At 46.7% G+C, this 1,153,433-nt stretch overlaps 10 protein-coding genes, 1 non-coding gene and 1 pseudogene across 26 annotated transcripts in view; 3 read left to right on the top strand and 9 right to left on the bottom strand.

Moving 5' to 3' along the window:
- Csgalnact2 (chondroitin sulfate N-acetylgalactosaminyltransferase 2) overlaps positions 1-28,230 on the bottom strand; it is a 31,400-nt gene extending 3,170 nt beyond the window's left edge. The window contains exons 1-7 of one of the 5 annotated variants that reach the window (XM_032905822.1): positions 28,112-28,230; positions 19,297-20,217; positions 16,784-17,000; positions 15,193-15,294; positions 11,743-11,921; positions 10,420-10,514; positions 5,255-5,336 (exon numbers count right to left, since the gene is read on the bottom strand). In XM_032905822.1, coding sequence (XP_032761713.1) covers positions 5,255-5,336; positions 10,420-10,514; positions 11,743-11,921; positions 15,193-15,294; positions 16,784-17,000; positions 19,297-19,957 — 1,336 coding nt within the window. In that variant the 5' untranslated portion in view covers positions 19,958-20,217; positions 28,112-28,230. Of the gene's footprint in view, positions 1-5,254; positions 5,337-10,419; positions 10,515-11,742; positions 11,922-15,192; positions 15,295-16,783; positions 17,001-19,296; positions 20,481-28,111 lie in introns of those variants that run through there. The other 4 variants (XM_032905826.1, XM_032905827.1, XM_032905825.1 and 1 more) reach the window with 4 other exon arrangements.
- LOC116904702 lies at positions 2,839-2,970 on the bottom strand. The gene has a single exon (XR_004388397.1). It is a non-coding gene; the product is annotated as a small nucleolar RNA SNORA17 (small nucleolar RNA).
- Positions 28,231-41,988: 13,758 nt separating the features above from the next.
- Ret (ret proto-oncogene) lies at positions 41,989-84,350 on the bottom strand. Its single transcript, XM_032905821.1, has 20 exons — positions 84,050-84,350; positions 71,404-71,667; positions 69,126-69,413; positions 67,734-67,978; positions 66,791-66,986; positions 66,223-66,422; positions 64,133-64,391; positions 63,692-63,817; positions 62,974-63,084; positions 62,182-62,301; positions 61,402-61,658; positions 58,731-58,878; positions 57,135-57,242; positions 56,004-56,218; positions 55,788-55,910; positions 53,930-54,000; positions 52,703-52,840; positions 50,876-50,975; positions 45,560-45,707; positions 41,989-44,275 (listed from the first exon to the last, which is right to left on the bottom strand). Exons 1-20 carry the CDS (start codon positions 84,120-84,122, stop codon positions 44,118-44,120), a joined length of 3,348 nt encoding a protein of 1,115 aa, XP_032761712.1. The 5' UTR covers positions 84,123-84,350; the 3' UTR covers positions 41,989-44,117.
- A 95,830-nt stretch (positions 84,351-180,180) lies between these two features.
- Positions 180,181-181,373, bottom strand: LOC116903936 (cornifin-B-like). Its single transcript, XM_032906713.1, has 4 exons — positions 181,311-181,373; positions 181,187-181,237; positions 180,756-180,884; positions 180,181-180,663 (listed from the first exon to the last, which is right to left on the bottom strand). The coding sequence occupies exons 1-4, from the start codon at positions 181,371-181,373 to the stop codon at positions 180,181-180,183; spliced, it is 726 nt and encodes a 241-aa protein (XP_032762604.1).
- Positions 181,374-265,833: 84,460 nt separating this feature from the next.
- On the bottom strand, positions 265,834-298,299 carry Bms1 (BMS1 ribosome biogenesis factor). The gene is made up of 22 exons (XM_032905820.1): positions 298,117-298,299; positions 297,072-297,262; positions 296,001-296,080; positions 295,040-295,228; positions 294,423-294,565; positions 293,394-293,515; positions 292,914-293,107; positions 289,799-289,938; positions 286,923-287,674; positions 286,616-286,717; positions 285,487-285,644; positions 280,827-280,908; positions 279,478-279,551; positions 278,824-279,003; positions 275,626-275,814; positions 275,367-275,547; positions 275,141-275,199; positions 273,932-274,054; positions 272,744-272,891; positions 272,226-272,401; positions 266,779-266,940; positions 265,834-266,329 (listed from the first exon to the last, which is right to left on the bottom strand). Exons 1-22 carry the CDS (start codon positions 298,290-298,292, stop codon positions 266,105-266,107), a joined length of 3,846 nt encoding a protein of 1,281 aa, XP_032761711.1. The 5' UTR covers positions 298,293-298,299; the 3' UTR covers positions 265,834-266,104.
- Positions 298,300-308,727: 10,428 nt separating this feature from the next.
- Positions 308,728-331,285, bottom strand: Znf248 (zinc finger protein 248). 7 transcript variants are annotated; one of them, XM_032905813.1, is made up of 5 exons: positions 331,210-331,285; positions 329,637-329,678; positions 313,392-313,533; positions 313,086-313,175; positions 308,728-310,868 (listed from the first exon to the last, which is right to left on the bottom strand). In XM_032905813.1, the coding sequence occupies exons 2-5, from the start codon at positions 329,649-329,651 to the stop codon at positions 309,370-309,372; spliced, it is 1,746 nt and encodes a 581-aa protein (XP_032761704.1). In that variant the 5' UTR covers positions 329,652-329,678; positions 331,210-331,285; the 3' UTR covers positions 308,728-309,369. The 7 variants fall into 7 exon arrangements, with proteins under 7 accessions (XP_032761704.1, XP_032761707.1, XP_032761703.1 ...); XM_032905816.1 differs by having other exon boundaries at positions 313,392-313,518; XM_032905812.1 differs by lacking the exon at positions 331,210-331,285 and adding an exon at positions 330,480-330,909.
- Positions 331,286-344,148: 12,863 nt separating this feature from the next.
- Znf25 (zinc finger protein 25) lies at positions 344,149-362,013 on the bottom strand. 2 transcript variants are annotated; one of them, XM_032905810.1, is made up of 6 exons: positions 361,871-362,013; positions 360,004-360,106; positions 349,217-349,343; positions 348,848-348,943; positions 348,083-348,146; positions 344,149-347,588 (listed from the first exon to the last, which is right to left on the bottom strand). In XM_032905810.1, exons 2-6 carry the CDS (start codon positions 360,016-360,018, stop codon positions 346,523-346,525), a joined length of 1,368 nt encoding a protein of 455 aa, XP_032761701.1. In that variant the 5' UTR covers positions 360,019-360,106; positions 361,871-362,013; the 3' UTR covers positions 344,149-346,522. The 2 variants fall into 2 exon arrangements, with proteins under 2 accessions (XP_032761701.1, XP_032761702.1); XM_032905811.1 differs by lacking the exon at positions 361,871-362,013 and adding an exon at positions 361,155-361,168.
- Positions 362,014-376,672: 14,659 nt separating this feature from the next.
- Positions 376,673-448,809, bottom strand: Ankrd30a (ankyrin repeat domain 30A). Its single transcript, XM_032905809.1, has 34 exons — positions 448,367-448,809; positions 444,386-444,500; positions 444,053-444,226; positions 441,191-441,297; positions 439,405-439,466; positions 436,587-436,620; positions 432,846-432,918; positions 430,370-430,430; positions 430,136-430,287; positions 429,611-429,737; positions 429,301-429,362; positions 427,094-427,187; positions 420,616-420,714; positions 420,014-420,042; positions 419,852-419,930; positions 415,626-415,690; positions 413,587-413,738; positions 410,179-410,346; positions 408,899-408,932; positions 408,515-408,656; positions 406,341-406,554; positions 401,197-401,380; positions 400,441-400,578; positions 398,393-399,349; positions 397,266-397,418; positions 393,549-393,619; positions 393,122-393,215; positions 391,314-391,426; positions 388,202-388,331; positions 382,236-382,526; positions 381,439-381,653; positions 380,198-380,426; positions 379,534-379,579; positions 376,673-378,542 (listed from the first exon to the last, which is right to left on the bottom strand). Exons 1-34 carry the CDS (start codon positions 448,609-448,611, stop codon positions 378,409-378,411), a joined length of 5,043 nt encoding a protein of 1,680 aa, XP_032761700.1. The 5' UTR covers positions 448,612-448,809; the 3' UTR covers positions 376,673-378,408.
- Positions 448,810-471,218: 22,409 nt separating this feature from the next.
- Cacna1c (calcium voltage-gated channel subunit alpha1 C) lies at positions 471,219-1,079,316 on the bottom strand. Of its 3 annotated transcripts, none has more exons than XM_032905806.1 (47): positions 1,078,064-1,079,316; positions 936,678-936,999; positions 931,520-931,625; positions 659,476-659,615; positions 654,979-655,118; positions 632,601-632,759; positions 626,679-626,875; positions 618,167-618,270; positions 610,737-610,909; positions 589,150-589,240; positions 581,266-581,292; positions 573,506-573,666; positions 571,728-571,953; positions 562,428-562,635; positions 561,556-561,676; positions 559,601-559,715; positions 558,793-558,913; positions 558,419-558,488; positions 551,742-551,874; positions 551,248-551,377; positions 549,864-549,923; positions 546,052-546,158; positions 543,004-543,091; positions 531,954-532,061; positions 531,181-531,233; positions 530,757-530,903; positions 529,040-529,241; positions 527,383-527,541; positions 526,723-526,833; positions 512,530-512,613; positions 504,505-504,537; positions 501,616-501,744; positions 499,627-499,692; positions 498,475-498,566; positions 494,895-495,060; positions 494,232-494,359; positions 493,618-493,714; positions 491,603-491,705; positions 487,181-487,282; positions 485,123-485,250; positions 484,531-484,665; positions 482,823-483,175; positions 480,075-480,203; positions 477,801-477,907; positions 476,594-476,697; positions 474,704-475,039; positions 471,219-473,108 (listed from the first exon to the last, which is right to left on the bottom strand). In XM_032905806.1, exons 1-47 carry the CDS (start codon positions 1,078,200-1,078,202, stop codon positions 472,806-472,808), a joined length of 6,513 nt encoding a protein of 2,170 aa, XP_032761697.1. In that variant the 5' UTR covers positions 1,078,203-1,079,316; the 3' UTR covers positions 471,219-472,805. The 3 variants fall into 3 exon arrangements, with proteins under 3 accessions (XP_032761697.1, XP_032761694.1, XP_032761695.1); XM_032905803.1 differs by lacking the exons at positions 512,530-512,613; positions 1,078,064-1,079,316 and adding exons at positions 511,838-511,921; positions 988,952-989,550; XM_032905804.1 differs by lacking the exon at positions 1,078,064-1,079,316 and adding an exon at positions 988,952-989,550 and having other exon boundaries at positions 472,806-473,108.
- Positions 900,086-900,214, top strand: LOC116904801 (annotated as a pseudogene).
- On the top strand, positions 1,057,436-1,096,207 carry Dcp1b (decapping mRNA 1B). Of its 2 annotated transcripts, none has more exons than XM_032905808.1 (9): positions 1,057,436-1,057,589; positions 1,062,200-1,062,240; positions 1,065,862-1,065,989; positions 1,080,792-1,080,858; positions 1,083,039-1,083,174; positions 1,088,151-1,088,279; positions 1,090,665-1,091,504; positions 1,093,776-1,093,853; positions 1,095,998-1,096,207. In XM_032905808.1, exons 1-9 carry the CDS (start codon positions 1,057,440-1,057,442, stop codon positions 1,096,076-1,096,078), a joined length of 1,650 nt encoding a protein of 549 aa, XP_032761699.1. In that variant the 5' UTR covers positions 1,057,436-1,057,439; the 3' UTR covers positions 1,096,079-1,096,207. The 2 variants fall into 2 exon arrangements, with proteins under 2 accessions (XP_032761699.1, XP_032761698.1); XM_032905807.1 differs by having other exon boundaries at positions 1,093,677-1,093,853.
- A 12,465-nt stretch (positions 1,096,208-1,108,672) lies between these two features.
- Cacna2d4 (calcium voltage-gated channel auxiliary subunit alpha2delta 4) overlaps positions 1,108,673-1,153,433 on the top strand; it is a 113,790-nt gene continuing 69,029 nt past the window's right edge. The window contains exons 1-18 of one of the 2 annotated variants that reach the window (XM_032905800.1): positions 1,108,673-1,108,851; positions 1,110,596-1,110,677; positions 1,112,342-1,112,458; positions 1,112,819-1,112,878; positions 1,114,232-1,114,394; positions 1,115,582-1,115,713; positions 1,140,000-1,140,060; positions 1,140,491-1,140,641; positions 1,142,221-1,142,295; positions 1,142,661-1,142,750; positions 1,142,851-1,142,964; positions 1,143,384-1,143,462; positions 1,145,448-1,145,581; positions 1,148,132-1,148,209; positions 1,148,840-1,148,920; positions 1,149,202-1,149,276; positions 1,152,625-1,152,711; positions 1,153,197-1,153,268. In XM_032905800.1, coding sequence (XP_032761691.1) covers positions 1,108,688-1,108,851; positions 1,110,596-1,110,677; positions 1,112,342-1,112,458; positions 1,112,819-1,112,878; positions 1,114,232-1,114,394; positions 1,115,582-1,115,713; positions 1,140,000-1,140,060; positions 1,140,491-1,140,641; positions 1,142,221-1,142,295; positions 1,142,661-1,142,750; positions 1,142,851-1,142,964; positions 1,143,384-1,143,462; positions 1,145,448-1,145,581; positions 1,148,132-1,148,209; positions 1,148,840-1,148,920; positions 1,149,202-1,149,276; positions 1,152,625-1,152,711; positions 1,153,197-1,153,268 — 1,815 coding nt within the window. In that variant the 5' untranslated portion in view covers positions 1,108,673-1,108,687. The remainder of the gene's footprint in view (positions 1,108,852-1,110,595; positions 1,110,678-1,112,341; positions 1,112,459-1,112,818; positions 1,112,879-1,114,231; positions 1,114,395-1,115,581; positions 1,115,714-1,139,999; positions 1,140,061-1,140,490; positions 1,140,642-1,142,220; positions 1,142,296-1,142,660; positions 1,142,751-1,142,850; positions 1,142,965-1,143,383; positions 1,143,463-1,145,447; positions 1,145,582-1,148,131; positions 1,148,210-1,148,839; positions 1,148,921-1,149,201; positions 1,149,277-1,152,624; positions 1,152,712-1,153,196; positions 1,153,269-1,153,433) is intronic. The other variant, XM_032905799.1, reaches the window with a different exon arrangement.

Here is a 1,153,433-nt window from a genome sequence, read left to right as displayed (position 1 = left end):
GGTGTTGCTGAAGGAGTTCAGAAGAAAATAAGGCCTAGGTTCAAATACTAACACACGCCAAGTTTTAGAGGTTACATATAGGCGGGGAACGGCAGAAGCTGAGCCATGAAGGCTGGCAAGGAAGATGACTCTGTAAAAGACACTGAAATAGAAGGCAACTGAAGAAGGCATTCAAGGAAGAGCCTGCCAGATGTCTGTCACTCAGTTAGGAGCGTACAAGAAAGGCAAGCGAAGACAAAGAGCGCTGGCATGGCAGTGCACACCTACAACACCAGCAGGCACCAGGTAGGGCAGGGACCTTAGGGCTGAGGCCAGTCTGTCTCAAAGGAGCAAGGGCTGTGTGTCCAGTGCCTGTAAAATAAACTAAGAGAAAGACGGTGCCGTGGGCATGGCACACGAATGTGATGACAACCTTATCAGCACAGCTCTGACCAGCAGCAGGAGCGGAGGCTGACAGCAGTGGTTGATGGTGAAATGCAGATACTCCTTAAACTGTGTCAAGCTAAACAACTGACTCTAAAGAGGAAGAACAAAGAGTATTTGAAGTTTGTTGAACAGTTAGAAAACAAAGTCTTAAAAAACAAAAGATTCGGGGCTGGAGAGATGGCTCTGTGGTTAAGAGCACTGACTGCTCTTCCAGAGGTCCTGAGTTCAAATCCCAGCAACCATATGGTGGCTCACAGCCATCTGTAATGGGATCCGAAATCCTTTCTTTGTGTATCTGAAGACAGTGAGAGTATACTCAATACATTAAATACATCCATATATAAATAAATTAATGAATGAATTTCTTTAAGACCTAGGCTTCTAAATTATGTCTTCTTTCAAATTATGCTGTATCTCTATAAACTTTAAGCAGTCATATCTGTACTAACTGCTAAATATAGCTCTGCTTTTCTTCCTTACAGATAGATAGTATAGATGCTTAAACACAGGGGAACCCCTTACGAGTGGCATTTAAGAAACTTTGAAATCATCACTCAGTCCCAACAGATAAAAAGCTGAAAACCTGAAAAAGCAACCATTTCTCTTAGATCCTTCTGAGAAGGTCATAGGGTGAAGAGGAGAGAGAGAGAGAGAGAGAGAGAGAGAGAGAGAGAGAGAGAGAGAGAGAGAGAGAGAGAGAGAGAGAGAGATGCAGACAAAGAGTCACTAATTTCCAGAGCAGAAATGTCCCCAGAAGCCAGTCTGGGGCAGGAAAGCCCATGATTCCTGAGTGCTGGACGAGTGTGAGAGTTAGGGCTGCATGTGGGCCTGTCCACAAGGGGCTTCATTTTGGGAAATTGTATCTCTAGTCCCATTAGGTCCTCATAGTGAAGTTAGAAAAAAAATCCTCTAGATTTTTAAAACACCTTGTTTCTAGGAACTGAGGTATAAGAGTGGGGGTAGGAAACCGTTCTGAATTATAGTAGTGAATTAAGTTTAAAAAAAACTAATTGGTCCTTTGTGAATTTTACATCATGCACCTCGACCCTACTCACCTCCCCCTCCCCTTGTACCTACCCTCCACCCCTGTAATCTACCCTCAATAGAGAAAATGAAACTGTAGCATGTCACAGTGTCCTTTGTATAACCTTTTGTTCACACTGCTTTGCATGCAAACGTTTATTGCAGTGATGTGTGGGTCTGGTACGAGGCCTCTGGCTTCTGCTACTCTATCAGTACTGGAACCCTACAGGACTCTTGGATATCCTCTTTTTGGCCTGCACCGTGGAGATCCTGCAGTTTTAGATCTGTAGGACTAGTTTCTTCACGCACTCCAGCAGTTCGCTGATGAGGTAGGTGTTGGGCAGGCCTGAGAGGTATCTGAGCTGCTCAGCCCACAGGCTCTCCAGGTCTCATGCCCTTGGGACTGGCTCATGAAGAACGCCTGCAACCAGAACCAGCTCATTGTGTCACACAGGCAAGGAGGCAAGTCTGCTCTCCCGAGTGCTGGCTCACCTGCGCCCCTGCCGCCAGGTCAGCCCTATTGTGCTTCCCATGCAAAGTGCAGGGCCTACTCCCTTGAATGCTGAGCTGGTGAGGGGCAGGGACAACTTTCCTGCTCTTGTGACCGCAGGACCAGGTCTCCCACCTGCCACAGGCGGTAAGGGCCAAGAGGGAAGGGGGTATCTCTCCCTTACCCACACCACTGCATGGGAGATGAATGGTAGGGCCAGTATTCCCACAATCATATCCTCAGGGCCCATTCATCTGCAGCTTCTGCAAGTGCTGGGCTGTTCTCCTGAGCACTGTAGCTGGCTAGGGGGAGGGTCAGCTCTCCTGCTTGCCTGCCTCCAGGGCCAGCTCTCCCATGACGACCAGGAGAGGGGTGGGCCATCAACATGTCTCTGGGCAGCAGACCAGGACTTTGGTTATAACAAACCCCTGCTGCTTCAGGGCCACAGACCCAGACATGGCCCCTGGAGGCATCACAAGCCAGGATCCCACCATGGTCCCAGGTGGCATGCCCGGCTACTCATACCAGGCTGTTCCTCACTACCCTTGAGTCTCTAGTTCTGCCCACTCTTCATTGTGCCCGTATCCTTGTGTTTCTTTCTCTTTCATTTCTGTACTACCTACTTGCTCCTCATAGTGGAACTGGGTGTTTGGGTCATCTCAGGAGTGGTCTGTGCGCCCAGCCAGGCACAGCATCAGACTGGTGGTCATCTCGGGCTAGCTTCTCTCCCAGCCTGCCTGAGTGGCCCTTGTGAAGGTCATCTGTCTCAGGTTCACACCCACTTATGGCCTGTGGCCCCAGATGGGGTTCTGCTAGTCTCTGGCTCACTCCCCACCGTGGCAGCCCATCTGGTACTGCCTGGCCCCAGACTGGGGTTCTCAGGTTTGCTGTTTACAGGGACTGTTAGGCTACTACTCATTCGGATGTTCCTAAGTCAGAACACTGAGCATAGACATAGCCCCTCTCCTCTCTGCCACCTACTGACACACGTGTGACACAGCAGCCACCCCTGCAATGCCTTTATGGGCAGAGAAGTCAGTTTTTGTAAGGCCTGACATCAGAAGAAACTGTTTAATCAGAACCTAATCTGTTGTTTGCTGTGGTTGTTTTAAGTCAGAACCTGAAGTAAGGCAATACCAACTCCATCTCCCTCTAGCTGCCCATCTCAGAAAAAGTAGAGGGAAGACAGACATCCCCAGATCACAGTACACGTCACGGGTTTACCACAACACTGAGACCTAAGCAAACAACACAACAAAACCCCCAAGCACCTACTCCACACACACTACTCTAACACTTGGAATAAAACAAAACAAGAAACCAACACACAAAAAAGCAAGACTGAGAGATGGCTCAGTGGTTAAGAGCACTGACTGCTCTTCCAGAGGTCCTGAGTTCAAGTCCTAGAAACCACATGGTGGCTCACAACCATCTGTAATGGGATCCGATGCCCTCGTCTGACCTGCAAACAGCATTCTCATACATGGAATACATACATAAACAAAGCTTTAAAAGGTTAACAAGACAAACTAGTGACGATGGAGAAACAGGAGAACGACCACGCACTGCTGGGAGATGTAAATGGGTGCAGTGCTCTTGGAAGGCGCCATGGCAATCTCTGATGCATTTATTCTTTTCCTCCTTGCTGTGGCTAATACCCACTCTGAAGCAATTTAAGGAAAGATTATTTAGGCTCACGGGAAAGGCGTGGCTACAGGAGTGCCATTGGCCCCATTTTATTCAGTCATGAATGTCGTGTGTAGCTTGCTTTTTACAGGTCAGGTCAGGATGGCAGCGCATGGGTAGTATGGCTTACACTTAGTGCGGATCTTCCCATCTGGATTGATCCATCCTAGATAATCCCTCACAACTGTCCAGGGCTTTGTTTCCCTTGGGACTCAAAACCCCTTCAAGTGCGACATTCAAGATAAATCACCACACCACATAACCCAGCAATTCTACTATAGGAAAAAATGAAAAATTTACAAAGCATAAACACAAATATTTAAATCTTTAAAGCAGGAATTCTCATAATAGCCTAAGAACAGAACCCAAATATCTATCCGCTGACAGAAATGGTGTGTTCTAAGCACAGAGTGGAGCATTATTGGCAATAAACAGGGATGACGCATGAAACCTACGGCACGCATCTAAGGATAAGCACTGAACCCCGAAAGCACCACAGTGAGTGGAGGAAATCAGTACTGAGGACCAGGGCGTGTCCAACTGTAATCACACTAAGTGCTCAGAAGAGGCAAATCAATAGGAAGCAGATCAATGAGTGTGGGGAGTGAAGGGTTGATGGGAAATGAAGACTAATTGCTAATGGGCATGAGGTGTAGGTGATAATAGTCTAAAGTAATGGCGATAACTACACAGCCTAGGTAACTACATTTCAAGTCGTTGAACTTTACATGGGGTCTGAAGGCACTATACTACTCAAAACATTCACAGTATTGTTACAGTATACTGGTCTACTTCTGAAAGACAGTAAGTACTATTTTAATATGTAAACATATCAGGGAAATGGCATTTGCTTTATCATTATTTCTCGTTTTCCAATTATTCAAGAATTATAGTGACAAAGAGACGAGTCGAGGGACTTAAAAACAATGGTAATTATGAAGTGAATTTCATCTGGATCAAGAATACCACAAGCTCTATCCTAGTGCTTCTTCTATGTTATGGGAATGGAGACACTAAGTAACCTGGAGTTATAGGATTCTTCTCTACCGAACTACTCTTTGGCCCCTTTTGTGAGTACAACCGAGACAGAGGAGAAGAGGGAGACGAACCCAGACCTTTCCCCACCTCTTTGAGCTAGGGATAGAGCTTTGGCAGTAGTGAGTCTCAGTTTCTAGCTCCCACTTCAGAGAGGCCTCTCCCCTTTGTCTTCTACATGCTGGGATTCCACACCGCACACAAACAGAAAACTAAAAAGGGCTTCAGCTCTAAATGGAAAAGAGAAAACTAGATACCCAAGGTCACTTATGGCTGAAGCTCCTGGAGATAAACAGTAGGGCTCTCGAGGGCTCGGGAAGAGTACTCCAAAAACTGCAGACACAGCCGCACGCCAGTCAAGGGTCTCCTTTCTTGTTTGCTTGCTTTTCAAGAAACTAGCAACGTTAGATTTTACCTTTCTAACCTCATTTTTACTCGAAGACAGTAACTGTGAGCTTTGCTTTGCCTTTCCTATTTCAGGTATACATCCTTACAGCCTAACTGAAGGCACTGGGTTCTGATACCCTTTGGGGAAATATCGTAAGACTAGGGTAAAGACATCAAGTTCTGTCCTTAGATGTAAGGCGTACCTACCGACACTCAGAAAATCTGATTGATACTGACACGTCATCCCAAAGCCAAAATCTCTCCAAAAACCAGAGTCCTTTTTATGAACCTTAGGATAAAAAAGAAAAACATTAATTTAATCTTTAATAACTAGAAGTTTTAATCAATAATTAAACAACTACTTTACAAAAAATTTCCGTCATTTATTTAAAGAATCATATGCTGCTAAATCCTCACGAAACAAATTAATACCCTAATCTGCAAGAGCACAGAATTTTATCATTTGCAGCTTAACTGAACTCAAGCCCTGTGCTCAATTCAAGCTGTTACTAATAACAAAATAGACAAAATAGAATGGCCCTGACTTCAGTGGACTCAGGAGGACAAGAGGGGTGTGTGTGTGTGTGTGTGTGTGTGTGTGTGTGTGTGTGTGTGTGTGTGTGTGTGTAATAATTTAACACCATCACTTCTGCTTTTTTTCCTCTTTCCAGCCCGTACCCTCGGAATGACGACTCTGAGACTACTTATTAGTAAATGCCTCGGCCCAAGCTTTGGCTTACTCCCTAGCTCAAACCCTAGTTCTCATTTCCACATGGTTAGTTTCCGCTCCTTCAGTCCTGGCCTGCTTCCTCCTTGACATCTTCCTCAGCATCTCTCCCTGCATCCCCTTTTATTCTCTCACTGTTTCCCAGAATCCTCTCTCTTCCTGCCAGTGTCCCACCTCCTATCCCTGCCTCAGCTCATTGATGACAGATGACATTTGTAGGAGACTCTGCAACACACACACCTTATTTGGGTGGTGTCCTCTGCATAGTTTTCTTTTTTTTTTTTTTTTTTCCCGGAGCTGGGGATCGAACCCAGGACCTTGCAGTTGCTAGGCAAGTGCTCTACCACTGAGCTAAATCCCCAACCCATAGTTTTCTGTTATTTGGTCCCATAAAGCTTATAAGCATTCAGGAAACTCTTGTCACCTATAGCTTTTCAACAGGACACGAATACTTTGCAGGGATGAGACAGTTTTACCCCAGTTAGTGTAAGGTGTTCACTAACAGGTATTAAGATAGAATTCAAACCCACAAGCTAAATAGGGAGGGATGGTGGGTGCATTAGAAACTGAAGATCATGAGAGTTTTTAGAAAAGACAACTAGCAAGGGGGGCAGCAAACTACAGCCCTGGGCTAACTCTGGCCTGCCACCTGCTTTGTAAATAATTTATCATGACAAACACATATGGGGGCTTTCACAATGCAGAGGGAGAGAGCTTTGTAGTTACAACTGAACCATTTGGCCCAAAAAGCCTAAAATATCTCTTTACATAAAGTTTGCCAACAACTGGTGAAGATACCCTTCAAACTACCAAATCCTTTTCCTCTCTGAGAAAAACCAATATGAAAATGAAGTTATTGCTGTTGACGTCCAAGAGAGAAACACAAAACCAAAGATGTGTAGGAAACTAGCAAACTAATAAATCTTCTTTTCAAAAAGGCTGTGCCACATGCCAAGGCGAGGGGAAGCAGACAGAGGAAGGTCCACTCTGTTAACAGCTTCCTACAGAACACTTCCTTGAGTAGGTGAGCTGAGCAGGGACCTGAGTGAAATAAGAGAAGCTATGCAAGTATCTGGAAAACAGCACTGCAAGCCACGAGAACGGCAAGCACGGGACTCTGCTGAGAGTGTTCAACCCAGAAGGGACGGAGGGTGGCAAGAGGACAGTAAGCGAGGCACTAGGGTGATCTGCAAGGGGGTTAGATTAGATTTGTTGGGATCAGAGTGAGGAAGGATGTCGAAGAAGTCCTTTTTAAGGGGGTGGATCAGTTACCAAAAAAGGACAGGCTGGTCCCAGGAAGTTGTTCCTGTGGCCACTCCTATGGGGCAGTTCCCCTAGGAATGCACACAGGCTGGGGTAGTCAGGCAGACAGAGCTCTAGAGAGGAAAATGAAGAACCGGATGTTTATCTTCCCCGAGTGAAACAGAGAACAAAATAAGTTGAAGGCAAAGGCTTTGGGCAGGGAAGGGGCAGGAGTGATCTGCATGGTTCCAAGGACAGAGGGTGGGAAGAAGGTAGGAGCATGGCTCCAAGGCAGCTCAGGAGCCCAGGCCTCGCTCGGCAGGCAAGGCAGGACTGTGGGTTGACCTCCCTGGGGCCTGGGTGACAGCCATCCTTAACCAGGTTGAGATGCTATGGGAGAACACTGTAAAGAAAAGGAGGGAAGGAGGTGAGCACAGCAAAGCACCCCTGGCTGGTCTGGTGCATGGAGTCCAGCCTGGGTAAGGACATGAAGGTGAGGAGAGCTAAAGCAAGACAGCTCTTCCAAAGGCAGACACTGAGACAGCTTCCTGCAGAAACTAAGCTAGGAGTTGATTCCGACTGATAAGGGAGCCATGTTAGAGACCTGTGGGGAATGACAATTCACAAAGGCCTGCAGGCAAGAAGATCAGTAGAGACTAGGGATAGTACGACTTAAGGAGAGACACTGTAGCCAACATTCCACCAAATTTTCCTGTAGAAAGCTGCGGAATAAATATTTTAGGCTGTAAGAAACATTTAGTCTGTCACAATTCTTGTACTGTAAAAACAGTCACTGATAATAAATAATTAAATGAGCAGGCTGTGCCCCAGTAAACTTTATTATGGTCACTAGAATTTCAGCTTCATATAATTTTCATGTGTGATAAAATATTAAAATTTCAAACCATTAATATTGTAAATGGAATTCTCAACTTGTGGGCTACATAAAGTAAGGAAGACGGCAGACGCAGTGGCTCAGATGCAGTGTCCCGAGCTTAAGCTATGCCCAGTGTGATAGCCTCCCTGCTGCCTTTGGATCAGCTCCTCCAGCACCAAGTTGGCCTGCAAAATGCCACGTTTTCTACCATAATGATAATGAACTGAACCTCTAAAACTGTAAGCCAGTCCCAACTAAATGGTTTGTTTTTATAAGAGTTGCCTTGATCATGGTGTCTCTTTCACAGCAATAAAACCCTAACTAAGACACTAACCATAACCTAAATATCTAAGCCCCCATAATTCCAATCCCCAGGAATACCAGGGGAATATATAACTGTGTATAGTAACGCACATTTACCATGGCTATACCTAACTCCTGACCTTTCCTATTTCCACTCTTTTCTTTTCCTCAGTCTCCATTATCTGCTCCAAAACAAGGTCCAAAAATCTCTAATTCTGTGCAATTAACACCTTTTGCCAAGCTACAACTACACCCCCTCTTTCAGCCAGTAGACACTTCCTGTCAGAGTTACATAGTCTTTCTTCTCTCTAAGTGCTAGCACAGTAGCATACAATGCAAACTCCATCTAGGGGTCCCACACATTCTATGTGACCTGGCCCAGCATTGTGCTCCAACTTTGCCAGCTGTGCTCTAAGCACAGGAGGAGACTCAGTCGCTGCTAGGCTGTTTCCTTTCAGTCATTCCATGGCTATAAACAGCCTCATCTCTGAAATGCCTTTTTGACTGAACACAGCACCGAAATCACCTCATTAGTTTTTACAACTTGGTTTGTTTTAATCATGCTTATTATCTATTTATTATCTATTATTTATTATCTATTTTTGTCTTCTTCCAGAATAAAAATCCTTGTGAACAAGGTAGGGTTATGGGTGCAGAGGGTCTCAGTGAAATACAGTGCTTGGCCAAACAGATCCTCAAGAGTAGATGAATTAACATAGCAGGCAGTCTGCGCAGAGCTTGAGTGTAACCATGGAGCACACCGCCTGGGCCCCCGTTTGGTCGGTTCACTAGATACACAGCTGCAAAGCTGTGATCAGGGGTTGCCAGGAGGATTCAGTGAGTTAATACACAGGCAGAATAGAACAGAAACATGCACACAGTAAAGGGCACAGAAACATTAGCTGTTAATGTTAATGTTATCTATCCGGGCATGGTGGTACACTTGTGATACCCAGTACTTAGAAGCCTGAGGCTTAAGTCTGGTGTCAGTCTGGGTTAGACAGTAAGTTCAGGGCCAGGCCTGGGATGGGATGGGTGGATATATATGGATATATACATTAAGACCTTGTCTCCAAAAGAAAGAAAAGGAGGAAGAGGGGGAGGGAGGTAGAAAAGCAAAAAGGAAAATTCTAAAATAACAACAATTAAAAGTCATCTGGAAATAACCCACGTGCCCATTTTCCTCTACACTTACTTTGGTATTTACTTTATTTACCGTTCATGCCTTCCTCTTGATAGATAATACTCACTACACTAAGTACTAGTAAATTTCTTATTAAAGTTTGGCTTGTGTTTAATGTACTTTATACGTATTGCTATTCTAGCCCCTGATTATCTGCTCAGCCGACATCCCAGGAGTAGGTATTACCACTAACGGCTATGAATCTGTTTAAACCTGAGCCTGGAGAGCTGGCCTGCATTCCCGCTAGCCTCACTTGCGTGGCCGTGACTCTTGAAAGAAGTAACTTCACAACGCGCTTTTACTCCTAGTAAAGTCTACTAATGTGTGAATCACTGCCAAGCTCTACCTCGGGTTTCTATTATGTGCGGTTACTGCTTACTGTCAGTATTGCTTTAACTATTAACTAGATCAAGTGCTTTGGGCTATCAGATTAAGGTGGGTGTGAGTGACCGACTGTCACTTCGGTCCTATTTGTATATATATTCCCAAACAATGCTGCCCTTCACAGAAGGGAAGGGACATACAGTGCTAACTTCAAGAAACCCCATGGGTGAAGCAGAGGAACACTACGTACTAGCTTTATGGCACCTGTGAGCCGTGTTATTTAAACAGTGAGCATATTTAACACTTCCAAAACAGCTCATTTAAGTATAGCTTAGGTAATAAGTATAGGGTTCCATGCTTGGCAGCTGCCTTTCATGACACTCAACATAATTTCCTAGCGCACACTATCCCGGTAGTTACTCTTTAATTTCTAGTTACTTTAAAAATTAATATTAGTTTTGGCATTCCTAGAGCACGGTGGCAGAAATGTGACTGTATAATCAGGACCTTCTGGGACATGAGGCTCTCCTGTGTCAATGTCTTCTGTCACTTTAGTCTACAGCAACAGAAACAAAGGCTTTCGCTGAGGTGGAAATGCAAAAGAGGCTATGGGACTTGAAACAGCTATTTTTTTTAATTGAAATTTTAGTTTTACAACAAACAAAGGAAATTAGAAAAGACCATTAAGCCTTTCCTAAGCAAAGATACAGTCTCACCAGCTGCTGCTCCACGGGAGGTGGCACTTCCTGGTTGGCATAGACGATGGCAGGGTTGTAAAGACTGAACACCACAGGGTAAAACACTTTTTTACCTATAAATAAAAATACATGTTTATCTCACACAAAGGAAGGACTTGTATTACTGTGTCTATGGAGACTTTCTCTTTGTATCATTGTGTTAATTTTATCAATACTCTAGAATACCAAAGTTCACGTGATAACACACAACAGGTCAAACTGAAACTGAAGATGCAAAACAACAACAACAACAACGGACTCCAGGAGGTTGCACCCCTATTCCTTTCAACCGTGGAGGAACACAAAGGCATCCCTCCCTCAGTCACTCAGGTGAGCCATTTCTTGCCTGTTCTCACTAGGCAGCAGTAACATGTAAATTAACTTCTAACAAGCAGCAGGAACTCAGACATTCCTATTACTCTTCAAAGAGTCATTACAAACAGTAAACACAAGAACACTGCACAGTGCAAGGTATATAAAGAAGAGAAAAACGACTGCAGACAGATTTAAACCAAGATCTGGGATCTTCTGAGGAGACCTTGCCATTCAGACTGACAGCACTCAGGGACCTCACCAGCTAACTAGGTCATTTATCCTCAGTAGAGGAACCCTTGCTATGACCGGCTTCAGCCAGATATTCTGGCATCAAGTGTTCAGTAATTGTCAAGAAGTCTGTTACACGGCAGCCTCTTTATTATTTTATACTTACAAAATTACAAATTTGTTTTATTCTATTATGTAAAGCAATGTACCATAAATCACTTTAAAATGTCTAATCTGGAGACCAACCACTACTTGTACGTGGACCTCTGCATGCCCGTGTAAGGTGCGTGCATGGGCACGCGTGCCTGGACACACTGTCTTCCTGAGACTAAGAACTTCCAAGTCTCCCCTCTAACCACCCGTGACTCTTTCTGACCTGAGTTCCTTCCTCGTCATCAATTCCCAGGGTTGCCTTCCTTTGTCTTTCCTCCCTCTCCATGACTCCACACCCACGTAGGGTTTATATATGCTAGGCAACATTCCACCGCTGAGATCACCCCAGCCCTCTGCACATCTTTACTTCCCTTCAGAAAGAACTCCTGGAATCTGACTCCAAGAAAGCAAAGGATTTGAACATCAGAAGGTAAGAGTTTCAACTCACTGCTCATTGTCTCAATTAAATTATGCCTAATATAACTTTAAAACCACCCCAGGGTTTAATAAAGACTTGTTTCCCTCAGATTAGTGTGACTCAGCATTGGACGGTGACGATGCCCTTCTAAGGGCCACACTTGGCTCATGTGACGGTGTTTTACGCACCTGGCTCAGCATTTAACCGGCAGCTGTTAAGGAATTCAGCTGAGAAATATATATCAACATCACAGAAAAACATCAAGACCTCTCCCTTGTCCCAAGCTCGGGCACCCACATTTAGTCCTCGTCCACGATTAAATTCTTCGTTCAATGAGACCAAGGTGTAATTGTGAAAATTAGACTCACTATGAGGAAAGCAAAAACAAGAGCTGATAAGTCCCATTTAAAGTTTGACAATGTCCTTTCTTCAACAGAACTTACAATGTACTATATTTCAAATAACTAATTATGTTGGCTATATATTCACACAGGGAAACGAAATCTTCATCTTGCATTTGTTCATTATCAGGAAAATATTTTCACCAAATGTCCACATTGGAAGCAACATGCTAATGGTATGAATTTTATAAGGGGCATTGCCTTTTGAGATCTTAAAAATGCACTGTGGAAGAAACATAGATACACGGGAACACAGTCACAGTGTCTGGGAAGAAACAATGCATTCTATACAAATGATACACCTAAAGTGCTCTCCCACCCTTTCAGGTCCCCACAGAAATGTTCCATTGTCCGAGGCTCTTCCCTGATACCTCATGGGAAGGAGGCTCTCGAATCTCTATCCTCTCTTCCTCAGCTGGTTCCCTTAGCATCACGTGACACGTTTATTTGTGTATCTCCCCTCTCCTTCAAAATAGATTTTGTGTTCATTAATATGATGTACTGGCCCTCACAGGTAGTTAAATAAATAATAAATATTTGCTGAATTAATGAACGAACAGGGGTTTCAGGAAGAGATTGCTTGTGCCTACAGTAGCTAAATGTCAAATGGGAGCTTGAATTACACCTTGGTAGAAACCCAAAGTCAGTGACTGCAAGTAGAAGGTTATTTCAAACAATTCTCAGAAGCATAGAGGTGAGGAAAAGAAGCACAAAACATTTTAGAGAAAGTAGCTGAGTCAGATAAGCATATGGGAACAGTGAGGGCCACACCAAGGAGCCCTCAAACAGGAAGAATGAGAGGAAAGACAGACTGAGCTCAGTGTCCATTCAAGATCAAACAACTGGGTTAGTCCCTGAAAAGGAAGGAGGAGTCAGCAGGGTTTCCCAAAGGTCACTGGTCTCACAGTGAAGCTCTCATGGTAAGCATCTATGGTAAGCTCTAGAGCTACCCTCAGAGCTGCTGCCTCAGAGGCAAGGGGAGGAGTCAGCTTTCACACTTAGTAAGCCCATAGGTACCGTGGGCACTAACTAGAGAACCACTAGGCAGGAGGCCTGTGAGGAAGCCGGTCTGACAACAGTCCAGCATGGAAAGCATAGAAAGAAGCGAAGACTCACACAAGGCATGGAGTGACTCTAAGTGCCCTGGGCACCCAGTCCCTCCTCTCCAGCTTACGGTATAGAAACCTCTCCCTCCTTTTGGAGAAATTGCCCACTGCTATCCTGGATGCCCTGATCAGTCTGTGGCTCATCTACCTGTCCTACAGCAGTCGTTCCCTAGGCCAAGGACGAGGCTTAGGTGTGGCCGACTGTGACGCCTCCCTCCCCTCAGCACACTGACTGAATTGAGTCAAGTAGGTAAGACACCCTTCCCTGGGATGTTCTCTACTGAAGCTCTCTGATGAAAAAGCTGAGGTGTGACCCTGTATCTCTCATCATGTGGAAGAAGCAGCAGGAGAATGAAGTCAACATGCGGAAAATCTTCACGGCAGTCAAGTGTCTGATTTCAGTCCTTCAGGCTCCAAAGTTACTTTTCCAAAACTTACTTGCACTGTCACTTCTGGGAGGCAGCCGAGAACCTTCAATATTACTCAGATTCTCCTGCTTAAGCAGGCTCAAGGTTTCTACCATTTTCTAGAGAAGAAACTGGACAACACAGGGAGGTGGTTTCAGTAATCCACCAGTGTAAATGACGGCTACCTGGTAGGTGACTGAAAGCAATGAGGGGAGTTGGGCGCAGGGAATGAGAACTGGGATTAGCCTGGGGCTTCAGCAAGGGTCCCAAACAGAAAGTAACTCAGCAGAGACAATTAGAAGTAAGAAGACGTCTCAGGCAGTAAGCCCGGGGGCTATGAAAATGGTCTGATGCTGAGCTCAAAGAGGGCCACCATGATGTGGAGAGGGAAAGATGGTGAATCATGTCTATGTCCATCAAGGCTGTGAGGGCCCTTGCAGGACAGGGACAGGCTTTACTCTCTCAGCCATGGCTAGTCTTCCCTCCTGAGTGAGACTCTCAAGCACCGTACCTGGAGCAGAGTAGGGGGGATGCAACAGATGTTAGCTGAATACGTCAAGAAAAATGGCTGCTTCTGACCAGCAGAAAGATAAAAAAAAAAACAAGAAAGATATGCAGGTTCTGTGTAGTAAGAGCGACAACCAACCTAACAGAATACAGCAGATCTATATTAAGAATTAAAACTTACACGCATAATATTTTTAAAGGAGGGGGATTAGGCTATCAAATGTAGAAGAAACAACAAAGAGGGTGTTAGAGAAAAAGGCTGACTTTGACAATTGACTCTTACATTTGGGCCCATGATTTAGAGAGGAAAATTTCATTTTAAAGAATGAAAAATTATTAAGGAATTCCTAACTAATTTATTCAAATCTTTGGACATTTATTACGTGCCAGGCACCACATGGGCCACTTCCTGCAGAACTGCTTTTCCATTAAGTTTAAAAACCAGTATCTACTGTGTACTTGTGTACTGCAAACCGGGTGGGACTTGTAAAGACACAGGAGATATAAGTGCCATTTTCAGGAGAGAGCAGAAGCATGGGTCTATAGGAGGGAAGAATGTAAGATGATGGCATCAAGGCAGAGATTAGATTTAGAAAATTAAACAGAACCTGCAAGAATACAGCAAGAGGGCAAGTAGGTAGATCACAGATAGTCCTGATCACCCTGGGCTGCCTCCTAAGCAGTTAAGGGAAAATGGACTTGTCGAGCTGCATAACATGAAAGACTTACTATCATTACCACCCATCCACACACACATGCTTAGACAACTTTGTGCGTAATGTTATGTGTATATATGTATACTGTGTATTCATGTACATGTGTGTGCACATTTGTATGCATGCATGTAAATATCAGAGAACAATCTTGGCTGTCATTCTTTCCTTCTATATTGTTTGGAACAGGGTCTCTGTGTTGTCACTGAACACTTCAATTGGCCTGTGAATGTCTGGAGGTTCTGTCTCTGCCTGCCATCTTGTCATAAGAACACGGGCTACACATGCCTGCCCCCACACCCAGCTTTCACAGGCTCTGAGGACTCCAGCTCAGGTCCTCACGCTTGTGCAGCAGTGCTTTGCTGACTGAGCCCTCTCCTCAGCCCCTCAGCCCGAGTTTAAAACACTAGTAGTAGATTTAAAACACCATGTATCTGAAATTCTCCTTCTTCTCATGCACTTTACTCTCCCATTACCGACGTCAGTGTGCTCTGGCTTACCAACCTTGAGACAGATTCTAGAATAGACTTGACTGTAGATAGTCCTTCTTTTCCAAAATACACAACGGTGAGATGAATTCTTTTGTCTTGATGAATACAAACATCTCTAACACAATTGAAAAATAAAATTTGTTCAAGAAAACATACAAAGCACCACTCATTCAGAAATCTATCACATGAAGTTTTCCCAAGAAAATGAATAGACACTACCAATACAGAATGAAATCACACGCGGTGCTCGGTTAACAGTAAAGTGGTGCTACCACTCAATTGTTGGAGATACCACAGCAAAGCACGAAGGCTGTGGGTCAGTGAATACAACCCATCTGAGGGCCATGGATACCTTATTGCCATATTTCAAAACAGTTTTGGAACATTTGCAGTGGGATTGCTTTCAGTAGCAAATTTAAAAATATTCTAGGACGTATGTGTAATTTGTTTAGAACCAAATAAATAAATGTCTCAGATCAAGAGGCTGCTCTCAAATGGAACAAAATTTAAAAAATGTAGGTAGTTGCTGGTTCACGGTGGTGATAAGATAGCCACCGCGATGCGGGTTACTTATAAAGAAGGTAACGGAACCTTCTTACAGCAACTGCAAGGAAAACAGCTGTAAAAAGTGGTGGGAAATCACATCTCATGGAGCTATTTCAAAAGGCAAAACTCAATAGGAACTATGACTTCTCGATACTCTACCACAGGATAGTCAGCTAACTTTATAACAGGAAAATAAAGAAGTAAAATTAGTGTATTGAAACATAGCAATGCTAAATTCAAACAATGATGCAGCATTTTCCTTAAATATTTTCTAACAGAACTTGAACTCTTAGCATTTTAAAATACAACTTGATGGCAAAAAAGAAAGATATAAGTTCTCCTACTTTTAGTTGAATGTTTGCATTTTTAAGTTTATTTCAATCTTAAAATTCAAATTGCTGTCAAGAGATTTTTACTGGAAGAGGGCAATGTTCTAGGTTTTCATTGAGGTGGTGGTTTGTGAGTCATGACAACATGACTTAACCTTCAAACAGCATTTACATTTTAGACTATATGAATTTTTATTGAACATAAATTAGTCTTCAATATAGTCGACTTTTAAAAATTCAACTAAGTGGGGTTGGAGAGATGGTTCAGTGGTGAAGGACACTGGTTGCTCCAGCACAGGACGTGGATTTGGTTCCCAGCACCTACACAGGGGTTCATAAGCATCTATAACTCCAGTGCCGGGGGACGTGACGGCTTCCTCTGGCCTCCACCGGCACTGTACATGTTTGTGCATGTATGTACATGAAAGTAGACATTCATACACATAAATAACCTTTTTTAAAAGTTCAGCTTATCTTAAATTTAAACACAATTATAAAATCATCAAATTGAGTTTCCAAGTAGTTGTTACCCTCAAATTTATATCATAGTCCAAACTGTCAAGAAACATAATGCCCCATACATGCTTTGAGAAAAAGAAAAATCTAAAAACACCCCTCAAGGCCTATATAATTATTCTATAACTCTGAGTAATCAGACTTCTTGAAGATAAATTAAGTCTGTACAAAATAAGGTAAAGAGTTTAGCCAAATCTGCAGGTTCTGAGTTACCTGAAGTTCTGCATAAACTGTGAAAAGGCTTCTGTCCTCTCAGCAAGCGGCACGATGATATTAATAATTGATCTCGTAATGTCAATCAGCTCATTCTTCACTTTCATGAGAGGTCCGAAAGGGCGGAAGAGGGTCACATGCCTGTATTCCATAAGGTCTGCCTTCTTAAAAAACAGCTCATAGTGCGTGCCTTTATCTCTCTCAGTGCGGTAATAGCCTAGGTAGAGAGTTTGGAGCGAAAACAAGTTCATGCCAGAATTTAAATTCAAGAGGAATACAGATTTCACCCAGGCAAGGATCGAAAGTACTAACCAGAATACAGGGATTTTATCTGTTTGTGGAAGTACCTATCCCTACATAGAGCTAGAAAAGGTTTGCAAAAACAACAACAACAACAACAACAACAACAACAAAAACAAAAAACCAAAAAACCAAAACAAAAAAACCCCCCCAAAACAGAAAACAAAACAGCTCAGCTCTGCCATTCCATCCACAAAATAACACGCTCCAGCAATTACTCCTTTTCACATACAACTCTTTCCCCTTAATACCAAACCGCATTGCTACAGTGCCAAATTGCTTCTAAATATGAAATTCTGAGCCCAAGAGTCAAAACTTTTATTACTTGGTTCAATTCAGCAGAAATGAACTAACTGCTTTCATGTTAGTCACTGATGATACAGAGACCATGTGGGCTCAGTTATGAGGAGGGCCAGCCTAGTGAGGAAGTCAGAAAAATAAACACTAACAATACAATGTGTAATATGTGTATGCCTTTGCTTATCCCATGTTTATATCGTGTGTGTCTTGCTCTCTCACATGTGTTTGTGTGTGTATATGTATGTGTGAATACATATATATATACTCAAAGAATACTAGTATAGATTTCAATATAATGATTTGAGATGTGGTTGACTGGGCAATATTTTTAAGTGTAATAGTCAGGAGAGAAAGGTTAGACTTGGCTCAACTCTCCTAAGGTTTCTAGTCTAGACAGAAACTCAGCCAGGAGATGGGCAACACCACCTAATACAACACGGCCAGTGACAGAGGAGGCATTGCAGAGGTGCCAGAGCACACAGAGGCACTGCTATTTTAGGTGTGGGGTTAGAGGCCACTTCCTGGAAGGAATGCCGTTTCCACTAGTGCCTGGAAGAGGAATGGAAGTTGCTAGTGGTTGCGAGTCATTTAGAAGACAGTCGTGGCACAGTGAGCAAAGGTAAGAGTGGACAGGAGCTAAGGGGAACTGGAAGTGGGGTGGCAGGGCACACGGCTGTCACAGTCTACCTGCTCTATGGAAGAGTGGAAGTGAGGACGTGCCACACGCTACTTAACTACCCTGTGTCAGCTGCAGCTTTCAATTGTGCTGTGAAATAAGAAACTAAGTGCTCCAGAAAGTTGGAGAATTTTGAGAGAAGCAACTAACAAAAACTATCATGACTAAAAAGAGGCCATAGGAAGAAGATGGCTAAAATGCCCGGGCAAAGCAGAATCCCTGCCTGATAGACTTCAGAAGTCATACAAGTGATAGCCATGATGGTTTGGAGGCCAACAAAATGCTGAATGTGGTAGGCTGTTTATAGAATACAGCAAAACAAACTTTTAAAAACCACTTATAGCCAAAATGGCTTTGTTTGCAGTGGAAAGGAAATGCTAGCAGTGGGCATTAATTACTATGGAGACAGGCAGGAATACACATTTATTTATTTTTAAAAAAATTAACCAATACCTAAGATTTATATGACTTTTAAGTTATAGCAACTTGAGAGCATATCCTGGAGAGACGCTCAGTGGTCAGGGCACTCGCCGCTCTTTCAGAGGACCCAAGTTTGATTCCCAGCACTGTGATCCAATGCCAAGGAATCAGATACCTTCCTCTGGTCTCTGCAAACACTGTAACATGCGGACAAAACACTCACACACATATAAATAAAGGAAAGACCTCATATCTATTTTGCAATCTGTACTATGAAAATGTGCTATTTCTTTATTTCCAAATGTAAGATGGTGTATTCCCTCTGATGCCGTGACCATTCACTTCTCTAAAAATGGAAAATACCATTGACCTACGCATTAGATTTTTCCTTCCTTATCAAATGGTTTTCAAATTTTGAACCTTAGTTCATACATTTTAAAAACTAAGAGGAATGTCAACACCAGATAAGAGAGGAATGAATATCACATGGCCCACAAGAGCCCTTCAACCTGGTATTCTTACACTGAGACTTAGACTTACTCTGTTTTCCTAATTCTTATTCTTGTTTTTATTATGATCTTATTTTAACTTTGTCCAAAAGCCATTTCAAAATTTTGGTGATATTAAGTGGACAAAAATATAAATGCTTTAATACTGGGTAGTAATGATATATTAGCATATGCTACTAGCATGCTGTCATGCTAACATAAGAATTTATCAAAAGATTAAAAATGTTTTTATATTTGCATGTCTGTATGCACATATGGAGGTCAGATGACAACTCGCATGGTTCTTACCAACATATTTTTCATATTACCTTCTATGAAGTCATTTTCATTAAATATCAGTTTCTCTCCAAGGGGGCCCTCCTCATCTTCCTGTTCATCATCTTCATCAGGATTATTAATGACCTCCAAGCCAGCTTCAATAACTTCTACCAATTCATCTCGTTTGTCTTTTCTAACTGGCTTTTCTTCAGGATGGCGCGTGAGACCCATTTCCAACTGAAATACTTTCATTAAAGTAAAACTTTCAAAGGGAACGACTCCATACTCACTGGGTAGTTTGGCCCCTATGCTGACTTCAGCTCTGTCGATCTGGGAATGAAGAAACTCTAAGAGGTCGCTGGGTGTCTGCTCTCTGTTGCCCTGATAGCCTATGCCGTTAGCCCCTAGCTTCTTCCTCTCTTGCAAGGCTCTCATCTTCTCACTCATATCTTGTAGTTCTTGCTTTAGCTGGGCAATCTGCCGTTTCAAACTGGTTGCCCTGGTTTGGTAATGTTCTTCTTGCTCCTGCAGGAGGGCTTGGTAATATTCTTTACCATAATTTTCTCTAACCACACCAGGGAGAGAAGCATTTCCATCAGTCTGGGGGGCACATTCCAGGAGGTACATAAATAATACTAGACTGAAAAGCAAAGCAAGGCCCACCAGCAGCCACTGGGTCCGGCTGTGAAGAATCGGTCCTCTTCTAGACATTCTCACTAGTGTGTGTTTGCCTAACAAGGCAAGCTCTTTGCTTGTTCATGACTTCAGCGAAAAGTTACCAAAAGTTAAAAACAAAATTAGGATTTCCATGAGAGGTACCCAAATGAGCTCTGCTGTCATTTTAAAAGATTCCTTCTTCAGTAGTCATGACTACTTGCAGAAGTGAGAAATTTATACTTCCTGTATTGTTACCATGATATCCACACTACGCAATCTGGTCTATATAATCCATTATCTGGGTGGTGACTTTTCTGAAAGAAACAGACCAGAGTCAATGAGAACTGTGTTTAAGCATATCATCGGTGGCAGCTTCAATATGCTTGGCGGTGTCACTATTTTATGTCGGGTTCCATGACTAATACAATTTAGAGCAATTGGTAGGCACTGGAAGAAAATATTCAGAAAAATAGCACGCAAAATACTAATATATTGTTTATAGAACTTTAAGCCAGTTTATTTCAACACCTATTACCCCCTGAATCAAGAAGCATCCAAATTATAACAGTAAAATTATGTTCAGTTTTTTAAATAAATTCTAATTAAATTATTTTAAAATCATGCTGCTTATAACTCTTTATTAACAAACATTACAGCAAAAGCATGTAATATGTGGAAATTAGATTTCTATAAGTAATTTTATTATAGCAATAATGATTTGCTGTAAGAGAAAGTTTCTCCAGTTATACTCAAATACTCTTGCTCATTAATTTCAATCAAGTGGGGTGGGGTACAATTTCAAAAGGTCACAGACATCTGGAAAACACATTAAAAACATTTTTACATCCACAGTTCTCTGGTAGATTACTTGAGCATTAGATCACTTTCCACTGTATGACACAGCAAGATTCCTTACAGTTCTGGAAGATTTGGAGTTGATAGAGAGAAAAACCACAAACGATTTAATTATATTTGTCTGCCTAGAGGAAAATGGTAAATTTATAAAACTACATGCTACATTTCATGCTCCAACCAGTACTGTGAGCCCTTCCAATCTAATTCTAAAGTAGGATTATTAACTCTAGAAATAGAAGAGATTAAAACCCAGGCAAGAGGAGGCAAGAAGTCCTTTGCTGCAAACAGAGTTTCCATTCCAACTGAGCTCTTCTGAGCAGGGTAATGTGACACATGACAGCGACATCTCACAGGAATGCTTTCTGCAGCACGCCACAAACTTGGAAGGTGACCAGTAGGCACATCCCAGTTACTTGTCTTCTAGTCGCTAGGAAGACAAGTCCTCTCCAGAAAATTCTGCATCATATTTTTTTGTGGCATACTTGCATTAAAATGTAGTCAAGATTAGAACTTTTTATGACTATTAGAGCACAAATAATGGGTTTAATTTTCCTATGCCATTTGTTACCTTAGTAAACCAAATGACTACCAAGTATCCTGAAAACTTTAATTCACTCAGAGTCTTATGACATCTGACTGTAAACCTTATTTAAATGTTGGAGAAAATGGGAATAGTTTTAAGTTTTAACAAACTAACTAAAAGAAAATGAAAAGCTAATACTGGTTCTAAGGATTTACCATTCCTCAAAAATATAATATTTAATGAAAGAATCATTTAAATATCATTACTGAAAAAATAAATTGAGGGATATTTCATAACTATTTAAGTTATTATTATCCTCCTACTTGTTAGGGAAAAGAAAGGCTACATTTGAAAAAGTAGAAATATAATTTTTTGTAAGTTGTTAGTAAGTCAGGTATGATGGCACACTTTCAATTCCAGTACTTGGGAGGCAGAGGCAGGTAGATCTCTGTGAGTTCAAGGTCAGCCTGGTCTATCTACTGAGTTCTGGAATAGCCAAGACTACATAGTAGCTTGAGAAAGTAAGATCAAACCCAAAAACTGTTAACAAAGGTTGACATACTTAACTGTTATAATATATTCAAATGGTTTGGAGGTGTAACTTGATCATAGTGCAACTTATGCCCTATGATGACAGCCTTTTATTAATAGGTCACCTTATAGTCCTTCCCTTTATGTAGACAATATATTTTATTCAATGACTTATAGTTCATAATGGGTCACTTTACTTTTCAATGAAAGAGAAATAAATACCAAACGTAACAGTAAGTTTTACATTGTAATTAAATATGTGTATATATATGTGTGTACACACATATATACACACATATACAAACACACAAATGCACACACACACATATATACACCACACATATAGACACACACATGAGGCCTCCATGTAGAACATAGTAATAATTGGGTTGTAATAAAAAATCTTAAACGACACTAGTTTAAAATACACTTTTCACATATTCTATACAATCCTTTCAGGATAGTGGTAGTATTAGTCTCATTTTATAGAAAAAGAATTGTTCAGACATGAACAGATTTAAATAAGGTTATATAACCATCAAGTGGAAGCATTAAAACTAAGGTGTTCTCTCACTTTAATAAAAAATATGGGGTTGGGGATTTAGCTCAGTGGTAGAGCGCTTGCCTAGGAAGCACAAGGCCCTGGGTTCGGTCCCCAGCTCCGAAAAAAAAGAACCAAAAAATAAAAAAAATAAAAAATATAAGTTTATAATATCTCTGACTTAATGTTGTAGTTGATATCCATTGACATGAAAGAAAGGCTGCTGTAATTAGCTTTTAGAATGTTCCTGCATAACTCTGTGGTAGTTGTTTAAATCTTTACTTGTCTCGTTCCTAAAAAGAACTCTTTGACCACATATCACAGAACCAGATTATAACAGTTCGAAGATACTAAAGAATCTTAGATGAGTTAGAGTTACGGTTCAGTGATGAAGAATTTGCAAGCATGCTTGAGGTCCTAGGTTCAAAACACACACCTTGTTCCAGTCCACCTTTCCTGAATTCCTGCCCCCAAACTGTGTGGACAGCTGGTGCCTTAGGATTCTAGAGGCAGAAATGGTGCCGTGCCTCCATCCACCAAGATGGACTGAAATCCCTCTGAACTGTGATCCAAAGTAAGCCTCCCTCCCGTGACTTGTTTCTACACAGTATCCTATCACATGATCAGAAAGTCCTGATGATGTGCTTCTCTGTATCTCAGACTTGGGGACCGGAAACTGGCTTTAAAATTCCTATGTAGCTGAGGTTGGCCTTGAACTCCTCTCTCTACTACCAAAGTGTTAAGGTTGCAAGTATGCACTGCCATACATAGAATACTTTTTATTGAATGTCATATATTGTGGGTTCTATTTAATGTATGCTAAATGTTTTATATTTCTATAAATATTCTTGAAAATTATGGTATTATATGGAAACAATTTAATTCCTTCAAGATTTGTTTTTAATATTTGTTGGCAGGACATAAATGAATGTTTATAGTTAATAATTTCCCATTACTGAGGCAAGCCTTTTCAGAATAACCAATTCCCCATGAAGTTTAAGCTTTTCAGTCTATCTGCTAGGAGTTTATACTATTCCTGGTCTTATTTAAATGCTGGGTTTATGTCCTCTAGTGTGTTATAGTCTTTTCCTTGGCTTATCTCTGCATAAGCCTACACTAATGAGCAAGTACTCTGCTGAATACCCAGAGGATGCCCTCGCTAGATCTCTGGAGTTGAATGCTTTGAGCCCTCACTGCCTTGGTCTTTTCAGACAGTCGGGTCCCTCCTGTCAACTCAGGGACTCTTCTGGACTCTGCTTAGGCTATATGACTTTTCAGTTTTAGCTTCTATACTGGAAGTAATCCTCATATAACAGTCACATCATATTGCTCAAGCAGATAAGCAAATTTCCTTACTCTTTTTACAATCCTTTCAAATGTCAGCTTCATCATACACAGAATGCCTTTACATAGAGAGGTCTGCATCTGGCCTCTAAACCAGAGGTAAGCAAGCATTTTAGGTCAAAGAGTGTCACAGGCAGTCAACTCTGCCTTTGTAGCACAAAAATAGTCACAGACTATGCAGAAATTACAGAAGGAGTTGAGTTTCAAGGGACACCAAAATCTGAACTTCATAATATCTTCATATCATAATGTAATGCCTTCTATATTTAGAAACAGAACCCTCCCACTTGGGCCACAGGCCATTCTAGTATAGGCAGCCAGCTACAGCTACTCCTATTTTGAAACTTATTATTTTTTTTATAGATGTCTAAGTTCTCCTGAGACTCAAGTCTCTCTCTATTTCTCCGACTGGGCCTGCACTCCTGAACTCAAGCGATACCCCTGCCTCAGCCTCCTAGAAAGCTAGGCTACGGTTATACATTACCACCCCAGCTTTAAAATAAGACAGGGTAGTTATTCTAAAATATCATAAAGTAAGTGCATATGATCAAAAAGGTTAAATGTGAATTAAGGACATACAGTGAAAAGTCCCTCTCCTACCTCACCCCCAACCCTGAAATTTTGTGTAACCTTCCAAATTCTTTTGCCACTATTAAACATCTTGGTATGATTGGCTCTCACATACCCAACTCTGAACTGAACACAGTATTTCACTAACAGACTAACTAATGGAACTGCTGCCTAAATTCCCTTAAATGTAATTAGTTTATGCAACTCGCCTTGCCTAGGATAAGCTTCCAATATGCCTTTACCTGCTTTCTACTTCCCAATTGCTCTTGGATCTAGAACGTCCCTCCAAATGTGGGAAGCCCTGGCTTCAAGTCTATGGTGCTACTGGGAGGTAGCAGGACCATTAGTACTATTTACGGAACAGCAGAAGGAAGCTAGGTGATTGGGAGTGTGCTCTTGGGGTAGGGGATGTTGGATTCTGGGTCCTTCCTCATTCTCTCTGTTTGTTGGACCCAAGGTAAGCCATACATTCCTGCCACCATGCTAACTATGTTGTCACCAAGGCAACAGGGCCAAGCGAACACAAGCTGAAACTTCAAGAATAAAAATAACCCTTTCCCTTCTAGCTTAGGTATTTTATCACAATAATAGAAAGCTGACTGACACATTAAAGGTTTTCTCTAGTTTATTAAAGACTTAAAAATTCAGGCTGGGCATGGTGGCACACACTTCTAACCTTAACACACAAGGAAGGCAGAGGCAGGTAGATCTCTTGAGTTTGAGGCCAGTCTAGTCTCAAGTTCCAGGACAGTCAGGGTTACATGAAGAAACCCAGTCTTGAAAAACAAACAAAAACAAAAGCACCCCTTAAAACAAACAAAAAAGACTTTAAAAATCCTTAGCATGACATTAAATTTCTTAGTTAAATTAATCTGCAACGTGGAACTAAGAACTAAGTTTTATTGCTTTTTTTGAAATCCATTATTTTTTTTCAAAATTTTGTTTTGATACAGTGTATTCTATATATTCCACTGAATATGGGTCAAATGATTTGGGTTAGAAATAAGGTTCCAAACTCAAAATAGTCCTATGGACATTTTCTGTTGTCGTTGCTTGGTTTATTTTCTGGGATGGAATCTCCGAATGTACCCAAGGCTGGCCTTGGATTCATGATCATTAATTCAGTCGTCAAGAGACTGCTCAAACGCATGACCACGCCCTGCTCCCATGGACACTTTAGAACACTCCACTGCTGTCATACAATGTCTAAAAACTGATCTCTATTCCTTTATAAGTAAACAAGACATTACCTTTGGAAGCTTATAAAAGTATATAAATTTTCTCCATAGTTCAAAATTTTTATTAGGATGTATCTAAGGATGTGTCTTCAACAATGTAAGAGTTTGGGTGTATCAATTCACTCATCAACTTCTACACTTTTGCTTTTAGAAATATCATTATTTCTTAGTACATGTTTGGCATCATGTTGGTAGGAGAGTGGGACTCAGGAGCTGCTAGTACAGGTTCTTTCCACATGCTCTCTGAAAGGCTATATGTTCAGATCATCTTTGCCAGTATCCTGTTCCCTGATATCTCTCTCTGTCTCTCTCTGTCTCTCTCTGTCTCTCTCTGTCTCTCTCTGTCTCTCTGTCTCCGTCTCTCTGTCTCTCTCTCTCTCTCTCTCTCTCTCTCTCTCTCTCTCTCTCTCTCTCTTCTCCCTCTCCTTCTCGCTCTTTCCTCTCTGTGTCTCTGTCTCTGTCTGCCTCTCTTGCTCTCTTGCTCTCTCTCCGTCCCTCCCTCTCCCCCTCCCCTCTCTCCATCCCCCTCCCCCCTCTGAGTGTGTGTGTGTGTGTGTGTGTGTGTGTGTATGTATGTTCAGTAGGCAAATCCTTTCCAAACTTGAGAATACTAATGCTTAAAACTCAACTGCTTCTTGTATTTGTGCAACTTTCTACAGATATTTAGTGATTGTTGTTATTTAAATAACAAAATTAATGTAAAAACTTCACACCTGAAACTAAGGTCATAATTCAATTTTACACTTATACCTAGCTCTTGCGGAGTGAGATCTCATGATTTTTCCAATCCATTTTTAGTCCCACCCTTTGGTGCTTCATTTCCCCTAACAGCTATCACACTTCCCCTAACAACCACTAACTTGAGCAACACTGTTCTTACCTAACTGTTATCAACTGTACAGTCATATCATGGTCTGCTCCAACTGACTTGTGGGTAAAAGGTAGTTAAATGTAATAAGTCTGTGAGAAGATTGTCACTAGTGCAAATACAAACTGTAAACAGTTACTTAATGAGTGAGTGAGTGAGTGTGTGTGTGTGTGTGTGTGTGTCTGAAACAGAGTCTCAGGGTATATCCTTGGCTATCCTGGAGAGATACACTTTCCTCTGTCTCCTGAGTGCTGGGAGTAAAGATGTGCACCACCATGCCTTAACTCATAATAGATATACTTTTGAAACCAACCTTCACTACTGTATTAGTTAAGATAATCTTTAAAAAGGAAAGAGTCCATGTTAGTTAAGATGTCATTTTTTTCCCTATTGAATGTCACTCAGTCATTCTACATCTGACAGAGATGTATTCACACACTCACTAAGAATTCACAAGAATGTTTTAACAGTCCTAAAATCTAAAACAAGTAATACACGAATCTGGAAGCACACATGCTCAAGTACAGGACGGTCACATCACACAATAGCATATTACACAGTAAGAAAGAATTATCAACACTGTACCATGATATGAATGGCATCATATAAAAAAACATGAAGGGTGACTTACTTCCACAAGCAATATTCTGAGAACACTATATATTAATTCCATTAACATGAAGCTTAAAATAGTTCAAACTGATGGCTGATGAGAGAAGTCAGAATACTGATGGGGAAGCAGGGGTCCAACCTATATGGAAGGAGCAGAGCACTGTGGGAATGCTCTACAGTTACAATTCGATGTGTGTAGCAGCAGACAAGGTAATAAACATGTAAAGACTCACTGACAGCTAAGTTTTATGCATTTGTTGACTTCGTATATATTTTATACCTCTACAAAAGTAGTGTAGAAGGAAAAAAGTGACAATATATTAATTGTCTAAAACTAAAGCTGGTTGTTTTACATCAAATCTTCTAAGCCTCGTGTACTGAAAACCCAACATCCTTTTTGTATTCTTTTAGTCACATAATTTTAAACAAATAGTAGCAAATATTCCTGAGCACTGTGCCATAAAACACTTTTTATCACTTCGGAAATCGAAGGTGCTTTTTTAGTACACCTTTAAGTGATAACAATAATCCCCAAGGAATTAAAGGCCGGGGAGCCTTCAATGACATTAACTGTCAGGACACTGCATGTACCTTTCAAAAGCAAGCTAAAGACACCTCCGGATTTAACAAGGGCTTAAGAAGAAAAGCTTTAGATTTGTAACCAAATTGTCATGCTGCCAGTATCATCATTCACAAACACAAGCACCGCTGTGGTGTTTAACAAATTACCCAGCCACTTGCTCAGAAATGCAGGAATTTTCTAAACTATCTGGGCATTCTGACAATTCTCCCTTTTTCAAGGCTCCAGGGATCACCAATTCCTACTCCAAGAGCATCTTTTAAAGTGGGGGGGCGCGTTTTGTCAGAGGCAGGAGGGCTGCTGCCAGAGGACGCGTTCAACCCCACAGTAAAAAGTTTAGCCACTCGGCAGAGATGATGACGAGTAGGTTTAAAAAAAAAACAAAACTGACACGCAAACCAGCGGTCTCTGGCAGCAGCGGTCTCCAAAACAGGACCAGACTCGGGAGGGCGCGTCAATAAGCGCCGCGCCCAGCTGCGTCCCTGAGGGCTCGTCCGAGGAGACCGGCCGCTGCCTAGAGGCGCGGCAGGAGACAGCGGTACTCACCGCGCTCGCCGCTCAGCGCTGCCGCCTCTGGGGAGCTGTACACCTGGCCAGCGCCCTGCGCTGGCCGGCCCCGCGCGCCGCCGCGGAGCACCGCCACTTCCGGCGCGCGCGAGGAAATGAGGGAAATGAGGGTGTGGTGCGGTCGGGCGCCTCCACGGCCAGGCCCCGCCCTCCACAGCCCGGCTCCGCCCAACACCCAGGTCCCGCCTCCCACTGCCAAGTCCCGCCCTCCAGGGCCGGGCCTTTCTCTTTACAGCCAGGACACGCCCATTCCTCCCTCTTCTGTCCTGTGCCTGCACAGAAAGCCCCACAGCGGACAGAGTTGATTCATCTAAAAACAAACAAACAAACAACAAATGAATTGGGTGCTCAAGACTTGTGGGATAAATAGCACGGGAACATCATGTACTAAAGACACTTTAACTAGACTCACATGTGGCTAATCTTGACACAAGTGCTAACCTGGCAGAGAGCTGACTAGTGGGAGGCTGCTGATAGCCATCATGCCTTCTGCTCAGAGAAGGTCGGTACTGAACACTGAAGAGATTCTCAAGTGTTTTTACTTTGAGCAATTCCATTTGTTGCACGTAAAGTGCCGCGTGTGTGTGCGCGTGTGTATGTGTGTGTAAAAAGATTAGCCTCAGAGTCTGACTGGATCAGGTCTGGATATGTCTTAGAAGTAGGTGGTCTAGACCCTTAAAGCTTTCAGGATTTCCCTTGTGGCATTAGAGGAGAAAATCTGGGCAGAAGATACCTCAAAAACGATGAGCCAGTAGAGCCAGTTGTGGTCAGGAACAAAGTTTCTCCCCAGAAAGCAGCTTCCTTAAGTCACCTCAGACATCCATCTGTTCTAGTATATTCAAGAATGACAGTAAACACGGGTTAGCTGCCTGCTGTCTACCAGCCATAGTCCCAAATATGAGTGTAAGGATGCAGCAGAATTCTCTCCTAGGAGACTTGGAACATGGGAAGCTTAAGCAAATGGTTAAATGCCCCCAGCACTGCTAAATTTCCGAGAGAACACAAACGTTTTCTAAGGTACTAATAGATTAAATACAAATGGCACCTCACTGAAATCTTAGTGAGTCATGATGCCAGACTGGCAGCTTGGACACTTTTAGTCCAAGCCCAGTCTGTGGTCTGCCTACTTGTCATTTCATTAACAGTTACTGAGGAGTCCTCAGAAGACAGGTGTGGCATCTGCCTGTAGTCCTAGCACAGGAGTCTGAGGCGGACAATTCCTAACTTTCAGGCCTTCCTGGATTACACAGTAAGTTTCAGGGCAGCCTGGGATACACACGGAGACCCTATCTCAAACACAAAGAAAGTTCACAGCTGTAGGGCTCATGTTCAACCATGGAAATGCTCAGGCTTGGATTTTCCTTAGGGACACTTTGAATTGGATGAGGACTGTGGTGGAAAGATAAGACCTCCTCTGTCGTTTCTGGCATCTCAGTACCGGCTCTAACTGAACTTGTGAATGGATGAGTTCCGGTAAAGCCTCCAAAAAGAGGAAGAAACGTCTCCATTAGACAAATTCAAAACCACCCCACTTTTTAGTACACCGCAACCCATCCACTTCAGGCGTTTTGTTTTTCACCTTTCTTTTCTAGCCTCACAGATGCTGGGCTTCTGACTCTGTTGGGTTGCTGTCTTCCCTTTATCTTCCTTCCTGATCACACTTCAGGCAGGCAGAGCCACATGCCTACTTTTTATGTGGTGCACACACTGGGCCGTGGGCATGCCTCCCGGCCGTTCATCGGAACCTCTGAATTCTTCCCAAACCTACAGTTTGGCTCTTCAATTTCCAGAGGGAAAACGAAAAGGCAGAAGATGGTCTCGGTTGTGCTGGTTGTAGTTTATCACCTCAACACAAACAGATTGTCGGTTGAAGACTTGCACTATCAATCACACTGGACTGATAAATTGCTGATGTGGCACTGCCCAGACCACTGTGGGTGGCACCGCCCCTGGACAAGCGGTTTGGGGTTGTATAAGAATATAAGTTGAGAAAGCATGGAAGTCGAGCGAGGAAGCAGCTTTCTCTCTGGCCCCAGTTTCAGTTCCCAAGTCCAGCTTCCTAGCTGAGTTTACTTCTCTGAATTAGTGATGGTCTTTGATGTGGAAATGAAACTCAAATAAATCCTGTCATCTCTGTGTGGATTTTGGTCAGTGTTATTATTATTATTTTTTTTTTTTTATCACAGCAACAGAAGGGAGCCACTGCACGGGTGTAATGTAGCAATTTCCTTCAAGATAAAACCTTCCGTCTTCGAGCTGGGCTCAGGAGATTTTAAAGGTGAAACATTCCATCCTGAATTGTTAAGCTCAGGAAACAACTAAAAAACATCAGGAAGTCCCTGAATCTGACCAGATATACCACCTATCTACCTCTCTTCCAAAGCAAATATTATCAGTAAGGATTGCTAAAAGACATTCTCAGGCAATCTAAGCTGCCTGGAAGACGTTATCTGAGCTATCTAGAAGAGATCATTTCCAGCATGTGAATCTGACCTCTAATTGTGCAGTGAGCTACGGCTCTCACAAGTTGTAACACATGTTGCAGTAGGCTTCTGGTGATACAGCTATCTTTGAGTCCTTTTTGCTCCTGTAAGTAACTCCAATAAGTCATTGGCTTTCCATGTTGGACTTTGGCAGGATCTTTCCTACTCTGATCTGTTGTCAGTTCCCTATCTGGAGTGAGTAGACATTTGTTAGGTCTCCCCAGGAGGAATGCCACACAACACCATGATAGGATTGGCTCTTTCCCTTAGGATAACTTCCTCTCAATCACGGTCTCTTCTACTTCTAAGACCTACACACACACACACTCACACACACACACACACACACACACACACACACATACACACACATATGTATAGACATGCACATACAATTACACAATTAAACATACATTGTCTTAGTTAGGGCTTTTATTGCTGTGAAATGACACCATGACCATGGCAACTTCTATGACGAGGCATTTAATTGGGACTGGCTTACAGTTCAGAGATTTTAGTCTGTCATCATGGCGGGAAGCATGGTGACATACAGGCAGACATGACGCAGGAGAGAGAACTGAGAGCTCTACAGCAGGATCAACAGGCAGCAGGAAGAAAGTGAAACACTGGGCCTGGCTTGAGCTTCTGAGACCTCAAAGCCCACCCCCAGTGACACTCTTCCTTCAACAAGACCACACCTACTCTAAAAAGGCCATACCTCCAATCACGCCGCTCCCTATGGGCCGTTTTCTTTCAAACCATCACATTCTCCTCCCTGGCAACTACAGGCTTGTAACTATACCAGGATGCAAAATGCATTTAGTCCAACTTCAAAAGTTCCCAGCAGTCTTAAACTTGTATGAAAGTCCAAAGTCTCTTCAGAGACTCATGACAATCTCTAACTATTATTCCTACAAAATAAAAAGAAAAAAATAGGTCACATACTTTCAACATGCAATGGTACAGGATGTACATTACCATTCCAAAAGGGAGGGAAAGGAGCCCAGTGAGGAAATACTGGACCAAAGCATGACCAAAAACCATCAGGGCAAACTCCAAATGCTGCACCTCCGTGTCTGACGTCAAAGTACTCTTCAGATCTCCAACTCCTTTCAGCTTTGTTGACTGCCATACATCTCTTTCTCTTGGGCTGCTTCCACTCCCTGTTAGCTGCTCTCCCTGGCAGGTATCCCACAAGTCTGGTATTTGGGATCTCCAAAGTAATTCCAACTTCACCCAATGGCTTCTCTGGGCTTCCATACAGGGTCTCCCTGACATATTTCTGGCCTCAGTGGCTTCCTGTAGTTGGGGAGGGAGATTTCATAATTCCTTTCTTGTATCCTTGACTCTAAAGCCAGAACTGCATGGTCGAAGCTGCCAAGTTCTACTGCTTGCAGCAACATGGCCCCCTTATTCGAATACATTTTCACCAGGTTTCTGTCTTATATGGTTTCCTTCATTGACTAAGCTTGGCTGTCCTGGCATTTGCTCTGTAAACCAGACTGGCCTTGAACTCGGAGATCGGACAGCCTCTGCCTTCTCTGTGCTAGAATTAAAGATGTGCACCACCATGCCTAGCCTAAGCTTTTTGTTAATTCCTTTTTACGTTTAACTCCTTTGTACAGATTGGAAGCTTAGCTGGGTGGGGTCTCCGCTCTGAGGTCACCATCCCTTTATTCCACGTGGTATCAGGCTTTTCTTTACTGTCTTTACACTTCCTGGTGCTCCTTTTCTCATCCAACTGTGTGCACTTTGTATTTTTCCTTGCTCAGCTTTCATCATAGATCTGCATAAGACCGGCCACTAAGAACCATAGGACACAGTCAACGCTAGGCTGTTTTGAAATCTCCTCTACAAATGCAGTTAGTTCAAAATTCTTCAATTTAACTCCAGGCAGAAGAGCAAAAAACAAACAAACAAAAACAACAAACAAAGCCACATTTTCACCAAATTATCAAAAGAACGATTTCTAGGCCACATATTAATATTCTTCTCCTCTGAAACCTCTTGTGTACCACTTACGTTTGGTGGTCTGTGGGCAGGGCAGGTCTGCCCTCCTCAGTCTCTGGGCTTCTAACCTTGAGGTGGCTGTTTTGACTAGGATGTGTCTCCCAGTTGTTGGGGATAGGGGGGATTAGGAGCAAACACAGCCCTGCTATCTAGTGTCTGTAAGACTCTGTCTTCACCCTTATAAGAACCCCCTAAGCATTAATCACCCTGCTGAGAGAGGCAGTTAAGGTACCAAGTAGACTGTGGGTTGCTGAAGACCAAGAATCAATCATCAATAGTAGTGAGTGACAGAGAGGCAGCTGCAGAAGGTGACCCACTCCTTGAGCTCAGGCTCTAGGCTACAAGCACCAGGCTAAATCTTAGTGGGTGAGATCTGGTTCTGATAACCTAGGTAGGGCGACATTTCCTTCAGCATTCCATTGCCTGGCTCCAGACTCCTGCCACTTTGGTCTTGTCGTTCTGTACAGCCGACTCTGCACAGGCTCCTCTCCCTGGGGTGTGGTAAAATTAAATTCTGGTTCCCCAGCTTGTGGTTGTTCCCCATTCTATTTCCCTCACTGGTAGTTTGCAACAGCGAGCTCTCCTTGCTGAGCCACAGCCTCTCCAGCTGTTGAACCCTCTCTGAAAAGCATCCACGTCACCAAGGAACATTTGGAAACAAGTAACTGAACATAAGCGCTGAGCTTAGAAATGCCTTACAGGCCAAAGGGAAGAATATCTCCGAGGCCCAATGGGTAATAGTTTGTGTGGTGGTTTGAATAGGTATAGCCCCCATAGACTCGCATGTTTGAATATGCTTGGCCCGTAGGGAGTGCACTATTAGGAGGTGTGGCTTTTTTGGAGTAGGTGTGGCCTTGTTGGAGTAGGTGTGGCCTTGTTGGAGTAGGTGTGGCCTTGTTGGAGTAGGTGTGGCCTTGTGAGGTAGGTGTGGCCTTGTTGGAGGAAGTGTGTGACTGTGGAGGTGGGCTCTAAGGTCTAATATACGCTCAAGTTACTCCCAGGGTAGAGACTCAGTTTGCTTTCAGATCAAGATGTAGAACTCTCCGCTCCTCCAGCACCATGTCTGCCTGGATGCTGCCATGCTTCCAACCATGAAGGAAACAGACTGAACGTCTGAGACTGTAAGCCAGCCCCAATGAAATGTTTTCTTTCTTTTTTTTTTTTTTTTTTTTTTGGAGCTGGGGGCTGAACCCAGGGCCTTTCACTTGTTTGGGAAGTGCTTTACCCCTGGGCTAAATCCCCAACCCCGAAATGTTTTCTTTTATAAGAGTTGCCTTGGTCATGGTGTCTCTTCACAGCAATAGAACCCTAACTAAGACAATTTGTAATCGCAGAAACAGAAGTCTCCAAATAAAATTCCAACTCGAAAATCACTTCCTTCTGATTGTCTCCCAGAATCCATGCCCCTCTCATAAATTGCTTTGATTTGTACCCTTCCACATCTGCCTATAACTTCCTTCATTTTGTTGAGATACCCGTCTAGTCCCTGTAAATGCTATTATCTCTTCAAGGGCTCATACCTCCTATATTCTGCACATGTACTGTAGAATGCAAACTTTGGGCACGGCCAACAGTGAGAAGACTCCCTGGGCACAGGCACTTGCTGCAAAGCCTAATGGTCAGAGTTTGATCCCTGGGATCTACATGACAGAAGAAATGAAGAGACTCTTGAAAGTTTTCCTCTGATCTCCAGATGCACTGTGGCATTTGAATCTGTACATGGACACGTGTAAGTAAATGTAATAAAAACATAAAAAGAAGTGCTTTTTTTTTTCTAGAAAAACCAGGAACGACAATTAAGGATTTTCCTAGATAATACCAATAATTAGTCATAGAATAACAATATTTGGTGGAGAGATATGTGATCCAGGGTTACCTGTTCTGTTTCTACCTCTACAATTAGAAATCTTGAATGGCAAAAGCAGGTCAGAAAGGGACCCATAGGATTTCTCTGTGTACTATAACACAGTCCATGAAAAGGCTCAAAACATGAGACCGGAGTCTCTTAAAGCTGTATCTAAATATTTCCAATAAAAGACTGGATTATAATGTTATCCTATAATAAAAAGCTTACATTAGAGATCGTCTTAGTCACTGTTTTATTGCTGTGAAGAGACACCATGACCAAGGCACCTTACGAAGGAAGCATTTCATTGAGCGTTTGCTTACAGTTTCAGAGGGTTAGTCCATGTTCATTATGGTGGAAAGTGTGGAGGCCAGCAAGCAATCAGGCATGGTAATGGTACTGGAGTGTACCTGAGAGTCTACATCTGATTTATATACTGCAGGCAGGCAGAGATTACAAGGTTGTGCCTGGATGGGGCTTTTGATACCCTAAGTCTACTCCCTGTGACACACCTCCTCTAACAAAGCCACACTTCCTTCAACAAGCCACACCCACTCCAACAAGACCACACCTCCTAATTCTGCCCAAAGAGTTCCATCAACTGGGGGCCCAAGCATTCAAATACATGAGCCTATGGAGGCCATCTTATTCAAAATACCAAAGAGCCTTTGAGAATTAAAGACAATATACTGTTGCGTTTGGAAGTTTAAAAAGCAGCACTTTCAAATAACTTTCTCTGTGCAGTTAAACCTGAAACCGAAGGTGTGATTCTATAATGGAGTGGAGTGAGGGATAGTCCCTTACCTGAGCTAGAATATTGGATAGAATATTGGAAGGAAAAAAAATCAAGGCAGGTACCAAAGTAAACCTGTGGCTTTGCACATCTAACAAGGGAAATAATGTTTGGGAATAACTATAGATTCAGGTCATAGGTTTCTGTAGCTGTCACCAAGAAGGTACATAAGAACACAGCCATTTGTTTCTCATGGTTCTGGAGGCTGTAGTTCAACAGCGGAAGCATAGTCTGACTCCACAGTATTGTGGAGAAGCCTTCCTGACATTTCCTCTGGTACCTTCTGACATTCCTTGGCGTCTTGGGGTTTCTGTTGCTGTGAAAAGACACCATGACCTAGGCAACTCTTATGAAGGAAAACATTTAATTAACTTTTTTTTTTCTTTTCTATTTTTCGGAGCTGGGGACCGAACCCAGGGCCTTGTGCTTGCTAGGCAAGCGCTCTACCACTGAGCTAAATCTCCAACCCTTTAATTAACTTTTTAAGGCTTTATTTTCGAGTATGAGTGTTTTGCCTGCATGTATGTTTGCGCATGATGTGCATGCCCGGTGTCCACAGAGACCAGAAGATGGTACCAGATTCCCTGAGGTTGGAGTTATCGGTGGTTGCAAGTTACCGTTTGGGTTCTGAGAACTGAGCCAGGGTCCTCTGCAAGAGTTAAGTGCTTTTAACTGTTGAGCCATTACCCCCACCCCGGCGCCACATCTTGAAATCTTAGTAAGGAAAAACTTACTTGTTGGGGTAACATTGAAGGTGTGTCTCTGTCCTTCCTCACCTATTCTCTGATTGGCTTTAATAAAGAGCTGATGACCCATCGCTAGGCAAGAAAGGGAAGGCCCAGTCTTCAGGGCAGAGATAAGAACTCTGGAAAAGAATTGAGAGGTGGGAGGGTAGGGGGTGGGATTCACCAGCCAGACAGGGAGGGAGGAAGTAAGCCATACCCACAGGGACATAGTGAGAGGTGACAGGCCATGTGGCAAATGTGGACTGGAATAAATGGGTTAATTAAGTTATTCGAGCTAGTTAGGAACAAGCCTAAGCTAAAAGGCCTAAGCTTTCATAAGTAACAAAATGTCTCCGTGTCACTTCTGGGAGCTGGTGGGTAGAAACAGTCCATCGATACATTCTCCTCAAATGAACCCATGATAGTTAATACCAAGCAGAGCCTCTGGGCTGTTTTGGGGGTTCCAGAGCCCCTCTCCATGCACAGGCAGGTTGAAAGCACTCCATCTTCTTCTTTACTTTCTGCATCATACCAGTCAGGGAGGGGAAATGACAGAAGCAGAGCTAATTAAAACTTCTGGTAGGTTCTACAAAAACCACTATCCACACCTCCCCAAGGTGCCTCAAAGGCAGAACTAGAAACATGATTAAATCTGCACTTACAGCCTATGAAGATTGGTCTTGGCTTTCAACTTGATTTGATCAGGGATCAACTAAGAGATGCTTCTGGGTGGTCCTGTGAGGGTGCTTCCTGATGATTAACTGAGGGAAAGACCCTCTCCCCAGAGCAGGTGACACATTCCCCAAGGCAGTAGCAGTGTAAAGACGTTTAAGGGAAAATCAGCAGTGCTCTTTACCTGTCTGCCTCTGCTCCTCCCTGGTGAGTACATTTATCCTGTTGTTGTCTGTGGACATCGAACCCAGGTTCTTCATGCTTTCAAAACCAAATGAAGACCAACCCTCTCCGGGACTCCCCCCCCCAGCCCTTCAGTGTCAGATCCAGACTCACCGTCTGAAGAGCTTCTGGGTTTTCAGCCTCTCCAGTGTGAAGACAGCTATTGTTGGACTGCCTAGCCCATGCCATCTGAGTCAATCTAACAGTTCCCACTTTGGAATATGGTGTCAAGTTTGTTCTGTTTCTCTAGAGAACCTTAATGCATATCCTACTAAGGGCCTCTCCTGGCTGGCACCAATAACACCTCCATTCTGTTACTGCAGAAACAAGAAGGTGAGCAGTTATTTTTTTTTTCTTTTTCTTTCTTTCTTTCTTTCTTTCTTTCTTTCTTTCTTTTTTTTTTTTTTTTTTCCGGAGCTGGGGCCCGAACCCAGGGCCTTGCGCTTGTTAGGCAAGCGCTCTACCACTGAGCTAAACCCCCAACCTGAGCAGTTATTTTTTTTAATTATTTATTTATTTATTTTTTTGGTTCTTTTTTTCGGAGCTGGGGACCGAACCCAGGGCCTTGTGCTTCCTAGGCAAGCGCTCTACCACTGAGCTAAATCCCCAACCCCACTATTTTTTTAAATAACAGGTTTGATGGTTAAATTTTCATCTGTATACATTGTGTTTTGCCCACTACTGCCCTTTCTCATTACTCTCTTTTCCCTCCTTCCCACTCCTGGGCCAGCTAATTTCTGACTAGACTCTCTTGTTCTTTCCTGCTTACATTTCCCGTCACCACCACAGCCTGGACTCACTCCTGCCTCTCTGGTGCCCTTTAAGGAAAGGAACCTGGTGACTGTCCTACGCTCTGACCTCATGCCAATGTATTCGATTCTCATGAGAAATCTGACTTCATACTCACCGGTGGACGAACCATATATCAACACTGAGGTTAAAAGTTACCCAGTAGGCTATATTGTACCAACTTAAGCTCTCCTTTAGAGTATAGCTCTCTTTTTTCTTCTTTTATTTCAGAGCTGAGGACCGAACCTAGGGCCTTGTGCTTGCTAGGCAAGTGCTCTACCACTGAGCTAAATCCCCAACCCCTAGAGTATAGATCTCTATCTGAAACAAACGTCCGTTTATGTGGCTGATAGCACAAACAGCTTTTCAAACAGCTAGGCCAGGAAACAAACACAGAGACAAGACAGGATGATTTATTTATTTATTTATTTGAGTGCACATGACTTTGGATGTTTGTTTGTTCTCGACTTAGATTGCCACCAAAAAGTCCAGCAAGCTAAGTAACGTTTACACTTCTATTTCCTAGAGTACTGTTCCAAAGGAGGAGGACTCCACCGAAAGGGGTTGTATTGAAGCTAGAAAAAGAAAAACTGCTACAGTAAACTATTATTCTAAACACGAGGCTTAAATAGCTTTAGGTAAAACCAAGGAACTCCACAAAGGATGACCTTTGGTGAGATTCAGGAAGGCATTATAAAACATATGTGTAGACTCTGACTCTGAAGGGGGGCAATGGGGACTGTTCCTTAATCTCAGGTGCCCCCAAGAGAGTCACATGGGAGCACCAGATGATTTCAGACAGAGGTGAGCTTCATTTCTCCTTGAAATGCCTCACAGGTTCAGACAAACTAACTCCCCTCTGTTGTGTGATACTATTCCTGAGAAACATGAACAAATGTTTTTTGAGTGAGAGCACCAGTCTGACTTGGGGAACCCATGAGTTTCTTTGGGCGACGTACAGTGGCATACATGACCTGCAGACTGCATTAGCGAAAGATCAATCCAGCATGGGTATCAACCCACGGAAGCCGGAGCCCTGAAACCTTCTGCACAAGTTGCAAGCAGTTCAAAAAGATGGAGTCTTCTCCCCTTAGCAGCTAAGAGCTTACCCTTTGCAAGTAATGGGCAACCACGATGCAGGTATTCCTGTAATATGTCTTTAAAATTGCAATCTACTACTTCTTTTCTGAGTATTTTTTTTTTTTTTTTTTTTTTTTTGGTTTTTTTTTTTTTTCGAGCTGGGGATCGAACCCAGGGCCTTGCGCTTCCTAGGCAAGCGCTCTACCACTGAGCTAAATCCCCAACCCCGAGTATTTTCTAAAAAGTCAAAATTCTTCCATCCTTAAAGTCACTCTTTTTTTTTTTTTTTTGAGGAAGAGTCGCACTATGGTGGTGACCTTCCTTTCTTAGCCTCCCAAGTGTCAACAGCAATTTTTGTGCTCCAGGTATCTCCCCTGCTTGGTAAGCATTTATCCCTGTTGTTAAGAATCACTCTTTAAAAGCCCACTTTCCTATCTGTAAACTGACAACTCTTGTTGTGGTTTGCCCTGAAGTTATCCGTATTTTGATGCTAATTCCACTGCCCCAAGGACAGCTGCCTAGTCACTCAGGACTCAGGTGACTTCACCAGAACCACCTCTCCATTGAATTTGTAAAATACAGGTGAGGGCAGGAACAGGATAGGAGGAGGCCTGTCATTGGATGAGAAGGAAGGATGGGCGGGAGAAGAGTTTGAAGGAAGAAAAGGAGACGGGAACTGAAGAGGGGGAGAGAGAGTAGCCGGTAGACAACATGGAAGGTGATGTTAAGATTCCGCTGTGTATTTACAGGTTGTTATTAATGTTTTTGAGGGATGGATGGTACTGAGCTTTGTATGTTTAGGTGGGCAATTATATCTTATCAATTGGGTCAAAGGTTATTGTGTTGTGTGTTCATTCATGTAGTGATTTAAGTGTAAGAAAGTGCTTCTGGCATGGAAACCTGCCTTGGGAACTAGATAGGTAGAGAGATTGCTGCCAGGCCCAGAGAGAGGCCTTTTGCAGTGTGATATGGGATGGAACAGAGCGGGTGAGACTTAAGATATCTAGCAGATAGCTTGGGGCACTGCGGTGCCAAACATAGAGCAGGTAAAAGATACATATATATATATATATATATATATATATATATATATATATATATATATATTTTTTTTTTTTTTTTGGTTTTTTTTTTTCGGAGCTGGGGACCGAACCCAGGGCCTTTTTCTTCCTTGGCAAGCGCTCTACCACTGAGCTAAATCCCCAACCCCTATTTTTATATTTTTACAACAACAAACTCTCCTCGAGCTTCAGGTCTGATCCTTGACCCTATGTTTTTCATGAATTCAAGAATGTCAGTCTAACAGGCCCCATGCATCTCTGGCCTCAGGAAGTGTAAGCAGCCTTAAGTATTACCTAAACATGGACTACACATTCCTAAACCCATGAAAGGATCGATGGGAGGTGAGATACAAACAGAAAAAAATCCCCCAAAACCCCACCAAAAACAAAATTAAAACACAGTTGCTCCAGTCCTAAGTACATACGACAAAGATGAATCAGACACTTAAAAGAACCTTTTTTTTTTATTAATGAAGTTGACCTTTTTCAAGATATCTTCATTATGAAATATCAAGTGTTTCTCCCTCTAAACTGAAAACTGGCTATTTACGCTGTAGAATGCATCTCCCTCACCTTTCTTAGCAACACTTACTTTAACTTGAATTACTGTGCCATCTGACACAAGGATCCTAGCACAGGACAGAGCTGGTGAAGTCACAGTGGCTAGTATGGTCTCAGGCTATGGGCCCGATGTCCTTACCCCCTGACCCCATTCCTTGCAACGCCATCACACCGAGATGTGTCCTTGTTAAGTTTCCCATGCCCGAGCTTCAGCTGAGATGTCTCACTAACCAGGTCTTGTCATTTAACATGTTCCCATAGCTGGGAAAACATTTTACTTGCCACCACACACAATGATAAATGGGATTTTTTTTTTAAACGTTCAACATGTTTGTTTCCATCCCACTAGAAGAGAATGAGGCTTATCATCAAGAGGTTCACTGGCCATTCTCCATATACAAAATATGGTTTCTCATGATCTTACAGAAGATGTTCCATCCCGTGAATCCCCAGAAGGGGGAAACTCTATGGAGTTCAGCTAAGGGGTTGCAGTCAAAACCAGGAGACATTCTGAGATGAGGGAAGAGGTCAGGTCGGCAAATCTGCACACAAGAGCGGGGCACAGAATCTCTGCTCTTCCTGACCAGCCCTCTACAGACATGGGAAGCGAACATGTGAATGCACTTAAAGGAGTAGGATGGCTGCTCTCCACCCTGCCTGCCTAGGGAGAAGTGGTTTTCTTTATACAGTGCCAAGCATGCTTCTCCTTTTTCTTACATAGGAAACATTTATCTAGGACATGTTCCTGGATCTATTTAGATAGTTCTCCACCCAAATAAGCTGGCCACATGAGAGGAAGGAATCTTTCATGGGAGTTAGTATGTATTTTAGGGGGAAGTGACAAGTAACAAGACACAGAGACACACAACCCTGGGTCTATGCTGTTGAAAAAGGAACTATGCTTCCAACACACTAACGTAAAAGACTGCCCCAAGGTACTGAAGCTTCAGATGCATTTCTTCCCAGCTTTTGTGGTCCAGACTCAAGTAGGAGAAAGCAAAGGTTGGCAGGATGGCCTGAGTTTGGCCTGGAAGGGGGAGTGTGGCAGTTTCTGGGTGATACGGGCAAAGTCCATGAGCACACATGTACACTGGAAATGATTCAGGTTCTTAGCACTCAACACCCAATGTGGTTACAGAGCAGACTGGTATTAACAGTTTGTCACTGCCCTGGATGGAGGCTTACACTAGCTGGTATGTTAAGCTTCGTGTCTGAGGACAGTTTCCCTCCACCTTCTGTGACATTTGTCCACAACTATGCCTATTTTAAGTTTTAGTAACTGAGAGATTGCTGAAGTTTCAGGAAATTAACAGCTAAGAGTTCCAGAGGCCAGTAAATATCAACACTGGCCACTATTTGTTCTAAGGAAGGTCACCTGCAGGGAGGACGTCCCTGACTGCAAGGAGGAAATCCTAGACCCACCGGGTCAGTTGACCTATCACTTGAACATTGTACAGCAGTGACGCCACCAAGAGCCATTGTTCCTTCGTCATTATTGCTCTCCCACAATTACAACAGATTCTCTGTGACATTTTAATTACATGTAGAAACTTCGAAATGAGCAAGCTGAGTTTTTGCAACCAGGAAGTTAAAAAGAGAGAAAAAGTTGACACATTTTATGATTTATAATTTTATTTACACAGCTGAAATCATTTCCTTAGTCACCTTGATTACAAAAACAAGTCAACATGGTACGGTTTTAATAGCCTTTCTTAAATGGATCTTACAAATTTTAGTGGCTGACAGATTGCTACTTAATACTCAGTAATATTTAATATGTGGTAACTTCTGCATATATGTAGATGAAAAATCTGTCTGATAGTGCTAACAGGTATAGGTACTTTTAACAAGTATGGGTACTTTTGTATCTCAGGAACAGACAGACAAATGGTTATTAGTCAAGTGTTAATTCCCCACAGATGGGCCAGCTATTTAGACTTGGAGCTCAGCCCTTGAGAGCTAACCTGCTGTAGCAATACTGTGTAGGCATGTTGAGTAATTTGAACTTATCTGTATTTCTGCATTTAATAAAACTATTATTAAGCACATCTGAAAAACAAAAATGGGTCCCATGACTAGAGATATTTATATTTAAAAAAAAAATCTTATCACAGTGTATCTGAAAGAAAAATGGCCCAAACTAAAGCCACATTATATGCTGAAATAAGCATTTTTCATCTTTCCGTCTGGCTGTGTGTACACACAAGTATTACACACACTCCGTAAGGCTCTATCCGGTGTACTTATCTGAGCATTCTCAGCCACATAAAATGTCACAATTTTACTGTGTTTGTGAAATGCCCATAAAATATAGTATTTTATTACGACTATTTAAAAGTCCTATCACAGTGCTTGAAGTCTGAAGACCAGGCAGTGTTTTGGTAATGTGACCTTTTCGTGGGAAGTGACAAGTCCATAGACAGCCAAAGAAACTTCCAAGAGCCACCCCTAAAACCCCGGAGGAGTGCAGAATGTCTGTGGCTACAACCGTCAGGACAGAAAGACAAGAACCTTACACGGGAGTCGTGGTCAGAACGGAGGAGACCAAAACACGTACCATAGCAGCAGCATAAACGTCGGATGGGGAGAGCTGATCCGTGTGCCTTTCACACAAGCTCTATAAGAGCCAAAACCTCACTCTCTCACCTCAGTCGTTGTCAGGGAAACCTCTAATACAACTAGATGAACTGTCCTTCCCTCCGGGCATGAGCTGACAAGGTAGGGATTAAAACAAGGCAGACCCACCTGCCCTATCAGAGGTCGAGCACACTCTTAGGTGGGTAGGGCGTTCTGCGGAATGCTGTGCTGGGGGTGCAGCATTTGTGGCTCAAGGCCTCTGCTGCCAGCAATTCTGGGCCTGAAGGCTGCTCCACTCCAAATGCCCTGCTTCTTCACCCTGTTCTGGTCTGCCGGTAGGTGTCACGCAGCGCTGAACAGGAGAATGATGCCCTGGGCTCAACAGGGGGACTGTGTCTTGTGGGGCCACTTCTTTCGAGCTGCCTTGTACAAGCAAGGGCAACACCAAATCTCTCAATTGTGCTAAATCTAAGAGCCGCTTAACCACGTCAGAAACGTTTTCCTAAGAAAAGGCTACATGGTTAAAAAAAAAAAATCTCAAAAAAAAAAAAATCTATATTCAGGATGTCATATGCTGGGCCAAGGACAGCCCTGAGGCTCCCTTCTCCCCTCTAGCCCTAGCGGACCTGGCTGGATCCAACTGCCCAGACTTATGCTGGGCTTTCATTCTAAACAAGGGCAGGTCACTCCAGCCAGGTTTTTCAACTGATGTTGTTTGTATGTGTGCTTCATGTTAAAAACATTTGGGGGGGGGTGCGTGGTAGTTTTTTAATCAACCAGGAAAATCAGACAGTTCAGGTACAATTTCTCATCCAAGTTGTAATGGCAGACCCCACACATGTGAACACAAGAGCTCATGGTGGTTACTGATGAGCAGACCAACAGAGGTGCTACCCAATGCTGAAGGGAAAGGGGATCTAACCAGAGACTCAGAGCACCCACCCAGTGGGGCAGATGTGCTAGGAGGGAGGACCACCATGAGGGAGGATCACTGGCTACTTGAAGTAAAACCACTTTGGAAACCAGCTAAAACAAACTACAGAAAACAAGTCTGCCACCTGAGGCTGGTCTTGGCCAGTTTGATGTGCACAAAGTGGTCGGTGGACTTGATGCTCTTGGCATGTTTCTTCCCCCTTGGGAGGTCCATTACCGTTCACAAAGAAATGTTAACTATCAAATGTGTCCATTAATTTTGCCGCTGAGGGTGAAACCATCCAGTTAGCATATACACTATCATTTGCATATCTTGGGAACCCAGTGCTAGTGCCATCGGCTCTCGTGAGTGGTACAGGACTCTCTCCAGGCCAGTTCGGGTCTGACATGCCTAAAAATGAAAACAGATAATTTGTTCTGCACTGAAGAACTCAAACTTCATGTGCAGACAGTAAGGCCTTGGCAAAACTCCCTTTGCCGGTTAAACCGACTTGCGCTTTCTGTGCCAATTCCATGACTGGTTTTGCATCCCAGGTTTCCAAAACACCGTTCTACCACCGGGCAGTATCACATGCTCCTGGTAAAGGTCACTTAACAGACACTACCAGTTCTCAACGTCTTTGCGTTTAGAGTCTCAAATCTGAGATAGATCTGGTGAAACGCTTAGCTGTTTTCCCAGGACAGTATAAAGCATCAGCGGATGGCTGGAGTATATGGCTTCCGTGGGAACGGTCTAGGGACTAGTCACGTGTCATCCCTGCTAAAATGGAGGAGGAAGGCTTCCTTTTCCACAGGGGGCGCACACAGGCTACCCCACAGCGCCGTCGGTACAAGGCATGTAGTGAGGACCTGTGACTCAGGAAGCATGCAGAAAGAACCTACCTTAGTTCGAAACTGCGAGACTTTAAAAAAAAGCATCAATGAGGAAGTTAGAAAGCAGAAAAAAATGTCAAGTATTTAATCCAAGACAAAGGAGGAGTTTTGGCAAGAACCGTGTTTACTGTCCATTGCAAGGCCACAGCACCACAGACTATGTTCTTTCAGAAAGCATTGGCTCAGTATTTAGCACTGGCTTCGTGAGTGACAACATCATGATGGTGGGGGGGGGGTAGGGTGCAAAGGATGTGAAAGCAGCGGTCTGGTGTCTGCTCAGGGCCCACGTGGTTTCCCCGCTGCCCCACACTGCATGACGGTGGACACAGAGCTGGAAGTGTGAATATGGACGGCTTCCACGAGGCACACACCAGCCTAGGAGCAGTCTGGGGATACCCTAGCTATGCTGTCACTACAAGTTGGGGGTGCCAGCGTTCCCTGGCAAAATTCCCTCCCTCCCCAGATCAGGTAAATTTAAGTAACGAAGTCAGAAGTACTATGATTTGCTTCCCAACGGCCCCTGAGAATTCTGCTCTAATCTGCTTCTCCGGTGTCATCATGTTAAGTTGCCGGGCTGTGTGGTAGTGACACTTTATTTTCACATCCTTTTAGAAAGACATAGCTGCAAAATGCCTGAATGTATGTAAACTAGGTGCAAAGTCGGATATTTACAAAGAAAAGGGTTCAGAGGAGGCTTTGGTTTCGGTGGGATCGGAAACACTCTTAAAAAGCGTTACAGACAGTTGGGATGGTGCAGAGGGACTGCGTTGCTAGAATCTAGTAAATGCATGTGAAATTCTACCATAGAGTTTGTTTTCAATCCATGTGGAAGGAAGGGAGCGCGGGAGGGGAGCACTGTTACAGTCCACCAGGGGCGTCTCCTCTTCCGAGAGCCCATCGTCATAGAGCAGTGAGTCCGAAGGGGTGGATGCAGCCAGGTCCAAGTAGTCCTGGAAGAGAGAGAGAGAGAAAGATGGCCAGTTATCTTTGACCCTGGGCCATTTCTAAACATACTCAGGGCCCCTTAATGCTCACGGGGCAGGGGTGCTGGCTATACCCTTACCCAACACTGTTTCCTGGCCTTTCTGTAAGACCACACCTCCATCCAGAAGAATAACACTGAGGTAAGGCTTCCCCGGGGGTGGGGGAGTTCCTTAATCCAACCGAGGCAGAGAGCCAGGGAAGTAGCTTCTTTGCGGTCTTGGGCCTGAGAGCGGTTGCTGTGGTCGCATTACACAGAGTGTACCAAGTGGTATGTTCAACCCAATAATGCCTTTCAGTTTCCCTCCCAGCACCTCTGCTATCTCAGGGTGCAGACACAGACACAGGGACCTCAGCTCCCATGTACAACCAATGTAAGATGCCCGCTACTTATGTCACACCGCTTAACTAATGTAGACAACTCCAGCGTTGTCCCGGCTGTTTCTCAACACTGTGATTTTGGCCTCTACTGTTACTTCTGCTCAGGACAACAACCCTGAACGTACACACCCTGAAGGTTTTCTCAAGAAGCAACAGAGGTGTGTGAATGCTGTGTTCAAGGTTGTTCACCACATTCTCTATCGGACCCAGTATATCGATTTTATATTGAGGTCTTGGATCCATTTGGAGTTGAGTTTTGGGCAGGGTGAGAAACATGGATCTACTTGGATTCTTCTGCAGACAGCCACCCAGTTTGACTAGCCCTATTTGTTGAAGATGCTGTCTTTCCCCAGTGTATTTCTGCCTTATCCAAAGACAGGCGTCCATAGGTCTGGGTCTTCAGCTTGCTTCCACTGATCAACATGCCGATTTCTGTGTCAATACTGTACTATTCTTTTGTTACTCAGCTTTGTAATACATCTTGAAATAAGGGACTGTGACATCTCCCATAGTTCTATTGATCATGATTGTTTGAGCTATCCTGAATGTTTTTTGTGTTTCTACATGAAGTCAAAAATTGTCCTCTCAAGATCTGTGAGGAACTGTGCTCTTACTTGATAGAGACTGCATTGCAGATTGCTTTCGGCAGGATGGCCACTCTCACACTATTGATACTGCCAACCCAGGAACATGGGAGATCTTTTCTGGTATCTTCAATTTTTTCTTCAGTGTTTTTAAGTTTTTATCATGTAAGTTTTTCCACCTGCTTTACTAAAGTTATCCTGAGATATTTTATATTATTTAGGCTGTGGTGGAAAGTGTTGTGTCCCTGATTTCCTTCTTAGCCCATTTGTTGTTTGTAGATAGCATAGCTACTGACTTTTCTAAGTTCATTTTGTATCTAGCTACTCTGTTGAGAGTGTTTATTAGTTGTGAAGAGTTTCCTGGTGGAATTTTTTTGGGTCACCCATGTTTACTAACATACCGTTTGCAAATAAAGATACTTTGACTTCTTCCTTTCCCACTTGTATCCTCCTTTTCTCCTTCAGTTGTCTCACGGCTCTAGCTAAGACTTCAAGTACTGAACTGAATAGGTATGGACAGAGTTGATAGCCTTGTCTTGCTTGTGATAAAAGCAAAATTGCTTTCAGTTTCTCTCTATTTAAGTTGATGTTGGCCATGGGTTTGTTGTAAACTTCCTTTACTCTGTGTTGAGGTATGTCCTTTGTATACCTAATCTCTTCAGGACTTTTATCATGAAAAGGTGTTGGATTTTGTCAAAGGCCTTTTCTGCATCTTATGGGACGATCATGTGGTTTTTCCTTTTGAGTTTGTTTATATGGTGGATTACTTTACCTGTGTTGACCTATTCCTGGATTTCTGGGATGAAACCTACTCATCACTGTGGACGTTCTTTTTGATGTGTTCTTGGATTTAGTTTCCAATTTTTTTATTGAGACATTTTGCACCTATGCTTAGAAGGAAATTGGTCTGAAGTTTTCTCTCTTTGTTGGGTCTTTATGTACGTTAGGTATCAGGGTAATTGTGGCCTCATAAATGAATTGGACAATGTTCATTCTGTTTATATTTTATAGACTAATTTGAAAAGTATTGGCATTAATTTTTCTTTGAAAGTTTGCTAACATCATTTGGCCCTGGGGTTTTTTGTTTGTTTGTTTGTTTTTGTTTTTGTGGTGGGGGGACTTTTTAATGACTGCTTCTATTTCACTAGGGTTTACAGGTCTGTTTCAATTGTTTATCTGATGTGGATTTAACTTTTTCGGAAAAGTATCCATTTATTTTAGATTTTCCAATTTGGTGGAATATAGGTTTTAAAAGTATGCTCTTATGAGTCTCTGGATCTCCTCAGTGTTTGGGTTTTTTTTTTTTTGTTTCCCCTTTTCACTTCTGATTTTGTTCATTTGGATATTCTCTCTTTCCTTTGAAAGAGGAGATATTAACTTCTCCTTTGTTAATTTGGAAAATACTTCCGCAGCAGAACGCCATTAGCACAGGCACTAAGATCAACAATTAATAACGGATGGAACTGAGAAGCCTCTGCACAGACAAGGACACGGACACTCAGACAAAGCAGTAGCCTACAAAATAGGAGAAGATTTTTACCAACTATACATCCGATAAAGGGCTAATATCCAACATATATAAATACCTAAAAGGAAAACCCTGGATATCAAGAAGACAACCTAATTAGAAAGGGGTATAGATCTAAACAGGGAATTTTCAGAAGATGAAATTCAAATGGCAGCTCATGATGGTGAGGATATAGAAAAAGGGGAGCCCTTATCCATCACTGGTGGGAGTACAAACTTGTACAGACACTAGGGAAACCAGCTCCTCAGGAAGATGGGAACTGATCTACCTCAAGACCCAGCTAAACCACACTTGGGCATATACCCAAAGGATGCTTCATCCTCCTACAGAGACACTTGTTCAACCGTGTTCATAATAGCCAGCAATTGGAGACAACCCAAATGTCCCTCAACAGATGAATAGGTAAAGAAAATGTTGTACATTTGCACATTGAAATATTTGTCCACCATTAAGAAAAGAAAATCATGATATTTGTAGGTAAATAGATTCAACTAGAAAAAAAACCACACCCTGAGTTACGTAACCCAGATCCAGAAAAACAAGTAAGATACACATTCACTTACATGTGGATGTTAGCTGTTAAGTCAATGATAACCAAGTTACGATCCATAGAACCACCGAGGTTAAGTATAGAGTAGAGACTCAGGGGAGGGATAGATCTATGTAGGAAGGGGAAACGGAATAGTTATGGATAGATGGGGTGGGAGCTAGGGGGGAAGTTCAAATGGGAAGGGGGCGGGGAGAAATGCATGGAAAGACAGCTAAAATGAAAAACCATTAGAGGGGTATTATGGAACCCTAACACAGTAGAAGCTTCCAGATATATCGTCTATATCATACTGAAGGAGATCAGAAGGATATGAATGGGGGAGGAGTAAGTCAAAGCATATATAGATGTGAAATCGCTAAGACATAAATGAAAATGGCCAATTATGGGGGAGACAGAGTCCCAACAACAAACTTCTTGTGTCACCAAATCAAACTTCCAGAACTGGGAATGGGTTACATTTCATTGACTCATTGGCCGAAGTGGTGCCACGGGAACTCCCAAACAACCCAGGCCACTGCAGAGTCTATAGGCTGCTCGTCACCAAGTGTTAGCAAGGCTCTGTTGCTGCAGACAACTCCTCCACAACTCACTGAACGTGGAGACCTTGAGCTGGTGCCCATCTAGAGCCTTCACCCCTGCAAGTTAGAGCACTTAGTATTGAAAGGCACTGTGCACACCGCCAAAGAAGAACCAGAAACACCGAGCCAGCTACAAATGCTTTCATCCACAATGGTGTCCTCCCAGCAAGGAATGCTGAAGCGGGGGGTACCGAAGCTTGCGGAAAAACACAACCAATATCTGATTTGACTTAAGAACCATTCTATGAGACAGAAACCATGCCTGAACCTACTGCTTGGGTGACTAAAAACCTGCGACTAGAGAGCCCAAGAACCTAGGGCAAAAGTAACTACTACTATTCTACTCAAGGAATGTAGCAATGAAATGGCGTTCTGCTACATAGAACAGTGTCTTGCTTAGTCATCATCAGAGAAGTTTCCTCCTGCAGTAGATGGGAACAAACACAGAGCTTCTGAACCAGACATTACACAAGAGTTAAGAGACCTTGGAACACTCAACCCTAAGTGGGAAATCCTTCCCCTCATGGTTCAGGGAACCCTGTGGAAGAGAAGGCAAAAAAGAGTGTAAGATCCAGAAGGATGGAGGACACCAAGGAAACAGGGCCTTCTAAATCCAGAAAGATCAATACACATATTAATTCAGAGACTGAAACAGGTCTACACACACAGGTCTGCACTAGAAAGAATCCTAGAGTTGGAAGAAGTGGACTCAGGTCCTGGTGATTATGCAGGTGTTCTCACTGGCTAAGTCATCTCTCCAGCAACACAATCGCTGGGAGCTGAGACCATGTACTCTTTTGGAATCTGGAGGAAGGGCAACTCGTAGTAGAAATTAAGACAAGTCTTCAGAGGGGGTAGTGTGACTGAGGATGCAGTCCTGTTTGGTCCTGTTTACCTGTCTCCCTAGCATCCATGAACAGTACAAACAGTACGAACAGTACAAATATTAGGCAAAAATTATTCAGCCTTCTCACCAAGGCACAGAGGCTGACTGTTCCCACTTGTTTTGTTTGGCTAATACCAGGCTTTGGAAATCTACACAAGCAGTCAATAAAAACTGGGAGACAACATGAGCTTCTTAAAATTCAGAAGACCCGGCCTGCCAGGTCTCCTATTCCTGTAGGTCCCACGGGTTGGGAGCATTATGCCCTTGAGGAGATACTCACACTGCCAGAGTTCCAACCCTAGTCACTGCCTACCTCCAGGTCCCAGCGCTTATGCACTTAGGACACGTGCCTTGAGCCCTTGACATTCTATTCCATTCTTGCCAAAGTTCCCCTTTGGTTTTGAAATACTCTCCAGTACTTGCCTCTGAAGAGCTCTTGTCTGAAGACGAGCTAGAAACCAAGATGTTTTCACTAACTGAACGGTCCAAGAGGACTGGCTTACACAGCAGGTTTTCATCCACTGCCTGCCCTATGGTATAGCACAGTCATCTCCCTCTGGCCTTGCAGAGGAAACACAGCCTCAAACGACCAACCCAAGGCGAGCCTTTGGCTGTGACGCTGGGACTCACTCTGCTTTTGACCATCATCTTCTCCAGATCCTTGCTGATGTCAGCAAATACTGGCCTCTTGTCCGGCTCCTGCTTCCAGCACTGCAGCATCAGGCGGTACCTGGAAGGTAGCACAGGTAGGTGGTGAAGCCCAGGCAGGGTCGGCACCACCAGACTGGGTCTAAGGGGCTATGTCTCCTCTCTCTAGGCTGTTTCTAAACCATTTGCAACTCTGAGCTTCCAAGCTAGACCCAGGGACAGGACATGGACACTGGCACAGCCCTCTGGTGGCCTCTCTCCAGAGGGGTTCATTGTTCTCTCCTTATACCAACGTGAGCAGACAATGTTTAGACCCTGCATCCACAAAGTAGGTGGCTCGGTAGGAAGCGAAGTCCTTACAATGTGTAGAAAGGAGGATCTGATTGAAGACTCTTAGGGGTGGAAACAAACACAATGTCTAGTTATGACAACTTTCTGACTGGATTTGAGAAAACTTTCAAGCCTGGTTCTTTAATTCTACTCAAAAGCCCCACAGCTGGAGACATCCCAGGTTCTAGGACAGAGCCTGTTGTTATTTTTATTTTGCTCAACACCATGCTGTCAAACTGCTTTTAAAATATTCCTATTTATACCCAGAGACCTGGACTCAGCCTTGGTCAGAGAAGTTTCTCTTTTTCCCCCGCTCCGGTGAGTAGCAGTCAACAGAGACATGTATGACTGGTCAGAGCGCCAAGAATAAGAAACTCTGCTTAGTTAGTGCTTGGCCCTAAACTGGCCTTATATAGCAACGTCCGCTCTCTCAGCCAAGGTCCAGGGACCATCATAGAAGAGGAGGCAGAATGAATGTAAGGTCCAGAGGTTAGAGGGACGCACTGTACAATGCTGTCTTCTGGACATGACATGGCTGCTGCACCCATGAACTCATAGTGGCTCTGGTTCCTGGCGTATGACCAGAAATGTGCCAAGTTTCTGGCACTAATGGGATAATGATCTCTAGGCCCCATCCCTTGCTTATGAGCTACTGGCGGTGGACAGTTGCTGTGGAAGGGAGACTTGTTCTTGAAGGATGTGGTCACTGAAAGATCCTCACAGTGCAATGGGTAGCCCCACACCCATGTGCATACACATAGGCAGCACTAACTGGTCTTAACGGGGTATCCCAAATTAAGACATGAGATTGAGGGGGGGCATGTGGCCGGGGTGTGGGGGAGCTGGAGGAGGGAAATCGGCGTAGGTGTGATTGGATTTGATCATGTCATTCTGTGGAAAGCTTGAGAATTTAAAAACTTAAAAACCCAAGTTTATCCGTCTCCTCTGCCCTGAACCCCTGCTTCCTTAGAAGCTGGGTGTGGCCGAGGGCTCCGGAGCTGTGGTGTGGGTGTTAGGCTGGTTGGTTGACTGCCAGCCCAGTGCTCGAGGCAGCATCTTCCCACCCTGGCATGCCTAACCTTGTTGTCAGCTAGGCACTGACCATGGCACAAATGTACCAGTGTATCTGCTCCAGTCATCCCCCCCCCACAACCCCCTTTAACCTGGTCTCTGGACCATCTGATTAGCACAACAGTGGCTTTGGGACTCTGGGACTCTTGGGCCGAGGCTATCTCTGCCCTGCTCTGTTCCTACTTCCCTTGCACACATCCTCCTTCCCACATATCCTGCAGGAGGGGCCCCAACACCTCTTTATCTCATGGTCATTGATGGCTGTCTGGCCTCTGCCCTGTCACTCCCTGTCACACAGCTTACTCAAGGTTGGTGGTAGCACTGGGCTTCTCGATGGCTATTTTACTTCCCATTCAGGGCCCAGAGTATGAGGGCCAGAGGCTGGCTTGGCAGAAAAAGCCCACTCACATTTCCTCGCTGCAGTTGTCTGGCCTCTCCATCCTGTGGCCTGTCTTCAGAAGGTTGAAGAGTCGTTCAGGAGGAATTCCAGGGTAGGGGTTGCCTCCCAGGGTCACAATCTCCCATAGCAGCACTCCAAAGGACCACCTGTGGCAAGGAAGGGAAGCAGTAAGCGGCTTTCTGGCCCCTGGACCCTCCTTGGTGGACCCCAGATGTCTGTAACTGACCTAATCAACTGCCAGTGCCTAAGCCTAGCCTGGCTCTGCTGCATGGGCACGCGTGTAACAGCTGGGCAAGCTTTATCTGCCTACCTGAGCAGCCTCTGGGATGCTTCTGGCCCAAACTGCTGCTGCTGGAGCAACGGCACTTAAAGAGTGATAGATATCCTAGCAAGCAAACTCAGGGTGTGCTGTAAAATTTTCATGAAGTCTTAGACAACTTTTAAAGGAAATATTTAGTAGTAAGAGAACACTGGGGTGGGGTAAAAACATCACGAAACGTGTCATTCTGACGATAAAGTGTGTATGTGCACACTACAGAAGAGAGTGGAAGGTAACCACGAAGGGGAGAGGGGCTGCGATTTAAGGCTGTTTGCCTCCTAGTGGATTTTTCTTTGCATTTTCCAATTCTTCTAAATCAACATGTTGCTATCAGAAAAGTACTGTTTGGAATTGCTTAAGAAAGAACTCTGTTTTCATAGCTCTATTCAAGACCTGCAAGCTCTATTCAAGTGGCTGCAGATTGCAGAACACTTCAGAAGCCAAGTATTTCGTCTTTAGAAAAACAGACCATGTCCTGTCATCTGTCTGCAAGAGCAAGTGTGGGCTCCCATCTTAAGGTAGTTTGGGATACAGAAGTCCACAAACTCAGACACGGCTATCTGAAGGGGAATTCCTGATCCTGACCTGTAGCCAGGTAAACTTCACACGATGCCCTACCTCAATCATATTCCTCCCAGCACTCTTGGGAGGGGCGAAGAGGTAAGGAGATAGAAGTGGGCTATGACTGCCCCATCCCCCACCCAACTCCTACACACTCCACTGTGGTTGGCAGAACTGCTGCCCTGGGTCCAGTCATCTGCTGAAGGAAACCTGCTGACCTCTTAGCCTGGGCTCATCGAGGATGATTAACATTGCAAACAGGTCTTTGGAACCAGCAGTGTCCCCTTGCCAAGCTGCAGAGACAGGGCAGTGTGGTCCAACCTCCCCACCCCAGGATGGCAACTCTCACACTTACACATCACTTTGAGTGGTATAGATGTGATCGAAGAGAGACTCGATTGCCATCCATTTGACGGGAATCCGGCCCTAGAGGTGGTGAACAAAGGCATTAGTACGGCTCTAAGCTCTGTAACCAAGGTAGTCAGCTATGGCTCTTGAGCTCTATAACCATGGCAGTCAGCCATACCTTTTAGCCCCAGCTCTGGAGGGAACACGGGATACTACGTTCTGAGGACAGACCAACTGTGCACCCTCTTAAAGGGGCTCTAGCTCCAGCCTGAACCTTTGGCTTTGCTGAGAGTCTACTGGGAGTCAAGAAAACCGTCCACAGCCACAGAGGTCAACCTTTCACATGCTACAGCCCTGCAAAGAAGCAACCCAAGAAATCCACCTACGATAGGATTGCTAGGGCTCTGAGGCACCCTGGGTGGGGCAGAACAGTGCTCCCCAGTGCAGAGCCAAGGACTTGTCCTGCAAAGTAAGTTTCTTGCTAGTATCCCAAGGACACATGCTTTGGGAAACCAACACCCAGTCTCCATCCTGTAAACTTTGCAAGCCTCATCTGAAAAACCGTGAGAGAAGAAAACCTTTGTGCACCGACGTTGGGAGTTTCCTTCTCTCAGGGTTCTTCCAGCATCTCGGAATGAGCAACCCGCTCCCCCACCCGGCAGCAGTGCTGGGTGTCTGTTCTAACAAATCCCCTTCAACAACAGGAAGAACGGCTCAATGAACAGCTTAAGAACAAGAACGCACTCACGGTCGTGTCTATCAGCTTCAACAATGCTTCCCTGTGCTTATACCGTCATGGTGCGTGACTGTGCTTCTCACAGTACTGTCTGTGGCTTGTGGTCTTAGAGGCTGTCAAAGCCCCTGAAAGCCATACCTATATACCTCCACTGTGACAGCACGCCTCCCTGGAAGATACGTATGTGCGTGCGTGCGTGCGTGAGTGAGTGAGTGACAGAGAGAGAGAGAGAGACAGAGAGAGAGAGAGAGAGAGTGAGTGTTTGAGAGAGTTTGAGAGAGAGTGTTTGAGAGAGAGACTGTGTGTGTGTGTGTGTGTGTGTGTGTGCGCGTGCGCGCGCGCGCATGTGTGTATGAGCAGGAAGGCCCTCTCACATCCTCTGCAGTGTGGGGCAGCAGCCCCTTCCAACTTCCTTTACGCAGAGATCTGCTATCACCACAGAAACCCCAGAACAAACAAACCCTGTGCTCATAGCCTATGGCAACCCACAGAGGACCGATGACCCTCACAGCAGAGCCGAAACAGATAAAGCTGGGTGTGCGCTGCCTGGAAAAAGCCTCACCACCAGGACCCCCGAGCACTCCCACCAACTGTTCCTGCCTGGGTTGTCACATGGAAGCCTCAGGAGAGCAGATGCCAGGTGACAAGGCAAGGCGGTTGCCATGGGAACAAGAGGATGTCAGTGAATCAGATGTCCACATGTTGCTTGAACCTGGAGAAATTCTCAAGACCCCTGGTCACCTCTGCACCCGGTTTTACCCAGAGATCCCAGGGAGACTCCTACACAAGCAACAAAACAGGGAGCAGCATGCTCCCTTCTCTTCACTTTACTCTCCTAGGAGCCAAAGAGCAGTGCACAGTGAACAGAGGCCTTATTTTATGGAACTGAGAGGAACTGTGGAAAGGAGTCTAGTACTGTGCTATTGGGAGGTCTTAGAAGGTGACTAAAAGCATCAGGTACCTCAGGAAGATCATATGCAAGAAAAGCCTGACTGGGGTCCTAGAGACCCAGCACAGGGATAGATTTCTCCTCCTCCTGTCACTCTAAGGGTGCCATCCTACCCTGTCAGCATAGCCTTGAGCCCACGTCCTCTCCTGGAAACTCACTAGGACACTCATGGCCAGGTACCTTGCTTTTCTTCACATAGGAATCTTCTTCATAAACATCTCGGGACAGCCCAAAGTCAGAGATCTTCATCTTCCGTCCCTCTGCCACCAAGATGTTTCTGGCAGCTAAGTCCCGATGTACAAGCTGCAGAAAGGAAGCAGCAAGAACCCTCAGACCAGCCGTGGTAGGCAGGGGCTGGGCCGGACACAAGGGGCAGCGCGCATCTGTGGCTCTCACCTTCATTTCAGCCAAGTACTGCATACCCCTCGAGATCTGCCAGGCGAAGGAGATGAGGTCGCCCATGGTCAGTACCCTTTCGTCTGGGTGGTCCAGGGAGCTGGAATTGCGGCTGCCTCCACTGCTCACATAGGCAGGCCCGATCTTGCGGCTGTCCCGGAGGAACCCCCGCAGGGATCCATACTTAGCATACTCCACAATGAGAAGAAGTGGCCCTGGGGACAGAGAGGGGCAGCCCTGGGCATGGAGTCAGGCCCAACCTCGGTCAGGTTGGCTGCAGGCTGTCACCTCATGAGTAGGTGGGCAGACACAGACCTGCTCTGGCACTAGGATCATGAAGTTATGGCAGGCCAACTCGCTCTTGGCCTACACTGACCATGGGGACATTTGCTCCCTTCCAGGTACAGTATGACCTTCCCCATGGTTTCCGAAAAGGTGGGCACTGTTCTCAGCCCTACCTTGTGAGCTACCATGCCCTATACTAGGGCTTTATACCTTTTCCCACCCTTGGTCCTGTAGGTGGGAGAGGGAAAAACCAATGGAGGCAGGAAGGCCTGTGCAAATCTCACAGCTCGGTCCTGGCCCTACGCTAACTCAGCAGCAGCCTACGTCACTGCTCCTGCCTGCCCTCAACCACTTTTAGGGGCTGGAGTCAGGCCTAGATCTGATTCCTTGCCATCCTCACTGTGTGTGTGTGTGTGTGTGTGTGTGTGTGTGTGTGTGTGTGTGTGTTAGAAAAGCTAACAGATAAAACAATCTCCCTGGTCCTTATCCGAGGAGGAGACAATGCTTCTTCCCTGCAGGGCTGGGGCTGGGGCCACCTGTGAAAAACAGCACACTTGTTATTCTGTAGGTCCCCAAGATGCACTAGTCATTCTCAGAGTTCCCTACAATGGGTGCTAAGGCTACAGACCCGTGCTCAGCACCCAAGGAGTGCTACAAACACGAACCTCTGGGATGCAAGCCTGCTCAGCCAGTGGACACAGATACTCTCCAGACCAGAGCCAGAACCCCAGCTTCCAGAAAGGAGAATTAAGCAAGAGGGAAAGGAGAGCCAAGGGCAGAAGAGGGATCCCAGCCCTGTGTTAGCAGCCGAGCTGCCTGCCCACTGTACCATCTGCTTAGCCTTACCATCCTGGCTGCAGGCCCCGTACAACTTGATGACGTGTGGATGGTTGACTTGTTTCAGAAGGTTGAACTCAGAGAGCAGGTCTCGTAGTTCACTCTGGGAGGCGTTTTCTGAAACACAGCACATAGAGATTGTGCTCAACATAGCCCTTGGGATCCCTTTGTGACCGTGTTGAGTAGAGAATGGAATGCCACCCCCCTCACAGATTTACATGGGGACCCTCAGCATCCAGCTGCTTAAGGCTCCTCACAATCCCCAGTGTTGGCCAACAGTGACTTTGTGTACCCCTAGGATAAGAGCCCTTAGGTCAACTTCCTTGTCTCCAGGGCGACTGCTTGTATATACAACAACATGTCACTTTAGCTGCTGACTTGAGCAGAGAGAAGTCTACAGAGAATCCCCATCCCCCTTTTATGTCTCTCCAGAAGGAGAGAGGTCTTGCCGATGTCTCCACATGCCCGCTCAGAGAGAAAAGGTGCTGGAGAAAGAGGAGGACACTACACTGAGCCCAGATCTCCCAATCTGCCAGACACAAGCCTGGGGTCCTGTGGCCTCTCTACTGCTGCTGCTGTGCTTGGAGTTTTTGCTCAGTTACTGTGAGGTCCTGCAGGGATGAGTGAACCGGAGTGAAGACAGCACTAGCATTTTGCAGTGCACCAAACGTCAGGCCTGTATTTTCCATGGGAGGCAGATGCCATACTTGACTGGATAGGGCACACTGTGAAGATGACTAGATTCCACCGAAGTCTTAGGAACACATGTCCTGAGGGCAGCCAGGGCCAGCTCTAGTGCTCACTAGGTACTTGAATAAATACAGAGCTACACAAAAGCGTCAGGCACGTAGCCAAGTTCTCTTCCTGGTTGGCTAGCCAGTGGTGACACACTGTTGCCTCTGGCATTTAGACTGGTCTGGGATGAAGGACAAACACAGCCAGGAGACAAGTCTAGGTAGACCAGGAATGGGACGGTTTGAGCATGGTGTGAGGGTCTCAGAAAGTATCAGGCACACTCGAGCTGTAGTCCCTGACCATTGCAGGGGGACTCAGCTATGCACCAGCCATACAAGTTCTTCACCACATAGTCTGGATGCCACAGGACCCTCGGTTCACATGGCTGGGGACCCGGACCACAGTGAAGGAAACCCACCAGCCACAGCCTCTAGCCAGAGTCACATCCCTGTATAAAAGAGGTATGTGCACATTGAGAGCCAGACCCCGGTCATGACTGGTCACAGGAACAGAGAAGACTCAGAGGTTGCTGGGATGGGGGAAAGTCTTACAGAGAGGGTCTTCAGTAGGATTCCAGGGACCTCTTAGGTGAGAGTAATGAATGGGGTATGTTAGGGTGCTGCTCCCAAAGGGCTTTAAAACCTTTTAAACCCTGGCCTCTTTCCTGACATGGTGCAGAAGCAGTAGCCAGCATCTTCCACTAGAGCAAGGTCCTCACCCTGCCCTCTTCAGGAACACTGGCTATGCGTGTGTCCATGGGGTACCCAGATTGCAGCCCCCACAGAGCAGCAATGGTGGTTCTGCAAGGGAGTTTCATAGAAGGATGGCCACAGCCACCAACCCTCCCAGATACAGCCCCTGAACAGGTACCTTTCAGCATTTTCACAGCCACTGTGGTGTATCCTGCCCGGCCTTTCAGACGGAAGGCTGTGGCCTTGACTACTTTTCCAAACTCGCCTTCTCCCAGGGTTTTCCCAAGAACTAAGTTCTTCCGAGGAAATTCCCACTTCGGATCCTCCTATATTGGGGGTAGAGACAGGGGCCATTAGCAGACAAGGGAAGAAAGTTGAGCAAGAAGACAAGGCCTTTAAATACTAACTCCTGCCCAGACAAGGCCAGTATGCAGAGAGCCAGTCATCACCTAACCATACCTGCCACCGCACAGTTCATCCACTGGGAGCACCATGGTCAGGCCAGAGAAGCGATAAGTGAGTGAGTCTCCAGGGGAAAGGTCTGGACTTAATGCCTTGAATCACCCTGCCCCCACCGCACCAAGTAACACAGGACCAGTTAGGCCAAAGTTCTTATTCCCAAGGCCAGCGGGGCCCAGAGGTGCTTGTGGCTGACTAGATAGCAGCCCCAGATCCAAGTTTTCTGACACCCCAATCCAGGGGCCCCCGGAGCACAGAATGGGCAGCCACAGCTCAGGATACTTCCGAGCCCGGAATTTCCCCACAGTGGAAACATTCAGAGCCACCTCCCTGTGCAGCTGACTGTTAAAGAAAGGCACCACTGAACTCCCGGGCAAACTCCCATCCTGAAGTAGGAGGCAGCTGTTCCTCCTGTGGTCCGTCCTGTGCACCCCACTTCACTACACATACACCCCAGTTCCAGCTCCCAGCATCCCACTCAAGTCCCTTCCATGTATCAGGCCCAATCATGGCTGCTCTGGATGCATTTCTAGATTCTTACCAGCCAAGTACCATCCTGTAAGAAGACCACGGTGTGGTGCTGGCACCACACTGGATACCTACAACCTCTGTGCCCACACATGCAGACCTCGGGTCTCTATTTACAAGGCTCTTTAAGGCTTCCCCAACTACAAAGCTGGCCTAAAAGGACACACAGCTCCAGGCCAAAGGCCATTTATATACATCTGATATACATATCCAATTTATATACATTCATATACGTGGCCTGTAGAGATATATACTTCTTTGAGCACACAAACACACGTTCTTGCAAACTCCTAAGTGACCCTGATATTTTGTGAAGCCCCCTGAATGTGAAGAAGGCACGGATATCACTGGTGTCTCGCGCCTACTGTCACACCTCCACTGCAGCCACTAGAAACATGTCCGAGGCACATACCAGAGACTATGCTAAGCACGTGGAAATGGTATGAATTTGCTCCTTTAAAGACTTGAGAGAAATCAGTATCGTTACTGTTTTGTTTGCTTGTGTCAGCCTAGTCTAGCCTTGAATTCGTGATCTTCTTCCCTTTTTTTCCCCCCGAGTGCTGGAATTAGAGGGATGAGTCACAGTACCAACTCTCCATGTTTTACATTAGGGAAATCAGGCAGAATGGTTGAGTCATGGGGCTTCTGTGGGCATAGCTTTTGGGCACCAGGCTAACTCTGGAGCAGACGTGTGAGAGCAGTGTGCCTCTGCCCTTGTTTACATTATACGGCCCTGCTATGCAGCCTCCCGGTGCTATCTGGGTTACAGAGAGCTCTGGTGGCTTAGTCTAGAAGCCTGCTGCAGATCCAGCTACTGCCAGAGGAGGAACCACACACTAGGATCAAGAGAGGCAAAGAGCACATGTAGGAAGAACTTCTCCGGCCCTGCGTGAGGGCTGGGTGTCACTCACGTAGGCCTGGGAAAGGTAGGGCCTCCTAGCCACCTAAGGCCACTTCATAGCCAGAAACAGAAACTGCCAGGGGTCCATGGCCACTGGGTGCTCCCACAGGTGTCTGCATCACAACCCCTCACCCAAACCTGTGGCTTTCTCTGTTCATAACACTTGTCTCCATAACACTGTCCTAGCTGTTCCCAGAGCACCCTGGCTTCCAAATCCCGAATAGATAAGCAGGGTGCTGAAGGGGCAGGGCCTTCCCGAATGTGAGGGCAGACACATACATGGCAACCACAGAGAAGACATGACCATGATAGGGAGGCCTCAGTGGTAGTCTGGTCTTGAGCAGCACCCACGGAAAGGTTTGTCCATCTCGAGAGTGGCTGGGGCTTTCTTCTGGGTGCCCAGTGCCTCCCCCTTCCATATTGGGGTATCTACCCTATATACTGCTGCTACCCTGGACCTCTGGGTCAGCACTTCTTTATGATCCCCACACACTCTGCCCCATCCCCATCCCACCCCTCTTCTCAATGGGTGAGCCTATGGAAGGCCTATAGAACATGGGCCTCTTCCACTGTTCCTACTCTGACATAAAACACTTGCTGGGTGGGCATGAGTGTATGCATGCCTGTGTGTGGGTAGAAATTACTGGTCCTCTCTCTCGGGGCTTCTGCTCACACCTCCCCTGCTAGGTAGGACCAAGCTCACTTTCACCGGGACCTCAAGGCCCACATCTCAGACCCCAGCCAGTCCCATCTGACTCAGCACCTGTCACTTCCTTCCTAGACAGTCTGCCTTCACAGCCCAGCTTCCCCTGGAAGGCAAGCATCCCCCTGCTCTGGCCCTTATGCGATGGGGATCTAGATAAGGCTATATCAACCATCTGTGGGCACCCCAAGTAGTAAAGAAAGCCTCTGTGGCCATGTTTCTTCCAACACTGTCCACCTACCTCTTGGGGCCCCTTACCGGGATCTTGAAAGAGTCCACAGAGACCTGGTTCTCCATGGAGTCCAGTGAGGGCCGGCGGGTGCCTGAGGAGGAATAGCTGATTGGGAAGCCCTGGGCCGGCCGGCAGAAGGTCATTTCGGCTGACGCGATGGGTGGCTTGTGCGCATGCTTGTGGTAGCGGTGGATGCAGAAGGTGGACAGCAGGACAGAGATGATGAAGGAGAAGAGGACAGCGGCTGTGATGACCGTGCGGCACAGCTCATCGCACAACGGGCCTGTGGCAGGGCAGAGTGACAGGGACTGCACTGTGACCGTCTGAGATGCTACTGACCGGGCACAGGCACAGCTGTACCAATTCTCCTACCCTACTGTCAAACCTCTCACAGAAGAAACAGTGGTGTGAAGACTGCACTCAATGCCTGCGTCAGACCGCAGAGGCAGTACGCCGGCCACACCAGCTATATTGTTTTCCTGTTGCAAATGTCTGAATAGTCAGTATAGAGAGGTAGTGCCAGAGGCTAAGCAAGACCCTGTCCGGGAAATCTGACAAAGTTACTTAGAAGACCTGCTTTCCTGAGCATCCTTTATTAAGAATTGTGGCTAGGAAATGCTTTTTAGGGATTCTGACCCCGATTCATGGTGGTGCCAATGGTAAAATGGGCCCAAAGGGAAGGAGCAGCCTCCTGGGGTCTAACTGCCTCCCCATAGTCTCTTCCCTTGGTGAACCGCACTAATGTTGCTCAGAGCTTCCTCGAGGGTTTGAGGAAGTCAGAGAGCTCTGTGAGAGGTGCTCCTTACCCTGGCTGTCCTCTGGCTCGCAGAAGCACTTCTTCTCATCAGGGAAACAGTTGCAGATGCCATAGCCGGCTTTAATCCCCTGGCGCTCCCCTCGCTCATGCCCTCCAACAATGGGGCCACCTGAGGACATATGTGGAATATTCAGTCTCCTGGTGTGGCCTGATGCCTCTGAGTCCTCGGACTGTGATTAGCCTTCCCAACTCGGGGTCAGTCGCTCAGGCCCAGTGAAAGCAGTAGGCTCGGAAGCCCCTTTCACCTGGGCAGAGTTTAACACAATACCCCTATACTGGCTATGGATTTAGGGGGGAGCCAAGATTGTTTAGAATCACTGCTGAGGTCCCAGAAGGCATCAACCACAGGTAGCCCCCAGTAACAGTAAAGATGGAGGAATTAGACCAGAGACAACGTGGGTCCTGAGCCAGCAGACCGGGGACTGCAGCTTCATGAGTCAGTCAAGGATAGATAGGCCAGGCTGCACAAGCCCCGTCTTGGGGGAGCACAGCCAGCATTCAAATGAGATGGTAGCAGGACTGGCTTGGCACATCCTGCTTGGTTGAACCTACTACTATTACACACTGTTCTTCTTTGGTGCTAAGGTGAAGCCATGGCCCTACATATGCTAAGCTCATGCAGTACCCCCAGCTGGCCTGATGCATCCTATAGACACTTGAGGCTCCAGCCTGGGTTCAGGTGTAGGTTAGGGCTTCCAAGCTCTCCGCTGCCAGTTCCCTTGCCTTGGCCCTTCCCTGTACACTGGTAAAATGCATCACCCTGGGCCTAGCCTGGGCTTACGGAGACAGTCCTGGGGGCAAATGTTGATATCCCGGCTCTCCAGAGCATCACAGTGGCCATCAGGGCAGGTCCTGGTGCTAGGAGAACAGGTGGAGAAGTTCCTGGTGATCCCTGTGATGGAGTACAAAACAGGCTGTCACCCTGCATGGGCATATCCCTCCATGGTCTGCCTTTGTCGTGGTCCAACCTTGCCTCTCTAGGGACAGCGAGATGAAGGGATAAGTGGAGTAACGCTACATACACCTCAGACACCAGAAAGGAATGATGAGACAAGGGGTTCCCCAAGGGCTGAAGTGCTGGGCATTCCAGGAATGCAGATAGCCTTCCTTTAAGGAAGCTACTTAAAGGATCTGTCAAAGCTATATTGGCAACAAGCACCTTAGAGTGGGAGGTGTACCTGTTGTGAGGCAGAAACACTTTCTGGCTGGGACTTTCTGGAAGAACCACTCTGTCCCCTGTCGGTCCCAGCTCTGGTATAGTGGTCCCTTCCAGACCCAGAGTGAACCCAACTGAGGTGGCACAAGCCCTGCCTCCTCTGCTGCTACTAGTTCCACAGGAGGGACAGGCTTAGAAGACAAGGATCAGGGAAGCTAAATGAGGGACTAGCAGACCTTGTACGAACTCGCTCCTGACGGCAGCCAGGATGGCCCCTACCCCGCTCTCCTCCCCCACCCTCCTCCCCAGCCCCATCCCACTCCCTGCCAGCTCCCGAACCTACCTTTACCATCTCCCTGACGCCACTCACATCTGCCAGTAGGAGAACCCAAGCCACCACACTCCTCACACTCAGGTCGCCTCTTGTTTACTGCACAGGACTTGGGGCAGCCCACTTCTTCTGCAACGTCTGGGAGGGACAGACAAGCCAAGGTCACCGGGACTGGTGTGGGCCCAGTCTCCAGACCTCTGAAATGGACAGAGTGTAACAACAGTTCCACTGTCCATGGGTTCTGGGGTAACTAGGGTATTTGTGAAAGGGACTAAGGCACCTAAGCCAGAGGCTCTCATTAGCTCCTGTCTGCGGAGCCCTTCTGGTAAACATAAGGACAAGGAGGATATGACGGTGACCACAGCAAAAGACACCTGGTTTCACCGGTTCACACGGAAGTGTTCCCTGTGATTGTCCTTGACATCTCATCCCTCCATGGAGCCTGACACTTACATGTCCCCTCCACTGTGACGACTAACGAAGCCTGGGTCTGCCTGCGGGTCTGCCGGTCAGTGGCTACCACTGTGTACTGAAGCTCGGTACACTCAGGTCGCCGCAGGGCCTCCGTGTCATTTACATATAGGGTCCCTGAGGTGTCTTCTGTCGAGGTGACCACACCTAGGGCGCTGCAGTTGGTGCTGGAGGGCTGCAGCTTGTACTGGATGGAGACACCGCTGAACTCCTGGCAGTTCTCCACGCAGACTTTCCCAATCTGGAGGGGGAGAGGGAGGAGGAGGTTCGAACCAGTACACCTTAGCTGGATGGGCTCTTGGGTAGACCAAGTTGGGGGATGGCCCTCAACCTAGCTTGAATGGTAGTCTTCCTCAATGTCCAGTGTTCTACACCTCAGCACCTACAAGCCCACCTGCCTGGTCAGCCCTGCTTAAGGACACCAACTCGCCAGACACCCACACCACTGGGAGTCAGCCGGGATGGCCATAATCCCTGTTGTGTGTCCCCCAACCGTCAGAGCACTGTACCCTAGCTGAGTGACTGCAATGTTGTCATCTGTCCCACTTGAGGTCAAGCAGCCTCTTCAGAGGTTCTGGAAAGAGACCCCTTCTGGGGATGCCTGGCTCTGAGTCAGGTCCTGAGTCTTTACCTCACAGCCACTCCAGTGAGCTACGGTTGCTAAAAGCTGCAGAGGTGGTCCAGGTTATGGGGCCCTGTGTCTGTGTGTAGTGACCTAGGGGGCAGCTTCTTAAGAGCCAGGAGCAAGGATGGGGCTTCCCGAGCCACATTGACACCCTAACAAACCAGCCTCCTGGTTGCTTCATTTTCCCCTACAAAGTATGTTTATTTCCATCTTCTCAGCCGATCCTTAAAACTATCCGAGGTCCCTGGCCTCGACTTGCTCTTCAAAACTCTGGAGACAATAAGGAACCGGTCACTATGAGGGCAGTGACTGGGACTCTAGAATCTGCTAAATGCAGGGATCTACCTCCAACTGATGCCTCGAACTCCTCCTCAGGCCCTTCACTCTGTCACCCCACTCCTGCCCTGATGGTCACACCCTGGAGAAGGGCCAAAGGCTCTCTATCTACAGGTGTGTCCTTTGTGTGCTGGTGATAGGAGCAGTGAGGACCTGGAACCGACTGTAAGAACTGGAACGACCACAGGCACACGAGGAGACAGTGCCAAACACACACCCTAATGCCGAATCAACTCTGCCATCAGTTAAACCAGACACACGCGAACCACAAATGAACTGAATGCCACAGACACCGTGAGCGCAGAAGAACCAAGTTAGAACTGCAGCAAATGCTCTCACTGGTGGTCAAGGGGTAGGGGGGCAACCCCCCAATTCCTCATGATTTTAATTAACGCCATGACTTACCTTCTACTCTTCGTATTTTCATTTAGTTTAGCAGTCCTGGGGATAGAACCTAGTGCTTGCTAGGATGGACAGACACACGGACACACACACACACACACACACACACACACACACACACACACACACACCCCACTGAACTACGACTCTGGTCTTGTACTTTTCCATTTCAATTATCATTTTCCAAAGACAAATCCAAACACTTCCTCGTGATTTCTCTAACACATAAACTTCTAAAAGCAGGTGTAACCTCTGCCCTTTCCCACAAGGCACTACTGCCAGCCACAGTCTGCTGCACGCTAAAGTTACCCCCAACTGAAAGGTAGTTTGCGCTGATGGAGACACCAGAGAGCAGTAGTCCCTCCAACCACTTTTTGCACTGAACCGTACAGCAGGAACACCTTTCTAATTAGGCATACACAGGGTTACCTGAAAATGCATTTCTATTAGGGCAAAAAATGTTTTAAAGATACCAAGAAGTGAACCGGTAAAATCAGAAGGCTTGCTCCAGGCACTGATGAGGGGCTAGGCGCCCTCTAGGGTGAAAAGGTATAAACAGAGGTTCAAAGATACACCTTGGAGCCTACTATGGATCTACCTATGCTAACTCTGCACGGGTGGGCTAGTGAAGAGGTGTCACTCGCCCATACCTCTGCCTGCTGTCTTGGAAGCCCCTGATCTCAAGTCATGCAATGGGCCACGGGCTCACCTGGGCATAACGGCGGGCTCTCCTATTCACTGGGAAGGAGTAGGCCGTGGGTAGGTTCAGGGTGACAGGCAGCACAGATACGTTGAAATGGAGGAAGAGAACACCTGACCCGGGCCCCTGGAAGTCTGAGTCGTTGACCAGGACTACTAGCTGCAGGACTCGGCTCTCTGAGATGGACAGGCTCCTGTTGAGAACCAGCTCTGTAGGTGGGCACACAAGGAGACGGAACAAGTTACTATCCTTCAGGATCATGCCCTATGCCATATACTACACATCCATACCAACATACAACCCTGCACACACACGTGTGTGTGTGTAAAATTAGCATGTTAAATGGGTTTATGTATAAGGTATTTGGATAGTGTTTGTATACACAGACTGTGTATAGCCTGGAATGCTCAGTGGGACATATTTTGGTGTGTATGGAACATTATGTGTCTTTCATGTGGGGTGTGTGTGTGTGTGTGTGTGTGTGTATGTGCATGTGCACGCATGTGTGTGCGTATGTAGTATGGGGTGTACCAATTGTCCGTAGTTCTAGGAAGACATCACACTGTCGGCTCCTTACTGTAATTGTGCATGGTTGCCCGCACGGAGTTGTTGTTGGACTGGACCAAGGTCTCGTTGGGTGTGTGCTCCACCCGGAAGGTCTGCTGGGCCCAGGAATCCCCGGAGAGTAGTGTGCTTGTGTACCGCCTCACCAGCTCCCCAGATGCTGGCACCACATCTGCATCAAACACCTGCAGAGTGGCTACCACAGTGCCCTGCAGGTAGCAGAGAGCGCCAGTCAGCCCAGGTACAGTCAGAGGACCACATGACCTAGCACAGCCCAGAATTATACCAAGTATATGCTTTGTTAGAACCAATCCTAGGGGGAGATGATCAGAAGCGAATGTTTGTCCCCAGAGCCTCAGGTGAGAGTTGTGAGGAAAGCCACAGGGCTGCTGAATCACTCTAAGGTTGTCTGATAAGACATTTCTTCCCCACACCTGCTCTCACTCCCTCGGAAGCCTATACCTAGTTAGTTCCCCCAGAGAAGCAACGCCTTTCTTACCAAGCCTAGAAGCAGGCTGCAGAGTGGCCTAATGTCCAGCAGGTGGCAGTAGCATGCCACCTAGCTGGTCGAAGCAGCATGGGTGAGGACATCCTCTCATAGGGCACGCCTGTGACAAGTTGCCCAGCTGCCAGCTTAGAAGGGAGTGCCCTCCTTTTTGCCGGGTCAGGTGGGCCAGAATGTTCTCCCCCATGCTCTCCCCACTGGGGCCCTTGGTCTGATTAGACACAATCTAAGCACCCCAGGTTTAGGTCTTCACCGTGAGAGCCCAGTTCACTGCTGCCTATCTGGCTGGCAGTCAGCCAAACAGACAAGACACAAAGGACAAGTAGAGAGTCACGTGACTGGATGGCTAGTGGAACAGCTAAACAGACCAAGTACGAACCGCCGACGGGGACAAACACCAAGTAGGCATAGGACAAGACAGACAGACAATGGAAGGTGACTGCGGACAAACCTCCTTCCGCTTAAACTCCACCACAGCACTGGCGGTGCCCACACCTCCGGAGAAGGTGGGCGGGGAGTCATCTTCATCATACACTGTCACCGGGAAGGACACGGCCACCTTCTCCTTGTTGGCTCCAGGGCCTGCCACTGCGCACTCAGCCTCCAGCACGTACTTCTCCTGAAGCTCCCGATCCAGCGCCCACCGCGTGCTCACCTCCAGACAGTCGAGGTCACAACGGAAGGGCAGACCGTCCCCTGTCACCACGCAGAAGAGAAGCTCACATGACCGCGGGGTAGGGATAGGGTGTGGCCTGCCTTCCTCATGATTCTACCCAGAGTGGATGGCAGGTGGCTGTCTGTCCCCCCTCTGGCTGTTGGAGGTTTGTGACTAAGTGTGGACATAAGATCAGGCCTCTGTTGCAGCCCGGAGGAATGATGCCCAGGAGGATAGGCAGAGAGTCAGCTCCAGGTATGATCTGGTTTACGAACAATGTCAGCCGTTTTAAACCTCGGATGTGACACCTGCTCATTCCAGACAGTGCGAGGAATATCCCAGTTCTGCGACTTGGAAACAGATACTGGATTTCTGGGTTATGATTGGCGTGTCAACAGGTACTTCTGGGTATGTGATTTGCATTCCTGCTGTATACTTCCTGGGATTGTGACCTGCGCTTGGGACTGGGTTCAACAGCCTCATCTCCAGCTCAGAAGACTACCTGGGTCTCCTTAAGAGCATGCAGCAAGGTCCCTGAGTCTCATGTCAGCCCATCTTCCCAATCAGGAGTCTGCTGGATCCTTCAGTCTCCCTAAAGTCTCCCATATACTACCCTGACCCTGAACTGTACCTAACACAGGAGTCCGAGTAAGCCCTTTTAGATGCAGGCGGAGACTTCTCACACTCTGACTCCCATCGCTCCCCATGTTCCGGGCAAAGAAGCCCTGAAATTTTCCCTGACATAAACCAGTCTGCCCCTGTTCGCCTCTGCTCCTCCCAGTGGCTAACTGCATTCCAACCACAAATGGCCCCACTTCAGCACCTTCTGGGGCCAGAGCTGTTTGGCACCAACCCACTTGGTTTAGCGGCCCCAGCCTCTCTGTTCTCTCAGCGTCTCTTAGCTCCCCACTCCTTCCAGGAACGATCCAGTTTCCTTGACATGTTCGGGGCTCTATTCTCCAGATGACTAGAGGCTTCAAGGCAGGCAAGATACCAGACCGTTTGTTTGCTTATGGTTGTACCCTAACCTCCTTCGACAGTGTTTGTGGCTGGTGACAGACATTCAAAAGAAATACTTCTGGAATACTTAGCAGTGGCAAAAAGAACACGAGGTTCACCCTAAGGGCTTACAGTGCTACGCCTGTGCGAGACAGGACAAAGGAATAGCCCCTTGGGGCTGGCACTCACCTTCTAAGAGTCTGTACTTCACACTGATGTTAGGACAAAGGAACTGCACAGGTAGCATGCGGAACTGGTAGAAGGTGCCAGGGGGCCTGTTCTCCCTGATGCGGAAGGACACACCCGTCTCCGGGGTGCAGAGATCCCGGGCTTTGAAGGAGCTACAATTTGGGAAGGTGTCATTGATGAAGGAGAAGTACACACGGGCACAGCCTGGCCAATGACACTCTCCCTCTCTCTGGGCTGTGGACCCCAGGAAGACCTGGAGGAAGACGGTGAGCAAGGGGAAGCCGCCATCTGCAGGAAGAGAAGAAGAAAACCCCCTTTCAGGTGAGGAATGAAGAGGGGCAGGAATCCCAGGGTTCAGTGTGGTCCACAAGTCTCGGCTGATACCTTCCCATCTCCGCGGCAGGGAGCCGAGACCTGGAAATCAGTATCTGCCTCCTTTGTCTTTCAGGTTTCTGTTCAAATGGTCTCTCCTGAGAAAACCGCTCAAGCCGTGCTGGGGCTAAAGTTCCCAGGTCCCTCCAGGTGGGTGGCCTCTCATCGTAGGCTCCTGAAGGCTTCTGGGATATGGACTCGCCGCCCACTAATCGTAAAGTACTTTGCACAGACTTCATCAACACTCAGAGGAGGAGTTCAGTTAAGTTCTACCTCTCAGGCACCAAAGCCCGCTGGAGTGAGGTCTAGCCTTTGGCCGAGGCAGGCAGTTCCCTGGGCCTCCACCTTAGGCCTGGCAGGTGCCTACAGGGTCCAGTTTGCTTTCCCTTAGCCTGTCTTACATTGTTACGACAACCCCATCGTGGTTAATATTTTCTGAACAAATTGTCCATACTGCTCTGTGCTTCTTTTCTGACTGGACAAGGCAATGCTCAACCGTGAGTGGTCATAGGTCTTCAGGGAACTGCAGGCTTACGGCACAGTCCACCAAGGGGCTCTCATTCTTCAGTTTCCCACTGTGGTTCAGGAGGGAGACAGAGGAAATATCTGAAAACCGAGGGACATCGCTAAGTACTTCCTCCAGGAACCCTCTAGACCCAGGGTTCTTAACCTTCCTGATGGTGCGACCTTCACAGTGACTCCCAATCACAAAATTATTTCCTTGCTGCTTCCTAACTCTAACATGGCTACTCTTATGGCTCACGTAAGCATCTGTCATGCATCCTGTGTGGTCTTGACCTACAGGTTGAGAGTCACTGATCAAGAGTCTGTTGGCAGGGACCTGCCTACCACAAGCTACCTCCCACCTTATTATCCTGGCTGCTGGGGTGATTTGAATGTGCTTGGCCCAGGGAGCGATGCTATTAGGAGGTGTGGCCTTGTTGAAGGAAGTGCTTCACGGTGGGGTTGGGCTTTGAGACCCTCCTCCTAGTTGCCTGAAAGCCAGTCTTTCTCCTGTTTGCCTTTGAGACAAGAGGTAGAACTTTCAGCTCTTTCTCCTGCACCGTGCCTGCCTGGACACTGCCCAGCTCCCACCTAGATGACAATGGACTGAACCTCTGAACCTGTAAGCCTGACCCAACTAAACGTCCTTAATAAGAGTTGCCTTAGCTATGGTGTCTCCTTACAGCAATGGAAACCTAACGCGGACACTGCTCGTCAGTTACTCTACACATGCTGGCGATGTGGTTACTCCTGTATATTCAGAGTATTCTACCCTCCCTCCATTTGTGCACAGGAACTTAAGGAGGCACGAGGCCGCGCCTCAGAGGAGGTCCTGGGAGGTGTAAGCTACCGGGTGCATGTTATAACCGTCCCATGTCACACAAGCCGCTCAGATCACCAGGGCTCACGTCCTACGTGGCCTTGACTGCAGCTCCAGCCTGAGCTTTGGGTTGCTGCCTAAGTTTCCTTTCTGCCTCCCTCCTGGATACCCGGCCAGCCTGTTGCAGATGGGGAGACAGGATTCCCAGGAGCTGGTACTCTTCAGCAAGTTCCAGGTCATCAATTAAATTACTCCCCCCACGGGGGGGGGTTTCCATCCCCTCAGAATCTCTCTCGCAACGTGTACGCTTTCATCGCCACACCACAAATAGATTCTTCTCCACACAGAGAGGGAGCCAAGTCATTTGCAGGGTTCTCCTAACTCCCAATAGCTTCAGGGGGTAATCAGTCTCCCCAAAGTCATGTGGGTCCCTCTTTAATTGGACGTGAAGCAGCTGCCTTTACCCTGTGCCTTAAGTCCTTGGCCATAGCAGCTACCTCTAGCCTCAGGCAGTCGAGATAAGGGCAGCTTAAGGGCTAGGCCAAGGTGGAGTGGGGATGGGGTGCCAGGCTGTTCTCTTACTGCGGATGCTGAGCTGCTCCCAGGAACTGTGGTCCAGGCTCTGATTGAGGTAGAGGAGGCCAGTGCCCGCATCGATGCGGATCCAGTCATTCTCATGCAGACGCGTGCGGTAGACGCCATAGAGGTACTGGCCCAGGCGGAAGCTGGGCACTTCTCCAGGGGCATCCCGTAGGGCATGGACATAGAGCAGAGGTGTGCCAGCTGGCTGGTCCACATACAGCCTCTCCCAGTAAGCATCCCTTGAGAAGTAGAGACCCAGCGGGGCTGTGGGAGACATGAGGGTGTGAGTGGGGGTGGAGAAAGAGCTTCTTCCTGGACCACCCCCCCAAAACAAACAAACAAAAAAACCCCCACAAACTAAAATTCTCTTTCTAGTAAGAATTTCTTACCTCTAGTTCAAAGACCATGAACATAGCTAAACATGACTGATAATCACACCACATCAAAGCAAAGAAAGGAAAAGAAGAAAGGGGGGAGAAAGCACAAAATAGTTGCAAAATAATTCTCTGCCTCTCAAGTGCACTATGTCCCAGGGTCACACATGATCCAGGAGTTCGATGACTTTTTCCCAGCACAGCACCTGGTATAAGAGTAAGTTTCCAAGATACGAAATACCAGACTAGCAGGGCAGGCAGCAGTCCCCAGAAACGACAGAGCCCTGGATAAGAAAGCAACTGCTCTTTATCAAAATAGACCCAGCAAGTCCACTCCACTGACCCAGCAGAAGTAAAACCACCCATCCGTCAAGTAACCCAGTACTAAATGGCAACCGAGGGCTAGGAACAGACGTCCTTCAGTGGGTATTCAGGAGGCACATCCTTACCACAGAGTCCTGTGGCAGCAAGTGCTGGTTAGGAAAACGCCCTACAAGCTTGCCTACAGCCTGATCGCATGGAGGCATTTTCTCCATCGAGGCCGCCTCCTCTCCGGTGACTATAGCTTGTTTAGACTGACGAATATGGCCGGTACAGTATCAGAGTATCTTTCCTTTTAAATCAAGGCTGAATGGGGTGTGTGCTATACATCCCACATTCTGCGTGCCCATCCATGGGCAGTAGGGCCGCATCCAGCTTTGGCTGTTAATGATTAGTGCTGCTATGAAATGGGTGTGTAAGTCTTCCCTGGGACAGTACTGAGGGATGGAGCTTCTGGAGCCTATGGGAAGTCTACATGTGGGAGGGCCCGGCCCATTGCAGGTACCACCCCTGGGCTGGTGGTCCTGGGTTCTAAAAGAAAGCAGGAGGAGCAAGCCAGTTAGCAGTACCTCTTCACAGCCTCGGCATCGGATGCTGCCTCTAGGTTCCTGCCCTGTTTGAGTTCCTTCCTGACTGACTTCCTTCAACCAAAGATGTAGACAAAACTGTGACGTAAAGGTGTACACCAAATAAAATGCTCGCCCTCCCCGACTTGCTTTTGGTCATCGTGCTTCATCACAGCAATAGTTAAACCCTTACTAGGACAAGTGCCATTTGCAAAATTCAGCCATGGGGCTGGAGACATGGCTCAGCAGTCAAGAGTCCTTTCTTGTCTGGCACTTAGTCACAGCAACAAGAGAGTAACAGACCTACGCTGCTTGTTCTGAGTCACTTGACTGGAGCCGTAGACAGAAGCCAGGGAGACCAGCGGCGTTTTCCTACAAGTATGGGCAGTGTCAGCCCCAAGAGGGTTGGCCTGACATGGAGAGTGGAGAAGACTGGAGAAGAGGGTAGGTTCAGGAAAGAGAGAGCTGGAAGAGGCAGATGCTAACAAGAAGTCTAGCTTCTCAGGCCTAAGAGATCATGACCTCAGAATGCCTGCTAGAAACGACAGGTTGAACCAACTTATGGATTCCAGGCAAGACCATGGACTAAGTCTGGGGTTAATGGTAGAGTCTGGGCAAGTGACTGGCTTTGACAAGGGTTATACATTCTTTGTCTTGACTCCCAAGGAGATTAAGCCCTTCCTCTTCAGAGGGTTGTTGAGAGCAAAATCTAGTTGGTGGAAGTGAAGGTCTAAGACCGATGGCCACTCCCTGCTGTCATTTCCGTAATTTCCATCCACACACCTGTGTCTCCATTGTCTACCGCCACCATCAGCACCATAACCGCCTTCACGGTCATGAGCATCACTTCCATCTCCCCTACAACTATTAGCATCGCCTCTAACCACATCTTCGGAGTCCACACACAGAGGTACAGCTATGAGTCTGGACCCCCGCTAGCGTAGAGCAGAGGACCCGTGTGTGGTATCTCCTTAGTCACTTGTCTCCGTGGGCCTCCAGAGTAGGGTGGCGGGTATCCTGGAAGAGAAGCCTGGCAGAGGACACGGTGTGGAGGTGGAGCTGCTCCTGGCTTGAGGCTCTGCTCTCCCTGCACAACCAGGCACAGTCCTCACACGTCCTGTCTCCTGAGCTGGTGCCGTAGGACCTCATCTCTCCCAGTGCTGTTAGTATTGCCCCAGCGCTCAGCCCTTGGAGTCTCACAGCATCGGACAGTTCTCTGCGTTGGGTTGGGCGGGGAAATCTGCCGCACAGCTGAGGTTAGGGATTAAACTCGTCTTCTACACAGAGATGGGGCCTTCTTCTTGAAGGAACATGGGCACCAGGCTTTACCCAGAACGCACTGCTTCTACCACCTGCATCTCCATGCCCACCCAGACCAGCTGCAGCGGCCTCCCTGACATCAAGGATGCTCCCACCCAAATGTGATTTCCCAGCTGCTACTGACTTAATCGTGGGTCTCGCTGGCAGTTTCTTCCGGCTTCTATACAAAGGAAACTGCCAATTAGGTTACAACTAATTTCTTTCCTAGGGCAAGGCCTGGCCACCCAAGTGGCCTGTGGATGAGTACGTGTGAGTGACCAGGCCCCTTTGGCTCTAGGGCTCTCTCTACGGCTTTAGAGCCCTGGGTGGCTATTGCTGCTGCAACTGGGCCAAGGCCCTAGCAGCTTTGACCCCAATGACTCTGGACAGTGCAGCTGTTCCTCCACATAACCAACAGAGCACCACGATGCAGAACAACGCAGAGCACATCGCCTTGCTGAGTGACCACCCCACATACCTCAAGCTCTTTCTAAACACTCCGTCCCAACGGCCTTTGTGTCACCTTCAATAGTCACCAATGGGATTTCTACAGTGCTCTTTTAAGCACATCGAAACACTAACGGATATTAGGATCTCTGTCTCACTGAGCAATAAACCAACACAGAGAATGGCCCCAGGCCACACAGTGATTTAGGACTCGGCCAGAGTCTGGCCCAGGCTCCTTTGTTCCGTGACAGCTGTTCATATAGTGCTTGTGAGAAAACAGGTCATGGAGTTCCAGGGACCAAGGGCCGTCCACTTACACGCCTGCAGTACCAGGCTGAAAATGCCACCGTGGCGATCTAGCCATGCCTTCCCAGTTTCTCCTCAGAAAGACCGATGCCCCTGGAAGCTTCTTTGGCATTTCTAAACTGACTCTTAAATATTTCAGTGAGATGGAGTCTGGGCAGGAGTCCCAAAACAAAGTGAGGGCTCAGGAAGGTGGGGCCAGGTGAAATTTGCTATCCCAGGGGTTCCTGGCATGGACCGAACATCAAGGTACAGAACCCAACGTTAAGCTCTCATGAGCCCGACTCACTGGACACGAGAACGGAGTCTTGTGGAGTCCTCCCTCTTGTACCTACAAAGTCCCAGCAACAAACGTGTCAGACGGTTGAGGCTCAGTCAGATATGAAGCCCTTCTTCCTGCTTCTCTGTGGGTGTAGAGGGGGACAGCTCCAAGGTAGATGTACCTACATGTGATGGTCCTGCAGTATGGTTTCATGTGTCCACACAGCAAGGGGGTGAGGAGGGGATGCTGGGAAGTCAGCTGGAAGTTCAGTGTGTTCTCATCAAACACTGAGGTGTTGCCGCAGGAGAAGGAGGCCACTTCAGTCTCTACAGAAGCAGCCAGACTCTTCTTGGCATGCAGGCTACTTTTGTCTGTCAACTCCAGCTCAAGCTGGAGTCATCAGAGAGGAAGGACCCTTACTTGAGGAAATACCTCCATGAGATCCAGCCGTAGGACATTTTCTTAGTGATCAACAGGGGAGGGTCCAGACAATTGTGGGTGGTGCCACCCCTAGGCTGGTGGTCCTGGGTTCTATAAGAAACCAGGCTAAGCAAGCCATGGGAAGCAGAGTAAGCAGCAGCCCTCCATGGCTCCTGCCTCCAGATTCCTGACTTCTTCCAATGATGAACTAAGATGTGGAAGTGTAAGCCAAATGAATCTCTTTCTTCCCGGCTTGCTTTTTGGTTGTGTTTCGTCAAAGCAATAGAAACACTAACAAAGACAGAGTGGCAGACAGAGAAGTCCTAAGCATGCTCACTCAGGACAAGAGTGGATGGCCAGGAGCTGGGAACCTCACAGGTGCCATTTCTAACTCCACAAGGACCCAGAGCTAAACACGCTGCAATCCTGGGGTCCCTGGTATGGCAGAGCACACCGGTGCTGGAGAGGCCCATCACTCGGTCCCGGACACTGGGCCTTGTTATCTCCACTGCAAACCCTGAGCGGGAATGAGGAAGGGAGGCTTCTGCCTCCACACAGGCTGTCGTCCCTGCAACACAGCTCTGGCCAGCAGCATGACATCACAGTAGCAATTACTGTAATCAACTTAGACCAATCTGCCCAGTTATTTTTAGTCTAGATAGAGGCAGAGTGAGAGGGTAGCCCTGGCTTCCCGGGCTGCCAGTCCCCTTGCTGGCTGTGGGATGGCTCACTGGTTTCCAGCACCTTCCTCTTTGACATCGAGGTTCTAGAACAACTGCTTCTCCTGCACTAGCTGTGACATCTTTGTTTCTGGAACATTTGTGCTCCGTGTGACACGCTCAGGAGTCTCACTGTCCTGAGAAACACAAATGCTCAGTGTTCAGCGGAGACTCAAGGGCCATCCTTATTGGAACATCGGTGTCTTCTCCAGAGACTTCTCTGAAGTGACTGGTGCTACTAGGTTGAGTAGCCTCTCAGCCATGCTTGATGATAAGTCAAAGGCACTCAATTAAAAATGGCTAACAGTGTTCAACCCTGAGTAAGACATTTATACTGTGATCGTCAGGGTTCAAGGAAGACCAAGGAAGAGGGAACAGGAAGAATGCAAGATCTGGGCCCAGAGGTGTTTATCTTATGGTGCAACGCAGACACTGCAAACATGATCGCACTGCGGCTCCTCACGACCACACTGGGGCTGCACAAGCCCACATGTCAACTGCCAGCGATGGAGCAAGCTCCAAGCTCTCCCTGTTGAACAATTACTGGCCACTGCTGGGTTCTCAGAAGAGGTAAAGTCCTGTGGTTAAGGCCACAGGTTTCAATGTAGTTCTAAACCCATGGCCTCACAGAAGATCCTGGTTAAAATCTGTGCACCAGAAAAATAAAACAAAAAGACAAGAATATAGGAAAGGGACCCGTGGAGTGTTGTGGTGGCAGGGGTGGGTGGGAGAAAAGAGAGGATGGTGGATTGGTAAGTAGAATGCACTACTTACGGGTATGAGTGGTCAAAGAAAAAGGAAATACAAACAATACTGAATGGCTCTGAAAAGACTCTCGTCCAATCATACGCACCACCAGCCAATGAGAGTGTAAACAGAAGCTTGTCTAGTCTTAGGACTAGATCATTAATCTTTAGGGGGAACTCAACCCAAAATGACAACGAAATACCACTTGGAACCCACTGGGAAGGCTAGGCTGCAAAAACAACAGGAATCAGTAAGTACTGGAGAGGATGTGGGTGCAAAGCAATGTTTGCACACAGTTGCTGAACTGAGTCTCCCTGCCTCTGGGAGAGAGCAGATCAACAACGGCTCAAAGAACAAACAACAAAAAGCCTTAAAACATTTTCACTCCTGGGAAAACTGAAAACAGGCCTTGAACCTCAGCATTCAGGGGCCATGCCTGGAAACATTGTTTTCAATGGATCAAACACCTCCGGATCAAGAGAATGGATACATAAACGTGGCAAAGCCAAACAAATAAGAGTACCGCTCACTCTTAAAGAATGGCAGGCCGATGGGAGCTACAACGAAAATAAACTCTAACCCACAGGCATTGCACCGTTTACTAAACAGGCAAATCTACGGAGGGAAGCCACTGACTGGGGACAACCAGAGACGGGGACCCAGAGAAGGGCGAACAGCTGTTTAGTGGGTATATGGGGTATCCTTTGTGGGGTAATGAGCCCGTGATGGACTAGAGATACCTCCTGGACACCTTGGGGTAGTCTAAAACCTACTGCACCAGTCTATTAAAACAGTTACCCTTATAATGCTATGCCAGTTTCATTTCAAAAGGTTTTTAAAAAGACAATTTCAATAATCGGTCACCTCCCTCAAACCCACAGCTGTTGGGCCCAGCATAGACCCCTGAAGCACCACGCAGGAAAAGGGGCAGAGACACCCGCTTGGAAAAGCTATGAACAGGGTCTGGGCTGGTCTTGTCAGTTTGGCACAGGCTAGTCATCATGGAGGAGGGGAAAACGACTGAGAAAATGCCACCATCACATTGGCCCACAGGCAAGTATGTGAGGGAATTTTCTTGACAGACGTGAGAAGACCATAGCACTGTGTGTGTTGTGTCAGCCCTGGAGACCTGGTTTGTATTTAAAAAAAAAAATAAGCGGAGCCACAGAAAGCCAGACAGCAAGCAGCGCTCTCCCATGGTCTCTGCTTCAGTTCCTGCCTCGACTTCCCTTCCCGATGGGCTATAAGCTGTTAAGATCAAACCTTTCTTCACCATATTGCTTTCAGTCCTGTGTTTCTTACAACAACGGAAACCAAACTAAAAAGGGTGCAAAGCCTGGAGACCCATCATCCCCAGAAAGTGTACAGACACATCCCAGAAGCATGTGTCCCCACACCCACTCTGAACTCTCAGTCTACCCTGTACTGAAATGGGGCTATCTGGGGTGACTCTGACCTTAGAACACAGGCTCAGCCCGGCTCCATTTGTGGATCTTTTGGTGCTTTAGCCAGGTGTACAGACCCAGGAGTCCAGCTTCTCACGGGAGAGGCCACTCCTGGATGAGGAGGACGTGTCAGCAGTCACATAGGTAAAGGACCCACGGTAAGCCATGGAGATGTGGCCGGTATCTTGCCTAGAACTGTAGATACAGGTTGGTGTGACTAGGGAAGAAAACATTTGAAGTGGACCCCTGTCTAGACTTCTTCAGTCTGTGGACCCGTTGGAGCAATCTTTTGCAAAGGTGACGACCTCCAGCTGACCACCCGTGCTGAGTCACAAGCCAGGGAGAATCTCACAGGGTAAAAACCAGCCCCAAGGGCTACACACAATAAACCTGTCCTGCCCTGGAGGAGGGTGGCTTCAGGCTTGTTTGCTTCTTGAATCACTGGTGGACTGGAATGGACTCAGGACTTCCAAGATGCTGCCGATGCCCCCAGGTAAGGAAAGAGGCCATGGAGGAAGAGTTGAGAAGACAAGGCCCCCAGGACAACCAGAATCAGTCCCCATCTTTTCCAATCACGCTGACAAAACGTCTTAAGAAATTCTGCCAATCTTTACCACTCACTCTCCCACAGTGCACTCTTCCCCAGCACTTTTCTGGCTCCTGAGGTTTCAAGAGAGTAAAATTTCCCCCTTCCCTTCTCAGCATCCAAGTGTGATGTTAGGAATGTGAGAGGGTGCAATCAGTTTGAATGCACACGATCCAGCATCCTTCCACTTCTGGACACTGTCCAGCAACCCTGGACTCCTGCTCTAGGGCCACATTGCCCCTCAGTGACAGCCCTGAAGAATAGACTCCAGTACTCCATGTCACTGAAGAGGAAAGACCCGGGACCACAAAGAAGGTCTCCTGCCAGCTCCCGAGTCTGGAAGGAGGGGCTCCACCTTCTAAGACCTGGGCCACATGGTCACTGGCACCTCTTGCTGCAGAGCCCACTGGGTACCAATGACACCAAGGAGAAGAGGCTCGACTGACCGCTCACCAGGCCGGCACACACCTGCTCAGGTGAACGGTTAACCTGCCCTAGCATCTGGGCTGTTCTGCTTAAGTGGCGCTACCCACGAGGCAAAAGCAAACAGAAGTGTTTGCTTGTGGCTGGCCACCTGCTCTCTCAGAGCCCAGGTGGTGCAGCCTCAATGGCCGCTCTCAAGGTCTCATCAGCCAAGACCTTCTAAGGGGCACTGGCGTGCCTGGGAAAGAACTGGCAGGATACAGCAGCACCCTGCTGCCTCCACTTACGGGTATCTGACTAGGTCGGAGCTCTGCAGTAGGTGGTTCAGGGTCTACTGGCTCAACAGACTCCAGTCTCAGGCAGAGAGATGTGGTCCCTGAAGCACCCTCCAATCAATCACTCAGCTGGGGGGCCCATTCAAGGCCTCTCTGTGGCTGCTGAGGGCAGGAGGGTGGGTGATGGGGGAGGCAACAGCTGGGCAAACAAGGAGGAAGAAGGTGAAGTTCCCAAGAGCGCTTTAGGATCCTGCACCCTGTCAGGAAAGGATTTGTGTCGGCTGAGAGGAGTTGGGGCCCTGCCGTAGAAGACACAGCCTCTTCCGATTCCTAGGACACAAAGCCCCGGATGCTCTTAGAATGGGGACAGCCTGGAGTCATCTGTTCCAATTCCACCGCTTCCTAGGGCCAAACACCTCATACCAGAGGGTACAGAGGACATTCCTCACAGACCAGAGAGACAGCCCCCCCCATGACATCACTTCCTATGTGCCATGCCCAGGGCTCTCTGCCAGGCTCCCCATTCCTTGTTACCGTGTCTTGCTGCCAGCTGCTTCTCTCCAAGGGAACCATACCCCCCTCCCCTCCTCTCTCTCCACAACTACTAGGTGTGTCTTCGCTGTTAGTTCCTCCTTGCACAGCAACACTCAAGGCTCCTTTTGATTAGTACTGGAGTCATTGGTATAGAAAAATACTGGGGGAGGAGGAAAAGAGGAAAGTGCAGCTGATGGAAGAAGACTGAGGGAAGAGACCGGCAGTCAGGCAAGCCCCAGCCTTACCCCCAGAAGACCCCGCCTCCAATATGCTCCTCCATAGAACACTTATAGAAACATAGAACTCCATAGCCACTCATCTAGAGCAAAGAATTTCTGAGTACAGGCTGCACTCCTAGCCAACTCTGCCCTTGTTTCTTGGGCACGCAGTGGGTGTTTTCTTTCATCAGTCTTTTCCAGTGCCGCAGGGAAGTGGATTCCATCTGGTTGAGGGCACATGGTTGCACCCCTCCCCTAGCACAGCACCATGATGAAGGAGGGCACCAGCCAGGCGTCTCAGCAGACACAGTGCAGAGGACAATCCTTGTGTGTCTTGTTCTCCACCAGCTCTCTGACTATATACAAACACAACGTCTTACAATGCCTGGAGCACACAAGCTCCCTCTCCAGGACAGCTCTGACAGAGCCAGGTCTAGCGTTCGTTCCTAGCCTAGGGTCAGTCAGCCAGCAAGGGCAAAAACATCTCACTGAGAATTCTGCTCAGACCCACAGAGGCTCGGGCCTCGTGTCTGTGGTCAGTGACATATGTCACACGTCACTCCTAGATCTGGTCCAGCCTTTCTCCAGGGCATCTGCTGTCACACGTGAGTGACTGCTGTGGTATGACAGGCAGAGAGTATTGTCCTCTCCCAGGTCCCTCTTCATCTCTACTCCTGGTACCAAGCCCACTGGCTTTAACTAAAGATAAAGAGACCTGGCCCTGGGGAGCCCTTAGCCTTCCATGAGCTCCAGAATCTACAGATTTGGAGGACCTCAGTTTGTTCACCTGTAAAATGGGAAAAGAAGACCACAAACCTACAGGGTTATCAACCGTATGGCAGGGGTAGCGGCTGTTGGTGTTAGCAGGAAAGGGGATCAACAGTCTTTTGCCAGGAGAGGATCCCGAGGGAGGCGGCAGCTTCCACCTACCCTTTTCCTCTCCTATCCCGGACTCCATTTCAACAGATATTATAATTTCTAATTAGTTTTCTCCTCCCCTGGCTAAAAGGCCATTAGCACCCCATTAGGTGAATACATCCCATTTTCTTCGCACCACCAAGGAAACAGTCATTTACTTAAGCCCATTCCTAAAGCAATTCTGCAAAATAAAGGCAATCTAGTGAATGGGTTCAGTCACTTCTCCACTTGCTGTCTGCTTTCAGGCCCCACCCTCAGCAGTCCCTGGCTGGCCCAGCCCTGAGAATGGGCTCAGCAGCTTGGGGAAAGAGAGGAAGAAGGGCCCAGGTGAGCCTGCAGAACCAGGATCAATCTCCAGGCTCCCCTGAGATCAGTAAGGGAAGGGAAGAAGGAAGAAGCTTAGGGTGGAAGCTGTGGGGCCCAGGCCCCGGGTACGTGCTCACAAGGAAGCTCTGGGTGATGTCGGCCGACTGTGAGTCCCTCACGGAAGGGCTGTCCAGAAAGGGACCCTCGGTGACATGGTGACAGATCCTTTGGTTCTCACAGCTAGAGATGCTAAGATGCCAAGTCACAAAGATGAGGGGCAGGAGTCTTGACAAGTAGTTGGGGGGGATGCCCTGGGACATGTAGGGGAGACCCAGATACTGCGACTTAGTATCCGCATCCACACAGTCAATTTGTGTCTGTATTGAGCAGTGGGAAGTCCAGGAAATGTTAACAACGCACAGGAGGAGGTTATCATCTCTAGTTCCAGGACACTGTTCCAGGAATGGGAACATGAGAGAGTGGGTGACACAGTACTGTGTACATGTGGAGTCTTCCAAGGAGGGTGAGAAGGTAGCCAGGCCATTCTTATCCACAGGTTTCTCGAGCATGGGTTCGTGAGAAAGTGTGGGAGCATGTATCGATAACTTGAAAGGAGGGTGTGGTGAGTCTCACGAACAACACTCCCTGACTTCTACAGACCCACTCAGAACCCACTCAAAACCGTGGGCCACAAGCCCAGCAGCTAGAACACTATCCACAAGAGGGCACTGGAGGCCAAGCTGCTCCCAATCTCACTATGGAACCGCACCCGAGCTCCCTACTGGCAGTCTGGAGATCAATGAATGTCACACGACTGCTGCTCCCGAGTCCAGGTTAGAGGACTTCTCCAGAACCCAATTATTTCTTCCTGGGAACAAGGCCGCTGCTCCCCTCTCTGTACCTCTAGCATGGTTTCTTGGCCACCCAGAAAGGGGTGGGTTTAAGACAGGGGCTCCATAGTCCCTGGATTCTATAAGCTGACTGTGGCCCCCTGATTCTGGGCCAGAGGTTTCACATAGAAATCGCCCTCTATGCCTGTCAAGTGCCACAGGCCAGACCCTTGAGATAGATCTCTTAAACCGCTGCAGACCTCACTAAATTCAGGGCTGGGAGGGTTGTGGGAAGTTGCCCAGCACATGTCTTCCTAGTTAACTCCTGACTACACATCTGCACCTGTGAAGTTTAAACCCAATGACACAGAACAGCCACCCAGTGTTAAGTTCTGTATTTTGATACACAGTCTTGACCCCCTGCAGCACCGTGCCTCACAGCACCCCAGGACCCAGGAACAGACACTCCAGTCTATTTTTTAACTCAGGAAAGATAAGGTCTTTACCCTATCCCCTCTCCATATTTCTCTATGATACTAGGAGGCCCGCGAATGCAGCCCTGGGCTGGTCAGTGAACCCAGTCTTCACAAAACTCTGAGCTAGAGGCAAGGTGAACATGGCCTTATCCGTTTCCAAAGGCTGCAAAGAGAGAAAGCCCTTTGTAAGGAATGAGAGTGGAGTGGCCTGGGCTCAGTTCTGATTTCCGAGGGAAACTCAGTTCTGATTTCCGAGGAAAACTCAGTTCTGATTTCCGAGGGAAACTTGGTACATAAATTTTCCAGAAGGAAGCAAGTTAGAGTAGGTTGAAAGGACAGTAAAATGTGCAGCCAAGGGGGGGGTCAATATCCTGTATCCTTAGGGTTCATTTGGTCAGGGTATAGGAGTTGAGGGCAGTGACCAACCTCTGAAAGGCCACACCTAATGAGGGGCTCCTATGTGCGCATGATGTTGGCAGCACATCACCACACACGACTCCCAAGTGGCCGGGCCCAAAGCACCGAGTAACTAATCAGCCCTGGACCCTATTACGTCTCTAAAAGCCACACTTTCAGGTGACTCCCAGCTGTGGGCAGGGCTCAGATCATGTCGTACTCTCGGGCGAAGACACAGGAGAAAAAAACACAGGCTTTTAGGTTTTGAAAAGACCAGTGCGGCAAAAACACACAAGAGAAAAATAACCTTTACTAAAGATTGCCTCAGCACCCTTCAGCCAGAAGAACGTAGCTACAGCAAGTGCGGGAATGAAAACGCAAAAAGAAAACCAGGGCGCAGCAGTCTCCAAGCGCTGGCTTAAGTCGTGGGCTTCCCACTCACAGCTGCTCCCCAAGATCTGTCCGCTTCGCCTGGGCACACGGCCGCGGGGGGAGATACGACCAGCCTGGGATGCGCAGCTGCGGCTTTGGCGGAGCGCGGACTACGCTGCCCGGTCCGCGGCCCGCACAGACCGGAGGCGAGCCGAGCCCCGCCCAGCCGGCGGCCGGAGCGCAGCAGCTAGCCGCAGCGACCCGGTTCCCAGATCCGGAGGCCCGCCAGCCGCCCAGCCGGCCGGTGCCAGCCAATGTAAGCGCGCTTATGCGCGCGTCAGCTCCCTGGCTCGGTGCGCAGCGCTAACTTCGCCCCGGCCCCTCTGTCCCTGCCGCCCGTAGGACTCACCTTCTCCCAGTAGCGGCAGCAGCAAAAACAGCTTCAGCCCCAGCCCTGCGGCGCCGGACGTCGCTTTCGCCATCGCCCGTGCGCGCGAGGGCTGCGGTTGAGGAGCGGGTGGGTCTCGGCGGTGGGGTGCGGCACTCAGCCGGGCCTCCCCATGCCAACCCGGGCGCAGCGGGCACTGCGGGCGCGTTGCGTCCGGGCGCGTCTCCCAGGTGCGGACTCGGAGCCGCTCTCCGTTGCTGCTTGCACGGTTCCAGTTGCGGTACTGATGAGAGACCTGCGCTGCCTGAGCCCCGGGAGCGGACTGGGGCAGGGCAGGGCGCAGAGGGAGGGGCAGCGAGAGGGGCGGGACCAGGGGTGCGGGTGTGTGGAGGGGCGGGGCTCAGGTACAGCGCGGGGCAAGGTGGGGCGGCACCCAACTGCTGCGGGGACCGAGGTTTCCTCTCGGGATGAGGGCGGGTCGGAGCTGGGTGCGTATGGCTTGTGGTGCGGGTGCTGGTCTACTGAAGGTAACCTGGATCCATGATCATTTGCTGGCACAGCCACTTTCTCGCCCCGTGCGCCCTGCTTGCTGTTTCTGTTAGTCCTTTCCCGCCGCCCAGAAAGAGCAACACAGAAGATTCGGCGTCTGGGCCAACCTATACTCGCAAAGAGACCCCGAGACTGGAATGGTGCCCCTCCAGTCTCTGGACACCGAGAGCATCCTCCGCCATTTATCAGGGGGCGGGAGTGGGAAGCGCGTTTGGAGCCTACAGCCTCTTCTGGGGTTAGAGGCGGGAAGAAGGGAGGAGCCCTGGCCAAGAGAAAGAGGGACAGAGAGCCAGCTTCCAGTGTACCCTATATCCTGTGGTGAAGAGGGTTGGGGGTCCTGTTGGGCTTGTTTGTGATTCCCAGGACCCGTACAACCAATAGGACCAAGACACTGGCTAACTGCACACCTTTCAAAGAGACCTGCTATGTCGTCGTATGATGCAGTGCTGGGAACTGTATGCTCTTATCCCACCAAACGGAAGAGCTCTTAGGATGGGAACTGACAGGGCAGCGGCTACAGGGGTGTGTTGGGCAGGATGAAAACAGAAGTTTGCCAGAAGACTCTTAACACCCCACCAATTATACCTAATATATTTACCCTTGATATGGGAGCCTCTAGGCAGGAAATGGAAGGTCAGATGCGAGCTCTAGATGCCTGTGGGGAAAACCCAGCTCTCCCTACTCCAGCTGTTTTTTGAAGCCTGGCTTCAACTTGTAGTGGAAGGAAAGAAAAACAGACGCCTGTAGGACCTTGGAGTGAACAAACAGGTCCCGGAACCTGAGCCGGGGAGGGGCTCCGCTGCTCTCCTCCTTCAGTATGCAGAGCCTCACCCTCCTGCCTGGCTGAGCTCAGGGCTGAATAAGCACTCTGAACATCACTCTGCAGATATGAAGTCAAAGTGAAGTCACCCTCACAGGCAGAAGCAGAAGCTGCCAAGGTATAGGCTGACTTGGGGCCGGGCCAGCTGTGATCTTATTCAGAGCCCGCTTGCTGATCGCTGGGGTGGGTATCCAGACCATCAGCCTTCCAGCCTAGAAGAGGCGCCCTGAGATCACTGGACTTGGGTTTATGGCGCTGCCATTAGTCACAAGGAGCTAATACACAGGATCCCTGGAGTTATCACTTGGGCCTGTGCCTGAGGAAGGGACTTGAATAGGAAGGTAAAAGGGAGGTACTTCCTCCCCACCTCCAAACACTCCCCCCTACCCCCCGCGGCTACAAACAGGTTCCCGTGGCTGTTTTCCAAAAGAATGCGGAGAGACTAGAGGTCCGGTTCACTCTTCCAACCAGCCTCACTCTCGTACCTCCTTCACTGATACTAGGATGAACTCTGGCCATTTTAAGGACCCAGGCAAGAATACACTCTTGTCTGTTCCTCAAGCCTTCACACCCTTGAGTGCCCAGATAGCATAGTAGGGACATTTCTCTCTCCTCAGGTGCGTGCACCTGTGTCCGGAGACAGGGACACCTACATACCTGAGTGAATAGCTTACCCTCCCTTGTGCATGCCCAGGGAGCTGAACAGAGGTAGCAGCTCCTAGATCAGAGGGAAGCCGTGGACGAGCTGCCATTGAGGACCGCATGCATGGACGGTCCAAACTTAGTTCTACCTGCCCCAAGATAATTAACTCAGTTTTCAGAATCTGAGCACGGTAGGAGGGAGCTTCCGCTAGGGGAGTGGAAAAGGATGGGCCTTTCTCCCAGTCCCTGGGGCAGGTTTGAGGTCAGGCTCAAAGGTCTGTGAGTCACCTAGGAAGCCCCACTCTTTTTTGTTTGTTTTTTCACTCTCAGGGGGGAGGGGAAGCCTGCAGACGACTCTGTTTTTCTTTTCTTTCTTATTTTGACTCTTCCTGATCTGTTTACTCTCAACCTGGGTTTCCCCAGATGTAAACATCTTCCTTCCAGAGAGGACTTCATCTTTTTAAAAGGGAGAACATATGTGATTGGAAGTCAGTGTCAGCACCGAGCTCATGCTCAGTAAATTCATAACCACTGTCTTGCCTACATCCCCCAGACCTTGACCTTGACATCGCCCCTCCCCACTAAAGGCCACTTTGAGTCGGGCCTCTTCTGATAGGTGCTAAGTTTCACTTACAAAGATACTTTGTTCTTTCTTCCTTCCTTCCTTCCTTTCTTTATTTTTCTTTCTTTTAAAAAAGAGTGATACTGGATATTGACCCCAGATCCTCAAGCATGGTGGGCAAATGTTCTACCACCAAGCCACTACCCATTCATATTCTAGAAAGAAGAATTTCCCCAAGAGGCTGTGGTGCAGGCTGCTGCTTTGGTGTGATTTAACCTGTGTTTAGATCTTGGCACTTAGGAAACTCTACCTCCCAGCCTGTTGAGTCAGCTGCCCATCCGAAGCCGACTGATGGCCGCGGGGAGTTGGTAAGTGGGCAGCTCACATGCTGTCCTTGTAGAAAGTGGGATTCTGAGCATGTGAGGCCTACCCGGAGCCCCTTAAAGGCTGGCCTCAAACACAATCCAAGGACTAGAGGATGGGAGCCAGGTTCCGCATGGCAGAGACCTCAGCTGTGCAGGGGCGCTTCAGTAGAAAAGGGCTACATCCGGATGAGAGACTGGCTGGGCCACTCTCAGAGTAGGTGTAGGTACAGGGATGTTCAGAGGCATCAAGAAAGTTCAATACAGGGACTGGAACATGGCTGGCCCTTGGGGTCTTCAAAGACGTGTCATAAGTCCAGAGTACAGCTCAGACTGAGAAGCAGCAGAAGGGTAGGTCCCTCAGAGCGGACATGGGCACTTCCCCACGGGCAGTGTGACACAGTAGTTGGAAGCACAGCTTCTGTGACCCTCTTGGGGGTCCTACTCAGCACTCCCTCCCTATTGCACTCCACTACCCCAGTGGCCTATTTCTCCTCCATAGTTTGCTTCCCGCTCTGCTGTTGGCTGCCCTCCAGGGAGCTGCAGGGAGAAAAGCATGGCCAACAGCGACCTCTGATGATATGGCAGTGGAGGCAAGTAGGTGCACCTCCTCATCAAATATGCTACGTCGTTACCTTATTCACAGGCTACCAGGGTTGGGCTGGCAGAGTACAGCCAAAGGGCATACGTACTATGTATGGCCTCTGGAGATCCTGCCTGCCTGCCTGCCTCGGCACACATTGAAGACACTTGTAGGTAGGACTTCGGTCTGTCTGTGAGAAGACATTCTTCCCCTTGTACCTTTTAGGAGCCTGACTAGATAGATACCCAAGGTCTGAGCCCCTCCCTCATGAAGGTAAGCAGCAGGGGCAGACGGATCTGAGGCTGGGGACTGGACAGAGCCTCCCTTAACACGACTGACTTCATTTCTTTCCCCAGCATTCTACATGCTCCTCCTGCGGGGTCCTCCTTTCCTCTGCCCTTCTCCTTCTTCCCCCTCCCCCCTAGAGGAATCCCATCCTGGTCTTTTCACCTAGCCTAAGTCAACCCAGGTTGGCTACATTGTTCAGTATCTTCCAGAGGGTTCTTCACACGGGTCCATCAAGACAACTTCCCTAGAAGTGTCATTTTGAGCTCAAGTATTCCTCTAGAGATGGGCTCAGTGGAGAGTGGGTGCTTTTCTTTATCTTTTAGGCTCTTCTCTGTCTCAAGTCTGGGAAGCAGTTCCTTCTCTCCATGTTCCCCGAGACAGGACCCTCGGTCAGGGCCCACTATAGTCCCTGTGAGTAGACCTTGTTATTGTGACTATCGCCATTAGCTATAGAAATATAAAGCCAAAGATATCAGAAGCTGTTGCCAAGGTTGCTTATGAAGGAAGCCTGATGGCCCCTCTCCCATGTTCCTGCTTCCCTCTGCTCCAGGTTTCTCACCGCCTAGATAGGAGCCCATTGAGTCAAACGCAAACCCGGCCTGCCAGAGCTAACGCTTGTCCTCCACCCTCTCAGGTTGGCCATAGGTTCCAGGCCTTCTGACCCACAGGTGTGTTGGCAGGAAAGAGCCCCAGGAGCCCAGAGCCCACCCCTTGCCACTTCAGACTCTTCAGCTGAGTTTCAAAAGTGGCAGCTGGATTTGTGACTGCACCTACCTGCTCTACCGGGCATCCGCTCGCTCTGTGTCTTGGTGGAGGGCATAGCTGGCCGCTATGGAGGCCTCGGGCTTGACCGCATCTCAGTGCATCATCGGGAGCTGTAGAGAAAGCTCTCTGGCTCACAAGCAAGCCATGGAGAGGGCAGTGAGCATAGTTGGCAAGTCCGGCAGAAGCGGCCTGGATGCCTTTTAGAAAAACGTCTCCCAAGGCAGTTTCATAATCTGCCTTGTAATGCAGATTTAGACAAGTTTTTTAAGAATGCACTTTTTAAAATAGGTCTTAATGGATCCTTTGCAGTAGTTACCGTCCATTGTGTAAATGCAAACAGAAGGCTTTTTGAAAACATGTATTATTGATCAGAAAGGCAGAAGCAATTAGAAGCCAGTGTGTCGTATTGTCCAATATACACTTCCTATACAGCTCTGCTGAACTCACTCATAACTTTCTGACAAATTGTCCTGTCACCAGGAAGCATTTTCCTTTCCCGTGCCTTCGGGAAGCCCGGCAGGACCTATTTTCAGTCAGTTATTAGCTGGAGGTAAATGAAAAATTAAACTTACCTTTATCATCACAAAACCTATTTCTGACTTCTCAAGTTTCAGGCTAAAATAGCTAAACCTTCAAGAAGGATGAATGATGCTTCTAGATTCGGTCTATAGTGCAGTGGCGCTCTCTCTCTCTCTCTCTCTCTCTCTCTCTCTCTCTCTGTGTGTGTGTGTGTGTGTGTGTGTGTGTGTGTGTGTGTGGCTGGGTAGTAGTATTCTGCAGGAGGACAGAGACAGAGGGCTTTGTGCCGGGGGACCAGGGATGCTGACTCTGTGGCAGGATGCTGAGGCAGGAGGAAGAGGCCATTGGCAGGACTCAGGGGTCCTAAAGTGCCACCCAGGTTGCTAATGTCCTCAGTATTTGCCTTATCCTATCGTAGACCCTGCAACAGTAAACTGGAGATAGACTTGGTATCATGGGATCATCCAGGACCGCTGTGTGAAGGTGTCCAGAGATGTCAAAAATGCTCAGGTCAGGAACAAGAACCTGGCCCTCGTGGTCTTCAGGAGTCACAGGTCCAGGACTACAGTCCAGACCTGGGCAACCCTAGCTAGGTCGCTTAGAATGGACAGGGGTAGGGGTCTCAGCCCATCCTGCAGGCAGGGTGGAGCCACATTTCATTCTGTCTGTTCATTTTCTACTTGAGGTTAAAATGCATTTATTTACTGGGAACTTACAATATCTGAGGTACCATATTCCAACAAACAGAGGCACTACATTGAAGAAGATGAAGGTTCTCACTCCATGCTATTTCTCTCGGACACTCCCTGAGCTGCCAGATAACACGTTCGCTGGTATGTGAGCTAGGAAGGGACGCAGGAAGGCGGCTGTCAGGCCTCGGGATATGGCGCAAGTGACTGGGCAAAGAAGCTGGATCTGAGGATACAGCGCTGCCCTGCAGACACCAGGAAGTATAACACCAATGGCTTGGAATCCCCACAGTCCCTGGAGGGACAGAGCCACAGGAATCTTTCCCCTGCAGCCTTTGTCCCCACTCTGCATCTCCAGCATTCTTTCTGGAGAGTTTCTACCTTTCAGGGTCAAAAACCCCTGCCGTGTTTTTGGAACATTGACAAATAAGAAGTCCATTGACTTAATGCCCTGTAAGGCCTTGCAGGCTGCCCTTACCCAGCATCCCTTTGGGCTCAGTTCTAGGTGTGGGGCATGTTGTCCACAGTCAGCTCAGGCCTGTGGGCACTGACCAGGTCACTGCCTGTCTGCTGCACACACGGAGGGGCAGAAGTGCCGCAAACAAGTCAGGGCTGCTGGTCAAGGGAGCCCAGTCCCACCAATTCATAGTCCTCTGTGACTCTTAGCCCTCTGTTCCTAAACAGGACCAGGGACTGTGTTGACTTGCCAACAACCCCCAGGTTCCTCTGCAATTCATCTTTGAAACCATAAATCCACCGCAGGATCTCCATTTACTATTGCTTTTCTCTTAGGGCCAACTCTAGCTGCAGGGAGGTCTGCTCAGGGCTGCCGATGATGCCCTGATCTCTCCCATAGACCACATGCTGCTCACCGGAAGTGGCCACTTCAGACTCTTCAGCCCGAAAGAGCATTGTCCACTGAAACAAGGTGCTGTCGTGATGGCTAGGTTCAGCTCTCTGAGCATTTGAAATGAGGCAGTGCGGCAGAAGACTGGAATGTTAACTGTGTTGAATGGAAAATAATGGAAAATTAAATAGCCACATGTGGCTAGTATCCTTATCAGATGGCATGACTCTAAAACAAAACAAAATAACACAACAACAACAACAATAAGAACAACAATGACAGCAGCACCTTCCCAGCCGCTCCCCTAAGTTTCATGGAGGCAAGATGGATGGGATTCTGGCCTAATCTCTGCCAGTGGAGGAACAGAGACACAGCAGGGTGCTGTGGTGAGCTGTGGTGGCTCCAATGGACCTACCCCGGCAGCTTTTGCTCTCTGGACTCTGATTGCGTAAAGATGCCAAAGCCCCAGAGAGAAGAATAGCATCATGGGAGTACACCCTAGGCATCCATCTTCCCGTGGAATCCTATATTCCCCTCTAGGCAGTGTCCCTAGCCTCTCTGCCTTCTGAAATCTCTCCCACTGCCAGCAACCATAGTGCAGCCCCAGCAGGGCCTGCTTGCTCTCCAGGGCCTCTTTGTAAAGGGGCTGATGAGTTCATGCATATTAAGATGCTGTAATGAAGGATTGTCAGGAGACTCTGTGCTGTAGCCTGAGGCCTAAAGGCCTGTTCACCAAAGCTGGGATCTTAGCACGACTGCCCTCTGAGCAAAGTCCTCCTAGCTGCTCAATGCACAGGTTTTACAGGGGGCTCCCCAGCACTGCCCCCAGCCCCACCCCCATTTTTCTAGTCTCAGACCCCTCTGTGTTCAACTCTTTGCCACTCGGAAATCATCTCCTGCTCAGATTCCCTGTACAGACTGCACGAGACCCCACGAGCAGCCCACGAGAATGTGCTGGGCTGACCTTCGGTTCCTTGGGGGACAGGGCAGTCTTGGAATGACCAAGGACACCTGGTTCTCGTGTGGCACAATTGTTAACTTGTGCTCGTGTTCTCTGGTCTCCATTGAGTGTGGTGGGTACAGTGGCTTGTTAACGGTGAATGTCCGGCATCTCATATACCTTGCAAGGACTCATAGTTAATGGTCCCACATCAAGCATGGCTGGCATTCTAGAGAGGCTGGGCTTGCTGGAGATGGAGGAATGTGGTCAGGCTGCCAGGTGGGCTCTGTGCTGTGTATCACTATAGCAGCAGCCCGTCCTCTGCAGTTCCCACAGGATGTTCACAGGCTCCCCTGAGCCCACCCCCTCTGGGCCGCCCCTCAGAGTAGACCGAAGCCATCCATACCCATCAGCTAACCATCAGCAGAAGGCGCAGAGGGGCCAAGCAACCCGGGTCTCAGGCTGAAAGAGCCCTAGCAGGGGGAGTACAAAGCGCCCCGAATAAATCACCTGGGGCCCGACATTTGGAGCATTTGTGTTAGAGACCAAACACAGATGCCCTTTAGATAAATACATTTTTGAGAAGCCGTTCCTCGGGAGAAGTTTTTCGACTTTAATAGGTTTTTAGTGTCAGGCAGACATCAGGAAGTGTTTTGTGGAGACTCTAAAAAGCTCAGGAATGCTCTTCCTCTGGCCCTTTAAACTTTCAGAGCCACCTTGGAGAGGGGAGGGGCCTACCCTCTCCAGGTTCCCTTGGGATTTGACTTGAGATTCAATTGCTCAACTGAGGAATGTTCAGGAAAGTTCTGGAGGCCTCAGTGCTTTCAGGCCAGCAGGGCTAGGCTGGGCTGTCTCTTGGAAACCTGAGTGAGAAGGCTAGAAGTATCTTGCTGGCTCAAGGAAGCTCTCCTCCCCAGCCTACTGCATCCCCAGAGAGGAGGCTAGACAAACGGTCATCAGAGATGAAAAGGGCTCTGTACAGGGGATGTAGGATCTCCAGATGAATCCACAAGTTGGCAATTTCTGTAGATTGGAAGCTTTACAAACTTCTCTATAACGAAGCCCAGAAGTACGAAGGAACTGAGCTCACCATGGGCCCTATGCCAGAGACAGGAGAGTCAAGAAGAAGGTCAGATGCAATCATGTCTGGAAGCTGCTCTTGTAGCTTAGACATGGGCCTCTACCTGCCCATCCTGGGCTCTGTCAGGTCCTGAGCTGCCTCCTGCCCAGCTTAGGTGAGAAACACGTGAGGCTGGTTATACCCTCCCGTGTCCCTCGGCTCTCTGAAACCCCTCCATGTTGGGCTGTGTGTGAGGGGGTGGGTGCTCTTTTTGAGTTGGACCCAAACTTGCGTTTTATCAAGAAACATGCAGCAGGTGGCCTGTGCCGTAGCCACGCTCTGGGGTAGGCTCCTGGTAAGTTTGCCTTTGCAGCATAGAGCCGAGGAGGAGGTGGGCTGGGCACCATGGCCCCAGGATCCACCTGGCAAAGAACACACAGGCAGGAATGTGAGAGGAGAGGAAGCCCAAGGTTGTGCTGGGGGAGGACAGAGAGGGTGGCTCTTAGCAGGTCAATGGTGGGGAACAGGAGAGAAGGCCAAATGTTTCTCTACTGTTTTCCGGGACCTCTTCTTAAGTGCTGGAGAAACATCTATTCAGAGACTCCGTGTTGACGGTGGTGAGGAGTTTCACAACCCTTACTTCCCTCAAGTATTCCCTTATACCTGACACCATGTTTATAGCACCTCCAACAGTGGCAACCGAGAAAATCTGTCGTGGAGATCTCTGTGGATATTTACTGCTCCCGCTTCGCTCCCAGCCTAGCCTTCGATATTCACTCTGCCCCAGTCTTCCACTCCCCACTGAGGATCTCCAGAGATTGTTCATTAACGACATCGTGTGTGACCAACCATCTGGCTTTCTGGGGCAATAGATGAGGCAATGGATGCTGAAAGGCTGGACAGATCTGGCTCTCCCTGTCCTCAGGTCTGCCCTGTCCCTCAGTGACCTCATCTTGTCAGGGACTTCCTAGCAGGATTCAGCCCCATGGATGCAGCTGGCTCTTTAGACGCTACTCACAGCAACGCCCTGCCACCATTGTGTCTCGGGGAAGCAGCTCCCTAAACAATGGGTCCATCTTCTGGGCTTGGATTGAGAGGAGAGGTTGATCTGCGGGGCTGATATGCAGCCTTGGGGAGGGACTGCAGCCATTGTGTTGTTATTTATCAACGCTCCCCTGATCCTAAAGGCTGGGGGTGGGGGTTCTGATTACACACATCTGACTGCAGGACTGGAGGGAGCTCCTTCTGAGAGGTAAATCTTTGGGAAACGTGTGCTCTGGAAAGGCAGAAGCCTGGGTGGTAAGTACAGCCGAACCCAGGGGAACCTCTGGTCCAGTCAGGATCACAGCCCCTCCATGAGGTGACAGGATCTTTTTACAGGGAAGGTCACCAACATACAAGCGTGTGTGAGTCTGCTTTCTCTGCTATTGCAAAAACACCTCAATACCTAAAATAGCTGTAAGGAGGAATGTTTTGCTTTGCCTCACGGTTTCGAAAGTTTCGGTCTGTGGTCGGCCCAGCTGCCTTGGGGACCTACAGTAAAGAAAAACATAATAGAAGCAGGTTTGTGACAGAGGAGACCGCTCACCAGATCTGACCGTTCTCTCTCCCAATCTCTCCATCCCACCTCCTTCCACCACACCCTCCCAGCGAGGGGTCCACACTTTCAACAGAGCCCGTGGGCATCATCTAAATTACAAACCATAACGGCAAGCTCTCTTTCTCTGATGACCTTGGGCAGTTCTTATTTCTTGTTGCTGGGCTAAAATGCCGTGAGCAAGGCAAACACAGAGGGACATTTATTATGACTTCCGGCTCTGGACAGAGAGTTGCCAATGGGAGAGAAGACAAGGCGGTAGGTAGCAGGAATGGCTGCAGGAGCAGGAAGCTGATAGGCCACATCTTTATCTGCATACCGGAAGTAGAGAGAGGAAAAAAAAATGGAAATGGAGCGCCGGGGCTATAAACTCTGAAAGCCTACCTCTGGTGACACACATCCTCCAGCAAGGCGCCATAACCCCCCTAAACAGCGCCAGACAATGGGAAGGACAAGGACTCAGATACTTGACCCTGTGGAGAATATTTGCCACTCAAGCTACCACACCTACCTTGCTCCATACTGCTCGTGCTCTCGAGCTAGTGGAGCACTGGTCTGCAAGTATCTAGTGGGAGAGCGTCTGCCCACGTCACAGGCTTTCTGACTCCAGATGCTGTTGGTCTCAAGATCACATTTGGGATCCATTGCTCTAATGCAAGGGATGGCAGGGGAGAGAAGTGGGGCTTCCATGTGTCAGGTCAGCTAGATATCCCCCCAGTACCATATGCGTCTCTTCATGCAGCTCCTGTGGTTTCAACGTCTGCCCCTCTGCCTTGTGCCCACAGCCCTGGCTTCAGCTAGAGTTCCCAAATCTACCTGCCTTGTCCTCTGGGGGCACCTGTATGTACAGACTGTGCTGAAGCCTTACCAGTTTCCCTACTTACTTACCTGGGCCCAGACCCAGGTTCCCTGACGCTTACCAGCCGAATGCTTCTCCCACACCAGCAAAGATGCAAATCACTTTCATGGTCTGAGCCTATGGTCTGTCACCATGCACAATACTAAATTTTGGGGAATCTCTAGTTAAGAATTCCTTTGGCTTTCAAAAGGCTATACCAACAGACGCACTATGTTTTTAAGGAAAGGGGTGCTGATCAAGGGAGATGTGAGAGGGCGCCTCAAGCAAAGCAAAGGCTGGTGACCACATGCTCATCTCTGGGGTGTGGTCAGGGTTCCTCTGCTAAGTGTGGTCCCTTGGTCCCTTGAGTCCCCTGTGATGACTCAGCTTCTGGGCATAAAACTGGGGAGGTGCGAGTGGGGGAAGGGCACCGTGTGCCCACGGTTGGTTGTGCGTTCCTAGGCAGCTATCGCCCTCCCATCCAGATACTGATTATGGTGACAGTGATTCGGGCTGACCTGCGCATTGTTATTTCCAAAGGCTGAGTCTTTTGGATCAAAGGGCTGTTCATTCTTTAATGAAAACTTTGCAGCCAGGGGCGGCACCTCATTAAATGACTGATACTCATTGAGATATGCAGTTCAGAAAAAATGTCTCCTTAGTCAATGAAGAAGAGATAACAGTCGGTGGAATAAAAATTAATCTGGCCACTATAGGAATTAATATAAAAACATCAGATGAGGGACTTATAAGGGACGCCACCTCCAACTAACCCTCCCTGGTTAAATACCCCGGGGACACTGATTTACACTCTGCTCCTGGGGCTTCTGCCACAATAATCGATAGGAATGAGAAATGGGGCCAGCTGGGCCTGCCTCCCGGGTTGGGCCAGAGGGAGCAGACATTCTGCTCAGAGGCCTGTGGGAGCGGGGACCCATCTAATCCTTGCCCCCTCCCCGCCTCTGCCTCTCTGGAGAGCTCTGGTTGAAGCTGACAGGTGCCCTGGCTCACGAACCTTCTTGGTAAGACTTCCCAGGGGCTGTGGGAGGCACCAGGCGAGGCTACCCGATACTGGTACAGACGGCCTTAGGACAGGACCTGCGGTCGGAGCAGACCTTCACTCGGATCTGCATGTGCAGTCTTACTTATATGCAAGGTTTTATTGGCACACCAGGACTGTATGTACATTTGGGGTGTTTAGGATGTACTTGTCTGATCACCAAGCCAGGCGGTTAGTTTAGCCATCGCCTAAACATGGTGGCTATGGCGAAGCTCGCTTGAGCAGCGGCTGAGGCCTAATCCCCCACATCTAGACTAGGCTGCTGCCCTGCCCCTGCCTTCCCTGATCTGGCTCTGGAATCCTTCCTTGCCTTCTCCAGTAAAGGTAAGGATCTTCAGGTTGGGCCCCAGCTCACAAGCGGACAAGCCCCACAGCTGTGGAGCGGGGCAGGGCCGGGAGGGTTGGATTCCCCGTAGTCTCGGTGGTAAGGACGACAGTGCCGCAGAGGTGGAGGATAATGCCCTGTGTGACCCAGCGTCTGTCCCCAGGCTGCTCCTTTCCCTCCCTTCTCAGCCCTGCTTCCGTAGCCAGAGGAGCATGCTAGCATCTGTTCCTCTGTCTGGAAACCACGGGGTACCAACAGTGTGGGGACAGGAGTTCATCCTCAGCTCCACCCTCCAAGGACCAGGCTCCCCAGTGGGTCTGCTTCCTTCAGCCATGACTGTCCGCCAGGGTTCCTAAAGCCCCGAGGTACCAGCTTCTCACCCTGGGCCTCTGGCAGGTCCTCCCTCCTATGCTCAACACCTCTGCTCTTGCCCAAACCTAGCAAGTGTCCCCCCAGTTCTCAGGTCTCTGATCTTGACACCCCTATGCACAGCTCCTACAAAGCTTGGTATTACTTAGAGGATGGGTCCTTCACAATTCACTTTTAGTTAGAGCACAAAATAATGGCTTTCACTGTGGTGCTCACGTTACACGTTCATTGTATTTTGCTCTTGTTTAGCACGGTTGCTGTCCTCCCTCCCTCCTCTGCCTTGCTGGTCTCCTCCATGCCTTCTGCTTCCAGGTTACACACACGCACACACACACACACACACACGCACACACACATGCATGCACACACACACACGCACGCACACATATCTGTGTATGGTTGAATATAAATTCTGTATGTGACAGAGAACACGCATGGCTTTGTTTCTCTCCTGCCTTCTCCTGTTCCTCCATCCCTTTCTTTAGACCTGGTCCTCATGGTCTCCTTGTGCTTGAATGTCATGCGTGCTGCGCATGCGTGTGTCCGTGTGCATGTGTCATCTCTGTGTGCATATCTTTGTGTCTGTGTGTTTCTCTCTGTGTGCCTCTGTGTGTATCTCTGTGTGTGTGTATCTGTATCTGTGTGTGTGTGTGTGTGTGTGTTGTGTATATCTTTGTGTGTCTGTCTCTGTGTGTCTGTCTCTGGGTGGGTCTATCTGTATCTGTGTGTGTCTGTGTGTGTGTCTCTCTGTGTGTCTGTGTGTATGTTTGTGAGCGTGTCTGTGTGTTGTGGAGTGGATTTTTGAACCCAGATGATCTCAAAGCAAATAGGAATAGTTTTATTTTTCTCCACAAATCCTTTTACTTCTTTCTCTTATCTTATTTTTTTTTTGAATTGGAGTTACTCAAGAAAGCCATACTTATATTAAAGATTCTGCCAACTGACTGGTCCAACTTCCTGAGTGTGAAGTGTTGGATGTTGCAGCCTGAGAGCCAGAATTATCTTAGCCTGCGTTTAGTCCTTTTAATGGCTTCTTATTATTGCCCACCTCAGTATCTGACCAAATATTTCTTTTGTGACTGGATAAACATTTTGAATAAACTTTAGTCAAGCCCCTTATTTCTGCCAATTCAAAAGTTAAGAAGGTCATCAGACAATGTATGAGACATACTAGCAAGGTTTTCCCTGCTTTATAACTCACCGCCTGCTGTTCCAGCTAATGCATTTGGCATGTTCGTTGATCTGTTACTGGTCTTGTTCTGTATCTATAGAAGTTTCTCTCACCACTTTTACAATGGGACTTGTCCTTTGGGGTGTCTCAAATCTGTGTTTCAGGTCATAGATGCTCTATGCCCTTTGGAGAGAAAGCAGTTGCATCAACAGTTTGGCCACTCAGTGGGAGCCCCCAGGATGATGGCTTTCACTGTTAACAGTTTGGCAGCTGAGTGTGAGCCTCCAGGACAACTGACTGCTTTCATTACAGTGGTCCCTCGGATCAGCCCCGGCATCAGGTACCAGCATGGGCTCCTTGTGCCTAGTATTCCTTGCTGCACCCTTGAATGGCTGGTTTTGAGTTCTTTCTCCCCTTCAATTTGGCTGAGGGTCTGTTGGTTCGTTCTGAACTGCTTATTGGAGATCTTATCTGCAAAGGAGCATTTGCTTGCTAGCATTTCTCTTACCATTCCTCCAGCATCTAACTCCGATTTTTTTTCTGTGTCTTCTGCTTACCACAATCTTGTCCTGTCAGCTAAGAAATTCTGTGAGCATCTGGCCGTAAAATGCCAAAGATAATAGGCACTTGCTCACGCTGATCCACGGCATATTTTTAAATCTTCCAGAGGGAATTCCATTTGAGGAATGGAATTTTTATTTATTTATTTTTTTACTCTAAAAACATCTAAATCAGAAACAATGAAATTTCTGACTGAAAACAAAGAAATAACATTCCTGGGTCCAACCGTTGGATTACTATGTTGCTATTAATACTGCGAAAGTTAGAATACAATATACTTCTGAGGTCAGTCAGTCTATGGCAGCAGAACCTGACCTGATAACCATCTTGCCTTGCAGACATGGCTAAATATTTTGCAATGTGGGGCCCGTTCATTCCTACCAACCACACAAACTCCAGTTTATAGGAGTAGCTTGAGAGAATCAAATTTTGGATGTGTATACTACCCTCAGGCAGAGAAGCTCCAGCATCGCTATGACATACTCATTTCTGCTCACCTTGGAGTGACTTTGAGGACATTGACTCCCCTTAGAGATGCCCGGTTCTGGAGCTGAATATGTAACTTCCTGCTGCTATGAAGACATTTATCATTACATAGAAAACCCTCGCCAGAGCTTCTGTGTAGCGTGTCCCCTCCCAATACTCCAGCCACTGGGCTCCTGTCACTGTAAACATGACACGTACCGTTCTTTCCTGAGAACCAGAGGCTACTTGTGACCACTCGGAGCTCACCAGGATGCAAAGCCATTGATACCATCAGGATCTGGCCCTGTGTCCATCCTGGGTTTTCTCAGAGTTTATGTACAAGCATTGGACACTCAGTGAAGCTTGAATTCACCCAAGGGCATTGTTCTCTTTGTTTATTGCTGCATAACAAATCGTCCCCAAGTGGAGCACCCGAAATAGCACTAGCATTTCTTCTGATCAAGGATGGGTGATTGGGGCATCACTCATAAAGGTTGCATGACTCTTCTCAGCGGTCCTTGCTTAGGGCTGGTGGCTTGATGTCTGAGGCTGGAACTGTTTGAATCCTTCTCACACGGCTGGTATCTAATAGCTAGTGGTTGGGGCTGGCTGTCAACTGGAACCTTCACTGGACTCTCCAGGAGGCTCTGAGCTTACAGCGTGGCTCACAAGCATGGTGGTGCGCTCAGCTTTAAACGAGACAACACCACCTCCTCCAAGGCTCGGAGAAAATCTAGGAAGACGGGACAGACAAATCTAAAGCTGAAGAGTTGGGGAAGTGTGCTGCCATTGTGGTCGTCACAACATCCCCCCACATATTGGGTCCATTAACCTTTCATCATCTTCAACAGTTAAGGCTGCTGGAAGTGGGCTGTCAGTTTCTTCAGTGGTGTATCTGCTGGCAAGCTCCCTGTGTTTCTGCAAATAATCTCCCATTCATGTTTATATGGGCAATTCTAATTAAACTCAGTCACACACACACACACACACACACACACACACACACACACACACACACACACACACACACACCCCAGAGAAGAAAAAGAGTTTCAGTAGGAGATAAGAGAGAGCAATGGAGGTTAAAGGGCTGAAATAATTATAGGCTTGTATAAAACTGTCAAAGAAAAACTAAAACCAACTTTAACTAAAATTCATCCAACATAACTATTAAGAAAAAGAATAAACCATGTTACCTTCTGAGACATGGCCTCAGAAGCTTCCACAGCCAGTTGTGGCATCCAGAAAGGCTGGCTCAGCCTTAAAGAGAGAGGAAAGAGAGCCCATTTCTTGGGAATGACAAGATCCTGGGAGGGCACCCGGGACAGAAATATTTCAGTCATTTTTAGAAACTGCCACCTATCATACTATGGGCTAGGGATCTGCTCAGGGAGTCTCCAGGGGGCTGGTACCAAATATCTCCTAGGCATTTGGGACACTGTCTTAAGTGTGTACAAACCATCTACAGTGATAGTGTTCCCTCTGACTGCAGGTCCTTCACACAGAAAATGATCACACACATCTCAAGCACCAATTGCTTGCATTGCCAGCACGCTTTCATCTATGCAGTGAGCCATCTTTGGAGTCTCCTTCAGGAAATGACCCACTCTCGAGGAGGATTCGTCATGCCTGGGGCACTTTATAAGTCGTATCAAGCTGCGCAGGAGACTGTAATTCTGTGAGTAATAGCATGGCTTCTATGAGGTGATGTCATCAGGGCCAACACTGGTCAAGGACACACGGAGAGGGATGTCTGCACTGTGCTTGGGCTATCCACCCCATAGGGCTTTGAGCCCACTTTCATCGAAGCAACCTGAATGATTGGTCCATTAGCCAGGACGCTTAGCTGGGGTTGAGTGGGGTCTGATCCTTCATCATCGTCTATGCCTGTGGAATTGGCAGAACTCCCCAATCTGGGTTCCCCTCAATCTCAACAAGGAGTAACAAGCATAAGGAGGAAATACACTAATCAGTATACACATGCGATGGGAAGAGCAAGGCCTTGGTCCTCCTCTTGTTCGTCTACTGCCCAGTATGCCCACCTAAGGCTGTTGCCTCTCTTGTTATATAAATGGTTCCCACCTCACTGTATGGCATGTTGAGGGATGAGGACCTAGGAGCATGTGTTCCAGGGGTCTCTCTTTTCCTACAAAGATAGTACAAGTTCTTGAAGATAAGTGCTAGGATCTTGAGTGGCCCTTGGTTAGGACCCCAGGTCACAACAGTGAGGTCTTTCTGTGGCCCCAACCATTCTCAGAATGGAGATCTGTGACTGACTAAGACTTGGAGGACCTGGCACTGAGGCTAAGTGCCAGGAAGGCATTGCAAGTACCCCAGCAGGTGGGAGGGGCCTTCTAGTTTTTGGATGAAGTTTTCTACCACTGTCCATGTTCTAGATGGAATCATGGGTTTGAGCCTTGGGAGGCACTCCAGTTGTCTCCCAGGCCTATAAAGACAGACAAGGACCAGCTCGTTCACCCCAGTTAACCTTCTCTGAAGTCCTGTGCCTGGAAGGCTTTCAGAATGTGTGTGAGCAAACTCAGAATCCTCCCATCACTGCACCCATTCTCCCCCTCACGTCAGTGTCCGTATCCTTATTGCCTCAGTCACTGAGTCCCTCCTTACCCACCTTGCTTCATAAGCGTAGTCCAGAGCTCAGCCCTAAGATGGCTCCAAGTGTATATGTTCATCTAGTAGAGCCTTACCCATAGGTCCAACTGAGTCCCACATGCCCGTACCCCATTCTCTGCTTGCACCCTGCCTCCTTACCCAGTGATTGGCCATCCCAGCTCTGGAATGATATGTCCCTTGCCTTCTGTTCTCTTTGAAAAGAACCACCTTCTCTGCTTGGCCAAATTTTAAGCAGCCTGATCAAACTTTTTCTAGATCCCAGGCGATTTCTTTTATGACCCAGTTTTGGCAACAAGTAACTCCCCGATCTTGAGATCTAATTGGGTTCTTGACCTTCTACCATCTCCCAAGTGATATCGGATCACTGTGTCTTGTTGTTAGCACAACTCTGCTGGATTGGTTTAGGCAAAATCTCCTAACTCAAACATTTTCTAATTCTCCTCCTCCCCCTCCTTCAGCTCCTTGTCCTCCTCCTCCTCCTCCTCCTCCTCCTCCTCCTCCTCCTCCTCCTCCTCCTCCTCCTCCTCCTCTCTTCTATGTTTGTGTGTGGAGGTATGAGGTATCACAGTGTGTGAACTGGTTTGTATGGGTGCACGTCTACACAAACATATGCAGAGGTCAAAGGTCAACACCCAATATCTTCCTTGATTGCTTTCCACTTTGGTTTTGAGACAGGTTTTCTGTGCTGGGTCTCGTGGTCACTGTTTTGGTTAGTCTGGCTGATCAGGAAGCTCCCAGCATCTGCCTGTCTCTGCCCTCCACTCTGAGGTTATAGACATATATGAGTGTCCAGCGATTTCATGAGTGCTGAGCACCCAAGCTCAGGCCATCCTCATGCTTGCCGGGCAAGCATTGTCTGCTGACCCACCTCCCCAGGCCCTCTTGGTAATTTTCCATCTTCCCACTGGTGCATGCTTTCATTGTCTTCCCACTCATTCAAGTTAGAGTTGATGGGTCCTGGTTGCCAAGGTTCACCCAGACCAGAGGAGCAACTAGGTTAAGGCCCAGATTCGTTGCCACACAGAAATTGGAATAATAAATACTGTAAGCACCTAAGTTGTATTTGGTTTTTATTTTTACTTTTTTACCCAGTAATGGCAAACCCACACAAGGAAGGCAGAGAATCGCAGTGTTGGAGTGCACTTTAAAAGAGTGGCGGGGATGACTTACCTGAGAAGGGAGAGAGGGAGCCCTGGAGCCCTGGGGCATGCTGGGTTTGGATGTAGTTTGGAGAGTGCTGGGGAGACTGGGTTGGCTGGAATAGATCAAGAGAGACGAATGAGGAGGAGAAGGGGAGGTACATTAGCACTTGTGCTTCAGCCTCGCCTTGACATTGGAATCCTTAAGAGTCTGGGCACAGGCACAGTTCAGACTTCCACACAGGTTGAGTAGAGAGTGAATAGCAGTGGAAATGGCTGAAATATGAAATTTACCTTAAGGGAGACCACAGGAACTCCGCAGGAGTGGGAAGGAAGAGGGCCATTTTCCATCAAAGGAGAAAGTGATAGCAGGCAGGTTTAGGGGACTCCTGGATATTGGGGGTTCACAGGAAAGCCCAGGAAGCCTATTTGGCCTTGAGGTAGCAGATGAAAGACTCAGAGAACCTGAAGGTTTTAGACTGAGGCTAAAGGAGGCTCGGGGGAGGGCATGGGGGAGATGCCGGAGGGAGAAGGAAGGTGAGGGGCTGGGCTCCCAGATTTCAGGGGAGATGCTAGCTCAAGGAAGAAGCTAAGTGTTGGTCGCTGCTGGCCATCATGAATTCAACCAGATGAATCCAATCAGGTGCCCTGATGGTGTCATGGAGCCCTGCAGAAAGTGCAAGGATCGAACCCAAATACACAAACTCTCACATTGGGAGCTGTTTTACTGCCAAAAGGAGCAACAAGATGAGGTGTGGCTGAAAAGAAGAGGCAGTCAAGCATCGAGTGTTTCAAAGTCTTTGACGACTGATGGAAAGACCTCATAGGACAAGGGGACACCCAGAGTATAGAAGAGAGGGAACACAAAGGGAACAGAGTGCCCCGAGGCCAAGCAACATGCCTGACTTGTGCTGGCTGGGAAATTAGACCATCGACCTCAGGAAGTTCTTGGTGGGGAGGGGGTTACAGGTGCTCCAGGCCTGAACATGTGGACAAAGTAAAATTTGAAAATGTGTTAAAGGGGTGTTTTCCACAAACTCGGGGAAAAATGAGTTCCCCTTTTCAGAGGCCAAGGATAATGTGCAGCAAGTATCATGTCGGAAATGCTGTGCATGGGAAGTATGTGCCAATGCCAGCCAGAATTGTATAGAGCCTGGGCTCTATGGTAGGCACCATCCCCAAACATGGTGACTGTGGACAGGAGAGAACGAAGCAGGAGGCATCTAGTCTGTATCCTCAGTTTACCGAAGAGGAACAGGACCTCACATGGGCACTGAGCTCACCCTTTTCTCTCACCATTCACTGAAGATCAGGTTGCTTCAGGAAAGCAGCCCAGATTTTGAGCCAGGAGTTGGTCCCTAGCCACAAGTTTGAGCCTCAGCCAGGTTTTGATGTTTAAGAGATGAAAAAGGTCCAGGCTGTTATCAAGGGAGACTATCTGGGGTCTGAGTTCACTCCAGGGTCTCAGGAACTAGATACCATCAGTTCTGCTGCCTGGCGGATGTGGAAGGAGGTGTTGGCTACACTCTGGGCCCCTGACTGCAAGCTGGCCACCCAGGGCTCTCGGGGAGCATAGAACACAGAGAGCAGGTTGAATGACCAGGGAGGAAATGAGCAGTCTGGTGGCCTCTAGCGACTTCCACCAGCCTCAGTGGACGGCTATGAGCAGGGCTGAATGGGAGGCAACTGGAGTTAGGTCTCCCATCCACCCATTTGGGCTGCATGGCTCTCAGACTTGCTGTGTCCTAAAGCAAGTGTGAACTCCCAGCTGGCCTCACAGCTGGATATTTCCATTCCCATCTGTTTCTCAGCAGGACTCCCCCTTCCCAAGGGATGAGCAGGGACATATTGATGGATGCATGGCTGAGAAGTATTTGGAGGACTTTATGCCCCACTCCTGTTTCCTTAGACTACCAGTCACACAGATTTTCTTAATGGGATAAAGGAAATAGGAGTGCATTCCATGGGGGGCCGTTCCTAATCTCCTTTGCCTTGCAATCTGCACCATTGAAGGCGAAGGCTGTCCACATTCCTAGCTTGTCTTAATTCGGCTGTAGGCAAATTATACAGATTCAGTATAAGGGATGCGGCCGTCACCTGCCAGTTAGCTGAGAGAGTTTGGGAAGAGTCATTTTCGTCACCTGCCAGTTAGCTGAGAGAGTTTGGGAAGAGTCATTTTCTTGACAACCAAATGTCATCGATATTTCCAGGTTCTCTCCAGCTCTTCTCTTCCTACAAGGAAGGTGGACGTGATGGTAACAGAAGCTGGGACACCCTCATGGCAACTAGGAGGCAGAACACAGGGAAGGGAAGCTCAGTATTGTCTCGGATTGGCTGAACTGCAGACTCCAGCCCCACCGCTCCATGAGTGGCAGCAAAGCCTTCTTTGTTTAAGCTGCTTTCTGGAACCCTTGCAGCTGAAAGCGTTCCTAGCTGAGACATCCCACCCCTGCAAGCCGGCTGCCAACTTCAGACAGGGAAGGGAAATCCTGGCTTCCTTCCCATTCTATCCTGAGAGGAGAAGACAGTATGCTGGCTACTTCCACACAAAATGAGCAATTGAACACTGCCCCATGCGCTTGGGATTATTTCTCCTTTGCTCTCACCAACAAAGCTTTGGTGGGCAGACTCTTTATATTGGAAACAAGGCACAGAAGGACTGGGGGTGCAGCCCATGGGGCAGATGGGATTTCAGAGAGTCTACACCACAACTGGTTCTTCTGCCCAACATACACATGTCTCCATCTGTGAGAGGAGGAGACAGTAAAGAACAATCCAGACACACATGGGCATCTCCTCCTGCCTCTCGTGGCTACCACACTTTCCCCCCATAGACCACTCAGGAGAAGCCAGGACAAAAGCAGTGATTGTGAGAGGTCAGGAGGACCCTGCAGGCCACCAGGGCATCTGGGACCCTAGGTAGATCTGCTCAGGGCATCCCTGGTGAATATGGCTAAAATATGCTGTCTTCTCTTCTTGCTTCATCATGAAATCAGACTCACCTGCTTCTATCAAACACCATTTCCTTACATTTAAGATGACGTCAGTAGCTGGGTAAATGTGGACTGCATGAGCTGGTTGCCTCTTTTGACCTATTATCTCTTCTTATTTAAAAACATTATAGAGGAAAGAGATGGCTGTTATACAATTTTCAAATGGAAAAAAAAATCATTCTGAGCGAAGTAATTTAGACCCAGAAAGAGAAATATGGTATATGTTGGCTTATATGTGGAAATTGGCCATCAAGCAAATGGCAACTAGAACCTAAGAGGTTAGGTATAAAAGGGGAGGGGCAAAGGGGACACGTGTGGATCTCCCTGGGAGGGGGAAATACAATAGATTTTATGGATGAACTGTGTGCAGAGGAGACTGAAATTGGAAGATGGATGGGAGGAGGAGGGAATTGAGGGGCATTTGAGGGATGCTATGGAAACCTAGTACAGTGGAAACTTCCAAAAATATATGAAGGGGACTCTAATGGAGTCTCCAAATAGTGGGGGGTGGGGAACAGATTCCCAACTGGCCATCTCTTGTCGCCAAATGAAGTTTCCAGTTGGGACTGGGTCACATCCAATTTTGTTATTGCCAAAGGAGTCCCACGGAAATCCCCCAACAACCCAGGCTGCTGCTAATATAATAGGTTGCTCTCCAGACGCTGACAGCAGTACCCCATTGCTGAAGAAAACACTCACGCAACTCATTGAGCACGGAAGGGTTGAACTGGTGCCTACATAGATCCTTTACCCCCATATTCTAGTGCCTTTGGTATGGGAAGGTACTTTGCCAGGTACCAAACAGGAAGCATAAACACCAACTCAGCCATAAACCCTTAGATCTACAATCTCTCCTGGCTACAAAATGTGCTAGGGCAACCATGGGGCACAATGCTAGGGCACAAGGCTTGTGGGAGTAACCAGCCAACATCTGATTTGCCGTAAGGCCCACCGTATGAGATGGACTACACCGCTTGGGTGATTAAGAATCAGAGACTAGATAGTCCAGAGTTCTGGGGTGAAACCAAACACTACTGTTCTCTTTAAATTAGTAATAAAAAATTACCCTAATGATATGTAGTATTCTGCTATACTCATAGATCAGTGCTGTATTCAGCCATCACCAGAGAAGCTTCCTACTGGAGCAGATGGGAATGAATACAGAGACCCAACATCCCCTGCAGAGAGAGAGAGAGAGAGAGAGAGAGAGAGAGAGAGAGAGAGAGAGAGAGAAGAAGAGGAGGAGGAGAAGGAGGAGGAGGGAGGAGGAGGAGAGGAGGAGGAGAAGGAGGAGAAGGAGAGGAGGAGGAGAAGGAGAAGGAGAAGGGAGGAGGAGAAGGAGGAGGAGGAGGAGGAGGAGGAGGAGAAGAGGAGGAGAGGGAGAAGGAGAAGGAAGGGGAAGGAGAGAGAAGGAGAGGAGGAGGAGAAGGAGAAGGAGAGGAGGAGGAGGAGAAGAGGAGGAGGAGAAGGAGAAGAGGAAGAGGAGAAGGTGAAGGAAAAGGAGAAGAGGAGGAGGAGAAGAGGAGGAGGAGGAGAGAAAGGAGAGAGACAATGCACCTGGTGCATTTGGAACATTTAGCTCTAAATGGGGTGTCTCCATCAAGACTGTCTCCTCAGAGCTCAGAGCCCCACAGAAGAGAAGGCAGGAGGAGCGTAAGAGCCAGAGGCCAGAGGGGATGGAGGACACCAGAAGGACAAGGTCCTCTAAATCAACTGAGCAAAGCTCATATGAGCTCAGAGACTAAAGCAGCAGTCACAGGGCCTGCACGGGTCTGCACCAAGTCCTCTGTGTATAATATGGCTTCCAGGTTAGTGTTTATGGGACTCCTGAGTGTGTGAATGAGTGGGTCTCTAATTCTTGTGCCTTATCTTGAGCTCTTGTCCAATGATGTGACAGTCTTTGTTTTGTCTTATCATATTTTGTTATCTTTTGTTGTTATCCCTTAAAAGTCATTTCACTTCTAATGAGAGACAGAAGATCTGGATGGGAGGGGATGTGGGGAGGAAGTGGGAGGAGTAGAGGGAGGGGAAACTATAACCAGGACATACTGTAAGAGAAAAGAATCTATTTTTAATAAAAGGGAATAATAAAACCTAATGTTAGAAAAACAAACCAGAAGTATAGAAAACAAAACTGCAATTTCTGCTTTGATATCTGCAAAGTCTACATCATAACTCTACCCCACCCAGATGAATGGCATCGCTTAAGAGATCTGAGTGCATCTGCCAAGGCTTTCCCCTGTATAGGCTGTTTATGGAACATAAAGCCATCTATACAAACACATCCACCTCCATACCGCAGATATCTGATTTTAAATATAAAAGACAGGAGTATATTCACCGTTCTATAAATTGTTTCTTATCTCTTAATAATTCATGCTTTTGAATGTGACATCACTTTCAACATATTCTTAGCAAGGGAGCCTTAGCAGAGGAGAAAGCAAAGAAAACCACCGTGGTTTTCAGTGTATTACTGTTTGTATTAGGAAGATTATCCCAAGCAGTGTCAGTGTGCAAAACTGCTCATGTCAGCGTTTGATGAGTGTGCCAGAATGTATTGTATGCATATATGGATTCGTCAAGAATAAATAGTTCTTTAATGCTGGGCGGTGGTGGCACACACCTTTAACCCCAGCACTTGAGAGGCAGAGGCAGGTTGATATCTGAGTTTGAGGCTAGCCTTGTCTACAGAGTAAGTTCTAGCATAGCCAGTGCTACATAGAGAAACCCTGACTCATAAAACCAAAAACATTTCCAGATAATTGTAGATTTACATGTAATTATTACAAATGATGTATTATCTTTACGCTCTTCTCCCATTGGTAAAATCGTACAAAGCTAAGGGGTACTGAAGACACAGTAGGGAGGCCAGCAGCTGTCTACCATGTGCTGACTTACGGTCCTGTTATGAATGACAGGAGAAATGTCGTTTTTCAAATTGCAAGACTCACTACTGCGGTCGTCCTCCGTGTCTCTACTCAAGTGCCTCTTTAGTGGCAACTCTCTATAATCCTTTTCACTTTAACGAGCACGATACAGTGTGCAATGTGGGAGATGATTCAGTTCAGTTTTCTGGATTCATCCAGGTTGCTCCCTGTACCAACGTCTGATACTTTTTACTGTAGAGAAACATGATTCATGGCGTGGCTGCACCTCCCATTCCTTCAAACATTCACCTTAGGATGAACACATAGGTTCTTCCCATTTATCTATTTATAAATAAATAATAATAAGTTTTTAACATGTAGATCTTCATATAAATAACGGACCTTCATTTTTCCTGTGATAACAATTTTGATTCATATGGTGATTACATGTTTAATTTTATGTATTTATTTGTTTATTTATTTATTTTTTATTTATTTTGAGACAGGGTCTTATTGTGGAGCCCTGGCTGGCCTAGAACTCACTAGGTAGATAAAGATGGTCTTGAACTCACAGAGATCTGCTTTCCTCAGTGCTGTGGTTAAAGCAATTGTCCTGTTGCTTGTCCCCGTTAAATTTTGTAAAGCAACTGTCAAACTATTCTGCAGCGTTTCTTCACCTGACCGGCAATAAACATATGAGCAACCCAGCTTTTCCACATCCTCCTCTGGATTTGGTGGTATTGAGCTCAGCTGTTCAAATCCTGACATCTCTCTGGGGCTTTTATTTCCTCAAAGCTCTTGTTGTGATTTGGATCTTCCTTGACATGTGTTGAAGACTGGAAGCCTTTCATGGTGCTAGGAGGTACCGGAACCTTTAGGGGATGGGACACTGGGAGGTACCGGAACCTTTAGGGGATGGGACACTGGGAGGTACCGGAACCTTTAGGGGATGGGACACTGGGAGGTACCGGAACCTTTAGGGGATGGGACATAGTAGAAGGAAGTTGAACTTAGCTTTTTAATTCTTGTTTTATATACAATGTACTTTTCTTAAAATTTCCTCTAGGGGCTGGGGATTTAGCTCAGTGGTAGAGCGCTTACCTAGGAAGCGCAAGGCCCTGGGTTCGGTCCCCAGCTCCGAAAAAAAAGAACCAAAAAAAAAAAAAAAATTTCCTCTAAATGTCGAGCACAACCAGTGTTAAGAGTTTTGTTCAAATCATCAAACCAGACTTATTAAACCCAGGAGAAGGAAAACGATTACATCTACCGGTTCTTTTTCTTCCTGCATTCTTTCCTTCCTGATATCCCAAGGCTCATTACTCCCTTTCCGTTTGGATAAATCCTGCCAGTCATTCTTTTAACGTAGTACTGAGCAATAGATTCTCCTACCTTCCCTTCATTTGAATGAAGGTAAGAAGGATGGTTACACTGGGATATCATTGGGTAATGGATTTTGACTTGACAAATCTTTGCTTTCAGGATTTGAAAAACACAGTACCTCTTCCCTGGTATATAATTCTGAAGAAAAATCTGCTGTCAGCGAAGGGCAATTCCTCTCTTGCTGCTTTTAGGAGTTCCTTTGTCTTCATTTCTCAGCAATTTAATTTCAGTGTGTCTTGGCATGGGTTTATCTGATTTTATACTGCTTACTGTTTACTCAGTGTCTTGAACCTGCACATTGACATCTCTTCCAAAAATGGGAATTGTACAACGTTTACCCCCTTGAGCACTTTTCTAGTCGGATATTTTTCTCTTTTCTTTTTCAAAGCTTCCTAAAATATGTGCATGTGAAGAGGAGTTTAAATGGAGTTATCAGATAATGGATGAGGCAATACCAAAACTAATCATCGTATGCTACAAAAGAAAACCCCCCACTTACAGGAATAGATTACAGTTCTGAGTTGATTCCCAAAAGGCTCACTTAGACCCTACACAAACATTACAGGTTATCCCTAGTGTGATTGCTTCCCCTCCACCACCTGATAGTAAGGTTCAGAATCATGGGATCATTGTATCACATACCTCTCCTTAAGACTCAGGGGTCTATGTGAAAGATCGTTAGAGCCAGAGGTGGTGGATTACTCCAAAGAAAGCATTTCCCAGACACAATGGGGATGAAGCACATATGAGCTCACAAAGACTATGATAGTACGCACGTGACCTGCACAAATTCAAGCCAGAGAAAAGCCCAACACAGAGAATGAGAAGTGGGCACAGATTTCCAGCCCTAGTCAAGACACTATTTGCAGTCATTAGATTCCAGGAGAGGGGTAAAAATCCCTTTTCTTCAGCGGAGTGACACTGTGTATGTCAACAACATTTCTGGACAACTCCAGTGCCCAAGAGTAGTTGGCCAACACAAATCAGACTCCATTTTTGTTTGTTTGTCTGTCTGTGTGTGCTTTTTTTTATTGTTTTGCATTATTTTTAAGGTCAAGAAAGAAAATGAAGTTGGGTGAGTAGGAAGGTGGTGGTGGTGGTGGTGGTGGGGATGAATCTGGGAGTAGCTGGGGGAGGGGAAAGAATATTACCAAAATATATTCTATGAAATTTTTGGAAAAATAGAATTAAAAGTTTAAAATAACTTAAAATTTATTTCATTAATTCTTAGAGAATTTCATACAATGCAATTTATTTTGACCATAGTCACTGTTGCTTCTCTCCCAACTTCCCCCAGATAGACCTCCTCCAACTTCATGCTCTCCCTTTTTTTGTTAGAACCACAGTACAGTCTTATGCTACCGTATTCTCATGGCTATGGGACCATCCACTGGAGAATGGTTGACTTCCCAAAAGCTTAAAGGAAACTGACACTCTACCAGCTGCCACCAACTACTGATAGTTGCGCTGTCACGGGTAGGAGGCCAAGAGCTTTACTCTCTTCCTTACAAAATGTTGGCTGGCTCCATTTAGTGTAGGTCCTGTTCAGGCAACCACAGCTACTTAGAGTTCATGAGTGGAGTGGTCCTGTCATGTACTGAAGACTGTTTTGCCCTGGTCCCCTTTAATCCCTGGTTCTTACAATCTTTCTGCCTCCAAAGGTTCTTGTGCTTTGGAATACAGGAGTGTAACATGATCTCCCATTTGTGGTTGAGCACACCACAGATACTTAGTTTCAACACCTCGATCATCTGTGGGTTTCCGTGTTAACCATCGCTCATTGTACAACGAAACATTTCTGATGAGATCTGAGAGCTGCATGGACCTATGGGTGTACAGATACGAATTTAGATTGTAGTTTTTTTTTACATATGTCAATTTAGCAAAATTATAATAATAGTAGGCTCATTCCTAGAGCTTATGAGCATCCCAGCCAAGGGTTCTTGGTAGATTTGCAGTATGAGGCATGCGTTTCTTCCTGTGGAACAGTCCTTAAATAAAATCAAAAAGTGGTTGATTGCTCTTATAACACTTGATCCACTACTGCACCCATGGGCAGACACATCGTGCCACACGGGTAATTATTGCAACACAGGAGCTGTATAGCTGAGTAAGGCTGCTGATGAATTTTCTCCTCCAGCAGCCTACATCAAACCCTCCAGTACCATGAAAACTAGCCCGCATGAAGGAAGCTTCCTGATCAAGACCATTTTGATTCTTCATATCTAGTGACCACAGTGTATGGCGTCTTCAGCAACAGGATTTTATTATCATGTTCTAGTCAGCAACTGGGAGCATTGGCATTACTTGGTAATGTTTCAGGACTCTCTGAACACTTCTGACTAACAACTCCAAGGGAGGTATCTCATGCCTGACACAGAGGTTTATATTAGGCAACTCCATGGCTTCTGTAAGGAGCATTATCCCTATATGGGAATCATACCAATTAAACTCTGCTAAATGAATACATATGATATCACACACACACACACACACACACACACACACACAAACTCTGTAATATGATACATACAATACCACACACACACCACACACACACACACACACACACACACAGAAGAGAGCAAGAGAGAGAGAGAGAGAGAGAGAGAGAGAGAGAGAGAGAGAGAGATCGCTTGTAAAATAGGTTTCCATATGGAGTTTTCAAACACTCTTAGTGTTAGTTGTCTCCCAGCACTCCTCTGCCCTACCCCATCTCTCCCTGCTTAAATCCCCTCTTTATTTCTCCTTTCCCTTTCATAACCCCCATGTTTTACTGTCCTCCCAACTGAGGGTCTTTCCTTTCCCCACAATGGCTCCTTTCTATTTCCTGGCTTCTGTAGTCACTCCAGGGTAAACACAGAAATCCACATATGAATGACAGCATGCAATGTCTGTCTTTCTGGGTCTGGGCTACCTCGCTCAGCATTATGTTTTCCAGTTCATTGATTTGCCAGAAATTTGTCTATTTTTAAACAGTTGAATAGAATTATACATTTAATTATCAATCTATGAGTTGATGGCCGTCTAGGCTGTTTTTTGCATCCTACTGTGAATAGAACAGCTGTGCACATGGGTCTGCATGCATTTCTGCATGTGGGTATGTGACAAGGAGTGGTCTCTCTAGTGGCTGTACCAGGTTCACTCCTGCCAACAGGGATGAAGGTCTCCCCTCTCCACATCCTCACCACCATTTGTTGTCATTCATTTCTTCATCTTAGCCATTCTGCCTGAGGTAACAGGAAACCTCAGAGTAGTTTTGATCTGTATTCCCCTGATAGCTAAGGGTGACGAACACTTCTTGAACTAGTTCTTAGCCATTTGTACTTCTTCTGAGAACTCCTTTCAGTTCCATTGCCGATTTTTAATTGATTTTTCTTGACATTTAGGCTTTTATTGTCTTAAAGTTCTTTGTATATTTTAGACACTAATCCTCTGTCAAATATATAGTTAGCAAATATTTTTTCCTCTTTCCTCCATTCTGATAGAAATTTCTTTTTCCTTTGTGCATTGGTATATTGCCTGCATATGTTGTGTAAGGGTGTCTGATCCCCAGGACCTGAGTTAGAGACGGTTATGAGCTATCATATGGGTGCTGGGAATTGAACCCAGGTCTTTTGGAAGAGCAGCCAGTGCTCTTAACTGCAGAGTCATCTCTCCAGCTCCTTTTATCCTCCATTTGGTTGGCTACCCCTCCAGTTAATTAATGCTTTGCTCTGTGGTATGGAGGCTTTCTAATGTCATGAGGTCCCACTTGATGGTTGATTGCCGTGTGCCTGATATCATACTCCAAAGTCCTTCCTGGAGCCTTTATCCTGGAGTGTACTCCTTACCCTTTCCTCCATGCACGCCAATTTCAGGCTTAATATTGAGATCTTTGACCTATTTGGAACTCATTTCCGTGCAGAGTGAGAAAGAAGGTTAACTTTCATTCTTCTTCACAGGGATGTCTAGCTTCTTCAGCATGATTATTTAAAGATGTCATCTTTCCGCCATGCGCTGGGTACTTTTGGCATCCTTTCTCAAAAGTCAGATGGCCTCTGTGCGTGTGTGTGTATGTGTAATATGCATGTGTGTGTATGTGTAATATGCATGTGTGTATGTGTATATATGTTATGTATGTGTGTATGTGTGTGTATATGAATGTGTAAATATGTGTCTGCATGTTGTGCATGTGTATATGTGTGTATACATGTGTGTACATGTGTATATGTATATATACATGTGTATATATGCATGTATGTGTGTGTGTGTGCACATCAGTAGCATGCTGTTGCTGCTGTTGTCTCTAGTATGAATTGATGTTAAGAGCAGTGACACTGTTGTCGTTCGGTATTGTTTAGTCTTTTTGTGCTCCCATCTGATTTTTGTTTCAATTTCAAAAAGAATTACAGTGCAGTTTTAAATGGAAGCCCCTTGAATCTGTAGATTGTTTTAGGCAGGATGGCCATTTTCATGATAATATTCATTAGCATGGGAGTTCTCTTCATCTTCTGGCATCTTCAATTTCTTTCTTCAGTGTCATAAGTTTTCATTGTATGTCCTTCCAGATCCTTGGTTAGGTTTATGCCAGGGTGTCTTAGTTAGGGTTTTATTGCCTAACGATACCTTGGCCAAGACAACTCTTATAAAGGACAACATTTAATTGGGGCTGACTTACAATTTCAGAGACTCAGTCCATGGGAAGCATGGTGCACCCGAGAAGACATGGCTCTGGAGAAGAAGCCAAGAGTTCTATATCTTGATCCAAAGGCAATCAGAAGGAGACGCTGATTCCACACTGGGCAGAGCTTAGGCATAGGAGGCCTCGAAGCCCACCTACACAGTGACTTGCTTCCTCTAACAAGGTCACACCTACTCCAATAAGGCCACGCCTCCTGATAGTGCCACTCCCTATGGCCAACCATTGAAACACATGAATCTCTGGGGGCCAAACCTGTTCAAACCACCACACGAGGTATATTTTAGGCTGCTATCAGTGCGACTGTTCCCCTGACTTCATTTTCAGTATGTCTTATTAACATCCAACTTTACTTTTATACGTATGAATGTTTCCTTTCGTGTGTGTATGTGCACTGCGAACATGTAGTGCCCACAGAGGCCAGAGAGGGCATTAGATTTCCCCAGAACTGGAGCTACCATGTGTATGCTGGAACTGGAGCAGAACTGGAACAGGGGATCTCTGGAAGAGCAGCCATTTTTCTGAACTGCCGAGCCATCTCCCCACCCTCCAGCCTCTCTTCTGCTTGTCATTGGTATATAAGGAGACTGCTGATTTTGGCTTCTTCTGTAGACTGTTGTTTGGACAAAGTGTTTATGAGCTGCAGTAATTTCCTGGTGGAGTCTTTGGTGGTCTCTTATGTGCAAAATCATCTTATCTGCAAACAGGGAGACTTCGACTTTTTTCAAATTTGAATCCCTTTAATCCTTCTATTTTATTGATGCGACTAGGACGTCAAGCACTGTAGCAGATAGGCATGGTGAAAATGGACTCCCTTGTCTTGTTTCTCACAGTGTAGGAGTGGTTTGATTTTTTTCCCCACTTAACACAATAGAAGCTATCAGTTCTTCAGGAATACTTTTTATTATATTGAGATATGTTCCCTCCACCCATAACTTCCCTTTTATAATAAAGGGATGTCTGATTTTTGTTAAAGTCCTTTCTATGCATCATTTGAAATGATCACATGACTTTGTCCTCGAAGCCATTTATTTGTGAATTATGATTATTCATTTATTTACATTGAACAATCCCTGTATCCCTGTAATGAAGCCAACTTCACCATAGTGAATGATCCTTTGGATGTGTTCTTGAATTCAACTTGCAAGTGTTCTATTGAGGAATTTGCATCCATGTTCATCAACCTATTCCCAAAATGTCACCTGGGATTCCTCCATGGCTTCATGTTCCGCTGCCTTTCACCCAGTTTACTCCACATCAGCCGCCTTGGCTTGCTATACCAACCACACCCTCTCTGCAGATTGCCTGAACTTCCCATGTCTCTTGGCTGAGATTCAGTTTCCTTTCATCGACATAATTTGCTTTCCCATGTCCTTTAACGCTGTACTCACTCCAAGGCCTCCCTAATCACTGTTTAAAACTACAAACCACCTTCAGCGCTCGCTCGCTCACTCTCTGCTTTGTTTCTAAAGCATTGCTTACCAGCCAGTACGTCACATATTTATTGATTAACATTGATTATTTTCTGGTTTTCCCACAGGATGTATACACATGGAGGTGTGTGTTCGATGTTGGACCTTCAACACCTTGAACAGTGCCAAGGACGTGGTAAGTCCTCCCTCTAACAAATCCAAATAAATGAATTAAACTTTTCATATAATTAAATTACTGAAGCTGCCAAGTCTGTTTTATTTTTTTTTTCTGGTAGTTATTCTTGAATTCGGAATTCAGATGGTTGCATTATTTTTTCTCTCTCAAGAAATCTACGTAGCAGCTGCATTTCCTTCCATTAGAGATGCTGACATTGTCTTGCCAACAACCTTCCACGGTTCTTCTTTGCAACTCTGTCCTGCGTTGCAGTGATCTGGGTCTGGGATTTAAATTTCTCCCCTCTTTCGTTCATGTTTCATCATTTCATTCAATCAATATTTCCAGACTGCCTCCTTTCTTTCTGAGTTTGTTTTAGCAATTAAAAACAACTTAAATACATTCCCGTGTCACACAGCAGTGCCGAGTGACCACTGTCACACAGCTGGACTGGCTCATCTTCATTGAGAAGCTGACTATGCCGACAGTGGTTTGTATAAAATACCTGCATGGTGGTGGCACAAGCACTTGGGAGGCAGAGGCAGGCAGACGTCTGAGTTCGAGGCCAGCCTGGTCTACAGAATGAGTTCCAGGACAGGCAGGGCTACACAGAGAAACCCTGTATTAAAAATATGCGGAGAACCCCCCAAACAAACAAAAACCCACCGACCCACAATCAGAAGCAACTTAGGAATCAGCATAATAACCTGTGTAATAATTGACCCTAAAGGGTCAGACTTTGATCAATAATCAATAATGACAAATTCTCTAACCCCCTCTACTTAGGAGTAGTCAGAAAAAGCCTAAGTTCACCCCACTCTGCTTCCATCTGCACACCCCTGCTTCCAGCTGGCTGCTTCCAGTGTCCCTAGGGCAGGTCAGGAGCCTCCCTCTGTCTGCTATAAAGACGCATCGCACCTCAAAGTCCTGCAAAGCACAGACGACAGTGGCGGCCATCCCTCCTGTTGTACCAAATTCTGGCAAAGAGGCCTTGTCTTCCCTCTTTGTCGCTCTTTGTTCAGTCTCAGAAGAGTATGTGCAAATGTGTGTGTGTGTGTGTGTGTGTGTGTGTGTGTGTGTGTGTTTGTGCGTGCGTGCGTGCGTGTGTGTTGCTGTCTCCAGTTCAGGGCTTTCTGCACAGCAGACAAATGCTCTACCACCAAGCCCAATCCGTGTAGTAGCTCTGGTCTCTGAGAAGAGCTATTATTAACTGTGCAGCCAGCAGTGAAGATCGATGAGGCTACAGATGTTGGTGGTTCTTGGTGATGGGACATGGGAGGTCATCGTATTGCTCTTTTTCTTGTCCATATGTCTGATTTCCCCCATAATAAATATTAAAGTTATATTTCTCTTACTCTGCATTTTCCATTGGGACCCACTTTTCCATATTGCTGGAACATATTTATTCCTTCAAATGAAAGGGAGGAACTGAATGTCTCTGGTGCCGGTCTACTTCAGGGCAGCGAACAGAATAGAGAATGCTGCTATTAGGAGCTAGTGGGTGACTGGCGGTGAAGCCAGCCTCGGTAGTGGTCTCTGCTCACTGACACCATGGCCTATGGCAAGCTCTCTTTTTGTTTAATTAGATTTGCCTGCCTTTTCCAACTTACAGGCAATAAATAAGCTGTTTAATAATTTGAAACTCAGTGACCGTATTTAAAGAGAGAGAAAAGAGATGGGAATATATAATTAGATATATGGCATGTGTAGGGTTCTGGGTAGATTCTCAACATGGCAATAAATGAATAAATAAATAAAATGCAAAGGAAACTACAGTTCAAGTTGAAAAACAATGGAACAGTCAATGCTTAAGTAAAGTGCCACCCATGCTGCTTGAGGAACCAGTGCCCAATGTCCCTCTGACCAGAGTGGTGCCCCAGCACAGGAGGACCCTGGGTGTCTGCTGGGACACATGGTGATTGGGGCTGCCTATTAATTTATCTCAGTTTGGGACTATAATCTTCTTGACCTCTGGGTCTCTCCTTATTCCTGCTCTCTCCCATTTTTCTTCTTCTGAAATGACCAAAAGAAATACAACTTGCCATTTAGGTGAGAAAAAAAATTCATCTCCCCATCAAAAAATCAATTAGTCAGTGGAGAATTTTATTAGTCAATCATGTAAAAGTAATTAAAAATATTGATTGATGGGGGTGGCTGTGGCTGGGAGCTGCTGCTGTCCCTGTAGTGGGTGGGCAGACAGCCTTGGACCACTGGGGAGGAATTGAGAACGAGGGCTTTTAAATCATTCCCCAATGTGCCTATTCCAAGGTCAAGTGGGGACACGCGAGACAAGGGACTCAGCTGATTCCGGAGCCTTACTCTCTGTGAGAAATGAGTCATGAACACAGGTTTCTCATGTGCACTGCATGAGACAACATCTGCTCGTGGCAGAGGAGCTATGCTCCAAAGGGACAGGGATTCCAGATTCTGGCCTAGCCTTGTCTGGGGCCTCAGACTGGGTGGCATAGAAAGCCACTTGGGCCCTGTGTCTGTCAGGGTAGGGACTCTCCCTGATGAGAGTCTGACATGAAGAGGACGGCACGGTAGCTCAACTTTGCTTTGCTCAACACTCAGCTTGGAGGTCAGACTAGAAAACGTACCCCAAAATACTGATGATGTTACATCTTTTTTTTTTAAAGGTTTTTATTTTGTTTTGTCTTTTTTAAAAAGATTTATTTATTTATTATATATAAGTACACTGTAGCTGTTCAGACACACTAGAAGAGGGCATCAGATCCCATTACAAATGGTTGTGAGCCACCATGTGGTTGCTGGGATTTGAACTCAGGACCTCTGGAAGAGCAGTTGGTGCTCTTAACCACTGAGTCATCTCTCCAGCCCGATGATGTTACATCTTGATGCTAAACTCCTTGACTCACAAAGCTTAGCAGTTTGACCGGCAAAGTGGATTTTGCTCCTGAAACTGCACATTGGGTTGGGTGTGGTGGGGACCAGCAGTCTCTACTCAACCTACTCTAGCAGATTGGGGAACACAGATTTTTGCTGTTCCTTTTCAGGAACCCTGGGCTTCCTCATGACATGGTGGCTAGTTGCCAAGGATAGACCTCTTGAATAAGAGACACCCAGGCAGAAAGTGAATGTCTGTATCCGACCTAGCCCCTGATCCCGTCACCATTGCTTCTTTCCACAGATTTTTGGTCATGCAGCCTTCTGACAAGAGCTCTACCCCACCATTTACCTTCTCTCTAATGTTCACGGAAGCCCTGCTGTGGCTGTAGAGTTCACCACTGACGTTGGTCCTAGCTCCTGGATGATTTACTGTGTTGATTACCTTTTACTGCTGTGACTCCAGTACTTAGTAGAACGACTTAAGGAAGGCTTCTTTTTGTCTCAGGGTTTCAGCCCATGTTCCCTGGACACTGTGGTTCTGGGCTCACATAGGGGCAGAACACCACGGGGCAGAAGCGTGTCACTCATGGCAAACAGGAGGCTGAGAGTGAGACAGGAAGGGTCTAGGGATGGTATATTCCTAAGGACCCATGCCTGCGTGGGTCCTTTGTATATGCTTGGCCCAGTGAGTAGCACTGTTGGAAGGGGTGACCTTGTTGGAATAGGTGTGGCTTTGTAGATTAGGCTTTAAGACCCTTGTCCTAGCTGCCTGAGAGCCAGTATTCTGCTAGCAGCCTTCAGATGAGGATGTAGAATTCTCAGCTCCTCCTGTACCATGCCCACCTTGATGATAATGGACTGAACCTCTGAACCTGTAAGCCAGTCCCGATTAAATGTTGTCTTTTATAAGACTTGCCTTGGTCATGGTATCTCTTCACAGCATTAAACCTTAACTGAGACACTGAGTCCCACCCATTTCTTCTTACCCACATTCTGAGTGTGGCTGGAACTGGATCCATGCTGCCTTGGAGGAGTGTGAGTGCTTCTGAGTTCCAAACCTTAATGGATACAGGTACCAAGATCCTCAGGTCTGTTTGCTCTATGAGTCTTGACCCCTGTCTCTAAACCCAGAAGGACCCAAGTCCTTAGGCATGAGGGAACAAATACTTCCCCACTGCTGGGCTTAGCAGGTCCCCCAGACACAAGTCCTGAGTTGAGACATCCCTGACATAAAGGAAATGAAGGAAACCTTTGCTGCTCCAAGAAGGCAGGCCTCTGAGGTATATGCGTGAGGCAGTTCACAAGGTGTACACTATCATCCACCCACTTTGTTCCTTTGCCTGGGGTCTTAGGAGAAAACCCTTATCTGATGTGACTTTAGTCCCCATGGTGGTTTAAACTAGAATGTCCCCAGTAGGCTTATATGCTTGAACTCTTTGTCCCCAGTTAGTGGAACTGTTTGGGGGGATGTGGCCTTACTGGAGGGGGTGTTTCATTGCGGGTAGCCCTTGAGTTTTCAAAGCCAACACTATTCCATTATCTCTCTTTGTCTCACAGTTGTGAATGTAAGCTCTCGGCTACTGTTTCAGTGCCAAAACTGCCTGCCTGTTGCCATGCTCCCTGCCTTGGTGGTGGTGAACTAATCCCCTGTAAACCCTAATAAACCTTTTCTTCTATAAGTTGCCTTGGTCATGGTGTTTGTCACAATAGAAAAGTAGCTAAGACGGTCCCCTTAGAGACCTCGAACAGACACAGTATGCCCAGGCTGTGGGGTACATTTCCTTCCTTCCTGGGGTTCCTGTATCTCAGTCATCATGACCCTAAATGCTCCCATATTGAAAGGGTCTGTGCCTGCTTTTCAGTCTGATTTTTCCCAAAGTCACCTCCAGGATTGTATGCAGGCTGCTGAAGCTCTATAAAACTTGCTGTTTGTTTAGACTGGCTGACATTTCCACAGTCTTTTATTAAAGAAAAGATCCTTGGGAGATGGCAGGATGTTTGCACAGAGCTTATGCCCTCTGCCTCTGGCCCCAGAGCCCTAGAGCAGTGGGGAGGGAGCAGGGACTTCATCAGGAACCAGTGGTAGCTTGGCGAGCCTGTGCAGAATGCAGGCAAGAGCACAGCGGGGCAGCAGGGATGTGGCAACTTGTTTCTGCCCTGAAAAGAAAGGTGGGCAGCCACGCCCCTTCACCAGATGCAGAGACTCCGACTACCCCTAACCCCGGATGCAGCCATGCAGCGACCCTCCAGGTCTCTGTTTGGTTCTGACTTAGGGTTTGAGAGTTAGGGCACACGGTAAGTAGAGGCCACCCTTCCCCCTGCTCCTTCCCAGAACTTTGGCTCCAATGCAGAGGTTCAAGACGCTTGGGTTGGGTTTCCAGCTCTGGAGACCAGCTTCTGTGCCCTGACAGCCATGAGGTGGGTGGCTGTATATAGATGGGATCCATCTTAGCTGCATCCTCCCTCAAGTCTCTTTGGCCAGACTCAGCAGAGGTGTTCTTTCTCTGCCTTCCCATGGGTCCTTCTGAAGAGGAATGACCAAGTTCACACCCCTTTACCCTGACAGGGGTCTTCTGAGGGGAAAGGTGGCCTGCTCACCTCCCTCAGCCACCATGCATGCTCTTCTGAAGAAGGGGGTCTGTTTTCACATCTCGTGGTCCTCACAGAGGCTCTTCTGGGGTTTCATTCTCCTCGGGTTTGTCTTACACTTCCTTCATTCCCAGTATAAGACCATGGAGTCACCATCACATCATTTGGGGATTGGGCACCGAGTCCTATTCGGAGTAACCTAGAGAGAACCCAGATCCTGTCCTGGCCGCTGTGCTGAGAGGCCACGGCTCTTCCGTGGGTACTCCAGGGAGCGTGCTGTGTACCTTGAGCCTCCCAGGGCAGACAGCCAGGCATCTCATCTCTTTGCAGCGCCTGTCAAACAGCAGAGGCCAGGTTCTGGAACCAGGCCTGGCAACCAGAGGGATCAGGGACACAGAAATAGAGAGGGTACCTAACGGTGCAGTCTTGGAGAGAAGAAAGGTCAACTCAGCAAGCCCAGCCTTCTCAGCCTCAGCACGAAGAGCCAAAGCTTGTGTCTGATTTGGCCTTAATTAAATCTCACCACAGGCCAGGCATATGCACTGAGGTAAATTGATGGGCTCAAGCAGTATCCTTGTACATCTGTGTAAACACGCCTCCATACCCTCCGCTCTGGCTTTCACCAGATATACACAGAGGGCGTCTCCACTTAGCTGGCACAAGGCTTGGGTTGGGTCTGACTGCTGACAGGATTTCCCAGCACCGTGTCCGGCCGTGAGAGAGCTGCATGTTTTGCATGCCTACAGCCCTAAGAGACCCAAACCATCCAGAATACTCCCACCTCTTCCCAGAGGGCGAGGGCAGTGGGATCCTCAGGGGTGGCAGATGGGGAAGGAGGCACGAAACAGAGATGAGCAGCCCATCACACCCTTCTGTTATCAGGTTCTCTCCATGCATAGGAACCACAGAAGTTTCTGGAACAAGGGTGGAGCTGGGTGGCCGATCTGGAGCCCTTCTTGTGGCACCACACGATGTGCCATGGGAGTCATGCCTCTGTCACCCTGGGTGAAGTCTGGGGAACTCTTTGTAGGAGAGGGCTGAGGGCCTGGAGGGAATAGGTCCAGATATATCTGGGTAGGTGTTGTGATAGAATCAGGGCTTGCATCTGTCATGGTCACACCAGGTCAATGCAGTCCCATGTGGAAGAAGTTTATTGAGGACGATGGAGACAGAAGTGGGTGGGGGAGAAGAAAAAAGAGGAAAGGGGCAAGAAGGGTCTTCCTTTTATTTAAACTGACTCCCAGGTAAAGGTGGGAGCTGAACCCAATGTATGCTAGGAATGTGTCTGGCCATTGCCATGGCAACAGATGCGCAGGTCCCTTTTGCTTGCAGGTGACATCTCTACCGGAGGCCAAAGCGGTTCCTGATACCAACAGTAGGGGCTTCCAACCTGGGCTTGCAGGTCCTGAGACTGAAGAGAGACATTGCTTCCTTGGGATGCCCAAGGGAGTTGGAACTTTAAGAAGGGACAAAGGGAAAAAGGCTTTGGGAAATCTCCAGTGCTCCCTGGAAGCACTGAGAAATGGTGCCCTGCCCTGTGGATGTGGCTGAAGCCCATGTGGCTCCTCATTGGGGCACAGAAGTTTCTAGAACTTAGCAAGAATTAGGCAGCAGACTTCCCAGAGCTTGACCTAGGCTCCATGTCTTCTCTGAAGTACTTTCCATGTGTGTGTGTGGGTGGTGGTCTTTGTCAAGATGAGGTGTTTTCTCACCAAAGCCCTAGAACACAGGTCAGACCATCTGTCTGGGATACCCCTAGGTGTGGAACAGTTGGCTGGAGAAGGCATAGAAACAGAGGAAGGAGAGAGGTCTAAAAGCCGGAGGGTCCACTCCCAACACTACATGGTTTCAGTCCTGAGAGCAGCCCCTTGGGCCTTACTAGGAATCATCCTGGTTTCTGCACTAGCCCAGCACCATTGAAGGCCACGAGGACCCGAGGACCCACCCACTCAGCACATACTGCAAATGTCCACGGCACACACCCCCATCACTGCCGTTCAGCTACCTCAGCGCCAATTGTCACCTGGCTCTCTCAGTGCAGGGTACCTGTTAGCCCTAGCACAGCAGGCCTCTCTCCCACAGCTCAGCAGCAGCTGTGCCAGGCCCTTGTCCTTGGGACCCCTCACTTCCAGCTTTGTGCCTTCCTTTGTTCTTCCCACATTCACCAAGCAGCAGGCTGCCCCTGATCCTTTCCATCCAGACCTTCCTGCAACTTCCTGCAGGCAGAAGCCCCCATTCCTAGCAGTGGCCCCTATTCTGCTAGCACTGCTCTTTTTTTAAGACTAAGGACAATTTTATTAGAGTTTGAGAAGACACAACAGAGCGGGCAAGCTGTAAATCTCATGCAGCTGCCAGGAAGAGGGAGATAGAAAAGAGGAAGCAGTCATGGCTTCAAAAGAGCAGGCGAGCTCAGTAGTGGGGGTTGGAAGCAGCCACATGGCAGAATCAGGCACTGGGAGTCAGGAGGAATAGCTTCAGAGGAGTGAGAAAGCCAAAGCTTCAGGGAAAGCATGCTTAAGCTTTTGCCAGCATCCAAAAGAAAAAGCAAAATGAAAAAAGTTACTTAAAAAACAAGCAAACAAGCAAGAAACTGAATCGACACTCGGAAAAGCCGCAGGCTCCACAGTACTGTATCTGCAAGGTGGCTGCGGGTAGCAGGCCCATCTTGTGGCTTCGTCTGCCTCCCTTGCAGTTCTCTACTGCTTTGGGCTCTCCTGATTCCTCTCTCCTCAATTGTCTGGTTCTCTCTCAGCCTTGGCTCAAGTCCTTCCTCTAGAAAGGCTTCTCTGGAGGAATGGTCCTTTCTCCAGCCTGGTCCCTTACATTGCATGAGACTTTTCCTAGGGAGATGTAAACAAACATCTTGTCATCCTGGACAGGACACTGACAACAGACTCAAAATATGATTCTACCTGAGTCCACCTTGGTGAGCCAATGAGTACACTGGAGGTACTTCTAAGAGTACGGGTGAGAAGTTACTTACCAGAGTATGCCCACCACAGCATGGGCAATGAAAGATTCATGAAAGCTACATCCTGGAGTCTCTGCATAACTTCTCAACAGCTCATTACATCAGAGGGGCTCCTCTCTTCCCAGCAGCCCTTATTGCTTATGTAACCTTGGATAAAGGAGAAACCTGTGAATCTTGTAAGCTTCAGGGACTTGCTGAGACTTGTTTTGTTTTTATGCCTTAACGCCATGGAGGGAATATTTCAAGCTGGAACTTCATGAGTCTTAATGAGCACCTCCCTAGGATAAAAATATTTCCTTTTGGAGGATGTTGTCTTGTGGACTTGCTTTGCTCTATGCCACATGCCTGTTCATCAATGGCTTGATACTTTACCTCAACCCATTGAGGGCAAGTTTCTCCTGTCATGGACCCTTCTTGTGGTCTGTGACTCTCCACTCAGAGCATTCTACCCATCATCATGAGGGTTCCAGTGCTGATGCTCCCACTGTGCCAAATCCTGGAAGCCTCGTGCCTCAGGCCAGCCATCTGTGTGGAGAAGCAGCTCGAACCAAAGGCCTCTGCTCAGAATCACTTTACAGATACTGGCCTCAGAATGGCTCATCCCTGGGCCAGCTGCCCATGATACCTGGCTGTCCTCCAGCTGTGGTAAACATCTGCAGCAGCTGAGCCTTGCTTGTTTGCTCTGCCACATGTGCTCTGTCTCAACCCCTCCACTAGGGACACTGAGGATGATGTGAGATTCACACTACAGTTTCCTGTGATGTAATTAGCTCCCATGAGCCTAGGGAGGTGGAGGTTCCTGCAGATGTGTGTATGACTGTGCCGCTCATCACCAGGGACTTTGAGGGTCTACATGGAGATTACCAGGATTTGCTCTGCTGCTTTAAAGAGACAGTATCATGGGTTGCCTTAGTGCTGCAGGAACCCCAATACTCATCCTCTAGAGGCATGACCCAAACCAGTAGCTTGTCCACTGTAGAGGCGCAGGCACATTTCACAGTAAAAGTGTTGGGTGAAGGCTCTCTGTTCTCAGATTCATGGTGAAACTGGAGCTTTTGGGCAAAAATCCCCAGGCCAGCAGCACCATCAGACTAGCCAAGTTAGCACAGCTACAGTTAAAGCAAGGAGTCATAGCAAAGAGTTGAGAGGAAGATTTAATCACTGTGTGGATTTGGAAGAAGAACAAACAAAGGAGTCCAATGTCCATAGGTTCATCTTTTAAGATACTGATACAGGCTTCAACTTAGAGGAATGACTGGAATAGAGGCAAGATGTATGGTATGCCTAATGAGTCAGGCCTAGTCAAGGCATGGTCAGGTGGATCGCTGCCTCAGTTCTAATTCTGCAGTATAGTCTGGAGAAGTCTTTAGTTCTTAAGGGAATATGTTGACTTCCATGAGTACTAGGATCTAAGATAGAACCTTATGATCATGAACAATTACTCTTGTCTGAGAGAGGCATGCTGGTGGTCTATCCTGAGACTCTGCTATTCTCAGGATCCAAACTTCTTTCAGGTTTAAGACAACAACCTTTAGGCACCAACTGGAGAGCTACAACAAGACATTATAAACGTTGAAGGCGAGATATCTTAGTTACTCTTTGTGTGTGAGGTAAGTTAGGTGTCATGGGTTTGGAGAAGAAATTCCTTGAGTTGTTAACATGTCTACACACAAAGGAAAGAAAGTGACCCAAAGCTAAGTAGACATTAAAAATAAATAAAGAGGTGCCAGGCTGTTAATTCTATTTTTAGTTACTTATAGGACCACGTGTGGAACTGAGTTTTTAAAAAGTACTTTCTAAGTACTTGATATAATAGTATGGACTGAAATGTGTGGCAAGGTTTCAGGGCCACCCAGAGTGACCATAGAGGTGGAGCTATTGAAGAGCAGAATGGAATCCATGTGACAGAGAGAGATGGGTGGGAAGAGACTGGAAGTTCAGCTGTGTATGGGAGAGCAGGAGCTTAGGGGAAGGGAGGCCGGAGTGACCACCAACAACTTCTCTTCGGTGAGATGTCCTACCAGGCAGCCACATCCAAAACATTCACAGTTTGCTGAGGAACCACTTGTGGAGGGATTTCAGACAGATAGAAGTCTTCACAGGATGGCCTTCTCTTTCCTGGCTAATTAGGTCCTGTGGCCAGGGATGCCTATGTGGAAACAGGAGTCAGAGATAAATCTAAGGACTGATCTGAGCCATGCTCAGGCCTGGGCCATTGACATAGCCCACCAGAGAGATATGCCTTCTATCCTAGAACTTCTCCTCTCCAGGAGGCAGAGGGTGAAAGGGTGCAGGAACCCAGTGGGTTCTCTGGAAGTTAGAGAGAAGCAGGTGCTTGAGATCCTTCACTAGTACCACCATGATTGTGAGCCGCCCCAGGTCTACCAGTTGTCCCTCTGTTGTCTCTGGATAGGGTAAATGGGTGTTTTAGGGCTGTTAAGGTTTGGCCAGGGGAGTAACTGGAAATATCAACTGTCTTCTTGGTCCGTGCTTGGTGGAACTCGGCTCACCTGCCACTACCTCCTCCAGGCAGGCCTGCATGATACAGATGCCAGGGGCTCCATGCATCCCCAGGTGGTCCCAGTCCTCTTCAGTACCTGGCAAGAAAGACTCTCTCACTACCTTGTGCCATAGGCAATAGTAGCCCAGTACCTGCCTGTTACGTGTCTTGCCAAAGTATCACCTGTGCTGCCTGACCTCAGGGACACAAGAATCCCCAGTAGCAGTGCGGTGTGCAAGTGACAAATGGTTAAGAACAACCAAACTCAGTTATTATTTCCTCCTCCATGTCCTTGTGATGCTCACTTTGGCATTTAACTGGTCTGGCACCTCTCAGTAATGAGCCCAGGGAACAGCTTGTTCTCTTACAAGCAGGGGGCCAAACACTGAGCCCTCAGCTCTACAGTCTGCACTGGGCAGGCCCTTTCTGGCCTCTGGCTGGGGCCTGTAGCCAAGACTCCTTTCTCTGACACAGTGGCTTCTTCTCTGAAGTGTGGCACCCACCCAGAAGTGTTTTCTATTCAGAGCGTTTTCCTTGCTTTTTCCCAGGGTCTTTTCAAGCTGGAAATAACCCAAGGGATAACACCGGGTGTCTTAGTTACTTTTCTATTGCTGTGATAAGGCACCACGAACAAGGCAACTTATAAAAGAAGTTGTTTAACTGGGCTTACAGTTTCAGAACGTTAGAGTCCATCTTGACCAGGCAGCATGGCAGCAAACAGCACATATGTTGGTGGGAATGGCTGAGAGTTCATATCTTGAACCACAAGTAGGAGGCAGAAAGAGGGAGAGAGAGAGGGAGAGAGAGAGAGAGAAAGTAATTGGGAGTGGTGTGTTTTGAAACTCCAATGTTTGTCCTCAGTGACACACGTCCTCCCACAAGGCCATACTTCCTATACTTTTCAAACAGTTGAACCAACTGGAGACCAAGCATTTAAACACTCGAGTCTTTGGGGACCATTATCGTTCAAGCAATTACATCAACTGCTCTAGTTTCTGAGTGTTCTTGTCATCCATGGCAGGCACTGAGTAGACAGCATCCCAAACCTATGTTCTCCATAACAAAGGCATATTTTCCTGAGGATTACACAGCCAAGCTTCCATGGAGCATGACCCAGGCATGTCTTCTAACAGGATATTGGGTGCACTCTTTCCTTGCTTGCTGGAGCTCCATGAGGTCCAGATGTGAACTGCAGACAGAGAGCTTGATTGTCCTTGACAACCACCTACAACACTACTTAAGTTGGTAGGAATTCTGCCTTCTTTGCTTACAGAGCCAAAGCCCCAGAGTTCCTGTACAGAAGGCCTGTTCCCACTCAGGAAGAGCAAAGACTTTGGGAAGGTCATACCAGTTCTCTGAGACGTGACCGATGCCCTTTTGTTTTATATACAGTCTCCATCCTGTGATCATCCTGCAGCCCTGGACCCTCCCTCCATAATTCCTGTGCACCTCATCATCCTCACCTCATGAATATTCATTATGCCTTTTCTGAGCTGTGCCTTTCACATCCATGGACATGGAGTCCCTTGCCTTTCTGGTGGGAGGGGCAGCCTGTGTCTGTGCTGACCTTTCAGTCTTCTAACTGTACTCTTCTATCACACCTCTCTTAGGTCATTCTGTAGGATGAATGACTTCCAAGTTTCATGTCTGTTGCTGGGATAAGACATATCAACAAAAATCATTTTAAGGGAGAAATTGTTTAGGAAGTAAGAGTATGAAGCTCTCAAGACAGCTAATTATAGCATATCCACAGTCGTGAGCTGGAAGAGAATGAGTGTACATGTTTGGCATTCTCTCTTGTTCAGGATCCCCTGCCTAGGGAATAGTGCCACCCACAGTGGGTTGGGTGTTCCCACATCAATTAACATAATCAAAACAGTCCCCCTTTGCAGACACACTCAACTTGATGTAGGCAACTCTTGAGACTCTCTATCTAGTGACCATAGTTTGTGTCAAATTGACAATTAAAACTAATGATCACAAATGATAAGTGTGTGACTAAGCAGGCGGTGGCTGAGTCTCCATCTTCTTGCCTGTCCAAATTGGGTTAGCCTGCTGGGCCATAGACTTCATAATGAGGCCAGACTCTCAGATTTCATTGGCCAAACCAAAGGATCCTGGTACTGGCCCAGGGTAGACATATCAGAGGGATGGAGTACAAAACCTACATGGCAGATCTCCTTCTTTATGTGGAGGCCTAGGGCCCTCACTTTCTATCTAGATCTTTGTTCTTGTTCTGCAGCTTTTCCTTCTGTAGGCTTCTGTTGGTGGTTCAAATCCATTATCCCGTGTCCTGGGCTAGGCCGCCAGCTCATTGTCTATAAAAGACTCAAGGAAGGGCAGGCAGCCAGAAACCTCTATGGAAGCCATGCACTTGAAGACAAGAGTAATGTGGGAGTATGGTAGATACCCCACTGATGATGGACTACTTTCCAGCTTGATGGGAGATAGAGGTCTAAGTGTCATGGAGTTTGGAGCGTTATTGATTGTCCCACTCTTGGGGATTCCTACAAAAAAATCTCTGAGAAATCCTGTGATGAAAATCACTTACAGACATAAAACGTTGAAGCATTGCAAGCCTGGCATTTCTCCTGTACTTGGGGACCCTATGCACTGCTGCTGAGAGATCCACTGCAGCTCGTGTGTCCCTAGAGAGCCATCCTAGAGCACTCCAGCCTCAGGCAGAGATCTGAGAGTCTAGGGAATCTATGCCATACCTAGAAGGAATTCAGACTTGCCCCCAGAGCACCTCACTGTGACCAGCCCCAGGCTTGGGAACCACCCAGAGTCTTCCTAGGATCCTCAATTCTTGGCTCCTTTCTGTTTACTCTATCCCAAGAGTTAACAGTAAACTGATGTTTGAAAATGTTATTACCGAAGTCATCATCGAAAATATAGCTCAATAACTGAAAGTGACAGGGCTCTAGAACATTCTCTTTCATAGTGATGGGTCGGAAACCTGCATGGCATAGTCAGCCTTCCATGCTCACTTTCAGAATCAGCAAGTCTGTGGAGTGGGGACTGATTATGTCTGTCCTGGATGCATACAGACTCTTACGTGTCATTAGTCCCTAAACGGTACAGAACAACAACTCTATTCATTTACTGACAAATTCAGAGGCGACTTGAAGCATATGGGAGGATTGTCCCTCAGCCATACACAGTGCTGCATGAGTTTATGGGCAGATTTGAATATCCTAGGACTTTGGCATCTACAAGGGGTCCTGGAACTAATCCTCTCTCAATAGCAAGGGTTAGCTGAGCTAGCAAATGACATGAGTTGACACTTGTGGGTCTCCCACAGATAACACTGAGAGGCTAATGCTACACAGCTGTGAAGGTGTGGTTCTGGTGAAGTGAGGAAACCGATGCTATTTTGTGGGCTGGGCCTGCGCCCTGGCCGGGGAACATAAAGGTACTTCAGGGGTGGGTGTACTTAGAGCTTCATGCTGCGGCCTGAGTAACTGATGTGGGCTTTTGTACTTTGGGGAATTCATGCACCTTAAGTTGTGCGATCTATACGTAGTGTTTAGCAACCAAAGCAATCAATGAGATCGAGCTATGCTACACAGGCAAAATGGAAGATCAGTGACGTAAAAATCAATGGGAAAAAATACAGTCTATAGGAAATGTGAGGAAATAATGAAAAACAAACGAATCCCTGAAAAGGAAAGATGAGTGGTCAATAAAACATATGAAATCAGGGACCAGGGAGAGGGCTCAGCGAGGACGGCACTTGCTGCCAAACCCAGGGACCCAGAGTTTGATCCCTGAGCCCACAGGGCAGTAGGAGAGGTCGACTCTTACAGGATGTCCTCTGATGTCCATGTATCTGTCTCTTCCTCCACCAATCAAATGAGCTCTTTATAAAAGTCAGTGCTCAGCATCACTGAACAGAAATTGCAAACTAAAACTGGAACACAGTTTCTAGGCCTGTCAGGAAACAAAGCTCATGCCTGGTCATCATTCCCAAATGAGTACGGTAGAGCAGGGTGGACTCGGGCCTGTGATGGGGACAGAGTAAATTAATCTAGTCACTCGCAGAGACAGAGCCTGGAAATGTGTGACTTTGGAAGCACGTTCCTAAAGCTGCTGAAAGTCCATTAGTGCCAGACTCTTTTATACAGCAAGCAGGCCAAAGCCAAAGTGACATGCCCCCTGGCGTCACTTGTGACTTGCCCCATGGTACCATTTGTTATGGCACGAAGTAGATGAATAAATTGTGAGATACTTCGGGGCTGGAATCCATGTGAATGGGTTATCATATGGTAAGTTCAGAATCAAGCTTTAGACGTGTCCATAGACAATGTCCTCTATGTCCGTGCCCTCTCTGTGTGCCCACGCATGTGTATGCAGGTTTGCTGGCTGGTTTTCTGTGTCAACTCGACACAAGCTGGAGTTACCAGAGAAAGGAGCCCCGATTGAGGAAATGCCTCCATGAGACCCAGCTGTAAGGCATTTTCTCAATTAGTGGTCAAGGTGGGAGGACCCAGCCCATTGTGGGTGGTGCCATCCCTGGGCTGGTGGTCTTGGGTTCTATAAGAAAGCAAGCTGAGCAAGCCAGGGGAAACAAACCAGTAAGTAACATCCCTCCATGGCCTCTGCATCAGCTCCTGCTTCCTGACCGGCTTGAGTTCCAGTCATGACTTCCTTTGGTAATGAACATCAGTGTGGAAATGCAAGCTGAATAAACCCTTTCCTCCCCAACTTGCTTCTTTGGTCACTATGTTTGTGCAGGATTAGAAACCCTGACCAAGACAGCACATATAAGATGGTGTGCAGTGACCATGATTGTACACACTGCCGAGGAGGCTGCTGGGCCGTGCCAGGCCCTGCTTCCAGGGAGGGAAGCCATGTGACTTCCAAGTCAGAGGGAGACATCTGTATATTTTATTGCTTCTTCGTGAATTACAGTTTAGAGACCAACAGATGTCAGCTTTTACCGATTCTGTGGGTATCTGGAATATACTGATACCTGTTCTGTTGTTCTCTACTTTTTAAAATACTCTAAACAGAATGTTTTTAAAGCATTGTTTTTAAAGGAAAAATGTGGGAAACTACTTTAAAAAGGTGTTTAAGGGTTTTGTTGTGCATATAATCTTAGCATTTGGGAGGCTGAGGGAGGAAGACTGTGAGGTACAGGCCATCCTGGCCCACATAGCAAAACCTTATCTTTAAAAAACTTAGATAAATAAAATAAAATAATTAAAAAAAAAAAACCCAAAGATAGGTGGTATTGGAGACAGGTTGGGTGTGTCCCTTCTGTGACTGGGTCTGAGTCGCCACACCTCTTCCTTCCCTGAAGGACAATCCCTGCAGTATCATGGCCTTCATCACCACCCTGGAGTGTGCAGGTCCTTGTACCCTAACCTCAGGTCTCTCTGAAGCCTCTGCTGTCCAGATCACAGCCCAGGGAGCTGCTGTGGATCCTGTGCTAGGCCAGAGATCAGCGTTAACTCCCACCTAGGCCTGACACCAGGCTTCGGGGCAGCTTCAAGTTTTGTGACCCCCTCCACAAGCCTCTTCCGTCCAGCGATGAAGGATTGGAAGTCAGGTTTACCCTAGACCTATTCACATTACAGCACACTGTCCTGTGCTTAGAATTCGATAACCATGACCCTTGCTGCCACTGTCATTTGGGTTCCCTCCCATCCATCCATCCAGCCAACACCAGGAGGCCATCAGGGATCTCTCCCCAACAGTGCCCTCCTTCGAGGCGGCAGCAGCTCTGCCTTGTCCTCTCTCCACACTAAGAAGTGGCGCATGTCTATATCTCAAACAGCCTCGGCCTCCAGCAGGTCCACTCATCCAAGGCCATACCCAGAGCTCCCTTGGGTGCCTAGGCTCAGGGGCCAGGATAGACCTCACATGAGGTAGATATAGAGTAGGAAGGGCATTGGTGAGGCCATGTGGATCAGCAGGCTGATGATGTCCTTGAGGACCTCCTGATCTCCATTGAGTAGTTGGTTCTAGTATCCCAGATGAGGACAGACTCACACATGGGCAGCAGCATAAAGTTCAGAGCTGAGGACTCTGGTGAGGTCACTGAATGACAAGTAGATGAGTGGGTGGTGGAGGAGTAAAAGGGTGTGTCAATGGAAGAGGGACCTCATTGTGGGAGGTTGAGGGGCAGGAGTGGCTCTCTCTGTGATAGCAGGAACATGAGGCAGCCGAGCATACTGTACACAGTCAGGAGAGAGACAGGTAGGGGTTGGTGCTCCTCTCACTTTCTGACTTTTACTCAGCCTGGGACCCTAGCCCATGAGATGGTGCCACCTACATTCAAAGTAGCTCATTCTGCCCTAGTTAAGTCTATCTGGAAACACCCACCCAGACATGCATGCCAGGAGGTTTGCCTCCTGGGTGGTTATAAACATCACCAAATTGACCAGGCAGAATGAACTTGTGTCCTAATGGATGTAAGAACTCGAGATGAACTATTACTGATCGGTGTTGGATGGATGGATGGATGGTTGGGTGAGTGGTTGGATGGTGGGTGAGTGAATGAGGGGAAAGATAGGTGGACAAGTGACATGAATGGATAGACGGACATCTAGATAGGCTGTCCAGGTGATGTACTAAGCTGGATGGAAGGTATGGGGCAGAAACACACAAGGAAGGATGACATCCCATCCCCTGAGTACAGACAGCTTAGTTCAGATCAGGTTATGTACCTGTCCTCACAAGCTTGCCTACAGCACTTTCCCAGGGCCCCTAGGAAGCAAGCAGGCTGCTCTCAGAGAGGGATGGGCAAAATCAGGAGTAGAGCTTTGTCCTTGATCACTGTGGACATAAATTTCTGATAACATCAGGTGCTGCTTTTTATATAGGCATCAACAGATATCCAGGTAGCCCTGTACATAAGCCACACACAGATTGACTTAGGGAGCTATTCCTGTCTGTGTACACACACCCACAAACCACACACCCAGTGCACCACATAGAGATGCTCTCAAAACCAAGTCTCCCCTCAGTGACAGCAGATAGGCACGACACACCACCAAAGGGTAAGTGGCCAGCTTGTGCAGACATGTGCATAAACAGCAAATTAAAACATAAAAGAATGAATAATTTTTAAAAATCTCGAAGCTGTGTGTAACATTCCCCAACCTGCCTGGCTCCCTGCCATCCCCAGCATGAGCTCTGTAGCCTGCACCCAGGATCAGACCCTCAGTCCACTGTGGCAGAGGCCGTGGGTTCTTCAGCAGCTGTTTAGCCTCCATGGTCCTGGTCATGGTCCCCAACCCCTGACCCAGAACTTTGAAGCCTCTGCCTACAAACAAGTGAACATCTGGAACGTATGGCAGTTCCAAGGCCTTCACCTGGACAGAGAACATCTGGACACTGGTGGTTGGCCTGGGGGCTCCCTTCGATCCCAAGTTCTGTCCAGAGTCATTCTTGGTGGTTGTGCTGCTGTGTTCTTGCTTTAGAATATGTAGCTGAGACTCAAGCATTGGCTGGGGATCTAGGCTCCTCACAATGGCCTGGGATGGTGGACTAAGTTTTGAGTGCCTCTGTGGGCCACGCAGGAGCACTTGGGAGATTGGTGTTTCTTTGACAGTAGTGGAGGCCTTGGGTGGAGCCTCCTGCATGAAGGAGTGGTTCAGTAGACCTGCATCTCCTGCATGATCTCCAGGTGTCTCATATAGGCACAAAGGGCTGATTTCACCCTTCCGGGGGAAACAGGAAAGGGGAAAGTCTGGGGTGCTGTTATCTTGACCTTTTCTGGTTTTGTCTCTGTCCTATAGAAAACAGGATGGACTTGTAAAGGAATGAGTCTAGGAACTTAAGAAAGCCATCTGCAGGGTACCCCAATGCCTCTGCTCTCAGAACTGGGGAGCAGAAACCTTTTTTGACCCTCCTGTCTTTCCTGGTAAGACAGACTCTGGAGGGGAGGGCAATCATGATAGGCAGGATGCAAACTAGCACCAACCTCCAGGGGCCAGAGAAGTTTGATAGGTACTGTGAGGACCTGGAGACATTGTCAGCCAGGTCCCGTATCCACTAGCTTGGGGACTCCTAGCCCTGGGACGTGCGGAGGGATGTTATCTGACCCCAAGCTGGAAGTGGATGGCTTTGTTCATAGGGCTGTGCTGGAGAATGGGGGCTGAATCATTGCAGGGTGGAGGGCTGCTCTCAGCTGCTAGGGAGAACCAGTCATAGATAGGACTAAGTCCTGGGGGGCTAACATTGCGCTGTCCTGGACGTTTCCTTCCTAGGTTGGGAGAATGTCAAAGCCCTGCTGCTTTCCTGCTTGAATGCTAGAGCTGAGCTAAAGTGAGATCGGGAGGAGTTTTGTGAGGTCTGCACTCCCCATGATAACCTCTACTCATGTCATCTGTCATGGGAGAGGTGGAGGCTCAGAGTTTTCCTTCCGTGGAAAATCTAAATGAATGGCAAGTCAATCGCCACCACCTCAAACTGAGAACTTTGGCCATACTGTCATTCTCATGTCTCATGACCCTTCGATGGATTCTAACTGAACACAGTCCGGTTCCAGGGCTGTACAAATCCACCCAGCCTCAGTTCCCGTGTCCATGCCCCCTTAGAACATTTAGTGGATACCATGCCTATCACTGAAGACAGAGGTCCTACCCAAGATCACATTCTTCTGGTCACCTCCTCTGACTGGCTTGCAAGAAGCCAGTCCCCTGATTGCAGCTGATACACCATGATCTAAACATTGTGACTCTCGTGAGGAGTGCATTTCAAAATAACTGTGATAATCTCATGTTCCGGGAGTATTTTTATAGACAGCTACAACTGCCTTCAGGCGAACAAGGTTTGCCTAAAACTCGAATGGACAGGAAACAAAACAAAACCCACAAGTCTGTCCAAAACAGCAGGGATCCGACCAGGTGAATTGAAGACTGTTGCAAGCTGTAAGGGAAAATGCTTATTCTGATTTTACACATGACTGAAGGCAGTTCAGTCATTATCAAGTCAGCACTGAGAAAAGTCGGCAGCCACTAGTCAGGGACTGCTGAAGTCCTGTGTGCAGATGACATGTTAGCTCTAGGTGAGGCTCACCCTCCTGAAATCCCCGACTGAGTGTGGGTACGGGAAGTCAGGAAGAGCCTGGGAGAAAGGGGTGGCGTTTGAGTAGGAACCCTTTTGCTGGGGACAGGAATTGACTCCTGATCTCACACGGCTGCAAGGAGCAAGAAGGGCTGATTATGTGGGTCTGATCGCAAACTGGTCTCTCGTGCTTTTGGAACAAAGAGACAGAGAGGGGAATGGCGGCTACACTGTACTGAGTAGCTGGTACATTCCAGAACAGAAGACAATACTTTGGTGCTGCGATTTGAACTCTCTACCACTGAGCTACAGCCCCATCCCCAAAGAAAGGATTTTTGAAATGTCAAATCTGATGTGAGAGCAAAAAGGATAATAGATAATAGTTGTTTGTTTGTTTTTTTTTCCGGATGAGGACAGTTATGGCTTGCAGTAGACCAGGGAGGCTGTCCGGGGCTACCTAGAGCTGAGATCTGTGGAAGGGTTGAGTTTTGCTGCTCTGTAGCCACAAGCTCACACCTTCAGACTCAGGGGCCGGTGTGTGCACTTGTAGGGATCTGTGCACACACATGTAAGTGCTCATGGGTCCATGGCAGGCATGTGCATACTTGTGACAGCATGGAAGGAGAGCGGGCAATAAGACCCGCCCACCCACGGTGCTGTGCCCAGGCTTTCTTTTCTGAAAATGCCTTAATGAAGAACCACTGGACACAGGTTACAGACTGATATGGTCTGAAGTTGGATTTTATATTAAGAAACCAACCAACCAGATAATAACAAAATCATTGCTACAAAGGGCTATATTGGGACAATGGAAGGAGTCTAAATATAGATTGAATATTTAGAAACGGTATTGCCTTATCCTTAAATTTCTTTGTCTGGGGGCTGGAGAAATGGCTTAGTGGTTCAGAGAATATATTGCTCTTATATGATGTGAGTTCAGTTCCCAGCACCTACGCTGGGATGCTCACTTTAACCTCAGCTTCAGGGAACCTAGTGCCCACTTTTGGCCTCTACGGGCACTGTGCACATCTGTACACCCCAACCCCACCTCCACCCCAACACACACAAATATACACACACACTTTTTAACGTCCTGGTTTTGAGTATTATACTGAGTCCTCATAAGACAGTGCCCTTATCTTGTTACCCCTGGTGAGTTTAAGCCAAGTGCAGATGAGATATTTTTAAGATTGCTCCTGAGATTCCTTTGTAGTTTGAGACTATTTTCAAGGCATAGAGCTTACAAAGTGTATCTTTATCATCACAGTGATGCAATCTGTGTCATTTACAAAGAAGAGAAGAGAGAGGCTAGTGAGGCTGGAGGCTGAGGGCTCCCCTAGACTGCACAGGAAGGGTCCGGCCCTGTGACCCCGGGACCCTGCTGGCTTTGTTGGGTGGCTAAGCCCCTGTTCAAAGAGGTTTACAGGCCACAGAAGCACTGAAGTGTAAAATGGAAGGCCGAGGTCAACTGAAAATCAATTGTGTAGAAGAAAAGGTCAGCTGTATGTCAGGGAAGCCTCCTTGGCAGGCTGGAGCCAGCCCTGGGGGTGGGGAGTGCTCCTCTCCGAAGACTCCCCCCTCTTTAGCCTGCATCCTGGAGGCTGTGGGGGAAGGGACAGCCACAACATGAGGTTCAGAGTTCAGCTCTCTTAAATCAAGACAGTTGGTGGAGCACTCAGGCCTCCCCAAAACAAAATTCCTCAAGTGAGTTAGTTCAGTGAGGGATTTACAATGTTGTGATATAACCAAAATATGTGTGCACATGTGTATGAATTACAAAAATATTGGTGATCCTACATGCAAAGTAAATATTTTTGGTTTTGCAATTAAAGCCAACATTAACCAAAATAAAAATGAATGGTGAAATTCATGCTGATGATTAAAAACTTTTGTTTTTCTTAATTGTAAGTTGATATTAAATAGAATTGAACACACCGTGACACAAAAGGAAACAGCAAATTAAGAGAGCTTTATATGAAACCTCAAATGTCCTTTAAGGGCCCCCGAGCTGTGCGGAGAATGGAACACACACCATCTCTAGGGACCGCTGGAGTTCTGGTTACAAAGGATTTGGTTCCTGACTCCAACCTGTTGCTTCTGTCTCCCTGACTCTACCCTAGGACTCTGTCTGCGAGGAGGAAGATGATGTCCCCTCTGGTGTCTCTTGTCTGCTTGACAGTGGATGATTAAAGGCTAAGTGGGTGGTGATAGAAGTGGCTTATCAGTTCCTGGGACAGGGTTTCCTCTCCTTGTATGTCTCCTTCAGTTCCTCCACAGAGTGCCTTGAAGCTTCTCTGGGAAGGCGCTAATACTTGGAAGTGTGTGAACATCCTAGTGGGGTTTTAGTCAGGGTTTGTTTTGTAAGCTTGAACACAGTGTCAAAGGAACCAGGTTGTAGCTCTGTAGTAGAGAGCTGAAAAGCCAAGACAGGAAGCCACACCTGTCGCCAAACATTTGCATTGCTCCCACAGAGAACTGCTCCCATTGTATTGAGTCCAATGCAGTAAGTAGGAAGTCTTCAGGAGGCCTAGAGTATCATCTATACACTCATCCACTCTTCAATCATCTGCCCACCAAGTGACCAACCATTAGCCTCCTGTCTGCTCTAGCATTATCCTATTATGTTCTCATTCATGATCTACCCACCCACCCACTCATTCTCCATTCATCCATCATCCTCCATCCACTCATGTACTATCCATCTATCCACTCATCCTCCTGCCCTTTACCTATCCCTCATCTATCCACCTATGTGCACATCCGCCCACCCATCTTATTCTATGTGAATCACCGTAACAAAGTACCAGAGCCTCAGCGGCTTAATCAAGACATTTACTTTTACACTTCTGGAAATATAAGTCAAGGTGCTAATGAGGTTTCTGGTGAAGGCTCTCGTCTTCTACTGCATATGGCTGTCTCAATATGGCCTTTCTTTTGTTTATATGTGGAGAGAAAGATCCCTGGTGTCTGTTTCTGTTTTTATAGACACAATGACTTATTGAATCCAACATTGTGATATCACTTAACCTTGATTACATGGTCCTGAGTCTTTATCTCTAAACAAACTCTTATTGGGACCTGGGGCCTTAATTATATAAATTTGGAAGAGTCCATAGTACCAATTACCCACATAACATTCATTCATCAATCTTTCTGCCATTCATTCATTTTTTTCAATCTGTCTTTGATTTGTTTTTTTTTAAATTAGTTTTTAAGACAAAGTCTTGCTCTGATGTCCAAGATAATCAAACTCATGGCACCCATCCCGATTTAACCTTCTCACTACTTGGGTTATAGGTGTATTGGGTATTTTTTTCTTTTTACTGGGATGAAATTATCTGGCACAAACAGTTTATATGAAAATGGGTTGTTTTTAGCTCAGTTTGTGGTGAAGTCACAGTAGCAGGAATTTGAGGCAGGTGGTCATTTTATATCTGAAAATCAAGAACAGAGTGATGAATGTTAGTGTCCAACTCAGTTTTTCCTTTATACGCTGGTCTCGGGCCAAGCAAAAGTGCTGCCCCCAGTTCAGTAGATCTTCCTACCTCAGCTAAACCAACCCAGACAATCGCCCATAGGCAAGTCTAGAGGTGCAACTCTTAGGTTATTCTAGACCCTGTTGAGTTGACAATCAATACATCACAGCGGCATCACAACGGCTTGAGCTAGGATCCCCAGCTTGCCTATGGCTGTTTCCTCTCTGTCAGTCCTTCCATCTATCCATCCGTCCATAAATATTGATCGAACATCCACTTTGCCTCAGTAATTTTCTAGGTATAAGAGATACTTGGGCAAACTATCAATTCAATTTGAAAGATAAACAATATAAAATAAATAAACACAAAAATAGTTATAGCAATGCCAGGGTGCAGCCATAAATAATTATCACTTTCACCTCCAGCCAAGGACTGGTCAGAGATAAAAAGGAGTACCCAGGAGGGTTCTGAGCTGCAGAAGCCCCATGTATTAAGGGGTCTTAGAGCTTCTCCTTGTGTTTCCCCCAGTTGTACCAAATGCCAGTTTACTGCCCAGATACCCCACCGCTCAGGCCAAAGACGCTGGGAGCCGTGCACTTGCCAGACTCTCAGTTCTGGCCCACGGTTTGGATGCTGACTACTCCTGAAGGCCCACGTGTTCGAGGCTTGATCCCCAGAGTGGTGCCATCGGGATGTGGTAGAATCTTCAAGAGATGAGGCTTAGTCCTGAGTGACGTGTGTAAGATGCCTCCCCACATGGTGCGTTGGAACTTCTAAAACCGTGACCTAAGATAAGGTCTTTCTTCTTGCAACTGCTTTTCTCAGGCATCTCTGGCCACAATGATGAAAAGCCTCACTAACACAGCAGGAAAAAGGCCAAGGCTGAAGGTGGAAGGATGCGGAGTAGGGTAAGTTCTGCTGGGTGGTCTGGATGCTGCAGGATGAGGCTTGCTGTCATCCCCATAAGAGATCAGAAGTGAACGCAGGCTCACTCTACCTGTCTGTTACACACACACAAGCACACACGTAAGCACACAGAAACACACACTCAAAATACAAACATGCACACACACACACACACAGGCCCACAAACACACACACGCACATAAGCATACGAACACACACATAAGCCCACAAATACAGACACATACACACACACACAAGCCCCCCCCACACACACAAGCATACGACCACACACATAGGCATACGAACACACACATAAGCCCACAAATACACATGCAAACACACACACACACACACACACACACACACACACAATACCAGGGACACTCCTAGAACTCCTGTGACACAAGGTGGCCAAGAGTTTTTGACCCTGGACCTTACTAGTTTGGGGACATTTTGGAACTTAGAGGAGACACTTCCAGCATCACATGACTCAATCAGTATAATTCCTAAGTGTGTTCTAAACACCTGTCCTTGGACCGTCAGGTAAGTGGGCTCTCACTTCACATCAGCAAAGCTTCTCTCTGCAGCAGACAGAGGCTATCACAGTAAGTCACAACTGGTCAAAATGCAGTGAAGAGCTGATGGTGGTACCCGGCCCCAGGTGATACATCTACAGCACAATTCCTGCACCTAAGGCTCAGGGAACATCTTGGAAACATGGGAAAGAAAGAAGCTATACCCAAAGGTCCTGTCTTCGTGAGAACAGTGTTCCTTACGCTGGTCACCTGGCACCACCACCCTCAACTCCTAAGCATCCCAACACCTCCCAGTGTCAACACAACACTGAGGACAGACTTTAATACATGGAACTATGAGAGAGTCACTCAAAACTACCCAAAGTACAGCAATTTTAGGGATGTATTGTTTGACTTCAATAAATTTCCCATTTCCCCCACTCAGCAATTTCTAATTTCATTCCACTGTGGTTAGAAAAGATATTCAGTTTGATTTTTAATTTTTAAAATTTTACCGTTGTGTTGCAGCTTAATAGCTGGTCTATCCTGGAGACTGCTCTGGGTGTGTTAAAACAAAACATCCACTGAAGTGTTGTTGAGTGCGATCTCTATGTGCATTGGCTTAGTCTGACCGGTTTACATGACAGGTCAAGTCTAATATTAACGATTTTCCTGCACAACTGTTCTACCTGCTGTTTGAAAGTTGGGTGGAGTCTTACAGTACACTGTGTGATGATCGATCTTGATTGTGAACTCGATACTCTCTGAAATCAACTACAACACCTGCCTAGCTGTGGTTCTGCAAGGGCATTTCCAGGAAGGATTCGTCAAAGGGAGAAGGTCTCCATAGAAGGGCAGCCTCTTCCGACACGTCACAGGTACAGAGGAGTCCAGGGAAAAGGCAGTGTTGTTTGCTTGCCTGCCATCTTTTTTTTTTTTTTTTTTGGTTTTTTTTTTCGGGGCTGGGGATCGAACCCAGGGCCTTGCGCTTCCTAGGCAAGGGCTCTACCACTGAGCTAAATCCCAACCCCGCCTGCCATCTTTTAATGATGGTGAATGTGTATTGCTGCTGCTGCTGCTGCCACCTTCCTTCACCGGTGACAGACTCTAGCCTCCTCTACTTTCCACCATTGACTGAGAACCAATAGCCCTTGAGGAATCCTTCAGGTCTTCAGATGCATAGTAGGACAGCTGGGGCACTCAGTTCAGCAGCACTGTCAACCCTTCCATCACGCAAACAGCCATTGTGGAAGAACCCAGTCGACAATGTGTAAGCCATTTTGATAAACCCTCTTGTATAATATCAGTACACTCTAGCGTTTCTGGTCCTCTAGAGAACCTGCCCAAACCCACTATGTCTATTTGATATGCTTCCTGTTTTGACCTAGACACTCTCCCCTGAAACCATCGCTACACGTAACACAAAGCACATATTCATCCCTCCCAAGTGTCCTCATAGCTCTAAATATCCCCTCTTTGTAGCTCTTTAGTTAATAAACTTTATGTAATTGAGTAGAGCTTAAGGAGATCAAGATGCATATAGTGGTTACTGTAAACGAAACTCATCATCTAACCACCACCTGTCATGAAGCAGAGCATCGCAGCGCTCAATCACTCCACTCTCCCTCCCGGTAACCACTATTTGTCTAACTAGTTCCAGTACAGCGTTGTCGTAAGAACGTTGCCTGTTGTCCTAGAAGTGGGAAGACCATGCCAAAGAGGTACTGGCAGTTTTCTTCTGCCACTATCAATGTTTGGCAATTCCAGCGGTTTCCAGCTTTGCCAGCTCTTAGATTTGAAAGTTGAATGTCGAAGACAGTTAGCAACGAGGAAGGAAGTGTCTTTATTTCTTCCTTATTTTTGTCCTTTTGGGATTTGCATTATTGTGTAGCTCTGCATTGTGTGTGTGTATTTATAATGATTATATCTTTCTAATTAATAAATGCTGTAACACTATAAATGCCTCTTTAAGGGGATGGGGTGTAGTTCAGTTGACAGTCCCTGCATAGCATGTGTGAATCCCTGGATTTGATTTTTAGCTCCACATAAACTGGATGTAATGGTCCGTGCCCATAATCTTAGCCCTTGAGAGATCAGGGACAGTGTTCAAAACCAGCCTGGACTGTGTGAAACCATGCTCTGAACCTCACCTTTCATCTACTAACAAGAGTTTCTTTAAAGTCAGCCTTGTATATTGGCACAACTATACATTAGCATACATTAGTTATACAGAACAAGGGACTTCATTAGGACGTTTTTAATCTATAACATTCTTTGGCATTTAAAAATGACACACTCACACACACACACACACACAAATACAATTCAAAGTGTTAGGGCTTATTAAGTCTGTCTGAACGTAACTCGTTTTTTGGTTGATTCTCCAGCTCCCTCCTTCCTTCGTCCCTCGACCCTGGCAGCCTCCTTTCTGCTTTGAGGAACCATGCGTTCCTCTCATGTGACGCGTTCTTTCATGAGTTCTCGTGGTCAAGACTGTCTTTCTTCTTCCTCCATTCCTTTAATGATTATTTTCAGCTTGATTACAATTAGTTGGCCTTACTCGTGTTTTCTTCAAGTGTTCCCATTTCTCCGTTAGTTTTAAGAACCAGTCTGGTGGCTGTAGCCGTCTTAGTCGGCAGTTACTTATTCTCAGGACCTGAACTATATCATTTCGTGCTTTCTCAACTTGTGTAGCTGCTAATGGAAGGTCTGCCGTTATTCTGAAATGTCTGCCTTTTTGAGTGGTGTTTCCTGCACTTTGTGTTGTTTCTTTGGTTTGCACCTTTGATGTCTTGATTATGATGTGTCATGGACAGACAAGGTCTCCTCTAGCTGTCCTTATTCGGGATTCTAAATGTCTGTCTTGTTTGATGTTTATCTCTTTCTCTGAGTTTAGGGATTTCTTTTTTTTTTTTCTTTTTTTTTTTACTCTAAGTTCACTGAGTGACCTGTCTGTGTCGGTTGACATTATTCCAAGTCTGTCTTTTACTCCATGGACTCTGGACTCTAAAGCTCCATCTCTTACGTGCGTTCTGGGATTCTCGGAAGCATTGGTAATGTTTACTAATTTTCCCACATATGTCTGAACTTACTATTGTCCTTCAACCCTGACATTCATTCTTCTGCTGATTTTCTCTGTTGATAATGATTTCTGATCTGTTTTTTTTAATTATTTGATTATTTCTTTAATTTCCAGGTTTGTTTGTTTGTTTAGGTTCTTTTTTGGTGTTTCAGTATGGTCTTCTATATTCTAGAAGTTTCTCCACATTGCTGTTTCATTCACTTTGCCACTCTCATGCCGAGGTATGGAGTAGCTTTTCATAGCGTGCTGGCTGGTTTTATCACGTTGACACTGAGAAGAGAGAATCTTCCTCCTATAGGCGAGTTTGTGGGGAACGTGTTCTTGGTTGATTATTACTGTGAGAGGGGCTCAGCCTATTGTGGGCCATGTTACCCCTGGGAGGAGATCTTGGATATGACAAAGCAGGCTGAGCAGACCATGAGGAGAAAAGTCGGGAAGCAGCAGTCCTTCATTACGCCTAGGTCAGTTCCTGCTTCCAAATTCCTGCCTTGAACTCCTGGCCCGACACCCTTTGGTGATGGAGTGTGACTTGAGAGTTGTGGGATAAATAAATCCTCCCTTCCCAAGTTGCTTTTGGTTCTGGTATTTGTCATGGCGACGGTCATCCTAACTGAGTTTGTTCAGATAATTATTTGACTCCTCTGTATGGTCACTGATCCTTTTAAAAGTAAAACTCTAACTTCTTTTTTTTCCTGACATTTTGTGTATCTACATGATTTGGTTTCCTTTACTGGGGACCCACAAGGTTGGGCCTGTGTCACAGTGTGGTTATGTCTCAGAGTCTATGTGTTTCCTTCATGTGCTCTGTGCTTCCCAGGTTTAACTTCAGCCCCTTCTCTGCCCTTCAGTTTGTTTGTTTCTCGAGCGTTCTCCCAGAGGGCTCATCGAGAGGAATTGAATTTCTCACTGCTATTTATGGGGGAGATGGCTGTAGCTTGTCCTTCTAATTTACCAGCAATCTCAATGTTCCCTCAGTGAAGGAAACACTGTGCACTTCGGTTTTGCTCCTTTTATGATTCAGAGGCTATGGCCTTGAGGCATAGGTTTGTGAAAGTGTGTTTTATAAATATCGTTAGAGCCCTGGGTATCAATATTTAAGCAGTGAAATAGAAACGCTATGAGGTAAGGGAGGAAGATGTGGCAAAATATGAATGACAAAGAAAAGATACAGGGTGGAGGTGTGAGCGGTGGTACTGAGACTTGTAGCTTTGGGAAAGAAGGTTTTCAACGCTGTAGGGGGTAAAGCACTGCCTTGACATTCTTACCTATAACAGCAGAGGTGAAAACACAGTAGCTTAATTAAGCTACAACACTGTAATCAATAATTTAAAAACCAGAAATTTAGAAAAAAACCTCAAACAACTAAAAAGCTTTAAGACAGGCAGGGACAGGAAACAAAGTATTCATTTCTTATTCTGTTTCTTTTCTCATCCATCTGATTTGTATCAGGTGGGAGGAGAGATTGTTAGTCTCTATGGTTCAGGTAAATTAAATCAGTGTCTTCTTGCAGGTGGGAAGGCCGTCAGTGGCCATGGATTTAAATGGAGGTGTACCCCAGCTAGAGACTCAGTTCCACAATGCAACTTTACACACCGCTTTACACACGATCTCCCTTGTAGATTACCTGGAGGTGACAGCGGCAGCGGCTGCTACTTTCTGTGGTTGGCAGTCTTGACATCAGGTGTCCTGGCCCGAGCTGCGCCACACTCTGATGGTTACCCTGCTCTGGTCTGCTCTCCATGTTTGCTTTCAGGAGCCATATCAGTTCCTCTTTGTTGGTGTGATAAAACTCCACGAATGGATAAACAAACGCCCATGCAATAAAGCTTCCAGTGATTAAAAACAAAACACTTTTGGTTGCTATGACAAACCACTTACTTTGGCTTATGGGAGAGCCCATGATAGTAGGGGAGACAGCAGTGGCCAGGGCAGGAAGCTGGGAGATCACAGTTATCTGTGTCACTCAGAAATCAGCAAGTGAACTGGATGTGAGGTGACCGTCGACACAGTAACAAGGTACAGTTTCTCTATAAAAGGTATAATGGTTTGTATATGCTTGGCCCAGGGATTGGCACTGTTGGGAGGTGTGGCCTTGTTGGAGTAGGTGTGGCCTTGTGGGTGTGGGCTTTAATGCCCTTGTCTTAGCTGCCAAGAAGCCAGTATTCTGCTAGCAGCCTTCAGATGAAGATGTAGAACTCTCAGCTCCTCCTGTAGCATGCTTCCCTAGATGCTACCATGTTGCCACCTTGATGACAATGGACTGACCCTCTGAACCTGTAAGCCAGCCCCAATTAAATGTTGTCCTTTATAAGACTTGCCTTGGTCATGGTGTCTGTTCACAGCAGTAAAACCCTAACTAAGACAAAGGGGTGCCATGATTAGTTTTGTTGTTACTTGACATACCTCGGAAGTGGGGGCCTTATTGAGGAATCTCCTCCATCAGATTGTCCTGTGGATGTGACTAGGGATGTGTCACTAACTGATGGAGGTCCCAGTCCATCAACTATACACAGGTGGACCTGCCTGACCTCTATAAGAAAGCTGGCTGAGGAAGCCAGGAGGAACATGTCCTTATACTGTGTTCCTTGATAGTCTCTGCCTTAGCTCCTGCCTCCAGGTTCCCTCCTTAAGCTCCTACCCTGACTTCCCTTGATGATGGCCTATATCTACAAGCTGAATGAAACCTTCCGTCCCCAAATTGCTTTTGGTCATTGTCTTATTTTTCTACTTCCCTGATGGTAACGCTGTGATCAAAGTCACTTATAAAAGAAAGCCTTTAATTGGCTTGCAGTTTCAGAGGGTTAGGATCCATGATGGGAGAGCAAAGGAACAACTGAGAGCCATATCTTGATTTACCACCACCAGGCAGAAAGAGAAAGAAAGACACTGGGAACTGAATCAGTCATTTAAAATCTTAAAGCCGACCCTCAGTGACAAACTTCCTCCAACAAAGCCACACCTCCTAATCCTTCTCTAACAGTTCCACCAGCCAGGGAAAAGTATTCAGATATATGATCCTATGGGAGTCATTCTCATTCAAACTACCACAGTCATCATGTTTATTACGACAACAGAAAGAAGACTAGGACAAGGGGTGTAATTTTATTTTATTTTTTGCGGGGTGGAGGGTTGAACCCAGACAAGAATCCTAGGCAAATTCTCTGCCACTGAACTAAATCACTAACTCCAGGTTTACGTTCTTATTTAGTCTTTCAAGTGAGCATTAAAGTAACGAGGTCATTATGGCATTTTTATACAAGTATCAATACACTCCTACATTCCTCTGGTTGGCTCCCTACCTTCCCAAACACTCTCTACTTTAATTTCTCTTATGTTACACCATTTCTCTTTCTCCCACCCCCGTGGTTATTTCTCCTCTTTTCACAATCACTTCCATCATTTCATGAACCCCTGCAACCCTTGCATTAATATGTGCACATATATACACATATCTATGTAACTTTAAATCTAGATTGAGTACATGAAAGAAAACGTATTAGTTTTTTTTCTGAGTGTGGTGTATTTCACTTAACATAATGATTTCTAGTCCTAGTCATTTTTTACAAATATTATTTCATTTTTTATGGCTAAATAAAATTCCACTGGTGATATATACCTCTTCTTTATTCTTAGAAATACATTCCTTTCCCTCTTTTATTGAAAATAAATCTTTTCTCATATACTGATGACAGTTTCCCTTCCCTCTACTCATCTCAGTCCTCCCTATTCCCCTACCATACTGATCCACTCTTTTTCTATCTTTCATTAGAAAAGAACAGGCTGCCAAGGTTTTAACTTCTGTGTTTATCAAGGACATTAGTCTACAAATAGTCTATCATTTTCTTTTTGTTCTCTTCTTTCCTTCTTTGATGTCAAGGCAATGTCAACTTTATATAAAGACCTCGGTAATGTTCGTCCCCTTTCTGTTTATGGGAGAGTTTGAAGAGCATTGGTATGCTTTTCTTTGAAGGTTTGTAGAACTCACAGACCCATCTGGTCCTGGCTTTTCTTCATGGGGAGACTTCATTACTGCTTCACCCTCACTGACTGCTTCCGTTCCATTTAAGTTGTCCATAACTTCTTGATTGATTTTTGGATAGTTAATCTTGACTATCACCTTGATGGGATCTGGAGTCCTCTAGAAGGCAAACCTCCAAGCATGCCTGTGAAAACTTTCCCAAAGAGGATTGAGTGATTGAGCCATTTGCTCGCAGAGCTTCAGCACCTTCTCAGGGGCAGCACAGAGGTGCCCACCTACCTGCCTTGTACCTGTCTTCCGGACCCAGTGTATCTATTGTTTTTGCTGTTCCTACTCCCGCCGTCTTCTGGTGATCACACTCCAGTGTGGTTTTGGCCTATCAACATGAACCACATGTCATTGACTCCAGGAATCCTCAGGCCAACCAAACCAACTTTAGACTGCTAAGTCACCCAGCTTCAAGTGAAGAGCAGCTCTGGGGCTCTCGGCATCTCTTGTGTGCCAATGACCATTGCTGGATCACCCACGCTAGTGTGGGTGTGAACGCCCCACCTAATAAAGCTCCCTTGCTAGTGTGCATATATTCTATACATTTTGTTCCTTTGGAGCCCTGTTTAATATGGTAGGTCGTATGTGTATTTACCAATTTACTCTTAATCTTCCAAGTCTGGGGAATATAAAATTTCAAAGTATCCCCTCATGATCCTGTGGATTTCATTCAAATCTATAACAACTCCCCTTTTAATCTCTAATTTTATTAGTTTTGATCCATCTCCTTTTTCTTTGGTTAGTTTCACTGGCGGGGGGGGGGTTGTCAATCTGTTTTTTTTTTCAAAGTTTCAACTTTTTGTTTGATCGAGCCAATGTATTAGGCTTCCATTCTCTGTTCATCAATTTCTGATTTTAATTATCTCTTACCATGTATCCATTTGGGGTTTAGACTGTGTCTTAATTACTTTTTCATTGCCTTGATAAAATACACCGACAAAAGAAAGGAAGGCATTGTTTTGCTTACAGTTAGAGGGGGAATATACTCAATCATTGTGGAGAAGACTGACGGCAGGTAGGATCAGCACGTTGGTCAGAGCAGAAGAATGCCTGGTCACGCTGTAGCTGCACTCAGGAAGTATAGAATGAGCAGGGAATGAGGCCTGAGGCCAGGCTTCTCCAGTGACCAACTTCCTTCAGGTTCCACAGCCTTCCCAGACAGCACCGTCAAGTGGGAACTGAGTTCAGACAGATAAGCCTGCAGAGTACATTTTACATTCAAGCCACAGCACGTTGTTATTTTCTAGGACTTTGAAATACAACATTAGGTTCTTTATTTGAGATCTTTCTTATTTATGATAAAGTCAAATTTAATTATATGTAACCAGCCATTGTTTCTGATTTTTTAAAATATAAGTACCCATAGCTATACATTTTTCTCTTAGGATCACCTCAGCTGGATCCCTTTCTCTTAGGATCACCTCAGCTGGATCCCTCTGGCATGTTTTCTTTCTTTCACCTGATTCTAGGAATTTAAATTTTTCCTCCTGGGTTTCTTCAATGACCCACTGATCACTTAAGAGGGCTTATGGTCAGTGTCCATGTTTTAATAGTTTCTATAGCTTTTCTCATTACTGATTTCTAGTTTATTTTACTATGATCTTATATAAGAAATTATTCTATTTCACTTGTCAAAACTCGATTTGTGGCATAAAATGTGACTTGTTTTAGAGAAAGTTCCATGGGGTATGGAGGAGAGTGTGCAGAATATTCTTCTATGCCTGTTCAGTCTGTTTGTTCTCCAGTGTAGTCTCACTCTGGGGACTTGCTGCTGTTATTGATTTTTAGTTTGGATGACCTTTGTGAGAGTGGGGTATTGGAATCATCAACTGTAATTATATCAGGACCTATCTGACCTTTTATGTCCATTAGTGCTTATTTTATAAAATTGGGAGCACTAACGTTTGGTCTGTGAATTTGTACAATTTTTTATCTCCTTGGTGTATTGTTACCCTCATTAATGCATAATGGACTTCTTTTTTAAAGAGTATTTTATTCTGTGAGAAATTCATACAATGTATTTTGATTATATTCATTCCCAACTCCTCCCCGTAATTCATCACAGAGTCATCCCACCCCCCCCCACTTCCCTCAACTTCATGTTCTTTCTTTCAAAAAATGTGATAACCCATAGACTACAATTTATGTTGTTCATATACTTTTGGAGTGTGGTCAACCTACCAGGAACCACTCTAATAGAAAACTGACTCTGTCTCCTTCAGGAGATATCCATTGTCTGTAACTCCTCAGTTAAGGGTGGGGACTCATGTACACCATTTTCCATCCATGCTAGGAAGTGAAATGGATGGCTTGCCCTTGTGTGGGTCTTGTATGGCAATCACATGACTCTGAGTTCATGAGTGAAGGGGTCCTATCATGTCCAGAAGACATGTTTACTCTGGTCCTCTCTGACCTCTGGCTTTTAGGATCTCTCTGATTTTTCTTTGTTGACTCCCAAACCTTGAGGAGAGGGTGTGATGTGGATGTCCTCTTTGTGGCTGACACACGTTCCAATGGTCACTTATTCTCTGCACTTTGGCCAGTTGTGAGTTTATGTGTTAACAACTCCACAAAGAAACTCCTCTTATGAGGTTTGAGGGCTACACTAATCTATGAGTATAGACATATAAATTAGACTGCAGCTTGATTCTATGTCACCTTAGCAATAATAATAATAAGCATTGACCCCTGGGGCATGTGGGATTCTCAACCATGGAAATCTTGGCAGGTTTGCAATATCAATTGTATGCTTCTTCCTGTAGAACAGGCCTTAAATCTAAACAGAAAGTGGTTGGTTACCTTTATTTATATTACCCTCACATCCACAAGCGTACCTTGCCACGCCAGTCATTATTGAAGTTCACAGGGTTCACGGGGGATAAGATGGTTGATTACTACCCTGCCCCAGCAGCCTGTATAGCACCTCCCAGTACTGTGAGAGCTGGCCAGTAGCATGGAAACTCTCTGGTCTCACCTTGATTTCTCCATGTCTTGCAACCAGCATTTCTTAGCAACATGGCCTTAACAATGGGGTACATTTTGGTAAATATATTAGCAGGAACTTTGGTCAGTGTGTAAGCATCATACCTCTGTGGAACTAGTGTAACCTTCTCCACTATATATCTAGGCTATAAGATATATATATTTAGTGTGGCCTATATATGTGTGGTGATATATATTATACCACATAGCCCAGGCCATAGTGCATATAACATATAACAGCCATAATAAACAGAACGGTAAGAGATTAAATCAATAATAAATGTTGAGATGGCTCAGAGGGCAATGGCACTTGCCACCAGACAACCTGAGCTCCATCCTATATTGTAGAAGGAGAGGATAGACTTCTGCAAATCGTCCTCTAACCTCCACATACTCACCATGACAGGAACCTTCTCCCACACAAAACACATAGGAGAAAATGAAAATAAAAATCAGGTACGCAATAAAGAAACCGAGCAAGCACTCAGTGTGAAAAACCTCCAGCATATGCTGCACACCATTCACAGCTTTCATGAGCAGACAGATGCACACATTAGAAGAACAATAGAGACTGCAACGCAACCCGCAGCAGAGTAGTTTCCCATCGTCACCGGTTATTACATACTGGACACAATTCTATTACTGTGCTTTGTATGTGCAACGCTGAGGATTGAACCTGCAGCCCCACACACGCTAGGGAAGCACGCTACTGTTGAGCTACGTTCACAGCCCTGAACTGTGCTTTGTTGTGAAGTATCCACCATGCTCAGACATGGGCTCAAGCCAGCACTAAGTCTTTACTATTTGCCTAGGTGTTTGGGACCCCAGGGTTATTCTGAGCCTTTCTCACATTCAGCTTCTGAAGCACAAAACCACACCCCATATTGACACACGTCAGTCAGCAGGAATAGTTCGCTGGAAGTGAACTACAGGAACCAAAGAGCAAGGTTGGTACACTTAGGGACTTTCCCAGAACTATGGCCTTTGATGGGTTAGGTCTTTGGGGGATTTTGTTTGTTTGTTTGGTTTGGTTTGGTTCTCCTTTTTGGCAGGTGGTGCTGCCAACTTGCTGAGTTTTACAGCCTGGGTGGTACTTCCATCATGGAGTCAGTTATGTCAAATCCAGGACCTGTGACACTGCAACTGGCAGCACAGAGCATCACTAGCATCACCAGATGTGACTTGTATGGTGTGTTATGACATTGATGATTAAAATGTCACCACAGAAAGGGTCTTTTCAGCTCCCTTATAATCTTAAGCAACCACTGTCATATCTGTTGATGGAAAAAAAATCATTATTTAATGTGTGACTGCTTCTCCTTGTGGGTTTCAGACCTCTGCATTTAATTGCGGCCGTTTAGTTGTGAATTTCAGATAGCGAAGTTATGTGAAGTGTTCGGTCTGCCAAGTTTAACCGGAAGGTTTATTGATTCCCCCCCCACCAATCTCAAACCTTCTTCAGAAAGTCTGGGACATGATCCATCCTACTGGAGGACCATGAGCTCAGACCCATCCCTGAAGCTCCTGACAGACACGAACTCATTACAGATGGAGCATGGGAGATAATGTAGTTGAAAGATCAAAGTCGGAATCCCGATGGACCCAAATCCCCAGATTTCCTGGAAACCCATGAGCCTTAAAGGAGCAATTCAGGACACACGAGCTGCTCTGAAGGACATCTGACCTAAGCAGGAGACAGTGCCCATATGTCTCACTTGCCCGGAGCCCAAAGCTTCTCACACTTACCATCTGACCGCTATGTGCCAGCCAACACTCTGTGTCAGCCTTTTCTGATACCAAACAGCCCTAATGGATAGCAACTCAAGAACATGCCACTGCTTCCTGGAAGGCCCACTGGAGTGAGGGAGGTAGAGGCGCCCCTGGGATCTACCAGAGAAAGTCTGGTCCTGCTTTGCTGCAATACACCAGGACTCACTCCTGTAGAAATGTGAAGTAGAAAGTTTCCATGGTTCTCAGAGAGAGAGAGAGAGAGAGAGAGAGAGAGAGAGAGAGAGAGAGAGAGAGAGTGCTGAATGCCCTCACTGGGGCCCAACAAAGCCTAAATGTGAGCTAAGTTTGAGGGAAGATTCTAGATGTCTAGGCTTCTGTGGTCTTTGCTGCTGAGGGCTGTCTTTCCTGAGTCTTTTCTGGGTGTGGCCAGCCTGTGTTGTCCCCTCCGTGTACGTAAAATGTTAACCCAGACTAGAGAATTTGGCCAAGTGGGTTTCACTTGGAGTCTGTGAAGGCAGTGTCCCTATTCTTGGGGCCAGTCTGAGAGGTCACCACTCCTGGAAATGATATCATTTTGTTTGTCAATCATATAGACAGTGAGCAGAGGCATCTCTAGGGACTTTATCTTAGAAGCTGGGGATCCTGGAAGGTGACCTTGTGCCACACTGGTCTCCTCCAGAGAAGCTAAGAATTTCAGGACACCGATCTTTCTCCCTGAATAAGACACTAATGAAGAACATCCAGACCCAGGCTGATGTCCTCTACATGTCCTGGTCCAGACAGCCTTGGAGTCTTGGCCCTGCCTCTTACTCTGCCATCTTATCTACCTTCTGTGTTTCAAGTCCCAGGAGTGATGGTGTACAATGTTTGGCCTTGGGGAGCCTGACTGGGTTGTTTGCAGTGGGGTCTAGGGCATTGATACTATTCCTGTAAAGATTCCATGGAGCTGTGCTAGAAGCTCACACATCCTGACTTGCCACCCAAGACACCAGGGATCCTCTTGCCCATGTAGATTCTCCAAAGGTGCAGGGAGGCATCAGACTCTTTACATAGTCTCTTCTGGTCCATTTGCATTCACTTCCCCAGCTGTTCTGAGACAAAAGTCTGACCCCAGGGTAGCTTCAGTGGCTGCCATGTCAACTGTCCCATTGGTTCATACAGTGCCGTTATAGAGGGTGGGAGACTCCTGACCCCACGCCAGGGTAGCCACACAGTCTTATATCTTTATGGGGGACTCACCTGGCCCACAGACCCACTGCCATCTCCTCTGGAGGACTTCTTCTGTCCTAGTCTGGCTACACCCTTAGACCACCTGTCCTAGGTAGGGTTTTATTGCCATGAAGAGACACCTTGACCAAGGAAATGCTTACAAAGGCAAACACTTAGTTGGGGCTGCCTTATAGTTTCAGAGGATGGCAGCACACAGGCAGACAAGGTGCTGGTGAAGGAGTTGAGAGTTCTACATCTTGATCCAAAGGCATCCAGAGGGAGACTGGTATCCACAGGTAGCCATCAGAGACTAGCATCCACAGGCAGATAGGAGGAAGCTCTCTTCTGCACTGGGTGGAGCCTAAGCATAGGAGGAGACCTCTGAAGCCCACACCTCCTAACAGGGCCACTCCCTATGGGCCAAGCATATTCATACCATCCCACCACTCATCTCTTTCCCCCTGAGGTTGCTAAGCCCATCCAAGGTCATGGAAGAGGGAGTTCTTGAGAGATTAGTTCAGTACATGTGAGTACCATTCAGCCATGAACCACCCTGCCTCAGTCCATCCCTCCCTAGAACCCAGGCCCAGGCAGCAGTCCTGGAGTTTACTCTTTGGACTAGCTGTCATGGACAGAGACATAGGTCCTGACTACTGAGAGGTTTCTAAGAATAAGTTTCTAGGGATGCTAGTGGCCAAGCTGTGACTGAAGACATGGACGCAGGCTGGACCTTGTTTCTTGGGTACTTCCGACGCAGTGCTGGACACACAGAGGACTCCAAAGATACTAAGATTTCAAAAACCATCATCCCAGAAGCTCCTCCTGTGGGCTCCTCCTGTGCATTTTGCTGGGATCTGGCCTGAAACTTCCTGGTCTATCATCAAGCTTTAGGCTTTCCAGCTACAGGCCAAACTATGGTTCTTTGTTGACAACCAAGACAACCCCAGATTTCCTGTGATGGTCACCTGCCTACCTGGGCTTTTCCTTTACCAACTAATGCTTTTTGATGCTAGCTCTGTTTCAGACCCTGTATGGGCTGCCTCAACCCTGGGAAGAAGGACCCTTGCCATATTCCACATGGAGGAAACTAAGGTCCATAGAGAGTAGGAGCTCACCCAGACCATGGCTGCTTCAACGTCTAAGTCACCGCAATGGCTTATATCATGCCTTTCTACAGAAGCGCAGGCCAGACTCTGTTCCCTCTGCACATGGCCACTGACGACCCTACAGACCCTGTGGCAAGCCAAGGAGGCAGAGCCATTGTGCCCTACATGAGGGGTTCTGCCTGGTGGCGTAGAAAGTGCAGATCTGTCCTAGTTGTCTTAGGGTCTCTATTGCTGTGAATAGACATCATGACAACAGCAACTCCTATAAAGGAAATCATTTCATTGGAGCCGCCTCACAGTTCCGAGGCTTAGTCTTTTGTCATCATAGCGGGAAGTGTGGCAGAGCATAAGCAGACATGGTGCTGGAGAGGTAGCTATGAGTTGTGCATCTGGACCTTCAGGGAGCAGGAAGAGAGTGAGACACCAGGCCTGGCTTGAGCATCTGAGACCACAAAGCCCACAGTGACACGCATTCCCTGACAGGGCCACACCTCCTAATGGTGCCACTCCCCATGGGCCTATGAGGACCATTTTTATTCAAACCACTACTACACTAATGTAATGGACCTTGGCCACCCTCTAGTCTTCATTTCTGTATTAAAGTTATCCATAAGAACAGAACCAAAATAGATATATACATATGTTCATCTACTATCTAGAGATAGCCAGAGTTATTTATTATAAAGAATTGTTCACATTAGTCTAGAGCTTGAGAAGTCCCAAGATACAATACATAGGCAAGAGACCCCACAGAACTGATGGAGTAAGTTCCAATGGGAAGAGTGGTGAACGTAAGATCCTGAAAGATTCTATCTATCCTATCCTAACTTCAGATCCAAAGGCCAGAAAATGCCAATGTCTCAGACGAAGGCATATGACAGAAGTAATTCTCTCTGTTTTCATTTAGCTCAAGGCTTCGAGTATTTCTCATTGAGACACATGTGCATTAGGGAAAGCAGTCTGCTCTACTCACCCAGAGACATTCTCACAGACTCGCCCAGGCTAACGTTTGGTCAATACTCAGACACCATGTGAACCAGTCAAACTGACACATGAATTTAACCATCACAGGCTCTGAGATTCCATGACAGTAGTTGAAGCATGTTTCCACTGCTAGGGTCCAGGGTGGCTTTGAGATAGCTCTGGCTGAGCAGATAGGACAGCAGCCTGGATGCAGTCCCTCGCTAGTAAGTCCCTGAGCACAGGCTTCATACTTTGTAAGTGTTTTGTATACGTTTTAACAGTTGCCTGTGTTCCCTACTCCCATGACTGGCACCCATAAATGGAAGCACCACAAAGGCCTTGTTCAGGTGGGTTCCATCAATAAGCTATGGGCAGACGAAGTCTCTGTGCCTGGGAGGGATCAGAGGTTCAAGGTCCCACAGCTACCAGAGATGACCTGGATCTAGCGGACTGGCTTACCCCCATATCACCTATTCCCCCCTTCCCCCTGTTGTACCCATGTGGCTTCTTGCACTCTAGCTAGTCCATGGAGGTTTCTGAAGCCCTAGGGGTGTCTGGTCAGCCTTACCTTCCCTGCAAAAGTCTAGACTGTGCTGCAGGAAGTGTGAGAGAGAGAATGCCCTTCTCTTACTCAGGGAAGACCATTTCTTACGGAATCTTACCCAGTGCTGGTTTTGGGAAAGGGCGGCCAGAAAAAGCAGTCAGAGGGTGGCTGGGGAGACTTGAAGGAGGAATGTGCTTCATCCTCTCATGAAGTGATCTCAGTCATGACTCTGGACTCAGCACAAGAACCCAGAGAGAATGGTCTTCAGACAGCCTAAAAATGGCTCCTTCCAAGATCAATACTGGCTCTTAAACACAAAAATAGTTTTGATACATGCTGAGATTCAGGGGACTGGATTCAAAATTCTGGTCTGAGGAGGGGTTGAGGTGGGAGGGTGCATGGCTGGGGAGGGAGGGATCAGGAAGCATCCCTGGCAGGGAGGATCTGTGCTCTAGGTTGAGCTGAAGATCTCTGTCCATGTATAGTTCATGAACCCTGGCTTCAAGGACCAGCAGGCTCACATCTTTCCCAGTTTAGGCCTCCAGGGTCCCACAGGAAGAGACAGGGTTCTACTGGTTCAGGACACTAAGGCCAGACTCTCATCATTGCTTCTTCTTGACCCTAAGGGGCAGTCCCTCAGGTCTATTCCTCCTCTACTCATATGTCCTTGAAGCCATGTCATCGTTTTCTATACATCAACTTCCTTCTCACACAGTCTCAGCCCAAGGCCACGACTGTCTTCACATCATGCTCCCAACACGCCTGAGTTCACCCCTACTCCTGCTGCCACACCTACACCACTTACGGAGTATCTGTGGACGTGGTTTGGGGGGATCCCAATTTTCCCAGCTCACTGTCCCTGCCAGTGTTTCTTGGATGAAGCCTGGGACAGTGAGGCCATCAGGGGGACAGGTTGGAGCTGTGTCCTCAGGAGCCAGTCAGATGAGAGTCCTCAGCTTGGGGGAAATACCCTTTTCTGTGTGAAGCTGGGTCACAAGCTCTGGCTCCTTTGAAGACTTTCTCTGTGTGGCCATTTGAGAGTTGATATCGTTATCTAAAAGCCTGCTTTGTCCGGGGCTTAATACAGCTACAGCGGTGAGCTTCTCTCCCTCCAACCCCTCTGCCTTTGCCTTCCTGGCTCTGCAACTCTTGCTAAACACACCAAGCTGGATTTTGCTTTTGTGTCCAGTCTGACTGTCCTTTCAGGAAGCTATGGCCAAGATTTGCTCCTGACGCTCAAGCTTGTGTCCTGGACTTTTCTAAGAATATCCCTTCCCCTCCCTTTCTGAGTTCTGTCAGAGTGGTGGGGGCGATCCGTGCCCTTTCTCCTAATGTCAACGGGTGGTGTAGACCAATAGTGACCTTCACAATACACTTACATCCTCTTCCTCAGGACTTGGGAACTCTCTGTGGTGTGGCTGGAGATGCGATTAGATAAAGGAACCTGAGAAAGGGGCTCATCCTGTGTAACCGGGTGGGGTTGGGCTCTCGTGTTATTACATTTGTGCTTGGGAGAAAAGCAGAAGAGTGTGGACCCAGGCCTGCACAGGGGAGATGGATGTGAAGTTCCAGACACACACTTGAGTGAGGTAGCCATCTTGGGTCTTAGGACAGCCACAGAAGCTAGAAGAGGAGGGAAGGAGCCACCTTTGGCAAGCGCAGGCCTGCTTCTTTAGTCTTGGTTTCTGTCTTAAAAGACTCAGAACTGTTCCCGTTGTCCAAGGTGACCAAAGTCTTGGTAGATTGTTGGTCAGGCACAGGAAAGTGACATAAAGGCCGTGTTGTGTTCTGTGACTTTAATAGGATGCTCTGAGACCTTCAGCACGCACACTGGAACATGCAGCTCTCTGCCTGTCCATACAGCTGGCCTCTCTGCTCTGCCTCCCAAGCAGACACCATAAGCTTCAGTCCTTGCTCTTTAGCACATCAGCCCGTCCTTGTTTGCACAGCCATGGGTTAATCTCTGACCCACAGCCTTTACCAGAGCATCCTGTAGACTTGCCAGCCTCTCTGGTCACCATTCTTCCTCCAACTGCTTTGTCTTGATAGAAGAAAATGTATGCAACCATAAGTGCCATTTTAACCATCTTCTTATGTGATCCAATGACATTCTCTGCACTCACAGGTAGCATAGTTCTTTCTGCTGTTTATTTCCATCGCCCTGAATGAAAGCTCCATGGCCCCTAACAGGTATTCCGCTCCTAGCCCTTGGTAGCCTCTAACTTGCTCTGCCTGTTTTAGACACTTCATATGACAAATTTGCTTGATTTCGGTATTTAATGTGATAGAATTACTTAAGATTTATACTATTGTGCTTGGTCTATTCCATCAGCATGTGTCCAAGGTCAGCGTGTGTTGAGGTCATGTGTCAGTCATTTTCACATAGAATGATATCCCACTGTATGAAGACACCAGATTTTGTTTATTTCTTCACTCGTTGGTGAATCCTTGACTGTTTTAATGTCTTGGATTTGTGTGCAATGCTGATGTAAATTTTGGCATACATTTCTCTCTCTCTCTCTCTCTTTTTTTTTTTTTCTTGAGTCTCTGCTTTCAATTCTTTTGTGTATATGCCAAGGATTTGAGCTGCTGGGCAAACCCTTTTCTATAGAAGCTGCATCGTGTTAAATTCCCACAAATAAGCAAAGACTCTGCCTTCTCCAAGACCCCCACCCCAGGGAATCATCATCATCGTCATCATCATCATAATCACCTTTAGTCATCATCATCATAATCACCTTTAGTCATCATCATCATAATCACCTTCATCATCATCATCACCATCATCGTCGTCATCACCGTCATCACTGTCATCATCATCATCATCGTCATCATCACCATCATCATCACCATCGTCATCATCATCATTCTTTTTTGTTTTTAAATCACACCCAGTCTCTTTGGTGTGAAGTGATCTCTTGTGCTGTCCTAAAAATTAGTACTGTTGAGCCTGTTTTCCTGAGCTTGTTGGCCTGTTGTCTTCAGAAAAAGATCTTTTGGAATCTTTGGCCTACTTTTAAATTTTGTTCTTATATACATATTGAATATTAAATTCTTATCAGAAAATAATTTACAAACATCCTCTCCTGTTCTTCCGGTTGTCTTCTTATTTGCTTGACATTTTAATGCCAAGTTTTGAAGCTGATAGAGTCCAAATTAGATGATCCTGGTCATACCTTGAAAGGAGTGTGGAGATTCTGCCACACCCTTCTTCATGGCCTCTGCGAGGTGAGCTGGTTTGTTCCACCAAACACTCTGCTATGGTGTACTGCCTTGCTACAGGCCCACATGCAACAGAAACAGCAAACATGATCTGATCTTTGAAGTACCACCTGAGTCAAATAAACTTTTCTTCTTTATAAGGTGATTGTCTCAGGTTGTTTGTCACAGTGACGGAAAGTACCCTAACAAGATACTGTATCTAAGAAGTCGTTCCCATATCGAAGTCACAGTGGTCTCTTTATCCTTTAGGAGTTGGATTCTCTTATGCTTATGCTGGTGAGTTAATTTTTAAAAATTGATTTTTATTATTTTAAATGATGTGTCAGTGTTTAAGTCTGCACATGTAAATACAGGTGCTGGAGGAGGGCAGAGGTGTTGAATCCCCCCCCCCCCGGAGCTGAGATCACAGGAGGGTGTGAGCTGCCAGGTGTTGGTGCCTGGAACTGAACTCCTGTCCTTTGCAAGAGTGGTGTGACTAGTAACTGCCCAGCCCTCTCTCCAGCCCCTTGAGTTAATCTTTGCATAGGCTGTAAGGCAGAGGCTCAACCCCATCTTTTGCCTGTGGAAATCCACTTGTCTCGGCACCATTTGTTGCAGATTGCTCTTTCCTCACCCGGTGGTTAGCTTCTTTGCCAAAATCAATTGACCATAAACCAGACTCTTAGTTTTATACGTTGGTTTATTATGTCTTTCCCGATATGGGCTGCCCACTGTTGAGGGCTGTAACTTTGTAACCACTTCTGAAACGAGGACTCCATTGTCATTTAGGATAGTCTTGCTGCCTGAGGCTTCTTACGGTTTGCTCTGAATCTGAAGGGTTCCTTTTCTTTCTTCCAAAGAACCCTCAGGTTGGAGTTGAAAGCATTGGGGGAAATTCCAGGACCTGAACAGACTTGTTTCTTGTTACCACTCCTGTAGCCATACAACTCTTCAGATCAGATTTGCATGGTGACAGGCGCATAAGGAATCCAGACACATATGCTGTTCATGGGAGAGTGAGCACAGGTCACATGCAAATACTACATCTGACATGAAAAAAACGTGATGGGATTTTGGTGCTAAGGGCTGTGGGTTCCTAGAAAGAACAACAATGTAGTGACTCCCCACTCTTTTGCAAGGAGGCTTCTCCCTGCCTTGCAGTCGCTACAGGATCCATACCTGCTATTTCTCTTTCTTCATTTCTGTCTCTAGAAATGTCCCTCAAGCATCACTATGTGTTTAAAATACTGTTATATTTTGCTTATAGCTTTTCTGAAATGTGTGGGTCTGTGTATGTGTGGTAAGGTTTTCAGGACCTCCAGAACATTAGAGACATTAGTGACAAAGTAGAGTCCACTGTGCAGTGGTGGGTGTATGTCTGTCTATGTGTATGTGTATGTGTATGTGTATGTGTATGTGTATGTGTATGTGCATGTGCATGTGCATGTGCATGTGCATGTGTATGTGTATGTGTGTGTGTGTGTCTATGTGTGTGACTGTGTGGGTTTGTGTGTGTGACTGTGTAAGAGTGTATTTTTGTATGTGTCCCTGAGTGTCTTGCTGTGTGTGCCTCTCTGTGTGTCATGTAGGTAAATGTATATGGGCAATATGTTCCTGTGTGTGTGTGACATGTGTCCCTGTGTGTATGCTCAGAAGCCTTCTCTATCACTCTGCCTTATTCCTTTGAGGCAGAGTCTCTCATTCAACCTGGAACTAAGGTGGCAGCCAGAAAGCCTTGGCTCTCCTCACATCTGCATGCCCACACCCTGCCAGTGCTGTAGCCATGTGTGTCACCATGTGTCTGTCTTTCTACACTGATGCTGAGGACATGAACTCAGAGCTTCATTTTATACAGCAGATACTCCTAACCACTGGGCTATTTCCTCAGACCCCCACTGTGCCTTTTTGTAAACAAGAAGTTAGGAAACACAGGATATTCGCCTGCTGCCTGCCACCCAGGGGATGGAGGCAGAGTTGAAATTTAAAACAATAGGTCCCTAGACAGTCAGTTCAACACTGCCTTCTGGACTGAGAACAATGGTCTCCCTTGGAACATTGAGCCCTGTGGTTCAGAAATCCATTAAGGCATGTGTTCACGTGCATGTGCACATGTGTGTGCAGGTATGTGTTCACGTGCATGTGCACATGTGTGTGCAGGCATGTGTTCACATGCATGTGCACATGTATGTGCAGGTATGTGTTCACACGCATGTGCACATGTGTGTGCAGGTATATGCAGAGGCCAGAAGTTGACACTGGATGTCTCCTCTCCGTCTTATCTTCTGAGGCAAGTTCTCTCATTGAACATGGAGCAGATGGTTTCAGCTAGAAAGATTGAAGAATCCAGGACCTGCCTGGCTCGGCCCCATCCCCTAACACAGGAGTTAACACGGCTTTTCTATGAGTTCTGGGGATCTGAACTCAGGTCACAGTGAACACCTTACTCATCAAGCTATCCCTCAAACCCTAAAAGCAATTTTTTAGTGTGAGTGATATGGATATATATATGTGTGTGTGTGTGTGTGTGTGTGTGTGTGTGTGTGCGTGTGTGTGTGTGTGTGTGTCCACGCACAATGCCCACACACATACCTATAATCCCAGCACTGGTGGGGGCTGGGAGAGCAGATGTGAGGGTAATCAGGGCTTTCTGGATGCCACCATACACAAATACCTGCTCTACACACACACACACACACACACACACACACACACACACACACACACACACACACACACACACACACACACATATACACACACACACACACACACACACACCCATGAACACACACACAGAGACATACACACCACACACACACGCATCCACACACACACACAGACAGACACACATGCACACGCACACAAACATACACAACACACACAGAAACATACACACCACACACACACACAGACACACACACACAGACACACACACTCATGAACACACACACAGAGACATACACCCCCCACACACACACACACACACACACACACACACACACACACAGACAGACACACATGGACACGCACACAGACATACACAACACACACAGAGACATACACACCACACACACACACACACACACACACACATACAGACACACACACATAGACACACACAGTCATGGACACACACACAAGAGACATACACACCACACACACACACACATGCACACACACACACACACACACACGCACACACACACGTTCATGTGTGTGGAGGCCTAAGGCTGATGTCACTCTCCACTGTATACATTAAAGCAGGGTCTCTCAATTGAACCCAGAGCTTGTTGCTGCCATCTGTCCCAGTGATCCCTGTCTTTCTGATTTCAGGACCCAGGAATTACAGACAGGCTACCCTGCCTACCAGGCGTTTGTGTGAGTACTGAGGGTCTGAATCTTTTCTTTCCACTTGTTAGGTGAACGCTCCATCCACTGAGCTGTCTCCAGCGTCTACAGTGATTTTGAGGGCTGGCTCTGAGACTCTACTCCAGAGCACTCCCGCTGGGTATATCCAATGCTAGGGTCTTAGGCATCTCCAACATGCACTTGTCAGGGAGGTTCTCCAGCTGCTGTAACAGCTGTACAACCAAAGTCATTTGCAGATGACACCGCTGATGCTGAGAAGGGCAAAGTGAACACATGCGTGCACACATGCACGCATGCACGCACACACACACGCACACATACACGCTTGCCATACTCCTTGGCAAACAGCAGGGCTTGACCACAAATCTCCATCTGCTCCCTAACCTGATAATGCTAACAGAATCCCATCTCCAATGGAGGCAAGGGTAAGACGCTTGTGTGGCCAAGCAGGTAGCAGCCAATCTGGGTCAGCTCGGCAGGTCCCAGTGGAAATCTGAAGGAGCTTTGGAGGAAGAGCAGCAGCTGCGGCTCAGTTCTGTGCACTGGTTGGGCCTCTTTCTCCATCCTTCAGGACATAAGCAATGAGGAGCTTCCCACAGGCAGGAGAGATGAGTCCTGCAAGATGCCCTTAGAAAACCTGATGCTAGAAAGAGTCATCTGACCCCCACGTCCCTCAAAGGGGTCTGGGCAGAGTGCACAGTGCTGGGTCCCTCTCTGGTCTGAATGCTGGCATGTAAACAGGTTTGTCACTGGACTTCTCTTCAGTACACTTCTGGCCCTGTTGTATCAAGCACTGGAAACACGTCAGTGAAGAGTCTGGGAACATCAGGAGGTGGGCATGATATAACAATTATTAGCACCCCCAGAATTATCCTGGGGGATTGCCTGAAAGGGGCCATAACATGGAGGATAGCGAATTACATTGATTTTGCTCACCTGTGCAGGTAGCATGATTATAGCTGCTTGCAATACTGTGTTGGAAAAGATCCTATGGAATCATCCAGGTAGCGAGCATGTGGGCTGCATAAGGATTTTAGTGCCCACCTCAGGGACTGTTGGAGGGAGAGTAACAATGGCCAATGGCACCCACCTTATTCCACAGACCAAAGAAATGGAGCTGTGGCGAGGACAAGGCCTGCGAGCTCTGCCACAGAACGCAACAGTCGGAAACACCGCGGACCTCTTTCAGGGGCCATGAGGCTCCTCAGCTCTGTCCACGCTGGCAGCACAGGATAATGTGGTGTTACATATTGCATGAGGCAGTCTGCCGATGAAGAGCATCAGCGATTCTTGCTTACAGGCTGCCTCACCTCTGGGCTCCGTGATCAATAGGCACCTTGGGGAGGATCGGAGGGCTCCATGGAGGCCTGTGGATGAGATCCTCTGAAATCTTTGTGCTAGGAAGTACAGCTCATTGTCATCTGAGGCTATCTCAGCCGAGTGCTCTGGGGAGTATAGGACAGCTGTGCGTCCGTGGCTGCAAGTCCAGGCCACACAGGCATGGTAATGTCCCTTCACCCCTACCCCTGCCAATAATGTTTTTACCCTGCTCCACAGTCAGCCCACCACACTCTGCCTTGCCTCATGGCACCAGCCCTGCCTGGACCTCAGCCCTGCTGGTGCTGTAGCCTCCAGCTTAATGCCCCGCTTTATCTCCCAGTGCCATCGGCTTTGCTCGGGTGACCTGAGATGAACACCTGTCATGGCCGTCCTCATTTGACAAGCAGGCACCTCCTAAGACTTCCCGGGCATCTTGGCCTGCAGGCTCTCTCGTTCACAACCACTGACAGCTGGTCTCCATGTCTTGCCTGACTGCCTTCTCCAAGGTTGTATTTGCCTGAATGGGTGAAAGAAGATATAGATGTTTACCGGGAGGTGACAGAGCAGCAACGGCCCCTCAGAGAAGCATCTACCTTCTACTTGCAGATGGCCCAGCTCTTGCCACAGCTCCGCTGACCAGGTATGGTAGAGACTGATGGCTCAAGCCTGACAGAGGGTATGGGCAGGAATGGGGGAGGATCCTTGTTCGTGGACTTTTGTCTGCCCTCCCAAGTTCTCTGAGTTGACCATATGGGGGAGAAGCTCTGAGATTCTCACTCAGAGGAAGTAGTGCTGGTGTGCAAATCTCCGGTAGGCAATGGGATGAAGCCATGTTCTGGCAGGAGGCCTGCATCGATGCAGTTTTCCACTGGTACCTGCTGCTTGCAGCCAGGACACCCAGTCTTCCTGCAAGGTGACTGGTTCCCTGTCTCCTGCCACAGCCTGAAGGGGTTGCTGTCCTATAGCCTGGCATAGCCCTGTTCCCCTACCACCCCCCTGCTTCGTGGTTTCTCAACTTGATCTGCCCCAAATTTTAGGGCTAGGCTGCAGTGCAGGATCCCTGGGAAACTCTAACTTGCTGGACTCAAGAGACTCAGATACTAGCTCCTGCCCGGCCTCTCATCTGTGACATGGGGACACACCAGATCACTGCCTGATTTCCATCAGCACTGTCTCTCAAAGGGTCCCCAGGGTTCTGTGAAAACAGACTGGCCCCTGGCCCAGCCCATGGAAGGTACAGTCTCGCTATTGCTCTCCTGTCTCCAGATAGGATCATCATCAATAAAAGTGTCTCCATATTTCATTAAAGTGAATTACTGGTGGTTTGTCTTGGGGGTGGCAAAGTGCTGGAAGCCGACAGACAGAAGCTTCCAGGGAACACAGAGCCAGGTCTCCAGGCCTCAGGGGAACAGCCAGACACCAGGCTGGGTAGGGCTGGCACTGGGAGTCCAAGATCCCCAGACCTTGGAAGGGGCCTGATCATAGGGAATGGCTTGTTCCCGGATGTGCCAGGCTAGCCCCCTGAATCACAAGCTAGCCCAGTCTGGCTCTGCTCCCTGATTAGATGACAGTTGGTCCCAGCTGTAGGTCTCATGGGGCTATGAGCACTCAGGGTGGGAATGTCAGTTCTCCAGCCTCCAGGGCATAGAGGCAGTGGGGTGCTGAGCATAGTTGGTGTCGTAAGGCCTGGCTGACTTTCAAGAGGTGACCTATTCTACTCTGCATGCTGCATCACTAGCTGGAACTTCCGTAGTGTAATGACAGCATCCTGCCAAGGACCAGTTAACAGGTTCAAGGAAAGCAATGACTGGGGAATAGCACTGCCTCTGGACGGAACAAAGGGCAGATTTTGTCTATCCACACCCTGCCTCGAGCCGGTGTTCTGGCTTCAGAGACCATTGTGCCTCTGATCCCCGGGGTTGTGAACCTGTCACCAGGATGGATATCGGGAGCTGAAAGCACAGAACAGCAGGCTTCAGAGCTCTAAGAGTTCAGAGAGGACCTTACCTCTCCCACAGCTGTGCCCCATAGCTCCTCCATGCAGGGTGGCTCTTAGGCAGATCCAGCAGAACTAAGTGTGAGCACTCTTAATCCTCTGTCACTGGGGTGGATTGGATCTTCCTGTCCCTCCCTCTTGCCTTCTATCCGGAGGCTCAGATCTGAGGTTCTCTGTCCCTCTGCTGCCTGTCCTCCTAACCCCTGTGCTAATGGGCCACATCCATTAGGGCCGATGACAGGAACTGCCACCAACGAGATGTCCTTTGATCTCTGGGCAGCAGGAAAAAGGAAGGTCAGGAAGAGGGGGTGAGCTTTTCCGACAACCGGTGTAGAGTGGTTCTGAGTCTGTAAACCAGGGTGCTGCCTGCAAGGCACAGGACACCAAGCTTCTCTGGGATGAGCCTATGTCTATACCAGACATTCTTCAGAGGAAATGGACTCAGGTAGTCATGGTAGACATCTTGAGGGGCCCACTGTACCCCAGTACGCCTAGACCAATCCCAAGGAGAGTGGGAATCATTTGTTTTCAAACATTTCCCGGAACCCTCCCCTCCCTGAAAGGGTTTGTCTCTCTTTAAGGGCGGACTGAGGTGAGCATCCTACTTCCTTGGACTGTATCACTTCTACTGTTAACGGTCTTCCTCTGGTCACTTTTGTCAGTGAACTCCTCAGATTCTTTCTGGTGACATCTGAGGCCCTGTCTCTTCTCAGAGATTCCCCTGCCCCTCTAAGACAATCTGAATCTAAAAAGACTCTAGAGGCAGGGGACTGACCTGAAGGGTCCAGAGTGTGAACCACAGGGTACACCAGGGCACAGCATGTACCATCCTTCCAGTGCGAGCGCTTCTGAGGAGCTCCACATCCAGCCTGCCTCTGCCTGGCTTACCTGGGTTTGTCCTGTGCATGCAGATCAGTCAGAGCCTAGGCTCTGACCCTGGGGTGCTGTCCCTGCAGTGCAGAGGGACATTAGCTCAAAATGTCCCTAACTGCTCTCTCACCAAGGGACTTTGGGGACTAGTGACTGGACAAGAGGAGGTACACGTGGAGTCCTTCTGTGCTCCACAGTGTCCCTTGATGCTCTCACAAACAGCAGCCAGTAGATCGGAGAGGGAAGAGAGGTTTGGTATCCACCTGGTCCTCTGTTCCTAAATGGTCTCCTAGACAATGGCCAACACTGTGGATTCCAAGTCATAGTCCAATGCAAGGCCAGGCAGGAGAGCTGCTCCCAAGCTCCAGAGAATGCCCACTGCACCACCCTGCTAAGAACCTCCAGATCCCTGAATCATGCAGCCAGCCTCAGGAGTGGCCCCAGGCCAAACCTGAAAGGCTTGCAATCTAACTCAGACGTGAGTCCCCGCACGAGCGCCCTCTTGAGACCTGGTTGTGAACTTCACTGACCCTGCTCCAGGAGATGCCATGGGTGGCCATGAGAATAGATCAGATAGATAAAAAGACAATCAGTATTAGCAGAAAGAAAGACACAGAGAAAGGAAAACACAGAGCTGAAAACAGAAACCGCAAAACAAAGACAGCTATGGAGACACAAGCAGAAAAGGGATGGAAGGTAAAACGGAGCAGAGAAGGAAAATGGGGGCATTGCCAGAGCCAGGAGAGGTTGTGAGTGAGTTGAGGCCCAGTGCAGACCTTGGGGGATGTGGTGATAAGAGGTTGATGTGGCTGGGCATGGGGTAGATGATGTTGGATCTACTCTCCAGGACGTCTGTTGTCAATCTCTGCTGGACATTGAGCAGTTCTGAGACTACACTGGTGACTCGAGTATGTGGTTTGGGACCCTCTGAGACACTTACTTCGCTATAGGGACGGCAGGATCTTAGAGATCAGAGTCTGAGTCTCTCTCAGAGACAGCACTGTGAAGAGAGGGGGTGGTTTCAAAGCTGGGAGTGTGACCAGGAGGATGCCACGGGCTATAGCCACTTGGCATACGAGAAGGCCCCAAGCTACAGACAGTGAGCTCAGAGCTCTGCTTTGGAAAAATGGACCTGTCTTAAAAGTGACCTCCACCACTCTCCAGTCAGACAAGACAAGGCCACTACACCACTCTCCACTACAAGGACACTAATCATGAGCTCATGTTCACAAAAACTGGTGGACTGCGGGTTGACTCCAGGATGCCAGGTTGATGGAAAGGAGGCAAGAGTGAAAGTCAGGCCAGGGCTACCGGGTGTACCAGAAAAACAAACAAACAAACGAACAAACCCCCTCTCAGGTACCTTGGTCTCATCAGTTTCCTGAGCAAAGCTTTACAGAGACCTATCCAGACTTAGAACCTGCAGGAACTGTAGACAGCTGTCCCAACTCACACACTGTGGGACAGCGCCAGGCCCAACCTCACATTTCTGAAGAGGAGGTTGCTTGAACTTGGAGCCACTTGGATTCTGGTACCTGGTACTCCCTCACTGGAAGAAACTCAGGAGAGCAGGTGGTTTGGTCCACTGCAAGGTAGGGCAAGGAATGCCCATCCCTTGGGGTCATGAAAGCTGGGACACTGTGAAAAGTAGGGCGGCTGATGACCCGAGGGGTTCTGAGTGGTGAACGGCCGGAGTGGTAGGACAGTGGGAGCTGGTGAGCCCAGACTGAGAGCCCTACCTGCCAGATGAGTCTGAGTCTAGTCAATACCTTGGACTCCAGGAAAAGGGAGGCTCAGCAAAACCGGGTAGCTCAGCCCCAACTGAGAAGCAGAAAGCATCCCGGGGGGCGAATGCTGGCTATAAATGCCAAGTGGAGCGTCCAGCGAGGCAAACTAATGGTCTTCGGTGGGCGAGGCAGGCAGCTGGGAATCACAGACGGACTTCCAGATCAATACTTGTGCGCTGATTTGCTGAAGAGGCTTTTATGAAGTTTAAGCAGAGTTCATTGTTAAATACTCTTATGTTCAAAGGATGTGGGCTGCCGTATTAATTCCTTTTCTTTTACAGATCAATAATTACATTGCTTATTTGCTTAAAAGGCTCAGGTCGAGGCAGGGGTGAGAGAGGGGAGCTCCAGGGAACATAGCTAGAGGTTCAGAATACATCGCGTTGTGTTCGACGGTGACAAGGGAGTGATGGGTACCCCTTGGGGAGGGCTCCGTGTTCAGGGCTTACTTCAGCCCCCAAGCTTCTCTCTGAATTAAGCTTCATTCTCCTTGGGGCTCTGCTCCGGGTGCACAGCAGCATGGGGCTGGCATCTGCATGTGGCATGACCTCCCGCTCTGTCCTGCTACCCCAAGGACCCCGGTCAAAGGGGATGGGAGAGGAGCTACCGAGGAGCTCTGAGTCAGGAAAGTAAAAAGGTCACTATGGCTTGGGTGGGTGCCAGGCTGCCATTATAGCAGGAGTAGTCAGAGACACGAGGAATTTGTACCCCAAAGCAGGTGTCACACTGGCAGGGAAAATATGGGGCAACATACAATGGGCTTTTCCTAGCAGTGACTGCTGGCCTTGATAGGTGCCAGGAAACTGAGGCAACATGGCTATTGTCTGAGTTCATGGGTGCAGATCTGGGAGGCTCAGGGCTTATAGCAGGGCCTTGTGTGTTGCTGACTGCTATGCTTTCCGACCTTCTGGTGAGGTGTTTTCATGCCCAGGCACCCAGGTGGTGTTCTCAGTGGGCCCGAGAGGTTGGAGGCCTGGGGCTGCTCACCCCTACCCTGCAAATAAGACCCGAAAGCTATGCCTACTTGACCAGCTTGTAAGAGGCTCAGCTGGTGGACCCTGGCCACCTCATTTCATCCGTACTCAGAGATCAAACAGGACCCATATTAAAAATGGAAAAACAGAAAGGATGGTAAGTTCTCTCGTGCAGATGGCGAAGGTTTCTTGTACCTGGGGACGGCGTGAGGGTCATCCACACATGGGGGCGCACTGGTGAGAAGGGACTAATGATTAATATTCTCTGCAGGGGACGCAGCACTGCGACGCGGTGGCACAGGTGACATCCGTTTTCAGCTTCAGAGTCTCTTTGGCACGGTGAGTACTGTCCTGCTTGAGAGCTCGTTTACGACGTCGCTTTGAAGAATGGTGTCTCTCTGTGGCTGACAGGCTCCTGTGGCTGAATGACTTCTGGGCTGTTCCCTCAATCCTGCCGCCACGCCAGGAAGTTATTATCATCTTATTCTCCGATCAGGAAATAGAAAAGTGTACTATAGACCATCGTGATGATAAGGGAACTTGACAAATCTTGATCCAAAGGTGGGAAATAGATGTAATCGATGTAATCAGTTCATCTATTTATGTGGATTAACCGGTGAGGGCGGGGAAGAAAAGGCGTCCTCCAAGCGCGGTGAGAGGCAGAGCTCCCATTCTTCCTTTGTGAGACTAGTTCTGGGGAAGGCTCGCAGCCGCTCCTCTGGTCCAGAAAGCTTTGATGTGGCAGATGGGAGGCAGGTATCTGGGGGTAGCAGCCTCCAGACTCACTGACCCCTCACTGCCTCAGCTCCAGGCATGGCACCACAAACATGTAGGGGTTTTAAACATTAGCACGGCCTTTGCTTCCTTCTGGACAGGAGACAGGAAATGGCAAGTTCTTGGAAAATGTTCACAAGACTAAGAGATTATAGTGACCAGCCTGAGACCCTAGGATGACTGTGCCACACTGACCTCGAAAGGGAGTCAGGAACAAGGCCCAGTCAGAAACATGCTGCTAGGACCTCAGACCTGCTGTCAAGGCACAGGCTGGCATTTTTACCTTAGGTATCAGGTAGCTATGCAAAAGGCGCCTGCTGGTCTCCCTCCCTAACATGCGTGCTGTACACCCCGTTGACAGCAGCTCTGTCTTCCTAGTTTCTTACCCACAAGTCTTGGCACTTGGGCACAGGCTTTCCTGTCTCCACAGCCCATGCACTGGCAGATCTGTAGCCTGTACCTCCAAATTGCCACAGAACTTAACTGATCCCCACTGCCCTGCCCTCTCTGGCCTAAACCCACACAAGGACCTATGCTAAGTCTCACCCATCTACCTGCCTTAAGTTCTGTCTGTCTTCTCTGAAGCACCATGAGGATCCTTCTGTTGGACCCCACCATGCCCACCATTTCTCCTTGGCCACCTATGCAGCTCTCCTCGGCTGTCCCCACTCCACTGACTTCTCTCTAATCTCTGTCTACTACACGACTCTATCCAGAGCTGGCCATGACTCACAGCTTCCCTCCCGGCATGCTTCTCCTCAGATGTCTACACTGCTAAGATGTCTCTCAGTAGGGCAGCCCCTGGGACTGTGTTCAGAGCTATGAGCTACGAGCTGAATGACTGTGACCCCTTTAGTTCTTAGGTTGAAGCCCAAATCCCTGGTATGGTAATATTGGGAGGTGAGACACTTGAAGCTCAATTAAGTCATGAGTGTGGAGGCCTCCTGAGTGGGGTCAGAGTCCCTATAAAAAGAGACGTAAGGCAGACCGTTTCGCTCTACCTTATGAGGATACCATGGAAGTCAGCCTCTCTATTTCACAGGGAGAGCCTTCGCCAGAACGTCACAAGGCCAACACCTTTATTTTGGACTCCCAGTCCTAGAACAGAGAGATGGGCTTGTTGTTGAAGCCCCGGCCGTGGTAGTTTGTTATGGTGGCCCAACAGATGCGGGCAGCTCAACACAGGACCCTCAGCTGTCATCAGACGGACGGGGAACGGAGACAGTTGAGCAGGTGGCACAATGCAGCCCCAGGTGTAGCCATCTGTTGCTGGGCACCACACTCCGACCCCGTGTACTTTATTCGTCAGCCATGGAGGAGCTCCCATGTTAGGTGGAGCAACCAAAAGAAGCAGAAACTTCTACAGGACAGGAGAGGTGCCGGGGCGGGCCCGGGACGTTGGCATGAAGCAGGATCCCCTTCAGAGCACTCGAGGCTGTTGCCTATGCAAGACGCATGGAAGGGTTCCCACCAAACATCACACACCAAGGCGGAGAGAGATCTTGAAGTTTCCAGGGCTGAATAGGATGTGAGTACCCCCGGCCCTAAAATAACCTGCACTGTTCTTTGTCCACCAGAACACGTTAGCGTCAGACCAAGATGGCGAGGGGTGGAAAATGCTCCCCCAGGCTCCCGTGTGCCCATGACCTGGAAGGAACCAAGTGGATGGAGTCATCCTAAACCCTACCCCCACCGATCATATTCTCAGTCCTGCTGCTAATAGCTCCACCAGGGCAGAGCCTTGATGGGTAAAGAGACCTCTCTCAGGAACACCCTGTGTTTGGCTATAATGTGTCCTTAGTATGCAAAAGTACTGGATCCATTAGCCTCTAGCACACCGCTGGAGCACTTGCTCCTCAGATGAAATTGCTTCCTACAATTAACCTCTACAGACACAGGCCCCAGGATTTGGGAGATGGGTGCTGGGAGACCCATCATTAAATCAGGACCTGGCTTATGAGAAAACCAGGCTGGTACATGTGACTTGAGTGTGAATGGGGATCCCCAAGTCCTAGATGATGCTACCCCGTTTCCTCCCCTCCTAGCCCTTGACCACAGACTGAGCCTCAGCCCTGAGAGATGAGACAGGATTGAGAAGAGACCCTGGGTAGGAATAGCTGGAAGGCTCTTGAGAAACGCGAGGAAAAGGGACTCTGTCCTGGTTCAAGTGGGTCTGAGTCCTCACAGCCTTGAAGTCTGACACTACCTCTCCTCGCTGCATCACCCTATCCAGACAAAGTAGCTCAAAGCTGATGGGATTCACAGCAGTCACATCAAATAAATACTGTCCTAAAGGTGCCTGTTCATTCCTTCTTTGCTCCGTCCGTCCTTACAGCAGCCGTGCAAATAGGCACTGTTCAGCTTCCATTCTCGTTGCTGTGACAGTCATTAAGCACTGCAAAAGGCCAACCGCCATGTGGTATGCGGGTGTCCTGTGAGACAGGCCAGTGGAGGATGGAGCCTGGGAAGCCAGGCAGTCACCAACCAAATGTCACACTTCACGCTGGCCAGTGCAGGGACTGTCAGAGCAGAGGAGTGAGATGGGGACAGAGTCAGGGCTCGATGGAGCCTAGCCAAGAGGGGCAAAGGAAGCTCGAAGGCTTAGAGGGAAGGGAGCCCCCTCCCGTCGGGCCATCGGCTGTAGCCCTGGGTTGTAGCCCTGGCTTCACATCCTGGCCAGGCCTGATGCTTCCCATAGGCAGTTACACATACAGCCCTTCCTGTCCTCTGCTTAGGAGCCAAGGACATATGTCCCCCTGCTCCTTCTGAGTTCTACAGAGTGGGACTCTGTGCATGCCCGTCAGCCGTCAGACCAGGCCCTGCTAGATCCTATCTCCCTCATCTCTGTACCCCACTGCACTTAGTAGATAGGGATGTTCAGAACGCCGGTTACAGTAAATCAAATCCACCACGCCATTCTCTTATCTGCTCCTGGTCAGAGTGTGCTTGCCTGCGCTTGCCTCTGGTCCCGTAATTCAGTGTACTGCACTCTATGGGCCTCAGAGGCGTATGCACACTGGATTAGGATCATGGTCAATATCTGTTTTATTGTCCTTCCACACCAGCACGGCAGAGCATGATCGATTACCCTCCTGACTACTGATAAGGAGCGGGCTCAGCTCGGTCAGACAAGCCCTCAGGCGCCAAGCAGGGCTTCCTGACCTACCAGCTCCAGAGAGCCATTTTTTCACTTGCCACTGTGCCCTACCCCCACTCTGCCTAGTGATGCTCAGGAAGTGAGGGACACTCCTGAGGCACTGGGTAGGTAGGTCCCTACTGTCAAGAGAACCTTGGTAGGATAGCGGATACCTAATTACGCTTCTCTGTGTGTCACCCCTGAGGACTTCCCAAGCAGACCAGAGCGAATGCTCCCCAGGGTCATTGCTTTCACAGGTCTCCTCTTGTTAGACCCCACACTTGGTCACATCCTCTGGAATCATCCAGCCTCTGCCCATGAGTCACCTCCTCTGAGTGTGGAAGGGAGTACCAGGAAGTGCCACTTGGTGTCATGACCTCTCCATCTCCGCTAGAGGTGGGGATGATGGAGTGCCCTGCCCTGGGGGGTGTGAATAGGGCTACAATGAGCCCCTCGAGTCCCCACAACACTGAGCTGTGACAGCTGGGAGCCACGGAGACCTTGAGCCCAGTCCACAGGCACTAGTTGCCCTGTTAGAATTCATGGCTGCGCCCTGTGTGATCCCAAAGCTTTGCCTTGGCTCTGAGCGCGCCCAGCCCCACCCCACTCCCCTCTTTGTTGGACAGAGCCTGTCCTCTCTCCTGGTGTGACAGCTGTGCTTGCTGCTGACTTGCATCCTGATCTTTTGAGGTCACTGTGCTTACCCTGGGGCAAGCAGAGCCCTGGGATAGCTGGCCAACTGGAGCTCACAGTGTCCAGCATCTCTCCTTGGTGCCTGCCAGCACCAGAGCTACAGAACATGTAGCCTCGCCAGGGATCTCCATCCCTCCCTGGAGGAACTTCCAGAGAAAGACATTTTTAATCCCATTTCACAGATGAGGAAACAAAGACTCAGAAGATCCTGGCCCATTTATACCAAACAACTCCTTTGTCCTGCCGCCAAGACTCTCATAAACATTCAGATGTGCTGGCTGCTGATGGCTTTCACCCTCCCTAGGTTGAACTGAACTGGTTAGTCCTAATGTAGCCTTGACAAGCCACTGTTCATCTGTCAGGGGGCGGGGGCTGGGGTATGGACTCTTCAAGCCAAAGGAAGGCAGTGAAGTGCTCTCCCCCAGCCCCTTGCAGGAAAAAACCCTTTTGGAGCTTACCAGAGGCCTGGCCATTCCACTTCTTGGTTCTGTCCCCTGTAGAGCCCGGCTACTTACTCCCTGTCCTCTCTGTGCATTGCTTCTCATGTAAGAACAATCACCCTCCATTAGTTGTCATAGCAACCAAGACAGGGCGAAGTCATTTTCTAGGAGGGGTCCTGTGCAAATTATGGCATTACACCAACTTATTGCCAATCTTTTTAATTAAAACATTTTGCTTTCAACTCTGCTAATGGCAGAGATCAGTAAACAGGGAGATTGAATTACTGATATTGAAGCTTCCCCCATCTCTTAACAAGCTTAATTACTGGTGGGACCACAGTGATAGGGGGGAGGGGCTGCTACGAATCAGGTAGGCCTGACCCAGGACAGCCACCCTCCGGAAGTAACTAAATGAAGCGCAGGACACCGAAAGAACATGTATTTTAAAAAAAAAAAATTAAACTCCTGAAGGACATAATGAACATCGAGAGTTATGGCCACAATTCAGTTTCCAGGAACTATGATGTCATATTGCTGACTGTTCACTTTTTACCTAATTAAATTGCCTGTTTGACACCTGAGAGATAGAACTGGGTGTCCTGGGTGTGTGGCTGGCCACAGAGCCCTAGACTTTCATTTGCCCCAAAGGTCTGGCCTCTTTTCCATGGAGTTGAGGGGAGAGAGATCATTGTTCTTACCACCTTTCCCCAGGCAGTTAACATCCTTTGACAAAGCCCCAGGGAATGCTTCCCCTTAGGGCTGCAAGAAGAGGCTACTCAGCAGGAAGTGCCCTCAGGATAGCCCACAGCCTCTCCCACCATCCCCCGCCCCGCCCCATTAATGAGGAAAAGCAAAGGCCCTCAAGAGAAGAGACTAGAACACAACCCACAGCAACCGGCTAGCCCAGGCGCCTGTGTGTCATCTCCTCTCCGTTATAAAATCCCTAAGCAGGAGCTGTGTCTAGTCTCCCAAGGAAATCCAGTCACTACAACTGCTTGTATGAGAGAAAGAATGTATGTGCATGGTATATGCATGGCCAAGCTGGTGCAGCATACATGCAAGTCTGTGTGAGTCTATACGGGTTACCATGCACATGAGTGTGTGCACATGAGTGTGCGTGTCGTGTGAGAGTGAGTAATCGCACTTCCGCTCTTTGCTCAGTCAGTGTTCCTGTCACAGAACAGGATTTGAGTCTTCCAGAAAGAGTGTCGCAGAGGTAGGTACGCAAACCCAGATCACAGGATAGTAGAAGGATAAAAAGATTCACCCCGATAATCTTAGCGCGAGACCTTAAGAAAGCCAGCAAGGGCACTGAGAGACGCAGCAGAAGACAGGGGAAAGCGCTGAGAGGAGAGAAAGAGGGACAGCGCTGTTGTATTTGCAAATGAGACTCACTGGCCGTTCTGTGTGCATTTGGTGATAGAAAAAGAACCGGATCCGTTTGTCACCGGGGTGAAGGCTTTAAAACATCACAGAAGGACAGCAAATAAGAACAGTAAGAAGAAAGGAAGGGCTCATGACGTTAGCCAGTGTTCTCCTCCCACAGCAGTCACTGGGAAGTAACTACTGAGGACGACCAGCAGGGCTGGAGACTTGGCAGAGAGCATTGGCGGCTCCTGCAGAGGACCTGGGTTCAGCTCCCAGCGCTCACACGGCATCTCACAGCCACCAGTAACGCAAGTTCCGGGAGAGCCAATGTCTTCTTCTGGTTTCCTTGGGTAAAAGGCACACACACCGTGCACAGATACACATGTAGGTGAAAATGTTATTTTAAAAATTGAAAAGATTACTTACATGAAAGCACTCTTGGAAATTTATAACTGTCCTCTGAAATAACTGAAATCAATCACAATCCAAGCCATTCAGAATGAGAGAGGACAGGAAAACAACAGTAACCTGTACAGTAACCTGAGTATCGTACCGAGTTGTGTTTAGAGAAGAACGCGTAGCTCTTCATTAAGGGATCAACAAGAAAACTTTTTAAATAATTAAGTTAATGGAATATTTTAAAATAAACAAAACCAGAAGCAAAGTCTAGCACCATCTTGGATTTTTTTAAATGCGACTGGAACAGGTAAGAGGGGAACTGAGTTTTGAAAACTCATGCTTTCATCGCGCCCCATCACGGCTGGTCTCTGACTTGGAGTAGGTCATTTCACAGCAGTGCACAGGGATCGTGGATGCCTCCTAAGACCCTGTCTGTAGCTTACACAGCCTGGGCCTTGTAAAATAGTGACATCAACTCCACTTGCCGGGGTCCCAGACTCCTCACGAGAGCACAGATAGGTCAAGGCACAGAAGCCAAGGGCGGCCATGTTTGTGACCAGCCCCAGAGCTCATGAAGTGTGAAGGCCAATGCAAACGATCATTACTCGAGCCCCTTACCCATGAAACTCTGTGGATTATTAATTACTTTTTTCAGCACTGTGACCAAATAGCTGATGAGAAGCAACTTAAAGGACAATGACGTGTTTTAAAGAAAAGATATTGGGTCTGGAAGTGGGATAGGGCTACAAGACACCCAGACCTCCAAACTAGTGCCTTCCTTACCTTCTGTAGGTAGGCTCCACCATTCTGTACGTTATACAACTGCCCCAAAACACCCTTACCAAGTGGGACCTGTGTCCAAACACAGAAGCCTGTGAGGGCTGTTTCATACCCAAATATTGACCCTCAGCCACTGCCTGCCCCCACATGCTGGTGGCCATTTCATAAGGCAAAACACATTCAATTCAACTTCAAGGGTCCACTTAGTCTTACAGTTCTAGTAGTGATGAAAAGTCCAGAGTTCAAAGTTTCTTCCAAGACTCAGGCCATCACTTAACTTGTGAGAGCTCACGAAATTATACATAATACATACATACATACACACATATACATATATATACTTTCAATATAGAGTAGCACAGAATACACAGTCTCCCATCCCCAAAAAAGAGAATGGTACCATAGCAAGGAACGACTGGATCAAATCAAGACCCAAGACTCAGCAGGATGAACAACCAACCATGCAGCTCCATGTCAAGTGTTCGGGGCTTGTCGGTGACATCATCTGGGTTCCAGTGGGCTTGGCTGGTCACATCCCCTTTGCACTGGACCCTGAAGTATGCATGGCTTCTCCCTTGTCCTGGCTACTCTTGGTGCATTCAGTTTTCCTTGACATGTTCCTGCCATGTCTCCAACACCCCGGGATCTCCACTGCGACTCAGGCTTCATGCGGTGGCCTTTCAGAATGTCCCTGAAGGAAATCCAACCCTGTCCCACCTTCCCTGGCCTCAGAGGTCTTTTGAAACCTTGACATGATCCTGCATTTCCCTGTGACTCAGCTCTGCAATGTTGTCACTGTGAATTATGGGTCCACATTCCTGCTGCCAGCTCAGGATGTCACCTGGAGCCTTGGACCATAGCTGCATCAGCCTCTGTGTACCTTCAAGAATGAAGCTGGGCAAACACCTCCCTAGGTGTCTATTTTCCAGGAGGGCACCGAGGAAGCTTTATCTTTTCAGGCATTTTCTGACCAATGGATGTTTTCAAATGGAGCTTCAGTTGTACATCCTGTAGCCTTTGTTAGGTGGAGTCTTGTCCTCAGTGCTGAGGGTGATGTCTCATTAAAGGCTCCAATACAGTATCTGCACCCACTCTGTCCTTGACCCTTTACCTTTAACGTGGCCCCCACATGTACCTCCTCTAGTTAGGCCCTGCTTCCCAAGCGTTTCACAGCTGCCTCCAACTGCCCCACCTATTGGGGACCGAGTATTCAAATGAGTCTGTGGGGAGCTTTGCACTCAAGGTATGATGTAATGATGGGCAAGCACCCAGCACAAGCAGGGCCTGGCGGAAGAGAGGAACCTGGATTTTGCACAAGACAAGGGGGCTCTGCAAGGATGGAGAACAAGGCCACATCCAATGGACACTTTACTTTGTTCAAGCGTTTGGCAATGGCCTTCAATCTGTATTTCCAGTTCTCTGGCTCCATGTTCAGGAAAGACTCTGACCCTAGCAGAGTCACCAGAACATCTCTTGGAGTCTTCAGAGAACAGAGCTGAATACCTGGTCTTCCCTCAGACATCTTGATAACCGAGCTTCAGTAAGATGCCACTGTCAGTTGGGGATTTAGCTCAGTGGTAGAGCGCTTGCCTAGCAAGCGCAAGGCCCTGGGTTTGGTCCCCAGCTCCGAAAAAAAAATGCCACTGTCAGTCAAGTTCTCCATTGCTTCCAGAGGCAGCCCCACATGTCTTAGTCCAGGGTTACTTGATCTTGTTGCCTTGGGCCTATAGGAGGAAGCCTGTTCACTCCACAGTGGCTAGCAAGCAATCCCTCAATGACACGGCTTCCTCCCAGTAGGCCCTATCTCTTAAGAGTCTGGTCCTTCCCAAAGTGCCACAGGCACATGACCAAGCCCCCCAGCATGCAGAGCACCAGGGGAAACCATACTGTTTCTTACCACCTATGTTTCTCCAACAAATCCGTTCCCTTCTTGCCCATTATTGTCCCCCTGCCATGGATAAGTGAGACTGAAGTGAAAGAATTAAAAACACCATGTCTAAGGCCCCAGAGTACTGTAATGGACTGAACCTGTGGAGGTTTGCATAAAAATGGCCCCGTAGGCCCATGTGTTTGAATGCTTGGTCGGGGAATCCTCGTCTCTTTGTTGATGTCTGTGGGAACAGAGACCCTGCCCATCAAACCACTGGGAATTTCTCCTCTGCCCACATTGTGTCTCTAAAGTGAAAGTTAATCAATAGCGTAGACCCCATTCTCAGCTGCAGCCACATGGGCAGCCTGGTAAAAGTGACCTCGATATTAACAGGAGTGTGTTTGTGGTCCTGTTGTTTAAGACTGGTAGTCCTTCCTGAAAGCTGTGACGCTGTGGGGCTGCGGGACTGCAGGGTTGAGGGGCTGCGGGGTTGAGGGACTGCAGGGCTGCGGGGCTGCGGGGTTGAGGGGCTGCGGGGCTGCGGGGCTGCGGGGCTGTGGGGCTGTGGGGCTGTGGGGCTGAGGGGATGCGGGACTGCGGGACTGCAGGGTTGAGGGGCTGCAGGGTTGAGGGACTGCAGGGCTGCGGGGCTGTGGGGCTGTGGGGCTGCGGGGCTGCGGGACTGGGGTTGAGGAGCTGCGGGGTTGAGGGCTGCGGGCTGCCGGGCCGAGGGGCTGCGGGGTTGAGGGGCTGCGGGGTTGCAAGGCTGCAGTGCAGGGCCAAGGGGCTGCGGGGCTGTGGCGCTGTGGGGCTGCGGGGCTGCTGGGCCGAGGGGCTGCGGGGCTGCAGGGTTGCAGGGCCGAGGGGCTGAGAGGCCCTGGCGCTGTGGGGCTGCCGGGCTGTGAATGGGTATGAAACAGTGAGAGCTTCTACCTCCACTGAGCATTTTGCACCCTTCAGCTCCCTCTCGGGTGATTTGCCAGCCCCTCACCTTCTCAGGACCTTTGCTGTGCTCTTGCTGGGCATGACAGATGCTGCCAGGATCTGTGCATGGCCCAGGAATGAGGGAGCCATCCTGACTGTTACTGCCTGGTTTGGGGGCTGAATCTGATTCCTGTACCTGTAAAGGGACAAGGAGAGCCCCCTTCTCACCCCTGCACAAGTCTCTCCTGCTTCTGGCTTGCTGGCTTTGGCTTTAGGTTGCGAATGTTGGTCCTGAGAGTCCCCATCTCTTTCTAGGGAAGGTTTTGTGGCTGTAGCACTAGGCTCTGGGGACCTGGGAGAAGCTCGCACCCTGTTTCAGAGCGTGGAAAGTTCTTTCCTTCTCATGCCTCCAGCTACATTCCCTGTGCCTCCCTCTAGCCTCCGCTCTCCCAGTATGATCCTGAGATACAAGAGTCAGTGGCTGCCAGAGGTGGCTACCTGAGCCAAGAAATGGCGTGGAGGCGCCGGGGCTCCGCGGGCATATTCTTCCTGAAGGAAAAGGATGGTAGAGGCAGGGCTCAGGGGCTCTCAGGGCTCCGTGACTGATGGCCTGTTTGATTACCCTGGGCTTCACTCTGCTCTCCTCCAGGGCAAATGCTGTCTGGAAATCCCGGGGGCACTTCATCTTGCTTAGGGTTGACCCAGGGCAATCGGGAGGGAGCTTGGACCCCCTCCGCCATGGATAAGTGGCCCTACCCCCACTCACCCGCCTGTAGACTAAGGCTCACAGGGGGTCGGGTCCAGGGGCAGTTGGAGGCTGTTCCTGTTGGGGTGCACCGGGCCAAACCCTCACTTCCGGTAGTCCCTCAGTCCTTGAGGGCTTTGGGTTCCCCTGCAATTCAGCTGGACGGTAGAAGCCCAAAAGCATCTGAATTTTGGGCTTCTCTGAAGCACAGGACAAGAACAATCCTTAGAAATAATTCTAGTCATCAAGAGCAGGCTTCGGGTCTCTCCCAGGTGATCCCGAAGTCGCAGGAAGCCAGCTCCCTGTGGCAGCCTCTATTCACCCCAATCCTGTTTAAGGGCAGCTTACATCTGAGCCTGAGAAAGGACGAGGAACACCATTGCCTGGCATCTGAACCTGTGAGCCCTCATTTGAAATGGGTGAGGAAAATGCCTTAAAGGAAGAAATATTTCTTTGGTTTACAGTCTCGGGGGCCGGGGGTTGTTTGTAGTTATTTAGCCCTGTTATTCTGAGCCTGAGACAAGACCATTCTTGAAGTTATGTGTGATGGACTAATGGAAGGGAGAGAGAAAGAGAGGAGGATGGCAAGAAGGGGTAAGGGAAGGAAAGTGGGAGGGGGAGGGAGAGAAGGAGAGACAGAAGAGGGCAAGAAGGGAGAGAGGAAGGGGAAAAGGGAGAGAGAGTGGGAGGGAAAGCAGCCTGCTAGGGACAACACATACCACAGGGGCATGCTCCCAGTGACCTATTTTCTCCAACTTGGCCCCACCTTCTGTGAGTTCCACCACTTCCCAATAGTTCACTCAATTATGAACCCATCAATAGATGGATGAGATCACAGCCCTTATGGTCTAATCACTTCTGAACACTGCTGCACTGGGAGCCAAGCTTTCAACACGAGTCTTTGGGGGACACTTCATATCTAAGCCATAACAGGCACCAAAGTGCCTCTGCTGGACCCACGTCTTCCCAATTCCCTGAATAATTTGCCTGCTGTTGCCTGTAGCCCCTCACCCAGAGACCCTGGGGAGAGCAGCTCCCCTCCCCTGCACTCAACCTGGCCCTGCCCTTCCCCAGCTAAGATCTTCCTCCAGCCTGAGCTGACAAAACTCTGTGAACATAGACCGTGCTGCATATAGTACATTTGCATGTAGAAGTTTGTGGTATGATGTGTTACATATGGGGCATGTATTTGTTTGTAGTATGTGTGTGTATGATATAGCCTGTATGTGAGTATGTGGGTTTTGGTGTGCTGCATGTGTGGTTTGGAGTAGTATATATGTGCATACATGTGCTATGTATATGTGTACACATACATGTAGTATGTGTTGTGTTTGCTGTTTATATTTATGTGTACCTGTATATGTATGTATATTGACATGATGTATGCATATGTGTATATGGAGATTGGCCTACATGTTTATGTGTAGTGTTGTGTTCTGTATATGTGTAAGTATTTAGTATAGAAAGTGGGTTGTGTATGTATGTGTGTGATGTGTGTATATAGTATATGTGTAGTGTCATATGTTCATGTGATATGTAAAGTATGAATATGTGTGTGGGTATGGTATAGAGTGTGATGTGGAGGTGGGGTGAGATGGGCTTATTTGTGCATACGCGTATGGTATATGTAGGTATTAATGTTCACGGTGTGATGGTGTATGTTGAGTGGTGTGTGTGTGCTTGTATGTCTAAGAATCTATAGTATATGTGCATGTGGAAAGTGCTGTGTGTATGTGGTATGAACACTAGAAACATATATGGTACATTCATGTGTGCAGTGAGTGTGGTATCCTGTGGAGTGGGGCATGAGTTATACATGTATTTACAGGTCGGTAATATATGTGTGTGGTGTATGTGAAAGAAGATTATGAATATGTGCGGTATGTACATGAATGAGGGGTATGAAGGTGTGATTGGCAGTTCCATGTGACAATCTTTTCAGCTGTCCCTTCAGGAAACCCTTTCCAGAGCTCCTGAGAGGCCAACCCTGTCCTCAGGACACAATGTCATCTGTCACTGGTTTTGGTCACCACAGAGGGCAGAGGCTGTGCCCAGCAGTGACATGGATCAGGTATGGAACTGAAGCTTACAGCCAAGCCCTAACTGAGTGAAATAGTCAGGACCCAAGGATACACAGGCCTTGCCCACAGGGCCCATGCTTCTCTCTGGAAAGGTGCATTCCTCCTCTGTGGAATGGATGGGTACTTAGGCCCTCAGGAGGCCTCCCTTCCTCTGGTGCACCCTGGGAAGGTAAGTTAAGGGACATCACCCACTGTTCTTCGCCAGTCACCCTAAAGTTACTTGAGGTAAAGGGCAGTCCCACCCAGCCACAGTCACAGAAGAAACTGAAGTTCAGGTCTGCCTGTGAGGCATCATACTGATGCCTGAGTGACTTCTCTCTCTCTCTCTCTCTCTCTCTGGCTTTGTATATAATCTGAAGGAATCTCAAGTCCCTGAGGCCAATGTCTCTGTGTGTGTGTGCGCATGTGCACGTGCCTTGAGTTATTATATGTAGGTCTTGTGTTTCATTTAGGTAAACACAGTGTATGTAAATGGTGGTGTGCATGTATGTGATGTATGTTCATGTGCCACATGGTACAGTTATGTGTTGTACTTATGGTGTACATATATATAGATATATATGTGTGTGTATGTGTATGTGTATGGTTTGTACATGTGTATGCTATGTGTTATGCATTTACATATATGTGTGCATGTGTGATATGACATGTGTTGGTACATATGCCATGTATGTATGATATAGGTGTGTACATGTACACTAGTCACTAGTACACCTGTGACTAGTGAACTATCTTTGTCACACCAATTTTCACATTCTTGCCTAGCCTCATGGCCTTGTAGTCATGATCACACACCTCTAGGACTATGTTGTCTAACACAGCAGCCACGGGTCACCTGTAACTGATGTGTTTGAGGTGTTTTGGTTCCAAGAGAGACAGACTTTGCAATGCAAAACACACCTTAGCATTTGAAGACTTTGTAAGAAAGGATGTAACTACCTCAGATTTGTATTGATTTTATGATATCCAAGTGATGTTTTGGCATAGAAGGTAAAATCAAATGTGTCATTAAAGGTGGTGGCACATGCTCTGGTGTTTACTTTTTAAGAATTGGCATAGGAAGGACAGGATTATTATGCCTGAGGCTGGCATGCTGTTGGTTAATGTGGATCAATCCAGCTGTCTCCAGAGGGGGCTGGACCTTCCCATGCAAGCACGAGTGTCTCTGAGCAGCTTGCCCCCTGCAGCCTTACCTCACGACTTTACCCATATTTCATTATCTCCCACAGGGCCATTGGACCAGTGAAGGCAGCCACATGACTACATGTCCCATGTCCATCCCCTTGGAGAACACCACATAGTAAGTGTGGAGACCTGGCTTCCTTGCCTCCCCAGCTCCCACAGTCTCCCCTAAGCTGAGGTGACCCATGACTCTTGAATTGCTTGGGACTCTTTGTCAGTCTTCCTATTCACATAGGCTCAGAGCCACCAACAGCCGTGTTAATACCTGCCAGCCACCACAGGAGCCTTTCCTTGTAGGAGTCCCTTCTGGAAGGTGAGCATCAGATCCTCAGAAGAAATGAGCAGTGTTCAAGGGTTCATCCTAAGTCTGAGTCAGGGCAGGGTAAGCTTGGTCTTGTGTCCTCCCACTGGAGGCCATTCCCAAAGAGAGGTGTGGGCTACTTCCTGCTACTGTGATTGACTACATGTGTCATATAAATGGTGTAAAGTATACCATTTATAGAATACTCTCGCTTATCAAAATGTTTACTGTGAAGCAGAAAAATATCAGAGGCAGAGTTCTACATGCCACGCTTTCTGCATTTCTTGATGTCAGACTGACACCTTGAATAATTAACTCACTCCATGTAGTCTTATATAAATGCACCCCATGGTGGTCACACAATAAATACACTTTAAGGTGAATTTCTTTTTTTTTTTAATTCTTTTTTTCGGAGCTGGAGACCGAACCCAGGGTCTTGTGCTTGCTAGGCAAGTGCTCTACCACTGAGCTAAATCCCCAACCCTAAAGATGAATTTCTAAGAATGTGTCCCCAACGTTCAGAACACTGTGGAAAGACTATTAAGAGCCTTTTCAGCCTTCCTGCTCGCATGGACTCAGAGCCACGAACAGCCATGTTAATACCCGCCAGCCACCATGGCGGATGCACAAAGGGAAGTCTCTTGTCCAGCCCAAGCTTGCTCCTGGGACTGTATCCAGAGAATATGTCCCCAATACTACACACACATAGCTTTAGTCAGATAACAAGAATGGCTTCCTAGACATATAGAAATGACAAAAACTAATTTCTGAAGAACAGAAAACACGGCTTTAATATATTCTGAAAAAAAAAAAAACCCAGACATAATCCAACAGCCTTCAACCTTAGCGAGAGGGGAATGTGTGGAGATGCACGCGAGTGTGTGTCACCCCAAAGGCGCCTGGATCTCAGGTCTATGTGAGCGCGGAGGCAGAAGACCAAGGGCAGAACTCACACTGCGATCCGACATTGTCATGGAGGCAGCCAATTAAGATCAAGGAATGGGACAGATTAGGCGGTAAGACAGAGCGAGCCTCATGCAGATGTGAGACTGGCTGCCCTATAAACGCAGCTAAAAGAATCGGCTAAAAGAATGAGACCTCTATGGAGTCACCACCAACACACATGACACAGAGATCAAGGGTTTGTCCACACACGAACTGTGACTAAGTAAAGACATAAACGGAGCGGAGACTCCCACTCATAACAGCAACAGTAAGAGATGTGCAGGACCCGCGTGAAGAAGGCTCAACCCCACTGATAAAGGACAGTGAAGAACTTGTACGGTAATGAGAACACATAGTATGTCACCACACTTCAGTAACTTGATACTGCATAAGAACTGGCAGGGCAGTTCTAACAGTGGGTTGAAAATGAAGCTTCTGAGGGAGATGGAGTAGCGTTGCGGCACTGGGGCAGTAGTAGACAATTCAATAAAGAGTGGTATTAACAAATCAGCCACACAAAAAGGCAAGGTTCGTTTTTGATAGAATAAAGCTTTTTGCTCTGAATCAATCCCAGACGCAGAGGCAATTTAAGCATAAATATATAACCATAAAATTACTCGAAGTAAGCACAATTTTTTTTAAAGGGGGAGACCTTTCTTACTTATTTAAACAAACATTTAAAAGCTTTGGTAGAGTAAAAGAAACAACCTATTGGGGGGAAATATTTATAACACAAATGAAGCTAAGGATCCTGTCTCCAAACAGACTCAGAGTTCTCATGTACCTGTGAGGAAAAGATACCACAGAAAAACAGATACGTATGTATGTATGTATGTGTGAATGTATGTATGTGTGTATGTGTGTGTATGTATGTGTGTATGTGTGTATGTATGTGTGTATGTGTATGTATGTGTGTATGTATGTATGCATGCATGTATATATGTGTGTATGTATGTGCGTATATGTATGTATGTGCGTATGTGTGTGAATGTATGTATGTATGTCTGTGCATATATGCATGTATGTGTGTATATGTATGTATGTATGTGTGCATGTGTGTATGTATATGTGTATGTATGTATGTGTGTGTATATGTGTGTATACACACACATATGTGTTCTGCTGTACTCATAGGTAAATATAGTAAGTACAAAACAGGATGAGACACTTTTTAATCTTAACTTGCCGATAAAAGCAAACTCTGTCATCCATTCATAAGTGCAGAAAGTGTTTCCGAAAGCCATTTGGCAAGATCCCTTCCAGAAGTTACTCTGTTCCTTTGGCTCAGTTGGTTTTAGCTGACTCTTTCAGATGTCGTTACTAGAAATGTATTTGAAGGACACAATACTGCCTACACAGGCCAGCGTTTGTTCACAGCGTCAGTGTTCACCAGTGGGAAGACAGGCCACTACCACCCAGCACACTGATGTGCAGAAGGACATCCAACATCCCAGACATAAAAAGAGGCTTGAATCTGCCGTGGTCAAGGGACATGGGTAAGAAGGTACTGTCTGCACAGGTACTGAGTCTCCATAGATTTCTGGAAGTTTCTACAAGAAATGTTCACAGCAGCTACCCAGGTACAAGGAGACTGTTGGCCATACCGATTTATCTTTCCTTAAATTTCACTTATTTCAGTACTGTTTGAAATTTATCACGTATTTTACTTGGAATAAAAGTCGAAGCAGACAAAAAGTAAAACAATTCTACCCCTGTAAAACAGTTCTAGGCCCTGACCACAGTAGACAACTGTTCTCATCCTGGGCTCATGACTTAATCACAGAGGGCACACATAGGCCTATTTCTCCTAAGAACTATGTAAATATTAAACCATTAAGATGAAATGAGCAAGGTGGCAGCATTTCCAGGGGAGTGGGCACTGCTGGACCCCAGACTCCATGGCCTTGCTGTGTGACCTGGGAAGACCTGGTTATCCCTAAGGTTGAGCCAGGCCCTCTTTCCAGGAAGTACCCCTGCCAGCAATGGGAGACAGAAAGTTGCTGCAAACGCCGACTCAAATGATCTGCACGACATCCATCAGTCAGTTAGAAATACTGCAGCGCCTTACCCATACTAACTCGGAACGGCGTCCATCTTGACCCTCCTGGCCTTGCAGACTTGAGCTCCTACTCTGGACTTGTTCTTAAGGCTGCCACAGTCTTGGGTAGGGAAAGGTTTAGCTCAGTCATGTTCTCTCTCAAATGCAGGGTGGATTTTAAGACATGGATGTAGAAGGAGACTGTTTGGGAAGAGGAAGGGGACTATCTGATGGGAGGGGACAAGAGAGGGTAAGGGGTGCGGTGAGCATAAGCACAATGCATTATACACATGGGTGAAAAGGTCATAAGTAGGCAGATCACTCTGTATGACGATAAAATAGGCTGGAGAGATAGCTCAATGCTCTTGCAAGAACAAGAGTTCAAGTTCCGTTCCCATCCCTCACATGGGAGCGGCTCACCGTCACCCGAAACTCTGTCTTCAGAGATCTGATGTCTTCCCCTGGCTTCACACACACACACACACACACACACACACACACACACACACACACACACACACCACACACATGCACACATGGACACACAGACGCACACGGACGCAAACAGGGACATACACAGCGACACAGACATACACATTTCAAAAAGAAAACAAACAGCAATTAAAGAGGAAATGTTCCAGGTTGGCTATTGAGGGACACAAAGTATGTTTGGAGCACGGCCCCCCAGGAGAGAGCACGGATTCTCCTTTCTTCCACCCCCATGCCCTTGGCGGATATGCCCAGAGCCCCTGTTGTATGGCTACCCAGAAAGAGTTCCACCTGCCTCTTCCACTGCCCAGCAGTGTTGTTCACTCAGAGCAAGGGCACTCCTATGAGGACCGGACAGTTATAAGACAGGAGACTCTGCTGTGGGTGGTTTGTACTAAGGCCTGGATGGAGTCGAGGGGTCCTTCTGTGCCCTGTCAACTACATTAGTCTCCATCCACTGGGAGAAAGCATCCCGAGTCTGACGGGGTTTGTAAAGGGGCGGCAGGGATGGCAGCTCTCTAGGCACGGCTCTGGCAGCTCTCTAGGGGGTGGATGGTTGAGGCCTGGATGGCAGAGGCCAGAGAATGGGGGCAGGGAGTGGCCCTAAGCTGACTTCCGAGTCTGGGGCTGAGCGGAAACCAGCATGTTAATGCCGGCCGGCCCTGCAGACTTCAGAAGCCGGCCTTCATTTGATTTGAGAGTGCCTCACCCTGCCCAGGCCTCTGCTTCGGCTCCCTATTGAATTAGTCAGCTAAACAGAACAGGAAGGAGCTGTTCGCCTAATTGTACTTGATGGATCTCTCCATCTTGCTCAGATGCCAGACACAAGATAGCTGCCTCTTCTTTGCTGATGCTTTGGGGGCGCGTCCCCCACCCCTCCCGAAAGAGGCCTCTTGCTGAGGGGTTGGGGCCACAGCAGGAATGCTCTGGGCAGGAGCTGCCAACAACAGGGCAAGCTCTGTCACAGCCGTGACTGGGGGAGGTAACCGTCTCTCGGAGCGAGTGTCATTGGCTAACTCCACAGGGTTAAGGCCCCCCTTGTCTGCCTAATTGTGTGCCCCTTAATTAAGATGGAGAGCTCTTCCTAATTTACTTTAGGAGCTTGATATGACAACTTAAGAAGGATCGCATCCGCTCCCTAGCACCTTGGCCTCCAGGGCCATTCCCTGCCTGTTCCACTACCCCCCTGCCACCCCCACAATCTAGCACTATTTTGCTGAAAGCCCCGAGGAGGAACAGAGGCCAGCTTCCTGTTTGGGGTCCTAGTACCTGGCGTTCAGAAGCTGGGGGCCTGTGATCCAGCTCTGGCGGTGGCCACGGAGCCATCGAAGTTTCTCTCTGGTAAAAATTCTCAACGCTGCCAGGCTCAGGAGAAAGTAGCCCACTCCCAGGCCTTCCCTCACCTGCTGCAGAGGGAAGGGCCCCTGTTTGGTCCCCAATATCACCAGGAAGGCTGATGCCACCCTGGGTGTCACGTAGAGGAACTCGGTGTCTCTTAGCTTCCTCGTCCTTCTGTCCTGCTTCCCTGAGGAGCCAGAGCCTCGCACACAGAAGGCGATCAACAAGTGCCAACTGGAAGAAGAAAGGACTTTTCTAATGGGCCGTGGTGTGTTCACTACCTGGTAGAGAAACCATCGAATGGAAAACTGACTGTCATTGTGGGCACAGAACTCTGACTGCTCTGAAAGGCACTTGGCTATGCGGTTTACACATGAAATACTTCCATTTTCTCCACCAGCTCTTTCTGGTCATAAAGTCATGGTGAAACTGATTTTAAAAAAGGAGGAGGGAAGGGGAGAGGAGGAGGAGGAAGAGGAGGAGGAGGAAAAGGAGGAGGAGGAAGATGATGAGGATGAGGAGGATGAGGAGGAGGAGGAGGAGGGGAGAAGGAGGACGAGGAGGCCTTGTTTCAAAATTAGTTGGCAAAGCAGAGTGAACAAAGTGCCTGGGGTAAGTTCAAAGGGAATTGAAGATGATGTCACATGCATAGAGGACCATTGTCTGCTGCACTCAGACATCAGTTGAAGCAGTCATGTGACAGAAAGACACCTAGATAAGAACCTACAAGACCAGGGACCCAGCTCGTGAAGCAAGGCGATTTTTCCAGAGCCGGTTTACATCCTTTTTTCTGTTTTGCCCTCTCAAGAGTTGGGGAGAGCAAAAAAGGCAGCATACCATTAGAAGTGGAATTTCCTCGTGACCTCGAGGGGAAGGGTGCATGGACAGATGTTGTGCAAGCAGGCGGATCCGTACCTGCTCGCACTGGTGGAGGGGATGCTTTTAAAGGTCAGGTTGCAGCTAGGGGAGGGAGAGACTCACGGACAAAGTAGTGGTAGCAAATGTGCTTTCTGAAAAGGCCAGTGAAGACTAGGCCCAACCACTGGACCCTAGTGCTGACAGGGCAGGCAACTGGGGGACTAAAAAGTCTCCAGTCAGCCTCCTTCCTGAGGGATAATTCCAAGAAAAAGGGATTGGTCATTGAAACCATCAGGAAGGAAGAGATGAGATGGTCACGCTTGGGGATTATGAGTCAAAACTCATATTTGTTTTGCCAACAAGGAACACAAGTTACAACAATAAAATACAAGGTTTCACCCATTGTTTGGCAAATACAATACAGATTTTACCTGCGATCCTTTCACTCAGAAGGCTGAAGCAGGAAGATTAGAAGTTTGGTGCCAACCCACTCCCATGAGTGAGACCCCAAAACAAAAACCCCATAAAACGAAACTGATTATTTCACATAGAGGAATACAGCAGATCTGAAAGTGGGTCGGGGAAGAGATTTTTCTAGTGGGGGGATTTTAAAACATGATCATAATGTTTGGCACAAAATCCCTTTTCTAGGAATTTATCCTAAGGAAACCATCAAAGATATACCCAAGCACTGACATGTGGATTCCCCCCACCCCCAACAACTCACCTTATAATGGCAAAGGTTTAAAATAGACCTGAATGCACACCAACTGTGGAATTATGGCATACCTGCATATGTTACGATAATATTTCAATAGACTATCCAATAACACAGATATGCTCGAACTATTGTAAAATGAAATCAACAGTGTCCAAAACATTTGTGCCTTCCTCATACACAAATCAGATCACACCAGAGAGGCCTGGAGGACATCTGTGAAGGTCAGCAGAGTTCAGGGCCTGGTGGGAAAGATGTCTTTCCACACATTGCTTCCTTTAATAGCTCTCCCTCCTCCTCCCCCTCCTCCCTCCCTCCCTCCCCCCCTGTCTGTCTGTCTGTCTGTCTGTCTGTCATTTGTGTGCATGTGTAGGTATGTGTGCAGCTGCACTCATTCGTGTGTTTGTGTATGTGCAAAGGCTACAGGCAGACACACAGTATCTTCTATCATTGTCTACTGTATTTTTGGAGGTGGTGAGTCTCAATGACCCTGGGGTTGGCTGATTCAGTTAGACCAGCTGGACAGCTAGCTGTAGGGCCTCTGATCTCCACGCCCCACCCCATGCCACAGTTATAGACGTGCACAGCCATACCCGCCTTTCACATAGGTACTGGTCTGAACTCAGTTCCTAATGCTTGAGGGGGAAGCACTTTAACCACTGAAGAATCTCTCCAGCCTTCTTACACAGTCACCCCTTATTTTCTCATATTTTAGTCAGTTAAAATGTATTGATTTGATAATCATGTAACATAACTGTTATTTTAAAGTTGACCACTGCCTCAAGCAATCAGAGAAAGGGAGGAAGGGATAAGGCTGCTTTTCAAGGATCTGCTCTAAGAGGGAACTCTGCTCTGAGATAAGAAGCTTCAACAACCCCAGAATTCCCTGAGGGTGGATGTCATCTCACTTTCTGGGTGAGAGAGTGCTGAGAGCTGAAACAGCTAAGCTGCAGACCAGGCTGCGTGGTGCACAGATGAACCCCTAACCATCTGCACCCCAAGCCATCACGCTCTCTGTTCAGGGTGCCTCAGTGAACCTTTCATCTCTGTCTCTCTGTCTCTGTGTCTCTGTCTCTCTGTCTCTCTGTCTTTCTCATGCACACATGCGCACGCGCACACACACGCACACACAGGCACATGTGCATGCATGTAAGAACTCACATATAAAACAATAATGACAACAAATCCACAGTTCAGAATGTAGAGGACTAAATGCTTGCACTGGAAACCGGGAAACATTTTAAATCAATAACCCAATTGTCACTCCCCTAAGAAACCTGAAAAAGGAGAAGAAGGGCAAACTCAGTAAACTTAGGGTACAGTAAAGAGCAGGAACCCATGGATTCTCTCTCAACAGAGGACAGCAGCACAACCGATGAGGCAGCAGTCTGATTCCTTAAATTAACCTATGAGAGGACACACAGTCAACACTAGGATAAAGCGGCTGTCACTGAAGACCCTACAGGCGATAAACGCAAGGAATGAAAGAGTTCAAACCATCTTGACTTACACTAGGAATCTAACAGATTAAAAGAAATGGACCGATTCTTCAAAGACCATGAACAACCAAAACCCAACCCAGATGACTTACACGCCTGTTTCATGACTTAAGTTATCTACGTGGGTCACAGTGTCCTTTACATTAAAGGAAACTGAACTTGGAATTTAGAAGAACTCTCCATCGTGAGATTTCCGTCACCCATTTATGAAGAATTATTATAAAGTATCCTCCAGAAAATAGAAGATGAAGAATCTTTCCTAATCTGTCTTATGAGCCTAGGCTATACCAAAACCAGTTAGGGCATGAACCTAGGCAATACCAAAACCAGATAGAGAGAGTATACAAAAAGGAAACTACAGGCCGTCTTCCTTATGAACGTAACCATGAAAAGCATGGCGTAAGCACTAGTACGATGGCGTCAGCCGTGTATAATAGGGATTATATACTCTGGGCGTTTGGGATTTATCACTGGAATGCAAAGCTGATCGACATTATACAATATGACCCACAACAGGTTGTAGGAAAAAAAAAATCTCATGTCACCATACCAGCTGAAACAGAAACACTTACTCATAGATGAAATTCTCTGGAAACCGACAAGAGCAGAGTTTCCTTGACGTCATGGAAGTCATCCATGAGGAGCCCGTGACTGTTGCTCTGCCTCATGAGTGTTCGCGTTTCCTCTGAGATTGGGACTGAGGAGAGTGTGTCAGAAGTCGCTTCTCTTCTTCCACATGACGCTAGAGTTCCAAACTCACTACAGTAAGACAAAGAGGGAAATAGCAAACACAGGATAAAAAGAAACTGTCTGTATTCGCAGGTATAATTAGAAAATTATACACAGAAAAGAAAGTCTGCTTAAAAACTCCTAGAGCCATTTTGAAAACGTTCGACCTACAATTTGTCCTGCCTACAAGATGTCCTGGGTAAAGGAGGCACACAAATTGTGGGAGTGGCCAACCAATGGCTGGTCCAGCTTGAGAGCCATGGCGTGAAAGGAAGCTTAGCTCTGATACTGCCTGCAAGGCCAGGAACCAGAGTCTAGATAGCTCCGAGACCCATGATAGACCCAAACGAGAATAGCCAAGAAAAAATTAGTCAACAAAAGGAGTCCTAATGATATTCTGCTGTACTCATGGATTGGTGCCTAGCCCGACTGTCATCAGAGAGGCTTCATCCAGCCACTGATGGACACAGATGCAGAGACCCACAGCCAGACCTTAGGTGGAGCTCGGGGAATCCTGCGGAAGACAGGAGGGAGGAATGTAGGAGCCAGAGGGGTCAAGGACACCACAAGAAAACCCACAGAGTCAAATAACCTGGGCCCATACGGACGTATAGAGTCTGAACTGTCAATCGGGGAGCCTACATGGGACTGACTTAGGCCCTTTGCATGTGTGATACAATAGTATGTCATGGTTTTCCTGTGGGACTCCTAACAGGAGCACAGCCTGTCTCTGAGTCCGTTGCCTGCCTTTGGAACCCTTCCCTCCTTCTGCGTTGTCTCGTCCATCCTTAATAAGGGAGGCGGTGCCTAGTCTTACTGCAATTTGACACACTATGGCTGGTTGATATCTATGGGAGACCCTTTTCTAAGGAGAAATGGAGGAAGAGTGGGCAGGGAGAGGGACTGGGAGGAGAAGAGGGAGGGGGAACTGCAATCAGAATGTACAATTAATTCATTAAAATAAATAAATAAATGCAAAAAATCCTCTTAGAGAAAATAAGTGATACTATCAAATTAGTACCATTATAGACACCAGCAATGAGTATGGGGGAGCAGGCTAAAAACACATAGTTGTTTACAATTACTACATAAGCAACAAAATCCTTACATTGTAGCTTGAAAGAACTTGTCCAGGACATGACATGGTAAAGGCTGATTCTTTTACGTGTTTCAAGCCTATTTCCCCATAAAATTCACATGGAAAGGCTCAGAACCCAGAACAGCAACGGCAGTGTCTACGCGGGCAGGTGCCCAGGCAGGCTCCCTGCTAACTATTACGGACCACTGTGGGTGGAGACTCTCTGATTGACAGGAGCAGACGGGCAGCTGACAGCCTGGAAGCGGACTCACAATTAGACCCCACGAACTTTTCGAGAGTTTAAAGTTAATCCATTGAAAGGTGTTTTTATTTTTAAAGAAAACTAAAAAGCCCTTATTGAAATCTCACAAACTGTATCAAAATTAACTCAAAAGGAGGCATGGGCATAATATAAATAAGAAATAAGAAAAATCCAAAATTTAAAACCGGTCAGTTTTTAAGGCTTGACACAGGAACTAACTGGACTTCTTCAAAAGAAAACCCTTTGCTTGGTGAAGCATCACATTAAGCTCATTAGACACAAGCTATGAGGCAGGTCAAAAATCTCTGCTAACTTTGTATCTGGCAAGGGCTTTTGCACTTAAAATAAAGAATTCTCAAACCTTAATTGTAAAAATAGTAATACTCTAATTAGGAAATGCATGAAAGATACAGTTACTTTCCATAAGTGTACTGTTTAGAAACACACACACACACACACATGCACACGCACACACATGCACGAGCATGAGCACGAGCACATGCACACATGCACACACTCACACATACAAATACAAACATGTTCATCATCTTCTTTACCCAAGGGACGATGGAACTGGGAAGCACACTGAGACATCACCTGTTAAAACTGGAGGATGGCGTCAATGCCAAGTGTCGGCAGGATGCAGAACAACTGCAGCTGGCAGCCCGTGCTGCTGACATCTACGGTGGTAAATACGCAGCCAGCTACGATACCATCCGGCACGTGCTCTCCTCAGCATTTATCTCAGAGATATAAGAAGTTATATTCACACAAAAATTATACACAACAGTATACAGCTATTTCTGTGTAATCATTAAAAATAGGACTTTACAAAATATAGATGAAGGGTTAAAGACACACACAGCATCCACTCTGTGAATCCTGATTAGCATTAAGAAAGAATCCACGGTGGACACACAGAGCAACTCGCGCAGATCTCCAGAGACCTAAGCCGAGTGGGGGTTGGGAAGCCCCTGCCAAAAAGGTTACACAATCTGACATTCCATTTATATAGCATTCTTGAAATGACAAAACTGCTCGGTGGAGATGTGACTCGGTGACGTTACTACAACCTATGGCTACCGCAGGAGTGTTCCGTGTCTACACTCTGTACCTCAGTATCCTGGCTGGGATACTTCTTCCTTGGGATATTTCCTTCTACAGTGTTATCCGGGATGAAAATAGTCTCCCCACCATATTTTACAGATTTGTATATTTGTATGGATATTAGACAAGTATAATAAAATTTTACAGAGCTCTGGCAGGCGACATAGTTCACGGGCAAGGTCAGATGCCAGGTGGTTGCCCTTCCAAGTCAGTCAGGTTGACAGAACATCCACCAGAGCCCCAGATGACTTTCCTCTTCCACCTGTGCCCGCTGCATTACAGAGACCTGATTAGCCTGCTGCAAGCATCCTGCACCCCTGCATCCCTGCACCCCTGCATCCCTGCACTCCTGCATCCCTGTACTCCCGCATCCCTGCATCTCTGCATCCCTGCACCCCTGCACCCCTGCACCCTGCCTCTTGCACTCCTGCATCCCTGCACTCCTGCATCCCTGCACCCCTATATCCCTGTACCCCTGCACCCCTGCATCCCTGCACCCCTGCATCCCTGCACCCCTGCATCCCTTCACCCTCCCTCCTGCACTCCTGCATCCCTGTACCCCACATCCCTGCACCCCTATATCCCTGCGCCTCTGCACCTATGTACCGTGTGCCCCTGCACCCCTGTATCCCTTCACCCCTGCACCCCTGCACCCCTGCATCCCTGCACCCCTGCAGCCCTGTACCCCTGCACCCCCCTGCATCCATGCAGCACCACACCCCTGCATCCCTGTACCCTGTACCTCTGCATCCCTGTACCCTGCATCCCTGCAGCCATGCACCCCTGCATCCCTGCACCCCTGTACCTCTGCATCCCTGTACCCCTGCATCCCTGCATCCCTGCATCACTGAGCCTCTGCACCCCTGCATCTCTGCTCTCCTGCATCCCTGCATCCCTGTACCCCAAATACTGAAGCTGGTTCGGACAACTGGTCTCTAGTATTTAGGGGACTGAACCATCCGATCCTCCTTGGCTCCCAATACTTCCCCCAACTCCAGTCAGCTCTTGGGCCAGCCTTCAATGTGTTCTGCTCCCTGAGTACGGAGATCTGGTGTGTAGCCAGTGCAGGAGAAGCTCTCCTGTAATCCTGTCAGAGATTACCCACGGCCTCCTCTCTTTGCCCTCAGACTCTTGCCACATGCTTCTCAGACCCTGAGAAGCTGCCACTGTGGCTATTGAGTGGCCAGGAAGGATGTCGGAAGGGAGAGCTCTTCCTGGAGCCAGGAGTTGTGGGCTTATACAAGGGAGGCTGCTCCTGGACACAGCTGGGGCCCACAGCAGGCGCCTCTGAACGGGAGACCACAGCAGGATGACATCATCTCTCTCCCGGCCTGTCCAGGGTCAGCACATCAGATACCCAGCTGCAGCTGCTGTCCCTAGGAAACCTCTGCTCCATCCACACTTGTTTTTGGACAGAGAAGTCTATAACTTGGACAGGATTCTGCCAGGGATGGGAATCCCCCATCTGTCCAATGGCTCTCCTGTAAGTCTTTCACCTCTTGGACCTCCTCTTGGGGACTCAACTCCTGGTTTCCATCCTGAAGCAGCAGCTGTAGCTACTTCCTGGCCACATGCCTTCACCTTACGTCTCTCTGTCAACTCTGGAGCAGCCTCAGGTGAGAGGCCCGGCAAAGGGTCAGGAACAGAAGTACACACACAGAAACAGGGGAGAGGTCCTAGCCAAAACGAGGGCTCTTGTACCTTCATGATGGGCTCAGGAAGAAGCATGGCTCCCTGAGGAAAGAGCACGGATCAACACTGAGCAGGGTCCGAAGCTGATGGCTACGCAGAGACAGGCTATGGGGACACCTGGGCTCTGAGTACCCAAAAGGCCCGTAGGAACAGCTGTGCTCCCCACCTGGCAGACTGTGGGCTTTGGCCTCAGGCTCCAGCTGACCTAGTTTAGGTTGGCAAATCAGGCCAACAGAAGCGGTGCAGGGTCACAGAGAACCAGCCTAAACCTGCCTCTCCTTTTCTTTGGCTTTCATAGCTGTGTAGAGCTGGTGACTAGGCCTAAGCTAGATTCCAGGCTGGGAGCAGAGGGGGTGGCCGTGCAGGCATACACAGAGCCTCCAGATCCCAGGGGGCTGGTAAACTCTCTCACTTCCCCACCCCTACCTCTCAGGAGCACACAGCAAGCCAGACTCCCGGTAACAGCATCATCGGGCTGTATGGAGTTGGCAGCTATCGGGAGGTACAGCCTGTCTGAGGGCGTTTTGGAGACACCCCAGAAATGACAGTGACATGGCATGAATATAGCTTTCATAAGCTAGTCAGTGATTGTTCCCTCTCAGTCCTGACGAGAAAAATGGAGGCCCAGAGAGAGAGAGAGAGAGAGAGAGAGAGAGAGAGAGAGAGAGAGAGATTGCATTAAGGTGGCACAGCACTCAGATGTGGCTTCTGTGGTTCTAGGCACCAGGCTCACCAAGGCTATCCATCTTCCTACGAGTGACATTCAATCAGGGAGTTGTGTCAAGCTCTGTTTCAAGAGGCTCATGTGACAGCTCTGGAAGCTTCATCCTTAACATGGGCCACTTCTGAGTGGCCTAAATTGGGGAGGCTGTGTGACAATACCGTGTCAGGACCATGTTTGGCTGTAAACAGCCAGAGAGCAAATATTACACAAGCAGACAAGCACGCTGAAAAGGTGCCTAAAAAGCCATGGGACAGATGTTCTCGGCTACGCCACTAAGCCATTGCCTCTGTGGGCTTGGGCCCTCCCGTGTGTGTGGATGGCCAGGCCCCAAGACAGCTGAACGCGCTTCTGACACAGCCAGCAATTGTAAGCTCTGAGAAAAACGCTAACAATTGCTTCTCAGAGCCTTCTCGGAAGAGTCAGTGAGCAGGTTGGTCAAGAGTTACTGAGGTCCCAGCAGGTGAAGTTCAGGCTGTGTGGACTAAGACACTGCGGAAAGCACACTGGACACTCCAAGGGCTGCTTTGGTGAGGTCTGGTCACCACATGGTGCTGTCTTCGCCTCTGGTGCCAACATTCATGTTACTGAAGTACACGTGACTGCTTCTGCTCCAGGTCTCTGTCCTGGAGTCCCCTGGATGATCTCATCCAGGCCGAAAGAGCTTCTTAGGGTAGGGAGGAGGTTCCCACTTGAACAGTGGTGGGCTCTGGCTCCTCCTCACCTGTGGGATTTGGTGTACTGGCAAGCGGGGTCCTGGCCTGAGGAACTCCCCTCCTGGCAAAGGAGCTGGAGAGGCTACAAGCACTGAGGCGACCATATTACCACAACTGAAGACAATGTTCTGGAAGGCCTACATGTGGAGATAGATGTCTGCCAGCATGCTCACTCCTTGGCCAGAGGCTCTGTTGAAGCTCAGAGGAGCCTGGGAAGAACTGAGAGGCAGAGCTGGGCCGCCACCTCTGACTCCTCATTTGCAGCTCTTACTCAGGCCCTCCGTGTCTGGTACAGGCACAGTGTCCCAGACGGACATCTGCAGATGAGTGGACCGGCCCATGCCAGGCCCTACTACCCTGAGTCTGCTAGCAGAAGCTTCTTCATGACTTGGAGTTATAAAAGACGGCAGGGCACCAGTCGGTCCCAAAGGAAAACCATGACTGTCTCTATTATGAGAGGATTCTTTTTAAAGTCTGGAGAGAAGTTTCATTAAGAGTAAGAATAAACTGGCATGGAGGTGCATGGCACACATGTGGAGCTCTAAGAGTTTGAGACAAGCCTGGTCTACACAGTGAGTCTCAGGCCAGCCAACGACACTGTGTCAAAAGCAAAGACAAAAACAAATGTTAAAAAAGAGTGAGAAGGAGAGAGAGAGAGAGAGAGAGAGAGAGAGAGAGAGAGAGAGAGAGAGAGAGAGAGAGAGAAGAACTGCTGCCAGGGAAAAACTGGAGAGGCCAGAGGAGCCTCTTCAGAATGCTATCTTCATAGAGGACCAAATCCCCTGTTGGTCTCCCTGAACGGCCTCAGACCAATCCTTAGAACAAAGAAAGGTCTGAATTCTTATAACATTTTAGATTGGTGGGAAGTTCCACATCTGCGATTTAGTTCAGCATAGTGTATTGCTACATCCCAAGAATATGAAGGAGCTTGGTACTGGTTAGGACCACAGACCAAGGGTCGGCATTATGCCCAGCACAAACCGCTTCTTAGCTCTGTCCTGCAGACAACTGTAGGCCACGGCCTGCTTTCCTAAGCCACGGATCAGGCTTAAATGTGCAGTCGTGTTCTGGTGCTAAGCAATGGGTATGAGTGAAGTGTGTGCTCTAGACTGATAGCACTCAATCGAATCAGATCCACAGCCTCCATACGGCGTAGCTTACAGAGGACTCCAGGACTTTATGTCCCAACAAGGTCACTGTCACAGTGAAGGTAGCCGGAAGAACCAGTGGAGTTGGCAGTGGGGGTGGACCAAGAAGGCAGAGAGGTCGGTTACCTCCGGGGATAAGACAGATCTTTCAGAAACTTACTGCATAGTTTTTTAAATTATGTAATTTGGAGACTTAAAAACGTTGGGTCATTCTGGATTCCTTTGAATGATATAGTAGGTGGGTTGAGGATCTCTTACGCTGAAAACCTGGACAAGATACAGAATTAATTTTCTAAAGTGCATTCAAGATTTAGGAAAAAGGAAGACAGTACTGAAACCTTGAAATGAAAGCCAAGATCTGTTAGCTCGAGGGAGCTTGCCAGAGAGGGTGAACTTGCACCCTTGAGTTTTGTGTCTCCCTGATACACAGTGGACAGAAATCCTGGCTCCTGAATGGCCCAGATTTCTGCAGGAAGCCCCGGTTGTGCCAAGCTTGACATAAACGGCAGACTGGAAATAAATCTACCTCCTCCAACAGCACCAAGGAAAATCTCCTGCCCTAGTCCAGAGGAGACAGGCGATAAACCCTATGGTCAGATGCCCAGTCTCCATACAGGATCCTAGCCTTAGCCCCCAAGATCAGAGAGACAGGCAATGAACTCAAATGAATCTCCACGTAGGATCCTAGCCTTAACCCATAAAATTATGGTTGTCTAAAACCCTCAAGCTGGCGATTTAATTTCCAGTGATGCCCTTAGATACTTGGGAGATAGAAGAGGAAACCCTCCCCGGCTGGGGGACGGCCCCAGCTCTGCACAGACCTAACCACTGAGCTACCCCCCCCAGCCCATGAGCTACTCTCATTACCATACGCTTGAGCTGTATACACTCCTTTCTGTTTACTTGTTTTATAGCCTGGCCTCACTATATAGCCCAGGGTGGTCCAGAAGCTATAGTCTTCCTGTTCAGCCTCCTGAGTGCTGGGATTATAGGCTTGAACCATCATAGACAACATGTATTCTTCTATCAGTTTGGTGTGATAATGGTTTTTTTTTTTAATTGTCATTCTGAGTGTCTGAGATACATAGAACAACTTTTACGTCACCCATTTCGCAATCCATGAAAGAACCCACTACTTAGACAATGCAAAACTTTCAGGCAATTCATCCCACGATAATCACTGCATGGCATAGTAAGAACCTACAAGATCAATCACACTGGCGGCCTTACAACACATGGGCCCATAACTCTACCCTCAACATATCCTGCTTTCCATTTTCCTTCCTTGCACATATAGCTACTGTACCTGACAGCAAGCTTTCAGGCAGCCCCTCCATCGTAGTTGGAATGAGAAATGTTCCCCATAAGCTCGAGTGTTTGAACATTTGGTCCCTAGCTGGTGGCACTGTTTGGGAAAGTCATGGAACCTTTAGGAGGAGGAGCCTCACTGGAGGAAGCGGATTGCTAGGGGTGGGCCTGGAGTTTTCACGGCGGGATCCCAATCCTGTTCACTCTGACTCCAAACTAAAGATGCAAGGTGGAAATCAGACTCCGGTCATATCTGCACGGCACGCACTTTGCTGACTGAGCCATCTCTCCATTCTTAAGAGAGTCAGATGATGGACAGATGATGGACAGATGATGGACAGATGGACGGGTAATAGACAAATAAATAAACAGATGGGGAGATCTGAAGTGGAAGTGAGGTCTCCCTAGGTCAGAGCATGAACGTGGGGTGATACTCCCACCATGCAGAGCCTACCAATAAATACTAAAGACTTTGTTTTGCATTGTTTTTACTTACCTTTAAAAATGTTTTAACCCTGCTATTTCCCTCTCTCCTATAGCCCCATGGTCCCTTTTTGTTTTCTTGATCTCTGTGGTTATTCCAGGTTATACACTCACATCTGAAGATGAGAATCTACAGGCTGCAGATGAGAAAGAACAGGTGACATTTGTCTTTCTGGGTCTGGGTTACCTCACCAATGTGATATTTTCTAGTTTCACTGTGCATTTACCTGCAAATTTTATGATATTTTTCTTTACAGCTGAATTAGTGTTCCGTAGTGCCTATTTACGACGTTCATTACCCACTTATCAAGCTGAAGAAGACTTAGGGTGTCTCCATTGTCTGGCTATTGTGAGCAGAGCAGGAATGGACATGGCTGAGTAGGGTGCCGAGTCCGTTGGGCACATATTGGATCACATAATGGATTTGTTTTTACTTTTATAAGCAACCTCCACACTGAATCCAGAGGGGCTGGATGAGTTCGCAATCCCACCAACGGTGGATGAGTGTTTTCCCCAAGCCATCGTCAGCTTTGGTTCTGTTGCTGATTGCTGTCATCTGACTAGAGTTAGGCGAAACCCCCGAGTTGCTTTGATTTGCATTTTCCCGATTGCTAGGAACAATGAACACTTTTGAGACATATCTTAGCCATCTCTTTCTTCTTTTGAGGACTCTCTGTTCAGAGCCATGGCCCATTTTTTTTTAATCGACTGTCTAGTTTTTGACCCCCTCCTTAAAGTTCTTAATATATTCTGGGTATTAAATCTGTCAGATATATAGCTGGCTAAATTCTCTCCTATTATGTGAACTTCCTCTTCGATTGATGGGTTGTTTCTTTCTCTGTGCAAAAGCCTTTTAGTTTTATGATGCCCCACTTGTCAACTGCTGACTTCAATTTCTGGACACGTGAAGTTCTATTCAGGAAGTCCTTTGCTACTGCTATATCTTGTAGGGCAGTTGTTCTCAGCCTTCCTAATGCTGTGACCCCTTTATGCAGCTTCTCATATTGTTATGATCTCAACGATGACGTTATTTTCATTGCTACATTATAACTGTAATATTCCTACTGTCGTGAATCATAATGTAAACATCTAAACAATGACCAATGTGGCATGATGTCTCTAAGACCACAGTAGTGGCATGCATATCTTGGCGATGAACAACAGCTCTGTAATTGGACTCCTGGCCCATTCAACAAGATGGAGATTGTGGCTGGAACTGGACACCTGACCAACTTTCTGGTGCTAGTGAATTCACGGGTGCTAGAAGGGATCTACAAAAGCCACACAACTAAGCCAGCATAACGTGTAACTACATGATAAATATTTATCCTTAACCCACACATATAGGTCTCACCCCTCGTCAAAAAATGTCCCCTTGCAATAGATGGAGATCATTACAGAAAACTACAGACCAAAATGCAGACAGCAAGCAGCTTTGCAGTGCTCAGCCCCAAGTGATACGTTAATTTGCACCCAGGGCTCAGGAATCATAGCAGGAGACGGAACAGAAAGGTGGTCATAGCCAGGGGAACAGGAAGTTCGCTATGAGATTGTTTCCTGGAAATGTCAGAGAAGCTACGCCTACGAAGTCTCATCATTTTTCCCTAATCAAAACCTGGACAAGGCCGACACCAACTGACGCACTTAACACGGAAGTGGGATTTATCCGGAAACCTCTACCTCAGGCAAAGAACTACAGTCCACTAAGGAACCCTGAGAGCAGGATAAATAGTCTTCCCTAGGGAAGATCCCACACATTGGCTATCAATACCAAGTCATGCCTGAAATCATATACACTCTAGTAACATAATATGAACTCAACAGGTTGTCTGCATACGATAGGAGTGTGTGCATTAACAATTAAAGAAATAGAGGCCCTAGATTTGAGACAGACCAAGGAGATAGGAGTGCATAGGAATGGTTAGAGGTAGAAAAGAGAAAGGATAATAATGTAATTAGATTTTAATTAAAAACGTATTAGGGATGACAGAAAAAGTGCAATTATAAAATCTAGAATGAAGTAGCAATGAATAAAGTAAATTATTTTTTACTTTAAAGTTTCTAAGTCTTGAGACTGTCATACGTGTATACAATGAAATACAGTCATCTATCTATCCCCAATTTACTTTCTCCAGTTCTCTGTGAATTTGTTCCCAACGTGTTCAGCTCCCAACTTCATGTCTCCTTTTTGTTTCTTTTTGGTAAACCACTAAGTCCCATCAATGCCGCCTGCATGCATGTGGGGTTGGGGTATCCACTGGAGCACGGGTAACTTACCAGTAGCTGTACCCTCAAATAAGAGTGATTATCCACACCCCCGCACCTATCACTAGCTCTTCAACAAGGATGGGGATGCCAGAGCTCCTCCCCACTCAAGGATTCTGGCTGGTTTCATCTTGTTCAGGTCTTGTGCAAGCAACCACAGCTGCTGTGAGCTCATGAGTTAAGCATCTGTGCCATGTTCAGAAGTCAGCATTTCTTGGCACTTCTCCCCATCCTGTGGCTCCTGTGCTTTCTGCCCCCTGTTCCATGGTGTCCCTGAGACTTGTAAGGTGTGTAGGAGAGTTGAGGAAAGTGTCCTGTTTAAGACTGAGCACTCAGTCACTTACTTTCAGCACTTTGAAAAGTTACAATTCTCTGTCTGACTGCCACCCATTGCACAAAGAAACTTGTCCAAGCGAGGTTGGGAATAGCACAGGCCTATGGGTGTAAACATGAGTATTTAGAAGGCCACTCCATCAATTATGAACATTTAGCGAAATAAGAGTAGCTGGTTCTGCCTTACGGACGAGGGTCTCCCCAGCCATGGGCTTCTGAAAAGGTATATGGTACCAGGGATTAATCTCTCTCCTGTGGATCAGGCCTCATATCTACCCAAGAGGTGGTTGGTTATTCTATGGCAGTCACAGCACCATTGCATGGATGACTCTACCTCGGCTGGCAGATTGGTGTTGTAGTATGCAGATGGAGTGCCAGGAATGACTACTGGTAATTTTTCTCGCCGAGCCTGCCCAGTGTCCATGCACTGGAATGCTACACAGCAACAGGAAAGCTTTCCTGGCTGTTTGAGAATGGCTTCTCTATCGTCTGCATCCAACGTGTGTAGAGCCTTCAACAACAGGGCCTTAGGACAATGGTAATAGCCTGGGTTGTTTTGGAGATCCCTGGTGCTTCCCTGACCAATAACTCCTAGGAAAACAGCCATGATTGGCACCATAGTTTTCATTTAGTTATCTATGTTCTGGGAACAGCACTAACTCCTTTAAGGTAAATGCACTTTAAAATTAGCTTGCTACCTAGTGAGCCTCCATACGGCCTTTCCATGATGCCTTAGTCTGGTTTACCCACTACCCTTCTCTTTCCCATCCCCTCTGCCCCAAACTACACTTAAATATTTATCTAAAAGTCCCAGTATCTCCCTTTCATAACACACATAGTCTACTATCCTTCTAGTTAGATTTTAATTGAGCTGGGAGATAGTAGACTTACACATGGCTTTTTCATGCATCCTTTAGGTTACACATCTCCTCAAATCCCCCCATCCTCTTGTGGCCCTCCCTGCTTAAGCCTTTCCACACCTAGTATTCCAGCTCTCCACTTCATATTAATATGAAGCTTTAGTGAGCTATGCTCTGCCCCCCCCACCTCACCCAACCTCCACACCCAGGACTCCAAAATCCCCCCTCCAGCATGCTCTCCCCAATCACATCCCCCCCCAGCAGCCCCTTTCTAGTTCTGTGCCTTTTATTTGTTCTCCAACTTAAACATAGGAAAGAAAGATTTGAATCTGCGTATGAGAAAGAACAAACAGCATTTGCCTTTCTGGGCCTGACCTACCTCACTCTCATAATTTCTTTCCAGTTTCATCCATTTACCTGAAAATTTCTTGAATGCATTTTTTATAGATGAGTCATTTTCCATCATGTATCCATAAAGCGCATTTGTTATCAATTCATCCATTGGTGGAATATAGGATGACTAAATTTTCTAGCTACTATGAATAGCTGACTATGACCATACATATGGAAATTCTCTGGAGTAGGGTAGAAAGTCATTTGGGATGTGGTAGTTCCATTCGTAGTTTTTCTGCCCCCCATGCCCCAAGAATCCTTCCAACTGATTCCAGAGTGGCTACAACAGTTTACACTCCCGCTAACAGTGTGGGGAAGAGTTCCTTCGCCTACACCCATGTCAACGTTTGTCATCATTTGTATTCCTGATGGTGGTCATTCTGACTGAGCAAGATGGAGTATTAAGGTGGTTTTAATCTGAATTTCCCTATAAGTTAAGGACACTGAGCCCCCTTTTAAACGTGTTTTCTGGTCAGTGTATTTCTTCTACTGACAAATGTTTGCTCAAGTCTCCTATTTTTAACTGGACTCTTCATTTTCTTAACGTTTAGCTTACCGAGTTCTTTGTGCATGCTGGACCCAATCCTCACCTGGTTGACTAACTGGCAAAGGCTTTGTCTCTCCCGTTCCGTGGCTGTCTCTTCACTCAGTCAACCGTTTCCCGTGCCATCCCCTGTGTTGTGAGATCATATCTGTACACTGGTCTTGCTTCCTGTATTACCAGCATCGTATTCAGGAAGCCCTGACCCACCTCTCATAAATTGACTTTGTACTCTCTGCTCCTTCCTCTACCAGAGGGTCGTGGGTTTGATATCAAGGTCCTCGATCCATTTAGAGTTGAGTTTTGTGCAGGGTGAGAGACAAGGATCCAACTTCCTTTTCCTACCTGTTGAAATCCAGTTTCTCAACAACATTTCTTAGAGATACTGTCTTTTCTCTATGGTATATTTTCAGTCTTTTTTAAAAAGTATTTATTTATATTATGCATAGGTACTCTACCTGCATGTACACTTGCACACTAGAAGAGATCCCAATATACACGCTAGTGAGCCACCATGTGGTTGCTGGGATTTGAACTCAGGACCTCTGGAAGAGCAGACAGTACTCCTAACCAATGAGCCATCTCTCCAGTCCCAGAGTCTTTATTTTAAAAAAAAATCAGGCAACTGTACTACATGAATCATGCCTGCACATCTAGAATGATGTTAAATTTATGATGGTTTTTTAATATAATTTTGGATTCAGTTTGCCTTTGTTTTATTGAGAATTTTTGTATCTACATCAGGGAGGTTGGCCTATAATTATCTTCTTCTTCTTCTTCTTCTTCTTCTTCTTCTTCTTCTTCTTCTTCTTCTTCTTCTTCTTCTTCTTCTTCTTCTTCTTCTTCTTCTTCTTCCTCTTCTTCCTTCTCCTCCTCCTCCTCTTCTTCTTCTTCTTCCTCTTCTTCCTCTTCTTCCTCTTCCTCTTCTTCTTCCTCCTCTTCTTCCTCTTCCTCCTTCTTCCTCTTCCTCCTTCTTCTTTCTCTTCTTCCTCCTCCTTCTTCCTCTTCCTCCTCCTTCTTCCTCTTCTTCCTCCTTCTTCCTCTTCTTCTCTTCCTCCTCCTCCTCTTCCTCCTCCTCCTCCTCCTCCTCCTCCTCCTCCTCCTCCTCCTCCTCCTCCTCCTCCTCCTTCCTTCTTCTTCTTCTTCTTCTACTTTGTTTCAATATCAAGGTAATACGAGTTCATGAAAAGAGTCTGATGGTCTTCCCTCCCTTTCTATTTTATGTGAAAATCTTAGTATTATCAATGTTGGACTTTCCTTGAGTTGCTGGTTGAACTCTGTGACTCTGTCTGGTTCTGGGTTTATTCCAAGTTGGGGGACTTTAGTGCTGCTTCAATCACTGCTGGTTATGGATGGTTTAAGCCATTGATCTATTCTGGTTTAATTTTGGTATATTGAATCTAGAAATTCATCCATTTCTTTTAAACTTTCCAACTTAATGGATTAGAGTTTTTTAAAGTTTTCCTTTACAGTTTTCTGAGTTCCAGTGGTATCTGTTATAGTCTATGCTTTTTCATGTCTAATTTTATTATTATTTTTTGAGTCTTCTTTTCCTCTCTTTCTTTTAGTTCATTTGGCTAAAGGGTTTATCCCTCTTGTTTACTTTGCCAAAGCACCAGCTCTTTGCTTCTCTGATTCTTTGTAATTTTAAATTTTGTCATTAATTTCAGCCCTGATTTTGATGATCTCGTCCAATCTACTGCTTCAGGACACTGTTCCTTCTTGTTCCCCAAGGTCTTCGGGGGCAGCATTAAGTTATTAATTTGAGAATCTCCAATTTTTAATGTAGATACTCAGCACTATAGAGTTCCCTCTTCAGATTGATTTCATTGTATCCCACAGATTTTGGTTGAATTTTCGCTTTCACTCAGTTCTCAGATTTTCACTGTCCTTTCTAATGTCCTCAGGGACCTCGATCTCAGTCAGTAGTATGTTGTTTGGTCTCCATGAGTTGGCCGCACTTCCTGTAGTTTCCAATATGGTTACCCTGTTTGTATCCTGCCTTGTTGGACCCATAAGTAACAAGATGTAGTTATTATTCTCACTTGTTTATTTTTTTTCTGATTCCTTAGGATTTTGTGCACATATGTATGTGTGGGTCAGAGGTCAATGTTAGGTGTGATTCCTCAGATGCCCTTTCATCCTGTGTTTTTTAGACAGGGTCTGTCACTGGCCTGGAACTTGCTGATTAGGCTATGCCGGTGGCCAGCAAGCCCAGGGAGTAGCCTGTCTCCACTTCCAGCCCGTAATTAAAAGCATGTGCCACCCTGCACAGCTTTTGATGTGGGTGCTGGGCATCTAGCTTGGCCCCTTGTGCTTACAAGGACACACTTTGCAGACTAAGCCACATTCCTAGCCCTTCTTAGATTTTTTTTTTAATGTGGACAATCATCTACAAGTAGAGGCAATTTTATTCTTTCCTTCCCAACAGGAATGCTTTTATTTCCTTAAATGTGTTGCCGTGCTTCACAGTCTGGAGCGGCTTGTACCGTGTTGAATAGGAGAGGCAAGAACCTCCACTACTGATTTTCCTGATCTTAGGAAAAGAGTCACCTAGTCTTTTGTGATTAAATATAATGTTAGCTGTAAGAGGTGTTTGTGTGTGTGTGTGTGTGTGTGTGTGTGTGTGTGTGCGCGTGCGAGGAAACGTTCTTCTGTTCTTATACTCCCAGACGGTTTTATCATGAAAAGACCCTGAACTAATGTTTTTACTGTCACAAAAATACACATGACCCAAACTCCACAGTTCCAGAACATTTTCATTACTCCACAGGGAAGCCCATTAGGCAGTCATTCACTGTATTCTTTCTCCCTCGGGGGTGAAATGCAGTCTGGTGTGAACCCTACAGAGATTGACACGTGGCTAGGGCAAGGTCATGACCTTCAGAGGTGGATACTTGGGTAGAGCAAAAGCATAGAGATGAGCAACAACAGTAGGTCACAGCCCTGTGGGAATGCCTGTCAGGAGAGCCTGTCATCCAGGGCACACCCTGCCCCGCCCCGCCAACTCTTCCAAATGTACCACCCACATTAACCCTATGCAGACCCTGCTCTCCTGCATCCAGAAGGGAGCCATGTGTTTCTCGGACCACTGCATTTTCCTGGTTTGCTCAGTGCTGTCCCATACCATCCTCCAGCCCAGAGCGCTCCAAGCTTGTTCCGGCCTCAGGCCCTTTGCTCTGCCGCTCCCTTGCTCCGGACATCTATTTGCAGCACTGACTTTTCAGCACAGTGACTACCCCATCAGCCAGCTGTGCTTGGATGTTGTCCCCATCATGCTAGCCCGTCACTGGCATTCCCATGATTTGTTTTATATTCTTCATGGCATGCATCCTCAGAAACTGCTTGGTATGTTTATGTGACTTGTTTCCCTTCTGGGGCTGTGAGACAGGATGGGTCCTATGGGTATTAGCTCAGGATCATGTAATGAGTTGCAGCATGGATGTGCATTGAGCATTGGCTGTGGTAGAAGTTAGGCCCTGGTTCTTCCTCTCAGCCCCATGATTCCAGAAATAAGACTTAGACTAAAAAATATACTTACAAATATCTTGGGCATATAGCTAGGCTCTACTCTGACTAGATCATAACTAAATAACCCAATCATTTTAACCTACATTCTTCCATCTAGCTGGTTACCTGTGATCAGGCACCATGAGTTTGTCTCCTCCCATCTTCCTGGGTAGACCTCCTTCCTACAGCTTGGCTCTATCCCAGAATCCTCTCTCCTCCCAGACGTCCCACCTTCTATTTCCTACCTAAGCCATAGGCCATAGTCTTTTTAATGGACAAGTGATATATCTGTAGAATGCACACGATTTTCTCTACAGGCTGTCAGACACTGCAGATTGCCATCCGCTCTCTGGTCTGGAATAGCTGGAGCTAGCTGGTTGTGGGGTCGGAGGAGGCTGTCTGTCCTGGATCCCATATGGAGTCAGAGCCAAGCTGGTCACGAGACTTTGAGAAGCAGGAAACCTGAGGAGTCTGCAGAGACTTCCTGCTAGTAGACACAGTTGTACCCACTGGGCAGAGATAAGATCCTTCCTCTCCAGGGAAAAACAGATTGTGTCCTCCACACACGGATTAACAATGTCCCAACCCCTGCCTGCCCCAACCTCCACTAGGGATTGGGGATAGAGGCAGGGGCACTAGGAGCTTCTGGCCTCCCCTGCGCTACTCACTCTGGTTTCCATTGTTACCCAAGCAAGAAGAAAGATCTTGCCATCCATGCTCAGGGTACCCTTGCCCACAGCCTGGTACATTCCCAGCAGAGTCCTTCAGGAGCCTCCTGGCTGTTAGCCCACTGCAGTGCCAAGGCCCAGCAATTATTCACTAAAATCGAGAGGCGCTATTTAGAGGATTTTCTGCCCTAGGCTCACAGTTAGCTGATTCCTGACTATCACGGTGAAGGGTGGAGGGAGCTCTCCGTCTCCCTTGGGTACTGGGTGCCCCAGGCTGGTGTTGACTCGGGGAATATTTTGTGTATGTTCCTTTCTACCATTTGATACATTTGTCTTCCTGCTGCGATCTCCTCTAAGTGCTGTAAGCTTCTGGTGGTAGCTACTGTGTATATTTTCAGCAGCTAGAGCCGAGCCCAGCACACAGACTCTGGGCCTAGTGAGTCTGTGTTACAGGACAGTGGTCTGGATGGTAAAAGATACTCTGTTAAGGACCTTGTGGTTGCTAAGGAAAGGCTGATACTTAATTACCTATGAGTTTCACACTTTACAACCTTGATGTCCCCTGTATGCTTGGAAAAGGAAGAAAGCACCAAGTTTAGGGTGCAGCAAAAGGCAGACCACAGCAAGAAATGTGAGCTGCACAGGACACGTCTCCCAAGCCAGCAGAGGGTGGACCAGTCTGTTGTTCCTGGCTGTGCATAGCTCTGTGCTGCCCACACCCCACACTTTTCAGAGCCTCTTTGGCTAAGGAGCAAGGTGGGGGTCAGAACAAGCCACGTCTCATTTTCTTTAACCAGCCCAAGGAGAAACAGAGCATGGATTTCTGAGAGTCTCATAATTAAATGAATTAAAATGTTTTCCTTCGTGGTGACTTTGCCAACTGCCATCCACCCCTCTTTGGCCCTGTTCCCAGAGAGTGGCAGAGCTGAGAGGATGCAGAATGACATGTTGGCTCCAAGGGGTGAGCAGGGTGCCTCCAGAGCAATTAGCTTATGCATCATCATTTTGGGGTAGGGGTGGGGGCGAGATTTATGGCTAGCCTTCAGAGCATTCCAGGCCAGAGCTTCTCGGCCCAGATCCTTTTGCTGGAGACGTTCCTGGAAGCGGAAGCTTGGTATTAATTCCAATCACAGTCAGATGGGAGACCATTCATAAGATAGCTGTCCACAGGCTCCTCTCCTGTCACTCCAGCCTGACCTTGAGCCGCCAGCGCCATCAAAGAGGAAAACACTGGGCTCAACCGCAGCCTTCCCGGCAGGCCTAAGTGGCAAAGGAGGAAGGCATGTAGAAGAATGGGACGTGACGGCCTAATGGTTCAGCATCTCTAGCCTGGTGTTATCCTCAATACCCCCTTCATGTTCTTCTAGCAAGGGATTCTGCCTGTGGTCTGACGTCTCCCAGGTCCCTTGACTTAGTTTCTGAAGTGGCCTCTCTTGTTCTAGAGTTGTAGTCCAAGTTTGGGGTGAGCCAGAGGCATGGCCGCTGAGGCTGCTGGGAATCCAAAACCCACTCTTTAGGCCACCATGGTCCCCTTCTGACCCGAGGCCACAACTCCTGGGACTCCGTAATGAGTTTGGCTGTCCGTAACCTGTATACGTCCATTAGAATATCTGCAGATGGATGTTACTCAGAACCCCCACAGACTAAATATAAGCCCTAGGAAGCAATTACCCGAGTATTGATTATGGATTAGGCTAACGACATTACTAATTACATCTAAAGACGTGTATCTCTGCAGCAGCCTGTTAATGGCTTGCATGAGGTATTAAGGCTGCTAATTAGGACAAACAGCAGGTTTATCGCTGTGATTTTCAGGTCCCCAGAGGAGACACATAGCCTCCCTTCCCCAAGCCTGAGCTTTCTAAGGATCCAACGGCTGAGGCCTAACCGGCGGTATCCATCACACACGGCCTCAAGTTTCCGCTCATCTGATAGCTTCTCCCTGTGCACCCATTGCCCTGCATGAAAGGGCTGAAGTGGGCAACAAAAGGCTGGCTGCCTGGCCACAGAGTCTTGATAGGAATATTTTGGGTCTGTGGTCAGCATTCCTGAGAAGGGCATGCTCCAGGAATTGCAGACAAAGTAGAGATCCTTGACTTCCTGCTGGGGTGGGGTGGGGAGGTGATGGGAGAGGCATTCAATAGAGCAGCAGCCGACGTCCTTTGTAGATATGTGACAGTGTGACGGGTGCTGGCCCATCCACAGTTCTAAGACTAACCCTTGATCAGAGACTGGACCACTATCCTGGGACAGGATGGTGGGGGAGCATCAGTCTTCATCTACGGAGTCTTTAGGGATCACCTACCTGCTTCCTGGCCCCGCCTGAAGATAAACATGATGTTTGCTTGTTTGTTCTCACTCACAGGCAACCTGGAAAGTCTTACCTGTCTCCTCCTTGAGGGCCAGGAGCCCCTCTGCTCACTGAGGCCCTTCCTGGGCAGCCATGACAGAAGATTAGCGACCACTTTTGTCCTCACAGAGTACAAGCTCAATAAACAGTGATGTGGAGACCTACTCTAATAAGAGTTACCTTCCTTCTCTCTAGCCCTTTCTTCAGAGTACTATGGTTACTTATTTGTTTGACTTAAAAAAAAAAACCCTCCACTTTCTATATCATTTTGGCATTATAGGATTCTAGTTACTTTCTTATGTTTAAGATCTTTCAAATTGTACCTGTGTGGGGCTGCATGTGAGTTCAGTGCCCACAGAGACCAGAAGAGCATCGGATCCTCTGGAGCTGGAGTTACAGGGGGGTTGCGAGCTGCCCAGTAGCCACTGGGAGCCGAACTTGCGTCCTCTGTAAGAACAGAACATGCTCTTTACCACGAAGCCATCTCTCCAGGCCCAGGGCTTATTGTTCTAAATAAAACCATTTCCTCGTGATATTTCTTTTTAATTTACTGTATTTTAATTGCCCAGCAAACACATGAATATATTTTTGCTGGAAACTCATACCTTATAGATAAAGTCGAATCCCCCTTGCCCACATCCTTGCACTGTGCGTCAGCACACATGCTTCTGCTGTTCCTCGTGGCCTTGTGTCTGGGTGTCCTGAGCACTCTCAGAGATGCAGAAGGCTGTGAGGGAGCATCTCACTTACGAGATGCCACCCACCTGGACTCGTCATCCATTTGTGGTCTGACTGGTGTTTGTAACACACCATGCATAACCTGCTGTAAGTCCTACAAGGAGACAGGTGGTGGCCACATCTGCCTGCAGAGGCACAGATGTGTGTGGATGGCATGTGACAGCCAACCCTCCTTAGAGACATCTGTCAAGTGCTGCCTTTGGTGAGGCCAGAGTCAGAACTTCCACCTGTGGCCTCGGACTGGATGCAAGTGTGGTTCTGGAGGCTCTCGATTGGCTCTCTCCTGTGCTGCCAGCAACTCTACAGAGAGAACTGTGCAAAAAACAGGTACCTGGGCATTCAGCCCAATGCAGAGAGGGGAACATGAAAGCCTTTTTCAAGTTTCTTCAACTTGTGACATCAGTGGATGATCTCATCAGACCCTGTAGGTGAAGGATGTGAGAAGTTCAAATAGCACCAAGGTGGGGATGGCGACAGTGGCGTCAACAATGGGGACTGTGCCAGCAATGAGCACACTGAAACCTGGATAATGCAGAAGGGGCAAATGCAATCCCAGCCCATGCTCAGGGACATAGTGTTCATACCCACCTCTGCCTGTGTGTGCTCTGGCCATGTCAGAGTGTGGGACTGCAACTAAACCGTGACCTTGGTTTACTTTTGTGTCAGGGGCCTTCAGGTGTCCACCTGAGGTCTCACTGGTGACCTTCATACTCCCACAGAAAAGGGCTGCCATGGTGTTTCTGAATACAAAGCCTGCTGACCAAGTGAGGTGCCCGGGTGCATACTCAGGCCTGATCAGAGACCCCTGGTCTAGGATATTTTTACTTAAGGCAAACAGCAGTCACCACAGCCTTCCGGAAAGCACGTGAGAACTACAGCAACTCTATGAGGGGAAGGACCCAAGGACAACATGAAAGACCACCGAAGGCAGACGCTATACCAGACAGGAGCGACTCTCAGGGTATCTAGCTTGTTGTGGTGGAATGAACCCTCAGAGAACATCAGTAGGGAAAACAGGCTCTGGCTTTTTCACAGTGGTGCTGGCTGCAAGAGTGAGTGAAAGAGCCTGGGACCTGGGCTGTACCTGGGGCCATATGGGAGGAGAAAAGACCAGAGATTGGGAGCCAGTAGGGCTCAAGATTAGCATCCAAGAAGGGCATGGAGGTGCACACAGCACTTGAGAAGCTGAGGCTGGAGAGTCAAAGGCCAACCTTGGCTATATAAGAGGCTTGATGGCTACAGAATGAGCTCCATAGTGAGACCCTGTCTGAAAACAAATAAAAATGATCAATCAGGTGGTAGAGATCAGATTGGCTCACACACTCACAGCACCTCTTAGATTGCAGGTGGCTTCTAGGAAGTACCAGCCATGGGAACTGAGGAAGGATAGCACTCAGCAAACTGTTAAAGGACTGCAGCTCCAGACCCCCGAGGAGCTAGAGCCTCAATGTGGTTCAGATAGAACAAACTGAAGCCACTTCCCTACAAGAAATGGAAATCAAGCACCATGGCAGGAAGCAAAGGAACCATGGAGTGTCCTTAAAGCCAGGAAGCTGATGACAAGACCAATACCTGACCACTGACCACCCACTTCACTGGCATCCCAACAGCTACTGGCATGCAGCAGGCTCTGGTGGCCAACCCTGAGGACCAACCACATCACTCATCTGTAGTTGTCCCCTCTTCTAGGCTGTCCTTCAACTGCCCTGACTTCCAGTTTACATGCACTGGATGGATGGATGGATGGATGGGTGGATGGATGGGTGGATGGATGGATGGATGGGTGGATGGATGGGTGGGTGGATGGGTAGATGGGTGGATAGATGGATGGATGGTTGGATGGTTGGGTGGATGGGTGGATGGGTGGATGGATGGATGGATGGATGGATGGATGGATGGATGGATGGATGGTTGGATGGTTGGGTGGATGGATGGGTGGGTGGATGGGTAGATGGATGGATGGATGGATGGTTGGATGGTTGGATGGATGGATGGATGGATGGATGGATGGATGGTTGGATGGTTGGGTGGATGGATGGATGGGTGGATGGGTGGATGGGTGGTTGGGTGGATGGTTGGATGGTTGGGTGGGTGGGTAGGTGGGTGGATGAGTGGGTGAGTGGATGCATGGATAGATCAACATCCCATTTCCCCTTCACACACTGACAATTCCTCTGGGTTTTTGGCTTAGGTGAACTAGGTAGATTTCAGAAGCTCTGCGGCCTTGAATCTCTCTTGAGTGGCTTCCATACTCAGCTAGCAACATTTCTTTTACCATTATGCCTTCTTGAACCTGGCTCTTAGTCCCAAGAGTTCCTGAATCCACTGCCATTCTTCTACCCTCCCTTTCAAGACATAGACTTAGCTTCGTGTGCACTTGAACTCTCCAAAGCTGACATCAGCTAGCTCTCCCACACCACTCCCTCGCACATAGAGGTCTGCATCTTGGCTCCCTGCTTTTGTCCCAGTGTTCCTGTGGCAGAGGGGAGACTCACTCTAATTCCAGCCCTGAATCCTAACTTAAGAACCAAGGTCACCCTCGGTGGTGGCAACTTCATTTCTTCAACAAGTATTTTCAGACCAGTGTTAGGCAGACTTCATCTTCAGACCCCTTCTCACTCAGGGCCTGGTCTGTGCTTTTGTCTAAGTGATGACGTCACTTCTGTGTCTTCGGAGAGCATCTTCCGCCATCAGTAACCATGCCCAGCTCAGAGCCACCAGCTATTGTGGCACAGTCTCATCATGTACACATACAGGGAGATGGTCTGAAATCATGAACCCCAGAGGCTGTTGCTCTGTTCCCCAGGTGGGGCTTTAGCCGGGTATCTGTGGAGCTGGGAGCAGACATCTTCTGGGCATCCAGAGTTGAGCATGGGAACCTTCCAATAGAGTCACCTGCTCCAGCTTGACAGATTGACGTAAGGAAGGTGGAAACACTCTGTTCCTGGCCTTGGCTGACCAGCAAAGGAGGATTGAGAAATGTGTCTGGCGCTAAGGATGCTGGAGAATGCATAAGTAGCCAGCTCACTTACTGGAAGCAAAATGATCTAATCTGCCTAGCCAGCCTGAATCTTAATGGGAAGACCAGGCCGCAAGGGCAGGAAGGCTGAGAAGAGGGCTTCCCTGGGCCCAGAGTGGAAGCTTGGCCATGACCAACTCCTGTGGCCATCTGCCATTTGTCCTGCCTGGGAGAAGCAGAGGCCCTTTCAAAACAGCGGTGCTACTGAAAATGTCACTTGGCAACCCCAGAGCTACCTGGTAGTACTTAAAGGCAAATGGACAAGGAGCAAGCGTTTAAGTGAGCACCTAAGGGGGCCTGGCCCTCTCCCGCCTGCTGTTTGCCGCCACAAAGGTTTCGATGGCAAAATCCATCTATGTAGTTTGGAGAAAATTCATCCTTTTTGATTTGCTGTAGCAATAACATATATTTATCCCCAACAAATAAATAAAAAGGAGGCATGAAAACCCCTTGCAAATATACAGAACTTGCATTGAGTGGACTGCGCAGTGCACAAAAAGCCATTTTCTTCACACACACACACACACACACACACACACACACACACACACAGAGTTTCACTATCTGGTCTAGGCTAGCCATGAACTCATTCACTGTCCTCCCGGGTGCTGGGAGTTCTGCACTTCTGGTGACTTCTAGGGTGATATAAAATCCTGCTGGTCCAAAGGCCACACTTCGAGCTGCAAGATCTTGCTAGGAGTTTTCAGAGATGTGTGTACATTTTTTATTCTATGTCTCCAAAACCACATGCTTTTAAATGACCCGACTCCATTCAATTTCTTGTTGTGACCCCTCAACCATATTAAAAATAGACTTCATGCCAGGTGTGGTGGTGCACACCTTTAATCCCAGCACTTGGGAAGCAGAGGCAGATGGATCTCTGAGTTTGCGACCAGCCTGATCTACAGAGAGAGTTCAGGATGTCCAGAGAAACCTTTCACACACACACACACACACACACACACACACACACACACACACACACATGCACACACACACACACACGTATATATACACATATGTACATATATACATATGCATATGTATGTATATACACATAAATATATGCGTAGTTTTTCAGGGACTGGAGAGATGGCTCAGCAGCTAAGAGTGCTTACTGTTCTTCCAGAGCACCCCAATTCAATTCCCAGCACCCACATCAGATGACTTACCACCACCTGTAACTCCAGCTCTAGGATTTGAAAGCTACCACAGGCACCCACATATATCCTACACACATGAATAAACAAACACACACACAAATAAATAAATAAATAATAAATAAAATATTTTAAAAATATACTCCAATGATAATTAGTAGCTACCCAGATTTCCACTGGCTATAAATTCTAGTATTTATTTAGCCAGTCTCTCACTATTTGATGTACGTTGTTTTCATTTTTTTCTATTATAAGAAGCCTTAACAATTAAACCTTTTCTGTTTACACTCTTTATTTTCATTCTGTGAGTGCAGTCACATGGGCGCACGAGTACCTGTGCAGGCTCAGGAGGCGACTTGCCAGGGTTACTTCTCTGCTTATACCATGGAGTCTCCAGGGACTGAACTCAAGTCAGCGGGCTTGCCAGCCCAAAGCTAAAATGCACTCTATACCTTTAAGTCCCTCTTCAGAAATGTAATAAATAAAATTGAACACATGTACCTTTAGGGCTTCCTATGCATATTTTTAAATGTCTTCCCAAAATGTTTACCAACTAACAAGTTGCCAACAGTGACCCAATCAGTCTTGCTGAAACAATTCTCCGGGGAAGTAAAATCAAATGACCCTGTCATATCAGGAATGCCATGCATTTTCCTAATAAGAAAGCATAGGCTCTCACCCCTTCACACCCCTTCACGTATTGCACATCGACTTGTACTTCCTGTGCAACGAGACATCACTATGGCCACTCAAGAGGGCAAACACAAGCCTACTGAAGTCTTTCAAGACAAGAACAAAAGAGTTCCTAGAAATGGTCTATCTGCGAAATTTTCTCCATATATTCTTAGACCTCTACACAGTGAGGCTTGATAACTCTCTGCTCCTGTGATTTCCTGATGAAGAACCTGAAGACGGGTGGCAGAATGACCTTCCTGGTGACTGTGGCTCACCTCCCTTTCCTCCCCCATTCCCACCACATGTGGTTGGTGAGTAGTCATTTCCTCTGATGCCCGACATCCACTGAGCTCAAGGCTGCCCAAGAGAAAAAGGAGGCACTGCCCAAGGGACCAAGAGAGGAGGCTACATGGTGTTGGGAGGCTGCATAGGAGGGGTCTGGAGTTGTCTGAGCTGTGGTCATTAGCTGGAGGAAACAGGCAACTTGTATATGGTTCTAGTCCTAGTGCCTAAAGACCCAAGAGACCCCTGGCTTGGATAGCCTGAGTCAGACTGCACCAGTCTCTGATGCATTTGGTTTCCCTCGCTCTGAATGCCTGGTTGTGTGAACCCAGAACTGATATGGACGTGCAGGCTTTGGAATACACGCTCACAAGGCTGTAAGTGAGGAACAGATAGGACTTCTATGGAAAGCCAGTGAAGAGGTGGCATGGAGGGATCCAGAGAACAGCCAGGAAGGGAGAGAGTAAAATGGGGGAGTGAAGAGTTACCAATCAATGCCCTGGGCATCGATCAAGGGAAACTGGAAAAGCATGCTTGAAGGCAGAAACTAGAACCTTAATTAGGGACCCTGAATCTGAAGCAATTCTGTGGCAGCTAAGGAGATATCATTGGTAGGAGTTTTGACAAATGGGTCTGGAAAACTAGATGTCTCAGTCTACTTTCTGCCACTTAAACAAAACTACCTAAACCCAGGTAATCATAAAGAGTGTCCTGTTTATTTATAATTTTTATAATGATGTCTATACAATTAAAACAAACAAATAAGAGTGCAAGTCCAGTAAAATGGCTCAAGCAGGTAAAGACGACTGGGCCAAGCCTGGTGACTTAAGTTATATTCCCAGACACACACAGTGGGAGAAGAAAACTCATTCTCCTCCATGTGCAGACATGTACATACCTACGCACACGCACACACGTGAAGTAAATAAGTACATATAGAAAGTTTTCTTAAAGGATGCAGGTGTATACAGCTTATGATTCTGGTGACCGAGTTCAAAGGCCTGCATCTACTCAGTATCGCCTGGGCCTCCTGCTGCATGACGACGTAGCTGAAGGCATGAAGGGCAGAACAGCATGACAGAGAAAGCTACAGCTACTCGTGTGACAAAGCCATTCCTGTGACAATCCGTCAATCCATTGTCCCATAATGGATGGACCCACCTCTAAGTACAGTGCCACCAGAACCGGTAGCCACTTGCCATGGCTGCATTGGGGACCAGTTTCCAACACAAGAGCTTCCAGAGATTCATTTCAACATTGGTGTGTGTTGTTTGCTCTCTCTGAGTCCCCTTCCTCTGTCTAAGCCATCTTCTTTTTGGCTTCCGGTTGTCACTGTCCCAGTCCAGTTTTGCTCTGGATTTCCCAAGAGTAAACTAGGGATGAGCTCCTGCACTCCAGGTATCAGAGGAAACAGGAAGATCTGCATGTATGGTGCTTCCCAGAATTCACTTGGCAGGTGAGAGGCCTGGGGGGGAAGCATGGGAGGAGGAACAGGAAGAGAAAGGGAGATCTACAGCAAGGAGCCTTGGCTCCAGTTCAAGCAGGAACATTGCCTTTTAAAGGACCCATTAAAACTGTAAATGCAGTCTCTCTCTGACCCATGATTTCATCTCCAAGAATCTATCCTCCAAAACCACTTACACAAATGCTTGGCTGTGCTTTAAAAATATTTCTGTTTTTTTTTTCTAAAAAGAAAAAAAAAGTTAAAGACAACCTCAGGGCTTAAATCAGCACCTGGCAAGCAGGGGATCTTTGGGAACCATTTGTTTAATGAATGAATGAACTCAATTTCATTAGCAAGACCATTGATCAATTCCAGAGAGAATCCTGCTGCCATCAAAATTAAGTAGACTTATTTTCAGAGTCTGTAGTATATTGGCATGTGGGGGAAAAAAACCAACAACTTTCAAAAGCTTAGGGTACACACATTACTCTCCTTTGAATATACTTAATATGGGTGCATACACTGAGTATATACATTTACGGACAGATAGTCCAAAGCCTACAGTTGTATACAAGAGACTTGCTGGGGAAATGTCCTCAGAGAAGCCTGTGAAGGACTTGGGGAAACAGGAAAGGGCTGCAGAGAAGAAAGACAAAGTGAGGGTCTAGGGGATGATTCTGCCTGGAGATGTTGGCCATTAATGGCCCCATGAGCTGGAAGCCAAGGAACCAGGTTGCACCTGTGTTATGCTGTCACTGGCTAAGGGTGGCCCCACAGGTAGCGATGGCATTCAGCCAAGGATTGTTCTCCAGAGAGAGGAGCGGCTGGGAGGCACCCTGGGCAGAGTCGAGGAATCTGCTTACTGCTTATTCCGTGCCTGTGTGCGCATTCAGGTGCACAGAAAAAAGTAAAATCTGGAATACGGCCCAAGCTGCCGCTAAATAGTGGCTACCTCTGAAAATGGAAAACGGTGTTTATAGAGAGCAATGGAAGCAGGAACTTTTCTGTTTTACTCAATGTATTTATGTACACTGGCTGCACTTGTGTTTGCAGCCTTCCTAACTTCATTTGTAATCTAAAACCAGTGAGCCGGGCCAGCGACCATGTAAGGCTGTTAGGCTCTGAAAATGGAGAAGCTGCGTGTGAGGTGGAGGACGAGGAGCCCACGGACTGTTTGGTGCCTGCAAGGGTCTCATCGGGGACCATGGGAAGCAGTGAAGACAGGCTGAGCATCAGGCGAAACAGGCAGGAGGTTCCAAATTACTCTGCCTCCCGGCCCATTCCCAGTGCTCATTATCCCCTGGGGTATATAATGATCTTCTTTCTTTTGAAACGGATTAGCATATTTGGAGAGTTAGAGACATTATGCCAAAGGATAGCAGTTCCTCTTCAGAAGACAAAGAGCGTATCATCTCATAAGGAGCATGGAGAACAGTCAGTGATTATGGGTATAGCTCCTAGAGCATATATTGGAACACATGCGCGCGCGCGCACACACACACACACACACACACACACACACACACACACACACACACACTTGTGCATTGCACGAATCTATCACACCTTGAAGGCCAGGTCCCCAGATAAGGGAAAGGAGATGTTCTGCAGACAGAAAACAGAGGCGACCTGCCCTGGGGACCTAAAAGCCCTTGCATGTTTCCCAGGATCCAGACAGCCTTGCTACGTCCTCCTCACCATGCCCGTGAGAGCCCTGAGAAAGCTGACCCACCTAGAAGATGGCTGCACACAAGGTGACAGGGCAGAAGCTCCAGATGACACCAGCATCTTCTATTGGGGTCAGGGTATCACCATTGACACTTCTGCTTGAGCTCCTGAGGGGAGAGATGAGTGTCTGAAGGTGCTCAAAAATTTGGGCCGACTTGTCATTTGATGGTGATGACTTTCCCACAAATGACCCTGCAGAATCTGAAGGCGTACGTCATGCCAGAGAATGTGTGGTGTTGGCACAAACGACTTGGCAGGCCACTCTCAGTCACTCTACTGGGAAGGAGTCACTGTCCAGGAAATCCTGAGCAGCCAAGAGGAGACAGCCAAGTCGCTTCTTTGGTGACCAAGAATCCCCTTTAGGGAGTGTCAGAAACGTGTAGGAAGAGTGGGGTACCAAGAGAAAGGAAATGCTCAAGCTGGTAAATTAGCATAATAAAGCAAACATATCTGAGGTAGCCATTGAGTCCTAGACTCTAAGTATCTGTTGTTGAGTAGAGAGCATCAGCTGGTTATGGAAATGTGCTGAACGCTGGGGTTGTGGCGAAGGCCACTCGGACGGCAAGCAACCTCGGTTTAGGAAAAAAGGCTGTAGGTCACGCAGATGACGATGCCTTTCCCCAGTGGTTGCAGAAGGGGCAGTGGGGATTAAACAGGTTGGAAAGAACTTGAAAGGACTTGACACACCTGACTTAACCATATCTCAGGGATGGCTAATTATACATAATATCTCCTCCTTTGTTTTCCGTTAAGTTCTAGGGTTGTTCTGAATGTTTCTCTGTGTGGTGGTTTGAATGTGCTTGGCCCATGGGGAGTGGTACTGTTAAGGGATGTGTCCTTGTTGGAGGGAATGTGTCACTGTAGGGTGAGCTGTAGGGGGTTCTCCTATGCTTAGACTCTACCCATGACGGAAGAGAGCTTCCTCCTAGCTGCCTGAGGGTGTGAATCTTGTGGCTGCCTTCTGATCAAGATGCAGAACTCTCAGCTCCTCCAGCACCACGTCTGCCTGGACACTGCCAGGCTTCCCACTGTGACGATACGGAGCAAATCTCTGAAACCGTAAGCCAGCCCCACTTACATGCTGTCATTTAAAAAAGTTGTGATGGTCATTGTGTCTCTTCACTATAATGGAAGCCCTGACAAACACACCGTAGTCCACTGTCCTCACACACAACTGATACACTTCCCCCTTATTCCCACCTTCCCCCTTCTCTCTTCCCTATTGCTTCTTTTTCCCCTTTTAGAATACTCTAAATTGTTCTTAATCTTCCTCGGCTTAAGAATCTCTAAAATCTGTGCATGCTAACAGTAGCGCAGCTTTCCTCCCAGCTATTTCCCGTCCTGGTTTTTTTTTTTTTTTCCGTTGAATTGATATATTAAAGTGCCTCTTCAGTCTTAAGTTCTAACCGCGGTAATCCAAATCCTAGTAAACACCATACGACGCTTGTTTACCCGGTAGCATTCCCTGAAGCGAGAACCGCTGTGCTGTTATTAGCTAGTCCGACCTTTGAGTAGTGGGCACCTCCGGCAGCTCTGGTAGCTCCTGCCGCTGACACAGCTCATCCCAGCCCCTGGACTGCAGACCTAACTTGTGAGCACAGACTTCAACTCTACTACAACCCGGCTTCCCTGCAGCATTGTGAATACGTCAACTGATCAAATGAAACCCAAGCAAAGGAGTAACAGCCAACCTGTATCCCAGTGTGATAATAAGATACATGAAATATCGATAAACTCCTCCAAAATGTATTGGAACTACAGTAATGTCCTCCAACAAACTGGAAATCCCAAAGAACTTGGAAGAGGGATGGTAAGGGTGTGCAAAGGACTCAAAGAAGGCAAACTCCTGAATGAAGTCCAGGAGAACGTAGATGAATGAATGAAGAAAGCCAACACTGGATGAAAGAGGAATTCCTCAAAGAGATGGAAACACAGTATAGAAGAATCAACGTGAAACTCAGGAACTGAAAACCCAGTAAGGGGAATAAAAGCCGTAAGGAAACAAAGCCAGAATAGCTGGGGTGGAGACGTGGTGGACGGAGTGTGACATTCGAGCAAGGAGAAAGGTGAATTTATGACAAATGGCGCTTTCAAGATATACAGTCCCCATTTTTTAAAAAAAAATCTAAAATTCATGGCACAAAAAGTCATGAGTTGCATTCAAAAGGCGTGGAAAAGAGTTTCGGCAAGGTCATGGCTCATTTCTGGAAAATCAAAGAAAGATACTATTCCCGGTACAGAAGGCATTAGATCGCACCAAAGAGACAAAACTGGAAGGAAACCTCTCTTGGCCACAGTGTTGCTGACCTGCCAAATATACAAAACAAAGTTCATTGGAAGAAGCAAGAGAGAACCCTGGAGCTGTGCGGGATGACAGACTCCAGACTCCCAGCACCTGTCGACAGACACTTGGAAAGAAAGGAGGGCTGGGAGGCAGGGATGCTCTTCCAATTCTGAAAGCCAACACCCAGACAGGGTTCTGGTAAGATGGAAAGACTAAAGGCTGCCTCAGCGTGAGTCAGTGAAGAGAGTCAAAATTAAAAGAAAGATAAGAAGAAAATTGATCCAAAAGAGAGAAATGGAGAAAAAAGCCTTGGGAATCCATGGGAGGATATAAAACCATAAAAACGCAATTTGTAAGCGCAGGTGAAGGTAGGAATGGGAAGAACTCCATGGCAGCAGAGCCAGAAGAAGGCGGATTCCGGCTAACAGGCCAGCCCTGCTATGAAGCGCAAGGCCCCGTATCTTGGGCCCTGTGTCAGGATTCTATGTGCTGTAACACTTCACCTGCTAGGACCCAAATCAAAGGCAGAGCCTTCTCCAGCAGGGCTTCAGCAAGCTCCCGATTTAAAACTGAGAATTTTCAGGTGCCGCAACAACCCACCCTATCATGCTGCAGAGAAAACGATCACCGCAGGAATGGACCCTCCCTCCTGCCATAGGAAAGCTCGGGACCTCAAAGGTTAAGAACCGCCTTCAGCACCCACGCACACAGCTCCAGAGAAAGGGCAAGAGACCAGTTCACTGCTCATTCCCCTGCGCCCCTGTTTTGACGCTGTGGAGCGAGAACCACAGGAGGTACAGGGCAGAACAGGAAATGTGTTGCTTCTCTCTGATCAAAGCCACAGACTCCAGACAAACAGAATGTGGAGATTGTAGTAAGGACATCTGAAGCTGAGGCTCACTGAGCCACTCCGGGGAGGAGGTGTATGGAACTCCGTGCCATGTCCTGTCAGTCAGAACTAAAGAAAATACAAGGGATGGACGAACCAAGAGGAACCGACCGAGAATATGATACTTACTGCAGTTTATTAACCATAATAGCGATTTCACTTTACCGATCCTTGGTGCCTATATATTTTTATTCTTTAACCTTTTGTTTTAATGTTCTCTTCTTATATACATACATATTCTGTTTAATGTTTTTAATTTTTAAGCATTTTAATTTTAAGAATTATGTTTTTCTCTTAGTGTGTACATTTTTACCTTTTAACTGTTTGACTGATCTTCTTGTGACTTGTATTGGCTTGTGAAACATCTTTGTCTGTCCCTTTCTCCAAGTCTGATGACTATCTTCTCTCCTGGTCCTCATGCTTGTGGCCTGTGCTGTTTTCTTCTTACTTCACCTCTATGCTATCTTACTCTCCCTTTCAGTGCTTCAACATACCACACTTTCTCCAACCGAGACCTTAGGACTCCTGCCTACAAACCTTACAGGGACAGAAGTCAAGAGCACAATGCCTTCCAAGGTAGTAACGCTGAGACTTCCGTCAAACCGCCATTTTTGTTACTGCAGTTGACTTCTGCCATGAATATAAATGAAGACAGCACACTAGGAGGACTCATGGAAAATAAAACAAAGTAGTGAAGTCTTGCTCTGCCCACATTTCTGACTCTAGAGGAAAATGCCTAGCGCCATCTGGGTCCCCTGTGCACAGGGACCCCGGAGAAGGTGAGACAGGACCTTCTGGTTGCTGCCCTCATGGAGAGCTGAAACGCAGCCCTGAGGAGCGACTTCAGTCCCTAGACCAGAAGTAAGACCAACTTTTCTGCTCCAAGTGACCTGCCTGGTGGACTCAGGACACACGCCCACAGCAACAGCTAAAGACCAGTGGACAGGAACGACTACACGTCTGAAAGCAGAACACTCTGTTCCCGTAACTGGCTGAAAGAAAACAGGAAAACAGGTCTACAGCACTCCTGACACACAAGCCTAGGACAGTCAAGCCACTGTCAGAAATAGCAGAACAAGGTAACACCAGAGACAACCTGATGGCAAAAGGCAAGCGCAGGAACCCAAGCAACAGAAACCAAGACTACATGGCATCATTGCAGCCCAATTCTCCCACCAAAGCAAACACTGAATATCCAAACACACTAGAAAAACAAGATCTAGATTTAAAATCACAATTGATCATGATGATAGAGAACTTCAAGAAGGACATAAAGAACTCCCTTAGAGAAACGCAGGAAAACACAAATAAACAAGCAGAAGCCTATAGAGAGGAAACACAAAAATCCTTGAAAGAATTACAAGAAAACACAATCAAACAGGTGAACGAATTAAAAATGGAAACAGAAGCAATAAAGAAAGCACAAAGGGAGACAACCCTGGATATAGAAAACCAAAGGAAGAGACAAGGAGCCATAGATACAAGCATCACCAACAGAATACAGGAGATAGAAGAGAGAATTTCAGGAGCAGAAGATTCCATAGAAATCATCGACACAACTGTCAAAGATAATGGAAAATGGAAAAAGCTACTGTCCCAAAACATACAGGAAATCCAGGACACAATGAGAAGATCAAACCTAAGGATAAAAGGTATAGAAGAGAGTGAAGACTCCCAGCTCAAAGGACCAGTAAATATCTTCAACAAAATCATAGAAGAAAACTTCCCTAACCAAAAGAAAGAGATACCCATAAACATACAAGAAGCCTACAGACTCCAAATAGATTGGACCGGAAAAGAAACTCCTCCCGTCACATAATAGTCAAAACAGCAAATGCACAAAACAAAGAAAGAATATTAAAAGCAGTAAGGGAAAAAGGTCAAGTAACATATAAAGGCAGACCTATCAGAATTACACCAGACTTCTCTCTAGAGACTATGAAAGCCAGAAGATCCTGGACAGATGTCATACAGACCCTAAGAGAACACAAATGCCAGCCCAGGTTACTGTATCCAGCAAAACTCTCAATTAACATAGATGGAGAAACCAAGATATTCCATGACAAAGCCAAATTTACACAATATCTTTCTACAAATCCAGCACTACAAAGGATAATAAATGGCAAAGCCCAACACAAGGAGGCAAGTTACACCCTAGAAAAAGCAAGAAACTAATCGTTTTGCAACAAAACAAAGAGAAGACAAGCACACAAACATAAACTCACATCCCAATATATTCATATTTAACAGGAAGCAAATAAACCCAGGAGGAGTAGAAGGCAGGAAATAATCAAACTCAGAGCTGAAATCAGCCAAGTAGAAACAAAAAGGACTATACAAAGAATCAACACAACCAAAAGTTGATTCTTTGAGAAAATCAACAAGATAGATAAACCCTTAGCCAGACTAACCAGAGGACCCAGAGAGTGTGTCCAAATTAACAAAATCAGAAATGAAAAGGGAGACATAACAGCAGAATCAGAGGAAATTCAAAAAATCATCAGATCTTACTAAAAAAAGCCTATATTCAACAAAACTTGAAAATCTGGAGGAAATGGACAATTTCCTAGACAGATACCAGGTACCCAAGTTAAATCAGGAACAGATAAACCATTTAAACAACCCCATAACTCCTAAAGAAATAGAAGCAGTCATTAAAAGTCTTCCAACCAAAAAGAGCCCAGGTCCAGATGGGTTCAGTGCAGAATTCTATCAGACCTTCATAGAAGACCTCACACAATACTATCAAACTATTCCACAAAATTGAAACAGATGGAGCACTACCCGAATTCCTTCTATGAAGCCACAATTACTCTTATACCTAAACCACACAAAGGACCCAACAAAGAAAGAGAACTTCAGACCAATTTCCCTTATGAATATCGATGCAAAAATACTCAATAAAATTCTTGCAAACTGAATCCAAGAGCACATCAAAACAATCATCCATCATGATCAAGTAGACTTCATCCCAGGCATGCAGGGATGGTTTAATATACGGAAAACCATCAACGTAATCCACTATATAAACAAACTGAAAGAACAAACCACATGATCATTTCATTAGATGCTGAGAAAGCATTTGACAAAATTCAACACCCCTTCATGATAAAAGTGCTGGAAAGAATAGGAATTCAAGGCCCATACCTAAACATAGTAAAAGTCATATACAGCAAACCAGTCGCTAATATTAAACTAAATGGAGAGAATCTTGAAGCAATCCCACTAAAATCAGGAACTAGACAAGGCTGCCCACTCTCTCCCTACTTATTCAATATAGTTCTTGAAGTTCTAGCCAGAGCAATCAGACAACAAAAGGATATCAAAGGGATACAGATCAGAAAGGAAGAAGTCAAAATATCACTATTTGCAGATATGATAGTATATTTAAGTGATCCCAAAAGTTCCACCAGAGAACTACTAAAGCTGATAAACAACTTCAGCAAAGTGGCTGGGTATAAAATTAACTCAAATAAATCAGTAGCCTTCCTCTACACAAAAGAGAAACAAGCCAAGAAAGAAATTAGGGAAATGACACCCTTCATAATAGTCCCAAATAATATAAAATACCTCAGTGTGACTTTAACCAAGCAAGTGAAAGATCTGTATGATAAGAACTTCAAGCCTCTGAAGAAAGAAATTGAAGAAGATCTCAGAAGATGGAAAGATCTCCCATGCTCACGGATTGGCAGGAATAATATAGTAAAAATGGCCATTTTACCAAAAGCAATCTATAGATTCAATGCAATCCTCATCAAAATACTAATCCAATTCTTCAGAGAGTTAGACAGAAAAATTTGCAAATTCATCTGGAATAACAAAAGCCCAGGATAGCTAAAACTATCCTCAACAATAAAAGAACTTCAGGGGGAATCACTATCCCTGAACTCAAGCAGTATTACAGAGCAATAGTGATTAAAAACTGTATGGTATTGGTACAGAGACAGGAAGAGAGACCAGTGGAATAGAACTGAAGACCCAGAAATGAACCCACACACCTATGGTCACTTGATTTTTGACAAAGGAGCCAAAACCATCCAATGGAAAAAAGATAGTATTTTCAGCAAATGGTGCTGGTTCAACTGGAGGTCAGCATGTAGAAGAATGCAGATTGATCCATTCTTATCACCCTGTACAAAGCTTAAGTCCAAGTGGATCAAGGACCTCCACATCAAACCAGATACACTCAAACTAATAGAAGAAAAAGTGGAGAAGCATGGGCACTGGAGGTACCCTGATCAAAACACCAATGGCTTATGCTCTAAGATCAAAAATCGACAAATGGGATCTCATAAAACTGCAAAGCTTCTGTAAGGCAAAGGACACTGTGGTTAGGACAAAACGGCAACCAACAGATTGGGAAAAGATCTTTACCAATCCTACAACTGATAGAGGGCTCATATCCAAAATATACAAAGAACTCATGAAGTTAGACAGCAGGGAGACAAATAACCCTATTAAAAAATGAGGTCCAGAGCTAAACAAAGAATTCACAGCTGAGGAATGACCTATGGCTGAGAAGCACCTAAAGAAATGTTCAACATCTTTAGTCATAAGGGAAATGCAAATCAAAAAACCCTGAGATTCTACCACACACCAGTCAGAATGGCTAAGATCAAAAACTCCGGTGACATCAAATGCTGGCGAGGATGTGGAGAAAGAGGAACACTCCTTCAATGTTGGTGGGATTGCAAACTGGTACAACCACTCTGGAAATCTGTCTGGAGGTTCCTCAAAAAATTGAACATTCCACTACCTGAGGACCCAGCTATACCTCTCCTAGGCATATACCCAAAAGATGCCCCAACATACAACAAAGACACATGCTCCACTGTGTTCATAGCAGCCTTATTTATAATAGCCAGAAGCTGGAAAGTATCCAGATGCCCTTCAACAGAGGAATGGATACAGAAATTGTGGTACATCTACACAATGGAATATTACTCAGCTATCAAAAACAATGACTTTATGAAATTCATAGGCAAATGAATGGAACTGGAAAATATCATCCTGAGTGAGGTAACCCAATCACAGAAAAACACACATGGTATGCACTCATTGATACATGAATATTAGCCCAAATGTTTGAACTACCCTAGATGTACAGAACACATGAAACTCAAGAAGGATGACCAAAATGCGGATGCTTCACTCCTTCTTTAAAAGGGGAACAAGAATACCCTTGGCAGGGAATAGGGAGGCAAAGTTTAGAACAGAGGCAGAAGGAACACCCATTCAGAGCCTGCCCCATATGTGGCCCATACATACACTGCCACCCAATTAGATAAGATGGATGAAGCAAAAAGTGCAGGCCGACAGGAACGGATGTAGATCTCTCCTGAGAGACACAGCCAGAATACAGCAAATACATAGGCGAATGCCAGCAGCAAACCACTGAACTGAGAACAGGACCCCGATGAAGGAACAGAGAAAAAGGACTGAAAAGAGCTTGAAGGGGCTCGAGACCCCATATGAACAACAATGCCAACCAACCAGAGCTTCCAGGGACTAAGCCACTGCCCAAAGACTATACATACATGGACTGACCCTGGGCTCCAACTGCATAGGTAGCAATGAATAGCCTAGTAAGGGCACCAGTGGAAGGGGAAGCCCTTGGTCCAGCCAAGGCTGGATCCCCAATGAACAGAATTGTTGCGGGGAGGGCGGTAATGGGAGGAGGATGGGGAGGGGAACACCCATGTAGACTGGGAGGGGGAGGGGTTAGGGGGATGTTGGCCTGGAAACCGGGAAAGGGAATAACAATTGTAATGTAAATAAGAAATACCCAAGTTAATAAAGATGGGGAAAATAAGTAGTGAAGCTCTGGACCTCTGTTCGGGGATAACATCTTCTATAGATGGTAAGAGGGTGCAGCCGTGAAGTCTCACGGTGGTCTGGGGTGGTCTCGGGATGGTCCTCGGGTCAGCGACAACGCCAGCTGACATTCCAGTGTGGATGTGGGAAACCTCACGAAGTCCCACCCCTAGATGAAGAACTGCTGGAAGGTGATGGCTGCTGAGAGAGGGGGAATGAGGAGACACGCCCCTTTACAGGTTATCCAATCGCAAGCGGTCAGTCCTGAACACGCATACAGATGGGCAACTCTGAATGCATTCAGCAGGCTGCGTTTATATATACATACGTGTACAGACACGTGTTCACACACATGCATAAATATGATTATATAGCAATTGAAGAGGAGGTCATAAGTTTGAGAGGAAATGGGGTGGGGGATGCAGTGGGGTTGGGGGTTAGGAAATAGACGTAGAAATTAGGTAAACACAGTACTTATGTCCAAAATTCAGATTTAAAAAATTGGCATAATGAGCAAAAGCTATGTACCAGGAGACACGTGCTTTCCAACAGATGTTCAAAACACAACACAGAACTAAGAAAACCACAAGAGAGCACTCAGGAGAAGCCACAAGGCGCCTGCGTGCCAAGGCTGGAAACAAAGCTGATGGCGAGAGCACGAATGCCGGGAGAGATGGCGGAGTCTAATTGTTTAAAAAGTCCAAAGACCACGTAGAAGTCTCAAATAAACAGGACAGGAATTTAATGTCAGAGCTGCACCCCGTGGGCTGGTCCGAGGAGTGAAGTCAGTTTCCAGTTTATATGACTGGCACCTGAGAGACCAGGCTCCAGCCAGCACAGGAGTGGCTTGCGTTAACTCCCATTGTAGCCTCTACATTCAAATGCATTAAGCAAAAGCTAGGTATTTCTTTATCGCTACTTGGCAGTGCGTTCTGACATCACCATCTCCAAGGTAGCTAAATAGGGAATAAAATTTAAATAAATGTACTAATGACAATGATATTCTTCGCAGAATTGGGCGTGGATCCTTAGAATCTACAAGGAAATATAAAAGAACAATTCTAAACAACAACAGCGAAAAAAGAGTCAGGGTCGTCCCATCACCCAGCCACAAACGACACAGCAGACCAGTTCGACTTCGGCACAGAAACAGATGTCGGCCAATGCGACACAATAGAGGACCCATAGGCAAAATCACATAGTCTGGACATTTTTTTTAAAAATGAAAGTGTCAAAAATGCACCAAGAAATGACAGACTTTTCAATAAATGCTGGCTGCAGAAGAATGAAATTATGTTGGTGTTTCTCACCCTGAGCAAAAATCAATTCAAAGTGGATCACAGACCTTAATTTCCACCCAGAAAGGGTGAAACTGCTAAAACAGCGCGTGGTAGAAATGCTTCAGGACTGATAGTGGCTCCCAGGCTCTCTAATGGAACACCACACACAAGAAACAGCCTCAAGAGATGACAAACGGGACTTCAGACAAAATGGTGGGTCGGATGGATCCTCCCTGATACTTGGTGAAAGAAAATAGTCGGGATAATCAACAATTAGTCCTGTTCCTGCAAGGGACAAGGCCTGTGTGTGAACTGAGCCAGAGAGAATTGAGAATTAGTGCCCACGGGGCCACAGCCATCTGCATCAGTGCCGCATGGCCAGAGCACAGCACCCAGAGAACAATGGAAATCCCACAGGAAGTGCTGCTCCTCACAGAGAGCAGGCCTGCGGCAGCGCAAGAAGTCAAAGTTTAATGGGGAGGTCTGAGGAAAGCTCTGAAAGGTCTACAACCTTCCTCCCCACGCACCAGAATAGCAGTTTCCACTCTCCCTTTCCACTCGTGGTACTGAATGGATCTGCTGAGAACATTGTTGGCAAAATGGCAGAGATGGGCCAATGATTTGTTATAGCAGGATTCTTTTTGTTTCTTACTTTCTTTAAACTATCTAGCTATCTACCTGTCTGTCTGTCTATCTGTCTATTTATCTCCTATCTATCTCTCTGTGTGTGTAATTTGTATGTTATGCATTTGTATGTATGATTTGTGCGTGTGTGCTTTTGTGTGTGTGTGTTAGTATTGAATAATTCTATTTTGAAGAAATGAATGCTTTGTGCGTGCGTGTGTGTGTGTGTGTGTGTGTGTATGTGTGTTAGAATTGAGTAATTCTATTTCGAAGAAAAGAAAACAAAAAAATAGAGAGTATGGCAAAGAGAAGAATCAAGTGGTGTTGGGTTAGAATTGGCTTATATAATAATCTCATAATTTAGTAGGTAGACTAAGCTCCCTTCCTCTGTCGATTGAAAGAGCCTAGAAACAGATGTGCTGAGAACAGTGAACTCAACCAGGGTTCAGAACCATTTTAAATGCCAAGCCCAACTCAACTGAGCCAAGACTTCTTTGGGAACATGGAATAATGCAGAGTGGATGGAACAAATGCATTACGATGATTAATTAATTTTAGGTATCATTTTTGACTGAGCTAGGGTGCCCAGTGATATGCCTCATGTAAGGTTTGTCTGCTAGACAAAAACTTCATGTCAAAAATCAATCTTCATTGTAAGATACTGGGAAATGGACCAGATGGGGCCCCTAGAAGGTGACGGTATCTTCCCTCATGAGTGGACTGTCATTCATTTATTAACAGATGGCAGGCTAATGGGTTGAGAGAGAGTTTTTCTGTAAGAGCTACTTTGGCCACGACTTGCCAATACTCCTTGTCTGTTGTCATGTGGTCCCTGTACCCTCTTGAAAGCCTGTTGTTATCAAGTCCCTTGACTTTGATCAGAATCATTAATCAAAAGAAACCTATGTTCTCATAGCTGGTAAAACATATTTCAGGGAAAGTCAATGAGACTGCCAGCTACTCTTTGGTTGGTGGTTCAGTCTCTGAAAGCCCCCAAGGGTCCAAGTGAGTTGACTCTGTTGGTTTTCCCGTGGGGTCCCTATCCTCTTAAGGTCCCTCAATCAACCTCCTGCCCCAAACTCTTCCACAAGACCTCAAAGTGGAAAGACAGGTGTCTGCACAATAGAAAACCCTGGCAGAAAGCACTTTGCTTGACTCAAGGTGAATAACACACAACAGAACAAGTCAGTGCCAATTGTTTCCCTAAGAAAGACAGTGTCACTTCAGCCTGAAGTGTACAAGTGAAATCTAATCATGAAAGGGTGTCAAACCGGAATAAAATGCACTGGCCTGTGCCACTCGGTGCTGTCCAGAAGTCAGTGTGAAATAAGATAATTATGTTAGTTTGCCTAAGTGACTGTCTCGTTTTAAGAGACAGAATGAAATTCTTGGGAATAACTGTGATGTTTGCAATTTTTTTTCAGAGAAGGAGGGAGGGTGAGAAACAGGGAGAAAGGACACAGGGAGAGGAAGAGTGGAGGAGACACAGGGAGGGAGAGAAAGGGCGAGAAGAAGAGAAGGAAAGGGGACGGAGAGGAAGCACACTTGCTAGCTGGGGACCTCTGGCTTTGGGCATCAGAGATTAACCTTGTCAATATTGCTAAGCTTTTGAGACAGGGTCTCACAATATAAGCCAGCCCGGCCTGGAACTCCCAGGGATCCAGCTCTTAAGTGCTGCAATTAAAGACATGTACACCAGCCCAGCGGCCACCTTGTTAACCTTAAAGACAGGCGTGCCCGTTCAGGGATCACAAACTATTTGGTGCGGAAGCAAGTGTTCACACCAAGGAGAGGGCTGTAAATGAGACAAAAGGCACCGGAAATAGCTTCCTGCTATAGCACTCACCTGCCAGAGATGAACACTTTATATCAGACAATTGAAGCAGTGGGTCCCAAGAAACAGAAATTTCCCCAAGATTCTCACATCAGAAGAAGGAAAGATGCCAAGGCTTGGTGCCAGGCAGAGAAGGAAGCTGCCTTCCGGAAACAGATTCATTGAGTTCTAACAAGTCGTCGGGCCACCTTACAGGATGAGACTAAGACTCAGGCAATGGGCTTCAATAGCAAACAAGACCATGACATGACTGGTGGTGCACATGTCCCCAGGCCTCTGGTTAGACTGATGCCCCTTCAGGACTCTGGGGATGGGATTCTGGAGGTGACTAAACTCCACTCTTTTCCCATTTATTTCATGGTCTCCTTTTTGCCTTTGACTAATTTAGCCATAAGAGGCAAATGGAGGGAGGGGACTGGGAAGGAGAGGGGGTGGGGAGGGAAATGGGGGCTTCGGGATCAGGTGTGGGGAAGGACAGGAGAGATAGCTAGGTGGTCACGAGAATGACAGGCATTGGGCAGGCATCTCCAGGATGCGACAGAGACCTGGGATAAGGGAGAAGAATCAATGAGGGTGACCTGAGCTGTGACTCACTACATTGGGCATTTAGAACCTGAAGAGATGGTCTCCTGTAACCAGGGAGGAACTCCACTGGAGCAATAGAGACACCAACCCACCCACAAAGCTCTCAACTTAAAATTTATCCTGACTGCAAGAAATGCAGTCACCGGGGAGTGAGCAGGGACTAAGGGAATGGCCAGCCAATAACCTGCCCGGCTTGAGACCCATGTCAAAGGCAAGTACCAATTCCTGTCACTACTAATGGTACTATGCTATACTTGCAGACAGGAGCAAGTTGTCCTCTGAGAGGCTTCACCCAGCAGCTGAGTCAGACAGATACAGACACCACAACCAAACAGGGGACTCACAGAAGAATGGGAGGAAGAATTGTGGCCCTGAAGGAGATAGGAATTCCACAGGAACAACAATAGAGCCAACTCACCTGGACCCTTGGAGATCACGAGTCTGAACCACCAACCAAAGAACATACACAAGCCGGACCTAGGCCTCCCCACACATAGGTAGCAGATGTGCAGCTCGACCTTATGTGGGTCCCAAACAACTGGAACGGGGGCTATTCCAAAAGCTGCTGCCTGTATGCAGGCTATGTTCTAGCTGGTGGTCTCAATGGAAAAGGAAGCACCTAGCCTCGCAGAGACTTGAAGTGCCAGGGTGGAGGTATACCATCTTCTCAGAGGAGAGGGGGAGGGGAAGAGTTGTAGGAGGGGGTGACATGGAGGAGGACAGTGAGTAGGACATAAAAAGAATAAGTAAAAAAATTAAATTAAAAAGGAAAGAAAACACCACCTTTTAAAATACCATCTAGTGGGGTTTGTAGCTGACTAGTCTTTGCAGCAAACTCAAGACATTATCAGCCCCTTGAGTGCCTAAGAATCTCCTGGACACTTTTTTTGGAGACAAGTTTTTTCTGTGCGGCACTGGCTGTTCTGTCCGGGAACTAGTTGTGTGGACCAGGCTGGCCTAGATCTGAGATTCTCCTGACTCTGGCTCCAAAGGGCTAAGACTAAAGGTGTGCAACACTGACACCCGGCTCCCAGCCAACTGTATTTGCCAGTTCTTTGAAAGAAAATTCCTTGTGCACTGGAAATGAAGGCTGTCATCATGCCTTAGTGAAGTTAGCATGAGGAGCGTGTGTAAGCATCTTCGCGAGCTTTTCTGACTCCACAAGAGAGAAGACTGTAGCAACTGCTTTGCTTCCTCCTCCTCCTTCTTCACCAACTAAGCTTACCTAGAATGCAAAAGAGTTTGAAGCCTGGGATCCGAGTAAAAGTCGAAGAAGAGAATCACCTCCACAAAACTGTGATCTGTCCTCCACACTGCTGTCATAGTGCATGTGTGTGCACATACACTCTCACCTGCCCCCAATGATATTATTACTATTACTATTTTTTAAAAAGTAAGACAATGCAGTCTGTAGCAGGATTGAATCCTCATATCTTAACAGACTTATTATCCTACTTGAGTTTATTGGTTTATTTAGGTCTTACTTATCCCGTCTGAATAGGTAACTAACAGTAGCACATTGTAAGGTTGTTTTGAAGAATTACATCTATGATTTTTAAAGAGTGATTGGCATACAGTGAATATACATAGTAACTATTATAGTGGCTATTGTTTGCATGTATTAATTCATTTAAATTTGTACTCATCCTAGTCTGAAAAGTAGGTTTTCATCAGGTTTGAAAACATTAGGTTCTTGAATCCTTTATGTGTTTCTTGAAGAGGAAGAAAGGCAGATTGAAAGTCAGAACAGAGATGAATGGAGATGCAGGGGGATGACTGCACCTGCACAGAAAAGAAGCAGGGAGCTGCAGATGGGGAGAGCCTGGTGCCACCACTTCTGGCTACCACCGAGAGAGTCAGGATGAACGAGTCACACTTGTGCAATTTTTGCACTGGAGAGAATGTTTGAGCCACAGGAGAATGCCAAAGCTGTCCCGAGCCATGAATTAAACGGGCAGAAAACGTCATTAGCTGTCACCCTTACATCTTGGCTCTTTCAGAGAGGAAGCTGCCATAGTTTTTGCCTGAAAAGGTGACAAAGAATCAGGTAACTGATTGGAGATTCCTTAGGCATAAGGTGTACTATTAACCCACAGGTAAAACAAGAGAAGCTCATATGCCCATCAGTGACAGAAAAACAGTGTGTCTGAGATGAAATTCAACTTCAGAGCAGTAAAAAGCAATAAATTATAGCTATGTTTACCAATACAAACAAATCTCAAATATTTCATATAAAGAAATCAGAATGGAGAGATACCTCAGCAGTTGAAGAACTGGCTGCTCTTCTAAAGGACTTGGGCTTAATCCTCAGCACCCATGTGTCAGCTCACAACTGTCTGTAACTCCAGTCCCGGGGATTCCAATACCTTTTGGACCTCCATGGGCACGGCATGCACATGGTACACACTCATACACGCAGTCAAAATACCTATACATATAAAATAAAAATAAATGTGGTGGCTTGGATGAGAAACAAGAATGCCCCCACCAGATTCATATATTTACTGCTTAGCCACCAGGGAGTCAGACTTCCTGGATTGAGAGATGTGGCCTTGTAGGAACTGTGTCATTGGGAGGGGAGTGGGCTCTGAAGTTTCAAAAGCCCAGGCCAGTCCTCGTCTCTCTCTGTCTCTTTCTATCTCTCTGTCTCTCTCTGTCTCTCTGTCTCTCTCTCTCTCTCTCTCTCCACACACACACACACACACACACACACACACACACACACACACACACACACACAAACCTGTGGATAAGAATTTAAAGCACTCAACTACCACTCCAGTCCTTCATCTGTCTGCCTCCTCTGTGATGCTCATGAACTAACCCTCTGGAACAGAAGCCCCCCCCCGCTCCACCCCCATCTCCCCACCCCACCCCCCTTAAATGCCTTCTTTTATCAGAGTTGCCTTGGCCCTAGTGTCTCTTCAAGAGAACAATAAGACAATAAATAAATAAAACAGGTGGTGGCATCAGCTCTTGCCTTCAGTTCCTGCTGTTTGAGTTCCTGTCCTGACATGATTTGATGATGAACAGCGATGTGGAAGTGTAAGCCAAATAAACCCTTTCCTCCCCAAGTTGCTTTCGGTCATGGTCTTTCATCGGAGCCATAGTAACCCGGAGACAAATAAGTTATCAAGGAAGTGTCTTAGTCTCAATAGTGAGCTTATTCTGTCTCTCTAGGTGGTGCCTTCTATCATGGTAGGATGCAGCAACACACACACACACACACACACACACACACACACACACACACACACACACACACACACACACACACACACACGCACACACACCACATGCACCAGATGTTTAACAGCTGCTGGTACTGAGCTTTTAAATGTTGTAACCTTCAGAATTAGGAAACAAGTGAGTTTCAATTTCTTGTAAAGGCTGTGCCAGCCCATTATAGCGAGAGAATATGTATTACCACACAGCTAAAGCAGTGCAGAAAAGGAAACTAATATCAATAAAGAGCTTCATTAGAAATGAGGGGAATTTTCAAAACAATCGTTTAAGAAACTAGAAATTAAGATCAAAATAAATCCAAAACAAAGATAGGAATAACAAGGATAAGAGTAGGCCTTCAGAAGAGAAGCAATAGACACGGAGAGGCCCAGTGGCTAGACCAGGGTACCCACTCCGTCAACAGACCCCAGGGAAACCATGGGGGTTGCGTGCATCAGTGAGCTGGAGACGCTGAGATGGAATCCCTGGTGTTCCACAGCATCATGGGAGCAATTGTATGAAGTGGAATTGCAAACAGAGACCATCAAGCTGCACGAGGCAGATGTTGGGAGTAATCCACTGCTGCTACTCGCTGATGGTACTGTCTGTTACCCTGGAGCAGGGAGGGAGCAGATGCACAGTGAAACTCTGAAATCGGACCATTCATCTGGAAGAGTACAACCTCATCCCGAACTCCAAAGCCCTTCCCCACCCACTAAGAACGGAGAGTCACAGACCCACAGAACACCCTATGGGAGCTGACCTGAAGCAGCAGAGCAAGCAAAACCAAGCTTAGACAGGACACAGGCAGCCTGAGCCCTGGTAAGGAAAACATATAGAGGTAAATGAAACACATGCTGTAGTGGGATCTCAACCCTCGAAACACAAAAACAGGTCCGTCCAGAACACTCAGAAAGCGTCAGGTGTGTGCGCATGTGTGCAGACACACACACACACACACACACACACACACACACACACACACACACACACGCACGCACACACCACAAGAAGTCAAGGGAACATAACTGTTAAAATCAAGACTAGTTATTCCTCAGATCATAACACCCGCAGCTGTGCCTCTCCCTCAGTGACTCTGAACACAGGGCCCAGGCTATCAGACTCCTCCCTTCCCCCTACCACTCAGAGAACAGAGACAGCCCGACTTCAGCACACACTTCTACCTCTCTCCAATCTCACGGAACCCACTCTCCTGCGAAACCTTTAAGAAAGGCCTGTATTTGCCACATGGCCCTGAATTCTCCTCAGAGCCCCTGCCATTCTTCTGCTTGTCTGTCTGTCTGTCCACTGAATTAATAACGTCTAATAAATCTCTTATCCCAGAGGACAATCTGTTGGTCTCCTCCTGGAACCGCAAGCCTGAAGCCTTCCAATGATTACTCTGAGAGTCACCAGTTCAATGGGAATTTATTCCAATGATGTATGAATTTGGTAAGATACCAGACAAATAATTTGAAAAAAATATAGACAGATGTGCAACAGAATCAAAGAAGATGTGAATAGACTTGTAAGTGAATGCAAGGAGCACAGTTAAACGAAATAAAGGAAGTCAGTATAGGTTATAAAAAGAAATTAAATAGAGAAATGCTGGAAATACTAAAACTTTGAAAACAAAATGGTTAATTAATCAAATTTTTAAAAAAAATGGAGAAACACCTAAATAAATGATCAACACCCTTAGCCATCAGGGAAATGTAAATCAAAACAACCCTGAGATTTCACCTCACACCAGTCAGAATGGCTAAAATAAAAAACTCAGGTGACAACAGATGCTGGTGAGAATGCAGAGAAAGAGGGATACTTCTCCATTTTTGGTGGGATTGCAAGCTGGTACAACCACTCTGGAAATCAATCTGGAGGTTCCTCAGAAAATTGGACATTTCACTACCTGAGGACCCAGCTACACCTCCCTTGGGCATATACCCAAAAGATACTCCAACATATAACAAAGACACATGCTCCACTATGTTCATAGCAGCCTTATTTATAATAGCCAAAAGCTGGAAAAAACTCAGATGCCCTTCAACAGAGGAATGGATACAGAGTACTACTCAGCTTTAAAAAACAATGGCTTCACAAAATTCTTACAGGCAAAATGGATGGAACAGAGAAATATCATCCTGGAGAGAAAATGGAATCAGTCACAAAAATGGATGTGTACACACATGGTTTAGGTGGGCAATCACTGATAAGGAATATTAGCCCAAAAGCTTGGTATGCACTACTAATAAGTGGATATTAGCCCAAAAGCTCGGAATACCCCAAATACAATTCTCAGACCATATGAAGCTCAAGAAGAAGGAAGACCAAAATGTGGATGCTTCAGTCCTTCTTAGAAGGAGGAACAAAATACTCATAGGAGGAAATACATGGGCAATGAGTGGAGCAGAGACTGAAGGAAAGGCTATCCAGAGACTGCACCACCTGGGGACCAAACCCAGTTACTATTACTGGTGTCAAGAAGTGCATGCTAACAGGAGCCTGATATGGATGTCTCCTGAGAGGCTCCGCCAGAGCCTTACTGATATAGATGAGGATGCTTGCAGCTAGCCATTAGACTGAGCATGGGGAGGGCAATGGAGGAGTTAGAGAAAGGTCTGAGGGAGCTGAAGGGGTTTGCAACCCCACAGGAAGAACAACAATATCAACCAACCAGAACCCCCAGAGCTCCCAGGGACTAAACCACCAACTAAAGAGTACACATTCGAGGGGCCCATGACTTTAGCCACATATGAAACAGAGGATAGCATTGTCTGGCATCAGTAGGCGGAGAAGCTATTGGTCCTGTGAAGGCTTGTTTCCCCAATGTAGGGAAATCTCAGAGTGGGAGGGGGAGTACCCTCACAGAAGCAGGGGGAGGGGGCATGAGAGAGGGAGAACTTGGAAAAGAGATAATTGAAATGTAAATACATAATATATCCAATAAAAAGCAATAAAAAAATGAAAAGTTTTACTGATAAGATTGATCAAGCAAAGGCAAAATGTCAGGACTTAAAGACAAGGTAGACAAGTTAAAACACCCAGACAACTATTACTGAGAGTATGGACAGAGCTTGAAAGATCTGCGAGACGTCATTAAATGACCAAGTTTATGAATCGTGGGCATGAGAGAGTACAAACTAAAAGCACAGAAAGCATATTCAACTCAGATAATTCCCTAAATTTACAAGAAAGATGGCCATTCAGATCTAGAAGGTCTTTAGAATACCAAACAGAAAAGAACTCTGTGGGGAAGAGAGCTGAACACTCAGGAGTGCAGACATCCTGAGGCCATAGGACAGAGTGCCACCTCTGTACACTCTGCCCACATCCCTGGTCCAAGGGGAAACTGCACAGTGACTCTGGACACAGGGATATAGGAACAGACAGCCGCCAGTTCCCCGCAGTTCTGGTCTGCAACCAGGACCAAACTGAACTGGCCAAACAGCTTCCTGCACCCAAATCCTGTGGGGGAGAGAGCTGGACCCTCAGAAGTGTGGACATTCCTGAGAAGTCAGAGGAGACTACCCTCTGCCCACAGTCCAGACCCAAGAGGGAATTGCCTAGTGCCAACTGTGCCCCCTGAGTGCAAGGACCTAGGAGCAATCAGTGACCGGAACCTTTGTTTCCTGCCCACACCTAGAGCTGGAAGACAGTCTCCAGGAGCGCCAACACACCTGTTCTCAGAAAAGGCTGAAAGAAAACAGTTCTACAGGAGTGCTGACACAGAGGCCTACAGCAGGGTCAAGTCTCTCTCAGAAACAGCAAAACAAGCAAACACCATAGACAACCCAATGGCTAGAGGCAAGTGCAGGAACCTAAGCAACAGAAACCAAGACTACTTGACATCATCAGAGCCCAGTTATTCCACCAAAGAAAATACTGGATATACAAACACCAGAAAAGCAAGATTTAGATTTAAAATCACATTTTTTGATAATGATGGAGGACTTTAAGAAAGACATAAAGAACTCCCTTAAAGAAATGCAGGAAAACACAAGTAAACAAGTAGAAACTCTTAGAGAAGAAACACAAAAATCCCTGAAAGAATTACAAGAAAACACAACCAAACAGGTAAAAGAATTGAAAATGGAAATAGAAACAATAAAGAAAGCACAAAGGGAGACAACCCTCGATATAGAAAACCAAAGGAAGAGACAAGGAGCCATAGATACAAGCATCACCAACAGAATACAAGTGATAGAAGAGAGAATCTCAGGGGCAGAAGATACCATAGAAAACATTGACACAACTGTCAAAGATGATGTAAAACGGAAAAAGCTAGTAGCACAAAACAACAGGAAATCCAGGACACAATGAGAAGATCAAATCTAAGGATAATAGGTATAGAAGAGAGTGAAGACTCCCAACTTAAAGGGCCAGCAAATATCTTCAACAAAATTATAGAAGAAAACTTCCCTAACCTAAAGAAAGAAATGCCCATAAACATACAAGCCTACAGAACTCCAAATAGATTGGACCAGAAGAGAAATTCCTCCTGTTACATAATAGTTAAAACACCAAATGCACAAAACAAAGAAAGAATATTAAAAGCAGTAAGGGAAAAAGGTCAAGTGACATATAAAGGCAGACCTTTCGGAATTATACCAGACTTCTCACCAGAGACATGAAAGCCAGAAGATCCTGAACAGATGTCATACAGACCCTAAGAGAACACAAATGCCAGCCCAAGTTACTGTATCCAGCAAAACTTTCAATTAACATAGATGGAGAAACCAAGATATTCCATGACAAAACTAAATTTATACAATATCTTTCTACAAATCCAGCCATACAAAGGATAATAGATGGAAAACTCCAACATATGGAGAGAAACTACACTGTACAGAAAGCAAGAATATAATTTCCTTGCAATGAAACCAAAAGAGGACCCAGCATTTTGCTGAATGCAGGAAACACACCTCAGAGACAAAGACAGTCACTACCTCAGAATAAATGGCTGGAAAAACAACTTTCCAAGCAAATGGTCTGAAGAAACAAGCTGGAGTTGCCATTCTAATATCAAACAAATTTGTTGGTGGGATTACAAACTGGTACAACCACTCTGGAAATCAGTCTGGAGGTTCCTCAGAAAATTGGACATTCCACTACCTGAGGACCCAGCTTTATCTCTCCTGGGCATATACCCAAAAGATGCCCTAACATATAACAAAGACATATGCTCCACTATGTTCATAGCATCCTTCTTTATAATAGCCAGAAGCTGGAAAGAACCCAGATGTCCTTCAACAGAGGAGTGGATTAAAAAATAATGTGGTACATCTACACAATGGAGTACTATTCAGTTAACAAAAACAGTGACTTCATGAAATTCATAAGCAAATGGAATGAACTAGAAAATATCATCGTGAGTGAGGTAACCCAACCACAGAAAAACACACTTGGTATGCACTCATTGATAAGTGGATATTAGCCAGAAATCTCGAATTACCCAAGATGCAATCCACAGACCACAGGAAGCTCAAGAAGAAGGATGACCAAAATGTGGATGTTCCCACTCCTTCCTAAAAGGGGAAAAATAGCCATAGGAAGGGATATGAAAACAAAGATTAGAGCAGTGACTCAAGGAATGACCATTCAGAGCCTGCCCCGCATGTGGCCCATATATATACAGCCACCAAAACTAGATAAGATGGATGAAGCCAGAAAATGCATGCTGAAAGGAACTGGATATAGATCTCTCCAAAGAGACAAATCCAGATCATGTCCAATACAGAGGTCAATGCTAGCAGCAAACCACTGAACTGAGAACAGGACCCCCTTTGGGGGAATTAGAAGGATTGAAAGAGTTGAAGGAGCTTGCAACCCCATAAGAACAACAATGCCAACCAACCAGAGCTTCCAGGGACTAAACCACTACCAAAAGACTATACATGGACTGACCCAGGGCTCTGACTGCATATGTAGCAGAGAATAGCCTTGTTGGGGCACCAGTGGAAGGGGAAGCCCTTGGTCCTGCAAAGGTTGGACCCCCAGTGCAGGGGAATATGGGGGCAGTAAGGTAGATGTATGGGGGGAGTACCCATATTTGTGAAGGGGATGGGGAGGAGATGGGGGCTTATGGAGAGGAAACCAGGAAGGGGAATAACATTTGAAATATAAGTAAAAAATATATCTAATAAAAAATTTTAAAAAAAGAAAAAAAACTTTTCATATCAAATAATGGTTAAAATGGTAAGTATGCAGAGAAACTGTCTTAGCTATTTTTCTAATGCTTTGATAAGATATTGTGGTGGTTTGAATGTGTTTGGCCCAGAGTGGCACTAGGTGGCATTAGGAGGTGTGGCCTTGTTGGAGGAAGTGTGTCACTTTGAGACCCTCCTCTTAGCTGCCCATGAGACAGTCTTCTCCTGTTTGCCTTCAGAACAAGAACTCTCAGCACCTCCAGCCATGCCTGCCTCAACACTGCCATGCTTTCTTCTATGATGAGAATGGACTGAACCTCTAAACCTGTAAGCCAGCCCCAATTAAATATTGTCCTTTATAAGAGTTGCCTTGGTCATGGTGCGCTTTCACAGCAATGGAAACCTTAACTAAGACAGATATCATGATAGATACAATTTATAGAAGAAAGAGTTTATTTTGGACTTGTAGTTTCAGAGAGTTAAAGTCCATGAGCATGAGGGCAGGCAGCAGACGGATAGGCATGGCACGGGAGAAGTAAGCTAAGGGCTTACATCTTGATGCAACCACGAGGCAGAGAGCTAACTAGGATTGGCCTGGGCTTTTGAATCCTCAGAATGTGCCCCCAGTGGCACGCTTCCTCCAAGAAGGTCACACCCTCTGATCCTTCCCAAACAGTTGCACCTTGTGCTGGCAGCCAAAGTTGGTTTTGTGTAAGAGTCTCCCAGGTGGAACTGGTTTTGAAGGCATGAAGGGGTGACAGAGAGAAGCTAAGGATTGGCACTGAGAGAGGCCAGGAGAAGCCATTGGAGAAGCTACTGCTGGAGTAGCAGTGGAAGCCCCAGGATTGAGGGGGTCATGGAGAAAAGTTGAGGCTCTGCACCATAAAGAGAGCCCCAAGAAAGGCTATTGGTGAAAATGCAGCCCAGCTGCAGTAGAAGACCTCAACATTTTGGAGATGCAAGTACCATGGGAGGACTACCAAGAACGAAGACGCTGTGGAGTGCAGCAAGCTGGAGCTTAGAATGAGCCGTTTGCTGCAGAGGGCAGACCCAGAGAAGTGGCCAAAGCAAGCCCCTCGGAGGATCCCAGAAAATTGTACATGAATCCCAGACACTGAGTGATTTACACTGCTGGGGAGTGTGGTTTTGCTTTATTCAGATCGAGACTGTGCCCTGGTTCTTCCCTCTTGAAGTAAAAATGTTTTACCTTATTTTTATAGGAAGGAGCCTGCAGTTGAGAGACTTCAAACTTTTAAAGAGATTTTGGGATTTTACAGGCTTTATATTTTAAAAGACACTGAATATTTTAAAGAGACTGGATTTTTTTCTAAGTGTTTGACTTTTTAAAGACTATGTGAGATTTTTAAAATTTGGAATGCATATATGTAGTGTTGATATTCATGTGTGATCTTGGGGATGAACAAAAAGAAAGGATTATGGCTTAACAGTGATGTGCTCATTATCAAGTTGACAATGGGTGAAGTGTACTGGTTGATTTTATGTCAAGTTGACACAATCTAGACTCATCTGAAAGGAAGGAACCTCGATTGATAAAATGGCTGTAGGGCTTTTTATTTATTAGTAATTGATGGGGAGGGCACAGCCTATTGTGGGCGGTGCCATTCTGGGGCAGTGGTTCTGGGTTCTATAAGAAAGCAGGCTGAGCAAGCCATGATGAGCAAGCCAGTAAGCAGCATCCTTCCATGGCCTCTGCATTAACCTCTGCCTCCAGGATCTCATCCTGTTTGAGTTCCTGTTCTGAGCTCCTTCAGTGATGGTCTATGGTTGTGGAAGTGTAAGCCAAATAAACCTTCCCTCCCCAACTTGCTTTTGGTCGTGGTGTTTCATCATAGCAATAGTAACCCAAAATAAGGCAAGGAGAAAGAAAAACTTTCCGTAATACAAATTAAAGAAATCTATGACAAATGAACAAGCACCACAGAAGACACTTCAAAGAAGTCTACATACTAAGAAGAGAGATAGACATGCGGTTACAGATGTAGGAGAATTTTCCCCTAATCAATTCATTGACTAATAAAAAGGACAAGAAGCCAATTGCTGGGCGAAAAGGAGGAGGTGGGCCTTCTGGGTCTGAGAGAAGAAGAGGAGACATGGGAGGAAGAAAGGGCCCCTTTGTATGTTGAGGCAGAGTGAGAGGAGGCAAGATGTAGACTGGAAACTGTTAGACCTGGTAGCGGCCACCAGAAGACTTCCAACATAGGATAGTTGATGCGTTTAGGACAATAGATTCCATGTCCAGAGGTTGTGCCATCTGTTGATTTTAAACTAAGGTTGTCTGGTGTTTTCCATTCACGGTGACTCAAGTGGGCAAAGGGAAAGAACATAGCCAGTATGGAATTTGGCCAGGCGTTGGAACAGGAATATTGGGCAAAGGACTGAGCTCTAGGGGAGAGGTAACCACAGCAGAGTGTGGGATGCTGAGAGCATGCCCGCAGCTGGCCATGGGGTACTGAGAGAGCAATCTTGGAGATCTGGAGAGGCAGATCAGGCATTTACAAAGAGGCATTGGCTAGGAGAAACACATGGTCTCGGGCTATGCACCATGCTGGGAACAGAGTCCGCCAATGTCAGTGCATAACTGGTTTTATCACAGATTGTTTTTTAAAACTACACACAACATACAGGGATGACTAAATTACACTAGTCAATTGAGATTATGAAAATATCAAACATCACAGAGAGAACAAAATGAGAGGAATTGATACATACCATAGGTCCAGTGATATGGTTCCGCAGGTAAGGACACTTGCCATCAAGCCTGATGGCCTGAGTTTGACCTCCAGAACCTACTTAAAGGAAGAAGAGTACCAACACACACAAATTGTCCTCTATCCTCCACATGTACACCAAGGCACCATGGTATATACACGCACATTAAATAAATACATATTAAAATACTTTAAAATTCTAAATATTTACAGTCTCAATTCTCCAATCAAAAGACACAGACTATCTAGTTGGACTGAGAACAGAGTTAACCCTTGTTGCCTACAAGAAACACATCTCACTATCAAAGACAAACATGGCCTATGGTGAAATGGTGGGAAAGGGCATGCTAGCAAGTGGAACTGCAAAAGAAGGAGGGGTAGCCACACCAATACAAACTAGACTTTGAACCAAAATTAGACAAAATGTTTTTAAATCTCACTCCATATTAATTAAAGATACAGTCCATCAGGCGATATACAACTGTAAGCATATGCACTGTACCTCAGAACACTCAGCTTCATAAAATAAATACTACTGGATGTAAAGGCACAGAGAGATCTCAACACACTAATATTATATAATTTCAACATGCCATTTTCCCCAATAGACAAGTCCTACAGATAAAAAATAAATAAAAAACATAAAAATTTATATGACATGATAGATCAAATGGACTTAATAGTCATCTACAAAATTCTCTATAAAAAGACAACAGAATACACTCTTTTTCTCATGAACCCATGGAATATTATCTAAAAGAACTTATTCAAAAGATTCTAAGCAAACTTTAGCATCTATAAGAAAATTTAAATGATTTCTTATAGTTGTTCACAATGGCTAAAACAACAAATTAACAACAACAACAACAAAAACTAGAGAAAATCCATAAACTCATATAGCACTGTTGCTTGTGACCCTGACCACAACCCTTAGAGGCAGGGGTAAGAATAGATGGGTCTTCGGAGAAATTAGAAGAGAAAAATTTAAACTCCTAGAATTGAATAATGTAAATACAACATGCAAAAACATGTGAGATAGAATGAAAATTGTTCTAAGATAGAAGTAAATAACAACAAATATCTTCCTTCAAAAAGAGAGAGAGAAATCCACCCAAAACCACAGTCTGAGGCTTTCTTGGTGGGTCTGTTCAGTCTCTCACCAGCTGCTGTGCTTCCCACGTTAAGCCCAGCAAAAATCTTCTGGATGAAGCCTTCTGGGTGAATCCTCTCAGTTTTCCACCACGTGCCACCTTCCCACACTGACTCAGGCCCAGAAAAGAGGCATACTTGTTAGCTTTTGAGGTGAGTCCTGTTAGTCCCCTACTCTGAACGTGTACTGGCAGCCATCAGTGAGGCTTTTTGGTAAGTATCATATGCCTTAGCCTGCTCCCTCCCTCCCTGTCCCGAAACCTTGTCCAGCTGATCTTGTATCACTGCTGCCCCAGTATCTTACCTAAGCAATCACTCACACTGCCATTGAGACCATGGTGACACACTGAATTGCAACACCCTAGCCTCCATAATATGATAAATTTGAATCATCCCAGCCTTCGTAATATGAAATAAACACTGAGTATCTGAAGAACAAAACCACATGTCTGAAATCAGCCCAAGTTTGGGTAATGGCAAAAACAGGACCAAACTCCCTCTCAACATAGATGGACAAGAAACTCATAGCAGACACACAACCAATGGCCTAACTCTACATACCCAGGTCCCATTGTAAAAACACAAATAAATGTAAGACTAAGCCAATATGCCCTCCCACCCCTAAGACCACTCAGTCCTATAAAAAAATGTTCTTCATGGAAATTACCAGAATGAACCTCAGGAAACAGAATTTAAAAGAATCATTATGGGCGAGGTGTGGCTGCACGCATTTTTTAATCCATCACTCCAGAGGCTGAGAGAGTTCCCCCAGGTCAACCAGGGCTCCACGGTGAAACCCTGTACTGAAAAAGAAATCAAATAAAGAACAATTACGAACATGATCAAATAATTGAATGACTTTAAAGAGGACAAACTCCCGAATGAGGTTAAGCAGGGTGAGGATGCCTTCCTGATGGAAGTAGAAGAAAACACAGATGGCTGGATTAAACAGTGAAGACAACCAGAATTTAAAAAGTGAATTCAATAAAGAGAAACACTGAAGAAAAGTCAAGATGAAACGAAGTTCAATAATTCAATTTTAAAAACTCGGGAAGTGGAAAACCTTCCAAGCAGAGTGGATCAAGTAGAAGGCAGTGTATCGGGACTTAAGCACAGAGTAGGGGAACTCTCATGTTCGATTAAAAAAGATGAGTTAGATGAAAATAGATGAAAGGAATATGCAGTCACTTTGGGACACCAGGGAAAGACAAATCTATGAATTTAAGTCACAGAAAAGGAAGACTCCCAAGTCAGTGGAGTAGACCAGATCTCCATAGAATTGAAGAACAAAATCTCACTAAGGAATGATGCACCCATTCAGCCGCAGAACACCAGACAGAGGGCCAGAAAAATAATGCACATAAATAAATCATAAATTAAAAATAAATTAAACAGTTACTTTCCACATCCCACATCTCCCACATCCTCCCTATGAGACAGCGATCTCGGAGGACTTTAGTCATTTGTTTTGAGTTCCTGATGCAGTTATCTCCTGAGGCATCGATGGCTCTCCTGTCACAGGGCTCTGGCTTATTTGGCAGTGTGACCTCTGCTTCCACCCTTGGGGACATCAACCACTTTGGTTGTGCTAGCCCCACTGCCCACTACCCAGTGTTTTGGCTTGTGCTTCTTCTCCAAGGAGAGGTGGATTGGATGGGAAACATTCACACACCAGGTGGCTCCGTGCTCACCAGCAGCAGCGCGTGCCAACGCTGACCCCGGGAAATCATGTCACTAAACTGATGCTGCCTTCAGGTCACTACATATAGGCCATAGCACAGGCCGATGGCCAGACTGAAGGCAGCTGGTAGTGACTTGCGGACTTGTGTTTGGACCTTATGTTGTGTCTGAGCTTCTTGCTACAAAGGCATTCTGTGTCTGGTGAGGAACAGTCCTCTCTGTTCTCAGAGGCCAGTGTCCTCTGGGTGGGGTCAGCACTGGCAAGGTGTAGGACACCTGGGAGGCTCCTTTGACTCTTCCTTCCCTGTCCTTCATGACCCCAATAACCTAGGACCCTCTCCTTTCTCCTGAGTTATCCTTATGATTCTCCATTGTTTCTGGGCTTCCCTTCTCTCCAGTGCGTCGTGCACTAGATCAGAGGGAGGTTGCCAGCCACCCTACTAGTTCACTATTGTCTCAGAAGTTTCCAGCTATCCAGAATGGAACATCCCCTCTCCCTGTAGCTTCCATCATGCCCTGTGCCTCTCGGCACCTCTCACCCTTCTTCTGACCCCCATACGATCCCTAACCTCTGCTCAACATCCACTCTCTAGGGGAACTCTCTGGCACCTTGTTCTTGCCCTTTCCACTGAAGCCTCACCTATCCACATGCTTACACACATAATACATACATACATACATACACACATGCATACATACATACACACATGCATACATACATACACACATGCATACATACATGCATGCATGCATATACATACATTTATGTACAGAGCCATACTTAAATGCACACACAGAGATGTTCCCACAGATCCATATACATGAATTGATACTCACACCCCCAAACTCACATGCATTTGCAGAGCTTACATGCAAACACACACTTACACATACAGTTTCTGGCATCATGAAGGAGGTAATAAGGTGGTGTTGAGCCACCAAAGGCCAACAATCCCATGAGCTAAAAGACCCTCCTACCTGACCCTTCGAATCTTTCTCCTCTCTACTTCCCTCTCTGGCGTATAATTTCTTAAATGTCTCCTTCCTGAAACAATGAAGAAGACGAGGAAGAAGGAAGATCAAGGGAAGTTTCTCTTAGTCCCAAGTTTCTCCCTGGTCTAGCCTCCTGTCTTTCTGTTGCAGCAGCCGGCCTCTGCACAGAACCTGAGGTTGATACAACACCTCACACCCCTGCCCTGGAACAAGCCTGCCCAACGCTGACTCAGGGAGCACTCTTTGGGCTTGGTGGGTTCCATTTTTTCCAAACTTGCTCTCAGGACTTTTTTGGGGGGGGATATGTGTGAGCTGTGCTAGCGTGTGTGTCTGTTCATGAGTGTGGGTACATGTGGGTGTAGGGTGCCTGGCATATGTGTGCACATGTTGAGGTCTGAAGTTGATTTCTCTCCATTGTATTGACTGAGGAATGGTCTCCATTGAGGAATGGTCTCCATTGTATTGACTGAGGAATGGTCTCCATTGTATTGACTGAGGAATGGTCCCTAGCTGAGTGCTGAGCTCCTCGGTTCTTCCTAGTCTAGCTAGCCGGCTTGTTCTAGGGATCGTCTATCTCTGCCTCGTGAGTGCTTAGATCACAGGCTGCTGCCACCCTCAGTCCCCATAGTGACTATGTCCCTGATCCAACTCCCCAGGGAGCCTCTAGTTCTCCTGTCAACCCCTCTCTGTAGCAGTCGTGGCCCTTCCTGTCCTCAGCACTCCCAGCGGACACATAACATGTGCTGACCCAGTCACTGGGACATATTGATCCTCGTGCCTGCAAGCCTGGGGCCTGTATATTTCAGTCTAATCCAGATGCAGTCCCCGTCATTCATCAAAATCTCAGACACAACTGGTCAGCTCCCTGGGATTAAGAGGGCTCCGCCTACCCATTCCTTAACACCCAACCTCCCTCCAGGTCCAGCTTGCCTAGCACAAATGCTCTTGGGTGGGCCCTACATCCCTCGGCCTACAAGGGTCTTCCTCCTTTACCTCTGTTTCCAAGAGTCTTCGTGAAGTATGATATTTCCCAAAGCACCCAGATCCTACCTTGTTGGTCCACACCGTTGGGTGTGTGAGCATGCGTGTCACCATCTGAGCACTGCCTGTACTCATGGCCTCCACTGTATCCCATCGTCCACTCGGGGGGCCAACCTCCTATGAAGTCCCGGGTTAATCATGGGGCTTTCAATACTAAAGGAGAGTAGTCCCAATAGAGGGACACGTCATGTCCCTGTGTCGCTGGTCAGGGTACATTGTTGCCTTCCGAGTATGAGTAGTCCATTTTGCCCTCAGAGATGACCCACCCATTCCAAGTCTCACGTAAAGAGCGTGTGGAGCCTCCCCAAAATGTTCATGTACTTTCTATGCTTAATGTCACCTCCTGCTCACCACTGCTTGGCTCCTACTGTTGGAGGGACAATGGCGTTGATGGGTGTGTCTCCTGTCCAGGTGACAGCTGCGTCTCCTGCACCTCCTGCACCTCCTACATCTCCTGCACCTCCTGCATCCCCTGCCTCCTGCATCCCCTGCCCTCCTGCCCTCCTCCCAAGTCTCCTCACTCCCTCGCCTCCCTGCGACTCCTGCATCTCCTGCATCTCCTGCACCTCCTGCATCCCCTGCATCCCCTGCATCTCCTTCATCTCCTGCACCTCCTGCGTCTCCTGCATCTCCTGCATTTCTTGCACCTCCTGCACCTCCTGCATCCCCTCTATCCCCTGCATCCCCTGCATCTCCTGCATCTCCTGCCTCTCCTGCATCTCCTGCACCTCCTGCACCTCCTGCATCCCCTGCACCTCCTGCATCCCCTGCATCTCCTGCATCCCCTGCACCTCCTGCACTCCTGCGTCTCCTGCGTCTCCTGCATCTCCTGCACCTCCTGCATTTCCTGCACCTCCTGCATCCCCTGAATCCCCTGCATCTCCTGCATCTCCTGCACCTCCTGCACCTCCTGCATCTCCTGCATCGCCTGCATCTCCTGCTCAGTGAGCTGTTATATTCCAGAAAGATCTGCACCCAGACTTCTAGTAAGCATGAAAGGTGGGCTTGCTGTGCTTCCAACCACAAACTATTTCTTTTTCCAAGGGAACCGAGAAAAGGAAGCCCAGAGAGAGATCAATGTCTACCCGCCCACAGACCCAAGGGAGAAGTAAGGACAGGAGAGAAGCCGTGAAGTACTGAATCCCCAAGCGTGATGGGTGTCTGACTCAGATGGGTCTAGGCAGTCTATAGGAATCATATATGATGCACACACAGAGGATGACAGGCCACTTGCTTCTCTAGGGAACACACAGCACTTGGTGACTTGCTCCAGGAGGGGAGCTAAGGCCACACAGGAGAAGAGCTAAGTCTATGGGAGAGCTCTCATCTATGCCCACAATCAGTCCAAGGGAACTTGTCCTGCCCTTCCCTTAGCCATGCTGATGACAAGTTTGAATGGAGGTTACAGTCAGAACAGGAGCCCTTCACTCCTGCAGGATGTAAGCACATACCATAACTGTAGACTGCAGCCAGCCCTTTAGCCACCGTCCACCAACTCAGCCCACATTCGGGCTCCATGGAAGGGACTTCCTTCCACAGCCAAACAGTTAAGTGTCAGTTTCAATAACAAAGAAAGGCTTGGGGGGCCAGTGAGCCTCATGGGAACTCAGAGCTGACCGTGAGTTCTTAGGGCAAGAAGCCCACACAATGCCACCCAGGTGACTGTAGGACACGGTAAGGCTCACTGACCGAGGCCATGATTGGCTCACCAGGCCAGACCAGCCAGTCCACAAAGATGCTATGCATGCAGGAAACAAAAAGAGAAGGCAGAGCCATCAGAGAGAAGCTGGTATTCTCACTGGAGAGCAGGAGAGATGCTCAAGCAGAACAGCCAGGAGCAGGTTATGCTGTGGACCTTAGAGTCCACGGACAAGAGACCAGACCCTGCAGTGAACAGAGGCTGCCACCCTGGCTTTCATGGCCTCATAGTAGAATAAACAAACCTGAGATGCGGTGTCTGCCTGACTCACTGGGACATATTGATCCTTGTGCCTGCAAGTCTGGGGCCTGTGTATTTCAGTCTGATCCAGACGCAGTCCCCTTCCAGCAGGGACTGCTACCTCTGTAGACCTCTTTTGTTCTGTGGACTTGCTGGGCCAAGGGAGGCGAGGTAGGCAGAGTCACTATGGCCAGGGTCTTTGCCCATGCAATTGAGGTAAGAGGTGGCCATCCTCAGCCCCCAAGCCATGCCCCTGTTAACCTCTCTGCATGTTCTCACTTGCCTGCTACCCTACCTGCTTCTCCCAAGAAAGGCCAACATGGGCTGGACTGCACTAAACATGGTGGGCAGCATCTGTGGGATGGAAAAGCAGGAGGGCCGAGTGTACTCACAGATTTCTTATTCTAGTCCAAAGACGTCAAGACTTTCTTCTGGTTTTTTGCTTTCTCGCAGGCTAGACAGCATTTCCCATAGCCACAGCTGTACTAGTCAGAGTTCTCCAGAGGGACAGAACCAATAGGAGATGTGGGCAGGCACTAAAATTTGTATGGTGGGAATTCCTCACATGGTGGTAGAGGGAAAAAAAGGCCCCACAGCTGATAGTTCGCAAGCTGTAGACCCACGACAGCGGGCAATATGGCTTCAGCACCAGGACAGCTGACGTCATAAATCTCAGTCTCTAGGCAGAAGAGCCATGCCGGGGCCTGAATAGGCAGAATGGGAGAGAATTCCCTTTGCTCTGCTCTTTTTTTTTTCTAGGGATGCCCCGTACAGGTTGTGGGGGCCTCGCCGGAACTGCTCACAGACACATTCAGAATATTGATGAACCCAAGTGTCACTCGGTCCAGTGCGGGTGGCACAGTCACCCTGTTATTACACTGCATGCTTGGTCTCACCTGCACTGACCAGGTTAGCTGCCGAGACTGGCCATCTCCATATCCAGTCCATTAAGGACCAAGAGGACTTTAGCCTTGGACCTGGTCACCAGGCACAGCATCTCGTGTTCCTGGCTTACAGGTCCCTGAGTGGACAGGCAGAGGGAGATAAGACTCATAACCATCAAGAGAGGAAATGGGGTCTTTAACCCATGCTCAGTAGCTTCAAGGTTACCAGTCCCCCAGCCACCGACTCTCCAGGGACAGTCATGCTCAGTAGTACACTGTACAGCTCTATCGCCTTCTGGCAAGGACGAGGACAGCACCGTGCTGGATGTACTCAGTCCTGAGACAGACAACGTATCCTTGGGGACTCTCGCATGTCTACTGCAAACCTGAAGGGACGGGTTTATCTGTGTTTATACCTCCTTTATCTGGATGGATTCACAACATAACAGGTGCGGAACAAACCTGAACACCCTCCCAGTTGGTCAATGAGGGTCAATTTACATAACCAATCACACCGTTACCTACTTGAAGGCACATGGCTGTCTATCACAATCTCTCTCTCTCTCTCTCTCTCTCTCTCTCTCTCTCTCTCTCTCTCTCTCTCTCTCACACACACACACACACACACACACACACACACACACACACACACACACACACACACACACACACACACTGCACCCAGACTGCTAAACAGAAGGGAGAGTGTTAGGCAGGCTGCCATCTGTGTCCATTTCACTTCTCATTTGGAGCCCCGAGTCCACGGCACAGCCGCAGTACCAGGCCTCAATGATTTCTTAAGGACATGTCTCTAAATGATTTAAACTCTTCCTGAGACACTGCCCATGAATTGATGACCTTTGCTTTTCCTCTCTCTTGTCTGATGAGCAATGGCTCTTCTGACAAGCCAGTAAATTTTTCCAATTGCTTCTACTAAGAATTTTTTTTTAAGATGATGAAGTGGAAGTGCTTTATTGCAAAGCACTCTGACCAACCCCCTCGCTTAGCCACGGAGAAGGAAGGAAGACAGGCTGGTAGCAATGGTCTGGAGCTGAGTGGGAGGGACATTTAAACTAAACAAATGCAGGTACGTCCCAGATGGTGACTCGTGCACACTCTGGGCAGGAGAGCTGGTTCACCTTCCTAAGGTATGCCAGGGTTCCTCTCGTCTCTCCCTACTCAAGACACCTAATCAGACAGCTAGGGAATTCCAGAAGGCTTTGCAGAAATCTGGATGAGATCCAACCACCCAAGGTGGGTCGGCAGACCAGGCATACAGCAAACCCACACCTGCCAGACTCCTTCTTAGGACGTCTGGGACACTCACAGATACTGCTGTTCTGTGGGAACTAAATGACTGCCTGCAGAAGCTGGGAGGAGATCCGTGTAGGTGACAGGACAAGTATCCCATCAGAGGGACTGTGCAAATAAGCCAATGGGGACAGCATAGAGGGCGAAGGACACTACAGTGCCCACCCTGTGGACTTGCTGGTGCCATGTTTTAGAGAAACAACGGGGGGGGGGTCTTCATTGGTGGCCGAAGTCTTCTGGCCATGCACTCAATCCCACCCCTTTGTGGATTCTGCAGCTGCATGACGCCCCCTGCTGGACAAAGTCCTCCTGCTCCTCGCAGCCATGGTTGAGATGGTCATTTGGTTCCACCAGGAGTCACAGGCTGCCAACCCTAGATCCTGGTGCCCCAAGCTCTTCATCTGAATGAGAACTGAGCACCGTGCAACATCCAGATACTGCCGCAGATGTCTGAGACTTGCCCCAAAGCCCCCTCCCATCCATCCTGGCCTGACAGCAACAAGGGTGGCCTCCCAATCTGAGTGGGGGGGGGTGGCCAGATGACATTGTGAGTGTGCCCTTCTGGCATGGCTCCCTGGTCACCTGTGCATGAAAAATAGGGTTGCCCCTCTTCATTCAAAATTCAAATGGGGGCACACATATGCCATGGTGCACACATGAAAGGCAAAGGACATCTTACAGAAGTTGGTTATTTCCAACTCCTGTGTGGATCCCGGGAGCCCAATGCTCAGACTTGGTGCTGAGGGACATAACCACTGAGACATCTCAACAGCCATGTCTACTCATCCTGTAGGCACAGCCTCCTTCAGAAATGATGTCCTGAAATTTCCAACATGATGAACAAACACTGGACAAAAGTCTCCTTCGGTGAAAAGCCAAGAGAGAGCAGGGCCTCTACCAGAGCAATAGCCGAATGGAATAAATCTGGTGTCAGCTTTATTTACTGCTGGCTTTCCTGGAGGCCAAAGGAAATCCATGACCAGAGTCATCCTCTTTTGTTCCAAAGCGGATGTTACCTAGCCCTGCCAAGGGGCATTGACATGGTTAGACCCTGAAGACACATTCTCTGTGTGACTTAGTTTCATCCTGACGTCATCAAACACCACGGTGAGTCCTGGTTCCCTGGCAGCTAGCTCAAGCTTGAGTTTCAGTCAGAAATGTCACTGTTACAACTGCTGGCTCCCCGGCCTAGAGTTAGCTTCCATCCCAGGGTGGGCACAGACAGGAAGAAGGAGTGTGGCAAGAAACTAAAACAGCAGCTTCCCTTCCCTGGCTAACAGGGGGCAGTGGTGTCTACCGCCTGTCCAAAAGTCTGGGTTCTGCACTGAGACACAACGGGATACAGGCAGGTGACAAGAAGGAGGAGGGCTGCCAGCCTTGAACGCTCCCTTGTGAGCCATCAGCCAGAGGCATGGCTGGAATACAAATCTCAAAGGTGACCCCTCTGTCCTTCACCCACACCCCCTTTCCTCTTACAGCATCGCTACGCGGCAGGAACCATGCTTTCTGTGTCTCCTGGACAGGTCACCTGGACAGGTGACCCAGGGTGGGTAACTGTCTCCTGGAGCTGTTATCCCCCAGTTTCCCAGTGGTGATGGAGCTTAAGAGACAAGAACTACCTAGGGGCCCAGTGATAGGTAAGAACCGGGATATGAAAAGCACAGAGGTGGTTATTTAGTTGCCTAGGTTTCATCTTCTAGTGGCACTGTGGAGCACATTTTATGATCCTACACACACACACACACACACACACACACACACACACACACACACACACACACACACACGCTTTACTACTACCTATGTGCTTTGGGATTTCCAAAGTCCTCTGCCCAGTTGTCCACCATGTGAGCAGTAGCCAATCTGCCGGTCTGTATGGTCAGAGCCCAGGCCCATGGGATGAGATCTTGCTGAAGGTCCCAAGAAGGCCTGCAGGGACCAGGGGGCATCAGTGGGCGGCCCCTTTGTCTTTGCAGTGCTCATAGGAAGCCACAGGGGAACATTCAGTTGGTTCAGGGAGTAAAGAGACCAGAGTTGCCCCACTAGAGAGAGGAACACTATGACCAGATGCTATAGTGATCACACGAGTCAGTAGGATGTAGATGCAGGAGCACTGTCTGTCTCCAAGAGGGCGATGTGTGTCCTATGGTACCACCGATGCCTCTCTGCTCCGCCCTCCCATGCCCTGTCTGAAGGAGATGCTCCTGTTCCTTTGTGGTCCATCACCCTTGCGGGGAGGACTGAGACTCATGCCCTGTCAGCTGTCTGCACCACCCCTTCTCTGCTGTACTGTCTGCCCATCTGTCCCTCTGCCTGCTGCTACAAACAAAGCCATCATTTCCAGTGTCAGTCTGAAGCTGGGTCACAGGTCAGGAAACGTGAGAAGCAGGTGCCCCCCATTCATCCCCTGGAATGCTCCTGCCTTCTCCACCAGCTCCCACCTGCTTTAGATGCCTGTCCAGGATGCCCTAGACAGGCTTGGGAAGAAATCCTGGGAATTAACACAATCCTCAGAGTCTCATTACAACTCATTACCCTAATGGAGAGATTTTCTGGACACTTCCCAAGTTTCTTCTCTTAAAAATGTTCCATTAAGGACCTAGCCTTAATAGAAAAGGACCAATTTCTGGAGAATTCTCCAAAGTACTGATTCTCTTGTTCAGTGTTCTTTCCCAAACTAACGAAACTCAGTCATTCCGAATAAAACCAGAGCCAAAGAAGAGGTGGATGGACAAACACGGCTGGTGGAGACTCTCTTCCCGTCTTGTATCCAGCTGGTCCCTGGAGGCACTGAGCCCTTCCTGTCTAGAGAAGAGCTGTGAGCTTGGAGAAGCGTGCACGCCCTGGGAGCCGGCCAGGCTGCCAGCAAGGCAGCTGAAGTCTTGAGAAAGCTTCCTGATTGCATTAACAAGGTCACACCAGCAGGACCTAATCGAATCCCCCGGAGAGGGTGGCTTCTGTAAAGGCTGCTGCTCACACAGGGCAGAACTGGGGCCACCGGGCCCAGACGCGGCAGGAGTGAGGGTCTGTCCTGGGACCCAAGGCGGAAAGACAGAAGTCTTACTGCCTCACCCGGGCTGAAGGGGCGTGCAAACAAGGAGGCAGCACCGGATTGATGACTCAGGACCTTCTGCTCCCAGAGAGGGCCTCCTACTATGAGAAGACACATGGCTGCAGACACATGGGGCAGGTCTGGCTTCTGCACAACCATACCCACCTTATTTAGAAAGAACACCCTCTTGCACCAGGGTTCTCAACCTGGGGGTCATGACCCCCCACAGGGGCCATACATCAGGTATCTTCTACAATTCAGGGCTGAGCTGGGGTCTCCACACTTGTGAAGTAGCAGTAAAAATCGTTGTGTGGTTGGGGGTCATCACAGCGTGAGGAACTGTATTGAAGGGTGGCAGCCATTAGGGAGGCTGAGGAGCGCTGACCCAGTGCCTTGTCTAAGTCTCAATCCATCTGCACCTCCACCCAACAGAAAAAAGGCTGTGAGAACTGTGGGGGAATCCACTTAGCTTCTCTTTGACTCAGTTACCGTTACTTTATCTGTGAAACAAGAGGGATGCACTGGAATTCAAAATAAAGGGCATGCAAATCACTCCTCACCTGGTACAAGGAGAGAGAGGGGAGAGAGAGAGAGAGAGAGAGAGAGAGAGAGAGAGAGAGAGAGAGAGAGAGAGAGAGAGAGAGAGAGTTGCCTAAATTTTCTTAACACAGAAAGGAATTTCTAATCTATATTTCCCTTTGCAGTCCCTGGATATTTGAAACACACCAGACATTCGCTCATCCACAAAAGTCCAAGCGATAAACCCAAGGTTTACCCTGTGCCAATGTTTCTGAGTTTCTTCTTTAAGGACACTTTTACTTCTCCTGACAGCTCCCAGGAACCTAAGTATATTCCTAGGTTCTGGCTGTGAAAGGAAGCCAATACCAGGACAGACACAGCAGACTGGTTACTCTCTAATGCTCAGGAGTTCAGCTTGCTGTGGGTCGCCGCAGATGTCCTCAGCAGGGCTGAGCTGGGGTCCCTTTCTCTCTGCTATTCCGTGCCATGCTCCCCTGGGTTTTCTGCCTCCTGGGGTCTCTGGGATCCTCCAGCTGGCGGCTCCTTGTCTTGAAGGCCTGGGCATTTCCCTTCCCCACACCAATGGAGTGAGTGACTCTGTGTCCAGGGCTGGGGTCCAGTTGCTGGCTCACCTGAGCATTCTCTTCCCTGGTTCAGGAACTCACCTCAGCCTCCCTGGGACAGGGGTTAGGATGCCCTCCCGAGGCCCAGCATGTTCTCCTGGGACTTCAGACCCTAAGTCAGTAGCAGGGTGACCTTCTGTGTCCACTTCCCTTCCCCAGCTTCCCGGAACTGACCCAAATTAACTACCTTAAAAGGGGCCTTAAGGATGGAATCCGGGGCCTGACAAATGCCAAGCAGGTGCTGTACCACTGAGCCATGATCGTTATTTATTTATGTGTTTATCTTGCTTAAATTTTGGAGTTTATTTTAAGGCACAGCACAGAGAAGTGACTTTGTGTCTCTTCCGTGGTTGCTGAACAACGATGTTTCCTGTCTGACGGATGCTTTGAGCCAGAACACGGCCAAGTGTCTGACCTGCCCCATTGAGCCTGCCCTCATCCCAGGGCAAAATCCTGCAGTGGCCTCTCCCCAAAGGAAGGAGCTCCATCCAGATACCCAGCTGTGCCTAAGCCGTTTCCTGTGCCTCTGGTTCCTGGTTTGCCCACTTTCTTCATCTTAGCTGTGCTTTCTCTTGGTCCCCCACAACATGGGATGAAACTTAGTGGCATATCCAGTCCCCAACAGATAACCCTATCCCCGACAGATAGATACTATAAATGGATTTCCCCAACTTACACGGGCAAAAATGATCCTTAAGTTTATCTAGGCAGTGGCTTCTCCCCTTAGCAACAAATGTATGTTTTCTACCAACTTCAGCTTCTTCTCAACTCTTCAATCCTCCCTCCCTCCCTCCCTCCCTTACAGCATTAACCTACACGGCAAACATACGACTTAGAAATCTATGACTGTGATAAAACACCATGCCCAAAAGCAACCTGGGGAGGAACGTGTCTATCGTGCTCACACTTCCACACCTGAGTTTATCATAGAGGCCAGGAAGGACCTCAAGCAGGACAGGAACATGAGGCAGGAGCTGAAGCAGAGGCCATGGAGGGGCACTGCTTACTGGCTTCTTCCTCATGGCTTTCTCAGCCTGCTTTCTTAAGCCACACAGGACCAAACTCAGGAGCAGAACTGCTCCAGCCAGCTTGGCCAACCCACATCAACGGTTAATCAAGAAAATGCCCACTGTCTTGTCTACAGGCAGATCTTACGGGGGCATTTTCTCAATTGAGTGTCCCTCTTCCCAATGGCTCTGTAAGGTTGACATAATTAACCAGGACAGGCATACTCAGATGCATACACGTGCAGAGAGATACAAACACACACACACACACACACACACACACACACACACACACACACACACACACACACACACACACACACACACACACACACACACACATTTTCTTTCAAAGATATAGCCAAAGTCACAAGCTACTGACTGGGAAAATTAAACTCCTTTGTACTTTCAGCTCAACACCGGATATTCTAAATGATACATATTTTTCTTAAACAATAAACAAACATACAAAGTTCCACATAAAATGAGTGAACTCACGTTCTGCAGTCAGCCCTGGGAGTATAGGCACTAAGTAAGTGCTCTGTCTAGCAATTATTCTTGCGGTCAGTGTTCATTGTATGCCTGGGTCAGCATCCGGGGCTGGCCACAACCATCAGTCTTCAGTTTGAGGGGGCGTCTGAAGCTGAAGCCCCCATGAGGCTGGCCTTCCTCTTGCAGAGCTTGCCCTACGGCGCCATCTCGTGGCCGGTGCTGTAACTCCCAATGAGGAGACCTTCATGGGTTCCTTAGACTGCTCCTTAGAGCGGCACACAGCCTCTCTCCGACCACTGCAGCTGCTGATAATCTCACCCGAAGGTGTGGGGAAAGGGACTCACATCCCTTAATCCCTGAGGATCTAGACGGAAGGAAAGTCCTCTGAGTGCACTAATCAGGTGTGAGCTCATGTGTTTGACTACAGCTGTTCAGATACAATGCAGTCTCCCTGAGTGCATTCAGATGCACATTTGCAGGTGCTTACGTGTAACTGTACACACACTTCACTCCTTCCCTCCCACCCACACCCGGTGGAGGTACAGTGGCTCACACGGGAATCAATGCTGCTTCCGGTCCCAAAGGCAGACTTCACAGCCATGGCGTATCTCTGGTTCTGCTTATTATGTAGATAGGGAAACCGAGGGGCCTCTGTGTGCATGCCTGGCATCCGTTGCCTTGCACAAGCTGCATAGATGGCCCCAGGCCAGCTTCAGGCCTGGAAAGACAGCCCAAGGGAACAGCCACCAGGCTGGCTCCCAGTCATTGCAGCAGAGCCTCAGAAAGTACCCTACAGAGGTCAGCCTTCCAGTCTTGTGATCTTTCCGCTAACAGATGTAAATAATGTTAGAAGAGAAGGAATGGACATCCCTGGGCACAAACGACTCGGGAGCCAGGGCCAAGGCACAGGATTCCCAAGTAGTGGTGACTGAAACAGTTGCTAAGCAAGTGGGACACAGAACAAAGAGGCAGGGCTAGGGCCGTAGAGGGAGGGGCAGCTGTCCAGATGCTCCTGGAAGATGATAAGAGCTTAGATTGAGTTCTGGGGACAAAGTTGACTCACGTCCTTCAGAAAGTCTCACTGTGCTGACTAGGTTTATATCAACTTAACAAGGTATCTGAGAAGAACCCTAACGGAGAAAATGCCTCCTCCATCAGATTGGTCAGAAGGCGTCAGAACACTAAGAGAGAAAAATGCCTCCTCCATCAGATTGGTTAGAAGGCAAGTCTGTCTTTACTAAGGATGGGTGTGGGAAGGCTCATCCTACAGGGGGTGGTACCACCCCTAGGCAGGTGGTCCTGAGTTATATGAGAAAGCAGACTGGGCAAGCCATTATGTAAGCAGCACTCCTCCATGGCTTCTCTATCAGTTCCTGCCTTGACTTCTCTGGATGGTGGCCCACAAACTGTAAGATAAACAAACAATCCTCCTTTCCTATCCAAGCTACCTTTGCTCGTGATGTTTCATCACAGCCACAGAAACCCCAATCAAGAAAGTCATCACTGCTGTGGTAAAAATGTGTAAAGGGAGCAGTTCAATGCTAGGCATAAACTGCAAGGTTGGAAACACCGTGGAAGGTTGGACCACTAGCATGGCGTCCGTCTGATGGCTTTGTTCACACAGGACAGGGCAGGAGGCAGAAAAAGCCAGTCTGTGTCTTTGCAGACTCTGACTGGTGTAGATGAAGCTCTGTCCCTTCCCCATCACATGAAGGCATGCAGCCTTTTTGTATATTCTTATAATGCATTCAGTCAGAACAGATTAAAGCGTTAGTGAGAACAGCTTCTAAAATACATCTTCAGCCCGTTCCAGTAAGGCGGTCACTCCAGACTCCCAGACAAGGAGATGATGTCGGTGAGGGAACTGCAGCCGTGGCTTGGTAGCTGTGTTAGAAGTAAGTTCAGGGTGGTAAGGAAAGTGGTCACTATTCCAACTTAAGTGTCTGGAAAAGGCAAACTTTACTCTTGGCCAAGAGGGTGTGCTCCAGAGAGCCAACACAGAAAAAGGGCGTACACAAGTTTTATTCAAAGGTGCTGTGGTGATCTGAGTAAAAAAATGGTGTCCACAGGTGCACAGGGAGCGTCACTATTAGGAGGTGTGACCTTGTTGGACTAAGTGTGCCCTTACTGAGGAAGCATGTCACCTGGGGGTGGGCTTGGGGTCTCTGATGCTCAAGACACACCCGGTGTGACAGTTCTTTTCCTACTCCATGTGGACTCAGAGGTAGAGCCTTTGGCCTCTTCTCCAGCACATCTGACTGCATACTGCCATGAGCGGAGCGTGTTAAACATTTGTATGGGAATCTTAGAAGGTGGGGGAAAATAGTTTAGTTCGTTGCCCTAAGCTCTGCTGCCACCATCTTCCCTGTGGTGACGAACCGTTCCCTCCAGCCACGGGTGGAATCCTTCAAGCTGCTGCTTGTCAGATCCGTTACAAGGAGAAAAAGCACACAAGCTGATGTGGGACTCTGCGGGCTTCCAGCTGCTGTCTCTTCTAATTTCATGTCTAGATCTAGGAAAATAACCAGCACACGGGCTTCCTCACTGAGAGCCCAATCTGAACTCAAGTTCACCAATCATTTAACCTCTGTGAACCCTGACTATGACTGGTGGGCTACAGTGACATTGTGGGTCTTTTGAACGAGTCAATGTGCAGTAGTCCACAGAAAGTCTGCTCGTTTCTTTTTCCAGAGTACACTGTTCCTGGTAGAAGTCCATAGGCCCCTCTGGGAACTTGCCTTCTATGACCTGAATGTTGGTACCCCTTGGAACCCCCTTGCCTCATTGTAATCGCACTGATAATGGGTAGGACTCTAAGTGAGTAATAAGTTATGAATGTCCCAGAACAGGAGGGTGCAACAGGTGACATCATCTGTTAAGTCAAGAACAAGCTTTCTTCAGACCGAATGTGCTTAGAATCTCCCTCTGCAGACCCAAGAGAAGGACATTTCCAGTATTTGTTACTCGGTCTCAAATCATTTACCTACCATACAAGGGACAGACTGAGAGCCCTCGTTCGAAGTATTCTCAGTATATAAAGCTGCTCTGGCTTGAGAACTTCTGGTTTTAATATTAGGTTATATTTTCATTTGTTCGACAGAATTTGCATTAAAAGATCTGTTTTGATGGAATAGTAATTTGGTAGGCTTCTTACCAACATCACATGCTGGACGAGATACCATGACCAACACTATAAATCTCCCTGGCTGGAGCCCTAACCTTCCAACAGCATCAGGTCAATCTCCTGGACCAGGGACCACCCCCAGAAAGGCAGGCTTGCCTTAAACCATGCTAATGAATAGACTGAATAATTAATTCCTTGTACTAGGGGCCAACTCAGGCTTCCTGAGTCAATGATGAAGACTGCATAAAAGACTAGGTCAAAGAGAGACCAAAACTCTGCAAGGCCGATCACTTTGTAGCTCCCTCTGTCACTCTGGGGTCTTGGTGCTGTCATCTGGGTTCCAGCAGGATTGGGGAGCCTCACCTACCCAACTCTGTCACTTCTGTCACCTGTGGCCTCTCTGCTCACTCATTAGCAATACAATCCAAAAGCTTCATTTAATCCTTCCTCCGGGGACCTCACAAAGATGGTAAACAGTTATTTATCAGCAAACTGTCCCCAAATAAATCACTAGGCCGAAAATGGAAAAATAGTTTAATATTTTTATAGCACAAAATAAACCAAGACAGGAAGAAGCAATGAGTTAATTCACAAAGCCCTAAGTTTCCCATCCGTGACCCCTGACTCACTGGATGCTGTGGACGAGCGGGGATGCGGTCTTTCTATGCTGCTCCAGGCTCAGTGGGACCACACATCCCAGTCTCCTCGGGCTCTCATCATGACTGTCACAGACACTGAAGCCACCACGGCTGCAGCTCTGGAAGACACCCCTCCACTCTGGGGACTCTTCAGGTGGCCTCGGCTCCTCTTAGACTAGACTTCTGACTTCGTTTTTCCTTCTGACCCTGGATCCGGAAGAGCTTCTTCCTCAGGTCCTTCTGCCGCCTCAGCTTCTCCTCCTCCTCCTTCTGCTTCATCTTCACATGCTCCTTGTTGTGCAGGTGTCTCTGCTCTTTGGCCTTCTTCATTTTCTGACCGTGTATTGTGCTCAGAGCATCTAGCAGAGCCAAGACCTGACAAGACAAAAATGTTGAGCACAAGCCAGTCTGAGCCTGCCTGTCACCTAGTCAGGACTTCACTACAATTGGCTCGATGGTATCAAATAGACTCAATCTGAAGTGGAAATTGATTCTGTGAAAACTCACCACAGCTTGCATTTGGCATGCATGTGTTTAGCTGTATGAAGAGAATCACCTCCACTTAGCCTGTATGGAACCATAGACAACTAGAAGTGGTCCACAGACAGGGCTGGCCACGCCCTACTCCCATGCAGGGGAAAAGCAATGACGACGGATGCCACACAGCCTCCGTTTTCCCCCTAACTTCCAGTTCAAGTGCCCTGTGGAAGCCCGGCCCTTAAGCCCCTCCAATGAAGTCACAGAATACAAGGGAAACGACAAGTATGTTGTGGGGAGCACTATCTCTATAACCAAATGCAAAGGGACGTCACTGTGGACAGTACCTTCCTCTCATGAGGTTCACGTATGACCGCCGGTCTCTGCCTGTCCCTTGGCACTTTGCCAGCCTTTGCTTGGGTCTTGGGTTTATTCTTAAATGGCAGAGCCTTCTGCAAGGCTTTGGGAATGTGCAGTGAATTAAAATGTTTCTTTTGCCTCAGGATTGGCTGAAAAGGAAAAAAAGAACAGACTATGACATATTTATAGTATAACCTGTATGCACTTAAAACTATAAAAAACCTTCTCACAGATTGACTTTTCTACAAACTCAACCACACCAGCATCTGCTGCCTACCAGCAACAGGAGGGAAGTCAATCGCCATCAAATGACAGCCTGGATGGGCATCTACACAGATACGCAAAACAGAAGAGCTCACATATCACATTTACAGATCTGCTGAACCATCAACTGAGCCTACTTGAAACAGAGTGTAGCTATGGGTCTCCAACGGAGCAGAAGAACAGATTCAAAGTTCATCTCAGTAGAGAACTTGGATCATCTTTGGGAATCTGGGGGAACAAGGACAGACTAGCTTTTCATTCTACCAATCTCTCTTCCTCAGCAGCCAAAGGTTAACTCTGACTCTGACGGAAGGAAGGCAGAGTAAGATTTAATCAGCACAAAAGGCACAATTTAAACACTGAATTCTGTTTAAATTAAATAGTATTACCTAGATATTTAACCACTTCAGAAATTACTGATAAACAGCAGTTCAGCAGGAGAGAAGCCAGATGTCAGAACCAAGTATGTAGAGAACAACTCTTATGCTTCTATTTTCTCTCTAAAGACATCACCCACAGAGTCTTTCAAAATCTTGGTTAAAAAGAACTCAGTAAAAACTACCCCCAAAAGGAGGTAGAGCCTCAGTGAAGAAGGCAGGTCCCGGGAGACAGGTCTCAGTACTGGTCCCACTTTCTATCCCTCTGCTCCCACTGTGTCTGCAATGTGTCCAGCCATCTCTTGGTCTTGCTACCACGATGGACTCCATCTCTTCTTAAAATGTGAGCAAAGACCAAGCTTTCCTCCCTAAGCTGGTTCATACCAAACATTTGGTCACAGCAATGCGTTTAGTCAGTAATGGACCCGGCTGATAACCCCAGAGCACACTGATCAGCACACTACACCGAAACTGGGTACATGTGGAGCCGGGAGCGCACCCCATCTCTGTCTGACTTTAGAACACCAGAAAAGAAATGTGGATTTAAAAATGGCAGAAATAACTTTTTACCTAATGCACACAGAATAGCTAGGTGAGTTTTTGAAAATCAGATATTACATGCTGCCTAGCTAGATACAGTTGGAGTTAAGTGCACCTAAACAAACCTAAGTGAGAGAGAGGCGAGGGACAGAAAATATCTAATGCCACAGTAACCCGGAACTGACACCCACACTCTTGCTATCCACAGCCTAACCAACAAGACATCTGAAAAATAGGAAATAATAAAAACTCTCCACTTACATCATCCTGCCTGACTACTGGCAGCCTCACTAACTGACTGCCGTGTCTTATGGAGTCCACTCAAAGACCTGGCTACTGCAGCCATTGACACATCCTGGACCAACGCCCGAGCCACTCCATGCACTAATCTCTGCCCCTCAGCTGCCTTCAGCCCCACATCATCTTCCATCAACACCGGAAAAACAGATTAGGTCAGAACTGCTACAGAGGGGGCTGGATGATGGCTTATCCACTAAGAGCGCTTGCCGCTCTTCCCAAAACCCCAGGTTCAGTTCCCAACGCTACAACCATCCATAACTCCAATTCCAGGATAGCCAATGCCTTCTTCTGACTTCTGCAGGTACCAGGCACACAGATGGCAAGGAAAACACCATCCTTATAAAAATAATAAAGTAATTAAAAAAAAAAAACTGTTACAAGGAGACAAAGATACGAATGATAACGTGTAACTGACTGCCAATACAACTGTAAATACGCAGTATACCCCACATATATGCACTTAAATATATGCATGTGTCACAGGCAAGGACGGGCAAAGTCCTTAACTGAAGCCCTCAAACTCTGACACAGCTACAGGGAAGCGGCAGGTGTATCTTCAACACACTGGCATAGGCAAGTCACTCAGGACAAGACCAGTAACTGACGAGTGGGACCTCGTGAAATTTAAAGAAAACCTTTAACCAAGTGAAAAGACAGGCTACCATGGAAGAAAATCTTCGCCAGTTACACATCTGGCAGATGACTAATAGAAAAAAGAACTAAAAAAAGGGGGAGGGGGAACAACCCCTCCCACAAGAAAAGAAGCTGAATACAGACTTCCTAAAAGAAGCAATAAGTAATAAATTATTCTTAGAACTGTCCAACATCCTTAAACAGAGGGGAAATGCAAATTAAAACTACTTTGAGATCCCATGTCACCCCTTAGCACATTATCATCAAGAGGGAAAAAAGGAAGACTAAACTGTTTAGCCAGTGTGGAATTTTCCAAGAAAGTTAAGAATAGGTCTTCCATATAGATGACCCGCTATCCCATCACAGGCACACTCAGAGAGATCTCCACATACATGACCCGCTATCCCACTCATGGACACACTCAGAGAGATCTCCACATACATGACCCGCTATCCCACTCACGGGCACACTCAGAGAGATCTCCACATACATGACCCGCTATCCCACTCACGGGCACACTCAGAGAGATCTCCACATACATGACCCGCTATCCCATCACGGGCACACTCAGGGAGATCTCCACATACATGACCCGCTATCCCACTCACGGGCACACTCAGGGAGATCTCCACATACATGACCCGCTATCCCACTCACGGGCACACTCAGAGAGATCTCCACATACATGACCCGCTATCCCACTCACGGGCACACTCAGAGACATCTCCACATACATGACCCGCTCTCCCACTCACCGGGCACACGCAGGACACTCAGGGAGATCTCCACATACATGACCTGCTATCCCACTCACGGGCACACTCAGAGAGATCTCCACATACATGACCCGCTATCCCACTCACGGGCACACTCAGGGAGATCTCCACATACATGACCCGCTATCCCACTCACGGACACACTCAGGGAGATCTCCACATACATGACCCGCTAATCCCACTCACGGACACACTCAGAGAGATCTCCACATACATGACCCGCTATCCCACTCACAGGCACACTCAGAGACATCTCCACATACATGACCCGCTATCCCACTCACGGGCACACTCAGGGAGATCTCCATCAGACTACAGAGGGGCCTGTCTTCATGGTTACTGCAGCTCTCCTCACAACTGCAGGAAGAGAACACCAAGGACAGCCTGCGTGTATGATTAGAACCAAGGACGACATCTACAATCTACACTGATGTCAATTCTCAAAAATATCAGACAAAATGGAATCCAAAACTAAAAAGCATTTCTCTGACTATATGTAGGATTCATTCCTAGAATGCAGGGAAAACCAAACAGATAGTTTTGTTTACTGTTACTGGGATTTAAAAAAAAGCCACTTATGGGAAAAAGTTTATTTGGGCTCACCATTATTGTGAGGATGACAAGGTGGTAGGAACTTCAAAGAGCCACTACCCAGTCAAAAACAGAGAGCAAAGGAATACAGTGTTCAGCTGGCTTTTTCTACTCTTACACAGTTCAGGAATGTGCCATGCAATGGTGGCCTCCTCGCCGGGCAGGTCTTCCAACCTCAATCAACATAGCCAAGACAGGCCCACAGGCCAAGCTGACCTAAACATGTCTTCCCTGAGACTATCCTCCCAGGTGGTTCTGAGATTGTGTCTAGCTGACAATTAAACTAACTACCACAGTGGCAGCTAGCATTAGCAGAATAGGAGATAAAGACCCACACGGTCATCTCAACCAATAAAAACAAACCTAAGTCCAGCACCCTTTCCTAATAAGAAAGCCTCTGACTGAGGAGCCACTGGCATCTGATAGCTTTTGGGGAGAAAGAGATTGTTCTGGAGGTCTAGCCAATGGTAGGAGACAGCCTATTGCCTAGACCCACACGGATTCAATAGGCTCTTCTGTAAAATAAAGAAGAGGACATGAAGGAGGGAGTGAGATTTGTTGGAGGAGGTTCAGGGATATCTGGAGATGGATATGATCAAGATACACAATACACATATATGTGTATATACGCACACATAATTATATGTATCCTATTACTTATATACACATACATGTATATACGTTCCAAAGAATAATGAAATGTTTGGAAACTTGTACTACTAGGCTATTGTAATGAAGACAGTTTGGTATTAGAATGAAAACAGAAACACAGATCATCAGTATCGAAGTGACTACAGACACACGGTCATCTTGCTATAAGAAAAGGGCAACGAGGGGTTGGGGATTTAGCTCAGCGGTAGAGCGCTTGCCTAGGGGAAGCAAAGGCCCTGGGTTCCAATGGTCCCCAGCTCCAAAAAAAAAAAAAAAAAAAAAAAAAAAAAAAAAAAAAAGGGCAATTAGAGAGGTCAAAGGCAGCCTTGTCCATGAATACAGAAATGGTAGCTCATTAAAAGTACAAAGTAAACTCTTAGTCATACAGCTAAAGGCACTCAAAGCGGCTAAATGTTAGACCCAACCCCTAAATATTTTCCAGGAGAAAAGTACCTAGATTTTTTGGATAACGCACCAAAGAACCCAAAAGCTCTAAGAGAAATCACATTAAAGTAAAAAGCTTCTATACTACAAACCAACCAATCAATCAGCAAAAGGTAAACCTTAAATAGGGAAAGACATTTGTGAGCTGCCTACCTGTAAAGGATCAGTGACCAAAACGTAAAAAGAACTCTCAAGCAAATCACACAAAAACCAAGTAACTGGGGCAGGGAACCAGCTCAAGCTGACAGCGCTGTCACTGTGTGAAGCCCTGGCCCAGTCCCGCAAGCCTCTGGAAAACAGCCTGTCAGGACAATGGGCAAAACCCTGAGCAAGCACTTCTGCAAAGGAGACAAAGAGCACGATGGGGAGGGAACAGGGATGGAGGTCAAAGGACACGAAATGACAGAAATTCAGGCTGAGTGTGACAACACCCAGAGGAGAGACCTGTTATACACAAGAACCAGAGTTTATATCAATCTTTTGTGTTCAGGATTATTGAGGTGAAGGGGTGAGATGGCAGAAATGCTCACTGGCTTCACTCACAGTATGTCACCATATGTCATTAATAACCCTCAAACACAACGAGTTTTAATTTCATTTTTAATTCTGAAAAAAGCCACTGCCACCGTTTTTCTATGTTCCTTCCCCCAAACAGCAAACAAATACACAATTGTTCAAATTGAATATTTAGCATTAGACTTAAAAACCCACCTCATAAAAAACCTCACTCATTACACAGTGGGGGCTGACTCTGAGCAAAGCATGGAGTTCAATTCCTAACTCAGTAAAAATTGAAAACCACACAAGTAAAGCACCCGTATGATACTGTCTAGAAACACAGGCACACGTGACCTTTACCTTATACAATGAATCCTTGTTTGGCTTTAATTTGATCCCATGGGCAAGCCTCAGCTGATGCGTTGTCCGCATTCCTGACCAGGTGTCTTTCTCACCCACTGGCTTCAACAAAGATGTTACTGGATTATAGAAGGCCGGAATGGAGACAGGATACCAAGTTCGCATGAAAACAATATCTAGGAGAAAAGTTTCAAAGATTTGTATCTTAAGCAATACATACACACAGGCACAGACACACACAGGTACACACACACACACCCCAACACGTCTACCTGGCTAAACAGTGTCGAAACTTAACAGTTAGACTGTGATACTGACCATAATTAAATACCACAAAGATCTGGGTGTGAGCCCAGCCAGTACAAATACCATGTGAGCCAGGTAGATATAGGACAGTCCAACTGGACAGAGCTGGAACTGCCTGGCCTTCTGAATATGAAAACCCACTCTAATCAGCAGCAGCTGGACTCAATAATGAATGGTAACAGTGTCCTGAACACACCACAAAGGATCCTTACCACTCATTAGCAACTTGTCCTCAAAGCTAGCGCGGAAGGCCCCTTCTGGAGCCCGGAGTGCTTTCTTGATCTGTCCCCTTATTCCACTGACAGTTCGAATGACAGCACCTTCAAATTTGGCTACTTCCAACGCAGAATTAAACATTCCCTACAGGCAAAGAAATAAAAACACTCACAGACATGCATTACCACTTACAGCTTTGCTTAAAAATCAAAAACCAATTCACTAAAGGTAAAATTACATCAAAAAATATAAGGTTCAACTTCATTAACATTCGAAACCTCTCTATGAGCTCATCTGCAAGCTTGTTACAAGAGGAAAGAGGGATTTACAGGTGGGAACTGGCCTGGACAATCTCTGTATCTTCTTTCGTGCAGAGCTGAGAACCAAACTCTAGGCTTTACAAGCACTCCATCACTAGGTACCTCCCTCCACACACAAGCACCCCATCACTAGGTACCTCCCTCCACACACAAGCACCCCATCACTAGGTAGGTACCTCCCCTCCACAAACAAGCACCCCATCATTGAGCGCCATCTCTATCTTAATGGAGACTCCTTCCCAAAATAAACTTTCAAACGATCCTCTCTGAACACTGAAGGTGATTGAGTGTGAAGTCTACTGAAATCTTACTGTTTGCTACAAACTGTTTTGTCTACTTTCTATTGAACACTTAGACAAATTCAGGATTTTTTTTTCTTACTAACACAGCTTTAAAGTAATAAGAAAACCCAGTGTTGGCTCTGGGACAGTTTCACAGAGAAGTCACGCTCTGTAAGCATCTCTGCCTTTAAAGACAGGACAAATCAATTTAAAGAATACAAAAATACCAAATGTCAAGACTTCCAATACTCTTCTAAAAACTTTAAATCTATACTTTAAAAGTACAGGAAAATCTGCTACTAACCCATTTGATGATTCACAATCTAAACAAAGGCACGCTTGGACTCCTGTCTAACAGGACCCATGCCTGTGGACAGTGTCTACTTGCCACACAGAGGAACTTGTGGCTAAGACGTTGGTCTCTGCCTTGAAGACGGCCCATTACAAACAAAAGCATCTCCAAATGCAAAAAAGGAGCTCCACACTGGAAGTGCTCTTGGCTGTATTTCAGGTAAATACAGGGTCTTCCACTCTTTCTTTAACAATATCTATGTTTACAACATGAATATATGAATATACAGACCTTAATAAATGAAGTATTCTTGAATATTTTAAAAGGAAAACCGGTTAGCTTTAATTTTTTCACGATTTTTATGGATTTATCCAGATCAAGGACAACTCCAGTGGCAGCGATCCGAAACTCAGGCTAAAAGGAACCCAAAATTAAAAAATATGACTAACAGGAAAAGAAAAATTACAATTCTCTATAACGTTATAATAATGTCCTAATCCTTTTACTTAGTTAGCTATAAAAGGCAGAATTTTCATTTATATTCTCACTAGATACTTACTTGTACTTCATTTGCCTGAGAAAGGTTGAATAATAGCCTAGGCTCACCATATGTGGCAGAGGATGTCCTAGAACTCTCGTCTCCCTGCCTCCCCCACCCTGGCTGTGAACCAGGATCTTCAGTGTGCTAAGCCACTGCTGCTAACTTGAACTTTCTCCAGAGAGTGAGTTTCAGTTTCAGAATATCATCAGTTCAGAACCAAAGGAGAAGGCAAGTCCAGGTGCAACACTTAAAACGAGAGGTTAGACCTCCAGGTGATTGTCTGTTTAGCACTTTTTCCTGCGCACAGCCAATAAATGAAGCTTGTTCTGCCCAGGCAAAGACAACTCTGAAGTTACTTTGTCCACACGGTGCTACTAAAGGACAGCATCATGGCTGCAGGGTTATGAGGGATCCGCAAAATGTAGTTTAATATTGAGTATCCAGTGAACACTACTTAAATATTTTTTAAATAATTTCAAACAAGGCACAAAAATATACAATGTCATGGATGCCATTACAATCCTACCTCTCTCAAGACCCCACACTCTACTTAGGAAAGCCAGGCAGGGCCATGCCCACCAGGAATGCTAACAGTCAGATGGCTGAGGCAGGAAGACTGTGAGTCTCTACCAGCCTGGGCTACATATCCAGCCTTGTCAGAAAAAGGAAGAGAAAAAGGCAGAGGGGTGGGGGAAGGTGGACAGATGGGCAGGTGAAGGATGTGGGAAGATAAAAAGCAAGGAGAAACTAAGTATTACATATTAAAAATATCTGGCTTCCGGGGTTGGGGATTTAGCTCAGTGGTAGAGCGCTTGCCTAGCAACCGCAAGGCCCTGGGTTCGGTCCCAGCTCCGAAAAAAAGAAAAAAAAAATATCTGGCTTCCAACTCAGCTTTATGAATACAGTTTATACTCTAGTTCATCTGCATAATCGATAAAGAATGCATCTCTGATATTTACCATTGCGCCACTGACAGACTGTATCGCCAAAAACCCAGTTCCTTGTGGAGTGATAGGACCTTAAAGAAAACAGAAAAGGAAAAACCATAAACCACATATTTTACTCCAACCCTGTTTCTCAAGGAAACAAATCTTTTAAGTTGGATTTCAAAACAGGAAAAGAACAAAACTCTAGGTATAGCTTGAATAGTATAAACTGTTCTTATAATTATTATAATCAATTTACCCCAAAAAGTTGCTCCACAATGCATGTGCTGCGGGGTGTATTTTAGAAGCCTCTGTCTTCCATTGTGGTCTTCGATATAATACAGTGGGATGGTCTGAAACCTCCTCCATCCTACAGAGAAAATAACTGGGTCTCGAGACTTGAGGATTTTCTTATACCAGCGATGTTTCTTGAGGCGCATCTGGAGACATAAACATTCGATAAAACACAGTGCACATCCACATAGCCCATCTCCAAGCTTGCGGCAAAGGGCGCCTACCTGCACATATCCCACAGTGCCCTCACTGTTGCCCAAACCACCCAGAATAATCGGGTAGTGTGGGTCAAAGTTCTGCACAAATTCACAGGGGATGTTTTCGATCTCAATCCGGACATACATTCCAGGCCGAAACCCTTCATACTGAACTCTGGTTTCATCATCTTGATCTTCAAATTCAGCCTGGTTAAGCTGCAGATGAGATAAGGAGACAAAATCAGAAGCACAATAAACTAGTATTCTTAATCAACATTAAATTAAAATTTTAAAAATACAAAGAAACAAAGGACACAACAATTTAGGTTTTAGTATAATAAATTCTATCCACTCTGCTTCTGTCCTTTAACACAAATACCAACTGTGTTTTCTGTGGCTCCAAGTCACAGCCACTAGCTCCAAAAAGATCCCTGAATGGTGTCTTGGGTAACCTCCTCACTCTCCTGACTGTCAATCACTTTACACATCTCTACTCATCAACAGTCTAAGAACAGTAAATACATCCTCCCTTTTCCTCATCTTAGCCCAGGCTACCCCTGAGCTTCCAATCTTCTTGTCTCAGCCTTGAGTGCATGAATGAGTCACAGTAGTACAGCCCCGTGCTGGGCCATGGACTAAGATGAAATAACATTTACCTCTCAGTCCTCGGTCACACTTGTGCCTGGAAGGCGGCTGTGACAGCACAGGAGACATCTACAGATTATCTGACCACACCCCTAAATGCCAAACTTCCTGCTCCCAAAAATCTCCCTTTTGTTACTTTTCTCAAAACCTTCCTTTTGAGTCTTCTTTTCACCAACTGTTTTCCCTCCATTTCTCTACTTCACTTTGACCAAACTCCATGCTTCCTATGAGTCGGTGTCTAGACCATTAGCTGCTGTTCTCTGAGCCGCTTTCACACAACACCGCAGAAAGCATTTGTCAGCCACTGCAGACTTGTGCCAGCCTTATCCAATGGTCACTTCTTCCCCTAGTATAGCGATGACAGCAGTAAGATCTGGAGTAATGTATCGCTGGCTTCTAGCACGCCTACTCTCTGAAATTTCTGTCTGTTGGCCACTCTCAGCCCTATCCCCCGCCACCATTCACAAACACAGTCCTGTTCTCCTTCTGTGCTAACTTCTGAAGTTACCTTATGGCCTGGAGAATCCTGAGTCTGATGCATCAGGGCCGTGATGGAACTTAACACTGTCTGAGCAGCATTACTAACCTAATCGGCTCAAACAAAGCTGCACTAACTAGACTCCTACCCTACTGTGAGGACTGAAGTTTTCAGGGACTTCCAGGGGTATCCTTCACTCACTCTCTACCCCTACACAGTCTACCCAAAAACCTACTGTGCATCCTTTGAAAAAATTACATCTAGACCTCACCTGAACTGTTACCTCCATCCCAACCTTAACCCCCACATCCTTTCAAAAAGTGATCAAGAATGTCTCCTTCTACCCAAAATCTTCCATAGGCCCCATATAACGCAGAGGAAAGCACAAAGTCCTGTACAATGGTCCCACAAGATTTTAAACTGTAAATGACTTAAAACACAGGCTACAAAGATTATCTATGTATGTTTTAGTCACTCCTGTTCAAAGTCAACATAGACTAGTAACCCCTTCTTCACTTCTTCACACTGGAGAAGCTCTAGACTGAGCAAAGCCTGCCAACTGCACTTTCAAGTTTAAAGGGATTCTCAGTGCTTCCACCAACGAAGTGCAACTCACTCTCCATGAAGCCTGTGCACAGCTTTGCATCTGCGTCTGGGTGAAATCACCACCTCGAGCAGCCTTAGGCAGGAGCACCCCACTACCTTCCCTCTGCGTGCATTCCTCTCCAATCTGCATGTCCTTTCCATGCAGTACCCTTCTGAACATCAACCAAGATGTGTCCAACACTCTCCTGAAAAGAACTTTGTGCACATAAGCCACACAGGCCACCAATCAGCTACTCACTGAAAGCAGTAAGAGTGATCAGAATCCGAGGCTATACTTGTCCTGTCTCAGGTCAATGTGTCAGTGCCAGGAGATGCAGTCCAGCACCACTACCAGCAGCCTCTCCTTTGAAGGGCCTTCCCCTTGGGTAAGCCAGACCTTTAACTAGGCCACGGAAAAGAACTTCAGGGCAATTACAGAAAGGTTAAGCCACTGAGTTTATTAGGTATTTCAATTAAGAGTGTACAGCCACAAGTCAGTGGTGTGGATGTCTAGAGTGAGTCATGCTTAGCTGTCTCTATTATGGCAGATAACTCTCTGCACCTTTGTAAATTACATGTTTCCCCAAAGGATGTAATTTACAAGGTATCAACCTTAAAACCTGACGTTTATTTAAATGAAGATCTATATGGGCTGGCTCACGTACTCATCTTAAAGGACCCTCTTCTGTGTCTTGGGAGATGGCTCAGTGAGTGCCTGCTGTGCAGGCACAAGGAGGACCTTTGTTTGGACCCCAGAACACACATTAAAAAGTCAGCATTGCCATGCATGCCTACAACCCAGCTATGGGAGGGTAACACCGGAGGACTGCTGGAGCTTGGGGGGCACCAGCAGAGCTTCAGCAAGGGACTGTCTCCAAGGACTGTGGCAGAGATGACAGAGTGAGACACATGTTCTCTTTTGACTATGCACACAGATGCACTCATTCAGGTACACACACACATGCACACTGAGTGGGGTGGGGGGAGAAAGAGAAGGAGAAAGAGAGAGAAGCATCTTTCCTTTGTAAACAAAATTTTTAAATGGTTTTCATGGGATGCACTGTTTAGATTTATAAACGAGTACAGAGTGCTAACACATTTAAACTCAAAGTCACGACCATTTGGCCTGAAATAAACATGGTCTGAGGGTTCTTCCTTCTTGGGGTATTGTCTTTGTAGGCAGTTTCATTTCATCAGCTGTGCTGTTTCTTGACTCCTACTACAAAATGATCCCAAGATGGTGACAGCCCTTCCCACATGCCCTTAATTTCTCTCTTTCTAGCCTGTCTCGAGTGCCCGAGCTCCTCAGAAATAGAGACCATGTCTCGTCCTTACTGCTTCCCGAGCAGGCAGTGCTTGGTACAAAAGTGAAGCTGATACTTTGGTGAGACAGAAGAAGCAGCTAAGTTCTGAAGAATCCCATCGCACAATCCCAACCTGGGCGCTCAAAGGCGAGCGAGCGGGGAGCAGGTGAGCAGGTGGCACTGCCTTGGCAGGCAGGCAGGGCTGTCACTTACCTGCGCTTGTCTCTGCATCTCACCCTTAAGATCATCAAAGTATGTGCTTTCTCCTTCATCGTACTCTGCATCAAACAGCTCCTTCAGCTTTCTCTTCTTGTTCAGATGCTTTTCCCTAGCACTTTCCTCCTCAGCTGGGCCAATTTCTTCCTTCACTTCCTCTTCTTCTATGTCTTCACTCTAGAATTTCCAGATACAAGCACCGAGAAGCTTATGAAGACCTTTCCTTAGGTAAACCAAGCACATTTGTAAATAATGTTTGAGCTACGAGACTCTCTGTTATGAACACCGCAAACAGACTTGGGGCTGCTCCGGAGACAGCCGACAGCACTGTCATGTGTGAGATAGCTAGACGCTCCAAGACACTGTTCAAAGTACTGTCAGGAACAATAAGAAATTTTTTAATGATGCTTTTAAATTTCATTATTGGATGACGGCAAAAGAAACACAGTAAAAAGCATGTTGGTCAGCGACTCCAGCACGGAGGGAGGGCAGTGGGTAACCGCAGGCTGTACAGTGAAGCATTCGTCTGTGTCTACTCTTTAGGAAGCTATCTGTCCTCTGACGGGGAAGTCGGGATCTACAGTCCCTAAAGCAGATCTTGTCAGCACACGCTGACGAGAATCGAGCTAGCAGAGGCTACATCAGTCATACCTGAGTATCCGGGCCCGGTTTTCCCTTGTGCACGTCTCCCGTTTCTAGGTCTTCAAAGTCACCATAGAGCTCTTCTGCAAAAGAGCATTTAAAAGTCTGTTCTGTGACACTAGCACTGCCCAGCACTGCCGACCTGTGCTCTGCACTGCAAACCCCACCTGTGTTCCCATCACTATACACGCCAAGAGGCTTAACTTTACATTGTTTTAAAAATAAGTATTTCGTTATTTGCTTAGGGGAAGTGAATGGACACAGACTTGAAACCTCACTTAGCTAAGGGCTATCACTTAGCTCACTCAGCTTTCACGGCTAAGTAACAGACACTGTGAGAAGCAAGTGCAGCCTTGAAGGTACAACTCCAAACCACCATTGCAAAGAGTAAGAGAAAGACACAGCCTGTGTGAAGTGTATGAGAGAAGCTAACACAACTCATTATGTACGGAGCCTAGCGGAGAGGCTGAATAAGTACAGAACCTGGAACAAAATTAGGGGCTCACCGCAATGCTGAGCTCACGGCAAGGGTTCATTAATTCGTCTTTTTGTTTACTTTAAGAGCTCTGTGTTCAGCTACAGGACACCCTCTTTAAAACAGACAAGTTAAAAATGCTTTTAGGAGGGTGACATTTACTGTTATTAAGATATTCACGGGGTTGGGGGTTTAGCTCAGTGGTAGAGCGCTTGCCTAGCAAGCACAAGGCCCTGAGTTCGGTCCCCAGCTCCAAAAAAAAAGATATTCACATAACAGGAAGCTCTTATTTATAATAAAAACTATAAAATGTAAGCATAAAACTAAAACCACGGGGCTGGGGATTTAGCTCAGTGGTAGAGCCCTTACCTAGGAAGTGCAAGGCCCCAGCTCCGGTCCCCAAAGAACCAAAAAAAAAAAAAAAAAAAAAAAAAACCAAAAAACAAAAAACTAAAACCACGTTGCAAATTTACACACTAGAAAAATAAAACAGGGCTGCTGACACAGCTCAGAGAGCAGAGATGCCTGCTGCCATGCCTGAGGACCTGAGCTCAGTCCCAGGACTCACCAACTCCTAGAGGCCATCTCTGTCCTCCGCACCCAAGAGAGGGGACTTTCCTGTCACTCCCTAGAGTCCATGTAAACAAAAGCCTGGGGGCCTGCAATCCCAGTTAGGGAGGCAGATCCCTGGGTATTGCTGGGCAACCAGCCTACCACACTTAGTAAATTCAGGGAAATAAGGGATCAGGTGTAAAAATAAATAAACAAATGAGAAGGTAGCGTCTGAGGAACACCACCTCAGAAATGACAACTAACTCTGTCCCTGGTCTCCAGAGGCAATGTGCACATCAAACACACAAAGACACATGCAGCCCTTACTCACCGTCTTCCGCTAAGAGCTTGGCTGCATCTTTGTCATCTTCCCACTTCCCAGTCACAAAGCAATCTCTGATGCTGTTCATAACCTGACACAGAGAGCCAGCACTGAGTTAGTTTGAGGAGGACAGCAGACAGCAGTTTGCCTCTGACTTTTCTCAGGACATTCCAAGCTGGCCCTGGTGGCGCACACCCTAGCATCTGGGCTGTCGGGACAGGAGAACACTGGAGCTCAGCCTGGACTACACAGTGAGCTCTGTGCCGTATGCACAGGCGTACAGACAGGAAGACAGCAGCAGTCACTGGGAACGACGCTTGACAGCGTTAGCTATCTGGGAAACGCAAACAACGACATGATGACCCATTTCTAGTGTGGCTAAAATCAAAAGGTAGGCAAAGTCGTTCCTGGTGAAAACATAAACCCCAGATACTGCTGGTGGGGACGAAAACTGCACAGCTGTTTGCACAGCTTTTTATTTTAAGAATGGAGACTATGAGGGAAAACTTGTTTTCTCTAATCTCATCAACAGGCACTAGCACACCGTTCTGATAGTTTTGTTCATGACATAAATGAGATGAGCAATACACAATTTTCCTGATTTTATTCCTTCAACCAGGGGCTAATTCTCTAAGAGGAATGCCTTTATAGACATAAATAAAGAACGTGAGAGGTAGCATAGGGTGGATATGATCAAAACACATGATATACATATAGGAAATTATCAAGTAAGCACCAGGTTCCTAGCCACCTTTCCTGGAAAAAGCACCTCTTTCCCCGTCCCCACCTTCTGCCCACCGGTAGCCATCTGCAAAAGAACAAGCCTCGCTCCAGACCTGAACCCCTTCATTTGGGAAGCATCCCTGCCTGCTAAGTCTATTCTTCCCTGCCATGTGTGCAGGCCAGCTCCACGTCAACTTGACCCAAGTATCGGGGAAGAGGGAGCCTCAGTTGAGAATACCCCTACTGGAGAAGCCTGCGGGCAAGCAAGCAGTGGTGGATTGACTGGATTGACAGCTGATATGCGAGGACCCAGCCTGCTGTGGCAGTGCCACCCCTGGGCTGGTGGTCTGGGTACTAACAGAAAGCAGGCTGAGCAAGCCCTGAGAGCAAGCCCCTGGGCAGGCTGAGCAAGCCATGAGAGCAAGCCCCTGGGCAGGCTGAGCAAGCCCTGAGAGCAAGCCCCTGGGCAGGCTGAGCAAGCCATGAGAGCAAGCCCCTGGGCAGGCTGAGCAAGCCACGAGAGCAAGCCCCTGGGCAGGCTGAGCAAGCCATGAGAGCAAGCCCCTGGGCAGGCTGAGCAAGCCACGAGAGCAAGCCCCTGGGCAGTTCTCCTTCACGGCCTCTGCATCAGTCCTGCCTCCGTGTCGTGTTCCTGCCCTGGCCTCTCTGGCTAGCAGACTGTGAGCTATACGTTGTTTTATCACAGCAGGAGGAACCCCAAGACAACAAGTAAACTTGTACACACGGTTTTAAATGAGGAGGAGAAAGGTCTCAAATGTTAACAGGTCGTTCATATGTAGTAATGTCAGTAATGCACTTTTTAAACGATCCTGCTTTTGATATGTACCTTTCACTCTAAATTTTCCGTCACTACAACACCCCTACACACACACACACACACACACACACACACACACACACACACACACACAGAGTTTCTATTTACAACAAAAATCTATAGGAAGTTTCTCACTCTCCTTTAAAGTGCCAAGTTGCTTTTGATCATGGTGTTTTATTCCCACGATAGAAACCCCAAGACATGGATCCAGTCACTATCTGCAAACACCTAGGCTTGTTCTAGACCAAGGCCCAAAACACTCTTTGTTTCTGAGACACCACTGCTGGGTAAGTGGCTTCCTCCCTTTACCATCCCCCGCATCCTCCCTCCCCCCAGACTGTTACCATCTCCATTCCCACTAGACCTAGCTCCAGTCCACGGCCTTGGAGCCTGCTTTCTTCAAGAGCCATCTCTGGTGAGACACCTCCTGTCTCTGACATTTCCAACTGTCTGTGGCTATCTCTGCGTCCACAGGCCTAGCTCTTGACCATGGGTTGGGAGCCATTTTTTTCCTGGTCCAACTCAGGTCATACATCTGCCCTGGCCCAATCTAAGGAAGACCAGATTATCACTTTCAGACACATAACCAAGGAAAGAACTCCAGGCAAAATCACCCAAACAAAAGATAACATAAACGGCCATGACAGCATGTTCCCATCTAACCCAGAAGTCCTATAGAAGGACTACCTATAGAAGGTGTAGAGAACCACCTACACGGACCCCAGGACACAGAATTTAAAGCGCAATCACAAACTTTATTAAAGAATTCAAGAAATTGAAGAAGGCATGAAAACTTCATTAAACTCCCAAGGGTAGCAATAAACACCTGAGTGATGTCCAAGAAAATCCAAATACATGGGTGAATGAAAAGATAAATCACAATTTGAGAGCAGGATTCAATAAAGAGACACTGAGGTGAACACAAGCAGAAATGACAAAGAAATTAAAAAACAAAACACTTCAATATCCTGATCAGAAAGCTGAAGGGAAGCCTGGCAGGTCAAATGAATCAGCAGATGGAACGTCAGGACTCAGAGATAAAGCAGAAAAGCCGGGTGAAAGAAGCCAAGAATATGAAATGATATTAAAGCACAGGAAAGGAACATTTGGGAAATGTGGGGCACTATCAAAAGACCACATCTTCTAATTACAGGCACAAACGAGGGGACAGAATCCCATATCAATGACAGAGACCAGATCTTCAAAAAGATCACAGAAGGAAATTTCCCGCAAATTAAGGAAGGACACACCCAAGCAGATACAGAAAGCACACAGAACACCAAACAAGGCCAGAAAAGAAACACCCCACAGCATATCATGGTCAAGATACTAAGGCTATAGAACAAACGAAAAACCACTGGAAGCTGCAAGAGAGGAAAATACAAGTCTCCTATAAAGGAAAACCCGTCAAAGTAATACTTGATTTCTCAAAAGATGTTCTGATCCTGGAACAATGCACCCCGAAGACCACAACTGCCGACCAAGACCACTGTATTCAGTAACATCTGCCACGGCTGAGAGGAGAAAACTTCCCAGGATCCAAACAGCCTGGAAAAATGCATTTCCAAAGACAGAAGAAGAAAAAAGAGAGAGAGAGAAAACCTTAAACAGAATACAGAAGAAATGCTTTAAACTGACGAAGGAAATAAGCAGCCAAGAGACGCTAGGAAGAAAACAAAGCTCAAATGTAATGAGATACAAAGTAGAGCTACGAACGCAGAGTAATAGAAAAGCAGCAAACTGATGCCGGCTCCATACACCCTTCCATAACAGCTCTATCCACAGCGGGAACCTCCCAAGGACGCAGGCCGGCCGAAGGGACTAAGAAGCAAAACCCATCCATCGGTTATCTACAGGAAATCCATCTCAGCTTTCAGGACCGTCACCACCCTGAAGTGAAGGAGGGAAAGAAGTGTCCCAAGTATCTAGATGGGCCAAGAAGCAAGCAGGTACTGCCATCACATTATCTGAGAAAACAGACTTCAAACTCAAACTAAATCAGAAGAGACAAAGAAGGGCCCTTCATTCTAATCAAGGATCAATATCAGGAACAGATCACATGCAGCAAACTCTGCTATATGAGACAAACCCAGAGCCAACACTATCCTAAACAGAGAAAACCTGGAAGCAATCCCATTAGAGTCAGAAATGAGGACAGAGCTACGCACTACCCCCTTTTCAATATGGCACCTGAAGCTAGCCGGAGCGGTAAGGGAAGAGCTGGAAATTAACAAATAGAAAAGGAAGTCAAATGATTCTTATTTGCAAACAAGATATTTATTGTACATGAGATCCCAAAAATTCCACCAGAAAGCTTCTAAAACAATCAACAATTTCAGCAAAATGGCAGAGTAAAGAAAAAAATCAGTAGTTTTTCCTACACAACCAAAAAACATACCTACTGACAAAGACAGGGTTGCGCTCCATTAACCACAGCAGCAGAGTCAACAAAATATCTTGGAATAAATCTAACCAAGGAGGCAAAAGACCTCTATAATGAAAACTTCAAATCTTTGAAGAAACAGGCTAGGAAGTGAAAAGACGTCATGTGTTCAGGAATTGCTAGAGTTAATATTATGAAAATGACCATATGACCAAAAGTTACTTACAAATTCAATGCAATCCCAATGAAAATAACCACTACACTCTACTACACTCTTCACAGACACTCTTCACAGAAGTAGAAATAAAGTCTTAAGATTCCTATGGAACCAAAAAAGATCCCAGAGAGCCAAAGGAACCCTGAACTTAAAAAACCTAAAGGCAGCAATGCTCTCACACCAGTAGCTGAACATTCCTTCCTCTCCACTACAACACAAGTTCAGAGTCCGTTAGCGTCAGAACCAGTCACTGCTGGTGCAGTAAGCACTCTGATACAGGGAAACTATCTGCTACAGAAACTAGAAACAGTGACGAATATGTAATGCTGAAGCCAGACAATGCTCTTCTAAAACAGTTCTTTAGCTTCACTGCATTTGAGTGTGTATGTGAGGGAGGTAAGGGGGTGCTAGAGACTAAGTTTAGGGCGTGTAGATGCTAGGTAAGCCCTCTGCCACTGAGACACCTCCAGCCAATCCTTCCCAAAGTCAACAGGCCATTCAGTGTTACCTCCTCTAAATCCCAATCATGAGGCGCCTCCACGTGAAACCTGGAGCAGTCCAGAGAGTCGGCCTTGTGCTTACACCCTTTATCTGGCTGGCTGACACGGAACAGCCCTCCGAGCTCTTCTGAGGCATCGCCATCCTCATCTTCATTATCCTCTGTCACTAAAGAGAAGATGAGAATAAAAACTTCAGTCCTAGAGGGCTCCTTGCCCTGAACTAGTTAAATCACACTTCTTAGAATTAAAGGGATGGTGGGTCTCTGTTCATTATAGACATGTAGTATCCCTGAGCCACTCACCCACTAAAAGCCAAAAGGTCAAAAATCTACCCCCTAAGGTGTCTGGGAGACTTATCCTCTGGCAAAGCAGCAGCAGAGATCACGGAGGAGTAAAAGTACTGGAGCTGGGGAGGGGAAGCTCTCAAGCTCTTATAGAAGACCTATGCAGAGCTCCCATAGAACTTCCCATCACTAAATGTCTAGAAGCAAAATCTAAATGAAAATCAGTACAGATCACTCTCCAATTTTCTTATTTCTGCATTTTTTTCAAAAAGAACTTATAGATAAGCTTAATAAATTATAAAAATAAGAACACAGGGCTCTTGTTCTCACAGGGGGACACCTTTCATCGTTCTAACACTAAATTATTTAACGGACAAACAGAACTCATGAAGGACTTTATAAACTGACATAATGATTGTCAGTCTCATTAAAGCTGCAATATATACGACAGCAATGCACGGTCCTTGTGACATGATTATCAACACCTGAGGCCAACAAAGGCTCAGCAGGTAAGGGTGCTTAGCACACGGGCCTGGGGACCTGAGCTGGAGCCTGAAAACCCATAAAAAGGTGGACAGAGAACCAGCTCCACACATTGTCCTCTAGCCTCCTCGCATACACTTGGCGCCAGTGCTCTCCCACATCATAGATACACACGCACGCACGCATACTGCAAGTAAATAAAAAGTTTAAAATATGTTGCAAAAATGTCTGGTAAATACATAAAAGCTGAGAGCCAAAAATAACGGAGGCCAAAGTCCACTCCCAATCTTCATGTCAATGTCCTCTCTTCCTTTTCAGAAAATACTCTAAGTACCTAAACCATTTTGAGCTCTAAACTAGAATCCTTTACCTGTCCCATAAATCAGCTTTCGAAGATTCGGAGCTGCTTGCTGCTGCCTCAGAAACGCCTCCGCTGCTTTCCTGGAGAGGTCTTCCTTCCACTTGAGGGCACCTGAAGAACCAACACCTGGTTACAAATGCTCACTGCCCCCGCCTCAAACCCCAGAGCTCACCCAATCTCAAACATGCTCACGACAGTTCAGTAGTCACCAAACCCAAAGAGCAGACGCAAAAATGTAAAAGTCCTGTTAATAACAATTGGCTGAGTCCCAAATGTATACTCAGTCCAAGGACACCTGGCCCTCTGGAGGAATTACCTGACGTTTCTACAGAGCTGCTATTTTCCTCCTTGTGATCTTCTTCCTCTTTGAGTAAATTTTCAATGTCGCTGGTCTCATCATCCACGTTCTCTGACTCGGGTTTCTGTCCTCTGTGCTGCTGAGCATTTGTTCCCCCAACCTCTTTGTGTTCTGAGTCTTCTTCCTCTGAACTGAGTTCAGATTCCTCAGACTCATCTTCAGATGGAAATGCCTCTTCGGCTGTACAGTGACCAGAATCAGAAGTGGTGAGGGCTGCTTTTCTCACTGGGGAAGGCTTCTGTCCATCCGGAGGGGGCCCCCACTGGTGGGCTGCTGACGGTCTTGCCCCACGAGCTCCTCCAACAGAGCTGGCTTCCCCAGTGTCCCTCTCTCCTGTGGAGGCACCGTCAGCACTGCTTTCATCTGCTTCCTCTGCCTCCTCCTCTCCCCCAGAGCTCCTCTCAAGATCATCATCGCTATCAGCAAACGCCGGCAAATCTGCCTCACTGTCTTCTTCCTGCTCCTCAAGTTTTGGTCGTTTGTGTCCCCTAACAGTTGTGTATTTACAGCTGCTGCTTTTAGCGCCTTCTTCCTCTTCCACCTCATCATCACTAGAGCCATTTTCCATCCCGTCATCATCCGACATTTCATCTTCATCTCCTTCACTATCGTCATGTCCAGACTCTTCTTCCGTGTCTCCAAAAACGGCTTTCCGACGCACTCGGCCCGTTTCCACATCCACCTGCTTTTCCTCCTTTGGCATCCACAGCCTACATTTCAAATAAATAAAAACCAATTCAAACTGAGAAGTACGTAGCTAAGGTCAGTGCACTATGCAAAGAACTGGGCGGCGAAGACAGGAGGGTTCAAGGTTCTAGTCCTGCCTGGGCTCAGAATAAGTTAAGACTTGATGTGACTTAAGACACAGTAACCTAGTGAGACCCTGTCCCCAAATAGAAATTTAAAGAAAAAAAGGATTAGAGTCAGAGTTTGCTGGCGGAACTCTGGCCTGGTCTGCGCAGAGTCCTGTGTCCATTCCTCAGCATTTACTAAAGAAAACAGAACCATCAGAGTTCCAAAACGACAGCACAGAAAATTGATGACAAATATTTAAATAATTAATAAGCAAACTCATAGCTCCCTAATGACACACTTGCAAAGCAGTTAATAGAGAGAACATGGAGATTCTTTTAAGAAATAAAATAATTTCTATTTTAGGAAAAGTATTCAAAAGGGAAGTTAGTATTTAGTACATCTTCAAAACTGATTTCAGGTCTAAAGGACAATGTAAGCCTGGGTCCCCTGTTGTGTCAGAAAATACTATGCTCATTTGCACAGACTAATGGGGATGTGCCTAGAAGACACAGGAGACTCATCACTGAGGGTCAAACCTGGGACAACGTAGGCATCAGAGAAAAATGGAAGCAATGGGAAGGTAAAACATAAAACAAAACCAAAGTCCAGTCAATCGTGCAGGGAGAAAATCAAGGAGGGAGAAAAGGCCTTTGTTAGAGAAAGTAGCTGACCAGAGTTCAGAGTAGCTCTGTGGGTCGCTGACTCGATCTCTGTGTGTTGCTGAGTGCAGAGTATGACACGGGCTGAGGAGATGATGCCTCAGCAGTCCCGAGCACTCAGTGATCTTACCGAAGACCTGGGTTCAGGTAGCTGGTACAGAATCATTGAGATGCTAAAGCTATGAGATAAAATTAAAACAAAACAAAGCTATCCAATGTAGTCTTACATATAAAACTGTGATGCCATCAATTATAAAAATCTAAAGTATACCATAAGACAGTCCCTAGTCAGAAGCACAACAAAACAATAACTACATAAAAAAATGCATAGACAAAGAAAATGCTCACAATATTTAAATTATAGGTTATTTGTTATGTATATGTTTGTGTGTGCCTACAGAGTTTATGTATATCGTGAGCATGTATGTGGCCAAGGCTGTTGGAGGTCACAAGACCCTGGAACTGGAGTTATAGGCATTTGTGAGGCAACAAATGGGTGGTGAGCACTGAACCCAAGTCCTCTGCAGAAGCAGAAGTGCTCTTAACCAGTGAGTCGTCTCTCAAGCCCTGGGAATAGTGACCCTTAAATGTGCTCTTTAATCTTTCATATTACCATGCTAAGCAATAATGCGTATTATACTAAGCTATCCTGTACACAGTTTTATCATTTTCAGATTGGTTATGAGGCATGAGTTAGAACAGAAGTCAATGTTCAGCAAGCACCCACTGAGTGTAATGGTACCCAAGTCTACACACTCCCAGTCCAGGCTGAAAGATGAGCTGTGTCAGTAGACACCGGCCACGTAATAAAAAATAAGTATGAAAGACTTTCAGAGACAAGGCACGTGCCTTTGGACAGACCCCGAATAAACATCTAGACACTACTCTAGAATCTCAGTCACTGAAAGATATCTAAATGGTCTCCTAGAAAATTAAAAGCAATCAATAGAAAAGTTAGAATAGGATTTGAACATTACTCTTTAGACTTCTGTTAAAAACAAGTCTTGTCTTTTACTAAAAGTATTATTATATAATGTTATATAAATAAAAAACTGTCAAGAAACACTTGAATATTCACAGTAAACCAAAAATCCTGCAGTCAAATCCCATCAAAATAAAAACTGTGACAGTAGAATGGTAGGTAATATAATTTTTACTTTAACTTTTTAAAATTAAAGATTAGGAAAAGAGCCGGTACCATATGTCACCGGGTAAAAGCACTTGCTGCCAAGCCTGACTTTCTGAGTTTGAGTCCTGGAACTGACATGGTAGATAGAGAACCAACCCTAACCATCTGCGTTAATGTGCAGGCGCGCGCACGGGGTTAAAACAAGCAAGCAAGCAAGCAAGCAAAAAAACTTGGCAAAACGGTAGACTTACCCTTGATTGTCTACATCTTCTGATCCCAGAGGTCTGGAATCAGAGAAAAGTGTCACTCTGCTTGAAGCCATCTTAGCATCGATACTGGCATGGGTGGAGATGAGGCTCTGGACCAGTTCATGTGTAGGGCCTGTTTCCTCCTGTCAAAGCCAGGAAAAATGTGCATGTGAGGACAGCAAGGACACTGGAAACATACTGGTTTCATCATTCTCACCACAGGCTAACGAGAGCTCAGCAGTGACAACTGCATACTGCTCAGGCAGAAGGCCTGAGAATTCAGTTTCCAGCACAGCACCCACACCAGAAGTTCACAGCCAGCAGTAACCCCAGCACCATCCGGACCTGACATCTCTGCCTTTGTGGCCACTTGAACACACACACACATGCATCCATCCATACATACAAACAGACACACAGACACAAAAAGTAAATTTAAAAAAATTATCTTATAGTTCTAAAAACCTTTCTCACTGTCTTAAGAGGAAAGAAAATTCTCATGACAAAGCCTAAAGTTGACCCCCAACAATGTAAATGCTTCTCAAGTTCATGCAATACATCAATCCAACCTAAGCACGTAGCTGGGAAAACACCAGGTCTCAACACTGTAGGCAAAAACTACTTTAACTCAGTAAGATTACATTTCAAAACACTAACAAAAACCTAAAGTCCCTATGTCTCCCAAGACTCTGGGAACACTGTGGGATACAGGGTAGAAAGAATGGAAGACAGGAGGACAGGAGTGATGCTGTGTACCCCTCTTCTGGAGGAGCATATGGCAGGTAATGGCTGCTGAGGGGGGAATCTTTGGTTTGTTTTTACAAGTAAGGGTGTTTTGCCTGCACATTCTCACCATGCACCACTTGCATGCTTTCAGGCCTGCAGAACAGAAGAGAGCACCAGTCTCCCTGAACTGGAGTGCTAGTCACAACATGGGTGCTGGGAAGGTCCCAGATCCTCTGGTAGTGCTCTTAACTTCTGTAGTCTAGGTCAGCAAATAACTCCAAACCTACTCTCATGCAAATAACCCCAATTAAACTCAGTGGATCACTATAAAAAATGGCAGGGAAGGAGAGTGGCTATGAGGGAGGGAAGCAAATGGAGAGCAGCAAACTCCTCACGTGCATATAGGTGTCCACTAGGGGTAAGGAAGAGAAGGTAACTGGGGTGACATATCAGTTTATATAATCTACGCATACATAAAGATATCAAATAAGTATTGCAAAACAAGAAGAGTATCTCAAACTTCTTACACACACCTGGCTCCTACCTAGGGAAGTTCAACAGGAAAAGGAGGATAAATAACAAAGGATGTTTAATAAAGCCTCAAGAAATCACTATTTTATATCTACCTAAAATTATTCATAATACATACAAGTACATGTATAGATATCTTAAACACACATACACGATTAAAGATCTTAAATGAAGTATGCCACTTAATCTGACCCTATTCTTAACAAAGGTCACAGAATATCTAACAAAACCCCAATACCCAGGATGAAAAATTTCCACATGAGTGGTTGGTTGGTCAGGGGAGTCCAAGTGACTCCCACAACAATACAGGCCATTGCTGTTACCCTTGGTTGCTTCTCAGAGGTAGCAGGTCCCTATTGCCAAAGATACTGCATACTTAGGACACAGAATTCGGAGGATTCAAACTGGATCCAACCTGAAAGTTCGTTCCTGAGATCTGATTTCATAGCACCAGACAACACTAGGCAAGCCAAAGGAAGGAAGCAGTGAGCACTCATATCTGGGCAATAACCAACAGCTGCCTAACTGGACTTAAGGCCTGACCAACTGGAGGGAAGCCATGCTTGGTACTGGCAAGCTAACTAACCTGGGGCTAAGAGTCATGGATCTTAGAGGCCTTAGCACTACCACTTCACTAGACCAGCAAGATTATCAACTGCATTCTAAAACATATCCTTATCCCCACAGATAAGGGTAGCTATCACACCTCATCAAAGGAGCCTCTCTTTATACCAAAGAGAGACCATTATAGAAAGCTATAACCACCCACAATGCCAGTTCAACAGATCAACAGATGGTGGAGAGGGAGTCCAGTCCCAACAGATATATTTACAATACAACTCCTGACCTAAGGGTCAATGAACATCAAAGAAGAAGGTGCAAAAGATTTTAAGAGCCTGAGTACCAGGAGTTCTGTGGGTAAGATTCTGTTTCCTAGGAATGACAGGGAAGCTACAGCCCTGAAACCCCAACAATATGGCTGCCTAATCAAGACCTGAGCAATGACACCACCAGTAGACATGTGAAAGTTGGGTGCAGGGGAGGGGAGCGCACATCCCACCAGTACACAAAGAACTACAGGCAACTAATGACTGCTGAGGGAGAAAGAGTTAGTCTTACCTAGGGATGAGTCCCTTAATTATCCCATACAAAGTGGTCAGCCCTAAACTCAAATACAAACACCATCAAATGGACTCAGTTATATGTACATGTGTATATTTACACACGAGAATATATTTATAAGCAACAATAATAATCAAAGAAAAAGAGGTCACATATTTAGGGAAGGGGAAATGGAAGGGGTTTGAGGAAAGGGGAAGAGGAAATGTGATTTAATTAATTTTGATTTTTGTAAGTTGTAAACTAAGAATAAAAAAAATACCACCAATCACTTTACACACACACACACACACACACACACACACACACACACACACACACACACACACACTCACACTCACTCACACACACAGACACAGACAAAGACATACCAGCCAGGGCTATATAGAGAGAACATGTCTCAAAGAAAGAAAGAGACAGAGACAGAGTCAGAGACAGACAGACTGACTGACTGACTAAAGGAGCGGGCCTGCGGCCTAGCGGGCACTGCGGTCTCCTAGGAGACGAGCGCTGACAGGCACTGTGCTGGCAGTGGTGCCAACAACTGTGAACTTCCCATCTGAAGAGTGTGAAAGGCGGTATTTTTATTTCTCCTGGTACAATGGAAAGAAAACACCTTTATAATCAGCTTTTTCATCATAAACTTGGATTAAAAGAAAAAAGCTTCAGTAAGGAGAATATGAACATGATATTTGATAAGAAAAGATGTGTAGAGACTAATTCAGAAGGTAACACTTCTTACCACTGTCTGGAAGCCATGGCTGCCACCCAGGTCAACATAGACAGCATCTTTGTCATAGAGCACACCCCCAACCCCAGAGAGAGGCGCATAAACCAGCTTCTCCTTCTCATTCAAACAGCGCTTCTTTTGCTGTTCCGGAAGGGCACAGGGGTCTGGGAGAAAACTGACGTCGCTGGCGACAAAATCTCCTACACCTGGAAGACAGAACCCAGGCAGCAACTTGACAAGGAGTCAAGCATTCAAAAAACAGTGTCAATTATTGGGAAAAAATGCCTGCATTTGAAGGCTTGAGCTAGGGCACAGAAAAGGCACCACTAAGTGGTGGCCTTGCTAGCTAGATAATACGGCATTCACTCAACACTGTTGGCAGATGATGCCCAGGGTGTTTTAAAAACTCCAGAATAAGGCCCTGTCGTGTTTGGTGATGGCTCAGTGTTCCACGAGGGTGACAGACACCGAGTGCTGCACAGTACACAGTACCTGGCATGTGGATCTGGCTGTTATTCTTCAGGTAGGCTCCTCGTAAATAACCATAAAGAGACACCTTTCGGTCACACTTGATGTTTGTGCGGATATCCTCAGGGTTTGTCAGATCTTCCATCCTAGAAAAATAAAACACGATCACACGGCAGGAAGAAACATAAAAAGTACGTACACTCTTGACAACTCTTGTTCACAGACTGAGAGCATAGCTTGGTGGTTCAACACTGGCCAGTACATGAGGCCCAGAATTTAATCTCAAGCCACAAAACCAAGTCTTGCTCCTTAAGCGCATCATTCAGAAAACTAGAAAACACAGGAACAAGGACGCATGGTCCACACTGGTCCAGAGAACAAGCAGCAAAAGCACAACTGCTTCACCTGGGTCCACGTGATGCACACCACAGGGCACTTCTAAGGGAGATGATGCCCTCACTGGGTCACAGAAAAGCAGAGAACGTGCTTAGAAAAACTCTTTAGGGAAGAGTTAAGATTAGTCTGCTGGATGAGCCCTTGGGTTAGCTTGGATTCCTCTAAGGAAGGGCACTCCACGGTGAGAAAGCATGAAGAAAAAAATAAGATGGGTGCTGAGTGACTGGACCTTGGCGCAAGGACACCATCATCAAATCCCCAACATGGAAGCTGTTGTGTTGTTTTGTTAAAAAGAGAAGAAAAAAAAAGCCAAGTAGTAGTGACAATGCCTTAAAGCCCAGCACTCAGGAAGCAGAGGTAGGTGGATCCCTGAGTTCAAGGTCAGCCTGGTTATAGAGCGAGTTCCAGGACAGCCAGGGCTACACAGAGAAACCCTGTCTGGAAAAAAACAAATGAAACAATAAAGAAAAGGAAAAACAAAACAAAAGAACAATGCTAGAACTCAGCCAGAGGCTTGTGCAAGCCCTCTATGCACTGAGCTGTACCGTAAACTCTGTAAATCATAATCATTCACTCCACCTCTAAACCTTAAGAACGGTAAAAAAAAAAAAAAAACACAGAGACTGGGAAGAAAAGAAATTCACACTTGTCGTTTACCTGTCTGCCAGGATGTAAGGATGAGAAGTTTGCCATGTGAGAGGCCTAAACTTCATAACTGTGATAAATCTGCCCAGGTTGTGAATCTCTTGGTTCTGATACTCTCCATGAACCATTCCAGAAAGGTAGAACAGCTTGGCACCCTAAACGTAAAAAAAAAGAATAAGGATGAATGTCGATTCAACCTATGTCAATACCATAAGAAGCAAGGTCATTAGAAGCTGTCTGTGTTTCCAAAGCTGGCTGCCTTCCTCAGGACTTGTCACGTGAGAGCCTCACAAAGCAAACGTCTCCCAGTTAAACACTGGCATACATGGAAAAGGCATTGAGGTCCCTGGGCAGAGAAAGGATTTTGTGACCAACAGGCCATGGCAGTACGAAAAGGAGAAATGATAGGTCCTGGTCTTTAACTTCCGAAGCACCACATCAAACCACGATCAATAGCATACATTGTATGTGCACAGAAGCAAACAAGATACAAAGACCATGCAGAGGAAACAGGCCACGGGCCAGAAACACACACACAGGAAAACTCTCGAGAGTTTATGAAGAGCTCTTCATTCTGGCTACTTTCAAGGCTTAGAAGTGAGAGGACCCAGCAATAATTCCCTTCCTACCGGGTAGACTTCTGTCCAGAATCTATGCTTTAAGCGCTTCTTTGTCTTCTTAAGTTGCTTATTGTGCTTGAAGGAGTCCAAGTGGGTGAGAACTCCCATAATTTTAGGAAAGCCATGTACTTGACAAATGTTTAGAAACTCAAATGTCTCCATTTCAAACCCAAAGCTGGCATCTATAAGCATTAGCACCTAAAAACAGAACACAATTTCTCACAGAAGTGATCAAAATACTCCACCCAGACCAAGAGTCAGCAAATTATGGCCGATGGTCACATCATGCCACTCACTTGTTTTCTTAAATATTCAAAAGAATGTCACAAAGGCATCTCTAATATTCATGTTTTCAAAATCACAAAATTTTAAGTATTTTAGTCATTTTAAAAACACAAGGCTTAGCAAGCTCATTCTTCATTGTCCTAAGACTAACACTTAAATAACTCCCAAATTTAAATATATATAGGTTAGGTATATATCAGTGTAGGTTAATATGGCCAGAGAAATGGCTCAACAGTCAGAACATTTGTTCTTGCAGAAGACCCAGGTTCAATTCCCAGCACCTACATGGCAGCTTACAAACATCTATAACTCCAGTTGAACGAGCACAATACCCTCTTCTCACCTCTGCAGGTACCACACATGCACACGGTGCAGACTCACATGCTAGCAAACCATATACATAAAATAAGTACATCTCAAACGTGTGTGTGTGTGTGTATGTGTATGCACAATATATACTAATATTGTCCAGTATTTCCTCATCCTTTGCTTTTCTTCAGGTTTTAGACTGCGTTCATCAGGCACATTCCATTTTTTTGATAATATCAATGGTTACCATAATTTCAACCACTTCTGCTCTATCTTTCTTGCCTTAATAATCACAAGTCTGTCCCTGCAAATGAGATAAATAACCCATCACATTGCACACTCTCCACTGGGACCCCGGCCACCCTTACTGACTTACCAGATCTGCTACTTTAGCTAGGTCAATCATTACATTGATGTCACACCCACACTCAATAATGGTAAGTCTGCGCTTTTTACCTGTTAAGGACAGGGATGAAACTTTTACTTTTTAAAATCTTGAAAATGCTCTATCCATTAACTCTATAGTATTCATGGTTTTTACCTGTATCCAGTAAAAAAACACCATATACCTTTACAAGAAATGTAACATTTTTATGGCCGCAACTGTCAAACTGTATCAATTCCATCCTGGTTACCTTGCATTGGTTTCTCCTTAATTTTAAAATATACCAATTGCACCCAGATAAAGATATTAAAACAGTACAATTCTAGACAGAGTTTATAATCAATGACCATGATCCTACTGAGCTACAGGCCACTCTCTTTGTCTGCATCAGTTTCCTATACTCTCAATGCTAAAAACATTATCAAACCTAACATAACGGTATGTTCCTGGAACAGTCGTAAACTCCTGTACTATAACTGTAAAGACAATGTCATCAAGGACATCCCAAAGATAAGAAATGTCCTATGCCATCACTTCTTTAACAAGGCCCTTCAGTTTCTATCATTACCATTTGGAGAATTCATTTTCTCACTGAAGAACACTAATTCTAATCCCAGAACTCTGGAGCCAAAGACTCTCTGTGAGTTCAAGGTCAGCCTGGTCTATATACCAAGTTCCAGGAGAACCAGACCTACATAGAGAGACCCTGGCTCAAATACAAAAACAAAGAAAGGCACACAAATTCTCCTAAGAGTAGCTTTGAGAAGGAAAGCAGATGTGTGCGGTATATGGGAATTCATTTATTGTTAAATGAACGTGCTCACAATTACTGGACCAGTCCTAAGCCTTCCAAGAAGCACACTGACCAAGCGGTCAGGCTGAGGAGGTGCACATCAACACTGGTATGTGTAAGAAGTTACCTTTGAAGTTACAGGCCATTCAGTGAAAGCAAACATATGGTAATCGGATGTAATAATATCGGTGTTATAATTTCTCTTTGGGCAAACAGCAATCCCTCAGGCAACAATATTTTTCACACCAGTCTATGGCAGCACTCCCTACCTGACACAATTGTCACAGGGCCTCTGATCTCACTCAACTTCTGTCTGGTAAAATTCCGAATCAGGCACCGTATCAAGGTACTCTTTCCAACTTTTGGAGGGCCCATCACCACTACCACTATTGGTGGGGGCTCCAGTGGAGTTCTGTCAACCACTGGAATATGATGCTTTTTCGTCTTTAGGTCCTGAGTCCTATTTGTTTACAAAAATAAAACAAAACAGTCAGTTTACTTCCAAAACACAAAAGATCATTTTAAGTACAGATGGTATACAGAACAGACAATACAGACAATACAGGGATACAATTAACTTTAATTTAATAGGTCAAATTCTACCCCCTCTTCACCCAAAACTTATTCTTCAGTAAAGATAAAATAGACAACTAAAAAATAGTTAATAATCAAACACATCATAAATGAGACTGATTTGGCTTTAATGTTTAAGAGGCAACCATAGTGACAATGTTATAACACAAGTTGAGGTCTGGGAAAGTAAATGTTCTATCAACTGGCTGTTGAACTTGTGCCCTGAGTCTGTTTCCTTATTCACATGAGAATAACTCCTAACTTCTTCATGCCGTTGAAAGAATTCAGTTAGGGAATGTTTAAAGGAAATGGCTGGTTATATATCAGTATCTCCCTAATACAGCTACTTTAGTATTTTACATTAAATGAAAGATGGGGGGGGGGGGCGGAACCACCACCACTTTTATCGTCATGGAGATATTTAAAATTTAGGAGATTTTTCTGTGATCTAAATTTTATAAATTCTTTTTCCTCTTGGACAAGAAAGAAAGGAAGGAAGGAAGGAAGGAAGGAAGGAAGGAAGGAAGGAAGGAAACAAGAAAAAAGAAAAAAGGCACAGGGCAGACGTTAGAGAGAAAGTACTTCTTTGGCAGAGTTCTGACATGTTAGGAAAAGTCATATGGCCTTGCCTACGATGGCACCTACGTCCTTCAGACCTGAATTAGACTCACAAGGGAAATGTCATCTGACAGAGGCTCCTAGTACTTAATGAAAGACCCACTAACCCCAGGTAAAACATACCTGTGAAAGGACCGCGCCATGCGCACGGCAGACTGCACGGCAAAAGCTTTGGGGTTTCTCTTCCGGGCATCCTCCTCATCTCCAAGCTGTAGGTCCTGCAGGTGCCTTTTCTTTTTCTTCTCAGCTTTAGGCCCACTGTGCTTCTTTCTGTGTTTCTTGTGATCCGTGACCTCCATGGTGGCTATTTATCAACTACAAATAAGTCTTACCTACATGGAACAGGGTGGCACAATGGTGGGAATATATTTTTTTCATGTAAAATATGTTCCTTTAATTAGATTTTATATCTTGATTAATGAAACACAAATACTGATTTTTGTTTTGGTCACTATCACTTTTGGAAAGCCCATTTTCTAAACATAAAATATTACATATGCAGCAACTTTTAGTAGTGAAAACCACCTGTTCTTTACTTCTAAGGCAATATCTGCAGTTGTTTTCACCTGACTAGAATTTTAAAAGTAAACAGTAGAAAAGAATAAAAAGGGTTCCTTTAGATCCTATGGCTTATGCAAGTCACTGTGAGTTACCAGCAAACACTAAAGTCTTGAGAATATTCTTAATTAAAAAAATATTTTGGTACCTTAAGTATGTGTGCAATTTTATAGGCACTCTTAAACTTTTGTATTTTGTCACATCATTGAAACATATTCCTATGTGTGCATGGAAGTGTGTATGTTACAGTCATAGACTCGGAAGCATATCTGCCAACGTCAAAGGTTTCAGCGTGCTTTTAGACACAAAAAGAGCAAACGATACCTACACTGCCGAGATACAAGGATTATAAGTGAGTTCAAAACACAGTAGTATGATTGTTTGAATATGCTTGGCACATGCAGTAGATTTGTTGAAATAGGAGTGGCTTTGTTAGAGAAGTGTGTCAGTGTGGGCACGCGCTTTAAGATACTCATCCTAGCTCCCTGGAAGCCAGTCTTCTTTTGTTTGCCTTAGGAACAAGATATAGCACGCTCAGTTTCTCCCTACACCATGCCTACCTGGATGCTGCCATGCTTCCACCTGGATGATAAGGAATTGAACCTCTGAACCTGTAAGCCAGCCCCAATTAAATGCTGCCCTTATAAGAGTTGCCTTGGCCATGGTGTCTGTTCATAGCAGTAAACCCTAACTAAGACAGGGAGTACATTCTTCTCGTCAGTGCCTTGAAAACAGAATAGTGACTGTCCTTTTTATAGGACTGGGAACTAAAAACTTTTGTGGGTAGCATTTGAAATCTAAGGTACATGCATGATTTGTAGAGAGTAATTTTAGAGACAGTTAACAAAATATGTTCATTATGGGTATTTTTAGTTTTCCTTTGTCTTCTGTCCCCTGGGAATTACTCGTGATGTAAGTTATGCTTAGTAAAGTTAAGTAAATCCTAGTAAAATCTTTACATTGAAGGGAACGAAGGCTGTGATTTCTGGAAATAAAGTTGAAGTCGACTTTATATGTACCTGATATCTTTTCCAGCATTTATTTCCAGGAAATAGAAATGGAATTAATTGTTTATCAAATTTCCATCAATGATACCAGTATAGTGCTCAGAAAAATCTGATACCATTCAAAGATGTTAAGATAATTTAACCTGCTTTGATATAGCAGCAGATTTTAAATTTCAGTGTATACATTGTATACACACACACACACACTCTTACTTAAAAGAGTTCATTTTTGTGTTTGGTAAATTTGACTTCCATAAAGCCAGATGCTTTAGACAATGTGGCAAATGGCTATAAGCAAAGGATTACAATCTGTTTTTCACGTAGAGAGCAGAATCCACAGTTTAATGCCATGGTAAACCAGGATAGTTCAAGCCATATGAGTATTTTAAGAATCCCCAGTTTACTGCTAAAATTTAAACTCTAGTCTGTGCTTTGTTTTTCTGCTAGCTTAGTTCAAATCTCAACGTGTCTTGTCTGACCATGAGTAGAAGTTCTCATCCTTAGAAAAGGAGAGTTCAGGTAGGAAAGGAGATTGGTGCTCCCAAGGTTTACCTGGGTTATCTATCCTTAATTTATTATTAGCATCTCCAAAGGAGTTATACACCCAAAAGTAAAATATTTCATATTTGCCTTATCAACATTAACCCAAAGATACATCAAAGCCCAAGAAAAAGACATAATAAAAAATCAGAATATTGGCAAACTATAAGAGCATTATATTTCAAATGCTAAAAAAAAAATTGGGTGTAAACCAAAATTACTAATGAGTTTTACAGGCACTGTGTACATAATGTGCAAATGTTTGCAAAGGTTTTCTGGGATTTTTGGTGTTTTAAGACACTGTCAAATATATTTTACAAATATAAAGCTTCCTTCTCGATGGTGGGAATATATTATAATAGGGGCAACATTGGGGGGGCAGTAATTTAATAGACTTGTTTATAAGTACTGATGTATTTGTTCTCCGAATAGAGATGGAAAATGTTTAGCCACTATCTTCAGATTCACTTCTCTTTCTTACGCCATAAAGTATTAGAGTTACCAGCACCAACACTATCCTTTTTATTATGTTTTATGCTAACATCGGCAGTATTCATTTTTGTGATGACAGAAATATATTCTATCTGCGGTTCTCAATACAGTATAGCCTTGTTAACTACACGTGGTTACAGGGAATTTCAAGCGTACCTTGGGAAACTGAAAACAATCTTAAGTTTTTAATTAATTTTAAACTTAAACCGTCGCATGTGGCTAGTGCCTACCTATACCAGACAGCTCAGGTAGAAGTGGCTTTATAATTTAAACGAAAACAAAACATGAAAGTTTAAAACATCAGAACAGTGCTGGACCGACTCGTCTCGCAGCAACTGGAGGAAGCGCATTTCCCCAATCCCAGTGCGCTCCTATTTTTTTTGCTGGACTCGCAGCATAGCTGGGTAAGACCCTGCCGGCTGGAGTGACCGGATCCTCGCTACACCTCCTCATAATCCGGCAATGCACGAACCAACTCCCTCCGCACTCCCCAGAGCACCTCTCCGGCGGATGGGAAACTTGCCTTCCAGCCCAGACGCAGCTTGGGAGCAGCCCGTCAGGAGGCAAAGGACCGAACTCACCGGGAATCCGACTGACGGCACCCACAGGGCTCGCGAAAGCACTCAGGTTCACAGCAGCAACCGCTCAAGCACGCAAGCACGACAACGGAAACGGAAATTGTCCTTCGCTTGTACCCGTCCGAGGGAAACGAGAAGCAGGAGAGAGATCAAAAACCCTGTGGACGGACGACTTTTAGTGGAAAGCCGGAAGTAAGCACCCGGTTGGCTGAGAGTTGCGCAGGCGCACTTTCAGATTTCGCCTGGACTGTACTCTCCATCGAGTCCCTCCGGGGAGCCTGCCCCAGACATTCTGGAATCGGCCTCTCAGCCAGCGCGACCTGTCTTCAGAGGGTCCACGCGGCGGTGTGCCCTGGCCTGTGTATTTAAGTACCAGAGGAACGCTGGAAGGGCGCCTAAGTCATCCCCAGTCCCAACTTGAAAGCTCTGAATCCCGCTCCCCACCGGCTACGGTCCAACGGGCTTCGGCTCACTGGCTGCCAGAGCTGTCCTTATGTTTTTCAATTCTCTACTGCCCTCTTATAACGGGACGGACGAGCTAAGGAGCAGGGTGCTCCTGGAGAGAACTTTTTCTCAAGTCTTAGCTTGCCATTTTGTGTGCTTGTATGTATGTCTGTCTTCTGTCTGTGTGTTCAGCCTCGCGTTCCCAGGACTCAGTCCAGTCCCGCCTGAGGAAAAGTCCTCAACCCCCTTCCCCCACCCCACCCCCCGCCAGTCCCAGTTATTTGCCACAGCTATGCTGGACTCCAAACTGAGTTTTCATCTCAAGGAGAATAAAAAGTTTGTTTTCTTGCGCCAAATATGAGTGACTGGGGCCTGGAAATACTGATTCAGGATTCCACAAAATATCATGTTCATGCAAAACACAGCTCTCACCTCAATGAGCCAAGAGCACGAGTTCAGGTTGCCTCAAACTCCCCCGTTTTGTACCTTTTAATAACACACCAACACAAAACAGCTGTAAAGGTTCATATGGAAATTATGAAACAAAATCAAAGGTTTGGCAATTTATAGTCTGTGAGGTTGGCCCTCCTATTTCTCTCTCCCCGTCCTTTGACTACCTTTCCAGCGACTATCATAGTAGCCTTTCTACCTATTCCAGAACAACGCCCCAGTTTCTGCAGGAAGTAGTTATAGAAAAGACTACATTGCCCTTTACGATCAACAAAAGGATTGGGGTGTAAGATTTCAAACGGAGTACAAATGACTAACGGAGTGCCTATTGGACAAATCAAACCTCCCTCAGTCCCAACCTGTGACAGGGTCATCCTGGCTGGCAGAGATCCCCCTAGCTAAACTCTGCAGCCCTGGGCTGGGCTTTTCCGTTTCGGCTAAGCTGGCCCCTTGGTCTCTTAAGTCTCCTAGCTTGCTCTGGACTCTTAGTTCCTGGTTTCTCTCTTCCCACACGCAACACAACCTGGCCAGTTAGTCTGCCAGTGTTTCATCTGGACCCTTCCAGATGCCTGACTATGCTCTCCCTTATATCTATGATAAAAACCCAAACCCCTTAGGGAAAGTCACGTCCTCCTTTAATTTCTTTTTTTCTTTATTCAGTCTAATCAATTGCACTGTGTATACCATTCTATCGGGACTTTCACAGTGATCTATATTTAATCCATTCATTACAATGAACTACTTGGGATATAAAATGCTTGGGACCATTTATTATTTGTACTAAAAATGATCATAATGTAGTCATCAATAAACATCTAAAAGGGATGTTTGACAGCATGGTAATGCATTTTAAACTTTAGATTTTAGAAGATCTGTAAGATCATAGACATATGAAGTAGCTCTTCCTGTAGCTATTCAAGAGGTAATTTTTGAAACTGTTTAGAATCTTTAAAGTTTTTAGGTTTCTTATGAAAATTTTAAATAGTATCAATGGGCTACATAGTGGTGGCAAACACTTTTAATCCCATCCGTCAGGAGGCAGAGGCAGACAAATCTCTGAGTTCAAAGCCAACCTCATCTATAGAGCAAATTTCAAGACAGCCAGGGTTATACAGAGAAACCCTGTCTTGAACCTGCACACACACACACACACACACACACACACACACACACACACACACACACACACACTAATATCAATAACCAAAAATGGCCTTATCTAGTGTCTTAAATGTGACTTATCTATTTAACTAGAGATAAAAACTGTTCACTCAAAATAATTTTATTGAGGATTACATGGAACATATTCTCCAATATTTCTGTCCAAAGACAGATGCCACATCTGTCTGGCACAGCAAGCCCCAGCATGCCCAAATGTCAACATTCATACCACAGGCACCTTCGGGCACCTTAACTCCAGTGTCTCAAAATTAAAGTGGATCCCATAGCCTATGTTAAAGGCCATGTCTCTCACCCCATCCCCTTCCCCTAACTCTCAGCATCTTTGGGCATCTACCTTGTAACAGAATGTTCTGCATGAAGTGAACATGCTGAGGTCTTGTTATATGCCATCTACGGAAAATGTCCTTACTGTTTTAGAGCCCTAAGAAAAGTCTCAACTCACTAGTTGTTTAGTTACCTTTCAATGTCCAGTTCACACAGCCTAGAGTCGTATGATCATCCAAGAAGAGAGTCTCAGTTAAGCAACTGCATAGATCTGATTGGCCTATAGGTATGACTGGAGAGCTGGGCTCTTGATTCTTCATTAATTTAGAACAGCCAGGCCCACTATGGGCACCACCATTCTCTGGGCAAGTGGTCCTGTGCTGTATAAGAAAATAAGGCAAGCATAAGCATAATGGGTGAGCCAGCAAGCGCCCTATCTCTATGGTGTCTGCCCTGAGTCCCTCCAGTGTTAGACTGTATAAGAAATTTCTCATAGGCCACATTTGGTGGTTCAGTTAGGATGTTCCGGGCACAGAAAATCAAACGACATGTTCTCTCATATGTGGGTTTGTGATGGTTTGTATATGCATGACCCAAGGAGTGGCACTATTTGGAGGTATGGCCTTGTTGGAGTAGGCATGTCACTGTGGACTTTAATACCCTCATCCTAGCTGCCTGGAAGCCAGTCTGCTGGCAGCCTTCAGATGAAGATGTAGAACTCTCAGCTCCTCCCAGACCATGCCTGCCTGGATGCTGCCATGCTCCCACCTTGGTGATAATGGATTGAACCTCTGAACCTGTAAGCCAGCCCCAATTAAATGTCGTTATTTATAAGACTTGCCTTGGTCATGGTGTCTGCTCATAGCAGTAAAACCCTAAGACAGGATTATAATTTCAAATTTTCTATTACATGTATTTATTTTGGGTTACATGTGGAAGCCAGGAATCTACTAATGGGCCATTGTAGGGACTACACCCTCAGTGTAGGAGGGTAATCAATGTATTAATTTTCTATTGGTGTGCTAAAATAACACCAGCAGAGGGAACTTAAAAAGAGTGTAGTTTGGTTACACTTCAGGGGGACTTGGATCTATAATAACTGGGGAATTCTGCTGGTAGGAATGGTAAACTGAAAGGTCACATCTTCTGCACACAGGAAGCATAGACCCAGAAGTGATATGTGACTATAAATTAGCAAATGCCACTCCCAGGGAAATGCTTTCTCCGGCAAGGCTCCATATCATGAAGGTTCCACAAGTCCTAGGCAAATGGAGTCCTATTCAGAAAGTGCTTCCCTACACCGACATCATCTACTTAAGTTTTCTTCTAGTAGTTTCACATGCCAGGTTTCATACCAACGTCTTTGGTTCATTTGTAGTAAAAGTTTGTGGAAAGTGATATATACGGATCTAATTTCATTCTTCAGTCTGTGGATAACCAGTTCTTTGAAGATGCTGTTTTTTCTCCAGTGTATTTTTTTTTTATCTTGGCATGTGCCAGATGTCTGTAGTTATATGTACTCATGTCTGTGTTCTTTCCCATTGGCTTCCATGTTTGTTTTGTGCCCTTACTATAATTTCTATTACTGTAGTTTTGTACCGTATCTTGAAATCTGGGGTGGCAATGCTTCTGACATTATTCTTTTGCTCAGGATTCCTTTGGCCATTTAGGATCTTTTGTGCTTCCATAGGAATTTCAGGATTTCTTTTCTTCAATTTTTTTTGAAGAATGCTGTGGGAAATTTGACTGGGATTCTGAATCTGTAAATTGCTTTTGGTAGAATGGACATTTTCACAATATTAATTCTACCAACTCATGAATATGGGAGGCTTTTCATTTTCTGGTGCCTTTCTCGGTCTCTTTCTTTAGAGACTTAAACTTTGCATTACAAAGGTCCCTTACCTCCTTGGTTAGGTTTACTTAGTGGTGAATCCTCTCTGAGCTCCTGACAGGTCACACGTGCTCTGGGCCTGCCCAAAAGCTTGGATTCATGAATGAGAAAACACACACACACACACACACACACACACACACACACACACACACACACACACACACACTCTTTATATTTTGATATGCCTTGACTAGCTCAAGGGCTAGGCACTTCCAAACCTCCCCACGGCTAGCACACACTCGCATCCAGTATTCTTGAATTAATACTTGCTAAATGTATATTTTTTATCTCTGCTTCACCAGGCCCAATAGGGGGAGTAGTCCCTGGGGCCACTTCCCCAGATTCTTACATGTGAGCAGACTCTGAAGTCCGACCTTTCTGCTCCTTCACAACTCAAAGTCTGTCCCACACCCATCTCATGGCAGAATCCCTTCTTCTCCCTGTCTTTCTTGCCCGGGAATCCCAAAAGTCCTGCCTCTTTCACCTGCCCAGCCATTAGCTATTAGTTCTTTATTGATCAATCAAAAATCAATGGGGGACAGTGACCCTCAGTGTCTGGACACATAGATTCTCAGGCGAATTTGGGAGAAGAATTAAGACAAAGCATTAGAACCAATCCTCAACAAATGTATACCTACTTTATTTCCTTTGAAGCTATTGTGAATTGAAGTGTGCCCATGATGACACACACCCCCCCTCTCTGCCTATCTGTTGTTGGTGTATAGAAAGGCTATTGATTTTTGTAAGTTGACTGCCATCCAACAATTTCCTAAAATTTCTCCAATGTTTCTAGTGAAATTTTTGGGATCCCTTCCACATCCTCTGTGCACAGGGAGTAGTGGATTTCCCTTTTCCTATTTGGATGTCTTTAGTTTCCTTCTTATGTTGCTTATTTTTGAGATTGCTTTCCATTTTTCCCACTTAGGATGATGTTGGCTGTGGATTTCTCATACACAGGCTTTATTATGTTGAGGATTTTAGGTTCATGTTCTTCAGGGGCATCGGTCTTAGGTTTTCCTTTGGGCTGTGTCTTTCCCTGGTTTGGGTATTAGAGTTATACTGGCGTCACAGAAGGGATGCGGGGGACGGTGTCCTATTTCTGTTCTTTTGAATAACTAGTTAAGTATTAGTTATAGATCGTCCCAGAAATGCAGAATTCTCCTGGGAAACATGTAGGCCTGCAATTACTTTAGTCAGAGCCCTTTCATGGCTGGTCAGTGCTGTGGACCTGTTGAGGGTCTTCATCGTTTCTCTGTAACTTTGGGGGTTTCGATGAACCTAGAGATTTATCTATTTCTTCTAGATGTTCCAGCTTAATGGAGCACAAGTTTTTATAGTATTTGCTTATAATACAGTGAATTTCTCTGGAGTCTGGAGCAATGTTTCCTTATTCATTTCTGATGGATAATTGGGTCATCTTTCTCTTTTGGCTAGTTGGGACAAAGTTCTGTTGATTTTGTTTATCTTGCTCTTGGAACTGTTTTCCTGTTTCTATCCCATTAATTTCTGCATTAATAAAAATAGGGTCTTACAATGTGAACCTTCACAGTAAAGTGCCAGCACCTCGAAGGCATGATTTTGGTAGAGTCAGTGTCTCCTCAATGACAGCAGCTTACACTGGGAAACAGTGATCCAACGTACACCCTTGTCTGTGTGTTTCTGGACCACATTACTAAAGAAAGTCATCATTAAAAACTTTTTATTTGAGGGACTCTGCTTTCCACCAGAAAGAAGTATGGTTTTTAAAAAGCATCTTCCCCTGCATCATACGGTTAAGTGAAATTCTTCCCACAAACCACATACAGAATATTAGCACTTGGAAAAGTTATCTCTGGTATTAGCTGGAATGCCTTTAGTTCCAAGTGCCAGACAGTCCTAATAATAAACAAGAAACAGGTATTATTGAAAATAATATAAAGTCCCAGAAACCAACAAAAAGTGTTCTAAAGGGTTAACCTCCATGCCATCCTCGCTGGCTCAGCTGTTTGCGCTGTCACCACTGCCCATCCAGACCACAAACGATATGCCAGCATTGTGGCCAGGCACCTAAAAATGCATACCAAAAGGTCTGCTCTCTTTCACGTCTCTTTTGACTTCTTATCTCTTCATGTTATGACAACTTCTTCATTGAGAACAATTCCAGTATCGCATAGCATTCTCTGACCTAAATGAAACTGCCAGGGTGGAGTATCCACGATTAGCTTCGACTAATCTGGATTTATTCCACAAACCGTCTGGGGAGGGGGACAATGAGACAAAACTCAGCTCAGCAAAGGTGACGAGCGTCTCTTAAGCTACCGATCAGTGTGTTCCCAGGAGGTACTGGGAATAGAACAAGGGAGGGAGAGAGACTATACAGGCATCTCTAATTCTAAACACAGGTATGTAATTACTGAGTTACACAGCCCTGTGCTTACACATAATCATGCCTAAATAGACACACAATGAAATACCAAGGATGTAAAGTGAACATTTTATTATACACTGCCACTTTTAGATTTGTAGAGTATTACCATTTACAACTCAAGTTAAGTCATGTAAATACCATTTTTATTAACAGCATTTATATGATTGACACAGAGGTAGCTAAGAAAAACTCAGAAAAATACTGTTTGATTTCCTCGCCAAATGGGTAGTTTGGTAATAATGGCCATACTTACTCATGGTCCAGAATAATGAAAAGTCTGTGATAGTGTGCGTGTGTGCGTGCGTGTGTGTGTGTGTGTGTGTGTGTGTGTGTGTGTGTGTGTGTGTGTGACACAGAGAGAGAGAGAGAGAGAGAGAGGGAGAGAGAGAGAGAATGTCACTTGAAGCACATACTGACCAAGCTATCAAAAGACGGGTAGTATTTAGAACTGGAGAGTTCTGAGGTAATTAAGAGGCTCCACAAACCATCTTTTGGCTTCTTTACTATAGAGGCAGTTTGATGATGATGGCCGGAGCCATTCATTTATTTTAGAAAATACAAAGAGGGGTAGTTTATATTTTAAATATACCACATACTTTATATACACACAGCTTCTCTGAGAAAATCAAATGCAGACACATGGTTTATCAGTTTCCACAGTATAAATATTCTAAGGCCAAGCTATCAACGTGAGAGTAGGGATGGCATGGGGTGGGGTGGCATCTGAAGGAAATATGCAGTAGTACACCGCTCTACAGCACTCTTGGCATGTAGACCAAGGGTACACAGCAAAGACAACAGGGAAACACTGCCAAGTGTGAGGAATGACGAGTGCTACTTATTCCCTTTGCTCTCAGTATAATTTAACTGCAACCTCATGGAATATCAGACAATGATCCACAGAACTCCTACATCGTCAGCACTTTAAAGTGGTGTGAGCTGCCTTTATGACAGCACCACTGTGTGCAGCTACATGCATGCAAGTGTGTTTACACACACATACATCTAGATCACATTCACAGACATGTCCAGAAACACACAGTCCTATCAACCTATAAAGACGCTGGTGGTATTTAGGATGAAAAGTATACCATACGGTTATTAAACTAAGGGTTCATATTTCTTCCTCACATTCTTTCTGGGTTCCAACACATAAATCAAGGGTTCCCTGGACTTCTGTTACATTAACATACTCACAAAGGGTCTATAAACACAGGGTGTTCTTTACATGTATGGTTAATGCTGTAGGCCCTCATTTTTAAGTTTCATACTTTCCTATGAATACAAGTAAAATTAATATTAGTCATTATATTTAAATACAATTCTGAAACACATTTGGAAGACATTACACGATTTAATTTCTAAGGTTTTTTTTAACCATATTATTTATATGAATAATTTCCCTTCAATACAATCAAATGAAAGTTCTTAATTTCTTGAAAGCTTTCATGCATTCCAACAAAGTGGTATTTGTTAATACTCTGTGGTATTCTTTGGCAGGCTCTAAGCTCATATTTAAAATGGTACAACTGACTTGACGGGCATGCAAAAGCTAAACATTCAGGATGCTAAAAGAGCTTTTACCCTCGTGTGGATTCTCTGATGCTTGGTGAGTACTGACCTCTGACTGAAGGTCTTTCCACACACGTTACACTCGTAGGGTTTCTCGCCAGTGTGAGTTCTCTGGTGTTTAGTAAGAGCTGACTTTTCACAGAAGGTTTTCTCACACTCATTGCACTTATAGGGTTTCTCCCCCGTGTGAGTTCTCTGATGTACAATCAGGTTTGACTTCACACAAAATGACTTCCCACACTCATTGCATATAAATGGTTTCTCTCCTGTATGTGTTCTCTGATGGACGGTTAGGGCTGACCGGTGGCAAAAGGATTTCCTACATGCATTGCATTCATAGGGTTTCTCCCCAGTGTGTGTTCTTTGATGTTCAGTAAGGTTTGACTTGACACAGAACGTTTTCCCGCACTGCTTGCACTCATAGGGTTTCTCTCCCGTATGTGTCCGCTGATGGTTGGTAAGGTGTGGCTTCTGGCAGAAGGCTTTCCCACATTCCGTACATGCATAGGGTTTCTCTCCTGTGTGTGTTCTCTGATGTTGGGTAAGGTTCGATTTCTCCCAAAACATTTTACCACATTCACCACATTCAAATGTTTTTTCTCCCACGTGAGCTCTTCGGGACTGAGTGGGATGTGATTTTTTGCTGAAATTTTTCCTATTCGCATGGTATTCATAGGGTTTCCCCCCCATCTGTATTATCTGATGTTTAAAGAGAGCTGGCTTTCCCCAAGTTCTGTTACTCACTTTATACTCCTGGGAGATCTTTCTTGTGTAAGCTTCCTGATGAACAATGAAAGCTGAATGGTCACAGAAGAGCTTCTCATATTCACTTCGCTCATACGGACTGTTTCCTGAGAGAGCTCTCGGATGCCCAAACTGTAAATCCACACAGAAGGACTTTCTACAAATACTACATTCATGAGGCTCCGCATGCAAATGAGTTTTCTGAGATACACTGAGCTTCAAACTGTCAACGAAAGTTCTTCCACATTCAGTGTGCTTACGGAGAGTCTCCCCTAGCTGAGAGTTCTGACTTGTACCAAGGGCCACTCCCTCACGGAAGGCTTGTCCTGCTTCACTATACTCAAAAGGCTGGCCAGAAATTGGCCGAGTGAGACTCCGGCAAAGGTCGAGGGCCTCCCTTTCCCCATCATATTCACATGATGCTGTTCCTACAGGAATTTTCTCAGGCCTACTATCAGGGAGTGCTTGCTTATATATATCAAACTCAGTAAGCTTCTTTCTGGAATAGCTCTTCTTGCTAATAATTACCGCTGAAAGATTCTTTAAATTCATTTCACACGAGTCACATACTTTGAGCAGAAAACTTCTTGCAGAAACAGAGTCAATGTCTGCACTGGACGTTTTTCTTGTGTTACCGCCACTCCCTAGATCTGTGTTCTTGTTGGTGAGCATGAGTGGCCAAAAACGCCCATCTTGATTTTCCCGCTTGCTCTCTAAGAGGTCATCCACTTTCCATTTCCTTTCTATAAATGAGAAAAAGAATTACCACACCTCATCAATCTTAGTACTTGTCCTTTTATTAAGGAAAGGCTTTTTATTAAGGGTAGGGAAGCACACAGCAAGCACACAGAGAAAAAGGCCTTCCACAAGCCAGAGACTTGGGAAGCACATGCCCAATGGATGTGAATTTTTACAGAAATTCTTCATAGTTCTTTTGCTTAGATTTTGTTTCCTGATACAAACCGAATCTGGTAGGCTTCCTTTACTATCCTAGTTGGAAGAAAAACCACAAATGTGGATTTACAGTGGAAGCAGCTGCACATAGGGAACTGGTTATAATTTTTAAAATATTATGAACTTCAAAACACAAAAATATAAAAGGAGATTCAATTCATAGGGAATTCATTAACTGTTCCAGAAGTCACAATATTCAAAATGCTGAGTGAGCCCAGCAAACAATGAAAACCAGCCAAGCGGCAGCGAAGATCAGTAGGCAAGGGTTTCAGGGGTGAACTGCACTGGGTGGGAACAAGACACAGTGGGAGAGCCTGACACCTCAAACAGAGCACCGCAAGAGGTCCCCGTCAGAAGCCTGGCTTCCACACCGCACATGACGAACTACCTGAGAGTTCTGCAAACACCCACTTCTTCAGGTTCAAAAGAACAGTCTGGGATCTAAAGGGTTTCTGCTTTTTCTTTTCTTTTTAAATATTTATTTATTTGTATTTATTTTATGTGTATTGGGTTGTCAGCATGTAGGTCTGTGTGAGGGTGTCAGATTCCCTGGAACTGGTGTTACAGACAAGTTGTGAGCTGCCATGTGGGTGCTGGGTATTGAACCTGGGTCCTCTGGCAGAGCAGTCAGTGCTCTTAACCACTGAGCCATCTCTCCAGCTCCTGAGGTTTTTGCTTTACCTTTATCTATAGGAGTTTCCTGAGACGCTGTGGGAAAGCACACTAGAGAAGGTGAAATAAACTCCAAACTAGTAAGTGGAGGTTAGCAGATCCAAGGAACAGAACAATCACAAAGGAGCAGCTGGATAGTTTTGAAGTCACAGAATATCCGAGAAATGTAACAAAGGAAGAAGACATTTGGCAGCGTCCAAGCAAGGTTTATTCCCAGCTCATCTTATATTCTGCCTCATATGCACCTTTCCTGCCCTGTTACTCCTAAGTCCTCAGTGTACATATTTTCCTATACTGCGTACTTAAGTCGGTTTTTATTTTTAGGTTTTTCCTTTGCACACAGGTTTTTCGCTTTAACATGTAACTGTATCTGCTATTCAAATGTGGGACCCCTAAACATCATATTCTATATCTGTTACTGAGTCTTTCGATATACTTCATCATGAAAATCTTGGCTATTCTTAACTATTGGTGCTCAATGCAAGAATGTTAATAATCATATGCTTAATTAAAAATTCTACAGCACTCTACTATCCCAGAGACCAACAATTAAAGTGTATCAGAGTAAGTGTTCACCATTATACGTCTAGTCAGTGGAATATACAGAAGTACATGGGGATATGCTAGCTAAAGCAAGGCGCTCAAAGGCAACAGAGAGAAGGTGCACAATTCTTAAAGATAAAGGAAAACTAGCCAAAGAAAAAAAAGTATCTAAAATGAAGCCAACTGACTTTCGATTTACAGGTAAAAATAAATCACTCCAAAATGTCAAAACCAAAGCAAAGGCATCTCTGAACGAGAGACAGACGGAGGGGCCACCGAGCCAAGCTGTGGGTGCTGCTCTTGGGTAGTTCTAAAGGTCTGATGTAAAACAGGACTTTCTGAAAGATATTCCAAAGGTGACTGTTGTGGTCTGAATAGGAATGGTCCCCAGAGGCTTACGGAATTGAGTGCTACTTGATACATGGAGTGGCACTACTTGAGAGGGATGAAGAGGATGGCCTGTTTGGCGTAAGTGTGTCACAGGAGGTGGGCGCTAAGGTTTTAGAAGCTCGAGCCACCCAGTAGCTCCTCTCTTCCTGCTGTCTGCTGACCCAGGTGTAGAACTCTCAGCTGCTCTCCAGCAACATGCTGCCCATGTGTCACTACGCGTCTAACCATGATGGTGACAGACTAAACCTCCGAACGTAAGCCAGACCCAGTTAAGTGTTTTCCTTTATAAGAGTGGCTGTGGTCATGGTGTCTCTTCATAGTAATCAAACACTGACTAGACAGTAACCTACCTTACCCAATGATACAGATTACTTTCCCTTGCCAGTGAATTCAGTACGTACCTGGGTAACACTGGAATCCATTTTCTGGTATCCAGGGATCTTCTCCTTGCTCTATCTTGAAGATAACATCTGGCTTAGTAACACAATGCCCTGTTAAGACAAAATAACACAGGCCGGGTGCTCAATAGCTTAGCTCTGTGAAAGTCCTCGACATTCTGCAGAGAGGTGAGAATACACCATTGTCAGATCAAAAAGCAATCGGTCCTCTCACACCCTTGAATCTTAAGCCTCAAACTGGAAATTATAAGCATTCCCTCCCAGCCGGAAATGTATGTGACTGGCAGCTGACTGAGAAAAACCCCTTACCTACTGAGACAAAGTTGCTATAATTCTCCAGGATCACATCTCTGTAAAGCACCTTCTGGGCGGGGTCCAGCAAATACCACTCTTCCTTGGTGAAATCCACGCATACATCCTTGAATGACACTTGCTCCTGAAATAAAACGTTCTGTTTCTGTATAAAGTTACTAGCACTGGGCAATATAGAGAAGACTCAGCAGAACGAGTTTCCTTAGAGTCACTGAAAAATAATGAAAGGACAACCCCCCCCGCACTTTGCTACACTGTGTAGAATAAAATAAAATATTTTATACAAATTGAGATTCTGTTAAAGGCCTGGGAGTGTTTCAGTTGCTATGAATACTGCTGAGGCCAGCAAAAACACACTTCCTAGTCTCAAAAGTGCTTATGACCTGGTCAGGACAGTTATATGTGTATTTAATGGACTAAAAGCCCAGCAGTAGACTTTATTTTTCATTAGGAAGTATACTTGAGAAGATTAAGTAAATGAGGGTACTGATAAATGACAGGCTTCCACGAGAAAAGCCCATGGCTGACTGAAGTGCCTGCCCTGGTCTTACATCTGCAGAACAGAATGAGCCCTTTCTGCTTGAGGGGATTATTTTCTGGAGTCTTGTAAGATGAGTTTTGAAAGCACAGTGGTCTTATTAAACAGAGCAAATGGTTTCACGGTATGTGAACCAATGATGAACAAGAAATAAAACAAGCAATGTAAGGAGACCCACGGATGACCCGGTTATTGAAATGAGTAGGTGTGGTCTTCAAAATAAATTGTACCCAGTAATAGCCAAAATAAATTGTAGTTCAATAAAACAGGAAATTCAGGGAAAAAATAACAAAAGGATGGGAGAATTCAACAGAGGGGCGTGATGTGTGAGTTGCAGGAAAAGGATAAGAGAGCAGACCAAAGGCTGTTCTCCTCTAACGGTTCCTACTTCTTTTTCTGGGTCTCTTTTCCCACTCACACAAATGATTACACATTAGTACACAAAGCACTATTATTTGCACCCCTGTATTCTCTAAGGCTGGTACTTAAGAGATGATGATGTCAAAGATAGGTAACTCTATTTTCATAGTGTATTCACCTCTGAATAGAGAGTGCACTGCAAACAATCCCCCTGGCAGGACCAGGAAGAGAGCCCACAGGTGATGGACGGTGATGTTGTTTGCTGTACAGAAGCATTTTAGTTTCATGAGGTCCCATTTGTCAATGGTTGGCTGACAGAGCGCCCTCACAAGCACCTGTTGGTTGAAAAGTAAGACCCATTTCCTCTACGAGGTTCTGGGCATGAAGTCTTACTACACTTGATCTTAGCCAAAAGGCCGAGAAGCGATGGCATGAAGTCTTACGTTGAGGTCCTTCACCTACTTCTTATTTTGGCCTTGTATTAGATGAGAAAGAAGGATGATGTTTCATTCTTTAACACGTAGCTACTCAGGTAGACCGGTTCCACTTGTGGAAGACACTGCCACCGCCAATGGGAATTTTAGCCTCCTTTTCAAAGTCCACATGGTTGTAAAGTTTATGAGATTTTTCTCTGAGTCATCAATTCTATTCTGTTGATCGATGTGCCTAGTTTTAACACATCATTATATGGCTCTTTTTACTACAACTGTATATTTGTAACTTAAAACTAGGGAGGCTGTACTTTTATCTGTTAGCGGGATGTGGGTTTCTTGGGCCTTCTGCTCTTCCCTATGAATTTTGAAATGATTTTTTTTTTCAATTTCTGTGACTTACATCGAGTTAGTAAGTTTTTTCAAGGGTTTCTCTATGGAACAGCTCTGGCTGTCCTGGAACTCACTTTGTAGACTAGGCTGGCCTCAACTTATAGAGATCTGCCTACCTCTAACCAGTGCTGGATTAAAGGCATGTGTCAGCATGGCCAGCACGTTGAGATTTAATGGAGACTGCATTCAATCTGTAGATTGCTTTGATAGGATGGCCAGTTTCCCAATATTAATCCTATCAGTACACGGAGATGGGAGGTTTTTTCCTGCCTTCCTACATCTTTGATACTTTCATATTCAAGCTTTCGTTGTACAGGTTTTTCGATTCCTTAGGTAGATATATCCTTTAAAAGTTTTCTGAGGCTACTGTGAATGGGATCCCTTCCCTGCTTTCTTTCTTCGTGGACTCATCAGCTGCACATAAGAAGGCAACTGATTTGTGTGTGAGTTTGTGTCCTGATACTTTGCTGATTTTATCAGCTTTAAGACATTTCAGGTGGAATCTTTAGGTCTTTTAGGTATAGAATTGTATCATCTGCAAATACTGGTAATTTTGAGTTTGTTTTTTCCTTTTGTCTCCTCCTGTTTTCTTAATGCTTGAGGTAAACACTACGTTGAACAGAAGTGGATTAAGTGGACGTCTTTGTCTTGATCCTGACATAAGCAGAAATGCTTCTACTTTTCTCCATTTAGCATGATGATGACGATGCCTGTGGGCATCCTGTATATAGTCTCTATGTTAGAATATATCACTTGTATTCATAGATATTATTGTCGTTATCATGAAAAGATGTTGGATTTTGTCAAAGGCCTTTTCTGCATCTAATGGGATGATCACGTGGTTTCTGTACTTGGAATATTAATGTAGTAGATAAAATTAATTGGTTCATGCATGTTGAATCATCTCTCTGACATTGAGATGAAGTCGACTTGATCATGGCAGATTATCTTTTTGATATGTTCTTGAATTTGGTTTGCAAGTTCTTTATTGAAAAAAAAATGTTTTGTGTCTATGTTCCTCAGATCGGCCCTATAAATCTTTGTTCGGTCTGTGCCTGGTTTTGGTATCACAGGAATAATCACAGAAAGAATTTGGGAAAGGCATGGTAGTGACACCTTTAATCCCACAACGTAAAGGCAGGGCACGTGGATCTCTGTGAGTTTGCAGTCAACATGGTCTACATAGTGAATTTCAGGACAGCAAGGATGACAATGAAAACTTGTCTCAAAAAAATTTAATTGAAAGGGTTCCATCCTTTTTAATTTTTTAATTTTATGAAATAATTTGACATATACCATGTTAATTCTTCTTTGGCAATCTGTCAGAATTCTGCTCTGAACTTGTCCGGCCATGTTTTCAGTTGGGAGATTTTAAATTACTACTTCCACCTCATTGGCTGTTGTTAGTCCATAACCATCTCATCCAGATTTAACTCTGGTAGATCAAACACATTTAGAAATTCATCCATTGCTTTTAGACTTTCAAGTTGCTGGGGTATAAACTTTTAAGTATGTCCTTAATGAATCTCTCCATTTCCTTAAAATCTGTTTCAATGTCTTCCTTTTCACCTGTAATTTTACTAATGGGTTTTCTCTTTGGGAAAGTAGTTTGTTTAATGGCTTGTCAATGATCAAGTCTTTTCAAAGAATCAACTCTTTATTCTTCTTAGGATTACCCTCACTGTGCTCCACAGACTTTCCTATGGTGTTTTCATTTTCATTCAATTCTGGGATTTTCTTTTTTCCCCCTTAATTTCCTCCTTGACTACATTATCATCAAATAGTGTGTTCAGTCTGTGAGTCTGTGTATTTTCCTTGCCCTCTGTCCTAGTTAGAGTTACTATTGCTATGATAAACCATAATGAGCAAGTTGGCTTACACTTCCAAACCATAGTCCACCACTGAGAGAAGTCAAGACAGAAACTCTAGCAGGGCTGAAACCCAGAGGCAGGAGCTGATGCACAGGCCATGGAGGATTGTTGCTTACTGGCTTTCCTATCTATAGTGTGCTCACCCTGACTTCTTATAGATCCCAGGACCACCAGGGATAGCACAACCCACAATAGGCTGAGCCCACCCCATCAGTCACTAATTAAGAAAACTGCACACAGCCATAGCTTATAGAGGCATTCCCTCAACTGTGGGCCTCTCCTTTCAGATGACTCTGAATTATTTCAAGTCGACATAATACTGCACAGTGCCTTCTATTGCTGCTGATGTCTAGCCCATTTCACTGTACACATACACAATGCAGACTTTTTTCAACTTTTCTATATTTGTTAAATCTTGCTTTGTGTTTTAATATGTGGTTGACTTTGGAAAAAATTATATGTTCTGCTGAGGGGAAAGTGTATTTAGTGTCTTGGTGGAACTGTTTTACAGATCCCTGATAGATGCATTTGACACAATATTTAACTCTAAGCTTGTTTAGTTTTTGTCCAGCTCATCATCTACTGGTAAAGAGAAGAGTTTTGAAGTCGCCCATTATCTCTGTATTAGGGCTAATCTGTGGTGTTAGATCCAATAATATTTCTTTTATGAAATCAAGTCCACTGTGTTGTTGTGCATGTGTTTAAAATTACAGAGTCTTATTAGTGGGTTGTTGCTCTGGTGGGTATGAAGCCTCATTACCTCTTCTAATTAGATTTGAAGTCTGTTTTGTTAGCTATTAGAACTCTTTATTCTCTGTTTGTACCTTTGTTTCTATTTTATTAATTCTAGTCCTGGTTTTATTGCCTCTTCCCTTCTACTCCTTTGTGATCCTGTTTATTCAAATTTTCCAAGGTTTGTCGGTGCACCATCAAGTGGTTTAGATCTCTCGAACATTTTGATATAGGTCTGAGGTGCACCTTTTACTTGAAGGTAAATTGTATTGTGGATGGTGAGGTGTGTTTCTTGGAGGCAGCAAACATATCAGTACTGTTTTCTAAACCAAACTGCACGTCTGTGTCTCTTTTTTGGAGAATTGAAACCGTTAAGAGTCATTCCTGAACAATGTCTATCATTCACAATGTCTGACATTGTGCTGGAGGACTTTTAGACCTCTTTTCTTCTTTTTGGATTAACTGTTCTCAAACTGCTCCAGGCGAACTCTTGAGTGTATTTACCCCTGCCTCCGCACCGAAGTATTCTCCCAGGATCCTCTGTAGAGTCGGCTTTAGCGGACACATACCTTTCAATCTGTTATTGTGGGGAGTTCCGTTTTCTTCAGTCTTAACTGTTTTTCTGGCAGAGTGTTATTGGCCTTTCAGAACTCTGAACGCATCTTCCTAGCCCCTTCTCACTTTAACTCTTTCTTCTGAATAGTCGAGTGTTATATTGATGGGCCTGCTTTATACATGACTTTTCTCTCTTGTAGCTTGTAATAGCCTGTCATTATTCTGTGGTTTTAATATGTTACAGGGAGTCTCTTTTCTGGTTGTCTATTTGGAGCTCTATCTTTTGTGTCTAGATGGCACCTTCTTCTCTAGTTTGGAGAAATTTTCTATAATTCTATTGGAAACATTTTATATCCTATCTGTGGTATTATCTTTTTTTAGGCTCCTAGTCTGAATGTTAGGTCTTTTCATGGTGTCCCAATACTCTCCCACTTTCTGTTCACATTATTTTTAAATTTACCTCTGTCCATGACTGAATGATCCATGCTCTTCACCTGTTGTCTATCCTTGATTCTGCTTCCTACAGGATCCACTCTGCTGGTAAGGCTTTCTGCTTGTGTTTTTATTTGATTTATCGAGTTTGTTATTTCCAGCATTATTTTAGATTGGGTTTTCTTCAGCAATTCTATTTTCATAACTCAGACTCACTTCCTTATCAGCCACCTTTTTAGTTTTGTACTCCTGACGTGTGCCCTCGTTGACGCGTCTGAACGTAATCATTGTTCGAACAGGCTTATCATTTTTATGATATCCCAATGCTCTGCATGTGCTTGATAGTGTTTATGTTAACTTGGCACAAGTTGGAGTCACTTGAGAAGAAGAAGCTTGCTGAGAAAATGCCTCCATGAAATCAGGCCATAGGCAGGCTGGTACTGCACATTGTGGGTGGTGCCACCTCTGGGCTGGTGGTGCTGGGTGCTGTAAGAAAGCTATATGGCTGAGCAAGCCATAAGGAGCAGAGTAAGCAGCATCATGCCATGGCCTCTGCATCAGCCCCTGCCTCCAGGTTCCCACCTTGAGTTCCTGCCCTGGTGTCCTTTGATGATAATGCACAGTGGTGTAGAAGTGTAAGAGAAATAAATTCTCTCCTCATCAAATTGCTTTTGGTCATAGTGTTTTCATCACAGCTATAGAAACCAGTGCCTACCTTTATGTTGTTTTGGTTTCTGTGCTGGCACCTGTGCATCTGGTGGGTTTGTTGGTTGAATTATTCTCTCGTTTTCATTTTTTTAAACTTAAGTCACTTTCTTTCAGCAGTGGTGTTTCCAGTGTTCAGTAGAGAGAAGTCCTAGCAGGGCTTAGATGCCATTCTCCTTTGTAGGACTGGCAGTCAGGGCTGGAAGTTGTAGCTCAAATCTGAGGGTTTGGTATTGCCCTGTGTCAGCTAGGGCCTCTTACATGGATCTGTGGCCTTGGCAGGGAGTTATGGAGCTCTCCATGTCTGTGGTTCTTACCCAGAGTCAACTCTGGTCCCTTTCTGAGTCTGAAGCTTCACTTGAAGCCACTTGGAGAAATGTGGAACCAAAGGTTCCCCTGAAGCCACTGAGAGATATGGAATTAAGCAAGCATCAAGGCAGTGCTGGGCCTGTCCCACTCTTCATCCACAGCTTCCGTTGGAGCTGCTGGACGATGTGGGACTCCTGACCACTTATTAAATCTGGAGTGAAATCTGATCACTATCCTGGGTCTGTCCCCTAAACACCAACAGTCCTAATCCTGGTTCAGGACTGGTCCATACCCTACATCTGCTGAGAGAAAATCTTCTCTTATACATCTGACAGAGAATTCACATCTGGGATATACAAGGAACTGAAAAACTAAACGTCAAGAAATCACCCAATTAAAAGATGAGTGTGGAACTGAACAAAGCTCACAAAGAGTATGAATGGCTAATCCTTAGCTATAGAGAAATAAATATTCCACTGTACCCCAGTCAGAATGGCAATCAAGAATACAAAAGATCAATGCTAGTGTGGGTTTAGCGAAAGGGGAAGGAACCCTTATACACTGTGGGCAGAGTGCAAACTAAGCCAGCCACTTTGAATGTGTCTGGTGATTCAAGAAGGGAAAAGCCTAAAAGCAGAACTCCACTGACCCAGTTATACCATTTGTGAGCACACACCAAAGGGATCCCAAATCCTACTGTAGAGGTATTTACACATTCTGGTCCACTGTTGTTCTATTCACACTAGGGAGCAGGTAGAACCCATTTAAATGACAACCAGCTGATGAGCAGACAGTGAAAAGGTGGCAATACACACAATGGACTTTTATTCAGCTGTAAGTAAAAATAAAATCATGGCATTTGTAGAAAAATTGGTGAAACTGAAATTTTTTACACTATGTGAGGTAATCCAGGTCCACAATGTCAAAACCCAAATGCTCTCTCTCCTGTGTGAATCATAGCTTTAAATTCTTGTATTATGCATTCTTAACTTGATATGTTTATAGACTTGGAAGGAAGGAAGGGGCCTTGGCGAAAAAGGAGGCTATTCAGGAGGGTAGGGATGGCAGGACGCACATGAGAAAGAAGAAATACTGGGCATGGGAGGTTTAAACAGGAACAGGGCACTGGAGGGAAGGAGGGGAGATGGAGGAGCACTGACCAAAACTAAAGACGTTTGGAAAAGCCACACTGAAACGCTACTTCATCAGTGAATTTATTTCGTTGTCTTTTATGCATTATTAGCATGGGGTGGCGCAGGTTCTGTGCCTCTCGAGTGGAGCTTGGAGGACAATTCTGAGGAATTCTTTCCACCTTTTCCTGGGTCCTAGAGATCAAACTGAGGTCATCCAACTGGCAAACTGGCACTGTTAGACAGCAATCCGTGTTACTCCCGAGCCACCTGCCAGCCCCATTATAAATCAATCTCAACAGCGCAATAATTTTTAAAGTGTCTGAACCGTGCATGGGAGAGCAATGTCCCAAAGCCATGGGGTTGAACATGGAAATCCCAATGCCAAGTGTTAGATGCAACTTCCTAAGAGCTGTTGCCCGGTAAAGCCCCAGCAGTTCCCCCAAGCTGTACAGATGAAGCCATTGCCCTGGGTCGTCCCACAGAACTGGATGGTAGGTCCTGATGGCTGCATACGTCATGCCCGCTTGCTTTCAGAACACAGAATCCACACTGCAGTGACAAACCCCCTCCCTTCTGGCTAGCATGTACAGTCCTAGAGCTTGCGATGCAGGTAACTAGGGGAGAAAAGTCAGCAATCATCTTTCCCAGCTTTGGACATTGCATACTACAATACTAAGTAGCAAGGTAAAGTCTGCAGGGGGTGGGTGGGTGGGGTGCCAGCCTCAGGGGAGAGAGTTGGACAAAGGCCAAAAGACTGATGAGCCCTTGTAACTAACCGTAGTGGGGGCTGGAAGCTGATGGCGTCTGGAAACTTAACACTTTCTTGCTTATTCTATGGTGTTTGGCGATTAACACATGCTGTTAGGCAACAGATTTACTGCTAGAGCTCCTCAAGCCAGTCAGGAGCCCCAGCCGGCCAGGCAGAAGGCTCAGAGCTCCTTAACTCTTTGTGAACTAGGGAGGAAAGAAGTCACTCACACAGACAAGACACACAGGATAAAGCAGGTGGCTACAAACCCTTTTCATTGCTTAGTTCTCTATGTAAGAATCACCTCATACATAAAATGTTACAAAGAAAGGAAAAAATCAAAATCCTTTGTGCAGGCAAATACACACACACACACACACACACACACACACACATTCTCATCAGACCTGAACACCCATTTCATCTACTCCACAAGTGTTAGGAATACCTACACACAGACAGACATATACATATACACATTTGGTGGATGGGGCTGAGGCCCAAATACCATGCATATACATTTGGATGAATGAATGGAACAGAGCCAATCAAGCCACATCTTTATTTCTATTCTCTGGCCTTTTTATGGACAAAAGTTTGTAGAAAATTACCTCACAGATGTTATGCAAAAGGGGAGTTATAGGAGGATGTTGATATGAAATTCAAAGCAATGCTTCATTCTGTAAGCTCATTATGAGTTCAAAGCAACAGTTTCACATGACCTCATTTTATCATAGTGGACACCTGTGGCTTCATCCTTGGACCTGACCTAGAATGAATGGTTTTCCTTGATCACAAATCTGTCCAAGCCTATTTATTTATCTTCTCAGTGTAATTGTGAAGGCTCATTGTATTCCTCATCATGCAGCCTTTACTTACTACTATTTTATGAGGAATGGGCACATTCTATTCTTGATTTTAACTTTATTCTATTTTTCTCACAAAACAACTAAAACCATTTCTTAAAACTCTCTTCCTAAAATTATTTTAATCGAATCAGGATATCTATAAAATTGAATCAGGAATTCTATAAAATCATTAATTCATGTAAACAGTATTAATTCATGAAAGTTCATCTTTATGTTAATTTGCAGAAAATTTTCTCAATAGGGTAGACTAATGCCCAGGAATCCCTAGGCTGTGTAATAGTGATGGGAAAGGCATATTAGCTACAAGAAGCAATCCTGAGATGAAGTCACTTGGGACCTTGCCTCTCAAGAGTTCAAAAAGGTGGGCCAGCTCCAGGGAAGTCACCTGCTAGCCTTAGCTCCTCCTAGATGTCTCCTGGCACTGCCTACTGGTGCGATACTGGCACAATGTTATAGGATGCCAAGCCCACAGCAGGCAGTTGATCAGCACTGGGGACCTGGCCAAAGCTCCATGACCAGGAAAGTCATGCACACCAGGAGAAAACCCACTATCTTTATTTTTGGTAAAAGAACAATGTTGTCAAATATATCAACTTAAACATTTGTATTTTAAAAAATATTTACGTTTGTACCCATAGGCTAGTGTGGTCCTCAATCTTGGTCAAGCTTCTCTTGCAGCTTCTCTTAGCAATCAACAGCAGTTAGTGCATAGAGCTTCCAAGGGGCTAAGAACAAGTGACTGTTGAGTACTCTGCCTGAAACAGGACATCTATCACTTCCTCTAAGGCAGTGGCTCTCGACCTTCCTAATGCCGTGACCTTTTACTACAGTTCCTCATGCTGTGGTGAGCCCCAGCCATCAAATTATTTCGATGGTATTTCATAAATATAATTTTACTACTGTTATGAATAGTAATGTAAATAGCTATGTGGGGTATGTGACATACGATCTCCAAAGGGGTCGTGACCCACAGGCTGAGGACCCCTGCTCTAAGGCTCAACGAACACTATAAAGCGTAATCAGGAAGAAGGAAAGAGCTGGACGGTGGGAAGGAGCGCTGTACAATGCTCTTTTATAGGCATGCCACAGCCACAGCACTCACGAAGTCACAGCAGCTGTGGTTGCCTGCTGAGGTCTGCACAGACTGAACTCATGAATGTACATTCACAGGAACGGAGAGGCCTGGCAGGGAGCTGTTGGCAGGTGAGGGCTGCGTGGAGAAGGGAAGTCATCATCTGCCGTGATACACCCACTTATTCATACTTCAGATAGCTCTACACCCATTCCAAAATGTTAGCCCTGGTCAAACCCAGTAAGATCACAACACAAAAATATAACAAAATCAAAGACATAAAAGTAGGAGGAGGAAGGGCTGGTGGGATAAGGACAAGAGAACACAGGGGTATGAGTGTCTATTAAGTTATTTAAGATATTCCTCAGTTTTTAATGCACATCTATGGAAAACAAGAACATTCCAAACTCAAAATCAGCAGATGGAGCAAAACGATGAGGGCAGAAATGAAGAAACAATGGAAATTAAATTAAGACTACAAACAAAATCAGTGAACCAAGATGAGCATGGGTGATGACTCTTGAGACAAGCCAACCAAAGAGGGTAACCCAAAGGATTAAAATTAGAGATGAAAAGGGACAACAGTCAGGAATGAAATGCAGACGATCGTTGCAGCATAATCTGAAGATCTATGTTCCAATGAACTGGATCGTGTACAAGAAATGAGAACATTTCCAGAGACTTTGAGTCAATAAAAATTAAGAAAGAGGACATGCCCAACTTAAATGGACACACAATAGGCAGTGAGAGTGAAGCAGTAATAGTCTCCTGTGAAGAAAAACTCAGACTTCTACCAGATCATAAAGGAAAACTAACACCAGTGGTCCTCAAACCGTCCCATACATAGAAAGAGAAGAAGAAACGCCAAACTCACGAAGCTAATATTACTATAATAATAAAAACAGGTAAAGACACACAGAAAAGAAAATGATAGGCTAATCTATCCCATTGGGCCCATTGATTATGAGACCTCAGAGCCTGACTCCCCAGTGACACACCTCCTTCAGTAAGGTCACACCAAATGCTACTTATTAGGTAAGCATTCAATCACGTGAGTTTTGAGGGCCATACTTATTCATTCTACCACAGGGACTCAGGAAGTGAGAGAGCTACACAAGAGAACCTTGACTCAAGAGAAATGTAAGACAGCCAAAGACGCGAAGACCTCCCATGCCTCTGGATAAACAGTCACCAAAACAAAAGTGATTATACTACCAAAACTAATCTGCATTCCTTTCAGAAACAGAAAAATAAAAACAAAACCTACATTCATATGGAAGCTCCGAGGAGCCATAATGGTCAAAGAAATCGTGAGCAAAGGGACAACGCTGGAGCTGTAACAATTTCTGATGTCAAGTCCTCTCCAGAGCCATAGTAACAAAAATCCCCCGGTACTGAGGTAATGGAACAAAACGGCAGACCTTTCATAGAATGAGAGGAAGATAAAACCACATGGCAAAAGTTGTGAAAACTTTGTTTACAATGATGCCAAAAACATACCCTTAGAAAAAGCCAACCTCTTTAGTAAACACTGCTTGGAAAACTGAAAGTTCACAGGTAGAAGAACGTCATTCGCTACATCTTATTCTATGAAAATCAATTCAAAACAGACCAAAGATCCTAATACCAAGAACTAAAACATAGCATTTCACAAAATTCAAAAAGTTCATCTATAGCAAAGTAAAAAATCAAGTAAAGAGATGGCGTACAGAATGAGAAAAACTCTTTATTAGATGTGCATATGACAAAGGATTTAAGCACAGGAAATAAAAGAACTTAAAACCAAGCAACCAAATCAACAAACACATGAAAATAAATTAATTTTAAATATACAACTAAAAAGAGAACTAATAATGTCCCGGCTATACCACTTCAGAGTATGTACACAAGTTGCTGAACATGGGGAGGTTGGAGCTGGTGCCTACGTAGAACCTTCATCCCTATGTTCTAGTGTCTTTAGTAAGGGAAGGTTACCCTGCAGGCTACAAAAAGAGAAATGTAAAAACCAAGTCAGCCACAAGCCCTTTAACCTACAATCTGTCCTGCCTTCAACAGATGCTAGGGCGATGGTGGCACGGAGCTTCTGGGAGTAACCAACCAATGTCTGATCTGACTTACAGTCCACTCCATGAGATGAAACCCATACTCAACAATGTTTGGGTGACTGAGGACCAGAGACTAGATAGCCCAGAAACCGAGGGGAAAACCAAACACTACTGTTATAAGAAAATAAAGTAGTGATAAAATGACTCCTAATGATATTGTATGAAAATTCACGAGAACATGGGCACAAAAAACATTGTTGTCTCAAAAACAATGAAACAGCAGAACAGAAGGGTTTACTACTCCAAAATCAAGGCTGTGCCTGGCTAAACCAATGGTTCTCAACCTGTGGGTTGAGACAGTCTAGTCTATATGTCATGTATTTACATAACGATTCCTAACAGTAGCACAGTTACGGTTACAAAGTAGTAATGAAATAATTTTCTGGTTGGGGGGTCATCAGAACATGAGGAACTACATTAAAGGGTTATAACATTAGGAAGGTTGAGAACCACTGTTCTACACAGCAAAAGAGGAAGGCCAGGAACCTAAGAGAAAAATGGTCAAAAGATAGTAACAGACAGTTCACATTTTATGTGACCTTGACACAGGCTAGAGTCGTCTGACAGGGGGAAACCCCAACTTAGAATATGCCTCCATATGATGGTGCTGTTAAGGAAGCCTAGAAGGCAGCCATTGTGGTTGGTGCCACCCCTGAACTGGTGGTCCTGGGTTCTCTAAGAAAGCAGGCTGAGCAAGCCATGTGGAGCAAGTCAGTAAGCAGCACCCCTCCATGGCCTCTGCATCAGCTCCTGCCTCCAGGTTCCTGTCCTGCTTGGGTTCCTGTCCTGACTTCCTCCAGTGATGGACTATGGTCCTGAAGTATAAGCCAAATAAACCTTTCTTTCTTTGACTTGCTTTGGTCATGGTGTTTTACCACAGCAATGGTAACCCTAACCATTACCTAAGATAACCTAAGGTAACCTAAGATAACACCATTAGACACATGAAAAGATAAGGAACTTCACTCAGAGTACAGAAAACTGTACTGAAATAACACCTTTGCTCACAGTTCCCCCAATCCAAAAACTTCCCCACATAGCCTACCAGAAAAATCTGTGGGAAAACAAGCATTCTCATGTGCAGTCAATGAGATTATACATGGTCACTCCAAGACAGGCAGGCCACAAAGCTATCAAGTCCTGGGTATTTGTGAGCATAGTTACATGAATAATATGATAAACACTAATGCACACACGGGGAGCTATGAAAGAACAGCAGCACTCGTGTTATTGGTTTCTCTGAGGCAGGGTCTCTCAATGTAGCCTTGGCCGTCCTGGGACCAGACTGGCTTTGAACTCAGAGAAATTCACCTGTCTCTGCCTCCTGGGTGCTGGGATTAAAGGCATGTGCTATTACCAACCAGCTAGAACAGTAGCTTAATAAACTTGGATGTCAAGACAGTTGGATATTCAACCGTCATGTGTTGTGGGTGTGTGTGTGTGTGTGAGAGAGAGAGAGAGAGAGAGAGAGAGAGAGAGAGAGAGAGAGAACGATAGCAGCAGTAATCTATGCATTGTCAGAGAAACCTCTGTCACACCCTGTGAACTGAAGTAAGAAATACGGAAAATACAGTGGATAAACTTGCCCTCCAAAGGTCCCCAGAACAGCAGAACTGGATTGTGCTGTGAACGTATTAGAAATCAGAATTCTGAGGACACAGCTCAGTAGTGAAACATCTGACTGCAGAAATTCAGAGTCTGACTGGGCTTGTGGTCCACGACTGTTGTGTTTATAAAAGGATAAGGAGAGGAGGGGTTGTGTTCTATGGAGGTGTGGTGAGGTATGAGGAAAAGGGGGCGCCTCTGCATGCCCGCGCTGAGGGATCCCTTCCCTCTGAGGGACCAGCCATAGGACAGTATAGTGTAGAACAGTTTATTCAGGGCATGGGGAGGGGAGTTAAGAGGGTAGGAGGGGAGGGAAGAGGGAAGGGAAGAGGAAGGAGGGAGGAGGGAGGAGGGAGAGAGAAAGGAGAAGAGGAGTAGAGGCAGGCTATGAGCACATGGAGAGAAGCGGGGAGGGGAATGGGGAGAGAAGGGACAAAGAGGAAGAGGGTAAGAACAAGAGAGCAAGAGAGAACAAGAGGGAGCAAGAAGCAAGAGAGAGAGGAGGGGGCAAGCAGCCCCTTTTACAGTGTCAGGCATACCTGGCTGTTGCCAGGTAACTGTGGGGGTGGAGCTTAGACAGAATGCTAACAACATTCCAGCATTAGGACAGCAGAGGCAGGTCATGAGTTAATGGCCAGCCTGGGCTACACAGCAAGGCTTTGCCTTAAAATCTCAGGAGCTGGGGTGCACCTTGGTACCAGAGCACTTGTTGAATGTATTCAAGGCCTCAGATTTAATCTCTAAGGGAAAAAGGAAAAGGAGGAAAGGGAGGGGGTAGAGAAGGGAGGAAGAGAAGAAGGAATAGCAAAGAAAAGGAAGGAGGAAAACGGAAATTCAGGGTTTGGTGTACATCTCCTATCTCAGAATCCACGTTAAAGGGATGTTACAGATTCAGAGGTGCATCTTGAGAAGCCCCGAGATCAGGTTTATAAATATAAAGGGATACATAAGAAAAGCCATGCATATTTTAATTGAATAAATAATTATTTTTATTTAAGTAGCTTACAAAACTGAGTAACTATGGTAGAATGGCCATACATTTATATCTGGAATTGTTCCAAATTCTGCCAACTAACATAATTACTTATAGAATACTTTTCACGCTCAGTGGAAACGTCTGCAGAGGATTAATGTCACCACACCTACGGGACACAGAATGGGTGAAGGAGAAAGGAGAACATACTTTTGTATCTTTTGCATTAGCTTTTTCCCCTGGTTCGGATTTTAAAAAATTTTTAGAACACACTATTCTAAATGTTAGTATATTAGTAATTCCAAACCATTAAGAAAAAAAGAAAACACATGAGACCTGTCAATAAAACAAAGAATGGAAGACAGTCAAGGGTGAAAGAAATGTCTGGAGCAAAAAGAAAAGTTGCCTTCACATGGGTTAAGGAGAAATCAGATAGGTGTGTGTGTGCAGGCTTGTGCCTGTACACATGTGTGTTCAGGCTTGTGCATGTGTGTGTGCACATGTGTATATATACTTTTTGTTTTGGTATGTTTTATTTTCAATGAATTTAGTTGAAGTTTCTTTTGATTTTTTGGCGGAGGAGAAAGAACATGACGTTGGGTGAGGAGAATATGGAAAGAGTTGAGGGAGGAAAGAATATGATAAAGATACATTGTATGAAAAACAAGTTATTTAAAAATTTAAAAAGGGGGTTGGGGATTTAGCTCAGTGGTAGAGCGCTTGCCTAGCAAGCACAAGGCCCTGGGTTCCGTCCCCAGCTCCGAAAAAAAGAAAAGAAAAAAAATTTTTAAAAAGTCTTTTAAAACAGTCCATTGCCAAAACTACCAAATGCTGCTGACGGTCAAAAAAGGCAATGACAAGAACATGCTCTGGCTGGCCTGGAAGGTGACTCAGTGGCCTTTTCTAGAACTGATTTGAGTGAATGGTGGTGGGGGAGTACGGCCTTAGTTTTCAGGTTGAATGTAAACGAGAAATGCATAAACGTAAGCTGCCCACACGCAAATTTATCTAGACACAAACAAGCTGGCTAAACATTTAAGAGAGCTCCTTTGAGAATACATCTGGCTGCAGATTCTGACACCTCCTTTCAAGTCACTCCTGGACAAGGCGGGAGAGCCAGAGTGGTCTACTCCAGCCTCGGTATCGGGATCGACTCCTGACATGCACTAGTTTGTTTTCAACAAGAACTGATATAGACGACAGATCACATTCACCTCAGTGTGACTACCAGAAAACAGAAATTCCTGCCAGCTAATACTCCTGTAACTTTTAAGAGCCACCACCTAATTCTGTCAACTGGCCTACTTGAAATTTTTACTGTGGCTGTAAACTTTTGCCTGATTTACTTTTTCATTGAAAAAAAAAAACAAAACAATAAACAAAATGGGAGTAAATAAGCCAAAAAACTCACCTGGGATTTGTTCATTTTCTGCTCTGAGTGGAGGAGGGAAAGCTGAGGGAGAAGGAAGAATGATGTCAGGAGAGACTTGACCTGCCCTGCCTGCAGCTCCAAGCAAGGAGTTACTTCTTCAGGTGTGCCGCTAACATAAACTGAGTTTTGACACTTTGCACTGAACGAATGCAAACACTTGTTTCTGATTAGCACCCAACTTACAGAATTAAAAAGACGAGGCAATCTTCTTCATTCAACAAATAATAATTAATCTAAAGGAGGAAAGGCTATGAACTTGTCCCGCCTGATAATCCAGGAGGACGAGGGGGTGCGGAGTGGGAATCAAGTGGTACAGTTAATCTAACATCATTCCCTTGAAGTCGGATTAAGTCAAGAAAACTTGAGAAAACGATCGGGGATTTTAAAGGCAAGATAAACATTTCAAAATGTACTTGCTTACATTCCAAGTTGCTTTGCAATTCTCAAAACTATCGTCTGATTAAAAAAAGCTTTCACCTCAAAGAGAGAAAATGTACAACCATCTGCAGGTCTTGGCTATGTCACTAAAGACCTGCAAGATGTTAAGAGTCTCAGGACCCACCTACACTACTGCCCGATGGGCACATGTGGCCAGAAAGGCATGGCCCTTAGCATCTCCCTACATGCCACCTTTAGATGCATCAGTCTAAGGGAACGCCCCTCCACAGTCAACTAGTTAGGAGTGACGCATAAGATGTGTAGGAAGGGGCGGTGATAGCAATTCCGGACCTGTAGCTGGTGAGCCTTTCACCCCCAATCATTTTCCAAGAAATGGCATTCCATGTGCAGCCTGGTTGCACCCATCTCTCAACTCCAGCTCACCTCTCTCCTTAAATTTGTCCCAGACTTTCGGCGAGCACACAGTCTTCCATGGTTTCAGGATACTGTGTCATTACGCAAAACCCATGACAGAGTACCAAATTCAGAACTGGGATCTCGCGTGTGTGAGTGGCTGGAGGCTTGGTGGCTCCAAACACAGAACCTTAGGGACCAATCCAAAGGCCCCCAGCGAGGGTGAGCTCCCTGCGACCCTCACAAGGTATTCCCTGCGCAAGAAGTAGTAGTTGCAGCTTTAAAAAAGAAAAAGGAAGAAAACTGCAGCAAGTATTCGTAATAGTCACACTCTGCACGCACAAAAGGAAACCGAGTCTTGCGTGGGTTATTCTATCCCAGTAATTCATTCACTCGGGACCTGGCTTGCCCGCTCGCCCCCCACATCCCAGCATCTGGTCCCACCAGCCAAAGAACGCATGCGTCACCGCGTCATACTCGCGCTACGCGTGCGTCAACTCCTCACGGTCCCGCCCTACAACCCTGTATCTTCCCGCCTAGTGCGCAAAATGCGCACGCGCCGCACAACCTAGCGGCCCTAAATTAGCTCTGCAGAGGTGCGGGGCTACCCGAACCCAGCAAGCCCGAGCCCCGACGTCCTAACGCACCCCAGCACTTCCCCCAGACAGGCCCCCTCGCTGGTCCCTGGTTACTGCCAACAGCGACCTGGATGGCCCCGAGCTCCGAGAACCCTCCGCCCTTGATGCCATCTAGGGCTCACCCGCCGCTCCCTCAATGCGCGGAGCCAAAGGCTAGGAATTGCTTCCCAGGAGGGACGCGAGGAGGCCAGGGATGGACCAGGAGCAGGACTGCAGCGTGCGCATGCGCAGAGGAAGGGGCGGTGCGCCCAACTGTGCTCGGAGTGGGGTCTCCATATTCCGCGTTGGAAGGAGTGTTCCTTGGAAAACTGAGTCAGCTCTAGTATCATTCTGTATTGTAAAATGATGCTGTTGAAAGCGTCTGGAAACCAGGGTTCCGTTATGTAAGAAGTAAAGGCGTTTGCAGTGTAAACACAACCTTGTCAGACTGATTTCTCAGGATGAGACTTTTCTGGTACACCATGACAGTTTCTGTATCTTTATTACTTCTATCTAGACCCAACCTTCTGTCGGTACCCTGGAGGCTGGGAATCAAACCAGTATATTCTTTACACTCAAAAAGAAGGAAAGATGCGCTTAAATTTATGCTAGAACATCAACTGGTGTTGGAATAGTTCAGGACTTGGTCACATCACGTTTCTGAGATTTCATGGGCACAGCTTCCCTGTCCTAGCTACAAGACGCGACCTCACATCAGAATTCCTGGTCCTCTGGCTCTTTAAACCTCCACCAACTCCTCTGCAATGTTGCCTGAGCCTTAGGTGCAGGAGTTGTGTTCTAGTAGTCGGGCTGGGAACGCTACCCTCAGTTGCTCTCCTTATTTTGACAAGATGTGGCCTTCGGAAACGGTCTCCAGCTGCTGAGATCTACCCTTACCTGTGGGTATAATGATGAGTACTGGGAATGTGGTTAGGAATTAGACTGATTTAGGAAAGTTGCAATCCTATGATTCATGACCTCACTAGCTGCGTGCTATAGGCCTAGTTTTCCTCCTGGCATCCCAAGGTGAAGAGTTTCAGACAATCAACAACCAGAGAGAGAGAGAGAGAGAGAGAGAGAGAGAGAGAGAGAGAATATGAATTAGTCTTCCTCCGGGACCCCCATGAGTTGTTCTCCAATACCAGTGGTCAGCCCACAAAGCATATAGCTGCAGGCAACCCTAGAGTATTTACATGTTTGTTGATACATACAGGTGAAAAACAGGGGTTAAAGGAGAAAAGCTGTGGAGGAAGGGGAGTTGGCTATAGAGAAAAGGTAGAGAAGGGAGGACAGGTAAGGGGGCAATTATGTAATATTTTAAATAAACAAACTAGTTTATGAAGACTGTGAAGCAAATTTATATAAAATCCTGGAAAGTAATCTAAACCGAAAGTTTGTCATCACGAATGTTCTCTGGATAAAAGAGAGAGAAGTCACAAACCTAGCGCTGGACAGTATTAAAAGGACAGCTGTTTCTGCGGGGTCAGGCTTACAATACCCAGGAAGATGGAGAGTTAAGTCTTCGTCCACTACACAGCCAGTTCAAGGCCCTTATTTACATTTCAAAATGTTATCCCCTTCCGGGTTCCCCTGCCCATAAACACTTCATCCCAGCCCTCCTCTCCCTTCTTCTATGAGGGTGCTCCCCCACCTGACCACCCACCCCTTCCCACCACCCCGCCCACTGGGTGGTCAAGCCTTGGCAGGATCAAAGGTTTCTCCTCCCATTGGCGCCCAACAAGGCCATTTTCTGCTACATATGCAGCTGGAGCCATGGGTCTGTCCATGTGTACTCTTTGGATGGTGGTTTAATCCCTGGGAGCTCCGTTGATTGGAATTGTTGTTGTTGTGGGGTTGCAAGCCCCTTCAGCTCCTTCAATCCTTTAACTCCTCCATTGGGGACAGTCCAATGGTTGGCTGCGAACATCTGCCTCTGTATTGGTCAGGCTCTGGCAGAGCCTCTCAGGAGACAACTATATCAGGCTGCTGTCAGCAAGCACTTCTTGGCATCAGCAATACTGTCTGGGTTTGGTGCCTGTATGTATATGGGCTGGATCCACAGGTGGGGCAGGCTCTAAATGGCCATTCCTTCAGTCTCTGCTCCAAACTGTGTCTCCATATCTCCTCCTATAAATATTTTTGTTCCCCCTTTTAAGAAGGACTGAAGCATCCACACTTTGGTCTTCCTTCTTCTTGAGCTTCATGTGGGTCTGTGGATCGTATCTTGGGTAATTTGAGCTTTCAGGCTAATATCCACTTATCATGAGTGCATACCATGAGTGATTTTCTATTTTTGCTCCAGGAACAAACCCAAAATACCAGAAGTCCCTGAAGGCATCAAGCCTTCTTAGTCTCTCCCAGTTCAGAATGGTTTCTCCATCCTGTCTTCCCTTGCTTTGGGATGCTTGAGATGAAGCATTTCATTGCTCTTGCTGGTTTATCCAATGTTGCCTACATCAGTATGGATTTGTGTGTTTAGTTTGTCTTGATGACTGTCATTCTGTCCACTTTCCTCCCTGCCCTTCCTCCCTTTAGGCTGATTTGTTCTCTATACTAAAGGTTTACCTTTCCCAGAATTCCAAACAAATGCAAGTAGGTTTTTTTTTCTTTTTTTTTTTTAACTTTGATGCATGATGGCATTTAATGTCAGCATGAGAAGGGAGAATTATTCCTGGAAATATTACCAGTCATTGAGGTATTGAGGTCCTGGGTACCTAACTAGTTCTTTTTTTTTTTTTTTTTTTTTTTTTATTAACTTGAATATTTCTTATATACATTTCGAGTGTTATTCCCTTTCCCGGTTTCCGGCAAACATCCCCTCCCCTCCCCTTCCCATGGGTGTTCCTCCCAACCCCCCCCCATTGCCACCCTCCCCCAACAGTCTAGTTCACTGGGGTTCAGTCTTAGCAGGACCCAGGGCTTCCCTTCCACTCGTGCTCTTACTAGGATATTCATTGCTACCTATGAGGTCAGAGTCCAGGGTCAGTCCATGTATAGTCTTTAGGTAGTGGCTTAGTCCCTGGAAGCTCTGGTTGCTTGGCATTGTTGTACATATGGGGTCTCGAGCCCCTTCAAGCTCTTCCAGTTCTTTCTCTGATTCCTTCAACGGGGGTCCTATTCTCAGTTCGGTGGTTTGCTTCTGGCATTCGCCTCTGTATTTGCTGTATTCTGGCTGTGTCTCTCAGGAGCGATCTACACTTCTGCACTTCTTTGCTTCATCCATCTTGTCTAATTGGGTGGCTGTATGTATATGGGCCACATGTGGGGCAGGCTCTGAATGGGTGTCCCTTCATCTCTGTTTTAATCTTTGTCTCTCTCTTCCCTGCCAAGGGTATTCTTGTTCCCCTTTTAAAGAAGAAGTGAAGCATTCACATTTTGATCATCCGTCTTGAGTTTCATTTGTTCTAGGCATCTAGGGTAATTGAAGCATTTGGGCTAATAGCCACTTATCAATGAGTGCATACCATGTATGTCTTTCTGTGATTAGGTTAGCTCACTCAGGATGATTTTTCTAGTTCCAACCATTTGCCTCATCAATTTCATAAAGTCGTTGTTTTTGATAGCTGAGTAATATTCCATTGTGTAGATGTACCACATTTTTGTATCCATTCCTCCGTTGAAGGGCATCTGGGTTCTTTCCAGCTTCTGGCTATTATAAATAAGGCTGCGATGAACATAGTGGAGCACGTGTCTTTTTTATATGTTGGGGCATCTTGTGGGTATATGCCCAAGAGAGGTATAGCTGGATCCTCAGGCAGTTCAATGTCCAATTTTCTGAGGAACCTCCAGACTGATTTCCAGAATGGTTGTAGCAGTCTGCAACCCCACCAACAATGGAGGAGTGTTCTCTTTCTCCATCCTCGCCAGCATTTGCTGTCACCTGAGTTTTTGATCTTCCATTCTCACTGGTGTGAGGTGAAATCTCAGGGTTGTTTTGATTTGCATTTCCTGATGACTAAAGATGTTGAACATTTCTTTAGGTGTTTCTCAGCCATTCGGCATTCCTCAGCTGTGAATTCTTTGTTTAGCTCTGAACCCCATTTTTTTAATAGGGTTATTTGTCTCCCTCTTGGTCTAACTTTTTGAGTTCTTTGTATATTTTGGATATAAGGCCTCTATCTGTTGTAGGATTGGTAAAGATCTTTTCCCAATCTGTTGGTTGCCGCTTTGTCCTAACCACAGTGTCCTTTGCCTTACAGAAGCTTTGCAGTTTTATGAGATCCCATTTGTCGATTCTTGATCTTAGAGCATCGCCATTGGTGTTTTGTTCAGGAAATTTTTTCCAGTGCCCATGTGTTCCAGATGCTTCCCTAGTTTTTCTTCTATTAGTTTGAGTGTGTCTGGTTTGATGTGGAGGTCCTTGATCCACTTGGACTTAAGCTTTGTACAGGGTGATAAGCATGGATCGATCTGCATTCTTCTACATGTTGACCTCCAGTTGAACCAGCACCATTTGCTGAAAATGCTATCTTTTTTCCATTGGGTGGATTTGGCTCCTTTGTCAAAAAATCAAGTGACCATAGGTGTGTGGGTTCATTTCTGGGTCTTCAATTCTGTTCCATTGGTTTATCTGTCTGTCTCTGTACCATTACCATGCAGTTTTTATCACTATTGCTCTGTAATACTGCTTGAGTTCAGGGATAGTGATTCCCCCTGAAGTCCTTTTATTGTTGAGGATAGTTTTAGCTATCCTGGGTTTTTTGTTATTCCAGATGAATTTGCAAATTGTTCTGTCTAACTCTTTGAAGAATTGGATTGGTATTTTGATGGTGATTGCATTGAATCTGTAGATCGCTTTTGGTAAAATGGCCAATTTTACTATATTAATCCTGCCAATCCATGAGCATGGGAGATCTTTCCATCTTCTGAGGTCTTCTTCAATTTCTTTCTTCAGTGTCTTGAAGTTCTTATTGTACAGATCTTTTACTTGCTTGGTTAAAGTCACACCGAGGTACTTTATGTTATTTGGGTCTATTATTAAGGGTGTCGTTTCCCTAATTTCTTTCTTGGCTTGTTTCTTTTTTGTGTAGAGGAAGGCTACTGATTTATTTGAGTTAATTTTATACCCAGCCACTTTGCTGAAGTTGTTTATCAGCTTTAGTAGTTCTCTGGTGGAACTTTTGGGATCACTTAAATATACTATCATATCATCTGCAAATAGTGATATTTTGACTTCTTCTTTTCCAATCTGTATCCCCTTGACCTCCTTTTTGTTGTCTGATTGCTCTGGCTAGAACTTCAAGAACTATATTGAATAAGTAGGGAGAGAGTGGGCAGCCTTGTCTAGTCCCTGATTTTAGTGGGATTGCTTCAAGTTTCTCTCCATTTAGTTTAATGTTAGCCACTGGTTTGCTGTATATATTTTTACTATGTTTAGGTATGGTCCTTGAATTCCTATTCTTTCCAGGACTTTTATCATGAAGGGGTGTTGAATTTTGTCAAATGCTTTCTCAGCATCCAATGAAATGATCATGTGGTTTTGTTCTTTCAGTTTGTTTATATAATGGATCACGTTGATGGTTTTCCTCAGATATTAAACCATCCCTGCATGCCTGGGATGAAGCCTACTTGATCATGGTGGATGATTGTTTTGATGTGCTCTTGGATTCAGTTTGCAAGAATTTATTGGGTATTTTTGTGTCAATATTCATAAGGGAAATTGGTCTGAAGTTCTCTTTGTTTGTTGGGTCTTTGTGTGGTTTAGGTATAAGAGTAATTGTGGCTTCATAGAAGGAATTCGGTAGTGCTCCATCTGTTTCAATTTTGTGGAATAGTTTGGATAGTATTGGTATGAGGTCTTCTATGAAGGTCTGATAGAATTCTGCACTAAACCCGTCTGGACCTGGGCTCTTTTTGGTTGGGAGACCTTTAATGACTGCTTCTATTTCCTTAGGAGTTATGGGGTTGTTTAACTGGTTTATCTGTTCCTGATTTAACTTCGGTACCTGGTATCTGTCTAGGAAATTGTCCATTTCCTGTAGATTTTCGAGTTTTGTTGAATATAGGCTTTTATAGTAAGATCTGATGATTTTTTGAATTTCCTCTGAATCTGTAGTTATGTCTCCCTTTTCATTTCTGATTTTGTTAATTTGGACACACTCTCTGTGTCCTCTCGTTAGTCTGGCTAGGGGTTTATCTATCTTGTTGATTTTCTCAAAGAACCAACTTTTGGTTCTGTTGATTCTTTCTATGGTCCTTTTTGTTTCTACTTGCTTGATTTCAGCTCTGAGTTTGATTATTTCCTGCCTTCTACTCCTCCTGGGTGTATTTGCTTCTTTTTGTTCTAGAGCTTTTAGGTGTGCTGTCAAGCTGCTGACATATGGTCTTTCCTGTTTCTTTCTGCAGGCACTCAGCGCTATGAGTTTTCCTCTTAGCACAGCTTTCATTGTGTCCCATAAGTTTGGGTATGTTGTACCTTCATTTTCATTAAATTCTAAAAAGTTTTTAATTTCTTTTCTTTATTTCTTCCTTGACCAGGTTATCATTGAGTAGAGCATTGTTCAATTTCCACGATATGTGGGCATTCTTCCTTTATTGTTATTGAAGACCAGCTTTAGGGCCGTGGTGGTCCGATAGCACGCATGGGATTATTTCTATCTTTCTGTACCTGTTGAGGCCTGTTTTTTTGACCAATTATATGGTCAATTTTGGAGAAAGTACCATGAGGAGCTGAGAAGAAGGTATATCCTTTTGCTTTAGGGTAGAACGTTCTATAAATATCCGTTAAGTCCATTTGGCTCATGACTTCTCTTAGTCTGTCTACGCCTCTGTTTAATTTCTGTTTCCATGATCTGTCCATTGATGAGAGTGGGTGTTGAAATCTCCTACTATTATTGTGTGAGGTGCAATGTGTGTTTTGAGCTTTAGTAAGGTTTCTTTTACGTATGTAGGTGCCCTTGTATTTGGGGCATAGATATTTAGGATTGAGAGTTCATCTTGGTGGATTTTTCCTTTGATGAATATAAAGTGTCCTTCCTTATCTTTTTTGATGACTTTTAGTTGAAAATTGATTTTATTTGATATTAGAATGGCTACTCCAGCTTGCTTCTTCTGACCATTTGCTTGGAAAGTTGTTTCCCAGTCTTTCACTCTGAGGTAGTGTCTGTCTTTGTCTCTGAGGTGTGTTTCCTGTAGGCAGCAGAATGCAGGGTCCTCGCTATGTATCCAGTTTGTTAATCTATGTCTTTTATTGGGGAGTTGAGGCCATTGATGTTGAGAGATATTATGAATAGTGATTATTGCTTCCTGTTATATTCATATTTGGATGTGAGGTTATGTTTGTGTGCTATTCTTCTCTTTTGTTTTGTTGCCAAGATGATTAGTTTTTGCCTCTTCTAGGGTGCCTCCTTATGTTGGGCTTTTACCATTTATTATCCTTTGTAGTGCTGGATTTGTAGAAAGATATTGTGTAAATTTGGTTTTGTCATGGAATATCTTGGTTTCTCCATCTATGTTGATTGAGAGTTTTGCAGGATACAGTAACCTGGGCTGGCATTTGTGTTCTCTTAGGGTCTGTATGACATCAGTCCAGGATCTTCTGGCCTTCATAGTTTCTGGCGAAAAGTCTGGTGTGATTCTGATAGGTCTGCCTTTATATGTTACTTGACCTTTTTCCCTTACTGCTTTTAATATTCTTTCTTTATTTTGTGCATTTGATGTTTTGACTATTATGTGCCGGGAGGTGTTTCTTTTCTGGTCCAATCTATTTGGAGTTCTGTAGGCTTCTTGTATGCCTATGGGTATGCAAGTAGGTTTTAATGTGGCTTCTGAATTTGGCTTCTTTTATACACTAAAATTATTTCAGATCCATTTGATGTTTTAGTTCAGAGCCTGTCCTCCTACACTTTATTTCATGATATGATCTAACAATAATACGTTATTCTGACCCTCAGTATCAAACATTGGATATTGGGAGCCATTAGATCTTTTACTATATCCCTACTACTTTTTTAAAAAGATTTATTTATTTATTTTATGTATATGATGAGTCCACTGTCACTGTCTTCAGACACACCAGAAGAGAGCATCAGATCCCATTAGAGATGGCTGTGAGCCACCATGTGGTTGCTGAGAACTAAACTCAAGACCTCTGGAAGAGCACTCAGTGCTCTTAACCACTGAGCCCTCTCTCCAGCACTCCCTACTACTTTTGAAAAGCATTTCCTGACTTTCTGATATTACAAGATGGATTTTCACTATACAGTCCTAGAACCAGCCATTCCTCAAGAACTCCAGTACCTATTACTAGAGACTTTGATGACTTAAGCGCTCCAACTGTACTCAGTGCTCTAGAGCATAAGTCTGTTTAAGCTTCTAAGCAGATAGCAGTAAGAAATGTTTTTACCTATCCAAGTTAGAAACCTCTGTGTGGTTACATAAAATATTGGGAAATCATAAACTACTTGGCAACACTAAAATGTTTCTGGATGTGGGCTGGCTGATAGCTCTCCCAAGGCTCTTCCGGATTCACTTGACCATGATGTGTCAATCAAACCTCATTCATGCTCTTGGTGGTCGGCCACAGATACATCCACCATGGTCAGAACAATGTAGATGCACGGGAAGCAAGAAAGCCTTCCCGTTTGACATAACTAAGTACCTGGTGTTGGTTTAAATTGCCATGCTGAGATTAAGTTAACTAGAAATAAACTTGACATGTAGGTTAAAAATGCATGAACCGAGTGGAAGAAACAGAAAGATATGTATGAATAGTCCCTGAGAAGAAACTAACCTGGGCAGGATGACCAGCTTCCAACCCCATGACCTAAATCCTCCTTCTCAAAAATCACTGGTCTGTTTGATGTTTTAGGGATTTTGTTGGACTAGTGAAGATTTGTTGATATAAGGTGTGCTGGTTTGGATAGGTCTGGGCCCTGATAGACTCATCTGTTTGAATACTTGTCCCATGGGGAGTGGCACTCTTAGGAAGTGTGACCTTATTGGAGTAGGTGTGGCCTCGTTGAAGAAAGTGTGTCACTGTGGGGGCAGAACTTTGAAATCTCCTATGCTCAAGCTCCACCCAATGTGAAACAGTTTCCTCCTGCCTTTGGATCACGATGTACAATTCTCAGCTCCTTCTCTAGCACCGTGCCTGCCTGGACACAGCCATGCTTCCTACCATAATGATAATTGACTGAACCTCTGAACCTGTAAGCCAGCCCCAATTAAATGTTTTCCTTTATAAGAGTTGCCGTGGTCATGGTGTCTCTTCACATCCGTAAAGCCCTAGCCACGACAAAAGGCAGTAAGTTTTTCCTTTAGAATCAAATGGTAGTTATACCATTTGAGCAGTAGTCAGTTAATCTGTAGTCCCAAGAAATGTAAAAAAAAATAAATAAAAATTAAATAAATAAGAAATAAAAAAAAACCTAGAGTCCAACAGTTCTAGACCATAACTATTTCCTGACAACTTTATGCTCCCTGTATTATCAAAAGTCTGTAGGTTGGTGTAGTTAGTTGTGAGTTCTATGGATACTCTCTGGGCAGTAAAAATAGAATTCATAAGGCACTCCCCTAATTCTTACACCTGTGACGAGAGTAAGATCTGGAACCTAAGGATTTACTTTGGACCAGAGAGATATATTAAGGTAATTAAGGTAGGGTGTGCACTTCTCGTTAAATGTGACTTTGGACGGGTGGGTGTAGGGTATGTAATGCTGGTACGTTGATTGGGAGGCGGAGCTGGGCTTGGTAGGATTATATAAGCAGACTATGTGTGGTCACTAGGCTCCGAGTGGTCAGTAAAGGAGAGACTTTGGATTGGTTCCAATAGCGCGCACACAAAATAGAGGTCACGGGTGAACGTGTTAGTGGGATAGGGCACCCTGTGCAAGAGTGTGGCCAAGGACAGGGGTGAGAGGTGAGGTTCTGGAGCTGAGGAAGAGGATCAGAGAGAAGATGAGGGAGAGAAAGAAGGCAGTGGCAGGAGTATTGAAGGTTAAGGGGATGAGAGAGGGAAGATGGGAATAGGAGATTATGTTTCAGAGGGGTGCTCTGGGGCCAACGATGAGTAGTTAGGTGGACTGAAAGAAAGGGGGTGCAGTGCAGAGAGAGGAGGAAGCCTCAGATGAAGTTTGATAAGGAAGGAGACTCATCTTCCAGATCAGTTTCCAAGAGAGAATGCAGGAGAGAGAGTAGGTTTGGAAGTTCAAGGCAACAGCACCTGGTATGCAGAAATGAAGGACAGGGTAAGAACCAGAGCAGAGGGAAAAGAAGGCTTGGAGCAGAGAATCTCCACCCACTTGTCATCTTGCTGGAGGAAGTCGTTCAGGTCCCACAAGATGACTAGGTTGAATGTGCCAAATTCAGGCCACCAGGTTTGGTTGTTGAGGACGTATTGGGGAATGATCTAAATACAAGGTCAGATGAAGCAGGGGATTTTAAGGTTCCATTGAGGCATAACTGATTGGTTTTTTTAAAGACTGTGTCTCACTATGTAGATCTGTGTCCCGCGCTACGTCTCGCCAGCAGGAACGACGCGGCACACACAGGATCCTACTGCAGAAAAGCTTTAATGCGTCTTGAGAGGGAGAGCATAAGCTTACAATGCGGAGACGCCGAGTGAGGAATAACTGTCCCTTATATAGGAAACTATCCTCGCCTAGGACGTGTCACTCTCTGACTGGTCGCTGCCAATTATGCCAGATGACGTACCAAAACGTACGTGTCCCTTTGAGTAGGGAAGTTACCAGGCGCCTGCGTATTGCCCTTTTTACTAGGTGCGTTCTGCCGGACGCCGGTGCCATCTTGTAATGGAGTATGTGAGGACAGCTCCTCACATATGTGAGGACAGCTCCTCGGACAGCTCCTCACAGATCTGGCTGGCCTAGAATTTGCTATGTAGACACCAGGCCCTGCTCCTTTGATTTTTTTTAAATTAAATTTACTTTATGTGCATGTGTTTTCACCACATGTATGTATGTGCACTGTGTGTGTGCCTGGTGTCTGTGGAGGTCAGACGAGAACATCAGATCTCCTCAAACTGGAGTGGGACAGCTGTGATGCACCATGTTTGCTCTGGCAGAGCAGCAAGTGATCTTAAACACTAAGCCATCTCTCCAGCCCCTAGTCTGAAAGCTGTCTTAGCTTTCTATTGCTGTAACAAAACACCGTGACCAAAGCTTACTTTTCTGTATAAAAAGAAATGTGTAATTGGGTGTACGGTTTCAGAGTGTTGGGGACCATATTGGCAGAGCAAAGACACGGTGTCAGGAACAGCGGATCCACAAGTAGGGGGCAGAAAGACACACTAGGAATGGCACCAGTCTTTTGAAACCCCAACGCCAACCCTGGGTGACACGTCTCCTTCAGCAAGACCTAGCCAACCATTGAATCTTTTAGATAAAATCTACCCTCCAAGGTTTTACTTTTATTGTTTCAAAAATTTTGATACACATATACAACATAACTTTATCACATACACCCCTACTTCCTTCCTCTACTTCTCCCTGCCTCCTTCCAATAATCTCCCTCCCAACTTTTAATTATTTCAGAAAATAACCCATTAGTTCTAATTAGTGCTGCCCATGTGCAGATGGGTGTGAGAACATCTAATGGGACTTGGACAATCTTCCAGTGGCCACCTACACCCCCCCAAAGAAAAGTGAATCTCCCTCTCTGATATTTACTTTTAAAAGTCTGGACAAGTTTCCCTTTTTGGGTTTATTTTTGCTACACAACTTCAAGTTCTAGTTCTAGACATAAGCAAGGGCGATGATCTAATTTGAACAATATCGATTTTCATCCCTGTGGTTACTCTTGGGTAAGTAAGCTCTTCTTGTAAATCAGAATCAACCATTGGCATAAATCCTAGCCCATTCCTGACAGCCATGGACACTCCAAACCATCCCTGCAAAGCAAGAGACGTCTCCAACAACAAAAACTTGACTTACTATTTCCTTCGTGTTTCAGTACCACACACTCAAAATTTAAATTAATATATTATTTATTTGCACATTACCTGGCAGGGGACCTGGCACTGGCCAGAGTCTGTCATTCAGCTGGCTTTGTCTAGCCAGTGGTGGGTTGAGTTGGATGGGTTAAGAAATCTGTGCTCACTGACAAATGACCAGCGGGCTCACTGTGGACAGCTCATGTTTCTTCATGGTCTGGTCTCAGACTAACCCATTGTTTAGCATGATGGTAAGCTTTATCCTAAGCCAATTCAACAGTGAGCCTTTGACCATCACACTAACCAGTGGAGGGGTGTAAATTGCTGACAAAGCAAAGATGATACAAAGTGGATGGGAATAAGGGATTGTTCAAAAAAAAGCAGTGTTGAGAGAATGGTTGAGTTTTAGTATAAAAAATGTTAACACTAGACCAAGGTGTTAGCCAGTCAGTTAACTTCCGAAGAATGGACAGAATGAAAGCAAGGTTAGGCTTTCAGAAACACAGAGCTGACACAGGCCGGTGTGGCTCTGGCAAAGAGATACCTGATCAGTCACTGTCAAATCTCCTGGTTGATTTTGATCAGGTTTTGTGGTTACTGATTAATGGCTTGAGACAATACAATGGCTATGCAACAGTGTCAGGTTTGAATCTGGAGAAAAAGAGTATCATGTTCTCACCAGTTGCCTGGGAAGAATTCAAGCTTTCCAATTTGAAGAATGGCTTCTGCCCAATGGGCACTGCATTCATCCTGATATAAAGCCAATTTAAAACACTGTAAGTCCAGTCTCATCCGTGTGAAATACCGGAACACTGTTACAGGTTACCAGTCAGTGTAACTGGAGTTAGGCATTACGTTTTGTTGTTACATGACATTAGTTGAACATTAAATCGATGGAGGAGGGGTGGTGAGAGGACTCAGCAGATGAAAATACAAGCCTGATGACCTGACCTCTGATCCCCAAAACCCACAGTGGAAGGATAGAACAGACATCTAGAAGTCTTCCCCATGTGCGAGCTGGGACACACCCGTGTCCCTGCCCCCCCCAAATATATGCACACACACTAATAATAATACAGATGGCATGCTATTATGAGATAGTAAGAAAATGGTAAATTATGTAAGAAGAATTAGTCACTGACTTGGAAGAAAATAAATAAATGTCATGGGGAAAGATTAATTGAAAATTTAATTCCATTTCATTGAGACAATGTTTATTTCATATATTTGTTACATTCCATCAAGAATATGTTTTAACATAACAATTCAGTAAGTAAAAAAAAACACATTTTTTTTAGGAGAAAAATACTTCGAAACCTAGGCATTTTCACATATAAATACAATCCACAAAATAAATATACTGCACAGACATCACCCACCCATAGACTGTGGCATCACATTTGTAATCAGAACATTTTGAAGAGTGGGCTCAGGACCAGCTGCAGCGTGTGCAGCCCTGAGTAACAGAGACCTATTCGGTAAAGTGCTGAGTCAGCAATGTCTCAGGCTCTCCTAGCCATGTGGTCTGCCTCACTAGCACCGTGCGAAGGCATCACCGGCAGAATGTAATCAAACGGGTTTGTATTAGTGTTCTCAAAGTGCTTTAGTTTCAGACACGGAACTTTCGTTTTGTACAACCTTCATGGGTCACAAAATATTTAATTTTTGCAATCATTGAGGAATATAAAACTAATCTCAGCTTATAGGCTACAAAAATGGGCTGCGAATCTGGCCAATGGGCTGTGGTTCACAAACCCCTGGCCTTGTCTACTCAGGATCTGCTCCTGAGCCACCGTGGGGAGATACACAGCCAAATCAAATCAAGGCACTAACAGGAATAAGGTGGGAGATAAATTCCGGCTTGCCAACCTTTTCACTGTGTGATTTGGGAAATACAAATTAATGAGAATGCTATCTAACGTTGAGTTACTATGTTTTACAGACACTTTTCTGAGTGCTTCAAAATATCAACATATTTCAACCTCAAGGCAATTCTAGGATGTTGCTGTCATTACCCTTACAGAGGAGGAAGGTGAGGCACAGTGAAGTTACAGGCCATGTTCATGCTGGGATCCAGGTCAAGGAAGGTAGTAGGAGCCTAGAATCTCACTTTCAGCTACTGGCCTTGCTGCCTCTGCTACCCAGAATAGGAAGGAAAAGCAATGAGGTATTTTTCATACACAATACAAACACAGATGCTACTGCTACATATCTACAGTAAGAGAAGTAAATACTGCTGCCTTAGAAACAGCTCGGACTGCTCAAATGCATGTCCAAGTTCAACTCATCACAATATAGCAGAAAAAGTTACAAAGTTTCTTTTGAAGGGCCCAATTAATAACAATGTCTGAACCCATTTGTAAGTGCCCAGACATTGACAAAAAGGCGCACAAATATAAAGTCTACACAAATATAAGTTACAGTAACAATGTCACCTGTGGGAATCACTGTTGCTACAATGTGACATGTGTCCTTCCACAGCTACTGAGCTCAGAAACAATCACTATGGGTTCAAGGAGAAAGTCACACATTTAGAAATGTTTTTTAAAGAGATAAACACACACACACACACACACACATACACACACACACCTCTACATCCTACATATCAAAAGACTTCTTTGTTTAATGATGTTTCCTGGTTGCTTTTGCTCCTTTTAAAAAAGATTATTTATTTATTTTATGTATGTGAGGACACTGTCATTCTCTTCAGACACACCAGATCCCATTACAGATGGTTGTGAGCCACCATGTGGTTACTGGGAATTGAACTCAGGACCTCTGGAAGAGCAGTCAGTGCTCTTAATTGCTAAGCCATCTCTTCGGCACGTTTTTTTGCTCTTTAAATACCTTTGATATATGCAATATTAGTTGGCTTCTGTTTGTATTGTATGTTTCTTTAAGGAAGAAAATAGAACCCTGAAACTGGCAGCAGGACTTGGAGTGTAACCACTGCCTTCAGGATAAATTGATTTTAATTTTTGTGGAAGGTGTTTCAAATATTTAAAATACTTATGTAGGTCCAATTAAAGTATTAATGGAACTAACATTCCATGATGAGCGTGTTCTTGATAAGGTTCTCATATCCATTGCAATCTATGCATGTATTCCCCTCCATCCTTTTAAGATGAGTGTAACCAGCCGTGTGGGGAGACTTCTGAGTGCCTGATACTCATTGGAATTCCTCACTGTGGACTTTGCATGTAGAGTGCTAGATGCTATGACAGAAACTTCTGGAAATTCACTTACTTACTGGATTTCTGCCCCATGCTATTTCTATATGGCATCAGTGTGACTTCTAAAAAACAAAGTTTCTTTCACATTTTGTAGTTTGCACAGTTTCTGCCACCTGTTATTTCTGAAAGTTGACCCTATGGTAAAGGTCTACCTAATGTCGTTGAAGAATTTCTTTCTGCACATTTGCTGATAATTCTGTGAGGAATAAAAAACAAAACAAAACAAAAAAAACCCCATGGCTGCCATTTTCCCCCCCCATACTTAGAAGGTTCTCCTTCTGTGTGGATTACAGCCAAAGGGTGAATTCCTGCAGGGGTTCTGAACTCACACTATTTGTTTGTCTTTCCCTTCTTGGAGTGTGTCTTCTGATGTTCCGTGAGTTGTGACTTTTTGATAAAGCTTTTCCCACACTCCTGGCACTTGTAGGGCGTCTCCCCTGTGTGCTTCCTCTGATGGACGACAAAATGGGACTTCTGAGAGAAGGACTTCCCACAGATCTCACACGCATACGGCTTCTCTCCCGTGTGAATCCTTTCGTGTAATCTAAGGACTGAGTTCACGGAGAAAGATTTGCCACACTCTGCACATTCATACGGCTTCTCCCCTGTATGCTTTCTCTCGTGTTTGGTGAGATCTGATTTATAGTAAAAGTGTTTCCCACACTTGCTACATTCAAAAGGTTTCTCCCCGGTGTGAGTTCGCTGGTGCACAGTGAGGGCTGACTTCTGGTAGAAGCGGTTTCCGCACTCCTTACATTTATAGGGTTTCTCCCCTGTGTGGGTTCTCTGATGGGTTATGAGGTGTGAATTCCTAGAGAAGAGTTTCCCACACTCCTTACATTTATAGGGCTTCTCCCCTGTGTGTGTTCTCTGATGGACGGTCAGGTGTGATTTTTGAGAAAAGAACTTCCCGCATTCCTTACACTCAAAAGGTTTCTCCCCTGTGTGTGTCTTTTGATGTACCAGGAGGTATGCCTTCACATAGAAGAACTTCCCACATTCCTTACACTCAAAAGGTTTCTCCCCTGTGTGTGTTTTCTGGTGTTCTGTGAGGTGTGGTTTCTGGTAGAAGGATTTCTCACACTGGCTACATTCGTAGGGTTTCTCCCCAGCATGGATTCTCAGATGTCTAGTGAGAGACGACAGGTGGTAGAAGATTTTGTTGCATTCTTTACATGGATAGGTTTTATCTCTGGTATGAACTTTCTGATGGATTGAGAGGTCTTCGTTTTTATAGAAAGCTTGTCCACATTTGTCACATTTATAGGACTTCTTGGTATGTGTTTCCTGGTGCGCCAGGAGGGAAGACTTCTGGCAGAAGGACTTTCCACATTTGCTACAGTCATAGCTTTCATGCCGGGTGGGAGTTTTCTGGCGCTTTGCGAGTTCCCCTTTCCTAGAGAGAAAGTTCCCAAAGCATTATTAATAGGACTTTCAAAGCTCTTCTGATGCCGTGCTTTCTCTGAATACTTTTGATGATAATTTCCATAATACTGTTTGTCAGGTTCATAGGGCTTCTCCCCTGTGACACTGATGATCTACACTGTGACCAAGCACTGTATGGAAAGACGCTTCTCCTACATTCTAGTCTCAGGGTTTCTTAATGGCCAGACTGTGCTTTCTATAACGTGGCGTCCCCTAGAGCAGAGTTCAGAAGGATGAAAAGTAGCTATGAAGTTTGGCTCTCTTGACCCTACATCAAGCCCCTCAGGCAGGCATTCCTGTTTCGGGTCACATTCTTTGGGGTTTACTCATGTGCTAGTGCTATCACATTTAATTAATAATTATTAATTAGTATTAATTAATAATTATTCTCCCACCTCCAGCATTTCAAACAAGACTATCCTTCCTCACAAAGCTTCTATTCTACACATTCGTTCTTAAACTTGCCTTGCAGTCCCAGCCTGTTGCTCCTGATGTCTGGCTTTGGGGTCATGAACCGTCCGCCGCTTATCTATAAAAGAATCAAGATTTTAACGCACCATCATGGCTAAAGGTCGATTCTTAGGCTTCAAGAAAGGGTGTCAAGACGAAATCACTCTCAAATGAAATTGTCCTCTATACCATTGTGACAGTTTCCATTATTATAAAGAGAGACTCAAAGAGAGATCAGCTAGATCTGCTGACCTGTGGACATGTCTTGATTATATTAATGGATGTAGGAAAGTAATCTAAAAGTGAGAAGCACTGCTCCCTGGGTTCTGGTCTTTAATTGCATAAAAGTAGAGAAATCTAGATGAGCTGTAGTATTCATTCTCCACCCTTTACACACACACACACACACACACACACACACACACACACACACCACACCACACCACACCACACATACACAGAGACAGTACCTACATGGCAGCTCAAAACTGTCTGTAACTCCAGTTCCAGGGATCTCATACAGACATACACTCAGACCAAACGCCAAGGCACGTGAAATAAAAATACATTATTAAAAAAGTAAAAATGTCTAATAAAAGACAGATTTACATGGAGAGGTGAAAATTGGTGTGCTTTTAGATTTAAATATATGCCAACAGTATCTTCAACCATTTCTAGAACTATAGAGGATTTAGGAAGACCCCTTAACTATTTCAAAAGGCTTTCCTGACCGATATTTCAAAGGGTCACGTGGCGCAACATGATTTTTTTCTGACTCACCACCACGGCTCCTACGTAAAAATTCTGCTCCTAGTGGCCATGGCTCTTTTCCTTTCTTCAACTTGGAGATCATACTCGGCTTGACCACACGATAGCCTGTTAATGACAGAGATAAGGGAATGGCATAAATCCCTCGGAAGAGAGGTATAATTTCAGGACAGTGGAGAAGATCCCACTTATGCTTCACAAATGTATTTTTTACATGAAGCAGTTAGGAGCACACACATGCGTCTTCTGGTATTCCCAAACAGATGAGCTCTGAATTGTGAAACAAAGCATCACTGGACTTTATAGAGACCCGACATGGTCCAGCGAATGGGAGAAGAGAGGGAAACTACAGGGAGTTACAGATAGGAAAAGTCTTCTCACCCACAGAGACCAGGTGACTGTAGGTCTCCAGCATTACATTCTTGTAAAGGGACTTTTGGGCAGGGGTCAATAGCTTCCATTCTGCCTTGGTGAATTCCACAGTCACATCCCTTAGTGTCACGGGTCCCTGCAACGACAAATTGGAACTCAGTTTGCAGTGACTTCGGGAAGCACAAAAGTCGGGAGGTAGAACAACAGCAGATCACTTGCTTAGCGTTTGCAAGGCCCTGGCTCAACCCTAGACAAAAGAGAAAAAGAAAAGCTAACGCATTAAACCAGCTCTGAGTCCCCTCATTATATTCACTCTGGACAGTGACATTAAAGAAATCACACATTTAGCTTTAGCTAAATTAGCTTTTGGGAAGGAGGCAAAGCTATAAATCCTAATGTAGCAGAAGTATGTTCAAGACACACGGTATTCTGAGAGTGGTAAGCTATTGCATTGTGCAATAGATTTTATTAGATTGGATTAGATGGTCAAACCATCTAACATCAACTGGAAATAAAGTTCATGATTGACAGCAATGTGGGCCTGTGACAGACAGCACCTTCAGGGACGTGTAAATGACACAGAATGAAAATGGTGTGCAGAATTGAGTCATTCCTTTATAAAGTCAAGTAGCAGAATGCAAATAATTTCTGATGCTTTTCCTTTGATTCAATAAAATGTATTTTTTTCACATGTAACAGACCTCATGTCATACACCTCTACATATGGTACATGAACTTTTCGGAGGGAGACATGAACCAATGTCCACTCACCACAGAGAGGGAGCCAAGGATAGACCAAAGAGCAATTCTAGCACAGTCCGACTTGGGGAATCAAACCACTTTGCACATTTAAGATTATGTATATAAGAAAAAAATCGTGAGTAGTTATTCCTCAGTTTTACACCACGTTGACTGCCTTTACATTTTGATGATGTGACCCCCACTGTAGATGACAATGCAGACAACGGGAGGCGCTTATGAGACAGAGGTGAGTGGTAGAGTTATAGGAGCAGATCCGTTATCTAAAGAGAAAACTCAGACAGACAGGGCACAGGGCACACCTCTGAGCTATGAGCAGTGCACACGCCATTGCAGACTCAGGGAAACAAAGGATAACACAGATCATGTGTGTGTAATGTATGAATGTATACGTGTGTAGAGGTATGTGTGCACATGTGTGTGCATGTGATGTATGCACGTGTATGTGCTTGTGTGAAGAGGTACAAGAGGACAAGTGTGTACATGTGATGTATATGTATGTGTAAAGGTGAGCACAAATGTGTGTGTGTGTGTGTGTGTAGAGGTACATGAGGACAAGTGTGTGCATGTGATGTATATGTATGTGTAAAGGTACATGAGTACAAATGTATACATGTGATGTGTGTGTGTGTGTGTGTGTGTGTGTGTGTAGAGGTATACATGCCCATGCCCATGTGTGTGCACTGTGTAAGCTAGAGCTGAAATTGTGTCTCTTCTTCTATATTCTCCATGTGGTAACAGAATGAGAATGTCCTCCACAGGCTGTGGCATTTGAATACCTGGTCCCGTTGGTGGTGCTACTTTGAGAGGATTAGGCCATGTGGCCTTGCTGGAGGAGATACGTTACTGGGAATAGGCTTTTCAAAGCTAGTAACCATTCACAGTTTGCTGGCTGCTTCCCGCTTGGGATTCAAAATCTCCCTTGCTGCCATGATTCTCCACCGTGACAAACTCTTACCCACCCTGAACCACAAGCTCAGATAGACCCTTTTACTTATACGTTGCCTTTGTCATGGTGTTGAATCGCAGCACTAAAAACCAATAACCAACCACTCTACCTTCCTTCTTGAGACAAGGTGTCTAACTAACTAAGCCTGAGGCTCAGAGATTCGGCTAGGATGACTGGCCAGGAAGACCCAGAGATCCCTGGGTTTCTGCCTTTCCAGCACTGAATTACATCCAGCTACATCCAGCTTTTTACCACGACGTTGGGGATCCAAACTCAGGTTCCCAGGCTTGGATAGCCACACCTCACTGACTGAGCTACCTGCCCAGTCTCACGCTTTAAATTAGTTGGACATTAATAACCTCTGGGAGGAAAATAAGAACGGGTCCTATAGGGTTTGCATGGTTTGGTAGGAGGTATACTTGTTGTTGTTGTTGCTTTTTAATTTATTTACATCCCAAACGCTGCCTCCTTCCGGTTCCTCCTCACAAACACCCTCCCCAATCCCCTTCTTTGAGAGAGTAGGGCCTGCCCTGGGTATCTGCTTCCAACCCTTGGTACATCGAGTCTCTGCCAAAGCAGGCGCATCCTCTTCCTATAGTTTTAATGACTTTTTTTTAAATTTGTTGAGACAGGATCTTACTAAATAGCCCAGGCTTGCCATCCTCCCTTTTCAGACTTTTGGAGAATGGGATGACAGATGCTTGTCACCATACCCAACTCCAGTTTCTCTCATTTTGTTGAAAGAAATGGTTTAGCTAGCCGTATCTATTCCCCACAAGATCGGAAATGTAGTATTTTATTAAAGAAACCATTAGGGTACACATGCATTCTTCTTTGGGGGTGGGAAAGAGGAAAGGTACACGCAGGGTTACATCAATACAGACCCGACTGGTAAGAAACACAGAATCCTCCTGAGTCCCTCTCCTGTGCACATCCCCGTGCCTGGCTGCGATACACTATTCCTTTTTAGTTTTCTTGATTTCTTGCAAACACTTCTTACTATTTTGTTCTATATGTTTGTTTACTGCCGTTGGGAATGATTTTCTGGCCACTGCGGTTCCATCCTCTAATTACTGGCCTGCTTCCACCCTTCCTTTCTGCATCTGCTATGTCTGTTCTATGCCTTACTCAAGGCCTGGCCTTCCTCATCTCCTCCTCATGGCTGCAGGGACCTTACCTAACCAAGCTGCGCTGTGTTTTCTCTTAAATTCCGGTAAAGTTGCACTTGAAATTGAAAACCAAAACAACAAAGGAGTTATATGTCTTTTATTTTTCTCTTATTACCAGATCAGTTGGACTTTGCCTTTGGAAACTAGAGGACTTTCCCCTTTTAAGTAAGAATGGCAGTGACCCTTCAGAGGGGGGTGTTTAGAACCCACAGATCGAGGTCTTTATGGAGTTCTGAAGTTGTAGTCTCTTGGGCTGCGTGGTTTTGTGACCTGGGGACTCCACTACTCCTCTGCTTTTCTGACACTCTGGTTGTGAATTTGCTTGTGGGTGACTTGTTTGTTGTCACTTCTTTCCTCTGACATATCATGCAGTATACTTTCTTTCACGTCTCTGTTCCCCTGGGCCTGTTATATTCCAGTCATCCTTTTATCCTAGGTCATTTTCTGTTCTGTTATTTTTTCCTGAGTTAATTGATATTGTGCATTTATTTACTTTTCTGTTTTTTTTTTTTTACCATAAGCCTCTAATTTCTAAGGTTCTTTCTTATCATAATTACTCTATATTAAAGAATTACGTTACAATGTCCCTTGGTTTTTGTTTGGAGAATATTCACATCATTTGAGCACATAAGTACTCACGCTTCTGCCTCATCCTTACATTAGCATTACATGACGGTTGGCAACCTCTTTTGAGCGAGATTATGTGCAGGTCTGTGCTTGTGTGTCCCTGCAGGTTCACGTGCACATGGGTCCATCTCGTTCTGTTTTGGGGCTTGGAGGGGGGGGATTTGTTTGCTTTGGTTTTGTTGGGGTTTTTTTTGTTTTGTTTTGTTTTTGTTTTTTTTGTTTGTTTGTTTTTTTTTGCTTTTGAGACAGGGTCTCTCACGTGGGCCTGAAGTTCATTCAACTTGGCTCCCAGTTGGTGGCACCGTTTGGGGAGGGTTAGCTGGCGTAGCGTCCCTGAAGGGAGCATGTCCCTGGGGGCAGCCTATGAGGTTATAAAGCATCATCTACTTCCAGTTCGCTCTCTGCTTCATATTTGTGCTTGAGGACGCAAACTCTCAGCTTCCTGCGTCTGCCTCTACGCATGTCACTTGGTGACATACCTCCCACCGTGACAGACTTCTACTCGTCTGGAACCATAAGCCAAACTCCTCCTTCCATAGTTTCCTCTAGTCATGGTGATTTATCACGGTGATGGAAAAGTTACTAATATACCCAACCCAACCTATTAAACGGTGCTGGGGATCAAACTCAAGTCCTCGTACTTGCCTGGCAAGTGCTTTACCAACCAAACGGTCTCCCTGGGTTCTAGTAATTTATTTTATTCATGACCAAATAACAATAAGAGTGGATTCTATTATGATGCAGTATGAGAATATTGCTCAAGCGTAGGTTTAAAATTGTGTTCTTTTGTTAGCAAAGCAAGTTATATATTCCTAAAAATCCCTGGGAAGGTGGTCCTGGGGTGCATAAGAAAGCAAACTGGGCAAACAAGGAAGAGCAGGCCACTGAGCTGAGCTCTTTCATGGCCCTGCTTCAGTTCCTGCCTTCGGGTGTCTGTGTGAGCTCCTGTGCTGGCTGGCTTCCCTCAGTCACTGCGGCATGGAAGTGTAAGGTGAATACACCCTTTCCTCCTCGAGTTTGTTTTGACCAGTGTTTTTGCCTCAGCAGTGGAAAGCAAGCTAAGACGTTAGCTCCCCATGTTCATTCGTCGTGCTATGTGAGATGTGTGTGGGTGCCGGGCCATGAAGCTAGAAGAGATTAGGGAAGGAAGAGACTAGAACACACACGACCTCAACGCAGCAAGGAAGTTATGGTGCTTGGTAGAGGGGGGAAGGGTGGAGAGGTCATGGGGAAGGGGGAGAACAGGGAGTGGGGGGAAATCGCCCTAACATTTTTTTGTACGAAAGTGACAAAATGGAACCAGATACTGTGTATACTCTCTTAAAATGTAGAAACGAGCAGCATAGAATTCACCAGAGAAGATCAACATCAGATTTGAGCAGATTGAATACAGAATCTGTAAAACTGACACCACTCGAGCGGAGGACACTGGCTCAGCATTCCAGTGTCAGCGTGACTCGTAACCTGTTACTACAAACTCAACAGAGAAAAGTGACACCACCCTCTCAAAAGATCTTCTCATAATGAAAAAACTGTCCAAACCAGGGCAAGGCGACACAATGGTTTGGTTTATAAGTGCCTGTCAAAAGTCTACGGGTTCAAGTCTTGTCTGGAGCTAACAGAATCCTTAGAGGGTCTAGTTAGACATATCCATGTCACCGAGTGTGTGGTACTCAAGAGAACCGTAAAACACTGGTTCCCTTTTAGTCGTAGTATGAGGAGTTCTTCTCCACCATGACTCCTACCATGATGAGGTGATTTGTCACAGACAAATGCAACTGAGGCAGCCAACCATAGACTAGAACCTCGAAACCATGAGACCCAAACAGTCCACTTCTCCTTACCAGCTGACAGGGTATATGTGACAGCAGGTTGACACAGAGGAGACTTCCCTAATGTGATCTAAGACGTTTCTCTTATCTAAGATGTGCGCCCTCTGTAACATTCAGTGAATGACTAGCTTCTTTCCCCTTAAGGTAAAGGGAGAAAACAAAGATGTCTACTCTCAACACTCCTATTCAAACATCCTAGAGAGAAATCATAGCCAGTGCTATAAATAACAAACTAGGAGGACTATAAAAGGAGAAATAAAACCATTTCTCTTTGTAGATAGTATTCATTCGTGTGGACCATTTCAAAGAATCTTTAAAACACTTTCCATGACTGATAATAGAGTTAACTAAAGTCAGTGTTATTGAAATCTCTCTCTCTCTCTCTCTCTCTCTCTCTCTCTCCACATATCTATATGTGTGTGTATATATGTATATATATGTATGTATGTGTATATATATATATATATATGGCTATTAAATACTACTTAAGTATTAGTTCAACCAAGTATGTCTATGGCCTGTATAAAGAAAACCATGTAATAATGAAGAAAGAACTCAAAGACTCAAGCTTGGAAGGCTACCGTGTCAATCTTAGAACAATCAGTATATTTGATGTAATTCTAATCTTAGAATGCAAAATGCATCCAGTCCAAATTTAGCAGTCCCCACAGTCTTTAACAGTCCTGACTATATTCAAAAGTTCAAAGTCTCCTCTGCGACTCAAGCTAATCTTTACTGCAAGTCCTCATAACATCAAAAACAAGCACAGAGCCAGGCAGCGGTGGCACATTCCTCCCAGCACTTGGAGGCAGAGGCAGGTGGATCCCTGGAGGCCAGCCTGGTCTCCAGAGTTCCAGGACAGTCAGGGCCACACAAATAAACCTTGTCTCAAAAATAAAAGCACATACTTCCAACCTACTATGGTATGGGGTAAATGTGCGTATTCTCAGATATAAGAAGGAGGGTGTGGAGTGTAAACAGGGAAACAGATGGATGCAGACCAGTAACCTAGCAGGAAAATACCAGGTCCTCGAGCTCCACGTCTAGGATCTAGGATACCCGCAGCACACGTAAAGCCTCTCTTGAGTTGGCTCCTCCCTGTGCTTATAGTTTTTCTCAGGAGTCAACCTACAGTCTCTCCAACAGGCTGGGATCTCCATGACAACGTAGGGATCCCCTGCACAGCTTCCTGGGTTTAGGGAGGAGCCCTTTCACCACAGCATTACAGGAGACACCTGGTGATGTGTACTCACTGGGCACTGTTTGCCAGGGCTTTCCGCTGTGGCGCTATTCTTTCTTTATCATACACTATTACTTGAAAACAAAACGAAGTCTAGTTTAGTCTTCTCAAGAAGGGAATACGTCCCTTTCCTAGAGCGAACAGTATCTATACATATCGTTTGGGCTGTTCTATGAAGGAGAATCAGCTCTTCTCGTTTGCTTATTCAATCATTTATATTGAAGTGGCCTCATGTACTTATCTTATGCTTTGAATTAGAAGCAAGCATTATGGTATTTTTGGTGTTTAAATTGTTCCAGCTTTTTCGATGAGGAACTGTTTCAGGTTTGCCCCCTCCCACAACCCCCATATCCTTTTAACTTGTCCCAGTTGCTTGGTTACGTCGTTTCCATACTTCCTGATGATATGGAATTATCCGTGCTTAATGTACATCCCTTGCCTCAGTATTAGAATCAACCAAGTCTCTACAAAGAGGCAGGCAGATCCTGGTCTATACTACATAGTGAGACTGTCCTAAAAATACAAAACAAAACAACAACAACAAAAATAACCTTTTACACAGCACGAAATAAAAACCACCCTGTATGCACTCCTGTAACTGTTCACTCAGAAAAACAAGAAAACGAGAGGGAGCATGAGGATGTGGAGAACTGGATGCCATGCACTGCTAACTGGACTATTAAAGGATATGGACACAGTTGGGCAGAACTTCCTCGAAAGATTAATCGCTTCCTTGATGTCTTTACCCACTATTTCTCTCTCCTGAAGGCTGCATCCGTGCCTACTGAGAAGACCCTCATCCCTGCCTACTGAGGAATGAGTCCTTCTGTCATCAAGAGAATCAAACAATATCTGCCCTCTCCCCATGCAGGCGGTAATGCTCCACCCACAGGGAGAACCATGAAGTAAAGAGTCCAGGAAAGGCTGCATCTGTGTTAGAGTTGAACGGCTGAGCACAACCATAATATTAGAGTCCTAAGACGTTAGGAGTCCAAAGCAAATGACCTTTGTCTATCTTCAGTCTTCTTTTTTTTATTTATTTATTTATTTTTATTTTTTTTATTAACTTGAGTATTTCTTATATACATTTCGAGTGTTATTCCCTTTCCCGGTTTCCGGGCAAACATCCCCCTCCCCCCTTCCCTTCCTTATGGGTGCTCCCCTCCCAACCCTCCCCCCATTGCTGCCCTCCCCCCCACAGTCTAGTTCACTGGGGGTTCAGTCTTAGCAGGACCCAGGGCTTCCCCTTCCACTGGTGCTCTTACTAGGATATTCATTGCTACCTATGAGGTCAGAGTCCAGGGTCAGTCCATGTATAGTCTTTAGGGAGTGGCTTAGTCCCTGGAGGCTCTGGTTGCTTGGCATATCTTCAGTCTTCTTAATAGCCATTCATTTCCACCTTCGTGTCTGACCTGACATCCCTCCTTGTTAACTCCTCTAGAATGTACAGACAGACTCCAGCTTTCGCCAGTGCGGAGACCATCAGTGTCCTCAGTGTCTGAAGCCTGTGAGAGATTTCTCCACCGCACTGTGCTCTGCCCACTGATGCTTTCACTGGAGTCTTTTTAATGTACCATGACATATGACTCTTCTGTCATTACAAAGACCATTACCAAATTGGAACATGGAATTTGAGATATCTTGAGTCTGCGTCCCTAAGCCACGATCACCCATATTTTGCTCCAGAATGAAATATCTCTTCTTCCTTCTGACTTGAGTGCTACAGTTTTGCAATGGCATTCTTGACTGGAGTCTCCTCAATTATTACCTTTGAGAACAGCGTTCCCTAACACATGACCTGTTTTCCGCTTCTTTGCTTTCAAATTGATTGACTACCCCTCTGAACATAAACCAGAAACGCAAGTCAAATATTGGTGAATTCCGTAGTTGTTTTAAAATCATATTTGTTAGCAGCAGCCGTGACCTAGTCAGAAAATTCTTTACATAAGAAGTTGTCACATTCATCATGGAGGTCGTAAGATTTCCCAAGTTCTAATTTTCACATTAATCAAGTTTTAACATTAGTAATAAAGGGTGTGTGTGTGGGGGGGATTGCTAACAGTTTTCTTCCTGGAAATGACAGACTTCCTAATTTTTTTTTTTTAAAGTTTGTTTCTGGGCATGTGGTGACAAACGCCTTTAATCCCAGCACTTTGGAGGCAGAGGTAGGAGAATCTCTGAGTTCCAGGCCATCTAGGGCTACACAGTGAGACTTCGTAAATTCTGAATAGCCACAGTTTTCCTGCCAGTTCTTTCAAATATAAGAGATATCCAACGAAAAACTGATCTTTGCATAAAAATCTCCCAAGTTCTTGCCCGTGGGTACCAACCATCGCAGTTCAGGAGTAGCTTAGAACGGGAGCATCCCGTTCTCTCACACAAAATGCTCAAAAGATGTGTGCTTACGTGTCAGGGGTTAACTAAGTTAATAATGTTTACTGTGGCATTCAGGATGGATGTGGATTAAAGTATGATAAGTGATCGGGAAAGGCCAGCCATTAGTACTGTTATTATTTTTTATTTATTTTATATATATATGATGAATATGCTATAGCTATCTTAAGACACACCAGAAGATGACATGGGATCCCATTAAGGATGGTTGTGAGCCACCATGTGGTTGCTGGGAATTGAACTGAGGACCTTTGGAAGAGCAGTCAGTGCTCCTAACTGCTGAGCCATCTCTCCAGCAGTCCTGTTATTATTATGAGCGGATTCTCATTACCTTTCAATCATCCCGAAAGTAGCTTTCACTGTTCCATGGAGGACAGTCTGAAGGAAGTGCAAAAACCCAGTGACAATAATGTCACTGTCATGCTTTGTGCAGGCTCTACACTCTCATGCTACTTTGAAAGTTTTATATGAATCAAAGTCACTGTATGGCTTTAAAGCAATAGTTCTCAACCTGTGGGTCGAGACCCCCTTGGGACCATCAAATGACCCTCTCACAGGGGTTGCCTAACGCCATCAGAAAACACAGATATTTACATTGCAGCTCATGACAGCATCAAATTTACAGTTATAAAGTAGCAATGAAAATATCTTTATGGCGGGAGTCACCACCACAAGAGGAACTGTATGAAAGGGTTGTAGCATCAGGAAGGCTGAGAACCACGGCCTTCAAGAATTGTTCTTAGTTCAGAGCAGAAGGCTGACTTATTTACTGTGATGCAAATATTTTATGAAGAGCGTATCCAAGATGAAATGTCAGCAAGGAAATAGGAAAGGACTTTAGTTCTTCCGCAATACAGCTAATATGCCAACACTGTACCATGAATACCCAAAACGTACAACAGTACATTTCACATGTAAACGTAACTCACAAGCTCTGCTGCTCAACTGTGCCATCTTTCCTCAGCTGCTCCCCACCATCACTCCATTGTTTTAAGTCATGCAGGACAGCCATCGGTCTATATCATTGCTCCTGCCATCAGTACAGATGCAATTTGCTCATCGATAGATAGCATGATCTTTGTTGGTGCAGAATCCCTTGAAAGGGTCTGGAGGGCCCCCAGGGTTCTTCAGACAGTACTTGGATGGCTTAAGCCAGTCATACCTTCCAGGTTTAATACAGACATTCTCTTTCTGTTTAAAGATTGCTTTATTTTATTATTTCATGTGTATGAATGTTTTGCCTACATGTATGCATGTGTTCCATGTAAATGCCTGGTACCTGTGGGGGTCAGAAGAGGACATCGACTCTCCTGGGACTGGAGTAACAGATTGTCTCAGTTAGGGTTTTACTGCTATGAACAGACACCATGACCAAGACAAGTCTTATCAGGGACAACATTGAATTGGGGCTGGCTTACAGGTTCAGAGGTTCAGTCCATTGTCATCAAGGTGGGAACATGGCAGAATCCAGGCAGGCATGGTGCAGGAGGAGCTGAGAGTTCTACATCTTCATCTGAAGGCTGCTCATGGAAGACTGACTTCTAGGCAGCTAGGATGAGGGTCTTAGAGCCCACACCCACAGTGACACACCTACTCCAATAGGGCCACACCTTCTAACAGTGCAACTCCCTGGGCCGAGCATATACAAGCCATCACACAGATGGCTTTGAGACACCATGTGGGTGCTGGGAAATCAAACCTGGGTCCTCTGCAAGAGCAACAACTGCTCTCAACTACTGAGTCTACTCTCCAAATCCCTAGATTCTCTTTCAAAAACCTTCATTGAACACATGTGTGTAGAGAGTTAAACAAATTAAGGTACTCACCTTGAACTTGGTCATTTTCTGCTGTGCTTTTAGAGCCGGGTTCCACCCTTTAAAGTCGGAAGAGTGAAGTCCTAGGAAATCATATGCCACAGCTCCAGGTCCCCTGTGAGAAATTTCCACACAACATTTCAGTACTATATACTGAGAAGCTGTCCTTTCCACCCAATCAGAAGGATCATGAGGAAGCACTACTGGCCTCTTTATAGAGAGTTCCCATGCAATCTTGGCGAGCCTGGGATATTTTTTCTTTAACTAAATCTAAACATCTCTACTCTCTGTCTGTAAAGCATGTGTCTGCTTACCGACTAACACAAAAGAACTCAGCACCAAATAATACACACCAAATAAAGCCAAATAACAGACTGGTTTCAAAGTGGGTGTGACATATGCAAACAGGGGGCCTTAGGTGTCTATGCTGGAGGTAACCTTGTTTTCTGTTAATATCACAATTCCCCAAAGTTTAGAAAGTCGTTTCAAAGCTTTCAAACACCAGGCATTTCTTCTCCCTAAATTACAATTTCTTAAAGCCAAAAGAAAATGAAACACTTCTTCAAAGAACCTTACATATGGCCCATTTTCTCTTACATATGATATATTTTCTCTTACATATGATCCGTTTTGCCTTTGGTTCTGTTGCAATGTTTGCTACTTGAATTTGGGACTTACAATGCTATTATTATTAAAATGAAAGGAATTAGATCACAGTGAATAGCCCTCCATGCAGCCTCCAATCAAGTCTTGACAGACACACAACAGGTTCAGATCCTTGTAATTGGCTAGCCTCTCAAAGCAGACTGAAATGGGGGTGGGGTGAAATTTAATTACATCTTAATGAACTTTTGCATGGCTGCCAAATCTACCCTCAAAAATAGCAATTCGAAGCCACATGGAGTGAGGCACACTTTTAGCCCCAGCACTGTAAAGGCTGAGGCAGGAGGATAGTAAGAGTGAGGCTGGCTTAAGCTATAGATGGAGAGCTAGACCAGCTTGTACTACTTAGGGAGACCTTATTTCAAAAAAAGGCATTAATTAATCAGACAACAGTTTAGTACCATATTCCCTAAACAGGCATATCATGTATACAGTTTAAAAAAAAAAAAAAACCACAAAATCCAGATGCAGATGCTCAATTTTAGCTAGCTGGTGCTTACCAAAGGCCTAATGTATAAGGCCAGACACAAATGATTCAATCATCAGCCTTAGGAAATCTCCTTCTTAACAGAGAACATAAACGGACAACCGTTCTCATCTTTAAGATCTGCCTCTGCTAGACAGGGTGGCACACGTCTGTAAATCCTGCACTCGGGAGGCTGAGGCAAGGGGCTCAACAGCTGCTATCTAGTCTGGAGCTCCAAGGCCAGACCCTCCCGCCCAAGTTTGTCTCAGGTCTATTTCCTTAGAGGGTGTATATAATTCTCAGTTTCTCAGTAAAATTTAATATTAAAAGGTATTTTTAAAAAGCAATCCTGTACTTCCAAATAATTGTTCAACAGTCTAACAAAGGCTGGACGAGGGATATGGGGAGAACCTTAATTAATCTTTCACACTAAGGGATCCAGAGGAGGCTCGGAGAATTTTTAGAAAGAGAAGACTTCGGGTATGATCAAGTATGCTTCAAGGCTATGTCCTCAGCCGCCGCTTTGCAGAAAGCAGACAAGACTTCAAGGGAGAGACAACAACCACAGAGTTAAACAATAGAGGATTAAGGCCACCCGCAGGTACTGGGTAAACCAAATAGCCTCTGTGAACAGCCTTGAGGGGCCCAGATGAAAGGACCTGGCTCTGGTAGAAAAGAAGCACCCCGCCCTGCTAATTCTACAGAACTCTGCATGACTGCCCTGCTCCGTGCGTCCAGAGCGGCTCTCACCTCGGTGACAGCGGTTTTAGGGAGGCCTCCGCTGCAGATGCCGGGGATGGGCTGCGGGCGGACGCCGACGTGGCGGGCTGACAAGGCGAGTGGGTGCCACGTCACCCGGGCGGTGGCTCAGACTGGCCTCCCTCCCGCTGATCTCCCCTCCTCTTTTCTTCTCTCCCTTCCTCTTTTCTACTCTCCCCTCCCCTCCCCTCCCCTCCACGACCCGCCCAGCGCGCCCGGCCGGCCGCTGCCCAACAGGATCCCGCGCTAGCAAGCTCGCCCACTGCAATCGGAGACCCTCCCAGGTCAGGGGATGCGGCGGGGCTCAATGTCCCCCCCCCCTTGAAGAAGGACAAAAGTTCCACAGCTGACAGATGGGCTCTGCCCATGCGCCTAACGGCCCTCCTTTCTGGACTACGCTTTCCAGAAGCCTCTGCGACGACTCCATTTGTGATCACATTATGAAGTTTGGCGCTGAGTACCTCACTGATGAGTGCCGTGCCGCTTCCCCGCAGGCCTGGTCTTAAGGGATGACTGAGCTAGCAATAGGCACCCTGGGGAGGAAGACAGATCGCTGTCTGAGGACGTGCAGTGTGCACCGAAGGATAGCCTAAATACTTGAAACGAAGTGTAATTTTACATCCAAAGAGCTTACAATTTTGTCTTAGGACTGCTACCTTTCAAAACTATGTAAACGATAACACGAAACGTGAAAAAAAGTGTAGTATATACAAACCAAAAGAGCAGACACGAGTAAAGTGCCATACATGTTAGTTTTCCCCCCAAAATTTTAAAGTTTTATCCTATCCTACTGATGCAGAATGTCACTCTTACCATCTCACTAAGAACAGTAACCTGAATATGTAAAACAACTTGTCCCTGGCCAGAACTTGAGTCACATTGTACGAACCTTAGAAACATGGAAATATTAAATTCTTCCTAAGAGAGTTACGAGTAATAAAATGTACACCTATAGTATGTGGTGCCGAAGCTTTTAAGATCAACGGCTGAGCTGGGGCAACCTTAAGAAGCCAGGCTCACCCACTGGTCCTCAAAAGGCCAACTTAAGAGACGTTGCGAGCAAGAAGCCAGTAAGATTCAGGGTAAAGGTGTTGCTGACATAGAAACACAGCTCTTGCCCATAAGAGGATAACAAAGAAAGGTTATTTTGGATCCGAATATAGTGATCGTGGTCCTGGAACATGGATTTAGGTCACCCAACCTAAGCTTTCCAACGCGGAAGCTGCTTCACGGAGCTAGTTTATGTTTATGGGTGTTTTGCCTGCAGGTCTGCCTGTGTACCACGTGTGAGCCCTGTATGATGAAGCCAGAAGGAGGCATCTGATCTCCTGGAACTGGAGTTATGAGCAGTCGTGAGCCATAATGTGGCGCTGGGAACTAAAAGCTGGTCCCCTGGAAGAGGATCCAGTGCTCTTCGCCTCTGTCCCTTCTCTCTAGTCCCTTCACAAAGCCTTTATAGGAATAGAGCAAAAGAAGTCATAAATCAGGACACTTAAACACATTGGTGGAAACATTAGATGGGTAGTGTTAGCATTCTGTCCAAGCTCCACCCCCATAGTTACCCAGCAACACAGGTATGCTCCGCCCCACAGTTACCTGGCAACAGCCAGGTGTGCCTGACACTAAGAAAGCGGCTGCTTGCCCCTTCCTCATCCTTTTGCTCCCTCTTGCTCTTGCTCTCTTGCTCTTACCCTCTTCCCCCTTGTCCCTTCTCTCCCCATTCCCTTCCTCCCTTCTCTCCACGTGCTCATGGCTGGCTTCTACCCCTCTACTCTTCCATTTCTCTCCTCTCTTTCTCTGCCTTACTGCCCTCTTAACTCTCCTCCCGGCCCCTGAATAAACTCTATTCTATAGTACACCGTTGTGTGGCTGGTCCCTCAGAGGGAAGGGATGCCTCAGCATGGGCCCGCTAAGGCACCCCCTTTCTTCGGACCTCCATAGAACATATCCCCCCTTTCTTTGTCTTTTTAAAAACACATCGGGTAGGTTAAAACAAAATGGGAAAGTCTTTGCTAAAAGCCTCAGGTGCTGTCTGATGACACTCAGAGGCTTTGGTTGGTGAGGGATATGTTCCCAGCCACACTGGCCATCTGTTTGCAGACTCCAAATAATTTACCTGATAGTCAGAAAGATGTCAGCTCACAGACAGAGGGGAGCGATAAACGGCTGTGAGGAGCGCTAACGTTGCTGGGTGTAGAGTGGGAGAGGATGGAGGTGGCACATGCCTTGAGCTCCAGCACTTTGGAAGCAGGCAGATCTTTGGATGTGCGGCCAGCCTGGTCTGCATAGCAAGTTTCGGTCCAGCCAGGGCTGCATAGTGAGAACCTGTTGGTCAGGAGCACGTGTGTGTGTGTGTGTGTGTGTGTGTGTGTGTGTGTGTGTGTGTGTGTGCGCGCGCGCACACTCACTGAAGATGGTCCACAGTAACTTGACTCTGAACTTCTGAACTTGTAGCATTCCAAATTCTCTATAACCATGGAGGTTCTAATTAGCTCAGTAGCCTTGCAAAAGACTTAATGAAAGATATGATGGCTTTTATTCATAGTCTTTTTTAAACAAATCTATTTCCTTTTTCTTAAAAAGATTTGTTTATTTTATGTATTTGAGTACACTGTCGGTGTCTTCAGACACACCAGAAGAGGGCATCAGATCCCATTACAGATGGCTGTGAGCCACCATGTGGTTGCTGGGAATTGAACTCAGGACCTCTGGAAGAGCAGCCAGTGCTCCTAACCACTGAGCCATCTCTCCAGCCCTCATTCATAGTTTTACCAGCCTGGAATTAATATAATTTTTAAAAATAAAGAACAGACACTGTACGAGGAGATTCAGTGGACAACTTCTCAGGGGTCAGAGAGTGAATGGCATCCCTAAGAGGAGATGGGGTCATTTTAAAGTTAGTTGCCTGCTTTGCCTCCAAGGCTGGTGTGGGGAATGGGTTTGAATGAGGTCAAGAGGCAGCTCAGGAATGGGGTAGTAAAGTTCAGAATTCAACCTGTCCTCCCTGAGACTGGCCACTTGGGGTGAGATGTCTGAGCCGTTAGACCCTAGCTGTTCTGTGGAGGCTTCCCAGGCTGCTGTCAGGACCCCAGCAGTCAGGCCCTGGCTGCTGGGTGGTGAGTCTGGCTTCTTATTTTCAGCCCTTTTAGTTTTGTCCTTTTGTCTCTACAAGTAATAGTGACAGAGCAAAGAAAGGAACTTCATCCGGTGTGACCATGTTGAGGAGAGGAACAAAGAAGGCCACTGTCCAGATCTCCTAAAGTCCACTGTCACGGTACTCAAATGCGGTTAGGTTTAGATACGATACAAGAGGGGTGCGACGCTACGTAGTCTTAGTCTACGTGTGGTCCTGCAGCTTTGACCAGCATCGGTTTCTGCTCCTGGCCAGGGCTCCGAGTCTGTAATGCAAATTGGGAATCCTGTGTAATATCCTTCTCTTGGTAGGCACCAAGGTCCAGCATTTTCTTTCTCCTAGAAAAAAATTCCAACTCATTGTTGTGTCTATTCTGCGGATAGTCTGGTAGTCTAAGGGAGGAGGGGGAGGACAAGTGTCTCTTTTTAGTATATCTCTGATTTGCCAGGACAGTTACACATATATCCAATATCGAGTAAAAAAGCTAAAAGTCAAAACAAAACCCACATTTTAACACACAGAGACTTCTTGTAGCCTCAATGTTTGTTGAGGCCTTAAACACACATTTAGAAACTAACCCTGTTGGGCTGGAGAGATGGCTCAGTGGTTAAGAAACTTCATTCTTGCTAAGGACCCAAGTTCAATTCCCAGGACCCACACGGCAGTTAACAACCGTGTGATTGTAGCTCCAGGGAGTCTGCTCCCCTTCTCCAGCCTCTGAGAACAGAGTGCTTGTGGTGTGCAGACATACAGACAGACAAAACACTCACCCTCATAACATTTAGAAGATTAATATGCATTTTTAAATAAGCTCACCCAAAATGGTCGAATCATAGCTAATCTCAGGAAAGACAACTGGTGCAGACTCCACAAATGGCTTCACCTATGATCTCACCTTCAGCTGCTAGAAATACCTCCGATCCCTCTCAGCCATTGGAGGCGATCCATCCTCAGAGAGCTCACTTGCTGTGGCTGTACCACACTGTACTTACTAATGGTTTACGTCTGCCTCTTTTCTTTTTTTTTCTTTCTTTCTTTTTTTTTTTTTGGTTCTTTTTTTCAGGGCTGGGGATTGAACCCAGGGCCTTGCGCTTCCTAGGCAAGCGCTCTACCACTGAGCTAAATCCCCAACCCTTCGTCTGCCTCTTTTCTAAACTTTTGTAAATCCATGACAGCGACTGCATCTCTGACCTGTCGTCAGCCTCACTGCACGGTGCACTGGCTTGTACTCATACTTACGTAATGTGCACATTACAGGTGCGTGGTACCTTTCTGGATGTCAGGTGTTAGGAAAAGAGTTAAGAATAAAGCTTCCCACCAACCCAGAAACTACCTCCCACAGATGACCCAAGATACAACGGCTTTATTTCATTTTAAAAGTGGATAATCACAGGTCATCCATCCACTGATGAGTTTGCAAGGACACGGTTTCCCAGACACGTGCAACTCGTCACACGTTCTCAAGACAAAAGATAGCCTCCTCAAATGAAAGGGCCAAAGGATACCTATTTGCTGTAGCTAATTTCTCTTAAGTTTTTTGGATACCCGAGGCAGCCATCTGTATTAATTCACTGCTGTGTCCAACCCCAAGTGAAGCTTCTTAAATTGCATGTGACTGGAACTGCAGCAATGGGGCGCAGGCCTCAGACAGGCCCACACAGCCTCCGGCAGTAGCCTGAGGGAGTTCTCCAGGGACCTCTACTCAGGTAAAGATGGGATTCTTGACTTCACCAGAGAAAAGAGGATTTCAGGATGAGGCAGTATGAAACACAGTGGAAGGTTTAGACAAGAAAACGCGAAATAACTAAACATATCTTTTCCATTAAATGTATATACTAGGAGCATACGCTCACCCATCGACCCATCTTTGCCCTCTCTAGCCTACACTTCCTCTGTTTTGCATCTACACAGATAGCATCCATGCAGCTAGGATTTTATATCTTTATGTAAAATGTAAGGCCCACGACTAAGAGAAAATATACAATATTTGCCTTAATATTTGCACACCTATGATAAGTTGACTTGGAGGTTTGGGGGTAACTACTCAGGAGTCATATGAATATGGAAGGTCAATTTTAGTTTTTTTTTTTTTTGTTGTTGTTGTTGTTTCACGGCAGAGTTCCATAATGGCCGGGGTTGTTTCCATTCCTACCAGCAGCTGTCATGGTTGCCCAATGCCCACATCTTCACCAGCACTTTCTGCTCTGTTTCCTTAATGGCTGGAATGAGATAGAACGTCACGGCAGTTTCAGTTATAATCCCCTTGCCTAGTGACATTCAATGACCATTTCTCCCTCACCTGTGAGAACTGTCTGCACAGCTCATTTGCCCATTTATTGATTTATTGCCCATTTTTTCTATAATCCCGATATCGATTCTCTGTTTCATGAATATCCAGCAAAGATTGGTTTTCCCCCCTATTCTGTAGGCTCCCTGTAGCAGGAATGCAAAGGCTACCTCTATGTAAACGCTGGGGGCCCTGCAGCTGCAGAAACATCTCCTGCAGGAGGACCTAATTGAGTACTGCCTGGGAGGGCAAGGATTGCTAGTGCAAATAATACCAGCCAATCAGGAACTGCTGTTTAGAAGAGATACTTTCCTGGGACCAACAGGGGTGTGGGCAGAGGGTATTAAAGGAGCTTGCAGCAGTGCTCAGATGAGCCTCCTGCAGGATTTCTCCCCTGTTTCCGGAGTCTGTGTCTTTGACTCTGCCCCAACTCTCCCTCGACCCCCAAGGGGCAGGTAGGGTCGGGCAGAGGCTGCCCAGGGTACAGGTAATAGCTCCCTCCACTTGCTTAGCTATTTCCCTTGCTATACAGAAGCAGTTAAATTTTATACGGCCCTGCTTTGTCAATCGTTAGCCTTATTTCTTGAATGACCAGTACTCAGGAGGCAGAGGCAGGAGGATCCCTGAGTTCAAGGCCAGCCTGGTCTACATAGCAAGCTCCAGAACAGCCAGGGCTACACAGAGAAACCCTGCCTCAACCAAAACAAAACAAAAACAACAACAAAAAGACAAATAGGAAAGGAAGAAGTTAAAATGTTTTTATCAGCAGGTGTTATTCTGCAGACCCTAAGGACTCCATAAGAAAACTTTTCCTAGATGTTAGTGGAAATGCTTTGAGATTGTCTCCATTTTGTATAACAGTGGTCATAAGCTTTTCATATGTAGACTTTATTATGTTAAAATATGTTCCTTGCATTCCTAGTGTCTTTGGGGCTTTTTTTCATTGATGGAAATTAGATTTTCTCAAAAGCCGTTTTTTTTTTCATACATTGACATAACCATTTGAGTCCTTGAGTAAATGTGACAGATTACATTTTTTAACTTGTCTATCTTGAAATATCCCTGCATCTTTGAAATGAGGCCATCCTGATCATGCTGAATCGTCTTTTCCTGAGTTCAGCTTGCAGGTACTTTATTGAAAAGTTTTGCATCTGTGTTTCTCAGTAGCACTTATCTTTAATTTTCTTTGCTGTCATGTTTGTATATGGTTCTTTTGTTTTGTTTTGTTTAAGGTCATGTGTCGCCCTGGCTGTCCTGGAACTCACTCTGTAGACCAGGCTGGCCTCGAACTCATAAAGATCCACCTGTGTTTTCCTCCTATGTGCTGGGTCTAAAGCTGTGTGCCACCCGCGCCTGGCTTTCTGTGGTTTTGGTATGAAGGTAACTGTTTTTACAGGGCTCTGTGGAGCTCTTTGAGTCATTACAGTTCTCATTTCCGGTGTGTCAGGCTGATTTTTTTTCAATCTCTTTATTGTATTCTGCATTCAGACTGCATTGGCCTCCTTGTTCCATCCAGCTCCTTGTGTTCTATTGAAATCCATCCAGAAGTTCGTGTTTCCTTTGATTTCTGTAAATACAACTATAATCACTCTTCGAATCTTTGGGATTTCATCTGATTTGCTTCAGCTAGAGGTCGTTCTGGTGGAAACTATTATTTTCTAAGCTATCGTGGAACCTTGTTTTTTAACGTCTTGTGTTTTTCTCTTTGAGTCCTGTGTATGTGGGCTAAGGCACTGGTTGGATTTTTTTAAATCATCTTTATTGTTCCTCTGAAATATCTGCAATATTTGAGGGGGACTAGATTGTGGTAGGGTTGAAGTATTACACATACTTGTCGGCCACACTGTGTTCACCTCAGTAGCTATGTTCTCAGCCCATGTGTTTATGTTCAATCCTCAGTTCTACACTGAGAGAAGAGCCATCTGCATAAAATACGACTGTAAGGGTGGTCCCATCAACATAGTTCTAAACGAAAAAATTACTACTTCAATTCCAATTGTTGTGTGCCTTAAGATACTTAACGACTGTTGGTATGTATGGAAAGGAGACAGCAAAATAAGACTAGTAACTGCTATGATAGAGAAAAAATGCAGCATGGAGAAGTTACTGTCACTTTGATACAGGATGTCATGTGACTCAGGCTGCTCTTGGAATCCCACATAGCTGTGGATCATTGGGAACTCCTGCTCCTCTTAACTTTGCCCCCTAAATGCTTTATTTATAGGCACACACCACCTCGCCAGCCTAAAATTATATTTTAAATTAAAGTGATTTTTTAAAGAAGGCTGTTGTATGGCTTAAGCTTGCCTGGAACACATTCTCACCTGCCATGGCCTCTCAAATCCTCTGAGTAAGGAAGAAGGGCTTTTTAGAGGATTCGACAGATAACTCTTCTGGGGAAGTAATCATGAAATAAAGGGAACTAAAAGTATTCAAAGATACATGAGAGAAAAGTGTAGCTAGCAAATGCATCTTTTAAGATGGAGAAAAGTTAAGTAGAACACACGTTATTGCAAGACTTGGAGCTCCAGAAAAGAATGTGATACCTCTGGACTAAGAAAGTATATCAGTATTTTCCAACTTGGAGAGAAACTTTTTATCTTTATTAAATTAATTTCTTATTTACATTTCAAATGTTATTCCTTTTCCCGTTTCACCAACATCCCCTAACCCCCCTCTATATGGGTTTTCCTCCCTTTTTCCCATTAAACAATCACGCTTACTGGGGTTCAGTCTTAGCAGACAAGGGCTTTGGTGCTCTGGCTATTTTGCTAAAGGTTGGAGCCATCTCCATTATAGTCTTTTAAGATATCATAGTCTGTTGGACATTGTTGTTCATAAGGGGTCTCACACTCTTCAGTCCTTTCTCTGAATCCTTCAACGGGGGTCCCGTTCTCAGTTCAGTGGATTGCTGCTGGCATTCGCCTATGTATTTGCTGTATTCTGGCTGTGTCTCTCAGGAGAGATCTACATCCGGTTCCTGTCAGCCTGCACTTCTTTGTTTCATCCATTTTATCTTGTTTGGTGGCTGTATATGTATGGGCCACATGTGAGGCAGGCTCTGAATGGGCGTTCCTTCTGCCTGTGTTCTAAACTTTGCCTCCCTATTACCTCCCAAGGGTACTCTTGTTCCCCTTTTAAAGAAGGAGTGAAGCATTTGCATTTTGGTCATCCTTCTTGAGTTTCAAGTGTTCTGTGCATCTAGGGTAATTCGAGCATTTGGGCTAAATCCATTATCAATGAGTTACCATGCTATGTGATTAAGTTACCTCACTCAGATGATATTTTCCAGTTCCATCCATTTGCCTATGAATTTCATAAAGTCATTGTTTTTGATAGCTGAGTAGTATTCCATTGTGTAGATGTACCACATTTTCTGTATTGAGAGAAACTTTTAGGGGTTAATAATTCCCAGAAATAGCTTGTCACTTGTAGACTATTTTCTCTTTGTTATCACAAACGTCATAGATGTGGGCAGACAGTTTCTTCTATATTTAAACTTTTATCTCTTTAGTAGCAATTAAGATATCATAGTATGTTGGACTGTAGTGGCACACACACCTTTGACCCCAGCACTTGGGAGGCAGAGGCAGGTAGACCTCTGTGAGTTCAGGAAGCCAACAGAAAGAGTTCAGGACAGCCAGGGCTACACAGAAAAAAACCTTGTCTCAAACAAAGAAAGATTTCATAGTATTCTGTCGTCCAGTTATGCTAAAGCCATCGGTTGCTATGGGTAATGGCATTTGCTCCTTCCTTATGTCAGTCTTTATAATCTCCCCTATTGGAAATGAAAACTTTGTCTTATCATAATTATCCTTTCCCTTTTTATCACACACCCACGAAATAGGGGAAAATGTTCCCATGTAATCATTTATATTCTTGAAAACTGGAGGAAAGAAAGCACAGTGGACTACGTCAGGATTTCTGTAGCAAACTGTCATTTCTTAATAAGAGGTGTAATCATGTTCACGAGGGACGGTTATTCGGTCATATTTCTAGCACTTTGCAAAGTTGAAGGACAGGATCCATGAAAGCCAACCTAAATATTCATAATTCACCAATAACAAATGCCGACTGAAGAATGAGGTAATGCAGTAGGAAAACAACTCAACCCGATGTTAATGCTTTTCCTTCCACAAAATCACTCTGTGAGTGGGATTTGGAAGGAATAAATTCTAATTCAGAATGTGTTATTAGGAAACCATACTTAAGAAAAAAAATCCTAGTGAAGTTAATGCCTATGGAAAATTATTACTCAACATTAAATGTGAAAAAAATTGTTTTAGAGATCAAAGTGGGGTTTTAAAACATAGGGCTACAGCCAGCGGTCATGGGACTCCTGCTCAGTGCAAAGGCTGAAGCTGTAGAACAGAGCTTTGAATATACTGTATGCAGGAGGCCATCCTGGAGGATGATCATCTCACAAGATGGTGAGTGCATAGGACAAGTGGCTGTGAGTGAAATGAAGACAGGAGACTCTTCTTCAATGGCTTGTTCCTTTGCCTCCTCAGACATCTTTCTCTGAAGATAATCCCCATGAAGTCAGCAACTGTGACTGTATATGATGTCTGCTGCTTCTAAACATGATGGTAGGCATATGGAACATTGCACCCATACTAAAATTGAAAACAATGCTAGGAGTGAATTATATCTCTCCCAACTTCAGAACACTCATAAAGGAGAGAAATGCTTTGTGTGTAAGGAATGTGGCAACGCTTTCTTGGAGAAATCACATCTCACGTGTGGTACATACAGGAAAGGAAATCTTCCACTGAAACATTGTGGGAAAACCTGGGAGAAGTCAAACACACGAAACATTAGAGATCACATACACAAACCCCATGAATCCAGTCAGTGTGGGAAAGGCTTTAGCTACGTCAGCTCTCACATTACACTAGAGAACACGCACAGGTGAGACACCCTATCAGTGTGCTACACGTGAGAAAACATTTTATCAGAAGTCAGATCTCCCAATCATCAGAGCACACACACAGGGTTGAAACCCTATGAATGTCACACACGTGGAACATTATTTTGTATGAGTTCACACTTTAGAGCACATGAAAGGGCACACACGTGTGAGAAACCCTTTCTATGTCCAGATGGTGGCGAATCTTTTGGTCAAAACCCACACCTTACACAGCACCAGAGAATTCAAAAAGGGAACAGGACCCTATGTTTGTAAATTGTGTGGGGAAAATTTCGATCACAAAACACTACTCACCAGGCATCAGATAATTCACACAGGACTGAAACCTTATGAATGTTGTGACTGTGGGAAGAACTTCAGTTTCCAGTTAGACCTCACAGCACATGAGAGAACTCACACAGGGGAGGAACCCTTTATGTATCCAGAAGGTGGGAAATTCTGCAGCCCTAAGTAGACACTCTCTTAACATGTGAGAACACATACACAGGAGAAACCACATGAGGGTCATACGCGTGGAGAAATACCTTACAATGAACCATACCTGACTAAACATAGTAGGACACACACAGGGGAGAAGCCACATGAACTCAGTGAGGGCTGGAAACACTTCTGCCACAAGTCACAGCTCTAGAGCACAGAAGTAGAGGACTCACAAGGGAGAAACCCTATGAATGTACTCAGTGTAAAAGAGCATTCTGCATAAGTCAGCGTCAACTGCATAGCAGAGAATCCACACAGACAACTGTGAGACGCCCAGTGTGGGTGCTGAGAGCCAAACTCTCTCTGAAAGAGCGACAAGCACTGTTAACCACGGAGTCCTCTCTCCAGCCCCTGAACATCACACTCAACAACTCAAATATAGACGTGTTCTCACTGAAATCAGGGACAAGGCAAGGATGTCCCTTTCACCACTGCCTCTCATCAGCTTTCTCAGAGCCCCAGTGGGCGCAGTAAAACACGTACGTTTTAATAGATCCAACAGTTTTGAAGGTTTGGAGGATTCTCATGAGCCAGCCCAGCTCCTCATCCCACAACAGGCAAATTCAGTTGAGAGACAAAGAGGCAGGAAGGTAAGAAACTATTCCAAAACTTGGCTAAAGATGAGGGCTCCCGTCATAAAGCCCATCTTGTCCAGGAGCTGACGGGAGTGGTGATGCTCCTGACGCGTTTCAGTCAAGTTCTGAAAGCAAAGAGCGCTGTTCCCTCAGTTGTGTCTGTCACCAGTTTGTTATATTTTGTTCAGTGGACATGCCAGGGTGGGTGATAGCGGCCCATGGCCTTTCTGCTGCTTCTTAGGTAAATGTGAACCACCCCACTGCAGACTTGCCCTTCTCCTGCTGAGTGTGTCTCCCGGTGTTAGACTACAGTCCAGAGGGCTTTGTGTCAGCCCTTCAGATCTGTTACTTACTACTTAGTGGGGAACCCACAAGGGGAAGAGTGCAGGACCCGACCTGATGGGACATGAGTACATCTGTCTTCTAAAACTTAATAAATTTGTTAATTAAAAAGTTCAAAGGCAAACTAAATGAATGTTCTCTAAATAAAACTTCCCAATGATAAGCTGGAATTTTAGCCCCCCAGGTCCTTACCCCATGCCAAGCAGTAAATGACCCGACTGAGGTCCATGTGGCTATTAGAGTCCTCCAGGGTGAAGACAATTTATCTTATACTAGATTAGATTCTAATCAATCCTAGAAGGCCAAATGAGTCGCTGGGCCCACTTAGCACGGTCTGCTTCCAGAGGAGGCTCCCTGACCAAATTGGGTTCCCCAAGTCATCTGCATGCTGTTACTGTTTTCAAACATGCCCTTTCTGATACAGTTGAAGCTGATCAATGCCTCCTAGGTACTATTCTATTAAGTACAAGAGAACTAGGCCAGGGAGATGGCCCAGTTATGAAGTGATTGCCACATAAACATGTGTATCTAAGTTTGGTCTATAAGCAGCCATGTAAAAAGCCAGGCACGCGACTATAGAGTACACAATTATAACCTCAGCGCTTCCTCTTGATGTTTCTACGGCCGTGATAGGACACCAGAGCCAAGTCACGGGAGGAGGGCTTCACTCCATCTGACAGTTTCTAGTCCTTCCTGAAGGGAAGTCGGGGAGGTCAGGGAAGGAGCTCAAGGCAGAACCTGGAGGCAGGAGCTGAAGCAGAAGCCATGGAGGGGCACTGCTTACTGAGAAATATTTTTAAAATGTTCAAATCCTTAGCCACCAGGGAAATGCAAATTTAGAATTCTTGGAATCTCATCGTACAGTTAGAGTGGCTAGGACAGAAGAAGAAAGATGTTAAATACTGGTATTCATAGAGGGAAAAGGGACTTACTCTCACTGTTGCTGGGAGTGCAAACTGCTAACAGCTAGGAGGGGTTCCTCACAAAGCTGGAACTAAATCCACATGACGCGGACACCATTTAGACACACACCCAGAGGCCTCTGTATCCTACTGCAGAGATAATCACCCATCTTTTTTCATTGCTACATCGTTAACAACAGCCAGGAGACGGTAACAGCCCAGACGTCCATCAATAGATAAAGAAAACGTGGTATGTTCATACAATAGAATGGTATTGGTTTGTTAAAAATGGAATTATGAAATCTGTAGGTTAAAAAAGACGAAATTAGGGGTTGGGGATTTAGCTCAGTGGTAGAGCACTTGCCTAGCAAGCGAAGGCCCTGGGTTGGTCCCCAGCTCGAAAAAAAAAAAAAGAAAAAAAAAAAAAAAAAGACGAAGTTAGGAATGATATTTTGAGGGAGGCAAACCAGACACAGAGAGACAAAAGTTGTGTTCTTTCTCATTCGTGGATGTTAGCATTAATCTGGTATGTGTGTCCTATTAGGAATACCCACAGCTTAAGAGCTTAGTAAGGGGCCATTTATGGGAAGCGGTCCTCAAGGAATAAGAGGTAGAAAGGGGAACAGCGGAATAGGAAGTGTTAAATTCGGGTGGGAGCAGGAGAGCAGGGTAGAGGCTGGACTATGCGGAGGGATAACTAACACTGAGGCCTTCGGAAAGAGCCACCTGGAAGCCCACCCCCTACTGGAGGAGCTACCTAAAAACAGGCTAGAAAATAATACGTCCAAGGCCTCCCTTTGAGCTGTTGGCCAATGAATGGGTCACATAGACTCTCAACCACTACAGGCTACTGCCAGCGCTCATCTGTCCTCCAGGGCTGACTGGTAGATCCTGTTGCTGAAGACACCACTTATTTGACGTACTGGAATTGAGGAGATCAAGTCGATACTCACCTGTAAACTCCATGCCTGATGACCATCTTTCAATGTGCCAGAAGCTGCTATGGTGCTACCAGAGGAGAAAAACTAACCACAATTGGCCTGGCAAGACATGCCCACTGTGCAATACTGTCACAGATGTTATCTGAGTCCCAAATCACTTTCTGCTTAGATCTGTGGTCCGCTGCATGAGACAAAACCATGCCTGGAACTGTGAAAGGGGCCAAGAACCTGCCCTGTGGTATGCCACAGGGCCTAGGGAGAACCCAACCGTCACCAGAGAAGCTTCTCTTCGCAGTAGACAGCCATTAACACAGAAATCCTCAACTGGTCAATATCAGGCCCTAGATTGTGCAGTGCTAAGCCTAGGCAGGGTAGTGATCTTCATGGAGGAGGGGCAGAAAGACTGTGAGAGCCAGAGGTGGTGGACAACACTGAAGAAGTGTTTTCCCCACACAGCAGGACAATGGGCCAGCAATGCTACAGGACCTCTGCAAGCTCTAGCCAGACAAATATCCCAGTGCAGAGAGAAGGTGAACACAGTCTCATTCTGAATTTTCCCTCTATAAAAAGGACACATTGAGATAACTGTTAAAGTTGGAAAAGGGTTTGCAGATTAGATACTGACCTTCCTGATTCAGGTCATTCCACTACAGGTACAGAATGACAGACAGACCCTTGTTTTTAGGAGAAATGTGTTTAGGAATATGTGTCATGTCTGCAACTCACAACAGACCATGCTCTTTTATATCTATTTATTTTGAAGGAGGAAGAGAAGAGAAAGAAAGATAAAAACATGTTTACATTTAGGGAAGGAATGGTGATAACCAAGATTTCTTTTTACTATTCATAAAAATTTTCTATAGTGGTCCAGTTATCAAAATAGGTCATTAATAAGCTCCTGAACACATATGAATAGGAATAATTCTAAACAGACTTCAATAAAATGTGTGTGGTGTATTTATATATCTCTAAATTTATCTGTCTGTCTGTCTATCTGTCTATCTGTCTGTCTATCTATCTATCTATAAAACAAAGGTATGTATCTATCTATCTATCTATCTATCTATCTATCTATCTATCTATCTATCTATCTAACCATCTATAAAACAAAGAGGCCATGAATTTGAGGGATTTGGGAGGGACACAGGATGAACTGAGGGGGAGAGAGAAAAGGGTGGGAATGGTGAAAATATAAGATTCACATATGAAATTCTCAAAATTTAATTTATTAAAATATAAAAATAATTTGTTATCAACAACTTATATCTCATTAAACAAAATGAAGAATCATTATTCTACATGAATATTAGCAAATGAATATTTTGTAGGTTTGATAAGAAACAGATATTTACAGTCACAAATTATCTCTCCACAAAACAATTATTACAAAACAAAAGTAAATATATAGAGGAAAAACAGTAGGTAACTACTTTAGTGATCAATATCAACATCATAATAACAGAGAAAAATCAGTATTATAGATCACATAATAGGATTAAATGAGAAAAATTACCTCTGTAATACTTTTGCCAAGAATGCATGATTTAATCATAACGAAACAGAAAATTCAATTCAAGGACATATTACACAAATTGTTCCTTGAAGTTTTAAGGTCATGAAAGTCAAGCAAAGACTGAACAATGTTTCAGATTGAAGGAGTCTAGGAACTGTCAGTAACTGGGACCCATCAGTCTGAATGGGTCTAGTCTTTATTAAAGGACGCTGTAGCTAAGAAGCCACACTGGAAAGGAATCTGAGGATTAAACTTTAGGATGTAGGAGTGTTAGCCTTCTTATCACAAAGGCCACTACAGTTACTTAGAGGGTTGTCCGTTAAAATAAACACTAAAATAGTCAAGGATGACGATGGATGGCGGCAAGGCTCTCTCAGCAGGTTCAGAAGAGAGGAGAATTATTTGAACTTCTAATTTTATGACTTAAAAAATTAAGGATGAACAAGCAGATGAATAAACAGAAGAGTGGAAAGCCTTAGGTAACCGTGCTTTTCCACAGGATCAAGAACTATCAGTGCTTAAAGTTAAGTTTCACGGTGATACCATGGCTGTGAAACATTTAAAACATTAACAGTGGCTAAGGCAGCAGCATACGAAACCGACGTCTGGCTAAATCTTTTGGCCCATACACAGTGATAAAAATAAAAACACAAAGATATTTCCCACCAAGTATCCTGGTTGTTTAAACACTTGCTTTACAGTGTTTTTGTATGTAAAAGTTTGTAATACTGGTTTAATAATACTTGCAAAATCTGCGTAAGACTACCAAAAAACTCAGGTAAATATATTAATTATATTAATTTCTAGTATGAATGACAAAAACATTTTTTCACTTGTGTTTTCAAGTCATACAGTTATTACAATTAAAATATATAAACAGTTTAATAAATATAATGTTTTAGTTTATTTTAATAAATGTTCATATCTTTGTTTTCTTTTTTAAAGATTTATTTATTTTTTGTATATGAGTGCTCTATCTGCACGTAACCCTGCATGTCATATGAGGACACCAGATCCCATTACAGATGGTTGTGAGCCACTGTGTGGTTGCTGAGAATTGAACTCAGGACTTATGGACGAGCCATTGGTGCTCTTGACCACTGAGCCATCTCTCCAGCCCACAATGTTACACTTTAGATCACATATATTAACTTGTATTATTTGTATAAGATAGTTGGTTCATTACGACTTTATTTTTCTGTGTAAGACATGTAGCCCTGACTGTCCTTGAATTCAGAGATCTACCTGCCTCTGCTTCCCAAGTGCTGGAGTCGGAGACACGTGCCACCACAGCCAGGGCGTTGAGACATTTCGGACACACCTGGCACATGCCCTTTATCTTCTCTGGTCCTCTTTGTCTTTGGTCCTCCTCCCAAACAGTCCACTTCTACTCTCATGCCTTTTCTTCCTTTTTCTCTTTTTACATTCAGCAGATCATGTATTTTTTCTTTAAAATGTCTATATATTCTTGCGATGCTTCTGAGAGTAGATCTTGGCTGGGTTTGGTAGCAGACCCAAGGGGAGAAACTCTGCAGAACTCAGATTCAAGTTCAGCAGTGGCTGGAAAGAAAGAGTTCACAGTTAACGGAGCACAAGGCAGAAGCAGAGCGGAAACTGAACTGGTGAGACGCACATGGAACCGTAGTGCTCAATCATGACTAGATTTAACTTGTTTGTGGGTGCGTAGTTAATTATCACTGTCGTGTGCAAAGCTACAGTAACAAGCACAGGAACAAGATGAGACAATCACGTAGAGGTTACATCACAGAGCCATGGTTCTGAAAACAGCATGGCCCTGGCACACAAACGGGCCTGCAGACCACTGTAGCAGAACGCCACTGGAACCGTGATAGCCATGTATTCACAGCTGCCTGGTATTTGACGAGATTCTAAAACCACATGTTGGAGCATACGTCTCTGACAAGTGGGGCAGGGAAGGCTGAGGCCCACAGGTGGAAGAAAACTAGATTCCTCTGCCTCACCCTGCACCTCAGCTCCAAGTGGGTCAGACGTCAGTAAGAAACCTGACGCTGCAGGGAGAAGGCAGCACCCTACGAGACACACATGCAGAAACGACTTCCTGCAGAGGATCCAATTTGCTCAGCACAACCAACAGAGTGGCCCTGAGATGAAGAGCTACAGACAGGTGATGGCCGCCGCCAGGAGAGGGAGAACCAGTCTCTTTCAAGGATGAGACCCTGTTCCTAAGTGGTTAGTCCTGAGCACAGGCAATTAAGGGCAATGCTAACTGGGCCTACAGGTTGCATATATGAGAGGAGGTCAGGAATTTGAGAGGAGGGGAGGGAGAACACGGGTGGAGGCGGAGGCAGGGTAGACGTGGGAATGATGCTAATGTAGTGTACTTCTATGAAGTTCTCAAATGAAATAAATAAACATTTGCTGAATAATCCCCGAAGGAAACATGTCTTTAATTTTGTGTAAAGCAGCGCTTACTGTAAAATGTACTCACTGAGCAAGGAAAATGTCATTTAATATAATTTATTTTAAAAATTAGTCAACCTAACCTTAACTCATACATTTTGACACATACCTTCTTTAAGTTCTCTATTTATACTTTTTTCCAACTCTTGATGCATCTGAAATGAGATAAATATTTATAATGGTTAAGAAAATGGAAAGTTTTTAACTCAGAAATTAACCTTATGCAATGCTACATATTTATCTTTTTTTTTTTTTTCTGGACCTGAGGGCGGAACACAGGGCCTTTCTACCATGGAGCTAAAGCCCCAAACCCAATACATTTACTTTCTTAGTAACAGTATTTGTGCTAGATTCCTCTAAATGACACACATCTCCATGTAGGTGTCTGGATGCCAGCCATCTCTTGTCGCTAGACTGGAACCCTTGAGATGCTGCAGGAAAACTGCCTTTGGAGACTGCCGTGACCTTTCAGGCTACACCTTCAGTCGCAGCCACAGTTACCTTACACACTGCAACCTAAGCACAGCTTCTGAAGAAAGGTACCGTCGCCGGACCAAGCAACAGTGAGCACCTACTGAAGTGAGAACTCCAGAAACTTTAATAATTTTCCTCCTTTGGCATAAGTCACTATGACGGTGTGCATTGGCCAACAAAATAAACCAGTGTCATGTATTAAATTAAATTAAATTAAAATGAACCAGTGCCATGGATTAATTAAAAGTGAGAATTTTATCAGAAACTTGAAAGCTGAAGGAAAAGAGAAATATACTAACCTTGGTCAGGAAGATCTCCACTCTTTTATTTGATGGCTGTAGGCCTGAGGTAGGAACCGCTAGGCTTTCTCTTGGAATAAGAGTTCTGTTGAATACCAAACTATTATGAAGCTTTCCAACACAGGGACACTCTACAACAGGCCTCGTACTGAGAGAGCTCAGCAGAGACCTGTTCTGCTGCTCCTCCAGGAGCAGCTTGGTGCTGGTCTCCTCCAGCCTCTCAGAAGTCCTGGGAAGACCACAGAAGGCAAAGACTTAGTGTCTCCAGGGTCCCAAAGGAACCCCGAGTCCCGGCTGGCTAAGAAGCTGCCATGCGAATGAAAGGAATTTGCACCTCAGCAGTGACTTAGCCTAGAGAACCTGTCAGGATGTAACCACTGAGGACTACAGGTTTAACATTATTCTACAAAGTGCAGGGATTTCTAGAGGGAATCGAGATGAGCAGCTTCTCCAGTAACCATGTCTTCTGGAAGGGCGCTGCTTCCTGAGGACCTCATTAGAGACACTTGCACTAAGGCTTAACTGGGAGACTGAGTGACACTACAGCAGACGTGTCACTGTGTGTGATTAACACGCTCACTCCCTGAAGACACGGAAATGGAGACGTGTAAGCATTCCCTCCTGTTACCCAGGATAGATTCCTTCCCGTTACCCAGGATGGACTGAGCATCTGACGCTAGGGATAACCGAGTCACAGCCGAGGAGGCGGTGCCGTGCTGACGCTTCTATCTCACATTAGTGTTTCCCTCTATCACACGTGCACGGAAAGACAGATTAGAAAAACCTGTCGATTATAGGTTAAAGGGACCTTTACTAGAAATAGTACAGTGACAATCAAAGAAAATTAAAATACCAAATGCTGAAATTGCTCAGAGGAGAATATTACAGTACCTGACCCTTGGGACTAAGTTATCATCTTCCCAAAACAAAACATAAAACAAAGCACAATCAAGCCTCTTAGTAGTTGTATTTACGGGAACGTGGATAAGCAATTTTATAATAATATAACTTTCTTAACTATAAAGCTTGAAACATATCTAAAACGACCATATAAACTAAGAGAGAAGGATAAGAAAGAGAATAAAAGCTATCCCAAAGTAACGTTTTGAGGGTCGCTTACAACAGTCTTTCCAGACTCGGGCTGTCTAGGTGGCTTTCACAGCCTCCTCGTCTCACTGGTGATGCTGTATTTCGAGATAAAGCTGTGAGGTTATCTTCGGAGAGTCAATGTTAGGACTTACCTGTTTAGTTTACTGGACAACGCTTTTCTAACTCTGAACTCTTCCTGGTAGAGTTGCTTGTACTTTTCTAGTTCTATTTTGTCGAAGTCTTCCTGGGCTTTCATTTTGCAGAGCTGGGATTCCAGGTCTTGAATCCTGAGCTCCATCTGACTTCTAAGCGAAGCATTACTGTTCTCTCTTAACTGCTCCAAGTTTTCCTGAGACGCTGCTTGAGCCTACGGCAGACCGGAAGCGCACACGTTAGAAGCGGTTATAACCCAAATCACTACTGCTCGTTTGTTTTGAATGAAACATGTGAACACAGATGCTGATGCTGGGATTTAGATGGGAATTATAAAAAACCGAATCTTTTCCATCTTCTTTTGTTTCTTTAGTCTTGGGACTCAAACCTAGGGCCTGGTGCGTGCTAACTGAACACGTTACCACTGCGGTGTGACACATTTGTACACAGTGGTCTGATAATTTAAAGAACTCAGTCAGCTCGAGATTTCCAGCTTGAACTAGATGACTTGAGAGTAACTCAAGGGTTTGCTGTACTTCCTATGTCAATTGGTTCCCCTTCCAGCAATCTATGTTTTGCAAACGAGCTTTAAAAGTCAAATGAGTCTCTCATGAAAGGCCCGCTGAGTTATAACAGCAAAGAACACTGGACAGCAATAATCAGTGCCCTCTTCTCCCCGAAACTCTAGGGGCAAGCACGTGTCCTCTTCTAAAACTCGAGCGGACACACGCTGCGCGCACACCCGAGGCATCGCTTGCAGCATGAGAACCACAGCGCACCACGAACACGAGCTGACCTGCAAGAAGAGGTTGACCTGTTTTAACTTTTCCACCAAGTCCTGCCTCGCTCGATCCTCGACCTCCCGCGCGTACTGCTGCACTCGGCTGTGCTCCACCATGTTCTCCTCCATGTGGCTCCTGAGGCTCGCCACCTCCTGCTCCAGTTTCCTTTTACTCTTCTCGAGCTTCCTGCACTTCTTCTGTAGAGTTTTCATCAGCAGCAGTTCTTGCTGAAGCAGCTGATTTCTTTTACCCAGATGTAGACATTTTGAAGATGCAGTCTCCAGTTTTTCTGTAAGATCATCAATCTGTAGGAATAAGATGCTGGTTTGGTGATGAAGAAGGCGGCCGAGAACAGCACAGCATAAACCAATCACATGCGCTACCCAAGATCAGCTGTGACTACAACTACATGTAGCCTGGAATAACTCTTATAATCAGGTTTCTTCTTCTTTTTTTTTGTTTTTTTGAGACACAGTTTCTCTTTGTAGCCCTGGATTTCCTGGAACTCGCTCTGTAGACCAGGCTGGCCTCGAACTCAGAGCTCTGCCTGCCTCTGCCTCCTGAGCGCTGAGACTCAAGGCGTTTGCCACCATGCCCGGCTTATAATGAGGTCATAAAAGTAGCAGCTGCCACTAAGCGAACTCTTTGTGATCATTATTTTTTTTACACACCAGGGCACTCATGTTAGATTCGTTTTATGTGAATGTCTCCTGTCTTTCCTTCTCAAAATGACTCTTAGTCATCTTGGAAAATCTGCATGGCGGCACACTCCTTTAATCCAGCAATCTGTGGGGAGACAGAGACAGAGAGGCAGAGGCAGGCTGAGGCAGGCTGAGGCAGGCTGAGGCAGGCAGATCTGTGAGCTCAAGGAAACCCTGTCTCAAAACAAACAAATGAAACAACAACAACAACAAAATCCAAACAAACAAACAAACAAAAAATCCGTAACTGTGTCCCCATCTTCATGCTCCACAATTTCCGGAGGAGTTTCAGGGAGACACTGTTTTTCAGGCTCCAACAACTCCAGTGACTCTGGAGAGGGCGGTGACTTCTTGCAATATAAATTTATTGACATGGCTCCCCTTTCTTGGAACAAAAATGCAATGCATACTAAACGACAACTAGGATTTCAATAGATTATTCACTTACGTTACAACAATTATTTAGGGGACCCCTGTGTCAGTGGTCTAGCCAACCACCCCTCCTAATGCTCCAACGGTTAGCTTCAACTGGAAGCCATGAGAGTGAGGTACCCTTAGTACTGGTCCCCAACTTCAAGTCATCCAGATGATACCACGTGGTGAAGAAATGAACTGACTCGATGAGCCTTATCTAGACCAGACTGTGAACCAAATATATGTAGCTTGGAGACACTAAATCTCTCAGGGTCATGTTATTTATCACTAAGTAGAATAGATAGTGACACTAAATATCTCTTTTCAAACCCTAAAAGGTGTAGGGTACCTCTAGATCAGGTAGAGAGAAGCAAAAAGGACCTAGAAAGAGAAACCCAAAGGACTATGGGAAGGAAATGGCTTTTCTGTTACCTGGAAAACTGTGGCTTTAGAGCAAGTGACAGAACTGACAAGAGATACAAATATCCACATGGGGGGAAATGGAACAAAGGGGAACTAAGATCCACTGGGTTCAAATGCCTTTCTCTCAAGTAGCCTTTCCACATGCCAAACTGCCAACTGATGCTAAAAGAAATTTCTGAGGTAAGAAATCCAGACCTGTGTGGAACCCATGGTCTAAAACTGAAGCTAAGGCCATGTTTATAGGGGTTTTTGTCAAGGGGTTGGGGATTTAGCTCAGTGGTAGAGTACTTGCCTAGCAAGCGCAAGGCCCTGGGTTCGGTCCTCAGCTCCAAAAAAAAAAAAAAAAAAAAAAAAAAAAAATTTGTCAAGACTTTGGAATGCTACAGGGCAGAGCCTCAAATTCCTTTAAGTGTTCTAAGGGCACTGTCTCGGAGGAGCCCATCTCAAGGGTCTGTGGAAGTGGTTTTTTTAAGGACAGGACTCCCAACAGAATACACAGGAGCTCAAAGCTCTCAGGAGAAACAGTTTGCAACTGCAGACAAAGACCATGACAGTGAAACTAAAAAGTGGCCTTGGGACCCTGGTGAAAAGTAAACAAACAAACAAACAAACAAACAAACAAATCCTAAATGGAGGAGAAATAACTCTGGTAGGATTCTTCTCTTGTCAACTGGGACCCAACAACGTAGAGGCTGATTCAGCCATGACAAGGCTACTGAGAAAGCAGAGGCAGTCAGCTAGCAGGGAGAAGCATCTGTTGAGACAGTCTGCATCGTGGTTGTTTCGTTCCTTAGAGTGAATTCTCATAACAACATAGCACTTCCTTGGAATTTCCCGTCAATTTAGAGAATATGGAAACTTGGAATATGGAGGAATGATCTGTAGTAAAATGTCTAGCACATGCTTTAACAATCAAACCCACAAGTTTTCCTTACTTGCAATTAGTTGACTCTAAGAGGAATCTCTTGGTGTTTCTGATCAATCTATTATTAAGTCTCCATTTTCTTCATTTGTAGTGACGGAGAGAACTTTATGGAATCCTTCCTCATCTCCTCAGTAGTGCAAACAAATGCAGTGTTCTTTGGACAGTCTACTTCTTTACTAATGCTTGTTCATATGGAGGCCACTTCACCCTGATGCTGTACCATAACACTTATCCATACTGAAGTTAATTTAAACATTGTTTACTATATAATTTAGTGTGTGCGCAGCTCAAAGTACGACTGTGGAGTAGCCTCTCTCTTCACCCATGGCTTCTGAGGTCCTGCTGGGTCCTCAGGTTTGACAGCAAGAGCCTTTTACCAGACGAGTGCTTTAACCAACTAACCCACAGAGTTTCTCAAGAGCCCACACCCGATGCTATTAATAATATTCTACTATACTTGCAGACAGGAGGCTAGCATAACTGTCATCGGAGTGGCTTCACCCAGAAGCTGATGAAAACAGATACAGGCAAACATTAGGTAGAGCTCAGAGAATGTTGTGGAAGAAGGAGAAGGAGCCAAAGAGGTCAAAGACACCACAAGGAAACCTACAGAACCAACTAAGGGCACGAAGGTGTTCACAGAGAATGAACCACCAAGCAGAGAGCATGCACAGGACTGACCTAGCCTCCCTACACAGATGTAACAGATGTGCCAGTTGGTCCTCACATGGGACCTCTAACAGCAAGAACAGGGGCTGTCTCTGGCTACATTCCCTGCCTTTGGACCCCTTTCCCCTAACTGGGCTGTCTTGTCTAGCCTCAATAGGAGAAGATACATCCTAATACAACTTGATATGACAAGGAGGGTGGGTCGATAAGGAGGGCTGGTTGATATCAGAATTCAAATCTGAACTCTGGAGTTAGCTCAATTCTGTGGAATGTCTTCTCTTCTATGAGGAGAAAGGAGGGGTTGTAGAGAGAGGTGAGGTGAGAGGGAGGGACTGGGAGGAAAAGAGGGAGGGGATGTTCTGATTGGGATGTAAATAAGTTAATTAATGAAAAAATCCAGTAGTGAGGATATTTATGGAATGCTTACTATTTATTAAGTTCCTCTTAGGAAAAACAAAGCCTTTTACCCACAAGCCACTTCATCAGCCTGGCTTGGAAATTTAAATGGTCACTCTGAAAACTGTCTTTGGCGAACTGTCTAAATATTACCTGGTTTTTAACTGCTATTCTCCTGAAAACCATTTTTTAAATGGAATTCACGAATCCTAGTGGTTTTATTTTTTAGAGACTATGTTTTGGTAGGTAGTCCAGGCTAGCTTTCAACTGCAATTCTGCCTCAGCTTCTGGGCCCAGAGGTGTACCACAGTGCCAGGTTCCTGCATTCATACTGAGCTATGAAGCTTTAGTTTGTTTTCTGTGCCAAGAAAATGATGCATTCTGGTGCCTTTCCTAAGAACCAGATACTAGGCTGAGGGGGGATGAGCTGAGATTGGTGGAACACACCTGCAGTCCCAGGGTCAGGAGACTGAGGAAGGAGGACCGTGAATTTAAGGTTAGCCTGGGCTACATGGCAAAATCCTAAAGGAAAAATGGAAGGAAGGAAGGAAGGAAGGAAGGAAGGAAGGAAGAAAGGAAGGAAGGAAAGAAGGAAACACAATTCAAATCTGAAGTCTGGAATCAGCTCAATTTCCAATAAAAAAAAGCTGGAAGCCCATACTTAATCTTCTTTCTAGTTGGCAAAGATCTACAGATGATTTTAGAAACTGCAATGCATGAAAGAAACACAGTGCAGTAAATGGAAATATGCTGAGCCAGCAGATCCTGGGCCCAGATCAGACACAAAGAGAAGTGAAGAGAAAAGCACTTGGCAAGAAGCGAAAAGTTTCAATTAAGAAAATGAATGGACCCTGTCTTTACAAGTCTACCTTCACGTTGTGTCATGGGCAGATAATGGTCACAAGCTTCCAGGTGAAAGCCAATGTTTCCACAGGCGTGAAATTAAAGGCCTTCCGCTATGCAGCCATTTTTATTACCTATGGTATCTAGCAATGTGCAACAAGACTGGGAAGTTCTCTCTTGAGAGCCCAGCTTGATTTGGTACTGGCCTAGGGAAGACGTGTTGACCACTGCATGGAAAGGGGGACTAAAAGTCAACTAGTCAACTAAAAGTCATGGGGAACTGATTTCAGTGAGTGGAAAGAGTGAGGTGAACAACATCTTTGCAACAAAGACATTGCTTGGATGAGTGGAGACCGCTATGGAAAACAGTAACCCAGAGCATAACAGCTAAACATAATAAAACTATAAGGTTCTTAGCAAAAATTACAGGTATAGGTCCTTGTTACTGGATTTGGTAAGCTTTTTAGTCATATTAGAGGAAAGAAACAGATTAAATGGACTTTATCAACATTCGTTTGACACCATCAAGGAATCAGAAATGCAAGCTACCAAGATAACAGCAAGTACTCGAACATCCTGTATCTGTTATATCTGTATAGATCTAAGACATAGAATGGATTCTTACAACAACCTCAAGAAGATAACCTGTGAGGGAAGCTCTCAGACAGACGTTTCTCCAGAGAGGACACACACATGGCCAACAGTCACACGAGAACACATGCTCCATGACAGTCCTTCACTCCTAGGAAACCGCAAAGGAAAGCCTTAATGAAGCACCGCTTCACGCCATCACGTTGGAAACTTGTCCTTTTTCCAAGAATCATGATGGAAAACAACAAGTGTCCCTGGGGCTATGGAGACGCTGTCAACGCAATGGTGCTGGTTACAAAGTGCGGCCACCCTGTGGCAGCTGCTCAAGTCTGGCAGTTTCCACGCAACTCTGCAGTTCCTAAAGTACTCAAGGAAAAAGGAAAATGAATGCCAGTCACGCTTCTCCAGAGCAGTGTTATTAATAGTCAACCAACGTGAGGCAATTAATTAATGTAAGCTAAATATAATGTATGTTCCATCACACAAGAGGGCACATTCAGCACCAAGACGACACTGTGTGAGGACACTCGCTACGATGGAGATAGACCCTGAACACAGTGATGATTCCAAGAAGCCAGAACACACACTGTGTGACCGACATGGACAGGCAGACACAGGGACAAAGCCGACCTGGTGGATCCTTAAGGCTGTGCAGAGGAGACACATGAGAGATAAAAGGCGTTATTTTAGGGTAGCAGAAATTCTGAAATGGAAGGGATCACAAAATTCTATGAATATAATATGGGATGTGCTAACTACGTTCCTATAAACCTGATACCAATAAATAAATACAAGACATGCTACTCGATGATTTAGGATCACAGAGTGAGAGACTGCAACCTGGTTCAGGATGTGAGAATCAGCAGTATGACTTCCTAATAGAAAATAATATAATCTTCATTGACATCAAGTCCATGAAGCAATATAAGAACTTCAATGTAGCCAGAGATTCATATTACTTAAAATATAATTCTTAAAATAACCTTATTTTTCATCCCCAAAACTGATTTAGAATTACCTTTTTTACTAGTGCATTAACTGGGATATCCATTTCAAGTTGACTGTTTTTCATATCTTGATGAGGATGAAGTTCTCTGTTTTCATATTCATTTAATTCTTTTTTGGTCATTTTTAAGACTTCCTTAAATCTATAAAAAATGCACAGAGTAAGCGAAGAATTTAAAGAGTATATTCAACAATTATTTAAATAGATACTAAGTTCTGTTATATAAAAGAGATAAATTTGGGGGCACATGCCTTTAATCTCTTGGGAGTCAGAGATAGGCGGATCTCTTTGAGAGCCAGGGCTACACAGGAAAAAGACTGTTTCGAAAATACAACAACAACAAAAAGATAAATCTGTAAGTTACGACCCTCTTTCATTTGTATACTTAAGATGTGAAGGCATCTAATGAGATTAAAATCTTATAGCTAATATGAAGGAAAGCTTATGCTATGTACGGGAGATAGAGGTAATACTGTAATCACGTACTGAATACACATAATTATTTATACACATTTTAGTATATTATTATAAAACACTCTTGCATGTTAGGTGTAACCCAGATATGGCTAACTCAGGAGAAAACGTTTGAATGCTGTCGCCTGCTGGCCCTCGTCTGCAAGGCAAAACACACTGAGCATGAGGACTTAGTAGAGAGTGAGTGCTTAGCACCCGAACCCAGAAAGTATCAAGGAGATCATCCACAGCAGAAAAAGGGGAAAGGACACCAAGTCTTCGTAGTTTGAATGGAGGGGAAAACGAAACAGAACTTCCTAAGAAATGAAAGGAAAACAGTGTAGGAAGACTTATAGAGAAAAGAAGCGATCTAAAAGTCTCTGATAGGGATATCTACAAGACCCAGTGATGTAAAAGTGCACACAGCCCAGGGCTGCTGCACATATCACCAGGTGGTGCACACAGATAGTTAATTAAAATACAATAACAACGATAATAGTAAAAAGCACTGATTAGAATCAGATAGGAAACACAAAATCTCAGGAACTAACAGAAAAGCTGCAAACTCTGGGAAACGTTGCACTTTGAGAGACACAGAGACGGAGGGGCAGGCCTGCACCAGGGTCCCTGAGTGAGTATCACAGCCTTGGTTTCGGGTTTTTATGGGACTCCTGGGTGTGCGAATGGTGGGTCTCTAACTCCTGTGCCCCTGTTGGGTTCTTGTCCAACCATGCGACAGTCTCTGTTTTATCCAGCTATATTTTACTTTGTTATGTTTTATTGTTATCTCTTAGGAGCCTGCTCTTTTCCAATGAGAGAAAAAGGGAGAGTCAGGATGGGGGGGTGGGGGAAGGAACTGGGAGGAGCAAAGGGAGGGAAACTAACCAGGATATACTGTGTGAGAGAAGAAGCTATTTCCAATGGAGGGGGCTGTGACTAAAACACAAATGCTCAGTTCACTGTACTCAAGTCATACACATCTGTAAGCCCGAGAAAACCAGTCAGCTCTGTGCACTTGTGGGCGCCATATCTACAAATCCAACTGAATAAGGAAAAACTGTATTTACACTGAACACGTGCAAATCCCTTTCCTTGTCATTATTCCCTAACCAACAGAGGACAACAAATAAATTAACATTCATACTATGTTTGGTATTTTAGGTAATTTAGAGAGGAGAGATGGTATAATGGAAGCTGGGAGGAGGTTAAATGCAAATAGTATTTTATTTAAGGGACCCGAGAATCCATAGATTATGCTTTCTGTTGGGTGTCCTAGATACAATCTCCTAAAGACACTGTAGCAGAGACTCAGAGTTTAATTTTACTGAACGCCCCGCCTGCTCATTTAGGCCCCTGGATAACCAATAGGAAACTCAAGCAGATCAAAGTTTGGCCGTCATCCTCAATCCCATCTGTGGTCCTCAATTGTGGGTCACATTCGTGTTCAAGTCTGCAGCCATGTTAGTCACTAAGGAGAGTTTATCCACAGCTAGCTGACAATCCTCCTTTAAGACTAAGGGCACAGGGGTTGGGGATTTAGCTCAGTGGTAGAGCGCTTGCCTAGGAAGCGCAAGGCCCTGGGTTCGGTCCCCAGCTCCGAAAAAAAGAACCAAAAAAAAAAAAAAAAAGACTAAGGGCACAATGCCATGAGCAACAGGGTATTTCTAAGATGTTCAGGGACAAATCAATGAGAAGACTGTCCAATGCCGACTTTTACAGTATCATGTTCCAGGCCTCTGATGCGGTGCTGGAACTCTGACTCTGAGGGAACTGAATCCATCTTCCCTTTCAGACTGTCTGATTCTAGGAATAGTAGGCGCTATCTATAAACACAGTGACAACAGTTGAAGCTCTTCCTAGACAGCGTCAACTTTACTGGTAAGAGTCTCCAAGCACCTAAGAAAATGACTAACTGGATCCCAGTCTGACCACGTGAGTATTTCTCTCCCATCCCCCAATCCTTCTCTAAATAGTCCTGACGTTCTTGTCAGTGCCCGGATTGCAGGACACAACTTCTTCCCAGTATGATCGAGTATACTCAACAATTTCCTGCCCTCTGCTCCCTGGTCCTTTTACCCCTTGGTCAACTGGAGTGAGGGACCCTCAGAGACAGGCCTCTGTCTACATTCTGGACCAGTACCAAGGGATGGCATGACTATATATTACGTATGTGTATGTATTTAAAAATTTTGAAACAGAAGTTCAATATCAAGTAACCCTCATATACATATAGGAGATGCCCATGGAACAAGTATATCTCCATGATAAAACTTTGTAACTAAAAAGAGAAATAAAGAAAATATGTTATATCAAGGTAATTTATGATATAGTTAAAGAAAACTACAAATCATTTTTTAAGATATCAGAATGCCTAGATGGTGAGAAGGACTCTGCAAAGGAAGGAGAGAGAAGGAGAGTGAGCGGGAAGTGGAACGCCAAAGCTGATGAACATTTCGGCTGACACTACACCAAAGGCCGTGCCACGGTCTTAGAAAACCTTAGATAAATGCAGAGCCTCAGCGAGAAAAACTTCAGTCTCGTCAGTCTCTGAAGTGAATGTAAAGTAATTTAATTATGAAAATGCAGAGAGAAATGAATGGGTATGGAGGCTTTAGTACAATTACAGTTAAATCAGTGAAGAAAGGCTAAGACAGAAACATTAAAACCTTACTCTGTCAGTTCCTTTTCTAATGCATCGCTTCTCTTCTGTTCTTGATCCAAAGTATATTCCAGGGACTCTTTCAACTCCGTAAGCTTCTTCAGTTTTTCCTGATCCTCTTCAGACTTTGAAAATAATTTTAAAGAAAATAATTTTTATTTTTACTTTGTTAAAAGAATGGTTTCTCTTGTCTGTCTATTGAGGGTGTTGTGTGTGTGGATGCCTGTGAGTTGTATAAATGTGCACGTGAGTCTGTGTGTCTCTGTATGTGCATGTGTGAATCCGCGTGTTTGTGTGTGTGCACGTGCATGCGTGCGTGTGTACAGGTGAATGCGTGTGTACATGTGTCAGAGGAATGCTTTCAGGAGTCCGTGCTCTTTTTCGGCACACAGGCTCCTGGGATCAAGTTTAGGTTGGTTTGGGCAAGAGCTTTTATCTGCCCGACCCACCATGCCAGCACTTGGGCTTTGTTCGTTTGGTTTGGTTTGGCTTTACTTTGCTTTAAGTTTTTCAGAGAGATCAATTGTTACCTGAGCCTTGCTTGGAAATGACTTATGCAGTCCTAAGTGGCCCTAACTTTTAGCTATTCTCTGCCTTCAATTCCGAATTCTTATCATTTTCTTAGAATGCTACAGAAAATCTGTCATCACTTTGGAATAAGTGTACAAGTTTGAAGCACTTGCTTCTTGCTTGCTGCCAATCCTGACCAATTAAGTTTGATCCCTGGAACCCATGATGGAAGGAGACAACCGGTGTTGTCTTCTGTTTCCCTCCACATCCAGGACAAGGCATGTGCATGTCTCTCCTTCCATCAAAGGAGATCAATAAAGGAACGAGAGCAGGGCACGGTGCCTTCAATTTCAGCACTCGCAAGGCAGAGGTAGACAGATCTCTGGAGTCCGAGGCCAGCCTGGTGTACATTTTGAGTTTTAGGACAACCAGAGCTATGTAGTGAAACCCTGACTCAAAAGACCAAGCCAAAATGAGACACAAATCATAAATTTAGATTTGTATTCTTAATACATTCCTCTAAGACTCGTACAGCTGGCCATCTTCCGCCAGTCTCACAGACTCATCAGCAGGGCGTCTTGTTAGGAGAACTGTGTTGCCCACACAGAGTGCAGTGAACTCTGGTGGCTTAGGTCAGCAGTGAAAACAGCTCTGTGACTGGTGTCCAATGTGTCTCGTGACCTTTTCTAGTGTTAGCTAGTTTCTCTTTTTCTTTTTAATTCAAAGTAGAAAACATAGTCTCTAGGGAAGAACACTTGTATCTCAGTCTGTTATCTATTCTGGATGAATAAAAACTCTTAAGTAATTCATTCTCCAAATCTCAATGACAGGCTTTGATTACTAGAAAAGTTCAGAAGTCTAGATCAAATAACTTAAATTTCTTAGAATTTAAAGATTTAATGTAAAGCTCTTGTGGGGCAATGTTGTCTGATGTCCATAGCAACATTACGTCTCTTTACCCAGAAACAGAGCTAACTCACAGGTCCACCAGTGCACAGATCATAAGCAGGATGAGGTGTGTATACAACACTTTTATTGAAACATTTTTATTGAAATGTTAGGGCTGAAATCATTAATTTATGAACTCAGCCAACTTCTTTGCAGAATGGATTTACACTGTGAGGAACAAGCAGTGTGAACAGAAACAACACCAAGACTTTGTAATCTGCCCTCCATGTTCCCACAGCACCACTGCAGAGGACTGCCCGCCATGTTTCCACAGCACCACTGCAGGGGACTGCCCACTGTGTTCCCACAGAGCAGAGACCCTCCCTCTCAGCATGAAAGAATCCAGGACGAGGACCACTTACCAAATTCCCATTTGACAGGTTTTCCTGAAGTTGTTCAATTTCCTCTGATTGCGTTTTTATTGTAATTTTGAACTTGGAATTTTCAAGTTCAAGCCTAAAATTGTATTTTAAAAGAATTAAATTTATAAAGCAATTTTAAAAATATCACATAATTTCTGAAAATCAACAGCCACTTAATAAATTCCTAAAGGTCTGAGAAGCAGATGACTTGGTGACTATAATTTCTCTAGCTATGTTCTGCGGGTTAGGAATCCAGCCCACACCTTCACGCACAGGCTACCCCCTAACTACATCCTGTTTTAAAAATGTGCACTTCAAGAAACCTAGAGGTGAAACGGTGCCCTGGCTTCAGAGGCCCTGCTTCCACAGCGGCCACAATACACTGCTCATTTGTTTATGAACACTGGAGTCACTGCTTAAACTGTACTTTTGTAGGTGGTCCTGCATCTTCTCAGCGCGCTGAACAGCCTCTCTGTGTTGGTCCTGCGCCTCTTGCAGCTGGAATAAAGAATAAAACAAGCCTTTACCAAGACGCTATTCTAAGTCTGCACACAGGTTTCCAGGAACAGGGATACCGTGATCTGTGCTGTTCGTGTGTTTGTCTCTGGAGTGGAGGCTGATTTAACTGAGTTGTTGCAACAGGGATCTTGTGCTCTCAGAAACCAAGCTGTTACCCAGCCCTTCACAGAAGTTTCCTGACGTCCACTGTGACTGACAGCCCCATTTGTAAATCTGTCTACTATGTCTACTAGTGCCTGGGTAGCTCAGCAAGCAGAGCAGGGAAGCCTAACTATCTAACCAGATATGCAAACCAACAACTCTGGTGAAACCAAGAAAAATTTCTTTTCTTTTCTTTCTTCTCTCTCTCTCTCTCTCTCTCTCTCTCTCTCTCTCTCTCTCTCTCTCTCTCTTTCTTTTCGACAGAGGCCTGCTCTTTAGAACTTGCTCTGTAGATTAGTCTGGCCTCAAATTTAGAGATATGTATGTCTGCCCCTGCCCATGCCCTCCTCAGTACTGGGATTAAAGGCATGTGCCACCACTGCCTGGCAGGAATTTCCAACACCAACTTGTTATCTGTGACTTTAAAAATTCTTATGCATAAGTGATAGCTATCTATATTATCTATAAGTCATCATAGCTCTGCAGTTATGACGGACATAACGCTTTAATGATGGCTGGCTGCCTTATGATCGTTTCAGTGAAGGTATATCTACATGGAGGCCAGAATGCCTGGGTCCAAACTCCTTCTCCTCCACTTGCTGGATGTATAGATTCTAAGCAAATAAACTTTCTGTACCTTAGTGTCTCCATCTGTGAAATGGACATGTGAGACGATGAACTGGGGGATATAAAGTACCTGAAGCATACGTGGCAGTGAGTGAGACTTTAGGCGGTGCTATGGCAACCACAGACCAGGCCCTCTATGCAAACGGCTTATGTAGCTGACTATGGCAGGAAATGGGGAGACTGAAGCCCAGCTATATCCCTAGGACTTCTGCAGCTTCCGGAAATCTCTCCGGCCACCGGTAGCTCTGTCTATGAGCTCAGTTTTCAGCTTCTTTTTCCTCCACACACTCAGCTGGCGAGGTCACACAGTGCAGTAAACTGTGTTTCTAGGTGTAAGCGGCAAATGGCATGACGACCAGAGGCTGAAGACACGGGGCTCTGTGGATAAACTGAGGTCCTTAAAGCAATACACTCGCCACAGTGCTGGGTGGCTTTAGCCAGGCCTCTCATAGTACATGAAGGTTTGCAGTATGAGTATAAGAAAAGCTGCAGACAGAGTTTCACAGCCAACCACCTCCTACGGCCTTATAGATCCCAGCTCTGGCCACATAATGAAAGAAGGCAAACGGTGAGAAAAAAATGTTCGGCAGAACATTTCTCCTCCATTAGATTATGTGCCTTCCGTTTCATATGCGATTCCTTAAAATGTATTTGGAGAAGAGCCTTACTATAGGGGCAGGTACAGAATTCAGTTGGTGAAAAACTTGCCTGATACACATGAAGCCCTGGGTTTGAACCTCCGCAAGACATAAATAAGCCAGGCATGATGGCATTTGCCTATAACTAATATTTGGGAGGTAGAGGCAGTGGTTGGGGATTTAGCTCAGTGGTAGATCGCTTGCCTAACAAGGGCAAGGCCCTAGGTTTGGTCCTCAGGTCTGGGGTGGGGGCGGGAATTCAAAGCCATCCTCAGCTATATTACAGTTTGAAGCCATCCTAGGATACATCAGACCATATTTCAAAAAAAAAAAAAAAAAAAAAAAGTCTTATTCCCTTAAGGTCTCAAAAGAAGTAATTACCAGCAAGGTACGAAGCACCTAATTCTAGTCTAATGGCAATTGAGCAAAAACCTTTTCAACTTATTCAAGGGTATGTGGATGCCAGACATTATTCACCGCCGAAGTAAATTTATATCCCAATGAGATTACTTCTCATACAAATAACAACCAGAGAAGCAAAACCATTCACGGAAAAATCAGGATGCTAAGAGTGAGGTATAGTTAGGAATGCTTCATGAAAACGTTAATTGTGAGACAGTTCTGGATGAACGAGGTAAAAATGAATAAAACCCAAGAAGCCTGAACTCTCGCACGAGCAAAGACATGCAGCTAGCACAGGGGGCTTAGGTAATGAAGGCAACAGAACCCCACTGCAGGCAAATGCACCACGGGAACGGTAGAGTGCCCTGTGAATGGGAGAGTGCACGGGCAGCATTAACAACAGCCGAGACTTAAGCGGCCCAACACCCACGCACTGGCGAAGGCAGAAGAGCAATGTCCTGTTAGGGCGACGGGAGGGGACCAAGGACTGACAACAACATGCGGAAAGAACAGAGCCGTTCAAAAGGAGTGAATATTGTATGATATAAAATGTCAGAAAACAGAAATTATATATAGATATTAAAAGGACTGGTAGGTCTGGGGAGGACGAGGGGTGACAACTGAGAGGCACAGGACCTATTCACTACGATGACAAGGTTCTCGAGGCTGTGACGATGACTACGTATCTATAACGCTCTGCCATGGATGCGGACTTTTCACTGTAAATGGTGAGCTGTGCACTATGTTCATGATAACTCAATACTGGTGTTACACTTAGCAAGCCGGGCTTACTGGGGCCGGCTTACAACCCCAGCAGGAGGAGGAGGAGGCAGGAGGATGTCGGCAAACTACAGGACAGCCTGCTCCATGCAGTTACTTCTAGACCAGTTTGGAGCTGCAGATTCTAAACCAAACACAGATGGTTGAATCCAGACCCTGTTTTCATTTTGGTTTAGATATGAATGCTATATCTGATCTGAATATTTTCATATGGTTATTTTTCTAAATGAAAGTAATGCTTAGCTTTGGAGACAGGTTTTTAATTATCCTAAAACTTTTGCTCCTGGTTTATTTCTGGCTATTGGGCATGAGGACTCAAACGTTCGACGCGGACACTGCACCTGAGCACTCCTCAGTCCCTTTAAAACTTTTTTCAGGCCAGCCCCAAACTCAGTTTTCCAAACAGCAGGCATTACGATTATGCTAGCACACCTGGCTAACGACTGCATTTTTGAGCAACTTTGGCCTCTCTGTACCAGCTATGTTGAAATTCATTAAATAAGTTTCAAAGATACTGTATCCACCCCCGAAAGTGGGGGTAAAGAGCAGGCAGATTTTTCCGGAACTTTCCACAAGCAGCATCTCTGAGTTTAACCCACTTTATCTCAATTGGAATAGAAATCTCTCTGAGGAATTACATATGGTTCTCAATTTGCATAAGGATAAATATCTTAAAGAAAGACAAGAAATTTTAAGAAAAAAAAAAAGGGGCCGGTGAGATGGCTGTGGAGGTTGGAGGTGTCTGTGGCCAAAGGCGATAAAAGCCAGGCCTGTAGAGATCATGTGATGGAAGATGAGGACAGACCCCACAAGCTGTCCTCTGCCCTCCCCTGGAATGAGGCCACATACTTGGCCTGTTCCCTCACAAGAAGTAAATGCATTTGTGTTTTAAGTCAAAGAAAAAAAAAAAGGCAGAATAAGAGTGGAGTTTAAGAAATAAGTTCATTGTAAAGGTAATGGCGGATTACATGAAAACCTAAAGGGAGGTGGCCTGCTTTAGTCATCCTGAGCAGCGGGCACACCAAACTCATACGCACCTGACTTCTGAGCTGACCTAAGTTCTTCTTTAAGTCTCTGGCCTCTTCTTCTAGGCTGCTGCGGTAACGGGAGGAAACCTCTAGCGAAGCCTCTGACATGGACTGCTTTTTTAGGGTATCGGCCAGTTCTTGCTGAAGTTGCCTCACGGCTACCTGATGAGACATTTGTTACTAATTTTATAAAACACATCACAGCATACATTAACACCATTTATTTCCTCCACACAGTCTGAGGAGTATCACTGCATATAGCAGTGTGTGTCGGTGGGGCTGGCGGGGATGAATTCTACATCGTGAAACTTTTTTATAGACATTATTTTTAGTGTACTCATATCTAAAAACTTCACCTTTTAATTGACAAGTAGAACATGAAGCCCGTGTACACACTGTTTTGCTACATGTACACATTATCATGTGCTTAAATCAAGTTAGACACAGTTATGGCTTCAAACACTGACCATTTCTTTATGGTGAAATTCTTCCTTCTGGATCTTTAAAATACACAGTATATTACTGTTCAGTAGCTCCACGTTTCCTGCTCGTCACTGTAACTGACCTACTGCCCTACTGCCCTACTGATTCCCTGCCTCCTGTCACGTCTCCCCCTCATCTCACCCCCAGCTCCAAGAACCACTACTGTACTTTGGAGCTTTTAAGAAGTCAGTTTATTAAGGGTCTCACTATAAGGAAGATCACGAGGTCCTCGTGCTTCTGTGCCTGGTTTCAGTTACTGTCCTTTGGTCAAGCACCAAAGAATTCTGCCCAGCTTTGGGCAGAGCCATAGATTATCTTTTATATTTAGCTAGAAGTAACACTTAGTATTAACACACAGAATTTCCCTTTGGCATGTTTTAAAATATTTATCTTTCTTGGGGTTGGAGAGATGGCTCAGTGGTTAAGAGCAATGACTGCTTTTTCAGAGAATCTGGGTTTGATTCCTAGCACCCGCGTGGCAGTTCATGCCCATGTGTAACTCCCATTCCAAGGGATCTGATGCCTTTGCCTGGCCTCTGCAGACATTAGGCATGTACGTGGTGCACAGACATACACCCAGGAGCACACCCGGACACATGAGATAAACAAAAGCTTTATTCCTTTATACTATACCTCTCTTTTCCGACACTTACTTCTCTTTCTGCTTTCTCATTCTCGTACTGACACATTCTTTCTTTCAGATGGCTGCACTCGATGATTAACTCCTGATTTCTGTCCTCCAGCCTTAGGCTGTGCTTCTGACTCTCGGCTTGGACTCTGTTGAGCATCTCCTGGAACTGGTCTTGGATGCTCACTATCGTCCTGTCTTTGCTCTCGGCCTTGTTGGCGGCATCGTCCAGCTGCTGCCGGAGCAGTGTGTTCTCACTCTGCAGCTGAGCCAGCCTCTCCTCTATGGACTCCTGCTTTCCCATGTATTTATTCACCTTCCCTTGCTCGTCCTGAAACATGTGCTCCACCTCCTTCATCTGGCTCTGCGTCTGGCTGAGGTCTCTCTGCACACGCTTCAAAGCGAGCGTCTTCTCTCTGAGCTCATCCTTCGTGTGATGAAACTCGGTTTCGAGGCTATTCAACTTTCTTTCAGTTTTAGAAAGCTGTTGGGAGAGGACCTCGTTGCTATCCCTGAGGTTAGACATATCAAAATTCATCTTGTCCTTCAAACGAAACCACTCATCCTTTGCTCTCTGGAAAGCAGTTTCTAGGTCCCTTTTTGCTGTCTGGATTTCAGCGTGATCATGCAGTGCAGAAGCCAGTCTCGACCGGAACGACTCGACGTCCGTCTCCAGTCGCTCCTTGCTTTGTTTCTCGTTGTCCAGCTTGGAACTCAGCATCGCGTTCTCAGTTTTAAGATTGTTAAGCTGTCCACTGTACTGGAATATTGTTTTTGTAAACGTTTCTTCATTCAGCTTTATCATCCTTTGAAGGTTATCATTTTTCTCATTTGCAATCTTAATATCCTCAAGATACTTCCTTTCCTTCTCCAGGTTATGGTTTTTTATTGTGTCCATTTCCAGTTTTAACACGGCAACTTCATCCTGCAGCCTCTGGTTTTTCTGCAATAGATCTTTTTCTTTTTCATGACTAAGAGAAGCCTACATAAGCAAAGAGACACTTAGCTAGCAGTCTATGAAATGTCACAGTCTCGCACAGAATCTAAGGACGGTGTGCAAAGTTCTTCAACCTAAGTGTTGAAACACATATAACAACTAGAAAAATAAACTAATTTCTGAGCTTATAAAAGTATAATTCCTAAAAGTTCATACGCATAATCGAAGACAATGACTTTATGAAATTGAGAGAGAAAACTTTTTAAGAAACTTAGCACTGGAAAAGCCTTTCTCTGAACTACAACGGGCTTCAGGCACCAAGTCCAAGATTACCAAATCTGTTCACATTTCACATCAGGAGCTGGCTTCATGCAAGTGGGGACCAGAGCACAGTTCCCAGCACCCGTGTAAGTACTGGGGTGAGTGGTAGTCCGCCTGCAACCCCAGCACTAGGGAAGCCAAGATGGGAGATCCCCGGGGCAAGCTGGCTCAGTGGACTAGCCAAGTAGGTTCAGAGAGAGCCCCTGTATCAATATGTCGAGTGCAGAGAGACTGAAAGGAAACCTACCACCAACCTCTACATGTATGCACACATGTGCTCAGAAACAATTGTGAACACACAAACATACCACACACACATGCAGAAAAAAAAATCAGGTTTATACTTTAGTGTAAATAATCAGTCTGTATTACGACCCTTAGCTCTGTCATTAACGCAGAAGGAATTTCCTGAAGCTCTTTTGGTTCTTTTTATCCACAAGACTATTCTAACACTATTTTTAGTCTGTCACTGAAACCCCATTTACTGATAAATGCTAAGAATAAGCACTAGACAAATCAGGATGTCACATGTCACTGCACTTGTGAGTGAACTCTTGTCACCACCACCGTGAAAAGGAGATTAAACAGTAACAAGCTACAGAAGTCCCCAGTCCCCTTACCGTGCGGCTAGCGCTCCCTCCCCAAGGCACTTACTCCCTTATGTTACTTCAGACATAGGAAACCTCCCAGAACAGGTTTCTTATGTATGCTCACACATGGCTCAGAAATCCTCTGTTTTCTGTGCTCCGTAAGGCTGGCTCTGGAACGTGTAAGTACATGAACGCCCGCATCTGTTGGAAACTGGAAGGAAGTACCTCGGAAATCATCTTCTTCTGCTCCATTTCTATCTCCTTTTGCTTGCAGAGGTGATTAGCAAGAATCCCGTCCTGCAACATTCTGGCATTCTGTTCTCGGGAAAGCTGCCGCTGAGTCTCATTCCGTTCCTCTAATACCTGGAGGCACAGCGATGAGGTTTTCAGCCTCGTACTTCTGTGCCTGTTGCAGACATGGTCTCTAAAAGCTTATTTAGGGCCAGGCCATTACGAACAAACTGGAGGAAGCCAAAGAAAACACGAGGAAGCCACACAAAGCACTCAGACTTGTGCTGCCTATTATAGTTAAATTGCTTAAGAAGCAATTCCTACAGGTGGGAAGTACATTGTAAACTACAGCTTATTACAGACATTTAACTGGTTTTAACAGTTTCAAAGCCGGCTTTTATTTTTAAGAGTGCTAAACTAACTTTATTTTCCAGATTAAACTTACCTTCCATCACTTAACTTTGAAAAGATGTATGTAGTGCCCATTTTTTCCCAAGAGGCACAATAAATAATTTCGGCTATGTTAAGATTTATTCTCAGCACAAGGCGCTGTCGGTCAACAATGGGCTGCATATCAATTACATCAACTAGTGATAAAGCCGACGTCTGATATGCCATGACGTTTGCATAATAAGACGTTTGCATATAGATACGTGTGCGCATGTGTATAACCACACTGACATAATTAAAGTGGCATTAAAACACAACAAGTAAAGGTAGGAAAGACGTTTTTCCCGGAGCTTGGCTTACCTGGTTGAGGTGACTTCTCACCGTCTTCAGCTCCATCTCCAGGCTTCTGAGGGAGACTTCAAGCTGCTGTCTGGCTTCCACCTCGCCCTGATACTGCTCTCCTTTCCTTCTAAGCTGCTCCACCATCCTTTCGGAAAGCTGATCCGCACTTCTCCTCTTCTCTTCCTCTTGTTTCAGAGCAAATCTGAAGTTAAGCGTGCATACCTTAAAATTAACTTGTTTGTACAGAACAAAGATCACCTTGTGACCCGGACCTCAAGATGGCGATGTACTGTCCTAATAAAACTTCCCTGTTGTTACATAATTTTTTTCTGCTTTATGATTCATGAGTTTAATTTCTTACTTTAATCCTTTCTAAAGCCTGTATGCTCTTGATGATAATAAGGATGAATAAAAACTTTAATTAGCAAGTTTCTAGAAGTCTGGTGAATATTACTGAAAAGGAATTCTGAACTCATTCAGAAAAGTTATAAGTTGAAAATGATCTTTTGTAGGGAGACAGCTCAATGGTTAGAGCACTGGCTGCTCTTCCAGGATTCCAGTTCAGTTCCGAGCATCCACAGGGTAGTTCCCAGCCACCTACAGCAACACTTCTAAAGGACTTGGTGCTCCTCTCTGGCCTTTGCAGGCAATGCCCACATGTAGTGCACAGACATACATGTGGACAAAACTCCCAACTCACAAATTTTTTTTAAAAGGAAATTATCTTTTTACAGTTGTATTTACTTCCTAATCAAAATAGACAATTTAAACTTAATCGTTTAAAAGGTATTAGTTACAAAGATTATACTGTGCATCAGAAGTAAAATTGATGAAACATTTCAGGCCTCCCTAAAGCACTCCATCTTAAGATAGAACCGTCTAATGTCCTATACAACATGCACACCACAGCTTTAGCGAAGTTAAAAAAAAAAATCCAAGTTAATAAAATTAGAAACAAAAATGGCTGGTTTTCTTCTATCCATAGGATAATCAGGACATACTTTCAAAATCTTTATTCCATCAACTGGAAAATCTGAAAGGAACTAATGAATTTTATAATGTATGTGATATACCAAAGTTAAACCAAAAAGAGATTTAAAAATGTAAACAGATCCCCTGCAAACAATGAGACCAAAACAACAATAAAACCAGGTCCAGATGAATCCACTGCAGAACTCTACCACAGCTTTAAAGAACTAAAACTGATTCTATAACAAAGACAATGAAAATAAATTAAGCAATTTTTCTTTAAAGGAAATTCTCTTTATGAAGCTGGCACTGCACTAATACCCAAATCAGATAAACAACAACAAAGGAAATGTATCCATCAATCTACCTGACTGATACAGATGCTAATTCTCATTAAGATATGCTGATCAAATTCAAAAACACATCCAAAAGATCATCCACCACGATTTAGTTGGCTTCAGCCCAGAGATTTAAGGATGGCTCAACAGGTGTAAATCAGGAAGTGCAGCCCACCACACGATCACCTCCTTATCTGCAGAACAGGCTGCTGAAAGGCTCTAACATCCCTTCGAGATAGAAGTTCTAGAGAACTAGGAACACAGAAGATATATCTCAGCATATAAAGGCACATCAACCCCACAACTCACATGTGAAACAGGGAAAGCTGAAGTTTCCCACAAAATCAGGAAGAAGACAAAGACGTCACTCTCTCCACAGAGACGCAATACAGTGCTTGAACTCTTATCTAGAACAACTTACTGAAGGAAGAAAATGGGACTACGAATGGCAAAGGAAGGACTTACAGAACACATTCTCATCACAAAACACTCTAAAAGACTGCACAGGAAACTCCCACAGCCCTAACTCCTCATCAAAGTAGCAAGGTGCAGACGTAACACACAAACCAGGTCTTCTTACAAAACAACGGCAAACCTACCATGAAAGAAGTCAGAGAAACATCTTACTCACAAGACTAAGACTGAAAGATCTGTACAATGAACACGGGGAGATCTTGAAGAAAGAAACTCACCAAGATCACCAGACAGTGGAAAGACCACCTCCGCACATGACTCGGTAGGGTTAATATCAGAAATGACCACCCTACCCAAAGCAATCTAAAGATTCACTGGGACCTCTCTAAATTTTAACACAATTCCTAGAAATTGGGGAAAAAATCTTAACACTCACACAGGAACACGAAAGGTCAGCCGGGTAGCCAAACCATCCTCTAACACTAAACACAATCCTGGGGGTATACCTTCTTACTTTCAAGCCACACTAGAGAGCCGCAGTAGACACTGATCCATGGGATAGACGGAGGACACAGATACAAGCCCACACTCCTGTAGCTACCCAGCTCTTTCCAAAGGAGTTAAAAACACACAATGGAGAAATAACGGCATCGTCCGCAAATGGTGCTAGTCAGACTGGATATCTACATGCAGAGCAACTAGACTCTTCTGTCACCCTACACATACGCGATTCCAAGTGGATCAAGAGCCTCAACACGAATCTGGACCCGACACTGAATTAGACAGAAGTACGTGCCCTCTGATGTGGTCCAATGGGCACTCTAGTGGATCTTGAAGGCCCATGTGGTTGTGGCCCTTGATCAGTGGGAGGGTGTTCCGGGCAGATGCTGAGTGAGACAGCAGGGTTATCATGGCTGGAGTAGCAGAGATGTGGGGAGCTGGAAGTTGCTTCAGGAAGGTTCTGATGTGCAGTGGACTGATTCCTCTCATTTTGGGGGTTGATGAGCCCATGTCATGATGACAGGGTTAAGTAAGGTCTGAGGGACCTTAAGCAAGTTGCTAGGGGAAATAATTTTCTGTTGCGTGAATAGATGCTCCTTGGGGGTCTTCAGATGGTAAGATTGAAACAGAGTCGGAGGAGGAGTTAGGGCTTTACATCCAGAGAAAGCAGGCACTCAGCCTCAGATGCAGATGGGGTGCCAAAGAACAAGATAAGAGGGGACTCTTGTGTAAGCAAGAGCTGAAAGGGGTCCTGGGATGGCCACCTGTGAGTGTCAGAGGGCACAGAGTGCAATCTTCCTGCAGAGCAAGCGGGAAGCATATGTATATTTCTGGTTATGGAGGTAGAATGCTCAGGGTTGGAAGATGGGGGATCACCCTACCAAATAAGGGGTGAAGTCCTGCAAAGCAAGTGGTACGAGCCCTAGGAGGGTTTGGAGAACAACAGTAAGGAAGGGTGAAAACTGTGAAGCAGATTAGAACTCCATCTGTAACTGGTGTCCTGGGATGTGGGGTTGCGATGCTCTAGCGGGTAAGTGGGTAAGACACAGGTCCTTGATATCAGCAGGGCTGGGGATGCTAGGGGAGGGGGGAAGGTGGCCCTTATTGGCAGCATGTGTGGAGGGAGTCCTGGAAGGGGGCAGGCATTTGAGGTAACCAAGGGATGATAAAAGAAGCACCCTTAATGGCAATGTGTGTGGCATGGGTTCTGGAGGGGGGGAGGAGAGGAGGGTTGGGGTTCCCAGAGAAGAGGAAGGAAGAGCCTTTCTGGAAACCTATGTGGAGGGGTTCTGAGAAGGCTGAGTGTCTGGGGTGACCGAAGGAAGAGGAGAGTAAGCCAGTGTTGGCACCTTGTGTGGCAGGCGGGGGAGCGTGTACCTGGGAAGCTGGTGGGGGCTCAGGGTAGCTGTGAGAGGAGGGAAGGCCTTACTAGCAATTTGTGTGTCTGGGCCCTGGGGGATTGCAGGGCTCTGTAGGTCATGGGAGAACGTGTTTGGTGATGGTCCTGGGAAGCAGCAGGGTTTGGGGTAGCTAAGGAAGAGGTTCGACAGGGCAACCCTTGTCCCTGATGCACACTTTGAGTAGCTTTACCTAACAGTTAACACATACTAGCCAGCAGTCTGTCTACACATCAGCAACGGACTTCCTGAGAAAGAAGCTGGTGTTAAACTCCCGCTCACAACAGCTCAAAAACAACGTAAAACAGCACAGTATAACTCAGGAATAAAAGTATTCACAAGGTGAACGACGTCTACAGTGAACACGTGAAGACCCTGAATGTGCCAGAGGGTAGAGAGCCCCATGCTCATCAGCTGACAGAATTAACTTGGCAAAACTACCAAAAGTCATCTACAGATTAAACGCAGTCCTCGATACCTAGTGACCCATTCCTTCCCCCTCCCTCTGAAACTCCTACGTAAATATTACATAAAAAGCACAAGTGTTCACATCATGTACTGAAGAGGTTTTTAGAAGTAAATAAAAAGTTATTTGATCAATAAATACTGAGGGTTTTTATGGCTGCTTTTATATAGCCATTAAAAACTATGATTTGAAAGAATATCTGTTTAATTTTTAGGATAATTCATAGCTCAATTCACTACATTACTTGAAAGAGTTTCACATTTCAGAAGATAAGGAATTTCCTCGGTTGTAAGCCTGCATGGCCTAAGTTGACAAAGTGAAATGCATCTGTCTGCAGTGCAATCAGTGTGAGCATGCCTTCTGAGCTGTCACTGTGAGGACACGGGTCAGCATGCCTTCTGAGCTGTCACTGTGGGGACATGGGGACACGGGTCAGCATGCCTTCTGAGCTGTCACAGTGGGGACACGGGTCAGCATGCCTTCTGAGCTGTCACAGTGGGGACATGGGGACACGGGTCAGCATGCCTTCTGAGCTGTCACTGTGGGGACACGGGCCAGCATGCCTTCTGAGCTGTCCCTGTGGGGACATGGGGACACGGGCCAGCATGCCTTCTGAGCTGTCCCTGTGGGGACACGGGCCAGCATGCCTTCTGAGCTGTCCCTGTGGGGACACGGGGACACGGGTCAGCATGCCTTCTGAGCTGTCACTGTGGGGACATGGGGACACGGGCCAGCATGCCTTCTGAGCTGTCCCTGTGGGGACACGGGTCAGCATGCCTTCTGAGCTGTCACAGTGGGGACACGGGCCAGCATGCCTTCTGAGCTGTCACAGTGGGGACACGGGGACACGGGCCAGCATGCCCTCTGAGCTGTCACAGTGGGGACACGGGTCAGGGGTAGAGGCACTTGCTCTAAGCCAGACTACTTGAGGTGGGTCTCTAGGACCCACATGGTGGGAGACGGACCCTCCCAAGTTAGCGCCCGACTTCCGCGCACTTGCCAGGGTGTATACACTTGCATGTAAGTGAGTGTCGGAGAACGTGAAACATGAATTAGTAAAATAAGGACACAGCACACCTCAGCCTGCAGAGCTCCTGTTCCCATGCGAGCTTCTCATGCTCCAGCCGTGACCTCACTTCTTCCGTCTCTGACACCTCCTTCTGTAGTCCCTTACATTTGCTTTCCACTCCTTTCAGTTTTCCTGTGAGTAGCTCGCAGTGGCTCCTTTTAAGTTCTATTAATCTCTTATAAGAATAAACGGCATCGCGGATTTTCAACAGACTAACAGTATCTGGACGAGGAGACAGAGACATAAAATGACTGCACGTTAGAAGAAGCCTGCATGTTGTGAGTTCACTCACTCACACTGAGCGCCTACAAGGTGGGACCTGTTACACCGGGCTCTGCAGATAACACAGGAGACCACTGCCCTGGCTCAGCTTAAAAGAAACTGGAACTGAGACGCAATGGGGTTGCTCTTATAAACTGGATAGAACTGGAGATCTTCATGTTAAGCTAAACTCAGTCAGACATTCCATGTTAGATTTAAAACAGAAAAACAAAATGCATTTAATCAGCCTCTATTTCAGTCTGCTTTTAGTCAGGATGAGGTAACAACTATGGAGCCACGTTCCCACTTGAAGCAACCCACATGAAGCAGATAAAACATCTTAAATGATAATTGTCATGACAACCATTGTTAATAGACAAATGAAATTCATGAACATCCCAGGTTGGACTCTCTTGCCCCTCTCACGGATAAAGAACTGAAGTCGCGCTCCCTAGACTTGCTGAGTTGAGGTGATTAAGTCTGAGATCCCAGGACAGACCAGAGAGGAGACAACAGCACAGACAAAGACCCTGTGGGACTGTAGAGGGTCTGGGATACTCAGCCAAGTGCTGCACCATCCACACAGAGCAAGAAACTACATCAACCAGGATAAGAGAGCTGAAAAGATTAGACGAAGTCTCGTCCGCTGCTCCTCTAAGAAGATTCGCTCTGCTCAGTCAGGCTGGACAATACAGTTTACAGGACAACGGACTCAGATCAGAAAGAAGTTCGTGCGAGACAGAGTAAAGCAAAAGAAAGACATGGAAATGCTGGACATTAATTAGTGGTGCACTGTGCATTAATGCCAGAAGGATATGCGTACTACGCACCCAGTAGGACAGCTCAGATTTAAAATACCGATATTCAGTGTTTCTGAGGACACAGACTGGATCTCTCCTATCTCGTGGATGGGAAAACAGAAGGGGGACATGCTGGAGAACAGCCTGTCAGCTTAACAAGGAAGGCGCGTGGGAGAAATGGAGGATTCTTCATAGATCTGTTAACTGTGTTGATTATGGTAATTAAATATGTGTTTAATACATATGTTGAAACTAACCAAGTTACCCTTTCTGTATCAATATGCCTTGCTGAAACTGTATAAAACAAAACATTCCACTGCAACTTCTAAGACAACTGGAACACAGAAAAGGCAGGAGAAAGCTAAAGGACTGGGCAATTTAACCTGGTAGCAAAGGGTTCATGTGATTAGACCTGAGTCTTTACAATTACATAATGACAGTTAAAAGAGAGACTATGTTAGCAGGAAGTGGGTAAACAAGAGAAACAGCTTTCTAGTTTTACAGCATTCTAGGCAGACACCAGGTATCTTAGGATTATTACTGTTCTGATGAAACAGAAGACCAAAGCAACTTGGGGAAGAATTTGGTTTAGTGTTCCAATGACAGTTTATCACTGAAGGAAATCAGGGCAGGAAGGAAAAAGGAGAGAAACCTGGAAGAAGGAGCTGATGCAGAATCCACGGAGCGAGTGGCTTGCTCAGCATGACTTGCTCAACACAGGACCACAGCCCAGGGTAACACCACTCAATGGGATGGACTCTCTCATTACTTGCTAATTAAGTCAATGTCCTGAGCTTACGGTGGCATATGCTGAGTTAAGGCCCCTCCTCTCTGACGACTGTAGCTTGTGTCAAGTTGACATGTGACTGGCCAGCACACCAGATAACGTCACCCAGTGAAGTAAGGCACAGGAGAACAGCAAGATGAACAAGAAGATGGGATGTGTCGGTCCCGTGAGAGGGACTGCAGTGCCTTGGCTGACGGTTGTACACTGAGCAGCTCACATGCTATGTCGATATAACGAGTATCTGTGACAGGAGCAGGGTTCGAGGGACAGTGCTAAGCTGAGTGGCGTATCTCACCATACTTCAAAAGGCCGTCCATTCACACGCTGGTCATACCTTTACACTCCAGTCTGAGATGTTCGATTTCACACAAAATGCTCTCGTAGTCAGGGCCCTGGAGCTCATGGTCCTCAGAGGACATTTCAGATGACTCAGTTAAGTTGTCAAGGTTGTCCACAGCAGCTGTCTGCTTGCTGTCCTGTAAGATAAACACTGTTTTAAACTGGTCCCTGATATTTACACTATACAGAAAGCAGAAAGAGGCACTTTTAGAAGAACTTAACTGTGGTCAAAAGGACACTGTTAACAACCACCATTGTTTCCTACCTGATAACAAGGTCCTCTGTTTTCACTTTGACTGTTATATCTTTTAACTGACATTTTTAAACATTACCTCATATTTTAAAACAAAATATAGTTTTAAAATTCTTTTTACTTTACCTTGTTATTTTTATTAGATGTTTTCTTTGCGGGCCTAAAATAAAAAAAATCATAAAAATCCTTTAAAATGAATATTATGCAAAACATAAAGAATATATTAAATTAATGACTTTTATACAAAACCCCTATATTTAAAAATTATTTCTTTCACTGATAAAATTCACAGACTATTTAAAATATAATAATTTTCTATGAATTTTTATAAACAGAGTAAGAGATAAAAATAATTATTACTATCATAAGAAGAAACTGAAAACACACACATATTTCTTTTATTCAGTTGAGGATGACCCTGAGCCTCTGGCCTCGACCCCCAGCGCTGGCATCTTAACTGTGTGCCACCAAGGCCCACAGCGGGCCGTTGGTCATTGGATACAGGGTTCTCTGTATCCTTAGGCAAGTTCTCTACGACCTGAGCCACATCCCCAGGCCAGAAAGAATTAAACTTAGGTCAGAGTTCTGATGATCACAGAAAAAGGAAAAACACATTACTTGCTTTACTTGAGAGAAAAAAAAGATACCATTAAGAAAGTTTTTTACTTTTCTTTTTAGTGTGTGTGTGCATGTTTGTGTGTGAGTACGTGTGCATATGCGTGTGCATGTGCATAAATGTGTGTTATAGCACGAGTGAGGAGGTCAGAGAACAATGCGTATGAGCAGTTTCAGGTGCCTAGGATGAGGGTCTTAAAGCCCACACCCACAGTGACACACCTACTCCAACAAGGCCACACCTCCAAATAGTGCCACTTCCTGGGCCAAGCATATGCAGACCATGACACCCAGCCAAGCCAGGGGCCTGCTACCCTGTGAAAACAAGCCTATCCATCTCCAAGGTTACACTGACACAGTAGCAAATGAATCTGCACTATTTTTTACTGCTACTTGTAATTATTAATAATTTCTGAATCTTGTAAAGATTTTCTAAATAAAAAACCTTTGTACTGCTGCGCTTTTGAAGAAAATCTCGTTGTTTTAAGTCAGGGTCTCTCTGTGTAACCCTGGCTGTTCTGGGACCCTCTGTAGACCAGGCTGGCCTAGGTCACAGATCTGCCTGTCTCTGCCTCCAGAGTTGCCGTGCTACCACACCTGGCTCAAAACTGTCGAGTGTTAGTAACTTAGACATACAAACCAAACCTAAGCTGAGACTTCTCTGCTGGATCATCCCTGAAACTACACAGACATTCTGATTTTAAAGAAGACAATTAAACCACACATCTCCTTCAGTCATCATCCACGTTTCTATTATCATTCCCAGCATAAAAATCTGACGAGTATTTTACCTGGATTCACTTTGGTCCGAGTCACTCAGGCGGGAACCATCCTGCATTTGGAGCGAGCCGCCAGTCGGCAAGCCAGCGCTCTCAGTCACGGCCATCATAACAGACTCTTTGGATACCCATTTCTCATTCTCCGCTTTCTCTGCTTCCTTCATAAGCAAGGTAGGACCACTATTTTAAAAAAAAAAAATCTTTTAAAAGACATCTTTTAAAAATAACTACTGACAAGAATAAAGGAAAAGTGATTTTGGCACAGTTCTGACTGCACTGAGCACACACACGCTCAGCAAGTGAACAGATCCACGACAGCGCTCGCCAGAGAAGAACAGAGGGAAGGAGCAGAGCCTGACTTCCCCTCCGGGAGCCACAGGGAGGCATCACCCCACTGGGCCCAACAGGATTCAGTTCCTCAGAGACTAAGTGCTGCCGGTCCTCTGGCTCCTCCAGGATTTTCCAACCCCTTAAGCTAAGCCTGTTCCCTTCCACCCTCTAAGCGTTCCCACATGGACCCCTCCCCTCCCGACTCCATAGCCACCAACTACACGTCCAGCTCCCTGAGACCTCCTCCCCCAGCTGCTCACTGGCCAGTTTACTCAAGGTAGAGCAGTCACACTTGGGGTCACATAGAAGGCAGGAGAAGGAGCAGCAAGGGAGTGAGGTTGGACAAAGTCTGCTTCTGAAAACAGCAGGCTGCTCTCGGACCTGCAGCCGTGAATTACACAAAACAAACCAAGCCTCAACACTTACGACCGAACCCTCCCCAAAGCACTGCACATGCTACACCGGAAGAAGAAAGGTGAGTTGAGCCAAAGGAAAGAAAGACACAAATTCCTTCGGTGGGTAAGTTCCTGTACAGAAATAAACATAAGAAACCCAATTGTGTGCTCCCCAGATTCCTAGCTCCACAGTGATAAACACCACCGAGCGTGACACAGATCATTTAGACGGTAAATTGAAAAGAATGGTTATGACTGTGCTCAAACGACTCAGAGGATATGAATATACCCCAAGGGGGGTGGGATGACGACCACAGAGACCTGAAGAAAATACAGATATTATGGTGGTATGAACATGAATGCACTTTGGGACACCATGAAAAGAACAAACCTTCAAATTATGGGCACCTACAGAAGAAAGACACTACCACAGTAGAGGTGTAAGAAAATCTCCCAAGCCTAGAGAAAGAGATGTCCATCCAAGTATAAGTAGCCTACAGAACTGGATGAAACGGGATCAGAAAACTCCCTGTGGCTCGCTAGAGTCAGAGCATTAAAAACCAAGATAAAGAAAGCTGAGAGTAGGGTCAAGTCACGTAAAAAGGCAGGTCCGACGAATATTTGGCAGAACACTTCTAAAGCCAGAAGGAACTGAAAAGATCTGTTCCATGTTCTGGAAGAGAACATCTATATCCAGCAAAAACAGCTGTTAAGATTGAAGGATGAAGAAAACCTTTTCATGATAGAAAGAAATCAGAGAAATGTCTGACCACGAAGCCAGCTCTACAGAGGATACTAGAATGAACACTTCTGCCTGAAGGGAAAGACGAACACACCCAAGAGATCACAGGAAATCAGTAACGCCAGGGGAGCTCAGCAAAACAAGCCTAAGGAAGCAGAACAAATTACCAATACGACGAGAGCTCGGACACCCCTCTGACAGCTAACCTTGGTTGCCAGCTTGACCATCTGCAAATACCCGGTACCTGAGCTGTCGGGTACTCCTGTGAGGAATTTCTTAAGTGAATTATCTGAAGCAGGAAGGCCTACCCTAAGTCTGGATCGGACATACCTTCTTGTGGCAGCCTATGTGATAGGGATGGAAGAAAAACTGATTTTTGCCAGCTCGCCCCCACTTACAGGCAAGTCTGTCCTGTTGCTGCGGCCAGAATTAAATCCAACTTTTCAGGAGTCCAACACAGAATAGACCAAGAGCTCTTCCGAAACCCTCCAGAATTCTAGTGCCAGACCAGGACTGCATAGACATCCAGCCTCATAGGCTGAACAACTACCAGAATCCCAACCTTTTCCTCAGGAGACAGCCATTGCAGGACCACAGCCTGTAAGCCAGTCTAACACAGCCTCTTAACATATGCATTTATTCTCTCAGTTCTGCTCCTTTAAAGAACACTGACTAACTCAATGCCTTCCGGTAGTAACTCTTAATATCAACAGTCTCCATTTCCTAATAAAAAGACACACTGAGCAGACTGAACAGCAATACAGGATCCATCTTTCTACGGACTTCATGGAGCACACCGTCAATGGCAGACACCGTCTTAAGGAACAAGGATAGAAAAGTTTATTCCAAGCCAATGGAACCAAGAAACAAACAGGCATAGCTACCCTAATGTCTGACAAGATAGACTTCAAAATAAAACTTGTTAGCAAAGGTAAGGAGGGACTCTGCATTCTCACTAAAGGCACAGTTCACTAAGGGGACCACTATTTTAAGACCATATGCCCCAACCAGAGGTGTGTGCACATTCTACTGGATCTAAAACCATAAAATCATAAAACATAAAGTAGCACAGCACAGTTACTGTGAGGGACTTCAGTACCCACCCACTCTTCCCATACACAGCCTGTCAGCACAAAGCTAAACAGAGAATCGATGGACTTGAATGATTTAATAAATCCAATGGACCTGACAGACAGCTGCAGAACACTCCATACAAATGCTAAAGATGCATTCTTCTCAGCACCCCAGGAAATTCTCCCCAAAATTGATCATATATTAGGGCGCAAAGCTAACTCTTTCAGCAGCCTGCCCAGCCTCTTGGGGCTCTGGCTCATTTTAATATCCTCTCAGGAGTCCCCAGAATTCCAAATGTAAGCTGTCTTCAGCTGGCAGACCCACGGCCCTGCCAGAGCGGGAGACAAGTCAGTCAGCTGCTGTGGACGGCCTGAGGCAGCTCCACATCACACACCTGGTTAAAACAGAAATATAGTCCCACAACATAACTGAATCTTAAAGAAACCAAAATTCTTACTACAGAAAATGGTAAATATCTTTGCAAATAGTTTAATAGCATGTATCATAATCTGAAATACACCCTAACCTGACAGTTAACTGCTCCATTCCTGGGATCAGATCCTTCTAGGATAGAAAAACATGACTTACACACACTTACATGCATACACATGTTAAGGATGTTTGTATACTGTGTCGTGCACTATAGGTAGATAACATAATGTATGTTAAGGATATATTACGTAGTTTTGTGTATATTTTTAAACAAAATATTAATTAATATAATTGGAAAAATATGTCCTTTAATATTTTTCTGACAATCACGTAAGGCTGAATATGTCTAAATATATGTGTGACACTTATTTAAAAATGAATAGTGACCCAAATTAGAATTGCTTTATAGCAACCCCTATCCAATATTAAATATCGTCCCACTCTTACCTGCCACGTCCCTCACTCCCCTTCACGGGAAACTGCAGGTCATCCGTGTTTCCCCTCGGTGGGTTTCCGTCAGCAGCGCAGTCAGCCGCACCGGCGTACAGATTGCCTGATGGCTCTGCTTCGTTATTTCTGTGCTTTCTCCTTTCTTCAACCTTTAATGAAGAGGGGACAGAAGGATAACTGGATTCTCAAAATAATAAGAACTTCTGTGGGAGGGGCTGAGGAGATGGTTCCGTGGTCAAGAGCGCTGATTTGGTTCTCTGACAGGGTGGTTGACAACCATCGGTACCTCGTGCTCCAGGGGACCCAATGAACTCCTCTGACCTCTGTCGGCACTAGGTACACTCTTAGTGAACACATGTACATGCAGGCCAGGCATGCCCACACAGAAGCTAAACCTTTAAAAAAGTCATTATTCAATGGAAAAGGAATTCTTCTTTCCTTAAAAGCCTTTAGTTTTCATTGATTTTTTTTTTACCATGGGACAGTTTAGCCAGGATTTGGATCTGACACTCCAGTCCCATGTTTTGATATTGAGAAGAATGATGTGCAGAATTTTATTCTCAAGAGTTCTTTCTGGGGCTGGAGAGATGGCCCAGTGGTTAAGAGCACTGACTGCTCTCCCAGAGGTCCTGAGTTCAATTCCCAGCAACCACATGGTGGTTCACAACCCTCTGTAATGGGATCTGATGCTCTCTCCTTCTGTGCAAATGTACATGCAGGCAAAATACCCATAAACATAAATAAATAAATCTTTAAAAAAAAGAGTTAAGCCTATAAGGCTGTATATTTTAAGAGAACTTTATTTTTAAAAAATCAAAGAGTATATACAAAGAAAACAATTGAAATTTTACCAATGTTTTTAGTTGTTTCTAACTCACTGGCCTGTAACTGAGAAGTAGATGCTAACTTACTTACCTCAGTCTGCAACGATACGGGGACCACAGACTTAACGATCTATTGTTTGTTTGCACTGCCCTCAAGTGTGTGCTACACTTAACTAAAACCACATTAGAAGGCTTTGCTGTGTTTTGTTTTTAGTGTTACAAAGGCTTACCTCATCATACATTAGAGTAGATTAAGTCCTTTTCCTAAAGATCACCAAATGGAGAGGAGGCAAACTTTATTAAGTGCCAAGGTCAATAAATACCAATTAGAAAGAAGAGCAACATTAATTCCAATTATAAACTATGACTCATTTATATGAAGTCCAGTCCTAATACAGTCTCCTACTCAATAAAGATGGCGGATGAAGCCACTTAGGATATTTGCCAGTTTCTGATGATGATTATCCGTATCGCCCAGTACCCCAATACCGAGGCCTCCCTCCAGAGCTGTGACTCCCTACCAGGTGATGGAGGTTATTTTATGTGCTGGTTCAGAGGATAATTTAAAGGTTATGTCGTGAGGTTACTGAGCTCCCAGACTCTGCTACTTCTGCCTCTCAGTGCTGCGGTTACCAACACACGTGTCCATCTTGGGATTTTTCTATATGAATGTTGGGGATTCAAACTCAGGTCTATAGATTCTTATACGGCAAGCACTCTTACCCAAGGACGAATCTCCCTGGCTCTATTTCAAATTTTATAACTCGATAATAATGTTGTTAAAATGAAGTATTAGAGGCTACGAGATGGTTCAGTGGTTTAGAACACATGCTGTTCTTGCAGAAGTGAGTTTGGTTCTCAGACCCTGTTGAGCTCATAATTGCTTCTAACTCTAGCTCCAAGGGGTCCTATACCCTCTTCTGGCCTCTGCACACATAAGCACTTGCCCATACACATACACATGGAATTAAAAATAAAACCTGGGGTTGGGGATTTAGCTCAGTGGTAGAGTGCTTGCCTAGCAAGCGCAAGGCCCTGGGTCGGTCCCCAGCTCCGAAAAAAAGAAAAAAAAAAAAAAAAAACCTGTTTTGAAATCAAATATTAAATTATCATCTACTGATCCTAAGAAAGGCTGGTCCAAATGACACTCATCCAACACGCTGTCTTACTAAAGCAAGAGCACAGTAAAGCAGCGGCTCGGCTGTCTCGTACCTTTTGCTGGCTGTCTTCACTGCGTCTGAGCCTTGTCTGCTCTTCTCGTGATACTGTTTCTGGCTCTGCAACCAAATGCACACACTGAGTTAAAATAAACTTCTTTACTAGACAAAAACTTATAAACCTAGAAAAATAGACAATTTGTTTTTCTTCTAAGAGTTTAAGTTACGCTTAATCATTAGCTATAAAGCTGGACATTTACTACCTTAGGGAAAGACTCCTAATTATCTAAAACTTCAACAAATCACTCAGACACTATCTGGAGCCAAATTCCTAACATATAAAATCTCAATGACTCATGCACAAATTCACTCAACATAAATACATCCTGAGGGACAAACATTAAAAATACCTGAGACTCACATAACATAAACAAAACCATACACTCACAGTGCACACAACTCCGTCTCCTGAGAGTGGCTCTGGCTTCCAAAATGACAGTTGCTTCTTATGCCCTTTCTCACTGAACACTGCACTGCATCTGAAATGCTTCCGCCACTGTTCCCATGGATTTTACTTCAAACCTTGAGCAGAGTTGTCTTTTTCGTGACTAATAGGAGTTGCTTTCCTTGGGGCTAACTTAGCAATTTTCCCAGCACATCTTTACCACTTGAGCTGTATTTTCCCCCTTACACGTGTGTTCTTTTTGCTGCTGTACTAGACAGGTCAATTTTTAAAAACCATCTGCATATAAAGATTTCTATTTTCCTCAAGACCCAGTTCTTGAGTTCCTACTAAGGGCTAGGCCTTGGGATCAAAGGCATTTAATGAGTGGTGTGAAGGATGGCTTTTCTAAAGGTAAACCATTGGGTTGGCCAGATAAAGGGCAGAAAAGGATCATCAGTTCAAGAAAGGCAGCGGTGTGAGAGCGGTGCCAAGTGGGACGGGAAGAAGAGGACATCACCAGCAATTTAGTAATGTCAGAAACAGGTGAGAGAAACAGAAGAAAGAGTCAAAGATCTAAAGCTGGGCAGAAGTCAGCGTGTGAGTGTTACAGGCAACTGTGGGATGTGTGGCTCTAATATTAAAGACTGCACTGATGACAGACAAGTGCCACGGGGGGTTGGTGTTGAGTGTGAGGGCCAGAGGAATGGAAGTCAATAAATCAGTAGAAGTCAGCAGCAAAATAATGGGGGTGGAGATCTGGACTGAGGGAATATTTCTAGAAATAGTTAGGATATAACATTATCCGGGACTAGAACAAAAAAAATTCATTTAACAAAAAAATGTACAAAATTTAGCTCTTAAATATTAAACTCTTTTCATTACAAAAAGTATCAAATATGCAAAAAGAAACTACTTGTGTTTATTTTGTAGTGTGGCCTCACATCTTCGTATGTTAACGGAATCCACTCATTTACAATGCTAACGGAATATGTGAAAATGATATCTGCAGTATTATAAAGATATGCAGAAGCACTCTAGAGTTGAAAGTTTGTTTGTTGTGTTTTCTGTCTGCTACGAGGCACACAAGCCGTGCAGAACGTAATTCCCTAATGGGAAATATGTCCAACACTCGCCACTCCCTTTCCTCCTCAGGACAGCTTGGCCGATCCTGTGCATGGCGTCCGAGCTCTTGACCCTCACTGTGCTACAAATGCCCTTTTACTATCAGCTTAACAAAATCTTTGATGAGTCTTAGGCAAGGTCAAATCAGGGTCACAATCTCATTAATCTGAGCATAAAGTTTTCACTTCTTAGGACATAAATGACACAAATATAATTTGCACCAAGATTCTCTTGAAGAAGTCCCATAGCCTCCTTTATGCTCCAAACTCGACACTCACCGTGGAGTGCTATGTCACATGTCCCCTACCCCATTCACTCAGAGATGTCCAATCATCTATTTCCTTTCCATCTATTAGTGCTACTTATTTGATGCACACCGAGTATTTTCAGAGCTCCCTTTTTACGACACGGATAAACATCATAAATTTACAAGAATAAACAGTATCCAAAGTGATCCACTCTCTCCCACGTAGAAACAGAATGAGTCTTATTCCACATAAAATCAAAGGGTGGATAAAAAGGAGACAGGGAATGCAAATATAACAAAAGTATTTGTTTCTTTTTTCCTTTCTCAGCACAGTGACCAGACAAGCTTTCTAAGGCAAAAAGGAAAATAAGAACCATTTCACCACTAAAGTCCCCTGTCATTTGACACTATGGTGGTTTGAATATGCTTGGCCCTTAGCAGGTGGTACTGTTAGGAGGTGTGGCCTTGTTGGAGGAAGTGTGTCACTGTGGGGGTGGGCTTTGTAGAAGAGCGATAGACACTGACAATTATGGGGACGTGAGAAAAGAAAGAAGCCACTACCATAGCATGTGGTTACATGGCTAGTTATAGCATGCGGTTACACGGCTAGTCATAGCATGATGTTACACGGCTAGTCATAGCATGCGGTTACAGGGCTAGTCATAGCATGATGTTACACGGCTAGTCATAGCATGATGTTACACGGCTAGTCATAGCATGATGTTACACGGCTAGTCATAGCATGATGTTACACGGCTAGTCATAGCATGATGTTACACGGCTAGTCATAGCATGATGTTACACGGCTAGTCATAGCATGATGTTACACGGCTAGTCATAGCATGCGGTTACACGGCTAGTCATAGCATGATGTTACACGGCTAGTCATAGCATGATGTTACACGGCTAGTCATAGCATGATGTTACACGGCTAGTCATAGCATGATGTTACACGGCTAGTCATAGCATGATGTTACACGGCTAGTCATAGCATGATGGTTACATGGCTAGTCATAGCATGCGGTTACATGGCTAGTCATAGCATGATGTTACATGGCTAGTCATAGCATGCGGTTACATGGCTAGTCATAGCATGATGTTACACGGCTAGTCATAGCATGATGTTACATGGCTAGTCATAGCATGCGGTTACATGGCTAGTCATAGCATGATGTTACACGGCTAGTCATAGCATGCGGTTACATGGCTAGTCATAGCATGATGTTACATGGCTAGTCATAGCATGATGTTACACGGCTAGTCATAGCATGATGTTACATGGCTAGTCATAGCATGATGTTACATGGCTAGTCATAGTCATGATGTTACATGGCTAGTCATAGCATGATGTTACATGGCTAGTCATAGCATGCGGTTACACGGCTAGTCATAGCATGATGTTACATGGCTAGTCATAGCATGCGCTTACATGGCTAGTCATAGCATGATGTTACATGGCTAGTCATAGCATGTGGTTACATGGCTAGTCAGCTGAGAAACAGAGGCAAGCGCAGTTACCACTTGCTTTAGAGTTGTGGTTCCCAACCTGTGGGTCACAACCCCTTTGGGGACTGAATGATCCTTTCACAGGGGCTGCATGTCAGACATCCTGCATGTCAGAGAAGTATAGTATAATTCATAACAGTAGCAATGAAATAATTTTATGGTTGGAGGTCACTCTAACATAAGAAACTGTATTAAAGGGTTGTATTAAAGAACTGTATTCAATAAAGCATTAGGAAAGTTGGGAACCACTTCTTTAGAGACTTCTGTCTTCTCATCTGTAAACCTACAGATTTCCGGAGGTCTCACCAGAAATCCCATTTACACTAAAAGATATAATGCCCTTGCGTGGCCCTGGTTTTACCTTATCAGATCATAATCTCACTCAAGAAAGCTTAGAGCCACTTTATAGTCTCATTTATCAAAGCAAGATGAAGATGTAAAAGAAAAACAAGGTTTCCAGACAACTCTCAGAGCTGTCAAGGTGATACGCTAATGCTTACACACGCGCTAATGCTTACACACGCGATCCTCCCGGGAAGCCCACACCCACTGCTGGGCATGCCTTCTTTCCTACGTCTCTCTCAGCTCCTCTGCTCCGGAGCCACAGCTCCACATGCCGCCTGCATACACACACTTCCGTGTGCTTTTATTCATTTCTTGAGTGTCTTTCTCTCTACTCTTAATAAAAACCTCTTCTGTTTCATCTTGGCCAGTCTGAACACTCTTCTATGTCGAAGCCACAAACCCTGAGTTTGACTTAGTTGAAGCCCCTGAGCCATTAAGGTAACTCCTGGCCTCCAAAGGTGACAGTGTGGGGCCTACCAACGACAGGAACCGAAGAAGATGCTGTTTTATTCACTTCAAATCTTTCTAATGAGACTGGGAGTAGAATCGTCTGGGAATCAGGAGACAGCATTCCCAGGGTGTAATGCACCTCCCTCTGCAGGACCCCACAATTTACCTGGTTTGAAAGTCTGCACGTCCTTCATCCCCACGGTCTCTGATTTGTTCAGAACAGGAGCCCTCCTTTCCGCGGCAGGCTGGACGGGTTTGAAAACAGTATTCAACAAACGTATTCTCCATAAGGCACGTAGTGAAAACGCACGAGGAAATATTACTATACCTCCATGATTGGACACCTCCTGGGGGCCTCTGTAAAGCAAAAGGAATGTGTAATTTATTATATATACGTGTGGTTATCAACCATCTATTTATGCGGGAACTATGGCGCTGACCCTCATGATACATTTGAAAGTGATCGGCTCCGCTCTCCCCCTCTGATAAGGCCACCCACGCGTTGGAAATATATTCAGTAAAGAACAAGACAGTAAGCTTGACAAGACATGCAGTTAGGACTCAAAGTGAGGTGTGTCCAGTGACCATGACTAGAACAGAACCGTGTGTGTTTTCACCAATGTAAACAAGCTGATGGGCAGACAGAAACACGATGGTTAGTCAGGAGAAAAGGAAGTCATGGCTGTGAAGATACACTGTGGAGACGATGGCAAATGCGAGTCTTTAATGCAGCACACCAGGACGGTTTATTACATTATACTACAAGCATTTATCCGGTTTCTCAGTTTACCCTACAATTTAGAAAATACAAAGACAGAGTAATAGTTCGGTTCAACGTACAACTCATTTTTACCAGAGATTTTTTTAAATCGATTAGACTTAGATATATACTTGTAGAATAACAGTTGATAAAAATACCATTTTCCATACCCATGTGGGCTACTGGAATGCCTACAGTTCTGGACTCCTCTAGCTTAGCCATCTTAAAGCTTCTTGATCCGCTCATGCAGGAAGGTATATAAGTCACATCTGAGAAACAACGCACATGTCTTAATATTAAATGGTTGTCAAGGAAAAGCAAGCTGAGTCATCAGATAGCAGAACCGTAGATACTAGTAAACTTTTATTTCAAAATCGGTTTAATATTTATTTAAAATAATTAAGAAACAAACCACAATGCTTTGCTTTAAAATAGTTTGGTTTAGATGTTAACTATGTTAATCTTTAATAGGTTTTCATGAAACAACTATTTCTTCAGAAAATTAGCTATCTCGAAAGGCAGCAAAGGTTTCCATTTCTAATTAATCCAATCCACATAACATAATGAGACCCAGGTCTCTGGTCCGCTAGTGTTCAGATGACATCTGTGGAGCTATGGTAAACCAAATTCTAATACCACTTTCTAATCCCAGTAACACTGAGACAGCGAGAGTCCAACGTGAGCTCCCCAGAGCCCCATGTCAGTTCCAACAGCGCTGGTCTCTTCCCTCAGCCTCCTTTCCACAGAAGTTACTCTTCTCCAGTGACCGCTAGACCCTTACATGCACGACCTTCACTTTGCATGCTTTCTACGGACCAGTCCAATGCCTTCTTCCTTTGAACTCAGCAGTAACTCTGAATTACTATCCCTATTTCTCCTTCCTTTTGAACTTCCTAGCCGGAAGCATGCTCGGTCTGTCTTTCTAACTCTCAGATACTCAAAGCATAATATCCCCATTTCCTGTGTTTCATATTCAACTTCTTAGGTTTTACTTAGAATATAATTATAAGTATTTTCTAATTATGTAAAAACAAAAAGACTGAAGGAACAGTCAGTGAGAAAAGGGGATGTAAGAGTTATAGATAGAAAGTTTGTTTTGGGTTAACTATTAAAGGAAGGGAAATGCTTTTAAGTGTGAAAATTTGTCGAGTGGTCATAAGTAGCCTAAAGCAAAGAATTTTTTTTTTTTTTGAAAGGAAAACAGATGAAAACCAACTAGAAGGTTAAAGCTTGTCCCAAAGAGTGTGGAAAAGGTGACACTTAAAACCATGCGGTGGGCTCTCTCTTTTTCTTCTTTTTCCCTCTTTCCCCCCTTTGTCTCTGTCATCTTCAATAAACCTCTTCCATGTGGAAAAAAAAAACAAAAACATGCGGTGGGTACAACAACTAAGGAAACTATCATGAGAGATTATGAAGAATTCCTGATGCCAGGGCTGGAGAGTGAATGGCTCAGCACTGGCTGTTCTTCCAGAGGACCTGGGTTCAATTCCCAGCACCCACATGGCAGCTCACAAGTGCCTCTGACTCTAGTTCCACCCTCACAAGACAGGCAAGCAGTCAAAACACCAATGTACATAAAATTGAAAATCCCCAGGGTCAAAATTCAGTTGATACAACATGGAACGGTTGTCACAACAGTAGTTGTGCCAGGCCAGGAGCGTGGGTGGGAGCTCTTTCTGTCATCTGGAATCTTTTGGATTCCCTTTTCAGTGTCTTGACAGCCTCACTGGAAAGGTCTTTCACTTTCTTGCTTAGGTATACTCCATGTACATTTAACTCTTCTAAGCGATTGTAAGTGCTTTTTAAAACACATCTCTTTCTCTGAGAGTAAGTATACTGTTGCTGTATATGGAGGCTACTTTACCAACTATTCAAACAGGGGGCTAATGTTGAGAATTTACAAAGCACTGCAAAAGTTACAGACCAAAAAACCAAAACTACCAACCAACACATGGGCTAATGAAATGGACAGCTTTCAAAAGAAGAAACACAAACGGTCAGTAACTAACCCTGGTCATCAGGGAAACACAAATTAAAACTACTTTGAGGCACCACTTCACCCTATCAGAAGAGCTGTCATCAGGAAATCTGACAGAGGATTAGTCCACTGCTGATCCTTACGGGCGGAGAAGCATCTTTGTCCAGGAGACGGTCATTAACGCAGAGACCCAGACTAGACACTGCACAGTGAAGAGATTCTGGAACACTCGGCTGTAAATGCAGTCAGTGTCTTTATCAAACCCGGACTCTCAAGGCGCAGAGATCTCCGCAGAAGAGGAGGCAGGGAGATCATAGAGCCAGAGCGGGTGGAGGACTGCACATCTTCCAGGCACAACAGGAACTCACAGAGATTTGAAAACACACAGGTCATGCACACGTTCAAGCCAGACACATCCTGGCACCAAGAAGAAAAGGACACAAAGTTCTACTCTTAACAAAGAAGCTGTTTGCGATTGACACCTGCTGGAAGAGGTCAGTTTTCTCCACTGTGGTAACACCAGGTATGTCAACCATCGTCTAGAGCCGGGCCCATGCTCAGGAATAGCTGTCAACACAAAAATGGGGCCCGTGGGTGTTTGTATTTTTGTTTTGTTCTGCTATTGTTTTTTTTGTCTTTTAAAATATAGTATATAAAAATATTTTAAGCCAGTAAATAAGATAAATATTTCTAAATTACACTTGAACATACCACATGAATCAACATTTTTTCAAAGAATTAAAAATACTTAAAAATAAAAACGAAGGAGGTAGACACAGTTATAAGGAACTTTCAGGTAATTAAAAACGCAGAACTGATTAGCATCTTTCCAGAGTGAGCTTCCAAGGGAGGAAAAACTGACAGAATGAGAGCTAAAACCAGGTGGCTCCATCGATTGGGAAGAGTCATCAGATCCAAGACTTCGTCCAGCCTAGAAAGAAAGGACTCACATGGGACCTCTACCTACCTCCTGTCACCCCCCATGAGGTACTCTTAACCTTACCTTTCTCACCTCCAGCTTGTGTCAGCCTCTGAGAGCTCATCCACAGAGGCTTTGGAAAAGCTGGGGACACTTATCTTCAACTCACTGACTAAGGACCACTCAAACCCTTGCAACTGAACTCAAAACCCTTGTAACAAAAATTCTCTTACTTTTGATATTCAGGTATTAAGTTTTTCATTAATATTCCTAAGTGACAAAATGCCAATCATGGTTTTAGTGAGTCACCAATGAAGACAGCAGGTTCTCCCTCAATCATGGTTTTGTTATGTCTGCTTGCTTGGGCATTCTAAACTACCTGAACACCGTCTACAGAGTCCACCTTTGCCTCTATCTGCAAACAAGAACTCCTGATTTATTTACTCTGATTTGTATTCTTAAAATTAAATAATACTCTTATTTACCAATATCAGAAAAGTGGGCATTACAAAGACTCCTGCTGATAGGCCATTTTTCCCTTTCTACTTAAAAGGCTACACCTATACCTACAAAAACCTATGAAATTTTAATGTCTGATCTCTTCCAACTCTCACTAACATCTGGTACACAAAAATAGACAATTTTGTTAAAAGGAAATTAAAAGTCAGACTATTTTGTTACTTGCTTTCTTCTGTAATGTGACTTTCCACTTGATTACTCAGAACTAAACAGGACTGACGGAATGACTACATGAGGCGGTGACCTAGCAGTGAAGAGCACTGACTCCTTTCAGGGGACCCTGTTCTGGGTTCCAGCACACACATGGCAGCTCGCATCCACCAGGTACAGTTCTAGGGGATCCAACGCCACCTTTAGGCTTCCATGTGAACTCCAGACCACATGTGGTACACATACACTCTCCCAGGCAAACACACAGACACGTAACTAAGTCTTCACAGAACTACAGTAATCAGATTCTGGCCGGCCTTTTTTAAAATTAGAACCAACCAACCCACATGAGGTTAGGTCTCTGGATTCAAACTGTCCAGAAGAAAAGACGAAATAATAAATCATTTAAAATACTATGAACTTCAAATAAAACTTTACAGAATATAAATGACTATGGGCACAAGAGGAGAATACAGTGTAGTTGCTCAAAGAGTGTGAGTGTGAGTGTGTGTGTGTGTGTGTGTGTGTGTGTGTGTTGTGTGTGTGTGTTTTAAATAGTTAAATATAGTTAAAAATGTCTATTTCTACGTTGGAGAGATGGCTCAGTGGTTAAGAACTGCTCTTCCAGAGGTCCTGAGTTCATTTCCCATCAATCACATGGTGGCTCACAGCCATTTTTATTGGTATTTGATGCCCTCTTCTGATGTGCTGGTGTACAAACACTCATACACAGAATAAATATTTTTAAAAAATGCCAATTTCCTTTACGTTTTTAAGGCCCTATTCTGTTTTTGATTTCTTTAACTTTAGGAATAACATTCCTATTACATTTATATGTCACACGAATGTGTTTTATAAGGTAATAGAGAGAAAATTAATAAATAAATTGAACTCAGATCATAATGCCTGGCAGATCTATGGTTTCTTCTCTATGACTCTACCCACCACTCTCCTGAAGACGCCATTCTGCTACCCATCCTCATCTTTGTCAGATTCTAGGAGTGAATCATCCCAGGACCACAGGACATAAAAGCATAACTGACCTGTGACTGGAGAAAAGGAGGGGCTTGGCCAACTAGGAGAATTGTAGACTAATATTCTCAGGAAAAAAACAAAACCCAAAACCCACATTTGTGTTAAAGACTCCAGTGGCTGAAGCGGAACTGTTATTGTAGACTTATGGAAACGTACACGTCCAGAACCAAGTTATCTTGAGTCTTTAACACTCTTAATGGCCATTCAAATCCAACCTCAGGATCTGACATAAGTCGCTGGTCAACATAAGAAAGTAGGAACTGAAGTTTATAGAAATAAAGCCACACCTGTGTTAAAGATTCCACAAGGCAGACCAAAGCATCAATGATTATGGAGAATTGGAATTATTGCAGGTCCAGAGCCAAATTATTTTGAGCTACCTCTAGCCCCAGAGCGACAGCCATCAGGTTATTCCGTCTCTGTACTTAGCCCAGCATCTTTGTGATGAACAGGGGTAACCCCTTTCAGAATGTGCAGACCCCTTAGCCCCCACCAACTCAAAGCCTAAGAACCTCATTAGATATCAATGCTGCTTCTCTGTAACACATTCCTCTAATGTCTCTACCCAGTTAAGATGGTGTGTGTGTGTGTGTGTGTGTGTGTGTGTGTGTGTGTGTGTGTGTGTGAGACAGAATCTCTCACTGGCTTGGTACTCACCAAGCAGCAGGCTAGGCTGGCTAGGCCGTGAACCTTGCTAATCAGCCTGTCTTGATCTTCCCAGTCCTGGATGGACTAAATGCCATCTGATTTTTTATTTTTTCCCTTTTGAGGGACAGGGGATTTTATTAATATTGGTTCTAGGTAATTGAATGCAGGGCCTCATACTTGCGCAGCAAACAGAAAAACAGAGCCAGCTTCCATCATGCATTTTAAGGCATGTTGACTTATGACTGCTTTGCTTTGTTGGTATAAACCCCCATGAAGCTGTTGTCACACTGGAACGTGAGTCATCAACGGCCCGGTCTGGCTCCAGAAGTCAGTCTCTTTGAAGGTGAGGAACCAGCAACTGATTCATTAAAGCTAGAGAAACTGCTCTGTAATGAGCCTAATTCTAAATTCCTATTGCTCAATGTACCGTTAGAAACTAACCTCACGTTCCTCTCTTCCCCAGAGAAGGAGCAGAGCTCATCCTTCTAATGGACTTTTGTCAGGACGTGGCTTCCCTGAACTCTTCAGAACCAACCTCACCATTTTCTTCTTTCTGTGGTTTTAGTCTTTGGAGAGTTTTGGCGGCAATTTAGAGGCTAAGTCATACACCCCGCATGCGCATGTGGCTACAGGGAGCCGCCCACACAGCTCGTGTGTTACTCTTGGCGCCCAGCTGGTGGCGCTGTTTCTGAAGGATTTTAAAGGTGGAGCTTCTCTAGAGACCAGAGTCCAGAGGTTGTAATGCTGTCCTCCTGCCCCTTCTCTACCTCCTAACTTCAGACACTGTGAGGCCAGCTGACTGCACCCTTTTACTATTCCTCCCTGAGGAAAGACTGGACCCCTTTAGAAGCTGCAAACCCAAATAATCCCGACGCTGTTTCACGTCAGTCACATCACCGGGTCAGGTGACAGAAGTGCAGGTAAGGCGAGAGTCCACGTGTCTGTGGGAAACAGTAACAGCTCTGCATGGTCAGGCTCTCTGACCCAGCTTTTCTCAAGGCCAGAAAGGAGCGGAGCTCACTCTGACCCTCCCGCATTTGGTACTGAAGCTTCCCCCAAGTTCTTCTCTGTCTCTGCCGTTCCTAGCTGCAGAATTACTGTAGTTTCCCGCCCACTGCAGCACGCACCCTCTTCTCGCCCTTCATCTGTCCTCTGCGCTCTCTGGCATTCTCATCTTTCCTGTCCTTTCTCCCATGCTTCGGAATAGCTTCAGATGAACAGGTAGTGCAGCCTAGCTGTGTGGAACAGGTTACTCTGTTGCTAAACCTTGGTAACTCATTTCAAACTTTCCACTGCTTACTTCTACGTATGCCATTACCAAGTATTTGTCCTCAGCTGACAACTTCTATTCTAAATTGACATCTGTCAAGTGACTTTCAAAAACTAAAACCGTTCTTACCTTCTATCTGTCCGCGCGCTCTCCTTTTTCCTGTGTGATCTTCAGTCCCAGACAGGGGAGCTACGCCGTCCAGTGACACACTCTCGGAGAGACTCTGTTGGAGCAGATATCAAAATGAGTGACATAAAGATCTCCTGATCGTTTTCTGAGATGATGCCTCAGTTTCCTGTTCAAACACTGTTAGAAAAATAAGAAGCAGCACTGAGAAGAACCCCGCCAGTAAAGAGGACTGCTCTCGGTCACACCCACCTCCGCTCTTTGTCTGGTTAGCAACTATGAAGGCAGGCACGGAAGGTCAGAGGAGTGCATTCATAAAAAATTAATTTGTTTTTATGCTTCAGCCAGCAACTAAGCTCAGGACGCTTAGCACTGCTCCTCATTCCTCGTGCAATGTAAGAAGACAACTAAAAAAACAGGTATCTTAAGAAATTCTCGTAAGTTCACCTGCTTTAATATAGCATGAAACATTTAAATTATGTCCAATGACAGAAATTTATAAAGTCAGAATAGGAAACCTGGCTTGTATGGTAAGAAACTTCAGCATGTGTCACAATGATTACACAGAGGGCATTGTAGAAGTTGCTACATTTAGGTAAACCAAGGCTTGGAAAAATCTAAGTAATTTTGTGTGAAAGTTTTACAACCAGCAAAAACTGGTTGAATAAAATAAAATGATAAAGAATCTCTTTTCTATTGGTATAAATAAAAGCTCCCAAACATCAAAGGCAGAATGTGATTCCTTCCAATCAAAAAAAAAAAAAAAACTTCCAGAATATGCAGTAAGAAAGGATGTAAAAATGTCTAAGTGTTTGAGATGGCTAAGGAATTATTTTGTACAGAGCACACGTAGATAATGAATATTCCACTCCGTGCTCCTGACAACTGCACGCTTTGTCCCTGGACAGTTAAAGCAGAGCACTGAGCAAACACAGCTGGCCGCTTCTTGGGATGTTCTTGACTCCCGAGGGCTGGCTCTGCTCTCATCCTTCAGTTGGGAGTCTGAATGTCATCCCCAGACAGAAGCCTAACAATGCCACTCCACTCCATCTGAGACCCAGTCTCCCTCCTGCTCCCTCTATATGAAGCAGGGACACTGACTAAGTTGCTTGGTCTTCTGTTCTATCGCTGCACTAACACGAGCCTTCACTAGTAACTCAGTGTCCGACTGCCTCAGCTGTAACGGTGACCCAGTCACAGAAATTTACTCAGGGCAGCGCATGTAAGCCCTCGTGAGAAAGACCTCATGTGCAGAATCACTGTATCTTCCAGGTTACCTCAGTCAGTGATTGGCTGACACTTTTCCAAAATGAAGATCCCAGTGCCCCCGCACCGTCCGTCCTCTCCTTGACGCTACGGCTCCTCCTTTCATTTTGAGGAGCACCGGGATCATGCTGCCACACGTGCAGCTGCCACATGAGTGGACGCTTCACTCCTCATAAGACGGGCTTACGTCCTCACCCCTCCTGTGCATCGCATGTCTTTATGGCACAGCGAAGTCTCTGACATTCAGACCGGTTAACTCCTCCCCCCCCATTCTATAAATATTAAATGCCAGAACCAAGTACGGCCATGTCTTTTGACTGTGGTGGCTCCAGTATGCATGGCTGCTACACTTCCAAGCCACCCCTAACTCTTTCTATGATGGTGTCATTAAAATAGATCATTATGGACGATGGCTCCTACACCGGCACTAAATGCATTTCATCTCTGAAGATGACTTAAATCTATTACAGGAGAAATTAAGTTAAAACAAAACTTAACCAAAACTGCTACAGCTCCACAGAGTTACACTGACTCTTTTCTTTCTCCTGACAGTTCCTTTGGGGATTTATACTTTACGATCCAGGTTGAATGACACTTTCAAGTCTCACCTGCTATCTTTTCAGGGTTCAGGGGTAAAAAAAAAAAAAAAAAAATCGCAGTCCACACTTTCCCTCTGAATGACACAGGACTTGTACACACCCACATCTATCACAGAATCTTTCAGGTCACAGGTTGATACGACTTTTTAAATTTGTACTTAAACTTAGTCCAAAGGGGTTCCTCTGATGGCTACATCTGTAAGTGAAGCATGCAAATGAGCAGAATTGGGTAACGAGTAGCACCTGGTATCTAAGTATTGTCTGTGGGTCAGAAATGAGAGGACACCACCCCTCATAGGCACACGCAGGCGAGAGAGTGAGCAGCTCCATTCGTTTTGTCCGTACCTCAGAATCCCAAGGTGAGTCTTCATCCTCGTCTTCTCCCAATCCCAATGCAGACATCATTTCTGTGGAACACAGTCACATGCACATTAATGAGGACATGCATCACTGAAGTTGAAGTGCATGCGTGTTTATCTACATCCACAAAATTACAATAAAATGATATCAGGAGAGTTTCAGCTGAAGTAGCTTCGGGCAACTGAGAGTAGCAAGAAAGCAAAAGAAAACGTATTTAGAGGAAGCAGATACTGGCTTGGTTCTGGAGGCTTCAGTGTCTGTAACAGCATGTAAGATGGAGTGTTGGCTAACTCACCACTTTTATTACTTCTGTGCCAGCCGTCAGCACGGGCTAAATTGTCATGTGGTTGCTCCTGTGAAGCGCTCTCAATGATATCCGTTCCGTTTTCTTCTCCTTCAATTGCAGGCTCAGCTGCTCCTTCCTATGGGAAGAAAACAGCAACTTCGCTCACCCTGCAGATCACAGGGTGCTTGCACGGGCGACACGGGCCACAGTCAGTAAGGGAAAGGTCCGTGCCTTCGGTCTGAGGTGGACAAAGGACCTGGAAGACAGCTATGAAATGTGCATTCGGAGGAGGACGTGAGGCTGAAAGACAGCTCGGCAGTTAGGGGCACTTGCTGTCTTCGGAGGACACAACTGCAGTCCTCAGTACCCATCAGAAGCTCAGATCCGTCCAGGGCATCTGATGCCTCTGGCCTGCATCCTTACGTACATGCAGCAGAGAGAATTATGACCCAACATTTACATGGAAAGAGAAAGGAGCTCCCCAAGCAATCAAACAGTAAGCCTGGGCTTTAAAGATGAGAGAATTGTATGCACCACAGGGTCGGGTGACTGACGGGACGGGGAGAGGATCTGGACTCTGGCTGGTGATTCAGGCTCAATCCCAGGGGCATCTTCGTTTTCACTAGCGGAATGGCTATCGTCAGACAGGGCTCTACTGTCTGGTTCCTCAAAGCCGCATTTTGTTTCTGTTATGAAAAGGAAAGACTACATGTAAAAACTCTTAAATCAATGAAGAGCACAAGAACAGGCCGTCTTTAAATGACTCACGGTTTTTCTTAGACTGCTGGGCAGCTGTCCACAACTCTGTTAAATTAATTTTGGGAACGTTCTAGAAAAACAAAAATAATTTTGAAAATAACATTACAATAAAGCAAATATGATCTTCGCTCTTACTATCTTATATTTTTAGTTGTGAGCCTAGCCTTTAATGGCTGACTCTCCAGCCCACCGCTCTTACTACCTGATCTAACACCAAGAGTGTGTTTCTGAATCCTTAAGGTAGATTCAAATATTAACCATGCCATTTACGAGTCTACAGACTTCAACTGCACGAGGATTATGGGGTAGGAATATCATCAAAATATTACTCTCCTTACACCTGATTATCGTGCAAATTTTATGATATCCTTTAGTATATGATTTAAATGAAATAACCTAGAACAAAATTTTATTCCCAATCTAGAGTACTTCTGAAAACACTAGCATTTAAAATAATTTAAAATACCTTGAACGTATCACCGTGACCTATATTTGTGTGATTGTTTCTAAAGGAGAAGCCGTAAGGGCTTACTTTCTGTAGTTCATGGGCTGAAACTGCAAACAGTGTAAGTGATTTCACCCTGGGTGCCCAAAGTGACATGCGAATTATTATGCGCGTTTAGTTCTCTCTAACAAAGAGGAAGGAAAAAGAATAAATCTTGTGAGGCAAAGCCATATGCAGGGACTGAAGAAAAGTATAACTAAACATGCGAACCATGGAGAAAAGGCACTGACAGAAGACACAAGTGTGAAGGTGCAGGGGAAGTCACAATACAAAGTAGGGGAGGGACAGACGGAGGAAGGAGGGAGGGAAAGTATGAATGAGTTTAAATGAGGAGGAAAGGAGAAAAGTGCTAGTTAGAGTCACTCCGATGAACACCAGGACCAAAGAGACTCGGGAGGAAAGGGTCTATTTGGCTTACACTTCCACATCACTGTTTATCACTGAGGAAGTCAGGACAGGAACCCAAGCAGGACAGGAACCTGGGGCAGGAGCTGAAGCAGAGGCCATGGAGGGTGCTGCTTACTGGCTTACCTCCCCTGGCTTGCTCAGCCTGCTTTCTTATAGGACCCAGGACCACTAGTCCAGGGACGGCACCAACCCACAATGAGTGCGACCATCCCACATGAATCACTAATTAAGAAAATGCCCTACAGCGGGATCTTATGGAGACATCGTCTCAATTGAGATCCCCTCCTTTCAGATAACTCTAGCTTGTGTCAAGTTGAGATAAAACTAGCCAGCGTAACATTTAAGCCTAAGATTCGTAAAAAGAAGTACGAGAACTGGGAATCACAGTACATTCCAAATAATGATTTGCAATGCCATTTTGAAGACATTAGTATAATGAAAGTTTAATTCTATAAGTACATAATGCTTAATCATGTCTGGTTACCATTGAGAGATGTAACATCATTCCTAGATAAAGAAGACATTGGGAAAAGCAATGCTCTATTAATTTCCTACTTGGAGAAGATTTGCTAGTTGGAACTCTATGGGTAACATAGATTCAAAAATCTATTATGTAGTCCAATGAGGCAAAGATATTTTAACCTCATTCATGATCTAACTCCACGGTTTCAGACAGCAGGTGCCTCCTTCTCGTGACACTTCTCTAACCTGGTTTGTTTTGTCTTTTTAACAGTGACATTTCCTCAGTGTCACAGAAGCTTACATGTAAACATCACAAGGGGAATATTTTTTTTTTTTTTTGGTTCTTTTTTTGGAGCTGGGGACCGAACCCAGGGCCTTGCGCTTCCTAGGCAAGCGCTCTACCAATGAGCTAAATCCCCAACCCCGGGGAATATGTTTTTAAGAATTCAGTGGGTTTTATGGTTTTATATGTGACATTTCCTTGACCTGAGTTTACATTACAGGAGTTTAAAGGTGAGTCATGTTTCTAGAAACTCAAGAGACAATGTTTGGGGCAGAATATCTACTCTTCAGATCTACAGATGAAGACGTGTAACAGTCCTGAGGGAACGACACCAGGCGTAGACTGTAATAACCACATTTAAATTTGCATATTTTTACAGTTTCTGATGGTATGGTAATTTACATGGAGACCAAGGATAGAAATAGAGAAAAAGTTCACCTAAAAACCATATCACACTAAGAGGTGTCCAAGGAAAAAGACACACAGAAACTGCATGCTGTATGTTTACACTCTTGAAACTGAAGTCACCACAGAGTTCATGATTTACTGTATGTACGAGCTGGGCCCATCCGAGATTTAATTCAGGTGTAACAGACTCACAGCTTTATGGACTTTCTAGCTCATTCACGTTCAACCTCTAGCTCCCCACGGGACAATCAGTCTTTGATATTCACCAAAATAAAATATAATTTAACAAGTCATTGTTCTACAAAATGTTTCTCTGATCAATATTCCACATACAACGATGCTAGATTGTCACTAAATTTTAAGAGGGAACATTCAGCCAAACAAATTTAAACGATTATTTTCACAAAACTGCATGTTACCTTGGTATCAAAGTTATAGTCATCCTCATCTGATGTAGGCCAGGAGTCGGCAGGATCAGGTATGTGAGAAGACCTTAGAACAACAGCCAACAGAAATTGTAAGACAAGCTCTTTTATTTATTTGTACATTTGTTTATACACACACACACACACACACACACACACACACACACACACACACGTGTGTATGTGTGTGTGCTCTATTTGCATGTATGCCTGCATGACAAAAGAGAGCATCAGATCTCATTACAGATGGTTGTGAGCCTCCATGTGGGTGCTGGGAATTGAACTCAGGACCTCCGGAAGAGCAGCCAGTGCTTAACTGCTGAGCCACCTCTCCAGCAGTAAGGGAGTGCTTAAAAGAAACCTAGGAACATATCAGTAACCGGTGTAGTGAACATCTCTTGGTGGACATGACTCAGATTTGGCCTCTTCTCACAAAGCCTTTAGCTGCCTCCTCCTGCCTCCACTTCTCCGACGCTGAAATAGTCAAGGCTCACTCTCCATTCCATGTTAAACTGCGAAAGTCAACATGTTGGCGGGCCTATGAACAAGGTTTCTAAACCTGCCTGTGCTAATGGCTGTGCTGATATCTCATCGATGGCTGACATCACTTTTGCCTTCTGAAGAGAATCTGATAACCTAAAGCATGGGACAAACTGCACTGCCCTGTTTACCCTGTTCAAACACTCAGCATGCAGCCTGGAAAGGCCCTTTAAGACCCTATCTATGAGCCAGCACATGTCTGCAATCAGAGTGGCTAAGACTGCTCCAGGTCAAAGGTCAGTCTGGTTTACAGTGCTGCAGGCCATGGAAGGCTCTACAGTAAGACCTATCATCCTATACCTTCCAGGTACCTTAAAACACTATCGGGAATCCCATGAAATATTTAAAGAGTTTAAAAATGAAATTTAAGCAAACTTCAGTACAAACTATTGTGTTGGCAATACATTTTCTTCAGATTAAAACATTAAAACTGGGGCTGGAGAGATGGCTCAGAGCAGAGGTTAAGAGCACTGGCTTCTCTTCCAGAGGTCCTGAGTTCAATTCCCAGCAATTGAATGGTTGGTGGCTCATAATCTCTGGTGCCCTCTTCTGGTGTGTAGACAGATCACTCTATAATTAATAAGCAACTATAAAAGTCCAATCATTTTCCTAAGTAGGTCATGTACTACTTGCATATACATAAACTACCAATCCCTTGAAGCCTACCAGAGCCCACCTGGCATCCAAGTACCCAAGGAAGGCTGGGAAAGGGTTATGGATGACATCAGCAATTGGGGCCAAAAGCTGCTGACTTTTGGCAATTTTACTTTCTTGCTATTCTGGGGCCGGAAGCTGATGGCTTCTGGCAATTTAACTCCTGTTGATAGCAGCAGGGGAGTAAGAAAAAAAATGCTTAGTTACTTGGGCTCCTTTCTCTTTGGCTGAAGGCCCCTTGCTGACCAGGCAAGAGGCTCGGAGTTCACTAACTCTTCATGAGCCAGGGAGAAAAGAAAAGAAACTCAGTATCTCTGTCTCTCTGTCTCTGTCTCTCTGTCTCTGGCTGGGGCCCGGCCACCTGTTTCATCAATTTCACAAGTGCATGTGCACACTTACATACATACACATATACCTACATACAACTGTCTATACACATTTGGTGGATGAAGCAGAGCCCTGAAAGCCACGCTTTATCTTTTCTCTTGGCCTTTTTCTACCTTCTTTAAGTTCTTTATAAAATTACCTCATAAATAAAACACTACACAAAAGGCGAGTACGGGAAGATACGGATAGTAAGTTCAAAGTGGTGTTTGACTCTAAAAGCTCGCTGTAAGCTCAGAGCAACTGTTTCCCATGGCCTTGCTTTCTCATGGTGCGCACCTCATCCCTGGACCTGACCTTAGAATGCTTTTCCTTGATCATAAATTTGTCCCAAGCCCATTTTTCTTCTTAGTGCAGTTTACGAAAGCTCACTGTATTCCTTATCGTGCAGCCTTTACTTGCTACTCTATAAGAAGGGGGCACATTCCATTCCTGATTCTAACTTTATTACATCATTCTGGTAAAACAACTAAAACCATCTCTGTAAACTTTCTTCCTAAAATTTGAATCAAGTCAGGAAGGCTATTAAGTCATTAATTCATCTTAACAGCATTAAGTCATGAAAGTTCTTCATGTTGATCTGTAGGAATCTTGTCCAATAAGGTGGGCCAATGCCCAGGACTCATTAGGCCACATAATAGTGACAGGAAGGGCGTCTCAGCAGTGAGACGCAATCCTGGGAAGAAGGAGGCCATGTCTCTCATGCACACCCATTGCAGCCGTGCAAAATGGTGGGCCATCTCCAGGAAACTCACTTGCTTGCTCTGGTCTTTCCTAGATGGCTTCTGTCAGAAACCAATCCTAGGTACCCAGACACTGTACCTTTGACTTCCCTACGAACCATCTAAAATACCTTCATCCCCAGAGGACTCCACTCCTAGGTCCCTTTCCTGTGGGGTTTAGTGGCAACCTTCAACCTTTAAACTTTCACCTTACAAAGGCACGGCTCCTGAGACAAGGATGGGCTCAAATGACAGTAGGCAGTGACTTTCCATCCTGTGAATGACCTCTCCATCGTCTGCCACTCATCTGCCAGATGCTCGTGACTTCCCAGGCTTCTGCTACACCTTCTGATGCCCACACAAGGACACCCGTCAGCGGAGAAGAGACACGGACACCTCCAGTCTGCGGGTTCCTGAGGGGCTCTACACTCTACACTACCTTCTGTGAACCGGGGTGACAGCAGATGTGGAGCCAACATTCCTGTCTACTTAAAAGTCTACCCAGCAGTTCAGACTATTTTAACAGTTTTCAGTAGAAACCTCCTTAAAATTCTGAAATTCTATTGGTTTTCACTTTGTGTAAGAGTATCATGAATACTTAGTTGACAGAAAATGGGAAAGAAGAATTTATTTTATTTGAGAAACATTAGTTGTGGAAACTAAATACAAGTTCAAAATGGCTAAGGAAATGAGAGGTGAACTGGGAGATGCAGCAATCAGAGGCACTCACTACACAAGTGTAGCGACCAGAAGTGGGGTCCCCAGGAACCCACATAAATGCATGCCAGAGGGACGTGGCCGCTCTTCTGCGATTCCAGCCTCAGAAGGTGGAAGCAGGATCCCCACAGTTAGAAAACTTGCAGGACCAGCCATATTGGCAAGTTCAGGGTTAATTCTGAGCCCCTACCCTCAGTGGATACTGCTGAACAACCAAGGGTGACTCCCACTATCAACCTTACGTGTCACACACCTAAAAACACTCTATCTCTCTCTTTCTCTTTCTCTCTCTCTCTCTCTCTCTCTCTCTCTCTCTCTCACTGGGAAATTTGTAAGAATTTAGCTTAAACTAATTAACTTATTTAATTAATTTAAAACATCGTCTAGGACAGAGTGTGTCTAGCATGCACAGAGCCTGGGTTCAGTTCTCAGTATTAAATTGGGCATAGTGGTTCATGCCTGAGATCCCAGCACTAAGGAGAGGGAGGCAGGAAGATTAGAAGTTGAAGGACATCCTTGACTACCTAACAAGTCTGAGGTCACCCTGGACTATATGAGACCCCATTTCAAAGCTCTGTGACCACGGTAAGAAATGTTAGCCATACTACACAATATAGTTATCTAGCTCAAAGCAGAACACTTAACAAATCCTAGTCACTTTCCTCTATATTCTCTAACCCATTAACATTTCATTTTAACATTATACATTCCTACCCACCTGGTTAAAGAGCCATCTTCAGAAACATTATCCACTATTAAAGAAAAATAGAAAGCATATTTTAAACCAAGAGAACAATATAAAACAATAAGGTGGTATCATCATCATCATCATCATCATCATCATCATCATCATCATCATCATCATCATCATCATCATCATCAGTGCTTTCTCTTTGGTACCACACCTAGAGGCTCTCCTAGAATGAATGCTAATATAGGTAACTAATCCACTACGAATGCTTTGTCTCCCCTTCATATGTATCAAATCCAAGAAGGAACAGAATTTATAAAACTTTAAGACCTGGGGTAGGGTGGGGGAAAACAAAACAAAACAAAACAAAACAAAACAAAACAAAACAAAACAAAAAAAACCACTATGAGACCTAAAGGGAGACTGCCAGTACTATGGCCACAGCCATCAGACTGACAGCAGCTGTCACCATAGCAGAATCCATACCACTCGCAGGGTTTTTCCGGACTGATAGCACTGGGAACAATCACAGGAGCGATTACTTTGCTATGGTGGGATCCGGCTCTCCCAGGGTGTTGGTCAGCACCGTAGTTGAGCATTAAAACCCTATCACAAACAAGCACCATCCACGAGCACTGTGCGATTTTATTCTCCCTTAGTGGATAGAGTAAGACTATTAGCTCAAGCTTCTAAACTGTGTCAGCAGTTGGCTTTCCCCAGTAAAAGGAAAAAAATCTTTCTCATTTCATGCAAGGTATGAATTAAACAAACTAATCAGTGTCTTGGCATTTCCCATGAGGTTACTCAGGCCAAGTCTGAGGCTTTGTTCAATGGTGGAGTACCTGCCCTACAAAACAGAACAGACCAAATGGGCTGGTGTGGCAATGGCCTGGAGGTGTGGTGATGGCCTGGAGGGATGGTGATGGCCTGGAGGTGTGGTGATGGCCTGGAGGTGTGGTGATGGCCTGGAGGGATGGTGATGGCCTGGAGGTGTGGTGATGGCCTGGAGGTGTGGTGATGGCCTGGAGGGATGGTGATAGCCTGGAGGTGTGGTGATGGCCTGGAGGTGTGGTGATGGCCTGGAGGTGTGGTGATGGCCTGGAGGGATGGTGATGGCCTGGAGGTGTGGGGATGGCGTGGGGGTGTGGTGATGGCCTGGAGGTATGGTGATGGCCTGGAGGTGTGGTGATGGCCTGGAGGTGTGGTGATGGCCTGGAGGGATGGTGATGGCCTGGAGGTGTGGTGATGGCCTGGAGGGATGGTGATGGCCTGGAGGTGTGGTGATGGCCTGGTGGTGTGGTGATGGCCTGGAGTGGTGATGGCCTGGTGTGGTGATGGGATTGTAGGGGTGGGATGGGGGATAGAAATAATACCTTAAGTGACTATATTTAATTACCTTGGTACTTAATGTTTCAAACATGGAGAAACACATGACTATGCAGGAAAAAACTCGAAAGACAGTAAAAAGAGCAGTGGCTGCCAGGAAGTAGGGGTCAGAGAGAAAAATAGGTGAAGGGGATGGAGAGATGGCTCAGAGGTTAAGAGCACTGACTTCAATTCCCAGCAACCACACGGTGGCTCACAACCATCTGTAATGGGATCTGATGCCCTCTTCTGGTGTGTCTGAAGGCAACAACAGTGTACTCATATATAACAAATAAATAAATCTTAAAAAAAAGAAAAGAAAAATAGGTGAAGTCCAAGGAATATTCAAGTCAGTGAAATCATTCTGATTACACTACCACAGTGGTAAACACAAGTCATAAACTGGCCTAAATCTATAGCATGTACAAGATCCAGAGTGAGGTGTCATGGAAGCTAGACATGCTGAAGTGATAATGCTGTATCAATGTAGGGTTAGCTGTTTCCCTTTTTTTGCTTTTAGATACAGAGTTTCTCTGTGTAACAGCCCTGGCTGTCCTGGAACCTGTTTGGTAGACTAAGTAATCTTTGAACTGGGAGATCTGCCTGCCTCTGCCTCTGACTGCTGGGGATTAAAGACATGCACCATCACCGCCCAGCTGGGTTACAATTTTCACAGATGTATCCACTACTCAGTACTCAGATGTAAGAAGCTATGCATGTCTGGGCATCCTAGGGTATATGGGAAATTCTGTTTCTTCCTGTTAATTTTGCTGTGAACCTAAAACTTCCCTAAAAATTGAAGTTATTAGGGGGTAGGATTTAAACCCACATTTGCCTAGCATACATAAGGCCCCCAGGTTCTACTGCCAACACACACACACACACACACACACACACACACACACACACACCACACTATTGATTGGAAAAAAATATTTAGTAAGCCTCCAAGTTAAAAAACACATTCAAAGGAACACAATGGTATTCTCTCCTAAACTGAAGGCTGAAAATACACAGAACAATTCTAATTCTATATCCAGGCAAGAAACAGATAAAAATTATTGAAAAAAAATTGTACCTTTCAGTTGAAATACTTTATTAGTAATTTAAACAACTGAAATAACATTCTCTTGATAAAGTAATCCACTTCTTGTGAGATCCATTCTTCTGCTAAACTCAATTTGCTATAATGTGGACAGAGGAAGCATACAATGTGATAACTGAAAATCGCTTTTCTAATGGATTTCCGGGCCACGATGAAAAGATTTCCATCCCCAGGAATGCTGTATTAGACAGTAAACTTCCTTTAACTAATCTCTTAAATAATCTGCCATTTTAGACTGAGAGACAAAGAAGAACACACATGACATTCCCACAGTGACTTGAGTTTCATATTGCTCCTCTGTGATCAAAACATTCTTCATCTACATGGCTACCCAGGGAAGGCCCACGAAGAGAGATTCTTCATGAGGAATCTTACCTGCATTGCTATTTTCAGAATTTTTTGGTCTCTTCCCATCATATTCAAATATTTGCCTGTTGCTATGTTAAAAAAAATGACAAAAATTATGCTTTTAATTCTGGTAAGTAAAAAGTACTAAATATATTAAATTCATAATAGCATTATAGACAAAATCAGAGCTAATATCAGGATCATATCCCACATGATTCAAATGTGCAAATGTTGATGAAATGTCGGTGATGGACTGAAGGCAGTCGGTTAAGTATAAATACACGCTATCTTGGAGTTGCAAGCAGAATGGACATCAGTGTGCATTCACAGTTTCTTATAAGTTGCGGTAGTGACAAAGTACTGAGGCTGACCTTGATACCAGTACTTCAATTCTCTGTGGCCATTTAAGCCTAATCAGCTACACAGTAATTAGAAACTAAATGTATTGGTAAACATCTTACTAAACAAGGCAACCGTCTACCATGACTGAACTATTCTCTCTTTAATGCTTGATTTCTACATGTATCGCCGTGGAAGATAAATCGCTCTTTTATACATGGTTGGTCATGAGGCCCTAGGTCTTGTAGGAGGGTAAGCGACTTTGATTTAGAGAGGCCTGCCGAAAGGCTTCCTTGTTAATCCAAATTTTAAATACTTTGAAAAGCAAAAACAGCTTGCAGGCCAGCCTGCCTAGCCCAAAAGGAGAGCTCCTGGCTTATCACTCTCCAGCGTACTCCTTTAACCAGAACAGGCTCGTTCACTAAACCAGACGTGCTCTTGGCTGCTTCGCCGAAGAGCGAGCCCCCAGGATCTGCCTGCCTCTGCACACAGCCTGGCCTGGCTATTTCCACAGGGACTGGAGAGTCTAACTATACAGCAGGCACTCTTACCCACTGAGCTACGGCCTCAACCGCAGGGTAATCCAAAGGATAGATTATCCTCCCTTTTATATGAGGAAGGCAGCCGTAAGCTTGGCAACATGGGGATCTAAAGCCATCGTCTCTCCCGTTATTATCCACCGATGGCTTATTTTCAGTAAAGGAGAAGATTGTCCATTAAAGATTACCCCTTTCCTCAGCTCGAGCTACTTAAAAAAATACATTAGAATATTAGAAACAAAGCAGGAGAAAATTAAGAAGTGCATAGAATGTTGACAACATCAACGTCCTTCACAAAAGTAATTTTTTTTTTAAAGGAGAAGGCAGAATGGTTTGCAACTTCCACTTATGCTCAGTACAGTCTGGTACGAGGAAAAGTATAGAAGAGAGGTTTAAAGTGTTACCAAAAAATCGAGATTCAGTTACCAGAGTGAAATTGGCATAGCTAATATAAGGTCACAGATCCGGTTACGAACACCACTCATAGTAAAAGGGAAGGTGAGCCCAGCTATGGGTTGTGTTGTCTGAATAACTGCTTGTCTACCCAACCAATGTCGGTTCTGATGCTTTTCCAACATATCTCAGTAACTAAGTTAGTCATCTCCTCCTCCTCCTCCTCTTCCTCCTGCACTTACATTTCTGAGTGGTTGTTAACACTCTGTAAGACCAGGTTTTACTTGTTACGTGTGTGTAATGTGTGGTGTGTGTGTATACGTGTACGTGCACACACGCAGAGGCCAGAGGACAACGGTGGGTGTCTTCCTCTAGCAGGCTCCACTTTCTGTTTGAGACAAGGTCTCTCACTGAATCTCTCCACTCCCCAACACTGGGGTTATAAGCACACACAGCCGTGCCTGGCTTTTACATGAGTGTTAGGGATTTAAACTCACAGCGAGCGCTCTCACTCACGAAATATGAAAAACAAACGACTGTACCTTCCAAGCTGATCAGCTGCGTGAATACTTGTTTTCTTCTTTACTAGAAATTCCACAATATGCTGTTTATTTTCCTTTACAGCCAGTAACATAGGCGTTAGGTCATCCTGCAAGACATCACAAGCAATCCATAATTCCGAATTACTGACTTCTCGACTGAACTGCGCTTTGGAATCATGTGATTGCAACCCGCCCAGTCAAGCATCTCTTGAAAGCAGTGATGTTAACTTTTGTCAGTAGCTCTCACAGAACTAAAAACCTTAAATGTCTTATTGAACTAATGAGCAAAATTAGCATCTTCAGAGAAGGCTTCTTAAAGCCTTCCAAATGGCATTGACTTCTCTAGAAGTAGCATTTCCAGAAGATTCTATGATCATATCCAGTAATAACTGACATGACTAGTAACAGAAATCTCCAATTCTACTCAAGCTTTTTTTGAAAATTATGTTTTTGTGGCAAACATTAAAACAGAAGGAGTAAGTTTCGAGGAAACAGGTTGAAACACTTCTAAGACTGTGGAAGTTCCCCCAGGCTACGCAGACTTGCTGCTTCTCCTCTGTTTACGCCAGGGTTCCAGGGTGCAGTGTCAGACGCTCCTGGTTAAAGTGAGTCACTAAGGAGATGGGCACTACATCAAAAGACCCAGATGTGGATGGACACCCACTGCTTGTTACTAAAAGGTCTGCAGGGTTTCTGTTACAGTGTGAAGGGATGCTGTTCCCACTGCAAGGAGCAGTTACTCTCGCTCACGAAGAACCTGGATAGCCTACTGTTTTTCATTTGTTTTTTACTCTGGTAACGTTTTAATTGAGACTCAGGTGATTTTGCTATTTAATCTCAGGCAAAATATAAATCACCAACACAAACATAATGCTGAAGAACCAGTGGGCTAGACAAAGGTGCTGAGAGAACACTAATGATGGGGGAATCTATTCAATGAAATCACAATAAAAAAAAAAAAATCTAAAAAAAAAAAAAGAATCAGAAACAAGAGGCATCAAGGGCAGGATGAGAAGACCTGAACCATGTCAGATAACAGTCACGGTGTCACAACACCAACTGACTTCAAAGGCAAACATGCCACATCGCTCACCAGTAACCAGCCAGTAACCAGCCAGTAACCAGCCAATAACCAGCCAGTAACCAGCTGTCTGCACATAGGGAAAGGCAAACACATATCTCTCACCAGTAACCAGTAACCAGCCAGTAACCAGGCAGGGGACTGTGTGTACATAGGGAACAGTGTTATTTCCAGCCCTGACAGTAACTGCCAAATCTTGTGCTGCATCATTTATAACTGCATGAGACATAAGAACACTTCACAACACACACACACACACACACACACACACACACACACACACACACACACACACACTCACTCACACGCGCACACAAAGGCAATTCACAACGAGCAAGTCGCCGCTGTAAAATACCCTTACAAGAGCCTGCCGAGTGGGTAAAAAAGCACTTGCTGATGACCTGACCCCATAGTGGAAAGAGAAAATGGACCCCCAAACTTCTTAAGAGGAACAAAGGAGAGTTATCACGTCCAAAACAACAGGACAAGAGAACTCACAAAATTAACATAATAAAAGAATGAACAGTAATCTGAGCACGGATGAACTAACAGAATCCGGATGGGCATGAAGGTCAGATCCTGATAGGATATAGTGAGTGACGTCACACCCTACTCTCCTCTTTAGATAGCTCATTCACAGTAGAACTCAAGGAAGAAGCTTCAGAGTTTAACTACACCACCGACCAAACGCGCGCTGAAGTGATCTCTGCACAGCAGCCCCTACGGCAGATACGGAACACACACACCTCATCTCAGAGGGCTCAAGCTTCTCCACAACATACCACACTCTAGACCACAGGTCAAGTACAACATACACGAAGGAACCAAAACCATTTCCTGTATTCCGAGAGCGAAAGAAAACTAGAAATCAAAAGCAAAGAAGCTACACCAGTATCAGGAGATGGGAGAAATCCGGGAGAGATTTTAAAGTCCCTGGAATGGAAGGGAAAAGAAAGCTGAGCTCAGCAGAACCTCTGGGACCCGGAGGAGGGCCTGGGAGGGACGCTTATGGCTTTAAGCGCTTACACGGAAAAGTCAGAGAGCTCTTAGATAACCTAACAATGCACCCCACAGTCGTAGTGAGAAAAAAGAGCAATCTAAACACAAAGGCAACGGAAGACGAGGAACGAGGGGGACTGGGTCCCTGGAATAGGACTTACGGATGGTTGTGAGCCACCATGTGGATGCTGGGAACAGAACTCGGGTCTTCAGAAAATCAGCAAGTGTCTTAACCACTGAGCTAGTTCTCTAGTCCCTAAAACATCTATTTTTCTAGAAGGGTAAAAAGGAAAAGTTTTAAATGCAATTGGGTTGGGAGGCAGGGAGAGATGGGTCAGCAGGTAAAGGTTCTTACTGCTAAGTCCGTCAACCCCAGTTCAACCCCAACACCCATATGGTTGAGGGAGGGAAGCAACTCCCTAAAGTTGTTCTCTGATCCCCGCATGCCCACTGTGGGCACACGCACCTCCTACCCCTACAAACAAATAAATGACTGCAATAAAAGGGAAATCAGACACTGGTTTAATCAGTGAGCTACTGACTGGTGTGTGGATTATTTTTATCACAATGAAAGTATCTTTAAGAGGCAATTATACTCAATCTTAGATTTCACCCAATGGAGTCAAACATTACTTAGATCAAGAGTCCCCATGATCTGATCTTTTCTGAAAACATTCCTATAAAAATACACAGAAGTGTGTTTGCTCAATCCAGTCATGGTGACGAGAATGACCTTCACAATGTGCCTCTGTCTTCGGCTGGGAATAGAGCTGTCATTATACCTTGTTTTTGGCTTCTATATTTGCGCCGTGTGCGAGCAGTTTGGCTGCTATGGACGTGCTCTCACAGTAGACCGCGTAGTGGAGGGCAGTGTTGCCGCTGCTGTCCGTCACGTTCGGATCAGCCCCGTGGTCCAGCAGTATAGCTGCGCATTCTTCTTCCTGGCACTGTACAGCCTGTTGTTATTGCATCAAGGAAAAGATACCCAGTTTAGGAATTCAAGGAGAATATAGTTTAGGTTTTACTCATTACTGTATTTAAATCACACCGATGACTTTTTGCCCCCAAGTATTTAAATCAGGTGCATCTCAGCTGGAAGGGCTGGCTGCTGGTACCTTAATGAGAGCTGTGCTGTTCTCGCTGTCACAGGCATCTATCTCACATTTCCTCTCTACTAAGAGAGTCACCACTTCTGGGTGACCATAAGCACAGGCAAGGTGTAGGGCAGTCCTGTGGAAAAAAAAAAAAACAAGAGCACTTCTTAGTAAATTACAAAGCATCATCTAAAAATGCATTTCATGCAGTGTAGAACAGTATGTAACGTCTTCTTTCAAAACTAGTATTTTTCAGTGCACTCTTGAAAATACAACCTATTGGGGGTGTGTGTGTGTGTGTGTGTGTGTGTGTGTGTGTGTGTGTGTTACAGCAGACAAAGCCCTGAGCCCTGTGCTAAGGAAACAATTACTGAGCTATATTCCTAGCCCAGAGCAGCCAATTTGTAAAGAAGTATACACAGCCTTTAGATGCAGCTTGACTTGGGTAGAAGACTGCTTACAGGTCTGCTGCTTACTGGCCATCGCTTGGCCTTTCTCTGGACAAAGGCATTGGCCGCAGAAGCCTGACAACCTGAATACGCTTCCTAAATCCCATGTTAAAAGGAGAACCGACTCCTGAAAGTTGTCTGACTTCCACAAGCACAGCATGGCATGTATGCACCTTCACTAAAACACACACACACACACACACACACACTACAAATCAACAAAAAATCAGTAACCCTTGGTTGCCCCAGAGGTAGAAGGTAAGTTCCTATTTCTGAAGACACTGGGCCCAAGGGACCCCAGACTCGAAGTGATCTGAATACCTCCTCCCAGATGACAACCTTTTATGATCCCAGAAGGCACCAAGCTTCCAAAGGCGGGAAGCAACCAACTGTCTCGCCCAGCTGTGACCCCTGTGAACCACATTGAGGACAAGCATGGAACTGCAACTCTAGGGGGCAGTAGTGGCATGCATACTTTGATGGTGACCAACAGCCCACTACTAGAACTTAAGGTCCACCCAACATGGAGGAAACCATGCTCTGTACTGGACACCTGGCTATCTACCTCTGACTAGTGAAGTCTCTTGGATGAGACCCTACAACCACCATTTTATCAAACCAACACAATCCCTAACTACATTCTAGGTATTTGTTCTTACACCCATAGCTAAGTGTAGTCCTTACCCTCATCAAGGAGACTTCTCTATGCGACAGAGGAAAACCATTAATTATATAAAACCACAACCAATCAAAATGCAGAGTGTGGAGCCCAGTCCCTGTGGTCACAGCTACAAAAAACTCCTGTACCTAATGCCCAGGATCTATGCAAAGGAGGAGTAAAAAGAATTTAAGAGCCAAAGAACAGGGCCCTTGCTAGAGATGTCAGAAGCCACACCCACAGTGTCACCAACATGACTCCCAAATGGGAACTGAACAAGGCCAACAGCTATGAACGTGTAAAAGTGTATGGTGGGAGGGCATGGGGGGGTGAGAGGGGGCCTCAGCCCTACACAAAGATTATCCAATCTATTGATTATCTAATCTATTGATCATCCAATACTAAATGGTCAGCCCTGAAAACATACATATGAATACCGTTATACAGAGTGAAAAGGCTAATACTTAGAAATATATATATATATAAATAATATATATATTATTTACAAAGATACGTGTAATAACAATTCATTTTAGACAAGGTCATGAATTTGAAATGGAGCAAGGGGGTATATGGGAGCATCTGGAGAGAGGAAGGGAAGAAGGAGATGACATAATTACATTATAATCTAAAAAAGCTCAGCAACTTTTCTTTACTCTTTATTTTACCACACTTTATTATACTATGGCTAAGACGGACCATACTCTGTGTGTATGTATAATCAAACTGCCTTCTCCTTACTTGGCACGGCTTCTTTCCATGTTAATCCACATCGCCACGTTCAGGGGTCAAATATCCATCTTACGGATGCAGTGCAATCTATTTACAGAATACGTTCTCTGGCTGCTACACACACTGCTGTTTTAAGCAGTGCCAAGAAAGAGAGTTGCCTCATTAGTTCCTAAACCTATTGAGGAGACAAACAAATCGTGGTAGACCCCTTACTCCCAGCATGTGACTGGAAAGCCCTAAGCAGCCCGGGCTTCAGCAGGAACCGTTCTCATCCTCACACACTGTGTTCCGAACACCGATATTTCACGTCTCTCTTACTTTCCTGCCCTTACCACGGACACAAAATATTCTTTCTGGTGTCCATAGATTACTTGTGAATCTACCAAAAAAAAAAAAAAAAAAAGCTTTTATAAAATTAAGAGTTCAGGGACCAGGAATCCAGCTCAGTCCAAGAGAACTTACCTAGCATCTACGAGGCTGTGTGTTTGAACCCCAGCAACAATATACAAATAACAAAATGAAAAATTAGTTTGGAGTTTAAGTTTTTTCTTCATTGACTTAAAAGGATTTTCTGTAAAATGGAGATGTTTTTCATGATATATATATATATATTTTTTTTTTTTATTTATTTATTTATTATATTTAAGTACACTGTAGCTGACTTCAGATACACCAGAAGAGGGCATCGGATCTCTTTACAGATGGTTGTGAGCCACCATGTGGTTGCTGGGAATTGAACTCATGACCTCTGGAAGAGCAGTCGGGTGCTCTTAACCGCTGAGCCATCTCTCCAGCCCCTATATTTTACTCTGCAAGTATACAGTAGGTTTATCCTCAAATTTTGTTTAATCAGGTCTTGAGAATGCTTCATTTTCAAAAGCTCAGTGTTAGGATATATCCTGAGGATACACCACAAACCTGCTTTCAATCACCAATGTGCACGTGCACACACACACACACACACACACACACACACAAACACGCAAAACACATGCAGACACATACACAGGTGTGCACACAGAGGTGTCCACATATACACACAGGTGTACACATGTACACACATACACAGGTGCCCACACACATGCTCAGGTGTACACACAGGTGTACACACACACAGTAGTTCTGCTGTCTGTCAGTCTTTTTGTTTTGTTACTTTCTCATTGCGCTTTCTTTTAATGTTTAAATTATATTCTGTGAGGGACTTAGTGACATAGAAATGTAGCTAGTGGGGTTGGGGATTTGGCTCAGTGGTAGAGTGTTTGCCTAGAAAGCGCAAGGCCCTGGGTTCGGTCCCCAGCTCCGAAAAAAAGAAAAGGAAAGAAAGAAAAGAAAGAAAGAAAGAAAGAAATGTAGCTAGTTTCCTCCAAACATGCAAACCACCACTTCATTCCTAAGTGTTATGTTCCCTACTAATTGGGGTACCAGAATCAACTTCTGAATTCTTACATCTACTTGATTGGGTACTTCCAGGTTTTTTATTCCGCTCTATTCCCTGCTGTGTCTCTTTGGCTGTTAGTAAATGAGTGATTTGTGAAAACTAATGGTTTTGATTTTTTTCAGAAAGTTTTTTTTTCTAGTGTCATAACAAAATCAAAAGCAAGCATAAGAAACTCAAAATTGTTAAAACGCTGACAGTCGTATTTGGTTTACATAAAACTGATCAGGAAACCCGGAGTTCACATTCTGGGAATCATCAATCTTCGACTCGAGAACACAGAACAATTTTCCCACTTCAAATTGCAGTAATAAAACACATTCACACAGGTGTGCGGTGATATAAGATGGATACTGCATGTTAGTGGAAGAATGTTTAACCTTGAACTGAAACATTTCTCCAATGATGTATTTCTACGACATAAAATATTTTTATATGTATGCAGAAAATTAAATTGTTAGTTAGCTCGTTTTACATAGCCAGGAAAGGGAACTATAAGTGGATTAGAAACCAGCTGGAGTGATTTTGTGGCCGTCCTTGCTATTCATACAGGGCGGGGCTTAGACCCCACCAAGACTTAGGCATTCAGAGCAAGCTGGGAAGAGCCAAGCTTCCTTAGTGAAAGTCAGACTTGGGCTTCATCTTCCAGTCCCAAAGCCAGACAAGGTGCATGCTTCCCCCACCAGCCTCGTCCCGCCCCCCTAGCTCGAGGGACGTTTTTCTTTTACCTGTCCTTCTTGTCTCTATCGTTCACACCACTTTTCCCAAGGATAAGGATATGCTGCACTTTGGCTACGTCACCCACGCTTGCAGCCTTGTGGATCTTGCCCATATCCTTGTCGTGAATGTGGTACCTGGGCACGTGGGAGCCACTAGCATTCTCACGTCCAAAGCCCACGCAGTTGCTCCGCGGGCGTGCAGAGGGGCCTAAGGGCGATGGGCCCTTATTCCTGAAGCCAAAAATCTTCTTCATGGCAGAGGGTACGCCCCTCACAGGCACCTTCTAACCCACGTGGCGTCGGCTGCCTCCACAACGCAGTCCTAGCACTTACTGAAAAGCCAGCCTAGTCTCACAGGATCCCAACCGGAAAGACGCTGCATGGCCCCGCAGATTTTTAAAGCACAATAATCGCCAAGCAAAGCTGCAAACTAGCAACCCGCGCCTTCCAGCCCCCGCGCATGCTCACACAGGCACGGCGGAGACTGATGCCCAGCACGCATGCGTAAGGCCAGGCTCCGCCTTCTCCGCTGTGCTAGAGTTCAGGACGTTGCAACACAGCCGGTTTTCTAGCTTCGGATTTAGCGGGTGGTGGACCGTGTTGTCCCAGCGGCCCGGTCTAGCCTCGGTTTGAGCATGATCGCTGCAAGGTTTCTACAGGAACGGGGGCACTCACCACCGCGGAGCCCAGTCCCAGCACTCCAGGACTGCTTCGAGGGGCGCCTGGCAGATGGGCGCAGATCCTTCTAGAGCAGCTGGAGCCCCGCTTCCCTGCTTAGCTTTGACCTTGTGTTTCAGTGACAGTTAAAAGGTCTTGGGGAGCAAACCTATTAGACCCTAGGCAGGCGGTTATCAAAAAGGAGAGTAAACTACAAACAGCACACATAAAACTGTGGCGTGGAAGACTAAGGAAAGAGATTTTGTTAAGCTAATCCGTTAAGTAGTTTGGGAATTAGTGCAATAAAAGGTTGTGTTTCATAGCCTAAAGAATCGGTGTATGAGTTAGACGAGTTGATGGAAGATAAGAAGTTGTCTGCATTGGGGCCTGAGTGAAACGACGTGACCTTAAATTTTTGAACTTGGAAAAAGTAATACTTAGTAAACTTTTCCAATGAAAGTCTTCACCTTGACGTTTTAAATCGTTAATAAAATTTGTCGATCGAAAACCACAATTCACCTCAAAGAGAGTAAGTACCGTTTGTTCTGGAGCCTAATATGATACCCAGTGCCCAGGAGCACAGATTCAGGCTACCCTAAATTCTGTTATGTGTTCTAATTTTAATAGAAACGACAACAAATCACTTTTCAAATACGTTGGTGGGTATTCAGGTAAGGGGGAGGATGTTGTTAACGCTCTTCAGATGGTATTTGATGAGTTTCTTACCACTTTTGGCTGATGGAAGTGAGGAGTCCTAGTGAATGACATTCCAGAGATTTTACCTAATGGTCATAAAGAAGCGAGAACAAGATGGCTCAATATAATTTGGTTCTGGACTTGGAACATTCAGAACTTGCTACGGGATCAGTCCCTATGGTACAACTTCTTTCCAGGAATCAGAGTACTGAACAGGGGATTGGGGATTTACCTCAGTGGTAGAGCGCTTAAGTGCCAGGTCCTGGGTTCAGTCAGGGAGACAAAAAGACTTAGTACTGCACAGTGTAGATCTGTTTTACATGCTGAACTCTACTTGTAATGGTTTGACTACTTTTTTTTGATTTGACTAATGATTTGACTGTTTTTTGTAATAAAAATTGAAATGTTTTATTACTACTCTGTGTGTGTGTGTGTGTGTGTGTGTGTGTGTGTGTGTGTGTGTGTTAACAGAATCTCACTCTGACCAGAGCTAGTCTTGAACTTTAATGATTCTCGTGCCTCTGCCTTGGAAAAGTGGTGTTTTGGGTGTAGACTATACCTGCTTTCTCTTTATCACACTTCTCTGGCTTTGCTCTGGGCTCTTTACTACGAGCTAGTTATTCTCTGCATTTTGACCGGCTGTGGGTCGCCTTAATAACCTCCATCGGTCCCAAAGAAGCTTCTTAGAGAAGGGGTGAGAACTGTGCTCATCTGTGGGTGTCAGGGTAAGTATTTAGAATGCAAGCACAGGGGGCTGGCAATGTGGCTCAGCCGGTAGAGCACTGCCTGCCCCAGCACCCATGGATGATGACTAGCACTGGTCTGTAATACAAATTCCAGGGGATCCGATGTCCTCTTCTACCTTTCATGGGCTCTGCATACATGAGGTACATAGACATACATGCAAACAGGACATTCATACACATAAAATAGAAACTTCAAATGTAAAATTAGTAGAGCATAGGGTCCCCAACCCCAACTGGTACATCTACAACAAAAGCCCTACAGATTTGAGCCTCAGAGACTCCATGTAAGGTTGTGGGGTGGAATGACTGTTAGAACAAGAGGACCAGCAAACAACTGCCAGTGTCTTCTGGATATGAGAGGAAAGTGCACTCATAAAACCTCATCAAGGGAGTCTAGACAAGAACTGCATAATGACACCACCGTTTGACATGCCAACCTGGTAGGGAAAATTACACAGCTACAGGCAATCAAGGGCTGCTGAGATGAGGAAACAAACCTGTATAGTTTATCTGATCTCAAATGGTCAGGCCTAAATACAGGTAACTCCAAAGGAACTCAGCAGGATATAAAAGGTGTGTATGGAGTGTGAGTGTGAGTGTGTGTGTGTGTGTGTGTGTGTGTGTGTGTGTGTGTGTGTGTGTAAAACCAAGTAGACAAGATCATGAACTTGAAAGAGAGTGTGGGGAACATTTGAGGATTGGGGGGGGGGGGCTAGGTAGAAATGATGTAATACAATACTGTATGAAATTCCCAAAAGCTGACTTCAGAGAACCAAAGAACCCTATTAAAACATGGGGTACAGAGCCAAACAAAGAATTCTCAACTGAGGAATCTCAAATGGCCGAGAAGCAACTAAAGAGATGTTCAACATCCTTAGTCATCAGGGAAATGTAAAACAAAACAAAAAACAAAACAATCACAGCTATAAGAACTGTAACAATCAGAAAGGCCCAAGTAGGGGTGTTTCAATCCACTTAGAGGGTGTTTCTTCTTAGGGGAAGAAAATAATCATGGGAGAAGAGGGAAGGATCTGAGTAGGAGAGGGAAGGGGAAAGGAAAAGGGAAACATGATGAGAGGTAGGGTAGGTGGAACAGGAGAGAAGCCCTGAGGGCCAGGAGAATGAATGGAAAATATGCAGTCCTGGGGAAAGAGAGAGAGGTGTGTCAGGGGAGGGACTCTAGAAAGTACCAGACACCTGGGAGGTGGGAGACTCTCAGGACTCAGTGGGGTGACCTTGGCCAAAATATCCAACAATGGGGAAAGGGAATTCAAAGAGTCCACCTCCAATAGATAGACAGAGATGGGGTTATCAACCCACAGTCAAAATTTCTAAACCAGAATCGTTCCTGTCTAAAAGAACTTCAGGGACAAAACATGGAGAAGAGATTGAAAGGAAGGCTGCCCTGTGATAGGCCCAACTCGGAATTTATCTCATGGAGGGTCACCAAGGCCTGACCCTATTACTGATGTTATGGTGTGCATACAGACGGGAGCCTGGCGTGGCTGTCCTCTGAGAAACACTACCAGCAGATGACGAGACAGATACAGATACCTACTCCTAACCAATGGTCTGAGGCCGGGACCCCTGTGGCTGAATTAGGGGAAGGATTGAAGAAGCTGAAGGGGAGGATGACCCCATAGGAAGACCAGCAGTCTCAATTAATCCAAACCCGGAGCTCCCAGAGACTGAATCACCAACCAGGCAGTGTACACAGGCTGGACCGATCCCAGCCCACCCCTGCACATTTGTAGCAGAGGCCTGCTTGGTTTGGCCTTGGTGGAAGAAGATGCCTTTAATCCTGAAGAAACTTGAGGCTCCAGGGAAGGGAGATGTCTGGTGAGGGGTAAAGCACCCTCTCAGAGGCAAGGGGAATGAGGAATGGGATGAGGAACTGTGGGAGGAGGGACCAGGAAGGTGGGGGTGGGGTTGGGCAATGCTTGGAATGCAAATAAATAAATAAATAAAACAAAAACAAACAAACAAACAAACCCCACAAAAAACAAAAAACAAAGAATCCCTAAGTTCTGTACTTATCTGGAGGGAAGAGTAAGGACACAGTTACAATGACATCATCACAGCAGCAGAAAGCAACCAGCATCAGCTATGGAAGTGGCCCCCCCTACATTGGTAGTTGTCTGTTAAATGTAAGTTGTCTATTCAAATTTGGCCAGAGTTCTTTTCATTTGCATTAAATTTCACTGGAATGCAGTCCTTCCTCTTAGACCCTAAATCGATCGCCACAATTGCAATTATTGACATTAAATGCCTTCCTGATTTGTAGTTATTTTGCCTTCTCCTGGTCGATATCATAATTTCACTCAACACCTTTTCCTTTGTTAATATTCACAGCAATTTATTTCACTGTTTTCAATCAGTTTTTCATATTCTTTCTCACAAATTTTTCAATGTATTTTTTCAGTGTTAATGATTTAATTTTTTTAAAAAAAATTATGTGTACGGCTGTTTGAGCCTGCATGTATGTCTGTGTACCACATTTCTGCCTGGTGACTGTGGAGACCAAAAAAGGATGTTGGATTCCCCTTGGAGTTACAGATGATTGTGAGTTGACATGTATGTGCTAGGAATCGAACCTGGGTCTCCAGAAAAGCAACCAGTGTGCTTAACCACTGAGCCATCTCTCCACACCCGTTAGTGATATTTTTAAGGACTGGGTGCTTTGTAATGTTTTGTCTATTTCCTAAATACTATGATTGGTTATTTAGTCAGCATGGTGGAGTATCATTCCTCTGTCCTCTTCTGCTTTGACATAAATGTTATTTTAAGTGGTTTCTCTCAGCCTAGAATTTAAGTTTTGGTGTTCTCTTGCATCCACAGCTGGGTATTCTGGGAGGGGAGGGGCTGGATTTACCGGGGTTGCATCTTTAGACTTAGGCTTACAATTTCCCAGTTAAGACCTGTGTCTGTTTTCCACAAGCTCAGTTTCTTGCTAGTTCCAGTACTGAGAATTTATGCAGATGAAAGACAAAGCTCTATGCCTGATCCGTGTACTCCAACGAGGGATTTCCATAGTTGAAAAACTGAAGACTTGTCTGCTTTTCTTTAACCAAGTTTTTCTTTTTAACGAACATTTACTAATATTATAGGAGTAGGTACTTTGTTTTTTTGTTGGTTTGTTTTTATATGAGTACACTGTTGCTCTCTTCAGACACACCAGAAGAGGGCATCAGACCCCTTACAGATGGTTGCGAGCCACCATGTGGTTGCTGGGAACTGAACTCAGGATCTCTGGAAGGTAAGCCATCTCTCCAGCCTCCCCCCGCCCCAAACAAAACAAAACAAACAAATTAAAAAAAAACAACACTTTTTTCTAGTTCAGCAAATTTTAAATATTAAAGCTCCGAGAATAAGGTAAGATCTTACATGAGTGAAAAAGAGAATAGACCATGATGACAAGTTTAGAAAAACATTTCCTTTTCAAGTAATGGTTAAACTGCTTCTATCAAATTTGTAAGAATGAACTTTATAGAGGACTTTATAATTAGCTACATACATGCAAATCATACAGTTCTTGCTCTAGTATTTCTTTTTATCTTTTGCTAACAGTCATCAACATTTATTTCTGACAGAGTCTCCAAGAAAAAGAAAAGCACATTCTATGCTCCATGAGGGAATTCGTGTGGTTATTTATAATGCCTTAATCCCAGCAGTTGGCTGAGCCTGCATCATGGTTCAATTTCAATTTGTGGGACTCTTCTCACCCCTACCCCCATATTTTCACAAATATTGATACCAAGAAAGCACCCACAGACTCCTAAAAGCGGTTGGTGTTCCTTTATCTGCTTTTCGGTACCTTGGTGATGAGAGCGCTTGCTAGGCCTTCTCTGGGAATGTGGCACGGGTACCATGTTCTCCTTTTTCCTCCCCATGCCTCGGAGACGATGGCTTCTTTTCTACATTGAACGAAAGGTTATTGAGTCCAAGTGTCAGACGTACCCAGCTGCATACTCTATGGCCCAGTTTGCACTCCACCTAAACAAGCTGGCTGAAATAACGTGTCATCTCCCACGCTGAGTGTTCTCCCTCCTTTAGAATCATACCCACATTTCTTATGTTCCTGCCAATACAAATGTTTTAAAGTTTTCCAACAATTTTACTGATTAAAATGTGTCCTCCTCAGCCATACTGTACACCCAAAGTTTTGAAGTACGCTGGGTTTTTTTTCAAGCTGCAGGTTAGGGCAAAAGAAAGCAACTATGGAGAGCTCTTTCGCAGGCTTCTGATCCAGACATTTTGAGAGCATTTTCCAGAAAAAGAAAGCCAGGTTTCCCTATCCTAAGTATTAGGGTCTCATTATTTTCCGGTCAAGACCCTAATCTTGCATCTGTACGAAAGCCTCGCAAAGGCCATGAATTCAACTGCTACTTAATCCAGCCACTTGCATAGTTGATTTTGTGTTTCATTTTCAACAACAATGGCCTTTCGGTTACCAGGCGTGAGGCTCTATCAGGGCCACCGTGGAACCCCTGAGTCTAATGCTCTAAATGTGGGTATTTCTTTTTATTTCTTGAAGTGCTACACTGCACTCAGGAAATTCAATTACTTGCTGCAGGCTTGTTGCAGCACTGTCACCATAGCAACCAAGCAGCCCTTGGGCTCCCTAGGGAATTGCTTCAGCTAGTGTGATATCAAAACCAGGTCCAGGTGGGGATTCAATCACTTAGAGTAGAATGTATGGCATGCTGACATGTGGTTTCCCATGGCCAGAACCTCAGCAGTGTCCTCAAACCTGAACACATGACACATAACACGCCTATCGCTCTCACTGCTGAGAGTTTGTCTTCACAGACCACTCCTACTGCCAACTCTGTCAGGAACCAACCCGGAAACCGAAAGTACACTAGAAATTTGAACAGGATTTTTTTTTTTTTTTTTTTTTTTAGCGTAAAGAATTGTAACTCGAAGAGGTCTTAATTATTGTCAAGTCCCTGAACACTGGTCTAGTTTCTGCAGTGGAGGGAACCCTCCTTTGACGTAGTGTAAGGTAAAAGGACCAGGGAAAGAACACTCTGCCCCTGGGTTGCTCTGGAGCTCCTGAGACTTGGAAATACCTGTCCCTGTAACTCAGAATTAATGGCCAGACAGTACTTCCTGCCACGGACTTTTCCGCTAGTTCACTGCGCATGCTCCAACACTCGCCCCACCCCCAACACTGCCATCTCTGTTCTAGGTCTGTTCTAGGTCGGAGGCAGAGCCATTCTGTGTCTCTCCCCAATAAAGTGTTAGGTTTGTTGCATGATGTGACTTTGAGGTATTCCTTGGCTTCCGACTGCCAAGACTCTCTTGTGCTGGAAAAACCCTTGCAACAGGTGCCCTGGAGGACAAGGTAGGAAATCATAGTGACGATTTCCTAGTCCCAAAACCATAAAGCGCTTCAAGGAGTTCCTTCATTTTCCCAACAAGATGCTCAAGATGACAGCCACATGCGGAAGGTTACACCAACCATCTTTGAATTCTCTTAGAGGCCAGATCACCTGTGTTTGCCGACTTTCTTCACTGATTTCATAGCCAAATGACAATTTTTAGATACGTGAAACACAAGCATGTCCCATGATGCCTGTGGCCATCTTCCTCAGCCATAACCCAACTCCCCCAACTAATGTTGACAACCTTTGTCCCATGGTCCATTGAGGTTTTTCTCTCAAATTTTTATTTTTATTATACTCTCAGACCTTTGTGGTGCTATGTTCCCCCAGGAATCTCTCAGGGAGCAGGAAGCCACCTACTGTCTCAGATATATTTTCAAGTTTCCAGGGACTCAAACCCATTCTACCTTACCAAGTTTCCTGGCAAGATCCACTGTCCCACAGACTTTTTATTTTTCTATAGAGTGACAGAAACATTGTTTTCTGTCCTATTGACCTTTTTTCGTTTTGTCAGGAATTGAAGTCCAATGCTTGTGTTTCCTAACATTTCCTATAGAAGCACTGCCTGAGGAACTTGTCTGATGCATTTTCATGGGCCTCAACTCCTCAGAAGTAGATTCAATAGACCTAGGTACCTAAGTATAGAGAAAGCGAGATTGGTGTGGGTTTGTTGTTTGTTTTTTAGTGGAGTCTTACTCTGTAGCCCAGACTACCATTGAATTTCTGGGGCAATTCTTCTGTCTTAGTTTACTGAGTAGTAGAATTTCAGGCATCCACCACCATACTTGGTTCCTGTTGTTCAGCTGTTTGATAGCAGATTGAGATGTTCCATCTTGCAGGGAAGCTCAATAAGACTGTAAGTTTTTTAAAAAAAAATCTCAAAATAGCTTCACATGTATGTGTCCACTGTAGGAAGAGCTGCTTTAGTGGGTATCCAGAGCTGTGCCACACAGACGATCACATATAACTGTGCTAGCAATGTTTTCTGGTTCTGAGATCATGTTAGACAGTGTGGTAGTGGATATCACTGAAGCTCCTGGGCTTAGCGGTCACAGCCCAGCATAGCTGATGAGATCACATAGAACAGTGGCAGTATTGAGGTTTCTCAATAGTCAAGTCTTAATTCCCTTCCTCTTTCTGTTAGATTTGATGGGAAATTATATACATGCAGCTGTAGCCAATTATAAATGAAAGTATCGTTTTATTGTAAAATGTCGTCTAATAACATTCAGCATAGAGTTCTGTAAAGGCTGTATTGGAGCCTGCCTGTGGCTCACGGTCTTCTGTTTGCTACTCCTCACAGCCTCAGGTCTTCACATGCCTGTAAGAGAACAGCATGGGGACACTGCTGAACTAATTCACCATAGGACCATAGTAGGGATGCCATATACCAATAATAGGGGAAACAAAATGCAGTATAGCAACGTATATGTATATGTATATGTATATGTATATGTATATGTATATGTATATGTATATGTATATGTATATGTATATGTATATGTATATGTATATGTATATGTATATGTATATGTATATGTATAGAATGCTTGTTTCAGCTCACTATAAGGAGGGGAGAAACTGTATAAAAGAATTTCATATGCTGTATTCATACACACACTATTTGCTACACAGCAATTCAACTTACTAGTAACTGTGGCCTAACTAGTAGATAACACTTCTGTCAGTCCAATCAGTAAGCACATCTTGTTGGGGGACTATGAAGAGAAACGGGCAGAAGTAGAGGTCATGCAGGAACAGGTGGCTAAAGGCCAGACTAGATTTGCATGCCTAACAGCCGTTATACAGATGAGCGGCCCTACTCGTAAGATGGGTGACCTTCACCTTGGTGATACTCATCCACAGTGACACAACTTCTGCCATGAGTTATACCTCTCTCTTTACTCGCACTCAGGAGAGCACACATGCCCAACTATAGCAGAGCAATTTCATCGATTCTAGTCTAGTCATTAAAAATACAACTTTGGCATTTGAATGATGAATGGCAACTTAAAACTTAGAACTGATGGTTCTCCACCAATATGAGGTGATCTTGGCAAGCTTACATCTACTGTGTCGTTGCAGAAGCAAGCGGCAAGTTCAGACAGGGTCGATCCTCTGCTCCTTTCTTCAGCCGTGGAACTCTGTATACTGAGATTAGGTCCTGGCAGTTGGGAAGGTCGAGAAGTTTCTGGAGGAGAGAGGGGTCGTTGGCCGATACCTGCAATTCCAAAAATCATCAATAGGAGACTAGAATGCTTCTTCCACTTTTGTAATTATATTAAAATTATTTCACATATATTTCTTGGATTGTGGGAAAAAATTTCACAGTATATAGTTGACCACGGTAACAGTTTTCAGTCAGAGAGTTCAATAGCATTAATACCCCCATAGGCTTATACAACCATCACCACGGTCTTGTCTAGAAATCCTTGATCTCACAAATCAAATCTTTACATTTCTCAAACCTTCCCCTTGTCTTCCCCTAACTTCTTCAACCATCATCTTCTGTGTCTGATTTTAGCTACATGCAATACAGCATATGCGTGGAACCACACTGATGCCTGCCTTGTTGCCCTGAGGCCCCATCCTCCAGGTTCTTCTATCCCGCAGTAATGGATCAAATGTCCTTCCTTTCTCAGGTCAGACAATGTGGTGCTTCGTGCCGGCACTGGATTTCACGCTTCCACTCGACGGCTGATGGACACTCAGGTTTCTTCCCCGTTTTAGCTGTTACTAACGACTAAGAATCTGCTTTCAATTATTTGGATGTATCCAGAAATCGAATCAGTTGGTCACGCGGCAATTCTGTGTTTGACGGCCCGAGACGCCCTCATTCTCCATGGCAGTTGTGCCATTTTACCTTCTCCTTGACAGACTTTCCCTCCATCCCAGTCAATGCTTCCGTCCTGTTCCTTTTATTCCCTTTCCACTTAATACGAGTTGGTGGCTTTGTGTTGTCTTTTCAAAAATGGTTAAAATTTTGATTATTTTCTTTTGTGCTTATTAGAAGCACACATTTGGAAAAAAATTACACAAGTTCTTCGCCAACTTTTATAATTTTATCAGTTATTTGGTCTTTGGCTGTTGAATATTAACCCTCTCCATATTCTGAATATTAATCTCTTATCTTTATTTTTTTCTTTCTTTGTTTATTTGAGACAAGGTTTCTCTGTGTAGTCCTGGCTGTCCCGGAACTCACTCTGTAAACCAGGCTGGCCCCAAATTCACAGAGTTCTGCTTGTTTCTGCCTCCTGAATGCTGGGAGTAAAGGCATGAGCCTCAAGTGTCAAATGTTTGATTTACAAATATTTCCTTCCACTCTCTAGGCTTCCTTTTAAAAACATTTTTAAGCAAGGTCTTACATGTAACCCTATCTGGCTTCAAGCTTGGAATCCTGCTACTCCAGCCTTCTCAGTGCTGGAATTACAGGCAGGAACCTTGACACTTAGCAAGGCACACTTGTTTTAAGATTTCTTGAAGTCCAAACATTAGCCTATTTTTATTTTGCTATCTATTTCTTTGGTGTCACATCAAAAAGAGCCATTGTCCAATCCAGTGTCATAACTCTATTTCCTTATATTTTCTTCTAAACTATTTTGTAATTTTATCTCTTACATGCATGCCCTTCATTCAGTTTTGATATGGTGTCTTAGATAAGGATAAAGCTTCATTTTTGCCCCCACATTGACATCGGAGTTTTTAAAACCTATCAGTCGAAGGCAATGACCTTTCCCGCAATGAATAATCTTCAGTCCTCCTCAAAGATGACTTATCACATGCATGGGGGATTGTTTCTGGGCTCTCTGTACTGTCCCTTGGCCCATATGTCTGTGTTTAATCTATTACTCTACGACCTTACAGCTTTCTGGGTTTGAAATAAGCAAGCATAAGGCTCTAGCTTTGCTCTTATTTTTCAGGCTGGTTTTGAATATTTGGATTCCTTCGTGGCTTTCTATGAATTTTAGAATGGATTTTTCTATGTTGGCAGAAAGTGTGATTGAGCATTTGATAGGAATTGTATGGAGTTTTATGATTGCTTTGAGTAGTTTTGACATCTTATCTGCGAATGTGAAATGTGTTTCTTCTTATTATGCCTTTTCATTTGGAAATACTTTGTAGTTTCCCTTGCGTAAGTCTCTTTTTTTGAAACTTCCTTGGTTAAATGACTTCCTACGCACTTCTTTCCTTTTCCCATTACTGTCATAGATGGGACTGTCTTCATAATTTCATCTCTATACTGTGTACTGTTGGTGTGTAGAAATGTGAGCAACGCAGGGATGCAGCACAGCAGTTCCGCTCCAGCTTGCGATGTGTAAAGTGAGGATTTTCTTCTCCCAACACCAAGAAAGCAAAGAAATGCAACTGAGTTTCTTGGGTTCTTTTTCTGCTACTTTGCAAAACTCATGGATTAGTCTAGATCTCCATGTGTGTGGAGTTGTTCAGGGCTCCTACATGTCCCACGGGTGACAATAGATGGCTTTACTTTGTACTTCCCGAGTTGATGCCTTAAGTTTGTTTTAGCCACTCGCTCTGCCTCGAGCTCACGGCACTGTTTCGAACAGACGTGGCGGAAGTGGGTATCCTCGACTTGGTCCCAGTCTCAGAGGGAAGCATCCGGCTTTCACCACTGAGTGTGTGATGCTCACTGTGGGCATTAAATGCAAGACTTTTTATTATATCATGGTAGTTTCTTTATTTTAATAATTTAGTATTTTAAATTAATTCTTTAAAAATTTTATATACGTATACAATGCACTTTCATCAGATTTATCTCCACTCCTCCTCATAATTCTTTCCAGTTTACTTAAAGGTTTTTAAATTTTACTGCTGCCCCACGAAACGCAATTTGGCTGCATTTTTACAAACATCACCTTTTCTTCTCTTTCTTGCTTCTTTCTTTCTCTTCTTCTTCCTCCCCCCCCCCCATAGCTCTGGCTGTTAGGGAACTCACTAAGTAGACCAGGGTGGCCTTGAACTCCTAGAGATCTGTCTGCCTCTGCTTCCTAAGTACTGGGACTACTGGTACCCAACTTAAAATTTTTAAATTGGTATACGTGACTGTGAGCTTCATTCTAACATTTTAAACAGAATTCATTTCTGTTGATTTTCCCATTCCATAGTCTTCCCCAATCCCTTCTGCCTCCCCTGGCTGAGCATCCCCAATAGCCTCCTTTCTGCCCTTGCGTCACACATTTCCTGTTGCGCTCTCTCTTTAAGCCCTCGTTTTCCTCTTGCACGTTCTCCTTACTATCCCATAGCCTATTCTGCACTCACACTCCTTATACACACATAGTAGACATTATAGACTAGGATAGAGAACTGCATATAGGATAGGATAGAGACTGCATAGAGAGAACATGTGGAAGTTTTTTGTTTTTTTATTTTTTTAAGTAACTAATATAGGACTTTCCAGATCCACCCATTCTATTGAAATCTATAATTTTATTTTTTTACAGCTGAATAAAATTATATATATATATATATTTTTTTTCCTTATCTAGTCGTCTGCTGATACACATTTGGATCGATTCCATTTCCTCTTCCTGTGAGTAGTGCATCAATAAACATGGACGTGCATGCATTTGTCTGGTAGGATAGACTCGTCTCAGTCTATGCCCAGGAGTGGTATAGCTGGGCCATGTGGAAGTCTGTCTTTAATTCTTTGAGAAACCTCCATAATGGCTATATGACTTTGCCCTTCCACCAGCAGAGGTTAAGTGACCTACTTTCCCTACATCCAAATCAACATTTCATCGTCGATGTTCCTGGGAAGTGGGGTTGAATCCCAAAGCAGTTTATTTTCTGTTTCCTGGGTGGCTAAGGATGTTGTATACTTTCAAATATACCTGTCTTCAGTCAGATCGTAAGCCAGTGTGGTGGATTATGCCTTTCCTCCCAGTGCACAGGAGGCAAAGCCAGACTGAGCAGTGCCATGCCAGTCAGGGCTACATAGATCCATTTCAAAACCAAACAAGAAAACAAAATAACACACACAAAAACCACCCACACGAACTATCTTATTTGCCACTCGTGATTCTGCATTAGAGAACTTTCTGTTCATTTTATTAGTATATTTATTGATTGGTAGCTTTGGTCTTTGTGGGTGTTTAATTTTTGTATATTTTAAATATTTTTAAAGATTTATTTATTATATATAAGTACACTGTGCTGTCTTCAGACACACCAGAAGAGGGCATCAGATCTCATTACAGATGGTTGTGAGCCACCATGTGGTTGCTGGGAATTGAACTCAGGACCTCTGGAATAGCAGTGTGCTCTTAACCACTGAGCCATTTCTCCAGCCCATATATTTTAAATATTAACCCTTGTCTGAAAAAGATTTTCTTTCACTCGGTGAGCAATCTATTCAGTCTGCTGATAGTTCCCTTTGCTAGGCAGAATCCTTTTTTTTTTCATGCAACACCAATTGTCAGTTCTTGGAGCTATTTCCTGTTTATAAGGTTCCTGCTTATATCCATTTTTTTGGAGTGTATTATCTATCTTTTCTTTAGCAGTTTCAGATTTTGCAAAAGATTCTAATTTCCTTTTTCTGCAGGTGGATACCCAGTTTTCCTGGTTCCATTTCCTGAGTGGCTTTTATATTTTATTTATTTACTTCCTTGAGACGGAGTCTGTCTGTGTAGCCCTGGCTGTACCGGCACTCACTCTGTAGATCAGGCTGACCTTGAACTCAGAGCTCCGCCTGCCTCTGCTGGGATTAAAGGTGTGCGATGCCACCGCTGCCCAGCTGTGTTCTCTTTCAAAGGATCACTTTTAGCTATTTGTGGACCTTTGTGTTTTCATTTTTTCTGTTTCTGTGAAGTTTATCAGTGTAATTTTAATGGCAAGTTCACTGAATTTACAAATCACTTTTGGTAGGATAGCCATTTTCACAGTATGAAGTCTGTCAATTTGGGTGCACATAAGGTCTCTTTTCATTATCTAGCATTTTTAATTTTTAAAATGCCTTCAAGTTTTCATTTTACAGGTATTTAAGTGTCAGCCATTAGGATTATTCCATGGTATTTTATTTTGCCAGGGACTTTTGTGAATAGAATGTTTTTCTTTTTCTTTTCTTTTTACTTTTTTCTTCTTTTCATTTATTTATTTATTTATTTATTTATTTATTAATCTATTTATTTATTTTTTGGTGGGGTAGGGGTGGTGGTTCAGTGAGTAGCCCTGGCTGTTCCGGAACTCGCTTGGTAGATGAGGCTTGCCTCTGCCTAGGATCAAAGGCTTGCACCGTGGTGCCTAGTGGTTGGAATTTGTTTTTGGTATGTGAATGCTTCTGGGTTTTGTATTAGTCTTGTAATCCTGCAAATTTACTGAAACTAATTAAATCTAGATGATTTCTGGTGGAGTCTGGAGGTCTTTTGAGTATATAATCACTTGCAGATAAGAATTCAACTCCTTCCTCTCCCAATTTTATATCTTTTGTCTTCTTTCTTTGCCCAACACCTACATGGACTGTACTAAATATGTGTGGAAAGAGTGGGCCCCTGGCTCTCTCCAGATCTTAGAGGATGTGCTCTCCGCTGCCCTCTCTTCCTATAATGTTGGTAGGCTTGTCAGATGCAGCCTTCACTGCTGTATTCATGGAGATGATCATATGATTTCCCCACCCCCCCCTTAAGACCAGATCTTTAAGATTTAAGCTTTTTAAGAGATATCTGCTAGACCGTGTACAGTTGGCTTGTTTCTAAAACAAAACAGAAATCCAAACTGTTCTGCCAATCCCTATCTTTGAATTGGAAAATTTAATCCATTCACTTTTAAAAGAATTATTCTTTGGGTCAAACTTCTGTTAATCTGCGGTTCATTTTCTACATCATACAGCGCCCAAGTTAGGAGTCTTTATCTATCATTCTTCACTTTAATTCTTTTTTGGGGGAGTAGGGTTTTGAGACAGGGCTTCTCTGTGTAGCTCTGGCTGTCCTGGAATTCACTCAGTAGACCAGGCTGTCCTCAAACTTAAGAGATCCTCCTGTCTCTGCCTCCTGAGCTCTGGTATTAAAATGCACCACTACCACCCAGGTTTTTCTTTCTATTCTTTTCTCCCCACCTTCCCGACCCTCTTTAGCTCTCTAATTTTTGAAACAGGTTCTCTCACTGACCCGGAAGCTGACTCACTGGTTAGCCTAGCTGCTCAGCAAACCCCACAGCCTTCTTGTCCCTAGTTCACGCGCTAGGATCACAGACTTGCCGTTCTAGCTGTATGCCAACTTACTGACTTCCTCTACATTTTGCTTAGTTTAGATCATCAAGAAACTTAGCTCTCTGGATGGAGAGAACTGGTTCCTGAAAATCCTTCTCTGACTGCCACATGTACTGTGAGGCTGCCTGTGTGCAGTGAGGCTGTATGCCCTGCTCCCCTGCTCGGAGCGATGCCCGTGAAGCCCTTGATGTTATTATTATGGTGAGAATTAAGCATGACTGGGTTCATGGAAAATCCCCCAGCCAGCTGCAGAAGACTAATACAAATCTGGTGGTCAGGATGAATAATGATATGACAAAGCTCTGACCTTGCTGAGAAATACATCTGACGTCAAGATGCCCAATGTGATGACCTGTAACCTTTCTGAGAAACCAACATCCTGTTGACATCAGCTGACCACACGAATACTGTGTCCTTGGCCTGTGGAAATGTTTCCCACGTGCCCCGTCTCTCTGTTACCCCTGTTATGGTATAAATTCAGCCTTGGGAAAAAATAAAATTGTCGCCTTGATCAGACTCTTGCCTTGGCGTCCTTCTTCGAGTCTCTTGTCCCCCATTCTCTTCCAGGAACCCTCAGCACCCCTCGTTGACATTCCCCAAAAACAAACAAACAAACAAACCAATAAATAAATAAATAAATAAATAAATAAATAAATGTAGCGTAGAGTAATCTTTTAGAGTAATCTTAGAGTAGTTTTTCCAGGTCTTATTCAGAGATGGTCTGTAGTTTTTTTTTTCCCTTACAAATGAGTGCTAACTACCTATTTCTGGTTTGTTTTGTGATTCCTTGTTGCAAAATGAACAGTTGAATTTAAAAATGTGGTAACTCTTTTTTACCACATTTTTACTTGTGGGTAAATCAGATGCCCCTCCCCCACATTTCTTATTATTCGCTCTTCCTTTGTGGGGTCTGGTTTGCTCGGTGGAATTCCCCCCCCCGTTTGTTTTTGTTTTGAGACAAGGTTTCTTTGTAGCTCAGGCTGACCTGAAATTCACTATGTAGGCCAGGCTAGCCTCAAACTCATAGTCACCCTAGTGCCTCAGGCTCCCAGAGTACTGGGATTGTATTATAAGCCTATAAGGAAAGAGTGTAAGCTCCTCACTCAAGGTCAGTTTCCATGGTGCATGATGGATAAACTTGGCTTTCTTGCATCTTCTCTGAGACTAATCTTTCCTTGTTGTGGGCAATCGCTTTCTAAGGGTCTCTAGCTGTACAGTTGCTTTCGGATGCATTCATCTTTAATGTCTAGTCTCCGAAAAGAGGAAAAAGGAAGAGAGGATGGAAATGGGTACTGGCCCTTTAAATCTAGGGAGTCACTTCAGGATGGGGAAACAGCTTTCAACAGTGGAGCTGTAATAGAGACTTCCTGATCCTGTGTTTGCACTTCTGTGAGTAGACACAGCAATCTCTGTTTGGTAAGATTTGCTTTTGTGTGTCTATTCTGGGTCCCGCAGGCTCTGTGCCAGCTGCTCCTGATGAGGGTTCAGTTCCTGGGCTGGGCTAAAAGCTGAACTAGCCAAAGTTAGGGTAAGTTGGCTGTTGAGGCATTCCTTCTTCTTTGGGGATTTCAAGGTGTGACAGACTCCAGAGGAGTTATAGGGAGCCAGAGTCCAGTAGAAGAGTCATTCTCTAAGCAGGAGACAGGTTCCTGATTTTCTTCCTCTGCTCTCCTGGAAGACTGTTTTTTTCATGGGGATTATTCTGGAAGCTTTGTCTGAGCCAGTTCTAGCCCTAGTAACCACCGAACCTTGCTTGCATTTGATAGCTTGCAAAGTCCTGCACATCCAACTCTGTCTCCCAACGTCTTCCTTATGATATCCCCTCCCCACTTTATCCAAAATTAGTCATTTAGGGGAGAGTGCTTCTAATTTCTGGGCTAACCCTTTCATTTCTATTTTCCTTGACCCTTTCATAGATGGAAGAAGTAAAGAGTGAGCTCAACTGTGGTCGGGAAGTTAGAGATTATGCTGGTGTCACATCCCCTACTCCCCCCACCCCTCGCCCCTTTGAAGGATCCAATACAAGTGAAATATTGACAGTTAAATCTATTTCTGTGACCTGTAGGAAACAGGAGAAAAAGAAGGCATGGAAGAGGGGAGATACCGACTAAACCAAGATCGACATTGTTAAGAAATTTATTTGCAATTCTTTTTTGCGTTTTTGTTTGTTTTTTAAATAACATCATTCCTTAGATAAAAATGCAATCTTACAGGAATATACAGTAGCGTCTCACACAGAGATGGACCCTGAAGCTCTCCTTGAAGGGTTTCCCTTCTAGATTCCCTGGCCTTGCTCGAGGGGGAGAAGGCGCAGCAGGCAGGGCCTTTGACGACAGGAGTATTTGATTACAAACTGTACAACAATATTTACAACAGTCAGACTGTGGTGTCGTGGAGCCTGGAGGGGCAGGTGTGGGATGGGCAGGTGGATATGAGTGGTCTAGAAGCCTGTTCATCTTTCCATGCCTCTCTGGGAACAGGCATGGCACATGACAGGTACTCTTGGGGACATAAAAGTGGACTGAGCACACACACTGGGGGTGGAGGGCGGAAGGGAGTGGCTTTATGTGGACCCTTTTCACGGAGGAAGTTTTCCTTAGTAACACTGGCAGACTGACGTAGAATTGCAGTATTTATGAGAGTACCAGACATTGCAGTGCTCACTCTGGGGCTCTGTCCCTCTACTTCCCAATGACTCTCTCCTCCCACAGGTTGCTCTTAACTGCGGTCATCACAGAGATGTGTAAACCCTGCTGTTTCTCTGTCATCATTGCTTTGTTCAGGGCACTCACTGGGCAAATTTAAAAAAAAAATAGCACATGTCCAAGCAGGGCAGGAGAGATGGGTACATGGTCTGGCATGAAGGCCGATAGGTGGATTTCAAGTCTGAGGGACTGGTGCAGCTGTGGATGGGTGCTGTGTGCAGAACAGAAAGGTGCCCATAGCTTATGGGTCACTGTGACACCGTCTGAGGGGCCCTCGGCAGGGACTGCTTGCTTATAAATCATCTGTCCTTAACTGCCAATGGTTTCTTCCTACTTTTAACTTTAGTGTGTTTCTCCATGCTGCGAAATCCTAGGAGGCAGAAACTATCGCAAATAAAAGCTAAAGCACTTGCTTAACGTGCATTAAGGCCCTTGGTTCATTCCCTAGTATTTTCACATTGTTCCCCCCCAAAAAAGGAAAAAGGAAAAGGAAACCACCCTTCAATTCCCTTTAGCTTCTGTATTCCCGACCTGTCTCTGCGATGAGCCTGCTGAGTGGCACTGAGGGGGTTTTAGGTGGCAGATTTGCAGTAACTGCCTCATTTATGCTGGAGCAAAAGGCATGTCACCTGCTCGGTAAGCGTTACACCATCACGTCACTTAGATTCTGGGGAATTGCAGTGCCTAGGTTTTCCCATGGGGATGAGGGGTTTACACCTCCAAAGCAGTGAGCATCTGAGACCACTTGGTTCTTGTGATATGACATTTCACATCTGCACTGAGTTTTACTTGGCCTCGACCTCCTTATTGCTAGCAGAGACCTAAGAGAAATGTAGTAGAAAGATCTCAGCTCAAACTTCACTCACGGCATTGAATTGATTTGCAGCGCTTGATAAGTTCGGCTCCATTCTCCAACTCCCTTTCAGAGATGGCTTAAAAGGTTTTCCTAACACACCAGGATGACCAGGGTCTTTTGCACATTCAGACACACCACAAGAGGGCATCAGATCTCATTACAGATGGTTGTGAGCCACCATGTGGTTGGTGGGAATTGAACTCAGGACGTCTGGAAGAGCAGTCAGTGCTCTTAACCTCTGAGCCATCTCTCCAGCCCCTCTTTCGCACATTCTATGTGGATCAGACATCTTAAGATGCCTGGAGGAGAAGGGTGAGCTTAAGAGTGGCAGTGTTTCCTCACTGTAGATGAAGAACACGGCGCCATTTCTACTCATGGGAATTGTTCTAGTTTCTTTCATGTGTCCCTCTTCAAAGGCGCCCAGTGCTTTCCTGTTATAATAGGACATCATCTATAAATGTGCTGGGTCATGTTCATAGGTTTTCTGGGATACACAACCAGAGAGTGAACAGCTTGAACATGCCTACCATAGCCTTTCCCTTCTGTAAAAAAAGAAATCACTATGTGGCCATCACCTTCAGCACTTGCACCTTAGGGTGTGTGTTTGTGTGTGTGTGACATTTAACTGACTCCCTAGCAAGGTGACAATATGGCATATAAAAACAAATAAACAAACTCCCAAAAAACACTGTAAGAATCTCCAATGGGTTCCTTTTATCTCTGTTCCTTTCACTGGGTTTGTAGAGGAAGGAGGAGGAAGAAGAAGAAAAGGAGGAGGGGAAGGGCGAGAGAAGAGGAGTGGGGAGGAGAGGAAGGGGAAATGCTTGAGGAGGGGAAGGGGCCCCTTACTGACATCATAGGTAGGATTCTGACATTATAGGTAGGGTACGTTTCCGCTCACAGCTCCCAGGATGCCTTCCCCCCATGGCACTGCTATAGAACACAGACTTTGGTGAGTGAGAGCCAAGCTCCCCCAACTACTTCCCCACTGGCAAATTCTTTGGCAGACACAGTGGAGGGGAGTCACAGGGCCAGGCAAGGACCACATCTCTCTAGCTAGGTTGATTTGGCTGGAAAAACACCTAGGGTAGGGATTTTTTTTCCCTGTAACTTCCAAAGCAGATTATGGAGCCATTGGCCTTTGCCAAGGCTGGCATCAGGGTGAGCACACAGAAGAGCTTTCCACACAGTGAGATGACCCAGAGGGGGTCAAGACACGACCTTTCCTTACTCCTCATCCCTCTCTCTGTTGATACCTGCTCCAGAGCCAGGGCTTGTTGAAGAACAGAATCAGTTAGGACACTCAGCTCTTCTGAAATCCAGACACTCCTACCTGACATTTCAGTCACTCAGGGTCCAGATGGAGGGGCCATCCTTCTTGGAGACGTCCAAAAAGTAGTATGATAAGGCTAAAAACCCTGATTACCAGAGTTTGACCTAGATCCTTGCTCTCTTGGCCCGCATTTAGGAGCAGTAGGGGTGTGTCACCAGTCTCTATACACCAGCCATATTCCTTCTACTGACTTCCAGAGTGTTCCAGAAATGTGCTGACATTGACAAAGGAAGGGCTGTCTACTATGTTCAGTTGGGTTTCTCTAGAGCTCTGGATGTTTAAGAACTGTGAGAAAGGAGCATAGACCTTCTCTTCAGATAAGTTCCACTCTTTGGAACCAAGGCACCAGAGGAGGGTAAAAGACATAGTTAGGCCTTGGGTTCCTAGTCAGATTAAGGAGATGGGAACCCCAACTAATAGAAAAAACAAACAAGGCCTAAGAAAATCTCTCTCCTTTCATCAGGAGATATGAAGAACTAGGACTAGGAAGAAAGGAACTTAGCTGAACCTGCCTGTTACTTGGACAGTGTCATGGCCACACACATGACAAGATTGGAAATAGAAGAGACAGCTAGTCATAGGACAGACTAAAAAACACATGATCTACACTCCTTCATGTCCCTTTGGTCCCTAGCTGCAGGCTAATTCCCCTGCCCTCCAGGAATTGTCAGGATTGCACAAGGTTTGATAATTATGTTTAAAACAGCCATTGGGAGACTTCCATGTTGGGTGGAGAGTAGATAGTCTGGTGTAGATGGTCACTGGCTTTTCTAGACACTGCTCCCCACTGTCGTGGTGATATGCGGGCAGTCATGAAGCCAAGTATGAAAGACTCACTGTCTGCTGAACCTTCTTTCCTTCTAGCAACAAAGGACAAGGGGCCCATTGTCCCTGTATGAGTGAAAGGCTACTCCAGCTTTCTTGGCCATAAGGGGAAAACAGTCCATGGGTATGGCTGGTGACAGGGGGGTGAGCTGGGAACGACACTGAGTTCTGGCAGGGGCTGCAGGAACTCAGTCTGTAGTTTATGTCATTGGTCAATGGAATCCGGCAATGTGGATCAAAGTGTCCGAAGGAAAACAGAAGGCAGCGCGAGGCGACTGAGTATGCAGAGAGTGCCTGCTTGTGTTAGGATCGATCAATCAGAATACCATAGTCCCCTGGCCGGTCAGATGCAAACGAGAACCACACAGCCAGTCCCTTTCCACCATTAAAGTCTCATCAACACCGCTGCAGAACTTAGCAGAAACAAGACAAAGGACACCATCTAATTATTATCTCTAGAAGCCCTTATGGGTACTACAAAGAATGCATAAATGCTTGGTCAATGGCACATGGAAATCCAAGGAGAAAGGCTGTTTCTAGACTCCCGTTAACCTGTGAGCACTGGGTACCTCTCTCTGCATTTTCATGGAACAGCACACAAGCGCAGACTCACTGCCACTGAGGAACGTCCTTGCTGGAATTTCTAGCAGATTCTTATATAATCTCCACAAAAGGCTGGAAGGACACTGGGACTGGAAGCTACTCCATAGGTAAATTCTGAGTGAATGGTTGAGTCTTATTTTCCTCAAAGCCCTTCCTTTTCAACCATTCTTATTAAGACACAATAGAAGGACCTAGCTCTAATTGTAAGGGTTGTCGAAGGCAGAAACAGAGGATCCTAAATGGAAGCCCCACACAGCTGTTCCTTTCATCCCTGTGAGATCCTGATGCTCCCACCCTGGTCAAGATCCTCTGCTTCTCTGCCTCCCTGCTTCAGAAGGAAAGGATAAATACTTTCTGTAAGGGCTACAGGTCCATCCAGTCACTGTTTGCCAGCCCCCGACTATGGCTGTCTGTGTTTGGGTAAACCATGGGTCAAAGGTGAGTCTATCCCACCACTGATGGTCACCTCATCCTCTCAGTTGAGACGATGCTGTGGGAGTGCTTGGTAAAGCCAGCTGCCTCTTCCCACAGGATGCCGGAGCATCTTTGACAATTCTCCACAGAGAACAGCGGAAGGCAGCAGAAGACCTGGGTGGAACACATCCTGATCTCGCAAAGCAAGATGCGGCATGGGCAAGCTAAACCCCAGGTTTTGGAAATACTGAGGGATATGGAAACAAAACACAAGATATGCAAAATGGCACCTCCCAGACCTGCCAACGGAGAGCAGCGTGAGGACTTACACAGGGCGACACCTTTGTTCACTTTGCAAATGAAAGAAAAACCATCTTCCCCCCACCACATATAGAAAAAGCACTTAAGAGCTCAAAGGTAAAGCTTGTCACACTCCAAATACAAAATGATTTACTTTACATGCAGCAAAATATACAAGAAGTGAATTTTAAAACAAACTTAAGTCATTATATTTGCTTGGCACAATTGCAATTCAGTTTTAAAAAAATATTTGAAAAATACTGAAACTGACCTGAATTCAAGTATAACAGTTTCTTCAACAGAAACATTATCAATGCAATAAAACATTACACAGAATATATCGAAGCAAAATGTCTTCTTGAGTTTTTTCCCCTTAAATTTCATGTTTTTTTAAAATAGAATTTTAATGCTGACACAACTCACAATCGTATTTTAAAATGGATATTATTGCATTGCTTTTGCATATCTCGTGGGACAGAAAATGCAGTTACCAGATTCTCGTTTCAGAAGCAGAAGCAGAGACAGTGGTTTGTTCTTGCTTTCGAATAGCCCCAGATTTAGAACTCCCTGCAGTCAAACCCGAACGGGGATCTACAGACTTTGTGCGGGGGTGGGGTGGGGTGGGGTGCTCACGTACCGTGTGGATGTACAGACACACAAGACGACCCACTATGGACACACGTGTGACGCAAAGATGCCCATATTTCTTCTCTCCTGAACCAATCCATATGCCCAGCATAGAAAGGAGCCCAGCTCAGTCGCCCAGACACACACCGCCTTATCTAAACTGACTGTTAACCTGCAGGTCGTGATGCTCAACCAAACCGGAAAGGGGGAAAAAAAGTTGCTTTGACTTAAGGAAAATTGTAACACGTTACTGGGCATACACAGAGCAGGTAAAACCTCCCCGTGGTGATAATGAACCCTTGCTCCAATAGGGGTGAGGGTGGGGGTGGACCGCACCATTTAAAGAATACAATAAAACCAAATCCAACTTAAATATGCAAATGTGGAACCGGTGAAGTGAGGCTGCGCAGTCGTAAACGCTCTTCTTCCTCCCCTCCCCGTGGGAAAACACAACAAATAGTAATAAAGAAATCATAACCTAGAAAACCGCAACATGCTGACAAGAACCATCAAACTATGAAACCCAGAGCACCAGGCAAGCAGCCTGCGCCCCCTGGTCTGGCTAGCTGAGGGCAGGTGGTGTGGTCTGCACTGGCTCCTGCCACCTGCACCTCAGTTCCAGCAGGGGAAGGGTCCCTGAAGGGACCATAGGGACCAGATCTGCACTGCTGGGAACCTTGCAGCCACCTTCCGGCTCCTACTGGGGGCACTGGCCCATTCCTGCCATAGATCCCTGGGGCCCTGCTCCATAGAGACGGCCAGGCTCAGACAGAACATGTGCAAATGACTGTTTATACAAGCAAGGGGAAAACACCCTTTTGCTTAGGGGGTGGGGTGGGGTCCTTTGGGCGGTGCTGCCGTGGGAAGGTGCTGGAGCCCCCGCACCACGGCCTTGGCCTTCTCCCCTGAAAAGCCGACTTCGTACACCGCCCAGCTCTGAGGCTTATCCCGACAGCAGTGAATGAAGACGCTGTTCCGGTTACCTCCAGGTCACGAGAACAGTGAGGCACTTCTGAAACGAACCCATTAGGAACATTGAAACGAATAAAAAACACCCGCGTCTCGCCAGCCCTGCGGACTACAGGTTGCTGACATAGGACCTGCTGTCCGGGAGCGCTTCCTCGCTCCGGCCTCGCCCCAGGGCATATACGCAGCTCTCGTCCTCTGGGACCACAGCCCTGTCCTGCCCTGGGTCCCTGCAGTTCACAAAAGGTAAGAGGGTGCCGTTGGGGCTCTGCTGGGCGCCCCCGCTGAGGATGTTGTCTGCGGCGTTCTCCATCTCCTCTATTGTCATATCGCAGGCGTCAGCCAGCTCCTGTGTGGTGACCTCGATGAACTTGGGATCTTGAGCAAACTGTCCCAGTCCTTCTGAAATCAAGACCTGAAAGGGAGGGGCAAGAAGACAGGAGAGGGGCGTGGTCACTGAAGTTCCAAACTCCCTGGGGAGGAAGTTGCAGCCTGGTGTTCAGGCAGCATGTCTATGCATGCGCATGTGCATGTGGGTATGTGTGCATGCTGTGTGCATTTGTGCATGTGTGCAGGATGTGTGTATGCATGCTTGTGTGTCTGTATTTGTGTGCTAAGAGAGACACAGGAAAGTAGAGATGGAGTATGGTCTGAACTGAAGGAAGTGGGCAAGCACACGTCAGAAGAGAGAGTTTTAGAGGATTCAGCCACTATCACCACATAAGGAAAGACTTGCAGAGGGGCTGGGCTCTGCTCTGCTTTTCCACATGCAGATCTTAGTAGGCCCTTTCTATTCTTCTCTTTCATGTTGCCCTATCTGTCCAAGAAGCCTTCACTTTGGTTTGGTGAGTGGTGAATCCTGCCTCCCGTCCCTGGCCAGCTGTCTGCCTCAGGGTAAGATGCACTCTTTGCTTTTGTTTGGGAGGGTTGCAGACGACCATCCTGTGTCCATCCTTCCTGCCAGCTGCTTCAGTGACTAGTTCGAGGGAAGATTAAGACTCTGAGCTGAGGGGTTGAACATGGCAGAGTCCTGGTCTCTTCCCCCCCCAGGATTCTGTTCCTTCTTGAATGACCTTGCTTGGTCATTCTACCGACATCTGTTCTGGCCACACTGTGCTTACTTCTCTGTCCTCAGCACCACAGTGGGAGCTCACCAGAGCTGAAGCCCATTTCCCAATGTCTTCCTCCGCTACAGTCGCTGCACCTAGAAAGTCTCAGATTTCTGAGACGAATAAAGGACATCCAAGCTCAAATGAAGAATTAGGACTTCTGAGCTGGAAAGAACCAGAGATTACTCGAGTGAACTCCACTCTTAGGTCCGTCTGACCACAGGACAGATTCTTGACGTGTCCAGTGATGGAGGCTGACTCTGTTATAGGCCTCATACTGGAGAGAGCTCTCTGTTGCCTAGACTTCCCTACACCAGTTCTCCTAGGAGACAGTTTCTAAGGACCATGCTCCTTCGGGTGCGTTACCCTTGTCAACGGCTTCTAAACTGTGGTGCTAGGGTTGGAATAGATGCTCCTCAGGGGCAAAGGACTGTGCCACTAAGCTATCTCTAAAGGAGGAACAGAAGCTCAGGGGGGAAGAAGGGTACCACCTTGAACGTGGCCACTCATGCATTAGAATCGCTGGAAGCTCTGAAAAATGCCAGTTTCCTTTGGCAAGCTTCCAGAGCTCGGGGGTGTTCAGAGTTGAGCATAGCGAAGCCCGGCCCTCCTTGTAGGAGACAGTGCCAGCATATGCGAACACTGGGAAGCAGTGGAGCTTTTCTTAGGGTTCATTGGACCCCACTTTAGTAAGGGCTTTCTCCCTGTGCATCACAACCGGTGGCCATTGTCCTGTAGGCATGGTGGCGACTGTCTGCAGACCATGCCCTCCCTCAGCACTTCTCTAGTTTATACACTGACAGCCAATCTACTTGGGAAGGAGCCAGGCTTTCTTCTCTGCACCAAATTCTCTTGCTTTCTGGGCCCCCGTTTCTCCCCGCAAGAGCTTGAATTCACATACCGCTTCCACCAGGCTGCTGGCGCTGCCGTGGAACTGTCTGCCTGGAGCTCCAGCCTGGGTGGGCACGGTGAGGGAGACGGGCCGGGCTCTCCGGGCCATGCTGCTGCCCCCACTACAGGCTGTGGTCTCCTCTGACCAGGAGCTGCAGTGGATGGACGGGAAGCTGCTGTTGAGTTTCTCGCTGGACTCCGCCCCCTCCAGCCGCAGGGTAGGGATGGGCTGTAGGGGCCTGCCTCGGCTGCCTGGAGTGACAGGGGGCGTGGGGCGTGGCCTGGGGAACGTGGAAGGAGAATGGCTTCTCTGCAGGAGGGGGCTCAAGCCTGCCACTGCCAATGCCTGTGGACATAAGAAACAGGAGTTTACTAGGAGGCCTCTGCCTTCTGAGGAGCTTGGGAGCCAATATTTTTCTAGTGAGTTCGACTTAGAATTCTGGAAGTCAAGATTCCGTCTACCTCACTGGTGTAACATTTAATAATATACAGATATATTTTAACGAGCATTTCCTTCGGACATAATAGCAGTTCCCTTTAGCTTCAGGACCTTACAACTGAGTCCAGCGGGGACCATTCCACGTTTAGACTGGCTCTATCAGCCGTAGCATCTCGATTCGGTCACTCTGGCTTTTCCCACTTGAACAGAAAGGACAACGATGATGTGTGGGTACACAGAGCCGCAGTTCGCCACCGCCCTCTCTACAAGCTGACCTATAGGTCCCTGTGATGTCAAGTGAAATAAGGCATTAGAGGGACGGTATCCATCATGGAGAGCTAGGAACACCAGTCGCCATTATTTTAACTTTTACAGTGAGACAGGCCAGTTGAAAACACTCTGTCGTTCTCAACAGAGTGTGTTTTGAACTCTTTTTATTCTCGTTAGACTGCGTCATGATTAAAGGATTTCCATGCCTGCCTTCTGTCCCCGAATGCTCCTGAGACTCCCGAGGGTAGGTCTGAATTGCCACCGTCCCTGTGACTCTCTCGGCACTGTCTAGATGGGATACATTTGTTGAAAAGAATGCCACCACATGGTGGGAATGTCCATCTCTGGGAGACAGAGAGGATGGGTTGGAGGTGGCAGAAAGACACACAGGGGAAACTAGTTTACTCCCTATGGGCATGAAGACAGGTGGGTGAACCAACCTGGGAAAACCATTTTTAAAAAGCACACAGTGTCCCTGCCTTTCTTCCTCCTTCCCAGCTCATGAGGGCCCCCAGCTTCTGGTTACCTGGAAATCTAAAGGAAGCATAACTCTATGTGCATTAGGTTGGAAAGTTTATGACTACGATCCCTATTTAGACAGTGCTTTGGCTTTGAGCTGAAGTGATATCAGTTTAGAAAACACATATGTGTGTACATGCACACACACATGCATACTCATGTACACACAATTCCTACTTTTTTTTTTTTTTTTTTTTTGCCAGTCTAGCCTAGTCTAAAACTCTCTATCCTTAGCCTCTTGGATGCTGTGATTACAGGCATGGCCACCACGCCCAGCATTTCCTTCTGTTGGCCGTGTTACTGACAGGTGCTGCTATCATATCTGCATTGCAGTGGACAGATAGACTGCTCTGACATTCAAGGTCCAGGTACCATCAATCGCCATGTATATTGTATCCAGTTGGCACATGCAGTGTCAGGCAGTGTGGGAGTCGGGGTGGGGGGATATCTGTGCGCTGTAAGGAGAAAGCTCACGAGCCCCGAGGCTTCCAGTTAGACTCATGAGAGGAATCCTCACTGTGGTTTCATAGGGACCTGCCTACGTGTAGAGAAGTAGTCGGCCCTATTCAGGGGCTGGTGCACAGAGGTCTGAGAGGGGAAGACAGAAAAGTATCTGGGGAGCTACTGTCATCCTAGGTTGTGCGGCTGTGACCTGTTCACAGACGTTAATACCTGGTGATGAACCAGATGCAAGGGCAAGGCTGTCTTCTGAGAGATGTCTCCCCCTTGATCCTTTTGTCGCTTTAGACATTCCAGATGGAAGGAGGCCCTTCGACCTGCAAAAGTAGCAGAGAACTGGAATCAGGACACAGGTGATGGCACCGACCCGTGACAGCTCTGCGTAATTTAGACCACAATGTCTAACGGGGGCCATGCATTAAAGGCTCAATCCCCAGTTTGTAGAGTTCAAAGGCTGGCTGAATGTTTAAAAAGTGGAGCCTCATGGGAGGCTTTCTACCGTGGGGAGGTGTCTTTGAAAGTGAACCTGGGACACTGATCTCTTTCCTGCCTTTATTTATGGAGGCAAAGAACACATTTCCTGTCATAATGTGCCTCCTTGTCACAGGTCCCAAAGTAATACGCCAAGCTTCCAAATCTCTGAGTTCAAGTTAGTCTTTCTTGTTTTTTTTTTTTTTTTTTTTATTAACTTGAGTATTTCTTATGTACATTTCGAGTGTTATTCCTTTCCTGGTTTCCGGGCAAACATCCCCCTCCCCCCTCCCCTTCCTTATGGGTGTTCCCCCCCCACCCTCCCCATTGCCGCCCTCCCCGACAGTCTAGTTCACTGGGGTTCAGTCTTAGCAGGACCCAGGGCTTCCCCTTCCACTGGTGCTCTTACTAGGATATTCATTGCTACCTATGAGGTCAGAGTCCAGGGTCAGTCCATGTATAGTCTTTAGGTAGTGGCTTAGTCCCTGGAAGCTGGTTTTTTGTTTTTTGTTTTTTGTTTTAATTCTTTTTTTTTTGGAGCTGGGGACCGAACCCAGGGCCTTGTGCTTCCTAGGCAAGCGCTCTACCACTGAGCTAAATCCCCAACCCCCTTTCTTGTTTTTTTAAGCTGGCCATCTTAAGTGTTTTATTACAGTGACAGAAAGCTGACTAAGAGAGGCTCGATGCTGGCTGCTGACGTACAGGGGTCAGTGCTGTCAGCCCCAAGCTCTTTATATTGTCGGAGGCATCTGAGTAGCCACTGTCTATGTCCCCTTCCGACAGACTCTGTCTCTGGAGAGCTATTCTGTCACTTCGCATGTCTACCAGGCCATCTCTAGAGGTCGTCTGAGTGAGGTCCAAATAAGTTCTCTGTTGTCACTTGCTGTCTGACCATTGCCATCTTAGAGGTGACTATTGTCTACGTGGGCAGAGCAAGGTGTGGGTTTACCTAGAGAGGCAGAGCGAAGGAAACTCCTCTTTGGAGATGGCTGGATCTCCCTCTTGTCCTCCTCTAGACAGGTCAGTTGCCGGTTTTCATCGTCCTGGTAGGAGAGTCTGGAATGGAGAAGCATCAACACTTGTTCCTGAGGGCCCGCCCAGAGGTGTCAGGACAGCTGCTGTCCCTAGAAGGCAGTTTCTACTTTCCTCAGTGAAGGCAGCGCCGATTCGTGTCCCTACACACTGGTGTGGGGAGTCGGTGTCAGGCTATGCTAAGAACCTGTGTCTGGTCTCAGGCATCCTAGTCGTCTCAGAGGCCTGCTTGCTGGGTGTCCCAGCTCTTGATACATACCCAGTGCACGAGCCTTGTAGTTGGTTTTTTGTTTGTTTTTCCCACTGGGCTGAAGATTGGAATTCAAAGCCTCATACATGCTTGATGAACACCCGACCGCTGAACTCCTATCCCAGACCCTAGCCTTCCTTGAGCTTCTGATCCCAGCCAGTGGAGGCTTTCTTGGGTTTAGGGAAAGTTGGAGAAGGGATTCTAGGCCCATACAACATTCTCTTAGAAGGACCCTCCACGCCTGTCTTCACATAGGTCTATACTCTTCACTATAGACATTCTCAGTGTTACTACATCCCCTATCCCTCCAATTCTCCCCTGCGTGGCTTTCTCTTCACACAAGCCACTGCCTGCAGTGGCCATGCAGTCATCCAGCCGTCAGATAGTAGAGCAGTGGCAGACCTTAGGGTGTCTCATTGATGACTTCCAGACTTTGTGATGCTGTATCATGATGAGAAATCTATTATACAGATCCCCACTACCATAGACATCCCTAGCCGTAGGAGATACTCCCTTAGTTGCATCACCCACAAGCATGCCAAGCAAACACTCTACCCCTGAGCTATGCTCACAGAACTCTTTGCATCTTGAAGTCGGACACTGTAGAGCCTGTCTGTTTTGAATCTAACCCTGCAATCACGCACAGTGATTCCGAGACGTACACATCTGCAGGGGGAGATCGGGACATGAGGATCTCGTATTCTGACGTTGCCCCGCCTTGCTTCCATCCCTGACTAGGTAAGCCCACTCCAGTACATTTTCTTCTTCCTCAGTTGTGCCCGCTCTCACAGACCTGACTGCTGCTTGGCCTGGTTGCACAACTCCAGCTACCCTGCTGGTGGACTTGTTCTGCGTGTCTGTGGCCCTGATAGCAGTCTGTGGGTGGCTGGTTCAAAAGGTCCACACTTCCCCCTCTTCTGTGATCCCCTAGCTCCCTAACTGGCTAGCAAAAACCTCCTGGATTCAAAGCTGGCTTGTTCAGAGTCAGGAAAGTATTTAAGAAGAACAAGAATCTCTTCATCTTGCCCCTCTCCCTCTTTTAACTCTAAGGGCCCAAAAACCTGGTGTGTGTGTGTGTGTGTGTGTGTGTGTGTGTGTGTGTGTGTGTGTGTGTAAGCTCTTTCAGGCAAGAGAAGGGTATCTGCAGTAATCATAAACATTTCACACGGAGCCTAGAGAGGCACATCCTTAAATACATACTTCTTAAACAATATTTATTTTTGCAGGATCTGATACATCTAGCACCTTCTGTTGCTATTCTGTTTTATTTATTTGTGTCGATTATTATTGATTTAACCACATACTTATGAGGCATTTATGACCACTTGACGTATGTAGATAATGGGCAGTAACTGAGTCTGGTTAGTTATGTCCCTTTCCTTAAACAGTAAAGGTCACCGACTGTTTAGCACCGCGTAACAGCACAGCATTTATCGGGTGCCCTGTGACAGTTCAACAGGCACGCGCTGAATGTAAGGGACGTCTCCAGCTTTTTAAATTTTACTTCTTGTTCGGCACCTTTGAGCTCCTCTTGCCTAGTTATTTATAAACCGGACGCTCGCCCAACTCTTCAGAGCACCACTACTCACCAGATCAGCCACTCGGTGATCTAGACGGAAGCTAAACATCCCCGAGAGGACTGAGCTAGCATCCCTAGCTGTGCCAACTGTGCCTCCTCAGGGCAGCCTTTAAAGACGCCGTTCCACAGCACGCTTATTTAAGCATCAGTGTACATGTATACCGACTCACACTACACACGACATACACCTTGATCACAGTCCCAACGTTTAAAAGGTTTCCTGGAAGTGTTCTGCAGGGAGGCAGTGCAAGCGGCAGAGGGAATCCTGGGTAGGTGCTGTTGTCTGGCCTAGAGGAGGGATTTTCACACTGCTCAGTCCTCACCCTGTTCTACACTTAGGGCCGCCCGGGGAGGAGGCTTACATATCTGTGGAGAGCAGGCTGGGCTCACTGCAGTACTCAACTTCTTCGCTCAGCCTCACGCTGCTGCGGGTCTCATCTGGAAACATATCCTGACTCACCGTGGCCCCCTGGCTCTCTCGGGAGTGGCACCTGCAGCGTCAGAGGGTGGGGGAAAGAGTCAGAATCCACCGGGCCTCCTGCCTCCTCCCCAGCCATTCAGATGACATCGGGCATCCACAGCTTCTGATGAAGCCACAGAGCCATGGATGCCACAAGCTGTGTCAGGGCTCTGTGTGGGAGATTCAAGGAGGTCTGAATTCTGCTCCCAATTCTTACTCTTTGGCCCAAGACCCTTAGCTCACCCCATGCTTAGTTTTCTCTGTGATACTAGATAGAGTCACACGCCTGACTCAGGGGCTTAGTTGGTAGTGAGGTTGTCATGCGAGCATGAGGCCCCGAGCCCAGTCCCTAGTGTCCATGAGGAGATGGGAAGAACTAGCTGAATCGGTGAGCCTCAGGTTCAGTGAGAGATCCCAGGAGGAAGACATTGGATGTCAATCATGGCTTGGTACAAAAAAGTACATGCACCCCTCTACAAACTTGAACATTCAAAGACAGAAGTGGAGACTTGGTTATGAAGCGGCAGCCTGGACTGGGCAGCCAATACAAGGAACCACAAGCTTCCTGTGGGTGGCTGAGCCTTTAGGAGGCGGCTCGACCCAACTGACAAGACCCTGGAACTATGGTCGCTACTTCTCTGTTCTGACCCTGAAGTGAAGGCACAGAGAAAGGACTCCACGCAGAAAGAAGGCTTGTCTGAGCAGACAGAATAAGCCCCCCTGAGTCTGGGTTCTTCCTGAGAGAAAGATCCCCCTGCTCCAACCTGGCTGTGCCTTTGAGAGAATGCTGTCCTTTTCTGGGACAGGACCTCCTGCCCATCTGGTCATTTGCTCCCAAGCTCTGGCCAGGTGATCTTCCGGTCTGTGTGAAGCTCAGTGCCTCCCTGAGCTCTGCAGCTCTGTCTCAGAGACCCTAGGCCTACAGGAACTTACTACTGTTTTACTACATGGCAATGCTGTTATGACATTTACATCTGTACCCACAGATTAGTGCTCCTCTCAGCCTTGGTCAGAGAAACTTCTTTTTGCTGAGACTCATGTGGACAAAGTACTGAGAATAGTTTGCCCTTGGGTGCTCAGTGCTAAACGAGGCATCTGCATCGGCCCTTCCAAGGCCCGAGGAACATTTGAGGAGAGGGGGCAGGAAGCTGGAGGGTAGGAGGAGTACTGTGAAACCACTGTTTGCTGCCTTCTTAGAAGACTGGGCCCTCGTGGAGGGGGCGTGGCTCAGGAGGCTCCACACCCCACAAGGAGCTAATAATGGCTCAGGGAGGAGAATGAGGGTCTTCAAGGGTGTAAGCGTCCACCCATTCTTATCCAAGCCACACAAAAAAAGAAAAGGCATGGAAGTAGGAAGGAAACTGGTGGGGCTGGGAGGGAGACAAGAGAGGGCAATAGGGGGATGAGTATGAATATATATATATATATATATATATATATATATATATGAAACTTTTGAGGAAAAAATTAAATAAAATCAGAATTTAAGAAAGAAAGGGAGAGGCTTTCACAAGGATAGAAGGAAGTAGTAGCTAGTACTAGGGCTGAATCCTCAAAGATGGTGGGGCAGGCGTAGTGTTTGCAGAAACAGGCGGGGCCTCCAGGACAGGCATGGGATAACGGCTTCATCTTAGTAGTCTCCTAGGGAACCAGCTGTCAGAGCAGCACACAGTCTGGTGCCCTGTGTGTGGCTCAGCTAGGACTGCGGTTGAGCGGTGAAAGAGCCAGTGTCCCCGAGTGACTTGTGGGTAGGTAGGATGCCATATCAACACTTCTGGACTCTGCCATTCAAATGCCTGGGTGTGGAGACTTTGCTTATAGTCATTTGGAAACAGGATTGTGTGAGAACCAGTGAGCGAGTATGTGGCTCCATGAATAGCGATCGGGGCATCTGGGGTTCAGAAAAGACGCTTGAGACTTGTGATTGTACTCTGGGCCAGAGGGCAAGGGAAAGGGCGGTCTCACCGACAACCCACGGGCTGAGGGTCTGTGCAGCCTGCTGGGGCTGCAAGGGCAGCTAGTTAAGGGTGATGTAATAAGAACAGAGGGTGTCCCTCCCCACCCTGGCTCAGGAAGCCTACATCCGATAAAGAGGATAAAGAGGGGACTGCAGAAGCCCAGGTCACCTTCCTCAAGACCGAGAACAACTATAGAGCCCACCACGCCTGCATTTCCTAGTGTTGTGTCCTACAGCACAGGGCAATGGGGGAAAAGGGTGAGCGGAGATGGAAGCCAGGACAGATCCCAGGAACCATAGTGCGTTGCTGCTGTTAAAGAAGAGGACACACTGCCCAACTTCAGCTGCATGAAAGGCTAAACTTAGGGATTTGGGGAAGGGCAGAGGTTTTGTTACATAAGTCCAAGTCACACATCTTGGAGGGTCACAGGTCAACATGCTGAGGAGGGATGAGAGGAGGGAGGACTGTCAGAGGTGTGGTATCTTACAGGACATCTGGGAAACAGAACAGTGCTGTCTTCACTGTGACTGCCATGTGTGAGTGGGAGCAGCTGACGCTAGCAAGGTGGCTTCAACCTCTACCTCAGGGAGGTGGCCGCCACTGGAACTAGAAGGCTGAGTGGCCTACGACTGTCTTTCCTGGCGTCATCTGGGTATGTGAGGCCTCATGCCCAGGCCTACCCTGCTGCTTACCTCTTAGAGCTGAGTTTCCATGCTGCCTCCTGTACCCGGACAGCAGGGGACAAGGGAGGCCCATGGCCCTCCACAGTGCTGACCGTGCTGGAGTAGCCAGCGGGGTGGGGGAAGCGGCCCAGGGCAGTGTTGTTGGCATTGTTGATGTTGGCATTGGAGCCCGTGGATGAGTAGCTGCTGGGGGTGAAAGTGGAGTCCACCAGCTTCTCATGGGACGGTGATTCGGTGTCCGCTTGGTTGTTCCCTGTCTTGTTGATGTGCAGTGGGCGCTGGGTGGCAAACGTCTGAGGGAAGTTGCTCCTGCTGTCACTCTGGTAGTAGGTGACGTGGTTGCCAAACAGGCCTCCAGCCCTCTGTAGATAAGACAGAGCGGTAGGTGGAGAAGGCTTCTCCATTATGTCTCTCTCTCCTGCTCATCCCTGGCTCCCTTGTGCAGCAGTGGTTGAGAGGCACAGGCCACAGGGAGCGAGTTTGACCTCTAGTTTGACCTCTACCACACATGGTAAAGGGAAGGACTTAGATGCTCCCACAGTTCCCACAGCACCAGGACAGGATTTCCTCATATTCCTGGACAGGCCAGAGGTTGCTGGTCTAGAAGTTTCCCTGGAAGTTTGGAGATTGAGGTTGGGTTTCAAGGACAAGTCTGAGATGGCTGTCCTCTATAGAAGCTAGATGTTTAGCTTTGGGGAGCTTGCTGGGAGTGCTGGGAAAAGGGGAGATGGAATGGAAGGTGTGAACCAGATTCTTTTAGTGGAAACAAACTGGTTCCTGGAGCTAGAAGCTGCATTGGGCCAATTGAAACTAAGAGTGAAGAGTGTACGGTATCATTTATATCATGGCTCCTTTCCTGTAGGGGATTCTCTGAGATTTGAAGTCAGGGATAAGTGATTTCCTTAAATATTCCTGCTTTTCCCAGAGCAAGGGGTTGGGGAAGTGATGGTTTGTAAGGTTTGTCGGATCCTTGATATCTGAAGGTCCTTGGGGTCTGGTGCCAGGCCTTGGAAGAGTGGCCTTCTGTGTCTCTGAGGCCATTCACTGGTGATGCCCGTAAGGTTGGAAGGCCGGCCATAGCAGGGTGAGCTTGGTTCCCTGTGTGCTTTATAGTCTTGGAAACTGAGCTGGGGACTGGGCTTGGCAGAACAAGTGAGGGAGCGAGATGGGAGACGGGAGTCCTACGGCACACATGGCCGTGTGTGATCCTTCCCAGTGCCTAATACCACTGTGGGGAAAGAGGGGGCGGTCTGGAGGGTACCACTGTGACCTGGGTATCACATGCTCCTTATTAATAGGGCAGATGCCGTTTGTCTAGCTGCCACAGGAGAACCCATGCCTAATGTGGCCACTTAACCTGCTTTTCCTCCAAGAAAAGCCAGAGTTTATATTTTTATTTAGCTATGCCAGATATTCAAATATTGGTGAGTAAAACAGATTTTCAGATGAGATGTGGCCCTGGAGTTCCTATTCCCCAGTTTCTGATGAGAAACTTCTCCAGGAAAACTTGTTTCTAGAAGTTCCTCCTGTTCTCCGAGAGCCGGCCTTATTTTGAGCACTGTGTGCTAGGAGGATGGCATGGCATGGTGTTGGCTCAGGAAGGAGTCAGGGGTCAGGAGAGAGCTGATTAGGGAGAGGGGGGCGCTCCTCAGAGAGGTCAGGCAAACACCGACTTAGTGCACTGTCCCCCATGAAGGACACCAGTCATGGCGCTTACCCTGAAGATGTCGTCTTCGGAGGCGGCAGACACCGCCTCCTTCATAGCCTTGTCCAGCTCCTCCTCAGCCGTCAGATCCCCAGAGATGGCCCTCCGGATCTCAGGCCCAATGTCATGCAAGGTGCGTAAGCCAGCCTGGAACCCAGAAGGACACGTGAAGACCCACATCCTCTCTACTGATCTTTAGTTGGCCAGGACCTTGTTGTTCCTCCCCAAGTCCCTGCCTCTCTGCTCTGCCAGGCAGCTGGGATCTCACACCAGGTAGCGGACTTCCCTGGACACTTTTGCCCCCACCATCCTAGAGTAGCGGAATCTAGTCATCTCTCTAGGAGGAGTGAAGAGGAATGAGGGTACATTACAGGATCAGCAAGAACCAGGGGCTGGGGAAGCCGGCAGGAGGGAAGTGTGTGGCCAGAATGCAGGGGGAAGAGAGCACATCGCCTTCTCATAGCCGCCCTCAGGAAGGTTTACAGTGCTCACAAGTGCTGTGATGGGACCTAGCCTCTAGGTAGCTAGCAGGGTTTGGACCCCCAATAGGGTCAGGGGAGGCGACCAGGACCTTTGAGTGTGGGTACCCCCTCCAGCCCCTCACCTGCAGGGACAGTGCGTTCCTCTGCGAGGGCTTGCCGACCAGCCCCTGCTCTTTTCGCTTCTTGAATTTCCTGAAGTACTCTTGGATCAGGAAGGTGGCATAGAACTTGCCCACTGTGACCTCGTCATCTAAGGTGCAGGGAGAGGAGAAAAAGCTAAGAGATTCTACCAGATCACCTTGATTTTTTTCAGCACCTAAAACTTTTTAAAACATATTTGCTTTTATTTATTTATTTATTTATTTATTTATTTATTTATTTATTTATTTATTTTGTTCTGAAGAAAGCATGTACAAGGCATTCAGTGAAAAGTCACCACATCGCCGTCTACTCACTACCTCTTGGCCACTCATCACATTAGTTTCTTGAGTACCTTTCCAAAAACAAGCAAGCATGTTCTTATTCCCCTTTTAAAATTGAGACAAGGTCTCCCTGTCTTGTCCAGGTGGCCTTCAAGTCCTGGGATCAAGTGATCCATTCCCTTCTGAGTAGCTGGGGCCAGAAGCATATGTTCCTGTCTGTATCTGGCTGTTTTGTTTTGTTTTCTTTATTTTTCTCTCACAGAAAAAGTAGGATCTCGTTAAGGCTATTTCCCATCTTATTTTTTTACCCTCCTAAATGGACATCACTAAGTCTTCTTTGGTCCCGCTTACATGAAATGGCCAGTCTCCTAATTGCCAACACAAGGTTGGTGATTTCCTTCCAGACAGGTGGACTGGCTTGGCAGGCGTCCTTGCTAGGCTGGGTGCACCAGACCACACATGACAGAGTCTAGATCTTAAGAGTGAGCTAAATGGTAGGGAAGCTATAAGCTCCCAGGGGGAGCGTTTTGTACCAAGCGAGTGGCCACTTCATCTTGTCTCCTGCCCTGTGTGAGAGAGACAGATGGGCCGAGCTTGGGGACCTGTGATGGCTTTCCTGATCCTCACTGTTCCCTGAGAGTAGCCAACTCCAGTAGCTAACTCTCTATAGGAGCTCTGAGCTTGCCACGAGGCATGGGACTCATTTCTACATGGAAGAGAAAACCCTGGAGATGAGGCAAATTGGGAATGGACGTGGAGTCCTAGGCTCCTTCAGGCCTGAGCTGGAACTCACTGGAAAGCCTGCATCGCTTCTAAGCAGTGCCTGGCGTGAACCTCACAGAGATGCTTGGGGCAGCAAGGAAAAGGACGCAGCAGAACAGGAGGTGACACACGGTGACTTCCAGCCTACCTCGCTTCCCCTTTCAGGAGCAGGTCTCAGACAGGAAGAATCACCTCCTAAAGATGTTTCCAGAATGTGTGCGCTCAACTAGCGTGGTAATAAAATACACGTGACAAATGAACGTGCTGACAGTATTCACCTTGCCCTGTTTCCTTTCAACAATCACTCATTCTAAGTGTCTCGGTGTGTGAACTCCATCAGTGGCCGAGGCTTTTTGTATAGGCGGGCCAAGCATTTGCATATTGGATGCAGTTGCTTTCGACACACCCTACTTTACACAGTCTACTAGTGCTGCGGAAATTACGAGTGCAGGCATGTTACCTCCGATTTCAGTTTGGGATTCTAGCAGGGATGGTATGAGGTACTTGCTAGGAAAAGGGGCTTGTGCCTTGGTAGGCGTGAGAAATGCTACATTGGGGAGGGGGAGTGAACTTTTAGAAACAACACGATGAATCTTAGGCAATTTTCCTTCCAGAGCTCTAGAGTGACTCTAGAGCAGTCAGCCTAGTGGCCTATGGGTAAACATACATCCATATATTATAGAGTTCCCATGAAAATTCCGCCAAACCCATAGCACGGAAGGCTTGACTGTTCCCACATAGGTATGTGGGGTTACAGCAGATTTCTAACTTGATAGTTTCCATCCAAGTCTGTGTAGGACGTTGAAACCTAGTAGGGCCTCTGAGCCCACAGAAGGGTCCAGAATAGCAGGATCCAGAAACACTGTAGACTTGGGCATGGAAGTCTCAAGGACTGTGTCAGCCCTGCTAAGGAGGGCACGGCTGGAGGGTAGGAAGGTGGAGAAACCCCACAGGCTAGGCAAATAGGCTTGGTCTGGAAATGCAGGGAACACTTACCACCTGCAGGGGGCACCACCTGGTCCAACAGCTTCATGCTGGTCCTCTTCCAGATTTTCTTGATGATGGCTCTCAGCTCCTCATTGGCTTGCTCTAGGTTCCCTGATAGAAGGGAGTGCACACTGAAAACTTCCCTTGGATGCACTGGGAAGCCATGAATGGTGGCCTTAGCCCTACAAATCACCCCGATCCATCATAGTTGTTTCCCTTGCCTTCTATTTTTTAGTTCCTCCTCTCTCCCCATTTTATTCTCTTATCTTCCTTGTGACTTTCCTCTCTTGCCCTGTCCAAGGCCATTCTCCTTCCCTTCTTACTCCATTGCAAACCATCTCAAAGTCCTTCCCCTTCCTCCAAGCTGCTGTCCCTCCTGGTAAGCGTTGGAGAGCCTGTGGTGCCTGCAGACACTCATGTCTCAGACATGAATCTGTTTGCCCTGCGGGACAGCACCAAGGCTGATCATGATGGCAACATTTCATAGTGACCTCCTGAGTTGCTACAGTAAATGGACACCTTTCCAGGGAAGGACGGCCCACTCCTCCCACATACATATACAACCCAGGGGCCACAAATGTCTCCACAGGCTCTCTGCTGAGTCCCCCAGGGAAGGAAGGAAAGAAGTCTAACAGTGGAGACAGAAACCAGAAAGCTCATATTCTGATAGTTCGGACTTCCTCTCTCCACTGGTAAAACAGGCTTCATTAGATGTACGCTGCCTGAGACACTAGCCTGCTACTGAAGGAAAAGCAAAGCTAAAAGGCGATTGTAAGGGGATATGCTGGATGGGATTCTGGGCCCCTCCCAAGGACACCTTCCTTCGCTACCGGTGCACACGCACTCACTGTGTAATCCCTTGGAGTGAGGATATGATACAGGGTATTCCTGTGATTAGAGTGTGTCACACAGTACCTATTGTCTGACCAAAGGGAAACGATGCCTCTGAATTAATCACAGGAGCCTATTAAATGTCCAGAATTCACATATATATGTGTGTGTGTAGACTTGGCTCACTGTACATTTATTAAAAAAGAGTATTTTATTTTAAAAGATGTCTAGTGCCTTCTCTGCCTGGGAGCAGAAAAGTAGGACACATGGGTCCCGAGAGGCCAAGATGAATGAATACTGAAAAAAGTAGGTTCTGGGTGCTAAGACATCCCAAGCTGACAGGCAGCTAGTGCGGAAGTAGGGACCACGTAGTAGTGGGAGAAGACTCCTAGTCACAACCCGAAAGAGCTTGGAGGTGGCTTCTTCCCCTGAGCCTCCAGGAGGGAGCATGGCCTACCTAGTGTACTGAGTTTGGTCTTGGGAGGCCCCAAGAAGAGCTCCCCACTTCACTGGCTGGACTTCTGATAGACCTGCGAGCTAATAACTGGGTGTTGTTTGAAACTGTGCGGTTGATAGGGTTTGCTGCAGAGCAATGGCTGACAGTTACGGTTATATGGGAGGGAATGGCACACGGTGTGAGCTCTGCGGCCAGACTGCCTGAGTTCAGACACAGCTCTGGAGGCAAGCAGAGCCAGTCAGGAGGAATGAGCAATGGCTCCCGAGAGCCCAGAGCATCAAATTCCTACTGCAGCTGAAGCTGGCACACCTCCTGGATATCCCACTAGTGATCAAGTTCCCTTCACTAAAGGTGTTCCTTTTTTTCAGACAAGAGTTTATTATTTATCTCTCATTAGCCTCAAACTCATGATCCTCCTGCCTTGGGCTCTCAAACACTGGGATTACAGGCATGCACAACCCTTCGGGACTTGGTGGTTTCTGATACACACAGTGAAAGAATCCTGAGTAAAATCAATGTGCAAATGAACTTAGTTTTTGCATTGGGCTGAACAGAAATACCCTCAAACTCATGTCTCCCTGAAAGCTCAGAATGTGAATTTACCTAGAATCGGGGTCTTCACAGAGCTAACTAGAGAAGTCATGACTCGTTAGGCGGACCACACACCCAAAGTGATTGGTGCCATTAGACCAGGAGGGAAAGGCCAGAGGCACACAGGCGAGTCACACCTCACACTGTGAAGAGAGCAGCAGAGACTGAGGGGTGGAGCCAGGTACTTGAGACCACCTGAAGCCAGAGGAGTGGAGCTCATTTCTCCCCGAGGCTCCAGAAAGAACCAGCCTGATGACACCTCACTTTGGCAAGTGCCTGCTCTCTTAAATTGTGAGAAGAACCATGTTTGAGATCATTTGGTCAGACCTAAGGAACAGATAGATCATTCTCCCAAGGATCCGCCACATCTTTTAGATTTTCATTTGTTTCCATAACAACCCACGTAACCATGGAGCTTCACCAATTGTTATTTCAGAGTGTATGTGTCTATGTTTATTGTTCTGTTACCAGTGCTGGAGTCTGAACCTTGGGTCTTATGCGGGCTAGCCATCATTCCACCACTGAACTTCACTCCAAGCCCTAATTTAAATACCTTTAAATATCTTCTCCTTCAGCACTCCAATAAAAAAAAAATCTTGTTCATCTTGATACTTGGCTTGGGATAAAGGTTCTGGTTCTCAGGGTCCATGTTAAGGTCTTTCTAATTACTTCCACTTAGAAATGCCTTAAGGGGGAGTGAAGACTGACATTCTTAGCCTTACAAGTGTTGGTGTTTCCTCCCCTTTCTTCTCTGAGCATGGCGTTGGCTCTTACTTATGCAACAAGTTCATAGAAGGCCTGTTTGGATGAAGCTCAGCCTTGAGTGCTGGGTGGGGTATTATATGGCCTTGGTGGCTATTCCCAAGAGCCTTTATGTTTAAGTGGGTTTTTTTTAAACCTTTAATTAACTATGTGCCCCACTGGCTGGCTTCTCTCCTCAGAACTCCCACCTCCTAGCAGTGGTTGTCCGTGATTGAGAATCTGACAGCCCCTCAGCGTGGCCCTCAGGTACTGGCATCGGTTCACTGAGGCCTGGTTTGCCTATGCAGTGCATTGCTAAGTCTTGGCCTCTATGCACAAACGCTTTCTATTCCTTCCTGGGGCCAAAACCTACATTATTAGCTTACGTCCCTTCCAGCAACCATTCTGTCTTTTCTCCCTGAAAAAGGAGACCCTTTCCTCGGAACTGAAAGGAAATAATATTCGCTGTGGAAAATTTGGAAAGATCAGTTCTGATCCACCCTCTGACATGTGGGTACATACTGCTCAGTGATAATCAATATTAATGTATCAGCAGGCATCCTTCCAGTTCTATCTGTTACACACGCACATGCATTAAGTGTGCACTGAATTCTCTCATCGGCAACACGCCTATCTATACATACCTCAGACTGAAGTTTTGCACTAACCACTGACATCATTTTTTGTTTTTGGTTTCTTTTTAGTTTACCAGGAGAATTTGACCCACTTTTAGTGTTGAAAGTTTGGTCCATTATCCTGACCTGTGTCTTGCAGGATTGGTTCTTGGTTCCCTCATGTCTGTTACTCTGTGGAGGAGCACAACTAAGGAGGGCGTCTCCCTGGGTGGCCTAGGGAAATAAATGCCAATGCTACCAATCTCTCATTATTTTACAATATGGAAACTGAAGTGAGGCAGGAAGTAGTTACACACATGCTGTGCCCAGTTGTGTGTGATGCCCAGTGCCTTTCTGCTGCACTGAGGACACTGGCTGGAAGCCTGGGCCTTTCAGGTTACAACCGTGACGTCAAACTCTAGTTCAGCCATGAGGTGTCTGTGCAGCTAGCTGTAAACGCAGGTTCCCAGGCTCCCCCTCAGACAAGGGGGTTCACAGGCTCAGATGCTGCCCAGAGGCAGGAACCCTTTGAGCAGCTCATGGCCTTTGAGCACACTCTTAAGAGGCACTTAAGTTGGGTGTCTTGGGGAGCAGCAGCATCTTTTGGGGGTGTGTCCACGCAGGCTATCCTAGAGCAGTTGGGAGTACTTACCAGTGGGATGCCTTCACCATGGCTGCTGTTAACCTACAGGGCAAACTACAAGGGCCCTGGGTTCTAAGCAGCCTGAGGGGGTAGTCTGAGTAGTGCCACACATGTGGCATCGTGACCCTTAGCAATTGCATGCAGGGACTTCTATTTACCACAGTCACTGCTTGTCATGGTCACCTTCCCAACCTCGGTCCTTTTAATTTGGAGAGTTGAGCATTTGGGAGACACGCCTACTGCAAATGCAAGTCTACCATCAGGGGGGGTGGTCCTGCTCTGCGTAACGCCTCTTCCTCATTTTGCACTAGACCCTCAGTCTTCAGAAGGTGACTGGGGGCAGTTTCTAGGGTTTGATGGAAAAGAAAAGTTCACACTACATAAGCTGTGGCAAGGGGCGATTGGGAATGAAGGAAAAACGTAAGCGTGCCACAGCTCTCAGAGTCAGAGTGCAGGCTGTCAGTGTCATTCTGCACTGATACTGTGCCAGCAAGGGCATCTTTCGGGTGGGGATCCTAGGCATCCTCCTGCCAGGGGTCCACAAGAGCTGTTACCTTCTGTTTTGATCCTCAGGGCTGTCCTGACAAGGGCAAACAGTGTAGCATTGAACATGACCGTCCCATCACTGTTCAGAGGCATGTTCATGGACACCAGGCGCTGAAGGAGAAAGAAGGCAGAGTCAGCGACAGCAGCAGGCCGTTCTCAAAGGCTTTGTACAACCACGGGGCAGGAAGGTTGGGAGGTTCCTAGAAACTTGGATACCCGCTGCTGGGAGCGGGAGAGGTATGCGTGGGCCCACCAAGCGTTTCCAAAGCTCTTCCAGGGAGGAACTGGGCTTTGTGGTTAAACACTCTTGTACCTCCACATGCCTTAGACCCTTGTATCTTCAAAGGGTTCTTTCCTGCTCGGTGCTCAGACCTACAGATCCAGTTGTCCTATCTACTAGCAGCAAGAACAGCCGTGGGCCAGGCATTTTCTAGTCACTGCTTCCCGTGAAGTGGGAATATGAGAAGGCACTGCATTTAGACACAATTACCTCTACCTCAAACCTCATCTCAAGTTCATTCGCTCAAACAAGATTATGTTGCTCTCCACCCCAAAACATGCTCCCTTGGTGAGCCAACAGCACACACAGGGGTCATCAGGAGAAAGAGCAGACTGCCCACTGTGAATGGCAGCGATGTCACTTTTACATCACATGGGATCTTCCTGTGGATATTTGGCTAAGGGTTTTATTCCCCCCTCCCCCCAATAAACACATCATTTTGAGTCTCTTAGATACCAAGTTAGCAAGTTTCAGTCCCAGCTCTCAGATCTCAGGCCCATCTGGAGGTCGTGACCTCCACACTTCAGTTCCCTCCAGGCTGCTTGATCTTACATTTGATTTGTACTTCCTACAGATTGAATCCTAAATGTCACCCAAAGGCCATGTCATGAAGGCTCAGTTCCCAGTCTTGGCACTCTTGGGAAGTGGTGGAACCTTCAGGAGGTGGGGTCGAGTGGGAAGAAGTCATTGGAAGCCATACCCTCGAGGAGAGTATTAGGATCTAAGGTCTCTTTCTCCCTCTCTGCTCCTGAGGTAAAGAGGCCCTTTGTCGAGTGGGTCTCATTAAAAACTCCAACCATAATGTCCTAGCAGCTGCCACAGACCCAAATCATAGGCCTGAGTGACTGCAGACCAAGGCCTACAAAACTGAACCAAAAGAAACTTTTTTTTAATGGCTCCTGTTTCTCATATGTCCTAGATCCTTGGAAACTTCCTGAAGTTATTATGGAATAGAGCGTGGATACTGGTTAGGAAAATAGGACTACCTCAGAGCATAAGCTTGTGTTCTATGCTTCCTCAGCTCTGTTATCCACGAATGGATTATCCAGGGAGATCAGTCACTCTGCTATCACTCTGCTATTTGTGTTCCTCCCTGTCTACAGCTTGGCTCTCTGCTGTTTTCCTCAGCTCTTTCTGAGCTCATCAGTATTCTCACTGAAAACACAGAGTCGGAGGACAGGGGTGGGGTTTGCGGGGAGGAATGGTAATCAAATGAGGGGACAGCACTTAGCAGTTACTGGGTCATGTGGTGGGATCTGGAGCAGATTTAAGGGTATTTACTCTCAAGTTCAATCAGAGGCTGTGTTTATCAGAGCCTGGTGTTTGTCCCAACTGGATCATAGACTCACTTAGAACTTAAAAAAAAGCCAGCAGATCCTCGTCTGGGTAAAGTTTGCATTTTAGTGAGGTGATAGTATACTTGTGGCCTCTCTAATGGTTCTCTGATTTCAGGTAAAAATTCCTAACCCATTACCCTAGGTCACCTCCGTGGTGCAGCCTGATAGGCTGAATCAAACCTTTCCTCGGATAGGATATCTATTTCCCTCAGACAAGACATTCACCACAACCGTTGTTCTTTTTCAGCCTTGGGAATGTACATCTGGAAGGCCCTTAAAGTAGAATCTTGTTCACATTGTTTTCTTTAATTTCCTAAAGTATCTTTATTCCCTTGATAATCACAAAGGCAAACAGGTAGCTAGCCTCCCATACTTGTCCCTTCCTTCAGGGACAATCATTTCTTACTTTGCAGGCCACACGGTGAGGACACAACTTCCCAAAACCCAGTGGGGGCTGAATTCGACGGAGGAGGGTCACCACATCCAAGTGTTTGATCCGACCCCTAGAGAAGGAAGGACGGAAGGAACATCGGTCAGAAGGCCAGCATGCAGGGCCAGAGGCAGGGGTACTCCCCCAGGGCTGCCTGCAGGCCCTGACAGGACAGAGACACTTGGTGGCACATGTTACAGTTCCTCACAGATGTCCGTTAGCACAGTACTCCCGGTAGAATGGACATTCGTGATGCAATTAAATCTCAGTATGCTTTGTTGCTCAATCAACTAACCATTTGGCTAGAAGGGATTTAGAGAAGGCCCGTCAACAGTTATGGGCAAGTAAGAGCTTCCATAAACCAGAATGACCCAATGTAAGTTCTAGTTTCTTTTGACACTAGAGTCTTTTATTCTTCCATTCAACTGATATGTTCCTCAGCTCAGTGAATGGCACTTGGCCTCATCTTGCTGGCTTTCTGATTAGCTCAGTTGGCATACCCAGTGAGGACCCCTCTTGGATCTTTTCTACAGGCCATTCAACTCCCCTCCCCCAGCCGTTAGGAGCCATGGTTCCCTCAAGAGACTTACTTGGCTTCAGGGTCATACTCGGCCCAGATTCTCTTGAATTCATCCAGGTGATGGGGACCAAGGATAGACCAATCCCTAGTCAGGTAGTCAAAGTTGTCCATGATAACAGCTACAAAGAGGTTGATGATCTGCAGGAAACAGTTAGCACACTGAGGTGCTTGTCAAGACTCTTACGAATTTGCTGCCTAAGCCCACGTGACCAGCTAGTGTCCACGAAGTCAGAAGACAATCTTCCCAAGTGTCAGCACTAGGCTGGCACTTAGAATGCCAACTGCTAGAATTTGCGTTCCCCGGACATGAACTCCACACTGTTCCCTTGGGCATTGCGAAGGACGGACCCTTCATGTAGACAGAACAGCTCCTTTCTACCAGGGAGCCAGAGACAGAAGGGGGCTCTGTCTGGTCATCTTTCCCTTACTCCTGAGCAAGGCACCAGCGACATACAAGTTCCTGCTGGGCTTCCACACAGCTTTGTCTTGTACGACAGTGCTACCATAGCAGGAGTCTCGCTGAGCTGCTCTGGGCCGTGACTTCTGGTTCTTTTCAGAGGTGAGACATGTCTACTAATTCAGTCTTCCCACCTCGTTTGCTGGGATTGCCCTGACCCGACGCGGCCCTGCCACCGTCCCCAGTTCTGTGTTGTCGAGTCCCACTTCAGCTTACCAGGAAGGCACAGAGCATGTAGAAGCTGATGAAGTAGAAGACGGCGAAGCTGCTGCCACAGGGCGTCTCCCCTTCCGTGCTGTTGCTGGGCTCCGACTCTGGGGCACACTTCTTGCCCGGCATACAGGCGAGCATGATATCCTGCCAGGCCTCCCCAGTGGCGCACCTACAGAGAGGGGTGAGAGAGTCCAGCCTCAGCTGACCACTCCCACCCATGCAGGCCAGGCTCCCTCCGCCTCACCTTCTAGGAGGAATTACTAAAGGGAACTGGACAGCTGGCACCCCCTGAACGCTGATCACGTTCATTAACTGTGGAAACACGAGGTGTTATTGTGAATGTTTCAAACGTTAGACACACGGTTAAGTTTCTGAAAGCTTGGTCTTTTTATTTTTTTTTTATTTTTTTTTTCGGAGCTGGGGACCAAACCCAGGGCCTTGCTCTTGCTAGGCAAGCGCTCTACCACTGAGCTAAATTCCCAACCCCAAAGCTTGGTCTTTTATCTGTATGCCATTTTTTAGATGCGGCTATGTCAGCATAGATGTAGTTTATTTTCATTGCTACCCAGGAGTACTCCATGAACACATTAAAAATCTACCCTTGTGGGGTTGGGGATTTGGCTCAGTGGTAGAGCGCTTGCCTAGCAAGCGCAAGGCCCTGGGTTCGGTCCCCAGCTCCGAAAAAGAAATAAGAAAAAAAAAATCTACCCTTGTTATGGGAGTGGGCTTCTCAGAAAGGTTATTTCTGCTGTCACAGTTGACACTACAGTAGGCACGTAGGTGTGTGTCTTGGGTGTCTGCTTAGGAATGAACTACCAAGTGGAGGTGCTTCCTGTCTTCGCTTTGACCAGGTGGCACTTGTCCGGTTCAGAGCAGTGTCGTTCGTCAGTGCCACTGCTGACACATGAGCTCTTGGTGCTAGTGAGTTCTAAAGGACGCTCCTCAGGTGACGGTGTGGAACGATATTTCACTGCTATTTAAATCTGGCTTTTCTAGGCCACTCTGCTCTACATGAGGCCCTGTCTTGAAAGAAATAAAAGAAACACGTTTTTTAAAAAAAGTTGTCTTTAAAATGATTATCAGGTTGAGAGGTTTGGTTTTTGCTTCTTCCTCACTGCATGTTCGTGCTTTTGCTCGTTAGAGTGATGGGTTATGCTCATTCAAAGGGTCGTTGGTATTTTCACAATCATCCCTTTGTTAGTTACATGAACTAAAAGTGTCTCACTCCAGTACCTGGCTTGTCTCTAGCTTTATTTATTTCACTTGTAATACATTCAAATCACACACACACACACACACACACACACACACACACACACACACACACACACACACACACACGCTCTGTGCTCACAAGACGGTTTTACCCACTGTGCCATCATCCCAGTCCATCTTTTTTTTTTTTTTTTCCGGAGCTGAGGACCGAACCCAGGGCCTTGTGCTTGCAAGCACTATACCATTGAGCTAAGTCTCTAACCCCCAGTCCATCTTTCTTACATTAACACTGGATAGAAAACTAAACAAAATATTGACTAGAAAAAGTGAGAGCACACTCTCTTGTCTAGTGTATTTACTAACTGGTTAGCTCACTGATCCTTACCCACTCTTTGTAAAGCCGATTTGCTTGAGTTTTCTATATTTGCCTTTGTCCTTTGTCGTCAGGCGACAGTGCCCCACACCTTAGTGTTTATAACTCCTTGCTTCTAATTTTAGACATCAGTACTCGTTCATCTTCTGGGCTGAGTGGGGAGGTCCCTGCCTCTCTCTATTACTGAGTTTGCATGACTAGGGATGATTTATTTCTCCGTCACAGATGAAAGCGTAGCATCGTGGGCCTTGCAAAAGGCTGTGGTTTTGACAACCTTTTCAGTATCTATTGTAGCTGATGCTACTCATCTATTGAGAGCATTTTAGTGTTAAAATTAGCACTGATCTGCACCTTGCAGGGAAAGCTGCTCCTTCTGATAAGCCGGAACAAAATGGCTCTACTTAGTCTGATTTATGTGATTGGTGGCAGTCCAGAAATCTATGCTAAAGGAAAAACATTTCAAATAATTTGTTCTCTAAATTATGTAGTTTCTTGATTTATCAGTGCTTTTCTGGTTAATTTTTTTTTTCTTAAAACAGGCCTATCAAGACCAATTTATTGCTGCCCGAATATTCTTGGATGCGCGGTCTTACCCTGGAGCAAAGCTTTTCTTCTTAATAAAATTTGTGTAATTCATATTTTCCTAGATAAAAGTATGTACTACAGCCCGATGCGGTGAAACACGCTTTTAATCTCAGGGCTCTGGAGACAGAGGCAGAGGCAGGGGGATCTCTGTGCACCTGAGGCTGGTGTTGCTGAGCATGGCAGAGCTTCCTCAGAATGCAAGTCCCGGAGGATCAGTTCAATTAGTGGCTAGGACCCCCCTGTTCCCTGTCCTGTTCCTTGACACTGAGGCTGGAGATGCTTCTGGCTGCTGCCTCAACCTCCCCAGCCTCAAACTGTCTGAAAGTGTGCTAGTCTCAAGTCTCATCCTGTGGGATCTGAACCCCATCTACCTTCTTCCATTCAGAAGTCCCTCAGCATCTCTGGTTCACCTGAGCCCTCTCTCAACATTCTCTTTTCCATTCTCAGCAGCATTTGAAAAGACACTTGCGGCCATTAGGAACTTTAGAAAAGACGGAGAGATCAGCCTGGTGGCCAGTCTGAGGTCTGCGACCTGTTTCCTGCATTTGAGTGTGGCCTAAGCTTGCCCTTGTGAAATGTCAGCTCGAACTACATAGCTTTGTGTTCTGAGGTCATGTGATCTGGGAGGCGGTGCGCCAGGCTGATAGTTTAGGACACCCATCATTTTGATAACTGTATTTTGAGCAGCAATAAACTTGGCTGTGGGGCCAGGTTCTAAGGAGATGGTTGGGGGTGGCATCACGTGGCAGCCTTTTCCCCATATACTCTGGAAACGGGCCTCAAGGACCTGGTAAGCATTTCTGTTGGAGAGAAGAGAAATTGTTTCCCTCCCCAGCCTGGGACTAGATGGAGTCTTAGAGTGCGACACCACGTGAAGTAGGGAGGAGAGAAGGAGATGGAAGCAAATGAGTAGATCATGGCGAGCCAAGAGAGAAAGATGGCGGCGGTATGAGAGATGGACTCAGGGCAGTGTAAGAAAGCCACCTTCTTCGCCACACCCGTGGTGGCACATTTCCAAAAGCACGGTGTCCATAGGATGGTTATGCAAACAGATTATCAGAGAAGGTGGCTACGGTGTTCAAGGTCAGCGTGCTGAGGCTTGCCTGTGGCCAGGTAAGATGCCAAGCCTCAGGGCTCTTGGTGTTTATCGTTGGCTCCCTAATGGCTGGGGCAGAGGACTCCCAGAAGATGTGTGTGGTACCTTGTGGCTGCACATGGAAAGTTGGTGTAAATGGTAATGAGACCTCCTGGCCAGGAGGGAAGACGCTGTCCTTTTCCTGATCTCTTGGTTCTCCCAGGAATGGGCTACCATTCCTGTTAAGTGTGCCTGTGTGTACCTATGCCATCAAAGACTCACCTGATAGGTGTGTGTGTGTGTGTGTGTGTGTACCTACATCATCCGAGACCCACCTGAAGAGCAGTAGCACAGCCTGAGGGAACGTCTGGAAGTTGTTGTTCCGATTGATCTCTGTGGTGTCATTCAGGGCAATCTTCCCAAATACCTGAAGGAAGAGGAATTGAGGGACCAGAGAAGGACAGCACGCACACCTCCAGCTGCTGGCTAAGAGCCTGTCTGGTCCCAGTTACTCTGGGTGGGACTAGCTGGCCAATCTGTCTCCAATGTGACCTAGCACACAAACACCTGCTGTCCCACGATCCCTAGACCCCGGCTACAGCACGGACAACTTTAGGAGGGAATGTGCCCTCAGCTGTCACTTGGGAAAGGTCCCTCAGCCCAGGGAAAGCTGGGGCTACGGGTGGTAAATGTATGCTGAGGTCAGGATACTCAGTGTCAGACCAGGGTCCACTGCCTTCTAGCCTTTGCATCTCCAGGTACTAAGTGCACAGTTGACTCTTGGATTTTGCAGTGGTATGGAACAGTGGGCCAGAGCTTGGACAAGATTGGTTCATTGCTCACATCAGAGGCCTGTTAGTGTTTTTCCCTGCTCTGTGATATCAAGGTAGCTCTTTTTGTCTTTTAAAGCACAAACGTCCTCCAGCCCTGCCCCTAGGAACTTTTAGAGGTTTTATATAGAGATCTGCTAAGGGAAGATCCTGGCTATGTTACAAGCATGGCTGTGGAGGTGTTGCCTTACAGAACCTGGAAAACCTGGGAAGACTCAGCTGGAGTCCTGAAGGGGTTGGGGAACTCTGGCTGAGGAAACAGAGAAAGTGCAGCAGGATCCTGGGGAGGGGACTCCTGAAAAGGACTGCATGCTTGATAAACAGTGCCTTCTCTTCTCTCCCCACCTCAAATCATGCACATCAGATGTGGACCAAGCAGAGGACTTCCTACTGTCTCTCAGATGGGGCCGTTCTTCTTGAAGCCCACTGGTCAATTCATGAGTATTTCCCCATTGCAGAGCCCAAGCCTGGTTCTACAAGATGGGGGGATCCCTGCACTGTCCTTGGCCATGGCCTATAGCACATTCTGCTGGGGGAAGTTCTGGCTCTTTGGACACTGAGTGACAGGCAGGAACAAAAGTGAGGAGAGAGGGAGGAAAGGAGAAGGCTATGGTCCTGGGGGCTGAAAGGGAACCAAGGAGGCGGAGTTTCTCTTACCTGCATCCCAATCACTGCATAGATAAAGAACAGCATCACGATCAAAAGGGCCACATAGGGCAGGGCCTAGAAGGAAGCAAAGAGGGGCTATGAGACCCAGCAGCGCAGGCCAGCAGGATCCTTTCCCAGAAAGCATTGCATTCCCAGGTCCACGGCAGTCAGCTGCTGTTTGGCTAAGAAGGACTGAGCATCAAGGAGAGAACCTGAGAGATGGGCCCTGGCTTTCCAGTTCAGGAGTCTGTCTATCTTTGTGTGTGTGTGTGTGTGTGTGTGTGTGTGTGTGTGTGTGTGTGTGTGTGTCCGCCTGTCCGTCCATTCATCCATCTGTCTGTCCATCTGTCCATCTGTCCATCCATCCATCCATCCATCCCTCCATCCATCCATCCATCCATCCATCCATCCATCCATCCATCTTCTGGGAATGAAGCTGAGGGACTCTACCACTGAGCCCTGGTCCCAGTCCACAGTGTTTTAGTTTTAAAAGCAGGCTCCAGAGTAACGGAGGCAGCCCTGTACTGTTTATTGAGAGCAATCAAGGGGCAGCCCTCCTCAGACTCCAGCTAGATATTTGCACAAGGAAGGAGGGGGTGATGGAAGTTACGCAACAGGATGACCGTAGTCACCAGGGAGAAGTGGAGAGGAGGCAGCTTACATCCCATCTTTGTCCAATTACTTCCCCAGAAACGAGCCGTCAGCACTACTGCCGTGAAAGCATCTAATGAGGAGAAATGCATCTTGTTTCCCCCACGTTCTAGCTCTGGAGCTTGGACATTTTCCTTAGCGTCTCGGACCCGTTTCCTGATCTGAATATGAGAAATGGTGACGCTGACTTAGCAGGGGGTGTGGTGTTTAAATGGTTTGAGGCTTGTGAAACGAAATAGCCTACACGTGACTTAGTTCGACATATTTGAGTCGCTCAGTATACCCCTTAGACAGAGCCATGGCCACTGCAGAGAAGGAGGCTCTGTGGCTTGTGGGATCCTGGGATCCTGGCTTTGTGGCTTAGGGATTATGTTGCCCGTGAACCACTAGATGGCACTGAGAGATCACAAAAATTTTTTAGTGTAAGGTGGGTTTCCCTGATCAAGTTCCATTCTTCAAGGTCACCCCAGATATAAGGAAATGTTGGGGTGTTTCAGGGACCTCTATCAGAATCGGTCTCCTGTCTTGATTCCATTAGGGCTGAGGTTTCAAATCCTTAGAAACCCCCTTTCACCTTGACCTTGGGGTCTTGTTGGATGGGGAGCCCCAGGTTAGGGGTCAAGGGGCAGCTAGGCTGGACTTCGAGATCATCCATTGGAGTGCTATGGATGGCACTGTCCTCAGAGCTAAGAGTTTGGAAGGGGAAACAAACAGGGCAGGCAAGGAACCACAAGACACCCGGAGTCTTCTGGGTACAATCACAACCTTGAGCCTGTCTGGATGGGGACAGACTCCAGGTCCTGGTTCAGCTTGGGGTGTCCAGGGGACACAAAGGTTCTGTGTCTGTGGCGGTTTAAGAGTGGATGTGTGCTATCTGGGAAGCACAGTTGGTTATTTCTACAATCCTTTCCCAGGAGACCAAATGCCCTTAACAGCATCACTTCTCACAGGCTTTACACTCACAAAGCACTCCTCAGAACTGGCCATACAATCCCCCTTTTCCTGTAAGTTCTGTGGACTGTAAGTTCCGTGGACTGTAAGTTCCGTGGACTGTAAGTTCCGTGGACTGTGTTGAGCCCTGGATTTGGGCATCTCAGGTTTACTCTCAGCCCCTCTCTCTTCCAAACAAGGGAAGCCAGGGGCTATCACACATCACTCACGCCGCCATTTAGTACAGAGGGACAGCCAGCCCTGGGCCCTGTATACTGGGCTGGGGCTGTTTCGTTCCTGGTCTGCCCCTGTCGGGGAGCCTCAGGGAACGTGACATCGGGGTGTTGGGTAGCTCTCCTTCCTGGGAGCAGCGAGGCTGTCTCACTCCAAGCTTTACAAAGTGGAGGGCATGGTTACCTGGAAGGACTTGATGAAGGTCCACAGCAGGGTCCGGATGCCTTCCCCTCGGCTCAGCAGCTTCACCAGGCGCATGACCCGGAAGAGGCGGAAGAAGGTGATGGAGATGCGGGAGTTCTCCTCTGCACTCTAGAACCCGTTGGCAATAGGGGGTGCAGTTAACACAGCAAGAAGGCAGGGCAGGAAGGGATCCTCTGAGAAACAGCCATTGGTTGAGAGGAGGCAGGCCAGGGTGGGGTCAGCTGCACTAGACTCTTCCCTTAGGCCTCAACTCTCTGTTTGTGAGGTGGGAGGCCATCATCCCATCCCTAAGGCCTATGCTAAGTCACAGCTCTGAGTCCATGACTTTGTTTTTCCTAGCCTCCCCTTTCCCATAATTCTAAGTTCTTCGGATATTACAAGCTTTGGACTCTGAGCTCAGAGCTGCTGCCCCAGAGGCTCCTGCGGTCCTGTGTTAGGAGAAAGCAACCCTGAAGCTCTTATCTTCTCAGTTCTGCCTTGGGGGTGGAACTTGGCTCTATCGGGAGGCTAGACGTGGTGACTCTGGGCTGGTGGTGATGGGTGGTGGCTGCTGGGAAACAGCGGTAGTGGGCTGCGGTATTATAAGTGGAGGGCCACAGTCCCAGACCTCATTACAGCCTCTGGAGTTGCTGCCCTTTCATAGCCTCTGACCTTCCCTAGAGATCCATCGTCTGGGAGGACAGACGATGCCGGCAGGACAAGGCAGGAAAGGGACCTGGGACTGAGTCCCAGAAAAGGCTGATCCTGGCAGTGACTACTGTGGAGTGCCACCCGGGGTAACCGCTGCATGGTCATGGACAGAGAACAAGAGACAGAGGCAGCACGGAGGTAGGGGGAGCTGAGGAGGGGTTAGAATTTCTGGACTGCTCGGAATCTATGGACAAAGGTTCCTAACTGGCATCTCAGTCTGAAGGACCTTGCGGGGACAGACACAGGCCTAGTCAGGTCTCTGGGGGCACAAGTGTCATTGTTCCCATGCTGAGAACAAGAACTGATTTCACCCTAGACCCCCGCCCCCCTGCTCATGTGGGCAACTGGCTGTGTTCCAAAGCTCTGAGAGCTGAGGGAGCCCCCATGCCTTGCCTGAAGCTAGTGCAGCCTACCCAGCCCTGCTGGTAGCAGCACCGGGAGAGAAAGGACCCTAGAATTTCCTGTTATGGCTCCCATCCCAGGCACCCCTTGAAGGAGGGGGTCTTAAGAGTTTTGCTCTCCCGTCCTGTCCCGTCTCTTTAACTTGTCCTCTTGCTATACTTGACAGTGTTTCTAGACCAGGCCCTCCCGCACAGCACTGTGTCTATCTGTACCCTGGGATCTTCTTTAGTGCCAAAGCCTGAGGCTCCACAAGCCCTTTCAGTTCCTCTTCTATGGCCTTCTGGTCCACCCCTGAGGTCTGGATGATTTCATCACCAATCTATGTGGAGGGGGTATGTGTAATCAACTTTAAGAATATGCAAGGGCCAATAGGCTGGAGTGATGGCATATTCAACCTCCATGTTGATTATCCCTGCCCTCGAAGGAGGCAGGATAGTTTGGGGCAGATTTTCCAAATCAGCTCCACACTTCTTACTGGGAGGGTTCTGAAGAAACCAAGCCAGAGGGCTCTGGTTTTCAGATTCTCCAGATAGGACAAGGTCAGAACATTTCTTATATTTTAAAATTGGAGTCACCTCAATTGCCACTAAGACTCTAGCCCTGCCAGGCAGTGGACAGATTCACAGCTGTTGGGAACCCCTAAGACCCAGCCATGTGGGCTGCTGGTCCTACCCAGAAAAGCTTGGGCTCCCTTAACCATTGCATCTGGTTGGCTCCTCTAAGTTCTATTTTCTGTCCTTAGAAGGCGGCTTGTTCCTCAGAGCAGCATACAGGGGAGCTCAGAGCTTTTACTCTCTGTCAGTTCTACCATGTTCAAGAAAGGGAAAAAAATACCCACCCACAAGAAAACAAAAACCAAGCTTAAGTGAGGACTCCAGCCATGGGTGCAAAGTCTTTGTAAAGCTGATGCTATTGGAACACCTAGGTGTGACGAGTTATTAAAAACAAACCCCAAAATTTCCTAGGCAGCTTTTTGGCCAAGGTGGGCCACTATGGGGACCAGCACTACATCTCGCAATCTAGCTGCCATGGGTTTGGGGAATCACCAGCCTGGTTTGAAAGCTGTGATGGAGCTCTTAGGGGAAGCCATTCCAAGGAGACTTCAAGGTCGAGTGCTGAGGCACGGTTACCACTCGGCCATAAGAAATGGACATCCTTCTATCAGTGGTGGTTCAGATGGGTCGCTTCCCACTTTACAGAAAAATGACTCTAGTGCATAGGTAGTGAGAACTTAGAAAGACCTAAGACTAAGGCTCAGGGAGACAGCAGAGAGACCAGAGGGCCAAGCCTGTGCCATAGCAAATCCCAGCGTGTGCTTCTCACAGCTTTCCATATGAAGCTCAGGGTAGGCTGGTCATTATAGAACCACCCAGAACTGCCTCTCCTTCTAGCCGGACCCCACACCTGCTTCTTTCTTCTCCCTGGAGCCCTAGTCACAGTTCTCAAAAGCGCCCTTCACGAATTCCTACGTTGGATGAAACATGTGGTCCTCGGGATGTCTAACAGGAAAGATCCTGGGTCCAGTTCTCTCCCAGTGGACCACGGTGACTCGCCACCCAAAGGAAGCTTGGGGAAGTAGAGGAATACCACTGTACACACACCCTTGCACAGCTCATGTGAGCACAGGCAGGTAAGGCACACAATGGACATGGTGGCCACATGCAATGGGAGCTGGGCTGGGTTCCCAGGGCTCTGGAAATCGGGGTGGATAAGACGTGGGTGACTAGAGGTGGGGGGCACAGAAGCTGGAAATGTGGTCTGGAGGGTTGTTCTTACCATAGAGGGAGAGCATTGGGTATGTTCAGCTGGCTTTAAAGAAAGGCAGACAGAGATAAGCTGTAATGAGTCTCCAACGAAGAGCCTGGTATTCTAGGTCTTGGCTAACAGAGGAACAACACAGTGGTAGGACAGGGCATAAGGAAACAGGTGAAAGAAATATACGAGCGTGGGCCTGGCAGGGTGAGGAACTCCAATGAGAACATGGGCTGGGTGTCACTGGGCCACACGGCCAACAAGGACCCACAAGATTCTCCTGTTCTATTCAGCAGCCACCTCTGGCTGTGCATGGAACAACTCGGCCCCAATCCAGAGGAGGAAGTAAGGTCTTCCAGATTTGTGAAGGGAGCTCAAGTTTTGTTTATTTATTTTTGTTCTCAGTTAGCCTGTTTTAGGCTAACCTTTTAGTACTCCCACTTTCTACCCTTCGGCCTGCTCTACGAAGCACTGGCTGAAGGACAAACCCTGGTTTATGTGTGCCCACTGTCACACACACACAGCTAAGCAAGGGGACTTTATAGTGACAGCTCCTTGGGTTGGAGAAGGATGAATTCCAATTACATCTAAGAGACAAATCTAAGGAGGCAGTCAGTCCTCTCCAGAAAGATCAGGTTCAGGCTGGACATGGCCTTGCCTAGAACTCAATTCAGAGATGGAGACCCTTGGCCATCGACATGAAAGGATGCTGAACTTCGTTTTAGTTTCCAAGGCCTTGTACACAATTTAGGACAATGTCAATAGTGCCCAAAGAAGTTGGTTTCCTGGGCTAGATGGCTGAGCTTGCTTGGTGGCAGTAGTTCACGGGAGCACAAGGCTCCTCTTGTCCCCTTTCCCTGTAATTTTCCTGGGCTGATACTCCAACACTGGGCTCTGGTATACAGCAACCCTGACTGATCTCACCCTTTGTTGTGGTTGCCTAGGTCCGTGCCTTCTGCTTTGGGATGTTGCCCCTGCGTTCATTTTTAAGATACACACAAGGAAACACATAATGGGATTTTTGAAGGAAAGAACTGTTCATAGATACTCTTCTTGTAGTCTGAAAATACTTATTGGTAACATATTTCTTGACTAACAAACTACTTTTTTCCCATAGCGAGTTGGTTTTGATTGTTTAGGGGATGGTAGAGAGAGTGAGGAAGGGGGCAGAAGGGCCTTCTCTTGACACAATAGCACAGTCTATGTCAGTGCTGTTCAGATTGCCAGCTGCCGGGCTAGGCTGCATGTCTGGGGGGGATGGGTCAGTAGGATATAGTTACTGGGTGGATAGAGAACACAGAAACAGATGAACACACACACACACACACACACACACACACACACACACACACACTCACATGCATAGCACATTTCTCGTCCAAGCACCCAAGCCCCTCTTCCACTGGCATGAGTCAGCTATCATGATGGTCAAGCCTATGTCTCTGAGTGCAATTTTTGGTCACCCACCACCCCTCCAACCCCTGGCTGGTTCAGGGCTTTTGCCTATGGATTGATAGATAAAGGGTTATGTGCTTCTGAGGATTCAGCAGTGGAGTGGGAGAGCCACGCAGAGGCCATCTGCTCAGTAGACATGCCAGGGTTCTGCAGTGCGGCTGTTCTGAATTGTTGCTTTGCTCCTAGGAACATCCTAATGTCCTCCCATCTACCCATCACTTGGGTAAGCCCTTAAAGGACTTCCGGTGAACCAGAAGATCTCATCTTAAATAAGAGGGGGGCAATTCAGAAAATTCATCAGCCAGCTGGTCCCACTAAACTAGCCTGTAGCCATCACAGAGAAATAAAGTAGTTTATTTTTCAACCACTCAAACACCTTCACTCACCATGGTTATCTTTCCTCCTGATGCTTCCTTTGTTAGCCTTTTGTTGCCCGGATTAAGATATCATCTACTTAAGTTGTATTTTACTTCAAAATTTAGGCTTAGGTCTGATTACCTCTCTGGTATTTTCTTCTTTTACTATTATGCCCTAGCTTGATAGTCCTTAGGTCATGTCTTTGAAGCAGGGCACAAGATGGGGGTTCTCTGAGACCTGTGTCTTAGGCTCCCCAGCCCAGGTAATGACAACTTCGCAAAGAAAGCCGAGAAAGTCTGGGGTAACTTATTCTTGAGCCTTAAAGCCATATGACACAGAAAGCTTTGCTTGGCTGGAGTAGCCTTTCCTTAGCATCCCCTACACACTGTGCTTACATGGTCTCAGAAGCACCATTCACAGCAGAGTCAGGATGTAATCACTGAGTGAGTTCTGTGTGGGAAGGAGCCTAGGCAGGCCAGATGGTGTCCCCTAGACAACCTCATGTCATCACCCTGGTCTTTAGTTCCTTCCTAGCTGCAAGAGAAAACACTTTGGTGTGCTATATAGGTGGACTGGAGCCATTTGACATTGGATGTCCACAATGCCCCAAGCTAAACAGTTTAAGCCTATGGTCATGTCTGTCTTGTTTGCTATTTTGTGCGTTCCTCATCTCTGTGGGGGTCCGTAACAGGCAGCAAGCTCCATGCCTAGGCTGTTTGCCAATGCAGGCAGGAACTGGAGCCAGAGAAAGATCCAACAGGCTTCATTATAGGAAGGCAGTAAGGAACAGTTGGTAACTGGAAGTCATGATTGTGGGCTTGTGGTGGAAAGATACTGTTGGGGAAAGACAGCCCCAGAGATGGCAGTGACGGAGACCTGGAGTCCTTTCCTGAAGCTGACACCAGTCCTCTTGCCAGTTCGGCAGCCCTGTATCTTTCTCTTGTTCTCTCTCCCTGTTTCTTGCCTCTGTTGACTGGGCCAGTGGATGTGGTGTGCATTCCATCTCCATGCCTGTTCTCTCTGGAGTCTCTCTCCTGCTACTGCCTCTGTGAGGTCCCTATACAACGCTTTGTGTGAGCATCCCAAGGGTAGCGAGCGTCCCTTGGCTGAGCATCAGCACGGGAGGTTGGTAAGCAGTGCTGTGTAGGTCAGCTGCAGGAAGGCACCAGTTGAGGGCCTGTGAGTAGTAGAACTCACTAATCCCTACTTTCAGTGATGTTATGCTGACACCATCTCAGTGCATGGCTGTTGCTCTGTGGGCCTGCAAGAGTTGACTGACAGGAATGGCTTGAATCATAGGTGTGTCATCAGTTAGCTGTAAGACTCTGGACAGGCTGCTCGCCTTGCCTAGGCCTAGATTTCACATGTGCAGGGGGGGCCTTGGTCTTGATTCAATCACATGAGTCATGGAGTTCTCTTGAAGACTGAAAAAGTCAAGAACTAGGTCTCCCGTTGTTCCTATTTCTTCTTCCTCCTAACCAGCCAAGGTCACAGCAACTGCCATAGATTCTGAGTTTATTTTCATGCTCTGGTCTATTCTGTGACCTGACACCTTGCATCTAGCCATTCTTCCATGTTTCTTCCACTAAGTTTGCCTAGAAGTCCCCAAGGGTTGCTGGTTCTATCCCAGTGCTTACAGCTCTTCCTAGAATGGTCTCTCTTGTCCCTGTCTCTGTCCAATCCTCAGATGAGCCACATGGGTGCCCAGGTGGACATGAGCACAGTGTGGACCTGTCAGTCCTAGAAATGGGGCAGGGAACTCTTACCTCACCATACTGGATCACAAAGGCCAGGGGCTGCAAGATACTCTCAGCCCTCTCCATTCACTCCTACCACACTCAAACACACTGAGGCCCAGGGACCTGGACTAACTACCCTAACTACCCTAAGACACCTCATGTCATCATCCTGGGGCTGGAAACAACCATGGCTTCATAATGTACAATTTGAAAACGGCTCTCTGCACCTATAACGTAGGAAATAATGTCTTCTAGAACTTTCTATCATTCAATATCCTTTAAGAGGCACAATGAAAAAGCTCAGAAAGGCTACTGGTCACATCCTCAAACTGATTCCCATTTGGGATATCAGGGAGCACTCTGGGTGGATGCTACCAGAACTTTCCACAAACAACCATGGACCACTTCTAGAAGGTTTGATTCCACTCCAGGGCTGGAGAAGAAGCAAGGCTCTATCAAAGTGGAACAACACCACACTTTGACTCTACAGAGCTCACGTCGGAAGAACAGGGTAGGTTTAGACAAGATGAAGTGCTAGGGAGAGGGGCAGAGACCTGGGTTTGAGGCATCCTTACAAGGTAGAGCGGAGGCTTGAAGGGGCACTTGGAAACAGCCCGCAGCTGTTAGAAGGAGCCCATTCTGAATCTTCAGAGTTCGAAATTTAAGATAAAAAGGAATCTAAATCCAAAGTTGCTCCGAATATAAAAGTCCCACCTGTCTATGCCAAGTGCCCCTGACCAGTACTCTTTGAACATTCTTGTCTTTATTCTCTGTACCCACTGCTTTCTTGCTAGAATACAAACCCATGAATACTGGGTTCTTTTTATACCAGGTGGCTAAAGAAGTGTCTACCCATAGAAGGACTGTGAACATACAGAGATGAGTGTGTGCTGACCCCAGAATTGATGAAAAGTACATTTCCTGGGCAGGGGGGGCTTGCAAGGAAGAAAGAGAGGAAGGAAGGAAGAAGGAAGGAAGGAAGGAAGGAAGGAAGGAAGGAAGGAAGGAAGGAAGGAAGGAAAGAAGGAAGGAAGGGTGAATACCAGATTCAGTGAAAGGGTGACAGCCATGTCCCGGAGGAACATGAGGGGATGGCTTACAGGTGAAAAGCCATCGTGGGTAGCTTCTGAGTAGAACGTGGGTCTGGGAATCTGTGTTTATGATGATAGTATGTGTATAGAGAAGTCTGGGAAGGCCTGGAGCAGGAGCTAGGGATGTGGAATTTCCTTGATTTTCCCATGGGCTCCTAAGAAAAACCTGGCACTGGGCTTGCAGCAGGTCACCTAAAGGCAGAGAAATGTGAGCCAGGCATTCCTTCTTACCTTGCGGCTGTCCTACTGGCTGCTGGCCCAGTGCACATCTTTACGGTAACACTTGTGGTCACAGGCCAGTCACGCTCTGGTCCTGTGGCTGTTGATGACCTGTACTTTCTCTGATGGGCTGCACCTGCTAGTTACCTCCATGAGTCTAATTAACGGCATCTGGGCAAAGCTATCCTTGGTGCGTGTAGGTTCTAAGTTATGGGCACGCCAAGGAGATGGTCTAGTAAGATCAGGCTTTGGGAGGATGTGGTTTTCCTAGATGCTGTATGTTTTACTCCATAGATCTTTACAGTTGACATAAGGCTTTTGAAGAGTTGCTGTTATGTGAGCACACACATATACCCACATCTTCATTCTTACATAGGGAACAAGTCTATTTGCTTTGCCTTTTAAAATTGAAAACGGAAATAGAGATGTCAAGGCAGGATGAGAGCTATGGGATTTGCCAGTAAAAGAACCCCAGAGGAGCTCCTGGGGTGCACTGGGTCTTCTACCATCATGGGAAGCAGCCAGCTGTCCTTCCCCATGCTTTCCTCTACTGCTTAGCTTTGCACCGACTTCTGCATATATCTGCACTACTGTCTGCATACAGATGGCAGAGCCCGTGGCTTGTCTTTCTTTTTGCTGTTTTCCCTGCAGGACTCTCAGGGCAGCACAGTGCATGGCATCTGTGCTAAGCACAGAGTCTAGCCTTTGAGTTCTGAGACTTAAATAACAACTGGAGTGTCACTTAGGGGTCACACGGACTGCAAGCTAGGTGTGTACTCAGGGAGGAGGTTAGCAGCAGTTGTGAAAGACTGATTTTGTTATTATTTATCTGAGAATTTCCAGGAAGGAGACAAGCCTAAAGGTTTACATGTATGCATCTAAGCGTGGGAGTGTACAAATGCCCATATACACATAGCTGCACACTTTGGGTGCTCTGTTTGGAGAGCACATCTTTGAAGGATGTTGTGAGGATGGGAAACCAATAGCAGGAGAGGTGGTGTCTTGAGATGATCGAGGTTAGGAAAGGCTTGGGTCCCAGCTAAACACACACACACACACACACACACACACACACACACACACACACACACACACACACACACACACACACACAGAGAGAGAGAGAGAGAGAGAGAGAGAGAGAGAGAGAGAGAGAGAGAGAGCCAAGGTCTCAGAGACAGAGGGGCAGTTGAGGCTGGAGCTATGGGAGAGGCAACGGGCATCGGCAAGGGGGCGAAGAAAGGACTGCATGAAAAACATGAAGTCGTCCTTCCTGAGTCCCGTGGCTACACAGAGGACCAAACCAGTGAGAGAATATGTCCATTCAATCTTGGGAGTGGGCCAGGCTGCATGTAGGGGGTGGGGATGTATGAAGGACAGCGGGGGGATTCCAAACATCTAAGATCAAATTACAGAATCAGGTGCTCTGCGCTCTTATTCAATGGTTCTATCCATCAAAGGTTTGTGCAAACATCATCGACTCTCTTACTTAATGGAAAAATAATGACGAAAAGTAAACGAGACATGTTAAGGAATAACTGCAAGAGGACTTGCTTATAGAGAAAGAGAGGGTGCTTAAACATGCCAGGTAACAAGAAGACATGTGCAGGGACTGTATAGAAGGAGGCAGCTCTGGGGAGGAGAGGGCAACAGGACTATGACTGTGGGTTCTGCCTGAGGCCCGAGAGCCAGGGGCAGGTTATGAAGGAGAAGAGGAGGAGGAGCAGATGGACGCACAGTTCACGCTCTATGGTGAGCTCACAGGGGCATGAGGCTTACACGGATCCTGTGTCCATAGCAATGGGAAGAGAAAACCTGCCCAAAGAGCGTTCAGTAAATCACCAGGCTCTTTATTGTTTCCAGAAAAGGGAGGACAAGCAAATCTCAAACGTGACCAGTACTTTCTCCCTCAAAGTGTCGAGCGTGGGCTGATGGCATTCGGTCAATGCAGACAGAGTCTGTCCAATGTGAAGACAATCTGCTAGTTCTTGGGAGAGGGAAGGTCATGGCTGACAGTGCAGGCATGTTCACAGCCTCAACTCTGGGTGTTCTGCGTTATGAGGGTGGGCAATCAAGAGGAGGCAAGGTGGTGTCTGGAGACGAGTGTGGGGTAAAGAAAGGCTTGGGTCGCAGCTCCAGTGCTTGCCCAGAACTTGTAAAGGACCCTTCCTTTTTCTCCCTCCATAACTCACATAGCTGCACCCTCCTATACGGTGTGAGTCATGCCAGGCTGAGAGAAAAATAGATGCAGCAACCAACATTGAAAAGGAAGTCTTAGTGCGTTCCAAAGATTAACCAAATAACTTAAAAACGGAATCTCCAAACAAAGCAAAGAAAACAAAACAAATATGAGCCAATTTAAACAAAGTAAAACATGAAATAGAAACAAGGAGGTGGGCACAGGAGATAAGATGAAAGACAAAAAATAAAGCAGGGGGGAACAGATGGATGTTAGAGCAGGCGGGGTTGGCCGGGTCACAGACGCCATGTACTTACGTGTACCTCGGTGATTGCTATATCAACAATGCTACCCACAACAATCAAGGCGTCAAATGTATTCCATGCATAACAGAAATAGTGCTGCATGGGGCAGAAAAGCCAGGAAAGAGAGAAGGAGACAAACCAACAAAAGAGGAGAAAACAAAAACACAGGGAGGAGGAAAAATGAAAAAAAAAAAAACAACAAAAAACAAAAAACAAAAAAGAGGCATGAAAGAAAGGAGAGAAGAGAAAAAAAATGAGAGAAGAAAAAGGTTACGCGGTGCATTAGATAATCTTACCACTCTACATGCTGGCGGCTCAAACCTGGGTAACCTGGTTTCCTCAGGATGGGGAGGCCTGGCAAAAGCTAGGTTAGTTCCGAGGTGGGTGGGCGACAGCCACCCGGAAGGCAGCCAGGGCTGGCCCAACCCGTGTGCAGCCTGTTCCCTCCGCTCAGCTCTGCGCCCTTGGGCCCGGCGTAGCCAGGACACGTGGGAAAAAAAGGAGAATAGATTTCTGCTTTTTTTCCCCCTCTCACAAGACGACGGCAGGTTCAATAAAAAGCATGACTGGAGGTGGGTAAAATCAGAAATTAAAACAAAAACATAAAAAAGAGGTAAACAGAGAGAGAGAGAGAGAGGAAGGAGTGGTGGAGGCAGGAGAGGTGGAAGGACCAGAGTCCCTGGGGAGGGCAGAGCGATACTCACATTAGTTTCACTGAGAATGACATCAATTATGCTCCCAATGACGATGAGGAAGTCAAAAACATTCCAGGGATCACTAAAGTAACCCTACATGAGGGAGGGGCAGGCAGGACGGGGATTAAAAAGGAATATTAGACAGACAAGAACAGAGCAACATCACCATTAGAATCACTGTTCTGGCACCTGAGTGTTGCTGTTGGGAGTTTCAAACACCAGCATCCGCCAGGAGCCTGGTTGGGTTAGGAGCGGCAGGGAGGTATTCAGCTCGGTCCTCCTGCCCTGCCTTTCATGGGTCACATGGTCCACATCCTCTCCGCCTCCTCCACAGAGGATCCTTCCACTTCCTCAGGGCAGAGGAAGCCATGGGTACAGGGAGTGAGTAAGACACAGTGGCTGGACTACACTGATGGTGTCATCTTCTATAGTCGAGTATACAGTATATCATGTATCATATACACTATATTGCACATAGCATGTAGTCTATTGTATATCATATATGACCTCCACTTTCGGTTCTGTCTACTAGAAGGACCTATCAGAAGGGAGAGCAGTCATCTTGTGGTTGATAAGTCTGGACTCAGAGCTCAAGGTCACCAAAGGACCAAGTGGCTGAAGCAGTGTCCACAGCAAGATGGACTCTGTGTAGGTGGACTCAGGTTTAGCCTCTTTCCTGCACGGGTCATGCTCATACTCCTCAGGGCAAGTTTGGCTTTTCTGATGGGACGGAAGTGTCTCCTGGTCTAGGAAGCCTCTCCAGACAGTACCCTCAGGGGGGGTCCCATAAGTACCACCCCAGGCTCCTTGGTATAAACTCTCAGTAGGATGAGAATGCTGCCCAAAGTGATGGGAGCTGCCAAGGACTTCCATGGGTACAGGCTGGGGGAGGCGGGATTGGTTGATGGGTGGGTTACTGCTTTTTTAGGAAGGAGCCTGGAGCCCTGGAGAGGAGTCCAGCATGGTGGGGAAAACCAGGGTCCCAACTTTATTACTGTTGCCCGCCTGGGTTTTTCATTGACTTTCCACTTACTTGGAAGAGGAAACAGATGAGAAACCACGGAAAGCTTTTTGAAGCACACGGACAACTGTGTGACCGGATGTCCAGAATGCTCAGAGGGCTGGGGACTGCTGGGTAAGCAGCCTCTTTACAAAGAGCAAGTGGCATTCTCAAGGAGTCTTGGTACTTGCCTCTGTAGGGAGGGGAGTGCCAGCTTAAAGGGCCTTGTCTCAGAGCATAGCGTCTCGGTCCCCTTGGTGGAATGGAGAGGACCTAGGACTAAGGAGACCCACTCTTCTTTTCACAATGACATTTGCCTCCTTTGTTTTCCAGAGGGAGTTCTCCAAGGGGCTTGCTCAGCACGGCTCTCCGAGATGGGTGTCTGGAGCTTGGCAAGAGGCTCTGGAAGGAGGAAGGTGCTCAAGGAGCGCCTCAGCTCTTTGCTCCCAAAGGTCGACAGCTCTCTTTGGCACTCTTTATTCATAAGTGCTGAGCCTACACTCCCATCCTCCTGCTTTATCCAGATTCCTCAGTTGTCTGGCTTCCCAGCCGTCTCCTTCTAGAGTAAACTACAAGACAGGCTGTCCTAGGGCTATTATTCTTAGACGAGGAGGTCAGGTCACAAGGAAAGGGGACTCTAAGTTCCCAAGCGTTTCTGCCCAAAGAAAACCTACGTTGCTTTGGGCAGCCTGACTGGGGCTGAGTCTGTCCAGGTTAAAGGTCAGAGGAGGGTCATGGACTTCTCTCTTCCAATTAAGTCACATGCTCTAAGCAGGAAATAGTCAGTGCACTCCTGGGTTCTTACACACTACTCAGGGTAGAAAGGAACATGAATCTGGGAGAGGGCGGCTAGGGGTGAATCTCCCCAGTGAGCCCTACATATGTGTACGCTTTAAAACTGGATCTTGGAAGAATGCTGGGGACTATCTATAAATGTGAGTCATTTGTCTGCGAATAGAGATACTTCAGAAGGAAAACGGAAGAGAGGTCAAAGAAGAGAAGGGAGAGAAAGAGGACCAAAAGTAAAACCGTAGGATGTTCAGCTCCAACCTAGGAAACGTGGCAAACAAATGTTATTGGGGTACAGAACAGGAGGAGAGAGAGGGCAGGAGTCTCTGCTCAAACAAGGAAGAGGAGATGGGATCTTTCCATCCACCAAAGACCTGCAACAGACGAGTAAATTTGCCATGGTCTGCAATACCTCTGAACAGGGAGAGAGAAGGAGGGAGGCAGAAGAGTGGCCTCCATGGTGAAAAGCATGTATACACACACAGTTAATTTGCTAGTACATAGCAGGGGAAGGGGCTGAGATTTAAAGGGACCGTCAACCCCCAGCTGTGCGCTTCTGTTTTCCCTTTCTCTTGGATTGACTTTTTTATGCGCAGAGAGAAAGAAATGACCCTCAGCTGTCACACACCCCCTCCCCCTGCCATAGCTTCACAGACTGGCTAGGCCTCTTGGGATTAATCCCACCTCCTGGTTGCCTGTCCCAGGCTGTGCTGTTGGAGCTTTTGGTAGACTTCTGTGTCCTCTAACCTTGTGGAAATCACTGGGTGTTGAAACCGAGTTCCCTTGTTGCCAAAGGCTCTGGTGGACACCCAGTCCTGGCAACAACACGCACAGCTGGAATGCAGAGTGGTCAGAGCAGTGCTGAGGGTAGAGCGTCCCTTTAAGAGGCAGCTTTTCACCCTGACCTATACACCCACATTCCCATCCCTTTATCCCTTGGCCCATTGGTCCTTTCAGCTGGGCCTTGAGGATGGCTGCAGATCCAGCTTCAAGGTCTCAATTCCTTTTGTTGCCTTCTTCTTCTTCCCACTATTTCAAGAACCATCATCTCCCACTCGCCCCATACCCGTTCCAGAAACAAAGCCCACACGCAACAATTTCCCACCAATTTGGTAATCACTAGGTTGTCCAAGGGAGGCACCTGGCCAAGTCCTTATATGAGGGGGCTGGAAGAATATTTCCTCTACATGCTCTGGTGTGTAAGAGTTAAGTGTTTTCTTTTGTACGCACACAGATGCATGTCTCCCACCCTTTGTTTTCCCATGAGCATTTGGGGCTCGGGAGTAGAACAGAGAGGATAGTGGGGGACACTGACCCCCCCTTTTTTATCAGTTTAACTAGGATCAGCTTATACTTCACCAATCTTTCCTCAGGTAAGTGGGCTCCCCCAGTTGCAACATCAGGGCTAGAGACATTGTGCTGGGTCATTTAGAAGTGGCAAACCAAACCTCTGACTTCCCAGCTCCTCAGAGCCAGTGAAGAGAGAGAGACATGCAGAAGAGGCGGTGTGTATAGAGCTAGAAGCCTTCTCTTGCCGCTCACAACACCCTACCTGCTGAGGGGCCTCCCCTTTCAAATTACCAGGCTCTTGGCATGAGATCAGAATATGGGGCTCTTCTTTCTGGTTTAGCTGGGGAAAGTTGGGCATGGTCCCCACTGCCAAAGTCTGATCATTGCTTTTTTTTCATCTTTATTAACTTGGGTATTTCTTATTTACTTTTCGATTGTTGTTCCCTTTCCAGGTTTCCGGGCCAACATCCCCCTCACCCCTCCTCCTCCCCTTCTCTATGGGTGTTCTCCTCCCCATCCTCCCCCCAACAATCACGTTCACTGGGAAAGTCTTGGCAGGGTCAAGGGCTTCCCCTTCCACTGGTGCTCTTACTAGGCTATTCATTGCCACCTATGCAGTTGGTGCCCAGAGTCAGCCCCTGTATAGTCTTTGGGTAGTGGCTTAGTCCCTGGAAGCTCTGGTTGGTTGGCATTGTTGTTCATATGGGGTCTCAAGCCCCTTCAAGCTCTTTCAGTCCTTTCTAAGATTCCTTCAACAGGGGTGCTGTTCTCAGTTCAGTGGTTTAATGCTGGCATTTGCCTATGTATTTGCTGTATTCTGGCTGTGTCTCTCAGGAGAGATCTACATCCAGTTCCTGTTGGCCTGCACTTCTTTGCTTCATCCATCTTATCTAGTTTGGTGGCTGTATATGTATGGGCCACATGTGGGGCAGGCTCTGAATGGGTGTTCCTTCTGCCTCTGTTCTAAACTTTGCCTCCCTATTCCCTCCCAAGGGTATTCTTGTTCTGCTTTTAAAAAAGGAGTGAAGCATTTGCATTTTGGTCATCCTTCTTGAGTTTCATGTGTTCTGTGCATCTTGGGTAATTCGAGCATTTGGGCTAATATCCACTTATCAATGAGTACATACCATGTGTGTTTTTCTGTGATTGGGTTAGCTCACTCAGGATGATATTCTCCAGTTCCATCCATTTGCCTATGAATTTCATAAAGTTGCTTTTTAGCCCCTCCCCCTCCTGGGCAGAGCTTCTGAGTAATGGACAGCTGATTAGCATTTGCTTCAGCGAATCACTTTCAGGAAGGAAAAGTGACTACAAAGGTTGCACATTTCATATGCACGGGGGTTTTGTATTTTCTCCTCTTTCGGATTAGTTGTACCTCGACTCAGTGATGTCATGGGAGCCCTACTCTGTCGACACAGGCAGTGTTCTTAACAGAGTGATCTTTGGAGGCAGCTGGTTTAAACCCTATGCTTCCGCTTTCTAACGGGGCAGCCGTGTGTGTGTGTGTGTGTGTGTGTGTGTGTGTGTGTGTGTGTGTGTGTGTGTGTGTGTGTCAGATTCCTATTATCACGACAAAGTACGTGTGGGAATCAGGGAAAGGGGAAGGTGATTTTGGCTCATGGCTTTAGTGCATGGCGTTGTTTCTGCTGCTCTGGGTCTCTGGTGAGGTAGATTGCAGTGGTGGAATAGGTCTGTTTATTTCATGGTGGTCAGGCAAAGGAAACAGAAAGGGCCTCTACACTTGAAAGACACTCTTCCAAGGACCCAGCTTCCTCCCACCAGGGCCCTACTTCTAAAGGTTCAGCTGCATCTCAATGGACTCAAGATCCAAAGTATAGCATTAAGAATGAACAAATAGTTTAATCCGTGTCTCTTTTCCTATGTAGAAAATGGGGCTGACCATAGCATTAAGGTTTCATTTACAAGGTACCATATGCACAAAACACTTAGACCAGTACCCGATCTGGAGGGAGCTCTAAATTTGTATTAGTTCTGGTCATGATTACCTAGAGTCAACCTGTCTACCTCATTGTTAGGTAGCATCCACAGGCTGGCCTTTCATGTGGGGCTGAGCAAAACCAGGCATCTAGAAGCAATGTATGCGGAAGGAACAGGAAGTTGAAGGTTCTTGGGCTCGCCTAGGCCCTTTCTGCTCACCATCTATCTGCTTACTGCCCTTGAGATGCTCTTGAGAGCGGCTAGGCTGGCAGCGTTGACACTGTGACAGCGTGTAGGTTGTCACGGCTTAATTTTATTACACTCAGGTTCATACAGATAGCACACTGCCAAGTTCTTAGCAAACAACTGTTCAAGCCAGGGGAGACGTGGTCTTCCTTAGGCTAGAAGCTTGTGGAAAAGAGTGCTGGGTTTCCAGGGTGGCTGCCGTCTCTGATTCAGGGAATAGGATGACTGCAGGAGAGATTGTAGATACACACTCTATTGCAGAATTCTGGATCCTGTCTCTCCTCCGTCCAGGCCAGAGGCCTCCTCTATCAGGACGGGAACACACCTCACAGCAGATGGTGGTAACACAGGAAGCCTCTGTGCGCACTTTCATTGGTATGCTAAGGTTAGGATACTCATTCATAGAAATTTTACAGTAAAGATTAGTTCCTCCCTACTATTTGTTATGCCTTCTCTTCTGCATTCCTTCCTGCCCACCTTCATCTTCTTGTATGGGTCTGGGAAAGCCAAGCAAAGAAATAAGGAGGAAGCCAGGACCTTCCTGGTACCTGATGTTGACCGGCCCACAACTTCCCTCCTAGGCCACAAAAGCTCAAGCAGGAAAACTCTAGGAGATCCTAGCTGAGGCTAGATGTGAGGCTGCTGACAGGAAGATAGGTTAAAAACAAAGCACGGGTGAGGGAAGGCTCGGCGCCACGGGATGCAGATGACAGAAACATTCAGGCATCACAGGAATTAGGTGGAAGGCAAGAGTTGGGCATGGCGGTGGAGAAAAAGGCCACTTGAGGCCGGTGGGAAATGGGGGACTGCCCAGGGTGGGGAGACAAAGAAATACGTGGGTGGTGGCAGGATTGAGGAGTCACAGAGCACATGGGTGTTCTATAGGAGATCGGGATGCTGAAAACAAGGAAATACTGAAAAAAAAAGATGGGGAGAAAAAGAGAGGGAAAAGGAAGAGGAAGGGAGAGAGAAGCTGGGAGTGGGGCTGAATGTGAAGTACTCAAGGCTGGGTTCCAGGGCTCTGGAATGACCACAGAACTCTGACAGGGAAAAGAAACACCAGTCAACATGAGACCAGAGGGAGTGGCTAACCCGCCTTGCAAAGCAGGGTCTAAAATAAGAGGGACAAAACATGGCCTATACTCAACCTGGGGTCCCCAAAGAGAATGGAGGTTCCTGGCTTGGGGGAGCAAGTGTTTGGAGAAAGATGTGAAGCGCTGCTGGACAGGGCAGGCTGTGAGGCGGTGTGGAGGGCACAGGCATAGAGGAAGACTGAGCCTTGTTCCTGGAACCCATGGTTTTTCTGGGTCCTGGGCTGCGGAACCGAGAGGTGGGAAACTAGATAAACTGGGGAGAGGTGCCGAACCCAGCCAGAGACAGCAGTGGCTGTGGCAAAGCCTCAGTGTGCCTGTGAAGGGCGGGTTTTATGGAATATCATGGAATCAACGGTTAACTGACACCAAGCAGAGATAATGTAAATCGCATTACATCAGGGTGCCACTTAGATATAACTAATCACGGAGATTAGCGGCGTCTAATGGAGAAGGCATAACCAAGCACGCAGCTGCTCATGGCCTTCAGCCTGTGAGGCAGTGAAGACTCCTGTGTTCCCATCAGACTCATCCTGTGGTGTGCTAATTCAGAAGCTCTGGACAGCTTCCTGCGCAGAAAGCTGGCTACTGTAGGACAGTTGGCAAGAGCAGGCCAGGGTTGGGTCCAGCTCTGGCTGGGATTGTGATGGGGTTCTAGGTCGGTTGGGGGAGTATATAGACCTGGGAATGTGTGCTTTTCATAGATACCTGTCCTGGAGTGCCACTGGAAACATTTGAAGGCACCGATACATTCATTCATCTCATCACACACGATCTGGGCTCCCAGAGACCTAGAACTGTGCAAGGATGGAGTCCATAGATCTGAAACTAACCCCCAAAGCTGATGGTCTGCCTACCCGAGCAGATGGAATTGGGGGCTATGAGCTAAATAAACTCCTTTTGGGGGACTCAGGAGCTTCCCCCTGCCTCAGTTGTGCCCGGATAGACTGGAGGACCTCATAACTATTTCTTCCTACCCATGCTAGAATAAATGAACAGATTTATGCAAAAGACTCCTCTCAGAGTAGGGTGCTGGAGGCCGCTCCCCTGGAGCCAGCCATGGCAGACATCTTTAGGTTGAAGCACACAGTGCACTATAGTCTATGAATACTAGGCTCTGGCAGCCTGGAGTGGGTATAATGAGGAAGAGGAGGCAGTCCTTTCTGAGTGACAGAGAGCTGGGTCCTGCTGCAGGTCTCTAAACAGTATGATAGCAAGGCTCTGGGGAAGCCTTCAAAGCCCAGGCAAGACACTCTCCTTCCTGCTCAACCCCTTTCATCAGCTCCCCACAACCCCATCGTACCCTCTCCTGGTCCTGGGCCCCATGTCTGCCTGACTCCGAAGGCACGGTGCTACGAAGACCATTAGACCCAGGCACCAGCGTCCCCTTCTTAATAAGACACGAGGGAAATGGTGGCTGCTTCCTCTTTCAGATATGAGTCTTGAGAGCCGACAGCAAGCGCTCTCACCGCTCAGTGCCTCAGCTTGCCTCCATACGACACGGCGATAGTAAGTGCGCATGCCTCTGTGGGAGTTTGAGTTTGCGCAATGTCGGTTATGGGAAGTACTGCAAGGTCTACCTCTGAGGACGTGCTCAATGCCCACCATTGCTGCCACGACTGCCTCAGTTCCTGAGGGCTCCTGCTTCACAGAAGTCCCTTCCTGCCCAGGAGGATCTGCTACTCTGCGGCCACACAGCCAGGGCCACTGTTTTGTGTGGGTTGAGCTCCTGCCTCGGCGCCCTCTGGGTTTGGGAATCCCTCTTCTCATGCCTTCAGTTTCTTTTCCCGTGGCAGGATCAGAGACAGGGAACCACAGTGTACCTTCCCACTGGGCTTTTACACAGTGTGAATACGTTTCCACATTAAATAATTAAATGTAATAGCTAATACTTCCCTTCCCACACTAAGGCTTTATGTAAGTCATATAATTATTTTTTTATCACTCATGGCAAAAGCACCATGCAGGAAAGAAACCTGTCACAATGTTGCAACAATATGCAAATCTCTGGGTACAAGAGCTGGGGAGAGGAGGCCCCTCCTGAGGAGCCCATTTGTGCCTGTCTGCTGGGCACTGTGCACATCAGGTGTCCGTGGGCACACCGCAAATAAACAATAATCAGGGGGAATGCCTGCTTACCAATCAGCTGCTAAAAAGCAAGCCGGGGCTGGCCGTACACCCACAGGCCACTGGGCTCTCCTAATGAGGCCAGAAGGAGCAGAAGCGGTTGTGGCATGTCAAAGCCAGTGACCTCCTCCCTCCTCTTTTCTGTTTCTATTTCTTTAAGCGACATGTGTGGTGAGTCTGTGGTCCCATGGGTTTCACTGACAGCGAAGACACCCACCGTGGTTCTTAGTAGCTAAGGTAAACAGATCTCAACTAAATTCCATTAGGAGGCTCTATGAAGTTCCGCCTTGCTCTTTGTTCCACTGGTCAGCCTCCAGGGGGCACTGTGGAGCTGGGTAGAGCCACAGAGTGGGTCCTGGTGGCCAAGGCAGCTTTTCAGGTTTAGGGAGAGCACATATCCCGCCGTATGGGCCAGCTGTGCCTTAAGTGTGATGTAGCCACATGTCTTCTGAAAGACATGTAGATAGCTACGGTGCACAAATGAACCTGGCCTGTTGCAACTTCAGCTTTTAGTCTAAGGTCCCATACCTTGGCTCTTCTGTGGTCTCCAACTTCTGAAGAGGATGAATCCTTAACCATACGCAAGCCTTTTCACTTACATTACGGCTAAGAGATCCTGTATTTTCAACATTTTATGTTGAATGTTCTTGGAATTAAAATTATAGAATATAAATTACAGAATATTTATCATAACATATAAACTGTAGGTCGAAAACGGGTTTAAGATCATTCATCTAAAAAGGAGGCTAATGCAAGTTTTAAAAGAAAAAATTTTACCTATTCCTGAAGTTGTTTAAATTAATTTTTTTAGGTCAGGGTGACTATGAGGAAATACAGTTCTCTGAACTATTCAGAGAGGGGGAACTAGTGTGGGGGCTTGAACATCTAGGGCCCCCTCCTGTTCCTTGGGGTAAGGAGTGAACTCTCCTGGGTCTCTGTTCACCCCCTCCTTTCTTCTCTGTGGGTGACTTCCCTCGAAAAGTCCTTCAGCCTGAGATATAGTGATTTGTCTTGGTCTCTTTTGGCCATCCTTGCTCTTAGCCTCCAGACATTCTCTCCCCCCTTCTTCTCCCCAGTGTCCCACCTGTTAGCTCATCATCCACATTCCCTCTGGGAGGAGGAGGGTCTAGAGCAGCCCTCTTGGAGCATCTACTTAGGAGGGCCATATGTAGTACTGACCACTAAAATAGATCTCCTGCCCAGACTGCCTGTTCCAGATCCCAACACATCTCCAAAGCCCTTCAGGCTGGCCTTCCCCACTCTCCTTAATTTCAACGAATTGTTGCCCTGGTACAGTCCCTGAGGGGCGAGCCAGGGAGCTGGGAGCCATCTTTCATTCCTTCTCTTTGTCCTTTTGGCTGATACATCATCAGAAGATGTCTGAACAATGCTGGCATTACTCTCTCCTGCAACGTTTCCAGGAGGTTCTGTAGGAACGCCTCCTCTTCTCCTACACCAGGCTGTTCCTTACCAAATAACCAACACACTGGTCCCTAAGCCCCCCTACTTGGTACCCCAGGGACTTCCTAGACCACACCCTCCCACCCAGGGTGCCTCTAGCCATGCCAGGTAGCGGGTAGCGTGAGTTTCAGGATTAGCAGCCCTACTGGGAATCTTATGGAAGCAGAGAGGTTAAGAGCCTTCCATTAGGGACACTCTTGCCACCCCAGACCTACTGTGTTTCAGCCCTGGGTTCACCAACTCATCAGCTCAATTTGTCTGAGTTGTTCATGCTGAGCCTGTGTCAGTAGCAAACCCTAGGCATTGATTGTCAGCCTTACCTCCTGGCATGCAGACCTATTGCTAAGACAGGAACGTCTGTGGCTACACTGCCCTTCACCAGACCCTGTGCTGCCCTCTACAGTCCAGTCAGAGCTGCCCACACGGGCAGAAGCCTTGAACTGAGGCTCATCCTAACAACCTGTATGGATCCCTCTCGCACCTGCTTTTCTTTCAGAAGTAGGGTTCCTTTGGAATTTTAATTGGGATCGTCTTGAATCTGCAGATGAAGTTGAGGAGAAATAATATTTCAGCAAACGAGTTTTCCAGTGTGGAACACATCTCTTGTGCTGTTAATTTTCGTTTAATCATTGCTATAAAATTTTAGTTTTCTTCTTGCTATATTTTTAGACGCTGGACTTCTTTTCCATGTTTATCTTAAAAAGTATCTTAATTTTCTGTAATTATTGACATTTCAGGTCATGATAGGAATATAATCTAATTAAACAACTATTTAATTACCTTTTAACCATTCCAAACAAACCTTTACCCTAACTTGCACCTGCATACTAATGCAGACATAAATATCATGCAAGTTTCTTTTGCCTATTTCCACTACATCTAAGGACAGAACTCCTTTGGCACCCTGTGAGGTTTTAAGCTGCCTACCCTTTTCTTTGGATCTCCCCTGCATTCTTCAAGCAGTTCTGAGAGGGAGAGGCTCTTAAATTTGTGTATATTAACATCTCATTTTTTTATAGTTTTTTTTTGTATGAACAAAGTATGGGCAGCTGGATTCGGGGCAGAGATTTTCTTGAGTAAATTCATTTTACACAGAGCAGTGAGGAAAACGGATGTGAATGAGGAAAGATTCACTAGCGTCCATCACTGCAGAGAAAATGGAAGAAAGAAGCAGGGCCGATAGATCAACCCATCAACCAATCAGATACAGAGAGGATACGGCAAGGAAAATCAAAGCAGGGACACCTCCAGATGATATATTCCCAACTATGAGTAATGCCAGGTGCTGTGCTTGAGATGTTAAGTGTCCATCAAAGGACCATGTGTTAAAAGCTTGGTCCCCAGAGTGGTGCTATTAGAGGGTGGAATCTCCAGAAAATGGAGCCTAGCGAAAGGAAGGAGGGAGGGAGGGAGGAGGAGGAATGAAGGGAAGGGAAGGGGGTGGTAGAGGGGGGAGAAGGGGAATGTAAGGTAAGAGAAAAAAATGGAGCCTAGTGAAAAGGAAGGAAGGAGGAGGGAAGGAGGGGAAAGGGAAGGGGAAGGGGAAGGGAGGAGGGGGGGGAGGGAAGGGAAGGGGAGGGAAAAGGGAAGGGAAGAGAAGGGGGGGAAAGGAAGGGGAAGGAAGGGGAGGGAAGGGAAGGGAAAGGGAAAGGGAAGGGAAGGGGAAAAGGGAAGCGGAAGGGAAGGAAGGGGAGGGGAAGGGAAGGGCAAGGGAAGGGAAGGAAGGGAAAGGGAAGGGAAGGGAAGGGGAAGGGAAGGGAAGGGGAAGGGAAAAAGAAGGTTAGTTGAAGTAGCTCACTGAAGGCCTGCTCTTTGAGAACTATAGGATTCCAGCCTGCTCAGTTGCTCTAATTCCTGGTTATGGATGCAACTGTGTCGCCCTATACACAACCGGGCCACCATCTGCCACTCTCCCTGTAGTGTACTGACTGGAGCATCCTACACGCAAGCCTCAACTACTTGTTAGTAGTTGCTCCGGGCACGTCATAGTTATGACAGTATGTGACTAACACACCCGCCTTCTCTGTTCTTGTTGATCGTTTTGTCACAGGGAACTCACGCCACACAACTGGGGAAGGTAAAAAACTTTCAGGTCTGTTAGAAGCCATTCACACCATGGTTCTTGGGCAAACTCTGCATAGGTGTTTTCCACCAGAGCTATGAGGATTTCTGTTTGGCGCGTGGCCTGAAAATTCAAGGGCACATTTCCTAGCTTGTTTACCAGTGAGGAATACGGTTAATGAGGGTGTAGGCCAATGGGCTCCCCTTCATCTTCTTCTCAGTTAACCATCAATGGTCTCTGGTCACAAGTCTTCACTCCTCTATTGTTGGGGTTCCCTTTGAGGAACTCATAGAAGAGAACCCCTTGCCATTATCTAGCTGTGTGAGACGGCTCACTTCTGTACCCAGGAAAAAAAAAATCTCTCATATTTTACCCTGTCTTCTCAGGACAGAAAGACAGGTATTGAAAACAATAGGAAACCAATTGATTATGTCTTAAGAACTGGCTTGCTCCGTCATCTGTAGGATCTATCAAGTGTGCATTTCAGGCTGAAGTCCTGAAGATGTCCTTCACATGGGCTTCCCAGAGCAGGTGACTCGATGCACTGTGAATGCTAGAGAGACATGGATTCAGAAAGCCCACTGCACGCTCTGGAGATTGCCTCACCAGGAACATACCTGACTCCACTGCGGGATGACTGAAGCCTAATATGGTGACCGTGATGACAGCCCCCTAGAGGTTGAGAACTGAGGCTGAAGCCCAGGGGTTCTGCTCTCCTGGCCTGGCTCAGGATGCTACAGGTGATGCTTCTCTGTGCTCAGGCATGGAACCTGGACTAGGGCAGCATGTGGGGGCAATGCTTGTGGGCCCCATAGAAGATAATCAAACAACTTGGTCTTCTCCAGGCCAGGGCACAATTTATGCCCTAATGGTCTGAACTTGGAGAGAAGTAAGATAAAGGGCATATTTCCTTTTTTGGAAGTAGGGAAACACAATTATCATCACCATACCAAGTGAGATTGACTCATGAGTTTTCAAAAAGTATGAAAGATCCCGAGGTGTCCTGTGGTTGCAAGGACGACACAGCGTTTGTGAGTCAGTATCTTTAAGTGCCTCGAAGGTGTCCACTCTTTCTGAAAAGTTCTCAGCAGAGTCCTCTCCATAGAAGCACCCTCGTGAGCAGGTCCAGGTGACAGAGAACATAACAGCTCCCTCTCCTAATACTTGGGTATTTAGATTGTGGGTAAGTCACTTCCTTCTTCCCTGCATTAGGGATGCTAACAGCCAAGGAGGAATCTTACAACCAGTTAATCCTGGGCCAAGTCAAACAAGCAGGATATAGTTGGAGACCTGTCGTTTTACCACCTGCTGTTCTATGTCGCATCTGGTAAAGCTGGTGAAGGAGGGGGAGAGGAAGCTTGGAAAATGGGTTGATAGTTTAAGTCTCTAAGTGTGATCCTCCAACCTTTCACTACTCTCCAGGAAGGGTTAGGGGTACCTACAAGTCAGTGTTACAGCTGCCCTCTGAAGTAGCCCTCAGTCCCAACCAGTGAACACCAGAGATTGTGGCCGGTCTACGGAGGTCAAGGAGAGAACACATCACTTTTACTAGCCGGTTCCAACATCACCTAGGACAGTGGGCAGGACTGGTGAGGAAGGGTGACAGGCAGTCAACCTTGTCAGTTCCACCTCATTCAGATAGTGCCAGCCTCCTCTCTTTGACGAGGTGCTGCTCGCAAAAAGTGATACAGCAAAATCTGCAGGGGACTGCTCTTCCCGTGCTGGAGGACAGAGGAAGCAATGGCAATCTCTCTGTGGAGGGGCCCATGGCATAGAGCCCTGGGCTCTGTGCAGACATAGCATGGCCTGGACTTCTTACAAGCACTCATCTTGTCTGGCAAATGAAATGGGAGAGGGGTAAATCAGGGGTCTTCCTAGATCTGGGGGGCTGGGCTAGGAGAAGTTTGGCTTGCCAGTTGTGGAAAATGGAAGGAAAAAGGTTGGGGCTTAGCTCATAGAAAGACCACAGCTCAGCTCATGGAGGGATCTGCTTCTTGTGTGTCTCAGTCACGGGCCAGAGTATGAGGTAAGGCTCATGTTTTAAGGAGTTGGCCTGGTCCTCCTCTTGGCCACTGTAGCTTTTAGAGCACTCTTTAGAGACGGGATGGCCCTTTACTGCAAGGCTTCCCTTTACCTCCCTCGTCCAGCGGACACATGCCCACCCCATCCCATCAAACAACTTTCTCTCCGAGGCCTACCTTGGGTTTGAAGGCAATGAGCTTCAGGATCATCTCCACCGTGAAGAGGCCAGTGAAGAGCATGTTGAGTATATTCATGGCGATTTTGAAGAGGCAGCTCTGGCCGTAGTGCTAAGTAGAGGGAAGGTGAAGCTCATGAACGAGAGCCAACAAGAGCTCGATGTCCTTGGGCTCGTTATCATTTCTGTCCAACCTACTCAGATGCCCTCATTCTACAGAGGTCTTCCCTGAGCCATCCTGGGGAATCCAAGTGGACTCTGGAGACAAGGTAAGCACTTGCCTTTCCTACCCTTTCTGATAACAGGGGTGGGAGGGATCTGGGCTTCTGACGAGTCCATGATGGCTTCTGGGGGTTTCTGGAGCTTGAAAGCCTTGGCACACCCTGACTTCCCTGTAGTAGGGTTAGGTATTGAATCTATTCCATGCCCCATGCTTGTGATGATCACTCTACATTTACTCTCTTGGGTCTGTCCCTCCTCTATTCTCTGTTATCAATTCAGGGCCCCAGGGATATGGTTACAGAGTGAATTCTCCGAGAAGGGATACATCTCCCATTCTTCTGTCTTTCTTACTTTGCCAGCTGCAGGCAAGTGAACAGCTGATCCGGCCTTGCAACTTCTTTTACTACATTTCCCTAGGTTAGCCCCACCATGGACTGACCTGCATGGCCAGGCAGATGGTGTTGAGCAGGATGAGGACGAACATCAGATACTCGAAGTAGGTGGAGTTGACCACGTACCACACTTTGTACTGGTGCTGGTTCTTGGGGATGTACCTTCGCAAGGGTCGGGCCTTGAGGGCATATTCCACACATTGTCTCTAAGGAACAGAGGAGAATAAAGGTATGTGGAGAGAGAATGGGATGAGGAAGGACATGTGACAGTCAAAAGTCGGATATGTGTTCAACTGCAGCCTGGGAAGGGGTTCTGGGGCTCTGGCTCATAGCTGTGAGATTAATGTGAAGCAGACTGTTGATTTCTCTGGCTTCCCTTACCATCAAATCCTATCTAGACTGCAAATAAGGAGCTCATCTGCTTTTCTCTAATTGGTAATGACTGGAACACTGCGCAGCCAATGTTTGCTGCCTGATAAATCTGGTTGGCTCATAGCTAGTCTTGGTTATGTCCCACATCATAGATTCTCCATGGATTAGCTCTTGTCTAATTTGTCACTTTCTATCTTGCATCCTTCTTCCTTATTGTCTAGTACCTACAAAATCAGAAGACCCAGAACTGTCAGGAGAGGAATTCTTGCTCTAACTAGAATCTTGGGAAAACAAAAAAATGTCAGTCAATTTTTTGTGCACAACACCCAAATCCCCAAATCAGAAAGCAGAAAGCAACTCCAGCCTGCTTGACCCTTGGCCTCCATGCCTAATCCCTAAGTCTTACCAACCTCGCCTCCTGCTTTTACATCTTTACAATTAACTGATGTTGGGCCGGGCTCTCAACATGCCTCATCTACACTTTCCAGTTGGCTTCCCTTCTTGTCTTTCTTTCAACACTAAGTCTACACTGTAGCCCAAGTACTGAGTCTAAACCCAAGTAGCAGGCATCAAAGCCCACAAAGGGCCCGGCTTTCCAGACATGCATGGGGCTGAACATACGGGGCTATGTCCTTATGAGTTGGTTTTATTCAGGACATGTTTCTACACGGCTTCCATGGGGAGTGCAGTGGGAGCTAATCTTTGGTTCAACAACTGTGTTCAATCCTAATAGCACATCACTCACCTAGGGAGTTGCTAGCCTGTTCCCATAAGTTAAGAGAACATATTCCAGTCCTCAGTGTCACCACGCCACTCTCATTTAAGACTCTTGCTTCAAGTCCCTGTTCGGATCTCTGTTTTGCTTGAAAAGTCATCTAAGTGGCTTCCTAAAACTGTTCTCCTGCCCACCACTAGCTCTCTGTCCCCCATTGTCCTAGTTTCTCTCTCTATCGTCAATGGTACCAAAACACTTGGTTATAGTATAATGTTCCAATTTCTAGGTAAGACACAAATGTCTTTCTTCCACATTGCCTGAAATAAAGTTTCGCTAAGTGGAACCTTAACAAATATTTGATGGTTGAACACATTTTCCAGACGTGGGATTTTTGAGGATTTAATGTCTGTCAGGCCTGAGAAATGAAAGATCCATATTTCTGCAGTAGGAATTTGGAGCAAACACCCCATTCTGTTGGATGGTGGGACAGAGGACCTTGGTATCCACACATGTCCCCCCAAAGACCCTAGCCACTCTTCTGAGTGGGTCCTGAGCAACCGCATCCTGCCCATCCTCATGTGGGCCCTGCTTCCCTCCTCTCCTTCCCAGAAGGCTACCTGGTTCTTGTCCAGCTCACAGTTCTTATACTCAGTCTCCCCCTGCTCCTGGAAGGTGACAATGACGAAACCCACGAAGATGTTCATCATGAAGAAGGCAATGATGATGATGTAGATAATGAAGAAGATGGAGATCTCCACACGGTAGTTGTAGATGGGACCCTTGTCTTCTGTGTGGGAGTCAATGGAGCGGTACAGCAGCCTATAGGAGGAGATAGGCTCACAGAGTGACCTGGAGAAGCAGTGTCACCTCCATAAGATGATGGCACCACTGCTCCCAGGGGTCCCTGAAATCAAAGGAAACAGCTCCAGGCTGGGGCCAGAGGGTCTGGGCTCAAGTCCCATCCAGGCAAACTACTGACTCCCTTTGGCACTGAGTCCACATGTCAAGTGGAAATGATAGTTCTCTACTTTCCTAATGTACAGAGCAGCTGATGTAATATATACACAGTGCTTTGGAACCATCAAGAGCTATTGAGCTGTAACAGTCATCACTGACCCCAATTTCAGGTACAGAAATGTTGTTAAATATTGAAACAGCTTTGTAAACTGGCATGGACCAAAGGAGATGAGGCCCAGGAAAAAGTAAATCTGAGAAAGAAATTCATTTAGATATAATAAAATGAGCATCACCCCAATTATTCACACCATCCACAGTAGTTTAGAGCGGCTTGTGTGTGTGTGTGTGTGTGTGTGTGTGTGTGTGTGTGTGTGTGTGTGTGTGCCATACATTTCAGTCTAGGCTATGGATCAATTAAACTTGTTCTTCATGGACCAGGATGATGTCCTTCCCTTCTCTGTAATCACCCTAGTATATGGTTATTATCTGAGCATCACTTATGAGTGGCCATATAATGACAAACCCCATCCATGCCCTGCTACATGGAGACACAGGTATTTAAACAAAGATACAAAGAGCACCGTACGGATAACTGCCTTCTGCCAGCAATGCTGTGTGAAGACCATTGAGTTGGTCCAGTAGAGAAAGAATCACATTTGCAGAGGACTGGACCCTGGCTTTTGTCTCTTTCTTACTTGATACTGTTAATGTAGACAAGAGACCATTTCTCTGTGGTGATGCAGTCTGATCTGACAGAGACCTCTCATCTACCTTTATCCTTGTCAGCTACACACAGAACTCTGTGATGACTAAAGGTTCATACCAGAGAAATTCCTTCTGTGCTTGACTCTGAGATGCCATAAATACAATGGTAGACTCCCAGTTTTGCAACTCATGTTGAGCTCGAGAAAAGGAGTTTAAAGGTATCCGTTTTGGGTTGGGGTCTCTAAAATGCTGCATGCGTACTGAGTGTTACACCCCTGGTACCACATACACAAGGTCTTCGGTGAAATATTCAGCACCCTCCACCCCAATAAAATCTTTTCTGAGGGTATATTTTTGTTTTTGAGATAGAATCTTACTCTGTAGCTTTCGGTGGCCTGGAACTCACTAGGCTAGCCTCAAACTGACAGAGATCCACCTGTCTCAGGGATCTACCTGCCTGTGCTTCCTCAGGGCTGGAATTAAAGGCATGTTCCACTATGGCCAGCTAAAAGTCTATGTTTCTGCAGTGATCGTATTCTACAGTTCTCCAAACAACCTCACTGCCTGGGGACAAGTCTGACCTCTGGGAAGAATTCAGGAAATGAACAAGACCTTGGGTAATACTTGGATAGGCAATGTCTCAACCTTGTGAGCCCTGGTATTCATACTCACTCTGGCCACCCCTCGAAGGTGGAGACGGTAAAGAGGGCCATCATGGCTGCCAGAACATTGTCAAAATCGAACTTGCTGTTCTCCCAACTTCGAGGCTGGATAATGGGGTGGTCAACTTCTCCGTCTTTGTATGTTATATAGTTACCCCTGAGAAAGGAAGAGAAAGGTAATCATGGGGGTGTCCTGTATCTCTTCCACCACCAGTGATTCCTAGCATGTTGGGTGGAATGCCACCAAGCTGTCCAGTCATCAGAAGAGTCAGTGAGTAGAATGTTGAGGAATAGATGAAGTCACATCTCACAAAAATGAGGTCAGGTAATGGGATGGGCCCGAAGACAGTCTTCACTCTCCTTTAACCAAGTCCTCCCCACACCCCCACCGAGTTAACAGCCCTGGATCTGGGAGCCGGCTAGCATAAACTCACTTGCATTCTGCCTCCGTCTGCTTGGAACTATCTGAACAGGTATAGAGCTTTCCCTGGAAGAGAAGAATGAAGTGATTAGAGATTCACCCAAGGATGGATCCGGCAGAAGACAGTCAGTGAGCATGTCTGCTGCACAGCCCTGAGTTTGAGCTTTGAGGATACCATGTACGAGATGAACAGGGTCCAGAGGCAGAGGACATGACTCCCAGTCAGAGCTGAGAGTGTAGCCAGATCCAAAAGCAGGGAGCACCGATGTCGGTAGGCCCTGCTCTCTGGGAGGGTCTTGAGAGGAGGAAGGAAGAGGAACTGGGTCTGGAGAGAGTTTATGGGGAGAAGTCAGTGGACATTTATACAGTGGGGGTGAGGGAGGCAGAGAAAGAGTGCTTCCTGGAAGAGACTAGAAGAACTAAAGAGATGGAGGCAGGAAATAAAAACCAATTAGGCCTCAGGCTGGATGGTATAGTGTGGACACGGTGCTGTTGTTAGCAGCTGCTGTGGACTTTAAGCCAAGGTCTGACACATAGGGACCAGGGGATGAAAGTCATCTGGGAGAAGGGGAGGCAACTGAAGCGTAGCACGGCAGAGAGCACCGATGTCTTTAGCTGGGAGAGGCAGAGATAACGTCCCTCTACTTTCTTGGTCTAGAAAGTTCAAATAGGTTGTAGTCAGAGTTCACCCTGTTCTGCACACCTGACTCAGACTGATCTCCCTTCTTGGATCCATCGGTTCCCTTCCTTGGGAATGCTGGGAATGGAAAGGAGGCAGGACTTTACCTTGAAGAGCTGGACCCCAATGCAGGCGAACATGAACTGCAGCAGAGTGGTGACAATTACAATGTTTCCAATGGTCCGGATGGCCACAAACACACACTGAACGACGTGCTGCAGTGGGGAGAGAGGACAGAGAGGGGATAAGGTTTCAGACTAAGCATCTGTGAACCAGTCCCTGGCCCCCGCCAGACCCAGGACAGGCAGATCATATGCTCCAAGAGGGAGAAATCAGCTCCCAGAGGTCTGGAAACCTCCCTGGAGCCACACTGATGGAAGTCATGGGATGCAAAGGGGTCCTTGTCGTGAGTGACGACAGATATCAGCCCTTCCACACTCTTATCAGGGGGTAAGAACAACATTAACTCAAAATAGCTTCTCCCTTGCCATAACCCTTCCTTTGCATCTTATCTAAGAGCACGAGTACTCTGTGTATTCTGTTATCCCAAATGAATTTCCAAATTGCTCTTTCTAATTCTGTGAAGAATTGACTTAGGATTTTGATGGGGATTCCACTGAATCTGTAGATTGCTTTTGGCAAGATGGTCATTTTTACTCTATTAATCCTGCCAACCCATGACCATGGGAGGTCTTTCTATCTTCTGAGATCTTCGATTTCTTTTCTTCAGAGACTTGAAGTCCTTGTCCTACAGATCTTTCACTTGCTTGGTTAGAGTCACCCCAAGGAATTTTATATTATCTGTGACTATTGTGAAGGGTGTTGTTTCCCTAATTTCCTTCTCAGCCTGTTTATCCTCTGAGTAGAGGAAGGCTACTGATTTTGAGTTAATTTTATATCCAGGCACTTTGCTGAAGTTGTTTATCAGGTTTGGAAGTTCTCTGGTGGAATTACTGGGGTCACTTAAGTACACTATCATGTCATCTGCAAATAGAGATATTTTGACCGTGATGTCTGCTGAGCCAGGTGAGGAACCAATAAGGGGAATTTAATTGCTCTGAAGTCCACTCCTTGGAACCAGCCCTGTAACTGCCATGTAGCACCTTCTAGGAACCAGCTGCCAACTTTACCCATCCCTACATAAATCCTAGCCCCTGGCAAAGAGCACCAATGCCTTCCTTAGTGGCCTTCCTCAGTCTATAGAGAATGAATGAAATTCTTCGCTTATGCTATCATGGTGGAAATCTTCGCAGTCTGTGATCTTGGCTGTGATTTCCACCTAACATTGTGGTGGCCTAAACAAGGACCCCTTCTTTGATTTCCTTGATCCCTTTTAACTCTGGAGCTTATAGTAGTTGGCTGATCCCACAGACAATTGAAGATCTATGGTTGGGGAACTCTTCAGTGATATCCAAAGGCCTACAGGGTGTGGGATTCTGGAAGTCCAGCAGCAATTCTTTCTGCTCCATGTGGAAGGCTGTACTTCCCACTTGCAATGGATGGACTGTAACTAAAGCTATTCTTTAGTGGATTGTGAAGGCAGTAAGGAAAAAAAAACCCAGCCAACTATAGCCAGGAAGGGTGAGGAGCTGTTTTCTCCTTTTTCTGGGAATCTCTTAGGACTTCCTCCACCCCCTGTATTTATTTTTCTATTTCCCCTCATTACTCTTTCTCTGTACTCTCAATGCTACCAGATCTCCGTGGACTGCCTGGCTGCTGGTGACCCTCCTTAAGGAATACTGTAAGTTAGAAAGGGACATTCCAGGGGAAGAATTCTCTGGTGATAGGAGAGGAAGAGTTCAGTGTTTCAGATGTCCAGTGCCTTTTCATCTTTAACCTAGTGTGCCCCAGTGCAGGGTCTTCTCACTCCTTCAGCTTGTCAGAGGCAGCTTCAAGAACCTCTTCAGTGATGGAGTCTTCCTTTCAAGAGGACTCTGATGAAGTAGGGCCCCCCTTCTTTGGTCCTCATTTAACTGTCTCTTTGGAGGACTGGTGAAGGTGTCCCATTTGCCTCATCACCACTTTTCTTCCCTAAATGTGATGGTTAATGTTAGTTATCACGTGAGAGGATCTGGACCCCCTTGGAGACATCTTCCAGGACCACTTATGAGGGATTAGTTTTAGCTTCTGGGCATGCCTGTGAGAGGCTACGCTGATTGGGTTAATTGAGGTGGGAAAGCCTACACTAAAATTTGGGGAGCAATGTTTCCTGGGGTTGGGTCCTGGGCTGCATAGAGAAGAGAAGGCAGGCTGAAGCCACGCTTTCCTATCTTTGACTTCCTACTGTGCGACGTGACCAGCTGCTCCAAGCGCCTGCTGGCTGACTTTTTGCTGTCATGTACTGTGATCCTCGGACCGTGAACTGAAGTAAATCATTTCTCCCTCAATCTACTTTTGTCAGAGTATGTATTTTACTGGAGCTACAGGAAAGGCAGCTAAGACATCCTAGGTGTTACCACGGAAAATGCTTAACCGATTTCCCAACAAACTCCCCTTTGGGATGGCTTTTCTTCTCTCCGGAGCATGAGGATACAGAACATGTGGTTAAAATGTTGACATCTGTGCCTGCAGCTTTCCTTCCCGGCCAGAATTTCTGATCTGAGAGACCTACAGGAAGCCAGACTTTCAGTTTCCCTAGGATGACAAATTCCCTTTTCTCCTAATATCTGATAGTCCAAACCTGCATTTTCTGACTCACACCTGAGACCTTATATCCACTCCCAGACCAACATTTTTGGCCACTAATGGCGCAGTATGGTTTTTCTCTACTTGCCAGCAGTCTCACCTCCTGCTCTGGCCTCTTCCTGTGACCTTTCACCTTCCTATCTAGCTTCCCTTCCCTCTGATCTGAAGTAGAGCTCTCTCTACCCAGGTGAGCTCTCTCTACACGAGCCTGGGAATGTCATATGAAGAATTCAATAAACAAAACTGCCCTCTCTCATTTGAACATTTCTTATGGACATTGACCGGCCTACTTCCTTTAACCTAAGTAATACAGAATTCACTGTCCTTTGTCTTCCCTGTGCCCTTCTCAATGTCTAAGTGAAACTCTGTATCTTGGAGATATAATTTTCCTTCCTGGTTTCTACTAAAAGGCACATTTTGGTTGTGCTGTGTCTGCTCATGATAGTTATTTTCACAAAATTGTCTTTATGTGTCACTTTGTAACCTAAAAAAAGAGCTGAATGACAAAATCTGTGGCCACTCCATTTATAAATCTTTCAAGAAGTTATCAAGTGCCATTTCTGGGATACACTTAGTCTTATGGTTTATATGTATGTATGTAAATGGGAATATTTTAAAGATTATTTTTAACTGTTACTGTGTCTTGAAAAAACACATTTTCAAGATCCGTATCTAGCCAAGGCTAGATAAGATACAACAGGAAAACTAGGAAATAAGAAAAAAATCCCTGTCATTTTAGAAACCAGTTACCCTACTGAAAGGCAGATAATGGCACCTTAAGATTTATACACGATCCTAACATGCTCCATTACAACATAAATATATTTCTTTGGTATTGTATTGGAGTCATAACTTACTGCATCTTCTGGTTTAAAGAAGGAGAAAATAAAAAAAGGAGAAAATACTTTAAATAAAGCACTTGTTAAATGATTAAAGTCTTTACTATAAAGGTAACAGATGACCCAAAGTAAAGTTGATAAAGAGGATTAGAGACAAAATGGTTCTACCTTTCAGTTGCCATGTAGACTTAAAAAGCAAGCCATTGCTTTTTAAACAGAGACAGTTTGTAAATGCCTATTATAACCAGACTTATTATATATACAACATATAATATTATGAGTATATTATATATTATAGAAAAGTATATGTACTATATAAGACACTATACATAATCTATATTTTATATAGTAAGAATTACAATAATAATAAAAATCCTTAACAAACAATTTAAGTGTGATGAGGAAGATGTCTCCAGAACTGGTCACATTTTGTGTTTCAACTTCCTGTGTTTTCAAGGACAGTGGTGGAAAACAAGACATGGGTGGGGTACAGCAAAGTGGGGAAATCTCTATCATAGGCCTTTGATGTCACCTGATGGCATTCTTAGCCACAAGTTGCTGAAAAGTTGGGATCTCTTGGTGTTTTCCCAAAGGATTTACCTAATAATCAGAGGTGTTGGATTACACACCTTGACGCTGAGAGACTAATGGTGTTTCTATCTGTGTAGGGGCCAAAGGGGAAGGGTTGTTTTGTTTTTGGTTGCCTGGTTATTCCAGTGACATTTGTGTCACTATTTGCACCAGCGAGATAGTCCTGCCAGGACAGCCATTATTTTACCTCACAGGTTTCAGGTCAGCTTGATTTCTCCATGATCTATGAACTTATGCATGCAGTGCCATCAACAGTAGGGTCTTACCAGCAAGTTCTAGAGGATAGTCAAGAATAATGGCCATAGTCTGTTATGTTTACGGGTTCATGGTACCCCACTAACCAACAAATTCAGAAGAGGTAACCCATTCCTGGTACTGGACTCAATATTCGCTATCTCATGGTGCCTAGTAGGGGCCTTGTTCCTACCCCTGTCATAGGGTAACTCCATTTAAAGTATTTTATATGTGTATATTATATATTTGAGGACCCTTCTATAGTGATAGGTCTCCATGGGACTTTTTCAAAAGGTGTTGCTAGTTATCCCCTTTCTATCCTGCCAGTGTGTTCCTACCCCACCAAAATAATCCTCTACCCCATGATTCATTAGTGTTCCTATAACACACCCCGTTCCAAGGCTCAGGGATGATCCTAGAAGAGGGGGAGAGCGACTCTAAGAGTGAGCGGCAGTGCAGAGCTGCGCTGAAACTGCTTTGTGGACAAACAGGACAGTTGCACACATTAACTCACAGCAGTTGTACCAACATGCCCAGGACCTGCATAGGCTCAAGCCATCGAATCTCCAGCATGGTGGAGAGAGGTTGGGACACAGACCTATCTCTAGCTGAGGAACTATTGTCAAGTGATAGCTGTTGGGAAGACAGTCCATTTTCTTTAAGGGTGTGACTCCTATCAATCAACCATAGTCCAGGGGATGATCTCACGCCCAAAAAATATTTGGGCGACATAAATTAGATTGAATGGGTTAAAAAAAAGAAGAGAGCATGCAGTTGGGGCAGGGAGGTGGGGGTGGATTGGGAGGAATAATGAGACCAGGGATTAATAGGTATAGAAATTGCATGAGATTTTCAAAGAATTAATAAAATATTATCAAAATAGTTTCAGTTAAATGGCTATAAAGCTTAAAACCTAAAAAGAGATGACATCAGTATGGCTAAATAGGTTATAATGAAAGGTCATTACAATTTCTTAGGGTCAAATTCAGTACCCTGATACCTGATACCTGAGGATAGCTAAAGAAGAAAAGGCCCAGAGAACAAGGATATGTTATTTTATCCTTTTATCAAATAAACCATTTGAAACTTGGTGATTAGACGTCATTCAGATGCTAAAATTCTGAGATTGTGTGTTTACCAATGGGGTAAATCCTTCTTTAGCTGGATGGCTTCCACCTCAATAGTAGGAGAAAATTTTTAAGCAAAAATTATTTGTATTTGGGGACATACCTGTTAAATTGCTTAACAATTACAAAACTATTGTAGCTGACAATATTTAAACCTACTTTTAAAGTTTGACCCATTGTACAATATTCCGTCCCTCTGCCCATGAGCTTCAGTCTTCTAGATCGGTAGGTAAGCAAGCGAGTTTCACTAGCTGTTAACATAGCTAAAGTCTTTGCCTCCTTAGTCTATGATATTCTCGCTGGCTCTTTGAAATCTAACATCTACTTATAACTCTTGGAAAGCATTCATTAATTATCTCCTTATTTAAAAGGTATTGGTTGTCCCATTAAAATTAAGTAAATCAATGAGCTGTCCATCTTGTTCTGTTTTCTTTCTTTTTGTTCCAACTTGACCCAAGCTAGACTTACCTGTAAAGGAGAAGCTTAACTGACAAGAAGCTTCCATCAGATTGCCTATAATGTTGGATTAATGATTTATGTGGGACGGCTCAGCCCACTGGGGACAGTGCCACCTTAGGCAGATGGCTAGTCCTGAGTTGTATAAGAAAGCAGGCTAAGCAAGCCATGAAAAGCAAGCCAGTAAGCAGCACTCCTCCATGGCATCTGCTTCAGTTCCTGCCTCTGGCTACTGCCTTGACTTCCATTGATGATGAACTCTAACTGTAAGTGCAAATAAACCCTTTCCTTTCCAAGTTGATTTTGGTCATCGTGATAGCTATTCTTGACTGTCAACTTAGCTATATCTGGAACCAATTAAAACCAAAGTAACTGGATATGCCTATGAAGGATTTTCTTGATTGGATCTGTCTAAATCTGGGCCACATCTTCTCCTGGCAGCCTACATAAAAGGACAGGGAAAAGAAGAAGCCTTTTACTTTTTCTCTCTCTCTCTCTCTCTCTCTCTCTCTCTCTCTCTCTCTCTCTCTCTCTCTGCAAGTTCATCTCTCTGTGGCATTCCTTTGCTGGTGATAGACCCTACTTCTTTGGGATTCCAAGGTTGAATGGAAACCAGTATCCCTTTAGGACATTCCTAGGAATCCAGCAGGAGAGCAGGACTGCTGAGATACCTAGTCTCTTGGACTGAGCAACTACAGAATCCTTGGCCTTCCCATTGTGAGACCCCTATTGTTGGACTACAAGGCACTCTAATAAGTTCCATATATATAATCCTACCACTTCTGTCCTTTTAGAGAACTTTGACTAACAAAATCATAGTGTTTTTCCACAGCGATAGGAACTGAGGACCAAATTTTATACCAGGTTCATGAACTATTGCTGTTACAGACCTGAGCATGCTGTTTGGGGGATGACTGTAGAAGGACTTGTGGCTGGAAAAACCGTCGGGTGCTCATAGCTTTACTAGGCTGTTATAAGAGCTGGGCTTAAGGAGTGCTGGAAGAGCTGCAGACAATGGAGGCCTGGCTTGATAGATACCACAGATGTTTGAGTGATATTCTGAATGAAGGATGTGTGACCTGGACTGAGGGAGCTGAAGACTCAGCTCTGATTAACAAGAGACCAGCACCATGAAGTACAACCTTCTTTTGGGTGGGACAGTCAGTGCTGCTTATCTGGAGCTGAGAAATTAGCAGTGATTAAGAAGAGATCAGGCCCACCTGGGGATCCATCCCATACGCAGCCACCAAACCCAGTCACTATTGCTGATGCCAAGAAGTGCTTGCTGACAGGAGCCTTATTTGGATGTCTCCTGAGGGGCTCTGCCACAGCCTTACTGATACAGATGAGGATGCTTGCAGCCAACCATCAGACAGAGCACTAGACCCCAATGGAGAAGTTAGGGGAAGGACTGAAGAAGCTAAAGGGGTCTGCAACCCCATAGGAAGAACAATATCAACCAATCAGACCTCTCCAGAGTTCCCAGGGACTAAATCACCAACCAAAGAGTACACATGGAGGGACCCATGGCTCCAGCCGCATATGTGGCAGAGAATGGCCATATATGGCATGGATGGGAGGGGAGGCCTTTGGTCCTGTGAAGGCTCGATGCCCCAGCATAGGGGAATGCTAAGGCTGTGGGGTGGGAGTGGGTTGATTGGTGGGGGAGCAACCTCATAGAAGAAGGGGGTGGAGAACTGGGGTTTTGAGGAAGGGAAACCGGGAAGGGAGATAACATTTGAAATGTAAATAAATAAAATAACCAATACAAAGGAAGGGATTAGCATCACTCAGGTGAATCTTCTGGGAGTATTTTCTCAGGGTCATCACACAGAAGCTGTGGTCCAAAGAGGGCTGACACTACTTCTCAGGCTGGCAGCTAAAGGTGGACCTGGTTTTGAAGCCACAAAGGCTCACGGAGAGTAATTAAGGTTTGACCATGGATTGACAGGTTAGAGTCCTTAGAGAGATCTAGAGAGTCCATTGGTGGAAGTGTAGCTTCTGTTGCAGTGGAGACCCCAGAGTGTTGGAGACAGCAATGCCATGGATTGACTACCAAGGACCGGCCTAAGCCTGTGAGATGGGCTGGGGAAGTGAAGCTGTCCAGGCCTTAGGAACTCAGGAGATCCCGAGCGGGGCCCAGATGTCAAGCTCTGAGCTCCATACACTGATTAATTTTAGTTTTGCTTTCATTCAGTTGTTACTGTGCCTTGGTTCTTCCCTTTTGGGATATGAAAGTATTTAACTTTGTGGTATATCCCCTGTGGGAACTTTTAAAGAATCATCGGGTTTTAAAAGAGACTTTGAGGGTTGGGGATTTAGGCCCTGGGTTTGGTCCCCAGCTCCGAAAAAAAGAAAAGAAAAGAAAAAAAAAAGAGACTTTGAACTTTTTTTTTTTTTTTGTTCTTTTTTTCGGAGCTGGGGACCGAACCCAGGGCCTTGCGCTTCCTAGGTAAGCGCTCTACCACTGAGCTAAATCCCCAGCCCCGACTTTGGACTTTTTAGTGTTGAAAACTTTTGAAAACATTGGGACTTACACGGTTATACTATGTTTTACAATATGATATTAATATTAACATGGCATCCTGGGGACAAACAAGAAGGGAAACTATGGTTTAATAGTGATATGTTTGTGTGTCAAATTAACACGGGGGCCAACTGTCTTTGGTAGTTTGTCAATTTGACACAGACTAGAGCTATCTGGGAAGAGGAACCTCAGTTGAGAAAATGCCTCTATTAGATTATTGTGGGCAAGTGTATGGGATATTTTTCTTGATTAATGATTGATGTGGAAGGGCCCAGCCCACTGGAGGTGCTCCCACCCTTGAACAGATCCTCAGTTGAATAAGAAAGCAGGTTGGGCAAGCCATGGAGAGTAAGCCAGTAGGCAGTGCTCCTCCATGGTTTCTGCTTCAGTTCCTGTCTTGGGTTCCTACCCCTACTTCTCCTCATGATGAGCCCATAATAAAACTGAAATAAATTCTTTTTTCAAGTTGCCTTCGGTCATGGTGCTCACCACAGCAACAGAAACCCAACTAAGACACATCTTTGTTAAAGAGAGATATAGACATATACTGTAGAGAAAATGAAATTATAAAATTTGTAGAGAAATGGATGGATCTGGAAAGTATTATATTAAATGAGGTAACCCCAACTCAGAAGGACAAACACTGCTTTTTCTTATTTGTTGGTTGTTAGCTCTTGTGTCTTGTGTATTCATCCTGGAGTAGATGTGGAAGTCTGGGAACTAGCACTCAGCTAGTGCATGGGGAACACACGTAGGAAGAGGGGATAGATGATAGGAGGAGAGATGGAAGTCGAGGGCGGAGATCCTGGGGACAGAAATGGTTAAGTAGGGATAGCAGTGATGGGGCCAGGAACCAAGGGGAGCAGAAAAGGTTAAACAAAATGAAGTGTGCATGAAGAAGTCACATGGGAACTTTGACCTCACAACCAAAGCAAACCCGATAAGATGGTAGGGAAGAATGCATGCGAAGTAATGGGGTCATGGAGGATGCCGAGAGCTCAAGGTTTACAAGGAGATGCGGGCATGGAGGTTGCGAGAATCAGACACAGTGAGTGGTTTAACCAAGTGAAGAAGTCTTATGGATCCCATTAGTTTTATCAAGAGTTATGAATTCCATCATGGAGGAGGAGGGGCTCCCGATCCCTGACCCTTGCTAAGGAGCTAATGGCAACTGAAGGCTTCTGAGGGATAGTCATTTCTCTTTGAAGGGTGGGGGCTGGCCATTAGTAGAGTGTCAACGCCCCAGTAGATACCTTGCCCCATGTACATATGAGTAACACTAAGAAGCCTTATTTTGGGAGTTATTGAAGAAGACAAGAAGTTTGGGGGGGGATGGGAGATGCTGATAGGGGATGGTGAGTAGCAGGGAGGAAGACCCAAAGGAAAGGGGTAGGGATAGATAGGGCTGAGACACACTGTAGACAAGTAAAAAACTTCAAAACAAAACAACTGGTAGCACGTGAAGACAGGGGCTTTGCAGATGAGTGGATAATAAAAATGTGGTATACGCACACAGTGGAGGTTTTGTTTTTTTCTTTCATAAATGAAATTTGTAGGAAAATGAATGGAACTGGAGAACACTATATTATGCAAGGTGACCCAGACACACAAGGACAATAATTGCAAGTTCTCTCATTTGCACCTTAGCTTCTAATTAAGTGTGTGTATTTAGGTGGGAGCAAATGTGGCTAATCTCCAGGAAACAGGAGAGGAGACAACGAGATGGGAAGACAGAGGCTTCAAAGAAGGAGCTTTGGAGGACAGTAGAGCACACGAGATAGGAAAAGGGAAGAGGGAATACTGGGGGAAAAGATAAACAGGAAGGGGGGCAGGTGTGATGGGGAGAAGTGAGGAGACAGGAGATAATCAGAATGAAGTATGCATATTCAGGAAGAAAACCCACTATATTATGAGCCAACTAAAATAATAAATGAATACATAATTAAACGACAACAAAACCATGGCATTTGGAATACCCAGGTTGTGATCGTTCATATTTAACTCCAAGATAAACTACCTCTTATTCTCCTTCAGGAAAATTCGTGGGTCTTTGTTTGTTTTGCTTTATTTGTTTGTTTCCTTGACAAGAGGTTGGAAGACCAAATAATATGTTGGTTAAGTCAGAAATGGCTCCCCCTTTGCCTTAGTCCTACCTATGTGAACGTTACCTAAGTGGAAATGTACTGTGTGTGCTCTGTGGCATTTGTCTGCTAAACCAGATTAAGGAACAAATGAAGGAAATTGAATTGCACGGAAGGCCACTCTTTGGAGTCAGCCCCTTAACTGCCCTGTAGATGCCTCCCAGGAAGCAGCTGGGAGACATGCAGTGCTATATAAACTCTAGACCCTGGCAAGACAGGGCCAACAACGTCCTAGCATCTTGGCCCCTTTCTGTCTATAGCAAGTCAGTAAAACTCTTTGCTTATGCCACCTTGATGCAAATTAGTGCTTCTGGAACCCCGGCCTCAGTGCTCATCTTACCAAGAGTCAGGTATAGGAAGACTGACTCGTCACCGGAGTCATTCTGCATTTGTGGGGCGTTACCGGCTGAAATATTTTGCCTAAGAGAGTGACTCTAACACGGTAGATGCTTATCTCTCCGTCCTGTAGCCCATCCCTCACCTCAGCTTCCACCAGGCAGAGGGATAGCTAATGTTTACTGCATTGATGGCTGCCCACCCAGACCCTCTTCGTTCACCTTTAGCCCCTTGGCCCTGTTGATGGCCCTCAGGGGCCTGAGGACACGAAGCACTCTTAAAATCTTCACAACGTTGATCGCGCTGGACCTGGGAGAGAAACAAGGCAGGCGGTAAGTTCCCATGCCTGGGTTAGGGCAGAGAATGACATGTGGAGATGCTACCCAGATACCTTAGACTAAAAAAAAAGTCATGCAGAATCTGTCTCCGGCGATTGAGAACTTCTATCCCTCACTGCTAAGAATCTGGGGCGTCTTTTGTGACCCTCAGACAGTCCTGATTGTGAAGACACAAAAGAAGAAGTGGGGATACAGCTCAGACAGCCTGCGCGTTTGAGGCCTTCTTTTGATCCCAAAAGCACAGAATAGATAGGGATGAGGCACAAAACAAGTCATTAGCCATATAGTATGTGACTTAATATGTGACAGGTATCTACAGTGTCAAAGAACAGGATGAGGAAAACAAGCCAGACCTGAATTCAGTCCGCATCGCTCTCACCCTCCAGCGAACCACTCAGGACACATCTCGCATCGGGAAAATGGGGCAGTAATTAGGAATGTTTCAGGAGCGAGGGAGGGCTTATGGAGAATAGAGCGGAGGGTCTCTGAATAAAATGGTGTGTCTGCTATCCTGCCTTCAAGAGCATCACTGCACTACATATCAAATGAACAATGGTAAAACTCCAGGCCTTGCGGTTGGAGCTGGTAGGTGTGAGCAAGGAACTCGGGACCATTTCCAAACACAATATCCAGGTCGTTGCCCACTACAGTACATACATTCTACCATGGTTCAGGACATGCTCTGGGTTCCAAGAAGCAGTGGTGTCCCAAGAAACATGGGATGCTAAGGTCAACATCTGGGAGTCTTAGTCTATGGCTTCTTTCTGGTGGGGAGTGGTGACAGGCACTCCCATAAGCCCTTCAGGAAGGCGGCTAGATGGTGTCTGAGGGTCCCAGCCCATTGGAGCTCACTAACCACATTCAGGGGTTGAGAGGCCTCTGCAGTGTTCTCTGACCTGAGGTGCTAATTAGAGTATCTTCTCCAGCACTTGACAAGAGGGCTCAAATTCTTCCCGTGTGGAGAGGGAGCGAGCACAAAAATCCAATTTCTCTGGCTCATGGATCTTTATTTCAAAGACACAAAGGGCGTTCTTATCTATCACTGTTCCCAAAGCATCACCAGGAGGCACAGATTGCACTGAATCACAATGGAGGGGGATTTAAGAGACAGATGGAAAACAAAACAAAACAAAAATCGAAGCAACCAAGAGGAAGCTTTGGTTCAGAGTGACAAGGTGACTTGTAGTTGTGCTGAGATAAGAATCTAGATGTCTAGGTCCCAGAGAAACTTTGGGCAATGTAACTGATTGATGATCAAAGAACAGACCCTCAATCTCATTGTCCCCCGTGTGACCATGGAGGCTAACGGTGAACCAACCCTGGGAAGGAAGACCCGAGGTACCAGGGGTACAAGCCTTTCTCTGTTTGGTATATATAACCTTCGATAAATCTCTTAATGTTCTGAAAACCAAATTTTATGATAGCAGTTTATATAGCATTTCCTTGAGCACCTTATAGGTAGGTGTGGTGTGGTGTGGTGTGTGTGTGTGTGTGTGTGTGTGTATGTGTGTGTGTGTGTACACCATGAAAGACTACATATGCGAAAATGTTTTAAAACTCAAAGTGTACAATTAATAAGCACAGCTGTTAGAACAGACACTCAGAGTCAAATTTCTTTCAAGCCTGAGCAAGGTTTGACACTTGACCTTAGAGAGAATCAGACTGGAGAGTTTTAGAGCTCATGGCTCGTACCAGTCCATCAACATCTCCAGGGGTAGATTCTTCGTAATTTCCCCAGCAGGTTCCTCTGTGCAGCTAAGATTAAGAATCAGTATTCCCCAGCCCCTCCTTCTCAGTCTCTCTTCTCCCTTTCCTCTCTATAACACAAGGGTGTACACTCCCCAGTTCTCTGTTTGTGTGTGTGTGTGTGTGTGCGTGTGTGTGTGTGTGCGTGTGTGTGCGTGTGTGTGTGCGTGTGTGTGTGTGTGTGTGTGTGTGTGTGCGTGTGTGTGTGTGTGTGTGAGTGTGTGTGTGTGTGCGTGCGCGTGTGTGCGTGTGCGTGTGTGTGTGCGTGTGTGTGTGCGTGTGTGTGTGCGTGTGCGTGTGTGCGTGTGCGCGTGTGCGTGTCGCGTGTGCGCGCGTGTGCGTGTGTGTGTGTGTGTGGTGTGTGTGTGTGTGCGGCGTGTGTGTGTGTGTGTGTGTGTGTGTGTGTGTGTGTGTGTGTGTGTGTGTGTGTGTGCATGTGTGTGTGTGTGTGTGTGTGTGTGTGTGTGTACTCTTGGATGGAGGGCAGAGGGGGGAATCGTGGAAAGAGGCTGAGTCAGGCCAGGGTAGTCATAGCAATGGCAGGTTTGGACAGCTGTGGAGCAGCCTCAGGGCTGAAGCACAGTGAGAGAGACTCAGGCGGAGAAAGGGAATACAGATATCTGTCTCTTTAAAATGGGGCCTGTACCTGTTATGACAAAAATCTAGACATTTAAACAAATCTTGGTGCATCAATATATCCCACGTGTCGGATTATAGAAGAGACAGATAAAAGAAATTAAACAGGACCTGGTGGTGCAGGCCTATAAACCTTGCTATATGGGAGGCTAAAGCAGGAAAATTGTAAGTTCCAGGCCAGCCCTGGCAACTTAGTGTGACCCATGCCAAATAAAAGTAAAAAGAGCTGTGGCTGTCGTTTAATGGCGGAGCACTTGCCTAGCAAGTCAGACCCAGTGTTCGATCCTAAATACCACAAGGAAAGGAGGAGGAAGAAGGAGAGGAGGAGAAATGAGGAGAAGAGGAAGAGAGGGAGGAAGGAGAGGAAGAGGAGGAGGATGGGGAGGAGGGGGAAGAATCAAACATACATCATGGGCTATTTTAGCCACCACCCCAATCAATCACAGTCACAGAAGGAAGCCTCCCCCATGCCCCCGGCCCCAGGATTTTGCTGACTTCATTGACACCCCTCCTTAGCTGCCTGCTCCCATCTTGGGAAGAGGGACTCACTGGATGCCAAAGGAGATGAGGGACACGCTAACCACCAGCAGGTCCAGGATATTGAAGTAATTTCGGCAGAAAGAGCCCTTGTGCAGGAAAGCCCCGTAAGCAGTCATCTGCAGGGAGGCAGAGAACATGAGTGAGTGACCTGCCCAAGCCTCAGAGATAACATTCAGACACCACGCTTCCTGACTACAGCATCAGCATCCCCAGGGAAGAGCCCAAGCACTGCACGGCGACAGCAGGAAGGACCGAAGGAGACACGGTGCCAAGAAACCCCATAGCCATTCACTCAACCACCAAAGAACTTCCCCAGCTCCGGACAAGTGTCAGGTCCTTCAACCCAAAGCCTGTCAGACTGACACTGTCACGCTTCTGTAACATTCTACTGTCCTCCATCCCCAGGTCACCATGGTGCCAGCCCTTGGGACCCTTTCGCTGCTTCTTCATAGGTTATGTTTCCACTATACACACTCCCCTAACCTCCTGTCCACATTTTACCCTCAGGGCCAGCAGAGACAGTGGCATCAAGGGAAGGATGAGACGTGCCCAGATGGGTATCCAACCATCTTGATTTATCCAGGACTTAGGTGGCTTCACCACTGAAATAACCTTATACTCTAGAAAATCTCCTTCTTCTGCAAGCTGGTTAGCTCTCCTCGGAGTCTAGTGAGTTCTCCTAATAACTGTCCTCAGCCTCTCTCTCCTCCCCGGTTTCCGTGGTCTGAGGATCTCTGGCAACTGCGTAAGCTTAGTGTCACAGTCTGGTTTCTGGGCTGTATCTGGGGTCCTTTAAAGAGTAGGAGCTATGTTCAGAGGGGACAGTGATGGACAACATGGGCTCCGGATGACCTGGCCTCAAATCCCAACTCTGCTGTATTTCAAGCACTTCACGTGAGAAAGTTAACTTTCCTGTGGCTCGTTCGCCTCGTCTCTACATCGAGATAACGGTGACACTGGTCTCATGGCTTGTGTCGTGGAGTAGTTATATATAAAACCCTTAGGACATGCTTCCACACAGGGTGTACCTCACAGATGCATTCTCCCTTGCTATAACTTGGGTTAGAAATATGTGTTCTTCCTGTACAAAGGAAGTTGTGTCCTTATCTATAAAGTATGAGTGGTATGTCATGTTTTTTTTCTCTCGCAAGGATCAGACAGCGAAACAAAGGGAACATTCTCTGAAAATGTTCAAAACGAGACCGTGTAAGGTTTTCGTTACAGGATCTGGCTACCGTCGCCTCCTGTGGTAACACTGCTTGTAAGAAACTGTGTGTTCGCATTTTGCTGACTGAGGTAAAGGTTCATGGTACCCAGGATGAGCCGGTGTAAAGCTACAGGCCCTGAAGCATCTGCCTAAGGAAAAAACTAGGAATTGATGGTCGAGAGACCAGGAGAAGTTTCCTGATCATCTGGAGTCCAGACTTCCTCTCTGGAATCAGAGCGTGTCCAGGGTGGGACACCCAAAGACCAACACAAAAGCCAGCATGGGGAAATTGGCAAAAATAGCTCTCGCGACCTAATTCTTGCCATTTATCTCCTGCAGCAGGAGATCACAGGGGACCGGAGAAGCTGTGTTCTGCGGCAGCTTTTAGAAGTGGGGAGATTACATAAAAGGTTCTAGGGTAACATGGTTATAGAGCTCTCCCAATGGCCACAATCTGGAGGCCTCACTGTCCTGGGTCTCTGTGAAGACCTGGGCCCCAGAGAGTAGAATTAAATGGCTGCCATAATTCATATTCACCAGATAGTTTTGGACAGGGGGATAATGTGGCTCACAGCAGTTTCTGTCTCCTGACTTTGGGCTTGTTTTGTCTGGACCCTAGAAGTAGACCAGCCCTTTAGAATGCGTGAGAATGATGGGTGAGAGCAATGGGCTATGTACACAGGCAAGGCCAGATAAGAATGGTTATGAGAAAGGGCAAGCAGATACTTGGAAGACAGAACATTTTTTCAAGTCTATGTGGATTCATGGGGCCAGAAAATGCCACAACCAGGTACCTATACAAGTGGCCTTCTAGCTTGTGCTACTGAGGGTCACCCACCTGGTCCCTGCTTCCTGAAAGGCGTTTCTCAGGAAAGGCCCGAGACTAAGCATCTATATACCAAGAAAGGAATGGGATGAGACACAGCTTCCAAGTCCTTTGAGCTGGAGAGCAAGCTGTCTCTTACCATCCAATCTTAGACAGCTCAGACATGGCGTACCTCTAGGGAGAAACCATCTCCTCACTTCTGCCATTTCCACAGCTGGTTCTGAGTCTGCTTTCCTTCTGTGGAACAGTCCTCTCCATTAATCAGACTAACTGCTGTGCTCTAACCTGTCCTGTCCTCTTAAAGACACATGGCCCGGCTCCTTCAATAGTCCCTTAGAGCAAATGAAGCTCTGGGCCCCATCACAGTCAGTGCCTTGGCATGATATAGGGCCACCCCCAGCTGGGTGGACAAACCCAGGGGTGGGAGGCATGGGGAGCAGAGGGGATGCCGGGAGGGGTGTTCAGAAGCACAGTGAAGCATAAAAAGAGACTGGAAGCAGAAGAAGGAAGAAGTAGGGGGAAGGGCTTGCCATGGCAAAGCGTGAGAGAATTTCTGCTTGCATGGCAATCCTAAGGAGAAAGCACCATTGAAATCCTCAAGTGAAGCTCGGCATGGGCTCCTGAGAACTGGGCCTCAGAGATTTTTGTGTCCCGGGAAAGACCTCTCGGTACCGGCATGCGACCTTGAGCTTAGGGTACAACAGCAAAGCAGCTCTTCACAGAAAGGGACGCTGTCCCCCACCTACACTCTGATCAGGAAAGAAAAATCCTGAGCCACGCAGCTGGCGAGCAAGGGAAGCTAAGGGTCAGAAAACAGAGCATCTGAGGTGTGAGGACATCCTGGGAGACGCAGAAACTCCCAACTCAAGTTGTATCTGGATGAGGCAGAAATGTCAAGCCCACTATAAGGCTGGGCAGGATATGAGGGTTTCATCAGGGAAAGAAAGGCCTGTCGCTGGCACTGGTGCGCGGGGCGGACATCAGCTTGTATCTACCCCAAGGATGAGCTGAAGAGAGGCCTGAGCTTCTTGGGAGAGGGCATCTCAGGCAAGTGTCCCGGGAAGATGTTTAAGCTGAAGCCTGAGCTCAGAGACTATGACCCTTTGTTCTGTGCAAAGGTGAAGAATCTCTACCTTGCCCAGAGAGAAGCCAACAATACCCCAGGTCCTACGTCCTGGGTGCACCATCAAGGCCATGCTTTGATTTACAGGTGCAGACATATACGTAACAGGGCCTCTCATCAGAGCTGCAGGTTACCAGGGGATCAGAGCAGCAGGTTACCAAAGGGTTAAAGACAATCTCTAGTTGTCTTATGACCCAGCTAGGACGATGGCTGCCAATCCTGCTCCAGGTCCACCATTAGTGTGGCATGGCCCCAGTTTCTGCTCAGCTCTTCTGATTGCTTTGGTGGGGAGGAAGGTGTGGATGACAGGCCTCCAAAGAGAGGGGACAAAGTGACTCCTTCATGCTCCAGAGGTCTTGCCTTTCTAGAGTTTGCGTGGCATTTCCTCTATGCAGGAGGAGGGAGAGAGAATTTCAAGTAGGGCTCAGCCACCGACTGGTTGGAGAAGGTACAGGCGAGCCGAGCACTGCTGACAGCCACCATGCTCGGCCAGTGATGGGACAGCACCCGTGGTGACACAACCAGCATGTGACTTTCATCGGAGCTGGGACTAAGTGGTAGCATGAAGTGAAGCACAAGAGTCAGAGAGTGAAGGAGACAGAAGAGTCAGCCAGACAGAGCGGAAACACAGAGAGACAGAGACACATGGCTCAGGGGAGCATTACCTTAAGGATAATTTCTAATGTAAAGATACTAGTGAAGACATAGTCTGCATTGCCTAGGATCTGAAAAATAAGCAGAATTGGATTAGTGGCTCTGAGAGTGCACCCAACACCAACAGGAGCATGTGTTAGCGACAAGACAGACAGCAGCCGAGAGCTGGGACTGGCAGAGAGAGGAAGGAAGAGAGAGGGGGTGGGGCTTTACCTTTAGAGCAATTTCAATGGTGAAAATGGTGGTAAAAACAATGTCAAAATAAAACAGAATCTGCAAAACAGAAACAAACAGGATGGGGAGGGTGGGGGCGGGGGCACAAGCAGGGCAGGGGAGAGGTCAGTGGATGTTCACCAGAAAAGGAAAAGCACTTCAAAACAAGGTGCATTCCCACCCCCACCACACCACCAGAGCCTTTGCACACGGGGACAGGTGAGGAGACAGGTAGGAAAGACTTCACAACGTTAGCTCCCACTCGGGGCTAGCACAGGGGGCTCTGGGTCGGTGTGGTGTCTGCAGGCAGGTGTGGGAGCTTCCAGGGCAGGCCTCAGCCGGACCTGGGTGTGAGCAGCATCTACTTGGATGCTTCTCTCATCAACCCAATTTACTCACAAACCCAGAGTGGACCATGGGATGTTGGTCAAAAGACCAGTGAATGGGTTTGTTTTTGCAGGGCCACTGAAATATGCTGTCATGGCCTTGGGCATCCAGGTCAGCCCCGGTTGAGGACAAGCTGACTGATACTTGATTTCATCTTGGGAGATGGACCGGAGCTGAGGTCACTCCTGCTGACCTCAGCAAGACAGCCTGGAACAGGCAGGATCCCAGAGCTGAGAGCTTTGATTATGGATATGGCTTTGGAGCAGTGGCTCTTTTCCTCATGCCTGTGTGGCCGAGATTTAATAAAGCTTTGGGCGTTTGAGGTCTAGTAATTCTTATTTTAGTATTTAATATTGATCGCCAGAACCCTGGGTAGCTCCAATCAGACTCCCACTATCAAAGATGATCACAGTTTTCTTACAGTGTCAGCCATACCACGGGCACCTAGTTGCCAACGCTCCTCCTTGGTCAGAGGAATGGGGGCAGGGCATGAGACCAGGGGCCTCATCGCTGACTTCCAGGCAACTCGAGCTTCCTGGGGAACATCCACAGCAACAAGATGCCTGACCACTGTCCATTATCAACCAGCCAGATGCACTTAGGTACATGCTCACTTAGTGGAAAATCCCAGGCTGGGTTTTCTGTCAAAGCCCTAATGTCTTAAGGGAATCATCAATGTCTACAGATTATGAGGTTCACAACAGGCCTCCTAACTGAGCAGGGAAGGCAGCAGCAGAAGCTGTGGGCCTGCTCCACTCTCAGGACAGGGTGCACAGAACAAAATGGAGTGCATACGTGGTTCCTGAAGGAGGTGTGCTGGACGGGGTCCTCAGCCGCCAGGGAGATGCTACTGAGCAGAATGAAGAAGAGGATGAGGTTGGTGAAGATCGTGTCATTGACAATGCGGTGGCACTGCAGGCGGAACCTACGTGGGAAGGAGGGAGAGAAAGATGTGTCAGGAAAGATGGGGTACCACTCGGGCCTCAGGAGCCCGTCCCTTTGGTCCTGATACATAAGCTGGACAATTTCAGTCCCGCTTAGCCTACGATGTCTCAGTGTGAACAGAGTGAAGTATGAAAGGCAACCACTGTCCAAGTAGGAATACTTCACACATTCAAACCCAAAGAGGGGAGTAACTGTAGACCAACTGATTTACAATCCAGGACTCTCCACATAAGCTGTGAGGAGCTGGGGGCACCCAGGCTTCTCCTGTAGGTTGGACACAGGCATGTGCTAGGCTTGGTTACAGGAAGAAACAGAGTTCCTTTTCCCTGCCATTCCTTACACACCTGTTGTTTGGGCTGAAGATGAAAAATGCACTGGCTTCCGGCATGGGGACTGCCTTTTCCTTAAGGTGCAGCTCAGACAGGGGCCGGGGGCGTGGGCCCACAGGCATCTCGGGCTCCTCCTCATCCTCTTCACCTACGAGGAAGAGAAAAGCTCCATTCTCAGCACCTCTGCCACTCACTCCCACCTCTGTGCCCACTTCCCGACACATCCTGCGGCAGGATCAAGACATCATTGCTGGTGCTGCTGAACGATGAGATGCTAATCCAGGCAGATGCTCTGCCCCTTCCCTTGGGGCTATCCAAGGCCACCTCTGTTAGAGACAGACATTGCTGGAAGTATATAGTCCTAGGGGCTGTAAGTAGGTAGGATGAGTGATGTGTTCCTGGTTGTTCAAACTGTTCTGGATTCAAAACCGAAACCCCCACATGCTTGGAAATCCCCTAGTATGGAGAAAAAACCCCAGATGATTGGTTACCCTGGTTGGAAGGTGCTAGAGCACAGGCTGGGTAAGCCCAGGCATTGATCTTAGCTGTAGCCGAGTAAAGGGGATGGCTTAGCTCACGTGTGGAATACCTTATGGACAATTCTGTTTTTGAATACCCACTGATCAAACGAGGGGACTTACTATTGTCTCGTAGCTGAACTGACATGGCCACAAACTGCCTTCTAAATATTTATTTTTATGCCTGGAAACCAACGTTCCTTTCAGCCATAATCAGAGAATCTTTTAACGGAAATGGATGGTCGTAAACGCAGAGGCTCATGGTTGCCGTATGTGCTCGGCCCTAAGTAGGACATTTATATTTAAGACTCAGGGGTGGAAGGAGTCCGTGAGCCTGAAGGTAGCCTAGGAGCTGCAGGATGTTATCTTCTGGGTATGACAAGCATTGCACGCAGGGCCCCACGGCAGCTGAACTTGCCTTTACACGGCCTGCGTAAGACTGGGTCTATCATTAATCAATCATGGATGGGGTGAGACTCATGAGCCCTACTTCTCTCTGCTGAACTACGGGCTCCACTGGATTCTTCAGCTGTATACCCACGGAAGAGCCCACCAGGCTGCAATGGAGACCTCTAACACCATTGTCACACAGGCAGCTCTGATTAGGTCCTGCATAGACAGCTCTGACTAAGCTCAGGGAACCAAACAAAAAGACATGAATGTAGGGAAGGGGGAAGGTATGATGGGAGTGGGAGGGAGGCAGAAGCGGTGGGGGTGGGGTAAGAGTAACCAGAATGCACTACACACTATAGTCACGCATAAAATTGTCACGCAACAAATTTAATTAAAATACACTTTTAAAAACTTAACAAATTATACTTCACCCTGATTTCTCAGAAAACAAGGCAGGGAGAGTAGAGCTTAGGTAACGACAAGAGGCCCTACATCCTGATGCTAGACACTGACATCAAGTGAAGGGGTTCCTTTGCTCTTCTAGCCGGTGGCACAACTTGGGGAAATCGAAGGCAAACCGTTCCTATTAGCTTGCCTCACAGCATCTGTGGGAGAAGGCTCTGTGTGTGCTTCTGGTCAAACGTCCTTGGAATCTGGCAAAGGCAGCAGTAACCCGGATGCTCCAGAAATGCCTTTATCTAAATCATGGCTCCGTTTCTTTCTGAATATGGCCCTTGCATCTGGACCCCCCGTGCTGAGCTCCTCCTAGGACGGAACGGTAGTAATGGTGCACGGATATTTCAGAACACTGTCTGGCATGCAGCTGAAGCTGTGGAAGCGTCATCTCTCGCATCTCTACCCACAGGACAGATGTCGAGCGAATGAAATCAGTGCTTAGCCTCCTTCTCGGTCTCATCCTTCCCTGATCTGAATCTCTATCAATCTATCCGCTCAAGCCCGATCACCTCCTGGCTAGCCACTTCAGTGCGGTGACTCTCATTCTCCATGCGCACCCAGAATTCCAGAGTACGATTTTAGAAACAGTGCCTTCGAGGATGCAATCAATTATGATTAGTCTGCCCGGCACACGATAGTTGCGCTTACAAGAAGGTTTCAAGGCTCACACAAGTTAGAAGGCCATGTGAATAAAAACAGACAGAGATTAGCATGGTTGGTCTGTAAGGTGAGTACTTCTGGCTACCACAAGGCATTAGGAAGGGGCAAGCAAAGGTTTGTCATAGAGTGGACAGGATGAGGATGGCTCCCCTAAAACTTGATGTCAGACTTTAAGTGAGAGAGAAGGCATCCAATGTGTGGTTATTTCTTGGGTCCCAGAAAGCTGCAATGCCATGTGCTCTGGGGTAGGTTAATGCTCTCCATGTTTGAGCATCCTTTCCTTGCCTTCTGTGCAGAGCTGACAAGGATGTCAGTGTAGAGACATGGATATAAGAAAGGTGCTTGTAGGGGGAAGGGGAGGGGACTAACAAGGGTGGGAGGGAACCGAAGAGGGTAAAGAGGTGAGACTAACCAGAATGCATTATATATGGATGAAACTGTCAAGGAATAACTTTAATAAAAATATTCCTTATAAAATTAACAAATTATACTTAAAACTAAAAAAAAACTCAAAAGACAAAAACCAAACCAACCAAAGAAAATACAACCCTCCCCAAAACAAAACAAAACAAAACAAAACAAAACACCCCAACCAATCCATCAACCAAATGACCAAAAAGACCCAAACCCCTCTCTGAATTCAGGAGGCAGAGGAGGGTGATCGCTTGTTGAGTTTAAGGCCAGCCTGGTCTGCAGTGTCAGCCAGAATTTTTCAGTAGGACTTTGTCTCACAAACAAAAAGCAGAAAGCAATAAATAAAAATCTCATAAAAATTCTGGCCAGCTAAACAAACATCCAAAATCAAACAAAACCCCACCATATTTTCCCAGAAAATGTGCTTCGGAGAGGAGCCTTCATCCCAGGGCCCTGAGTGCTTGGGTTTCAAGCAGTGACTTCCCACCCTCCCCTCTGTCCTGTCTCCCAAGTGCTGGTGCTCAATGCTGTGTTATGACATCTGTTTATATGGTGCCCATGAGGTCTGCGTATGGTAGAACCAGGGCTTTGTGATTACAGACAAGCATTCTACCCGCTGAGCCACACCGCCAGCCCTTTGTTTTGGTAACGACGAATCCTCCACACGTTCATGAACAACATAACCACAGACTCCTACCTTTGACCTATGTGGCCTTGCCAAAGGCCCGTGCTACCCCTTCAGATGGCCACAGGCTTCGGCCTCTGACTGTGAATGAGTCAGGCTTTCCTACTTACAGAGTACACTATCTCTGGTGTTTCTTCAATGACAGAAAGCTGACCGTCAGGAAGATTAAAGGGACGCAAGGACCAAGAAAAATGAAGGCCATTGTCAACATTCTATCAACCTAGAACAATACAGCTCAAGATCACTGTCACAGACTAGGAGCTCTGCCATCGCCCTTGACGTGCAGAAGTGTGTGGTGGGGGCTTCAAGCGTGGCTGCCGCTGGGAATGTCTGTGAAAAGATTCTAGTTCAGATTGTTCCCCGCTACGGGCCACAGCAGCTTGTGATGGGCCCTTCTTGGGGCCAAAAGTGGTGTGCTCTCTTGCTGTAATTTTATTTAAACTTTAAAAAATATACATGGGGTAGACAGACTTATAAAGTGGCTCTGTCTGTCTGTCTGTCTGCTCTCATCATTTCTTACCATTTGCCTGATCTCCCAGTTTTACTTATCCTTTCTGCTGTCACTTTAGGAGATTGTTGAAATGTTTGTAAAGCAACTTCTAAACACTTCAGACTCTAGACACAAACACTGTAGTATTTTCGAAACAGAATCGCCACATTTTTACGCTAACACGATTAACCAAAATCTACTTAAAATAATTTAGCTCCTAGTCCACATTCTCCCCATTATCTCAAAAACTTCACTTTAAAATAGAAATTGTTTATTGATGACCTAGACGACATCTTTCCATTACGTTGAGTCATTGTTTCTAGCAAGTCTTTAATACTCCATGCAGCCTTCCACATAAACCCGTGAGGGTTTTAAGGCATCAAACTCTGGAGACACTCTGCTCTTCATTATACGTGAGGCCACACTCACCAAATCCCACTTCCCCTACAGGAAGAAGGGAATGTGGGTGGGTGGAGGAGAAAGGGAGCTTCCAGGGAAGAGGCCTATCACACCCTTGGAGGCCCAGTAGGAAACCAGTGGAGGCAGAGCAACATGGACGCATAGCTTTGCTTTAAAAAAAACGTGGCTCTCCACCACCTCCCTGGGTTTCCAGCCCAATGCGGCCTGACCTTTGGAGAAGAAAGGTCATTCAAATCCACAGTCATTTGCTGTCTGTTGACTTCAAGCTCGGAGTTGGTGACAGATTGTCAGCTCGAGGAAGCAAGCCTAAGGCTTATGCCAGGATGGGGCTTCCAGAAGCTGGGAATGTGTATGGTGGAAGGAGAGCCAGGACCTCCGACCTCAAAACCCTCCAAAAGGAGACAGCCTGTCAGTCACGCATCAGACAGAGGCACAGCATGTAGTCAGCGAGAGTTCCTTTTGCAATGAGAGACCTGAAAGCATTTTATGGAGCCACAAATGGGACATCTGTGATGGCAGCTGTCCTCATAGTGAGCAATGCCTCCTGGGTAATGACAAGATGGATTTCGGATTGACTATTATTAGGTGAGCATAATGCAGCAGCATATGCTATACTAATCAAATACGCAAGTTGACAGTGATAGCAATACACACGGTGCACTGAGACCTTGAAACACAATGGTGGCTTGGGAGCGCAGCTTCTTAAGCTGTGGGTCAGGACCCCATAAGGGGTATCATAAATAAATGTGGGCGTTATAAAAACTTTGCCCATAGTGAACGGTTTATGACTGTGCAGTTGCCAGGATAGAGTTCAAAAGCAAAGGTGAGACATGAGACAAGTCGGAGAGGCTCTGAAGCACTTACTCACGTGTTACACAGCTTCACCGTGGCCTAGGTTCTAACGCCTAGCGTGTGCTTCCATTGTGCGTGCCACCAACCCATGCTACGCTAGCAAGTACAGCCCGAGACACTGCGACTCAGATTTACAGCCACTGCCAACCGTAGGTACACACAGAATCTTCTGCAGTTGTTGAATCATAATGGTTCAGTTGTGGGAAACAGGTAAAATTTTACTATTGTTGTTCCTTTATTGTAAGGATCTAATTATCCTCGAATCCTCATGTCTTAGAATACTAGATTTTAAGAATTGCTGATCGAGTCACTGACTGGTGTCATTAAAAAATTATGAAATGAACTTTGGTTTGGGATTAGGATGACATTTCTAACAATTTCTATATCTGGCCCTAAGCACAGGCCTATTGTTTTATACTAAGTTCTATATGGAATTGTATTATCAATGGCAATTTAAAATAAAAATTTCTCATAATTGACCAATTATGAGAAATATTGAAGATGCTCTGTGTCCTGCAGCTTGGAATATTCAGCCAAATTTGTTTCTTTATATAAAAATGAGTCTATCCATCTCTTTAGTATGAAAATTTGCATTAGTCTTTAATAGCTGGTAAAATTATATGTATATGGGAGAATTATTTTATGATAGTCCTTCATGAAATTTATTACTATTAGAACATATTTAATTTGTATTTTATATACCTATATACTTGAAGTGGCATAAGATTTCCTTGGGAATGGCTGAAAAGATAGCTCAGAGGTTGCGAGCACTAGGTCCAAGTGGACCCAGGTTCAAGTCCCAATAGATGCATGGTGGCTCACAACCATTTATAATCCCGGTTCCAAAGGGATTCAATGCCTTCTATGGCCCTTTGTGGGCACCAGGCATGCACACGGTGTATAGATATTCATGCAGGCAAAACACCAATGCACATAAAAAATAAAAATATGTTTTTAACAAAAAAATTTTTTTTGAGTGAAAAGAGAACACAAGTGGAAAACGTGACGACCCTTTTAGGGTGGAAGAAGCTGAGGGGCAGATCATGCTCACACTCCTCACACTCGCACTCACACTCACACTCACCCTCACACTCATGCGGACAGAATGAGTTCTACTGCCCACAGTGGACAGGGATGAGCCTGGAGTTCACAGTAGCCTGGTACTTATTTTATGAAGAACTAGGTAAGAGATGTTCAAAGTCTCCAAAAATAGGGACATAGAAATGTTAATTACCTGATTCGATCAGTGTATATCATACGTGGATAAGTATATCTCTTTGCGCTCCAAAGAGATGTGCAATTATCACAGGCTAATAAATATTTTAAATATGTTAACCATGATGGAAATGTTAGCTACCGCAATTCCACACGGCGCACACACTGAATTAGCACTGATGGGGGAACTAACCCTCCTCTTAAAAAAACCATTAAAACAGCGATTTAAAAAAGAATAAGTCGGGGTTGGGATTTGGCTCAGTGGTAGAGCGCTTGCCTAGCAACCGAAAGGCCCTGTTCGGTCCCCCCAGCTCGAAAAAAAAAAAAAAAAAAAAGAAAGAATAAGTCAAAGTAATTATAATTTTAAAAGCCTTCTTCAAATGTGGTATTGTCTCTCTTAATATGATTATGAGAAAACCCAGGAAGAGCCTTCCCCTCAGATGGCAGCCGGTAATACTGAAGCCCAGATGTGAGCTGCTTCGTGGTGAAGGGGCTGGGAGGGGAGCTAGCCCCACGGTCCTCAGTGCTTGGCCACTCCCCCACCGCTGAGTCTGCACCCGGAGTCTCAGGGTCAGAAGTATAAAGGTACCTGCAGTGTCTGGGTTGGAGTGGGGACTCTTGTCCTCATTTTCACTGGGCTGGAGGTCATCCATGTTGATCTAAGCAACCAAGGGAGGAAGAAGAATTCAGTTAGTTGTGTGCCAGGGATCTTGAGCTGAGAGGAGCCTTGGAATGACATCATAGCTCAGGCTGAGCTAAAACAATGTGCACCTTTGTCCCTGAACCTGGTAGCAACCCTCAGAGCACCAGGAAAGGCTGAGGGTTTACCAGTGTTTTCTTTCCTTTCACTTCTGCTTGTCACCCTCTTCTCCCCTCACCCGTTCCTTCTTTCCTTCAGGTAAAGGACAGGAAGACCCTCCCTGACTTAGCGATGGCCCCTGAGCTCCTCAGTAAGCCCCTCACCTTGGTAGTGGGCGGGGATTCTCCATCTGCTGTAATGGACTTCAGCTCAATTTTCTCCTCTTTGCTCTCCTCCACTGCTGGTTTCTCCATCACCTCCTGTTTCTTTTCTGGGCTGGCGGTCCTGGCCGGTCAGCAGGGAAAAAAATCCAGAAAGGAATGTTTACTGGAATGACAGTGGACAGTGCAGCTAGGAGCTGCTTTGTGGGCTTCTAGGGGCAGCAAGATCAGCTCTGGGCCCGTGTTATCTTTCCTCCAGGACACATCTGACTTGCAGCTCCACTGTAAGCTCCACAGGGCTGGGGCACCTCTGGTTATCTCGCACACATCTGACCTCATCCAGAGCCTTGGCTGTTCCCCCATTAAATCAGAGGATTCTGGGTCTTACTTACGATTGAGTCCTAAAGGCCCTCTGCTCAGTGTCCAGCAGAGACATGGCATATGACTGCCCTTGCTAGATAATTATGGGATGGAATATAGAACCTTATATTGTGTTCCTAGGACCCCAATAGTACAAAAGTATCTATTTCTGAAAGCATCGTTTTCTGAGATGGAGTTGGGTTTTCTTCTGAAGGTGGCTTTCCCTTCTCTCCTTGTGTTCCCATGGCTCCTCTTCCCAAATAACTGCTCCCCATTTCCTGCACTGGTGGGGGAAATGCACCACCTCTGCAGAGACTACAGAGCAATGACTAGGAGCTGTAGGAGAAGTCAAACTCCTGCAGGAACCTCACTCAGCCAGGATGCCCACCAGAGGAGCACCAGCCCTTTCTCCCAAACCAGTGGGGATGGCATTCTAAGCTTAGAGGGTTACCTGGCCAGCTTCTTTCTCTCCTTCTCTTCTTCTTCCTCTTTTTGGGCAGAGGTCAGGCTCTCCGCATCAGCCAGGTTGTCCACCGCAATGGCCAAGAACACATTCAGTAGGATATCTGTTTGTGTCCACTCTTAAAGAAAACGACCCTTGGTTTTGGGAAGCATGAAGGGCACGGGGGTTGGGGAGAGTATACGCATGCAGAAATAAGAGTTGCCCAGGACAGACCGACTTCTCCTCTTTCCCGATCATCCTGCTTACTATTTGGAGTTTTCTAAGTGGCTGAGACAAGGCTGGCTTTGTGGATGGGAGCAGGGCAGGTCTGAAGCACCAGCCCTGCCTCGTGCTTCCATTGCTAGACTTCGTTGTTTGTTTTACCACTGAAGTACCTGTCTCTGACTGACATTACAGGCAGCACCATCTCTGGGAGATTGTTCTTAAGACCTGTTCATCCACCAGAACAGGGAACCAAAGAGATGGCTTAGAACCTCTGTCAGCTTTTATCGTGAACCCATGCATACAACACCCCCTAGAGAGTCTGACTAGAGCTGGCCAGCCTTGAGACTTCTTCACTTAAGCAGTCATCTGCCTGTCTCTCCCACCCTGCCAAGTCCTGCTTTTCCACCAACAGAAACACTATGGGCCAGAGAACCGCAAAGAGGGATAGCTGGAAAGGTCTTAAGTCGTTAAAACCTATACCTAGCCCAGGGCATTCATAAAGTCACATCTCTTCCTACACAGAGCTAAAACTCCACAGAAGAGGTCTTCGCTCTAGAAGACTACTGGCCCTTGACCCTTGACCCTGGACCATAGGAGGGGCCTGCGGTACACTATCCCAGCCCTCTTAGTGAGGCTGTGTAAGCAGCACTTCCTGTGGCAAATTCGGATAAGGGTGTCAGAATGCTTAGAGCAAGAAGTGTTCAGATTTCAATTTGTTTTTCAAATTTTGAAATAAATCATGATGGGATTTATCTTGAGCACAGGGCCTAAAGTACATTTGATTTATATATACATCTGATTTATAGACATCTGATTTAAATACATCTTTTACGCAGACTCTGACATCTACTTCATAAAAACATCTAATAATTTTGTCTATGAAGTGCTCTTGTGGATTTCTGCCTAATGCAACCTACAGGCTCTTAAGAGGGTCCAGATATTGCACTGTTGGATAGGGATGGCCCAGCCTGTCTCACACGGTGGACACACCGAGGAGGAAGGCCTTTGGTGTGCCAGAGGTCACCCAGAGGATAGAATGCCAATTTTGCCTGCAGGTGGCATAGTGTTCTTGATTTCTGAAGTACAGAAACTGAGAAGGTCACTCAAATTTCGGGCTAGAGGGTTTCCATTTTATCACCCAGCTCCGGACTCCACTCTCACAGGCTCAGACAGTGGGAGGGGAGAAACAAACAAGGGCGAGAGGCCCTGGGATCCTGTCCCCGACTCAGACAGGGAAGGAGCTATCAGGTCCCCTTGGTAACTTGTGCAGCTCGGCCTATGACTTTAGCGCCGAGAACAGCTTCACAGGGAGGGAACTGATGAATGCACAGGGTGGAGGTCTGAGTAGATTCAGTAGCTCCAGAGTGAGCAGGGTACACACCTCCAGGCGTATTCCATTCTAGTCTGAGAAAGTTTGGCTGCACAGACCACAGTGCCTCGGGGCCTCATTCACTTAGACTATGAGCAGAACACACTTTCTAGAGAGGGGTGACCCAGTTCAGAACTGTGTGGTGCACTGTCTCCTGTGTCCCTGCTGCAGTCTGCACCCAGACCCACACCACTGCTGAAGTGATCCTAGGCCAGGCCACACTCCTTCCAAGAGCGGTCTTGCCTAGCTAGTCTATGGTTGGGCAGCCACAGCACAGAGCCCCAACCAGGGCCTTGGAGCACGCGCATGGCACTGTGCTAAAGGCCGAGAGGGGCAGCAGGGTTGGGGCAGCATCAGCACCAAAGGATACAATTTCCACAGATGAAGAGGATGATGAAGTAAATACAGACTAACATCCCTGGAAAAGAGGGGCCGCCATAAGCCATGATCCCATCATACATCACCGAATTCCAGTCCTCCCCGGTCAGGATCTGAATGACACATTCCCACCAATAAGGGACACAGCGTTAGACCAACAGCAAACCCCCAAACTCCCCTGCCCTACCCTTCCTGCCCTGTCCCACTGTCTTAACAGAAACGTCCCAAGTCTCCTTTCCACATTTCGTCCTTGTTCTGGCTCCCAATTATTCTTAAGAACTACAACCCACAAAGTGCAGGGCCACTAGCAAATGGAAAGGCTCTGTGGTCAACACAGTATGCTGTTCTTCACAGAGGGTATAAGAGATGGCCCTCAATAGTTCCCTGGGTGGCACTATCAGGTGATTGCGATCTTGAAGACACTGACAGGTCACACCCAAGACTATTAAACAGAATCTTTAGGTGCCATTGTTAAGATTTTAGCAATATACACACACTATTCCCTCTTACCTACTTTTAAACCCAAATACACACTATTCCAGGTCTGTCGTATGCCAAAGCATTTGTGAAAAATTATGGCTTTGGACCAGCCCTAATTCTTCCAGCGACAAGGACGTGGCTGATGTGGCTGATGGGTGCCACGGCCACACAAACATTGTAAACGGATCGATTAGAGGTTGTTTTATAGCCACCCACATAGCTCCATGGAGGGCTGAGGGACAAGACGTGACAGAAACGCCCTCCATGGCTGTTCTAGGCTGGCATTACGCCCTCCACGCCCCACCCTTTCAAGGCTTCCTCTTGCCCACCTCTGACTTCACCACTGAGCCACCCTCCCAGTGAAAATGGCAGCGGAATTCATACCTGAAACACAGTGAGGAGAGACTGCGGGAAGTTATCAAATGTGCTCCTACGGGTCTGCATCTCATCGAAGTTGAACTTCCCACCAAACAGCTGCATCCCCAGGAGGGAGAAGATGATGATGAAGAGGAAGAGGAGAAGCAGCAGGGAGGCGATGGAACGCACTGAGTTCAGCAAGGACGCCACGAGGTTGCTCAGGGAGTTCCAGTACCTGCGGGCAGACAGGGCGTTCAGTTGCCTCTCCTCTGCTGCTTTCCCACCCCTCACCCGTGGGCCCTGCCGGTCCCTGCGAGCTCCAGGTTCCGGGGTCGGGTAGTGGTGTGAACCTGACTCTTGGTTGGGGTGTGGAGCTGTAAGTTTAGCATTAGTAAGAGGCTACAACAATGAGGAGAGAGGGCCTCAGGGCCCCTCTGCCAACTGTTGATGCCCTTGGACAAGTTATTAGTTCTCCACCATTTCCTGCCTTCCTATCTGAAAAAGACAAAACAGACCAAAGCAACTGAAGACTACAGGAGCGTGAAGCATTGGGTAGCCTGGAAAATAGTAGCCCCTCCCTCTCCTTAAAGCAGCGCTCAGTAGTCTGTTTGGCACACGGCTGATTTAAGTTTGTAATTACCACGAACACTTCTGTTTTTTAACAAATTCCTCTCCTCAAGAACGAGCAGATTCCAGCAGCAGGTTCCTGGGTAGGTAGGAAGAGTACTGCTCAAGGTAAAGAGAGTGGGTGGAGCTTAGTGATGGCACCAACTTCCCTGTCACTATGGTTGGTTTTTGAAAAGTCATTCCTTTGGAAACTTTGACCCTGTATCTGGGCCTAGATATGTTTAGTTTTAGTAAAAGCCCACAGGATTCTGATAATTCTCGATTGCTACTAATCTATCACTTCATTGGGGACAGATCCTACAAGAGCCCTCTATGGAATCTGTGGGGTTCATAGATCAATGATCACAGGGAGTAAGGACTTTTTCCGAGGGCCCACCAGAGTTACATCTGCTGGTAGATGAGCTCCCTACCCGTAACCCAGATTTTTGATTCCATTTCACATGACCATGGAATTACTGAGTCTTCTTAACCGTGGTAATTGCTACAAAGTAACCCTTGGTTTTTGTTTTCTTGCACAATTTTGGAGTGAACAACAGAGATAAAACCAATAGAATGGCGTACAGGGCTGTACACCCGCTCCCTGGCTCTGGAGATGTATCTGATTCTATGGTACTGTCTTAAGATACCAGTTCTGTTACAGTAAGGATGAAGTAAGTTTTATCCTAATCCATAAACTCATCCCTTGTTTTGAATCAGATTACAGGATCCAATCGGCTTGTCTATTCCTTCAGACCATCTTCCTACCATCAAATCACCTCCAAAATTGAGCTGTATGTGACCATAATGTTCCCTCACTTTCCTCTGTCTCACGGTACCTTGGAGCCAGTCCTTATATGCTACGATTGGGTTGCTCTGAACACTCTGATGTGTGATAGGCTCCCTGGAGTCCCTGTAGGCCAGAGTTAGTGTTCATCTGCTTAATGGGAGAAGTTAAGAAGGTTTGGAAGACCTTTCCTGATTACACTGAAACAGCTTCTCCAAGCCCGTTGGCGATCAAAGGCTGTGCAGATGTTCACCAAGTCCTAAATGCTTCTTCTCAGTCCCAGAGGAAGCATGAGGTCACACTCTCTGACCCTGGGGACTGGGTGATTCTCAAGCACTCAGTGAGGTGCTTGTCAATAACCAGTATTTAGAAACCAGCAACTTAAGAGCGCATTAACTGTCCAGCTACACAGAGAGGAGAGTGTCTGTGCGTAGGCGGAGTTAGACAGCCACAGAAAGTCAGAGTCTTAGCCTCCATGAAGTACACGGCAGTGAGGGAAATTACATACAGGGCTTGAACTGAGGTTCGGCTCTCTCTGGGAACCATGGGGGAGATTTAGGGGTGTCAGTCAAAAATGTTCCTGACTCCAGAATACCACAGAGACTGGGGGAAAAGGCAGAAGAAACAAGGCAGGACAGAGAACAGTTCCTGACCCAGGGTCTCCTGAAGCCTGAAGCTCTAGGGAAGGTGGAGCCTGTGATAGAGGATTGGAGCACGGGGTAAAGCGGAGCTCACTTGAGAGCCTGAGAGAGCATGGGGCTGGCTAAGGGCAAGCATTAGCTACAGTGACCACCTTCCTGAATCCCCTACTCCGCCCTGCATCCCCGACCCTAGGAGCTCTCACGGGAAGTCTAGGCTTCAGGTTGAGGAAGGTGCACCAACCACATCATGAGCTGTGAGGTTTCCTGCCTACGCTCATTTCCCTGTCAGGAAATAAGAGCAGTGGGGTTGACCTGCACGACCGGCACGCCTTACCTCACAGCACATGCAAATCCCAAGGTTCTGTCTTCACAACAAACCTTGGCCACCTCCCACTGCCTCCATCACCTAGGCCTAGCCACCAGGCTCTCGCACTGGGGTTTCTGGGATAGCATCCTACCAACTTGCTCTGCTTTATCTCAGGGTCCTCACAGTCCATCCACAGTGGAGCGGCTGAGAGTCCTCTTACAGTGGGAGCCACATCCAGCCCCCATGGGGGCTCCTACCTAGTGGGAAAGCCTGAACCCTCATGACCTGCGGCCTGGCTCCTACTCTCTTCCTTCCTTTTTCACTCCAGCCATGCGAGCCTTACTTCACTTCCCGTTTCCGGATGCTCTGCTGAACCGGTCCTTATTTCTACCGATGGCTACCCAGTTCTCACTCTGAAGATGGTATGGGGTGCTTCCTTTAGGTCCTTGCCTCTGATCTCAGGGCAAGCTTCCCTGATCGCTACTTTAGCCCCTTGTTCTACACCATCCCTTAGCATTTATTATTATTGTGTGTTTATGGTGTGTGTGTGTGTGTGTGTGTGTGTGTGTGTGTGTGTGCACGCGCGCACGTGCACATACACATGCATGTGCACCACAGTATAGGTCTGAGGACAATGTTTTGGATCATCCTGTCCTACCTCTGCATGGGTTCTGGGATTGAACTCATGCTATCAGGCTTACACAGCAAGCACTTGATGAACAGCGGCTCCCCTAGTTTTACAAGAAACATCACCACCAGAAAAATATCTATTTCTTTGCTTAGCGTTTCTTTTCCCCTCTCAGAACTGAAGTCCATGGGGAAGGGTCAGGGAGTCACATATGCTATTTGGCTCCCTAATTCTCCCTTTTTAAAAAAAAATTTATTTATTTTCTTTTTATTAATGAATTTATTTATTCACTTTACATCCCAGTATCAGACCCCTGTCCTCCCTGTACCCCCTTCCACAGAATCTCCTCCCATTCCTCCCTTCCCTTCTCCTCTGAGAAGGGAGAGCCCTCCACCCCTGGGTCTGGGTCCCCTTCCTCCACATCAAGTCGTAGCAGGACTAGGCACATCCTCTTCTACCGAGGGCGGCCCAGCTAGTGGAATGGGATCCACAGGCAGGCAACAGAAGGGACAGCCCATGCTTCAGTTGTTGGGGGACCATGAAGACCATTTGCAGGGGACCTATGTTCAGCCCATGCCTGCTCTTTTGTTGGTCATTCAGTCTGCAGGAGCCCCTAAGGGTCCAGGTGAGTGGACTCTTTGTCTTTCTGTGGAGTCCCTGTCCTCTTCCAGTCCCTCAGTCTTTTCCCTCACTCTTCCACAAGATTCCTGGAATTCCCTCTAATGTTTGGCTGTGGGTCTCTGTTTCTGTTTCCTTTAGCTGCTGGGTGGAACATCTCAGAGGAAAGTCATGCTCCTGTCAGCAAGCATAATGGAGCATCATTAACAGTGTCAGGATTGATTTTTGCCTATGGAGTAAGTCTCAATTTGGGCCAGTCATCTCTTCACCGTGCTTGGCCCACAGGAGGTGATCAATGAGCTTTTTGTTGAATGAATGAATTTTACTATAAATGTAACACATTTGTAGTTACCTGAGGGACAGGCAGTGAGCCTCACGGGCACGTGTTTGACTCTGTATACATGTTCTCAGATGGGAGCAGGGGTGAGGGTAGAAGGGCATGAAGTTGGGAGGGGGAGAGGTTGGGAAGTGGGACGACTTAGGGAGAGGGGTGGGAGGTATTATGGTCCAAATGCATTTGATTAAGTAAGAAATTCTCAAGTAATTAATAAAATATTATATTAAAATAACATTAAGATGTGATTAATAAAAGAACACAAGTGTGGGTCTGAGGTGAGGGATCTGGCTGTCCAAGGCCAGCATGCCAGGGCTGACAGTGGGGCACAGGGTGGGGAGTTCACTATGGAATCCAGTGATCTGTACGTATTCTGTCAGCAGTTTTGGCAATGCGGGGTGACTGGCCTCAGCCCTGCAAACTCTCTTGATCCATCTCTCAAGGTCATTACTGCATCTCTCAAGGTCATTACTGCATCTCTCAAGGTCATTACTGCTGAGCACAGGACTACAGCCCTTTCCCAAGAGTCACTGTCCCTTTCAGGAAGCTAGCTCGTGACAAGCCAGAAGGTTTAGTGACACATCAGTTGTTATCCTAACTGCTCAACACCGTGAACTACAGACTCACGCACCAGTCGCAGACCTCAGAGAAAACCTGGGAGACTTACGCATCTGTGGACAGAACAGTGGCCCAGACAGAGTCCATGCACAGCACAGCTGGGACCGCCCAGTTCTGATACATCTGCGTATCTCAGGCTGCACCACCCTTTCCAGTGTGTGTCTCTGTCTACTTGTTCCTATCCAGTTCCCTTCTATCTAAACCCTCCCCATGTCTCTCCTTTTTGCCTTGCCAGCCTTCTTCAGATTTTTCACTCAATGATCTTCTGTTACCTTTTCCCTCGGCCTCCTGGGTTGAATCACAACCCTCCGTTCAGGGACGCTCTGTCCCATCTCGTTCCCCTCTGTACATCTGTTTTGGGATTTGGAGCTCTGGAGAGTTCTCTTTCCTCTTCTATAACGATCTGAGACTTTCTAGAACCTTTCAGTTCAGACATCTTTTGCGTCAAAGAGCTCAGGACAGCCGTTTGCCGTCACTGTGGTGTCAAACAGTCCTTGAGCTTGCTATAGATAAACAGTGTTGGAAACAAGAGCAGTAGCTTCTGAGGTGGCTTCACAGAGCTCCACCCTACTCCTCCGTCTGTTCCAGAGGGGGCCACCACTACACAGGTACCGCTCCAGAACACTCCAACACTGGGACATGGAAACATTCTCTTGGTCTTGGGGACAAGTTACCTATTGCTAAGACGGTTTATAAGTGGAATTCCCCACAGTAGGTTTGTGTATGATTGCGCCTTGTGATGGAGAGAGCGGAAGAAGGGGTGAGAATCCAGTAAGATAGTATGGGGGCCAGAATACACACAGTGAGCAAACACAACTGCTCTCTTTCCGCTCTTAGGACCTCAGCAGTGGGTGTCCTTGGACCAAAACCGCAGTGATCATGACCCCGGTCCTTGAGGATGCGGCAGATTCTGGAGGTACTTGTGTGACAGGTGTAGGAAGTGTAGTCCATCGCAAGGAGCTGTAAAGAATTCTAGGCTGTCTTGGTCAGGGGCTAGGACAGTTTGGGCTGAAGGTATAACTCCTGCTAGTAGTATCCTCTGTCCTCTCCATTGAGTCAAGCTGCCAAGAGCGCCTGGTCTTGACCTTGAGATGGCTTTAAGAAGGCGAGCTTCTTTGAACTTCTATATCAGACTTGCTCAGCACTACGTAACTGCCCCTAAAATCATGAACTTGTCAGGGTTGAGAGGGGGCATGTTCAAATGCATCTTCTTAAGCTCCTCTAGGTGACAGTTATCACTCCTGGGAGTAACTTCCTTCCTGCAAAAGACAGCATGTGGCTCTTGGGTCTGAGCTTCTCCTCCATGTACTCTTGCCTGGGAACGTCACAAATACCATATCCTTGTTTGCTGGCGACCTTGAGGGAGGTGAGAAGCTCCACGGGCTTCTCAGCAGAGGGTTTTAGAAGGTAGTAAAGAGTTGGGAGGTCGAGCGTGGGAGCCAGACTCTGGGCAAGGACCTGGAGATCTTTAAGGTGTGGAAGACTCGCAAGTGGTACTCACATAGGGCTTCAGGCAGCCCATGTGTTACAGGTTCTCAACCTTCCTAACGCTGCAACTCTTTAATACAGTTCTTCATGTTGCGGTGACCCCAAACCATAAAATTATTTTCATTGCTACTTCTCAGTGGCAGTTTTACTACTGCTATGAATTGTCATTTAAATACTGTTTGGAGATAGAGGTTTGCCAATGGGGTTGTGACCCGCAGGTTGGGAAGCACTGTCATATGTGGTCATGGTTTAGGGCGAATGTGTCTTCCTAAGTCAGTCTAATGGTGCATTTGAGAAAGTGGGAGGCAGCCGCAGGGGAGGAGCAGGAGACTACAAGGGTATTTTGGCTTATAACAAACGCAGTAGAAACACTAGCAATAATGGATGCTAACACTCCCTAAGGTACACTGTGTGTCAGATATAACACTGTGTGTTAGCCCCATGCTAACCCTCAGAGCAACTCAGCCTCACAATCACCTAAGAGAGGACTCGAAGATGATCCATTTTACAGATGAGATGACTGTGGTAAAGAGAGTTAAGTCATTTGCCCAAGGTAGCACTGCTAAGGCAGGCATTACACTGTTGGCAACAAAAGGCAGGTCCATGTTTCAGAACATCCTCTGGACTTCAATGAGCTATTGAGCTGATGGGCTAGGCTGTCTTATAGTCTGAGTCCTGAGACAGGACCTAGAGGACTGTTTTCATGCTGCCTCTTGCTACATGGTTGCCGACTCTGGGTCATGGTTTGCTTTTCCTGGGTCTGATAAACACTATTTTTAACTTTCAAGTTTTCACTGCCTCATAAATAATTTTGACACATTCCATGTTTGAGATCTGGGCTTTGTCTTTTCAGCTTCCATTAGAAACGGAATCACTGCTAGATATTGTTATAACGTCTTGGAGCAATTGTCTACCGATTCTCTTTTAACTGTTTGGTGTATTCTTTCTGTGAAAATACTGATAAAAAACAACTTTTGAAAATTTAGCTTGACCAGAGGGCATCCCATAGCCCCCGTGCAAGAGGAACCAACAGTACTTTCAGGCCTCAAAAAGTCCCTAAGCAGAATCATTCCATTGTCTAACAGGTAGTCACTTCAAGTCTCAAACCCTCTGGAAATGTATACATTCAAATGGATGAGGGTGAACCATGGCGAGGTAATGAAAGACAGGCTAGTAGTTCAGAGTGCCAACTGCTGGGGAGGCACGTGCGTCCTTTGAGCATGTCTTCATCCAACCTTATACTGGAAATGTGCAGAGCATGGGCGGGATCTGGTCCATGTGATCTCCGGCAGAGCATGGAGATGGAGCACCTGTGTGTGGTCCTTCCATGAAGCAAGTCTATTTCTCCTTCTCACAGCTCTTGGAGAACATCTAGCAAAGTCTTGCCACTGGTCACACATTGAAGAACTTTTGTTGTTGTTGTTGTTTTAACAGTGCAGTGTGAGCAGTGGCCGTGGTTTTTGAGCTGTTAGAATCCTCAGGAAGCTCTGTAAGAGCTCTGCCTCTCAAAATGACCAGAGTCCCTGACACACATTTGAAGTCTCACGACCTCACTGTCCTCTATGACATCAATAACACGAGCTGGACTGAAGACCAAGACCTCTGGTCACCAGCACTGAACGTATATGCAAGTGCGTGTCACTGGAGTCTCAAACAATGTGCATTCATTCAGACTGCTGCCCAGAGAACTGCAACGACAGTGACAGCTAGGATGCTTCCCAGGGCCTGGTGACTCATGCAGAGGAACACCCTGTGTGATCGGTGACACACGTGTCCTTGACCTAGAGGCTGAAGTCTCCATCTTCGTTTCCTAACATCCAAGGGACAGGTTTAATGTTCCTATTTCCAAGGGCTGCCTGGAACGCAGACGCCTCAGGGATCTGGGACTTCTCTTTGGAGACCCCCTTCAGCGAGCCCTAAGTATGTGTCTGTGAGCTGACCACAGCTTCCTTAATACAACATCTATTACACTGACAGCCACACAGGCGTCTCGAGGCTTTAATAAAACGATGCTCATGGGGTTGGAAGGCCTTCAGATGTTTTCCCAGTCAGTTTCATTCTTCAACTAAAGCGATGGCCGCAACAAGAAAGAATAGAATTCTGCCTTGCAGTATTGTGGAGGGAGCTGGAGGGTATTACATTACGCCATTCACATGGTACCACATAAACCTTCCTTCTAAAGCTTGGTGAGCTTCTGGTGGATATAGACACCACCTTTACTCCATCCGCTCAATTGGGGGAACTTCTGCTTTCTGGCTCTTGTAAATAATGCCGCTACAGACGCACGTGCTTGAACATCACTGTAGTGCCGTGGGTAAACACCCACAAGCAGAGTTCCTTGACCATCCAGTACTTCTGCTCTTGGTTAACTGAGAACCAGGAGCTGTTTCTCACAGCCGCTATACCCTTCACTGCACAGTTCTACCACAAGGCAGTCCATCTTGGCTGTAGAATCACTAAGGGTGCAGACCTCTGGGCATCTCCCTGAGGCTTTTTGCAGAGCGGTTTAAAGGAGCGGGAAGACCTACCTTGGATGTGGGCAGCAGCATTTACACACGGCAGTGACACAGAGAATATAAAGGAGAAGATGGCCGACAGCAGCGCATCCCTCTACGCTTCCTGCTGATGCACTGTGCCGAGCCATTTGACACTCTGGGTACCATGTCTTCTCACTGGGGTACCCAGTCACTCTGGACTCTGAGCCAAACAATGCCTTCCTTCCTTAAGCTGCTCTTGTCAGCTATTTGGTCGTAGGATTGAGGAAAAGGTAGCTAATACGCACCAAGAGAGCCAGAGTCCCAGTTTGCCCTGTCCTCCCCTGTCTTTGCTATCTTGTGGCCTCATTTGGTTTTGAATAGCATCCCTAACAATGGGCCTGCTTACAATTTGTGGGTGGGGGAGCAATAATGCTGACTAAGTCCTTTTCTTCTTGTCTAGAATCGATAATACCACAGTGTCCAAAAGTCATCTTATGACCCTACAGTTAAGTCAACCAACATCAGTGCTGGTCAAGCCAAGGATAGGAGGAGACCAAATCCCACTGCTTTTCTTAAAGCCACTGGGCTGGCTTCTACTAAGCCAGTAGAATAAACATAACCAAGTTGAGTGACAGCAGTCCACAGCCAGGGGGATTTCTGAGAGTCACACCTCCAAAACGAACCACAACTCTGCTTGCTGTAGACCACCAGAGGCTAGACCATTCCAGAGATTGTACCTCTTCCCTCATCCGGCCTCATCCTCCCGGGCCTTCCAGTAGACTTCTCCTAAGTCTCACACCCAACGGGGAAAAGAGGAGCCACATACCTGGTGATCTTGAAAATCCTGAGCAGCCGCACACATCTCAGCACGGAGATGCCCAGGGGCGACATGATCTTCGTCTCCACCAGGATGGTCTCCAGGATGCCCCCGCACACAATGAAACAGTCAAAGCGGTTGAAGAGGGATACAAAGTAGGCCTGCAGACCCAGGCTGTACATCTTCAGGAGCATTTCCGCCGTGAAAAGGGCCAGGAGGGCCTTGTTGGCCGTGTCTGAGAGGGGTGGAGAGGGCGTGGGATTCAAGCCAGGAATGAAGAAGATCAAAGAGGAAGGGGGGAAAAAAACCAGTCACTGTCACAGCTGGAGAAAAAGACCCATCTCTTCCTCCCTCTCTCCCTTCTTCCCATCCACCCCTACTCCTCCTTCCCATGAGACCTCTCCCAGCTACTTCTGGAAGAAGAATTAAGTCCAATTTCCATCGCCAGGAGCATATGCTGAGCATCTAGTGCTCATCGGATGTTTAGCATATGCTGCCTTCCGTAATCCCCGTCGGAATCTGAGAGGCTTGGCACTGTTCGTTTGTTTGTTTGTTTGTTTATGTACTTTTATTTATTTTATTAAACCCAAGACTTTAGAGATGAGACAGGAGATTCAGAAGGGTCAGTGACCCATCCAAGCCAATAACCAAAGTTAGGACCCGCCTATCTGTGCTGTATCTTGTTACCCCAAGACTGCCCCTCCCAGGATCCCTGTGACTGGAGCTATGTCTGCCTTACTCCCAGATGAGATGCTCAGATATGGGTTGTGGGTGTCTTCATAGGGGGTCCAGGCAGGACAAGGGCTGTTGTGGTTTGCCCTGAAGTTATCTGTATTTTGATGCTAATTCCACTGCCCCAAGGACAGCTGCCTAGTCAAGGACTCAGAACTCAGGTGACTTCACCAGAACCACCTCTCCATTGCATTTGTAAAGTTCAGGTGAGAGGCAGGTACAGGATAGAAGGAGGCCTGTCATTGGAGGAGAAGGAAGGATGGGCAGAGAGAAGTTTGAAGGAGGAGGAGGAGGAGACTAGGAGAGAGTAGAGAGAGAGGGGAGAAGCCATGGCAGGTGATGTTAAGATTCTGCTCTGTGTATTTACAGGTTGTTATCAATGTTCTTAAGAGATGGATGGTACCGGGCTTTGTATGTTTAAGTGGGCAATTATATCTTATCAATTGGGTCAAAGATTATTGTGTTGTGTGTTCTTTTATGTGAGGGTTTGAGTGTAGGAAAGCGTGCGGCTGGGATGTGTTTCCGCCAAGATATCTAGCAGATATCTTGGGGCACCGAGGTGTGGACCTAGCGGGGTAAAAGACATCCATTACTTTTTTATTTTTATATTATTACAACAACAAAGGGCCTTAGGTGGCCCCTGGGGACACTCCCTTGTCCAGGCTCTGTTTGATTCTTGCCTTTATCTTCTTATGGCCTGGGTAGAGCTACCTAGGCTCTTGAAGGGCCAGAGGACTTGAAAATCGCTTCTGGGTAGGAGGCTGCTGAGAGTCTGAAATAGCCAGAGAAGCAAAGCCCCTGCCCTGCTACTGATGACTGTGGTGGTGGGGATGGTGAGAGGCACATCACGTGCTTGAAGGGCCACATCTGTTCATAAGAAGGGCCTGGATTTTAATATGGGGCTTGCAAGCATCCAGGCTCTTGGATGTTCCAGCGTGGCAATGGCCAAGAAGAACCAGTTCGCTGCTTTCCTGCCAACCTCCCAGCAGCTGTTAGTGCCTCCCCGGGACCCAGAGTTAGCAAGAGTGACTAGGACAAAGCCAGGGGCTGCTCACCTTGCACTTCTGTGAGCCAATGAGGCTGGTTGTAGTGTTCGGAGGCAATGGTGAGGGTGTTGAGGAACACCAGGAAGATCACCAGCCAGTAGAAGACGTTGGACTTCACTGCGGCACGGCACTTTCTTCTGCAGAATCTATTCCACCGGCGCCAGTAGCGGCTGGAAAAGGCCAAGGAGGGAAAGACAGGTTGGCTGGGAAATCGACACTTCTGCTCGCCCAAAGCATACCAGGCGACATCTCCCCTGTCATTGGCTTGGCCACACTACACAACCTGGTGGCAGAGTGATCAGGTCTCTACCAAGCTCGCTGGGCTCCACTGTTCAGTTATCTATGTGGCCTTGGGTATATCCATCCTCCAGCTCTAAGCTTCAGTTAGAAACAGAGCAGGGCTAACTTCACAGGCTTCTTGTGAACATGGATAAAATGACATACAAGCCATCGGCATGACATTGGAGTCGCCCAACATGTGAGATGGCTTTTACTTTCTCAGCTGGGAGCACAGTTCCGTGGTAAAGCCTGGCAGGCATAAGCCTTGGTCTTAGTCTCTAGTACTCAAAGAAAAGGGAGTAACAACCATTTTAAGTGTATTTTGAATGCATTATCAGAAATAGTGTGGCAAGTATTGGGAGAAATTAGTCATTGTTCTAGAGGCAGTGACAGAACTAGTAAGTGGTTACTATGAATAAAGACTTCTGTGGGCCTTGGAGGTATTTTAGGAACGCCTCAGGGCTTCTCCAAAGGTCTTTCAGTATCTCTGCTGTCTAAGCGTGTGTTACCAGATCTTGAGGAGGAAACTAACGGCCACTGAGGATGAGTAACCTGTCCAATATCCTAGAGAGGCAGAGACAGCCCCCGCACTGGATCCTTATGGCCATACCAAGCAGAAGAGGTTGGTGTGCACCAGAGATTCTTTACTTTCGTGGGGTAGCAGGACCTTCTGAGATTTCAACAAACATTTCGATTTTCTGTTTAGAACGGTGGCTACACTCCTCCTCCCCTACCCCACGCATACACAGAACTAAAGTTCAGCTCTAGTCACAAAGCGTTCTCCAGCACTCTTGGTCAAGGACTCTGTCGATGGTTTTCAACTACCCAGGAAAGCTTTAACAATCAGCCGGCCACCTCGCCCCTGGTACCTGTCCTCAGCGCTAAATCAATCTGATTTATAGCCGATTAACTGGGTGCTGGGTACATTCAGATTACCAAAAGATAGCACTGGTGCTTTCGAAGTTCTCCAGCTTTTTCTAATGTGTAATTATGGTTGAGAACCATCGAGATAGATGATTCAAGGAAACAGTCCCATTTTATGACTCTAGGAGAGAGGGCTTCACTGTTCGTCCCTATACAACACACAGCTACGTTAGGGACTCAGAGGATGATGTATTTAACAGCTGCCTGGAAGGCAGTGGAGGTGTGTGGAGAGTCAAGAGCAGCGAGCCAAGAAGAACCTTAGGAAGAACCCCACAATCAGATATTATTCCAGAAAACCAGAAAAACACATGATGAGTTCCTATATCAGCAACACACACACACACACACACACACACACACACACACACACACACACACACACACACACACACGGTGAGCTCCTAGATCAGGGAGGAACAAAGAAGACATTACTCTCCAGCTGTGTGGATTGGGGATAAGGTAAGAAAACTTTATTAGTGGCACAGAGGACACCAAGCACACAGCAGACGTGGAAGCAAAGTCAACGGGAGACTGGAATTCAAGACAGAGAAAGGTACAAAGGGCGCGGGGCGCCAAAATGGCTGTCTTCTGGTCTGGGAATAGGGTACCTTCTGTTAACTAAAAGCCAGAGAGGGGTGTTCTGGGAAGGGAGGACAGCTGTAAGAAGGGCAGGGGGTGGCTGGGCATGTATACAGAAAGATCATCAGGCATGCTGAGTCCCTGCTCAGGTGGGAAAGCAGGCAGGAGCAACTGAGGCAGACAGAACCTTGGTGAGACTATCACAGGTATCCGCGCTTTACCTGTGATCGTCTCTACTTGTTCCTTTCTAGTCTAGGCCTCTAAGCAAGTAGGTAAGACCCACGTGCAGTAGTAGAGACCTGCAAACCTCAATCTGCGGGGTGTGTGTGTGTGTGTGTGTGTGTGTGTGTGTGTGTGTGTGTGTGTGTGTGTGTGTGTTGTCCTGGTCTAGGATACAGAAGTCAGCCTTCTATTTTAGGGCAATAAAATCGAGCCACAGCCCAATACTCTGAATAAGTCTATGACATGAGTCCACATCTGCAGTCTTCTGGCCAGAGGTAATCATAGAAGCATTTTGTCATTTCTCTGTGGAGCTGTACTGGAGGTAAAGCAGTCGAAAAAACAAAACGGCCTTCAGGGTCACAAAGTTCCATGTGTAAGCATGCCAGATGTGAGGCACAGGGCTGGCTATATATTCGGTCCCCAAACTCAGCTCTCTATTCCTTAAGGGAGACCTTTCTTTTAAACCTCATTAGCTCTGTGCCAAGGGTGGATTGCAGATTGTATTTTGTGGTCCCAGGGAGCTAGAACTTTATAAGAATGGTTCTCTCCACTTAACCACATTGCCCTTTGGGATAGCTTGGGTCCACCTCTGTCTCCAACACTATACTATTTCTCCCATTGTCTCATGGAAGAATCCTGCTACCAAGACTTAACTGAATTCTGTAGTGAGAAGGGAAGAGGCAGGGGAAATCTTAGAACTTGAATTCTTCCCTGAGAACTACCAGGGGGATTTACTTGGGTTTAGGGCAGGTAGATTGATCTTCCTGTTCTGGCCAGATACACCCTCCGCTGGAGGCCCCAGCTTTGTAGGGGACACTTAGCTTAGCTGGTGCTTTGCAGATTCACTATGCACAGAAGAGACACCATGCAGTCAGACATTAGTCTGCAAGTGTCCTTCAGGGTGCCTGAAACACGTAGCCATGGCCCATGCAAGTGGGAGGATACGGGAACACATGGAGGGACAAGTAGCTAGAACAGAGTCCCGGGTAGCCATAATGAGAGGTGACCTCTTGTGTTTGCCAGCATTCGAGACCGCCCAGTCCCATGTTATCAGGACACACCTCTGCTTCTTCCATGATTATGACTATTAATATCATAGGGGAATAAAAAACATGTTCATTGCAAAGAGATATGTTTTAAAATAGACACCATCCCATACTGTGGAAGCCACGCATAAGTGCCGTGCAGACTACAAAGCAGTCAAGGTTGCTTTTTCCTATATGGGCAGAGACTGACGTGGACTCAGTTCAATGTGGAGGCTCTGACCGAGGCCATTTCTCTCCCATGGGTTGTTGTAAAGTCAGGCCCATCACACGGGTCTAGAACTGCTCTCTGCCTGCTCTGTTAAACGTGGCTGCTCCTGCACAGAGCCCTTCTGGAGAGTCACGTGGATCTGGGTTGTGGCAGGGACCGGAGTAATTACTATCCAGGGAAAGTATTTAAGGGTAATTGTACATCTCCTACTCTTCAAATACAGTTTGGCTTGACAGCTGGCTCCCTGGCAACACGTCCCACTCTATCATAGATGTGATAGTTTATTAGAATGTGTAAATTTATTTGTATGTTTACATATGCACGGAGGATATAGAGATTACATGAGAAAACAGGGAGGAGAAATTTGCCTGCTCTTCAACGTTCTCTTTGCATTGGGCGGAAGTCGTTTGCTCTCAGAAACGGGAGAGGGGGAGGGGATGGAAGCGAAAGTGTCGACTGTATGTAATTGTTCTGTACTGCTGTTCTCTGCCCCCTCTCCCTCAGCTCCTTTTCTCTTCATCCCCACTCCTAGCACAGGGCTTGGCACCCTTTTTAGCAAAACAGAAAACCCTCCCAACCCTAAAGGCTTCCATTTTCTCTTCTCATCTCCTAGCTCCAGCCCATCTTCAGGGCTCAACCCAAACCCCAGCTTCTCTACAATGGGCTTTCTACTCTTTTAGCCCCGGCATCCCTGAAGAGCCTGCCTACAATATACCTTTTGTTTATGCAGTCAAGAAACACTTAGTAACATCTACTCCGGACAAAGTCTATGGACAAGGCAATATATCAACAGTTAATAGACAGAGTCCTTGTCAGCACCAGGCCCAGCCAGGGCACAGAGCAGAAGGTGCAAATGCTACAGGCTGGGGGACTCGGCAATAGTGTCCCTACATCACATCTTAGGGACCGTGGAGGTATCCAGAGGGCTTCCGTTGCCTGGTATTATCAGTTAACATTTAATGTAGAGCTCCTGACTCTTCACTGAGACAATGGGACCTACAAGAGGCAGGGCCTATGTCTTTGTTACAGACCCATAGTGTTGAGCACAGGTTGTGTGGGCCACAGAGACCTGCCCCAGGTCTAACTCCCCGAATAAGGCAAGGTTTAAAAAACCCCCAGCCTTAGCAAATGCTGACAGGCCCGAGCCGTGAAGACAGTGGACAGGGCAGGCTGTCTAGTAGCTGGAGTTACATTTCCATCTTCAGAACTGGAACAAATGGCAGAGAGAAAAAAAAATCACCAAATTGATTTTGTAGTAGCCTGAACATGGGCCTTCAGAGACTGGGGTGCACTTGGGTTTTGTTTGCTCCTGGTTGTTTACAGCAGAGGGGACATGCAGCTGAGGTGGGAGGCAGTTCTTGTTGGAGACTAGGTTTGACAGTCCTCACATTTTGGAACCCCGCAAGGTTTGCTCCAAATTCTGCATCGTTTGCTCGGAAAAACTCCAACAGGTCTCTGGATCAATGCTGCAGACTGAGCCTTGAATGTAGCCAGTTTTTTTTTTTTTTTTTTTTTTCCCTTTACATGAAAGTTCGAATTATCAAAATACCCAAGTATCATCTAATTTTTTCCATTCCCTCCCCACAAGCTCTATCCAACCATTCTTTCAGAATTAACCGACTTTGTATCATCCAGTCTTGCACCTAAAATAGGTCCATTTGAAGCTCAAATTCTATTACTGTCATTATTAAATTGTTTCCCCAACTGAGAGAACTATTTGGGAACGTTGATAACTCTGCTGGCATTTCCAACCCATGACCAGCCTCGGCTAATTTATAACTGGTTACCATCAGTATCCTGAACAGTCAAGGTTAGGCAGCTGCTTGTGGTATTACTCAGAACTTCTGGGGTCCCCTTGTCTGAGTGGCAGCTGCTAGCAGCATGTGGCCAATCCAAACCACGACATACAGTAAATCTAATGTACATCTAAGTTGCAAAGTCTGAGGCAGAAAGAACGCCAGCTATCTCACTAAAAGGAGTTACATTAAGTCATGCTGAAATTACAGTGTTTTCACTACACGGCTTCAAATGAAAAGGTTTCATTTCTTGCTGTTCCTTTGTACTGCTTTGACACGGCCATTAGAATAATTTTCAAACATTGCAGAAACAGGCTCAGTACACCAGCCGGGACCTGATCCGCAGGGCAGCTGAGCTATTCCTGAGCTGTGACTCTGTGCATCTCTAAACCCCGTCTACCACCCAGGCTTGTCTACAGGTATCAACCACCTGAAAAGAAGCCATCTGTGAATGCAAGGTCATTCCTGTGCTTCTCCTGAATTGGAATTACGGGGGCAGGGCACCCTCTTCACCAACATAAGCAATCAGAGCCCTGTGGCCGGAAGATGCAGAGTAGACGATGCCCCAAGGATCAAAAGAATACAATTTTCAAGGACATAACCTGACGCTATAGATTTACCCAGTTTAAAAGGAAGGTTTTAGAGTCTGCTGAAAGTTCAGGAGTGTCCACCAAGTATGAGGTCATCTCCACGAGTCTCCAGATTGTGATTGTTCGTTCGTTTACCTAGGACTCCTTCATTTGCATGTAGCAAGAATAGAATTTTGGAAATATTTTCACTGCAATTTTTAACCTCTTTACTATTACCATGTGGGGGCTGTGGAACTGTTCAGAGTAATATATACCTGTCAAATATGACATTTTGTTTGAATGTCTATCAAATCTATTGTCTTATCAAGACCAGATAACCCATCCATCCATCCATCCACCTACCTATCCCTCCATCCACCTATATTATTAAATCCTTACTATGCACCAGCTACTTCTCCACGTGAAGGAGACAATGAGGAAAGATTCTTTGTTTCTAGAGCCCTCTTTCATGTAATAAAAGCCAGCGCTGGCGGATCTGACCCTGGATTTTTCCACTAAGGAGGCCTTGCTTTGAAAGAGCAATAGGGCAAAGGAAGCCTGCATTTTCTAGTCCCAGTAGAACATGGGGGAAAGGATGTGTGTCAAACTGGAGTTGTGTCAAATACTGGAGTCCTCACTTAATCTTAATGCTTGGGTGTTGAGTGTCACGGGGTCAGAGGGACTTTGCTCAGAAATACCTGGATGTCCCAGGGAAGGGCCCAGGGAGTTGGGGCTTGTGGAAAGGCCCAGGAATGTCGGTAATTCAGCTACCATTATCTGGCTGGTTCACAAGAGAGCTGGATGCAGGTAGGGAAAGGATATGCTCTGGGGCTCCAAGTTCCCAGAGCTCATTTTTGGACTATAAGAGACATGACTGTTGTCAAGTGTGGGGGAGTGGGTGACTCACAGAGCTTGGGGGTCAAAGAACAGACGTGAGATCTCTAAGGCTGGAGGAGTGCGGGTCGGACACGTGACATGGTGGATGTTTAAACCAGAGAGGCCTGCCATATGTCAGCCTAGCCCATGTATCAGAGACAGCAAGAGTCAGAGGCTCTTGAGAACTCCAGGACCTTGCTCACTAAGCCCTGATTCTGGGATTGTGGCCCTCTTCCCTGTGGCTATCCAGACCCATCTTAGACAGGAGCTGTGGGAAACAGAACATGTGACCTCCAGGAACTGATTAAAAAATATTGGTAAACAGCTCACTGGACTAGTTTAGTATTACTTACACTACAACTCCACATGAGATGAGGCTAGGGAGGCAAGACTACGTTAAAGAAAAGAAATGGCCAATACTTTTGTGGGTGTCTAAGACTTGTAGCATTAAATTTGCATCCCCATCCTACATATTCAACTGGTCAAGCACTCAGTGAGCTCGAGGACTCAACTGTGGGATTTCTAAGTAGGCCCTGAGCAGACGCTAGTGCGCAGATACAGTTCAATGGGGCAACAGACCTTGGAGCCGACGGGTAGAGGACAGTGTGGTAAGTGCAGGACAAGGGCATGAGGAAGCACTTGGGGATGGAAGATGTGAGGACCATTTAGTCTCTCTGGGAATGTGCTGAGGAAGTCCCAGACACTGTAACCTTGGAGCTGCTTGACAAGTCTGACTTTTCCAGGTAGACGTAGATGGTGATTTGGGTGGTGGAAAAGCTCTGCAAAACATCTTACTGTGCAAGAGAGGAGAGAACATTTGGGAACCTGCAAGGAGCTGCAAGCAGTGGGAAGGAAGTGTCTGTGTAAGAAGTACAGAAGGTAAAGCCAAAGGCAGGTCAGAGGGTGGGTATTCTGGAAGCTTCTGACACCGTCTCAAAGCACTGACAGCATTTACATTCTGTCTGTAATCCTCCAAGTTGTGAAGTATGCCAAGTGATAACAAATTTCCTCACATTTATTTTAACTGACTTTCTCTTACACAGGAGGTAGACGCATTGGTGTTTAACCTCTCAGAGCCTACCCAAGAGAACCCATGTCTCCACCCCTGAGTTAGTTCCCTTGACCGTACCGTGAACCCCCATGCAAAAGGAAGCAGTTATATCCCCAGGGTGACCCAAGCTAGGAGGAGTTACCTCGGTCATCCGACACAGTATCTGGGGAGTGAGCTGGAGGGGCAGGTGGGAAGAGGATTAGTTTGCATCTCACTCACCTGAACTTGGATTTGGAGATCCGGTGGCTGAAAGAGTAAAAGGAAATATTAGCAAGGTCAATGGATTCATTTTCGTCTACATAGAGTGGTCAGCTATCCCAGGGGAATTCGGTGTTCCCTAGGACTACATGTGGGCACTGGAAGGATTTTTGGGGTGAGTTCCAATGCTGCAGCGAGAACCCTTTGTGTATTTGGATGTGGCTGGCTCAGCCGACATCTACACATCTAGTATCTTCGAAGAGTGGGTGATCCTCACAGGGAGGGGGAAGCACACAAGTCCTGAGAGGATCAGTATCTGCCCACAAACTCCATAAAGAGCTAAGAGCAATGGCCCTTGAGGAAAGCCATGGCAGATGGACAGCATCTTCTGTACACAGGAGGATCCTGCCACCAGAAAGCTGGAAGTGCTGACCTCACTGCAGTCTGCCAGGATCTCTCCCAGAGCTGCACTGGGAGGTGCATGCATGCAGACCACAGGAGCCAGCTGGAAATGAAAAGGCCGTCGCTTTCCTGGCTCAGTGATGTTCGCCAGATTCAGACAAATAGCCTCAGGTTCTAAAGGGACGTGGTGCACGCTGAAGTTGGGTGCAGCCTTAGGGCGGTCTATGGCGACACTGGACAGAAGCACAGGAAGGGTGTCCCGATGACAGCTGCCTTCAAGGATTGCTGCATGGGAAAGGTCCTGACAGGCAGCACCTTCCAGAAGGCTTTGAGACTGTCCAGTTCATCTAGGACAGATTCCAGGAATGCTCCACAGGGTTAGGAGGGGAGAAAGAGATCAAGAGAGAGGCTCATCAATGAGAAGTACAGAAAGGGGGTGGGGAGGCTGAGAGGAAAGAAGGAAGAGAAAGGAGGAGAGAGGAGAATATAAGCAATTAGGACAGAATATTTTGGGAAAAGAACACAAACATCTGAAGATGCATGCCCACTTCACTTGGAAACTAGGAGCAGGTGGACTAGCACGTTGAGGGACACTGCTCCAATGGCCATGGGTAAGGCTGTCAATGTACAGTTGACATGCCAACGAGGATGGGGGAATATCTCAGAAAACTGCCCTCCTAGATGATGTGCTACCAGCAGCCAAGAGAGGGCAACTCTGTCTTCTCCAGAGTCGAGGTCCCTGACAGGTTAACTGACACCAGGCGGTCAGCCCTAAACGCACTACACACGAGCAGCACTAAATTGACCCAGTGGGCTACGTATTTATTAATATATGTACAATTATTAAAGACAAAGAGGTCATACAATTACGAGGAGTGGCAGGATAGGGAAGGATGTTGGAAGGTGACTGCTTGAAGCCATGTTGTCCCAGTCAGGCAAAAAGCAAGCCATGTCACAGAACAAGAAAACATCAACCCTTCTCGTTATTTTTTATTATTATTTTAAAAAAAAAAAGCAGAAGATGTGACAGGTGGCAAAGCCATCGTGCATGAGATAATTATATCTCCAGGGCACGGAGACGCTGAGCCAAATGCCTTTATTGCTCTGAACTGTTAACTAACAACCTTTTTCCACCCCCAAGACTGCCTGCTAGGCTGCAGGGTTTAATCACAAGTTAACTGAGTATGTGGGAGGGGGACCTAGAGCCCAGGGCAGCATCTTTCATCTGGAGCCACTGTTTAATGGGGGAAGAAATGTTTGCTAGCTGCTAAATGGAGGCAGGTTACTCTCTGTAGCAAGGATATGCTGAGCATACAGGGACAAAGAGTGGAGCAGAGACGGAAGGAAAGGCCAGCCACAGACTGCCCCGCCCGGGGATCTATCCCATGTGCAGCCACCAAACCCAGTCACTATTGCAGATGCCAAGAAGTGCTTGCTGACAGGAGCCTGATATGGATATCTCCTGAGAGGCTCTGCCAGAGCCTTACTGATACAGATGTGTGTGTGTGTGTGTGGGGGGGGGGTGCTTGCAGCCAATCATTGGACTGAGCAGGGGACCCCAATGGAGGAGCTAGAGAAAGGACTGAAGGAGCTGAAGGGGTTTGCAGCAACAGTATCAACCAACCAGAACCCCCCTCATCCCCCAGAGCTCCCAGGGACTAAACCACCAACCAATGAGTACACATGGAAGGACCCATGGCTCCAGCTGCATATGTAGCAGAGGATGGCATTGTCTAGCATCAATAGTAGGAAAAGCCCTTGGTCCTGTTTCCCTAGTGTAGGGAATGCCAGGGCAGTGAGGTGGGAGTGAGTGGGTGGGAGTGGGTGGGTGGGAGTGGGTGCAGCCTCACAGAAGATGGGAGGGGGGATGGAAGACGGAGAAAAGGGGATAACATTTTCTATGTAAATACATAAAAGATCCAAGAAAATTAAAATAAAAAAAAGAATTTTGAAAATGAAAGGAAGAATGTCTGGTTGGCTCCAGGCTTTCTTGCAGTGAGTCGCAAGGTCTCCCAGACCCTTTCCCTGCTGCAAGTCTCACTTTTACTCTTGGTCCTATTAAGTCATAAGCGAACGCGGGATCTTAGACACCCACCAAGGAACTTGGAGGTTCTCTTAAGGAAATGGATCTTTGATGTGGGATAAAGGAAGATCAGAGCTGACCAGGAAGTCTTCCTTGTTCACAAGTTGCCACTGCTTGGTGTCTGTCCTTGCATATCTGGGCCAAAGGAAATGGCTCCTGAGCCTCCTGCCTACTTGGCTCCAAGTCTCGATGTCTAACCCTTCGTGCTTCCCATGAGGAAGGCTTCTTGTTGCTATAGGAGCCTGTGAACGTGGCTTTAGGCTCTCTGTATGCAAAGACCTTCGCTGTCTTTAAGCATCCTTCCTCAGCCCTGCTGCAGTGCTCAGCACCTGCACATGACAAGGAGCGCTGTCACTCGGTTGGGTCCCAGAGGAGCTGGCCTTAGAGCTTCCTGTAAGATTGCAGGCTTTGGTTCCTCTGCACTCCTTGCATGCAGGAGCGGTTAGCTACAGGACTTACATCACGGAATAGAAGGACACTGTTCACAGCCCTCTGTCTCCTGGCAGTAGAGACAGACTCTGCTTCCGCTGTGGAGAAACCAGCCAGAGATCACCCAGCACCTTAGCATTTCTGCTTCCTATGACGTTCGAGATCAGTGCAGACTGTGGAGTCCTGAAAACAGCAGAAGCCTCCAGTGCACCCAAGCTGAGTGGGCAGGAGAAGCCTGCTCGCAAGTTTCTCGGTTTGTTCCTCCGTCCCTCAGAGTCATGAGGAATGCCATCTCTCCTTGACATCTCAGGAGGGTTTGTTGAGAGCAAGGAAGCAGAGGAGGTTAGTAACTAGCCAGAACGTTAGAACTCCAGCATAAGCCACTGGGCAGGGATGGGCGTCTACTTATTCCCAGACACTCACCGGGACCAAGATGGAAATCCAAGAATTTCCTTCCTGATTTTGACATTCAAAATTATCCATCTTCCCCCCTACTTACTTGCTTTGTATTTATCACTATTTGGCAGACATTCGAACTCCTTGGGAACTGTTTATACTTCTGGCTTCTCCTTCGTTTGAGTAATAAATACCCTTACTACCTGCTGTGGGAAAGGATATTTTCCTGAATCGTTCCTCTTTTGCCTTTAACACAGGGGGACAGATTGCTGACTCAGCTCCCCTAACTACACAGCTTGGTCCCAGCCCCGGACCTTGTCCCTGCTGAACAAGACTCCAGCTATCAGATCCTAAACGCAGCTGCTCTCCATTTCTAGCCTGAACTTCCTTCTGGGAACCGAGGCGTGGCCTGCACTGGATCCTCTCACTCACCCTGCCTCTTCCAAGCCCCACGGGCACATGGCAAGGTCAACTTCTAGCACTCAGCTTGATCCTCCGTGATGTTAAGGTAGACCTTGACGTAAGGCAGCCTGGCCCCCTTGGCCTTAAGCTGGGTCACTATGGGTAACCTCCCCACCCAGGTTCACACAACTGATTTTTGGTTTTTTTTTTTCAGTTATAAAAAGTATCAAAAATATATTTTAAAGACGCCAAGTCCACATGGACAGTGTCAGTCTCCAGAACGTCCAGGGGTCCAGGGCTGCACACCCAGTGATGCCGCTGTTGCCATCTGTCTCTTCCAGGCTATCTTTCATGTCTACAATATCTGCCCTCACCCTGCCCGAGGTGATAGACCACGGTGATTCCCATCTCTGACCCGTGTGCTTCCCACTCCACATTCTTTACAGAGCCACAGGCCCGCAGAGCTGGGCCTTCATGCCACGTGGATCTCCAGTACACGATTTCTCCAGCTGTAGAATGCCTTACTCATTTGAGGTCGCACACAGAGCCGAATATGGCAAAGGGACGGCAGTGGTGCCCTCTGAAGTACCTTTGGAAGGTGGAAGGCCTTGGCTTCTGCTGGAACCAATGGTCTAAGAGATAGGAGGTTGGCCAAGGTCACAGACCTGGGCAGAGGTTCTGATGTCAGCTCCCTTTCATTTTACTGAGGTGGAGGAACTCCACTTCCTGTCTCAGTTCCTCTGCAGCTGCTATAGCCTCTTGGTTTTTGCTGGCGTCTCAGTGCCCTGGAGACCGCCCTGATGTCAGTGAAGGCCCTCCCTCGGTTGCCATGGCAACCCTCCTTTACCTATCCTCTTCCTCTCTCCCTTTGCATGGCCTCAGTGCTTTGGTGGATGCCCTGCATTGGCTCATTTCCACCCTTCCCTTGCTGAGCCTGGCTCCTAGAGTCAGGATACCCACCAATCCCTTAGAGTAGAGAGCTCCAAGAGACACTGACAATTGGCCCACTCTTTCCCTCCCCACACTCAACCCTAGGCCACCATCCTCCCATCCCTGAGCAGCCACAGGCTGCTTCATTGCTGGGGCATCCTCTTTCCTATCGTCCCTAATGTCAAAGAGCTTCTTCAAGAGTACAGCTCTCACCGAGGGAGCCAACCTCCTCACGTACCTCTGCATTCTTAAAGCCCTTCAGTCACTTCGTAAGCTCTTATAACAATGACCAAGCTCATCGTGGAGATACCAACACCCCTTGGCCTGCCAGCGGAACCACCCACCATGCCCACCATCCCCACCATCCACATGCATTCATGCTGCCCGCTGGCTGTTAGTATACTCAGTCTTAGTTTTTGGTTTAAATTTTAATCCTTCAAATAACTTTCCTAACCTGGCAATTCAAACAAGGACTCTCTGCTATTGAGGGTACATTATAGGGCCTCTTTTATTTTTAAAGATTTATTTATTTTACTTATATGAGTACACTGTAGCTGTCCTCAGATGCACCAGAAGAGGGCATCAGATCCCATTGCAGATGGTTGTGAGTCACCATGTGGTTGCCGGGAATTGAACTCAGGACTTCTGGAAGAGCAGTCAGTGCTCTTAACCACTGAGCCATCTCTCCTCTTTCACACTAGATGGTCAGCTCCATGAAGTCAGTGTTACTTCATTGGATGACTACCATCTCTACCAGCCAACAGAGGCTGTGTGCTGGCATGAAGGTTTGCACAGAGAGAACGTTCCAGACATCCCCCTCCTATATCTCTTATTTCTTCCTGTTCTGGATGTCAGTTTCCCCAAGGTTTTGTCCTGGTCTCCTTCCTATCCCTGTCTCTCTGAGAAAACTCTGTCCTATGACCTTATCGATGGACTCAAACGCCAGTTTTCACCTCTACTCAGACTCGAACCTCAGATTCTTCACTCTGCTTTCCCCCTTGCACCCGTATATCCTCTAGAACCCCTTCTGCATACCTGAACCCCCTCTTCAAATTTTGCTTCAGTCTTGTTATCAATTTCTCTTATCAAGGCTTGGTGAGTTATTCCCTCTTCTCCTTCCTGTACTGCACCTCTCTTTTGCTGCACTCTTCTACCACCCAGGCTCCCTCTTCACCCCGGCCTTCTCCTTCCATGCAAATCCTCATCCTGGCTTCAAGACTCTTAACGCAGAGCTTATAAAACAAGGAGCTCTCATTCTGCACTCAGCCTGCTTCTCTTCTCAAGCCAGTGGATTGACAGAAATAGTGGCGGTCTTCTCCACTGCTGTCTTGTTGGGAGATCGGCAAAGACAGCAGTTGATGAAGTGTGTGTTAAATCCTGGCGCAGCAGCTTTGTCTTTCGTATGCAGCGTTGATGTGCATCGACCTGGCTATGCATTGAAATAAGAGCAGCCGTTTCTGGATAACCCTAGAAGCCAGTAGAACACATCTTCCTAGGAGATGACAGACAGACTTGTGGATGCCAGTTTCCCTCCACAGGGGATAATCATATTAGCTTTCCAACAGCATCGTGTACTCCTAAAATGCGATTAAGTGAGTTCCCGATACCCTCCTGCTTTATACCTTGGGCTGTGTCCCAGAGCACTGTGATGACCTCGATGACCTTTTCTCTGAACTCTCCATCCCTAATGTCTAGTGAACAGAAAGGCCTAGAACTTACTGACTAGGAGGGTCTCGTATGCCCTGCTCATTGCTATCTGGGGCCACCTCTAGAAACCCAAGTATTTGTTTTGTACAATTCCAAAAGGGAGGAGAAGAAGAAGAAGAAGAAAGCTGTTACACATGTAATTAGCACCATATTTTAACAACGCTTGGACAATAATTGCTTCTTGATAACACTGAGAAATCTGCAATGCAGGCTCCCTGGTGCCACTGTCAGGGTGAGCGATGCCACAGCCCTGTGTACCGTGTACCCTGGAACCTGGCTGTGGTGCTGCTCTCTCTGTCCCCCAGTCTCGCTCACCTTCCTCTTGGCTCACTCACAGGCCCACTCAGATTTGCCTGCAGCCCCTGTTGTGAGGAGGTTGGATCAACGTGGCGGTGAGTCAAGCTGCAGGCGAAGGCGCTGTTCTGCCCATGGAGCATTTGGAGAAAATGTTTTATTTGGGCTAATCCTACTCAGAGCTTTCTGTTTGAAATTCCTTCCGGTGGCCAAGACACGGTTACATTTGTCATGCCCGGGGCCATAGAAAGAGCAGTCATCGCCTTTCAGAGTGAGACTTAGACCCTCCAGGCACTGCTCTCTGTGACAGTAGTAATCAAGTCAGTTTTGCAAATTTTAGTAATGAATCCGTTCACCCACCTCTGTTAAGGTCGTTGACATGGATGACTTGATTCTGGGTTCAAGACTGTGACCATCCATGTGTGACCTGCTCCCATGGATGCCAGTTCCTACTCTCTCAGATCTGGCTAAGTGCCAGGTCAAAGCCAGCTCTTAGAAACCAGGGAGGCGAGGAAGGATTAGTTGTAAAAACTGCTACCGCTAGGCCACTGGTTCTCAACCTGTGGGTCACGCACGACCCTCTTAGGGGGTCTCATATCAGATATCCTATATGTCCGATAATTACATTGCAATTCATGACAGTAGTAAGATGACAGTTATGAAGTAGTAGTGAGATAATTTTGGGGTTGGGGAGTCACCGCAACATGAGGAGCTGTATGAAAGGGACTCGGTGTTAAGAAGGTTGAGACCCACTGACATAGTCTAAGGACATTGCAGGTACACCAGGCATTTCATTAGAAGGGCAGGTCAAGCCTTACAGGACCAACAGGACCATCACCTGGCAGTGTAGTTTCTTAGCTGGTGATTTTCTTTGAGGCCATGTTGATCAGAATGGAAGGGGTGGTCATGTAATGCCAGGGACCCTGACCCTGGCTTATATGAAAACCAGAGGAGGGGACAAAACCATACATCAGAGCACCACTGCCTTCCGCTTCACTGGGGTGCAAGGCCTCAGCATTCCAGTCTGTCATCCCTCACAGAAGTGCTGAAGACGGGACTGAATTGGGAAAGCCCACTACCACGTATGAGGCCATTACCTGACCCCAGGCCTCTTTTCTCTCCACACAGAGCACAGATCGTCAACCAACCAGAATTCTGATTCTGCCACTGCAGTGCGGTGCCTTCCCACTCAACTCCAGGAAGCAGCTTCCCAGGTCGTGCGCTGGGAAGAACTCGGCGCTAAGTTTGCCATGGGTACTCACGCAAGCCGGGCTCCACAGTTTTCACCCTCGATGTCACCTCCAGCCACGTTTTCGGTGTTGACAGACTCAGTCTCACTTGTGGGCATGCTCACTGTGAGTGGAAAGGAGGCATGGAGGGTAGGGATGGAAAGAGAAGAGAGAACATTAGTGCATGGCAAACCATCCTAGCCCAGGACCGGCTGGGCACCATCTGCTGGTCTGTCTGTGGAGGCTGGGCCCTGGCACTGTCCTTGACAGGCTGGAGAAGTCAGCCGCCAATACACTGCATTCAAGTGGGCTGCGTGAGGGACTCTGGTGATCAGGACGTTTACCTTACAAGACACACCTGGGTAAGATTGTCACATCCTTCCTCTGCCCTCAACCCCGTAGCCACAGAAAGGCCGTGGAAGGTCTCCATTGGCATCTACCTCACTGAACGCAGGAAGAGAAGCTCTCATAAGGAGACTTTGCCTCCTTCTTTCTTTCTCCTACCAGCTCTAACCCAAGACTGGAGTCTAGCCCGTTTGACAAAAGGGCTCCTTTGCTCCTCAGATTTTTTTGATGGACTCAAGGACAATTCTATTTCCTGTAGTGCACAGTGTCATACAGCAATGGCACTTAGGCCCAAACCTGAAGTGATGGGCATGAGGTCACTAGCTACCACCAAACTCTTGGGTTGGGCTTCATGCAACATGGCAGACACTAAAGAATGGCAGTGTCTAGATGCAGGACACACACACACACACACACACAACACACATGCACACACAGAGAAAACATTCACACAACACACACACACACACACAGAAAACACAGACACACAGAAAACACACAACACACATACACACACAACACACATGCACACACAGAGAAAACATTCACACAACACACACACACACACACAGACAGACACCACATTTAAATGGGGCTTCAAGAGAGTCTGTAGGATATTATCTCCCTTCTCAATAACCCCAGCACTCCCATCTAAACAGAGAGACAGGAGCTACTGATTCTCCAGGAGCCAATCTGCCCTAGCAACGCCCACCGCAGCAGTAGGCTAGACTTTTCAGAAGGAAGTTTTCTAGCTTAGACTCAGCAGGGTGGCTTAGAGGAGGACATTTCTTTTAGTATTATTTATTTTATGAAATCAAAGTTCAGCTCAAAAAAACTCTTCAGAACTACTGCTATCCTTTTAAGGTAAAATAAATCCCTTACATTTTTACCTTAAAAAATAGGATCTTGATATACTCCAAGCTGGCCTCAAACTTGCAGTCCTCCTGCCTCAGCCTCCAGAGGGCTGCAATTAGTTCTGTGTACCACAACTCCCGGGGTCCTGGTTTTATCAATACCTCTTCAGAGCAACCTGGACCAGCACTCCTTCCAAAATAGACCCCATCTGGTAAAATTCCACCAGCCCTCAGCAGCCACGGCATCTACAACTAGTGGGAATGTGGCAGAAGTGGTAAGTCCCCATGGACAACCTCAGCCCAGGGGAGGGAAGCCCTTGCACTGCTTATATGGAAACGTTGGTGGATGTGGACCACCAGGTCTCTAAGACAAGTCAGGGAAAATGGGAAGAGACCCATTTCAAGAACACAGAAGATACAAATAGGACACCCATGACTTCTTGTGCTTGGGCTGTCACACAGAGCTCTTTGTTTTGGCTTAGGGTTCATCCTCAAATATATTGAGGAAAAAGAATGCAGACATCATCTCTCGGATATTAGCGGCTGGATGAGACTACGGAAGTTACCAGCTCTAACACGCCCCTTTAGTTTACAGGAAAGGAAAGCAAGGCTTAGAGAACCAGTATGATGGTCTGGGTCACAGGATACGCCTAGAAAGGACTAGTGATTAGGGACTGTCCCTGTCACATGCTCACCTTGACTGCTGCAGTGTTGACAAAATCTCTTCTTTACATCTAGGGTAAGCCAATGGCTGGGAAGCTGAACCAGGCCTTGGGCACAGCACTGGATGACACACAATAGCCCAAGAATGTTGTTTGGTTTTATAGCATTGACATCGACACCGTAGCCTAAGGTCTGAGGGTGGGACTAGTCAGTGGAGGTGGCTTAGCATTCTGAACTGGTAATGGGAACCCTCAGAGTTTTCCAAGGGTTGTGAGAGATCCATATTTAATAAGAAGTTATAAAAGTGAGGAGCATTCTGCCTCTCAGTCCATTTATCGTTAGCCATCTCTGACTCGAGCCCTTTGAACTCTCCAGGTCTCATTCTTGGAAGGGCTGGGCTGTATGGAGACAGCCGCCTGACTTCGTGATACTTGGCTCTCAGAGGACCCCTTGTATGTAAGTGGATTGGGATGAAAGTGGTGGTGCTAGGCTCGAAAAGAGACCACAGTTGGAAGGTGGCCTGGGCCTTAACAGGAAGCACAGCTTCTAAAGTCCAGGCACTTCCAGTACCGCTACTAATCTGGTATTTACAGTGACATTTTATTGGCTGTCATTTTTCCAAAGGAATGACTCCATCTTCTATCAGGGAACAGTTGCTTTGGATGTCATGGTCTCTGCTCTATCCAGTGAATGATATGAGGTCAGCGGTCTTCCTTCACACACACACACACACACACACACACACACACACACACACACACACACACACATATACCTACCGATCTCTCTCTCTCTCTGTCTGTCTGTCTGTCTGTCTGTCTGTCTCTGTGGTGTCTCTCTCTCTCTCCTCTCTTTCTGTCTTTCACACACACACACACACACACACACACACACACACACACACACACACACACACACACACACACAGACATCAAGAGAAGGATTCTCCCATGCAATCTGTATGGACCAACACACATTTACACACAGGAAGCATAGGAGACATTACCATGGGTTTCTGTGGAGTGACTAAACCAAGCAAACTTCCCTTTCTTCTGATCATGCAAGCCCGCTGGAGCGCCTCCTTTCACAGACAAGATGGCCAGTGTCAAAATCAGGGACAAGACATCAACAGAGAACATGCAGTCAGCACAGGCAAAAGAAACAACCCTGTTCTTACACAAAACATGTTTATCTCCAAACATTAACTAAAACAATGAAAAGCATAAACCAAGACATATAAGAAAACATAACAAAATCCAGTCAAACCCCTTAAATCACATGAATTAACATAAAACAAAGGATGGACCCTTGCTAAGGCTAATGGCGGCCTCTAGCAGAGGCTCCCGACTATACTGTCACATGTAAGTGGAGACCTGGGGAGGAGGCTTCCCAGAAGGCTGTTGCCCCTGTGTCTTCTGTGTGTGTTGTGTCCCTTTTATATATTTATGTAAGTAGCTGCCAAGATCAAGCTAGTGCCTCCCATTGGCTGGGTAACTCAGCTTCTCCCTTACAAAGACCATAAATGCCAGCTGCAGTGGGCTCCAAGGTATCTCTCTCACTTATTCCTGGAGGAAGTCACTTGACTATCGATCTATTTGCCCCTTGTCTGGCTCAGTCATTGTGCCTCAATCAGTAAGGGGCTACCTTAGACCGCAGTCTTGGTTACATCTAAGGCACACACACGCATGTGCATCTGCTTTCCTTCCGGTCTCACAAACTCTGTTTTCTTTTGGACGCACATAGGCATGCAATTCCTTCACCCTCTGTTTTCTTTCCAAGGGGAATAACTTGATTCAGGTCTAGAATAACTAAGCTGTCTTTGGAATCTCCTTATCATCAGAGCTAAGTTTCTCGTGTGCAGAAAGCCTTGGGGTTCCTCTCAAGTCTGGGTTTAGCTGAAGAGGAAGAGGCTAAGGGAAGGAGTGAAGCATCTCCTATTGCATGGGTGCAGGGCAGTCTGCTCTACACCAGGGCCAATGCTTTAGCTAATTCCCCAGAAAGGGTGTTTCTCTTGATAACACTCACACGTGAATGAGTGCCTCTGTGACGCCACAGGGACAGCTGTTGGAAGTAAGAACAAGTACTGGTGACAGCTTACTAGGGAAAAGCAGCAGTGGACAGGGAAGGGGAAGATGGCAGACAGTCCTACAAGAAAGTATATGCTCTGATGAGAAACAGGAAGTGGCCCTGTGTGCTCTAGGGAAGGCTGTGAAGGGGGCGTCCTTCCTCCCAGTCTCAGTCAACTCACATTATATTCTTGTTGTTAGTGGGGATTCAGAGGTTGGGCCCCTCTTAGAAAGGGGCTGATCTTGTGGCCAACCCATGGGAAGTTCCATGTCTCTAGTGTGCTCATTGTCAAAACAGCAACTCTCTTCAGTGTAGGAGCTTCTTTTTCTTCTAAAAAAATCCTACTTGAATCAAGCACTAGAAGCGAGTTGGCTCCCGTTTCCCTTCTAGAGAGGTACACATTAGAGCAAGAGCAAGAGCTAACAGGAGAACAAGGGCCCCATGAGGACTGTGCTTTCTGTGGAGGTGTGAAAGGGAAACAGAAGGTTGCCTATTGTCAGGCCTCCATGCACTCCCGCAGTTGGTATGAGCATACGCCGAGTCTGTTCTATAGCCCAAAGCTCAAAGACCCGTTAGACAGCAGCACTACCCAGCATTTGGCTTGCCACAAGACTGCCACATCCTGTTTGATTTTGGAAACAGCTGCATGATAACTTTAAAAGCCATAAGAAGAAATCAAGAAATAGATGGGTGTCCAGAGGTAACCAAATGTGACCAGGGCTGGATCTCACGGTGGGGGCTGGCAGAACATACTCAGTTCCCTGTGTGGTCTGTATGATCTCCATTCAGTCCGCTCCCTGGGCAAGGCACATTTCTAAAGGTTCCTCGCTGGAGTGACCATCTCTCTCCAGAGAGGGACATTTATGATAGTTTGTTCCACAGCATTTGGGAGAATTAAGCACCTGAAAACGAAGCCTATGCATCTGGCAGTAAAGGATCACAACGAGTATTTCAGCTGCTGTCTGTCGTAAGGAAGGAGACTTCTGAGGAGCTCGGTGCTCAAATCGCTCAGGTCTAGAATCGCGGATGTGTGACGCTTACCACACAGGTGATCTGGAAAGCTTGACCAGCTACGGTTACTTTGCTAAGAACTCAGGGGTCAGAGGACACACCCGGCTCCAATGTGATTGTCTGTGCCTCTCCAGACAAGGTGAGCACAGACCCTTGTAAACAGTGTGTGTGTGTGTGTGTGTGTGTGTGTGTGTGTGTGTGTGTGTGTGTGTGTGTATGCATGGGCTGTTACAGCCTGTGTGTGGATGGAAGTCAGAGGTCAATCTCTTGTGTCCTGGACTTTGTCAATCTGGTTAGGTGGCCTGGTGAGCAAGCCCCACTTGTCTACTTGTCTCCTCAGCACTGGGACAACAAGTGCCCATCACCACACCCAGATGTTGGTACAGGTCCTGGGGATCAAGCTCAGGCATTCATGCTTGTATGGCAAACGCTGGCTGAGCCACCTTCCAAGCCCAACATGACGCAGTTTTGAAGGAAGATGCTGAAGAAACAGCCTAGAGATGAAGCTCATTTTCTGACTTTATTGCTAGCAGCAACTTTCACCAAATGTGAGTTTTGGGAAGTAGATTCTAAAACAACACAAAGATTAAGGATTTCTTCAGAAAACAACGGGCAGTTGTCACTGTAAGCAATGGGTGGCATGGCTCTTCTCTCTCTCTCTCTCTCTTTCTTTAGTTATAGCAGCAATGGCTAAAAAACCAGTTCTGTAGACTCTACTCTTTCCCTTTTGTTTGACATATGAGACTCTACGCGGCTGCCAGGATGCCTGCACTTCAGAACTTAAAGAATCCTTCTTCATCCTCCAAGCTAGCTAGGAGCCACCACGTCCACTTAGGCACTATCTTGTCAACAGCTCATTTTGTCCTTGAGTGAGTATCTCCTAACCCTCCGTTCCTCTAAGCATGTACTCTGAGTAGCCACTCTTGCTCGAATGGCACTTGGTGGTCTGCTTCTGTGTCTCTGGTGAGGTGTACAGTTATTGTCTCTCCTCAGCTTGCTTGGAGAACAACTGGGTAGATGCTGTGGAAACCGTAATAAATTATAATAACCTCCACATGCAATGTGTCCACGGGATAATGTGCTGTGGAGGTATATTAGATCCAAGTCACTGCTCAGACTGGTGTTTCCTGGCAGGTTTGGGTTCACAAACCCTCGGAAATCTTAGCCACTGAACTCTGGGACTCCACCCTGAGACACCGTGTGCTGTCTTGGATGTATGATGGCACAGCCCACTCATTGGGCTGCCTTTCTGCAGCTCTGGTCAGCAGGGAGGCTTACAGCTCATGGCCCTCCCTATTGGAAGCCAACTCCTCATAAAACTGCCTCTGGCCAGATCCTCATGAAACAAATCCCCAAGTGGCAGAGCTGAACCAGACGGGGCCAGTGAATCGAAACTCATGTTTCCCTTAAAAGGAAATTAGATCTTGTTCAGCTATCACAACATCAGCATAACATGTGCGTCAAAAGATGGAGAAATGAATCCCCAGGAGTAAAAGCAAAATTACTCAGAAGGACTTTGACAAAGGTTCGAGAGTCAAAAACAGCTTGTATTTTGGTAAAGAAAAATGTGGATATGGTTCCTCAACAAAGGGAGTGGAGGCCTTTTGGGGAGTTCCTTTACTTCTTTCCCTTGGGAGGGAAAAGAAGTCCATGTAAGATACCTAGGCTGGCCCTGTCTCTGGGATATCTTCACCACCCAAGGAGCACCAGGGGATGTGACATGAATCTGGGGAGGAAGATGAACTGTGCTGGGTTCTGAAACCTTAGGGGCCTCAAACAGCTCTGACTTTGTCATCATATGACATCATATGACATCATCAGAGGTGATTCTCATGAGGCTTGAAAAGAAAAATAATGTCTTCATTTTGCAGTGTAGCAATTGTAGCTGCTGCCTGCAACCCTTTACCTTCCCTGTTGGGAAAGGGTTACCACACCAACGTAGGCATTACGAGCAGTGGCTGAGGTGTTTGGACATCACCCTGAAATTTCCCTTGAGGCAGAATGCTGGCAGGAGTCCTGAGGTGACTCTTGGCATCCAGCCTGCTGGGCTGCAATGGCTCAGGTCCATCTCCTCCTTTATGGAACTTTGCCATTTACTTGGCCAGATGCCCATTTTATTGTATTTTTATATTAAAAATTGTATAGATAGCATTTATTTCCTCAAAGTACTGATGGCAGTATGGCTAGCGAACAAAGGAATTCCTGGTGCCCTGCCTTACAGACTATACTCCCTTTGATTTGGCCATCTCATCTGTTACGGCTGAGTAATGTCTCCTAGAAACCCACATGCCGGTGTTTAAAACCCTCTTAACTAGACTGGACTGTTTTAGGAGACAGGGTCTTTAAACACGTAATTTAATTAAAATGAGGCCACAAGGGCCAGCTCCTAATATAACAGACTTGCATTCTAATAAAACGAAGGCACTTGGACACGGACAGAAGGGAGATCACGGGGGAGATACAAGGTGAAGACCAATAAGCCAACGAGAGAGGCCTACGATGGACATTCTCCCTCACAGTCTCTGAGGAGCAGCCAGTCCTACACCTTCGTCTGAGACTCCAGCCTCCAGCGATCAGGAAAGCAATTCATTTCTTTCATTTAAGCCAGCAGAACTTTATGGGGCAGCCTAAGCTATGGCGCCATCCATTTCCATCCCTCCCAAAGAATTCTCAGGCAAGCTGAGCTGTCTCAACTCTGTCCCTTGCTGCACTCTCTCAGCTGCTGGGCTTCTGTCCACCATAGAGCATCCATCCCTTGTCCTGGGTGAGTCTGGACCCTCTACCACTTATCCTGCAGGTCTGTGAACTGCTGCTTTACAGGCAAGTTCAGCATACCACTTATTTCTGTGAGTAAAGTTTGACTGGGTCCCGGCACTGGCCACCTCCTGATGGTGTTTATTGGTCACTTCACCTTACAGAGCAGAACTGAAGACCTGTAACGGACACTGCGTGGCCTGTGAAGCCAGGGACACTATCTGGCTGGATTGTCACCAGCAATGCCAGTGTCCTATCCACTCATTCTGTCTTGGAAGCCCAGGTCTAGCCTCTGATGGCTTCCAGAACCATCTACTGCTCAGAATCTTTCCTCTTCATCTCCTAGAGCCCTTGTGTTGCTTCTAATACGACGTAAAAATCCGGATGCCAGGTTTTGTCCCACCCTCTAGCAGTCACAGGGCTTCAGGTAAGATATCCGACTTTTCTGAACTCATACTCCCTCCTCCTCTGAAAGACTGTGCTAGTATTTACTCAAAGCTCTTTTGGTATGGGTTAACTAAAATAATATTTGTAAAAAGAACCTTGTAAAATGACATAAACACTCCCTGGTATTACCAACTAATTCTAAACTGTTTCTCTTAAAGTTTGCTATTTCCTAAGTGTCTTCTTGAGGAAGAATCTAGGGATTCTTGGAATTCATCTTGGAATTCAGTCTGATTCTATGGATCCGTAGCAGCAATATTTTGGACCGCCAACGTTCCAGGTTACTCCTGTATGCTGCCTGTATGTCCCTCAGAATGTGGACTCCAGGAGGCTGACCTTTGCAAACCACATCAAAGGTTTTTCTTCTGCGGTTGCCCAGTGGGAAGCATGAACAAGAACCCATAGGTAGGTCAGAGGACATGGGGCTCAGGTCTCATCTGCTACTTCCGGACATATTAGGCACATTGGTTGCACCTTGATCCCAAAGGCCATGATTCTGGCCACATACCCCTCTCTACACAGCTGCTCTCTCCTTTGTACCTGCAGGCCTATAAAAACAGCTTCCCTACTGATACTTTAGGTGCTGCTCTGATGTCCGGAATCCCCTGCCCAACTTTCCTCTACACTGTCTCCATCTTTATCAAAATTCCCTTAAACCACCCGTCTAAAAGCACTCTCTGGGAGGACCTGACAGACGTGCTCCTGCGCCACCATGGAAGGACACTGCTCCCCAATGACAATCCAGTGGAAGATATGTGTCTGAGGAGAAGCTGGTACCTGGGAGAGAATAGACGGCCATGAGTAAGAGCTTACAGACACATTAGACAAGGCCCAGACTGTGAAGGGTGAACGGCCACTGGGGGCTCCCTAGGGTGTAGCGCTGCACAGCCCAGCCAGGAAGGAAGTGGATGTCCTGGCTGTGGATGCTCCTCCACTGATTCTTGGGAGGAGTGGGGGTGTATCCTGTGTCTCTTCTCTTGCAGAAGAATAGATACTCCTCGTGTTCATCACTTTTTGACGACCGACAAATCCAACACATAGTTCTTGCTGTGAAGGCTTAGGCCCGACTGGAAACCTAGGATCTGCCAGCCCCAGAGCCATGAGTCTGGGACACATCAAGGTACTCCTGGCCTTGGACATAGGCAACTCCAGAATGCTCATGTATTTTATGACAAGTTAACATCCCATGCACTTCATCTCCTACGGGGGTGGATTCATCTAGACAATTAATGAAAGGCTTTCTAAGGAAAGTGTGGATAGGAAGAGCCCAAGGTTACAGAGAAAGAGACTGGAGGCGGTAAGAAGCAGAGAAGCGAAAGGGGTGCCAGGTGACAGCCGCCTGCCTGGGTGGGAAGGTCACAGGGAAAGGTAGCATCCCTTCCAGAACCTTCTCAATCACTTCCTGTCAGCCCAGCCGGGCTTCGCTTCTGCCACATAAGCAACTAATACCAGGCTGATCTCAAGCCAACAAGGGAAATAGAAAACGAGATTAAATATTAAGGATCCAAACAAAGAGGCCTTACTTATTAAAAAAGTACAGCACAGGTGTGGGGCTCCATCATCATAATTATTACTGCTGCTGCTCACTGGGAGGGGGTATGAATGGTCGCCCTGGATCTATAGAGTCATAACCCTAAGAAAGCCAAGATTGCTGTGATCCCAGCAGGTTCTAAGCATCCAGCACTCCAAGCAGAAAATTCCTTTCCACCGCAATGGCATTGGGGCTGCGGGAGGACGAGTAGAACGGGAGGAGGCGGGGAGAGAGTTCAGCTGCACCAGACGAGCTGCGGAAGCCAGTGCACATCCATCTCCCCTTTCCCTTCCCACAGTGCTTCACCAGGAGGGACAGATCCAGGTCCAGTTCATCTGCAGCCCAAAGGGATGTGGCACGGATCTTCTGTACACAGGGAGAATGGCCCTTTTGTGACCCCCTCTGTGAAGCCAGTTATTTTAAGCATAAAGTTCTTCTTCGGTCAGAGGGGTTAGTTTTCTACTTACCCTGGCTTAGCAGAACGTGTCACACGTCTGGCATATATGAAAGAAAAGAAAAAAGACGGATATCCCGGTCTCTATCCAGCTTGGCCCCGGGGGTACCTCATGGCGTGGCACATGTCAGTTTTAGGCTTTGTCCCATCAGTGTACAAGGTGGTGGCTTCTGTCTTAATCATAACAGTTCAGTTTTTGAGTATTTGCTAGGTGCTAGCCTTTCCTTCATGTTTCACATGTATAAACTGAGAACACCATGAAAGAGGGAGGTATCACAGCAGCCCATTTTATAGATGAGGAAACTGAGGCTTGGAATTCAATGGCTTGTTCAAAGTAAGCAGCTAATTGGGACTGAGGAATTTGAAGCCAGGTAGATCTTGGTGCCTAGTCTCCTCCTAGCTACTGTGTACACTTGATGAACTGTGTCTTATAATCAGGAAAAGGGTAAGAGTCCTGCAGGTGCCCAGGTCAATGAAGAAGTCCCTTATTTGATGACTTTGTCACAGCCTCCATGCTGGCAGCTTGGAGCCAAGAGGGAAGTCAGGAAGCAGAGGACCATGAACTTGGGAACCACGGGTCTGTATCTGAGACCAGAATTCTTTGCGCAAAGCCCGCATAAGACAGAGTCCTGGTCATGGTGGGTGAGACTTAAAAAGGAGTCTTAGGGAAGGCAGTCCTTTGGACTGTGGGCATGCAGATGTAAGTGAACTGTGTAACAGCACCAGGGGCCCCTTGGGCAATTTCAATCAGCTCTGTTGCTGCTGCCTTTTGCACTGTGGGAGTAATCACTGTGAGGACAAGTAGCTGAAAGCCAGGGTGGATGGGAATGGTCAGGCACAGAGAGACAGACTGGACAGAGGTGGGAAGGGGAGGAGGTGGGGCCGGCCTACCTCTCTGTGACCTCAGTAGGAACAGGAAGCTGCAGGGGCACCCACTGCAGAGTGGGACTGTAACAGTCTTGTGCTCCAGAGAGCCACTGGGGGAACTGACCAATGGGGGGAAAGGCAGGAGAGACTTCCAAAAGCATAACCATTACAGAAGCATGAGACAGACAGGAGGGCAGAGAGACAGCAAAGCAGTTAGAGTGACTAGTTAACTGTGCAAAGACAATTACCAGGGCTATCAACGGTGTTGCGCCCACAGTACCTCAGACCAGCATAGGGAAGTCACAGAGCTACAGACCTCAGCTGAGGATGAGAAGAAGCTCCCTAGGCTCTTCAGTAGCCACTTTCCTCTCTGCAGCCCCCTGTCACCTAGACAGGAAGGGGACAACGATCCTCTACAAAATTAGCACTGTTTCCTCCCTAGGCCGGCCATACATCCATTCTGGGATGGGGCTTTGAAGGGACAGAGAGCACTAGGTGGTCATTAAGAGGGTTAAAAAGCCCAAATATGTACAGAAAACTTGGGCTTATCTGTGTATTCCTTTACAGAGCAGGAAACTGGGGCTCAAGAGAGGGGGGAGGGCAGCTGTCTGAGGACACTGAGCTAATTTATGTTGAAATCGAGACCAGAAACCAGGGCTCCTGACTTGCTCTCTACAACTTCTCATAGGCCTCTTGCTCTGACTCATCTGCAGGAAGAATGGATGTTAGGGTTCAGGGACGCACACCTTGGGATGTGTATGGCATGTGCCTCCTGTTAAGATGTCATCCCTTCTTAAGCAAATGACCGGAACCTGAGTTTTTCTTCTGAAAATGGTGACGTAACCCCGCCATTCTGGGAGGGTTTGATGGGGATTAAAGATAGGACCATTGAGACAAGGAGTTTAATTAACCGTGGCTGCCAGTCATAATACTAAAAAACGGCAGTGGACACTGCACACTGTCTACTGGGCAAAGCAAAACAAGGTAGAGGATGATGTAAAGAACCCCGGGCTCACATAGCTTGTGTCTCCCAAGGCGGCAGGAATGTAAACATTTAGTGGTGATGTCAGATGTGTCAGGGCAGTCCCTAAGAATGACAGAAGCTGCCTGGTCCTTTAGGGGTTTCTCAAATGTATCCATCCATGTTGTCTTCTTAGCAGGAAATATTCCAGAAGTTCCTGTTGTGTGCTTACAGAAACATACCCACGGCATGGTCTTATCCTGGGAATGCTTATGGCATTTTAAGATTGTCAAATGTCTCAGACCTCGGCTAACGTGAAGATTTAAGCACAACAGGAGAAAGAGGGCTTCTCTAACTCCATTGGGCCTGGTGAATTTTCTTTTCCTTTGAAACAAGCCCTGGTCTATGGTTTCGAACTCTCAACCCTCCTGTGTCAGTCTCCCACGTGTACTACTACGGTGGCCTTTGTTTGTTTGTTTGTTTGTTTGATCCTTACCTTAAGCTGAGCCATGGCTGTGCTGGAGTTGGTGTTCTGCTCTTTTAGCCTGATCCCTATCATGTCAAAAAAGCTATTTGTGACCACCATCTGGGCTCGGTGGTGGGCCATCTGGCTTTGCCAGCTAATCAGTGAGGTCAAGCTGACATCTTGGAAGACTTCTCCACAGATCTCTGTGTTTTAACTAGAAAGAGATTTAGATTCTACGAACCAGGCACAGGGCAATGTGCAGCTTTGGCTCCCCCTCGGTTTTAAGTGGATTAGAGTCTAAGTGTATTTTTCAGTATGGAACAATTGGGTTAGGGCAGTGACAAATGTCCTTCCCAACTACTGCCAGAGCAACATGCCATTTCCATTAGGGGTGACGTTTCCTGGCCAGATTAAGACATGGAAAATAATTTTTGGTTATCAACAATTCCCTCCAGTCTCACTGATCAGATTAAATTTAGCTACGGAAAAGAGGAATTTACAAATTAGATGCTGTTCTCTGTTTATTACCAAGATGGTTGCTCCCCACTCCATCCAGGAGGTACAGTGGAGATCGCATTAGGGCTCGGCTGGTGATCACACTCGCTCCATCTATCAGTGATCTCTGCAAGCCAGTGAATGAACAGCGCTGTGCAGAGGAGCGCCCTCTGAAGGACGCTAGACCTGCCGTTCTAGCCTTGAATGCCTTCAGTGCTCTGGACCCACAGAAGCCACAGGCCATTTGTCCTCACTAGCCTTTAACTCGTTTGCTGACTGCTATTCTTAGCTGGCTGGCTGGTTGCGACAGCTGAGAGTTCCTGAGACAGAGTGGAAAGGGAAAGCTACTAAGAAAAGATGGCAGGAGAGGAGAGGCTTACCATGCAGAGAAGTCAGGGTGTGTGTTGGGTCTTTGGAAGAGAGAGTGCCTTTGGGGGTTACAAACTGTCCTGCAGAGATCCCATCAAATTCCAGAAGCCTATGGATGTCAGGTTTCTACACTTTCTTGAATGCCTTAGGGGTCTGATAGACTAGAATGACCACTCCAGGTCTGACCAAGACACCTAAGGCTAAAACTCATATACATCTCCTAGGAGCACAGGAGCAGATCGCCAGACCTAGAAGGGTTTGCTTGTGTGTAACAACTCATCTCTCCCCTCACTGGACATCTATTGGAGGATGGGAGAGGCAAGTCGCAGATTAACTATTGAGTAGGATCTGAGGGGACAAGCTTCTGCTTTCCTCAGTCTCTCTAGCTTTATCCCAACACAGTGTTGGGGCCACAAACTCTAAAAATCCTGTTAGAAGATAAAGATGGAGTTATCAATTGTCAATAGTCCTTCAGTGATGGGTGGGGCCTAGAGAGCACTTCCCCGGATGGGTTATGCTTGCACTGCTATACTCTCAACTCCTCGTCAAGGGGAGAGGACTTGAATTCATAGGACAACCGAAGGGCCCGTGGAAATCATGGGTAGGTAAAAATGACTGTCCATCCTCTCTGGGCTCCACACAAGGTGTTGCTGTCTCAGTCAAGTTTGAGACCTTCCTGGGGGGAAACACGGCCACTCTGTCTCATAAGAACAGCTGACCCATAACATGCAGAAGGGCAGAGTCAACTGGGGCCCTGGTGGCAAGGACCCACTGCCACTGACTGACTTTCCCGACCTAGCACCGCTCCACCTTTTGCCTATGCTGAACACAGAAGACTCCTACTCTACCTGGAGCCACTTGGCCTCAGTGAACACTAATAGATACAGGGAGATGTTAATGATAAGATTATGGGCCCTGGATTTCTTTCTTTTTGTCCTGGGTATGGTGTGTGTGTGTGTGTGTGTGGTATGGTGTGTGTGTGTGTGTAGTATGTGGTGTGTGTGTGTGGTGTGTGTTGTGGTGTTGTGTGTGTGGGGGTGGGGTGGTGTGTGTGTGTGTGTGTGGTGTGTAGTGTGTGGTGTGTGTGGTGTGTAGTATGTGGTGTGTGTGTGTGGTGTGTAGTATGTGGTGTGTGTGTGTGTAAGAGGACTGTTCACACAATAGCTGGCTATCACAGTCACATCACACGAGTCACATGAGCTGAGTGGGACCTGCTGATGTTGTACCCAGGCATGGAGGAGGGTAACAAACGCTTTTCTCCTATGGCCAGTCTGACAAGCTGATGTGCCTCCTTACTTCAAGAATAAGCAATTGAAGACAGCTCTTTTCTATCACTCCTAAGCAAAAGGCCAGCAGCAAACCTAGATGTCGGATGTAACTTCCTAACCTACTACATGAGGTGCTGTACTTCTAAACATGGAAGTCCTGAGAATGAGACCCAGGGCATATTAGTTAAACTCTGGCTCAATGACTATTTTCTTCTAGTATTAATCAAATTTGCCATTGGACAACTGTATGCAATACACTCTGAATACTCCCACTTCCCAACTCCTCCTTTCTCCCTTCTAATCCTGTCAACCCTCACCACCCACAGTTCCTTTCCTGTGTTCATGTCTGTTTTGCTTAGTGACCCACTGAGTTCAACTAGGACACTCCTCTGCGTGACCATGTATGGTATGATCCAATGGACCAGGGTAGACTCAGCAGTGGGTACATATCTGAATATAATGTACAACCCAGAATCCGCCAGCAGGGGATTCAGTAGGGAAGAAATAGCCCCAAGAGCCCTGCCCTGGACCGTGACTGGCTAGAGACAGGCCCCGTGTAAACAAACACATTGCTGAGTTCTCGATGACAATGGCTGTACCAGGCCCTTGATGACTTAGACAAATGATTTAAGGCCAGCAAGAAGTCCTATGTCCAGAAACTTTAAAAAGTCTTACCATTCATATATTCTCTCTCTCTCTCTCTCTCTCTCTCTCTCTCTCTCTCTCTGAGTGTGTGTGTGTGTGTGTGTGTATGTGTTTGTGTGTGTGTGTGTGGTGTGTGTGTGTAAAATAATAAAAACCAAAGAAAATTATCAGAATTAAAATACATTTTTGGAAATGATAGACAATTAACCTTACCAAGGTTTACCTAAGTTCTGAGTGGTGGCATGTGCCTGTAATCTCAGTACTCCGGAGGTGGAAGCAGGAGTATTGGGAGTTCAAAGCCAGCCTGGACTAAATGAGCCACTATTTCAACTCACACCCTACCCCTCAAAACTCTCACCTATTTAACATCTCTCTGGTGAGTCCTGCAATCTTCAATGTGAGTGGCTGTCAGTCTGAGGAACGACTATGGAATGAGTATAAACTGCAGTAACTTCTTGTTTATTCGCAATGGAGTAGAAGGCTAAAGCTTTGGTGTACATCTTTCCCCTTGTAGGGTATCAGGATGAATTTCGGCCTCGCCTGATGACCTCATCAGAGCCCCACCCATGCACTGTGGGTGTTTGAGACTCAGAGTCAGAGAGCTGACTTCTCTCTCTACTCCAGGAAGTGGTTTTTCGTTTCACTACCCAATTCTGAAGGCAACTTTTCAGGGCTTAGGGTCCTCACTAGAATTGCTGGGGCCAGACGATCTGTGAGTGGCTCAATGGTCTCAGTTTCCTGGGAGCAGTGTGACGTCAGGGTGGCCTCTGGAGCATGCTCACTTCTAAGAGCTCAGGAAAGAGCGCTGAGGGAAACAATGGGAGTGGAATGTCTCCTGAGATCTGAGACAGATGCTTCATGGACCTCCGTCCAGTAGAGACATGGGACTACCCTTGGCTGTAAGCCAGATCCAGAAAAATGCTGACCATACTGGTTTTTTAATTTTTACATTATTTTAAGATCAAATAACTATGGACATGCCCTTGACACATATCTAATGTAAACCAATGATATTCAGATTATGCTTGCAAGCCACGTGGGGCTCTTTGTGGGCAACCTGCAGCTCTCCTAGGCCCTCAAATTCCTGTACTTTAATAATGCATTATTCTGGAACCTGCGGGGCACACAGCAGGCATGTGGTTCTGTTGGTTAATGATGATTGCAAAGTGACTCTACAGAGTCACATCATCAACCATCACTTGTACAAATATTTAATCTTCCTTATCTGTGTGGAGGCTCCATGTTGGGCTTTACCGTATGTCCATTTTTGTCTGCTGGTCCAAATGAATATGTAGCTTACAGTTAGTTTCAGAGGGTTGGGTCTGTACTTAAGCTGCTTCAATGATCGAGAAATTCTAATATGAATAGATGCCTAGCAGATGTATTTATGTTGTTGTTGTTCCAATGGGAAGATATTCTCATCGGTCTCTTTTTAAAAATTGTGTGTATTAGTAGGTAATGTGACACAGGCGGTGTGCGGAGGTCAGAAGTCAACTTTGTGGAGTTTTTTTCTCCTTCCAAACCATTATGTGGGTTCCAGAGATGGAACACTGACTGCCAGGCACGCACAGCAAGGACTTTTACCTGCTGAGCCATATTCCTGGCTCCCCATCTCTTTATACCCCGTTCCCTTCTAATTAATGCCTTCTATCAAAATATCAATTGAACCCAGAAAATGGACTGTGTCCTTAGAGCAGGGCATCCACTTCAATAGCAATGTGCTGTATGCATCAGCACTAGTCTTTCATGGAGACCTCGGAAAGGGCTGCTCACTGAAGCCTAGGCTAGAAGCAGCCATTGGAATGGTGAGATCTCATTGTTGCCTTAGAGAAACTTGAAGACCAAGAGAGCTGCCTCACATGGAGGCTACACACACCCCTTTCTTATGTTTTTCCCTGGGTGGTCTTAGGATGGCTTTTGAGAATCTCTCATGTATCCTTTGTCAAGGTGATCTATCTATGAACAGTTGCTGGGGCAAGGCCTAGAACCAACATGACTATAGATGGGACACAATTAAGGACTGGGATCCAGCTAGGGTCTTGTTTGAGCCGAGCCAGAGGTGCACTGGATTGATTGTGTCTCTTCCCCCCTCCTCTGTGGTCTCATGAAGGCCTGAGTCCTTAGATCTCTGGCAGTCAAACTATGCCAGTTGAAGAGGATGAAATCATGCTGGAGGCCATTGTAGGGAAACTAAGGACCCAAGAACTGAAGAATGGGAAGGAAGGGCCCTCAGGCTTCAGCCAACATCCTTGGTCAGCATTTCCAGCCCTCACTTCACTGGTCTTCTGGCAGCACTGACAGACTTCCTCTGGTTTCCGTCTGGTCCTCTGGTCTCACGTTGCAAATTGCTGTGGCTGGCTCTCTTCTTATCAACCAGTTTTCAAACCTTTGTCTCAGTTGTTGGCTTTGCTTTATCTCTAATCACGCTTTCCCTGGTGACTTCACTCCGACAGATGTGTTCCAGGGCCTCATCTCTGCCAATGACCCCCAAATTACAGCTTAGTGTCAAAGCTTTCTCTTGAACTCAGTGATTGTCAGGCACCTACTCGACATTTTCTTTGCCCGTTTCATAGGCATGCTAAATCTCAAGGTCTGAGTTGTCTTTTTTTATATCCTTGCCCTATTTGGCTGTTTTCCTTATGTCAGTAGATGGCAATTTCATTCGTATACTGACTTGGGATATCCTCAGCTTTTCTCTTCATATCCCATATTTTATGTGTCAGCAACGACGTCACCTTGAATTCTGACCTTATTTCTCCATCATTGCCAGGATAAGACACCATCATCTCCAGGGAGTCCCCTCTCGATTAGCTGCTGCCCTGGCAGCCGCCATCCTATTCTGTAGGGTGGCCACAGGGATCCTGTCAAATGCTCGCCAGACTCATCACTTCCCAAACACTCCAGTGTGCTTGGCTTCCTTCCAGCTCAGATCCAGGTTCTCATGCCAACAAATCACATGGTCTTCTCCCTGCTTCCCTTGGCATCCTCTCCAACGTGTCCTGCCTCACCTCTGCCCCTGAGAGCATAGCCTCCTCTCTGTTCTCAGCGGTCGTGTTCCTTCCTTTTCCATCACCCTTCTGTCTTCCTGGAAGGATCCTTTCCCAGAGAGCTGTGCACTTCCCTTTTACCTTCCCATCTTTATTTAGATGCCTCCGTCTCAGTAGAGCGTGTGTGACCAGCTCATCCACCACCACCTCCCAACACGCATCACTCTGGCATATTGTTTAATCTATCCTCCACCCCACCCATTGCAAGAGAACTTCTATCAAGGGAGTTTTAACAACTTCGTTCTTTGTTATTTCAGCAGTCCCAACAACAGTACTTGGGAGAGCAGACCTTCCATTTATGGCTGGATGGATGGCTGGTAAGAATAGCTAGAGTCTGTTTATAGAGTTAACTATTTATACAGAGTTTACTTAATTTTCTCTAATTTTTTAAGGGAAAGTCTCCCAACTAATGCTTTCTCACTGATATCTTCCAACCTCTGCTTCTTCTCCCTCTCCATGGCTTTGTGTCTCTTCTTAGGAAAGTTGACTTATGGATCCACTTAGGTTTGTTCAGCTACTGCAGGATGATGTGTCACTGAGTTGTCCCCACAGTGCAGCCAGCATTGCCTCCAAGTGACTCACACTAGTGGCTCATGGTCTGTGCTGAAAGGGATGCTGGCTGGGGCATCAGCTCAGTGGGTAATGTGCTTACGCAGCAAGAACTGCATTTGAAATCCCAGTGGTGAGGAAGTGGAGGTAGGCAGATCCTTACAGCTTTCTGGCTAACCAGCCCGGTCACGCAGCCCTAGGCCTTAGCAAAAGACTCTGTCTTAAAAAGACAAGGTGGACAGGTTCTTAGGGACAGTGGACGTGTCCTGCGATTGACCTGCCCTCCATGTACATTTAAAGGTGCATGTGTACATCCACACAGGATACACACACGCTTTCACTCACATGCACACATGCACACTGTTGCTTGCACACACACACACACACACACACACACACACACACACACACACACACACACACACACACACACACACCTTTGTTTCTGACCTGAAAAGAACTGGAAAAATTGCATCGTGTAATCAATTGTTAGACACTAATCTTTTCAAAAGCTAGAGGACTCGAGCTAAGCACAAGCATGTCTCCTCTTGCTGAGTTTCAAAGGGCAAATGAAGAAGTCCTAAAGAGGAGAATACAGTTTCCAAGCCACAGAATTGCCTTTTCTGCAAGTAAATTATATATAAATAGTGAACTGTGTACAAACATGGACTCCAGCTCATCTCTTTGTCTATCTACAGGCACAGTGAATGAAAGGTCTACTGTCTGTAAGGCCTTCCTTGAATTCAATAGTTAAAGCACAGTTACTCCATTTTTATTGGGAATCCTATGAACTCATTCCACCTTTGCCCTCGAGTTGCACATTTCCTTTTGCCATAGGTAACTGCTTTACTTTTCATTTCTTGCTTCTTTGGATCTGTGTTCTGTCCCAACCCCCACCCTGTCGTGAAAGTCCCTCGAACATCTCCATTTATATAGGCCTACAATCCCGCTCCCGTCTTCCTAGGTCAGGGCTGACCAGGGACGAGAAGCGATCTCCAAATGTTCCTCCAGACATAACGAAGCAGCGTGAGGGAAGGAGACGTCTCTGGAGTCTAACTCTATCCATGTTTCGGCTTCAGCGAACCTTGGCAGTGAGCAGGTACTGACTGAGCCTGTTACTGCAATCTGCTCCAACAGCAAGGTATACGCCATGCTGGGAGCTCTCCTTGGAATTCACTCATACAATGGGCAAGATGGAGAAGAAGCCTGTGTTCTTTGGAAGCTCTCCATTTAACAGGGAACAGTACAGCCATGCGTCTTGGTGAATGGCAACTGGCTGTGTAGCAACCAGTGAATATTGCCCATTTCTACACGACACATACCGACAAAATGTTTATCATGATTAATCCTGAGCCAAGACGTCAAACCCTCTATCAGCTACTCTGTGACTCACAGGCCAACTAACTTTTTAGTATTCTACCTAATCCCACAAACTAATCAGTTATCATGCAGTTCCACCAATAATACAACAGAAGCTGCCATGTGTTTTCCCAGAAAAACCCTCAGTGGCATCATAGCTCATTGTAATAATCTATCAACAGCCCCATCTTCCAGCTTGCAAAATGGCTTAGCGGAGCATGAAGGCTTCCTTGGGTTATTAAATCGCACTGTTACCAGTCCCTTGCTGTTTATGTGTTTTAATTTTGTCTTTGTATCTTGAGCAGAGCTGTCCAGAATGGAATAGTTGATAGATTTATTGCACCAATCTTTGGAGCAAGAGAGTAGAGTCTGCCATCACCTTTGGCTGTCTTCTTCCTCCACCTGCTCTTCTCTTGCTGGTAGACTCTCTCCCTGAGTCCCTCTCTACTTAGAGGCAGATTCTGTCCTGTTACCCTCACCCACACGGCTCCATGCTCTTTGTGCCCAATATTCAAGATTTGTCTTGAAATCAGGCTGCTTGAAAGGACAGAACAGCAACTCTTCAAACAAGTAAAATGCAAGACAAATGCAGAGCACAGAATGGGAAGAGAATTAGATCCACAATGATCAGGCTCACAGGAAACACGAGGAGCATTAGAGCCAACCCAAAGGTTCTGAGACTCTCATGCATCACAGTCTCTGGCCAACTCACCCTAGGGATCCTAAGGCGGGGGTTAGGCCCAAGCGTTTGCATTTCTACCAAGTCTGAGCTACCACTCCTGGTCCAGGGATCCCACTTTGAAAACTACTGGGACGATCAGAATGAGGTTTGACTTTCTGTGACTTGCTATCTTAAACATTCACGGTCACCTGCTGTTCCCATTTGTATCCTGGCGGTGTGCTTTCTGGCAATCTGCCAGGAGAAAACTCAGAGGAAGGGACTTGGCTCTGTGTCTATAATCTAAATGGATTCAGTGGAATTCTGCTGCATTTCCTACGACGTTCCCAGAAGCACTGTCTCAGGTGATAAGTTAAGTTACCTACTCCATGAGAAATGTTGACTCTATTCGCCAAGAGAAATCGGGGAGGGGAAGGGGGACCTGGAAGACCTCTGCCAGTGTGGGAAAGATCCTACTCAGGTACACACCTTCCCAAGCAGCTGGCTTGTGGAAACTGATCCCAAGGAACTGGAGCAGATGCTTGGCCTCTCCTTAAGAGCCCACAGGAGAGGCGTGCCTCACTCACCTGGGACAACTGTGTTTTCAGGGCAAAGTCTCTAAATGGAATATGGGCCTTTCTGTGGCAGTTACAGTGCTTTCCCATCTGACTAATTCTTAGAGCAGCAAACGACAGCCACCATTGAGAAGAATGCTCCTCCATCATCCAGAAGGAAGGTCGGTGTGAAACACCGTCTCCTGGCTCTGCGCTCTACCCATCCCAGACCCCAGACGGAGGGGAGATGGCCACTCACTATTTCGGGGTTTGTCTTCATCCATGCCCTCGTCCTCATTCTCAGGGTCTATGTCTTCCGCCTGGGTGATCCAGTCCAGGTAGCCTTTGAGATCTTCTTCTAGCTGCTGCTTCTCACGAAGCTTCTGAAAGTCTCCTCGAGCTTTGGCTTTCTCCCTCTCTTTGGAAAACTCTCTGGTGTGGGGGGAGGGGACAGGGCGGCACAGAAGGGTTAGCAGGGAGGGAAGATGGAGAGAAGGGAAGGCAAGGCAGGCATTAATGCTCTGTGTAGAGAACCCCATCCAAAGCATCCCCTTTCTACAGAGAGCTATCTCCAGAACCCACTTCTGTCTTCACTTCCTCAAGAAGGGGGAGCCCTACAAGCATACTCTTGACAGAGGCCAGCAAAATCTAAGGGGATAAAGGCTGTTTATTTACTTTCCAGAGCATAATAGGTTATGCCTGTGAGTAACGGCTATTCTTCAAAGAGAGGAAAACCCCTTCCATTCACTCTAATGGTCTTCTACAACAGCAAGGAAACGTGTGTCACCCAGGATTAGGCGACACCTTTTAAAAGAAATGACAAATTGTCTTCAAATGACACAGATTAATTCAGACCCAATGATGAGAGAGCACACTTAATTTTTATTGGGTCTCAACTTTGGCTTCAGTGACGTCTCCTTGATAGTTCGTTAACAGCCAAGTTTGGAATAGTTACACCATGAAAACCCACCAATGTGATTGACCAGGGCATTTCCCCAGCAAAGGAGGTAAGCATTTGCTAGTACCTTCCACTGTCTAGGGGCCCAGGAGGTTTGAGCTCCTCAGTCTCTGTTCTCAGCTCCTACCATTCTTAGCGTGCCTGGAGGGAGCTCAACCCACACAGATTTCCCGTAAGGATTCCAAACACAAGAAAATGCCCTGGGGCCTGCCTTTTGCCTGCCTACTCAGGATAGAAAACTATGTAAAAATGACGATGATGTCAAAGTTAACATGGCGGTTTAAAGAGATAATCAGCAGACATTGCGGGTTTTACGGACTTCTGGAAGAAGGAAACGGAGGAAGTTTCCTTCTCTGCCTTGGCGGAAACCAACCCCTTCTTCTGGGTGGCAAGAGAATTTGATTTGCTTGGTTTTGTCTGTTTGACCTTTCAAAAATGGGGTCGTTGGTAGTAAGATGGGGTGAGATAGATGGGTAGGGTGCGCATGTGAATTCTCTGCTGTCTTGACTAATCCCTGGGCCATGGCTCCTGGGTTTCTTCTCAGTTAGAACTTAATTCAGGACAACAGGCTGTGGAAACCCACTCAGCAGAGCTTCACGCACAAGTGCAGTACTGTAGGGGAAAGGCACCTTGGAGGGCATCATGTCACCAGCAAAACTGCCAGAGACAGAAGGCTCAGTTAAGCCCAGTGTCATATATGGGAGGCTCTGTCACCAGGTACCACCTGCCTAGTCTTTGCATTTTGCCTATGGAGTTTGGCAGGGCTCAGGATTTAGCAATCACCATTGTGGTGAGATGGGGCTGAGACCTGGGAGGAGCCTAGGGAATGTTTTAATTTCGAGAACTGGGGGCTCTCAAGTTAATGAGTCTTCTTCAACTACCTCTTTAACGATGCTCTGTTTTGGATTGAATTTTCTTCTCAAATCTGATTGAATCCAATTATAATCGGATTGAACTTGCTATTTTGTGGGCTTCCTGCCAGCCAGTGGGTACTTTTATTTCCTTCCCAGGAAGTTGGATGCCAGGGAAGAGGCTCTGGATTGACAGATCACAGCGAAGGTGGGAACTGCCTTGGCTTTGCCCATCCTGCTTTTGTTAATGGGGTGGACATGGGGAGCTGCCAGTCCCGTTTGCCTTATCTCCTTACCTGACATAGGGTGAAGCCTCCCCCGCTGTGACCTTACTCTCTAGAGACAATAGATTCATAGTGCACCCTCTCTCCCTATGCAAATAAACTCCATAAAATGTACCCGGAGGAATGTCTCCTGCAATCTTTCTACCTACACCCACAAGCTTTTTTGCCCCTTTCCTCTGGAGTGGGTTTGAGTGAGTTTCAAAGGCATAAAGTTGCTAAGAGAGTCCTTTAGCTCTTCTGGATAATTTCTCAGAGTTCAAGCTCTGGTTATAAGACACCCACCATCCTTCTTACAGAGCTTCAAGAACAGGCCTGGACTCGGCTGCAGTTAGGAGGGGAAGCTCGCTGTCCACGCCTGCAAACCCATTGGGGAATCTCAACGGTCACAGGGAATGAAGGAGAAGGGAAGCCTACATGCTTCTATGGGACTTGCCTGCTTTTGCTCCTGTAGAGGAAGGAGATGCTCTGGCGGGAGGGGTTAAAAAGGGACATGAGCAAGGCAAGATGGTGTTTCGATGGTACCACGGGCAGGGACTCAGCCACACATGCTGCACGGAACTCCAGGCTGCACGTGTTGGTGAAACACTGGGTGAGAGCCCCTGGTTCTCTTTGCTCTCCTGGATGCCTGTCCTGGAGACTGAGTTAATGAATACATGAAACTCCAGCCTGATAGGCTATGCCCAGCCCAGAGGCCAGAGCCAGCAAGACAGTCAGTCACTACTGTGGGATTTGTCACAAGGCAGGATCTGTCACTAGCAAAATGGCCTCGATAAAATATGGGAGGAGGGGTGGTCAGTGCTCATTATGTAAAGCAGGCAACAGGATGTTGGTGGGGGCGGGGGGAGAACTAATCACTCTAACCATGGAATAGTAGGCACTTTGAAGATCAATATTGAAGAGGTAACTAATAACTCTGCTATTGCTAAAATTTGTCTGCAACCCCCCAAATCAACATTCATGGCATTCTTATACTCATGGATGAATATGCATGTAATGGCAAAACAAAAACATGTCACGTGCTTCTTGCTAAGGTCAGACAAGGTGAGACGTTTTCCTTAGCACAGTTCTCATAACATGGCAAATGTCTATTTACTGGCATTTTTTATTGTTATATTTTTGGGCTATTGATTAGCGATTTCACTGTTTACATGGCCGCGAGCATAGCTCTAAGGCGTAAACGGCTATGCAGCGTCTTACAGAGAAAATGGGTGTTAGATCAAGCCAGCACAGGCATGCGTTACAGTGTGCTGGTGGCTGTGAGTCTAATGTTAACACGGGGGTGATGGTTACTAAATAAGAAACACGCATAGGGCTATGCTTTAATAGCTGCCAAATGTGACCAGATAGTTATGGCAAGAGTCTAATGCTGTACTCTGCCTCAGTGATCGGTATTCACCCATGCATTGCCCAACGTGACTTGACAGAGTGCAGTCACTGAAGGATGAGGATCGACTCTGTGTGGTCACCTCTTCTGCTCCCACCATAGCATGTGGGGGGCTCCTCAGTCTGGATGTTCTGTCTTAACAGTGCATCCACTGCGGTCCAGTTTTACTCTCAGGCTGCGACTCTCCCACATACCAGGGACTCTTCTTTTTCAGGCAAGAGCCAGGCCTGCCTCCTGATGTGAGAAAGGAGGCAGTTTCCCAGCTAAGAGATTCTAGGCCCAGATAGAGTCCATCCTTCCACTCCCCCGCCCACCCTCATCTTCAAATGCAATTTCAAAAGTCTCACAGTCACTGTCTGGATTCTAATAGTTTGGAGACTGGAATTTCCAGAGGAGAAAGTAATTCTAGTCCAATTGTTACCTATACTGATGCCAGACTTGTGCCTTGCATAGGGTGGGTATGGGGGTCATTACATAACATGGGAGAGTTTTGAAGGGTCCAAGAGCTGTGCGTCCTTCACACAGTTATGTTCTATGTGGCCTCGCCAGAACCAAGGCATTCTGGATATGTGAGGGTTACAGATAAAGGATGCAGAACCCTCAGGTAACCAAAATCTGAGCGTTTCTACATTTACAGTAGAAACTCGATGGCATGCCATCCCTGCTCTGAGCAGAACACAGCAGGCACACTTCAGCCTCTCCTCACTGACAAAAGGACACACTTTGCGAGGACGAGTTACTTTATGGAGCTATGGGAGTGTTATTTTTAATGGATGGATGCCGGGTTCACACCCCACCTCTCCAGTCACAGAATACTTCCCAGCTGCTGCTGAAGTGCCTCTGCTCTCTGGGCCCATTAAGCTTTGCTGAGTTTGAGTGAGTCCTCCCGCTGGGCCAGCCCGGCAGCATTTCCCAGGCTTTCCTGTTCCTGGCTGTGTCCAGAAACTTGTAAACTGCATCTACTATACCTCTCCTTCATCCCTCCCACCGTTGTAGTGTCTGATCTCCCCCCACACCCCTTTCTCCTGTAACTCTCTCGGGCAGGTGTTCTGTGGAAGTTACCGGAAGTCTGTGGTTTGAAGATATTCTGGCCCGGCCCTCCTATCCTCTAAACTTAGAATGGATACAGCTTCCTCATTTACACCTCAGTCTTTTCCTCAGTGAAATAGAAACATGAGTCGCTTCTAGCTCGTGAAGCTGTCACGAAGGATAAACGAACTAAGGTGAGCGATGCAGAGCACAGGCCTTGACACAGTATGGGGAGACTGTGCAATCCTTGGGATAGGGCTCTCATGGGCTCTAAGACTCCCTTGATATTCTGGAAGGTTGGACTAACTGGAGTCTAGCTGATGAATGAGTGGGCTTTCCCCCTGAATATTTGAGGTTAACTATTACATTATTGTCCTGATTAATCAAGATGTCAACTTCAAACCATCACCAGTATGGTCAACCAGAGGCAAGGAATTCAGTCACTGGCCCATGACAAAAGCCAGAAGGGGTGGGCAACTGCTTACAGACACCTGTCTGGCTGAGCAAAGGGTCCATCAATGTTCCTGGCGCCGTCAGACCCATGCTGTAACTTTGGGGATGCTCAGGTGTTAGAAGGCCCCAGAACAGACCCACCAAACTCTGGCTCACAGGTGCAGAGGCTGAAGAGCCTTTATAGTCCCATCCCACGTCAATGAAATGCTCTGAAAGCCATTAAGCATCAATACATTGGATTATGTGCATCTATGTAAACATTTGATCTACATGAGACCAAGGTGCAACTTCACAATGGTCTTTCGCCAGCATCCGCAGCTGCTCTGTTGACATCTCTGGCTTGGCACCAGCAGGTTGGCCATGCATCTGGGAGATGAGGGCAGCAATGGCTGAAGGGTGAAAATGGAGCTTTTGGGGTCTAGATCTCATTCTCCACAGGGGATCCCTAGAGGGATTTTACGTGCTAAGATTTGGTTCCTAACCTCTGAGGGGAGAAAATGGGATTTAAGTTCGAGATACATTGGTGTGGAGCTCTGCGCTACACTACAACCAGACTTATTCAATGCAGATCTAGCAGGCAGTGATAAGAAAACAGGATCCCAACCAAGCCTTCAGGCCTAAGTCTGCTGATTGCCAGAAAAGTGACATGTTGGCTCAAGTTACTCATCTTTAAAAGTCAAAACAGTGGCTGCAGTCGGCGCTGACTGTACACTCTTCCTGTGCCTGATACTCTACATGGACAGTCCTGTTCGTTCTACAGTGACGGCCACCTGCTACTTGGTGCTAGCTTCACTTTTTGACATGGAAAACAAAGATTTACAAAGATGATGTTGCCAGAGAGTGTTCATCCAGCAAACACAGAGCTAAGATAGCCACATTTCTGTCTTGAAAGGGGATAATGAGTTTGATTCGTTTCCAACGCTGTCAGTGAGATTCATGCATAAGCAGTGGATCATTTTCTTGTGTTGGAAGATAAAAACAACCCACCCACCCCCTGCATCCTCCAGGCAGCTAACAGGAGCTTATATGTGACTCCAGCTCCTGCTCTCCTATGTGGTCTCACCTTTGCAAAAGGCGAGATGGCTTTCAGGGCCATGGGAGTGATAAAAGTAGGAGAGGGCTCCTTTCTTCGCTCTGTGGCAGACTGAACTGCATGCCCTGACCATGGCAGGAGGCAGAACACTACCCAGTCTGCACTGAAAGCAGCTTCTTTCCTTCCTCTTGGAATGCCCCCCCCCAAGCAGGAAATCCATAGGTGCCCAGGAAAACAGTTGGCCCATCCAAGCAGAGCAGAAACAGATCCCCCACCTCCCTCTATACCGAAGTCAGTAGGCGAATCCCCTATAGGGGGTCAAAGGGTCACCAGGAGTATTTAGGTGTCAGGCCTTGGCATGGCTGGCATGAGCTGGTGAAAGATGGGTGGCTGACGAGACACCCCAGGTCTCTCTGGTGAGAAGGTAGCCATCCATCCATGGGGTCTCGATGCCCTGGCCATGAGTCATTCTTTTACTTCAAATTGTGTTTGAGCAAGGGCTGAAAACAGGTAGGTTTGCATTTGTGGCCATCTAGATAAATTTGAAGGAAAATGAATTATGCCTCATCGCTAACCTCATAATAACCTGTGGCTTTAAATAGTTATGTGCCCTTGGCATTCAGAAAAGTAAGTATCAGTGATGGGCTGTTGTCCTTGAGATGAGAATTAGTCTGTATTTGTTTGTGCATATATGTAGGTGTGCACACACATATATGGTCATGGAGTTTTGTCTTTCTTTGGTTTTTGACAAAACTGGGATAGAACATAGCCTTACCACTGAGCTATCCTACCATTTCCTATTTTAAACCAAACTCTTCCTTCTCTAGCCCGTTTACTCAATATAGGTGATTTAAAGCCTGCATTCGCCTGCATATTCTAGCCAGCCCATGAGCTCCGGCCAGCGTTTATTTCCAAGGGCACTGCGAGTGTTGTGTGTGCACACGAACCTTCTTTCAGATTCCTTCTGTGAAGCTATTCCCACCCAAGGCTCTTTCTGCACTGTTCCTTAGCTGAGTGAGTACAGCCCAAGGGGAAGCAGCCTGCCCAAGACCTGGGGGCTGGGAGGGTCTTGGTGTGTGTGGTGAGCTAGGGGTGGAACCGGGTGTCTCTGATGGGTTAACCCCCTCCATCCGACCCTCCTCACAGTCAGGCCAAAGACTTTCACTTCAAGGCTCCTGAATGACCCTTGATCCCAGGTTCATCAGAGCCAGAAATAGAACAGTGCCAGGAAGAGCAAGAGAGAATAAAATAAAAATTAATGGAAAAATCAAGACCATTTCCTTGGTCCTGCTTACCCGCTAAGAACACCGAGAACCAAGTTAAGTACAAAAAATGACCCTATGATGATTAGTGTTACAAAATAGATCCAGGGCCAGTCCCTTCCTACGGCATCATTGACCTGGAAGAATGGAATGATAGTTAGTCAGGCACACACAGCAACCGAGCACGGTCGAGCGCCAGCCACCGGCTCCCCAGCGCTGAGCTGAGCAGCGTGGGACCCGGGATCCTCAAGGTGCAACTCAGAGGCTAAACGTCTGTGCAGCCAATGGTCAGAATCTGTTCTTGTATGGAGATTTTTTCCCCCGTTTTCCTGGGCCTGTTAGGGTCCTGTCTCTGAGGATTCTGCATTGAACGCAGTGGAACCTGGGACCTTGCTCGGCTGCGTTGTAAAGAAGACACGGAGGTGGTCAGCTTACCCGCTCAAAACACCGAGAACCAGATTTAGAACGAAAAAGGATCCAAAGATGACCAGACTGACAAAATACACCCAGGGCAACTCATAGCCCATAGCGTCTTGCATCTGGAAAGATGAAGGAGAGTTAGGACAGAGCAAGCAGAGTGGACAGACAGACAGGGAGTGTGGACAGAGCCATAGGAGGCAAAAGGGCTTTCGTTAAGGGGACCAGGAGCTGCCACTCTCTGACTTCATCTCTATTCAAAATCCTTCCTTCCACTCTTGACCTGAGCAGCGGAGTCTGGGGGTGGAGTCGGGGGGGGGTGTCTTGCTTGACCCTTCTTGCTGTTCTATTTTCTGGAAAAGAAATAGTTTTCCAGTGCTTCTCCTACACACTTGTCTCTGAACATTTTATTTTCCAATTCTGGAATGGGATTTTGTGGCCATTAAATCTTAAGCTGTACCCTGGGCTGGGCTGACCTTGGGCTGTGAAAAGGGCCAACTTTCCTGACAGGGCTGGAGACTGTGGTTTACGTCACAAGGAGCAGGATCTTTCTGGAGTCTGGGAAGTAGAGGCTTGGTCTTAGTTCCTCACAAGCAAACGGACCAGGAAAGGCAGTGCTCTATATGTCAAAGAAGGGGCCTTGTCATGGACACCGCAGCCTAGAGGGAAGAGGCACTTAGCCTGTAACTACGGGACCAATGTGGACACTCTGTGGTACGTCACCGGCCTCTGCAGGAACTGGAGGCAATGAGAGGCAGACTGGTCCCTCTGGGCTAAGGAGAGTTTGCTGACTCCCATCCTCTCCCTACTGCCCCTCGAAGGATCTGTCAGCCATTTCCTATACTTCAGGCAGGAAGGAGTGTGAAGATGTCACGGGACAGCATTTCTATTAAAGAGGAAATACGCCCTGACCCAGCTCCTCGAATCTACTTCTGACGTTTTCCAAGCACTGAACACACTTCACTTCTGGTTTATAAGAAATGAGCCCCAGGGTTGGTTGTCTTGGGTGAACCTAGCTTATAAAACTCTAGATTCCGAAGGTAGCGGCTTCCTGACAGATGCTCGATGTGGAATCCATGGCAGAGCTCGTGGACCCCGGTTGATACAGGGTCTCAATTGTATCTGGAAGGACACAATTGTGCATCTTCAGTACACTGGGCCCTAAGGTGACCAATGCTGGGACGACTGTCAGCAACCAATGAAAGTAGATCCCTGGGTCTCGTCTCCAAACCTGGGGGTTCAGTGTAGTTCGTATGTCTGCGTTACGATTGCAGTCATGGACACCCTAAGAGATTTTCCTGGGGAATAAGAAAACTTGACAACTGCTGCTTCGGTTCTACCTCTGTTCCTCGATTGAGTTATAGATATGTTGTTCTCTGTGTGATTGGACTAAAGATAGAGAAGCACCCGGAGATCTGCTGCTCCAAATGGCTTGCTGTTTTAGTTATTGATCTTGTATAAGAATTGAGTGCGTTGTCTCATTGGTTTGAACTGAGTCGATGAGGGAGAGTTCCCCCACGTATGTCCACACTGCAGGGCAAGTCAATTTAACCATTCGTTGGCCATTCCCATTCTTTTGTGTCTTGCTCTAGTTTTCCATAGCATTTATCACTTCATGATTGTGTGGGTTCCTTGTGGGTTGCAATAGGCTATTACAGGCTGTAGTGTGGTTTCATGAGCACTGGTGGCTTTGGTGAATCCCATGGGCCAGGAGCAATGCCTTGCATTTGATAGGTACTCAGTAACCCTGCTGAGTTGGGTGGATGAATTTAAGACTAGGGCTCTGTACTAGAAGTAGGAAGCCTTTGATAGCTGGGGATGTATGTACATATGTCTGTCTGTATGTATGTATATATGTATGCATGCATGCATGCAGTTGCTGGAGGTGTAAGAAGCGGGGAGCAGGAAATAGAGAGGACTGCTGGATGAGGCTACAGAAGCAAGGGCTATTTCAGATAAGGCAGAGTGGACTTTGCACACTGGAGTCACTGACAGCAGAGGGCGCTATGGAGCAGGAAGAAAGTCCAGGGTCCAATGACCCCGTGGTAGCAGTAGCTAAGCCCCACCCCTTCAGGGACTTGGTCATTGTTAGACCCATGTACACAGCTGTAAAGCATTCCTGGCCATGGACCAGGAGTGAAGGAGAGAGTAGGGTACCCAGCAAAGTGGCAGTGGCTGGCAGAGGTGGGGCAGTCAGCCTTCGTGTGGACTCTCTTCCCAGGGCCCTTCTTGGAGCAGCAGGAATCTGCTGAGCACCAAGTGCAAAAGAAAGCAGACTGGTGGAGCTAGAACTGTTCCTTCAGTTTGTCTCTAGGCCAGGGAGAGGAAAGCAGAAGTGAGCAACACAAGCCAGAAAGACGAAATAGGACTAGAAAGGGAGCCACGTACCCAGCCATGTGGCTATGCCGGGGCATGCACATGCCACTGGGACATGGGGAGGGGCCTTCTGCCTGCTCACAGAGCATCCATAGTTATTCACCACGAGCTTGATGTGGGATGTATAAGATGTGGATGCCGTGGTGGACTTGAGATTGCAGTCAAGCAACCCCAGCTGGGGTGGAAGGCAAGGGAAGGAGTCTTGGGAAACCTGGACCTTAAGCAATGGGCATCTTTCTGGCTTCTCCTCTTCAATTACTTCCTAACATAGATCAAAACCAGAAGCAGGCTCTTCCTTTCCCTGCAAGTCAGTGGTTCTCAACCTGGGGTTCCTGACCCCTTTGCAGGCCTGAACAACCTTTTCACAGGGTTGCCGAAGACCATGGGAAAACACAGACACGTACATTATGATTCGTGAACAGTGACAAAATCATAGTTGTGAAATAGCAACAAAATAATTGTATGGTTGGGGGGGTCACCCTAACATGAGGAACTGTATTAAAGGGTCTCATGGCATCATGAAGGTTGAGAACCACCGTTCTCAGCACTGCTGTCATGTTTAGGGAGAATGTGGAGAATGGGGAAAACTGGTGAGAACGATAGGCTGCCACCAGAGAGCAGGCAGGCAGACACAGAACTTGGGCACCACCCAGCAGTGTGCCACTCCCTAGAGCCTATACCCAGCCTCTACATTACTAAGCTACTGTAGTAACTTTTCTGGCTCGGGCTACCTCAAGCCCGAGGACAGAAGGCAATCTGGTCTGTTATGAGCACTGTGCCTTTACTCATCCCATGGGACAAGTGGCCACAGAGGCGCCAGCAGGTGCCGGCCTGCTCTCTGCAGCTGGGGTCGCAGAGCAGAGCAGCCCCAGAGTCAGGGCGAGTGGTCTCCTCTAGCTTCCTTAGAATGGATTCCTTCCCCCAAACAGTACTCCAGGCCACCCAAGCCCTTTTGCCTTAGAGATTCCATTGGGTTCTTGATTAGCCTATGGACCCTTTCTTCTGGGTCGCATAAGACGAGATGACTTAGTTCCATCAAGGACTTCTGTGGCTAGAACTAGAGATCTGAAGACCATGGGTCCACAAACAGCCAGGGTCAGAAAGAGGAAACTCAGGGTTTCCACATCCAGCTCCATATTTCTGCTTTGGTCCCTTCCTTGGCTATGGGATAGGTATTTTATGGGTGCAAGACAGTTGAGGGGATTGGGAATAGATGATCAATCAGGGACATTTCTGGGGGGTCTTAACCCGTCATGCCTGAGCAGACAGCCATCTGAAGGAGATCCTGCAGTCTGAAGAGAAAGCACTCTTTGTTCGTCCCTCTTGGTCTAGACCACCTACTTTCAGGGCAGACTGGGTGGAGAGTGCACAATGGTGGCTTTCCCTAATGTGATCATTATCTCCATCCTGGGGACTAGATTTACTCTGAAGAAAAGAATAATAAAGGCTCATCAAAAAGGGACTCAGCTTGCTGTCACCCTTATCTGGTGATGCAAACACGGAAATGTCCTCAAGCCCCTGGAAGAGGCTTTTGGGTCTATAACAGCATGAGCTCTGTAGCTTCCCTAAGGAAGGCAGGGGCAGCCTGGTTCCTCATGTCCAAAGTAAGCAGCATTCAGGACCCCAGACCTGAAACTAGGTTGGCACTTCCTTCGCTGAAATAAACATAGACTCCCTATTTAACCAAGACTGGACAAAGGGAATTCTAAAAGAATACCAAAGACCCATCTGAAACTAGCATCTAACTGGGTGGAAGGCCCCTGCCTTATACTTTCAAATCCACCAGAACCTCTTCCTTGAGGGCAGGGGGAGGCAAAACCTCCACCAGGAACATCTCAGGGCCTCTCTGATTCAAGCTGATTTCCCTGAGTTTTACATCACGTGTAATTTCCCCTTCTCACCACAAGCTCTGAGGATCTATAGAGACTAGATGGTCCCCACAAGTACCAAAAGAGGCTATTACCCATCAAGGGCTATGGCCTCTCGATGACCTATGCTGCCTGGAATATAAATGTCCACCACAGGTGTCACAGGGTAAGAAGCAAGTTGAAGCCTGCCCCAGCCCTGTTCACCTACTCATCCCTTGCTGAAAATTCCCCAGATAGTTGAACAGTTAGAAGATCATTTAGGCAGGAGAAAACAGCTGATCCTAACAGCCGGGCAAGCCAGCAACAAAACTGCACATTCAAATGACCCGTGTAAGCAGATGGGCTGGGGTCCTGACCGGGTGGGGGGGGTATGAGCATAGAGAGTGATGTCCTGGTCTGATCACCATGTTGGGAACAGCTGACTCACAGTGGGAAGGGTTGCTAGCAGGTGTATGGTCCTAGATGGTGCCTGACACTGCATCCCACCAGCATAGTGAGCATGAACACTGGGATACCCCAGTACCTTCTTGGGTTTGTTAAGAAACTAAAACATACTTCATTCCAACATCCAAAGCCACTAACGAATGCTTTCCCAAGATATGGGCATCTGTTCTCTGGTTCCTTATTCAGTCTCGGGACCAAAATTCCAAGCTCCCCCAGAGTGGTCTCTTTCCTATACAACCCTGCAATTCTATCAGGGAGCCATACTCCTTTGTAAATACTGCATGCCTTTTATTCTGAACTCCAGGTAGGCAGGACTTATTCTTCTCTGTCCCCTACCCCATGCCATTCCTGCTTCTGGGAACATAAGAAATGCTCAATAAATATATGCTAAATTGAATTATTGGGCTGCAAGAATTCATCTAATATGAGTAAAATGGATGGAATGAGTGAACGGATGGATGTATGGATGAATGAGGGAGCAAGCAGATGAAGGCTCTGAGAGGCTCATTCTCTTCATTACTGTGGTAGTAACCCTCCAACATATTGTTTAGGTAGCAGATTCTCTGTGTTAGGTGATCTTTGGTTCAAAGGTTAAAAAAAATCTCACATCTGAAAAAAAGATTAAAAAAAAATCAGTGGAAATGTTTGACCCTAGATTCTTCCTTCTCTTGCTTGGTAGTATTGGTGATGCTTTTCTTCTTCTTCTTCTTCTTCTTCTTCTTCTTCTTCTTCTTCTTCTTCTTCTTCTTCTTCTTCTTCTTCTTCTTCTTCTTCTTCTTTCCTCCTCCTCCTCCTCCTCCTCCTCCTCCTCCTCCCTCCTCCTCCTCCTCCTCCTCCTCCTTCCTCTTCTCTTCCTCTTCTCTTCCTCTTCTTCTTCATCCTCGCTGTTGTTGTCCTCATCGTCATCGCTTTCCTCCTCCTCCTCCTCCTCCTCCTCCTCCTCCTCCTCTTCTTCCTCCTCCTCCTCCTCCTCCTCTCCTCCTCCTCCTCTTGTTTTTGTTTGTCTAACTTTTAATACTTGGGCACTCTGGGAGTACATGGAGAGGCTTTGGTTTAAAGAGTGATTTCCTAAGAAAACTACATGGAAGCCTGAGTTTTAGTTTAGTTTCTTCTCTCTAGAAACTTCTATACAGCTGTTTAGATGTTTAAGATGAACCCAGTTCTGAGGGTTCCACTCATTGCTACCCAGAGGAGTCTCTGTTGCTCCTCTCCGGGTCCACTAGACTTAAACTTCATACTTGATGGAAAATGCATCTTTCTGAGAAGAAGACCAACATCCCTATTCCCTGGAAACTAGCTTAAGACTGGTTCACATCCAGCGGAATCCTAGTAGCACTGTGGCAATTCAGCTAGTTCTATTTTGAGGGCTTTAAACTCAAACTCCCATCCCAACAGCTTGGAGAACTTCCTCTGTGGACACTAAGTTCCTAGCCAGGGACGAGTGGAGACAACTCTGAGGAATTTTGTACCTTTGATGCTAAAACATTTTGAGATTTGAATCTCTGGGTTAGTGGTATAAGCCTAGAGTTGAGGAGGAGGATTGCCTCAGGGAAAGGAAGGAGTGAGAAAGAGAATAGAAAATAAAATGGCCGTAGAAAGGTCAAAGTAATTAGAGGAGTTGGCTGTCAGCAGGAGCGATGAGCTAGGAGGTGCCTCCATCCTGAATAACCACTAGGAAGCATGGTGTCAATGTGTGTGTGTGTGTGTGTGTGTGTGTGTGTGTGTGTGTGTGTGTGTGTGTGTGTGTGCATGCACATAGATGCACACATGTGCACTCACACAATCTGTTTGTTTCAGAAAGATGCTAGGGATGTCAAAGTGAGGGACATCCCCAGACCCTGGAGCTCCTTCACCTCTGAACATTTTTCTGTCCCCTGCCTGAGCTCCATCACACCCCCGGGAGAGAAGGTACAACACAGCTGTTGAAAATTGGTAGTTACTGTTGTTCGCTTCTGCACAGTCTCCTCTCTGGCTGTCACGATGACAGCATCTTAGGGTCACATCTGGCTGGTGTGTTATCAATGACTTGCAGTGAGGGAGCGGGGTGGGGGGATGATGAAGGAAGATCAGAAAAGTACACCAGGGCTGTCAACAAAGTAAATTATATATATTCCTCCATGCCTGCACCTGCCCTCAGTGTGATGCGACAGCCGGCTTTTCCACAGCGACTGAAGGCAGGGGCTGAGAGCCACAGGATGAGACCCTGGAGCCCAGCACCATATAGTCACATGGTCTGTGGTCCATGGGTGGAACTTGCCTATTTGTCTTTCTGTCCAAGTCTCACCAGGGTCCTTCAGGCAAAGTAGAAGGAATAGTTAGGGCCACCTAGGAAGTCGACCTGCTCTCCTGAGTAGAAGAATTTGCCTAACTATAGAAAATCCAACTTCCAACTCATTCAAATTATACAACACCAGCATCTTATGAGGATCAAGACTGAAAATGGTTTCTAATGTTTCATTTTAGTTTAAGGTCGTTACGGATGACAACCAGTGTTGACAGCATGTAAATACACTGATCCTGCCATGACATGGGCTTCCATATTACTCAGCTCAGAATCTCGCCTATTCTACAGACAGAACTGGATGGAACTGGATTGTACGCGTTACCAAATCCTCAGCACCTCAAGCGTCCAGGCTCACGAGGACACTCAGTAAACATCTGCTGGGAACCAGGCAGAGGCAAGCTGAGAAGAGTCATTAGAGAGAGGTGCAAATTTCCCAGCAGTACTGGACTCTGGCTAAGAGCGATGTCAAGGCTGGGAAGAGAAAGGCTTTTTGGGAGATGGCGTGTGGAAACAGTGGGAAGTTACATCTCCGTGCAGTTACGAAGCTGCCTCGGATTCTGTGAGCACTTCTCTTGGCCTTGCTTCTCTCTCTGGCAACCGTGCTTGGGACATTCCCTTGTTCCTTCTCACTCTTCCTGCTCTGGTTTGCAGACAGGAGTACACAGTCTCTTAAATGTTTTCACCAGGGCTCAATGGATTTGATGATTTGAGAAACTTGGGAACAGTGATATTTTCAAGACCGGCAGCATGGTTTATTCGCCCAAATTCTGAAGAGCAACACTGGATTCTGGCAAGTCGTTTCTCAGGCAGAAGTGGAAAACACTAACCATGAAGATGGCATTTTCTGTGCATTTTTTTTTAAAATAATGAACTTGACTATGCCAGAATGCAGACAGCTAAAATACATATGGTAGGCATACTTACTGGCACTTTGAGGGCTCAAAGGTGGCAAAGCAGTGGTGGCTAGCTACAGCTTACAAGGGGAGGGCATTCTAAATATGCATTGTACAGTAACCAGAGCTTCTGCTCACTGTGAGAGAGACTTTGATGGAGCGGTCTAATATGTTAAGACTAAACCAAGAATTAAACAGACCAGCATGCCACAAGGCTACACGATCCAATACAAAACCAGTTTTCCTTATGGCGTCTCCTTTTAGATTAGCCCTGGCTTTCCTCTGCGTGTTCTGCCTCAGCTCCCTTTTAGGTAAGAGGCAGGAAACGGCTAAGAGCAGAAAGAAGTGTAGAGCGGGAAGAGGAGCTGCATTGAGCCCTTACGCCAGGGGCAGCCCAGTTCATCTGCACGGCGCCAGCTGCACACCAGTGATCCACACTGTGGTGAGGCAGCTAAAGATGAACCTCACTCGAGTGAGGGAAACCTTGCTGAAGTGCTTTGTTTCTCAGGAAAACCCTGGAACAAATCAAAGGCACTCATCCATCACCCCCTCCCCCTCAGCTCCTGTGGGCACGTGTGACCCGGTATCAGGGGAAGGGAGGTGAGGAGGCAGGACAGGCCTCTGGCCCTCCATGCACCCGCCCTCTGAGCGCCCCAGCTGCGTACCCAGTACAGCACGTCCGTCCAGCCCTCCATGGTGATACACTGGAACACCGTCAGCATGGCGAAGGCGAAGTTGTCGAAGTTGGTGATGCCGTGCTTGGGCCCATCCCACCCGGGCTTGCACACGGTCCCGTTCTGACACTGTCGCCCATGGCCTGTCTCCAAAGCACAAGGGGAGGGATCCTCTTCCGCCGGAACATCTCCACCACCAAGGAAACAGGAGACGGGAGGAGGGGTCATGATGGGCAGAGAATGGAGAAAAGATGTTAGAGAGGAAAGTGGCAGGATAAGGCCGACGAGAACCCACAGCAGCCATCGCACCCGTTTTGGTTAGCGCCCTCATGCGGGCCGGACACTCGTTTCAGGGACACAACGACATAGGGCAGTATTTTCAACCAAATGCTGCGAACACTGCATTTTAACCACAGTTGGTTTCACAGACACCAAGGTATTGTCCCCTCTGTCATAGCATGGCAGCACATCTAAGTGGCCAATCAGAGTGCATCCATCTCAAGTGTAAGTTGTTCTGGAAAACAGAAGGCAACGTAAGGAACTCAGAGTCTGGGAGACGGAGGGTTTTATCTGGCGGCTGTGGAGAATTACGGCAATAACAGACAGAAGACCCGCGTTGGAACAGACAATTGCTTTTGACAACAGTGAAAATGTAACTCCAGAGAGAATCTGCCTGTGGTTCTTCACTTAGAGATAATAAGACGCCCAGAATCTTCTCTTCTTTTACAAGGATCCAAACCATCACCGGGTGATTATTTTGCCCATGGGACCCAGGCTCTTTATGGAAGATGACTGGCTAGATTGCTGTTGGCGTCTGTGGCTTCTAATTGAAACTGTTTACTCTCAAGAAAAAAACAGAGGGGCACAGGAATGTTAACCCTTGGCTGTGATAGGCTTCTTAGGAGAACGGAGGTGAGTGCTGTGGTTGAAAACATGTGCCAGTATCTTCCCGGGGACAGCAGTGACACCTCTCACTTCCTCATTTGTGTAACCTCCCTTATGACCCCAGTGTGCTTGTAGCCCATGCTTGTTTCTGTCCCCAGCTCGGGACAAGCTGATTGTTTTCTGCCTTCATAGCCTGCCTTTCCTTTAAGTTTCCTATAAGAAAAGTCGCATGCGAAGAAGCCTTTGTGTGCCCATTCCTTCTGCATCCTTCTTCAAGCACAGTGCTTCTGGGTTCGAGCGCAATGCTGCGTTTCGGTCCGGTCTGCCCCCCTGTCCTACTGAGCAGTGCGTGTTTATCCGTTCTCCAGATGACAGACATCTGACTCACCCCCAGCCTCTGGACTGTTCAGAATAAAGCTGCTTCCCGGCTTACGTTTTGTCCAGTGCTATCTATGTTCAGTGACCAAGGGGACAGGTCTAGGTCACTGATCTCTCAGCTATCTGAGGGTAACAAGTAACCATACCATTTTCTCCTCCACAGCCTGGCTTCCAGAGGCTACGTATTAAGGTAGCTGAACTGAGCTGCCCCTAGTTACAGCCTTTTATGACTTTTAAAATTGTCAAATTTTTAGAGATGTGGATTTAATGCTGTTGAAAGAAGAGAAATGGAAGTTATTTTCAAACCTAAATAATACGTTAAAAATAGCAAGGCAAAGCACCTAAAAAAAAAAAAATGAGAGTTGAGAAACAAGAAAAAACAGGAACCAAATAGATGATTAATTCCATTCTTACTCTGGAACCAGCTTTCTGGAGTCGGGAGGGCAGACAAAGGAGACGATGAAAAGATAAAGGGAAACTTGCATTTCTATCGCACTCTATAATTCTGTTTATCTGTAGCATAAAGATGTCAGTTATCTATTTACAATGTGGCTCCTAGGCTGACAGTCTGTCTTGCATCATCGGTTCCTAAAGCAGTAGAAATAGGGAAGGTGGGTGGTCGTGCCAAAGCCAGCTCTGACCGCTCACGGGGAGGACACACTGGGAGAATTTACAGATATCTATATCTATAGGCGGAACAATGACACAGAGGGGCAGTGATCTGATGGACGAGGGGGGGAAGGGAATGAGCTTCGGGAAGATCACCCACGGGCTCAAAGGCGGCTATGCTATTTTAAATCCTCCCTGAGCAATAATAAAAAAGAAAATCACAGAACAATTAAGAAGCAGCGATGATCCAGTAAAAATAGGTATCTATAAAAAGGAACCCTTGAAAACCGTGAACCCACAGATCACCAGGTCCTAGTGACGTGCACCCAGGGCAAGGGGAGTAAACAACCCTAAAGATGGACTGGCTTTCTTCCCAAGAGTCAGAGGTCCTGGGGAGAGAAAGAGGGATGTGAGGGTGGAGGAGTAAAGCCACGTGGGCCATACATCTCAGAACGGAACTGGAGAAGGTAATCAGTGTGGAAAGAACAAATTAAGTCTTCAGTAAAATAAAGGAGACTTTAGAAATGGCCTCAACTTCAGGAAGAACCAGAATCCCAGGGGAGCTTGCACCAGGGCTCCAAACCACCAAGACAACAGCAATTACATTTTTAGATCTCAACTTGAAGGCAAAATAGAATGGTAGTGATTTCATTGCTAGGTTTAGCCAACACATTCTGTGCCAGTCTCAGGGGTAATTACTCTGCCGGGGAGAGCTACCGCGCGCCCTGGCTCCAGATCCACTGGACAGATGGGACACCCAGAAACAAAAGGTATCGGCATATGGCAGTGTATCTGCTGAGCAACCAGGAGGGGTGCCTTGCAGTTACTGGAGAGGTTGGGAGAAAAGAGGTTGCCTCTTCTAAGACAACCACCATTGGATACTAGACACAGAGAGAACATCCTAAAGGCAGAAAAACAACAGCACCTAGGCAGGCCAAAGGTCCCTTCCATGATCTTACAAGAAACATGGATTAGAAAATTTAGAAGAATATGAAATCTAGTCTGTGAATTAATATCATCGTTTAAAGGGAAAATTAAAACTATAACAAAGACCCGCTACGCTTTTGTAGAATCTACATATGGCAGGAAATATGTTAGTGTCTAAACTCTAAACAAAAACAATAAAAACCCCTGAAACCCACTAATGTCTGAGGGGTTCGTGGACTGCTTCATAGTGTACAGATATGAATGAGAACAGATCCCTGTGGGTTCTCCTCTTCCTCAGTGGGCGTACTCACCTGTGGGAACCAAATGGCATTCTTTTGGGGGAATCTAGAAGACTTGGGCTGTGGGCAGACAGTGGGAGGAGGAGGGAAGGTGGGAACTTCAATTGCTTTGTTCTAGATTAAGGCTGCTGTAGCCAGGAATCTTTGGCCCCTTTCCCAATTGGGGCTCTGGCTGTGCCTTTCTGAGGGACATTACTCTCATTGGCTGATATCCTGGCTTATTTGGTTTCCACCCAGGAGACTAACTGGCCTCTGAAGTTACAGGGTGGAGATGGAACTCGTCACAAAGTTGATGTCGTTAGAACTGTGGAAGGGTGCACCAGGTGATTCTCCTGCCCCCGTTTACTATCAAGGCCAGGATGACGTTAAGCTGACCCCTCCAAAACTTGAAGTCAACTTAGCTCTTCTTCCTAAGGGCACCAAAGAAGGTATCCGGTGCCGGAGATGGCTTTTCACAGGGCCTCTCTGTGTACCCTAGGAAGGGGCCGCCATCTTGTTTTCTTTGTCTATTATGTTCACCATTTTCTTGTCATTTGGAGCCACTGAGGCCTGGTAACAAATCCTGTGGCTGTGACAATTATTCAAGGCTACATTTTGCTCACGGCCTTGCAGGACCCCAACCAGAAGAAGAACTATGTTTGCCATCTTCCCTTTAAGATGACAGAGGTGACTAAAAGGTTTTAAGCAGCTATCCATGGCTTTGTGGAACACCAGTTTGATGGCATGGCACAGTCGCTGTCTTTGGTCCTATGACAGAATTCCTCCCCGTTTCATTGGTGGGTGTCCGACCATGGGCCACTGTCAAAACTGAGGAGGAATCGTGGGGATTCTGTCCCTCTGTGACAGTCTGAAGGGTCTGGGTCCGGAGGATCACTGATTGTGTAGCCTAACTGCATAAGTTGCTGTAGTAAGTCTGAGGGCACTCCAACCACGCTGGACCATTAACGTAAGTTACTGGTTCAGGGTTAGTTACAGACCAGTTAGGGGAGTCACTAGTTTGGTGTTAGTTACAGATCAAGTGAGAAAAAATAAGGATTTGAACTAAACGGACACGATTGATCCTTAGGTTGGCTGATCTTCTCTAAGCAAGGTTGATGATGTCTCTGATTTTTAGTGGAAGGCAAGAGAATTATGTATCAGCTAACATTTTAAATGGTCAGCCAATTTTACACAGTTATAACTTAAATAACTTGAAAATTCTCAAGGGTGGATAATTTATCTCAAACAATTTCTTTAAAAAGTGAAAATAAGAAGATACTGCAGGTACAGTTGTATGGGCATTATTTGTTTTCCTGTGACCTTGTGACAGTGACTGAGCAACCTTGCAGAGGTCGTTAGTCCGCCCAGTCACCGCGCCCTTTGCATACCAGGTGGTGACGCTGGCTCCTGGGCATAAGGTTTTCATCTGACTGTGTCAGACAGGCTGGCGCCACCCTCACCCACCCCGCCTAACCTGCAGCTTGGGCTACGTGGGGCTGAGAAGATACGGGGATGGAAGGAAGCCTCCATTGTTCGCACCCCAGACATGCTCTCCGTTTTCCTCAATGACGCCCAAATGAAAATGGCAGGTCTGTTCTAAAAATCAAATGACATAGGTTAGCACTGCCAACAGCTTTGGAATGGGGATTTCCATGTTGTGTGTTTGTATATGCATACAAGTATGTATGTATGTATGTATGTATGTATGTATACATATATATATACATATTACGTATGTGTATGTGTATACACATATGTGTATATATATGACTTCTCTATATATCCATTTAAAATCTTACCAATTTTTTTAAGAAAGAGAAAAATTGATGTGTTCTTTTACCTTTTTATATGTTTGAGTGTTTTGTTCTCATGTATGTCTGCCTACCATCTGGGTGACTGGTGTCCTTGGAGGGCAGAAGAGGTATGTGGTCTCCAGGAACTAGAGTTAGTGAAGGTTGTGGGTTGACATAGCGGTGTTAGGAATTGAACCCTGGTCTTCTGAAAGACTCGGTGCTCTTCACTGCTGGGCCACCTCTCTAGCCCCCGTTTATCATTCCTTTGAAAAGCTTGAGTTGAAATGTTAGTCACATAACAGAGCAGTGTGTGCTTTATCCTGTGAGCCCAAACTCTGGTGCCACTTAAGAAAGTGCTTAATGAGCCAGCGCTCCCCGTTAAATCCGTTGATTGATGGAAGGAACGCCGAGAGGGGAGGCTCATAACGGCAGGATTGATGGTTGTGATATGGAGCTGAACTGGCGGCGAGGGGCTTATTTAATGACAGCCTCTTCATCTACTCTGGCCAAGGGAGGGACTCTGGGGTTCTGCTCTTGATGGAGAAGAAAATCGTAATGGCGAGGGAGCGAGGGACAACTCTAAGAGGGTAGAAAGATGGGTGGGGATGGGGAGATGGGACAGCATTCTGAAGGGTTTGGATACTCAACCATTGGCGTACTGCTGCTACCCAGGCGCATCAGCTTGCAATGGAGGCTCACACACTCAGAATCTGCTTCAAGCATAGGACACTGATGAACGGTGGGTGCTTAGTCCTGCTTCTCCAATTGTGTCGATGCATTACGTGGTGCATTCGCAGTGTGGGACAAAGCTTATCCCTGCTGTTTGAACAGAGCACTGCAGTCGTGAATGCAGACATCGGAAATGAGAGGGAAAGAAGGCTAAACCCTGCCTTTCACGTCATCACGCTCTGACGTATGGGGAAGCAGAATGCCCCATCCCGTTCTGGAGCACAGGTAGCTGCAGCACATTCAATCCAAGGGAAAAGCAGCTATGAGGGGAGCAATGCCCTCCTGGATAGCCGCTGCCAGAGCCCCCCTCTTACCTATTATGCCCTCCTGGTTGTAGCAGGTCTTGTGCATCTTCCCCATGAAGAGCTCCAGGCCGATAATGGCGTAGATGATGATGACGAAGAGCACGAGGAGGGCAATGTGCAGCAGGGGCACCATGGCCTTGATGATGGAGTTCAGGACCACCTGGAGACCTGCGCAACAAAAGCATCCACAGTAGCAAGTGGGAGTCACTGGTTCCATGCCTGAGATGAGGAGACAGAGGCTCAAGGCCACAGCCAATGAGTGACAAGGCTGGAATCTAAATCCAGGTTGGCTTGACTCCAGATCTGTCCTGGAGGCACATCCCAATAAAAGGCTCAGCAGCAGATGCTGTACCTCTGAGGGGGAGAACGTGTTGTTGTTTTCATCCGTAACTATTAGGATTTTTTAAATAGCCCCATCTCAGAGACACCCTAGTGTGTCTTCTTCTAGAGCAGAGCTCGCTCGGCACAAGGAGAACTCACTGTGACTACCCGCAGCCACACAGGACTTAGTCATCTCAGGCCTCTCTGTGGTGGATTGCCAGAGCCTACCATCGGTCCGCCTGCTCTAGAACATACAGCAGCCTGGCAGAAAGGAATCCAGGACGGCGACATTCCCAATGAAGAAACTACCTTACCAGCAGGGCGCATCTCAGAACCACGTATCGGACCCTAGGGTGTAGCTCTAAAGACGCGGTTTTAGTAGTAAATGAGGGGACCGCGGGGGATCGTGCAGTTCTACCTGGGGCCGCATCATCTGAATGTTACACTCAAAAGCCCCATGGAAAGGGACTTCTTATTTGACAGCCTGGAGTTTCCGTTTGGGGAATGAAGAAAGTTCTGCAGATTACACGGCCCACAAATGTACAGAGTGCCCCGGAGCCACACTCATAAAAGTAGTCAAAACGGCAAACTTTGTCCTGTACTTAGCATCAAGGATAAAAGGCTATCCTGAGGAGGAAGAGAAGTGAAAGGACAGCCCGGTGGTGGTTCCACTCACCAGGGAACCCCGGAGCTGGCAGTCTTGTTCTGCCCTGCCATGGGGAAAGGGGTGGGCATTGAGTGGCTGCGCTGTGGATGCTCTCTAGGAATGATGCCAGGAAGGGGCTGCAGTGGAGTGTTCAGGTGATAATAGCAGGATACTCGGGAGCCTAGGGCAGTTCCTGTTAGCTTTCTGTGAAGGAAAGCACACTAGGTGTTCTCATCCCAGGAGAGCAGGGTGAAGGCAGTCCGGATCCCACAAGGGGACAAAGCCCCTTGTGAGTCCCGCCTGGGGCTGGCTCATTTTTAGTGACTTCCTAGGACGTGTCACCTTCTCCCTATCTATCCTCTCAGACACCAAGATCTTTCTTCTGTTCTTTGGCATTTGTTTGTGGCGCTGTTCCCTGGATAACCAGAGCCGCTCGCATTGCTGAAGCCCAGAAGCACACGCTATAGCTCCGAGCTGTGGCCAGTGGTTTCCATGAGGCTAATTAGAAGAACTCTCTGCAGCTATTAAGGCAAGCGGCGGAAAAGGGGAAAAAATTAAAAAAAAGAAAGCTAGAATAATTTTACCTGTGAATTAATGTGAGCACTTTGCAGGCTCCCATTAGAGCAAGATGTTTTCAGATCCAAACGATTCCATTAATTAGCAATTTGTACACACATTAGTGTTAAAGTCTGCCAAGCCATGAAGAAAGTTGAGCTGCAAAGAAACTTTCAGGAGAGGCTGCAAGGTACTGAGGAGCCTCCTGGGTGCTCCTCCCTGAAGCTGGGAACCCCGTGACTGGCTGCCCGGCCACTGAGGAGGGATCAGGCCTCCAGCACCAGCAGCTTCAAGTGTCACGAAATAGACAGGTGACAGACAAAGAGCTGTGATCTGGGCTGAAGCCAAATGGGCCACACAAAAAGCTACTCCGAAACCTTTAGTGCCTCTTAGGAGAAAGACCAGGCTGTCCTAGTGACCTACAAAGCACTTTTCCCATCCCCCTCTCCATACATGTCCAGGTCCTCTCTCTGGAACTCAGTCAAACAGCATTTCGCTCAGATTTGAAGAGACCTCAGCCATGTGCCACAAAACGTGGTACCAGAGGGTTATAATGGAGCTAAAAGTGCCTAATGCTTACTGATATTATGGTCATCATAACATCACTGTACAAGTATGTATCCCTCACATGACTGGGGCCTCTTATGACAATTGAAGCACGACACATGCGGTTACCAGCGTGCGATATGTAAAGATGGCAGCAGATGGCTGTGCGGTTGCTTAACGTATTGACTATGCTGTCAGAGTTTGATCCCTGAGAGTCAGGAGGGATGAGAGACGCAATACTCACAAGTTGTTTTCTGACCTCCAAATGTGTGCAGTGGGTGCGCACAAACACACACACACACACACTCAATCAATCAATCAATCAATCAATCCATCTATAAATGTAAAACCAGGTTTAATTGTCTTTGAGAAGTTCACAGAAGAGTGTGCTGTGTGGTTCCATCAGTAAGTGGAGCATCTCGCAGTTGCTAAAGTTCTGTATCAGAGGCCTCCTCCAGCAACTGACCTGTACCAAGGAGGTTTGTGCGAGCGTACTGTAGGACACGCATCCGATGATGAAATCACCTGATGTACATTTCTCAGACACAGCGTTGTTAGGAACAGGGCAGCTGCACGTCCATGCCACAGCATAGCCACGGGGATTATTCCTTCCCCTCACGATGCCTTGTCTGCATTTTTCTCCAGCATCGAGTTCTTCAACTCTCAGCCCAAGCATCTCCCTTTCTGAGAGCTGTCCTCCGAAGCCCTGACCAGCGCCACTCCCTCTGATATCTGCCCTCTTAGCATCAGTTGCTGTCTTTGTAACACTCCATTAGAATTGTACGCTTTCGCTGGCATGTGTCTTAAAGGGGTTTCAAGACATTTCTATCTGCTTTCCAGTCAGGTGGCCCTGTGTGACAATACACGCTGCCTGCTTTCCATCTTTCCATCACAGGCCTGCCTGCGATGTGGGTCCCTGAGCACTTGGTGAACACTGATTGGCCACATGAGAAGTGTGTCCTCGGAGTGGCTGCCTCACAGTGCCGGGCTCTACAGTAATGGAGTCCGTTGTCCAGTTGGTGTAGGACGGAAAGGTGAATTATAGAACCGTGGAGCACCTACAGGCTATGAAGACAGCGTGTAGGACGGAAAGGTGAATTAGAGAACCATGGAGCCCCCAGGCTAGGAAGACAGCAACAGGAAATCACAATCCATGGCTGAACTCAGCCCCCAGCAATGCCAGCTCTGTTCCTTCCTTGTGCCCCTGCCTTGGTGGGCACACCTCCCACCTGAACATTGGTCCAGGGGGTGCATTCCCCACATTCTCCTACCAACCAGTTTCCACATCCTGCTAGCTTGAGTTTGGATTACTAACAGATACACACAAGTGATTTTACTAAATAAATAATGCATGCTAATGACAGAGAAATCAGAAAATACTTATGAGAGAGAAATTAGAAAAGGCAGTTGGGGGTACAATTCCTCAACCTTTTCATACATGTCTGGGGACTTCAGTTCTCACGGAAGGACGCACTGAAACATGCCGTTTTCAATGCGCGCCAGTGATCTCTGTCATTTGCAGATCCAACTTCACCTTTTCCTGTGCTGTTTTGGCTTCTACGGTTCCTAGTTTCTCCTTACACTCCAGCAGCATGCCAGCCATCTGGAGGTCCCTGGCGTCATGCCTCCCTGTTTCCGTGTGTGCTGCCTGCCTCCCTGCCTGAAACGCTGCTCCCTCCCTGCCCTACCCAGAGTCCCTTGAGTCTCACCACGGCTTTCTCGTCTCTGTAGTCAGGCATGTAGCCAAACTCACAGAGTAAAATAGCACAAGGCTCAGGGTGTGTCTTCGGACCCAGCGACCAGGGCATCTGCAAGCAAACACCATGATCCTTCGGAAAACCGAAAGCGTTACATCAGAAGATAAGACTCGTGGGACGGAACAAGGACACTGGTGACAGGGGCTTGTTGATGTCAACAATTGCCACACACCTTAAGTTGCTGTTTCGAGGACGATGGCGATAATTATTTCGGTATGAACACAGGATGGAAATAGTACTGACCAGGAACGAACAGAGCCCATCCAAGAGCATACCTGCCTGCTCAGTGTCCCCGGGGCAACCCACCTACTGACTGAGAGAGCCCGTGTGAAAGAGCTTGGGGGATTGCAAAGACTGGGTGAAGACGGATTCTACTGAAACACCAAAGCCCTGGGGCACCACAAATCTGAGAGCACCCCAGCTGAGGTGCAGCTGTCATTATTCTAGTTCCTTCTGGTCACAGTGCTGAAAACCAGATGCTGTAAACCAGAGCTGACGAAGTGCTAGAGAGAGAGGGGAAGTGACCTGTTTGCAGGGGCCCAGACACTGGATGGTGGCACTGGGAGCAGAAGACTATTCTGATTCAGTCTCTCTGGGGTGGGGCATGAGCTTGCATTTCTAAGTTCTAGCAAATACTGAAGCTACCTGGCTGCTGCTCCACCCACCACTGTGCAAGACAAAGCCCCGGAACAGCTGGTCCACCGGGAGCCACGGCAACTGCATCCACAGCCTTCCTGGGATGCTCTAATGCAGTTCAAATGCTGGGGTAGGTGTGAGTTGATTCTAGTAACATCACACCGTCAGGCTTTTATAATTAATGAAGCATGAAATGCCCGTGCTGTATACTGAGAACCACAGTGCTAGCCTTATGTCCATGCTGAGTACTGAGAACCACAGTACTAGCCTTATGTCCATGCTGAGTACTGAGAACCACAGTGCTAGCCTTATGTCCATGCTGAGTACTGAGAACCACAGTGCTAGCCTTATGTCCATTCAGGGTACTGAGAACCACAGTGCTAGCCTTATGTCCATGCTGAGTACTGAGAACACAGTGCTAGCCTTATGTCCATGCTGGTACTGAGAACCACAGTGCTAGCCTTATGTCCATGCTGAGTACTGAGAACCACAGTGCTAGCCTTATGTCCATGCTGAGTACTGAGAACCACAGTGCTAGCCTTATGTCCATGCTGGTACTGAGAACACAGTGCTAGCCTTATGTCCATGCTGAGTACTGAGAACACAGTGCTGCCTTTATGTCCATGCTGGTACTGAGAACCACAGTGCTGGCCTTATGTCCATGCTGGTACTGAGAACCACAGTGCTAGCCTTATGTCCATGCTGAGTACTGAGAACCACAGTGTCCATGCTGGTACTGAGAACACAGTGCTAGCCTTATGTCCATGCTGAGTACTGAGAACCACAGTGCTAGCCTTATGTCCATGCTGAGTACTGAGAACACAGTGCTAGCCTTATGTCCATGCTGGTACTGAGAACACAGTGCTAGCCTTATGTCCATGCTGAGTACTGAGAACCACAGTGCTAGCCTTATGTCCATGCTGAGTACTGAGAACCACAGTGCTAGCCTGACTGTACTACAGTCTTACTATACTTAATGTACCAATAGAGTTCCTCATTATGCTTTTTGTCTACTTAGTTTTGAACATGTGGGCGCTGAAGACGATGGCATAGGAAGACATATTCCTGCACCCTTCACCCCAAGAGCTTATGTGGTGATCACTGGAGTCACTGCTTCTGACAGAGGTAAGAGCCATTCAGCAGCTATGGGTGAGACCACAGACTGCATCCAACAGTACGTGATGAACGTATGAGACACTTGGCACAGTTATTTCTGACAGTGGACTCTCTCTTGTCAATCCGGCCTTTTCAGCATGCCCAGGGCTACCTCTCACCGGCCAGTCCAGGCCTATGCCTCCACCACTCTCTCTTTGCCTGTTTGTTCATGATTACACCTTTTCTTAAAAAACATTTCTCATCCCGTTTCCTCTGCAATTGTAGCTTTAGTTCTCTTTGACCTAGACGATTAATTCTTCTTCTGTACTCCTTTCTCTGAGGACCATTTTTAGTGCAGACTATGTTGGAAGACACAGGCCTGGCTACAAGCAGTTTCCAGCTAGATAGGGAGCCGGATATGTGGCCAGCGGACGGCTGAGCCAGTTAACTATAGTTCCAAGAATTATAGCTGAGAAAAAGTGACGCACTTACAGGTGCTCACATTCGAAATTCTCAAATAAAAACCCTTTATAGCCAGAGACTTACCTATTACTGTAGAAGCTTCCTAAAGCATATGCACATTAAAAAGGTTTAAACGGAATTAACCTACAGCAGAGGGACAATACCCAATCTAGACCCTCTATGCTAACAGATAAGAACCCCGATACAGGAATGAGATTTATCCTTTTTAATTGTTTGCCTATGGAGTCCCCAAAACATTACAAGTGATTGCCATGGTTTTTGGTTGCGCTCCAGAATTTGATCTTGCCAAAGATACCGTGAACTTGAGTCATGAAACATGGAGACACCAAGCAGGGACTGACCTGGGAACCTCATGTCTACTTGCTAGCTTTAACAGTGTTAGATGTGCCATGTATGCGATCAGAGGAAAAAACACACTGATCACCAATCTTGCCTACCTGCAAACCCTATGAGCTACAGCAATGACTCCCCTGGTACAACGGCGACATGAAAGTGGGTCACCAATCGCTTTCTGATTGGAGTTAAGGCCTGAGTCAGAAGACGGAATCCATACCTGATACTGTCCGCTGAGGTTAAAAAACAAATAAGCTGTGGCCTGACAGCTATAGGCTCCAGGAAGAATGTGTTACTACCATTCTGCTAAAAGACCATATTTAGCTAAAGCAAGTCCTAGTGACTTACCATGAGACCTGAAGATTGGTGGGCCTCTCAACCTTCATCAGAGAAATTTCTTTTTGCAGTAGGTGGGAAAGAACAGAGTTCCCCAACTAGTTAACAGTCAGAGAATAAGAGAATGGAATGCTCAGCCCTAAATGTGATATCTATATCATGCCCATCCAAGGCTCAAGGATCTTCATAAGCAATGGGGAAGGGAGATGGTCAGAGGCAAAGGTATTAGATTAATATAAACAAATAATGCTTGCTGGACACAAAAGTGCGGTTGCACACAAGAATGCTCGGCAGTTAGGACAGTACGCACAACATGTGCTCAAGCTTAAGTCAGACAAAATATCAACATGGAGAGGGGGAGGTGGGCATGAAGTCCCACCCAGCCCAGGAGACATTGGCATTTAATCGTTACTGGAGAGGAAGAGTGAATTTTCTTTAAGTGTATGACCCTTAGTAGATTGACCATATCCTAGGGCAGGCCCCATAGTAAAGAGTGTTTGGGCAACACAAACTGGTCTTTATAGAAAAGAGGCGGGGGGAGGGGGGGAGGCAGGCAGGGAGAGAGAAAGAAAGACAAAAAGGAGAGATAGAAATAAAGGGGAGGGAGGAAGAGAGGGAGAGAAAGTAGGAAATTCTCAAAGAATACATAATATATATATATATGTATATATATATGTACATTATATAAAATAGTCCAGTTGTCACCACCAAGCCAAGTCAAACTCTACACAAACATTTCCTTTGTCTTCTCTTCTAACTTTAAGTTACGCTTCTCCTACCATGTCCTACCAACCCATAATACTTGTGGGCCTAAACTTGAGTTCAGTTTCTTGAAGATGAGCATGGACAGTCACTTATGCCTTAACCACGGCTGTCATGGCCAGTCCCCACTGCAGCCACTGTTGTCCTTCCTGACTCCTGCTTGGGTTGGAACACAGGACGCTCTACTTCCTCTGTGCCTCAACCCATGTTGCTTCTCTCATAGTGGCCTAGTCCAGAAACCTACAGAAGTTTTCCACCTCGATGACCCCTATCAAGTCCTCCTCTACAGGATCTGCCCACAGTAAACAGCCTTTTCAGAGAGGCTTAAATCACAGGGTACTAAGTTCCAGCAGGGAACAGGGAGCACATTCAGATCAGGGTCATTCCTGGTGCTCCGTTTTTCTATGTAGGTAAAGGGTGAAAGGACCATGGGCAGAGAAATAACCACAGGGGAGGCAGTAATCACCCCCATCCTGAAAGGTGAATGGGGCTCCCTGGTGACAGGGGAGGAGGCAAAGACCACCTGGTGATGCCGCTCAAGGAAGGATATGGAAGCACCAGGTACTGAGAAGTACCTTCTTCACTCCCACTGAGTTCTCACGGGCTTTGCCATCCACTGAACCCAACTTGTAGCTGGAAATCAAGGCAGCTTACCAAGATGGTGCCTGGGGCTAGCATCCCTGGCCAGACAGCAGAGTCTGGAGGGGTGGAGGGACAACAAGGTGAAGCAAAGATGAGCTAGAGTAGGGGTTCAACGTGTCAGAGCTTCTATGCGACACCATCACTAATTCATGAAAGCCAGCAGGGGTTACTTTACTTGGAAGCCTGCTAAGCTTTGTGAGACATTGCTCCCTTTATGAGGGGGTGATAACGTCAATAACCTCTGACCCCAACTCACTAGCCAATCCTAGGTCCTCATCCCAAAGCTGAAGCTAACCCAGGGTACAGTACATGAGGTACCAGCACTGATGGATGTGCTACTCCAGGGCACTACGGGTTACGGTAAGTGACTCATGGCTTGCTTCTGATGTACAGGTACCTGTTCACCCCCACGAGAAATTAGAGGCATGATGAATCTCCAGAATGGAAGACTGCGATTTCCTTCAGCTAATGGGACAATAGACACTTTTTAATAGTCACACGAGCCTAATGGAGTTTGAAAGAAAATAGGAACGGAGGAAAAGAACTCCTTGTTGGGTTAAGGAGTACTAGCCGTGTTGAGCTTAGGGGTGCTAGTGGCTTCTCTTTCTGGAAGAGCCTTCCTATTGCAGGGGGAGGAGCTCTTGCCGGGATCGTTCGCCACAATCTCCAATCTTTCATGTTAGATGGAAATCTTTCTTTTTAGATGCGCACGTTCATTTATTCTCAGTTCAATCCTTTCAGTCAAAAACATTTCTGTACCAAACAGAGATTTGCTGAACACTAAGAGACAGCTGGGTCCCTGGGAAAGATGGTGGTTACTCTGCTCCCTAATGACTTAGAATCATTAGGGGTCACTGTTATAATGGCAATCTGGATTAGAAAGGAGGCTCGGAGAAAAGGACATGAGAGGGCTCTGAATGTCAGAAGAAAACTGAACGTGGAAGAACGGAGACAAGCTGATCCAAAGTCAGCTCTCTTCCTGAAGATTCGGCACGGGCTAGGCTCTGTGCTAGTTACTATGCGTATCATTCCACTGAATTCCCCCATGGCCCTCCTAAATAGAGAGGAACCAAAGCTTGGATGTAATAAATAACTTGTCCAAGTCGACATATCTGCTCAGTGGAAGAGCTGACGTTAAAAGCTAAAACTTTGAAACTCATATTCTGTAGCAAGTGTTCAGATAAAAATCACAAGTGAGCTGCATATAACCAGACCTCCAACACACACACACACACACACACACACACACACACACACACACACAGACACACACACACACACACAGACACACAGACACACACACACACTGTGCTTTGCCCAGTGAAGATCTCTGTCCTCTGGTCCTCAGTGAGGCCTCACGGCACGTTTCCCATGACACCTCTAATCTGCCAGAAGTCCCTGCATCCCAGGGTACCATCCTTCCCTCCTCTTGCTGCTTGCTCACTGCATCCCTGTGACACAGGGAGAGTAGAAGCAAAGCCCCTTGGGCAACTTCCGGGGGCTCATGCATCCGTTCCCACTGTTTCTTAGTCTCTTAAAAACCTGCGGAAAGTGAAGGCATTACCCAGGGTGATTCATCATAGGCCACACACCCAGCCAACTGTGACTCAGGACAAGACACAGACGGCCATGCCTAGCTCTGTAGATACCCTATGTCTTTCTTAGTGTCCCCCATTATGTCAAGACAGTCACTACATTGACAAGTTAAGATGTAATTAATCATATAATAATCATCATGAGCAAATGAAGAGACATTAATAAACTTTAATAACCACTTTTTTGTCTTCTGCTTTTCTAGATTTCTGTTTTGGATTCTTGTTCTTAGCCTTCTTTCTCCATTTTCAGCTCGATAATTCTATTTTGAGCTGTATCAACATTTACTTTGGAATTTTTTTATCTTAGCATTTATAGTCTTTGCTTCTAAACCTACATCTGGTTGTTTCTACAACTTCTGGTTCTCTGGGAAACTTCTAACTTTGTCGTTGATGTCTTTAAAAACACTAAACAACATTCCACATTCTATAGCTGAGTAATACCCGTACCTGGGTCTCCCGTGCATCTTTTTCTATTGTCTATGGTTTTTTGCTCATTTTCATTTATTTATTTTGTTTCCATGCATACCTACCTATTTTATATAATGAGTTAGACCTTACTTTCACAAAACTGCTTTTCAAAATAATTTGACAGCTTTGATGGTGTTACATTTCTCCGGAGACTTTTTCGTGTTTGTTACTGTCAAACATCTTTTCCTGGTGTTACACAATTCAGAACGTTTTCCTAGCATATCAAATGTTGTCTTCAACTGGACAGTTGATCCGAATTACCTCACCTGACGTTGCCAAGAGCAAAAGTAGCCTGCTCTTCTGAAGAGTCACATCACGTGGGGACGTCTCCTGGCTGTTTTCCTGCAGACTGCACTCTCAGAACTGGAGAATGGAGTCTCTGAAGACATGTACAGATTCTAGGAGGTTCTCTTAGGACCACAACGTGGCTACTTTTGGAATGAAATTTCTGGAGAATAGCTATTAATGAAATGATCATCTAATAGTAAGATTAGCCAGCAGGGCATGCAAGACGGTCTGGTTCCTGCATCTCAAGTTCTCATTCTTTAAAAAAAAAAAATGCACGGCTTTGGGGTAAAATGACAATTTCCCCTGTGGATTTGGTGGCACTGCAGAGTTACCAAACGGAATCACCAAGCCAGCGCTTGTATCTTTATACCAATTTCCCCGAGTTATACTTTCCTGTCCAACTACTCATAACTTTCTCTCTCCTGGCTCAGGTGTGGTGAGAGCCAGAACCATGGTTCTTTGTTGCTGCCCCTCCTGGCGACCCGGCACCATGATTCATTCTCTCATACATTTTAACAAAATGCTCCTCATGTCCGGGTTCTGGCCCGGCTCACCCAGCAACAGAAACTCTGCCACCCACCATTTTCATAGAGGTGGAGACCCTACAAACCTTTTTAAAAAATCATATGAGAAAAACGCCTATATATTTTCAGGTTGGGAAGTTGGCTCAGCACAGGTCAAAGGCTCTTGCTGGGCAACTTGAGAGCCTGGGTCTGGATCCCTAGAAGTCCTGCAGAAGTCAGGTGAGGTGCAGCACCCTTGTGACTGCAGTGCTGCATGTTTGAGGGGGGCAGGTCCTGAGGGTCCACTGCCGTGCCAGTGTGGCTGAACGGGGAACTAAGAGACCCTGTCTCAAAAAATACTGTGGAGAAATGAGTAAGGAAAGAAATTCCAGCATCAAATACTGGCCTTCACGCATGACTGCACAGGGGAGTAATATCCTGTCTTTCTGTCTGTCTCTCTGTCTGTCTGCCTGTCTCATAACAATAATAAATGTATATTTTAGATTTGTGAGAGAAAAAAACCCATCAAGCTATTTGCCTTCTGCCATTGATGAACCAAGTCACCCTTGGGTTTGGCTTTCAGTGTCTTGATGGTGAAGACATACCATCACCATCTATGAGACACCCCTCTTTGGTTCTCAAATTTGCTGAATTTATATTTTATAATTACCTCAAGAAAGCAATTCTAATCTTTCTATCCTCCAGCTTCTGCTCTGCCTTACACACAATAAATTCTCAATACCTTTGCAAGGAAAAAAATCAGTACGCAGCACTGAATGTATGAGATTATCTATATAACTGTTAACGGAGGAATCATTCATTTTGTAATTTAAAAATTAAGTACACTTCAATTTCCACATATTTCAGAGTACTGAGTACCAACTAGCCATTTCACCATAAACATTTAAAAAGCTGAAAAACCTGTGAAGAAGTTGTTTCTATGAAGTGGACATAGTGTCTGTAACACTTCCGGGAGCCCCGAGTCCATCGGACGGCTGTCCGAGTACGGTGGAGTTGGATCAGAACGTGAGAAGCTGAAACAGTTTGTTGGGACATCAGCAAGGAGCCAGGTAGAGGATAAGGGCCCCTGGAGGTTTGTGTGGTGTGGCTTTGAACAGGATTATACAGGGCAAGTGCAACTACCTGGTTGGATCAGATGGCAACCACTCGAGGAGGGCAGAATGGAGGTGCCACAGGCGTTATAATCAGTGCTGGGGGCGGCGGGTGGGGGAGGGGAGAAGAGGTCAGAGGCTGGGGCTCTGGCCCTCTCATATGGAGAGCACAAGTGAACATGTCAGTCAGTGATGTTAGCACCTTAGCACCCGACTCCAGTGCCAGAAAGGGACACTTCAGGGGCAAGAACCTTCTGCTACATACCCTGAACTCACCAGGACAAATCTTTAAACCAGACTCCCCACTAAGTGCACAGGGGAAATGGGATTTGAAGGTTAAGGGACACGGTTGTTCATTTGGTCTATGCCAAGAAGCGTAAAACCAAGTCCACGCAAGCTGAGAAACTAAGCTTTTGGCTGAAGAATTAAAAAGCTTTGGAAGATAGTGGATTCCAGACCTCATAAAGATCAATAAAGAAATAAAGACCAAATAAAGAAATGGGAATGTGATATATATATATATATCCAATAAAAAAGAGACTGCATTTGTTAGATTTAACAGACAAATATTTTAACTAGTTGTTTTGTGCATGTGTGTGTGCACACAGGAAAGCCTATTTAGAGAATAACAAGTGTATAGTATTAAAGAGAGAACAGACGCATGCCATAGGTGGGTGGGAGCAATACAGGGGAACCCAACTCAAGCTCCATAATTATAAAGCAACTGATCTGAATAAAAAAAAATCACTGAGTAAGCACAATGAAGCTAGAAACAGCAGCAGAAGAGACAGACAGACAGACAGACAGACAGACAGACAGACAGACAGGTGAGGTGGAATGACAAAGGAAGTTATCCAATCTGCGGAGCACAGACCAAAAAAGAACTGGGGGGAAATTGGCAAAGCTGTAAGGATGAATGGAAGGAATAATGCATGATGGCCAAAGGTGTGCATGTAGAACACCAGGAATAAGGATGAGTGGAGCAGACGACAGTGTCCGAGGACATCAGGACATCCTGCCTATTCAGCAGGAGACTCAGGGACAGCAAGTAAAGGGGGCACGTGAAACACTGGGTTTCCATAACAGCCTTAAGCCACTCAATTGTTTACTGTGAAACAGTAATGGCGAGGTGTGATTATAAAATACGCATGATCGCAGGACAGAGGGTTGTAAAGAAAGTGTATTATAAAGTTGTGAGATTACTGTATCTGCACCTATATCTGTGAGATCTGCTAGTTTCAGTGACCATCATTTTTATCTCAGAAAAGTTGGTGCACTGTGAACCTTGACTACATCCTTAACGCCCATGCATTCCTGCCCTGGGATGGTCTTACTGAGGGATAGACCTCAGAGGTGGCATCAGGAGGGAGTTCTTGGGTCACCAGTATGCCTTTGACGAGGATCGAGAGACTCTATCTCGTCTTTTCCTCTCTCTTTCACAACCTAAGCAGTGGTGCCGCTGTCTGTTTAGCTGGAAACTACATGAGTCAGGCGTGAAAATGAGTGTGAGAAAGGCAGGGAGCGCAAGCTCTGCTCACCAACCACTTCCTGGAACGTTCACCTCCCTGTGTTTTCATTTTATTCTCTCTTCCTTTTCCTTTCTGGAACTTTGTCTGAGTGGACTTTGTTGTTAGCATTCATTCTAATTAAGTGCTAGCCACCTTGCTATTGGCTGTTGGTTTTGCACGTTTGCAATTTCCAAGAAAGGGCCAGGCACAGAGATGAGTCATGGAGCTGCAGCCCAGGATCTCACCTGGCCTTTGTGAAGGCATGCTACCTGCCACAGTCAACTCGTGGCCAGTGCTGATCATGCCTGTTGACCTATCATGTGCCATTCTTCTGACCTCTGATCATGCCTGTTGACCTATCATGTGCCATTCTTCTGACCTCTGATCATGCCTCTTGACCTATCATGTGCCATTCTTATGACCTCTGATTATGCCTGTTGGCTTATCACGTGTCACACCTCCCACCTCTGAACCGTCTCATTGCCACAATCTTAGGAGCTAAAGACTGAGGAGATGCGCAGAAGGTCACGCCTTGCCAATGACTACCAAAGTTCTGAACTTGGTGTCTCAAGAAGAATTCTAAGACCACTGTTGTTCTCTATTTTCAAAATACAGAATGACAGTGCTTGAGAGTCCAATGCTAAACAAGTTTAACTCTCTCATTTCACAGAGAAGAGAGCTGAAGACTCCTGGACAAGTGACAGTCAAGTAGCTTGCCCACTGCGGGCACTTGCCCACGCTCTGCTCACCTGCAGTCCAACTTCACCATTGAGTCTACAGGGCTGCAGCCATTTCTCATCATCCCTGGTCGCCCAAGGAGTACAGGAATTCGTGAAATGCAAAAGTCCTCACATCTTGACTATCAGCGACCTCCTTCTCTCTAGCAGGTTCTGTGGTGGCAGGGTAGCCCTGAGCATCTTTCTGGACTGCACAATCTTCAGTGCCCGTCTCCCTGCATTCCTTAGGGTGAAGCATTGGAAGGTATCCTTCCTGCCTATAAATCTGGGGTAATATCCCTGCTTCCTGGACCACTGGGCTAGTTAATCACTGAGTCGAGCTCTAATGGCACAGCTTACCTTGAGGCTGTACACTGCTCTGAATGGACCGTGTCATGTTATCATCTCCTACCTGGTTCTCCAGTGAAAGGTGTGTTTTCATTGTTGGGCAAGGGCTGTACTCCACTGTACATTTAACGTTGCTGTTGGTGGCACGCGTGGTTGCTCACTGATATTTTTCTCTTACCCTGCTCCACAAAATAATGTGATTTCCCTGGCTTAGCCGCATACTGCTATTTCTTTCTTATAAAACTCTATGGCAGCAGAGCTGGGAAGAGCTGAGATGCTCACTGGATGAATTCACTGACTTGCTGACCTTTCTGGCATTTTTTTCTTACAAATGCTGTGGCTTGTCCTGAGGTGGACTTAAAGACTTTATTGCTGGAAGGGAACATGGCTCTACCAGGGAAAGTCTTGTTCTTATCTGTGGTGTGCACATTATTAGTTTGTAGACAGAAACTGAGGCCGAGCTGGAAACAGAGAAACTGTGGGCAGCAGAGCCAAGGCTAAAGCTGTGGCCTAGACTTATGTCACAGGAGACCCTGGAAGGGAGATGAGAGACGCTTAGCTAAGGGAATAGCGGGTCAGTGCAGCCAAGTCTGGAGAAAGCAGCATTTCTGTGGCCATCGGGACCTTCATGGGGCTTCTTGAAACAAACCAGGCCAGGGGATGTGCACAGGAGCTTGTCTGGGAAGTCACCTATGTGGACTGTGGAAAAACCACACTGTTTATAGCTGCCTTCTGGAGTACCCTGAGAGCCACTGTCCTTGGCTGCCTCTTGTCCATGGTAGATAGGTATGAATAGTGTGTTGTATGTGCATGCATGCTTGCACATGTGTGTTAGAGGCACAGTGGGATCTACAGAATCCTCAAAATTAGGGGCTCACCATGTTCCTTGGCAGACTCTGACAGACAGTCTAGAAATCTGAGTCCTGTCTACTGCCACCAGAGAGCTCTATGATAGTGTGAGTCTTGGAATTTGCTGGCTAAAGAATTCCCATTTGGGTAGTGGAGAGTGGATATTTGGTTGACAAGATAGCCATGGTTGCTTCCCAGGTGGACATTCCGACCCGGGAGGAAGGGTAGAAGTTTAATGACTGGGACAAGGTGTGGTTATTCTCTGCTTCCTGGGAACAAGGGTAGAGGATGTAGGCTGGTCTCTATTGCAAGGTCAATTTTGAGTGGAATCAACTGTTTGCCGGGACCTGTGCAGGTTGAGAACCCCTTCTCTCTACTAGAAAGCAAATGCCTTTGGGTCTTGAAAAGTGTCTGGTAACAGTGATGGTGGCTTCTAGACCATGAAGGTGTAGAAACAGAGTATAGTCAGTCTCATCAGGCTGATCGTGAGGAGCACGGGCTCATCAGTATGGCTACTCCATGGTTACTAATCCCCAGGACGGGAAGGAGAGAAGGGAACAGGGAACTGACTGAGGCAGACCATAGGTACCATAGTTACAGATAGATCCCAGGCTAAGTATGCCTCGCCTTGGGACTGGGCACACAGGCGAGTTACTGAGTTTCATAGCAGGCATCTTAAATATTATTATTTAACATTTATTTTCTTCTATGAGTGTCTTGCCTGCTTGTACATATGTGTAACACATGAGAGTGCTTGGTGCCTGGGAAGGTCAGAGAAGGTATAGAATTCAATGGAACTGGAGTTAGGGATACTTGTCAGGCAACATGTGGATGCTAGGAATTGAACCCGGGTCCTCTGTAAAAACAACAAATGCTGTAATCACTGAGCTATCTCTCTAGTCCCTGAGGCAGAAATATTAAGTTAAAAATTCTGTCAGTCACTCTCTGTTGCTATGAAAAAAGACCTAAGGGAATCGGCCTAAGGAGGAGATATTTATCTTGGCTCACGGTTTCAGAGGTTTTGCTCTGTGGTTGATTGGCCCTGCCATTTTTGAATCTGTGGCAGCACATTGTCCCATGGTAGGAGAACAAGATGGAAGAAACCTAGTCAGTTCTCAAGGCATAGCGGAAGAATAGCTAACTTCTCTCTGTCAGGTCTTACCTCCCTAAAGGTCTGCCACTTTCAAATAGTGCCATAGGCTAGAGCTCAAGCCTTTAGCACATTGGTTTTGGGGAACTTTAAAGATCTAAGCCATAATTAACAGTTTAATTCTTCCAACAAGAGTAGAAAAAAGGAGTTTTGGTCTCTGGCACCAGTGCACTTTGGTCTGACTCTGACGGCTGAGCCCCTGGTAGGTTCATGACCCTCCCTATGGTCCAAGAACCACTATGAGGGCAGCCATCTTGTAACTGCTCCAGTTATCGCTCTCTCTGGGGCACTCTTTGGAGCTTTGCTAGCACAAAGGACAGCAGTAGCTACTTAGAGAGTTGCCTACAGCCATGGCGCTCCATATTCACCCCAGTCTGCTCTCTGTTCACTTCACAACTCCTCCTCAGTGCTTCTGTTTTGAGTGTGGGACTAATCTACACATGGATTTATGAGTTGGCTAGGGCTGGTATGTCTTGGTGACCCAAGCAGATAGGAAGCCCAAGAGTCCATATCCTTCTATGTCTGCCCCTACCTCTTCACCATAAACAACAAGGCCCATTACCTCCAGTGCATCCCATTGCCTGGTGTTGTGACCGGCTCCCAGATGATCATGGGGACGGGGCCTAGCTGGCACCCCTCTTGAATGGAGACAGCCCTTCAATTCCTTTTTCTAGCAGAGCAAGACTGCTCCAAGTTTTTACCAAAGGCCCCATGAACCTTTCACACTTCCATCCGCCATCTTCCTTGATTCAGTATATCTTCGCAAGGTCCTCTCTAGGAGGACACATGAGGGTTCCATGGGAAGGAGCATTGCTTGTCCTTCCATGAGCAAGCACACCCACTTCATATGCACTGCCAATTCTGGATCCCAGCTCTCAATATTCATTGTTCGCATATATCGTATCATACATGTGGTGTGCCTGGCTATGAATGGCTAATCCTTCCACACATCATGCACACCTCACGCTCCATTCTGGGAAAGAGTGGAGGCCTCACAGAGAGGACGGTCTTTACAAAGCAACCACATCTTTCAATTACATAAAATTCCATTGTCAGTGGGAGTCGGTCTGGTTTTTACTATAATCAGCTCCTAATCCCTCGGGTGCACATCTCCAGGATCATACTGTCCTTTCTCTTTGCAGTGTCCTGGAATGTCACTCCTTCATTTGTCCACTGAGATCCAGTCTACGTTCGACCGGCTCAGGGAAGTCTTTCTGATCCATGGTCCCTACTCCTGGAAGTAAGGCATTTCCAAAACTTACTCACCGTAGTGCTCCTTACTCCACACCTAAATGTTCTTGGGAATCTCTAGTTTTTATTTTATGTGTCATTTTAATGAGTATTTTTTCCACTGTAGAATCTCTAAGAACATATATAGTATAGATTCATGTCTGTACCTTGGCCAGCAACTTCTCCCATAAGGTAAGGTCTAAAAGAAGCTGGTTGATGAATCACAGGCCTGTATTCTCACAGTCATCCCTCTCCCCGCATAATCTTCCATCGAGAATCCAGTTACATTTCATACACACTTAAAAACAGCAGCTTTGGGGGCCCCTCACCCACATAGTTTAGAGTTGCAAATTTCATAAACCATGGAATTAACCTTTTTCTTCTAAGAAACTTTCACCTTAGACATCACATATAGCATCTGCTATTACTAAAGCTCACACAATTGCCATGGAGATCCAGCACAACAGAGTTCAGACTCCGGACCAGTAAATTCAGCATATACACGACTGCACCCCATCTGGGAAGCTAGGCCATCTTACCCACCATGTTGTATGGCACTCAGTGTGAGGGTCTAAAAAGATGTCCACACTTTCCACAACACTCATCCACCTCTGTAGAGGCTATAGATGTGGCTGTGAACAAAGATACTGTAAACTGTGAGCTCAGTGATAATGGATGACAAATGAATAAAAACATAATTAGTATGGAATAGGTGACACATGATGTGAGAAAATTAAGACAGCACAGGACACAGGGAGTAAAGGAAGTGGCTAACACTTCTAGTAATGGCATGCTATAAGGAGATGCTCTCTCAGCAGACAGAGGTGAGCAGGCATGTGAGGGGGGAGCTGAGTCAAGGCCACAGTCAAGAGTGGCACCTGCCTTGGAGAGAGTTGGGAGCTCAATAAGGATGGCGAGGAGGCTGAGGAAGTCAGAAGCTGGGCTGAGGAGAAAGGAGGCAAGGACAAAGAGGGGAATGAGAGACAACATGGACTGTGACTCCAGCTTCCACTCTGGGTGGCTTAGGGAAGCGTTAGAGGGTTCTTAGTAGGGCAAGGGCTTGGCATGACTTAGATTTCAAGAGGGCCACATAGGCTGCTGTATTCAGTTTAGGCTGTGTGCAATGGCTAACCTTGGTTGTCCATTTGACTACATCTGAAATTAACTGAAACTCAAACAGCTGGGCCCATGAAAGGGATACTTTTCTTGGTTGGATCATTTGAGGTGGAAGACCCACCTTAAATGTGGATCTTTTGGTCGTTCCAACAGGAGACAAGCATTGGCGTACTATTCGTACCACAGCTGTAAATCATGCTAATACTAGAAATCTCCTAACTAATACTCTGATTAGGCTATAGGTCGACACAGAGAACTCTATCCACAGGAGAGGTGATGGTGGCAAGAAAGGAAGGAATGTACAGACGGTAAGAGTCGATTCTTGATATATTTTGAAGGTAAAGTTGATTGGATCTTCTGATTGACCTGATGCCAAGAATGAGAAAAAGGAAGTGTTTGGGTGTTTGGCCTGAGAAGTTAGAAAGTGTGTTAACATCTCCTAAGGTGGACTGGGGATTTAGCTCAGTGGAAGAGTCCTTGACTAGCAAGTGCAAGGCCCTGGGTTCAGTCCCCAGCTCTGAAAAAAAGAAAAAAAAATATCTCCTAAGGTGGGAAAGAATTGGGGAAGCAGTGTTGGGACATGATCATTTACCACATTGATTGGACATGATGAGAGGCATGAAGCAGTAATGGGATGTGTGACTCTAGAGCGTAAGGAGTCTGTGAGGATAAGAACGTGCTGTTTGATGCTTTGAAGCTGGATAATACAGGATGACTGGGGAATGAGTGCAGATGGAGAAGACGTACCGGGACTATGCCTGGAGCGCTCCAGGGCTACAAGGTTGAAGAATGAGGAAACAGCAAGAAATCACAAGGAGGAAAAGCAAGCAAAACAAGGGCAGGACTGGGAGAGAAGAGTGTCTCAGGTGCCAAGTGATGAGAGGTTCAAGACCAGAGAGGATCAGCTATGCAGAACCACTCAGGGCACAGAGATAAAGGCCAATGGGCCTGGAGAGCAGACCATTGGAACCACTGCTGTAGAGAGGTGGTCCTGACAAGAGATGGTCTGGCACAGCAGGGGAGAAGAGTGCCTGGGGACAGATGTGTAGCAAAGAGTAGGAGAACGTGAAATGGTGACAACATGGAAAGGGGACCCCTAGGAGGTGTGTGCTGGTTAATTTATGTCAAGTTGTCGCAAGTGCCTCCACTAGATGGGCCGTAAGGCATTTTCTTAACTAGTGATCGATGAGGGAGACCCCAGCCACCCCTGGGCTGACAGTCTTGGGTTCTATAAGAAAGCATGCTGAGGAAGTCACTCCTCCACGGCCTCTGCATCAGCTCCTGCCTCAGGTTCCTACCCTATTTTGAGTTCCTATCCTGACGTCTTTCAATGACAGACAGAGACATGGAAGCGTAAGCCAAATCAACCTTTCCTCCTCATCTTGCTTTTTGTTCACGGTGTCTCACCGTGCAAGGTAAGGTCCCAAGTCCCTAGTGAGAATATCGGTAACGGCGAGAGTCAGCCTGTCCTTGGTAACTTTGTGGTATAAGTCTATGGTTAACTCATAGTTCCTGCCTCTCACACTTTGGCTATTCATAAGTTCCTTTAGGGTCTTGTTGAAAGTTACTTCTGTTTCCCATCTTACCCCACAATGTCACTCTATGGAGTTGTGGAGGAATAATCAAGTACACTGAGGTCATTAGGCATCACTAAAGTGCAACTTGGTGTTGACCGTCATATAAACCATGATTAATGCAAAATGGCCAATGACGATTTTAACTGTGCTTGTGAGACTTACACTCCCTGTCACTTTGCAGTCTGAGATGCTCTATAATTTCTGTCCAGGGAGTGCCCTTGTGCAAAGCAAACAACCACTGTCCCCGTCTGTTTTGTCAACTTGACACAGGTTAAAATCATCTGGGAAGAAAAGCCTCAAAGTTTCCACCAGGTTTTCCCCAGGACAGTCTGTAGTGCGTTTTCATGTTTAATGCATGACATGGGAGGGGTCCTGGGGTATGCCACCCCTGAGCAGGCGGTCCTGAGTTACATAAGAAAGCAGGCTGAACAAGCCATGAGGAGCAAGCCGGCAAGCAGTATTCCTGGGCTCCTGCTTCAGTTCCTGCCTCCAGGTTCTCGTCTTACATTTCTGTCCTGATTTCCCTCAGTGATGGAGTGTGACCAGAGAGTTGTGAGCTGAAATAAACCCCTTTCTTTCCATGTTGCCCTTGCTCATGGGGTTTTATCCCAGCAATGAAATCCCAACCAAGATAACACTTCCTGCTTCCAGTAAGTTTCCCCATCTGGGCAAGACATAAATCGAACTATTGAACAGAGACTGGGGAGAATAAACTCTTGGGCTTCGAGAGGAAGGGAAGGGCTTGACGGCAGTCAAAGAGACGGGAGGCACATGCCAAAACTGAAGACAGTCAAGAATGGTAGGTAGCCTTAAATCGTTACGGACAGTGTGGTACAGTAGGAAGGGCAGTTGAGAGACCAGGTACAGTCCTGATTCTGCTGATAGTTAATTAAGCCTCTCCAACTCCCCATCCCACACACGTACTGGAAGGAGAGAGCCAGTAGGCAGCTCCCTGGGGCCAGATGACTCCAAGGTGTTACAGAGCAGCAAGAATGCATCCAGGTACCCAGCATAAAGCACACAGGAGTCTGTTCTCAGAGGACGCTGTTCCCTGCCTCTGGCCGTGCAGCCACATAAGTCACAGTCCTGACCCAAGCCCTCCCATGTGAGCAAAGGAGTCCAGAGTTCTTCTCAGATTGAACAGAAATGAGGGAGAAGACTCCTAGAGAGGCTGCTTCCCCGGAGTTTGCTGAAGCCAAGAGGTGCTGACGCTCTTAAGCTCAGAGTCCCCACAGGGGGGGAGAAGGAGTGTCCCTGAGGCTGACGTCCTGGAGGGCAGCCAGTCTCCTCAGTCCCAGACCCAGCGCAGAGAGCTCAGCCCCACTCCTCCACAGAAGCCTGTGTTCTGGATGGCGAGTATCAGCTCTCTGTATGCAGTGGAGGATACCGCACAGGTGTGAGAACAGGGAAACAGCAAGGCCAGGCTTTCGGAATGCTTAGTGATGCTTTCTTGACATTCTTTGGGGGATCAGACTACATCGTATGCACTAAGGCAGACTAGGGGTTAGACTCCTGAGGCCCAGTTCCTCTGCTGTAAATGTCTTTATGCCTTCCTTGGCATGCAAAGAGTATATAGCCTGAAGGCCTATGCAGGCTGTCTTTCTTTGGCTGTGTGACTGTTACAAATATTCTCTAGGTTTCTATAGAAGCTGGCCTCATGTATTTGCACTGGAACTCTATAAATCAGAGACTTGTCTATAAGAAAACTTTCCACGCATAGAAACCAGGTGCCTTCCAGAAGTGCTCTGGCAGCTCAGCACAGGGAAGAGGGCGATTGGGAAGGACACTCTCAAGAGGGCCGGGGGCCTTACTTACTTGGGACTCCAGACACCAGCCGCAGGGGACGAAGCACGCGGAAAGCTCTCAGTGCCTTCACATCGAATCCTGCTCCTTTCCCTCCCAGAGCGTTGGCCCCATCAGCTTTGGTTGCTTGTTCTAAAATTGCACTAAAAAGCCTAGAAAAGAGGGGAGAGAGGAGATGTCAGGACCCTAGCTGGTTACTCAGCTGGGGATCCAATCCAAGAACTCAGCCTAGACTGCTGGGGTTTGTCACAGGCTTGGCCCCTGGAGACCCACAAAAAATGCTGCAAGTTGAAATTCCATCAGCAGGAGTGCCGCCACCCATGGGGAGGGGAAACACTACACAGTGCTGGGTGAGGCTGGGGGCATCCCTTTGCTGTCACAGTGTGTGGGCATCCTTGGGTTGGGTGAGCTAGGGTCCTGGCACAGCTGCCAAGGCACAGGGATAAAGCAGAGAAGTCTACCATTTCTCTTGGGGTGCTGTCTTCACTGCTATGGAACCCAGCTTCCTGCTGTGAGCACTAAGAGGCATGTGTCCCCTGCCTACTCTTCCATCCTGATGACAACCTTGGTGTGATTTGTTCCCAGACACAATAAATAACCTTAGAAGTCAACCTCACCCATGCACATAAGTGCCACCGAGGAGCCCCGTGTTGAACAAATGGCTGGCTGGCTGGCTGGCTGGAGGGGTCAGTGAGAGAGCTTCAAGCAGGACCCACCAGTGTATGAAGGCACAATGCTGAAACAGGCTTCTGCTCTGACAATGTATCTGCAATCACCCATCTCCAACAAACACGAGCACCTACTGTGTGCAGGCATTCCACTAAATACTTAAGCTGTCTGCAATCACCCATCTCCAACAAACCCGAGCACCTACTGTGTGCAGGCATTCCACTAAATACTTAAGCTGTCTGCAATCACCCATCTCCAACAAACACGAGCACCTATTGTGTGCAGGCATTCCACTAAATACTTAAGCTGTCTGCAATACCCATCTCCAACAAACATGAGCACCTACTGTGTGCAGGCATTACACTAAATACTTAAGCTGTCTGCAATCACCCACCTCCAACAAATATGAGCACCTACTGTGCACAGGCACTCCACTAAATACTTAAGCTGTCTGCAATCACCCATCTCCAACAAACACGAGCACCTACTGTGTGCAGGCACTCCACTAAATACTTAAGCTGGAGGAGATGAGACATATTCTGACTCTTGAGAGTTGACATCTGTGATGGCTTGCATATGCTTGGCCCAGGGAGTGGCACTATTAGGTGTGGCCTTGTTGGAGGAATTGTGTCACTGTTGGGGTGGGCCTGGAGACCTTCATCCTAGCTGCCTGAGGATGCTCAGTCTGTTCTTGGCTTCCTTCAGGTGAAGATGTAGAACTCAGCTCCTCCTATACCATGCCTGCCTGGATGCTGCCATGTTCCCGCCTTGATGATAATGGACTGAACCTCTGAACCTGTAAGCCAGTCCCAATGAAATGTTTTCCTTTACAAAACTTACACTGGTCATGGTGTCTGCTCATAGCAATAAGATCCTGACTAAGACGACATCCCTAGGGGCAGTCAGGATCTGAACTGTCAGTCACTAGACCTTGCAGAATGTGATGCTTGGAGAGAGGAGGGGTCCATAGTGATGAGGGCAAGAGACCAGCCTTTGAACAGAGGGCAGCTCAGAAAGAAACCCCACTCCGGCGTTGTTTTAGAAGAGGCCCAAAGAAAATGGGTATGTGGTCCCTGCAGCTGTGTGGGACCACTTCAGGCAGAGAAACAGTTGGGACAGTGATCTGGGGAAATGCATGGGGATGGAGATGTTAGGGCCAACAAGCTGTCAGTATAACCAGAACAGAGAAAACCAAGGGAAGGTGAGACTGAAGAAGAAAGACCAGCCCCACAAGAACTAGGCAGGAAAGGGACACAGTCTGAGTGAAATCTAACTAATATCAACTGGGCCTGCGGTGGGTGTGGCCTGCGGTGGGTGTGGCCCGCGGTGGGTGTGGCCTGCGGTGGGTGGGGCCTGTGGTGGGTGGGGCCTGTGGTGGGTGGGGCCAGAGCCCACTGAGAGGCTGGGGCTCAGGGCCGGTAGTAATTTGGAGACTGATGAGGATCCAACACTGGATTCATTTTTAAGACGGGGCTAGTAGGAGTCACTGTGGGACTAGCGAGGAGGTAGCGTGACAGAAATGAGATGTGACTCCAACATCCTGGGCTGGAACCATAGATAGGGAGGGAAGTGTGGTGTCATACAGGCATCCACATTCTATTACCACCTTCTCCAAGTCTGGGCTAATTACTGCACACGTGATGCGTTTCTGAGCGGGTTTTGTGTCTCTAGAGGCCAACGGACAGCGATGGAAACCACACTGTTTTCACTCCAGGGTGTGTTTAGGTTTGGATCACACGAAGTCTGTATGGAAGCTGTATGTGAGAGGGCTGTGTCAAAGCGGCCTCCACCACTGTGGAGGCAGAGAGTAAACCCGAGAGAGGCCGATGAGGAGTGGTTTGTGGGCAGGAGACTTGATGGTACTCCGTGGAGCCTGTGCAAAGTGAGATGGCTACGGTCAACTGTCCAGAGCTGAAGACATGGGGTGGGGGAACCGCTTGGTTTAGCACAGCCGAGGCCACTGCGTGATGGGGAAAGGGGCAGCAGTGATGTCCAGGAGAGAGTGACAAAAGCTGACACCAGTGAGCACAGAAAGCCCTGCCCCAAAGAAACACCAGCAAGGCCCAATGTGAGCCAAGCGGGCACCCTTTCCAGTAGCCACAATGACAAAGTAAAAGGAGGTGACACTAACTATGGAGACCCATTTTATCTAGCCCAACGTCGAGACACGGCGTTTTGTCCAGTAGTGAAAATGATGAGATTTTTGTCATCCTTTGTTTTATACTTAGTCTTTGAAACATGTTGAATGTCTTACATACACAGCATCCCTCAGTTTCGGGTGCAGTGGCCACATATGACTAAAGGTTAGCATACAGCAACTCTTTGGAACTTTTGGCAAAAGTGGGCGTGGCGTGGGAGTTTTGTGTGAGATGGGGGTCAGTGCTGAAGCTGGTGGTGTCGCAGAATGGGGAGGAGGCACAGCCTTCAGAAGGCGGTTGTGCAGCACACTGAGGATGGGGCAAAGCTCAGAGGAATGAAGGCTAACACACCTTCTAGTGGAGAGGGGGGAGAAGCCCTACTTGGTGCCAGCTTTTCTCTCAGAGACCAGGGAGGCACATTATAAGGTCATAGACGTGGTATGGAGACATTTTCCCTTGGGGAAGGTCTTACCTGGTGTACCAGCTGGAAATCTGAAGGGAGAGGAATACAGGAAGTTTGAAGTGGATGGTCAAGCTACAGAAGAATAACTCAGAAAGTGAAGAGGCGAATGGAGCAGAAGTCGGGACATGAGGGAGGATTTGTGGGGGATAACCAAAGGCCAGTTTGACATTGGCAGGCACTAGATTCAGCTTCACGAATGTCTCTGTGCTGAGATAGCAAGATTTCCACGTAGTTGGATGGGATCTGGGTTGGCGTTTTTCTCCAGGTGAACATGTCAAACAAAGGCGGGAATGAGTCAGCCAAGGGTCCGTGCTAGTGTGGTTTTGATGACGGACAGTGGCCCTAAATCGACTGGCAGGTGAAAATTATGTGAGTCGCAGAGGAAAGGGTACAGACAGAAGGTGGAGGGAGAAAAGGGCTGTTGGAGTCATGGTGTTTGAGGGAGTCAGCTGGAGAGAGAAGGCGTGGCTGGAGCATCGTGTAGAATGTGACACTAACAAGAGGAGGGCATTTTATTAGTTGTGACAGAGAAACTAGCTATGGACAAGGGAAACTCTGCATCTTGAGCAACAGGCTCCTTAAATGGCTCATGTGTCAAGGACCAGTAGCGAGGCCCAGGTGAAGCTGGAGGCCTCATTTTGCAGAAGCTCAGAGCCAGGTCGGGCCATGCCACAAGGTCATGAGTAGGGTAGAATTTTCCAAGTATTTTCATGGAAATCCTCAGGGACGGAGGCAGCCCAGACAGCATGGCCAGGACTGAATGCCCCAGACTCTGAGCTACACACTTCTTGGGGTGCCTTGGGATAAGATTTGAATAAGGGTCCCAGCTCAAAGAAGCTTTACCTAACATTCACAAAGCCCAACTCACATACCCCAAAAAGGGAAAAACAGTTTCCAGTTTAGGTCAGACTAGATGTAAAGTCTCCCAGTTCCTTCCCTCAACTGGGCAACCTGAGGTGCATGCACCCATGCATATGTATAGACACTCATACGCACTTCGCTGTGTTCACGTGTATATACACGCGTGGGTATATGTGTGAATATGCATGCACATGCACACATACACTGACACATGGGAGGGACAGTAAGAGGTACCCTTCGTTAATAATTTTATGTCTGACTTCAAAGTAATTTTTCAAATATTCTTCCCTTGTGCCGAAAGGCAAGTTCAGTTAGAAATAGAGAGGGAAAGAGGCACGGGTGATAAGGTTAGGAAAAGGAAAAGACTTTGGCACTTACCCTACAACCACGATTATAAAATCTAGTAAATTCCAACCGTTGCGGAGGTAAGCGTTGGGGTGGAAGAGTAGTCCGTAGGCAATCACTTTTAAAAATGCTTCCACGGTAAAAATGATGAGGAAGAGATACTCCACCCGTTCCTAGGAAACAGAAATAGAAGAGAGAGAGAAACAAATCATTAAGTTCAGGGATTTGGGAGGTTCAGAGGCAGCAGAGTTCACAGGCGGCGTCACTCAGCACCAGAATTCAGTCTGTCACAGACTGTGTGGTCCCCGCAAAGCCCATGACCTGTAACATCACTGCTTGTAAAAGTATTCTGCGGTGTTTGCTCGGTGCTGAAATGGCCGAGTGATACACTTCCCAGAATGCAATGCTGTGGCCAGCAATGGTGAGGACAGGTAGCAGAGGCCTGCACACGCCTGAGAGCTAACTAACTCATCAACTCCATTAGCTGATCCCAAGGCCAGAGCTCCAGCCTTTGAAGAGCTAAGAGCCTGTTGCTTTCAAATGCCCTTGTGAAATGTAATTTGAAGTAATGCGAAGATTCACATTCTTCCTTCCACCTTCAAAGTCTCCTTTAACCAGCTAACATTTTGTTGTGACTTCCAAAATGAGACCTCATGTAGCCTTGATCTCCAGGGAACACCACCAGGACAGTGGAGGGTCCTGAGGAGCAGGTGAGCCGAACCCAAGCGATACCGCCATGATTCTGTTAACAGGCCCTGAGGGTCACAGACTGGGTTTGGGGAGGGGACCAGTTGATATCTAAAATAAAAGCAAAACACTGCCCTAAGGGGAGGGGGTGTCAATAGCAAGATCTGTGGGAAAGGAGCTGTCTGTCTAAAGACTAAGTGAGCAGGACAAAGGAACCTAGGAGAAGTCGAGCAGGTACTAGGCGCTGAATTAAAGCTTGCCTTTTTACTCAAGGGACAGAGCTGCCTTTTCTCCCTAACCCCTAGGAAAGCGACTTGCGCTTGTTGTGCAGCTCTTACTCTAACCACACGGACTGAGCCGCTGGTGCCCATTTGCTTTCCTCCTTAACCACTGTTTCCCCTCACTGCCTTAGAGTAGTCTTGGTGGTACCTCCTGGTGGAGACTGGTCAGGCGCCCGCACGCTCCTCTTCTCACCCTTACGGGAGCCACATGCACACGCATGCACACACGCACATATGCACGCACGTATGCAGGCTGCCTCTTCCTGGAGCCATAAATCACCCGGGACAGTCTATCTCTGGTCAGAAAGCAGCCTGGGCCAGTTCATAGCCTCCAGGAGGCACTCAGCTCCGAATCTTAACACCCACTTCCCCCTCCTCTACCAGACTAAGGAGAGTTCGCTGAAGACCTCTGGGTCCACACACATACAAGCCACATAGCAAAGAAGGATCACTGCCCATGATGGCTGGCCACCTCTCACTTGGCCTTCTGTGTGGGGTAATTTGAACCTGGGGCTTGGGTGTTCAAGTGGGAAACTGCCAGAACAAATGTCCAGTGCCCCTGGCTGTTGTTCCCATCCCTAGATATTTTGGGAGCACCAAGCCCACCATGAGTAGTCCTGGGCAAAACAATTCGAGGCTTCAACGTTAAAAATGACAGATTCTCGGCCCCTCTCAGACCTGCTACAGCAGGGCACCTGGCTGTAGTATCCAGAGATATGTGATGTACACAATTCTAGGGGTGTCTCGGACACCTCAAAGTCTAAGAACTACCAAGTCACATGCTGCTGAAGCTCTTGAGCAGACGGTGATAATGGGGAGGGGGCGAAAGGGTCAGGTTTGATCAGGGCCTCAGTTCGTCACTCTCTGCTTATTTTATTCAGCACTAGAGCATTGGCCTGCGGATGTGACTACTGCCTTGTTCTAGTGAGTAGGGTCACTCTACCCTCCATGGTGGTGTCAACATCGTCAGAACAACGGTACTGGGTTAGCACAGAGCTCTGCACACTGAAGGGAAGGCAGGTTACAGACGATGCTACTATGCAGCCTGGGGATGGCGGAGAAGCAGCTGTGGCCACTCAGTCCATCTCCATGCTACCCCAGGGTAGTCTAGCACCAGATAACAACTCCATTCCTATCCGTACCCCTGAAATCTTCCCAGAATCTGCCTCAGTTGGAGGAGTGGCAAGAAGAAAGCTAAAGGGAGCAAGTTCAAGCTGGGTAGGTACCGCCGGGCTCCATGTTTTCATATGTTCATGAAAATTCTCATTGCGTTTATGTTTTCATTGGCATGCCCACTCACACACTCAACTATTATATATGCATGAACCTTTCTGCCCATTCATCCCTTCAATTACCCTCATATCCCTCCATCCATAGTCATTATCCATCCATCCATCCATAGTCATTATCCATCCATCCATCCATATATCCATCCATCCATCCATCCATCCATCCATATATCCATCCACTTTGTCATTTCCTTCATTTCACTCAGCCATTCACAACCACAATACCATCCAATGAATTACAAGACCCTAGAGTCTCTTCTCAACTGTTTAGACAATAAACTTGCTGGAAGACAGCACCCAGGTTCAGAGTTGACTCCACCCCAAGGAGCTCTTCAATGTCCCAAAGATGCTGGGCCTTCTATTCTGGGAAGCCTGAATTCCTAGATGGCTTTAACAAACAGCTGGCACCCTGATCCAGGCTACCTGAGGCCAAGAACTCTGTTTAGTTCCATACGCACAGGCTGTTTTCTTGGCATCAAAGAGCATCATAGGGAGGCAGGCCCTCCCCTGTAGTGCAGGTCCACACTGCGGGTTCCCGCATGCTGGGTGTGAGGTACCACTCTGCTCTGTGAGATGGGCGGAGGGGAGCTCTGCCTTCTCTTACTGAGCATCGGCCTACATTGTCCCAATAAGGCCTGTTCTTTGTTCCATGCCACGCGACTGAATCAAACCTTCATGCAGACAAAGATGCTTGTGCACACTGCTGGATGCTGGAGATCTTTCGGGGCTTGGGGTGGAGATGGGGGTGCTCTGAAACTGCTCTCCATGGTTTGGTACAACAGCGCAGGGGCTATGGGTGCACAGATAGTGCCATACAGCAGTGAGAGGTGCTGCAGGCAAGCTCAGCCGGCTGTGGAAGAACTTCCTCAAGTAGGGCTTTGAACTAACTCTGTAAGGATAAAGATGGTTGGGGAGTGGGAACACAGGGTGTGGCTTGGAGGCCAGCCACTCCAGGAGGAGAGAAACTGAAGGGGGTAGGGAGAAGATAGAACCCAGGAGAAAATTCCAACAGCTCTAATCCAGTGTGTTAAGAACAGACCCATAAAGGGTGGCAGAAGCTATACAGTTAGGGCGGGCTGCAGATGTACCTGGACATCAGGGGCTACAGTGAGGAGGGTTCCATGTGGAAACTTCTGACTTACAGGACTGGGATGGAGAGTCTGATGAGACCTGTGGAGGTGGGGCCTGGTGCAGAATTCAGTTGACAGGCAGGACTCAGTGAGGCTTCCCATAGAGGTCACAGACTAGGGAGAGGGACTCTGGAGGGTAAGACAACCCAGTAAGGAAGATAGAAGCATGTGCACATTGTGGCAGAAGTGACAGGAGCGTGCTTGAAGTCATGGAGTGGCTTGGAGATGGTCTAATTAGCCTCCCCGTGACAATGAAAAGAGACTAAGGCCAAGGAGAAACAAGACAAACCCATGGATGGAAACCCGAGTTTTCTGAAGTTTTCCAAAGCTCTGTTCAGTTCACATTGCCTTCTGGGAACCAAAGAAACATTTCTCACTTGTCCCATTTATTGTCAAAGAGTGGGTTCAGACCCCTCGTGGTAAGTGGTCCAAAGATATGAGATAGAGCTAAAAGGAGCCTATACCTTTAATCCCAGCACTTGGGAGGCGGGGCAGGTGAATCTCTGAGTTCTAAGCCAGTCTGGTCTACATAGGGCATTTCAGACCACCCAGGGCTGCACACTGAGGTAAACAGCTACGAGTGTGGGAGTTGTGTAACGTTTAGAAGGAGGGCAAATAAGGAGGACGTTAGGTGAGGAGGAAGGCCGGAATGCAGCTAAAGGACACAGGTCACGAAAGAGGACGTAACGCTAGGGCTAGGTGTTTTCCTGTCTTAACTCTGCCCTCCGCTTCCCATTTCTCGAGGTAGAGAAGTCACAAAACCATAATGGATAGTGAAAGTGCAAAAGCTCTGTGGAGTCAGGAAAGCTATTCACTGAGGTGCTCAGGGCTCGGAACTGAGCAAGTGTCTGCTTGAGAGGCGGCCTTCATCCAGCTGCGATGGTTTCACTTATGAGCTCATTACAATATGCAGAGGGTCTGGGAACCAATACAAGGCAGTCTGAACAAGAATCTAAAGAAGGGACAGCTAGATGCTTTTCAAAAACAAGGCTGGGACCCCTGTTGTGGCCCAGCCCATGAGATTAGGTGTTGATCAAACTTTGAAGTCAGGTTGCTGATCCTTTCGGAGCATAGGCTGAACTGCCACCGAAACATCTAAGGGCTCCCAGGAGGTGGGTAGAAATCAAGTTCATCAAAGGGCTCTCCGACGCCTCTGGGTCCTGTGTGCACACAGTCCTTCACAGCCTTCCCAAGCCAACACCTCAGTTCTGACACCAAGGGGCTGTGTGTATGTCTGGATTCTGAGCAGCACGCAGCTCCCTGGGGACATGTTATAAGTCTGACATGTGACCTGTCCCTTTCTGTGATCCTGGGACTTGAGAAATGTCAGAAGTCAACTTGAGTAAACTAATACCCTTGCTTGTACTGTTCTGGGTGGAGGGGGAATGGACACCTGCAGCAGAGACTAAAGGATGGGCTGTTGGAGCTGCTAACACCCGAAGCAGCTTCTCTGGGCTTCCTGGGTATCCTGTCAGTTCCTCTGACAGCAGTGGGTCCTCCCTGCCTGAGTGCAGGGTAATGGCTGCCTTCTTCCTCTCACTTTCTCTTGCAGCCCAATACCACATCCCCCATCCTCTTTCAATTCTCGCCCTGCTTTCTTCTCTCTTGGGCCATGTGCTAGCTCGTCTGCTGACAACTGGAGGCTGATGGTTGCACTCAAGTCTTAAATGTTCAGAAGAACTGAGTGGAAAGAACATGACATTCTTCCAAACACCTATAGACGGCCTTCACATGGATATGTATGGACTTCCCCATTTTCTGTTTATCCTTCATTTATGTAACTCAACCACCATTCAAGTTCATGGTAGGTTCCCAAGGTATACACGGTCAGTGATGTTTCAATGGTAACCACCAACCAATCACTTTGATTCTGGCACTGAGTGGCTCAAGTCTTTAGCCAAGTCACTTAACTTGTCTGAATCTGTTTTATCTTAGGTCAAGACTCGAAGCAAATACAAATGGCTGTGCTCGGCCCCAGGCTGTAGAAAGCACAGAGACAGGGCAGGGAAGGCCTGAGACAGTAGGACTCTTATATGTTGGCAGGGCTATGCTAGCTAAACACTAGACCCCAATGGGCCTGACTAAGGGAAATGGAGTGCAGGGGGCCAGTCTGATAGGATGTTAATAGAGAGTGTGTGTAGAATACTACAAGGGCCTCCCTTTCATTGGCCAGTCTGGAAGACTCTTATCCACTTGATATGTTGGTGTCGCCTAGGTGCAATCAGAAGAGGATTGCTGCTTTATGCCTTTTCTTATAGCTTGGGTCCCCACCTCTAGTCTCTCCAAACTTCTGTAGTGCGTGAGGATGGAACCTCAGATCTGGTCTGAGTTGAATACCAGGGAGTGGAAGATACCCACTGTTAGTGAAGCATTGCTCTTCATGTGTTAGAGAACACATCCATGCTCAGAAGCCATGTCAGGGTAGGTCTTCTAGGATGGAGACAGCCATGGAGGAACAGACGGGCTAGGCCTGTGTGTGTGTTTATATAGCACACTGAGAGAACTAGGAGGATCTAGACACTACCACCTAAAGTTAAGAACTCATACCCAGAGAGCCTATGGGTGCCGAGGTAAACGTATGTAAGATTTATCAGGGCTGCCAACAAGTTGCCCCAAGCAGAATGGATGAGCTCAGGTACAGTTTCATTGCAATACACGGTACACAGTGAGCACACTGACCTCACTGTACACAACATGCCATATTCCAGATCGCTGTGTAACTTCAGCACCATTCAACCACACCTCTAGGCACAGACTTCCGTCTATTCTCCAGCCGAGAGACCAAGGAGAGGATCCTTAGCGCCATGCTATGCAGTTGATCTCTCGTGCATTCCTTCTGTGTCACATTTCTTTCCTGAGGTCCACTCTGCCTCAGGCCGTACGGCTGCCTTCTTAGGACAGCGATGGGCTTGTGGAAGATATGAAACCATAAGAATGAAGGTCTACACGGCCACTGTTCTCTGGACAGATGAGAAGGGCCCATCTGGGAGGGTATCTGGTCCAGATCATGAGCTCCAGTGCAGGCTTAAAGAAGCCCTGAGTTACTATGTCCATTCATAGATAAAGGGTCACCCCTAAGTGAGGTTGGTGAGGCGGGTAGCAGGACTCTACGGGGTCTCCACTGGTGCCTGAAGTGCAGCAAGAAGCATCTTTTCTCCTATCCATAGAGCAAGGGATAAAGACTATGGAAAGTGCACAGGATGGAATATCATCCGGCTGTGAAAAGGAATGAATGCTCCAACAAGGATAATCACTCAAAGTCTGAGGAGCCAATCGCAAGAGAGCAAATATTGTGTGGCCCTAGTTGTGTAGAATAGCTACACTGGGGAATTCAGAGAGACAGAAAGCGAGACAAAGCACCAGGGGCCGAGGGGTGGAAAGATGGGCCAATGTTTAATGGTTGCAGAGTTTCGGCTTGAGGCAACGATGACTCTTGGCACCCAATGCCACTGAGTCAGACAACTGCAGACAGTCAGAATGGCGAGGCTGACGCTGTATCTTTTTGTCACTGAAAGTGGAAAAGAAACATTCTTCTGGACTCTGAGTGCTTCCCAGCCGCTCATGGAGAGTCCCAAGGTTAAGAGTTAAACCTAGGGGCTGGGGATTTAGCTCAGTGGTAGAGCGCTTACCTAAGAAGCGCAAGGCCCTGGGTTCGGTCCCCAGCTCCAAAAAAAAAAAAAAAAAAAAAAAGTTAAACCTGGGTGAGTTCCACGTGGACAGGGGCGGATTGCTCAGATTCTGGATTAGGGGCCTGCCTGGATGTGGGTGGGGAGTCCACGTTCCAAAGAACGGAAGTGGGGAAACGTGCAGGCAAGTCTTCTACGGCTGCTTCCTTCATCAAGTGTGTGGTATCTCTAACAGTTTGGCCTTCTCATGACATTATTGTAGAAGACAAAGGAATAAGAAGAACCAAAAACCAAAGCCAAACCAGAACAAACAAAAAACAATGTCCCAAGAGTAGCCTCAAAAAATATTTATTGAGGGCAAGCAGCAAGTGCAGTTGGATGAGTAGAACAGTAAGCCTGTTCCACTGGCATTATAGTAGTTACACACTCCCCCACATCCTACAGTCTGCTTCTCTGTGCTGCTGTTATGCAAAGTTGAAGTGATTTACCCATTTCCCTCCTGTACATCTCCCTCCCTAAGGACCCATCTTGCTTCAGTGCCAAGGGATAACAGGAAGGAAGCACAGGGGCTCAGATCAGAATGTGGGGTACTAGACCTGCTCACCGACTCTCAGCTCCACCCTACTTTGGGCCTGTGTTCTCAGTGAGCCCATGGTTTCCTAAGTGTAAAATCCCTGTCAGGAGGTTGGCTCCTCCATTCCTGCTCGGTGCCTAGCATTCAAACCATCAGTCTCTGCACACTGCTGCCTCTGTCTAGGAGACAAAAGGAAGAGTAAAAGTCACCCAGGCAGTCACCTGTCCCACACTGAACCTCCCCACCCTGGGCCACTGATCTCATAGGAGTCTGCCACAATCCTTTCCTCTTAGAGGTGAAAAAGAGATGATATTTTCTTCAGGGCAACATAATCTGATAATAGACAACAGACAATAAAATTCGCCAATCACGGCTGGATAACCTGGGGATACCAGGCATTGGTTTAGTGACTGTGGGTTGGTGGGTAATTTTCCAGTGATGGGGAGTAGGCAGCCAGAGGCTTTAGCTTTCTACTACCTACCTCCTTTCATTGAGGTAACCAACACCTCACCAGGCACAGGCCCATTCTCTGCCCACGCCATTGCTACCTCCATTGTGGGCCCAGTCACTGACTATTTGAATAGTAAAGTAGCTTGCTGCTTGGTTTATGACTATCTAGGCAATTTCACTGCTCGGAAGCCTTCAGTAGCTCCCTCGTGTCCTCCAAGTGATCTCAGCTTTCAGAGTGTGATTCCAAGATTCATCATAATCTGGCTACATCCTTGACTACCACTCATTGATCCAGCCAAACCCTAAGCCCAGAACAGCCAAACCAGATGGGCGAGTGGTGAACTCTCCGTTTCCCGCTCTTCCACCCTCCTCCTTCATCCGCAGTTCCCGTCTCATCCTGCGGTCTAGCTCAATGTTTTGCCTCAGAAGGTAGAGGAAGCCCACTCTGGGCCTGCAGCACACTTTACACACAGCACCATCACAGTGTACTTTATGGCGCATGTGACGTCTGTGTTCTTCTGCCCTGCAGGTACACAGCGTCTACAGGGCAGAAGCAAGTGTCTTTGTCACCGATGGCTCAGAGGGGTCTTCACACAAAAGGCAAAAGGGTTAGAAGGGAATTGGCCCTGGAATCAAACCACAAGCTACCGAAGTTGTTTCAGGTCCCGCTTCTTTGCTAGTGAAATGGGAATGATCAGACAGGCCTGGGGTCACCTCGACAACGAGAAACCAGAGCTGTCATGTTGAGTGGCAATTGTGCTCTTGCACACCTGCACGCATGGTAGCTAGCGCACAGAAAATGAAAAACACACTTTTGCCGAGGGGACCCACCATCTCTGTTCTAATGACTCTGAGTGTCCTCTCTGGGGCCTTGGCCCTTCCTTTGTCCTTAGGGCCTCTGCTGAGGGCAGAGGTCAGGAACACTGTCTCTTTGGTCACACAACATCAGCTATCCACCCGCCTAAGGGGTGGCACACTCCTGGTCCTCTTTCCATTGTCTGTATTGCAACAAAAGCAAGGGGCATGAGGACCCATATCTGCTTTGTATTATCAAAACCAAAATCCCCCTGTGCTCTGTTTGCTAAGCTCCTTGGAGTCTGAACCCTCACGTGCGTCTTCTTTGATCCACAGGAACAGCTTCCATTCTGGTTTCACACTCCCAACCCATAGCTCTGCATTTTGCTGCATCTCTGGAAACCCACTGCCCCTTGCTATGGATGACGGGATCGAGGAGGGTCTGAGGAGTGGAGGTCCCACGTTTTTAGGATGTTTGATAGCTACACGATCATTACCACAGTGAGAACTCACTGGACAGAACTCGACCTCACGCAGTAAGTACTTTCCCATCTGTTTGCTGAGTCTTATGGTTTGTGTGGAAAAGGAAGGGCAAGTGCTTTCCTCCTCCTCCTTTTCCTCTTTAATATCACACCCCCACCATCACAGCAGCACTATCAGGATGCCTTATCTCCCATATCTCCGTCTTCACACCACCACTGCCACACAACCTCATGTGATCTCTGCCATGACTACCACCACCGCCACCCTTTCACCCTTTCAGAGTGTGGCTTCAGGACTTCCCACAGCCTGGCCTCATCCTTGATGACCACTCATTGGTCCAGCCAAGCTAGAAGCTCAGGACACCCAAACCAACCAGGATAGTTATGAGAACCCCCCTTCCCCAGTCCTCCATCCTCCTTCATTCACAGCTTCCTTCTCCTCCTGAGGTCTAGCTCAGTGCCACCACTCGCCTCCTTTGCTACCCTAGGGCTCAAGCATGTCTGTCAGAATGAGAATGTTTCTGGGGTTCTGCTGGTGATACATGAAATGACTGGCTTCTGTGTGACATCCAGCAATGTAAGCAAGCCTGTGACACTCAGAGCCCTCTAGCCTAGGACACTCATGCCCCGTGGATGGCATTTGGACATAGGACTGAAGAAGTCACCACTGGCTATTTTACCAAGCCCACGTTCTCTTCCCACCACCTTGTGTGGGTTACGGTTAGCTACAACCCAAGGACTGGTTTCATTTCACACGGAATCCCTTGTCACTACCCACTGTGGTATTTGACCCAGCCTAACAAATGTGTTGGGAAGGGAAGTTTTATGATTGATACCTCAAAAAGAAAGGCTCTCAGGCTGCCACTTCCATGTTTGTATGAAAGACAATTAAGACCCTGACAGTACAGGCGGAAGGCAGACATGGTGTGCTGAGAGTGACAGAAACACCGGTGGGAAGACCTCAAGTCTAATAAAAGTTGCTAAGAGGTGAGTTAATACTGATGCTGCCCTAGTTTGGGAATCCTTTACTGAGACCCTCTCCTCACAGGATGCTGTTCTGGACCTGTATTTTCCAACTCTATCCTATATGGTCCACATCACATTAAAATTCGGCTCATTCTCACACACCAGAGAAAAGCAAGAGTGCACAAGCCTGGTATGAGGAGAGTCTCAGATCACGGTCTGACTAGGTCTCCCAGAACCAGTCCAGACTGCCTTCAGAGGGCACCCTGTAGGACTCCAAGTTCAGCTCCCACTGCAGCAGGTGACTGGCTGTGAAGGACACACTGCAGGGGGCAGAAATTCACACCTTGAAGCAGCCAGGGTGAGCTGCAATGCCCTGTACTATCTCATCATCAGACACCCAGGGATGAAGAATGTGGGGACACAGACCTGGGGCTCCCCTGCCTCGTCTGAGTATTTTTCTTACCTTCAGAGGATGAAGGACTTTTTGAGGGAGGAATATCAGGGGCCCTGGCTTGTGAGGGTCTCACTACCCTAGGGGACCAACTGTATCCATCTCCTAGGAGAGGACTGTTGTGCCTTCAACAGACCTAGTGACCTCCTTCTCCTCTGCTCATAACAGCCTTTAGCCAGTCTGTCTGTCTGTCTGGTCATTTGGTATATTACTATCTGGTTCTACAGCCTGTGTGACAAGTTTTCGGAGTGTAGCTCGTGGCTCACTCTAGGAACTGGGTACTCTGAGGGTCAGAGCTACATCGGAGCATCCTCTGTCCCCACAATGCTTTTGTGTAGAGCAGGAACAGGCACAACTCTCCAACGTGGGGGCTGAAAGGCAGAGTCGCCAAGGTTAGCGCCCCAGTCCTGGCCTTCTTCTCATGCCTAAACTCCTCACAGCAGACAGTGTGCCATGCTCTCCCAGGCTATTGCTCTCAGCTCTTGAAAGGCACAGTGAAAGATGGCCTCCTTCTTAGGCAGCCCTTCTCTATCCCTACTATGTGAGTTAAACAAGGAGCTCCATCATTGTCAATATTTGGAACACAGACTGGGGACCCTCCACCCCAGAGACATAGACAGAAAGTACTACAACTGTATGCATGGTAGGTCCTCACTCACACATAAAGATCAGAGGGTCGATCTTACAGAAAAGACCGGAATAATCACTAGAGACTGGGAGTGGGAGGCAGGAAGTGTGGCCTGGAAATAGACACCAACATATAATATGTGAGCAACTCATTCTGGCACTTTATAGCACAGCACAGAGACTGTGGTCTCTAACCACGCAGGACAGTCACTAAGAGCAGAGACCGAGGGCTCCTAACTCATCCATGTAAAAGCATTTGGGGAGGTAAAAATGCTAATTCCACCTAGTTGATCATTATACCTCATAGCCGTGTTCACAATGATCTCATCACACCCCATAAATATTCACAAATATAGCAATTAAGAAATTAAAGCATGTAAGGTGCTACCTCAGCACTTATGGCCTCACAGTCTATAGGGAGCTGGATGGCATGCGTCACGTAGACAAATTCTCACGCATGCAGTGAACAGCCCTGCAGTGAGCACTGCAGACACCAGACATGCAGGGCAGGAGAAGGGCTAGACTTGCTAGGCGGGTGGACCGGACCGGGTGTCTGACGTTAGATAGCTGAATCTTAGTCGCATGGTAAAACGCACATGTGGGCAATAAGGTTGCCCAGGAGACACAAAAGGCAGGACGTCTTTGCCTTAGTTTTCAGTGTAGAACAAATATTTGTTGAAAAATATATGAATATGTGAAAATAGCATAATGGTGGTGATGACAGTGTCTGTTGCAACAATGAGCTACTGGCATTTTGTACTTATTGCAACCTAGAATAACACCAGGGAGGAAGAAAGGCTTAAGTTACAGCAGGCTGGGGGGTAATAGCTCAGAGTCCATATTTTATATTAAGGATGTTGCACCTGGACTTAAGACACAGGGTGAAGGGCTCAGGCTATAGGTCAGTGGTGGAAGCCTTATGCCTCAGTCTTGGGGAAAGGGGGGGAGGATACTACAGTGAAGAGAGAGAAACAGAGAGACAGAGAGAGACAGACAGAGACGGAGAGAACACCACACTGATGAAGTGGTAGCAGTCTGTGACTGAAGGATGATAGTTGCTTTAGGAAGATAAGTAGGTGAACCAATGTTTGGATGTCCTGGACGGACTAGGGAGACAGCTACAGGGTTCCAGGGGTGGGAGAGTGACCATTGACCTACAGAGGGCAGGCATACCTGGGAGAGCAGGCTCATTGCACACAGCCTCCTCCACAGAGGAGCTGTCAGTGGCTAGACATCTGCCAGGCTAGCCCGAAGACAGATCTCATTTTAAAAATGTTTCTTGTGAGCTGTAAACAGTGATGATTTTGGCTTTTTGTGGGTGTCTCCTTTTCCCTGTATAAATTGGCCCATCCTGCCTGCCAATGGGTTCAATTACGATGATATAAAACAGAAAGCAGAAAACGGTGGGGTACGCCCTAAAACGGAGTGTATAGTAGAAGTGACTCACGGTTCCTTCCTTCAGGGACCTTAGCAGGGGGAAGTGAACTTTGTGTTGCCTTCCCAGGTGAGGTGGAGTTCAGTGGTGAGAAATCTCCACACACGGAACTCCAGGCGCCAAGTGATACAGATCCCTACCGTCCCCATGTCACAGGATCGTCATTGTACAGCAGTATGACAGCCACTCGGGTGTTGTTAACTATGGCTTCCTTGGCCACTGTCATAGTGGGGAGCTGACTCAGTCAACTGGGATTCCTAGCTCCTGGTTCATGCTTCTCGCCAGGCCCGGGGCTCAGTTCTCTATCTTTCCATACATGTCTTCAGCCCTTGGAAGGCAAACTGACAGTCACATTTCACAGGATCAGAAGCCAGGTCCGCCTGGCTGACCGTGCCGCACCGACCCTTACAGCACGGCCGAGCACACTGACTTTCCGGATCCCACATGGCCTCTGACGTTTACTCCCTCTGGGAAAACAGCAAGGCAACCACCAGGCTGTAGCAGTAACAGCACCGTGCTGGAGTTAGAACCCTGGGTTCTGCTTTTAGTCTCACTGATGCTACCTGGTGACCTGGGGGAGGCCACCGGCCTCTGCAGACCTGATTTTTCTCATCCATGAAATGAAAAGGCTAATTTATCAGAAGCTCCTAAGCTTGGCTCTGTTAGACACCTAGACATGTTCTGGGCCTCCATCCAAGATCTGTTGAGCTAGAATTTTTGGGATTTGGCTATCGGAGCCAGTGGCAAGCTCCCAGCTTGAAGAATGTAAAGGATCCCCCATGGCTCCTTCCAGCCACGGTATTCTTCTTCCCATATGCATTCCCTGCCCCTGACCCTCTTTGGCACCCAGGAGAACGCTCCACAGCAGAAGAGCTTGGCCTCCATGTGTGGGGTATGAGGAAAAGATGGCAGTGAAGGGCTGAAGCAATCAATGGATGGACGGAATCAGCAGTGAGCAGCCTCCAGGTAAGAGGATCAGGTGGGCCAGCGGCCAGCAAGGGCAGCAAGATGGAGCCTATCCTGACTAAGGGGCCAAAAGCCAGCAAGGGTAGGGAGGTGGGGCTTGTGCCAATGAGGCTCTGGAGATCCAGCTTCCTGTTGAGGGACGTAGAGAACACACAAGAAGGGGTGCTCTGTACTTGGACACCCGTACACTGTGAGCACTGCAGACCCAGGAAGACACAAGCAGCAAACACTGACGGAAGGACAGACTGAGGCTGCTCGAATGTAAGACAAGAAAGGGGAAGCAAACAGTGTTTACGTACATGACAGTCCAGCATTGGTCCCACACCTTTCTGGCTCCCCTGGACTGGACTAAGGATGAGTAAGTGAGGGTAGGGACTCCAGACCAGCTAACTAATTTCTGAAGCTCAGGAAAGACAATGTGCCTCCCAGGTAGGAATATTCTTGGTCCTACTCACTCAGGATGAACCCCAACAGCAGATCCACGGCAAAGTAGGAACACCACTTGTTGCTGTCTGAGGGTTTGTGCCTGCCCCACCCCTGGTTCAAACGCTGAAGCCTGAACCGACAGGCTAATGCCACTGCTCAGATCCCAGGTCTTGGTAGGAAGGACAGGGACCCCTGCTACCTAAGCTGGGCTCAGGGGAGCAGGATGTGGTGCCTAAGGGTGAGCAATGGGCTTGAGTTCTTCACACGGCCCCCAGAAACCCTGTCCGGAACAGGATGGGAGCAAGAACAGACAGAGAGGTTTTCCTTTGGCCTCTGCTTGCTTTGCACACCGTGTCACACAGGTGTGGTACAGGTCCAGACACACATGAACACACACACACACACACACACAACACAGAAAGAGAGAACAGAAGAAAGGAGAAGGGACAAACTAGATAGGATGTCGATGTCCCGGTGGCTTAAGCGGGCAGTGGCTCCCTGGAGGAGGAGAAGTAGGAACTGAGCGGTGGACAGGACAGGTGGACAGGACAGACAGGAAGGTGACAAACGCGAGGTTCGGAAGGGAAGTTCACCCAAATGTGGATGTCACAGCTGACTGATGGGTTTACTTTAAAATTTACAGCAGTAAATTTCTTATTAAGAAAATCCTGTGGCAAACACCCTAGGGAAGAAAGAAGGATGCCCCATTCCGAGGCTGTCCTTCCGGTACTTAGGAATGACATTGTGTATACCATACTGCTGTTGGGTATGAACGCTTTACTTCAAGGTTGTGATCGCACCTTCTCCACACTGCACTTAAACGCCCTGTGCCTTTCTTCAGCTTCTCTATAACATACACAGTAGTCCTGCAACGTCAGAGAGGCATGGGAAGGGGTAGCTGTGTGTCCGTTTGTGTGGCGTCTGTTTGTATGTGAGACAACGCCCTGCTCTGGGCCTGAGGTTTCTGCCAGCCTGCTAACCTCAGGCTTGTCCCTTCAGGGGATGTTTGCTGACCCAGTGGGTCTCACCTTAGGACTTGCTCTTCTCATGTAGCCGAGAATGAGTATTTTGCTGGCCCTCTGATCCCTTCCGGATTAAGCTCCGCTTCTGCCCCATGCAGCTTCCTCAGGGTTGCCAATTCATTATTTTGCCAAGTGGAAATGGTTAAAGAGACGATCACCAGCCATAATCCTAGAATAAAGACACTCACCACCTCTACTAACTGTCCCTGTCACCATCGCACATGTCCACACTGCACTCCCACTAAACATCAAGGAACCTTCTCTGCAAACGGCACAGGCCAGCGATGGCCAAGCTCTCCGGCTCAGTGTCTGCTTCCTGCATCCCCTCTGTGAAGGTGACCTTTGACATCCGATCCGACCAATGATGGAGGCTGTCAAAACAGCTGCAGTGCAAGCTGAGTTCTTGTGGTGCACACCTTTAATACCAGGACTCTGCAGGCGGGGAGCAGGAGGATTATGGGTTCAAGGTCAGCCTGGGCTACATACTGATTTTCATCAAGAGTTAATACTCATTCCCTCGCTTCTTTAAGCTGAGATGGTTCCATCACTTGTTGTTTGGCCAAGAGAACACTGCAGAAGCTACAGGATACAACATCTAAGCCTGGGGCTGTCAGGGCTCTGGAGTGTTTCTCTGTAGGAACAAGCTTCATCCAGACTACTAGAAACAATGACACAAGCAACCAGTCTAGCCTGGGCCAGCCCCAGCATCCTACCAGTTCACAGCAGACATATGACCGATGACCTCTACACTAGGATCACAAACTGCACAGTTGAGTCCAATCCCAACCACCAACCTATAAGACACACTAGCTAAATAGAGAGTTGTTTAAACCCACTATACATGTAAGAGGAGAGGACACCATTTTTTTCTAGCCATAATTTGCATATTTCTTCTATACCTTGCCTTTGAAACAGAAGTTGGGCTTCCAGTGTCTAACACTTGACCTAAACTATCCTCACCCCAGCCTCAGGCTTATAGTATCTGTTTCTATCCTGAGACTTTATCCATTCTAGGAATGGATAAGGTTCAACATTCCAGATCGCTTCCTTGGCTTTCGGTTGCACGCTGAGCGCCTTGTGGTATGTCTTGCTGTTCATCTACGAAGGATAGCGTCCGCTTCACATGGTTCATTCGACGGTGCCTTCTCAGATTGCAGTCTTTCAAGGGCAAAGTCTCGTCTTTCGTTCGGACTCCACTGCATGGGATTGCTATATGTTTTCTTACTCGCGAGTCCTGGCAACCCCACAGAGACCTGAGCACAAGCCCTGGGTCGCTTCTCCCCAGTGTCCGGTCTGTTTCTGGGCTCCACTCTGCTTCCTTCAGAGCTTTACACCAGGTCTGCACTCACATCTAGGACTCGCCACAAAGAGCCGGAACACCTGGGGGATGGTCACTGATTCAGTTTCCTCTCTGTCGTTATGATAAAGCATCCAGGCAGACAGCAACATAGCGGAGGAAAAGATTTCCCTGGGTTAGCATTCCAGGTTAGAGTCCAGGACTCAGAGAAGTCAGGGCAGAAACTTAAGGAAGAAGCCACATCACATCCGCCATCAACAGTAGCAAACTACCCACTCGTTCTCATCCAGCTTTCCCCTGTTTTACAGTTCAGGACCCACAGCCTAGACATCTGTACAGTAGACCCGGGCTGGGTCTTCCTACATCAATCAACAATCGAGACGGTCACCACAAGCCAACCTGACCCAGATGTTTCCCTCCGAGGCTCTTCGCTGTGGGCTGGAGAGATGTCTCGGTGGTTAGAAGTGCTTACTGCTCTTGCAGAGGACCTGAGTTTGGGGTCCAGCAGTTTGTGGTAGCTCACACCCACCTGTAACTTCAGTTCCAGGGAAACTGATACCCTCTTCTGGCTTCTGTGGGTTCCTGTACACAGCTGATGCACACACACTCATTTACACTCATACCTATACACCTACGTGTAATGATTAAGAAAAAAAAGACTCTTGGGACTGGACAAATGACTCAGTAGTTAAAAGCACTCGCTGTTCTTGGAGAGAATCTCAGTTCGGTTCCTGGCACCCCCATGGCAGCTGGCAACCATCTATAACTCCAGTCCCAGGGAATCTGACTCCTTCTTCTGGTTTCCTCAGGCACTGGGCACATGTGCTACACAGACACACATGCAGGCAAAACATCCACACACATAAAATAAATATAAACGAATCTTTAAAAGAGGGGTATCTTTTCTCAGATAAGCCTAGCTTATGGTGGTTAAAAGACTAAAATCTAAGCACCCTACTCACTACTCATGCCCCAGCACCAACCCTTGTGAATACCCCAGAGAATTGAGAGAAGCATAAAACTTCACTTGCAAAATTTGGTTTCTCAAATCTGTTAGGGATTTCTTGAACCCTCTGGAAGCTTCCCTCTTTTATTCCTGTGACCTTCCATTTGTCCTGGACGCTGGCCTTGGCTAATGCGGGCTTCCAGCTTTCTGTCTTCATGAAGGTCTTTCAAGTCAACTACAGAGCTTTGAGGGGAAGGACAGATAGGAAGCTTAGCATTGCAAATGAGGAGAGTTGAGCCAATGCCCAGCAAGAGGGAGGCATTTAAAGCAGGCCTGAGGAAGTCAGGCTGCTGAGGTTTCTCTGTAGAGGGAAAAGGGAGAGGCTCCCCGCTGGTCTCACCTCTGACCTTACTTTTCTTTTGTGGACTACAATAAGACAGGGTGAGGTGTTTTACTGGTTCTCCCTCCCTCCTGCATCCTGAGCTCTGTCCCTACCCAGGCACCACCCTTATCTGAGCAGGTTTTCCTATGGGCTTGAGTGTGCATGTGTGCGTGTGTGTATGTGTGTGTGTTCCTGTGTGCATGCATGTATGCTTTTGTGTGTGTGTGTGTGTGTGTGTGTGTGTGTGTGTGTGTGTTGCTCCGGTGCTGTGGTTTCTATCAGTCTGATGACTCTAGGCCTGCCTATTTCAGGGGAGCTCTGAAGCTTGCCCCTAGCTGGAGCTCTCTCCTTACTCAGTTATCCAGGTCAGGGGCCCTGCATTCTCTTGAGGTACAGAGTGGCTACAGTACCAGCAGAGGGCTACCAGCTTACCATACGGCCAAGGTGAATGCTCTCCCCGCCCCCTGTCTTTGTACCCCCAAACCATGGCCTCTGCCAGCTTTGTTTTTCAAGGACAATGAAGTTGCCTCTTTTCCTCGGATGTCAAGCCAGCAGAAGAGGTAGGCAAGCTGAGGGGCCCACAGCTTAGGAACTCCACGAGACAATGCTAGATACTCTCTGAGCTCTGCTCTCAGCATGACCTGAGACTTGCCCCATCCACAGATGAGTCTTTCTGTGAAGTGTCACACGGCTTTGCTTCTCCCAGTCCTTTGACCTCTTAGACAAGCCGTAAATGTGGAAGAGTCCGTCTCATTCCCCATAAAGACAACGCTGCTCTTGTGTCTGCATAGCTTTACTTTCTCTTCCCTTCCACGGCTCTTTTCCCATCCTCTTGACCCCTTTAGCCTTTCCTTTCTCCCAACTATTCCTTTTGTTTCTTTGGCCATCTCATATTTACCCTTTGTCAGTGATGGATGGGCAGCCAGTCCCTAAGAACTCAGCTAATTGAGCTATTTCTTGTAAAATTTGCCTCTAATTTGAGCAGACTTCGACGATAGAGATGCTTACTACGGTGGCATTAGCCTGCGCCACTGCAGTGAGTGAACCCTGGCTACTGAGGGACTGGGGGACACTTCTGACTACTACTGGACCTTGAAGTGAGCAAGAGTCACCGGAGGAACACGGGCATTTTATTTGGTGGCATCTGAGAGAAGGAAAGAGAGAAAGGAACAAGGCAAGTATGAGCTTGATCCAGTCACCCAACTATAGCCCCCAAGTACGGGGCATGAGCACTTTGCTGCTGATGCTACCAGAATAACCAAGAGTGAGGGAGAAGTTTTAGCATTCCAACTGACAGCTTTCTAGCACTATAATGAAATATCGAGCTCACTGTTAAAAGGAGAAAAGGGTCATTTGACTCAGTGTCAGAGGTCGTGGTGATTTGAGTATGTATGGCCCCCCATAGACTCATGTGCTTGAATGCTTGGTCCCTGGGAAGTAGCACCATTAGTAGGTATGGCTTTGTTGGAGGAAGTGTGTCACTGTCGGGGCAGGCTCTGAGGTCTCCTATGCTCAAGCGATGCCCAGTGTGATACACAGTCTCCTCCTGTTGCCTAAGGATCAATATGTAGAACTCTCAGCTCCCTCTCCAGCACCATGTCTAGCTGCACGATGCCCTGCTTCCCACCACGATGATAACGGACTAAACCTCTGAACCTATAAGCCAGCCCCAATTAAATGTTTTCCTTTATAAGAGTTTCCATGGCCATGGTGTCTTTTCATAGCAGTAAAACCTTAATAAGAGGTTCTGCTCAGCACAAGGCCCTAGCAAGAACAGATGAGGAAGGACATCCTTAAATAGTTTTTGTCTCTCCCACAGGACTGGCTGCTTGTGTCTTGTCAACCCAGACCTTTTCAGACAAGGTACGGAAGTCTCGTGACACAGTGTCTAAGAAGAGTCACAGGAAGCTGACTCCCCGTTGGGTCTAACAATTATCATATTTCCCTGCCACCATGACCACCTCTACCATCTCCATCAACTCATCCTATGGCTCAACCGCTGTCTCCAGAACATTTCTGAATCACTTCATTTAAGCCTCACGAGAGAACTATGAGCCCCATTAGCCTCCCTGAGGACCTGGCTTTGGTTCCCACGACCACCGGTAATTCCGGTTCCAAGTGATATAACACCCTCTTCTGGTGTCTCTGGCTTCCTGCACACACAGAGAGCACAGAGACTCATGGAGGCTCACACATACATGTATGGATTAATTTTTAAAAAGATTTTTTCAGGTGATTGAAGGTTGTGGCAATTTGACAAGAGAAAACTAACCATCAGTCATTGGCCCCTGGCCCCTGACCCCTGATCCCTGACCCCTACGTGAATACTCTAGAACGTCAGACAAGCACCAAAGCCCGAGGCAAGTAAGTATGTCATTCCCATCCCCAGGGACGAGGAAAATCAGTCACTGCAACATGACACTAAGTTGTTCCAACCACACAGATCATCAACACCAGGACAAGCATGGGCAGTTCCAGCATCTGGCTAAGTTCTATAGTTTAATCTTCCTTAGCTTTAACTTTTAGCTGCAAAATAAAAATAACAAAAAGCCGGAGTCACGTGACTATGGCTACACCCATTAAAGTGCTCTGTAAACTATAAAGTGAGTTATGTAAATACCGGGTGGCATCTGTCCCGATGTATACGTCCACTTTGTGGCCAAGAGGGCTTCTTAGAACATATCACAAGCTCCCACAATTCCGGAGTGAGTGTGTGTGTGGGGGACGGTGGGGGATGGGAAGCTCAGGTGTCACCTAGCATAGCCCCACTAAGGTGCAAGATTCAATTAGAATCATGATATTGAAAGAGACTTAGCAGTAACCTGGTCCGTGTCAGACAGGGGTGGGGGTTCAATGACCCACCCAAAATGAGATTGAAAGAAGGGCCTGAAACCCATAATCCTGACTTCCGTCCAGTGCTCAACACCCCGACTAGGAGATGCTGCTGACCCCGTATGTCAGCTCTGTCTGAACCTCAGACTCCTTAAGATTCCACCAACACTGGTTCCTTGAAACACAGAGACAAAACTAACAGGCTGAGATGGCAAGGATAGAAAATTCTAACCAAGATTCTTATGTGTTTTTATTTTTCTCTCATTTACTTTTGTCACTGGGACAAGACTCGTGACCTCACACATCAAAGGTTTGTACACTGAGATACGGTTCTTCTAAGTCTGCTTTGATTTCCTTTAGTTATTGTACACAGTACCGAGGAGTGTGTGCACTAGGCAAGAGCTCCACTACTGAGCTCTCTCCTAGTGTCCGCCTCCAATTTTCACCTTGAAAGAGTCTGTTTCCCAGGCAGGCCTAGAACTTGCAAGTCTCCTGCCTTAGCATCTATTACAGCTTGGATCTCAGGTCTGTGCCCCTAGGCCAGGCTACTACTGCACATGCCTCTCTGCTTGCCTTTTTCTTTGCCCTTCTGTTTTCTCACCAATAAAACAGCGTTTTCAGATGTTATCTAACTGTTGGGAGAACAGGGCAGATGATTTGGTAAAAACAGCTGCAATACGAATTAGCATAGAAACTCAATTACAGCATGCCTTTGGGTTAGCTTTAAGTTTTCTTACTCTATTGAGGCTATGAGAACTGCATTAATGACAAGTCTTTGATAGCCCACTGATACTTTCCAGCCGTAAGTCTTACTGCCAATGTGGAAGTCAACTCTGTTGGCCACCTGAATTCTATGGCCATTTAAAATCATATCCACAAGATCCGACTGTAGGAAGCTCAGTTCATGAAGGAGTCAAAAACAGGGCAGCTCGACAAGGGAGATCAAGACCTATACAAAGAACATCAACTGTGGAGCATTGTCTAATCCTCACAGCTTTTTATAGAAAATAGGTGTTCTCCAGAGAGGGAACCTAGACTCAGAGAGGTTAAGTCACTGGAAGAAGTGAGAGCAAAGCAGGATTAGAACCCAGGCCAGACCTCTATACCAGCTGTTCTCCCAGCTCCCTGGCAGCCATCTGATGCCCAACAAGTATGTCTGCCTGTAAGTAAGCCATGATCCAAGATCTCAAAGTACTTAAGAACGTTTCAGAAATCTGCTTACAGAGCCCCTGTGAGCAGGACAAATTTCAATCCTCTTCTTCACTCAGAGGACATACTTAAAGGGACATAGGCACCTTGGTCCAGGTTACCTGGCTCAGGACTGAGACAGCCAACTACTGTATGAGAAAAAGGGCCCACCATCAGGCAGAGCACAGCTCAGCAAGGATTAGTGGCCTTTCATCAGGACACCAGCTCTAAAGGTCAACAATCAGACTTCCTACCATCCTGACCCACCTCTATCATCATAGCTGGGGCAAAGGACAGGATAGACTGACTCCCTTGGCCCATCTCTAACACAAATTAACAGTGGTAACTGAGTGGGGGGGGGAGATTCCACAGGAGGAGGGCAGAGGAGCCCTCTTGGGAGAGAGGAGGCAAGTGTGATTGTAGAGCTCTCAGCTCAGACCCCTTTGCGGCTCTTTAGCCTTTCCTCTTCTGAATGCAGGCCCAGCTGGAGCCTGTGGGAAACACAGACGGTCAGGGAGAGAGCCCTGCACAGGTAAGCTCGGGCACTGGCATCCGCTAGGACGTCAGTGATGCAGCCCCTGTCTAACTGGCTAACTGGCTGCTTCTCTCCAAAGGAGGTGACATTGGCATCTCTTCAGAAAAGAGACATGGAATACCTTTGAGAATCTCACTCTCACCCTCCTCTGCCACCATTGTTACTAGAGGACCACTCTACAACGTGGGTTCCTACTAAGCGGAAGGAATATGCTTTGAGCCTCCACATTGAAATACACAAGCAGAGGCAGAGTATGTGGCACTTGGAGAGTCTTGGAAAATCCCAGGCTTATGTGGTCCCTGTTTGTGCTCTAAAGAGTCTCATTGACAGGGACGGGGATTCCTGGTAGGCTTGGAATGAGAGGAAGGACCATGGGATGGGTGGTGTGACCGCTAATCTCAATCGTTGACTTTACCACATCTGCAAACGACTAAAACCCAAGCTGCTGGGCACACCTGCGAGTGATTTCTCTTGATCACATTATTTGAAGCAAAGAGACCCCACCCTAATCTGGGTAGCACCTTCTGCTGGTGGCCCAGATAAAAGGATGTGAGTTTCCTTCTAACTCTGCTTGGTGCCTGCTGGCCCCACTCTCCCAGGCAAGTCCATCTTCCCGTTGCTCCTGCATTGCCTCAGCAGGATCAGACCTGTTTGCTGATTCTGGAGCTGATGCCCCATGGCTCTCCAGAGATCCTCCAGGCCTCCGGTTTCACACTGCTGAGACGCCCAGCCTTCATGGACTGACCAACTACAGAATCTCAGCCTCTATTACATTGTGAGTCAATCTAATAAACTCCTCCATCTATCTATTTATCCATCTGTGGATCAATGGACAGACAGATATGATACGCACATATTCACACTCTCAGTTCTGTTTCTTTAGAGAACCACAATATAGGTCGGCAGGCTACTGGCTTGCACTTCCTAACCTATCATATGTGCGACCTCAACCCTCACCTTTGTCCAGGGCAAAGATAAAACATAAAATAAAATATAAAACCCTATGCTACATTCGCTGTGTTTGTAGACCTGCTTCCACCAGGGCTCAGGAGGCAGAGAATCCCTTTGCTAAGTTCCTTTCCAGTGGATGGAGCTGGGTACTTAGCATATTCCCTCTGGGATAAGCAGGGGGAGAGCCCAACCAGGAAGCTAATTCACAGCACCGGGTGGATAAATCTCCACCACCCTGCTACCCAGTTGGCCAGTGCTCAGGGCATCAGCTCCCTGAAGGCCAAGGTAACTTCGCTCATGGCATCTCCTTGTGGATCAATTTACTTTGGGGAGGGATCCTGTGCCCTTCTGGGATGGTCTTGTCTCCGGGAAGTTGTTTTCTTCCCTTCCCATAATCCTTCCCTCTCAACCTCAGTACTCAACTCTTTCTTCCTCCTGGTCTAATAGGGAAAAGCTGACATGGGCACGGGGTGTTTTCTGGGGTTCCCTGGCCTTCTGCTGGCCCCGCCTTGGTTGAGTTCTCAGAGCACCTTACTCTGAAGTGTGAGTCACTTCCACCTAACTGCAAAACTGAATCATGGAGCTCCCTTTTCCTGGAAGTAACCGAATTAGCATACGTTGTCTTTGCACCATTTGAGATTGGGAAAGACGTCAGGGTCAGGATCGGGCAGCAGCCACACACAATACTTTGGGAGGCTCCCAAATCAAGGAGCACATCTCATCCCAGCAAAGCTGCCTTCACGTCAGGGCTCAGTGTTTCAGGAAGATGGTGGGATGACATACCAGGAGAGAGGCAGCTCTGTAGTGTAGCAATGGTGAAAGTAATAGCAACATCAACATCTATTTCCTCCCTGCCTGCAAGTCCAGGAGGACAGGACCACTGAAGCCTCATCTGCAAGTCAGCCTGCCCCAGGGTAGCCCTCCCAGCCTGCCCCGGGTTAGCCCTCCCAGGTATGGGTATGCCAGACAAAGCTCCCGTCAGGAATTCTCTGTTGCAAGCAGGAAAGGTGACCATTTACAGTGAAGGCAGGGTGTAGTGACAAGTCTGCTCAAAATAACTTTCTAGTCAATTCCTGGAGTCCTAGGCATTGACACCACTCCCTTCTCAAGGGCTCTCACAAGGAGAAGTGATCTGTACCTAAATTAGACTCCCAGGAGGGAGGGTGCCTTGCATGTCTCTGGTCGACAGTACCCCCAGCTTCCCCTTCTCATCTGAGGGACTATCGCACGGCCATAGTACATACCACAAAGACAGGGGCATGGACACTCAGGGCTCCTTGCTGCAAGAGGCTGGAAGAGGCCATTGGTGCTGACCTCCTGGGGAACCAGAGTGTGAAGTCCTGTTCCAGGGAGGAGGGTGTCATTTTAAAGCACAGTACGGGACGGTAACGGCAGTCAGGGACTAGTCTGGCCTAGACACGGATATTTAAGCACTTTCACTGGAGGTGTGGGGGCCAAGGTCAGCAACAGTGATTGGTCGGGTTTTGAAGGAAGTCTGTCTTAAGAAAGTGCTAGGTAGGACTGACAGGTACCAAGTACCGGGTACAAGGAGGGTGGCTCCTGAAGGAAATTCCATTTTGTTCCCGTCTGAATGGCTTGAGCTACGCCCTTGCCTTGGGCTTCATGCCCAACATTCTGTAGAACAGCCTCAGCACCACACTAATCAGCTAATAAACATGCCCATGTGATGTGCATATGGACATAAGTTTCAAAAGGAAAAAGTGCCCTTAAGTCAAAAGGGACATTTTGAAGCTGACCACAGTGGGGAGTGACGGGTGCTCGCTGACTTCAGAGAAAAAAGCCATGAGACCTTTGACCCAACCCCACGGCTCTCTACCTTCGAGTCCTCATTTATAAGGGGCTATGATGATGAAGCCTTCATCAGAGGTTTGTGACACTAATGAAATGTATCTGGTGGTGACTTCTGCCATGGGTACCCGGTGCTTGCTATCTCCCCTCCTCCTACGGTGACAACCGCTGGTCTACTGCCAGGGCTCCAGGCTAAGATGGGTCAGAGCATAGCACTTGTGAGTCTGGCTTCCAGAGGGGAGGACTGCGTGCTCCTTATCAGCACGTCAACATGGGCAGGCAGTGCCATCAATGCCATGCCTCAAGCTTCCTCACTTAAACAACGGAGGTGGCGGAAGCTACCTCATGGGGCTGTTAGGAAGGCACAGAGGCTTGGGACGTGTGGATCTTAGAGCTTACGGTCTTTTCTCTGCCCTTGGCTCTGGCCTCTCCCTGTGGAGCTTCTACAGTGTGCTTCACGCCATCTCAGCATAGCACTATCCCGAGCACAGTGATAAGCAAGAGGAGGGAGAGAGAACAAGCAGCAAAAGAGTCCTGTTCTCGTCGAGCTTGGACTCAGCAAGAACTGGGCATTAAGTGAGAAGGCAAACGAGACATTTCAAAAATAGCAGCGAACTGTTACAAGCTCAGTGGCATTCAAAGCCAATCTGTGCATGAGGACAAAAGTGTGTGTGTGGGTGGGTGGGGGGGGGGTGTGTATTCTGGACTGAGTCCTCTATGTGCTCCTGAGAATGCCCTTCTTTCCTGACATCCTCAGCCTGTAAGCTGCCCTCAACTCCTCTGAGAGGTCATAAAGAGAAGGCCATCATGGGCACGAAGCTCACTAAGATCACCAGGAGAGGGTAATAGGTGAAGGGGTCTGAGGAAGAGACTGTGGAGACTCAGTTGGCTGACTGAGACATGCGAGAGAGGTCTGCTGGCTAGAAAAGCAAACGAGAAAACCTTGGTGGTAGGGATGCGTGTGGAGCACTGCCAGCAAGCTGCTCATGTCGCAGGAAGACCAAGCATGGGGTGGGGAATGGAAGGGCCCCTGAGCCACGGGGATCTGCCCTCTCCCGTGTCACGGTGTGGCGTGCCACCAAGTCACAGCTGCTGCTGCTCACCTTCCCCTTCCCTAGGCCTGAGAGAGTTTGAGTAACTTTCCAGATGGAAGAAAAGTGACTGTCCCACAGTGATGGTCCCATTCAGAAAGAAGTCCACCCTGAGGGTGCTAGAGGGTCACGACCAGGGCCAGAGGCCACACTGGGAATCTGGACAGTAAAATGGAGTTTTGGTTCTGGGACCAGAAGTGAATAGTTCCCATCTAAGATGGAGAAACAGAAGACTAAAAGGCAAGTAAAATATCCGAGGGAAATCTGAAAACACAAAGAATAAAGAACTAAGACAGCCAGGAAGAGAAAACTCTGAGAGAGATAGCAGAAAATTCGACAATAGGTGGACTGCAGTTCAAGTCCCCATGTTCACAATGCCCCTGAGTCCTGTCCAGCAGAGGGCTCACAGCTGGGTAAGAGGTGGTCATGGTATACTCAGCTGTGATCTCTAAATCGGTGGCAAAGGCATCCTAGGTATGAATTCAGCACAGCCCTGGCCAACATCTGGCTCCAGGAGCCCAGACAGCAGCTGTAGGTTATGAGCTGCACCATGATGTCTCTGAGAGATATACTGGCCTTGGAGAAACATGAGTCTGGGACGAGGAACCAGAGTCATTTCTGGCATTGGACCTCCTTCTGGCTAGAGGTCACATCTGTTGCTCAGGTCTGCCCATATTCAGTGAGAAGCAAAACACATTTGGAAAACACCAGCTTACAAGAAAATAAAAGGTGTCTTTGCTACAGGACTTCTTACACGATCCCCTGTAGAGTCACTTGCCCCTATGACACCCAGAGAAATAGGCAGGGGATAAGCATTAGGACATCCTGGGTTTTATCTCAAAGTAGCTATTTATAGCTCAAAAAGACACTGGGTTTCCTCAGGGAGGCCCTGACCTATGCACAAGGACACTGGAACTTGGTACTGTGCAAACCTGCCCAAGGCCCCTTCCTTTAGCCCCCAAACCCTCAGACTGCCCACTAAGGACAAGGGACTAAAATCTGTTCAACCCAGGCACCTTTCCCATGGCTCATGACACATAACCTTTAGATCACTGCAGTAAAACTCTCACTGTCAAGCTCAGAACTGTGAAGGACCCGAAGGGAGGCCATGCTCTGTAGGTGGTAAGTCTTACAAGAAAAACAGAACAAGTGACAGGAAGCCAGGGAGATGGGGGGAGCCAAGTGGCTGCCAAGTAAGGAACACGTAGATCGAATAATTCTCATGGCACAAGTGGCAGTGTTGACCCCATTTGATTAACAAGAAAAGCGGAACTCATAGAATTCAAGAAATTGACCCTCAGAAAGGAACATGGCACCCACAGAGCTGAGAGGGGCAGGGCCGCTTTGGGGACCCCCAGGGCCATGTGGAGTTGAGGAAGAAGCAGTGGGCTTGTCAAAAAGGAGGGGGGGTCCAGCTGAAGCCACCACAAACTTTAGCATGAGGACTTGGCAGCAGTGCGGCAAGTGGTCTCCAGACAATAGGCTCGGAGTGGCGCGTCGTGGGCTCCAGCAGCCTGGCTGGCAAGTTGGTGCAATAAACGAACCCCTCCATCTCAGCGCACTTCCACAGAAGCAACAGTTGGCACGACAACCCCCACAGAAAGTGGGGAGAAACACAGAGGGTCTGTTTGGGTCAGGGGGGCACACTGAGCTTCATCCGAGGGCTCATTGATTTCTGTCAGCTCACCCTATCAAATTCACCAGCATCCCAGTTGTCAGACTTAGACCAAGCGGCCTGCCTTCCACTCCTCCCGGCACCCTCTGACTTATTTCCGCAGTGCACCATTGGCACCTCCTCAACGAGAGAAGCCGGGACTCTGAAGTTGGGTTTCTCTCCAATCTAGTGCCCTCCTTTAGGTCCCAGTAGCCTGACAACAGATCAAATCCATTTCATAGGCACCCGTTTAATGGCTCCTTTACATAGCCATCAGATAGTCACTCTCCGGTTGAAATGATCTGCTGGGCGTTCTGAAAATGGTCAGACTATCCTGGGCAGATGGCCGCAGTCGGGCCGGAATTTGAGTCCCTTCTGTACCTCAGTGTTCTTTCTTCCGAGCTTCGAAGCAGAGTGTGCAGCTAGGTCCTCAGCTTGAAGATACACAGAGAGCTAGCTAGTCTCCTGGCAGACTCTCGCTGCTCTCATTTCTTCTTCCTAGAAAGCAGGGTGTGGGCCACCACAGCTGCACCTATTGCCAGACTCAGAAAAATGGCACTCAGTGAAGCCCATCGTACACCTCGGCGCCTGACGCAAGTCTCCAAAGCATGAGACAGAGCAGGACACCGCCCGCCCCCAGGCCCGTACCCTGAAGAGGCCAAGAACCATCCTCCTCCACGGTCCTTTGGGTACCTAAACCCATTGCACCCTCACAAGGTCCGTGTCCAGGGTATTTTCCCAGGTGTTCATTGAGGCTCACAGAACCTCTGTCCTCATGACTCTGCCGAGAAACATCACTTAAGTGTCCAAGGACAGATGTCAGGGAAGCTGTGTGTGTAAGCCGCAAACAGTGAGGAGACGAGCCAGCTGTGTAAACCTGTAGCGAGCGAGCGTCACGAAAGGACCATCGTGTTGGTGCTTAGTCAGCATGGCTGTGGAAGGCGTGAAGGCAACACCTGCGCCAGGCCGATGCTCACGGGCTGCACAGCGGCACCGGCTGCACAGCGGCACCGGCTGCACAGCGTGGGCACCAGCTGCTTTCATTCGCTACCTGTCCGGCTGGGCAGGAGAATTCCAGACTTGTGTTCTGCGCTATTGTCACTCCCCCAAACGTAAGAAACCCAAAGCCTGGCGTGTGGTTGTACGCAGTGGCTACTGCTACTAAACCAGAGGAAAAGCGTGCACAGAAGGTTTCTAACAAGGGTGATGACAAGCAGAGCCTCACCAAGAGGGAGGGCAGGAGCACCATTTTTCCCAGTAGCTGTCTCCTTCCACCCTTACTTAAAAACCGTTTACAGGATTCAGTCTAGGCTCTCCCACTCCTTGCTAAGTGCTGAGGTTGACGGCCACAGGTTCAAGGCCACCCAAACACCCTTGTACCCACAAAGCCTGGCTGAGGGTGGGGGGGACCAAAGTGAGTCACAGGCTACTCACGGGTGAGGGCTACCATGAGTTCTTAGAAGCTTACTGATCCCTCCAGCCCACCCCCACCCCTGGCCTGCTTCCCAGCAGGACCGAGGAGAACTTGCAGGGAGAGGCTGCCAGCCTGCTGCACTAGCATGGGGCACGCTCTTTAGGAAGAGCCTCTGACCCTGACTGGCAGCACTGATGAGCATTAAAGAGGAACTGGAGCAGCATGGGTACTTCAGCGGGGGTCAGGGCCAAGCTGCAACACAGGACAGGCAGCTCTGGACGCCAGAAAAGACTGCGGATCCAGATGGCCCCAGGCCTTCTTTCCACCCCACCCCCCCACCCCCAGATGAAGGGAAACAGACATAGTAGTTCCTCCCCTGCTCTAGGCTTGCCTGTTTCAGAGTCAGAGAAACTGAACAAGATGGGGCGTTGGGGAGTGGGGGAGGGGGCTCACTGTGTTAATAACGCCCTTCCTGTCAACCAGGCTCTGTCATCTTGGCCTCACTAGAATTCCCTTCAGTGTGCTCAGGGACTTCTATTTGAGAGAAAGAAGACATGGCTGCCTTCTGAAGCAGCCAGCAGGCCCCTCCAGAGACTGCCGAGTCAGGGAAGCAGAGCAAATAGTTTAGTACCCTGGAGCCTCCGGTTGGCTTTGGGCTAAGCATACATCACCTCCCCTTATAATAATACATCTGGCGCCCAAGCCCTTTCACCTGCGCAGGCCTTCCACACACCCCTCTCCACACAATATACTGAGCATCCGCCGAACAGCCTCTCCCCCAGCCCACACCTACACTGGGCTGCACATTTGGCAATCTCTCAACAACTTAATTTAGACAGTTCCTATTCGAGCGTATTCCCAATGTATCCAGGTATGAGGTGTAGAAGGAACTGATCTGGCCTGAACTAGTTTTAGATACATGCACAGTAAAGCAAAACTATGTCCTCCGGTAACCTTTTAGGGAGAACCTTCTGGTTACTATCTTATGTCTATGTGTAGTCGTCGGACCTGCATATGATTAAAATCACATGCATTATGAGAAATGACATGGGCAGAACAGAAATGATTAAATGACCTAATATATCAACCAAAACAAAAGCTGACCCAAACCATGTTCCTAGTAAGCAGGTCCTTGTTCCCTTAGACCATAAACACCCTTGAGTCTCTCTCTCTTGCCAGTCCCAAACGTGCCTCTTTAAGGTGTACTGTCGCTTTGCTCAAAATCGTCTTGTGTCTTCGTGAGTCTGCATAAGCCCTTATTTTTAGTTCTTTGGCTCAGAAGCTCAAAACCTGGAAACATTTGGCCCAGACACAAACCACCAGTTTAACTTTGGTATCACAGGGGCAGGGAGACAAACAGGAGAGAGCCCCTTCCCTTGTTCTGTTGTCAGACTTTGTTTTTGTTTGTTTTGAATCAGGATCTCACTATGTATTCCTGGCTTTATTTGTTTGCTTGCTTGGCTCAGGGTCTCACCACATAGCCCTGGGTGGCCCGGAACTCTCACTATGCCGACTAGGATGGCCTCGAAATCATAGAGGTCAGCTTGCCTCTGCCTCACAAGAACTGGGATCAAATGCATACAGTATCTTCCCTGTCTAGTCAGTGTTTTTAGTGGCTATGTTCATGGAGTCCACCAAGGCACCCAAGACCGTGGAGGGGAAAAGGCTTCTATGATGATGCTGGGAGGTTTGTAGGAAATAGAAAAGTATTCATTCTGCAGCCCTGCCCCCTCAAGTGCTTCATCCCCAAAGGTGGCCAGCACCAGTTCTTCCTGGAAGTTGAGTTATCTGGCCACTTTGCCTATAACAACTCAGGAAAGGCAGTGCTCACATGACTGCCTGACTGCACTCCAGAGGTGGGAGAGGCAACTGCATGCACACTCTAACTCCCTTCTTTTCTCTTCTAAGTGGTGGCTGTTCCTGAGTCCCACGGAGATGAGGAGGTTGGGAAGAGGTAGGCTTTGCTCAGGGAAGTTAGAAACACACAGTACATATATCTAGGGAGTCTGGGGAGGCATCAGATGGTGTCATTTGTACTGGCAGGCATGGGACAGGGACCGTTTCTCTTGCCTAAAAAGTGCTGTAGGAGGAGAAAGATGAGCAAAAAAATCCATGCCACAGTAAAAGCTCAAGGAGAAATGAAGGACAGGAACCGTCCTGAGAGCTGGGACTACCTCCTGGAAAACACACACACACACAAACACACTCAGACACACACACACACACACACTCAGACACACACACACACACACACCTACACACATACTCAGACACACAGACACACACACCTACACACATACTCAGACACATACACACATACGCATTCATACACACACATTCATACTCACACATATATACATAACTCATAAATACATGCATACTCATACACACATTCATTTATACATATACATTTACACACATATATTCACAGACTCACATATTCATAAATGTACATATTCACACACAATTCATATGCTTATACATACACACATACCTTTACATACACACACTAATATCAACATTCACATATACATACTCTCACACACATTGCTAATATCAACATTTACATATGCATATACACACATACTCTCTCACACTCATACACACATATTCACACATATATTCTCTTTCTCTCTCTCTCTCTCTCTCTCTCTCTTTCTCTCTCTCTCTCTCACACATATATATGGCCCAGATTCTTTTCACTCCAGGCATATTTTTGCTGGCTCACTTGAAACAATCTGTCTTGGCTTCCTTTGCACAAAAGGATTCACAGAAATCATGGTCCTTGGACATGGACAAAAGCTGTATCACACACCCAGTTCCTCGCTAAGGTCCAGTTCTTGAAAAGCTCTTATGGTAGTGATTCTGGACTGAAGCACACAGTAAGCTTGGTCCACAGTCAGAGTCCGCTTCCATAATGAGTCCTGGGGCTCTGACAATGAGCACTGTATCAAATAAGAAGATGAAGACGTTGGGACCATTGCACCCAAGGAACAGGCCAAATCACACTGCCCTGGAGAGCAGCCCTGTCCCCCAGACACAGAATGCATAATGCTGCCACGTGAGGCTGGCAGCCAAACCCACGCCTGGGCATCTGAGAGCAGCCGGGTGCTGGCCTGTTGAGGCCTGAGAGATGACGGGGAGGATCTGCATCATCAGCAAGAAACCCTCCTGCTTAGGGTCCAGTCCCCCAGAGTACCCTGCTCCAGCCTGCCCTCCCACCTGTGCCTCCTCCTCTCCTGCCAGGTTTTCTTTCAAGCCTTGTTTCCCTCTGTTCTCACCCTGACAGCAATCCTGTGCAGCAAGTCTGGTACCTTTCAGTGATGTCCGAGTTGCACTTGGCACGGAGGGAACATGGGCGAATTGCTTTGTTAAGGGGAGCACTTCCGCATCAGGAAAGAGAGTGCGGGGTCTTGACAGAAGCGGTAAAAGAAGGAAACATCCTGCGATGGATGAACTAATGCCACAAGTCAAAGAGAATTAAAAATTACGGGAAGACCTGAAACCTGTAGGATGAATGAAAATCCCACACAGACGGACGCACACCGTGGGTGAGAATCCACCAGCGGACATCTCCAGGGAGCACAAACCGGGGTGACACCTTGATTGCAATCTCATGCTCTCAGAGGCGATCCGTTGGGGTGATCTGTAAATGCCTGCAAGAGGCCAGAGGTGAGCTAATACATTCTCACTTCCATGAGGAGGCTCTAAGGAGCAGTCACCCCTGGGAATGGGTTGTGTCACAACACGGGGACTTGAATTCCCCAAATCCCACCAGAGTCCCTTTGTCTTACAGCAACACCAGACTGGGTCATCCGAAGAGCATTCTTAAAAGTCAGAGGTCACCACAGAGGCCAGACAGAGTCAAACAAGCACTGTGCAACAATACAGTGTGAGGGGACTGCGGCCAGGGGCTGAAGGAACTAACGCTTAGGTGGAGAAGAGACGCGGACAGCATCTGAAGAAGAAACTGGCTTCTGATGGCGCAAGCTAAAGCCACCTGGGATCAGCCTCACAAACACGCGGGCAAGAGGGGAGCTCAGCAGTGAAATATTTTGGTGGCTGACAACGTGCAACTATGCTGACACTACAACTGCTGTCTCCGAAATGCCAACGGAAGGCTTCAGCAGTGGGATCTCTGCCTAGGAAAACAGCTTGTTTTCAAGTGTAAGTTTTGCACTAGAGTGGAATGAATGAGGCTTAGCTGCTTAGCAAAGGAGGAGGAGGAGGAGGAGGAAGAGACGATAACAACAGATTCTTCATAGAAAATGGAGCAGCCTGGAGAGGCAGATTCCGGAAATATGCATAGATATTTTTCCTCTGAATCTGCACTTAAGTGCAGCCACCACCCCATCAACTGGGGTGTGGCTCAGCAGCAGAGCGCCCGCCTGGCACATGCAAGGCACTGTGTTCTGTTCTCAGTGCAGAAAAATACAAGTGAAAGGTTCTGACAGCTGCTGAGAAAGCTGACAGGTCAGGAGCCACCGGTCCCGAGGAAACTCCTGATCGACCCAGAATCACAGTGAGTGCACAAAAGATGAGCCCGATTAAAGTTTCCTTTCCTCAGCCACGCAAGCAGAAAGAGAACACCTACCAAGAGAAGCATTTTATTAAACATTGTCATGAAACAGCAGAATTCACTGCAGTGTTTGATTTATTCCCTCTCCTCCTCCTCCTCCTCCTCTTCCTCCTCCTCTTTTCCAGGTAAAGTCTCATGATGGAGCTCAGGCTCAAACGTGTGATCCTCCTGCCTCCACCTCCTACATACAGAGATTACAATGCGTGGCACTCTGCCCAGAAGTCTTGTTTTGTTTATTCATTTTTTTTTGGTTGTCTGTAGCTCTGTAGCTTGAATCTTGACTGTTCCCCAAAGGCCTACGTGCTGAAGGTTTGATCTCTAGCCCTTAGTGCTATTGGGAGGTGGTGAGACTTTTAGAGGGTGGGGCCTGGGAGAGGAAAGCTAGGTGATGGCATGGAGCGGAGCCTTTGAAGGGGATGTCACCAGCCTGTCTCCTTTCTGTTGCTTTCTAACTGCGACCTGAAACATGGAGGCAAGTGGCCATGGGCCGAAAGCAGGAGCCCCACCAGACCTTTCTCTTCATGTATTACCTCATGCACCGTATCACAATGACCGAAGGCTAACTAAGCTATTGGCTGTTTTAGCTCCTTCATCACAAATGGAGCTTGGAGCCTCTGATAGGATAACACCTCATCATTCTGTCTCCGGGCCCTTGGCACCACTACTACTCCCTGTCTCTCAGTTTAAATAGTCAAGGCACTGCCTCTAAATAGAACCACGCCCTCCTTGAATGTTTGTGACTGGCTCTTTTCACTCAGCACAATGTTCTCAAGATTCATTCATCCATATTGTAGCATCTTCCAGCATCCCCTCCCTTTGAAGACTGCATAATACAGTGCTATTTTCATACACTCTCCTTGCTGAAATGTCTCCCGTCAGCGGCATTGATGGGCGCCGTGTGTACTTTTCTGGATGCCGTAAATGACACTGCTGTGAACATAGGTGTGCAAATATCTTCCCAACCCAATTAGAGTTCTTTGACGTATACACCTGGAAGTAAAACTGACACGTGGTAGGCAGCCTTAGACAAACATCTTCTGTGTTCCACAGAGCCCCACCGCCTGCATGCTTCTGCTAGTGACGGGCAGCAGCCCCAGCTTTGCACATCGCCTCCACCACCGTGAATTGTCTTCCCATTGTAGCCGTCCTAATGGGTGTGAGGCTATGTTTTACTGTGGATTCGATTGGCACCTCTTCATTGAGCACCTTCCCATTCACATCTTGGCCATCCGTACATTTTCTTTGGAAGTGGATCTCTTCAAGTCCTTTACCTCATTTTGATAGTTTTTTCCAAATTTTGGTCGTGCTGAGAATTAAATCCAGGATGTCATGCATGCTAGGTAGGGGATCTACCACTGAGCTGTACTCTATAGCTTAACCCATTTTTATATTAAAACAGAAAGAAAAGCTTAGGCAACAGTCATTCTAATCCTGCCGTTTACCATGTGGCTCCACCCCGTTCCCCTCCTAGCACAGGACGGATAGGGTATTCTAGATTTTTGATCTAACCGAACTATATAACAAGCACCCAAGCCCTCTTGCAGGGTGGGATCAAGATTAGCAGGTGACAGCACACCCTTTCCCACTGAGTGGAGAGGACTCATGCCAGCACCCTGATGTCAGTGAGGAAACAGAGCCTGTGAGGAGTTAGGATTTTTCTAGATGCCCAGTGGCAAGAAGGCTTCCCTGCCCTGTGGAGCAGCGGGATTTCCCATCTCCTCTTCTTTCAGGGTGGTGATGATAGGGGCCTGTGGGAACAGGAGAATCAAGAACAGCAGTAATGAGGGTCCTGCTGGATATGAGCAGAGGCCAAATGGGAAACAGGGCTCCCATCTCCACCTGGCACTAACAAGAGGGAAACACGCTTCTTCCCCCCTGTATAAGGGTCAAAGGGAGCAGCTGTAACTGGTTTAAAATAAGAACCAGGATGAAGTATTACATAGAATCCAGGCTATCCAGATGTAAATAAGAACCGTCCATTGTGCCAGTAATCGGGAAACTGTGAATCTGATTGAGAGAGGCAATCCGCAGACCCTAACACGAAATGACCCAGGGTTTGGAATTACATAACAAGAACGAGCTCAGTCACCTGACCAGAGGGGAATGGGAGGGGAGATGAGGGAAGGATTGGCCATGAGGGGGTGACCAGAAGGGGGGCAGCGAGCAGTATGTAAAATGAATAAGTAGAAAAACTAATTAAGTTAAAAAATAATTAATTTAAATAAAAATACTTTGACACACAAATGCTAGCACACTTAAAACACAATGCCAGTGAAAAGCAGGGAAATCTCAGGAAAGAAACTGAACATATCTGAGAAGAAAATGGGAAATGCTGAAAACCACCACACAGGACATAATAAGGACAGGCTCGGAGGGGAACTGGAGGAAAGAGGGGAAGGGAATCTGTGAAAGCTGAGGCGGAACGGCAGAAATGACCGGCTGAGGGGCTGAGAAGTGCAGTGGTTAGCGCAGCCCGACTGAGAACCAGCTGGAAGGCCGGCCTGTGCGCATGCTGACAGGAACTACGTGGATCGCATTAACTGATGTGGGAGCACCCATCTTAATTGTTTGTGGGGGGGGGGCAACTAGGCTGCACGTGTGAGAAGGGAGCACGTCATGCAGATCCTGACTGCGGATCTGTGGCCGGTACTTCACGTTCCTGCTGCTGAGACTGCCCTGTGTTGCTGGACTTGAGCCTGCCGCTGTGAGCTAAATGAACTCTTTCTCCTTTAAGTTTCTTCTGCATTTTATCATAGCAGCAAGGAAAAGAAAAAAACCCCAACAAACCGGCCAACCAACCAGCAAACAAACAAAAACCCAAAGAACAAAACGAAGACCTCGACACAAAGAGAACAGACGTTGAAAGTGAACCCAGTTCAAGAGGCCTGTGAGGTTACAGTGGAAGATCTAAAGACCGAGTCATTCTAGTCCCAGAAGAAGAGAAAGAGGACAAAGACACTGAGATAAATAACAGCCAGAAACATCTGTCTTAACAAAAGACATAAAATTTCACATTCGAGAAACTGAGTAAATGTGAAACACGATAAATCCAAAAACCTCTAAGTCAGGGCACATCGCACTCCAACGCCTGCTAGTTAAAGCCAGTGGAACTGCCCTAAAGGCCAAATGAGGGAGACAGCGTGTTACTGATGGGGAAACAGGAGGGATAAATGACAGCAGATCCCTCGCTAGAAACCACGGCCATCGAAAGAAGGAAGGGGCACAACTGGGATTCTATACCCGGTGGGAAGATCTTTATAAATAAAGGGAAAATAAGGCCCAAAGCACTCACTCAGATGAACGGAAGCTCAGGGAATCTATCACCCACAGACCTGCCCGAGAGAAGAGCTTAATTCCCTAAGAGCAAAGGGGTAATTCCTTTAAACAAAAGAAAATCGCAACAAATACCCTGAGTTTTCTAAATTGTGTTTGATGGCTGGAACAAAGGCCATGGCTCTGATGTGTTTTCCGTGCATGCAGAGGAGATGGGGAAGGGAATTATAAATAAAGCGAGCAAAGGAAGATAAAATAGCTCTGCGTCACCTGAGTGGGGAAAGGTAATACCATACACCAATAAGTATGACAAAGTGTGCACACACAATACTGAGAGCTATGTACAGACATACTAGATATAAGCAAAAAATGGGCTTCTGCGAAATGTTCCCATAATCCTTAGGAAGGGAAAAAAGCCATTCATACAACATTAATAAAAGGACAAAATTGTAGAGATGGAGCGCAGACTATTCTAGGGACGGGGGAGCAGGTGTGAGTGATGGGGCACAGGCAGGTCCTACAGAGCAGTGAGACAATCACACGCACATGCACACGCACAGGCATGGGCACATGCACAAGCACATGCACACGCATAAGCGCACACACACGCACAAGCACACGCACATGCACACGCACAGGCATGGGCACATGCACATGCACACGCAATGCACAGGCACACGCACATGCACAGGCACAAGCACAGGCACACACACACAGACAGGCACAGGCACACACACAGGCACAGGCACAAGCACAGGCACACACACACAGACAGGCACAGGCACACACATACCAATGTCAGCTTTCTGGCTCTCATCTCACACCATCACTCTGTCAGGTTTCCATTGGGGAAAACCTGGGAAAGGACACAGTGCTTCTCTGAAACTTCCTATGAATCCATAATTTTCAAAAACTAAAAGCTAAAGTGACCTGGTCCGTAGAGCAGATCTGGATTCCTTCCCCAGTTCTTCCTGATCTTCCAAAGCCGGCAGCTAAGTTCACCTCCAAAGAATTATCCAGAAAGCCCTGTTTGTCAGGTAGGGAAACTGAGGCAGGGTGTTTCTCAATTAGAAACAGAGCAGTCCCCCCAATCAAATCTAAGTCTTGAGCACTGTGCCACGATCTCCCTTAAATGTCCCAAAGCCTTCTCTTTCCCTGAGTCCCTCCAGTCATTTATGATTGGCCTTCTATAAGCAAAGCCACGATGCCAGAGCCGCATGCAATCCAGTGCAAATGCTCAGATAACTGTTTCCTCCCACATTACGAAGCCCTCTCCCGGAAGCTGGCTGGATGCATCACCTGTCTCTGTCTGCTCTGTCTCCAGGAAGCCAACCATTCACTATGCTGTCCCCAGTGCTTACTTCCCAGGCATGGGACAGGGTCTGTATCAGGAGGTTCAAGTGCCACCAATTAGGGTTCCGCAAAGGCAGATTTTCTCCTGCAATTGCTTCACTGCCCTAATCTCGCCTTAACAGTGATGACGGCGCATACCCTGGATGCTCACCACCGCAAGCCTGCTAATGGGTCATCTGTGACTCGCCTAGGGGAGCTCCAGAGAAGAGAGGCACAGAGAATGTTAGTCTGTAGCAAGAGAACATGAGGAATTGCTTCTCTCTGAGAGCGATCATGGCGGGGGATGAAATGGTTCTCCCCATCTCCTGCTGTCAACACTAGGCTTCCTGTGTGCCCTCTAGAGCTTCCCTCTGAGGCACAAGGGACCTACTCAGCAGACACTGACCCTCTATAGTCCTGCTCATTGAAGGGGAAATCCCTGGTCCTTCCTTGTTGAGCCCTGGATAACGAACGCACATGAAAATATGGAACCTCTTCTGTGGTGGCCTGGAAGGAGGGACTGAGTCCTCGGCTGGGAGGGATCTTTGGGACAGTGTAAATGTCCAAGCGCTGTGGCAGTGTCTATAAGTAACCATCTCTGTGGTAGCAGGAGGCACCTGTTCTTGTGTTCCCGGGAAGCCAGCAGAAGTCCACCTGTGGCTCTCTTGGGGTCTGTGGGACAGAGGTGGGAGAGGAGGAGGAGGGCCCTTCAGATTGCCAGAGCCATCTTCTCTTCTGTTATTTATCACTGCTGTCTTAATCATATAGTGCTGATACAGCTATAAATTACCTTGTCTCTCAGCGGCAGCCAGGAATGATGAAAGCTGTCACCTCATCAAGAAAGTTTAATTAAAGAGAAAAAAAAAAAAAAGAAGAAGAAGGAAAGGCAGCCCTGGGAAGGCAGCCCAGACCTTGAGTCTGAGGCAGAGAGGCCACAGCAGTGGAGGGCGGTATGTACCTGCAGTCCTGTCTCCAGAGACCGTGGCACACCTGGCAGCCCCTGCCTCCGCAGCTGGCCCATGCAGTGGCTCCGCCCTCAGACAAGGACCACGGTCAGAAACAGATGCAGCCTGGGTCTTCCGAGCTGGATCTGCTCCGCCTTCACCCTGGAGGAAGGGCTGACCTCTGGGAAATGCTGGGAAGTCTGTGGCTTAGCCCTCGTCACTCCAACCCTCTCTCCAGCCTGCCTCTTCCCCCTCCCCGCGATGACATTCTAAGTTCTCTGAAGATGCCGATGTCTTTTATAACTCATGCCTCAAAATAAAAACAAAACCCAAAGAAAGCCTTGCTCCTTCCGCAGGGTCACAGGGGAGAGGCAACTCATGGAGCTACTGTTCTTAAGGTCTCATCACTGACAAAGTCATGAGCCTTCCCCAAGAAGAGCCTCAAAGAGAGGGAGATGCTCTAGTGGCTACAGCACTAAGCCTTCCTGTGACAGAGACTGAGAGACAGGACTGAGGAGGCTCCCGCTGGCATTAGGATGCCCCAGGCTGGCTTTCAGCAAAAGAAGAAGAAAGCTGAGCACACCTTGCTGCTGGCAAGCGAAGTCCTTGCTGGTATACTGCCGCCTATCACCGTCGGCATGGGAAGTCAGCAGGGCCAGCATTGCAATTCTTACCTTCTAGAAAGGACATCAAGACTCAGAGAGGGTGAATGGCTTGCTTAAGGTCACACAGCAGCTAGTGACAGGAATAGACTTGAGATCTCCTGCCATATTCTCTCAGCCCCGACTGCTTTCTGCCTTCCTTTCCAAGATACCACCGTCTAGCAATAGAGTGCCACATCAGCCTGTAGAAACTCTCAGAGTCGCCCCTTCAATCTGGTGGCCCCGCCGGTCGGCCACACTGCACACAGCACTCTATTCTTGCTTCATTTCTCAGAGCTCCAGAAATAGGAGGGGCCTCACCTGAAAAGCCCGGAGCGTTTTTATTTAGCAAAGATTCAGGATGATTGTATTCAAGACACATAAGCTGATGCCTGTCTGTAGACATTAACCCAGTGGATCCTCACCACGAAACACAATAAGCACTATACCCTTCTCAGTAATGGGACACTCGCACACACGCACACACACACACACGTGCACGCGCAGACACACGCACACACATGCAAGCACACACACAGGCACAAATGCACACACACACACACACACACACACACACACACACACCCCACACACAAAGCACACACACACAGAGACAAGTAAACTGTTTAGCCATGGACACAGCAGACGAAGGGAAGCAACCAGTGTTCACCTTTGGGGTCTGGTTCTTGGGGTTGTGCTTTCCTACCAAGTCTCCCCACCCAGGGACCTGGAGGTGCCCTCCTGTCCATCAGTCTCTGTGTTCTGTTCTCCTGTATGATGATTTCTGGTGCTCTATTTTTCAATCTGCTGGATCTCCAGCCTTGCTTTCTTTACCACAGTTTGCTCATTAGCTCATAGGGGAGGCCATCCCACCTACACCCCACCTACACCCTACCTATATTCCACCTACACCCCCACCTACACCCCACCTCCACCACCCCCCCACCTACACCCCACCCACACCCCACCCACATCCCACCCACACCCCCCACCTGCACCCCACCCACACCCCCACCTGCACCCCACCCACATTCTACCCACACCCCCACCCACACCCCACCCACCCCCCCCACCCCCCACCCACACCCCACCCCACCCCCCACACCCCCCCCCCACCCCCCCCACACACCCCACACACCCACCCCACACCACCACACACACCCCACCCACACCCCACCCACATTCCACCCACACCTCACCCACATCCCACCCACACCCCACCCACACCTCACCCACATTCCACCTACACCCTACCACACCCCACCTACACCCCACCCACACCCCACCCACATCCCTCACTCACTGCTTGGTATGTCCCTGAACTTGGGACACCAAGGCAACCTCAGTCACAAGTACACGTACCACAGCTTTGCCCTCTGCTAGTCCGCAAGTGCCCCACCAAGGCTGGCTTGCTCTGACCAGACACCAAGAAGGTTCTGAAAACTGTCTTCCAGAGGCCAAGTGAGGAGGTCTGGTCCTTTGCATGGCCACTTTATCCCCCACCTCAGCACCATGAGGTGGAAGGCATTAGGCCCCCTTCCCAGAAGTGGGAAGTGAGGCTCTTGTGTTAAAACCTGCTCACGAGGTGGGTCACAATGGACGCAAATGCAGCCGTGCATTCTGAGTGACGGGGAACTGTTGCAGTAGTGAGAGGGCTAGCCTGGGCACTGGTGATGGGTGAGGGATAGGAGGGGGGGAGAAGCAGAAACACAGAGGGAAGAGTTCATGGAGGAAGCCAAGCGCTATGGGATACAGAATGGGAGAACACAAACTCGTCCAGGCGATCAGAGTCCAGGCTGCTGGGCCAAGCACTTTATCTGCACTGTGCTGTTCACAGCAGCCCTGTCTAGGTTACCGCGCTCTAAATGCGGACATGACGCTCCGCAAGGCCACATCAAACAGAAGATACAGTGGAGCCGCCCTCAAACCCGGTCCTGGTGACTCCAGATCCTGCGGTTCTCACCATGGAGCAGAGCACAGGCCTGTTATGGGCCACACCTCCCGCTGCAGAGCTGCCATCTGGGATTGGTGGCTTGCTCTGCTGTCCTCAGAGACGTGACTGGGAATTAGCCTGTTCCATAGGAAATGCTGATAGAACACAAAGAAATGGTCCGTTTTCTGGAGCTAAGCAAGGCTACACTCAGATTTTACGGCCCAGTGGTTCAACCTCCGCTCTCTCCTGGGTAAAAAGACTGGAAACAGAGTCAGGACCCTCCTGCACATCCACCTTGGTATTCACCTTTGGGGAGGGTGTTTGGTTGTTTTTGTTTTTAATGGGCTGTGACTGCTACGGGACTATCTAAATCTCTTAAATCCCTGACTAAGTGGAGAACCGAACCCATGGTGCATGAAAAACAGATGCCGGCATTAAATCCGAACCGCCATGGGACAGGAAAGCCAGGGCTCGGATGGCAAAGAACGGCCTCTTCTGAGTGATGAAGGGGCTGAGGACACCGTACAGGAGCTCTTCCGTGAACCAGGAAGCTGTGGAGAAGGCACACAAGCTGCCGATTCCTCAGGTCTGCAACGGTGACAGCAGCCTTGGCCCTGAGACACTGGGCCCTGACAGCACCTCAGTCACTACTGACACAGGGGGGATTGAAGACACCTCATGGCGCCCTAGACACATCTGTACCCCCATGTGCTTGTTTCTGAGTCACAGCTGGGTTGGATGAAATTTCTGGTAGAGAGGTGAGGAGACATCAGGGAGGCTCAGGGTGGGTCCTAGGGGTCATGTGGAGAAACTGTAGGGCAGGTGGGGATAGGTAGCCTCTGACCTGCCTCTGGCCCTTGTTTGCCTTCCGTGATGTGGGCTTATAGATGATCAACTCTGACACAGATGGAAAGTTCTAGAAGCTCTGGGGTTTCTAGAGAGGGTTGGAACATCAGGTGCTTTAGATTTTTTCTGTAGACTAAGGCCACTGCTGCTGTCAGTAGGGCAAGAAGTCTTGGAACACCCTACAGCAGGCCTCCATGTCCCTTCTCAGGGCACTTGCACACGCAGCTCCCTTGTTTGCCCCACAGTCTGTGGAGATGCTCAGCCCCGTCAGTCTTTCATTCATTCCCTCCTTAGTACCAACGAAGGTCTGGAAGGTTAAGTGATACATTCAAGGTCAAGTAGTGGTGCCTCGGGCTCCAAGTGAAGGAGCTGTCTGACCCTCATAGAGCCCCACAGCCACCGCACAGCCACTGCACAGCCACCGCACAGCCACAGCTGGGGGCCCTCCCAGCTCTCCACTCCAGTGTCTGTCAGGGCCTTGCCAAGTGTGCTTAATCCCTAGTCTAATCAGTTTTCAAGGTAATATAACTGGCCTCGCTCTGGGTGCCAGGATAACATGTTTGGCATCACTCAGACCAGTTCTGCCATGCACTGCAGCAGTGACAGGACACACTCCAGTCCTCTCATTTCCCAGAGACATTTCCACTCGCAGCCTGTGCCCTTGTCTCTTTCCTTTATTTTCAGATCTGTCCTTCAAAAGATCCGGGAGCCAAGCAGCTCCTACCCATGATGGCGGAATGGTTAGATGTAGTCTTTAAGATACCCCTTGCTCCAGAGGGAGTTAGGAATCACACCTGGGGAAAAGCTCTCAGGGAGTTTGACACAGGCCTTGGAGACCTAGCCAGGAATTAGAAGGATTCTCTGAGTGAGTTACCCCAGTTTCTTGCCTCTTCATGCTCACCCATGCTGAGGCCCAGCTGGAAGTCACACTATGTACACGATGTTTTGGTAAGTTGCCCCAACCCCATGCCCAGGATTGTCCCTCTGCACCCAGGCACAACCGCACGTCCAATCTGTGACCATGTGTTCTTTTGGCGAGTCTGCCCCAGGCCCTGCAGGCAGAATCAAAAATACTATCAGAGTGCGTTCTCTCTCCACAAGTCTGCCCTGGCTCTTGCCCTGGGCTGCACCTCCATGCCCAAGCTCAGTCAGAAATTACACTTGTATACTCTCTCCTTGAGTTCATCCCAGGTCCCTGGCCTTAGGCTGTTTTTCAATACCCAGAGCCAGTTAGGTGCTGTATTCTTGTACCTTCTTTGTTGTAACCACCCCAGTCTCTCCAGTCAAAATCAACACCCAGCATCAGAAGGGCTAACCTACAAATTCCTCCTGTCGGCTCTGAAATCAACAAAGCTCAGGCAACAGAAAACACAGAACCAATCCTCCGCTCAACATAGGCAGACTAGAATCTCAGACCAGACACACAGCCAATTAAATAAATCCACATACCTACGTGCCTCTGAGAAAATAAAAAAGCAATATGAGAGGCCAAGAAAATATGTTCCTCCCCAAAGACCACACTGTCCCACAGAGACATGAAAATTACCTAGATGAGCCTCAGGACACAGATTTACAAGAATAATAAACACGATTCATGGAACTTAAAGGGGACGGGGACAAATACCCGAATGAACTTCTGAAATACAGGAATAAGCTCCCAACTGAAGCCCAAGAAAACACAACTATGTACAGCTGAATTAACTAATGAAGACCATCCAAGGTTTGAGAAGATCGAGAATCTAATAAAGGGATAAAATTCTAAAGAAAACTCCACTAAAATAAAGACGAAGTTGAAAAACTGAATAACCCATTTAGAAAACTCAGGAGAGCGTCTTCCCTGTGGAACACACACACACACACACACACACACACAAACACAGAGAGAGAGAGAGAGAGAGAGAGAGAGAGAGAGAGAGAGAGAGAGAGAGAGAGAGAGAGAGAGAAATATCCAGGAACTCTGGGACATCATAAAACACCAAATTATAAATTACAGGCATAGAAGAAAAAGAATTCCAAGCCAATGGCATAGAATGGATTTTCAACAAGATCATAGGAGAAAACTCCAGACTAAGGAAAGACACGGCCATAAGATACAAGAAGTACACAGAACACCAAATAGGCAGGACCAGAAAGGAAACTCCACATATCATATACTAAAGAAAACAGCCAATATACCAAACAAGGAAAGGGACTAGAAGCTGCAAGAGAAGAGACACAAGTCACATGTAGGGCCAAGCTCCTCAGAATAACAGCTGACTTCTCAATGGAAACTTTACAGCCTGAAGGGCCTGGTGCAACACACACCAAGTTCTAAACGATCAGAGATGCCAACCGCTTTACCCACTGACACTACCCATAGCTGAAGGAGAAAAAGAAAACTTTCCAAGATAGAAATTGGAACCCATGTCTACAGAACCTGCCCTACAGAGAATTGATACCTTGGGAAGAGGGCTAAGCACAGCCAGGAGAGCACAGAGAGAAAACAAACAATGCCGTGAGAGCCGGAACACAGTACATCGGACCAAGAGGTGAGCTTGGCAGTGCATACCTTAAAGCTCAGGAGGCAGAGGCAGGTGGGTTCGAGGCCAGCCTGGTTTACACAGTAAATTCCAGGCTAGTCAGGGCTATGTAAGAGACCCAACCTAAAAATTAAAAAAGAAAAGTATGGGGCTGGAGAGATGGCTTAGAGGTTAAGAACACTTTGCCACAGTTGAAGTTTAGTTCAGAACCCCAGCTTCCACACGGAGGCTTCTAACCATCTGTAGCTCCAGTTCCAAGGACCATAACACCCCCTTCTGACTCTGCATAAGGATTAAGGTACACCCTCCACCAACCCCAACTCAGAACAGAGCTTTGGAAAAGCATTGTCAGTCTGTCAACTAAATAATTAGAGGTGATCAAACAAACGAAAATTATTGCTTTTATAAAACAAATTTCATGAAGAAAAACTCAGTAAAATTTTCCTTATCACAGGACTCACAGGTGTTGGGGATCCTCTAGGGAGGCGACATATGAAGTGGGTACCAGCTCTAAGTAGGGCTGACTTCTTAGCAATGCCCAAGGGCAACACGACTTAAAAGACAGAGATAGTGACTTTAAAATAATGCACCAAAGTGCTGGATGGGGAGGGTCTTCTGAGCTGGTGTGGGGAGCTGCTCCTGGCTGCCCTAGGCTTGAACTCATTGCCATCTGGGATGATAGGTCCCTGTACAGGACACTCGTGCTTGGTAAGGAAACCGGTGTTTTTCTAAGAGTTACAGTTGAATTGTCAGTATATTGCTTTTTTTCCTTGTTAAACCCACAGAGGTGTTTACAGGCTGCAGAAACCTCAGTCCTGTATGTGCACATTTGTGCTGTTTAAAATGATTATATGATCATTTTCAGCAAAGATAACAATGTTATCAAAAAGCCTTTGTCTATTATGTGGAACTTGTAAAGGAGAAATAAAATACCAATCAGAGCAAAAAAAAAATAATAATAATGCACCAAGACTTTAAAGCACAGATGTGAAGTCTTCTCTCCTTGCTTTGGAAGAGGCCAAACAGCCTTTTCTCCTCAGTGCCCTTCTACCCTGTCCTGAGTTTACCTTACGCTGTGGGGCAGATCCTGGACATTTAGGAACCACAGTTATTCAAGGTCAGGGTATGAGGCCTCTTGGGCCAACTGTATTAGCCTGACTGTGTCACTATGACCAAAAATCTGACAGAAGCAGAGAAGAGGTATTTATTCACCCACAAGGGTTTGGTCTATCATGGCTGAGTATGCCACAGTAACTAACATCATGGAAGACAGAAAGCAGAGGGGAGTAACAACAGGACAGTGTTGGGCAAGATGTAGCTCCCTAAAGACTTACCAGACACATCCTCATTGACCCACTTTCCTCTGGGCCCTACCCCACAAAAGTCTAACACCCCAATACTTTATTCAAAGTCTGAGCCCAGCAGTGGATTAAGCCTTAATTAGAACTCTCATGATCAAATCATTCCACTCTTGGAAACACCCTTATAGGCATACATACCTGAGGTAGGCTGTACTAATGATCTCCTAGGGAACTCTCAGTCCAATCGACTGTCAATCAAGACTAGCCACCACGGGCCAGTGGGATGGCTCAAGGGGTACAGACACTTGCCAAAAAGCCTGACAACCTAGCTCGGAACAACCTAGCTAGTTCATAGCTCGGAATCCACAAGACAGAAGGAGAGAACCAAAGCCTGAAGGTTGTCCTCTGTGCGTGCACTATGGTACACCTCCCCAACACCCTCTTGCGTGCATAAATGAAGGGTCAAAGATTAACCATCACACCTTCTCTTCTGGCCCCAAACTGCAAAGCCTCCCCAGCTTTGAAGGCTTCAGGTTCAGAAACCAGTGGGGCAGCCCCTGCCAGCACTGCTCTGACTCCCACAGAGTGGTATGCTTCCACCCTCAGTGGTTTATAACTCTTATGTCTACCAACATTCACTGCTTGGTTTATTTGAGCTCCTCTTCAATTACTTTGTACAGCTGAATTCCCTGTACCCAGAACTGTGGAGTCCAGATTTGTCAGGGCCATGGGGATTGATCAATGGTGACGAGCATCTGAATGCAGGTTCGCCCCCTGCCATGTGTGTGAGCTCCCCTCCATGCCAGCCTGCTGCCAACGACACTAGTGTAAAATCACTCCCAAGCCGGGCTGCAACGAACTCGATTCGTCCCTAAACTCAAAATGCCTTTATCTCTGCACAGCCGCCATGGAGTGACGGTGGCTGGAGTGGGCCTGTTAAACCGAGCTCAGACCCATTCTGAAGTTGAGCGTAGTGATCTGTCCTCGTTGTACAAGTTACAGACTTCTAGAAATTCTAAACGAATACACTCCAAAAGCAGAAAGACACAACCCAGTCGTTCTTTTTTTTGGTGGCGAAAGTCTACATCTTAATGCTTAAATCTGGAAGAAACTACGGGGTTAGCATCCATTGGGTTCTCAATCCCGGATCTATGGCCGACCCTAGAAGATGGCTCGAGCCTGACTTGCAGTTTCAAGTCTGGAATTATACGTTTAATGTATGTGTATAACTGTGTTCTTCCAGGGAGAGTGCATAGCTTGCACCAGGTACTCAAAGAGGCTGTTGCTGTGATGAAATACCAGGACCACAATCAAGTTGGCAGAGGAAAAGATGTGTTTGCCTTATACCTCCACATCACCGGAGGAAGTCAGAACAGGAACCCAAACAGGGCAGGAGCCTGATGTGGAGACCCCGGAAGGGTGCTTCTTACTAGCTTTGCTCTCATGGCTTGCTCAGCCTGCTTTCTTACAGAACCAGGACCACCAGCTCAGGGATGGCACCACCCACAATGATCTGGGCCTTCCCCCATCAATCAGTGATTAGGAAAGGCCCTGGAGGATTGCTTACGGTCCGATTTAACAGAGGCATTTTCCCAATTGAGGTGTTCCCATCTCTCAAATAACTCTGTCCTGTGTCAAGGTGACATAGAACCAGTCAGCACACTTAGAGATACCAAAGTAGTTATGAACTACCACCAGACTGGACAGCTGTGTGACCTAAAAGGTCCCCACTGGGAGGTGGCTGATACATTGTAGCAGCCTTCCTAGGTCTCCAGCTAGGACTTCTAAGGACAGATTCCTGGGATGATGACCCTTCCACACTTTGTTAAGTGTCCCTGTACTTCTAAATGCAATGCACTAATTCAGCCTAGCTTGGACTTGTGCCTTCAGAAAACCACTAATGAGCCACTAAATAGTTAACGAGGCCTCGTTCATGCCAGAGCTCTGGGTCAGCAGGAGGCTGAGACTGTTAGGTCCCTAAGAAAATTTAGTAGGTAAGGACAAGGCTAGTCCTGGTGCCAACAACTATTGAGCTCACAGAGGTTCTAGATTTGGGAGTTGTGCCTAGAGGCCTGGGAACCTCGGAAGCTTGTCACTGTTTAGCTGATGTCAAGCCTAGGATATCACCCAGGCCAGAGGCCCCATCAGGCTTGTACAGGCCACTGTTTCCCTTGGATGGCCCCTCTGTTTGCAAACCACAGAAAGAGAGAAATAACCCTCCTCCTTCCTGAACAGATAACCACATCCCCACCCTGACCAGGAAGCAGACTTGGAAGCAGTGGTGTGACACCGGCAGGAATAACTCATCCACCCGTGTTTCAGCATCTCCCAGGTTCATGCTTGGCATCACTTCTCTCTGCTAGTCTACCCCTCAGAACACCGGGAACACAGACACACACCACTGAGGCATGCACAGCTCAACAAAGACAGAACCCCAGGAAACAGCCCTGACTCCCCCAAAGCGCTCTTTCCTAGAGGCCCATTCAATCCTATTGGAGCAGGATTTTGGACCCAAAGGACAAAACTGTACAGAAGAGATCATCGACATACTTTCAACTGGCCGCCCCTATACCGCTGAGGTTCATAAGGCCAGGCAGGGCCTCTGGGCTCTACCGAGCCACTGGGACCTACTCATTACAGACCCGGGCAAAGTAAGTCTCTGAAGACAGAGAGCCCGAAGGTCAGGTTGAGGTATGTGCCAGGTACACTGAGAGCTCTCAGTGCGAGGCAGATGTTGCCAGGAGAGCTGCCTGGGGCTCAGGCCCGTGCTGCTGTAAACGCTGAAGAGAAGGTAGAGCCAAGACCTGGACCATTGCCTGCCTCGCCCAAATCACAGGTCTCACAGAGATGCCCTGGTGTCCTTCTCTGTGAGGAATACGGTGGGGGGAGGGGGTGTGTGTTCAGGTCACATGAAAAGCACAGCGCTCGCCCCAGAAAAATCTCTCCTTCACTGTAACTGCAACCCCTCTATCCTTTAAAAGCACACTGATCCCCGCTGTCTTCAAGGCTTGCGAATGGGAAAATCCTTTTTCCCATTACTGAGCTCAGTAAACCGGGGAAATTTCACATGAAAATAAAAAGCAGGAGACAATGCGAAACACGAAGAACGTGGCGAGTCCATAATGGAACCCTGGCAGGCTGGCCTTGCTCTGGGACCTTAGGGCTCACACAGGGCAGGCTGGCCTTGCTCTGGGACCTTAGGGCTCACACAGGGCAGGCTGGCCTTGCTCTGGGACCTTAGGGCTCACACAGGGCAGGCTGGCCTTGCTCTGGGACCTTAGGGCTCACACAGGGCAGGCTGGCCTTGCTCTGGGACCTTAGGGCTCACACAGGGCAGGCTGGCCTTGCCCTGGGACCATAGGGCTCACACCTAGACTAGTTACAGAGTGTACGCCCCCCTTTTCTCACCAGCTTCATGTGTTCTCCACTTCCGCAGCGCTTTCTGCTGGGCTCAGTTCACTCTCCTCAAGGTCATCTCTGGAGGAGGGAAGAACCCTCCAGAACCCAACCCAGAAAAGGTTTCCGGGTATGGAAAACTCTTCTAAAGTAAATGGGACGGAATCTGTGTCACCAAGGAGGGAAGACGGCCGTTCTCTCTAAGCAGCAGGTAACACTTTATACATTTTAAACCTAAGGTTTCTCCCTGGGGCATCTCACATTCATCCAGTGTCTTCCCTAAGCATCGAGACTGCAGAACGTTTTACTCTGTTAGCCACGATTACTTTTCCGCAGCCTTAGATTCGAATATGGTATGCAGCACGGCCAAGTCCAGGTTCGCCCCATGAAATTGGAGGTGTTATTTCCATCCACACCACAGCAGCCTCACCAGGAGCAGCGAGATACGAACATTGGCCTGCGGGGCCCCAGCTTCCAACCTGGACTACCACTGCTGACCCCTGAATTCTCTGAGAATCGTGTAGCTTTTCTCACAGTCTCCCTTCTCAGTTAAATTCAGAGACGCAGTTATTCTCCAAAGGGCTGTCGACAACAGAACGTTAAATCATCTGCCCTAGTAGGCTAGAAAATCGGTACCCAAAAGGATTTAAACAAGGGAGAACAGGGAACTGGGTAGCCTCGGAGCATCTGTTCTGGGCATTTGATATGCACCACTGAATTCTATAAAAACCCTGAAAGATGAAGGGCTCTTTTACTTTCATACAAGCCAGAAACAGGCTCACAGAAGTCCAGCGGTTTGCTCTGGACCAGGTAAGGGGTGCGGGGTGAAATCTGGGCCATCAGAATCCCAAGCTCTTCCTGCTAACAGCCTACTCAAGATTCTACGGCTGGTTGGTAGCCATGCAGAAACATAAGCGGACAGGAGCGGTACATGACCTTCTCTGGAGGAGACGCAGAAGGTCCAGTCTAGCAGAAGGCAGGCCCATTGTCCTTAGCCAGAGCTAGCAATCAGCCCACGCTGCTCGCCCCTCCTCATCTCAGCCAGTGTTCACTTAAAGAGGCTCCGTCTGACAGGCCGGGGTTCCAGGGTCTGCCAGGCAGCTCCTGCTACAGTGCTGGGCCTTGCTGTTCTCAATAAGCCCAGGTTTCTGTGGAAGCTGAATTGCAGTCTAAGCTTCTGATGATGAAGTGGGGCACTGTAGTGCACGAACTGCTAATTCAGGAGAAGCTATTGGGTTGAGCTTCGTTTACCAAAGCGCATACAGTAGCTAGTGATTGACCAAGGCCACAGACTCTTAAAAATGTGGATTGTCTCAGGAGTCCAGGTAATATAACAAAGGCCGGTGTCCCTTAAGACACTGTAGTTGCTACATTATACCGAATGCTTCCATAAATCAACCCCCAAGACATTCAGCCGGTGTGCTCATGTGTAAGGGCTGCTACTGAAGCTGAAGGTGAGAGATTGTGACCGAGTGCTTGCTCCAGTGGACACTAGACACTCCCTCCAACCTGAGCTCAAATCACTCTGCAAAAAAGTAACAAAAATCCCTAGGAGATATAAAACTACCCAAAGAGGGATTCCCAGTGAGGGATGACTGGAGACACTGGATTAGGATGGAAAGAAAAGAATACTCTTGGCCAGCAAGTGGTCTCTCAGAAACCTATTACAGCAAACGGGTACATCCAAGGTCCTGGGAAATTAGATACCTTTCTTCCTCCTGAGGACAAGACCTGATTAATGTGCCCAGACAGCTGGCAGGGCCCCTGGAGCTTCTTGGGAGAGACTGAAGTACATTTTTGAATTTTCCTAATGAACACATAGCTTTTAAAAAAATTAGAGGAATTAAGTTGTATGGACGCATGAAGGCTAATTATCAAATGGCGAGAGTTACCGTAGTAACTATAAAAAGCCTGAGCATATTAGAAATAATCCGTGTATTTCCTTCTCTCTCTCTCTGCTTCTTACCATGGGTTCTTTATTATAAGGCAGAGTCTGGGGACGTGTTGGCTTTGAGATGCTCTTGAGTTCTTCAGGAAATCTGATTAAACATCTTCTGGCTTTCCTCATTTTTGAATTGGATTTGAGAACAAGAGTAGTATGCTCAGTTCTAAGTGGCAGGATGGGGAACTCGGTGTTCTGAGGCTAAGTTAGGCAATCTGGTAATGCTCCTTGGGGCCATGGAGGTGCCCCAGATCCGGGCTACCCAAGATGGCAGCCACTGGTCAGAAGGCTACCATGCACCGGACAGGCTGCGGTTATTACTACTGAAGAAATGAATTTCAATTTATATTTAATTAATTTGAACTTTAACCACCACACATGGGTAGTGGTGAAAAGTGGCAGGTTCTGTACACTGACACCTAGAGTGGCTTTTTTTTTTCATGCTAAAAAGAGACTTTCTTCGAACTTCATTAGCCTGAAAAAAGAGAATCCTTTTATTGAGCTGAACTCATGCTCACATTTTAGGTTCCGTCCTTTGGCCTCAACTTCAAGTGTCTGGAAAGGATGTCCACACAGCAGTGTTCTCTAAGACTCAACCTGGCCGCCCTGTAGCCACTCATCCAGCATTCGCTCTTAACTGTTCTAAGGCCCCTAGTGACTATCTAGTCTGAGACCCAGTGGCTCTCTGGGCCACTTCTGGATCCCTGAGCACCTTCTCTTTGCTCTTTCCTCCTTGACCTCCTGAGCATCTCCTCGGCTTTCTGTCTCTCTGTGGCACTAGGGAGCTTTCCATGACATTACGCGTCCTCAGAAGATCAACACTTGTCCCCAAGTCGTCTCATTTCACATTTTTGCCCCACCCCACTCCACACACAGTAGGCTTTGGGGAGACTTCCAACCTGAAGCATTCTCTAAACCTGACCTTCCACAGCGCCTCTGTCCTTAATCCCTTCCAACCTAGCCTCTTCTGCTTCGTTCCTATGATGGCTAATCTTGCTTGTCAACCAGGGAACCTCAACTGAAGACTTTCCTCCATCAGATTGGCTCGTGGCCATTGGTCTGTAGGGCATTCTCTTGAGTGCTAATGTTGGAGGGTCCAGCCTCCTGCAGGTAGGCTGTGAACTACATAAGAAAGGCAGATGATTGAGAGCCAGGACACAAGCCAGTAAGCAACATTCCTCTGTGCGCTCTGGTTCAGTTCCTGCCTACAGCTTCCTGTTTGAGCTCCTACCCCAATTTCCCTCAGTGAGGAGCTGTGACCTGTAAGTCTAAGGCAAGTTACCTTGGTCATGTTTTTCACAGCAACTGAAAGCAAACTAGAAGTTTCCAATGCGTCCTCCCACCGCTACCCCAAAGCCTATCAAAGTGTAGCAAGATTATGGGGAAATTTTATCTTTCTTCCCCAGCCAACTTTTAAGACAGGGATGCCTCTCATTCATCTTTGGTCCCTGTGAGTAAACCAATCCTATTCCAGGTTGGGTGCTCCGTGACTTAACCCCGAAAATCAAACACCAACCAAAATGAGGCTCTATGCTCTATGGATCACAGAACAATCACTCATAGGGTGACCATAAGTCCCAGCTAGCTCAGGCTACTCCCTGGGTACACCAGTGTCCTGGTGACATTTTAATTCTTACAGGTCTCCCATTTAAGTGTTAAACTACAGAGTTGCCTTAAAGGAGATGATCCATTGACAATGAAGAGATTAAAAACAGGACGGCCTGGAAATACAAAAGGGGTCAAGGGACCTTTTCTCTTTTTCTCTATAACGAGCTTCCAGGAGTCTATGATTTCTAGAGACTTTTAAAAAAAAATCATCCATTTTAACTTCCCCAGCCTGGGAATTGGAGGCACTGAAAGGCAGTTTTCTGTTCGTGTCGATAATGGAAAAGAAGAGAAGGAGCAAGACACATATTGGAGCTTGCCTAGCAAACCCAGAAGGAACAACACAATGCAGGCCCGTAAGAGTGAAAGAGAATGGTGGTTGGTATCGCAGAGACCGGATGAACACAGAGTATACTGCCTCCCAGAGGCTGGCTTGCTTCCTTTCTTTCTCTTTTAAGATCTGTCAATGAAAGGAAAAACATGATCCCAATGTGTGGACAGCCAGCAGGCTGCCTGCAGAAGCCTTTGCCAATGAGAGGAGGCGGAGCCAGAGAGCCTCCCTGACAACCCTGAAAGTGTATCCGGTTAAACATAGCGGTTATGAGGAGAAATATGCCATTCATTATTTCAAAAGGTCAGTCTCCTTCATTCACAGAGGGCGAGCTAACGATCTCTCTCTTTACTCAAAATTTAGACAGTTTGCTTCTCCTAATCATCTGGCCCCCTGATTCTACTTCGTATGTCCCCAGCTTTTAGGGGGTGTAATTGAAACTACATAGACTGGGGTTTACATCTAGATGTTCTGTTATCATTTTCACTGTGAGGCAATTGTCACAATCAACACAAGTCTCATATCCACTGCTATACTTGTTTTCTAGAACTCTTCATTTTATAATTGAAGTTGTATTCCCTGGCTGGCCTGGAACATACTACGGAGCCCAGGCTGTCCTCAACCTCACAGAAATCTGCTTCTTTCTGCTCTAAAGTGCTAGCATTAATCATGTAGGCCAACATGTCCAGTCATAGGTGAGCTCTAATTAGACCTGAGGAACGAGATCCCTGACTTATACTATGGTGGAGCCTCAATTCTCTGAGAATACAGAGCAGACTCCTAAAAATGGCTTCTAAGATCTTCTTGTTCTAGCCACTGAATGACTCTCTGGACCAGCTCTTACTTCCTTTCAAAGGCTATCATCAATTCATTTCAGTTCCTTAAAGTTGCTGGTCTCCTCCTAGCCCAAAGCTCTTAAGTAGGATCCTCCAGGTACACAAAAGAACTTTCAACTATTCTCTCTGACTTTGGAGTCACCTCTAGGATTTGCCTACTTTGGAAGCCTTCCTGGAGGAGGAGGCAGTAGGTAGAGCCTCCCCTAGGTTAGGTTGCTTGATTAACCTTGAAAGAGTAACAGGAGGCTATCATGTAAATAAGGTCTGGAATACTGAGAGTTCCAGACAGAAGAGTCTGCATATGTGTGTGTGTGTGTGTGTGTGTGTGTGTGTGTGTGTGTGTGTGTGTGTGTGTGTGTGTGTGTGTATGGTACATGCATGTGTGTAAATGCATGTACATAAGAGTAGCATTTTCCAGTTTTCATGGTACAACTATTTCTACCATGGTCAGCTTCAACCTACCAAAGATCTGTTACTGAGGAAAAGTCCAGGGGGATGTGTGGTAATAGTACACTATAATATTCCCTTCCTACAGAGTCAAATCAATGTAAATAACATTAACAGCACAGTCAATAATAAAATATAGTAAAACAATTAGGGAGTGGTGACTTTAGAACATTTGTATTTTTGTTTTTAATATTATTTATTATCATAAACATTTATATGATTTTTATATCATTGTGTAAAATTGTATTAAATGTCTTTACGTATTAACATCAGACTCCAGGTATAGTTGCCAGGGAGACCGTGTTGTGCCGTAGGGAATGGCTGAGGCACGGCAGACAGCTGGGACTTCTGCTCTGAGATGGGAGTGGTGGGCAGGAGAACATCTTTGAGGTTCACACGGTCTGGCAAGAGCGTCTTAAGGTCAGTCTTACCACCTGGGTCCCAGGGCACACTTCGATGGCTGGCATACTTTATCTGAGCAGGACAGCGTATGCGCGGCATTAGGATAGCAGTGAACAGGTCTCTACAGCAGATCACCAAGCCATCTACATGGACTATGTATCAGTCCTTAGTCTCCCAGACACAACAACCTTTTAGCTCTTGGCTGAACTCTCCATGATAAACCGCAGGGCACCGTGACGATCCCTCCGCACAACAGGCCGGCCTAGTGTTTGTAACCTGGGCAACAACACAGAGACCTCTTGTGGCCTCCCTCGATCTCTACTTTGTCCTCACGGAAAACAAACCACTTCTGGACCACCTTAATCAACTCCTGGCTCCACCAACCCCTCTCAGCGAGAGCATTCTGCATCCTAGTCCAGGTCACTGGAGCCATCTTCAGCCAGCTCCTGTGTGGGAAACTCATCTCGTCAGCTTTGGAAATGCTATTAGCAACCAATTTCCTCTTCCTGGAAAGTTGCATCACCATCTCACCACCGTATACTGCCAGAAGGAACGCTATATAATTTAATTTTATCAATGGCTGTATTTAACAACCCATGTGCGTGAATCCCGAAACTTTAACCATCGGCTGTCCCGGGACATTTTGGGCTAGCTCTAGCTTTATGTCACACACTGTTAGCTCAGCCCCATTGTGAACAATGTGGAAGCACCAGGGGTTAGGCACAGCCTCTGGTAGTTTTTCAAAGATCCCAGGTAGTTGAAATGTGCAGCATGGGCCAGCACCTCTGATGTGTAAGCACCATGGAAAACTTGGACAGTCACAGAACGGGCCGCCAAAGTGGCTGATAGACTGAGGACTCAAATGGCGGCAAGCTGATCCAACACATGCTTCAGCAGAGCGACCTAGCTTCTCCGACATTTGGGTTGACTGAAGAGATAGGGAGACTAGTGGGGTCAGTAGCAGGTGTGTAGGTAAAGGAGGTCCCGGAAGGAAGTGGGGCAGTCCAGGGAGAGTGGGGAAGACGAGATGGGAAGATGGGCATAATCTTGTACAATGAAAGGCTGCGAGCTCTGACTCTCTGTTGCTGAACACTGAGAGGACTGAGGAAGTGGTTTTTGAAGGTCCCATCCCTCAACGGCCCTTCTGAAATAAATCATTAGGTTCATTTTCTAAGAGAGCGAGGCAGGAAACAGGATAGGGCACTCAGGACAACAGTGCTCTGTCCCTACCTAGTGCGGGGACCCAGTGTGGAGTCTGGGCAGGCTATGCCCCATCCGCAGAGGGAGGCAGTGTAAGGGAGCCCTGGATCCTTACCCAGCCTGGAGACTGGTTTCCTCCTCTGCTCTTGCTAATATTTCCCTCTTCTTTGTCTCTCCCCTCTCCTTTCCTCTTCCTTGACTTCCTCAGTGACTCACATCCCAGGCTGCTGCAGGAAGAAGGCTCCTTTGCCCTGGGAACCCACAGTGCATTCGCGTCTGTTTCCAGACAATGGAAGCAATTTCTTTTGTTGAGGATGGAGCTGTTTCTCTGTCTCTCTTGGCAGTTGGCTCCCAACCTCTAAAAGTGAACATTTTCATCCCCTTCCCAAAGGGCACCAAACAGGGCCCACTAAAGCTTCATGGGACTCAGCTCTCCCCAGTGGGTAAAATCCCTCTTGGAACAAATTCTCCAAACTGAAAGGAATTTGCTAAGCCTATCAATGGGTTCTGTTTAGATCCGGAGATCCCAGAATGGTGCTGTCTGTCCTTCGATGGCTCCCATTGGCAAGGGTGATTTTCTATCCCTGCTCACTCTGCTCAGGGAGGGAAAACTGCACAGCCGAGAACCATCAAAACAAAACAAGACCACAGTGCGTGGTTCCGCAGCACATACACTAAAATTGGAACAAGACCCAGATACACACATGGCCCTGTGCAAGGATGGTACGCGTGCATGCGAAGCAGTCTGTATTCTTAGTATCTAATACTTACAAAAGCGTTGTAGGAGCCCGAGGGTTATTTTGCATAGCTATCTTAAGTACTGAGCAAAATACAGAAGGTGCTGAGAAAAAAACAACACGGTTCCAGAACGTGAGGCTGAGCTTGGAGGCATTTGTGATGACATACTGTCTTGTTGGAAAAGATCTCGGTCCCCAGCGTTTCTACTGGGAAATAAAGGGAGACGGTGGCCATGACTGCCTGAGGAGAAAGGGATTGTGGGTGAGGTGGAAGAAGTAGACCAAGCAGGTTTAAGAACGACAAGGAGGAAACGCAACGTTTCATCAGACGGGGCTTGGCCCTGCAGTGTTGTTCCGACAGATTCTGGACTCCGCAGACAGAGCTTGCTCCCTTGCCAAGGCAGATTTTGATGCAGCCGTTGTCGAACTTGAAACATCAAGTGAAGAGTCAGTCAAAGAGCAGGAGAGGAACACAGCTCCTGGGAGGTGACTTGGCTGTGGACACTGGATGCCCACAGAGGTGGGAGCAGGACAGTGAGGGCATTAACCAACCTCCTGCCCTTTGTCCGGTTCATTCTAAAATTTATACAGTAGACTATCCTGTGAGCTGTGTGAGTTGTTTATAATTTATGACAATTATTTTTAATCATTCGTGACGGGTTCCATTACTTTTATTTAAATTTCTTTATTATTCTATATATATATATATATTTCTAAAGTTACCGATTTCATCGTGAGTGGCCAATCTGGGGCTGTGGAATTTTTACTCAAGTTATAAATATTTGGCATAGCACCATTTTGTTTCTTGAGATAGGGTCTTACTATGTAGCCCTGACTGGTCTGGAACTTGCTATATAGGCCAGGTTGGCCCGGAAGACAGAGAGATCTTCCTGTTTGGTCTCCTAAGTGCTTGGATTAAGGAAGTGTGTCTCCATGAAGCTGGCATAACACTTGAAGTACAAAAGGGTCTGTGTATTCCCTCGGCTCAGCCATGGCGAGAGTTACTGCACATACATTAAGGTTTAAAGCATTTACAGGGTTGTGGCACAGACAGATAACCCAGGGACACATGTTGGAGCCATGTGTTTCTGTGACTGGTCAGTCCCGCTTTCACACCTTTGCCCACAGCTGCAGAAACGACCCTTTAGAAGACACGGAGAACTATTTATTCTGGACAAAGGCAGAAACCATTCACATTCACTGTTTGTAAAGTTACCAGCTGTTTGTTTTTGTTATTTCTTGCTACATGCCTCACTTAGATTTAAATGTTTCCAAGGAGAACAATCAGAAGAGTAACGATGCAGTAAGAATGAAGACTGCTTGACCATTTCATGTAACAAGCAGCAAAAAGTTAATTACATCCCCCATGTCTGAGTTCTTTTAGCTCTTTCTGCCCCCGTGATTTTTCTATATATTTATTTAACATGCATGTTCTACAAAAACATTTAGCCGATATGAAACAAGTGGTTTCTGGACATGACACGCCCACTGCACACAGGAACCCAGAGCAGGCTTTGATTCCCACATAAGACGTGCCCCAAATCTAGCCAGTCAAATTCTCAGTGTGAACTGGGGAAGCTGAGAGCTATGGGCAGTGGATCGCTGCTGGGGAGAGGGTCAGTTTTCTTCAGGGACTCTGGCCCCTGGTGGGCTTCTATCCTCCAGTGCATGGCTTACGGCAGCAAACATCAAGGCAGCACCAATCATAATCAGTGGGGTAAAAAAAAAAAAAAAGACATGACACTTAGAGGGAGACACGGGAGGATCCTGGGAGAGTGGGGGAAGGGGAGTGCCGGTAAATATGATCAAAATATGTTCCATGCATGCATGAAAAGCCTCAACAAATAAAAGGATATTTTACAATAAATGAAAGATTTTTAAGAAAGAAAAAGGTTACTGAATCATTTAGTTGTCAAGTAGTATCCCAGAGAAGTATGACTTTATTTATAAAATATTGTATGTTTTCCCTTAGAATGCCACATTTCATTGAAAATCATTTCATAAATTACAAGGGGGAAAGTATTTCGGAAGGAAATAACTTGAGAGGATGGCTAGTTTTGTTCAATGTTTTATGAAGTTTTCATGAATAATCCAAGACTAATTGTTAAGAACACATGTATTAAATTTATGTAAGTGTAATAACATTTCTTATGAATGTACTTTTCAACTACTTTCTTTACAGCTTTTCATGTAAATTAGTGTTTTGGTTTTGAGACTTCTCTAGAGAAAATTGTACATTCTTGGAAATTGATTCCTTATTCCCTCTTGGCAGCTAATGGGTTTTTACCAAGTTTAAATGCAAATTGTATCATAACAACAGACGATAATACAGAGCTACCATTCTCAACGAGGCCCTGTGTTCCCCTTCCCACCATCCCCCCAGAATGCGGTGACCCCTCCCCCCAACCTGGTGGAAGGGAAACTGACTGGCAAAAGGTAAGTTCCACTTGCAACTTTGGTCTACAGAGTTTCCTAACGTAAGAAGCCACGGCTGTGTCAGGCTCGTTGAGACATGGGTGATACTAAACTTCTGCGCTTTTGGATCCTTCCTGGGTGTTCTCTTTTCTTTTGTCCTTTCTTTTCTTTCTTCTTTTCCTTTCTTTTTTCTTTTTCAAGACAGGGTTTCTCTGTCTGCCTTGGCCAACCTAGAACTCACTTCGTCGACCAGGCTGGCCTGGAACTCACAGAGATCTGCCTGCCTCTGCCTCCTGGGTGTTGGGATTAGAGGCATGCGCTACAGTTGCCTGGCTCCCTCCTGTTTTTTTTAAAGAACTTCTTCATTATTTCTATTTTTTCAGGTGGACAGTACCATCTTCCTTTCTAGCCACCTGTCTTGACACCAATCACTCCTACTTGGTGGCAGATCTCTTAAGAAAAGACCGTGTAATCTTTCTGGCTACACCCAGTGTATGCAATGCCTTCTTCCTCTGCTTGCAACCCACAGACTTTCTCATCTTCTTTCCTGCTGCACAGCTCTTCATGGATGAGACTGTGTTATCTCCCTGGCAACTTTAGCTCTCCTTAATGGTGGCTCTCTGTCTGCCTTTAAAGATCCTTCCTCATCCTCTCTAAATAACCACGGGACTGAGTTATTCCAGAAGCTCACACATTGCCAGGTACTCTACAGAAAACACCAAACAAGCGTGCCGTTTTAAGGGGGGTGAAATCTCCACCCCAGCCCCTTTTAGAAAGTCAACTCCTCGAAAGCAGGTTGATGCTGTCTGCCTGTCCTCCTGTGCCTGGTAACTGTGAGGAACTAAGAGCTCATACATACTGATGGTGAGGAGAAGTCCATGCATACAAAAGAGGAGAGGGCCTGGGTGAGACAACCCTGGGTGTGCACGGCAGAAGAAAACCATGCAGCATTTGTTTCAAAAAGAAAGGTGGTACGGCAGAGTTTTAAGGGGGTAGATATCCAGTTGTACCCACTTTTGCTAAGCCCCTTCAGGGAGTCTCTGCTCAGCTCCAGGGTCTACACGCAGAGCAGCAGGAGGACCTGGAGAACAGAGCCCGACACTGCAAAGAAACATGGGTCAGAAAGAAGACGCTGGCAGAAAGCGCCACCAGGCAAGCTGAGAACAGAGGAGAAAGATGAAGAACGCAGACCGTCTTTGAAAAGATAAGGAACTCTCAGACAAACGGTGGGACATGATTGTCTGGGCAGAAGGCTGCAAGAGACCTTGGACTGCATGGAAGGAGTGCGTTGGCTCTGTGAACTTGTGTGATGTGGATCAGTGGAGGCAAGAAGGCTTGCCGGTCTCTAGACACCGCAACCGTGTGACCGCTTGAGAGCTTAGCCTCTGAAGGATCTGTCACTTCCCTGCTCATCAGCACCTCTCACAGGAACTAGGGCCAGGAGGTGAAAACCTGCTCATTAAACAGTTCAGCTCAGTGACTGAAGGGGGAAGCTGAGTCAAACACATCTGAACTGGGTCCTCCCTCTCCTTCTCCTAGCCCATTCCCCAGTGGGTTATCTCGGGTGGTTGCTCTGTGAAAGCCCCTGGGTGAAGGGCACTTTGACGGGCCTTGATTTCCCTCTGTTTTCAAACTCCACGTCTCCCTTTTCCCAAGAAGTGGCGGGAAGAGGCTCCTCACCTCGACCGACTCTGAAGTGGAACCGTTTCTTGGGACGATTCTGATTATTAACTTTCTCTTCACCCAGGAAGCAGTGCAAACCCACAACTTGCGAGGCAGCCTCCTTGGCCCCACCCCACCCCCTCTGTTTGGAATTTGACCTTTCTATTTATAACACGCGCAGCTTACTCCAGAGTCACAGCTGGCCCTCACTCCACCAGCCATTAAGACATTATGACTTAGATCCTTTAAGGAGGAAGGGGCTGGTCTTCCCACCCCTCACAGTGTTGTTCCACGTTACTGCTCTTGTCAGCCAGGATCGGGTGGGTGATCTGATGATGGCAGTATCAGAAGGGAAACTCCAGGCATCTGACTCACCGTGCTGCGACATCCCACGCTTCGGTCCCATTTCTCCTCTCACTGTCTGCTGCTGTCGGCCTCTTCTCCAGAGGTCCATGTGTGCTGCACACTTGGTCCCCAGTCTGTGGGGCTTCTGAGAAGCAGTGGAACCTCGGACAGGAGGGACTTGGCATCATTAAATTAGGTGGCTGGCAGTATTCTTTGAAAGGAAAAGTGGGACTCCGTTCCCTTCCTGTCTCTTTGTCTCCTGGCCACAACGAGATGAACAAGCCTCCTCTCCCGCAAGCTCTCACCAGCAGAAGCAACAGAGAGAGCTAAGTGTTCATGCTTTGACACCAGGAGAAACACACTTCCTAGCTGACTGTCTCCAGTAGTCACTCTGCAAGCCGATTGATACATCACAGCCCTTCGCCCCTTTCTTCCTGGGTTCTCTAACTACCACAGAAGCTATCTGCATGGGACAACAGCAATAGTTCCATGTGTGGTACTTAGGGGTGCCCAGGCATGCCCAAAAGACAGAACACCTCATGTAGTGGTGAGAAAGCTGACGGAACAGCACACGTGATGTTACAGTTGGTTAAATGCAGGGTGGCTCATTTTAGAGCGTGTGATCCCAACCCTAAGATAAATCGCCTCTCTACTGGTTACCTGGAGCTAAGTGGCTTCCTATTATGAACTTTTGAGTGCCTACACCTACCTTAATGTAATTTAAATCGATTCCTCGCAACGGACAAAGCCATAGAAACGCTAATGTTGCCTCCACTCATAAAGAAAAGACATGGCGAATACACAAGCTAGAAGTCCAAAAGCAAAGATCTTAGCCATTTCCATCCTATTTCGGGGACACTCTAGAATTCTACCTAGGGACCTCCTGGACCACGGTTAAGAACGGGTGGTCAGAGCAAGGGTGTTCAGAGCAAGTGAGAGTCTCTGTGTAGCAGGAAGGCGGCAGTATCAACTTAGAAGCACTGGGTAGTCCCTGGAAATTGGTCTCTCCAGTTAGTCTCCCCAATTCTCCGGGAATTCTTCAAGGGTAAGAGTTTGGATTTGCTCACAGCGTGTGTCCAACAGCTCAGAGTGAGTGTCCCAAGCATTTCCAACAGTCAATCCATTGAGAAATGCTGTCTACTGCTCTGTGAGGACAAGAGATAGGATGTATATTTTAGTGGTAGCGTGGCCCCCCAGGCTCTCCTAGAGGGAGACCATCTTAGCTCACTATCACAAAGCAGGCTGCCCAACAGTAAAAGTGTTCCCCAAATTGATAGAAGTTACATAGTAGACAACCTGGGAAGGCTTCTCAGAGCTGGTGCAGACGGGTAGGAATGCTACAGCAAACCTACATGAAGAAGCCCAACAGTCCGTTACTTTAAAGTAGCTAATTTACTGGGTGCTTCTAATCCAAGGCTCTATCGTGTCTCCACAAACCCATTGCTGAGTGTGACTCAGCTCACCAACTGCATCAGCTTTGACGGCTCTAAGTTAGTGGTTCTCAGCCCTCCTACCGCTGCCACACTTTAAGACAGTTCCTCATGTTGTGGTGACCCCGCCCCCTGCCATGAAATTATCTTTGTTGCTACTTTATAACCGTATGAGTCATAATGTAAATATTTTTGGAGATGGGGGTTTGCCAAAGGGGTCACGACCCAAATGCCAAGAATTAGTGCTCTAAACTCATCACCTGGCAGAACCCGAGGGGTCCTCAGGGACCAACTCATTCAAGACCTTAACCCTGAGTTCAAAGACCCTTTGAAACCAGCAGTTAGCAATGCATATCTAGCCCCCAGGAGAGCAGCCAGAAGCACATTGCATATGTATAGGATTCCAGGAGCTTCAAGGACCTTTTGAACCACATCCAAGTCAGAGACATTTGATATCATTCCCTCCTCACCATTCTTCATTCATAAATGATAAAGCAGGGACTGGAAAGTAGAGAGCCTTCCCACCACAGGCAGCCACGCTGAGCACCAGTTCCAGGGGTTCGCTGTAGCCCATGAAGGCACATGCTGAGGACTTGAACCTTAGGAGAGGCCAGGCCACTAGAAATTATTTCTCTTCAGCCCCATCCCGGCCTCACACGGAGCCAGTCGAAAGTCTCAGGGCTGTCTCGGAAGGAGGCTACACCTGCTGCAGGCTTTCCTCAGGACGTGCCCTGGTCTGAGAACACCATCTATCTCATTTGCTGTAATGAGGACAGTCCTCACCCCGAGTGGGGCTCCCAAAGAGGCTGGCCCTGTTATTTAAGGCTTTGTCTCTCTGCAAAGATTAAATGCAGAGAGCACGGGCCTGGGAAAGTTAATTAGTATCATTATGTCTGTAATTCTAATGTTCTCACTGGCACAGCTCTTTCCTACCAGCTTTCAGCCCAGAACAGGCTTCTCTGATATGCGCTGGGATAAGCCTGTGGAAGCTGGGCTTTTCTTATGTTTAGAATGGGGCGCACCTTTGCTTGGGGTTGAGGAGCCCAGAGGATGAGGCTACTGGGGAGAGCTTTTCTCTGTGTAGCCTCTCCCCCCACCCCCCACCCCCCCCCGAGGTGCCTCAGTTCCCAGCAAAAAGAACAAGAGTGTGGAAAATGCAAATGTTCCAGCCATCTTATTAGAGAGGGATGACACATCGGATGCTGCCTCAAATGGCTCGTGCATTCATTCTTCAGGGAGGAAAGGGGCCTGGGGAAACATCTAGGATCTCACGGATCCATTAGGGCCCGGTTGATAAGAGCGAGTAGAATGCTCTAAGAGAGGTGAAACACAGTCAAGCATCACCCGATAGTGGAGGAGGACGCTCAACATTGCGACACACCCAGGCACACAGATTACATGCTCCCATGCCTCCCATCATCGCCCCACCCTTTGTAGGCTGTGTTTACAACAGACCATTGTCTAGAGGCTAGGGATGCACATCAGGCAGCAGAAGGCTGACGGAGCATGCGCGAGGCCCAGGGTTTGATCTCCAGCACCACAGAAACCAGCATAGTGGTGCACACCTAAAATGGCGGCATCGATGTGGTGGAGACAGGAGAGCCAGGCAAGGTTAACTTGGGATGCATTAGAGCCTGTCTTACAACCAAACCAAACCAAACACTGTTGTCTAGCTATTGCTTTTCAGTTGCCCAGATCACAGGTTTGCTTCCTATAAAGAAACAGGCTGCTTTACACATTAAAGCAGCAGAAAAACAAGTCGTCCAAAAAGTGGCACGGTAATGGCAAATTCTGTTCTGCACGAAGCAGATTAGAACCCCACAAATGACACACCCAAAGACGAAACCCAGGGGCAGCGTCTCTCTTCCAGAGCACATGCTCACCTAACAATAACTCTGACACAGAAGAGGCCCAAGCACGGGGCGGTTCTGGAATCATGTTATGACAGACTTGACCATTGTAAGGATGGCAGTGGGAATCAGGGGACCGAGACTAAGGACGTCTGGGTGCTGTGGTTAGCTGTCTGGGACAGGTAAGATTAGCCCAATGCCACTTCCCTGTCTCTGCCATGGGAACTTGAACAACTTATTTTTACTTCTTTTACTTCATGCCTTCTCACCCATAGGATGGGAAATGGACAGGACCACATCTAAGAGTTGGAAAGTCTTACAGCATATGGGGGAGGTAAAGAAAAGAAAAGAAAGAAAAGAAAAGAAAAGAAAAGAAAAGACAAGACAAGACAAGACGCCATTTTGGTTGGATCTGTCTCTGGCTTCCTACTTCCTTTACACAACAACAAATCCTCTTCTTAGCCCCAAGCCCTGGATGAGTAAAATTCTCAAGGTTAAAAACTGTTTCTGCTTATGCTAAAACGTGGAAGAGGAAACTGGTAAAGGGATACAAATGGTTACTTACAATTTCTCTAAAAGGCTGGAGGAGCTAAATAAAGGGTTCGTGATCATTAGTCCAGGACAGCCTATCATCACTGCTGCATGGACAAATTGTATTGCGTGTCAGAGGCACAGAAGACGCACGATAATTTATCAGTCAGGACCCAGAAAATTGTACAGTACTCGAGCCTCTGCAGCCCCACGCATCCCTGCCCCGCCATCCTCCTGGCTCCGTTAAAGGGACACTGCCAAGAAAGGCCCTGATTTAGGCCTTGGTTTAAAAAAAGCACTTTACTAAAACACAAAATGAATAGAAATATTTCAGTGACATTTATCAGGAAACAACAGAAAGAAGAAAACAGTGTTTTTCTCCCTTGTTCTCCTCCCCGCCCGTGGTTGTCACCGTTCTCTAGGTAGTTTCCCAAACACAGTTACAAAAAAAGAAGATTAAACTTGTGTTGTAAACACGGAATTGGCCAGGAAGACAGAGGGGACAGACCATGGGGACCTGGAGAGAAAGGGGAGTGGGGTGGGGAGAGAGAACAGAAAAGAAAGGGGATAAAGGAGAAGGAGAAAGGAAAGAAGAGAGAAGAAATCAGAACCCAAGCACCCAAGTGGCCAGGGGCAGACACAGACGTAGTCAATGGCCAGTGTGGGAGACATTCCACCCCGATGGGAGAGAGGGATATTTCATTGCTGATGGTATTTTGAACTTGCAGGATTCAATGAAAACCTTTTAAAAGACCCACATTTTGTCGGTTTTATTATTACTTTTAAATTCCCCATAGACAACAAGTCCCTAGAGACCATAGAGGGCAGCTGGCTCCCTCCGCCCATCCCTAGGAAGGCCCTTAAACTCATTAGCTGGCCTAAGTGTGTTAGGCTGGACCACTGGAGGGACCGGCGTCCTAGGACTAGGTTTATGAGAGGAATCTTCCAGCCCTGGGATGTTCTGATAGAAAAGTGAGATTTTAAGGACTTGCAATCTAAAGAGGCCAGAGAGGGGCTGCTGAATCGGTCTGTCCATCAAGGGATTCAACCTACCCTGACAGAAGGGCCTAGGTCTCAGGCACACACAGAACCCCTTGGAATCGGCTCCTGTTTTGCCACCCTGTGCTCCTGAGACTGTCTTGACCGTGGGAACGCACTCCTCAGGCCTGGTGTTCCACCTTCACCAGGGTCTTGCTGTGTTATGTCTAACTTATACCAGCATTAATGCAGGAAGGCACAGAAGCCCGAAGAGGGGCAATAGTATCCCTGATCTACGAAGATGTGTGTGCACACATACATGCGCACATTACCCATGCTAAGTCATGCACCTTGCCCATGTGTACCTCCATATTCCCTCCATCGAGATCACTGGAATGGACACCAGACCACTCACCTATTACACCTGTTCACCTGGGGCCCTCGGGACTACTTCCCACCCTGCCTTCCCATGTAGGAGATGGTGACACTCCCATGCGACACGGCGGGACTCGGTACATCACTCTCAGATGGCACACAGAACCAGAAAGAACTCTAGGAGTCACGGATGACTTTACATCTCTGTCCTCGCTACTGGTGTGACTTAGGGCCAGCCATGAAATGTCTGTGGGCCTCATTTCAGCCAGCAGCAAGATGGGGCCAACATGCCACGATGTTAAGAGAGCAGCGTCATGGATAAACGCATACACACCATGTTTCTAAGTGGACAGCGTCAGTTACGTGGACAAAGATACACTGCCTTTGTGCAGAGGGTCCATGGCTGCAGAGACAGGAGCAGTGTGCTTCTCAGAATGTCCTGGCTGTCACGCAGTAACCAAAATGACAGTTTGATGGATGCGGACAGTGAGTGAATGAAACACTGTATCTCTCCTTGGGAGGGTTTCCTGTACCACCTGTGAGACTGTGAGTCAGGAGGTGGCACGGCTCCCATGAGTTAAGAACAGCAAGACTGTCCAAACCAGCCTGGGTTCTGAGCCTGGCCAGTATGGTGCCCTCTGTCAGTAACTTGGATGATTGCTCCCAGTCCTCTAGAAAAAAAAATAGAACTGAGAAACAGAAGGCACCCCAGAGGGGGAGGGCACCGAGCACTCACGAAAGTCTTGCTTCTGTGGAACCTACAGCTACTGCTGGAGCTGAAATGCTAACTATGGGTTCCTAGGACAGCCCATTTAATTTCTCCTTTTGTTGGCTGGATCCCAGCCCTCCCTTCTCCTCCAGGCTCCTCCCCAAATATCTCACCAGCTGCGGAGTTGCCCCACCCCTAATTATTAGCCCAGGGCTGCCAAGATGCAACTCCACCCCCGCATGGGATGGCAGCAGAGCACAGAATGTGACAATGGCAGCAGCAGGTGGCCCTTCAGAAAAGGCCAGATCCTCTCTCTGTGATTAGTACCATCCATCTGCAGCCAGACAAGCCTGGGTAACTCTGCTCCTAGGGGCACTGTCCTCTCTTGGTGGACACCAGTGAAGGTTTCTGGGCAGAAAGGTGAGCTAGGAACACACCCAGCCAACCATAAAAGACTGTTCAGTCTAGGGTCCCGGTATCCTGGTTAGAGCTCAGTGTCAGAGTCCTCCTAGAAGAGTGACTAGTTCAGCCTTCCACAGCTTCCACAGTGCAGAGGACTCCTGGGACAGGAATGCTCCCTACTGTGACACAAAATGGCAGAAGGGCAAAGCAACCCTTTAGAAGGAAGCGACCAGAATCTCCAGTAGCATCTCAGCGTTCCTAGTGTATCCCTCCCTCTATGCCTGGTGACCACCAAGCAACCGCTTGCCCACCTATCGTTTGTGGAGAACGTTGTACAGCCCTGGGTTATGCTGTGTTGGAGTTACAAGGACCGAGAGGCTTTACCCACTCCGTCTTCAAGCACAGATCTCCTGGGAGCGTCATGCACATGATTTTATAGAGACTTTGTGAGCCTGACAAGGAGTCAGGCTCCTAATGGGAGCACAGGCTTGCCCCACGTCACTGGACTTCTGACCCAGTGTCTTGTCTACTGTAGTATGCTTTCTGCAGGCACACAGATAGCTCTTCCCCAAGCAACAGCAGGGACTAAGGGGCAGCTGTGGCACTGGGTTTCACGTGAGCAATCTTTGCAGGTTTGGTGATGTTTATCAAACAGCCACTGGCGGAGGGCTCTGTGCTGAGGCAGGGGCATAAGTGAAGGATGCTTGTTCCCTGCTTGTTCTGATGCTTCACCCTTCTTGCTTACCTGTTTATCTGATCCTTCTCTAACAACTTCAGGTCAGTTTCATCTATGGTCCTCCCAGGTGAGAAGGTCCCTATGTGGCTTCATTCTTCTTGATCTGGTGCATCAAACACAATACTCTCTGTAGTGTAGTCAGCCTGAGTCACTACTGAGCCCTGAACAGCAGTGAGGCCGGAGGAATCTTGTTAATTACAGCTTCACGGGGCTGGTTAGACTCTTGTCAACTTGACACAAGTTGGGGTCATCTGGTAAAAAGGATCTTCAATTGAGAAAAATGCCTCCATGAGGTCAGGCTGTAGGGAAGCCTCTGTGGACATTTTCATAATCAGTGATTGATGTGTGTTGGGGAGGGGACGTCCCAGCTCATTTTGGGTGGTGCCACCTCTGATCAGGTAGTCCTTGGAGTATGTAAGAAAACAGGCTGAGAAAGTCAAAGAGAGAAACACTCATAAGCAGCACTCCTCCATGGTCTCTGTTTCAGCTCCCGACTCCAGGGTCCTTGCCTGAGTGCTTGGTTTTTCCAGTTAAATGTCTTAGGTGATAGGACAGACTGTAGAGTGTAAAATAAACCCTTTCTTTTCCGTGTTGCTTCTAGCCATGGCGCTTCCCACAGCAACAGAAAACAAACTCACCACAGTCGCTGAGAGAAAAATCCCTGCCATGAGCGGTCAGTCTATTAAAACATACACATAAGGCTGAGGGCTCGCTCTGTATCCATAACAGTGGCGTAATGAAAAGCATCCTTAGGGCAGAATGTACAGAAAGGAGAGGCGGTAGGGGCCAAGAGAAGTACCAAGTGACCGTTTCACATTAACTACACACACGAAGCCAGAAATACTTCTGAAAGGAAGCCCACAACCATCCATGAAGAGCCATTAAGTCTGGGAAAGTTGTCAAGTATCCATGACCTTGAGGACGTCCTGTCTGGTCCTTTCACTCTGCAGTGAGACAGCGAAACATGGCCACTGTGTGACAAAAAGACTTGCTCACAGTTCCATAGGAGCCCAGGAAACGAACCTCTTGTACCTCGTACCGGCGGGTGGCTGAGCGGGCACTGCCTGGATCTTGCACATCACAGCTCTACTGGCCCCTCTGCAGAGCCCCGGAGGAAAGACTCGGTCCCTTCTGCATTGGCCCAGCCGTGCTCTTTTCTTGGTGACCACGGAGCCACAGCAAAGTGCTGTCTGCTAGGGAGGGGAGCAGGGAAGGAATCGGCTTGACCTTTCTAAGGCCACAGGCCCTGGATGAATCTTGCCTTCTCTCAGCTCTTTTCCCATTGGAAAGCCAGGCCAGCGCTTGCACTTAGAAAGTTGAAAGCTATACATGGTAGTGATGTTGAGAATGGGTATTCACAGCACTCGAGAGCTGGAGGCAAAATGACCAAAAGTTTGCCCATTCTGGGATATACAGCCACCAAACAATGAAGCAAACATAAATGTCTGTGTGATACTAGGCACAGGAGGCCAATAGAAGCTCCCTCTCTCTGCCATTGAACTTGCCAAATTTGGAAGTCTCCTGCCGTGGGTCCTCATGTGGGGTAACCCACCTTTCCAAAGAATCCAGCATCTAATAGTTGGGTGACTGAGGTCAAGCCTGAATCTCTTAGCCGTGCCAGTTGGATCCATCAGGGCTGTCAGAGACGGGAGCTGATCTATTGTTGTCCACTGACAACGTGTCCTTCCTGCCACTGTGGGTTTTGCCTATTATTAGATTCTCTAACTTCTGAATGAATGGTAATATAGACCTCTCTGAAGTGATGGAGGAGGAGGAGTGCCCCCAGAGACATGGAGACCTCTACATGGCCATGCACCAGAGAGATGACCATGTTGCCAAGACCTAGGAGTGAGGAAACCACTCTGTGCAAATGTCCACGCCATAGCCTGGCCCACAGGAGGCAGCATGGTACAGGCTATGATAAACTGTCATAGGTGCAAAGGACTGGCAGCTTTAAAGACACACTCAGGTTGCCTCACCAGCTCATCAGCCTAAACAATAAAGAATAACACGTACTCCCAGTCACAGGAACATCAGCAAGACTTAGGAGGTCAGAGAAGACGGGAGAGAAACCAAGAAGAGCCCCGAAGGCCACGGAAGGGGGGAGGGTGAAGACATCAATTGCCCCCACAATGAAGGCTTCAGTATAACATGATAAAGTGGCCACACTTTCCACAGGATGCAATCAACATTCCAGTACTAGGACATTGGAGAATACCAAAGAAGACTCCAGGACTCAGTGGAGAGTAAAGAAAATTGATCAGAACTTAACGAACCCACCTCCAGCAGAAAGACAGGGCATCAAGTGAGGGCTGGGGTTGCTATCCCACAGTCAAAGCTCTGACCCAGAATTCTTCCTGTCTGAAAGAAATGCAGGGATGGAAATGGAGAAAAGCTTGAGGAAAAGAAGGTCCAGCAACAGGCCCAAAGGGGGATCCAGCTGAAGGGGAGACCCCAAGACCTGACACCATTACTGAGGCTATGGGGCGCTCACAAAAAGGGGCCTAACATGACTGCTCTCCGAAAGACCCAACAAACAGTTGAAAGAGTCAGATGCAGATGTGCACCCAACTAATGAACTGAAGCTGCTGACCCCTCTGGTTGAATTAGGGAAAAGCTGGAGGAAGCTGAGGAGGAGGGCAACCCTGTAGGAGGACCAGCAGTCTCAATTAACCTGGACTCTGACATCTCTCAGACACTGGGTCACCAACCAGGCAGCATACACCAGCGGAGATGAGGCCTCCAACACATATACAGCAGAGGACATGAGCGCAGGTCTGGGTTCAGTCAGAGAAGATGCACCTAACCCCCAAGAGACTGGAGGCCCTAGGAAGTTTAGAGGTCTGGTGGGGTAGGTGGGATGGGGACAGCCTTATGAAGACACTGGGGAGGGATGGGGAGGAGGTATGGGATGTGGAACTGTCAGGGGATGGTGGGCTGGGAGGGGAATAAAATCTGGAGTGTAAAAATACATAAATAAATAAATATATAAATAAAATTTTGAAAAAAGAAAATTGATCAGGAAAGGAAGAGAGAATAAAAAATGCAAATATTGTAAGTAAAAGTGTTCCTGGAAAGCAACTGGGCCCCAGGACCAGGCATCCAGCCTCAGTCGCTGTAAGGCTCTGCCCAAGGAGGAGCATTGCTCCCTGGGTAGCTAAGCGTCACTTCTGTGAAACAGAGGTCGGAGTGCAGGAGCCTTCAGGACTGAGCCAGTTCCTGCAGGTCACAGCTCCACCAGCACCAGCACCAACGCAGGGAAGAAAGACTCTGTCCCTTCTCACTGTCCCAGCTGTGCTCTTTCCTTGGTGGCCACCGAGCCCCAGCAGAGGGCTGTCCAGAAGGAAGGAGTGCAGGTAGGGATCTAACCTACAGGCAAGCTAACTGTGAGAAAGAAACGGTAAAGCCCTGGGAGGGGATAACAAAGACCCACCAACTACAAGAGAAGAAAATGGACCCTCGTTTACCAAGCCTAGACATGGGTGCGACTTACAAAGTGTCTTCTGGAGAGAGAAAGGGCCAGCCTCTGAGGGGCACAGGCCCTGTGACGTAGCTTCCTGCCACTAGGCCCTACCTCTTAAAATTCCCACCACTTTTTAATAGCACCACAGGCTACGGAGAAACCCTTCACATTTGGATCTTTAGGGAATATTCAAGATGTAAAATCTTACTGTCCCTCCATGTCATGTCCTTCGCCATGTTATGATGAAGCAAGCAGGCCCTCGCCAGATACCACGTAAGGGCCAGTACTACCAATCAGATTCCTCGCATTGTTATAAATTAACCAGTACTCAGTTATAAAAAGCGAAACGCAGTCTCAGATGGAAAAGCAAAGGGAAATGAGGTCGGTAGGGGGCAATTTTACAACTATGAACCCCATTCCCGTCTCACCTTCACCCTGTCAGGGGCTCCATGCTAATTATACCATCTCTCCTCATGCTGGGCAAGTGCTACAATTGTCCCTCCTGCCCCACCGTCCGTCCCACCACCCGCCCCCACGGGTGGAATTCTGAACCCTGCCTTCCTCTGCTTCTGCCTGGGGTGTTCTTTCTCTCACTCATCCCAGCTTGCAGCTCCCCCCTTCTCTCTAATACGTCACCCTGTCTTATGTCCCTATCTCTGGTGTCTTCCCTCTCCTGGTTTATTGGCTGTTTCCCCCATTAGAATGCAGCAGTGGAGGAGAAGCCTCGCCGTATGTTCTTTCAAGCTGAGGGTCTAGAATACAGCTTCAAACATGGAGGCGCTCAGTGAACATCTGTAGGACGAAGGATTGATGAGCCATGAGGAAAGTGAATAGGCACCCATGGTTCTTTCCCACAAGGGACACTATAAGGAACTGAACAGCCAGGAAAAGTGTGGCTTGTGCTTCCCAAAGGTCTACATACACCCACCAGATTCTTTCCTCTTACGATGGGTTCATGTTTTATCATTTATTCTGCCAGACGCCTGGATCATAAATGTAGCCTAAAGCCATAGGCCAGTTCTGAGCCTAAAATGCAGAAGGGTTGAGACCTTCTGTCTGTTCTTTGCTTCTTCTGTCAGGGAGATGAAAAGCTTCAGCAGACTGGACGAGCTGGTCTCACCGCAGTGTATCAACACTGCTAAGGAGCCTCCAAAGTGACGTTGCATGAAGAAATGATAGCCATCTTGGTCCTGATCAGAGAGAGCCGTTCCCACTCTCAAGACCCCTGGACCTCTGTAACGGACTGGATTTCCCAGCAACATGCCAGGCCTGTGGGCAAATCTAACTGATTAGACGGCATGCTAGTGCCGGGATTGTTTGGCCTTGCAATGGAGAGTGATAACTCTAACGACAACTTAATCCGATGACAACATCAAATTAATGCTTTGGTTTATTCTTGTGGTTCATCAAAATGCACGCACGTGCACATGCACGCACACACACACACACACACACACACACACACACAGAGAGAGAGAGAGAGAGAGAGAGAGAGAGAGAGAGAGAGAGAGAGAGAGAGAGAAAGGGGAGAACCTTTATTCTTATCTTACTGTTATTATGATTATTTGAGTGATATAGGGAAAGGTGTGCAGGCTGGAGGGCTGGATAGGTGTGGGGCAAACAGAACACTTCTCAGTACACCAAGGGCCATCAGCCCTAAACTACATGGGGATCCCATAAGCCACTGCCCAAGCTCTGCCAATGGTCTGAGGTGCACCAAGTCAACCTGATGTTGCTATGAGAACCAGATTCCTCCCCAGCGCCATAGCAACAGACTCCAAAGTGTGTTAAGCACACAGTCTGCTCACACTTTACGCCATAAGCTGGGAAAGAGAGCAGCAGGAGTTGTGGGGGTGTGCACATGGATATTTTCCTAAACCAATTAGCGGAAAACTCAAATACATGAGGCTCAGTTTGAATGGAGAGGAGCACAGGGACCACACATCTCCATTAAAATTCCCCAGAGATACTGAGAGTTACTGTGTCACTGTCAAACTCCGGGGGTCTATCTGTGGCTCTCTACATCGTAGCGTATCCACATTAGCTGTGACCAGAACAAGGTGCTTTACTGAGAAAGGTTTCCTTCCCAGGTCACAAGATGCAGTCAACCATCTCCACACCACCATCCTGATGTTCTGGATGTGTGGCTCTCGCTTTCCTATGGATCAGATATTTACATTATGATTCATTACAGTTATGAAGTAGCAATGAAATATTTTGATGGTTGGGGGTTATCGCAGCATGAGGAACTGCACAAAAAGGTCATGGCGTTAGGAAGGTTGAGAGTCACTGCTCTAAACCTAAGACTCCAATTCTTCAGGCATGGTAGAGAAGAGTGTTGTCCCTAAAAGGCCAGAAAAGGAGGCTTGTTCTCATCCCTAATAATCAGTGGCAATGGCTTTGGCGTAGTAGTAGGACTTCCCCAGTGTTAGGGCAGAAAAGTGGGTGTGGGAAGAACGGGCTACCCAAGAACTGACAGCACCTTCCACATCCTGCACTAATGTCTCCCGGGAGTTAGAGATAAAAGAAGAAGTGCTTCTTCAGCATGGGTTCCCCTCCATCCTCCCACCCCAGTGACACAGACTGTTGCTGGGCTGTCTACACCAGTAAGTGCTAGTATAAACTTGAACAAGTTTATTTGTTGCAATTGGCCTGAAGCTTGGGTCCCAAAATGTGATTTTTTTTTTCAGGCAGTCATGAAATCAGAAAACTTATTTAAAATGCAAATCCAGACATCTCCCGCCAGCCCTGTGACTCAGAAGCTCTGGGGTAGGCCCAGCAGTCTGTGTGAAGAAGCTTGGCAGGTGACTACTGCAAAGGCAAGTTGAGGCCCGTGGGCTGAAAGGGTCTGTGCAACCCGCTACCCTTTCAGGGCAACCATCAGCTGGGATTATAGACTCGCACAGGTGGAAGAGGCAGGCATCAGACCTTCCTGTCCAATTTCTTCCTGGTGAAGCCTGCTATCCTCCCTCCCTAATGATGCTGCTGGACCCACCAAGCTCAGCCTTTTGCATGATGAACATTTGACCGTACCATTCTGAGCCTCTGCCCATTTAATGCCCAATCAGGAACATTAGTTCCTCTTTCTGCAACCATTTCCCATTTTCTTCCTTCGTACACTAGCAGTCAGGGAAATGTTGCCCCCTAAATTCCCCTGTCTCCAGGGTAAACATCCATGGCTTCCTTTGTAGTTCTAATATAACAGGTTTTCTAATTGGGTCTGCAGGATCCCTCCCTTTCTATGGTCAAACAAGACCACCAGAAGCATGGAAGAAAATATCCCAGCCATATGTGACTTACACAGAGCATGGGAACTGTGGTCCCAGGCTGCCCGGACACTAGGAACAGCCCTCAAGGGCACTTTGCTCTGCTACGGACAAATCACCTGGCCCAGGCGGCAGAATGTTTTAAATAATGCTGTAATTAAAGTCCTCTTCTACTTACATTTTGGAGCTTGAGCATATAATTTTACATTTCTAATAATAGCTGTATCTCCTAGTTCTGGTCCGGATTATTTATTCATACACCATTAAATTTATCCTCCTGTAAAATTGAAAATACGATGCTCTGTACGGTTATTTTCTTCTTAAACTTTACGACGGCACTCCATATGTTTTATATTTTACTATTAATGTAAAATGAACATCTCAACTTGTCATCTTCGAGACAGTTTTTATCAGCGTGTGTGAATGGTAACATTTACTGGTTGACTTAAGCACCTCCCGATAGTAAGCTCTCTCTTTCTTGCCTGTTGTCTTACGTAATGCTGCGACGAACAACACTCTACGTAAAATACAAATCCAGCTTCTTAGTCCAGATTCCTGGGAGGAAAATGACTGGTAAAGAGTAGGAAAGCTCCGAAGATCTTGATGTCTACTGTTCAATTGCTCCCTGGAGGGTGTAGTTTTTCTCTCTTTGGACCCCTGTGTATGAGAACCTATTTCCTCACAGGTTTTGCTCTATGTACAATGATTAAAAAATTCAGTGGCGATCTGAGACATGAGAAACTGAACCTTAATATATTTTTCTGTTTTACTTGTGACATTAACTGAACACACACACACACACACACACACACACACACACACACACACACACACACACACAATGCCGATTATATGGCTCACAGTTTGTGAGTAAACCAAACGATGGGACCATTCTGTTTTTCTTGCTGTCTCTAGGGTCTCTAAGCACTGACTATCTGCCTGTCTTACATTGTGTGGAAGAATGTGTTCCCGCTTTGTACATGCCTTTCTGCCTTTCGTATGTTCTATAACCTTCCTGTGGGTTTTTTTTTAAAGATTTATCTATTTTATTTATATAAGTACACTGTAACTGTCCTCAGACACACCAGAAGAGGGCATCGGATCCCATTACAGATGGTTGCGAGCCACCATGTGGTTGCTGGGAATTGAACTCAGGACCTCTGGAACAGCTGTCAGTGCTCTTAACCTCTGAGCCATGTCTCCAGCCTACTTGCCTGTGACTTATATTTTAAGATTTACATTTCAATGTTTATCTCCATGTCTCTCCTTAGCTCTGTGTTTTAAAAGACCCTGCTAATGCTGTGACCAGTTAAATGCTCTCCCCCACAGTCTTACAGCATTTACATTTACATTACATTTAGCTCTTTAATCCACCTGTGGTTTGTTTAGGGGTCAATGTTCCTGGTCAGCATGAAAAGCAGTTTTCTTCCTAAGTACTTGTCAACCCAGAACCCTTCCTCAGCAATCCTGTTGGGGTTGCCCTTCCTTTGTCAGAGCTTCGCACTAGCCATACTCTTCACCAGAGAAAGCACACCCTCATGCCACAGTTTAGTTGTTTGTGTCACCCACTGACTTCAGGTAATTTCAAACTGGCCTGCCAGGGAGACCAGCCTTGTCTGCTGGTAAATAGCATGTGTGCTTTGCCTCTCCTGAGCTGCCACTGAACGGCTGCCCTTCCTAGACTGGCACTGAGTAACCCTGGATACTTTTCTTTTTAATAATGTTGTTGTCCACACTTGAGGTTGTCTCTCCTGGCATTCTTTCTGCCATGTTTTCCTGTGCAGCCTGCCATCTTGCCGGCCCCCTCTAAATCTTTTAAAACACCAATCAGCACTGGGGTAGTATACAAACCTTTTCTGTTCTTGATTTCAAAAGGGGTGGCTCTGGGGTTTCATTGCTAAAGTTCTTGTTCTTGACTTGAAACGTATTTCCTTTTTTAGGAAATAAAATAGTTCACTTAGTCCAATTGGTGCTGCCCATAATCATGAGCGTTGGGTCACCCACTGTGGCATCAGGACTCTACCGGTGGGCACTCTTTCTCCTAAAGAAAAGTGGCCTTCTTTCCTCCCAGTCACTATTAACTGCCTTCAGCTCTCCATCGGAGGGTGGCACTCCAGGAGCCCTGCCTCTTAAATACTCGGAGATTTTGACTGGCTTCATGTTGTACAGGTCTTGTGAAGGCAAACACAGATGCTGTGAATTCACAGGAGCAATAGCTACTCCATGTCTGGAGGTGAGCATTCCACAGCATCCTTTCCCATCCTCCTGAATATCTTTGTGGCCCGTCTTTCTAGACCGTGTTTATGATACCAGGTATAAAACCCCTTGTGTGGAATAGGTCTCATATCCAATCAGTCCAACCCAGACCACTGTTTAAGGTTACCCCACAGACAACCACTGTTTAAGGTTACCCCCATTGACGGTCTTGTCAGAATTACACCAATAGGCACATCTTGCGTGTCAGCTCAAACACCAGTCTAGCTACAGATAAACAGCTGATGTCCTTTCTCTCCCAACTGCCTGGATAACATCTTACAGCATGGAGTATAGTCAGTATAAAGTATTTCCTGGTCAACTCAAGATAGATTTCTCTGAGTCCTACAACCAAATTAGGGGATGTTTTCAGCAGTGGGGTCCTTCTATCTAGTTACAGAGGATAACTAAAGCAAGGGCAGTGACCTGTAACTGGGATAGAAGCCTCTGGGGATTCTTTAACCTTTACCTCATAGGGAGGTGACCCACATGTGGCATTAAGATTTTCATTTTGTAACTCTTGTCTTCTGGGAGAAACATTGTTCACTGGTATGAGGTACTTTTGTTCATCCCCCACCCCACCCCCCTAAACACACACACCCTTTTTAGAAAAGTTTGATTAGCTTTCAAGTTAGTGGGATATCATAAGGCTTCTCCTACATCCTTACTTTAGTAACACTCCAACCTTTCCTTTTCCCTATTCCCTGTGCCCACCCTTGACTGACCTTTACCCGCCCCACCCTGTTCTTTCCTACGACATATTCTAAGATCTCCTCTTACTCTATTTTTAAATTTGGGTCGCAAGGTCTTAGGTTTTCCATGAGGTTCCTATTGCACACCTGAGTTTGTCAACACCTTCCTGTCCCTTACTTCCCACCCCAGACACTTCATTTCCTGCTGAAGCCTGTGTCTCCAGTGCCAGCCTCTCTGTGTTCACTTTGACTACATTCTACTTCCTCTGCTCCCTAATCACCCTTCCTGCCAATGGCCTGTTTCATGTTTCTGAGCTTCTATATGTTAAACCTTCCATGTTAAATATACAAAACTAAAGATTGAAGCTAGGACCCTCACATGAGATAAAAGACAGAGTGCTTGTTTTTTGTTTTTGTTTTTGTTTTTTTGACCTGGACGAGCAAGCTGTCTGTCTGTCTGTCTGTCTATCTATCTATCTATCTATCTATCTATCTATCTATCTATCTATCTACCTATCTATCTATCTATAGTTCCATACTTTTTTAGAAAAAATGCATTGTCTATTTATTTAGATATTTGTATGTGTGCATATGTGAGTACACATGCATGTCTCACATGCATGTCTGTGCATTGCTTCAGGACAAGGTACACACAAAATACAGAGGACAGCATGGCTGTAGTCAGTTCTATCTTTCCACCATGTGGGTCCTTGAAACCTAACTCAGGCCTGATGGCAGGCACCTTTATCTGTTCACCTAAAGTTGGGTTTTAATAATTTTTGGCATATAAAATTACTAGCAATGTTTCTCTTAGTCTTAAAATCTCTTCAGTGTGTGTTACTTTGTTTCCTTGTTAATTTTGTTTGTCTATTACTATTTCCAAAGCTCCTAAGGTAACAAGCACCAGCTCCTTGATAAAGTGATCCAATCTGTTTTTAAACTATTTCCTAAATGATTAGTCCATTTTAGGGCTTTCTGTATCATTTAAAGTTTTACAGGTTGTTTTTGAGTGTGTGTGTGTGTGTGTGTGTGTGTGTGTGTGTGTGTGTGTTTGTGTGTGTGTGTGTGTGTTTGTGTGTGTGCATGTATGTCTATGTGTGTATACATGTATGTAGATGTTCATGAAGGTCAGAAGAGGACCTTCTTAAGCACTGAGCCATCTCTCTAGTCCCCCAAAGCAGTCACTTTTAGTATATCTCATGGAAAGAAAATGGATGAATTTTATTTTTAACCTAATTCTTCAAATCTTAGGTTTTTCCTTTTTTTTGACATTATAATATGATTGCACCATTTCTCCTTTCCTTCCCCCACTAAAGCCTCCCATCTATCCCTCCTTGATTGTTTTCAAGTTCAGAGCCTCTTTTCTCATTAATTATTGCTATATGCCTCTCTGTATACATATATGCATATGTAGTCCTAAGTACAGCGTGCTTTGTCTAGAGAACAGTATTTGTCTGTGTTGTCAGGATACCATTTGTCCCATCTGCTCTGATACATAATGCTTAACATGCTAAGAATTGCATTTACTATTTTTCCATGCTTACTGGTATTTTTGCACATTTATCTTGAATTTTTGTTTCACAGAGTAGTAAACTTTGTTCTACTTTGGGCTTTTGCTGGTTTTCAAAAGTTGAAACCTGATTTTTAACCTTTATAACTGCTAAATATATACACGACCTCAACTTCCAAATGCACAGAGTTCAAAACAGAGCTGTGACCTACAGCTTCCTGCACCAAGACAAGTGAAAATAAACGTACTACCCAATTTCCCAGCATCGTGTTCCTGTTTGCCATCCTTAATTAATTGTGTATAGGTAGTTTCTATCATATAATTTAATTATTTCTCAAGATAGGCTTTAGAATAAACTCTGATTGGGACAACTTTGTGAACCGAGGATCCAGGGTCCCACACATTTTGAACAAGCATCCTCACCACTGGGCTATCCCCAGCCCTCTGATTTATATTCTGGGACCACGGCATAGTTATTTTATTAATAGCACTAATAGAGTTGATACGAGTTATAATTTATCGTGTGCTTTTCATTTTCTGTGCAATGCTTACAGAATGTCATACTTGCTGGATGAGGTTCGCAAAGGTTAAGTAAATTTTGTCCAATTCCAAATACAGCTGTGGCAGAGGCCTTTCACAGATGCCCGTGCTCTTGTGATGGCCCAACTCTATTATTATTGGCTTCAAGCTGACCTAATTTTTAAACACATTTGTACTTAGGCTTTGACAATCTCACAGAAGTTTTTGGTCATATGTACCCTCCCCCTTCATTACTGTTTCCCCCCACCCCCATCCTCTGGTCTTCTCTTCCCCATCCAGTTTCATATTTCTTCTTCTGTGAGGCACTGGTTTTAATTGGGGCTGCTTCCTGGAGCATGAATGTGGGTTATTTATTGGCCTATGGGCTACTCTCGGGGGTTACACCCCCGGGGGAGGGGAGAGACAAGGCCGAGAGCGCCTCTCACTGCACACCTGTCTTCTCCTTGAGACATCCTTTTTGCTGACGTTGATTTGCAGTACGGTTTCTAGTTTCGAGCTCGTTGGCATATTTATAGGATTTTATTTGGAAGTTCTTAGGAAGCATATCAAGCATGTTGGGTCTCCTGTCATGATAAGTGTGAAGGCAGCACAGATTTCATAAACTTTTTTTTTCTATTTGTGGCATTGATCATTTCTCCCATTTGTGTCCTCAACCCATTGGAGTAATCTTCCTTTTTATGGTTCTGTGAAGTCTAGACATGATAAGCAGGCCTGAGCCCCATCATGCTCAACCGTTTCTCTGTCTACATACTGCCAGCCAGCTCACCAACTGTAAACCCATTACCTAGGACATAATGAGAAGCGTTCTTCCTTAAATCAGCATGGCTGCTGGTGTTGTCTGGGTGTGAGCACTAGTCACCCTCACTAAAAAGAATCCAGGTAACACGATGCATTACCAAATAAGCCGACTCCTTTCTAGACCATGTGCATAGCCAGCAGCAGCGGCAGCAGCTTTTTAATGAACGTAGTCTAAGAAGAGTTGGGATTAGACCCTATGGACCCTGCTTTATCTGCCCCTGCATGGATTCAATATTTTCACCAGAGCACTGCCAGAAGCTCTGAGACCACACCAGGAGGCTTTGCCAAGTGAACAAGAGGGCCGGGACTCATTATGGTAACTAGGCACCATGAGTGTCTCTGCTTAGCACCTACCTAGCCTCCTTTGTTGTCCTGCTTCCAGCCTCTACCGTCTTCATATTGGACTCCTGCATCCCCTACCCTCCTTTCCTTACATTTACTGCCTGCTTCAGCGGTACTCTCAGGACCACCTACAAAAGTCTCTGTCTGTAGAGAACTGTGCTCTGGAAATATCTTTCCTGACACTCTCCTGGCTGGCATCACAAGTTGCTCTCTGAACTGTGCTCTGCTGAGATCTACCGGGTCACTTTATACGTGACAGTCTCAGGTCTTAAGAGAAAGACAAGCCCCAAGAGAACCCTCCACTGTCTCTCTACCCAACTGATGGTGGCACGCATCTGTAACACCTGAGCTCCTCCAGCAAGACGGGAGACATACGGGAGAATCGGGCACCCATACATGCACGCACACAGACACGCATGTAGCATGAGGTGAAGTGAAAGAGATTAAAAAAAAGAGCTAAAGGAGAAATGGGTGCTGCCTTTTTGTCCCATTTCAAACTGAGGCTGGCAGAGGCAGAAGAGCCTAGGGCTGGGATGGATTACCACGGAGGAGGCTTGAGGGCATCCTCACACTCCCTAGAAGAACAATTCAGGCCCCAGGTCATAGCCAGACATAATAGATTGTCCAGGATGTTGGCCTCACAGCTTCCAGGCCTGAAACACACCCACTGTGTTGAAACTCTGAGTTTCTTGCTTCCAAAGGTCACATGACTGCCACACACATCTCTGCTTCCAACAGAACCATCACGCAAGGCCATGATCACCAAAACAACTCTTAGAGGAGTTAGCCCTTCGTGGCCGCAGCAGACTTCCCTGGAGGCTCTTTCCTCTGCTCACCACTCTTCACATCCTCTTTCTGTTCATACATAAACCACCACCCAGAAAGGAAAGAACAGAACTCTGCAAAGTTCTGTAACATGGGGGAGGGCAGAGGATCTCAGTGGTAGTAGCCATTTGGTGAACAGCATGCCAGCTTCCCTCCCAAGGGAACTGGAGCGGATTGGACAAGAAATCACCAGAAAACCGGTGTTTGCAGATGGGAAGGTAAATCACGGCCTCTGATAACTGAAGCTGGTTTTGTTAGTGTGAGTTCGTTGTTAAGTTCCTCTGAGGGTTTAGGTGGGGCATAAAATCCAGACTACGAAAACCTGTCAAAATAGGTAAATAGAAATGAAACAGAACGGGAACTATTCTCACGACTTTCCAAGTTTCCCCCAATATATTCTCAAACCCACAGGTAGGTTTCTGGAGGAAACCCTGTTGGCCTCCTGTCAGGAAATGCACCAAACAGTCTTATCTATAGCCTCAAAGACAGCCTCCGGACATCCAGAAAACAAACAAACAAACAAAAAAAACCAACAACAACAACAACAAAAAACCCACAGACTTTGGGCCTGAGGAACAGTGTCCCTCTGGAAAACTGAGAGGGCAGCAGTTAAGACCTGAGGGTCACTCCTGCTAAGAGAAGATGCCCGTTCTTACCTGGCACCTGATCACCCCCAGACCACTGCCACAGCACATCTGACTGGCAGCCTGGGGCAGTCACCAATACCACTGTAATAAGGAGTCCCCTGGCTAAAGGTTTCCTCTGGGTAAGGCCAGCTCTCCCCATGCAGTCTGCAGCTAAGGAGAGGGGTGCATTCCTGACTGTCAGCTGCTGCCACCACAGAGTCTAGGTTGGATCCACCTCTGCTATCCTTCACTGGTCCCCACCTTTTGCCTTTTTGTACCTGAGACCTTAGATCAGCAATCTAATCTGCTTTTGCCTCAAAAAGGGAAACAGCCTGGGAAGCTCTGCTTCCTCTCCAACAGCACCAAGTCCTCCTGACTACAGATTCGGCATAGAATATATAAGCCTTTCTTTGCCCTAGTCCACAACACACACACACACACACGCACACACACTCACACACACACACACACACACACACACACAGTGGGAGGGGGGGACAGATCAGCCCTGGGCTGCACAGTCTTGAAATAATCTCAGTGAAATGTCAAGGACTGGCCAGAATAACTCCCACAGCTCCACAGATGAAGTCTTTGGCAGGGCCAAAAAAGAAAGAAGAAAAGGAAGAGGAGGAGGAGGAAGAGAAGGAGGAGAAGGAGGAAGGAAAAAAGAGGAGGAGAATGAAGGGGGAGGAGGAGGGGAAAGGAGGAAGAAGGAAGAAGGAGAAGAAGACAGGAGGAGGAAGAAGTAGAAAAGGAGAAGGAAGAGGAGGAGGAGGAAGAGGAGGAGAAGAGAAGAAGAGGAAGAAGAAGAAGAAGGAGAAGGAGAAGAAGAACAACAACAACAACAAACAAACAAAACAACAACAACAACAACAAAAAAAAAAAACAACCAGGACTCAGAGGTAAAAGGGAGTTGCATTCCAGTAAGCAGACCTACTAAGTGAGATCCTTCAATCAACTGCACATGGCCTGCTCCTTACCCTTCCTACATCACAGCAGCAGACAGCACATACTTGATGCCTGTCCCCACTCCAGGGCACTAAGATACTCCCAGCCCATTCGGTGGTCTTGGAGAGTGGAAGCTGCTATGCTAAGCAGGTATGCTATATGTATATCCCCAGAGCTCAGCACAAAAGAGGCATGTAACCACTACTTGAACACCTACTGTGTGCTGGGTAAACAAGAGACCTTACAAATATGACATCTACCTTGGGTAACCCATGTAATAGTTACTGCTGTGACCCAAATACCTGAAACTAAAAAAAGGGGGATTTATTTGAGCCCCTGATTCTAGAGAAGTCAGTCCATGGGTACAGGTCCCCAAAGTACTATCCCAGAAAATCCCAGGAATTGGAGGCAAAGAAAGATATTTACCTCCTGGTAGACAGGAAGCAAAGAAGTGGGGGGGGGGGTGACCAGGTACAACCTTCCAAGGCCCACCGCTGGCGGCCTCTGTTCTCCAGCTAGGCTCAACCCACTAGAGTTTCCCAAAGCACCATCCCGAGACGCCTGTACCCATGAAGTTCAATTCATATTCAAGCCATTAGCCTCTGTGGCAGAGACTTTTACTCTAATTTACAAATGAATGCATTGAGATTCAAGGGGTCTGCTCCGTTTGACCAAGGTCATGGCTAATCTGGCAGAACTGTCTATGGCATCTCGTCTACCTCTAAAGCCTGGGCTCTCTTCCAGGCTGCTCTGTCCTGAGTGACCACGGCCTAGAGAGATTTAGTGGCAGCTCTTGCTTTCCCTTGGTCCTCACCAGCTTAAGGGATCCTCCCTGGAACCTACAAGATCCAGGAAGGAATTAGTTTACTGTGTAAAGGAAAGCACAAGTAACCATGGGTTAACTGTCTCTCAAAGAAGCTGCTCAAAGGGAGACCAGCTCAGGGGGTCGGGGTGGGGCGGTGATGGCTACTGAAGGAGCCTAAAAAAGTCGGGGTTTTTTTGTTTATTTGTTATTGTTGTTGTTTGGGTTTTTTTGTTTTGTTTTGTTTTTTTAATCTAAATAGTAATGTAATCCTAGAAGGTTCCATGCTTGAGGGAAAATAAGGTAGAAATACAGCTAGGAATTTTTCTAGTGCTATAATTTAATTTTTCCCCCCAAATACCAGAATGAGTTGGATCCCCAATGACTCAGAGGCAAATTTAAAAATTGCTTTTTAGAGCTTTTGTTCCTCTTTAATGCTGCAGAAGTCTTTGACACGCTGGGGGAAAACGCAAACAAGGCCAGGATAACCTCTGTGCGTCCCTCTGCACAGTACTCTTTGATCAAAATGAAACACGTCAAAAGCACGCAGGGAACCATCTCAAGGCCCAAGTACAGAATCCTCGTTTCTGTCACTAAGTCGTCACAAAGGTCATGCACGGACCCATGCAGTAGATGGCAGGGTCTTACCTAAGTCAGGCCAACAGGAGTGAGGACATGAGTGAATCTTCTACTCCATCCCAGCCTTTCCCAGACAGGTATTGTGAGAAGGGAAGCATACAGGTTTAATGTATCCACTGTGCGTATGACACTAAGCCGACTTCACCTTCCTCTGGATCTTTAAGGGGCTCTCCCACCACAGACACAGAGCTGACAGGGCTTAGGACACAGCTACTCCAGCCATCTTCTTTTCCAGAGGAAAGAGCCACAGAAACTGAAAAGGTAAAGTCCCCTGTTCCGGTTCTAAGGAGACAGCAGCCTTCAGCTTCCAAGCTCTTCCAACTTTAGCCCTTTGCACTAATTAGTACGTTAGTGTCAGAAACTCCACAACACCTCTGTGACAGGGTACTGCCCACTAAAATGTGGGAATGAGTATTTTTCTCTCCTGTAGTTTTGTGTGCTCGTGTCAAGGAGAAACACAAGGATTCCTTAGAGCCACAGGGATGTTCTGGCCCATCTTGGGTCCATTCCTGTGAGCTAACAAGGGCACCGGATAGAGTCAATGGAACTTCTGCAGACTGGGTTCTCGAAGGAGTTTATGGATGGTGAACTTTGCCAGGGACAGGATGGGCAGCAAGAAGCAGGTAGAGAAGTCTTTATTACACACCTAGCCCCTTGGGTCTTGAGTCAGGGGCTTCCTGTGACCATACAACAAATATGGTCAGCTTTCAAAAGGGAAGGCTTATTTAGGCCACGGTTTTGGAAGTTCTAGACCAAGATCCTTTGGTTGTACAATACATCCTGATAAACTTTTCATCAGGTGGACAGGAAACAAAGTGGAAAAATGTCTACCATCCCTTCCAAGGACACATCCAATGACTGAGGCGCTACTGTCCTTGTTGCCTAAGCAAGCACTCAGGAAAATTTGGGGGGCCTGTTGGGGCAACCTGAGGGTCCGATACTAGGACCTGTGGAGGACCCTTAAGTTCATGGCATTTCTCATTGACTTAGATGTGTCCCCTGGGAGAGGCCTGGGTTTCTCTTCTAGTAATTCAAATCCATGAAGCCAGGACCAGGAGCTTAAATTAGACTTCTTAAAAATAAAGACAGACTCTTGCTATGTTTCCCAGGCCTGAACTCTTGGGTCTCTTGCAATCCTCCTGTCTAAGTCTCCAGAGTAGTCAGTGTATGTAAACACCCCAGACAATGTGTGTCTGTGTGTGCTCTAGGACATGCTGCTGTTCCTGTTGTTGTTTGGGGGTGTGTGTGTGTGTGTTCTCTCTGTCTCTGTCTCTGTCTCTCTGTCTCTCTGTCTCTGTCTCTGTCTCTCTCTCTCTCTCTCTCTCTGTGTGTGTGTGTGTGTGTGTGTGTGTGTGTGTGTGTGTGTGTGTGTAGGTAAATTATTATGTGCTGTTTCAACTTGTTAAGGGTGGACTCTGGGAGCAAGGAAGCCCCCCTCCTGGTCTCCTCTAAACTCCCCTGTTCCAGATCAGGCCGGTCCCTGGGTCTATAACAGGGAGAGGAGAAAAGAGCCAACAGCGAGGCCATTAAAAACAGTCCACCCTCGAGATCAGCTAGAATGCAAGCTATTTCCAGCGGCAGCCACTATTGTCGGTTTCATGGTATAAAATGCATGTGGTGGGAAAGAGAATTGGGAAGCGCTCTCCATGGAACTCCACCTGACTGCGTCAGCTCTCCCAATCAGTTTCTGCTGGATGTTTGTAAGTCCCACTTGATGATTTACTTCCAGTCTGCGACTTGCTGTTTGTTCTCTTGCTTGTGCTTGCTCTGGTCTTAATCTGTTCACTCCTTGTTCGAACTGAAAGCATGGCCACCTCTCATCCGCTAGAGCGTACACACCATTGCTGTTGTCATACTGACCTCACTCACATAGCCTCTGAAGTAAGAATTTCTTCCAGCAGCCCTACTTTCCTGCTCCTGCCTTGAGCCACTCTCCCTGTGAGCGTCAGGCTCCAGCCTACAGGACCCTGCTTCCTCCCAGGCCTGAGATGACTGTCGAGTCCCCATTAGCCTTCTCAATCCCTTTGACCTCCCATCCAAGGTCCTGTTCTTGAACCTGTCAATCACCTCCACGTTTGTCTTCCAATGCTCTCCCACTCCTCTCCAGGCCCGAGTGCTTTGTTCTCAATTCTTCTCTTGAACAGTTTGTGTCTCTCGATATACAAAAAAAGAAAGAAAGAAAAAAGAAAAAGGGAAAAAAAAAGAGACCCGCTTTGAAAGAATTCAAAAGCTATTTTGACAGGATTAATTTAAGAAACTTCCATGTAGCATCCCCATGATCCAGGAAAGAGGGCAGGTTGCATAAGAATGCCTGAGAAAGGTACTAGCTGATACCCCCATCGTCTCCATAGCAACAGGCCCCCAAATTTTCCCGAGTGCTCGCTTAGGCAACAAGGACAATTGCCAGCATGCAGGTCTACCCACTGGCCACCAGGAAGCAGGCATGATTGCTGAGGCCTCCAGAGACTCCAGGAGCAACCAGCAGGGTAGGCTGCATGGGACCTAACCAATGGAATATGGAAGGGCTTAAGATGAAGGCAAGGAACAAGGGACAGGAGGAGAGACAGTGGGTCATCAGCAACCCCTGGTGGCAATAGCCTTAGTTAACCTTCAGCAGAAATGCGCTTTGAAAAGACTTTTTTTTTAAAGAGATGCAAAAGGCCCTTCTCAAAGGGATGGCAGGAAAAGTCAGTCAAGCAGGGGCAAGGAGAGGAAAGCAAGCACAGTGCAAGACCCTCAGCGGAATACAAACGGGATGGAGTCCAGCGGCCTCTACAGACTTGTTTTCTCTGAGGAGTGGAGGAAAGGGTGAGCCAGCAGAAGGCGGGCAGAACATAGGAAGGGCAGGGACTGCAGGAAGCCTGGCCTGGCTATGCAGCCTCCAGTGACCCAGGACAATGACCAAGTATGGAGGCACTCTGGCCTTTGCAGGGGGGTTGGGGGGGGGTGGGAGGAAACAAATGGCCTAGAACTCCAATAGAACTTTAAACATTTGTTAGAGGTCGGTTTCCGGAACAGCCCCATGGGCGCGCTGTCTGGCTACCCTCATGTTACCCACTGCTTTCTGGCCAAGTTGGATTGTGTAGCTTGGAGAAAGTCAAAAATAGCCAAGACCTTGTAACTTGGCGATTTCCACGTTCAAGTCTCTTCTTGTAGGCTGTTTCCGTCGTCCAACAAAATGGGCGTGTATTAGTTATCAATGCCCAAGATTACGGGTACTGGATTTGGGTACCAATTAGTTCCTAGTACAGCTGCTTACCAAGCGCACCCCTGAGCAAGTCTGTAAGTCCTAGCCTCAGTTTCTTGATTTAGCAGATGGAAAGGGATGTAAGGAGGCAGAAAAGAGATGATGTAATCACATGACGAAAAAAAAAAAAGTGAGTCGAATATAAATGGGGTGGGGGCTGGAGGTGGGGGAGTGGACACAACCAAGAACCACTTCTCCTGGAACCACCTGCTGTAATCGTTTCTCCAATGGAGGAAATGCTGGGTGAGAACATTCCAGATGTGACTGCTAAATCAGCAGCAGAAAAGTCTGGGGTTTTGTTGTGGTTCTTTTTTTTTTTTTTTTCCCGTGGAGAAAAATAAAACATTCAGCAAGTAAATGGAGGTCTTGCCTTTGGTTCACCTAAACCTAAAACCTGACCCAATAGGTAATTTTGTCATTAGCCTCCTTCTCCACTAATTACTCACTAGGACCAGCTGGAGAGGGGAATTGCTCACCTTGAGAAGAAGGAACTTGGTGCCTCGGAGTGATGTCACTTAGGCGGGGAAAGGCTGAACCTCTTCCAGAAACAAGATGAAGTAAACAAAACAGGCCCCCAAATTAGACACGTCCTGACTAGGGCCACGAAACGGAACAGCTTTATCTGCATCCATTTAGCCAACACGCCACCCCCTGACTTCTGGGTAGTTCCACTCTCTAGTATTGACTTCTCTCGGGGTATAGAAATAGCAGCTGCCTTACAGCAAGGTAATGCTTGTAATTTTAGACATGCTGGCAACTAGAGAGATCAGCTGGGGAATGGCAGGTTGTTCTGGATGGAACAGAAAAGCTAAACTTGAAAAGAAGGCAAGCCCAGTTCTAATCCTGTCTAAGAGAAATATGTGGAGCCTAGAACTCACTGTGTATGTATGACGCAAGGCAAACACCCAGGAAAAGCAAGACCCTTTGGAGAGGACGAAAGGCAGGCAGATGCTACACTTTGGGGATAACAAAGAAAAGGATGAAGCCACGTTGTAGGACAGGCAAGGCTTGAGTCCTGGGCTTGGGAGCAACACATTTGTCCTTGCCTTTGTCTACAGAGCAGAAAGCGAGTATCCAGAGCACGTCACGTATTGGAGGACGGCATGGAAGACAATCAAGTCCATTTCCCTGCTTGCTTATGTAAGAACTGATTTTTTTTTCTCATTTGCAAATCAGGCCACTAATCCCACAGGTCAGAGTCAGACGGTTGGCCCTGGGGTAGAAGAGCTTGGCCAAAACACAGGTCACTTACTTCTCTGCTACATATTTCTCCTTCATCTGCATTCCCCAAAGTACGTGCCCTCAGGGCATGTCTGGTACGCCAGGCTTCTGCTCCTGCCAGCCTCAGGACAGAAGGATGGGGGCCCAGACCTGCAGAAGCAACCAGGCCGTCGTCTGCCTCTTCCTGCCTCTCGCACAATTACAACTCGAGTATTTTCTTAGTCCATTCACAGGTAAGAATGCTGGGACACTTTGCTCTCATACTGCCCTTGGGACCAATTCTGGACAGTTCCATTTTACAACTGACTTTAAAGGAGACTTGAGACGTTGCAGTCCTTAGTCTCGACTCCCGTGATAATAATGAGCTCAGAGATCTACTCCCTGGGTGAGAGCTGTGTGACAAATGAGGGGCCAAGCCTCTTCACTACCAAAATTCACAGACCTTTCCAGTTGTCCCCTTTGTCCCTAAGCCCCTGAATCCACCTTCTTGAGTGGCCTTTGTGCTGGGCCAGCAGGTAGACTAGAGCTGGGCTCAGTGTTCTCCTTGACAGGAAGCAGAGGAACGACTGTGCTTCTGCTGGGTAATTGGCGCATATGCCTAATGATCTGTGGGACAACTTAGGTTCTATTCAATTTGATTCAATTTAACTAAATGAATTCAATTCCGCCCTGTTTATTGAGTGTCCAGATAAATGCAACGTCTTCTTCTGGCTCCTGGGGAGTGGGTTAGGAAGGAGTGTATCAGTGGGTTAGAGCACGACACCCTCAAGATGGTTTTCCTATCCTGGCTGCTTGGTCCCCCTTGCAAACAATACTCTCCTTCTTGCGGTTTCCACCATGACTACAGCCACCTTGGGGACCTGGCTTGCTGGTGAGCAACTCTTCCAGAGAAGGCTTCAGCTCATCGTAAGTCGAAACAGTGACTGGAGAGTAGCGGAGACACAGGAGGAAAGCGCAACCCTGGAGCCTCCAAGCCTGCTCAGCCCGGGTTGTTGGAGAAGGCAGGAGAGTGGGGACCCAGTACTGCATCTGCAGGACTGGAGTCATTCTGCAGTGTACCCAGGCCACACAGATTCAAAGGAAAGGTTTCCCAGCCCAAGCGTTTCTGGAAAACAGATTCCATCTAATCCATCACAGGCTCTACCACCTTTCAGAAGCAACCCCTCAGGAGTCTTTTTCCCCCAAGTCCCTAATAACGCAAGAGGCCTAATCCATGTCTGTGCCTATGTCCAGACACTCTTCCTCTAAAATTCGGTGAACACAGTGGCCAGACAAGCCACACCAGAGCACAGATCTCCCTACAGTGCCATGCCTTGCCCATAATGGAATGTCTAATGTCCAATCTACCCTTTCTTTCAGGGTAACCACCCATCTACCTCTTTTAAGTCAAAAATTCATTCGTCTTGAAAGGTCTCGTTTGACCCTAACGCTCTGACGAAGTCTAGCGAACAGCAGCATCCAGTTTTCCAGACTGAGTGAGGGTCAGAGAGACCAACCAGCTTTTCAGAGCACAATGTAGGTCAAGGTGAATCAGGCTTGGTTTCCTGACTCTCAGTGTCCGCAGCGTCCATATGCTCCAACAGGTAACCAGAGGTTATTCTGCTCAGTGGTTCTTAGGAGCAGCAAATCTCTCCCCTCACAGTGTGTGTGTGTGTGTGTGTGTGTGTGTGTGTGTGTGTGTGTGTGTGTGTGTGTATAGTGAAGTTACTGACAAAGATGGGGGCAAGACATGAAGGCAAGATCTGCCTGGCTGATTAAGGGCCTAATGCCCTACCACATGTCGCCCCATCTCCCTGCAAACCTGCACACCTCGGAGACAGGCATCTTACTCTGCGTAATTGATTATGACGTTGCTAACAGAACTACTTAATTACAGGGCAACTGCATTTCCAGATGGCCCGTCGATGGAGGCCCCAGTATTTTGACCCCCTGACACCCTTAAGTGGAGAAGAAGCCTTGTTAGCAGAACAGGAGCGGGACGGAGTGGGTAACAGCTGCTCAGGCAGCATCCTTCCTGGGCATCTCTTGCCAAACTCAAGTGCCAAACACAGGGCATCGAGCCAGGGCCTAATGGGTAACACCCCAGGCTGTACACCTTCTTGCCACAAGGCTTTAGAGGAAGCAGAAGCCATGAAGAGAAAGTATGGCGCTGGAAACACGGAGAGTCTGTTGTACTAAAGGCAGACACTGCAGCCAATATACTCCCCAGTCAGGTCCCAGAGAGCAGGGCAGTTGCCCAGTCCTTCTGCAATAGGTGTACCTGCTCTCAGGCTGTTCTGTGGCAAGGATTCGAATGTCTCATTGCTCCACACACCTTGTGAGAAGACGCCCATGCCTGAGTACCCATGTGGACAGCCAGTGGGTACTGTCACAAGGACAGTTCAAAGGATACAGAGCTGCAAATCGCCTGTCCCTGGATCACCAAGCCAAGAACTGCCCATGCTGCATATACTCCACAATTCTTTCTTGAGTGGACGGCTATCATATACTCTAAGGGCAAGCACAGTTCGAAGCAGCCCTCCCCAACCCCATCCTCTCTCGACCCTAGAGAAGAAGGTGAGTATCAGGGGCAAATTCATTCTGCATGAAAACAGCTCGAGGAAACAGACCAGAGCTGAGCCAGTAGCTGGAGCCACTGTGAGGTGTCCTGCAGTTGATGCTTCTGCAAAACCAAACGGGCATGTGAAGGACCTCAGCCATATTGGGGTGTTCCTGTCCATCCTGCCAAAATGAAAAGGAGGCTGCAGGGTGAAGAAGGAGGAGGAAGAGGAGGAAGAGGAGGAGGAAGAAGAAGAGGAGGAAGAGAAAGAGGAGGAAGAAGAGGAAGAGGAGGAGGAGGAAGAGGAGGAGGAGGATCAAGTAAGTTGCACGTCCTTTCAGCTGAGAAGACTAGTGTGTAATGATGATCAGGCTGTGAGACCAAGAGGAGAAAGGGGAGGGAGGAGGGAGCTAGCTGAGCAGTGACTTAGTGACAAGGAAGGCTGGAGATTCATTCAGGCCAATGGGAATGGAGCTTGAAGGAAGTACATGTCACCCATTTAAGGAGGTATCCCGCTGTCCAACATTTGCCAACCTGGCTGTCTAACCCAGTCCCTACCCCTGCTACTTATTGCTATCCTGGAGTGTACAGACCCCTGTTCCTCCTTGACGCTCCTTTCTTGGACTTGAAAGGTACCATTGAGGAGAGATCAGAGACACGTATAGCCTGGCTCACCTCCAGCACTGCCAACTGAATAGTTCTATGAACTTGGCAAGTAAGAAGACCCCTGCAGAGCCTTGCCATTCTCCTCCATAAATGGGGACAACAGCAGCGCCTTCCTCATGAGCACACGACACAGTGTCCAGTGTGAAATGAGCTCTCAGTCGATTAATTTTAATATTGCCACAGCCCACTGCAGGGGAGGGCCAGACTGGGGCTCTTCTTGACTTTGGTCCTCAATAGACCAAAGTGAGATGTGTGTCTAGCCTCACATAGCATGGGGAAAGAAGACATTTGCAGCAATAGAATTCCTTATAAGCCACCCAAAATGATGTTACCTGGGAAAGGGGGCCAACTTTTTACTAGCATTTCTGAGACAGACCACTTATTGTGTAGATGCAGTTCTCAAGGCGAATGTCATATCCAAAGACCCAAAAAAGTAATTCTAGAAACTTGTAAATGCGGGAGCACCTCCCTTCCCTTATTCCAGTCCTTCCTCTGGTCCTCCTCGGAACCACAACGTTTATGGAAAACATCCTTCTCTCCTCTGTAGTCCCGGTGAATCAGACTTGTAACCTCCAGGTGAGAGAGCAGTATTTCCAGTTCACTAACCCAGGTCGAGCCCTTGCCAAGGGTGCAGGTCCCATGCTCGGCATGAGGCTTCCCACCTAAGACACCCTTCTCCTCTTGTCCTGGGATGAGGACCCAGAGGCCCTGAGAGCTGGAGGGGCTCACGAGTGCACAGCTACAGTGGCAGAGTGGGGATGTAAATGCAGACCTGTGCGATGCTGTGAGCCCTTCCACAGCCTCCCCTCCAATGGTTCAAGCTCCACCTTTCCCATCCCTGGTGAGGTCAAACATAGGTCAGGCTTCCAGACAGGAGGAGAGCATGGCAGAGAAATGGGGGCTCTTTTCCTTGCATGCCACACACCATTTTGCATGCATACCCTTCCATTCTCCTCCTCGACTTTGAAAGAACATTGTTACATTTGACCCCATTCTGGGGAGTCTTCAGATGATCCACCCAAACTTCCCATTTAGCTAGAGTCGAGCCCAGACTGCTACCAGATCCTACATCTTCCAAGGACCACATCCTCCTTAGAGCAGAATGTAGTTCCTGCAGGACCTGGGAGGAATTCTCTGGTCACATCCCGACCCTTGAAGAAGTCACAATTATACTCTAGTCTTGGCACTGTTGCTGAATGCAGTGTGACCTTGAGTGTACCATCAAACTCTCCCCAGGCCTCCGCTTGCCCATCTGAAAGACGGAGGAACCGGGGAAGGTTACACAGTCTTTTCCCGGGACCACCATATTTCTATTTTGTGCTGATTTGTAGTCAGCCATTTTAGTGTCCTAAGCTACTGAACTCCAAAGTGTAATCCTGGAGGTGAGGCCTAGCTCCAGGAGGCAGTCCATTATCCAACCTTGAGGAACTGGGTCAACTTCAAAGAAAGGCTTTTCTGCGGGAATCTGAATGCTGGCATTACTGGGTCACATCTATCCACATCCTATCTTTGGTTTTTGTTTTTTTTTCTTTTTAGTGCTGGGGATGGAATGAGCATCCTAGCACACGCTCAGCTGATGCTCTACCGCTGAGCTATACCTGTAGCCCCCTTATTCTGAGGTGTCCAGGAAGGAGGAAACTCGGCAGCTGCTTTCCCAGGGTACCATGGGGCCACGAAAGGAACTCATCTTCCAGATACTTCCAGCTCCTTCTCTAGGGAGCCCCACATTCTGGGTCCCTAAGGGATAAATCCTTTAAGCAGTGAGGCAGGCAGTTTGTTCTCAGCGTGCCAAACATTCTCTGGATTCTTCCTAAGCATAAACAGCCTTTCATTCAGCCTCCTTTGCCTGGGCTGACCACACCTAATCCTTGTTCTCTAGGGTCCTAAGGCCCATTCCCAGGGGTGAACTTTCTGTAGATTTAGACCAGGTATCACCACTTGGAAATAAGACATGATACCTGACCACAGAGAAAAGATTCCACAATATGTCAGTCACTTCCTTGTTTGCACCATCTCACTTAGCTGCTGAGATGTAGAAAGATGGAGTCCTGGGCTGAAAACAACCAGAAGGCCCTTGCATTCTCAGTCACAGCATCTGGATCCCAGTAACCACGACTCAGCAGGACAGCAATCCTTCAACGCTGCTGCGGGACAGAAGACCTGTGGGGGAGTCCAGCCACAGGAGAAGAGTCCCTCCCTACTTAGAGCCGTCAGCCCTGGAAGTTGGCCCAGGATGCTCCCACTCTCACCAGAGAGAAGGAGCACACAGACAGGGTTCGTTCACAAGGGAATGTCACCCCACTGTGGTCTCTAGGACATGCTTCTCTATATGAGCCTTCCTCAAAACATAGCTTACATTGGCTCACCCAACACGCACCGAAACCTGCTTCCAACAGTCCAGGAGCAAACCGCTCATATCTCAGATTCCCATTCATGGGGCCCCAGATCCTCTTTAACAGCCATTTAGGGTTCTGAGACCCTGACCTTCCATGTGCCCAGTCTCCCAAAGCAGTGAGAAAGATAAGTTCAACTCCCAAAGTGCAGATTTTCCTTCCCACAGAAACCAGCCAAAGGCATTGGGCAACTCAGCACTGGGCCTCAAACTCAGGCTTGAACCATGCAGATGTGGCCTCACCATGTGAGTAAGGATTGGGACATGCAATTCCAGAAAACCAGTCCTTTTAGGACTCCCAGATGCTGAGCAGAAAGGAGAACCCTGTGGCTCCTGGGTTCCTGGCTTCTGAGAGTCTCCAGGTGAGCAGGTGTCATAGACGCATGATACATGGAGTCCACTAACCTGCTGTGGTGACCTGGGCTGTTTTCACAGCCTCCCTTGAAGCCTTTCTCGGGATCCATACGTAAACACATAGAGCCTGATGTCCCATTCTATCCACTCCCAGAAATCATAAGCCTGGCTGGTAGGATAGGGTTCGAGGATCTGTCTTCAAGACAGATGAAGCAGTGGATTTTATACTTGGGCTCGGCATCCAGATGTCGGCTGAAGAGCGAAGCTGAAGCCATCTGGAAGGTGGACTGCCTGGATCCCAGAAAACCCCATTCCATTTCTCTCCTCACTGACTGCAGCATGGAGAGGCCAGGAAGGGTCTCTCACTTGCTAACTCATGGTCACTGCCTATCAATGGAGGCCCCTTGGAAGACAGGGTGGTGAGAAAGCTTGGCCAATGCCAGAAGGAAGAAAATAAAACTAGCAGGTGGCCTTAGTAGGGATGATAATCCTAAGCGAGAAGCATGGCTTTTCTCACTAGCAGAGACCATATTAACTTTGAGTCCTACAGTAAGTACTCTGGACAGAGGAAATAAACTCAGATGGAACCAGCACTGAGACGAGTGTCGATACAAACATGGAGAGTTGCACAACTGTCACATGCACATTGCTTCCCAAGGGCCTTTGCGATGCCTGCATGTGATAGTTCCCACGAAGGACAGGCAGTCGGGGATTTTGTCCACATTACATTTAACCGCTAACTTCTACACATTATCTCTAAGCTTGCTGTGGAGTTACCGAACCCATTCTCTATCACTCTGCGTGGAGCTGAAGGAAGGTCTTGAAAGATCTTCAGGGTCAGTGACTGTGCACCAAGGTATATAGAAAGCAGCTTCAGAAAAAGCTGAAGAAAACGGGCAGTGCCCTACTTCTCCGGCCTGCTCACTATCTTACGCTAAGGTTACACCTTTTAAAAGTAGCAAGTGCACTCCTCCAAAGCCCCAGAGAACGTGACCTGGGAAATGGAAGTTTGTTCTAGGCTCAGGGAAGGGATGGAGCAGAGTCTGTATAATCCAGACAGCCTCATGGATACAGATAGCAATCTTATGCCTGGCCAGTCAAGGCCATTCCCCTACAGCAAGGCCAGGAACAAGACAGTTTTCAGAGATGCCGGGCTTCCCTGGTGCGCCTTGGCATAGGTGGCATATTTTTTTATTCCGGAGCTGAGGACCGAACCCAGGACCTTGCACTTGCTAGGCAAGCACTCTACCACTGAGCTAAATCCCCAACCCCATAGGTGGCACCTTAAGCACCCCCTGTTACCTGAGACTAAGTGTCTAAGATTCTTCACTGACTACGATGCACATCGAAGCAATGGGTGGGGAGTTGGTACCACTGACCAGAGTAAGCCAGACTGGCAAGTTGCTTTGCATGTCTGCCTCTCTACCCCCCTAAACTTTGGAATTTAGTCCATCAACGAGTGGAAGACTCTACAGAGTTCACCTTCCTTATGGCCTCAAGGATATTAGGCACTTATGAGCTAACAAGGCAATCACCTCATGTCTCTGTTTAGTAAGAAATTGTTTCTGGCAGTCAGCCTCTGTCGCCCTTCAGGGAAAATAGTCAGCCATTTGTACGGTCTTCAAAATTAAACAGACTATGCCAGGATACCTTGGCACTTTCTAGCCAGGATCTTAAGGAAGTTATTTAACAAGGCTGCACGGTACAATTTCAATTCTTACGTGAGACAGCCATTCACAGACTCTAACCATTGGAATTCCACGTGAAGGAGGCAGAATTAATGCATGCAGTGAAGTGCTTGACCGTAACGTTCCAGGATAGGTTGCTGACCATTCAATACCCTGGTTCCCCAAGAATCTCCCTATGCCTTGGTCCTTCTTCAAGGTGCCATAACTTCCCCGTAATACAGTTCTTCAAGGATGAAGGCCTGGCAGTCAGGTCCAGCAAGCCTTCAACTGCAGTGGGAACTATTCCCAACAATATGAAGTTCTGAATGTTGCTCCAGCTCTCTAGACTCCCATAAGCTCCCCATCAACCTCTGTGACCTCCACCATACTGTAGACAGCACTTGCCCTGTTCCTGGGCACTGAGCCTTTCACTGAGCACCACAGGTTTCCATACACACTGGGGAGACGGGACCTGCTCAGCTTTCCCCTGGTTGTCAGTGAGCTTGCACTTCCTCTGCAAATTTTTCAAACCCAGAGACATGGGCTCATAGCCAGACAACTTGACCTTACATGGCTGCTAGCATCAATTTTAGACCAGAGATATTTGGGAAAGGCTAGAATCTACGTCTACACTGTTGTAAAGCTTGGAAAACCCCAAAGCTACTCCTTTGGGGCCACAGCACATACTCTTAACAGTCTTGGAGCTGGAATGGAATCATCTAATTCCCTCTACTGTTGATAATCACGGTCTTGACAGAGCAGGTGACTAGGGTGGCATTTTTTAAAGGGGAGAGGTGCTCATGAGTCTCAAGCCTAGAATCTGCTGTAATACACACACACACACACACACACACACACACACACACACACACACACACACACACACACACGGCAAGTTCACAGAGACCCACCTGAGAGGAGTAGAAGTTGCTCCATCCCAAGGTGGCATCAGCGCCAGCACCCAAGAACCAGCTGAGGGAAGAGTTTAGACTGTGCCCATCCATACGCGCCTGGTGCACAGTTAGCACTTGATAAAATGAGTTGAAAAATGCATTGTTTGGTTTATATATTTTTAAAACTATAAATACACCACCTCTCCAAGAAAGGCAAGACTCAAACAAGAGCCTGGGGCATGCCCCTTCCTCCCTAGAAGGGAGGCCCCAGGGCAAGGCTCATCCTTCAGATGCCCCAAAAACAGGGCAAGCAACACTTACACACCTGAGACCTTTCTTTTCTGTACCCCCTTCATCAGAGACATCCCATATACATTTTTTAAAAGCAGGGAACAACCATCCTTATGAGCATGTCTGAGAGAATTCACAGAGACGTCCTAGGGGAAATATGATTTCTTAGATCTCAAGAAACTCTGGACTTCCTACAAGATACTGTCAGTGACCTGACTGTGTGACCAAGGCTGAGCAGACACACAGCAGGGGAGTGTGTCATCTGAGGAGCTTGAGGTGTTTTGGTCCTGACTGTGTGACCACAGCTGAGCAGGTGCATAGCAGGGGAGTGTGTCATCTGAGGAGCTCAAGGTGTTCCGATCTACCTGAGCACGTGTGAGGGGAGTGGCCTTTCCCATCTCCAGTATGAGCATCATGTGCTCACATCATGGGGCAGGAAGCAAACTTTGCCCTGTTCCCGAAAAAATACTCCTAGCAAAGTAGAAACCTGTTGGGCTTATAAAGAAGCCCCTTTCTTTTTCCTCTTCTTTTGTCATAGGAATAGTTCCTTTCAAAACACCTTACAATATAATTTTATTAATGCACATTAATAAAACAGATTAGAGTTTGTTGTGATATTCCCATGCATATATACATCAGCTCATAGGTCTCCCCAGTCTCTAGTAATTTCTGGTCTACTTTTAGACTACCCTATTTTAGCTTCTGCCCATGGCAAAGAACACGTGTAGTACCCATCCGTCTATGTCTGCTTATTCCACTTAATATGGTGTTCTCTAGTTCCCACCATTTTGCTGCCAATGAGGGTTTATTCTTCTTCGTGATTTAATAATTCTTTCTCCATTGTATATACAGAGCACATTTTCTTCATTCGTTTTAGCTATTGTGAACAGTGCCAAAACAGACATGCCATGAAGGTGTATCGTTGATGTACTGAGTTAATTCCTTTAAGATGTATACTAGGAGATGGCATAAACGGATCATGGGGGTAGATCTGCTTTTTTGCTATTTGGAAGAACCTCTGTGCTGCTCTCCATAGTGACTGTACTAGTAGCTCCTTCTGCAGCCAGTTACAAAACAGATCACCTATTGCCATGTAAACCAGCTCAAGCCCCATCTTTTCCAGAAAGCTTTATCTAATTAACAGGATAGATTCTGCAATCCTCCAACACAGTCCCAGCCCACACACTCCCTCAAGTCACCTAAAGGAAATTTACAAAAACTCTGGACTGCTTGTTGTGCCAGAGTGTTGTTATTGGAGCCTCAAAAAAAAGTGCTAGCTAGATATAGAGAACAGAAAAAAAAATCATTTTTATAAATATGTCCCAAATATCACATGAAATAAACTAAAATTACTTGTTCTCTAAAATTCACATTTAATTGGGCATCTTGTGTTTGTTTTACTTCTGTTGGTTGTTTTGTTTTATTTTTTATTTTTTATTTTATTTTTTGCTAACCCTCGCTATCCATCTGTTTTGCTTACACATAAGGGAAAAAAATGAAGAAAAAGGTCTATGAAATCCAAATAAAGGGAGGTAGAAAAGACGATGCACAAACCTCTAACACTCTAAAGATTCTTGCAGACCTTCACTGAGACATCTACACCCTGCTCCTCATGGTGGATCATGCTCCACGGAGGTAAACAGTTGCTGAAGGAAAGATCTCCGGTCACAATCAGCAAACCTGCCTCTCAAGTCCTCTGAGCACATTGCTCAGCTCTTGAAGTTTTGGCTGTTTTTTTCCCCCTTCCCATTTTTCTTTTACTCAAGAGAACTGATGGAAAGATCGAATACAATGATGCATATAGAAAGTGCTAGGTTATTGGAAGAGGTTAGTGCAAGGAGACACACAATAGGAAATCAGTCAAGAAAGAGACAACGTAGAAAAATCAAATATAGGTGTTCACATAGACAACACTCTTGCCCTGTATTAGAGCAAATACTTTGTGCAATCATTCTTACAGGGCACCATGTGAATCCTAGAACATTGGTATTCACAGTGACAGCCCTGTGTGGCATCACAAAGATCACAGGGAACTCACTTTCTTTAAGGAGGCAGGGAAGTGCTCTAACCAGGAGACCCCACTAGGGCCCAAGGCCTTCAGCAATTGACACAGCTGACCAAGAACCTTGAGACTTAATTTCTAAAATGTGCTCAGTACCCCGATGGCCCAGGCACTGTGCTTTCACATTCCAGAGCTTAGAGAGTCTGTGTTCACACTATTGGTTAGCATCCCCACTGATATACAGTATCCCAAAGACAAATGAACCAAACTAGGGATGACCAATTTCCCCCATGGAATTACAAAGTGCTGGAAATGTGAAAGGACTCGGCAGGATGTTGAGGCTGGATTAGCGCCTTACAGAAGTGACAGAGCAGAGAAGGACAAAGAAAAGGTGCTGGTATGATCCCAAATGGACCCAAGAATACTGCTCCCTCACTGAGGGAGAGGTAGAATGACTGAGGAGTGGGTCATACAGCAGCGAACTCATCTGAGCAGTTGGAGACATTCTGTACCCAATCTCTCTTGTGAAACGAAGTTCCTAAGACTATTTCAAATGCTAGGTATTTCCTAAACCATCTATTGCTTTAATATTTAGAGAATAGGTAGATAGCCCAGAGGTTTTCCCAAACACAGGGCTGGGTTCACCATAGTCTGATGTACGAAGCAGGACAGTCAGAAATTGGCCTAAAGAGGGGGAGATGGATGCCTCTCCACCTAGGACATTATTAGCCAGAGCTAAATGTTGTTTTTCTGGAACGAGCATGCCAGTGGTCATGCTGGGCTGAAATAAACCAAGAGTGAATGAGACATCACAGCCAGACCATTAGGCCGGCCCATCAAAAGATATTCCTTCCCAGTCTAACTTTTTAGCATTTAAACAACTACCCCGAATGTGGGCCCCCGGGCACAGGCACATACTGGCTAAAATATAACTGGAGGGCAAGGGGGTGTCAAAAGACAAAACAGGTATAGCCCTACCCTCAGGAAATTCACTTTCTAAGCTAAAAAAAAAAAATCACCCAGGCAAGGATACAAGTGTAGACCTGTGCTAAAGAAACCCACGTAACCTCACCACAAGGAACGGTGAGCAGGCCACTTCTTCCCCAGAACCCTCAAGGCCTAAGGCCATTGCTGTAAAATACAAATCCAGAGAAAGCCAAAGTCCCCTGGCTACTCCAAAACTGAGGTTTCCAATGGCAGGCCCTCCTAAATCCACCCTAGAACCATAATGATGCAGACCCACACGACCTCACAGGTCAGATGCGGGGACCCCTAGTCTGAATTGAAAGGGCAGAGCCATGGCTCTGTGCTGGGCTCTCTAAATGTTATCCGAGCCATTACTTACAGGAGGACTGCACACTCCTGTGCAGGCCACTCGCCACAGTCACAAGGCTCGTAGGTCAAGGTGGAACTCAGGACCCTGTCCAGTGTCCAGCCTACCCCTGCTGCTTTATGCCACCTACTGAGGACAGAAGGGGCTGTTCTAGGTCACAAAGGGAGAGGTGGCATATATAGGCCTTTTCCAGGGCTCATAGGGGAACGTTACTGGCCTCTCACACATATCTCCTCCTCTTGTATCACGTTAAAAGCCCAAAGCAAGCCCAAAGCAGACTGAGGAAGCAGGGCAATGAGGCAGTGACCGACTTGCTAAATTCTCTGAATTCTACTGCAACTGAGGGCTGTGTTTGTTTAAACCAAAGGCAGCCATGAGAATGCCACCCCCACTGGGGTCTAGCCAGATCTTGTCAGGGGCTTTCAGAATGTCTCAAGTCATAATTTTCAAGGATTTGGGTTTGTTCAGAAAACATTTTTTCCAATATGGAATCCTGTGTGTTCACTTTTCTTTGTCAGATGACTGAAGGTGACACTTAGCCAGCTGGGAAGGCTGTGGGGCACCAGGGCTCACATCCTACAGTGGCATATCTAGACTTGGGCACAAAAATACAGCAAAGGGCAGAATTCTCCAACTGTAAAGTGCACTAAACATAACTTCCAAAAGAAGCGTGTATGGAATTTGCTATATATAACTGTAACTATATGTGCTACTAAGTTATTAGTAAAAATATAAAGTTTTTCTTTACAATGCTCTTGACAGTAGTGAAAACAGCCCTTTCTCAAAATACTCTCAAAACAGGAACCAGGTTAGATTAATTATGGTGCCTTTATATAATTTGATTTTCACAAGTATTAAAATAATATTATAGATTTATATTTAATGGTAAGGAATAATATTCGTGGCATATTATTAAAGGGAAAATGGCATATCGCATAGTAATTACATACAGCAGAGTTTTTTAAAGTACATGCTTTCACGCTTGACTAGTATAGACTTGAAGGATGTGACTATATAAGACATACCACGTCTGTGGGGCTGTAAGAGCACCGGCTTCTCTTCTGGGGGACCTGAGTTCAGTTCCCAGCACCCACACAGTGACTCACAACCGTCTGTAACTCCAGTTCCAGAGAACCTGATACCTTCATCTAGCCTCTGAGGGTACCATGCACACATGCTGTGCATAGACATACATGCAGGGAAAATACCTACACGCATAAAATAAGCAGTAATTTTTAAATAAAATTAAAAGGGACATAGTTCCCTGAAGTTTAAGACATTTTTTCTTTTTAATTCCTTAAAATTTTCTATGTCTATTATATAGGAATTGGGGGATTCAACTGCAAAGTTTATTCTTTACCTCAGAACAAGTGATATGGCTCAAACCTAGGGAACAAAAAGAGGAGGAGAATCTTTTCTCATAAGGCAATTTGCAGTTCATAGTAAGACGGTCAGTTTGGCCCATGAAGCCTGTTAAAGGTTTCTGAGGTCTAAGGATGATAGCTTCCTTTCTGGAATTGAGGGAAAGTGATAGCTGGAAGAAGGGATGGGGGAGGGGTCCCCTCGTTGTCATGGTATCTCCTCCCACTTCCAGGGCACCCTTCATGCCTCAGTACACTCTCATGCGTCGAGGCCCTGGCCCATGCACAGCTGCACCCATCACTATTTCTCTTGGAGCCCACTGCAAAGTCCTCCTTCCGGTCCCTACTCTATCTCTTCAGACCTCACCCAGTCCTCAAGGGCAATGGAGCGAGATCGTCCAGAACACTTACAGAGGAGTCATCTGTGGAGACTGGAAAGAAGTGATGGCTTCCCCTACACCAACTGCCCTGGCAGTGGGATGGTAACATTTCCTCATGAAGGACTCCCCATTCCAATATACCCAAAGCCACGCAGCCAGGACCTGTAGGCAAACCCTTTCCCACCTCTAGCATCTGTGTCAAGCTATTTCTGGCCTCCAGCATCCATCTTACTGAACCTGATTCTTGGCTCACAGTGATGCTCACAGACACAGATCATTAATTTCAAGTCTCTGACTTCCTGAGGAATGCTGTTAATTAATTGCCCTCTGCCACATGTGCAGCAGAAGAAACATCAGCCTCTCTCCAGCTTGCATCTGGGCAATCGAGGGATCTAAGTGGAGTAGGCTAAGGTCCAACCAAGTCCACCCAGCTGCAGAGAAGAGAATGTGCTGGAGGTTGTGTGGGGGAGAGGGGCAGTGAGAAAGTTAAGACCGCTTAGAGAAGACAGGGGTACTGAGATGATAGACCTAATCCTAGAGCAATCCCTGCATTAAAGCAGGAACAGAGAACAGCGAAGGCGTCTGACCTGGTAGCCACATGGGAGACACTGAAGGGTGCAGAAAGCAGAGGCAGAGAGAAAACTGAGTCTGATGTGGGGTCTGATCAAAGCCTTCGGGAGGGGGGATGGACAGTTTCTGGCCTTGGGGTCTCCGTGTGACCTCGCTCATCTTCTGTGGTCCTAGAATGGGTTCTCCAGGGCAGATACTATCATGGGTAAATCACCCGGGATAACCTGCCCTTGGGCCTCCATGGGCCACTGCAAAGAGCTCAGGAGGCTGAGTGTGCCCAAGGTGCTTTGTTAAACTGTAAAGTGCTGTACAAATGTTAGCCATTATTATTAAATGGCCGAGACAGTATTTTGTCAGTAGCTTAGTTCTGCTCGGTTGAGCACTAGGCTACAAACATTTTACCAAATACCAAACATGACTTTTTATTTAGGGAAGAGATTCAGGAGCTTTCATGGAACACTGGAAAATCAAAACAGCAGCTAAAAGTGCAACTACCGAAGCTTCCAGATAAGAATCTTCACTCTGGTGGGCTTGGGGGAGGAAAGTATTGACCCCCAGACCCCTCAATCCCATACTAGAAGAATGTGTTGTCTCAGGTATTAATCTTAAGTCTGACAGGCAACTCCAAGGAGCTATGAAGGGTTACAAGGTATGTGTACACACACACACACACACACACACACACACACACACACACACACACACACACACACACACACACACACTGATCCTGGCTTCATCTGTCCAGGTTTATCTTATGATTTATCCTGAATGCCAATTCATATCAACGGGAGCAGAGCCTCTCAGAGGACGCAAATATTTTAAGCGCACAAAATTGATAACCTGAAATCATGAAACTTTAACCCTGGAAGGCATATTGTATCAAGACTGCCCTGTACCCATTTTCCTCCAAACATTCTGTAGGCCTCTCAGGTATGGGATGTTGCTCCCTAGTAACGAGCAAAGAGCTTAATGTATAGTCTGATTTCCATATAGAATATGTTGGAGGGATAAATGGGTAGGTTGTAGGGGTGTGCATGATTGGAAAAATAGATGGGTGAAGTTGGATGGGTGGATGGATGCAAGAATGAAGGTACAGGGGTATGGATCATGGATGGATGGGTGAGTGGATGGATAGATGGATGGGTGTGTGTGGCAGATGGACAGAGAAATCGATCAATAGGTGGGTAAGTGGCTATGTGGATGGGTAAATGGATGAGCTACAGGTGAACACACTTTGGTGGATGATTGAAAGGATGATGGATGGATAGATGGGTGATAGATGGATAAAAAAATAGGTGAATGGGTAGGTGGGTAAACAAACGGGGACAGGGCAGATGAGTGACAGGTGGGAGGGAATAGATGAGTATATGGATGTGTGATAGATGAATAGTTAGATGGACAGATGGCTGGCTGCTGGGTTGCTAGATTATTAGAATGATGGAAAGATGGATGGACGAACAGATGAGTGGGTATATGGATAGACTGGATAAGTAGATGGATGGGCAGATAGGCAGCTGGCTAGATGGACTGGAAGAGAGCTGGATGGGTGGACTGATTGATAAATAAAGTATGATAATTTCTTAGCCACTATCCAATCTAGACACTATCAACCTGTTTCTTCTCGTCTTTTCGAGAATCTACCTTTTTTTCTAGTTTCTTACCCCTAAGAAGATAAAGTTCCATGACTCCGTGTGTCTCTTGACTGCCCCCACATCTGTTCTCTGCTTCTCTGGCCCACCGTTTCTGACCACGAGGAGATTGTTTTGTTAATTCCTGATGCTGATGTGACCCAGAATTCTCTCCCTAGGGCTGCCAGGAAGGCTCCTGAGGTGGAGGAAATGGCTAATGAATTGGCCCTATATCTAGGCCAGCCACTCGGGTTCCTCCCCAGGAAGAGGATGAAAACTCTCAGGGATGAGGGAGAAGAGCCTTCCCAGAAGGGCAATAGATTTCTATTTAAACATCTGTTTTCATTTACGTTTCCACTGAGCACAAAAGCTTTGCCTTAAATCCTTACCTCCTGGTGATTGGACTATTCTTGTCATCTGAGTCACATATCTCTGGGCAGCCAGACCTTCTGACTCACTGGGGGTTGAAGTCTGGGATTCACAATACCACAAAGCTGCTAAAAATAGGAGTCATGTACCTGAGCGGCAAAAGAGGACAGTGACAAACACGGCTCTGTATTGGAACTATCGCCCTGTCTGTATTACATAGAAATCAAAGACGGACTAGAGCTGACCTTGTTCATGTTACCTTAAATTTAATAAGATCATCTCCAATCCTCGAGAAGTCAGCAAAAGCAGACGAACAGCATATAGAAAGTCAGTAGACAGACTCAGAATAATGATTTCTAAGGCGCCCTGGATGTTTTTATTAGAAAACTCCTCCTTACATTAGCTCAGGGGCATTTCCACATAGTGGCAGGGAAGCAAAACTTCTCCATCCATGCTTTGGTGGTAGTTTCTCCCGTGGGAATCAATGTGGCTTAAAATAGGTTGGGAAATTATTGCTAAGAAACAGAGGATGTTTAGTGCCTCTCTCTCTCTCTCTCTCTCTCTCTCTCTCTCTCTCTCTCTCTCTCTCTCCCTCCCTCCCTCCCTCCCTCCCTCCCTCCCTCTCTCTCCCTCTCTCTCTCTCTCTCTCTCTCTCTCCTTCTCTCCTTTCTCTCTCTCTCCTCTTTCTCTCTCCTTTTCCTCTCTCTCTCTCTCCTCTCCCCCATCATCTCTCTCTTTTCTCGTGTGTGTGTGTGTGTGTGTGTGTGTGTGTGTGTGTGTGTGTGTATCTGCCTTTGAGTAACCTTGACCGTCTGTCAGTGGAGGGCATGCACATCTCTGTAGTTTAGTGACAGCTCTGAGAGCTTACTTCATTCTGATTCTGTACTTCAGAACTCAGCATGAGAGTTCACTTCTGATGCCTCACCAGTCCCAGTGCAAACTACTGTAACCGGCAGACAGACATCACCACCCTAAGTCTTCTGGGGAAATACTCTCAGGCTAAGTGCTTATACGGAGTGGGGTCCTGGTAGGCTTTCACACGTGGTTTTACTCTTCCGTTGCAAAGCACGTGGTGAGCTACGAGATTTTGTTGGAGGAAGAGGGCTGGTCTGCTTCCTGGGCACAGAGCATCTGAGGTGTCACCTGGGGGTGGCTGCTCACTGAACCCCCCTTTTCCTTCCTATACGATTGCATAGGAACTTTCTGTGCATCCGATGATATGTCGGCCTAACATGCTCAACACAGAGGAGACAACCGAAAGAAAGACCATCCCTGGAGACTGTCCCCAAGAGGAAGGGAGCGTCTGTCAATAGAAAGAGCACAGCAATTTGTTCTCAGCCTTTAATCCCCGATGTCTTCAGAAAGTAGAAGCAACAGGCCTGTGGCATAGACCGCTCAGCTATGACACACAGATCACAGAGGCCACTTAGAGAACAAGCTTCTGGGTGATCACAGGTAGTCACAGTCACTCCAATCCGCTGGGGTAGAGGGAAAGACGTGGCTTGTAGCCGAAACATCAGGACTGGCAGGCTCGGCTCAATCATCTATGATTCCACCCATTGGGGAGCACATGTAAAGATCTCTGAGTGGGATGCCCCAATCACAGGACATTTGTATAGGTCAATGGAGGTACAGCAAATCAGATATCCTGGAAACACAGCTTAAGACAATGAGGGCATGCAGGGAAACTCAAAAGCATAACATAACCATTTAACCAGGAGGGACACATAATTGGTAAGAGCTGGCTAAGACAGGTCTTTGGTGTGCGCCCTCTCATTTAAAGCTTGAGGTAGTGTGTTATCTTTAACAGTAAAAGTAGCCATCAACAAATCTCTGGAAACCGCACAGCTATGAAGACTTGAAGTCCCGACAGACTGGGTATCAAAGCCCATGCTTGCTGTGCTCCAACACCATTCCTCCCTGGAGAACGTGCCCTGACTACCAGATGGGAGTTGAGCCATATTAATGAGGCAACATGGTGTCCTTCAGAGTCAACCCCTGGCAAACATTTCCCTGCTTTTAGCTCATCTCAAAGCTTGCAGTGTCATTACTATGAGCCAAATTACAGTAACACAGTGGCACCTCATTATCAGGTGCGATAGGAAATGGTGAGGGTGGCCTAATGGAGAAGTTCACTAGATGTGGGGTGACCCAAGGGAAAGGAGTTTACAAGTAGGAAGAGCCTATTTGAAGTAACCTTGCCCTTCAAGACAGGGACGAGTGTCAGAAGGGACAATACATGTAGGTTGACTACTCAGGGTCAGAGAGTGACGGGAGAACCCAAGTTCACCTACTGCTCTCCCGAGCCCGGAGGTCACTGAGAAGTATGGGTTTTAGAGTCACTGCTAAGGGTTAGATACAGAGTTCCCCACAAAGACTCATCTGTTAGAGGCTTGGTTTCCAGCTTTGTGCCACTGACGGGTGGTGGGATCTTCAGCAACAGGGCCTAATGGGAAAGAGTTGGGTCACTGGGGCCATGCTCTTGAAGAATACTGTAGGACTCACTTAAGCCCTTCTCTTATCTTCTTGGCCATGAAGTAAGCAGTTTTACTGCCACTCATGCTCCCTGTCACTGACCCAACCTGACCCAGAGCAGTGGGTAAGCCTCATCATAGACTGGAACCAAAGAAAACATTTTCTTTATATGCGTATTTTAGTCAAAGAAACCTACAGAACTACCTAGTGCCACTCTGGGTCCCAGCTTCATCTCTACTTACACACTGGCCTTAGTGTAAAGCCCTCTCTTTCTCCACTTCTATTTCCCTCATCTATCCATGGTAAATGAGATTCCACAGTACCTGCCACAGCCCACCATGTCCCATCAAGGCTACACTCTATACTGTCTCCATGACCTCAGCAACCTCTCTCAAGGGGCACTAGAGATAAACTAGCATGTTTTCTTGGTAAGGTAGCTAAGCTAAGGGTAATGAGTTCTTGTAAGGCTCCCAATACTAACTTGCAAATTGTATTCCCAGAGAAACCTGGCCACACCAATCCTGTTGACAGTCCTCAAGAGTTCCTGCTCTTGTCACTGTCATAGCCTGATCCTTCTATGACTTATCCTTGCAACTGTAGTTTTAACTTTTAGTTCTGAAATCATTCGGATTTACAGAAGAGTTGTCAGAATGGTGAGACACCCCACCGCCCCTTCAGCCAATTGCCCAATTGTTAACAGTTTTTTTTAAATTTTTGCTCCAACAGTTTCTATAAGACAGATATATATCAACCTTGTACATACATACATACATACATACATACATACATACACATACATACATACATACATACATACATACATACATACATATACATTTTCTGACTCATCTGAGAGTGAGTTCCAAATATGATGCCTTTTTATGCCAGGATTCTCAAAATACATGATTAGCAAAAACAGAAAACTGATATTAATGCAAGATGGTATCCATCTAGCAAAACCCAAATTTTACTCCATATCCTTTATAGATCAAAAGAAAAAAAAACTAGTCTAGGAATCCATCCAAGATCATGCTTCGCATTTAGCTGTTATATATTCAGTCTTCTTTAATATACGATGGTTCCCTCGGGCTCTGCCTCCCCTGACCACGGCATTTAGAAAAGATTACACAGAGATATTTGCAAACTATCCCTCAGTCTGGATTTGTCTGTTATTTCTTCCTGATTAGATGAAGACTGTGTGTTTGGGGCAAGTCTACCACAGATGTGCTATTGTGACCATCTCAAGGGGTGATCCAGAGCTCTGTGGTGTTGGTCTGTCCAGGAGTGTTGAGGTTAACTTTACTCATTTGGGTAAGGTGATGTCTAGTTTCTCCACTGAATGGTTAACGCTCAATTATATCAATAATTTATACAAACATCATGCCTCTCACTCAAGGACCATCTAGTTTTAACGTATAAAGTTGATGATTCTTTAGGAGCCATGGGATGGTGGCCAAGGGGTGGGTGACATTCGAACACCACTTTCATTAATGCTAGTGTGACCCATGGTGACGTTTCCCTCCTTCGCCACCATTAATTAATTCACTGATTCATTTATATCAGTATAGACTCAAGGATTCCTGTTTAGTCTGTTAATATCTTTGCTCCTCTCACTGAGCTAAGTATCTCAGAGCAGACCAGTGGGGGTTCCTCAGAACTGGCCTGTGCCCTTTGCTACAGCTTTATCCTCTTATCCTTCTTGGAGACTTTCTCACACCAGATACTACAAGGGTTCTCCTGCAGGAACTTTGATTTTGATTCCTTTTTGTGGAGAGCCAAGGAAGGTCTTGATGACAGAGGCTATGAAGGGGTGTTACTTCTTAATCCTGCACACACAACCACAGACATGTATGTATATAAAATACAGATGTACAGTTTCAATAACAGTATGGTATTTCTTTTTAAATTAGAATTGTAGAGATTGAAACTAGGATATTGAATGGCTCTCTTGCCTACTTACCTCTTTGGCGTCTCTTATTGCTTTAGGCACATTTTTATATCAAGTTAATATTAAGGAAAATGTTACGTTTGTGGTAAGCACTTTCTCAAGTTTTCTATATGCTCCTTTATTTCTGATGGCGATGTTTCTAACATGGTGAAGTGCAAACTGGGGTCAATATTTGTAACCTCTTGTTTTGTCCGGAGCTATCTAAAGGCTGACCCCAGGCAAAGATTTGATACTCACTCCTATTTTCTTCTTCTTTTCCCATTAATCTACTTAATTAACTCAGACTACATACATTGTGGCAAGTTGAATGAGTTGCAGATCTAAACCTCTTTAATATTTTTTTCGAGTACCTAACCGATTGTTCCAGCGCCGTTTATTATGTAACCTTCCTTTCCTCACTGACTTATCGCTGTTGTTTTTAGAAATTGCTTCTGATAACTCCGTCTGGCCAAGCGGTTTGCATAAAGGTTGCAGGGTAAAACTGCTACTCTCTCCTAATCTTATGTAATTTAGAGCCTTGGAGAAATCACAACCCAGCTAAATGGGTTGCCCTCTGCATCCGAATTCAAGCTCACAGCTCTCTAACAGTAGAATGGGAACAATAATGGAACTGTCTTTGCAGGACATCATAACGTTTTATGGGGTCTCGGGGTTATAGTATTTGAAATGTCATTACGTGCACAAAAGTGTAATGAAAGTCAGCCCTTATTTTTGAGGTATCTTTGTGGCTTTTAATGTTAACCCCTTGTTTCTTGACTAGGACACTGAACCTTGACAAACATGAGATGACTTCCCCAAGTGTATGCATTCCAGCCCTGCTCACTGGACATCTACATGAAGGTAGGTCCCTGCAGGAAGTTCCTGCATTCCTAGACTCTATGCTTTTATGTTACACAAATCCCAGTATCTCACCCTGCTGGGTAAGTTCCTAGAGTTGAAATGAATTTGTTTGAGGAAATCACGGACCCTTCTGTAGCCCCTCCTCAAAGCCCATCTAATGGCCGATGATCGACTCATGGCAAAGACTGTTGTAATAGGAACATCACATACAGCCTTCGACTGGCTGTCCTTATTTTAGTTCTTGCCCCCTTCCAGTGTTGTTTTCCTATGATATAAGTTTTATGACACACATGTGGACCTGTATCTTTTCCATACACACTCAACAGTTTCCACTATGCACCCATCATCACACAAGCATTCCACATCCAGAGATTAGAAGAACTGGCTTAGCACTGCCAAAATGATCCCCATTAATAATTGATAGTATTTGAGGTAGGAGGACACTTGAAGAATCTGAAGCGACAAGTGAGGTCAGGTGGCATGGAATATCTGTAACAGGACAGGCTTTCTCGGTAGCAGGTACAAAGAGGCTGCTTATCAACGAGCCCACCACAATCTCCACTGCAGTGACAATCTGACAGCAGGTACAGACACCACAGAGGAAGGAATCACTCCCTGTGCACAGGCCACACTTGGGTCATGGGTATGGCACACAGCCATTATACTATTAAAACACAACCTAATCCAGCCCAGGTTCTAGGCTTGAAAATGAATACAACTAAAGAAAAGACCCTGCTGATGACACTGACCCAGTCATCAAAGCCTTGCCAACATTAAATACAAGAAAAGCACATGATTCTGGGAAAGAAAATGTGTCAAGACTACAAGGCAGGAATATGCAGTTAGCATCTAGCAAGGGACAGCAGTGTCTGTGTGTTCAGTGGTGGTCAAGTGACCCTGAGGTACTGCACGCTCACCCTGCTTCTCAGGGGTTCTTGATTCCCACCAGAGCCAGCTGTGCTAATGCTCATGAAGCTGTTACTACCACTGAACAAATCAACTAGAGAGGTAACAATAGGACAGGGACAGCCACGCGTGGCACTTAATTTCACCTGACTCCTGCACAGACAAGTTCTTCTTCGTGTCACTTACTCTTAGTCATTCCGTGGTGGCTAAGTGATCTTGTTTTACCTCTGCTGTCAAAATGCACGTTCCCGGTGATCAATGGCCCAATAAGGATGCATCAACAATATTTAAAATGACTTTTTAATGGAAGATGACACCAGGAAAACCCATTCTAGTCATCAGCTTCAATCCATAGCAGGATGGAAATAAATACCCCAAGAACAGACCCTAGGAAAATTTGCTGATGCAGAACCCAACTTTCACCAGAAACTATTTGTCAAGCCTATGGCTGCCACATTCCCACCCTGGAATGAGGAGTTTCAATTAGGAAAAGTGCAGGCACCTGACAATCTAGGCTGCATTTATGGCTTGACTTCATCCATCCATCTCCGCCTTTAGCTCACTGTAACATCCATTCTGGAGTCAAGACTATGTAACTTTGATCAAACTAAAATAAAAAGCAAAGTGTGCGTTGGGGGTTGGTGGAAGCGAGTCTCCCAGTGACTGCTGTGATGTTATCCTGAGAATTACATCAGACCACAGCCCAAGGACAGAAAGTCCACCCATGGGAGCTGAGTACTAACTAGGAGAGTCTACTGACCAGGACAAGAAGCAGTAAGAGACCACATTGCTTAGAATGCCCTCCAAAGTTCAGGAATTATATAGGAGACAAGAAATCCCAGCCACTATCCTCTATTCAAAGCAACCAATACCTTATCCAGCTAGTCCTGATTCTAGATCAAGCTACCATGAGCTCAGCTGCCCTGAGCTCAGCCTGGTGGTACTATAGGCCTATAAACCCAGATACTTGGGGAAGCTGAGGCAGGAAGACTGAAAGTTCAAGTTAAGTATGCCTTGGAGGCATACTTAAGGACTGTTCTTAAAATACCCACCCCCAAAAGGCTAGGGATGTAACTCAGTGGCACCTACTTGTCTGGCTAACACAGATAAGGCCCTCGGTTCTACTCCCAAGCACAGAAAGAGAGGAAGAAACATTAGCCTTTTAGCTGAAGTTGTACCAAATTTCTCTCTGTAAAGAATAGGTGGTGCATGTAGAGTGCCCACCATAGGCGAAGAACAAAGGGAAGTGTGATGTCATCTTTCAGAGCTTCCCAGCCACCAGAGCTGAGTTTTCTCTTCTAAGTCCTAATAACAAGGGAACCGAATTTTCACCATCCATAATAACATGGCACCCCAAGTTCACTGCATAAGGAGCTCTTGCTTCCAACTATACTATTGTATCATCCCCAATTCCATCCTCTTTCTGGTCACCCTTCAACCAGTGTTGTTGTAAGGTGAGTTCAGCCAGTTAGACGTATATATCCTGAACCCCCACATGGACACGGGTTCCTCAGAGAGCTTCAGGCAGCCTCAGGGTTTATTAGAAATGAATGGTCATCCAGTCAAACACTGTCACTGCACAGTGGGTTCCAAAGATCTCAGAGCCACAGAGCTAGTTATCAGTAGACTAGGGTACCTTTACCACTTGGGGGAATACACGTCTGTTAACTGTACATGACTAATGGCATGTTTCTCCGTATGGCTTTGCAAGGGAAACACAAGTTTAGTGGGCACTGCATTGGAAACACAAAAGATACAGAAACTCACACTCAGCACCTGACTCCCAAAGGGTAGATCTAGACTTCCTCTCCATGAATCAAACAAAACGGAAGTGCATTTCTTTCCTCTTGTGTGGAACTGTCCTCTCTGGGGGAGTTTACAGAGAGCAAGTGCTTCCAGATGACTTGTCTATCATCAGTTACTGGTGACCCAAGACAGCTATCGTCCACCTTATAGCAGGCAAAAAGAAGAGAGAAAAGAACGGACACTAGAAGACAGGTCCTGCACTTTGCGTAGCACCAGAGAGAAGATGTGGACTGAATCCCACGCCTCCCAGCTCACCCGTCCATTTAGAAGGCTTCCTGTGGTTTGCTGAGGCACATCCTAGTTAGAACAATTAGACTAGATTAACTCGCAGGTACCTTCCAGCCATGAGCCATTCTGAGCAAAAAGAACCGGAGAGATCAATGAAGCGTCACCCTAAGTGTTGCTTCCGGCAGTGAATCCGGTGCACTGATCAGCGTAGCTGATCCTAAGGACTCAGGTGGGATGTGAGATGTGCAGCAGAAGGCTGCCAAGGACAACACTGAGAGTCGCGGTGTTCAATGGGTGATATGGAGGCCCATAATGGAAGGATATGAGGCAGGGTCCCTGCCTGATGAAATCTGTGACAAATGGACCCTGTCACCTGAGGGCAGCTGGGTACTCCCACACATACTAAGTTGGGGACCTACATGATCTGTAAGGACAGACTTATTTCTTCTGGGAGAGGAAGGAGCCTCGGGGGAGGGTATTTTTCTTCTGTGTGACTCAACCTCTTGGGTCAGTCATAGATCCTCCTTAGTGTTCTCATTCCTAAAATTAGAGGCAGCAATTCCCTCTTTGCAGGTGGTAGGGAAGACAGCAGCTACTGTAAAGAAGCCCGCTGTGCCCGGTGAACAGCTGAGACTTCCAAGGGCCTTCCTACTTGTGATCGCCCTGTGGAGAGCCAGGCGAGATACCCGCCACCTCCTCAACTCTTAAAGACCTACCAGAAAATGGTTTGTGAAGACTTACTGAATACCTTTTCATATTTTTTAACAACCAGGAAGTCCAATAGTAAGTCTGCCCTGTCTCTTCGGCAGCCAGGCACACAGGGAGAAAGGAGCCTCACAGCCTAAGGGTCAGGCAAGCTGTTTCCAGGCAGAGGTGGGTGGAGAGAGCATTTTTCCTGGGGACATGAGTTGGAGGAGTGACTGGGCGGGCTTCGGGCACACAGGGAATGGTCTTGGGGGAAATGGAATGGATTTAGCGTGTCCCCTGGGCACCTGCTCAGATGCCCTGAGGAAAAGCTCTCCAGCAGTCAACATGGTAAGCTGCAAACAAGAGGTTAGAAAAATTTAACTGCCTCCAAAGGGAAAAGAGAAGGCAGATTTATGCACCTTCGGGCTCTCTGTATACCTCTTGCTTAGGCAAAGCCCGTGGAAGTGCCTGGGCATCCACTCAGCCCTCCTCCTGGGAAAGAAACAGACTTGAGAGAGCTAATTTTAAGCCGCAGAGTTGGGGCCCAATTCACGTTTCCAGTCCTGAAGGGAAGGCTCGACAGTCTTCTGGACATTCTGGACATAAGGATTACAGAGAGCCATATGGCTTGCTCTCAAACAGGAAACAACCAGAGGAATCCAGAACCCACTCACCAGATCAAGGGCAGCACTGTCCTGGGAGTGGGAAGCACAGCTCAGATATCCTGCAACCATCTTCACCATTAACTAAGTAGTAACTAAGTAGGCTGCGTCTCTCACGGAAGGTACAGACAGCGCCAGGCCTGGTCTGTTGAGGGCTGCCAGGGCACAGGTCCAAGGCAGCACATCAAAGACATGAGTCACTGGGGTATAGCTGAGACCAGTAGAGAACCTGCCCTGGTCGGGTTGTGTCCAACCAGAGTCCGGGTGGCTGTGCTCTCCACTTCTAGTCATGGTACCTGTGATGGGTTGTATATGCTCAGTCCAGGGTGTGGCACTGTTAGGAGGTCTATTGGTCTATTACAATTCTTCCACCTCCACCCCACCTCCCCCACAGCACTATGTGTTAGTGAATAACTAACACTGGCCTAGGCTCTGCTCTATTCTCAGAACATACGGGTGTTCACATGGGACCCACAGTTGGTTGCATTATCGGGACTGGTTAACTGGTTGGCCCGTGTCAGTGTACCGCTGGCCATCGATGCCTTTTATCTTCCCTTCAGTTTTATAAGAAGTTCCAAGTCTCTGCTGTACAGATGGTAAATTGGCCCTACCTAATGCAACTTTCTAGAAAAGGGCTGCAAAACTAATACTGCCTTAGCCAAAGACAGACAGCAGAGGCCACCAATAGCTGATGAACAGGTGGGTCCAAGATTTACATAGTCTCTCTTCCTTCCACAGTACCTCTGGAAGGCAGAAAGAGACTCTTAAATGGACAGAGAGGATTCGAGAGGCTGTATGTCACCACAGCCCCGGTAGATTCTGAGTGGCTGGCTCCTTGTGACTAGAAAAAGAGGACAGATACCCCCCCTTCATCCTAGTATCATAGCAACTGTAAATATGTGCTCATAGGCTGTAGCCCCAGCCATCCGTGACTTTAAACCACCTGCTGCCACAGTGTTCCTGCCCTTGAAGCCCTTGATAAGGTGAGGGCTACAGGGAGCTGGCAGGGCAGACTCAAGCTTCATGAGATCAGAGAAGCATGCAGGGGAAAGATGCACTCTGGTTTCTAGGCACCCCAGCGCTTGCCCACTGCTGAACCCAGAAGCCTTGGCCTGCGTGCCAGACGACGGCTGCCCCTGAACTGCTGGTGGGCACGGTGCTTTTCTTGAATCCTAGGTGGAGGGTGACTGAGGAGCAGGAACTGGTAGCCTCAGAGAGTGTAATCGTGACACCTTTTCTGAGAAAGAACATGGCCTTGGAGTAAAGAAGCCCAAAGAGACCTGATACCATCTTCTTCTTATATAGCCTCACAATATCCATCAATCCACTGGCAAGGTACATGGGAAGAGCTGGGCACAAGGGTGATTAGTCATGTGCATGCCCCGCTAATTATGATAATTGTTATTTAATGATTTGTGTACATTTCTCAGCCTGCAAGCCATACATAGATGCTTGATGGATGGGGACTTAGGATTCGGGTTGCTACTTTCGCTTTTCCTTTCCACTAAAACATACATTCATATATGCGCGCGCATATATATGCACGTATGCGTTCAACACACAAGTGGGAGACAAAGCAAGCCTACGTTAGCATCAGATGCAGCACAACTGATCTCCAGTACTAAACCACTGGAGAGTTTGAAATCCAGCACCCAAAGATCAGTAATAAAGTGGCTTGCGCTATGGCAGGGGACATCCCAGGGCCTGAATAGGGGGCCAGGTAGAAGTAGAATTGGAGAGGTCCCCTGAAAAGAAAAGGAAAAGCCATGGGAATAAAGAGGCCAGCTTCTAGCAAAACCCGTATGTCCAGGGACTCACACCCCACAGGGGGAGGAGCTGGGGTCAAGACCAAAATAGTTCATGGGAGTTTCCGCAGCCTTAGGAAGTAACTTGTACCTCCTGTGAAATGTTTGAGGGCTCACAGCAGAGCTGTCACAGGTCCCGGTCCCTCCTCTTAGGCACTCTGACAGCATTTCTTCTCAGGGCCAGCATGGCCTGTCTCAGCCCAGTACTGTCTGTATTGTCTAACACTTGTAGACACCCAAGCAAATTAAAATGCACAGGGTCTGGAGAGATGGCTCAGCAGTAAGAGGTTGATATCCGGGACCCTCGTCTGATGGCTCACAGCTGTCTAGCTCCAGGGTATCCAACCTGCTCCTCTGGCCTCTGTGGGCACCGGCATATGTGTGGCAATCGTTCATATAGGCACATAAGAAAATCAAAAATAAAATAAATGCATAGAGGGAGCAAATCAAAGAGTAAACAGAATAGCTGAGAAACGGTCTACTTAGAGGGGACAGAACAGCAACTGTGCCTTACCTGGCAGTGCACCCACAGAGATCTAAGGGGCTGGCCAGTTAGTGTCTCTGAGCCCTCCCCCTCTATGGATCCCCTCAGACTGGAGCATAGGTCAGGCATGGTATGGGGTGAGCCAGGGACGAAAGTGGCTCAGGAAGCCAGGGTGTTGGGTGAGGATGCTTTCTGAGAACACGTCCTGACTTCTGAGCTATGGCTGTGTCGTTACCAGCTTCCCTAGAAGCTCTATTCAGTCCCCTTCTTGCTCTGTAGCATGTTAAGAGCTCGGTCACCTGTCCTGGCCAGGCAAGGGGCACAGTTCCAATGCCCTTGTACTAGCAACTCCATGGTATAATCTTAGCTGCTATGGGCCTAACAGAAAAGCCACCTCCCCAGGTCATGTCTTCAATACCCTGTTGTCACAGAACACACTTGGTTCTGAGTTACTCGGTTCTTAGCCTCGATGGAAGATAGAATAGCAGCCACTACCAGCCTCTGGCCCTCCTTTTGTGTCCTCAAGCAAAGCCTACACCAGACCCTTGACACAGAAGCTCCATGTGTGTGAATGTGCAGCCTGATTCCAGCACTATGCCTGACCCAGAGGAAGTGCTGAAGAGGGTGAGTGATGGCTGGTGGGGGATCACAGGTCACTCCACTCTTTGCCCTGTGCCACACTCTGGTGATAAAGGCAACTGGTCTCAGTGTCCTGGGATCCATCTACCTCTGATCTTCTAAGAAGGAAGTTGCTTGCCCTGGAAGTGACTGTGTCTGAGGATTTGGCGCTGCTCACAAATGGCCCGTGTGCTTGAGAGAGTCCTCCACTGTCACCTTGCTTAAGATCATTGTTTCGGTGTCTACCAAGTAAGATGTTTCTTCTGACCTGCTGCCGCCTGTCAGGTCGGTAATTACACTTCACAGTTCTAACAAAAGCATCATGGGCACCAGAAGAACAAAGACAGGCGAAGGCCCTGCAGATGATTCCTTCACACCTTGTGCACTCGACCCAGAGAATCAGGAAGAGAGTAGTTTTGGACCTTCCAAACCACAAGCCAATTATTCTAAGTGGCTTCTATCCATTGACATAGGCCCCGCCCCACATGCCCCTGAGCTGCGCCCCAGAGCCCATGCCACGCACACTCACTGTGTCTGCACAGCAGAGTAGGAACGTACATTTCCTCGGGCCTGTGTCCCTAGCAGCTCTCCGCTAATTAAAACAGGATGTCAGTACTCATTCCTTAGGATGAGTTGAAGTCACGGTATACCGCCTCTCCCAGGGCTGTTTCAATTTGATTACGAAACAAAAGGGATGTGTGCTATTCTCTGTGCTCCGAAAATCTCTCCATGCTGTCTTCGTGAACAAGGGACCTAGCGGTGGCAGCTGTCCCTGGCCTGGGCCTCTCTCCTTCATAATTTCCCAAGTACGGTTCCCAGAAGGTCCTCCTGGTACTGCTCCGGACCATACTTCTCACTCTCTCTGTTATGGCTTTGCTTGAGGTTGGTCCTTCAAGGTCCCCATGTTAGGAACTTGGTCCCCAGTGTGGCAGCATGAGGCCGGATGGACCCTTTAAGAGGTAGAACCTGGTGAGGAGTAACTACGTCACTAGGCAATGCTGCCTCTGGAAGGAACTGACACAGACCTCATGGGAACCTGGCGTGGTCTCAGGATTCTTTATACAAAACCACGTTGGGCCTGTTCTGTCTCCCTTTGTCTCAGGGCATGCTATGTCCATCCCAAGAGCACTCCTACCAAGGAGATGCCCACAATGCCACTCTCGGAGTCTACCGTTCTACTTTAAACCTCCCCACCCCCAAACCATAAACCATGAGCTTTTATTTCTGCATTACCCAGCCTTGAGTACTTCGTGATTGAAACAGAGAATGGGCTAAGACACAACCAGATTCAATTACTGTCAAAGGTTATTTGCTGAGCTCTTACATGTTTTTTTAAAAAACATATTTCCGTATTAATGTCTTTTCCGTGCAAATATGTCTGTGCAGTATGAGCATGCAGTGCCTGTAGAATCCAGAAGATGGCATCAGATCCCCTGGAGTTGCAGACAGTTGTGAGCTGTGTGTCCCATGTTGGTGCTGGGAATCAAACCAGGGTCCTAGGGAAGAGCATCCAGAGTTCTTAACACTGAGCCATCTCTCCAGCCCCGTGTGTATTTTTCTAAAGCCGTGGTGATACACATTATACCTTTTGCCTGCTGTGCTTATTTAAGTTTAAGTGTGCAAGCTCGGTAGGATCACATATATTATGGAAAAACCAGTACCCAGAATTCTCCTAACCTTGAGAAACTGAACTGTCTCACGACACACGAACTCACCACTCTCTCCCCAGCCAGGCTCTACTAACTGCTATTCTACTGCTCTCCCTGTGGAGTTGGCTTCTTGGGTACTTGGTTTACTTAGCACAGTATTCGCCACACCACACATGTTGTGGCCTACGTCAGGACATGTTTCTCTTTAAAGTCTGACCAGTACCCATTGTAGTAACACACTGTATGTACACAGTGGTTTGCTCACCATTTACTTGTCTGTGGACACTTAGGTCATATCTACCCTTTGTATATGGGTGATGATGCTGCGGTCAGTGACGACCGCATTATCTCTGTGATCGCCATACTTTCTATTATTTTAGGGATATGTATAAAATTTATATTTCATTTTTTATTAATCCACCATACTGTTTTCTGTAGTAGCTCCACCATCCTACATTTCCACCAGCAATACATAAGGAACCCAACTTCCCAACATCTTACCCGCCTTTGTTTTCTATTCCTTTTTTGGTTTGATGTTTTATTTATTTTAATGATTAGTTGACTAATTAATTAATTCATCTTGATTTTTTGAGACAGGCTTTCTCTGTGTAGCCCTGGATGTCCTGGAGCTCACTTAAGTAGACAAGGCTGGTTTGAACTCAGAGGTCTGCCTGCCTCTGCTTCCTGAGTCCTGGGCTTAAATGCATGAACCACCACCACCTTGCTTTTAAATGGTCGTCATCTTAATGGATGGGAAAAACGGTCTCTTAAGTTTTGAGTACTTGGCTTAAATAATCTCATGTAACCCACAAAATCAAACTGACAATTGGCTGGCAATGGCTGGCTTCTCCCCTGTGACACTGACCATATTTCTGTCCACATACACTTTCTCTCAGTGCACATCAGTTTGTACAGGGCATGTGTGCAATACAGGTATACATACTCATATGGGGCACACTGAAATTCTGACATAGCAGATGCATCGTTTTCTGCTGGTGAACTAATGAGCAAGGACATCTCTTTTGGGCCACGGAGATCTCTAAAACTTGGTAGTCTCATGCATCCTGCTCTCCTGAGTTAAGTCTCTTCCCTCAGGACCACCCAGGCTTCCCCTAAAGCAAAGGCTTGAGCAATGGCCAGCCCTAATTGAAGTAGTCCCAGTTCTGTGGTGCAGAAAGCAGACATCATGAAGGCTTGTGTTACCTGGTCCCATGTCTGCACCATAGCAGATGCTTGGTAAACATTTCCTACCTCTATAAGACTAGTCGAGAGCTCTCGACATTTCTACATGTACCACACATTACAGGCAATGATTTCCTCTCAGAACAGCCCTGTGGGAGAGGTACACTTAGCCACTATTTATGAATTAGGAAATGGAGAGCTCAGAGGACAAGCCCCCTCCTAAGGACACACAGCTAAGTGGCACCAACAAGAGAAGTTGACTCTAAGTTGCTCTTAGCTGCTCTGTCCTGCCATCCCTCTGGATAGATCAGCTTTAGATGCCTGTCCACCCTGGTAGACAGCAAGCAGGCCATAGGTGGTTATCTTTCTAGGACCATCTGAGGCATAGCTCAGATCTCCAATCTCAGTCAAGAACAGTCCTGCCTCCTGGCACTGCGATGTTTATCCTGGGGATTGAATGTGGAGGAAGAGGAGTATCTCAACATCTGAGCAACACATTACTGACCTTTCTGTTTCCCTTTCACTCCCATGAAAATGGGATTTTCCTGGGCTTTGGTGATAATGTGAGGCTTTGACCAAATAGCCACCCCTCCTCAGAGCACTTTAGTTTTGAGAGATCTAAGTAAAAAACCCAAAGGATTCTGTTTTGGAGAGGGAATCAAGGCTCTATTGACTGCAACGCAAACCTAATGACTCGAGCACATCTTTGCTCCGTCAGCTCTAGCTGTACACCCAAAACAAAGACTTGAACTTGACCGTTATGCAGTCAACGGTTTTTCTTCCTCTCTCAACTTCTTCACGTCCATGGAGACAGATGGATCTGTGGCTTGGGGAAACCGTTAGTTTTAGGCTCCATGCTAGAGGCACAGGGCACTTTTTCTTAATGAGAAGCAACTGTAGCCTGAAGGGATGTGACAACTAGGTGACAATCCTTCCTAACAAAGAAAGGCCAGGTGACAGAAGGAAAAACAATCCACAAGTGTGTGCCACATTCTCCCCCATTACACATTCAGTCTTGGGCACTCATTTCTCCTTCCCCAGTTATTGGTATGGATGGAAATCAGGTCGTCTCCATCTGGAGAGTATCAGGGAGTGGCACCTTCACGAGTCCTCTGGGTACAGAGGAAGGACCATTCCTGCCCTGCTTTAAAGCCCTGCAGTTCAGAGAAAGTTCCCTGTGCAGAGGGTGGATCCACTCCCTCTTCTCTCATACCCTTCAGAATGAAGGGTCCTCAGGGGGCTGATGGGAAATACCTAGGTGATGTGCCAAGGGATGGATCCTCATGAGTTCTGACAAGTCACGGTCTCTGCATGTCTTCTAAAGGCATGATGGTACGGCTGAAGAGTGGCCCTTCACAAACTTTATCCTTGTGGGAAAACAGTTAACGACTGATAGCAGTTAGCAGAGGAGCTGTGTCATTTCTAATCATATAACCAATGGCGGGCCAAGTGGAAAGAAGGCTTTCATGGGGAACGAAAGGAAGTACCAGAGAGGAATCTGGGGTGAATACCAGCACAATACTCTCTACACATATATAAAACTTCCTAAAAATTTAAAGTCCCTATTTTAAAATATCAAGTATCACATGCCAGAAATCCAAGCACTTGGGGAAGTAGAGGCAGGAGGACCAAGAGTTGAAGGCCAGCCTGAACTATATAACATGTTTGGGGCCAGCCTGGGATATATGATATCCTGTTTTAAAAGAGAGAGAGGGAGAAAGAGCACAGGCTGTGAAATTGAGCTTGGTGTGTTTACAATGGCCCCTTTATTGTTTTTAAAATGTCTGCCTGTTCTCATCATGATGGACAGTGCTTAACTACTTTTCTTATCACAGTGACCGAATACATGGATAAAACCAAGGGAGAAAGGGTATTATTTTTTCAGAGAAATGCATCTACAATGATGGGGAGGACATGGCAACACAAGCAGTTTGATTCACGATACCAACCAGGAAGTAGTGAAAGGGACTGCAGCGCTCGCCTGGCCTTCTCTTTACCCCACCCTCTCCATTCAGTGTGCAATGGTCCATGGGACAGTGCTCCAAGTTCAGGCTAGGCGCTCTCTCCTCAGTTAATACTCTCTGGAAGTGCCCTTCCAGACCCAGACACAGCATTCCCACGGATGTATGTCCTAGGTGATTCCAGGTGTCAAAGAATATTAACCGTCATAGACGGTGCTAATAAGTTTGATATGTATTGACACAGTGCTTCCAGGCCAGAGACATGAGTCAGTGGCACTACAGCCTCAGAAGATGCTGGCTCCTCAGAGCAGGCAGAGGCGAGAGAGAACATGCCAGCAAGGATTCTCGACACTGACAGATGTTCAACCATTGTCACTAACCTGGAAGAGACAAAGAAGGAGAATGTATGGAAAGCGGGCAAAGAGGGTGGGGATATAGCTCAGCGGCAGGATGCTTGCCTAGCACGAACAAGAACTTGTATTCCACTGCAGAAGAGGCGGGGGTAGGGTAGAAAGATCAGGAGCCTGCAGAAAGTTGGTACCCACGGCTGCAAAACCCATGCTCACAGAGATGTGGCTACAAGTGGGAAGCGATTGATTCTCCTCCACTGTCCACAGCATGAGAAGGACATGAGATGTGTAATGGAGCTGCTTGGATGGTCATTATTTCCTTATCAGACAGGGAGGTGATAGATCATCTCGGAGGAGACTCCTTAATTGAAAAAGTGCCAGCAGATAAAAAGCAGTAAGAACCTTTTCAGCCAAAAGTGCCGTTCCCTCAGCCCTGAGTGGTGTAGCCCTCCCACATTAGGCCCCTCTCCTAAGGGAGGAGGGAGCCAGTACATTTTCATAATTGCAGACAAAGAGCCCGATTCCTTTAAAGTCTGGAAACACACTCCACACTGTGCTAAGGAACCAATAAAAGCAAGTGTCACCCACAAACTGCCATATAGCTCATTTCTTTACTGATTACAAGAACGGTCTTTGGAGGGGAGAACTGTCTAGACCCTTATTTCTGCATCCAGAAATATGCAAGCTAGGTCCAGAGGGCTCTGGGAGAAACCTAGCTCAAGATTAAGACCCCTTAATCAAGTCACCCATGTAAAAACAACTGGAAGCTTGAGATGGTCACAAGCTTTTTTTTTTTTTAAGACAAAAGTGATAATGTTTGAACATCAAAGTTGGGCAATACTGGGATCCAAGAGGACAGAGCACACAGAAGATTCCTTTCCCCCATCCAATCTATTCGTGCTGGGCTTAGTTCTGGAGTTACCTTAAAACCTGCTGTACAGTATACCTAGAGAGGATGCTGAGGATGAAAGGCACATGAAGATCATCTGAGGGAACCACGGGGAGCAAGTGAAGGTTCTGGTGGGACTGGAGTCAATGCACAACCGCAGAAGAACCACTGGGACAGGAATGGATGCACAATTTTCCATAACATCAGAATGGCAGAATGGCAGTCAGTAAATACAATCTTGCTTCCTAAGGAGGACTTTTCAACAATTAGGTTCATCAACAGAGAAGTTAATATTTGTGTGCACATCAACACACTTGACCCAGCCATGCTAAAGAATATGGCCTCACTCCTCTCCTTCCAGAGCTGAGCTAAGCCATCTGACTCCCAGAGCCCGGTGATAGTTACAGTCAGTACTGATCAGTACAGTTGTTATCTGAAGTGTCCTCCAAATGTGCATGTGTTGAGGCTTCGCCCCTAAAGCAGGGCTATTAGGAGGTATGGTAATTTAAATAAGAATGGCCCCATAGGCTTATATATTTTAATGTTTAGTTCACAGAGGGTGGCACTATTTGAGAAGGACCGGGAGGTGTGGTCTTGTTGGAGTAAGCATGGCTGTGTTGGAGGAAATATGTCACTGGGTTGTGGGCTTTGTGGTTTCAAAAGCTCATGCCAGGCCCAGTTTCTCGCTCTCTGCTTGTCCATCAGGATGTAGATATCTACTACTGACCCAGCCCCTGCCTGTGTACTCACTATGTTCAACACCACAATCACAATGGACTAACCATGGAAACTATCAGCAAGCCCCAAATTAAATGCTTTCTTTTACAGGAGTTGTCTTGGGCATAGTGTCTCCTCACAGCAAGAGAACAGTGACTGAGACAGGAGATAATGGAATCTTTAAGGTGGGAATTAAAAAGAGGGAGTTGGATCGGTGAGGACTTGTCTTCGGAGGAGGTGCTGGGATCTCAGTCTTGTCTTCTTTTCTCCTTGTTTCTTAGTTCATAAGAGGATTCCTTTTCTCTGCCCCCAAAACACACAGATGTACTATTTTCCCAGGGGCCCAAGCAATGCGACCATGAGACAGTGGACCAGATCCTTCAAACTCTGCACCTTTTCTTGTTATAAGCCATTTGCTTCAGATGTTTTTATTACGGTGGCAGAAATTACAAAGGTGTGTATCACCACTTACTCGGCTCTTTGTAGAGCTCCCTGCTTTAACAGCCACTACTCTAAAGACATAGGGGCATGTGGATAGCTGCTCAGCTCTAAGGGCACGGCCTTCAGGTGTCTCCCATCATGTTCCTGAAATGTCCTGGCACTGCATGGGACAGTTCCCAGGGAGCCAGGACTTCCCTTCTTAGAGTATGGGAGGAGAGGAATATTCTGGAGTGTCTGATGGTTTATATAATCTTAAAGAACATTTACTGCCTAAATATTCCTGCCTTTTAGTTTAGGAGGTGAACTATATGTAACTCAAAATTCACCACGTGAGCCGTTTTTAAGTTTGCAGCTCGGTGACATTAAACACACTTGCACTGTCACTTCTGAATGCCATCGTGAACTTAAAATTTACCTCCAGGAGCTATTTCTAGTTTTATCAGCCAAGGACTAGATGTCATGGTTTTCTTTCCATGCCCATCGGACATTCTTGATGTTGCCCATATGCACATTTTCATTCCTGGTTACGTAAGCGTTTGGCAAGCGTGCAAAGCGCTCTGGACCTATGATTGGTTCCGTATGAACATGTGATGAACAGTCATGCTTCCCATGCACTGACCACTCTTCACTTGTGGTGGGGGCATCTTGTAATCCCTCTTCTTAGGCTATGAGTGGTGACTGCCTAGGCAGGTATGTCAGCTTAGGTCCTGTGACATGGTATTTTGTGGAAGGTAAAGGTGGCGGGTAGTGACAATCAGAGGTTCTTGCAGCCTCCAGTTGCTGTGCTTGTCTCGGTGTCCATGCACACAGTTCACTGTAGGCTTGCAAGCCTGGAGAATACAGGGCAGCTTTAATTAATTCTAGTACATGCTTTGCAATGTTTACATTCCAAATTGCCTTCAAGTCAGAAGTATGCGGCCCAGAACCACAGTTTGGGGCAATAAAATTCCACTGGCCACTGTTTCCAGCATCTGGAAGTCATTAGCTGGAAGAGCCCAAGTTTGCTATTCGGTATGGTTACCTACACTTCAGGAGAGATAGGTACTATGTGCTCCCCTTGAACTACCAAACAGGCGTCTCCTGGGCAAGGCAGGGGTCTTGGGTGCCAAGCAGAGAAACCTGGAGAAAACAATCATCAAACTTACAACCAGGATCTGATTCTTAAAACTTTTGTATTTGGTCCCAGCCCTGAGTTCTGCTGAACAGGGAAGGGGTGTGACTTCCCATCATCCCCCATCTATTGAACCCGATGTTACGTCTCACAGCCTTGAACAGGCTCACACTCAAGGAAAAGCCCCTGTGACCTGAAAGACCTCAGACCCCACTCTGCTCACTCTCCTGCCTTTGGACAGAGCTGAGGCTTCCCACTGCCTTCTCTGTCATTTCCCTCTCCAAGTCTCAGCAAGTGCCGGCTGGTATAAAAGAGACTTAACATTTGCTCCTTTGGAAGGGAAATTTCCAAATGATTCAACAGTGCTGAAGGGTTTACAGCATCTGTGAACGAATCAAAATAAGGAAAACACCACAATTTGCCAGTGGCCTTTTCCTCCTACTTATTAAAAGGCCGTTTGCATTTGTTCATAATAAGTTTCAAGAATTCTACATTTTCACAAAGAGGGTGGGGAGAGGGTGCCACCCTGCTTTCCAGTTCAAGAAACTGAGGGAACAGAGGGCAGGCACCCTTATTAAGCAGACTGGGGTTGATGCCTGTTTCTTAATCTATAAAATGGTTCTACTGCGTCTCTGGTGGATCGCTGTCCCTGTGGAGCCTCTGTATATCAGGAGCACACGCAGCAGCCAGACAGTAAAACGAGTTGCTCTGAAACCGAAGCAGCAAGTGTTGAAAGCAGATTTCATGGACTCCTAGGTCACCACGTCCCAGATCATAGATGCGCTGGGGTTTCCAGAATGACTCCTGGTGAAATTCTAGAGATAGGCAAGCCCAGAAGCCCACAAGGTTCCTCAGCTGTCTGTGTGTCTCAGCTGTCCTTTGTGAGCTTTTTCTGTGCTCCCCACTTCCCTTGCCCCCAGTACCTCAACCCTAGTAGCCACAGGTCCACATTGTACTTCCCCAAGGCATCTTTAGAGTCCATATACAAATACAGACAGAGTCTGACTTTGGTGCCTGGCTTACTTCATTTACTCACTGTCTTCCAGGTTTGCCTCTGTTGTCACAGATGGCAGCATTTGCTTCTTTAAAGCTGAACAATAAATATTCTGTATACATATGAGTCACATTCTCATCCTCCATTCATCTCTCAGCAGGCTCCGTGCTCGCTCCACAATGGCCAAGGGGTTACTGTGACTACTGCTGCAATGAACATTCGAGCACTTTCATTTCTTGGTGACCCTGTCTTAATGCCACCAGACACCCAGATACAGGAATGTTGAGTCATGTGGCACTTCAGTGTTTAATTTTCAAATGCACCCCTGTAGTGTTTTCCATAATGGCTGTGCAAATGTATATTTCTAGCACTATTCCTGGATGCTGTATTTGCCACACCCTCAACATTTGTCATAGCCTCTCAGGGTTTGTTTTGTGAATTTTTTCTGTTACTGTTGCTTTTTTTTTTTTTATCGTTTTGGAAACAGACACCCTTACAAGCACGTAATGACAGTGCTATGTGGTCGCGATTTCTCTTTCTATGGTGATTAGGGATGGAGGTCACCTTTCGCTCTTCCTGTTGGCTGGATGTGTACTTAGCATAAATTGGCCATTCAGGCCTGTCTTGGGTGCCTTTTCCTGTCTCTTTGTTAAAACACTGAAAAAAAAATCGACTCAAGGAAGAAAAGGGGATATCTGGGCTCACAGCTCAAGGTACGGCCAGTCCACCATGGAGGGGAAGCCCAGGCACTGGAAGTTTGAAGCAGATGCTCACATTTTACCCATAGTAAAAGAGCAGAGATGGATGGATGCATGAGCCCAGCTCTCTTTCCCCATGTTATGGAGCGCAGGATCCCTAGCCAAGGACTGGCACCAGCACAGTGAGCAGATTCTCCTACCCCAATTAATACAAACAAAAGAGTCCCCATAGCCATGCCCAGACCCACCTCTCAGGTGACTAGGTTTCCTCAAGTTCACCATTAACACTAACCATCCCAAGCCCATTTTTATTCTGATTATTAGCACAAATAGAAAACATTCATTAAAAAGAACAACAAAGTTGGAGGGGGTCAGTGTTCATGATTTTTAACCACATTTAAAGCCAAAGCAATTGAAAGAGCCCAGCGCTGGCACAGCAGACACACAGAGCATCAGACAAAACGGTGCAGGAAAAAAGCAGCTAATGGTAATGTCTGACAGGAATGTGGGCACTAGACAGAAATTAGAAAGGGTAGTGTCTTCTAGAAATGGTCCCAGGAGCCTGGAGACCCACAGACGAGAGAATGAGGTGGGACACTTACATCAAAGTCTTTGATGTAAGACAAAAGCTGTAAAACCACTAGAAGAAAACATAAGAAAAGAGCTCTTTGACAAGGCTCATTGACTTGGTAATAAATAAAAAAGTATAAAAAGATACAAGGGAGATCACATCAGACTAGAGAAGGTTCTATACAGCATTCATTCAACAAGAAAGGCCCGTGTAGGAAACGAGAGAAAATACTCACAGAGCACATAACTCACAAAGGATTAATATTCTCAACATGGCAGAAACTTGTAGACTTCAACAGCCAACAACCAGTCCAACGGTCATCGGGACGATGCCCCTGTGTCACATGCCATCTGCCCTGACAAATCTAATGCCTCGCTTCTCTCTCAAGCCCACTCGGGCCGTCATGGACCTGAGATTCCAGCCTCCTATTTTAGTGGTTGTGTTTAGCGGCTGCTAGCATCACTACGTCTGGGCGTGTCGGCTTCTTCCAAGGACAGTCTGGAGAGAAGCTGCCTGGAATCCACAGGACAGAAGACTGGGAAGGGGGTGTGCCCAGCCCAGCTGCAGGTTCACAGGCCGCCTGAGCACTAACCCTGGAGACACAGTCAGAGTTCTCCCACTGAACTAGGCCTGTTCTAAGGAGTCTGCGAAACTCCTCTGCTTCTGTTTCCAGACCTTACTTTTCAGAGTCTGCCACAGTGGACAGAACTGATCTTTCAGAGTTAGAGTTTGCTCCATAAAGTGAACTAGAGCAAGAGGCGTTTGCACCTCATGTTATACAGATTGTGTGTGTTCATGTCCACTGGAGAGCAGGTGAAGCCCCACAGGCCTCAGCCTCAGCAGCAGTCATTCCAGAGCCACGAAAGGACGAATAATTGTCCCTAGGTGATGTCCCTGGAGCCGTCCAGTACGGTTCTGGTCCTTTGTGGTGGACAGTCCTGTCATTTTTAGGAAACACCCTGCGTGTTTCTGCTGCACAGTCAACTCTGTAAAAGAAAGTTCAAAGCCACTCATCTCTGGCCAGCACTTCTGCACAGGTGGAACTCCACAGCCCAAATCAGATGCCGGGAGGTAGGCAGTTGTACTCAGACCTTAGCTCTGCAGCTCTGAGAGGCCCAAACCTTTGAACAGCATGAAACCTTAATTCGCCTCAACCGCCAAATGGTGGAATTAAGCTACATCAGCAGCTCGAAGAGTTTCCTTTAGCAATCAAATTCCCCAAGAAACGCACTCGAAATCTGCCTATAGGAAAGAGGTTAAAGTAAAGCAGAAAGCCGGAAGAGCCTCCATGGGACACAAGGACTTCCTGAGGGCTGCCTGCTATGCATGTTCCCAGCATACACCTGGGATGAGAGGAAACAAGAGGCATGATACTCAAGGATGTGAAGGGATGCTGGTCCAACTGAGTGCAGGATGGCCAGGGTGGTCCAGATTTCCTCTGGGCCCATCACTGCAGCAGTGCAAACAGACCTGAACATCCTCTTCACTGCATTTAAGATAAGAGAAAGGGCTTCTGTGAATCAGCTGAGCTTGAACTTGTCATCCTCGCCTCCCCCAGCCAAAGGACACCTGTGTAGCAATGGCCTTGGTAAGTCCTATGGCAGGCAAATCATTCTTAAGCCAGCAAGCCTCCAAGTGATTTTTTGTTTTGTTCTGTTCTAGTTGGTTTCTTTGTTTTTAGATTAAAAGACCCTTTCACAAGTAAAATTTACCCAATGTTCTCTAGGAGACCATTTGTGACATATAGATAGATGTATAGTGTCAGATATGCGTTGAGTGTAACTGGAGGGAAACAATGAGCATTTTGAGGGTTTAGAGGGAGAGAAAGAGCAAAATAATTATTTGGGAGTTTCTCCCTCCTTCAGTTTTATATACTACAGGAAAAGGTTAACTTTCTCACTATGCAAATGCTGGGTGTCAAACTATTTATTTGGGAGGACTCCCTAGGATCCCTGGAGCCTGCAGGCACTGCTGTGGCAACCAGAAGGCCCTCCTGACCATGTTCTCCTTATAGGATGTCTATGGCTATCCCTGAGGGTACCATGCAGGCTGCCAGGGAGTCATGTCTACCCTTTCAGAGCTTGCTTCCCTGGATTGGAGGTCGAGAAACACATCTCTACAGAACATGACCAAAACTCCTGGAAGGTCTAAAGCCCCACCCATAGCCTCGTCATCTGACACTCAATACCACGAGTAGCCTATTGGGTCCTTTATGGAAAGACACACACTCTTATGGACAGGGGCCTAGAATGAGACTGCCTAGGCCCAAGCCCTAACTGCTACTTTACCCAAGCTAATATAGTTTCCAGAAACTTCCTTAACCCTTAGCTTCTTGATTTCTTCAACCAGAAAATGGAGAAGGACAATAGGAAGAGAAAATGAGCTAGCATAAGCAAGTGGCTTAAAATAGTTCCTGAGGCACAACGAATGCTGGAAAGATGTCTGTATTGTGAGTTAGCATTATCCCCCATCAGTCCTGCTAGGAGTCGGGGGGACATTCCTAAGGGCTGCAGATGGGCTGGCGGAGACTGACTCTCCACAAATGTGCCCAGTGGAGCAAGAGGTGGGACAGTGGAGACCATGTGTAAGGTATGTCTAGTTGGGGAGGGGTAATAAGTCAATGGGAACCTGCCAGGAGCTGGGACAACCTTTGTCTCACTGCCAGGGACAAATCCCCAGACCTTCCTGAGCCTCAGCTTCCTCCAGGGTAAAAGAAGGATGAGGTTAATGACATGGCCTCAGGGGCCCCAACCAAGCTGCTGGGTTCAGGCAGGGACTGAGGGCAACAGAAAAGGTCAGAAATGTCCCTGCTCTGTGAGCACTCAGGTGGGGTGTGAAGACCAAAAATGATGGCTGTATGAATACCCCCTGAGGTGTCCCCGACAAGCAATTCTCTAAGTAGCTCAGGGTGGTGCCGACACTGGGTAGTTTTCCTGCAAACAGGACAGAGCTCCCATGTGTCCACTGAGTGCCTGCTCACCTGGAGAAAATCTGCCTGTTCCACTCGAGAACAAGGCTCTGCAGAGCCAAGGCCCCTGGGTGTATCTGCTTTGGTAGCTCAGCTCATTAGCCTGGGTCTGGTGCTAGGACTGTGCAAATTTCTCATTCTCTCTGAATTTCAGCATACGGGGCATCTTTAGAGCTAGAAGCCTGTGCAGGGCAAAAGGCTCATTCTCGAACGGCTGAATGTGTCTGGAGGCCTGCAGGAATTGGCTGAGAAGTTTGCAATTGTCTTCTATCCCCTCACAAGGGGGACAGGCGAGAGATAGAAGCTGTATTTCCAGAACCTTGGTCACTAGAAATGGCATTGCCTCACCTAGCTCTGTGAGCCTAGCCTGTGGGCTCAAACTGGTCAGCACAGGACACTACACCACACAGCATCAGGTAACCCACTGGGGAACTTCCTGTAGTGCTGGACCAATGTGTCAGACACGGGTTTTTCTATTGTTATTTCCTCTTTCCAAGTGAATCACCTGGTTGTCCAGAGAGGTTTGTAGTTCCAGGTTCTCCTCAGCCAGGTCACTCTCCAGACACCAGAGCTTTCCTCACTTCCCCACCACCATGTCATACACACATGCATGTGAGTGCATGAATTCACATCCCCTGGCTGGCAGCTCAGCAGAGCCACCCCACCCCTTCATTTTCCACTTCCCACTGGAGTTCTGAGCCCTTGCAGACATCTCTCACCTGTCCTTGTCTGAACTCTACGAGCACTCTGACAGAAGTGACAAACTGCCTCCCCCTCCAGCTCCCTGGCTGTGAGGGAGGCCTAGCTGCCCGCCCCTACATCTCACCTTGTTCGCTTAGGAGACACCACATATCCCTAGCTGGAAGAAGCGGTGGCTTGGCAGAAAGCCCCCTCACCTTCTATCCAGGGCTCAGGAAAAGTAGGAAGCAGGTAGGAGTCAGGGCAGTAGCGCCCATCTTTTTCCCAGCCTGGCTTACTCCCCAAACCTGGGGAAGCACATTGGTTTTCAAGGCCTCTTCTAGCTCACAGGTAGGAATTAGGCCTAGATACCTCTCTATGAAATAGCCATTAACCTGTGTGGAGACAGCAACATGGATATAGTCTAGTATGAGCATGGAAGCCCTTCATTCAAATCCTAAAGCCCCAGTTCCACAGGTGGTGACCATTCTTAGAGGCGAGGTTTATAAAGAGGTAATTAAGTTAAAATGGGGTCATTAGGGTAGATTTACCATATTGCTAATGTCCCTTCCAAAGGAGAGGTTTAGCTATTGACAGATAACACAGAATGGAGGTGACATGAAGACACAAAGAGATGACCATTTACAGGCCAAAAGAGGCCTGAGAAGAAAGCAATCCTGCCTTAGATGTCAGGCCTCTAGAGCTGTGGGAAAATCCACTTCTGTGAAGGGACATGGTTTGTAGTACATTGATCTAACAGCCCTAACAAACTAATTTTCAGGGCAATGGAATGCTAGTCCCAACACCCAAGCCTGTCACCTCTGAGACAGACTATAGTTTCCATCAGTTAGTGTTCAGAATTCCCACACCAGATGCCTGTCACCATCGTTGGCTAAGAGGGGTCAGAAACAGGGAATCAAGCCCAGGCAGGGGGTTCTTGGAGACATCCCCCACCCAGTGGTGTTCCCAGCACCAGACCTGATGCCTTATGGCATGAAGAACCAGATCTGTGGCTTCGTCTGTGGCTGTCCCTCTCCACATTATGATGGTCTTCTGCCTCCATGAAGCCTCTGGGGATGGGGTGAGTTCCCCAACACTGGGGGCACCGAAATCTAACCCAAGCACTTAGCCTACATCCAAGGCAGAGCTGCAAGCCTGGTGACCCTATTAAAAAGCAAAGGGCTGAGAAACCAAACAGACCAAAATACCATTCTTCTCACGAGGGAATATTTACTGAATAGTTTATATATACTGAATGAATCTTATGTAAGAGTCAACATGTTCAAAGCACTAAAAATAGGTCTGGATACATTCTGGGGAAGAAGCTAATGGTGTATTTAACCCTTCTAAAGACAGATTAGACATGCCAAGGAAAGGAAGTAGCCATTCCTTGCCTGCATGTGCTCCCCCTCCCACCCTACCAACGGCTTTCCAGAGAGCCTGGAAGGTCAAAGACATAGGAGGCATAGGAAAAGCTGAGGTGCTAGCTGAGACGGGTGGGCCTTGGACTGTGTCAGAAAGCAGGCTGAGATGGCCAGGAGTGAGCAGCTGTCCCCCAGGGTCTCTGTTTCCATTCCTGCCTCCAGGTTCCTGCTTCCGTTCCTGTCCTGACTTCCCTGTGTGACTTGAAGATGTAAAGTAAACTGCCCTCCCTGGGATTGCTTTTGGTCATGGTGTTTGAATTGAAAGCAAACTGGGAAGCCAGTCAATCGCAAACACTGCCTAGCCTCAAAAGCAGAATGGTTGGGCAGAAAAACCAACACACATGAGCAGACCCAACTTGTCAAGTTTTCCTAATACATCCATGGGATCATACTCCATTTGTAAAGTAACTGACCCAGAAAAGTACCTAAAATATCTTCATACAGCCTCCCAGTCACTTCAATCACTTATTGCATTGCGATATCTTCCTACAGGAACCCCACTCACCCTAAATTGCAGCTGATGGACAACCGAGTGATATGAAACCAGCCCTGGAACCCGGGCTTCTGCACACGCCGAGGACACCCTGGGGCCTCTCTCTAGGGTGCAGGGCCTGTATCTATCAGGCGCAGGGTTGATGGCTGTCTGCTCTTCTTTGCTCTGGAGGACCCTCTCCCGCAGGGGCTCAGAATATACTCCGGGGCTTATGGGAACACAGTGCCTTGGCAAGACGCCATAGAGATAATGTGGGCCTTTCTTAGGGCTCAGTAATCAGCTACTCTGAGCATCTCCATGCCTGTCTTGGAGAGAGAAGGGTTTGCTGCTCGCCTCTGGTCCTCATGAGCATAATAAAAAGCTGCCCATTTCCTGACCTGAAGCAAATCATGGACTTGGAACAGAGGGAAAAATCTGCTCTGGTCTCTGACCAGCTGCTGACCCTAAATGAAGATCTTGCCTGATCACAAACCTAAGGGATGACGCTTCACAAGTCTCTAAAACTCTGAGGGTCAAAAAGCTCTGAAGACCTACAAGTCACGAAGTAGGATGTAGAGCTGGTCATCTGGGACAGGAGTTTTACTGACACCTAAGTGGTAATGCAGAGGCTAAAGGCCGTCTGATTGTCCCTTACCCCAGCTGCCAGATCTAAGCACCTCCTGAGACAGTGTTCTTGAGAATGTTGGGCACCACAGACCCAGCAAGGAACTTGCTCATAAAAGGAACAGATGTGCATGGCCATGGGACACAGCAGCTGGCAGAAGGCCAGAGATGCAGGTACCCATGTCTATGCAGCCCCAAGGTGATGGTAACCCACACGGTCCCTCCTGGGTCGCCTGGTTGCTCACCGCTCCCCATAACTACTGCTCCGCTTGCCCTAGGCCGCTGTCCTAAGACCCCTCCTTGGCCACCTCTGTCTTTGCATTTCTGTAGTCCCCTCCCTCCAGCGGCCTTCTCTAGCTGTCTTCAGAGCTCATTCAGTTCTCACCTTTGAATTCTTCAGCCCGGGTGGCCCTGTGACGTGAAAGGCAGGCAGCCACACACCCTCTCCTCCTCCTCCTTTCTTCAGGGTGCTGACTATCAGAAAGAGGCGAAGCCCCCTGTCATCTGCGGCACCAGTACCTCAAAACCACACAAACAGCCGGCATACAATAAAGACACGCTAACTGATTTGTTGGGATGGAGACCAGGGCCTGGCTGTTTTTCAGGAAAAGCTTTTATTTCTAATGAGTCGTCTCCAGCCTGACACTTACCATGTTACTCCAGCTCTCCCCATGGAAGTTTCTGGTTCGAATTTCAGGTAAAAACCAATTTGCCCGCCTCTTGCCTCTAGGTATGCCTCAGGCTTCAAGGCCAGAATTACTTATTAGTGCTCTTAAATCCTGTAGGTTCCTCCTCTGTCAACTCTATTTGAGTCCTACTTTAATAGTGATGTGGTGTGGTAATGCTGTAAACACAGCATGCATGCCTACAATGTACAAACATCCTGCGTGCCTAACCATCTCGCTCTTGGAAGAGTTTTGCGAGACAGGTACAACTGAGTCATCTACTTACTGAACAATGAATCCAAAGCTCAAACTGCTGTGTGCTTTGTCTCCTTCCCAACATTCATCAGCATGGGCTGGATGGCCCTCCGAGCCACACGGTGACCACAAGGAAAGATATGAAACAAACATTTCCTGCTGCAAACAAAACCCGTATTCTTCCCCTCCTGTGATTCTGAATCCGTGGGTTCTCTGGGAGGCTTTAGTCTAATAACAGTTCTGTCAATAGTGACGGTGACCCACAGCCTTCATTTTTACCTGGGGCGGAGCCTGGGGACCCTTCCTAAGATCACTCGGTGATTCCTATGATCATTTGTGATCAGAGACCTGACCCTGCATGAATGCCCACTGCCCACAGCACTGAAGTAGGTCATGCCTGTGTCTGACATGGCACCACCAGTCAGCATTCACTGCACATGTCCCCCAGTAGGCAGCAGAAAATGGCTGGATGCCGTGCCAGCCTTCCTAGGAGCTGAATTCCCATTACCTCCATAGAATTCAGCCCTGGCTGCATGTTAGGGGCATCCCAAGGACTTTTACAAGCAACAGATGATGTTGATGATGAAAAAGGAGGAAGAGAAAAAGAAGATGATGGTGGTGATTGTGATGATGAGATAGTAAAATAAAAAACCTTAAACCTTGTTATTTGGGGAAGGAGAGCGGAGCAAAGAAAAAAGTTGGCCCTGGGTCACAACTTCTGTACTTTCAAAGGTCCACAGCGAGTCTACTGTGTAGCTCATAGCCTTGTCCTTTTTTGGATGAAAGACTCAGGTCATTCAATCTCAGCCTTTGAAACCCCTTTTCCCACACAAACAGAGTGTACCTGGGCTTCCCTGGACATTTCCAGCTGGTCTCGAGACTAAAACCTCTAAAGTCTTCAGTGCGTCCTGCCGGCTTCCCTTGGCTTCTTCAGGTTAAGTGTATGAAATCGGATTTATGGTCCCACACTCCCAAACTCAGAAAGCCAAGTCTCTGGAAAGTGCCTATCCTTTGAGTGGTCGTCCTCCATGCTGATCTGAAGACAGAGTAGGAGGGACCAGGGATGCACTGACAGTCAACTGTGGTGGTGACCAAAATTCAACCCTGTGCTGCCAATGGCTCTGTGGGCAGCATTTGTTAGCCTGAGGATTCTAGACTCTGGTCTTCCAGTTTCCCAATGCCAGGGTGAAAAATGATTGTTTTAACACTGGTCATTGAATCCTCTCTCATCTCAGGAATATTTAAACTTTAAGCTCCAGTTCAAATCACGGAAGGAACCACCTGCTTCTTGCTAAGGGGCCCATAGCCCTTGCTGGGCATGTGCACCTGGTAGGCATGAGGCCAGGTCTTTTCAAAGCTTCCCTTAGTTTAATTGTCATAACAACCCTGTGAGCAGTAGGAGGGGTTGGCTGCCTTCCTCAGACGAGAAAAGGAGACCCTGAGAGGTTAAGCCCCAACATCACAACACATCTGAGCATTTGAACTGGAATGTCGATTCAAAGTAACTGTCCTGTAACCACACTACGCTCCCTCTCCTGTAACCACACTATGCTCCCCCATACTTGTTGCTCAGACAGGAAGGAGGCACAGGATGGGAGATCTGCTATGGTCATGAACTAGAAAAAGTAACTCCCTTTGGCTGCTCTGTCTTCCTTCTCATATGTGTATGGGGTGTATATATGTATGTTTCTTGGGAAAGGTTAGGATGTCCACACATATTTGTACATATCTAATGGTTAGACAAAGATACAAATGGATGTACATCATATACACAGGCCTATAGAGAGGGTACTGAGAAATACTCATATATACGGCATACGTGAGTGCACATACTTTATATGTTCATATTTATACTAAGAAGAAGAGAGGACCCACGATTCTCAATGATGTACCTTGAGTGTTTGGAGACTGTAATGTCACTCACTAACGCCCCAGCCATGTAGTGACCATGAGAAGAAGGCACATCTGGGTGAGGCAGAAACAACCTGCACCCCACTCCCCTATCTGTGCCTCCTTTAAGGAGGCAAAAGTTACAGCACGTTTCCCAGATGGCCCGTTGTCTCTGAAGGATTAATATAATAAACACAGTAAGAACACTGAAGGGCCAAGAGAGTGCCCGTGCTCACTAAGGACAACCTTAGAACTCTACAGTACCTGAGAGCCAGTAGCTCTCAAAGCCCACACGGTGGTAGGATGGAGCAATGCCCCTGACCCAGGCTGCTTTCTTACAGACTGCCCCTCACCCCCCACATGCTATATATCCTGTCTCTAGAAAGTAAATATTAACAGACTTGAGGGGCCAGACTGAAGGGATAGCATTCAACCATGCTCCCAGACATGCACGGCCAGGAGTTCCCAGGAAGTTCGTGCCTCTCTTCCATCCAGACATCTTTCATCTCATTGTAGACATCTGTCCCCTACAAACAGGGATCTTTCCCAAGGCCAGAGGGTGACGGAGACAAGCACTTTATTTTCAGAGTTGTTTCAGCAGTCACGTGATCCGGGATGAGATGGTTCTGATACAAGCTAGCGGACATGCTCTCTTTCCCTGGAGGGTTAGGAAGAACTGGTGTCAAGGGAAGCACCATTGGTGAGTTTCCAGCACTGGGGCTTACAAGGAAGAGAAGTTTCTACTCCCTGAAACCATGTCCCTACCACTGGACCACAGAACACCCTCTCACCCTGGGGATTCCACATTTCTTTATGCTCAATATCATCCTGCCATCCCTCCCCTTCCTGTCTTGCTATGGTAGTAAATTAGCATGGTCTTCCATCTAAGGAACTTCAGATGGGGGTGGGGAACAACTCTGTGGAGGGGGTGGGGCTGAGTGGTCTCGGGTGAGGGTATTTCGGGTTGACCTTGGGGTAGAAAGAAAAGCTGGGCCTGCATCACTTTTTTTTTTTCTTTTTTTTTCTTTTTTTTTTTTCCGGAGCTGGGGACTGAACCCAGGGCCTTGTGCTTGCTAGGCAAGCGCTCTACTACTGAGCTAAATCCCCAACCCCCTTGCATCACTTTTGATCCTCACATTTTTCCTCCAGCCTTTTAGTAGTCTTGGGGCAGTGCCCTAAGTGGTCTTGCACTTCCCAAAGAGGCAGAGGCCAGTGTCGAGGCTAAGTGTCCCTAAATATCAAGCACCTTGTTGTCTGCAACCTCCCCGTTGAGCGGGTGAAACTAGACTGCTGTGAAAATGCTTCAGCCACTGTTTGCAGCCAGGGGCTCTGGCGTCTTCTGCCTCTGGGTTTACAGCTGAGGAACTGTTCCTCGGGCCCATTAGAGCAGGGTGCCCATCATATCCCCACTCCATTAGCCTGGACAAACACTCGAGATCACTCCCCATCTGTCAACCTCCCCGCTCCCTTTTCATTTCCCCGGCCTGAAGGCACAGGGAACAAATCATCCATTTTGATGACACCTGATGAGAACCTCATTTTCCCAGCCACCCTGGCATGTGACACCTCTTCCATTCTCTTGGCTTTAGCAGAGGCTGTTCCCTATCACGGGGCTAAGGAAGCAGCATGATCAGAAAGAAACGAAATCCCCCTGCACTCTGACAGAGGATGCATGCCCAGAGGTCAGGCTGTGTGTCCCGGAAAGGTAGGGCTCTTCTCAGTCACCGGCAGTACCAATCTGTGTGTGATCATATTACAACACATAGTGCTTACAACAGGTCTGGTGCTGTGGCTGACCTGTCCCGAGCACATGGCAGGTACTGCTGTTAATTTGAACCCCTAAATTCTCTTGATATCACTTGTCCCATGTTACCTATTTGTCACCTCAAGCTGAGCCAGAATCATCCAGATCAGCAGCCATTCATTGAATGGTTACTATTTTAGGGAATTCTGCTAGGATATGGGAATAAAGAGAGTACAAAAAAAAAAATCCCTGTGATAGGAAAAGAGTCAAGGGTACACAGGAACGCCACCTGGGACCTGATGTGACGAGCATAGTAAGGGCTGTGGGACCACAGGAAGGGTGCTAGGCTGAGGAGTGGCCACAGAAGTGTCCTGGAGGAAGAACTCTAAAAGAAACGTTAATGGGCGCTGAAGGTGGTGGCAGGGCACTTGATATAGGTTGGACAAAGCGAAGAAGGGCAGAACACAAATTTCCAATGAATAATTAGAGGTGTTGGGGGGGTTGCTAGCGGAAAGTAAGGAGAATGGGGGGTGAGTGTGTGAGTGGAAATGCACCTGTGTAAAGGGCCCACAGGGCTAAGGAGACTGGGACGACCCAGCGGGGCACCCACCAAAGGCTGACTAGTGGGGCTGGATGAAATGGGAGGGATCTCGGAGGGTGGCTGTGAGAATCCGGGTAAGGCATGGTGGAAGAGGTGTGAGGGAGGGCAGGAGAACAGACGGGATGGGGAATGGAGGGTAGAAGAAGTAAGGGAGCCTGGGAAGGAGTGGGAGAGGAGGGAGGGAGATGAGGGGGAGGGCAGAAGGAAAGGGAAGGGTAGAGGAAAGTGTGGGTAGAGGAGGGGAGGAGATAGAATTGGAGAGGAGACTTCTAGAACCATTCTTCATTTGGTTCCTGTTCACTGCCATGAAGAAAACAAAGGCCAGGTGAGGTGCAGGTGACAAGTGACTTGGGAGCTCCTGTTGCTTCTGGGACAGGAGACGGTAAATGGGAAACAACCTGGACGATCCCGAGAAAGTGCTTCCAAATCCTGCTTTGCCAGCCAAGTGACAAATTCTAATAAAAATGTATTCACACAAAGAACAAGAATGAAAAGTCTTCAGACTCTAATGACTTATTCGCGTGCACCCCCATTTCAAGTCATCTAAAGGGTCACAAACCACCAGTTTCCTCCTCTCTCCAACACCTTGCCTGCTCCTGTTGAAGTCAGGTCTCGAAGGAGCATGCAGTCCCAGAGTCTACCAGTAGGTGGTGCTGGCAAGTTCTATGTGTGGGCTGCAAGGGGAGCCAAGGGCTCTGAAAATTCCCTGTCCAGTTCCATGTTGAGACCCAGGTTACCATTCTGATTTTGAGACGCCCCCCCCCCCGTTAAATAACTTCCAAACTTTTTTCTGCAAGTAAAGAACTTTTAATTATCCTTATTTTCATAAGGGCTAGCACTGAAGAGCCTCTTGTACGAGACATATTCCTAGGTGCTTCAGATACTTCAAAATCTGTGAAACGATTCTGTGATACACTCATTATGACCTCATAACACAAAGGAAATGGGATTCCCCAGTTTAAAAGTCTCGTGTGCATGATCGGAAACTGGTCAGACCAAGGGGGCCTTAAATACAGTCTGGAGAACATTCGTGCTCTAAATCCCTTTATTTTGTGAATCACTCGACTCTTGCAGGCCAGAGAAGGCTCTCTCATAGGACGCTTTCCACAGATACTACCACACACACGGACCATACTGTGCACCCAGTTCCTGGCGTGCTCCTCAGATCCCCGTAGCATGGGCAGCTGCCCCAGAAAAGGTCGAAACTACACACTGCTTCAAGTCCTCAACTTTTCTCATTCCCCATGACACTAGGCAGAGGAACCCCAAGTTATATAGGAGGGGCCCTGGGAGCACAGCCCTGAACAGATCTCCTTAACAAAGCCAGTGCTCCTCTTGCTCACTCTCCACTGACAGTTCAACTAACCAAGCTCCCACGGAAGTGTCCACGGCATCGCACCCCACCTTGCGGTCACCTTCCGAGGTCTGTAGAGTTAGGTGAGGAAACGCCTCAGCCCAGCTCAGCTCTTTGTTGCAAAGAGGGCACTTTCTCTGTCCTGCACCAGCCTTTTCTCATTCTGACCTTCTGAGGTATTTGACCCATGGCTTCCCCGGGGAATGCCGCACGATAGAGCTTGCAGAAGTCAGCCCATCCCTCTCTAAAAGCATGCACCTGCCCAGATGCCCCTGGGGAGACCCAGAGGACAGTGCCATTGAATCATCCCTTCCCCTCGGTCGCCGTCAGCCACCAGTCCCCAATTGCCATGGCATCTGCTGAGGTAGCAGGTGTGGACCAGAAGGTTCTCTTCTGCTGCTGCTTCTCCACCTGTCCTCGCTTACCCACCTGCAGACTTCAGCCCTGCTAGGCCAATTAAAATATTAACTCTTCAGAGGGACGGACCCTGGTCCCAAGTACCCAGAAACTTCCCCTGAGCTGGCTTCATTTCTATGAGGGTGGCGGAGAAGGTGAAGTACTGGGTGGGTCGTCAGGGAAACTGCTTTACCACAAGCTTTACTGCCAGAAAGCCACATGAGTATAGTCACAGGTCTCTAGCTTACCCTCTCTGGATTTGGTATCTCCTTGCTCGGAGCAAATGGGCTGGATGGGTGACCTCCAAAGGCAAGCATTCAGCAATTTTGTATGCCTCGACACCAATGTCCCCTTACCAGTAAAGAGTAACTTGGGCTCAGTATGAGCGCGTAGTGTCCAAAGAGCAGAGCTGCTCCTTTGTAAACAGAGTATCTCGGCTAACCACTCAGAATCCCAGAAGGTTATCTTGTGTACTCCGGTGCCTTGGAGCAGCACCCGTATGGCCAGGTCAGCAGCCTCTGTGAGCACAGATGTCTCCCCGGTGACAGGGACTCACTGCTGTAGTCTAGGTGCCCAGCGCTGTAGGCGCATTGTACATAATTCAGGTCTAAGTATGCTAAGGGTACTATGGTTGAGGCACACACACACTTATTAGATATTTTAGTTCTTCTCAACCTCTGTCTTGTAGACTTTGATAAAAAGCTGAGTTTCCAATAACCCTGATGATGAGTTTTGTCCGACAAAGCTGCCTCGGGAGGTAGCTGGCTTCCTGCCTTCAGCTACACCTTCTCTGGGCGTTAAAGGAAACTCAGGATGTACAGTGTCGTGACACATTGTCCTGGAGAGATACCACTTGCTGAGCACTGAGAACCCCTATTTCAAGAAGCACATGTACTGTACTCCCTCTGGTCTGTCTGCCACCAGACACAGGAGGAGAGCAAGCCAGTGCTTTCGGGATACTTTGGCTCATGACCACTCTGCCCACCACCCAGGACTTACCTTCCCATAGGGGACACACTGGGTGCATACCTAATCAAAGATGCTCAATTCATCGATGCTCTAATTCTTCCCATTTGTCTTTCATAATTCAGTGGCCAACGGAACTTCTACAGGTCCCATCCATCAGTCACAACATGGACCCTGAACAACATGGCCGCTGATCACTTTCCAGATGAGGTGATATGTTGGTGATTTGAGGTTGATTTTAGTGACAGGTGGTCACTGGAATCACTGGAGAATCTAAAGAAATTCTGATGCCCAGACCAGGTCTGTGGAGAGTCCAACTGAATTGAAGTAGGATGGTGTGTGTCCAGCACCTCAGCCTGACCGGAAGCTGGTTCGAAATGCTGACTCCCCACTTATGCCCAGATCCACCAATAGAACCTGTGGCCAACAAACCCTTCAGGTGGCCTGAGACCAGACGGTCCAAATTAGACAGAGGGTCTGGAAATTCTTGTTTAAAGAGCCTGGATGGTTATAGGGCCTGACCACAGATAAGAATTATTAATGTTAATAAAAAATACCCACAGAGCAGCTGCCAATGGCACGTAGCCCCCTCTGCCCAGAATCACCAAGCTTTCCATAGGTAAGACCAAAGGGGGGCCATATGGAATAAAGCAACCGCTCAAGGTCTGTTCTCTGTAGACTCAACCTTCCTAAATCCCAGGGACAAACAAGTCACATTCATTTCTACTGCATTGTTTCTGTGGAAGTGGATCCTGCACAGAACTACTTCAGTGACGACCATGATAGCACAGATGTTTGGATCACAGTTCTAACGTAGGAGGTTGACTCGGTTCTTGACCCTCCTCCTCCCTTGAGGAAGTCAATCGAGAAGGGGACTCATTCTCAGATGCTCCCCACCCTAGAACATTCCTTAGGAAGAAGGGAGAAAGGAGTTAAAAGTACCAGGAAACCAAGCCACCTACAGTGTCAACACCTGTGTCCCCAGCGGAGGCAGGAGGATTGCCACCACTGGAGGAGGCTCCTGTAATGCTCCCTGTAGCTATATCCGGGTGCCTCTACTGTATAAGGGTCAGCCATGCAGCATCCAAGTTGCTTATATGACCCTGACCCCCAAACTTTGGATTGTATCCTCAGAAAACCAGAATTTTAAATCTGCTTAAAGTCCCACTGGGATTGTCAAGCCCTTAAGACAGAGGTGCAAGGGAAATTCACTATCGGCATTTGTTGGCAAGTGTTAGCCACAATACTTCTTCTGGGACTCAGGAGCAATAGCTATCCCACTCTGCCATTCTTGTGTGAAAGAAAGCATAACAAAGAAATCAAGACCAGCCCCGGGCAACACTTTCAGAAAAGAGTTGCTCTCTCTGTAGACTCTGAGAGATAGGGAACTCTTTGGCTCACTTACCACAGGTCACAGAGAGGGAGCTCACAGGTCAAGGACTGTGGCACCCATTCCTGCCACTCTCTGAGAAAATCCTCCTTGAAGCCAGAGAGGCTGCTGTGTCAACAGCCTCCCATCACTGGTGAAGTCTTGGCTCATAGGGGTCCTTCCTATTGGCCACCCTGCTTCTGGCATCTGCTCATCTGTTCAGTTCACTCAAAACAATTCTCTTCCACTAATACCAGAAAGCAGGGCATCCCCTGACCTTTACCAAAGAGCAGGAGGTACCTATTTCCTGCTCCCTCCCCATGCAAACAGCTAGCCAATCTCGCTGGTCTAAGTGAGCTGACTCCAGTTCTAAAGGCAAAGGCAGACTGGTCCCAAGGCTTTCTGTGATTACAAGGGACATGCAAAACCAGCAATGGCTAAGTACAAATGTCAAGGGCCTAGCTCTTGGAAAACGTTCGTTCTCGCTCTAGCCTCCAGCAGGGATTCATCTGAGGGGATGCTAACTTTAGCTAGAGTCCAGACACTGAAGACCTCTGCAGGCCTCTGCCTTCCGATTATAAAATGAGGCAGTTGGAGCCCTAAAAGGTGACGGTTTAAACACACGAAATCTTGAAATACTGTGCAGTTCTAAAGCCACACCCCAGTCCCAGTGGGAAAATACTGACCCTCCCCCCCCCCCCAGATCCCTACTGTGGTATTCTTGGGACTCAAAAGTTAATAGTTCTCATCCTCCAGCAACAGGCCTGCCTTGAAGACACACACAAGCAACGGGTCAAGAAGAGAGCAGAAATAACGACACAAAAGAATTACAAACAGAACAGAGAGGGGGAAGCTGGGGGCAGGGCAGACAGACAGTGGAAGTGTCAGCTTTAGGTATTCAGTGGATGCTTCAGAGCACAGCCTCTCCTAGAACTGGGTCAAGCCACCTGGGGGAGGGAACTGCCAGGAGATGTCCACCAAGCTCTTATGCCAGCACAGGCCTATCGCAAGATGGTGAAAGTTCCTTGGAGTTCAGACCCTGGGCCACCCTACCTTTCCTTCCTTCCTGAGTGGCTCCAACCAGCCTGGCGCTGGCAAATGTACCAACTAGCTTTGGAGGGGAGGCAAGAAAGCTTCAGGCGTAGTGTTTGCCCACTGTAACTCTTCCATGAGAGCTCCATCTTGGCTGGCATTGTGATACTGGAGAAAAGGTTTGTGTTTGAGCCACCCTAGCCCCCTAACCCTAGGTCTTCCTGCAGCTCGTGCTGGGTAAGCACACACAGGTAGACTGGAGGGGTAGAGGCAGTTGCTAGAGAGGGAGTGGGGGCCGAGAGCAAGCTGCTGCTATCTGTTAGTGGCTGTTGCTTTGCAAGGGACTTAGAGGGAAGACAGGCTGGCAGGAGACGGGAGAGATCCCACCAGAGGACAGTCTGGAAAACTTGGGAGACCGTGCTGCGGGTACAAGGAAGACAGCTGGGAGGAAGTGATGCCCTGAGAGAAATTAAGTTTGGGGATGGCCCAGAGAAGCTAATTATGGCCTGCTTCAGGCTAACACTCAAGCAATGTTGAGCTGAGGGCTGCATGGGGCTCAGACAGACAGGCAGGCAAATAAAACAGGACCCCTAGAGGGCGAAGCCCTGGATTATGGTCATTTACGAAGCAATGATAATGGCTTGCATGTGTCCGTGCCTGACACAAGCAAGCCTCACTTTAACAGACCCTTTCAATTCAGTTTTTTCTTTTGATCCCCGCAAGAAGATGGGTGCATGGGTCTCTCCCTCAAATATTGACAGTCACAGCCTACGCATGGACAGGGCACCCACCTGCACCATGCAGCACCCTAGAGTCCCCAAGTCTCCTAGACATGGGCAGGGCATCCAGCTACTCCACGAAGCACCCTAGGGCTCCCATGTCTCCTTGCCGCCTCTTCTCATTCATTCCATCCTGGCTGCAGCCTCTTGTGTAACTAAAACCACACGAAACTTTTTGTTTGGCTTCTAATTCAGAAGAAATTCCAGTAACTCAGTTCCTGATTTTTTTTTTTTAAATCCACTTTTGAGAGAATTCAGCTATTTTCCCACAGGGACAAATGTTTATGAAAAAAAAGTTTTTCTTCATTTTTTTTTTGTCCCTCTGTGCAGCTTGCTGTCCTCAATCACAGCTCACACAGCTGAGCAGCACCGTCTCCAGGTCCCTCAGGCAACATTCCCTAAGGCCAGGGCTAAGAGCCTGCTCTAGAAACCTAGCCCCAGAGGAGGCTGGGAACACTACCTGGTAGGCCTCTACTTTGAATGTTCCTTTTGGGGTACGGCAAATGTGAAGGAAGCCAGAGATGCTAGGCCTCATTCCCCACCCGACTCCCAACATGGGGCCCGGGTGTAGGGTCTGCTAACTTGTTCCACCACAGCTTCCTGCTTGCCAAAATGGATCCTGGTTGACTTGGATTTGTATGCCCTGGGACCTTTCCATTAGAAGTAGGAGCCAGTAGTGACAGCATCCTCCATTGGGAGCTGGCTCCAGATGTGACATCCTGGATCCCCATTCTGGGTCTTATGAGCCCTCAAATCTACATTTTAACCAGATTCCCTGGGCAAACTGGATCTCCATAAAGTCTGAAAGGCAGGCTCGACACCATGAGACGCTGATCAACATTTATTGGTTTCCAACATAAATTGTGTCAGGCTCTGTTTGATGATAACGAGGTTCCCTAAGTAAGATCCCTGCTCTGGTGAACTTGTGAGACAGACTGGCCTGTGTCACGGCGGGCTGGGTGGGACAGGCTGGAGGAGGAAACTTCACTCTTCTGAGACCACCTCTGTGACGGGGGCCTTCGCAGTGGGCTTCTGTGGCTAACACCGACTGGCTACTGAACTTTCTTCTCGCTGCTTTCTCCTTTTGGAGCTCTGCTATCAAAGCTGAAAAGAGCATGGGGCACTGTCCCTGTCCTTTGCTGCTGTTTGTCACTCTCTGAATGAGTTCTGGCCACAACATGAAAGGGAAGCCTTGGTGCCTTGCTGCTCGAAAGGATCCAGCAGCTCTGTCTTGCTCTCTGCGTTGGTCAAACTGCAGAGCTTCAGGCTCCCTTGTAGTTCCGCTGCATCTAAACCTGCATTTTAACGAGGCTCTCCCAAGGGATCCTGGGGCACGCTGAAGTTCAGGTGATATTATCTTATCAGGGCTTCTGGGAAAACAGAAGGCAGAGTGTTCCTGACACTAATACTTTCTTTTGTTATTCCTGCCTTGAAAGAGTTTATGATGCTGGGCCTATGTCCACCTCCTGGCAACCAACAGGAAGGAGGTCTGAGCACGGTCGGCCAGCGGGGTGAAGGGTAAGTAGGCAGAGAGAGAGCGATGAAGAACCTTGGCTCTCAGTGGCATCTCAAGCTGTTAGGCCCACCCCAAGGCTGCTGCTGCACTTAGGTATCACATGACTTGAATACACTCAAACCCATTAGCAAGAGGAAGGGTCTCAAAGTAGAGGACCAGGCTGAAGAAAACCAAAATCCACTGAGACTTGCTACAGCCTGAAGTTGTGTCTCTGTTCCTTCAACACAGGCCGGACAGGGTAGCCGAAAGCTCGGGGCACAGCTGGCTGACGCTCTGTGTACACACGGCATTCACGGTCTCTTTCATGCCTGCGCGGGCATGGCTCTCCTTACTGGGTGACCTCCCCTTAGAGGTGCTGCATAGACAGGGCTGCCTGGGCTGCTGGGGGCCTGCTGAGGTCAGGCTATGTTCTAGGATGAGTTGTTCCATATCAGAAACAGTTTCGTCAGACAGTTCCTTGCCCTGAGAGATTCTAGGGTGGAGGATAACTGTACACTGGGGTGGACACGTGGACATCACCATTTGTCTAGCACCACCCAAACGGCAGATAAATGACTTCTTCCTGGGCAGAGAAAAGAATGATTCCCTACACATTTATTGGGGGGGGGGATTTTAATGCATGCGAATCTATTAAAATCATTTCAAGAAACTGTGCCCAGAATTTATTGGATGAGACAGACCAAGGAAGTATGTAATTCCCTCATGTGGCCCCCATGAAGTGGTAGACATTTACACTATAATGGCACTGTCCCACTCCAAATATGTCACCTGATACTTGGTATGTGTGTTAAACATCTACAGGAAACCTCCCAACTTCCCTTAGGACCTCAGTTGGGGTAGGTCTGTCAGTGTTGATGCAGCTACTCGACTGCTGTCTGTCCATCCATCCGCCTGCACCCCATTTGGACCTGGAGCTGCTATTCCCTGCCCTTCCATCTCTACAGCTGATTGATCTAACTCTCAAATCTGATTCTCCTGCAGCCTGATTTCCCAGGAACAGTTTCTTCCCTAAGGTTTGGGTTCCTCGTCACTACAGACTTGTCATATTTCTTTTTTTTTCTTTTTTCTTTTTTTCGGAGCTGGGGACCGAACCCAGGGCCTTGAGCTTGCTAGGCAAGTGCTCTACCACTGAGCTAAATCCCCAACCCCCTGTTATATTTCTATATGCCCACTTCTGAGACTTCTTGAACTACGCTGTTGCCTCTTTCAAGTTGCATTCATTCTGCAAAGACAGACAGACAGACAGATGATAGGTAGGTAGATAGATAGATGATAGATAGATAGATAGATAGATAGATAGATAGATAGATATAGATGATAGATAGATAGACAGACAGACAGACAGATTTACTATGTGCAAGCACTATTAGCACTAAGCATAGTACTAACATTACAGTACCTGACTGCCGAGTTCCAGGTTGTCATTTTCCAGTAACTTGTGATGTATTGAAACTTAAGCCATACAGAGGTGTTGGGGTTTGACGACTCCACATGATTTCGCTGAGTGGCCACAGTTTAGGGACTTTCACTGGTCCCTATGGTCTTCAGTGTTTTTGATTAGAGCTCCTAGTTTGCACACAACCCTTGAGTTGTTTCTGTCCCACTCCTATATATGTCAGCTAAACTCGTGTCTCTTGTGCTGTATTTCTTGTCTCTCCAAATAGTTCCCTAATCAGCAACGATTCTGTTGGGAGCCCCGTCCTTCACAGAGCTGGTCTCTGCTTTTAGTTATTCTGGTAGATAAGTACGTGCTACAGGATGGGAGCATAGACTCACCTGCCCTGGCTACAATGTCTTCTCAACACATCCCTCTCAGAAGCCTAGACAGATGCCTAAGGGTTTTCCTGGGTAATCAGGAGAAGTACGGCGAGTGAGGTCTGGCTCACCATCTTGTCCATGCACTTGGTCCAAGGTACTCACTGCACTGCTGAAGGTCTTACCAGAAGAAAAGCATAGTGCATTTCCTCTGGATTGGACTCAGCCACTGCCAACTTACAGGAGAATGAGATATCCAATAGACATGGCCCATTGGCACCTTCATGAGGGAGAGGTTCTCAGGTCACCAACATCCTCAGGAGGCCCTCTTGTCCTCATCTGAGGTTATCAAAGGTAAGCAGCCATTGCTGGAATGGATCTCTTCAGAAATGTTGCTTGAAATTGCCCAGTAGTGCAGTTTACCATCAACCTACCCATGCCCCTATAAGTAGCAACCCACTGGCCCACCAAGCTAGACTTGGGTGGCATCATTTATTTGCTATATTGGTGGCCTAAGTAGATGGGACAAATAGGCAGGAAAGGTCATGGTTCAACAGAAGTCCTTGGTAATAAAGTATTTGCTAGTTTGCAACCCTCTTCAAAACTTACTTTTTAAAAAGACTTGGAATCTCAGAGAAGGGGCAGACTTTCAGTCCCAGCACCCACTCACTGTCTTTTAAGGCACAGAAGCAGCTCCCCCTCCTTTTTGCAGCAGCAGAGATCTGGGTTCCTTCCCAGAGAGGTTGTCCAACTGTGTGTCCCGAGTACCACCCTGCCTCCTCTTCCAGGCCTGAGTTTCCACTCCGGGAATGTAGCCATCTGAAGCTCCCTCTGACCCCTAAGATTTTGCTTTACTGAGCATCCCTGTGGGTGACCCCTCAGGGGAAGGTCTGTGATAGACTTCCATCCATGGAAACACTGAGCCCCTCTACCTACAGGGTCCGTTCCCTTCTCTACACTGAGAATTCCCTGCAGCAAATGGGCTTCCTCCTCATCTTGGCCTGCAACAACAGACCAGCAATAGCTCGGTCTGAGACCGCCACCTTCTCAGAGAGTAATTCCAGGACATGGCAGCGCTGTGTCTGTCAGAGTCAGCCCCACACTGCTCTGTGGAACCAGGCTTCGCATACACACAGACAGAGGTGGCATATCCTTGGTGAGAACCAGAGCTGTGTGCTATGTGTTATGTGGTACTTTTTTTTTCTGGGCATAATAAGATGCCATCTTGGATTTTGTCCTAGTAACCATGGCAACTAGAGGAGAAAAATACAATTATATCCAGGTCTATAGTAATAGTGGGAGCTACTGACACTCCATAGTAGATGGGAGATGGAAAAGTCTTGAGACTCGTACTTGAAATTCTAGCCTTTACCCACTCAACCAGCTGTAAGTGGTCTGGAGAGACTCTAGTGTAATTCGGAGGTTGAAGGTTAATTGAAAGCAGGATGCTATAATTCAACTTCCATGAGGTCTTCATCTCGACGGGCTGGGACTCTGCAGTGTTGTACTATTTTGGGGTGACCAGTGCTAACCCCTCACTTGCAATTCGTAAGAAATCCCCATAGGGCTCACTGTTCTCACCAAGCTAGGCTTGGTGGGCTCATACTTTGCCTGCTGCTGGTGCCCATCTAGGATGACGAGATGTTTGCTCTCAACTCCCCAGGAAAACATAGCACGCCAGGGTGCAAGCGAGAACAGAGTAGGGGAGCTGTCTGTGGGGCGGGTGGCAAGGTGTTTATCTGCAGAGGTAGAGAGAGAGGAGCAGAGAATGCTGGGAATGTGAGGATAGGAGAAACAGAGCAACGCAGTTCATGTGGTATGTTCACCATGGGGATGAGCCTTCCAGAAAGCTTCCTTGACAAGATCATCAGGCGTGACGAGGAGTCGTGGCAGACAGCCGATCCACAGACACACTGGGCCTTACAGAAAGGCAAGAAAAGCCATGCGTTGCTGGGCTTCCGTCGAGCCAATGGCTGAGAGCTCACAGGACTCGGGTTACATACTCAGTGCCCTGCAGCAACTAATTTCTAAGCAGATCAAAATAAATCAGAAAACAAAACTGCCCTGACAGCGGAGAAATGTGGAGATGTGTTAAGAGATAATGACTATCCTCTCTCCCATCTCACTCCGTCTCTGCTGCCATGGGTGCCGGCGCTGAATCACAGCTGTCACCCCATCAAGAGGCCGTGAACACCGGGGGAAGACTGCAGAGTGTGCCAGCCAAGCATGCCAGCACACTGGGCTGGGGTCAGCCCACTGACAAGAACGTTTATCCCATCCCCAAATCTTAGAACTGCAGCTGGAGAGGGTACCTCATACCAGCTAGGGGCCACTGTGCCAGCCAATTATTCTCACTGCCGTCTCCTGGGGCTCTTTTAAGCATGACCACTGTCACTCACTCTGCAAAGGATCTGGCTTCGTGGCTTACAACGGTATATCCTAGAGTCAAATGGGTCCGGTTCTGTGGGCTCCTAGTCAGATGGCCTTGGGCAAGATCCCAGAGCTCTGTAAACCTGTTTCCCCTATCAAAGAGAAAATGGGCAAATGTCAATGGTGGACAGTCACCAGAGGCATTAGGATAACACACACAGCATCTGTAACTGACAAGGTTGACTGGTAGACATCATAGCTACTGTTGCCCTGACCTGAGAGGCCACCAACTTCCAGATCCTTCAGTCTGTAGCTCAGTGGCTGCTTAGGAGCAAGCCTGGGGTATCGAGTGTCCTTGAATTTCTTTCAATGGCTAGAAGAGAAGCATCCACATATCCAATTCAGTCTTCCTTCTATGACCCAAAGAGATGGTGCAGCTTAGGAACATAGGACAGGGAATTCCAAATGAACAGATGGAGCACCTGGGATTGTTCTTACTGAAACTTCTCATCTTCCTGGCTTCTGAATGAATGCTGGGGGTCCTCAGGAGTTCCTCAGGTGGCGGGCTGAGTGTGCCTCTTAGAACAGGGTCTATAGAATGACGACCTACTGCCATGAAGAAGAAGGCTACGTAGGAAGTGACTTGATCCTTGGAGAAGGTTTGCTGTCTTGGTAGCCTCACCAGCATCCCATTTCTCCAGAGTCCTGTGAGGATGGTCCCCCAGCCCATTTGTGCAAGAAGCATAGGTCCTCAGTACCTGTGACTGAAGATCATTGAAGTCGCTACCTCTTCCCTCCTCTCCCTTATTCTTAGATGTTGGACAAATTACACTCAGCTATGAAGTGGCTTCACTGGGCCTGTGTCCTTCCCCTGACAGGATCTGTTGAGAACGGCATGCTAAACACATGCCCCAGCACTGTACCTTGTGACTAAGCTTACAGCTGCTTTTCCCATCTCATGTAAAAGAGGGAAAAAGTGGAGGAAAGCATCAACATCCCATTACTGGGCCAGCCCCTCTATGCAGACCGCCATAGCAGGAGAGCCCATCTCCTGCGAGACTAAGCCTACTATGGGCCCTTCCTGTTGTCCTGCTGGAAGAGAAAGGGATGTACAAAAGCACAGTCATCATGGGTCCCGGAGCCTGGAGAATGAGCTAGAAGCCAACACTCTGGTTCTCTCTGCCAGCATCCCCCACCCACTGGCAATGTCAGTCTCTCAAACATACTGATGATGTCACCTGCTCTCTTGAATGGCCTGGGACCTCCTGCAGATCTGCAGTGACAATGCAAGATGCCATGGCCTTAAGAGAGAAGGAACCCTGTATGATCCTGCAGGTCCAAGGCCTGCTGCCCTTGCTCCCACGGCCCTCAGCCATGGGTCCTTCAGGACTCTGACTTCCTGTATAGAGCCCTTCATCAGCCTTGAGTGTTCCTCCCTCATTTCCTCACGCCCACTCCTCTTCTCTCACCAGAGACTCAGGTCATGTGACTAGATGGCCAGCTGGGCCAATAATAAGCCAGTCTGGGGGCTTGCAAAGCGGTTAAAGAGCTCCCGGGCCCTGGGATCTGTGAAGCCCTGGACACCACAGAAGCTGATGGGAAGGGCAAAGGTCACTCACAATAGCTGGTAGCAAGTGGCTCTGTCTTTGCTGTCAGAATGCTACTGTCTCAGAGAAGTAATGCTCTGGGGACTTTTCTGAGGTCCAAACAATTTGCTCAGTATGTTTTGCAAGTGCACTCGCAAGGCCTGAGGACAGAATAATTTGAAAGGGAGCGCTCCGTCTCAGATGCAGTTTCTAGAGGGGTCTAAGTTAAATCAACATACAATCTCTAGTAGCCCAGCACGCAGTTGCCTCTTTCCCCCTCCTTGGCCTGTGGTCTATCGACATTGGTGTGGTCCCCTGATATTCTGGATTCTGAGTTTGAGCAATGAGAAGCTATACTGAACATGACACGCTCTAATTTGGTGTTAGGTTCTGGACAACAACCAAAGTTTTCACCTTATGGTCCCTCCTTCCTATCCCATTTCCTCAAAATACCAGAAGCAGGATTTTCTACCCTTGTGCCTTTGGGATGATACTGGTGTCCGCGCCAGCTACCAAGCTGGTACCTCCTGCCTTTGTTGCTCTCTTTACTCTCTGCAAAGAGGCCCTTTGACTGCTCAGCTGTACAGATGATGCTTCTTATTGTGACACCAATGGGACATTAGATGCTCGGTGTGACATTTAGCTAGGAGTCTATATAGAGAAGCACTCGGTGACTGACCCCATCCTAAAGAGTCACCAGATCTCAACATATCCGCACAGCATCCTCTGTCCCGGGGGCTGATGTGCTTCCAAATCCAGGAACCAGGCACTCAGAACTACTGTCCCCTCAGTCAAAGCCAGGGACTTCACTGGCATGGCCACCAGCAGCCTACCTGACTCCTGAGGTCCCCATGTTCAGGGCAGCATGGAGCAGGGTTAGTCCAGCTGATTTTCTGCACCCAGTCTGTCCATGATTTCTGCACCATGATCCCCACTGTTCCCTCCCCGATTTTGGATTAGCACCCCCTCCACCCTCCACAGAATGTGTTTCACGTATCGAAATCATTTGTTTCACTGCTTACCCTTTCCCGCATAGAGGTGGAGGCATTCTGCAACTGTTGGTGTTTTGATAAAGCCTAAGTATTTAATCGTATGACTACCGCCCTTGCTCAAACACAGGAGCCTCTAGCACACCCACCAGGACAGCCAAGAGAAGGCCAGGTCCTGGACACCGAGACCACACTCAGGACCCTCAGATCTGCCAGGCTGAAGTTTGGCCAGAATGCTCAGCACGAATGTGTAGTGTATGATTGAGTGGGACAGCAAGGACCATTCCGTTCTTTCCTTTGCCTCTTCCGGAACTAAATCATCTTTAGCAGATGGTGTTTCTATCCACGGTCTCCCTGGGAAACCTCCTCACTGCCTAGCAACCTCCAGCCCCGGGAAGTCCTCACTGCAGCCTTCCCTAGCTGCCCACAACTCTACTGGCCCACTACCCAGGACACTCACAGGAAGAGAGGTCATGGAGGAACCCTCCCAAGACAAAAGACTCCATAAGTGTTCTCTTCTTGGAGCCCTTGATAATCCCCCCTCAAAACAAGGTCTCCTTACAATCTCCAGATCTCCTGAGCATCTTCTATGTAGCCATTCAAAGACTAGAATAGGATTCCATACATCCTCTGGAACCAAGGCTGCTAGGGCCATCTATAAAAGGATCAGCATCAATCAAGAGCTCTGTTCTTTGTTCCTGGGAATATGGACACTGACAGAACCCCAGGCTTCTGTGTATGCCTTTGGCTCTGTCTTTGTTCATCCCAGCCATACCCTTGAAAATTGACTCTTCAGAGGAAGCAAGTCAACCCCTTCCCAGCATCTCCCTCTCCAGAAATCATCTGATTGAGAAAATTTGGAGCATGTCAAGGTTCAGTGACAGAGGAAAACAAACTGGTCCTTAGAAAACACACAGGCTGTTCAAAACTGGAGGCCCATATAGTTACTGTTCCAGCAGAGAACCGAAGATCCTCTAAAACCCTGCTACTTCTTATCCAACAACGATGGGGGAGGGGCACAAACCTCCTATTTAAAAAAGTCTCCTCACGTTACATGCAATCAATCTCGAATAGTGTCAGAAGTTTGCCAGTGATCTGAGACCAAAGGAACAGTCTGTCAGAGAAGCAGGGCAACAAAAGAATGAGATTTCCTCCTGGTCACAAAGTGGGCAGTGCTCTTCTTTTTTTTTTTTTTTTTTTTTTTTTTTCCGGAGCTGGGGACCAAACCCAGGGCCTTGCGCCGCTAAGCAAGCGCCTACCGCTGAGCTAAATCCCCAACCCGGGCAGTGCTCTTCTTAGACAAGAATCTCAAAGTTAGTGACATTCTCACCCCTTCTTCCTCTCCTATCCTGCTCCTCCTGTTCCTCCTCCTCGGTGGGAGGGGAAGGGACAAGGGTAGGAAGGGGAGAGACAGGCTCCAAGCATTCTCTACAGATTCTGGATAAAAGAGTTCCAAGACAATGAATGGGTTTCCCCTTTAATGGTTCAGTTCCTTCCCCCTAGACATAGTCCCAAGCCTAGACCAGAGCTGAGCATTCCTTCTGGTTCTTTCCCTCCCAGACCAAGCCTCAGTTTCTCATCTGTACAATGGGCATTGTAATGCTGTCTGTGGGCTGTTTTTAAGCGGTTATGTTATTCAATTTATGGTTTTACAGAGCCAGCAAGTACCAGCCCTGTCAAGGATAGGGATCAGACCTACAGGCTGAGCATCCCTAGTACAAACCTTGGAACTCTGAGCGGCCCCAAAAGCTGAAATGTTTTTGAGAACCTGCATGAGGACACAAGAGAAAGTTTCATTCCTGAACTCTTGTGTTGGTCACAAATACACTGCAGGTGCACTAAAACTACTGCAAGCTTCTTCAGCTCTGTGTTTAAATGTGTGGGCACCCCTGCACCCCTCATAATACCTTACTCTGCCTGTGCTAGTATTCAAAAGCCCAGATCGGAAACCCAAATGCTTGGTTTGGACATATGCAACCTGTACCTAACGTGCTTGCTGTGGGAGTGAACAGACGGGAGGAAAGTCAGTCAAACCCACAGGCCACTTCTACCATAATTCCTTGCGAGTACCCACAAAGAGCCGGGGCACAGCCAGGTTTCAGAGCACAGCAAGAGACAATGCCCACTGGAAGACCTCCTTCTGGGGAGCAACCAGGCAGATACTGTACAAAGTGAAGAAAAGACAATCCTACAAAGCCACACAGCACTGAAGATTCTCCTTCATTCCCCAGAGGCCTCAAGAAGGAAAGGAATTCAGCCCATAGACCCTAATAAGAATCCAAACTCATAGAAGTTCTTGGCATTCCTAGTTCTTAGCAAATCTCTCCATTAGTTTTTATGCCTCTGCATACAAATGAGCAAAGAATGGACAAGAACAAGAAGCACATAGCTCAGGTGGCCCAGTCTGCAGGGACAGGGGGACCCAGGTCCAGACCTTCCCAACTCCAAGCCCCTGCCCTTCCCCAGGCTCCCCCGTTCACCTCAGGTGTTAATACAGGAACTTCAAGTTTTCCTAAGAGCTTCCCGTTGTCTCACTGGATGTTTACGATGTTCACTGGAGAGGGAGGATCTTGTTTGTATCTTTCTGCCTCATAGAGAGCCAGGCCCAAGGTTCCACTCAGTACAACAGAGTCAAGTCTATTTCACTACAAGACCATGATGGCTCCTGCTTCTCTCTGACCCCAATATGTCTTCCGTAAAGGGAGAAGGGACATAAAAACCACATCCAACTCTGGCAAGCCCTGACCTCAAACATAAAACTCCATCTAGCAAGTACCTGAAGAACAAGCAGGACAGTGGAGAAGGGAAAGGGGAGTGAGAGCAGATGTCAAAGGCTGGAGTGTGTCCAATGCCCCCGTCCCCTGGATCGATAACCTAATTTAATGACTCCGGACCCCTGCCAGTTGCTAATGTCCCAACCCAGGTTTTGTACAGGATAATGAGGCCATATGCTCCCACAACCAGCAGCCCGATGCCATCTCCGAAAAGCACACCTAAGAGGCTCATTCTGACTAGAGAGAGTAAGGGGAAAGCGAGTCCGCACTGGGGAAGTGAGGCTCTGAGCTTCTGGTGGCACGCCCATCGTGCTTGCCTTCCTGCCAGCCCCTCCCAGCAGCCTGTGCTCTTGAGCTCTTTGGAAGCAGAGCAGGAAAACTGCTATTCCGTCCACGAAGCCCAGGGATGAGGCATTTAACTCCTCACACAGCCAGATGCAGTGTGGGAGTTCTGATGCCATCACCGCACAGAGCAGGGTACAGAGAGAGGGCAGACAGCAAGATAAACAGTACAGGGTCTTTTAGAAACCCATAGGGAACCAGAAGGCCTCCAAGAAGCACATCATCATGACCAAGCCCACCCACTTCTCCCCTTGGGGAGCAGATAGGGCTTGGGGAGCGGTGGTAGTAAGAGAAACCAAAACAAAACAAAACGGCAAAGCCTGCAGAGCCCAGGTCCCCTCCTCACTTCTGGGCTCAGTCCACTGCCCCTAGGCTGCAGCACGGCATCTGTGGACGAGACAAGACTGCATCTAAGCTGCTGCAAAGGAGTCCCCAGGGAGACCTGCCGTCCAGCTACCACAGAATGGAGGAGGCTTGATTACCTGAGAAGAAGAGATAGGTGTGGGAGGAAACGCCAGCAGGGAACAGGACTCTCTAGTCCTTACTAACATTCTACCTCCCCCATTATTTAGTGAGGGGTAAGCTGTGAGAACAAGATGTAGACATGGGGACATTTTCCTTCCTTTATGTCGAAGGATGTTCCAAGCACCTATGGATTTAGAGATACCCAGATCCGAGCTTTTTGCCTGAGACAGGAATGGGCCAAGTGCTCCAGATTGCTGGCTCCCAGCTCTGTTGGTTACAAGCCAAGAGTAGAGCTCTTCACCAAGAGAGTCGGACAGCGGTAGGCATTAGCAGTCCCCTCCTGTGGTCTGTGCAGGTCAGTATGGCCCTGCATTCATCACAGGGGTCAAGGCCTCGTGCCTCCATGCCAGTAGAGATAATCTTCAGCCTCACCGGCCTGGAATTCCCTGCTGCTGTTGCCTAATTCTCCAGGTCACTTGCGGGCAAGAGTGACCTCAGCGCCACAGGAAGGCACCCAAGGGCCAACTTTTAAGGGGGAAATCCAGAAGCTGAAGGCACGGTCTAGATAGAGCATCCCGGACTACGGGCAAAAGAGGGGGATTTGCAAACAATAGATTGGCATGGGGTTGGGCGTGCCAGGGAAGCAACTCAGAGCCCAGTGAAGTGGGTGTGGAGAGGACAAAGTCAGGCTTGGCACAGAGCTAGACACCCACACTGAGTGCACAGGGAACAGCACAGCCTGAGATTCTTCTTGAGGAATACTGTTGAAAGAACCATGTTCACACAGCGGGTGGTAAAGCCATCAAAGGGGCTAGGTGACCTCAGGCCTGCCATTCCCCCGACCTTGTTCTAGAAGCAGAGAGTTCAAGTGGAGGAGATCCAGGGTGGACTCAGAGGAAATATGAGTACACAGGGACTCCTAAGCCAGGGCTCTCAGCCAGGAACAGTCACAAGGGTCCCCTGACTTGAAGCTTCTAGGTGAGCAAGTTACACCATCTCACGGGACATAAAGAAGTGAGGTCTGGTAGAATGTTGTCTGTGGTCCTAGTTACTTGGGAGTTCGAGGCCAGCCTGGTCTACGTGTGTAGTCCAGACCAGTCAGGGCTACATAGTAAAACCCTGTCTCAAAGAAGCAAAACCAAAAACCTCCCAGAGATCCTTCCCCCTGTGTCTCCAGAGCTTTGGGGCTAAAGGTAAAGGTCATCACCCTTGGACCAGCCCCTAGATCTTTGATCCTACCTGAATCAGAAGCTTACCATTCTTTAAGATACAATCACACCATGATCCACCTTTGCTCAAAGCCCCTGTGAGCGCCACATTTCACCAGCAGGGAAGACCACACGCAGCCCAGTGACTTGCTTATGAGGCCTCGAGTGGTTTTTTCCCCCCATTGCTCATTGTCCTCATTTCATCTCAAAGGACTCCGGTCACACCTGCCTCCTCCCTGTTCCCCACATTCTCTTGGCACCTGCTGTTTCCTCAGCCCTTGAATGTCCTTTCCCGGATATAGCCAGAACTTACTGAATCACCCATCACCCCGAGCCTGTCTTTGATCCAATATCATCTGCCCGGTTGGACTTTCTCTGCATCTCCTATTTGAAGCTGTATCCTCATCCTGAATCATCTCCATCCCTCCTTCCACTGACGTCCCCCTCTGCATCTAACACTATTTATCTTTTCTCCCCTCTCCCTTCCTTGACTTTCTTCCAGGCAAGCCCAGGTTCCCAGTGGGGAAACTTTTGTGTTCGATTTGTTCACTGATGTAACCATTGGCACACATACAGTAATGCTAGCACACCAAAGCCAAATGCTCACCGAGTGAGCTGAAGACTCACTACCTATAGGAGAGTCAGGACCGTCTAAAAAGACAGGACGGGTGCTGGAGAGTTGGCTCGGCAGTTAAGAGCACTTGTTGCTCCTGCAGAAGACCTGGCTTTGCTTCCTAGTAACCATAACATGACTCACAGATATCCCTCCAGTTTCAGGGGATCTGACACCCTCTTCTGATTTCCCCAGGCACCGGGCGCACACGTGATACACATACACACACGCAAGCAAAGCACCCGCACACATAGGATAAGAAGCAAGTCATTTTTAAAAGAACATGTTTGCTTAGTGGGGCCTGGAGTCAGCTTCCGGAACTGATGCCTCTCTTCCTGCTCTACATGATTGACAGTGTTCCTTGTTATCGCTCGCTAACTTTTGGACTCAGTATTTGTCCGACATTCTATAAACCTACCTCAAGCCTGTGAAACAGTGTGCTGGCTTTTAGTTGCCCCGTCACTTCCTCAGGCTCTGACTGACTCTGACCCTACCAGACACAGACACTAGTCAGCTAGACTATAGCTACTGGCCTGTCAGGTTCCTGGGCTGACTCTCAGTTCCCTGCCACCACATATGACCACAGATCAATGGCCACTAAAAAGGAGAGACAATTCTACCATACTGAAAGGCAGAGCCATCACTCCCACTAGTCTGGGTTCTTTTATTTTTATTTTCCTCCTCTGGAGATGATGGAGGAAACAGAATGTGGGTCAAAGCATACCAGGTGTTTAATAGAGGGCTGAGGGAGAAGGGCTTCCAAACCGCATGCCAACACAGCGGCTTGCTGCAGCGCTCAGCCTAGTGCCCGCATTAGGGCTTCTGAACTCCACAAAAGGCAGAGGGGATGACGCCTGGGAGCGCCAGCTGGCTGTCATATGGCTTTCAGCTCTCCCAGTGGGTAGGCCAAGTCCTGAGCTCCTGTCTTGGCCTTTCCTGAGCCTTGATGCTCCCCACAATGCCCCTGGACAAACCCAAAGATACCTCTTCAGCTGCCCCCTGCCACAGATCTGAGACAAGAAACTCAGGTAAGATTTAAGTGTGAAGCCGCTGATTTATCAAGTGACCACACCACATCTCTGCCTCTCAAAGACACCAAGGAGACAAGGTGATGGCAAGGTGAGGCGAGGCCTTTGCCTCCTAGGAGGGAAGGTGGCATCTAATTTACATAATTTGCATATCAGTACACATGTACTATGACAGTGCTGCTGACTGACACACATGAAAAGATTTTCAGGGCTCCCGCTGGCCACAAGAGAAAGTAGGGGACCCCTCTACAGAAGACACAGTGGCTTTGCTGCTGCATGGGTTATATGGGAATCCTTGTAGAGACAGGATGTGTAAGAAACACCCCATAGAGTTATGTCTGCTAGTTCATGTTGACATCTACAGTCATTTCTTATTGAATGATAACCACAGGCAAAGCATTATACTAAACACATGTCAGAACAGCTCAGCTCAGTGGTTCTTCAAAGTTTATTCAAGGAATCTGAGGGCCCCAGAGACCTCTGCAGCTCCTCTGTGAGGAGTCCGGTTGACCCTAAGGTGCAATTGGCTTTTTACTCCAATGTCCTCAGAAATGTCTCGTCACAGAGGCTACCTGATGTGACACTGTGATGCACTGCATGGTCATCAGTGCAAGAACCCAACTGTTGGCATCGAGCAGGACTCTAGAGAAACATACCAGAGGGTCAAGTGGGGTCCTTCTCACTAAATTTTATTTGCTTTTTTTTTTTTCAGAAAGCGGTTGTTTTAATTGAACACATTGTTTATATTTATCTCTACTGACTCCACTATTTTTAGTAAGTTAAAGTCTAGCTAATGGAACAATGAAACACACACGCATAAAAACTCCACGGAGTCTTCGGCCATTCTAGAAATCATAAAGGAGTCCTGCGAGCAAAAAGGCTGCTGCGTTCGTTCGCTCCAGCTTTCTCAGAATGATAGTCCAAGGTTGTAACTCAGTCCTTGCTCTGACACATCTCCTCCTCACCTCTGTCTGGTTACCCAGAGCCTCTCACCAACTGGACAAACCCATGCAGTATCTGGGGCGTGAAACCCAGCAAGTGATAAAAATTCAGCAGGTACTTAATTCAGCCGGTTTACACCATTTGTCTCCGTGCCATTAGAATAGGGCACTACGGGCTGGAGATGTGGCTTGGCTCCTACACTGACTGTTTCCCGGGCATGATACTCAGGGTCTAAACCCAGGTTGGCGGTGCGTGCCTACAATCCCAACACTCAAAGGTAGAGAGGCAGCAGGATCAAAGGTTAAAGGCCACCCTACACAGGCTTGAGGTCAGTCTGGTATACAACAAAGGAGGAGTGGGGAGAGCTCTTTTCTACCAACCAAGATGTCGGAGGATGGGCCTGGCTGGCAGTTTTGTGCAGTTCATTCTTACAAAACCAACCAGCTCAGACTGACTGGTCACCCTCTGCTTTGATGGCGACGTGACAGGCTCTCAAGGGTACAGGGAAGAACTATAGAGGTTGTTGGAAATTCCCAGGCTTAATCCTAATGTAGGCTGGGCCAGGAGTCCTGCACACCCATGATCCATGGACAAGTGACAAGAAACCATAAGTCTGAGCGTAACGTGAGTGGTGGGCTGATTCTGTGGAGTAACACAGCCCTCGTGTTTCTGGCTCGTCCTAAATAGGGACCTCCCTTAAAGAATAGCTGTGGTGCGGGTGACCGTCTAGTCCTCTGAAGGCCACCTTACTTGTCACACAGGAACTAGGAAGTATCTTTCCATGCTGCCTCAGGCCCATCTGCTCAGAGGTCTAAGCAAGGAGGCCGACCTCTTGATTGGCATTTCCCTTTCGCTCTGCCAGAGACCATCTGCACTCTCAACATCCTGACAGTCCCTGTGCGGTCATCCTCCTGCGGGTGCAAATGGCAGGAATGTAGTCTCACTCAAGAGTGAGAGCCACTTGTCATTCACCCTGGTATGACTGGACCCAGGGAGGTAGTCCTTCCTTCTCTGGGAGATGGTTCTTCTCACAGTAGGTTCTGTTCCTGTAACAGCATCCTGAGACCTGGCCCCCTACCCTTCCCACAATCTCCAGGCCTTCCAAAGCCTTGGTAAGATCAATCGGTATCCAGGTCCTTCCTGAACATTCTGCAGAGGGCAAACAGAAAGGAAAGCTGACTTATCCAAGATCACAAAGTCAGCCAGGAAGGACACCCAAGCCCCGTGCACCCATGCCACTGTGCTCACACCGCTAAAACCCCTTTGCATTTGTGGGGTCAAAACCACTGTATATGAAGATTGTGCTATGCACCCTCTGCCTTACACCATAGACCTCTTCCTCTTCAGAAAAGAGACGCCAGGCTGAGTCGGGCATCCCCTAATCTACAAGTCCTTCAGAGAAGCCATTCCTCAATTGCCATGCAGTGTGAAGAAAAGGAGAAAATGGCACCTTCCTCTTAACAGCAAAGTTTGAGGAACAGGTCAGAACACGGAGTCTTCCTTTCTCCAAGACTCTGACAAGACCACCAGTCATATCTCAGTCCTCATCTACAACAAATCACCAAGGGCAGTTGTTGAAATGGAGTTTGCCTGTTCCTTGGTCCCCTGGGACAGGTATCCCACTGTGGGGTTGGGGGATCCCTAACTCCAGACAATCAGTGTGGACGGTGAAGAGCCAAATGGGCCCCAGTTTAACACAACTTGGATGGGAGAGAGGCAAAGGAGACAACAGACACAACTTCAAGCTGGCTTCTTGAACCCCAATCTCCATTTCTGCTCTAAAAAGACAATTCATAAATTAAAGGTTGGGACTGGGGAGATGGCTCAGTGGTGAGGGTATCTGCTGCTCTTCCAGGAAGATCCAAATTAGTTTCCGGCACCTGGGTTCAGCAGCTCACAACAGCCTGACACTCCAGCTCCAAGAGTGTCAGTGTCTCTGGTTTCCACAGGTACTTGCACTCTTGTACACACACACACACAGAGCGAGTGACCAGAAGGGTCAACCCAGGTATGTCTCGAGGTTCATGGCCCTGGCCCTTATGCCACAGGTAGCCATGTCAGAATCCCTTTGACCTGTCCCTGCATTTTCTCCTGTGCTCAGCCCACAGTCTCACTTCTCATTTACAAAATGTTCTCAGTCATTCTGTAGACTTATCATAGGAGATGGGAGTCCTACTATGTGTCGAGCTAATTCTCAAAGAAATGGTCATAAGCACAGTTAGACAGAGATGGTTTTGACTTCAGAATAAACATCTGCCAACACGCACTACTTAGCCAGCCACAGACACGAGGGGAGGGGTGGGCACCAGCACCTTCTGAGGACCTACTGTGCGTTTCAGAGAATTCCTATGCCCTCCTGTCAGGCAGGCAGCAGTAGTGTTAAAGAGAAGAGAGAGCTGTAGAGATATGATATCTTTTCCCAAGATAATGTCATTGTCTGACTGGACAGTGTCTGGTGCTCTGGGCAGTGGCCAGTAAAAAATACTTTTTGTCCTTTTGAGGTTCAGAATCTATTAATAAATAATACATAGGAAGCATACAGATTAACCCAGAATAAAGCTTTATGACAAACAAGTTCAAAAATGGAAGAGGCTTAGATCAACTTCAAGGGACCTGGTATTTCACCTAAAATTAAACCTCTTCACCCTGGCAAAAAGGTAGGACCTCACAGAATTTCCCCTCAAGGCCCAGGGAACTGGATGAATTCTTCTTTGATGATGAGTGAATTTAAGAGAGAGTCCTAGAAGGGGCTGAGCTTGTGGGTCAATCAGGTAAGGCCCTCCATGTACTGGTTATCTATGGTTAGCTTGACACACACGACAGTTGCCCAAAAGGAGGGGCCCTCAACTGAGACATCCCCTCTACCATGTTGACCTGCCTATGGGTTCCTTTCTTAAGGATTGATGTGGGAGAGCCCAGTGCACTATGGGGAATCCCATCCCTGGGCAGGTGGTCCTGGCTTACATAAGAAAGCAGACGTAGCAAGCCACAGAGAACAATCCAGCCATTAGTACTCCTCTGCTGTCTCTGCCTCTGATCCTGACTTGAGTTCCTGCTTCAATGTAGGACCAAGATCAGAACGTGTAACCCAACTAAACTCTTTCCTCCCCCAAGAATCCTTCCCCAACTCCCTTCCACTTCCCAGCCAGGACTTGTCCTGTTCCTGATCCTCCTTCCAGACAGTCGTGAAACTCCAGAGATCTGTGTACAGTATCAGAACTAAAGAGTCGAAGAGGCCCTTGACTACAGCCAGATCAGAGAGGCCACTCTGTATAAACCAAGCCTTTTTTGGACTTTCTGTTTCAGGCGCAGTGAGTATTTGCACACCGTGAGCCCCACAAGGCCACCCTGTGGATAAACACATCCATGCAAGCAGCCATCCTTGCTGGAAAGACATCATTATTAATTGGGGTTCTAGTTCTCCTTGTAACTGCAGCAGACAACGAGCTGACTTGATTTAAGGGCATGCAGGCTCTTCCAGAACTCCAGAAGACACTCCACAAATAACATCACAAATGTTAACTGCAGAATGGACGTGAACTTAGATAGTCTTTACCACCAGGACACAGACCTGAGCCGTTTCAAGTGGCTGGCCACTTGGACCGGCCTGCCACAGAGTGAGGGGACATTCAGGGGGTAGAGTTGCAGGAAGGGGCAGATTTTGTTAGCCCTACCTCACAGATGCCAAACCCGAGAGAGTGGCAGTGACTGGGATCTACTGGACCTGGTGCCAGGCATCCACCTAAGCTCCGCCTTCCACCAAGCTCCCACTTGAACTTGGCTCTGATTGCCAAAGTGTTTTCATTTTATGGAGACAAGGAAGATTCCATTCTCGGTAGTATTCCAGGGCAGCTGTTTCTAATTATTTGTCTAAGCGTAACACACAAGCAAAGGGAATTTGGGTTACAAGGCAATTTATTTTTCTACCCACCAGAAGCTATATGCATTCACTCATACAGGACCAGTGCACGCTTGCCTGAGCCCATGTCAGAAAGGTTGGTAATAGGAACACTCGGTTGTGGCAGTTTCATCCATATGAGCACCAGGGCACCTGGGTCCTTCCCAGTCATTCAGCTGAGTAAGTCGACCTCCCTGGCGTGAGTATTTTGACTAAAAATATTGATGCTATTTCTTGCCTCAAAGAAACCTTCCTCTCAATGAGGGGCTTCAACAAGGTCAGGGGTGTCTTTTTTTTTTTTACTTCACTGCTCTAAAATATTGAAAGTAACTCCTCTAGCTATCAGCTGTCTGCCCTATTCCAAACGGCAGCCTGAGGGAGGTCATTATATGTCGTCTTCTCTTAGTCCTCCATTTCTGTCACAAGTGTTGAGGTGCTTGCCCAGGCTCTTCAGAGGCATTTAGAAGTGAGCTTTCATTCCCTGGTGACCACTGAGATGAGGCGTATATCACACACACACACACACACACACACACACACACACACTCGTGAATGGAAGAGAGGGGGTGGGGAAGTAGGGAGTGATACAGACACATAAACCTGTCCGATTCATGCCTTTCCCAAGTGAGCAGGAAAGTGGTGCTGGCCTAGTACAGAGGATCCTCCTCTCTGGCTCGCACAGGGTACGCCGTGAGTAGCTCACACTGTTAACTTGCTTACACCATCTTACAACACAAGAGTCTCAGAGGACAGTGTTAGATGTTATGGTCTCTTTCCCAGAAAACACAGAAGGACAGGAAAGCCACCAGGAAAAACTTGCAGATTCTAAGACTAAAACGTGGTTATTGTTTCCAGTATCTTCTCATCTCTATTGTGTCCCCTACAGCACACAAAACTTGTGCCGTAGCCATGAGACAGGATCCTCACAAGGACCATGACTGGTGGGTTCAGTAAGTACTTGAAGAACTTAATGTTGGAGTCTCCAGGATGCCCAGGCTTGGGCTGAATCAGAGCATCCGTTCGAGTTTTTACTTCCGTGCGGTTAGCTACCTCAACACACTAGAAATGACACACAAGGACTCTCAAGTGACTCTAGGTGTCAGTCAAATGCAACAACAGTAGTGGTTCTAGTCAAAATGCTTTTCGGATATTAGGAATTCAGCCAGAACGGCCATTCTCCAAGCAACCCCACGAGGCTTATGGTCGTGTCAAGGTGCTCACTTCATTGACGGAGAAACCAAGACTCAGGGTTGATGTCACGTGTTCAAGTCCCAGAGTTGGTTGGTTAACCATCAGAGCCACAATTGTACCTTAGTTGGCCAGGAAGATACAGCCAAGGCCATGGTTTATTTCTTTTCCTGTGCATAATTAAACACTGCTCTCTTCCAGAGTTTATCCCCACTAAGCCTTTGGAGCATCTCTGTACTGCCCTGAGGTTAACTGGACTGCCTCACCTTCAGAGAAAAGGAAGGTCCACTTGTGTCCCCCAGTGGAAATCGTTACCTCGACTGTGCCATTTCTTATTTGTCTTGGATGTCACTTGGCAGCATGTGGCATCTGTCGGCTCCCGTGACACCACTCCGGGCTCACTTGTGAGCTGCTAACCCGAGAAACTGGACGTGGTGTACGGGGCAGGGACAGCACTTTCATTGTGAACAGAGGGAAGTTCCCTTGGGTCATTGGTCCACCCAAAGGAAATCTCTCCTTGAAAGGACACACAGGATTCCCAGCATTATGGGAATCATTTATTCCTTTCCTTAGCTAGTGAGGAACTGAGAGTGGGACAGGGAGTGTTTTGTAAAGAAGAGTCCAGAAGTCAGAAAGTGGGCATCACAGGTTGTGTAATGTAAACATAGACTAAAGACGTGTCTGTCCTTGCTTCAACAGAACTCTGACTACAGCCCTTTTAGGTCATATGGGATGGTGGTGTTCCTCATGCAAAGATACAGAGAGAGAGAGAGAGAGAGAGAGAGAGGAGAGGAGGAGAGGGAGGGGAGGGAGGGAGGGGAGGGAGGGAGGGGAGGGGAGGGAGGGAGGGAGGAGGAAGGAGGGAGAGCAGAGGGAGAGAGAGGGAGGAGGAGAGAGAGGTGAGAAGGAGGGAGGGAGGGAGAGAGAGAGAGAGAGAGAGAGAGAGAGAGAGGATGAATAAGTTTTCTTGAGAATGTTCGGAAAGGTTATCTCTAAGGTGGCAGAGCCCTCCTTTGATTGGACAAGTCAGTAACTGCCTATCTTAACACCTCATGACACCTGCCTTGTAGTGTGTCCCTGCCCTCCAGACACTCACTATCTGGCTAGAAATGTAAGACCATCACATCAGACAATCACAGCTCTAGTTCCTATAAGCAAATGTATATTTGCTTATTACTGGTTACCAATAGCTGTGTACAAAATATTCCTTACTGCCCGAGGGCCTTCAAAGCTCACCCAAGCAAGAGACCTCCTCCCATACTCTTCTAAATCAAACCAGGAAACCAACCAGACAAAACCCCCAAATGCCTACCACTTATAAGCTATGTGTGACCTTGTGTAAGTCAACTCACTTCCCTGACCAACAGCAGCAATGCTTCCCAGCACTGCTACACAGAAGTCCTCTATGCTTGCACGAAACCGTTCAGAAAGCTGGGCAACTGTCCCACTGGACGGGCCAGTCATTGTTCTCACTTGCAAATGAGGAAACTGAGGCCTGCAGCATAACCAGGTGTAGGGTCTCTGGCCTCATAGTCTCATTATATATAAGACCCAGGCCTTATATATAATGCATCTCCATTCACAAGGACAAACAGGAAGAGCCACTCAGAGTCCCAAAGTAGGGCTCACCACAGGAGGCCAGGAGGCCACTGTGATCTGTAGCCCAGGCAGCCACACTCAAACAGCAAAGCAAGCCCAGGTCGCACTCATTCATCTTCTCCAGTCATTGGATGGCTTCAGAATTCCAGCGGATGCTGTAGAGCCTGTCCCTCCTCCGACCTACTTTTCTAGGCCGTCCCTGCTTGATGATTGATCACGTAGCTATCCCCTCAGAAGTGCTCTCCCTCCTGTTCACCTGCTCTCTGGAGTCGGTGTGTGGGTGGCGGGCAAAGGCGAGAACCAGGGAGATATATATATATATATATATATATATATATATATATATATATATGTGTGTATATATGTGTGTGTGTATGTATGTATGTGTATGTATGTATGTGTATGTATGTATGTGTATGTATGTGTGTGTGTGTGTATATATATATATATATATATATATATATATGCATAATGGGAAGATGTGGACCCAGAGCAGGCTTAACCTCAGCTCTTTCCTAAGACTTTGGGCAAATCTGCTTCACCACAAGCCTCTGTTTCCTCGTATTTAAAAATGGGAGCAGTGGCGTTTACCTCAGAGGATTGTTCAGAGGAAGGAATGGCACACTGAATAAGAACATGGAGCCTGTTTGCCTACCCCAGGCCCAGGGAGCCTGTGGCAAATGCTATCTTCACTTTGCACCTCTGCTCCTTCCCATGTGGAGGAGGCAAACTTCTAGAACAAATCAAGTCAGAAACAGCTGCTGGAGCCTTTCAGAGCAATGCCTGCCTCCCCCCACTGACATTATGTCCCACTGTTCTAAGGGGCGTAGCACAGGCTGGTCAGGCACGCGATACCTCCCCTCGGAGCACTATTTCAGAAACACTGGAGGTGTCCCCTGGGCACCGTGACATGGTCAAAACATGAGAAGATGGTGGGAGGGGAAGGTGAGAAACGGAAGCACCTGAGCAGGTCGGCTGAGTGTTGTTGGCAAAGGGCAAGGCAGAGAAAATGGTCAAAAGAGCAGGCAGAAGACCAAACGTGGAAGGCTCACTGCACCATGGTATGGAGCAGGAAAGGGTGGAGATGTTACTGTGTGTTTTGGCCAATGTCTATCACATCGGCCATTTCGCAAGTTTGGCGTGAGGTACCTGGTGGACAGTGGGCCGAGCTTGGATGAGTGCTGTCCACAGAGATTTGAAGAAAGTATTGCTTCGTACAGCAGCTGGTCTAGCTGTGCAGGACTTGCCCTCACAGTCTAGGCTGCCCATAGGACTTCCAAAACAGATCTGCCACTAATTCTGGGCCACATGGATGACTGGTTTAGCTTCTGCCTACCCCAGGAAAATGACAGCCACTTTTCTATACCCAAGGACTTCATCTGGAGATTATGACATGCAATCCTATTCTATTCTCCCCTCTGCAGTATAGTCAGGTTGCTGAGTTTATTCTAATCAGCTCAAATAATGACATCACACAGAGGGTTCAAGGAAGCCATTCGAATACTTGTACTGCCCCAAATTTCATGCATCTACAGTTAGAATGGCTTTTCTGAAGCCCTGGAGCTTTGCTCACAACTTTATGTTTTTTACATTAATTACATTTTATTCACTTATACAGCACAGGCACATGCATGCATACAGACATACAGGTACCACGCTGTGAGCATTTCTTTTAAAAAAATAATAGCTGTATATATCTTGCATGATCAGTGCCCTTTTGCCTATATCCGATCCTTCCCCATCACTTAGTAGTACTCTCTTTTTTCATTCCAAGGGGATTTTCCCTTCTGCATTCTTGTAATTCCTATGAGGAAAAAAAAAATGTCTGAGTCAGAGGACCAGGCCACCAAGCAACACAATGGCAGCTTCCAGCTTCTCTGAAGAATTATCATCTGGGCCATTTGTGGATCCCAAGGATTCTGTTAGCATTGATTCTTGAGCCGCAACACTATTTTTTAACGGATTCAGCAATTTAGCCCTCATTGTTGACTGATACAATCAATCCCTTTGAGTAATAAAGCAGTTTGAAAGGAATTTAATTCTTCACAGATCACTTTTTCAAACATTTCACTTTCAATTTTATGCATAATTTCCATTTCTTCCCAATCCATGGATACCACAGGACCTAGACACACGTGACTAGTGGCAGCCTGCCTTTCTGATCATATTGTGGGCCAGGTCCTCCCTGCCCCTTGTTTGAGCCCTGGGAGTCTGCACACACCCCTGCAGATGCTCAAAGGCCCCAGCCAGAGAAACAGATGGACACAGTTGCCGAGCTGCAGTGAATGGCACCTGCATACCTCCGTGGAAGCAGCCAGACAGGAGCCAAGGAAGCATCCCAAAAACCTGCTCTGGAAATACCACTGAAATTGGAAAGGAGGCATGGCACACAGGAGGCAGAGAAGGAGGCTGGTGGAAGGAAAGAACAGGCTAAAACAGGGAGGGAAGAAGATGTGCAAGAGAAACCTGAGCTTCCTGGGAGAGGGAGGAAAATGCCTGTGTCTGGAAAGATAAGCCCAGAAATACATGGTATCGGGGACATCAGGGACTAAGCATTCTCCAGAAACCCAGCTTCCAAGTCCCTTCCATGAAGAAATAAGCATGCATTTAAACACGCATGGCATCGGGGTCAGGGGTCAGTCTCAGCAGCAGGCTGGTCCCAGGGGTTCCGGCCAGCCAAACACAGCAAGGGCTGTACAGTAAGAGATTGTGTCTCAAACACAAATAAATGAAGTGCAGGGAAGGAACACCTTGGGGACCGGAAGCTAAGAGCTGTTTCAAACCTTGCTGCCTCTGGTAGTGAGACACACAGTGGCTACTGGGTCCTGGGTGAGGGAACCAACATGGGAGCCGTGCAGGCCACTGTGCCCCCAGCATCTCTGCTCATAGTCAGCATCCACTCTAATGCCCCACTGCTGACTATGCCCACTCACGGTGGTGCTCCTGCCACAACACTAGAGCTTCCTAACTCTTAGGGGCTATGGTGTGACCAGCATGACAGAGCTCAATTCTCTCTGCCTCACCCCCTCTCTATTCCAGATGTGTAAGGGCAACGCTGACACATTTCAACATTAAACTTAAGGTAATTATAGGTTTGACTGATGCTTTCATCTGTGTATCCTTCATATAAAGTTGTCCCAGAACAAGCACTATCCTCATGTTATCCCCATGTTATCCCATGTTACCCCCATGTTACTCCCATGTTACCCCCATGTTATCCTCATGTTATCCCCATGTTACCCCCATGTTACCCCCATGTTACTCCCATGTTATATCCATGTTATACCCATGTTATCCTCGTGTTATTCCCAAGTTATAGACGAGGGAACACTGCTTGCAGTGAAGCCATCTGATCAAGGACATTTAACAAGCTTTTGACTTCCAAAACCAGAGTCAGCCAGATCCTTTTCATAGCTCTTCTTCTCTCCACTTCTGAGAGTCCTCATAGTTCATGTCACAGAAGAAAGTCAGAGGATCCCTGTCCCCTTTTATGAGAACACTGTAGGGGCTGAGGAGTGGGATGAGTGGTAAAACAGTCGCTGCCTTACAAACCTGAGAACCTGAGAACCTGAGTCCACAGAAAGCCAGATGTGGCAGCACACATCTGTGATCTCAGTGTTCCTGGGGCTGTATGAGGGGGGACAGGAGGACATCTGGTGGGCCAGCAGCCTGGCTTACAAAACTGCAAACTACAAGAGACTTCGTCTCAAACAAGGTGGAAGGTGAGGACAATGCCTGAGGTTCACCTCACACATTCATACCGGGGCATAGGCATGCTTACATTTACATCCACAAATGCACACACATACAGAAATGTGGGTAGGGAGAGGGAGGTGTGTGTGTGTGTGTGTGTGTGTGTGTGTGTGTGTGTGTGTGTGTGTGTGTGTGTGTGTGTGTAGGGGTTTAAAAAAGACATAAAAAACCATCGTTGGCTGTAAGTGACTAAACTACCCACAGGACCAAGTACCTCAGATTCCCTCTCTCTCCTCCAAGAGAGGAATCCCACACAACACTTCAAGGTTCAGTGTCAAACCCGATCTGCGTTAACTGGGCCGTCGAGACTCGTCGGAGCCACTTGTAGGTTCTACACCTGAAAGGAGTCAGACTTTCTAACGTCTCTTAAGACGCCACGTGACTGTGGTGGAATTTCTCTCCACACTGCTCAGTTTTAGCCACATCCACCATAGTCAGATAACAGAGTGTGAGAAACTTCTGGATCTGAAGCTCAGAAATCACATGCAAGGCAAGGGTGAGGAAAAAGAATGCCTTTTGTAATGTTCCAGTTATTTCTAAACTCAGTAAAGGCAGCTTTGCTTATGCCACATGTATATGGTTCCGCACCATTATTTCTATAAGGGGAGCATATCATATCATAATCAACTAGCCATCCAGGCATTCCTTCACAGGGACTACTAGTTTGATGTGGCACCATGTACTTACACTGGTTATTCTGGCATGCATATATATATATATATGTATATATATATATATATGTGTGTGTGTGTGTGTGTGTGTGTGTGTATTAATATATATACTGATACTAATATACTATATATAGGTATAGGTATATATTAAAGACTTCCTAGTTTCAGTGTTTGAGCCTTCATCCCAAACAAGTCTGTTTCCCTTTGATAAGCTAGAACAATAGTCTATGGAGCCAAATGAATTTCATGGTCTTTGAATTTTTTACATAAAACACACATGCACACATGCATACACGCCACACACACACACACACACACACACACACACACACACACACACACACACACACACACCTGCACAGAGACAGACAGTAAGATCAGTCAAAACTGCATTTACTACTTGAGGTTTTGAATACTACAATCTATCATGGTCACCTCCGTGCCAGTGGAAATATTCAGAAGTAAATATGTAAGGGAAGTAGAGATGGAAAGGGGAAAGCAAGGCATTGTGGGTCTTCAGTCTGCCGACCAATTTGTTAATGTTCTTTCAAAAGACATTCTTTCCCAACGTTCTGTGTATCCATGGAAAAATGGCACTGCTGGCCAGCTTGATGCATGCACACTTCTGTACATACACACTGAAGATTAGACGTGAAACCGAAATGAGGTGGGAGTAAAGGTTCTTTCTCATTTCTTAAGGCCACGTCATGAAAGATGAGGTTCTACAGGCAGGAGGAGAACTCGTCTTTCCTTCCCGCTGGCAACACCTCAAAAGAGGTCAATTATTTACCCTTGGGATCAGAGTACTTGGGCCTTCTTAGGCTTGATACAACCTTCTGCCACATTCCCATAGGAATGAGTCCGAGAGGCACCACGTGACCAGCTAATGCAACCGAGTCTGTCATTCTTTCTAGTGAACAGCAGTAGAATCAACAATTACATGCTTTTGGGTCTTGGGGGTTCTTGCTCCTTGGCCCCATCCAACATTAGTCATCTTATGGTTCTCACTGGAGAGGAACAGAGTGCTTCTCTGATGATATCATCAACTGGGATAGACAAAGTGAACCACATTACCAGGCCCCTAGCAGGGGAGGTCACCAGAGAAAGGGACAGAGAGGAATGATGGTTCAGAGGAAGGAGCTGCTTACATGAAGAAATCCAAAAAGCCACACCTTTGGACTTAGCATCCGTATTCTCCTAAGGCCACCACATGGCATGGTCTGGTGACCCTTCGCCCATTAACTACTGGATTTGCCATATGCCCCACACCACCAATAAGCAGATGAACCAAAATATTGATACGTTAACACAGCAAGACTCAGAAGTGGTTATCCACCAGAACTCAAACCAGAAGAACAACAGTATCCCAAGGCACTGCAGCATCCGCATGGTGTTGGAAGCTGAGGGCCAGAAGGGCCCTCTACGGAGGTTGACTTCAGGACTCCAAGGGAGAGATTTTGTATGTGTGGGTTCTTCACTTAGTAGAAGCCCCCGCAGCAGGGTGAGGCAGCCTTGTGTGGCAGGGTATGCCACTCTTCTCCATTTCCAGAAGAACTTGGTTCAATTCCCCTATCAGCTCTGCTTAGGTTGCTGGGCACACTCAAAAGTCAATAGTTGCCATGGTGATTCTGCTTTGTGATGGAATCTAACACTGTCTCTGACCTCTTGTGCACCGCCAGAATGCGTTTGGGAGAATTGTTTATGGCGTAACTCAAAAGTAAAGACTGAAAATAGCCCAGAGGTGCCAAGTTAAACCCAAGGAAACAACTACTACAGAAGCCCATTGGCTGAGGCTCCAGGAAGCAGGCAGTGTGATAATCTTTTTAGTTTGCATTTGAGTCTCAGGAAAATGAGTCTATGAGCAAAATCATTATCTTCTGCAACCTCAGTTCTCTTTTCCATTATATCTCTAGTAAAAAGTCTTATTGATATGACTCTATTGCTCATAGAACCAACTATTAAGTGCATGGCTAAGTATAATCTTGTCAGTGAAGCCCGCAGATGAAATGGTCTACTTTGGTACCTAACACCTCTTCCTCAGTCAGCCACGCTGACACCAGGGAGCTGGAGGGAAAGGAGAGTGTCTCAGTTCCACTCCATACCGGACTCGGAATCTGCATCGCTACAATTCCCAGATCATTCATGCAGACACTGAGGCTGGAATGGCCTAAGACGCACTGAATTCTCATCTGAAAAGCCTTGGGGCGAGCAAAGTCTTGGTGGAATGACTTTGATATTGTGGGATAGACTTTTAAGGCCAAATTGCCTGACTTCACTCCCAAAGCCATTCCTGATAGGCCAAATTGTTAACTCTTGAATAATTCAATATTCTTATTCGTGAAACAGTATCACTTGCTTCATGGGGTCCTGTGAGGAACCAGATGTAAGCCATGTTGTTAGCACTATAGCTGTCCTCAGTATCTGAGGAAGTGGTGTTCTAGAACCCTTCAAGGATCTAAATCCACAGGTGCTCATGTCCCTTATTTTTAAAATGGCATAATACCATCATCATTTCCATACGCCTGCCTATGTCTTGGTACATTTAAAACATCTCTATACAATACCTAACACTGGATTGGGGTTATGCAATCCTGTTTAGAGGGAAAATGACCAAAGTGTGTGCATGTTTAGTAGACATGAATTTTTTTTCCAAATATCTTCTACTGATTGTTGGTTGAATCTGAAAATGTCAACTATCCAACAGGCAGATACATGCACAGACAGGTGTAAAAGGAACTGTCTAAAGGAACCAGAAGTGGTTTCTATGCCTGACCACCACCCTATAAAGCTGATCGACAAGTCTTTTGTGCAGTTTATTCCATTACCAACCCCACAACTGACATAACCCTGCCAGGACCCTGTCCCTAAGTAGGCAACAGACATAACCCAGAGAGCCATCGCCTGACTAACCCTTAGGTGGGCCAATAGGAATGCTGTTCTGATGAATAAGGAAGGTCATTTCTCTATGATTAACTGGTCCCGCTGCTTCCTACCAGAACAAAAAGTTCAAAATATATAAAAAAAAATGAATATATAAATGCAGTCTTCTGAGTCTATTTCCTGTGAGAATAAGTACAAAAGAGAGGCCACAGGTTTGAGAGGCCATGAAGGGGAACCTGGGAGGGGTGGGAGGAAGGATAAGGAAGAAACAAACAATACAATTTATATATATATATATATATATATATATGTATATATATATATATATTACACTTTCAAAATAAGGCAGCAATAGGAGGGTAAGGCGCCCATGATTTTCAGTATTAATCAATTAGCCCAGGGTGCTCCCCTATTTCATATGAGGGGGTTGGAAAGCCTATGATGCCAAGTCGGGGCAATGACCAGCTGCTAATCTGGGTGTGAGAAGGAGAGAATCTAGGCTAGATTAAAGGTCATATGGTCTTTCTGACGTGGTAGTTCCAGATGTTCATTTGTTACTATAGAGCAACTGAGTTAATTGTCCATTTCTGTGGAACATGGAGGGAAACATGGAAATACGAATGCAGGACTGAATGGTCCACCATGTCTTTGTCCATATTCTCCTGAGGAACCCGGTAGAATCCAGCATGGAGTCAGCTGGAAGGGGAAGGACAGTGTTTAAGAAGGTAAGGAGCAGTGCTACAGAAATTCTCCCCTGAAGGGAATTTCCTCTGGGTCCCCAGCAAGATGACAACAAGGGGTGACAATCTTAGGGACGTCACCCTTAGAAAGGTGTGAAGGCCGGAAGGGTATGAAGGATTCTATGACAACTAGTATGATTCTTTCCCAGAATTCCTTGTACTCCTCTTGTTTGGCCTGAACCAATGCTCTTAGAAGGGAGCTTCTGCTCCTGCCCTCCTCCTCTTGCCAGTCTATAGTCTGTTACTTTTAATTGAAATAAGTTAGGTTATGTAGGTCAACTGATTTAAAATTCTCAAGGGCAGGATTCTCAAGGGTAGTGCATTACAAACAGGAGAGACATACATTGATGTTCTCTGGGCTGCATCACAGATGAAAAGGCAAAACGCACAGACTACTTCACCATCACAAACACTGAGAGTGGCACTGGAGAGCCATTTCTAATCTTAGGTCATCAGCAAGCTCCTTAGGGGCTCAGCTCCATGCTGCCCACTTCTCTGTCACATCTTAACAGACTGTCAGATACCTAGGGCCTGTCTTACGTTGCAAAGCAAATGCAAACTATCCCTATGATCCCCAGGTCCGACCACAGGATGTACAGCACCCATCTAGGCCGCAGCCTGGACAGCCTTCCTTCCACCTGGAAGCCATGAGCAGCGGTATCATGTGTACAGTTTTGCATGCTGGGAGCACATATTTGCTCAGTGACACAGAAGATGTAATTTAACAGACAGAGGGGGATGGTGAGAGTGAGAGGGAAGGGGATAATGAAAGAAAAAGGAAGGGGGAGGGGGAGAGGAGAGGGAGAGGAAGAGAGAGAGAATTCCAGTTGCAAATGCCTCTTTGCTTCAGACGAAGCCACTCCCCCTTACCCCCAGGAAGGAGAAAGCCAATCAGCAGCAGATAACACAGGCACACACATAACTTCTCACCAACGGGAATGCAGCTTGCAGAGCCTGGCCTCTCACCTCCCAGAGAACCATCATGGTTCCACAGTATAAGACAGGACAAAAAGTCCCCCTCTCTGTCCTCAGCACACTCGCTCCCCTTCTCCCTGTTTCTCTCCTGCACCAATGTTCTAGGCCTTTCCAAGGTTCAACCACAATCTGGATGTGGGACCTGGGCTGTAAGCAGCCCGACAGCCCCTCACTTCCTGCGCAACGTTCCAAGCCCACACTAATGGGAGAGCATTCAGAACGGGGACAAGGAAAGCCAAACCCACAATGCAAACCATATTTCTCCAACCTCTCCCTCCTTCTCCTGTCCATTTACATTTGGCCTTGAAACCAAAGATAATTACATTGCATCTGCTCATCTTACATGGAGGGTTCATGCGCACACACACGCGCGCACACACGCACGCATGCACATGCACACGAGTTCTCTCATAGATATCAGTCACCCTCGTAACACAGAGACCATGCCACTCTGTCCCATTCCAAGTGAAAGCAGATGAGCTCACAATGAACTCTCAGGTCCTATTCCATTCGGTCTCCCTTCCCACACCCAGCCCCAGCTCAGGCACATCCTCCCTGCCACGTCCCCGTCACGGCAGGACTGTTACCTCTGGACACTTGTTCTCAAAGTTCTCTCTGCCTGCAATCCATTCCCTCAGTGTCCCCCTCACTAGACCTTTCAATCCCAGAGTCCTCTGTCAGTTCTCACACCCCATGGGGTAGCTTTTCCCTTGTCATTTCACTGAAATGAAAAGTCATGACCGATGTCCCCCTGCTTGCCTTCCTCCATAGCATTGACCCCATCCAACAAACCGACATTATTTGAGTGGTCGTGCACTGTCTCTCCCCTCTGCACTCCAACTTGAGACTGTTCTGTTCTTATATCAACGGCACCTAGAGAATGTAATAAACATGTTGTCCACACACATAGGCACACATGTAAATGTTCCTACACAGGAGTAGTAAGGAGCGCTGTGCTGTTTGAATGCTTAATTAATATTCTCAAGGAGGCTGTGAAAAAAAAAACTCTGCCACTCCACATTGTAAGCCAAAAAACGCTAAAGCTACTTGTCAAGTGAGCCAAAGGAAAAGGAAGATTGAATGTGTTCTCCAGGACAGCAAGTCCTGCGCCCTGCCTTTCAATCACTGTAAACTCTCAGTTCTTATATTCCTTGTAACTTAGCACTGAATGCTAACTGAGCTAGACACTTGCTGTCCCCTCTAACAGGCTGGCTAATCCCAAGCCATGCCCTTGTCAAGATAATGCTTCTGTCATCTGTGTCTCCAGGGTATATGCTATCCATCAACAAGCAGACACAGAGAGATACGAAGACACATACGCTCACATAGGCACAGACTACTCCCCTTATCGTGAAGGCTCTATTCCAAGGCACTGGGAGGATGTCAGAAAACTTGCATGGTACTGAACTCTATAGGTTTGATTTTCCTGTAACAATATTTGCAGAGGATGCCAAGTAAAGAAGTGAACAGCAAACACAGAAAGAAGCATTAGAACAATACACTGAAATAATATTGCCAGTATCACCAGTCTTCTACTTTGTAGCCGTCATTGAGTGAAATGAAACATTTTAAGCACAGTCACTCCCACATCGGGACAACTACTTTGTAGTGGGGATGGGTACTGAATGGGCGGGTACTGCATACAGAGTGGATACTCCAGGCAGGAGGAAGAGTCACATCCCAGGTAGCAATGGGATAGGACAGCAAGCACAAAGCGATGTCATGTTTCTCAGAATATCATGAAAGTTGAAGCTTATGAATTGTTTGTTTATTGTCCATAGTTTTCTATTTAGTATTCTTAAATTGTGACTGAGTTTCTTCAGAGAGCTAAAAGGGAACTGGTGTAGGTTGATGTGCATACAGTATGTGACATTTGCTCTGATGGTCCTCTATCCAGCAACTCACGACGTGGCAGTACAGAGATGACACAGAATAAGGGGTCTAGGAAGACATGGCATCCAGAATCACCCAATCAGGAAAGCTGTTTGCCAGATTTAGGAAATTTAGAGTCATATTTGGAAAATAATTAACATGTTTCTACCAACTCAAAGAAGCCCCACATAAAAACATGGAGAATAGTTCTGTGCTTTCCTCTCTTCGTGGCAACTAGGGCATATCTGATTCAAGTCTTAAGGGAATGAAAATCACAGATGGGCAAAGTGGATCAGCCATAGTTGCCTGTGCCCGAGGGGCCACACAGACACAGGACCACAGGGAAGGGATAGAAGGAGGCAGCTGAAGAGAAGGGGATGGGAAAACTGACCCAGAGGCTCAACACAAGGCCTTGGTCTTCTTTACCATTCTTCCAAAATCTATAACCTACCTCTTGTGAGCGAGGCTCCTGGTTGACTGAAAATCAGATTTAGTTTCATGTTTTTGTGGTATTTGAAGTTTCAAGGATCATTCTGATGACTAGAGCTGGGAATAAACCAATAGGGCAGGAAGGTTCAGATCATAGAAGCTGAGGCAGAGTGGGTGTGAGGTCAAAGTCTGGGCAAAAAAAATAAAAAAACAAAAAACAAACAAACAAAAAAATACCCAAAAACCTCCCAAATTTAGGTTTCCTCATATGTAAAATAAGAAAGAGAAGTATCTACTTCATGGAATTACTGTGCTACCATTTATATTCACCACGAGATTAACAACACATCCAAAATACAATCAGCATTAATGTAAGAAATCCCAGCCTAGGCTGGACATAGATACATGGCTTTAATCCTAGCTCTTGAGAGGGAGAGGTAGGTGGGGCTGTGAGTTAGCCTAATATACACAGCAAGTTCCAGGTCAACCAGGACTACAGAGTGAGACCCTGTCCCAAAAAAACAAATGGATGGATGGATGGATGGATGGATGGATGGATGGATGGATGGATGGATGGATGGATATAGGTAGGTAGGTAGGTAGCAGACAGATGGCAGGAGGGAGAGAGGGAGGAGAGGGAGGGGGAAGGGAGGGAGGGAGAGGAAGGGAGGGGGGAGAGAGCTCAACCTGAATACAGTGATGGGGAGTCTCCTGTATGAAGGTCTACAAAGGCATATTGGGAAAAGGGAGAAAGAGCCATCCAAACCCTTAGCGCCCAAATGCAGTTCTGAGGGTCCTTTGTTCCTTGTTTAAATGTCCCTCTACTCCTCCTCCATCCAGATGTCAGTGTGCCACGTGGACATGGGGCAGGTGACACAGAGCAAGGAATCAGGCTCACTGACTGTAAGATATACCTATTATTTTTAAGACCATTAAGAAAGAAAAACTGGCACTTAAGGGGGTCTTGGTGCTATAGAAACGAAAATGCGGGGTGTCAAATGCCTTACGCCAGCAGAGTCAATTAGGCATAGTTCAGTTTGTTTAAGGTGCTCCTTAGCACAGTAGGCAACGCATTAGCCTCCTAACGCAAGTGGGAAATCCCTTACCTGAAACGTTTTAGAGCACAGGCTTTTCCCTTGGAATCCAAAACAAAACGTGAAATATGTTCATTTTTCTCATATACATGTAACCTGAAAAGTCATTTATCCAATGCTTTAAGGCATCTAGATTTTTTTTTTACTGCAACTTTCCGCATGTGGCATTGAGATGTGCTCAAAACCTTTCGGGTGTTAAGTTTCAGAATAGGGTGTTCAACCTGAGGACCAGCTGTATCTCAAAACCAAATTGACACTTATCCCATGTTGTTAGACAGGAGGGTCTCATCCACACGTCTCCCACTGGCCTCCACCACAAAGAGGCTCTTTACAAGGGAAAGCGGGAGTCGAACCACAGTGGATCAGCATGTGCAAAGCGCACTTCCCTCTTCCCATAGCACATGGGTATCATTTCCTGTGGCAGTGCCCCATCTTACAGGATGGCATCATTGTTACCACTCTTTAGGCCCAAAAGGGTGAAGTAATATGCCCAAAGTTAGAAAAAGTGAGGCTTGGTTTCAAACTCAGGACTGATCACAAAGCCCATAATTGAGTCACTTGACTAAGAGAAACCTGACACTAGATAGGTTCTCAAGTTCGACACTGAGGTATAAGAATCTTATTACTTCCTGGAATGTTCTTATTCGGAGGTCAGATAAGTTAGCATATGACCTTAAAGGGGACCATGGGATGCTGATCTGTTCCTCTCATTGGCTCCTAGCCATGAGGCAAGCTTCTTCCTCTCTCATGTGCTCCTGCCAAGATGAGCCCCACCACAGGTCCAAAGCAGTAATAGGGGTCACCTCACTGTGGGCTGAAATATCCCAGATTGTGAGCCAAAGGGAACCTCTCCTCTTTAAGTTACCATCTCAAGTTCTCCCTGCGGCTCCACTTTCACCGGTCTACTTGATGAGGAAGCCATTCCGACAGCTCCGTGGGTGCACTTGTGTCTTCCTGGCTCAGTAGGGGTCCAGGTCCAGCATGATTTGAACTTCACTCTCAAGAAGACCTACAGTTCCATAAAGACCACAAAACTGCTGTCTGCTATATTACTGAGGCGTCATTAAAGTGAGCACTAGGCCACTGCTCTCAGAGTCTCAGGTGAAGTTAAGAAGATCAAGCCAGGGACAGAAGCCACAAAAGCAGAATGGGAGAAAATTCTCTAAAAGACTCCTTCCACCAATGGGGTCTCCTTGGCCAAGTCTCAGTGGGTAACATTTGGCAATTTCACTTACATGAAACAAGGTCCCGGTGTAACTTAGTCCTGGACACACGAGAACTTCCTAACCAGTTGCTCTGTACTCTTTGATAAGAGTAAATTCCTTACAGTATGGTCCTGGTTAATAATTTATGCTGTCAGGTTCTGTGTGGCACGGAGTATAGCATTTGAGCGATTGCTCACCGCTTCCTTGGCGGCTGCCTTTGAAAGAAGGCATTAGAATAGTGTGCAGTAGGCAAAGCAGGCTTTATCCTCTCCCCGGGTAGCACACATAAGCGCGGAGAAATCCTTCTGACTGAGGCAGCAGACGAAAGGGCCCCGCTTATTCACATTGAAGATGTCCTGGCAAAGTGCGCAAGGCCTCACAGATGGAGACGGAGCGCGGCGGAGGTGAACTGATGCTCACGGGATCAGAAAGGCTCCCGCTCCTCATTCTGGAGAGCTCGTGTTTATCCGTTCGTTCCAAAAAGCCACGACCCCAAACATTCGAGTTCTCCAGTCCTGAAGAAGTTGGGTGTGATCGAAAGCACTTTGTAAATTGCGCTAGAAGAAGAACAGCCCTCACGGTTGGATCTGGTGCACACCATTGCTTTCAACCCAACACCCGAAATCCACTTGGCGATAAGCAGACATTACACTCTCACCCCCTCCTAACACACTGGCAGTGTCAGGCAGTGCTTACGTGAGACCTCCCATCTTTGCTCCCTGAGGTACTTTAATATCTCCCTCTCTGAGCCTCACACTTAGAGGAAGGAAGCCAAGCTGTCCTTGGCTAATCCATAATGGGGAAACTGTGCAAATGCCCAAGATGTCAAGGTGAGGCAGCATAAGAACTCGGTTTCTAAGGTCTCCTTTCAACACAGGCAGAGAGAGGCCCATCACTCCATTCTCTCCTTGACTCTACAACAGAGTGAGATTGACCATCTCTTGTCCACAAGACAAGTACACAGGAGGCTGAGGCGCACGGGCCCACGCGGAAGGGAGAATGGGAGGGAACATGATGTGTTCTGAGCTTTAATCTCAGAGAGCGTTGGATAATTATGCTTAGCTTCTCTGCCAGGTGCATGAGACCTAGAATACAGATCAAGCATGTGACTCTTTCACAGAGGAGCGATAACCAAGAACTGGGAATCCTACTTCCACACAGAGATCACTTGCGACCACCATGTTTGTTATGACAAAAGGTCCGTTTCTGAGCTTGCACTGAAGAAGGAGTGTTCACAAGACGCACAAAAGGGAACCAAAACAGGAGCCTACAGAGTGGGTCCTAAGAAACTGACCAATGAACAGGAGACCAATCTGTAGCCCAAATGACAACGTCAGAGAAGTAGTCCTTACCATGCACACCTCCCAAGGGAAAACACCCAAGTCTTGTCTCTAATTTCTTATTCTGTGGTTCCTCAGAGATATTCTCTCCCCTCTTTAAACTTCCAAAGACTTGCCTGTCCATCTGACTGGATTTAGAGATAACCAGTCAGCTTAAACCAGAGAGAGAGAGAGAGAGAGAGAGAGAGAGAGAGAGAGAGAGAGAGAGAGAGAGAGAGAGAGAGAGAGAGCGCAATATTGCTCGCTCAAAAATTATTTTTCGAGCTCTCGTTATAGAGCTCTTGAAAGGATGCTTCCTGAAGGCGGGAGTCGTGCCTTCTGTGTTTTCAGTTCCGACAGACTAGGTACACGGTCACATCATGAGATACAAACAAACACAAGTATTAGAAAGCAAGTTCGTGGGAGCTGGAGAGATGGCTCAGTGGTTAAGAGCACTGACTGCTCTTCCTAGAGGTCCTGAGTTCAATTCCCAGCACCCACATGGTGGCTCACAACCATCTGTAATTGGATCTGATGCCCTCTTCTGGTGTGTCTGAAGACAGCTACAGTGTAGTCATATACATAAAATAAATAAATATTATCTTTTTAAAAAATGAAGCAAGTTAGTAAGAGAGAAGAGTTTAGGGCATAAGCCTTAGTGGCAGAGAGATCTAGTCCTCCATTTAACACTGTTCAGGTGTGTGACCTGGAAACAGCTACTTAACCTGCTTCCTAATCTGAGAAATGGGGACCGCAATACTCAGCCTTGCAAAGATGCTAACACTGAGAGGATGTATGTAAGCCACTCGACCACAGCACTACCCAGAGGGCATGCCCATCCACAACAGTGTGACCCTGTCCGTATTCTTCTTGAACATCTTAGCCGCATGAGGGTCAGGAAGGCCATCATTTGGAACAGACAGCGAGCATTCCATCAGAGGGTCCTGCACTCCTACACCTTCACCAGCACCTTATCGGGATGCTAGTTCACAAGGTAAGTCAGATTCTACTCAGGTTCAAAGGACACCGGTGACCACCAGTACCCTATTCAATAGGCGTTTGGACCACTCACAGTCACAGCTGGCTGGAACTGGCTGAGACGGTTCTTTTCTATGCCTCATTGGAGCACTGATTCACCAGAAACATAGATCTCAAAGGTCAGCCAGGCACGGATGCTTTGTCTGACTTTTACCAAGAATCTCCAGTTGCCATGGGAGCCCAAGCCTTTGCCATCGCTCTGGTTTCACTTTCTACACAGCTTCTCTCTAGAGCAGCATCCTTCCCTTAGACGTCTTCATGTGGACACATCATCCAGGGCACCCTGGGTCCTGTAGGCAGGCAGGATGTCCCTGGCATGGCACAACTCAAGGCTAGAAGTAGTATGTGCCTGCTGGGTTGTTCAATGTTTCTATGCATGTCCAGCTAAAGACTCAGGACATTGGAGACCACAGCATCCAGTCCACTGACAGAAAAGGCCTCCGTTAAAGGGGGCACCACAGTTAGTGTCTGCTTCCTTCATCCTTCCTCAGCCGTCAGCACCCTTCTCTGCTCCACATCTGCACAGGTCTCTGTGAACCTTGGCCCAGCCACAGCCCATAGGGAGCCTCTATTCAGACTCACCTTCAGGTGTAGAAAGAACCTGTCACAGTTTTCAAAAAAATAACACGTTTTTTCCGTTTTTTAAAAAACGTGTATGGGTGCTTTGCCTGTATGAATGTCACGTGTCGTGAGTGTGCCCTGAGCCTATGGAGGACAGAAGGGGATGCTGGATGTCCCAGAACTCGAGTTACAAATGAGTGTAAGCCACTATATAGGTACTGAATTCAACCGGTTTCAAAGCTCGGAACCACACACACATCTTTCTGTTCTCCTCTTCTTTTTTCATTTTTCTTCAAGTGTTTGTTGTAGAAGTTTGGTGGAAGCAAATAGAGAAGAAAAATAATCTGTCCTTTTCCTTCTTGAACTCCAGCATATAATACCCTTTGGGCTTTCTAAAAGGCTGTGTCTCTCAACTACACCCATACATGTCCTAAAATTAAGATCAGATTAATCAATGTTCTATAATCTACTGTTCTATTTATCCATCCAATTGAACATCTTCCTATGAAACTACACATCCCTCCATATCGATACTTGAAAGAGACATGGCATTCCTTCATGTGGATATATTGTAACTTAGTCATTCCCAAGGGACTACCAAACACAAGAGAAAAATTAAACTGTCCCAAGCTTGTCACCCTTGTGAGTGAGACTCACAAAACATCTCAGTAAATGAAGCTTCAGGTGCCTCTGAGTGGTGGTGGCTTGGCTTTGCCTTTCCCATCCTGGAGAGAAGTTCAGTATTTCTTTTTCACTTTTTAAAAATGAAAATACAATTAAATCCTTTCTCCCTTCTTCTTCTCAATCCAACCCCTCTGAATGTTTTCATAGGGTGAAGTCTTACAGAATTGTTGAACCGAAGGGAGAGAACATTGTTCACACTTCTCTGGGTGTTGTCAAACTACCCTAAAAAAGTAAGCTACTCACCCTGCCACCAGGCAGGGGTGAGAACACGCAGCCCACAATACCTTCATCCGCACTCCCATTGATGGCACCATCCCGGGCTGACAGTCATGCCGCCAGCACCCGAAGGCCTTCAGACCAGCACAGACCAGCATGCCTTGGCGCTGCCCCCAGAGCACGGGCCTTTTTCACATAATGGAAAAGCTATGTTCTCATCCATCCTCCCCACATCTACTACTGGCTGTCGGAGCCAGCCTCTGTGCCTCCCAAGCAGCTGGCCTCCCATATGGCTTGTCACCCCCTGCCAAGCCCATCTCCCAATCTACGGGCAGAATGATCTTTCAGAGAAGGAAGCAGCAGTAACCGTGCCCCCATCCTACCTGCCATGTTGTCTCCTCTCCCCACCCTCCAGTGCTGCCCACCTCGCCCTCCCCACCCCACCCACTGTGCTCCACCTCTCACCCTCCCCACCCACTGAGCTTCCCTCAGTCTTGTTTCCCCCTTATTAAACATTTTTATTTTTCATTGGCACGGCAATTGTATATATTTATATTGGTTTGGTGTGACATTTCAATATATGTCCAGTGTGTGATGGTCAGATCGGATATACGTATCACCTTAGGTAAAGTGGGCAACTTTCAAAATACTCTTTATTAGCCATCTTGGACCATTGTCACCCCAGCTATCCCACCATGGTAGGCAAAATTAGGAGCTATTGCTTCTTCAAACTGTATCATCATCATCATCATCATCCTCCTCCTCCTCCTCTTCTTCATCTTCCTCTTCTTCCTCCTCCTCCTCCTCACAGCCCCCTGTAAGATTAGTCCCTTCTTGTCTTCTGAATCCCAGAGGGTCTTTCCTAGCCAGCCATTTAAGTTACCATGTTACCCTACCATTCATCAAAACATCAAACATCTTTCTCATTCACCGATGCCTAGGTCTCTATTTTCTGCCCTCCTCTCCAGGCAGAGACTATAAAGCCCTACTCAGTGCTATATCACCAGTGCGAGCCCAGAAGCACAGCGCACAGCCTCTCTGGTCAACACTTGTTCACTGGATGAATGAATGAATGAATGAATGAATGAATGAATGAATAGTGCCCTCACCAAGAATACTATTAAAGCTAAGTCTATAGAAAACCACATTGCTGGCCACCTGCAGGAACACGTGAGAAAGACAAGACACACTAGGTAGTGGGGAGTCTACACTGAGTGGGGTCCCATCCCCCTGTATCTGCCTTTCCTCCTCCAGTGATTTGGCAGAATCCCCCCAAACTCCACACTGCTACCCATCTACACCAAGAAGTTTCTTACTGTGAGGCCGTGTCCTATAGAAAGATGCCCCAAGAAGAACAGATCATATGAATGGAAAAAATCACAACGTATCTGCACACACTAAGAACATCTTCTCAGTTACTCTCCTATGAAAAATGATCCGTCTGGTTCCATCAGCGGGGAATAGGCTGCAGAGCTACTTCTCCAGATTCCAAGGACCAACATGCATCATAAAGACAAAAATATAAAATGTGTAAGTCACATCTTTAGCTTCCAAAGGGAACAGGGGTGAGCATGGAGCCCTGTCCACTGCGTCAGCCGCTGCACACCTGCAGTCCCACAGCACGCAGAGGTGAGGCCTGTGCCAATTACCCGTGCTCGTGCTCAGCACGTGCACTATCCCAGACTCCACAGCACTCTCGCCGTGTCCTTTCCTTATATTACAAATAAGGAAGCTAAAGGTCAGAGTCCAGACTACAAACAGATACATTCACAGTGGCCCTGGGAGCCCAGCCACAGAACTACCTATTTGAGAGTGGTGTTCTAGGTCCTTGGGGTCTGGTCTGCTTCCCCATCTTAGACAGATTCTGAGCACGGGCTGCAGTACCATACTATATTCAGTGCCTGAGAAGCAGGGTCCTTTCTGTTCACTGTCTATCTGTTTAGATTCTCATGACAGCCGTGACATATGGGAGCTCACCCAAGGTCAGAGAATGCTCTTGAAGGCCAGCTCCCTGGCTTTCCTTCACCATGACAACAGGGCCCAGTCACTACAGAGTGCACCCCTCTCGGTGTGTTAGAAACAAGCTCTGGAAATCCTCTCCACATATAAGAGTTTGCATGTGTGTGAGAGAAATTCCCAAGGGTTCCAATGGAGAAGTCACCCTAGCCATTTAAGGAGGAGCCTATCTTCACTCTATGTCATCACCCAGAGACAAAGCTAAGCGGTAGGGTACCACCAGTCTTCAGCTCCCTCCAACAAGAAACTGGACACAGGATAGATCGGGTCATTTCTACTTATAGCTCAAGAGAGAGGTGCTTAGCAACACTTGATTCTGCATTTTAAAAAAAAATGAATCAACACTCACAATTATTTTCTAGATGGCCAGATAAATAAGAAAGAAGAGCCCTAGGCTTGAATTAGAGCCCTACTCATTGGTGTGATGTAACCATTTCTGTCCGTCTGGATTTGGAGTCACCTAGGAGACGCACCCCAGAGAAGTTAAATTGAGGTGAGAGTTCTGCCCTGGCTGCAGTAACACCATCACGTGGGCTGGTGTCCTGGACTGACTAAAAAGTGCGAAGACAGGAAGCTGCCTGGGAATCAGACAGTCAACTCTCTGCTTCCTAAGTACGGACTCGGTGGAACCAGTTCCCACTCCATTTGTTCCCTGGGCTGTGACACACTGAATCCCTCCCACCTGTGACCCTAGACACACCCATCCTCCCTCCCTCCCTCCCTCCCTCCCTCCCTCCCTCCCTCTCTCCCTTCCTTCCTTCCATCCTTTCTTCCTTCCTTCCCTCCTTTCTTCCGTTGCTTTTGTTAGGCATCCTGCTCCACCATGAGAAAGGTAAGCAGCACAGTGGGCCTCTGCTTCAGCAAGGATTCCGGGTGGCAAAATAAAGGTCGAGGAGGGGAGAACTTGGACATCATGCTAAGACGTAATAGCGGTGTCAGGAAGGACTCAGGAATTAGAAGACACAAGGCCATGAGGACGTGAAGCACCTTGGCGGGCTCCTTAACCAAGTCTTACACGGCCTATAGCCCATGTGCTCTGAAAGGGATGGGGAAGCCAGGACAGAGCTGGCCTAGGAAGATCAGCAAAGGGAGTTAGTCTGGGGAAGAGAGGCTCCTCTGGGCTTCCTCAGCTGTGCTGAATCTACCCAGCACAGGTTCCGACTGAACTCCTCCTTCCCAAACACAAGCAAAAAAACATCGAGTGCCCATTTTACTACTTTCCGCTGTTGTGTCCAGCGTCTTGTTTTTCACAAAGAGAATATTTTGGACTAGACAATAGACACAGAAGTGCTGAGAGGGGACAGCGGGGAAGCTCAGGTGAGCAGGCTGGCTGCTGGACACTGACCAGTGGTCCCCTGGCAAGCAGATGCTGAATGACTGGAAACCAAATTGAAGTGATCTGAATGCTGTGAGACATGGGAAAACTGCAGTAGACATGGGAAACACACATTCACGCATATACATGCATACACGGACATGTGCACAAACACAGATACACACAGACACACGTACACAGACACATATGCATACACACACAGAGACACAAGCACACACACACATACCTGCACCCACACACACAGATATACATACGTGCACTCACACATGCACAGAGCCACACACACACTTACACTCATGCACACACTCACCGCACACACACTTTTTTTCTGTTGTTCTAACACAGCAAGTCTTAAATCTATTTCACGTTTTTGAAGTAGCCAGATACTGTTTCCCAGCGTGAAATTAAACATAGCTTCATATTTGGAAAGAGCTGCCTAGCAATGTCCTTCTCGGCGTTGCCAGACAAGCCTGTCACTTGGCAGGTGGAAAGGCAGACCGGACTTGAGACTCCCTTCCAGGTCCCCAAGGCCTCCCAGCCTCCCCTGCCCAGGTAAGCACTGCGGGCACCATAAGAAGAGGTCTGTCCATGATGCTGGGCACTGTATGTAAGAGGAATGCCCTGTGCTCTCCCCACCCGACAGCCCAGAGCACAGTCCCGTGCCACTGGCAATCCACTGCCTGAGAGAGGAGAGTAGGTGTGCAATGGGGCTGCCTTCTCTGAGGGGTAAAGGTGACAGCTAGGAGATGGCTGCATCTTTTGGGATGTCACTGATGATCCATTACAGGAGAGCAGCTGGGAAAGGTCTCTGCCAGTGTTTACTGCACATTCCTGAGGGGCACCTCGGCTGATGGAGAAGCAATGGCGCCTGATCAGGTTGGCAAAGGGAACCTGAGTTCCTACATCTAGTAATAGACGCTGAAACGAAGACCCTCCCCCCCCAAAAAAAACCCCACCTCACATGCCCCTCCCCTAACACGGCAAAGTCTGCAAGCAACACGTATGAACGCAAAGGAGTCCAAGTGAAAACCCAGCTTCCAAGCACCCAGGAGAGCAAGCTCTGAAGTATGTGCCTCAATGCACGCAGATAAAGAGAGCTTGCTTAAACACTAAGAAGTGATTTCTTTTTAATTTTTCGTATTCATGATGTTCTCTAAAACATTCAAGTGAGATCATTCTTACTAATATGGCATTAATATTGATTATACTAAGATGCACACAGCGTAAAACCCACCAGTGCGTCCACTCGTAAGTACACATTTCGCATTGCTGCCCACCCTCATCACCACCTACAGCAGAAAACCCTGGAGAAGAAATCCCATTCGTCACCTCCACATTCCCATCACCCCAGTGCCTGGCAGCTTCCACTCAACTTTTTGTCTGCAGGACTTTGCCTCTTCAAGGAATTTATGCAAATGGAGTCATTTCTCTCCTTTTGTGGCTGGCTTATTTCACTCAGCATATCCTCAAGTTCATCCCCATGACCGCACATGTCAGCATGCCACTCCTTTCAAGGCTGAACGACATCCCAGTGGAGATCTAGACCACATCTCTTTCCCTGCTGATGTCTTGATAGAAACTTGGGTTGTGTCTACTTTGGGGCTATTGTGAACATGAATATACAAATACTTTTTGAGCAGCTAAGCTTTCAAAACCCTGCAGTGTGTTTCCAGACAGTACTTCTGAACATTGAAACCAGGACATGTCTTCTACTGTCCCCTGTGTGACAAATTCCCTGCTGAGGTTGGCATCTTTTCCCCTCTTCTATTTCTCAACACTGGTGATTCTCATTCTGGCTATACAACAGAATCATTTCCACTGTTTTTAAACCACACTGGGGCCATAGCTCTGTGATGCCCTCTAAACCAAGTACCTCTGAGTAGAGGCAGAAGAATATATATATATTCTCTCTCTCTCTCTCCTCTCTCTCTCTCTCTCTCTCTATATATATATATAGATATAGATATAGATAGATAGATAGATAGATATAGATAAAGAGATAGAGATAGAGATAGATATAATAGAGATAGATAGATAGATAGATAGATATAGATATAGATATAGATATCTATCTACATAAAGAGATATATAGATATATAACATGTGTGCCTACATACATGTATGTATGTATGTATTTTACATACATGTGTGTACATGTGTGTACCTGCAGGAGCCCATGGAGGTCAGATCCCTGAGAGCTGAAGCAACAGGCAGCTATAAAATGGCATGTGGGTGATGGGTCCTTTGCAAGAGCAATAAGCGTTCTTATTCACTGAGCCATCTCTCCAACCTCCACAGATGGGCAATTTTTTAGAAGCTGCCAAAGACTATTCTAGTGATGAATGGAGACCACCACTGTAAACCTTCCTCGGGCTATAGATTTAGGGAATCTTTGGCCTGTGCGCTTGCTTTTTTTCTCAGCAAAACCCAGAAGAGTTTGATATCCAAGCAGTTATCCCAATGGCCTCACTGACTACATTTAAGCTAAGAGAATGGTTCACAGCTGTCTACTCCGATAAGCCCCTCATCTTATCACATAACAAGAACTGCATATTTCTTGGAAGGAACACGATGATGAGGCCGCAGGTAGGCAAGGATGTCTAGGCCTAGTCCGTCTTCAGGTAACTATACTTTTAGTCTTTAGGGCAGCAAGAGCAACTGGACAGTGTGACCAGAATGACTTATATGCCAGCTAAGGTGCAGAGTCTTGGCCCACTTGAAGTGCAGAAAGTCCTATGAGCATCCTTTATCCTCCCACTGTACCCAGCATCACCACGGCCAGACACATCCAACCAGAAGGATGCCCAGCTACTTCCATGGAAGTTTGGGAGACAATGGCAGACTGTGTCTGGTTCTATTCACCTGCTTTCCCTCTGGGATGGGTTCCCCATGTGACATCTTAGAACTCACCTCAGTGCCACATGTAGAAACTGCACACACACACACACACACACACACACACACACACACACACACACACACACACACACACACACACAAGGAGGTTATGACACTGACCATATAACAGAGGATCCAGGAATGCTGGGGGGCAAGAACTATCGAAGGAGTTAGAATAATAGAGCAAGAGATAGAGCATTCAGGTGGAGTGGAGGGTGGCTCCAGGGAAAGAGAGGTGGCTATAGCTAATGGAGCCAAACGGAGGAAGAGGGGAGACATGGCTATACCCATGGTCCACCTATGGATGCCTGGGCATGAGCAAGCCCAACTCTGAACTCTCCCTGCAGCCTCTCAATTATGCCGGTGAATTATCTGTACAGCAGGATGCTCGGTGCCACGCCTGCTGACCAGACTGTATTTGATTCACAGACACAAAAGCTAATGGCAATGGTGAGGAAGAGGAAGTTTCAAAAGAATAAGGAAACTGAACACCAATGTTCTCACTAAAGAAACTCAGTCTCCCTGGCAAGTCTCTGGACAGGGAAACCCAATACACAGCAGAGTAGGATCTGTTTCTCCCTGTCATTCTGCAGACACCTCAGCACCCACTGCAGAGATGCAAGGCCTAGGCCTGGGCTGCCTCCACTATGTTTCCTTTTGTTTCTCCCTAGTGCCATAAAAAGAGAAACAAAACCAATACCCCCATCCTACCTGCCATGCTTTCTCCTCTTCCCGCCCCCCACTGCTGCTCACCTCACCTCCCACTCACAAGGGGCTTGGGGTCAATCCTAAACAGAACCCTTCTGCCGTATTAGAGAGGGGAAAGGAGGCATCTGGGTGCTACATGCATTTCTTCTGTATCTCTCAGAGTCTAAGCTAGAAAGAACAGTACAGAAACAGAAGGAACAGAGTTCAAGTGAAGCCTCCATGCCAATAAACACCATGTACTGTGTGTCCACAGATTAACACCATGCCGCAGGGGCTATTTATTGATTTAAAAGATCTCAGTGTCACCCAAGGAGCGGTCCTCCAGCTCAGGCTGTGATACAACTTGAGTGAGTTTATAGATGAGAAGGAGCACGCTATGTTGCTTTGAGGACACAGGGACAGCATCTTCAGGTAGACAGAGGTCCTGTCCTAGCATTGCAGAGCTCCCCAGAGTTATGAAGGAGGAAGTGGGAAAAATGGAGAGAGTTTAACTGGAAAAGGGAAGGAGAGCACACCAAGGAAAAATAAGGAAGGGGAGATAAATAGCATTAAGCTTCTGTTAAGGCATAGTGAAATATTATTTTGTTTCCTTAAAATACATACATAATATATGTATGCATAGATAGATATGTAGATACATATATACATGGATAGATACATAGACAGATACATACATACATACATAGACAGATAGATAGATAGATACATACATACATACATACATACATAGACAGACAGATACATAGATAGATAGATAGATAGATAGATAGATAGATAGATACATACATACATACATACATACATACATACATAGACAGATAGATAGATAGATACATACATACATACATACATAGACAGACAGATACATAGATAGATAGATAGATAGATAGATAGATAGATAGATAGATACATACATACATACATACATACATACATACATAGATTGATACATAGATACATAGATTGATACATAGATACATAAATTGATACATAGATACATAGATTGATACAAAGATACATACATAGATAGATACATAAATAGACAAAGAGACAGTTTGAATGAAGTTTCACATTTGGGGTGGTAATACTCCTTCCCCAAGAGCCATAGACTGCCAAGCAACAGATTAACTCAGATGCACTGAGTTGTCAGGGGATCCAGAGACTCCCAAAATAACATAGGATATTGCCACAGACCCTGATTGTCCCCGGAACTTGACCATAAGACCATATTGCTGAAGACACCACACACTATGTGCACAGGAGTTTGAGGAACAGATCTGGAGCTAACTACCTGGAAGCTTCCTGCAGAAGGCACCTCCAGAGACCTAGCTCATAATCTCCACAGGTGCTATGTAGGCTGCCAGCGGAGAGAAATCGTCAGCCTTGCTACCCATCCACAAAGCCCTTGAACCTCAGCACTGACCAGCACGGCTATCCCCCAAAAGTACAACAGGACCACCTAGATCTTGGCGGTAACCAGCAGTGGTCTAACTGAGCTGAAGCTCTGTTCAATAGGATAGAAGTCATGCTTGGTGCTATGAACCTAATCAACCACCCCAGCCTGGAGAGACCACGGACCTTAGAGGAGAAACTGCTAATGTGACTTCCCTAAACTTAACTTTATACCCACAAATAAATGTAGCTCTCACTCCTCCATTAAAGAAACCTCTTTGTACAGCAAATGGAGACCATTACAGAGACCACAACTGATCAAGACACGAGAAAAATTGACTGTGGATTGCCCAGCACCCACTGATATACAAGACAGTCTCGACACTTAAGGTTCAGGGAGGGTGGAAAGACTGTAAGGACCAGAGGGCCAGGCCATATGCTGTAAGATATTGTCTTCTATATATGACCCATGAAATCTCAAAAGTATGGTTCCCTAAATAAGACCTGAACAGTGCCCACACCTGTACATGCCAGTGTAGATGGGGGCAAACTCATGAGGCCCCACCCTGGGGGAAGGGCGGCAGGTAGTTAATGGCTGCTAAGAAGGAAGAACAATCTTCTCTAGGGATGAGCCTTTTCATGGGTTATTCAACGCTGAGCAGCCAGCCCTAAACACTCACACATATGAACAACACTAAAGGGATTCAGCAGGCTGTATTCACACACACACACACACACACACACACACACACACACACACACGCACGCACGCACACACACACGCACACACACACGCACACACAAGTAATTAAAGAATAAGAGGTCATGCGTTTGAAAGGGAAAAGAGAGACATGGAGAAGTTGGACTGAAGGGAGGAAGAGATGGGAATTATGTAAATACAATATGCATACATGAAATTCTCAGAAAAACTCTTTTAAGTTTTAAAATAAGCCTGAAATGAAAAGACGGTCAGCAATGACCAGAATCCTATATTAACATCATTGTAGCAACGACTGCTCCCCATTACTAGCTAGACAGTAGGCCTGCTTACAGTCCCTCACAACGATTAGTGCCGCTGATCTCCTTTACAGGGAGTAATGAAATACTTGCTTCATCTGCTGAAAATGAACAAATCATCCACTGTGTATTAATTAGCACGGAGGACGCCCAAGATGCACTGGCAAATACTGTGGGGACTTGAACACGTGGCAGGCAGAAGATACGAAGAATCAATATGCTTACGGTCAACCGACAAGCCTATCTCCAGGGAGCAGCCAGGGCGGCTAGGAGGGGAGAGGGCAGCATTTTATCAAATACACTTTGCGCGGTGTTCTTATACTATGGAAACATGCCGTTTATAACAAACGTGTTATAGAGAACACCGGCGGCAAGGCTGTGGTGCCCGGCTGAGAACTTCGGATGAGCCAGTGGAAGATCCCAACTATTCAAACATTTCCCTTGGCCAGCACAGCAGCACCTCAGGTCTCAGAAACAGGCTGAGCTCATGAGACGGCTGTAGGAAGAAGCTCAACTGCTCATTGCAGGGCCTTCCTTGCGGTACCACCCTCAAGACAATCGTGACAGTTATGAGCCACCTCTTTGGAAGCAACACTTAGTCACCGTGGCAGCACGCCATGTTCAAATAGCACCTTTAATCCAAAGAGTACAAAGGAGTCGGGCAGGCTCCTGAGGACCCGAGGCCACCTCCAGAGAGAGGGGAACTCCAGGGGCCTGGGATGTGAGGCCGTGAGCACTCGTACACCACACACAGGTATGGACACACCTAGGTTCTGTGCCGTTACCTGTCCATCTTTCCCAGTGACCCTGACAAGTGTTAAACCAGTTTGCCAGGGTTTCCTTCTTTGTAATTCAGAATAATAGCAGCATTTCGTTCACAAGATCAGACTGCAAATTAAGTAATAACCTGACATAAAAAGAACTAATACTTATAGAACCATTGTTTTATTCTAGGTCCTGCCTTCAGCACTAGACACCTACTGTCCTGGTGGAGGGCTTGGAATAAGATTCAGAAGGCAGGACTATTGTTATCCAGGATTGGTGGTGAAGAAACAGAGTTAAGTTCCCAGGAAGTCACCCACATCACAGAGCTCTAAAGAAACAAACAACAGTCAAAACCCAGGAGGGCAGAAACCCTCACACATCCCCGCTAAACAGTGAGAGGCATCCAGAGTTTGGATGACTGCCGCCTGCCTCCAGTGGGAAACTGAGGCACAAACAAGCAGGAACAGACAGCTGGTCCTCAGAGAGTGCTGCAAAGCAGTGAAGGACAGCAGAGGGCAAGGAAGGGGAAAGGACAGTGGGGTGGGCCACTGCCTCTCGACCCATGCATGGTACAGGTCACCACACTGTGGGAACCTGTCTCTTAAAACATCAGCACCAAAGGACAGAGGGGTCTTGTGAGTAACTGTCATTAAAAACCAGCATAACCTCAGGACCCCAGAAAGATAAACCAGTTCTTAGTCCTTAGCCTGGGGTTGCTTCTTAAGAGTGTGAGAGAGACAGGCTACTGGGAGGCAGGGTGTCGGAAGCCCGTGGGCACATTAGTAAATGGAGTGGTGTAAACAGAGCCACATGCCCCTTGTTGGCAATGACTCCATTCCCTTTCTTTAAGGCAGGGTCTGGGAGACCTGTGGAGGAGTGGGGACTGTAGCGTTTGAGCCCTGCGGGGCCAGAAAGAGAGTTCTGCTCCTAATATCTGTCACAGAGCACTGGGTAGGGCAGACACGGGAGAGCTTCACTCATTAACATTGGTGTTGCCATGACAATAAGCTGTTGCCAGGTAGCAGTGAACTAGAAGAGTGAGAATTAGCAAAGCCTAAAAATAAAGCTGTTGTTTCTTCCCCATCTAGATGTCCGTGGTTAGCAGGCAGTAAGCTTGCCTCCCTCCTCCTCCTCCTCTTCCTCCTCCTCCTCTCCACCAGCCTCTCTCCAGCCAGCCCCCACTGTGGCCTGACCCTGGAGCACACAGGACAGACAGCACCAGCTCAGAGCAAGAGGATCTGATACAGGGACGAAACCTGACAGAGGCAAAGGCCACACCCCGAAGCACTGAGCAAACCCAAGGGGCTCGCTTCCTCCCTCAGCCTCCAGTGCTAACCTCCGTTCTTGACTGGATCAGGGACAGCTAACCCCTGTACTCTGAGAGGCTGGAGATGCCAAGTGTTGCTCTCCCCGGCACATATATTCCTCTTCAGAAATGATCAGATTGGATCCACTTCCCAGAGGCAACCGTGAAGTCAGGCACTTGTGGCTTCTTTCACAGCTACACTACAACCCAGAGGTTACTGTTGTAATAATGGAGAAGGCAGGACATGCGGACAGTCAAAATCAGTGACTGGCAAACACGTCTGAGACACATATCTTAAGTCTGCTGATTTGGTTTTGGTAGCAAAGACTCAAGGCCCCATCACGACTTTGATCCATTGCCCCTCTCACCAGACTCAGTTCCAAGAGGGCTGAAACTGCATTTAACCGGACACCTTTCTGGTCCCTCCATCTGGTGTCACCCCAGACACATCATGAGAGCATGATAAACAGGTTGAAGGGAAGGGGGAGGGGGAGAGGCACCTGACTCAAGCACGGCAGGCACAAACAGAAAGGCATGGGCAACAGTGCCATCTGGCCTAAGTGAAGACGTTCTCTCTGGGAGTCTGAGCTCTGCATTCTAAGAATCCAGTCCCACTCCCTGCTGAGGTCTCTAGCCTCAGACCAGCCCAACCAGCTACGTTATGGAGACTGGGAAGACTGCTCTCCGCTTTCAGAGCTGCTTGAGCTTTACAAACAGACGCAGCGATGCCAGCTGGCCTGCTGATAGCCCTGACTCTAGAGAAGGGAGGTTTCCAGACACCCCGTGGAGGACTGCACTCCAGACCTCTGCTAGGGAGGCCATGTGTTCACAAAGCCAATGGTCCTATACCCAGGCGTGACCCACCAGTCTGGTACTGCCGCTCTCCACTGACACATACTCAGGAAGGGGGTAGAGTCTTGCCAACCACAAACTCCCTGATCATGTGGGCCTTGAGCTGAAGCCCTGGGAGGTCTGATGCAGTGGAGTTGCCGATGGATGCTGTCTCTCACCATCCCAATGCCTGCCCTAGACCATGGGTTCATCACAGGGCCTCCCTTTGACCGCAGAGCACAGGGAAGTGGGTCCGATACTACCCAGAGAAAAGGCCGTTCTTGGATGGTCTATGGTAAAATGCATCCTGACTTTAAAGCTCTCTTCCTTAGGAAGCCACCACCTTGGTGTGCAGAAGCTACAACCCAACCGTGTACTTCCGTGCCACCAAGCACAGTTAAGATGCAAAGAAGTCGTGGAACTGGCTCTAGTTGGTGTGAAATGTCATCCATGCGATATGCCTTGGACACAGAACCAATGAGAACCATAACCTTATCACACTGCCTTGTTCCTGACTCCCAGGTCACCTAGCACACAAGGGAGGATACCAGCAGAAGCACAGGTGACCTGGGCTTAACACTATGTCTTCACGCACACACACACACACACACACACACACACACACACACACACACACACACACACACACACAACCAATCTCCTAGGCTTCAGGGTGAAGGTGCTACCATCAAAACCAGGCTTCCCCACAGGAAAGGGAGACAAGGCAAACCACTCGAATGTTTTCAAAACCAGTATTATCACCCCAACGCCATTGTAAGGAGCCATCTTCCCACCTTCCCACAATAGTACTCACTATTTGGGGTCATTACATCAGCCCAGCTTACCCTAAACTCCCTGTTACATAGTAAGTTCCAATGTCCAGTCCTGGCTCCCATGAAAGCGAACACAGTGACCCAAAGGAAGACGCAGAACCTAGAGGTCCCGGAAGGTCAAGGGTCCCTGCTAACCCTGCCTTCCTCCTCCTGCACGGAGCAAGTTGTTTTCTGACTCTGCATCTGCCATTGGAGGGTTGAAATAAAGCTTAAATCTCTTCCCTTCTCCTGCCCTCCCCTCCCCTCTTCCTCCTCAGAGCCCTCCCCTCCCCCTCCCCTCTTCTGCCATGTGTTCCTGCATTTTATGGAGTGTGACTTTCTGGATCTCCAATACAAGCGACTTAGCAGACACATACATTTAACAAGTATGTATCACTTAAAAATAACTGAATTTTAAACCTCCTGGTTTTGGTTGAGAATGATTTGAGGACTAGAGAGATTTGGGCTCTTAAGAAAACAAAGAAATGGCTATTTTTGAAGGAAAGTGTGAATAATTTTTAAGGAACTGATGGCTAAAGATAAAAGAACCCGTCTTGCTTTGAGCCCATCAGGTTCTCCCGTGGAATACAAACCTTCCACGCAGTTTTCACAGATGAGGCTTCTGAAGCCGAAGACGGCAATTTTAGACCCCACCTCCTTTTGCTGTATTTCTAAACTACAGTCTTCACCCTTAGCCAAACAACTGCCAACAGGGCACTGTGTGAAATGCAGTTGACAACCGCCATAAGCCAGCTGCTAACTGTACGAAGTGGCACGGTGTCTGCAGAGAAGCCCCAATCTGCTTCACACACGCGCGCACACAAAAGCAGGCACACGTACGTGCACACGTGCACAAACACCACGGAACAATGTGTCTTCTGAGAATCATCAAATCTCGGCACATGACAGCTCCCCTCAGTGGATTTCTTATTATTGTGACTTTCAAGCACACACTCCAGGCCTGCTGTGGAGAGGCTCACTGGTGTCTATTTAATTTCAGTTTGCTGTCCAACCACAGAGATTTATAGAAGGGGTGCTTGCAATAATCTTCAAGATATTTGAGTATTGTTTTTATGAATGACCGTGCACATGAAAAGCCCAGATGTCAGTGGGCCTTAGAAACGGACACTGTTTGTCACAGACTAGGGAAGAAGACCTAAGAACAAGAGGTACCAGGATATGTAACACCCACTGTTGACGCTGTGGCTGGCTCCCAGGCAGTGCACACCCTTGGTTTGTAAGCATGGGGCGGAGTGAGTTGCATGTGGCTTAGTAACCATGTTCAGGTAACAGGCTTCCCGGGGCAGATGGAAGTCGGTAACAATAACATACACTTGAGCTTCACTAGGCTGCCCACTCCAGGACTCCAATGTGACGTACATCTTAGCTGCTGTATACAGGTACCATGGCCATTAAAAGTCATCTCTTTTACGCTGGATGGTAAACAGCCAGATTTCCCTAACTCTCCAGGGCCACCTGCTGCTGTGGTTAGTCCTAAGTGCATCTCTCCTAATGAAGGTGAGGGTGAAGGGGTGGGGGAAGTGAAAGAGCTGCAGCATCAGGTTTCCCTGCATGGAAGGAGGAAGGGGCTCCAGAGGACCACGGCAGCACCAGGCATTGTTACATAGGTCCTCATCGGGACCTTACCTGGGACTACTATCTCAGTCAACAGAATTGATCACGTAGCCAAAGGCAGGGCAACCTCTCAGGACACCCAGAATCTCATCTCCTCGCCAGTGAGCCACACTTTATCCAGCCACCCCCTCCTTCAGCAAGTTAAGATTTTCCTGCCTGTGCGTGCGTGCGTGCGTGCGTGCGTGCGTGCGTGCGTGCGTGCGTGCTGTAGACTTAGAGAAAACGAGAGCGGGCATCCTACTGTGCCTTATGCTCCTCTATTTATTAGTTGAGAGTTCACACAGAGCATGGTGCATGCTAGGTATTTCAGAATACCCACGGGAAGAAACTTTCATTTGGAAATCAGGTACACACTGCACTATCCGGGTCTTCTAGGTCTGGCAAGAGCTGGTGCCCTCCATACAACCCTCCTGTTGACCCCTTCTCCCCTCAGTTCTTTCCTAACTTCATAAATCAATAGACTACATGTCTAGCACCCTGTCTGACTGATCTGATTGCCTTGTGTCATTTTCTAAGCTCGCATGTGGGGAAGCTTGTTCTAAATTACTCACAGCACATCGACACCCCTTTCTGCTGATCTGGGAATGATGACCTATCTCATCATCTTACATAGGAGAAAAACAACTATAAAGCATTATCCTTCAATCTCAAACCATTTCTTGAGCATCCAGAAAAATCCACTTACATTTCCTAAAAGGTAGCAAACACGGAGAGCAGCACGTTTTACACAGCGTCCTAGAAATCATCGTGTAGAGGATCACACTGTATATAAAGGACTCAGAAGGGGCTTGCTAATCCCTCAGTTTAATGTGTGAAAGAAATCCTTCCCACTGGTTTCATTGGTCCTTTACGAGGACCCAAGAGACAAGCTGTTTCTAGGAGAAGCAGCCAGCGGAAGGGAAGGAAAGAGAAGCTGTAGACATTGCCGGCTAGATGCTTGCCTCGCTGGCTTTGCAACCCCTCTGACCCTCGTGCAAGGACCCCTAGTGCTGGGACGGGCTTCCCAGATATCAGCCACAGCTAGGGAACACCACCCCCTTCTTTGTGTGTCCTATTAATTCACAGGCATCACCACACCTATGATAAGTTTTAGCAATGTATTTGAAATATAACTCTAGGTTTAGCTTTACAAAGTTCTATTGAGCCTTGAGGGCTGTAATTTTAGTTTTTCTAATAAAACCATCAAGCTAAGTCATTTTGGTCAGAGATGCACAAAAAAATATGAAGCTGGGGTATTTAAGACCAAGGTGTAGGAAACGCGTCACAGGGCAAACCTTTACTTCCATAACAAAATGACAAACTAAGAGGGTAGGCTACTAATGACTGGCAGGGTTAATCAACATGGGGCACAAAGCTTAAGAAAGGTGAAACTGGCCCTTTGAGAGAGTGAAGAGAGAGTAACTCTAGGCCTCTTTACGGGACGTTGCTGCGTTTAAAAAAGAACAGGAAGGTCATCTCACTTCATATTTATGTAAAGGTCAATGGGGAGTCAGCCTCTGTGATCCAAGAAACAGTTCAAATCTGGCCCCTCGATTTCGGACTCCCCAAGATCCAAACTGTGGGCAACGAACTTCTGTTGTTGCTGGGCCACCTGCTCTCCAGTGTTCCGTCGCAGGTGTCTGAACAGACTGAGCGCACCAAATCTGCTCCCTGCTTCCCGTTACGAAAACACACCCGAGACAACCACCCGTCATCCGCTCAGCATCAACTGCTCGTACCGGACTAAGAACCGGGGACACTGTGAGGATCCTCAGGAACACAGAGAGATGCAAACTGTTGTAAGTGCCACCAGAGTCTAGTGCACAGCACAGCGAGACAAAGGGAACGCCATGCAGGGCAGAAAGGCTTCTCAAGTGAAGGGACTCCCACCCGGACTGAAAGAAACAGGACAGGAGGGTTTGTGCCCATGGACAGCCCACCTCCTCCCTGCAGCTCAGCTACCTGCCACTTCCCAAAGCCCTCCTCTGCCAGCCTAGCTCCCATGTGGGAACGCAAGAAGCTGTCCCCTCAAGGAGGCAGGGGGCCACCCAGTGCACTGCACAAAGAGCTTTCCAAACCTAATGCACAATACCCCTGCCTGCTGTGTGGTTTTCCCTTATCCTTTAAAAGGCCGAAAGGAACAGGTTCGTTTGGGAAGAATGGCAGGCAGAAAGGAGAGGAGGAAGTGGGCCCGGAAGCTTTGTTAGGTGGGAAAGCACTCCAGTTTTATAATCTTCCAAAACATGTGGCCAAGACCCCTCTCCCTTGGGGAGGAGTGAATGTTCTCTGGGGCAGAGAGTAAGTATGAGTGTGTATGTGTGTCTGTTTTAAATAAGCATTCTGGGGAAAATGTAACCAGTCTGTTTCTGATTCATTCATAACTCACCAAATTATTGTTTTGCAATCGCCATTTGATGTTCAAGAAACTGCCCAGCCTCCCTAACCCTGTTTTTCCCCCTTTGAAGTGGCAGCTGTGCGGACGTCACAGAGCCTGCACTGTACTGAAGAACTGAGCCTGGGGCTCTGGCCCTGAGTTTGACAAGAAGCAGACCCTTGAAGTCACAACATCCCATGCTAGCCTCCTGGGCTCTGTGTAGCAAGCTCTCTGGTGCAAAAAAAAAGTTTCCCAGTTTTCCCAATTACATAGCCAAATAGACCACAGCATGCAGGGAGTAGAGAGCAAGAGGCAGCTCAGACCAAGGCCATGTCACTTACACGCCGGAGGAAGCCAAGGCATGCTGGCAACAAGATGAACCCAACAGAGATGTCCCCAAACACGTGCCACCTTCAGTTCCTGAGGACTGGTGGAAGCAAAGAGGCCAGCTGAGCACAAGGCCACGTGGCCCCCAGGACTATGACTCAACTGTGGCTAACACATTCTCCATGGGAACTGTCTGGCCCCTAGCAGACAGCAAGAATCAAGTGGGGCTACTTCTGGTTGTCATGACACCTGGGTGGGCAACTGAGGTGAAAGGCCAACAAGACTCCATACCTGAGAAGCACTGCACCCTAACAGTTAAACTCCAACCGAGAGACATCACACCCCAGCAGAAGCCCACCTGATAAATATGACACTTGATATCACCCCAGCCAGAAATACTACAAGAAGTTCATACGTACAGCTGTGTCTGTGCCACTAGGAGGTTACGGCAGTGAGGATGGGGAACTGGTTAGAGAGCCCTGCATCATCCCCCTGCGCTGGCTTGCTGCTTCTGTGGCCTGGTGGCCCAAGCATATGTGCCTCACTTCAGACAAGAGATATAATCTCGGAGTAGAAATCAGGTTAGGTTCTTATGTTCCAGGAAATGCCGATAGGATCCAAGGATGACTCTGTGTCCACCTACTCTCTTGGTCTGTTAACAGGTACGAGGCATTCCAGAGCATGGCACCTGCAGAGGCTGCAGACTGATGTGCCAGGCAGACGCCAAACCCACAGGCCCCAGCATCCTCAGGGACTCATTCATGCCCTGTTGACGGTGGGAGCACAAAGCTTGGAATTCACACCCAGAACGCGTTCAAATTCAATGAGGGCTGCTCCGGGGACCATGTCAGATGAGATGCGTTCCTATAGGAACTGTGAGAGCGTTGAATGTCATTAGTCATCCTTCGGTATCTAGTAGGGAATTGGCTTCTAAACCCCACCTAGTATCAAACCCCAGGAATATTCAGGTCCTGTCACCTTTGCATATAACTGACATACACCTTTAACATCTCCAACTGGCTTAAAACATGTGCTACCACGCGAAATGCATGTCAAGAATCATCATAATATAGTTTAGGGAATAATGGCAAAAAAAAAATAAAATAAAATTCCCTGAATCCATTTGATAGACACCCAATATTTTCCTTTTTTTCTTTCAATCATCAGTTAGTTGAATGTGAAAATTGCAAGCCAAACATAAAAAGGGTCAGAATATTTACAGAGAGTGTTTTGTAATGTGTTACCAGTCTTCTTTGTAAATACACTGCTACATACCCGCTGGAACGTGCACTGGATTTTTAATATCACACAAAGGGAAGCCCGGAGCCACCCACTCACTCACCCTCCCATTCTATAGGCACTGGGTGCAGGCCCATAGCACCCATAGAGGCAGACGACAAGGAAAATAGGCAAATTAAATAACCAACCTTTTCCTAAATGCTATGATTAATAAGGTAACAGAGTGACTCCCATGAGTTACAAATAGGACAATGGCCATGTGCCACAGGTGGCTAGAGAATGCCCTGAGTTGGTTACATTTGCACTGAGAGCTGACAGAGGAAGTGACCAATGGACCAATGGACCTGTGCCCATGCAACTCACACGCAGTGTGTGAGCACGGAAAGCATCAACGGAGCTGAAGCTTAGTGAGAAGGGGTGGGGTGGGCGATGGGGGAGCAAAGGGTGCCATAGGGGATTCTGGAGAACCCCGCCTAGCAGCCTGTGGAGACTCAGGGAATTCCATGACTACTCAGCCACCCTGTGGCTCAGAAAGGACACACGTACACTGGAACGCCACATGCAGGTGGCCAGTACACATACTACACGGGCTAACACACAGCAGGAAAGGTTGGAGGAAAGAGACCATAATATTGGATTAAAAACTTAATAAAAGCCGTCCTCGCCATGAAAGCATCTCTTAAAATCAAATGACAAAATATAAAGGCACATCTCTTAAAGCTTGTCACATCACCACGAGCTCATGAGGATAAATGCCAACCCTGGCAGCCACCAGTGACGATACTTTGTGAGCAGTTTCCCAAAGCCCTTCAGGTCCCCAGGATCACCTACCCAGCCCTGTGTACTTCCCACCACCCCCTGCCTCACCCTAGCAGAAACTGGAAAGCACCAGGAAGAAAGCAAAAGATTACAAGTCAAAGATGCTGTTGAATTTGCCTTTTCCTCCAAACCTGCTTCTGGTCTCTCCAGTATGGAATCGTGGAGAAACTCGTTAACATCCTGCAACGCTGAGATCACGCCCCACATATGTGTGGCAACTATCTGATGTATGGAGCTGTAATTAACTGTTAATCAACGCTGAGCCACCGTTTTAGGCTAGGGCACACATTTAAACAGCTCGAAGGGGGAAGCCTCTGGTTCCAGGGAGCCAAGGAATTCCCCCAGTCACAGAAACAACAGCCTACTGAGAAGCCATGTCTCTTTGGGAAGCACGGTCGGCAGAGGCATCCAGAGGGCAAACGGAGCTGCAAGGGACTGACCTTACCATTGGTGTCCAGGCTAACAGATGGAAAACTGAGGTGGGAAGAGAGGTGTGCAATGGAGTTCTGGCCTCTCCAAATCAGCTTTGCCTCTGCCTCCACTCTGGACAGCCTTAATAGGAACCCACCCCTTTCCAAGCCTGGCCAACACAGTAGCCTGGATGATATCCCTCCAAGAATGGAAGTCCGTCTTCAAATGAGGGTTAGAAAACTTCACTAGAGAAGAAATGTGAATCCAACTGACTAAGTGGACATCAAGGGCAGGGTCCTGAGGAGCTGGCAACTTGGTTCAGGGTGGGTCGTGATGCTGCCAGTCCACATGCTGGGCTTTCTTGAACTGGACTAGTTTGCATGACAATATTCAGAGAGGCGAATTGTTCTTAAAGGCATCCTCAAACCTTCCAGGTTTAGAAATTAATAAACCTCATTTTGGTAGGGTGCTTCCGGACAAAACTTACTATGCCGCACTTGCTCAATTCAGTCATTGACTTCAACATAGAAAAACCTCCCTTACCAAACGTTTTGGGGAAAAAGCAGGTTCTTAGCCTTGGAAAATTTCAGATTGCTGAATGTTAACAAAAACAAATGGTTTCAGTACCTGTATCAAACATATCATAAGCTAAGGCCTAAATGAACACTAATAAGTAAAATTAAATTAGTCACTGAAAAATTGCTATCCATAATGGGTTTTTATTACATAATAAATAATTACATTATATCACTGAGTCTTAATTCAATGGGAAACACACACTGTGACAGATTTCCTGGGGTATAATTTGGATTTAAACTGCACAGCACTCTAGGTTTAATTGGCTGTTCTCAATGGCCCATGAGAGCTTCCAGTGGCCCAAGATACAAGAAGGCAGAAGGGGTGGGGCAGGGGACACCATGCTCATCCCAGAGGAGACAAATACACTCTCAGGTGTGGCATCTCAGGCTCCGTGGAGACAGTGAGGCTGCAAGGGACTTAAATGTCTTCAGTGTATATTAGGTGAGACCTGAGCAAAGTCAGACATCCTGCTGCGTGCTCCTGGCTCTGACGGCCCGAGCCCCCAACCTCAAACGAGGATGATGGTAGCCATGCCTGGAACCAGCTGTGCCTGGAGCCAGCTGAGCCTGGAACCAGCTGTGCCTGGAGCCAGCTGAGCCTGGAACCAGCTGTGCCTGGAGCCAGCTGAGCCTGGAGCCAGTTGAGTCTGGAGCCAGCTGTGTCTGGGGCCAGCTGTGCCTGGAGCCAGCTGAGCCTGGAGCCAGCTGAGCCTGGAGCCAGCTGTGCCTGGAGCCAGCTGTGTCTGGAGCCAGCTGTGTCTGATAGAGAGCTAGCTATGAAAGCAGTGCTGGTCATGGGATTAAGCCTTTGCTGAGCAGTTTCTGACCAGCCATTCTCTCTCTCTCTCTCATATCTCTCTCTCTCTCTCTCTCTCTCTCTCTCTCTCTCTCTCTCTCTCTCTCTCTCTCTCTGTGTGTGTGTGTGTGTGTGTGTGTGTGTGTGTGTGTGTGCAAGCATCGCGCCGTGTTGTGAAACAGGGAACAGCATTTCTAGGACACAAGAGTGCACGCCGCTAAGGGTACACATGACCCTAACCTGTAGAACACAGAATCTGCAGCTCTGACTGCTCACCCCCTCAGCTCTACAACCACAAGGGTCTCCCAGCCCCTCTTCATATCTTCTCTCATGCTACAGATATCTAGTATACACGCCGTCCTTTGCCGGAGATGAGCCTGTTCTCCAACAGAACTGCCGCCAGTCTCTCTTCTCAAGGTGGCTTAGCATGAAGGGTGTCTGTAGCTACAATTCCACATTATTCATTTGCAAAAACATTGTCTTCCATTATGATTCATAGCGACTATATATGTTTCAGCGGAGTTAGAGCTAGGCAGGCCAGCCTGGGAAACTAAATGCCAGTCACAGCTTTCTAGGCTAGAAACATCCACTTAATAATGAATGAGAGAGCCGTTCAAACGCTGAGGACTACATAAATTACTTTTATGTGTAAAAACTCAAGCCACCTTAGCAATCAAACTCATTCAGATTTCCGTCACACCTATGCTTGGAAAATCCTGACTGCATTTTATCACAACACAACACCTGAGAAGAAGCATGGACTCCTAGGCCATTCTCTTGCTAAGAAGGCTGTTAACTGTTAAAGAGTGCGTCGCTGGGAGGCAGAGGCAGGTGGATCTCTGTGGGTGCTGGGCCAGCCTGGGCTACACAGTAATCTCTAGGACAACAATGGAAACATAGAAAGACACCATCTCAGAGAGAGAGAGAGAGAGAGAGAGAGAGAGAGAGAGAGAGAGAGAGAGAGAGAGAGAGAGAGAGAGAGAGAGAGAGAATATCACAGAGACCAAAATGAGAGGGATAAGAGGTACTTCACAAACCCACAGAAAGCTCCAGACCCCTGGTCCAGATATACTGAGTACATTTCAAGCACAAAAGTGTCTCTAGACAAATTTCATCAGAATTGCTAAAATCAAAGCTGTTGGGAGAGGTCAACAGGTCATCCTGAGTTAGGCGTTCCTGAAGCTCGCCCTGCTCTGCCAAACCTAGCCCTGCAGGACACAGCGGGAACAGTGCGCTCGGTGGGACCGGACCTGGAGTAGATGCCTCAGGAGCTCGGACCACACACCCTAAGCAGTCTCTTTCTTCCCGGGGTTGGGTCTTCCTTGAGATGTAGAAATCAAATGAAAAACTAGTCTTCCAGCTATTGGAGTCCCTTTCCAGGCCCAGTATACACAGTGCCAGCGGGAAGACCCCATCGACTCAGACATTCCTGTCCTCAGCACACAGGACAGGGTACACACTCAAAACTGTGCTTGTGGCTTCCTAACTAGTCAAGGAAATTCATGACTGTGGTTTTTTTTTGGGGGGGGGTTGTTGGTTTGTTTTTTGAAGATTCTGTTCCCTCGTCCTCACCCTCACCCACCCCAGTTCCTCACAGGAATGCTCACTTAACCTTATTAAATTTGTCAAATGCTAGATGGTATTTTAATAGAGGTTTTGCTTTCCTTGTGACAATAATACCGACCCCCAAAACTTTGAGTTTTGGAACTTTGGAGTCATAGACGTGGAGTTGGAAAAGCCTTAGGCACTTTTAAACTGTCTACCTGTATCACAGCAGAAACGTCATCTGTATGCGCTGGAAAATAGGATTTCTTTATTGTGAGTGGCTACTCCTAAAAGGGAGCATGTGGTGAGGTCCTAGGATTCCCCTTAGCTCTCTGCCCTCACACTATGTGACAGATTCTGTGACCTCTCTGGGGACTAAGGAGGCTAAGACCAACTCCTCCACGCTGTGTGCCACCTGGATGAACTAAAAGACAAAGGTGTGCAGAACAATTGTCACAGTGCACAGCACACGATGATGATGATGAATGGCCATTGTATACTGGTTATTACTATCTGGGACCTTAAACAACACAGGCACAGACACAGACACCGACACAGACACGCATATATAGACACACATAGATACACACACACAGACATAGGCATAGGCACATACACAGAGAGACAAGCACGCACACACACACACACACACACACACACACACACACACACAGAGAGACAGAGAGACACAGAGACAGACAGACAGACACACACACACACACACACACGCACGCACACACTTCTCTCCCACTCATGGAAACACATTCATTGCATTTTAGAAACAACATTAGTACACATTCTCTGTTACTGACTGGAACCTTTCTCCCAGATCCCATCAGAACCAGATATCCTAGTCAGTGTCTTCTCTTGGGAATAAAGTGTCCCCAGTGTCCTCAAAAGCCCTTAGCTTGGACAGCATTCCTATTTTCTCCGGTGATGGAATTTGCAGAGTCTCCAGTGTAAAAAAAAGGCTGCAGGGTAAATCCTGAAGAACACTGTTGGGGTGGTGAGCCCAGAGGCTCCTCCCTGAAGTTTTCCATGGTAGGTCAGGCCCCCGGAGATGAATGTTCCTACGTGGGATAAAGCAGTAGAGCCAGAGGGAACATCTGCTGGTGGTCAGTTCGAACCAGCAAAGTCTCAAATTCCTCCAGTCCCTGCAACAGAGTTCACTCTGGGGAAGTATATGCGAACACTCGTAGAGAAAGAGAGGGAGAGGGAGAGAGGACCAGAGACTGCAAGATGATTAATTAAAAGCATTTGGCAGAAAAAAGGAATAGTGTGAAGAAAGGCTGTGGAGTGCTCAGCCACAGATGGAACATTTAGATCACACCCCATCCCCAGGGCGCAGGAACCAACGGGGGAGAGTAGGTGAAAAGACAGAGCCAGAGGATGGGGAGGGCGGCAGCAAAACTGTGTTCTGTGCACATGGCAGGACCTTGGCACTCATGAAAGCACAGCAGCTGTGGCCGCCTGTGCAAGACCTGCACAAGATCGAGCCAGGGAGCCTCCCAGCACGGGGTGTGAACGGGCCTGACTGAGGAGGCGTGAACACTGTGGCTTCGGGGGAGGGAAAGCCATGTTTCCTTTAAAGGCAGGGCCCCTGGCGGGTTGACAGTGCTCTAGTGAGTGACCCCACACCTGGAAGCATTCCAATGGTGCAAACCAGAGTCAAGGAGCTACTACGTTTTTAGGGAAAAAAGCGGAGCACAAAGTTAAAGGTGGGGAGGCGGGAGGGGGAACTGGGAGGAGTTAAGGAGAAGATCTAGAGGTACAAATAATCAAAATAAAATTCGCCAAAAAGTAACAAAAATATTTTTTAACAGTACATCCAGGAGAAGGACCAACCCAAGAATAGAAAAGGAATCAAAGCTTTGGGGACAGAGAGACTCCCAATGGGACTTGCAGTGATCTTGAAAGGCACATTCCAGACAACATCCCCATCTCAAAAGGGGACATGGTGTCAGGGCAAAAGCTACACGTCGTGGACTCTATGGGCCAGGGCAAGGTTGAGTTATTAAAGACTGAGGGCCAGAGCACAGTTCTGTAAGAAGGCACAATCAAAACTATGCCCGCTTCCTTTGCGTGACTAATGGGTCATCACTCGCACAGTACCCTACTCCTTCCCCAGGCAAGCTCTGCTCAGTCCTCAGCATTCGAATTAGCCGTGTTCCTCCCCTGACCGTCCCAGGTGGGTAAAGAGTTTCTTGTAGCAAATGGCCTACTGATATCCACCGAACATTCTGGCTCCCAACTAAACTCCATTCCAGTTTCCTACGGAGACAGGTCCATGGACTGATGTAGGAAGCCAGGAGTCAATTCTCTGCCTGTACCTTCAAACTTGGTGGTAACTTTCCACACCCTTTCTTGTTCTGTAGCTGTAAGCTAAAGAGCGTCCAGAGAAAGATGTCAAGACCCAGGTGGACAGCGCAGTTGCAAGGCAGCAGCCTTGAACCCGTCACCCGTCGGACATCTCAATAATGCACCTGGGTGGTAATAGGAACAACACGTAAACCTTTCTCCTACGACGACTCCATGAATTGGTGCTTTTTGCTGCTGCCGTGAGGCTCCTCTGACCCGTGCATCATTTCCCAAGGCACAGTTGTTTGTCAATTTTGAAACAGCGGTACCCATGTCCCATCAGACCACCTACTCCAGGAAGGGCATGGCACTGTCCTTATCCTGTTTCCTTCTGAGTATGCCCCCCATCTGAAACCCTTGGCACATGCTTTCGTAACTCGAATAAGAAAACAACAGCAGGTGACGAAGTCCAGCTGAGCCAACCCAAGCTACCAAGTTACCTTAAAAAGTAATGTAACAAAGTCAGCCAAGACAGAAAGCCCAAAGCTACAGTGTGGCCTGGAGAAATCTATGCCCCAGCTAAACCTGTGGAAGGATCTAGTTCACAAAGGAAGGCAGTCACTGCTGCAAGGGGACTTCGTAGCTTCTTATAGGGGGACCGATGTTTGAGTCTGGCTGTGTTGTCTAAGCCAAGAAGCTCATGTCTAGCTTTCGAAGGCTGCTTCAAGATCAACGACTGTTATCCATCTGCGAAATCATCCTACACCGAGAAGGAACCAGTAGGGGAGAAGGAACATTTGGCTTGCTTCAGCCACAGTGACTCACCTGACATAAGACAAGTTCAAATAAACCAGCATGAGAGTGTGACAGCCCCTGCCAAAATGACACGCTCATTAAGGGCTCTGCTAGTGAGAGGCATCTAAAGAAACAGAAGGGAAGACAAAGAAGGCCCTCCAAGGATACCTGAGGCAACTTATTACAGGACACTCAGTGGCCGGAAGCCACCAGTAAGCTAGCAGAGGTCCTGAATGGTCTGAGCATGCTCAGACTGGGATTCTGCGGCCAGGTATCGAGTACAGGTGAAATACCTTTTAGGTTATTCTATCAAGGGAAGAGCACACCTCATCAGAACTTACTTTCATTAGTGAAATAAGATCTTCTTTTACACTAAAAAAAAAAATGAGATGTATGAATGAACCCCTTTAAAATTTACTTGAAAGGATATCTTTCTTGAGCATAATAAATTACCGTAAAATGTCTTCCTTGTTATTGCCTCATTAGTAATATTGTACTTCTGTGTGAAATGTGCCATTTAAACATTGCTAATCGATTGAAACAAAAGACTTGAAAATACTGGAAGCTGGAGAAGTATGAGAAACTCCTGTCAGGCAAGGTTCTCCTAAGTACCATTTAGCATGTGCCCGCCTAGTGAGACCCTGTAGGTCATCCCATCTTCCCAGACCACTGCATTTTCCAAACTTTTTCATTCCCTCCCGCCAGGGTTTCATGGGTCTTGAGTCCAGACATGGCTTTCTGTTGTTGCTGGGTTTGATGTATTAAATTTTCTTTTAGAGTTTGGTAGCTCATGTTGGCTCAGCTAGACTCTGTCACCCACTCATGTTAGGTGTCTTAAATGGCAGGCATACGGGGTAAGGGTAATATTGTTTCCTTTTTAGAGTTGATGATCTGATGGAAAATGGGCATTTTGCATTTTGAAACTGAAATACAACTATGCAGACAGGGAGGATGGGCGGGAGGTGAGCGCATGACCATGGAAGTCTCGGGATGTAATGAGTTAATCATGGCTACAGTGGCAGCTCCAGCGTATTTCTCATCCCAAGCTAGTTTTTTCGCTGTTCCTCTGGTCACCAGTGGCGCTGAGCAGTTACATCCCCTCTGAAAGGTGACTCCGTCCTCACTGTATCTGAATGAGGCTCCTTCATGGTGTGAAAGGAGAACCTTGCGCCTCCATCATGGCAGATCAAGGATCAAGGAGAACTAGCTCTCCCTTTTGATGCACTTGAGGCAACTGATTGGGTGTCGCCTGTGTGGGATACTTTGCACAGTCCTCAGAGAATACTTCTGCACTAGTCAGCTCTCCATTGCTATGACAACACACCTTCACTCTTGGGACTCACGGTTTCAGAACCTATGCTCGGTGGGGTCTGAGGTGAAGCAGGAGAGCATGGCAGAGGCTACCTTACACTGCCTGGGAGGCAGAGAAACATGAAGAGGCCAGGCGTCCAGTAGCTTTCAAGGGTATACCTTACCTTCCTCCCACTCTCCATGACACTCTTGAGCCAGGCCCTTGAAACATGAGCCTCTAGTGAGTTTCACTTCATATCCAAACCATGACAGCTACTTACATTTGATAGTTACAAATAAAACATCAAACATCATAGGGCCTGTGAATCTCGTATAATCTAGGCTAGAGACTGGACATTGATTCAATAGAATAGGGTTTCTTCCTCCCTCCTCTAAAAACAGGGATGACTGGGGCAGATAAGATTTAGTCCATCCAATGAATCCATTCGTGCAACAGGTTCGACCCCGGTGTCAACAAGCTCTCGCTGTCCTATGAAACCCTTAAACCTTGAACACAGAACAGAACTAGACTGGCTCCAACAGATGACTGTAAAATCAAAATGAATGCTTAACTCAGTACCTGCACTGTGTCAGTTAGGAAAACGTAGCTCAGCTCAATGAGTTATTGATCGGTGTCAAAGATTATGTTGAAAGACCAAATCGAGTGATTTAATCTTAGCAAAGCTCACTCATCTAAAACATACAGCAATGCCTTCTAATTTTATTAGGGCAAACATAATCTCTTTGATGTGGGCTGTGGGTACGCTGTAATACGTTCGGTGTGTTACAGAGTGTAGTCACCAAAATATCGGGGTCTGTAGGCATTTGCAGGCCTAAAACAATCAGGGGAGATGGTGGGATCTATAGGTGGGATCCATGTCCATTAGAAGTTGGGTTTTGTTTTTTAACGTGTCTGTGGAAAGACCTCCTCGAAAGTCTATGTTCTTTAAGTATCCATTTCCTCTGACAGGCATTCTTCTCTGACCTGAGACAGGCTAAAAGAGCAGCAGCCCCTACTTGTGGTTCTTCCACCAAAGCCAAGGTTCTGTAAATACAGCACCTTGGGCCCTTTCTAGGGTCATGGACTTCACTTGACTCTGAGCTAATAGTAACAAGCCAGGGCCCTGGAGCTACCTCTGTTTCAAGCATGAGGAACTCAGTGACTTGAGCAAAGGGAAAACACTATTGTGTCCCATCACCCTTTAAAGCAGAGGAATGAACCCCACTCGTCATATCTCTGCCTTTCCAGGTTTGGCCATTCCCATTCTCTAGAGGATGTCCAGGCTGCCCCTTCCTTATCCTCTGACTTATGGGAACTGACCCATGCACTGAAAAACATAAGCCTCACACTCCCTGTGAGAAGTGCCCTTCCACTTTGTGAGAGGACCATGTAGGAACTCAGAGGAAGGTCCGGACACTCATCCAGGGAAGAGGAAGGTTCTGTGGACTCCCTCTGTCCCTTGCTGCCCTGTCACTCTTAAGTATAGATCATCAATGTAGCTCAACTCCTCTGACCCAAGGTAAGGGGCTGCCGTGGAGAAGGAGGCTTTCTCAGGGCAAAGAACAGGGTAGAAGTGTTGGACTGGAACTTTGTCACAGTGAGCTGTGCCCGAGTCCCACCACCTAGACGCTTCACAGCAACCGTAAATAAATCACATGACCTCTGGAGACCACGTTTCTCAACTACAGAGAACAATATGCATTCGCAGAAAGATGGCAACATTACGGCACCTGGGAAAGGCTTCGGAAACAACAGATAGAAACTTAGCACAGATTAATAGTGTACCAAGAGTTTAAGTGCATGGATCACTGGCAACGGTTAAAGCACAGAGCAGGGTCAGGGTACAGGGTGGTCAGTGTTGATGCCCATAGCTGGTTTGGAGGACAGGGCCTAAAGCTAACATGGATAGAACCAAGAAGAGACCAGAGAAGTGTCCCATGTGTTAACATGACAAGCGCTGGGCTCACAGACTTGACTACAAAGTCCTAGCTCAGTGCCCTCAGAATCATGTGGCCTACTCTGAGCCTTAGCTTCCTGTTCATGAAGTGAAGCTAATGAAAGACAGGCCATAGGACTGCCATGGGGTTAGAGGTCATGCTTGTCAATGCCTTGGCATGAAGCCTGGCATACCACAGTACACAAAGGAATCATATTATTGATTTATATCCAAACTACGCTCATACAATGGAAATCTGTGAGTACTGAATCCCAGGCAGAAATATGAACAAATAAGGATCCAAACATTCACAGGCAACATGTATGATGCAGTTCTTGGGCTCTCTGTCTCCTCCTTCTCCATCTTCCTCTCCTTGTTCTTCTCTCTGGCAATCTATCTTTCCGTTCTTTCTGTCCTATCTCTCCATCTCTCCATCTCTCCATCTCTCCATCTATCTATCTATCTATCTATCTATCTATCTATCTATCTATCTATCTATCTATCTATCAATGTCATCTAGATCCCCGTAGGAGGTTTCTTCTCTCAGACTCTGTCCCAACCCCAGCACCTCTCGTTTTTAGACTCTCATTTCTAGAATCCTGGAGGGATCTCTTTCTCTTCTTCTCTTCATCTCTTTACAATAAAAGTTTAGGAGTTGTTGGTATAGCCCAGTAGCAGAATACCTGTCTAACATATACAAGGACTTTGGTTCACCCTCAGGCGCCACAAAAATAAAAAGATATATGATAGATAGATAGATAGATAGATAGATAGATGATAGATAGATAGATAGATAGATAGATAGATAGATAGATAGATAGATAGATAAAAAACGATGCAAATTCTTTTAGGCAGAGGGCACAATGACCACTACAGGGCACCCTCTCCAACAGAGTCATCTCTCTATGGCTGGTTGCCACTCCTGGATCCCTTGCCTATTAACTGGCCCTCCCCTTGTCCTCCACCCTCATCTACCTGCCCTGGCCAGGACATAGGGACCTTTCCCTCTAGTCTATGAGGCAGCTGAGACTGTGACTAAAGGGCTCAGAGGAAAGCAAGCAAGGTTCCATGCTCGGCACACCCTAGAAGAAGAAAGCTCTATTGTGGCCATCAAGTTCTAACCAGTCCTTAACTGGGCAGCCATCTTGTCAGAAGGTAAGGCCTTGAGAGGAGCTCACCAGAAACCACAGACACACTAGGGAACAGCTGTTGACATGAATTTGTTCACTGCTCCCTGAGAGTAGGGTCAAGGCAAGTGCTTGAAATGGAAGCCAGACTATGTTCAGGAAACAACTGGTAGCCTGTCACCTCCATCAGGCCACAGGCATTTGTGGACACTCCTCTCATTAAGGCCAGAGTTTCCAGTGCTGCCAGGAGTCAGGCCAGTTCTCAAGGAGTGAGCGGGAAACCATCCAGACCAAGATCATAGACACAAGGGAAACAAAGTACTGCCGGGGTCAGAATTGGGCTGTGATAGTGTCCTGGTTAGCTGCAACCCCCACCCCAAATGGCCTCAGTCCCTGAAACAGATTTCCTTGCATTCCAGAGGCTCAAGGTCTGAGATCGAGACCAGTCAGCACTGGCTACTTCTGAGGCTGAGGCTGTCTCTCCTCGGCTTTTCAAGGTGTGAGTCTCTGCATCCTACCATGGTCTCAGTCTCTGCTTCTCAAAGAGACATTCATCACATTGCATTAGAGCCAACCCTAAGAACCTCATTGTGACTTAATTACCTTTTAAAACCCTATACCGCCACATTCTGAGTATCTGGGTCCAATGTGCGAATCTGGGGAGACAGAGCTCACCCACGCAGCCACGCGAGGTCATGCACAGGTGAGCTTCAGGGACTCAGCCAGGTTCTGCTACATGAGCAGAAGGGGGAACGGAGGGAGAAGTAGAGGAGATGCGACAGGCCAGCGTGACAGCTCCACCATGCTGTGGGATCCCTTGTCCTGGCTCTATCCTGTCTGCTCCACATTCACACAAGGAGTGATCTGAGCTAAGACCAATAAGGTGTCAGTGACAAAACCAGAGGGCTCAAATGACAGGAAACTTGGAAGGTGGCTGAGATGGTGACACTTGAATTTAGTGCTTGGCACGACATGACGGATGACCTACAGTTTCGTTGGGTTGTAAGCACGGCCTGGCCCAGGAGGAATGAGTCACCCGTCCTGAAAGCCCAAGCCTTCTGCTGGAGTCAGGTCCCTAAGGAAGTCTGCTCAGGACCCCTCTCTTGAAAACTCTCACTCCAGCTAAGAAGCAGATAGTCAGAGGAAGGGGACATTCAGTTCCCTGTGTCACTTAGAGCCTAACAGTAGTGAATCCTCTGGGGGATAAAGGACGACGAGGAATGAAAACACGGTGCTTCTGACAGCAACAACTTAAAGACAAGGTTCTTCCCATGCCCCGGCATGTCACTCTATCCTCCTGTCTTCCATGAGAGCAGGATTTAGCTTTGCTTCCACTGGGCTTTCGGAGTCCACAACGGTGCCTGGCACTCGGGAGACAAGCAGGAAACACTCGCAGCATAAATAAACCAACACATGGAAAGGTACTCAAGGCAAGCATTGACTCCTCCGTATTCTGGCTGTAACACAGGAAACTAAAGTTTCAGGGCTGTGTGATCTGCTCTTAACTCTGGCTACAAACAGCCAAGGAGTCTATACCCTTGTGTCTGAACCCAAGACAAACATATGCTTACTAGGGGGCAGCCATTCACAGTGATCAGAAATGGCTGGAAATCTCTGTGCCCTTGTCAGTAGGCCATCAAGAGCTTGGTTTAAAAAAAAGTGTGGGGAGTGTCTTTACCCATGGTGAGTATTTGGGGAGACATACTAAGAATAAGACCTAAGTCAAAAACTTCCAGGTCTCCCAGCTCAAGAACTTCTGAAGAACCAGCTCCCTCAACTACAAACATGGAGCCAATATACCTGCCTGCTATACACAGACACACACAGAGACACACAGACACACACACACACAGACACACACACACACTCACAGACACTCACAGACACACACGTACATCCACGTGCACACACACACAGACACACACACGTGCACGTATGCACGCACATGCACACACACAGACACACACACACAGACACATACACGTGCACACACACACGCACACACACACAGTACACACACACATGCATGCACGCACACGTACATCCACACGCACACACACACCACGCACATGCACACACATGCACACACAGACACACACACACAGTACACACACACACATGCACGCACATGCACACACACACAGACACACACTCACACACGCACACACATGCATGCACACACACGTAATCCACATGCACGCACACCACACACATGCACACACAGACACACACACACACACGCACGCATGCACACGCACACATACATCCACTCGTACACGCACACACACCTGAAAATCCTTCAGAGCAGCTACATCCGCTCTGGCATTTGAGTGCCAGGAAATCAGAAGCAGCTGGCAGTGGGGGACAGAGTGGGGAGGACATTCCTTTCAGATAAGGAATGAGCCAATTAGGAAAATTAGAAAAGCTTTCAAAGCAGGCGCAGGCTGGATCTGCCTTTCTGCCTCTTTTTTCACGAGGACAGTAGCCATCAACAGTTTAAACCTTCACCAGAAGCAGGTCGGGACAGTCTCCATGTCAACTTTTCACACAGGCTACCGCTAAGTATTCTAAGAACCTCTGGGGACAAGTGATGACAGACCTCCATTTCTCCAGCTGCTTTCGGGAGTCCCAACCTGGGGATGCCAAGGAGGAGGGGACACATCACTTTGTTTCCTAGACCCACAAGAACACATGGAAATTTGGAGGACAGGGGAGCTTTGTGCATAGGTAGCCCCCCTATTTTCAATGGTTTGAGTCAGGATTCATAATGTAATTTTTAAAGATTTATTTTATTTTAAATTATGTGCACATGTGGGAAGGGAATATGTGCATGCAAGTGAAGGTGCATGGAAACTAGACGTCTGATCCCCTGGGGCTAGAGACGGAGAGGATTGTGGGGTGCTCAACACCTCTGTCCTCTGCAAAGTTAGCATCCTTAACCCCCAGCTATCTCTCTGGTCCTGAATTCTTTAACTTGATGATACAGAGACAATCCATATTTATAAGAAAACACCCCTTCAAACTTTTTTTTCTTGATCTTTTCTGGGTTAGTGAAATCTAGCCCAATCCATCTTCAAGATACTAAGTAATACCTACATTTGACCACTTGTTGCCAGCCCCAAGACCAGAAAGAGAAACAACCAACAGTGTGTGGACGAAGTGGTGGGTAGCAGTTTGGTCAGCTAGGTGTATCTGATATGCTTCAACGGAGATAGTCAATGTTGAATGTCAATGACTTCAGAGTCAAAAGCCCACGTGTTGAAGAACACCTAGATAATTTCAACATGTCTCCCAACCCTCTACACAGCAGAACCACATGCACAGCTTATCTAGTTCTCTGCAGTCCCTCACCATAACCTACCAGCACACGGGACTTTGTAGTTCAGAAGCTTGGAAGCAGGTCCTGGTGACCGGACATCATCCTGAGACCAAGTCTTTAGGAACTTCTGATAGGGAGACTCATGGACCTCAGGGGAAGAATCTTTTCATCCCTCCAAAGTCAGGAAGAGAAGGGACCTTTTTTTGTTTCTTTCAGTCAACTCATTCAACCTGATCCTCATAGGCATGCAAAAGAATATTTTCCCATTTAACGTTTAACCAGTGAGGAGTGAAAGCTAATCTGAGGGCCTGTGAGCTTACCAGGGTATGGCAGTTTGAAGGGGCAGACAGGATGAACCAGGAGCACCTGATTCCCAAGTCTATCCTTGAAAGGAGGTACTATAAAGTACCACCCTGCTAGGGTCTGTGGTTTCTGGTAAGTGGGCTCCTAAGCTGGCACAGGGATTTATATGCCTTAGTCACAGGGGTCTCTGTATTGTGTCATCAATGTCTCCTCATGTTATTGTAGACTTGGGTACAGAAGTCAGCCCCTGGCACATTGTGTTCCACAGTGGTGTCTGGACAAAGGCTCCCTGGGCAAACATGAGACACAAGATGGAGAAGTAAAGGCTGAGCTGGCGGCCTCCCCTATGGATGCTTCAGTGGATGAGCCACTTCCCCAGGATGAACTCCGGTTCTGTGACCTTGGTAATATTAGACACCAGTGACATCACCATGCCTCACCAATATGCCAAAACTGTAAAAATCTCAGGAATTATGAGCCACATTCAAGTTGAGGTGACACAGGAGGGGGAATTCCCAGGAAGAAGAAGGACTGTGAAAAGACACTGGGAAGGACCCAGTGGAAGATCCAGGCAGAGAGCCCAGAGCAGGACCTAACAGCATGGGAGGGGTGAAGCCTGGCTCTGCTCAGCACTACCTCACTAGCTCACATGACCTCAAGTGGGGAGCTTCTCATTGGGGGTATTATTAAGTAATACTATGTGGCTTCGAGGCAGGAACCACCATGTCTTTTTTATTTTTTCAGACAGAAACTACTACATCATCTGGCCAGTTTCTTCCTGCTATTAAATCTTCCTTTCTGATATTGCAAGCAGCACCTAGTCTTTGCTTGGATGCTTTCGGGGTGGAAAACGTGTGTTCTCTCTTTGAGATCCATTCCTGAACAGCCCATCACTGAACTAACACATAACCTATATAGGTCAATTCTCCATCAACAGTAACTCAGACTCAGCTTACTCCCTCCCCACAGGATCCTCTGGAAATGCATCTTCTTGCCTGGGTCCTCAGCTGTTCAACATGGGCCCTGGGCATCATATCCCTTACAATGGGTTTCTCATGTACAGCATGGTAACAACAATCATGCCCCCACGGGGGGTGGGGGGGGACTGTGGTGGAGATGAAAACAAGCTGCAGTTAGATGGTACCATGTGTGTCAGTCACTTAGCCCATAACAACTTCCAGACCTTGGCTATTATTACTCTTACTTTCCTGTCTCTGGTTTAGTCACCATTCATCTGAGGCCGCAGCTTCGGACTGCACCATATTCTAGCCATGCTGATTGTAAGAGTAAAATAAAATATTCCTTTTTTTGCTTTCCTATGTTCTCCTCTTCAAACTGATTGTCCCCATTATAAATCTGAGCAGCAGGGCTTGGAAGCCTAAATGTAGGACTCAAGTGTTCTCCTTAGCACCCGTGTCTGCTGTGTTCATACTGGCGATGACCTGTGGTGAACCAAGGTCTTAGTGACTTGGAGAACAAGCCCTGGGTCCGAAGACTTGAGGCTCCCTCCCTCTTTGACATGATGTTTTCAGCTCTACATTTCATAGATAACGAAACTGATTCAAAGACACTGTCTGGCTTCCAAAAGCTGGTACTCTGACATAAGTAACCGTCATCAAACTCGCTCTGCACCCAACACTGGCCACACACAGTAGGTCTTCAGTAGATATCTTTATTAAGCAGGTCCACAATCTCACTTGACAACCTCATGAGGCACACTGGCTGCTTGGGGGAAGTGCTGTGTTGGAACTCAGTCTGTGGCTCTACAGCTGGTCCCTTCAATGCTGCCTCCTTATCAATCGGACATTCTAGAAAGCAGCACTCTGGATAGTATGAAATCAGCCTAAGAAGTTCTATACAGGAGTCAGACACCCTGACTTACATGTAAATCCCATCGGTAAGAAGAAGCCTAGTAAGACCTAAATATCTGCACAGAGAAGATGTTGAGCATCTCCTCCCAGTGACTCACTCCCTGGTTCCAACCTCCACTGACTCATCCTGCAGGGACATCTCATTCTCTGACAGGCAGAAGGGCTCCATCAACTTGCTATGGCCAGACTCTGCTGAGTTCTTGGTTGATGGTGGCTCTGATGGGGAACAAGAAATGGAACCTCCACCCTGGGGTCTTCCTTACCCAGCCCAGGTGCCCTGACTTCTTCAGACATCAGAAAAGAAGAAGGACTTGGGACCATGTGTACTGTGTGCGTGTATGTGTCTACCCAAAAGGAAGGCTCCCTCCCTCCCTCACCTACCATACCTTCAACCTCATGATGGATAGTAAGGGCACCACAAGAAACTGAAAGGCCTCTTTTCCAGCCATACCTGTTAAGAGGGCAGTCAGTGGATCTGTCTGACCCAGGTGACAGCAGAGGACAAAGCTTGGGGTGCTAAAGAACAAATTAAGAAGTTGCTGTCTTTCTTCTGTTGGACAAAGACAAACTAGAAGGTTCAGTCCAAGCAGGACAGAGCAGGGGACATGGGAAAGGCCAGCTCTTGGGCAGTGTAGCAGCAGTAGACATGACCATTTGGAGATTAAACAAGATAAAGGCAGGAAGCTGAGAGCTCTCTCAGAGTGAAGGCTAGAGTCAATTGCTGTGGAATAAACACTTTTCCTAGTGGCCCGCCCACTCATGCTCATTGTAGTCATTCCTCAGAGACTCTGACTGCCTCCGACTCTGTTTTCCTCTTTCTCACTCCAATCACATCAGTCCCTTCCTCTGGACATCTTGGCCACTGAAGCTCTTCCAATTTGTGGGTTTAGGTGTATAACCAATATTACAGAGGACAATCCAATAATTCCAGTGTCTCTAATTCAGCAACTCCTAACCCAGTGCTTCATAAGGCAGTAGGCTAGATAACCTCAAAGATGATTAAACCTTGGTCTGCATGTCGTGGGACATTGTGGTGCAAGACTGTAGCCCCAGCGACGTGGGAGCTAAGCTAATGGGTGTGAGGCCAGCCTGAGCACTAGAAGCAGAAGTAAGGGTCAAGGTCAGGTCAGAGTCAGGCCAGGGTTAGTTAGAGTCATCATTTCATACCACTGTAAAGTCATAGCCCTCATCCCATGTTGAGGGCTGTTTATGTTAGGCTGTTCTCCCTACAGAGAAGATCCCCAAGACTCTGGTCTCTCATCTTCTCAGGTCCCATAGGGCTCACTGCTAGCGGACTCCTGCTAAGACCCTGATCCTGAGTTCCTCCCAGGCATCCATCTTGCTGAGACCTGTTCCATGAAGAAATCTATACAATATACTCAGGGATCATAAAAGAAGCATTTTCCAGGGACTTTTATTCACCAACCCCAGAGGGGACTAGAGGCCAGATCTACCTTACAAACTCTTGTTCTAGAAGACACGTGCTTACATTCCAAGTCACCTTTTAGAACAGCAGTTCTCAACCTGCGTGTGGGTTCAGACCCCATGTGGGGTTGATTATCAGATACCCTGCATATCTCATATTTACATGATAACAGTAGCAAAATTACAGCTATGAAGTAGCAACGAAATATTGTATGGTTGGGGGCGGTCACTACAACCTGAGGAATAGTATTAAAGGATTGGAGTGTTAGGAAGGTGAGAACCACTGCTCTATAGAAATCCGCACATCCCCAGGAGGTCTGAAGAGCATGGCCCTATACAGCAGTGACTTTGAGCTAAGTTTCCACCATATGTAGAGTTTACACTTTCTATAGGTCTGTTTAGGAAAAACAGTTGCCAGCCTATGTCCAAAGAGACTCTAATCACCTTCTCTTCTCAGCTCTTCCAACAGCTTCCTGCCATTTTTTTCTAAGCTGATTATAGTGACGACCACAAAATCTGTGGTCCAACTGAAATTCTTGCCAGTTCTCGTAGCAAGCAACTTTTCTGTAATGAGAGACTGGGAATCCAGGCCTGAGATCGTATTTACAAACCAGAGAATCTCTTTTTCTGGTTATATCTTTCCTTTGCGTCCTCAGAACCTGCAGAACAAGGAGACACTCAAGGCATCCCTTGACCACCACACCTCTCTCGTGTGCCTCAGTTTCACCAAGGGCTCAGGGGAAGTATCTAGAAGAATGCCAGGAAGGACCAGAAATAATGACGTGGAAAGACAAGAAGGAAAGCTTACAATATTTCTTTGAGGCAAACTTCTATTGAGTTAGATTTGGTTTAATTTTTTACTTTTTAAAATCCCTCTTTTGGTAAGAATGTGTGTGTCTCTGGTTGCATTGGTTCCATACAAACCCAGAAAGGAGACAATAACAAGGGAAAACAATCCATTGACAGGCTATCAAGGCTTGTAGCAGGCCCTCCTGGCTGCTAAACTCCAGAGACTTCTAAGAAGACTGTAACGGGGCAGGAGTTCCAAGCAAAGATAAATCCTCACCAATGAAAAGGCTCTCTGGATGCTGAGATGGCGACTAAGATGAAAAGGTGTTCTGTGAGCTCAGTGGGATGGCCCAGATGTGAAGGAGAAAGCACGCAGCTTGTTTGTACCATACGGCTTCGGGGACATTACGGGTAAGGTACTCTCCCCTGGCTCAGTCGTGACCTGGTATGGATAAATGATTCATCCCATAACAAACACCATTTAACTCTGAGACCACCAGGAGCTCACCCTGGACTGAACGAGTTAGGAATTGCAGAAACATGGAGTAGGGACAAGTGGCAGCATCTCTACAGTGCATCACCCTCCCGAGGGAGGGGGATTCCATCCTGGCACTGTGTGTCATGGTTCGCTCGGCAGTGCCAAGAACACTATGCCTAAGATCTTTAAGGTTGGAGTCCAGAGGGAAACACTCCTCTGCTTCTGGGTACCTCACAAGCAAGTAAGTCACCTCCAGCCCCCTTGCCAGGCTCTCCAAGACAAGGAGGGAAACAACTGTAGGAAGCTTCCAGCTTTCAGCTCTAACTCGTTTCTCCCTTCACCCGCCTATCCCCCCTTCCCCAAGCAGCTGGAAGAATCCTTTAAAAACTGCTAAGTCTTGTACAAGTCTCGTGTAGGCAACCACGGCTGGTGTAAGTTCACCAGTGCAGCAATCCTGTGTCCAGAAGCAACTATTTCAGTCCTGTCCTCCGGATCTTACGGCCTTTCTGTCCCCTTTTCTACAACGGCCTCTGAGCTCCCACCTGAGAAGCTACTGACAACCGATGGCTTCTGGGAGAGGCAAAGTTAGTTCTTTGTGGGTGTGGCCAGTGGTGATGATAGGGTGACCACACCCCAGTGGGCGGCCACATACTCATTAGCGGCACCAAAAAGAGGGCTGGAGTTGGGAGTGGGTGGATCTGGGGAATAGAGGTGGGCCTGGGAGGAGTTAGGGAGATGGATGGGTAATAAACATTATCAAAATGCATTATATGAATGTATGAAATCCCAAGTGATGAACTAAGATGTTACACTAAAATAAGATTTTTAAAAAATATTAAATCATCATTCCACTTAAAATCCTCCAGTGGTTACCCGTTCATCTCCACCTCCCTAGCCACACCTTCGACTTTGCTCACCTCCTATCAGCCAGGTTAGCTCCTAACAGATCCCCTAAGAGATCCTCCACCCCAAGCATCCCCACTAAGGCGTGCTCCCACTCCAAACTCCACTCCAGCAGTTTGACTTCGGCTTGGAGAGGTTGCTCCTCGGGATTGCCCGACCCATTCGAAACTCCAAGCCCGCATTCCCCCCCACCCCCGACATCCCCTGCACAACTTGCTTTCTGTGCTTTTCTTCATAACCTCTGTCACCTCCCAGCTCAGCTATAAGCTCACTTGTCTGTCTCCCTTCTTCCCAAGCTTCAGGAAAGCAAGGCTCTGTGTCATGCTGCTGACTGCTGAGCCGCTGGGATTTAGAACAACGCCCAGCATACAGCCAGAACTCAGGAAATAAAATCCTTCTTCCTCTGCTAGGAGACCAGCTCTTTGCTCTTGAAACTGATAAACAATGGGGAGGCATTTGCCCTGCATTGTCTGTCAGAGGAAGGACGGGGCGAGTTCTTTATAACAAACTCAGTTATTAAATGTAAGAAGAGTAAGAGACTCGAAATGCACTAAGGAAATGGTGGGCCTGGGGGACAGTCCTCTGCAGATGGAGACAGGGAGGGAAGAGTACTAGGCACTCCCGTCTACATACAGCACACTGTAAACATACAGTCACATGCAATCCTGGAGTCCACCCTGGTGGAAGAGTGCTAGCTAGTAGGACACAGCCCTGACCATAGCACCCTAAACCATCACTCAGGACACAAGAGCCTGAACCTATCTTCTGGCAGCAGAAAACATGAACAACAAAGTAACAAACTGAAGGACAAAATGGAGAAGTAGCCGACCAAATCAAAATGTGGGCAATTCTAACCAACTGCTTGAACAAACGAATGAAATTCCCAGTAGGCGGTGGGGATGATTACAGGTCTGGAAGGATCTCAAGGCAAACAACCAGACATCGCATGCATATGTTCTTGGGGTCCTGTGCGAAATCAACTATCAAAACATGTTTGAGAACAGGAGTGTAGCTCAATCAAAGTATGTGTGGTATGTGTACATGCAAGAACATGGCCCGTGTGTATAAACTAGAGAGAGGGAACAAGAGAGAGGAAGGGGATGGGGTGCAGAAAAGAATGACAATAACAGGAAACAACAAACACTGCTCACCTGCACTACTCAATATCAATGGTCTTAATTCCCCAATAAAAAGACACGGACTAGAAGAACGGCTGTGAGAACAGGATACATCCTTCTGCTACATCCAAGAAACACACCTTAACTTCAAGGATAGACATCACCTCAGGGAAAAGATAAACAAGAAATATTCCAAGCAAATGACCCTAGGAAGCAAGCTGGTATAGCCGTTTTAGTATCTAAAGAATTAAACGTCAAACTAAAACTAATCAAAAGAGATGGGGAAGGACACTGTACACACATCAAAGGAAAAATCCGCCAAGGGCATGTTTCAATTCTTTTATTTTATTTTTTATTATTATGGACATTATGTGGATGTGCTTTGGCCTGCATCCATGTCTATGCAAGGGTGTCAGATCCACCAGAACTTAAGATATAGACACTTAGGACCTATCATATGGAGTCCTGGGAATTGAACCCTGGTACTCTGGAAGAGCAGCCATTTCTCTTAACCACGGAGCCATCTCTCCATCCCTCATGTTTCAATTCTTAACACCTATGCCACAACCACAAGGGCATCCAAGTTTGTGAAAGAAATACTCCTACAGCTTAAATCACATACTGACCCTCACACAGTGATCATAGGAGACATCATACCCCACTTTCACCAATGAATAGGCCATCCACTCTCATCAATGGATAGGCCATCCACTCTCATCAATGAATAGGCCATCCACTCTCATCAATGAATAGGCCATCCACTCTCATCAATGAATAGGCCATCCAGCCAAAATCTAAACAGAAACACTGGAGGTATCAAACTTTTATAGAGCCCTGCATCCAAACACAAAAGAATATACCTTCTTCCCAGTAGCTGACAGAACTCTTTACAAAACTGACCACACGGACACAAAGCATGTCTCAATATATACAAGGCGATTGAAAGAACTCCCTGAGTTCCATCAGACTGCCACAGAGCAAAGTGCAATTTCAAGAATAACCAACTGCTCTAACAAACGAATGAAATTCCCAGTAGGCGGTGGGGATGATTACAGGTCTGGAAGGATCTCAAGGCAAACAACCAGACATTGCGCGCATATGTTCTTGGGGTAAGAAGTCAACTATCAAAACATGTTTGAGAACAGGAGTGTAGCTCAAAGTATGTGCGGTGTGTACATGCAAGAGCATGGCCCATGTGTATAAACTAGAGAGAGGGAGCAAGAGAGAGGAAGGGGAGGGGGGGTGCAGAAAGCTTAACAAACTCATGGAACCTGAACAATGGATGAAAAGTGGGTCAAGACAGACATTAGAAAGGATTAAAGACTTTCTAGAATTGAATGAAGATGGATATAAAACATACCCAAATTTATGGAACACAACGGGGTTGGTTCTAAGAGGCAAGTTCATAGCACTAAGTGGTTACATTTTAAAAAAAAAAAATTATAGGGCTGAAGAGATGGTTCAGTGGTTAAGTGCACTGGCTGCTCTTCCAGAGGTCCTGAGCTCAATCCCCAGCTACCACATGGTGGCTCACAACCGTCTGTAATGGGATCTGATGTCCTTTTCTGGTGTGTCTGTAGAGACTGATAGTGTGTGTGTTCACATACAATAAACACTATATATATACATATATATATATATATATATATATATATATATATAGAGAGAGAGAGAGAGAGAGAGATCTCATAACAACTAGCAACTTAACACACCTGAAAGCTCTTGCACAAAAAAGAAAAAAGAAGAAGAAGGCCCACTGACAAGCAGATGGTAAGAAATAATCAAACTTAAGGCTAAAATCAATAAAACAGAAACAGAAAATACAAAGAATCAATGAAAAATCAAAGAAATTGAAGAGAAAAATCAGTAAGATTGACAAGTCCTTATCCAAATTAGCTGGAAGGTAGAGAGGAAAGATCCGAATTATCCAACTACTACTGTCCTACTAAAATACTGTAGCAATAAAACGACCCCTAATGATGTCCTGCTCTACTCAGAGATCACCAGAGAAGCGTCCTCCTTCAGCAGCTGGGAACAAACACAGAAACCCAAAATATGCAGAGACTGAGAGACCTTGGAACATTCCATCCTATATGGGATGTCTCCATCAAATCCCTTCCCTCGGGGATAAGGGAACCCTGTAGAAGGAGACAGAAGATAGTCTAAGAGACAGAGGGACGAAGGGTAACAAGGCGGCCAGGCCTTCTAATCCACCGGCATCTGTGCACGTATGAGAAGCATGCGCAGGATGCGTCTGCATCAGATGGGGTCCAAGAGCTGAAGGAGAAGTGGACACAAGCCCCCAGCCCTAGCCCAGAAGCTCTCTGCAACTGATATCCACTCGCACATAAGAGTTTAGTGTTTGCCAAGGTGCTCCCATCGGGAAACAAGCTAATCTTAAGGGTAGGCTGCCTGCTAGCAGGAGTTGTACAGCAAACATGTACTCGCGGCTATCTTTGGAGATTCCAGGTCTCACCATGTTGTATAAGGGTTTCATACTCTTTTTTCCCGTTTTCAATCCTCCGGGTCCTTTGTGTATGTATTGTAACACCCAGGATTGTGCTTTTATGGGATTCCTGAGCATTCAAATGAGCGGCTTCCTGTGTCTATATCTGTTCCTTGTGCCTCTCCTTTGATGCCCTCCTTCTGTTTGTTTTGTCCTATTCCAGTGCGTTTGTTTTTATTTTATCTCATTATATTTTATTTTATTATTATCCCTTAGAAACCTGTTTGTTGTCTAATGAGACAGAAAGGGGCTGGATCTGGATTTTGGGGGAGGCGGGGTAAGGAGGAACTGGGAATTGTAGAGGAGGGGAAAAACCATAATCAGCATATACTATATGAAAAAGTATATTTTCAATAAAAGAAAAAAATAAATGTGCCTGAATACCAAACAATATTAAGGATCTTGACTGTTATTGTTGTCTGGAGTAACACAGATATCTTAAAAGACACTATTTGTCTGTCACAATGCATACTAATGTACTTAGAGGTGAAATTATATAATGGCTGAATCTGGCTTTCAGATATTCAATGAGAAAGAAAGAGAGGGGGGAGGGAAAGGAAAGGAAAAAGAAAGGGAGGAAGGGAGGGAGAGGAGGAGGGTGGAAGAGGGAGAGAGGAAGAGGGGGAGAGATGGGAAGGGAAGGGGGAAGGGGGGAGGGAGTGGGGGAGAGGAGAGAGAGAGAGAGAGAGAGAGAGAGAGAACACCTGGGGGAAAATGCTTAAAGCTAAATTGGCAAGTGCTGCTAATTGCTGGAGCTGGAGCTGGGAGGTGGAGACCAGGAGACTCCACCGGTGAGTCTCTACTCTTTAATTATACTGGAAACTTTCCATTACAGAAACAGTTTTAAATGACTCCTACCCTATAGTCCACCTTAATGAAGTAAAAATCATACTCAGAATACACAGAAGAGGTTCTGGTGTCCATCGCTCCTGGACGACGTCTAATTCTAGCAGTAAAGGAGTCAGCCGCCTATGAGCATAGAAAGGTCCCAAAGCATCTCTTCCGTGGTTTAGAGAAAGCCCATCTGGCCTCTGCCCACCCCACCCTGAGCACAGACATCTAATCTGATCTTGGACGCTAAGCAGGGTCAGGCCTGGCTAATAATCAGATGAGACAGAAAGCCCCTCCGCTTTCCATCCCAAAGGCCACCTGCTCTGGTGCTTCTGGGAGTTTACCCGCCTGAGGGTACCAAGGCGTCTGGCTCTCTGGCATTCCGGGGCCCTGCTCCTCCTTTCCCATGTAAGGACACATCTTGCTCCCATTTATTTCCTTCCCCTCGGGCAATTCCTCTGCCACGACAGAGAGGTATTCCACATCTAAATAAATTGTGCAATAAATCTGGGACCTTGCATGGAAGGTATTAGAGCCATCCTTTGATGTCTGGTATTGCGTTTCCAGGAGTATGGGGTAACTCTCATTGAATTCCAGGCCCTTAAAGGACAGGTATTACTGCCCCTGCTTCCAGATGAGGAAACAAAGCCCACGTTAGGGAGTCACTGGGAGAACCGTGCTGACAGCGGACGTGCTCGCTCTGTCAAGCGCTGGTTTAGAGCAAAGCCATTGCCCTTTGTCTCAGCTGCAAAGGACAGACAATTGTCCATCGTCTGTCCATCGCTCCTTCCCCCGAGCCACACTTTGCTGGGAAACTGAGGCACACACCTCATCCAGGAGGGATGACAGACCTTGTGACAAGGACAATGTGCTCGAGAAGGAGGAAGGGAGTTCCACTCTTGGCAGACGCTGCCTGGCATCCTAATGCTCATTTCAGGCCTGCCTGCCAGCGGTATGCTGTGCATCCGAGATCGTACGAACGGTGATGGAAGGGTCCGGCTTACCCGAGCCAGTGGGTAGTATATTCCTGTCATTCCTATGTTGTTATTGATGCTACCTAAGCGAGAAAGATAACGCATTGAGTGAGCACCCTTACCCTAAGCTATGATAGGCTAGGATCAGCACCTAACGGCCAACTCACGAAGACCAGAGGGATAAAAGAAAAAAACCTTTCTGGTGATGGACCTTTCTAGAAATGAACAGCTGACCAAGTAACTGTCTCCAGTTTTCTTAGGAACTGTGTGGAAGTCTGTGCCTGGCAGCTCTTTCCTACTGCCCTTCAAAGCCCCAAAGCAAACTCTTACCTGCCTCCCCTTCCCTCCCCCCCCAGCCAGTGTCTCTCTCTGTTCAGTGGAGACTCAGAGTGGGGGCAAGCGATGCACGGAAGTGCTTGTGCTTTCCGACGTCGCTCCTAAGTAAGAGAGTCCTGCACAAAACCCCACCACCACGGCCTTCACCAGGATGAGCTTCCCTTCAGCAACCCTCACCAAACCTTTAACCCAGACGCCCAGCCACGCCCCCTCACTTGGCTAACTGTCACCAACCCTTCCTTGGTCACTGTCGCCCCACCCCTTGCGTGGACAGATTATTATCCAATCTCTCTCCTGTGTACCCTGTCATCCTATCCCCCACTTAGATGTCACCTCACTCCTACCAGCTCCCGCTCTCTCCTGGATTGATGCCCATCTATTAGCCGGAAGTGCCCCTGCCACTCACAGTTCATTACTTCCTGGTGAATCTTCTCCCTGTCCACTCTGCCTTCACCTGCCCTGCCCTGCCTGTGAAATTCTTTCTCTTCCCGCCGTGTCCTCCCTCCAGACAGGGTTCGCTAGTGCAAGTCTATTCTGATTTTCTCCCCTCTCGTCAGGCTGTGCAAGACAATTATCTTTAGTCCTTTCTTTGTGTCACATCCCTTCTCTGTGGCCCTGGTAAGTGTGCTTCCCTATCCTGTCACTATCCCAATTTATTGCCAGAGAACAACCGCTGTCTTTACATGGTTGGAGGATATTTTTTTAATAAAATAAAATAAAAAGGGAAGGTTTGAGGTCTCCTCTTGGAGTCTTAAGTCAATTCCCTGCCTTCGCTGCAGATAGGCCTTTACCCTTCAGGTAAACTGGTGGAATATCTGGAGATTCATTTTTAATACTTGTATTCTGAGCTCTTAAGAAGAAAAAAAATAAACAAAATCGTTAGTTGTACTGTCATCAATACTAATATTAATTTTTACAGCTAAGAGAATTAATTCTTGATTCACTGCAACCATATGGTACTTATCAGACAAGCACATTACTACTTAATTAGAGGACCGAGAGCTCCCGGTGACAAGAACCTGGAAATGCTCCTCCGAGCTAACATTCCATGAGGCAAGACCTCTGGCTCATAGCTAGAAGAGCTGAGATCCCAGCAGCCCTAGGCTTGGGTGGAGACAAGTATCCCTTTGGCTCTTCTACGAGCTTTAGTGAGGAGGTAGGCAGCACATTTACTCCTCAGAGCTGAAGTCCGGGGGGCTGGAGAGATGGCTCAGTGGTTAAGAGCACTGACTGCTCTTCCAGAGGTCCTGAGTTCAAATCCCAGCAACCACATGGTGGCTCACAACCATCTGTAATGGAATCTGATGCCCTCTTCTGGTGTCTGAAGATAGCGACAGTGTATAATATATAATATATTATATATTGTACATAATATATATAATATATACATATATAATAAAGAAATAAATCTTTCAGAGCTGAAGTCTGTCCCACATCTCTTCAGACCTGCACTATTACGTACAGTGAGTGCCTCATGTGCTACCAGTTACGGTGATGCTATGCACCAGCAAATGCCACCAGCATGTGCATGGTCCCGCACACGAGCTCTTCTCTTGCATGCAACCAAAAGCATGACGACCGCCTGCAGGTTGGGCTTGCTTACCTGAGGGCCTTTGTCTTCCCAATCCCCCTACACTCTGACTTTTCCCCAGGCCCAGAGATCTCGCTCCTATGCGGTCTAAGGTACTCGCACACCTAGATATGCCCAGTTCATGACACTGTTTCTTAAAGCGCGCAGGGAAATTTCAAGTTGTCTTACTCCGTGAGGATGTTGCTTCTCCTTCTCTTCATCTTAAACGTCCATCTTCTCTACATTGCTCCTCATGGCATCTCTAGCACCATGAGCATTCGAAAGACTTCCACAGAGAAGGGGAGGGGAGGGAGGAGAGAGGGGGAGAGAAGGCCAAGGAATTTAAGTGCTATCCCTATGGTCACCTCAGACAGTGACAGAGGAGGACCCATTGTAGGATTTTTTCCACTAGAGGATCCTACACACTTCCTTCCTTGGGCAGCCCCCACTCGCCCAGGCCAGACACACGAGAGAGCACATGCTTGCTCAAGCACTGGCAGTGGTGTGTTATCAGCTGTGCCTAGCCCATTTGACATCTGGCCGGAATGTCAACTCATGGGAACAGAGGTCCCAGGCTACGTCTCTCTGGGGTCAGTGCTCTTGTTTTTAAAGTTCTGTTCCATCAGACCCACCTCTGACTTTGGCCAGACAGGGGCAAACTTATGACCTTATCAGGTCATCCTACTCCCAGCCAGCCTTTGGAGAAGAAGCCAACTAGTTCCCCAGACCCAGGCCAACTCACCCACTTGAGAAAAGCCGTGTGATGTAAACTTGCCCCTAAGGCCAAGGGTAGCTCCCCCTGCCAGATAGGGCTATCCAAGATCCAGAGAATACCCAGCCTTTCTCCCTGTCCCTGAGCTGGAGTTGGAGTCACTCTGACTAGAAAGAGCCCACCAAACACTCCCTGGAAGCCCCTACAGGCCTGTCAAGCTCTTCAGAACCAGAGGGGCCTGGCAACAGTACCAGCTATGCTAGAATACCCATCTGCATCCAGGTCATCTGCTCTGGCCCAGACCCTGGACTGTGCATCAGGTCCCTCATCCTCCTTCCCACTGGATAAGGAAGGAGAGAACGCCAAAAGCAGGCAGAGTGGAACTCTGTCTGACTCCATTGCTATCCACAGCTAGTAGGCTTCTCAGACACACTTGGCACCCCTGGGGAGTAGGAGCCAGGAGTCTTCTAGCTCAACCCCCTAGCTCGCCAACCAGAACATGATGTCTTTAAGTGGTGACTCATGTTTGCAGTGAGAACTGACTAATTATTTTGATCTTCTTGAAGTCACTTGCCTCATTAGTGGATACTCTCCATCCTGGGCCAAGACCCAGCACTGAGGCAAGCTTGGCTTACTTAAGGGAACACAGGGCGGGGCAGCCAGGCCTGTCCTCTCTATAAGTTGTGCTTCAGTTCCAAGCTCTCTTTCTAAGGCGGGTGTTTCCCCTAAGGGGTTTGTCCCCATGTGAAGAAGATGCTCCTTTCCAAAGGCCCTTTTTCGGAAGCCACATTTAAAAGGGTGAGACTGAGCAAAAATGCAGAGACTCCTGAGATGATTCAGCCTTGCACAGACAAAAGCTGTGACAGAATCGTAGATCTAATGGCCAATCACAACCGGACCTGGGCTTTCATTTCCTGAGCATCTACTCTATCCAAACATTGTGCTTGAGACAAACGGACAAGAAAGCAAACCCCGAAGCTGCAAAAGCCTGGGTAGGAGACTTCCTGCACCCTCCCTCCTGCCTGCATTCTTCCGGGGCTCTCTCCCTGGTCCCAGGAACCCCCACACGGGGCATCATGAGCCAGTGACTGTTTGCTCCATACCCCTTCCCCAGTATACGGGGCAGTTGTCAACAGGTAAAGCCGGACTCGGTGCCTGAATCCATAAGGGCTCTGCAAGGACAGAGACTTCAGACAAAGGCAGGGGAACAAGAGAGCAACTTGGAAGAGACCTCGGAGGACAAGGAGACGGTGGTCCAAGCAGAGGTCTGATGCCTCCAGAACCAGCAGGCTAGCAAATGTGTGGTGTGGTCAAACTCCAACGTCCTGTGCCCAGGCACATTCTCCCACGTCTTGGTATTTTCACAGAATCTAAGAAAATGGTCAGTATGTCTATAAGCTCAGCATACTGTGTAGGACGGCAGGAGCCTATCTAACCTGCCCAGCTGCCTTAACAGAACAGGACCACAGTACTTACGTCACACTGGATGAATATTGGAGATATGATTTAGAGCCATGTCAGAGCTTGGTCAGCTCTGAAAAAGACAGCATTTGTGGAAATAGAAGCACAAAAAGGGAATTCACAGGACACCACCCTTGCTAGGCCTTCACGGAGGAAAACTTAGCTTACACGTGTGTTAACAGCAGCTCAAAGCTCAAAGCTCATGTTGCTTGCCCCACAGTCCCCACGGAAGTCATATGCCGCTTGCTTCTAAGGCAGCATCCTAACTCTTTAAGCACCCAAAACTTGAACTCCCCCCAAGGTAGAGCAGAGTATCAAGACAGCTGCAGACCCTCTAGGCACCCTTAGATCGTCAGAGTGTTACCCCACTCTGCTGCAACAAGGCCTAAGGTCTCTGCTCTCCGGGAAGCCTACACACCGCCTGGGGACTGCTTCCTGATGGGGCAAATCTACTTTTTTCTTGATTCAGAGCCAAGAATTTCCCATTGGTTTAGAGGCAATGCACTTCGTATTGCCAGGAGTCCTGCCTGTGGTTCTCCAGGGACCAGAGGGGAACACATCCCTCCCTCTCCAACCCCAACCCCATTGTATCAAGAACCACCACTGTGCGTTCCAAGTTCCGACGGGGCCCCGCATCCTCTGGTGGGACTGAAGGGGGCAGATAACGCTAGTCATGGCACAGACACCAACAGTGTCACTGGAGATGTGAGGCAAAAGCCGGGTGAATTCAAAGACTGCCAAACAGTTAATTTCTATGCGTTGCCTTTTGCCTACTTCCTTAACTTAGTCACAATCTACTAGGACACCAACAACTTCTTCTCTCTTTTGATAATGGCATCGGTTAAAGCTTAGGCTGAAAGGTCTTTGTATGGGGGCTCTGCAAAAGACAGCCTTGCAAGAACTCCGAGCTCCAGCAAAGCCAAGTGATTCAAGCCGTAAGAGATATTAGTCATCAGTTTACAGAGGAGAAACATGTGCTCTGCTTTATTTACGAATCCCCAACCATCTTTTCATCTCTTCTAACTTATCCTTCAGACAGCTACCAAGCAAAGACTCCAAGACTCAATTCTGATTGTTCTGAGTCACTGCTTGACCACAGTACTCGGGATGGTTGGCATAACACACAGGATGACCTGACCTCTACCTTCCTGTAAGCTGTGTGTCCTTCCAGTCCCCATTAACATACACACGCTCCCCTTCAACCACAAAACTCCTGGCAGTGTCCGAACCATTCCTATGGGAGCTTTGTTTCCAATGCCATGAGGTAGCTCACACTTGACCTACTACTCAGTTAAATATGTATTCTTTCTATATTACAAATACCTGTTTATTTACAGCAAATTAATTTTATTTATTTACAATAAATAAAATCTGAAGAGAGCACTGAGGAGGTTTTTAGGTTTCAAAGTTTTTGTTTTTGTTTCGATTTTTTCTCAAGAACAGGTAGCAGGTGTGCTATATGCAAAGACTGAAACTACAAAGAAACCTGTAAAATTGGCAGACGGAGCTGAGAAATAAGAGGTGTAAGGAAGAACAGAGAGAAAGGGAATTCCGATCCTGCATGGAACCAGCATCCGCACTGCCGGCTGACTCCTGAGCTACAGAGAAATCTCCAAGTGCTCTCCAAGCAACAAAGCAGAGATTACCGCAGTCAGGGCCTGAAAGATGGCTCCGCTGGTAAAGCCCTTTGCCACCAAGTCTGCCATCCTGAGCTTGGTAAAGGGAGAGAACCGACTCTCACAGGCTGTACTCTAACCTCCCTTCCTGTGTGTTGGCATTTGTGTGAACTCAGCATGAACACACACACACACACACACACACACACACACAGGCTAGAGACAGACAGACAGACAGACAAACAGATATATATAGATAATTGTTTTTAAAGGTTTGCGTCCTCTGCCTATTATGAAATACATAAATTTGGGATTTTTCAGTTCAGTGACATTAGACATCTGCTAAAATAAAAATTAACACTTTTCGGAGGAATAAAACAGCTTTCATAAGCTACTATGCACCGTTGGTCCATAATATAATCCCAGATCATGAGACATGTAAAAAGGTGACACACACTTAAGAGGCTGGGCAATGTGGGCGGAGCAGAGCGGACTCGTCACCCGCACCTTTGCTGAGGAGGCCGCTCCTGGATCCTTGTTTTCCAAGTGGCTACTTCTTTTCCTTGTCCATCGCATCTCAGCACCAGCTCTCCCAGGAAAGCCTGTCACTCCACCTCACTGTGGCTGATCACTCAGAAACTTCCCGGTTAAATACCTGTGGCCTCCCCGAGTCCCTTCAGTTTTCTTAAGGGCAGGGCGCAGATCACTTTTATTCATAACATCGATATGCAGCATAGGGCTAATGGGAAATGTGGGTCGAAGGAAAGAAGGAATGATAACTGGTAATGGTAGTTGGGCTTTGAGGACTTGGTTAGCGCCTGTGCACTGTTCTCACAATTTCGTGTGTCCACACTGTGACAAGGAGGACGTAGACTTTTAAGAGCAGAGATCTGCTCACAGCCTACCTATTCTTAAAATCGGAAACCTACTGACCTCATCTATACACTGCTGATCTCTTCTGCACCCAAGATGAATCGGACACCTTCATTACAAGTTCCTTATGCCCACTGACCCTCCCATAGACCAGTCAGTGTAGATAACCTTTACTACTCACCCTCTTAGGCACAGTGCTCTTAGCATTCCACAGTACTACGCCATTTAATTTTCCTAACAACCCTGAGGAAGGCATTCTTATTACTGTCATTTTACATATGGCAAAACTGAGGCCAAGGCTGGAGTACTTGCCTAGCATGTACAAGGCCCTGGGTTTAATCTTCAATACTGTCCCAACACACACACACACACACACACACACACACACACACACACACACACACACACACACACACACACTCACACAGGGGGGGGAGGGGTGGGGAGGGAGGAAGGGGAGAGGGAGAGGGAAAAGGAGAGGGAGAGGGAGACTCGGGAAGGGGAAGAGGGATGGGGGAAGGAGGGCTGCTGGTATGATTATTCTCAAGATTTGTAACTGGTATAATCCTTTGCCCATAATACCAGGCCAAGAATGATAGGTAAGTAGGTAGGTAGGTAGGTAGGTGGGTGGGTGGGTGGGTGGGTGGGTGGGTGGGTGGATGGATGGATGGATGGATGGATGGATGGATAGATAGATAGATAGATAGATAGATAGATAGATAGATAGATAGATAGATAGATAGATAGATATGGAGAACAGGAAGAGGAGTAAAATCAGAGCTGAAGAGTAGCCTTTTTAATTTCCTTTTTAATGTAAGTATGTCACTTCTAATCCAAAGAGGCACTTTACATGGGAACAATGTACCAAGTTGTCATTAAAAGAAGCCATGTGAAGATTTGGTCCACCACCTAAAGATAAGTGGAGTGCTGGCTGTCTCCTCAGTGTCACTTTCTGTCACCTACACAGTACAAGTGACCACCCAAAGACTGGCTATATCAAAGTGCAGACACCCCCTGCTCTTCAATGGAACACGGAAAGGAAGTGGGCAGACTTCCAAAACACAATTAGGTGTGCCACGGAGGCTCGCCACTCAGCAGTCCAAAACATCCTGGCCTCACAGAGTGTCGATGCGACCCATTTCCTGGAGAGGGAGTATCTGGGAAATGACTGGAGGGTCTGAAGATGGCTTAGTGGTACAGAGCACAGGCTCTTCTCCCAGAGCACAGAAGTTTGATTCCCAACACCCACCAGGGGGCTCCTCACAACGGTCTGTAACTCCAGATTGCAGATCTGACATTCTCTTCTGGCCTGCACAGGCACCAGGAATGCGTGTGACACGGAAACATAGATGCAGACAAAACATCCATGCACATGAAATAATGAAGTAATAACAAGACATTTTAGAAATCACTGGAATGCTTATGGTATTGGTAAGTAAGCGACACTTCCTGTCCCAGTTAGGGTTGGTTGGCTGGTCGGTTGAGACATGGTCTAATGACACAGACTGCTCTTTAACTCTCTCCCTCCCTCCCCCCGTCCTTCCCCCTCCTATATCCAAGGATAACCTTGAACCTGTAACCCTCCAGCTCTCACCCCGAGTACTGGCACTGCAGGTATACGCCATCATTGAATACTTATGGGGTGCTGGAGATGGACCCTTGAGCCTAGCCCTCCACAAATTGAGAAGCCTCCCAAACCCTGGCCCTGCTTTACCAGAAGTTCTTTTATTCACTAGCTATGTATCCTCTGACTAGAGACCAACTTATTCAGTTTTCTTGCTCTGAACACTTATTCTGGTCCGCAATTTTTCTTCCCCCATCCTTCCTGACTCTAAGAGTCAATGACAAACTTAAATTTCACTTGTCAAGATAAAAGACAGAGGGCCTGAAAGTCCTCCTGTGCGTAACTCCCCCATCAGCAACAAAAAGGACAACTTTCATCAGACCTCTGCCTCTGTGTAAAGAGGACGCTGTGCCCTGGCACAGTTAAGTACTTAACTCTAGGTGCACATACATACACACACATGCATGTGTGCACACACACAAGCACACACATGTAGACACACGTGCACACACATACACATACATGTACACACATACAGACATATGTATACACACACACGTGCACACATGCACATACACACACACACACACACACACAGCAGAGTCTGTCCAGATGGTATCCAGAAGGTAACACTCACCAAATGTGTAAAAGGAAAAAGATGATAAAAGGGTCAGTTCTTTGCTAAAGTCAGGTGCTGTCCACCCTGTTCTCAACACTTAATTTCAACTGGCAAGGTCACAGTATCAATTTAGTGATACCCCCAACATCCCAGAGCAAAGAAATTATAAACGTTGGCCTCAAACTCAAAGTCTCCTTCCTCTTAATGGCTTCTATCAGTGAACTGCCCTCCCCTGTTAACACCTGACGGGCTCTGGGTGCTTCAGAGCAGAAAGTCTAGGGCAGCCATTCTCAACATTCCTGATGCTGCAACCCTCTAATACCGTTCCCTCCAACCGTAAAATTAGTTCACGGCTACTTCATAACTTTAATTTTGCTACCGTTATGAATCATAATATAAATATCTGATATGCAGGATAGCTGATACGTGACACCCAAAGCGGTCTCGACCCACAGGTTGAGAACCTCTGTCTAGACAAAGCAAAGCTGGGACAACACCGTTTGAGAGCAAACTGGAGAAGCTTCCTTAGCAGACACCTGAAGAACGCTGTCTTGTTAAAATGGTTTCTTGTTAGCTTTGCGCAGTGGCAGTATCGTAGCCAATGAGGTTTATCCGAGGCGCGATTATTGCTAATTGAAAAATGGTTTCTTGTCATAGAGCATGTTCCATTTTTTCGGCGTTGGATTAAGAAGCTAAGGCTTGGGTGTGGTTTATTTGCGCTGGGAGGAAGCACAGGTGACTGAACCACTCGCTAGAAATCGGAGGCTCCAGAGAGTCAACCCCTGTTCATCTCTCCCAGTTCCATAAGTCATAGAAACCTATTAAAAATGCTATCATGTACATAATTAGCAATGTTCCTTTTCCTATTAGAACTAAAATGATTCCTCAAGTCATTGCTTACTTGCTGAAATGATAAAGGCATAGTCTTATAATATGGCGTCCAAATCAGAAACTTTCACGGGAGTATTGGGAGACGCGCCTCTTTGCTTCCCGTCCCTTCCCACTTTCCACAGTTATGGCTGCCCCCACTACGGATGAGCACGAACAGTGTGTGTGCACCTTACACGTGCTATCATCTTAGGAGATGGCTGTTAACTCTCCACCTCCGACGATGAAGATGATAAATGGTAACTTGGTCAGGATAACACAACTGTACGCTAGGGCTTAAGGCATAACCCTGGCTTTGTCGGACTCTGAGTCTAAATGTAAACACCCCTTGGTTCTTGCTCAGTGTCTTCTGGACATCCATTTGATAACATAGGTAAGTGGGGTTTTTAAGTCCCTTAAAGCCAAGGTCATGGTACAGATGAAAGACAAAGATGGCTTAACCGACTGTCGTGTGGAGAAATAGAGAGAGAGAGAGAGAGGTTAGGGCAGTGAAGATTCCTGAGTAATCTATAATTAGTTCTATTATTTAAATTTGGAGTGGACCTCAGAGACCATCCCAGTTCATCTCTTTCTTCTTCTTGGCACTTCATGATGTGGCCCCAGTACTCACTGGGAGAGTACTCACAGGACAGTCACTCACTGTAGAGATCAGGCTAGCCCAAAGATCTACCCGTCTCTGTCTTTCAAGCTCTGGGAATATAGGTATTCAGCACGGCACCAGGTGGCCTCTTTTATTTTACAAACAAGGGCTATCCAGCCAATCTAAGGGAAGGGATAGTTAGCCTTAGGTGTCAAAGTCAGGCCTCTGGGTTTCAAAATTTGTCTACCTATTAAAAAACTGTCGAAAGAAAGTTATTATTGTCATCATGGTGATCACAAAAAAGTTACCAAAGAACTAACAGAAAAATGACTCAGAAGACCACTGAACCTCTCTGGTGGAAGCCAGGTCTTTAAATCATGCAGAGCTCTGTCCCAGCAATGGAATAAAAACTAAGCCGCTTGACGGAACCCAGCATGGCACGAGATGGTTTGTTTTTCCAATTACTTGGGCAAACACAGAGAAAAGATGCTGTTCTTGATATCTACCACATAGGGTAGATGTCACTTCACTTTAGTCTACCCTTGGGCGAAGGTGGCGCCAGTTATATTTGAGATCAGCCACAAATAGCCCATGCTTTCAATGGGGTCATGACCCTGACAAGCCATCATCATCACTAGGGTATTCCTGGGTCACGGGAAATACAGACAGCCACCAGAGTCCTCAACAACTAACCTAACTCCAAGCAATGGGGAGCAAAGCCAGCCCTGGTTGTGGTAAATACTCTCCTGGCACCTGGACCAGATTTGAAAATATTTCTGGACCCTATTTCTCTGTGAACCTTCGCCACAAACTAGACGCCATTTTCTTTGCTGCCTGGGAAACAGAAAGGCTTTATCTGATGTGATGTCTCCCATCAGGGATGATGAAGAGGAAACATGACTATTTCTGTCAACAATGGTGTCAGTGCAACATGACAATAAAGGAGCAGTGGATGTGGACTCCAAACAGACAGACAGGCAGACAGACAGACAGACAAAATACACACACACGCACACAGAGGCACATAGACACACAGACACACAAACTGCACACACATACATAGGCACACAGATACACACACACACACACAGGCACACATACACAGGCACACAGATGGACACATACTGTGCACACACATACACAGGAACACAGATACACACACACACACACACACATACACACGCGCCAAATTCATGCACACTCACACACGGTCACACAGGCACACACACACACACACACACACACACACACACACATAGAGGCACATAAACACACATAGGTACATAGACCCACACATGAAAACACACACACACACACACACACACACACACAGAGGCACATACACACACACATAGGTACATAGACACACACACATGCACACACGCACACATGCACACAAGCCATCTACTTTTTGTACTTACCATGACACCTCATAAAAGAGCTCTTTCACTGACCAGCCACACAGGCTTGCCATTTGGCTTATGAGAAATTTTACTGTCAGTTTAAAACATTATAAATATTTAAGCCATCCTATTTTTAAATAGGAGAGACATATCCCTAAGTCTTCCATGTGCAAGGGTTTAGGGATGGCAGGAACCATTCTACTTCAGGGAGATCTTTGAGAAGGTGCTGGTTTTGTCTTGGCTTCTCATGAAGCACAAAGACAATGGGCTTTCATCTCAGCCAAGGTCCTGCTCACCACACACTCTGCAATGCTAAGAATAAAGGCACGTGTCTCATGACAGCTGCCCTCTGGGAAGCACCCTCAAAGGGCAGGCAGAATACCCAGAGTCCTCTGTGTGTCCTCTCTAACTTTCCTATAAGAAAGAAGATCTCCTTCAAACTTGTGTTGTCCACTAATGGAGTGTAAGTACTGTCCCCTGCTTTTTACCCTGTCTCCAGGACTCCGTGCAGAGAGAGCAGCTCTTGCTTTTATTCCCATGGGCATTCACTGTGCATTAGGAAGGGGGTCTCCAGAGATAAGCCCTCCCCCTTTGACTGTTTTGTTTGGATTTTATTTTGTAGATAATAAGAAGTAATGGAACATTTCCCTCTATAATGGCCTGCTTCCAGCCTCTTTGCAGAAAGCAAACTGGGCAGGGCCCATTTCCCCACAGAGACAAAAAATCATAATCTTCATCTAGGTTGGACCAAAGGGTGAACCATCACAACCCATGCTGGCTGGGAGGGACTCCGTGGACAGAGCAGAGAGACCTAACATAGAAAGTGTGGGTGCATCTCATATGAACATGACCAACTGGTGTGGTGGCACATACCTTTGCCAGCACCCAGGAGGAAGAGGCAGGCAGACCTATGAGTTTAAAGCCAGCCTCGTCAACATAGCAACTTCGAGGCTACCTAGGGCTATGTGTGAGACCCTGTCTCAAAAAACAAAGAACAGAGAACATGACCACCCAATTCCTGTTCAGGTGTTTGTTGGATGTTGTTCTTTAAAAGTAAGGTCTTGGGGCTGGGAATTTAGCTCAGCGGTAGAGCACTTACCTAGGAAGCGCAAGGCCCTGGGTTCGGTCCCCAGCTCCGAAAAAAAAGAACCAAAAAAAAAAAAAAAAGTAAGGTCTTTTCCTAAGAACCCTGGGAGAAGGGATGGTGAGATTTACAACCAAAATTAAACTCAACCTCTAATACTCACAGCAAACCTACAAAATAGACATTTGCATCCTGATTTCACAGACCAGAAAACTGTAGCTTGCTTGTAAGTACGCTGAAGTCGGTGACCTCACAATCTGGCTGGCGACCCAATTAGAACATACCAAACAATCGGGGAAAAGCTGAGTGCCCAACCCCTCTCCAGAGGAGCAAACGGCCTTGGAGGTTGGGCGTAGTAATTGAGGACTTCTTCATTTAATAATCAACAACACAAAACATAAGTTCCAAGTTCCTGCTCTCAGCTACGCAGGAGGTAAATGGCTCGTAAAGACCTATGGTTTCCAACTCAGTCTTCCGCTCTGAGTGCTCAGAAGCAAAGCCGCTAGACACCAGAGAGAGCCCTTTGTTTTCTGAACAGCACAAGGCAGGCAATGTCCCAGAAAAGTGCAAGTGACTTTTACAAAGAAAAAAGTAGGCTATAATCTCCATCATTTTTCTTGGTTTGAGGCTCCAATTCCCTGTGCGTTCATTTGCCCTGCTGGAGCATTTATCTTTGTTGCCAGGCAGCCTCAGAGCAGGATCTGGACGGCACAGAGAGGTGTAGGAATACTGGCACCTCAGGCCAGCCCTGAGCAAGAAGATGAGGCAATCCAATGAAACTGAAGCCCCTAGAGAGCACTGTGCACCCCCTGATCTGTAGCACCCCTGGTCTCTGTACACCGTCTCTGACATCTATCTGTAACCCAGCAGGGTTGAGTGAGTAGCCTACAGTGTTCCACAACTATTCATTCCCAAAGGCCCTTTTCACCGACCATCATATCAACAATGCAATTTACAAGTTGTTGTCAGCCAAATAAACCACGGAAGATGATGACCTGCCCTGTCCTATTTACCGAAGACAAACGGCTATAGAGCAGAGGGTCCTACAGGCAGAGCTATGTTGGAGGTGCCACACCAAGTAAAGGGGGAGACACGTTTTCATCTGGAAGCGACGGAACTTGACGTCGCAGTTACCTTTCTTTGTAGCCTTACCTGGCATAAAAGGGTAATTTCCAATTAGGTAGCTTGAAGTATTAACAAGTTCTCTAGCCACCATCCTGCCCTTTATGAGACGCTGGGGTGTGGGAACTCCAGATTGGAAATTATTGTAATGATGCATAGTACGTTTCCTCCTGGAGGCATTTGCACTTTCTTAAAATTCAAAATATCCTTCAAGATTCCAAGTATTAAACGTCAATAATTATATCGCAGAAAGCTAAAGTGTAGAGTACGTGGGGGATAGGAAAGGTTTTGGCGATGCCTCCTTGAAACCCATTCTGCCTAATGTCAGAGCCACTGGAAGGACAAGGATGCAGAGGGTGGACGGTTGGCCCATACAAAAACAATCCTGAGCCCTGTATCGTGCCCGTTCATCTGATGGGTGTTTTCTACATGTTAAACATCACGCTTAGCAAATAAACCATGCCGTGTGCTTCCTGGAAGGTTAGGAATAGGGTGTGCTATCCCAGTGGACATCCTACCACTGTGGAAGCTCGCCTGATACACGCTGTATTAGAGCCGCAACCAGCAGAAACTGGAGAATAAGTGCGAGACAGACAGACTCGACCAGAGAACATACAACCACCATTCAGTTAAATTGGCAGTGGTCCTCAGCCTTCTAAATGTCTATGTTTATACCCACAGACCAAAGCCACTCTCACTCAGCCTTAATTAGAGAACTCTCTCTTTCTGCAGAGAACTCCAGTGTGCTGCCGAGTTACACAGCTGCTCAGGTATGGAGAGTATGTGATAGTTGAGCGCTCAGTCCTAAATTAAACATTATACCGCCACCTCTCAAGCTCGGGGAGTATCTCAAAAGAAGGGTCAGAAAGAATGTAAAAGTCAAGGGAGGGGAGAGGGGCTGGGAGCCGCCATCTCCTGGGCACGACACAGCCATTGCAATCCCGAACCCCCAGCAACTGCAGTCACCTGACAATGGCCAGACAGGGATGGGGGTGTTTGTGGGGTCCTACCCCTCCCTGCTGAACTCTTGGCTATGGATAGATTCTGGGAAATGGGGAGTCAAGGTCACCTGTTATAAACTCACGGAGGAGCCCACCAGATTCCAAACGATAATCATAGCCCTGATTTAATCTCAACAAGCCACAAAACAAAACAACAACAAAAAAGTGGATGTCAGGAAAGGATTTGTAGGGAGAAGAGGTGTTGTTTGACAAAAGTATTGATAATCATGTGCCTTACACACATATGACAATGTCAAAGAACAAATTTAATAAAATGGAAAAATAAAAAAATCCTTATATTGGAATTACTAAAATTGTTAAAGATAAATAATCTGATAAAATAATCTGTTTTAAAATCAGGTTATAGTGACTTGCTGCTCTGCTGCTAAACTAAAAAAAAGTCATTGAATCTTACACATAAAGCAAGGAAATTTCATTGCCCATGCATTATATATTCAATATACTAATTAAATGAAGTATTGTGAAATTGATTATAATATACATAAGTACATGGTAAAATAAAGATACCCATTCTTAAATCAGTAAGTTCCTTCAATTTAGGATCCTACCAAATTGGTCTAGGAAAAAAGGAATGAAAAAGAGGAAGGGAACTGGGGAGAGAGGAGTCCTTGTTGCACAAACAAGCACACCTGGGCTTGTATCCACCTGGGCTCATATCCACCTGGGCTCTTATCCTGGGCACCCACAGCTAAGGTAGGCGTGACCCCACCTGTGACCCCAGACTGGGGAATGGGGACAATGCAGAGGCAAGAAGACCGCTGAGGCTTGCTGACTGACAGCCTGGCTGAAGAGAACAGAAAAAGTTAAGCTCCTGGTTCAATGAGAGACCCTGGTTCAGGAGGATAAAAGGAGGGGGGCACAGCATCCCCCTACAGCCCCTGCAGACATATATGCACAGTTAAAAAGGAAAACAGCAGGAAATACTGAGAAAGGAAGTTGCTACAATGTACATTGATATATACTAAAGGGGAAAAAGATGTGTGGCATGATCTATGTAAAATAATCCCAGAGGACAGAGCCATTTATCACCCATAACCTGTCAGTTTCTTCCAGCTGTCTGGTATGAGACATACTTAAAGTCAAATAGGTCTGAAAGGCTCATTTCAAGAAGGAAGAGGAGGGAAAAAAAACAAAAAGAGCTGGAGTTCTCCTCCACAGTGGTTATCACTCTCTCTTCGCTGTCAGCCTGACCGGACTTAGGATCACCATGTAAACAAATTTGGGTGTGTCTCAGAGAATGTCTCCAGCAACGTTTAACTGAGGTGGGAAAACCAACCCAAATGTATGCTGTGCCTTCCATGGGCTGAGGTGCTGGACACTGAGTTTCTCCTTCTGGTCCCTGACTGCAGATACAGTATAAATGGAGCAAGTTCCATACTCCCTGCCATGTCCCCCCTGCTGTGCCTTCCCGGCCACTGTGGACTGTACCTTCAAACTATGAAACAAAATCAGCCCCTCTTCCTTCAGTTGCTTCTCCCCCAGCACTGGGTTGCAGCAAGGAGAAAAGTATTGATCTGTCTTTCCTACTCACTCTTTCCCCACCCTAACAAACCTCTTTTAACCCCTTAACTATGTCTTTTTGTATTTAATTCCATACTTAAAACAATGTGGTTCTTGGTGATTGTTTTTGCTTCTTGCTCATTATGTACTGTGAGAGTTGAGGGTTTCCCCCCACCTCTTGCCCATTCTTCCCCAGGTTATGACATGTGCACCTCAAACCAGCAGATTGTTTTTTCACTGCACGGTCAGGGAGAATCTCTTTTCACAGCTTCTATTTGCCTCTCCCTATGCTGGAGCCTAACTTCCTGAACTCAAGGTTGCCCTTGGGTTGACCTTTCCTTATGGATACATCCACAAGTAAGGCTCTATTTGTTATGGACCAGCAACAACCTGAAAATGCTTTTGTTCTATCTTCTTGATAGTGATAGTTCAGTTGGGTATATAATTCTCCACTAGAAATCATTTTCTTCCAGAACGTTTAAGATGTTGCTCTATTGTCTTCTAGCCTCCCAAGCTCCTGTTAGACATAGCTGATTCCTGATCTCTCCCAACACGCTTGTCTCACTTTCAGACACCATACAACATTACAGTTATCCCTGCTTTCCTGGGCTGCTGCAATGATGTACTGTCATGTTAGCATGTTCACTGGTATGAGCACACAGGGAGCCCTTCAACTGGAACACATGTCTTTCTGGCCCAGAAAATGTTCACTTTTATTTTCTCCCCTCTTCTTTTTCATTTATCCCTTTCTGGAATCCCTAGTGTGCTGAGTGTGCTGGTTTGAAAATGCTTAGCCCAGGGAGTGGCACTATTAGGAGGTGTGGCTTTGTGGGGGTAGGTGTGGCCTTGCTGGAGGAAGTGTGTCACTGTGGGACTGGGCAATGAGACCCTCCTCCTAACATGTGGAAGTCAGTCTTCTCCTAGCAGCCTTCAGATGAACTCTCAGCTCCTCCTGTACCATGCCTGCCTGGATGCCTCCATGCTCCTGCCTTGACGGTACTTGATGGACTGAACTTCTGAATCAAACGTTGTCCTTAAAAGAGTTGCCTTGGTTAAGATGTCTGTTCACCACAATAAAACCCTAACTAAGACACCTAGCATTGAGACGTGAGTCCTCTTGTTCTGATTGTCTCATTTTCGTGGTTTTCTTCTAGTTCCCATCTCTGATTTTGTTTTGCCCTGGCCTAGAGACTCTTGAATTTGATTTGCAACTGTTCAATATGTTCACTCAGTGATCATATTATTTTATTTTCAACTCTTTATGTCTTCTGAACGTTTCTTCTATAGAGCAATTAGCTCCCTTTCTACCTTTCTAAAGATGAGGTTAAGGGAGATCTCTATCCCTTTTGTTTGTTTAAGTTTCTTCCCTGAGATTCTGATTTAAATAGATATTTGACTTTGGTCTCTGATTTCACTTTAAATGCTTTCCTGGATGTCTTTGTATTCAGAGTGAAATAGCAAAGAGTTAGGACAATATTCTAATTGACAGGTGGGGCTCATTTTCTAGGTTTCACTGTGGATGGCTTTGCTGGGCAGATCTTTCTGGACCCGTGAGGTCTCCTTCTGCAGGCCGAGCTTCTTTGGCTAAAGAGAAGTTCAAACCTTCTACCTGAAGGGTATAGGTTGGTACTCAGTCACCTGGAAAAGCAGCTAGGAAAGTCACCTCTGATGGGCTCCACTCATATTCCTACCCAGAGAACTTCTGCTCTAGGCTCACTGGAGAACATCCAGTATCCAGAAAGGAAGGAAGGAGGGAGGAGGGAGGAGGGAGGGAGGGAGGGAGGGAGGAGGGAGGGAGGAGGGAGGAGGAGGGAGGAGGGAGGGCTGGCTGGAGAAATGGTTCAGCGGTTAAGAGCACTGATTGCTATTCCAGAGGTCCTGAGTTCAATTCCTAGCAACCACATGGTGGCTCACAACCATCTGTAATGGGATCCGATGTCCTCTTCTGGTGTGTCTAAAGAGAGTGACAGTGTACTCACATACATAATAAATTTAAAAATAAAAATAAAAAAGAAAGAGAGGGGGAGAAAGGGGGTGAGTACTTGTTGTCTAATTATCTCTTAAACCAATTCTCTAAATTTTAACCACATTTTCAGCCACCATTTCCAAAAGTGCCTGATGACACTAACTCCCAAAACTTGGAGATGTGATGAGTTACATTTTAAACATCTGAATTTTCACCTTTGCCACTTAGGGTTCAGCTACTTTTTATACACAAAATGCATTGCTAGTTTCCCATCAACTCTCCTGCTCTCAAAACACGGCTGCACCTTTCTCTACTGGTGCTGCACGCACAAGGAGACTCTCTGGTGAGTCCCAGACTCAGCGCTAACCCTCACTTGTGACCATGGCTCAGGAAGGCTTGCTGTGGGGTAAAATGGACACAGACATCAATTCGAATGCGGCACTGGAAACCAACCTCCTCCACCCAGCCTGCCTGAGGACGTTCTGTGCAAACACACGAGTACTAAAAACCAAATGGACATAACAAAAGTCAAGTCAAACCAGAAAACCAGAGGATTAGCAGTCTTCTGTGAAATCAACAGAAGATCGGTTCCCAGGAAAGCAGTGGTTACAGCTGTTTGGTTGTTAAATAGCGTCACAAAAGTCTCCAGGCAAAATATGTTATCAAAGAACATTTCAGGGATCATGAAGACGGCTTCAATGCAAAAGCACGCTCGACCCCTAGGCTGAGCTCAGGCTCTGAGACCCACGTGGTAGGAGAGCACCGACATCTAGGCCGTCCTCCACACTCCACACCTATCATGGCGTACGAGCCTACATGTGCATGTACACTCATATGAACAGATATGTAAACAAGATGTAATAAAATTATAACGAATATTCCAGGTATCAAAGAATGAACACCAAGTGAAAAAGTATTCAAGTGAAAGTCAAGCCCCACAGAGTGTGTGAGTGTGTGTAGGTGTGTGTATGTGAGTGGGGGGGTGTGCTGGGAGTGTATGTGAGTGGGGGTGTGTGAGTGTGTATGTATGACTGTGTGAGAGAATGTTTGTGTGAGATATATGTGTGAGTGTATGTATTTATGTGTGTGTGTATGACTGTATGTGTATATATGTGTGTGTAAAAAGTGTGTGTGAGTGTGTAAATATGGTTACTAATTTCTTCACCTTGCATTTTGTCTTTGTAGTTTAAGCTTTTTTAAAAAGATTTCTTTACCATCCTTCTAGTATGGTTTTGGAAAGATCATTCAATATGACATATTTATCTGTATTTCCTAAGTACTGGGACTTTTTTTCTGATTTCTGAATCGTTTGTTATATTTATAAAGAATACACCATGCATTTAGAGCAAGAAACGAATCACATCCTACTATTTAATAAATAATAATGAAATAAAGTCTTGATCAAAGCACCACCCAGATCCAGGAACACAACATTGCCAACCTCTAAGGAGCCCATTTCTGTATGCCCTTCCCTGTGACGAGTCATTTTCCCTTCCAGCCAATGCCACCACCCTTTGCTATAACCATTTGGAAATAGCTCTGACGATCTGGGGCCTCCTAAGTGCTATTCGAGTGCCCTACCACTGAGGTGAAGCCCTAGTCTTTTGTATTTCATTTATTTATTTGCTTTATTTTATTTTTTCATCTGAACTTTGAGATATTGTTCACTGAGTTGCTTAGGATGACCTTGAACTCACTCTGTCAGGCAGTCCTTAAAGATTGCAATCCTCCTGCCTCCATCCCCTGAGCCTGTACTAACTAACCATTTGTGACTTTACAGTCCTGTCTGTTTTCAAATGCTATACATAGAATCCTCCTGAGCACATTCTCTTTGTCTTCTTTCACTTAACTCTATGCTCATCAGAATTACTAATGTCATGGGTAAGCTTTTAGAAGTTTCCATGCTAAAAGAAACACTTTGCAACATTAATGATAAAAATGAAAGGCCTGAGAAGCTATGGAGGAAGCGTGTGAGAAAAGAAAATAATAATTTGCTCTAAGTTTGAGAGAGAAAATTATATTCCCAATTATTTTCTCTTAAGTGTGAAACATGATTTCACATTTCACAGCAAAATGAAAGCCCCTCCCCCAAATTATTTTCTAGGGAAGTCTGGCTCACTCCCCCACCTAGAGCACATCTGCTTTAGTCTAAACATCATCTCCTTCCCAGCTTTGCTAGAAAGGGGGTGGCACATGCTGGTTCTGGTCAGTAATGCCTCCCAACGTGTTGAGCCTCTTCTCCCAGCATTCACACATGGAGCCACAGTTAGTCTCCTCAGAGTATCAACTCATTCTATGGGAAAAGTAGATTGTAGTCAGAAATGCCTCAACAATCTAGTCATTCTAGACGGTTCCACAAACACCAAAGGTCAATACAGACAAATGGTCATAAAAACTCATTGAATGGGAACTAGGAAGATAGCACATTCAGTGAAGCACTTGCCCTCCAAAGAGAAAGACCTGAGTTCAATTCCCAGCACCCATGCAAAAAGCCCTTAGAATCCCAATGCTGTAAAGGCAGACACAGGGAGATCTCTGGGAGTTGCTGACCTGCCATTACTTATTGGGAAGCTCCATACTAAAATAGTTTGCCTGGGGTATGACTTGTAGACCTGGAGTGGTAAGTCTTCAGTTAGTACACAACTGGGTTCAATCCTCAGCACCACCAAGAAACAACAAAACAAAATTCATACAGATCGGAAAGCCAGCTGCCCCAAGGCTCCTCGTGTGGAATGGTACCATGAAGCCAATAGTTCCAAACGGTACTGACACCATAACTCCTGCTGACTGCAAGCCAATCATTCCTGCCACAGGAACATCGGCCACAGTACATGGACCTCGGGGTCTGACTGGGTGTGGGCAATAGTCTTGGATGTATATTCCATGATGCCACCAACAGAATAGTATTATTCTCCTGGAATCCATAAGCAAAGGGGAAGTACCAAGATCTGATGAGCATGTGATTAACCTGGAGCTGGGCAGGTCATGTGATTAGCCTGGAGCTAGGCAGGTCATGTGATTAGCCTGAAGCTGGGCAGGTTGCAGGGGCCATCGCTGTCACCATTGTTAAGTTTTCCTGAGACATTATTTAATTTTTTTTCAGTGCTGGGTGGTGACCTCAGGCCATCCAGATGCCAGCAAATGCTGCACCACTGAGCTGCCGACCTCTCAGTGTCCTGACAAGCATATTCCAGATAACTTATTCAGGACCTATGTCTGTGTGCCACATCTCCCAGTAATGTACGTTAAAAGTGAAGTGGCAGATGGCATTTTGACACCAGGATACTGTGTCTCACCCTGGAGGAGTTTCTCCCACTCTGATTACCACAGATCCCTGGGTCCTTCTGACTAGCAAGTGATCCAACCACCTCCACTCACAAACGGGCTGCATGACTCCTGCACTACACAGTCCTGGCATAGCACATCCAGAAAGACAGAAGGCACGGTAGGGTTTGAGGTAGAGAGGAGTGAGGGCTTAGTGGGCACCAAAGTTTTACAGGATGCACAGTTCAGAGATGGGGTTTGGTAATAGTTATATAACACTCTACACACATTTAATGCCATTAAATACACACCCCCAAGTGGTTAAAACAGTGAGTCTTACAACATGTATATTTCAGTACAACAAAAAAGTGGCCTCCATCCTAAAGTAAAGAGTCGCACAAGAACAGTGGTCACTGTGAAACTCTGTCACCGCTTTCAAAGAAGGCCAGGTCAGGCAAGTTACAGTGACTCTTTGAGCCACTTTGGACTCAAGAATGAAAGGGATAAGGCACCCACTGCCTTGACTCTTAGACATAAAGCTGATGATTGAAGCTGGTCATCTCTGAGACCTTCTCCTAACCCCATACTCTGCTAATCTTACGACCCTAACTGCACACGGATAAACGGCTGGTTGCCCAACACTGGTTAGTTAACGCTTTTTCCAAAACTAATTTCACAGCCTCTGTTTCCACTTAGATGTTTTCATCACCGCATGCAGTCTCCAAGAAAATCAAGTCATAAAATTACCTGGTACAAAAGTCCCCCAGAAACCATATCAGTAGGCTCGACCTATATTTCCTGGGGGCACACGAGTCCTGTATATGCGATGGAAGCCAAAAACAGAAAGGATTCTCCCTTTCCTTAGCCTGGTTTCCTGTTTCCCATTACTCTTATCTGATTGCTATCTTGTTTTATTATTCCAAAGTAAAATCTCCTACTAAATCATGTACAACTTAAACCATACGTTGTGCTATGGCCGATGGAGACCAAAATGATTGGCCTTCCATGGGAGACACACATGAAACCTCTCCCTTAGTGGTCAATGTCCCACATCCCTTCTGTGTTGTTGCTCTGTATCCCGCTGGGGTGCTGCTTTAATCTGCATTATCTGACACAGTACACCTCATGACTGCATACATGCAAGGAAGAAGGACAAGGCCCCACGGCCTCCCTTCAAAGGTAAGCACATCACTCCTGATGATGTGCCCCTGGGTCGGTCTTGGTCATACAACAGCAGTCAATTCCGAGGGAGGATAAGAACTCCAGCACTTTATTCTAGACAATCACATGCTCAACTGAAACGCCTGTTACTACGGAAGATTATAGAAACCAGACTCTTAATAAGCAGTCTGCTCTTTAGCATGAACAACTCCAACATAACGTAACATAGCATAGCATAACATAACATAACATAACATAACATAACATAACATAACATAACATAACATAACATAACGTGGTCTTAGCAGGGACCATGATTCTCTGGGGAGCTAGAGATCGTTGCTATTTTCGGACATCACCACAATTAGCAAGGAAAGACTAGGCTCTTCTCACGTGCACCAGGGTGCTGAGTACAGACAGACTCCAAGTCTATGCAGGAAGGGTCAGTGTAAGTCCCTTGCGTGTTGCCAAATCCCTGCTGCATTCACATCTCTGTGACGCATACTGCAACCCTGGGCAGCACAGGTTAGCTTAGCTGACAGATAACAAGCCATTGAAATGGATCTCTGCCCAAACTTTGGCCCATAGCCTCAAGAGCAAGACAAAAAAACACTGCTAAATGTTAACTCTGGGTGGGCGCCAATGGCCCGAGGGCACCATGCCTTCTTGTATGCTGCATGCTTTCTTTGTTATGGTGCCACTCGCTGCTATTTTTAGAGGGTTCGCTTGCCACGTATTTAGGGTAGAAGGAGATAAGCTTAAAGCTCTCCCACAGCGTCCTGATGTCATCTCTACTTCGCCGTAACTGGCTGACGACAGAGGTCAAGACAAAGCGCAAATCTCCCTTCTTCATCAATACAAAGCCAATTCTGCAAACTTGGCTGTCCACCCAGCGCCACGACTCATTCTGTGACAAGTGTTTGTTCCTTGTCTGGGACAACCCAGATTCCTGGCCAGGTCCCTTGGTCTGGCTACTACTGCCAGGGGTGTGACAGGGACCTAGTCCAGAGCCACTGAGTCTTTTATGCAGAGTTGCTCCTGAGAGAGGAAAGTCTATTTTGGGCTCTGCTCCTCTAAGCTTGTGCAAATGTCTCAAAAGTGATGAATGTGGCTTTCACCTACAAAAAACGGTAGTCAGAAATCCCGAACTCCATCTTCTAGCTCCCACCAGCCAGCCAGTCAGGGATGCATACAAAGTACACAGGTTATAGTAAATGTGGTTTCTGTTGTATTTGGAGTTGAACAAAATTTTACTTAGCCTCAGTTTCCGCACTCTGTACAGTCGGGAAACTAAGTCGGATCATTACGATTTTTCTTAGCTTGAGTCACAGAGATTGGCTGTGAGTGACAAAGCCCGCATCACTGGTACAGTTTGCCGTGAATAAAGCACAAGGTCTAAGGGAGCTCACAAAATCTTTTGAGTTTTATAGTCCTCCTCCATACCTGTCAAAAACTGGCACAGTGAAGCCGGCCAGATGAGCCAATCAACACAAAGAAGGCAGACGGGATGTAAGAAGGCTGCCTCAGGCCCTTGGCACCTGCCCAGAGCTAACAGTTGCCACTGAGTTTTACACACCGTCTTCCCAAGAGGTTTATCCAAGTGTTCTATTCTTTGGGGCACACTATGCGAATACTGTCTTAAGAGATTGATAGAACAGGAAACAAGATGGAAGGAGTGTGGCCACCTCCACTCCTCAAAGAAGAAACTGAAAACTTAAGTTCCTGATATCACTGGTGTGTGTGTGTGTGTGTGTGTGTGTGTGTGTGTGTGTGTGTGTGTGTATCTGTGTGTGAGTATGTGTGAGCGTGTGTGTGTGTGTGTATCTCTCTGTGTGTATATGTGTGTATCTTTGTGTGTATATCTGTGTGTGAGTGTGTATCTTTGTGTGAGCGCGCGCGCGCGTGCGTGCGTGCGTGCGTGCGTGCGTGCGTGTGCGTGCGTGCGTGCGTGCGCGTGCGTGCGTGTGTGTGTGTGTGTGTGTGTGTGTGTGTGTGTATGCTAAAACAGACAATATGGAACCTTGGCTGGCCTGAAGCTTACTATGTAGCTTAGGCTAGCCTCAAGTTCACAGAGACCTGCCTATCTCTGCCCTACAAGTGCCAGGATTAAAGATATGTGCCCGACATTTAAACAAACACCACCTACTCAAGGTCAGCCCCCAGAGTTTTCCCCAAAATCCATCAGGATTTAGAGAGAATAACATTGGCTTTGTCCTGAAGAGAGAGATAAATTGCTGCTTCTCTTTAATACTCCAGTCCACCTTGCCCTACCTTAATCTGAAAGCCCCCATCCTAACCCAACCCCCTCCTTACAAACATGGAAAGTTCCCAGGCTCATAAGCAAGCCTGCTAGCTACATTCTGAGGGCTGTGACATCATCCCCTCTCCCCCCCCCAGAGTCCATGAGCACATGACTGATCTGTGGCCTGGGCTTCTTGTGGGACCACTGACTGCTTCGTCTATAGTCCTTGTTCTTACTTATGTCACTGGGTCACATCTGGGTCCTCGGCTTGCTTCCTGCTTGTGGCCCTGCCCTGACTCAGAAAGCCAGCTTGATCCTAAGCCCTTCCCACTGTCCACATTCTTGAGCCTCTGGCTTGCTGACATTCTATCCAGCTGGCTCTGGCTCCTTGGCAGCCCTGCTTTGAGGTTTGCACTAGCCTTGGCACATGCCTAAGAACTGCCCTCTCCCTTTAGGACTGACTCTCCTCTGGCCAGGTCCCATTCCCTGCCCTGAGCTGAAAATTCTCCTCCCATATGCTCCAGGGACCATCTCTTCTCAGGGACAGCCATGATCTAAAACATCCTGATGATGTAGTTCGTAAGTAGTTGGGAACACTAACATTCTGTGTTCTCTGTCACTCTAACACACAGAAGATAACTAAGATACAAAAGACAGAGGGTTCACTTCAGCTCCTGACTTTTGGAGGTTCCAACCATGGTATGTTAGCCCCGTGACTCTAGAATGCCGTCGGGAGCTTGTCATATGTAAGCCTGTAGACAAACAAATACACATCAAAAGGGGCGGTGTGCCTCAGCCTCACTGTCCCCTTCAAGGGCACACTCACAATAACTCCATGATGTCCCACTGAGCCATATTTCTTACAGGTCCCAGTACTTTCCAAAAGGGCCGCCCTGGGACCATGCCTAAAACACCCAGACATCAGGGAGCATTTAAGGTCAAGGCTATGGCGCTGTGAAACCTGAAAAGACATAAGCCTGCTGTATGCAACTGACAATTCCTACAGACAGGATCTTCCTAGACTCCAGCTTCCCAAAATACTATAAATAGAAATGTCTTGAAATCAAAAGTAAATGGGTCTTGGGCTTTTTAAGTGAGTCCAGAAGGGACCATGACATTTCCCATGACATCGTGCCAAGTCTTTCTCATTCCTTTGGCTGTGAGCCTGGGGTAGATGAATGCGATGCCTGAGTCTTTGCTGGTCGGAACATGTGCACCAGTGTGTACTTCTACAGGGGCGAGAGAATGAGGCACCGACTCTCTAGGCAGCTCAGCTATCCTTTCTCCCTCATTCTCAGGCACCCAAGCACACTTTGCAAGTCGTAAGTGGAAGCAAGCTCAACAGGTGTCTAAGGAATCCTCCACTTCTCCAAACTCTGCCAGGTACAGCTTCTGCTGCTGCCCATGTGACCTCCATCCAAAAGGGCCACACCTTCCCAAATCAAAATGTCACTTCGAGAGTCAATACATAGAATCTCGGGAAAAACTGAATTCTGTGCATCACCAGAAGGCAAAAAAGGAAAGAAGAGGAGGAGGAGGAAGAGGAAGATGAGGAAGAAAGCCACAAGGCTCATCCAGGCATGATGCAAAGCCAGGGTCCCCAACAAGTCATCTCGAGTGGTACACAGGGCCAGATGGTATGGGTTTGATACACAGCTCGTCCTGTCCATACTCCTTGTGGTCACAGAAATCAAAACGTACATCCATCTTCTTCAAACCCCTTTTACTCCACTATCTGGGGTAGACATGGATGCAGAAGTTTCCATGCCCTGTGTAAGTTGTAAGCCCCGTGACCTGAATAACACAGAATTCTGGTTCAATTCTTGGCTCCTCCAACTCCTAGATGTGTGGTCCTAGCAACCTCCTGGGAATGGGGCGGGGGGGGGGCACTTTGCCTCTGAATTGTTTCTTTGATGAATAAGGACTGCAAACATCTCTGATGCAAACTTGCTACGGGGATTAAAGATTACAAAATTACAAACGGAAAGGTTCCTGGCAAATACTTTATGTTCTAGAAATCTACTAGGGGGTGATATTTGTGTAACTAACAGTAATTTGGGAGCTAAAGAGAAGATGTGACTCAGGCCCCAAGACTATAATGTACTCCTCAGAATCAGGAGCCTGGGCTGGCGGGGGCAGGAAGGAGCTTAGCGAAGTGCACAGAACGAGGATGTGCAGTTGTTGAGCAGTGGCTGGAAGACAACTTCGGATGTTTCTTTATGTACGGTGTGACTCTCAAAGTCGGTGCGTCTTTGCAAAGCTGTATTTTAATATGACACATGCGTGCTGGCAACACCTCCACGGTGACCCGCCAGGCTCGGGTCACAAAGATTAGTGCAGGGTTGCTGCAGAGCCACGCATGTGGGCCTTTCCCCTGCCTTCCTGTGTGTCCTTTCAACAGCTTCCTTATTTGCAGGACTCCGTGGGCATCATAAAAGTCTGTATGCATGCATGTGTATCTGTGCATAACTGTCTGTACATGCACATATGCATACAAACAATAACACAGTCCCAGAAGCTGCATAAATTCCCCATCCTTGGCATCATTGCTGACTCACGCCAGATGTGCCCAGGCACAGTTTTCCAGTGCCGTTTTGCACACTCCTGGTTGCTAATTCCAAGACCGGTGATAAAGAACATGCAAAACACACATTAGGGAGTAAGTTTTCCAAATGATTCACCTGGAAGAAACCCTTCTGCCTATTTAATTACCAAAGCTCAGCCTGTGTGAGGTTGGAGATGGTAGGAAGTGGTCTCTTTTAACCGTGCCGGGGGTATTTCCTCTCGGATCCTATTACACATTGTGATCCCAGGGCTCTCCCCATTTCTCCAGTGACGTCTGGGGTTCTCTCTTCTGATCACCATTCTAAGTTGATAGAGAATAACATGTGTCATGCCATAAACCGGTATGACAAGCCCTTGGGACGTACTTAGTGAATGAGTATTTTGGTGATGCCCAGTGCCAATAAAGCTGAAAGCCTACTTTGCTGGAATCGGCATTTTGCTGCCTAAAGCTGTTGTCAATAATCCTTCCGTTGTATTGAGGTCACACAGAAGCAGGCAGGCTGGCTCTCTGGTACCTGGCCTGCCTCACAGGGCAGGATAGCGCACAGGCCACAGGCGGGATTTATATCCACTTTCCTCTTCTTTCCTCCCGGGAGATAAACGGGGCAGTGTTCTGTCTCTCACCCCTCCTCTCTGGTCAGCCCGGCCCCCCAACGTTGGCTGGATCCTTTTGAAGTCTCTAAACACTAAGTAAGCAGGCCAAGGCACCCCAGGCACAGTCACGAAGCCCTGCTGGACACTGCCATTTCTCACTGCTGTCCTCACCCTGGAGCCTTGTGCTTTACAGATCAAGGGCGGGGAACAAGGACAGGGCCAGGAGAGGGTTGAGTCTTCAGTGGAACCGATCTGTGATAGCAGGAAGGCCTGTGTGGCACCCCCTTTCCTAAGCCACCTCAGGAGGCGCACGGGCTCTCACCCTCCCACTTCCCAGGCCTTTCCCTTGCTCCTCTTCCCCAGCATTTGGCCTTGGCTCAGGTCACAAACCCTGAGACTTGTACCCTGAATGAGTCACGATCACTAAAATTCACAGCCAGATCCCTACAAAGCCCTCCTACCCACAAAGGGCACAGTGGGGAGGCTGCAAAGTTGCCTTCTTCATGCTCCTCCTACCGACCATGTGGACAGCAGTGACTGAATATGGAAGCGAATGTTTCAAGCCTACTAGGAATGGGCCCGTGAATGAAGGGTAACTACCAGCAAATGCCTAGAGGGCCTTTCTGGTAGAGCATCCTGCCTTCTGAACTTTTCCCATGGACTCTCAGGCCTAAACAAGGTGCCCCTCTGACTCCCACAGCACCTGGCCTTTCTGTGCTCTGTAGCCTGGAAGAAACACTGTAGTCATGTTTACCTTCTCTCAGGAAGTACTTGATTTCCCCAACCAAAATGTATTTACATATCTCCTGACACACACTGCGTGTTATCCAATAAAGAGTCTTTTGATGAATGAGAGCCCCAAGTTGATTCTTCTTCTCCTGTTAGTGACAGCTAAGGTCAAGTGTCTCTCTTCCAAGAAAGCGTTTCCTGACGACAGGCAGAGGGTGTTGGAGCAAGAAAGACCCACAGCCTCTCTGAGACCTAGTCATGGCTCCTTTTATACGGCTTGCCTCCCTGTCTGACCATGAGTTCTTCTATGGCTGATTCATGGCCTTCCCCTGCGTGGCCCATCCATCCCAACACATCCCAGTACCCAGCTGTGGCAGAGCAATGGCAATAACAACGGCCTCTTCTGTCCTCACCACCTCTGGTGCGGAATTAGTAGCGCTCAATAATAAATATGACAATGCTTAGCATTTGAAAAATGCTACACAAAATTTCAAAGCACTTTTAAGAACATTATCTCTAATGAGATAATGCTTCTCACAGAAGTCTGTAGTGGAGTAGGTGTAATTAGCCCTAAGTAACACACGGAAACTGAGGCTAGGGAGGTTAGGAGACCTGCCCTGGGGCTCAGAGCCAGGTCAGCACTTCTCTTCCTGTTAGCACTTTCCTCTGCAATTTGGGGCCTCTCCAGACTCCTCAAAGCACCATTAGCAAGAAATGATCATTAAGCAAATTGGGGAAAAGAAAGAGAAATGCCAGGAAAAGCATGCTTTCCACCGAACCACTCGCTTGGTCATACCGACCTCCACGTAACTGGGAGTGAACCTCCGGCTGTCCTCATGAAACTGGGAAGCACGTAGGCCGGTTCATACTATCTCTTTTATAACTGGGGGTCCCTGGCCCAAGGACTAGACCGTAACAGGTGCCTGATCGAGTGACACTTGGGCTTAAGTGAACGCTGAAAACCAAGCGCGATACCCATGGATAAACCTGAAGTAAAAAGTATAGGGTGGCCAAAGATGTCACAAAGAGGAGACCTCAGAACTAAAGCACACGGAACGTTTAAACATCTGGTTTCCATGTGTACAATTATTAATGGCAGCGAACAAGTTGGGGACAGGAATGCCCTCCCCCTCCAGCCAGATGGATGCCAACCAAGGGCGTCCAGACACACGGACTCTTGGAGGTCCCCTTGTTAATCAGGCAAATGAGGTCTAGGTCACCAAATCCAGTGTACAGAAGTGGGAAATCTCATCCCAGGAGGTCACCTTCATGTCCCTCTCCGCTAGGACACATTTTCTAAGGCTTCTTCCCTTCTAGAAAGGATAGCCCGTGGCTCCCAGGGAGATCGACTCAGGCCCTCTGGCAAGCCACAGAAGCGCTCCCTGGGAAAGCGGAGGGCCCTGCCGTCACTCAGTTTTTGAAGCTTCTTCTGATACCACTGGGACACCCGCTCCTTTGGAGGCTGGTGACAACTAACCAACCACCATCCCCTCCCTTGGGACAAACCCCAGATTCCTCATCAGGGTGGAGATCCCTCTGCCCAAGCTCAAATTCTCCTTCACCTGACTCTCAGTGTGGGAAATACTATGAGTGACTTCTTCTCACCACTGAGTCCTCACCCTGCTGCGCTCTGCCTGCAGGATTCTCCACAGGTTGTCCCCCATTTGGTTCCTTCTCATTCCTATCTCTCTGCTCCTGTTCATGGGACACCTCCACAGGGGGCCCTGCCACGCTCACCCCCTACCGACTCTAACTGCAGCTCTCTCTGCGCCTCTCTTACCTCCTTCTCCGTGCTGTCCATGATGCCCTGAGCTTCCTTTATTTATGACTGCCTACTGGGTCTCTGGCAACTTCACCAAACAAGGTTCCATAGGATCTTGTGTTAGGCAGGCGGTTAACTCTGGGCACCATCCAACAGGCCCCCCAAGGAAGACTACAGAGTGACAGGTGGCCCTGCTCAGGATCCTAAGACAGAATATAAACATAATGGTGGTGCTTGAATGGTGGTCAAGGTACAGTCAGGATGTTCCATTCTAGATGGGCCAGCTCAGGGCCTCAAAGACAGAATGTAAGGGAAATGAGCACTTCTGGTCCACAATAGCTAGGTCAAATTCGAGGGACTTCAAGACTTCCTAGCCAGGGGAGTATGCACAGAGTGGCCCAAGTAGATAGTTCGGCTTTAAGAGTGCTTAAGCCCCTATACATATTCTTGTATCTTTATATACTTACTGAGAATTCTGCATAGACCGGGCTTCCCAGAAAACCCAGATCTTTTCCTAGAAGTGCCTATGCTGAGAGAGACTCGGGGAACAGGGTAATAGGAAAAGAGATAAAAAGCACCCGACTAGGAAAGCTGCTCAATTCAGCCCACTTTACCTACAGAGTGAATCCTTGCTTACTCTAACTGCTCCTGACTCCTTACTCACTACTTACTTACTCACTACTTACTTACTGTTCTGAATTCTCCTCTTTCAGAAGCACAAGATTCAAGCCTGCTATTGGGGTAGTGACCAGTGGAAAATAGAGACTTCTGGCCAGCCTTCTTTGTGCAACTTCGTATTCCCAACACATTCCTTGAACAAAGCAATCATTTGAATCAAATGTGTAAGGGATTTACCGGTATCTTGTCAGCAGTCTTATTCACCAGAAAAAGGAGGCCCAGATGACCAAAATATCTAACAACCACTTAACCATACTCTTCCAGACACTCAGAAGGCAAATGCTAGCCTGAGGTCACTCAGGAAGGTGAGGGACAAGGAAGGAGCCCAGAGGTAACTGATAGTAACACTAAAAGCACAAGGACCATCAGACTAACCTCCCTAGAGAAGCCTGATCTCGGCCCACACCATCCCAAGGCTGGGCAGTCACTCCTGAGGTTCCTGTCTCTGCCAGGCACCGCACCAGATACTGGGTGCGTATGATCCCTGCTCCCACTTCCTGTGAGCAGATGCTGAACTGCGTCCCTCAGAAAGGTTTCTTTACGATGCCATTCTCAAGCCTGGGAATGTGACCTTATTTGAAAATAGTCTTTGCAGATGCTTCAGGATTAAAAAAAAAAAAAAAGCTATTCCAGAGTAGTGGGACAGTCCCGATCCATGGGTGAGAACTAAGCTGGATAGAGGAGAAATACAAATGAGCCCTCCAGCCACAGAGTAAGGGACGCTCGTCCCAGCCTATGCGCCCACAAAAGCACTTTCCCAACTGGAGCCGTCCAGCCAGCTCTCAAGCAGGTGACAGCCGCACTGCTCTGCGTCCATCTTAGAAAGGTCAGAAACTAAATTTGGAGCCTAGCTTTTAGTTCTTCTACATCTCTAAGTTGTCTTGAGGCTAAGGGAAAAGGTTCAACAAAGGACTATGCCAGAAAAACAGCAAAAATTCCGAAGACGGACTATCCACGGAGTTCTAAAGGAGCAGCACACACAGTTGCTAGTCGTTTTGCATGTTTGCCCGAGTTCCTACACCTCCCCCCACTTGACGTGCTGCAGCTCACTGAGTGAGCACCTGTGTTTAGGAAACCTCAAGCCCAAGGCAGCATAGTGACAAGGCCTAAGTGGTAGTCAGTGGCAGAGGGGAACACACCCCAGGACCATGACAGCCTGTTCAACTTCTTCTCTGTCCAGCACAGAACCTGTTAGCTCAGCTCAGTCGTATGTCTACAAACCTTGGGCTGCTCGAACGTCCCCAGTGAAGCCTTGCTGTATAAGTGGGGTGTAGAGGAGCCCTTAGACCTTGGAAGTAGGGATGGGTGCCTGCAGCTGGATGTCCTTGCACTCTCCTACCTGGTGCTCCCAACCTACCACACACAAGTACTGACAGGTCCCGGAAGGGCCTGGAACTTTCTCATCATGCAGCTTTCTGAGCTCAGTCTCTCTCTGTCTCTGTCTCTGTCTCTGTCTCTGTCTCTCTCTCTCTCTCTCTGTCTCTCTCTGTCTGTGTCTCTGTGTCTATGTCTGTGTCTATGTCTCTCTCTGTCTCTGTGTCTCTGTCTCTGTCTCTGCCTCTGTCACTCTCAGTGTCTCTGTCTCTCTGTCTCTGTCTGTGTCTCTGTCTCTGCCTCTCTTGGTCTCTCTTAGTGTCTCTATCTTCATCTCTCTGTCTATCTTTGTCTCTGTGTCTCTGTCTCTGCCTCTCTGCCTATCTCTGTCTCTCTCTGTCTCCCTCTCTCTCTCTCTCTCTGGTTGTAATCCTGCCTCAGGAAGTGTGCCCCTCACTCCAGTTCATAACATATGCACTACTTTGGAGAAGGCCTAGAGCCCTGTGTGACTGAGGACCTCAACTAATATGAGTCTCGCTGACCTAGAGGGAAGTCAGGCCTCAAAGCCACATACATCTCATTAGCCAGTGGGTGATCTGTGCCGTCCTCTGGTAGGCAAGTTAGAGTTTGAAATGGCCCGACCCTAGGACAGTCAGAGACACAGCACACCCTAAGGAGCTCCACTCCTGATCGGAACCACAGCTCCTCCTTCGGTGCCCCTGGTTGAAAGACAACTGTGTACATGGGACACGCACTAGTCACGGGCTCCAAGAAAGCACCGTTTTCACAAGGAGAGCCACTCCCTCCTACACCTCAGAGAGGTCACACCACACAGCAGTTCAGGGGCAGATGGGACCTCAGAACCACTGCTTCAATTCCCAGCCTGTGACCTCAGACGAGTAATCTTGTGTCCCTCTGCCTCTCCTAATCTTTAAAAGAGGATGGCTGTGATAAATGCATACACATGCGGTCCGTCGGTAAAAAGATAAATAAATAAATAAGTAGAGGGACGCTTGCAACTACAGCAGAAGTCTGGTGGAGTTGCTGAAAAGGCTAAATGAGTTAACACATGTCGTGTACTCCAAATGGTGCCAGCAGTGTGCGTGCTGACATTAAAGTTGTCAGGAGGCGCGGATCCAAGTGTCTCAATCACACAGGAACCAGTGAGAACAGAGGGAGCATTGGGGGAAAGGCACTGAGAAGCCAAAATCAATGCTTCCGAATCCCCAGAGCTAGCACGGCTCATTCATAGGTCAGCCGGCTGTGAGCGTCAGTCTGCCTTCCCTTACTCTGCACATAGCTAGCAAGGACCACGGGATGAACTTCCCGAGTCCACAGGAGAGGAGCAGCAAGGGAAGATGGTGGGGACTGGAGCAGGGGACCCAAAACCTTTCACACTATGACCCACTTCAAAAGTGCACTGCCCGTTGCCCCGTCCCCACAGTTACTGAAGGTCTAAAAGCTGAGGTTCTCAGTGATAATGTGGTCCCCAAAAGGAGAATAAAATTACATTCACTATCCTCTGACAGAGCCAAGGATTTGTATTTTATATCCTAGTAGGGCTTTCTTCATATAAGTTCCAAGGAGTTTGGTACATGAGGAAAGCTTCCATCGCATGAGGAGTCAACTTAACATAGTATTTCCCCTAGAACGGATGAGGATGGGCAAGGATGACTGAAAGGTGATATGGATGAAAACAGGGTCATCCTGTGTGTCTATCCATGGGCACATGCAAGGCAGACACCGCCTGCTCCCTCTGAAATATTTAGTGCACAAACACCAAGTTGAACAATAGCCTAGGTACCCTGAGGGTTGATTAACCGCACACCTCCCACCACCCACTTGAACTGCAATGCTCTCAACCTGCAATCTAAGGCTCTCTGCTGGGTTTCCTGCCCTTGCCTTACCAGGTCCCATCCCAGCTCTGCTCTTCTGACACACGGTCCTTAGGTTAAGCACCTAACCTACCATTTAAACCTCCATGCTTCAAAATAAATCTTGGTGATAAAAATCAACAGGAAGTTTTCTGAGGAGTCCGGTCCTCCTCAAGCTGTGGTGACAGCAGGAGCTTCCACTCCTCTGCCTGATCCAGAAATGGGAGTTCCAAAAGCCATGGGGAACATAGACACCTGTGGCCCAGTGGGCAAGAACACAGACAAGCAGACGCACGGCATCTACACATCCCATTGCCATCGCGCATTAACGTTCCATGAGCAGATAATTTATATTCTCTGAGCATTGGCACAAACAATGAAATGGAGTAACAATCATATCTAGCCCAGGTCATCACTATGGTGTCTAAATATATTTGTGTCCAGAAGCACACAGGGCAGCAACCACACACATAAAGGCCCAGTAGTACTAGAGACCCAAGAGGGAAAACTGTTTTCTTCCTAGGTCTCTGGCCTGAATGGAGACCCAACTTCCCAAGTCATACAAAGCACAAGGTTAATCCAGTTTACTGGTCAATGAGCTGGCTAAGAAACCACCCCCAGGACAGTGGATGGGAGTGGGGAGAGAGGAGTAATTATGTCTTAATGAGACAACATGTTTTTCCTTCCAAGAATCCTTGCTCTCTGCATAGTGACTGTTTTCTTGTTTATTTGTTTGTTTGTTTGTTTGTTTGTTATTAAAGACAGTGTTTCTCTGTGTAGCCTTGGCTGTCATGGAAAGCACCCTGTAAACCAGCCTGGCCTTGAACTCATAGAGATCCCCCTGCCTCTGGCATAGTCACTATGCAGCTACCTTGAGGTTCTATTAGTTCTGTTCTGTCTGAGTCTAGAGACGGAACTCTGTCTTTTCCTTCTTTTTTCTCTTCCGGGTGTTGTCCGGAGCTTATGTGCACTTTCTATCAACCCGGGGCTTTTCACTCTTTCTCTAAAGCTAAGCGCTTCCTCTTGGCCAGGCGGCTGCTTGCTGACCCTCATCGTGGATATGGAAATTGGAAGGTCTTGGCTTTCTCTCCTCCTCCTCTCCCCTCCCTCCTCTGGAGAGCCACCAGAATACAGCTTTCCCTTTTCCTTCTAATAAGATTGTCTTCCGTCTTCCTTCTGAGTCGTTCTTAAATCTGTAATTCAGGAGACTACAGACCCCGAGCAGGGATCTCGATTTCTCTAGTGTCGTGTAGCACCTAATGAAGAGCACCCCAAAGTTTCTGACAGGGAAGATTTGCCAGCTGTACCTGTGCTATCGTGTTAAAGCAGAAGATGGGGACGAGACTGTAGCACGGGTATAGAACACTTGCCTCACAGGCATAAGACCCAATGTTTCATTCCTAGCACCCCCACCATACACAAACACACACACATACATACATACATACATACATACATACATACATACATACACACTCTCACATACATACACACATACACACATATATTCACACACATATGCTTACACACTCACACATATATCCTCATACACACTCATACACACACTCACACATACATACACATATGTTCATACATACATACACACATACACACACATACGCATAACACTCACATACACACACTCACATATATACACACACATACATTCATACACACACATACACATAATGCGTTCACATATACACATATGCATACACACACTCACATGCATACACACTCCCACACATACACTCATAGACACTCATACACACACATACACACACACAGTCACACATACATACGCATATATACGTAGCACACTCACATACACACACACTCACATACATACACACAATCACATAACACATATGCACACATATGCATTCACACAGAGACACATACATACATACACACTCATATACATACACTCATACACACACACACACACACACACACACACAATTTTAGATAGGCTCAGTGAAGTCCTATAACAATTCGTTTAACTTCATTTACTTCAAATGTATTGCGTTTGCTTTTGAAAAACAACAAGTTTGATCTTGGTTTGCTTTGGTAGGCTTTTAAAAAAATATCTGCTATTACTGTCACAGTTTCATCCTTGAAACATTTTCTCAGACAATGGAGCAAAGGGCCCATGCTACATTTTGTTCCAGCTTTAGTTCAAATTCTCTTTTTGCCACGTGTTCCCCAAGTCTCCCTTATAAACCTTCATTTCCTCATCCACACAGAGAGAAGCTCAAAGCCTGGTGGCATTCAGTCATTTGGTCATTAACTCAACAGCCATTTATCAAGGGCCAGGCACGTGCCAGTCACTGGGGATCCAGGCCCGAGCAAGATGAACTAATTCCCACTGTGAGGAGACAAATAATAAAAATCCCCATGTGTGGGGTTGGGGATTTAGCTCAGTGGTAGAGCGCTTGCCTAGCATGCACAAGGCCCTGAATTCGGTCCCCAGCTCCGAAAAAAAGAAAAAAAAATCCCCATGTGTCACTAGGGGATTATACACAGTATATGCAAATCCCTAGCTTCTGGAGGAGGTGCAGTGAAGGTGCTGCAGTCTCTCTGCCAGAAAAGACAGTTAAGTACATGACCTCGGGTCACAGTGACGGTCTCTCCCACCTCAGTGCCTATAGCTCTGACTCCTGAACTACACGGCTCTTATGACAGCTCCAATTCTGATTCTGCTCACACCCACTTCCTAGTTTCGTTGCTGCTGTTGTCTGTCTGTCTGTCCATCCATCTGTCCGTCTGTCCATCTGTCAGTAGGCCTTGCCCTCTAAAAGTTGTATCATGTGTACTGGCCTAAGTTTTCTCTCAGCCACAAACAGGCTGCCCCCTGCAATCCTGGGCTCCCTCTCTAATGAATGAAGGGGTAGAGGCAAGCGGGGCGGAACGCCTTGTTACTGCAGTTCTGCAGTGTGTACATCACAGCCCTCCTCTACTTACAAACGTCGTCTGCTGAATTGGGATGACGCGCACATGGCAGCATTAAAGCTTGTTTGTCATGCCGCTGTTGTAGCTATGCAAATGCAAAACCACCTCCCTCTCCAGCAAACTCGACTCTGGAAGTAACTGCAGCTCACTGAGAGGAGGGTAGAAGAACCCACTGGACACAGGCAGTGCACTGTCAGTCACTCCTCAGACTCGGCCAGTAGGACTCACCCTCACCTTGGGACTTGGGGCAGTCCAAATGCAGGCCAGTCTTCAATCTAGTGCTATCCAAAGATAGGGACACATGGAGACCCTGAGCTGACTGACTATTGGCAGTGGGAGGGGGACTGAAGTCCACAGGACTGTCCCTCCAAGACTCCCTTGGAGTACCCAGAAGACCCAGGTTAGTGGCCTGGAAGCTGACATCTGACCACCTCTGAATCCTTCTGAAGCAGACACCAACCTGGGGAACTACAGATTGAACTCCCAGAAATCTCAGTAAGGACTTTAGTTCTAATGGACGGACGTGTTTGCTGGCTCAGGGCACCAGGGCATGCCTCTCACACAGTCTCTCATTTAACCTTCGCAACAGCCCAGGGTGCAATTTCATCACCCCGATTTTACAACAGTGTGTGGGGCTGTAGTGTCCCCGAGCTTGTCAATCCAAACCCTAGAGAAGAAAGGCCAGGCATATATTCTCACTCTCACTCTTTCCTCTTCCATAACGATCCTCAGAGCCTGGCTCCTGCTTAGAAAGTGCATGGTCCATGTTCTCCACAAAAAGTCAAATGCCAGCGTATCCTCTTAACATTCAAACTCCAGCCAAGTCTTTGTGAACTTCAGGGTTCAGGGAGAGTCGGACATTCTGCTCGCACAATAGGTTCTCTCGGCTGGCAAAGGCCGTTCACCAGGTACCAGAGAGTTTACCTACAGAGTAACAGCTGTCGGCAGGTCGGGCTCACAGCAGCTCTGCTATAAATGACGTACTTCATAGTGGGTGGCACGGCCAACACCAGGACAATGATGGGTAAAGAGGAAAATATCACGGGGTTGGGGATTTAGCTCAGTGGTAGAGCACTTGCCTAGCAAGTGCAAGGCCCTGGGTTCAGTCCCCAGCTCCGGAAAAAAAAGGAAAAAAAAATGCAGTCTCCGTGGACCCTCCTCCTAACTCATAGAATCTGGGAAGGTTGGGGAACACGTGCCTCCCCACAGGGAGTTTGAGAATCATGGCTTCAGACACAACTCTGTCTCTCTCTGAGTATCCAGTTTGATTTTGTTGTTGTTGTTGTTGTTGTTGTTGTTGTTGTTAAGTTCTAGTTGTAGAGTACTGTGTGCTTCTGCCATCCCCCCAGCATGTCCTGAAGCTGGCCACCCTAAGAACAAGTTCAGCATTGACTCCTTATTATCACCTAGAAAGTCTCAATCTCACACAGAGGCAGATGCTGGGCAGGGAGGGGGGATAGCCATCCACCGATGCACTGGTCTAAGAGCAGATACGACTTCTGTGCCTAACCAGAGCTGCTTTTGAAGCTCCTTCAAGTTGAGGGATGGAACCAGAGCTCCAAAGGAGGGCAGCGGGGGAGAGAGGCAAACACTTTGAAGAGCAAGGATCAATAGAAGGAGCTCCTGCTTTGGGGTGACACTTTGGCCTATAATATTTTGACATGGGAAAGATTTCTTTATTTTAAGAAACAAGGTCATATCTCCATTGGCTGCATAGACTGCAGCAAATGCATTATGCATACTGACTCTAGCCATGTCACCATTCAGTACTTGGTGTCTATCTCTCGGACCTTTGGAAGCTATCCCCAGTACGTGACCCCACCCCGACCATGAGACACTGAAGGACCTCACCCACCCCCCCACACACACACACACCACTTTCCCCACTACATATCTGCAGCTAAATTGCAAAAACTGAGAAAACGGTGTAACTCTAAAATATGCATCTAAACCAGCAGCTCTTTTTTTGTTGTTGTTGATTTTGGTTTTTTATTTATTTATTTATTTATTTATTTTGGTTTTTTGTTTTGTTTTGTTTTGTTTTCGGAGCTGAGGACCGAACCCAGGGCCTTGTGCTTGCTAGGCAAGTGCTCTACCAGTGAGCTAAATCCCCAACCCCTAAACCAGCAGTTCTTAATGCTTCCACCCTTTAACACAGTCCCCCATGTTGTGATGACCCCAGCCATAAAATTACTTCATTGCTACTTCATAACTGTAAATTTGCTACTCTTGTGAATCATAATGTAAATATTTGATATGCAAGAGATCCTATATGCGACACCACGCCCCCCCCCCACCGTAGCCATGACCCATAAGTTGAGAGACTTAATCTCTTTGGAAATGTCGAAGGTTCGGTAAAAAAGGGACTTCCTCCCTTGACAGCATCAGAAGCCACAGCTTCAGTCACAACTGCAGGAAGGAGAGCCCCATAACATTCCTGCTTCTCCTCAACCAGTCTCATCCAGGAGCCCAATCCCACGTAACAAGAAGGCACCTGTGACAGGAAGATGGTGGGCTTGGTGACCAAACATGCTGTGGGAAAATCACATGAAGACTGCCAACGTCTTGGCCTGGGCAGGAGAAAGTCGAGATGTCTCTGCAGCCTTTGCTGGAGCCCTCCAGGCAGCCCTGGTTCTGCCAAGTGCATTCCAGAGCTCGCCTCACATGCCCAGACCAGCAAAGGCCTTTGCATTTGCAATGACTTCACGCTCAGCCAAAAGTAAACACACTCTCCACTTTTTCCATGGACAAATACTAACCCCAAATTGCCAGGGTTGGCCTCTCTTAAATCCAAATGGAAAGCCACCTCCTCCGAGGAAAATAAAGCCATTTTAACTCAATGATACCCCTTGGCCACAAAAGAAAACTTTGCTAAAAGCTTCCTAGAAATTATTTATCATGCAATCATGCTATGATCGAGCAGTCAAAGCCTAACAATGGAACAATGGCACTCAAAATACTCACGGCCGATGATCCAAAAACGCTCGCTCTAGCAAACACCTGCACTCAGGATTTAAGCAGTACATCTGTAACACACACTGCTTATAAGATCCCCCGCTCGCACACTCATATAGGAACACACATCTCACAGCCGCCTGATTGGAATATTCTTCTGAAAGTAGCCTGTGATAAGGCAGGTGCCAATTTGAATAAAAAAAAAGCAAGGTGGCCGGGAAGATCTGAGCAGCGTCAAACTTCGGCGCCGCTCAAATACACGTCTCGCCCCTCTCCCACCTTGCACTCTGAATCTGCGTCCAGAATTCGGTTATCTAACACGTGATAAGACATGCAGAGCTCCAGACTTACCAGGTTGGAGTTGGTGGCGTTGGAGTCATCTTCCGGAAAGGGAATATAGATTGCTAAGGCCACACAATTGGCAAAAATCGTCAATAAAATAATTATTTCAAATGGTCTGAGGCAGGAGTTAAGGAAATCAATGCTAACACAAGTGAAGCAAACAGACGTCCATATATATATATATATTCTTTTAAATGAATCAAAGATGCATAAGAATTCTGTTTAAACAATGCATTCCAAGTCCCCTGTATTTTGAAGAGAAACATATGCCTTTTAAGTGCTTCTCGTGGACCCCTGCCAAAATTTTTTCCTAATATGTCAAGAGCGGTGGAGGCCAGTCGCGTGCCAGAGTAAACACAGATTTCTAAATAACTTCTTCCCCTCTTTTATTTATTTAGATTACATTTGATTTCATTATCCCCCTCGTGTGGACTTGGGGTAAAGAGCTCCGTCTGCCCCAGGAAGGATCCCCCACAGGACCCCATTTCCACATGGTTCGTGAACTGTCGCCAAGGGACCCAAGCATACTTGGAAGGAAGTGGTTTTAAACAAGTGGTCCTTCGTGGAAATCTACAGATTTTGCTTTTCAGTTTTTGGAAGCAAAGTGAGAGTTCTACCTCCCTGGAGTTTAGGACTCCCCAAAGCCAGGTAGGATGTGTGCTGTGGCTTCAGAGGTAGGGATCGTGTCCCCTTTGCCAGTTCAGATCCGCATAGGACATGGTGACAGCCTGAGCTATAGAGCATCAACTGAGGGTCCGCTTGCTAGTAACAGTACACTCTCATGTTCTCTTGCCGTGACTTCATGGAAACACCAGGACGGGACACGGTGACAAGTAAGCTCATATGATAGCACTCTTCCTCTGAGACTACACCACATCCACCACCGAAAGCAGGAAAGCCCCAGTCGGTGTTCCCACATGCAAGTTCCTTTCACAGAGCCTCTTCTAATTAGCCTCCCATTGCTCTGATAAAACTCCATGACCAAAAGCAACTTGGAAAGGGAAAGGGTTTACTACAGTTTATAGCTCGCAGCCTATCACAAAGGGAAGTCAGGACAGGAACTCAAGCCAGGAACCTGGAGGCAAGAGCTGAGGCAGAGCTCACAGAGAATGCTGGTGACCGCCTTGCTCCTCGTGGCCTGCTCAGCCTGCTTTCTTCACAACCCAGGACCACCTGCCCAAAAGTAGCGCTGCTCACAGTGAGGCTGGGCCCTCCCACATCAATCACATATCTAGTTCAAATCTTTGAGGCCCAGAGAAGCTAAGAAAAGTCCCCAAAGCCTTATACCAAGCAAGTGGCCATGCAGCTCTAGAAGCAGATCCCCTGACCACCGTGCCCATGCTCGCCTCATGCCACAGCCTTCAAGGTTGGATTCATGGGCCTGCTGGGCTGCACTCAGGGGGAGTCTGCGTGACTGCCTTCACGATGGATCCCCAGCAGCCTCATGGCAGAGCAGAGGATGCCTCCTAAGACATGCCATCTTTCAGATGTGTCTTGGTATCACAAGATGCCCTGTGAGAGAACATGACCAATTTCCCCTTTACAAACATGGCCATCCTCACACCTGCCCAAGACCCCCAGAAGGCAAGAAGCACAGCCACGCCCAGAGCCTGAACCTAGCAATGGGTTCTTACAGCCTGCTGCCCTGAGGTGCCTAATAGCAACAGCAATGGTGACAGGACCTAGCATTAAGGGAGGGGTGGCAAGGACAGAATCTCTTCCGCTAACGGAGGAAACTGAAGCTTCTGGAGGTTGTGTTGTGCCTGAAATCATCAAGTTAACAGCTAGAGCGGGACCCAGACCCAGAAGGTCAGTTCCTGAGTCAGTTTCAGAACCACTTCGTGCTGATCTGCCTGAGGTAGCCATGAGGGCATTTCAGAAAGCTGGTTCTCCCAACCCTCCTCTCACATCCCTTTCTTCTTCACCAGGCCCCAACCTGCTCAAGACAGTAGCTCTCAGCACAGGCTGCAAGGTGCCATTCTCACTGTCTGGTGCCCTATCAGGTGTCCTCACTGCCTGTACCAGTCAGCGAGCCATCCCCCACCTCCTGCTCCATGCACACAAACGTAAAAGCAACCCACCCGTCACCAGACACCGAAGCACCAGGCTGACGCTGGAGCATCCTGTATGCCAAGAGGACAAACAGGCAGCCTGAGAGAGCTGCAGCCAGGAGCTTCCAGCAAGCCTGACGCACCCATGGTACCTCCATCCTTTACTGCCTATCTGAGGACAGCGCCAGGCTGTCGAGAGCTGCTGGGCCCATCAGTCTCCCTCCTCACCTGTTCTAGGCCATCTGGAGCTTTCACACAGCTAGTACTGTGGGCTGCATTCCCTCCCTCTCCCCTGGTGGGAAGCACCTTCTCTCAGGAAGGCCAGTCCCGCTAATCATGCTGTGAGGGCTACAGATTCAGGCCTCCCATAGAACTACACTGGAGTGCACTTCCTAAGTATGGAGTGGATAGCTATCTCTAGTTCCACCCAGTAACCACCTATTTCCGCCTAGCAATTTACTGTCTAGTACCACAAAGTAGCCATCTAGTCCTACCCGATAACTATCTTGTCCACCTAATGACTCTCCATCTGGTCCCACCTACTAACTCTCTAGTACCTCTTAGTAACCATCCAGTCTTGCCTAGGCCTCGGCCCCGCCATCCAGCACTGTAGTGCAGAGAGTTTAGGAAGGACATGGATTTTGAATGCGGGAACCCTGGATTTAAAACCAACTTTGTCAACACGTGCTGTATGAATTGGGGATGGGGGATCCTTTGGATCTCAGGCCTCCTTGCTCTCCCTTCACAGTGGCTACCCATAGGGTACCACTTCTCTCATTCTGTAGTTCTGAATGCAGCCTGGCAGGACTGTCTAAGCTCAGCTTCACATCCGTTCATGGACTCCGTGAGGCTTCTCAGCCTGGACATCTTGGCAGCAGCCCTTGCTTAGCGCTGTATCCTATTATAGTTACTCCTGGGAAAGAGCTCAAGTATCCCAGGAGGGAGTGCTGTTTGCTCCACAGAACTCTGGTTTCACCCTAGGTTACCATCTTTTACTTCCCAATCACTACCAGAGGTTTTGAAATCCTTTCCTAGAAACTCGCAAATAAAACCAGACACTCCAGTTGGAAAGAAGCATAGGACCCTGTCTAAATGAGTTGGGGTTAAAAAGGTACCCAGCACTAAGTCTCAAGGTTCTGATACTGTCTATTCCGGGCCATGTGACTTGGGGAGTTTGTTGTGACTCATTCCATCCCTAGTGACAGTCAGAGCTGAGCACTGATGTCTTGTCCAGTGGAACTCCAAGATGCTGAGAAGTTAAGAGGCGTGCCCATGGTGACAGCCCATCCCTTCAGAGACATGTTTTCTAAAGTCCCCTCTAACCTTTCTGTGTGTTCAGAGTAGATACATGCTATTATAGACGATGCTTTGAACTTTGGCTATACCGTAGCCTTGCCTGCCTGGAGAGCTCTGTGGAACGTCTGGGGACTAGTGAGACCTGTGGCCCCTAGAATTTGCTAAAACTTTCCTGGTGATTCCAATGCAGTGCCCAGGCTGAGAAACTCTGGTCCCGAGTGCTAAGCCAAGGGCTAGAGACACTGACCACTATGTCCTCATGTGTCTCCTGGCCCATTTACACTAAAAGATCAGGCTGTGAGCTACAACAACACAGTGCCATAGAAAAGAAAGTTGTGAAGAAGCAGCATGTGATAGCAACAAATAGCCACATAAGCGGCTCCCAGGTGGCTTGAATGTAAGTTCATATCCCACACTGCTCCTGTCCCACACTGCTCCTATCCCACACTGCTCCTGTCCCACACTGCCCCTGTCCCACACTGCTCATATCCCACACTGCCCCTGTCCCACACTGCTCATATCCCACACTGCTCATATCCCACACTGCTCCTGTCCCACACTGCTTATATCCCACACTGCTCCTATCCCACACTGCTCCTCCCACACTGCTCCTGTCCCACACTGCTCCTGTCCCAGACTGCCCCTGTCCCACACTGCTTATATCCCACACTGCTCATATCCCACACTGCCCCTGTCCCACACTGCTCATATCCCACACTGCTCCTGTCCCACACTGCTCCTGTCCCACACTGCCCCTTTCCCACACTGCTCATATCCCACACTGCTCCTGCTCATCCCACACTGCCCCTGTCCCACACTGCTCCTGTCCCAGACTCTCCCACACTGCTCCTATCCCACACTGCTCCTGTCCCACACTGCTCCTGTCCCACACTGCTCCTGTCCCACACTGCTCCTATCCCACACTGCTTATATCCCACACTGCTCATATCCCACACTGCTCCTGTCCCACACTGCTCATGTCCCACACTGCTCCTGTCTCACACTGCTCCTATCCCTCACTGCTCATATCCCACACTGCTCCTGTCCCACACTGCTCCTATCCCACACTGCTCATATCCCACACTGCTCCTGTCCCACACTGCTCATATCCCACACTGCTCATATCCCACACTGCTCCTGTCCCACACTGCTCATATCCCACACTGCTCCTATCCCACACTGCTCCTATCCCACACTGCTCATATCCCACACTGCTCCTGTCCCACACTGCTCCTGTCCCACACTGCTCGTATCCCACACTGATCATATCCCACACTGTCTTCTCTAAGGTCACTTGTGGCAGCAGGAGAGTCTTCTTCTCCCAAATGCTTGGGAGTGAAAGTGTTTCAGATTTAAGCTCTGTCTGGATTTTGGAATCCCTGCAGATTCATAATGAGATATCTTGGGGATAGGACCCAAGTCTGAACTTGAAATCATTGATGTCCCACATACACCTTACCCATACAGTCACTACAAATTTTAGTGCCTACATTTTGACTACAATCTGTCACATAACATCAAGTGGATGATTTTCCATTTATGGCATCTTGTTGATACTGTAAAAGTTTTAGATTGTAGAAGAATTCATATTTCAGATTTTTGGTTCAGGGATGCTTGTAATACCAACAAATTCTGGGACCTTGTCCCGTGAGCTGGTGACTCATGGAGTCTGGGGGAGGGGACGTCCAGAATCCTGACTGTCATCACTGCAGCAGTAAGGATAAGATAGCTTTAATATCTATGCCTGGTAAGCCCCAGAGGGCCAGTCCCTAGGTGCAGGTCCAAGGCACACCTTGGCCAGCCCACAGCATAAAGGATATTTCCATTCAACAATGCTGATGCATGCCCTCCTGATGGGGTTCTTCAGAGTCAGGCAGAGCAGAGCCCGGGGCGGCCGTGTGGCAGTTGTGCCCCCCTGCTTCTTGGGTTTCCCATACTGCTGCCGCTTCCGCTGTGTGGAACTGACGGTAGAGATGGTTGCGTTGCCAGCACTGCCCATTAACTTGGCCTGCCGGGCGGCATCGATGGCTGCCTGCCAGGACAGTGCTGCCCCTGGAGTAGGGATGTGCTCGGGGGCAAGTCCTGCAGCTGCATTGGCATTCATGTTGGCATGAGCTGGGCGTGGGCTCCCATAGTTGGAACCTGTGCGGAGAGAAAAGACAACAGTTTCTATGGTGAATATGGGGGCATTGGGGACACATTTTGGATTCTGGACACAATTTTTGACAAACAAATAAAAATCTTTTTTTCTCCCAAGCTATTGCAGGAACTTGGGAAGTGATATACAAAAGCACTAATATGTATGCTCCAGGAAATACAGCCACAAAATCTATTCCAGGCCCCGTGTGACCTAGTTCAGCTGGATGAACTTGGGCCTGGCACTCTCTTCGCTAGTCTCACTGACTTGACGTAGGCAGGCAAGAGGTGAGAATGTGTGTTCATAGCTCCGAGCTAGTTAAAAAGTATATGGGGAACGGCGAAATTAATGCAACTTCTGACCCTTAAAATACATGCTCATAAGAGCACGCAAATAAAAGGATACTCGTTTAGGCAGAATGGGTAAAGAAGAAAAGGAAGAAGATGAGGGTGGGATACGGGGATCAGGAGGAAGGAAATGTGTATTCGTGAGCAGCCCATCATCCCTGCACTGGAACTGACGGTACAAAGACACAGTACACCCGAGAGTGGGAAACTCTACACTCTGCAGTGAGAGTGTCAAGCCAAAGTAAGCTCCTATCCAGTGAAGTGATCTGGGCATCGAATGCCCGCCTCTCTGAGACCACATCTACATGGTTCCAGGGAGGCACTATTAGGAGGTAATAGAACATTTGTGGTAGAGTCTTCCCCAAGTCACTTTCTTCTATCGTGGCGGTTACTTTAGTGACTTAGCTACTTCTCAGTTAAGATGAGTCTGTTAGCTGTCTCGTGCAATCCAAAGAGACCCAGCCAACATGCTTGCACGGTGCTCACCACACTTGCTGGTTTCCAAACTCTCTCCTCCCCATCGCTACAGCAACAGAGACAATGAAACTTCAACTATAAGCCAAATGATTGACATCAGTATCCCAGATGCTGACGGCGGGGTCCTGAGCCTTTCCTGGCACAACAGCAAATCGTATCGAGGTAGATTATCGTTTCTTCCCGTGGACAGAGAGGAAGGAGAGAGAGATGCACAGATGTTATGTACTTAGTATCACCCACTGGATACCAGGGCAAGCACATCAGGCCTCCTTTGGCACCAGCTGTCACCAGCCACCTGCACAGCTGGTGGATGACATCTGTGGTGTTAGACTTCAGCCTCATTCCACAGACCTCGGTAAAATGTCTCCGTTGTGCCCACTACCCTGGCATATTCACCTCGCCACACACTCCCTTCTCACTCTCCAAAAGGAAGGCTCCAGAGGCTCGGGACATAGGCCTCAGAGCAGAGAGCGGAGGAGCATGGGTTTAGATTAGCCAAGGCATCTGAAGCAGAGCTGCTCTCCGAAGCAGCAAGATAAGTGTCTCCGTTCAAAACCCAAGAAAACAAAGGAGCATGTGACTCATTAAAGGTCACCAAATGAGACAATGGAAGATTTTGCTGCACTCAGGGCTCACCGGGAACTGCCAGACTGGATCCCTCCCTCCTTACCTAACACTCCACACATGCACATGTGTGTGCACACACGCATGCAGATACACACGTCCACACCTCCTGCTGGGCTTTTGGGTTGAGCAGGGAATGGTGAATATCTACATTTAGTGATCAGCAGCTCTAACACTAACACCTACGGTGAGTTCCCAGGGTACCTCCCCGGTGACAGAGAGTGGAAAATATCCCTGCTTCTTCTTCTTACACCGACATGAGCAAGTCCAAAATGGCCCCCCTGCGCCCCATCTTTGCTTGCCCAACTGGGCTAGAACTTAACTCTTCCTGGCTCTGTTCTGTCTTTGGTGTGCAATTTTGACTTGGTAGACTCTATTTGTGGCACTGACAAAGTTTAGTGGACACTGTTTCAGCTCCTGGATTTATCTTCCTATATTTCTATAAAAAGCAGCCATGTTCCCCACTAAGCCTAGCATACCCCCAATTCCCTATCTGCACCAGTTCATTGCTTTCATTCCTCTCAGATCAGCTGCCTGTTCACAAAGCAAGCAGTGTCAGGGGTCGGGGTGGGTGACTCTTGAGAAGAAGGCAGAAAGCCCCAGTGTGAAGACCAGCAAGGGGTCCTGGGCATCCTCACACTCCATAGTGAGACCCATTCCCAGATACAAGGATGCTTCTAGGGCACACCATCAGGAGAAAGCACAAGTTAAGAGGTCTCAGTGTACAGGGGAATAGAATACCACCTCCTCCCTTGACTGAGAACAAGAATACAGCTATCTTAAAATACCACAATAGCCTTTGAGTGACAAAGGGCGGTCCCACCATAAATGGCCACATGTGGGAAAAAAGAGAAATGTGTTCTCCAAGGTTAGTCCCCACGATGGATATACTTTAAAGTCACTGTGGCCTTGGCTTCTCCAAGTCGCTTGCCCATCCCGACCAGAAATTCTAGGAGAGCCTAAAGGACAGCTGCAATGGGAAATACAACCTTCCATGCATTCTAGTAGTGGGGGGACTCCCATCTCTGCAGCAAGGATTCTGAGCCCAGAGTAACACCATGAAGGTGGGACAGCCCCGCATTGTTTCTCTGATGCTTTTTGTTAGCACAAAATCACCACCCAATGCAAAGACCAATTTTCAAATTATTAGGTTGATTCAAAGCTTTGCCTCCTGGCTGCCAGCTGAACCGAGGCCACCGGCTCGGTCTGACCTGGCTCCAGCCTTACTGGGTTATATCCTCTGATGCTCTCCTCGTGTCCAAGAGAACCCCAGAACTGCAGCCCAGCAGACCAGACCACAGGAAAACACGCAAGACCTCCACAGCACCAACCTCTGCCAGACGTAAGAAAAATGATTCCCGTTTGCCCAGCGGCTGGGCTCTCTTGAAGACAGCAACATCCCTGCCTACCTCACAAAGGCGTTGCCTCTTCTCAGAAGAGCAAGGACACTGCAGGGCCCCAGCACAGACCCATTAGTCTCGTCTCACCCTGCCCTACAAGGGCCCAGAGAGAAGTCCCAATGTTAGAGTAGTTTGGTATTTCCCTCAGGACGATGTCCAATAATGACACGGTGGTTTTTAAATTCTCCATCCCAGAGGATGTTCAGCATCTATTGCTAGTGGCTATAAAAACAGTGATGTTCCGTTAGGCAAGAATGCTGTCACCCTTTGTACCGTAAGCAATCCCCAACTGCTCACACATCCCATCCTCATCGCATGAGGGGGTCAAACCTTCAAGAGGCAGGATCTGATGAGAAGGATTTGAATCACTGGAGATAGGGCCTTGAGGGAATATTATACCCCACCCCTCCCTGTCCTTCAGCTTCCCAGCCACCATGAAGTAAAAGGTCTGTGTAAGCCATGCTCCCTGACCATAATGTAATGTCACCCACAGATCCAAAAGCAAGGAGCCAACGGACCATGGACTGACTCTTCTAAACCGTGAGACATAGTAAACTGCTGCTCCTTCCATGCGGTGGCCTCTGGTCTAGTGTCTTGGTGACAGAGACAAGATAGGCCACAGATAAACATTAGTTTACTAGACACCTTAAGCACTGTGTCCTTCCCCTTACCCTGAGGATAGGAACTCGGAGGAAAAAGAGGAGACCAGCGCTTTCCGCCTCCCATGCCACCGCTCTAGCCCAGGTCACCATTCCTTTCCTGCTGCAGGAGTCCCTGAGATTTCTCTCATTTCCAGGTTTCCCCATCTCCAATCCAAGCCTCACTCACAACCAGTCATGATGATCTCTTAGGAAATAAAAACACTAAATCAGGCCCTGTCACTCTCCTACGCCAATCATTTTCAAACCCAAACTTCCCATCATGTTCCTTGAACCTGTGTATGCCGACCCAGGCCACCTTCCCTGGGCTTATTATGTACTGGTCTCCTTTTATTCCTCCAGTTCTCGTCAGCTACCATGTGATTCTGTGTACTTAGAATGTTTGTCTCTCTGCCATTTGCTTCGTACTTTCTATTCATATTCCAAGCCTGGCTTTAAATGACTCTGTCTTAAAACCTCTCTCTCTAATCCCCCAGAACCAGGCAAGACTTCCAGTGGAGGGATTGGGACACCAACCCAACCACAAAACCGTCAGCCTACAATCTGCCCTGCCAGCATGATGTGCCGGAGAAAAGGTGGCAGAGAAACTGTGGGAGTGGCTAAGCAATGACGGGGTCTAGCTTGAACCCCATGCCATGAGAGAACGCCTACCCCTGATGCTACCTGGTGGACCAGAAACCAGAGGCCAGATGGCTTACAGCCTTAGGATAGAACCAAACACATCCGGGAAAAAAGAGGTAAAGAAATGATTTTGCCTAGTGTAATCACCATCAGAGAGGCTCCATTCAGCAACCCATGGCAACAAATGCAGACACCCACAGTCAAACATTAGGCAGAACTCATGAATCCTGTGGAAGAAGGGAGGAAGCATGGTAGGAGCCAGAGGGATCAAGGACACCACAAGAAAACCTACAGAATTGACAAACTGGACTCACAGGAGCTCACTGAGAATGAACCAACAAGCAGGGAGCCTGCATGGGTCTAGCCTCAGCCCTCTATATATATGCTATACTTGTGTGGCTTAGTGTTTTTGTAGGACTCTTGGCAGAGGAAGTGAGGGCTGTTTTTGATTACTTTCAAGACCCTTTTCCTCCTACTGGATTGCCTCATCCAGCCTTAATATGAAGGTAGGTGCCCAGTCTTATTAGAACTTGATATGCCTTATTTGATTGATAACCCTGGGTGGCCTGACCTTTTCTGAAAGGAAATGGGGGAAGAGGGAGGTAAGGAGGGAGGGTCTAGGAGGAGAGAGGAAGGAATAACTGTGGTCAAGATGCAATATGCAAGAATAAATTGAGAATATAAAAAAGCCTTCTAATCTAAGGACACAGAACCTAACCAGAAGGATCCAGAATTCCTGCCACCTCCTTCCTCCACACTACCCTTAAGTAAAGATGCCCAGATCCCTGGGCAACATAAATGGATCCCAAATGAGCCACAGACATGGAAAAGATACGGGGCTTCAACAGTATAGCCTTCTTCTGTGGTGACTTCTGCCACAAATAGAGCTAGTGACTTCTGAAGAATACCTATGTGACTTGCAGATCAGAAGGCAGCTCACCCCAGGAAAGAGAAGGCTGCAATGACTGTCCTGCTGCAGTCCCTGTCACTTCAAGACCCTGAGTGCACAGCAATGGCCTCCTTTTGGACCAGGAGTCACCCAAAACCTTTGCAGTTCTCTACCTGGACTCTACATATATCAAGCCCTCATGGGTGACAAGGGCCCCATATTTCCCTCTAAGTGTAGTAGCCATTCTAAAACCAAAGGTGTACTGGCTTGAGCCAGTGCAAACCTGGTGACTGGAAAGCAAGAGGACCCTGTCTCTTGGTCTTGAACCAGCCAAGTCTGTCCATCGCCAGCTTGGAGGAGCCTATCCACAGATGAGTCCAGCAGGCCTTACAGGGTCACCTTGTGGCATGGAATGACAGGCAGGCAACTGACACGGCTGCTCTTCCAGCTTCTTCCTGCTGCCTTCCTGGGCTACAGAGGCAAAGACCTAAGCCAAGTCTCAGTTGCTTGCCCTGAAGCCAGGATTCCTAATGCAGCTCTGAGACTGCCCAACCAAGACCCAAACAGAAACCAGAGCAGACAGAGCAGGAGTCTGCGCACTGACACAGTGCTTCCAGGTCCTGCCAACAGCTTCTCAACCCCATGGGCATTGGTGACATCCCCAGCTTCCCTTGACCTGTTCTGCAGTGCTCTTCAGATGTCATTCCAACAAGACAATCCTAGGGCCTCCTTCCCCAACCATTCCAGCTAATTCTAAAGTCCTTCATCCATTCCTGCATCCTGTATCCTTTCTTCCTAAAACCACCAGAGCTGCTCAGGACACGTCAGCCTGCTGCATGGTGCTATGCAGTACGGCTCAGTTGTTTGAATCTGGGTCTTTGTTTTCTGAGACGGAGTCTCACTCTAGACCTGGCTGAGCCCCAAACTCACAACACAGCCCAAGCTAATCTCAGACTAAAGGCAATTGTGCCCCGGCCACCCAAACGCTGGGATTACAGGCATGAGCCGCTATTCCCCAGTCCAATTGTAACATTTACGGTAGTGGAAATGGTATGTCATTCTGAACTACCCAATATGGTGGCTGTCAGTCAAATGCGTCTGAAGAGCCCATGAGATATCTCTGGGACCATGGAGGAAGCACATTTTAAGTTCTATTTCATTTCGATTAATCTCCATATAAATAGACAGGGACAGTACTACTATGCACTCAGGGCAGAGCACAGTGAAGACTAGGGTGTGAGGTAGGAAAGAGAGATAAGGAAGCCCTTGGTTTCTAGGCAGGGTAGGGGAAACCAAGAATGGATCTGGGTGCGATAGATGGGGTGGCTTTGCTGATCTTGAAATAACCACTGCCTGCAAAAAGACCTTCCAGAGCATAAGTGCTCTCAGCTCTGACAGACAATAAGGCCGTGGCTATCTACCTGTCTGACACTCAAAAAACCAAGTGTGGAACAAGTTTCCTCAAAGAGCTGACAGAAACCTGATATCGTCCCTCGGGCTGAGAGGGGGGCGGTTGAAAGGAAAGCCTCCTCCCTTGAGTGTGTCATCCATGGAACTGAGCACCTGAAGTGCTTGAACACAATACAGCAGTAAGCTAACTCCTCCTCACCTTTCCAGGACAGAAGAGGTGCGGAGAGCAGTCCCGTGCCCACAGCCATCGCATCTGTTCCATAATGAAGGGACAGAGAGGGGCAAGGACATCTGCAACATCTCCCCAACTCAGCAGATCAGCTGCTGCCTTAAATAGAGCACCTTCCTCCGATGACCCGCCAAAGGCAGGGGGAAGGCAGATAGAGAAACTGAGCCTCTCCAAGGCCACACGAACCAGATGCAGCTTTGAGACTGCACAACCAAGACCCAAACAGAAACCAAACCAGACAGGGCAGACCCTGCCAACAGCACCCGCACCTTCTCCGACCAGCATGGAAATCTCTTCTCTGCAGTGTAGCAAGTCAAGAAGGTGACAGAGGAAAAGGAACCCCCCATAAGGAGTCCCACTGAGGAAAGAACCATCTGCTCTGGTCAGGTTAAGCTGTCCCCACTAGACACTAATCATAACACTGCTTGACCCTGGACGGCCAGCATCGGCAGACATGGAGGGGGAGAACTCATGGATGCAGCAGTTAAATCACAGACTCCCAACCCTGAGGGCAAACCACAATGGTAAACCACTCCCCCATGTCTTCCCTGGCACGAGGTGAGGGAGGCCTCCCTTTCTGCTGTTCACACCACCACTTGCTGACGACACACCTAGATCCAGTGATGTTCACACCACCACTCGCTGACGACACACCTAGATCCAGTGAGCTCCATGAGTCGGCTGGAAGTCAGCATTTCAGACCCCGTGCTTAAGCAACGTAATTGGCTCTGACCAGGGGCAGACAACATGCTGGACAAGCAGGAAGTCCTTGGGATAGCTGCTATCTGGGGACAGGGTCACAGTAGCATGGCAAAACCCTGACAGAAGACCTGAGAGTTCAAACCTCATAACCGTCACATTTTTATCGCACTTCCCAAATTCTGTACATTAAAAGGTTCTTTGGTAGAGAAGGGCAGAAAAAAAATGTATTTGTTTTATAAATTACAGATACCACCAGAATTACCACAGCCAAGCCAGTGCCCGACTCCTGTCCCACTGCTGAAAGCCCCTCCAGAGGGGGCATAGTCCCGCCTAGCAAACATCTGCCTGCTGCCACAGAGAGGAGCAGGGCTTTCCATGCACCCTCTTCATGAATTCCTGGTGACCCTGTGCCGCCCGCAGCCAAGGCTCTGGGCAAAGGCCACACACAGCCAGGCATTTGCAGCAGTGGCTCTGCAGAATAAAGCTGGGCGGGCTAAAGGTGAGCGAGATAGAAAGAAGGCTGCAAACAGGCTTCGGGGGCACACGTGCTTTGTCTGCTGTAGGCTCCCTATCTGGGGTGAGTAGATGTGTGTGTCACATCTCTCCAGGGAAAGTTTTATCACAGGACATACACCCAGGCTCTTGATTCTATCAAGTACCAAATAAATAGACACTTCTCTGGGCCTCAGTCAATTGCTCAAAAAAATAGGATTAGCAATGCATTCCTTGCAGGATGACCAAGAATACTAAATGAGATTTTATGTCTGGAAGTTCTACCCATAGGGCAACAGCCATTACTAAGAACTGCTCCAGATGCCCACACGGAGCGCCTCGGGACACAAAGGAAGATGGCCTTCTTTCAGTGAAGAGACATGAACACGAAAAGCGAGTTATTATTTTAAATATTCTCCCTATGCGCATTCTACGGTTTATGCAACCATGTCTTAAAGTTGCCGCATTCCATACACCCAGATCAAGCGTCAGTTCCTGAGAGGAAACTACAGGTACAGAGAGATCCAGAGGATCCCACAAAATGTTGCCCCCTTTCCAAGGAGTCCATCGAGAAAGGGCTCTGAAATCGTTCCACTGTTGGGGTCGCATGGCAGAGAGGAAGGGGTGCTACTCCTCAGTCACACAGTGAAAAACAATAAATGTATAGAAAAGAGTCACACTGGCCTGCTCGTCTTACTCCTGGATGTCTCTCATCCTCACTGAGGTAGAAGAAGAAACGATCATTTCCACATTGCTTCATAATTCCTGGACATTTAATAATGCCAATGTGCAAAGAATGATATTTCTTTCATTTACAAAGGGGATTATGCCCATTTGCCTTGTTAACTCCGAAAATCCAGGCAACAAAAGCAACAGCACTAAACCCGCAGGGAAACAATAACCTCCATGTCGACTACAGCTGTCTAGGCCTAGACTTTCCCCACATTTGGTGGAGAGCGCTAAGATCAAAAACCCAGAGCTCTGAACCCTCCTCCCAGCTCCTCCCTTCTGCTCCGTGCTCACCCCTGCAAGTCCCCTCCGTAGCTCTCCTCTTCCTAGTCTTCTGAATGAAGCCCTAACACTGTGAGAAGACCCCTGTCTCAGCACGCAGGCCCCAGCTCTCTCTGAACCAGGCATCACGTGGCTCTCACATGCTCACCAACTAGCCTGACCCTAAAGGCAAGGCCTCTCCTGCCCATTATTTGAGCTAAACAAAGAGCACCCAGCCTCCCCTCTCTCAAACAACAGCTGGACTCTTTCCAACGCAGAGGCCGCCTGAGATAGCGCCCAGCTACTCTGCTCGCTGCCTCCTATTGGCTTATGCGTAGAGACTCACCACCTCCTGAGAGCTACACATGGGAACCACGTGCAACCCACAAGCATTCATCTGAGAAGGGTAGCAAGGAAGACCCAGGAGATCTCTCTCTCTCTCTCTCTCTCTCTCTCTCTCTCTCTCTCTCTCTCTCTCTCTTCCCTCTCTCTCTCAGTCCATCCTAGCCTCATCATGGTAGTCCACAAAGCCAGAGAGGCACCGCACCACAACTAGTATTTCTATGATTAACATTAGAAGGTGGCAAGTATTGGTAACAATATATTAGAGCAGGACCGTCACCCATGTCTCGTCAGCAGTGTGGAATGATATAAGCCATTGTACAAAGCAAGATAGAGGTTCCTCAAAATTTAAATATTCAATTACTACACGACCAAGTGATCCCACTTTTAACTTATTAAAAGTTAAAAGGTCCAATAGGTCTTTGCACACCAGGGTTCATAGCAGCATTACTCACAAGAGACAAAAGACAGAAACAATGTAAGTGTTCACCAATGATCGACAGGTCAGCAAAAGGTCTCACTGGAATATTGCTCGGCCGTAAAGAGGGAGGATATGCTGATGCATGCTCCGATGAGAAGAAAAACATTATGATACCTGAAATAAGGCAGATATAACAGGATTCCATTCCTGGGTGGTAGTCAGGCCCACACTCTAAATCAAACTGTCTCCATTTCATCAGATCATATTGGGGGGGGCTATGGTAATTAGGCTGTGCAGCTGTGGGAGAGCCATCATCCATGCTGGGTGGACTCTCAGGTTGGCTTTTGGGAGGGGTTACCCAAGCTCCTGTTCGTAGCCCTCACCAAAGCTCTGGAAGTAGCCCAATAGCTCGTATAACTTAATAAGGTAAAGGCTCTGTGGTCTGAGACGCCCAAGTATCCTTCCAGCAGTAATAACAAGAGATTCTGAACCAGTACTGAAGGGATCCCAGGCCCTCCACAAACACTTCCCGGGAGCAATGACACAGGCCCAGAGAGGGAGTCAAAGAATCTTGGCTAGAAATCACTTTCAAATATCAAATAAATCAAACAGGCAGATCCACAAACATGCCTTCACGGCTGAGTCAAACCAGGCACCTGCCTCAATGCATCTCAAGCGCCATTAAAGACCGGATGTCAGAGCCTTGGCTAGGTATCTTCCCAGCTTCAGTCTTGCCCAACACCACCTGCAGGGTAGACCACAGGACAACCACTCTGCCACTCTGGCACCGCTCCCAGAGCTGGCCCACACTAAGTACAGAAAGAGGTGATTGATGAAGGAATGCCTTTTCAGTTCTACAAGCTGACAACTGTGTCAGGGGACACAGCACCAGTGTCTTTGCTGACAGTATACTGAGGCAGAGAGACACCTGTGGCCATATCCAGTGAGACCAAGCTAGGGTTGACTTCTCTGCAACCAATCCTGCATCTTCCCTGACATCCTAAGCCCATGTTGGCGATCCCATGTACAGAGATACTCTGTACTCTCCCCACATGTACTCTCCCATCCTTCCTGTGCTCCCAACTGCCCAATGTCTCTGACACTTTCCTGACCCAGTTATACCTGGAGTCCCTCTACTCCAACATCCTTTCTTCCTTTGGGGCAGAGGAAGAACCTGGTGCCTTCATCTTTGGATGTACTCAAGGCTTGGGACAATAGATACCACCAAGTAGAGTATCCTTGGAGAACCTAGTCCTTTACTCAGGCCAAGGCACTTCAGTGCTCCTAGTTCTTCCTCTGCTTCAATTGCTTTGGAAGACCAAGACAAAAGGTCTAGACACCTCTCCTCTGTGTCCTCGTGGTAATCAGGAAGGTTATAACCTTTAAGACAAAGTCTATCTGGTCTCTTTCTATGAAGACAGCAAACAGTGGGGAAGAGTGTAGCGTGTGGAAATACTTGAGTTTAGGGGATTGGACAGCAAATGACAACAGCAGCTATCTTCCCAAAGGGAAAGTATCCTGACTAGTGGTTAAAAGCGCAGATGGTGGTCATAAAAGCCCCCAAGGGCCTGTTCTGAACTGCCAGTTGCTAGTTCCATGACCTCAGCATATTGTTCAAGCATTTAAAGGCACCATAAGCACTCAGCCTGGTCCAGCTTCTTCCGAGGTCACTGTGGTACTGCTGGCATCGTTTTTACAATTACAAAAGTGTCTAAGGCTCGGGGCTCTAGAAATAAAGGAAGATTCAGGAAAGGCGCCTGGGAAGGCTAAGGGATGAACTTGTCCAATGTCTGAAACTCATGCCTGTATTTACACGGAGTTAACTGCATGTGATTCCAGCCCTCCCCACTTCCTGAATAGCAATCTTTCTTGGGTCTGTTTCTGGGCATAGCCGGATACTTTGATCTCATCTCCGATCCCCTAGTAAGTAGCCATTTGACCCTGAACAAGATCACCTCCCGTCTCTGTGCAGTTACCTTGCCTGCAAATAGAAGAAGTTCACCAAATGATCTCTAAGGTCCTGCACACTTTGCCGACAGTCACAGATTCTGAAATTCATATGTGGGTGGTAGAGGAATGTATTGTTTGGAACATGCTGTCAAAAGGACTCAGCTTCCCAGATGGATCCTGAGGCCCCTACACACCCATACCCACCCCTGACGCCTCTCCTCGAATGTTTATATAAAGTGGACCACAAAGTCTCGGCTCTATAGGGTAAGCACTTCCTTGAGTGTTCCCCAGTCTTTAAAGCAGAATCCCCTGAAAGGGGAGAGCAACACCTATATCCTACCCACTCGGCTTTAACTGGCACTGGCACTGATTTATAAGCGATCACCTTGCCCTCCCTGGTGGCTTCCTCAGAAGCAGTAGATGGTGGAATAAAGACCACCACTGCACACACAGTAGGTGACTGAAGGGACCCCCATTCTAGCATGAAATGTAGAGGGCCGATACAGCTCTGGCTCCTGGGATCTCCACTGAAGATTCTGTACCCTAAGCATCATGACAGAAACGTGGGGTGCTTTATAAACCTGGGTGGATCTCACATTCAAGAGGGTCAGTGTTTGGCCCAACCCTCCTGTGATGCCGAGGAATTATGAAACTCAACATGCAGACTTAGTTAGGGCAGTGACCACTCAGCCATATAAAGAGATCCCCATGGGAGAGAGAGAGCGTTGTTCCTTCATATTCAAGAAAGGGGCCAATGAGGCAAGACCCTGCCATGACCACAGATGTGCTCTTGAATACAGATCTTCATAAGCAGATGTGCACACATAGACACATGTCACTGGCGAAGGATGCAGAAGCACGGAGCACTGCCGCTCTCCTCTGTGTGTCTCATGGCCTTTGCCATGCTTTCTACACGCTGACATGGTGCATCTGTGGCTTCCCACCCCTGCTATGCTATAACCTGCGGTAGAGCCGGTTCCCCTCCCAGACTAAAGCCTCAGTACAAAGTACAAGGTGAGGAACCCAGAAGTGTTGTGTGGCTCCCAGGGTCCCTCACACCATGAGCTGAGGATGACCATAACACACTCACTCTCTCTCTCTCTCTCTCTCTCTCTCTCTCTCTCTCTCTCTCTCTCTTCCTCTCTCTCCTCCTCTCCCTCTATCCATCCTCCCCCTCCCCTCCCCCCGTGTCTGTCTGTCTGTCTGTCTGTCTGTCTCTCTCTCTCTCTCTCTCTCTCTCTCTCACACACACACACACACACACACACACACACACACACACACACACACACACAATTGCTGCTCATCCAGGGACATTCCTCTTTCAGTCTGTAGCCTAATTTAGACAGGAAGTCAAAGCAGCCAAGGCCGGATTGGCCGGAAGGTTAGCTGCAGGCAGCTGGAATTTCTGAAACTTGGCTGGTCAGAATTTGAGGCCATCCCATCTCTAGACTGGGACTTGGCATGTGAGTGACATCGGTTCCCTCTCCTTCATCTATGCCTCTTATATCTCACAGCCAAATGCCCTGACTCAGGTAGGGAATAATTCGGGAGACGCAGGTGACATTTGTAAAGTTGGATGGGAATTGGGCATCTACATAGACTCAAATCACTATGTTTCAACCACTCTACCTTCCAACTGCAGGATATTTCCTAAATTAACTTCACCTCTTAGACCCTCGGCATTCTTCTCAGCAAAAGGGAACAATGTGATGTAGTCAGGATCAAATATGAAGCACTAGTGCTCATGCTTGATTTCTGAAAAACAACATCGCTCCAAGCTGGCAACCACAGTCACCTCCTTCTTCCCAGACACTACCGGATGTCGGCTGTCTTCCAGCCACCCCTCACAGCCCCTGCACAGTAAGGTCAGGCCACCTGTCTCAAATAAAACAAACTGCATCTCGGGAGACCCTTCCCCTCAATGTCACGTCCTGGGCTAAAGATTCGCCCTCTAGGGCAGCAGCCCATCCCAATCCCCATACACAATCCATTACAGGCCAACCCCGGCATGGGGAGATATTCTTTTAACTACATGGTCAGCAGCTTGCAATGGCTTCCCATATCAGACATAAACTGCAGCATAACTAAAGTTTCAAATGAATCCACTGCACAAGTTACACATAACCCACAAGGACATGCCGCTCACAGGGTAATGTCAGCTCCATTCATTTGACCCAAGGAATTTTACACAGGACCTGGAGGGAGTGCACAGGCAACAGAGTGGTGCCTCGCCACGTCTTTGGCTTCCACTCTCTGCCTTCCCTTTAATTAACTGGCACCCAGAAGCCATTCTCCCAACACCTCATCTTCCTTTGTAACATGCTCTGGGCAGCTTTACTGCTCCATGAGCCTAGGAGAGAATGCATAATGAAGAACCCAGAGGAGAAATGGAAGCTAGGGACTGGGGCAGACTCCGCATGGCAGAACTGGGAGGCCCCAGAGAGCACCTGTGCCCCCCAACCCCCACCCCATACACCAACCCTCTTGCTGTAGGCTCTAGGCAGGCCAAGGAAAATCGACACTCATCCCCAGGACTACAAATCCATAAATGCCACTCCATTAACCCAGGGTGGAGTCTGAGGCTAGAAGGCCCAGAATCAGAGACCTGGCTATCAAATTGCCTTAAACTGCCCAAGGCCCATTGTTGTATGGCCTTCGAGTCCCCAAGAAGTTCATGTCCAAGTTGCTGTCCTGATTATCCAAATGGACCTGGTGTAACTACCTAGGTCTTTACCAGCGATCAGGAGAACAGAGGAACAGATGCTATAGTGCTGGCCTGGCAGAAGGAAAGGGAGAACCTTCTGGACACTAGAAACGATGGAAAACAGACCCACTCCCTGCAGCATCCCAAGGGACTTCAAGTTTGCAGACCAAGTGAGGCACCTGCCTTCCAGGAGTGAAGGACAATACATCGTTGTTATTAGCGAAGTCTGCTCTGATTTATTACAGCAGCAGTGGGGAAAAGATACACCCTCCTCTTAAAATCTGCAAACTGAAGAAAGATACACCCTGCTCTCCTCTGCGTCAAATCTGGAAACTGAAAACCAGCAGGGCAGGTGGAGTCTTGTTTCCAAGAGGGGCTGGTCTTGCCGCCAGAGCAAATGAGTACCTCCAACTCTGGGTTCAAACAGAAAGCCCTCACTCTCTCCATTTCTGCTGGGGCAGAGCTGTGGCAGCCAGCCTTGCAGCCAACAATCCCCAGAGGCTGAGAAAGGTGGTCCAGAAAGAAGGGTCCCCCACTATTGGTTTAGAATGGACCAAGGAGAGCGGGTGAAACTCGACAGCAACACACATGAGCACCCAGAAAGCCCTCGGCTCAGCCCATGACTGAAAAACAAAACAAAACAAAACAAAACAACGACAACAACAAACCACTAACTTACTTTACATTCATTTACTCATTCATTTATGTATTGATGGGGGTGGGGTCAGAGAACTTCTCCCCCCTTTTACCACACAAGTTCCAGGGGCTTGGTGGCGGGCATCTTTATCTGCTAAGCCACTTCACAACCCCAAAATGTTTTCTTTAAAGGAAAAAAAAAGCACTTCTTAAAATATGATAGGAAACATCCAGCATTACAGAATATCAAAGAAATACACTGCGGGAAGCTACTATCTCGCACCCATTACGGTGGCTGCCGTTATCAAAAGACAGAAAACAAGTGTCGGGGAGGCTGGGGAGAAGCTGGAACCCTTGTGCAGTGTTGGTGGGAAGTGAAGTGGTGTGAGTGCTGTGGAAAATAGATGGCAGTTCCTCAAGAAAAACCCCGAAAATAGAACTACTCCATGATCCAGCAAATACACTGCAGGATAGGAATCCAAAAGGATGGAGAGCAGAGACTCAAAGGAGTGTTTGCACCCCCATGCTCGTACGCGAGTGAGCGAGGAGTTGAACATGATCTGACTGTCTGTCAACAGAAGAACTAGCCCAGCCTGTGATTATATGCACAGGGGGGAGAGAACTCTGCCTTAAGAGCAATGGGATACGACACGCTATCTCAGAGGCTATCTCAGAGATGAACTGAGGGCACTTCGGGCAGTGGAAACGCACCAGCCACAAACGGAGAAGACGGAGGGGCCTGCGGGGATGGCACTCCTAGAACCATGGCAGGGGTTGGGGACAGCGGAGTGGCGAGGAGTTATGGTTTAGGGTTCAGGTTTTCAAGATTAACATTTTCTGGCGATGCTTTTTCCCAACACTGTAAACATACTTAACACTAATGAACTGTACACTTAACTATCCAGATGGTAATGTTCATGCTACGTGCACTTTACTGAAAATGGAATTATATTACATCTCTGGGCCTAAAACCCAGCCCAGCAGCACCAAAGACTCAAAGGCAGTGACAGTGCATCCAGAGCCCCTCTGCCTGGACCTCTGTAGCACCACCTCCCACAGGCCACCTTCCAGTATGGGCAATAGATGCTACTCCAAGGGCCTCACAGTGGTACCAAGCGGTATCCATGGCAGGACCCAATAAACACCTGATGATTCAATTTTTCAAGCCTATGACCTTTGTCTCCTACTAACAAATCCTATTCCTCCAAAAGGGCACTCAACCCACCACCAACCCTTGCCAGGGCTGATTCCAGTCGAGGAGAACAAGGAGTGGCCAGTGTCATTCTGTGTGTGTCCTTACCATGCCATCATCTAGCCCTTGCCCAGCGTTCTGCAACTGCATTAGTCAGGTTAATGGAGAGAGTGTGGGAGCCAAGGTAAAAGCAAGAAGACTCTCAAGAACACACATGGTTGTAGCCACTGATAAGTGGATGTTAGGCCAAGAGCTTGGAATACCCACGATACGGCTCACGGACCACATGAAGCTTAAGAGGAAGGAAGACCAAAGAGTGGATGCTTCTGTCCTACTTAGAAGGGGGAACAAAATAATCCAGGGAAGTAGAGGGTAGGAGGGACTTCGGAGGAAGACAGGAGGGGGAGGAGAAAGAAGTACAGAATCAGGTATGGGAGGAGATGGCAGGGATGTACAGGAAGTTAGGAGATGGGGATGGGGAGCTGGGGGTAGCAACCAGAAAGTCCCAGACGCCAGGAAAGAAAGAGCCTCCCAGGACCCCAAGGGATGACATTAGCTGAAATACCCCACATAGGGGAAGGAGAACCTGTTCAGACCATATCCAGAGGTTAAGCATGGCCCCCAGACTGAAAGATGTGGCCACCCACCCATTTCCAAAAATTTTAACCCAGAATTGCTCCTGTCTAAAGGAAATACAAGGACAAAGAGTGGAGCAGAGACTGAAGGAAAGGCCATCCAGAGACTGCCCCACCTGGGGATCCATCCCACATGCAGACCCCAAACCCAGACACTCTTGCTAATGCCAAGAAGTGGTTGCTGACAGGAGCCTGATACAGCTGTCTCCTGAGAGGCTCTGCCAGATCCTGACCAATACAGATGTGGAGCCAAACATCAGACTGATCACAGGGACCTCAATGGAGGAGTTAGGGGAAGGACTGAAGGAGCTGAAGGGGTCTTATCTGGCACCAATGAGAGGGGAAGTCCCTTGGTCCTGAGAAGGCTTGATGCCCCAGTGTAGAGGAATGCTAGGGCAGTGAGGCGGGAGTGGATGGGTGAAGAGGGAAGCACCCTCATAAAAGCAGGGTAAGGGGGGATGGGATGGGGGGTTGCAGAGGGGAAACCGGGAAAGGGGATAACATTTGAAATGTAAATAAATAAAATATCCAATTTTTCTGAAAGAATGTTTCAACTCTAAAATGCAAACTCTCAACCCAGCAGACTCCACCAGAAGCAGCAATGTGTGTCTAGAAGACAGCACTCACACCATCCTGACTCACTAACTGTAGCAGAACACTAGCCACAGGTCTCCCTGGTACCATGCAGACACTGAGGAACCCCGCCCCACTCCAGTTAAAGGTAACACCTCAACTAAACCAACTGGAAAGCTGGCCAACCTGAGGATGGCGAAAGATCCTGTTCTTCGAGCCCACGGGAGCCTTGCAATACCAGGAGAGGCCAGCAGGCAGCACCTGAGGCAGGGCATCGTTCTGAAGTACTTGCTAAGAATACCAGTCCACACTTACATACGGCTGCTTTGGACCAGGCCTTTCCCCACCATTAAGCATGTACTCATGTACTTGTTCCCCGTAACATCCCCTGAGATGGGCACTGTTATTACGCCATGCCACAGATGAGAAGCCCAAGGCACAGAGGTTAACTGACTTGCTCCCAGGGTGAACCAGGCAGCTTTGTGATAGACAACGTGCTTGACCTTCACTCACGCGTTAGTCTGCCCTAGCTTACAGGTGGGGGCTTCTGGTGTCCCCCCCTCCCTCCATCTCCCAACATCGCTCATCAGAATCAGGGAGCCCCTTCAGGATTTTCTTCTTCAAGGCAAAACGAGTGCTGATTCCTCCGGCTTCCCAGAAGTTCTCACTGCAACTCTACTACCTTAACTGTTACCTCAACACAGATTCAAACCCAGGCCCAGGACTCTGTGGGTGCTGGACAAAGTAAAAGGATTCTCCTCCATCAAGCCAGGATGCGGAACAGTACCGGCTGTCATTCCAGCAGCACACAGGACAATGACAGGAGATTCCAAGGACCTGACAGGTGCATCTGTGACTGTGACACGGACAAAGCAACAGGGGAGCTGATCGAGAGTGGGGTCCAGGCAAGCAAAAGGGATGTAGGTGTGAACAAAGGAGAGGGCTTAGGGTAACAGAAGCAATGAGCAAAGACCGAAACCCTGAGTCTCGGAGTTCAGCCTGAGAGTCTTTGCTTTGTCCACATCACTGAATGGGTCGTCAGGACCCTAGGACATCCTTCCACTTTGCCCAGCACCCACAGAATCCTGGGCCTGCAGTGGAATTCTGCTGAGATAACAAAAGCAAGAGGCTTGGGTACTGACCTGGAAACACCCGGCCAGACGTAGGGCACGGCCCCTGAAGGCTACTGGTACTTCTTCATATCCTGTTTCGGGATTTCTGCCGCCCCACACGTGCAGTTGCCCAAGTAGCTGGACATGCCCATGTGGTAACATTCAGGCTAATGAGATACAAGAATTGATTATATGATATCCAGGAGAGGCCCCAGACACTCCCATCGCCATCCGTCTCTATCCCAACACCTCAGCTAGTGAGAGAGACTCTGAATGTCTAAGGTGGAAGAACGACGGACCAAAGTAACCAGGGCCTCCAAATCCCCATGGTGGGGCTGGGGTGGGGAAACGTGAGGAATTCCTGCCCCAGACTGCGACCTACCAAAAAGAAGAAGAGAAAACAGAAAAACATGTATTGTGTGCAGCTGATGAGATCTAAGGGCTGCTTGTTAGTGCTCATGGCCTTCCCTAACTAGCACAGGGCAAGAGAAACATAAAACCAAGAGCTACAGCAAAGTTCAAAAGGCCGAGAAGAGCTGAAGAAGTGTCTGAAGCTTTGCAATGCTCATCTGCCCTTCCTACTAGACGCCGAGGCCAGTAAACCAGAGTTTCTCTCACACACGGAGTCATAGGGTATTACAGGGAGAGGAAATTAATGGGCACTCGGTCTAGATTAATTGGACAAAAGCAGGTTAGGCGCCCTTTCGCATTCTGGACACTCAGTGTGTACTGAGTCTCTGCCAAAGGATAAGCAGGGCTCTGTTTCCCTAAAGCCCTCCAACCAATAGGAAGTGCAGACAGCAGTCACTTTACCATGAAACCAGTTATCTAACAGTCAGCCGAGTAAAGGCCACCCCATGTGGTCTGGAGTTGGGACAGGAGTGCTAAGAAAGGTGACAAACATGAAGAAGAAGCCAAAGTTAACTGACTGGGAAAAGAGGCAGAATTCCCCCCAAGAATAGGGTACACACACGAAGCACAAGTCAGCACTGCCTGCCTGAGAGCTAACTGCAAAGGACACAGCCAGGGAAGGACGGTAAGAAATGAGGTTGGCAGGACAGTCCAATGATCGATACCCAACCGTCACTGACAGCGGGCGAGCCAGAAAAGCACTTGGTAGAGCTGGCACCAGTGACAAGATCTGCTGTGGTTTTTGCTTTCTGATAACATAGTCTGTAACATCTAGAAGAAGCAGGACCGAGAGTAAAGACAGTGCCTGAGACTGTAGGAGTTACGCAGGTATCCATCAGAGCCTGAAGGGGGCCTAGAAGGCATCAGGCAGGTGAACCTCTGACACCAGACCAAACTAGCTGTACAATGAGAAGAAAGCAAACCTGTTGAGAATGTCTCCTGGGAACCTCGCTTGGCCAGCGTGGTGACTACATTATGAAGTAGTATTTCTAGACATAGAAGAAGGGCTCTCTAGGGAAGGAAGATTGATTGGAAACATCCAGGGCTAACTGGTAAACCAGTCAAAGTGAGGTGAACTGGAAACAGATGCCTGGGCTAGAACAGTAAAATCCCTAACCACACCACTAGAGTTCACCCATAGGGGCAGAAGACATCAGGCACAGGATGGCCAGCCCCAGCAAGGACAAGCCACTGGAGAGATGTGGAACTTGTAGGATAGGAGACACACTGGTGACAAATGACACATTCACAGATCCTGTGCACAGAGGCTAAGGCACTGAGTAGGTGGACTGACACAGGGAAGGTTCCTACTGATGTGACCAAGGGTTCTCCCTTTGGCTCTCACTATTTTACCACTGAGTTAAGACATTCAAGGGGGAAATGTGCTGTTAACTGTGCTGTTGACACAAATAAATCTAGAAGGAATAGCCAACGCTAGAAGGTTGGGTCAGGCTCCCAATGACCTCAACACGCTGAGAAGACAACCCAAAGTGATAAGATGGAGACTGGGCATACGCCGACGGCCAAGGCCTGTGCTTGCATGAGAAAGGCACACAGTCCAAACAGAGGGTAGGAGGGATACTAGCTTAGTAGCCATGGATCCAACGAGAACTCCGAGAGTTAGAAGGCTCCAAGTCAATGAGTCAGCAGAATAGCTCATCTGCCAAAAAGGCAAAAAGGCCACCTTTGCTTCCTCGCTCTGTGTTCAAAGATCAGAGTAGTGGGAAGAGCAGGCCGAGCTCTTGGTACACGGCAGCTCTCACTAAAGCCTGGCACCTCACAGGTGGCAGCCTCCAACAGGGACGCTGGCCACCCACAGGGGACCAGGAGAGAGGAGGCAGGAGGGCGAGGGGTAGAGATGATCATGGAAACGAGGACATGAGGGAGACTGGGTTAATAAAGGGACGTGGAAACTGAAAGCTGTGCTTAGGAACATGAGGTGCTCGGGCCCCGCCTCAGCAAGTTAAGCACTTGACACACAAAGCCCTGAACTCCTATCCCTGGCACCCAGGTAAAAGCCGGTTTGTATGCAGGCTCATGTGTGATTCTGGCACTCACACGGCAGAGACAACAGAGACAGAGAATCTCTGGAGCAAGCTGGCTAGCCAGACTAGCCCTACCAGGTGAACACGGTTTCCCTGGGAGACCGTGCCTCAGTGAATAAGGTGGGGTTCAGTAAGAGGAACAGCCAAGGGCAACTTCTGGCCTCCGCATACACACACGTGCCCCCACACATGCAAACAAGCCTACGCATACACAACATACCACACACATACAGAACAGGGAGGAAGGGAGAACGAATAGTGCTTTTTAAAAGAAGCAGTTGCCTCTGTCCACCCCGAATGGAAGAGGACAGATGGGCAGAAATAATGGATGGTGGATTTCTACTCCGGATAAGAAAGAACATTCCAAAGATAAATGCTATTTAAAACTGGATTGACTGCTTGGGGAAGGCCTTAAGGTCTCCGACTAGACACCCTGTATACAATGCCAAGCCAAGACCAAGTCCACATGAGGAAGGAGCCTAGGATAGACCAGCAGCGCCTCACCTTCTGTATTCCAAAGGCCGGTAACACATCTTCTTATGTGCACTATAACGTTCTCATCTGTCGTCAGCATTGCCCCAGAACAGACATCGTATCACCAACGAGCAGATAGAAAAACCACCAACAGGAAGAACTGAACAAATTTAACTCTTTAAAAACTACCAAAGGTCTCCGACTCTGGAAAGCTGCAGGAGACATTAATCACAGTCGCACCTGTCTTACTCACTGCTGTATTCCCAGGATCCAGCATTTAGTACACACTCAATAAATATTTGCCCTATGAATGACAAATGAGCGTGTGCACTTAATTTATAAAGCACTGGCTTCCACAGCCAGACAGCTTCTCGGTCTCATCGTTAATGGACAGTTATTGACATCTTTGGCCGTTCCTGGCACTGAAACATGGCGCGGGAAGGGCCATTAACTTCCCACAGTTCATCCTCCGAGGGCTGGGAGGAACAATGCCTTGTGACTGTACTGTCTTGGGGTTTACAAAGCCTGTCTCCTGCATACTCTCACTAAGAGAGAGATTTTGTCTTCGCAATAAAATGGTAAATACCATCATTTCCAACTGGAGAAGCTAAGGACCCACACCCCTACCAATGCCACATCAGAAAGGGATAGTGGGTAAAAACAGAGGCCCAGCTTTCCACGGTTGGATGACCACTGCTTCCATTCGCCTCAGCTGTCTCCCACAAAAGGCACAGCCGGATCCTTCCACTACACCTCCGGGAGGTCAGGAAGTTCTGGGTTAGACAGAAGAAAACACACGGGCCTCCATAGCACAGGCTGCTATAGCAATGCTGGAATTTGCAGACAGGGCCTTTGTGGGGAAAGCAGAGATTGGAGATACCCACGGCTCCGTTAGCAGCAAGCCAAGAGCCTTTGTTTGCCTTCACCTCACCATCTGTCCCCAGACCTGCTAGTGCTGGTGAGTGAAACCAGGAGCCCCGCTGGTATGAATTTGGTCTCAGGTCTGCCCAAATGCACTACAGAAACAGTCCTCAGAGGAATGGTGACACAGGAACCAGAAACGGGCTCTCTCCTTTCCTTCTGCATTTGAACCAGGTCACCTGGGGCTACCGATGAACTTTTCAGCCTAAAACTAACTGGTAATTCAGAAAAACAAACAGTATATGATGAAAGAAATCTGGGGGGGAAGGGGGAGGAATCAAGAAACAGCAAAAACTAATTTTACAGACTTACCCAATCAATTCAGTAGATACATGTATGAGAACATACACACTTAAGTGAACATGTGTACTTACAGATAATATACATATCAAGGGCATAAAGTAGACTTGAATACTCTTCCAGAGTGTGACTACAACAGGGTCCACAGTGCTTAGTAACCCCCAGCACTGGATCCATGTCACTGACAGTTTCTCGGCCAAACTTACATGCACAGTCCAAAGCACAGCAGAGCATCTCTGCACGGCAGGGTCGAGGGGCCAGGAGCGTCCTTAGCAGACGGCAAAGGCAGGTGTGTATGGGCGGCACCGAGAGCGGCTGATGCAGCATCACGGTCATTACCGCACTTCCTAGCAACACCATGCTGGAGATATTGTCTGAGTCCTGCACAGAAACTCAGGAGACAGCAAGCCCAGGCTTGTTCAAATCAAAACAAAGATTGAGGAGACCCAGCTGGTCCACAGAACACATGAGAAAAACACAGCACTGGGTCTGAATGCAAGTTCCTTCCACACACCCAAGAATGCAAGGGGAAAACAGTGGCATTCCATGCACCGGAGTACAAGGCCAGTGTCTTTTTCAGAAAGGCATTTGCCCAGAAAAGGGACCGGGAAAGGCAGGCCCCTGCAGAGAGCACAGCAGGGGCTCTGAAGTTACACTAGCTTGAATCAGAACACTACCATGTCATCATTCGACCAACACGGGATGAGCTGGATTTTAACCTCAGCCCAACTTGGTTCACCCACATTTTAAAACCACATCGCATTGCTGATCGTTATTTTGAGCGTGAACTACGAAGGCAGATAGACCCTGTTTCTTACCTCTCAAAGGAAAGGCGTTGCCTTTTCTACGTGGTCACTGTGAGACCATGCAAGATAATAAACACCAATGAGACATCCTGCACACGGTAAGAACTCGGTGCGTGTCAGTTGTTACTCCACTGGTAATGACAGTGCCCAAAGGTCAGAATCTAGGTCCTTTTTTTTTTTCCTTTTGAATTATGAGATATTTTCAATAGCTCATTCTCCCTCTGGAAAATACCAAGACCTTGGAATACATTCAGTTCTGATCTACCCAGCCCCCGTCTCAACAGCATCCACCTTGTCATTCATATTTAAAGCACTCTGAATCCTGTTCTTTAAAATGAGATTAAGGTATCTTTACAAAACCCGTCCCTTGGTAGCTCTTTCAACAAGCATCAGTAGAGAAGTAAACGTCCTGCATTTGTTCTTGATGTAAAAAGTGTCTTTTCATCCTGACTCATAAAGGAGAACCCAGATGAGCTCACAACTCAAGCTTGAAACTCACTTGAGCACTTGAAATGTACGCCCTGCCCTGTGGCCTCCACTATGCTGCAAAAGAGTTGTTGTCTGTGGGGAGGGAATGCACCTATTCTATTTTAACCCCCTTTTAATGTTTGAGTTGTTTTCCACACTGGTAGGTGTACTGCTAATTATCCACTCCATATTCGCTGCGCTCTTACAATTTAAAAATCGGTACCTTTCCTAAATTTTGAAATAATTTCTGGCCCGGGCTTTTAAAGCAATGCCTTTACATCACTCCCAGCACTGCTCAGGAGTCTGTGGAAAGATGCAATGAATCTTTGCCCTCTTTCCTCAAACTCTTTCCGTTGCTTTCCCATAAACGCACCATTTATCTCTTTGCTGTTTGTTCTGGGTAATTTCCTCAGATCTATCTTCTAATACATTGATTTTATCTTCTGCTATGTTTAACCCAGCCATTAAGTTATTTACTGCAACATGTTCAGTTCTAGAAATATATATGTGTATGCGTGTGTGTGTGTGTGTGTGCATCTGTCTTTTAAAATCTCATTTTCACTTCTACTAAACACGTTCTCAGATAATGTCACACATGTATACGATATACACCAACTACTCTGCTCCCCCACCTTCTTCCAGCTACCCCTACGTACTTGTCTCCTTCCCCACAGACGTCTTTGTTTTATTCTTTGATCCACTGAGTTTGGCTATTTGGCGCCTCTTATAAGGACATCGATCTTATTTTAAGAGCCTCAGCAGAGAAAGGGGCTGCCAGTGCTCATTGGCTGTTCCTGCTCCTTCCCTTTTTATTCACCCTGAACTCCAGCCCACCCATGGGTCCGTGGTCAAGGCTAGTCTTCCCTTAAATATGTACCTCCTAGGTGATTCAAAAATCTGGTCAAGTTGACAGTGAAGAACAACCTTAACAAGGCTTCCCCTGATACAAACCTAGTAACGTGCCCAAGGCCTCATCTCCAAATGCAGCACAGGCTAGGGTACAGGAATTAGAAGAGACAGGATCCAGTCCACAGTAATATGCAGATACTGAATTTTCTTTATCCATTCACTGACATCATACATATCATTGGGTTGAGTTTGTATTACAAGCTTCCTGCAAAGCACAAGTCCAGTCACGTCCTGAGAACTGTAATGACAGGTGATTTCATCAGTTCGAAACATCACAGTGTGTTTACATAAGCATGCCTGAGTCAGTCGGCCGCTAGGACCCATCCTGTACCAACCAGAGTGTGGGGTGTGTCCACAGACTCAGACTCTACACCTGTAAGCGGCGTCAGCCTGGGATCCTTTCTCATGGGTGACCTTGCAAGCTACCGACAATAAGCATCCTCGCCACTGATGCTAGGGAGGTAGACAGCTTTTCTCTTCTCATCTTCTTAATCAGGAAGTTCCTTAAGATCTGGCCTTTGTCAGGAGCTCCACTCCCATTTCTCCAACCTCAAAGGCCTGAAACCATGACTCTTAGCCCCACCTCCAAGTTTCAAGACATAGACCTCACATGGAGATCCACACCTCTGTGTTCATCAGGGAACTGGCACCTGCTACTTTTTGCCTAGTCTTTACTATGTTCCTATATTCACTAATGCACACACACACACAGTCACTCACACTCACACACACACAGTCACTCACACTCACACACACTCCCCACACACACAAACACACACACACACTCATACACACTCACACATACAAACAAACACACAAACACACACATACACACACCCAAACACACACACACATAAACATACAAACACACACACACCATGGACTGTTATTGGAATGAAATGAAACAACACACACAAAATTCCTAATTAAGGATTAGCATATAATAACATACACACACAAATATATATATTATATACACACACATATATAATATATACACATATATGCAAGGATATCTGGCTGTTTTTATTTCCAAATCTCAACTCAGTCCAGTCTAACCAATGTTATTCTCCTTCTTCCTAAAATAATAATAATTAAAACTGTAAAATTCAACATCACAGACCACAGTCTAGCCATACATTAAAAGCTTCCTCTCTCTTGGAGGAGGCAAAAGGAAAAGTTTAGACAACAGATACCCACAACCAAAGAGCAGTATTATTTTAATATGTGAGGGGTCTCAGTATCGAACTCCTGCTTCGGTCAGCTAATCATCCAAACTAAACACGACGTGCAAAGATCTCAGCAATCTACCCCTCGAAAGTCACACGCACAGCCATTTGTTGTCCCTAAAGTAAATTCCCCAACTGTCCATTCATCTCTCCAGTGACTAGCATGGTGGACTTTGGCTAAGCGTAAGTTGCAACCCAGCTGGGTCCTAATCCTGATTGTGACAGGTCGTCCTGCCCCAGCTGGTGCTTCTTCCCTCTCCTAGCTCCAAGGGCATTTGATCCCAGATGCACTTGTCAGTGCACAAAGCAAACTGCACAGCAAAGCCAGGTGCTCCCCACATACAAGCTGCTGCACATGCAAAGGGCAGGAGGTGTCCTGAGTCTCCGAGCCTTCCAAACAGAGTAAAGAGTTGCATCATTCAAAGCAAGTACTATTTTAACTGGGTGGCCTCATGGGAAATAGCGATCGTCCGATACAAATGGAGTTGACTCTAGGATAAATGGTCACCAACTTGGAGGGAAAGCTGGAAGCAAATGACTACAGGACACGACACCTAGTGCTGGGGAGGTCTCTGTGCCCATTCTCCATTTCTTAGAAACTGTCTCACGAACGACAATCTGTTTTGCTCAATGAAAGAAGGGAAGGAGGAAGGAGAGGGGAAGAGAAAGAAATGGGCTTCCTTTAAGCGGCTAGCAGTGCAGCTACTAAGATAGGTAGGTATGGCTTTTTTGGGTTTTGGTAAGTTGGCTGGTTGATTTTTTAATTGTTGTTTTGGGGGTTTTATTTTTGTCTGCTTGGATTACATTCAAAGGAAGAACTTTTAGCATGTGTAATATCCAGCCTTGAAAGTAGACCCTCTTGACACTGCTCTTCAGTTTCTGCCCTAGAGAGTGAATGAGAAGGTCACATCTTGCGGGTGGGCTTGGGGGAAGGGGGGTAATTAGAGCTGCACTGCGTGAGCATATTATGGAAAGTCTGTGAGGTAGAGAGAGCCGACCAGTATGATCTTTTCCTTCTATCAGGCAAGGCTGATCTGAGCCAGTCTTTTACAGCAGAACAGACAGTGCCAATTCCCAGCTGCTAAAGGAAGACCCTAGAATAGGCTCTGTGTCTCAGGCTGCCCTGTGTCCCTGAGAAAGAGCCATATGTCAACTAGATGTCAACCCAAGCATTTTCTTCCTGACCCCTCCCTGACTTTGATCTCGGAGCATGCAGATAAACACATATGACAGTCTCTGGAGACTGTGTCTAAATATACCCTCCCATGTTTATACCAAAACGGATTCCCTGGCTATTCGTGGTGCAGGCAGGCTGGAATACAAGCCCTAGTACAATGGCTTCCCAGAGAAACCTGGGGATGTGGGACGACTAAAACTCTGGGCCCCAGCCTAGATGATCGACATTTGTGGGTTGGACCAGAATGAATCCATCACAGAACTTCCAGACAGAGTTCTAGATCCAATAGTATCTACAGGTTTCTCCTGTTCATTTAAGCAAGGAGGGCAACCACAGGGGGGAAAAATCCCCCAAAGCCCAATAATATCCTATCCAAGAGGAAGGGTAAGGTCACAGGAAGCAGACCTTCCAAAGTCAAATTCCAGCCTTCCTGTTGGTTCTGCTCTGTGACCAACGCACATTACTTAGGCTCTTAGAATCTCTGATTTCCTCCCTTGTAAAATGGGGGTAACCGTAGGTCTCACCCCATAAATCAGAAGTGAGGATTACATGGGGGAAGGTGTGAGGAACTCAGCCAGGAGTTGCTGAAGGCTCATGCTGTGTCTGTCCCCAGGAGCGGCCCGGGATGGAATCCAAGAAGCTTGTTCTTCAGAATGCCGCCCCCCACCACTGTTCATAGCAATCACCAGACTCCCAGATGTAGAGACAAAGCCAAACGAAGGCCCAGGCTAAAGGGGCCAGTGAGGAACTGCTGGCCGACAGGACTCCAAACTGTTTAGAAGCAAAGGAATGTATTAAGGCGCTTGCACCCTGAGAGCTGACTTGTGCTAAGTAAATGGCCCCAAGGCTGTGGCAGCCTCCACTTGAGCTCCCTTCGAAGCCTTGCCATTTAAATGCATGGCCTGCTCAGGTCACTCTTGGGTGTTGGCAGATTGAAAGGCACTTCCAAAGCTAAGTGGTTGAGAAAGCCAAATATGGCCAAACTCGGACCACTCTAGGTGGACCACAGGGAGGCCCCCCACGAGTGCCAGAGACAGCGAGCAGTGACTCACAGCATTAGCTCCCGACTTCGAGGCAGGGGTGGCTATGGGCTGCTTTCACTTCCAAGCAAAAATTTCCATCCTATAAACCCCAAAGTATGTTATCAAAGCAGTAGGGTCTAACTCATCGGTTTGCTATAAAAAGGGCAGCCTCGTAAGCAGGGAGTAGACAGCTATTTTGAGTCACAGCACCAGCAGACAGCCCTGCCTGAGAGAGCACCTCAACAACCAACAGGATAGAAATTTCCACCCCTCGAGGAGACCCCAGAGAGGTCGCTGAGAGTTCTCAGCAAGCAAGAAGACCAGGGTTTCTGTCACCTTCTGCTGACGACCATGCTACCTAAGGCAAGCCAGATTATCTGAATATGTTTCCTGCCCCCACCAGAAGCCAAGCTGTCACAAGGGTCAAGTGCCAAAAGAGTGAGACAATAAGTGTGAGTTATTCTGAAAGATACTGAGAAAGAGAGTACACTAAAACTATAAATAACTCCCACCAGATATTAGAAGCTCTTGGATTTAATTCGCCTTTAAAATTGTCTATATTTGTCACCCGGCTGAATAAAAGGTAAAAGAGGGTTTTTTTAAAATTATTATTCTACATTATACCGAACGTATTTCAACTGATATTTACTTTGATTGAATGGACTACCTGTTTGACAGGTATGATGGATTCAACTATACAAAATACAGAACGAGCTCCTCCCTAACTCCGTGGGATTGCTGAAATCGTCGACATGCTGTCTGTCTTACCCGACCACTCTGCGTGCCATCACCAGTCAATGGCCAAAATAGTAGACAGGCTACATATCTTATCTTCACCCTGTCTCTAGCAGACGTCGCGAGTCTGTCACCGAGGGCTTTCCTGTGGACTTAGCTAGCAGTTCTAAACTCTTCTCAACACAGGAGTCCAGGGAGTCCTAAGCAGTTACGAATCTGAAACCTGCTGTCGCCTTAGGTATTCCTTCTGCCTTACTTTGAAAAGCCTGGCTCAGTGGAATCGTCCTGAGCCGGATTCTGAGTATTTAGTCATTCTCCCTGAACTTATTTGCTGATGCCAGAAATTCCTGGTTAGGAGACAGAATTGTTCGTTTCACAATTAGAGAAAAGGCTGAACATGCAAATACTTCAGAGAGAGGATAAAATGATAAACTTATAGAAAACGTAAATAGACTGTTCCAGCCTTCCTCTGAGCAGGGCCCAGGTGGCCCAGCCCTTCCCAGTACAGTCTTAGCCACTTCCTTAAAAGGACAGGTCTCCTCTGACAGCCTATTCCCTACACAGTGGACCTTCAGGGACAGCCAAGCTCATCCAAGACACGCCCAGGACTGCGGGGGATGGGGGAGCATGGCTGTGAGGCCTTTTTCTTCCTTCCTTCCTTCCTGCCTTCCTCCCTTCCTTCCTTCCGTCCTTCCTTCCTTTCTTCATTTCTTTCTTTGTTTCTGCTGTGGGAAAGAGAAGTTAAAGGGCAAACAAAAGCCCTGGGTTACCGAGGGTGCTGTCAGAAAGTTCCACAGCATGGGAAGCTCACAGACAGGTGACAAGCAAAGGCGGAACCCTGTCAGCACACAGACAACCTTCAACACCACAGAGTGTCATCCCCACTGTGTCCCACCTACCCTGTCAAAAGCTGTTGTGTTCACAGATTTTTGTGATTCTGTGCTTGGTAAACTCAGGGTACCGGAATGGTGTTCGGGGCCCTGCGAGACCTTCAGGGTGCAGAGGTTTGCTCTTTTCTAACAATGTAGCTACAATAAGGGACACCAGTGACCTACACCCGTGGTGTGGCAGGTGACCATCTGCTTCACCCATCAATGTGCCAACATGTCACCTGTCTAGTAGCTGCTGGTTCCTAATGCCTGACTGTCAAAACTGCCATGCTTGTTCATACCTGCACCAGGGCTATGCAGATTCACAAGGAAGCCCCCGGGCCACACTGGGAAGAGATTGAATGGACACGTGCTAGAATATCCGGACTCTGGCTCCCTTAGTAAGACACAGGGTAAGTTAAGCTGATGTTCCTGGCGCATGGTATAGACCTGACGTGCACAACTTACCTAGTGCTATAGCTCAGCTGGGTTCTGAAGGTGCCCCAAAGGCCCACAGGTTACGTGTTCTCCAGTTCGGTACTATTAGGAGGTAAAGGAAACTTTGAGGCCTCGTAGGAGATAGTAGGTCATTAGAATCATGCCCTCGAAGAGGACACTGGGACCTCAATCTCTCCTCTTCCCCCTTCCTTGAATTTTCCTCCTCCACTCCGCTCCTCCCCCTCCTGACATAAAAGTGAGCATTTTTGCTCTAATACAACCTCTCATGGGAAACCAAACTGCTAAAGGCTCCAAAAGAGTCAGGGCCAGAGCCGAGTCACAGAACCGGCTGAGCCTCAAACTCCCAAAACTACAATGAAAATAACTTTTTCTCTATAGGTTTAGCATTTCGGACATTTGTTACAGTAATAAAAAGCTAACGAACACACCTAATGTCCTAAGTGCATTTTTAATGTAGACCTAGCGTGTGCCTTTTATGTCAAGTGACTTAGAAAGGAACAATGAGTTGATAGCCTACAAGGTTAAGCAACTGTAAACAAGGACTTCCTATACCGCAGACCAGAGCTCACTGGGTTTTGAGCTTGAGTCAAGGAAGTAGACTACTCAACCTCACGTCGCCTGGGTCTCTGAGTTTCTCCTTATAAACACGGTTCCTGTAAACATCCAATCTTTAAAAGAACTGCTTAGCAAACCAAGTGAGGTCGCCCCCATAATCTCACCCCCATTGATGCCCCCGTGCTTTCAAAGCATCGCCACTGTCTGTGGACCCCTCAACATCCTTGTGATGGAAACATAAGTGTTGCTAGTGGCCTGTGGAGCACAGATCCACCCTTCCAGTTCTAACACTATACCTGGCGTATGCTCAAAAGGAATGGAGAGTTTATTATTTTTTATGACGAAGGGAAATGCTGAACAGTGTGGGCTGATCACAAAGGAAAGGGAATCCTTCCCCGGCAGGAAGTGAGACGGCAACACTTGGGTAAATGGCTGAGAAAGCCAGGGTGCAGGGTTGGTCACAGGACCATGGGCCATGGCTGGGTCAGAGATTCTACATGGGACAGGAGATGTAGCTGTGAGACCACAAAGCACAGGGCCAGAACTAAGCCCTGGTATGAAGTCTAGAGCTGAAAGTAACTTCTATTCTGTATACAGGGTCTAAAGCCTCCTCCTGCCTGCCCAAGGAAAAGCAGGAAATATGGACAGACAGGTATTAACTTGGACTTTTCCCTGCTATCTCGGAGTCCTAGCTGGTGTCCCAAACTTAAGAACCATCAATAACACACTCCTCCCACAAGAGAGACATGCTCCTCCCACAAGAGAGACATGCTCCTCCCACAACAGACATGCTCCTCCCACAACAGGCATGCTCCTCCCACAACAGACATGCTCCTCCCACAACAGAGACACAGGCTTGCAGCAGGACTAGAGGAGACCATCCCTCAACCAGGCACACAATCTATATAAACCCTGAGCTAGAGACATGGAAGCTAGAAAGCACGAAGTATGGACTCAGACAGCCTTCTCCTCCTGCTATCCAAGCAAAGGATATGGGCCTCAAGGTGGGCCTCTTCAGGGACTAGGATGATGCCATAAACAGGCTAACCCTCAAACCCTGTATGACACCTACAAGCAACAGAACCTGTAACAATGTAACACTGTCCCAATGTAACAGAGCAGAGCATACTCCGGAAGCACTCCTGTCTTGCACGCTGAGTCTGGATAATGCGTCCAAACCAAGATGGTACCTGTTTTCTACCTAGAGAATTCTCCACGGGGCTTCTGGCAAAGCACAGAGGCAGGGTAACAATGGGAAACAGCCGGACTCTGAGTTCTAACTAAATATGGTGTCCTCCACCAGCCCGAGTGGATGAGACAAGAGCAGCTGGCTTCAGGCCACTAGAAAGTGTTCTTCCCAAGAAGGCTGCCTCTCAAGAAGAGGTTGCAAAAGTGAACCAAGCTTTGCCAGAGACTGCATCCCCGTCACCAGTTCAGGGTTCTCAGCGATGTGAAAGAGTCCAGGAGGAGCCTTCCGAGAACTCACGAAGATGCCCTGAGGAAGTGCTAGTGTAGGCTGGCTAACAACAGACAGATGGCGGCCAGCCAAGGTCAGGCAAAAACAGCACCAAGGGAAAGCTCTCTGGCCCTGCTTCCTCTGCGTCTTCCCCTCTCCCTAATCCTGGAAGCCTCAGCACAGAAAAGAGGCAGAAGGGGGGAAATGGCCCTGGTCCTTTTCTCAATTCTGAAGCCACAGACAAGGCCTACAGTGGAAGCTGGAGCCCCTCTCCCAGAAGGCTAGCAGAGCTATTAACCGTAAATGCATCCTAATTATTGAGATGAGATCCTGGGTGTGAGTAGGAAGTGAAGCCAGCAAAGAGCACAGCAAAGACCAGGAACAGGGGGTCCTGTGGAGTTAATGTGAACGCAGGCGTCAAAATTGAAGTGACTCGGGGACATATACTGAACTTGGTTATTCCACACATATGCTGCCCTAGTCTAACCTATCTTGTGTGATGAAACTCACAGCACAGTGTGCTCTAACCCTAAAATCAAGAAGTAACCACTGAAAACAGTTTCCAGACCAGGGAAAAGACCAAAGATGCCCCGTGGAGTCTAATGCAAAGGCAGCCAGCGCATAATACATTCTAAGCTCAAGGTGCTCAGAATTCGATGGGGCAGAAATCACAGGGCAGGAGGGATCACCTCAGCACGTCCATGTCACCTAAGGAAATGACACGTGATCCACAAACGTCTGTGGACCCAACAGCAGAATCGCTATTCCCCAGGAGCCAAAGCCCACAAAACAGAGTGTTCTGAAGATTAAACATAGGAAATATGGAATGGAAGCATAAAGAAGAAATACTACACAACACATAGGAAAGTGGAGCTTTTAGGAACAAAATGTCATTGAAAACAAAAACTTACTCAAGTCGGGGAAATTTGGTAAATTAGAAGGCAGAGGCGAAGGCACAGCGAAGAGAGACAGTGAGACACAGAACATGAAAGAACGTTCAAGGTAAAAGGGAAAAATAAGGATGGACGTTCAGTATGGACTTTGTTTTCTTGATTTAGGTTTTCGTGGGTGAGGGGAGGGATTGCGGGGCAGGGCTGTTTCTGAGAAAGGTCTTGCTGTGAAACCCAGGCTAGCCTACCGTTTATAATCCTCCTGCTGACCCTCCAAAGGCCCAAGATTACAGGCGTGCACCACCACACCTGGTCAATATCAAGTTTAATAATAGAGCTTCAGGAGAATGAAACCAACTAAGGGCAGGGAATGTTTGATAAGATAATGACTGAACCTGATTTAAACATCACCCAATATATCTGGTAGGGATACGTTATAGTTTACCCAAAATTAGATAAATGGTGGAATTTACCACTTACCACGTCCAAGCAAGCTGTGAACAATGCCTGTGTGTTTAACACAACACTATAAAACTGTATTACCATGAGGACAAACACGGTATCATTTAAAATTTCAGAACAGAACTGACAGCAGGCGTTTCAGGTAAACAACAGGGTCCAGAAAACAGCTGACGATCTTTAAATTGATGGAGAATAACTATTGACACAGTTATACACCTGTCTAAACCATTATCGGAGCAAAGAAGCCCCTGGGCCAGGTAGTGCAGGCCTGTAGTCTCAGCTACTGAGGAGGCTAAGACAGGAGGAAGCCAGCTCCAAGATCAAAGCCAGACTGGATAATCTAACAATCCAGTCTCAATATAAAAAGGAAGTGATAGAGGGGTGGGGCAAGCTGGGGATATAGCTCAGTGGAAACCACGTATTCACACACATACGCATGCACACACATACGCCTCTGTACACACAAACCTTCATATACTGAGTTTGAGTGTGTGTGTGTGTGTGAGAGAGAGGGACAGACAGACAGACAGACAGACAGACAGACAGAGACAAAGAGAGAGACAGGGAGAGGATTAAGAAGAATCCAGAAGGGAGAAATACAAGATACCGGAAGTCATCCTCCCTAAGACTTTCTAAGAAGTGGGCGTGACTTCTTAGTCACCACTACTGCACACCTGAATCAACATCCCTCAGTAGTTTCATACACGAAGCTACAGAAAGATGATTCAGGGGGATAGGGATAGGCTGCATGAGTAAAGACTTTGCTGTGCCTGAGGAACGGAATTTGAGGCCCCAGCACCCATGTAAACAGCTTGTGATGGCTGCAATGTCTATAACCTCACTCTTGGGTACAGATGGGCAGATGGGGGTAGCAGTCAGGCCAAAAGGATGAGCTGCTGGCTCAACAAGAAGCCTTGTCTTAAAGGAATAAGGCAGAGAGCTGTAGAGGAACTGCAGGTCCTACGCCTTTAAAGCTACAAGCCCTCTGGTACTGTTCTGCAAGTTAAAGTGGGATGTTTTATATTCTTCTGCTCAGCCCCAAACCATTTGTACATAGTGTAAGTTCAGCTCGGGAGTACCCTTTCAGCATTGAGCCCATTTTATAGTTCCCCAGTGCAGCGGACGATACAAAAGCAAACCAGACATGAAGTTTTCTCCTCTTGTGTTTCAATCCTTCGTTTTGCCATTCTCAAATAGTCCTTTATAAATGGGGTTAAAAGAATAAACAGGTTCTTAGTGGGCGGCAGGGCAAGAAGGATTCAGAACTATTGGCAGACAGAATACCAAATAAACCAAAAACAAACAAACAAACAAACAAAAAATCTAATACCAAAACAGAAGTAAAAGTTCCTCTAAACAGAAACGTCCTTACTCCGGACATGGCCGCACCTGTGACAACATGCTTCCTGAGATTCCAAGCTAAGCCACACTCTTCTCCACTCTCACACACACTTTGCTAACCCCACTCACAAGCGGCACACGTGCACCATGCACATGCATGCACACATTCCTACACATCAAAAAAACTTGTGATGGTGGGACCAGGGTTTAGACCCTGTCCCTCAGTCCCGGGTTTAGAATTCCTGTTGGAATACTTGTAGGCCTGGAAGACACAAATTAGATTGTCTCCATTATAGCCATGTTCTCCTCGCAGTTTCTCTTTCTTTCTTTTTGTTTTGTTTATTTGCTTGTTCACTTGCTTGCTTTTTAGCCCAGGCTCTCCCTAGATAGCCCAGACTAGTATTGTTGGAGACCGACTCTCCCTCAGTAACCCAGTCCTAGGACTCTTGATTCTCCTGTCTTAGACTCTCAAATGCTGTGATTTCAGACCTAAGCCACCATATCCATCCAGCACATCCCCTTCCAAACCAATCATAACGTAAACATAACCACTAGCCAGTGTAGTCATGCCAGTCAACAAATGGACCCAGGAAGAGCCTCAGATGCCCCGGGCCTCTAGGACAGCCAGGATGCCTGCCACCGTCCAGCCCACACCTCTGCTTCCCCCTGCAGCAGGGACCCAGCCCATCATTCTGCTTTTTCCCCCTCTTCTTGGATTCTGTGCATCCCTCTGCTTCTCTCTACACGAGGACGTATCTCTTTGGGGTGTTGTCTTCTAGATTTCCTTTTCTCCTTTGTCTTACGAAATCCAAACTCCAAAGAAATGCCAATGCCAGCTGTCCAGAGTGTGACAGCGACTGAAATGGAAGAAGCCTGTCCCTCTGCACCCTGAGTTCATCCCACAGCTGACTCTCTGATGAAAACATTTCCTTCTGCCTAAGTTTACGTAAGTGGGAAAGCGAAAGAACAATCCCAAAGTGTTCCGCTGCCCAGACTCAGCATAAGACAGAGGAGGGTACGCAGCGCCATTGATGTTCACCAGAATAAGGCCACATTCTGCAAGGAAAACTCCGGATGACGGCCCAGTGACCATGCGGTTCCTAGGACAGCTGTCAAAAGACACTTCCAAGCAAGGCTGTCAGACAAGTATGGCTCCTCCCTACCAAGAAAGACAAACGGCTAGGCTCTGGGGCCATAGGCTGTGTGTGCCTCTCACAATGGCTGCACACATGTGGACTGTCCTCTGGGTGAGAAATTAACACTCCCCATCATACGAGGACGAAACTGTTCTCCATTCAAGCCAGCAGCACTGTCCAGTGCAAAGAACTTGCTGAATGTGGATACCAGCTCCCCCAACTCAGAGCTATCGGCCTTGGGAGTTACCCCCAAGCCTTGCGACTTCTGGGAAAGACCTCTTCCCACCCACTAATGAGTTAGCCTGACTCTTTCTCTCTCAATCACAGATCCCTGCACACATTTCAGAGCTAGAAGTATGGACCTAAGGGGTACCTCATGGCCACTAACTCTCTCCTGCAAAGAAGAAGCCCAGAGCCTTCCAGCAGAATGTATTTCCATTGGCATCTGGGGAGTTCTAATATTGTCCTTGGCATCCACCACCCAAACCTTTTCACGGAGCACTCCAGATGTATTTTTCTCAATTACAGAGAAAGGCAAGTGTTGCAAAGCTTAAGGGGTCCAACCCAGATTTTCCCATGGTCATAACATCTCGGTTACAGTGTTATAAGGTGGTAAGGATAAAGAAAAGGCAATAAAATGTTCTGTTCCCAGGATCTGATACTCTGCAATAATTATAAGAACATAAAATCGCAGGGCTTCAACGCCACATGGGCTAGCAGGCTCTCCAGAGAGCCAATATTTCAGGCTGAAGGCTAGGACAGTGTCGATGGGGAACGCAGGAACGCCAGGAGAGAAGATGGAGGTGAGTGGTCTCCGGGTGAAGACCCTAAGGATAGCACTGCCGTTTGGGACATTACTCTCTCCTGCCACACAGGACTCCTGTGACTGGGGCTAGCAGAGCAAGCTCTGTGTCCACGTTGCCATGATATCACGTTTGTTACCTGGCTGGACATCATATGACTGTACTTTGTCATTCCCCTCCAGCGGTTCTCCAGCTACCTGAGCCCTTCGACCCACATACTGAACATAGCCTTGGGTCTCCAAGCCATGCACTCTAACTTGGTTTCAGCATCTAAAAGATGCTGTGAAAGCCAAAGGGTGAGGCCAATGAGGTTCATCATCACATGTCTGTACTTACACACACATGCTCACCTATACAGCACCCTACCCCTGCACTGAGCCCATGGCTAGGCAGCTGTTCGGGAACAAATGCCTGAGTTAACCAACTGACAAGAGCAAACGTTCGTTTTGGTGTATAGGCGTGTGAAGGTTCAGCCTATAGCTAGTTGGGGCATTAGTTTTGACCGGGCTCAGAAGTGCTTGGAAATGCAAATCTACTTGCCTGATAAGCAAGAAATCAAAAAGGAGCTGGGCCAGGGGCCAGTACTCCCTTGGAAGGCCCAAAGACCTCTCACTAGGCCTTAACTCTTAAGGGAACTACCTCCCTAAATTACCACCAGAGAGCAGCCATTAACATATGGACCTTTGGGGGACAGTTAAGATTCAAACTACACACCCTCCTGAGACTGGAACCATCCTGTACCCCAGCTTGGCATCTTGTGTTCCAAGCTTCCCAATAAAAACCTTCCTACCCTGTACATCCACTGAGAGAATGTCAAGGGAATAACTATGGGAACAAAAGCAGGCTGTATGGTTTAAAGTCCCAAGCCTCTGCCTGCACTGTATCTCCTGTGACCCTGCACTCCACCAGCCACTTCAACTGGCCAGAGCCATCCCAATTCCCCAGCACTGACTCTAGCTGCCTGTCTCCTGGAAGGGCCAGAGTCTTCTGCCCATTTGGCCTGGCTAGCACCTGTCTCATTTGGCCACACAGCACTGAAAAGTCTTTCACTAGAAATGTTGGCCTCTAGCACAAGCCAGCTCCCTCAGGAACTTGGGAAGCCTTAGTGACTTCTCTGGATGTCCCTAGAAGTCCCTCTCTTGCCTGCTCCATTCTCTTCAGCCTCGGCCTGCACTCTGTGTCCCATCACCTCCTCCTGAGAGCCCTGGGGGGCAAGTTTTGGGCTCTTCCTGCAAGGCCACTCCATACTTGGTCATCTTGGATAGCTTGTATCTGTGTTTGAAAGCAAACCCCTTCCTTCTTTCTTGGGGTTAAGCTTCCACTCCTGTCCATAACCTGCTGTCTTCTTTCTTCTCTCGCCTTTATCAACAGCCACCTTGTTCTTCCTTTCCAACAAACCTATGCCTTCTCTTCTCACTAACAACCACAATCCTGCCAAGATAGGTCCCAGAACTGTAGCCCACACCTCCACAGTGTGCAGTCTAGCTGGACAACGTCTCTACCCTAAAGGCCACTGAAGACCAAAATCATCAAATTCAGGGAGTTTTCCCAGTTCCCCTCTTCCTTTCCACACCTTTCATCCAACACTGAGAGTGGACTGGCTCCCAAAACATCATGTCATCTTAACACGGCAGGAGGAGGGCTCTTCCTGGTCCCATAACTACTGCCACCGTTTCTTCCACTGACCTGCTTCTGTCCTCTAACAACAGGGACCCCAGTCCTTCTCTGTTCTCTCCCTGCAATTTTCTCACTTCCATAACTTCAACTATCACCTTCCTGTGTGTCTTACTTAGGGTCTCTACTGCTACAACAAAATACCATAACCAAGAAGCAGGTCGAGGAGGAGAGGTTTATTTACACTTCCACATCACCGTTCATCCCCAAAGGAAGTCAGGACAGGAACTCAAGCAGGGCAGGAACCTGGAGGGAGCAGCTGATGCACAGGCTATGGAGGGCCGCTTACTGGCTTGCTCACATGCCTATATGGCTTGCTCAGTCTACTTCTTATAGAACCCAGGACCAGCTCAGAGAGGGAACTACTCACAATGGGCTGGGTCCTCCCCTACAGAGCACTAATTGAGAAAACGCCTTGCAGTTGAGATCTCATGGAGGCATGTCCACAGCTGAGGCTTCCTTCTTCTCTGATGACTCTAGTTCGCGTCAACTCGACACAAAACCAGCCAGTACAGTGTGTGTGTGTGTGTGTGTGTGTGTGCGCGCGCGTGTGTGTGTGTGTGTGTGTGTGTGTGTGTACACATGTGCATGCATGTGTGCACTCAAGTGTGTTATACATCACGGGCACACCTGAGTGTGCCTATTGGTGCACCTGTGGAGAAAGAGGTCTAAGTCAGCTGTCACCACACTTTGTTCTCTGGATTAGGGTTTCTCACTGGTCTTGGAGCTCTCATAGACTCTAAGCCCTGAGAGTCTCATGCCTGTCTCCCCGAGAGTGCTGGGTTAGCTACTCACAGTCATGCTCAGTATTTTACATGCATGTTGGTGCCTGAACATGTGCATAACAAGCACTTTAACCAATAATCCATCCCTCCTGCCTCCCATGTTAATATTTTAGACAACGTCTCTCCCTTAACCTAGAATTCACTGCTTTAGCTATAATAGCTAGCTGGTCAGCAAGCTCTCCGGAACCACCTCTGGACCCCACCTGTCCCCATCTTTGGGTTAAAAACACATGATTTGTACATGGAGATCCAAACTCAGGTCCTCGTAGTTGCGCAGCAAGCACTTTGCTGACTGAGTATCTCCCCACCCATCAACTATCACCTTTCCAAAAAGAATTCTACTCTATGAAGGGGTTCCTCTGGCTGTGCTTTGGGAAAACCTCTCCTTCCTGTCCTGCTTGGACAATGTCATGCAACCCAGAACAGGCCTGCACCACATCCTTAGCAAGCCTGCCTCACCATCAGTCGTACACTCACTTCGAATGTCTTTCCATTGTCAAACAAATGGGAACAAATGCTCTAGCCTCAGACAGGGTCCTCCACAGTCGTCCTTCCCCACTTCCCACCTCCTTTCCCATCAGGCCTTGCATTCTCCACAAACTCAACAGACTGAGTTCCTTTAAAACCCGGTCTTTGTGCCATTAAGACACGACTGCTCTCGGTGCCAGGAATATGTCTCTCTCTCATCTCTACCCCATTTTGTCCAACTGGTCAAAGCTCTCACCACTCATCATCCCAATTGGCCAGATGGGATCCTTCTGTTTCTTAATTAAGAATTTCATATAATGCATTTCAACCAACCCCATCACCACTCCCTGCTCACAACCAGCTCCCCTGTGCTCCCCAATTTTCAGTTCCAACTTTATGCACTCTATTTAAATTAAAGCCATTGAGTTTACTTAATGCTGTCTATATCCCCGTTGGCGTAGGGACATCCTATGAGGCACGGATACCCTCTCAGTAACCGAATCCTTAAAGAAAACTGACCCTCCCCACCCCTACCAGCCGGAATTACTCCTCAGTAAGGGCGGGACTCCATGAGCACCTTCCCCAGCCATGCTGGGATTTCGGCCAGCTTGCTCTTATGCAGGTCTTGTGCAGCAGTTGTGAGTTCATGTGTGTTTGTCTGGCAATACTGCTTCTCTGAAGATGTCAACTACCTCTGGCTATTAGAATCTTTGCATCCCCTTTTCCTCAATGATCCCTGAACTTTGGGAGGAAGGGGTATGACATAGATGCCACATTGAGAGCTGAACACCCCACAGTCTCTTACTCTCTGCAGGTTGACCAGTTGTATTAATGGCCACCTACCTATACAAAGCAGTGCCTCTGATCAGGGCTGAGAGATACACTAAGGATACGGACAAGACATAGAGAGCAGTTTATTACTATGCCATTGCACCCTTTTAAGGAGACTTTAACACCAAGTCTCCTTGTAATGCCAAGCATATTCTGCATTTTCATATAGCTAAAGGCTCTTCGTGTCTGTGCATGTGGGTAGATGTCTCATCTGCGTTAGTAGGAGGGGTGTCTACAGCCTATGGCCTTGAAGCCAGAGATCCTGCAAGCAAACTGCCTTGCAAGAAGTAGATGCCTTGTGACTTCCTGTTAACGACTGACCATGCCATGCTGTGTGGAGAATTGTTTAGGACTGTCTCCGTTACAGCTGGTCTGAGATACCCCATTTTCAGAAACATTGCACAAGCACTTACCCTCAAAAGCTGTATCCCCTTGTCTTTGAGACAACTGGGCCTAGTCAAACTTTTTGCCTTTTAAATATTTGAAAACCAGAAGTGTACGATCCTCTCCAATGTAGACCAAACATGAAGTGTGAGTCACTGAAATCTACTTGGATCCCCAGGATAGCTGTTAAAGCCAGACAAGGCAACCTCAACAGCAACCTGGGAAAACCCAAGTAACCCGGCAACCACATTCCAACTCTGACCAGGGCCAGAGGCACCTGTACTGGGAGCAGGAGGAAAGTAAAGGCAGAGTCCCATAGGATGAAACACACTAGTGCGTGGGTCAGACCACACACACAGGCCTTCACACACCTCTACGCACAGGGGCACAGCCAAGGCAGCAATGAACACTTACTTCGTTTCTCATCATCCAAGTTCAGCACCCATGGCAGAAGCACAAGGATTGTATTACTACTTTCAAATAAAATAATTATTTTTAATCATTTTACCGGTCAATTAATGAATCAATTTAATGATCATCTCAAGTTTGGAAAGTGGCTTTCAGAGTCACTTGGTCATTACCCCCACAACACACGCCACTATTTCCCTTGATCTGTCAGGCCTACCTCTCCTTTTACACTTTCCTCTTTTCATGACCTACGACACAGAAAACACACTACACAAAACACACACAAACACACAGACACACACACACACAAACACACACAGAGACACACACACATGCACATGCATACACACACGTTTTGTCTTACAGATCCCCATTTCCTGTGGAGTTAAAAGTCCCATGAGCAGGGAAGTAAGAGTTGAACTCAAGGTGAAAGCGGACTGGGGCAGAAACAGGGAGTCTTCACCAGAAAGCAGCTGCCTGACTGTCAAAGAGTCAATGCGGAGTCTCAGATATGGGGCTGGGCACCCGGTGGCAGCACTTGACCCTCACTTCTGACACAGTGGAATTTCCTAAGGCCATATGCTCAGCCAAGGGGATTCAAACCTGGGGAGCCACGCTAAGGAGCTGGCCAGCACAGCGGTTTTGTTTTGTTTTGTTTTGTTTTTTTACAATTAGACCCAAAGAAAATCGAATGTATGCCGTGGTCCAACCCACAGCATGGAATTATAGTAACAGCCACAAGTGGAAATGCTCAAGCAGCCAATAGGAGAGCAGATGAAGAAACTGAGATGGACAGACTGATGGAGGAGGAGTTGGCAAAAAGGAAGGATGGAGTGTGGCACACGCTGCAGCGTGGTTGAAACTCGAAGACATTGCGCTAGGCAAACGAACCAGAAGCCAGAGAGCATGAGGTACACAGGATAGGCGGAGTTACACAGAGAGAAACAAATGTCAGCAGACTAAGAGAAAGAGTAGGGCACAGGGAGATGCTGTCTGGAGGCTGCGGAGTTTTTATTAGACGCAAAGGAGACATTTCGGAATAGGGAGGAGTGCACAGCATTGTGAATATAGCCAATGCCACCGGTTACAGGCTTAAAGCAGCCCGTGTTACAGGACAGATCTTAAAAGATCACAGTAATCTGTCTCAGAGGCCTAGCGGTACAGATGCACATTAAAAGAAAAAACATTAAACCCATTTATGTGCTTTTCCATTTTTAATATTTTATTATTTAAATTTTTATACAACATATCTTGGTCATACTCTTTCCCTCTCCCTACTCTATCCAGATCCTCCCCTACCTCTCTACCTAGCAAACTTCTCCTCTCTCTCTCTCTCTCTCTCTCTCTCTCAAAACAAAAATGAAAATCAAAAATAAACAGCCCCAAAAACTCTCAATAAAAACATAAACTAAAAGGGCTGGAGAGATGGCTCAGTGGTTAAGGGCACTGACTGGTCTTCCAGAGGTCCTGAGTTCAATTCCCAGCAACCACATGGTGGCTCACAACCATCTGTAATGGGATCCGATGCCCTCTTCTGGTGCGTGTGAAGACAGCAACAGTGTACCCATATAAATAATAAATAAATCTAAAATTCAATTTAAAAATACATGAGTACATAAATCTTTAAACAAAACATAAACTAAGTCAAAATAAGAGCCAAACACACACACACACACACACACTCACACAAAGATACACACTCACACACAGATACACACACAAAGATACACACATACACACACACACACACACACACACACACACACACACACACACACCTGCTTTGCACTAGCCAATTACTCCTAGGCATGGGGCCTGCCCTGGAGTGTGGTTGATACAGCCAGAGACACTCCCTGGGAGCAATGGATTTTCCCTTTCCTAGCAGGTATAAATTGAAATAGTTTCTTGGTTAGAGGTTGAGTTAGTGACCATTTCCCTTTTCTGCTGGGATTTTGCCTGTTGATCCCGATCCCGCACCAAAATGACCTAGGAGTCCACTACCGACTTCATGTTTCTTTCTGTTGTCTAACACAGGTTATCGCAAACACTCCAATATATCTATGTACTCCCAAGTGTTATCTATGTGGATAACTCTACTTATAGGATTACTCTTGCTGTCAATAGACCATTAAAAGCCACAGAAGCAGGCATAAACTCTCGGGGGGCACTGGAGCAGAAAGGAAATGTGTACACCAGAGTCCAGGGTTTTCTTTTAAGATCAATGAAGCTGTTTGGGATAGTAGAGAGGACGTCAAAATTCTAAACACCCTAAAAGCTGCATTGGGTGAATATATGGTATGCCTTGTGAACTGTATCTTGACAAAGCTGCTATTTAAAAATAAATGCCCAGGCATAACGGCACATGTCTGCAATCCTAGCACTTGAAAGATATCGGCAGAAGGATCAGGAGCTTAAGGCTGGCCTCAGCTACATAGCAAGTCCATGCCTACCTGTCTCAAATAAACAAATCAATAAAATCAAGTAAATACATATAATATATGATGTTAGGGAGTTCATGATAAGGACGTGCAAATGCACCAATAGCCTACTAGAGAGTGGAGAGTGCCTGATTCCCCAGAAGGTCACCAAGAACTATCCAAGAACAGGCTAGAACAAGGTTACACTTCCACAGGCCTTAGAACCAATCCTAACTGAGCAAGAGGGCTCAAGGGGGCCTGGCAGAAACAGGGCTAAGTCATTAGCCAGCACATAGGCTGAAGAGAGGAGAGGCCAGAGAAAAGCCCCATAGCCCCTGAGAGAAGACCCAGCCTTCGGCTCTTGCTCCACAACATTTCCACAGAAGAAACAAAGCAAGTCTGAGAGCAGCTCGGTGAGGATCCAGATGTTTCTCCAAAGGCTTGCTTACCAGCCTTCAGCCACACAGAAATGTAGCAATCTTTTAGGAGGCGGGGCCCAGTGGGAAGATGTTAGGTCATTGGAAGCAAGCCCTTGAAGGGGATACTAGAACTCTAACCCCCTTCTTTTCTCCTCGCCATGAAGGAACATCTTTACTCCTACACATACTCCCGGCTATGATGTCCTCCTTCACCACAGGTTCCAAAGTCAACGGACCGTAGAGATGATAGACTTCTGAGACTCTGCCACAGAACAACCCTTCCCCCATGTAAGCTGATTATTGCAGACATTTTTTTAAGTGAGATCCGACAATGAAAAAGTAATAGAACAGTTTTCGTTTGTTCTACTTTTAAATTCCAACAGACGTAGTTTCAACCTCGTGGGAAACGTTGTATATGCCCACTTCATTATAAAGACAGTCGCCGTTACACAAGCACAACTGAGCAACACTCCAAGAATCGTACCTGGAACATGCCAGTGTTCAGTGACTATTAGGCAATACTCCTGGCCCATTGTACAATATGAAAAGGTTGATTGCCTCAGTACAAGGACCCCCCCCTTTACATAAAAATTAAAACAGGAATGGCTCTGCAGCTCCCAGGACCAAAGTCTAGAAGTACACTTTGCAAAGTAGATGCAAAAGGTTCCTACCATGCTCTTTGATGACGAGACTGTTCTTATTTTAGGAAATGAAAAGGTTAATCCTGCAACTTGAGATGGAACATCTAAGCCCTTCCTCCATTTAGTAAGTGTCTCTTTATCTACAAACAACCAGGACTTTCACCAATTAAAAAAAAAAAAAAAGAACTTGATCCATTTTTCTAAAAGCTAGGTGTATTTTTGAAGCAAAGATTCTTCTTTCCAGATGGTCTGTCCTTTTATACAGGACAATGATGAAGAGATCTGATGAACTCAGCATTGGAAAGAAGAACATAGCATTAAGTAGTCTCCAGTCCACTTTCGTCTGCACACAGCCTGGGCCTCTGAAGATGGGCCCCTTTGGCTTTGGACTTGAAACTGAAGGCAGGGAACCATGTGCTGTGTCCGTGAGATGGTGAAATGTCAGCTAGCCCCAGAAGGTAACCCCCAACCCCTGCACACCCCAGGTCCTGACTCCCCCAAGTTGAAATAACAGTACAGATGGAGCCTTAGCCCCAGCATCTTACTGAGAAGTCACCAATGGCACCGACAGTTGTCAAGAAGAGCTCTCAGTGTCAAATACCAGGTCTATCTTGACTGATTGGTTTTGGGTTTTGGTTTTTGGTTTTATTCACTTCTTCCTTGACTATTCAGGTAGAAGCCAGTCTGACTCAGACTCTTCTGTTTGATCTTATGTTTTCACCATTAAAGCTCTGGAGTACCGGAGGCCTCCAGTGACACTTGTGAAATGCTATCGACATTGTTTTGCTGTGCTGTTTTCTCAAACTCGGATACTCTACCCCTCCAACCCAAGAGAGCTTGGTGCAGAAGGGGAGTCCCCAAACAGAAACAGCTTTGAAGACACATCTACTAGGGAGGGGGCGAAAAATCATGAGTTTTGTGCTTCTGTGGACATGTATGGACTTTCACTCTGCAGTTTAAGGAGTTATTTTTAAGCCTTTCCAATGATGGATACCTCCCACCCCCTCTCAACTCCGTTCCTTAAAATCTAATGCCTCAGACATTAATTGAAGTCAGTACCTAAGTGGAGGCAGGAGATCCAAGAAGAGAGAAGGGTGGCGGTGCTCACTACACAAAGCCCAACCAGAAACCCTAAAACAGCACGGGTGCTCAGCCCACCCCCAGAGTGGTCTGGAAAAGGCAGGAAACGGAGCCTCATGACAAGTTTCTAGCAACATCCAGCCAAAATGACCCTTTTGGAGTCTCAAATGAAAATGGAAATTTTTCCTAAGGTTCCTTTATCCATCAAATACTGTGAACCGGGGCTGGGGATTTAGCTCAGTGGTAGAGCGCTTACCTAGGAAGCGCAAAGCCCTGGGTTCGGTCCCCAGCTCCGAAAAAAAGAACCAAAAAAAAATACTGTGAACCTAGAAAGTAAATTCTGAAGAGACAGCATATTTATTCCATGTTTGACCATCCCTTCTAAGAACATACATACAGAAATTCTAACTCCTGCTCCAGTGTGTATCCACACACAGACGCACAGACAGACTCACACATACATATGCACACATACATAGGCACACACAAGCACACAGCATAAGACCATCTAGTAGTTAAGGTATCGTGGAGATTTTGTAGGGTTTTGGAAGGATAGAGACTGGGGCAGGTTTTTGCCAGTCAACCTGTGCCCAAAGTCAACGTAACTATTCTTTCTGTGCCCTGGGGAAGAAGCAGTCTATTTTCAACCCTCCCTTGGCTCTCAGACGCCAAGGTCCAAGTCTCCCCTCTTATAGAACCTTAAGTCCATTCTTAAATTAAGTCCAAGTCCACAGGTAGTAACTGTATGCCCTGTGACCTTCCCCAAGCTCCCTGCACACAGCATGTTCAGCGGGGCCTCTTGTCCCTTTCTGTCATATTTGGGGAACCTGACTTTCTAAAGCAGCAGTCATTTCACAACTGCATACTCTGAGAGGTGACCCTCGTTCAGCCCCGTGTCACCCCACTGGGATCCGTCTCTCACATAACACACATTGGTAACTCAAGCAGAACCCTGGAACGTCCCCCAAAGCCCCATATTCATCAGGAAAAGGGGACAACCCAGAGTCAGTGCCACTTTGCTTGCTGCCATGACAAGTGACTACCTCTAAGAGTTTCCAAACTGTGGAAGCATCTCTGGCCTGCGGAGGCCTCCTGGTCTCATCTACAGGGAATCTTCAAGTTTGCCTAGGCACGGGCAGACCACAGCCAAGTCGTGATCAGCTCCACAGATCACCGTGTCTGTCCTGTTTTGCTATCTCTGCAAGAGCCTAGCTGAAGCCCGCACTGGGCTCTGGAATGGCACTGACAACATCTCATTTTCCCTGAGGGGGGTCTGTCACTTGTCCTGTCACTACTACTCATTTCATTCAGTACCTAACCTTGAGGAACAGTAAACAAGTGTTTACTAAATTACTTTAATGCTGACAGCCAGGACGCCAAGTGGCATTTCATTTAGCGGAATGTTTAGCTGCTAAGTACTTAGCGCCTGATATTTCACCAAACAATTCCCCACGCCTCTCTCTCTCTTTTTGATTCAGTTATGTTATCCTCTATGGTACCAACCATTAACTCAAGCCACAGAGAAGACAGACTCAAGAAGCAGACTAAACTCTGGCTATCTCGCTAATCAGTCTTTGTTTAATGTCTTAGCCAGGTTTCCCCAACAGGCCAGGAGCTTTCTTTGGTTTATTCTAGAAATAAACTCGTCTTCCCCATTCTTCAGGGGACAGTGAGAAAGAGCTGGAGTGGCTGGCTGCTGACCAGTAACTCCTATATGGCCCTCAGGCTGTGACACCAGGCTGGCAGGACTACTGTAAAAGGAAGAAAGCACCACCAGCCACTGTCACTCGTTCCTAGCTGGGTTCTTCGGTCCTCATAGAACCTACCATAATGACTCAAAAACTTGGGGCAACAGAGATCAGAAGACAGCGTCGGGAGTTGGAAAGTGGCAGTTGGTGGCAGAATGAACTTCAGTGACTTCCTGCCTTGGTCCCCTGGGCCTTCCTGTCACCACCTAGCAGGAGATGGCTGAGGCGGAAATCAATGGGAAACTGTGTCCGAAGCTCTTAGTCTTCCCCTTAGCAAAGTTAAGAAGTGCCTTCTTGCTGTGGAGCCGCTAATGGACTTTATAATCCCACAGGTCAGCATCTTCCAGTTACCTCAGACTCGTCTAGCTTGCGGACAGTGGGCCTGCTAGTTTTTGGACGCTCCCTTTCAAATCATGAAGGAAATCAGCGTGTGGCCATAGTGTGTTCAGCTACCCATCCGAAGGTTCCCTCAAGCCTCTGTGGGGGATGCTGTCTACAGCCCAGGTCAACAGAAGTGTGAGGTAAGGGCGTGCAATGTCCTCAAACAATCCAAAGGGGAAGATCCATCAGGGACTCGGGGAGTCCTTCATTCTGCAAGGCCTCCGGTGAACAGTGCCATGGAGACATATGGTGGTCTTTAAAGGTCCTCTGCAGCAGGGCCTGAAGGAACAGGCTCTCCATCTTCCAGTCTCTCCTCACCTCCGTAGCCCTGGAGCCCATGGCCTGACTCTTAAGCCCTGTAGCGCCACCTACTGGTGGAGGCAGAAGTCAGCCGTATTGATGGCCCTAAGAAGTCTGCTCTGCAAGACTGTCAATAGATGCATCCAGACCCCTGCAACCAGCCATACGCATACTACGAGGCAGAATGCAAAGACCAGCAAGGCCTGGAAACCCTCTGTTTGCTGTTCCCTCTGGCTCCTTTAGCATAGCCTATTCACAGACGAGCCCACCAAAAGCAGTTTTGAGTAGAAGAGGCGATCAAACAAATACTAAATCATTTCTGAGACTCTAAAAGATCGTCGGGGGTCAGGGGTACGGGCTCACCACTGTATTGACAAAGCACTGTTATCTTTGTTGCATCTACTCTTACAGAATAAGTCTCTACTTAATAGGGGATCTACACACACACACACACACACACACACACACACACCTTTGCCTAAAACCCAGAGTGGGGTGCACTAAGTCCTATGTGATCTGCTTCCAGAGGCTTCTCTAATTCTCTGTGTGTGCACACATTACGTGTGTTCTATGCAAATAAACAAGCATTGGTTCTCTTATACTGTGTTGGTATGTTGAAAAGCACCCAGCCATTCCCAGGAACAGCATTTGGATGCCGTAAATAAATAAATAAATAAATAAATAAATAAATAAATAAATACATACATACATACATACATACATACATACATGTATGGATACATACATGGATAGATAGATAGATGGATGCCTCCTTTCCCCAGCTTCCTCCCTGCAACTTGCACAGAAGGAGAAACTGATGTCAAACCTTCTTGTAAGCTTCAGAAGCGGAGGGGCAAGTCACGCAGCTCTCCGACAGGACCGTTCGAAAAAGAGTTAACTATGATCGTTGTATTATTACCGTATTTTAAATGATAATTGCTATTCTCTCGTATGGCTAAGTAGTTTAAAGAAAAGCACAGTGTGTTTCCCCCCTCCCCTCTGCCTTGTCTCCAGCCGATAGGGGACGTTCTGAGGTTTTCGTGTTAAACGGTTGACTATTAAGAAATTCACTTGCTAGCTGGAGCCTACACTGGATAATCAACCCAGAAAAGTAGAAGGCTGGCATAGGACCAGAGCTGACAGGGGAGCAGAAGTGAGGCACGGCTTGCAGATATAACCTCCAGCATGAAGCCTGAGGACAGAGCCCTTCCTTCCCTCAACTTCGGGCTTGTGTTCCATGGTGCTGGCCCCTCAGCTCACAAGCGCACGTACACTACTGCAAAGCTGTGAGAAGGAGGTGCACTCAGTCCTTGCAAGTCAGTCAGGAGAGAAGAAAACAGCCACCTGGCAACTTATTTGGTTCTCCGCTCTGATTGGTCACTGCTGCTGTTCTGAGGTCATCGCTTGGCTCCTCTTCTCCCTGCCTTCTGAAACTCTAGCCCCCAACTATGTTTCATCGCCCATGAGTTAGAAGCAAGCCAGCCACGTCTTTCTTGTAAATATTCACACTCCTCCAGGTCTGTCCTTCCCACCCCTGCCACCTTCCCCAACCCTCCTCAAAAGAAGCCTAGCCAATCAGAGGAGAGAAGGTGGGAGGCAGAGGGGGACAAGGACCCTGACGCTCTTTTACCTAAGAACCACGGCATCTAGGGATGGAGGCGAAAGTGCTCCTGTGAATTATGTAACCACTGCAGCTCTGAGGGAGAGTTACCATCCAGGTTCTATAGTGCCTGCTGGCTCGCTGCTGGAAAGGCAGAGTTCACTGCTGCCTCCTCTTCCCCTACAGCCTTCTCCAGAACCTGGAGGGCGACTGCTCCTGCATTTAATGCCTGCTCCCTGCCAGGGGCTGGGGGATGCTGTTGAGAAGAAAAGTGGCAAAAGAAGAGAAGCAGAGTAACAAAGTAAGCTAAGAAGGGCTTTAGCCTACACTACTAGGACACCTTGCCAACTATTGGGCATACCTGTTCTACAAAGATGTCTTGCCCTGGATCGAAACCACTGGGACAACACTGCTGGGTTCTCCTCCGCCAAGTTGCTTAGACTGAAGGCATGGGCAGAACCTGAAAAGGCTAGCCCACCCCCACTCTTCAAAAATACCACCCTTTCCTCCGTGTCTCAGCCTCTGCTCCTCCTAAACCATCCAGAGCCCCATCAGCCAGGAAAGGGACTTGAGGACAGATGAAGGATAGGGGTGGGTAATCCAGAGGCAGAGGCTGCCCTCATGACATAAGAGACCTAGTGCCCATGACCCTGGACAAGTCTTTCTTCTTAAGGAGGCCAAAACCCCAACGCTGCCACCCAAGACGGGAAGCAGAAAGACAGCTGGCCCCAAATCAGCTACCAGATGAAGTAAGGCCAGCTGTAAAGCCAGCTAGCTCCCCGGCAGCCTTGATCTGCAAAGGCAATGGCCCTGTCCCCAAATGGAGACAACAGAGTTAAAGGAGGAAGGGGCTGGGTGTCAATGGGGCCTGGAGACCACTTCCACAAGGCTGGCCTCTGGAGAGTCATTAAGAAGTACCCTGGCAAGGCAAGGAAGACACAATGCAAGGAAGAGCGATGGGGGCTGCTGAGGGGGAAAGAGAAAGGGAAGTTGGGGCTGAGCACCGGTAGAAAGGGCATCTTGGGACTGCAAGACACTTCGGTTTGATCACCTTAATCACTAAGCAATGTCAAAAATAATAACTTGTCGATGGGGACTGCGGAGGAGAGACAGAAAGTTTCCAAGAAGTGGGGAGTTACCCGAAAGCCATTCACCATGAGAGGGGAGCTGCTGACACTTGATGCCCAGGATGGAGATGCTTAGAGAACACTAAGTATGGAGCCTCAGAGCTAGTCACACCCTTTCATGATTCCCTGAAAACATGGAAAAGCAAAGCCCACACATCTCTGGGGCTTCTCACCGCTGCTTTCCCTCCTCAGGTGCGAGTCCACACTGGGGTGCGAACAGTAACACACCCGGTGTGGGCTCGCTCGGGGTCAATGGCAGTGGAGAGGTGGGCGGTGTTGAGAAGCCGAGGAGCGGAGAGCTGGGAGAGAGGAGGCGCGCTGAGACGCACAGCTGCAGCCCCCGCCCCCACCCCCACCCGCGACCCGGAGCGCACTGCCCGAGGAAGTGGCGTCGGGAAGAGTGGACACCGGGCAGCCTGGGGGTCCACCGGCGAGGGGCTGGTCTCCGTGGGGTGCGCGCGAGCGCGCGCGTTCCCTGCCGCGCCCCAGCAAAGCAAGGGACCCCAAGCAGCCGCTCCCCGTTCGCCGTGGCCAGACTGGCCAGCCGGCTTTCGAGGCAAAGGCGAGAAATCCAGGCAGCGCCGACACTTGGGGAACTTTCCCCCTCGCTCGGGATTTCATGGGAACCACATGCTCCGAAGAAGCCCGGCCGCGGAGGGGAGGGCGGAATTTTCGCTCCGGCTCGCACCGCGCTCGGCCGGCTCCCGCGGGCTCCGCGCGCGGCGTTGGCGCCCTCGCGCACGCGGCGCGGGCCGCTCCACCGGGACCCGCCGTGGGCAGCGCGGGCGAGCCGGGCGCGGCGCTGGGGTCCCGCTTACCTTGGTGGTTTTCCTCTGGAACGTACATCCTCGTGTTTTCATTGACCATTGGCCAAAAACTGCTTGGAAAGGAGAAGCCACAAAGAGGAAGAAATGCAGCAACAGCCGCGAGCGGCTCCGGATGGATCCCTCCTCCGAGGCCGGCGGCTCTCGCGCAAATCCAGGAAGCCGTGGATCCGCAGTGGTTCTTGCTCCCTTCGGGTGATTACCTGATCCCCATTATTGCACCAAACACCAAAAACTGCTGCTTTCCACTACCGCCTCCTTTCGTGAGATTGTAATGCATCCTCAGTACATCCGGGCCCCTTCCAAGAATTTAGCACCGCACCTCTGGCGGCTACACCATTTGAAAATAAAAATGATAATAATAATAAATGGAGAGGCAGAGCGAGAAGAGGCGCAAAGGCGAGGCGAGGGAGAGGCGGGCCCGCAGCGCCAGGGTGGACCCCGAGCCGCCAGGGGGGGCCCGAGGCGTCTCCGGCCCGCCCAGGGCGATCGCCGCGAGGCCCCAACCCGCGATCTTCGGCGACGGCAGCCGCGAACACCTGAGGCGAGCCCGCGGGAAGCGCCGCCGCCGCCGCCACCGCCGCCGCTCCAGGCCGCGCTGCGCCGAGCGCCGTTCTGGCAGGGAGCTGTTTCTGCAGAGGCAGCGAGAGGAGACACCGGGCGCGAGGCGCGGCGCGGCCTCCTCCCCTCCAGCCCCGCCGCGCCCGCGCCCGCCCCTGCCCGCGCCCGCCCGCCCGCCCGCCCGCCCGGCGCGCCGGAGCAGACGAGCTGAACGCTTCCAGATGTGGCGGCGGCGCGCGGCGGGGACCGGAGCCCGAGTGGAGCGGCGGCGCCACGCGAGAACCCCCTGGCTTCGCGACGGCTGGGAACGAGCTCGGAAGCGGACACACCTCCGGGAGCCGGGCTGCAAGACCCCCACCCTCCCGAGGCCCCGCGGCCACCGCGCGTCCCTGGGGGGGCTCCGCCACGCCAGCAAGGCCTGGGAGGGGAATCCCGGCAACACGGACTACAGTGTGCCCAACTCCCGGCCTCTTTCACATCGACAGAACGAAACAGCAAAATGAGCCGTGATTCTGTTGATCGATTACAATCAGAGCGGTTGTAGAAGTGACACATACAGGCGAGGATGGGCAGATGGGCGGGGAGGGAGCAAGAGCCCAAGAGGCGGAGCCTCGTGGGCAAGGCAGCGGTGGTGCCCAGATGTCTGAACAGATTAATACAGCCAGGTTTGCTCCCTCCTCAGGGTCAGGCGAGCACGTGTTCTGCCAGTGTCTCCTTACCTACTTCTCTTAATTATTTCTGCCACCCTGGCGGGGAGCTATGAAGCACTTCTCTCTGACTCTCGCCTTCACAGCATGGCACCTCCTGCACGCACGACCCTCTAGATGGGGCTGGTGAGCCCATTCTAGAAGGGCCTACCACTGGGAAACCTGATCTAGATATCAACCCTTAGACGACTTCACTCCCTGCCTCCAGGTTCCCTGAAAGACCCTATCATCTACGTGGCTTTAAGCAAGGGTGTCTGTCCGCTGCAAATCTCCAGTCTAGACCTACCTTCTGACCCATACGCCAGCCAAGCCGCCCTCTCCACTTGAGAATCAAACCTCATGTGTCCAGGCCTGCTCTTCACCCAGCCTTCCCCCTTCCCCCAGCTCAGCTGATTCTTCTCGTTGCTCCTGTAAGAACCCTGGAGTCATCTTGACTTGATCTGTGCCACCACCGCCTCACATCCGTGTATCACGGAATTCACCTCAGACAGAACGCAGAGAAGTGTAGCCTCTCCTTGCTTTGGCTGCCACCTCCCATGGCTGAGCCAGTGTTCTCCACCTGGAGCTCTGCAGTGGCTGGTTCTCTAGTCACCCTCCTCTCCTCAAATACCTTCTCTTCACAGCAGTTGGAACTATCTACTTCAAAGGGTGCTCTTCTAACCCAGGCCCTCCGGGTCTGTCATGTTAGTGAAAGCGACAATATCCTACAAGGACTGCAGGAACGGCTAGGTACGACGTCCATCACACACTTTCCTACGGCTGCCCCTTGCCGTCCCTCCAAGCACGCCAGAAACGGTCCCCTCACTTGCATACACACCCCGCACACACAAACCTCTTGTCCCCTGCACTTAGCCTTACCCTGTGTAAACACTGCAACCTGCCAATCCCAGCAGCAGTTCTCAGCTCCTCCTACTTTGGTTCTCTCTCTGTCTCTCTCAGTCTCCTCCCCCCCCCCCCCCCCCCCCCCCCTCTCTCTGCTCAAAGGCAGGTGTCCTGTTCGTCAGCAGTGTATAGAGCAGGGGCTGGTAGGTAGCAGGTACCCAGTACATCCATGCTTCAGCGAGTGAATGAATGAATCAATGAATGGCCCCAGAAGTTACAGGAGTACCATTCACTGCGTCATCTCCAAATGCCTCCCTGGCCACTGCTTGAGACCCAAAACCTTACCACTCCTCATTTTCCTCTGTGCAGTGGTTTGGGCACCAAGTTAAAAGCCAAGCCTCCCCCCAACACACACACACACACAAAGGTCTTAAATTCAATGGCGATCGAACTGTTTGCTGTTTCAGTTGCGGTTCTAAGGGGTGTGTCTTTACCACCCTGCCAACTCGCAGCCTCCAGTCTGAGAAAGAAAATTAGAAATTACACAGTCCCATTTGGGGAGCTTATTGGACTGTATCTCAAGGGCAAGTGTGGCTGATTGTATAAGCCAATAATAAAATTGGCTTGCGGTCCCACTGCGCCCTGTGGCACAAGACGAGTGACGGCTAGCGTCGTCACCTACTCCATGCCAGCCATGGAGCAATACTGTACAGGCATTGCCTCACTGACTCCACGCTTCTCCAGCACACGATAGGAATTATTGTCTCTGTTTTATAGATGGGAGAAAGGAAAAAGCATGCTCCATGGCCGGGGCACCCAACTGGGACTTCATCCAGGAGAGCCCGACGCCAAACTCATTTTCCTGTACTTATCTTGCTCTCTGCTGAGAGGATGACCAAGGGTGACATGGCAGGGGGTAGAGTTGCAAGAGCTGACTACAGAATACACTTCACAAAAAACGCTGTGGGGTTGAGAAACGAACCCTTGTGTACCAGGGTCACACGCGTTTGATTGACAGCCTAACTGTCCTGTAAGTGGGCAAATACTATCTCTGGGCTCTCCCATTTCGTTTTTCACTCCTCCTTCCAGCTGTTAGTGTGTTCTTTCCTTTCAAAGAAAAAAGTGTCTCCTAAGTATACAGTCTTCAAAGAACGCCCGTGTCCCACTTTCTAACTTTGGAAACCAGCCCTCGGTGTTGTTTGGCAAGATAATAAATCCTCCACCCACCAGAGACCATTTAGAATTGTGATGCGGGGATGTGGGAGTGGCATGGCTGGGGTGAGGTGGGAGTAGCCGTCTGCTTTTCTCCCTGAGAGCTTTGACCCTAGCTACAAGTGTTCCCTCTTCTCCACCTTCACCCCAAGTCCTTCCCTGTGCCAAGCCTGCCACACAATATTGGACATGTACACATGCCCCCCCATCCCCAAGACACACACACACACACACACACACACACACACACACACACACACACACACACACACACCTTCCATGTTTTGAGGAAGTGAACTGCACAGTGCTTTGTACACATGACTACTCGTCATGTACGACTTACTCAGGATAAGAGTCTACTCCAGGCCCACAAATGTTTCCTTTGGAAGAAATTAAGGATACAGCGAACAAATTGATTGCTGTGTATTTGTGTGAGTGGGGAAACCTGAAAACAATCTAAGCATGATATTGGTTAAATAATAATATTTCAAAATCACTCATGTCTTCTATGAGTGAAGTCGCTTGCGCAGCCTCGTGAGGTGCTTCTGTCATGAGGGAGAAAACACAGAGAGCGGTTTGTTCACGCGCTCACATTTAGACAGACAAAAATGTGGGGTTCGAACCCCGTGGTCTCAGCAGTCTAGCTCCCTCCACCTGTTTCTCAGCCACTCCACATATAAACTGGGGCACATGAACACAGGAAAAAACCCTACTGGCATAAGTAATACTACAGAGAAGTGTTAGTGGTAAGGAAAAACCAGTTTCAAAATATCACATTGTATATGGTTCCCCTTTTTAAGGATGTGAATTCTTGGACTCAGAAAAAGACAATGGGGGTAATTCCACCAGTCTGCTGGTAGTTACTCCCCGGGGAGCTACAGCAATAGGTAAGTTTTTCCTCATCTTTCTTCTTGTCTGACCATAGGTATGAGATCCAGGCTACCAAGCAGGCACGTCCCAGTCATAGGGAAGAAAACCCTGTTGCTTTGCATGGGAGGACAGGAGCTGAGCCCCAAGGTGTCTTGCCCACCTGACAACCACTTGCCCTCAAGGTACCACCCACCTGCAGAAATTCCCTTTGATGATCAGTCTTGTCAACCTGACAGAGTCACCTAAGGCATAATCCTCTATGTGGCCCTGGAGAGATTGATTAAATTAGGGTAATCGATTTGGAAAAGACGCGCCTTAACTCACCTTAAACGTGGACCATTAAGGAGAAGGCTAGAGGAGCAGGGTTCATCTCTCTCTCTGCTTCCTGATGCTGATGCTGCGACCGACCGTCTCGAGCTTCTACAGCCGTGCAGCCCCTACCATGATGGACCATACCCTCAAACTGCGAACCCAAATAAATCTCTCCCACCTTAAATTGACTTGCCAGACAGGTTGTCACAGCAACAAAACCAAAAACCTGAAACATTCCCTGACCAATGTTTCAAGCCCAAATGTACGGTTACATCCTTAATCACCGGGCTGGGGGCAGAGAGCTATGGGCAAGGAGGCTAGCAGGGACAATCTAACATCAGCCTTCACCGGCGACATCCTGTTATTTAATTCCTAATGCATGGGATCGTCTGTGGACAGTTGAAACCAGGTAACTGATCGGTAAATGGGGAGAAGGAAAGGAGGAGTCAGAAAGGCCAGCAGGGCTGCTCTCTCCTGCCACGGGTCCCCAGAGCATGCTCTGGCTGAAGCAGCATCATTCTAACTGTCCTTCACTGGTCAACTCGGTTCCAGGTCACAGCTGTCTACAGAGGTCCCTGGGGGATGTGAATGGTGGAAACAAAGTAGCAACTTTTGTGCTGGTGAAGCTGTGTCCCCCACTCATGGGAATACCAGAGCATCCTTCTGGGGGAACCACGGCTCCTCCCGCTCCTCTTCCTTCTGTCTCCTTCAGCGACTGAGGCCTGCGTGAAAGCCCGCTTTACAGAAAGATTCCAGCTTTGTTTCAGAGTCTGTAGTCCAAAGTGGTGAGGACAGTTAGAGATTCCAGTCATCTCTGTGACTCTGTCCATTTGACCATGATTGCTCCCACATCTTACCGGCTTTTTCCCCCCACACTTCTGGTCCTGATGATCTACATCAACTTCAGACTCATCAGAGTGCAGCTTTCTGTTGGTTCTGCCCTAGCCCCATGGTTGGACAGGCAAGATCCAAGCTCTGTTATCAACCCCTGGCTCCATGTTATACAGTGTGAAACTGCTTCCCCCATCAAGCCTTAAATGATATGTCAGGGAAATGTGTCCCTTTTTGCCAGGCACTTACGGTGTTGAATTACTGAGTATCATCCTTTTATAACATCTAACATTAAAGAGGAGGCCACGCCTGAGTGAACACATTTCCCAAAGCTTTTATACAAAATGGTCACTAATCAGAGGGTTCAAACAACAGCAACGTGTTTCTTCCTTCTTTGGTGACTACAAGTTCAAAACCAGGGAGGGTCATGTGTCCTTCTGGGGCTCTAAACCTCCTTCTGCTGTACTCTAATAAAGTCACTGCTATTGGATTTAAAGGTTATCGGATAATCCAAGTCGATTTCTTTATCTGACGACCCTTAAAGCAGCTACATCTGCAAAGATCCCTTTTCCAGATACATTGATGTCTGCCTTTCCGCGGATACTGGCTTCCATTTGGGCATTCAGCTACCGCCTACCCTCATGTAAGCTAGTGGCTTCACCCAAACTCCTCTGAAACTCACAGCTAACACCTAGGAGCTCTGTGAGCCTTAGAAAACTCACTAAGGTTGTTTCTTTACTTCACTTATGAAACTTCCGCCTATACATTAAGACTTAATTGCGTGGCCAGTGGGGTGGGGATAGTCGCCCATGCTTGGTTCTACTTATGTAATCATCTTTTCAATTAGAATAACTTTATTGAATGATTACTGAACAACAATTCTTAGTGATCATTTCCCCCTGACTTGTCAAATGACGCTTGGTGCACTTCCCAACCACCCCACTTCCGGATGCATCTTTTGATGTAAGGAAGTGTTAGTAGAGTGAAAGGTGTCACTTCCGGCAAGATTACTTTTTAAAGGTTTTTTATATTGTCTAATCTTCTGAGATTTCGTTTTCATTTAACACACGTGGGTGTCTCGCCTGTTTATATGTCCGTGCACCACATGCATGCACTACCCCTGAGGACCAGAAGGGACCAACGGATCCCCCGGAACTGGAACTGCAGATGGTTGTTAGCTGCTGAGAGGTGCTGGGAATTGAACCCAGGTCCTCTAGAAGAGCAGCCAGTGTTCTTAACCACTGAGCCATCTCTCCAGCCCCAAGGTTACTTTCGTTTAAATGCAATTCTATTGTCTCTACTTCTGTTGTGAAATTCAAATGGTGTAGCTACAAAACAGAGAAGCAGCCATCAGCCTGGAACCCTGTGTGACTTTGCAAAGCACGCGTTAGCTGGTTCTGGATGTAGAGGATAATCTTAGGATGCAGGCGCTATAGGGGGAATGGGAAAGAGACCGGGTGCTTTATCTGGGGACAAGGAAGGTAATACAAAAGGAGGATAAATAACAGACATGAAGAATGTTTGGAAAAGTCACAAGGAAACGTTATTTTATAAGCTTACTTTAAAATACATATATAATATGTATGCAGTCAAATGTGAAATCCTCAAGAACATAAAAATTCAAATTAAAAAGTTTAAAAGCCACAATTATTATATGAAGCCCCAGGAATCTGGAAGTCATTGTCACAGTATAACAGTGCCCTTTTTGACCAGCCGTCTGGAATAAAACAACAGCTCTCTGTGTGTGACCAGCATGCAATGAGAATCCGCTAAGTTGCCCTCCTTAAACTGACTCCCTTCCCAGCCGGGGAGGTGTCTGTCAATTGTTCCTCAGACGAGGACAAGTTGTAACCCTAACAGTCTTGTGGTACTGTCACATACAGACCATTCATCTAATCTTTTCATCATAGGAGTTTTTGTTTTAGGTAAATTAGTGGTGACATCTATTACACCTTATTCTACAGATTTTTTTTTTTTTTTAAAAATCTGCTGACAAACAGGCACACTTAGATCTCTGATTTTGTGACGTGGTTTGTGCAAGCTCTTCTTAAGTGGACGGATTAAGGTGTTGCTAGTCTCCCAAGTGGCCCTGCATGGTTGGGTGGTTTAGAAGCTCTTCAAGCTGGTACGCAAGCAGCCCTCCTGGCATATGTCAAATCCATTTCCAGACACCAAAATAACTATGTACTTCATCTCAGTCTGAAGAGGACGACCAGAGGAAGCCAGAGCCTGCTTCCTGCCTCTCCTTTCTGTCACAGATATCCTCCTGTCACCTTTTACCAATGTCCTACTGTGGACGGACACCCACCAGGGATTCATTGACCTGGGACTCCAGAAAGCCTCTGTAACCGGACACCAACCTCTTCCAATTATCTAGCTTTCCAAAAGGCGTGTTTCCAAAGTGATTCTAATTACTTTTAAAAGCTCATAATGTGAGTACATTGTTTTTCTCAGTCGTACATTAATAATTTCTGTAACAAGACAGTGGTCACTAGAGATTAAGGAGGGGAGAGGGAAGATGGAAAGGGAGGTTAAGTAAGAGGTACCAAGATAAAGGTAGATAGATGAAATTTGTTCTGCTGCTATATAGCACAGTAATGTAATTAACAGTCTAGAATTAATGACATATCCCAAAATAGCCAGAAGAGTTCAGAGGTTTCCAACACATGGAAATGATAAATGTTCAAGGAAGTGGAAATGCTAATTGCTGTGATCATTGGATACACACATATACATATTTTAAATCCATGTATACATTTTAATTTTTAAATGTAAAAAATTAAAGAATATTGAATAAAAGAACTGTGTAGCAGAGAGCCTTATGGCTGCATAAAGATTATTGATTTCGATTAATATACTTCTTTCTGATGCAGTATGACTCCATGGCCAATGAAAGATTTATAGACACACGCATAATAAAGGTAAGATTTTTTTACAGGAAAAAGTGGAGTGTATTTCCAAGGAGAAAAGAAAGTGAGGCAACATCTTTGACTACCACACACAAGGCTGTCTGTATTTTTGTTAAGATTTATTTATTTACCGGTGTTCTGGTCACATGTTCTACACACCACCAGAAGAGGGCGCCAGATCCCATTACAGATGGTTGTGAGCCCCCATGTGGTTGCTGGGAATTGAACTCAGGACCTCTAGAAGAGCAGTCAGTGCTCTTAACCGCTGAGCCATCTCTCCAGCCCCAACTTTCTGTATTTGTGAAGGGATGACAGAAGGAGTGTCTGTCACATTTCTGTTTCGGTGATCAAACACAATGACTAAAAGCAGCCCCGGGGGGACCCACTTTATTTGGACTTTGGCTCCAGAGGAACAGAGTCCATCCTGGCGGGAAGGTAGAGCAGTGAGTGGCAGGCTTAGAGACAGGATCAGGACGCCGAGCAGTCACATCTTTAACAGCCAGCGCTAAGCAGAAAGAACCAATGGGAAGTAGGGAGGGGCCGTTATGCTTTTATCGTGGGTTCCCCAGTGACACACTTCCTCCGTCAAGACCAGACCTTCTAAAACTTCCCAAATGGTGCCACCAACGGAGGACCAAGTGCTCAAATGTCTGAGCCCATGAAGGACACTCTCATCCAAACTGCCACCAAATAGCAGCAGGTAGGTGTGGCCCTTACATTTGATTGGAAACTCGACAAATGATATGGTTTTACCCGAAACTATCAACACCGCGCCAAGAATCACATCACTGCCAAACGAGTTGGAAATGGCTGATAAAGACCATGCTTTCCCAAAATTGAGAAACTGAGTGAGAGGAAGGAGGGCACGGCTGAGACCCTGGAAGGGCCACACCCAGCTGCAGGCTACGGCTGATGCTACCTCTGAACCCCACACAGGATGGGGAGAGAAAGCCAAGTCTTAAGACCTTGACCTGTAAGTGAACACTCAAGAAAGCCTCCTCATTCCCACTGTGTCTTCTTCTTTTTTCTTTTTTTTTTTGTTTTTCCGGAGCTGGGGACCGAACCCAGGGCCTTGCGCTTGCTAGGCAAGCGCTCTACCACTGAGCTAAATCCCCAACCCCCCCCACTGTGTCTTCTGTCCCCAACATGACCTAGAGCAATTTACCTCCCTTGTCAAAGATTTTCGTCTCCTTGCTATACTTGCCGAACAAAGTACCAAGAAACACACCATTTATTATACTTGGGGTACTGCCACCCACGAACTCCCCGGCCGCTCTTGAACCCTGGGTTCCTTATATTTCATACCATGAGAAATCACTCCATTTTAAAATGTGTTTTTAATCCAGAGAGGCCAGACAGAGCTACACTGTTAATTCCCTGTCTAGTCTCCCAAAGGTTGAATAGTCCACGCTGCCAAAGGAAATCTTTGAGTCTGTCCTTCTGTGGGGGTTTATTGGACAGATCTGGATGTACCATGTCTTTGTTTATGGTGGAGAAACCATAGGTCACACGGTAGAATGGGTGCTCACATCAAAGCTTCTATCTCTCACTGTCTGGCTTGTATGCCGAGTATCATTTAACTATAAACTTGGGGACTCCCAAAAACAAGGTTTGGGTACAAAATAAAATATTAGTATGAAAATGCTTGGTTGGAAATATACAGAAGTGGCCGGCTGTTTGCTACCGGGAAGATGAAATGCTCTAAGTCTTTCATAGCACCTAGTAATTGTTTCTGCTCCCACCTAAATAGCATTACCACAAACCCAGCCCTCTGGTTTTGCCCTCTTTTCCTTTGAAAAGAAAAAGGAACAATGGTGACCCTTTTAAAAACATAATAGAAATACTAGAAATAAAGGCAGTTTATTAAGAAGTAAAAGGCACTCCCATTTGGGGATTGGGTTAGTGAGCTGGGAAATAACATACTCTCAGAAGCCCTGGGTGGGTCTCCTGAGGCTGCAAAGGTCACCTGCACCGCACCCACCTTCTTCCACGTTCGCACAGCGTTTTTATTTTTATGTGTATAGGTGTATTGCCTGCATATATGTCTGTGTACCCCATACATGCAGTACCCACAGAGGCCAGAAGAGGGCGCTGGATGGAGTTACAGAAGACTGTTAGGCACCAAGAAGGTGCTGGGATTCAAACCCAGGTCCCCTGGAAGCACAGCCAGTGCTCTTAATCACTGAGACATCATCTCTCCAGCCCCAACGATTTTTTTGGTATTTAAACCTTGGTGTCCCTCTTCCCAACCCTATTTTTCCTATCACAATTCCTCCCTGACAGCGACTGTCCCAAGAATCTTTTTGGGGTAGCAGAAGGATGATGACCTATCAGTCTCCTATGACTTCTCCCATGCAGTTGAGGGTCATCACCCATGCCTCAGAGCAGCCAAAAAGCTTTGTCCCTGCTTTATCTCTAAGTTAGAGACGGGGCTATGGATCTCCTGTGGTAGACGCTAGCTAGAAGCCCAGCATCGTAAGTTTAGTCTAAAATGGACGGTACGTGGGTCATCGTCTCTGGTGTATATGGCTGCGCTCTGCTGGTAAGAGCATTTGCTCTTCAAGCAGAATGACCTGGGTTCGAATCCCCAGCACCTGGGCAAAAAGAAGCTGCTCATGGCCGTGCATATGCCTGTAACTCCCGTGCTGGGGTCACAATAGAGTGACGCAGAGGGGTCACTGGGACTTGTGGGTCACCAGCTCAGATCCAGATTTAGTGAGAGACCTTCTCTCAAGGAACTGCAGTGGAGCATTAAGAAGAACACCTGACATCTTCCTCTAGCCTCCATATTGGCGTACAAGTGCACACGCCACACGTGCATGTGTGTATGTACCATACCACGCACCCACACCTGGGGGGGGAAGGAGAGAAAGAGAGAGAGAGAGAGGGAGAGAGGGGGAGAGATAGACAGAGAGAGACAGAGAGAGAAACAGAGAGAGAGAGACAGAGAGAGAGGGAGAGAGGGAGACAGACAGAGAGAGAGAGAGACAGAGAGAGAGAAGAGAGAGACAGAGAGAAACAGAGAGAGACAGACAGAGACAGAGAGAGAGAGAGAGAGAGAGACAGAGAGAAACAGAGAGAGAGAGAAGGAGAGAGAGGGAGAGAGAGACAGAGAGAGACAGAGAGAGAGAAGAGAGGGGTGTGGGGAAAGAGAGAGGGAGAGAGGGAGGGAGAGAAGAGAAAGGTGGTGGGGAAAGAGAGAGAAGAGAAAGGGGTGGAGAGAGAGAGGAGAGAGAGGGAAAGAAAGAGGGGAGAGAGAGGGAAAAGAGGGAGAGAGGGGGAGAGGGAGAGAGAGAGAGAGAGAGAGAGAGAGAGAGAGAGAGAGAGAGAGAGCCAGGGCTGGGGGTGGCTCAGCGGGTAAAGCCGTTTGCTGCCAGGACCCACATGACAGAAGGAGAGCGACCCTCTGAACTCCTCACTGTACTCTAGAACACACGCACCCACACGTATGCACGAGCGCACACTAAATAAATGTGATCGGTTTGTCTTTGAAAGAAAAAGAATTCACTCTTTGCAGGAAGAGAGAGTGTGTGTGGAGCCAGTCTTCATAAATGAAAATCAAGGGTATTTGATACCTCCCCAGTGCCCAGCCAACTGCTGAGGTTTTCATAACCAAATTCTGCCAAATTTTTCAAAAAGTCAAATTAAATTTCAATTATTTTGTCCAAGTAACAATTTGATCTTGAAAATTTCCCTTAAAACTCTGAAAGCAGTCCAGGGGTGGGGCTGGGTACTTGGGTTAGTACCCACTTCTCCGTCTAAGTATCTGGCAAAGGCCCTACTCTGGCAGTGTTCTGAGACAAGAGATCAGCACACTCTATCCTCTGAGGCACACTAATGCTGCCAAGGCTTGGGAACATGGGGCTAAAAATCATTTCCCATCACACATGGGCCTCACTTGAGCTATCTTCCATCGTTTTGAAGTGTCCAAATTATGAATATTAGAAGCAAAGCAGATCTAGGTCCAACCCCAAGATCTCTTGCTACACTCTCACACTGACAAAGAAAGCAGCTGTCCCCCGGGGTGGGAGCCCCTGCACTGTTTGCAAGGTGACTGGAGAGGCGCTGTTCTGGGGGGCGGGGAACTGCTTCCTCCATGTGTGCATTAGTACCCAGGTAGACGGACTGCTCCACACCCATTCTTCACAAGCACTCTGAGCACACTTTGGCATCCAACACACTGTTCCCAGAGGCTCTGGTCCAAACTCAGCACTTGTTTCTTCTCCTTTCCCATGCCCGACCTGCTAGCTTTCATCCTTTATAACTTATCATTTAAGACTAGTCCAAAAGGCCTGGCTTGGGCCCCTATTCCTCGGCACTCAAACAACCATACCCTTACCTCTACTGAAACACTGGTCCCGTGGCTGTGAGCAACTCATCCCCTGTCCCTCCCAGCTAGACTTTGAGCAGCCCAAGGGCAGTAACTCTGTTCTACCTAACTTTGAAGTTGAAAGTGTGTGATAAACATTAAATAGATGGATGGATGGATGAATGGGTGGATGGATGGATGGATGGATGGATGGATGGATGGATGGATGAATGGGTGGATGGATGGATGGATGGATGGATGAATGGATGGATGGATGGATGGATGGATGGATGGATGGATGGATAGAAGAATGGATGGATGGATGGATGGATGGATGGATGGATGGATGGATGAATGGGTGGGTGGGTTGGGTAGAAGAATGGATGGATGGATGGATGGATGGATGGATGGATGGATGGATGGATGGATGGATGGGTGGGTGGGTAGAAGAATGGATGGATGGGTGGATGGGTGGATGGATAGGGCGAGTGGGTGGGTAGATGGATAGATGGATGGATGGATAGGTGGATGGATGTATGGGCAGATGAGTGAAAGGATGGATGATTTCTTTGTCCCTGAAGGTAATAAAGAGTTAATACAAAGTGACTGATGGCCACTAGTGTGATTTCAGGCTGATAAAGGAAAGCAATGAGGACCAAGAGACCTGCCCTCCTTCCTTCAATCGCTTTACAGAAGCATGTACATGAAAGGCTGGTGAGCTGATAGATAATGTTCCTTAAAAAAAAAAAATCTCCCTGGGGGGTTATCGGGAATATTAGTTCAAAAGAAAACTGGCCTCTCATCATTGTTCAGTGAGTTACTTTACTGAACAGACCCTTTACTGGGGTGGCTGGGACTCTGCATGAATACTTGGGCCCTTATCTCACCACTAAGAAGCCTGCATTGTGTGCATGAAGCCTCGGGGACCATCAAACACAGCCTCTGTCTTTTGTAATTCTTACCCGTAAAAGGTGTGTTTACTTTCATAACACTTTCAGCTGGATTCGTCCATTTTCCTTTCCTTGTATCTGTCTTTTATAAGCTCTGTTTTGACAAAAGTCACACAGAGGAATGTACCGCTAAACACCTGGACCCAAGCAGACAAGACATTGCTGGGGAAGTGGATTGCACCCTTGGGGAATGGCTTGACTGAGGGGGAAAAAAAATCAGATCAGGCAGTGAAAAAAAAAAAAAAAAGAAAGAAATGTTGTAGAAGCCAGAGCTGTCCCTGCGATGACTGGAAATAGACACTTAAAGCTGTCTGAGCAGCCATCCTGACTCCAAGATGCCAGGCACAAACCCAGCATGCTTAATCGTGTTTAATAACCTGGGTCCAGCCATCTCCAGGAACAGGTTCTGAATCATAGCTCAACGCTCCTCTCATTTTGTGGTTGGCTTGTCAAAAACTTGCCCTAAATACATTAATTATTTTAAAAACAAACTTTTTATCATTTTGGAAAAGAATGTGGGGGGCAGGGGTAGGAGTGCAGTTGACCCAGGTGCAAGTAGAGGGTGTCAGATTCCCTGGCAATGAACTTATGGGTGGTTCTAAACCAACCAACATAGATAATGGGAACTAAACTCAGGCCCCATGCAAGAGCAGTCTGTAATCTAAACTGTTTAGTCATCTCTCCAGCCCCATGAACTTTGTGTCTCAAGTGGTTTAGTGTCTCAGCAAAGGTAAGAAAGCAATTACTCAGGAAGCAGCTAACAGAACTGACTGCAAGCAGTAAGGAGGCTTCCAAAGATTGGGTCACCCTTTCAGTGAGGGTCTACTGTCATGGTGTTGGGTTAAGTGGCTACCCACACAATGTCATCCCCATGAAGGGGAAAGTCGCAGTACCCCTCAGGTATGCAGTTTCCATCATTGTGTCATAGTGACTTGATTCCATGAATGGAAATGTAATCTTTAGGTTAGACAGTGACTCATTAGACATCCTACTTCAGAGTATCCTAGCCCTTTGAGAAAGAACTCTCCCTGTTTTTAAGTCACAATAGCTTGATAGATTCTTATCCTCCCCAAGATTCTCAAGTCCAGTATAGCAAGAGGTTGGGCGATGCTAAGTGTACACAGTCTGTGTTGTAATTTGTCTGTGTTTTTTGGGTAAGAAGAGGTGTGCTGGTTAGTTTTTTGTCAACTTGACATAGGCCAGAATTATCCTGGGAGAAAGAAAAACCTCAACTGAGAAAATGCCTTCATCAGATTGACCTATAGGCAAGCCTGTGGGGCATTGCCTTAATTGATAATTGGTGTGGGAGGGCCCAGTTCACTGTGGGCAGTGCCACCTCTAGGCAAGGTCCTGGGTTATAAGAAAGCAGCTGAGCAAGTCAGCAAGCAGCACCCGCCACGGCCTCTTCTTCAGTTCGTGACTCCATGCTGTACCTTGCTTGAGTTCCTGTCTAACTTCCCTCAATGATGGACCATGATAGGGATGTGTATACCAAATACATTTTCTTCCAAAAGTTGTTTATGGTCATGGTGTTTATCCCAGCAACAAAAAGTTAACTAGGAAAAGGGGATACAGGAGTAGAGTAGGAAGGAAACATGGAGAGGAAAGAATACAGGAAGATTGTTGACTTAAAGCTGTCTGAGCGGCTTTTTTGGTTCCAAGAAAGCTATTACATTCAACAGACTGCTTTCAATAAAGCACACACACATATACATGCATGCACACACATATGCACATATATACACACATGAACCAACACACACACATATCACACACATATACACACATATATGTGCATGCAGGCACACACACGTACCATTCACATGCACACACATACACACACATACCACACACATATACACACATATATGTGCATGCAGGCACACACATGCACACACATACACACACATGCACACACATATATCACATACATACACACATATCACACACATACACACATGTATACATGCACACACATGTACACACATATGCACACATGTACACACACATGCACACATACACAATCTACCTATAAGGATGACTCTGTGTTCTAGTGGGTGAGTGTACTCTCATTCAAATTTAAGCTCACAAGCACACACAGGAGCAGTGGAAGCCATAGACTGAGGGTGGAGACTGACCTGACCCAGAGTAGAGCCTACAAGCACAGGGAGTTCTCCAATTCCAAGTGCACAGTGAAGCTACAGACAAGAGGCCAGTGCTGACCCAGTGCTGACCCTCAGATGAAGACTAAAGGCAGGCCTCTTGCCCTAAATACCAACACCACAGAAAAGGCTAACTCTCAACTCTACCACAGCCTAACCTTCTCCTGAACATTGTAAATGCCTCCACTCAAAGAAGAAAAGATACTTGAACTTAAAAATAAAAAAAAAAATGAAAGAAAGAGAAACTCAGCTAGCAACTAGGTCCAGATGTACAAGTCTTAGCATAGAAACAAAAACAATACTAAAATTCAAGATAACATGCCCTGCCCAAAAATTATCAATCCCAGAGAAATGGCTCCTATTGAGAGCAAATTGGAAGAATATCAAGATAAAGAATTTAAAACCACGATCATAATTATGTTCAAACGATGTAAAGAAGACATGAGCTCACAGCAAGAGCACGAAGACCAAGATGTGGACGAAATAAGGACAACAACCTAAACAGGACAAGAGAACCTGAACTGAAATGGTGCTGGAAGCGATGCTCTACTCCATAACCGAAACCGCGGGCTCAGTGGTAAGCTTCACCAGTAAAATAGAGCGTGTGGGAAATAAGAGTAACATGGCTGGAAAACAAATTAGAGCAATTAGTTCACTTAGTAAAACATTTACGATGGGAGAGCTCTGAAACACCATGAAAAGATCAGATCTTCGAGTTATAGGCATAGAAGAAGGAGAAGACTGCCACACCGGGGGCAGAGAATATATTTTCAATGAACTCTAGAAGAATATTTCTCAAACCTAGTGAAAGAGGGATTTATCCAGATACATGAAGTATACAGAATATCAAGTAGAGAGGACCAGAAGAGAAAATTCTCCACAACGAATTATAGTTAAAACACAAAAATGCAAGCTAAATAGCAGGCATTGGAGGCTGCAAGAAAGGTCTCATCACCTCTAAAGGCAATCCACTAGATTATTTGACAGAAATGTCCAGCCATATGAGTCTTGAAAGATATATTCCAAGCCCTGAAAGACCACAACTGCCGAGCCAGAGTATTATAGCCAGCAAAACTATCTAGGCTAAGGGAATTCCTGATCAGTAAGCCAAATCTACAGAAGATAGTGAAAGTGATAGTGTCATCTGGAGACAAGGATGAACAGAACAAAGATATCCCAGGCATAAATAAACAAAATGGGATAATTAATCCAAAGCGATCTAGGAAAATGCCCCAAGTCAATAAATGACAGAAATTAACAGTCATCTTTCAGTCATAACTCTGAATACCAATGATCTCCTCAAGGGTGAGGGAGGTTTAAGTGGAAAGGGGTTGAAGAAAGAGCTAGGAGAAAGGATAATTAACACTTAAGATATTTGCAAAAAATATATATGGAACCTACTACTTTATATGGGGATACCCTCCAGAGAGATTAATGCTCCGCTCAGAACCCATAGGTTTCCAAATAAAAAATCCAGTGCTAGCTGTGGTAACAATACACCCTCTCAAATGTTATTAAGGCATGTCCTGGAGGCTCCCAAAACAACACAGGACATAGGTATTGCTTTTTGTTGCCCACGAGAATTCGATCGTGAGACCCAATTACTGATGATACCACACACTTGATCAGAGAACATGGAGAAATCAAGTTGGTAATGGCCAGGAAACTTGCTCTAGGATAGTTAACTTTCATTGTACTGACTGTTGGGAGAAAGAAGGGGGTCACAAACAGTGTGACCTACCTGATGTAACAAGATACGCCATAGGTGCAATAGTGGCATAAATGCTATGTAGGTAACCAACTTAAGGCCCAACCACCACAGAAGGAATACGTACCTGGCTCTGTAAACCTGTCCAAGAACCCATTGTTTGGGGAGCTCATAGGTCCCATGGAAGGACCAACTACTATTATTTTGCTAAACAGACCTAGTACCCAACTGCCCTCTAAATTTATATCTCTATACCCATAGATGAGGGTAGCTCTCAGAACTCGTCAGAGAAGTGTCTCTTTGCAGTGCACAGCGGAAACTCAATACAGAGGAAAAGTGTCTGTGAAAGGATCAGCTACAAGTTGGGCATCCATTACCACAACAATCCCCAAAGCTCAGGGACCATTGCAGGAGATGGGGTAAAAAGGTTGTAAGAGTCAGAGGCTGGCAAGAACCAGAGTGAAATGGTGTCTTCTGGATATGATAAGACTGAGGGACTCATAGCAGTTGTGGTTGCCTGCACAAAACCTATACAAAATCAAGCCAGTAAAAAATTTCATCACAGAGAGGAAATGGGCTCATGACACTCTCACACTTCTATCTGAGGGGCTACTGGTAGTTGATAGCTCCTAGGGTGGGAGAATCCATCTTCTTTAATGATATGGCTCTTAGTACATCAATTATGCAACAAGGGATGGCCCCTACTCATGAGTATATAAGCAGCATAACCTTGGTCCAGAAGTCTTTTTTTGCAGTGGGCAACAGCCAACCCTGAGATGTGTAGCTGGTCAAAGGGCCGAGAAGAGATGGAGTTCTCAGTCTTAAGGGGGGAGGGGGGTGCCTTCTCAACACCTCTTCCCCACCATCACCAAGGTATAAAGAATATGTTTGGAGAGGAGGCAGAAAGAAAGATCCAGATGGTGGAAAGAATGCTGCGAAATGTAAACTTCTAGTGTTGACAGGGCTACTGCACTCAGGAATCCACACAAGCTGCAGAGATCGAGCCAGCCAAAATTCTAGCGTAGATGGAGAGGGCGCTCTCTAAGCCCCGCCCATCTTTGAGGTGTTATAGGCAGTTGATTCCTGCTGGAGGAGGGAGAATCATTCCTGCTGTCATTTTTTCTTAATGTAAATCCACTGGAAAGTTTTTCACACTCCAGTAGATGCCCATATCCACACACATATACGCAGCACTAATTAGACGTAATGGGTTATAGTAAAAATATGACATGAAGTTGGGGGAGGACAATGTTGAAAGCAAAAAAAAATGGTAGGTGGATATGCTTATGTTTTATTGCATGCATATGTGAAATACTCAAGAGTAAAGAAAATAATATTAAAGAAGAAGTGTCTGGGAATGAGTGAAGCATACCTCTCGGTGTGTCCATGTTGAATTTTCAGAGATTGGCAGATCATAAGGACTCTGCCGAGCCAATGCATTGCGTCTGGAAAGCTGTCATTACAAGGAAGTAGGTGGGGTAACAAGGTGGGGCCGAAGTGGATGGAGGAAGGGGATTACCAGGCCTGTCCCTGGGGACCGCGTATCTTCCTGTTCCCCTCTGGTATCCTTCTCTTTGTTTCTCATCTATCAAGAGGTGAATAACAAGGCGAGGCATATATCTTAGTAGGTAAAGGAACTCGTTTCCAGGCCTGAGGTCATGAATTCTGTCCTTAGGATTCGCACGGTAGAAGAACTAAGCCTTTTAATTGCTCTCTGACTTACAACCTACAAACACATGCATGTGTGCATGCACACACACACACACACACACACACACACACACACACACCACAAGAATTTTAAAATGCCATTTAAAACTGAACAGTAGCCTCCACCACACAGTCCTGCTACGGGAATGTTCTGTCCAAGCAGACAGAACCAAGCCCATCTGTCCTGAGAACCCTCTGAAATTATGAATCGTTCTGTCAGGAAAAGAATGTGGATCTGGACGGGAGGGGAGCTGGGGAGAAACTGAGAGGGGGTCAGGGAAGGAAAGTCATCATCACAATGCATTATATGGAAAAAACTATTTTTCAATAAAGCAAAAATAAAACAATGTCCTGCCGGGCACGCAGTCCTGGGGACAAGAAAAACTGTTTAGAGACAACACAAATTCAAGCATCTCCACTCTGTGCCATTGACCTAATGGGGCACAGGCTGGCACTAAAGGGATCCTTCTCTGCGGGCACTTTGGTAAGAAGAGTTCCGTATTGCACCCCTACACAAAGTGAGGATCCCGCCCCTTCTCAGGAGAGCCACATCTGTATCGGTATCAATCCTTTCCCTCATTACACCTCCCAAGGCCATTTCGGTGTAACCCAATGCCATGTTTTGAACAAACAATTTCAGGACTGGGTTGGGTCAGAGGTACTGTAACCTCCAGCTAACTCTGAAATACCACGCAAATTTCTGTCAGTGATAGCAGGCCCGGGCAGTAGAATCCTACTGCCTTACGTTGCGCTGTGCAAGAGATTAACATTCCTTGCCAGCCTCCTCAACAAGAAGGTCTTTCTCCTCTCTCCTGTTAAGGAGCTTGAGGAGGTAAGACTATACCACAGCTGACAGATTAGAGTATCTCCTGACGGTTTGGGACATTGGCAGACCTGTACCTGCCTATAACACAGCCTAGGGCTTCTGGCCCTTCTGCTGATAGAACTCTGCCCAGGATGAACGAGCGCCATGCTCGCAAACAAAGCTACAAATGCTGTGTGCAGCCAACCCTGGCTCTCAGGACACACAGACCAGAATTTTTAGAATTAGCAGGAAAGGGGTTAACTGTCTTGAACACCCTCTTGCTTCCTGAGAGAGCCTTTCTCTAGCATGGCTGCCTCCCGGTGGCACCTGGACTCCTGCTGTACTAATCCCTGCTGACTGTAGACTGCGTAAGGCCTCTGTGGCCTGCTTCCTTCTTCTGGGTTGGAGCCTGCGGGCCACCAAAGGATTGCCTGATAATGATTGATGGCGTCGCTCTCCTCCAGCACTTCAAAGGTCGGGAGGCAGAGAGGACGAAAATCTAACCAGCTATTCCTATGTCCTCTGGAGCTGGAGGTGGGGCGGCACCTCTGAAACATGCCATCCCTTATCCTACCAACCAGCTAACTGCGACAGGACTTCTGAGGGGCCCAGAGTAGAACGCCATGTCCCTCACTGTCGATTCCCCTCTGCAGCTCTGCTATCTCCACAGGCGAGAGGCGTCATGAACCAAGACTGCAGGTCATTGTTTCGAAGTTCAGCTACAAGCTCTCTACATAGCCGAGCACTGCTGCTTCCACAACATGGTTGATTGCACGCAACCACAGGGCAGCACTTTAAATTGAGAACTCACAGCTTTTGAAGCTAGAAGAGTCCTTGAGACCCATCCTAACTCCTTCCTGTTTACCAACAAAGAAAGCAAACTCCAGCGGATGTTCAAATAAATGATTCCTGGGGCAGCCAAATTAAAACCAGAATCTGCCTCTTCCCCTAAAGCCTAAGTTCCATAGTGTCCCCCTCTCCAAGGCAAAAAAGGCTTAAATCACAGCCAAGGAGATTTAGAATGGGGATGAAGAACTCACTGGCAATAAAGATGATTAAATACTAGAACAGACAGCCATAGGGAATTTTGAAATCTTCCTCCCCAGAGACCTGTTAAAATAGGACAGTTAACCATCTGTCTGAGATGATTTAAGTACAGTCCTGCCTTGGAGCTAGGAAAACAAGAAGCCAATTTGCTCACCTGCCGAATTCTGGCTTCTATAATCACACCGGTGTAGACACATATGCTACGGGGATCCCAGGTTAAATCTGGTTGTGTCCCCACTAGAACTCGGATGAGTCCATTCTGGTGAGAAGGAAGAAGGCCACAGGGCTCTATTTGGCTGAGATCAGAAGGTACCCACAGTGGGAGACTCTGTACTGGCATTTCTGGTAGAGGGAAAGGAATTGGAGGTAAATGTCTACCTCTCACCAGCCAGAGACCTTTTGCTTCCCAACCCCTAGCGTATGACAACAGACTGCAGCTACTGTGGGCAGACTGAAGGACTCTACTAAACATAGTATCCTGCTTCAGTGTTCAATGACAAAGCTTAGCACAAAGTAGGAGTCAAAGACAGCTTCTCTCTCTCTCTCTCTCTCTCTCTCTCTCTCTCTCTCTCTCTCTCTCTCTCTCTCTCTCTCTCTCTTCTTCAGAATGTCTCTGGCCAAGTGAAAATTTCAGAGAGACAGCCCATTCTCAGAACTTTAAAGTTGGACACTAGAGCAACAAGGGACTGCCACCAGCATCCTAGACTGGGCAGAGGAACACCGTGCCCCTGGGGCAAGTAGGCCTCCATCCACCAGCAGGGGGAGCACTCACCGAGAGGACCATGCTTCCTCTCCTGGTTAGCATACAAATTAATGAGTTTCATTATGACATTTTCACTCACATACAGCATTGTACCCTGCTCACATTGGCCTTCTGTCCTCTGTCACTCCTCCAGTTCTCCCAAGTGACATCCGCATCCCTTCACTTTCACATCCTAAATAAAATATCCCGCTCCCCCTTCCTCCCCTCTCTCTGAGGGCCTTTCCTTCCGCCTCACAGTTTCAAATCCCCACAAAGTCCGTTGTGCTTTCATGTCATATGCATGTGTGCATATGTATATATGTGTGTTTAAATATGTATTTTTACATATGACAAGCATGCTATTTGTCTGAGTGGGGCTTATTTCCCTTAGCATGATGATCTCACTTATACCTTCTAGGTTATCTCCTATGCTCTTTTGCTACTTCCTAAATCTTCTCCTTTCCCCTAAAGTTGGGTTAAGTTTGTTATATCCTATACCTTGCAAATTTTTATACATGGAATTTAAAACTTCTGTTTACAGGAATCTCTGCTTTTACATTCAAAGCTTCCTCCCCTGACCCTAACCAGAACTCAGGGTGGAATCCAGGATCTGGTCCATGCTAGGCAAGCACTCTACCACTGCTCTATATCCTAGCGACAACCATGGATTCTTTGAGGACAGGGGCTGTCATCAAACATTGCGCATCCAGACCCTGACACACAGGAAGCACTTGGGACGATATTTGTTAAGTGCGTAGATAAATGAGTGAACACAAGGCTATGGACTTGAATAAAGCAAGGAAACATTATTTCCAACTAATCAGAGGCTGGTCCAGCAAACCACACTGACTCCACAGTGCTTGTGTGTTTGGGGTTTACTTTGAAGAAATGGAAAAGGGAGGGTCATTACAGTATGCATATATACTATACAATATAATATGCATATATACTATACAATACAGTATGCAAATATACTATACAATATGCACATATACCATACAATACAGTATGCATATACACTGTACAATACAGTGTGCAATACATTATACAATACAGTATGCACATATACTGTATGATACAGTATGCACATATACTGTATGATACAGTATACATATATACTGTACAATACAGCACATATACTATATGATGCAATATGCACATATACTATACAATAGTATGCACATATACTATATGATACAGTATGTACATATACTGTATGATACAATATGCACATATATTGTATGATACAACACACACATATATATACAGTATGCTATACACATATACTATACAATACAGCACACACATATACTGTATGATACAGTATGTACATATACTGTGTGATACAGCACACACATACTATACAATACAGCACACATATATACTGTACAATACAGTATGCACATATACTATACAATACAGTATGCACATATGCTATATGATACAGCACACACATATACTATATGATGCAATATGCACATATACTATACGATACAGTATGCGCATATACTGTATGATATAGTATGCACATATACTGTATGATACAGCACACACATACTATACAATACAGCACACACATATACTGTATGATATAGTACGCACATACACTGTATAATATAGTATACTATAATATGGTATGTCAGTTTTCTCTGCTGCCCTCATCTTGTTCCCATTCCTGGCCTTTCCACCTTTAGATGTTGACAGCAGCCTATGAATTGTCTGCTCCTTGCACGTTTTTCCTGTGGTTTTCACTGGCTCTCTGGCATCACACACAGAAAGTGTTCTTTCTCTTCCAGCTCCAGGGAGACAGAGAAGGAGCATAGCCTTGGGTGTGGACCTTAGCTTTGTCACTTGCAGGATATGTTGGTTTAGGAAAGCCGTGAAGCTGTCCCTGACTCAGTTCCATCATTATGCAACGTCCATCCAGCTGGAAACAGGCTGAGCCCGCTCCGGGAGGTCCTGCTCACACATCCCTCGGGGGTCTCTTTCAGTGGAGGCTGGGGAGCCCAACCACAACAGGTAACAAGACCCCCTCCAAGAGCGTGTGGGCGCATTACCATGCCAGACGAAGACTCCTGACCAGTGCCGTGGAGTTTTCAGACGCTGTCACCCACACCTGCAGTTTAAAACCGGCTCGTTGAGGCTGGGAATATGGCTCTGCTGGCAACGTGCCTGCTGCTGCTGCAGCACATGCACCTTGAGGTGGATCCCTGCACACCCACAGAGAAGCTGGGGATGGTGGTTTGGGTCTGTAATTATAGCACCAGGAGGCAGAAATGTGCGCATCCCCAGAGATCACTGGGCAGCCAGTCTAGCCAATCAGGAATCTTCTGGGTCCAGCAGGAGACTCTGTCTCAAAAACACCGCAGAGAGCGATCCAGGAAGAAACCCAATGTCAACCTCTGACCTTCATGTACACATGTATCTTAATACACACATATGTATATATATTACCCACACGTGCATGCACATACACACACGTGCACACACACATGCACATACATGTACATGCACACACACATGCGCACACACAATTAAAAATAGAAAGAAAAGAAAATCAGCCACCAGGCTGGTAAACCTTAGTTTTTCACCAAAAGCACCCCAAAGAGATCTAAGCCCTTGTGGGTGTACTTTATAGAATGAGAGATTCTCCTTTCCTGACTTGTATTATTTCCAACACAGGGGCTTTAGAACTTGTTCAATCAGACCGAATTCTATAAATATTTCTGATATGAAAAGCACATTCACATCTTCTACTTCAAAATCCAGGCCCGAGATGGCAGCATCACCTCAGGGATACGGAACAGGGAGAAACTGTGGCACAGTTATTTACACCAGCCACCGGTGTTCTGCGCTGCTCGTTCATAACTCAGAGGACATGACAAGGTCGCTAATAAACACTACTGAGCTGTGTCCCGGGTTCTGCATTAAAATGCTGCAGCCCCGATGAACACCAAACAAGTGTAATGGATTGGTTTAATTCACGTCTGAGCACCCACAAACACAGTCTCCTGACAGCACTGCTGCTTCCAGCCAGCTTTTACACCTGTCAGTCACTCCGAAACATCGGCTGTCCTCACTCCAACTCCAGCGACAGTGAGGGGCAACGGGAGCAAGAGCAGATGCTAATGTCATCTTCAAATCTTTCTGTTAAGAGCTAAAGAGGCCATTCTTAACATGCACATCTTTAAGCATGCAGACGAGCCTCCGGGCCTGCTATGCCAGACTCCCTGGGTCACTCGGAAAGCAGTAGGAGGCAGGGGAAATTACTAGTCAGGCAAGTGCTTGTCTTTGACACTGAGGCTACATACCATGCTGCTATATGCATGTGTGCAAAGTCTAAAGGGGAAGTAACGCTAGCAGAGACGGAGGGTACTTAGGACTGAAGAGCTTTCCCTAGGTTGCACCCAGAACATGTCCCCGTCTCCAGTTACTGGGACCCAAGCTGGCAGTTCCTACCAAGATCACCTGGGTCAGCCCTGCTTAGCTTGGCAGCATGAGGAGTTTCAGGTGAGAGTGTGTGGTCACGTCACTCATTCCAAATAACACATAGATACACACAAGGACACACACACATACTATACCAACACATGCCACATATGCACACACCATACACCTTACATGCTATACATCCATGCAGCCTACTTACCTCACATTCTGTACACAGAACTCACATGCCATACACATACATACAACACGTCTACCACACACATATACATTACATGCCATGCATACCATGTGCATGTAAAGATAACACATGCACATGTCACACACAAATATTGGATGCAAAGCACACACATACTACACAAGCATATGTGTGTGTGCTATTTTGCACACATGTACCACGCACACTGCATGCATGACACCCCACCCCTGACACACACAGAGTATACTACATTTTTGTCCCTATATGGAGATGTGGCAAAGATGATCATCACATGTTCATAGGTGGGTTGAACAGAAGCAGCTCCTGCTGCTCTCACACTCCTGTAAAACAGCTGTTCCTGCAGAAGCTGGGATTCTCCAAGCGTCTTGAAAAAGACTATGCGGAATCTGGAGAACTCTTTACAAAAACTTGGAAATCAGAAGTCTCTAAAAGAAGCCAGCAAGCTATTGAAATCTACATATGAAATCTACTGATTCACCATCAGAACTGGGGCCACCATTTCACAGGCATAAATGACTCTGGACTCCCTGAGACTGTAATACGGTCATAAGGAAGTCTTCCCTGGAGGGAATTAGGCACCCTGTTGTTAGGAGCATTTTCATCATCTTTCTGGCTGGGAAGACTCGGAGATGGTCATGGGCGGATAAACAGCAGGTCTCTGTGTCCTTTTGTCACAGCTCACAAGCAATATCTCAGGAGTAACTCACATTGGGTATGCTCTGGGAAAGTCTAGGCCACTGCTGTCCTTCCTCAGAGACGGGCTGTGTCTGGGACGCTTAGATTCCCTCAAACACAAAGAACAAAAGATAAAATCCAGGAAGAGAGGGTAAAGGTGACCTTTACCCTTGCCTTGTCAGGGTTTTAGAGTCCCCATCCTGCTGCTGGCTCTCCAGCTTTCATTGCCTTCCCCTGGTCTCTACATGCTTGATTCTTTCTGCCTCAGTGAGGTTACCTGAGTACAAGACCAGACCCACAGCACCGTCAACAGTTCAGCCCTGTGGATAATGACCACATATCTCTGGTCATTAGTTGCCTAGTTAAGGCCCTGGCCCCTTCTAGGCAACACTTCCCTAATGGGTTCTGTGTCTGCACTCTAGAAAGCTCAGTACAAAGAAACCCACCAGCAAGACAGACACCCTTCACTAGAGCCACATATCCAGGACACAGGCTCTGTATGTAGGCCAACTATAACCCCAGCAGGCCACACATGGGGACCATGGGGAAAACCAGGAATCATAGCTTCCTTGTGAGGGTCAGGAAATCAACACATCTGATAAATGTCTTAGAAGTGTGCTGTTGGCAAAACTATCCATGAAGTGTTTGGTTTATGAGAGAAAGAAAAATTTAAACACACACACACACACACACACACACACACACACACACACACTATGCTGCAAAGATTCTGTCTTGACAATATTTCTTTAACAAATGTAGGCGTGAAGAAATTGAGTGCAGCTGATTCTTAGGAAGAATGCTGGGATTCCACAGTGTTATAGACAAGCTACACAAGGATTGTTGGGCCTGATTCAGACTCCAACGTTACCATTTTTAAATATGTCCTCTCCTAATCAGGCATCCATCTTAGTTTCAAAGATTCTCCCCAGTAACAAAGGAGATTCTTCAACATTCCCAAAACATTCTACCACCATATAAGCTCTGCACAAAACCAAGTATCTTTTGACAGAAAGTCTTCCAGCCCCCGGTATCCCTTCTTTCTCAGGATATAGACACAGACAGATGTTTGTAAGTAGACTCTCGGAATCAATAGGTGACTGACCTGAGGTACTGTGGACAGGTTTGTGATAGGACCTGGAGTCCTATCAATATTACTGTCTTATCAAGCTTGAAGTTGGGGAGGAAGAGGAGCCAGAAACATGACAACAGAATCCAATAAGAACCAGGGTTTTGTTGTTGATGATGCTGTTATTGGGTTTTTTGGTTGGTTTTTTTTTTTATTTTATTATCATTATTTTATGCATGGGCTGTGTAGCCCTGGCTGTCCTGTAGCTCTGTGTACACAGGGCTGGCCACAAACCACAGAGATCTTCCTTGCTCTGAGTGCGAGGATTAAAGTTGTGCAACACTGTGCCAGGCTCTTCGAGGAGAAGCGGCACACAATGAAGAATAACAGAGCAGAGCCAAAACCCAACACAAAGCCACAGAAAGGATGGGGTGCATCACCGTTTTGACTCCAAGTAGAGGAGACAGCTTCCATCAGAGAGGTTTCTTCTTGCAATAGATGGGAATTAGCACAAAGATCCAGAACTGGACAGGGTTCAGAGAGCAGAAGACTTTGGAGCGCTCCGTCTTCAATGGGATGTCTTCATCAAAACCTGTGGTTCTGCATTCTACCTGGCTGCCCCAGCTGTAGGAACTCTGCCGACAGATGAACCGCAAGATGCTAGACTGCATTTACCCTTTGCCAGTATCAACAATGGGTGTTGGGCTTGTGGGAAGTGTCGATACACCTCACGGGGGTGGGGAGATGCAGCCTAAGATGGCGAATTCAACCTGGGGGAGGAACAACGCAGTCTGAGACCGAAGCTGGGGCTCCCTGACTCCGAGGCATCCAGACACAACTGGAAATCATAAGGAAGAGTAGAGAACAGAGGGGGCCCAAGGCCCTGTGATGAGGTGGGGAGGGGCTGAAGGGAGTGGGAGACTCTGACTTAGCTCGGGGTGTAAATGACCAGAACCCGGATGCACTTTCTGCTGGAGACAGGCAGCGTGGCTCTGTAGACACCTCCATGCTTCCCACAGTGTTTCTTGATGAAACAGACAGTCCTGACTTACCCATACTTCTTTTTGACTGTTTATCCTGGAAAATGGGCGCACCCCTTCCTCAGGGTGGACTAAAGATCAAATACCTTTTGCAGGAAGGAATGTCCAGGAAGGGAAGCTCATTGGCTAAACCCTCCGGGCCTACTTAGAAACCTCATTAGTGTGGAGGACTCTTGTGTTCTGTGCTGAGCGACTGGTGGTCACCCTCTTATATGTGGAGTTGAGGTCCTGTGTCCCAGGTCAGGAATCTGGTTGGGAATAGGGAAACTCCTACCATCCTCAGTGGGGTACTGGGGTTTCTGAACCCATTCAACCTTACCAAGTTTCCTGGTACGGTCCACGGCCCTGCAAAACTCTCCTCTCGAGACTCAGGAATCACGCATAAGGGGAGGGAGAAGATCTAAAGAGCCAGAGATGATGGATGACTGCTAAGAAACGGTCTTTCAGATACAGCCGGACTGATGTGTATGGGAACTCACAGAGACTGTGGCAGCATGCACAGGACCAAAAGGGTTCAAGCCAGACGGAGTCCCAGGACTAAAAGGGAGAAGCAAACACTGAACTCCCTCCCTAGCCAAGAAGCTATCTATAATTGGTACAACTGATACCTGCTGGCAATGGGACAGTCAGACTGGAGTCTGACTGCTATGTCAACCACACGTCAGAGCAAGCCTATGAGTCGTTGGCCAACGTGAATTGACCTCAACGTATCTTTGTGGGCTTCTTATTTCATGTTTGTTTGGGCATATTTTTGGTTGGGCTTATGTTTTGTTTGTTTTGATTTTTGTTTTCATGCTATTATTTTTGTTTCTTTTTTGCCATTTGTTTTGAGAGAAAGTGAGTAAAAAAAGAACAATAAGTTGGTGGTGGAGAGGTGGGAGGGTCTAGGAGGAATTGGGGGGAGAGGAAAATATGACCAAAATATATCGCACGGAATGTTTTTTCAATAAAGTAGTTTGGTTTTTTTTGTTTTTGTTTTCGTTTTTGTTTTTTTTTTTTTATGGAGGAGGTAGGATGCAAGATTCCCACCCTGGTGGACAGCTTCCTAAGTCACTGTCCTGGATTCCCTGTAACTCTGGAACACAGTTGTAAACACTTGACTGTTGAGTCAGAGACTCTGAGAATTCTTTTAAAAATAGAACCTTAATTCCAATGCTGCTTCTGTGGCATCCTTTAACAACGGAAAGATCAACAGTGTCCAATTTCTTCGCCCATAGAAACTTGACAGATTGGTAGATTTAAGTAGCTTGAGGTGAGGTCCTAGGTAAAATGCATAGGTACCCTCTGAGGACAAGGAGCAATGTTTAATATCCAAACCTTCCCAGCCTCGTCACCCCTCTTACCTGCTCAGGTTACAGGCCCACTTGGGCCTTGTTTGGAGACAGGCTATTCATTTTCCCTATCTCTAAAGTTAATACGCTAGCTTGTGCATTGCAAACATATTTGCACCCACCAAGACAGTACCAAAGGATGCTTCACAAAACTTATGCTGGTGCCTCACAAGGTCTCCACAATAATTAAATATGCCTAATGGTATAACTTGGATGAAGAGTATCAGGATCATGGGACAAGTTAGTTTGTTCCATGGCTTTAGAGAGAACAGTCTCTGTTTTCAGTGTCCACTCGTTCAAGCCTGCCCTGTTCTCTCCTCTCGCTCCACAGGCGTTTCTACCATGAAGTTACCGCAGTGCTGGAGAAGGTTACGCAATTGCCATGTGGCAATGCTCTGGGCAGAGGGATACTCATAACTCAGGCAAAGACAAACAGGAGTATATTAATAGCAGCCTTAACATAAAGAAAGTTTATTTTCAGTATCTGGAAGCTGAGAGGATCAGTAGAGAGACTGTTAAGCAGTTAGGAACTAAAGCAAAACAGCTAACCACGTGGAGGGAGGGAGAGAGAGCAAGGCAGACAGAAACAAGCAGAAGAAAGACAAGGCAGCATCTGAATCAATTAACCAAAAAAACAGTTATGTGGTCTGGACAATACCAGACAAGAAGGAAAAGACATTCTTCCAAGCCCCCCTTGTCTGCCTTTTGGGGGGTGTGTACCATGCAAAGAGAATAACACTTTTTCACTCCAAGAAGACTACAGCAGGAAGCATTGTCCTTCTCCTTGTGACCTACTCCCATTGTTTATATTGCTGGCCCACAAATAGCAATAAACAACACAGATAACGGATTGGACTTAATGAAACACTACAGTGCCTTCCTTGGAGAAATGACAAGAAACTATTGGAAAGACATTCTTTTAACCTGAAAGAAGATCATCCTTGGCAGGGCTTGTTCTTTTAAAACATGGCAGAATGTACGTTTTGACTGTGTTTTTCCAGAACCCCAAAATATCCCCCGCACACTGGTAAGAAGCGACTGCCCACCAAGTAAACTGACCGGCACTGCACAAGCTTGCAACTCCCACAGTGAACTCTTGTGGATGTCTGAATAAGCAGCCTGCAAAGGAATAGTCACCTACGTTGAGAGGTTTGCATGAAAATCAAAATGTTCATCAAAGTATACATATATTTATATGCAGTATTTAAAGATCAGCCAGAGCCTGATCATACCAAGTGAGATACAGCCTTGGTGGTATCTGTGGCTGCTATTCATTCAAGTTCCCTCCTTAGCTCTCATCCTTGGATGCTGTCGACCTCTGACAGGAATTGTGTCTAAAACCCGTCTCCATGATCAGCTCCCAATTTCCATCACTCCAAATCTAATATCAACCTTCTAAAACAATAGGGGAGCCCTTGAAAGACCCTGGAAGCTCCCTGCTACCCAGAGGACAATCTGAAGCTTTATCTAAGCCTCGTTTTTACCAACCCGCTTTCCAATCTGACCTGTTCATCCCCTTCCCGACACCAATGCTGATACTCCACCATCTCCCTCCTTGGTCAGACTGTTGGATGGTTACCCTTCGTACCCCTGTACCCCTGCAGACAGCAACTGCTCCCACTGTCTCTGTTGTCTTACAGGCCAAGAGAAAAGCTAGACCCTCTGTGAGGTTTCCCTGCCTTCCCAAGCAGTTGATTTAACCCTTGGAAAGATTGTGCATCTGCAGTCATGAGAAAAGCACACTTCCTCCCTATTGTTTCCCATGTCTGCCTCTTCTCCCTTCTCCTGGCCAGGGAGTGAAAGTGTGTTCTGCCCACAGGACAGTGCCTCACCCAGCAAAGATGACTGATAAAGGCATAGGTCAAAAAGTCAGAAGTTTATAACCTGAACAGAGGCAAAAACACAGTTCAGTGTTGGGCAACAGAGACAAGGAGCCAACAGGAGGCATCACACTTGAGAGATGTTTGCAGACAAGCTTCCCCAGGACGAGACCACTGGAGGGTCAGAGAGAGAAAAGCCTCTGAGTCATATGTCACATGCTGGAATAACATTCCAGAAAGATGAAGCACAGGAAAGGAAAATGGGAAAACTCAACATTTGGAGCTTTGAAGGCAAAAGGCAAAACAGAAGAAGTACTTAGGGAGGCTAAGAGCTGACTGGTTCCAACAGGAGGTTCTACTGCTCCATTCGGCAGGTGGCAAGGAGTGTGGGAGCATTGCCCCCATATTCATGTGCACAGCGTCTGTGACACTTCCTGGGTGGGTGAAACTTTCCTTTACTGTGACAAGCACCTGAGGAAACAAGTTGAAAGGAAGAAACATTTATTCTAGTTTAGGGTCTCGGAGGCTTTAGCCCGTGGTCCTCTAGCCCCGTCACTTTGGCTCTGAGGTGAGGCAAAGCACCATGGAAGCAAAGCATGGGCAGAGGGGACTGGTCACTGTGTGGTGGTCAGGAACCAAAGACAGAATGCCTGGACTACCAGGCTTCTTCCTTGTGCCTCATAGGGGACCCTGCCTGTGGGACGCAACCAGTCTCCCCCAGTTAGTCCTCTCTGGAAACGCCCTCAAAGGTACACCTGGAGGAGTGCCGTACTAATTGCCTAAACTCTTCTCAGTCCAGTGAAGTTGGCAGCCAAGATCAACCTTTGTAAACGCATCCTTTGACAACTCAACACCTGGACACAGCTCCTTACGCCATTCTTCATCCTCCAAGGAAAGACAATGACTGAGTCATAATTCTGCACGGCGTGACCATTCAGTAGTGTTCAAAAGTCCAAATCCAAAACATCTTGAGACTCAGAGCAAACTCTTAGCTACAAGTCTCTTGTAGCTAAAAATCGTAAAACAGTTCATATACTGCCAAGTCAGTGACACTGAGGAAACATTCCCACACCAAAAGAGATGGATAGGAGAATATAGTAAGGGAAGATTGGACCAACACAAGACCCAGACCCAGCAGGGCAAGCAGTAGACCCTGTAGCTCCACCCAGGACACATGTTGGCATTGTACCATCCCCAAAGGACTGAGTATCCTTGACCCTGTGGCCTTGCCACTTGCAGCCCACATGCCCTACTCCTGACCTGACTCTGCTCAGCCTCTACAGTTCTCAGCTCACACGCCTTGCTCTCAGCATCTCTAATTCCCTGCAGTTACTTCTAGTGGCTGTGATAAAACACCACGACCAAAAGCCATTTATGGAATACAGAGTATTATTATTTGGCTTACGGTTCCAGAGGGAGAGTCCATAACAGGAGGGGAAGCTTGACAGTAGCCTGTCAGAGAAGGAGCTGACAGGTCGCATCTGCAACCGTAGTCAAAACGTAGAGAGAACAAACTGAGACTGGGGAAGGCTATAAACTCCCAAAGCTGGCTCCCAGTGATGCACTTCCTCCAGCGAGGCTCCATGTCCTAAACATCCAATAGCCTTCCCTGACAGCACCATCAGCTGGGGACACGTGTTCAAACACCCAAGCCTATGGGTGTTTCTCCTTAAAACCACCACAGTCTCCAACTGTAAAGCAGGCCCCACCCTCATTGCTTTACGCATTTGCTCTCTTGGGGGCTGCCTGCAAGCATTCTAACCCTGCCACACATTTCCAGCCCCACCACCCAGGCCTTCGAAGTAGAACCTTCCATGATCCTGTAATTCTTGTGTTCCTCATGTCTACAAAGCTAGCATCGCATGGATGATGCTAACAACTATTCAGGGAGCTCTTGGGCATCACTGGCCTCCCTTGTTTGGAGCTTCTAGCTTCTTAGATTGAGAAGCTAACAGATGCTTTGGCTCTGCAGAATACATGGTATCTGTAATGTATTATCCAGCTTTTAATTATGTAAGCCAATCTAATACACACACACACACACACACAGAGAGACATACACATACTCACACTCACACACACACAGAGACACACAGAAACACACACATACTCACACACTCACACTCACACACACAGACACACACATACTCACACACTCACACACATTCATATGCACTCACACCCTCACACTCATTTACACACACACACACACACACACTTCACAGTCTGATCCTGTGAAGGACCCTAACTAACTCACTTGCTGAGCACATGTTGGCTTGGGAGAAGAGAGGGGACCAGATGACACCACCTCAGCTTCGCTGAGGTACCTCTTAAATCAGCTTCTCCAGATGCTGCAAGAAACAGAGAACCGTGGAACAAGTTTCTATGTGGTTGACGATCCGTTTTCCTTTCTGAATCTAAATAAGAGGTAATTGTTCCTATCAAGTGGATCTCCCTCTTTTTGATACAGTCCCAGAACAAAAAAAAAAAAAAAACCATGCTATGGCTTGGATCTGGAATTCTCAGCACAACCCTTTTGGGCAATGAGAGATGCTTTAAGAGAGTAAGGAATCACTTTCAGGTCACTGAGAATATGACCTTGAAAGCATTGGTGGCACCCTAACCCTTTCCTCTTTACTTCCCTTTCTCCCCATGAGAGTATGTTCTACCACGTCCTCTAGCCACGATAAACTGACACAAAGCAATGGGATCAAGTGATATGTGATCAATCGATCATAAACTAGAACCTCAAAATGGCGAGTCCAGCATTCTCGATGGCTATCTCAGGTAGGCAGTTATGGACAGCAACAAAGAGCTGACAGATTCACTATTACAGTGGCTGAGTCTATTCCCCCTTCTAAGGGCGCCGTGGACAGATGCCTGGACTGAGTGGGAATTGCCTAGCACAGAGATGGCTCCACGGGTAAGTGAAAGCTGGGAGATCAGCCACGTGCACTTTCCTCACAATGAGCCTCAATGCCTAGACAGGCCACGTATCACCCTGACATAGTGCTCACAATGTAGTAAGTTAAAAGACCTCAACAACTACACCCTGATTGACTGAGAGCCTTGTACTGTGAGCCAAGAGAAGGAAAGCTAAACTCAACATCCATCCATTCCCTACCACAGAGCCTCACAAACTACTGTGCTGGGTACTAAGAGCAGGCCTTGGCCATTGCCTACTCCAACTCCTTCATCCACTCTGGAAAGATCAGCCAGGTGGAAACCCAGGTACTGCCCCTTCCCAGTGTACTCTCCCAAATACCCACCTGCCCCTCTGACGGAATCTGGAGTCAAGATGACACCTAGCCAGCAGGAGTAGTGAGAAGCACTGGGTTTCAAAGAAGGGCTGGCTGGATGTGCGATCTTGCAGAGTAGACTGACCAAACTGAGTCTACAGGAATGCCTGGAAGCAGGGTATTCTCCAGGTAGAGGGGAGGGAGGGAGGGAGGGAGGGAGGGAGACAGAGAGACAGAATCAGAGAGACAGAAAGAGGAAGGATAGAGAGAAGGGAGAGTGGGGAAATAGAGAAGAGAGGAGGATGGGGGAGGGAGGGAAGGAAAAGAGAAGAGAGGGAAGGGACAAGTGAGGGAGAGAGAAAAGGAGTGAGGGAGGGAAGGAGGAGGGAAAAAGAGAGGAGGGGAGTGCAGGAAGGGGAGGAAGGAGAGAGAGGAAAGAAGGGGGAAAAGGAGTAGAGAGAGGGAGGAAAGAGAGAGAGAAAGAAGAAGAGAGAGAGAGAGAGAGAGAGAGAGAGAGAGAGAGAGAGAGAGAGACCATGAGGAAGCACTCCCTCAACAGGTAGAGGCCCCTCCTGGGACGATCTTAAGCTCTAATTCCTATTCTGTGTTCATAAATTTCATTTGACAGGAGACATGGTGCTAAAGAAGTACAAAGTGGCAAAAACATAAAAAAAAAAAAAGGCATGGAAGTCTTCCTGCCATAACTCAGCCTGTCCCCAGGCCTGGAACTGAGGGTACAAGGAGGAAAAAGCTTGCTGCTCCATGCTCCAACCCTGCAGCCCCCATCCCAGGATTCCCTTGGTCGTAGGAGCAGGAGCCCCGGAATGAGGCGTGGGTTTTAAAGATGACTCAGACATATATTAACCTGCAGAACACTAGACGCAGCGCACTGCCAACAGAGGGGCTATCCATCAGCTTGAACGCTTTCTTCCTCCTTTTCCACAGTAGACCAAGAACAGATAATAATTTTGAGTCTCGATACAAAATGTAACTTCAGGACTCCCTGTTCAAAATATACTAAGCATTTCCAGACTGGGGTATCCGGGTATGAAGCCAATCTGAAACCTTTCTTAGAAGGGGACTGTACCAGCTGCAAGTGCTAGGTAGCCCCTACCTTCCAGAGCATTCTCTTTTTATGCTAGGTAGCATGGATGTTTTATTTTTAGGCACTCGCTATGAGCTGAATGTGTTCCCAAAACTTGATGCATTGGGAAAGTTAATCCTCTAAATGTGCCCATGCAGCACATAGGTCTTGAAAGTGACATCCCCTGGTGGACTAAGGCCACGGTGAGAGATGCTGTAGAGAGAGCAGCTTTGCACTCTCCTGCCCCAGTATCTTCCGTGATGTGATGGCCCTTACTGCACCCATCCAAGCCTATGGCAACCACAATGCTGGACTTCTTGGCTTCCAAGACTAAGAATACATCTACATTCTTTGTGAACTACCTAGTCTTGAGAATGATATTGTATCAGCACAAAACCTGCGTGTACACAAGCCCAGACTGCTCCAAGGGCAAGGTCTCCAAGTGACCCTGAGCAAGGCACAGAGCGCTCTGATCCTCGACTCGCACGACTGTGGTACAGAAATGGTGCACAGAAAATGTCTACAAGCCACACTGGGTGGCACAGGCAGAGAATCTCAGCAAAGGAGGCTGGGGCAGGAGAAACACATTTTTAAGGTCTATCCTGGGCTACAGAGTAAGTTCAAGGTAACTCTCATCTTTTCATGTTTTAAAACCCTCACATTAACTAAAATTCTACCTTAAATTTTTTTAAAAGTGGAAAAAGCAGGGACTGCGCCTGTCACTCAGGCATAGCCCTTCACACAGGCCTTAGTTTTGATCATCGATATTGAAAAATAAATGCATACAAAGCCACTGACCTGAAGCAAACAAAATCATCCTTACGAGCTGTTACCTTGGCTAGTTTGAAGAAACGCCCTGGGAGCCTGTCAGTGACCAGTAAGCGAGGTCTCCGTGGGTGATCTGACCCCAGAAACTGCTCTGCCAAAAGCTTGTGAGTGACCCAAGAACCCATCCCTGGCCAGAGTAGAAATTACTAGCTGGCAAATCGAGGATCCACACAGGGAAGAATTTTCTGTTGTGCCATCTGTGGAAAGAAGCTAATGAGTTCTCCATTCCCAAGGACATGTGAGGAGGCTGAGCCGCCACCTTGTCAATATGCAGAGCAAATTTATGTATTAGGCAGATGGCTCTCAAGCTTTTCCCCACCCCGAGACTCCATAGATTCCGTGTAGTTTCAGGGCTTCTATTCTGTAGCTACAGTGACTAATTTTATGCCTTCCGTGGCCCTCCACCAAATCAGCCTTCTGTCTTCCCTCCTTTCCTTTCCCACTACAGCCAAGCATAAACCCCGTCTCAGGAAACCTGAGGTTTTCTTCCCCTGTCGTACTCTGTGCGACGGCGGCAGTCCACCTGTGCCTGGTGCTCAAACCTTCCTCTCTCGCCCTCCCTCAGGAAACCTAGTCTGCTTAGCAGACTCTTTAAGGAAGGAGCCCGCACTATGGTGTAGCGAAGAGACAGACAACCCTGGCACTCCCGTCAGCCCGCACCTACGGCGTGTGACCCTGGGCTTTTAATCTCTCTGGGCTTCATTGGTGTATCAGCTGAAAGATCTGATAATGTCAGTAACTGATTTATGGAGTTATTCTAAGGGCATTTGCTGGTGGGGTCCTAGTCTTGTATTTTATTTGTCTTTTAGTGTGTGAGAGAGGGGGGTTTAGGGAGCCCTGAAAAAAATCCTACTCTCTTTATGTTATGTTCAACGCTATTGTGAAGCTTGCTCTCCATGTTTGCCTCAGGACGCTTCTTGGTAAACAACAGGAAGAGAACTGTGCAAAGGTGTGGCTTCTCTCTGCAGAAAGTGTAAGGAGTACAAACAAGCACAGGCTAGAAATGTGTGGGCCTGAGCTCAGATACCCGGGATCCACACGGTCTGAGGTGCTGTCTGCCTGTGAAGCCACCATGCCTGTGGTGAGGTGAGATGTAGGGACAGAAGAATCCTGGAGCCTCACAGGCGAGCTGGCCTGGAAAACAGACCTTGCAATGCAAAGAGACTCAGAAACAGTGGGAGGACTGACACCCCAGGTTGTCCTCTGATCTGTGCACCCTGCCAAAGCACACAAGACCTGCATTCATACACATCATACCCGCACAACAAAGAGAAATATTTTTTTCTGGAGCTGGGGACTGAACCCAGGGCCTTGCGCTCTCTACCACAGAGCTAAATCCCCAACCCCAAAGAGAAATATTTTAAGTTACTTTTTAGGTTGTATGACTTATTTTCTTTTTGATGTTTTGTTGTTGTTATTGTTTTTGAAATCCATCTCTTTTTTTCTTTTTTATAATTATTTATTTATTATTGGATATTTTATGTATTTACATTTCAAATGTCATCTCCTTTCTCCACCTCCCCCTCCCCCTGCTTCTATGAGGGTGCTCCCATTCCCACCTACCTCAATGCCCTGGCATTCCCCTACACTGGGGAAATGAGCCTTCACAGGACCAAAGGCCTCTCCTCCTATTGATTCCAGACAATGCCATCCTCTGTTACATATGTGACTGGAGCCATGGGTCCTTCCATGTGTATACATTGGTTTAGTCCCTGGGAGCTCAGGAGGGGTCTGATTGGTTGATACGGTTGTTCTTCCTTGGGGTTGCAAATCCCTTTCAACTCCTTCAGTTCTTTCTCTAACTCCTCCATTGCCCTCCCCATGCTCAGTCCAATGGTTGGCTGCAAGCATCCTCATCTATATCAGTAAGGCTCTGGCAGAGCCTCTCGGGAGGCATTCATATCAGGCTCCTGTCAGCAAGCACTTCTTGGTATCAGCAATAGTAACTGGGTTTGGTAGCTGCATATGGGATGGATCTCCAGGAGGGGCAGTCTATGGATGGCCTTTCCTTCAGTCCCTGCTCCTCTCTTTGTCCCTGTGCTTCCTTCTGTGAGTATTTTGTTCCCCATTCTAAGAAGGACTGGAGCATCCACATTTTGGTCTTCCTTCTTCTTGAGCTTCATATGGTCTATGAATTGTTTCTTAGGTGTTCTGAGCTTTTGAGCTAATATCCATTTATTGGCGAGTGCAAAACCATATGTGTTCTTTTGTGACTGGGTTACCTCACTCAGCGTATTTTCTAGTTCCATTAATTTGCCTAAGAATTCATGTAGTCATTGTTTTTAATAGCTGAGTAGTACTCCATTGTGTAAATGTACCAATTTTTCTGTGTCTATTCCTTTGTTGAAGGACATCTGGGTTGTTTCCAGCTTCTGGCTATTTAAAAAAAGGCTGTCATGAACATAGTGGAGCATGTATCCTTGTTATACGTTGGAGCATTGTTGTTGTAAAAATATAAAAATAAAAAAGTGTAGTTGTCTTTTACCCCGCTAGGTCTAGCACCTTGATGTCCCAAGATATCTGCTAGATGTCTTGGCGGAAACACATCCCAGCCGCACACTTTTCTACACTCAAACCCTCACATAAAAGAACACACAACACAATAATCTTAGATCCAATTGGTAAGATATAATTGCCCACTTAAAATACAAAGCCCGGTACCATTCATCCCTTAAGAACATTAATAACAACCTGTAAATACACAGAGCAGAATCTTAACATCACCTGCCATCTTGTCCTGCCACGGCTTCTCCACCCCTCTCTCCCTCCTGTCTCTCCTTTCTCTCTGTCTCCTCCTCTTCCTTCAAACTTTTCTCCCACCCATCCTTCCTTCTCCTCCAATGACAGGCCTCCTTCTATCCTGTACCTGCCCCTCACCTGTACTTTACAAACTCAATGGAGAGGTGGTTCTGGTGAAGTCACCTGAGTTCTGAGTCCTTGACTAGGCAGCTGTCCTTGGGGCAGTGGAATCAAAATACAGATAACTCCACGGCAAACCACAACAGAGCATCTTTTAGGTGTATTCCCAGGAGTGGTATAGCTGGATCCTCAGGTAGTGCAATGTCCAATTTTCTGAGGAATCTCCAGACTGATTTCCAGAATGATTGTACCAGTCTGCAATCCCACCAACAATGGAGGAGTGTTCCTCTTTCTCCACATCCTCGCTAGCATCTGCTGTCACCTGAGTTTTTGATCTTAGCCATTCTGACTGGTGTGAGGTGGAATCTCAGGGTTGTTTTGATTTGCATTTCCCTGATGACTAAGGATGTTGAGCATTTCTTTAGGTGCTTCTCAGCCATTTGATATTCCTCAGTTAAGAATTCTTTGTTTAGCTCTGTAACCCATTTTTTAATAGTGTTGTTTGGTTCTCTGGAATCTAACTTCTTGTTGGTTCTCTGGAATCTAACTTCTTGAGTTCTTTTTATATATTGGATATTAGCAATCTAACAGATGTAGGCTTAGTAAAGAACTTTTTCTAATCTGTTGGCTACCATTTTGTCCTATCTCCTTGTACAAAGCTCAAGTCCAAGTGGCCTCCACATAAAACCAGATACACTGAAACTAATAAAAGAGAAAGTGGGGAAAAGCCTTAAATACATAGGCACAGGGGAAATTTTCCTGAACAGAACACCAATGACTCTAAGATCAACAAATGGGATTCCAAATTTCAAGGCTTCCTTAAGATTTTTTTTGAAAGAAAAAGAAAACCACCCTACCATTGACATCTTAGAGACTCCATTACATGGTAAATTTTAAAGACATTTAAGGTACATATTTCCTATCAAATAATATTTAGCGCATCATGAATACTCTACACTAGTCTGTGAGAAAATCAAATTAATTTCTCTGACCTCCAGCCAGCATGACCTCTGTTTTTCCTTTCCTGTGCCCAACCATCAATCAATCATTCCATCCCACACCACCAGGAAGACACACACACAGTGACTAGAGAGTCACATCGTTTGGCTTCTGCTTTCCAGCCCCAGAAACGGGTCACTGGGGGAGAACCTTGTCATTTTATATCTTGGTCCCACTTCCTGTTCATTTTCTGCTCCCTGACTAGTGATGCAATGGGACCAGTCGCTCTTTCACTCCTGATGCTGTGCCTTCCCCATCATGGTGAAATGTATTCCCTCTAACCGTAAGCTAAAATAAATCTTTCCTTCCCTCCCTCCTTCCCTCCCTCCCTCCCTCCTTCCTTCCTTCCTTCCTTCCTTCCTTCCTTCCTTCTTCCTTCTTTCCTTCCTTCCTTCCACTGCTTCTTGTTGGTTTTTGTCATTGCAGCAACAAGACAAATAGCTAGCATACTCCAACATTATGATGAGGAGAAATCTCTGTTGTTTTACTAAGATAGTTCTATTTCAACATAAATTTTGGTGCTATATTTTAAAAGTCAGATTTACCACATACTAAGTTAAATTTTCTGCCAATCAATCCAACTAAACTATTTTCTCCTCTAATCAGTCAAATCACGCTCAATATAGAACGCTCAAACAATGTAACATCAGCCACTGATGTGTGACATGCCTATGCTTGATCCTGTCCTGGTTATTATCCTTCAGCTTGATCCTAGCTGACTCCCTGGCTTCCAGCTCCCTTCTCCTAGCAGGGATGTATTGGCACAGGCTTCTACTAGCTTGCGAGAGAAGACTTAAGTCTTCAGAACTTCTATGAGCCAGAACAAAAATGAAATTGTACCAACTCAAAATCAATTGAATTACTTTAGGAATATAAGATAGAACTACTCAAAATTTCAGCACTTGCTATGTTTCTGCACTTTAGCATCATCTCTGTTCTCGGAAGTACTTGTATCTTTTGTATCTATAGTTGGTTAAATAATGCCGTGTTGCTGCAAATGTCTTCCACACTCATTGATGAACACATGAGCGTTGTGAGCTCAGGTAATAGCAAGGATAGTTACAAGGACAGCAAGCTTGGGCCAGTGAGAAGGCTTAGTGGGTAAAGGGTCTTACTGCTAACCATGATTGCCTGAGTTTGATTCACAGAGCCCACATGAAGGAAAGAGAGAGCTAGTTTCTGAAAACTACCTTCTGATCTCTACTCACGTGCTGTCCTGTGTGTGTTGCATCCCCTACACAAATAAATAAATAATGAATATAAAAATCCAGCTTCTTTAGGTTGCCTGGCTACCTGGATCCTTGCACCCCAAGGCTACCAGACTTCCTGATCGGTTTCTTCAAAGTCTTACTTCTCTGTATCACCAACCACCTTGATCCTCTGGCACTTTATATCCCCTTATATCCAGATCGGACCTTCCTCTTCCACTTTATAGATCATGAAGCACCTCCATGATTTCACTTCTCTGACCCGCCAAGGTACCCTACTTCTCCTAGATCACAAGCCCCTACGCCATCAGCTAAGTCTCACTCCTTTCTACACCTTAGGCTGCCCAGATCTTCTGAGATCTCACTTTACTGCACTATAAAGTATTCAACTCCTTCAGGGACTCATTCCCTATTCTGCTACAGTAACGTGAAGTGGAAAATTTCTGGTTTCTTTGGAGACTCATTGTGTCATGTGATGTTTTGCTGGAAACTGTCTTATGAGAGGATATTTTTGCTGAAGCAGACCTGTGGGAGGATGTTTTGCTGTGAACGTACATGTGGTGTTTTTCTGGAAGCTGCCTGAAAAAAGGACATGTGATGTTTTGCTAGAGTGGACACTTGAGAGAACACGTGACATTTGAAAAGGGTATCAATATAACCCAACAGGCAGTAGATGACGCTGTGTGGTATTGGTTCACCTTGCCACTCTTTGCTGATCATCGTTTGTCATGACGCATCACAGAACTCCTGGTGGTATTCCATTGGCTTCTCTATACTCCCTCTGACTTGGGCCGATTGATAGGTTTCTTTCAGACTGACCTACCATTGCTGATTCGTGAATGGTATTTGCGAGTGGATCGAGCTGCCTCTGCTGATCTGTGTGAACTGAACTGCTGACATCCTGACCATGAAGGTGGGATTGGCTTCAAAGAACCAATTCTAAAACGGCCTACATCTTCCTTTCCTCTACTAACCTTTCCTTTCCACTATCTCTGGTGGGTGGTGGACTAGAAGGGAGGTTAAGCATTTAAGTACCCTTATTAAACTAGGGTTTTGAAAACTATAAACGTACAGTAGCACCTGTTCCTCCTAGGCCTTCAAACTCCAAACATGACTTTCAGGAATCTTATACTCCTAAACTTCAGTTGATCAGAGCTAACTCAAGGTAGTGTATCCAGGTGGGAAAAGCCATCTGGTGGCAGAGAACAGGACAAACAAGTGGTGTGCCATCCTGTGACTAGTGACTATTATCACAAATAGTAGTTGATTATTAAAAAGAGACTAAGACTAAAACTCATATCCCTCAAATATAGATCCCATACAGAAAAACAATGTTTCAACCACTCTTGCAACTTTTTCTCCTAAATATTATATATAACTACAGTAAAAGTGACTTTAAAACAAACAAATGAAGAATAAAGAAAAAAGCCATACTCAACTACTCAAGACAGTGAAGTCCTAGCATAGAGAAAAAAGCATAAAAAGCCACAACAGCATAACCCCTTCAAAAATTCTAATCCTATAATCATGGACATCAAGGAAAATGATCTGAAAGAAACTCTAGACAGAATTCATAAAAAAACATTATAACTACATTCAAATAACTTGAAGATATATATGAATATACTCCAAGAGAACAACAAAAACCAAAAGCTGAATGAAATGAAGTCAAAGATGTGAAAGTAGAATTCAATAAAGGGATAGCATGAGTGAAGAAAACCAAACTGAAATGATGCTGTAAATGAAAAACTCAGTATATCTGAACAAAAATATCATTAGAACACTTCATGAATGGAATTCATGTTGTGAAAAACAGTATCTGAGGTGGACGGCAATGCAGAGTTGACGAATCTGAATGATCAAAGATTAATTTTTAAAAAATATGGTAGACATAAAAAAGCTCTAGGACACCATGAAAAGATAAATTATTTGAATTATGGACATGGAAGAAGGGGAATACTATACCCAAGGCATATAAAATATCTTCAGTGTAATCATAGAAAAAAGACTTCCAAAGCCAGAGAAAGACATGTCTAACTAGGTACACAAGGCATGCAGAACACCAAATAGAGAGAACCAAGAAAGAAACCTTCTACAACTTATTATAGTTAAGACACTAAAAACACAGAATTAAGAATGGGTATTGTAGGGGTTGGGGATTTAGCTCAGTGGTAGAGTGCTTGCCTACGAAGCGCAAGGCCCTGGGTTCGGTCCCCAGCTCCGAAAAAAAAGAACCAAAAAAAAAAGAAAAAAAAGAATGGGTATTGTATCGCTTCTCGGCCTTTTGGCTAAGATCAAGTGAAGAATGGGTATTGTAAGCTATAAATGTGAACCTATATGAGTGATACCTGATTATTTGATGGAAACTTTCAAAGCCAGGTTTGGGAAGATATATTCCAAGCCCTGAAAGACCACAATTACCAGCATAGGATATTATACCGAGAAAAACTACCCGTTAAAATAAAAGAGAAAAAATGATCCATGATAAAAATAGACTAAAGGAATTTAATGACAACTAAGCCTGATCCAGAAGGTTCTGCAAGAAACACCTTGGAAGGAAGAGAAGGATAAATACAACAAAGATTTCACAGTGATAAACAATACTAGGATAACTCATCAAAAGAAGTCTATGAAAAAATCTACCAAATTGACAAAATGGCAGGAATAACATCTTCCAATAATAACTATGACTATCAATGGTCTCAATGGGGAAGGAGGTTTACAAGAGCCAAGGTGGAAGAGTAAGGTGGGGGGTTGAAGTGCGAGAGCGAATGCTAAGGGTGTTTTGAAAGGCCATATGGAAACTTACTACTTGAGAAGCTTCATATTCATATAAAGGGAAACATTACAACAGATTCCAGTGAAATTCAAAAACTCCCAAGAACATTCCACTAAGCTGAAAAATTGAAAAGAAGTGGATAAATTTTTAGATGCATGTCACATACCAAAAATAAACCAAGAAGAAATAAATTATTTAAACAGATCCCTAAGCAGCAATGGGTTTGAAGCAGAAAAAAAATAATCCCAAGACCAGATGGATTCACCACAGAATTTTATACCAATACTACTTTAATTATGCCATGAAACAGAAAAGGAGGGAAGACTTCCAAACACTTTACAGAGTCGGCCTTGCCCATTACTTAAACCAAATAAAGACAAAACAAAAAGTAAATATTATAGACTGATATCCCAGCTGAACACAGATACAAAAATACTTTACACAATACTAACAGAACTAACTCAAGATCGTGTCAAAAAGGTCATTCACCATAACAAAGTTTATTTTATTACAGAGATGTGGGATAGGTTCATTGTATGTAAATCAATAACTGTTATCCATAGCTGGATCGTGATGGGCACACCTTTAACCCAGCACTTGGGAAGCAGAAGTAGGTGGATCTGAGTTTGAGGCCAGTCTGATCTACAGAATGAGTTCCAGGACAGCCAGAGCTACACAGAGAAACCCTGTCTCAAAAACAAAAAAACAAAAAAACAAAACAAAACAAAAAAAAACCTGCTATCCATTACATAAGTAGACTTAAGGACAGAAATCATATGATCATCTCAATAGATACAGAAAAGGCCTTGAATAATTTCAACATCACTCCATGGAAAGGCTAGTGATAGTGAGAACATGCCTCAGCATATTAAAGGTTTAATACTACAAACCTATAACCAACATCATGCTAAATGGAGAAAAATTCAACATGTCCCAGTGAGACAAGCATCAAGGCCAGATGCTTGCCCTCCCCTCTCAAGTTGCACAAAGCATTTATAGTCTTAGTGAGAGCAATAAGACGAGAGAAGAGAACACAATGAATTCAAAACGGAGGAGTCAAAGTATCCCTATTATTCTATACAAAAGAAACTTCAAAGATCCAATTAAAAAAATGTCTGGAAGGGCTGGGGAGTTTGCTTAGCAGTTAGGAGCACTGTTGTTCTTGCGGAGGACCTGAGTTCAGTTCCCAGCACCCACATAGTTGTATTAACATTTTTGGTTTCTTTAAAAAACCAGAAATATTATAAGGATGTGCTTTCATTTTAATCTCAGGTAAGGGATATGGGGCTGCTTCAGATTGTCCACAGCAGCTGACCATGATTTGCCTCATGCTCTAGCAGAGGTGTGACTTTGTCAGTGGCAGATGGTTTCTGTGATTGTGTGATATTGGGAATTCTGAGGACTCTTCTGAAAGGATATAAATTCTAGGGCCCCAAGGGATGAGGTTGGTGGTGATGGTCGTTGGTCGTTGGTCGGATGTTGTTGGTTGTGGTTTGTTAAGTAGTTGTGTGCAAAAGAGAAATAAGAAAAAATTATATATCCTAATGGTGAAGATCAAACTTACCCCAAGGAACTCAATGGCCCCAATAAGCATGGAGTAGTCAAACAATAACAACATCCCCTTTCCCCTCTATCCTTTTCTCTTTCCTATCTAGTGTTAGGGGGTTGAAAGGGTGGAAAAAATAAGTACCCAGAAAGTAGACAAAAGTCCTGCTACACATGGTGGTTCACAGTCATCTGTAACTCCAGTCTCGAGAGGATCAGATGCTCTCTTCTGATGTCCTCGCGCATCCAATTCCAACACACACACACACACACACACACACACACACACACACACACACACACACGGAATGGGAAGAAGGGGGAGGAGAGAACAAAGACTCACACATAAAATATACAAATTTTTAAATATTAAAAAAACTCTTAAAGCTGAAAAATACTTTCAGACAAGTGTCAGGATACAAAATTAACACACACGAATCAGTAGCTTTGTTATATACCAAAGACAAACATCTGAAAATAAATCAGGCAAACAATTCCATTCACAAAAGCCACAAGAAAAATAAAGTGCTTTGAAATAAACCTAGCCAAACAAACAAAATACGTCTACAGTAAAAGCTTGAAGATTGTGAAGAAAGAAATTGAGGACAACACAAGACGGAAACACCTTTCACGCTCATGTATTGGAAGAATTAACTTTGATAAATGGCCAGTCTACTAAATGTAATCTGCAAAGTCAGTGAAATCTCAATCAAAATCCCAGGACCATTCATCATCACTGGGGGACAGGGGTCTCAAATTTTACGTGGTCAAAGATAGCCAAAGAAATATTCGACAAAAAGAATACTACAAAGCCAGGTATGGTGACGAATGCCTTTAATCCAAGCACTAGGGAGGCAGAAGCAGGAAGGTCTATGTAGTTTGAGGCCAGTCTAGTCTACATAGTGAGTTCCAGGCCAGTTATATATAATTACACAACATATCATCCCACCTGACCTCGAACCATACTACAGAGTTACTATATTAAAAATGCGATGGTAATGGCATAAAAATAGACACTAAGGTCAATGGAGTAGAAAAGAGGACCCAGTATCCATGCAACTACTTATATGATTTTTTTTATAAAGATGCCCAAAATATACATTAGAGGAAAGACAAGATCTCCAATAAATAGTGATGGAAAAACTGGATCTAAACATGCAGAAAAAATGAAAGTGGAACCTTCTCTTTCACCCTACACAAAACTTAACTCCAGAGAGATCAGTTCCTCAACATAAAACCTAATACTGAGAAACAAAATGGCAGAGAGAAAAGTGGGGCATAGGACCCAACTTACAGCACAGGTAAAGACCTCCTGGCCAGGACCCCTGCTAACATAGAAAGTGAGACCAGTTAACAGATGAGATCACATGAAAGCTAGAATAGTTCTGTAGAGTGAATTTTTAATTGAGTGAAGAGTTTCCTCACAGAGTGGGAGAAAAATCTCTGTCAGCTACACGTTCCACAGAGAGTTAGTGTATATATTTTAAAGCGTCATGTTTTTAAAATCACCTTACATCATTAGAGAGTATAATATTGTGTTGAGTCAGTTTAGAAGGCAAATCATAATTTTCTAATTGGTTTAATACACCTGCAAGCCAACCTGTGGGCTACCAGCTGGCTCTTTGCCTTTGACTCCTTGCTGATGTGTGCATGGTCAGGCTAGACACTAGCAACTGCTTTTAGTGGAACACAGAGCAAATAAAATCCAATCATCTCCCCACCAGAGTCATATTAACATCACAGAACTGATAACGGTAAAAATGTCTTAATTGGTAAAGGCATTAGATGAGTGGGGAGAAAACATTTTAAAAGATATATTGACTAAAGCCATCTTCATATCACAGATTTAATTGGATATTTGGCAGTCATCCAAGTAATTGGGTCCATTTGAAGTAGCCAACTACTGGTGTTTTCCCCCTCCTGGTAAAAAATCCATATGGGAGCTTAATGATCTGTACTGCCAAGATTAACTGCATGGTTATGAAGCTAACTGTATCCCTTAACTTTAAAGGGGTGATTATTCATGTCTGTACCATTCTGAGACCAATAAATGTGTGAGATTTTGGCAGAGGTTCTTATTTAATATCAACCCATAAGGATCACTAGAGTTCTTTAAATGCTTACCAAAAGGGCAAGAAAGAAATCCCACAAAAGGAAACAAGGTACAGAATAGATTTCAGTCCCCCTCACATGATGTCAGAGTCTAAGTTAGGGCCTGCCTGCTGCCACTCCATCCTACCTGACCCTCTTGTCTCTGGCCTCACTCACATTTTACTTATGGCCAGAAGTATTAACCATGGTGTCCCTTGTTAAAAACAAAACAAAACAAAAAAGAAAAACAAAACTTCTAAGGCTGGGGATTTGGCTCAGTGGGTAAAGTGTTTGCCTGGTATGCATAAAGCCCTGGGTTCCATCGCCACCACCAAATAACCCTGTAATTCCAGCACTTGGAGTTGGAGGTAGGTAGATCAGAAGTTCTAGGTCATCATTTGCCACACAGAGAATTTAAAGTCTTCCTGGGCTACATAAAATCACATCTCAAAAATAAAATCAAATACTACAAAAGATTTTGGGTGAGTAGGTGGCGTGAATATAACCAAGTTCGTGATATCTTTATAAATCTGTCATAACAAAAATCATCCATCACACTCCCTATTGTCTAGAGAATGCATTTCCAATTTTCAAAGTCCCAGGCAGAACCAAGATGGCTCCTTAACTGAGTCCTTAATGAATACAAAACTTCTAAACCACTGGCTCTCAAACTTTACTACACAGCATGATCTTTTTAAAAAAAATCTTCATGCCTAAATCATGTATATCATTTAAATCAGAACGTCAAGGCTAAGGCAGCACTTAGCACATGAGAAAATGTCAAAATCTGTAATGATGCTGCCCACCATGCCACCCTAGTACCCCATGGCATCCTCCAACCCTGACCCTCGGGAAGCTACCCTCCAAAGCAGGACCATTCACCAGCCTTCCAACCATCCCACCTAATATGTCACCCAAGAACCACAAGGCAACCTATGTTCCTGATCCCCCAGGGAGACCCATTAGACCTGAGGATGGTGTGGTGACTTGTACCCTACCTTAAGGAAGTACTACCCACTTTCACCGTGACTCCAACCCCTGAAACCCAAGGACGACTTGTAGAACCCAGGAAGATCTCAGCAGCAAGGCTCTTCTGAAGTTACACAAGGTTTCCTCCTCTGTAAAGGAGCCTCACTTATTCCTAGGTAATGGGGATACTTCTGACAGCCAGTTCACATATCAACACAGACTTGTGCTAAGACTGAACCTAAGCATCATTCACCTGGTCCACAAACTTACAAGGTGGGATAACAGCAAGTAAAGGTTCAGACACTCACTTAATGAAGGTGAGACCAGACATCAATACCAAAGCCAGCACCAACAACCTAACTCCAGATGCCTAGGTCCCATCACAAAAACACAAATATGAATAACATGACAATATGTATATCTCCTTCAGAAATTAGTATCCCCGTGTGAAGAAAGCAACTTAGTTGATGAATAAGACGATTATATCAAAGTAGCCATTATAAGTACATTCAAGGAACTAAAAGACCATATGCATAAATTCTGCAATGAAGACTAGAAAACATGAATAAGCAGTTGAATAAAATAATTAAAATAATTTGTGATATAAAAGTAAAATTTAATGAAGAGATAGATTTAAAGAAAATTTAGTCTCCGAAGAAAAGCTAAATTGAAATACAGCTTAAAATAAAAAATTCGGTCAGGGAAATTTTTAAAAATTAATGGAATGCCTCAATAAAAGAATGAATCAAGTGAAAGAAAAGCTATTCAAGATGAAGTAAAGGAATTTGATTACTCAAAGAAAATATTAAATCTAAACAAATGAAATGGCCCATCCAGGAAATGAACATGAAAGAAATCTGAGAAATTATTAAAAGACTAAACCTATGTATGGTAGTTATAGAGGAAGAAACCCCAGTAAAAATACTTTCGGCAAAATCATAGGATAAAATCTCCAAATCTAAGGAAAAGAGATGCTTATAAAGGAATAAGGGGCATATACAGCATTAAATAGGACTGAAAAAGAAACGTCCTACATTATAAACATAATAAACGCATAATGATCAAAACATTTAAGGTACAAGACAAAGAAAGGGTTTTGAGAGCATGAAGAGAAAAAGACCAACACATGTAAAGGCAGGCCCATCAGAATAATACTTAGCTTTTCAATGGAGACTTTAAAAGGCCTGGACCAATGTTCTACAAGTTCTAATAGACCACAGGGCCACAGGATCATGTACATTCAGCAAAACCAGAATTCATAACTGAGGGGGAAGCTTTCTATGATAAGCACAGACTTAAGGAACTCACAGCTAGCCCAGGTCTAAAGAGGATACTTCAGTCTGAAAAGACATATAAATACATCCAAGAGGTCACAGAGAATTAATCAACAATGCTAGGATAGGTCATTGAAAGACATCTGAGAAAATACTACAAAGCCAAGGAATTAATATACATCTTTTAATAACATCCTAAATACTGATGGTCTCAATTCTTCAATAAAAGACACACTACCAGACTGGATCCATCCTTTTACTTCTTCCAAGGAACACACCTCACAATCAATGACAGATACAGCCTTAGGACACAAAGATGAAAAGGGTAGTCTAAGCAAATAGAACTAAAAAATCAATCAAACCCATTAAAGGAAAAACCCACCAATAAGATATTACAACCCTAAATATACACACACCAAATACAAGGGCACCCAACCTCATAAATAAGTATGATTAGCTCTAAAACCACAGATTAACCAAAACATAGAGATAGTGAGTGACTTCAATATCCCGCCCTTGTCAGTAAGCAGGTCATCTAGAAAAATACTAAGCTGAGAAACTCTAGAGTTATATGACATCATAAATAAAAGGGACTAACCAAATACCTACAGACTATCCTGCCTACCCAAACAATAACGAATATTCTTCTCAGCAGCCCATGGAACTTTCTCCACAATGGATCACATATTAGGACGCAAAACAAGTTTTGTTATATGAAGATTGGAACACCCATCCTGTGCTCTGTCTCATCATGGGGCAATGAGGCTGAATATCAACACCAATAGAAACGACATAAAGCACACAAACTCATGAAAACTAGACAACACACCACTGAGTGATAATTGGATCGAGGGGAAAATCGAGAGAGAACTTTTTAAAATCCTAGAATTGAATGAAAATAAAAATAGCATCTGAAACCTGTAGGGCACATGAAAGCAGTACTGAGAGGAAGGATTACAGTTCTAAATGTCTACATCGAAACATTTGAGAAATCTCAAATTAGTAACTTAATAATGTACATAAAGAACTTGGAAAAACAAGAACAATACCCCTCTCCTGGGGGTGAAAAACTAGATAGGAAGAGATAATCAAAATCAGGACTGGAATTCATGAAATAGAAATGAAAAAAAGATTCAATGGAACAGGGAGTTGATTCTTTGAAAAAGTTAACATGACTGATAAACTTTTAGCCAGATTAATAAAAAAGGATACAAATTAATAAAATTAAAGATCTAAGAGGGACAACAGACCCTGAAGAATTTCAGAGAATCATGAGGATAGTCTTTATAATCTATATTCCAGGAAACTAGAAAATTAAAAGAAATGTATGGATTTCTAGATACATATGACCTAAAAAGTTAAATCAAGATGGCATAAATAATCAGATAGAGACATAATATCCAATGGGATTCAGTAATTAAAATTTTCCCAGCTAAAGAAGCCCAAGGCCAGAGCAGAATTCTTCTGTCAGACCCTCAAAAAATAATGCCAATATTCTTCAAATTATTTAATAAAATAGAAAAGGGAAAAACATTTCCAAAATCTTTTTAGAAAGCCATTATTACCCTGAAGCAAAACCAAAGATCTAATGCCTGTGCATTTATATATGAATATATAAATGTATATGCCGATATCTAATGAAGACGGATACAAAAATTCTGTTTAAAAGTGTTTTATATTTTGAGAATTTCATGCAAGACATTTTCATCATACTTTCCCCTGCCCCGACTACAAAAATTCTTAATAAAAGCTTGCAAACCAAACTCAAGAACACATCAAAAAGATTATCTAACATTTTAGATCTGGTTAATTTGGGGGTGTGGTAGTTTTATCTACATGCAAATGCTATTGTAAAGTTTATTTTAAAAAAATTATTTTCCATGATTAAGTGCCCTCATCCCAGGATTGCAGGGATGATTTAATATACATAAATTAGTAAATAAAATATACCACATAAATAGAATCAAGGACAAAGATCATCTCGTTAGATACAGACAGGGCCTCTGTCAAAATCTAACATCCCTGCAACACAAAATCGCTGAATAATTTAGGAATCTATGAGAAATATCTCAACAGAATAAAGGCAGCATACTGCAAGGCCACAACCAAAATCATGGCAAACAGAGAATACTTGGACCATTTCTGTTAATTAGGAACAAGACAGGATGTTCACTCTCCCCTCCTGTTTAATAGAGTGCTTGAAGTTCAGCAAAGCCAAACGAAGACAAAGGGAATACAAATGGGAAAGTCAACGTGTCCTTATTTGCAAATGATATTGCTCTGTATAGAAAAGTCCCTAAAGAGTTCGTCGCAAAATCCCTTCAACAGATAAATACACTTAGCAAAATAGAAAGATACACCATTAACATGCAAAACCAGTAGCCTTCCTATATACAAATGAAAACATACTGGAAAAATATTAGGGAAATGATACCAGTCACAAGAGCCACAAACAAAATATTTTCAAATAAATGAATCCTAGGGCGTGAGAGTCCTGTGCAGTGAGAACATTAAGACATTGAAAAAATAATTGAGGATGACACCAGAAGACAAAAAGACCTCCCTTGGTTGTGACTTAGTCGGATTAATACTATGACTGTGGTCATCCTACCAAAAGCGATCTACAGAGTCAACACAATCTCTACCAAAATTCTAACCCAGGTCTCCAAAGAAATTGAAACATAATTTTAAACTTCATACAGAAACACACACACACACACACACACACACACTCAAATGGCCAAAAACATTACTGAATGATTAAAAAAACTGTTGGAGATATCATCACCCATATTCAAGTTATACTATAGAGCTACAATAATAAAAACAACATGGTACTGATATAAAAACAGACACATCAAATGATGGAATAGAATATAGAATAGAGGACTCCCATGTAAGTACATACAGTCACTTGATTTCTGACAGAGGCCAGTACACATTGGAGGATAGGCAGAAGTACCAATAAAGAGCAACGGTCAAACTGGGTAACTATAGAATTAAACCAGATCCTTATCTCTCGCTGTACACAAAATTCAACTCCAAATGGATCAAGGACCTTGTACTGGCTACCTTTGTGCCAACTTGATGTGTTAGAGTCATTTGGAAAGAGGGAAACTCAATTGAGAAAATGTCCCCACCAGACTGACCTGTGGGATTACTGATGTGGTAAAGCCTAGGTCACAGTGGGCAATGCTACTCCAGAGCACTTGTTCCTAGTTGGTCTAAGAAAGCAGGCTGAGCAGGCCAGGGGGAGCAAGCCAATAAGCAGTGTTCCTCAATGGTCTCTGCTTCCGTTCCCACCTCTGGGCTCTTACCTTGAGTTTCTGTCCTGATCTCCTTCAGTGATGGACAGTGAGATAGAAGGGTTAGCAAAATAAACCCTGTCTTCTCCAAGTCGCTGTTGGTTATTATAATTATCAAACGAATAGAATCCCCAAAACAGATCTCAACCAAAGATCTGATACTCGGACTCAGGAGGAAGAGAAAGAAGAAAATAGGCTTGAATACACACAGGAAATGAGTTTCTGAACTTGACTCAGATGTCACATTCATTAATTAAAACCAATAAGGTTAAATGGAACCCCATGAAACTAAAAGGCTTTCCATGGCTAAGGAGACCATCTCTGGAGTGAAGCAGCCGTCTACAGAATGGGTAAAAAAAAAAAAATATTTACCAGCTATGCATCCGACAGAGAGTTAGTATCTAGAATATATAAAGAGCTAAAAACAACTTAATTTAAAAATGGGGCATGGAACTAAACAGAGTTTGTTCTCAAATGATGGAATGCATATGGTGAGAAATACTTTTATAAATGTTTAACATACTTAGCCATCAGGGAAATGTAAATTAAAACCGCTTTGAGAGAAAATCTTACCCTAGTTAGAATGGCTAGGATAAAAAGAAAAGACAACAAATGCTGGCTTGGATGTGGGTAAGGGGAAACAATTATTCACTGCTGGTAGGAGTGCAAACTGGTACAGTCACTCTGGAAATCCTTAAATTAAAAAAAAAAAAAAAAAGGCTAGAAATAAGCCTACGGCATGATCCCGCTGATACCACTCTTGAGCATTGGGCTAGCTAGTGTTATGTCAACTCGACACGTGCTTGGGTTATTTGGAGAGAATCTTGATCATGAATTAGCTGTAGATAAGTCTGTAGGGAATCTTCTTGATTAATGATTGATGTAGGAGGTCCCAGTCCACTGTCAGTGGTGCCGCCCCTGGGCAGGCAGACCTGGGGGGTAAAAAGGCAGCATTCCTCCCTGTTTTTCTTGTCCTGCCTTGGATATTTCACTCTGACTTCCCTCAGTGATGAACCATTACCTGGGAGTGTAAGCTGCAACAGATCCTTTCTTCTCCAACTTGCTTTTGGTGCAGGCGTTCTATCACAGCAGTGGAAACCCAAGGAAGACAGGCGTATACCCAAAGGACTCCACACCCTGCCTTACTTACTTGCTCACCCATGTACCGTGCTGCTCTACTCACAATAGCCAGTAAGTGGAAAGCTGCCCAGATGTCCATCCGTGGACAAATGGACACTTTAAATGGAATAATAATTAGATCTTAAGAAAAATGACACTAACAGGTAAGTAGTAACAGATAAGTAGTAGATGGAGTTAGAAACAATCATTCTGAAGGAGGTGACCCAGAACCAGAAAGACCACCATAACATGCTCTCTCTCATACGTGGATGGTAGTTTACATCTTTAGATATGCCCGGGTGGTGATTTGAACGGGAAGTGTGACACACGGACTCAGGCATCTGAACACTTGGTCCTCAGTTTGTGGCAGCTCGGGATGTTAAAGGAAGTGTAGACTTGCTGGACTCCGCTAGCGCTGGGATTGAGCTTTGAAAGGTTACAGCCTTGCCTACTTCCAGTTTGCTCTCTACTTCATGTTTAAAGGTGTGATTGCTCAACTTCCTGCCCCCTGCCTGCCATACCCTCTAGCTGCTATCCTGGACTTCTGCCATAATAGACTCTTACCCTCTAGAATTGCAAGTCAAAATAAACCCTTTGCTCTACATGTCACTGCTGGCCTGGGTGTTTTGTTACAGCAACAGAAAAGTAACTAATACAGTGTGCTTTGTCTGGAATATCCGTAGAAGTCAGGAAGTTAGTAAGGGACCATGATGAGGGGGTGTTTCCAAGGAAGATGAGCTAGAACACAAGGGTATAAAGGAGTAATGGGAAATAATGAAACAGGAAGGGTTAAATGAGGTGAGGAATGGGAGGGCAGAAAGATTGCTAACAATGAAGACCTTTTGAAAAAGTAGCATGGAAACCCACTACTGTAGAAGCTTCTTAAAATACATACATTCCCACGTATAAAATGAGTTTAAGTTGAATTACCCTAGTATGAGGCAATAGTAGCCTACTAGACACCAGAGGCTAACAAACAAAAGGGTCAGTGGTGGGTTTCCACTCTTGGAGTTGTTGGCCAATCAGATCCCATAGACTCACAAACCTTACAGGTGATTGCTATTGTTCTGGGCTAACCTCTATGCTAACCTATGGCTGCGTACAGCACATACTTGAGTAATAGAATATGAGGAAACTGAGCTGGTACTTACCTGAGAACCTCATTCCTATTAGCCAGCTTTCTTAGTGCTGAGAGTTGCTGTGCACAATATTAGAGGAGAAAAGTAATCCCCAAGCTCACCCATCCGGGAATCCTGTAAATTATGACAAGACCTATGCAAGCTCAAGGTAGACAAAATTCCAGCATAGACAGGGGGTATGGGCATGAAATCCCACCCCCAGCTAAAGAGCGATTGTCAATTGATAGCTGCGGGGGTGGGGGAGAGGCAGTTTTCTTTGAGGATCTTCTTGGATCAACAACACTCCAATGGATACTCACACACCTACGAATATACAGTCAGCACAAACTGGACTCAATGGATTTTTTTTTAATGATACCAAGTTGGGTGGGGAGTGAAGGGCATAGAATAGGGGGAGTTGTTGAAAGAGAAAGCGATGACAGCGATCAAGATGCATTGTACAAAATTCTCACTTAAAATGAATATTCTTTATTACTTCAAAAATAAGGGACTAGAGAGTTAGCTTAGCATCGAAAAGCACTTGGTCTTACAGAGAATCCAAAACCAGTTCCCTGCACCTACTTCTGAAGGTTTATAACTCTGTTACTCCAGTTGCAGAAGATCCACCCTCTCTCTTCTGGTCTCCTAGGAAACCCACCCACCTGTGGCAGATACAGACACATACACACATAAACACAAATAAACATAAATTTAAAAAATCCTAGAGAGGAAACAAAGTCATTTCCAATTTTTCAAAAAACAAACGGTACCCTTTTGAAGGAAGTACACCATTTTCCACTAACTGATGGCCTTGTTGGATGGTATTGGTGGAAAGAGCCTTTCTAGGAAAACAAGAGATGTGAAGTTCAGTCCTGTAAGCCATTGCCAAATAACAGTAGCCACTGACTTGTTTGCATACAGGATCTGTTGTGTACCGTGTGCTTTACTCAGGGTCTTCTATTCGACCTCCCATGATCACCCAGTAGGCATTATTAACAACCTCATGCAATGGAGAAGGATGTGGTGATTTGCATATACATGTGAGTCACTCCAGTTCCATTTCAGACTCGGATATAAACCCATCCAGGAAGCTGGTTCTTGACCCAGAGACTACCATACATGCTGTCCAGTGGGCTCTCCCTTCATATTGCTTGCAACTTGAATCCCATGATACTTTGCCAACCTCCTGGTCTAACTGACTCGTCTGTGTGAGCTCTGGTCCCTGGTCCTTCTTCATTAATGTCTTCCAGCAACTCCATCACGTGGTCAGGGATGAGAACCTTGGATCCTGATCTTTCTAGTCTAACCTACTGGGGACCACTTGAAAGCCACTTCTCAGAGCACAAGTCTCCTCTGTACAAAGTGGCTGAAACCACTTAGTTAAGCCATAATTCTAGCCTGAATTCCTAGAATTAATCCCTATTCCTCCTCTGCCCCAGCTTGGGGTCCAAGAAAATTGGGGGCTCCTGGAGCCACATATGTGGCTTAGCCAGCATTTCCCTGAACATTACAGCACCTAAGAGAGGGAACATGGGGCTGTGATAACCTAGCACTGTTTCTGTGATGTACATTAACAGAAACAAAAGGCACATCGTTCCTTTGCTAGCAAAGGAACAAATATGGTCTCATAGACAGTATGCCTCCTTGCTTCTAGTGGATGGTGACTTGTCATCTTAAGGTAAGGGCACAGAGCATACCAAATGCAGCTGGCCCTTTCTAGACTGACCTAGGCTTCTACTCGCTCCCTTGGAGTGGCAGATATGAAGACACTTGCATTGCAATCTGTTCTCATAGGAAAGAAACAAGAGAAAGCTAGGCAAGAGAAACTGTAGGCGGTTCAAGCAGGTGTTGTTCATGCAGGGGACACTGGGTCCAGACCTGCAGTCTCTGAGGAGATCGGTCTAATTCTAGATGCTCTGCAGACACTCTTTCCCAGTCTTGTATGCCCACAGTGCCAGTGGGGACCCAGGTGGCCTTAAGATGATACCGAGGACCTTACTCAGATGAGTCTTTAGAGCTTCTGTGAGGACTACATTCCAAAGCAGATGGTAAGATTCTGCTGTCCCGGAGTAGCCTGGAACTATCAGGGCCATTCTACTGTGGTCTGGGTACAAAGACAGGACGTAGTGTCTTCGTTTTACACTCGGTAGCTCATTTAAAGTAACTGAAGCCTTACATAGAGCTTCTGCTCTCCTCCTAAAGCACTCCAAACTTTTGAAAAATCCATCACCTCACCTTGTCATGATTACCCGTTCATATGTGAGCATCTAAAGTGGTACTAAGCTACAAGAGGGTAGAGATGTACCTGTGTCACTCACAGAAGTACCCCTCATTCCCAGCCCAGCATCCTTTCCACATTAAGTCATAATACGCATCCATGGGGCAAGCAGGCAGTTAAGCCTGAAGGTTATCTGGTACACAAGAAAAAAGAACTACTTCCTCAGGGGAATGACCAGGACAGGTTGCTCTCTCAGTTTAGGTTAAACGTGGCTCATTTGTATTTTTTCAAAAGGACATCTGCCTTTCTGACAGCTCCTTGTCTTCTTTTAGAAGTCCATACTATTCTTAACAAAAGCAGATAAACCAGACAGCAGCATTTAAATTTCTTAATAGGCACATTAATGCTACAAGTCCTAGAAATAACCCTACCAATGTCCTGAGCTACTGGGTGGAGTTTAAGTCACCATACCTGAAAGTCTCCATTACACAGCAGGGCCAGCACACTGGGAAGGAACCACTTATTATCACCAGGAAATATGAAAGCTGGCTACCCTTTCATCCTCAAACCACCACAAGAAAACAAAGAACAACGCCATGTCAGTCCTTATCCACAGAGAAAGCGCAGCTGCCCCTGGACTCTCAGATCCTGTTTTGAAAGCCTTGCGTCTTATAATCATATCCAGACATTTAAAGTGTTTCAGAGAGCTCTTTCAGCAATTCTCACAATAGCCACAAAAATAAATCTCGTTATCCTCTTATCACAGATAAGAACTGATATGGTTTCTGCACTCCTCCCGTAATAGCAGAGACAAAAGCTCCAGAGGTCTGTCCCCACCACCGGCCATGCCTCCATATCCACCCACCACCGTCCCTGAAAATGTCAGAGTCTTGTAGCAACTTATTCATACAGATTATTATTCGCACTTTTTGTATCATACTCCCTGACCCAGGGTACCTATGACATCACAGAGGCATAGCAGAGCCTAGTGCTGACAATCATTGAGAATCACAACCAGTAGTAAACAAAGAATGAGGAGCAATGCCTCCACACATTACCTTTGTATATGTCAAATACTATACAGTAAACTGCTAGTTTTGTTCTGGAAGTCATATCGCCCTCTTGTCCAGGATATAAATCTTACTGTGGCTGAGGGCAATGGTCAATGGCTAAATATGTATGGAGACCTACCTTTGTAATGGGCACTTTATATTCTAAACACTCCAAACCTCTTAGCTCTCTTAGCAGCTCATGAGGTCGGTGTTATTAACAGCTCTGTTTTTTTACTGAAGAAACCGAGGGCCAGTGTTTCCAGAAGCCTCCCAAGGTTACACAGCTAGGAGACAGAGCCAAGATTTAGAACCAGGTCCCTTAGGGTTCAAAGATCGTTTACGGAGAGTGTCTCCACGGAAGAACATTAAGCTCTATGAGTAAATTTTCTATAGCTTTGGGAGATTGAAGGAATTCCAAATCCCAGAAGAATCAGCCAACTGAAGTTACTCAGAAACATTTCCGGTCAGTAAGGTAATCACAAAACCAAAAAAACCAGTGACTTAGATTTCTGCTACAGTAGAAATACAGAACAGACCAATCACACCATCTCTGCAGGGAGACGCTTCTTGTCCTGGAACGTCACTTCACCATACCTCATACAACCTTCTCTTCCTACCAGAGATTTCCCTGCCCCACCCCTTTCCTCCTCTCCAAATTCTGCTACTTGCTTCTGTATTAAGCTACATTTCTAATTATATATTGTGAGGTAGTGGTTGCTGTTGTTGTTGTTATTATTGTTGTTATTGTTGTTGTCCATGTGTGCTTGACCTTGTCATATAAATTAGATTTAAATTCCTTGACAATAGAAACTGGAAGTCTATTTTGTCACCCTTTCCAACCTACTGTGTGTTTACAATGCACACAAATGTGTGTGTCTACTGGGAAGGTACACCATTATCGGCGTTGATTGGTTTAAACGCTATAGACCAAAAACCTCTTCTGTAAAGGCCCAGACAGTAAATAAATACTGTAGGCTTAGCACATCATGGGGTTTCTGTTGCTGCTGCTCAATGACACCGTTGTGAGGTAAACACAGGCATGAGCAAGGCAGCACTATGGCTGTGTCCCAGTCAAATATGATGTACAAGACAGATAAAGGACAGATTTGACTATGGGCTCTCAGAGATGAACCTAGCATGGATTATTGATCATGGCCTTAGAAGACTAATTGGGAAAATAGTCTCCGCTATGCTTTGTGGCAAACAGATTCTCTACTGTTCCTTTTCCCTTTGCACCCCCCCCCATTCTCAATGTTTTTAGGTACTAACTTCTGATTAAAACGTCATTTTTGAAAGCCTTCTTTGTTTGTTTTTATTTTTTTGAGAAATAGAACATGAAGTTGGGTGGTTAGGGGGTGGAAATGATCTAGGAGGAGTTGGAAAAATATAAAAATATATTAAAATTTTAAGTAAAAACTTAAGGATCTCCCAGAAACAACAGGCCTGATATACAGAGGACCTCACACAGACTGGGACAGAATGAATTTGATCTGTGCAGGCTCAAAACAAACAAAATATCAACACTAAGAAGATGAAGTAGACACAAAGTCCCTAACCAATAACATATTTGCAATTGATATATACTAGACAAATCAGTCTTCTCCAATGGATTGTCACTGTGTACCAATCACACTCTAGGGTACCCTATGCCCAGGAGTAGTTGGCCAACACACAGAACAAACTCCATGTTCTTTGTGAATCTTTTTCCCTTGGTGGTGGTTGTGGTGGTGGTGGTAGTGGTGGTGGTGGATGTTGGTAGCCACCCGTACCAGCTGTTGTCTGTTAGTACAGGGCACAGCTGTTGTCCACCCCCGAAGGACGCAGTGCGCATGCACAAGGGTGTGTTCGTGCCAAGTCTTTGCCCATCCCGGGGCGTGCCAATGAGATCACAGCTACGCAGTCAATCAGGAAGGAATACGTTGCTTTGGGGGTATAAAGCTAGCGCTCTCTGGGACCGCGGCGTCTTCCTCTTCAAGATGCAATAAACGCTTTGCTGCAGAAGGATCCTGGTGTCCGCGTGCGTTCTTGCTGGCGAGACGATAGCACGGGACAGGTGGTGGTGGTGGTGGTGGTGGTGGTGTGTGTGTGTGTGTGTGTGTGTGTGTGTGTGTGTGTGTGTTGATTTGGTAATTTTGCCTTACTGATTTCCATGTTTTTGTTTGTTTGATTTTTGTTTAGTTTGGTTGGTTAGCTGGTTGGTTGTTGGTTTTTTCAAGATGGGTTTTCTCTAAATAACAGAGACCTAGCTGTCCTGGACTTGTTTTGTAGACCAGGCTGAACTCAAACTCACAGAGATCTGCCTGCTTCTGCTTCCCAAGTGCTGGGATTAAAAGCATGTGCTACCATGCCTGGTAAATTTTTGTTGTTTGTTCATTTGTTTGTTTTTATTTTTTGAGAACTAGAACATGAAGTTGGGTGGTTGGGGGATGGAAACAGTCTAGGAGGAGTTGAAGGAGGAGAAAATATAAAAATATATATTAAAATTTTAAATAAAAATGTTTTTTAAGTTCAGTTCAGTAAGTACAATACTACAAGCTCGATTTCCTTCAGGATTTACACATCATTTAAAAAAGAGAAATCAAGCCTAAGGGAAAGCCAGCACCATAGGCCTTTACTCTACATGGTAATTAGAACTCTCCCACAGTTCCTGGCACTCTTTTCTATTGCCCTCATGGACTGCAGGCTGGGCGGAACATGTGCTCTCTTGGATAGACAATCTGGAGAGAAGGTGGGTCTCCCTGCAGTCAGCCGCTCAACGTGTGGCAAAAGTTAACCTTCCTTCCTCTCCACAGCAACTGTCTTCCTTGAGAATCAGGCAACACAGAGAGTGAAAGAAGAATGGCTCTTCTTGTCCAAAGCTCACAGCCTCAGTTCCGGGCAACAGTAAGCCATTTTTAACGGGCTGCCTCCCTAACCTAATTCTGCAGCGATGTTCCTGTGAGCAGATCATTCTGCTTTGTTTCTAGACTTAGCTACATGTCTGAAAACCCCTGACGTGCATTTGATATACTCAGAAGGCACATAATGGGGAACCGCAGAGTTGGAAGCTGGGAAGCACACATCTAACTCCTTTATTCCACACATGCAAGCGGACATGTCCAGAACTGCATATGCTCAAACCAAATAGTCATTTGGGCCATCCCTACGTGGTGGGACAAGAATAAGTCAATGTGAGGAACAATCTAGTAACAAATCCCACCCTCCCCTCTGCCCAGGACAAGACTCCTGCATACAAAACATCACATAACACCCTCAATGACACGACACTTGTGATTTCCCAGGCACAGCAGGCTACCTGGAGACATATCCCATGGTCCTTCCATGGTACACTAAGCAGAAAGCAGAAAGACTTGTCTTCTGCAACCTTAGCCCACCTTTCCACCCCATTTCCTCCTTCTTGTTAATCAAGTAGCTCGTCACCTGTAACCAAGAATCAGGGATATGAATTGCCACCACTGGGTCTTAGCATTTTTAAGCCAATTATCTCTTCATGTGCAATTAAAAGTGCTTCTCATGCCTCAGAACTCAAAGGATACTATGGTAGAGATTGTGTCTATCCACTAAATCTTCACTTTACTCCTAAAAAATATGTCGTTAAATTTAAATTTATGGGGCCGATAAAGAGAGGCCAAGAAATACCAAAACAGAGAATGTGGCCAGCAAGATGGATCAGCAAGGAGAGGTGCTGTGTACAAGTCGCCTCCCAGTGTGGTAGGTAAGTTTCTATTGCTGAAGACACCATGCACTTCTGACACAGGACCCAGAAGACCTGGGCTGGATCTGACCTGGAAGCCTTCTTCCCAAGGACTGGCTTTCATGGTACCATAAGACACCATGCAAACTTCCAGGGGAGGGAAGAAACCAACCGTCATAACCAGGTATGATGCCTATGAACCACAATGAGCAGTGTGTCACAATAACCCTAAGGGTGCAAAAGTGGCACACATACCTTGGTAGTAACCAACAGCTCTCTAATTGTACTCAAGACCAACCCAACGAGAGAGAAGTCACACCTGGTACTGAGGTTAGTAAAGTCATGGAGCTGCCACTTTACCTGGCTAGCACAATCCTTAATTACATTCTAAATATTTATCCTGTGCCCATAGATAGGACTAGTTCTCCTCATCAAGGAAACTTCTCTTTACAACATATAGAGGCCATTACAGAAAACCACAACCAATCAAAATGCTCAGTCTTGTTGATTTATCTACAAAACACTCCTCACCTAAGGCTCGGGGATGGTTGCAGAAGAGGGGGTGGGAAGATTGTAAGAGCAAGAAGGACAGGAAACTTGTTATGAGATTGTGTCTTCTAAAAATGTCAGAGGTGCTACACCCACGAAGCTCCACAAACATGGCTGCCTCAACAAGACCTGAACAAAGGACGACACCAGTGGATGTACTAAAATGGAAAAGGGAAGGCTTGTGGTGCCTCAACCTTAGATAAAAATCTACATGTAACTAAGGACTGCTAAGAGCAGGAGAAATAGTCTTCCCTAAGAAAGAGCGCATCAACTGCTTATCCAATACCAAATGGTCAGCCCTGAAAACACATCCATACAAGTAACATAATACAGACTACACAGGACAGATAGATAGGACTAGAGAGAGAGAGAGAGAGAGAGAGAGAGAGAGAGAGAGAGAGAGAGAGAGAGAGATCAGCACTTGAGGAAAAGGCAGCCATGACTTTGAAAGAGGACAAGGAAGTGCATGGAAGGTTGGAGGGAGGAAAGGGGAGGTGAGTAATTATACAATAACCTCAATTTTAACATAAAAAGAAGAGATTAAACTATTGTTTTTCTTTTCAGAGTAGGTTGCTTTCTGCTGTGTTCAGCTGCCTAAGAAATAAGTGAGCCGTGCATTGAAAACAACCAGTAACACATTTCTTCAAGCTGTTTCTCTACGAGGGGAGAGAGTTAACGATTCAGTTCCTCCCATTGTTTGGAGTAAAATACCCAGCCTGCTACAGTCTAACTTAGAGGTCAATTAAGAGAACAAAGAGAACAAGAGAGCAGACTGTGTATTTGTATTTTAAAATTGTTATGGAAAAATAAGGCTGCCCGTATTTGTATGCAAACATTCATACACTCTACAAAGAATTTTTTCTATATTGCCATATTTTCAAACAATTTTAGCGTTTTGTATTTACAATTACCTTGTTGAATTATGTGGCCAATTTTGTCTTGTCATCACACCGGTATTAATATCCCTGACACTGATACCACCCTTTATCACACTACATAGTTATCTGAACCGCAGTATCTGACCTCACAGAACAAGTTCTGGCACAACGACAATCACAAGATAACCACGAAAGCTGAAGGCACACTGTTTGCCTCCAGCACCAGGCTGAGGGCTTTGGAGACACAGTGGAACCCTGCAGCTCTGAGGAACCTGTGGGAGTGGAAGAGATGTGGATTAAAGGGTCTTTGTGTGTTTGAAGTGGTCCTTTGCTGGGATAAACTGATCCTAAAATGCAGATTATTCAAACGGAAAGTACACAGGCTCCTGGCACCACTCTAGAAGACCAGACTTTGGGCATTTGGGAGAAATAAAGAAGAAGAACGATGCTCTGTGGGCCAGAGCAATGAGCAACCTGCTGATGCTGAAGTCATTTCAACAGCATTTGTGGTTTTCTTCTGCCGAGTGTGGTTTCTGGTCTTTGGGACGTCAAAATGATTTGAAAACTTATAAGCAAAATAAGCAAGAATTCTTTCCATCTCTTTATCCCTTATAATTTAACTCTGAAAGCTCAGAATTCGCTACTGTGTATCCCTTTATCTCAACTTGGTTTTCAATATTCTGTAAATTCAGGGCTTTTTAAAAAACAAATATGTAATGGAGAAGCTCGGTTTTGTTCAACAGAGTTAGTGTTTTCTAAGTTTCCATAATGCACCGGGCTTGGGCCAAGCAGTACAGAGACAACAAAGGGTATGAAAAACAAACACATATGAAATAAAAGCGTTATTGTATGAAATCTGTATTTATTGGTGAAGGAACTCCAAGCGAGGTTTGTGCAAATGCAAAACCTGTTTTAAGACTTTCTGTAATAATTCCCTTTTATCATGGTAATTCATATTTTATCCATTTTAGAATTATAATTATATATGTCATATAAATACATTAATAGCTCTAATTCAGGGCCTACTAAGTTAAGCTCCACAAGAAAAATGACAATCGAGTACACGGAGGTTTCAAAGGCAGAAAGAGTTCCACAGAGAAAGGCAGTGAGTGAGCATTCTGGGAAAAGGTCATTCAAGGAGAAGGCGAGGAACACAGATGGCTGTGTGCAAGGGACTTGGGCGAAACTGCCGTGCACAGGAAGGTTGAACAGAGGTGGGCACTTCCTTCATCAAGACCAGACAAAGACAGGGGACAAATCCTTCACTAAGACTTATCTGTGGATCTCTAAGCCGGTGGCAGGATGCACGTTTTATTCCTTGTGTGTAAGGTCGGGCCTGGGAAAGGCAAGATGCTGAACAAGTCACAGAGAAGGCATGAACAGATTGCATGCCATGTCCTCTCTGTAAGCACCCTATGACTGGCCACTCAGGCAATAAGGCCTGGGTGTTTTCGTGAGTAGTTCTCGTATCATGATGGCTCCTGCATGGCCTGACTTCTCTACTGAGATCCGCAGCCTGTTCTTTGAAAAGCAGGATTTATTCATCTCTTTTTAAACACGGACAGGCTGAAAAATTAAGACAAAAACGGTCTGTGTGGACAAGGGGGAAGGCTAAGGAGAAAACAAGCAATGCCCTGTTGTAAATGGGGTGGACACACAGCAAGGATCTGCATGCTCATGCCAAGTGCACAAAAGCAGAGGGCTAAGACAGGGCTCAAAAATTAACCAGAAAATTCTACTTTGCCCATATGGCAAATCAAACTAGGTCTATGTTATGTACAGTGCTATCCTCCCAGCAAAACAGCCATTACTCTCAAGAGTTTTGCTGTACCTACTTCTGAGAGCTGGGCCTGTGGACTATTGACGCTTCCTCCAGGAAGGAGGGACACGGCATGTCAATGGACCCTCACCTACCAGTGTTCAGCCATTTATATGCAATTTTGCCTAATGCCATGTGGCCTTAGGGTCTCACGAAGGGTCTGGAGCATATAGGCGTGGGCAATAGAAAGGGATTCATCTAGATTACTGAGGACACAGCAACATCACCAATGCTGTGAAAAGACTTTGCTACTTGCTTTAAGGCCACCCATGCTCAGTCAGTAAGACCAATAAACTCATCGGCTCCCCAAGGTGAACTTTGGTGGAATCGAACTTTGGATTGTTGCTGGGACCTTATGGGTAGGTTGTAGGCACTGTCTCTCAGAGAAAGGAATTTGAGAGACGAGCTGACTTTTAGAAGCATGTGACCAGAAGCACAGAACTTAGTGGAACCAGCAGAAAGTTAATGGGCTAGCCTGGAACACTGTTTGGTCAGCTTTGTGTGACCTCTTGAGGAGAATAGAAAGCTATGAAGGCCAAATAATATTTTGACAACATGGTTTTGTTGTGTTTCTCAAACTACAAGTCACATTCCTTCAGTGGATCATGAAATCAACTTTAAAGAGTCGGAGTCAACATTTTCAAATAAAAACTGCATGTATGTTTGTGTTTGTGTGTGTGTGTGTGTGTGTGTGTGTGTGTGTTCCCTGCTATCCAACTTTTATGTATTTATAACAATTAATATTTGTGATGGTTGGTTTTAATGTCAACTTACCACAGATTACAATCACCTGAGTAGGGAACCTCACCTAAAGAACTGTCCTGATTGCCTTGATTCATTGGTGGACTGGTGTGCAAAGATCTACCCCGAATGTGGACAGCACCCTCTCAATGCAGCCCAGAGTGTGCGGCAGAAGGAGGATTATTCATTCACTTTTTGCTTGCTGGCCTTCTCTATTGCCGCAGGGTTGATTTGATGCTGATACGGTTATGAGAGCCAGTGTTTCCAGGCTTCCGCTGTTGAGTAAGGACCAGCAGCTGCTCAGCTACCCAGGTATTCGGTACCACATTGGAACTCATGAGATCCTCAGCTTTATGCACTGAAGAGCTACCCCATTCTCAGCATCCCGAGTATGAGAAAACTGACACTACCATTTTAATGTAAACTGACCTAATAAATCACATACAAGCCCTTAGGCAGTTGTACAAGGGATACATCTTTAATGACCTTTTCAAGTTACTATATTCTTTGATGATATATCAAAAATTGACAAAGCACAGTTTCTTGAAGGCTAGTCATCTCAAATCCTATCGACTTTTCTTATTTTGTGGCACATTCAAATCAATCGGTCCACCTTGACCTTGAATGGTTCTCCTACCCATATGTGAATTTGTGACACCATTTCATTATCTGAAAATGGTTGAATGACTGAGCTCAGGGAGCTATATCTTTCAAATGTTAACAGTTTCCATTAGACTGTAATCTTTAAAAAAGTGTCTCACTGATAGCACCGCAGGTCTCATCTGAAGAGATTTAAGTATTGAGACGCTTGCTGTCAAGCTCATCATGGCTTTTTTTAAAAAGGTAATCTTGAAAATTATCCTTGGCAACAATACCTATCCCTTGTTTTCTTGAAAGAGACGGGAAAATCTTAGTTTTGAAAAACCCTGTCCAGTGTCTATCTGAATAACCATATGTGTTTGTTTATCTTTCTTTCACGTTAAAACTAATGCTCCGTGAAAATAAAAATAAAACCGCTGGGCTGGGTGGTGGCACACCCCAGTCATCCTAGCACTGAAGACCCCAAGGCAGGAGGCGCACAGGTTGGACCTACCGTAGACTCTGTCTCATGAAACAAGCTCCCCAACCCCAGCAAAACCAACCATAAAACCACAGATTCAACCCAACTCAAGCACAGAACGTTTTCCTGAGGTGAATATGGCATGCGACGGCTCTGCTTTATACACGCTTTCTATTTTTTTCTACATTAATTTTTAAAGTATACCCAAAGGTTGATTTTTAACAAATTTAGTTCTTTGATCAAGTACTGACTTCAGCTGCTAGGTCAAGTTTTGTTGCACGGCAGCAAAAATACACTGACCAGTGGTACAGTTTGGGGCCTCCCTTGGTTCTTTATCGGTGCACCCGTCCTTGTGCACACATCACGCAAGTCTCAGCACTGTCATGGACAATCTTAACCTTTCAGGCCTCTGAGGCACTCAAGGAATCCCGCACAGATATTGGGGGGCACCCTTTAAGAATTCTCAGAGTTCTTTTTGGAGTTACTATGTTTGATTGGTTTTGGTCATCGATGAGCCAAAGAAGAGCTATGCAAAGGCGTGAGCCGCATTCAAGAAGGAAATGCACACAGCTCAAAGGCTCCTGAAGGAAGAGATAGCGGATAAAACGAGCTTCATCTAGCAGGCCCGAGCTTCCTGTTGTCAAGGCGACGATCCATGAGAGGTCCCGGCCATCGATTGGCGAGGCCTAGCCCGGGTCCCCAAGTGCCGGAAGGTCGCCCCGCCGCGCTCGCTCGCTCGCTCGGCGGTCGATTAAGAGGGCTTCCTGAAGGCTGGGCAAGAGGGTGGGTGGGAAGATGGCGGCCGCGGCGGCAGGTGGCCTGCCTGGGAAGGGACACGATATCAGCCTGGCAGCCCTGCGGCGCCACGACCCCTACATCAATCGCATCGTGGACGTTGCCAGCCAGGTGGCTCTGTACACTTTCGGCCATCGGGCCAACGAGTGGGTGCGTGCGGACGCGGCGGCCGTACGGAAGGCGGGGCGGGGACAGGGCGGGAGATGCTGGGCTTGGACGGGTGGGCGGGGGCCGGTCCTGGTGGAGGGCGACCTGCGCGACCCACCGGCGGGTGGGGGAAGAGGGATACGGAAGGCGTGGCCGGCTTGGCTCCACTGAGAGCCCTGCACAGGCCTTGAGGCCAGAAGACAGAAGCTCTCCGGCAGCGGAGGGCAGACCGGAAGCCCCAAACCTAGATGGGCTCAGAGAAGTCCAGTCTCGCTGAAGGGGAGAAGCCAGAGTCAGAAATGCAGGGCAGGCACTCACCTAAGAACAAGCTTGGGAGAATAAAGAGGAAATGGGTATGGGTGGGACACCCCAGACTTGGATGTAGGAGGTCAGGGTTGGTAACCTAACCATTTCAGTTCATTTCCAACAAGACCGAGCCCCAGCCTAAAGTAACTGGATGAAGTTTAGTTTTCCTCACAACTAGAATGGAATTAGAACGGGAGACATTGGCTTAGGCATTGGTTTTTATCATTTATAAACCATCCCTTTGAATATAAAAGTGTCATTTTTCTCTCTTGTGACTTTCGTCCAAATATTCATCAGTATATAGCCAATAGTTTTAATATGGGGGTATGAAGAACACCTTTGCAAGTTTTCAGTTTTTTTTGGTGTGTTCCCCAAGACTGAAACAAACATTCAAAATTTATGCAAAGAAAACTTTCATTATTGAGCAGGCGAATGATTAAGTAAGCTGTAATAAGAACGACCCAAAACCACACACACAAAAGAATGAAGAAGTTCTTGGACGTGGAGCTTGGGGCAGGCACCTGAAGAGGGCTGGGGCAGTCTTTTCGGATAGTTTTGTCCCGAGTTCTTAACTGAAGTGAGGCAAAGAATTCCTGTCTGTTCTCCTAGTAGCCAAACCCAAAGGGGAAATCTGCAGAGTTCTAGTGTTAGGGTTCTGAATATTCCTAGCTTGAATAACTATGCCTATTTTTCCTGGACAGCAGAGGGAATTACAATTTGGGCCTTAATAAGTAAAGGGAGTTTCCTCACTGAAACGTTTATATATTTACGTGAAGATACTGCACGTACAGGTGCTTAACTTCTCCAGATCAGTGGTTCTCAACCTTCCTAATGCTGGGACGCTTTAATATGGTTCCTCATGTTGTGGTGACCCCAACCGGAAAATTATTTCCATTGCTACTTCATAACTAGTTTTGCTACTGTTATGATTGTAATGCAAATATGTTTGAAGACAGAGGTTTGCCAAAGGGGTTGCATCCCAAGGGCTGCATGCTCTCTCCCTGGAGTGGCCTCTGCCTGCCAACCTATGCACACTTATATGGAGGTAATTCAGTTAGTATATACGGAGTAGGACCCAGTAAGAGTTAATGGTGTATGTTAACTCAACAGGATGCTCAGTCTAGAAGATCAGAAGCTGTTGAAATGTACAGTGGCGCATTCCCCTCTGGGTAGCAGTTTTCCTAAAGCTTCTTCACAGTCGGGTGTGGCAGAAACCTTTTAAAACCCCTACAGAGGTGGGCCAAATACCCAGTGAAGGCCAGCAACAAATGCTACATTGAAAGTGTCACACTGTATTATTTACAGGAGTTTTGTTTTCCTGCTTCCTGGGCTTGTTTTCTTCAGACAGAGCATAATTCATTCAGTAAAAGGTCATTCTTTCAAAGTCCTAATCTCCTAGGCCGCCGTTGCCTGGCAAAGGAGAGAGACTTAGTTCAACAACAGCAGTCACTGGGGGCAGTCACGTCATCACTGCTGTTCTCCTGTGCCGTATCACTCGGGTGCCCGGATGGAAGTCTTTCCAATGTAAACCTAATAAGTATAAAAATGTTCTTAAGAATGAAAGAGAGAGTATTGGCAAGAAGGCAGGTGAGGTCTGAGCAGGGAAATCGGCATCAGGTGTTCAGAGGAGAAATGAGGAGTGACAGGGGCACAGGGAATGAGGAGCAAGGGACGGCGGATACAGCAAAGTGGTGGAGCGTGTGCTTAGCATGTGGAGTCTGTGCTTAGTGTGTGCCCAGCCCTGGTTTAATCCCCAGAGCACACACATACTCACACAAAGGATTAAGATAAGTTCTGCCATGACTAGAATAGGAATTTTAGAACTAAATTTACTCCTCTTTGCCAGGAAGGAATCCTTCCCCAAAATACCCAGTGTGTCGATGAAAGTCTACAGCTGGTCAGACATTTGTTCTCAGCTGGATTTGATTCCCCCCCACACACACACCCCGGTGACGTTTGGCAATATCAGGAAACGTTGAGGATGAAGGTGCTGGTGGCATCTGCAGCGTGGAAGCAGAGGTGTTGCCAAATGCCCTGCTCTGAGCAGGCTTTGATATAGTTAGTCTAGAACATGCGCAGTGCAAAGCTGGAGGCGTGTCTTAGAACCACAAGTGCCCCTTATTTTCAGGTCACAATTCTGAGTTTTCTGTGCATCACAGTGACAGTTCAGAGGTGCAGCACATCAGACCAGAGCTCTGGATGAGACCTAGACAGCTTTGACAGTGTTGGAAACTGCAACGGTGGCTTTGCTGCTACACAGGCGATGAGAGAGGCTGCCTCAGAAAGATAGAGTGGGGGCCACTTTCGATTATTTTAACTTAGAACGTTCAGTAAAGTTGAGATTCCTTTCAGTTGTTCCAGATACGTTAATGTATTTACCTCCAATAATTTGTGGAACAGCATTATTTATGTTCTTAGTTATTTTGAATAATGAACAACTGTGTGGGGTGGGTGCCTTTATTTTCAGAGTTTAGACTAAAATACTGGAGAACTGAACTTAAAAATGTAAGTCTGCCTTTACTTAGCTCTGAGGAGAGCTAATTGCCATACCTTAAATCCACTGATTTGTACAGAAAAGACAGAAAAGAAAAGAAAGGAAAATTGGCTGCCTTTGAAAATCAGTCTGAGGTGCAGACCTAGCAGCAAAATATATTTCCAGAGCCCCTTTTAGCCAAGCAAGAGCTCTTAAGATATGGCTTTTTTTTTTTTTTTAATTATTAAAAGATTTGAGTTGTGTAAGCCAGTTACCCTTTTAATGAAAAAGACGAGACAGAAGGGTAAATGAATTACCCCATGTGATCTGCAGGATCCTCCCTCCGGGCCCATATTGTAATTACTGAGCAGTATTCCTTCCCATGCCTAACTCCAAACAGACTCAAGTTTGAGAATTATTTTTGTGAGTTATAGTTAAAATTCTGATTTTGGATTATTCTAAACTAAAGTCATTAAAATTTTTGTTTTTAAAGTACAGAGAATTTTTGTTGCAAGGGGAGAAAACAGTTGGAAGCAATCAGCCTACTTGTGCTGATAATATGAAAGGTCTGATTTGCATTCGGATGAGAGCAGGCCCAGGTCAAATACTGCAGAGCAGGAAACTGCTTTGGTCTTGTGGCCAAGGGCCTGACAGTGCATGCGCATAAGTCTCTGTCTGCCTTAGTTTCCCATCAGTGTAACTCACAGTACCAAATACTCGGCTTTCACAGTTTCCTTCTAAGGTTTTATATATTGCCTAAACTCTTGCCAGTTCTGTCAGTTCATCTCAGAGTTCTAAGGGTGTGGTTTCTAACAGGCTCCCTGGTGGAGCTGCTGCTTCTCATCTGGACACCACACTTCAAAAACCCCTGTACTAAGTCACAGAGAAAACAGTTGTGATCACGTAGATTGAAAAGATCATGCTTTCAATTCTGTGCCTTTAAAAAATGTTACTCTGATGCCATTCCTTTATCTTGCATCAGAATTATAGAGTACTGAGTTTTAAATGACCTGGGTAATGAATACCATAAAATATTAGGACCTTTAGTAGGATAATAGAATGCTGAAATTAAACATGTAAATACCAAAAGCACACGTTAAAATCTGAGTTACAATCGTCTCATCACTGCTTAAGCAGAAGAGCTGCGTTGTGGTATGTTGATGAACAGGAGGCCAAGGAAGCCAAGTTCCTCCTGTCTTGGAGAAATGGAAGGAAAGCCAGAGAACTCAAACTCTCCTTGTAACTTCACCTCCCCCAGACTTTCCCTGGCTGTTCTCGAGTCCTAACTTGGTAATATTTCTGTGTAGTGTTATTTCAAGTCTTCGGCCCAAATGACTCTGCAGTAGTTCATGCCAAGAAGGTGCTTGTTCACTTGAAGACTCTGGCATAGTACTTGTCTGTGTAGTAGTCAGAGTACAGTTATTGACAGATCATCTGTTCTCCTAGTGCCAGGACATGGCAGTGAGCACGAGAGGGAGTGAAGGGGAACGAGATGCAGATAACAGTGACTTGGACACCTTGCTGGGCATGCAGTTTAGTGGATGGAGGAGAGGGTGCATGCCCACCAGCTCTTCCTGATGAGATCTGGAGCACTCTCTCTGTTCCAGCCAGGCGGGCCACTCACACCTGTCTGGAAAAGAGAACAGTGACCAAGTAGTACCCACTCAGCAGGCCCTGGTCATGTCAAAGCCCACGCCTTCCCTTTTGGTGGCCCCTGTTCTATACTGCCACTTTGCCTACTAGAGAGCAGGTGTGTTTCCCTGGTGTTCTGTAAGTTCACACTGTGCCTTTAATGAAGAGACATACACATGGGATGTGTTTGCTTTGTTTCTAGGAGAAGACTGGTGTGGAAGGAACCTTATTTGTTTATACAAGGTAAGCATATCCTATTTTTAGAAAAATGACTTTTGAAATATTTTAATGTAATTTTGTCACTTCTTGAAGGGCAGTTTTATTTCAAAGAACAACAACCAAATCCATATGAAATTACAAATCGGCAAGAGGAATAAAATAACACATAATGTCACCTGCTACATCCTGATGATACTAATTTCAGGCCATAATTCCAACTTAAACCTTAATATTTGGTTTAGCAGAACATATTCATCGTTCGATGCCAGTGAATTGCACACAGTTCTTGAACACTGTGCTCTGCCAAGAGATAAGAGGTACACTGTTAGGAAAGCTAAATTAGTCAGCGGTTGGAAAGGGCTTTGTGGCTCACCTTCCCTCACCCTCAACTGCTTAAAAAAGCACACCCCAGGATTGAGTCTGTCTCTCGGTCTTCCATTGTTTAGTTAATAATGTTTCAGGATTAATCTAATTAATAAGCCCGTGCTTTTAGCCATTTCTTTTTATCAGCTATCATTAACATCACACATTCACGCAAACACACAGCACATATACTGTCTTAATGACTTCATTTTATTCATGCAAATTTCTTCATAAATATCTTACCTGAATTCTGTCACCTAGTGGGAGTACAGAGATGAAATACTAGCGTAAACTCTGACTGGTGTAACAACTTCACTGAAGAAATAAGTAAGTAAGTATATTTAAGATAAATACAGCACAGGATATCCCATCCCAAGGGCTGGTTTTTATGTAAGCCTCACTGGGCTGCTGTGGCTGCTAGAGGCATTGTACACTGACCAGTCTTAGGTTGGGCTTCAGGATGGGGAATCTCAACAGGAAGAAAGGCAAAAGCCTTTCTTTCAGAGCCTCCTGTATAAAGGGATTTATTCTGGTGCAGAAGGTTCGTATTAGCATAAGTGATGCTATTAGATAGAATGGCAGACTAAAGATTCTGAGGCTTATTTTCCTAGCAGTAGGGAGTACCTGAAGGCTTATGGACACAAGGATGCTTGACAAGCTGTGAGAAAATATGTGCAGTCAGTGTGTTAGCATCCCAAGGGCACTCATTCTAAAAGAAACTGGAGTTCGAGTGTTAAGAGGATGATTGCCTTGAAGTAGACAGGGGATGTTCGAGTTGGGACCAGAATAACCGAAGCTGAAATGAAAATCTGCATGGACAGAGGGTGCGGTGACATTGAGAAATGGAACCTCTAGGTAAATGCCAGCGTTTGAACTGAATGACAAAATTGTTGGTAGAATTCAAACAGCGACAGAGAGCAGGGGCTAGGTTTCTACTTGATCTCTTTGTGTATTCAGAGAGCTGGGGATGTGACAGTCTCAAACTTACACACTCTTACCACCAAGCTACACCCCTCAGCCTTTGGTTCAGGGTTTTAAAGTAACACCTTCCACAGTGGTCTCAGTGAATTCATATTGAGGAATCCAGCCACTTGGCATAGCGTGATTGCTGAAGAGTTTGACATTGTCTAAAAGGACTCTCAAAGGAGAATGGGTAGGAGTTGATGGTTGAATCTTAGGGTTAATGGGGGCATAAAAAGCAGAACTAGGGTAACCTTAAGAACTGGTGGCACAGTATGGGAACAGTGGGAGAGAGTGACAGCTACCCTGTCATCGGGGAGAAGGAGTGGACAGGAAGGAATGGCTAGCCAGGCTGCAGGCAAAGTAACAAGTCAGTCAGTTGTTTAGGGATGTGAGTACCCAAGAATTATTAGCATTTTAGTTCATGTTATGTTCAGAACATTCCAGAACCACCATGTGAATTTGTCCAGCATGAATACTGTTAAGAATGTAAAATGTATAGAGAAAAATTAAAGCACACACTGTGTATTTGCTTTCATTACTAAGAAGGATTATTTTGAGGAGAGTGATGCATTAATATGTATTAATGATGATTTTAAGGTCTTTTCTGCTGAATTATACAATTACTTTCTTTTTTATACCCAAACTAAATACAGCTTTATATTTTCAAGGATTTTATTTTATTTTTGAAATAGCGTCATATGCAGACCAGGTTGGCCTCAAACTAACCGTGTTTGAAATCACTTTTGAACTTCTTCTGATTCAAGTGCTAGAATTACAGCAGTGTGCAAAGTTTATCGAATACTGGACATGGAACCAGGGCTACCAATTGAACTACAATCCATCACTGAAATCAAAGACTTCCTAACATACTCCACATTGCTAATGAAACAATAAGTTTCACCATTAAACTGAGAAAATAATCCTTCGCTGGTTCTTAATCCTGTTCCCAGCTCTTTCTTTGAGATGATGCCTACTGTCTCTACCCTCCTCTCATGTGCGCCTGCCCTTCCCAAATGTGCACACGCCCGCTCTGGCGGGCGAGGCCTTTTCCTTAGTGTGGAGTGACAGCAGTTTGAGTTAAGGCACTGAAGCCGTCTGTGGCTTCACACCTCTACTTCACTTTCAGTCATGCACCTGGCTTCTTTGTTTCTGTCCTGTGGTGTAGTCCCTTGCCATTTATGCCAGGAGACCCTTTCCCGTTGAAATACATGAAGACATCTCACCCACCTTAAGGACAGCTCCTTCTGCCTTCCCATGTCTTTGTCTCTGAGATACAGCTCATGAAGACAAGCAGCAGAATTTCTCTGTCAGTCTTTGGAGTGCATATGCATCTCTTCCTCGTAAGTTTAAATAGAAATGACCAGTTTTGGAATTAAGGCTGTGCCTACCAGTGCTTTTTTTTGTAAAATAATCTCATCAAAGATTGTCTAACATCAATTAAAAGGTTGGGGTTTAAAAATAAAATCCTGTGAGTGGCAAGGTAGCTGTGTTGTACTCTATTGTTATAAAGTGGTTAAAATTAAATCTCCTGATCGTTAGTGATGGCCCTAACAGCCTAGTTTAACTTGAATGAATGAGTGCTGCTCGCTTCTGTTAAATGAGAATGTGTACCTACTTGTCACCAGAAGGTTCATGGTTGAATTATGATGTGGCTGTCAGCCCAGCACAAGCAAAGGTATACATGATGTATAACAGGGACCCTCTGTGCCTGACACAGGGGAGTACTCAAGATTTATTAAATGAAATGAAAAATCAAATTCACTAAAGGTCATGCTTTTACTGAGAAAAATTTTCTGGTAGCTTGTGCAGACAGCATTTGCTCTGTGTTGAGGAGAAGGAGGCGTCTGCCCGTTAGGCCGTCACATGACCTTCATCGTACCTTGCTTCACAGGCTCATTGACAGAGTCGCCTCATCTTCCTGAAGTTCTCAATTTCAAACTAACATTTACACTTTCCATGAAAATGATCTTTTTGTAAAGATGTATACATTTTGAGCTCCTTTAGAAGTGTCTGCCAGTAAGATTTTTTTTGTCTTAAAGGAATGAGTAACATAGTCAGGCATGTCCGTTATACACAAGATACACACAGGCTCATGGGCTGAAAGCAATGACCTGCACAACAGTCTGTGGAGCATAGATGCTGGAACCAGATCCCAGGAGTAAAGAAATGTTGCTTCACGTGTGTGGACTACACACGTGGGAAACCGAATGCATACAGCAAAGTTCACAGACAGCTGGAATGTGGCTGCACTGAGGTATGCATGCCGTGCTTAGCAATGCCATGCTTAGCAATTGTCTTCCCCTGCTCCATGATTCCCAGGTCTGCCTCTCCGAAGCACGGATTCACCATTATGAATAGGCTCAGCATGGAAAACAGAACAGAGCCCATTACTAAAGACTTGGACTTCCAGCTCCAGGACCCTTTCCTTCTCTACAGAAATGGCACACGTGAGTCTCTACACAGTGCTAGTCATGTTTCTGACATCTGGTCCAATGTTGAAAGTCGCAGTGTCCTCCTGTGTTCTACATTTAGTGTCAGGGGCAGAGGGGTTAGCATTTGTTAGCTTGGAAGTGGCTCTTTTCTTAGAGAAGTTAGTCTCCTTAAGCCCTGCCCTGAGCAGCGTTTTTTTTTTTTTTTTTTTTTTTTGTTGTTTTTTTTTTTTTTTTTTTTTTGCCTGAAATGAACCAGTCATTGCCTTTAATCCTAAGCAGGAATGGGACAGGGGGTGCTTGGTCAGGAGAGGGGCACAGATGTATCACTGAACACAGAACTAGTGATTTGGTTAGTGGAAGTTTTCCCATGTGCATCACCTCTGACCAAGCATGGTGAAGAGAGATTGATGGGGAGGGCTATATGTTTGAAGGACTGTCTTTTGAATATGTAGTCACTGAAAAGCCAGAGTCCAAATAATTGTGGCCTTTTTGATTCTCTTAACTGTAATGGCGAGATTACAGTGGGCCACTAAATGGTCCCTGATGGACTTGAGATAAAGTAGCAGTGGCTTGTATAGTATTCTGCCCTTGTGTCACTTGTGTCTTACCTGACACCTGTGTAAAGACTAATGAAGCTGGCAGCTTCAGGGCTCCTTCCCCACAGGAGCATGCTGCTTGAAAGGTAAGTATGTGTATGCTCTTGGGCTTTGTGGGTGACTTTCAAAGAGACTGCAATCTTGGAATGGTTTCCACTGTTTGAATTTAAGATACAGAAAGTTGGGACTAGGGAGATGGCTCAGTAGGTAAGGTGCTTACAACATGAGGACCTGAGTTTAACACTCCAGCGTGCGCATGCACACACACACACACACACACACACACACACACACACACACACACACTGCACCCCAAAAGTCAGGGGTGGCAGTGTGTATTTGTATTTGGTTCCCAGAGCTTGCTGATCGGCCAGTCTAGCTAATCCTGGGAGACCCAGGTTCAGTGAGAGACCCTGTCTCAAAAACTGAGAGAGTCGACAAAATGATTCGGCAGGTCAAGGCCTTTGCTGCCAAGTCTGACAGCCTAACACACACACACACACACACACACACACACACACACACACACACACACACACACACACACAGAGTTGCATATAACACACAAATACCAAAAAGGTTGGGAAACGGCTCCAGTTTGAAGTACTGCAAGCGTGGTGACCTGAGTCCCAATCCCTAGCACCTACGTGTAGGCCAGCATGGCAGTGTATGTTCTGCCTGTGCCCTGGATTGCCCGCTGCCCGACCCTGTTTGCCCAGTGCTAGGGTAGAAACAGGCAGAGCATGGGACTTGTGCCCATTCGGTCTACCCTGAATGGTTGACTGCAGCTTCTCTTTCAAATAAAATGTAGGTGTGGTAGAGGAAGGCGTGCTGACATCAGCCTCTACACGTTCCTGCATGGGTGAGCAAACTTGCACACACATGCACATAGACATAACACACACCTCCAACACACTCAGAACCTGCCTCCTGTATATTCAGAATTTTAATAATGTAATACAAGTGAAGAAAATCCCAATGACTAGTTTAAAACTAAATGTAACATTTAATACATTAAAAATGATGCTATATTTAATTGTACATAATTAGGCTGTCATGATAAATGTCCATTCCTTAAAGTTTTATGAGAAAAAAATTAGAACTATTAAAACTGCAACATGACTTGGTAAATGGTAGGTCTCATGAAAAGAAAGGTTTTGCAATAATTTTTAGAAGATGGTTTGTTGCTGTTTCTTTGCTTATAGTTAGGTCGGAATTTTTAAAGGATATTATATTTGAGCTACAGAGTAACTCAGTAAAGAGCTTATTGTGCAAATATTATCACCTATGTTCAGTTCCTCAGAACCCATGTGAAAAAGCTGGGTGGAGTGGTGTTTGTTCTCATGATCCTAGGATGCAAAGACGGGAGGGTCCTTGAGGCTTATGGACCAGCTAGCCTACCTGGTGAGCTCCAAGCCAGAGGGGCTGTCACAGAAGACAAGTGCTCAGCACCTTAGGAAGAATGATACCAAAGTAGATATCTGCCATACACACAAAAACTACCGTGTCCTGTGTCAAATTAACCTACTCAGATCCTAATAAAGAAGCTGCAAGAATCAATGTAGAACAGGCTGGAGAGGTGCACTGCAGTTAACACTGGCTGCTCTTCCAGAAGCCCAAGGCTCAGTTCCCACATTGTAGCTCACAACTGCCTGTAGCTACGGTTTCAGGAGGCCCAACACCCTCTTCTGGCCTCCACAAGCACCAGGCCATAATGGTACACATATATGTGTATATTATGTATGTAATATGTAAGTAGAATGAATCTTTAAGAATGAATGTAGAGTAAGTGAATACTAGTGACCTGTTAGAACCATTCCTGGCTGCTCTTATTTTGGAGAAATAATTGATCTAACCAGTGTGTATATTTTGAATTCTTATATATTTCATTATTCCATAAACTATACCAAAATTTTTAATTTCTTTAATGCATTGATTTTAAAAATGGCTTTCCTAAGTTTCACAGGGCCTGTCTGACAGAAAGTGCTGTGTGGAGTCAGTGGGCCCACAGGAAGCCTCACTGCTTCTAAATATGCTCAGGGTGGTAGTCTGCAGCCCCATGACTGTGACTGTGACCTCAGTGCAGCTTGTCTGGAAGGACAGCAGTGTGTGTTTCAAGTTACAGAAGTCTTACCACAAAAGAAAGGAAGGGGGGGGGCGCGGAATCTTATAATTTTGTATTGGTTAATGTTGAAATAGTAATTTGGATAATTAGGCTAAACAAAATGTATTGTTAGATTTACTCGTACCTTCTACTTTGATATTTTAACCTAAGTGTCAGTGTGATCCACCTGCGGGCCCTGTGCTTCTGGTGACTCCTGCTCTGCTGATGGCATCCTACGGATGAGAATGCAGGCTGCGGTGGGGGGTGGCCCTGGGGCTCCGTTCCACACTCTGCACTGCTCCCTCTGCTGTTAAGCATGGGTACGGATGGAAGCCAGTCTTTGGGATGCATGAATGGTTGTTCCCATTGAGTCTCCATAGACAAAAATGAAATTGGTTCAACAGGGAATTGGAGGCAGTGCCTTTTCACCCTTCTGCATTCACTTTGCTCCATTTTGTTCTCCTTACTATCTGCCGCTGACTGCCTGTGAAACCAGTCATTTGCTCAAGGCTTCTCAGCCCCTGACATCCATCCATAGAAGGTTTATCACGCATGTCATCAGGGTCTGGGTACCTCCTTCTCAAATGTTCCTACAGCTCAGATATTTATGTAACCATTGCATTTGACTTTCTACTTCTCTGATAATGCCCCTTGGGCTGGGGAGCCTGGCTTCATGCAGGGTTGTTTTCCATGGTGACTATCTCCCTGGGGTCTGCACAGACCTCTAGAGGTCCTCGGCCTTTTGCCTGGCACCCAGCTCTTGAGTCCTGTCTGCCATTGCAGTGGGGCTAGAACAGCTTCATGGCTGAGTCTCACAGGGTGTTTTAGCCTCATTGGATGGAGAAAAAAGTTAATTAGATAAATCTAGAAGAGTGAAATCAGAAAGTAGAAAAATCCAAAACTTTCTTCACTTAATTAGTAAAGAAAAAAACCATTTGATAAGTAATTTAGAATTTTAATCAAACACAAAATAGATTACTTTATTGTAGAAAGGAGTTTATAATCTAAGCTTTATTGGAGTTGACTGAAATGAGATTTGACCTAAGTAAGTTTGCGTGTGTGTGTGTGTGTGTGTGTGTGTGTCGCATGCACATGGATGTGCAGGGATATGCACCTGTGAATGTGTGCAGAGACCAGAGGAAGATGTCCGAAATCTTCCTCTATTACTTCTGTCCCTATTCCTTTGAGACAAGGTCTCTCATATACGGGAAACCTGCTGTGTTCACTGGGCTGCCTGGCCTGCCAGCTCACAGCCTGTGCCTGTCTTTATAGCTCCCTCTCCTTCTCTTCTAGGGCTTGGGTTATGTGCTTGTGCAGCCAAGATGTAAAAGCAAATGTGACAGCTATTAAGTCTGAGGTGAAAGTGCACGCATCCATTTGTTCAGTAAGCATTTGCTGTCTGCCAGGCACTGTGTTGGACTTTGCATGGGTTATCCTCATAAATTCTTGTATCTTTTTGTTGGAAATACTGTGTTTTGTGTTTGACCAATGAGGATACTGAGCTGGAAAAATAGCTCAGTAGCTAAGAGCACTGGCTGCTCTTCCAGAGGACCGAGTTCAATTCCCAGCAACCACATGGTTCCTCACAACTGTCTGTAACTTCAATTCCAGGGGCTCCAACTCCCTCTTCTAGCCTCTTTGGATACCAGGCATGCAAGTGGCACACAGACATACATGGAGGCAAAACACCCATACATACAAATTAAAAAAAAAAATAAAAAGTCCAAAATATTTTAATGTTGAAATACTTCTTACAAAGATTTGGATTTGGGATTTTCCATTGTTTCTCAATTAGGCTGAGATCAAATACAAGTTTTAATTTTTTAGATTGGAGAGTTACAGATGAATTTCAGGTGAAGTCTATGAAAATATTTCAACAACAACCATAACAACAACAACAAAACTCTGAAATCTGAAACACCCTGGTCCCAAACATTTCCCCTAAGGAACTATAAACTGGCAACACAGCACCAGTGTTGATTAGGAAACTGAAAAATAGATCTATACACTGAAAAATCTCTCCCTCTCCCTCTGATCCCTTCCTCCCTTGCCCCTTGCTCCCCTTCTCCCTCTCCTCTTCGTACCCTGTCCCATGAACCTCAGGGCCTTGGGCATGATGGCCAAGCACCGTAACACTTCCCAACACCCCAGCCCCTGGTGAACGTCTTGTGTTAATTGCGCAGTAATGTGAGTCCCATGCTAGGGTTAGAGAGAGCAGGTGAGACTCACGTCTCCTTATCACCTTCACTGACTCTTGGCCTGTTTGTGTCACAAAATTCACTGTTTTAAATGGTCAGTTTTCTAGCAGAGATACAATTTCTGTAATTTTAAGTATTTTCTTGATGGCTATTATAAAAATCATACTTTAATTTACTCCAGAGCACACACACACACACACACACACACACACACACACACACACACACACACACACACACCCATACACGCACGCACCCCAACAGTAAGAAAGTCAATTGACAAGTAAGGGTTGGGCATAATTTGGAAGCAGCATTGCTCATTCCACGAAGAATATGTTCTGTGAAACCTTTGCTCTGCCATTATACAACCATAAATCAGGAAGTTACTTTGTAGGCATGAGTAATAAATTTCAAGTCCCTTGTGGACAGAGACAGCATCTTATATTTTAATTGTGTTCTGTGACTCCACATGGGCCTGGAAAATAAATGGATCAGAATAAGAAGTAGACTCGCAGACTTAAAGTAATTCCCAAATCATTCGTGCCAGTTGCAGAGTTGGGATGTGTGGGTGGGCGGGTGTGAATGTGAGTATGCCTAATGATTTTGTGTATCGCTGTAATCATCGGTGTGCTTAAGACAAAGCTTTGATCTCTGATGGCCACAGGCTTGCCAGCTTTCAGACATTTTTCACTGTCCCTCACTTCATGTCAGAGTGACAGTCTTCCCTCCGAAACTAATACAAACCACTAAGCAAGGCCGAACTGTGTGGTCCCCTCACGGATTTGGGCTCTTGTTTTGGTTTGGTCTTTGAGACTCTGTTTCCCTGTCTATCCCTGGTTATTGTTATGTAGGCCATGCTGGCCTCAAACTCACAGAGATCCACCTGCTTCTGTCTCTAGAATGGGATTTCGGCTTCTTAAGCCTTCCGGATTTCAATGCATTTAGAGAAATGAAAGTCTTGTAGCTCAGCAGGTTCTAAAGCCCAGAGATTTGTCACCCCTAACCCAAGCCGGTGGCGGCAGCACCCACCTTTAATCCCAGCACTTGGGAGGCAGAGGCAGGCTCTATGAGGTTGAGGCTAGCCTGCTCTACAAAGAGAATTCTAGGACAAGCAAGACTACACAGAGAGACCTTATCTTGAAAAACAAAAATAATGAAAATAAATAAAAGCAGCTGGAAGGTCAGCAGCAAGCCTTGTGGGAACACACTGCAAAGAAGGCGAGAGCCTTGCCACCTGCCCTCAGACAGCTGTGCTCAGTTTCCACTTTAGGACATTTGCTGCTGTGTTGATATCCTCAAATGGTCAATTTCTAATTTTTAGATATATTTATTTTAATATGTTTGAATAGCTTGCCAGCAAGTACGTGTACCATGTGCATTCCTGGTGCCCATACAGGTCAGAAAAGGGCATTGGATCCTCTTGGAACTGGAGTTACAGAGAGTTGTGAACCACCATGTGGCTGCTGGGAACTGAACCTGGATCCTCTGTAAGAGCAACAAGTGCCCTCAACCACTGAGCCTTCTCTCCAGCCTTCCACTACAGCCGTCTCAAGTAGTAACTTGCAGCCCTTTCTAGGCCATGGAATCTGATTCCTATTTACTTCTCCTTCCTCCATCCTGCCATCCTCCCCCTGTTCAGGTGTGGTTTTGGTTGCCTTCCATGTACCAGGTTTGTTCTAAGGCCCGTGTGTCATGTTTCACCCTCAGCATGCCTGTGCACACCATTTCACAGACTTAAATCCTAGAGACGGGCAGAGCCATCTGAGGTCAACACACTCCTTTAAAGAAAGGAGACAGCTGAACGTCTTTGCATCCCTTTTAGACAGAAACTTCATCTTTGCAAGAGTAACAGCGTGCTTTTCTCTTCCAGATCTGCCTAGTAATGTAAGACGCTCATGGGAAGCTCACCCAAGCACGAATACTGTAGAGCAGGAGACAAAGACCTTGACATTTTGTGTTTAGTTAGAACGGGGACCTATACAAATCCAGGCTCTTCTTGCCTGTGCTGTATGTGATTGCTGCCCTTGGTAACCTTCAGGAACTGTGGTGTGCCTCTTGATAAAAGAGGAAGAGGTTCGCTTAAAGTTAAAACTCTCATTAATTGGTCAGAGATGGTCAGAGAATCTCAGTTTGTGTCTTTTGCACCATTTGCACTCCAAGCGAGAGCTGGCCTCTTTACCACGGCCCTGTGCACAGAGCTGATACCCTTTAGTAAGTGTTTAGGGAGTGCATGCTCATTTGACTTAAGTGATGTCACTCGGATCTTACATCCAGAATCACCATTCGCTCTGTCAGGCCTCTGCTCATGCTGAAAGGATCTAAACTCTAAAGGATGTGGTTTATGTAAAAGCTGGTGTTCTGTCAATTACAGAAAACTCCAGAAGATGTCAAGTAAGGCAGTATTTCACTTTTGAGAACTGGGTGTCATAATTTTGGTTTCTATGCATTGAGGTAAGACATCGGATAGCTCTGGAAACAGGTTCCTATCTGCACCCCACACAACCTGGGCAAGCCACACTGCTCATCCAGAGCACCCAGCCTGAGGACTCTGCACTCCCACTGTGGAAAGTTAGGAGACTCAAGGGGTGGAGGGGCACTTGTAGAATTTAATGGGCAGGTTACGTGTGTGTGCACGTGTGTGTGTGTGCGAGTCTGTGTGTGTACATGCTCACTCATGCATGCTCACTCATGGGATGATATGGCATGCTTCGGTGAGAAAGAATCCATGAGGCGAGGTCATACATCCCAGGGAACCCACGGCTACCGTGGAGTAAACCCTGAGTGGCGTCACTCCCGCGTCGTCCCCGGCCATGCCGATGTGAGACTCTCGGCACATCAGGAAGTAAGCATCACATAGTGGTGCTCTTTCAAGTCAGATGCTGCATTTGTGGCTTGTAGTTGTACAATATTTTATATTTTGTTTTAGAGAGCCAAACTTGATATGATAAAAGCCTAAATCTTGGCAGAGAAAAGCTGTATTCCCAAACACTCTCCTCCGTGCTTTATGAGAGAGGCATCCTTCAGTCTTCTGCCTCAGCATTCAGAGAGTGGGCGGGGCAGTATGGCTTCAGAGTGTTGGTGTACATTTTGCGTTCTATTTTTATATTGCTTATTTTTGTTCAAAAATCACAAGATAATTTCAAATAACCATTTTCTGGAATCGAGGTTAACTGATGCAGAAGGAATCTTATATTTGTTCCATAGCCTTAAGGGTTCCACAGAAAGAAAACAATTAGGCCACGAGTCATTGCATACACACCTCCTAGTCCTCATCTCAGGACAGACCTGAGACATGACCTAATTGTTTTCAACATAAAGGGCTCTGGAACACTTGCTATCTCCGGTGTCCACAGTAGGTAAAGGTCGGAATGACAGTGGGACAGAGCCTCTGATTCACTCTTCCTCTCCCTGGCTGCATAGCCTCTGTGCCAAGCCGTAGAAGTGGTCCAGTGATCAGGTGGTTTCTAGGTAAACTGTTTCAGCAAAGCTGCCCCGTCGCCATCAAACACCTGATCAAATCATGCAACTCAAATGTGAGGAAGTCTGTGCCTCTGGGACCTTTGTTTTGAGGAGAACAGTTTTTGACCTGTAGGAATACTGTTTTATGTTTAGCTTTAAGCATCACAAACTCTAATTATGAGGCAAGATTTATCTCCCTTTGTTGATTCTCATTTGTGGTAATAGCTTTCCAGAGTGTTATTGGGATAATTAGGATGACTTAGGGGTGGAAGCTCAAGGTTACTGTTAGACTAGCGCGTGGGTCTAGTAGTTCTTTGCCATATACCAAGTCCGACTGATCGTCCGTAAGGAGGAGAAATATGTGCTCTGGCCCTCAGTTGCCAGTGGGAGCAGTGGTCCATCAGGGAGAACGGCAGTTGTAATCCTAACACATAAAGTAAGTACATGACATCTGCCCAGTGCCAAGTCAACAGAGCTGTGTCGTCTCTGGAAACTCACATCTAATGGCAGAGTCCTGTCACCGTTACTTATACCTAAGAATGTGAAAGTCACCTCTCAGCACAGTTAGAGGATGGTGGGGCCTCATGAGGAGCCTGCCTGGTGTCTGCTAGAGCAGGTCACTGGGCAGCGGATTCCAGTCTGTCTGGTTCATGATGGTTAATTAAGCCAGAACGGATATTAGCCATGGTCAGGGTTATCGGTAGAATAGTCTTTGGCTGGTTTAAGTCAGCTAACACGTTACCTGACTGTGCTGCATTGTTGAAGTCCTCCAGGAGTTTGTGGTCTGACCCAGGGAGCAGATGTGTACATGCTTAAGTAGGACTTTTTTTAGCATAAAGATACACGACTGAGTGCAAAGAAAACCACTGACAGTTTATCCCAGGAGCAGTGAAGATGAGGTTGTCCAGGGTAAATAAGAGCTCAGAGACATGGGGAAACGGGTTAGGGGATCCATCTGATATTTATTGAAAATTATCAGTAGAATTATGAGTAAAGTGGAGACAAACGTAAGTGGTCAACAAGAAGAGTAAATCGTTCCTCTTTCTACTGCTGTTAGCCTAGGGCTTTCCTGAGTCTTTTTTTTTTTTTTTTTTTTCTTTTTTTTTGAGTTGGGGACCCAACCCCAGGGCCTTAGCCCTAGGCAAGCTTGAGCTAAATCCCCAACCCCGCTTTCCTGAGTCTTAATTTCTGTGGGTATTTCTTTATACTGCTGACCTTCTTAAGGTAGCTTTCCTGAGAGAAACACAGTGAGGTGGTTAGTGTATGCTGACAATTGCTCTGCCCTTGACAAGATGTCGTTTCCCCATTGAGGAGGGCAGAGAATCTGAGATGAGGAATTCTCATGACACATACAACCTTGGTTATAAGCGAAATTCTCTAAAAATTAAATACATCTTTTGCTTTTAAGGTAACAAGTTCGTAATGATATTTAAAAATGCATACTAGTTCAAATTAACATAATGCTTTTGGTCTCAGGTTTTTACTACTTAGTTTTAGTAGCATTAACTTTCTAAGACAGTTCATTTGTTTGGAATGGGAGTTTGTTTTTACTCGTCAGGGTTTCTGCTGTTGGCTCCAACGCTCGCTCAGTGGTGTTACTTGCCGTTAAATAGCAACCAGCTCGCCTGCTGTGAGCCTTCCAGTGTCCGAAGATCATGGGATCAGGACTGCTGATTTGTGAGTTGCAGTAAAACTATGTCATATGAGAAGAACCAGACCCAGGGCCAGAGATAACAACTCTACAGAGCGGGTCTGAGCTGTGAAGAGTGTTTTACAAGCTGTGTCCGTGTTTGGTCAGTAAAGCCAGAGCGGAAGATGAATGAAAGAACATTACTTTAAAGGCATTAAAGAGCTCACCAAAGGAAGCAGCGTTCAGTCCAGGCATTCCAAATGGGCGGAAGGACAGGACTGACGCAGGGCCAGTCAGCCACCACAGCCTTGGTTTCCCATCTATGGAGCCAGGACAAAGCCCTCAGGTGCCACTCTAGAGCTTCCCACTGTAAACGCCACAGCTTATACAACTCTCGCTTCCCTCCCTCCCTCAGACTCCATTACATTCTTATTCTGAAAACCCTGGCCTAAAAAATACAAATCCTAGGTAATCCACAAAGTCAGATTACCATGAAGTCAAGGACAGCACAGCCTACAAAGTAAGAAGCGCTCCAGTGTAGGCTGCGTCACAGACCCCTGCCTCCGAGCCAAAGGTCAAGGTGTTTGTTGCCAAGGCTGCCAACCTGAGTTCAGTCCCCTGAGTATGCACTGTTAGAGAGGGCTGACTCCCTCCACACACATACACAGATAAACAAAATGTGAAGCAAATCAAAGCAAGCCCAAACACATACTAATTCCAGTTCTTAGTAGCCAAGCTTAGAAATCAAATCAAAGCATGTAAAAGGGTTTTTGAGACTGTGTATTTAATTTAGAGGGATAAAGAAAATAGGTAAAATCGGGGAAATGCTGGGTAGGCTCATGGAGCCTTGTGCGGCCACAGAGGCTCCTGCGAGGAGGAGGAGGAGTCCCTGAGCTCCACACTGCATGTGGCTGCAGCTCCTTCATGGTTGTCTGTGTCCTCTAAGGTCTGCTGAGTCTTTTAGATCGTGAGTGCTATGGGTGTGCTTGCCACCTGTCGCTAGGAGTAGGCATCTTCTGCTTGCTAAAACACAACTGCGTGGACTGCATCAATGGGACAGTAAATAAAAAATGACTGTGTTTGAACAAAGTCCACCAAACAGATGTTTACAGCAATTATACAACTGGGTTAGAGATCATTATCTCACACATTTGAGAAAGACCAGAGCGTAAGTGGAGGCTGAAGAGACTTAATATTTTCGAGTCATCTTCAAATACCCATCCAAGTTACAGGGCTGATGGCGGCCAGGTTCCCAGTGACAGAAAGGCTTCTGAACCCTTAGACCGCAGTAAGTGAAGAGGGGGAAGAAAGAAAGAGTGGATGGGCGGAAGGAAGTGGGTAGAAGAGGGTGCCTCCAGGAGAGAAAGCACAATCAACCCAGAGCTCCCTTCTAACGCTCTCTCTGTCCCTTAGCATGTTTACATACCATTTGCTAACGCTGTGGATATAGTATGCTGTCTTTGAAAACTTCAGCCCAAATCCTTCTTAAATAGTTTCAAGTTGAAAAAAATAGAGAACAAGTGGTAAGTGTCTCTAAGGTCATATTAAATAGAAACCTTTATTAGGAGCATAAACAGGATTGGGGGAGGGGTCCTGTGATCATTCACCCCAAATGAACTGCTGTGCTATACCAATGGAAGTCAGGGCCCAAGGGAAAATGTGCATTTGAGTAGCATTTGCTCTTGCCTCTGATGACTGCTTACTTGGCCCATTGAAACTTGATTGGCTGTCAAGTTTCCTACAGAAGAAACTGAAGAATTGCAACCATTCTCTAGCAGTCAGCTCACTTCCACTTGTCCGTATGTGTTCACAAGATCTAGATATGGAATAGAATATGGAAATATGCTCCCCTCAGTCTTTCTTAAGGAATTGAAAGAACGATGGAAGGCAGATATTTCACCACAGAAATGCAGTAGACTATGGAGAACCACCCAAACATGGCATCGTGGGAAGGGAAGTGCCAGGCAGACCTTTACAACCATACAGTGAGACAGTCTGGGTACGCACAAGGCTTGCAGAAGCAGGAGCATGTGCTGGGGGGCCTGCTTCTAGGGTAGCTGTCAACTCACTTGGCTTTTGCTCTGCCCACCGCAGGTCCTTACCTCCAGGAGAAATGTAGAAACAGTTGAGTTGAGCTTCGTGTACCACCTTGCCCTTGAACTTCCTCTCTGTGTCCTCAGACAGGCAACTGGAGAGCGGCTGGTATGGGGGTGTGGATGGCTGAGCGAAGGCCCGAATCATTGTGACTCCAGTTGGGGACCAACAGCTGATGTCACAACTGAACAGCTATCCCACTTGTACTTTTCCTTGTACTTTTTAAAAACTCAGAAACAATGTCTGTGGCCACGTTTGAAGGCCATAAAATCTCATACGGCCTTATCGCTCGGCAGTGAATTCGAGCCTTTGCTCTCAGATTTAGAATTCTGAAAGCACTCCTCTTTTCTTGGTTCTCTGCTGCATCGCTCTGACTTTGCTGCCGTGCTCAGACCTATGCAGAGACAAACCCTTCCCCAATGGAGCCCTTGGATGGGAATGCAAAGCAAATGGCTTGTGTCAGCCTGTCAGCTCGTCACCTCCAGAAGGCATGATGAGTTCTGGTCTTTGTATATCGCCACAGGCTGTCTGGCACAGCCTCTCGTGTGGTGTGGAAGGGCGATAGGCCTGGTGGAGGTGGGGCCTGGGCCCACCACATGGAGAACCTGAGCTGGAATGTGTGCTTCCATGGAGTCACAGTGCTGCCGAGCTGCAGAACTATTTTAAGGAGAGAAAGCCCAGGCCTAGGCCTCTCTATCTTGGTGCTCCTTTTAGTAGCCAGGAATGCTGGCAAATGTGCGTTTTATCTTTCCCTCTCCCTGCCTATTTAAACCTTATGTTCAAGCTAAGTAGTAACTAGATAAAAAGAGCTGTTTCAAATGATCCCATGTGAATGTTAAAACCCATATTGCCTCAGATAAATCTCCCTGAGGTTCTAAGCAATGACAAACCGAGTGTTCCTTCATTCTGCCTTTTTCAACACTTGAAGGTTTTCTGTTGTTTTTCTGCCCTAACCCTGTGTGTCAGCATCTCATGGTGATGAAGATGTCAAAGGCTTTGTTTGTGCCAACAGCTCCTTGGCATCCTGCCCTTACAGAACTCTAGTTCCTTATGTCAGATGTCACACAGAAGGATGACTGCCCCCCGGAATGCGTTAGTATAGTTTCTTGGTAAGACACCCATTGTCACCTTCTCTGCTACTGGGCTTTAGTGTCTGATTGCACTGTGGGTTCCTGACCTGCCATTTTAGAATACAGTTTTCACTGAGAAGGAAAGTTTTCACTGTGGTCAAATGGTCCAAAGCACCTATTGTGAATAAGACCAAAAATAAAAGCTGGATGCACTTAGATTCCTCCCAGGGCTAAGTGCTGGTGATCCAGCCTGACCTTCCAAGAACAGAGGCCAGGAGTCTGTAGGGAAGCAAGTGGGAAGCAGCCTTAAACCAGTTCCAACAGGCACACTTCGTCCTGATGCAGAGGTTCTGTTGTGATGTGAAAGCGCTCACAGCATACTGATTTGAGAACATCGGTGTTCTCCTTTCCTTAGATTTGTCAGAGTCCTTAGGACGGATGTGTGTGGATTTCTGTCTGAGAGTAACCAGGTTGGTCCATGTGTCTGAGGCACTGGTTCTCCATCCAGGGGCTGGAGAGATGGCTCGGGGCTAACAGCAGTTTTTAAAAAATTCTGCATGTACGTGATCAGTAGAAAATGAAGTCTAAGGTCTCAGTGATGGCTTTTGGCAAGTTGGTGATTTGGATTCATAAAGTTTCTTTTTGATACCTGCTTAAAATTGCATTAAAGAGACATTTGGCTGTTTCTGTTAGTCCTGTCCTGGCCATTGGTGAAACATGTGAGGAGAAAAAGGTGTTGTGAGCTAGTCAGAGCTGTCCTCATGCAGAACAGCTCTCTGCTTTGAAGGTCTAATTTTGTGTTTTCCTTTCAAAAACTTTCGCTAATTTCCATTCCTCCGTCACAGTACTGCTGCTGTTTGCAGTGGCGTTTTGTGTAATGCTCATGTGTTATTTATGTGATCGTTTGCATATGTGGCCAGGACCTAAGCTAGATATTTACAAATGTATCCTGCAACTGTGTTAACCTGCACTGGAGAACTGATAGAGCTACGTATGTACTAAATTTAATAGACAGCTTATCTGACAAATGATCAAAATCAACCACAGTTCTATTATTTCTGTTCATTGCTAAAAGGTTACACCATCATCATACCCGACCTTCCAACATTTGTAAATTTTCTGTACAGACATTTTAAAATGAAATTTGTTATTAAAATATTATTTCTAGTTTCCTATCCTAATAACACATAGCCAATTTTTCAGTTAACATATTCCTTGGAGGAGAGGGAATGAGGTTTCTAGGCATAATATGAGCATCAGGTTTCTGAATATTTAAAAATAAAGATGAAGTGTGTTTGTGAAACGCGCAAATGGAATATAGAAACAACGAAGTCTGAGAGCCAAGGAGCCTAGAATCCTGATCGTTTTCAATCTTAGCCGCTGTTTAAGAAGCGTTCACTGACTGCCCGTGTGAGAGGCAGGGAAGCAGGCGCTAGTGGAGGCCGCTCGGCAGCACTTCTGATAGCGCCTGCTTTTCCTTTTGGCACAGGGTCTCATGTAGCCCTGGCTTCCACTTCAATGACTGCTTTCATCTATTCAGTAATTAATTGAATGAATTCATTCCATAACTGATTATTATATATTTTCCTCTAAGACGGAAAGGGAATTTCTTTCCATTGTGTGGCTTCGAGGATGCTTACAGCTTGTTTGATGTGTTTTTCCCCAGTGTCCATTTATGGAATTTGGTTTTATGATAAGGAAGAGTGCCAGAGAATTGCAAAACTAATGAAAAAGTAAGTATTAAAAGGCGGAGCATGTCCTAGGAGCTGGCACTGTGGCTCGTATTTCTAAATGTGTGAGAAGCACTAGCAGGAAGTGGTTCTCGGCTGCCGATCTCTCCACGACCCCCAGCCCCGACTCTGCTTAGCCTGTGAAGAGTAAGAAACGGTGCGAGTGCTTTCCGCAGGTCCACCCTCAGCACGTGTGAGCTGTGAGCTCTTCACGTGGTGGCTTTCTTTGGTATTTTCTTCATTTGTAAATAAGTAGTATTTTCTCTGGAAAGTTATGTGTCCATCAGTAAAAAGAACATGCAGAGTCATCCTGCCCGGCTGCCCAGAGCCTTTAATGCCCTAATGCCCTCCACATCCTTCCTGCCCTTAACAGCTTTTCTTTTAAACTGTGTTCGGAACTCAGAATTCCCAGATACCTCAAACACCGAATGCTTGGAATCGTTCAGTTCCCGACTCTGGGAAGTCAGACAGTTCATGTTAGTTTAGCAGTCGGTACACAGTCAATCCTCTCTCTCTCTCTCTCTGTCTCTCTGTCTCTCTCTCTCTCTGTGTGTGTGTGTGGGTGGGTGGGTGTCTCTTCTCTCTGTCTCTCTTCTGTCTCTCTCTGTCTCTGTCTCTGTGTGTGTGTCTTCTCTCTCTCTCTCTGTCTCTCTCTGTCTGTCTCTTCTCTGTGTGTGTGTGTTCTCTCTCTGTCTCTGTCTCTCTGTCTCTCTCTGTCTCTTCTCTGTGTGTGTGTGTTCTCTCTCTGTGTGTCTCTCTGTCTCTGTCTCTGTCTCTTCTGTCTGTGTGTTGTGTGTGTGTGTGTCTGTGTGTCTCTCTCTGTCTCTGTCTCTCTGTCTCTCTCTCTCTCTCTCTCTTCTCTCTCTCTCTCTCTCTCTCTCTCTCTCTCTCTCACTCTCACACACACACACACACACACACACACACACTCCTCCCCCTCATTGTCTCTTTCTCACATGCTGTTCTGAGGTACTATCTGGCTCCCCTAATTGCATCAAAAGGAGGAAGGAGAGTCAGGTGAGATCTGTGGACTCTGACCGGTTACAGACCTGGCTGCTCAGTTTTGCTGCTGTTGATGCAAATAGCCAAGGTCATCAGAATTAAGAATTTCCTAATGAAGCTGGGTCTCTGCCTGGGATAGCTGTTCCCCATGTGGCTGCGATGCTCTGTCTGCAAAGAACCAGTATTCGTTTCTAAATCCCAGGGCAGCAAAATGAAAAAGTGACCCCCACAAAGAAATGAAGCCCAGGGAACACATTTTTATAAATAAAATTGACTCCTGAAACTCCCGCTTGTGAGAGCTAATTTTAGGCAACCAGCTCTAGTCACAGATGGTGATTAAGTGTGCTCAAACTGGTATTTACCACCATAACAACTAGTTGCTTAAACATTTCATGTTGTAAATTGTGCAAGGGACAATAATAACAGGATTTCATATGGATGAAAAACTACCCTGTAACTCAGCCAAGAGGTCACAGTAAACCTAGTGCTATTCTGCTGTGATTGCCTCACACCTCGGGCAGGAAACTACTATTGGTAGCTAGGCGCAGTTCTCCAGTTAGAATAAAACCAGTTGGTAACTTCATGGGTCTTACTTTACCATTAACTTCGTAGTTAATGTAAGAATCTGTCTTGAAAATCAAAGCACACAAAGAAAAGGCTTTTTTTTTTTTTTTTTTTTTTTTTAATGCTTCCCTGTAGCATTTAGGACCGTGGGGTCAGAGTTAGCCTGGGACCTTCATATGATTTCCAAATTGCCAGAGAACTGCAAGTTCTGAGGTGCTGCAGTCCACCTTGCTGGACCTCACAGCCTTTTGGAAGGAAGCATTTGGAAGGAATCTCTGTGCCATGATGGCTGTCCCTGTTGGATGTTCTGTTGAAGGCTTCCTCCACAGTCAGCCGCTCTGTAGTGTAAAAGGAGCCGTGACTGGTGTGTCCAGCAGTGAGCAGGCCTGTGTGTGCTATTCTCTGTATAAGAACAGGCCATAGCTTCCTGCCTCCTACCCTGGATTTGCATGTGTGGCCTGCTGACTCAGGACCTCTTCTCTCATTTTCTGTTCGAATGCTTAGGCAGTCCTTCTCAGATGGTTCTAGTGGGATGAAAACCCCTGGGGAGAGTTGGAGTAATAAACAGCATCGGTTTTGACTTTAGTTCCCTGAATCGCAGCTTCCCGTTTTTCTAGCCTCACTCAGTGTGAACAGTTGAAAGCCTGTCATGGAGCTGGAGCAGGATCCTCCCCAGTGACCTTGAGTTCAGGAGAGGGCCGAGAAGTAGATATCCTGCAGATGCTCACCAAGGCCAAAGATGAGTACACCAAGGTGAGTCTCCTCTTCCTTACGATGACCACAGTGACAAAGACTGCCTGCCACTGAGGGCTGAGGCTCTTGGGAAGCCAGCAGGTGAAATCAACATGGCAGGATGTAGATGGTTTGCCTTTTAAGTCAATTAAAGGGAGCCTAAGAAGTCAATAGCCTTCATACAAATTGTATTCCATTAGAGGGCCTACTAGATTTACAGAGGCAACGTGTAAACCAAATTCATGTCTTCATTGGTGGGGTGGGCCTGTAATCCCAGCATTTGGGAAGCTGAAACAGGAGGATGATGAATTTCAGACTAGCCTAGACTACATAGTGAGACATTTCATAACTCAAAGCCTGAGCCCCAGCAACACTTAAATTGGTTATGAACGTATAGGGTACTGTGGATCGTTGGTGTTCATACACAGTAGCCAGATGGACCATCAGAATAGGTAAGCCAGAATCAGATGTAATTATAGATCAGGTTTATGGTACAATAAAGAACTGTGTCAGGTCAGGTATACAAATGGATTCTTAATTGAAGAGTGTTGAGTCAGGGTACCCATCTGGAAAAGTACTAACTTCAAACTGTACCTCAAACTAAGTCCCAGGATAAATGTCAAATGTGTTAGAAAGTCAGGCTCCAGAAGGAAATGTACTTGAACCTCTTTGCAGTCTAAGAAAAAAGAAATCTTACTAACTGTGCCTTAAAAAGGGAAAACCATTTAATTTCAACTATATAAAAAATTAACATTTTGCAAATTAAAAAAACACAAAATAAAATTTTATAACAAATGAGAAGATATATTCACACCTAAAAACTAGGAATCAGGTTAAGACCCCTAAAAATTGAAATATAAAAGATTAACACTCTCTAGAAAAGTGGGCAAAATAAAATAAAAGTAAGAAAAAAATAATCTTAGATTTGGAAGCTGGGTAAAAATAAAATGTACCTGAATAATAATACATTTTGTCACAATTAGAAAAATCATGCCTTCAAGTCACAGTGTTTGAACTGAACGGTCTATAGGTGAAAAGAACAACAAATTAGGAACTTAATTCAGTGGTCTTGTTATTAATAGGAATATAATTAATTTTTATAATTTTTCAGCTGTTACAGATACAAAAAATTAGTACATTACATTAGTGTGCCTGGAACCAAACCTGGACACTTGGGAAGAAAATCAAACTAAGCTAAAGTTGCCTCCTTTAAGTATTGAGTGGAAATGACAAAGTTAGCTCATGTCTTGTTAAGTACAAACTACGACTCCTGACTCGCTGAAAAGGCTCAGAAATGATTGGCACCCTGTAGCTGTGAGCACCTCTGTTGCCCTGGGTTATTTCCTCCTAAGGTGTCGGTGCTCTTAGAAGAAGTTCCTGGTTGCTGGGCAAATGAGATCCTATATAGTAGGCACTGCAGCCACCTTCCAAGAGCGCCAGCTAGAACCCAGCAGCAGTGCGGACAGAGTGCTGGGTGTGGAATTGTGCATAAGAATCCATGATATAACAGTAATGATGAGAGAGACCACGTGGACCAATTCTACCAAAACCAAACTGTTGCCATCTTTTTTTGAAAGTACTCAGACACCAAACCTGCCTCTGACACTGATATTTAATTGAGTCACAGACAAGCCACAGTTCACATGTGAAGGTCAGAGGACAGCTTTCAGAAGTCAGGTCCCTCTATCCTGTGGATTGTGGGTTCTGGGAACAAGCTAAGTTCATTCATGAGCCCAGGAATTAAACTCAGGGGGCTGGTGGCCAGGCCTCTTTCTCCCACTAATCATCTCGTAGTCACCCTGATAGCACTCACCCTGCACATTCCTCTTGGTAGTGAGCTCTTGGGGTCTTCAGACTTCCCATCACATGGTCTTTGGGGTATTCTATACGCATTAGAAACTAGCGTTGCTTCCTGGAAGCGTCATCCTGCCTTTCCTCCCATGTGCGCCCATCCAAACAAGGTGAGCCTTTCAAGCCCATCTTCCCCCTTCCATCACAGAGCCACACCTGACCTCCCCCTCCCACTAGAGATGAGGCTCTCCTGTTGGCATCGGTCCTGTTGCATAAGCCCTGTCCTGTCTGTGCTGGCCCCTCATGTGTGCACGTAGGCATGTTAGACACATACAGACAATGTACAGACCATTGGGAAAATGGGCCTGGTGTGAAGATGTGGGAAATGGAAACAGTAATAAAAAAGGGGGGAGGGGGGCTTCCTCAGAATTCCTGTGAAGTGTGTCTCCATTTTGAACATGTTTATAGAGGCGTAGTGGAGATGTTGTAAAGGAATCCCATGTCTCTTGATAAGAATTAAACAAAGACTTCTGAGATTCTTTTTTGACTCTGGAATTTGGTGGAGAGTTCAGTTTTATTTTTAAATTATTTTTTAAATTTCAATTAAAAGTAAAATTTGTATAAATTAAAGCATACAACATGAGGTTTTGATACATACATCGTGGACGGCTAAATCAAGTGAAAGAGCACACACTTACCTTCCGTTCTTGGCATTACCGTACTCGTCACTACCCTACGTGCTTAGCAATGCGATGAGAGCACGTAGTCTGCTCTCGGCACCGTCCACAGATGCTTTACAGCTCCGTCACTGGGATGTGCGTGGATCCTTTGAATTTCCTGTTCTGTCTGGTGTCTTATGAACATCCCCCAATAGCCTGTACCCCAAGCCTCTCACAGCCACCATTCTCTCTGCCCTTGGAGTTTTGCTTTTTTTCTTTTTTGAAAAGTAAATATCCCATGTGAGTGTGTGTGTGTGTGTGTGTGTGTGTGTGTGTGTGTGTGTGTGTGGTTTTATTTATCAATGAATCCATAGTCATGCATTTAATTGATTCATGTCTTGGCTGTTATAAATGATGCTTCAGTAAACATGGTAATACAGATGTGTCTTGAATATAATGGTTTCATACCCTGTAGTTATGTGCCCATTGTGAGATTGGTAGGTCTTCTGGTAGTTATATTTTTAGGGTTTTGAGGAACTTTGAAGGGAACTTTCTACATAAATTACCAACTGTACTGTGCCAGGATTCCCGTTGCTCTACATCTGCACCAACACTTTGTTATCTCTTGCCTTTTTTTAGTTTTTTTTATGTTATGTGTGTGCACATGTGTGCCCAGTACCCACAGAAGTCAGAAGAGGGCATGGATCTCCTGGAACTAGTGTGAGTTCTGGGAGCCAAAGCATGGATCCTCTTTTTTTTTTTTTTTTTTTCAGGCTTTTTTTCATTTTTTGATGTGTTTGTTGGACACAATAAAACCACAACTGCTGTTATCAAAAAGTTTCCCTTCCCCTACCCGTTTTTTTGTCCCACTGGAAATGTCTTTTTAAAAAAAAAGGCACAGGTAGATATTGGCAAAAATCCCATGTTGAATGGGGGAATGGCACTGGCTTTGGCAACATGAAAGTGGGTCTCGAGGGCATCCTGGACCGTGTACCAGCCTGAAGCGCCACACTTGGGATGGCCAGACCCCAGTGTGAGTGGAGAGTCCCTAGGCTGAGGGCACGGGTCCTCTTGAACAGCTGCTCTTACCTTTAAGCCATCGCTCCAGCTTTTGCCTTTCTGAGAGTGCACACTCCACCTGGAGTGATGTGAGGTCCCACTGTAACTTTGATTAGCATTTCCCTGATGGTTAGAGCTGTCATTTCGAATCCAGACTGGGCTATGTAGTGACACTGTTTGAAAAAGGAAAAGGGGGAAATATCTAAGGAGTCATGTACACAAGAGGCAAAGCTACGTCTCAGTGCACAGGACAGGTGAGGAAAGTCTGTTTTCTTTGTTCTACCTCCTTGTCAGTAGTCGGAGGGGCTAGCAGGTCCTCTGGCCAGCATTTGACAAGCTGTATCTTACTGTTCTGGCCTTGCCTTGACTTGCCTGCACTGCACTGCTCTTAGGAAGACAGCCGTCAGTCCATACAGCGACCCCACCCATCACGATCACTCACATGAAGAATGCAAAGTAACACTGAATGGCATAACAGCAGTACTCTCTTCAGTACTGATGCCTAATGCCCACAAGTTGACAGAACTCTCAGAAGCTGGAATGTAGACTTTTGTATAGGTGATCTAACAGACGGGCACACATGGGCAGCCAACCCCAGGCCTGCTCCCTAGAGTGAGAATGAGAGGGTGTGCCTCAAGTGCTGGAACCCTTTGGGAACTGTGGGCTCCTGAAGTGTGAGGTGATGCCTCTCTCTCTCATGCTTTCTCAGACACAGTGACAGTGCTTTCAGGCCTGAGGCCTTGGCTGGGCAGCCGAAGCAAATGCTACAGAGAGGGCAGCGTGCATGGCCCTGCTGTATCGTGTGTTTTAACAAACCCCAGCATTATTGCTAGGCGCTTTTGTTATGAATCCTATTGTTAGTAATTGCATGGTTGGTTAGATTAACAGGTGATAATGAGTCAGTATTTGAACTGATGAGGCTTGTCTCGTCTGTTTATAAAATTCTAATTTGTGGTGCATGGCACAAAACACTTCATTTAAATTATCCTATTTATGCAAGAAGTCATCTATTAAATAAAGATGGTGTGAGCAATTTTTAAATCAGTGGTTTGAGGCAGCTTTACAGTTTAGTTTGTAGACCAAAAAGGTTTAGGTGCTTGGGTTAAATATCTTTAGCAGTTCCCCATACTCTACTCTAGATATGTTATTTCCATGATTGCTTACCATTGAAACTTATTAGCCTGGTTGTTTTTAAACTGTGTCATCTTAAGTGAACACATAGACTTCCCACTATCCAGCAGCATGTGGGTCCTTGGGGCTACCGGATGTTAGTGATGGTATTTCGGGCACTAGACTATACACTAAAGCAATGGGTAGTTGCTTTCTACTCAACTATAGTTCCCATCAGAAAGGTAGGAGAGCTCATCCTTCATGCAAGAAAACTTCTTTTAAAATAGCGTTTAGCAATCAGATAAGCAAGTGTGCGGGTAAAAGTGCGGATGCTCTTTTATTAACATCAGAAATGAAGTGTTTGAGTTTCCATTCCAGTGTAGGAGCTGTTCTGAGCCAAAGCAGATGACCAGTTCTTCTGCCATCTGTGACAACCCTAAGCTCATCAAACCTGTCCCCGTGAGACCCAGCAGCAGCCAGAGGCTGCACGAACCCACGCCCAGCAAGGTAGGGATCCTCTGACTTTGTCTTGTTTTCTTTTGTAAAACATTTTTTATTTTTGAAATTAAATTACATAATTTTCCCCTCTCCTTTCCTCCTGCCAATCCTTCTCTTGTAAACTCTCCTTGCTTTGTCATTCATGTCCTCTATTTCTTTAACTCCTAAATATTATATATTCCTAAATATATAAACACAACTTGTTTGGGCCAAGCTGTTTGTTATGTATATGTATTCAGTGTTACTCGTATGTATACAGTGTTACTCGTATGTATACAGAGTCACTCCTATGTATATAGAGTCACTAGTATGTATATAGAGTTACTCATATGTATACAGTGTTACTCGTATATATACAGTGTTACTCGTATATATACAGTGTTACTCGTATGTATACAGTCACTCCTATGTATATAGAGTCACTAGTATGTATATAGTTACTCATATGTATACATTGTTACTCATATGAATACAGAGTTACTCGTATGTATACAGTGTTACTCATATGTATACAGTGTTACTCATATGAATAGAGTTACTCGTATGTACCCGTTGTCAGGGCTGGCCACTGGGTGTCAGATAACCAATTGATATGTTCTTCCTGGGGGAAAGCTGTGTTGCTTGATCTCAGATTTCCCTATATGCTGTAGTTGTTTGTCTAGGAGTGAGGCCTCATGGAATCACCCCCTCTGTGTCAGCCTGCCTTCCGTTCATCTCATGCCAGTCTATCACAATGGCTTGGGAATGAAAACATTCTAAATGACGAGTAGATAATGAAAACATGGTGCATATGCACTGTGGGGCGCAATGAGTCTGTAAGAAAAAGGGAATCATGACCTCTATAGGTAAATAGGGAGAACTAGGAGTACTGAGTAAGGTGGGCCAGACCCAGAAAGACAAGCATCACACGGCCTCTCACTGAGATGCCAGCGCCAGATCTCACAATGTGAGCATGGAGCCTGGAGTGACTACAGAAACCAGGAAACCCTCTGCCTTTATCTGCGGCCTCTCGGGTTCTCAAAGAGCTTTGCCCATGCCCCACGGAGGGCCTGCTGGCACTGAAGGGCACTGAAGGCCAGTGGAGAAAGGCAGGGCCTTGCTACGCTGTGCATCTGTACTGTCCAGCACCGGCACTCCTGGGACTGTCGTCCTTACCATGTGCTGTGCTCATGGCTCATGGCAAGTGTGAGTGGATACAGAATCATAAGCCACTGGGTCTGTGTTCTTCTAGAGTGGGAGACTTCCCAGGCCAGGCCACTGGAGGAGGAGCCATCATGGCAGCACAATACAATGTAACATTTGTGAGCATGCTCTGTACCAGGAGCAATGCCAAGCACTGCGTGCAGCTTGGGGGACCTGCCCTGGATCAGCGCCGGCCAGGGAGAAGTCTAAGCCCCCAGGCCTGTGGTGTGTGTGTTGTGTGCTATTCAGAACACTGCAGCAGAGACAGGATCCGCTGATTCACAGGGCCCGTCACTGATGGTAAAGGAAACATGTCTGAACTTCATCAAAGTTATTCCTAAGTAAAGAGGTATTTTTCAAGGAATTGGGTTGTCAGTTCTGAAAGTGAGCATGAGCCAAAAGATATTAAAATGACTGGCTAATGTAAATTATTAAAAAAATAAGTATTTTCTAACTATTTTAGCTTTTATTGCATTTCATGAGAACATTTGATTTCATTTTTTTTTTTTCTTTTTCTTTTTTTCGGAGCTGGGGACCAAACCCAGGGCCTTGCAGTTGCTAGGCAAGCGCTCTACCACTGAGCTAAATCCCCAACCCCTTGATTTCATTTTTAATGGAGAAGTCAGGCGGCTTTGGAATGGTGCTTGTTTTCAAGCAGACTGTGCAGACTGATGAAGGGCTCGGGCACGAGGGCAGGAGCGGACAGCAGCCAGGCCATGGCATTGTACATACCTGCCCTTGCACATTAGATTAAAATACTCATTTCTCTCTAACCTTGGCTTTCTATAGTTCTGTGGAAAGCAGCCAAGAACCTGGTGCTCCTACAGTCTTCTATTTTCAGCACATCTTGTTCTCAGCATCCCTAGACGGACCCTGGCTGTCGAGATGGGTTACCATGAAAACATGCGATCTTCTACTGTAGAGTCTGATTTTACACCCTGATCCGAGAGCTGCAGGCCCTCAAGAATCACACGCATGTTTTATCAGCAGAGACACTATGGTGTAGCAACAGTCCTGGGGTCAGGGAGGGGAGGATGCCGTGAAGATGTTAGACATTGCAAAGGTCTCAGGCTTTCCCAGGTAATAAACTTCACCTCTGTCACTGACCCTGTGTGAATAGAAGATGCCTCATGTAGCTGAGTTGTGCTTCACAGCCCCCCTCCCATAGCTAACCTACGTGAACCTATTTTTAGACGTCTTTTCTTCCCCCAGACCTTGGACCCTGAGCCTCAACACTTATCTTTGACAGCGCTATTTGGGAAACAAGACAAAGCCCCTTGTCAGGAAACTGTGAAACCATCCCGGACCTTTGCCCACCACCATCACCATCACCACCACCACCAGCAGCAAGAGAAGCTTCCAGTTCATCACGGGGTTGCATGCTCCCTGTCCTGTGAGGATCCCAGGAAGCTCTCACTCCCGGTGGAGAAGCAGCTATGCCCAGCCATTCAGAAACTCATGGTTGGGAGCATGGGGCTGCACTCCCTGCCACAGCACCCTGGACAGTGGCCCTGTGAAAGTGGCAGCCCCAGCCCTGCAGGGGGAATTCTTCCCGGTCCTGTCCAGCTGGGGGCCCCCTGGAATGGTAGGGCTGCACACTGTACACAGAGCACTTGCAGAAGCCACAAGCTGTTAGAGCAGCTTCAAGGTGCCCCTGGGGCAGTGCATAAGTATAGCCTCTGTGCACCTGCCAGTCCAGCTATGACCACTCAGGTGGCTCCAGGCCAGAGTGTGGCCCAGTCACAGCTGGTGTATTTCAGTGGCCCCCTTCCACCTCCCACGCCAGAACATCAGGCTCTCGGGAAGGAGCAGTGTGCACCACCAGCACAAGCGGTGTCGCTCTCTGGCAGCCAGGAGAGCAGCCCCACTGTGCTCCCTACTCAGGAGCTGCTAAGAAAGCTGCAGGTAGTACAACAGGAGCAGCAGGCAGCCCCCCGGCCAGCCTTGGCAGCCAGGTTCCCTGTGTCAGCCCAGGGATCAGGGACAGAAAAGCCAATGGAAGCCTGGGTCAGCAAGACAGCCAGCATGGAGAAACAGGCTCCTCTTCTGCAGGTAAATATGTACTGGGGAGAAGGCTGCTACAGTAATGCAGTGGAATCTGCAGCTCACTGCAGTGCTCCAGGGGACACGTATCTCATGGGTCTCCGTAGAACAGCTGCACAAAGCCCCTGGGGTCTCTGTCCTTCACCTGGTCCTTTTGCCGGGATAGATAGAGAGGCTTCTGTGTGCTTACAGTCTGCCTGCTGCTTCTCTGCCATTTAGAGGGAGTTTATTTGTAGAGTTAGCTCTTTGTCGTGTCATAAGGCTGAAGACCAGCCCAGATGTGGGAAAACACCTACCCTTTGAGTATGGAGACCCATGGCGGTTGTCTCTTACATTTCTGAAATGTAAGCATCTGGCTGGTTCCTGGTTTTTGCCCTGTGGGTTGATTATTGCTTGCTGATTGGCTCGGTGTGGGATTTTGGGTGCTTTCTACATGTTAGTAGCCGCTTTTCTACACAGCCAGCAGTCTTGCAGGTTCTTACAGTAAGCAGAAAGAGTAGTAAAGATACTGTTGTGTTATTGCCTTCTAGGTGAACACTCTCATGAAGGCCATGCAGGAACAAGTGTACACCCACAAACTGCCAGAGAAGGGAACACAGTGTAATTGCTAGAAATAGTGTATCTTTCTGGGCAGGGAGTTGTCGGCACCCAGCAGCGCTGAGGTAGTGAGCCAGGGCCTGTGGACCCGCTGCTGCAGTGGCATCTGAAGGTCTGACCAGGTCTGTTCACCTCGGATTGCCGTGAGCGGCTGAAAACCTGCTGCCTTTAAAGATCGGAAAGTTCCCCTACTTAGTACATTTATATTTTATTTTATTTATTTAAAACTGTTGGCCTTTTTGACTTGTTTTATCACATAGCTCAGAGTAGGTCCTCAGAAATTGAGCACTTTTTTTTTTTAAACAAAGGCCTTGGGCATACACCATGTATGTTTGGATATGTGAACATGTCAGGGTGTTCTTTTTTATTAAATCCCAGATGCATGTGCCTTCTGTTGGAAATTGAGACTTTGTTCCCTCTCTCAGTGCAAAGCAGTATTGATTCCCCTTTTAAATGTCTGCTTTTCACTTCTCTTTGTTGATTTGGAATCAGAAAATCAGGGTTAATAATCAGCCTTAAATTTCTACATATACAATTCTCTTTGTTTTTAGTTCTCACAAATGCCAGGCACCAAATAAGGAAAGTGTGCGTTCTGTCAGCCCACGCCGTGCTCTTCTGCTGCTGGGCCTCCTCCTCTGGGAGCATCAGCTCTCAGCACCTCTCCTTGGGAGAGCAAATAGGAAAGCTAAGAGAGACAACAGCCTGTCTTCCTCTAGGCCATTTTCTGCCCCCAAAGATGCCAAGGGGGTGATGATAAAATTATAGCTGCTTCTCCGCTTACTCTCTTGAGTTTCAGAGGCTGGGAAAGAAGATGCCTTTTGTTACCTGAGTTAGAGACACATGGCAGCTATAGGAGTCAGTCAGACCCGGTTCAGAATGTTGCTTGAAAGCCATTTGAAAACTTGGTTTTAGACCTGCCAGCCAAGGAATTAGGTAGACTCGGCAGACAGATGGGTCACAGTGCTCCATGCTCCCAGACTTGCTCCTCATCCCAGGATCTGCCCTCACCCTGTCCCCATGCCCATGACAGCCCGGAGAAGCAGAAGGCATGCTCTCCGTAGATAACGAGAGAAGGAACATACAGGGCAAATGCACAAGTCACAGTCCCTCCTAGGGACAGGCAAGGTGTCTCCTTGAAGATCCAGGGTTAGGAGCTGTGTGCATCTCACCAGCATGTGGGTGATAGGACCTGGGTCAGGGCAGTGGACAGCGCGTGCTGGCTAAGGAAAGCCAGCAATCCTAAGTGCCTGGTGCCTGAAAACTGAACTCTGGCCCAGGAAGAGTCTCATGCAGGGAGGTCATGGCGTCAGCAGGTGGATCCAGAGCTACGTAACAACCATTGAGGGCAGTTCCGAGGGTAGAGCAGGAATAGACCTGCCAGCCTTTCCCACCCCCGGACCTAGGGGTGACTTCCACTGAGTACCCCACTACCACCATTGTGAACATGGCCTTTCCTCTCTGGAGCTACACTTGTGGGTGCTTCCTAACCCCGCCTGTGTGTGTCTTTGCTGTGAGCAGACTGTCATCTCAGTGTGCCCCTGCTGCAGTGGCTTCTCTGCTCACACCCCTGTGGTTTCCACACAGTCTACCTGTGCCCCACTGAGGGAGGCTGACAATGGGCTCATGGCCCTAGGAGGCCCAGAACTTCCTGCTGCCTCCTCCAGCCTCCTTCTGCCCCTGCAGAACTGGGAATCCTCCACCGTGGCCAGCAGGCCCCTCACCAGGCTGCAGCTCCAGGAGGCACTGCTGAACCTCATCCAGGTAAGACTGTTGGCCTAGCAGTGGGCACCAGGGCAGACTGGGTTGTCTGATGCCTGTTTGGACGCTCTAGAGTGCCACCACCACCCCCAACAGCTTCTAAACTCAGTTGACTGGAGGATATGTGCAATGCTATTTGTAGCCTGAGATATCTCAAGCCTTCAAGAGATTTGTGACGTGGAGGAATGAGTGAGGCCTCCTAGGTGCCAGCAGCCAGAAAGGAAGGGGCCATGTGATGAAGGATCTCACTACTGGGAACAGTGGTAGAGCTCTCTGGGACAAGCTGCAGTCTTTTTTTTTTTTTTTTTTTTTTTTTTTTTTTTTTTTTTTTGAAGCCATATCAGCCTTGAGTGCTGCAGTCTTAAGCCATATCAGCCTTGAGTGCTGTGAACACAGTTCTATGGTTGTGAAACCTGCTGCTGAGAACAGGGTGGAAGGACAGGATGCCTCGTCAGCCCCTGCCTTGGGTGACCCTGCTGTTCCGTGTGGGAGCTCAGTGAACTGTGCCATGCACAGTTTAGTCATGCTTACAGGAAACCCTCTTATATGCCAGCGAGATCAGGGAAAGGTGCTTGCCACCAGCCTGATGACCCTCGTGATGGAAGAAGGGATCCCCAGTGTTGTCTTCTCACCATGTGTGCATCGTGGCATAGCCACATCTGCACGCTCACACACACAGGCACACACATACATATACATATACATATACATATACATATACACACACAATACACACACAAACTAAATCCACAAAAATACCAATTAAGACCCTCTTATTTGTCTAATTCCACAGATAAGGAAACCAAGGCTTGTGTTTGGCCTGGTGTTACACTGAGCCTGGCTGCTGTGTTCCTGTCTCCTCCTATGAGGACCTTATCAATTAATGCTCCACTGTATAGCAGAGCACACTCCCAAGTGAATGATAGGCCTTGGAAAGGGCAGTGCTCGAAGCCACACAGAAACAGACACCTCCACTATTGTGTTGTAGCAATCCTTGCAGGCTGTCGTGAAGGTGTTTGTAGGCTCTGTGAGCGTCAGACAGCTGCAGGAGAACAGGCCAGCCTTTGTGTTTCTGGTTCTCCAGTTGATGTGTAATCCCTCTTACTGAAAACATTTCTAAGGTAACATGTTTCAGAAAGAACAAAAAGGATGGAACTGGAATGAATGTCTGTTTGGAAGGAGAATGGCAGTCCGCTATGACAGCCTTGCTAATTGAATTATATCACTAACCTTAAACATGCACTGAGATAGAAATCCTCACAGATAAGATAGCCTGTGCATGGTATGGTCATGAGAATTAGAGCAAATGCCTGCAAATCTACGTTGCTTTTCTTGGCTCATCCCCTTCTGGTCACATGACCCCGGGCTGTAGGTTGTGACTTAGCCATTTAGTCCTGTGCCCTCTGGTCTCTGTGTGCATTTCACACTTCTCCATGGTATCCATTTTATATTCCCAATATACTGCTAAAAGTCACTTGGGGCATCTTTGTAGGAAAGGCAGGAATAGTCTCTCTTTATTCGTAGTTTGAGCATGCCACTGACTGGTGTGGAGAGGGAATAAGTCAGAGGGTGAAGCATTTGAGTGGGAGGGGAAAGCCTCAAGCACTCACCAAGAACACCACTGCGTAGCCCCAGAGTTCCCTTCCCTGTTACTCAGGCAGAAGAGCGCAGAGACTTCCCAGAGGTCATGGGAAGAACCATGCTGGCTGTGGTAAAGTACCAATGAGCCACACTGTGGGTAAAATCCCAGTGAATGCCCGAAACAGTAATTCGCAGCCAGTACTGGCAGCCTGGAGGGTCTGTAGGAAGGACCATCCAAGTCGCCAGCTTCTCCTACCCTATGGCCAAGACACTGTGGCTCATTCCTCCCAGCCTCTCCTGCTCCCAGCACAGCTAGATTCCAGGCCGCAGGGCTGCTGGCTGTGCTGGGTGTTCTGAGCACATGGCCTTCACGGATGGACAGTGAAATCGGGCAGCTCTGCCCCAGCCTTGCCTCCAGCCCCTTTACATCCACACGCACAGGCCAACCTGTCAGCCGGCAGCACAAACAGCAGAGGCTGCTAAGGCCAGCTCAGCTCCAAGCAGGCAGGAAGTCTTGCTCTTGCTACTCAAGTAATCGTCCCTGGCCTGTTGGCTCTGTTTTCCAGAATGACGACAACTTCTTAAGCATAATCTATGAAGCCTATCTCTTCAGCGTGACACAAGCGGCCATGAGAAAAGCCACGTGACCAGCTACCTGAAAGCAAAGACTGAGAACTGGTTTTCCGGGGTCTTCCTGTGAACTGGTGTGACCAAACACATTTATGCCTTTTTAACAAAGTATAGTGATGCAGAGTAAAATGTTTTGTACTATCCAATGTCTGGGGGTTTCCTTCCTTGTTTTTGACAAATCACACCCTCCTGTATACTTAGTACTACAAATTGAGTAGTAGATGATTTTGTCCAGGTCATATAAGATTAAATTTTTCCTACATTTACGAGGCCATTTTAAGGAGAGTTGTGTTCTTCGTGGGAAGGGATGTTCTCAGAGCTGTTTATTAATAGCTCAGGGTAGAGAACACAATTGCCTAGTGCTGGGTTCTGTGTGCCATGGTGCTTGATAACCACCAGGGGGCAGTGTTAGCCCACAAGTTACCTACTACCGGGTTCATGTGTTTTGGGAAGCAGTGAGGACTTTACTTTAACAAAGTCAGCCTTTTACTTGTAAAGCTCCAGTTGTCATGTTTGATCTGAATCTTTGGAGGAAGAATCCTTCTGAAGTCATTTCTAGCCAGCTTTCGTCTAAGGTAACCGTTCTAAGTGTTGACAGTGGCCCAGGCTTGAAGCAACATTCTGTTTCTCAATTCAAGTTAGGGCCCAAACAGCCAGCCCTGGCTTTCAGACAGACACAGTTAGAAGATGTGGCCTGAGAATAGGTGATGGCTATTCAGGGGCAGAAGGTCAAAGATTCTCTGTGCTCTGTAGAGCTCTGTGGCTGTGTCCTGTGCAGAGAGATGAGAGGCGGAATCCTAGAGGGAGAGAGCAGAGCAGCCTGGCATTCCCTGAACAGTGCGTGTGGACATCCGCCATGCTGCGCGTTCACAATGAGTAAAGCTGCGTTTTTCTGTCCTGGTTGTTCCTGGATCATAAAGAGATCCTTGGGTTGCTGCTTTGCAGTCAGACCTTACTCTTTCTGTGGAGAGTTTAAGATGGAGGCCGGGGGTCAGTCGGTGCAGGTGTCTTACAGCCTCCTGATGCCTGGACCAGAAAGCTTTTGCCCTCGTTCTTCCCTCCTGGCAGCAGCATGGGGCTGCTGGGACACCGGCGCTCCCATAGGAGGGCATGCCATCCCCTCAGGAAGAAAGCCGCACGGACAGGGCTACCCTCTGCCCATCCTCACAGCACACTGAATCGGCTGTTGGCCTCAGGAAGGGGTGCCTCCCACACCACCCAGCACTGCTGTGACTCTCATGGATCTCTCACATGCTTGACAGTAACTAGACACACCTCTGTAGTCTCAGAAGGAAAGTGGGGCCAGAGATACCCTTGGTTCTGTAGTCCCGAGCCAGGGAAAGCTGTCACTTCCCCACATGTTCACTAAAATTGGAGCAATGTTAGGCTAGGATGTACCTCCATGATGGACCACGTGTCTAACACAAGGCTCTTGGTTCAATCCCTAGCACGTAAAAAAAAAATGTTATTTGGCCAATGGCCAATCTTTAAAAATAATCTGTGAGGGCTGGGAATGTGATTTGGTGATAAAAATAAACAAAAAGTAAACTAATGAAAGCATTTAAAACTCTTGCATGTTCAAAGTGCCTTTTGTAGCCAGGGAAAGATAAATTCTTAACATGGCTAATACATTTGAGGCAATGAATGGCTTCAGTTCATAAAATAGTTCCCCTTTCTCCACATGAATAAGTAAAACAGCCACTGCAGCCACCTGACAGAGCAAGCCAGGGTGGGTGGCCACTGCAGTGGGAAAGAAACCTGTGTCTGCGTCTTCAAGACTGTCCAGCGTGCACCAACCCTCTTGCTCCTTAACCATTCAACCATGTGCTTCCAGACCTTTCAAAAGCTAGACCTATAGCTCTGAACAAGACACACCACCGTCCTTCAGGCAGGGACCATTGTGGGAGATGGGGTAGAGAATAGAGCAAAAGGCTACAAAATACCACTGTCTAAATGTGATAGACCATCCTGGCCATTCACTCGCACCTATAGATACCTGCACAGACCCACACAAGACTTCCTACCATGGAAGAGGAGGAGCTCATGGGCCCCATTCTTTACCTACAAAATAACAGCTGTGATTGGTAGGGTTAGGGAGAGAGGAACCACTTTGGTTGTCTTTAGATGTGTACCCATTGCTGAGCCCACCAGATCCCAGCAGGTAGTTCCCAATCCATGGGCACACAGACGGCCCTGCGATTTCCATGAGTCACAAAACAATGACTAGACAAGAACATGGATTTGTGGGGAAAAGGTCTGACAGGGATGCTGGGAGGGTGGGGGTAAGAATGGCTGGTGTACATCGCATACATGTGTGACGTTAGCTAAAAACAAATTCATAAAAAAGAGAAATCCTAGTACATAGCATATAGAAAACTTACCATTAAAAGGAGAGGAAGGTCCAGGGCATAGCTGCCCCAGGCTGGAGAAGCTCCCTGAGGACACAAATTGTTCTGTGTTCCCACACTGGGACGACTCTTCTTGACAAATCAGAAGTCCCGAGTACCTTCGCCCATCCTGTTCTCGCTCATGGATGTTAAAGAAAAACCATGGTTTTTACGTGTTGGTTTATTGCCTGGGCCGCCTGAGTGGGGGTGGGAAGGGTACATAAAAAATGAGCACCCAGGCCCAGTCTCTGTCACCTTCGGCCATCAGCCAGCTCAGGAGCAGAGAAGACACCACCTGGTGTGCTAGGGTGGCACAGAGGCCTGAGGTCTCCAGGACTTGTGGACAAACCCACTGCTCACTCAGACTTGTAGCAAAGAACACACACACACACACACACACACACACACACACACACCAATAATGTCTGCTTCATCTAGACATGGCCTCTCTCCCTGTTTTCAGAGGAGTCAGCTTGCTTCCAACTTCGGAGGATTGAGTCGTCATTAAGGTTAATTTATCATCTGCAGCCAGCCGGCTGTTAGCCACACTTTGTCACGTGACGTTGGCTGGCTGCACATATTGGTGGGTCTCCCTGGTGTCGTGCTGAATACTCGACTTGCAGATTGCAAATGCTTGGCATCCCAACCCTCTTACAATTAGGGAGCAGGAGGGGCGGTTACAGATTCTTGGTATGTTTAACCCAACCTTGCTTATCCAGACAGACTTTCACCAAATTTAGTTCTGAATAATGTCTTCCAACAGCTTAGAGCTCCATGAAAAGTACACAAATAAAAACCATGTGTGCAGACTGCGGTCTTAAAACACCAGCGGGGAAAGGAAAAGCAGATCACTTTTGGTAATGAATGGTCTCCAGGGGCCAGCAGACAGCACAGGGGGAGAGGGGCTCTGAGCCAGCTCTGAATGCAGCGTAGGCGGAGTCCAGAGCTGCTGCAGACAGAAGTGAGCAGAATTCAAAGCCTGGCAAGTTGACTAGGGGCTCGGCAGAATGGCAGTAAAGGGTGCTCTAAGTAGGCAAGAGGAGGAGTTGGGAGCCAACGCCAACAGTTTCCCCAGAAGTGTGAGAACCAAGGGGAGAGCCCAAAATATTTATGAAAAGGCCAGGACGAGCCTCCCAGTCCTGCAGGGAGTCAGGAGTTACAGACACTGGGCAACCCAAGTCCAGGCATTCTCTGTGTCATGTCTAGCGGCTGTGCACACCTACCAGCCACTCAACAGGTCCAACTCCTTTCGGAGATCTGTCCTTACCCCTACCATCTGTCTGGTATACATAGCACACTGGTACCTATGTCATTCTGGGGCTCGAGACCAAGATGGTAGGCTCAAGATCTGGGCTGTTATGAGCTCCTCACCCCCAAGGGATGCTCTGCTAAGAGCTGCATTGAGTGCGAATGAGCTGGATCCCACCTGTCTCCCACTTCCTAAGTACTGGGATGAGTGTCTAGGGGTTTCGTGAGCCTAGAGTTTACATGGCTTTACAGCACACAGCTTTTGCAACAGTGTTCCTGGTCACAGCAACTCTGGAGATTGTACCCCACACAGTCTCAAAGGGGAGGCATGGCCTAGCTCCTCTTTACCCAAAGTCCTCTTTTAAATGGCCCATGTGACGGTTTTATATTTTCTGCCCATGATGCCTTCCCAGGCTTCTTAAGTTTATTCCCAAGTGTGTTCTTCCAGTGTTTCCATGGACAGAGGAAGGAGCTTCACACAATCTCCATGATAATGAACCCTGAAAGGTTATGGGGTTCTGCTCTGGAGCAAGCCTCCTCATGTCTAGGGCCATGCCCCATCAGATGCTGCTATCTAAACCGTGTCAGACAGCCATGCTAGCTAAGAGGTAGCCATTCCTGGCCTTGGAATCTTAGCAGCTTCCCGTTCTCCTCACTGTCTTTCCCAATCCTCCACTTGACTCACAACATCAGGTGATGTACCTGTGTGGCCTCAGATTTCCAGGAAACATGTCTGTCTTTCCATCTACCGGGAATGGGCTGTGTTTCCCAGCCTCCGTACCACACACACACACACACACACACACACACACACACACACACACACACACACACCTTGTATGGAGCCACTCGGTTTGCTTGTGGTATCAGTATGCATCCGGCCCTCTGCACAGGCAGTGGGTGGCACTGAACACACTCCAGTCCAGGATGGAAGGAAATTAATTATAGAACTATCGCCGGGGTAATCGTTACTGAGCCTGAGATGTAAGGAACGTGAAGCAAATAGGTAGCTGGGCCGGAGTCCCCAGAGGAGGCAGTGCCTGAGCAGCCCCTGGAGAATGAGAAGGAGCTGGTCCAAGGGGCAGAGGTTGGTGTTCGAGGCAGTTAGGAAGGTGGGCAGCAGTCAGGATTTTGGATGTGGGCAGGAAACAGTACAAACCTGTGAGCTAGAAGTTAGAGCTCAGATCCTCATCGTCCCTCTGCTCCCTCACAGCTGAGGAGAGGGAAAGTACAGGAGAGCACAAGCACCTGTGGCGGTCGGACATCCCTCCATCTCTGTGAGGATGCATCCAAGTAAATCAGCCTCATGGGAGGCGGTGGAGAGTTCTAGAGTCCATGGTTTACTCTGTGACCCTATCTGTTAGCGCCATTGCTTCGAGTCTGCAGGAAAACTCGGAGCTCGCATCATGATGTCTGCATGTGGAAGAGGACGATGCTGGGGGCAGGGGGGTAGAGACACAGGGAAGACCCAGGGATCCCAATATCCCCTTGAAAGGTACACCCCAATAACCTACCTTCCTCCAACTATACCCTATCCTCCTAAAGGAACCATCATCTTCCATTAGCATCAAGAGAGTGGAACAAAACCTTTAATGATGGCCTTTGGAGATCTATCTAAACGCATAACCGCGGTAGAGACCCCACTGGAAGGCTGGGGCCACAGCAGTAGCCACACAGGAAAGGATGGTGGTAGTTGAGTGTTGCTTCTGTTTACTCATTTGATTACAAAGGCCCAAGTTTTTAAGATTTAGGAAACAAAACTGGTGAGGTTTCATTCTAGATCACCTCAGGATAGCGAGGGAGTAGTCACAGACACCCCCAGGTGCCCTGCCTTGATGACTAAGTTCATGGTAATGAGCCAAAGTGAAGAAATGCTGGCTAGAGCTGACGATGACAGCAGTGGGTACCCAACCCAGGCACGGTTCTCAGACCTCACTAGGCCATCGGTTGGCACTGAAGCCCTTCCTGGGGTGTTGCCTCTCACTGTGCACCACTTCCCTCAACCTCTGTAGAGGCAGACATGTTCTCCCCATGGTGCCAGTTGTCCTGGATGGAAATAGGAGGCAGAAGTTAGCCTGGACTTGAGAAGGTAGAGGCCACACAAGTGTCACCAAGAGCAAGAGCTAATGGTGGCAGAACAGGATGTGTCACAGAAGCAAGGGGTCTGGGTTCTCAGGCCCAGGCAGACAACCTCCCAGGGTCTGGTCCTAACGTTCTGTGAGTGTGTGTCTGCTATGTTCTGGAGACCCTGTGATGGTCCCACTGCTCAGTGAGCTGTTTCTGGAAGTCCCCTGCTCCATCAGATGGGGGCCCATAGCATTTCTCTGTTTCCCAGCAGACATTGTTACCTATAGCCCTGAAGCCCTGTAGCCCCTCCACCTGCCCCAGCTACCACACCCTCCATTACTTTTGTTTTGGGACCTGAAAAGGAAGGATCTGGGAGATGAGGACATCTCTACCCATCCTTGCCTCTGCCTTGAGGTCAGTAAGGTCTTTCCCTGCTGCATATGAGCAGCCAGACACAAACAGGCAGAGAGAGAGAGAGAGAGAGAGAGAGAGAGAGAGAGAGAGAGAGAGAGAGAGAGAGATTTTCATGTTTCTCTATTTGAAGAATGAGGTAGAGGACTTGATAAGAAATATGTCTCTATGGTTTGAGACTCCAAGAGGCATGAACTAGGTAGTCCAATACCTCATGGATGATGACATTAGACAACTGGTGGGCCAGGAAGATGGCACGGTCCCTGGCTTAGGAACCATGTGGAACCTCCTCCAGCGGGCTCAGCACCCTACTCTGATGAGGAGAGGAATGACTTGCCCATAGGTTCTACAAGGTAAGGATGCTGAAGAATGAAATCTTCTTTCTTCCAGGGTGCCATCTTGCAGTCTACCAAAAGGACAGACACATCCTAACTGAGATTCTTCTAAATGTCAGCTGTTTAGGTAATGACACTAGACATAACCTTGGACTGTCCTTGGGGAGCAAGGACAAACGGTCACTGTATGTGCCACCATAGACACCCAGCCACACATTCAGCCCTAGAGACTGTGTCACTCAGCCGTGAAATTAAGACCAACCTTAGAACAACTGCTTGGAAGAAACTAGGTGGCAGACAAGTGGCTCACCTCGAGCCTGACTTCCAGCCAGCCCGAGTCTCTGCTCTGCTGTGATGAAAGTCAGGTGGTACAATCTAGGAGACACTTACCTCTGCCGGAGGAGGACTTAAACACGTGATATTTTCCAGTCTTCACATCTAGCCCCTCTCTAGGCCCATCCCTTTGGTTAAGATCTAAGGTTAGAGAGGTCACTGCCAATAGGAGAGTGGAAAATGGCCGTCGCCCTTTCTCCACAGCCACCCAGAGGCAGCCTCCCCAAACCAGGCAAGGGACTCCTGGGGGTTCAGTGGGTGGCCTCCCATTCCCATCCAGCTCTGCCATCCGCTGGGTCTGAGGACTGAGCCTCCCTTGGAAAGCCTAGAGTGGGTCCCCCATAAACAGGCTGTGGGGGGGCGGTTCTAAGCCACCCTAGCGCATCCGCACACGGGGGCAGCTGAACAGCGCATGCCCACTTCTCTCAATGCCTTTCCTGTTCAGCTTGGTACAACTGTACCCAGTATAGGTGCTGGGTAGGGTGTTAGGATGTTGAGTGTAAGGAAGAATTTCACAGACACCAGCTCCGTGTGGAGTTGTAAGCTGCCCGAAGAGACAGCTTTGGGGTGCAGATACAGCACTCGGTGCGCCTTCAGCCCTCAGCAGCCTCCTATGGACTTAACCCCTCCCAGACGCCACACACCTTTCTCCTCCATCTAAGGGCTCAGGCATTAATCAACCCTTAGAGGTCTGGGTTTATTTATAAAGCTGCTGCTTCTCCTTCTGGCATCTAAACACTCCCTACAGGCATTAATTAAGAAAGTGAGCCTACGAGGAGAGGAGACATTTGGGGATCCTTTAAAGAGCAGTTCCCCCCTCTTCTAGCATTTTCTTTAAGTTCTCAACTTCTCCAGAACACAAATAGACAAAGGTGATGATGCACACATTCAGGCCCAAATATAGGCACGGCAGTGCACAGTGTCATGCGCCAACACACACACACACACATGCGCACACACACACACACACACACACACACACACACACACACACACACACACACACTCTTCTTCAGGCTCTTTCCAGCGTCCTTCACAAGAATCTTTACGGCCTTTGGTCTATATATCCCTAGCTTTAGCACCGGTGCATTGGACCTACCAACTCTTCCTAATGGATGCGCGGCCAGAGGAAAGCAGTGGTCCTGCTTGTCATCTTGCCTGACCCTTCCCCTCCTCTAAAACTTCCCTTTCTGAACACCCTACACACGCCAGCTGCTGTTATTCCCTTGCTGTAGAGAAGTGACCCTTTACTTTTCCTCCCATGAGAAAGGGATGGGTGCGCAGAGAAGGGTTACTACCAAGGAGGGTGATCCAGGATCTGTTGACACACTGCCTCTCTTTCTGGGGCTTCCTAAACAAATGCCACTGGCTGGGTCCCTTTAACAACAGAAACTTACTGTCTCGCAGCTCTCAAGCCCAACAATACAGACCAAAGCATCAGCAGGGCGCTCTCTCTCTCTCTCTCTCTCTCTCTCTCTCTCTCTCTCTCTCTCTCTCTCTCTCTCTCTCTCTCTCTCGACCATGGAGAAAACTGTGCTCTATGCCACTTGGCACCTCCCTCCCTCAGCTTTCTCTTTAAGTTCTCAACTTCTCCAGAACACAAGCAGACAAAAGTGATGATACATACATTCAAGCCCATTGCACACACATGCACACATACACATCTTTATATACAAGTGTGTGTGTGCATGTGTTCACACACACACACACACAAACACACACATACACATGCACACGCACACACACATCAGTGTCCCTGCCACCATCTGCACACATTGTTCTCCTTGCTGTGTCCAAATGCCCCCTTTCTGCAAGGACATCAACCATGTTGGATTAGGATCCAGTCAACTGCAAGACCTCACCTTGCTGAATGACAGTGTCCTCCTGTTTCCAAATAAGGACATACTCTAGAGTCCTGGAAAGCCAGGACTTCAACATGTGCTTCCAAGAGGGGACCCCATTCAACCTAAAGCAACTGTGTTTCTGGAGTTCAAACAGACCAAGGGGCCCCTCCTGCATTGGCAGGTAACCTTCAGGGACTCGCTGGGGGTAGATCAGATGTTTCTGAGAAGAAACCAGGATCTTGGCCCACTGCCTATGCTAATTATATTCTCAGCCAGAGAACTCGAACCAGACTTGAAGTGCAAGTTTCTCAAGCTGGACTTAGGTGTGTAGGTAAGTGTCGGGGAATTCCCAGAAGGAGATGCTACTGTCTTGACTTGTGTTGTCATGGATTCTTATCTTAAACCTCATGAAAATGTGATGCTGAGACTTTCTTATCTGACACCTGCCCTCATCACCACATGTATGTGCCTTGCTATGTAATACTCATGTTTGAGTTGTTGGACCTTGGTAGACCTGGGGTTTTTCCAAGTAAAGTGAAAGATACCTTTTACATACAACTTGTGATGGCCATGTCGGCTTACTTATTCTCAAAGATAGAGCTATGGGACATAGAGTGGCAGATGTTTCCAAGCCCCAAGATTCTTCCTTGGGCCACATAGGAACTCCTGGGCACACATCCACATCCCAGCAAGACATTGATCTGCCCTTCCAGCCACTCTCATGGGGCACAGCTCAAGGTCTGTGCCCATGCTGCAGATGGTCTTGTGAGAAAAGCTTGCCAGACTTATGTCCCCACAAATTGCTGTGGGCTATTTGCTCCTCCGTGTTGGTTGTAATTCTTCATAAATTCTCACGTGAGTCAGCTGTTGACGAGGACAGGAGCACTTTCTTCCTGTCTGCTGTTCACCGTCCCCCTCCCCTCTGTGTTTCTTGTACACGTGCTCAAAGCGTTGATGAAATATGTTGTAATTTTTCTGGTAGTGATTTTTGCATTGTGAGGAACAGTCCCTATATTGTTTCCACTTCTGTCAATGCTACTGTGTCATGAACTTGATTTTGTTTTTCCCACCAAATGCTACACGGCTACTTTCAGTCCCTGTTGCCATGTGTGTATCTGATCGCCACTCTTGCCACTCTGTTTCATGGCAGGCAGCTGTCCTTCCCCACATTGCCTCCCTCCTAGCAGTCCCTAGATTTTCTGGAATCGCCTGTGTGGCTACATTCTTCTGGGGAGTGGCCCCAGCCCCATCCAGGAGGAAGCTGTGACTGCTCTAACTTAGTCACCGTGACCTATTCCTTGGTGACCTCCACTGTGGGTGGAGAATGCTATCTTCCCAAAGACAGGTAAGTCAAAGTCTGCGGGTTGGCAGCATTTCGTTTACCAGACACAAGAGACCAACAGAAAAGTTAGTCACTCTCCTCTGTCACGATGGCATCATGTGTGCAGTGCCTGGAACAATTTCAACATCTGGACCACCCAAAATTCTGAGAATGACAGATGATGACAGTGCAAGGAACTTGGGTCCTTGGTGGCAACTTTGACCTGCATTAGCCAATTCTGGGATCACCTGTCTAGCCTTCTGGTGAAATAATGAATTTTCCTTATTTCTGTAGTCTTAGTCGTGATGTTTTATTACAACAGAAAAGTAGCCCATATTTGCACAGGCATATGTCCAAGTGTGTATAAATGTTTGTATATCTTCATGTGTGCTTGCATGTTACATGCAAATGTGTATGAATGTGTGTAACTGTGTTTTACACACATGCATGTGCACTTGTACTTACATGTTCGCATTTGTATATGTGTTTTTGTGTGCATGTCAGTGTGTGCACATGTCTGTGTGTACACATATGTGTGTGTTCATTTGCAGTCAGGAGGTAGAAGCAGGGGGATCCGGAGTTCACAGCCACTGTTGGTCACATAGTGACTTCAAAGGCATCCTGGGATGCATGAGATCTTGTTTCAAAGCAATAAACCAGGTGGGTGTCACCTGAAAGATGGGACTCTGGAGTGACGGCTCCAGTCAGATCATCTCAGACCTCAAATCTCAAATCCTTGACTAGGAACATCCATCTAGGATAACGGCTGCAAGTATAAATTGGAGAAGAAAAGAAATTCCCTAAAGAGGACGTGGACACAAAACCCTTACTATGACCAAGAAGCTGTTTGCTACTGATACCTGCTGAGACAGGAGAATTCAATTTTCTCCAATGGAGTGTCACTGCGCATGTGTACAATTTTAATTTTGTCTTGCTAACCTTTTGTCAGTGAGCCTCACCTCCCTTTTGCTTTCTGAGGTAAGAGTCAGCCCAGGCTCTCCCCAGAAGCCAGCAGCCTGCCTTCAGGACCATGGACAGAAACCACTGGCTCCAGGTTCGCCCGCTGTCACAGAATCAAAACAAACTGAAGCTGAATGACACTTGACCCAAGTGAGGGAGTCAGTGATGGGGAGGAGAGGGTAGCATTGTAGACAGTGCCACAGAGGGGGCCACTTAGTCCATGGTGGACGCCCTGAAGCAGAGCTCACCCAATGTGCCCAAGGGACAGCAGGGAGCAGGGCAGAGAGAGGGATTGAAACAGGGAGGAAGCCAGGCCCAGTGGGTATGCTATCTTACAACCTGCAGTTAAAACTTGCAGTCCGATGGCAGCCACAGCGTCCCCTGAGCAGAGTGAAGACAAAGGCCTTACATTTTCAAAGAGTCCCTACATTTTTTAAAATACAAGGATATGGGATGGGGCCAGGGCCAAGGAGACGAGCTGTCAAACAAGACCCACAGGATGTACAGGGACTTCATGTGGTAACCCATGCACAGTTGATTGACAGGAGCCCTTGGTGGCACCAGACACAAGGAGAGCAGGTCATGGCGGCGCACAGCCATGACTGATAGATGTCTGCTGAAGCTGATCCGGAAGTAAAGACATGTGACCTCCCAAGGGCCAGCACGGCTGAGGGCTGCAAGGTGGAGGGGAAAAAGAGGGGTTTGCCTAATGTGGTGATTGACTAAATGTCCACTGAGGGCTTAACAGTCAAGCAAAACACATACTCACGGCAGAGCAATGCGACCTTGGAAAGAACTCGCTCTGGTGCGTGTTCACGTGTGAACTAAGGACACTATGCTAAGTAAGGTGAGACAGTGATAAAAAGGATGACAATGACATTTGACTAAAGTGAGGCAGTCAAAATCAAAGACAGGAGGTGGGTGATGGCTTCCAGGGGGAGAGAGGGAAGCTTCACCTAGTAGGTTTACCTTGGAGCAGGTCGAAACTCTGGTGCATTGTTTGCTGAACGGTGTGTGTGTGCACAGCATGGGAGGGTAGGATCCTAGGTTTCCAGATGCACTGTCAGAATAAAGGGGTGCGCCCCTCTAAGGCAGGCGGACCTCCGGGTGGCTAAGGCATTCTCTGTGCTTGCTTGTCCTGATTGGCTGGCCCCAAAGCTCTAGGCCTGGAACCGTGAGCCGCACCACCTCCTTCTATCTCTCCCTATCAGCACCCACAAAGCCTAGCCCCAAGTGGGCTGCCCATGCCCCTCCTAGGGAACGCTCACAGGGCTACGAGTGTCCTTCCCAGTCTGGGGCTAGCACAGCTCTGAACAAACTCAGTGACCAGGGTGGGGTATCCTCAATCCCCCCAGTTCAGAGGCTGTTCTATGGGTATCGGTCGGCCTCTACGGAGCAGAAGGGCATGCTGGTCCAGTTGCTCAGGGCTGGAATCAGGGCAATCCGGCTGAGGTCACCCCACTCCTGCAGCAGCCCCTCCTCTGACAACCAGAAGGGATTAGAGGAGAGGCCAGTGGATTAGAGGGGTGATTGCTCACCGCCTCCCCCCTGATCTCCTGGGGGGGGGGACCCTCTGTCAGATGCAGCTGGAGGCAGCATCTCTTACTTGGGACTGGCCAGCAGGGAGAACACTTGCACACCCAGGGACCTGGGTGGCAGCAAGTTCGTTCACAGCAGGAGCACTGTCCTCCTCCCCTGTCCCTCCCCCAGTGGGAACACCATGGCAAGAAGCCCCACATTGTCCTCCAGCCACAGCCGGGGCCACCGTGGACAGCAGACAGCTGCATGGACCTTCCTGCGGAAAATGCCAATCGTCCTGTGGCTGCTGCTCTTGGACACCTCCCTGCCGACTGCAAGGAGCCAGGCTACAATTCCTCTGGAAACGTGAGCCTTGAGTTTGATCCTACCCTGAAGACCCTTCTTCAGGCCTTCTCCCGCTGACCTGCCTCTGAGATAGCCTTTCCTTCCTACCCCCAAACCACCTCGTGTCCTTTCTGGTTTTGGAGTTTACCCATCTTTACCTCCTGGCTTTGTGTGGTTGATGTCGGACTTAGATGAGGGTGCAGGCATCCCGCGGGGAAGATAAACTACAAGATGGTGTGGGTTTGGGCTGCAGTGGTCCTGGAAATGACCACTGTGCTCCAGCCTAGGACTCACAGGGTGACCTGTGCTTGAACACCAAGAGGGGGTAAAACAGCCATAAACGGACAGACAGGCTGGTGCCTACGGCAGGGGCTCAGGGGCTCAGGACGGGTTCTGTTGGCCTTGTTCCTTCCCTACCTGTCTCCTTCAAGGCTTCGATTCTGCACCACACATTAAAACTAGTGTTTGGGGAAAATGACACTCAGAATTTTCATCTGATACAGTCTCCCTGGATGGTTTTTTTTTTCCCAGTCAGGAACATTCCAGTTACTAAAGGGAGCTCAGGGTCCTAGACTGAGTCTTCACAGTTCACATCTGAGCCTAGCTGCTAGTGCCTAGCTGACAGATCAGGGGCTCATGCCGTGTCTGTGATTTGGGGAGAATGGGCTTCCACGACACTGGGTGACCTCCCCGCCCTTGCTCTGTTCAGCACTGTTCCAATGATCGCTTTCACTGGCTAGTGAGGGAGATAATACCATTCTCCCAGCACGCAGGCCCACAGAGGAAAACTAGTGCTGAGCCAGCCTGGCTCTTGAGGCAAGCCCAGCACAAGCTGAGCAGTCTTTATCACAGACGGCGATTTCCAGGATGGCCGGGGGCCAAGAAAAGGTGGCTGGCATCCAGGGTGGCCATCCACACAGAGAGCAGCATGGGATAGCCACCTCCAAAACTCTGCTGCTGCCTTCTGTTCCCAGGAGGCCAGGGCTCGACCACATACTCCCCTCCCGCTCTTACCAGGTCCCTTGCAGTCCCTCAGCCCTGTCCTGTTGAACCTCCCACTCACCATCAGCCTTGGCCACTTGCCCTCCCTACACCAGGCTGCCACAAACCTCCTGGTGCCCCATCCTGGAGACTGCGGCCCCCACACCTGGATGCTTTGAGGTGCTCCCCTTTTCTCTTGATATCTCACATCTTGATTCCTGAAGCACAGAGATGGCTTTCCATGGGTGCCCAATTGATTTCTCTGCTAACTTCAAGAACCTTGCCATATGCATGTCCCTGAAACCACAAGATGTCCCATTGTCTGCCATCACAGATCAACCCACACTACACACTTTTCTTGCCAAGAGTCCAGTTGCCCTCAGTGTCTCAATCCTATGCATGCTCTAAGGCTCCTTCCAGTCTCTTCCTGGTCAGACTCCTACACTCAATGCCTTTGCATACTTCTTCCTGAGCACCATGGGAATTTGTCAAGGTGTAGTGTTTTGGTAGCCCCTAAGGTCATGGAGTGTACGACCTACCCAATGACACTCAGTGAACTTGTGTCGGAAGGCTCACATTTAACATGGCCCAAGCTTCATGCATCACCTTCTCTCCCTGACCCACACAGGCTGCCTTCCTTACATTCTCAGCTATGGTCAACAAGCCAAGCTGGAGGCTCTGAAGTATTTCCCACTCCTTCGGGCTCTCTACCTAAGATTCTACCTTTGAGCATCTGACGTCTGACCATGATAAGAATGCACACATAGGCTTTCCTGTCTTGCAGAGTGAAGCTCTGGGCTGAAACCTTTGGCAGGGATCTGTACAGCACGGTGACCAGATACTCAGGTTCTCTCCTGCTGCAGAAGGTCAGTGACCTCTCCCAGAGAGCAGAGACAGACATCCCAACATCAGAGCCATAGTAGGAGGCCTGAGAGACCTTGTCTGTTGGTCTCATATTCAAATGGGGTCCAGGGAGGCTCCACTTACAGGGTTAACCAGCGTGAACAGTGGGGTCAAGAGCACTCTGTCAGTTCAGATGCGTGGGAAGCCAAGGACAAGAGACCTGCAAGAAGTCTATTGGGTCGGGGTGGAGGTTTGGTGTGGATGCCTGGGAAGAGCAGAGAGAGAGAGAGTAGCTGGTTAGAGCACAAACATGGGGGCTGAAGGGGCAGCAGGCAGCCTGGGAGAGCCAGAGGAGGTGTTAGGGGACCCAGGCTGTGCCCAGGGATGCAGCATCCCCTGCACTCAGGCAGGCTGAGACAATGCCTGGATCCCAGCAGACATGGGCAACCCTGCCACACTCGTTCATTAAGTGCCCAAGTGCTGATCCATGGCTGACCTGTGCCTAGCCAGTGCATGAGTGGACATCTTTTTCCAGTCTCTGACTCCCTGGACACGTGCACAAGGGTTTGGCTTCTGTTACAACATAACCTAAGAGAGCATGGCATGCTTTAATAGAAATTACCCACAATCCCAATCTTCTCCATCTTGCAAGTGATGGAATCCTTAGGTTTCCCACCAGCCCTGAGCACACTGACAACCTACTCCATCCCCTTTGTACTGCAGAAAGTGGGAGAAGCCAGGGTGGACCCTGGGGTCTCCTGCAAAACTAAGACTCCAGGAGCCCTCATAACACCCCATTCTGTTACGAACCCTGCAGCTCTGGGTGAGGAAGAGGAGGGATTGTATAGTCACTGGGGGGTAAATCAGTATCAAAAGCTGTAGAAGCACCATGTCTTACAGAATAACTTGCCTAAGGTCCCATGGCCAACAGTTCACAGGGTTGGTCAAGAGTCACTGGTGAGGCTGGAGCGATGGCTCAGCAGGTAACAGCACTGACTGCTCTTCCAGACATCCTGAGTTCAACTCCCAGCCCCCATGCCACAACCATCTGTAATGGAATCCAATGCCCTCTTCTGGTGTGTCTGAAGACAATGACAGTGTGCTCACATAAGAGTCATTGAGGATTGTCCCTGAGCAGACAGGAATTTGAAGTCAGTTCCTAGGCTCCCTTGGGCGTACCAGCACCACTTCTCATGGAACTGCTGAGCTGGACTCCTTAGTGGGATGCACACACACACACACACACACACACACACACACACACACACACACACACTGTTCTTGGGGGCTGAGCAAAAGTGAATGGACACGGAGGCTGCTTCTTTGTCACTTTCGAGGGGGTCACAGCAGGTTCAAGGACAGGAACCGGTGCAAGGACAGGAACTGCTGGTATCCCCTCACCCCCAGTGTCCAGTCTCCTCCAAGCTGCCCAGCTCACGGCTCTGACTGGTGTCGAGTTTAATTGCTGCCAAATGTCAGTCAGCTCCCACTGAGGATAAAAACTGCCATGTGTCTGGAGGCCTGAACAGAGGACGTTTGAAGGCAGACAGATGGAGACGGATGGCCATGGGTATCTGACTGTAGGGAGCTGGTAAGGTTTTAGGACAAAAATGACCCTGGCGCATTCAGGCGCAGGCACTCTGGTCCCAAGCAAAGATGTGCTTCTTTCCATCTTCACCCTGCCCAGAAGTACAAGGATGCAGAACCCAGTCTGAAGATCAAAGAGGTGGACGGCTTGGAGCTGGTGAAGAAGTTCTCAGAGGACATGGAGACCATGCTTCGGAGGAAAGTTGAGGCTGTGGAGGTGACACTGTCCATCCCCCAGCACTGGCCTTATGGACCCTATTAGGGACTCCACTGGTGTAGATGTCCTCCCCTGGCTGGGTGGGGTTCACACTATTAATGAGGTCACCACGGGTGTCGGGGTAGGCATGTCATACAAGGAAAAGGACACCTCTAGTTCCCAGCCTGGCTTTGTAGATATTCAGGGACGAGACTACCTAAGCAACCTCAGAGCAACCATGGAGGGTTGATCCTCATGGCTGAAAGGCCAAGAGAAGGAAGCAGCGGTGTTGAACATGGGAGGAGGAGCAGGAAGGGGTTGTGATGGCCTAGGAGAGCAATTGCTGGTGACGCTCCCTTCCTTTGGTGCTCCCTCTCTCAGAGCCTGGTGGAGGCCGCTGAGGAGGCTGACCTGAACCATGAGTTCAATGCGTCTCTGGTGGTAAGTCCTCTAGGGGGTGGGTGCTAGGCTGTGGCTCTGCCCCACCCCCATGGCCTGGGGCCCCAGCTGTGAGGGGAGCTGAGCGGCAGCCACTCGTTCTATGTCCCTGTGCCAGGCTGTGCCCTGGCCTTGTCAGTGAGGCCTTCGGATGCTCAGGGAGAAGCAAGGTCAGGTTGGGTGAGGATGTGATGGCTACCAGCCCTCTGTGTCCAGGTGACAGTGAGTTATCACCGGAGAGAGGCCAGGTCAAGATCTGGTCTGGGATGCTGGGTGTCCTGGGTACTTTCTACCACTGTGGTAGACACCAGGGTCAAAAGCAGCGTGGGGAGGATTAGGCTTGTACATCTCAATCACAGCCCATCCATGGCGGGAGCCAAAGTGGGAGGTCAAGGCTAGAAGAATCCAGAGGCAGAACCTGAGGCAAACCCTGGAGGAGAACCTGCTTAATGGGTTTTCCCCCCTTGGTTCACTCATTCGCCATCTGCCCACAGTGGACTGGGCCCTCCCACATTGATATTAATCAAGGAAGTGCTTCCACAGACTTGCCTCCAGGCCAATCAGATGAAGGCATTTCTCTCAGTTAGGATCCCTCTTCCAAGAGGGCCCAAGCTTGTGTCAGGCTGGTGGAAAACCAAGCAGCTCTCGGGGTGTGTGAGGGCCGGAGTCAGGGAGGGACATAGCTGGGCCTACGCTCACAAAGCTAATACTGACTAGAGGCCAGCAAGATGGAGCCATGAGGGGTGCTATGGCCACAGTTCCAGAGAGACTTAAGGTATAAGGCTTGTAGTTGGGAGAGAGGGTGTCAGAAGAAATGGGTCTAATTATGGCCCCTTGGGTCACAGCCTTCTTGCCCTATGGGGAGGAAACAGAACAAGACCCAGGCCCTCAGGGCAGGGCCCCAAAGGCTCCTTGAGCCATCTGGCTCTCCAGTACCCTCACCACCTGGAAGACTCCGACAGTGCCAGCAAGGTCCTTTGCCTCCTTCTGGCTCCTTGAGTCTCCATCTGTCTGTCCGTCTCTGACTACGTGTGATTTTGCCACACACACTAAACCAACTGGAGAATCAAAATGATTGGGCCAATTTGACCCCAACCAGCCAGGGAACCCTCAGATCCAGTTATCTTGACGTGTGTCGTGGCCACACATCTCCATCCACCAAGGGCAACATTACTGAGCTCCGCGTTCCACCCCCTACCCAACCCCGCGCCTCACTTCCGGTTCCTCCTGACGCTTCCGCTCCTTTCTCTGGGCCTCTCCTCCCTTCTTTCTCTTACTCTTCCCCCTCACTCCCTTCCTCCCCTCCCCTCTTTGTTTCGGGCTGTCTCTTCTGGGCCTGTTCCCTTTTTGCCCCAGTTTAACTACTACAACTCAGTACTGATCAATGAGAAGGATGACAAGGGCAACTATGTGGAGCTGGGAGCTGAGTTTCTTCTCGAGTCCGACGCGCACTTCAACAACCTGAGGGTGAATGTCTCCATGAGCAGCGTGCAGCTACCCACCAACGTGTACAACAAAGGTGACTGTCTCCTCGCCATTGGGTAGTCTAGGGGATAGGATGGGGATCCTAGAGGGTTTAAAACATTCTGTGTCCATTTTCCCAAGAAGCACTACAGGGCATTGGCTGTCTCTCCAACCTCCTTGATACGATGAAAAAAGAAATTATTCTACACAGCATAGAGTTTTCTATTCCTTGTTGCTATGACAAAATGCCTGAAGCTGAGTAACACAGGAGAGGTTTCCCTAGCCCAAGGTCTGGGGGGCTGAGTTTAGCCAGCACGACACTGCTTTGGTGAGCTTCCCAGCTGCATCCCACTGTGGAGGGCGTCATGGTGGGTATCTGGATAAGGGACCTCAACCATGCAGAGAAGCAGGGAGTTAGAGAGTGGGAAAAGCTAGTCTCACTCTTCCACAGAAATGCTTTCAAGAGAATTCACCAGAGTCCATAGAAGTCTATGGACTCTGTCTTAGGGCAACACTCACCCTGATCTAACTACCTCTCCCTAAACTCTGTCTTTTCTCTTATGACTGTGCTGAGCACCACACATCCACACATAAGGCCTGGGAATACATACATGGTACAGACACACCTCAGCACACACATGTACACCCAAAGCTCACCACACACATGTACAGAAATCTCAGCACACACATGTACTGACAGACCTCAGCACACACATGTACTGACAGACCTCAGCACACACATGTACAGACAGACCTCAGCACACACATGTACGGACAAATCTCAGCACACACATGTACAGATAGACCTCAGCACACACATGTACAGACAAATCTCAGCACACATATGTATAGAAAAACCCCAGCACACACACGTACAAACATTGAACATATACATTCCACAGACACACCTCAGCACACATGCTACAGACGAATCTCAGCACACACATGCTACAGACAAACCTCATCACAGACATGCTACAGACAAACATATAGCACACACGTGTACAGACACACCTCAGCACACATGCTACAGATGAATCCAAGCACACACATGTACAGACAAACCTGAGCACGTAGGCTGGGAGAGAGGTGATACTTCTGGATTAGTGCGCATGGGCTACAACTGAGCCAGATGCAGCCCCAGGGGAAGCAGGAATGCTTACCCATGTTTATGTGTGTAGCCTGTGTCTCGTGATGCTAATTTCACATCTTATGAAGTTCCTTCCATGTTCCCACTTTCAGACCCAGACATTTTAAATGGCGTCTATATGTCCGAAGCCCTGAACCCCGTGTTTGTGGAGAACTTTCAGAGAGACCCCACATTGACCTGGCAGTATTTCGGCAGTTCAACTGGGTTCTTCAGGATCTATCCAGGTGAGGACACAGGGTGGCGTCTCTGTCACCTCTGGGCTTGTTCTCTGAGAACAAAGGACTGAAGACGGCTCCTAGGCCTCAGCCCCTGTGAATGAAGGGCCCCTGTAGACAAGGCATGTTCAACCCATACTTGCCTTCTTACAACCTGCTGTCACATAGTCACACATCGTGGGAGCATTACAGAAGTTGTCACCAGTATTGAGTGAGCGCCTGTCCTGAGAACGCCTATGGATGCCCAGGACGACCCTGCAAGCCCTCCCCTTAAGGGCTGTTCCTAGTTGGAGAGCAGAATGCACTGTCCTCATACAGGGTGGGAAAAGCTCTCTTATCTCCACAGAACGGAAAAGTGGGTGGGGAACAGCCTGACAACAGGCCACGCAGTGTGAACTGAGATCCTTAGAACCCTCGTGAGACACTGGGCATGTGCACACCTGTAACTCCAGCACTGCAGGGGTGCGGAAAGGAGGATCCTGGGAAATCACCGGGCACTCGCTCTGGTGGAACTGGTGACCACCACATTCAGTGAAGACTGTGTCTCAAGGAATAAGGTGGAAGACAACAGAGAAAGACACTGTTGGTCATTTGCCTCCACAGATGCACACACTGGTGCTAGCCCCCAAACACATGCACACACACACACACACACACACACACACACACACACACACACACACACGCATACATGCATGGACCCACTTACTCACAGACCCATGCACGGATGCACGTGTGTTTGTGTGTCTTGACTTCTGTTTTCTTGACACTTAGAGAAATTCACTTCCTTTCAAGTATCTATGTCCAGAAAGACTTGTGGTGTCCCCTCTTCTGGGAAGACACTGGAATGGCAAAAACAGGCCTCTCTTTGGCTCTAGGCTGGAAAGTTAAGCCCTCTCACAGAGTGCAAAGAACAAATGTAGCTCCCACCCCTGGGAGTGTCTGTCAGACATTCCCAGTTAACTGAGAGCGTCTGCTTCTGTGCCTAGATTCCTGTCGCTCTCCCGTATTCCGAGGCCTTGATGATTGAGGAACTCAGGCTGTCCCCAGAGTAGAATTCCTGTGAGGAACCCTCTTGCTCCATTTTTAATTGGATTGTTTTTCTTCTTGTTGAGCCTCAGGAGTTCTCTGTATATCCTGACTATTAATTCCCTGTCGGCGTAATAATTTATAAATATTTTCTCCCATTTTGTGGGTTGCCTTTTTAATTTGTTGATATTGTCTTATAGTCTTTTAATGGATAGTACTTAAATTAGCCCATCTTCCTTTTGTTGCCTATGCCTTTGGTGCTACAGCCAAGAAATCGTTGCCAACTCCAGTGTCGTGAGAATTCTTCACTACGTGTTTTAGTAAGAATTCTGCAGTTATGAGTCTTTTTTATTGGATATTTTTTATTTAAATTTTAAATGTTATCCCCTTTCTCAGTTTTCCGTCCATAAACCCCCTATGCCCTCCCCCCTTCTTCTATGAGGGTGTTCCCCCACCCATCCACATCCCTTCCCACCTCCCCACCCTGACATTCCCCTACACTGGGGTGTTGGCAGGACCAAGGGCTTCTCCTATCATTGGTGCCCGACAAGGCCATCCTGTGCTACATATGCAGCTGGAGCCATGGGTCTGTCCATGTGTACTCTTTGGATGATGGTTTAGTCCCTGGGAGTTCTGGTTGGTTGGTATTGTTGTTCTTATGGGGTTGCAAACCCCTTCAGCTCCTTCAATTCTTTTTCTAACTCCTCCAATGGGGACCCCATTCTCAGTTCAGTGGTTGGCTGTGAGCATCTGTCTCTGTATTTGTCAGGCTCTGGCAGAGCCTCTCAGTTGACAACTATATCAGTCTCCTGTCAGCATGCACTTCTTGGCATCAGCAATATTGTCTGGGTTTGGTGACTGTAATGTATATGTGCTGGATCCCCAGATGGGGCAGGCTCTGGATGGCCTTTCCTTCAGTCTCTGCTCCAAACTTTGTCTCCATATCTCCTCCTGTGAATATTTTTGTTCCCCCTTTTAATAAAGACTGAAGCATCCAGACTTTGGTTGTCCTTCTTCTTGACCTTCATGTGGTCTGTGGATTGTATCTTGGGGAATCTGAGCTTTTGGGCTAATATCCACTTATCAGTGAGTGCATACCATGTGTGTTTTTCTGTGATTGGGTTACCTCACTCAGGATGATATTTTCCAGTTCCATCCATTTGCCTAAGTATTTCATGAAATCATTGTTTTTGATAGCTGAGTACTATTCCATTGTGTAGATGTACCACATTTTCTGTATCCATTCCTCTGTTGAAGGACATCTGGGTTCTTTCCAGCTTCTGGCTATTATAAATAAGGCTCCTATGAACATAATGGAGCATGCATCCTTGTCATATGTTGGAGCACCTTTTGGGTATATGCCGGGAGTTGTGAATCTTATACTCAAGCTTTTACTCATTCTGAGTTGATTCTGTACACTATGTTAGTAAGGGTTCCGCTTCTTTCTTTTACATGTGGTCGCCAGGTTTTCCCAGCATTATTTGTTTAAAGACCATTGCTTGTGCTCAGGTAGACTTGGCCTCCCTGTCAACAATAATTTGATTGGGATGCAAGGGTTTCTTCCTACAGTCTCTCTTTTGTTTCATGGGTCTATCTGTGTGTTCATAACATACTATTTTGATTACTGACATCATATCATAAGTGTTAAGAATCAAAAGATATGACTCATTTGAGTGTAGCTCACTTTTGTATCACTGGGACAAAACACCCTTCCAAAACAGCTTATGGGAGGAAAGATGTATCTTGATTCATGGTTTCTGGGGGTCTCAGTCCACTGAGAAAGGAAGCTCTAGTATAACAGAGTTCATAGCAACAGGAGCATGTTGCTCCCCCCTCACCTTGCAGCAGTAAGCAGAAAAAGTGTCAGAACTGGGGGTCAGAATGTGTGACTTTTATGCTATACAACTGTGTGCTTGCACATAGGTATGTGCACCACATGGGTGCAGTGCCCATGGTGGCCATAAGAGGGCACTGAATGTCTTGGAACCAGAGTCATAGGTTATTACGGGGGCCAGGAACTGAGCTCAGTCCTTAGCAAGAGCAGAAAGCACTCTTAACCACTGAGCCATTTCCCTAGGCCCCCAACAGTTTATAGTTTTATTGTGCTTTTTTTTTTTTTTTTTTTTTTTTCCTTTCTGCTGTTAGTGAAAACTGAATCATTTTGGTAATTTCCTCTCCAGGTTGCTCATGGCAACTGAATTTGTTTGCTACGTTGCTGAATTTGTTTCTGAGGCCTAACACCTGTCTTCTGGGCTCTATGAAGTTTCCTGTAAATCAAACCTACAGTGTGTGAACACAGAGCATCTTTCTTTTTCCCTTTTCTCTTTTTCTTGCCTCATTACTCTGGCTGGAACTTCCAGTACTGGTTTAAACACAACTGTTTGAAGATGTGTCTGTTTTTATGACACCTACCAGCAAACGCTTCCAACCTTACGTTGTGGCTTTTTTTCCATCCCTGGCTTTAGTTAAGTCGAAGTGAATTTTCTTCTGCTGAGAGCTTGTTGAACCTTTTTGTCATGGGAGTGTCATTGGATTTTGCCAAATTTGTTTTCCACTTCGTTTGGGATGATCATGCTGGGCTTGTTTTTGTTTTGTTTTTTCCCTCCTTCTGTTAAAGTGACATTTTATATCAGCCTGTTTTCACAGGTTGGGAAATCCTTGCATGGCAGGAATGATGCATTGCTCTTTTAAACTGCTACAGGACTTACCTTGCCGGGCTTTATTGGAGTCCCACATCATTTCTGTTTCTGGGGATACTGTACTCTAGCTTTCTTGTAGCATGTGTCTGTGGCATCAGGGCAATGTGGCCTCATGGACTAGGTTAAGAAATAGTAATCTCTCCTCAGATTTAGAGAAAAAATTTGCAGACTTGCATGAAGTTTTTAAGTGTTTGATACTGTTCACCTGGAGGCCATTTGATCTGAACCTCACTTTGTATGGTGGTTTTTAATTTTTGTTTCAATCTCCCTATTCATTATGAGTCAGATTGGACTATTTTCCTGATTTAGTTGTGGTAGCTTTTGTGCTTCTACAGTTTGTCCATCTCACATGGGCTGTCCAACTGGTTGACATATAACCACACCAACCTTTCTTTTACTTCCACAGAATTAGAATGACCGACCCATTTTCATTTTTGATTTTAGTAATCTGAGTCTGTTTTTTTAAAGATTTATTCATTTATTATATATGAGTACACTGTAGCTGTCTTCAGACACCAGAAGAGGGCATCAGATTCCATTACAGATGGTTGTGAGCCACCGTGTGGTTGCTGGGAATTGAACTCAGGACCTTTTAACCACTGAGCCATCTCTCCAGCCCCCAGTCTGTTTTCTTAATAGCCTTGTCAATTTTATTGATGGTGTCAAAATTTTTATTTCACTTGTTTTCCCTGTTTTTTATGACTTTATTTAATCTTCTAATTTAACTTATTTTCTTCTTATATCTTTGTATTTGGTTTCTTCTGTTTTATACTTCTTTTTTCTAAAAGAAAAAAAAGTTAATTTATTCTAATTAATTCACAAAATGTCACACAGGCAGTTTAAGGGAGCCAGTCAAACACTTGTCCCACCCCAAACTCCACACGCCTCAGTGAACTTCTGTACAGTCAGAATGGCCATTGTGAAGCCACAGAACTTCATTCTGGGCTTTGAACTTTCGTTATCAGTTACTCTATGTTCTGTTATGTTTATTGGTGTTTTATCTGCATGTTTGTGCACCACATGCATTCTTGGTGCCTACAGCAGCCAGAAAGGGATGTCAGATCTCCTGGGACTAGAATTACAGATGGTTGTGAGCTGCCATGTGGGAATAGAACTCGGGTCCTCTGAAAGGGTCCCTAACTCCTGAGCCATCTCCCCAGCCCTGATCAATTACAGTTTTATTCAGGTCACACACACACACACGCACACGCACACACACACACACATGCACACACGCACACACATGCACACACGCACACGCACACACACACACTATTACAGAGCTGAATTTTTTTTAATTTAAGCGTCTTGTCCTCTGTCAGGACTTGTGCACTCTTGCTTCCATTTGTCCCTTCTCATCACCTGGCATCACTCTGTCTTGCTCTCCTTTCTAGGCGCCGTGCTCACACTTACACTCGTCTACACACGTATGTAGACACTGTAGGCTAGGATCCACATTGATCAACTCCCTAAATACTACACCTTCCTAATCCATCCATTTTTTTTTTCTGAATTATTTCCTGTGTCTGTACAAGTAACTAATATTCCATTTTGTATACGTGGCTCACATCTATCTTTATCCACTCATCTACCGATGATAGCCAACCATCTAAACAAAACACATGCCTATGAACATACCTCCAGGGCTCGATATGGAGTTCTCTGGGTATACGCGGTTCCAGCAGTGGAATAGCAGGGTCGTATGGTAGTTCTAGTTTGACTTGTTGAGGAACCTCCAAACTGACTTCTATGCTGGCTGTATTAACTTTTACTCCCACCAGCAGTGGATAAAGATTTCCCTTTATGGATAATTGCTGAAGATCTCTTCATGACAGCCATTCTGACTAGGGTGAGCAGGTGTCCCCAAGAGCTTTTAATTGGTATTTCCTTAATGGCGAGGAATGTTCAACGCTTTCAAAAAAATCATTCTTGGCAATTTGTGTTTCTTCCCTTGAGAACTGTTCATTTCACTTGGCCACCTATTGAGTGGCAACTTTGAGGGATTTTAGGTGTTGACTATTTGAAGTTCTTTGGAAATTCTGAATATCAGACCCTGGCCTAAAGTGTAGGCGGTAGATTCCCTCCTGTTCTGTGGGCTGCTTGCCCTGCTGCTGTCTGCCGATGGTTTCTTTTGCTGTGCCGCAGCTTTTTAATCTCATGTGGTCCATGCCATCTGCTTGTTCTCGGAGCTTGTTCTTGTGCTGTCTAGGGTTTTTAATTTGTTATTTGTTTTTTGGTTTGTGTCTTGTTTTGTTCTGTTGTTGTTGTTGTTGTTGTTGTTGTTGTTGTTGTTTTTGAGATAGTTCTTGCCTAACCTGTGTCTTGAAGCTTATCGCTAGTTTCCCTTTAGGACTTTTCAGTGTTTCAGATTTTAAATTAAGATCCATTTCCAACTGACTTTTGCACAAGGCAAAGTTTACTTTCAGCATTCTGACATTAGATGTCCAGGTTCATCAACACCATTGTCGGGTGGGCTCTTTTTCCGTTGCAAATTGTCTTTGCAAAGACTGGGTGGTCACAGCTTGGTCTGTTTGATTCCAGGTCCTCCATTTTGTCTCGTGAGTCTGCCTGCCTCTCTATATGCCACTACCGAGCTATCTTAATTACTAGAGCATTGCAACATATACTCTGCGTCCATCCTGTAGGATCAGTTGAGGCCAGGTATTGCCATGCTTCCAAGCTGGGTTCTTTCTCAAGATTGCTTTGGGTAATCATGGTCTTTCATGATTCCATGCAAAATCTTGGAGTTTTTTTCTAGATCTGTAAAATATGACATCAAAATTTTTATATATCTTATATTAAATCTGTAGATTAATCTTGGCAGTATAGCCATTTTCACAGTATTAATTCTGCCAATACAGGAGGGCCAACCTTCTTTGACCGATGCAGATCTCTCTGAAAGATCTGGGATTTGAAACCTTAAAGAATGGGGCGGACTGTGGTCTAATGCTGTGGACAATTCTACTTCAGTTTCAGTGTACTTCTCTACACAAACGAGCAAAGAAAGCAATGAGCCAAGGAAGGTCGTTTAAGTTCAGAAAAACAGGTGAACGCTAATCAACACATACTGAATGTTTCCAGAGCTGCCCTCTTCCACAGCTGTCTCAGGACAGACCACACAGTTTAAACACCATTGCCTGGCACGGGCTATAGATTATATCTGAGAAAGTATGAAAACAAGGCAGAGGCCATGCCCAGACTCAGGGCACACTGAGGACAGCTCTCAGCAGACCCTGTCACCAGATCGGGTTCTGTAGCTGTGTTCTGACATCCAACAAGAATAAACATATCTTATAAGTTGAGTGCAAATAAATGTTTAACACAGGAGGCTCGAAATTATATCAAGAACAACCCAGGGAATGAAATGAACCTGAGGTAAAAGGCCCTGTGCTTTTCCCCAGAGCCTCTCTCACAGTTCCCCAAGGAATTATGAGTTATTCTTTTGACCTTGTTCCAATAAGGAGCATGGAAGATCTTTTTATCATCTATCATCTATCTTTATTTCCCTTTTCAGTGCCTTAATGTTTTTTTGGTAGAGCCCTTTCATTTATTTGGTTAGGTTTATTTTTAGATACTTAATTTTTTGGAGCTATTATGAATGAAATATTCTTCCTCATTTCTTCTCCAAGAGCTTATTGTTGATATATATGAAAGTTACAGTTTTTTTAAAAAAAATATTGATTTTGTGTCGTGCAGCTTTGATGTAAATATTTATTAGATCTAGATCCAGTAGACTTTATCGTCTGCCAAGTATAAAATCACATCTACAAATAAGAAAAGTTTGACTTCTTTATCTCCTTTAAGCCTTTCTCTTGTCTAATTGCTGATATCACTTACAGTGCTATACTGAATAAGAGGAGGAGAGTGGGCATCCGTGTCGGATTACTGACTTTAGAGGGGATGGTCTCAGTTTGTCTCTGTTTACTATAATGTTGGCATAGGCCTGTCTTTTTTTTTCCAGAGCTGGGGACTGAACTCAGGGCCTTGCGCTTGCTAGGCAAGCGCTCTACCGCTGAGCTAAATCCCCAACCCCAACATAGGCCTGTTTTAAATCACCTTTATTATTCGGAAGTGTTCCCCACCTAGTCCCAGTGTCTTCAGGACTTTGATCATGAGGCCATTCTGAGCTTTGTCAAATAACCTTGTGACGTCAGCTGAGATGGTTTTGTGGTTTCGTCCTTCGGTTAGCTTTTGTGGTGCATTACGTTTACTGATTTACATCTGTTAAACCAACCTGGTATCTCTGGGATGAGGCTCACTTGGCTATGATGTGTAAACTTCTCAATGTGCTCCTTAATTTGTTATGCAAGTATATCATTAAGAATTTTTGAGCTGGGCACGTTGGAGCATGCCTTTAGTCCCAGCATTTGAGAGGCAGAGGCAGGCAGAGCTGTCTCAGCTGCTGTGAATTTATGTGTACAACTGTCCTGCTGTGCTGAAAAATACTGTTTCCTGTAGCCGTCCACCCATCTCTTACAACCTTTCCACCCATTCTTCCACAATGATCCCTGAGCCTGAGAAGGATGGAGAGGAGGAAGAGGGAGAGGAGAAGGAGGAGAGAGAGGGAGAGAAGGGAGAGAGAGAGGAGGAGGGGGGGAGAGGAGAAGGAGGGAGGAGAGGAAGAGAAGAGAGAGGAGGAGGGAGAGAGAGAGGAGGAGGGGAAAGAGAGGAGGAGGGGGGAAGAGAGGAGGAGGGAAGGGAGAAGGAGGGAGAGGATAAGGAGGGAAAAGAGGAGGAAGAGAAGGAGGAGGGAGAGGAAGAGGAGGGAGAAGAGTGGGAGGTAGAGGAGGAGGAGGGAGGGGAGGAGGGAGGGGAGGAGGGAGAGGAGAAGGAAGAGGAGGAGGGAGAGGAGGAGTGACATACATGTCCCATTTAGGGCTGAGCAGTCAGCAGTCTCTTATTCTCTGCTCCTTGACCAGTTGTGGGTGTCTGTGTTAATTACCACTGATTACAACAGAAGCTTCTCTAATGAGGGTTGAGAGATGCAGTAATCTATTGGTATAAAGGTCATTACAAGTCAGTTTAATACTACGTCTATTTAACAGATTAGCCGTCCTCAGTTCTCCCCTAGGCCTGTGACCTGTCCACCACAGGTTCTTTGCCCTAATATTGGTGCTGGAAATTGTTTTCGTCTTGTAGAGACGGCCTTAAATCCAAGCAGAGGGTGGTTGGTTGCTCCCAGAACATCCGTGCCACCCTTGCACTGGTGGGTGTGTCTTTTCGTGCTGATGGTGGCCGAAGCTTGCAGAGTTCACGGTGGTTAAACCTGGTGATCACCTTCCTCCCCTGCTCCCTTGCCTGGCCCCCTCCAGCATGGTGAAAGCTAACCGGCAGGGTTAGACTTCCAGTCTGACGTCAGCTTGATCGTCTTCATATTCTGTGACTCACGTGTGTGGTATACTCGGCAATAAGGGCCTTCCGGCAAGTTCCAGAGACTAAGAGCGTTGGCACCGGAAGATTGAGGGAATCTAGGCAACGCCACTGAACAACTGCAAAAGAGATAACCCGTTCCTGGCACTGCGGTGCCAGATAGGGGTATTGTTACCCTGTGATTGTGTAAATCCACCTATACTCTCTATATGTATATGCTTTAGGAAGCCCCATCATCCTCCCACCCCAACCTCACTTAACTCTTCCCCATCGTTCCATTCATCCCTTGGTACCACTGTACTCTGTCTCCCCTCCCTTTAAACCCCTTCCCCGTGGTCCCTGGCTAATGTTCTGACCTCTGTGGGTATTGCAAATGGAGTGCGTGTATCTGAAGATTCAAAACCACCATCCACAAATAGGAGATGCTGTCCATCTGGGCCCGGGTGTCCTCACTCAACACGGTTGTTTTCAGTTCTGTCCATTTACCTGCAAATTCATAATTTATTTCTGTTTTTCTTATTTTTTGAAATTAATACATAATTACATCATTTCCTCCCTTCCCTTTCCTTCCTCCACCTCTTCTATGTCCCCCAACCTTGCTCCCTCTCAAATTCACGGCTCCTTTTTCTTTGCTATATACACACATATCTGTACATATATGAATATATATAAATAATTTTTCTTTACATTCAGTGTTGCTTGTATGTATACAATTAGTACTTGATAACCAGTTAGGAGGCTCATCCCTGGGGTAGACGATCTCTCACACTCTCAGCGTTTTCCAGTTGTCTGTGGCTCTTGGTTTAGGGGTGAAACCTCATGGGACTCCCCCACTTCCTGTTAGCATGTCTCAGTGTCGTACTTGCTTAGGTCTTATTGTTGAAGTGTATCATAGGTGCTAGGAGACATAATCACAGAGCTCTGGTTTTTACAATCTTTCTGCACCCTCCTTTACAGCGTTCCCAGAGTCTTAGATGTGAGAGTTGTACTGTGGATGTATGCCTCAGGGGCCGGTTATCCCGGGATCTGTTATGTCCTATATCGGCCTCTGTTTGCTGCAAAGAGAAGCTGGTGAGAACTTAGAGCTGCACTTCTCTGTGGGTCTAAGTATTGAGGGTGCAATTGATCATGCTGGTTTTAAAAAGTTCTCCTCTGAGACCCATGACCTCACTGGTCCTCAGGAAGCCAAATAGGTTTCCACAACCGGATATGATTTCCCCCTGTTGAGAGGGCCTTAAGTCCATTAGACAGCTGTTGGTTACCACCAAGAAATGATGCCATCATGGCACCTTAGTGATATCTTGCCATACTGCTCATGATTGTGGACCATGGGCATCCACAGCTAGGTAAGACCCGTTGTGCTCTCTCTCTCTCTCTCTCTCTCTCTCTCTCTCTCTCTCTCTCTCTCTCCCTCCCTCCTCCCTCCCTCCCTCCCTCTCTCTCCCCTCCCTCTCTCTCTCTCTCTCTCTCTCTCTCTCTCTCTCTCTCTCTCTCTCTCTCTGCCACTAGCACAGCACTCTCTGACATTTTCAAAACTAGTCCTCAGGGAGGAGGCTTTGAGATCAGGTCCAGCTCGGATTCCTGAGTGCTGTCTGAAGAGAATGCTGTCTTCAGCAGTAAGGACTAGTAGAAAGTAACCAAGAGCAAGGACAGCAGCCCATATCATTTTGAGAGCCTCTTGGAAGAACTGACCAACAAGTCAAAAGGGAGTTTCTATGGCTGGTACTGGGATTTTTGTTATGGCTCTTGAGGAAAGCATTGTCAGCCCAAATAGCATAAGAGTGTACGTGAGTGTGTGTGTGTGTGTGTGTGTGTGTGTGTGTGTGTGTGTTTTTGTGGAGGGGGTGTAATATGTATTTTATTATATCTATTTCTTATATGTTATGTGTAATTTTAGATAAGCAAAATATTATGATTCCTTGTGGTTTTTTCAAGCATCCTTAGTTTTTCCCATGTCCCTCTTCATAACACCTACATCTGCCTCCTCTCTAAGGTGCCCTGCCTTGGCTTCTTTCTATTTCCCTGATTTCTGCAGTTGCTTCAGATTATAGATTATATAGTCACATGTGGAGATTTAGAGCAAGGAACAACAGGTGTGTGTGTGTGTGTGTGTGTGAGAGAGAGAGAGAGAGAGAGAGAGAGAGAGAGAGAGAGAGAGAGAGAGAGAGAGAGCGCGCAGCGTGTCTGGCGTGTCTGTGTGGATCTGCCTCACCCCACTCTGCATATGTTCGAGTTCCTTCCATCCAGTTACCTACAGATCTCATTCTTCATTACATCTGCATAGTACCCAGTGAGAACATGCATCTTTCCTATCTATCCGCCATGGGAGAAGATCCCACAGTTTCCTTACCCATTCATCAGCTGATGGGCACCTAGTTGTTCACATTTCTTGGCTATTGTGAACTGAACATCAGAGAATGTGGAAATATGTCTGTAGTAGGAGAGAGAGGTTTCTAGGTATATGCCCAGGGTGCTGTAACTACATTGTGTGCTACGTCTGTTGCTAGCTTTCTAAGGAGTAGCCACCATGATTTTCCTAGTGGCTGCAACAGTTCCCATCCCCACCAGCAGTGAATAACTGTTACTCTTTCTCCACATCCTCCATCATCATCATCCTCTATCATCATCACCACCACCATCTTAACCTTTCTTATTCAACTTATTTCTTAAGTTGAAATTTCAAAGGAGCTTTAATTTGCATTTCCCTGACATTGAAGGATGTAGAACATTTTTAAGAAATGTTTCTCAGACATTTGTATTTTGTCTTTTGAGAATTTTGTTGAGTTTCATATCTCATTTTCTAGCAAGCAGTTTATTTTCTTGATATTTAACTCCTAGATTTTGTATATTAATCCTTTGTCAGATGTATACCTAGCAAATGTTTTTCCCATTCTGCCTTTTCACATGAATAATAGTATATTTTACCTTTTAGTTTCATGAGGTACCATTTATTAACTGTGGGACTTACTGCCTGTGCTATTAGGATTCCATTCAGAAAGTCCTTCCTGTACCTACAACCTCGATGTATTTCATACTTTGGAATAGAATACATACAGTGTACCAGGTCTTTTGTTGAGGTTTCTGATCCATCTGGAGTTGAGTTTTGTACAGGGTGAGAGAGAAGAATCTAGTTTGACCAGCACTGTTAAAGATGGGATTTGTTCTCCAGTGTTTATTGTTGGGCTCTGTCAAAATCAGACAGCTGTAGGAGTGTAGGCTTACATGTGAGTCCTCATTGATCAAGGTGTCTGTTTTAATGCCAGTACCATGCTGTTTTTGTTACTGTAGCTCTGTACTGTGACTGGGAATCTGGGTGACAGCTAATACATTTTCCTTCCTAAGTACAGGACTTCCTTGAGCCTCTCACGTAAGGCAGAGGTAATAGCAACAAGCCACCCCCTGCTGTTATTATCAGAAGTTGGCCTTAATTCCTTCCCCACTTTCTACTTCAGTATCAATTAATGTGTGACTGTGATATGGTAATGTTCCTACACATATACACTTTTAATAATTCAGCCCGTTGACTTCTGACCTAAATTCTGACCAGAAATCTCCTGATTATCTTACTGATGAATCCCTTCTTTCCTGATGCTTTTAACATCTTCTCCTTGTCTTTGACTTTTTGAAAGTTTGACCAAATGTCTCTTAAAATTGGCCCTGTATGTCAATCTTGCTTAAAATTGGGGGGGGGTTATATTTTTATACATCAGCAATGTTTTATACATATATATACTTTTATATTTATAGACTTCATCAAATTTGAGAAGTTTGGGGACATTATATATAGTCTGTCTCCCTCCCTCCCTCCCTCACTCCCTCTCCCCATCTCATTCTTCTCCTCCTGGGACTCCTCCCCTGCGTCTCTGCGCTCTTTGCTAGACTATATTTTCTTCACTCAACAATCTCTATCGTTCGACCTTTGCTTTCACTGACTGAGCCTTCTGTCTGCCAAAGTCTACCCTTGAAACATGGTAGTTGGCTTTTCATTTTAGTTATAGTGTTTACAACTCCAAATTTTCCTTTTAAAATTTTTTTTCGGAGATGAGGACCGAACCCAGGGCCTTGTGCTTGCTAGGCAAGCACTTCCTTTTAAAATTTTTTAAACTTTTTCTTTGTTGATATTTCACTTTATTCATATATTGTTGCTTGGCTTTCTCCATGCCATCCTCTGTTCCTTTGGGTGGCCTGACTTGAAGACTTTTGCAGAGTCTCTGTCTGGTAGATCTTCCGTCTGGCACTTCTCAGAGACAGTTTCCACCATCCCTTGAATGGGCCATACGTTGCCATATATACATCCTTGGTATGCCTGGCGTTTGTTTTAGTTTTCATTGAAAAGCGGGCATTTAAATCTAAGACTGTAGTAGCCCTGCAAATCCGACGCCTTCCTCCATGCTCTGCTATGGCTTTATCCTCTTATTGCTTCGGGCTGACTCTGTACTGAAGACCTGTGTGAGGTATACACTTAAGGTCTCGGATTCTGCGTGCATCACATGCACGATCACTTTGATACACGCAGTTATTTTAAAATATTACTCCCTTTAATGCATGGCTACAAAAATAGCAACATGGGTTGATGGGAAGGAAAATACCTGGTCTTTAAGTTTTCTAGAAGTAACTTAGGGCTGGAGGAGGGACCCACACCAAAGGGAGAAGTGCAACAGAGCCGGCCAGAGGTCTTCATGTCCCCATGTGTGCATCCTGGTAACCAGAGTCAGCAACCTCAACAGGACCCGCTATTTTGGGGTCTGTGGGGCCAAACTTGACTCCTGTAAGCTGTGCGTTAGCTAAGAATACATGCACAGCTGCCTGCCCGGGACTGACATGGGAGGTGGGCAGCTACTACTGCTAGGAGCCGAAACTGATAGACGGTAACTACAATTTACCCTCAAAGAGTTCTCCCCCAAGGTGAAAGCCTTTAATAGACCCAAAAGTTTCAAAATGGTGATATCAGATACACTCAAACCATGCAATTATTGTCTAGGTGGGCAGGCTCCAGGGCCGCCCACTCAGCCGTCTTATCCTCCAGAATGCTTTCCCTGCTTCACTTGCTTTAAAAATGTGTAAAGCCGGCTCAGTGTACGAACTCTTAAAACTTGCCTTTTTATTCCGTTTGATGCCACCAGGATTCAGTGTCTCAATCTCTCCATCCTCCTTGGCAACTATGGGCTGCTTCCCACTCTTGTCTTTCACTTTTAGGAAAAGCATTGCTGTAAACATGCGCTCTCTCCCCCTCCCCCTTCTCCTCCCCTCCCTCCCCCTCTCCCCCTCCTCCCCTCTCCCTTCCTCCCCTCCCTCCCCCCTCTTCCTCTCTCTCATGCATGCACACGGTGGACAATACAGAAGATCCCGTACACACTAGGCAAGCACTCCCCCACTGAACTCTGACCCCGTGTGTGAGAATTCCTGTACCTGTCATTTGAGGCATGATGCAGGACTTTCCCTTGAGTCTGTATCTAGGAATAAATTTTCTAGGTCTTAAGATATCTAGGTACTCAGCTTTGGAAAACAAACTGTTATCAGTCATATTCCCTTAAAGCGATGAATAAGTTATTATACTGACTCATACTTTACCTCAGTATTGTTAAGCCTCAAAATTCCCTGTTAGTCTATAATGGTATTTCATCGCGGTCTGACATCACAATTCCCTGAGCATGTAGTAAAAGTGGCACTTCTTTGTTATTAGCTGGATGTGAAAAGCATATTGCATTTTGCCCACTTATCTCTTGGGTTTTCCGTTAATCCATATTTGCATTTCTATCAATACGCTGACTTGATCTTAGCAAATCCTTTCATGCATTGCTACATTGGACTCATTAATATTTTGATTATGAGCTCTGCATTTATTCTTGCATGGTAGTTTGGACAGGGATGGCCCCCCTAGACTCATGCGTCTGAATGCTTGGCCCATAAAGAATGGCACTTGCAGTTAGGCTGAATGCATTTGTGCTACGGTATGACGACAAGTCTATGGGCCAGAGGGTGAATGCGGTTGTTTGACTAAGAATGGTCTCCATAGACTCACATCTTTGAATGCTTGGCACATAGCAAGTGGAATGATTAGGAGTAGGTGTGGGTAGGTGTGGCCTCATTGGGGTAAGTGTGGCCTCATTGGTGTAGGTGTGGCCTAATTGGGGTAGGTGTGGCCTCATTGGGGTAGGTGTGGCCACATTGGTGTAGGTGTGGCCTTGTTGAAGGAAGTGTGTCACTGTAGAGTGGGCTTTGAGGTCTCCTATGCTCAAGCTAGGCCTAGTGTGGCAGTCTCCTGCTGCCTGCAATTCAAGATGTAGAACTTTCAGCTCCTTCTCCAGCACCGTGTCTGCCTTCATGCCACCATGCTCCCTGCCATGGTGCTAATGGACTAAACTTCTAAAATTGCAAGCCAGCCCCAATTAAATGTTGTCCTGTGTAAGAGTTCCATGGCCGTGATGTCCCTTCACTGCAATAAAACCCTAACTAAGACAACTTGTAAGGAAAATGGTCACGTGAGTTTCCTTTCTTGCCAGACATGGTGGGTCAACTCCTGTAATACTGACATTCACGTACTTAGACAAGAGAGCCTGACACAAGATGAAGCTCAGCCTGAGCAACACAATGAGTTCCAGGCCAGAGAGAGAGAGAGAGAGAGAGAGAGAGAGAGAGAGAGAGAGAGAGAGAGAAAACCCCAACACTAAAGGACTGGAAGAGACTGGCCTAGCAGGCCTAGGGCCTTGGGTCTCACCCAGCACTGAACAAGAACAACAGAGTTCCCAGAAATACCAACCAATAGATATAGAAAGTATTTGGAAATTAATAAAAAATGTCAAATATTATAAATAAAAAACAATATAATTACATATGCAGCAGGCATTTAAAGGATAATAATAGATTCATATACATTAATCTGAAAACTCAGATAAATGGATTAATTTTGAATTTTTTAGAAAAGGCATTTCATGGGATGGTTAAGAGCATTGACTGCTCTCCCAGAGGTCCTGAGTTCAATTCCCAGCAACCACATGGGGGCTCACAACCATCTGTAATGGGATGCTCTCTTCTGAAGAGAACTACAGTGTAATAACATATAAATAAAATAAATAAATCTTTAAAAAAGGCATTTCATTTGATTTTCAAGAAGAAATAGCAGGGCATGGTGATGTGCACTCCTTTAATCCTGGCACTCCAGAGGCAGAGGCAGGTAGAGCTCTGTAAGTTCAAGGCCAACCTAGTCTACATAGTGAATTCTAGGTCAGCTACAGATACACAATAAGACCCTGTATTTAAAATGGACAAAAGAGGTTGGGGATTTAGCTCAGTGGTAGAACGCTTGCCTAGCAAGCGCAAGGCCCTGGGTTCGGTCCCCAGCTCCGAAAAAAAACAAAAAAACAAAAAAAATTAAAAATGGACAAAAGAATGAAGGAAGGAAGGAAGGAAGGAAGGAAGGAGAAAAATCAAAAGACAGCAATTTCATATAAACAAATTGAAGGTATAAGTTCGAATTTCAAATGCAATGATTATGTTGTTTTTAATGACTAATTAAGCTTTCAGAAGACCATTCACTCTAATCTTGTTCAAATAATTCTAGAAACCATGAAAAGAGAAAATACTTTCCAATCTAGTCTATGAAGCTAGTAAATTTTTGAAAATCCAATAAGAACAGTAGAAGAAATGATTTATTTTTAGACAGACAGATTGACAGACACAGAAACACACACACACACACACACACAGAGAGAGAGAGAGAGAGAGAGAGAGAGAGAGAGAGAGAGAGAGAGAGAGAGAGAGATAGAGAGTGTGTTTCAGTCTATAGTCCAGGTTGGTCTCAAACTCTCTGTGTAGCTGAGAGTGGCCTTGGTGACCTTTTTAAATTGTTTTCTTTTATTAATTTGTTTGCTTGCTCGGCCGGCACACACATGCATGAGCATGGAGATCAGAGGACATCACAGGGCTCAGTCCTCTCCTTCACTCCATGGGCCCCAGGGATTGAACCCAGGCCCTCAGCCTTGGCAGATGCCCCTTTGTCCCATAAGCCAGCTCACCAGCCTGGCCTTGGGCTCTGGATCCTCCTGTCTCCGCCCTCCTAGTGGAAGGACAACAGGCATGCGCCATCATGCCTACTTTATGTGGTGCTGGGGATGGCACCAGGCTTTGTGCATGCCAGACAAGCACCTGCCCGACCCGGCTCCGTCCCCAGCCCAATTTCCCCGAGATTTCTCTAGCGATGTTTTTAGTTATTTGAGGCATACTTTAAATTACAGAACACAGATATTTCAGATTATGTTTTCACTATAAATTCTAAAATCCTGGCTGAAGAGACTGTTCAGCGGGTAAGAACTTGAAGAGGACCCAAGTTCAGTGTCCCGTGCTTAAGTCAGGGTGACTTACAACTGCCTGCAATTCCAGCTCCAGGGGAATCCTGAAGCGTTGCCTGCTTGGACGCCAGCAATCATGTGCATACAACCACACACACACACACACACACACACACACACACACACACACACACACACACACACACACACACATGTCCACTTAAAAATGAAACAGTACAAGAATACACAGGGATAGACCCATGGCTTTAGCCACATATGTAGCAGAGGATGGCCTTGTCAGGCATCTGTGGGACGAGAGGCCCTTGCTTGGTCTTGTCAAGGCTTGATGCCCCAGTGTAGATGAATGTCAGAGCAGGGAGGTGGGAGGAAGTGGGTGGGTGGATGGATGGGTGGGGGAACACCCTCATAGAAGCAGGGGGCGGGAGGATGGGATAGCAGGTTTCTGGAGGGGGAACCAGGAAAGGGGATAACATTTTAAATGTAAATTAAAAATATCCAATAAAAGAAAAAATTCAAAGAAAAAATATAAAACAATAAATTTCCAACTCGGGTGCTCTGTGATCTGTGTGGTAATAGCGGAAGTCAATTGAAACCGGTTTAAATGCCTGGTACACCTCAAGCTGTTGAACATCCTGTGTGTGCTGGAGAGGGGTACGTGAGGTCCTTGGTCAAAAGAAAACCCTGTGTCCTTGGCTCTGGGGCACTGATGGTTTTGCTTCCATCCCCTGGGTCACTGTTGCTCTGTCTGCTGGTTGTGTCTGGCTTTTCATCACCCCCGCCCCCGCCTGACACTTCATTTTAATTTGTTTTCTTGGATGTCATAGAGTGGCACTCACATGATACGTTTTGCCATCCCTTTGGTTTTATTCTTTTACTGTCATTTGACCTTAACCAGGTCTCTTTACAGTACTTTATAGCTCTTACGTTTCTACCCAAATGGACGATCTTTTGTTCGCACTGGCTGGTTAATGGCGTTTGCATTGCCTTTGTACTTGTTGGAGTGTGAAATCTTACTTTAAGTTTTTTGCTAGTCCTAATATTTTTACACTTTCTTTTTCTTTTTAAACTGCTACCGTTTTTGATAAATTTCCTCCATCCGTTATTCCTCCCTTTTTCATGTATCCATTTAAAAAGTAAGTTCCCCACTTGCTTCCAATCCTTCTGCAATTACTCTACAATCTCCTCAGACATATTCAGCACAACAGAGCATTACAAATACATATTATTATCTTCCAACCAAAAGAATTCCTTCCAAGAAAGGACTTCAGAAGTTCTGTGTTCCTGACCCCCTCTGTTCTCCTGTGCTCCTGACCCCTCCTCTATCCTCCTGACCCCTCCTCTGTGCTCCTGACCCCTCCCCTGTCCTCCTGACCCCTCCTCTGTGCTCCTGACCCCTCCTCTGTCCTCCTGACCCCTCCTCTGTGCTCCCTGGCCCCTCCTCTGTGCTCCCCTGACCCCTCCCTGTGCTCCTGACCCCTTCCCTGTCCTCCTGACCCCTCTCCTGTCCTCCTGACCCCTCCCCTGTGCTCCTGACCCCTCCCCTGTCCCCTGTGCTCCTGACCCCTCCCCTGTCCTCCTGACCCCTCCCCTGTCCTCCTGACCCCTTCCCTGTCCTCCTGACCCCTTTCCCTGTCCTCCTCCCCGTCCCCTCCCCTGTGCTCCCTGACCCCTTCCCTGTGCTCCCTGTCCCTCCCCTGTCCCCTGACCCTCCCTGTGCTCCCTGACCCTCCCTGTCCTCCTGCCCTTCCCTGTGCTCCTGACCCCTTCCCTGTGCTCCTGACCCCTTCCCTGTCCTCCTGACCCCTCCCCTGTGCTGTGCTCCTGACCCCTTCCCTGTGCTCCTGACCCCTTCCCTGTCCTCCTGACCCCTCCTCTGTGCTCCTGTGCTCCTCCTGACCCCTTCCCTGTGCTCCTGACCCCTCCTCTATCCTCCTGCTCCCCTGTGCTTCTGACCCCTTCCCTGTGCTCCTGACCCCTCCCCTGTGCTTCTGACCCCTTCCCTGTGCTCCTGACCCCTCCCCTGTGCTCCTGACCCCTCCCCTGTGCTCCTGACCCCTTCCCTGTGCTCCTGACCCCTCCCCTGTGCTCCTGACCCCTCCTCTGTGCTCCTGACCCCTCCTCTGTGCCCCTGACCCCTCCCCTGTGCTCCTGACCCCTCCCCTTTTTTCCTTACCCCCCCTCTCTTTTCCTGACCCCCCCTCTGTGCTCCTGACCCCTCCTCTGTCCTCCTGACCCCTTCCCTGTCCTCCCTGACCCCTCCCTGTCCTCCTGACCCCTCCCTGTGCTCCTGACCCCTCCCTGTCTCCCCCCCTCCTGACCCCCCACCCCTTCCCTGCCCCCTGACCTCCTTTGCCCTCCCCTGTGCTCCCTGACCCCTTCCCTGTGCTCCTGACCCCTTCCCTGTCCTCCTGACCCCTCCCTGTCCTCCTGACCCCTCCCTGTGCTCCTGACCCCCTCCCTGTGCCCCTGACCCCCCTCCTGTGCTCCTGACCCCTCCCTGTGCTCCTGTGTCTCTCCTGACCCCTCCTCTGTCCTCCTGACCCTCCCTGTGCTCCTGACCCCCCCTGTGCCTCCTGACCCTCCCCTGTGCCCCCCCCCTGTGCTCCTGGCCCCCTCCCCCCCCCTGACCCCTCCTCCTGTGCTCCTGACCCCTCCCCTGTCCTCCTGGCCCCCTCCCCTGTGCTCCTGACCCCTCCCCTGTGCTCTTGACCCCCCCCCTGTGCTCCTGCCCCCTCCCCTGTGCTCCTGACCCCTCCCCTGTGCTCCTGACCCCTCCCCTGTGCTCCTGACCCCTCCCCTGTGCTCCTGACCCCTCCCCTGTGCTCCTGACCCCTCCTCTGTGCTCCTGACCCCTCCTCTGTCCTCCTGACCCCTCCCCTGTCCTCCTGACCCCTCCCCTGTCCTCCTGACCCCCCCCCTGTCCTCCTGCCCCCTCCTCTGTCCTCCTGACCCCCCCCCTTTGCTCCTTACCCCTCCCCTGTTCTCCTGACCCCTCCTCTCTCCTCCTGCCCCCTCCCCTGTGCTCCGGCTCCTGACCCCTCCTCTGTGCTCCTGACCCCTCCCCTGTGCTCCTGACCCCTCCCCTGTGCTCCTGACCCCTCCCCTGTGCTCCTGACCCCTCCCCTGTGCTCCTGACCCCTCCCCTGTGCTCCTGACCCCTCCCCTGTCCTCCTGACCCCTCCTCTGTGCTCCTGACCCCTCCTCTGTGCTCCTGACCCCTCCTCTGTGCTCCTGACCCCTTCCCTGTGCTCCTGACCCCTCCCCTGTGCTCCTGACCCCTCCCCTGTTCTCCCTGTCCCCCCCTGTTCTCCTGACCCCTCCTCTGTGCTCCTGACCCCTCCTCTGTGCTCCTGACCCCTCCCCTGTCCTCCTGACCCCTCCCCTGTCCTCCTGACCCCTCCCCTGTCCTCCTGACCCCTCCCCTGTGCTCCTGACCCCTCCCCTGTGTTCCTGACCCCTCCTGTGCTCCTGACCCCTCCTCTGTGCTCCTGACCCCTCCTCTGTGCTCCTGACCCCTCCTCTGTGCTCCTGACCCCTCCTCTGTGCTCCTGACCCCTCCCCTGTGCTCCTGACCCCTCCTCTGTGCTCCTGACCCCTCCCCTGTGCTCCTGACCCCTCCTCTGTGCTCCTGACCCCTCCCCTGTCCCCTGCTCCTGACCCCTCCCCTGTCCTCCTGACCCCTCTCCTGTCCTCCTGACCCCTTCTGTATCCTGATTTCACTTAAAAATTGCAATTTCTGTTCCCCATCCCTTCGTGCGTGCTGGGCTGTCCTTTTCAGCTTATTTTCCCTCTCCCAGCGGCTGACTCTCTGCAGGGTCCTCTCTTCTATAAACGGCCTCGGCCTCTGGCCTCCGAGTTTGCCTGCCTGCAGGTGCTTCCTTCCTCTTCCTCTTGCCCTCGCTCTCCAGTGATGCTTATTGTTGCATTCCTAGCAACAGCGTTTTCCTCTCAGCGTCCTAAGACGTGTTCGCCTCCTCTGGTTCCCACCAGTGCTGAGGAAATCTGCTATAATTCACTGCTGTTTCTTTCCTGGGTGCTGTTGAGCTGTGACTGTTTTTCTTAGGCCATTCTGCAGCTTTAGGCATCCGAATGGGCATCTTTCTTTCTAGATTGAAGTGCACTGTGCCTCTTGGGTTATCTATTCCAGAACATTTGACAGCATCTCTTTATTATTGGGTGTTTGTTTTGTGTGTGTGTGTGTATTTGCGTGTACATGTTGTATATGCATGCGTGTATTCTATGAATATGTGTATGTGTGTGTATTCTGAGTGCACGTGTATATTGTGTGTTCACGTGTGTGTGTGTGTGTGTGGTATGTGCCTGTTTGTGTACGTGTGCATTGTGTGTCCCTGCTTCTGTGTGTGTGTGTGTGTGTGTGTGTGTGTGTGTGTGTGTGTGTGTGTGTGTGTGTAACCATGGTCTGTCATCATGAGTGCAGAGGCCAGAGGTTGACATCAGGTGTCTTTCTCAATCATCTCCATCTTGTTGGGGGTGGGGAGGCATGGTCTCTCACTGAGCCTGGGGCCTGTCCATTTGGCTTGACTTGCTGGCCAGCAAGTTTCCAGGGGACTCCTGTCTGCACACCCCAGCACAGGGATGCTGCACAGGAAGGAGCCTCCTGTCTGCACACGCACACCCCGGCACAGGGATGCCGCACAGGAAGGAGCCTCCTGTGTGCACACACACACCCCAGCACAGGGATGCCGCACAGGAAACTACAACAGAGCTTTTACACCGGGCCTGGAGATCCGAACCCGTTCCCAGGCTGGGAGGCAAGCACTTTACTGACTGAGTCATCTCCCCAGTCCCCCAACATCTCTGTGGTCATGGTCTTCCTCACAGCTCAGCCCTTTTACTTTCTCCACCTCCAGTGGGGTATTTACTAGATCTTCTCATTCTAGAATCAGCAGAACTCTAGACTAATCTTTCCTAATATTGGATTTTCTCTTTCCCTATTCTGTTTTCTTACTAGGATATTTCTTTTAGCCTAGACTTTTTCATTCTTAAGAGTTTTATAACTTTAAAATATTTTCTCCTCCTCTTCCTCTTTCTCCGCCTCCTCCTCCTCCTTTTTTTCCTCCTCCTCTTCTTCTTCACATGGTCCCACAGTATCCCTGGCTGGTTGGCCTCCAACCCATAGACACCCTCCTGCCTCATCTTTTTTTTGAGTGCTGGGATTAAAAGTATATGCTCAACAACTCCTAGTTTCTCTCTCCCTCTCCCTCTCCCTCTCCCTCTCCCTCTCCCTCTCCCTCTCCCTCTCCCTCTCCCTCTCCCTCTCCCCTCTCCCTCCCCTCTCCCTCTCCCTCTCCCTCTCCCTCTCCCTCTCCCTCCCCCCCTCTCTCTCTGAAATAGGGTCTCTCTATTACATACTTCTTTATATCCTGGAACTTGCTATGTAGACCAGGCTGGCCTGGGACTCACAGAGATCTGCCTGCTTCTCCCTACCATCCGACTATGTTTCTTCACTTTTGATCTTTCATTGACCATTTTCTGTGGCTTCTCACTCTGTGCTGATTGGTTTCTCCTCAGTAAGACAGAATGCCTGAAATAATTAGCTTATGAGGAATACAGGGTTATTGTGGCTCATGTCGTTAGAAGTTGTCATGGTCACCTGACCCTGTCACTTTGGGCCCATGACATCATGATAGGAAAAGCTACTTACTCTATGGTGAGAGGGAAATCGAAAGAAAAAAGGGGACAGGGTCCCAATACCCACTTCAAGGCATACACCAATGACCTAACTTCCTCCCGCTAGGGCAGCTCTTCAAGATTCCCCATAGGATGCCTAATGCACCAAGGCAAAACCCAGCAGCCTGAATCAAAGCCAAAATCAAGGCTGGGTACCAGGCCTTTAGTATACAAGCAATGGGGACATTTCAGATCCAGATGATGTGACACGCCTGGTTTGTACTTAGTATTTGGTAATTGAAGTATCTGTGGCCTCCAAAGGCCTTGATTTCATTGCCTCTCGGGCTTTGATCATCTTCATGTGTGCCCAGTGCTGCTTGCACTCTGGGGAAATCCTACAGGCCTGAAACCGTGAGGGAAGGAGTGATAGAGGCCCTGGGGAAGGAGGGAGGGAGGGAGCGAACCTCCATTTCTGTTCCGATTTGAAGGTAAGGCATCCAGGACTGTCAAAGCCCTCCCTTCTAAGGTTTTGATTCAGGCTGCTGGGTTTTGCCTCAGTGCTTTGTCTAGCATATTACAACCCCGTCTGTTCTTCTCACTCATTTGGAGCCCATTATTCCTGATTACGCAGGTCTTTCCCGGCAGAGGATTTGTGCATCATGCTGCTGTGGGGTTTTCTGCACACTTATCCCAACTAATGTTTAGACGAAGGGACAAAACCCAACCCCTGCCCTCTGCTAGGGTTCAAGCAGGGTCTCTCATGGCCCTCAGGTCCTCCAGGAGACGGCTATTGAGCACTTGCTCTGCTTTGCGCCAGGAGTTCCTGAAATCAAATTACTTAGTAACATATTTTCTCAGCCCAGGAGGGACCACACATGCTAATGAGCCACCTGGCTGGGGTGAGAGCAGGTCAGAGCACTGGCTCTCACTGCTGTGCCCATGGCCAGATGGGCGTAGCTCCCACAGCTTTTCTCTATCGGATGAGTGTTAGCCTCATGAACAAGCACACCCCCACCCACAACCCCCACCCTCCCACCCCCGCACATGCGGGTCTCTGCTATGGCTCTGACAGTCTTGATAGTAAGTGTCTTCCTTACTCCATCCTTGCCAGCTGCTGCGGTTTACAGGGTGTAGCTTAGTTCCCTCACCATGTTCTCCAAGTCGGAAGCAGAACCTATCCTGGGGGTTAGCCAGCAATAGCCAGGTCCTCCAGACAACGCACTGGGCTGGTGAGAAATGCAGCCTTTGTTTCCCCAGGGATAAAGTGGACACCCGATGAAAATGGAGTCATCGCCTTCGACTGCAGAAACCGTGGCTGGTAAACACTCCCAGAGGAGGGGTACCATGTCCCAGCTTTTCTCTTCCATCCCTTGGGCTTTGCTGGCTACAGTCCTCACTCCCTCCCCGCTTATCTCCAACTCAGACCTCCCTCCGGTACCTGAAGCTGTCCCCATTCAGCCTGCCTCCAGCTCTGTCCTTGCCACACCCTTTCCCTGGTAGGTCAGCAGTGTATTTGAGTGCCCTCCTCTCCTCCTGCCAGGCCCTCAGAGACCCTGGCTGTCCTCTGCCAAAAATGAGAAAGCTCAGCACCCCAGCAGCCTCCGTGTCCAGGGGTCCAGCACTAAGTGAAGGCATTGGCCTTCACTTAGGGAAACCCATGGGCCAAACCAAATAAATGAACTGCAGGCCCCCAGCCGGGTGGCAGTACAGCCTTGGCTTCCTTCCCATCGCCTTTCTTTCTGCTATAGGTACATACAAGCCGCCACTTCTCCCAAGGACATCGTCATCCTGATGGACATGAGCGGCAGCATGAAGGGACTGAGGATGGCCATTGCCAAACACACCGTCACAACCATATTGGACACCCTGGGGGAGAACGACTTCGTGAACATCATCGCGGTAACGGCAGCTTCCGGTTCTGCATTTGCTCTTTGCTCTCGCTTGCTCTGGGAAAATATTCTTTTCCTGTACCGTTAGAGCCCACATTTCCAGCCACAGGTGCTTCCCGCCACAAAGGGACACCTTGAACACACTGAGGACTCCTGAACCAGCACCCACGGTCTGGGGGGTGTTTTGAGGTGGTGTCCCAAGGCCCCTCAAAGTATATGAAATAATATGTGGATGTGCACACCCCTTGTTGAGGCCACGTTCTCCAGTAGCTTCCCAGTGTCTGGGCTGGGCAATGTTGAACCACCAGCCTTTGCAGTGCCCCCATGCCCTCCACGGGCTCCTGGCAGGGCGGCTGCTGGCAGCCTCCCATCCACAGGAGGTCAGATGGGCTTGGACACTTGCTGTTAGGATTCCTCTCACTCTCCTTATCCCATAAGCCCAGATACACAGGCAGAAGGGAGATGTATAAAAGGAAGTGGGTGAGTGCTTAAAAGTATAACCAACTAGGGACCACTTGAGCTCCATGGAAGCAGTGTTGACAACCACCCTGGGGTGTCATTTTGAAGGGCACTTGATCCAAAATCCTTTATCAGTCTACACCAGTAGGCGGCCATTTCTAGCTGTTGGTGGGATTTATGTACCATGTTGACACGCTGAGGCAAAAGTGTCTTCCTTCAGAAAGATCCTACTTGGGGAGCCAGATTCTGATTACTACCCAGGGCTCAGCTTGCCCGTGGCATCACTCCTACTCAACCCCTCCCTGGGTTGACTTCCGCCCCCATCTCAGGGCCTGGACCTACAGAATGGCCACATAAACAGGTTCCAGACGCTACCAGGGAGGGGACGTGCACTGCTCTTCAGAGCCTGCAGCTCTTCTGTCCCACACTCTGGCCTGCTTTCCCGGAGAAAATCCGAGGAAGAACAGTCACTCCCAGCGTTCCCAGGGTAGCCCTCGCTCGTCCATGGTGTCGTTACTGCATCTTCTCTCTCACATCTTACTTAAGCAAAGAGTGGGTTAGAGACCCCGAAAATCTGTATTCTCACTACAGAATAAGAAAAGGAGGCAGTAATAATTCGTGTTTCTCCCTGTGGATGGCTAAATGACCACCTACGTGAGTGCAGACAGAGAGAAGGAGTGCGTGTGTAACGAGTTTGGTAGCCCAAACCTATAATCTCAGGAGTCTAGAAACCAAGCTGAGAGACAGGACTTAAATTTCAGCCCAGCCTGGGCTGCATCCTGAGACCTATTAAAGAACAACAAAACCATAGCGTGGGATCTCTACCCAGGCTGGGGGACCTAGGCAAGGGAGGCTCTGGGACTGGCGGAAAGTGCCTTGGCTGGTACACACAGGAATTCTCTCAGGATTGGCAGGTTCCCAGCACACGCTAGAAGGTGTGCCTCACATCGGAACCAGGATTTGGGGAGCAGCTTTAGAGTCAAGATCCTATGCTTACTCTGTTCAGGCACCCCAAGATAGTGCTCCTTGGTTGCCCATTCGAGACATCTGCCTCTCTCTCTCTCTCTCTCTCTCTCTCTCTCTCTCTCTCTCTCTCTCTCTCTCTCTCTCTCTCTTACTGTGGCTTGCAGTACAATGACTATGTCCACTACATCGAGCCCTGCTTCAAAGGAATCCTCGTCCAAGCAGATCGAGACAACCGAGAGGTGAGCGAGCGTCCACCACAGTCATGAGGGCTGCTCTACCGTGCCCAGCCCCCATGTGGCCCCTGGGAAGAGCAAAGCGGTTACCCTGGCCTGTCCACCCTCTGGTTAGCCTCATGCTTAGCCCTGCCTTCTAGGAGATAGACATTGACACCAAGCCATCCACACTTAGTTCATCTTTGGGCATTTGAGAAACACGGACTCAGGTGATTGTGCTTGGCTGCCCCGAGGAGCTAGGGTCTTGCAGACAGGCACTGACACCACTTCTAAGCACCCTTCCCAGTTAGGAACAGAGACAAGGATTCCTGGACCCACTTGATCTTCTGAGCCTCATCTCATATTTACCTCCCCCACCCCCACCTCGACAGCATTTCAAGCAGTTGGTGGATGAGCTGATGGTCAAAGGCGTGGGTATCGTGAGTCAAGCTCTAATTGAAGCTTTCCAGATCCTGAAGCAGGTGCCAACTGCTGGGAGAACCTGGGAGGGCGGGGGCAGAAGGAAATCGTATTGCAACGGCAGGTCGTGGCCTGTGATGACAGCTTCCTCCTTTTCCTCAGTTCCAAGAGTCCAGACAAGGAAGCCTCTGCAACCAGGCTATCATGCTTGTCACCGACGGGGCCGTGGAAGACTATGAGCCCGTGTTTGAGACCTATAACTGGCCAGACCGCAAGGTGATTGACTCCTGCTGGAAGGCAGGGGAAAAGGGGGCTCTCCTGACGCCAAGGGAGTGTTCTCTTAAATCACGGTAGTCTTGTGTGTAGCACAACCCCAAGTTCTTGCCCATCAGACTTGTTCACAGTTCCTGAACGTTCTAACTGTGTATCCCAAAGTTACGGCAACCTGGGCCCCGAGGAGGGGGTCCAAGAGGCTGCAAGGTGAAGGGCCAGCATGGTTCTGAGACATCAGAACTGCTCTGTGCTCACTGGGACCCTGCCAGTTCATGTTTCTGCCAGGCCCCTCTGAATTCTCTCTAACCTAAGAGGGCACAACCTGAGAACCCAGAAGGGAGACATGCATGGCCCTAGGTGTGAGCCCTTCATACATGACACGGATGCTGCCTGCAGCTGCTAAGCCCGTCTTCTACGCTCAGGTCCGAGTTTTCACCTACCTTATTGGAAGAGAAGTGACTTTCGCTGACCGCATGAAATGGATCGCCTGCAACAATAAAGGTAAATGACTTTGCAGAGCTCTGCAGTCCACACAGAGACAGAGAGATAGCAATGCTGGGGGCCAGGCTTCTGGCCAGAGGCCTCCTCAGGTGCAGTACAGTGCAGTCTGTCCCCCATTGTTCAGAGAAAGGGAGGGCGGATTTCTCTGAAGCCGGAGCAGACAATCCATCAACCCCGCAGGGACTCCTGCTTACAATCATCAGAGATGCGAAACAGAGGCCACTTACACAAGAGAACGTCTCCCCAAACAGAGCTTGTACAAATACACAACACAGAAGACAGGGCGGGAGGCAAGGAGGGACCCACATTTTAAATGTCTGTAGGCCCTGCCTTTGTTCCTGTTGTAGCAAATTAAGGCATTGGCTCTGTTTAAAGGCAAAAGCGGAGGGTCGCCTTTTCTTTTTTCTTGTGTGTGTGTGCACACATTGGGAGAACCCGTGTATATGTGTGTGTGCATGTGTGTGGAGGCCTGAGGATTTAAGGAGTTGTTCCCCAGGAGGGGCCATCCATCTTGGTTTGTTTGAAACAGGATTTCTCTTACCCACTGAGCTAGACTGGCTAGCCAGAGAAGCTCAGGGATCTACCCATCTCTGCTTCCTCAGTACTGGATTGCAAGAGCAAGCCAGCACACTCAGATTTTTTTAAAACATGGATTCCGGGGGTGAGACTCAAGTCTTCATGCTGACTGATCCATTACTCCAGCCCTGTTAATCACTTGGTTAATTTTTTTGATATTATTCTTACTTATTCTTGGTGTAAGTGTATATGTGCTGCCCGTTTGTGCATGCGCCCAATCACATTCACCTGGGGGTCAGAGGACAACCTGGGAATTCAGTTCTCTCCTTCAATCACGGAGGTTCCAGGGATTGAGCCTGCTAGGTTGTCAGACTTCTTGGCAAGTGCCCCTACCCACTGGGACATCCTACCAAACCTATTTATTAGTTTTACAGGACAGGTTATTGCCACACAGCCCAAAACGACCTCAAGTCCTGGGGATCCTCCTGCCTCAGCCTCCCAAGCACTGGGATCACATGTTACCACACACAACGAGTCAGCACTTTCCCTGGAATAATGTTTTCTGTGTTCCAAGAGTTCTATCTGGGATCAGAACCCACGACCTGGACTTGCAATGAAATGCTGTTGATTCAACAAAAACTTACTGTGCATGTACTTTGTACCCGGTGCTATTCGAAGGCTGTGGCTCAAGGGTAATGGGACAAATGGCTCAGTCTTGATCTTGGTGTGGCCAGCAGGTGGCCCTCAGTTCCAGTATGGCTTGAATGTGTCATGATGGCACCGAGGCATGCACTGGACAGGGTGCAGGCTGGGCAGGGTACAGGCTGGGCAGGGTGCAGGCTGGACGGGGTGCAGGGACCAATGGGAAAGAGACTTTCCCAGTTTGGGGAGCTCGACGAAGGGTCTTTCACATCAAGGGAATAGCATGCCCTAGGCGTGTGGTGTAGCAACGCTGTCCCATTTTGCTGGCATATGGAACAAATGGCTCCAGGAGGTGGTGGGCAATGAGACCAAAAGTTACTAAAGCACACAGGGCCTCATTAGCCAGGCGCCTTTCCAACAGTGCTGTGGCTATCCTGAAGAGAATAAAGCAGGCAGCGCCATCGCCTGAGGAAGACTGGTGAGGAGGGAAACTAGGAGCTGTGGACTCAGGAGGACAAGAGCTGCCGTCTTGTTGGGGTCTCCGAGCTGATTCTCAGAGCGCATACTATGTAGACGACTTGTTGTTGGGCACCACTACTGCAGCTGAAGCCCCTGCTGTTGTTGAGGGGCGGGTTATTAGCATCGAGAAGGTTCCTCCAAGATCCCCCAAACTGGAGCAGAGGCCTGTCTTTGTCTTGTACTAGGAGACAAGGCGTGACCTCCAGGAGGGAGAGAGGCCCAGCGAGAAGCACCCAGAAGCTGGGAGTGCACATGACCAAGGAGAGCTTGTCCTTTGCATTCTGAGGTGACAGCCTTGTCCTCTCCAGGTTACTACACACAGATCTCCACGCTGGCTGATGCGCAGGAGAACGTGATGGAGTACCTGCACGTGCTCAGCCGTCCCATGGTCATCAACCACGACCACGACATCATCTGGACAGAGGCTTATATGGACAGCCGGGTGCGTATGATGATGGCTCCAGAAGGGCAGGGAGGCCAGAGTTAAGGGGAGGAGCAAGAGGTGGCGTCTTGGTTCGGAGAGCCCAACATTTGCCTCCTTGGGAGGAGTCATCAAGTGTCATAGAAAGCCTTCCACCACCTTCTTCCCCTCACAGCCCTCAGCCCAACCAGCAGCAGCACTTTGTGTCCACCTGCCCCAGAGGCCTAGATCCTTGTGCAACAGACGCCTGCCCCTGTGTTCCCTTCCACTCTGCATTACCCGCCATAGTGTCCTCTTCCACCAGCCATGAGAAGGAAATATTCACACCAGTGGTTCACCATTCTGTAGCCTCATCCTGGCCTGGCCTGCATTTCACAGGCTGGAAAAGGTGATGACTTACCACAAAGGAATAAAAATATCTCAGATAGGAGGTCACTGAAGACGTTTGGGGGAATGTGAGGGAGACTTTCCTGCCTCTTCCCAGGTGATACCTGTCTGTAGCCACCTGCCTTGGTGACACTATACAAACTAGGATTAAGACCTGACAGCGTAGAGGTTTCGTGCTGGGCACCTCAGAGCTGGTAAGGCTTCTGGTCACAGGGACCTAGGCTCCTTCCTGCAGCTACTTTTAGTCCTCAGGCTAAGCCCCATCTTCCTGTTTCTAGGGGCTAGTGTGGGCGATCCTGCTTAGCCCCTTAAAGGAGACCACTCAGGAGTCCTGCCAGCTCACACATTACTGACCTCAAACCCGTGCTGACCCTTTCAGCTTTTCTTTTTCTGTGCCTGTATCTGAGGACAAGGGGACACGAACTTCTAGTCTATAAACAATCTTGCCAAGCTAGGGCCAAGGCCTCAGGAACCCATTCCAAAGTTCCTTCATGGTACAAGGGGCACCTGACCAGCTGGAGTGGGCTCTTTCCAGAGCCTTGCCCAGAGACCCCATCTGTCCCACCCTGATGGCCACTCCCTGAGCTGAGACCACAGGGAAGAACCTTCCCTATCTGCTGTCCCCTCCACTGTCATAGGCCATCTGACCCTGGTTAGAGAAATGGGGGCTGGGGGAGAGGCAAGAAAAGAGAGGTGAAGACCCACTCTGGTCCTGTCTCAATGTCCCTGCATCGCTCTCACTCATCCCTTCTTGCTTGTTCCTCCTCCTTCCATCCCTGCCTCCTGCCCCCTGTCAGGCATGTGCTCCCTGGGCCTCTCTCCCATGTACATGTTAAGGTCATGCTGAGGACCTGGCAAAAGGAAGTCTGAGAACTTGCAATGTGAGAATAAACTGACCATGGACAGTGGTGGCCACACCTAGGTAGCAGCCGGACTTGAGCCTAGCAGAGGAATTCGGAAGGAAGGGACAGTGGCAGAGACAAGCCTTGCTACACTAAGCCACTGTGCAAATGATTTCAGGCAACTCCTGTCAGCCATACTGAGGTGTTTCACATTCATCATGGCCCCCTAGGGTCTGTTTCTGTCCCTGCCTGGAGACGAAGGCACAGTTTTATCTTCACTTTTAAAAAGATTACCTCTGCCTCCTCAGTTAAAGCCCCTGGTGTCACATCTCCAAGTCTCCCCTTGCCTATCCTCTGCAACTTCAGCATCCTTGAAAGCCAGGCCTCTGTGCAGATGCCTGGACCCTTCAGGTTAAGGACAGTAGGCCACCGAGAGGACAGGAAACCTTATCCTGTACCATGATTCAGAGCCAAGAGCATGGGGACAGCTCACGCTTCCCAAGTATGGGATGAGTCCCAAGGGAGGTAGAGGAGGAGTCCCCACCAAGGCTTGGCTGCAGCTCCCCTGACTTGGAGAGCCACAGCTCCTCGAAGTCTTGTGTAGCTGGGAAGACGTACCCAGAATAAAGCAGGTGCCAGTGCAGTCCATGCAGGAAGACCCTTGCTTCCCAGCTCCATGATGAAACATTGAGGAAGGAGAAGAGAAGATCCAAAGCTGTCACTGATCCAAGGAGGTCCGGTGCACACACAATGGCCTTCCGTCGATTTTGAGCAACAGACAGTTTGCACAGAGTCATTGTCATCTTCCCTATAACAGAGTCACATGTACAGGCCCCTTCTGAGGTACCAGGGGAGTCCCTTCCCGATTCTGAATGGACACAGCTAGGTCTGCCCCACGTGTGTTAGCGTGACCCGAGGTGGCCGATGCTCAGACGCCCTGCCCTCAGGCATGCTCCTAACCCGTGTCTGTATGTCTGAGCGGCTGCAGAAATGTCTTTCTGTTCACTGGCCTGGGCCATGCATGGCTCAGGTCCATATCAGAGGCTTCTGGAAAGCGCTGTGCTATGCTGTACTCTGCTGGGCTTGGGCTCATCCTCAGTGTGCCCAGATGAGACCGCTTGGCTCACACACTGCTGTTGCTGAGTGACATGAACCTAGCCTGCCTCTCCTCCCCGCTCTCCCAGCCTTCCCCTGGCACTCCCGCTAGCTCCCCCAGCATCCCTCCCTCCCCTGCCAGGTAAGGGTGTGCTAAGAGTGTGGGTTCCCACACTGCTCTGAGTACCCAACTCGCAGACACCGGAGCCCACTCCTCCTCTGATCTCTGCCCTCTCCTCCCCAGCAGCTCCTTACCTCAGAGGCACAAAGCCTGATGCTCCTCACCACAGTGGCCATGCCAGTCTTCAGCAAAAAGAACGAAACAGTGAGTGGCCCTTCCCTATGCCTCAGCATGGAGGTTAGAGCTCTGCCCACTGAGCTTCACAGCCAACTGCTAGGGTTAGATTCCCAAGCCCAGTCCTGGCCAGCTATGGGGCTGATGCCCATGCCTTCCCCTAAGCTCCTGCAGGCTTGTTGGGGATGGGGCAGCCCCTGCTTTGTTCTTGAGATAGAAGGCCGAGGGGTCTTCTGCTAGCCTTCTAGGTTAAGCACACTTAGCTAGCCAAAGTGGGTAGATTCTGGCTTGTAGGCGAAGGCCTCTAGTGAGGGGATTTCTAGAGCTTTTGCTAGCCTGACTGGTGAGAAAACAGTTCCCCACGGGTCACTCGTGCTACAGAGGTTACATAAGTTATGGTCCTTTTATTTCGTCCTCTGGCATGAATATTAATACTTCACTTAGCTTTGTATTTCATTTAAATGTTACTACTTAAATATTAATACAGGACATTAATCTTCCTAACAGCTGAGCTTGCCCCTGGGGCCTCGTCTGACAGTCTACACTGTTATTTGGGGCTATAATCTAACTGCAAGGGAAGATCAGGCCCCAGGCTCCAGGGAGGCCTAGAGCCGAGTCTGGGAAGCCCGGTTTCCCTGACCCTTGCACTGCTCCTTCTAGCGATCCCATGGCATCCTCCTGGGTGTGGTGGGCTCTGACGTGACCCTAAGAGAGCTCATGAAGCTGGCACCCCGATATAAGGTGAGCCTGAGTGGGGTCCCTGGGGATGGTGTCTGAGCCACAGCTCTCCACTGCTGGGACAAAAGTCAGCTTAAAGGGAGGAGAGGGCTATTTGGGCTTCACGGTTTCACGGTTTCACGGCTCTGTCCACGGTTGCTTGACCAGAGACCAGTAGGTGGAAACGTGACACTGGCTCACCACGATTCCTATTTAAAACTCGCTGCTGTTTTCAACGATCTCTTCCCTCCTCCCCTGCCTCGCCATCCAACATGTCTAATGCCCTCAACCCTTGACCTTGGCAGCTCGGGGTGCATGGCTATGCCTTTTTGAACACTAACAATGGCTACATCCTCTCTCATCCTGACCTCCGACCTTTGGTAAGTACAGCTTTGAGATTCTAACAATATGAGATCTGGGGACAGTCCCCCAACCCCCAAAAAAAGCTAAAATTCCTCAGATCATACAAGAGGAAAAATGACGTCATTGTACCTGTTTCCAAATTATTGTCTAGGAGGATGCACAAGGCAAAAATACATGAAATGATCGGTGGACAGACCAGAGGGCAGGTGATACAGGCTGGGTTTGTGAGAACGGAGTCCTGCAGGATAGCCGGTTTCCATTACCGTAATCAAACACCTGCAATCAAAAGCTTTTAAAGAAAGAACTATTTCAGTCCATAGCTGGTCAAGCCCACTGCTTTATGCTCTGGTAGGGTTCATGCAGCACACGGTGCATGCGTGGGAGCATGTGACAGAACCTGTTGACCTCAGAAATACCATGAGAAAGAGACTCCGGTTCTATAACCCCCTCTAAGGACATAAAACCTCTCACTAGGCTTTTCATCTCCAAACATTCCAGCATTTTCCAACAGTGCCATGCTGGAACCCAGCCACCTATAAAGAGGCCTTCGAGAGTTGTGTAAGAGCCAAACCATGAGGGAGCGATGGCTCAGCAGCTAAGAGCACCTGAGTTCAGTCCCCAGAACTCAGCCAGCTCATAACTCTCTTCAACTCCAGTGCCAGGGGATTAGATGCCTCTGGTCTCTAGGCACCTGCATCACATGTCCATACCCACAGATACACACATACACTTAATTCAGAATCAAATAAATCTTTTTTAAGCCTAATCACTGTAGACATGTACCACAAACCCTCGCTGTCTCGGTGACTCCATCCCTCCTACAATCTGACAGATGGATCAGCAGAGCCCCAGAGGCCCAAGAAGGGAATGTGAACGATGAGTTCACAACAAAAATAGCAAGGCCCTCTCACAAGGGCAGTGAAGGGCTCCCTGAGCATGCCTTCCATGCTGTCTAGGACCCCTGTCCCCTTCTGACTCTGTCCAGGAGCTGTGGATATTTTCACAAGTTCTCCTGAGCACCTGGTGTCTGAATACCCTACCTCTAGGGGTTGGCCCTGTCCACAGTGGCAGTGGCCACATTGCTAGTGTGAGACTGCAGGGGTAATTGTGGGGGAAGGGTTAAAGTCCTGGAGGCATCTTAAACCTACTCCTCTTCTGTCTTCTGAGGAACTCCAAGAGGCTTGGATAGCAGAATTTACAAAGGGGCTTCTCTGCCTCAGGAGTCATTTGGGGAGACCAGCTGAACTAATTCTCGTAGCAGTTAGCCCAAGTGGATACAGAATATCCTAAGACTCTTGACTGAACCACATTGGTCTATCCCCACTGTCTTCCCAATTCAGACTCAGCAGGGCATTTATCTGAACCCATAATGGACAGTTTTAAACTAACAGGTTCGTGGACCCGTGCTATCAAGTGACTCACAGTAAGGGAAGGTGTAGGTTGGTCCCGGATTTGACATATAGAATTAAGGAGCATGAATCAGAAACCCACCTGTAGGCATCCATCTAGGTAACTCACACGAATAATGCTTTCCCTAGCCAGTTCATATTGGGGACCTACTGTGTGCCTGACATTGTTGTGCTGGTAAGAGTGCTGTAAACAGAAGAATATATCTAATCGAAATCTAGTGTGGGAAGGCATGTAAGCACTATGAACTGCTTACCAAAGGACACAGTGGGGCTTGCACTGGGCACTGCGTAAGGAAGTAAGGAAGGTATTATCAGGAGAGCAAATGATGGAATTTCAGAAAGCAAAATAATAGAGAATATTCCATGCAATACACTAAGAAAAGTCAAGAGACATGCTGGGGGCCTAAAAACCTTTCTATGTCAGTGTCCCCAACCAAATGAAGCCATATGCTTACTCTGAGAGGCTCAGGATGGGCTACAATCTGTCAGGTGTAGCTGAGACTTAGAAAACGACACTGGATTGTTGCCAGAGAGACAACTGAGGTAGAAGAGGACAGCACAGCCCTCATGACCCTGGACCTCAGGAAGGCTGAGTCAGAACATTGTGTGGGCCACAGGTAAGGAGACGATCCGAGTAGGGACAGTGGAGCGGCATCCATACCACAATCATGAGAGAGAAAAAACCCAAGTAAATGAAAGAAGATACACAGCGACGATGACTTCAACCCCCAACCATCTACTGGGGACCCATTTACAGAAGTAGATGGTGCTATTTTTAATGTACTCGGCTGATAAACTCTCCACTTTCCTTTATGGATGGCACTACTGAACTAAACCAGGGAAGCACCATGGGCGTAATTACAGACAGCATGGTGATTTCTGTCAGGGAGAGAGAGCAAAAGAGTAAGAGAGGGAGAGAGGGAGGATGAACAAGAGAATGATTCTGCTCGGAGAATTGGTTCATGGATCTGTGTCAAATTTTGGAGACAGGTGGCTATTAAGCACTGCAGATCTGCGCTTGGATCTGACCAATTTTTTAAAAGAAAAAAAAAATCTATCAAGATGAGATGCTTCTGCAGATGCCTTAAAATCTGGAGGAGAAAATGATTGCTCATAAAGCATTCTAAAATGATCATCTGAGATTAACAAGATGAGATACATGAGAAATAGGTGGGCGCTCTGCAAACTGAACACCCACGTGTGGGAGAGCACCACATGAGAATGCCGAGGGGATTTGCCTGGCTGATGGCGCCATCTGGGCAGCCAAGCTGGCCTGGCCGTCCGAGCAGCCAGCAGAAACAGAGAGGCCACAGTGCTTCCGTTCACAAACCACACCTCTCTTCTCCTGGCCAGACTCACGAGCAATATTGATTTCTTCCCTGACAGCTTCGTTCTCAGGGTGACATTGAGAGAGCTGAGCGTCTTCAGAGAGCTGAGGTATCTTCAGACTGGAAATGCTTAGCTGGAGACAGTTGAGTCTTAGAAGTGACAAGATTGAGCATCCCAAGCCTTGTCAGGAGGAACACTATCTAGGCGGCTCCAGATAAAAGCTGACAACAAGAAGTAAAAGTTAGGAGACAGATTTGAGCTCCGCAGGAGGGAGAACTTTGTAGTAATGAGAGCCATCCAAACTGTGACAAGCTGTCTCACAAAATAGGGAGAGCCCTGGCATGAGAGCGCATGTGCGCGCGCGCGCGCGCACACACACACACACACACACACACACACACACACACACACACACACACACACACACACACTAGGAGGCCTGGAGGCCATCTGTGGCACACATCAATCATGGAAGCTTTGCCTTGAGTAAAGTTCAGCCCAGTTTATCCTGGGAGATTATGGGATGCTTTGAGTTTATGAAGGTACTTGAAAGATTTTAAAGACGAGGGAAGGAGGACAGGGTGCATGCTGACCCCACCTTTTCCCATCCCGTCTGACCCATTCCAGTACAGAGAAGGCAAGAAGCTGAAACCCAAGCCCAACTACAACAGTGTGGACCTCTCAGAAGTGGAGTGGGAGGACCAAGCTGAAATCGTGAGTGAGAAACAGGCAGTGGGAAACTTTCCCCCAGTTAGCCCTGTAGGGGGCAGCACCGGGTGCCCCGGGAGTGCGGAGGCCCCTGAGCAGCTCTGGAACAGAGCAGTTGGGTTCTGTGCCTATGATCCTTTCAGCAACCGTGCATATCTGAGCTGTGACCCTGGAGTCACAGGTGACTGAGACAGGCTGAGCTCGTGCCTATAAGCCCAGCACGGTTTCAGGGTTGTTGTGCTTAACTCCTAGTCTCCCTATCACATCCTAGAGGGGATTGCGTCTCAGCAACACCAACTCTGTGTCCCAGCGCATCCATCCCTTGGAGCGCTGCCTCGGTGAAAGCCCACGACTGTGACCCAGGTCCACCTTCCCTCCTAGGCATCTGCTCGGAGGCAAAGGGAAGACCCAGTGTCCTAGGGACCCTAAGACATGGCTAAAGCCCAAATCCAGGGGACCAGGTGCCAATTCCCTTTTCTTTCCTCTTAAAGCTGAGGACCGCCATGATCAATGGGGAAACAGGGTCTCACTCCATGGACGTGAAGGTGCCACTGGACAAAGGGGTAAGGAGCTAGTGACAGTGCCCATGAGGTCGAATCCGGCAGCACCGAGCCCAGACTTGGTCTTCACCGTGGCCTGGGGTTGTGAGGAGTGGGGAAAGCCATGGGGTGGAAAGTGCTGTGTCGATCTCACCTGCTCCGTCTTTGGAGACCGCTGGGTATGGAGGT

This window comes from Rattus rattus, chromosome 6 (genome assembly GCF_011064425.1).
Source record: "Rattus rattus isolate New Zealand chromosome 6, Rrattus_CSIRO_v1, whole genome shotgun sequence".
NCBI lineage: Eukaryota > Metazoa > Chordata > Mammalia > Rodentia > Muridae > Rattus > Rattus rattus.
Note: the sequence above shows the minus strand (reverse complement) of the source record. Positions and strands in the feature narration are given on the sequence as shown.

Bases quoted from the DNA above. Each gene is read 5' to 3' on its own strand.
- Znf25 (XM_032905810.1), bottom strand. The intron at 348,147-348,847 runs GTGAGTCAGAAA...ATTCTTTTATAG, and splicing joins TTTACGTAGGAGCCGTGGTG to ATAAGCGGCGGACGGTTCAT. The intron at 347,589-348,082 runs GCAAGTTTAAGA...CTTTCTCTCTAG, and splicing joins CAACAGGCTGGGACTGCAAG to GAAAGGGGAACTCGCAAAGC.
- Cacna1c (XM_032905806.1), bottom strand. From the start codon at position 1,078,202: ATGATTCGGGCCTTCGCTCAGCCATCCACACCCCCATACCAGCCGCTC. The intron at 561,677-562,427 runs GTATGAATTCCG...TGTGTCATTCAG, and splicing joins CTCTCCTCACTGTGTTTCAG to ATCCTGACCGGGGAGGACTG. The intron at 483,176-484,530 runs GTAAGCGCCATG...TCTTATCTACAG, and splicing joins CCGAAGACGACATCTTCAGG to AGGGCTGGAGGCCTGTTTGG.
- Dcp1b (XM_032905807.1), top strand. From the start codon at position 1,057,440: ATGGCGGCCGCGGCGGCAGGTGGCCTGCCTGGGAAGGGACACGATATC. The intron at 1,080,859-1,083,038 runs GTAAGTATTAAA...CCGTTTTTCTAG, and splicing joins ATTGCAAAACTAATGAAAAA to CCTCACTCAGTGTGAACAGT. The intron at 1,083,175-1,088,150 runs GTGAGTCTCCTC...TTTCCATTCCAG, and splicing joins CCAAAGATGAGTACACCAAG to TGTAGGAGCTGTTCTGAGCC.
- Bms1 (XM_032905820.1), bottom strand. From the start codon at position 298,292: ATGGAGGTCACGGATCACAAGAAACACAGAAAGAAGCACAGTGGGCCT. The intron at 274,055-275,140 runs GTAAATATCAGA...GGTTCCTTTTAG, and splicing joins AGTCTGTCAGTGGCGCAATG to CCTGAGTTTCGGATCGCTGC. The intron at 266,330-266,778 runs GTACTGTCCACA...TTGTCTTGTCAG, and splicing joins GTGAACCTCATGAGAGGAAG to GTCTTGGCTCTGCTAGATGC.
- Ret (XM_032905821.1), bottom strand. From the start codon at position 84,122: ATGGCGAAAGCGACGTCCGGCGCCGCAGGGCTGGGGCTGAAGCTGTTT. The intron at 57,243-58,730 runs GTACCTGTTCAG...GCTGTGTTTCAG, and splicing joins GGCTGTGAAAATGCTGAAAG to AAAACGCCTCCCAGAGTGAA. The intron at 52,841-53,929 runs GTAAGTGTGAGA...TCCTTGCCACAG, and splicing joins TATACCACTCAAAGTGATGT to GTGGTCCTTTGGAGTGCTGC.
- Znf248 (XM_032905813.1), bottom strand. The intron at 313,176-313,391 runs GTAAGGGGTTTT...TTGTCTTAACAG, and splicing joins TAGCAACTTTGTCTCAGTAG to GGCATTGTGTTACTAAGCCA. The intron at 310,869-313,085 runs GTACGTACTGAA...TCTCATTTATAG, and splicing joins TGGATTCCAGTGTTACCCAG to AAAGGAAATGGAAAGTGGAT.
- LOC116903936 (XM_032906713.1), bottom strand. From the start codon at position 181,373: ATGAAGTGCCCCCGGGATTTCCAGACAGCATTTGCCCTGGAGGAGAGC. The intron at 181,238-181,310 runs GTAATCAAACAG...CTTTTCCTTCAG, and splicing joins AGAGCAGAGTGAAGCCCAGG to GAAGAATATGCCCGCGGAGC. The intron at 180,885-181,186 runs GTAGCCACCTCT...GTCCCTTTACAG, and splicing joins CACGCCATTTCTTGGCTCAG to GTACAGGAATCAGATTCAGC.
- Ankrd30a (XM_032905809.1), bottom strand. From the start codon at position 448,611: ATGAAGAAGATTTTTGGCTTCAGGAATAAGGGCCCATCGCCCTTAGGC. The intron at 432,919-436,586 runs GTGGGTAGGAAT...TGTTGTTCTAAG, and splicing joins GAAGATGGCTCTTTAACCAG to GTCTTCTCACATACCTGATC. The intron at 382,527-388,201 runs GTAATTCTAAAT...TTATTCCTACAG, and splicing joins TTAATGCACTAGTAAAAAAG to ATTGATGATCTTACAGAAAA.